At 32.9% G+C, this 972,487-nt stretch overlaps 9 protein-coding genes and 1 long non-coding RNA gene across 29 annotated transcripts; 3 read left to right on the top strand and 7 right to left on the bottom strand.

Annotated features, from left to right (window-relative positions):
* The first annotated feature begins 12,791 nt into the window (after window positions 1–12,791).
* LOC124362807 (potassium voltage-gated channel subfamily H member 6) lies at window positions 12,792–621,490 on the top strand. Of its 12 annotated transcripts, none has more exons than XM_046817630.1 (32): window positions 12,792–13,153; window positions 196,720–196,950; window positions 262,193–262,336; window positions 269,870–270,020; window positions 272,956–273,094; window positions 290,163–290,210; window positions 292,112–292,277; window positions 294,276–294,344; window positions 305,985–306,118; window positions 310,485–310,565; window positions 542,698–542,941; window positions 548,472–548,653; window positions 554,527–554,550; window positions 562,157–562,311; window positions 563,717–563,837; window positions 564,410–564,530; window positions 568,697–568,857; window positions 571,541–571,689; window positions 574,074–574,216; window positions 576,406–576,599; window positions 578,221–578,450; window positions 581,222–581,349; window positions 582,420–582,515; window positions 585,086–585,226; window positions 587,475–587,534; window positions 590,396–590,549; window positions 592,752–592,860; window positions 595,022–595,125; window positions 600,615–600,744; window positions 605,997–606,079; window positions 609,247–609,394; window positions 609,491–621,490. In XM_046817630.1, the coding sequence occupies exons 1-32, from the start codon at window positions 13,078–13,080 to the stop codon at window positions 609,560–609,562; spliced, it is 4,188 nt and encodes a 1,395-aa protein (XP_046673586.1). In that variant the 5' UTR covers window positions 12,792–13,077; the 3' UTR covers window positions 609,563–621,490. The 12 variants fall into 12 exon arrangements, with proteins under 12 accessions (XP_046673586.1, XP_046673579.1, XP_046673578.1 ...); XM_046817623.1 differs by having other exon boundaries at window positions 587,475–587,645; window positions 606,000–606,079; XM_046817622.1 differs by having other exon boundaries at window positions 587,475–587,645.
* A 755-nt stretch (window positions 621,491–622,245) lies between these two features.
* Window positions 622,246–757,234, bottom strand: LOC124362804. Of its 5 annotated transcripts, none has more exons than XM_046817619.1 (17): window positions 756,884–757,234; window positions 691,580–691,846; window positions 687,736–687,844; window positions 683,784–683,808; window positions 682,905–683,048; window positions 680,486–680,633; window positions 679,579–679,772; window positions 677,781–677,887; window positions 677,182–677,258; window positions 676,054–676,155; window positions 670,904–671,017; window positions 669,229–669,432; window positions 648,700–648,897; window positions 646,541–646,893; window positions 645,333–645,540; window positions 626,484–626,920; window positions 622,246–622,388 (listed from the first exon to the last, which is right to left on the bottom strand). In XM_046817619.1, the coding sequence occupies exons 2-17, from the start codon at window positions 691,844–691,846 to the stop codon at window positions 622,355–622,357; spliced, it is 2,721 nt and encodes a 906-aa protein (XP_046673575.1). In that variant the 5' UTR covers window positions 756,884–757,234; the 3' UTR covers window positions 622,246–622,354. The 5 variants fall into 5 exon arrangements, with proteins under 5 accessions (XP_046673575.1, XP_046673572.1, XP_046673574.1 ...); XM_046817616.1 differs by having other exon boundaries at window positions 645,333–645,543; window positions 756,884–757,232; XM_046817618.1 differs by having other exon boundaries at window positions 645,333–645,543; window positions 677,781–677,884; window positions 756,884–757,232.
* LOC124362805 (arylsulfatase B-like) lies at window positions 628,345–640,448 on the top strand. Its single transcript, XM_046817621.1, has 8 exons — window positions 628,345–628,484; window positions 632,963–633,122; window positions 633,928–634,151; window positions 634,239–634,512; window positions 635,218–635,375; window positions 636,245–636,380; window positions 638,353–638,505; window positions 639,567–640,448. Exons 1-8 carry the CDS (start codon window positions 628,368–628,370, stop codon window positions 639,995–639,997), a joined length of 1,653 nt encoding a protein of 550 aa, XP_046673577.1. The 5' UTR covers window positions 628,345–628,367; the 3' UTR covers window positions 639,998–640,448.
* Window positions 757,235–776,113: 18,879 nt separating the features above from the next.
* LOC124362802 (CD151 antigen-like) lies at window positions 776,114–835,245 on the bottom strand. Its single transcript, XM_046817615.1, is given in 7 exon segments — window positions 776,114–776,647; window positions 776,649–776,684; window positions 780,347–780,502; window positions 781,097–781,270; window positions 803,886–804,077; window positions 818,599–818,712; window positions 834,880–835,245. Coding segments are annotated over 6 exon segments (768 nt in total). The 5' UTR covers window positions 818,695–818,712; window positions 834,880–835,245; the 3' UTR covers window positions 776,114–776,533.
* On the bottom strand, window positions 785,311–787,318 carry LOC124362801. The gene has a single exon (XM_046817614.1). The coding sequence runs from the start codon at window positions 787,251–787,253 to the stop codon at window positions 785,607–785,609; it is 1,647 nt and encodes a 548-aa protein (XP_046673570.1). The 5' UTR covers window positions 787,254–787,318; the 3' UTR covers window positions 785,311–785,606.
* On the bottom strand, window positions 785,311–790,544 carry LOC124362803. Its single transcript, XR_006922498.1, has 2 exons — window positions 787,325–790,544; window positions 785,311–785,452 (listed from the first exon to the last, which is right to left on the bottom strand). It is a non-coding gene; the product is annotated as an uncharacterized LOC124362803 (long non-coding RNA).
* A 3,661-nt stretch (window positions 835,246–838,906) lies between the features above and the next one.
* On the bottom strand, window positions 838,907–853,919 carry LOC124363904. Its single transcript, XM_046819177.1, has 6 exons — window positions 853,786–853,919; window positions 853,351–853,451; window positions 850,602–850,793; window positions 848,760–848,839; window positions 845,066–845,259; window positions 838,907–839,062 (listed from the first exon to the last, which is right to left on the bottom strand). Exons 2-6 carry the CDS (start codon window positions 853,442–853,444, stop codon window positions 839,029–839,031), a joined length of 594 nt encoding a protein of 197 aa, XP_046675133.1. The 5' UTR covers window positions 853,445–853,451; window positions 853,786–853,919; the 3' UTR covers window positions 838,907–839,028.
* A 20,037-nt stretch (window positions 853,920–873,956) lies between these two features.
* On the top strand, window positions 873,957–919,149 carry LOC124362800 (synaptotagmin-12-like). Of its 2 annotated transcripts, none has more exons than XM_046817611.1 (9): window positions 873,957–874,056; window positions 900,760–900,932; window positions 901,034–901,273; window positions 907,413–907,576; window positions 907,983–908,124; window positions 910,780–910,989; window positions 912,097–912,225; window positions 913,862–913,981; window positions 918,481–919,149. In XM_046817611.1, the coding sequence occupies exons 2-9, from the start codon at window positions 900,765–900,767 to the stop codon at window positions 918,655–918,657; spliced, it is 1,350 nt and encodes a 449-aa protein (XP_046673567.1). In that variant the 5' UTR covers window positions 873,957–874,056; window positions 900,760–900,764; the 3' UTR covers window positions 918,658–919,149. The 2 variants fall into 2 exon arrangements, with proteins under 2 accessions (XP_046673567.1, XP_046673568.1); XM_046817612.1 differs by lacking the exon at window positions 873,957–874,056 and adding an exon at window positions 897,378–897,492.
* Window positions 919,150–920,404: 1,255 nt separating this feature from the next.
* On the bottom strand, window positions 920,405–935,173 carry LOC124362799. 2 transcript variants are annotated; one of them, XM_046817609.1, is made up of 2 exons: window positions 935,054–935,173; window positions 920,405–923,099 (listed from the first exon to the last, which is right to left on the bottom strand). In XM_046817609.1, the coding sequence occupies exon 2, from the start codon at window positions 922,911–922,913 to the stop codon at window positions 921,285–921,287; it is 1,629 nt and encodes a 542-aa protein (XP_046673565.1). In that variant the 5' UTR covers window positions 922,914–923,099; window positions 935,054–935,173; the 3' UTR covers window positions 920,405–921,284. The 2 variants fall into 2 exon arrangements, with proteins under 2 accessions (XP_046673565.1, XP_046673566.1); XM_046817610.1 differs by having other exon boundaries at window positions 935,038–935,056.
* A 2,212-nt stretch (window positions 935,174–937,385) lies between these two features.
* LOC124362798 (putative leucine-rich repeat-containing protein DDB_G0290503) lies at window positions 937,386–959,916 on the bottom strand. Of its 3 annotated transcripts, none has more exons than XM_046817608.1 (3): window positions 959,768–959,916; window positions 943,936–946,105; window positions 937,386–943,842 (listed from the first exon to the last, which is right to left on the bottom strand). In XM_046817608.1, the coding sequence occupies exons 2-3, from the start codon at window positions 945,927–945,929 to the stop codon at window positions 940,677–940,679; spliced, it is 5,160 nt and encodes a 1,719-aa protein (XP_046673564.1). In that variant the 5' UTR covers window positions 945,930–946,105; window positions 959,768–959,916; the 3' UTR covers window positions 937,386–940,676. The 3 variants fall into 3 exon arrangements, with proteins under 3 accessions (XP_046673564.1, XP_046673563.1, XP_046673562.1); XM_046817607.1 differs by having other exon boundaries at window positions 937,386–944,037; window positions 944,119–946,105; XM_046817606.1 differs by having other exon boundaries at window positions 937,386–946,105.
* Window positions 959,917–972,487: the final 12,571 nt, after the last annotated feature.

Below are 972,487 nucleotides of genomic sequence, written 5' to 3'. Positions count from 1 at the left end.
CAGTAGCTCAAGAATGTTTTTTGTAACCAATGTTCTGCAACAGGGGTTTTACTGTACTTCAAACTGAAACAAAATATGTTATTGCAGGTAAGGCAAAATGATTTCTCATACACAATATAGATGACATTTTGCAATTTAACCAAAATATACAAAATAATACAATTTTTTCCAAAGATTTATAGAGTTTATTTATATTTATTTATTTCGTATGGCTTTTGCAAGCTTTACAAGTGCAAGTCATGTAGTTTATCATACAATTTTTGTATACCTTAACAGGTCATTTAGAATTAAAAAATACTAAAACCTAATGTTTATGTTTTATTGATTTCTTTGGATAGATTTTAGTTTATAAACAACAGATTGGGATGGTAAACATGATGGTTTGACAATTGTGGTGAAATGAAATGAAAAATGATGAAAGATAATGAATCTAAAATTTATTTACTTTTCATAAACTTCAACTTACAATATAAATATTACAATGTCTTGGGTATAATCCATGCTAATTCACAATTAATCCATTTTCAAACTATTGTATCTCATTACATGAATGTTAATATTAGGAATAACTATTGAAGTCTGGTGTATCTATCGGTATTGAATTATTCAATTAATTAATTGTCTTGAGATTTCCATTGAGTAAAACAAGAAATTGACTCATTTCCCATGAACACTAGGGATGGCATTATTGGAGTTCGATGGGACCAAGCATATTTCAGTTAATTATGGTTAAACCGAACAGTCATTAATGAAAATGCTTCTGGTTGGCATTAATATCTAAACAGGGATGGCCAGTGTTTGCTATTTGTAGCCTTAGAATGTAATCAATTACTAATGGAAACCAATCTAATAGCATAATAGCACCTTGTTTGTATCTTTTTAATACAAAGTGTTTTCAAAAAGTAATGGAAATTATTAATAGTACGGGAGCTAGCAACGTTTCTAAAACAAGAATTTCAGGTCAGCTGAAATTTTGATATGGTGTCTTTCTTGCTCTTTCGTTTGGAGTCCGGGCTATCTGGCTGGCGGTAGTGGTTGCGTTTATTAATGTGCATCTTACCTGCAAAGGTAAAAATCCTGGAGCGCTTCGGCAAATGGACAACATGGCGTCAGTCTAAAGTCACATGTTTGTTTTGTGTAATTAAAAAAAGCACTTCAAACTGTCTCTCTCCAATCACCTGTCTCATTTATTTCAGTAGGCAGTTCAATGTCACTGTACTTTAATTTATATTTTAAACGTATATTCAAAACTTCCTGGCACTTCTTCAGTTTATCAACCACGAAAAGAATGATTTTATTTTTATGTCCTTTACAGAAACACATTTAATTTTACCACTGGCGATGGTAGCGAAATTAATAAATAAACATCACAAATAACACAAACACAAAACAAACATGTGACTTTAGACTGACGCCATGTTGTCCATTTGCCGAAGCGCTCCAGGATTTTTACCTGTGCAGGTAAGATGCGCATTAATAAACGCAACCACTACTGCCAGCCAGATAGCCCGGACTCCAACCGAATGAGCAAGAAAGACAGAATATCAAAATTTCAGCTGACCTGAAATTTTCTCTCTCGAAAACGTTGCTAGCTCCTATACTATAAGTTTTGCAGGTTGTTTTATGAACTCAGCAATTTTCATATGTTAAAGGAAATTGGATAAAAGAATTAGTATCAGATTTTGTGTGAAAAATGAAATAAAGTGTAACAAAGTGTGGGAAATTTTAACAAAGGCCTATGGTGAGTCTAATATAAGTAAAACATTGGTTATGAGTGTTATAGAGGTTTCAGAGATATCCGTGAAGACACTAAAGATGGCGAATGCTCTGGACACCTCAGCACATTAATAACCGATGAAAACGTGAAAAAAGTAGAGGAAATGGTTATGAAGGAACGATTGCCATATTACGATCAGTGAAGTCTCTGATCATGATAGCATATCAATTGGCTCATGCCGTGAAATTTTTTCGAACATTGGTACAAAACGTGTGTGGCAGCAAAATTTGTTCAAAAATTGTATTTGGATTTGGAACAAAAACAATTAATGGAAGTTGCTTAGGAATTAACTAATGAAGTAAACTACGATGTACAGTTACTGAAAAATGTTATATCAGGTGACGAAACATGGGTTTACAGACATGATATCGAAACTAAGGCTCAATCATCCCACTAGAGGCATTCTGGATTTGCTAAGATTGGGAGTGTTTAATGCCTCAGCTACCTTTAATTGTGGACTGATACTGATAATATTGAGAAATGAGCGCTAACATGCCTCAACGATACATTCTTTCCCAGAATACAGTCAGAAAAACAACAAGACTCCTATAATGCAATACCTTATAAACGATTATTTTGAAATGTTGTATGAACTTGATAAGAATTCTCCCCTTACCGGAAGGAGATAGGATTTTCCCATATACCGTAATAGGCTTCTCAGTTCTACGTATGTATATACATTTTCGTCATCGAGCAAAACTTCAACAAGGCAAACTAAATCAACTATGGGACTAGAGATATAGACCGAAAGTAAATTAAAAGAGCAGAAAGTAAACGCTTTTTTTACCGAACTAGGTTTCAGAACGCTATATAATTATAATATATAGCTTTTGATTGGGGCAACAAGGTAAACTCGACTGTGGCACCATAATTGAATTCAAACAGTTGGAAGTAGATACTTTTTGACCGAGATAGGTTTCTCAGTCCTACGTATGTATATTATATTTTCTTCATCGACTACAAGACCGGAAGTACATAAGCTAGAAGACAATACCAATTGTTTATATGACAAGGGTATGAAGTAAACCGAAGTAGGTTGCAGAGACCTATGTATTTGAATTTGCTTGGTCAAGGCTAAAAGACAAACACAGCTACGGTGTCGGAAATACTGTGTAATTAATTCAAATCAGAAATGCTCCTACTTGTGCAAAACATGATATAAGAGTCAGGTAAACTCTGATCCTCATAACCATGAACCTGCAATAATATGTACCTCATGTATGCTTACTTACGTTTGTAAATTGCATAGGACATATTACATCATATTACATGGCTTTTCATAAGTAGCATAAGGACTTCAATTTTGAAATTTGCATGTAACAGCTAATCTTTATATAAATATTGCTCAGTACAGAAGCAAATAGATAATATGTCTCTACGCAATATTGATGCAGTTTATGCCAGGACTTAATTTTATATTCTTTCTTAATTCTATTCTTATAAGTATATCTATATTTTTAAATTTTTCAATGTTCATATCTTATTTGTCATTTGTTTATAGATCTCTTAGTTTTTACTATGAAATTGTAAGCCATTTCACTTTTCATCTATTCCTCAATTTTAAGTTATTTTATGTAAATATAAAGATTTCTTTTAGATAACTTGTTAATACGTACACAAAAGGGATAGTGAACCATTAGTTTTACAAATATCCATATGGCAGTGAGTTAATCACAAAATAAATAATTTGTAAACAAAATGAAAACAATCATATAGTGTTTCAACATGTGAAATATTAGTAAAAGTAGTCTATTGTGCTTTTTGCATGAAACTTCATTTCTAAATAAATGAAAATGAGTTCTATGATGGTGCATGTCCATCCATGGGATTTGGCTGAGCCTCATTGAACACTGTTGTTCAGTAGGTAGGCACGATTTTTCCTTTGTCTGCCGGGGGGATGTAAAAATTACTTTTCTGTATGATTTCTGACTGACTACTGTTCATGGGGTATCTCAAGAATGAAATTAGCTACAAATTAGCAATTTCACATACAATGAAATCAAAGAGAAGTACGTTGTGGTGTGGTGTACTCCTACCTGGTACTAACACTCAGTACAATGTTTATAATGGGTAGTATTAAAAATCATCGTACGACCACAGGAAGTGTTGTGTTCAGCATATGGCAAGGTTCGCATCTTGTTGGGAGATGGCATACATGAAGGCAAGGGTAGATTTGCACTTTAAAGAATGAAACCTAGTTTGTAGTGAAATTTATAAAAGAATTTCACCTAGCAAAAGATTAATATAACCATATGATAAATCTTTTCATGGAAAATAGACATAACTTTAACTTTGTATACTTCAAATCAAATCAACCGTCATATAAGATGTATGTAATAGTTATATCAGCGTCATCCATCAAGATAAAACAATTGAAAATGGCTATTTGGTTGTAATTTTTAGTCTCTAACAAGATATATAAAGGACTATTGAATATCTCTTAATTATACATCTGTGGCTTGGTTGCCATATGAAATAAACCATTGTCATAATCTTGAGAAGTTGGTACGAAGTCACCAAGATGATTGAAATTTTGATAGAGTTCCCATTTCTTGAAGTTCCTGTAATGTGAGACTACTTCAGAATGGGGATAAGTCAACATTTTTAAATAGGCAACCCTTAGCAACTGACACCTTATTTTAAACGGATTATAAAAAAAAGAAGGGCACTAACTAGAGATCTCTACTGTTGTCAAATATTTCTGATATCTCAGAAAGTTGAAACTTGGTACTGTACTCCTTGTGTATTCCCTGTGACTTTCATACAAATCTTAAGCATTTTCATAAAGATCAAACATTCATAGAGGTTGAATAGAGGTTGCAACCCGTACAAGAATTATATTTATTTTTTTTTCTAAGCCTTTGAATGTCCTAGAAAGATTAAAAAAAAAATTGTCACACACGTCCTCGTCATCCAATAGAAGAGCAAATTATTTTACTCAAGATAAACCACACACAGGGGTTCAGTTGGGGTTGAGACTTCCTAGAAGAACTGTATTTTTGTATTTATACATATAACTTCCCAACGTCTTATAAAGAAGAAATTTGACACATACATTCCTCGCCGGAACATTTGACAATGGCCAGAAGTAATCTCTTTGTGACTGAAGAAGAATTTTACTGCTGTGCCTAATTGATAGCATATATTTTTACTTTCAAAAAGTCCGGACCGATGCGCGCTTTGTCTTAACGCATTCTAGGTGTATTGTTGATCTACGGCACTTTTAACTGTCTTATAGCGATTAAATTAGACACACGTGTCTTATGCTCTCAACAGACACATAAGAGATTTTTCATAAGATCAACTCACTCACCCATAGGGGTTGAAATGGGGTTTCAACCCCTAAAAGAACTACATTTCTGTTTTACAACTTCCCAACGTCTTATAAAGAAGAAATTTGACACATACATTCCTCGCCGGAACATTTGACAATGGCCAGAAGTAATCTCTTTGTGACTGAAGAAGAATTTTACTGCTGTGACTAATTGATAGTATATATTTTTACGTTTCAAAAAGTCCGGACCGATGCGTGCTTTGTCTTAACGCATTCTAGGTGTATTGTTGATCTACGGCACTTTTCATTCAATCATGATAAATTTTGAACGTACTCGTACAAACCCGAGAGGGATTTCCACTAGACAGAATCCACACAAGCTGTGGCGGCAGTGACGTGTGGACTCTCCATCAGTGAAAAGCAATTCGCCGAACTGTAAGAATGAAGTGACATTAAGCACCACTCCAGTCGCAGATCCTTTTCGATATCAATTCTCTACAGTCGTGATTAATTGGTTCCCGAATCACACAATTCGCTTCCTGACCTGCTCGAAAAGGAAACTGGGTATCGGATGTTAACAATAATTCACAAAAACAAGTATTGATCAAGATAAACCGAGGAATGGTCCAGAGAGGGTCGCCTATGTACTCGTAGGTCATCACCACGATAAGGAGACGGAAAATATGAATTTGTACACAACGCGGAAAATTTCTTGGTGTACGTACTTGGCAGTCCAGCTTTCGCCGATCTCAAGAACGTACAAAGCAATCTAAACTTTTATACCTTTAATTTGCTAACCACAAACCTATTGTAAATATAGAAAACAAAAGCGATACTATAGTCTAAAATGGGGTTTCGTTATTCGATCAAGATAGTAATTGTGTTAATGCTCTATCCACAATTTTCTTTCCTTACCCAAATTTACGTATAGGTAATCCTCCTTGAACCAAATAGTTGGCACAAATGTTGCATGTGTCAAATGGAAAAATCCTAATGTGCATGTTACGTTGGCTCAAAATTTAACGATATTATTCAAAGCGGAGATACGTTAGGCAATGACCACAGGATATAACAGAAAACAGATTTAATAAAAGATTATTGGTTCCTGAAATTTCAATCTTTTAAAAATCTCGAAGATGTATATTTTACACTGCAGCTAAAAGACTAGAACTTCATAAAAATTATTTTCTCTGAAAATAATTTAATTTCACAATATTTGAAATAACTAATACTAAAATTAAAAAAAAATTGTGCTTTAACTATTACTTTAAATATTTTTTCTTATATTTTTGAAATTATGTACATTAAAAGACTATACGTGTTCAACTCATATTAATCTATGCAGCCAATGGATCTATACGTGTGGCTCTTCTATGTACCCTTCCCGCTTTGCATTGCATAAACTGTCATTAATCTTTTGATATAATTATAATATATTCATACTTCGTTAACATTAACTTTAATATTTGAATTAATTTTAAAGAGGAAGTTTTCTCTATAGAGACAGGAGATAATTAGGTTGTATTCACTAGTTAAAGCAGCGCCGCACTCTTCAAAGCTAGCGAACGACGGGGACGGCGACAGCTCTTAACTCAACATTCGATAATTCTAACTCAATTATATCTCACTCGTACATGACTGAGTAAGACTCGCTTTTGCCATACTTGTTCTATAGTGCTTCACACCTGTACACCAGACAAAAAATTGTTATGTGTTCCATTGATTAGTTTTTTGGTGTACAATAATCATGTGAATGAACTTGGAATGTTTTCCACTCAGTGCGGAGATCCCACAGAATGTAACATAAATGCCTTCATTACAAAAGATATGTTAATTTTAAATACAACAGGTTACACCATAGTAGGGGGTATACACTAATAAATATATCTTAGGGCTGGTAATACTGATTGATTATTACGCTCTGATGAAAGGTACTAACATTTGTCTAAGAAATACATCACTGATTGACAGTTGAACTTCTTATTTAGAAACACATAGTTCTAATGTAATAATCCTGGACAATTCCTTTCCGAAACATAAAATTCCCTAATTATTTTCTTAATATAAATACTTCCCACTAACTGGATGGTGACAAATCATGGCTCCACGAAACTTGATGACCACAAAACCCTTGACCACGAAGTGTTGTTAACACAAATTATTGCTACCATGAACCGCCTTAAACATTATAGTAATACTTAAACTTATAGTGTTACTTAAACTCAAATTTATTAGTTTTAAACCAAGGTATTCATTGATAAAAAATACTACTCAACCAGGAGGGTTAAATATTCGTACGTCCAACTTCAAAACCGATTTAATGATCAAAAACTAAAAAGTTTACACAAAATTAACAAAAGGTAAACTGAGTTACTTTGATAATTTACTGTACAATACGTTAATGTTAATAAGATGTTTCCAGCTTAGCGTATATTATAATACGTGAAATCAATCCTTACAAACATCTCGCGGGATTTTGTCTAACGGAATTCACCATACTTGTACCAGATGTGGATGTTTAACTTAGTCTCGTACCAACAAATCGGCGGTGTTCAGTTATGAAAGTTGGATTTTAATATTCTATATTACAATTTATTATTGTATTTAAGGGCATAAAATGTAATAAAGAATTTCAGTGTGATTTTTTAGGGATGTACTTATGGGTAGATACAGGTGTCTACAAATTACTTGATCAAACTTCACAATTTGATTTGTCAGGTAAAAATAATTCAGACGTGACAAATAAAGTATAGTCCTATATTGCTTAGTTTACCCCCTGTCTCTGATTTTTAGGAACAGCTATATCTTCAAAGTGAATAAAGTCATAAAGCTCAAACTTTGAAAATTGTTTAGTCTAATTAAGGCATGTTTAATAAATGTTTCAGTAATTTATAATTTTAAGTTTCAAAATGGTGGCTATACATAAATTTCAAACTGTAATAAATCCAAAACGGGAGATTTTAAGAACAATTTATAAGGATCGTGAAGTGTGGGCTACTTTTACGTGAACAGTTTAATACCAAGTTTATTGTACAAACAACTTGTGCTTGTGGTTATACAAACAATAACAACATATTAATGATTTTCTGAGCGCAAAACCTCACTTAAATACATATACTAATCAAGTTATTAATGTTGTTTAGTTGCTGACTGGTGTAACTTGATATAGGATTTATTATATATATATATATATATATATATATATATATATATATATATATATATATATATACCTTTTATTTAAAATAAATTGAAGTACTAAGTAAAAACAATTAACTTAAAATTTCTTTACTTAAATTTGCAATAAATTATGTTGATTACATTTATTATCTCAAATTATTAGCTTATTGTTGATTGAATTTACTAAACAGTCTAATTCAATCGTAAGAAAACTATGAGTGTACCATGGTAGAATTATGTAAATAAGTAATTCTATAGAGTAACTATTGGCACCCTGAATTGTAAGTATACCCTCAGGTTGTGAACTGAGTACGGTACTGGAGAAGAGATGTTTGTATCAAATAATGAAAAATTGACCCATAATTCCATAATTATGATTTTGAGAAGAAGACATTATGGCTAGTATTACATCGTCACTACGTTCATGTATTTCCGAAAGAGTAAAGTTATGAATTCGCATGGTTAGTTACTTTAATCAGACCAACGCCTAAGTTGTTAAAAAGAACGTTTAAGTCTTGCTTCAATATGTAAAAATTTAATTAACCACTTGTCAATCATTCTTGAAATGAATTAATTGCATTAAACCCGACAGTCATCACATTGCATTTAAACGATTCATTCAATATGTTAATGTCAAGAGTTATGGAAATGATAACTGATTGATAATTTTTATTTTACTGATTTACTAGTTTAAGTTATTTTACAAGTAATGATCAATGGATTCAATTACGAGTAATGAACAATGAATATAATTTCTTTTTGTTCGTTGTACATATAAAATACTTTAATACTCATGTAGTGTATGCCCAAAGATTACAACTTCGTATGTTCCGGAGTAACATGCTTTTATCCTACCATAACTAAATACTCGTAATTAAGTAATTAAAATATCTCTATCCTAACTAACACTATCAGTGAGGAGCGTATAATGTGCACCTATGTAGTCCAAAACACCGATTTAAGAAAGCTAAAAGATTCAACAGTAGTGCATTAGTTGACCGTTGGCCCTTGTTATTTGAAAATCGTGAGTCACTAAGGATGAAATGATTGGAATCGACTCTTTTTTTATACACATAAGAAATTGTCGATCATTGGCCGGTTTCTCTGCTCTCCTCTTAAGGCTACTTTTGGCCGCCAGACCTAGATGGGATTCCTCCTCCCCTTTAAGCGATCCTCTTCTGGGAAGGAACTAGACGGCTCGCCTATTTGTAGTGGTTTAGAAGTTGGGTTCCAGTTTAAGTGGTCAACAGGGGTTTTGGCCTTAAAATCCCATTGCCGTAATATCTTTTTGTCATTTTATCTCTAGAGCACCATGGATTAAAACACAGACTGCTATGATCATTCTACAATCCTAGAACATTTCTTCCACCATGCTTCCAGTCCATGTATTGTATTAAATCCCAAACGGGGATGGTAAGATTAGGCCTTTTAAGTCTTAAGTCGGAGAAGTTCCCTCTGCCTTATTAAGCTTTCCTGGATTTATTGTAAACTAGATTAGTGCAATAGGTGTCGATGACCCAGCAGGGATCACTTCTGGCTGGTTTATACCTTCCAGTTGAACCTAACACTGGGCACAACAAAAATCGATGTGTCATTTACATCTGGGCAACCTTATGGATGCACATCACTTACCGCAAATTACGAGATTCTGGGGTGCAAGGATAATTCGATAGGTCTAGTTTATTGCGGAGATGACTGTTGGAGTTGGTGGGGTTTGTTCCCTAACCTCAGAGGTTTTTGCTAGCCCCAACAAGGGTGTGCCACCCCTGTCTAATTTGACTTGGAGAGACTGGTTCAGAGCCGGCCTCCCCTTCTTCCGGAGAGACAAGACTTTGAGATTTAGTGCCGATTCTTCCTCATGGATCTCGATTGGAGGTGGCCCCTACTCCCTAACCTTACCCATCCTGAATATCCTGTCACTTCAGAAGCAGCGCTAAGATTCTTAAAGGACTAAGTGCAATTTATAAGGTTCTTGTCCTAAGAGAACAAAAAGAAAAGTGTCGATCTACACGTCGTAAATATGAAGTACGTTACGAAGCTCCGCGAGAGGGCCTTTTAAATATTTCAACGTCTGTGTAAGACTAAAGTATTTTTTTATGTTGAAGTTTACTTATTTTACTAACCTGATTTAAAGGAATGTAACAAAAACTAGTAGTGTAGTATCCGAAAGTCACTTTTCATTGTGTAAGAACTCAGCCTTATTTTTCTTGTGTGAGTAATTTCTCCAAAAACAAAGAATTCAGTTGTTAGCTATTCTTGTTTTTGAGGGGATCAAAATGGGAGGGTTTCAAAGGGTTGATAATATTTAAAAATAAAGGGGTTTTCAGATCATATTTTTGTAACATGATACGCTTAAAACAGACCGTCAAACGCATACATAATAATTGCATCACAACTAGGCAACTGGATTAAAATATTGGGTCACTTCTTTAAGCCAACACTTCTGTAATAAAAAATTCTGAGAAATAAATTTCTTGAAAATATTTGATTTTTATGACTTCACAAAAACAGTTTTAATGTAAGTTGCGAAAAATAAACCTAAGTGAACGCTTAGCATACATCAAATAGTGTTGAAACTGATAACAATTTGATCGGTTATTAGCTCGCAACGTAGAACGTGTAATACAGATCATCTATCACCTCTCCCAGACCAATACTACTGTAATTATTGCCTATTATTATGCATGTGGGTGCCTTTGATTATCTGAGACGCGCTTCGGTTACCTCCGACGCAATCTGTAGATACTGAACATAAAATTGTAAACGTCCCCATCATCGTTCAGTGAAACAAAAAATCACTGAACGATAGCAAATGTTCAGAAAAGTCCTGTTTCCTTCACAATCAATCGTCACAAACAAACTTCAAACAAAGAATCATAATTATGTCTCGCTTGATCTGTCTGTAACAGAGGGCTCAATCTTTAGCTGTTATGACATCAGCGGTGGCCATCTTTAAATCTACCATCTTGCATTTGAGTAGAATTTTTCATGGATGAGTTATGTGGCAGATACGTTTCAACTGCCTATTTTTCATGGATACAAAATGTGTGAAATCTATTTTGAGAATTGTATTTATCTAGGAATTAAGACCTATTAAAGTCTTCAAATTGTTAGGGGTGTGTCCAGAATTTTGTCTCATTCTGTACTAGAGACCGATTGTGTAAGAATTTATCATCAGATATATTAATATTGGTGGTTATATTTTTGATTAAAATTCAATGCATTGCAAACAATTAAATGGTTTATTATTTCTTAAATTTTCACCAATGGATTTAAAATTTACATTACTCCTAGGTCACCGGATTGCTCATAATTTGATCTTCTGCGAGAGAAACATCTGATAACCCATATCCTTGGGAGAAAATACTCTTATTTTAATCCCTAAGAGACGCTCTCGAAATGTTTTACCCGTGTTTGTAAAACACAATGTGTAACGGTAAAACACCGATGCTATACCTGGAAGAAAGGTTCGTTTTCATATATTTAATATAATCTACTAAAGTTTTGGTAATAACCCTGCACGTCCAAGGAATTCTTACCACAGTTACAAATTGTTCATAGTTTGTGTTAAATTTCGGTTAGATTAATTACTAAGAAGTATAGAAGTAGTTTCTAGAGGAATAAGTAGTTTTAAGAAGTATCCATAAGAATAGAAAAGAGAAACACAATAATAATTTTGTAAATAGCTATATTTGGCAAAAATATTTCCAGTCGTATTAGAATAAGAGCGGCCAATTTTCACCTAATAAGGGAATTGTTTTGAAATCACTTGAGAAATTTTTCTAAGAAATAAATTTATCGTTAGCCGATCTTATTTTGGAGGAGGTTGTTATAGGATAACAAATGGGCTAAAGATATGAAATAATAATTATTTTCTCCTTTTATAGCTTTATGCACTTGTGATCGTCAAAATCACTAATAAAAGTTATACTAAAGTCAGACAACGAAATAAAGAGACTGAAAGTCTGTACTTTAAGGGTCATCATGAATTTAGAAAACGCTGATTTAACGCTTTTACCCTTTTGTTACCCTCCCATTTCAATCTCCACCAAAACTAATGCGGCTGAGTTAGATGCTTATAGATTTCTTTCTTAAGGAAAATTTCTCTGAAGAAAAATTATCCTGTGTGCATATACAATGCAAATTGACGTTTTTTAAATTGACGTCACATTCCTTTGTCGTTTCAACGAGTACTTTCAATTCGCTCATTAAGGGTAAATTCAATTCATCACCTGTTTTCCTAAATAATAATCATGGTGACAATAGAGTGCTTCCATAACATTTACAAGTCGAAGGCTGTGTAGGAATATATTCGGAATGCAACAATATACATGCGTGGATCTTTACAGTACTCTATTAATGCATTATGGATATATTTATTATACTCATATTACTCAGTGTATCAACGAAGCGAAGGCTGCAGAGAAGGGAAAAAGCTGCATGGTAGGTTACGAACAGTTAAAATAGTGAGACAAATGTGACAAGTGGTGCGCGTATATCTCACTATTAATGAGATTGACGGTGGAGAGGCTACGCGCAGGCGTCGCGGTGCCTGCCGCGCGACACCGTCAGTAGCGTGGCGTCGGCCGAGCCGTGTCCCGACGCCATGTAAAGCGCGTCGGTTTTATTTTTAGTTTTATTTGATTGTGATATCATTTACGCGTTCGTTAAGCTTAATTGAGTAAAAGAGATTTAATATTAGTGTCCCCGTAAATAGATTTACTTCTGATAGTTTTCACCAGTTTGAGTTCCGGTTTCCAATAAAGTTGTTTACCGTACCCTAGACCGAGTGATGTTTAAGGTTATGGCAGTGTAGGACTGCAGCTAGTGTCTGTGAGCCCGCAGGATGCCTGTACGCCGAGGACATGTCGCCCCCAGGACCACCATCATCGAGACCATCATCCGTAAATTCGATACTCACAGTGAGTCATCATTTTATTTTCTGTACTTTATTAGTTATTCATTAACTTATTATACAATGTGAAATTAGTTCTAGTAAATAAGCCAAAGTACGATTCTTAACTGTCAATTTCCTTTGCTTAGTTGAACGCATTTAATTATTGTGGTTAGGTTAGTGGACCATTGTGGAGCGTCTCGGCGTCATGAAGGAATGCTTAGTGGTCTGGAAGATTCGCATATTGCGCAATAACCTAAAACAGTTCCTTCTCGTCAATGTTTGTTTGGAATTAATATTACGCTTTACTTTCTTAAATGTATCGAGACAATTCTTTGATTTTGGGAGGAATTTCATAGAGTAGAAAAGTCAAGAGACACCAGCAAAAAGGGGAGTAAGTCAAGAAAGTTTTCCACTCAAAAGACAACAAGGAGGCGGACGAAACGTAGTGCGAGTCGAAGTAGCGTGAGCGTGTAGCGTGTAGCGTGTAGCGTGTATGGCGTGCGAGCGTGTCCCAGATACTCCGGTATTGCGGTAGTCTCTCGCTGCGCTCGTCCGCTCGCTCTACATGCCCTCATCAATCTCGCGCCCACCACCTCTCTCAGCTGACTCTTCCTCCGTCCTCACCGTTTCTTGCTTTGGCCCATTCGTCAACCAATTAAATCTCGATCTCTCGCTTGAAACATTCGAAAAAGAAGAATTCCACACACCGGAGTGATTACTTTTTTTAAACATTCTATCATGTAGAATTACTACTATTCCTTAAGTAATTACCAATGACCCTTTTAAAATATTAATATATCGCACTGTAATCCAAAAAGAGTTTTAAAATTTTATAAACAACTGAGCAAATTATACTGGTCTTTATGGCTCTCAAAACGCGGGGATTTAATGATATCCTTGGTTAGTTTATATGTCAACAACTCGTTCAACAATTCATTACAGCTGTCCTCTCATTGTTGTTTGCTTGGTACTTGACATTCATAATTAACGTTTACCTTTTACGAAATATAAAGATTCTCTGCAGCTTTTATAATACGTAATAAGCTTTAAAATTAGATTTTAAATGATAAGAATTGTTTCTCAGTAATTCATTGAAGTAGCAAATAGGCAATTCAAGCATAAACTGCAATTAAAGCATAAGGAACTTATAAATGTACACGTGATACTAATTGAATCTTCAGCCCTACATATGCGATTTAATAAAAAAATTTAGACTTTTTCGTCTGAAACAAAACTGAGTTAGTTCTTTCGATCCTTTCTTTTTTTAATTTCTTATAATAAATAATAATTTAAGAAGTTACCTCAATTTTTCACCATAATGATAAACTGTAAATCAACCGTACATACTATTTTTCTATGTTGCTTGGTAAACTCCTTAAGACATCAGTAAAACTTGCACATTTGCTTTCAAGGGCATATTTTGAAAATACATGTTTCTTACTATATTTTAACCGTTGGCTATATGCGATGAAGTTATGTATAAAATTACCTATAAAATTTTTGATTTGTCCTTAATTCTGTTAAATTTATGTTATTGCTAGAACGGGGTTTGAGTAAAAAGAACAACTAAATTATTTTAATAATTTACTAATGTATGTTAAGAGAACTCTGAATTCCTATAAAGTCACGTTTAGTATAGCAGTAGGAAATGAACTGATTGTCTCGGTTGCCTGAAGCTAACTCCCACTAATGTTTTAAATATCCATTATCGTGTATTTATTGTGCTATTAAGTTGAGTAGTGAATAAAAAGTGCACTTTTGTAATGTGTTAAATTCTATTGTTACTTTTCGGTTAACAAGAACAAATAATAATAGTAATCCTTATCCGCTTAGCTAATTAATCGCTGTTGGTGATTTTAAAGTGAAAACATTATTCTGATTTAAAAAGCAACAAATTACATATTAATTAAAGTTAAAGTGATAAATATTTATGGATTATCTTCATAATCCCGAATTTGTTCTCTTAAAACTTATATTTTTTGTTCCGGTTTTTTCAACGAGTTTAAAATTTGAATGGTTGTACATACTTATTAGGCGGTGTAATAAACCATTTTTTTTACTTGCTTCTACGTTTGAACTAGGCCGCTACTAAAGTATACTACATATTACGTATTTTATGTTAAAGAGTCAGAGATTTAATTCCTTGAAATTTCCAAATGAATTTATGATTTGATTTTTCTGTTTTGAATACAATAATCAAAACTTTATATTTGTTATGTGAAAAGTAAATAACGTAGTATAAAGACTCTCTCTCCATGATAAGAAACAGCTATTTAGTGAGCTCAGTGATTTAAAAAGTACACTAAATTGAATATAACAACTATGATTATGTAAATGTTCTGAAAAATTTCCTGTTTAATATCTGAACACTGAGTAATTAGACATACGCTCATTTTCCTGATATTCAGATGACGAATGTAAACAATAATATTATCAACTGTTATATTATAATAGTTCTTATCAGATAAATTCATACGTAAAATCATTCAATTACTTTATGCAACATTCAGTTATTATTTTTTAAATTGATGTGGACAAAAGCTAAACTTGTGTTGTACGCTTTAAAATACAAATGGAATAGTTTGAACCAGCGAATAGAATTTTCCTAAAGATATACATATATATTTAAATTCCTGAAACAGTAAGAAAATTCTGTAATTTATATACATTACAAGGGCAAACCGTGTACATATATCATGATTTGTATATTGTACAATTGGAAGGTATAAAATTCTCTCCACAATATAATTGTGGATCGGACTACGTTTATTCGACATAAAATAAATAAATAATGTCATACTACGATGTAGATCTAGGCTGTTGATAGACTAATTATTTATGGAAATCACTGTGATTTCTGTGATAATTAATGGATCACTGGATCACTCTGAAGTCCTGCCTGATTTTAGTTAATTCTGGTTAGAACTATGTGTGAAGGTAAATTTAAAGATAGTGAAGACTACACAAATTTGAAATGAAATACATTTAGAGAGTTTGGACTAAACAGAAATCAAAGAACATTAATATGATTTAATGATCTTAAACCGGTTTTGATACAATTTGACCGTAACTTCGTTCAAACCCTATATACTGTACAGCCGCATGAATTGTATTGCATTAGTTGGCTCATTTACTGGCTCAGATATAAATATTATAACCTACTTATAGAGGTGATAGATACTCGAATTTGATACACAGATAGCTTTTAACCTGTAACCACCGCAAATGTTCACCCTTAAAACCAGAAGTTTTTACTTTGAAATTCCTCGAAAAAAATTTGCAAACTTTCGCACTTTTGCACCATTGCAAGCTTTTCCTTGAAGCCCAATAGCGGGCGGACCATTACAGCTAGCTTGAATCTGACCAAAAAATCAAGTGCACAATGAATTGGACTACAAATAAGGTCTCTTGACTTCAGTTTGACCGTAAAATACGTTTGAACGAAAACGTATGCGTTTTAGTTTTACTAAGCTACAATTTTTTAGATTTGATCCAGTTCCGAATTTAACTTGTATTACTACATAAACGAGAAACTTGCATATCGATTTAACTCATCTGTGGCAAATGTTTGTCTATTAGTAGGCTACGTTTTTCGCAGGATATCTCGAGAGCGATATGAGCTCTGACCTAGAAATTTTGAACGACACATCTTTACTACGTTGGTAAGATATAGTTCGATTTTGGTGCAGGTCCACTCACACGTGATTTGACTGAGAGTTAACGAAGCTTTATTACCCGCCGATATATCGAGAACGAATTGAGTTATGTTACCCCCGAATTTTGCCAACACCTTACTTATAGGAAACAGGAAACGTGTTTCCCAGCGAGCCAAAGGCGAGTTACTGTTTTATAACTTCGGCTCCCTAGAAGCAGCACTGTGTTACTTTACTCATTTTGCCTGTAATCTCTGGGGGGAGGGGGGATGAGCAACGTGTTATTAGTTTGCATATATCTACTCAAGCTATATTATGTGATTGTGCGTATGTTTATACGTATATTAGTAGAGAACACGTTACAATACACGAAATTATATGCCAATAAAACTCTCGCTATAGTGTGCGAAACTATATACTAACAGCACTCTCTCTTTACAATACAAAGTTACATTTCAATAGAACTCTAACCATGTTGAGTATAGGGTACTTGAAATATCGCTACTCGCTATAGCTTACGGTATCATATGTTAACACTACTCTCGTTGTATCATACGATGTTGTACTTCATCACTACTATCGCTATATAATACGATGTTATTTGTTAACACTTCTCTCGCTATACCATACGATTTTATATGCCAACACTAATCCAACCATATCATACAATATAATACGTTAACATTAATCTCACTATAGTATACGATATTATATACCAAAACTACTCACGCGTACACGGTGTTTACATTCTGGATAGAGAGCGGCACAACGACTAACGTTAGATGTTCTTAACTTTACTTCACTGTTCCTGTTGTATCCTTGGAAAAAATTATTAATTAATTTTGTTATGAATACATAAAGATATAATTATTAGAATTAATAAGAATTGATTTTAGATTATGTAGTATATCCATATTATATTAATCACTTTTGTTCGTTGTTTAGATTTAAATTTAAATTTCATAATTGTTTGGCCACCAAAGAGACTTATTGCTCTACTAAACTTTTTATTTGATCTAATTTAACGTCTGTCAATGAAGCCTAACACTGGAGATGCTGGAGCCTATTTCTGTGTCTATTTCAATCTTTCTGTCGCACTCACTTACAATTTTTCAAGAAGCTTAATTTCTGTTAGAAAATATCTAGTTAAGTAATGTTGCATATCACATCATAACTGAGTGCTAGTGAAATTTTGCACATTGGTCTTAAACGGCAACATGAAAATCGCATAATAAATAAGTTTGTAAACAATCTGAGTATAATCATATGTCGTTGTGACTTAGTTATATATGTAGCTATAGACTTAAAATTTTGCACGTCTACATCAGCGAAGCCTGGTATGCAACATATGATGTAGCATACTCCTACATACTCCTACCGTCTTATTTTTAATAACAGTGGAAAGGGAATTTAATGAAACTACTGAGAACTCATTTTCAGGAAAACTGTTCTATTTTAGCCTACTTATTTTAGCCAAGATGCGCACATACAAAATGTTTCATTGCGTTAAATTTCTTTTCCAGAAACACGGCATGACTCACTTACCTTCCCAGACAAACACACCGACTTTGTTTAAAAGCATTGCGGAGTAAAATAAATGTTTTCAAGAAATACAGAAGTTTGGCTTCGATTTGTTCCGACATGTAATCAATGTTTTGTTTATAAAAGGAGAGAGATTGTGTAAACTGTATTTGCAGTGAAAAATACAAAGCAAAACTGTGTTTTGAAAACAGAGCGGCACGATGGCGGTGACGGCAGCTCTCGGGCTTTGAAGTGAGCTAACTGATACAGCCGCAGCCCGGTTATTGTGTTACCGGGTTTCACGGTAAATGTGGCTGTTACACAATAAATTCAGTTCCACAGTAGTTGAAAACAAAAACACAGCATAATAGACTCTGACTGTAAAATGAAATTATATTATATTAATAGTATACCTAGTAGGTATAAATTCAATTTTAAATTATTCTGGTTTAAAATATTAAGTTATGCACTACCTAGTAGCTTAGTTACATCATATTATGTAACATTACTATATTAAGTGACTAACAAGTTTAGCAGCTCTCAATCGCCGTTTCTCATAAAAACAATCCCGAAACTTGTGAGTCCTAAAATAACAAAATAATAATTTATGATATTTAATTTATAAGATGTATATCACTCGCAATTCGGTGTATACTTAATTAGCGTAATATATATATATATATATATATATATATATATTGTATAATATATATATATATATATAATATATTATTTATACATAGTATATAATATTATATAAAATCATACACAATATTGCGTTTTTACTTTAATATGCTTAGAATTATGAAAGATATAAATCTGAGAAATTAAATATCACAAATAAGTTTTAGGTATAACCATTATAAATATGTGTTATAGTTTTTGACAATATATTAAACTGAGAATAATATTACTAATGTACTTAAAATATTTGAAATAGAACTATAAACATGCACTTAATTGCAAAAGGATTCCTATTTTTAATATGGATAGATAGTATTTACTGTACAAATTACTGCGCAGAACACGCCTACCCACTTCTCGGAACTTGTATTCCTCTCTTACTCGGCAGTAATCAAGGTTCCTGAACATAAATAACTTAAAGTCCGACACATCCAATACCATGTCCCACTCTTGTGGTTTCATTCAGCTCCTTGTAACTATTTTATCCTCGATCTCACGCTTTCAAAATATTTAACTTCAGACCTGTTAATTCTGTCACTAGTGATGTAAACTTATCAATTAAAATTAATAAATACTACAGAGATTGGAATACTAAACATACATTGAAATTTAAGAGAACCATAATTTTAATTTGATTCGCCATATTACTGAACATTATCTGGTTTGTTTGGATATAGTAGACTTAAAATTCAACTTACGCAGAGACTGAAGTTAGTTATAGATTAACAAGAGAATAATTTTAATTTTATACACATACATTGTATAATATTAATTTTCCTAAATATTGGACATGTCACAGCCAAAGTAAATAATCCACCTAATATGTATACGTCATATCCAGTCATTATGTATAAAAAGGTTGTGATTCTGGTCAAAACGATGAACAATACTCATTACTTTATACAGTCATTATCTTATTGAAGTTTGTAAAAGTGATTAATCATGTAATTAGTATTTCATCCAAACCTTATGTTGTATTGGGTCGGGTTAGGTTGGTTCAGGTTAGATCACATTGGATCAGGTAATGCCGTCAGGTAAGGCTAGGTCAGGTCAGGTCAGGTTAGGTTAGGTAAGGTAAGTTAAGTTTAAGGTCACTTCAAAAAACCCTATTGCCTCTCCTCAAAATCCTGAAAATATTAATTTGACCAACTTGAGCTAGCTATTCTTCAAAATGTTTGGTCAAAGTGATTATTGTCCTAGGACTATTAATCTCTTTAGCCAAATCGCGAGATGTATGATATGTAATGACTGGTTAAAGTAATTAATTTATCACTTTGACTAGCGAATTGAGTAATTTAGTATAGTAACCAGACATTATACATAATGACTGAATAATCAAAAGGACCATAACAGATGATTATTGATTTTTAAAATTTCGGACCAAATATTTTAACTTTAAAAAGTAAAACTCGTACTCGGATTAGAAACGTATCTGTGTATTTAAAACCTCAGACTAGATTATATTTAAAAAAATTTACTTTTTAATTTATGGAAAACATTTTACTTTACGTGCCTGACTAAAAGTTCTACATTACAATACTTAAATTTTCAATCTGTGATAATTTGATCATTTTTGATCAGTCTTACAAATGTTCACTTTTTCTTATTGTAGTGTGTATGTCTTAAATGCTTTTAGTTACGAAATCCAGCATGCACTGTCTAATTATGTACCATTACAAGGTTTGTTGCATTGTACTCTTGCATGTAAAGCAGCTAATTTTATACTTTCCCCTTAAGATTTCTCAGATCACTTATATACCAAAAAATTTCAAACAATAAAATCACTTTACTGTTAGCTTGATTAAAGAAATGCCTACAAATATAGGTCCTATTTTTATCATTGAGTTATTCAGTAAGTGACCATGTTTCTAGCTTTATTCTAACAGCATTAAAATATCTATAACTGTATTTTTGGTCCGAGTATTTGTTTGTTTTACAATTACCCAATAAATAAACATAAAATGTGTGTTAATTATCATCAGTACGAACTTAATATGATAAGAATGTCATTATAATGTTTTAACTAAATTGAATTAAAAGTATTTAATCTCAAAAAATTGAAGAAAAAAAATAAAGTCTATATTTATTTTAGACACGTATTTAACCAAAATTTCAAAATTGTAATACATTTTTCTAAGTGACTATTATATATCTGAAAAAATATCTATAAAATTGTGAGCCAGTTACACAAGAACTGCTTGACTTTGGAGCACTTATTGACTCTGACCTCAATACAGAATCAATCAATTCATCAAATCATTAACAACGTTTATCACGAATCGTACAGTCTACCTGAGAATTATTAATAATAGATCCACTATGTATCTTTTTTTAGGAATCAATTACAAGCAAGATATTTGAGTATATAAATCTCCAAAGTTTCTTTTACATAAATGTACTTAAAAAAACAATTTTTGGATACTATTCTACTGGCTAATTAAAAATTCGCCGAAATAATTCAGTACTCAGTTTAAATTTACCGTGCTTACCACACTTGATCTTGCTTTAAGTTACACTTCACTTTAAATAGATATTGACTTGTGTTAGACAGGAAGTAGAAAGCCCGGGGCGCTTTTTTAATCAAGGGACTGAACACGGTCAGAATAAACGTTATTAAAATACAATCGCAGAGTGTGGTGGAGTTTTAATGTAATATTGATGTAAGCAGAAGCCGGCGGTTCGATGAGAGCAAATCGTTTGTACTGTTTCAGTTAACTCACACCCAGTTCAACTTTCAGGATTAAATTTTAGAGTACTCGAATATTAGGTTAAATAGTTCCAGGATATTAAAATAGTTGTGAGCTGTGAAAACTTATACGGAAATTGTAATATAATACAAGCGTAATTCACTAAAACTTTTCATATCTAGTACATGTTACATAAATCTGTATCAATTAACATAAGTGTGTAGGAATGGAGCAATTATTTTATACGTTTCCTACTGTTAGATTCCACTAATGACATCAACAAGCTAATGGCATAGGTGAGCAGATTGTAGGCCAACTACCACAACTGCCATATCACAAAAATAAAAATATTTAAAAAAATTATACGACGTCAACCTTTTCTCTGCTCTACTTTCTGTGTTCATACAGCATACTCGTTAATGATATTACCTACATACGTTTCAATTTAAAAGTACAGAGTTTCATTTAAAATTACGTTTAGACTTATATTTCCTGCCGTGTCTTTTGTGATAAAATGGAAAAAACATGTTTCTCAGGGGAAAGTCCTTTACGCATTTCACGAAAAATAGGTTATGTATTTATACAGCCCATATTTGACAATTACGACCGGTCGTCAGCTATTATTTTACCGCAAACAAAACAACAACTTGCAATTATACGTCATACAATTTTAATTAAGATAAGACAAAACGTTATTTGATATATTGGAGTTCTGGAGAGATTACTTGTCCAATTGTCTAATGTTACTGTAAATTTTTTAATTTTGTATTCTTATTCCATAGTAATTTTACAATATTATTTGTTCTCTTATTAATGGTAAGTATTTGAAACGTACAAGCATAAACGATCGAAGTTAATGAGTATGAGTTGATTCTATCTATAAGCAACACCATGGCTTGTGTATTACGTATATACTTGGTTGATAAAGACTGGTTTCATATGCACAGTTCTATTTCATAGTCTAGAATTGACATGATATAGTTTACCAATTCTAAGTTTATTATTTCTCTAAGACAATAATACCAGCAACTTTTCATATACATGTAGTCCGCTATGATTAATAAGAACAATCCTCAATATCATACCACTAAGCTTGTGCTTTTTAGCAGAGATATTACAAGGGACCTGCGTAATAGGAACAATCCAAGGACCACTGCCTTCCTTAATGGTTGGGTGATAAGAATGTGCCAAGGACCACTGCCTTCCTTAATGGTTACTGGTAGAAACCTTACTCTAACCAACTATGACCAATTCTTAGTAAATATAGAGTAGGGAACCTGGGTGATAGAATATCCCAAGGACCACTGCCTTCCATAATGGTTACTGGTAGAAACCTTACTCTAACCAACTATGACCAATTCTTAGTAAATATAGAGTAGGGAACCTGGGTGATAGAATATTCCAAGGACCACTGCCTTCCATAATGGTTACTGGTAGAAACCTTACTCTAACCAACTATGACCAATTCTTAGTAAATATAGAGTAGGGAACCTGGGTGATAGAATATCCCAAGGACCACTGCCTTCCATAATGGTTACTGGTAGAAACCTTACTCTAACCAACTATGACCAATTCTTAGTAAATATAGAGTAGGGAACCTGGGTGATAGAATATTCCAAGGACGACTGCATTCCATAATGGTCATTGGTAGAAATTTCCATCTTTGGACTTAATCTCACGAAGTAAGACCAATTATGATAGTAAATAGAGAATAGAGACTCTGTGTGATGAGAATTCCAAGAACCTCTGCATTCCGTGATGGCCACTACTAATATAAATAAATTTTGCACTCACTAATTAAGACCAATAAGGAAATAAGGGATGATGATGCACTCTCTTAGGAAATAAGGGATGAGGAATTTCCATCTTTGCTCACTCATATCAACTTATATTTATTTTCATTCTTTATTAAAATTAACAAACTTCTTTCATGCACAGTAGAACTGTTCTATCACAAATCTCGTCAGAGACAAACGTTTTACTTGCCATTTTATTTCAAAAAGGCCTGATTACTTTATCACCATTGTAACTTATGAGACATAAAACTAAATTTAATTTGATGTTATATAATAAAATGGGATAGCTATCGTAATTTTAGACAACATTAGCAACACAACACCATATAAAATTTACATAGATATGTTTCTGGTAATATTTGTTTTCGAAATGTAAGTTTTCAAATATTTTACTTGTTTGGTTATACATTATAAAAAGATTCCCCTTGAAGTATCTAATGAGTATAATGAGTAGTTTAAAATGATGATAATAATATTTGATTAGTAATACCATAATGTTGTTAATTGCGCTGAAACTGAACATGTTCATTCTGTAGTAATATCATGAATGGAGCGCCTCTAGCCACAAAACGAACTTCCTCTCCTCCCCTCCCCACTACAACACTTGCCGGATATTTGGGCTACAGACGTGTCATAATTGTTTTAAACTTAGTCCTACTGTCTGGCTGGCTACCAAATGGTGACTCTCTTCACGAGATCGACTGATTTTTAAAATACAATGATGACTCGAAGGCTTATTGCACATTTAACACTATATGATAGCTCTTATACTCTTATGGTCTCATCTTGAATTGTGTATGATCTGGCGAAATAAAGAATTAAAAGAAGCTTTAAATAGTAAATCATTTTTTAATGAGTACGCAGTGAAAGAAACTTGATGTAATAATTGTTCTGCAACCATGAGGCTAAGGATCGAATCTCTTTTGAAGTCGGTTATTTCCTTACTTTCAAGAATACCATACAGGAATTCTTGAAATTTATTTTAAATAATCTATTTTTAAATAATTCATACAATACTTAATGTTAATTAATTTTATATGAAACCCATGTTGAAATTTACTGTATTATTATTTTATTGAATTACTAATTTTGAAATAAATTATTTTGCCTAGTAGCAAAAAAGCTTCATGTACTGAGAACATCTTTTAGAATTCAGAATATTACTGCACTTAGGACACATACAGAACAACGTGCTGCTGAGTTGGTATCATTATTATATTGTAATTTCGTTTTTGCCATAAAGTTTTTGCAGCTCCAAACATGTTATTTATTTATTTAAGTATTGTATGAACTACTAATTTGTGTTAGTTTTTGCTGTACTATTAAATCTATTAATAGAATACGAAGTGTTGCATCTTTTGTCGTATACTTATGTTACGGTTATACTATAATGTATGTGTTTTTCGTTTTGCTACACTCTCATAATTATACAAATAAATCCCTGCTTTAGTTATATTGTTGAAACATTCCCATCATGTTATTTTGCCATGACGACAAATGGACCCTTTTCCCAACAATGAGGAGTCTCACTTTAAACAGCTGTTTAATATAGTTACAGTTGTCTCATACGTTAAATATTACTTTTAATATTAAATAAACTTTATCAAAATTATTAATTCAATAAAATAATAATATAGTAAATTAAGTAAAAATAATAATAAAATCAGTAAAAAGAGAAATTGCATTTTTCTGACCTTAGCATGGATTTTGACTTGTACTGAAAACTTTATTTTACCGACATAGAGGCCCTTTTCGCTTTCCGCATCACATACGTTACCAGAGTAAAAATTTGAAAACCTGTGTTAAATGCTACTACGTTGTTTACAGAAGGGCATAGGCCAAATTAAAAGAAAATTATAAGCCCACATTTATGTAAATTGTTTTACTGAATCTATTTTTAATAAATCATATTTGTACCTGTAAGTCTCTCTTTGTCCATAAATGCCGAGTTGAGATTACTAAATATTTTGGTAATCTGTCTAATAAAATGTTGCAAATTATTGTATTTCGTTAAAAAATAAATATAACTTCGCCTAAAGTACACTTTTAATAAACCACTCTCACTTCTAGCAATAAAACGGACCACTGCATAGGTGTGGACTTTCTAAATCTAGTGCGTGTATTGAGGTAGTCATGTTACCTTGAAAGAAGGGGGAGCCTCTCAATCAAAGCGGGTAGGGGAAGTTACTCCCTCATGTCTAGGTTAGCAACAGCTTTTAACAACAAGGGAGCTCCACTCAATCCAAAAGTAATCCTATACAGTAAACTGACCTATCGATTAACTATCTACTACATTCATGTACAGTATACTACATTCATGTATAGTATACACATGAACGTAGAGTACTATTCTATTCCACAACCTTTACCCCAATATCTCGACATTTTCGATTACTGATGTGCCTCCTGAAATTGCTCACATGTGAATAACACATCGATTTTTGGTTACGAGTTTAGATTCATATGGTTATGGTCAGCTAGAAGTGAACTCTTCCCCCGAGGCTTTTGTGAAGCTCACAGAGCCCTTTTCATCTACTAACTTTAGGCTATAGGGTGGGCTTATGATATTTTGAATTACACTAAAACTACGTTTATGCGATTGCGACAAGCATCCGCTGTTATGAAAGCTACGAAACTGTATTCTCTTTCAAACTCCAGGAAAAATGGAAATTGACTCGACAATCAATGCTAATAATTTTATTCCTAATTTTAATTCTTAATGTAGAATATTTCTTGTTGGTATTTCATAATACAACAATCACTTAGTTTCAAACATGATTTTTGTGAATTGAATAATGGAAATTGGTACAAACTGATAAAAATAATTGTAAGTATACGTAATAAGTAAACCGCAAACGAGTGTAAAACGCTTTTGTAGTTGGAGACAAATACAAATTTGGCAAGTGGTGTTTGATTTAAGAACATAAAACTTTGCGAACAGTTCGCAGTAGGTTAGAACAAACATGTTACCAGTTAACATTCAGGCTGTGGGCCGTGACATAATCTACGAGCAGACCGACACTGACTGATAGAGTTTATGGATGGAGTGGTGATACCAGCACACTTTAGATACCAGGTGAGTTGTGGGCTGTAAGTGTGTTCATAACACTGTTCGGCCTGCTATCACTCATCATTCAATTTTATTAGTCTCACTTCTCTTATATTTCTCTCTGCAACTCTAAGTACTGTCAGGTGACTTGAAGTACGTTTATAACTCTTTTGACAATAATCACTTGACCCAAATTTGCAATGCCAAGTATTGTTTACAATTTCTATTTGGCAATTATGAAATAACTTTTACAGTCCTTACTTCCGTCACTTATTTCTAGCAACGACTCCCTTTACTGTCAGGTCGGTGACCATTAATAAGCTCACCTATACAGTGTCATTTATTCCTACAAATTTCAATAATGTCAGGTCAGTGACCTGAATCGAGTGTAGTATCACTCTTATAACCAATATTACTTGTTAACCTTAACTGTACATATTTCCGTCTGCAATTTATTTCTACAAATCCCAATAATATCAGGTCAGTGACCTGAATCGAGTACGGTTTACCTCTTATAATAATTATCACCAGGCTCACTTTTACTGTGCCAATTTCTGTCTGTTATTTCTTCCTAAACATCCCAATAATGTCAGGTCAGTGACCTGAATCGAGTACGGTTTACCTCTTATAATAATTATCACCAGGCTCACTTTTACTGTGCCAATTTCTGTCTGTTATTTCTTCCTAAACATCCCAATAATGTCAGGTCAGTGACCTAAATCGAGTACGGTTTACCTCTTCTAATAATTATCACCAGGCTCACTTTTACTGTGCCAATTTCTGTCTGTTATTTCTTCCTAAACATCCCAATAATGTCAGGTCAGTGACCTGAATCGAGTACGGTTTACCTCTTCTAATAATTATCACCAGGCTCACTTTTACTGTGCCAATTTCTGTCTGTTATTTCTTCCTAAACATCCCAATAATGTCAGGTCAGTGACCTGAATCGAGTACGGTTTACCTCTTCTAATAATTATCACCAGGCTCACTTTTACTGTGCCAATTTCTGTCTGTTATTTCTTCCTAAACATCCCAATAATGTCAGGTCAGTGACCTGAATCGAGTACGGTTTACCTCTTCTAATAATTATCACCAGGCTCACTTTTACTGTGCCAATTTCTGTCTGTTATTTCTTCCTAAACATCCCAATAATGTCAGGTCAGTGACCTGAATCGAGTACGGTTTACCTCTTATAATAATTATCACCAGGCTCACTTTTACTGTGCCAATTTCTGTCTGTTATTTCTTCCTAAACATCCCAATAATGTCAGGTCAGTGACCTGAATCGAGTACGGTTTACCTCTTATAATAATAATTATCACCAGGCTCACTTTTACTGTGCCAATTTCTGTCTGTTATTTCTTCCTAAACATCCCAATAATGTCAGGTCAGTGACCTGAATCGAATACGGTTTACCTCTTATAATAATTATCACCAGGCTCACTTTTACTGTGCCAATTTCTGTCTGTTATTTCTTCCTAAACATCCCAATAATGTCAGGTCAGTGACCTAAATCGAGTACGGTTTACCTCTTCTAATAATTATCACCAGGCTCACTTTTACTGTGCCAATTTCTGTCTGTTATTTCTTCCTAAACATACCAATAATGTCAGGTCAGTGACCTAAATCGAGTACGGTTTACCTCTTATAATAATTATCACCAGGCTCACTTTTACTGTGCCAATTTCTGTCTGTTATTTCTTCCTAAACATCCCAATAATGTCAGATCAGTGGCCTGAATCGAGTACAGTTTTACTCTTCTAATAATTATGACAGCTCACCATTATAATGCCCAGTTCTGTCTGTGATTTCTTTCCAGAAATCCCAATAAAGTCAGGTCAGCAACCTAAATTTAGGGCATTAATAATGCATCAATGCTATTATGTACAATTATATTAAAACTAAAAGATTTGTATCTTAAGGTAAATTGAATTTTGTAGTTGTATTTGAATCTGTAACGTTGAATTTTTGACATTTTAAAAGTTAATTAGCGAATACGATTGAACAATTAAATTGTTGTTGAATTACTGAGAATATTTTAATCAAAATATACGTATATATATAAAGAAATGCTCACTGAACTATTATATATAATGGTATTTTATTATATAACTGCACAAGTTTAAAACTGCGAAGTCAGTCTTGTCCGTGTTAATCTCTTCACCAACCACTTTCCTCCATTCTTAGGACAAAAGTAATCTCAGAACGTTTTATTTCTTAAGTTAAAATCCCTTCATAATCATTGTTTTATGTTTCTTAACTTCTTCTTCACTTTAATATCGCGAATGTGTTGTCTCAACAACTGTGAGCTTGATGACCTCTGCCCTAATTTTTATTTTGAGCGAAAATAAAATAAACACTGTTGTATATTCTATTTGAAAAAAGTCTTGTACAAAATATTAATTTTTCTTTGATTTAACTTTGTTTTTTTTATAATTAATATTTATAGGGAATTATTATACAGTCATTTATTAATATCATTTATAGATAGTTAATTTGCATACTTATTGAGCTTTGTTCACGTAAGCATACATGTTTATATAGAATATATTATTTTGGCTACGCTCTCAGTCTTAGTGTGTACTACCAATGAAAAGTATAGTAGTTCTATAATTAATTACTAACAGATTCACGTTCATTGTAGAAAAATCGGTATTACTGATGGAAAAGAGCTTCAAGCCTAAAAAAGGTTTAAATTAATGTAGTGCACAATAGTAGAACCATGGATTCCAAAAATCGGTATGTGTATTCCGTTGAAAAATATTAAAAAGTGATTGAAATTTTAAGTCAAGGGGAGAGTCCCTAAAGAAAAGCAAGTTTCATTTGAAATATTCTGAACGTCATATGTGAACAGGTTTGAACCCAAATCAGCACACTTGTTCTGTGGAACAATCGTAAACCCGGTACAGTGTCTTTATTGAGCGCCTTTATAGCCCAGAGGATGACAGTCGTACCAAAAAATCATTATTAGTCTAAGCATGTGACAAACAGTATGCAATGAGGTGGTCGAGTTCCTTCCGAATTCTGGAGGTCATGTGTAGAAAGCTAGTCGTGACTCCCTTAGTAGCATACATTTACCAGCCATTCCAAGCTCTAAGACGGTTCTAGGTCAAGTGATCGCACTCACCGAGTATTAGATTCAATGCTCTTTAAAGATGTAATCAGCAATCAGTCTTATTCAGTCATCTCATTACATAACCGTATTATCAGAGTGCACATTACTTATGGAAGAATCACACCTATTATCTGAAAGTTGGTAAACGCAGGTTCAATCTCTTTTACTGACCTTATCAGGTTTACTGTTCTTATCATATTTACCCTTTATTCATTACGTAAATCATCTGCTTCAGCTCACAGTACCAAAAACATTAGAGCTGGACCTCATGAGAAACTAGTGCTGTATGGGTAGTCTTAACGTAAATCTGACAAAGGTCACCCTTACTAAGGGCTCTCAACTAGGAGTTAATTGTCCGTTTTTACTGCTATGCTCTTTAGCTGATGTGAAGACATATGTAACGTGGGCGTTGTTTTGGACAAAGCGCTCAACTGGGATACCTGGTTTGACGTTTTGAGCTGAGGTGTGTTGGCCGATTTGGAGGTTAAGGTAGCTAGGCTGGTCAGCATCCAGATGATAGCCTGGCCATCAGGTTGATTGGGGCTTTTTTCAAGAGCTGCAGATGCTGCCTTGAATGCTTTCTTAACCAGGACGCCAGAAGTATAACTTAACGTTTAACTTAACCAACAAGACAATTATTAGGCAGACGTGTAGATGTCATGTATATGATCTTTGGTCATATACTACAAGAATGGTCCATTGAAAAACCTTTTAGGTTGATGATTTCTCTCAAAGATCTTAATCCAAGGAAATAAAAAACTTTCACCGGAGAGGCTTGGGAACAGTTTGCTGTTGGCTCTAAGATCAGAGATTCTACGCGTGCTGGAACTGCGTTCGTAGGAACTGTTGGACCTTATTAGTCCTTCTTAGAATGCCTTTAAAGCACAAGGGGCAAACTTGTTAGAGTTAATATTGGTAGTTTCCTTTTTTCAGTAAGATAAACAAAGTTACTGTTTGTTGAGTTCTAGGTAATGAGGATATTTTGGCACGAAACATCTTATCCGTGGAATCCTCTGGTGTGTGAACCAATTCTCAGTTGTCTTTAGAGCTATGGAGAATTGAATACACGCGGAACATACTATAAAATGTACAATGCTGCCGGGTGACTAGATTTTTTGTTGTTCAGTTTCCATATAGTTGCATTTGATCTCCTCTTCGCGAGAAGACATTCTTGGAATTTAAAATCGTATCCACAGAATGGATATCTCTAGGGTATAACAAAATTATGAAACACGCACATTTTGGCTGGCTAACGACTGTTTACCTGTCATTTGAACTTTGTTTAAAGATAATAAGTTTACTCTAGAAGATCTGGTCGGTTGTTTTCAGGGTCGGTAGGACTTTTGAAACTGAAAACTGCTGGAGCTTCTCTTTATACTTCTAGGATTCTTTAACGCTCCTTGGAGTAATAAAGCCGTCTTAAAAACGTGTTTGAATAATTTATATGTGTTGATTCAATTTTAGTATCCGAACCTATGTATACTTTATATGTATATAAGCATGAAATAAGATTCAAGTTCTTTCAAATAAACATTTTTTGTATTTCTGTACACATAGATATATAAGTCGTCATTATGTAGAAAATTACACTACGATATTCAGTCGAAGCCATTAAGTCCTACAAAAACTTAGATTGAACTTCAAGTGTCTAACAAAAAGTCTGAAGCGAAACAGTTAAAATAGATTGTACTTTTTGTGGGTAGAGCGCTTTAACTTGAATTCCTGCAGGCTCAATTGCATACCATTATTCGCCTCATTCGTCAATTACCTGGTTTTATTCAATAAAACAGTCACTCATTAAACCACAAGTCACAATTATTGCTTCCATATGTATATAGTACGAAATACAAGCATACTGTTCTGATTTAAGTTTATAAAGATATAAGTTAAACAATAAATGAACATTTGTAAAAGTTTGCAATAATAGAACTTGTTGGAACAATATTCCAAACTACTCGACCCTTACTGGTAGTTAACTAAATTTAATTTGCTAACTTTTTACATTTTATATAACTTGTGAACGCTAGAAGTTAAGCGTCATGGTTAAGTGCATACTACGATGTATATTATTTTACTTGAGGTAGAACATGTAGTTTTAAATCCTTGGAGGAACAGTTTTGAGAGCTTCTTTAAATAATCACTGTCACAAATAAAAATATAAGTGTGTGAGGCATGAAGATCTGGAGTACTGTATTCCGTTGCGATGGAAAGTACCGATAATATAATAAAATAATGTAAAGACTCGTTAGTGTTAGTGTTTATTTTGGCTAAAAAATCATTAGAATGTGTTTAGAAATATATATTTCTGTATTACAGTATCATTGAGTTTTTAAGAAAATGTTTGAAATCTGACAAATTTTTACAAAGAACAGTAAATGCGCTGTAAAATTTACAGATCTAAATTAAACAAGAGAAAGATTTAGTTTTTGCTTACTTTCAAGAAAAAAATATCTAAAGGATATGAATCACAAGAAATGTAAAAATCTTTTATGATTACACTACCACTAAAATTACCACTAAAATAGATAAATAAATAAATAGATAGTAAATGTTCGAAAAAATTATTGGAATGGAACGTGCCTAATCTAATCTATCAGTGAAAAAACAAATGTTTAGTTCATTTTTAAAAGTATGAGTTTTCTAACTGCAGTAAAAACGTTAAAACTGAGCCATAACTTGAGCCATTATTTTACTTCCACAAACTTTAATTTTAATATCGACTAAGTATATAAATTTAGTATCATTATTTTATTGATGCAATGCATTTTTGTTGTAATATGAAGTCTTACTTCGTTTTTTTTTACATTGACGAAAATAGTATGTTATATAACTGAGGTAATATGGTAATATTAATTTGAGAACCTTTCAATATAGATCAAGTTAAACCACAAAAGTCAGTAGAATCATAAAATTAACGAAAGTTAGAGACTTGAAACTTTTCATTCAATAAGCACACTTTGGTTCTTGCCTGTGTATTAACACTTTAAAATAAAGAATGGCTACAAAATATAAAGCATGTTTATTCTAACAGTAACTGCTTTCAGTGTATTGTACCTGTTAACTTATGAACTACATTTTACGAGCCAATTGAAATTGAGGATCATTCACCAATGGAGTATTTGGATCGATAAATATTTATCGAGATTTGATATCTGTTAAAAACCTTGGACTGAATATGCCAGACGCTAGCCAAGGCTGCGAGACCGGACGCCAGGACTCAGATCCTTTGCTGATCGGTGTTTTTATTTGAATACTCTACTCCAGTTCTTGTTTATCAAACGTCCCTAATGGTATCCTTGGTTAAGTCAAGAATGGAACAAAACGCAATTATTTCACTGGTTAAAAGTCGAATTAAACTGCAAACCCAGCTTTTTGTCCGAAATATTCTTAATCGATATAACTTTAGTGGTATATAATGTCGAAGTTGTTCCATTAATGAATCGTGCGAATTGATATTTCGTATATTTCAAAAATTCCATTCTGTTGGACCGCACAATAAAAGCAGATCCATTCATTTCCGCCATTACAGTCACATTCATTACCATGGTAACCGACTCATTAATTTATGAACTTTTCATATTTCAGACACATAATTATATATAATATTTTATCTAAATTAGTTAATATACTAAGAAAAATTAATAAATCACTATTTTATATGGTATTTTAAATTTTGATATATTATTAATCCTAGAATTTTCTGCGAAAAGAAATTACAGTGAATCTATTTTATTCTTGCTTGAAAGTCAGTACTTCTAGAATTCTCACAACCCAAAACCGATCCTCGCTTTCAGTTCCGTTAGTTTTTACTCTCTGGCAGCCGCAGCGACGTTAATTTTATTATCTCGACGTCCGTCCTTGGCCCTGATCCAGCCCACTTCGCAAACTTTATAAGGGTAGGTCATATTAAAATATGACATCCGCAAAAACTTATTCATTTTATTACTGCTATCTCTAGTTTGTAATCTAGTTTTACTTGTAACCATGTCAGAATAATTCAAACAAATTTGATTAATACAATTGTTTAAGCATTAAACTTTACATGGTATTCATTGCTCCTAGCTCACTCACAATGTTCGACCTTCAGGCAGAGCGGAACAGAAACATGTCGTAACCTGTATGTGCGTTGACGTTGACGCCGGGAAGTTCTAACACATTTTAGTGGTAACGAGACATTTATGTACAGACGCAAAGCTTCCTTCTTTGTTCCTCTCACCGCCCTCAGAGTACCAAATTAACTGCAACTTTGAGTTAGATTTATTTCTAAAATATGACAGTAGTATAGTGTTTGGAACTTAATGTGTGACATTTATGTTAATGTTACGTTCAAAAACAACTATTTATCTTTCGATACATGAAAATTATTGCAGTATATGAAATAAAATAAACGAATATATAGTTTATAAGGTAAACGTAATTTAATTTCAAATATATATTTTATACTGATAATTATTAATCAGGAAAGTAGCAATGTTGAATAATACAATATATTTCATTAGAAGCTTGGAAGTTTTATTTATTGGGGAAAAGTCCAGAACAACATATTGAGTGCTTTCACAATGGAAATTAGGTCTTAGCCCCTAGACTACTGAATTCAAGTTATTTCTGAACATGAAATCTTAATTAAGTGATTTGTACTACATTAATAATACTGAATAAAATATCTTTTCACTTTTTGCAGTGAAACAACAGCACACCCAGGAAATAATCGCGGGTACATACATTGTAAATTAAACAACATAATTAGCCACAGTATACCAAATTAAAATGTCATGCCCAAAACATTCACAACTAATTTACCTACTAATATGATATTTTGTATCTGATGAATTAAGAAACAGCTAATTCTGAGAAATTGATTTATTATACACACTACAGAATGTGACGAGACTGCTGCAGCTTTAACTGGAATTTGACTTTATTATACCCAGGACTTTGATCCATACCATTCCACAACTGATTTATCTATCGGTATGATGTCATTGTATGGTAGGTCAGGAAACACTAGACGTTGAGAGATTGATATCCTTCCCATGTACTACAACCTTTAATGAGACTGCTGCAGCTCTAACTGGAACAAGACCTGATTATTCCCATGTACGATCCACACCATTCCGCAGCTGATTTATCTACCAGTGTTATGTCCGTTTATGTTGGATCAAGACACACTAAACGTTGAGAGATTGATATCCTTCCCACGTAATACAACATGTAATGAGACTGTTGCAGCTCTAACAGGAACAAGACCTGATTATTCCCATGTACGATCCACACCATTCCGCAGCTGATTTATCTACCAGTGTTATGTCCGTTTATGTTGGATCAAGACACACTAAACGTTGAGAGATTGATATCCTTCCCACGTAATACAACATGTAATGAGACTGTTGCAGCTCTCTAACAGGAACAAGACCTGATTATTCCCATGTACGATGCACACCATTCCGCAGCTGATTTATCTACCAGTGTTATGTCCGTGTATGTTAGATCAAGACACACTAAACGTTGAGAGGTTGATATCCTTCCCACGTGATACAACGTGTAATGAGACTGTTGCAGCTCTAAATGGAACAAGGCCTGATTATTCCCATGTACGATCCACACCATTCCGCAGCTGATTTATCTACCGGTGATATGTCCGTGTATGATGGATAAAGAAACACTAATCGTTGAGAGATTGATTTACTTACCACGTACTGCAACATGTAATGAGACTGCTGCAGCTCTAACTTTAACAAGACCTGATTATTCCCATGTACGATCCACACCATTCCGCAGCTGATTTATCTACCGGTGTTATGTCCGTGTATGATTGATCTAGAAATACTAGACGTTGAGAGATTGATATCCTTCCCACGTACTACAACATGTAATGAGACTGCCTGCTGCAGCTCTAACTGGAACAAGACCTGATTATTCCATGTACGATCCACACCATTCCCCAGCTGATTTATCTACCGGTGTTATGTCCGTGTATGATAGATCTAGAAACACTAGACGTTCAGAGATTGATACCCTTCCCACGTACTGCAACATGTAATGAGACTGCTGAAGCTCTAACTGGAACAAGACCTGATTATTGCCATGTACGATCTACACCATTCTGCAGCTGATTTATCGACCGGTGTAAGGTCCGTGTATGATGGATCAAGAAACACTAGACGTTGAGAGATTGATTTCCTTCCCACGTACTACAACATGTAATGAGACTGCTGCAGCTCTGACTGGAACAAGACCTGATTATTCCCATGTACGATCCACACCATTCCGCAGCTGATTTATCTACCGGTGTTATGTCCGTGTATGATGGATCAAGAAACACTAATCGTTGATAGATTTATTTACTTCCCACGTACTGCAACATGTAATGAGACTGCTGCAGCTCTAACTGGAACAAGACCCGATTATTCCCATGTACGATCTACACTATTCCGCAGCTGATTTATCTACCGGTGTTATGTCCGTGTATGATGGATCAAGAAACACTAGACGTTGAGAGATTGATACCCTTCCCACGTACTACAACATGTAATGAGACTGCTGCAGCTCTAACTGGAACAAGACCTGATTATTCCATGTACGATCGACACCATTCCGCAGCTGATTTATCCACAGTTGTGTTATGTCCGTGTATGATTGATCTAGAAACACTAGACGTTGAGAGATTGATTTCCTTCCCACGTACTACAACATGTAATTAGACTGCTGCAGCTCTAACTGGAACAAGACCTGATTATTCCCATGTACGATCCACACCATTCCGCAGCTGATTTATCTACCGGTGTTATGTCCGTGTATGATGGATCAAGAAACACTAGACGTTGAGAGATTGATACCCTTCCCACGTACTACAACATGTTATGAGACTGCTGCAGTTCTTATTGGAAAAAGACCTGATTATTCCCAGGTACGATCGTTATCATTCCACAGCTGATTTACCTAGCAGTATGATGTCCTTTTGTAGTGTGTTAGGAAATATGAACTTTAGAAATATTAGTATATTCCAAACTCTCATTAATGAATTAAAAACCTAGCGTCTTCAATATGTTTTAAAATAAACTGTTAATATATATTTTATGTTAATGAAGCGGTAAATATTGAATGTAATTAGGGTAGCTAAGGTAGAAAAGGTTCATGGAATACGAATGTGGAGTTCCGCTCACTGCACCGTGTGATATCTGACTAAGTGAGAACACCTCTTCGCATTGAATACACCCTTCCCCTTCATAGCTAAGTCACGTGTAGAAAACGTTTGCTCAGCCGTGCCTTGGATCGTGTCTAAAACATCGTAGTGCACTCAATTGTGCACCTGATGAGATAACGATAACACCTCTCCATCTAGACTGCACTTAATTTTGTAGTCCAGGTGTCTCTGATATGGAAACGCTGCAATGAATACGCTTTCAGCTTTTTCGCCGATCGTACTTTTGGATCTCTTTACACGGACGACGACCCTACTTCGAGAAGGTTTCAGACGCTGGTCAAACTGAAGGTGAAATGGAGCTGAACTCGACATTCAAATTGAATGAAATTTTTACGTTATCGTTGAATGTAATAATAGTTTATTATTAAGTTTCTCTAATTAATTATATTCTGTTAAAATTTCTTTGGGCATTGCTACATAAGATCGGTCTAATTGTAAAAAATACTACATCATTATTTCCAACGAATGAATGTTAGAGCCACATATTAGACTACAACAAAAATTGTAACTTTCATGCTTCTAACTAAATATGCTTCTTTGAAAGAAGTAAATCCATTTCTTTACATTATTTGTTTGCAATGTTTACATTATCTACAGGTTAGAAAAGTATTTATAGAAAAAGTAAAAAAAAAATAAATAAATAAATTGCTAATATTTTATAAGTACAGGATTTTATACTGCATAAAAACACCATCCCGGTTTTCGGTTAAAATGTGACAGCTATACGACGTAATATACAAACAAGTTTTTAAGACATTTAGAATTAATAAGTTTCTATTTTGAGAGTCACGCTGCCCTTCATGAGTTGATTGTTTCGTAGTTTTTAACGTAATAAATGGTGATCTTCAAGTTGCTGTTAGAGTCGGCACAGCTTTATAAATAAGAGTGGATTATGTTGTGTATGTAATGAAATGCCAGCCGGCCTTCCAACGAGGGTTCCAGGCACGCTATGCGGAGACGCTGCGGCACGAGGAGTTTATTACAAGATGGCGTGTGGCACTGACTTGGATGTCACCAATAGGGTGCGAGAGTGCAAGACAGACTTTCAGGCCTGTGCCTGTATGGCGGAGATACTTTTACCTCGTTATGACAGGTATTATACCAGGGACGTTATGTGCCGACATATAAATGTTGATAGTACTAAGGAATATCAATATAATGCTAATTGCTGTTACAAGAGTACAACGTACTCAATATCTGAAATAAATGTGAAATAGAAGTTATAGCATTTCAGAACAAATCTATCTAAAACCGAGAAACAAATTCCTTTGGTCATTTGTCGGACTAATCAATGTAATAACATTAAGCTAGAGATTTGAATAGAGTATTAGCACGATATTCTCAGTATGACTGTTCTCTGTTCTATTCTCAGGATGTTCTCTTTCTCTATCGAATTTTGAACGGGTTGGTCGACTGTCCAGAAATCCTTGGTTCGATCAATCTTCGTGGACGGTCCTTAACGCATTTTCGCAACATAGCATGCTGTTATTTATTAATTTATTTTGTGAAAAGTAGTGTATTATTATAGATATTTGTTTTTAATATTGTTATACTATTGCTTCATTTTTAACTGTTGTTATGTTATTGCTATCAAATTATTTATTAATAAATTAAAGATTTTCTAATTATTTACTGTTATTATTGCTATTTATATTCTTTGTTATTATATTATTTATTATTATATTGTTATTATATATTATTTATTATTGTATTGTTGTTATATAATATTATTATTTATTTTTAATACGTTGTTGATATGTTATTATTATTACGTACTCTGAATTTAAATTATTATTACTATGCTATCAATTCAAATTATTCTTGTACTTTAATCATAATCATTTTGAACCTCTTTACTATTGATTATTATATTCAGCTTTTTCTACAAATTTGTGCAATCTTTGTATGTAATGGGTTTACCATGAATAAATAAATAAGTATTAAGATCCATTAGATCCATTGTGGAATTCAGCCTGATAACCTGGTCAGATGTTGTACCTGTAGAAAGTTTAATTAAAACAGCTGAATTTTAAAGGTAAACATTTCAGTCAGCGTAGAACCCTTCATATCACGTCATACGTAGTTGAATCCATTCAATTCATATTGAAAACTATATAATATACGAGTGTCCCTTTGGTTGTAATCAATTTACAACTGGAATAAACATTGGTTTAAATTATAAAAAAGCTAATAAAATGCTCCCTGTGTGTCACACCGTGTAGTGGTATATGGTATATAACAAATGGACCAGGTAGGAGAACAGTCTGGAATGTAAATGATCTACTGCGATCGGCTAACTGCCTAGGTCCATTAGCCAATCAATCGGCCTGCTACTGGCGCAGTCCACCCGGTCTTGGCTTGCTGTCTCTACTTGCGAAATAACTATATCAAGCCGGATCAGTCATTCGAGCGAAATAATAGGCTACTATTCACGGTTTATATTAAAATAAAGTTGACTTTTATATTGCTGATTTTAAATTTAAAGACATTCACAGAGTATTGCTTAGTTGGATTTCTTATTTATAATGTGTTAAAAAAACCACTTGAAGTATTTGTTGGAGAAATTTGAAAAACAGGTATCAGATTAAAACGTGTAATATCTTGAGGGGTTTCTTTAATGTTATTTATTTTATAGTACTTTTTATGGTTTTAAATTATGAAACTAAAACTATTTAAATGACATAAAAGTTTTGTTAGAATAACAAATGTAATGTAATATTTATGTTAATTACATTACCGTAGCCAAAAAAATATGTATGTTAAAATATTCCATGTTATTTTTACTGTTAGTGACTGCTACTGTTAGCAAAGCTTATTGCTGGAAAGGATGGAACAATTTAATTTGTCTGTCTGCATGTATCTCTGCACGATATGTCGAGAACGAATTTGAAATTTTGCAAGAAGCTTCATTTCTACATTCAATGATGGTGCATGTCACTCAATGTTGTTTGGTTGAGTGTTATCGAATAATTAACATTCGCCTTATGCCAATCATAATGCCAAAGACAGTAATCAATTTGCAAACAAACAGTATAATCATATGCAATTTTAACATATCATACATTAAACAAATGTATGTTAACCATTCGCAAAATATATCAAGGAATACACTGAATAATCTGTACACTTTAAATTTGGCATAAAACTTCATTTCCATCTATAGATGAATGATTTCTTTCTATATGATAAGAGGATAAATACTATTTTCTGGGTGATTGCCTGTCTGACCGCAGAACATCTGAAGAATGAAAAAGTTTTAAACACAGGTCTGAATGAAAATGTGCATGCAACCTCAGCCTGTAGCCAATTCCTATTTGGGTTTTAGCTATGATCAGTATTAAAAGTAGTATTGAAACTTAGTTGATTTGGTACAAATTAGTATTTTAAAATGTGAGATGAAATTACGGTGAAACTGATGAGCAATACACACCACATGTTTGGACAATGAGTTGCAGTTATTGATCCTAAATAGAATTGTTAGTGTTTAACTTCATGTTATACCATATTTACGATTAATGCGTGTTTTTATATTCATTAGTTTAAGTACTATTTGTGCCTTGCACTATATTTAATTTCAATTACAACACATTTACTTCACAGTATAAAAAAGGGTATTGACTCCATAATATTAATAAATAAAACTCAAAATATCCAAACACGAAGTTTCGTGCGGATACTTGATTTATATCCACAGTTCAGTTGTACTGGAATGGATTAGTGGAAACTCATTAGCAGTAATTATAGCGTTGAGATAATGACTGATAGGGACGGTCGTTAGGTAAGGATAACTGATAATAGCGTCACTGTCGCAACGAGTCGTTCTCCTACAGATAAGAGCTTGTCGTGAATTTGCATATTGACAGGTGAACTTAAGTTAGTTGCCAATTTAGTGGGATTTTCTACTGCATGCGTTACATTTTTATCTAAATTGAGCTCTCATTATATTCGAATATGTTGAAGCTGGAAAAATTGAGGTAAAAATAAACTTAACTAGTTTTAAGTCCAATTTTTACTAATGGGAAATACGATACTGTGTGTGTATATAATTGTGTATGTACGATAACATCTGTGAACATACTAAGATAAAAAATATTAAAAACTTTAAAAGTCACAACTGCGTTATTTATAGATTATTATAAAAATCTAAATATTATAAGAAATAAATTATTAATATTTAAGTTGCACTAACTCCTACTTCCGATTAACTAAAGATAACATTTACATATGCTAAGGTAAAAAATATATTGCCTACAAAATTAAAAAAAATATGTTGCTAACTTTTGAAGAATAGCATCATAATAAAAAAATAAATTAAGTTGAAATAAATAATAATAAAATATTATATAAATATAAATAATAATAAAAAAATATGATTCTCAAATAAAAGAGTTGAAAAAAATGGCTTGTTGATCTTAAAAAAGTATAAAGTTCCAGATCGTATTTGTATTAAGATATATAGGGGTAATTAATAATATCCTATAGAAATAAACGATCTGGAACTTTTATTCTGGAGATCGTTCCCTTTTCTTCAAACAATTGAATCAATGGAATAAATTCTCATAATGTATGTATTTATTACATTGTGATAAAGCTTAATTGAACTACACTGAAGAGTATTATAAATGAAGTTAATTGACCTTAAACCAATACAAAGGATAAACTAATCAACATTAGCAAGTTTTGTATTGACAATGAATAAAATATCATCACCGAATCTAAACACTTTCAATTACGTTGCAGAGTTTGTACATACTTAGCCTAAGTACTCAGTACAACAAACTTCTCAGTGAATTACAAGAATTGGCTCTTTTATCTTGTGATCACGTTCTCCAATTTCCTATCCAATTATGTCGTCACTCTTCGGAAACTTTTACAACCGATTCGTAAATTATTATAGTTCTACTTCATTAACATTTAACTATGTGCAATTTAAATCGGTTTGCTTGTTCTGACAGAATAAATTGGCCTGACTGAGGAAGGTTGCTCGTGATTGAGAAGTACGTGTTGTATGTTCAACTCAAATTGTGTAAAAACACTCTCTGATCCGAGTATGATTCTCAAAATAATATTATGATATTGAAAATTGATACATTATTCAAATTATAACGACATTTATTTATTTTCTTTATATTTCTTGCATATATTTACATGTTTATACAAAAGTAATTATTATTTAGTCTGGTATCTAATATAACATGTAATTATTTCAATGAGGATTCTTCGAACAATTTAAAAGATTTTGTTCCCGAATTTTCAATATTATTGTACCAAGTGCAATCATAGACCAGTATTGGAATAGTTTAGGAAGTAAAAATAGATTAATAGAAAATAGATTAGTAGATTAAATTAGTAGATTAATAGAATTAAAATGGGCTATGTAGTTCTCAATATACAGTGACTATAACACAAACTACGGAGGAAGTACGTCATTACATCCCGTCTGATTTTACTCATTCATTGGCTAACTCCAAGTTTGCAACACGTTCGCGAATTATCGATAATATTGTACCAGTCTTAGATTGGTATTGGAATAGGTTAGGAAATAAACAATCTATTAACGAAACTCAGTGTGTTTATGTAGTTCTCAACCCACAGAGAAAGAATTTAGGAGACAACACGAGGCGGAAGTACGTCACTACAACTTGTTCGCTACGCTAGCGGACTCGTGGAGGCCGCGTGAGCGGGGGCCAGCGGCGCGTGGTGGCGACAGATCGGATGATAATTTCAGGAAACTGCTAATAAAGTTTATACAACACAGCACTGGTGATAATGTATTTCTGGTTCCGCTCCTTCCTTCATTAAAGTTGTGGAATTCATACAATTGTTTAAAATATGATCGAGAATTCCACGATAAATAAGAAAAAAATTATTAACTTTCTAATTACAAATCGGTACATTACGCCATTATTTGAAACATATTTGAATATGTTTTTACGAAGAAAACCTTACCTAGGCTGTAAAGTTTCTTTGCATGCAATTTTTTTAAACTAATACGTCCCACTTGAAGTGTTCATAGTTTTTATTACAACATATTGAGGTCTCCTTCTTCAGTTTGGACTAACTTAAATTACATTAGGACGTATCAATCAGACGTTCCCAATCAGGAGTGGAACCTTTCACATACCTTGTAAAGATGCAAAATAAGAAGAAGTAGGTAATGTAGAAACACATATTACTTAAAAATCCGAAACATATCCACTGTTCTGACTCAGAATATAATGTGAAATTAACAGCGCTTTGCATGTTGCAAGCTGTAACAGGTATATTTTATTTCTTTTCTAAGAAATACTATAATATAAATATTACCTACACATTGCTATTTGTTCCGTATTAAAGTTATTATCTCACTCAGAATGACAGAAAAACATGAAAAACATCACTTTTAAAATTACTTTGTCACCATTGAATAATATACTTATCAAATAAAAATAGTATAATTTTGCAATATAATTTTATTTTCGCTAAATTTCATATAGTTTTGAAAGTATGGCTCGGTTGGATATAATAAGAATTGCTGTAGTATTAGGTAAGATGAAATGTTGCAATTAAAAGTCCAGTTATGTAGTACCTTCAATTTAATAATTAATTATTATTTGTAATTTATTCGCTCATATTACCATGGGAATAATTAGCGTAATCACAGTTAGCCAGTAGGCGATATGGAATAATTAATAATAGTAAATTAATTTCCATTAAAATATGCTACAAGAGCGAATAATACACAACATACAAGGTCAATCGCCAATGAGCCGGGTCATTGTAGAGTCCGCAGATGATTGTCAGCGACAGCTATTCACTCCAGCGGATTGTGGTTGGCTCTCTGACACTGAATGCTCTCTGCTATTTTGAAATCATGTGTTCAACATAGAACATTTTGTATAGAATCCCTAACAACATTTGTAAGAAAAGGAAACAACTAATTACTCTTAGTTTTTAACATTAAATTAAATGGAATAGTGAATTCTATAAACGATAAAAATTGTTTTAATTCTAAGTCTAGATTAATCCAGTGCTATATAGGAATTTGAGTTGTTTACATGTCTATTTGATGAGCGTCAATTATTTATTTATTCAACTGTTCCACCACCATTTTTACAGTATTTTATGACAAAGTTATACAGTCAAGATGACAAATATGTTTTAATGTAACTTATTATAACCCGTTGTTTAATACTTCGCATGAGAAAGACAAAAAAAACCAATGGAATACATTTTAACCATGGAATATTGATGAGCATAATAATATTGTGAAACTGTAAAACAGAAAAACTAACAATTCAATAAAACAACAAATAACTAGCATAATCAACAATAAATTAGTAACATAGATTAACAATAACGATAGTAATAGTATGTACAGTAACAATAATATTAATAACAATGCAATAATATAGAACATGCTAAAAACAACTAAAATTATAATAAATTAATAACAATAGTAATGCTGAAGAGAACTTTAATACAACAACCAGCGATGACTTACTGAGTACTCTGATAAACACACTGCCTTTCTCATTTCCTTGCATCTGCGTTATAAGTTATCAAAATGCATCATAAACTGTGCTTAAATAAAATAAAAGTTTTATTACTCCAAATCATTACAAATGATGTAATTATTCCAGACGTATGATAAAGTCTACAGTTATAATATTATAACAATGCCAATGTTATAACAAGGTAGAGTATGTGCCACACCACGTGTCGCGTAACAGCCTACGTTTATAGCTCATTTCATTCTGTTAGTTGGAGTACATGTAATACTAGATAGTACTCAATTGTGTTGAGATACAGTAGTTAGGCTATACGAGTTAAATGTTGAAATGTTATATGAATATACTCACTTTGATTACATATTTGTTTTTCCTGCAATAATTTCTCGTAACTATGGTTACCCATAAGATCAATGTGTAAATGTTCACTAACGCTCGGCCAAACCTTATGGGGTGACGTTCACCATCATCGAACTCTTTGTTGCTTATTTAGAAATGTTTGTTTCTGAGATAGCGTGGGAAAAAATAGGGAAGTGTCATTATCATCGATTTATTTCGTAGTTGAATTATATGTTTTAATTAAATAACATTAAAAAGGGCATGAATAATATTTGAGTACCACTATGTAATGACTACTGAGTTCATGTTTGTAGTTAGCCTCTTCAGAGTTTAGTGGCTCTTTTATGGAGGAATTAACAAACGATTGGTTTGTAAATGAATGTAAATGATAACATGTGTAATATACGGTCAGTTTACTGCACGTTTGAAATGTGTATTCTATCAATAGGTCTAATTATTAAGTGTCACTAGTTTTATTTATATACTTATAGCACTTTGTACTATATATCATATTTGTATGGAACCGTTATTATCTAAAGCCTACCTCAATAAAAGAATTAGATATTGATAATTTCAACAGACCTTTATGCTATTTTAGTGTATCCTTCTTAAAATCGTGCCTTTGTATGTATATCTGCGATGTAATAAGATTTCAGACATTTTTATTCACTCAGTTCAAGATGCTACAATCGTCAAACTCAATTTTACTTATATATAAATGCAGATTCATTCAAAATTTAAAGTTTATAAGTTTATTCATTTTCATTTTCTAGATATTGTATGATCACACAGGCAGATATACACACAGCCAAAAGAAATATTCTCTTAGCCCCAAGAGTAATAAACTTCGATAAGTCAACGATGAGCCAATTATAGGTTTTTAATGTCTTGCTTAGTTCTAAATCTAACTTCCTCCGTTTTTTTTCTATTTTATTTCAAATTTATAAAATTTAAAAAAGCTTTGAGTGGAATTCAGTAAACATTATCTTCTTTCCTATATGTTAGAATGTGTAGTTGAGGAACTGGTGGTACTTGGTTGGCAATATCAAATATTCTTGTACACTCTAAAGCAATTATGAGTTATAAACAATTTTAAACATTTAAAAAGGTTTATGTTTTCTTATTGTTTTACTCATGGATAATACTTTGTAAATTTTTAAGCTAAAATATGTGAGTTTCTGTTCAAAATATCTAGTCTATGAGAATATGGACAGTGTATTCATGGATGTTATCAATATATTCTTTGGTCTGAAATCTAATATTAAGGTACTATCATTACAGTACGCATTGATCACAAGATAAATTGATAATTTTATTCCCTATTAGGTCTATGTTGGATATTTATTTATACATTCAGGGAATGGGTTGATCATATTATTAATTATAATAAATATAATACATTTAATATTCACACAATATCTAACAGAAATCTACAACATAGTGTACAGTCGCGATGAATGTGTGAATGGACAAGTTAAACAGGTTGACCTGGAATAAGTTAAATAATGTTTTTATACGGTTTCACAGAGAGGATGTTATTTGCTCTTCAGTGAAGCTTAACATACGAAGGCCTATTCCAATCCTAGTCAAAGTTAGTTGCTACACTAGAATAACTCGATTACCTATATTAATATATTTATTACTCCAAAAAACATGTTTTATATTGGATAACTATAGTCTCTAGTATGTGCTTTTTAGTTAATGCAAAGAATTATTCAAATCTAGCTAACCAGTACATCTTCAAGAACATTTGTGTGGCAAAAGGTTTTAAAGTAGGCCTTTACTTGCATTATTTTCAAATTCTTTTTAGTTTAAAGACGTTTTGCACGCTGACGTCTGTACACTTGGATTAAATTTAACACTCATGTTAAGTTTGTAAGTACTAGTATAACAGATTAATGTACATTTCTAATAACAGTTAGCTTAACCAGTATATATTTTCACTCGGGGAAAAAGACCTCTCCAAGTAAATTTGGGATCGTAAATAATTTAATAGCGCTTTAAACATTCCTTATAGTACAGTTCTTTTTTAATATTTGCTTTTTTGCACTTGATTGTAAATAACCGCTTGGTTATTTACACAGTATGGTTAACGAAATATTAACATAATAGGTAACGAACGTACAAACAGCATTTCAAAAAGTTTATCGTAATGTTATAGTATAAGGTTTCTATTTAAACAAGGCTTTTATCATCCTGGCATAATAAATGGTATCTCCTTTGTTTAAAGTTTGTTATTGACGATGGAAGGTTTGAAAGAATAAAACGATTTCGGACATTTGCCATCGTTATATGTTACAAAATGTACAAAACACCCGAAAAAGGTGTTATACCTTTTTAACATATAACGATTCCGAAATCCTGTTATCCTTTCATATGGTTACTCTGTCAATGAGTAATGTAGGTCTTACTATTATTAGCCACGTTTCTGTGTAACAATTAATGATAAAAAAATTAATTATATATTCTCTGGCTAACCCTTCATTGCAGAAATTCGAAACCAATACCATATAATTTATACAGTTACATTTATTAAGTAAATATACTAACAGGGTTCACAGTTACAGTCTATTTAGTTCTACCCAGTAGATTTAATATTAAAAGGAATGCAGTTAACTGTCAGTTAGCATTAGCATGATGGGCAATATTGTTTGTGCAGCCGCAAACAAGGCAATATGCCTGACCCTGACAGCTCTATATACATTACGACATTTCCCATGCAATGTAATACCAACTTAAAAATAATATATGAAAATAAAAGTTTTTATTTTGTGAATGAGTCGAGACAAGCACAATGCATAAAACGTCTCTAGGGAAAATAACTAAAATTTTTTTTAATGTAATCAAATGAAACCATTTAAAAATATATTTGTACAGTCGGTTCTAATAACTGCTATAAATATTGTTAGTTATTTTGTTATGTTTATTGACATGGAAAGTTGTTATTTGGCGTCCATTAATATGTAATCATAGTTCACAGCTATTCATATCAAACACATTCTATTATTTGTTTTATCATTTAACGTTATTTTACCAAAATACAACAGACTGATAAAATTTATTGAACATATTTATCTTAACTATAACTATAACTTTATCTTTTACTGCATAATATAACTATTTTTAATAGTGCGTGTACCCTGTAAATGAGTGTAAAACTATTTTAACAAAGTCTCATCAGAGGTAGTATAAATATTGATTAATTACATCACTAAAAGTGAAATGTAACATTTTCAAGCATAATACTACTGCAGTCTTCTCCAAGCCCAATTCCTGCCATGAAAAGAAATTAATATTTTAATACAAGTTTTAATGACCGCATTTTAATGTTATTCATATATTTCTATATTTATTTATAATGTTAGGTTGGCCCAAATTACTTAAAACATTAGCAGTAAAACATCAAACCCAGTAAGTTATAATGGTTCATTATAATCTAGTAATAATCTTCTCATGTTTTATGAGTTCAATATTTTACATATATACCACTATAAGCCGAGGCGTTTCATAGACTCCCCTCATAGACTTTCATGATACCCTCTTGCAGTTGTTGTATATACAGTGTGCAAATATGTATTCTAATCACATGATTTATCAGAAAGGGGAAAGGGAAATCTTTTAGCATGCTATAGTACTAAAATGGGAAATTTTATTAACTTTGTAGGTGGCAGTTTTTTCTCATAAAATAAAATATTTATTAGTACAACTATATAAGCTGTTAAATTAAAATTACTCTATATGGGTTTAGAGAAATTACAGAGGAACTTAGAGTAATATAGGATTTCAAAAATACAAGAAAATCCAAGCAGACGGATCCATAATTTTCGTTCTTAACTTTGCAAAAGTATATTTAATTGCATTGTGTTTGCAGTAACTTTTGAATTTCAAATCAAAGCAAATGTGCCATAGTACGTATTTGTACATTTGGTACTGTTAGTTTTCCTTTGATGTATAGTTTTCCTATTCTTAGCAATAAAAAGGAAACAATAAGAGAAAATGTATAGGATATTGAATAGGCAAGTCTGCTAAGCAGTTAGCTCGTGAAGCTTAAGTCTTTGGCAATAGGCCACCCATTTGAAGAAGGATAATAAATAGGTGAAGTGACCTCTAAAAATCTCACTCTACGTAATGTTTCGCACCGTTATATGCAGAGTGCAACCTGCTCTAGAGTGTTCGAATAATAAATCATTCCACCTTACAAGATACGCGTTCTGCTCCAGAAGCAAATTACGTGTGTTTTTCTACCTTAATCGCAAATTTTGTACGTGTTATACACATTGAGGTGCATGCTACGTAACTGAATAACTAAAAATACGGGTGGGACACACATCATTCAAAGTATGAAATTTGGCAATGTGAATGTGTGTTCCAATGATATTTGCTGTGCAATGGATACACTAGTGACCTAATCAAGGGAGCTTGAGTGCATTCCATTCTCAAGTGAGATAGTTTCATTTACATTAATTACATCCAGTTTCTTTTCGTACTTCTGTTTATTACTAAATTATTCATTTTACTGTTGACGATTATAGAAGTAATAAATGCATTTACTGAATATGCTAACTTGTTGCTAACAACAATGCTGATATGTAAATAACATAAATTCAAGAGTTGAGTACAAGTTTGAAGTCGAAATCTCACAAACAAGTAAGCGTTGTAATTGGAACTTTATTATTATTACAGGTTTGTATATCATACAAAATCATAAACATACAAATTGTTGAATTGTATAAAATTTCCAAATATCTTTTGAAAATGTAGGCAACATTTCATAATCCTCTTATTTACTTATTGTGTGATTCTTTCTAAATTTTTATGAATAAATGAATCATAGTAGTTTCTCATACATTATACATATACTACGCACTTTACACAGCGTACAGTGCATTGTACTATGATATTAAAATTATATATAAATAAAGATTATAAAAACTTAAAAATAAACATTTTATTTATGTCAACTCAAACAAAAACCCCCGTACATTACAAATATAATTTTTTAGATTTAAATACTATAAAGATTTATAAACTACATATTACACGTATTACCAACTATGTTACTATGTTACATCAGTGCTGAATAAGATTCCTGTGTTACATTACTTTAACACCCTTAAATAAAAATAATAACCATCCGAAGTTCCAACCTGATAGGGATAATCTTACTCTTGCCCAGGTAAGCTTTAAGATAAGAAAGCTCCTAATGTTTACAATAAATTATGAAAACTATTAAAACAAAAGCGTCATATTCGAGTTCTTAACAGCGAAATGTCCTTATTATAAATATTTAATCGTAAGAACAAGAGAGGAGGCAGATCACAATCTTTCCTCATTCATAAATTTACGCTCTTATTGGTGGCCTTATATTTATTCGAGATATTTTATTTTATACATATGAGTATACCCATCCAAACGCTTATTAGGTTTTTGATATTTTTCTCGATTTTTTAAAAAGATCGAAATTCATCAATTAAATACTCAAAAAGAAAAGGTCAACTATTTAGAAGGTAAAATGGAACATTTTTATATGTATTCGTCACATCTTTATACATATATATCATAATTATACTATCAAAAAAGGGAGTACAAATGTTTAAGGCTTACCATAGTTGCTAGGCCTATGGGGTAAAACTCAAGATCGTTTCACTACACCCTGGTTGTAGAGAAACGATCTTGAGTTTTTCTCAATAAGAACAATCTTAAAAATCATACAATTCTACAGTATTATTTTGACCGTAGCGTTATGGGAGCTGTCTAATTTTAAATACTTTTTAATATGCATTTTTAGTATTCTCTAAAGTTTATACTTTCTAGGTATTTACATTATTTAAAAAAACCTTTAAAAATAGCGAATTAACTATTAAAGAGTTTGGATGCGTATTAAATATATATCTTTAAAACTAGACATCTATCATAATAATTCTACGACCATAAACAAGGCCTTCAAATTTCATGACAATCAAGTTAGAATCAAGACGTAACTATTGGTGTATGTGATTATGTAAGTTCTCAAATAAATATTATAATTGAAAAATAAACATTTTTTATTCCTTACAAAAAGAGTGTGATTAAAGAAAATCGAGCTTGTGTACCTTAGGAGATTAGAGATTAATCATGAGATGAGGACAGAACAAGTGAGAACTAGTTGTGAAACCATAGAACAGTTGGCGGATCTGAGCCGCCCAGCTGGCGGTCAAAAATAGTCCACATGCCTCGGCCTGACACATCACGTCCCTCCACATACCACATGACCATGCGCAGTACATCATTGTTGTCTTGTTTTGCTGTGAGGTGGAGGGAGGGGCTCCGTGCCAACAGGTGTCCTGCTACCGTTCGAACTTGGCTTGAACGTTCGTACACGGGTTTGGAATAATAACAGGTACACACCAAGTACATGTTATATTCAAAATTAGTGTGAAAAGTAGATAGAAATCAGTTAACCTTAATCGTGTTTGTGTTTTAATTAAACGACCTCAAGCAAAGCGTATAACTGGAATAGGAAGTTACTACTTACTTCATGCTTTAATTAAAATTGTGAAGCGTCAATGTCGACTCCTTTTTAGATGGAATTTCGAGCATCCTAGATGGCATGAGGACAATAATGATTCCTAAATTCTATCTTGCTTGACCAGGCATGAAAGATCGGCTTCAAGAGGGGTCTCATTTGTAGACCTTACCTGTTAAGGAAAAAGGTATATTCTTCAGTCGTTAGTTTAATGACCGTAATTTTTTTCAAGTTTCTTATTGACGATGGAAGGTTTGAAAGGATAACATGATTTCGGGAAATTTACATCTTTATATATTACAAGATGTATTATACAGCGTTTCGAGGACTGAAATGTATCCTCCTCATCAGGTGAGAACATAGTTATTAAAAATAAAGAAAAAAAATAGTAGATCTTGCCCGAAAACTGCTTGGAGTCGAAACAAGAAAAAAGCCACGAGCTTAAGAAATCGAGATTACTGTCACAAGTCACAACAGTGCAGCCGAAAGAAGAAAATCAATGTTTGCACTTCCTGCGGCCTCGCGGATTGATATCATAAACAATGAGACAGGAAGGCTAGCATCGGGAGGGGGAAGAGTAAAGGTAGCAGCCTCCGACCTTGGCCTGTTTTGGTCCTAGAAGGGTATGTTTGACCCATTTTCTTTCTCTTCCTTTTTTCAATATAATAACTATTTTCCCACCAGGTGAAGATGAAATATGTCTATCCTCGAAACCTTGGGTTATACGTTTTTCAACATAAAAATCAAAGTTAAAATTGATTTGTAAGTTTTCTTATACTAACCAATATACATTCACACCTCCTCTTTACTTTCAGCAATTTGGAGATGTCCCATATGCATTGTTAATTATTTTGGCCACATCAGTCACCTCAATGGAGTATTAAAGGAAACTCGATATACCCACTTTTTTACTACGTGACCTTTTATGCCAATATTTAAGGATGTAAATTTCAATATCCTTGAAGTGTTCTTTTGATATCCTGGGACCATATGTGGTGAAAATAAATAAATCTTATGTATACCTCATTGCTATTTCCAGTATACTGAAGCCAATCTAAAGATGAAAATATTTTTTTCAAAACAAATAAGAAAGTAGATTTGTCGCTGAAATCTACAAATGTTTATATGATTAACTCTGCGTATAATGCTTATTACATTGTTAAAAGACGATGTAATATTTTTATAATTTTCTATAAACCTTATAGAGAATGTTATGATAAGAAGTTTGGCTTGAGAGTGAAATTTATTATAAAGAAAACCACTATACTTTTTACATATAAATTATAATTTATGTAAACCAGTTTAAATATAATAATTAAAGTTTATTTTAATCATGTTATTTATATTCAGCCATTTGGAGAAACGTATTTTGTGATCTCAGATTACGACAGTCTCACGTTCCCTTAATGCGCTCATGTGGCGGTCCCACTCTACACGGGCTCTAATTGTCTGGGGTAAGTCTAGTATGGGGGACGTAAATCATACTCGTACTTTGGAAAACATGAGAATGAATGTCAGCTTTGTAAATCAGCCAAAACACCAAGACCAATAATTGACTGGAAATTACCTAAGTTATCTAGTTTCCATAGTTTATCAAGTGATTTAGCTATTAATTAATCTACTTAATTAACCTCCTAACTAGAGTCACTTCTAAGATAGTAATAGGGATAGTGAGGGCACAAATACTTATTCAATATACATTTCATAGCGTGTTTGTCCTTATGTTTGTTGTATCGACGCCCGTTGTGTTAACAACGATAAAGTAATAATAATAATGAGGTAAATATTGTAAAAAGATCTAATTTTCATCTTGAATACATTATTATAGCTTAGTTTGAAAGTATGTAATCAAGCAAAATGTTGGAATTTATATTTAAATCTTTATATTATTTATACATTCTGTCATGGTGCTTTAATTATTAAAGCACGTGTATGACAGAAAAGGCTAAATAATTTAACCACGAAAAAGACTGCGATATCATCCTCGCCCGGCAGGTGCGATATCCGGAATATAGTCCTACTTCCAGCCTACATTTATTGAAATTAAATTATGTTGTTGCCGCTTATAGAAATATAATGAATATAAGACTATAATACATATAAGCTATGATTAGAGAACTGTCCTATATGTTATACAAAATCTAAAAAAAACACATTATGATCTCCTGTCTTCATGACTGGTACGTACAGTATTTGCCTTGTAGTCACAAGAGCTGACAACCAATTTGCATTGTGTTAGTACACCACCTGGTTTCTCCAGTTGTAAATGTTAAATCAGCGTCAGCTAACAACATACAGACCCTTATACGGGCGACTTTCAGTCTCTTTATCGACATGACTGAATGTGATATAACCTGTATTTTCTCGTATAAAAATATATACGAGAAAAAATTATCCTTGCATTTGTTTAAATCTTAATTTCCCATTTTAACCATCACAAAACTATTGTAGCTTATGATTGATATCTTCCTTAGGAATAATTCCTCTTTCAATTCCACGATGAAATTAGAAAAGAAATTAATTAGGTGATGACGTGAATTAGGTGGTTTGTCTTTAGTTAGCTTGCTTATACATTGCAAACTGGCCCTCGGCTCATAGGCTATATATTTATACTATGTACTCAATACTACGAACCACATGAATATCAACAGCATTGGATCAAAATGTCGCCTTTCTCGTGGAAGATACACATTTTGTTAACATAAAGTTGATTTGAATAAGAACTAAGAAAAATAAACAGTTCTACAACAGGATCAGAGACCGTCTGTGTGTTATGTTGTCTCATTACAACTGCCTCTGAATTTTAAATCAATCTTTATATTGCGAAATGCTATAACTAACACTTCTTCCAAGCTACGTGCTGTATAACAATTGCTCTTATCCGTCAACAACGGAGTCCATACAGACTACACTCCACCCATACAGTCCTCTAGACACTAACACTTAGTTATTGTTGTAGACTGGACACTATTGTATTGACTACATACTTGTAACGAATGGACATTGTTATATTGACTAGACGCTGTTGTAGACTACACACTGTGGTAATGGCTATACACTTTCGTAGCGACACTGATGTATTGACTAGAAATTGTAATAATAAGTAGACGCTGTTGTAATGACACTACACCGCTGTAAAGATTATATAATTGTGTTGTGTCTGAACACTATTGAACAGATTAATTTCTATTACAATGATTGAACATTGTTGTAACGACTAAACACTGTTATAATGGATATACAGACTTTATAGTAACACAGCTAGACACAGTTTGAATGATTAAAACAATGTTGTAACGACTAGGACATTCATACAAGCCTACAAACTTTTCAAGCAAATCAAGATTTAATTGAGTTACCCCTAAAATAACTACGGACGGTCCAGAAAAGGTCCAAATAATGTTACCACAAATAACCCTAAACATTTAGTTATCCCAATATTACCTTCATTACCTGATTTTACCCCAAATGCAGTAATTGAACACGATTAGCAACACTGATGGTTAGCTAGAGAACAGGCCTTGAACAGACGCAAAAAAGCGCCAGTGCACAGGTTGCTTACTTCACCGTCGTTCTACACAGGTAAGTATTCAAGACCTCACTTGCTATTAAACCTGTATACCAACCATGGATTTGTATCCGCAGCAAACAGTCAACTGAGACTCGAAGACTTTTATACATGATAACCGTATGATCGGATTGGCAATCGGATTGAAACTGGACGTACAAAAGTCATTTTCCCCATAATATATGTATTGTTGTTAGAAATTAGTTGATTTGAATGTGAAATAAATTATCATATTCGACCTGTTTGCCAGGGGAATCGTAAAGCACAGATTCCTTCGTAGCATTATCGCTACAACTCTTTTAAAGTTAAAAATATGTCTGTTAACCAATGAAAGTCTTTCGTTATCACACTACTTTGTCCATTGGCTCCTCCTAAACTGAAAAAGACAAATCCTTATAAACAACCTAGATCATGCAGGTTTTTTATAATTTGCATAATTTTGGTAAGATTTGAGGACACTAACTAATGGGGAGTATTGTTCCTCCTGATAACTTGGATGGTAGATGGATATGACTTCTGAAAAAATCTTTTTTAAATTTATCTTTGTGTTTCTATTTTACAAGGTTCACATACTTTTTTAAAAAGTGTCCGGTCTCCTTTTAAAAAATTTTCTGCTCTTCTTCATGGCTAACGTTTTTTTCTCTTCTTCATAGCTATTTGCCTGTGCGAGTATCTTATCAAAAAGATGAAAGAGGAACCGTTGATACAGTACAAGATCGAAGGAACGGATAAAAAGGCCATTGTGACAGAAAGAATTTTGACCTTCATTATGTCCAACTCAAGTCCTAAGTCCAAAGTATTAGAACTTAGAGCCATCGGCTCTCCTATTCTAAGTATTGGTTTTATACACTGATTTGTTGTAATAGAAATATAATCTATAGCTATAATGATTAAATTATAAATATAAGGGAAATCACTTGTTATCTTTATGTACTCTTTAAGATACAAAAACTGGCGTTCAGAATCATACATGATAGCAGTAGACCCCGGATGCATTTCTTAGTGGACATTGGTAGTGAAAGGGTTAAGGCGATAATTGTAATTTTTTTATTTAAATTAGTAGGAGAACGTTAGTTGAAATTTTTTTGAAGGAATTATAACAACTGTTATAATTTTTGGTTTGAGATTTTTGTAGCAAATGCCCATTTAATGTCCACTAGGGATGGTTTTATGTGACTCTTCCACTATCAGAGGGAACATCACTGTTTCTGGGTCAGCGGTTGACATTCAGTGACAGCCACTTCCTGCACAGTTCAACCGTGCTGACCATCATTTACTTTTAACACACTGGTCGAGTCACTTTACACCTTCTTGATCATAACATCACGATTCTACGCCGTGAACTTCTCTTCTATCATTGAACATCACTGTTTCTGGGTCAGCAGTTGACATTCAGTGACAGCCACTTCCTGCACAGTTCAACCGTGCTGACCATCATTTACTTTTAACACACTGGTCGAGTCACTTTACACCTTCTTGATCATAACATCACGATTCTACGCCGTGAACTTCTCTTCTATCATTGAACATCACTGTTTCTGGGTCAGCGGTTGACATTCAGTGACAGCCACTTCCTGCACAGTTCAACCGTGCTGACCATCATTTACTTTTAACACACTGGTCGAGTCACTTTACACCTTCTTGATCATAACATCACGATTCTACGCCGTGAACTTCTCTTCTATCATTGAACACACTGCTTCTTCCATAGTGTTCGACTGTTGGTTACGTTGATTAAATTATACACGTAAGGTAAGTTCTACACGAACTGTTGGCTGGTTACATTACGAATGCAACCATCCCTTATATAATGTTTTACGATAGATTTTTGGACAATATGTTTTGCTATACTAAATATTACACGTAGTTACCGTAGTAAATTTGGACTCCAACGTGTTTTTCAGAGTTACGACAATATTTCGAAATTTTACATAGAAACTACGATATTAAAGATCATATTTTGTACGCTTGTTTACAAAACTCCTCTTACATTTAGTTATATAATACTTTTTATGAAATTACCGAGTAAATTTTTAATTGAAACTAATCGACGCCACCGAATCAGAAAGGAGAGTGGGCAGAACCTTGGCAGATTTAACACTGCGCACAATTGCTGTATGAGTTAGGAGACGTTCCAGTCGTTATTAGACTCCTTTTAATACATTAAAGAATTTATATGACACGAATCTTGTTTGTTACAAGAGTTGCAACATAGATAACAAAGTTGCGGGGGATGGTGGTATTCTGCAAAAGACCCTATTGATCATAAATTGAGAGTCTGAAACTTTATCGTGGTAGAGTTTATATATTTCTAGATCCCCATAAGTGAAACCTGCTTAGAAACCATTTAATTTATGTAAGATTTACTGAATATTATTGAAATTTTAATGCTCTGGCAGAGCTCAACTCTGGGTAGGTCACCTTAGACAACCAAATTTCCAGACATTTGAAACCCATATCTAATGGAATTCATAAAGTGAAATACAATACCAGTGCTTGAGCTAAAAAAGTAAGTACATTTTTTGTGTTCGTGGACTTGAACCCACATGACTCGCTTGATTTGAGATTGGATTTGTACATTTAAATCTCGTATACTTTTTTGACTGAAACGTTCAGGTAAATGGAGCCCACTGGCAACCCTGTAGATGGGTGTACAGTATTGGTCTGTTTGCTAAAAGTCGTAAACTACTAATCACGTGATGTAAAGTGTAACCTAAGAATCCTGTCGTGTACTGTAAGTTATCCTAAACATACTGCTGTGTATCGTATATAGTGTATATTAACGCACGGTATATGAAGTGCTTGTCTTGATAGGTTTGCACGGAACGAAAGCAGCCAGACATCTGTAAATATGATGTATACAACACAGTTGCCAGCCTTGATCAAGAGCTGTTTGTATTCGACCATGATATCAATTGTTAGATATTGTGGTGTATCGAAGACAGTGTGTTATTTATTGCCACTCGAGTGTGCATGCAACGAATATAACACGGTTGCTGGGCTTTATACGATCTTTTTGTACTCTGGTATATCCTGATACCGGATCTGGAGAGTTTGGAGTTATTATTTCAAATTCCCAATAGAATTATCCTACATAATCGAATTGACTACTAGGAAGAATAAAAAAATCGCCATATTTTTAGTAGCCGAGTCATATAAAATGTTTTATTATACACAATTCCCGCATTTTCAAGAAACTTTGCATAATGTGGTGGCATTGACCGAGTCTTTGTGATTTGCACGTGTACTCTGTCAAGATTATAATATCGAGACGTCAGAACCAGAGGGTTCTATCTGCATTTTAACAAAATTTTACAGTAGAGCGTTTAAAGTTTAAGACCTTCTGCAGGGCAACTTTATATTGTACTGAAAGAAATTCTAGGTTATAAATAATCAACAGTTTGTTAGTGTTTACAAAAACCCCAGTTTATTGAAATATTAGTTAAAATACAATTTTTTAGGCATTTTTAAACAAAACAAAACGTGCAGATGGAACCTTTTTGTCCCTGAGTACAAATCAATATTTAAAGTCCAAAAGGTCCTTAATTCAAAAATGTATTTAAATAGTCTACATCAACTGTAGGCATCCATTTCATCATAGATTTTATGTCTTTAATCTTGTCTGAAGGTAATTTCTTCCTGTCTCGCACTACGTTTGCTCCCCAGAGAATTCTCGGCAGAGTAGTTTGTTTGCTCGTCCTGTAGATCTGTTCGACTTATTTTTTTTCACCAAGTTTAATGCAGTTCCAAGGTTCCAAAGGATCATGGCTGGTTTTAAACTTTACTGATAGTAAATTAGATTGGCAAAAATTGAAGTTGGCACACTTTAGTAAGTAAGGGCAATCTTGATACGCAAGGTTCTTGCTTTGTGCTTTGGAAGTCGAAGAAGTCATTTGTCAACATTTTGGATTACTGAATAAGGTGACTTTTTATTAGATGCGATGATTACTCTTAAAAGAGAAACAGGGGACCAAACCCTCAGTTACTTTGAGTGCCTTTTCAATGTTGGAATGCACATTATCTACTTCCTGTATGCATGAATGGCCTGGAGTAGAATATTTCATTGTTACTCGTTCAATGTGTTTATTTTTTGCCATAAATAAAGAAATGCATATGAAATGACAGAGTTTTTCTGTTTTGGGGAACACAACTGTCACTCCACAAAATATAATCTTTAACATCTGGAAACGCTGAACTTATTTTTTCCATTATTTTTTTACCACTGCACTGGCAATATCATTCCCAGAACGACCACAAAGCGCTTCAATGCCAAAATGCGCAATAGCCTTTTTTTTGTCTTTTGAGCAATGTGCAGTTAAGTTGTATACGTTCAACTTTCTTTTGTAAAAAAAACAGCTTACGTTAGCCCTAGGTAGCGCTATAATACATTTTGTAAGTCAAAACATACAACGACTTCATTACTCTCTCGGTCTTTTTTTCTTTCATTTCTCATAAATGTTTTATTGTGAACATATGATCATCATATTTGGCAGCAAGCTCTTCTGTCATTCGATTTTCTTTTAGGGACATAGAGTATTCTTCGCACAAGTCACATCTGTCGGACTTGGGTAGCAAAAAATCCAAATTATATTCATTATTGAAAATAGATCTATACATTGATATGGATAGAGGTTTCACCTTAAGTTCCTTGCAATGTTCAAGGTACATGTCAAACATTCTACTGATATTTAAGTCAGGGCTAAGATATTCTTTTGCTGTTTTTGCCCTGCAGTAATGGGACTCGCGACTTTTGCAAAAAGATTCAATATGTTTCCTAAGAATATCTTTATCAGCTTTTTGCGTCCTGTCTTTAGTTTTTTTTTCCTCTTTCGTCCGATTTCGGTACTTCACTTGATTTGTCCTTATTATTGTGAACATTGTAAATGGTCTTCTGACTCACTAAAAATAGTTTGGAGAAAAAAACTGTTTACAAACTCTAATCTTTTCGTTGTTTATATGTAGTAAAAAATATGAAAAAAGGAATTCTTTTTCTGGGGATTATTTTTCACCTTTGTTCTTACTGACATTTTGCACTCTGTATTTCTTAGTATGAAATGATATTTTTCATTTTGGTCTATTTTATAATAGCTCAGCATAACAGCTTCACGCTCATCTTTGCTTACTTTATTACTACATTTAAATTTACATTTGCAGTCTAAGTGTTGAAGGTTCTTTTTGAGGAACAATCTTACCACATGAGCTGGTGTATGATCTACCCGTTTGTCGCCTCTCCTTCCTAACATTTTTCTTCCAATTCTTCGGATTCCGCTGTCTTTTTCTAGTTTTTTTCTTTTCCTTCATCGGCGTTAGTTCATCAGAAGTGGAGTCTTTTTCTGATTCTGTTTCACTGTAAGGAACTAGAGATCGATTTATTTTTCCACTTTGGTTCACTGTTGGCTAACATCACAAACAGAACTATAGCTTCCTTCATTTTCCAGAGCTGGATCGGTATTGTTCGTTTGGGCTTCACTGGAAGTTTTATCCGTGTCGTCTGCATCAAACAACCTGAAAATAAACAAACGATGTTAGAACATAAAGCCAAAAGTCAACGATAAAGCTTTTTTAAAAGGCCAAAGCATAAAAACATCATGTTTACATAATAAGATTTACAGTAGTTTTTAGTTATTCTCTGCAAGATGAGACATACTAGGCCTACGCCATGGTTTAAAACTTCAAGTTAAGTAACATGAATATTTTATGATGACTAACTTTTGTTTATAACCGTCAAATCATTGTTAAAATATAACAGTTAACCCACTAACTGGCAGTTGAAATGCGCCCGAATGTCATAGATTTTTAAAGCGATTTTGCAAGGGTTGACTATAAAATCCGTCAAAAATAGTCAATTACTGCAAAGCTACCTATATTTGATATTAAAATGACCACAGATATAATCTAAACAAATCTTAAAATAAACAAATATATATATTCATACCTTTTACAAAGTCTTCGTCGTTTTGGGTTTGGTGAAAGAATACAATCCTCTTCGCTGTTACTGTCGTCAGGTGAAGGTATATATTCATCATCACTATTGATGTTTTCTATTGACAAACTATCATTTTAAACTGTCATCAATCCATTTATTTATGATATCACCATCCATTTTAATATGTTTACAAACACACAATGAAATTACTTTTAACACATTAACACGACAACATAACCTTACCAGCAGTGAAACAATACTATTCCCAGCTGATGCAGATAGAACTGTCTGGTTCTCAATTTTGCCAACTTATGCAGATGGAACTAAATTTCCCTGCTTGTAAAATATTAACTGTTTCATAATTACACAAAGATTGTGTTTATATATTAGTACAAAAAGGCTTAATGTACACATTAATACAATAAAAATGAAAAAATCAAAAAATTGCAGATGGAACCCTCTGGTTCTGACGTCTCGATATCTCTTTGTACACTAACTCCATACCTACGCAAAATAAGACACCCAATGACATCCTACCATAAAATGGTTGAAAGAAACGAGATGTTCATTATAAGGATGTACAAAATATATATTTGTATTATTGTTTGTCAAGAGTTTACGAAGACACATTAATCAAAGACAAATTTGGAACAACCAACTTGAAATAAATTATTGAGTTTTATTTAAATATATAGAAATTAGCATCTGTGTTTATTAAAATCTTCAAATAAATCTTTGTTTTAGTTACCATATAGTATTAAAATAAAATTGGTCTATTGCCATTTATACAAATTTAATATATGTATACACATGTATATTGAAATTTGTAATTCATGGTATAACTACTATTTATTAAATTATAGTAACAAATAAGTAACATAGTACTCTCTCATAATTTTTTAACACTGGTCAGAAATGAAAATTACACACACACACACACACACACACACACATATATATATATATAAATATGGCCAAGGTTTCACATAGATATCTCGGGCCGTTTCAATTATATCCAGGTGTTCCAGGACATAAAACTCACTCTGTATATATATATATATATATATATATATATATATATATATATGTACTGTCAAAGAACTCTTTGTCTTCAATATAAATTTGTATAAAATACATTTAAAGTAATTTTTATAAGAAAACATCAAATTGTACTCTATGTAAAGAGTTCATCAACAGTGGGCGGAGAAGTGGGATAGTAGTAAATGGAACAATAGTATCAACAGTCCAGGACCTCAATTTTGAAAAATCATGTACTGATATTTGATAAATTGTTATATATACAGAGTTCGTTTAAGATTTAGGACATTGGTGAAGAATTCTTTTCTGTCAGTCGCTTTAAAGATTAGATGCGTGGAAAAAATTAGAATATACAGATACAAATATATATACATTATATGTACATTGTACAAAATAAAATATTTTAAAACAGTTTTAAAGAGGTTTATTATTGTACATTTGTACCAAACACTTTTCGAGGCTACGTATCTAATATACAGATACTTTTGAAAAATTTCAACAAATTTACAAACGAGGAAGTCGGCAATGGTAGTGGTAAACTCATTACAGGTAAACTGCGCATTCTTTCATTCATAAATTTATAGCCTAAGTGGCATTGGTGGTATAAAGAGCATTGTTGGAATGGTGACGCAACAAAGTGTCCATGACATTTTCTCAACGTGTTTGCTGAGAACCTAGGCTTTGCTTGTCTCAATAGAAAATTTAAAACCCCACTTATGTGTTTAAGCTTCTTGGTAAGTTGTGTTTGCATTGATATTTCAGCTTTAAATATATTAAAAATATATACACTAAAACTTTACAGTCAAAACATACAACATTTTACAAATAAATTGCATTCTTAAACGTACCACTCGTTAAAACGTTTCTGGACATTAAATTTCTATTTGAATTTAAGTTCGTTCCATTTTAATTACTGAACTCTTATTCCAGATCTAGTTTAAAAACTAAGAATTCAAGGTAGACAACTTTTATAATACCCTTTGTGTAATCAGCACCGCCCCACCGCGTTATTACAAAAGGTAGCTCGTGTAACTCGAGACTAAGATATTTAATTAATTTGTAAATGGTTTCATAATTGAAGCCAATAACCGACTCCTCATTTGCACCACTTTAGTTAAATGTATGATATAATATAAAAGGGCCTATTAAAAACATTAATGAGAAATAAAATTGCAGTTGTGTTGGATTATAATTCTCTTCCAGAAGAAATTTCTAGTTACACTCACTTTCATATAATTGTTAAATAATATCTGTAGGGCATAACTGAGTGTAAAAAATCGTCACTCTCATTAAAGATTTTGCCTTAGACTTTGCTGTCAGTTCAAAATTTATTATTTACACGGATTAATTGCGCAACTTTAAATGTATCATTAGGACCAATACAAGTTGTTCGTAGATTTATTTAATGTTTAATGTACAATAATATAACAAGCTAGTAATATACTATGCCAAGTGCCACGTAACAGGTTTTGCTGAGTTGCATGCAAAATTTCAAGTCATTAGGCTACATGTATTGCTATGTCACATGTTATCACGTTAAATATTTGTACTCAATTTGTGTGCTAAATTATTTATTCAGCTATTTTCTCATTGCCATCATGCTTACTTATACAACCAATGTAAAAAAGATAGCTAACGCTCAGCCAAATCCCAAAGAGTAACATGCACTATCTAGAAACTCGTTATTATTCCCATAGAAATGAAACTTCATTAAAAAATCTATAGGTCTGTTTCTTTTCTAGATATCTTGCAGGCTGATAGTCAGAGGGATAGAAACAAATATCCAACCTCTCGAGTGTCATATGCTTCGCTAACGTTCTGCCAATATTTTTAACGTTATATTGATAGGTGATGTAGTTTAAACTATTTTATTTGTTATTTATACTATATGTTATGTTGGTATGTAAAAATTGTTATACTTACATGGTCAGAGAGTAGGTTGTAACAAACTGCAACACTACATGTATAATCTTGCCAGGGTTGTAAGGCAGGTATCAGCTGTTCTCCAGCAGCGGCACTACTATCGATCTTGCCGACTTTCGCGTGACTCGTTTTCAATGGCGTGATTCTGCCAATTTTCACAAAGAGTGTACAGTCACAGAATTCTGAGAGAAAACAGTTTGACCTACAGTCATAAACTATTGGGCATTTAGTTTGACTAACACTTTTCTATTCGTATATGGAACAACTAACGCATGCAAATACACGAAACGCAACTGACTGTGAATGTATTGAATATACTTCCATTTCATAATGTAGATTGCTATATGTATTTATTAAAGGCCAACGAAAGCATAAGTTATTGGAACATTTTAAAAGAGTAAAAGGAACGTTTTAAAACAAGACCTGAAATCAAATATTAAAATGTGGCTTTATTTAGACAAGGTAATACATACGCCACATCTAGTATCACGTAACAAGTCCGCTGAAGTCGCATACAAATTTTAAATCTATAGTTATTTATGTTTGTTATGTTACAAGTGACAATTTTATATAATTGTTCTTAGTTTATTTACAAAGCGATTTTCTTTTTGTTTTTACACAAAACCAGTGTATAAATGTTCTCATAGATATCCTATACAATAACATACACCAATATCAAAATTGGTGTTCTCTCTGCATAGATGAAACTTCACGCAAAATGTCAAACAGGCAGCTGAACAGAAATAACAGTTTTCAAACCCTTCGAATAATATGCTTTGCTAACTATAATATGTAATAATTATGTGAATAATTATGTAAATCCTCCTTCCTCTTGTTACAAAGTACATTTTGGTTCAAAGTGTTATTTCAAGGGACTCTATAAACAAATGTTAATGTAGTTGAAACCACCCAGAATAATTCTTTTATCAACCTCCTAATAATTTGAAAAGAAATTATTTTAATGTTTAATGCTTATATGCGAAACATAGTTCAGTTTCAAATCATTCATAATATTGAAACTTAAGTAATATAATCCCGAAAGAAGCATGGTACGTTACTGAGTGCAAACATAATGTAACGAGTATTCTTGAGTTCCGTTGTAATAATAATGTTAGTTTTATTATGTGCATGAGATAGTGTGACGCAGTTGTCATACAACTTGATTGTTGTGATTCCTGGCTTATACATGTCTCAAAACTGATATGATTTATTGATTTAACCTCATTTGTAGTTATTTTTTAGATTAGTTATCTACCTGAGGAAAAGTTAAGATTGCAGATTTTGAAAAGTAGTACTACTGCTGTCTTCTAACACGATACCTCCATTGTAAAAAAATATTTTTTAAGTAAACATGACTACTTTTACAGACCAAACTATCTGTAAAGACACTTGGGAAACAATTACAATTTTAAAACGTTAAAACAGCATTATTGTTTAACTTATCTACATTCTCCCCTTATAATCTCATTATTGTAATGGATTACGAACGCCTTGTGAGTAATCGTTCGGGATTAGAGGAATTAAACAGATTTAAGTTGACTAGTTTGATTTACAACATGTCTGATCTGAGCGGTGCCAAACAGCCGGGGTTACAGCTGCGGTTATTGTTCTTTCAGAAGGATAATGGAGCAGTGATTTATCTCAATGGCAGTTTATTCTCTCCCTAATTTCACCGGAAACAAGTTCACTAGTCGCGGTCCCTAATGCGTCTAATCTCCGGCTCTTCTCGGTTTGCACGCTTGTTGGCCTGGCTCTAATATCCAAAGCAAAGGGTAATGGTTCGTATAACTATTAGGAGACATTTCTATTATGCTTATTTGATGCAAAAAAAATCTTGGAACTTAAACAGGCGGTGATGAAAGAATTGTTTAAAATATATAGCTCTATTATATGATTTGCTGCAGTTATAACGTTTCGAACGTATTATGTTTTAATTATATCCATGAGCTGCTTGGTACGGTATTATTTATACTTAGTATAACACTATACAAACGTGTTTTTAATGTAAATTATTACCACATCTATGTCTAACGAAATGGATATAGGCTTACTTCTTCCTAAAGAGCTAATCTTCTAGAGTTATTAAATTTTATTGAATGAGAACATGTAGTAGGCCTAATAGGTGATTTTGATTGTGGCTGGTTTCTCTGAATCAAAATCTTTGGTAGTATTCCTGAAATGGAAATTATGGACTTGTACTTGTAATTTTTAATGAGTAATTTATTTTTCATTTAAACAAATTTATATGATGTATTAAATTAAAAATATAATTCTTGATGAGGGCACAATATATATTTTTGTTGCTTGGTAGCAATTCCGTTAGTATATGAAATATACTATACTTGATAAAATAATATATGATTAATCATTTCTTATTCAGTTTCGGGGTGTCGTTTGCTTCGTAGGCTGGAATTTAGGCAATCGAATATGTAATAAGAAAAAAACACAATTTCTCTCTCTCTTTCTCTTATTATAATAAGAGATATACGTATTATTTCTATAATTGGAAGGAATAACTAGCTGATAGTATAATATGATAGTGCCCCACATAACATTCTACAGTAAAAATGTTATTAACGTGTCATGGTAATAAACATTCTCTAATATTACTCTTTTCCCTATTCTTTATTTCTTTATTTTTCTCATTAATAACAAGGAGATGCCGATCCCCTTTTAAGTCTTATTCTGTTCGTCCTCATGGGCCACTGGCCTGTGCGAGGATCTTAACAAACAGAATAAGGGGGAGTGTCGATACAGTACGAGGTCGTTGGTACTGATAAAAACTGTAACGGTCACAGACAGGATTCGAACCTGCGCTATCTCCAACTTAGATCCAAAGTCCAACGAAGTAGACCGCTCGGCCATCGGCATTCCATAATGAAGTTAATCTTTCTTTTGTTTCTCTATAAATACAATTGTATTAAAAATATGAATGAGAGAACTTCTTGTAAATTTATAATGGTTTCGTTAAAAAAAACATTATTAAACTTCAATTTACCTTTTATGTCGTCTGTGTAAGCACCTATTTTTACAGCACAGCCACCAAAAGCTAACCTAATTTAAAAATCTATGTTTGGTAAATATAATTACAAAAAAATCGTAAGAATGTAACTCACTAGACCTCTCAGATATTGATCAGTCAGCAAATCGTAGTCAGTGAGACGTGACATGACACGTTGTTGCTGGCAAGAAGGTATAGCTACGTGAAATAGTGGAATGAGAACATGGAGAGTGACTGGCGAGTTGGCAAGCCAGAAACTGATCATGCAGCGTTTCGCAGTTAGTGAAGCGTGACGAGACACGATATTGCCAGTTGGACGGTTGGCCAGTGTACCTTTATTTATAAAGAAGAAGTGGAATAGTCAAATGGGAACATAAAGAGTGACGGGCGAGTTGGGAAGCCAGAAACCGATCAGGTATCGTGTCGCATTTTCTGAGACGTGACGCGAACAATGTTGCCAGTTGGAAGGTATGCCAGTGTAGCTTTATTCATTAGAAGTGGAACTGTGAAATGTGAACATGGAGTGTGCGTGACAGGCGAGTTTACAAGCCAGGAACAGATCAGGCAGCGTTTCGCAGTTGGTGAGACATGACGCGACACGATATTACCAGTTGAACGGTTGGCCAGTGTAGCTTTGTTCATAACAAAAAAGTAGAATAGTGAAATGGGAACATGGAGAGAGACTGGCGAGTTGGCAAGCCAGAAACTGACCAGGCAGTGTTTTGCAGTTGATGAGACGTGACCCGACACGATATTGCCAGTTGGACGGTTGGCAAGTGTAGCTCTGTTCATAACAAAAAAGTAGAATAGTGAAATGGGAACATCGAGATAGACGGATGAGTTGGGAAGCCAGAAACCGATCAGGTATCGTATCGCATTTTGTGAGACGTGACGAGAACAATGTTGCCCGTTGGACGGTATGCCAGTGTAGCTTTATTCATTAGAAGTGGAACTGTGAAATGTGAACATGGAGTGTGCGTGACAGGCGAGTTTACAAGCCAGGAACAGATCAGGCAGCGTTTCGCAGTTGGTGAGACACGACGCGACACGATATTGCCAGTTGGACGGTAGGCCAGTGTAGCTTTGTTCATAACAAAAAAGTAGAATAGTGAAATGGGAACATGGAGAAAGACGGACGAGTTGGAAAACAAGAAACTGATCAGGCATACTTTCGCATTTGGTGAGGCGTTACGCGATACGATATTGCCAGTTGGACGGATTGCCAGTGTACCTTTATTTATACAGAAGAAGTGGAATAGTGAAATGGGAACATGAAGAGTGAGGGACGAGCTGGGAAGCCAGAGACTGATCAGGTAGCGTTTCGTAATTTTGTGAGACGTGACGCGACACAATGTTGCCAGCTGGACGGTTTGCCAGTGTAGTTTTATTCATAAAGAATAATCGGAATAGTAAAATGGGAACATGGAGTGTGACTGGCGAGTTGACATGGCAAAAACCGATCAGGCAGCGTTTCGCAGTTGATGAGGCGTGTCGCGACACGATATTGACAGTTGTACGGTTTGCCAGTGTAGCGTTATTCATAAAGAATAAGTGGAATAGTAAAATGGGAACATAAAGAGTGACGGACGAGTTGGGAAGCCAGAAACCGATCAACTATCGTGTCGCATTTTGTGAGGCGTGACGCGAACAATGTTGCCAGTTGGACGGTATGCCAGTGTAGCTTTATTCATTAGAAGATTTAGATGATCAGGTATCGTGTCGCATTTGGTGAGACATGACGAGCACGATACTACCAGTTGAACGGTTGGCCAGTGTAGCTTTGTTCATAACAAAAATGTAGAATAGTGAAATGGGAACATGGAGTGTTGGCATGACTGGCGAGTTGGCAAGCCAGAAACTGACCAGGCAGTGTTTTGCAGTTGGTGAGAAGTGACGCGACACGATATTGCCAGTTGGACGGTTGGCCAGTGTAGCTTTGTTCATAACAAAAAAGTAGAATGGTGAAATGGGAACATGGAGAGTAACTGGCGAGTTGGCAAACCAGAAACTGACCAGGCAGTGTTTTGCAGTTGATGAGACGTGACCCGACACGATATTGCCAGTTGGACGGTTGGCCAGTGTAGCTTTGTTCATAACAAAAAAGTAGAATAGTGAAATGGGAACATGGAGAGAGACTGGCGAGTTGGCAAGCCAGAAACTGACCAGGCAGTGTTTTGCAGTTGATGAGACGTGACCCGACACGATATTGCCAGTTGGACGGTTGGCAAGTGTAGCTCTGTTCATAACAAAAAAGTAGAATAGTGAAATGGGAACATCGAGATAGACGGATGAGTTGGGAAGCCAGAAACCGATCAGGTATCGTATCGCATTTTGTGAGACGTGACGAGAACAATGTTGCCCGTTGGACGGTATGCCAGTGTAGCTTTATTCATTAGAAGTGGAACTGTGAAATGTGAACATGGAGTGTGCGTGACAGGCGAGTTTACAAGCCAGGAACAGATCAGGCAGCGTTTCGCAGTTGGTGAGACACGACGCGACACGATATTGCCAGTTGGACGGTAGGCCAGTGTAGCTTTGTTCATAACAAAAAAGTAGAATAGTGAAATGGGAACATGGAGAAAGACGGACGAGTTGGAAAACAAGAAACTGATCAGGCATACTTTCGCATTTGGTGAGGCGTTACGCGATACGATATTGCCAGTTGGACGGATTGCCAGTGTACCTTTATTTATACAGAAGAAGTGGAATAGTGAAATGGGAACATGAAGAGTGAGGGACGAGCTGGGAAGCCAGAGACTGATCAGGTAGCGTTTCGTAATTTTGTGAGACGTGACGCGACACAATGTTGCCAGCTGGACGGTTTGCCAGTGTAGTTTTATTCATAAAGAATAATCGGAATAGTAAAATGGGAACATGGAGTGTGACTGGCGAGTTGACATGGCAAAAACCGATCAGGCAGCGTTTCGCAGTTGATGAGGCGTGTCGCGACACGATATTGACAGTTGTACGGTTTGCCAGTGTAGCGTTATTCATAAAGAATAAGTGGAATAGTAAAATGGGAACATAAAGAGTGACGGACGAGTTGGGAAGCCAGAAACCGATCAACTATCGTGTCGCATTTTGTGAGGCGTGACGCGAACAATGTTGCCAGTTGGACGGTATGCCAGTGTAGCTTTATTCATTAGAAGATTTAGATGATCAGGTATCGTGTCGCATTTGGTGAGACATGACGAGCACGATACTACCAGTTGAACGGTTGGCCAGTGTAGCTTTGTTCATAACAAAAATGTAGAATAGTGAAATGGGAACATGGAGTGTTGGCATGACTGGCGAGTTGGCAAGCCAGAAACTGACCAGGCAGTGTTTTGCAGTTGGTGAGAAGTGACGCGACACGATATTGCCAGTTGGACGGTTGGCCAGTGTAGCTTTGTTCATAACAAAAAAGTAGAATGGTGAAATGGGAACATGGAGAGTAACTGGCGAGTTGGCAAACCAGAAACTGACCAGGCAGTGTTTTGCAGTTGATGAGACGTGACCCGACACGATATTGCCAGTTGGACGGTTGGCCAGTGTAGCTCTGATCATAACAAAAAGTAGAATAGTGAAATAAGAACATGGAGAGTGACTGGCGAGTTGACACGGCAAAAACTGATCAGGCAGTGTTTCGCAGTTGGTGAGACGTGACGCTAAACGATATTGCTAGTTTGTCGGTGGTTGGCCAGTGTAGCTTTATTCATAAGAAAGAAGTGGACTAGTGAAATGGGAACATGGAGAAAGACGGACGAGTTGGAAAAGAAGAAACTGATCAGGCATACTTTCGCATTTGGTGAGGGGTTACGCGATACGATATTGCCAGTTGGACGGATTGCCAGTGTACCTTTATTTATAAAGAAGAAGTGGAATAGTGAAATGGGAACATGAAGAGTGACGGACGAGTTGGGAAGGTAGAAACTGATCAGGTAGCGTTTCGCAATTTTGTGAGACGTGACGCGACACAATGTTGCCAGCTGGACGGTTTGCCAGTGTAGCTTTATTCATTAGGAAGAAGTAGAATAGTGAAATGGGAACATGCAGAGTGACTAGCGATTCGGATAGCCAGAAACAGATCAGGCAGGGTTTCGCAGTTGGTGAGACATAACTCGACACGATATTGCCAGTTGGACGGTTTGCCAGTGTATCTTTATTTATAAAGAAGAAGTAAAATAGTGAAATTGGGAACATGAAGAGTGACTGGCGAGTTGGCAAGGCAGAAACTGATCAGGTAGCGTTTCACAGTTGGTGAGACGTGACGCGACACGATATTGCCAGAGTAGATTTATGCATAAGGAAGAAGTGGAATAGTTAAATGGGAACATGAAGAAGGACTGGCAATTCAGCTAGCCAGAAACTGATCAGGCAGGGTTTCGCAGTTGATGAGACGTGACACGACACGATATTTCCAGTTGGACGGTTTGCCAGTGTAGCTTTATTCATTAGGAAGCAGTAGAATAGTGAAATGGGAACATGCAGAGTGACTGGCGATTCGGATAGCCAGAAACAGATCAGGCAGGGTTTCGCAGTTGGTGAGACATAACTCGACACGATATTGCCAGTTGGACGGTTTGCCAGTGTAGCTTTATTTATAAGGAAGAAGTAGAATAGTGAAATTGGAACATGCAGTGTGACTGGCGAGTTGGCATACAACCTGAAGTAAATGGAGTTACCTGTCAGGCTATACCTAGAAGGATATATCTTTTGTTACTACTAATCCATTATTTGTATTTTGTCAGCTAAATGGCTGCGTATTATCATATGATTACAAATGCCAACAGCAATTCAGTATAAGACATATATCTTTTTCTTGTTTAGTTAAAATTCGATGCCTTTTTTAGTAGGCTTGTGGTAGGTATAGGTATTTGAGCTCACCGATGGTATAGAATATATTCGAATTTTTGGTATTTTGGAGGACGTTTTGGTTTGTGTTTGTGTTTGTTGGTACACAGTATTTTATTCTCTACATTTTGATTACTATTCTCTTTAAAGATGCTTATTTGGGTGTGCCTTTCTATACTGTTAATAGTTGACACTTCCATACCTTTTTGATCAGTTAGATTTCTACTATAATACATACAAAACGTTCTTCGATCAATGTACGTTCTCGATATTCTCTCAGTAACCAATATAACAAATGATTATTTATTGTGATCACTAAAAAGTTAATTTCGCTTATAGGTGTACTAAATAAGGGGTTCATGACGCAACCAACAAACTGTAGAAATTTAGTAGTGGGAAATCAATCAGTTCGTAAATCATTAGGGAAAAATAGACAAAGTTAATTAGATTTGGATTAAAATTGGGTAAACATTAAACACTAACAGTTATACGTTAACTTGGTCATGGTTAAATCAGCAAACTATCTCATTTCACACCCCGTTATTTAGCACCCAACCTGAAACATTTAACATGACAACATAGGTAATTATAACATTGACGTTAACAGCATGCACACGAGCGATGTGCAGAGTAAGTTAATCTTATTTCTCAGTAAATTACAAAAAGAGCCGTCTCTAATAAATCGAAATGGATTTTTGCGTAATAAATAACTTTGTAATGTCTTATATTGGACGTTGAAATATAGTAGTTATGTTAATGTCGTTAAAATAATACATATCCCTCAATTCATTGACCGAATACATTGCATAATAGACATTTTGTTACATCGTGGCTCTCTAGTCCAGAGTGGTTGCCAGTACAACCGGATTCTAACTGGAAAAAAATCTTGAATCAGTTCAGATTGGAATTAAAATTAATTAGAACAGAATTACAATCAGTTATCTTGCATGGAATTACAAGATGGCCGTGGCTAGATACATCGTTTCATGGATCATATTTAAGTGAACACAACATAAACAATGGGTACTGAACAATAATAAGTATGTGAAACATTGAGTGAATAGCAAATTTTGAAATATTTGTTCTTAATTACAAATTTTGAGGTAAACTTTTAGTTTTTAACAATATAATATTTGTAAAGCACAAATTGGTTAATGTTATTGGTTACTAAAAATATACATATAAAATATGCACAAGTTTTCGTAGAAAACAGAAAATCCGGAGAAGAAATAGTTAAAAATACCTTGAATATCCGCCATATAAGTTTTTGGTTCACACTGTGTCGGCACTTGGTCAAACACAATTAAAATTTTAAAATATTTCGGCCTCATTGTGGAGAGCTATCTTTAGTCAACAGACGTAAAACTGAAACGGTTTGTAGACTGAAGCGAGGCCGAAATATTTCAAGATTTTAACTGTGTCAATATTGTTTCTAGTTGGTGGGAAGCGGCATAATTAGATCATAGGCATGACTCGTTTCGTTAAACAGACTTAGAATAAACAAAACTATAAAAAAAGAATCGTCTCATCAGATTGACTCGTTAAATTTACATTTCAAATAGTTATAATTCGTATTTTTTATTCTACTATAAATGTTGTATTCCAATTTCAGTTCAAGAACTACCAATGGCAATTAAAGTTCAACTAGTTGTTTTCGCAAAGATTATTCATTCCTAGAATTGGTAAATATTGTATTTTTACTACAGTTCACGCCAAAATTTAAAAAACCGTTCGCAAAAAACATAAAAGTAAATTATAATATCGATTTGATCCCCTGAGTAAAAGAATCGCCTTTTAAAGTTAGTAAAAAACTATGTAACATATGATGTTTTGGTATTTGTATTAATGAAGCTTTATTTATAAGTCTCTAAAGAAGTTTATATACATTGAAAAGTATAAAAGTATTATAATAAATATAAGGTTCAAACTGTACATCAATACATATTTTCTCAAGACCCTCCTCTACTGGAAGCCACTTTCTCAGCTCTTTAAGAATAATGTGCTCACACATCTTCCACGCCCTCATTTTTAATCGTAAAGTCACGTGCCATTAGCAAATTAGTGACTAGTCATTTAACTTATTTGCTACAATAGAACTATTGTATTCTGGGATCGTTATAAAGACTTAAAATATTTTATCATATTACAAGACATAGTAATTTAATAACAATACATTCTGTGTGAGTCACATTAAAAGTATGATAAAGATGTGTCCAAAAACTACTTAGTTTTGTAAATTATTATTTTAAAAAGTCTCAACATATTCTTTCACTTCATCGCCTAATTATCCCAGTATACACTAAAAGAAAATAATATAGCAAAATATGAAACATATTAATTATATCTTAAAACTTATATATATATATATATATATATATATATATATATATATATATATATATATATATATATATATACGAGTATATCACATATTTTCATCAAGATGGATAAGAGATTAGATGTATTAAAGGTTTTAACATTTTTTTCACATGGGTTATAGTCGGAGTTTAGTATTCATAGTGCAACACAAAGCACCCAATACTATTAACTCAGTGACACGATAGTCTCACGCTGAAATTTTTATGTAGTCTTTTCCTCTCTCTTTTAGATCTATGCGTCCGTCTCTTGCAGTTCTCGATAGGACCAAAACAATCTTTATCAACTCATAACAGAAAATTCTAAACACAAGGGAAACGGACTAATCCCAAAAAGGGACAAAGCTAGTGGAGAAGTAACATAGTCTGGTAGTAAGACCTGAATATCCATGACGACAGTGTGTTATGGAACGTCGCTATGGCTACCATTGATGTGTCGTGTCCAGGACGTTGTGTCGGCATTCAACTGAGACCGTCAACATTTGTATCAGCCTTGCTCGCCTCGCAGTTCAGTGTCATGCTTCATCTCGAACTAATGTCTAATGAGAATGCTAGGGGTTCGATATGGCAGTAAGGCCTGTATATCCATGACGACAGTGTTATGGAACGGTGCTATGGCTACCATTGATGTCTCGTGTTCAGAACGTTATGCTCGCATGCAACTGTGACCGTCAACAATTGCATCAGCCATGCTCGATGCGCAGTTCAGTGTCATGCTTCATCTCGAACTAATGTCTAATGAGAGAATGCTAGGGGTTCGATATGGCAGTAAGGCCTGTATATCCATGACGACAGTGTTTATGGAAACGGTGCTATGGCTACCATTGATGTCTCGTGTTCAGAACGTTATGCTGGCATGCAACTGTGACCGTCAACAATTGCATCATCAGCCATGCTCGATGCGCAGTTCAGTGTCATGCTTCATCTCGAACTAATGTCTAATGAGAATGCTAGGGGTTCGATATGGCAGTAAGGCCTGTATATCCATGACGACAGTGTTATGGAACGGTGCTATGGCTACCATTGAATGTGTCATGTTCAGATCGTCATGCTGGCATGCAACTGTGACCGTCAACAATTGCATCAGCCATGCTCGATGCGCAGTTCAGTGTCATGCTTCATCTCGAACTAATGTCTAATGAGAATGCTAGGGGTTCGATATGGCAGTAAGGCCTGTATATCCATGACGACAGTGTTATGGAACGGTGCTATGGCTACCATTAATGTGTCATGTTCAGATCGTCATGCTGGCATTCAACTGTGACCGTCAACAATTGCATCAGCCACGCTCGATGCGCAGTTTAGGGTCCTGGCTCATCTCGAACTGATGTCTAGCAAGAATGCTAGAGGTTCTATTTGCTAGTGAGACCTGTATATCCATGACGACGGTTTGTTATAGAACGTTGCTATGGCTACCATTGATGTCTCGTGTTCAGAACGTTGTGTCGACATTCGACTGTGACCGTCAACAATTGCATCAGTCTTGCTCGTCTCTCAGTACAGTGTCATGCCTCATCTCGTGGAGGAAATGCTAGGGGTTCTATATGGTAGTAGTAGACATAATTAGTGGTTTCGATAAGGGACTAAAGTTACATGTTTGTATTAATTTAACTTTATATTAGATTTTTCCATATCGGCAGTCCGTTTATGTTAATACTGTAGCAAAACTTTAACAATACACAATACACTATAACTTTTGCTTGAGTTAAAATAAAAATATTTATAAAGGCCATGATTATAATCTAGTACATGAAAGCAATAAAACTTTCAATTACAAAATGTACATAAAACGGTTTATTTTGTATTTAATTTCTTCATGCGACTACTCTATTATGTATAGCGTTGGAATTTTTATCATATATATATATATATATATATATATATATATATATATATATATATAAAGCAAACGAATTGAAAGCTTGTAACTGTAAACATCGTGAACAAATATTTTTGAAAGTGTCTGAGAACTTTAATACATTTTTTATTTGGAAGCAAAGATAATTATTAAACGAATTATTGGAAGATAAGAGTAGTGATTGTATGGTAGTACAAATACATCTGTGTTATTCCACTTTCCCTCACCACGAGATTCAAACATATTAATTACACTTTACCTGCTTAAAATGTCGTTAAACGGTTTATTTTGTATTTAATTTCTTCATGCGACTACTCTATTATGTATAGCGTTGGAATTTTTATCATATATATATAAAGCAAACGAATTGAAAGCTTGTAACTGTAAACATCGTGAACAAATATTTTTGAAAGTGTCTGAGAACTTTAATACATTTTTTATTTGGAAGCAAAGATAATTATTAAACGAATTATTGGAAGATAAGAGTAGTGATTGTATGGTAGTACAAATACATCTGTGTTATTCCACTTTCCCTCACCACGAGATTCAAACATATTAATTACACTTTACCTGCTTAAAATGTCGTTGCGAGTTATAAATCCACGGATTGAAGGACAGTTGATCCACAGACTAGAAGGTGGATCCATTTATTGTGAATAGTAATATTTACTAAGTACTGTGACTGTTAAATGCAGCGCCACTGCGTAGAAACCACATTCTGGGAAGTCAAGCGCGTGTTTATAAGAATTATTTATACCGACTTCTCTGAAAATTCAGCGTCATCAATTCAGAAAACTTTTTAGTAATTAGTTCCAATAAACATTGAGAAATGACCATCGGCATCCTTAATGGTTATCTTGTACAATATAATGATGATGAGAGGCACAAAAATTAAAATACGTAATAAAACAACAAGGAAGCCTTAGCTATTCAAAAGTATGACGGACCCTAATGTTTATGATTTTACTTACTAAATATATAATATTTTATCCACATTCACTGTCATAAATGCAATAATCACCACCGTTTAGAGAAAAATCCATTTTTACTCAGCCTGTGACGTAGCTCTATGAAATTAATCTTATGTTAGAAGGTGGTTTTAATACCTTACTTTGTACCCATATCAACTACCAAAAATTCCTACCAAAAATCTTGAAAACTTCAATTGTACTGTATAATAATTCCAAGAAATCTTTTTGTTGGTAAATCAGTTAAAAAATTAAACCGTGCAAAGTTATTTGTTGTGGCAAATCATGCGATTTAGCTTAGTAACACATCATATTGATCATGTAATGACTAAACATACCTTTTTACATTGTTGCTAGCTTACACTTAAAAACTTGTAGATTGAGGTTAATTTTTATGGGTGAATAAAAATATTTGAAACTATGGTTCATGTAGAGGATCGTAGTCAACTATTCAGCTCCTACAGTTCCAGCAAAGAAAAGCTTTGAAGTAGCCTAACTGTGATAATAATTCATGCAAATTGAAAAATTCAAATATTCTAGTGTTGAGAAAATGTATAAATAAATTAACATAGAAAAATAATAATTTGTAACCTAAAAGTTTATTTTAATATATAATTGTTTATCATCCCCGATTCCGTCATCGATTCCTCCTTACAAAGAATATTTTAAATGAAATGTTATAACATCGTGTGGTTTTTTCATGCACTTAATATTTAAGTTACCTGACAAGCACACATATTTAAGGAAAAGAATACCTGCCTTAAGAAAATAACAAAAAAAAACAAAAAAATAGGCAAATGTTTACTATACATTACGAAATTTATATGCGTATTAGTTTTGCCAATAAAAAAATTTACATTTGAAAAATAACCGTAAAGTACAATCATATCATTAAAATAAAAGTATGCAATATTAATCATAATAGTATATATTTGCAAATGGCTAAATTGGCTATCATGTCATTTATAAGGAGAACCGACGTTGAACGGTCAAAGGCATCAGACTTTGCATCTTAGATAGAGATATTGTAGGTATATAGCTTTGTGTACTTCAGTACGGTTGCCCTTATACTGTACTGACTCTCCTCTTTATTCAATTTGATACGATTTTGGTACATGCCTGTAGCTCATAAGAACGGGCCGAATAAGAATAAACAGGGAATTATCCTTGCATTTAAATAAATAAATGTTATATACAAATTTCGAATAACGTATTTAGGTGTAAACAATTATTTACTCTCGTATCTGTGGAAGAATTGAACAATTCACATATCAATGGATGACTTTGAACTCATCAAATGTGTTTAATGTTATTTGCCAACAGCTGGATTATGCTTAAACTTATATTATATATAAATTTCTGACGATTCGTATAGGGATTGTATAACTTTTAATAAAGGGAGTATCCGAAAAGAAAACCTATCTAATCCCATGTATTAACCACTCTAAGCTGCAAGACTTGTATAGGAAACTATTTATAATGTCACCAATAGCCGCCGTGATAGTTCTAGATATCATCTGCAACATAGCGGTAGCTGCATTATTTTTTGCTTTTTGGAGTAGCGAAGATATATTTTTCGTTTCTTACGAAATGATGATCTTAGTAAGATACGAGATCTGATAAATTCTGATAGCGCTGTGGGTTATCATCCCCTCCTGAGACAATTCAAGCGAAGTAATGTAATAATATAGTAACAAACGTGCAATATTTGTGCATCCCTACGAGGTTGCATTCTAATACACGAATCTGTGACAGCCTGTAAGATTAAAGAGGGATAGCACTGTTCAGTTGCACCACTCAAACAGTATCAGCTAAGCCGGTATCCATTTATATGTATGTATTATTAGTTATCTGTGGCGTGGAGCGATCTTTCATAACAATCCACTCTTCACTGATAACAAGAATGTGATGACATGCTTCCTACTTCAGCAATCATTCCTCTAATACTTAATTTCTTAAATATTAATGGTATATCTGTACAAACAACAGCAAAGCCTTAATGCCATTCAAAATAGTAATCTATTCTATCATCAGTATGAAGTTCCACACATAATTTTTCTAGTTCATTATTCTTCTATATTATTTCTTTTCAATCTCAATCTGTTTAATCAAGCAATAAAATAACACTGTAATTTCTATTTAAATATCTTCATATACAAACCTAAAACAAGTGTAAACTTGCTTTGACTCAGAACGGGGCGACTTCCTATCCACTAAGTTAATACTCTGTCGCTTGCTACTAATTACTCATGTGCCAATTTATAAACAAATTAAAATACATCAACTTAGCTATACGCCAAAGTGTAATTTTAACATAATTTCTGGTTCAGCTTTAGTAATTAATATCTTAAATTTTCGATTGCAAATATAATGTTTTTCGATTTAAAAAAGTAGTATCAAGTAGTATCGTACGTATATATCTGGTTTTATTTCAATAGAGACTTTTCTTTACTTTTCCATGTTTTACATTGAACGTTTTTACTCGTTACAAGCAGAATAAATGGAATTGAAAGAAAAGTGATGAGAACTGGTGGGGAAGGGCTTACAGTCAGGGGGGGGCTAGGGTTTACACACGATACTCACCCCTTTTAATCACACGACTCCCCCACGTGGATGAACTAACTCACCCCAGACATTCAAGAAGCTACATGGTACTATGATGATAGTCTAGTTTCGCTCCACTATAGTATTACGGGAGCCATCAATACCAGAAACTTGATCATTGTTGAACATCATGATAAACATTGAACATCATGATAAATATTGAACATATCTTATTTATTTGTAAAATCAATTATCGTCTCTCTTTTTCCAAATGAGCAAAGATATATCCAGGGTTATCATTGCTTCCCCTCTAATATATACAAAAGTTCACAATGAAAATGAAATAGCACCAGTTTTTAAACAAGAACTAAAATGAGGCCTCTCAGACCTCGTTGCATTTGCGTATACCATGTGTAACCCATTGTTATACTGATTAGCCGCAATGGATAATAGCTTTGCGGAGTGATGTATTACACGTACTAATATGTGAACCACTCAGACTTCGTTGCAATTGCGTATACAAAGTTTAACCCATTATTATACTAATAGGCCGCAATGGATATTAGCTTTGCGGAGTGATGTATTACACGTACTAATATGTGACCCACTCAGACTTCGTTGCAATTGCGTATACAAAGTTTAGCCCATTATTATACTAATAGGCCGCAATGGATATTAGCTTTGGGGAGTGATGTATTACACGTACTAATATGTGACCCACTCAGACTTCGTTGCAATTGCGTATACAAAGTTTAACCCATTATTATACTAATAGGCCGCAATGGATATTAGCTTTGCGGAGTGATGTATTACACGTACTAATATGTGACCCACTCAGACCTCGTTGCATTTGCGTATACCATGTGTAACCCATTGTTATACTGATTAGCCGCAATGGATAATAGCTTTGCGGAGTGATGTATTACACGTACTAATATGTGAACCACTCAGACTTCGTTGCAATTGCGTATACAAAGTTTAACCCATTATTATACTAATAGGCCGCAATGGATATTAGCTTTGCGGAGTGATGTATTACACGTACTAATATGTGAACCACTCAGACCTCGTTGCATTTGCGTATACCATGTGTAACCCATTGTTATACTGATTAGCCGCAATGGATAATAGCTTTGCGGAGTGATGTATTACACGTACTAATATGTGAACCACTCAGACTTCGTTGCAATTGCGTATACAAAGTTTAACCCATTATTATACTAATAGGCCGCAATGGATATTAGCTTTGAAGAGTGATGTATTACACGTACTAATATATGAACCACTCAGACTTCGTTGCAATTGCGTATACAAAGTTTAGCCCATTATTATACTAATAGGCCGCAATGGATAATAGCTTTGCGGAGTGATATATTACACGTACTAATATGTGAACCACTCAGACTTCGTTGCAATTGCGTATACAAAGTTTAGCCCATTATTATACTAATAGGCCGCAATGGATATTAGCTTTGGGGAGTGATGTATTACACGTACTAATATGTGACCCACTCAGACTTCGTTGCAATTGCGTATACAAAGTTTAGCCCATTATTATACTAATAGGCCGCAATGGATATTAGCTTTGCGGAGTGATGTATTACATGTACTAATATGTGAACCACTCAGACTTCGTTGCAATTGCGTATACAAAGTTTAGCCCATTATTATACTAATAGGCCGCAATGGATATTAGCTTTGAAGAGTGATGTATTACACGTACTAATATGTGAACCACTCAGACTTCGTTGCAATTGCGTATACAAAGTTTAGCCCATTATTATACTAATAGGCCGCAATGGATATTAGCTTTGAAGAGTGATATGAGAAATAAAGACAAAAAACAATTTTTGAAGGATCTTTTTCGTCAAAAATGCCATAATATACGTGAAAATTATTCTTTATAAAACAAGTAATTTCTGTTGATATTCATTGCTTTTTATCTACTCCAAAGACCTTTAGGGTCACAACTATAGTTAGAATTTACCTGAAATCATTTTCAAATATCCATAATGTTATTATTTTAAAATTTTCCTAGCATTATATGTTCATTGATTGTTTATATCAGTTATTTTTTAAAGGAAAGGCCTATCTCATTTTAAGGCCTTACTCTTCCCGTCATCATGAGGGTACCGGTCGAACAGGGTCTTATCAATCAGAAAGATGGAATTCGATAAAGTACAAGGTCAATGTACTTATCTCACAACTTAATAATAGATGAAAGTTCGACAATGGCTCTCCAAATAAGGTAAATATTATATAATATAGAAGGTTTCAATAAAGTCCTAGAATATACTGGACGTAAAAATGATGATGTATTTAAATCCATAATTGAAGACTGGTTAGAATCTGGGTCCCAGTAAAATAATAAGACTTATTTTGTTCTTGAGTTTAATAGAAAACTAGTATTTTTCCTAACAAATAAATGTTTACGACCAGGATCAGTTTTATAACTCTACGAAAAACCGCTTAGTGGAAGTAAACCCCAAACTCGGCTGATGCGATGGTTATATTTTCTATTACTGTCCCTTTTCTCCTTCTACAGAACCAATAAATATACATTTAAATGTCATTAGGATAAATGTGTCTGTATATGGAAATATATTCATAAAAATACTATCAGTTCATTCTATCGAATTACTACCCACAGTTTTTTTGTACATATGATAATGACATTCCATATTAATTATATAACAGTTTTCATATAAAAGTTAGTGTAAAGCGTGTTTTGTATTTCGAATTTGGCTAGTCCAATTTTATTTTTCACCTGGTTGTTATGAAATCCGTATCTGAACATGAAGAGAAATAAGAAGCGGAGTCTGAAAAGTTAAGGAAAGTAATGTACGCAAGTTGAAAACTTACAGAAGCACATCTATAAATCGATGTCAGGTTATACTTAGAGCTTTGTGCAACATTCGTGCGGAACACTGAGTCGTGTACTGCTAGGAGCTAAAATGTGGTATACCAAAGGGCTAGGGTTATAATCTTCTTACTGAGATTTAATTTTTCTAGTGATTATTTAGTAAAAATAGTAAGCATAATACTTGCTGAAAGACTTTTACTGTGAAATAATGCAAATTCGGTAGGTGACAATATGTAATTACACGAGCTGTTGAACAAAATAGTAATATTCGATATTTTTATTTATTTATTTTTAAATGCTTGCTCAGATCCTATTGCATATAAATAGATTAACTTGCATTATATATATTTTAATAGCAAAACATATTGAGTGAACTAATAGACATAAACGAAGGCATACAATTTTCTAAAGTACCTTTGATTGATTTGAATTAAAATGCTTGTTGTATATTTGTCAAAAATCAAGAATAATTGTAATTGTTTTATTAAGTTTACTATAAATATATCCATAATACTTTTTTACAAAATCATATACACAAATATTTTTAAATTATTCTCTAAAGATCTTTTGATTTTGGAATATTATTTTATTATATTATTTTTTATTTTTTTCTATAGTGCGGGTTATCTTTGCAGTTTTATTCTTTTTCAGAAAATCGTTCTATTTTTGATAAGTTATTAACATCGTAATTATTTTCGTTTAATGTGAATGAATTAGATCGAATTTTGATTATATCTTAATAAATTACATTGATTTAGATACAATCAATAGTAGTTTATTTTATAAATATGTTTTTTTATTGTTTTTATTTAATCTTAAATAATATTTCATTAAAATGTATAGTTCAATAATCAAGATTCAAATTTAGGTATTGTATTGTAAATAAATTGGCTAAAGAATCCAAAATGGTAACACAAATTTAATGGATAGAAATAAGGCGAAATATCGAAATAACGCAGGTTCAGTGGATTAAGTGGTACATTACTGACAGCCAGGTTACTATGGTTGTATTTTATTGCATAATTTCTCGGCCACGAGACCGATTTCTTCAAAGTATTGGCTACTATAAAACCTTTATTGTTTTATAATCTAATACGTTATAATTAACTTAAACATTAAATGTTGATTCAACTATTTTCATAGTAATAACTGTTAAAGATATGTTTTGGATTTAATGAATTTAATCATAAATCTTCGACGTATTTGTCAGAATCCCGTCTCAATAATTTCAAGAATCTTTTAACTAGCTCAGGGAGAAATGATGAAATACTTTAATTCAATAAAATAATTTGTAATTTATCTCCGCGGTTAAAATTATACCTTATCTAACACCTTAAGAAGCACAGAGGACCTTACGAGGTAGCCAAGTGTTGACTTGATGACGTAGTGCTTACTTGTTTTAACTCAAGTGTTTACATCACTAACTATGTTTAGTGCTAATCCGTACTTGTTATGGTAAGAAGTTTCCTAGAGCGTCGCGGCACTCTTGGAACATACGTATCTATAGTGATGTAATATGTGATATTTATGTGTTATACGTGCAATTCCATGTATAGCGTACAACGGTTGAAATTTCAATCTATAATTTTAAATATAAGTCTGGCAACTTACTAATTCTGTGGAATACAGTAGATTTATATTTATACTTTATTAAGGGAAAGGTAGCAAAACAGTGCGAAAGCAAAATGTAATATCTAAATTGAACTTGACAACTAATTATAAAATATAATACTAGAAAATAAAATTACTCCAGAATTCGCGTTTCTTCTTATAGGACACACATACTGATAGCCTAACCGTTTCACTTTATTATTTATTAATAATGAAAAAAGGTTTAGGAATCAATATTTAAATACTTCTTTTATAACAAGAAACTAATCTTCTATACTCATGCGAGGTTTACACAATATATAACAGACTTAAGTGGATTAAACAACAATTTATTAGCAGCAATCCAGGCTTGCAATGATACGTCTTATACTAAAGCAACATATTATCTTGTAACAACAGGATGTAAGTGTTACAAACGTAGGTTGTAACATGCAAAACTATTTCATAGTTACTATATTGGTTACTATTTCATTAATATTGACTTTAAAGTAATTTTAAATTGCATAGCCTTTAATTACAATTATTGAATCACTAGGTATAAAGTTGATGTTAATTTAAATGCTTAAATTTTTGAATAAAATTTGTATAATTTTTACTAATTGTATTCGATCTGCGATATCCAATAAAACACTGATATAAGTAATAACATTAGGGGAATTTTAATTCATTTAGTTACAGTATATCTCCATTTAGGTGTGTTGTCGTCCCAAATTAAAAAACGAGGTTCTTATAGCATAGGATATTAATTTAAAGAAATATTCGATGTGTCAGTCAGCTCGTTTAGTTAAGGTTGTATATATATATAATTTATGTGATAGTTATTGCCTAATATTAGTAATTTGTAGAGGAAACTTGCCTCCCTTGAATAATAAACTACGACAAAACCCATTTAATAATGTTACCGAAGAGTTCAGGGCGTTTTATAAGATTTTCTACATTTATTGCTCACATTTTTCAATTAGTCTACAAAGCGAGTAGAATAATTTAAAAATGTAAGCAATTAATGCTCTACATTTTAAAACATCAAAGTTTGATATTTGAAATTATAAATCGTCAAACCAGTTTGAAATTACAGTTTTAAAATGTCCTGTAATGTTCTTACTTGCATAAACTATGTTTATTATTTTTTGGCGTAGTGTTTCTGAAGGGGGCTTGAAAGTTTTTATTACTGCCTCATGTCTGTCTCTCTATAATAGTTCGTAGTATGATATTTCGAAAAATACTAATCTATGGGCTTGAAATTGTGCATAAGCTTCATTTCTGTACAGGTATCTCTGAGTTTGATGATGGTACATGTTATTCCAACAAATCATGTAATTTCAATGTGATTTATATAAGCGTTAGTGAATCTTGCGAGCAAATTACGAAATAAATAAAGTAGAAAAACAAACTGAGTACAAACATTTAACATTTGTATGCATTAAATTAAAGGAACAATAATAGAGTTAAAATTCGGCGACAGGATTGGTCTTTTGCGTGTAAGAACATTCTCTAGCTCATAAGAACTTTTATTAATTAAATACTGCTATAAAATCTAATATAAAGGACACTAATATGAATCATGCTGCAATATTATTCGATAAACATTCTATTTAAAGACTATTTACAATGATAGCTACATACATACTATATTCAAAATAATGAGCTCTATCTTTGGTTTTGTGTAACTAATATAATGAATGGTACCATGGTAGTATATGTCTAACCCTTACATTTGGCCGAGCGTCATTGACATCTATCACTTGTTAGGCTTATACAATATCTCTTTTATCTACCTGAGGAATTTAATGTTTTCTATTTTGAATGATTGTTTGCTTATCTGTCTACAGGACAACTTGAAATTTAAATGTGTTATAGATTTGAAAGTATGCTTGCAAGCTCAGTGAAGCCTGTTACGCAACACGAGACACGGAGTACTCCTACCTCGTTACAGAGAGAGCCAAATTACAGCTTTTACGTGGAATTTTACTTTGTTTCATTGACTTAGAAGTTTTTTTAACTGTGGCAATCTCAAAGCTATTTTTTCACTCCAAGCAAAAGATGGATTTTTGTTATTTATAGACTATCCATAAATCAATCTTAGTCATTTTTAAATGCTTACAGTTAAAGTAAGTATAAAAGTGTTAACTTTTACTTTTCTAAAGTTATAACTATGTGTACCAAATGCAGGAGAACCCATGGTGACACGGTCTCATGTTTGAAACACGGAGAATTGAAATTTATAAAACACATCATATCAAGTTTCAACTTTAATAATACCTAACAATAACAGAGTTTATGAAGAGGTGTAAGTGCTTTACTTCCGTATCTATACATGAGAATCTGATAACGTTTATAGAAGACACTAGATCAATTTGTACCTCATTAATTTCTATTCAAATTATTTAATGCCCTGAATGCAAATGCATGCCTCAGAGATTAAGGAATTCATCATTTTCGACAAAATATTGGAAACTATCCAAATTATCCAAAAAATATTTGTAGGTTAAGTTATTTGACTTGTTGAAAGGCGAAGTGAAACGTATGATCAATACCAAGCTGTCTTTTCCTGAGGCCTGTCCGACTCTCCTGGAGGTTTATACCGTACGTGGCGCAGTTGACCTGTTTCACACAACTTTACTGCTGCTCTTCTCAACGAGATTTCCTTAGAGCCAGCAAATATCTTTTCAGGCCGGATCCTTTTCTAGAACACCGAAATCGAACTTGACACCAAAACTGACATAATAATAAAGCCATTTTAGATTTTTTGTCTAAGTTGCTGAACCAATTAGAATTATTTGAACAAACTACGAGGTCACTATGTTAGTATAATTGAAGCAAATTGATAAGTATTTTTTGAGCAAACCAAATAGTACTAGTTGAGTAGCCGCTTAGCATTATTTGAATAAATAGTGGGGTGTTATTTTATGAAACAGTATAATTGTTTATAGCAAAAAATATATAATTTTTAAGTAAGTCGCATAGTTTTGTATAAGCAAACAATATAAAATTATGTTTTTACAAAATATAAAGTTTAATAAATAGTAATAGTGTAATTTTAGTAAACCTTATACTAGTGTTTAAGCCGTCTATATAGTATTGGTTGAACAAACCATATGGCATTGTTTGAGCAAATCGTACTCTACTGTTTAATAAAACCGTACAATATTGTTTTTGTACAATCCTTATTATTTACCGTAATATTAATCTCTGAGTAAACCTTATAGTGATATTTGAGTAATATATAAAGAATTTATTAAACAAACTGTATGGTATTGTTTGAGCAAATCGTACTCTACTGTTTAAGAAAACCGTACAATATTGTTTTTGTACAATCCTTATTATTTACCGTAATATTAATCTCTGAGTAAACCTTATAGTGATATTTGAGTAATATATAAAGAATTTATTAAACAAACTGTATGGTATTGTTTGAGCAAATCGTACTCTACTGTTTAAGAAAACCGTACAATATTGTTTTTGTACAATCCTTATTATTTACCGTAATATTAATCTCTGAGTAAACCTTATAGTGATATTTGAGTAATATATAAAGAATTTATTAAACAAACTGTATGGTATTGTTTGAGCAAATCGTACTCTACTGTTTAAGAAAACCGTACAATATTGTTTTTGTACAATCCTTATTATTTACCGTAATATTAATCTCTGAGTAAACCTTATAGTGATATTTGAGTAATATATAAAGAATTTATTAAACAAACTGTATGGTATTGTTTGAGCAAATCGTACTCTACTGTTTAAGAAAACCGTACAATATTGTTTTTGTACAATCCTTATTATTTACCGTAATATTAATCTCTGAGTAAACCTTATAGTGATATTTGAGTAATATATAAAGAATTTATTAAACAAACTGTATGGTATTGTTTGAGCAAATCGTACTCTACTGTTTAAGAAAACCGTACAATATTGTTTTTGTACAATCCTTATTATTTACCGTAATATTAATCTCTGAGTAAACCTTATAGTGATATTTGAGTAATATATAAAGAATTTATTAAACAAACTGTATGGTATTGTTTGAGCAAATCGTACTCTACTGTTTAAGAAAACCGTACAATATTGTTTTTGTACAATCCTTATTATTTACCGTAATATTAATCTCTGAGTAAACCTTATAGTGATATTTGAGTAATATATAAAGAATTTATTAAACAAACTGTATGGTATTGTTTGAGCAAATCGTACTCTACTGTTTAAGAAAACCGTACAATATTGTTTTTGTACAATCCTTATTATTTACCGTAATATTAATCTCTGAGTAAACCTTATAGTGATATTTGAGTAATATATAAAGAATTTATTAAACAAACTGTATGGTATTGTTTGAGCAAATCGTACTCTACTGTTTAAGAAAACCGTACAATATTGTTTTTGTACAATCCTTATTATTTACCGTAATATTAATCTCTGAGTAAACCTTATAGTGATATTTGAGTAATATATAAAGAATTTATTAAACAAACTGTATGGTATTGTTTGAGCAAATCGTACTCTACTGTTTAAGAAAACCGTACAATATTGTTTTTTGTACAATCCTTATTATTTACCGTAATATTAATCTCTGAGTAAACCTTATAGTGATATTTGAGTAATATATAAAGAATTTATTAAACAAACTGTATGGTATTGTTTGAGCAAATCGTACTCTACTGTTTAAGAAAACCGTACAATATTGTTTTTGTACAATCCTTATTATTTACCGTAATATTAATCTCTGAGTAAACCTTATAGTGATATTTGAGTAATATATAAAGAATTTATTAAACAAACTGTATGGTATTGTTTGAGCAAATCGTACTCTACTGTTTAAGAAAACCGTACAATATTGTTTTTGTACAATCCTTATTATTTACTGTAATATTAATCTCTGAGTAAACCTTATAGTGATATTTGAGTAATATATAAAGAATTTATTAAACAAACTGTATGGTATTGTTTGAGCAAATCGTACTCTACTGTTTAAGAAAACCGTACAATATTGTTTTTGTACAATCCTTATTATTTACCGTAATATTAATCTCTGAGTAAACCTTATAGTGATATTTGAGTAATATATAAAGAATTTATTAAACAAACTGTATGGTATTGTTTGAGCAAATCGTACTCTACTGTTTAAGAAAACCGTACAATATTGTTTTTGTACAATCCTTATTATTTACCGTAATATTAATCTCTGAGTAAACCTTATAGTGATATTTGAGTAATATATAAAGAATTTATTAAACAAACTGTATGGTATTGTTTGAGCAAATCGTACTCTACTGTTTAAGAAAACCGTACAATATTGTTTTTGTACAATCCTTATTATTTACCGTAATATTAATCTCTGAGTAAACCTTATAGTGATATTTGAGTAATATATAAAGAATTTATTAAACAAACTGTATGGTATTGTTTGAGCAAATCGTACTCTACTGTTTAAGAAAACCGTACAATATTGTTTTTGTACAATCCTTATTATTTACCGTAATATTAATCTCTGAGTAAACCTTATAGTGATATTTGAGTAATATATAAAGAATTTATTAAACAAACTGTATGGTTTGGTTTGAGAAAATCAAAAAATATTGTGAACACAGGGATGTTTTTGTAAAAACCACTATTTTGTAATAGTGAACTGTGAGTAAACTGTATGTGAAAGTTTGACAAATCTATGTAGTATTGGTTAAACAAACTAATTGTTAGTGTTTGATCAAATCGTACGATATTTTTTAAGAAACCCACATTTTTTATTTTAATAAAACGTACTATTTCGAATTATGTTCTTTATTCTAGGTTAAGTAGGCTCGTAATCTATGTTTTAGCCGGAAGAAAGCATATTTTAGTGTATTAGTTGAGTTATTAAATACAACATTTCTAATTTTGAATAAAGCAAAATTACCGACAACAAAGATTAAAAGGTGTATAACTACAGATAAAATCCAATCATATATATCTACAAGGAACTGTTATAATAATCATATTCGTAAAAACTATTTAGGCAGTTGAAAGGAGAAAAACAAAATCAATGTGGATAATTGATTAAAAGTGTTACGCGATTGCAGTGTCAAGTTTTCGTTACAAAATTATTCATCATGAACAATATTGGTTCAGCGCAGTATCACAAAGACTCGGAAAGTCTGAGTGCCCGGCGACAAACGGGTGACCTACAAACGGGATAGTCTCGTGTGGTAACTACTTAAATGGAAATCATTTTATACACGTAATTCAATGTACCGAAACGGATATATAAATTGTTATTGAGAATTTTGGTTGCTTTACAATAATTTAATCCTTATTAAAGTATTTTGCAATGTGAATAAACTATAAACAAAGGACATTTATATAATTAAACATTATAATGAATTGTTATTAAGAACTCAAGTCCTTCTCTTTATAGAAATCTATCTTCTATTTCTGTCTGTTCATCTGTGATATACAATACTTGATAAAATGGCTAATGGTACATAGTATAGAACTCTATTCATTTTTAGGATCCAAAGTATAATATGAAAAAGGTTAATCAGTTAGTTAAATATTTTTTTTAAGATCTGTTGGAACTGTCAATTATTGGCTTAGTCGGTTTAAGACATTATTAGGTAGAGTGTAGTAAACGTAAGTGGCATTAATATATTAGTCACCTTTATAATTAGGAGTTTGAATTGTATTAGAATTTACAATTATATACTAGTCAATTATTGGATTAGGTTTTAGTAATATATTTTGTATCACACCTGGTGTTCTACCATAATTTTGGCTATATTATATCTAAAACTAGGATTTTTCTCTCTAAGAGTTTAAAATTATGAGCTGTAAAGGTTATAATGAGACATTAAAGGTAGGCTGATTCATGCTGAATCTAGATGTCATATAACAGAAGAATTTATTGTAACGGATCTACTTGTTAAACGTCGACATACAATTTTATGTGGACATTTGATTCACGGATTTGATCAGAGCAGCAGGACGTTCTTGCCTTATGTGATGGACCTCTTTTAATTGAGTTTGGTGTTGTAAAGTTAAAGTTAAGATTTGTTAAAGTTAAATTAATAACCATTTTCGATAATTATCCTGAATAAAAGCAGTAAAACAATATTTTTCATCATTTCACGATAAAGTAAGAAAGTTTCAATGATTAGCCATAAATAAACAAGTCTGAAGATATAAATGAATTTTTACAGCAAGTCCCCGAGCTTCAACTTCAGGGAGTAATTTTTGTTATTTATGTATGGTTTAAGGAAAGTTTGTTATTAAATATAATTGTAAAACTTTTCACGTTATTTAAACACTTTTTCTTTACAATATTAGGTTTTTATTAGTAAACATTTTACTCACTGTAGCTATACATACACATAGAACTTATTTCCAAACGTTCATTTTTATTTAGAGTAGTTTTTATTTGGGCTACATTGAAAAATTTTCTTAATATCTCTCCTTAAATGCTTGTAACTTTACTTGGAGTGATAAAACAGTTCATAATAATTTTTCTGTATTTAAATTAGTGATCCTAAAGAGCTATAGGTTTGACATGAAATCATATTTTAAAAACCAAAAAATTGATTATGCTACTTCATAAGACCTCACTGACTAACAAACTCCTCTTCTTCCTTTTGTGAAGGATTCTTTTTTAAATGTTTATGAAAAATGTTTATAGCTCAAAGCCTGGTAGACTGTTATGGCACGGATACGTGAACAAAGACCGATCTCTGCGATTACCTTTCAGAAAAGACTTTGTTAAATGTTCTATTTATAAACCAACTTATGTTCACGTTCATATTTCAATAGACCTGTCAGACAATTGATTTATTCATTAATTATTAGTGTACTATCAGCTCTTATGACCCATAGAAAATCATATTCATAATAGTCAACAAACCAAATGGGTTTAATAAAGATTGCATCTACTAAAGAAATCGTATTTTTATTTTTATGGACTATTGCTTCTCGATAGTCCATAATGATGGAATTTTCAATACACGCGGATTAAGCTATCAACAGAAAACATAAAGATTTTTCATGAAAATCAACTATCCATAGGTTTTAAAATGGAGTTAGAATCTCTCAAAACTCAATATTAGGATTTTAAAGTTCCCACTGTCATAGAAAAGTTACATGTCATACACATTGTATGAAATACTAATAGAATACGGTATCAGAAATACTTGGGCGTGGTTGACGGTGACTGAAAATAGACGCTCTTTTTACCAAAGAAGGTTTCCAGATCTATGTAAATATTTATTTTAATGATCAGATCAACGATGGAAACACTATTACGGCACGAAGCATACCTCCGACCGGAACTGGACGCCTTCTCACTTGAGAAAACTTTTAGATAAACTTATGTGCATATATTTTGGTGTTCGGAGCAACAGTGAAAACGTTACTGGGACACCGGAAATAATTCATGCAGGAGGGGTGTTATAAAGCCGAAGGTAAGCAACTTTGAACTATAGTAGGGTTCTTAGACCGTGTATTTAAATGTTTTTTTATCGTCAAAATAAAGCAAACTCTACCTTGGAGTGGGAAATATTAATGACCTGAATGCTTCTTCACGCCTTGAACCAAAGGAAGAGTCAGTCCCAATTTTATTTAACTTTTGGACCTCCTAACAATATTAAACGTAGAAACAATTTGCATCATAAACATGTCTGCTTACGGTTCAAAACTATTATAGGGCACGATAATAGTCGAAGTTCTCGCACTAAGATTACTATGGGCTTATTATTTCTCCACTCGAGTCTAAAATAGTGATATTGTAATATTTTAACCTATTAATTAAAATATTATGGAAAGTTACAGAGAAGTGTTTGTATTTCATTGGCACTCTCAACTTGTTTTATTCTCTGACTTCAGGACTCCAAAAAATTGCTCTTTAAACTTGAGCAATTATCTTCATAAGTATCTATTATGCAGTTTAAAAAGGATATGTCCAATACTACCTGTTACTCAAAAGGAAATCGCGAGCATGGCCGCAGGTAACTGCTAGTACCATGAGTATACAGATTATGAGATTGACGAATTTTTCATGTAATTTAACTTAATGAGTGTACATTTTTAATGAAATGTCACTTAATAAAACTATATTTATATATTTTTAAAGCATATAATAATTCCAGTTACACTTTATATACTAGTACGTGCTGTAAAAATTGTATATCCTTATCTCTATCTTTGTTGCAACACCTAAAATTAACCAAAAATATAAATTCTCATGATTACTTTAGAAATACGAAACTAGTTGTATAATAATCATAGAAACACAGGATCTGGGATCAAAAGTGACTAAAATATATAAAATTGTTTACAAAGTGAACACGGCGAGTTTTCAGTATCCTTTGTAGACGACTCTTTATCTTTCTTATATAACACCTACTGATTTAAAACAAAAGTACATCACTCTTATTCATGATTTTCCTAAAGAAAAATAGAAGTGGTCGTTGATTTACTATGTAAAAACGGTCACATATACATTTTAATATTACAAAATTTCGGAATTTTAAATTTAATCGAAGCACTTGTATTATATATCTAAGAATGGGATGTGGACTGTCAATGAGTCAACTGAATAAAAAGTGAAGTAACATTTCACCAATTCAATACTATACCATAATCCAAGATATTCGTGTTAGATTCTGCATAATCATTGATTACTTATGTAAATATGGTGGAGGTCACGGCAGGTGAATCACGAAAACATTTAACAGATCAATGCCAACTCAGTCTGTACTTTTATACAGGGTGTGCCACAATATTATAGTGTCTGTTTAATTTTAAATACTTTTATTACTCTCCAGTCAATTAAACATTTAAACTAACCAATATAATAAAGTAATATGTGATTATATATGAATAAGTGTAATAATATGATGTGGAAATGACCGTATGGAATAACGAAGTTGTCAACAACACTAAGTGAGTAAAGAGAGAGTTAACGAGGTAAAGTTGACCAGTGTCGTGCAGTCTGAGGGAGGTGCTATTTTATCAGTCAGTGCATCTCGTGTGTTGCGTGAAGCCAAATCTGATAACGTCGCTCCTGTGCGAATGTAACACCGTGGTGGACACACCCAACGTGAAAATCCCTGTTAGACTGATCTCTTTGTAGCAAATACTTAAGGTTTTAAAATTACTCATTTATTATGACAGTTTAAAGAATGTCAAAATGGTTTTAGGCCTCAGCGTAGCACTATTTCAGCTAAAGCTGTAATTACAAACCGTTTTAAAAACTGGAGGCTAAAATGAGTGTTCTATTTAGATCGCATAATATTTCCAAGGCCGACGACAATGTAACACATAATGTGGTGCTAGATAAGTTGTATTTGTAATCGTTAGAAGTGTTATCATTAAAAAAATACCATAGCTATACTTGGTAAGGAAAACTTGCAAAGCACAACTGAAGTTAGTGACATACATAACTATATAACAAGAAATATAAAACATATCTCAAACAAGATGCATGTTTTCAGCAACTCAACAAAGCTTTGTATATCAAGGAGTTAAAGTGTACAATGCATTACCTGGAAAATTAAAAGCTCTGACACCTCAAATGCTAAGTTTGAAGATATAACTTAAGGAAATTCTATTGAATAAACCTCTGAATAATATTACAGATTTGTATGGTGCAATTGCAACACTATTTCCTTAAGTTTATATTTAAGCTGTGAATTGACGACTGTCATGTATATTTGTAAATTGTAAAATGACAATACAGATTTCAGTTTTTTTTTTCATAAGAGGCTTCTATGAGGTTCTATACAAAGCTTTAAATGTTTATTCAAAGCTTATTTCATTATTGACAGATAGAACGACAGATAATCATACGGGAAATATATGTTTATATCCTCCGGCAGGTAAAAGAGAAATTGTGTCAGCCCACTGAGGTTTCAATGACGCTCAGCAAAATTCAGGTTTGGATATCCTACACCATAGAACTCATTCTTGTGTATGTAGAAATTAAGTTTCGTATAAAATTTAAAGTCTTCAGGTTAAATCTTTTCCGGGATTTCTATGTGATACATTCACATTTTTGTTTATTAACTTGGGATTCATATTAGAGTTTAAATAATAAAAGTCTACTCACCAATTGAAAATCAAATGTGTTGGTATATTTAGTTTACATGTGATAATATGTCACATTTTAAAACTTTTATAAGTGTACTAAGTTTGTTTAAACATGTATTGACCTTGAAGTCTTATTGTTCCCATTATGGCACCCATAATAATACTAATGTAAACATATTCACTATCGCCGAGTCAAATTCCATGAAGTAACACGTACTATTATTGTACTCAATTTTTCACATATATAAATAAGGCTCCAAGCTTGTTGTAGTCGTACTAGTCTACTAAACATATAGATTCTATTGTGCCACTGTGAACCATGTTATTGTATGTGCAGAACGTGCTAGGTTGTGGTATTAATGAATACTTTTGTTTCTAGGTAAGTGTAAATTCAAAACTTAATACACAAGGAAAAACCCTAAGGTAAGATAACAATATTTTTATTTAAAGCTTACTAAATATTGTAATTGGAATGATTATCATAATAATACCAACTATAGAATAAAATAAAACAAAAACTGTAAACAATAATAAGTTTTTATATAATTATTACATGACATATTTATAAATTTTCCTTGGGTTATCTTTATCTTCTTAAAATTTAGAATAATACATTAAATCTGTTTGTGCAGAAGAACTATGTTTTTATAAAAAAATACTTATATAATTTTATTATTATTTATAAGTCTTTACCTGATAATCATTTTTAAGGTCGATAATCAGACTGCTAGCCCAGATACGAAAGTAATAGTTTTCTAAATAATTTATGCAATATAATGATTTAATGTGACACGAATTATTCATTGATTATATAAATTTACGGCGTGGAAGAAGGCGTGACGTTTGCATAATGAATATTGTAGATGAATTAACGTACAAATAATAAGATTAGTTTTTACACTGTCATTCTTTATAAAATTCGAAACGTGTCTACATAGCTATGTAATTTTTCATAGTAAAATAAGTTATTATATGCTTTGGATTCGGGAATCCTACATTATTAGAAAGGAGCTGTGGTTATGTGCACTGACAAAAATCATTCTTAAAAAAGCTTTGACATACATTTGTACACTAGGTTTTCCTAGTGAAAATTTAACCCGACTCGGTTAAATTCTTGGGTCACCAACCCTTTATCTTGCTCCCCCAACGTGGTAAAAAAACTTGAGCTGATTGCGACTCAAAAAAGAATCGCGTATCATATTCTTGTCAAAGGACAGAAAGAATGACGCATCAATCATTGTTACAGCCTTAAAGTTATTCTAATCTGTTAAAGTTATTAATATCTGTTAACTAAAGCGCGTGTTCAGTGTTTTATTACTTTTATTAAACATAATAATAAATTTGCCAAATGAAAAAGAAACAAGGTTGGAGTAATCCATATTATGTGTAGTGTAACATACTTCACAGAGGTTGCATGCAAAATTTCAAGTCAGTAGCTAGTTTCATCCTCGAGATGTTATGCGGACAGATACACAAACATGCACTCATACAGCAATGAAATGTTTATATCCCCTAACAGCACAAGATAAATTGTGTCTGTCTTCTAAGTTATATCCTTCAATGACGCATCTTAAAAATTCCATGTTTGGACATCCACCATCATAAAACTCATTCTTGTGAATGTATTATGTGTGTAGTTCTTGGCCTAATCTTCTATGTAGTTCTGTGAAAAATGGCTCACATTACAATTACGCTTATAGATAAAATATTTCTCGAGATATCTTACCGCATGAAACATTCTAACTTTTGTTCATCACATAAGCTTTCATAGCAGTGTTCGAATAATAAGAATTTCCGTGAGCTAGCGATAGAACTACAATGCAAGAGTATATACAGAATCTTGCCACTTACTTTTAAAATAGACTTTCTACTCTATTATTCTTTTATTTTTGCTCTATGAATAAAGTGTCATATATTTCAATCTCATATGATTGTACTTAGTTTGTTTACATATCTATTTATTCTGATATTGTATCGTTGCTATCATGGTTAACCATAAGACCTATGTAAAAAAGTATATGGACAAACAGATAGACAGACAGAATTTTGATTTTCCAGGCCTCAAGTGATAGGCTTCACTAACGCTCAGTAAAGAGTGGTATAATACACTAACAAGTACATGTTCACATAATCAATAGAAAACACTAGTATAAGAATTAAAAATGCATAAAATAGGTTTCAAAATCACTTGTTACTGTTTTTAATGTACCTACGAAATATGAAAAGGTAAATAATATTGTAACTATAATAATTACAACGTTTGTATTAGAAGTTAGCAGATGCTGGTATGTACTTGTAAGTGTTGATCCTACTCCTGGTGCGGTCTCGCAGGACCTCAGACCACCACTACACGTGCGGCCAGCGCTCCTGCTCATGTAATCGGCTTTGGTAGCGGCAAGGACGGCGCGCACTTTGATAACGGGATCACCCTTTGTAACAGTCATAAAGTGAAACAGGACTCTCCCTCTAGTTTTCACTTTCTCTCTAATACACCCTGAGACTTTCATAATTTCACACTCGTACAGCAAAATATTGTACTATTAAGTTCCGTTATATGTCCACAAAACTATTTTGTAGGTGCTTACAGTTAGGTCAGTTCATATCATATTGGTTAGCTCCCTCAGACATTAATGATCAGATCTAGAAGTTTATGTGACATACACTATCAATAGGGCTGTTATTCATTCGTATTTTTCGTCTCATTGCATGTCCTTCCTGTGAAACTATTAATAGAAAGGACCTAGAGACTTGCAAATTGGTGCTTGGTGCTATTGGTACACGAAATCTATTGATTTCGGATTCAAAAGTCAAAGGGTGGCATTGTAGTTAGAACCTCTGTAAAGAACCGCCGTGTTAAGTTTCATTACGTTCTTGCGGATCATTTGGAACTCCGCTATATTTGTTCATTAATACTCAATAGAACACATATAATAGGTCGAAATTGGTCACGTACTGTATTAATTAGAATTAATAAAATAATAGTAAATGGTTTCAGTGATCTTTTGGAAAAATTATTGTGTGGAGGCTAATACCATCATTTTTTTAATGGTGCAGTCACTTGGCACAAAAGTAGGTACTACCAACCGCCCTATATTATGTCACTGATTAATGTAAGGGGTCCATCAAAATGTGTTCTGTATTTATGTTTCTGTGAATAATAAACGAAAAGCATTTCAGTGAAAACACTCAATATTGGGAATGAAATAACTATAAAAACTATGTTTAGTGCCTAAAATTGGAAAAGTTGAAAATGTAACGAATACGTAAATTTATATTGAGAAAATTCGCTTGGTGGCTCATAAACGTTCAACTATCACACCATCATTTATTATACAGTTAGAATAAGCATAATTATAAAAAATGTATATTGATAGGATGCAAAGTGATTCCAATGAAAATTCTATAGTTTGTAAGACATTGAAAAAACAAGTCTCGTTAGATTAGTGGCCACAGCAATAAATATTTGTTTATAATAATCTAGTTAGTTAAGTTTACACTTGTTTAGTTAGTTAGCTACGCTTTTGAAAACTCAGGGTACTGGACCACGTCGTCTATAAGATTATACAAAATTAAAGAGCTATTAAAGATCACACATAAATATTTGCGAAGAAAGCGCCTAAGGACAAATTTGACAGTTTAGGGCAGGAGTACCGTTATCAGAAAATGGATACTTGGATCTGCTCGGAGGTGAATCATAATGTAATCCAATTGCTCAAGTACAATCCTCCTGACCATCCACCACAGTTCACTCCACTCTTCAAGTGTGTCATCACGTAATATAATAGTCAGGGACATTACTGATCGGTACTGCCTTTTATATTACTGTTACAAGTAGTTGCCTCACTTCCGTTCAGAAACATTAAACAGTTTAAATTTAACATAAACGAATTCATCCGTTGAAATATAATATTAAAATTATTTAATTATAGGAAGGCGCTTTATTATGTAATTCCTTGTCTTTATACGGTGTACCAAGTACAGGTGGGAATTCAGATTCCCAGGTGACTTAGGAGGTGAGTGTAGGAGATGTAAGTGCCAAAGTAGTAGAGAACAAGACATAAGCTACTTACTGGACAAACACTTCAGTAAGTAAATATGAACATACTCGTATATTCTAAATATGAGTCCGTCAATATTTACTTTACCCCACTCTTGATGGATGAAGCTCTTCCACTCTGTTGTTTTTGTTTTTTCATATAAGTGGTATTCCTTATTTGCTTTATATTTATTTTGTGAATCATTTGTCGATTTTGTAAATAGAAACTGAATTCAAGGCTAAATACTAAGTTAAAAATAAATTAAAAGGAAACTTGTATTGAGTTGCTGCCAGTAAATTCAGTTAACAACATTTTTGTTGTTGTTGGAATATTTTGATGAATAATTATAGTAAATAAGTAGACTTGAGTAAGAAAGTGTCTCAGGAAGGTAATTCTAGATACATGATCTCTCAACGTTTATAACCACATTGATTTTTTAATCTGTACTAATGAATTCTGAAATATTAATGATACATCCCTATTTTAGCCTATGTATTTCAGCTTAAGATTAAATTTTAATCGTATAGATCTTTTGTGTGTAAACCAGCAAAGGATTTACTTTACGTGTTATACTCATATTAATTGTATTATTAAACAGTCTGCATATAAAAGAAATATACCTTATCTTAGTATAATCCATTAATTTAATAATTACCTGATGAATAAAAATCTGATTATTACAATTATTGTGTTAAAATATACTCACCGACTAAAATATAAGGCACTTCAATTATGTAAATAATTGTAAAATATTAATTTAATTTTAATAATATTTACTAGGTATTAATTAATTTTACATAAGTAAATCCTATTATATGCTTTTCCAGCTTTTGAATTCACATTTTACTTTATAGTATTCTTTTGTAAACTTTTCCAAGAAATTATATCGAGAATTTTATAAGGATTACTAAAATTAATTAACACCAGTACAAATATGAGCAACAAATTATACCTTTACTTTGCACTTATATACTTATTGGTTTGATAGCTATAATACTAGTAAATTTATAGATTCAGTGCTATCAGTAAAATTTTTTTGTTAAATTATCCATCCAATATAGAAATTCACAAATTCTCATTTTTTATACAGGCTGTGAAGTTGTTTCCGAATTAATTTTAATTTAGTTAAGAACCCGACATCATTCAATTCACCATAAAATTACTGATCTACTTTTGTCATTGTTATAGTATAAAACAGCAGTGATCGGTGGATTGGTACCGTTGTAATGAATATTTCCTGTTGTAGAAAGAGTATTGATTTGACGAAATTCTATTTTGTAATTCAAACTTTAAAGGTAACTCCGAAGAAAAGTTTAAGTTAATACGATAAGGAAAAAGTTTGCTGGTTTTCCATTTAAACTTGATCTAAAGATTTTTATCAAGATCTTGTTTGAAAATCCATTTTAATATTTGTCTCTAACTTCGGCCCTCGTTGTGCGCTATGGTGAGAATACACCTCTACAGAATATACAGATGGGGCATATGCCATCCCCCTATGTTGCGTGACAATTTAAAAATAGTGAGAGGAGATTTATGAGGTATCCATATGTTTTGCTAGTGAATCTTTACGAGTTACTATGACAACATATGGAAATGACGAGCGTGATCTTGGTTCATTCTCAGAAACCTAAGAAAGTCAACAATGCGCTGAAGATGAGGCATGTTCACAAGGAACATAAAATGATCTGGCCCTGTCTTCAAAATATACCACGCATACTAGCTTCAAATATTTTTACACTTCTTAACTGACGCTGCTATAGTTAATGGACGATTTCCAATATTTAGCCAAACTTTAGACTGGCAGGACAAGATGAGCTCTACTTTTTAATTAACACTTCTATAATTAAAGGTTGTTTGGGGAGTTCAGCCGAAATCCTGACTGGTCCCAGAAGATATGCTGTACTTTTTAACTGATAAAACTACAATTGAATGTTAACTGTGAGTAGTTTAGTCAAGTTTCAGACTGGCAACACTAGATCACAGGTTTACACAGAACAGTAGATTACATTTAACGAGCTCTTTCAATTTATAACATTTGTTTGCTGTAATGCAACTTTAGAGACCAAGACGAAATTATCGCGAATTTATAGACCAGTGGGGCATAGCGTGGAGATATTTTCGAAATAGCAATAGACCAATATGATAACCAGGGGCAATAAAAATGACCATATAAAATTTTAGTAAAATCGTTCCAGTAGTTTTTACGTGATTGCGTAACACACAGACAAGCATCATTAGATTGTTGTGTAATAGTATACATTTATTTGGAAACCAGCCTAACAGATCAGCATGTACCCAATATTTTTCATAGGATATCTGAACATGCGTTGTTAATAATTAATAATGACCTTGATTAATAGTACATATAGCCAGAACTTGCGTGGCTCTATATTTAGTAGGCATTACAGGAGAATATTGACCCCTTGGATCAGATATTATCAAGATGTATAACCTTTTGTTATAAAGTTCATTGTGCTACTCTTCCTGTGTAACCAATTTTCCATTTGTATCAACCTATAACTTGAGATACATCACATAAGCGAGTAATATTGAAATTTGCCGGGCCTACTTAAACTAATCTCTTTAGAATATGTAATATTATACTGTAATAACTGTGATGCCGTGTCGGCGTATGTCAGGTGACACGAGCGTATGGCAGCGCACGGCGCGGAGCTAGGCTACCTAAGCACGCAACATCTCAATCAATAGTGTACTCGGCTTATATTGCGTTTTAATATAAAACAGTCTCATATTTGACACTAAATACATTAGTGTAATGAAAAGTCGTCTAAACCCCTTTTTTATTTTATTGCTATACACGTGTTTCGGTAATAATTTAAAACAAGGATTAAGTTGACTTTTCATTATACTAATGTAAAGATAGCCCTGTAATGTGAAGTTAATAACATAACATACATGTTTACTTGAGTTTTTAAATATTAGGTATTTGTAAACGAATTTTTAAATATACAGAGTACAATGATATGTAATTTTATAATGTGACACAGTAACACAAGTTACTTGGCTAAAACTTTCATTGCGTTGTGTTGGATTGTTCGATACTTCTATACACGTTTACTTGAGTGTTTAAATATTAGGTATTTGTAAACGAATTTGTAAATATACAGAGTACAATGATATGTAATTTTATAATGTGACATAGTAACACAAGTTACTTGGCTAAAACTTTCATTGCGTTGTGTTGGATTCTTCGATACTTCTATACACGTTTACTAGAGTTTTTAAATATTAGGTATTTGTAAACGAATTTGTAAATATACAGAGTACAATGATATGTAATTTTATAATGTGACACAGTAACACAAGTTACTTGGCTAAAACTTTCATTGCGTTGTGTTGGATTGTTCGATACTTCTATACACGTTTACTTGAGTGTTTAAATATTAGGTATTTGTAAACGAATTTGTAAATATACAGAGTACAATGATATGTAATTTTATAATGTGACATAGTAACACAAGTTATTCGGCTAAAACTTTCATTGCGTTGTGTTGGATTCTTCGATACTTCTATACACGTTTACTTGAGTTTTTAAATATTAGGTATTTGTAAACGAATTTGTAAATATACAGAGTACAATGATATGTAATTTTATAATGTGACATAGTAACACAAGTTACTTGGCTAAAACTTTCATTGCGTTGTGTTGGATTCTTTGATACTTCTATACACGTTTACTTGAGTGTTTAAATATTAGGTATTTGTAAACGAATTTGTAAATATACAGAGTACAATGATATGTAATTTTATAATGTGACATAGTAACACAAGTTACTTGGCTAAAACTTTCATTGCGTTGTGTTGGATTCTTCGATACTTCTATACATTCGTTTATTTCTTCAATTTGTTTTGCAAACATAACACAATATATATTAAATTTCAAATTTAAAAAATGTATAATTTATTATTACTAAAACTTATATATTTTAGAAAAAAAAGATAACGCCAATCGAATTTTGAGGTTTTGAAGCCCTTTATCTAAATTTTTAAGCAAAATTCTTCATCTGGATTTTAAGATCGGTTTTGCAGAATTTGCTGGATTTAGAGAATACAATTAGATTACAATTCCTTAGTATAGAAAATGCAATAAAAATTCAAAAAGTGACATTTAGTCTTAGACTTTAGTTTTATTCCTTCACAGAGAAAATGAAAGCTTATATATGCGTAATAGAAGATTCATTCTCTAATGTTGGTAAAGCGATGTGCCAGCTAACAATACCAGTAACGTAGCTATATTGGTATAAATAATGGGTTATGAATTTAATAAAAACGCTTTACAAAAAAAGATGTATAGATTGCACAGTATCTTCCCTGCAAAACTCATATTTTGAAAAACTAGGAGATGGACGCGCCTCCTCCCACAATAAAGCATTGAAACTTCGAGCGAGGCTGCTGCTTGCATGGATGACCGCTGAGCGATCATGTCCTTGCAAGCAGCCCGCTGCCCGGCTATTGGTGGTGGTTCGGAGTCATCTTGAAGCCGGTGGATCAAAAACTAAATGTTAGAATAGCTTCTTAGCTTAGTGTAATTAATATCTTAACTTTATATTTAACTTAAAATTATATTCTTGCCTATGTTTGCAGTGCTATAGAAAAATATAGAACAATATTTAAAAAAACATGCGATGGTATTCGAGATTTGTGTGTTAAATAGTTTGTGGTTACTAATATAACCTATTATACCCCAGAATGAAATAGCGTGGCCTTAGAACTAATAACTGGTTGTATTCCCAGTCGGTTAATTACACTGATTTGATATACAAAAGCGTATCACTTTCAGTATAGTTCACTATATGTCACAAAGTTGTGTTTGCACATAAGAGTAATTACAACTTTATGAGGGAACAGCACAGTACATAATAACCTTTAAGAATACACTTTTACAAACATTATTTACTTGACCATTGTAGAACAAAATACTTGCTTATGCAGTTATCACTCGCTTTAGCCTCAAAACATTATCGGTACTCATGTACTTAAATTATCAAATTCCTTCCGTCTTTCGAGCCCTATGACACGGAATAGGATACACAGGCAATACCAGATAATAGGAGTAGTAAGAATACTCTGGCATTGCCATGAAGTGAAAGCAGAGGCAATACTCGTACACCGGTATTGCCCAGTAATTGATGTAGTGGAAGTCGCAGTCTCATGGCAACAATAGAAACATCAGTATTGCCAGCAGTTTTGAATTGTTCCTAAAACTTCAAATTCAAAATTAATCCATGCTTATAGAAAACTAACATCTAAGCCTCAAATAAATCCTTATTGTTGTTCTTTATGTGGCACTAATAGATATAGAACATGATATAAACGGAATTGATACGTAATTTAAATTCTGGTAAATTACGAGTATTTTTTATAGGATTATGAAATAAGGATTAAATAAATTTTAAAGGTAGTTTATGGTGAATAATTAAACCTTACACAAATAAACCGTTAAATACAAATGTACCCTTACATTAGGATATGCAGCAGGTGTTGGCATTTTTACCAGCACTCTAATTAAAAATTTATTGTTTTACCGTATTTAAGTTTTGCTATTTTTCCATTCATAGTGTAATTATTTTATTACGCGTTTATGGATACGTTTGTTGTAAAAATTGATGGTATTTTTATATCAGGTGGTTGTTTATTTTGGATAGTAAATAATTTAAAAAATAAAAAATCAATTTGTGACGTATTTTTTGTTAATTACTGAATGCACAGTGAGGGGTATATTCCATGATCAACATGATCCACAGTAATACATCCATAATATAATCCAATACAATATATCATATTGCACTTACTACCTATGTGTCACAAGTAAAGCGTGTTTGTTTGACTAGCCTGTTGCAACTACGAGTAATATGAAAAATAATATGTTTTCGGACATTTGCAATCGTTAAATATTCCAAATGTAAGCAAAACTTTTAAATTATTATTATTATTCTTCATATGTATATATTAGTGAATGACCTGTTATTCTTGCAAAACATCCAGAATGAATAATAAAATTTAAACAATTATAGATAATATAAACTACTGCTATACAATTATTATTGTATACCACTGTAACAGGTGGTCTATTGGAAAGAAAGTTATTGGCCTTAAACGGAATTTGTAATCACAACCTAGATTGTAATTATGTGTTAGGTTAATTATTTACCTGAAGAAGAGATCAGATTGCAGATCTTGAAACGTAGTGTTATTGATTTGTTGTATCACTGTTGTATGGAAATGTCCAGAAATACCCTGTTTCCTTCAAAAATGTTAATTATCATATTTCGCCAGGCTGCGAAGAACAATATGGGTGAAAGAATATTTCTTTAATTCAGAGGTAAGATTACCCAACCGTAATCTCGTTATTGTTTTTGTATATTTTATGAACAATGTCAATGTTCTCCTGTAGTACTGCAGCTAGAAAAGATACAAAAGCTTTTAAAACTGCTATGTTTCATATTTTAAGAAAACAATCTTATTTAAAAATAAAATAATCTCAAAAACAAATTTCCAAACTCCCCTCCCTCTCCAATCCAATTAATTCACATGCAAATTTCATATAAAGGAACCCCTGAAAGCATATTGTAATGGCTATTATTGGTCCATTATTTAACTCTGCCGGATTGATGTTACTTTGATAGCGAACAAAACAGTGCTTTTTATGGACGATAATTCGTCGATAGTCCATATGATCGCAAAAGAGTTTATGTAATTCAAAGGAATTTCCGAACATACAGACTACCAAGGCATCTTCGTTACAGAGCTCGCAATGTGTTGTAGGACGTTGTATTATGTATGGTACAAGGATGTATGACGTTTTGGTACTGACGAGAATATTGGTCTATCGTTTGTATCGAAAATTCATACGATTACATAATATGGATCAATTTAAACTAATTTAATTTACGCATTGAGAATGAAATTTTAAGATTATGTTTATACATTGGAAGGGTTTTTTAAATTTTAGAATCGAAAAAAAATGGGAATATTGTTTTTTTTTTTCTTCTTTACAACAATTTGCACATGATTTACAATGTATTGTTCACAAAAATAAAGACACAAAAATAAACGCGAAAGAGTGTAACCGATTTAAAGAGTGGAATATAAAACTAAATATAAATACCCATTAAACCACAAAAAATATTTTTTCATTGACAAAAATGAATTATGTATAAGAAATAAACGAGATTTTCCAAACCGACAACAAAAATGTGTAATGCTGTTGGAATCTCTCTGTCTTGAAACTCTAATAATTATAAAGAACAAGAGTGCAGAGCCTTCGACTGAACAATTAAGTCTTATCCTATAATTATAAAAAACAGCACTAAATCAAATATAAAAAATATTATAACTAAATAAAACATAAACAGAAATTGTGCTACACCAAATTCTTGAATCCATCAATAATGTAAAACAAAAGTAACTCTTTTATGAGCGTTTGGCTGGATTATTCCAAGAATTAGCTTGAAGTGCTGCAGAATAACGATCTTTTTCAAGATAAAACTTGATAAATTATTTGACAAATGAAGTCTGCTTTTGCACGAAACTAACCTGTCTCTATGGGACTGAGTAATATGTGCTTAATATTAAAGTGTAGACCTCTTCATGAAAGTACTCTATTTAGTTATATGTGTACATATGTATGTGTATGTATGTATACATGTATGAAATAAACATAATTTAATTTAATTAGTACTTTGTTTTATGTTAGGAGGGAGTTGATCATCTTAAGTTAACTTTAATTAAAATTGAGGATACAAACGGACAGAATCAATTTAATACGTGTACCTATTACAATATATTGAAGTGAATTTTGATTTAGTTGCAATTAAACATTCTTGAATAGCATCAATATTCCTACGGATTCTTCTAAGTGATTTACTTGCGGCAGCGGTGGATATCTAATCGAAAATATGGTCTTGGCAGTTGATTGGCCGCCATTTTTCTCACTTAATCGTCCTCTAATCGATTTATAGCGCTCGTTGTCACACATTCCCTACAGTGTATTCATTCCCTTATGGGGCCCCGGTTAAGATGTATGGTTACCGACTTAATTATTAAACGATTCAATTTACAAACAAAATGGCATTATATCACAATAAAGAATTCCGTACTAACGTTTCAAATTAATATATATTACTTTGTGTTCAACTAATATAGTAAAATAAATATTTTTATTTAATTTTTGTATTGTCGTATCGATTATAGTTCATTGTAACGTGTGATTATTATCACAACACATAATTGACAAAATAAATAGATTATGTTCCTTTTTATTTTTCTCTTTTAAATTTCTAAAACAATGAGTTTTGTATACATTTACAGCCTACGTTTTTGAAAGAATTGAATTTCATCCCAGTCTTAATTTCAACAAGTTACGTTACACCACGTTTCAGTATTTGATTAACTTGCACGCAAAATTTCACAGCTACAGCTCATTTATTATTTAGATGTCCAATTGATAGGAAAAAATGTTTACATCCACCCTGAAGACAAAATAGAAATTGTGTCAGTCTACTTCAATGACGCCTAGCCAAATTTCATAGCAGGTCATTCACCGTCACAAAACTCACTCTTGTCTATGTAGCTTAAACAAAACTTACATTATACACAATTTGTTTCTAGAAATATGTTGCTTTATGATAAGTTCACATTTTTTCCATTAAGTTTGGTTTTATAGCAATGAATAATACACGTGTATACACCAAGTCACCAAAACATGGTGTTGGGAAAATTAAGCTGCACATGCTCATGTGTCTCATGTGTTAAATGTAATATAATCGTTCAAAGTTCATTTACAGATTAATTTATGGTGATATTTTTTCGTTTCTATCATGGTTATCCATAGAAAAAAAGTTTAGCAATCTTTCAGAATGTTATTTTATAATTTGTTACAAAATTACAGTTTATTTGCAAAATTACAGCGCGATCAAGTAATGAAAAGTTGTTGTTCAATTCATTTTTATGTCATGATGATATACACACACAATTTTAAACTAATACTAGGAATTGAAAATAATAAAATATAAGTATTTATACAGCCTAAAAGGCAATCATCTTTGGTACAAGAGAGTGCAAACAGTTGTGGTATGATGCAAACCTTAGATTTTAGTGTGTCTATAATGTAAATAGTTTTGGAGACCATGTAGGTGTGAATGAATAATATACAATAGCAATAAACAATATAGATTTTAACAAAGGCTAAAATTTTAAATTATGCAAAGTTTTGCACGGTCCTTAAGGCACAAAAACGTTCTAAAACAGATTTTGAATGTACACCTACAATAGTAGTTAATTATTCTTTTACATAAATTGATACGAGAAGCAATTTTTATTTAAATAAAAATCATAATTTATTTAATTAATATCAGTATTTCAATATCATAATTAAAAGTGGCTGTTCTAATGAATGACAAAGAAGTTGTCTCCGAATGTATAATAATGACGCTAACTACGATCTGCACAGGTGTTGAAGAAGCAACTCGGCCACGGCACTTTGTTGATGTACCCGGGTCGCCTAATCGTCAAGCTGTCACCATTTTATGTCATATCCTTCATCAACCCTTTACACGTCAACGTTTTCCAACTGTGTACTCTTTATAAATTAACCACACAACTCCAAGACTCTAGCATACAGCGCTTAATATTATCCAATGTTATAAGTAAAGTGTGATAAACATTTATCTGTAGCGGATTAGGGTAGTAATATAGCCATAATTGAACGCACAGTACTTACACAGAGCATGGTCATCTGACTATATTAATCTAGGCTGTGACTGGTTAACTGCCTAATATATCCACTGTTTAAACCAGTGCAAATAAAAAAGTCAAAACTCTGGGTGCGTTGAGGAAGGTTAAATTAAATGCTGCCTGCTTATCATATGTTTATATGCTCTTCAAATATTTTCAGACATACATAATAAATATTGGATATTTCCCAAAACGTTGAAATAAAGTAGTTTTTCTATTTTAGTATGTACGTTTAGTTATTTAAATTCTTAAATATTTGACGAAGAAGCTTTTTTAAATTCTATGGGTATGGAATTCACATTGTTAAATATGTGTGAAGCGTTAGGGTTTCGTGCTATAAGACTAAATTTATAGCTATGCAATAATGGCTATTGGTTGTCATTATAACCCGATCAATAATTCTTGGGCCTAGATTATTTCTCACTTCTACTAACGACCTTTAATCACCGCTTATGCTGTATGCATAACTCTTTTATCCAATTTAAAGATACGTTTTATAAAAACAAAAAAGACACATTTCATATTAAGCAAAATATAAATATGAGTTACATGTAATTTTTTGCTTACTTTTATCTGACATAATCTGATTAAGTGTGATAAATTATGTGCACCAAATATACCACACATGATCATAAGAAAACAATGGCTTGCCATGGGAACGTTGAATGGAAAGTTGGAAAGACAGGTTTCACAAATTAAGTATATAACTTAAATATTTTATGGCAGATATCATAAATAAAGAGTATAAACGGCCCAAATATAACATTTTTTAGAATGATTGATATGAATTTAATGGTTGTTTTCAGATGCATTACTAAGCTTTAGACAAAGAAAATAATCTGCCAACAGCAATTGTATTTTGAGCCATCAAATTAGCGAATGGTGTTGTACTATCTAACAATATTAACAGTAATAGTTTGTTTACAGGTAGAATCCTATTATCATTTATAGAAAATTCAGCAATGAAAGAGTAAAGCATGTCCACAATGTCGCTGCAGTTGTCGAGGTTGCAGGCCAGGACTCAGAAGCAGTCGTAGTTGTCTAACACAGTGCAATGTTTAACGGCACTTCGTCACGCTACCTGACTGCAATCGATAGAACAAATTTGCATGTCATCATGAGTCACAATAATGATAATCATATTATGAATAAAACTCTAATTTAGGTTATGACTCTCTATTTTCTCCTCATTAACTGTTGTTACAAAGTTCTACACTCTCGTTGGAAATATATTGAATAGTAAACGTTTTAATTATACTTGGCTGATAGAATACAGTAAGAATAATACCGAAATGGTTTGCCTTCTATGTCCACTGACACTTCACATTCACAGTAATAGCAATCAGCATCAGAAAACAATATAATGATTACAATTACAATCAGTGAACTTTGTATTATTACGTCTCGTGCACAACTAAGGACCTTAAATATAGGAAAGCGGGAAAAAGATAACCTATTTATATATGTACTAAGGATAGATAACTCTCGGAGGAATTAGTCTGTACTTACTGCATTAGCTGAATAACTGTACGACCCAACAGAACCTTTTAATATAGTGTAACTGTCCGAAAGTCATGGTCATAACTTGCTTATTTGTACATGAGTACATAGGCGAAATTGGGACCACATGGCCCTTTTTTATATCACAATAAAAGCAACTACTAAAAAGACATAACTCCAGTTAAAAAACACTGAATTTAAATCTAGGTACTGTTTGTAAATCGTTTAAAAATTAAAATAAAATATAAAACTAATATTAATTTGCATAAGCATATATATATTACATTGCAAACAAAAATACCTTTTTTTCACCCATTCACCCATTTATTGTGCCCGTTTACACCCATGCCCACGCCATCGGTCTCGGTAGTCGCCGACATCCTGCCTGAACGCTTGAAACATGGTCCAAGGAAGATTATTGTTTTGGAGACATAAGATCAAAGAGCAGTCCCTCATTTTGTCTGTTCGTATGTGCAAATCTTCCGTTCTGTTGGGTCTTACTCACTCCTATGTATTGGTTGTTTTAAACAATTACATGAAAAGTGGTATAAAATATGCATTGGCCATTTCTAGTTTGGTTTTTAAGTACTTTCCTTTTTCCTGGAATTATGGCGAGCAACTTTTAAATAGAAACTGTCATCGACAGAATTTTACGACCCATTATCACAAAAGAGACAAAAGTTAATTAAATTCTTTACCGTTTATAAGTTACGGCTTTATAAGTTATCCAACTAAACAAACGCGATTTTCTTTCCCACAAATGATTGAAACGTAAAAAACTCATGTAAATTCAGTACTTCAGTAAAAAAACCCCATACTTTCTTCTTTTAGAGGTATTTTTATTGTTTAATATGATTTTTAGTAACGGGGGAAATTTTCGAATTTTAAGCAGCATCCACGATCGTTTAATAGTAGCCTATCTAGCCAAATTAGTGTGTATAAATTAGGTTATATGTATAAATACAGGTAACATCTAAGTCTTACTTACATTACTTACACAATTACAAACTGCATTTTGTTTTAAAATTGGCTATAAATAGTTATAAATTTATAAAACAAAATTACGATAAAACGGACATACCATAAGACATTTTATCCAAAGCAGTTACAACCATAATTTGTTAAATATTGGGTGGATTTAATGTAGAATTTAAAAATAACTTCTGAATCCTTCACATTTAGTTACATTTTCAGTCGAGAGAAATTAAAACTTACGAATTTTAACGTAAAATATGCAGGTAACATATACTTATAGATTCTGTGTACTTAAAAATACGTGGTTTTGTTAGTATGCTTATACTTTTTATCAACTCAAGAAATAATCAAATTGTCACTTTTTTAATGAGGTTTAAGATCGAGGTCCTATGGTCTTAAATTTTTATTATAAACTTTCTATATGAATTAATGATAAAAATCTGCGATCGTCATTAATTATATCTAGATATGAAATAGGAATATTCACTAATAAAGGTGTAGGTATAAGTTATATTTTCTACAATCTTCCGGTTATTGTATATGTTCGGGTGAACGTAACGGACGTCCTTGACGGAAATTTTGAAAACACTGTTGATCATCAGATCTTAAGATGTGTACATTGCAGGCGTAAAAACATTAAGTGCTCTCTAAACATCGTTCATCAGCATTTCTCAGTTCACAACAGACTTTGAGGTTACTTGTGTAAGTATAGTGAGAAGGATACAGCTGGTACTTTTCCTAATCTGCATATACATACATACACAAACACAGTGCATACCGTGTAAACATTACAATGCATGACATTACTTTTAGATATTTACATATTTACTGGTTATTTTGTTCATTAATAATGGATTAAAATATGTGCTTGAACAAAATGCTGACTAAATAAAAGTGTAAAAATATATACTTGAAGCATACTTGTATATCAAAAGATATTTAATTTATTTTTTTTAACTGCATTCCAAGAAGAATACCACATCGAGGAGAATTTATGATTCAATGACATAAATCTCCAACATCAACGATAACACAGGTTTCGCTGACGTTGCAAACAACATTTTTAGTCTAAGGTTTATTTAATTTTTGAGATGTCCTGCGGAGAGGCAGACAATTAGGCAATTATCAAGAGAAGAAACTTTTACATCCTCCAGCTAATAAGAGAAACTACCCCTGCCTACTGAGTGATAAGCTTTGAATGACACCCTGCCAAATCTCATGGATGGGCATACACCACCAAGAACTTAACTTGTCTATGTATGTAGAAGTTACATGGAACATTTACAGTCTATACAAGTGTACATGTGTTTGGCTGAGCGTTAGCAAAGCCTATCAGTCGTGGAGGGAAAATTCACTTCTGTATGTCTTTCTGTCTGTCCACACGATATCTCGAAAGCGAACTGATCAATAGACATAGAAATTTACATGAAGCATAATTTATGTCTCGTAGTGATACTGAGTTGTTTTACTCTCCTTACCTCACCGGAACTTTTATTATCTAAACACTGCTATAAAATTTAACTCAATAAAAGATAACGTGATTTTTTCATGTGGCAAGATATTTCAATGAAGATAATAAGCAGGGTTAACATTTAGCATGAAACTTAGTTTTTACACAGACAAGAATGAGCTCTCAGATGGTTCATGTGCAACCATGGAACTTGGATGAGCGTCGTCTCAGTCATTCTCTGAGTAGGATGACACAATTTCTAATTTGATTGTCGGGGGAGTATAAACATTTCTTCTCTGTATGATGTCTGTTTGGCCTCAGGATATCTCTAGAATTAAATGAGCTATAGGCTTGAAATATTGCATTTAACCTGAGCAAAGCCTGTTACGCGACACGTGGCAAGGCGAACCTTCTAATGGTTAAACCGTTAGTTATTATTCGTGTTATTCTGTCACGTGTTCGTTATCACTTTCCGTTATTCTGTGATTCTTTCATTGAAAATATGGTTATCCATAAGAGCAACGTAAAAATTTTTAAGCTATCGTTTGTTATATAAAATGTATTACACAGGGATCCCTCGATATATTTATTTATTCCTTGTGTAGGATTGTAACAAGTGTAAATATTTTTTTATTTTTACATTTTTTTACATTTACATTTTTACATTTATTTTTACATTTTTCGTAATGTACCAGGTATGTAAAAAATGTAGTTTTTAGTTATTCACTGATACATTCAGAACTACTGAATAATTTATCCAATGTAATATATACTATAAAAGAAGTGCAAAACTACAATTTACAAAAATATAAACAAAGTTTTCAGAACTGATAAATATTTTAAAAATGACGACCTCTTGAAATGTTTAAAGCGGAATAACTCAAACCAAAGGCAAACGTAATCGATCTGTTACAAGGTTGCTTTGATGATTGTTGAACTTCCAATATCACAATAAGTGTTATCTTGTTAGAGTTTCAGTTGAAATTGCGTCACCTTTACGTTTGACAGCGTAATACGCTTAGTCAATTGTTGACGTTTTGACAGTGGAGCTTGAAATGGATTTGAGAGTGCGAAACAAGTTTAAATGAGTGGATTTTCGATAAATGGGAGCATGAAATACCTAAAGGGATGACCAAAATATCCCAAAAAATTGTTATGAGGTATAAAAACTTTTCGTTGACACCTTATTTACAACTTTTAAAAATTAAAAATTAAGAAGCTTAAATAATCTCAATATTAAATACATTAAAGTTCCTTCAATTTTTTTTATTTTAATATATTCAACATTTTAAAAATTTAATTATTTTGCGACATTTTATATATATATATATATATATATATATATTATATCTTTAATTTATAAATAAATATAATATATGTCACTAAAATAATTTCTCTATCATACGTTGACATAAATTTCACAATGCTCGTTTTTTATCCATGAATCGAATACTTATCTATATTATTATTCTATTCATAATTCTATCTAAAAAGATATAAACCCCATAATTATGTAACTTAACTTAAAACATTATAGTTACTTTCTTTGTTTATTTTCAAGCCACCATTATGGAAGTTGATAAAAAACAAATATAATACTTTCCTGTTCAATATTTTCCACAAAAGCAATCCCTTCAATTGTTATTGTATTGTACTTCAAAAACAAAAAGAGTCTCAAGGCTGCGAGCTACAGATATTCTTGTGAGTTTCCACTACTTTTTCCTGCTTCATCCTTCTTCTCATTTCAACAGTGGTAAAACATAAAGATTTAAACAACGACTTAAAACTTTTTATTTCTCATTAAATACGTTTTTAACTTAACATTCAACATTTTATTATGCTGCAAGATACATAGAGCGTGACGTCTCCATTTTAAGCGTATTATGAAAGCCGTAACTCCTTGGTGAAGAACTTTATCATTTGACCACCTTATCAGAATACACTAGAAATCTTATAGATTCAGAAAGAATTTATCAGTGACTTTATTCCAAACTAAGTTAAAAGAAATAATTATAATTTATGTATAATAATTGACACTATTTACTTCCTTTATTAAGAATTTTATATGATTTTTTAAACAATCCAAAATGGTAGTAATTTTCAAACTCCCCTTTGTGTGAAGATCTTGTTATCCTACTATCCTAACTGTCAAAGTAACACAGACAAATTTAACTTTATTGCCATATTATAATTTGTTCAAATTTTTTTTATTTCTATTACCAATAGTATTTGTAATAAAAATCGCTTCATTGTGACTTAAATGCTACTTATTCTCTTTATTTATTGCTTTTAACTTCAGATGAAACTCGAAATAAATCATTATCTTTATTTTCAAAAGGAAATAACACTTATCTCAGATTTTATTTATTTGTTATTATTTATAAGTACTTTTCAGTTTTATATTGATCTTTTAGATTGTACTGTTATCTGACAGATGGTAGAAGTAAATGGAAAAAAATGGAAAATCTGACAATTGCCAACTTTTTCTCAGAAAGTATTCCATCTAAGAACTGATACTCCAGCAGGCACAACTGTTATTTCTCTGATATCTTCATGACTTAAGTCCCGCAAATCACATAAGCTTAGCAGTAAAGATTTGTTGAATGCTGTAGTCTTATTCCGAGAATTTGACGGTTTGTCGTATCTAAATGAATGCTTCGACTTTAGCTGCTTTCTGAAATCCAAGTACTTTTTCCAGAGATTTGTACAGATTTTAACCATTTTTATAATCCAAATGTCTATGAATACACGTTTATACCTTTGATTTACTTTGTATCTATTCCTATTTAAAACGTTTTATAGACAAAAAAGATAAGACACCTATAAGAGAGTTTAGTTATTTAAGAGTTATATATATATATATATATATATATATATATATATATATATATATATATAAATTAATTTAATATTTCATTAAATCAAAACAGTAACGGTGTATTTTGTAAAAATTGTGACAACTGTGATACGTTGGCCAAACAGAAAGAAAGTAAAAAAAAGAGCCTCACACAAATACATTTTTATTATTATTGGAATTTTTATTCTAAAATTAAGTACATTAACAACATTTAAAGAATTGTATACACATAGGTCTTTTACGGCCTCACTTGTTTTAGGAAATCACAACTAAAGCTTGTACTCTTTGCAGCCAGCCTTTTATGATAACATGCAGTATTTGTGATTAAGGTTTCAAATATATTAGCTTATTTACTTTTGACACAAATACCACGTTTTTTAAGTGTAAAATAACTCCCAGAAGTGACGTGAGTGAGCTCAGTACACAAGATACCTTGCTAATAATTTATTTCTATTTTGCACCCCAAAGATTCAATCTTTTACTGGCGCTCTGATAAAAATAGTTAAAAAGCGTTAAAAAAATTAAATAAAAGAGGTTTTATTCCTTAAACAATAATACGAGTAAATATAAAAATCTGCTTCCGTATTTTAATGTTTTATGTAATTGGAAATATATAGTTATGTTAGTTAGTAAACCAACATAAGTTGCCTTATAAAGGAGAATTTAGACTTGGAAAAACGCATGAGATAAAAGCTGTATTATTATTATTATTATTATAACGGTCTTTATGCAATTTATTTAGTCCGTTTTAGCTATTATAGTAACAAAAAGTTATTTCATTATTATTTTCTAACTCATGAAAAGATATATTGCACATTTTAACTGAATATTCAGAACCTTATAAATATTGAGAGAAAATATAAAACCACTCCTGCACTGAAGATGATAAATGCAATGTATTTTTAGAACATTCAGTGAACGGATGCTTATTGCACTGCTTTTGAGTGAAGTAAAACTATATATGCCAATGGCAAAGCTCCAAAGTTTACCTAGTTTTTTAACTAGGTACTTTTCCTCTTATAAATATTTGAGGCTTCTCAAAAGTGTATTCAAATTATCTCAGCGTACTAAGCGAATGTTTGTGTACTTTCATTGGTCTGTCGGAATTTTCAGCAGTAGCAATTTTAAAACCAGCGAAAAATATGTTCAATCTATTTGAGCTTTGCACAGCCAATATTGCTCAGCTGGCCACTTTCAAAATTAAAACATATTGGAAGCCTGAATTTTCATGTTGATTTCAGCCTAAGGTAGCTGGGTTAATGCTTGCTTATTACATATTACATTACATTAACAACTGTAATCTGCAATATAAAGCAAACATATGCGTTAAACGCTTAAAGATTATAAACAATATGTAAGTAAATTAATAATTATTAGATATTTTTGAAAATGAGACTGAGAGCAAAACCAATATATAATGCATTGAAACAAGTAGAAATTACAGTGTAAATATATATAATTTAAACATCATCCCATCACTACAAAAAATTCAGTTTATATGGGACTATAATATACAATATGGCACTTTTGCTCTTTGAGTGACCTAAAAATCTGAGGCAAGCCATAACAAAATACAAGCATTGATAATGATAATAAAGAAAATTAATTGCAACAAAAATTATGTAAGAATTAAGAAGTAAAGTTTTGATAGAAAAAAAGAAAAATCGGGGAGAAATTCAAGTTTGTGGGGCTAGAAGGGTAGTGATCACTTAACTAAACATGTTCTGCGTTGCTAGGCAACAATGACGAACGCGTTTTGTGGACAGGGTTTTAAACGAATTCTTGTGCTACTTATTGTCTTAAAACCTCTCTACCAAATTATTCATTTTGCCTTTCTAATTCGTTAGCTTACTAACTCATAAGTATTTTAAGAAAATAATCAAAACCGTTAATAGTTATGTTATAAATAAAGTATGCAAATAGGCATAGGAATATTTAAGTAGATTCGAGATGTAACCAAATGTATATAGAGTGTTCAAAAAAGGAGGGGATATATTTTGAGAAATGGTAAATAGATGAAAATAAAAATGTTCTTCTAACAATATACGCCATTACACTTATTTTAGCGCATGTTTGTCTGCCTTTATTTTTAATTAACTCTGAAAATAACAAGTTACGACATCTCTGCAATTGTATATGATCTTCGTCTGATTAGGAATAAACTTTCCGCTGAAATAAAAATTATTGTTGTTTCCAATTGGCAGCCTTATGGATATTTTAATTTTTTTATATTGTCAATAAACGTAAATGACAGCTTTTAAAAAGACAAAAATAAGAATGTCTTATTTTTATAAGCGGATGATGAATAATGGAGTAAACGAGGATTTACTACTCTCGTCCAGACCACTTCTATGATGTATCTGTATATAATGTGTGTGATCTGTGTTCTGATACAACAATATGAAAAGAACTACGTAGATAAGAATTTATCACTACCTTAGTTACTAATCTAAATGATGATTATTTGTCTTTTTTACGGATAGGATACCGAAGATGTGCCCATTAGAAACTGGCCATTTCTTTGTTTATTTTGTTGAGGGTATTGTTGTGAAAATCTGATTTATCATAAATCCATCATTGATCTCAGGGGCACACTGTTTTCTAGGTAAGAGTTTACGAAAATACCCATTTTGACGGTTACTATACGTAATGAAGAGAATACTTTCAAATACTCAAGACCAATCTGAGAGTTCTGGCCCTGTATACAACCTAAACCACGCTTTACAGCAAGTGACGGATGAACGTCAAAGATCAACAGAAAGCAGTTTAAGTCTTGTACGTGTACGGAAATAGCTCTGCAGCTGAGTTTACACTGGTATGTATCTGCCAAGAACACTATTTATGACACTATTAATAAATCCCTTTGGCCATCGGGAGCGAATCATTGTTGCAGTCAATGTCTTGCCTTGGCAAGTTCACACTTCCTGTGTTGTAATCGTTTCTCTTTGATATTCCTGAAATATAGATTTCTAGTGCGAATCGGTAAAAATGTTTGATGTGATAACGGAAACATTTAAAGCCCTGAGCTAAGTTAAGGGTGCTGAAAAACGAGTATAATTTTTAACAAACATAGACATTTTACTGTTTCTAAAAGCTATTTGTCTGGTTTGTAGCAATTAAAGTTTTAATTGAAATTGTAATTAAAATAACAGAGTCAGTACGATCCTTGTTTTAAAGAATGCATCTTTTAATTACCAGTATATTAGTTAAGTGTTCATTACAAGAACATTATCAAATTAACAGAGACTAAAAAATTCAAAATTTTTTGTTGTATTTATCAGGAAAGTAAGTTGTATGTTTACAAAATAACGTAGTAAAGTAATTCTAAGATCAGCATTAAAAAATATAATATTTTTTCAAATGTTCTGTTTCTTTATTCAAAATATGAATGTTATAAATTTCTGTTAAACACAAAATGCAAACTAAAGTCGCAAATTCTACTGACACAAATCCAGTATTGTTTGTATATTGGTATTCTTTTTCATTATGTTCGACAATTTATGGCTTAATATTTTCAAGGTTTATTCCATTTATAATTATCAATATAAGAATAAATTATACATGCAAACTAGTTTTAATTATGCTTCTTTTAATTCTTTCTTAAATTATAAAAAAATTAATAACTATAGTAAAAACTTATTTTATAAATATGTGCGACTGTAAAATAAGTGTACTGTCACTGTTTTTCTACTAAAATTTAAATAATACTTTTGTGAAGTAAAGAGTGGTATGTAAACACATGCATATTTTTACTATTAATACAGAATTGTGTGCCCACACCAGTGTAACTACAGAAGTAGCCTACTGTCGACATTTAAATACCATTTTCTTATCCTTATACAATATCTGGGAGTCGTGTATAATCTAATCATTGCAGTATCATTTACAGTTCACACAATTACTAGTTGTGGTATTCTAATAGTTTTTAATAATTTTTATACTTTTTAACTAGGAATGACAAAACTAGGCAGTAGCGCCGAATGACGAGTAAAGTTTTTGATAAATATAGGGACAACATATGCGTTGTTTAGGGATTCTGAAAAATATTTGAAGGCTTACTACTCAGAAGCTACTGACGACAGCGGTTATCTTATTACAGAGATCGATGGCAACCTTTACGGACTACTAGACACGCAATTGTAGGTCTAAAGTACCGCGGAAGGATTTCAGAAAGACAGTTATGTATTCCAATAAACAAAATAATATCTTGGAATATATTTAAACTGCGTATAGTAACAGATAACATGGCGACTTAAACGTAGATTTCGTGACAAACTACATCAATGCCACTTGAATTGTAGTCTGTAACTAGTAGCATTAAAATACAAATGTAAACAAAAAAACGCTATACGTTTTTACGTAACTCGCATGTTTAGAACAAGTTAGGAGTACGCCTTACAACACGTTGCAGCAAGCTTCGCTGAGGTTGCATACACAATTTTAAGTTCATTACTCATTTGATTCTGATAGGCTACATGTGTTAATATGTCACATGTTAAAATGTCACACAAGTGTTCTCAGTTTGTTTATTCTGCAATCATGGTTACAGTAATACAGTAATGAAATGTTCTGTAACGTTCAACTAGATTCCATGAAGTGACATGCACCACTATAGAACTTGATTTTGTATGTGCAGAATTGAAGCTTTATTTTAATATTTCAACTATAGGTCAGATCATTCTCGAGTTATTATTCGAGCAAACAGACAGACAGAAATTAAATTGTTCTAGCGCAGTGAGTGCATAATTGGCTTAATAATTAATAGTCTTCTTGCTCTATTTGTTGTGTAGTTCATATTCACCGATTGACTACACTTTTTTGACCAAAAGGTTTGATTACCTGAAGTGCAGGTCTGTTGGTTCTCATGATATCGTGCGAACGAATAGACAAACAAAGGTTTCCTCGTGCCTCGAGTGATAGCCTTGGCTAATGTTCAGCCAAACATGTATATTATATAACTTATAATTATTTCAGTAGAGTATTTCAATTATTTACCATATATTTTAATGTACGACACTTACCTTAAATACTTCAGCCAATGGCTTTGGTAGAATTTAACCAGGTTTCTTTCAACAGTACAAGTTTTGTTGCAAATTAAAAAGTATAACTTAAAATTATTTTCAAATAATTAGACCTGTTCAATTTTATGAACCTGAAAGCATTGAAACTGGTCATCTTACAATATTTCCTTTGAGCATATACCTAATGAATAAAGCGGAGGCCAATAATGAGCAAATTTTTAAGGGTTTGATTTTGATTAGTTTTAGAACAGATGTACGCATGTGTACTTAGAGCTACAATGATGAGTTAATTTTTTTACATCGCTAGGAACATAAACGGGAAAGATGTTTAAAGCATTTATATACATACATGGCATTGGTCGTCCAATACAGATTCTTTCTCATTCAACCTACTCTCACACATGTGATGGATGGATGCCGCTACAGGATATTTGCAGGCGTCTCATGCACGTGCATAACCAGCGTCATAGCCGATGATGACTCTTTCCACCCGAGAGAGTTCTAGCTTTTTGACTTGTGTGTATTTCTATAGTTTGAGCAAACGATTAGAAAGGTTGGCTCGCTAATTATGAAAGGAAAATGGATTCTCGCCAACTTAACATAATGTCCTACGTGTATGACAATATTTCCTTGGTTTCAGAATGTTAGGGGAATATGGAGTAGTTACAATTTCCGGACGGCATGCCCTATCCAATGGAAAATAAAGAAAAAAAAAACGCCGTTGTGTAACTAAATTTACTTATAATTTAATACATTCGCCCTTTTTTAAAAAAAAGATGTTGCTTTTATCGTCCTAAAATTTAAGACTTAGGACTTGATAAGATTTCTTATTTTATTTTTGTATTCCAAATGAATTCATAATAAAATCTTGTTGAAAATATACCAGAATTTTTTTTACAATTTCAAAATTTTGTGTTAATGATAATATATAGAACCCTTGTATTTATTGATATCACCAACAAACCTTATACTGGGAAAAGAACATTACATTATATAAATAAAAAAAGTAAGTTACTCGATGAAAACCCACATTTTTGCATTATTAATTATTACAATTATTAACAAAACCAAGATGAATTTGGAATGTATATAGATTACATGCAAAACGCACTTATTGTAAAAGTTTTATCTTTAGTCTGTACAAGATTTTGTTGTGTTCGTTTATTGGATGCGGTACAAGAAAGGATGTCTTAAACCTCAAATGTTTAAAAAGCGGTATCGCAAGAAAAGGTTAAAATAAACGTTAAATCAAACTAGAAATGTCTGCCTGTTAATCATTACTTCTGGCGAAAGAAGGAGATGGAGAGTGTAATAACTGTCTACTTCTGCTGGATGTCGTAAAAATAAAGGGTCCACTGTAGTTTTACCATTAAAAGATTGAGCAGGATATACTTTCAGCTTGAATATCTGTTTTGAAATTGGCATGTAACTCGTATATAGTATGTTTTGTAAATTAAAAACATACACACTCTTATTAAATTCTTGAACAAATCCTCTAATTATTCAAGGTATAATTTCAACTGTGCAGGTTACAGAAGAATAGACAGTCATTACATTTTTTTTCATGGCATATTTTCTGTGGCAGTATAAAATGAAACGTCTGTGAAACCCATGACTCGACCTACATCGAAATCCGCATTAACCCTGGAGCAGTTCCGTGACCAGTCTAGCCACTAGATAAAATCAATTAACCGATGTGTTAAAACCTACAAAAGCCATTCAATTATCTTTTATTGTTGTTGTCTCTTCTTTTCACAATGTCGATCACATATTTAATGAAATAATATACTTTTTTCATGGAATCCTCTGTATACAACGTTTATATTTTACACTAACACGAGTCTGTGTAGTATTTCAGTGTTTAGTTATTGTTATGAGAGAGTGTTATAACGCAAAACTAACACTACAATGTACATCAAAAGCTTTGATGTAATCAGTGATTTTAATTAACTCTATCAAGTGTTTAAATTCGATTACGTTCGTACCTATCACAGCACATAATAACGATTTACAATTCAAATTTTGAAAGGTTATTGTTGCTTATACTTACATAAAGTATACATTAATATAACTAGAGCACATATAATATATGGATTTATCGAGCACATTGGTAAAGGTAGATTTTGTTTATCATATTTTTGTATAAGTGTAAAGTTTTTACCATTCTGATTGCCACTTTCTCATATACTTAAATATTATTATTACATAAATATAACAAACATCAACCAGATATCAGCTGAAATTATAACTATGACTTTTAAATGATTATTAAGAAAATAACGTTTTAGATCTCGCGAAATGAAACCTCTGCGCATAAAAAAGACAATCACTTATTTTAACAGCTTTTATATGGTACAAATATTGCACACTCATAAGCATTTTGTAAAAAAAAACACTATTTGCCCCCTTATTTAAAATGTGAATAACTGTGATAAATTCAGAGGTAAAAATAAAATAAAGCTTGGATATTTTGTTATACGAGCAAACGTTACAGAAATGACATACGATATCGTTTTGTCGGTGTTTCTTGGCAGACATAATGTCTAAGTCAAGGAAGAAACTCTAGAGACGATAAATGTAAATAAATAAATTTGTATTTAAAATGTCCATTAAAGCCATTCCTTGTAAATCTTAATAGAAATTACGAATTTTATATAAATATTCAGTTAATATTCATAATACTTCAAGTAGGAGTATCCCAGGTGGTTGAAATAAATTAATACCTTTTTAATATTGGCCAGTCGTGTATCTCTCTCTCTCTCTCTCTCTCTCTCTCTCTCTCTCTCTCTCTCTCTCTCTCTTTCTCTCTCTTTCTCTCTTTCTCTTTCTCTCTTTCTCTCTTTCTCTCTCTCTCTCTCTCTCTCTTTCTCTCTCTTTAATAGATTTGTTTTAAGCGAATTAAAATCTTATGATTTAAAATTCATTTGAGATATAGTTTTAGTTGCACACAGTAAACAGGGCATAAATTTTACCTACTCATTCACTTCAATTCCCGACATTAAAGGATTATTTCTCTTTCAAGACTCTTTTTTGCATAATTTTAAAGAGTACCTGCTAAATCCTCTTAAATTTTGTACTGAAATTATTTTCCTTGGATTAGGCAACACAGGATCTTTAATTACTTCTCCCACTTTCTTGATTTCCAGCTTCCTTCCTGGATTCTTAACTAGTCAGAGATCAGATTCCAGAGAGAGCTGACCAGTCATCGAGCTCTCTTCTATCATATTTGCAACAGAAGAAGTTCTAACAGGAGTCACCATCTTCATCCGAACAAAGGCACTTTAAGTTTCATAAATTGCTCATCTTTAACAAGCTCGGAATATACCTTGACCAGTTAGAAACTGGAAAGTGTCAAAAACTACTCCTAGTTTCCCCAACAACTATCAATGATCTTCATTTTTTAAATTATAAATTAGCAATTAGTTTCCGTTTCAGTCTTATCTTATCTCCATGAGCCAGAGACCTGTACAGTGATCGAATCTAAAATAACAGGGAGTACAAGGAAGTGAATGATAATTAAAAGTCTATAGTCGCAGACAGGATTAGAACTGCGAGATATCTGACCTAGAGTAAACGATGACGCTTTAAATCGAGTACATAGAACTAACTATCGGTTTGTTTACTTCATAATCCACTTGCTGTGATAGCATTGATGTAGTTTTGTTAAAGCTAGTTTAGGTTTAAAATTTAACAACAAATACGTTTTACTCATGGATCCGACAACCAATTTGATTTGAATAAGCATGCTACCATGGTTTACTACAAATTTATAGAGAAACATGTCTTGACAAAGAAACGAATCTCATGCGCACTATTTTTGAAGGAGATCAAAATTGAGTTGAAACGGTTAAGAATATAAAACAAAACTTTCTCCCTAATCATATTTTTCTTAGCTTGGTACACCCAAAGCCGACTAGCCACATAACAAGTAGCTTTGTTTACGTCAAGCAACTAGGTATAAAGACTGTAAAAAATCTCTATGATTTCCTAAATTATTAGTCGGTATTTAATTAATCTGATAACATATGCTGAATTTGTGACCTCTTTTTTCGATCTTCACTTAAATTATCGTGGATGATGACCAATTTCTTTTAGTGGCTATTTCTAGGCAATGCGCTTATACTATGTAATTAGCACTAGATTCCTGAACTATTAGTGGTCCATTATGTATTGACGCACTTTTTCCACTCTTAAATCAACATTAGTGATACCAAAAAGTGGCAGATCAAGCAGAGTATCAACCAGTTACACTAGTGCGACTGAACTTGCGCTTGGAATCTGCATGCGCTTGTTCGACTACGGGTCCAGGTGGAGTGCCTCATCACCCATCAATACACAGAGGAGTGAACAGGAGCGCTGTTTGCGCAGCTGCATGTTCTGGCATGTTGACGAACACGTGTTAGCTATCAAAGACAAGTCTCAACGTCACACGGCCACTCAACACTCGGACACTCTACCATGCGTTGTGCCAGGGGTCGCTTCTTCGTCGATACGGGCTTGTCAGGTGGGTAGCATAGGTATTCAGTCAAACACTAAATTAACCTCAAACTATATCAGCAGTTAAAAAACAGACAGCAACAACAACAACAAGGTATAAGTAGCATGTTAGTAAATCACTACTATCACTTAATGTTTTAAGCGTTTGACGCTAGTTTTCAGGCAGCTTTGTTTTTGTATAGCATTTATACAATGAAAATAAATATTTCATTCTATAATCCGTGAACATAATTTTGAGTTAACTACTTTGAGGTAACTGTAACATTTACATCGTTGCGTTGTTACTTACCCGACATACTGATATTAATTTATCACTAAATGTTTACTAATACCTGGGAGCCATCACTCCATTGTTATTCCTTCGAGCAAGATAAATCTATGAGGGATGTTACTGCAGTATTATCCTCAGGCTCGAGCCTTAACTTGCGCTTCCTGTATTCACTGATCGTTTAGTCCATCACCATTCCTCCTGGTGTGGTTGTTGTTGTTCCTGTTATTGTACAGTGTGTTTTAAATCCTCAACCAATATACTAACATACTGTTTCTGGACAAAAAACAAATCTTTATATTACACTTAAATCCCACAAAATTTCAGTTACTCGTACAAGGTCCCATTTGGTCTTTTTCACGTCTTAGTTTTTTATTCACAGACCATTCGACGTAAAATTTTGAAATTCTTCTACAGCGCAGCAATTAAGGAAACCCAAAGGAAAATAGTCAACTTTCTGAAACCATAATGGTAGTTATTTAAAATCTATGTACATAAATAACAAAAGTGGTTATTTTTAGTAACATTAAAAAAAAATTATTATTTTTAAATTCTTTTATAAAATGCCTAACAATGCATTTTTAACGAAAATTTATAAATTATTAAGCGATATTTGCCACTTGTAACAGTGCGCGGTTGTTGATAGCAGGTTGCAGTTTTGTGAAGGAAATTTTCTCTAAAATAATACGAAAAGCATTAAAAACAAACCACTTACCATATTTAAAAGAAATAAAAAGTTATTTTCCTCTTAAAATAAAGATTAATATAAAGTATCTTCGTTGATTTTCTTTCGCTGTTGTTTTAGAAATAACGAACATGAATATTTTCATTAACTCTATGTAATGTTAACATTTAAAACAACTGAGCTCTCTATTTCGTAAATTCTAGTTATTAGACGTTTTTATTGTATCGGAAGGGAAATTATTGGATAAGGTATTTGTAAAACAGTGAAGTATATAAATATATATATATATATATATATATATATATATATATATATATATATATATATATATAAAATGAAATTAACCAGTGATAAGGTGATAGATTATTGCCCGATCTATTTTGTATGGTTCATGACATAAAACGTAGAGATTAATAGACGTAATATTTAAAAGCAAAGTGTATTAACAAAATTATGAGGGTTTATTTTGAAACAGACTTTAAACAACCGTATACCTACACTCGTTTTAAATGTTCACTTAGAAAAGTAATACATAAAGGCAAAGAACATTTAATGTCGTCAATCATCGAAAGCATTTAAGCAAATTTTAACATATGTGATTTTTTACCACTAGTTTGCCTAGTGAAATTGATCAAGTTTTCATATGAAATGTAGTAGTTAAATAAAATATGACCTAGAATTAATTATTAAAAGCGAAGAATTATGACTAATAATATGCCTAGTCTATTACCAATTACTAAGAACATATCATTGATGTACTACTCGTACAATCAACTACTGTATACTGGGGATGGCAGACTACACGTGCATGGTATACAGAGATCATTCCAAACAATTGTACTGCTTTTATTTTCTCTATATCTTTAAATGAGAGTGACTTTATCACAATATAACTGTTTAAAAATTTAAAAAATGTTCTGACATGTCCCACATTTGAGGGTTAAGGACGATTGTTTGAAATGTTTAAATGTAAACATTGGTTGTGTAATACATGATTTTAAAGAGCTTTTAATTAAGTATTTTATTGTTCTAATATGCTATAGTAAAGTTGCGCACGTAGTTAGAATAATGCAACACTTAATGTGAAAAGAAATTGGCACAAATATAATTAACTTATTTTTAGAAAAAGTAATGAAACCTTTAAAATGATACAGGACCAACCCATGTTTATATTTAACATTGTTAAAACATCACCTCGTCTATAAAATTAGGCTGTTTTGGAAAAGTAATTTTAATGACAAGTAAGCAAGATTTCCAGATATTTTCTACCGTTTAGTGATACACGAAATTAGTAAAACTACATTTTGAGACAATCCGATCTCTCACTCAGAGAGTTTATCAAAAACAAACTTCAAACGAAGACATTGAGTTTCATTGGGTAAAATTAGGGGACATAGAGAAACAATAATCAGGAACAGGATCAGGGCTGAACAGGAGGTTAGCCTCAACCTTTATATAAGAAAATAATATTGAGTAGATATAAGTTACACAATCAAATCGGGCCATCATAACGGGATAAATTCTAAATACAGTTTAATCAACAAAGATAATATTGATAAAACCAGTACTCGCAAGTAACACAATAAATCTTGAGTAAGAAGCAAATAATAACATTCTTGCACGCAACTGATCGTGATAAAACTGGATGAAAGAAAAGTTTTTCGGGGGTAGATACTGTCTGTAAAGTTGTCTGAAGAGGTTTCCTGCGAGTCTTATACACATTCATAACTAGGTAGGCTGAGAAAGTTTAACCAGAAAAGTTTGATCTTGATTGAGAGGTGAAAGCTAGACCCTGGGAGGTAACAACAATACTCAGGCTGAGGCAGCTCGTTAACGCGTAATTCGATCAACTCCAAGTGACGTCACACCAGTAGTAACCACACTCGGCACTCCGACTGGCTTCCCATTCTAACGCCTACTCCTCATGACGCACCCGCCGCGCCAACTTAACAAACACTACCTGTGTTCTGTCAGTTACACAAGACGCTTTGTACCACCTACGTCACGTTACGTGATCTGTGTACCCCACTGGTTGAGTTTTGGAAGTTTATCACTCGTTTGTCCGCACGATATCTTGAACATGAACTAAATAATAGACTTCAAATATATATATATATATGTATATATATATATATATATATATATATATATATATATATATATATATATAAGGAACACCATTTGTATATAAGGAGTTCTCTTAACTTAACTTAAGGTGGAATATTCGTTACCTTAATAAGACCTATTTCAACTTTATTTCCAATTATATATTTTTATTTAAATTAAATATTTTTTATCGCATCATTTATCTATTTTGACAAATACAAATTTATCAGTAAGTATGTTGGTTGCATACTGTTCATAATAAAGGCGTTTATATAGGAAAAGTTATAATTTCATATTATAACTTATAAACATTAGAGCTAAGATATTTAAGAATGTAAATAGTAAATGATAGCTGCAGGTTACACTCATGATTCATTTAATAACATATTCATACCTCTTTCATATAAAATAAGATTTAAAAACTGTCCAGCAAGACATTCACTCGACGTGATTAACAAAAGCTTATTCAAGGAATAGATGAAGATGAAAACTTCTGAGGTTGACGAGACGGTATCGTTAAAACAGTAATTGGTGTTAGCTTTCGACTCGCAGTAGTGTGAAGGTGGCTCGGTGTTAAAACTCCCTTATATATTTTACATTGATAAATTTATTTTTAACGACATACATAATTTGATGAACAGAAACACCTCTTATATGATAGGAAATTATTAATGGCATTGATTTAGGATATTTTTTGTATTTGGTATAACTTTAAACATTACTTTCCAAAGTTATCTCTAAGAACCATTTAAGAAATGCTAAAGTAATAATCATAACGGTATGTATGGTAATTAAAATTTTAAATGCATAAAACATGAATTTATATTTATATAAACAATCCATGAACATATAACTATATATTGTATTATTAGGTAGCAGATTGTAACAAAATGTGATATTCTTGATATGTAAAACAAATTACATTAATAACTAGATAGAAGGATAGATGACAGAAACATACTTTACCTTTTTTTACAAAAAAATTTTCTGTTTCCAGTTTACTTTGGAATGTTCACCACAATATATTGAATTTTGCTTGATTAACCCTATGTATTAAGTATTTTTAAACCTAAAGAACAAGATTATAATCCTCGAACGAAGTGCTCTATCCTTGTAAAACATAAATTTATTAATTATAGATCATTTTGATATTCTTTAGCTTTAGTTGGTTCTTGTAGTGTGAAGTCCCAAACCTGTTTTCGTTTCAAACCAAACATTGTCAGTTAAAAGTTTAAACAGTGAAAAATCAATTTTATCATTCTGAATGTACATTATTTGATTGATTGACAACGTACATGTGTTTTATGATATTATTAGACCTACGGGTTATTAATATTATTTTTTCCTTTGATTTTGGAGATTTTCAAGAACCTCGTTGCATCATTCTTGTGAGTCAAGGGCGAAGGGCGACCAATTTGTATAAGAGCTGCGGCAACGGGTGCCAAATTCGCGTAGTACAAGTACTTCTTTTTATCAAGAAATGTTGTGTTTCCTTACTTAAACTCCATTTAAATGCTAGTTCAGAAGTAATAATTCTTCTACTGTTCGGTGATTTATCCTTACGTAATCAGTAAACACCTTTGGTTGATAATTCTCCCACACACAGTTCTTATAGATTAAATTAGTGTTTGTATGTGTATTAAACAGTGTTAACTTATTTATTTCGTTAGTTGCGTTTAAGTTTTTACAAATAGCAACACTTCTTTACTTTACTTACAGTTTAGGGTTTATTTTATTAATTTACCTGGTAAAATATTACTTCTCGTTTCAATAAAGTACCATTATTATACAATATTAAAGGTTTTAGTAAAACAGCAAAATCATTAATTAGACTCTTATAGTACTCTCCCTTTTTAACAGATTCTTGTATGTTAAACCACAAATAAGATACATTATTGTTTATTGTGAATTGGTTTGTTACATATTATAGTTCAAAATACCCTTCAAACTTAAAATACCCAAATATTCATGACTATATTAAAAACGTTTATGCCACGCAACTTGTTTTTTATACGATTTTATAAATATCGTACAATGACAACTATACAAAAGTGACTGACTTTATACTCTTAACGTATTAAATCTCCTCATAGTTAGTTACTTGAAATAAAGTCATGGGTTGAAATTCAAGTTTGATTTCATGTGGAAAGAGGCCCTGTGGAATTTCTAAGTACAATATAACTTGATGCACTTGGTCCATGTCACATCTAGTAATGTATAATTGCTATGTACAAACTACAAGTCTTTGTACAAATTGATATTGTGTACGTGTTACACTAACATGGGTACTGCAACCGAGTCACAAGACGACCCCTTGCCCAGTAGACGGTATCACTTTATTTTGTAGGCACTTATGTCAACAATTACGTCTGCTACATTAGTGCACACGACTATAGTTAGAACCTCCAGAGAGTTGCATAGCGCCTTGAATTTTCCGGTGTGTATGGGGCCAGGGGTCTTCTCGTGACTCGCCTATAGTAGGAAAGCCAATAATGTCTTCAGCGGATACTCTAATAAATAATTGTGTTGTTTTTGTAAATATATATGGAATCTACTAATCTGTAATTGTTTTGCTTTCAGGTAAGTGCAGAACGGGAAATATGGTGTAAGTAGACTAAATAATAAGTTAAAGAAGTAGTCTTCAACACGTGATTAACACCTATTCAGAAAGAGTTTAGATGGCAATAAATAGGATATAATAGGAAAGTGCAAAGGGGAAAGAGTTATATAAGCTATTGATGATTGCAAGTTTATTTACTTTTCGTCGTTACAGATGGGATGCGAAATTCACATCAACAATGTAGTAACTCATATGTAGCTTACTCCCAACTCGAGTTGAGACAATTTGTAAATGTAACTGAAGGAAAATAAAGCTAAACGTCATCACCGGGCCGCAGTGGCTATAACAAGTCCTGGTGACGTCATCGCAGCCTTTGCACTGTCGCGTCATTGTCATTGTTGTGGAAATAGACTGGGCACGACAGTTCCTTGACAATGAGTCCATGCCCGACCTTAGAATTCAAGTTATGAAACTTTGACCTTGGTTATATTAAACAATGTCAAACTGCTCAAAATTAACATTTACTTAGTATTATGTGAAAGGAGAAGTCTTTGGATGCCTACCCTCGTAATGATACAGACTAGCTTGGACTAGTTAGTTTCTCAGTAAGGTCTATCTATAACCAAAACAACTTCTGGAAACAATAACAGAGCAATAAATAATGCAAATAAATATGATTTAATATGCGAAAAATAATAATGGTGAATGTTTACTTACAATCTTAACCAATAAAAAAAGGTTTAAAAGTAAAAGTTTTTAGAATTTCGTGAGATTTTTAAAGTTTATTGCTAAGTTTTTGAATTGGAGTGGTTGTACTAAGTTTAGTATTTAGAGAGAAACCGAAAATAGTGGTGAGTTCTTTTATGGACCTTTTAGATTTGTCCTGCAAGACAGCCTTTGGCTATTTGTTTGAGGCCTGATGTATTTCAGCTTTCCCTCAGTCCTCATAACCCACTTAGGGTCAGATATGAGAGTTTAGCCCCTGGACTGGGGTGGGCTTGACTGGTGGGGGTTGTGTAGAGGAGGGCCAATCCGTTCCAGATGCGGAACAGGTGGTTTCATTCTGCATGTATGAACTTATCGTTTCCGAATATCGTAAATTAGCTGCTGATCACCAATAAAAAATGGTCTTGTGGACGGGCTGATTGCTTTGCTCCTAACTGCCACCCTCTTCAACAGACTGTCCACTTCGCTTGATACCATCTCAACTCAAATGGCCCAAATGCTCTCCAAACTTGATAGTTTTGGCCAACATGCCTTCGGATGTCGCGTCTATTAGGAGTGAATTGGTTTGCAGTAAATGAAAAATTGGCTAATTTTGAACCTCGTATTGTCGAGGCTGAAAAGCGTATCGATTTTGCTCGAAGAAGAGGTAAAAGCCCTACATCACGGCCAACCTAGCACATCCAGCATTGAGACAATAATTGAGGAAATCTCTGACAGGAATCGACGCTCTCTCAACATTATACTTTATGATCTTCCTGAGAATAATGGTAGTCGAGCTGCTTCCCGAATTGAACATGATAATCGTCTTGTTTTCCTTGTTAGTTGGCAGCTTTCTGCACATCTTACCATGATGCGACTTTTCAAATCTATCCGAATCGGTAAACCTGCCGTGGGGAAATCTAGCCTCTCAAAGTCATTTTTTACCGAGCCTAATGTGGGTCCTTGCTTTTTCTAAGAACTTTGATAAAAGTATTCTGAACAATCTTGACCCACTACTGAGTAAAGTGAGTTTTTTTCACGCGACCGTACTGCTGCTGAAAGAACGAATCTCTCTGAACTGAGATCTTTGCTTAAGGAGAGAACTGATAAGGGTGAGACTGATCTCACCATTAAATATGTAAATGGTATCCCCAAGATAGTTAAGAAATATAACAAAAAAAAACTGAGCGTTGGGAGTAGCAGTCTTTTGGGCTATTACCAAAATGTTAACGGACTTCGAACGAAACTTAATGTACTTCGCAAGGCTGTTACTTCCTGTAAATATGACATACTTATCCTAACTGAAACCAACTTGTTCTCAGACATTAGTGATCTGGAATTGGGGCTTACTAATTACAATGTTTTATCGCAGCGACCGTTCACTTCATACGAGTCTCAAATCTAGTGGTGGTGGTGTCCTCATTGCTACCAAGGAACACTTGCATGTGAATGTTATTATTACCTCCTGTTGTAGACATTGAATCTGTTTTTTCTTCGTGTTGGGTCCCTTAATCCTGTATTGATTGGAGGAACTTATATCCCTCCCCAGCAAAACTCCGTAGTCTATAGTAAATTCTGTGATGCTGTTGATGAAGTGATGTCAGTTTGTTCTAATCCCCATTCTATACTCTTCGGCGGTGACTTTAACTTACCGGATGTGAATTGGACTGCTCCTGATCTTGTTGCTGTTGGTGGGAGTTCGAAGTGCCTTATTGACACGGCAACTCGCTTTTCAGCTGTCACAGGTTAACACTATCAAAAATGGGCGTGGAGTTATTCTGGACTTGCTCTTTAGTTCCAACCATTCACTAATTGTATCTCCCGCTCTTGATTCTATATTACCACAGGAATCTGCCCATCCTGCTTTATCCTGTGAAATCCCGATAGTCAAGATATCGTCTAAACATATGGGTTCAATTCGAGACTTTCGACGCTGCAACATTGAGAAGATCTCCAATGAACTTTACCATGCATTGGGTCCTGTTTCCTTCCATTTTCCGGATGTCATTGAGTCTTTCAACAACTTTTGTCAATACCATTCATGGAATCGTAGTAAGGAATACACCTTTTAAAAAAACCGGTAGATCAAGATTCCCTTGCTGGTTCTCACCGGAGTTTGAAGAGCTTAGTAATTGGAAAGAAAATTTGTCACAAAAGGATCAAATCTACTTCCAGCCCTAATGACAAAATTTATTCTTACGTTAGCAGCTCTCAGTGAGTAACTAAAGAGTTATTATGATCTAAAAGGTTAATCAGTACATTCAGATTAACTTTATGGATTTAGTGTTTCCCGTCTTTTTTAGAGCTTTTTTGACAGTTAATCGTTGGACTTCGGAGATTCAACGGAACTGCGGACACCTACTACCCTGGATAAACAGCTCGGCGTCGTCGCCAGAAGGCATCTGTAACCTTTTCGCCGAGCATTTTTCTTCCGTCCGTTATAACTCGTCTCCAGGTCCCATTCCTCAATACCATTATCTTTCGGAGATTAATATTTCTTCTTGTGTTCTCTCAGGGTGACGTTGCGCGTAAACTTGCTTCTCTTGACCCTTTCAAGGGAACCGGTCCTGATGAGATACCACCGATGGTTTTGAAGCATTGTAGTGCCCTACTTGCACCTCAACTTACTGTGCTTTTCAATAAACTTCTGGAGCAGGGAATCTTTCCTGATAGCCTGAAGTCCAGTTACGTGGTTCCTATCCACAAATCATCTACCTGACTAATGTTCGTAACTATCGGCCCATTGTTATTCAGCCTGCCCTGGGCAAGATTTTTGAGTCTTTCGTACTTGATCGCATTAGTTTTGCCTTCAGGAGTACTCTTATTCATGAGCAGCACGGCTTCACACCTGGTAGGTCTACAGTCACCAATCTCGTTCTATATCAGGACTACATTTTATCCTCTTTTCAAAACCACAGTCAAGTCGACAGTGTTTATATTGACTTCTCGAAGGCTTTTGACACGGTCAGTCATGCACATCTCTTGGCTAAGATGGAGGCTTATGGTGTTTTGGGCAGCCTTCTTCAGTGGTTCCGTTCATATCTAATCAAATCGGTCCATGACTGGTAAAATTTTCTGGTGCCACCTCCCGACCTTTTCTTTGCTACCTCTGGCGTACCACAGGGTTCCCACTTGGGTCTTTTTTTATTCACTTTTATTTATCAATGACATCATTGACTGTATCGATGTTGAATGTTTATTGTTTGCTGATGACATAAAAATATTCACATCCGTTTCAACCCTGCAGGATTGCTTAAAACTTCAACGTTTCCTTTCTTGGATTGGATGATTGGTGTGTGCAGAACAGTCCCTTAAGTTGAACATTGCTAAATGCGCAGTCATCAACCTTTCACCGTTCCTCCCTCCGCTCCTATACTGTTTGATTACATACTCAATAACTCTGCTCTCATTCGTAAAACTATCTATTAGAGATCTTGGAATCATAATATCCCACAGTCTTGGCCCTGAATCCCACATTGATGCCATCACCACTAAAGCCTCTCGTAATCTGGGATTTCTGATCAGAACTTCAAGTAAGCGGACTGAGTGTTGCAGCTATGAAGTTTATCTTTTACTGCTCTGGTGAGGTCAGTGCTTGAATATGGCAGCGTTGTCTGGTCGCCCTATCAGGTTGGTCATATCCAGCAGCTCCAAAGTGTCCAGGATCGCTTTCTTGCGGGTGGTTAGAGTCAGATGTGGATTTGAATGCAGAACTGTGCCATTGGAGGATTTGGGGATTTCCTTGGGTTTGAACTCTCTTGTGAAGCGTAGACAACTTTTAGATGTGGTTTTTCTCCATAAACTAATTAACGGAGACGTGAATTGTCCAGAACTGCTCAGGCGGATCGACTTCCGAGTGCCTCATCAGACCAGGTCCCTTCACACTTTCTGCCGTCGTGTCTACTCAACCAGTTATGTACATCACAGCACTATCCCGAGACTTCACAGACTTGGAAACCTCGTCTCCTCCCGGCATGACTTTTGCAGTGATAGTGTTATGCACCTGAAAAAACATTTTCTTTTGATGTAGACATTGACACCTGGCTCATTGTAATATGTGTATATATTTCTTTCTTTCTATTTTTTCCTCTACTCTTTTCTACATGTATACATTTGATTCTTTTTTTTTCCTTTTCATTGTTATAAATTATTCCTACGTAAGTATATGTTTAAGTGCAGATGGATGTATATTTGATCGTATAATTACTGTTACTATTTATTATTGTTGCTATGCTATTATTGTTATTTTCTATATAGTCCTATTTTATATGTTATTGTTATGTTGTAGCAGTTTTACTTTGGCATTGTTATTAATTTATAATGTGGATCATTTTTATTGGCTCATTGTTGAATATAAGAATATATTATTTTTTTTTTTTACATGTACTAATGGTGTTACCGTAGATAAATAAATAAATAAACATTGCGACGAGTTCGCGTCATTCACGAGTCGAGACGCGTATATTGGATTTGTTTGATTTCAACGTGACTAATCTAAAATACGTACCAATTAATAAACAGTGGTTGAAAATTTAATGTTTTTGTTTGTAAAACAGGGAGCATTAAAATATGTTTATTACATACGATATTAATTTTGTTTTGTTTTGGTTCAATATTAAAAACTACATCAGTAATGGTACACTGCAAAACAATTTAGTTTCATTGAGATAAAAATTAAATTTTAATATGAGCATTAAACAAGAAAAAATTATGGCTTTTTAAATATTAAAGCATTTAATACTCTTTAAAATAAAATTACTGATAAATAATATATTGTTACATATTTTCAAAAGCTGAATAGAAATACAATCTCCAGGATTACCAGAATTGGGTGAGTGTAAAAAACACAGAAATAATAAATATAGCCTCTCTGGACCCATTGCAAAGTGTTATTGTGTTTGTGTTATTGTACACAGTGTTGTTGTGTAGTCTCTTCGTTCCTCCACAAGTACCAATCAGTCCAGACTGTTGCAGTATTCGTTGGAACAGTCACGTTGTCTTGACAAATTCCAGTGAAACCTTTTACTTTTTTGCTATCACGGTTCCGTAACTGTTAAAGTTACGAACTATTCAACCCACAAAGATATTTTGCATCCATAATTAACCCGTAAAAACTCTTTAACGACTTCAACCTATATTAATCTGTTTATTCTCATAATCAACCTGATTTCACAACCTAGGTACAACCTTATACAGGTGCAAATCTTATACGTGTATATTTTTTCCCACTTAAAAGAAATACAACGTCAGCCAACTGCTACCTAATGCGTGTTTGTACAATTGAACTCGTTTTTTCAACTTCAGCGCATATATACATGATAACCAAAAAAGTTGTTTTAACCCATTAAATATTTGTTTCATATAAAAAATAGTTTAATTCTGCTTTCTAATTTCATACGAACGACGATGATTGATCAACTTAAAGGCTCACCTTAGGAGTGTTCAATACTGAAACTTCAACAGTAAATACTGATGTGTTACTCATATTTAGGTAACTCTACTGATGTCCAGGGGCGGACCATTACTAACCACATGTCAAGATATTGGGATGGAAGGGTGGATCGATATGTCTAGGTCCAGTCTACCGTTGAGGATGACTGTTGGAGTGGGTGGAGCTCCCTTAGTGTTAAAGGTTGTCGCTAACCTGTACATGACCTGCGCTTGTGTAATATGTCATTAAGATAAAAAAAAATAAAGTCTGTGAATAAAAGGCAAAGCTCTCACTCACTTACCGATCAATAATTCACCTACATACCGACATCAAAAAAAGTTGAAAATTCCACACGTATGTCTCATGACTTAATATGAAAACTAAAACATTTTCATAAAGATCAAACATCCATAAAGAATTAAATGGATTTGTGGCTTTGGTTTTCTATATGTCCTAGAATGATGAAATTGAACAAAATGTAATCTTATACATTCAAACAAATACTTTTATTAAGGAAACAGGATTTTTTCCGGACATTTGCCATCGTTCAGTGAAACAAGAAATCAGTAACACTACGTTTCGAGATCTGCAATCTGATCTCTTCTTCAGGTAAAGAACTAACCTAATACATAATTACAAACTAGGTTAAAATAAACAAATCATACCAAAGCGTTGTGGCACGCCTAGGTCAGGAATCACAACCACCATGTTGTTTGTCAACTTCACTAACTCTATAACCATGCACTTAATAAAAAAACTATACAAAACACTAATCATTATAACTGAACTACGGAATACAGGTCACAATACGTCTTCATTCATCTACTGACCACCTACGACTGACCAGAGGGCGCTAGCCAATGGTAATCGTCACGGCAGACCAAAACAAGATGGCGGAAATAAAAAGGAAGGGGGACAGGAATGGGCCCTTTCGTTAAAATAATGTTCAAACAAAGGACTTTTATTAAGATGAATGACGGATAGGGATTTAAACATTACTGAAGCCCTAAAAGAACTATATTTGTGTTTTTGAACTTCCCATAGTCCTTTAGAGATGAATGATACACATTCGTCTCATATCGTAAAAATAAAAATAAAAGCGTTTTGTTGTAAAACGTTTTACAGTCCTTAAAACCTAATTATTGTTTTTCAAACTTTCTAGAATGATGAAATTTACAATGCACATGGATTAAGGTCTCAGCAGATAATGTAATGTTTTTTCTTGATGACCAACCCCATGGGTGCTGAAATAGGGTTGTACTACCTAGAAGGTTTATAATTTGTTTTTCACTTTTCCGCTGCAATATAAAGATTAAATTTGATACGCATGGGTACACAAACACAGGCAATAGATCACAGTAACAGGAATTATACAGATTTCCACCAAAGAAGATTATTTAGACCCATGTTGTTATGTATATCTGGATCAGGGAAAATGTGAAAACGTTGCTACAGCACATAAATTACTTTTGACCGGAAGTCAATTACATATGCTTATTGTTTTAAGACTAAAGCATGAGTATACATTTTGAGCCAACATTCAAACGCTGCTTGACCATTGTGAATAATTTAGACATAACAAAGGACAGAGATTGTAAAGGTTGAATCTAAACAATGTTTGACTACAGTAGGTCTCTCAGACCGAGTATATAAATATTTTTGGATCATTGCATCAAAGTAAACACCATGGCGTGTGAAACATAATTTACTTGAACCAGAATTGCTTTAATACATCTAAAGTAGGAGCCACTGACAAGTTTCATCAACTTTTGAACGTCTTAACAATGTATACTGAAGCAGTATACACCTTAAACATGTATATTATATTACATCACAAGTGCTCTCAATAAGATTACTAAGTACTTAATATTTTTAAATTATGACTTATATTGTTCAAGTTTTACTGAAAAAGATGGTGCTATTAATTAAAATATGACTGAATGTTGTAAAGATTTTTGTATTTCTTTGGTATTCATAAAAGTTCTACGACTTTAGGGCCCCAAAACATTTCTTTTAAACTTTAAGTCCAATTATTCTGAAATGAATCAGGAGATTGGAATATCTTCCAGAGATCATAATTTATTATCTGGTGTGTTTATTATTCTATTTAAAAGATATGCTTAAAACGTACCCGTTATTCAATAAGACATCGCGTGCAAAGCCGCGGGTAACCACTATTACTAGTATGAAGTTAGGAACATACTTACTTAAGTTAATGTGCCTGTAGATTGATAGCTCATACGTATGTTCAACGTTGTTTCGAAGTTGTTGTGTAATTATTTGATAACATGAATGAACAAACAGCTTAGGCTAAGTTTAATGATGTCTCGACGGCATCGTGATTGAAATCGATGTCTACCGAACCACGCCCACTTGAGCCCGCGCTCCAGTAGACGCTGTAACATAACGGTTCGTAACAATTCTCGCAAGAGATATTAGGGTTTGTAGGGTTTCACAATATTTATTTTCCTCGGACTTAAAAACGACATTGTCCTAATGCTTTGTCATATCTCCATATGTTACATTTTCATCAAATGCTTGGAACATAACGGATAATTTCGCTTCCTTCAAAGGTTAACTTAAGGTGTTTTTAATATTTTACTATTTTGTACCTGTGCAAGTTCATATATCCTATATGTGCTTAGAGAAAGGTTGATCATATTTAACTACGTCATTTTAAAAATCTTAAGGGATTAAAAACTTATTATTATATATTATAATGGTTTGTAAAACATAAATTTTGTTTAGTAGCAATCAGTTGCAATACGTGTGTAAACATATTCATTTATAATGATTCAGTATTATAGTTATCAAAATGTTGTACAACAGATATCTTGAAACCCTATGAGATATAAACAACACCTATTGGTGTTTTACTACGATGCCTAATAACTAAGATATAACAATCGTTTTTTACAAACTTTAAACAGCTGTCATCTATATGAGATGAAACAACTTGCAAGTATAACATTTGTAATTGTTATAACTCTTTAGTTTGTCTGAATTACTCGGGGTAAATTCATTGTAATAGCAAATACCTGCTATCTTCAACATGTTCATTAGTTAAGACTGGCTTACAAACTAATAAAGGCCATTTGGAAGTACGGTAAGTACTTCTGTACCAAGTTTGACTTGAATCAAATTAAAATTACGACAATGGTAAGTATGGTTTCGATAATGATCGTTTTGGTGTACACTTTTCTGATCAATGTTATTATATACTTTTTACAACCATCATCTATAAAATATTATCATATATAAAAACATGAAAGAACTAATATTTTTGTGAATGAAAAAAGATATTCTGGAATAAATTTTTTCCGTCCTACTCTCTGATACCTAATATAATGATGCCTAATATAAAAATATCCCTTTTCAAAGACTGCTACGGCACCTATTTTGAAATGCGAAATCTTAAAAGAAATTTAAAGTATATAAGTACAAAAGACGCTTCTAATCAATTAGAATTTAATGTCACGTTTGGATATTTTGTGAGATAATCAGCTATACATTTGGGAGTATGTAATATGTAGTTATAATATTATTTTTTTTAAGTCCTTTAAATATATCTTCTATAGTTTGTAAAACATCTGTCATTGTTACAGTTTATCTAATTACAGACATAGTAAGTAGGTACAGAAAAACAAAAACTTTAATCCTCGTATGAGTGAATATTTTGTGTTATTACAGCTTTAAGTTGCCATTAGTTGAATCAAATGTATAGTACGATAGCCTTTAATTTTAGTATTGTTGTATATTGTTTAATCAATATATAATTTCATCGCTATTTTTTAGTTTATATAAATGACATACTCTTTTAAGTGAAAAAAGTTAAGAAGGGAAGAATCAAGGTAGACTACATACGAACGTTCAGCCATAGCGTAAATGTCAGGCCAGTTAAGAGAATAATCGCAGATCACAGGTATTGTACTCAGTCTATCATGTTCCAAGACAGACAGGGTCCTTAAAAAGTGATTTAAAATAGATTTACACACACTCAGGTAGTGTTTTCTACATACTTAATGGTTGATAACATTATGAAATTGTCCTAAAATCAGCTATATACGAAACATTTATTCAAATATTATTTTAGATGCATGGATGTGAAAATATTTAAAAAAAAAACAGAACAATTTAGTATTTCATTCGAAGTACTGAGACAAATGTTACAGATTAAGAAATTGTTTCGGCCAAATAATTTAAAAAATTAAATATAAAAACTTTGCCTCAAAACGTGTATTATTGAATTTTAATATTTTATCAGAGTGTATTAATATTAGAGACCAAAGTAAATTTGAATATCTGAAATAATGAAGTACAGAGGGCCACTGATTGCAGCGGTATAACAAGTAAAGATAGAAGCTCCGTTTCAACTGTACCCCCTACTTCCTATTTTGTGGTTCGATATAATTATTTTGAACTCCCTCCCCTCCAATATCTGTAGGGAGTTGTGGGGTTGTTGTTCTGAAATTTATAAATATAAAAGTGGAAAGTGTGGTACTCACTTTAAAGGTCTCTTGAAACAATCAATTAATAAATTTGTTTTCAAGTTATCTTACTGTAACTTTACAGGGTGTTAAAAATCTCAAAAAACAATTATTACTTTATTGAAAAACCTTATTAAACTCCAAACGTTATCCAAAACAGTTAAGGATCCTCAATTTTTTAAATAATTATAAAAGTTAAATTTTCGAAAAATTATTTAAAAAATGTTAAACACATACAACCGTATGGTTTCATTACATCAAATTAAAGATAGTAACAAAGAAATTTTGGCTTTTATCTCAAGCGGTTTCGGTTCTGTAGGCGAAAATAACAATTGAAAATGTCTTAACGGATTTTATTCATGTAATAGGACAGTTGAACACTATTAATACTTAAAAAGTCACCAACACCTTACAGGTGCTCAAAAATTGACATTTTGAGGTTGTCAGTCGGTCTAGTCAGGAGACACAGGTTTAGTGCCGAAACTCTTAGACTTTGAATTGTAACTTAAAACCCAAATTTAAGAGCCTGGAGGAAATCAAGAAAATGGTTTAAGAGTTCAATTGGAAGTCTACTTAAATCAAATTTTGATAACAAAAGATGGAAAAGATCAGAATCAGAATCATTTGATTGTCATGTTATTGGCAAAGTCAAATATGATATTAAAAATATCACTAAGTAGGCCTACAGAGCCTAAAATAAATACAATCTATATCTATGTTAAAAAGTTTAAAATTGTGAGTCCCTAAAATTAGCATTAAAAATCTCCATCTACAGAATAAAACGTTTTTCTCTTGAGCCACTCTGCAACAACATTCTTAAACCTACCAACAGAAAATGGATCTAGCACTTAATGGTAACTTATTGAATAGCCTAGCTCCGGTTTATTGCATAGTTCTGTTGAGTTTTACTTAACCTAGCGCATATTGCACATCCAATTGTATTTTTAATTTATTCTAGTGTTGTGTTCATGGTTAAAGCTTCTAAGATTGAAAGAGTCGAAGTTTTTCCTTAACAAAAACTAAACTGTGTAATATATATATATATATATCTTATATATATATAAAATATATATATATATAATATACATATGGAAGCGTAAAGTATACCCAGTTCTTCAAAAAAATGGCCTACAGGACTCATTGTCACTAATTCCTACTATGCAGCGTATGGCTTTCTTTTGCCCCACTTAAACACAGTCTTGGCTCCACTAGAGTTGCCCCCACAGTAAAACCCCATACAGAAGGTGTACATTAAAGAAAGCGTAATATGCACTAATGACAAGATTAAGACTTGTACAAAATTTTAGTTTTTTTTGTAAAAATATTACTCTTGCTAATCTAAATACATAAAAATGGTTTGTTTATGGATTCCCCAGCTAAGCTTTGAGTCTAAATGATACCAAGTAGTTTTACAGACTTATTTTCGGAATTACGTAAACTAAAGACAATTTCCTCAGTCATGTTATTATTAACAGTTAATTTATTAGCAGAGAACCAGAGATAGGACCTTTCCCCATCATATAGCCCATAATGACATCATTTAATTTTGAGTCTCCATTCTGATGATAACATAGTAGTATCATCAGCATACAAGACAACCTTACCAGGGACAAATTTAGGGAGATCATTAATGAAGACAGTAAACAAGAAGGGGCCCAAGACTGAGCCCTGGGAAACCAAAAAAAAAAAAAAGAACCCCGCTTGCCACCCTCTTAAGTCCTTATCTCTGGTCACCTACTTTGACAAGCTGAAGTCTATTGCTCAAAAATAAAACATAATCAAAGACAAAGCATTGTTCTCCAGACCATAATATTTCAATTTTTTAATGAGTTCATCATGAGGTACAACGTCAAATGCCTTACTTAAATCCAATAACACCTCAGCTGTTTCTTCCTTATTTTCAAAGCTATTCAATACATAAGAGACAATATTTTCTACAGCTTTAACAGTTGACAGATTTTTCCTAAAACCCATACTGAGATGAAGAAATCAAATTATTGTACTCAAAGTAATATTCCAAATTGGTTTTTTCACAATAGTCTCTATTTAACTTTGAATAACGGGTACTAGGGCAATAGGCCGGTAATTGTTTAAATTCATTTTGTCGCCCCTTCTTATGTATAATGTACAGTTATTGTTATTTTAAGGCACTTTGGATTATATTCCATCAGTAAGCACCCAGTTTATCAGCTGTGTTAAAGGATAGATTATAGCATCTAATATTTCCTTTAATACAAAGTTGGAAAGTCCATAGACATTCATTCTTCTGATCTGGAATGTACTTAACCTATACACAGAACTATATACATCTCTACTATTTACAACTATCCACTTAAAACTAGATAGGCCAGGGGTTTAATACCTGACGATTTTCAAAATATAAACAGAACTTGCTACATCTTAAAATATCACAGTTATTTTTTAACACGTTAACAACATTAAATAAAAAACGCTATTAAAATCATCAGTTTGTTATTAGGATTTTTTTCTTTGGCTTTTGTTAGGCACACGAACTGTTTCAGCGTTTATAACTTTCCATGCAGCTTTACATTTATTGTGTGACTCAAAAATAAACTTTTTCATTTGCTTTTTTTTAACCAAACTAATTTCCTGCCTATACATTTTCTTAAAGCCTGCCATGAATTGCCATGCACTGGAGGATCAGTCCTTCCTTTTTCATGACTTAAGTCTAGCAATAGTCTTATTTTCCCTTAGCAGAGGAGTGTACCAGTTCACCTTTAAGCTTTCTACTTATATCTAGGCCTACTATGGCTGACAAGACTTTTTCTTTTTTTAGAGGGCATGATTCATTCAAACAATCAGATAAAACTTGCAGAAAAGTTTGAAAAGCTAACTTCAACATTAGTTACTGTTAAAAAAAATGCTATCCCAGGTTACAGATCTTAACCTATGCTTAAGTCTATTTAGACAAGGTTTGCTCAAAAGCCTATGTGTAGTACTCAATGTACAGTGAAATATTTTGAAAAGGTTCAGAAGATGAAGTTAGGTGTTGCATATTATAATTTAAAAGTAGTGCACAATGGTCAGGAAAGATGAGGTTGGATAATTTCACAGGTGAGCATTGAGGGTTGTAGGTTAGTGATAAAATTATCAAGACAGGAGGCAAGGCGGGTGGGCTGGAAATTTAAACAGACAAAATCAAGAGATCGTAGAATATTAACAAAGTTTTGCACTTTAGGATCGTCAACTTTTTGGATCCATGTTTATATCGCCAGCAATTATCATCTAGAAATTTCTGTATTTATTTACAAAGTCAATAAGATTAGCCAGCTTCTCCGTAAAGATGTAGGAAGTTTCACAATTGACATCCTCAAGGAAAACATCCAGCTTGTTAACTTTATTTTTAATTGACTGAGTGTTTTATGTGCACAAAATTTACATCCAGTTTCAAACCCATATATAGATTGAGAAGGAATAGGATCACTCACCTTAACTGCAAACTTTGGTAGGCTTAAGTTACCAAACTCGCACCAATGGTTTGATTCCAAAAAAGACTCACTAGGAACATAAAGAGAATTATTCTTTCTTCTGATTATATCGAAAACGAACCACATAAGTCCCAACTGGCCAGAAATCTGCATCGTACACTTTTTCCCAGAGGGGTAACGGGAACACTAACCTTAAAAGAACTATAATCAGAGTACCTGTTCTTAAGTTTCGTAACTCCATAGTTAACGTTTTGCACCTTCATTAATATATCTTTTCACGGCCATACTGTCAACATTCTCATCAAACCTGGATACAAACAGAACCTACTCTTCTCGACAACTTTGAGTTGGTCATTTCTTTTTGCACGTCCCGTAATAAAAATCAGCACGATTTCGGTTTTGCAGTTTATTGAAACCAATATTTACACCACGCTTTCTTTTTGGCTTGAACTACTTTGAAATCCGTACGATCGAATTCAAACTTTACTTACCTTCGTAATTGTCCCCGATTCTGATAGTGACCGTTTACCCCCAAATAACAGGTGGAATAGGAATTGGGGACTGGAACAGAACTGCCTTGCTTAGAGTTAGGAGACTGAGTATTGTCATGAAGCCTCAACAGTTGTTTGCCCATTAACACGACCAATTGGATCTTCTGCAGGCTTAGAGAAACTTTTTCTTTCCTCTTTGGAATAGTTATTTCCCTCAAAAAGCTGTTTGACGGAACAGAATTTCGTCTGCTTATGCATGAAGAGATGTCAGAGTTAACCACTTGGAGTCAAATCAAATTCATCATTAATAAACCTCACTAATGTTAGTTTTCATCACCATCAGTCATATTTGAATTATTTACCAAATATAATGAGCTTGTGTTCTTAGGAGATGATTTTAAAAGCACTAGAATAAGAAGGTCCGACTACTATTACTAGTTAAGATATTGCTAATCACTTCTGAATGATCGGTCAAAATTGAGGTTAGTCTAGCGTTCTAGGCCAACAGATCGTAACCTGTTTACGAAGATCCTTTTGATTCTGAGGTTATACTCAAAATCTGGTCTGTTAGAATTCTAATATGCACCGAACACTCACACGACATCAACATATCATCCCTGCAATCATCCACTGCAATCGAGCGGCTTACTCACTAGATACACGTATCTCCAACTGCTGCTGCGTACACTCACTGCATTGAAAGTTTGACTTTTCACCTTTGGAGAAAGAGTAATCATTCTTAGATTTACCCACACAATCAAAATGAAACCAATTTTTAAAATTTCCGGTAAACACATTAACTCCTCCAGAGCTATTAGTCACTTTTCTTGGACATCCACCACAAACCGGGTTCTTACTAGCAGGCGCCATTTTTTGGTTTGGCGATCTCATTATCATCCTTAACCAAATATTACGATAAAATGGTAATATGTGATTAGAGCGTTATCATTATTATGATTATGAGTAAAAGGTACTCATAATCATAAAAGTACTTTGGCTGCCAGTAAAGTAAATACAGATTGTATCGAAAATTAAAACAAAAAACTAATCATAGTGAAAAGACAGTAAATACATAAAAACCGCTTACAAGTTTGTAAATATTTTTTAATTTTAAATGTTTTATAATAGAGGTGTAAAGAATATTACAATTATATTTTACTTAAATGGACTTTGAGGTGCAACTGAAACAAGAAAGATGTTCAAGAGATTCATACGCAAGATGGGAAACCCAGTTAGGATGTTTTTATATTTCTTATTAATAACCATTAAAACATAAAGCGTGAGCGAGAGACAGGTTACGTGATCCTTGAATGTTTATAGAATTTATTTAATTTATTATTTAATTTCTAGAAATTAGCGTCTAAGTTCCGATGGTGAAGGTCGCTTTTATTTTATAAACTTTTGTTTTTAAACATTACAGAAAACAGTCTGACGCTGTTTGTTAAAACAAAATTTGTTACCAAAATAATCTTTTTAATCTATTTTCTTCTCTAAGCACTGATTTTGTTATTTTAAAAATAACGTTATTTATTCACTGGAAGATATATAATACTGTTTGGAATTTTTTAATACATTATTTTGGTGATTGAAATCTCCTTGAAACCTGTGTTTGACTTCAGCTCTGATAATAAGACCTTGAAAACTAATACATTTATAGAACTTAAATTACTAGGGCTAAATACTGAAGTTTTAATACACTGGTATCACAGAATACTGAGCTGCAATTAAGAGTGTAGTACAAATTATATTTTATAGGTGTCAAAAAATTGTATTTAGTAACAGGATCATAATACCAAAAACTAAAACAAAATAAATCTTTTTAATTTTTAATGGCCATAGTAGTATTGATGTTAGTAGTAACTTTAGTATTACCTAACCTTTCTCCTGCTTAAAATTAAAAATATTTGGACCATGAGGACTATTAATCATCTTATCTACTCGTTAATGATCTAAAACGCTCGTTATTTATTTTTTTTTTAATTTTCAAATTTAATTGAATAATACATTACACGATTTAATAACGTAACTAAATGTGTTAAATTCATAAAATAGTATCTTAAATTAGAAATTTTAGAAAACTAGTTATTCGAATTTATGTAAACTCAAACATCGTAATTTTACTTTATTTTTAGTTTCACCATAAAAGAGGCTCTAATCAGTTATTGTAGCAATAAACTGTTTTACTGCTCTCAAGGCTTAATTTAAAGCTCTAAAGTGCTCTGGTATTCCAGCTCGAGCGTTCTCCATTCTGAAATGATATAATCCTGACTCCAATATAATATCATTGTGTTTATTTTTATGTATGAGCGTGTGTGTTTTGAGTGTGTTATCTTTTATGTTTGAATCATTTTCTAATTGTTGATATTGTATCTCTACTTAAGCTTATAGTAAGTTAATACATACTTTACAGATTTTACATAAAGATACTCTCATTAATACAAGATAGGAGTACGACACATCACATGTTATGTCAGAGGCTACACTGAGAGTCAATGCACAATATAGTAAGTTAATACATACTTTACAGATTTGACATAAAGATACTCTCATTAATACAAGATAGGAGTACGACACATCACATGTTATGTCAGAGGCTACACTGAGAGTCAATGCACAATATAGTAAGTTAATACATACTTTACAGATTTGACATAAAGATACTCTCATTAATACAAGATAGGAGTACGACACATCACATGTTATGTCAGAGGCTACACTGAGAGTCAATGCACAATATAGTGAGTTAATACATACTTTACAGATTTGACATAAAGATACTCTCATTAATACAAGATAGGAGTACGACACATCACATGTTATGTCAGAGGCTACACTGAGAGTCAATGCACAATATAGTAAGTTAATACATACTTTACAGATTTGACATAAAGATACTCTCATTAATACATGATAGGAGTACGACACATCACATGTTATGTCAGAGGCTACACTGAGAGTCAATGCACAATATAGTAAGTTAATACATACTTTACAGATTTGACATAAAGATACTCTCATTAATACAAGATAGGAGTACGACACATCACATGTTATGTCAGATGCTACGCTGAGATTCAATGCACAATATAGTGAGTTAATACATACTTTACAGATTTGACATAAAGATACTCTCATTAATACAAGATAGGAGTACGACACATCACATGTTATGTCAGAGGCTACACTGAGAGTCAATGCACAATATAGTAAGTTAATACATACTTTACAGATTTGACATAAAGATACTCTCATTAATACAAGATAGGAGTACGACACATCACATGTTATGTCAGAGGCTACACTGAGAGTCAATGCACAATATAGTGAGTTAATACATACTTTACAGATTTTACATAAAGATACTCTCATTAATACAAGATAGGAGTACGACACATCACATGTTATGTCAGAGGCTACACTGAGAGTCAATGCACAATATAGTAAGTTAATACATACTTTACAGATTTGACATAAAGATACTCTCATTAATACAAGATAGGAGTACGACACATCACATGTTATGTCAGAGGCTACGCTGAGAGTCAATGCACAATATAGTAAGTTAATACATACTTTACAGATTTGACATAAAGATACTCTCATTAATACAAGATAGGAGTACGACACATCACATGTTATGTCAGAGGCTACACTGAGAGTCAATGCACAATATAGTGAGTTAATACATACTTTACAGATTTTACATAAAGATACTCTCATTAATACAAGATAGGAGTACGACACATCACATGTTATGTCAGAGGCTACGCTGAGATTCAATGCACAATATAGTGAGTTAATACATACTTTACAGATTTGACATAAAGATACTCTCATTAATACAAGATAGGAGTACGACACATCACATGTTATGTCAGAGGCTACACTGAGAGTCAATGCACAATATAGTAAGTTAATACATACTTTACAGATTTTACATAAAGATACTCTCATTAATACAAGATAGGAGTACGACACATCACATGTTATGTCAGAGGCTACACTGAGAGTCAATGCACAATATAGTAAGTTAATACATACTTTACAGATTTGACATAAAGATACTCTCATTAATACAAGATAGGAGTACGACACATCACATGTTATGTCAGAGGCTACACTGAGAGTCAATGCACAATATAGTAAGTTAATACATACTTTACAGATTTGACATAAAGATACTCTCATTAATACAAGATAGGAGTACGACACATCACATGTTATGTCAGAGGCTACACTGAGAGTCAATGCACAATATAGTGAGTTAATACATACTTTACAGATTTTACATAAAGATACTCTCATTAATACAAGATAGGAGTACGACACATCACATGTTATGTCAGATGCTACGCTGAGATTCAATGCACAATATAGTGAGTTAATACATACTTTACAGATTTGACATAAAGATACTCTCATTAATACAAGATAGGAGTACGACACATCACATGTTATGTCAGAGGCTACACTGAGAGTCAATGCACAATATAGTAAGTTAATACATACTTTACAGATTTGACATAAAGATACTCTCATTAATACAAGATAGGAGTACGACACATCACATGTTATGTCAGAGGCTACACTGAGAGTCAATGCACAATATCAAGTCTGTAAGATAATTTCACTAAACTGAAAAGAAGTATTGACATCTTTGGCAAATAAAAGAGAAATTTTGTAATTTCTCGTGCAAAATTTCAAGACTAAAAATTGTATCAAAGTATCTTGTCATATGATACATTCACGTTTTTTCTTTTAATTGGGTTTTATCTCAGTGTTTAAATAACCGAAATCTACACTTTATCCACCATAAAATGATGTATGTATAGTATTTAGTCTACATGTGTTAATATGTGAAATTTAATTATTCTACTACTTTCTCGTTGCCCTCGGATTATCCATACGACCCACACAGACATACATAAATGAAATTATTCCAGCCACATGAGACTTTAGTAACGCTCAGCCAGTTATTACTCAGTAGGCAACCTCAACGTTTGAACGTGTAATTTTATTATGTATTATCAATGTTATAAATATCTATGAGTTATAGCTAAAATATTTTATACCACTTGTAAAGAAAATTATATCGTCTTGTGTTTTTCAATGTACTTATAATTTATTTGTTTTGTTTTAATAACAAAAATTAACGTTAGCATCAATAACTTTATAGTTATTTTTGCATTATTGTCTTGTTGGAGTAAAGGAATCTTCCAATCTTAAATATTAATAACAAATTATGGGAAACACGATAAATAATTCAAATGCAATTCTTGACTTCTCTAATGATAGTTATCGCCATAATAATAATGAATACGTATATTCCTGATTGTCCTCCATCTTTATTACCTGTGCAAACTCAGTCAGTGTACAAAACACGGCGAACGGCGAAAGCTGAAGCAAAGTCAGATAAACAGATATCTGATGCAGACTACATGTAATGCTGACTAGCCTTAATGTGAATGCTGCCTCAGCAAAGTTTAATGCCGCCGACAAGTGCTAGACTGCAGACAACGATTCAACAGTACGTTACAGTCAGCTACGGCACTGTCGACATAATTTTATACGCAAGAAATAGAGGCATAATTATACTGTTATTGCTTTATTAATTACCATTAAATTTAGATATTCCATGAAGTATCCCACATTTCGGTGGGTGTTATTTACTTTAGTAAAAGGATAGAAAATTGTAACGGCACTATTACATTGATTTTATCTTAATAATAATTTTTATCCGGGCTTTAACATGAACCTATGATATGATTTGGGTTATCATTCTGTACTTTAAGACTGTTTACAATTTTAGTTAGTTGAATCGAATTGTTGAAATATAGTTAGGTATTCCGTTTTATATAAAATATTTCAAACAGTTAATTTATTTCTAAGAGAATAGTGTTTCTATATGTAGTGGGAAAGATTATTGGAGTTATACACTTAGATCAAAGGAGATAATGTGTATATATATATATTGAGAGAGGATGAGAGGGAGAAGAAAATAGCATATCTGGAACAGTTTGAACTTTTCTTGGCTGAGCGTTAGAGAAGCTTATCACAGGAAAAATATCAGAACAGTTCCAATTCGTTCCAGATAAAATTGCTATAAAAATATGCCTGACTAGTATCAAAGCTGCAAGACAATTCGTTGTTTTAAAGAGTATAGCTTTTTTTTACGAGCGTATCTTAACACTTTATTGCAGCTATAATACTTTAATGAAATAAAAGTATTTTAAGGATTAAACCACTTGTATTTACAAGAGCTCCCACATGAGTATTATGCTTTCACTACATGGAAATATGTGTTTATTGTACATTATATTACTAACGGTTGATTCGATTTAAACTAAAACAGTTTTTTTTTAATTTGAGATTTCACTGGAAGTGTCTGTTGTTGGAATATTCGTCTCATCGGAAGTGTCTATATTATGCAAGTAAATTTTCGGTTTTGACCGGAATTGAATAGGATTTGAAATAACGGGTTTTGATACAAGAACTAATTAAGTTAAAGTACTTATGTATTATACAGAATCTTTCGAATTTCCTCGATTAAATAAGTTGCAAACAAGGTATCCAACCGCCTTAAATGTCTGGGAGTAAAATGGCTAACTACAAGGGTCCATTTTATAATTATTTATTTATGTTGGTGAGTGTTCGTATCATAGGAGTGTTAACTTACACTTTTGACCACAATTGTGATATAAATATAGATAATTACATGTTTTTATAGCCAAAGCGTTTAGAATGCTTATGCTAATACCTTTGGAATTATGTAAAACATGGCATATGTTTCACTTAACATTTTTGAGATTCGAGAATGGGGGTCTCTGTTTTTGTGACACATGTTTAAAAAAAAAACTCGTTAGGGTTATTTAGTTCAGAATCTGTTTAAACCAAATCTCTGGAGTTAGTCGTTTGACCTTTAGAAATTTTAAACGGGATGTCTAAAACTCCATATGTCACCAAATGTTTATGTAAAATTAAAATATGTAAATGGCTCTTTAAAATATACCACTGATACCATAAACATATAGATAATGTGTGATAAGAACATGATGCTGCTTCTGGAGTTCATGTAGAATAAATGTCCTGAGGCAGTGGGCAGGATAGAGTGCAGAGATTACGTCGGATTCCTCCAAATGATCGTAAGTTACTTCAGACTTGCTGGGAGAAAAATCCTTGTTTAGTCCTTTTTGGGAGACTTTCTTTTCTAAATATCGAATTAATTTATCGCTGGTTTAATTCACGCTATAAGATGCTAACTAAGAGTACACCCACTTCTTATATTACATCTGAATAATACCAGATCACCGATCTGAATCTTGCCTTGAACTAGGAAAGTAGGTCACCGATTGTGGGTTAGCGCTGTAACATTTAAGTATTGAAGTGAAGGTGGTATAATATGTTACCTTACACTGGAGTGCTGACGTTAAGAGCCCATTAACCTGATACATATACATGAAATGTCATATGTCTTCTTGTATGGTCTTGCTTACAGAACGATTGTTAGAAAATCAACACTACTCGTTGTAAATTAGAATAGTCCAGGAAATGAGAGTAAAAATTGGGTGGTTTAAACGATGTATTATACCCAAGCACAAATGAAGAAGTGTAGTTTATGTTTCTTAAATAATTAATTATACTTAGTTGAATTAAAATATTTTAAAATTTACGGATAGTAATTTTAGCTTCAGATATTTATGCTAGTACCACGTTTAATATCTCAGCAAATCTTAATAAAAAATGTACATTTATAACTAATAATCTGAAATTCCCTTAATTTTCAACAAATTAAAAAATATTAAGGCATACTTTGCCAGGTGTTATTGACTACTAGATCAATGTTATGTATGAAACCACATTATCACATTTACCTTACTACTAAAATGTAAAATTGATAGTAAAGAAAAATATAGGAACCCTCAAGAGAGCATATATTTTGTTTTTAGTTACTTTACTAACACAGTATACCACCCAAAATACAAAAATATCTCTATAAATTCCTTTGAGGGGTCCGTTATAATTTTGTATCAGTATTATAAACAAAATTTGAGATCGCCCCGGTTAGTTTTTAAATCTTTTATAACAATAAAATAAGTTTACATTTTATATTTTTTTATTTATTAATAATCATAAAAATGCCAAATTATAAGTGAATAGTTATAATAGCTCAATGACACATCCTTATTAAGTAATGCATTAAGATCCATTGTAAATTGGATAACAACTTAATATGTATTCATAGTACGATGTAGTAATTATGTACTTGATTAACAAGTAAATATGTTGGTAATTTAAGCCTTGTTTCACTTAATTCGTTATGGCTTACTAAAGAAAAACAGTACTAGAGTAACTACTAATCCTAGTCTTAGTCTTACGAAAATCTATTACATACAGTACCTGCATGCAAACCTGTAATTTGCGAAACATTACATGCTTTATTAAAATCCTATGGTAGTGACATCGTTAAAAAAAAATACATAATTACAATACCATGCAAAATAGCTAAATCCAATTCTTGCAAACTACGATAAACACCCAGTCTAGAAGTTTAACGCCAATTTGCATTGCATAAGCAAACAAGCTAGTTACTCGAGGAATCAATAATGTATTTTTCCTAGTAAGAAACGGATCTCCAGCCACACTAACTTTCGTAGGTATCAAATAGACGGATATCAAAAAGCTCAAAAATATGAAAAGATGATTCTTTCCTAGATTGTATTCTGTTAATCTTGAATATTGATACTGACCATCAGATACGTAAATAATGTTTATATCACCGAAAGCCAACCGAATGAAGATACCGAGTTGGTGTGCCTAGCCAAATAGTCAACGCTCATATGGCTGGATGACACTGATTTTACTTTAATTTACTTTACTGATGGCTAGTTTTAAATCTTATAAACTAAGAATTATTATAAAGTCAAAACTACTACTTGATATTTTAAACCTGCTCATAAATCTTTATCAAACTGGCTTATGGTTTCATGAGAAACTTTGTTGTGTGCTTTTACAATGTAATTGGCTCTCGGCTCATTGACTTTGTTTACTACACACTATACAATACTCTAACCATCACACCATATTAAGATGGAGGTCTAAAACTTATTATATAGTACCATACATAAAACTGAGTTTCAAAGTATTCTAAAGGGTTGTAGTGGTAAATGACATTTGAAAACCCAGAACATATATGAAATAAACAATTTTGAAACGTTACTTGAAATTTTTGTTACAGTTTGAGAAGTAATAACAAATTTTTATGATATTTGAACAATCACTTATTAAAATTTGAGATAAACATGCTTCAATGATATAAGTGAGTTTTGGAAAAAGCTATATATAAGGTAGTATATATGCCCTACAAAAAACAAACATTATCCCTTTACTAAAAACTATATATAATATTTATAATTTTTAGAGAATTTTTTAAGCTGTAAACCACATACATCATGCAGAAGTAATGGGTCGACAAAAGTTTGACTCAGAAAACATTTTACGTTTTTGGAGGCAAATAAGTTTTCTATTTATTTTTATTATTCTTATTAAGTAAATATATGTTCTTGTTCAGATGTTTTTATTCTTTTTTCCTTAGCAAGTGCATGAAGAATATCAAATAGTAATTGTAGTAGCGTTTGTTACAATCAGTAAGATATGTTATAAAATAACTTCATTCTATTTCGTAATAATGAAAACATGTGACAGGCTTCCGGCATTTCTCGTAAAATTCGCAGAGTTCGGAGCGTGCATACCACGGTACTGAAATGTGTAATGTACTTAATTGTCTTTTACAAACTTTCAATCCTCCAATAACAAACAATTTATGTAACATTACTTTTGCGTTCCAACACAAATTGTTTTGGATTGTCGTCCAGGGAAATAATTCCAGCGTAATAAAACCTATCGTTTATATAAATATTTCATTATGATGTACAGTGACATAAACATGTATATAAATTTAATAACGAACTATCACTAATGCAGTGTAATATCAACAGAAACATAATAATTATGAAACCTCAATGGAATTACGAAACGTCATAGCACAAGTATTTTGTTATAAAAAATAGAGCAGGAAACTAATCTTTTTGTATAATATATTAATTTTATTATGTATAACTTGTAATAATTTATATCTATAAGTAATAGCTCTATTATATTATTGTATATAATTTGTCAATTAATTATTACCATAATATTATATTATAATTTATGTCACTCATTATTTAACAGTAACATTGTATTTTTTATAATTTTTTCACCTGTACTTAAGATTAAAATTAAATTTTTAATTGTAATATACAGAATTACGGATATACAAATACTGTAACATACGGATATAAAAAATAATAAACAATTCATAATAGACAAACTGCAAATTTATCTTTATTAAACAGTTATTTAATGTTATAAATAGTTATTATTATTAATTTATTATTGTTACTGTATAGTAATATTAGCAATTTCTCACAGTTTCACATACAATTTACTTTCCTTCTGAACAATAACACAAGATTATTCTTTTTAGATGGCGTTCCAAATAATCTTGAGATAAGTGATAGCCACTTAAAAGATATTCCATTACTTGGATTCAGTTCAGAATTAAAATAAAAAATGATTCAATATAATTATTTCGAACCAGAAGTGTTCTTATAAGCGCATCACCTGAAATGATTTTCAAATGTCATATAAAAGTGAAATTTGGCGAAATATTTTTATTATTCTCTCAAAAGACAGCGCTGGAAATATTTTAGACTGAATGTGGATGATATTAGCTGGAATTAGTCATTTATAAACTGAAGGTGAAATTTATGACCAAAATACTCGTATATACGTATATACCAGTTTATACGTTTTTAATCTGGATAGGAATAAAAAAACTACTATGAAACCGAAAATATCTTAGACCAGAATAGACTTTTCTATATAGACGTATCCACCTCATACCTTCTTGTTATATACAACAAAGTAAACGATTCAACGACACCAAAATTACCCTTAGACCTGAATCACAAGGACTAAAGTTAGATATTTTTTGACCGAGATAGGCATCACATACCCAAATGTTTGACAGACGTAGACATGACATATTTCTTGACGACATACGTATATATTTTCTTGATCGAGGCAACAATTTATACGCTACCGTAGCCGGAAATACCTTAGAGCGGAAGAAGATTATTATGAGCGGGAGACTTTTCGACCGAAGAAAGCTTTCAGACCTATGTATGTATCTGGAGTGGAGGATCAATGTAAAGGCTGCAGACCCTAAAATACCTTAGGTAAATAGTCCTTTATGACTGAAGTTAGTTTTTCATATGTATTTATGTATATTTCTTTGACCTGTCAAGGTCAACGTCTATGAAAATTATAGAATATAATGTATTCAAACCAGAGGTGTTCTCACACGCGCAACATCTGATATAATAGCCAGTAGTAATTTTGTTTGGTTTTTAACCTATTGATACTGAACACTGAAAAAGCATAGACCATTAATCCGATTGAAAGTTATTACAGGGCTCCTCATAATACATCGTCACAGTAGCCTAAAATTAATTCAATTCTTACTGCAATTGTTGAAGCTTTTGACATATTATGTAATGCATCAGAGGAATTTAAGTACTTCACGACTTCAGGACCTCAAATCATTGATATGACTTAAAATATCTGACTTAAGAAAGTCCAATATTCTCAAATGAATAACGAGATTGGAATTTCTTCGTTACCACTTATTTATTTTTAAGTGTTTATTATGTATTTTATAAAGGATATATACATATAACATTCCTGTTATTTGATAGGTAATCGCTTTCAAAGCCGTAGGTAACTGCTAGTATTTCACTAGAGCGAAAAAGCTATAAAAAAGTAACTTATAATCTATTACATTATATATACGCATCTGTATATTATGTACAGATTAATATTTATTTGTATGCCTTCTTCCAAACTATTCCGAGCTGTGACATTCTGACAAAGTTCTGTTGATAAATATTAACAAGCTCAAGCTAAGTAAGAATTAATAAAAGAGACTTTTTAATCCATAAGTAATTAAAATATTAGCTTAATTTACATTCCATTGATTAAACTTTCTAAATTTTAGATCATAATAATTATAATTCGTCCGTATCTTGTTAAATTTATGTTTTTGTTTCAAATATTTAAGGAGACGAGTACTATACAATTTTATTAAAAAATTATTTTTTCCGTTTAAATGATATGAAATTTTCTTCATAAACTGCAATTCCTATAATTATAGGGCCTATAGAATTGCGACACGCAACTCCAAACCAATGAGTATTATAATAATTATTTTAAGTTTTGAAAAAAAAATCCCAATCAAAACGTTTTATAAAAGCTTCTCACACGTATCGTTAAAAAAACGTACATACGGAATATGCGTCGCTAAGATCAAAACAGTGAATTTTCTCACGCGAATTTGTCTCCAAATACGAACATTTGTGATTTAGATATCTCAATCGTTACAGACCGGCTCCGTGGCGCACTAGGATAACAAAACTAGTAGAAACCTCGCCTCGTTACTTCGTGGCATTGAAATCAGATAAGCTCGGCAGTATCCATCACATTTCAAGACAATTCTGTTGGCGTCAACGTTCACTTCATTTCCACAGATTGTTTGGCAATCAGAGCTTCCTTAATCCGACCTGTACACAGAGCAGTACGTAGCCTGACTTGTAATGACCCTTAAATTTGACTATAGCACTATTAGTTGTCCATTGTTATAACATATTATTTTGTAGTATTACTTTTTGGTGGTTTGTAAACAAATTATCTTACATTTACATTTTAAATGTTCTGCAGATGGATATTTCATGATTTTGTTCTTTCTTCGCAGAGAAAGTTACGGTTAGAATAATTTCATTATTTTCAGTAAACCAACATAGCTAGATATGAAAATCACTATTTGAGTGCTAGTTTAAGTAATATCAAACCCAAAACTAATAATTCTGAATAGTTCCTTAAAATTGCGATACTTTCTGTATATTTAGTGTTGTATATTTTTCAAGTCAATTATCCCGTTATCAATCCAGTATAAAGTCGTATGGTACGAGATTTAGAATTTCTAATTTAATAATGTACAAATCAACGTCTTTAGATATGACCTTAACTTGTGTTTTATAAGTACACTTATAATAAACGGGAAGGAAACGCATATTTTAGCTTAACTTATTTTCAGCCAAGAAAGAAAAGTGGCTGTGATATTCCTGAAGCTAAAGCATGGCAGCTATCTTCAGTCATAACCCAACATTAAAATGTCATTTAGCCTCTAATATTCTGTGACGTCGTGTCGGTCTGAGGAGCAAAACAACGTGGTCGCAACTTTTTCTTGAAATAAACTAGTTTTATCCTGTGCAGTTGTAATTTCAAACCACAACCTTTTATCTTCTGACTACATTTCATCCTTGATGTGACCATAAAAATGTGTCCTGTATTAACTTAAATGTGGATGATTTCAATTGCTACATTATACGTCAGTGAGTATGACTAATTATTTTATATATAACTTTGATGTAAATGTTAAGGTGTGAATTTTTTAAAATTTTAAGATAACTACGCTGCCGACAAATGAAATATATTTTTTTAATTTCTCCACGAGGCATTTCAGGTCTAAAATGTAGGCAATTTTTTTAATTAAAATGGGTGAAGATATCATTGTTAGATCATTAAGGTACATGTATAAGTTATAGCATCAAAGGTTGACATATTTGTATCGTTTTATGACTTTGAATAATTATATTTTTCATGACATATTTTAAAAAGGACATGTGTTTGAATACATTTTTTCTTGAAGATTAAAATGTGTGAATTAAAAATATATTAATTCCTCAACAACAACAAAAAACATTTTTAATTCTACCAATTTTGAGTCTAGCTCAAGTAGAGTCACCTTCCTTTTAGGATAGGGTCTGAAATTGAAGACGACACATACTTGGTTGGCTTCTAGATTCTGAATTCAACGTCCGCTTCAAGAGATCCAAAAACATCAGCGACGAAAAAGTTAAAAACTACTTCTTTGTATAGTTTCGACATCAAAGATTTCAAATTTCAAGACCTGAACGAAGTGGAATATAAAATTGAGCTGAACTTATCATTCGCATTAAATAAACCTTTCACAACACAGCTTTCCCTCAGTTATCTTTCATGTAGATATTGTAATAAAGTTATATCTATATTCAAACCATCTTTATTTGCATCTGAAGTACAAATAATGCTTCATAATTGGATTAATCCAAGTAGAATAATAAAAACTTTTAAATTTTCTTGTCCTTCTAAATGATAACTTCGTCTTATAAAATGGCATATAAATGGCTGTAACCAAAATTGTCTAAAAATATAATTCTAACTTAAACTGATTACAACATATTAATATTTAATACTTTATAACACTGAGAGCAGTAAATAAAGGATACATCGAGGAGGCTGAGAAGCGTTAGAACTAAAGCCTCGCCTTGATTTCACAGTTACAGTCTTGTTTAGTTGTTAATGGGGTACTGGGCCACATAGTTATAGAAACAGAAACTAAGAAAATCAGACTATATCCAATGTGGTAGGCACCAGACAGCAAGCCCAAGCCTCGTTACAACAGCATTAGGCTTACTATCTAACATGTAACCCAGCGGCGCGGCGTTGCGGCCAATCGCTCGTGTATGGTCTCGGACGTCTTTGTCTTGTCGCAATAGCTCCTAATTAAGTTCCTCAGCAATGAGGGTCGGTGATCCAATTTAGCTAAAAGCTTCAATACATTTCCAGTCCTTTAAACCACTCCGTAGAGCTGCTTGGACCAGGCTTTGTTTTATTGTTGGCGTCTTAGCGTTGGAACTAAAGGAAAGTTTCTTCCCTTCCCTCGTTCTAAATATTGTGCTACGGACGGAGTTTGGAGTAGGATGGGGCAAAAAGTACCTCTAAATACTTTTCTTCAGTATGAATATTAGTAATATTTTCAATAAATTAATCCACTTTTTATCAATATCACCACTCTTATCTGATTTGAAGTTCCATTTTAGATTTTTTATGTGATTACGGCAACACATAAATATATCATACCGTTAAAAAACCACTATAAATATATAATACCACAGTATTTGGTTTTGAATTTGATTAAGAAAAATCATCTTTATGTAATTATATATATATATATATATATATAGACTGAATGTAGACTGAAAATACATGAAAAACATTCCTTACCAAAATACGTGTGGTGTATTATGCAGTATTACAATATGAATTTATTATTATAGTGGCTCTTTATAAAGACTTAACATCAGACATATTTTCGTGTTTCAGACTTTTCATTTCTTTACTTAAGTTTCAATTGATAAATGTATATCGTTTTGTATAAGAAGGTCGTTAAGTAAGAGGATCATCAAGCACAGGTTATTGCTAATCAATTGACGTTGATATCTGTCACAAATAAGTGAATCGATGGCGACTCTATCCCACCCACAGACAGTCGCGGCGCAGTTCCTTTACCACCCGGATTACACCTACATACTATGAGATCTGGATAAATATAACAGCTTTGTAACCTCTAACAACGAATCAGTTTGATGCAATATTACGCTCACCATAACGTATAATACTTATGTTTCGATAATGTGAGTAACATTATCACAACACTTTTTTTAGGAGGAGTCAATAATATACAGTGTATAAAAACAAATCTTTTAATTCATTTAATATGAGATTTAACAATATCATTCCTCAAACACGCATATCGACATGGCTAATGTCAGTTCTAACAGAACCTTTAAATTCACGAGTTTTGCAAGAACAGATCCTCATGTATTCTTATTATACCATAATTACCCTTAAATTGCAATACTTTCTATTGAAGCGTGTACTATGTCTTAGTGTAAAATTAATGTTTTATTTTTGTTTATAATATCCATACTTAAACACCATAAAAATAAAAAAAACCTATTTGGACCTAAATTAATCTAAGTGTAGAGTTTGATGGTTTGATTACAAACTAATGATTATAAGTTATACAACATTTACAGATTTTGTGACATGTCATAAATTGTTTGTGCTTGTTTAACGTACTTTTCTAGTGTTGTTTTAGTTTGTAGTCAGTATAAAAGTATTCTAAATAATTGTTTCTGTATGGAACTTTGAAATTGAAAAAAAGGACGGTGGTTGTTTAAATGAGTAATCTGGAAATGTTATAGGTAAATTAAGTGTACTCTCTGGATAATAATGGCTTCCTACATGGGCTTTCCATTTGAGCTAGCAACTTAATCCTAAGGAATTTGAGTAGAGGTAGAGCGTATAGGGAAAGTCTATCACTGTTAAATGACTCCGCAATTTTTAAAGTGCTTAAATTAAACAGAAACGTCTCTGTCTCACTTCAACATGACAAAAATTAAAGCAGAATTTCTGTGGTATTCATAACAATTTAACTTTATTATTGTACACATTTTGTTATTATGAAAAATAGCAGTTGACATATAGTTGGAATAAGCCAGACTGATTGAAAAATTAATATTAAAGAAATGAGATATTTATTATATATATATATATATATATATATATATATATATATATATATATAATATAAAATATTATAATAAGTATTTACTATCATTAAACTTTGTTTAAAAATCATATTTTCTTTGTAGTTAATAAAAATATATACACGAATTATTTTATAAAGTAAGTTTACAATATCTATATTTTTATAAACAAATAGCATTGACATGAGATAGTAATTAATGTGTAATAAACACTGGTATAAATTCATAAACATTTTTCTGATTTATAAAACTGTTGATATTCTTCTCGGAAGTTTAATTTTATGGTAATTACGTAAAACGAGTAATTTCGATAATACGGTATATAAAGCTGAAATCAGCTATCAATGTTTATCCGCTTGCAGACTTTGGTAAACATATTTAGAGCAATACAACTCTTTTTATATCAGAACAATGGATTTGTTGGATTTCAAAATAGTTTTGTCAGTTTTAGTATTAAAACGTAGACTTGGGTTATCTTTAATAAAATAAATGTGTAAGCAACTTCCGATTTGGGTTCCTAACAAATTGTGTTTATCTCAATACTCATTTTGTTCCCATAAGAAACCCGGCTTATTCTTATATAAATAACATAAGTTTCAAAAGTAAAGAATCTGAAACATGCTTTCTTTTGTAAAAGAAACGCACTGTGCAAACATAAGGACCAGAAGGTCAAATGCATTAACTATTTTTTAACCGAATTAAATTTATTTTATCACAGAACTCATGTAAGCTTACGAGGTGTTGGAGTTCTAGTAACGTATTGTGGAGGATATATTCTTATTTATACGAGTGGTGGAGGGAGTAATTAAACCGTGAGTGTATATGATATTTACAGTGTACCTTTGTTAATATCTAGGGCATACCAATCCTTTAAAAAGGTCGTTATATCACATATAGATTGGAAACAATAAGCAGACTTGCAGACAACGGGAAAATCAAATCTCATCGCCCCATTTCACTTCAATACCTTTGCTCAGAGTAGCTGAACTGTAGCACTAAGCCACGACAATTAGTGTCTTTGTCACCCTGCAATGACAAGGTAATGAAGATTTAAATTTATTGTATTGCTCAATAGGTAGAATAATTCTAACTAATCAGCTAATCAGTCAAAATTGTCCTCAAAATGAGAGACAAGTATCTATTAACTAATATTAAATATGGATGCATAACGTTTTACAGTAATATAAAAAAATGTATTTAATTATTAAGTTATGGAGGGTAACGATTGGCAAACAGTTAAATGACAGGATAAGGCATCAACATGCATTTGAAGGTATTAGCCAGATAAGTGTAATATCTTCATTACGTTGTAATATCAATGAGGAACAATTATATTTAGAAAACAGTGCTAATAACATTAGTGTATTTATATATATATATATATATATATATATATATATATATATATATATATATATATATATATATATATATATGATATTCTGTAACACTTTCTCTATGAAATATTTAAATCTGAACGTTTTCAAGACATCATATGTACGGAATACAATACTGTTTATTCCAATGTCTACAGACAATTATAATTATCTCCATGAGATTAAATTGGACCAATAAGTGTCTCTTGCCCAAATTATAAATATGTGTTAACTTATTGATTAGCTTCTATATTTTGTGGATTTTTACACCCAACTTTATGTATACAGTGGGTATGAGCCCAACATTATTATAACTCACTTGGAATGTTGACAAAGACAAATAAATTTACCATGACCTCTAACCAGCCCTTGTGCATTGCTACAAGTAATGTCAGTGTACCAAAATCCTTAGATGTACATTGGAATGTCCAAAAACAAGTAATTCACCTAAAAATCCTACACATTTTTTAAAATCAAAACCGAATTAACTTTCAACAAGCTTGGAATTCATATCATCCTAATGAGTACAACTATATCAAAACTAACTCCTATGTTAGAAAATATGGATGTAAAATTTCCTCGATTGGATGTTACTGACGTCCCAATATAAGTACTTCAACCTGAATACGTACTATATAGTTGTGGGTTTAACGCAGATAGTGCTGAAGAAACTGAGACAATTGACCACTATCGAATAGAATTACAGCTACGCAGTAGTTGTGTATCGCCATTAGTAATATCTCTGTAAAGACGTCCTCGGAGGACCTTGCTAACCTCCCAATATGTGTATTTACATATCGCTCTGAATAATTACATATACGTGGGTCATTTTTAAAGTAAAACCCAATTGCGCACTGCGTCTGCGCATCCTATCACGTGACGTCCGTTCAAGATCATCTGCTCTTAGTCAGTTCCCCATTACGCCGCCATTACGTTTCACGTCTCTGCCGGTGTTTGTAGTGTGGTTATACTGCTTTGCTTGTCGCCATGTCAATCATTAATCCCGTCATTTGTGAAGTGCGCTCAGTAATTCGGGTTTTAAATTCACAACAAAAAAGTACGTCCTGTTGAAATTCACTGGCACCTAGATGAAGGTTATGGTGAGGGTGTCAATAAATGATGGAAATGCGAAAATGGTGTACGCTTTCTAATGAACGAAGAAGAACGTTCATTCATGATGAAGAACGATATGAATGGCCTACTGTCATGAATGAAGAATTACCACAAATTCGCCAAAACAAGAACTCTACTATTGATGGTCTTCATGACAATTTTCCACAAGTTTCAAGGTCTTCATTTTATAATATTGCTAATGATACACTTCGGTATAAAAATGTGTACGAAATGGATGACAAAAATGCTAACACAACAACGAAAAACAAACCGTATGATGCATTTTGTATTCTTTTAGGAGTGTTATCACAAGGATGGTTATGAGTTTTTAAGTTCTGGTGATGACACGTAGGTAGGGTACTACATTCCAGGGACCAAACGTTAATACAGTGAGTGGCATCATACCCAAACTACCCGTCGGATCAACGGAAATTCAAGCAAATCCTTCAACAAGGACAATTATGGCCACAGTTTTTGGGACGCGAAAGGTATAATTTTGATAGACTTTCTCCCGCAAGGAATGACAAGAGATGCAAAGAGATAATGAGAAACTTTATTGAAGCTTCGGCGCGCTATTCAAAACCGCCGGCGAGGTCTGCTATCTAGCGACATCGTCTGCTGCACGACAATGCTCGGCCTCACGTCGCGGTAAAATCATAGACGCAGATGGACAAGTTTCGCTGGTAACTTGCGTATCATCAACCATAGAACTCACCAGACATAAATCTTATTACCAACCTTAAGACAATTCTTGGTGGGAAGCGCTTGTAAAATGATGACACGTTGAATGAAACCGTTACTAACTACTGGGAATCAAAAAATGGTGCTACGACTTGAAAAATGTAAAAGTTAAGTTCATGGTGATTTTGTAGTGAAGTAAATAAATGTTCATAATTTTATTTGTGATAAAAGTTATGTTGTTAGAAAAATTTCCCTCCATCTATTACAAAACGGTTCTTACTTATAAAATGACCTCTCGAAGTTGTGGGTTTAACGCAGATAGTGCTCAGAAAACTGCAAAGATTGACCACTATAGAATAGAAGTGTGTAATTACGGCCAACTAGCCCCCGTGTGTATGTGTGTGTGTCTAAGGAAATGTCGAAGTAATGATGTCCTCTAGAGGATGTTACTGACATCCTAGTATGAGTTCTTCACCCTGAATACGTACACGTAGTTTTCTTGTAGGTTTAACGCAGATTGGCCACTGTATTACAGAAGTGTACAATTACGGCCAACCAGCCCCGTGTGTGTGGTCGCAAGGAAATGTCGATGTAATGATGTCCTCTAGAGGATGTTGCTGACATCCCAGTATGAGTTCTTCACCCTGAATACGTACACGTCGTTGTCTTGAAGGTTTAACGCAGATTGACCACTCTATTACAGAAGTGTACAATTACGGCCAACCAGCCCCATGTGTGTGGTCGCAAGGAAATGTCGATGTAATGATGTCCGCGAGAGGACGCTGGCGGCGTCCCAACAGCTCGCCCTGAATAACAGCCTGTGCAAAACATTGACCTTTGGGCCTGTTCTCATCGATCTGAGTGACATTAACAGTGCCGCAACGCAGTACCAACGCCGGTCAGCTGTTCTGCTAATTAGTGACAAAGGCTATCACCGAGTTTCTAGCCAATTAACCCAGTTTGTATGGAGTAAGTATGATTGAAAAGACTGCGTTTGTTCTGTGTATGGTACATTAAACCAGAAGTAGCTCGCGACACCACTTACATTCGCCATAAGCGGACATTATAATCTCTTAAGCGGACTAAGAGCACTTTCAAGAGGCTGTGTACATTGCTTTAAGACCGGAGTCTTGGCATTTGAGATTATAGGTCACCTACGTTGTGCCAAATTGAAAGTGACTTACAGCCGTGCCAGCGGCTCTCAAGTACAATCGTCAAAGCCAAGACCTTCTTTATAAATAACATCAGATTCGAACTTACTTTCCTTCAATTTGTTGGGCAATCTTATCAATATATAATTTTATGGAGCGTTAGCAAAGCCTATAACTCGAAAGAAAGGTAAAATGTCATTTATGTCAAGCTGTTTGTCTGCCTGCATGTGTTCTACATGATATCTTGACCACAAGGTGACCTAGAGACTTGAATTAATGCATAAAGCTTCGTTTATATATATCACTAAGTCTGAGCGTCATTGAAGTATATCGCTCAGAAAGATCACACAATGCATCCTTTGTATGCCGGAGGGATGTAGACATTGATTTTATTTATGAAAATCCATCTTTACATCCTAACAAAATATTCGAATGAAATTATCTGTAGAATTGAAAGTTTCCAAGCAACCTCAATAACATCCGTTTTACTACACATAGTATAGCACATTGTTATTTTAACAGTCTAATTTAAATCTCAGACGATTTTAATAGCAAAAAGGAAATTAGTTTCAAATGTATCTCTACTCCCAACTATAATTTTATACTAGTTATGCACATCGAATGTATGTAACTGTTACCCTAACTTTAATTACAAATAAAGGTAATGTCCGTTGCCATCTGTATATATCAGCATTTCAACAAGCAATTATTGATTTATAAGACAGTTAAGAGGATTAGAAGCTGATATCGTAATAAAGATTGTGTTAAAGACTTTTTAAGCCTCGCAAATCCGGGGAGATCTGGAACCGTTTCCACGGCCTCACCTCGGTTGGCAATCCGCCATATCAGCCACTGAGTCGTGTCCAGCTGTTATCAGCGCCAGTGAAGTTCCTATGGCTCATCAGCACTCACCTGCCAGATCTTGCTCGTTAGTCATTGTTGATGTGCTGAGTAAGCAAAGAACGCCCAATAAAACGCTCATGCAGTATGACGTCAATTGTATAATAAATAAGAGTATATTGTTTACGAAAAACAAAATCCATATTGTACTAAATTTAAAACATTGGTTTCTTACAAATCTATAAAAATTAGTCCCGGCTCATTTGCTCAGCGGAAACGAAGCTTATCACTCAGAGGACTGGTTTAATTTCTCTTCTGATTCTCAGATTGTCCGAATGATATCTCGAAAACGAACTGACCTGAAGATATTTTGTATAAGCCTCATTTCTATATACACAACATTTCACTGTACACAGTACACATCACTGTAAGTTTCATGATGATATGCATGTAACTCCTTTGAATTCAACTGAGTGTTAGGGAACATTTTTACAATGGAACTAGGGGTAATCACGATGATGACGAGAAAGTTGCAGAATTAAGATTCGAAAGCAAATTTAACACATTGATATGAAATTTAATACTCATCTAAATATCCACAGGATATAGAAAGAAATACTTTATCTCTAAACTTTAAATTTTGCATTAAACTTCATTTTTCTATTTAGACCAAAGTAAGTTCGATGTTGCTGCATGTCTGTTCATGGGATCTGGCTCAGCACAAAGGTTGGCACAATTTCTCTTATGTCTGCTTGGGGACTGAAACATTTTTATCTGAGTGATATTCTCTCCGCAGGAGATCTAGAGAATGAAATGAACTATAGACTTGAAATTGTAAACATAAATTCAACGAAGGCTATTACGCAATATATGGTTTGGATATATATTGTTAATAGTTACACAAGTATAAAAAATATACAAACAATAAAATATTCATCAGTGCTCCTATAACATGACGTTTTAATAGTAGGCTACATGGAAGAAGTATGAAGCTGCTTGGTTTCAGTTGAGTAAGCTAATAGAGTAAGAAAGTGAAGTACCAGCCCCCAGCCTACGCGACAAGGGTATGGGGAGGGTTGAGGTAGGTTCACAAGTATGAACAAGACAGTCAACAGGTAGCCCAGCCCTTCTAATGAAGTTACTCTTACGTACTTTGCATAATGCTCTAAACTTTGTCACATAGTCTTAAAGTAAGAGCAATACTCTTTTGTCAGCCCAGCGTTTGGATGTTTTCTGTATTTGTCTGTTAGCGCAGTCATAACCTATGTTACATATATTTGTTACGCAATAGCTTATAAATAATAACCTACCAAGGTTTAAATGAAAATGAAATGAAATGAAATGGAAAATGTATTTATTTACAGAGGCGAAGTTAGGACTTAAAATTTCTCTCTACCACTTAACCTCCAAGGTTTACACAGTTAATATAATATACTTTAGTTACATGGTTAATGTTCATAATTGTATTAATTTATTTTATCCTAATTAAGGTATAATAAATATTAGGTTTAATAATTGATTTATTTTCTGTATAAATCGATGTTATGTTTACTTTTTACATATAGCAATAAACTCTAATAAATTGAGAGCAAAAAACCACGTGGCAAAACTTAAAAGCTCTAACATCGAATAAAAACTACTTACTACTGATTTCGCTGATAGCTAATGTTGAAATATTAAACACTTCAAAACATTATTGAGAAATATGTATTTTGTTACGGAATTTTCATCTTTTTATATAGCGGTTAAGTACATAACGAACTCACATGCGACATAGCTTATTATTAATACTATCACTAAATATTTTGGCAGGGTTCAAGTATAATATTAACCTCTTAATATAGTTTTTCCTTAAATTTATAAAATGTACGCAATCAAATAGATCAAATATCAACACATACATACAAATAAATATGGAAACTCATTTAAAGGAAAGTTTTGTAAATTTGGCAACTAGCTTAATTTTTCTTTTTAGCTTTTTAGGAGAACACTGTATTTTATTTTTAAATGAGATATAAAATATAGTTCAATACGCTCTTATGCGTCCTTTCTATCTCTATCTGAACACAGAAAAGTTAAATAATGTGAGCATAAAGAATTTCCAGATGATGGATGGCATTTATCAAAAATGCATAGCCATGGTATTAAGACCGGAAAATTTGAATGAATCCTATTTATTTGGAAAGATTTCATTAATAAAATTTAATTTTTGATCTAAACGATATTCTGTTGAAGCCCTACTTGGTCTGATATAAAGTGGATCGAGATGTAGCCTGAAAATATATAATTATTGATGAAACTAAATATATAATAAGAACTTTTTCCTCCTAGTAATTACTTTCTTACCAATTTATACTTGCTAAAGGCTCAGCTGTTTTATATTACACTGATGTTGGTGGATCATAGAAAGATAAAATTATAACTGTATTGCAAATAACAACTTAATTTTTAAAGTACATGTCCACAGTCCACTTAATGCAATCGCTGGACACCGCAGCGATTGCAGGCTAACAAGGGAAAACATTATAAGAACCATAAAGAATATAACATTACTTAAAAATTACAAAAAAATATAAAGGGCAAACAATAGACCCCAGAACCGACAATACTCAACATTAACTTAATAAATTACAACATCAAAACCAGCACTTACGTAATCATTCAGTATATAATAATTACAAAGCAAATAACATTATTAACAAAACTGTAGTAATCTTTAAGAGTAGCAAACTGTAATAGATATCAATAAGAACAACATCAATAATTAAATATAAATTGAGATAAACAACATACCAACAACGAATAACATCAAATAGGATAAATTACGTAAGTTATGTAAAACCAAATTAATATTATTAGATTAAATTAGGTAAGTACGATCAGTTCCAAGCTATGTACTAATTATCTATATGCACTATCTGCCAGGTTAGTTTCGGATTTTTCTTCTTAGAGCTGTCAGATAGAAGTCGACTTCATTTCAAATTATATTGCCGAGGTGGGGGATCCTTGGAAGTGGGCTATTTATTATTTCTTATCAGAGTATCTCTTAGTTTTCGCTCATTTCATGTATGTGGGTAATCGTCATGGGTGAAGCTACATCTTCGCAATTCATTATCATACATTCTCCAAGATACGTTTCATCTGGTACCGCAACCGTTACGTCTGGCGAAATACCTTAGCATCAGTGATAATTTAATCTTTCATTAGATTAATACTGTCTTATTATGTAAAAGTATGGAAACTCCTAAAAAAGTAATTTAATTATTTTCTATCTTTACATTTATCTCAAACGCAAAGAATTCGGGTGATCAAATACCCAAGAGAATGAGCTCGTTATGAAAAGTGTGTTTATAAATTAACTGTGTCCAGAGTGTAGGCCTTCAGAAAGCTCTATAGTCACTTGAACAGAAGGAATTATTCGATAAACAGACACATGCATGAACAATCAGTCTACACACAACATTACAGAGTAAGCATTAGTTAATTTCAAGTGACTGATGAATGAAATAATAATTCACTTTATTTTCAATATTCGTAGACAATTACAAACAGAAAACAAAACGTAAAATTATTATAAAGTGTCTACTAATCAGGGCACTAAACGACGTGTAGAGTAATCATTATGAGTTAGGAAGATATCAATACTTATGATAAAAAAGTCAGCACTTCTGTCATATTTAGATTTAAACATTGTATTGTACCTGTACATAGAGCAAATTTGGATAAAGATTAAAAATTAAGATAAAGAGTTAAGCTTTTCTTAGACATAGTAAACTTTTTAATTCACCACAAAAATGATTAGTTTACATTTTGCACTTTAAAACGATCACTATCGTTTGGTGTTTAACGACACTCATATTATCTGACATCGAACTGCTTGGTAGCTGAAGTGTTAAAGCTAGTATCATTGCAATCTTGTGAAGTGCGCTGTATAACGTATTCATACTATCTAATTATGAAGTACATCCAAACGCCGTGTCGCCTTGCAACATATTTGAAACATTCAGTAGATAGATTGAATCTAGAACTACATAAAATCCAATCGGGGCAAAATTTCATCTCGGTTGTGTTTTGGTATTTAACTACAAAATATACAAGTTCGACAAGAAAATCCAGTGAAAAACAGAAAAACACATATGGAGGTTCATTGAATTAATTCCTTGTGAGTATTGATCCTTAAAACAAATAAAAAATGGCTGTATTAAGTTTTTTGCGCTACTAAAACCTCTCATTTACCATATTTTTTACCTTAACTGCTCTTAGCACAACCTTTATTCTTTCATAGGTGCACGAGATTTTACGATTTAATAACTGTCTGCCTAGTAGACGAAAGCAGATCTATCATTGTGATTGTACCGGAAGTAAGTGTTTGTGCGCTATCCTGCCGCCCAGCTCGGCGCCGCGCGGCCTGGAGTACCGCCCCCCGCCATTTCGTGTCGCCATGCGGCAATAAATGTACACAACTGTGTTTACAGTTCTGGTGCACCACTGCAGTATTACAAGTATGCTTATTACCCGGGGACGTATCTCTACTGTAAACATATATGTAGATTGTGATTTATTCTAAATTTTCTTCCACTATGATATACCAAACATTTTTCCATAAACGTTATTAAAATTTACTTCCTCTTAAGATCATTAACTTAAAATTGAAGCCTTTTGATTAAAAAAATAACTACCTATAGGATGTTTTGCTAAAGTTTAGAATACATTTAGGCAATTATAGTATATGCTTAATGAAGTGTGAAATATGACGCATTACGCGAAAGATCAAATGGAGCTGAAATTGTTAAATTCTGCCATTTTGACACGGAAAGTGGTATATTATTTATTTAATTTTGTATTAATGTCCTTGCAAAGGTTGGTTTAACACGGGTGTCAATTTTCAATTTATTAGTATTAACGGTTTTCAGATGTAAGTTTTTCAAAAAATACAAAAATGAACAAACAGAAACTAAAGGAAGCGATATAGAAAATTTCATTTCTTCTTGCTTTTTTTGTTTACTAAAATTGTCTTAAATTATGCAAAGTGCTCGTGAAACATCTTGAAAATGTAAGTTTATACAATGCAGCACTACTTTTATTGTAGCCAAACTATGACTTCTGTTGTTGAATAGTTACCATTAATTGAATAGTTACTATTAGTGTAATTCTGTAATAATTTCAAGTCGAGGAAGGAACAAGTTCATGGTTCACGGATTATACTATTACAAAACTGCTTTAGTATGTAATCTGCCGCAATAAATAAATTTGGATTCTCCGGTCTCTATTCTCTTTGACAGAACTTCAAACCGAACTCCTTTCCCAGTTGTCTAGTGTTGAAAGAACAAAAGATAAGTTTTACGTACACTGCCATCAGATCCATAGATATTTTATATTATTTATAAGCTTTTACAACGTAAAACAGCTATATTAGTAAAAACCGTTAAAAAAATAACTACAAAATTGACTCATACTATATAAGTCAAGTAGAATATTAAGTGGCATGTCTTATATCACACAAACAATATTTCAAAAACTAATTAAAATTACAAATCTTGGGAGAGGACAAAAAAGAGACTGATTGCTTTAATAACTAGAAACAAAAGTAGACCAATATTAAAATTAAGAATGAAAGAAAAGCCCAAGCCGTAATATTATAACAAAACTTAACAACTTACTTCTTCTGAAAATATGAAACTCAATACCATAATCAGCACTAATGAAAGTCAAACAAGTAAATTAAAAATACAAATAAATTTTTAGGAAAGTAAGAAATAAACATTGATTGTTGTTATCTTGTATCGCCGAGAGAGTGGGACTTCATCTCGTCAGGTTATAGGGCAACTAATAGATTGTCGTAGTATGTGTATTGTATAAAACTATTGGAATAAACATTTAGAGCATATAATATATTAGAAAACATTGTTTAAATGAAGTACAAAAGTTATAACGTTGTAAGTGACTTCCACTAAAATACAGATTTCCTTCAGCAATTAATATAGGCTATACAATTTCATTCTATTCAGTTAAGTAGCTAATAACGACAGTTACTAAGTTAAAATATTACTAATTCGAGTTAAAAAGGTTACTTCTCTAAACAAGAATCAAATAATATTTTAAATACAAAATACACTGTAGGGTTATAATTAAATACAAAATCGCTTTTCCGTGAAAGCTTTAATCCGCAAAATTACATAAAAATAAATAATTCCCTAGAAATACTAAATAAATATGTTAAAACATTATAAACCTTAACCAACAACTCACTCGAAGTGGAAATACAAAATTTCTAAAAAATGTTTTGTGTCTGAGTAAAATTAACTTATACTAGTATATATTACAATATACTAAAAATATATTTATTTAGATAAGAGTAAAATATAATTTTAATATATGAAACTATGACACATATACACAATAATTTATAGGGCTACAGATTAATCTGTCCAACATATAGTACAATACCTGAAGGCCTCTTCTCACTCACGGCTTGTAAACTTTTGAGGTTTATGAGACAGCCCAATCTCGGACAATGTTACCGGTCGAGTAGCCAACTGCACCACATCCAGTAGTCGACAAACAGTGTGTATTTCTTACAAATACACATATTATATATTGGTTATTTTATTATTATATAAAAATATTATTTTTATACGTACAAAAGCATAAAAAGGATTACAACTTTAAGGGCTGAAATCTCCCCATAACATTACAGACAGAACGTGGCGTTCATTACAATGTTTCCATTCTTCCTTCACCGTAGTATAGGGGTAAGGTTTTGATTCTCCAACCGAGAAGTCATAGATTCGATTCCCGAGCAGGTAAATCAAAATTTGCTTATATATGGAGAAAGACCACTTCAAAATATGTGCGATGATATGTTATTTTAAATTTTAATAATATACAGGAGGTAAAGGTTTTTGAACTTATGTAAATGACATGAATCACCGTTACCTTTAGAGGATTAAAAAATAAACGACATGACATAAATGTTCTAAATTACTTACTCATTTGAAGGAAGTAAAAAACCAAATTAATCCTATGGTATTTAAACTCTGAAAAATGTAATATTTGATTATAAATTAAACTGATTATGCGCATTAATAATATATTTTAAAATGAAACAGCCTCCATAAATGTAGGATGAAAGAGGGATCAATATTAATTTTGTATTAATGTTCCTATGGTTCACTTATCACGGGTGTCAAGTCCCAACCTATTAGTATTGTCCGTTTTAAGATGTTAGTTTTACAACACATAAATAATGACCACACAAACACTAAAGTAAGCTATATTGAACATTTATTTTCGTTTTTGTGTTTACTATAATTATTTAAAATTATGCAAAGTTTTCGGGAAACATCTTGAAAAAGTACGACAGATGAATGTATACAATGCAACAATAATAATAATAATTACATGTATTCTGTAATAAGTTCAAGTCGAGGAAGGAACATTTTCACAGTTCACGGATTATACTATTACAAAACTTTTTTAGTATGTAACTTGCAAAAATAAATAAATTTGAGAAAGAGAGAGAAATTTAATTGAAAGTTGATTATTATTAAATGATTTTATCCACAAGTTCCGGTATAGTTTTATAACTTTTTTTTTAATTTTATTACATTATTTTCATAATTATTTGGAAATTATCGATTATCTGTGATTATATTTGTTCGTATTAAAGATAACTTGAAAACCTCACTAATTAGGAGCTTAAGGGAAAAACGACAAGGTTTGGTTCTGAAGCCTCCAACCTCTTGTCAAATACTTGCTTTCTGTAACAGAAATTTCTGTTATAAGATAAAATCTCTATTTACTTCTTAATGATCCAAGCTGATAAATTATTGTTCACTGTTGAAATATGTACTATAATAGAAGAGGTATTCCTTATGCTTGTAAGTATACTAATACGAACATTATAAGCTAAATAAAGAGGATTTAAAAGACCACCGATAGATTACTGAAACTTACAGACAGAATTTCAAGAACCATTAAAATACATCAACTATCAATGTTTAAACATATGTATTATTTAATTGTCATTATTGGTAATTACAATTGGCGTTATGTTGGTAAGACTATGTAAAATATTCATTTCGTTAAACATTAAGAAACTATATGAAACATTAAACTTACACATATACGTTTTATATATATATATATATATATATATATATATATATATATATATATATAAAATTAGGTTTTATATTGGGTATTTGTATTGGGTTACATGTGTTATTATGTACTCGTAATTGCCATATTATTGTACTTAGTTTGATTACTAATTTATTTATATTACATTTTTCACGTTCATTGTAAAACTCTTCGCTAACGCTAAGCCAAATCCCATGCTGGAATCATCGAGCTTGTATACCACATATAGAAATAAAGATTTGTGGTTAATTTCAGGACTATATGTCAGTTAATTATGGAAATATCAGACAGACAGACAAAAAGTAAATATTTCCTGCTCTTCCAAGTATTATAGGATTCGCTGACGCTCAGCAAGTTACAATAATGATTTTCACGAAACTTATGAGTAATAATCAATATATTGAAAAGTTTTTATAACAAATATACTATATATATATATATATATATATATATATATATATATATTTACAAATATACAATGAAACTGATAGCTTTTGACTTTACCAGAACGCTATGGTGTTATCCATGTAATAGACTATAACAAAACTTGCACGACAAAGGGTTTTTCTACAGACACACAGTTATTGTTAGTGATGTTATTGTTGGACAAATAATACAACAAAAATTGTTGCTGCAGCTTCGCACTACTTTTTATTTATCGTGTAGCCTCTCTTATATAGTCAATGCAAGCAGTTGAGAGGAGTTGATTTTTAAATGTCTGAACACATAACAATAGGAACAAATTCGGATCAGCTCATCAGATTGATTAATCTTTTGAACAACTTACGATAAAGGGAGAGTAATCCATTCAAATTCATTGATTATATTTAAAATCTCTGTCATTTTTTCATCAGAAAGTCTGCTTTTATAATCATTTGAATGCATTTCTAGATCATCTAATGAATGTAAGAAAATAAGGGTAAACAAAATTTCAAAAAGTACAATGATAAAACAAATTATTATCGCTATCAAAGATTGTGTAATATATTACATTCATACCAAGAGCTAGTGAAACCTTCCATGACTTAATTTTCATTAATACGCGATTGAGATTATTAAAGCTCTAAATAATAAGATAATTAATTTACGTAGTATCCACTTAAATCTGATAACATACGCTTATTGTATCACTTGAACCACAATTAGTAAAACTGAAAATCGCTAACGCTAAACCTATTACTTGTGGAACTTCAAAATTTCAATTTATGACTCTCTATCTGTCAGTCCGCATATTATCTCGAGAATAGCCAAACCTACAGAATTGTACTTGAAGCTTACTTTGTACAATTATAAGAAACATTTAGTTTGATAATGGTGTGTTTGACTCCATGGGGTTTGACCGAGTATTGGTGAATATAAAATCGCATACAAAAAAAGTGTGTAAATAAACTGAATATTGTCGTAATGTGTTGCAACCTGTGACAGGTAATACATGTAGCCTAATGAAATGAGTCATAGACTCAAACATTTGCATGCAACTTCAGTATTGCATGTTACGTGCCAGTCGTGTAGCATACTCCTACTTTACACTGTAACACAATGTGTTTTGGCGTAACAGAATTTTCTAGACCTCTGTCTTGGAAACAGATTGATGATATCTCTTACAGCACCGTCTGAGAAAGGTAGATTCACGTGTAGCTGTCATCTTGACATAACAAATTGAATATACATTATTTCACTCCAGGAGCCAAGAGCTAATTTGCATTGAATACATTCGCAACTAAAAGAGACATTTCTACTATTAAATAAATCGATCGTGCCGCGCTAGATTTGGTTGAGGTCGAAATGTGAGGGTTCCAAACAAATATTTCCTAAATTATATTTCACTTACCTTGATCCACGTAAAACTAGCCATCATGTAAATATGCGTAAAAGTTCATCTCAAGCTAATTTAACATGTGAACAGATGTTAAATCAGTTTGAGCTGAACTGTACGCGTTATATACTATATATACAAATGAATCGCTAAATGTGTTGTTCAACGCTAATTTCGGGAACGGCTTGACCATTTCGGCTGAATCATTTTTAAATAGTTTATAAGCCCAAAGAAGGTGTATATGAAGGAAAGTTTTCGAATAGTTACCTGAAAAATGTTTTAATTTTAAATATAATAATAATATTTATGTTTAATGATCCAAATTTACCTAACACCAAACAACCGTTGACAAACTTTTTTTAATGTTTCAGCCTAAGTTCATCAAAAAGCCTGAAAAATTTGTTTAATTTACAATTTTATATAGTATTAGAAACTCAGTGCTTAATCATTACTATACAACTGTTATTCCAGATGGTGACAATGATGAATACACATGTAAAATATTACAGAAAAGTTTTTTGTTTTGGAAACGCTGTTATAAAACATACCTTAGTAAGCAAAGGTGTGAATATTTGCACATAAGGTACTCAAACTCACCTTGAACATGTTGTCTTCTTTGAAATTTTCATTCGTCATTTTTTTGGTGGCTAAAAGGATAGGAAAAGGATAGGATTGAAAACTAACATTCCTTAACGGGTTGTTCTTTTCCAGACTACAGTCCGATAAACAGACTTCAGTAACTCAAAACCTATTTTTTTATATATTTCCTGAACTTAGTAAGAGTTTCCCCCCTTTTACCGGAAGTAGATGTTTTTGACCGTAGTCGGCTTATTAGACCTAAATATGTTTGTATATTTTCTTGATCGGGAAAACGCAACTATGTCACTGAAAATATCTTTGATCGAATGTAGATTACAAGTTCTGAAAACGATTTTAACGAATTAGGTTGTTGAGGCCTATATATTTTTTTGATCAGAGCAATAAGGCAACCTCTGCTGTGAAGTTTGAAATATAATTCATGCGAAACAGAAATGCTACCATACGCGCAAAAACTGATACAAGAGCAGTCAATTAACCTCAGATCGCGTTAACTTCGATGTTATTAAAATTTTTCAACATTTGATACGATCGTCTTGAAATTTTTATAGACACTAAAAAATTAGCAACAACAGGTTGTAAATTATTCATACTTTCTAAATATATTTTCCATTTTACATAAATTTTTTCCAATACATAATAACTGTGATATAACAATCCCTTTTCCAAGCTATGAATAAAAGTCATTTTCCAACAGTTAAGAGGTTTAACAGTCTTTTGAAATTATAGAAAATTTAAAACATATGAGTTTGGCCTACGTTGATATAATAGTAGAGATAAACGTTTCATATATTCGATCAGTTGTTATCTTGATAGTGTTTGATACTGGCTAAAGAACCTCTCTAAGGCAAATTTATATACTGTTTTGGTGCCAAGTATAGTTTAAATTAGAAAGTTATAATATTTATTGTGTTTACTCATATTGTCGCTATGTCAGTGTAAAGGTTTTTATTATTTAAAATCATAAACATACTTATTTTTATTATTTTTGGCATTTTTTATGTATTTGTAATGAGAGGCCAACCATATTTTAACCCTTATTCTCCCCGCCATCTCTAGGCCAATGACCTGAGCCAAGATTTTTAAACATTCATTGGGAAAAAACATAGAAAGCTAGGAGAGAAGGGGCACGATCACATTGATTTTTTAGCGGGTGGCGGAATTCGAGGTGGTTTTCGGGTTTCAGTAACCAGCGACTTCCCGTGGTTGGGGATCCAGATAATTAAGCGTTCAGTTGCCGGGTAAGATTTCTTGTAAAGTAGAACACTTCAGCTGGAGTCAAAGGTAGAAGTGGTGGGAACTATAGCGACCTAAGGAATAGTGAAACTGCGGTAGTTCAAAGGATGAAAATACCGGAAACCTTAAGAACTTTGGTTCGAGGGGGAGGAGGGATTTTGGGGCTAAAAGAAACTGATGGCTAAGGGACGCACAGACTTCTTGAACAAAGCTCAGCCTTCTTTGTACTTTTAAATAAAACCACCAAAGTATTTCAGCTTCTAACTTTTCGAGATCACTAATGAGTATATTTAAAGAATATAATCGTACATTTGGTAGCTAGAATGTTTTTCATTTATTTAAGTTATTTCAGACATGTAGGTGCAATTATCAGGAGAAAAGTTTATTGTCTTTAAGATCTGATTTAAGATTTTAAGTGTTGCTAAATCGACAACAATGAATCTTTTAAATAATTTTCGCCAATCTCTAACCTTAACACTCTTTTATAAACTGGGAACACTGGTTATACTCGTTACTAAATAACATTAAACTCCAACTTGGAAGTATTTTTAACTTTTGATAGGTTTGCGCCAAAATTTTCTTTTTGTGAGTGACAAAATTAATTATTATAATGAATAGTTTTTAAGATGAGACTACGTATTTTGAAAAGATATGTAACTAGTTTTTCACAGTTTTACATTAAAAGTTTATATACAGAAACATACATACTTCACTAGAAGTGTAGGATTTTAATGACGGGAATAAAATGTACAGAAAAACATAGGATTTATAATATTAACTGACATTCCAGTACTCATTTAATTACATGAATAAGTATACTCCAAATTTATTTTTATTGTTATAATAGACTAAAAAATACAATACACTGAAAACACCACATTTAAAACTCATTTTTAGTAATGTTGAATTGAACACATAAAGTGCAGTAGTGCCAGTCTGGTAATCGAATGCGTTGATGGATCGGTTAAATTGAATCTGTCAAAGGACAGACCTTCTGACATCTTTAATGAACTCAATTTGTCATATATTTTCACAAACGTCCAGAAAATATATTACATCATCTGTCCAAAGTAGGAGTAGGCAGTTATCAGATACCGTATGTTTGATGTATTTCAGTACGTACGTAATTTTTTATAATAAAGCTGTTAAGTGTACTTATAGAATAACGTAAGAAAATTGGACTGAGAAATGAATCTTTGAATTAATATTTTCGAAATTATCTGTCTGTATTAACGAAATATTGTCTGAGATTTATCACTATTGGGGCTGAAAAAATCTATTTCTGTCTCTCTGTTAATTTGTTTGTCTGCCCACACGGTTCTCGAAAATGAATATCCTGCAGACATAAAATTGTGCAGGAAACTTCGTTTTAAGTAAGGAAAACTGAATTCAATATTTTGCATGCCACTCCATGGTATTTGGATGAGCATTAACGAATACTTTTACACTGGTATTATAGGTAACCATGATGGTAACGATATAATTGAATGGTAATAAAATAACGAAGTATATATATGTGACAGATACGGCCAAATACAAAATAATTGAATCGTAAAAAGTGAGGGCTCTGTGGTGTACTGTTAGCACATTCACCCGGCAAGGGAGAGATCCGGGTTCGAGTCCCGGCGGAGCAACTACTTTTTGCGATTCAATGTTTAGTGAAATTAAATTAGGCTATTGGCATTCATACAAATTTAATGTAAATAAAAGTCGTTTGACAGGTATTTGGTCTTCCGATCATATGTTAGTTTGGTTATTTAAACGCATATGTGACAGATACGGCCAAATACAAAATAATTGAACCGAAATCGAAATTGAAATTTTATTATATTTACCTCCTGATATCTAACCCTATTTATTTTTTTTATCTGATGTATTATGAGGCAAGATTGGTGAGACAATTTCATAAGTAGCCTATAAAATTTAGTATGAAATGTGTAAAATATTGAGTTCCATGAAGCATAATTATCGTGCCAACTTCTTTTTCGTATGATGGGGTTTTGCATGCAATCCCAGCGAAGCTTGTAACAACAAGTTGTGTAGCGTACTTCTATCTTGTATTACACTAGCACAGAGTAATACCTTATTACTCTGTGATACTAGCGTCCCCCGAGATGCTCCATCATCTATGAGAGAATCATCCACCAGACAAATCACATGCACGTAATCTGTATATTTATTTATATGCACTGTTCCAGGTAAAAACCTAATTAAAACTGAGCAGTACTAAAAACTATTAATTGTAAGCAAGTAAAAAGTATTCATAACAAAACTATTAAACTCAAAACAACATATACAAATAGTATACATAAAAATTAATAAAAAATCAACTAGCAATAAACAAGGATACAATCACTTATTAAATAGAATGAAAAACTACGGTATATAAGTTACATATATGGAACATATACATGCAAGAATAAATTTACGTTTTTTTTGTTTTGAAAAGTTGTTTGATTATCCCATGGTTTCCACATTTTGAATCATTCCAATAAAAGGAAAATAAAAATGGAAAATCCCAGTCATCTATACACTCGTAGAGGAAAAGATATTTACATTAGTTTGATGAAGTAAATAAAAAATATGTTAATATATACTATATTAACATAATATGTGGTCTTTTATATGTTAGCAATACATATGCTATTTTTACTTATATTCGTATTATATTTGAAAAAATCGTTCAATTCGCATATATCATCTGCTAGCTGCAATAGGTGAGTGACCACGTTTGATTTTAAAATAGTGGAGGAACATAAACTATGCTTGTATACTAACAAAGTTTGAGTTAAGCCAGAAACTCTCGTAAAAAGAGTGCTACAGATGCTACAATAACAGTTGTTTCGTTCTTTCCACATAATTTTAAACCGGCACGCCTAACAGTGAGGCTTTCTGAGATATTAAATTCAAACACAGAACGTAAACTTTATGACTGGAGCATGTATAAACCCCATGACTGAGCGTTAGTGAAGCCACTGTAACTCAGGACTGTGCTTTGCTCTTGGTATAATAAGTAGAGGATAATTTGAGGTAGAGTGTTCAAAATTTTGTACTTTTGCGTATCCACTATATCCTTCAGAAGTGCTTCTAACTGAATGTGAGGCAATACGTCAAAAGTCAACTAAACAAACTGTATTATGGAAGCATCTATCGACCTGCGTATGAATTTACAGCTCTTGATAATTGGAAGAAAGTGTTGAAAAATAAATTTTGTCTTATTAAAATTTGAAGGTACTTAAAATTTAGTTTTTCTTTATTTAAATTAGACATTTTATTTTTATTAATGTACAAATCCTGATCTATTGGGAGATAGCCGTCCACTATGAATATCACCAAATGTACGAAACACGTCTAAATAGTAAATACTATAAAATTTTGTCTGCACGAAAATTATTACAATACTTACCTTATCCTTTAAAATTTAAAAATAGCTTACATTTAAAACTATTGAATTCTCGAGTAGCCCGAGGTAGTACAGTTCAAGTTCTATATAATGTATTAACTTCTTGGTTACATTTAAATCGATATAACGAGAACATCAAAGGTAAATTATTTTTGTCTGAACGGTGTTCTTTAGGTACTAAGGATAAATATTTAGTTCTGAATATTAAGATTCCATTATAATTTAAAAATTCAAATTCAAGTTATACATCTAAGATGTTTATCAATAATACATATTTAATTATAACAAATTATATGAAACATTAAAAACAGATATTCTTTCATCCTTGTGATCCTTACATTTCCTCCAGAGATGTGTTAGCGTTATTAAGTGTCATGTATTTGTCTCAGTCAGCCTGTCAAAGGATGCAAATTATAAGGTTTTGGAAACCCCAAACTTCTAGGCCTCGTGCTGGAGGAGGGGTGCAGGTAGGTGAATTGAACACTTACTCTCAATGCCCTACGTATGCCTTGCCGTTAAGTGAATTGTCCTAACACTAATACGAACTACGTGTGAGTACACATTACATCCGTTGTAATAATTTGTCCAGAATATGCATCTCCTCCTTTTTGGAGTTAAAACCTATTATATTACATGGTTAAAGAGAACGATTGATCATCACATGATCGATTTATTGCTATTTCGTAAAACACGCCTTTTGTTAATTTGTTTATTATTCGTTTTTATCTAATATATCGTAAACAAAATATAAAGTTTACAAATTTACAAATTACATTATTTAAAATATATTTCTACATAAACATCTTGTTATACTCGTATGTATTTCCATACTTAAATTCTTTACCGGATGAAGGTTGTGGGACTAGTCAATAAGAAAAACGTAGGGCATAGCTTTGTAACTGAAAACCAAAAGTTTTCATTGATGCTGATACCATTTACAGTTTAATTATTTGTTTATAGCTGTAATACAGGTGCAAAATGTAAAAACAGAAGCTTTTCTAACTTCTTGCATGAAGTTCATGGTAAATTTAATAATGATTCCGTGACTAATTTATACAAATCAGAAATTAAGAAAACCTGAATTTATAATATCCCGCTTATTCCCACTTTGTATGATTTCGGCAATCTAGAAGTACTTTAATAAAAGAAAAAACACAAAATCCTTAAACTTATAAGTTTGACAGTTTCTAATGAGTATCCCCAAAGAATGAGTCAGGTAATTTACGAAACAAGAGCATTTTAAAGGTATATAATATGATAAAGAAGCATCACATATCGGTACTAAGTAATCCATCATTAATTCAAATACATATTAATGTATCAATAAGTTGATTTCGAAAATAGAAACAAGGATAAGATACAGAAGGTTTCCATAATATTACTGGTTAATGAGATAATTATCACGCCCAACGAAATTTTTCAGAATTTGGAAAATACATTATTAGTATGCAGGAAAAAGTAATTAATTATTATGTTTCAATGAAAGTACATTAGGTATATTCAGGGATTTCTGCCAGCATGTTTACGGCAAATGGAATAGAGTAATTTACTTAGATGTTCACTTGGAAATGTTGCCTCCACGCCAAATCTAGCGAACTGCCAGCCCAGTGACTAAGCGTCGCGACGCCCGGCAGCCCGCCCCCAGCCACTCCGACGCCCTCAGTGCCCACCTCACCCGCTGCACTCATACTACCTCCAACGACACACGACCATCTCGGCTCTGATTTACTGCCTGACAGCTCCGGCAAGCTGTGCATTAGATGTAACAGAAGATCTTGTGCGGTCGTAATAATTCGTATGTACAATTTACTCGTACACTCCGTCAGCTCTTGCTAGCTGGACAATTAGTTGTGAAACTATAATGAAGATCATTACTTTGTTAGTACAACTAAAAGTCAACAATGAATATAAGCCATATACACAGTAAAAAAATACTTTAAAACGTTTTAATATTTTAACTTTGTACTTGTAAATTTTCTTCATTCCTCATTAGGTGCTTAAAGAAGTATAAATATTACTTTTAAAGTGGATAGAGGAATATTTTATCCCAGTATTATGAGAAATATGGCGCTTATAATGTTAAATCAGAAGTTATAATTCCTGTGCTTCACACTGCAGTTTAATTTTATGTCTACAATTAACCATTAAAACTTTGTAGTTTTAGTATTAAGTTAAGTGTGAGGTATATTAGAAGATTTTGATTCCCTAATACCCTTTAAAGACGTATTTTAACTTTTAACCTTAAAAACGACATAATTAGTCGATAAATAATATTTGAAAATGCATATTATTTTAAGTAGATATTTTGACCCATTATTTATTTTCAAACCAAATATTCATCGTGTATTTAATTTAATATTTTATCCTGCGAACGAACTATGAAAGTTTGTTGTATATATTACAGGAAGCCTGAAAATATTTATGGTGCAACTAACTTGCTACGACAGCTGACGCTGCCGATTTGAAAGGATTTAAGAGGATAACGTGAGTATTGCAGGGCGCGGAATCATGTGAGGAGTACTGAAACCACTTCAGTGGAAGATCCAATAATCTCGGCCAATTAAGCCCGAAGCCCGCCCGAGTCTGTGACGTGGGAGAACGGTCAATCAGGTGCACAGTTTTAGCCGGTATCGTTTATAGAAACGGCCTGCGTCTATAGGTATATATTTCATAGCCGTTACTTATTCAATTTTTGCTAAATGCTGAAAAAGCATATTTTCTTACAAAATTTTCAAATTAGAATTTAGCCATTCTGGCTGTTTAATTAGTGTTTAGTACGTACTAGCCTCTAGAACTGTTATTAAACTCTAATATTAGTGACGCATGAATCTTCTGAACACCAGAAATATATCTAACCTTAAGTGTAGCACCAAGGTGAGGCTGTAGCTCTTCAGGCGAGATCGCGAATTCGATTTTTGGCCTAGTCATGGAAACTTGTCAATCCGATTGGACCGTTTACCCTTAATTACAATTGGTTCAATGCTCTGGCGTAGAAGCATTCCTCTCCCGGTAACAAATATTGTTGAAAAAATGTACTACAATATTGCTTCTAATTGCATTAATCCAATTTATAAAAAGTGTTCTTAAAACAATAATTATTGCTTATGACCTTATCAATAAATAAAAAAACTCAATTTTTTGTTTTAAATTTAAAAATTAGTTCCCTTTTAGACTTCCTGGAATAAAATACTATATTCAAAACAACACATAGTATTGACAACAGTGATTATAAATAATGTGTAATAAGGCCTAGGGAAAACTGTTGAAGATTAGAATGTGAATTTTACAACACGCGTATAGTTATGGCCTTAGAAAAGTACAAGTTATTAAATAATTTATGCAAAGAAATTCGCCTTTTCAGAAACTTTATTTTTATAAAAAATATATGTATTTTAATTAAAATATTTAAATTAAGTAATTTATCTCGTTTTTACATTTTATTAGTTAGTAGGTCGCTACAATAATCTTACATAGCATATGCTATGAAATCCTATGATCGTGCCGTTTTTCTGATACTCCCAAATGCTTCTTTAAGTGCCTATAATTCCTTATGGACTAAACAAAAATACTTTTCTGGTATCCAAGACAGTTATTTAAAGAAATGAGACCAAAACATTTTTAGAGGAAAGCAACACAACTACGAGAACATTTTACACGAAGCGTATTACCGCATCGACAGTTCTCAACTTACTGACCTCGAGCCGATCTGGATGCATAGGAGAGATATCAGGCTACAGGGCAGCGTAGCTAACATGTCGAAGAATTCCCTCCGGCCGTGAGAATTTCAGTACATTTACTTTCTGGATATGCTCCGTATGTTTTTATGATCTTCATTTTAAAATGTACTATTGGACCGTTTAATGTATTATCATAATCACCGTTTATTTCTTTTACCACTAGATAGCGCGTCACCAAAGCGTTTGAAGTGAAAACAGATTATAGATCTAGATTTTATATATTCTTATAGACCTTTACATAATCACACATTTACATTGTCATGTAATTGGAACAAATTATTTCTTTAATTCTTTGGGCTGAATAGGTTTATGGAATTGGAGTATATTGTTGGGGTTATTCTGTCACATAGTAGGAAAACTGAGAATAGTCTTTAAATTTCAGTATATTTTCCATAAACACTATGGATTAGATTTTATTGTTTCTTTAATAATGACAGGCGTTAACCATAATAAACTATGGTACTCAAGACTACTCTAGTTAGTGTAAACTTTTAATACATATTCCGAGTTATAGACGTACTCTTCCTTCCTCTTTTTCACTACCTGACGAAAGGAAAAGTAAAACTATTTTGGGTATATAATCTACTTGTAAAAATTTCAGTACTACGTACTTTAATGGCGCTATTAAATAATTAATCATGCAACTGCAGTTTTAAATTGTTACACATCAAGTAGTCTTAGTAATTTTCAATGCCTACAAAACAATAATAAAAATACTGATACATGTAGCTTTGAGCATTACATCGTTCATCTGATTTATAAATATCATCGATTTATGAATATCATTTTGTGGAAGAATAATTTTTAACATTGAACAGTTCAATTAATATCATTGTTTATTACACGATAGCTAATTTATGATTACCAAGCCTTTCTTGTAAAATAATTCTAAACTATATGCATTATGCACGTCCATAATGTTATAACTTTAACATAAAATATGCCTGTCTATGTGATTATCCGATTTATAAACATTTTCACCTAAGACACTAGACAATATTTTTAACTAAACTTATTTTATTTAATAAACAGTACTATTATAAAATTTAAACTGAAAATCTTTTCTGAAATGCAATTTATAACTGACCATGACATGTCAATGTATTTCTTTAAGATTTAAACTGCATTTTACGGAAAGGTCATACAATTTTATCGACTTCATTAGAATAAAAGTTGAATGTGGACATCATGCTGTGAAAGTGTTTAGAAAAAGTTGATGGAAACTGTAAAAGAATTTAGTTAAAACAGATTAAAAGTGAATGGGCGAGGACCGACGATGACGCGGAGCGAGTGTTTGTTGTTTACATTTAGTGGTTGTCGGTGGACGCCACTTCATTAACATTAACATGGCCTGAGAGTGTCGGGTCAAGTGCAACCACCACCACGTTGCGTTGTTAATAGATGTTCTTTTCCCAAATTTAATGCCAGAGTACATTTCAGATGTTGATAAAGGTATTTAGAAGTTCCACCTTCTTGTACAATTAATTGACCTTTTACGTTTAAATAGTTTTATTTGAATAAAATACACCTCATCTACCACTAAGAGACTACCACAAGGGGACTTGGACAAAAAAAAAATATTTTTAACATAAATTTTTTTTTATTTTTTTTTATTGTAGTTTGACATTTTCGGAATACAATGATATTAATATTATCACTCACAAAAATTTCTAAATGCTTCAAATAAATTTTTGAAGTTGCCTCTGCAAGGCCATTGACGGCTGTATCCAGTGTTGAGCTTTCTTATAGTGCTGATTTTACTGATTTATTATTTACTTACTCTTAGGTTTTGTTTCTCTATGACCTTAGCAGTTTTGACAGATGTCTGCTTGTTTTGTTATTGTCAGTTGTTTGTAACCTAGCAACTTTGATGTTCTGTCAATATTTTGTTATTATTGGAAGTTGACTCAGTGTTTATAGACTTTTATTTCAAAGTGATCTTTGATAATATAATGACTAGACCTAAAGGAATCTTTAAAAAACGTACCAATAAAGGTAATAGGTTTTATAAAAGGTTACCTTCAGTTTCACCAGATGAAGACTCATCAGTTAGGCCTCGGCCAACTACTCCAAAAGTTGTAGTGCCACCCAGTTCTTCTGAGAAGAAATTAGGTAGTAGTGATGACCAAGGAAAGTCGAGTGAAGAAAAGAAGGAGAGCTCTTGAAGAGGAAGAGGTGAATGATGAACATTATGTTTCTGGAGGGTTTTAGAGCTCAAGTATTGTGAAAAATATACTTTTTATCTAAAGTTTTTTGGTTTTTTGCGTTTTCCCGAAAATTTTGATTTTTCACACAAATGGCCCGTTTTCTCTGAAAGTACTAAAGATAACAAGCTGAAATTTTTACAGGATGTTTAGTACTTATCTATGATGCTACTGATCTACAAAGAAACAATTATAACAAGTATTGACTTATTAGGCCTCATTTTACTGAAAAATAGTCTATATTTCAGGGTTATTTTGAACTCGCTAGATAAAAAAAATCATAACTTGGCCAAACAGAGTTATAAGTTCATAAAAATAGATCAGCAGCTTTGTATAGGACCACATAGTAAGTGATAAAAATATCAGGTTGGTATCTTTATTACTTTCTAAGATAATGGGACACAAAAGTACCTAATTTAACATGGGTTTATATGGAGCGTTCAAGTCCCCTTAACAAGGGTGTTCCATAAACATTAATAATTCAAGGAATGGTTTGGGGTGTAAAACTAAGGTAATAAACAATTGAACAAATGTCATACAAATATCTGCCTGTCTGTCCGTATGCGTTTCGTAGAAAATATTTTTTTATAAAGTCAACAATTTTCACTCTACGTAAAGAATTAAAATTTGTAAATATTTAGTTATAAAAACACAGTGAATTGAAGCGCATCGCTTAGAAATCTTTTAAATACATTATAAAAAGTTCATGCAAATTTACAGTACATTACAGTGAAAAATACACAAATTTCAAAATTAATAGGCTAGTCTTTCTACTATTTTGTTTTTACACAAAAATTAATTAAATAAAACGAGTGGTTTTGATTCAATATATCCACCAATATAATGTTTTATAAATCAATGCAAACATAATTTTAAGACGAAATGGAAGTCAGAACATGCATACAAAACTAAATTTACTTATATGACAATGGTAATCGGTATAGAATTAGTATAAAACATAAACTATAACTGTGCACGAAATGTGTCGGTACCACGCCATCTTCATAGTTTAGAAAACTTTCTCTAACACAACAAATACAATAATCAAGAGAAAAAAAGAAAAATTAAATAGAAAATAAGGATTTGATATGTAATTGAATACAGTCAAGATCTTTAAACATCCTACTTTTAAATAAAAAAAATTTTGAGAAATTAAAAACAATGAGAAAACTTATCAAATGTGTCACTAAAAAACACTTTGAACATACATTTGAGTGTTCCAAATTTAGATGTTTTTGTGTTTGTTTTGTTAATGGTGGTTTTAATCTATCAATATGGGATAATAATGCTGAAATATATCGTGTAAATGTAATAATTGTTTAGTAACAAGGGTATCAGTCAAATGTTTATTTTAATAAAACATCAAGTTTCAAAACGAATAAATTATATATTTAATCTAAAATCAACTTTTTCTATAAATAAACTTTAGTTATAGATTATAGTGCCTTATAATGAAAAAATTAATTACATGTTTGAAATATAGTAAATACTAGCAGCTAACCGCGGCTTTACATATATATGAGCACTTAAACTGTGAATTAAAAACATTTTTAGTAAAATCGGTTGAGTATTTACTCGTGAAAACAAAACAAACGAAGGCACTTTTGCATTTATAATATTATTAGGATTACACACTTTTTACACTTGGTAGTATAAATCAATTAAAAGTACGTAGTGGATGTTTAATTATTTAACAAATGGTGTAAATTAAGTATCACTAAACCTTGGATTATTGATATTATGTTATTTATTCCTAAAACCTATTCAACGCCTTTTATTCCGGTAACTATATATACCGTACTAGTAATATTCGCAAAGAAAGCATATAATGACAAGTATATTAAGTTAAGGGCAGTAAGCAATTAAATTACCAATTAACACAACTCTTGTATCACAAAAACGTTATGCGGCAAAATTTGCTTTTAAATAAAAAATTTTGAAATCAAAACAAACCGGCAGCATATAACACATTATATTTCTAAAATAAATACGATATTTCAACAAAACTTCTGTTATGCCTATTAATCAAATTCCTTCAAAAATAATATACAAACTAAATTAAGTTTGTCACAATGCGTTTTTATCGACAATACAGTTAGAGCGAGATGATGAAGCGAGCCGTGTGATTCAGCCAGTGTTCAATAAAGGAACCACGTCAGTCAATTTAGAGCAAGCGTTTTGTTTAAATTAATACCTTTGCTGTATTTGGGCAACTGGAAAGATTTGATTGATTATTACAATAAAAGCTGTATTGTTGGATTATTAAATGCAAATTTATCAGTTTTGTATTGTATTGTTCTAGGAATCTGTATAAATTAATACGTTTATGACATTTATTGCATCAAAATTAAGGGTTATGAAAATGCATTGGTATTTAATTTGATAAAATATTGCTGTTTATTTAGAAACACTACTGTACAATTTTATTCTTTGAAATTAATTATAGTAAGAATATGTTTTATCATGCTACTTAGACAAATTTTGCAAGTTACACTTTTTATTTGCAATACATGGTCTATTTTTTACATGAAAATTTAAAATAATTGAAAAAGTGGTGAATAAATAAAGCAGACGCATATTTTCATACATTTATATGTATGAAATTATAGAAAACACGACATGTCATTCATTATGTTTGCTTTTATTTTATACATAAACAAATACTCAATATTCATTGATACTGAATTGTTCGACCTGAAATTTATATGGAGATACTTTATTTGTGTGTTTTTATAGTTATCCATAAAGACATTATTGGTTATTGGAGATGAATGTCACCTCAAACCGATTCGTGGAGTAACACTTGTCTTTATCTTTTACCGTATTTTCCATACCGTCCTTGGGTTTGGCATTACTTATGAGGTATAAAATTAAATACAGGTTAATAATTTCATTTAATTGGTGTTTCACGATAACTGAACGTGACTTCAAAAAATGAAGTGAACACAATAAAAATTAGTTACATCCGTGTAAACTCAAAATTCAAGATAATGTAATCTTAATTTCTTGCTAAACTGTTATTATACTCGCGAACACTCAGAATATAATAGCTTCGAATCTCGTCCTTTCAATTTTGTGTAGGTGAGTCAGCTTCGTGTGAAAGCTAGGGTGGAAATGGAGGGATGTACGTGAGAGAGGAAGCTCCCCCTAGAGGCTCCGTACTATTCACTCCCCCTGCCGCTTCACTGTCTCTGACATTCTAATTTTCCTCAACTCACTTGGTTACCTTACTTTACTAACCTAGTTTTACTGGGTTTTTAATGTTACGGTGGAATTTTTAATAACAATCAAAGTTTTTAGGCAAAATAAAAGTAAATATTAAATACGCAGCTTCTTGTTTTGATCCATAAAAATAAAGCATTTTACGTCAAATTTGTGGATCATGTTAAGTTATACGAAACAGCATTTTATTTCAATCTTATTAAAAGAACCATCTATATTTATTAATATATTGACACCCTGCAGCCTTTTCAGTAGAAGACGACAAACCTCAACATTAAAAATTTGTTTCCTATTGTCTATTTGACACCTTGATAAATTATAATAAATTACAAGATTAGTTTAAATTTTCAGATTGTAGATTGGTTTCACATAATCCAATGAGTGATGAAAAAGTATAAATTTGGAACATTATTTGTAAGCCCTCAGGAAATCTTTTAGGGATCTGTTTTTCGGGTCAAGGAAAAATAAAAAAATGTCATATAACGTTGATCAGAAATACGTAGCTTACCTTCAAATAAAATTAAAAATTTGAAACAACTACAGTTTATGCAGTTACAAATCAAGAGAAATATTAATATTTGATTATAATATCAAGCTTTGAGATAGCGGATGATTGACGTTTATGAACAAACTAATAAAATTATGAACACTTTTTAAGAAAACTGACTGAATTTAATTACCAAGTTTGCGACATTTATAACTCAAAAATTGATTAAGTAATAAGTTCGATGTAAGCTTAACTGTTGTAGTGCAGGGCGAAATTGTTACGGTTTACTTGTTTACGTCATCACTTTATGTTTTTCTGATTAGAATGACACCACTAATTTATATAATATAATGAAAGGTTCGCGAGAACGATAGGAACACCGAAATTAACTAGTAAACGTTGCAGCTTTAAACTAATGACACTTCTTATTCCGCCAAATCCATAAATTTTGTTCTACTAAAATTAGATCAACATAAAAATTGTCAGAAATTAGCAAAAGCGTTTTTGTAATGAATGTTACTTTCACGGTATCAGATTTTTAAACAATTAGGTGTTTTAGAGTTTTACTATAAATATATTATGTCATAGTTTCTCTCTAATAAATGGGCGTAGACAGACATGAATTTCTCTAGAAGTTTTCCAGAAATGCTTAAAAACTTATAATATGCTATATTATATTCTGTAGACATACAAGTTATTTAATACATGACCATTAAGATTGGCTTTGCTTTCGAGGTTTCAGGTTTAATACACTGAAGCAATCGGAAGTGGTCTCGGATATAAGGGCATTTTATAATTTACATCAAAGGTCTTATCGATGTCATTTAATAATATATTGCTTCTTCTGAACTATTACTGAAGGGAAGTATGTGTTATGTTTTAATTAACAGCCAGTATAACTATAAACTGAAAACTAAATAATAAATATAACTATATGAATGAATGTTATATTCCAGTTTACACTTTGAAAAGTTAATATTTATATATTTAATGTGTGTTATTAAACTAGAACTTTCCTAAACTTAAATTAGAATGTATAGATTATATTACTGTATAAGAATAGCTTAAACTGATATTATCTTTCGTCTTGTTTAAAGTTGTTATAGATACTTGGGTTCACTCATAGTCCCCATCAACACTATGCAATATCGAGTACGCCAAACTACCGTGCAAATTTCAAGCCTACATTAGCAATTAGATCCATATAAATCCTTCGTTAAAGCTCACTTTCTATTAAAATACATGTACCTTCATCGAACCTACGAGCTACCTATGTACCTGTGTATGTGTGTGTTGAACCTATGTATCTTGTCTATGAGCTTCTTGAATAATAGTCTATAACTCATATTCGGTCCTAATATTTGGAACAAATACAGATAGATACAAGAATACTTTTCTCAGCTGTCCCAGTTATAGGAAAATAGTCAAAATTCCAAGTCAGAAGCTTAATTCATTCTTGATATATTCTATAAACGTTATACTTCCCTAACGCTCAGTCAAGACTAAAAGAACATATGTACTATCCCCGATGCTGTCTCCAAATAAAAGAAGCTTCATACAAAATTTCAAATCAGTAGATCATTTCCTTCTTGGCGTGCGGGTAGACAGAAGAGAGTTTTGTCAGCCATCACTCAGGCAATCACGACACCAAAGACAACATTTCCAAATCCTTAAACATTCAGGAATTATCTGTTACAAAACCCTGGCTCCACTGCCTTAGAAGTTAGTAAAGAAAATCACTGTTTAAGCGGTGCTGATTTTTATGCGTATCGCCTCAATGAAATGTTTACAAACGAGTTACGAGAAATTCAGCGCCTGGATCCAGCGCTGCACCTGCACATCCCACAACATCAAACGATAACATTATGATATTGTTAACCATGCTGATAAATATTATTACTCTTGATTTGAATTCGTTGCAGGTGTGGTATGTTTTTGTAGTGAGCTAATGATATTTTTTCCAACGGACATAAATAATATTGAAAACATTAAAAGCACTTACTTAAGCGCTTCTGTCACCATTCTGCATAGAAGGTAAACATTTTGTAAAACTTTGATAAATGTTGTGTAACTTTGTGATGTTTGTGTTGTGTTGTTGGTAAATGTTTGGTTAATGTTTGTATAAATGTTCTGATGCTTCACTCAGGTAGTTAATATATCATAATTCTCAAGTACCGGAAGTGTTTTTTTTTTTTTATCAACAAAATAACGATGTAAAATGTAGAAGTTATAGACCAGCCGGTGACGGAGCAGGATTGGACCACGTGTGGTATTGGTACCCGCCTTCCCCAGGGAATGGCTGATAGTGTTACTGGGAGATAAAGGTCACATGGCAATTAAGTGTCAACCTTCACCCACTACCTTAGTATATTGACCTAAGGGAGTAAAAATAGCCGTCTGAACTAATTTTGGCCTGGCAAAAGTGTTATAAATAAAGCAAAGTACGTAATATTTTAAGATTTGATATTTGAATATGTAGAGACATTTATTATGAATATTGAATTGATTTTAATCTGTCCGTCGCATCCTACGATAACAAACATTAAATGAGTTATTTTTTTAAATTATAAAGTGGTTATTTTAACTTAGCAATTAAGATGTCCTGAATGATTTGAAATACAAAACCCTTGTCGGCTTTCTTATGATATTAGACATCTACTTTAATTTATGATATGAGGTTTCTGAATAACTTATTGTAATCTGGATTTCACAAAATTTTTTGACCCTCATAGCACAGCCTTGGTGATTTATGTATATGAACCTATTATTTTGGAAACGTGTTTAGCTAACATATATACTGTATATATATATATATATATATATATATATATATATATATATATATATATATATATAAAACGTTTCCTGTGCAACAACTTAACATTTTAAATCTTATTCCTAATAAATCCCCTTTTGATATTCTATACGAAATCAATTGTTTCACTACAGGGTTTTGAAAGGCCAACAGCATTTTCGACCTTAACATCATATAAGGTAGATATTTTGTAGCTTATCATTAAATTTAATTTTGAAAAACTGCGAGGTCCAAAAGGTAAGAAGGATCCAGATAAAAATGCTGAGTTTCTCCAACGGGATAGTCATTTTTCATCAGGACCTTATCATACCCAGCACATCTTGATTCGTAATAAATATCAATTGTCAGTAATATCAATCGCATTGTCTTTTCCTTTCTAATCTCCATCAAATTAGTTCTTTCAGCCTGGACAAAAAACCTGAGTACGTTGCATTTCACGGTATTAGCCTTCAACCGAATCGTGATGTCAATAACAGAAGTTAAATTTTAATCTGCAAGTACATCTGCAACATAATCTATTGCTGTGTGTTACAGATCGTACTTTCCTGGCGGCGAATGCACAGAACAAGTCGTGTCACATCATCTACTGAACCTATCGGTGTTTGTTTCACTCCAGATTTATTTATGGGATAGAAATTTGGGGGGGAGCTAGTAATAAAGTTTTAAACCCACTGGAGATAATACAGAAGCACTTTATTAGAATAATAACATTTAAATGTAAACGTGAGCCATCCCTTCCTCTGTTCAGAGAGTTGAAAATACTACCATTAAAATATCTATTTGTATTTAAAGTATTAAAAACGTTTTATATGCGAAGTGGTGATGACAATAATAAACATTTTAAATATTATACGCGAGCTGCTTCAGAAGGTCTTTTCAAAAGACCAAAAGTGTATAAGTCATTCTTTAGAAAGTCATTTGTATTTTTAGGTCCAAAATTGTTTAACCTGCTACCAAACCAAATCAAAATTATTTGTAAAAAACATTTATTTAAAAAAAAAATAGAATTTGGTTGCTGGAAAAGGATGAAATTACTGAATTAACAGGCATCATTCAGTGATATATTATAAACTCGATGTAAATTAAAATTGTATTATACAATGATGTAATACTTCATCTTGGGAGTAATTTTAATTTTCATTAAATGTTATGTTGTGGATGAAACATTGAAAATGGTAGCATTAAGTTTAGAATATATAATATTTTATTTCTGTTTCGTAAAATTTGAAAATATGTACTTACTGGGGTATTAATTTCAACAAGAAATAATCTATAATTCTTAGTTTTGACTTAATAGTTTTGTGTAAATACTTTGTGTGTATATAGTAGGCGCTGCAGTGGACCGCCAGTTTAAGTGTCAAATATAGACTGTTGTATGCCAATTTAGTTGTTTCATAAACTGTGCTAGCCATCGCCACCTGTCTAGATGGCTAGAATTCCGAGTTTTTAATTATGATTTATATCTGTATTTATTTTCAAATGGAATAAATATTTCTTATTCTTATTCTTATTCTTGTTACAGATCGTAGTTTCGTGGTGGCGAATGCACAGAACAACTCGTGCCACATCATCTACTGAACCTATCGGTGTTTGTTACAGATCGTAGTTTCCTGACGGCGAATTCACAGAACAACTCGTGCCACATCATCTACTGAACCTATCGGTGTTTGTTACAGATCGTAGTTTCCTGACGGCGAATTCACAGAACAACTCGTGCCACATCATCTACTGAACCTATCGGTGTTTGTTACAGATCGTAGTTTCGTGGTGGCGAATGCACAAAACAACTCGTGCCACATCATCTACTGAACCTATCGGTGTTTGTTACAGATCGTAGTTTCCTGACGGCGAATTTACAGAACAACTCGTGCCACATCATCTACTGAACCTATCGGTGTTTGTTACAGATCGTAGTTTCCTGGTGGCGAATGCACAGAACAACTCGTGCCACATCATCTACTGAACCTACTGGTTTTTTGTTACAGATCGTAGTTTCCTGACGGCGAATTCACAGAACAACTCGTGCCACATCATCTACTGAACCTACCGGTGTTTGTTACAGATCGTAGTTTCCTGACGGCGAATGCACAGAACAACTCGTGCCACATCATATAGTGAACCTATCGGCGTTTGTTACAGATCGTAGTTTCCTGGTGGCGAATGCACAGAACAACTCGTGCCACATCATCTACTGAACCTACCGGTGTTTGTTACAGATCGTAGTTTCCTGACGGCGAATGCACAGAACAACTCGTGCCACATCATCTACTGAACCTACCGGTGTTTGTTACAGATCGTAGTTTCCTGGTGGCGAATGCACAGAACAACTCGTGCCACATCATCTACTGAACCTACCGGTGTTTGTTACAGATCGTAGTTTCCTGGTGGCGAATGCACAGAACAACTCGTGCCACATCATCTACTGCTCGGATGGTTTCTGCAGACTGTCCGGGTTCAGTCGTGCAGAGGTGATGCAGCGACCCGCCTCCTGTGACTTCCTGCACGGTCCGCTCACCAGCCAGCATGCCGTCAACGTGGTCAAGGAGGCGTTGGCCGCGGGACAGGAGAAGCACTTCGAGATCCTCTACTACCGGAAGGACGGTAAGTTTAGCATTTAAAAGAAAAGGCAATTTGCTATATCTCCACAATCCGATCAGTAAACAGGATATGACGATTGGAAGGAAAAGAAGTCTCCTTAATAGAAAAGGTTTAAAGGGTTAATTAAATTGATTGCTTCCCAATACAAATGTATTGCCACAGTTTTGTAGTTGAAGTAATCAACAATCAATAAGCCACACCTTCACGTCATCAGTCTCCCCCGTGACGCGAACAAATTGCCTCAAGTGTAACACTTTACATTGGTTATGCTCACAAATATTAACGCATTGCTTTATGGCACTTATAATGTATCTATAAAGCAATCAACAACCAGTAAGCTACACCTTCACGTCATAAGTTTCCCCGTGACGCGAACAAATCACCTCATGTGTAACACTTTACATTGGTTATGCTCACAAATATTAACGCATTGCTTGGTGGCACTTATAATGTATCTATAAAGCAAAATAATGAAATTTTTATATAAAAATATTGGATTTTATAATATAATACAATTTAATCCAATATCTTTACCAGTTATTTGCGCTTATTGCGGTTAAAATGTATATTTCTGATGTAGTTTTCAGGTATACATGATTTTTAAATGGCTCTTTTATTTTACATGGAGATAGTGAATTACTAACTTCATGAAATTATATAATCACAAAAAATCTTACTGGTAATTAATTTAGTTATTTATTTTATCCAAACGTACCCACACTATTTAAACAAATATATACCACCTTTTAAATATTTCATTCAACACAGTAAGCAATTAATTACATTTATATTTATCTTAATCCAATGCAACCGTAAATGTTAGAGTATTTCGCCATCGCACACTAGTGTTAATGAGTCTTAATGACGGCATATTTCGGTCTCATATATCCGCACTTTGCGTATGGCTTGAGACTGTGGGGGGGCTGTGCTAAACACAAGATGGAACGTGTTTTCAGGCTTCAAAAAAAGGCAATTAGAATTATTGCAAAGTTGAATTACAGAGAGTCGTGTAGGGACTCTTTTAGGGAGCTGGGTTTGCTGACATTGCCCTGTCTCTATATGTTTCATGTGATCCTGTACTGTCAATCGAAGTGCACTCTAGTCCGGGGCAGGGACTTTCATCAGTATGAAACTAGAGCCAGGGACAACTTTAGAGTCCATAGTCATAGACTGGCGGTATCTCAGCATTTACCGCATCAGGTTGGCGTCGGCTTAATCAACAAGCTCCCTGAAAGTGTAAAAAATGCAACTAATCAAATCCAATTCAAAACTCGTCTCAAATGCCTGTTGGTGTCAAAAGCATTTTATTCGCTAGAGGAGTTTATGATGAGTCGCTGGGATATCTAAAAATATCTTAAATTACCAAAATTTAAAATCTGGATCCAAAGATAGTGTGAATGAGTGAAATGTAAGTCTGACTGTGTGTGAGTGTGTAGAGTATTTGCTGTTTGAATATATGACGACTGCTATACAATGTTATATATTGTCTAAAAGCAATAAAGAAATGATTTGATTTGATTTGATAGTCTTAAAATTATATCGTTATAATGAAATTTGTTATAAGAAATCTAATCATACAACCAATATCACAAATTGAAATCATATTATAGAACAATATAACGGGATAAATTCAACTATAAATGGATATCAAAATACTTTGGTCTTTAAATTAGAATTGACACATAAATGTGACAGATAACATTGATAATAAAACATTTTCAATAATTAAGAAACAGTATTTATCATAAAGGACCAAAATATCCTTCCATATTTTTTATTTAAGTTTATAAAATATAAGAGTAATTAAAAAGCATCATCACTTTCACTAATATTTATTACATTACATTGTAAATGAGGAAGAACAATAATGTTTACATATAATACTAATATTACAAATAATAATTACATGTGATAAAGATATCCACAACAGTTTATCCCTGTACGCGTTAATTACAAACAACAAACAACGTAATATTCCACGTGAGAACTATAATTTACAGTAATTTATTATTTATACAGACGCAAAACACTGTGTCAGTATAAACACAGCAAAAGTCAGCAACATTGTTAAGTGAGGATTATAAACGGATATTCATTAATTATATCACATTATACCTACTAAACTCAGCTTAGAACTACAAAACTGTACTCAAATAGGCAATCACATTACTAAGCAATTAATGCAACATCAGTAAAGTAAATAAAGCATTAATTTAGTGTATATAGAAAATTTTACATCGTAATAAATGTAAAAGGAGCATAATATGTTGCTTTATGTTTAACCGTAAATTTATATTCAAACTTTAAGGCAAAAATAATAAAATATTTATTTTATTACGTTAAGATAAACTCTAAACACTTTGAATTAATTTGGAGAAACAGAATATTCATAGATCAGTATCATCCCTTATTATGTAGCCAGCTTACCTGAAACGTTAGGTCAATAGGACCGTTACCTAGGAGGTGAGGTTTCAGCCCAAGAGTAGATAGAAAAGCTGGTTGGAGATAGGTATGGAGAAATATAGATCTGACTTATCTTCAAGGCACAATCCATCCAAAGTAGAGCAAGAAGAGAATACCATATCTTTTTAAATAAGTTCATTTTGTAAATACAACTTTAAGCAAAACTGTTTTTTCCCATTGCTGTTGTAAGGCAAGGTATGTTGTATATAGTTTCCGTAAATTTAACGAAATTTTTACTAAAATGAATCAAAGAAAATTGGTTAAAAGAGTCCTACATTTTACTCTCAATAAAGTTTTTTTTTTTTTCATTATGTTAATGTCGAAAACACCTTGAATTCTGTTCAGTAACTGTAACAAGTTACAAGAACACTAGACGACTGGCGACTGTGCAGTGTTTCAATATGAGGAGTATTAGTGATCCGAGGTAATCCAAAAGCTTTTGCGGAGATGAATAATCCTTTGTTGACCAAAAGATAAAACCCATTTATACAAAATGTTTCATGGAAATGTGAGTTAAGGACTGATAGAGTGTAATAGTGATACTACACCACTCTAAGCCATCTCTATAATTATAGTTACAATAAGTGTGCCAGAAAAATATTTATATATGAAATAATTTATAAAAATTATATATACACAGGGTACCCCATATCTCTCTGGACAAAGTTATATAACATTATTGGTCAGATAAAAACAACAACATACTCAATAACTATACTCTATGGTTTTTGTATTTTTTTGAACTTTCACCACACGCACGTGGATCTCCGGCGTTTGTTTCTCATCTGTCTATCTGTATGTTTTTATTTAAAAATAATATCTTAAAAAATTAATTTAAATCATACCAAATTTGTGTCTAACTTGTACTTTAAGAAGTCTAGTTACTGCAAAAAGTATCATCAAACTATCTTTAATCATTTCAAAATGGTGGCCATTAAAACTTTTTAACTTTGAATATCTTAAATATTATCAGTTTTACTGAATATATTGTAACGTTTAGTATTATTATATGATATTTAAAATGATTTTATCGTTTTTAATTTTGTTTACTAAAATTCCCTTAAATTTTTTTAATGGAAGGTCATAAATTTACCAATACTTATGTAAACAGTGATTTAAAACCGTCGCTTACCAAAGTGACAGGATTAATTAATTTCCTCTGCTTAAAGTATGTTTTTTTGTAATGCAAGATTGTTAAGGAAACATATTTCTAAATATTGGCCATTTTTAGTGATGAAAAAAAGTTGCACTACTTGAAATTTTAAGATAACCTTCTTAGGGAGAGATCAGATCGTAGATTTTGAGATACAGTGTTACTGATTTATTGTATTACTAGACGATGGCAGATTAGTATCGGTTGTTAATGAACACAGATCATAAAACACAAGTTTTACATCCAAAAACTTTGTGTTATTTTACACTAAATTTTATGAAACCATAATTCATGTATACAAAACCAATGCAATAGTTCTACATTTAACATTCTATAAAGAAACCAGTGTGAGTGAGTGAGTTTCAAATAGTCCAAAAATATCTTCTGAAAGTTTATATTTAGAGAATTGCTTGGTGTTAATTTTACACTCCACTTACTGCTTAAGAGCGTTATACTATGTGTACAAACCGGAAAATTAATATGGCAGTGGTTGTATAACCTCGCACGAGTGAACTCTTGTGTACACGACGCTGCTCTTATCTCAGTATTGTCTTTCCTAAAGACTTCTCTTTATATTTTTGTTATTTATATTATCTGTAGCGAATACTATGTGTACAAACCGGAAAATTAATATGGCAATGGTTGTATGAACTTCGCACGAGTAAACTCTTGTGTACACGACGCTGCTCTTATCTCAGTATTGTCTTTCCTAAAGACTTCTCTTTATATTTTTGTTATTTATATTATCTGTAGCGAATACTATGTGTACAAACCGGAAAATTAATATGGCAATGGTTGTATGAACCTCGCACGAGTAAACTCTTGTGTACACGACGCTGCTCTTATCTCAGTATTGTCTTTCCTAAAGACTTCTCTTTATATTTTTGTTATTTATATTATCTGTAGCGAATACTATGTGTACAAACCGGAAAATTAATATGGCAATGGTTGTATGAACCTCGCACGAGTAACTTATCTCGGTATTGTCTTTCCTAAAGACTTCTCTTTATATTTTTGTTATTTGTATTATCTGTAGCGAATACTATGTGTACAAACCGGAAAATTAATATGGCAATGGTTGTATGAACCTCGCACGAGTAAACCCTTGTGTACACGACGCTGCTCTTATCTCAGTATTGTCTTTCCTAAAGACTTCTCTTTATATTTTTGTTATTTATATTATCTGTAGCGAATACGTAACTCTATATTTTACATTTGTTTTTCTTCAGTATCATCCAAATTAAAAATAACTTTTAATATACAATATTGAATGGTAAACATTTTTTATGGTGTACCTACGAAGTTATTGTTAAACCGTGACAAAATTACAATACACGTCACTTTTAAATAACACCCGGAGTTTGTCTATTGTTATTTTTCAAGCTTGCTTTACTTATTTTCAACAGAGTAATCCCCAAGTTTGTACAATCTGGGTATAAATATAGATATAGTTGACCTAACTAACACCGACATTTGGCCGTCATATATGATTATTGTGTATTTTTAAATATTATACGTAACATATCCAAACACTATAATTTTGAAAAATACAGAATTTGCGTAAAACAGGAAATGAGAGGGTCTTTAAAGGCAACCTAGGCCAAGCTAAACTTAAACTTCAACCTACAGTACAAAATTGGATGCTAGTCATTTCTTATCTCAAAGAAACTAATAAAAGAAAAGGATAAATTATGCTCATAGTGGTAAGTAACTAAGCGTTAGAGAAACCTATAACTCGAGGATTGGACAATTTAATTTCTGTCTGTCTGCCCCCATGATTTTAACGAGAACAAACCGACCTACTAGATCATAGTTTCTCCTAATGAAGGAACTAGTTGCTTGATAATCAATACTGTTATATAGTTTTAAAATGTTTCCAAAACTGAGTTAGTTTGGAGTACCTATTCCCCATAGGTGATTAAGACATGTAGATTATATATCCAGTGTTCTTAAAATTGAATTGTAAATGGTAAAATTGTAACAGTTTTACAAAGAACTCAGTTGTCAATAATGATTAATAAGCTTTGTATTCTTTTCCAATCGTCAACATTCACATCCGATCTGTTTTCGTTGTAATTACTTTCCAAAAAGGTAAAGCACCCGAAATTTCGTACATGATTTATTGTATTGATCACACAATTTAACTTGCTCATCCTACTATTTTTCTAAAAGAGAATAATAATAATATGTTACAAGTATGTGACGTTTGATATGTACATGCTTTTGGAAATGCCAAGAATACTTGTCTACTTTGAAATACAGGAATCAGTTTTTCTGCTCCTCCTATCAAGCTAAGATAATAGACAAGATGTATTGTTTATTTTACAAGCTTTATAAAATTTAAGATTTTTGTTATTTTTAAGCAGTAATTATAAATTTACTTAGTATATTTTATTTACGAGTACTTACTAAAAAATAGATCCTAATTAAGGAGTAGTAATTTGAAAATTTTATGTAAAATAATTTTGACTGTTTTGTTGCTTTTCGAGAGCCTAGAGCGTACAACGACGGTTTAGCTCAGTCCGTGTAACATTCACTGTACAACTTAGTTCAGCATCAGTACGACCGTCTACAAAATTATCCTTGCTTCTGTTCGTTTCATTTACTGGGATACTATTGGTTCGCTATTTTCTGTGGTTTAAATTAATCGTAGGCCTACACTACTAATGCGTTTTGAATGGCCAGAACGTAAACTATATATTTGGTCTCCTGGTGTTTATGTCGCTCTGGCCAAGAATATCTATCATAGTCTTTGCAAGTACAGACCAGAATTGTTTGAACCCCTATATCGTTTAAACCCATATTTGACAGATACGGCCAAATACAATATAATTGAATCGTAAAAAGTAAGGGCTCTGTGGTGTAATGGTAGAACATTCACCCGGGTTCGAGTCCCGGCGGAGCAAGTACTTTTTTTGATTCAATATTATTATTGAAATTATATATATATATATATATATATATATATATATATATATATATATATATCTGTATCCTTTTCTCTCCGACTCAATTTCAAATGCAATAACCTCCAAAGCTACGAAAATTCCCATAGAAAATGCATTATAGTAAACAAATATTATTAATTGAAAGAGCCACTTAAAATATAATGAACTTTTTGTTCTTAGTCATGTGACAACACATTCTAAAGTTTAATTAATTTAAGCCACTTTAAATTTATTTCCTTAAGTTAATTAAAGTCTTCAACTAACAACATTCTTATTTCAATTTGTATTTTAATTAATATTGAACAGAGCGTTTATTCAGGTAAAAAAATTAGAAGTTTCCTAAATATATACTTAAACAAACGTTAAATTTTATCAAATAGTATTTTATCAGTTCTGTAATAAAGATATTAAAGGCAAAGTTACTACCTACATTTTACTATGAATTATGACGAGACTCTAATAGCACTCACATTAATCTCACCAATGGCACCCAAAGGCAAACTCAGAGGACAGAAGTCTCATAGACGCGCAGAGAACAATAAAAGCCATTAGAAATGCCGCTTAACACCTGAAGCTGCTATCCATGAACATTGACATACTATGTACCTAAAATACGTCTTCTCTCGGTTCTAAACTACATAGAGTCCCATAATTTACTATAACATTAGTGCGTTAACTGAAAAGCTAAGGACTTCGACAATGACCAGATATAATTCAATTGTAACTGAAATTACTGGAGCTATTCAGTCAAATATCAAGAATTTTGGAGATAAATTTGAGATATTTAACGGCTACTAGTAGAAAATGTTTTACTTTCATATCTTAAGGTCCCAACACAAAGCTTTTGAAACTTAAATCTAAAATGGTTTAGACAAATAAGAGAATATTTTAGTGGTTATCACTTAGAAAGAAGGAACTTCAAAATACATCAAGTATCTAAATCAATATAAATATAAATAAAACAGCATAGCCGGCATGATATTTGTTCCTTATATTGCACAAAATTTGTATTTCTAAATTTTTTGGACAATTTCTACTATTATATAGCACCTATTACTATTATATAGTAGACCTTTATATTTTGACGCAGTATAAGCATTATTTGCCATATTTTAACGTTCCAAAAGAGCTCTCTCACGATCTTCCTGGTAGCATTAACATTACATCAGCTTCATCAATCAGCCTATCTTATCAGTCACCAAAACTCACACACCACAAGCCCCAAAGCTGTACCTCACTCGTTATCGACTCCTGTGTACTACCGACCTCAACAGTCAATGCAATTGTGGGAAGTACTGGCTTGTCCTGAAAGTATTTTATGTTACGGTTCAAGACTGTAATAAACTACACTGAATTTTCAAGCAATCTAAGTCAGCCAGCCACTGGACAGTACATTGAAAATACACGATATAAATCCGCAATCCCATCTTAACAACACTATAGTAGTTTTGTGAATACGCTCGCTTCATCAGACATCTTGTATTGTATTTCGATAGTCCCATGACGGTGATTGACTTGCAAAGACTTAATGAGCAAACATATCAACAGCCTTCAAGAGCTGTTTGAATTGAAGTGTCATCTCTTGATGTCATCTATTGTATCACTATACGTTAGATTCAATATAATAAAGAAAATCACTCTAGTCTTCTGTTGGTAAATTAAAATACGTTAGCTTCGCTTGTATCGCCATCTCTCCAAACCTCAATATATTAATAAATATACACTTTTTTCTTATGTATATTAAAATAAACTTATTTCTATACCCTCAAAGTCTTGGGAATGCATCGGCTTCGTCTGCAACTCTATATTTTATTTTTATGCATTTACCTGGTATAAAAGCCTACAATTCCTAGATTGTATTTAGAATCAACACTATTTCTAGAATACACTGACATCGCTTGATGAAAGTTTCATGTAAGAATTCGAATACAATGTCATCTTCAACCTTTCCTTAATGCGGGATACCTTATACTGTTTTAATTGGATGCGCTATTTTTACCATGAACACAGCGATGCAGCCAACCAAGTATTACGTTTTTAGTAAACGATTACTATTTTTGAACGAATTCAGTATTACTGACATATGCTGCTGAAAGATCGTTCTCAACAAAGACACGGGCCAAGAGATTTCTAAGGAACTAAATAGAACCTTACTCTCTGTCCACTAGGGGAAAGTATCAGTTGTCTGGACTCTCCCCAAACTTTCTCGTGGCTAAGTTCTTGCATCAACATTAGAACTTAATGCAGTCTACTTTCTGATAGTAATCATTTATAGTATTACATTCCAAATATATATAGTATCTTAGAGCAGTTTCAAAAGAAAACTACAATTTTTTCGTACAATATATCGTTGTAATTAACAACTTTTTCAAGTACACTTTTAAAATATACACAGAATAAAATAAACAAACAAAAGAAGAAACACCTGATAATAAACATCTGCTAATAAACATTCCAAATCTAAATACAATTTCGACATGTAAACAAGTTTTGATTAGTTGTTAATTTAACAATAATAACATAATATAATATAATTTTGAATTTAGGTAAATTTGTATTACAATCTAATTATTCAACTGGAAAACAATAATTTAGCAAGTGTTAAGTCCATATGCTTGTTTCGATTTTAATATAAGTTGGTGTGCCAATTCATTATTCCTTAAATTTAAATCATTTCGAGAGCTGTTTTCACAAGGAGTAATTTTGATTATAGCTTTGAGTTTGTAACAATCCTCAAAGCTTTTGTTATGGTGAATAGCGTGTAAGGCTACTGGTTTTTTGTAGTCTTTGTGATTGATAGAAAAACGGTGACCGGTCATTCTTACCCGCAAAGAATTTGAGGTTTGCCCAATGTAGTCCTTGGGACAAAACCTACAGGTTAGCTGGTAAATTGAATGGTTGGAGGTACAGTCCAATTTAACAGCTATTGGATAAGTTTTTGTAGTGACGCTACTTTGGAATTGATCGGTCTTATCCATAATTTTGCAAATACCACAACGTGGTTTGTTACAAGGTTCACAGCCAAAAGATAAATTTTCATAATTTTTTCCAACATGAATTTTGGGCCTTACAAGCATATTCTTCAAATGTTTTAGTCTCTTAAATACTATTCTAGGTGGCCTGGACAATAATTTCTCAGTTAAGGGCGAGTTTTTTTAAATTTCATAGCCAATTTTCATCTCTATTGAATTTGTGCAAACCAGGATAAAATTTTGTTATAAATTTAGGATCATTTTGGAAGTGATTTGGAATATTTTTAGCCTTTTTTGGTTGTCTGAGCTGCCGGTTCAAAAGTTTTTTAAGGTATCCCCTGTTAGAAAGAGCTTTAGTAAGTTTGCTTTTTTAAATTTTGAAATCGTACATAAGGATTTGGCTCTAAGGGAAAGACTTTTTACAATGGACTTTTTTACATGATTTGGATGGCAGCTACTGTAATGTAAGTAATTCATTTTATTAGTACCCTTAACATGTATTTTGGTTTTTAAAATACGATTTTCTAGAAAAACTTCAACATCCAAAAAAGTGACGATTTTGTGATTAATATTCCAATTAAAGTTAAGACATGAAAATTTATTTAAACTATCAAGGAAATGATGAAGTCTCCCTAACCCATGATTCCAGACTACAAAAATGTCATCTATAAATCTTAGCCACAATAAAGGAAGGAAATTTTGAGTTTTAAGAAAATTTTGTTCTACAAATCCCATAAAAAGGTTGGGGTATGATGGGGCCATTCGAGTACCCATCGCCGTTCCTTTAATTTGGAGATAGTTCTGATCCATGAATTTGAAATTATTCATTGTTAAAATTAAATGAATGAGTGAGGTTAGAAAATTTGTTGAAGGTTTAGTATTATTTGGCCTTCTTTCAAGAAAATTTATGGCGGCTTCCAGACCACCATGATGTGGAATGTTAGTGGAAAGCGATTCTACATCTATCGTTACAAGAATCGTCTCATCAGGAAGTGACTGGTGAACATCCTTGAGTCTTGATAAAAAGTGTCCGGTGTCTTTGATGTAGGATGGAAGATTTCTCACCAGGGGTTGCAGGTTGTCATCTACGAATGCTGAGATTCGCTCTGTAGGAGAACCGATGCTTGCCACGATAGGTCTGCCAGGAGGTGGTCTCGATGGTTTATGTATTTTTGGTAAATGGTAGAAAATTTGTGTTTTCGGTGCTTTTGGGACAAGAAGATTTTAGCATATCATCTAAAAGATCCCCATTAGCAGCCTCTTGATTAAGGTATTCACGGATTTCTTGGTTAAATGCTGATGTTAGTTCTTCATCAATTTGTTTGTACGTAGAACTATCACTTAGCTGTCGTTCTGCCTCTTTTATGTAATCAACCTTGTTTAAAATTACAATAGAATTGCCTTTGTCCGAACGGCAAAATCATAATTTGATCATTATTTTGAAGTGACCTAATTGCTATTCGTTCAGCATGAGATATGTTTTTGGAATTAGGAAGACTGTCTGGCAGATCAGGATTTGAAATATTTCCCAAAATTAAACTTATGAATTGCTCAACAGGGTGTTCTACTGGAAGTGATGGAGGTTGCCATCCTGAACGATCTTTGAATTTTAGTAAACATTGAGGAGTTTTATTTTTATCATCACAAGGGTTTTGACTGAAATAATATTTTATTCTTATGTTTCTTGCGAATTCCAAAGCATAAGTTACGAAGTTAATGTGATTAAATTTGTATGGTGTAGGGGAAAAGGTTAGGCCTTTCTTTAATACCAAATTTTCTTTAGACGAAGGTTTGTAAATGGATAAATTTTCAATGTTTATCAGAGAGTCGTCAGTGTTATGATTATTTTTATTTTTATTTAATTTTGAAGCATTTTTGTAGTTTTTTTTTTGTTTGTTTTTGTCGCTTTGATAATTGCTTTGAGATGAAGTAGCATAATTTTGAGGAATCACTTGAGATAGTGTATCTTCTGATTTCACTGTGTGAAGTTCATTTCGTAGCACTGACAGTTTATGGAGAAGTATTTGAGATTTATTACTCATAAATCTTTTAGTACCAAGTAGGATTTCATTATAAAATTTAATAATGTCTGTATTGTTTTTGTCATATGAAAGTGAAATGAAAATCTTGTACAGATGTGCGTCATGTTCATGTGCCAAAATCCTATAAGAATTCAATACTAGTCGTGTAAGTTCTAGGTTAACCTTAACCGTTGAGGAGTATAGGCTGAGAGAACTCTCATCACTGAGGAGAAAAACATTATTTTTGTCTATTTGTCTGGTTCTCCGTTTGTCTTTCAAAGGATCTTGATAGCTCATTAAACTATATACAAGGTATCATGCAATTTGAGCAACACGTGCTCTGGAGTACTCCTGCTTTGTACTAAATTAGTAGTTGTTGTAACTACCCTAATATTAAAAAACCTAAACTTACCACACACATTTGCTACACGTTTAGGTAACTATGTGATCATTCACTATTAGTATTAGACCTTTCAATATAAAATCATTCCAAAACATAAAGAACTTTCTCGCAGAAAATACTAGAGATAAAAATAGTACGCATATATATATACACTATATTGGTATTTTTTTATTAGAATCTCTAGGTATTCTAGTAAATAATAAATGTAAAAAACTATGGATAATCTCTAAATGTGTTTAATGATTGTATTACTTTATATACAATCGTTCAAAGTTTCGACTCACATTGTATTTTTTTATAAATTCTGCACAAAATCACTGAATTTGGTGGTAGATTTACGAACATGCAATATTTGCGGAGGTTATGCTTGTTTGTATTCGCTAATTAAATGTAACACTACCTATTCATTGTTTTACTGGCACAGACCGCAAAGCGTGTCATGGCCGTCGCGTCGGCCTCATCTGGCTACACTTCGCAACGTTCTAGAATCTGATGAATTGTTGGTCTTGGACATTTCTCATTGTTCTATGATTTAATGTTCCCTTCCAGTCTGTTCACAGCGGTGGTGAGCAGAGTCTGTGTCTTGCCAACTGTTTTGCTACGGATGTTTATTTCATGATGAAGTACCTAAAATATTTCACTTACTGGAAATTTTTATATCTATACGTTGAGTTCTAAATAAAATATTAATATAATGGAGTTATCATTAAAACATATTTAGTAATTTTAACAATGACCATTTAAGACATGTATAAATGAGAAGAATAATTTACACAAAGTAAAAATAATACATCTAAATAAAAAATATTCTAGAAGTAAAGCCCCGTCAGAAAATGAAATACGAATATGAATCATTAGCTGTTTGTAACAGCTTAGAAGAGTAAGAGTGGCTGTAAAGACAAGCCGCCAGTAGATAGCAGTCCATTATAGTGGCATGCTAAACAACGTGTAACATATTATAGTAACACTCATTGTATTTACCATCGTGTAGCTCTTTTATAGGCGTATCGATAAGTGAGATAATCCTAATGTACAGATTCAATGATGAGCAAGACTTTGCTCTCGTGTTTGGCATGTGACAGTTGACTGCACTCGAAATAGACAGGTGTCGCAAGTAGATAGCAGTCCATTATGGTGGCATGGTAAACAACGTGTAACATATAGTAACACTCATTGTATTTACCATCGTGTAGCTCTTTTATAGGCGTTTCGATAAGTGAAATAAGCCTAATGTATAGATTCAATGATGAGCAAGACTTTGCTCTCGTGTTTGGCATGTGCCAGTCGACTGCACTCGAAATAGACAGGTGTCGCAAGTAGATAGCAGTCCATTATGGTGGCATGGTAAACAACGTGTAACATATAGTAACACTCATTGTATTTACCATCGTGTAGCTCTTTTATAGGCGTTTCGATAAGTGAAATAAGCCTAATGTACAGATTCAATGATGAGCAAGACTTTGCTCTCGTGTTTGGCATGTGACAGTTGACTGCACTCGAAATAGACAGGTGTCGCAAGTAGATAGCAGTCCATTATGGTGGCATGGTAAACAACGTGTAACATATAGTAACACTCATTGTATTTACCATCGTGTAGCTCTTTTATAGGCGTTTCGATAAGTGAAATAAGCCTAATGTATAGATTCAATGATGAGCAAGACTTTGCTCTCGTGTTTGGCATGTGCCAGTCGACTGCACTCGAAATAGACAGGTGTCGTAAGTAGATAGCAGTCCATTATGGTGGCATGGCAAACAACGTGTAACATATAGTAACACTCATTGTATTGTATGTCGTGTAGCTCTTTTATAGGCGTATCGATAAGTGAGATAAGCCTAATGTATAGATTCAATGATGAGCAAGACTTTGTTCTCGTGTTTGGCATGTGCCAGTTGACTGCACTCGAAATAGACAGGTGTCGCAAGTAGAAAGCAGTCCATTATGGTGGCATGGTAAACAACGTGTAACATATAGTAACACTCATTGTATTGTACCATCGTGTGTAGCTATTTTATAGGCGTATCGATAAGTGAGATAAGCCTAATGTATAGATTCAATGATGAGCAAGACTTTGCTCTCGTGTTTGGCATGTTCCAGTTGACTGCACTCGAAATAGACAGGTGTCGCAAGTAGATAGCAGTCCATTATGGTGGTATGCTAAACAACGTGTAACATATAGTAACACTCATTGTATTTACCATCGTGTAGCTCTTTTATAGGCGTTTCGATAAGTGAAATAAGCCTAATGTATAGATTCAATGACGAGCAAGACTTTGCTCTCGTGTTTGGCATGTGCCAGTTGACTGCACTCGAAATAGACAGGTGTCGCAAATAGACAGCAGTCCAATATAGTAACGTAGTAAACAACGCTTAATATATGGTGGCCCTGAATATTCATGTACAAATTTTTATGTATAATGTACAAGTTTATATGTATAATGATATTTGACTTTACCACATTATTAGGAAATCAAAGGCTAGTTGTTTATACATTAAAAATTTAAACCACGTTACAATTTGTTGACCTTAATTCATTTTACTCACTTGTTTTTTGACGTTTGACTTTAGAAAATGAATAAATTTTGGATATTGGACTCATTACGTTCTGTTAAAAACATTATTATGTTAAGATCGTACTTACACTTAAAAGGTAACGCCTCTCTTTTTGATTTATGAGAAATTTGTAATGAAAATATATCTAATTGACTCCTATTTTATATATGATATAAAAAGCTATAATGTATTACCATATAGTAGGTATATTTTTTATATTTTAAAAATCAACAATTTATTATGAGATTGGTGATTTCAAATACCGATGAAATTGGATAATCTGTGATAGTAGGTATGAAAACAATTTTACTTTTTTAAAGTATTGGTATTTGTATATTATTATAAATTTTTACATTGGTATGCACACGTTCAGCAAAGAAATACCATTTATTCATTTCATGTCTCTGACGACTGTAAGTACAGTAGTAATATTAAATACATTAATCCCTATTGCTTTAGATGAGAGCCGTAACATATTTCAGTTATAATTCCTAAAACTAATTGTAAAATGCCCTTTTATAAAATATCAATATATGAAAGGTCAGGATTTTAAATATAAACAGCAAAGAACTTGATAAAGTGTTCCAAAATTATTCATACACAATTATTCTTTTTTCTGTCTATTACGTAGTTCTGTATGGTCAAATACAAATCCAATATTTGAGTAGTCCAATGTTGGCATATACGATCACTTCAACTGCATACCTCAAAAGTCTTCCGATTTGTTGGTGTATATGCCTGTGATCATTGTTATATTCACGTTTTATTACCTAAATTTTACTAAGCTTCTATCTAGCTGTTACACATTTTTCACTAATGATATAGTTGGAGTTAAAAACAATAACCATCGTGTAACATAATTTTAATATCTTGGGCTGGACGACATTTTGTTTTGTAGCTTTTAAATATATAGGTTAGTTTCCGTTAAATTTTATTGTGCTGCATGTTCCCTAAGATATTATCATAACATATTAAGCTATTAGGAATATTTAATTACCAACTATTTAAACTCATATAAGTTACTGGCAAAATATTAAACATGGGTTTCTGCGCAGTGTCCCACAAAAACAAACATGAATGTTTGAAATGTTTTACATATTTACAGAATTTAAATTTCTTCGGGGGTTTTGTGTATATGCTTTTTATATTAATGTTTATATTAGATTAGATTTTTCAAAGTTCTTATATTGTAGCTGTAACCCAATTCTTAATAGTGATATATTTGAAGTTACAAAACAAAACTGATAAAGTTCCAACCCATTCATTATTAACCAATAATTTAATTAGAAAATTAACTTATTAATCAAAATCCAAAAAGAATTCTTTGCAAAATTCAAAATTTGCAGGAAACATTTGAATCGTATATAAAAACACTTAGAAAGCTAGCTATAAGGGGAATAGCTAGTTTAATTGTTAATGAGTTTAATGAGTTTAATTGTTAATGTAACGAAACGAAATCTCATGATTTTGTTCTTTCAGAACATGGGTAAAGTCTATGTGTTAAACTCAGCCATCCTTGATCAGTTTGCACAGGAGGTGCGTTATTAACGGATGTGCGTTGGAACTCATACCGCCTTTCTCTAATTCAATAAAACGTAATATGCTCGCTATGTGAAAAAACCGAATGCTTGAAATTTCTGAATAATAAAATGACCTAAACCACAGACATAACTTACATATATATATATATATATATATATATATATATATATATATATATATATATATATATATATATAATAGTATACATATATTTATATATACTTTATAGTTACTTTAAATTTTCTGACTCCTGTATCAAACATTTATTAAATAGTTATTTTTGTTATAATTTACCATATTTAATTTGTATTACATCATGTGATATGTGAAATCTACCTATCTTGCGACAGACCTGGAAAGGAGATTTTAATTCACATTCTTGTATCTTACACTCTTGTACAAGACTGAGATCACTTTAAGAATTGTTCGAATGAAATGGTTGAGGAAATTCAAACTTGATACAAAAATTGCATCACTTAAATATCTCGTTAGGTCTACCTTGGTATATGATTTCATTCAAATATTAAGGAGTATTAACATTTTTTAAATTCACAATTCCGTTATTTATGGATCTATAGAAAAAAATAAACCGTTATCTGGAATGCTTATAACACTTCTTAAACTGTTTTTCATAAACAATATATATGTATCTCGAACAGTTTAAAGTCGTGGATTACACGTTTATGTTTTAAATTTAATTATAGACTGGATATTTTTGTGCAATTTCACATAATTATGTATACTTTTGAAACCTATCAAAATATTTCAGGAAAGATACAAAAACCTGTAATGACATTTTATCATTACGCATATTTAAAATAGATTTAATTCATCATATCTTTTGAACTATTATTCTAAGCTAATATAAACTTTAATATAGAAATTTAATATAGTACACGTATTAAATTTTAACTATAGCGCTTGGTATTTTTAATTCGTAATATCCAAAATAGTGTCTGCTCCAAACAAACATAAATAAAGATTAGACTTGTGTGCAAAATATTTACGCTGAGATATTTGGAAGGTTCGCGATATTGCCAGCAAATGCAGAAATAGTCGAGAGAAAGAGAGATGACGTCATCGAATAGCGTGACGTAACGGTTTAGCCGTCACTATATCTGACGTCACGGTGGCGCCGCGGCGCTCGATACCACACGTCGCGTCGCGTCGGTTGTGTCGCTGGCCTGCTTTTGCCTCGCTCTGTCTTATTATACCCCTGACGACAAGATATTGTTTTTAAGATTGAATACTGCGGCTGCTTGTTCGCTATACGGAATTATATCCCGCTAAACCTTTATTTGTGTGACATATCTAAACGTTTGTGGCATGCACGTGAACACATCCCTTTTGATTTTTATGGAAAAATGAAAAAAGGTCTTTATCATAATTTAAGTATTAAATAGTTTATTTTAAATAATAAATATTTTAAAACTCACTAGTTATCCCACAATAATATCCCTTGTGTTCCAAAACGGTAAATCCGAGACAATATACCTTTCTTTGGGAATTCCAATTCAGATCTGGGATTATTGTTCTCTTAGTAAAATGTGAGCCAAAGACGTTGAATTGTACAGATTTTTGGTAGCTAACTATAATGTTTCACTGAGATATATTTCACAAAGATGAATATTCAAGAACTTTGTAATTTTCATACCACAAGGATGTGATCGGTTCAGAACGCAGTTTTTCAGAGCTGTTGAGTTTTCTTAAAGGAATTGTTGAGTAGACATAGCAGAGGCAGTCATATGAATTACACTACGATAGTACAGATAATCCACCACAGTTGCAGAACTGCGTTGGGTTATGTAGCTCGTTTCCTCGTCACTCATATGGGAGATAGTAGATAACAATGGATGAGTAGTGTAGGTGTAAGCGCTCATCCGATTTTACTTTCCTTTTTAAGTAGGTTTCGTGTTATTCCTGACTAAGTGATAAAGCACTAAAATAAAACTAAACCCTTTCGTTATCCCGTTCTAAGTTACAGCATTTTACAATGCTAAAATATCCAAATTTCTGATAAAATAGAATGATTAATGGATCTAGAGACAGGATCAAACTCGAAAGTTACCTTCGATATAACTTCGGTATATCACGCCATATTTATGTAAACATGAAAATTGACGAAAAGTTACGTTAGATTGCAAAAGAGAAAAAATTTGCCACACTGGAACTTCCCTTAAGCTTATATCTGGGCATTTTGAATTATACAGGACTTTGAATGCTATGGTCGGTGTGGCTGTTACCTTACAGGAAGTGGCAGTGGGATATCGTATAGCTACTACTGTGGATTATAGGATCGATCTAGTTTTTTGTTCTGTTGGGTTTCCAAACGATCTTCTGATTAGTAAGACAACTTTACTTTCAATCAGAAAATGCCTATGTTTATAATATCTTAATCACACACATAACATATATGAATTCCACATGTTTTGTTGTAGGAATTCTTGTTTAGGTTAAGTTATTATAAGTTAATTATATGGATCTTGAATATAAAAATGGAGAGTATGTCCGTTGGAAATAAATAAATAAATCCCGAGTAACTTCAAGAGACGAACACAATATTTTATGGCAGATTTGTTTTGATGATGGCATTCTGAGAATTCCACAGACTGGAGTATTGCATTCACAGAAACTTAGTATAAATTTCGTCAATTTCATAATGCTGCCATGTAACTATGAGGTTGGACAGTGTGATTCACAATCATTGATCACTTTTCATGTAGTTTGGAGTAAGGAACCTACTTGAGCGAAGTTGGACGGTGTATAAGGTAAAAGTCGAAGATTGTAAGTTTATCTTGAGTAATGTTGTGTAAGTCCTATGTCATCGATTTAGAGTAACGTATTTTTTATGTTAAGCTATGAGTCCAGATCAGTTGCTTTCTTTATTATTTGTGATTAAGTGAGATCTTTCGATACTCGGATAGTTCTGGATAAGTGAGTGAGTTAGGACTAAAGGGTTATCTTTAATTCTAAGTCATTGTTATATATCTTACTGCATACACGTTTGTCTGAAGAAATGTTAGGTTATTGGTCAGGAGGTCAAGGTCAAGTATTGGTCGAAGAATGTATGTGAAGACACACCGATTTGATCCGATAACGCGGGCTCCATGAAACCGTAGCAATGTGAGAACTGTTGTGCTGCTTTCTTCTTCATCGTCTTTATCTGAGTTTTATGCTGGAAGTGAGTCATATTGGTAAAGGTGAACTTGTTTGATCGTTCTGTGCATTTTTTGTTTTGGTGAAGAAGTCTGTAAAATAACGTGGTAAACAATCTTTCCACGTTATAACACAATGGTGGACTAATTATGACTGCCTTTGATTTAACTATTTCTAATTTGGTGGTTGGTGGTATAAAAAGCTCGAATCTGTATAATCGCACGCGGTATACCGTTCCAAGTGAGTCGTCCAACGAATCGCTTGAGCTCGGATTGAGCTTACCCATGACGTTGAGGAACATCTATTTACAAACTGGGTATATGATAAATGGTTGATTTGACGAACGTGTTTTACCCAGCGTGAATTTGAAAAGCTGTCTCAACTGCAAATAGTTTGTGACTCATAATGATTTGTTATACTCTATACAGTCATTCGGCATCAATGTAACACTTTAAACTCAATACGGTCTGTAAAATACTTGACGGTTTGTGTTTTATTGCCACTCATATAGTAAGTGAAGTACCCTGCATTATGTGAAGTAGAACAATTATCGTACTAACCAGAAATGAAGAGTGTAGACATATAACGGGCCAAGCGACAAAAACAAAGTTTTGAGATAATGAAGAATTTTTAAGGAAACATAATAAAAATCAATTAATATTAGTAGAATGGATTTTATTCTCTAGTACAAACACATTTACATGATGAGATGAAATCTTAGTTGTTTATGAATCATAGATTAGGATTTTAAAATAGTTCAATTGTCAAAAAGTAAAACGGGTCAAGTGCACAGTACTATTTTCTCTTATAACGGGTTATGTGAATAATATAGTGTTCCTTTGTAATGGGATATGTATATAATATTTTATAAGGGAATACACATATTTTATTCAAGCAAGTTCTCAAAAAATTCTCTATTTTCATTTTTCAAATACCCCATCATTCCTCTTATATCCTTTTTCTTGTCTTCAGTCAATATGTTTTTACATTCCAATGGCAACAGATAAGAAGCAATGTTTTCTATGGTAATTCCCTTCTTAAAAACTTTAATTTCTTTCCATTCTTCAATGTTATTAAATGTTTTTCGAGTCATCACCTTACCGGGTTTGGATTTTTCTATTTTTATGCACTGAACAGTAGAAATCTGGACATGTTTAGTAATGAGAATGTTCTCAGATGCAGCTTTGAATTAAAAAAAGTCATTGTTTTCCATTAAAGAAGCTAAGTAGGGATGTTCAAGCCTTGCAGAAATAATAACTCTTAGCAAATCTAAAGGGACCTCGCAATGAGATTTCCTTTTTCTCTTCTCTATTTGAGCGAAGTCACGGTCACAACTTAAAAAAGAGTGACCTGGAACGAGATATTTCTGTTCGTCTTCATCAATGAGACCTTCTGCGATGAGACAAAAAACCATAAGTACAAAAGCATTCTGTTTTTACTTTGTGCTGCACAGTTGTCACTCCGAAATATCAATTTACGTTTTGGTGTTATTTTGCAACGAATGGCTTTCAGTATGGCAGAGGCAATTTCATTTCCACCCCTACCGGTCTATCCCTCATGCCACATAAAAGTAAAAACTCCATTGTTGTCTCCGATATGTATCCCAAAGTTATAAGCACTAAGCAGTCTTGAGTAATACATTTTACTATGGGTTAAAGCTGGAAGTGAGAAAACTTGCTGGAGGTCCATACTAAGCGTACAAACATCACTACTGCGCATTTGCGAATTTTTGTGATCCTGGTCCATATTTTTTCTTGCATTTTCTGCTTTATGATGATGTAACCCAAGTCGTTGTTTGCCACTCTGGTCAGTAGGATTGCTCTTCATTGAGGCTAATAGCAAATCACATGTATCACTGCGTGGCTGTCGAAATGATAGTTTTGGGAATTCTAGTTTAAGTACTTTAAAAAAATATTTTCTTCCAACTTGGTTTTCGGGATATTTCTCGTTAAAAGCCGTTGCTGTATTCTACTTTTATTCAGATCGGGGCTCAAGTACTCCTTGTTACTCTTAGCCCTGAATAGTGGCTTTCTTGCCTGGGGAAGGAGTTCACGTGGTCTTCAATTCGTTGGTTGTCTTCATGAGTGTATTTTTTGTTTCCACCTTTATTGCCTCTCTTTTCTTTGTATTTAATTTCACCGTATTTTAGGTAAGTAACCAGAGTTTCTATACGCCTTTTGGTGACAGAAAAAATCTCTTGAAATGTGTTTTTTACATACTCTGACAATTTTTCCAGACCCGTCAGAAACACTGAATGAAATAGATGTTTGCTTGCGGCTTAATTCTGCAACTACACCTTTATGCCGGCGATTAATAGGGCACAGGTTTATTAGCCCCATTAGGTAAGTATTTTGCGTTTCACAATCAGATATTTTGTAAAAGTCTGTAAACAACTTCAGTTGTGTTCATGATCCAACTTTTTGCAGTCAAATTTGCATTTGCAGACAACCTAAAAATAAAGATTGACATCAATATAGTTACACATATTTAAAAAACCGTTTGGCCCGTTTAATTCTCCAGCTCTTCAATTCCTTTACTACTATTTTTAACAATGCGTATTCCTAGGCTTAACACTTTGGATACCAAGTGTCTCAGTGTCTGATAATGACAGTATCATCACGTGCCATCGCCCTGACACTCGGTAGCGAATGTGTTAATACCAACGTAACCTCAAATTGTAACTTTCGAAAACGATGGACCTACCTAAATGTTATATGCAGAAGAAACTAGAAACCTTCATTTATACACTATATTACGTAAAAAAACATTATCTTACATTCACAGGTGGTGGTTGTTTTGCTTCCACTAGTTTATTTTGTTTGGTAGTGTAGGCCTTTCTAGCAGTTCGCATCTTTTTACGAGCAGTTTGCCAAGATCCTTCACCTTTCCTCCTCCTTTCAGGCTTCCCATCATCACTCATTTTGCACTAAAGTACTTAGAATCGATGAATAATCACAATTTTTAAATATATCATTATTAAAACCAACCTAAATGCAAACAAAACACTCAGACAGTGGCAGGAACGCTATGACTGCTGCAATGCACTTGGCCCACTATATAGGAAAGCAGAAGTAGCACTTGGCGCGCATGCTATCTTGTGGATTTTTTAGAACTATTTCTAAAGCAACAGTCACTTGGCCCGTTATATAGGATAACGGCCTTGCTGCATAGAATGTAATTTCGGAAAAGACAGCATTTTAAATTTTTTGTCACTTAGCCAATTATATTTTTCCACTCTTCAAATAAGTTCTGGCTAACCATCATCCAATCCATGAGGGGAGGGCTGCCGAGTTAATTAAATTGGTAGCTGGAGTGATAAAAAGTGAATCAAATATATAATTGATAGTGGTATGAGCAACAGTGCCCAGGCATCTTGTTCTTTTATTCATTTTCTTTCCATTTGTAAAAAGAAATAATCAACCTCGGTTTTATACAGTTTTGGTTGAAATAAATCACCGAACCGACAACAAAGTAGAGTTGTCCAACACATATCACTGAGTACCACGCCGGAAAATCAATGTGGTCAGTACACGAATCTACGAGTTATGTGATCAACAAGCATTCCGATTGTGTTAACGAAAATGAACACAATAAAAGTGCTTGTTTTATAGCTATCAATCCTAAGTTGACTCACTTTCAATACAACTATTAATTCAGGCTGACATAACGTATAAAATAAATTTCTGTGGCATGATATAAGATGATTAACTGTGCCTAATAAGTGAATTCTATAGAGTTTATAATCCGTAATATTTTTGTAACATCGACGAGGGATTTTCCGTTAGAAAGTAATCGACCGTTAGCTACGCTAGTTTTGAGAAGGATTAGAAGGGAAGATATAGAAGAATTAGAAACTTCGAATTATTTATTTGTCACATAACATATTATTTTTTTAACCTAGCACGCTTAAAACAAATTGTAGGATACGGAATTAAAAGCTGAACCAGTCTCGGCCAAGATAAAGACTGTACGATTATATATGTTTGAAAATAGTGACTTTTAGTTTCTTTATCTCATTGGATAACAACTGTATAACTAGCGTTTAGGTTCTTTAGGTTGGTGGCAAGAAAAAGGATTACGTTGCATTATTCTCACTTCTGATACTCTTCCATCAAGACTAGTCCGGCTGTATATATTTTTCTTACTTTAAATTACTCTATTTCCCGAAACCATAAGCTGTGTGCTTGTGCAATGCAAATTGACCCTCGGCTATTAGATTATTAGGTTTTTCAAAACTCTTCATTCAAGAAAATCTTATCAAGTTTATGGCTCACAGAAATAATTTTATTCATAAGTGGAATAAGTTAATGACTTTTACATAGCTGCTTTGTTTGATTCTACCCAACAGGTATAATTGGAATACATAATAAAAGGGTTTCAATTACTGAAGATACCTAAGGTGGTACCTAAGAATGTTCAAGAATATTCTCTTGTTTTATTTATTTCGTTATGTTAATGTTGCAGTAAATATTTTACAAATATAAACGAAGTTTCTATAGGGGACAACCTTTAAAGTAAGGGACATAAATAAACGAGACGAGTATATAAGCTATGAATGAATTAAATTTTCATAGGTAAAACATTTTAATTTTGAACACGATACTTAAATAACATAATGTTATGTATACATAGTCATGTTGGCAATTATTAAATTATTTTTGTATTGTTAAACAAACATTTTCTATACGACGAGTTGATTAAAACATATCTTATAGTGCTCGTGACTTTAAATTCGGAAATTATAATAATGATTATTAAGATGGTACAATTGGTTTTTGTCCAATCACTTTTTTATAGGAGATCCTTTTATGCATAAGTTAACTTCTCTGAGCGCAGAAGAAAAATAAAATTTTTTTGTCACTCCATGAGAATTTATAATCATATAATGGTAGAGCTCTGGGTAATTTGTTATTCAGATTGAATAAAAATGCTGAGGGTATATTTGATAGTAAATATATTTCATGACTTCAGGAGAAATTTTTTAATACTTATGAAGGAAATAACATTTAAGTGAAATTTAATGTAATAAAATTCCTTTTTTTTAACATGTAGCTTTTTCATATATTTTACAAACTGTAAAAATCCATCTCTGTGACACTTTACCACGGGCCTGATTACATATTACCCTCAAGCACTACTTGAAACATTCATTAAAAAAAACACAAAAACACTTTTTTATAAATGTTTTGTCTTTAACTAAGGCATCTTAGCGGGCTCTTGCTAACATTTCAATTCAATAAGTTAACCTAATTATAATTCATTACTCAACATTATCCGTTAGCCTCGAGAAAAATCTGTTTCAAACTCCTAAAAGTTACTAAGTGGAAAAATGGGGATTTACTAAGCACGGCTACCAACGTTATATGTGCAAAAATAAAATAATTTCTTGTAGTCCAATTAAGTGTGCAAAACTCCTAAAGCAAGAGAACAACTTCATGAATATAAATCCAAGCTTGAACATAAAAACCCTACCAACTCATGATAGAAAAAGATAAACAACAAGATCTACCCATTCTATACTTGTTTTGTATATTTTTAAAGCTTCCCATAAAACAACTATTACTCGCCCATCCGAGTAAGGGGTCAGAAATCAAGACAATTTATATTCTAAGAGGCAGTCGAATCTACCAGAGAGCTCGAGACGTCTGTTTTACATACGAAATTGAACCCATTTATCAGAGAACAACAAACAAGATGTGGTATTGAACAACTGACTTGCTGTTTGAAATGATTGGGTTTAGTCCAGTATCAACAATAGAGAGTAGATGAGAAACAAACAGCACCTTCGGTCTGTTGTGTGCTCGCCCTAGGAACAGATTGTTAAACAAACGAGGAAACGGTAAATGACGTAATTGTGTTTCACTAGGCGCTTAATAGTCAGTGATCATTTCTCTTCATTAGCACTATTAACTCCTTCAGCATCATCCTGATTGTTAATTGCTTTCTTATCATGACAACATCGGTCTATAAGGTATAGTGATAAATATTATACTGAGGCCAAACATTGTTAAAACGCAATGTTCAATGTTATAATTATTAATACGATAAATATTATATGCATATATTTTATATTATATAATAATTATAAAGCTTGAATCAATAAAAGAACTTGCTCAACCGGAACTCGAATCCTGAGCTCTCGTTTTCCGGGAGAGAATGCTACCACTACACCACAGAGCCCTCATTTTGACGATTCGATTATTTAGTATTTGCCCGTTTCTGTTACATGTATGTTTAAATGACTAAATTCTTATACAATTAATAGAACAAATACACTATATGTATATTCTGCAATTATTTTGTATTATTATGACGTGATTAAGTAATAAAAATGCTACAAATATAAATTGTATTTTTTATATTGCGACTTCTTGCACGTTGGTTTATTTTTGAAAATATCGTTTTAGTTACATAGTTTTTTAAAAATATTATTCATTATTACAGATCCATTTCCGTATTTTTTAATGTGTTCGAATAATAACCATACATGTCGTCAGTCCATAATTAATTGTTTTGCCAGGTTTAATTCCTAGAGATTTCTACCCCTGCCTTTAGTAAACGCTAACTGCTTTGAAATAATTTACTAAATTATTAATTAAGTCCGCAAGAAAGGACTTTGAAACTATAAAGTCACTCTGAAGACAAACTATCTATAGGTTAGAAATATCATGGTGCCTTCCTTTGACAGATATCCGTAACGCCGAAAAAAGATGGATTTCATTCATAAGTTTCGTACTAACATTATACAATATACGAAAACACTGTAATGAATGGCAATTTTATTCATGCAATACGTTAATAAACCAAATCTAATGCAATTAAAATATGTATTTGTTCTTCTGTTTTTGATTTTGGAACCCTTTTGAGATTTACGCAAGTATTTGTTTAAAATAACAAGATTAAAAAATAAATTTTCTTTTCACCAGCAACGATTTCTTTCTCTCTAATACCTTATAGTTCTGTGCTTTGGAAACACTCATCTATAACTTTAGTATACATGGAGCACTTTAGGAGTAACGTACTTGGTATGCAAGACCTTTCAAAATACACAAATAATATAATTTAAACGCCAAATACCAATATTATTATTATTGTTAGTGTTCCGCATTTCTACTTAGTATTAGAGTCGTTATATATGAGAATATTGTAAATGCTTTGCTACAGGCAGAGTTAAACAAATGCACGCTACTTATAATGTAATGCACCAAACGTTTTATTATATAAAACATAAAATGCACGAACAATTAAAATATGTATCAATGGCTCCAAAATAAAGTTTACTTACGCTCTCTTACACTCCTGAACTAATTGGCATGAGTCCGGTATGTAAGCAGTTCTTGAACATCTCAACAACAAAGCTAATAATTTGTACCGACTCAGTGGCGCTCTCTTGAACGCACGGCTTCACGATTTATCAATAGAAGCGAAGGCCACAGGCTTTACGACCAACGAAAGGTCGGGTTTATTTCCAATCCCATAAAAAAGGCGACTTCTTTTTATAGTTGTGCATTCCAAGAATGTAGAATGAAATAGACTTGAGGTGTAAAGTTGAAAACTTTCGGAATTTAAATCTATGCTTAACGGTTTAATTTACATTTAAATTTTGCCAAGAGCGTTATTTCTTTTATTTTTTTTTTAACTACCATTAGGTAAACTTGAAACGGGTGGTGAAAGAAGAGGAAAGCATTAATAAGGGTGATAAATTATTTAAAAAACTACTCAGCAATGTGTGGCTCTGGAGGGCTAGGAAAGTGATGTATTAATCACTTTGTATTACACCCAGTAAAAATATTATGATTTTCATAGTGTAACTCATAAACAATATACATGAACAACGTAAAAATAAAGCCTGTTTTTTCAGCTTTCTCAAAATAATTATATTTGGCCAATGAATTAGGTGTACGACACCGGTGTCGCGTAACATAGACGTATGTGTTACTATGTCGATTCTTGAAATATCATATGATTAAAATCACATTTATTTATGCGGAAATTGTCTCATGTTTATTACATTTCACCACAATACCAATGTAAAAATGAGCACTAATCGTCAACTGTATCCTATGAACTCCCATGCACCATATCGAACTCGATATTGCTTTGATGCAAAATCTCAAGTATGTAGGTCAGTTCTTTCTCGAAATATCATGTGGTCAGACAGGCAGAAATATGATGAATTTTATGCTTAGCCAATTAAAACATGGTAACCTTTTTATCCAAAGATGTATAAATTTTAAATTTTTCACCATTTAACATATTTTTAAATTTTACAATAATATATTATTAACCAACGTTTGTTTAACCTTTGTCGAGACCCTCACACAATCGATTGAGGAAAACTACAGCCAGTTCTGAGTAGAGGCGCCAGTTATATAGTTCGGAGGAGAGAAAGAGAGATGTAAACAGCAATGTGAAGTGCGCTATTGTCTGATGCGGATCGAACTCTTCACGGCTTCAGTCCTTGCATTCAGTTATTAACATCTATTGGTTCGAACACGATTACGATTATGTTTTATACTTGACATTTATAATATTTTATATTTGTTAAAAATTATATTTTTAGTAAATGTTTATAAATTGTTAGGTCAACTTAGAAATTACTTCGATTAATTACGTTTTGGATGAGAAGAAAATTGCAATGATATTGCATTTTTTCTGCACGATAACTTTATGTTAAAGAGTGTCAAAGTCAGTATTTACTTTTAAGCTCGTCTAATTGAAATAAAAACGGACGTAGTTTCGATTCAGCAGTAAGCTTACTATAATTTGCTATTTCAAGTTGAATGCGTATCTAGAAATTGCCCAAAGTAAAATATATAACCATTTAAAGAAAAAGAAATAACATAACAAAAATCATTTGTTTTGCAAATAAAACAAGCTGAGGTAGATGGATGTAATTTCCGAACATAAAAGGTACTTGACATTCCTATTAACTGTCTTGTTTTCTAAAACTCTGTGAAAGAGGCAGGTGTTTGGAATAAAAAGTGTATTTAATTTCCATAGCTTCAATATCTGTTTTGTATCAAAATGAGACCTATGACCACATGTTATACCAATATAATACAGTTGTTTTTAACAGTTACATAGTCTATTACCTTTATTGATCCAAGGAAGAATAGGCCTACTCTTAAGTGCTAAAGAATTCAGAAAATAACGAACATATTTTTATCTAGCAACAATATGCTAAGAATATCTATTTTACTGCATTCCAGCATTTAACACATCATCTTTAACTATTTAATGCTAATATTATTTTAGTAAAACACATATTTTACCACTTCAACACTATTTACACATATTTCACTAATGATAACATAAATTTGTTTATGTATGATAAACTGAAGCTTCACCACCATCTTAAGTTTATTTCATTACAAAAATCAATACGTAAGTTTTTCATTAAAACAATTTGTACCTAATCAACCTTACCAAACTTTTATATTAGCCCCATTTTAGGATTCATATACTGTAATTAATTTTAAATAGAACCAGTTTGAAAAAGCTTTAGATACGAGTGTTTAACATGTAACAAGAAGGCAAAACGCTTACGCCTGAATGTTTAACGCTTTAATTCTGAAGTTACACGCCTCCGGAGCGTCACAAGCTTATTACCCAGGGAGAAAGTTGGAGTTACGACGAGGCGCGGCGCGGCGTCAGGCAAGATAAGAGGGTTTACTCGAGTCTTGTATTGCCGGAATGTTTGGGACCAGTCCAGAATAAACAATAGACCGAGTCCAGTCCCAAGCCCTGGCAGCCTGGATACAGTGCTGATTGTTGCGCAATCACTACGAAATATTGAAACTTACCGTTCTTATTCGAGTTGGTTGGTCAAATCTTGTTCACATTGTGTACTATCGTTTGAAACATCCATTAAAATACAACAAATCAATAAGGAGATATCAATTTTAAATTTTCAAACATTTTATATTAATCCTATAAATGTCATCATTCTGTTTATACCGTTAAAATCCTGTTTAATTCTAAATTTAGAACGATAAAACATCGTATTGAATCTAGAATCCAATAATCCTACAGGTACTGTTGGATTCGTTTCCTCTAACAACTAACTGTCTGTGCCACACAATATATATGTTCATAACCACTCAATACTTTATGTTGGTACCAACGATGTGTGTATATGGATATTATAATGTAGATTTTTTCCTAGCACAATATTTAAAACCATTATTGACGTTAGATAATTTGAAATAATAACAAGGTTTTGCGTGTTATTCGAGCGCCATCGTTATTCCTAAAAAATAGAACACTAAGTTTCGAATATTGAACTCTGACTGCTCCTTCAGGCGTAAAAATATCTAACACTTAACTTTATTTATAAAAGTTTTTAACACCTAAAGAATGATAGAGATTGCTATCCTCAAGATCTAGGGTTCTCCTTTGTAATAGGAATTCATCCGATATTCTTTTAAATCATCCGCTTGAAATAAAATTATACTAACCTTGACAGCGTGTATCTTCAGTCAGAACACATGCTGATATATTGCGTGTACATAATAAATACTCGTAAAGCAAAACATATTACAATAGAAAATACTTGTAATGTGTAAAATGTTTGCACACCGTTTTCAGAATGTAGGTACAAATAACTGTACAATAATATTTAACTATAGCGAAATATAAATTTTACTTATTGAGTAAGTGCAAGAGCAAGAGATAATTTGCATTACATAAGCAGACAAGTTGGTTTTACTTGACATCGATAGAGTAATTTTCCCTAAAAAAATCTAAAAATTTTTTGAAGCTCGAAATGTATCAAGAGGGTTAAAAAATGAAATGCTACGTTCTCTAAAGTAATAAATTTTAGTTCGATGCACCTAAAACAAATTTTCAGACACATAAATCACAGTTAAATCAGCTTCAGCTGAGCATATGCAGACTCTTAAGTGTGATGACTTTCAGTTTATTAACTTAGTTTTTTTTTACTCTGATATGACTATTGTTTATCTGTATGGCATTCAGTTTGAGTGCATTAAGATAGACAAATATTTAACCAGAAAAAAATGTATTTGTTTGTATTTTAACCCTTGTGATACCCTCCCATGACGACCTCCACCAAAATTAATGTGGCTGGTAATTGAGTTCTTTGTTAGGAAAAATTCCTCCATAGATTTAAAGAAAAAAACTATGTTTGTAAAGAATCATAACAACTGAGTGGTCTGAGAGGTGTTGAAAGAAAGGCCGTCTAGACAGAGCCAAGGTAAAACTAATCGGATTGTCGTTTAGAACATTTGCCCGGTCCCGCTTGCATTGATGATAATAGATCAGCTCGAGATGCAAATAGAACCCCATTATTGGGCCACTTTGGCACAAATAGCAGATTCTTCAGCTCGTGTGACTAACTACCTACTTCATGCATTGGATAATACAAACAACTGAGTTAGCTCATGATTCGGGGAAGTAACGGCTCAGGATGGTTAGTGCCAAGTCGGTCGATAATATTGTTATGGATATACTTGTTAGTCTACCGCTTGGGCTCATTCATTTAGGAATTTCGGTGAAGCTTAGAAATTGTTTAATGATCATATCTTATATTATAAGACGTTTTATGGATTTTTTATAATATTAATTGTAACAACTGCATAGATTCAAGAAATTTAAATAATAACATTTTATTGAATACGTTCACTTATTCTTCATTATCAACTTCGATTAATGAAAACAGCTATGTTATAACATTCATTTGCCTTTCAATTATTCGTGGTATATCATTTTATATTAACATATTATATGTGATTATATTCCTCCTGCCTTGAATAATAGAGGAAGTTTAATCGTTTTTATGTTAACAGTGTGATAGGTACTTTTCTATCGAAACAGCGTACATTTCATTCTATATTTGTTCTTATTTAAACTTTTTTAAATATTTATATACGTACTAAGTACACTTGTCAGATTTTTAAAACGATAGTGTTGTAGCGTGGCATGGAGCTTTAGTTGTAGTGTAACTGCTTTATTCATATATGTGACCCTATCATATATTACTACAAAACGAAACATCTATACGAAGCAATATATATATATATATATATATATATATATATATATATATTATCAGTTATTATTGTCTATTATAAATCTCATGTAATCTCAATGTAATGGAATGCCCAGGGTAGTACTGGTAGTATTAGAAATTGATTTATTTTTGTAAATAGATTTTTTAAATATTTTTATTATATTCCAATAAATGCGCAAGTGATAGTTCTCTAAAAGTGAACAGTGATGTACTGGAATTGGGGCCGGTTGGATACCTACTACGGTAAGTCTCAAGACGACAATCATTACATTTTAGGGAATTTCCCTCGGTAGAAATTTTATAAATGGCTCTAGGAATTGTAGTTATTGAAACATCCTGCATTCCGCAGATACTCAAAATCTAATATTTAACAATTATTCTGATGTAATAACGTAGAAACAACCCATTTAATAAGAAGTTCTTGATAGTTTGAGGGGTAATATATTTTCAGATCTAATTAATACAGGAATAATGTTAGTTACTAATTATAAAAAAATAAATTGAAAGACAATACTAACTGCTTGGCGAAATGCCTTCAATTGAGATAAAATTTATTGTTTGTGCAAAGAATGGTGGAAAGAGAAGCGATATACAGTTCTTGAATACAGGCCAGAACTTAGGACAGAGCTGTAAATTTATGGAGAAGCCTAGAGATCTCTATTGTGGCACTGGATTCAAAATCCAGAGAAATCCACGGACTCCACATTTAAAATTGGTTTGAACGAACCATCTCTGGTCTGGATGCTTTAGTTTTTAATATGTAAAAAAATCTCTAGCCTATGACATATGTTAGGTATTTTCTTTAAAATAGCACATACACAACATTGTAGCGTTTTCTGTCCAAAATAAATACTCCCATGCTGTAACTAGAGATTAGAGCCTTTTATAACCATAAAAGGCATATGTATAGCCTAGACATGTCAAGAGATATGTCACATTCTTGCCTTTTCCGGAGCAAGATACATTTGTACATGTCTAGTCAGACACCTTGGTCTTTTACGTGCAACACGGGTTCTAGAGGGGTGCATGGGAGCTTCTAGAGACTGATAGCTCCTAAAGACCATGAACGGGAAGTTCTAGAGGCTAGGAGCTTTCAGAGGCCGAGAAATGTTAGAAACAGGGGGCTGATAAGAGGCTGGTACATAACGGAGGTTAAGAGATTCTATAGGCAAAGAGCCTTCGAATTATGAGAAGTTCCAAAATCAGGGAACAGAAAGAGGAAGGAAACGGTCAGAAGACGGGAGATTTGAGTGTTTCAGAGTCAGTCTAATGTACATTATTGTTTTTACGGAACAAGGCGGTTCAAAAAAAAGTTTAAATGTACCATTATTATGAACTGCAACAGAAATCTACTTGAATTTTGTGGCCAGTGATTTAAAAGGTCTAACAAGGTCTAATAAAGATTTCAGATTGTGACTTTTTTATTACCAACAAATATATTCATCAAGCAATATATTTTTATAGTTGATCTTTAAACTGCTTATTGAAATAAACAGCATATGCCATGCCATTTACATTTCTTGCTATCTAGTTAATTTTCACCTCAAGACACTGTAATAAGCTAATTTATCATGCAATGCCATATCTTGAAACATATTCTACAACGGAAACATTACTACTTCGTCAGCAAACAAACTAACGTAGTAACGTAATCTGTTGTAATGCATTTATCCATCGAACAATATTGGTAAACATGGAATTCACTTCAAAAGACTTTGGTATACTCACCTCGTCATTGACATTGTAAATATAACTGATAGCGTAGTTAAAATTTTTAGTTCACTTAAAACTCCCAAAAAGCTATTTTAAATAATAAAACCACGCAATTAATATGTTATAACTCGGTAAATAAATCCATGAATAAAAAGCTTGAAGAGTTATATGAATTCAGTTATCTAAGAAACGCTGATGATTGCAGCGCTATGTACGTGTAAGTAAGGTATGTGACAAAATGTAATTATTTTGTAGTAAATCGGTAGTGCAACTCACCGCCCCATGTGGCGCACTCAATACTGCATGTGCTCTGGTTGGGAAGGCGCCAGGGTTCACTACTGCCAGCCTTTCTGTCTACAACGGCAAATTATTTGTATTGTCCCCACCAGTGGAATTTACTGTAGACTAAGAAATAATAGTTTGGAGTACAATAATCTATTTTAATAGTGCATTCCAGAATTATGCGTAATAAACTGTTTAAGTTGTTATAAAACATAGCCAGCCTTATGATACAATGAATCTATTGAAAGTGTAATAAACAAATCTAGCATTTTTAGCATTATTCGTTAACGAAAACATAAATTTTTTTATTGTTTACTTTTAAAATATTGATATTTTCTCGTTTCTTGTGATTCACTCTAACATTAGTGGTACGATAATTATGGTAACGCAAAAAGAATCAAACTTTTATCTGTATGTACGATTTGAATTTAAATATTTTATTAATAAAAAATTATAACAAATACACACTAAATTGAGTTTGGAAAGTTAAATACTTAATTAAAATTAGTACTTTGTATGAGGATGTTTTGGGAAAAATTTAAAGCCAGATGTCAAAATTTATGTAACTAAAATATGTTATATACAAGCCTTGGTTTTTTTCGGATTTAGAGTCCAAAGTCTGTAGATACACGGCAACTTCGTCAGAACACCCTGCTCTACACACAGGTATAATATCGTCTTCTGATATTGTCTCTTTTCTAATGCTATCCTTTTCCTCTCTAATTATTTCCTATTTAAATGGGAATAAGGAACATTTATTCGTATTTATTCCGGTGAGTAAAAAAAAACTTTTTAAGATTAAATTTTAAAACTGCATTCAATGTAAAAGTAAAAAAATCTTAAGTACTCAGCTTTTGTATTTTTATTTTTTATGAAACTGTAGTTAGCAACCAATAAAACATACAATTTTAAAGTAACCAATTTAAAAAATATTCTTTAAAGGATAAGAAAAAATTAATAATAAAAAAATAACAAATTCCTATTTAAATAGTGGAGGATATTTATAAGGTTTCTATAAACTTTGTATATAATTGGATACGATGTATATACGAGCGACCATCATTCTGAAAAGTTTTATAAAATGATGATGGCTAATGAACGATAAGCCATATAAGTCATGTTTAATGGTTTAATTTCATGGTTAAGCTTGACTTCAATGAGTTGTAATTAAAGATTAATTTTGTCTTTAGCCACTGCTAGGTTGTCTAACAGTATCTTAAATGACTAGAATACTATATATTGAAAACTGTTATGTATGTGAATGTTCAAACAGGGATTGATTTTCTATGAAGATTATATCTGGTGGATATGTACCAATTCCCTCTGAAAAATTAGTTCCGAGGGTAATTATAAATTTAAAGATCATCGGAAAGCTTGTTGTCCAGTTTGGGGCCAAAGTACCGAAAACTCGTCCTCCCCAATTCTTCGTTCACTTTGGGAAATTGAACCCTCTCATAATAGTGAATGCTGGGTTCAGAGATCTCGTCACGGAAAACTTCCACAGAGTTTAGAAGCTTCCGGTTAAAAATACAAACCAATCTTCCTTAGAAATGCAATTGCCATATCAGGGAATTAGTAGTAAAATACGGAAAGTATCAGCAACTGTACTAACTGTGGCATCTAGAGGGAGAGTCCTAACCCTATAAAAATCCCTCAATCTTCCTAAAGCACAATAGGAGGCTTGGGCGAAGTGAGTCCGATAGTGTTAGCCTTCTTTTCACATTAGTTTACCTATGTAAATGCCATTACAATCATAGAGCAAATACATTGCTGGAACAATGAATATTTGAAAAATAAGCGTACTTTTTGTTTGTAATCTAAAAGTTAGAGTATTTTTAGTTTTTAATTGCTCAATATTGAGATACCTTCAAATTATTTTATTTTCAAAAACTATCTACTCTTCTAAATGAATATAAATCTCTTCTGACGAGATATAAAGATTTTCTGTATAATTGAATAAGAAATTAAAAAGCATATAGTTAAGATTTTGGGTATCCCTTTAACGTTTACAAACCGTCGGGTTTTCGATCCCTTTGGGTCTAGGGTACTTCTCGGGTAACTTCAAAACTGGAGTGCTATTAATTTTCTCAGTACGCTGGAATTACGCCAGCTTTATGATTTATGGAATTTGAAGCTCATAAATAGAAGCTTACTGGGTCTTTGTTATCCATATCTGATTCTTTGACCTCTACTACTTCAGTGATAAGACTTTACCTACATACATTTTATTACATAAATTAACAAAACCTCAGTATTTGGAATAGCCCAAGTTTCTTTGGAGTGTGATATATGTATGATGGTAGAGTAGTAACTGCAGGTAGTAGGTACATGGAACATTCGTCGTTATTTTATTACAGTTACTTGTAGGGGCACATCGTGTATTGTCAGGTTGTGTTTTAAAATTTCGTGTTTGCATTGTTACTGAGAACCAATATCAAAATCGCTATACAAAACACAATTGTGACATTGTCAGGTTAAGATTATAATATACTATTCTGTTATTATAATATATTATTATTATATTCTATAATATGTTTACATCATGAGAGAAGATCAATACCATAATATCTAAAACGGCGCCACCTACAGAAAACAAAACATAAAAGTCGGCCCTGGCAGTTCCAATAAACGAGCAGGAAAATGTCACGCACTGTCAGATTAAGTTTAAAATGAGTTATATCGTTAGAGAAGATCAATACAGTAGGTCTATAGGCCGGCGCCGCAGCCACAGACAATACATTAGAGAGGCCTGACAGTTCCACTAACCACGAAAGAATAGTTCCTGTATGATCAGGTTATGATTAAAATATCAACAGGTAGTCAATTATCAAATTAAGTTTAAATTGTCAGGCTAAGTGTAAAATGTGGTTACATCAATAGAAAGAATCAAGACAGCTCTCTCTATACTGGCACGGCAGACGCAGATAGCACAATGTCGGCCCTGATAGTTCCAATAAATAGGAACAGGTCTTGTATTGTCAGGTTAAGTTAAAAATGTGTTTAAATCGTTAGAAAGGATCAACACAGTAGTATACTAACCGGCGCGGCAGCCGCAGACCAACGAATATTCGGCCTGACAGCTCTACTAAAGGTATAAGAACAGGACTTGCATTGTCAGGTTAAGTTAGAAATGTGTTTATATCATTACAGAACTTAAAAACAGTAATCTCTGTGGTAGTGCATAGCCCAATGTTAACATAAAAGTTGGCCCTGACAGTTCCAATTAACAAGATGGAAGAGGGTATGCATTGTTAGGTTATGTGTAAAATGTGTCTCCATCTTTAGAAAAGATCATTACAGCAGTCAGTACCGGCGCACTGGTCGCAGAAAATCTAAATTCGGTCTTTACCGGTCCAATAAACGTGTAGGAACAAGTCGTGCTTTGTGGCATTAAGGGTAACAAATGTTTATATCGTTAGAGAGGATTAATACAGTTGTCTCTGAGCCGGTGGCTGCCGGAAACAACACAGAATTCGGCCTTGGAAAACACAATAAACAGATAGGAATAAGTCGTGTATTTTAATTTTAAGTGAGAAAAAAAAAAAGAAAAGTGTTTCCGTCGTTAGAAAGGATCAATACAGTAATCTTTGTACCGACCGACGCACCGGCCTCAGAGAACCAAAAATTCAACCCTTACCATACCACTAAACGTGTAGAAACAAGTCGTGCATTGTCATGTTAAGTGTAAAATGTGTATAAATCGTTAGAGAGTATCAATGTAATAGTCTCTATACTGGCGTAGTAGGCGCATACAGTCAACATTCGGCTCTGACAGTTTCAATAAACGAGTTGGAACAGGCCGTGTTTAAAGACAATACAGTAGCCTCTTTGCTGGCGCGGAAGCCGCAATAGTTGGCCCTCAACATTTTACTAAAGGTGTAGGAACAAGTTATCTGTTCTCATTAAATTAAAAAATTGTTTACATCGTTAGAGAGGATCATTATAGTAGCCTCTGTGCCGGCGCGCCACCCACTGTCACAGAGAGGTTGTCTCTGACAGTTTCACTAAACAAGAAAGAACAGGTCGATCATTGTTAGGTTATGTGTAAACTGTGTTCAGATCCTTACAGTAGTCTCTATACCGGTGATCCAGACACAGTTAACCACAATTCACCCCTTACTGTTAACTAAACTTGTTGGAACAAGTCGTGCATTGGTAGGTTAACGGTAAAATGTGTTTACATCGTTAGAGATAATCAATACAGTAGTCTCTGAGCCGGCGCGGTAGCCGCAGACATCACAATAGTTGGTCCTGACAGTTTAAATAAACGAGTAGGGATAAGTTTTCCATTGTTAGATTAAGTTTAACATAGGTTTACATCGTTAGAGAGGATCAAGTCTCTGCACCGATGCGTCGGCCTCAGAGAAACCAAAATTCGGGTCTGACCGTTATAATAAACGTATAGGAATAGGTCGTGTACTGTCATGTTTAGTGTAAAATGTGTTTACATCGTTAGAGAGAATGAACGCAATATACTCTGTGCTGGCGCGGCTTCCGCAGATAGCACAAGTATTGGCTCTGACCGTCCAATAAACGACTGTCAACATAAAAGTCAGCCCTGACAGTTCTACAAAACAAAAGGAACAGGTCGTGCATTGTCAGATTGTGTATTTAAATCTCTAGAAAAGACCAATTCAGCAGTCTACTATCGATGGTTTACACCTAAGAAACTTGAGATTAAGAACATTCAATCTTTTCGCTTGTGTTAGCCATTAAGACAGATGTTTTGTTTGTTTAATATTAGAAACTGGATAATTGTGGTTTTATTATCATTGAGTATACTGTCATTTTTCGACAGCTAGCCGTTAATATTTACGACGTAACAAAATGCTCGTAGGTCATCATCACCATCTGAGCCATCAAGAATAATGGTAGCAACTGCTTAGAGTACAAAAATAGCGTTCCTCTTGCACACATAAATATGATTGATACAGAGGATAAGTAGTGGGCCCAGAATATAGCTTTGCAGCACCTCATACTCATGCTCAATTAAATCTGTTTTGGAAACCTCAAGTTGAACGAACAACAGACAAATACGATTGTAGCCATGAAAGAGCTACGCCACTAACTCCATAACGTTTGAACACAAAATGCCATGGTCTACACGATCGAATACATTAGAAAGCTCGCAAGACACTCCTAAGGCTACCTGAAGTTTTTCTAGTTGGTCAATTATTTGATCAACAAGAGAAATCACTGCGTCGGCTGTTGAATGATTCTCTCTAAACTCAAACTGATTTGGAATCAGTACATTATAGTGCTGTAAAAGGCACTTTAGACACAGTAGGCAAGCGAGAAAGGCCTATCGTCCACAGATTTCCGATCACTTTCCTAGAAAAACTGCATAACTTTAACTAGTTTGAAACAATTTGGTAAATCACCACCAGCAATCGACTCATGAAACAAAATACACATTGGGTTTAGATAGGACATGCAACTTTACTTTAACAACAAAGAGACATTTTATCATCACCCAATGTTTTCTTTACCTATTGATGAGATTTTCTTCTACCTCATCCGGTGTAATTGGTGAAAAAAAGATTGAGGAATTACTCTTCCGCAAGGCCAGTTTCAACAACTTTCTCACTAAATTCAAGCTAAAGATTGGTTTCACATTACTGAAGACTGAATTAAACAATGTAGGATCTTCCTCAGGTGACTCGACCAGAACACCTCTATATGACACACCGATTGGAAAAGAGCCCCTTTTTGGACTCCATCTCCAAAATTTTGCAGTTGAACTCGGAAGTTTGTTTCAGGCCTCGACTATTTAAATAGGATGGAGACTGATAACGCCTCAATGATTAATGTGTATAGAGTGTTTCAGACTTTAAATTCGTATCTTTTGAAGTTGATAAAATGGATAGATTTATTGAATTCAGTTTGGACTTTTTTGTGTTTGGTTTTTGGAGAACATTCGCTTAAGAACAGAATACTTTTCCATCCTCTAACATTTGGAGAGGTAATTACTTCGAGAATGAATTCCATTAAATGTCAGCTCACAATAGACGATATTTTCAACACTTGTAAAAACACTATCTAGCAGAGATACATTCCTCAGGTTATCAGGTTAAGTGTAAAATGTGTTTACATCGTTAGAGAGGATCAACGCAGTAGTGTCTATGACAGCGCGCCAGCCGCAGAGAACACAAAAGTCGTCCCTGACAGTTCCACTAAACGTATCTTAACACAGACAGGAGCCGTAAATGGTTTAGTTAAACAGTGCTGACTGTTAAGTTAACAAAGTACGCGAGAAGATATATTGGCAAAATAACTCAGAATAGCTGGATCCTCAGCTCACTTAGTGACTTAACCTCCACCATAAAACTAAACTTAACTAATTGATAGGATAATTTTCACTTTATTTGAAAGGGAAATTTTTGGAGAAAGTATCATATATAAAACTGAATTATTTCTGTTTTTAATCTTTTAAATATTTATACTTAAATTGCTGTATTATTAGATATTTTACTCCTCTACTTACGTCATATATGATCATTGATGTTAAATAAGTAGCTCTTACATCGCTTTAAAGACGGTACCAATTAGGATACTGTTTGTGGGGCTACGGAGTTTTCTCTTAGCTCCTCATATTTTAATACATTGCCATTAAATTGTATGAAAATAAATAGTAAGGGGGATAATAGTTGGAGGAGAAATCAATCATTATAAGTTTGGCCGGCCTCCATTGTAAATTAGCTATTTGGTTTAAAGAAATTGACATACATGGCACGGGAGTTCGGTCTATCTGATACCACAACTCATTATTTGATGGTCATACCGTCCCTTACAGGAAAATTCCCTTAAGATGTGAGAACGTTATTTACTAAAAACTTTATCGTGTGTTACGTACCTTATTATTGTACCTTCAAGATAGAACAACCTAAAACTACTGGATGTCCCGAAGTTGTTGGCCACCTTCAAGATGAGTTAACCACTTAACTCAAGAACACAGTTTAAAGCTCGGCGCCCCAAATCAATGTGGAACGTCTACACTTACTCTACAGTCCAGCCAGCGTCACACCCAGACACCGCGGCGTGTCGCATAGAGCACATTGCGATCTATCACTGATTTTATATAAATGCCGAGCAGCTTCTTATTTATGACATTGGTAGTGTACAAAAATTTATTTGCAGTCCTGCTCTTTCATAGTAAATACTCTTGCTGTTGGAAATGTGATTTCTAGTAAACTTTCTTCCTCATGGAGCAACTGAACTTAAACTCAAACTGAGATTCCTACTAAAGGTAAGTCTAGGCAACATACAATTAACCTTCTGGAATTTTGTTCATATGTGCTCTGAACACTCAATTCCGATTTCATAAGCGAGCGAATGTCATCAATACAAGTCTATAACGACTTGGATTAAAACTAACTAAATAACTTAACTTAATGGTTCCTGATATTATAAATCACATAATAGCCAATAATGCAAAACATAATCAATTACACGATCATCCCACCATGCATCGTGTTCTGCACGACACACTCTCGATTTCAAGGCCAGTTTGCCCGTGGGTCTCAATACACCTTCACTAACAATGCAATTAATAATGAACGACAACGATCATCCCGTTTTACATTGCGGCCTACACGGCACACTCTCAATTTCAAGGCTCGCATGCCCATGGCTCTCAATACATCATCCCCAACAATACAATTAATGATGAACGTCAAAGATCACCCCTACTTACATTGCGGCCTACATGTCACACTCTCAATTTCAAGGCTCGCATGCCCATGGCTCTCAATACATCATCCCCAACATTAATAATTATTAATGATGAACATCAAAAATCACCCCCACTTACATTGCGGCTTACACGGCACACTCTCAATTTTAAGGCTCGCATGCCCATGGCTCTCAATACATCATCCCCAACAATACAATTAATGATGAACGTCAAAGATCACCCCCACTTACATTGCGGCTTACACGGCACACTCTCAATTTTAAGGCTCGCATGCCCATGGCTCTCAATACATCATCCCCACTAACAATAATTATTAATGATGAACGTCAAAGATCACCCCCACTTACATTGCGGCCTACACGGCACACTCTCAATTTCAAGGCCAGCATACCCGTGGGTCTCAATACATCATCCCCAACAATGCAATTAATGATGAACATCAAAAATCACCCCCACTTACATTGCGGCTTACACGGCACACTCTCAATTTCAAGGCTCTCATGCCCATGGCTCTCAATACATCATCCCCAACAATACAATTAATGATGAACGTCAAAGATCACCCCCACTTACATTGCGGCCTACACGTCACACTCTCAATTTCAAGGCTCGCATACCCATGGCTCTCAATACATCATCTCCAAAAATGCAATTAATGATGAACGTCAAAGATCACCCCCACTTACATTGCGACCTACACGTCACACTCTCAATTTTAAGGCTCGCATGCCTATGCCTCTCAATACATCATCCCCAACAATGCAATTAAAGATGAAAGTAAAAAATTACCCCACCTAACAACGCGGCCCGCCCACCTGACAAACTCGTGTTTGTCATTTTATACATCTTTGAACTCCACTTAAAGGTACTTGCGTAACTAATTTGATAATGTTATCCCCAGATACTGTAACATGTCAAAGTAGCTAAATGTCAAATAACTGTGTAGCGCAAATAAAGTGTTTTAACGGGATACATACATTTGATTTTAAAATAAAATATTTATATGTACGTGCTATGGTGCTTCTTTCAAGTTTAAGATTTCAACTGCTCAAAATGACCCATGCTAACCATTAAAATTAATTATTGACGGCCCCTAGCGAAGACTACCACTCTCAGGACAGGAAATTGTCAATTGTGTCTCTCTGTCCACATGATATCTCATAAACGAAACGTTCTATAGACTTTGAATTCTGCAAAGGCTTCATTTCTATAAGAGGAACTTGAGTTCGATGATTGTGCATGTCACACCACTGGTTTTGGCTGAGCGTTAGCGAATATTTCTACATTGGTAATCATTACGTGTTCATATGGGTATCCATGCTGGCAGTGCGAAAATAGAAAAATAAACAAATTAGTAAACAAACTCAATGCACTCATAAGAGATTCAAACATCTGACATATTGAAACATTTAGCATAACTATCCCAATAAATCAATAATTTCATAGTAACCTCGTATATACACTGTTTAAAATTTTAAGAGTAAAACTAAGTTCTAAAAGAAACAAATCTAAATGTATCATTTGACACGATATTCCAAGAAAGGTTTCACGTGTGAGACTTTAAAGTTGAAAAACATTTATAAAATGAAACTTAATTTATACAAAAATTAGTTCCATGATGCGTCACTTTATGTATCAATTTCTTTTTTGTATGATTGCTTGTCTGTTTATATCTCTCTGCAGAATATTTTAAGAATAAAATGAGCATGGAACTTTAGCAAAGCATGCTACGACACCTGGTGTGGCAAACTTCTATCTTGTTTTGTTTATATAATAAATTATGAAATTGTAATATCAATACAAATTGGTTTAACTTTATTATTTAAAACCAGGTAAAGTTCAGTTTGGGTGGTTTAAAAATAGGCATATAAATACAATTATGATTATGAATTGATCCATTGACTTGAATGTTGCTTGATTTGATAAAAAATACATAACTGAAAGTTAATTTGTTTAAAACCTTTTTACAAGACTACATAAATATGTCTCAAAAGGTTTAAAACTCAAATTTACGCTATTTCATATAATGAACATAGATATATATTCTTGTTTTATAAACATTTTTATCTATATTATATACAATTACATAATATATTATTCCTCTTTATTATTTTGGTATAAAACAATGGTAAAAAATAATTAACGTTTTCAAGCAGGGTATAATAACGTGATGATACTTGTAAAGTTAGAAACGGATTTTAAATTAATTCTTAATTGTATGCACTCGCCCCTGGTTAATTCTGGCCCTTAGTTATTTTATAAGTACGCAATGTGGTGACAGTCGGTTTGTAAAATGAGGCCAAGAGGGAGGGTTTGTTTCCAGTTGGATTAAAACGTCTGTTACATGGCTAGTGTAAATACAGCATGAGCCTGCAGGCGCGCTGCTTGATTGCTTCCTTACACACAGCTTCGCCTCACTCACAGGGTCCACCCACGCTTCCAAAATCTGGATGGGCAGGACGCGTGTCAAGGCTGCACTTTATATTTTTACCAGGAATTAGAAAAATATTTATTTTAATTTAGAAAATAAACCCTATCTTTGGCATGTTTCAAGTAACAAGAGTATTATTTAAAACAAACTCCATACTTCTAATTAGTCTACATATTTTACCCAGAGAATAGGAATACTTTCCCCAATAATGTTTCCACTATACGAAACTCTGAATTCTGTTGATTAGTATGCATTATTGTAACACTCGTATCCTTGGGTGGCAGATCGGCAGTCTATATGTGTATGTTATCTGCACTGACAGAGAAAGAGAGAGAGAGAGAGAGAGAGAGAGAGAGAGTGTGTGTGTGTGTTCAACATTTAAATACCCCTAAGACTAAGACATGTGAGAGCGCCGGAAAACTCTCAGTATAATCACACTCAACTAATATCAGATCACTATGTTTGAGTGTCATAACAAGTATCGGTGCTATTTATACCAAATTCATGTATGCAGCCGATCTACCATTATAGCCAGTTTGACATGCTAGAGAGACAGCTAGTGAACATTTATTATTCCCAAAGGATGTGAGAGCACCCGTAAACACTCAATACATCCTCGCTCAAGTAACACTTTGTTTATTATGTCTGAGTACTATAAAAGGTTTGCTCGGTTCTGTAAACAATAAATACATGCAAGTAGCCGATCTGATACTTTGATAGGTTCTACATGGAGGAGAGAGACAGGGTAGTCAACATTAACTACACCTAAGCTACGAGGGAAAACTATATACTCTCCACACTCACGTAAAACTATTACAATATTATGTAAGTAATATAATAGGTTTGCTTAGTGGTGTTAACATCAAATCATGCAGACAGTCGATCTGATAGTATGGTAGGTTTGACATTCAAGAGAGAGACAGGGTAGTCAACATTAACTACATCCAAGATAAGAGGGAGACACTATATACTCTCCACACCCAAGTAACACTTTTACAACATTGTCTAAGTAATATAATAGGTTTGCTTAGTGGTGTTAACAGTGCAGACAGTCGATCTGATAGTATGGTAGGTTTCAAATGCAAGAGAGATTTGACATTCAAGAGAGAGACAGGGTAGTCAACATTAACTACATCCAAGATAAGAGGGAGACACTATATACTCTCCACACCCAAGTAACACTTTTACAACATTGTCTAAGTAATATAATAGGTTTGCTTAGTGGTGTTAACATCAGATCATGCAGACAGTCGATCTGATAGTATGGTAGGTTTCAAATGCAAGAGAGAGACAGGGTAGTCAACATTAAATACATCCAAGATACGAGGGAGCAACTATATACGCTCCACACTGAAGTAACACTTTTAAAACATTGTGTAAGTAATATAATAGGTTTGCTTAGTGGTGTTAACATCAAATCATGCAGGCAGTCGATCTGATAGTATGGTAGGTTTGACATGCAAGAGAGAGACAGGGTAGTCAACATTAAATACATCCAAGATACGAGGGAGCAACTATATACGCTCCACACTGAAGTAACACTTTTAAAACACTGTATAAGTAATATAACAGGTTTTTTTAGGGGTGTTAACATAAAATCATGCAGGCAGTCGATCTGATAGTATGGTAGGTTGGACATTCTAAAAGATTATTTCAAGAGGTTTTCTTTAAGATTTAAACACACACAAAAATTGCTTTCAATCGATCTGAAAGTATGGTTCGTTTGGTATGCAAGACAGACAGGATAGTTAACATTAACTACAGCACTCTTATACTCTCAGTAAAATCACGCTCAGATAGTACTTTGAACGTAATATAACAGATTTGGATAAATCTGTTGAGAATAGATAATCATAAAACGAAAGAATTATACGTTTTATTTTACGGTTAAATAGCCAACTGAAGAAATTTGGTATAAATGGATTTTTCACTTATTTGATAGTAAAAATGTGTTTTAAATAATGTCAACAGTGTGTGCTATAAACAGAGTGCCCATGTTCGAATTTAAAAACTTTAAAATGCAACACACACATTATACGTAGTTTTACAGGTATTAGCAACCTAAATGTTTTGGCGAATACAAAATATTGTTTTCTCTTTTCGTGTTACAGCGATCCTACTCGTATGTTTGTTATTGCCACTTCTATGATATGAATCCAAACCAAAATAAATTGCCAAACTACTTTTAATAATACGGTGTAAACAAACAACTCCAAAAATATAGTTTATATACCACAGTTTTGTAATATTTAGAAATAGAAAAGAACTTTAAATGTGTAAGAGATTCTGTTTTGTACGGCCTTCAATTTTATTAGGTGGAAACTCCCTCCTAGCACATACGATATTTGAACTTTGAGCATTTTAATATTTTAAAAACAATAATTTTTACAATAGAAGAAACGTTTTGAAAAATGCAGCCTTGCATGGCATATTTTGTAAGCTTTTATATCATGAAGTATTGAAAACTTTACTTTGGTTTGGATTCATATCACAGAGGTAGCAATAAAAAGCATGGTTTTGTACTGTTTAGAAAACAGTTTTGAAACAAATAAACTTTTCACAAAATTTTGTAGAATGCTACAACATTAAAAATGATATACAACATGACGTTAGTTTGTTTTAGAAAGGTTTGAGATTTACACACGTGACCCCTTATTTTTGGGAAACCCTGTATTTTTAAAGAGTTCAAATTATTTTAAACAAATTCTTTAGACTCGTTTTAGTGTGGAATCCTTTTACACTAAATGTCTGAAATTAGCCGTTTTACTGTTAGACGGAGGGGAGGGGGAGTCCGAGACACTGTTTATTTCTTTTATATCCGTTGATTAATTATTTACATGTGATTGAATGCCGGATTCGTTGTTTACTGTAAAAACTTTAATTCTTTCTCGTACCAATGCATAAATAACAACACAAACTATTCATACCTACTTTTTGGCTTTACCTAAGTTAAGTATTTTATTTCAGTTTCAACATGACTAAATACTTTACTAAGTCCTCATCTGGCAAGAATATCAATTTTAGCTTGTATTTAAATCAGGACAAAAATAAATTTATTGTTCTATATCTGGAAGCTAGTTTCTATATACATAAAAACCCGTAATTCATGAATTACGGCAGAAGTTTCAAATCATGAATTGTTAGTTTATTGTAAATTCACTAATTCAGACGTGCATGACACTCCCACTGCGGCCATCAAATCGACATATCGACCCCTCCCGTGCGTGACAAGCGCTTGATAAAACATTAACACTTGTAAGCCAGGAGGTCCCCGGGAGTGTCACTGCAGGTCTACAGAGGACATGTCGTCACAGATTAGCCTGCATCTGTACGTCAGTCCATCTATTAAACATTCATCTCCTCCAGGCCTACATTAACCTATGTTACGAGGTTGATGCACCATCATCATTTCGCCCGATCATCACTCCTCGATCTCATCCATTAATTTCTGCTGTAAATCCGAGTGTGCATGGCGCTTGGAAGAAAATGTTATTTATTCTTAAAATCTGCTAGAAAAGATTATTCTATTGAAGGTATATTAATTTGGAATTTTTTATATAATGGATTTGTACCAAAATGACGCCATCAAATAACATATATATTCCACACACACACACACACACACACACACACACACACACACACACACACACACACACACACACACACACACACACATATGTTTATGTATATAATTTATTTATTAAAATTACAATTTAAAAATATTTATATACAATTTAATATTTTATGCAATATTAAATACTTAATAAAATATTGTAATAATACTAAAACAATAATAGTTTTCAAATTAGTAACTAAGCAATCAATTTGTGTGACTATTTAAACCCCAAACATGCTGTAAGATGGAATATGATAGTCCTACACTTAACTTTTATTTTGGTTTTCAGGCCAGGATGATTCGAAAAATTCCTTTCCATTCGTTCATGTTTCGACAAAATTTAGTATGCAGGTATGGTTCAATACCCCGGTGAGTCTTACTGGGTTGTAATTCTTTTTGTGTATTTAGTTTTAAAGTCTCTTAAAAACTGTTACTGAAAATTACATTTATTTTATTTTTTCGTAAACTTTTACCACTAGCATTAAGAATAAAAAAATATTACAAGCTATGCCACTACTAGTTACTGGCTTGAGCGATTTGTTTGAAGATAAATAACACCAACAGACTTTTGATATGTGTACCTCGACTTCTCTTCACTTTTATCCATCCCTCCCACACGCTCTAGTGGTTTGGTCGATTTCCATGAGGCTTGGGTTTCAGACTTCGTCGCTCGAGTTTTTGTGAGTCGGAAAAAATATAATAGGATAAGAATAACATTATGTTCGGGTTACATGACCACGAGCCACTCCTGCAGTTAAGTTGACCACTGTACTTGTACTACTACTAAATTTCGTATTGTAGATACATTATTAATTTATTGGTAGAATTGCGAATGGATATAGTTTAGGAGTTTAATCTTTGATTATCATTATTATGTGATGTGTATTTCTCGTGAACTTTCTCTATTATTTATTATTTTTTAAATTTTCCCATAACAGCTTTTTTGTGTCCTATCCGTTTTAAGTTTGTTAACATAATGACTTATAAATGAATGCTTTGTTTATTTAATTTTATCATCATATTTATTATGACTAAGCAATTATGTACAGTTAGGAATCCATTTAATTTCTTATTTTATTTTACTTGCTGCCAAAGTAAAAAGTCATCGTTATGGCATATACTGAACATTATGCATTTGTATCAGAAATTATCAAGACAACGCTCCTCTATACATTCATATATAGCCAGACTCCCCAAAACTTATCACGTTGGCCAATTGTTGACATTGTTTTCATCATTCCAGAACTTTACCGTGAACTAATCACAGCGTAGAATGGACCCCAAAACGGACTTTAGACAAGCATCGAACTGACTTTTCTTGCTCAAATTTTTAATACCTACAAGAAGTTTATTGATTGAACTAGAACAGTATTTAATTAGTTCAGATACGAGTTTTTATTCCAGCGAATCAATCCCCTTATCTCAGAAAATGTTTTTATCTCGAGCAAAAATGAAAATATCTGTGATTTTTATAAAAAATACTTGTAATTTAGTACCAGCGTTGAGCGATATTAACAAAGTAACTATTCTAACACATGAGCGAAATTTATATAATAACTTCATCAATCAGCTTTCATTCAATTAAAACAACGTATTGTTACCATAAACGTTCGTTTTAATCATTTTGTTTACCTACGAAACACTATACCAGCTTTTCGGGTCGACACTGCTTCTGCTGTTTTCCTTCATTCGACATTGAAAAAACTGCTTTTTTAACACACAAATTCAATTATTACACAACTGTTGAAGTTGGATAAATGTTTGAGGTAGGTATATTATGCATATAATAATTCGGTTTTTAAATATTGAAATAACGCAAAATAAACTAAAATTACTATGTGTAATGCCCTGAATATATAAAGAACGAACGTATTATCGGCCAGACTAAGCGATTTCGGAATGTATTATAATTCAAAAGTTGAAGTTAGCTATGCAGCTATTAACTAGCTCAATGTATAAACAATTAATTTTTAACTGATTAATTATAATTGTGTGTAAATATTTAATATATAGATTAAGAACATACAATGTTTGATTAACTTAGACATTGTTACGAGTTTTGAACTTTGTACTGTGTAATTACGGAAAACTATGTTTTAATTATTTGGGACTCTCACTGTTTAGTTTCACCTCAGTATTGCTTTTTACACAGCAATGGAGAAAACTTCCCTGCTATCTCCTATCCGTTTTTCATTTAAATGTTTCTACTTTTGAGGCGGGTAGGTAGATGCGTATACACCATGTCAAACAGTAGTTGAGTAAGTTGTAATATTTTAATTTTCTTATACTGAGTTATTTTTAATTTAAATATGAAAGTTAACTTCAATTTACGAACATTTACGTTTTTCGAATATTTTTATCATAATTACCAATTAAGGAATTTACTTTAATTCTAAATACCAAATATATCTTACCTTTTGATCCATCGTAATTTATGAGCATTCCAGAATCTACTGTATGAGTGAAAAATATTCGGTTCATGATAATTAAAGTGGCAACAACCGATAGGTGGGAAAAGAAATCGACAATTGAATCTGAATAATATATCCAATGACTTTACCCTATATCTCTATTGAAGATAAGTTTTCTATAGTAAATACATTATAACTTTTACACGTTTTCCATAAATATTAGTAAATATTTTAATCAACCCGTTTTACAAAGAAATAACACTTTTATTTCAACTATTGGTTCTGATTTACACTCAAATCCAGCATGCATAAAACAAACATTTTACTAAGATAAGTGATGATGATAACGAGGAAAAACTATTTTATTTTTAATAATTAAGGACAAACAACAATGACAACAGTTAGGAAATCTGTTAGACTGGGTGCGGGGGCACGACCCTACAGCTTCATCGAGGATACCTCTGCTCGAGTCAACAACCCGTCCTTTAACATTTACCCTCATTAGTGCTTCCAAACATTTCACCTATACCACTAATTGTAATCATTGTTAGACAAGTTAATTGTCGGATACAGTTATTAAAATATGCATTTTCAAGCTGGCTTTTATATTATTTTCGTGCATTAAAACATAGGCATAAAACGAATTATCGTATTGTAACATTTTGTTAGGGATTAAAATTTAATTAATTAAATAAAGAGAGATATTGAAAACTTCGAACTGAGAAAAACCTTTTTTTTTGCAATTGTCAGCAGCATGAATGGAAACAAACGAAAAAGTAGATTATTATTATTTACAAACGGAATTGGCTGTTCATTATTTAAGCTCATCACTCACATGATGACAAAATTGTCCTTTTTATGATCGTTATAAAAGAAACAATTTTATAACGATTACCCATATCGAGTAAAGACCAAGTTTAGACTTGAAATTCGGCCTAATATTTCAATTTTACACCATCGAATGCTATGATGGTACATTCGTAGAATTTAGTGTAGGGTTTTAAATTGTCCAAAAGATGTCTAGAGAATAAATAAAACTGAGCTATAATCTTTACTAAGCGTATTAGATCTCAATATATCTGTCTGTTTGTTTCTCCGCACTATATCTCGAGTATTGATTGGCATAAAGACTTTACGCATGAAGTTTAATTTCTATAAAAGCAACAGCGAGTTCGATGATGGTGCATGTCCTACCATGGGATAAGTCACAGCATCGGCCAAGCCTATCTACCTACAGGAGAAAGTCTTAAAAAAGTGCTCGAAGTAACTGAAATTGTTCATACAACTTCTTTGAAAACTGTTTCGTGTCACGTAATTTAGTTTTACTTAGACATTTTACTTGTAGAGGAAAGGGTTGGTAGGAAGGATCTTGGAAATTGTTACCTTTTGATCTATCACCTTACGTCTACATTAATCCTTTGCTTCGTGAAATTAGTTTCTTTTATAAAGAAATAGAAGTTTTTGGCATCAAAAGCTAAGTTTTACTACTACCGTATCCAATCTTCTCTACTCGGATCAGAAGCAATGATAATCATAACTCTCTTAGCTACCATTGCTATCATTGCGATTTCAATACCACTTGTAAATGTAAGCCTCACCTTCATTATTCACTTACTTTATTACACTCATGTCATCGTAATACGTAATAGGATTCGACAAGTTTATGAGCGTGTATAAACAAAAGATTTATTTCATCACTAAACTTTCAACAAAATAACACTTTTTTCAATTAACTAAACCGATTCAAGGGAGTACTGACGCACCTGATAGAAACGTTATGACTTATACGGACATCAAATTTATATTTTGATCCCAAAATCAGAACTCTGTTGGAGTTCTTCCTTGGACCAAGGGAAAACTCTGTATGAAGATTCAAGTTTGATGGACATCTCTATTAAGAGTTATCATGAAGCAGTGTTATACTTTATCAATTTATATTTAAGAATTAAGAATGTCTTTGAAGTTTAATAATCACGTATATATAATTTATACAAATTTTTTGTCAAAGCAGTTATAATACGTTTAAACCTAACAATTATTTTACTTTTATAATGTTTATTTCATTTTATTCACTTGTTTATGCTATTTATTATCAATTGCTTTTTAGTTACAAATAATTTTGTATTTGTATTCATTGCCAAAGGTTAAATGTAAGAAAAGACCTAGTGGTCCTAACTTCAACTTTCATAGTAAAGACCTTAATCAATCAATCATCCATACGCACGCGAAAATAGGTAGAAAGATAAACGGACTGCAATTTGACCTTTTAACCCTAAAATAATTACAGATCTTCCTTGTATCAAGAGAAATATACGAACCAGGTTATAAATCACTTGTATCAAGATATCGCAAAGGCAGGTGGCCTGACGTATAGACAAACAGACTTTCCCTTGACATTTAGACCCCAAATCAAGTCCCAAGAGTGTTTTTGGAACCATGAGCAACCAAATTTCAAGCGTCTGCTACATTTATATCAAGAATCATTGTACAAACAGACCGGCAAACGAATAGACCAACAGATGAAATTTCATTTGACCGATTAACCCAGAAGTTAATAGTGTTTTTAGTTTTACATAGAGAAATGAAGTTATGGACCAAGTTTCAAATCGCTGGGACCTTTCTATCAGCATTATTTGTACGGGTGGACGACACTATATAGGATTATCGTCATTAATAATTAATTTTAATAATAATTAATTATTAGCCTTAGTACAGATGTATTCAAACTTCTTCCCTTTACGTTAGTGATAACTTTATAACCTAGAACATAGAATTAATATTTGATGTTATGACATATAGTCACAAACCGAACCTGACAAACAAACCAAATGAGGTTGGCTTTCCCAACTTAACGTTAGGCCGCGTCGCGCCGGAGCTGATACATTCTGGGGATTGGGCGCAGCTTTCTCATTCTATGCAGCTTAGGATTCTTATTCAGTTCGGTCTCTTGAAAATAACTTAAGTCACATACAATTTCGGCTTATTACAAATTCAGTTATGTTTATGTTTCTTTTCCATTGTAATTTCTTTTCAAATAATTCTAGTGAGTACTCCCTTTTAAAGTGCAACCTCATCTATCTGGATTTATTGGGACAGAAAGTGATTCGGATAGACGACAATTCGGATAAACCAGGTATACAGTAAACTGAGGATAAAGTTCAGATAATAAGGAATTCATTCGTTAGAAATACAACAGTAAAATAGAACCAATTTGTTATTTCCATTTAGGGGGATTAAATATAATACAATACAATACAATACAAAACAATAAAAAATAGTTTCCAGTCTTCTGCTAACTTTAAAGAACATGCTGCTGATACAATTCCCACAGCAGTCATATCTCATCTGATATTTTTATCACCCTAAAGCCAGTCAGTTAAATTAAATAAATCTACAATTATCAAAATCTCGTAAGGCAATTCCAATATTTTATTGTACGCATTATCCTGAACGCTGAACTTAGGTGTGTGAAGAAAAACAAATTACGCTTTAAAATGATTACAAATGTTCTACTCTTCCAAATATAGTACTCCCTCTTTGAAACCGATTCGGATAACCTGGAGACATGGATAAATGAGGTTTTTAAAAACGAGGTTGTATTGCATCGATGTTTTAGTGCTCAAAAATGAGATATGAATTGGATAGAACAGTACATGGATAAATATTTTAGACAAGTACACAAATAATACTAATTTGTATTTTTATGATGAGAATTAACTATGTAAATTGAAAAAAAAAATTTTTCTTGTAAAAATAAAGACTAAGTTATAAAATAAAATAAATTCATAATAGGTTTTGCTATTTAATCTGAGTAGATACTAATCAAAACGTTTTTCTGTTAATTTTACGTATTCGCTCTCTAGTTAATATTAAACATATAAGACTGATATTATTAACAAACAACAAAACATATACCGGTTAAAACTGTTGTTACTTTCTCACAGAAGCGTTGGACAAGTTAACTCCGGTGACTCTGACGTTTGCAGAGTAGCATGTTCAAGTGTGAAGTTGTGGAGTAAAATATTAATAGGGGCCGAAGTCGGCTGGAGCCGGGGCTATTACGTGTCCCCTAACATGAAAGGTACATGGCCAATCGTGGTAGGCTTGCATACACCTTGTATGTCGACACCAGTACATGAGACTGCCGTATTGTGGCAACATGGAACTCACAACTGTCAGGAAATTAACCTCTGTCCGTTAGCCATGGGTCATGTGTCTGTCACCTCTTTTAAAATTAACAATTCTTCTAGTTCAAAGTGCGTGTTGAAGTGGCCTAAAACTCTATTTTAATAAAAGTGGCTTAAGCACCCATCTTTTATTAAAGACAATACAAGGAACTAAAACTAAGTCTTCAAAACCTTTACTATAACAGCACCAATAATTATTTTTAAATTAATCTAACACATTTTTGGTAGAAATATAATCCTTTTTACACCATTTTATTTAATGATAAAATTACACATCATAATAAAATAAAGTTACAGCTGAGATTCCTGCACCTTCTGAATAAGCTTAATATAATAGTTTAGTAATTACAATAGTAGGTGACAGTGTAGTATTCTTATTCGTACCCGTAAAACTGACAATTTTTACTATGCTGACAAATCCTTGACAATAAAAGAAAACATTATTTCTTGATTAAACTTAAGTTAATTAATTAATAAATAAAAATCTAAATGATTATGAATAAAATCTATGAATTTTTATATGACAATTTAAATGCACCACGAAAATATATCATTATTGGTAGCAGTCCAGGAGGAAAATCGATTATTTGTTATTACAACTCACCGACATAAATATCTCAGTTGACAGACCATAAGTTTAAAGGCACTTATACTGTATAATCGTAATGGTTCAATTACATATTCGTAAAAATTACACTGTTGTAATAAAACAATTAAAACTATCGCAATGATCGAAATGGTAGTTTTAGAAACCCATCGCAGGGCTGTTTCTAATAAAGATGTACGGAACAAAAAATACACCTATCAATGACAAAAGATTAAATTAAAATTTAAAATATATGTTAAATTATTATATTAATATATTTATAAAGTCATTTTTATGCCTGCAATATTACTTTCGAGCTTTCTTTTTTATTGCTGTTCACCAATTTACTGTATTTTTGCCAGGGAAGCGAAATACACCCGTCAATGCCCATTCATACATTTCTCATGCCAAAGCGCCTGGCCTATTTTAACTCACTTGCAGTTTTGTATTTCTTTAGTGACATCTCCCTGTAATTTTTTGTAGTTTAAATTTACAATAACAAACCTTTAAGTATTTTACATTATAGCAAATTTTGTTCCTAGTATATAAACAAAGTTGTAATCATATTTTCCTTAGTATCATTATATTTTTCATTTCAATATATAACATGTCTCAAAACCCATTACTAACTTGGAAGCAATTTAAAATAATGTTGCATTTCATTTTATATTTACGGAGTCTATATTAAACTGTACTAACTGTATTATAAGAGTCTATTATGCGTTCATTAACTATTTATTCTCGAAAAGTGGGATTAGAAAAATGTCTTCTCAAATATTAAAAGTTAGGAAATTTCTTCTGGAAATATAAAAATACAGCCAATAACATATAAAGCCTGGTAAACATGTAAAAAGCTAAAAAGCAATTTGGGCTCTAAATAGCGTAAAGGTACTTACACTTCCTGAACTCAAACACGAGAGCAGCTTTCATAAAGATAAGGAGCTAACTGTACATTTCGCGCGGCAGCCGTTGTCTAACAAACCTTATCGAGGTAGACTATCTTATTCTCCAACTCCATAATCACTTTTGAGAGATTATTATGTTTCATTCAGATATTTATAATTTATTACATAATACGTAAAATGGCTGAATATCGAAGGCTAGATGAAACATTCGCCTACAAGACCACAGTGTAAATTTAATTCATTTGAAACATACTTATTAATAACTCAATGAATGTTACAATCAAATACCTCAAGCATGTACCTGTTACAATGTAATATCTAAACTTAGATTAAAGATTCCGTATTACATCCAGTGATTTCAATAGCCTTGGGGACAAAGAGTGCAGAAATTCTATAAACAACTTCTTATCAATTTAAATTTTATTGATTATATGTAACTACCATAGTTATGTTTTTAATCGTATAAAGTCATAAATTTAATGTATATTGTGTTAAATAAATATAAAGTACTGTAATTATTTTTCGCGATATACACTAACTTGGAACAAACGTTATGTAATGTAATTTAAGGGAGTAAAACACAAATGTGTTTTTTTAGGGTACTCAAATGTTAGTTATCGTATTATTTGTTACATTTTTCCTTTAATAAAACTCGATAGCAGAGTTTATTCGAAAAAACTAAGCATTGCTGACAGCGCACGACAACAGTATCAAGTGTCTCAGTTTTGTCCAGCGAATTGCTGCCGTTACAGACAGATTTGTAAAGCAGATGTCACTTGCATTTGTTAAACTCGTTTCAAGTTTTATCTAACACCAGTAACAACTCTACAGCATTTTTAATTGGAATTTATTGTTAGTCGACTAATTATTCCGTTTATGTACAGCGCAGCTTGAAAATTCCAACTTTTAGACTGGAGACATACTCATGCTGTACGTTATATGGTGATCGTGTATCGAAGTAAAACAGAAAGCCTCATTTTAAACAATGGACTTTTTTATATATGTTGTATAAAATATTACTGTATATGAATATTAAAACTCTAAGAGCCTTTTATTTGAGTTAGCATTCCATATATATTAAAAACTTTATGATCAATGGGGTTATTCAGTGTTGTTTAGTTCGTAGAATTATTGACTATTTACTCGTATATTGATTATATTATTTTTTCCAATGAGATTTTCATCTCTATTAAATGAGATAACTACAGGACAGATACAGATATAGAAAATATTCCGGGTACTACCACATATTCCGACGTTTCTCATTCTATTAATTAACTATTGAATGATAATCTGGTTGCCTCTATGAAGTCGCTGTAATATTTTTCTATGAGTAAAACTTAACAATTCGTTTTTTATTTAAGATTTGACTTTGACAACAGACAAAACATTAGCGAGAGGGTAAAATTCTCCGAATATAGGAAGAGTTTTTAAATTTATATAATAAAACAAAACAGTATGGATGTTTTATCTATATTCGTAAATTTATGAATGTTTAATATCAGTGGTTCTTTCTATTTCTATTTTACCTTCTTATGTTAATATCCAACAGCTCCTCATTTAACATAATTTCTTAAAGATTACATAAAGGAACAATTAAAACGTAACGTATAGCTCTTAAAACGAACAACGTTATGTTCTGAGGATTCTGATAAACACGGGCGTCTCTGATACAAAACAATCATATTTCCACTATCAATTTTGACTATATAATTTTACCCTATCGGTGTCTACTCTCATTGTTGGAAATGCAGATCACAATTGAAATGAATGAATTTAATAAAGATTACAAGGAATTTGTCTACGGCACTGACGCTATCATATCGTTAATACTAAAAATGTTGTTTTAAATACAAAATTTATAAACCTGGCCCACACACGTGTCGTTCTGCGAAACATTGCCTACCATAAGAGATACTATAATGAATAGGGGCTTTATCTTCAGGGTTCTGGTGGGATATTTAATTGGTTATATTCAAGGATTAGGTTTGCCACAGAGTCAGATTGATCAGCATATGAACATTCTAGCTTATATTAAGAACTACTTCTTGGCAAAATTGTATTAGCCTTGAAAATAAGACACACTTATACTGTTCTTTCTCTGTAATAGTTCCTGTTTAATTTTAAATAGAAAAATACCATGTCTGGAATTAACTTTCAGTTTGGCTACAACCCTACAAACCATAAAACAAAATTATGAACATTGACACAAATCATTATTTTTAGCCGGTTTTATAGGCCAACGATAGTATATATGGCAATATGTCAATTGGATCTTTATCGTAGATCATAAAATTCCTGACCAGTGAGCGGTCTTCCATCAGACTCAAGTTACAACCCCTAGTTTGACCACAATTGGCTACATAAAACACTGCGACTTATTCACCCCAATTTTGATTTGTTAAAGGGTTGCACATTTAGAAAATGCGTTGTGTCTACTATCGTTGATGGACGCTGTATAAATGTAAAAATGCAAAGTAGATATTCGAAATATATCATAGGAGAAAAGTTGTAAGATAAATAGATTTATTGGTGCAGGCAAATGACAAACAGAGGTAAACAGTACATCAAATCGAACCACAAATTCAATATTACAATATATCAGAAATATCCATGGTCTTAATTTACCATTAAAATTTATTTCAATGTTTCCATTTCTGTCAAAAAAGCACCTAGATTTAGTGGTAATAACTTTAAATGCATATACATATCTAGTTCATTAATAAATATTTGAAACTTATTACTATTTAATTCTCGGGAAAAATATTTTAAAGTAACATACTAGACTTTCAACAATTAATATTAAAAGGTAGGGTAAAGTTGTTGTATGAATAGATAATTAGATATGAATGTTAAATGCTGATTTGTTTGCTTGAACGCGTATATATTACACTAGGATGTATATTATACAATGACAAACTACTCTACAGTTTGTTATTTGGATTTTCTCTTTTCTTTTGCACACAACTTCAAAGCTAAATTGTAAAACAATCATTTTCCAATGATATGAAGAAAGGCTACAACGGGCCTACTATTGAGGAGCTACGATGACCTTGGCTGGGCAGCAACAGGGTGAGACGATGAGGCGGTTTTAGGTCAATACAGGCTGGAGGTGGCAGCGGCAGGGTCAATGACCTGGGCACGCGTGCCTGCCAAGCAATCAATATATTGCACGCAGCACGGCCACCACTGCACTATACTTGTGATATATCAGGCCTACTGTCAGGCACTCAAAGCTATCTGGCAAATCTTATGTAGTCCACTCTGTGACTGTTATATTCCAGATTAGTATCCAATGGCAAATTAGGAGTAAGTTTCAGCACTGAAATATGTTGAATATTGACAGCAATAGTATACTTGTACTAAAAAGGACTGTAAATTGTCACGAAAAGGATATTATTTTTATGATAACCAAGTCGCATTATCCGGCTATCCAGACGATAAATCATTGCAAATGATCAACCGTTAAAACTACTGATGGGAGTAATCATCCTCAAACTCCAAGAAATATTTACATGTGCACTCGAGTTAAATATTTCTGAGAGCGCATTATACACTCAAATATTGTAATATAATTTGTTTCAATTTATTTAATTTTAAGTTATAGTATCTCCCTCTCTTAGCTGCCTGAAGAGAAATTTTATTATTAAATACAATTGGGCGGAATTTAACCAATCGCATGCAAATTTAATACACAAAAATCTGCTACAAAACACCTAAAACACCTAATTTATTTTAGAAAATATAAAAAGGTGCAATATGACGAGAAAACGTTTTTCAAAATGTAAACTTTGTTATCCAAACACTTTTGTAAATATAATACTAACCAATTACGTTAGGATTTAGACTGGATCTTTGGTACCTTTTTATACTTCATGGCAATTCGGAATTTTAACTTGCTTTAATCCTAATTTGCCTTAAAATATTGCATTTTATTTACAGTTAACTTTTATTAAATATTGATACATAGATTATATTTTCTTTCGTTTTTAAGTAAAAGATTTGCAACAACAAAATACTATCAAAAAATAAACATTTATTAATAATAAGAAATAAGCTATAACAAATAAAATTTAATTTCGGTGTTCTAATATCATAAAACAAGTTTAAATGATGAGAAACCTCGATCTTTCTTGATTGCAGATCTGTGTGGTTTTTGTGCATTGATTGCAATGGTAATAGGTTTTGTGAAAAGAACAGTTATTCAGACCATTTAAAATAAACATTCCACATGTTTATTAGATACCAAAGAAAACAACAAACATTTAGTTTACATAAACGGCAATCATTATATAATAAATGAAACACGTTGAATTATTATTTTATATATATATATATATATATATATATATATATATATATATATATATATATATGATCATATACATTTAATTCAACAGAACAATTTTTTGCTGTTTTGAAATAACCAAATTATACTTTTGTCAGAATTCCCGTTAGAAAATTAAGAAACACTTTTAATGCAATAGGCAAAATAAATTTTGAGTATTACTAACCACAATGTTTATTTGATTGATACTATAAGATGACTCATTAAAATTGTTACTAAGGGTTTGAACTTTTTTAAGAAAAAATGTGTTTCTACTAAACTGTATGTCAATGTACGTAAGGGATGCTGAGTTTGTCGGTAGTGTTCTCGTAACTTTATTGGAAACTCGGTGATAACTTAATCGGCACAAGTAACTTTTACATGTTTTCGCAATAGACCCAACTGTCACAAATTACGGAACATTATCACATAACCTCTTTTTCCGTATATGATCTCGGGACTTTGTGTTTTGCTAAGAACTTTAAATAATTTTATTGGACCACACAAACTTGAAAGGCAAGGTTGCTAAAACGGACTGTGGCTAAAAAACGAAGACGTATATATTAATATTAAATCTCTAATTCTCCCCATCAAAGAAGTTTAATAAAAAAGTTAATGTTACATATAGAAGAAAAGTAATTAATTCTCACCATAAACCTAGGTTGACAGAGTTAAATGCTCAGTAAAATATATTTACCCAATCAAAATGTTTATATCCGATCACAACTCGATTTTCTTATAAAAATATGTTGTACTTATAATATTATGAAGTGAATAAAATATTTTTTGACAAATCAAAAGTGTGTAATCAATATATATTATATATGATGAAAAATATAAGGATCGCTTAAAACATGTTCTAAAGGAAAATAAAGTTGAATACTATTAATTTGATCTTTCAAAATCAACATACTTATGTTTTCTCTCATAAATATGTTTCTACATTCTAAATTTAAAATATATGGAAGTAAAATTTATAACGCTTAAAATATTTATATTTTCATACGATATTGAATAAAGTTTTATTCTGCGTTTCTGAAAATATCAGAGTATAAAATGATATATGCTATTATTATGCAATATCGAAAAACTTTAAGGAATAGATATTATTTTGTTCTGAATTTTCAAGTATTATTTTTCTATTTATTTATAAACATAATAAATTTTATTTTGAAGTATTGATTTGAATTGTTAAAAGTTTTATCCTCATCAATACCTTTTAACTACATACACCTTGGCATTTTTACAGCAAACATTAACCACATGCCGAAAGATTAAGGCTGTGACATTTATGATTTATATATTGCTAAAATAAATTAGGAGCTACTTTTACAACAGCAAAGCTATATTTTGTAAAACTGCATTTTATAAAAAATTGTGCTAGTAATAAAAATATTTATAGGAAAGCATAATAAACAACATATGCTACTTAAAATGATTTGGATGATGGATAACTTTGGAATATAAATCTGAAAAGTAATACCCATTCTATGTATTATTTATTAACTAGGTAATGGAGTAGATTAATAAAATAGGGTAACTAATTAGCAGTTTTACTTTAAATTTTCACGCTGATTGCTGTTCTGTCTACGAAAAAGCTGTCTATACAAATTAGAAAATTTGAGAGTAAGCAGGTTTATAATGAAGAGGAAACTGTATGTAAGCAGTGATATATCAAACTATGATTAAAGTTTCTAAGCCCTCAAAGTAGCTTGCCAAGAAGTGCTCCAAGTTGGAGTCCACTTGTGGAGCCGATGCTTTGATGAAATTGATTTTCAATCAAGACAACTTGAGTATAATCATAAACCAATTACGTAAATAAGATTAAACATTTAAATTCTCTTGTTTCCGTCAAAAATATATTGCATCCATAAATGAGTGTGTGGATACAAATACAAATTCCTGTAGAGTTACTTATATAATTGACTTGTAAATTGTGGTAGATTTGTTGAACGGAAAATAAAAAACTATTGAAGAAATATTAATTTCAACATATTTAGTCCCATAAAAAGATGTATTGAACGTTTTATTATCTAAAACGCCAATTGCCAAAAGAAAGTATTGATTTTTCTGACCATATGATTTGGTGAAGGAATAAATGATTTTGCCTTACGCAATTTTATGATATAAAATGGAATGAAAAATGCCTGTAATATAGATACAGCGTTAGAATTTAAAGTTCCTTCTACCACTTAACCTCTGAATACAAATAAAGGAAAAATAATATATTCAAACCATTATAAAGAACCAGGCAGGGCATCAATAAAACCATTTCGTTACCCGACTGTCTGTCCGCCTGAGACAATTCTTGACAGAAAGATTCTAGAGCTTAATATTTAGAGCATAGTTTCCTCTTGGTTCGAGAAAGAACTGTATTGATTTCGAGGTCTGTCCGTCTAACTTTCTATCTGTCTATACATATGTGCGATAACTCTTAATAGAATTTTTCTGGAGATTTGAATTTTTGTAAATATTTCTCTTGGCCAAAATAATACACTTATCAATGTTTGAGTCTAAAGGTCAAAGAACTGGGCGTGCCTATAACTGGACCGTTTATTTTTCGTTATTGCTGTACGATAATTGTTTACAGACAGGTCCTAGATATTTGAAGTTTGATGCATAGCTTGTTCATGAAACAAGGAGTAATTCAATTTATTTTGGGGTCAAAAAGTCAAAAGTCAGTCTGTATATGCGATAGAACTCTCGATAGAAATGTCCTAAAGACTTCAAACTTACTACACATGTTTCTCTAGCCCAAACAAGACTAACTTTAACTGTAACTGTATTGAATTTTGGGTCTAAGCATTGTGTGTCTATCTAGTTGTCGTCTTTCTATATTACTGTGAGATAAATCTTAATTGAATTGTTCTAAAGACTTGAAACATGTAAATAGTTTCCTCTTGATCCGAGGAAGAACTCTATTGGTTTTGTGGGTAGGCAATCCATCCGCCTATCTGTGAATAGCATTTCGTTACGTTCTACTGATGCTTCGATAATCTACTGTATTGGTTTATTAAATTGGTCTACTATATTAAACTGAAATCACACCTAAAAATGTTATATGGAGGGTGTTTCAGTGTCAGTTTTACACATGGGAACCTGAGAGGTTTTGTCAAGCCAGTTTGACCACTGTTACATGATTGTTATATTTTAAGGATAAATCTTATATCGTGCCACACTGAAATTCAATAATCTATATTATCTCATGTAATTAGCTTATTTAAATTTTATTTTATAAAATTAGTACATATTTTATCAATAATTTGCTAATGGAGTGGGCCATGTGAGTAGGAATATTTTGAGCAACCTTTTTAACAGTCACACTAAGGACAAAATGTAATCGATCTATCTTTTTCATCTTTTACCATAACAATCACTCATTTCTTATCGTTATGTTTTAAAGTAGGACACTATCCTCCTTATGTAGGAGTTTCGTGGATCTATCCTCTCCATCAAGTGTAAAAACCCTAGACAATAGGTCAATTACACAAATAAAAACTTACAAACTAAAAAAACTATAGCAACGAGCTTACCACACATTCAAATACCTACAAGTTAAAATTTCAGCAAACTATCTTGTACGTCAAAAATTCAGTTATATAACTTGCTGCTTTTAGACCAATCTATTTAGGACCTTATCTTATATTTTTATACACCAGAGACGCAAGATATATTTCAATCCTATAAACGTAGTGTTCTAAAATTTAACATATAATTATGCAAATGTCCAAACTCCTGCTGTCCTTACAAAGCATCCATCGTCAGTAACAAGCTTAAACTAGATACTCACTCCTTTTCAGATCTTACAAAAAAGGGTTCTTATAAGCTGTGGGATCACTTACGTATATAATCCTAATTGGAACCCTATATAATCAGGGTTCCAATTATTTTGTTCAATAGGGTTCAATATAAACCTAACAGAAATAAGATGGGGACTACCTTCTCCAAATCTCCCTTAAAAAGAAATTTAATATTTTATTTCTCTTAAATATAAATAATGACAAAATTTGAGCATAGAATCAACATGGAAGGGAGAACTATTTGGAATAGAAAAAAAATTAGCAGTCGTGGGACTGCCGATAGAAGTGAAAACGCAACTATTAAGTTGAGAGTAATTAAAACTTAGAGATTTTAATTATGTTACAATATTTTTTTCTAATAGTGAAATTAAATTATATAAGTTCACAAATAATTATTTGGCAAAAAAATAACAAAGCACGTATTTTATATCTAACAAATTACACAAACAATAACTTCGTAAAATTGAATTTTACAATAAATGAACATATTTCATAAAATCTAAAATTATTATAACATTTTTTTAATTTTAAAATTTTAAAATCCACGAAAAAATATTATCAAATAACTAGAAATCTATTTTACCACGCTAGTAAGATAAATCTTATACCGTAATAATACTCATTTCATGATGAAGAGGTTAAATATTAAAAACATAATTAAAATGAATAATGCTAAATTTTAAATACAAATATTCGTACAAATATTAAAAATGTTTAAAAATATATTCGTTGTTTTCATTATTCATTTATCTGTATAAAAATATTAATATGTTTCATACTCACTTTTATACTGAAGTCAATGAATTTAAATTCAATAAATAAACAGTAATCCTTCAATTAAATTAATTACAATAATAGTCAAATTAAAAATTCACTTAAATAAACAAAATCCAGTACACACAAGTTGAACTTCCCACGTGGTCAATTTAACTTTACTTATGTATTCTACACTTTAATACTTAATGTACAACGTAGGCGTTTAATATATCATAAATAGCACAAAGTGACTAAAATAGAATAAACAAATTTTCCAAAGATTATTAACGTTTCCATGGAAACCACTTGGTATTTTCGATATATTTGTTATTCTTAGATTTGTATTAATTGTAATGTTTTTAGCATGTCGGTGACGCGAACCGAGGATTTTACCCTCTACCAAAACGCTCAACGCGCCTAAAGAAGTTTTCACTTCAAAAAATTAAATATGAAGACCAACCCAAAGATATTGTTTAATCCGCTAAAAAATTTAGAGGTGAAGGTGCATCCCAAACTCGCCAAATGGACTGGATTATCTTAAATTAAATTAATAGTGTAACAATTATTTATAGAGATCATATCTCTATTTTTGGTCTTGCTAATATTACGGATGAAGTTTCTGAATGCTCTTTCTGTCTGGACACAGAAGCGAAAATACACAGCTAAATTTTAAGAGTAGGTACAATGGCGACTGTTTTATCAACCTATGGTTAAAGTTTCTACATGGATATCTATCTATGATTCATAAACTCGAGGTAATATGTTGTTATAGTAACAAAATCATACGTGTTTTTCAAGTACTAAGTAAAAAAAAGGCAATTGATGAGTGAAGTGAGGTTCAAAATGATTAACTTTCATTCATAAACTTCAATGATATAATGTTATAGTAACAGAACCAAATGTGTCTTTCCAATTACAAAATTTCTATCTGAGAACTTTACAGTTTCCTTAAAGAATAAAGTGATATCTTAATCGACATCAGCACCTTTTATGTTATACATTTTAATGTTATAGTATCAAAATCTCATGTATCTTTCAGATACCAAATTCTTAAGGAGAGAGGGCATAAATGCTGTAAAGAGTGAATTGGATGACATTTGTGTCTACATCATCAACTATGATGTTATATATTACAATGTTCTAGTACCAATATCTGATGTACGTTTCAGGTACCAAATTCCTATGTAGCGAGGTCATAGATGCTGTGAGGTGCATAACATGTGTGTTTACGTCATCAACTCTGATTTTTTATATTACAATGTTATATTAACAAAATCTTATGTATGTTTCAGGTACCAAGTTCCTATGTAGCGAGGTCATAGCTCCTGTGAAGAGTGAAGTGGATGACATCTGTCTCTACATCATCAACTTCGAGGACCTGACTAACCCGCAGCCTTATGTGGATGAGCCGGCGTCCAATCATCGCCTCAGCAAGTGTAAGTTATACAAATAGTACTGATACGCAAATTTACAAAATTAATAAGTTAGTACTTGTTGGATAAATCAACTAATAATTCCAATCTTAGACGATGAGAATGAAATATCTACTCAGCTATTAAAACATTTTGCATAATTATAAATTAACCTATATCTTAATTGTAAATATGACACAGTTTGCGATCACAAAGCATATCTATAAATTCATTGACCAAGGAAAAATTAATCAAACAAAAAGAGTAATTCGGGCCAGAAGCAGAAAGACACACGGGAGAAGTTACCAACACGAATTCGTCCCTAGAGTAGAGAAGCAGCAACAATCACATTTAGTACTCGTTGCTTGATGAACGAATGGAATAAAAGTTTAAATTAATTTACAGTTTGACTTTTGTCGCAGTGAAACTTAAGACTTTTTGTTTTGTCTAGCAAAAATGCAAGTTTACAAACTAATCAAACAAATCTATTTGCTAAATTAGTTAAGCTTTCTAAAGTTTATTTTTTTACGAGGCTCAACATACACAGAATTATAAACATTTTTACGAGTTTGCCTTACGATTATACTATCAAATTTGCTTTTATAAAAAAATAATTTAGTAATATTCTGGTGCATTTTATTTAGAACTGCAAACCAATTATGAAGCATATATGCTGAATTAAAATAAGTGATCATTTACAAAAACTTACACTATTTACTATTTACAAACATTTACTATTCCTTACTTAGAGTAAGTGGATATTAACGATATCTTGTGAAACATGTAACATTTACAACTGGTTATAGAAAATATTCGATTTAAAATTATTCTTTTTTACGTGTACTACGTCAGGTTGTACCTTAAATCTCTTAGATGCCCGAATTTAATTTTAGTCTTCGTTAATATTTGTGAACGATAAAATGGTTTAATAAGTTTTTGGTTTGAAAATATTGTTTTTTGTTACTCTTTTACGATAACTTCGCAGAATACAGGAGCTGTGGTGCTGTCATCTTGGAATCCTACGGAACACATACATTATATCTCCAGCAAAGCATGTCAAAACCTTGGGTTCATCTTCAGATCACCCCGAAACTACTTCACCTTCTACTCTGATCACGCTCTACGTGCGCCTACTATTGGAGTACGTATATGTTGCCTGGTGACTCTACATAAGGATACACACTGATCCTTTGGATATAATTCAAAATGAGGTTGGTACGTCTGGTTGGGACACACATGGGCTTCCGTCACTCTAAAGTACCAGTTAATGATCTTCAACTCTTCTTTGGATTCTAGACTCTTGGTCAATGGAGATTAATTTTTGAACAGACGTTCCTCTACAAATTGCTTGGGGACTTGGGGAGATTCTAGACTCCATTGATTTTAAAGTGCCAAAAAACTCGATCCACGACCCTCATTGCTAAACGATTCCACCCCACTACAAATGGTCAACACCGATGTATTTCTCGTCTTCTCAACAACGCCAACGAGCTGGGAGTAGTGCTGACATTTTCGGCCAGCTGATGGGAGCCTACAGGGAATGTCTCAAACGCCACCTGAAGCCTTAACTTTTCTCTTTCCCTCGTATAGTATAACACTTTTCCCTCTTCTCTTAGAGTGAGAAACGCATTCAACATTGACTTTTTACCTGTCGTTTTTTGTTAAGTCTGTTATTGTTTTACCCGATTTATATTTATTGTTTCCCGTTTTTGTAATTTTTTAGAATACTTTTGCTGTTCTTTAAAACATTTATTTTACCATTGTTTCCATCAAGTAGTTTTAATTAAATTAACCCTACATATTTGTTATTTTAAACTTTTATTTTCGTTAAATACTCTATTACGTTTATTTACGTATCAATCAATGTGTTTATTTATATCAATATTGTATCTAGTTGTGTAATGGGAAACAGTTTAAATAAATAAATACAGAAAAGAGTAATTTTTATCAATCCACATGAAACTACAGTCGCGTAAAGTAGGCTATTTAGAACATTTTAAAATCAGACCTAAATGAAACATACACAATAAAAACACTTGAAATATTTATTTATAATAAGTACATTACAGTACAGCTCTGTTGAGTAATTTTCTTATACTGAACTATGATATAAAGTAATTATGTTGTTAACCTAATTTAGTTTAAAGGCGACGGTTTTTAAAACCTCTCTAAAGATAATTATTTTTTATAAAAAACTGTGTCACTTAACTAAATTTCTAACTGGTTTAAATACTATATAGAATTCAAATTTTCATCTTCAGCTATTTTATTTAGACCTGATTACACAATTGCCTATAATTTCAAGTGATGTGATGTTCATTTTTTCTGTATTCAGTTTTTGAAACACACGCTATATTTAAGTCTTCTAAAATTATATGTTAGTTCCATTCCTATTTCAACTTATCAGATAATATTATAGCAAAGATATCATTTACACAGAAACATATTTTATTTTTAACTAATTTATTATGTATTAAAAATATTCTACATTGGTCAAACACTCATAAGTTGGTATCAATACATCTATTGACATTCTATACAAATATTAAATATGAAATATTCCTGTCTAATATTGTATCTAAACACTTTTAAATAATCAACGTTGAAAAATCTTACTATAGAATCAAAATATACCGTGTAAAATAGCTTTATGTGGTCTAAGATATAAGTTCAAGCTTCGGTTATGAAAATAAAACTCAATATCGCTGGCAGTTGATGGGCAGGTTATAAGTTTAGCCTCAGTCCATTGAGGGGCTTCGCCTGTGACGATCGTGTTGGTCTATGCCGGTGTTGTGTGTTTTACAGGTCTAAACTCTAGGAAATTAGATTTAGTCATTTAGTTTAGATAAATATTATCCGTTACGTTTTCTCCAAATTATGACACATCACAGGTAATTCAGTATATAATAATGTTGCCTATGTGACAGCCACATTAACACTTTCCAACATGTGAACTTGAAATGTCCAATGTAGCGTACATTACATACTTGTTCATACCACTAAGACTATAAAACGTAACTACTTTTCAATATTCAAACCCATTTTTTATTAGCAATTAACAAGAAGCTAGCTCATTCGTCCCATAACAGAGTGAGTTAAAACAACTTATATGAATAAACAATGCATAGTACAGGAGTAATGTTTCTGCTATTTGTGACTAATGCTTCCAGCAATGTATTCCATACATGTTTGTGGACCCCAGTTATATCATGTAATGAGTTATATCATTATTACCGTCCAGGTAACATTAACCCTGAAAGAGAAGATTAATTCTCCTCAATTTGTGACCAAAAGTGAAATGGAATAACACAACCCCTGCACTAGTGTCACAGACGTTCACGAATAACGACTCTTTCATCAGATGGAAATTTTTATATCTTATTTTTCTGTATATAAGTTTATGCACAAATAAGACCAGGTGAAAGATGTTCTAAGAAACCAAGAATTGTCCAATGTGTACAGCTAATAGTACAAAACATGTAGAACTATCTACTACAAATCAATTTTAGTAATTGCACGAGTGTCTTATATTTGCAAATTTAATGAATGTAGTCCAAAATAAAAAGATTATTTACATAAATAAATACATAAACAAGTACGATGATAGTACCACTGTTATTTTAACTATTACAAAAAATATCTTCAAAGAGATGTATAGAAGTAAGCTTCAATGTATTAGGCGATTCTAGTAGAGTTGATAAAAACCAAATTCACAATACACACTAAAGTTGCCAGTCTTGATCTACGAAATTAACTACTTTACTCTAGACAATTCTTTTACTGTTTCAAGTTAATACATTCGTAGCTATTGATGCTTAAAAATATGTAACGATAAATTCTTTCTGAGGAGTCCAGAGAAATTCACTTTAGTTCATTTGAAGCAAAGCCTATTTGGCTCGTAAAGTAAAAGGTGTGAATTTTTATTATTTAATAAGATAAATATTGAGTACTTAATTCTAAATGCTTGAGTTTGGTAAACTTATAATTTAAACAATATTGGAAACTGTATTTTATGAGAAACTATTAAACTTTAAATATTTTCCTATCTAAGAGTTTAAACAAGTCAATAACTGTGGAACAGTAAAAAGTGTGTCAAACTCAATAAAGCAATGCAGCTTCCAGCGTTTATCCTTAGTGAATTTCCGCATTAAAAGTGACTTTATTGACAGATTCATAGATATTCAACAGCTAAATCAACTTAAAATAGTGATCAGTAAATAGCTTTAATAACCTACTATACCAATGTTAACAGCGCTATAAACGTGCTGTTTTAGTTATTATGTAGTATTTTAAAAGTTCAAAAATTAAACTATGGATACATTTTAAAACTCTGTGTTAAAATACTTTTAGGCTAATCTTTAAATGTAACAAATTAGTCCACTTTCTAGATTACTCTACACTAGAAGAACAAAAGGTCATATTTAACTATTCGTAGATGTCAAGAATGAATAAAAGAAGGTTGAACAGAGCAACCAACATTTATCTTCTTTTAAACAGTTATAGTGATGTTTATTCCTAATAAATACTTGTTTTTTCATGAAACCAATGATTACATGTAGTAATATTCTTAAATTTATTTGGAACTAGCAGTTACCCACCGCTTCGCAAGCAATTTTCTGTTGAAAAACTGGACAATATATCTATGTATTCTTTTTCTATGACATAATAAACAGTCTAGAGATAATCGATAGTCACTCAAAGCTGTTTCAATCTCCTGATCCAATGTAGATTTAAGTTTAAAGAACAGAGGTTTGGGATCCTGAAGTCGTAAAGTGAAACAGTTTTTATAAGATTAGTATTTCCTTCCCACATTCCATGATAATTTATTGAAGTTCTTCGATGGCTTCAGTAACAATAAGAGTTAGCCTTTTTATCCCAATGACGAAAGTGTATCGTACAACTAAAAAGTTGCTGCGGTCAATATGGGTCTGTTCTGGTCGTTTAAATTCACCCCCTGGTGTTTTGGCATAATAAGTCGCCCGCCATTATCTTTTTATTTTCATTAGCAATGTAAACAGATGTTTCAGAAAGTTTGTCAAATTACAGCTGTCAACAGCTATTTAGTGCCAGTTCAATTTGAATTATGAAACGTTATTACGTTTCGTTCTTATCATAACATTCGAATATAAACAAACTAATTTTTCAATTTGAATTCGACTTTATTTGGTGAAATGAATGTGTTATGGGTGGTAAAAAGCACTCTAAATTTTAATTAAGACCAAAAGCTATAACTGTTCCAAATTTCAGCACAATCCGTATAGCAGTTTCAGCGTGATTCGAGGACAAATCTCCAAACATCCAAATATCCAAACATTCAAACTTTCGCATTTATATTATTAGTGGGATTCAAGATCAAGTATATAAATTCTAATAACTATCTTTAAAATATATGGGTAAAGATCTCAAGGGCAAATTATTTTTAACCCACTGATATATCATTGCGTAACAGCAAACTATTTTGAGGTATATTTTCTCCTTACCTTCTATCTATACAGAAAGTTATCGTTACTTTTCTTCATAAATTTGGGACTGGTAGGCAATTAGCATCTTGTTCAGTCCTTTTCCACCTGTACTAAATATGTAATAAAAAAAAACATTTTCTCAACTAACCCAAGTTTTTTCGTACGTTTAGAAAGTATCAGTTAGCGAAATACTTTGAAGATGATAATTTCATGATATATAATACCTAAATAATGAAAATTGGAGTAAAATCTTTTGAATTCACTGAATCGATAATTTGTCTTAAATTTAATCTCAAATAAATCGTTCTAGCTCCCGGAACATGAAAACAAATGACAAGCTTATGTATAAGTTTTACACAATGGAGTTAAAACAATGTGATGCATATTGACACAATCTATCTGCCTTAACTTCAAAAGACGTGTGGAAACTTCTCTAATCAATTTTCAGGAAGGCGTTTGTATAACTTAGGCGTGTGTTTTGTTGTATTGAATAGCATTAAGAGCCTTAGTAGTTAAATATGAATTATTTTGAAATGGGAATATTATTATTTATAATTATTAGAATGTCTTTATTAATCTTAAACAGTATGAGTAAGAAAATAATATTTTGAGGTACTACATATCTATCAATAGTGAGAAACTTTAATGCATTATGAGCGTGGTTTACATATTTTGTATTAATCCAAAGTCAAACAACATGGTGTCACAAACATGGTGTCTAGAGAGCGTTTGTAATTAATGAACACGGATAAAATATGTTCTACAAAACTTGAGACTACACGAATAAATCTAAATGGATGCAGTCACTCAAAAGATTTTGTAAACGAAAAAAAATAAGTATCGTTGTCACGTTTGCTATTAAGATCTACTTATTGCCGATGATGTTGCAGGTGCTACTTAGTACTGCAATGATTTAGTCATTCTGTTTTCAGGTGGGCTGAATTTGACCTCGTGCCTCTGAACTCCTGATCTAACCCATATTTGAACAAGTCGTATCAAAAATGAATGTCTTATTTTTATATGATTGTACCAGACACGCCTTTCTTTCATCTCTTTTTTTTGGATGTGTTAACTAAAAGACATTATAAAGTTTTTCACTGTTTACTTTATATATATATATATTCATTTGGATTCATTCCCGTTTTAATAATTTTAACATTTTCATACTTACTTTAACAAGCATTCAAAAGCGATAAAACTGCATGAATTCTATGAACCTGTGACTCATCCACGTAATTGCCTTGATTTATTTTATATCTAGTTTATTTCGTATTATGACATGCTTTATTTGATAAATATGTATTTTTACTCCTCTTCGAGAGTTCTAGAGATCGAATCTAGTGGACATATTTTTATATTTCCTATAAAATAATTAGCACTTTTAACGTAATGTAGACTTCAAAATATGCATAACGTTTCTCAGTTTTAACTATGTTTAGATGTTTACATAACAATCTACTACATCAGAGTTTCCATTTTCATTACTAACAGCTTAATATTCTCAGAACTTTATAGATACAATGGTATTTCCAAGGTAAAATGTAAAGTGCTTTTAGCTGTACAATCTGATACTTATAGTTTTAATAACTATTTTACAAAAGTGGGATTTTTACAGATCACATTTTTACAAGTGTAAAACCAAATCAATTTATAAATGAATGATAATAATTAGCATCTATGTGTACATATAGTTTACGAAGTAAATTAAGGTATTGATTGGGATATAATCATGTTTAGGGGTAAATCCTACCGTTTAATATGTTACACAATTCAATATGAACAAGCAAATAATTTTAGGTATTGTACCTAAATAATATATAATATGTTTCTAAACAAACCTCCAAATGTTGTCTTGATTATGAAATGAGGTAGTGTTTTCACAAGACGATATCAGAAAAACTGCATAGTGCTGGTTGTTATCTTGATACATCAATACAAATATAACAATGTCTGTAGGATGCGCATGTTACATTGTTAATGGGCCGATTTAAAGTTAGATGTTGATTGCTTAAGCCAAATTACGAAGTTGTTTAAATTAATAAAAAAATTACTGTAAAATAGCATGGTTATAATCAAATGGTATTGGGACTTGCAGTCGACCGAGCACGGCAGTCATTCCGGCAGTCGCTGCGTATGCCGCTGAGGGGTCGGGGTCTACGGTTCGCTCAGTCGCGCCACCTCACACCTCCGACGGCAGAAGAGGGCGATGAAGAGGATCCTGTCAGAGCAAGGAGTATGGACCAAAGGTGACCTGAGAAAACTAAACCTCAAGCTAAAATGTCATTTAATAATTTTTGACAGTGTTCTAGTTATACAATTAATCGGTTCGAATAATTGCTAACATGAATATCATGAACTCATGTTGACCAACATTTAAAAAGTTGACTCTTCCAAGTCTATACATTTTGGAAACACTCATTGTGCTTTCATTTTGCTTATAAAAATTTGCCCTAATAAGGGGCTGAGGCGTACACAGATATGAGACAAGAGGCTGAGTTAGCTACCGAACTTGGAAAAACAGAACAATCATTCATAAACACAAAATAGCAGATTTTGTTCAAAATGCACCAACTCCCAAAGCGTCTTAAACTTTGTTTTAAAGTCTAAGGCGTTATATAATTTCGGTGAGTTATGTTATATAACTAGCATCTACCCCTACCTGACAATGCTGTTGACAGTGGATAAAATTGGCAATGAAGTGAAAAATGTATGTGAGGATGTTGAATAAGTTTTAAAGTTAGTAATCCAAACTTTTGCCATATGATCTAGGTACATTTTTATAGGTAATACAAATTAATGCTGCCAGTCTTACCAACATATAATATATGAATATTACACATCGTTGACGATTTGTAACGTATTATATAGGCTACGCTCTCACTGACTACACCTAATATTTTCTACAAAAAACAAAATGTTTTATCTGTATAGTTTGTAAACAAATTATCTCTAAGAGAACATTATGTATCATACTTCTAGAAAGGAGTTCCTATGGTTCAGTTCCCACTCAAATTTTAGTTGAAACCAGTCAGAATAGAGGCACTGTGACAAATCATAGTATCTCTAGTCTGACTGGAACGACATTTAACAATACATAATATATACTACATTGGAAGTAACAAATGAATATTTCACTTATAATAAAACTATGTAAGTTCTTAAATATGCCATTATATTGTCCAGATTAGTAGGTCGTAAATTTTACCTCCATTTGAATAAATATTTTAAATAATGAGTGCTTAAAAAAGCAAAAAAACCTACTAGAAAAAAATTATTCTACCTAAATTTAAAGGTTTCAAAGCAACAATCAAACAATTTTAGGTAATTTATCACTTTCATATAATGTGCTATAGGATATTTTTACCAAATATCGACTTATACACTTTTCGTCTTGTTTTCAAATATGAGGCAACGAAAATATGACTTGTATGAAACTTAATTTGTTTATGCCCATCAGTAATTCATCACCTGTAACTAAGCGGTTTAATAAGTTTTAAGTGACAGGGATTCCAAAGGTAAAAAAGACAAATACGCTGTATAAAGCTAAATAACGTGCGTTACGATTATATAAGTACGTTTTGCTCGGTCAGACTGCACGCAAAGGCAGCCCAAGCAGCCGGTACCTGAAACCCGGACTCTTGCATACTTTATACAGCAGCCATTCCAGAGCGGGCCGTCCCCATCCACTCACAATCTACTTTTGATTAGCTTTGTTCTTTTTGGTAAACAAATAGCGTTGTTAACAGAAGTACCGACAGTCTCAACTGCTCTCTAATGTTTTTATGTCCCTATTTCAACTCCTTCAGCAGATCATATTGTTTTAAGTAACTATTATAACAATTTGATTGATTTTATGTAAAATATTTACTAATCAAATACATTAATTGATTAAATAAATTTATTTCAACTCCTTAATTTAATACACGAATTCATACTTGAAAGTTATTATTTTTGTATTAATATTAGTTTAAAAATCCCTAGAGCACAACAGGCTCAATATTTTGTATTATTATTAAACTTTTATTCGTATTTTCACTTTTAAAAAAGCACTTTTTGGCAATACAAAGACAAATTCAGTTCTAATAGTAGCGCCCCCGCACAATGCGGTTGGCGCTATGTAGAATTGCGTCATATTTTACCATTAACAGCCGTGGCACTTTCTTTGTGTGCAACCATTAGTCTTTGCACTATCTTTGACAAATCGTGCTGCTCCCAGTCTCCAGGGTGCTGAGTCTTGTGCTGAAGCTGCAAAATAACAAAAGGAAGGTCCAAATCACCGACTACGAAAATGAAATGATTAATCCGTCACTGCCAAGGGCTTTACAACGACTTCCTGCATCTTTTCAAAATTATTTATTTTTATTACTCCATTGTTTTTTTAATTACAAAAATAAAAATAATGTTTGAACACCAATTAAATAATTTAAAGTTATTTAACGAATTTTGATGAATACTTTAATTTATTTTCCAACCTTTATGTTAAAATAGCTGTAAAATCCGCTCATTTTCATGTATTTCCTTTAAATAAATAAATTTTTGTAATTAAAAATTTATCCTGGAAATAATACAAACTTATGATGAAGATATCATTATTTTATTCTTGAAAATAAAAAATAATGGAGCTTTCAATCATAATCATTATATGAGAAATTTCTTCTATTTGACAATGAGACTTATTATTACACAACACATATAAAAAGCATGCGTATGGTGTAATTTGTGTTTTTAAAAGTAGGTATATAAGAAATGACGTAATAAATAATAATAGGATAAAAACACTTAAAATCCTTTGCCAAATCCTTTGCGCATATCATCATTTAGTTGCATAGATTGAAAGCAACAGAATTGAAATATGCAGTCCACGTCGCTTTGAATTTTCAGTCACTGAAGCTTTTGTTATGTGCCGTTGTTCGTCGAGTTATTCTAGTTTGTAAATAAATATTTCTAATTTCGCAATGTGTTTGCTCTGCTTGCTCATCTTATTGATTAGCGTGATATCCAAAACTCGTCAGATCGTTTAACTACTGCTGGGTTAATAATCTGATAATATTCCATCGCCTTCCGATATATCTTCTATTGAATAACGATGTCGGGACAGGCGAGATGATCCCTCTCAAATGAAAATTTATTCATAATGTAAACTACGTACCTTCATTAATATACGTGAATATTTTGCTTTAGACGACTGACCAACGAGCCCACAACGACCACAATCATAGAGAACGAGAGACTGAGACAGCCCGACCCCTCCTCCATCAGCCCCGCCAGCATCCATCCCGGCAACAACCACGTGCCGGCCCCCATCGCCTCCCCGGAGAAGGTGGGTCTTCATTACTGCTGTGTGCCTGTGTGCCGAGCATGAGTATACATTGTAGTATGTGGTTATCTGTATGTGAGACATAATAATTTACAGTAATTTTATTTCTATCAATTTTCAAATAAATCAGTAATACCTCTCTAACAGTTTGTAGCTCTGTTTGATGTATTTGTTGGTAAAACATTGTATTGCTTGCGAAGCTTCAAATAGCATAGCTTCACCACCAATGTAAGATGCTTGCTTATCGTGTTTTATGATCACTTCAATTAAATCAAAGAACTCTAGGTTTTCCACTTTTGGGTAAGCTTCATCATATTTGCAGTATGTGTTTTTATCGCATCTTTGTATAACCCAAAATACTAGTACTTTGTATAACAATCTTAGCAGAAGTTTTATGTAAAATTAAAACTAATAATTTCGCTTCCTAGATACTCTAAAGGTGGAACCTGTTTTTGGTTAGCCAATGAGTACTGTTTTTTTATTTATTGGCTTACCTAAACGCCATGAAGAGAGATATCCACCTTTGCCGAGCTTCATCTTTTTTTTAGAAATAAAATGTCATACATTATTTAAAGTTTGGCTTAGTTTTGTCTCGCGATATTCTGCTAAAGAAAGATAAACAGGCAGAAGAGGAGTTTCTATATCTCCCTGAGATGCTGTTACGTGCAAAACTTCGAAAACTTACAGCATATTTAGTTCTTCAGATACCCTGTAGATAGACTGAGACAAGGACAGAATAGGTTTGTCAATCACCTGTGTGGTAAGTTTTGATGACGCCATATAATAAATTACAAAAAATGCATGTATACGTGTCAGTGAATAATTTAAATGTTTTATGAAATGAACTACTAGAATTGTAACGTAGAAACGCTGTCGTGGAAAAATCTCAAATCATGTAATAGACCAAAATGTCAGAAAAGGCTCAACAAATTATATGTTATCCTATGGAACAAAATACATAAAAACATAACAAAAACATAACATGTTTTTCTACTTAGTAATAAATAAGAACATTGTTTCAATAAATTATCAAAAACCCATATTTTTTCTTGTTACAAAATCACTAACATAAGTATTTTTAATTAGGTTAAACCAGTTAATATGGTAAACAAAATAATTGAAAAAGAATATTTGGAATAAAGTTAAATACAAAACTTTACAACATAGTTACTTTAGGTTAACTAGTGTTATCATGGCATATCTGGTTAAATGTCTGGTCAGGTAAATGAATAAACAATGCATTAAAGGTCTATGTTACAATTTTTTTCAACATAAATCAATGTATATGTTTTAAATAAAAATGAATCACCAAATGTGTCGCTAAGCGCTAATCTTGAAAATGGCAGAACGAATTCCACTATTTCCTTTTTTAATGTTAATTTAATAATCAGACGAAGGTTCTTCCAAAAAGAGCATTTTTGAAGATTCGCGAAAAATGTTTTAATTTGAGAAAATAATGGTAATATTTATTAAATATAACTCAAATTTAACTTACAGTAAACAGCTGTTGACACTTTCAAATATTATATTTAGTTTACCAAATATGCCAAATCATTCGTGTACGCAAACATTTTAGAGAAGATTAATTACATAGTGTTTAATCGGTAGTGTAATACAGATAGCTAAGACAAAGTTATATATTGTAAAGTTATATGTTTATTGTGATATCAACGAAATTAAACTATTTTATGACTTTAACCAACTGATAAACAATGCTATAAAACCCGCCTTAGTAAACAATAATATGAATGATTGCACATAAGATACCTGAAACTGACTGGCTACCTTGACATTGTGACATTTTATGACTGTAAATGACTGTAAAAAAACTGCTATAAAACCCACCTTAGTAAACAATACTGTGAATGATTGCACATAAGATACCTGAAACTGACTGGCTACCTTGACATTGTGACATTTTACAACTGTAAATGACTGTTAAAAAACTGCTATAAAACCCAACTTAGTAAACAATACTGTGAATGATTGCACATAAGATACCTGAAACTGACTGGCTACCTTGACATTGTGACATTTTATGACTGTAAATGACTGTTAAAAAACTGCTATAAAACCCACCTTAGTAAACTATACTGTGAATGATTGCACATAAGATACCTGAACCTGACTGGCTACCTTGACATTGTGACATTTTATGACTGTAAATGACTGTTAAAAAACTGTTATAAAACCCACCTTAGTAAACAATACTGTGAATGATTGCACATAAGATACCTGAAACTGACTGGCTACCTTGACATTGTGACATTTTATGACTGTAAATGACTGTTAAAAACTGCTATAAAACCCACCTTAGTAAACAATACTGTGAATGATTGCACATAAGATACCTGAAACTGACTGGCTACCTTGACATTATGACATTTTATGACTGTAAATGACTGTTAAAAAACTGCTATAAAACCCACCTTAGTAAACAATACTGTGAATGATTGCACATAAGATACCTGAAACTGACTGGCTACCTTGACATTGTGACATTTTACGACTGTAAATGACTGTTAAAATACTGCTATAAAAACCCACCTTAGTAAACAATACTGTGAATGATTGCACATAAGATACCTGAAACTGACTGGCTACCTTGACATTGTCACATTTTATGACTGTAAATGACTGTTAAAATTCTGCTATAAAACCCACCTTAGTAAACAATACTGTGAATGATTGCACATAAGATACCTGAAACTGACTGGCTACCTTGACATTGTCACATTTTATGACTGTTAAAATACTGCTATAAAACCCACCTTAGTAAACAATACTGTGAATGATTGCACATAAGATACCTGAAACTGACTGGCTACCTTGACATTGTCACATTTTATGACTGTAAATGACTGTTAAAATACTGCTATAAAACCCACCTTAGTAAACAATACTGTGAATGATTGCACATAAGATACCTGAAACTGACTGGCTACTTTGACAATAAAAAGAGGCAATGTTTCATTTGCTTGAGGAAAAGCAGAGGAAGGAAGTCTAACATACCTGAGAGAGTAATACTTTCCAACACCACTGCCCGAAAAACAGCAAAACCTGTTATAACAATTATTTTTAAAAATTTGAATTTAGTAACGATTTTACTCCTTATGCCAGAAATAGATATTTTTTGAGAGTACTTCTCAGTCTTACATTATATTAATTTTTTTTCACGAGGCAACAAGAAAATTAAACCATTGAGCTGGAAATATGGTCCTAAAGAAAAATAACCAGTGCTTATGACTGGCATTAATAAAAAAACAAATTTACAGATACTTGCCTATTGTTAACACAAATTGTCAAAAATGCACGAAAGCACTCATTTAGCCTATAATGTTTGAAATTTGGATTATTGCTTTAAGATTTTATGATTATGTCTCCAAATCTGAATCGAAAGCCTTGAATCATGTATATCTTTAGAGGAATTTCGTTGTAAAAAAATACTTCCATAACCTATTTGAACAGAAATAATGTATTCCAGTAATATTTAATCTTTAGATTTTTTGTGAATGAAATCTCTTGCTATCAGAGATATGGTGAAAAAACTACATTAAATTTATTCATCAATATTTAAATTACTACAAAATCTGACAGAAATGAAGGACCTCAAAAAGATCTATGCATGTCGGTAATAGAAAATAATAAAAAAAACCTTATAAAGTTCATAGTAAAATAAAAGTAAATGTATTATATTGCATAAAAATATAATTTTTTCTGTGTGTGTGTGTGTGTGTGTGTGTGTGTGTGTGTGTTTTACTTACTCATTCCTTTGCCAATCTTGACAAACTTTTCCACTATTTACATTTGACTTCATATTACACAAAGTCTAAAAGTTTGTACACACTTACTTTACTCTGTACGAATCGATACAATGAAGAGCCATAGAGAGCCCAGTATCTCACTTCCAATATAGCATGAGGTTGAGATTTTGGCGAAGTAACAAGCGGCCGCGCCGCCTACGATTATAAAACCGAAGCGACTCAATTTCCCATGAACCGAAACGTTAGCGTGAGATGAACGCTTGTTTATTATCGTACCCCAGTGACAGCGCGTTATCAAGAGGTGTTGGTGGTGGTACGTGTGTTATCAGTAACTAAGTGATTGACACCAACCGATAACGACATGTTGGGGGTGGGAGAAGGGAGGGGATGTTTGGTGATTACAGCCACAACGTTTGTTACACTAATGTTCCATTCATCAGACTACACGTATCCTCGGTTCCGTTCAATCTTTTGTTCTATCTATATGTTATATTGGTGGAAAATATTACACATAATTTACAAATGCCATTTTAGTTTTAAAGACTGACAACTTTATCTAAAAAAATACAAAACTTGTGAGTACAAAAATTTATTAGGTATATTTTGTACGATGTAAATTTATATGTATGAAATTACGGATGAAGTGCCCTTAAACTTTCGAAATATTTCTTTTATTTTACTCCAATGTTCATTAAAATTCTTGTCATATGACGCTTACAGTATTTCATATTTCGACCCTTGACTGCAGAACCTATAACCCATAATCTAAATGTTATGGAGAGTTATGTCTTTGTGTATCTATATTTTTCATAGTAGTTTCATCATGTTTAGCATATTTTAAATATACGCCCCAATTCTTTTATAAATTAAATTGCCGACAACTGTTTGTAACAATCATTCACAAACATATCTGTTTTACACAAATTTCCGTACGCGCAAACATTTAATGAGGAAAACTATGAGATTAAAAATATCTTACAATTTAAGAAAATTAAACTAAATTAAAAAACGTGTATCGTTTAACCAAATTATATAACCATAAGTTCTACATGTCTGGTGTAGAATATTCAAATTTGAACGTTAATTGCTAAAACTGTGGGCTTTATTCTGTGAGACAAGTGGACATTTAATTTTCTTAAATAGCAGTTTTATTTTCTAAGGCAATTTTGATTTCCGAATACTCCAAACAAAATACTATCTTTTCTGTACTTAAATATAAAACAAATATTGGTAGTCAAGTATTTCTAGTGTTTAGAAATGCATCCCACTACCATCAGCAAATCTGAGGTGGTGAAATAATGTTGACAGTGATTGAACTATTCAAGGCTGAAGTACGACATACCAAGTGTCATGTAACAGGCTTCCCTGTGGTTGTATGCAAATTTTTATGTCTATTTAGATGCACGTGTTACTATGTCACAAGATTGTGCTTACTTGTGTACAAATCTATTTATTCTATGATTTTCTGAACATCATGTTTGACATCATAATTAACCATAATATCAATATACAAATGTTCCCTAAAGATCAGCCAAACCTCATGGAGTCATATGCACCATCATGGAACTCGATGTCTTTATATAGAAATGAAGCTTCATGCAAAATTTTAAGTCTTAGGATCACTTATTTCTCAAACTATCGTTCAGACAGTGGGTCAGATATACAGACGGACAGTTTATCAGTTCCTCGAGCACCTCACTGACGCTCAGCCAATAATTATTAAAATAAATTTGAAATAGTCTGGATACCCATAATTTATGCTCTTCATAGCACTTCATGCATGGTTCAATATTTGACCATGGATTTTGTAAATTTCATAATTATTATATCGATGGTTATAAGCACTGGCAATTGTATGTCCAGTTTTCATAAACTTTCGGAAACTGCGAAAACAAAGTTTGTATTTTGGGGGAAACTTAAACTAAAAACTGATAAATGTTTGAATGGAATAAATTTTAGTTGGTCACATTTTATTGGAAATGCATCTAAATAAATAGTTTTGAACTTTCTTTAAGCCATATTTTTACAAATAATTTGTAAATCAAACCGTGTTGGTACATACAATATGTGTGCACTTCTGAACAACAGATTTATGGACATGCCACAAGTGTGCAAAACAAAAAAAAACTGCCCCTAGATGATTTACTAGGGAAATGAAAAATCAACAACTAGTATAATAATAATATTGTCCATACATTGTAGACTAATTTTTTTTTTTCGTGTTAAAAATAAAAATTAACTACTAGCTATTAGAATCCCAAATAAAAATAAACAAAACATTAAATAATATAGGTAGTGCTTCATGTAAACAACTAAATGTGTATCAGTTTCATGGAGTCAGGCATTCTGGGATTTAATTCAGTAGTGCTGTCGTTTAGACATTTTTATTACTACTGCTTTAATGAGGTTTTATTTTCTTTACATCTTTTTTTGGTTTTTTAGGCTCCTTGGTTTTTCTTGGTCTCTTTGCTGAGTTCTTTTACTGGTTTCTTGCCTTAAACATCTGTTTTACTGTGTCTCCTTTTTTTTTTCCTTTTTGGTTGCTCAGTGAGAGACTCGATTCCTTCTTCTTCATCTACGACGTAAGGTACAATATCTCTTGCCAATCACAAACTAGGTATTTCCAGTGACAAAATCCGTGTATGTTTCTGGGATTACACCCGCTTTCAATAGGTACATCAAATCCTTTTCCTTGGCACTGGAAACCGGAATATGCTCGGTGTACTTCGGACTGAGAAGTTGTTGTTCCCAAACGAGTGGCGTCCTCGAAATCTATACGTACGTCAAGAGTAAAAAAAACTCTATTCCCTTATTTAGTTTCGTACTTGTATAGAATTTCAAAGGGGTTTGCTTTTTGAAACCTGAAACACTTTACATTAGGCCAATTCACATTTTCATGTTTGGTGTTTTTCGTTCTGTTCAATATTAGATTTTTTTTCCCAGTTTTGCAAAGGTCAAAGATTTTCCCAAAATCCAAAATCGCAACATTGTATGGTTTTAGGTTTTTTTACGAGCCATTCCAATCAAAAGTGCTCACTCATGAGTGGCATAGATTTTCCTGTGTTAGTGCGCTCTTTCAATCGTGGCGTGCGTTGAGTCCCCTGCCTCTAAGTACGAGTGACCAGGCTTCATGAACTTTAAGTTAACAGTTTCAATGTGTGTCTTGTTTACAACATACATCATTCCAGAAGCAATAAATTGATTCTGGTTCTGACCACCATAAGTGTCAGAAAACGTTGTGACATGTTTGATTTCCTTCGGAAGATTTGTCATGTATGTAATCAATCCAGTACCAATTTCGCTAGAGCCCTTCATACCGTTGTATTCATCCCAAACATAGCAAAAACCTTCATCACCCACCTCTTGAATCGTAAACTGTAAAGTTGTAAAACTGAGAGCTTTCTCTTATAATAAATCTGTGCATCACCGGCAAAGGGAACAGATAATACCGCTTGAAGATCAAACTTGGCTGTACCCTATCTTTCTCTTTGCAGTCCATTTCCTCACTTTTTTATGTCCATCGCTTGCGTTTTTAGGACGCCGGTGTGATTAGTACTCTTCTTCTAAACCTTCTTTATTGATAGCATTTTTTGTATTGGTTGCATTTAGAGCACTGATCCTTCTTGGGAATATAGAATGATAAAGGAGGATCATACGAATTAAAAATGGAGCGATATACTCGTATTTGCTCTTTCACTGGCTTCTCAATATTTTCTTTTGACAGAAACTGCTGACGTAAAGTCTGTAAAGTTCTTTCATGTTCAAAATCTGGTGCTAAGTACAAACTTTTTTGAATTCTTACGACAGTAATGAGTCTCTGTTCTTGGAAAACTATCTATGTGTTTTCTTTACTTGACACACTACCTCAGGTTTGGTTGCGTTAGGAGCTGGTCTACCTTTCCTACCATCTGTTCCAGTGTACACAATTATTGTGTCCACCTTTCCATTCAGAGTTTTGTAAGAGGTTTGAGGATTTTCTGCCCGCGACTAACCATTTCTTAAATTTCAACCTAGAAATCTTCATAAGTAATTACGGTAATTACAAAATAATCAGAAAAGTCAATAACACAAGCTTTCTCAGTAGAGGTTAACAGCTCGAACTAGAAACATTAAGTCTTCGTGGTTTTGTTTATTGTTATGGATTATGTTCTGTTGTGCACAGATGTTGTATGTCCTAAACCTAACCTAATTGTAAAACAAAATGTTGGACATACTATATGAGTGCACTTGAGATCAGCGAATTTTTGGACATACTACAAGATGCAAAACAAATAACCAGAGAGAGTAGGCCTAGTATTTTCATGCACAATCATTGCAAGTCCAAAGATACTATATCTGTGCTCTAAACGGTATTTTTTCCTCTGATCAGCTGGTACTGCAATCACTGGACATGCTACAAGTGTGCAGTGTAAAATTAGATCATTTCCAAAGTGTAACACTTTTTTTTAAAGAATTTTTATTAATTTTTCTATTGTAATAATGGACATACAATAGGTTATGATCTGAAAGATGAAGACTACAGCTTTCCAAAGATACAAAAAATGTCCAAAAGTGAAAAAAAAGTGGACATACAATGTCTGTGCTTATAACCATCGATATATACATATATATATAAATGTATATATATATATAAAGTTTTAATATTCCAAAACTGATTCGTGGTCGAACAATGGATTCCCTGTCCAATAATATACTACAATCACACGACCCGAACTCGCGGCGCAATTCAGGCTCCAAGAAAGTGAAATGTGGAGACGTTTTGGCGAAGAGTGGAAACACTACTTTAGTTTGCAATCAATGATGAAGCAGCCATTGTTCGACTTACCGACTGTCTGGCTATTTCTACGCTGAGCCAAGCCGATATAAAACTAAAACAATGGTCCAAGGTACAGCCTACGGCTGGTCTCTTGGCAGGGCCGGTGATATTGAACAGAAGAGCCTGAATTGTATAGTAATCATACATACTTAAAGTTACGCAATCCCTTTCCGTATTAAGTGTACACATTGCTTCTACAGGATTGTGTCCGTTTTACTCCCCTTTGTATTTGAATATCATCATAATGAGGTGATTATAAAAGCTGGTAATAATCCCGCCTGAAGGAAAGTTGATTTCAAAATTTGCACAGTTCCAAGTTAAGAAGAACAGAATACTGCGTTTCATAAAGTGCAATCAACCTCTTCATCAGGTTTAAAATGTTTTTTACAGGAATATTGAAAACAAGTATATTTACATAATTATTTGGTGATTAAAACCTTGGACATCACGTTTTAGGCATATGATAGGGGAATTATGTATAGTATGAGTGACGAAAAACATTTGGTCATTACTTCCTGGGGTGGATCTGAAATGAACAATAATAAATATTCAATATATATCTACTTTATAGATTAAAATAAAATTCATATGAAATTAATAATTTGAAATGATTTTATCAACTCAAGTAATCATTGAAATAGCTTTGACATGCCAGTGTCAGGATACAAAATTAATACATTGTTTATTACGGTTTCAAATTCAATAATTTATTTAAATACAATATATAATATTAGTAACGCATGTTACATTTACTATTACTAATCCGACACAAGGAAGGATGAAAGGACCTGACAGAACGTCAGCAAAGGCTTACCAACCAACTCAACAAAGTTATTTTAAATGTTACTATTTCAAATTATAAAAAGTCATAATTATACATTTTATATGATATACAAAAGCTTTCATTTAATGATGTTCTTATTACCATCATAGTTTACAATAAGATAAATTTAAAAAGTTAGATTTTATTTTTAACTTTAATTTTAGCCTTTTGACCTCAAATGAATAGCGTACTTCTCTAATATAAGGCAATTCCTTGTACCAAGTTTCAAGTCTCTATGATCTTTCTATAAAGAGTTATCGGACAGACCGACAGACAAACAACGACACGATCTTAAAAAGGTCTTATTGAGCCCTTAATAACTGTCAATGAGAAGAAAAAGGACGTTGGACCCTTAGTAATGACAGCAAAGTACACGTCTACTAGCAAACGATCGAAGTTCTGTTCTGTAACGCTTCTCGACAAAGACTTACCTAACGAGGGGGTTCAACCAAATTTTCAGATTTCTCAATTACTTTTTTATCAAACAATTATTATTATTTAAATAATTCAGTATTGGAATGTACTGCTGACAGTTCGTTCTTAGCATGTGAACGGGTCGAGAACTTTTTAAGGATCAAACTGGGGAATGAGCAGTTGACTTTAGTTGACTTACTTTCTGTCCACTACTAGAAAATATCAGTCGTTTTGTTGATCTCCCCCCCCCCACCAATTGTTGATCCTGGCTACGTTATTGCTTCTCGATATCAATATATTTAACAAGACTGTCTTATACGTTCTACAGAGAAACATAATTTTTCTCAAAAACAAAATAATTACCACCTTTTACTAGCTTTGAATATAGGGTATAGATAAATTAGTTTAATACTATTCTTAACAGTCAAAACCTCATCAAAGGACATAGAAAACTGTCCATACCATTACTGACACAATCTTTTGAGATTATGTACACATGTACATTATGACGTGACAAGTTACGTTTTGTTTTTAACTTGTCGAAGCGATGCTCGAAACGCAATCGCTTTAACTATCTACACTCATTAAATATCTGTAATATTGGCCTAAAGTTCATAAAAATTCGAATTATGTTACATTATAGATCTTATCTCCTCAAGATCTATAATAGGTCCTTATCTACTTGAACTCGTATGATAGATATGTTGATTTACAATTGTACGATGGTTTAGTAAACCTAGGCTTATATTAAAAACTGATCGTAACCTTATTTCGTGGCAATCTCCCTACAAATATTAAGAACCCGCAAATGCGTAAAATGTATCCATTTATGCTTTTCTTTTTGACCTGGGTAACCTTTTATAATATATAAATAAACCAGTTTTACAAACTATTCAGTCAATGCGCTATTTAAGAAACTATTTAAGACCGTATACGTATATACAGTTTCGATCGTGATTTATTACATGATTTAATGTTTTACTTTAACATTTTACTTTAAATGTACTCGTAATTTAACAGAACAGATTATGGCTGGAGAACATTTTATTCCGGCAATTTTTACTATTTTTTAACAGAATGAGAAAGTTGTACAAAGGCGCTTATACCTTATGAGAGTTTTCAAGTATATTTCATCACCAAACACATATAATTTAAAGAAAACACCTCAAATGTTAAAATCAATATTGTAAACTGCATTAAAACTTGGATAGGATTAAATCGAACGTGCAGAGATTAAACTAACTTTTTCGTTTAAAGCAAACAATCTCAATTCCTAAGCTGGCGCTATTACACCATAACACGTTTGTTTTGAAGTCGTCTGCGAAAACAGCGTTAAGTGTGGCTAAAACTTTTCTCAAACTCCAGATAGTTTCCAAATATAAATTCATTGATAAAACTAAACTTTAATTATATAAGCCGCGTATCCTGAAGGGATAGTTTTTATGAGAGAAATTTCGTATGGAATTACTTTAAGATTATTTAAGAAAACCCAGTTTTTAAATAGATCCACAATTAAAATACAAGAAGGTCTGGCGGTAAAAAATAGCAATCACGTGTCACATGTTACTCACGACTCAATGCGGCGAGCCGGTTATGTGGTGTCATGGTAGGGGGTGGGTGAGGGGGCATGGCGGGGCCAACAAGCACTTGACTGAAGCCCTAAATGACAAGGTTGAGCCCAGGCTTCACTTAACTAAAGGCCGCCTAAATAATATTTTCTCATCACTCCAGTCTTGAATTCAGAATAACTCAGTGAAATTTTAAGGGCCCTACCAATTTATTTTAGAAATAATTTAATTAGTTCAGCGTTAGCGAAGCCAATAATTCCAGAGCCTGATTTATTTCATTTCTGTCTGTCTATCTGTCCGGACGATATTTTAAGGTAGGAGTGCCCTATAGACTTAAAATGTTGCGTGAAGCTTCATTTCTACATAGGTAACGATGAGTTTTATCATGGTGTATGTAAGTGAGATAAGGAGCGTCAGCGAACAATTTCACTTTAGTCTAGTAAACAAAGTAGTACTGTTATTTGGTATTTGAACATGTGACATAGCTACTACATGTTGTTTGGTGTACTTCCAAACTCTGGGCCTATTTTTGCTACTTTTTGAAATTGCAGAAAACCTAAAAATGGCAAAAAAATTGAAATGACAAATAAAATACAAGCCTAATGTAAATTTCAAATTTACACTTGTTGATGGAAAATTATTATATGCGTTAGTTTATATTTTACTATTATTTTTCAAATAAAGAAATCTTACCTGGAAGAATAGATTAATGCTAAAAACACATTTGCTCCGTGTCATAAAACGTTTTTATGACAATATAAACAATACAAAAGTTTTTTATATTGTTGAAAACAAAATCATAATTTATTCGTTTATTTGATTTTTATTGCGGAATAAATCAACATTGTAATTCTGACACACGTATTAAAACTGCTGTCATTTCTTGTACCGAAACAATGACAAAGTGTAAGGGCAGCATAGTGATAAAATTAAATTACTGTATCCTACCTCATTTTTCAGAGCCCTATTATCAAGATAATGAAAAACAATCACTTCATAGATTATCTTGTATCAAAAATCTGTTATTAGTGTAGAATGCTTAATAGAAAATTAAATGCCTCAGAACTAAAATTATCTTAGCAAAATCAAATCTGCTATATTTTTGTAATAAGTAAATTGTTCACCAATGCTTGGTAATTGAAATTATTAAATAAATTACTAAACAGAATGAAGTAAATGGCGTCGTGGTCACACCTGAGGCGTTACCTGTATGTCAGATAGCAGTGTACTGGAACAACAGGCATGCAGTTCAGTGACATCTGATCCTCTTTTAGGTGATGCCGCTGGACAAAGCGTTCACCAGACTGTGAGGCGCGATCTACCGTGTTCAGAGACGTCATGATGTGCTCAATGGTCCGTCCACTCACTGGTTCTATCTGTTTGTTAACTGTTTCATTGGTTTATCATTCTAACAGAGACCTTACTCTCTCTATACATTCCGTTCGCTGTAACTGAAATGATTATATCTCAATTCTTCAAAGTCTTGGATAATAACTGAGCAAATTTTACGTCATAAAACCTCAAACATACATCTGAGTGTCACAGATGACTTGAGCAAGCACCGATTATGTCACTACGGAGAACAAGCGCCCTATAACCACATCTGTAAAATATTACTTGGGTTATTGGCACCTGATGAAGAGTATGCATACCTATCCTCGAAATAAAGTGTCGTATTTTTTTATTATTCTTGAATAACAATGAACAATGTCTAAAGTCCTATTATAGTTTCAAATTATCTTATCCAACAAACTTTAAGCACTTGTCTATAGTATTTTCAAGTTTGTTTTTGCAGTGAAAGAATTGTAAAGATAAGCTTAACAGGATTTTTAGAACCCTTGCCATCGTTCATTATTACAAGAAATAAATAGTCTACGTTTCGAGATTTTCAATCTGATCTCTTCATCAGGTATATAACTAATACATAACTAAATCTAAGTTACAATAAACATATCATACGAAGCGTTTTGACACGCACAAATCAGTAAACACAAAAAAAATTATGTCAAATCCATACACAATGTCACTAGAATTAAATTAGTGCAATGCAATAAGTTGTCAATGGCGGGGTTTATACCAGTTTATATTTAATAATCGGTTTTTGTAACGTCATACAGACAGTGTGTTGGTAAACATCATGTATGTTGTGATTTCTGACTTAAGCGTTTAAAAACACTGATGTGATTTGTTTATTTTAACCTACATTTAACTATTTGTTATATTATAATCTACCTGAGGAAGAGATTAAATTGTAGATATCGAAATAGTTACTGATTTCTTGTGTCATCTAACGAAAAAAAATATTAGAAAATATCCTGTTACCTATAACACTTGGCTCCTGTAGGATAGCCTTCCTAAAACGACGTTGGTATTGGAGACATCGTGACACCTTAAATTAAATTAATGTATTTTTAAAATATAAGTCAATCGGAATTGTGTTGAAGTTGTTTTGTCGACGAGTTGAAGGCAGTAGCCGCAAGGAAGAGCCATGAATACATAATGTTGTGGTGGGTGCTACAATGTCAGTGCTCGTCTCGAACAAAACATTTTCTAAGACAACTCAAGGCTAATTCTAAATGTCAGCTCCATACAGACTGCTGTCACTAGTGGTAGATATAGTGCGTTATTAGCTCTGGTCCAATCTAATCTCTTTTTTCTCAGTATGTAATCAACACGGACTATTCTGATTGTTTACTCTAGTAGATGCTGATTCCACTTTAATTCGTAATTACTCATGCTTTCCAAAGGTAATCTGTCTTTTTTAGAATGAATAACAATAATTAGCTTAAAATTCCCACCCTGAATATTTCAGTTGGAGGAGCATACGATGTGAAAGGATTAAGGGAATAGTTATTGAATTCAACATAAGTATTTATAATTATGTAAACACAAAATAGTACTCATAAAAGACTTTTGTAACCGTTCTCATTTGTATTCAAAATAAAAATTTAAACAATTGTAACTCCAATTATTAAAATCATAAACGGGAGAGAGCACTCATGAGATTTGAAGATAAGAGTGAAAATGTTAAATGTGCTGTAAAAATTAAAACTTAATTCCAATTACTATTTTTTATTGAAGGTGTCATAACTAAGGTTTGATCATCCCATGTGTATACGGGCAATCATATTTAATATAAAAATCAGTTAATAATCAATAATAATAAGCAGTATAATAACAATCAAAAACAAAACATCCAGTTTCCCTTTTTTTAATGTTGATTTACGTCAGTGGGTGCATTTCCCAAAAACTAAGCTTGAATATAATTTATAAACGTTTGAGTATTGTCTAAGATATTTGGTTAGTTTTTAATAATTTAATTTTTACTACTTACCTATTGTGAACATAACCATGTATGTTATTTATGACAAAAATGTAGGTTTTAATGTCTTACACAAACAGTGCTGTACACAGGAACTCGACGTTTAATATCCGCTCAGTTTTGCAAAACTGTGGGGAAAACCATCACGGCAAATTACCCAACTAATACAAAAACTTGAAAATCGTCTAAAAATGTTTGACATTAACAACCTCTCTCAATCTTGGGCTGAGTTTTTTCTTTCGGCTGCTTTAATACATTATTGATAACACAATGTCAGCTACTGTCTAGTTGTGTAGACCTTATTACTTGATGATATGCAACATAAAGTAGATTTGAGGCTGTATCACGATTATCACGTCAGTTAAATATTTGCCAGTCAAGCGTATGGCGGACACCATGAAGCACAGCTCATGTGTATTGTAGGGACACACAGCTAGAATTTTATTTTACATTTCTATTTAAAATACAAAACAGTAACAATTATATTTGAAACCGTGAGATTTATTGATTACTATTGTGTAATACGCAATATTAAGAACGTTTAGGTATTACATCACAATCCTGTTAGGTTTACTAATTAATAATAATTTTTTATTATCTAAGAAATTTTATCATAATTTAAATTGGCTATTGATATATAAAAGTATGTAAGTAGTGTTGGTGATAAAACGTATTCATGTATGGAGAACTGAGGTATTGTTGAACAATTCAGATTTTATTCCGAATAAATTGGGAATCCTTGATTGTACTAATATAAATTTTCCATCGGTAAGCAACATTGACGTGTTTCTTGTTACTATCTACTCTTCAATGTATAGTTTTCAACCTCAACATCGTTATATTCATACATAATGTACTGGTATTGCCGTACAATTCTGATTTTATTCCACATGTGGGGTGCTTGATTGTCGTTATATAAATTTTCCATCGGTAAGCAACATTTGTGGGTTTTTTTTTACTGTCTATTGTTCAATGTGTAGCTTTTAGCCTCATCATCGTTATATTCGTGTATTCTGTGCTGTTATTGTCGTTTTATTAGGATTTTATTCCACATCTGGAATGCTTCATTGGTTTAAGATAAATTTTCATCGATAAGCAACATTGACATGTTTTTTGTTACAATCTATTGTTCAATGTGTAGCTTTTAGCCTCATCATCGTTATATTCGTGTATTCTGTGCTGTTATTGTCGTTTTATTAGGATTTTATTCCACATCTGGAATGCTTCATTGGTTTAAGATAAATCTTCATCGATAAGCAACATTGACATGTTTTTTGGTACAATCTATTGTTCAATGTGTAGCTTTTAGCCTCATCATCGTTATATTCGTGTATTCTGTGCTGTTATTGTCGTTTTATTAGGATTTTATTCCACATCTGGAATGCTTCATTGGTTTAAGATAAATCTTCATCGATAAGCAACATTGACATGTTTTTTGGTACAATCTATTGTTCAATGTGTAGCTTTTAGCCTCATCATCGTTATATTCGTGAATGCTGTACTGTTATTGATGTACGATTCACATTTTATTCCACATCTGGAATGCTTCATTGGTTTAAGATAAATTTTCATCGATAAGCAACATTGACATGTTTTTTGTTACAATCTATTGTTCAATGTGTAGCTTTTAGCCTCATCATCGTTATATTCGTGAATGCTGTACTGTTATTGATGTACGATTCACATTTTATTCCACATCTGGAATGCTTGATTGTCTGAATATAAATTTTCATCGGTAAGCAAAAGTACATATTTTGCACATCTAGGTTGCTCGATTGACGAAATACAAATTTTCTATTGATAAGCAATGTTAGTGTGTTTATTTTTACTCTGTGTTGCTAAATGTGTAGCTTTTTGCCTCAACATCGTTATATTCGTGTACACTACACTGGTAGTAGTGTACATTTTAAATGTTTTGCACATTTTGTGTTCGCAATTGTCGTACTAGAAATTTCGTTCATTGACGTTAATCAGTTATAACGTGTATTTGCTCATTACACTTTAGTAAGCTACAAAGGGGGGGGGGTGAGGGGAGGGTGTGGATTAAAGGTATATATGAATAGTACTGCACTGTGTTGTGTGCACAGGACGGACGTCTGTATCTCTAGGAAAGACCGACGCCAAGTGCCCCACACTCACACAATCTCGTTGTGGCCACTTTATACTGCTCTGCTCGGGTCTACTAAATCTTTCTCCCTCTGGCCTGTATAAGACTTCTTGGCAACCGACCACGGATCGTCTGGAAATTATTTAATACTGTTTTTCCTCATATTATCATTTTTTAGTCTTTTATGTTTTTAATTTTATTTTACCCATTAGATGACTGAATACGGTTATTAAAGCTCTTCACTGCATGTTTTACAGGTTCGACCACAAAGGCCATTTTGTTCTCTCATTGCACTAACACACTCGGTATGTATTTTACTACTAACATGGGAAAAAATGTTCTTTTTATTTTAATATTTACGTATAATTTACATCCCTTGAAGACTGTATTAATCAATTATATATTTAGTTATAACAGGTGTAACTATAGAAAACAACTGTAAATCCATTATTAAATTAATTTGGATTGAGTCATGATATAAAAATGTAAGGTTTGTTACGTCAGTGAGGTTTTTTATTTCAATCGAGCTTATATGTACATATAAGCTCGATCTACATATGTATATAATTATATATATATATATATATATATATATATATATATATATAGATTTGACTGAAGTATATTTCATTAAATTAAGGTAAGATATTGTTTTGATAGGAACTTTAGGAAAGCTAGAGAATCATACAGACAAATATTTAATCAGTTATATGATTGAAATCTGTTTTTTTTTTTTTTTTACTCTTATTTATGATATCCATAAGTATCTCTGCTAACTGGTGCTTTAACTATTGTATTATCAATAGTATTATACAAACAACACATACTTTGTAACACTCATTGTCTCTCACAATAGTATTAGAAGGATCTTACAGGGACTAGCTATGAGGTTATCATTTAATGATCAGATTTCCAGTGAGGTCTGCAAGCAAAAATAAATCCCCTCATTTCTAGTAGTAAAATAAATCAAATTAAAAATGAGTTTTTTATGTATATATATATATATATATATATATTTTATATATATATATATATATATATATATATATATATATATAATTCTGTCCGTGTAAATTTAATGCATGTGAAGAATTTAAACCTCATCAGTTTGAATTACTAATATATTAGATATATAACGACACAGTGATTTTGGTGACATTTTAAGGACAATTTTAGACTATAACATGTATTAATACATTTTTGGAGACAAGCTACGCTTATCAATAACTGAGAAAATGTTCCATATTGATTTAAAAGTTATTATTCTGCATACTTTATATTAGACGAACGTTTTGTCAAACGTCATATACGTATAAAAATATCACTAAACACTTAGACGACACATGTTTTCGATAAACTTATAGTATATTTTTGTAGTAGCTGGAACCTTCCATTCATACATATTCAAGATCGGCGCTCCGCTGTAACTTCTTGAGTAGTTTTATGATTACAATCCCAGCCACTATCGTGAACACATAGACTCGTAAAAGCTGGTATCTAAATTGAATCTCCTCCTGAGCTTACATATCATAGAGTACCGTTGCTCTTTACAAGATGGAGGATTCCGCTGTCTCACGGCAAAAATACATGCATCAATATTTACAATATGGACAGATGAATATATGGGAGGTTAGAAGATTTTATTTTATTTAAAGTGAGATTTTTACAATTTTACAACTTTAATTTCAAAAGGATTTAAAGCCTTTCAAGTTATTGCCCACTTCGGAAATAGTTTAAAGTACATTGGGTATTAAACAAATTAATTTTGCAAAGTTTAGGAAATATTCAAAAATATTCAATCAGTATGAAATAACTTTAGACCTTGATAAAATATTTTATTTCCGTTTACAACAGAATACGTATTACTCCTAAATACATATTATTTTACTCTTACTGTAAATGGTATTATTAATTTAGTTTTGTGGTTAAGATTATCACTAAGCATGTTTATTCATGCGTATATATTAGATTGTCCTGATATGTACATTAAGATCCTAATTGTGACTTGGATCCTCCTATCGCAAATATAACATTATTATGACATTGTTATTCTAGCTCCATGTAGGCTATGCTAAATTATAGATTTGTGTATAACTCTGTACTTCGAAAATATTGCAAACGAAGTCCTCGATGCAGTTTTTCAAAGGCAACAATAAAACCGCAAATTAAGTTACTCTATATGGATGACGGTCACTTTATGTCGCAGGTCTCCCAGAAGAGCGGGACGTTGCCTTGGGAGCTGGAAGACAGCGGGGGAGGGAGATCCTCCGTGCCTCACGCCAGTTCTCTGGATGCCATTTCCCGAAGACAACGGACCCCAGAGGCCGTCCCCACCCCTAAAGTACCTAGTAGAAGTGCTACCTGTAGTGTCTGTAAGTATTGGGTTAAAGATGTTACGGTCATTGTGGGCATTCGTTAATGGTTTACAATACAAATTTTCACTTGATTTTGCATTCTGTTGCACAACTAATTGGTTGGAGTAGAAAATTTAAAAAATGATTGTATATCTTTCATAGCAACAAAACTTGTGAAGACACGTAACGTAATAGTTATTATAAGTTTAAAAGTTATAAATAAAATAAATTTTCAAATATGCAAATAATTCAAGTTAAGCAATCAATTGTAGTCTCCGTACGATTGATAACACTTCGATTTGCAAATGCTCACAATAACCGTAAACGCCATAACCATAATATGCTGAATTGTTAATATTGGTAACAATGGCTAAAAGGGTTTACAGAACAAACCGCACAGCAACCATTTCCAATAGTAGGATAAAATATGAATGCCACTTCGTTTATAACGACTTTCAAGTGAAATAGGGTATACAACTGGATGGGCATTTTCAGAATATTTAGGGATTTTACAGCTTCATATGTTATATAAAATGTTTAATAATTTTCAGTTGTACTTAACTATCTTGCTTTGTTAGAATAAAACATTTTAAAATATTTAAATATGTAAACTTGTTTTATTTTATGCCACTTAAATGGGATATTATCATATTATGTAGTATATGCTCCCTGTTCCAATAGTAAGATAGTTGGAAATCTTCAGAATGTACCCGACGGCTGTAAAGTCATATTTCTAGATTTTGGCTGTACATAATATGTATTAGGTCATCTGTATATTTATTAAATTTAAAGTATAAACAATAAATTGATAGTTATGAAAATTACGTGCGCACAAAAATATTACTAATAATTACTATTAATAAGACCTCAAATTGTGCAAGATTCTTTAAGTGTTGATGTGTACTAACAATAAAGTCAATGATTTATAAAAAAAACTATTATCTGGTGTGCTAAAATCATTGTTCATTTACTGATTAAAATATAATTTAGCAATCGATCCAAGTGCCGTATAAGAAGGTCATAAGTCTGAACTATCTCTAGAGACCAATATTGTTTTGATTAGTAGTACATCGTTTTCACAAGTACGAAGTATTGGTAAAGAAATATTGCATAGTGATAAAGACATATTCCAAATATTGCCATGGTCCTGAATATATGTGTTACTTAAACCGATACACTAATCTATAATTCTTGTATCAGATGAAAGTAAATCAATTATGCCGATCGTGCATCAAAAGATAAAACCTTTCTCTTAGTTTTTTCGTAGTCATTCCAAACAAATGTTTTATAAACATTCTTAGAGCTTTTTCCTGAAAACAGAATCCTACTATTGATGTTATACTTTCACTTCTACAGTAATTAAAGGGAATTTTAAAAAGTGGTGGTCGTTTCTGCAACTCTAATGTCTGGTATCAGATGGCACTGATTTCGGTTAAGTTATGATCTACGCATTCTTAGTACTACTTTTAGATAGAGATTCAATAATCTGCATTATATTTAATAACAAATAATTGTAAGAAACACAAATAAACGGTTAAGAAGATTAAATGAACCAGAGGTACCACGATCTAAGGCGCATGACTTTGGTCTGAGTTAGAGATAGCATAGGTTCAAATCATGGCTTAAGAGCCTATTAAGAGCCTACGGTAAGCCGTTGCACTCTTTATCAGTACTATCTGTACTAACTTGTTCTGTACCGACTATTCTTCTTATTCTGTTATATACCATCCTCGCTCATGTCAGTGTCCGATGAGGATGGACGGAACAAGGTTATAATGTGATGGCATTTCTTTTAAATCAAATTTCAATTCCTATGTCCGCAAAGTAATTCATTTTCTATATGAAAATATATTGTTAGTTTAAGATTTTAAATATATTTGTCTGTAAGTATTTTTTATATGCCCTAACCTTAAAATGTAAAAGTTACATACATCGTACGTTTTTGCTCTATATACGCAATTTGGGTGGCGTTATGTATTTACATAACGATTCTCATGAAAGGTGTGTGTTTAACAGTGACATCCACAGGAGCTGAAGACATTCCTCCAAGACTGAGACCTCATACACTTGATAACTTTTCTGAAGGTAAAGCAACTGAGCACGATAGAATAGTGAGCTCCTGTACAGTTCAGTTGCAGACGCGTGCAGCTACACCCCCACCCCACCATACTAGTAGCCGCTTGCTTCAGTAACAACCCCTGTGCTACACGCTTCACTCCACCTCATCAGTGACTCTTGGGCTCTCAGTTATGATAACGCACAGAAAGTAAAAACTCGCCAAATCCAAAGACACTTCATGTTTGCACTTTAAAGATGTAGACAATTGTTCCCGCTATGTATATAAATTGAAAGTTAATGAACTTTGAAAACCGACACGCACATACTCTACCAGCGTGTGTGATGTGTTTCATCGCGATATTGTGACATGAGAATAACTGGCGATATAACTGACAATATTATATGGTTATTTAATAAAACATGAAGGTCACATGTTTACTTCATTAAAAAAATAACTATTAGTACTAACACATATTAAATATAATAATGACCTTATTTAATGTAGTTAACCAATGATTATGGATCTGATGAGATAAATAAAGAAACCAAAATAACTACATCTCCAACGTATCCTTCTATATTTTGTACTTTGTCATTTATTCAAACAAATTATTAGTTTCTGAGATATCATTTGTAATACAAAATTTTTTTTGCGTAATACAGATTTTCTTTTTTTCAATATAATTTTTATGCGGGAATACATTTTCATGTTTGAACCTTAAATATTTTGCTTGATCTCCAAAACTTTTAATTTTGTAGATAAACTCATGATTTAATCTGATTAATATGTGTTAAATTAAATAAATCCAAAAATTTAAAAATTATATCCAAATAGTTATATATTATTGTATGTGCCAAATAATAATAAATTAATATTATGCTCACTCTCAATGTAAATATTGGAAATTAGAAAAATTTAAAACGTATTATAACTTTTGAGCAAACACTTTTAGAGCAAACTTTGGCATGCAGTTTAATTCACTACTGAGGTTTTAAATGATCTGTGATTGATTTAAAATTGTGAGATCTGATTCTGATATGTTTTTCTAAAAAGACATAATTTTCGAGGTAAAATCTAAAAAATAAAATGTTTAACAACTAATCTGTATTAATATCCGACTAAAATATAACAGCACCAAAAAAGAATTAAAGCATTCAAGCATTATTAAATATATATCATGTATGTTAAATTTAACAGTCTCTTCATTGATATACTCACAAGTAGACACGTACAAACGTATATAACCAAAAACTAACTTATTGGGTGACTTAATCTTTATTAAAAGAAGTTTTCAATAACATCTAAATTCAATTTTTAAAGGCAATAGTTCGATACGTATTGAATTGTAGCAAAATAAATCATGATTAATAAATTTAAACAATGTTTTATATATATATATGTGTGATATATATATATATATATATATATATATATATATATATACATGTTTTGTTACGTTTTTCATGATTATAACTATACTTTTATAAAGTTGATTATAAAGTTTATATACTTTATATATGTTGATTATATAGTTCAAGAATATGTATGCTTATGGCACTGAAATATATTTTGCGTATAGAAACAAAATACGTTAAAAGTTTTAGTTACAGGATTTCCAATTAATCTACCTATCTGCATATTAACTGTAGATTACAGATTTTATAGTGTGATATATTTTGAGAGTGGCTAAGAAGTTTTACATAACATAAGGTTGAGAACTTTAATAGTTGCGTGTGATGTTTTAGTAGTTGTAGTTTTCCTAACACACTTTCCATTATTTGATTCCGTATTTTGAAACTTATAACTTTTTATCTCTTATACTGTAACTCCCAACGTAGTTATTGAATTTTTTTATATGGTACGTGCAAAAACGCGTATGTTCTTTACTATCGTATATAGCATGTTGTTTAAAAGCCTGAGAATTGTTAAAAAACTATATTACTCGTAAGTCTTAAATGAAAAAAAATGAAATCCATATACATTTCATTTCAATTAATGAAAAGTCTTTTAAAGTGGCCAACACACACATTGTAAATTGTTATTTCTTATTTTTACAACTATTATTAGCTTTATCTGTAACCATAAATAATAACTCCATATTGAACATACCCTATACTTTAATTTCTATATTACTGAGATACGTATAGAATCTGCTGAAATCACTTAAATTATTGACTCTCATATATTTATATAAATAAAATTATTAATATAATAATTTTAGTATATGCTGTATAAATATATGTTATATAAATTATATTTCGCACAATGTTTCTCCAGGTATACCGTTAAAAAATATACGGTGGCAAGTAAACCACTTTCTACTTGTACAAATAAGCAGTGTGGTTGCAGATTCATTTAGTTCTTCACCTAAACAGTTCGATTCAACAAAATTCTAAATGCAATATATGCACACTGGCCAAAACTCTCCAAAACAATTTTTTTCTTTTCACATTTTGCTTAAACTTTATCAATTTATAAATCTATTAATTATATTGTACATCAATTTCTCAAATTTTTAAAACATCCCTTTTTGTGAAACGCAAAAATATAGTCATCATATGTGGCTGTAACCTTGAATTATTAAACGGAAGATGAGTTTTTAGTAATGGAGATAAATATGAATAACACTCATGGTACAACGATTCTAATTGTTGGAAAGTTAAAACGTAACACGTCTAACATTTAGAAACCTCATCTATCATCTTGAAATCTAATAAAATATAAAGAGATATAAGCATACAGAACTAAGAGGATTCTATAAACATGGAAATAATCTATTACGTCTGTAAAGATATTTACTTGCAAAAGGTCTATAATATTGAAGAACTACGTATACTTATATGTCCGCTAGGTATTACAAGGTTCTTAAATGTATAGTCGTGTCTTAGAGCCTTAAAAGATATCAACGGCATGTATAAGCATACTTTATTTTACACAAACTTTGAGTTTTAAAACTGGTTTTACATCGTTTGCTCTATGATGGCTATTATGAGATGCAATCGTTTCTATTAAGATGTATCACCACCATTTTAAGATATAAGTAAGATATGTAATATAATAGGAGAGCAAAGTTGATTGAAAGTGCTCAATATATTCTAAACTACACCATTTAGGGTCTGTGCTGGGAAAAAAGTAATTTATTCAGGTAACCTTACAAACAATATTACAACATTACATAGGTCAATAATAACCATTATAACCCAAGTCCTTATGAGTACAACTAATTGTCATTCATATGCACAATACAATATATAGTGTCATAAACCACTAGTCAAAAATCATGAATCTATAAACACGCTCATCAATAGAGTGCTTTTTTGTATTCTTAAAAATTTTTTGTAGTTTAACTTCATTTTAATAGTATAAGTAAAGCTGTTAAAAACTGTTATGTCATTGTAAAACAGATTATCTTTCAAAAAAAAACTGTAGAATGGAGAATATTTACCTTTTTTGTATTTCTGAGACTTGTGAGTGGAAGAGACCGAGAATATGGTTCAGTTTTTTTTTCATAAATATAAGAGATTAAAAATTTAGAAGCAAGGACGGAATACATCTCTGAAAGATGTATTTATTTAAACGCAAATTTCATTACATAAAAGGAATACATACAAATGTATAAGTACAATATATTCTACAGATATCAGTGATTGGTGTTTCAAAGAATCAGAGGTTCAAAAAATTTACAACAAATTACAAGCAGATACATGTATCGGCATAGCAAAAACAGTGCAATCATAAATATAATTAGGAATAAGAAGTGAGAAGATAAGATTCACACACCCATTTAGGATTCGTTTTTTCTTAAGATTTTTTGTAATGTGAACTACAAAAGCGTCCAGTAATTCTCCCCGCACCACTCGAAAACCGCGTAAGCAAGTTGTGGATAGAAATTACCTAGTAGGAGTCAGAAATCATGATCGAGCAAGTCTGTCAGATTACGCAGGACAGAGATTAATAAATTGAATTTTCAATATGTGGTTAGAATTGCAACGGATCATCTAGTTCCATTCCTAAACATCTCTTAGACATACCTCACCACTCCTTAGCATCACATACCAATAAGAATACAAGTTGATAATTATATCATATATGGAATACTAAAAAAGATTAAATAATTTCAAAATTAATAAATAAAAATAATGAATGCTCACTAGCTAGAATTACAACTAACTTTAAAAAAAATTGTTTCCAATCCATTGCATCATAGCACTAACTCTCAATGTCAATATTAAGATGGGTTTACACATAGCTTGCCGAGCTCCTGCCGTGCCGTGTTTTAGTCAAAACAGTTATTTTGGATTTGCCATTTAGTTTACATGAGACGGCAGATTCACGATTTACACATAGCCTGCCATGCCCCTGCCGTGCCTCTTCCGTTTTCATCCGATCGCTCGCGAGGGCTATCCACGGCAGGTGACCGGTTGGCGACAGTGACACGGCATATTAATATTAATAATACAAAACTTGCAGTGACCTAAGGGTAAAGGCAAATCTTTCTTCGTTATAAATACATTTCCTCCATTTAGTGTTTTTCTTCGGAAGAAGGTCGAGCAAATACTTGAACTTTTAAAATACCATCCGAAAGTATCTCATAAAATAAAGCGAGTCATCCTTCCACCTTCGAAAAAGAGTGTGGAACTCTCCCTCCTCGTCTTCCACCAAAAATACTTTGTGTACCCAATACGTCTTTTTCCGTTTTTACTTTTTCGTTTACGTAACGCGACATAAGCAGCTGTTGCGATCACAACTTCCGCCTCGTCCGTGTCAAATTTAACAACTGAATCCTTCAGAGCATCGGCACGTAAAGTGTGGCATGGCAGGGGCATGGAAGGGGCACGGCAGCGACAGGTCACCGGTTGTCAAAATCGCACGGCAGAGACATGGCACGGGCACGGCAGGCTATTTTTAAACCCACCTTTACGTTGAAAAAATTATAAACGGCCACCATCTTGAAAGATTAAATTGATTTAAAATAGCTAAGTACTATATTTAAATCGTGCAAGTATTATTTTACCTGTACGATTTAGTCCTAAATTCAGTCTGAACCCGTAAAGAGTTATGGAACTTATAGTGTAAAATAGTGTTTTCTCTTTAACTTTATAAAGTTTTACGGCTGCTACCTCGAAATATTTCTGGAAGAAAAACGCTACAGAACTAATATTATCTGAAAATAATAAGTAAGTAGTTCACAGTTTTTTATGACTCTAACAATCAAGATGTAACCATTCCTTTACTAAAATTTGGATGGCTTCCATCTTAAAGCATTCAGAAATATTGGAAACTATGTACAAGTGAAGGTTCTTTAAAACCACTTATTGTATCTAAAAAACGTGTCTTGTTGGTAAAATTCTTGAGATAAACATTATGCAAAAATGTGAAATGCCACCATCTTGACAACTTTTATTGCTTGACACTGGTTAACAAACTCATGCAAGCCACGTGGAAATTTACTTTCTCGTTCCAAATTTAGTCGGAACTTTTTTTAAAATTAACAGCACGTATCGTGTTCATAGGCACGCGTCATTGCATAACTGCACAAACACATATACAACGCATACATATATACACAGACACAAATTGATTGCTACTACTTACCTACACTTACATAATCCTATCACTCGTGGGTATGGAAAACTTCCATATCTTTATGTGCACTCGAGCGATGTCTCGAACGAACGGGGACTGTAGATTTGGAATGTTGTATGAACCGTATTTTCTATAGAAGCAATTTTGAGTTCAATTATGGTGCATGTCAATCCATGGGAGTTGGCTGAGCGTTAGCAAACATATTTCTGTTGTCTTATGGGTAACCACGGTGGCAACGAGAAAATAGCAGAATAAATAAATTTGTAAAAAATTCTGAGTAAAATCATATAGAACTTTTATATGTGAAATCGTAGCGTATATAATCTAACTAAATGAGCTGTACACTTGAAATCTTGCAAGTGACCTCAATGAACTTGTTATGCGTGTCATGCTGAATACTCATATCTTAATTATTTATCGTACTAATCTTACTTATTTAGAAGTAAGACATCGATATTTTTGACACATACATTTTCTAACATTTGATTCTAAAATGCTGAGAAAAAGTTACGACTAAGATATGTATCTGTGAGAAGTGGACAACCCTGATGATGCTACAGTACACTATTGCGCAGTTCACTTCCTGCAGCTATATCGTTCCATGCAATTCCTACCACTGTAAAGTGCAATTAAACAGATCATAGTAAATAACAATTCAAACCATATTATCCACCCTTATTGACCCCTTGTTCCAGTTAGTGAACAAAACATATGTAAAACTACTGTAAATATTACTAAGAAATACTTTCAATGATACTTTCAAATCAATAAAATGTATTCGTTTTTGGTCTTTAATTTTATACTTAACTTAACTCGTTATTACGAAAATAGGAATTATTGAAAACCCAATGCATTCTTTTAACTGTATCGATATCTCTCCGTCCGTGTGAGATAGTATTTTTCTATTGACAAGTCCTCTTGGTCCAAGAAAGAACTATTGAATTGTGGATCAAAAGGTGAAAGGGAGTCGTGAAAAAATATTAGTCAGTTGATAAAAACGTGCGTTACTAAAAACAACACCAACCAGACTACTCCTGGCTTGTAATACACAGAACGAAGTATTGGACTTTCCTTGTTTTATAATGCTATTATCATATGCAGGGAAACAGTAATGACAGGATTAGAGTGTGTATTTTAGTTGATTCTGGAAATTACCAGAATGCTAAGTTTCAACAGGTATATCAGTCTAAACACAACCCTTTGTTTATATTAGATACATTTGAGAAAGCATCAGAAACCCAGGCTCGGGATCATAGGAATTTTAGCCTAAATCCTGGCCACTCAGCGAGTGAGACGCTACACCACTATCTCATCTCTTTTTCTATCTGAAAGTACCTGAGGTTAAATCTTTTAAGGGTCTGAATGCATAACAGCACTCCTATCTTTTATAAAATGTACTTCAGGGCAGAACATGTACTACGTATGGCCAAGGCTATGGATCCGGCTCAAAAGACAAGTGCAGCTGGCAGCTGGCGCATTGATGAACTGTATAATTTTTAAAGATAGCAAGTGCGCATTAAGAGACATGTACTGAAAAGAAAAAAAAATAAGAAAGAGGGTACTTGAAACTGATATAGCATCATAAATAATGAACGAAATTATTCTTAATTGGGCATACATGTAATGCTTGATTTAGTTTTATGAAAAATATTGAAAATTCCCAAAAATTTTTATTTTTAACGTATTAGTAGGAGATTAAATTTAAATTTCAGAAGGATTTTTGCTTAAGCTTTTCATAATAATTTGGAAAATTTAAAGAGAAAACGTGACCAAACTATAGGCGTTTCTATGTTGAAAAGTCATGAAACATTTATATATTCATTATTTTAATAGCATATTTTAGTATGCTATTTTGAAGAATATTAGGCATATTTTAAAAGTTCATCGCTATCGTGTCATAAGATGATCGTTACATCATTCATATTATGATCAGATTTTTAAATTAGTTATCAGAATTGTTCTCGGAGAGCATCTGAAGGAAAGAAGTTCGGCATTATATTGGGACAAACTGGAGCTCAACTGCAACAGGTCTATCTGAACGAAGGTAGCCTGCTCTCTGACATGACTTTTTTGTAAAAAAAAAAATATGACGACTATGAACGGTGAGTGTTTTGCTGTATATCAGAGTGGATTACAAGCCAAACACGACACAAGTGTGTTTTTGCCGCCTATGAGAGTGATTGCAGAGCTATACAGCAATATATTTATCTGTCTGCCTGCTACGACTGAGTGTTCTCGTCATATATAATGATTGGTTGATTGCCGAATGTTCAACTGATCTCTAGGATGGGGAAAAGACCAGAACACTGTAATTTACTTCTCGCCATCTATCTGGAAGGCTGGATAGTCCGGACATAGTGTAACTTGAAAATCTATCACGGTTGGTGAGAGAGAGAGTGTCCGCATATAGCAAATATGTTCTCTTGCCGTGTAATAATTGGAGATGGTTTAAATATTTTATAGACAGAAAATTGCACTTGTAAATACAAATATCACAGCATTTCTGCATGTACGACTACTGTAAATGTACGAAGCTTTTCTCTTCAACTGTTGTACATACAATTTGAAATTACAAGTTGTATAATTTTGGTTGTACAACTTTGTTTGATTTTTGCTTTTTTCTCACTGTATGCTTTATTGCCCCCAATACAATCGTTGTTCATACAATAATGTTTTTGTTATGCACGATTAATTAGATGCAACTGATAAACATATGATGAATTTGTATTATTTATTCGTTTCTTCGTCGTTTGTTTTTTATTGAATCCAAAAATATTTTTTAATAATAAAAGCGTAATAAATGTACGTATAAAATAATACCTATATTATTATTATTTGTAGTAACTTAATGGGATAAAAAATATGTCGTCTCTGAACGAATTTCGCAATTTTTAAAAACCTACAATTGCTTGAAAAATGAAATACATTTTTTTACTGGGTGGCGTAATGAATGTTTAGAGATATCTCTGTGACAGTGTGCAGGTCTGTTACGTACATGTCAGCTGCTACACTCTACCCTACACAGAACGTTGACTAGACGGCTTTGCTCACAATGTGAGGCTTACCACAATCAGATGACAGGCATGCCGGTCGCTGCTTGCACACTGCTCAATGCTCAGTGCTCAGGCTGCCTTTCTCCCTTTAAACTTCGATTCATTTCACAACGGCAATACATCATTCAGTGCATATATAACACACGAAATACAACTAGTAGTAAATATCTTTACAAATGAACGTACATTATCATTCTTTTGTAAGTCTATGAACACGTTTTTTGTTATAATAAACGCGAGTTTTCAATGTTTTTTTTATTTTATAAGTACGCCATAATATCATTACCCCAATCAAATACACACAAGGCTCTACCACACGTTGAACAATATTTTTTTTATTGCTGTTAATACTACAGAGTAATAGAGCTAGTAATTACTATAGAAATGACAGTTGTTTGCAGTACTGATTAGTAATTAATTAGCTTATTAATAAGAGCATTTAAAGAGTATTTCACTTTAGTTTATATTTTTCTATGTAATAAAATATTCGTTTGACATTTTGCCTGACTGGTAAAAGATACTAAATCGATTAGTGAAACTCAATAATTATAGTTGGGGGCCAATAAATCGAGATTTTTTTAGTATTGTTGATTAATTATTTTTCAAGGATCAATTTAATAGAAATTTTCACGCAGTTTAATTTTATCCCAACTATTCTTAATAATTGTTGGTGAAGTGCCTCCTTTCCTGTATTGGATTGTATTAATTCCCTATAATTTAACTCAAGAATTTTGGAGGAGGCAGGACAAACCTTGATTAGACGGCTTTAAACTGCATATGAATTAACTCTTAATCGACGTAACCCGAAATTTTGCCTACTTCTATTTCTAAAAGCAGTTTAATTTTATTGCACTTTATTGAGTTAGAAATAAACATATCTATATTATATATTACTACTATATATATTACATAATTTAAAATTCTCTCTAGTGTTCTACAAAAACGTCAACTTACTAAATATGTAAAATGTAAAGTAAAAGAAATAAACGTTTGACATACTGTAGCAATAAATGTAATATTTTCCACACTATTAAAAAGCTAGAATTTGGACTGTCATAGAAAATTCTTTTATATGTAGTGTATTCTAAGTACTCGTGCTATTTTCTTAGTTCATTATTGAAAATCTATCTATAAAGTCAGTATTGTTGATTCAAATTATTGACTTATAAATTATCCAAAATATAAAGTTTGTAGAATGTGTATTGTCATCATATTACAACATTTAATAACTTTAATTGATCTTGTATAATCATAAAATGTAAAAATGCAACTGGCACAGAAATGAGGTTACAATTTTGATCAAGAATCTTAGTTCTTTCTTACGCAGCCTGGATTATATGACTGTATTCTAGAAACCCTGTTTACACCAGGTCACGACTTTCAGTTTAATAACATCGAAGGTTGTCTGCACTGAGGCCGAAATATCTAAATAAAAAGATTGTGTTAAAAATGATGTTAAAGTTGGTTTTCTGATGTTAACAGAAAATATAAGAAAAATACGGTTATCACCACTAATATTATTATTGATCTATGACTAGCCGAGATGTTACAAATATTCAGAAATTAGTACTGTAATATAAGTTTAATCATTATAGGTAGAGTACTCTGAAAGTGATCAAGGCAAGAAAAGGCATTCCTTTGGGATATACTACATGAGATAAAAAGTAAAAATATGCGCACTATTTCTTGATTTTTAATTGTTTATGCGATTTACAAACAAATTTTTAAGTATTAGTTATAAAAATAGTCATTTTTTTCATCTGTTCTCTCATTCTCAATTCCAAAGCTACTCTATATACACTTAGGTGATCTAAACCGGACTGTGAGGTGTGAACAATAGAACAGATAAACAATCTAGCTGGGATAGGTCCGGATAAACAAAGTAGTCATTATTAGCAAACGGCAGATAAACAGTGGAGAGGTTGGCGAAGTGCCACCTTTTCTTGTATTGGACTGTATTCAGTTCCTATAATAGGGACACTTCCATCAATACTGACGTAGCGTTGTGGTTAACTCTTTTACCCAAACACGCATTTCCAAATCCACGCAAGAAACTTAACTAATTAAAACCTTTCAGTTTCAATGTTCAGCAATTGAAAATTTATAAGATATAATTTATAGTATATATCTATATATCATACGTATGCTATATATATTTACAACAAAGTTTAACAAAAGCAATGGCGTTTCAATACGTTTGCGTCTTCTTCAAACACTGATTTATATGGATACCTAACAGTTATGTTTAGGTAAATAAATTAAACTTAGTATACACATAATGTTGTTACTTTTTTCAACATATAAGAAGTCACGTTTACAAATATATGTTGCCAACGAATTTCAATTAATAAATTAAAACGATTCGGATTCTGCAGTCTAATGACTCCCTCAATTACAATCTAATTGAAATATAAATTAAAAGGTACATTTAATTATCACGACGCTATGGCATTCCGTAAAAAACTCAAAAGAATTTATTTTCCGTTTACACCTCACATTCACGTAAATATGATAAACTGTTTGATTCAAAAGAGCATGGTATAAAGATGTTCCTACCATTTACAAAAAGCTAGTATAATAAGATCCACATAGTCACGATTCTCAAGCGCAGATGGGCGTACATATCAAACCAGAGATTTATTTAGTTGTAATACTACTTTATAAACAACTTCCATCAAAAACTGATTATTTGTTTGTTATTATCAAATAAAGTCATGACAGTATATTTAATACAAGTCATTATTGACATATTAAACATAATGTTTCAGATTAATGTAACACTTCATAATAGACTAATTTCATTAATACTATAACTTCTTATCAGCAAATTATGTTTAAGTAACAAAAGTTGTATAGCTCTTATAAATAAACGTTTTACAAATAATTTAACATTACAAAACATTTATATTTTTGTAGCGTGTTTAACAATATCCTGTTCTGGTGTGGTGAATCTTTGGACATGTATTACACTTAGAAACATTAATGTTTTCAATAAATCCAGTAACCATGTACTTGTCTCTGTTCCAGCGACGAGAAACCATGTGGCAAAACGTTTCCCCAACACGTCGTCTGAGAGTGATCTGCAGCATTACCGCGCCTCGGCGCATTGGGACCACGCCCCTTCACTCTCCAATGTCGCCTCAGACAGCCTTAAACACAAGGTAGGTCTACTCTCGTCGTGACGCAAGAGAGTTATCTGCTCCAATACCGCGCCTCGGCGCATCAGGACCACGCCCCTTCACTCTCTAATGTCGCCTCAGATAGCCTTAAACACAAGGTAGGTTTATTCTCGACGTGACGCAAGAGAGGTATCTGCACCATTACCGCGCCTCGGCGCCTCAGGACCACGCCCCTTCACTCTCCAATGTCGCCTACGACAGCCTTAAACACAAGGTAGGTCTACTCTCGTCATGACGCAAGAGAGTTATCTGCAGCTTTACCGCACCTCGGCGCATTGGGACCACGCCCCTTCACTCTCCAATGTCGCCTCAGACAGCCTTAAACACAAGGTAGATCTACTCTCGTTGTGACGCGTGAGAATTATCTGCAGCATTACCATGCCTCAGCGCAATTGGACCACGCCCCTTCACTCTCGGACGTCGCCTCAGACAGCCTTAAACATAAGGTAGGTCTACTCTCATCATGACGCACGAGAGAGTTATCTGCAGCATTATCGCGTCTCGGCGCATTGGGACCACGCCCCTTCACTCTCCAATGTCGTCTACGACAGCCTTAAACACAAGGTAGGTCTACTCTCGTCATGACGCAAGAGAGTTATCAGCAGCTTTACCGCACCTCGGCGCATTGGGACCACGCCCCTTCACTCTCCAATGTCGCCTCAGACAGCCTTAAACACAAGGTAGATCTACTCTCGTTGTGACGCGTGAGAATTATCTGCAGCATTACCATGCCTCAGCGCAATTGGACCACGCCCCTTCAATCTCGGACGTCGCCTCAGACAGCCTTAAACAAAAGGTAGGTCTACTCTCGTCGTGACGCATGAGAGTTAACTGCATTATTACCATGCCTCAGCGCAATTGGACCACGCCCCTTCACTCCCGGACGTCGCCTCAGACAGCCTTAAACACAAGGTAGATCTACTCTCGTTGTGACGCGTGAGAATTGTCTGCAGCATTACCATGCCTCAGGCGCAATTGGACCACGCCCCTTCAATCTCGGACGTCGCCTCAGACAGCCTTAAACAACAGGTAGGTCTACTCTCGTCGTGACGCATGAGAGTTAACTGCATTATTACCATGCCTCAGGCGCAATTGGACCACGCCCCTTCACTCTCGGACGTCGCCTCAGACAGCCTTAAACACAAGGTAGGTCTACTCTCATCATGACGCAAGAGAGTTATCTGCAGCATTATCGCGTCTCGGCGCATTGGGACCACGCCCCTTCACTCTCCAATGTCGTCTCAGACAGCCACGTAGGTCTACTCTCGTCGTGACGCAAGACAGTTATCTGCAGCTTTACCGCACCTCGGCGCATTGGGACCACACCCCTTCACTCTCCAATGTCGCCTCAGACAGCCTTAAACACAAGGTAGATCTACTCTCGTTGTGACGCGTGAAGAATTATCTGCAGCATTACCATGCCTCAGCGCAATTGGACCACGCCCCTTCAATCTCGGACGTCGCCTCAGACAGCCTTAAACAAAAGGTAGGTCTACTCTCGTCGTGACGCATGAGAGTTAACTGCATTATTACCATGCCTCAGCGCAATTGGGACCACGCCCCTTCACTCCCGGACGTCGTCTCAGACAGCCTTAAACACAAGGTAGATCTACTCTCGTTGTGACGCGTGAGAATTATCTGCAGCATTACCATGCCTCAGCGCAATTGGACCACGCCCCTTCAATCTCGGACGTCGCCTCAGACAGCCTTAAACAACAGGTAGGTCTACTCTCGTCGTGACGCATGAGAGTTAACTGCATTATTACCATGCCTCAGCGCAATTGGACCACGCCCCTTCACTCTCGGACGTCGCCTCAGACAGCCTTAAACACAAGGTAGGTCTACTCTCATCATGACGCAAGAGAGTTATCTGCAGCATTATCGCGTCTCGGCGCATTGGGACCACGCCCCTTCACTCTCCAATGTCGTCTCAGACAGCCAGGTAGGTCTACTCTCGTCGTGACGCAAGAGAGTTATCTGCACCATTACCACGCTTCGGCGCATCAGGACCACGCCTCTTCACTCTACAATGTCGCCTCAGACAGCCTTAAACAAAAGGTAGGTCTACTTATGACTTAAGAGAATACCGGCGGAGTTATCTATGTTCCAATACTAGAATTAGCTACAGCCTATTAATGCGTAGTAGCCTACAATAGCCATATGTTCGGATTAATATATACAATATTCCCTCCCTTTACGGGGCTATGTGATATGGTTCAAGTAATCTATTGATAACTAGTTGATAAATATTGATATTGATGTTATAAATATTACAACCTAATTTAGTGCCCACACTTTATGGGCTGTTTGTGTTAAGCAATTGTACATACATTATGGTATGTGTGCACACTAATAATCACGACAAAAAAATTGGTGATTTAACTTTCAACCTTCAATAGTATTAAAACCACCCAAATCTCTTGCAAGAAGAAAGTAATTTCGGCATTTATTTCAATGGCATTATACCTGTATAGTAAACTTTTACAATCATATTTTGTAACACGGTGGCTTAATGCATAATCATTGGAGTACACATATATGTATTATATTTACGATACCCACAACAATTCAAGAATAGCCAAACTGTAAGTATATTTTTGGACAAACAATTATATTTAAAATATAATATTGCCATGTTGATATTTTTATACGATCTATAATTAAGAGATACAATGTCAATGTGTACATCTAATAGACAAATAATCAATACAACAATGACTTCTTGGCTAGACTCTAAGGATAATACTCAGGCAAATACAGTAATAAGAGAAAACCTCGCCTTCGTGAAATACTCCCTGCTCGCTCTGCTACCTTGTGTCCTCGGAATTCCTTCAAAACCAATGTAGAAAAATTGTGATCTCGTCCACCACCACACAACGCATACTAATCTATGCCCGATTAAGCCAATTCCTGTTTATTTTCCAACTCCTGGTTTCAGTGTTCGCATTTTGTCGATCTTCATCCTCACAAATATAATTTAGGCATAGTGATGGCAACTAAATATATAAGTATTTTGCGTTTTAAAATATCTGTCTATTTAGAATCAAGCAAAGAATCCTTTCAATAAAGCGTATAAAACGGGTAAGTTGAATATCTGGATTTTCTTCAATATTTTGTTTGGATTCACGAAGACATTATTTTAATTTCGTAGTTCACTCGATTGGCTCTAAAATATTTACTTCTCATAAAAAATTTAATGTTTTTTAATTTATATTTACCTTATCTTATCTTACTAGCACTCGCCTTGAAATAACTCGAAGACTGAGATAAATAATATATCCAATATATAATGTTTTAACTATTTAAAAATAAAAGTTACAATTTCAATTGAGAATATAAAATAAACGTTATATGATTCGGTTCACGTTGAAACTAAAAACGCCATATGAGATATATAATATAATAAGGCTCAAAATAAAGTGCAGAACTCAAACGCCGTTCACTGGCTCGGTGATTTATTAAAACGCTAGTTTCGCCCATTGTAGTGGGAGAGGACGTAATGAAAGGTAACCAGACAAAAGGATAGTATACGCTGACAAACATCAATAAAGTGAAGTAATTTTCCAGAGCAAAAGTCTGACGTGAGGATAGAGGCAGATATTTTATCTCAACAAATTTATATATAATTATTATTTACTTCGTAAATACTACCCTTTCAAATAAACTTAAAATTTTTAGCTATAAATCTCGACCACAAATGAATTCTGCTTTTTTAAAGATTTTTCAAAGGTTATTTTGAGTTCAAATGGCACATTCTAAAGCAGTAAATCCATTATACTAAATGAAACTTATCTATCAAGTATGCCAGAGTACTGTCATTTTCAGCCGTATAGGTTACAAATTTTAACTTTATTTAAATCTAAAAATTGAAATCTGCAAATATTTCCTTTAAATTATTATTTTACTCCGATATAACGTATTAATATTTCAAATGTTCATATTCTCAAAATGGATTATACTAATGTTGCCACTAATGGTTCAAAGCTAGTTTAAAGAAGCATAAAATCGAGTACTAATTATTTACAAACCAATTTAGGACCCATAAGGAATATACACAAACACTTTTTGTCTAAAAAACATAATAATCCAATTTTAGGTACTTACTATTAAGGAACCAAGATCCTCATAAATTTCCGAATTAGAATATCTAGGTTATTTGGAATTGAGTTGGAACTCACACAGAGTGCTTCAGTTAATGAAGACCTTTACAATACAAAAAATATAATAGATTATCCGAGTGTTGATAATTCTCAAGTGTTAGGGCATAAGACTATATAATAATCTTGCCTATTATTTAAACCCTTTTTTCTATAAGAAATAATTATGATTATATTTATTTCTGTTACAGTATTCCATTCAAGACAACGGTTCCGCCAAGTACTTCCAGGGAGCAATGCACACACCCAACATGGGGGAGAAAGTTGCCCAGGTGAGAATGTGTACACAGCACTCGTTGCACCCCTCACGGTCGTACATTAGTTAACCTAACTAATCAAACCGTTTACTCAAGTCATAACGCTAATAAATTACGGTTCCGGGTCGTAAGCGGTGTCAACAAGTACTTCCAGGGAGCAATGCACACGCCCAACATGGGGGAGAAAGTTATCCAGGTGAGAATGTGTACACAGCACTCGTCGTACCCCTCACGTACTTATATTAGTTAACCAAACTAATCAGACCGTTCGCTCATGTCATAACGCTAATAAAGTGCAGTTCCGGGTCGTAAACGGTGTCTCCAAGTTTACGTTCCAAAGTTTACTGCCTCCCCAAGGATATCGCTACGCCTCTTTCTTGTATATCGCAAGCTATTCAGTCAGCTGTAAATATATTCAATCACGTATTTTTTTACTGGAAATTGTTGTGTACAGCTCAGAAGATATTTCAAACTTTTGGATGTACATTCTGATGAACTAAGTGTTTTAACATACCTACGTTACTTGTCAGAGTAATGTTGCTTAGACGAGATACTTTAAAACAACCAAAACTACGTTAAATTCTACTAACATAAATTCCATTTTAGAATACTATTCTATAAATATCCTTACTCTAGATTTTTAATCATTGTTGGATTGTAATAATGTATAATCAACAGTATAAGCAATAGGAGCGTGATATATTCATGGACGGAACAAAAAAAAAAACGCTATTCAAATTTAATTTAAATGTTTTAGATGAATACAACGCTATCATGCTTCAAATTTCCAAGTTCCGCGGATTAAAAACAAACAGATATCGATTTTTAACGATATATATTTAACGATAATAATTACTATTGTGGTTAGCTTCACTAATACTTTTCATAAAGTCTGGAACTCAAACACTGTCTTTATTTCTTATTTCCAATTTTATGACGCTCCATTATTACTATATATGACTTTACATTTTAGTCTTTTTAAATTTTATCATTTTTAAATGCTTATATTTCTTTATTTTTCCCATGTAAGATTAACATAAATGTATAGTGAGTGGCGTTACTTCTTACATGACCTGACACAAGTTTTTGCATGTAAAAAGAACATTTTACTCAAACAAACAAAATAATTTGAGTTAAAATACTAAAGAATTATGGTTTAGGGTCATACTAGTGTTTACTGACCTCATTTAAGAGGCAATCGAATCCATCCTATGCCTTTAGTGTAGGAAACTTTTTAATATCACATTGGTCAAAAGAATATTAATTAAATAAATAAATCAAGACGTTAAAGGTCTCGGTCAGTAAGGACAGTTAATGTAGCTTTGAGCAGAGTTATGGAATCACTATTAGGATGTTTTGTTGAATAACTGACGAAGTTGAAGGTTACAGTAAATATGGAGAATTAATGGTACTTTGAGCAATGTTTGGAATGTTACACTATCAGGATGTTTTGTTGAATAACTGACGACGTTAAAGGTTTCAGTAAATATAAGGAATTAATGTTGCTTTGAGCAATGTTATAGAATCACTATCAGGATGTTTTGTTGAATAACTGACGACGTTAAAGGTTTCAGTAAATATGGAGAATTAATGTTGCTTTGAGCAATGTTATGGAATCACTATCAGGATGTTTTGTTGAATAACTGACGACGTTAAAGGTTTCAGTAAATATGGGGAATTAATGTTGCTTTGAGCAATGTTATGGAATCACTATCAGGATGTTTTGTTGAATAACTGACGACGTTAAAGGTTTCAGTAAATATGGGGAATTAATGTTGCTTTGAGCAATGTTATGGAATCACTATCAGGATGTTATGTTGAATAATTGACGACGTTAAAGATTTCAGTAAATATGGGGAATTAATGTTGCTTTGAGCAACGTTATGGAATCACTATCAGGATGTTTTGTTGAATAACTGACGACGTTAAAGGTTTCAGTAAATATGGGGAATTAATGTTGCTTTGAGTAATGGTATGGAATTACTATCAGGTTGTTTTGTTTAATAACTTACGACGTTAAAGGTTTCAGTAAATATGGGGAATTAATGTTGCTTTGAGCAATGTTATGGAATCACTATCAGGATGTTTTGTTGAATAACTGACGACGTTAAAGGTTTCAGTAAATATGGGGAATTAATGTTGCTTTGAGTAATGGTATGGAATTACTATCAGGTTGTTTTGTTTAATAACTTACGACGTTAAAGGTTTCAGTAAATATGGGGAATTAATGTTGCTTTGAGCAATGTTATGGAATCACTATCAGGATGTTTTGTTGAATAACTGACGACGTTAAAGGTTTCAGTAAATATGGGGAATTAATGTTGCTTTGAGTAATGGTATGGAATTACTATCAGGTTGTTTTGTTTAATAACTTACGACGTTAAAGGTTTCAGTAAATATGGGGAATTAATGTTGCTTTGAGCAATGTTATGGAATCACTATCAGGATGTTTTGTTGAATAACTGACGACGTTAAAGGTTTCAGTAAATATGGGGAATTAATGTTGCTTTGAGCAATGTTATGGAATCACTATCAGGATGTTTTGTTGAATAACTGACGACGTTAAAGGTTTCAGTAAATATGGGGAATTAATGTTGCTTTGAGCAATGTTATGGAATCACTATCAGGATGTTTTGTTGAATAACTGACGACGTTAAAGGTCTTAGTAAATATGGACAGTTAATGTTGCTTTGAGTAATGGTATGGAATCACTATCAGGTTGTTTTGTTTAATAACTTACGACGTTAAAGGTCTTAGTAAATATGGACAGTTAATGTTGCTTTGAGTAATGTTATGGAATCACTATCAGGATGTTTTGTTGAACAACCGACGTTGAAGGACTTGGTCAGCAGAACTAGGTCAGAACCACAAGTTCCCTTCACTTGTATATGATCGTCAAAACCTTCACCGAATGTTCTCAGTTCATCACTAATCCACTTCAAAATATAGTCCACCTCTGTTATAGTAATAAGTTAAACAATAAAACTTATTTAGTGACAGCTTTATCTAACTCAAGCGTTATAAGCCATTTAACTTACCTACCAGTACTTTTTATATAAACATTGAAAATTACACTAAAAATCTTTCATTATTTTTCATTAATATGTTTGTAAACATTTATATCACACTTTGTGTTATACATGTTTTACAATTGTAGGTTATATTACTATACACCAATGAATTTAATTATCACTTCCTTTAAAAACATACTTTAAAAAACCGATTAAGTGTCTGATTTGAAACTCAGTTAAACTCATAATATTTACATTATTTAAATTCATATGAACAATTTCACAGTAAATTTTAACCAAAACTATTTTTAAATATATTAAATAATTTAATTTAGTTTATTTCTATGAATTGTAAATATTAATTTGACACAAAGTTATAACGCTGTGTTTTGAGAATATGTTTTATTCTTCTCGCGACAAAATACTAAGATATCTGGTTAAGCTAACAAATCAATATACGGCAATGACCAGGCCAAGGTGACAAGGGAGCAAGGTGTACGACAAAAAAATCAAGTACATACCTAAGACATTTATTTGTATATATTACTTTGTAACGAATTTATTGCCCCATATATATATATATATATATATATATATATATATATATATATATATATATATATATATATATATATATATATAATCCACATATAAACTACGAGATAGTTTTCAAAAACACTTTAAATAGTTACGGGATGATGCTATTTTTTTTCAATATTAAACATAGCAAATTTTAGGACGTGATGCAATGTCTAATAAGAAGCTCAGTTTCAGTAATAAGTATAAAACCTTGACTGTTCACAAAATGTATGTAATAGTTTACTATTACAGGTATTACATGGTTTTCTCTTCCGTTTCTTAAATTTCAAGTTGAAACTCGTTGTTTGTGGTACTTAAATAATTATGATGTATAATTATTTAATCGTAGTGAACTTTTACACTCAATATTATCAGGTCATAGTTTCAACCACAAGTAAAGCCGATTTAACATTATCTTCTTTCCTTCTGCGAAGTACTTTAGGTCGACACTAGGAGCAGCACTGCTCGAGCACGGGTTAGTTTGGTACATACTCACCAGGTGGCTCCCGTAGTTCGCATGAATACCGACAGAAAGCGCTGGCAGATAGAATTTAACCGAGTGTCGATGCGAGCGTCAACAGACTTCCCTCACTTGTATTTGAGTGTTCGGAACCACAATGCATTCTCCCTCCCAAAGTTTAAAAATGAAGGAGGTAGGAAACGTTCATCCAGACACGGTGGATATGCCAATGGTTAGTTTTGTAGAAGACACCATAGAATTTAGTGACACATTAGTGGCACTTGTTAGGTTTTAGTGGAATAAAATGTTAAATAAAACGAACCAAAACTATATTCCCATTATATTATAAATAAAAAACTAAGCATTATTAGTTTAATGGTTTTATTTATTATTTATTCTTTCCCAGAAAGATCCATAGTGTATCTAAAGTTTATATGACTATGTGTAGCTATTACATACATATATATGTGTCATAATAAAGTTCTGTACTTGATCAAAAAGCGTCATCATAATTATTAGACGTATAGACTATTAATAAGTGTACTCAATATATTGATAAGGTCTACTTAGTTTTGTATGTATAACTCGCCTTATAACATCGTCTTTGGGTAAATCAATAGCTAGTTACATTATAAATTCAATTAGGTTTCCAGTATGCGTAGTATACGTTATAAATGTTATATTAATCATGGATAAGTTATTGGATAGGATAAATATTAGGCGCTACGCAGGCAATTTTTACTCAGTAATTATATTGCCTATAAAGCAAGAGGAAGGCGCAAATGGAATTGTAATTGTGAATATTTTAATGCTATCTTACTTTTTCTGTTTATATGGCTAAATACATTTACGTTTTGCTAATTCATCAACAATATAAAATGAATTCAGTTAAACAATTTTTTTCTCACAAATATTATTATGAAAATAATATTGTTTATAAAAATTGAATATTGCCACTGATTTCTGCATGTCTGAAATAGATAGCCTGGTGCCAGGGTCGAGTGTACAGCTGGTATTATAGTGGCATGGCGTGTCTTTTTGGCATATCTGTCTAAACCAAACTGTGAGGCAACAATAGGGCATCGATGTTCTATTTCAATTTATTGGGTGGATTATGCAGGTTTGTGAAATACAACGTGTTTCCCTTTAAATATAAATTTAATAAAGACCAACACAATCGCATTTGTTTATTACTGCAAAATATACACTCAAACTAATAAATAACAGTAAAAATTTAACTACGGTAATTTTTGGTAATTTATTCCTACGCTTTGTTCCACCATGATAAAAGTTGGATGAAAATATGTTACTAGTCTTTTAGACGTTTTTATTTACTTTTCAATCAATTTACAATATACTAATATACTTCATGTTTAAAATTTTAAATGCCACAATTTCGGAACTAAAAGTGTTTACTGAATTTTTTATAAATCACCTTTCAGTTGGCTTAGTATAAAAACCTAGCTTCAAGTTACACTTGTCACTCGTTTTATCAATGAGAGTTTTAAAATAAAAACACATTTACAGACAGTAAACAAAGCGAAAAAGTACATTTACCAATATTTTGCTTCCTCGAATGATATTTTATTATTGAATTCAACGAGGCTACATGACTTTCCGTCATAAATGCAGCTTATTAAAGTCAATGATGACTTTTCTATGATAACTAGTTTTTGGACTCCTGTTCCATTATCGAATCGTCGTCATATCGTTAAAAATCGAACACGTCTTCAAAACAAATACAATTTCATATTACACAAATAAATAACACACACACATACACACGCACATGAAGAAATCGAAGGGTAATTTAGTTGATATGTATAGCCAGCCATGGACAGGAACTGAGCAAGTTGTACACGTACGACCATCACACTAACGCTGTCCTTGAACGTTTTGCTATCTGTCTTCCAATATTGTCGAGGGATTCCAGTATATCAAATAAAATATTAGAGTTGAGTTTTATTCTTTTATTTTATACCATTTAGTGGGTTTGTTGTGTCTATAAAATTAAGTTGGATTTATTTTAATGAATAGAGAGATAGTACACATATCCAAAGTAATTCTTTGCTTGTTTTATGTCTAATTTCATTTCTTAAGTTAAGTCAACTCTTCGCGATACATCATGTATTTTAGTTTTGTAAAACACATTGTAATGTGATATTTTAAAACTTTTTATTACATGCCTGAAAATGTTCTATGATTTAAATTAAAACTGTCATAGTAGCTAAATAATTAATATAAGCTAAATAACCACGTCCTCTTAAATTACATTCTAGACAAATGTATGTACTGATACTCAAGTGCTCATTGTTATATAGTGTAGTATCTACGATCAAAATTACAAATTCATAATAAATCAATAAAAAATGTAGTTTGCTGTTTCTGTATTTTCACAGAATGGACATTATTTGATATTGTTGCGCTGCAAGAAAGATCTGGCAGGTATATGTTCGAACTCGTCTGGATTTCCATAATTTTCAAAATTTCAAAGTAATATACTGTACTGTACTTTACCAAATTAGGAAGTTGTAATTTATTATGTTTTATAGCAGTTATAGCAGAGTAAATTATTTATAATATTATTCACTATACTATTAGGCCTACTTACTTTTTTAAATTTTTAAATATGTCATGATTGATGGTTTTATATTGTTTGATTTTTTTTATCAATCTCTTATTAAATTAAATAAACAAGCGCGTGTGAGTTTAAATGGCAAAAGAATTTTTAATATTTAGTAATAAATAAAAGTGATCACTGAACAAAATAAATAGTTCAAATATGTTGGAGGAAAATTACAAATTGAAAAATAATATCTGTGTATTTATTTATTTTATTTTAAGTTTTTTATAATTCTTTATTGGTGGCCACATAGCAAACAAGCGCGCGACTGTCCGAATGGGATGGGGATTTTTTCGAATAAGAAATGTTGTATCCCACGTCTCCAATATATATATATATATATATTATATATATATATATATATATATATATATTTTCTAATAAAATTTTGTTTTTTACTATAAAATGTTTTTTTTTATACTGAAAGGATTTTTAGAGTAAACTCAAAGATACACGTAAATTGTTTTTATCCGGAAATTGTAACTTGTTTGCTCAATTGATGTAGGCACGTGTTGATTTTGGACTTTACGGAGGAATTTCGTATTTGAAAATGAGTGTGACACATTTGGCTTTTATAACAATTAATTTTAAATAAACTTAATATTCTCCAAAGTTAATAAAATAAAATATGTGCTTGGTGACACTGAAAAAAATCTATTTTACTTACACTCAAGGTAGATTACAAGTAAAGAACGGACATCCGGACTGGTGGCCAGTTAGTGTGAATGTTTGTATATGACAGTAGAATGAGATTATAACTATATATTTAATTGTAGAAAATTTTGTTACCTAACAATGTTTAAAGCAAACATAGATCATTGATATCACGTAAAATAACTAATATAAATAAATAGTTTCGTGAATCAATACTTTCCCGTAGGTAATTTGAAGATAATGAAAACATAGGTTATAAGAATCATATGAGAAAATTTTGTTTGCCTTTAAGTAATGTAAATTATTTATTCAAAGTTTGAATTAAGTCACATGATGTGTCACATACCAGGCTTTGCTAAAGTTGCATGCAAACTTTCAATTTCCTGCAGGCAGAAATTATACATAAAAAGATGTATAAATCCACAAGCAGATAAAACAACTTTTTGCCAGCTTACTAAATAATAGGTTTCAATGATGCTCAGCCAAATCCCAAGATGGAAATGTACCACTATAGAAGTGCCTTGCAAAGTGCTAAGTCTACAACTAAAATCTTTTGATACTTCTTCCAGATAGTTAGTTAGGTATCATGTCACACCTTAAAATGTCACACTTCTGTTTGTTTAAAAGAGTTTTTATTCTGAAATTTTCTCGTTGCCATCATGATTACTCATAAGACCAATGTAAATGTTTTAGCTAACACTTAGTCCATGGGGTAATGATGATGAATGACGAGTATTGAGTGATGAGCAATTTTATCGTTCACATCACGGTTTCTCATAAGACCAATATAAGTGTTTTCGCTAACACTTAGTACATGGAGTAATGATGATGAGTGACGAGTATTGAGTGATGAGCAATTTTATCGTTCACATCACGGTTTCTCATAAGACCAATGTAAGTGTTTTCGCTAACACTTAGTACATGGAGTAATGATGATGAGTGACGAGTATTGATTGAGTGATGACCAATTTTATCGTTCACATCACGGTTTCTCATAAGACCAATGTAGGCTAAGTGTTTTCGCTAACACTTAGTACATGGAGTAATGATGATGAGTGACGAGTATTGATTGAGTGATGAGCAATTTTATCGTTCAAATCACGGTTTCTCATAAGACCAATGTAGGCTAAGTGTTTTCGCTAACGCTTAGTACCCTACATGGAGTAATGATGATGAGTGACGAGTATTGATTGAGTGATGAGCAATTTTATCGTTCAAATCACGGTTTCTCATAAGACCAATGTAAGTGTTTTCGCTAACACTTAGTACATGGAGTAATGATGATGAGTGATAAGCGATGATATTTCAAAATTCCGAAGCAATAGGTTAATTCGTACTCAAAATATCGTGCGGACAGTCTTGAAGACACACAGACAGATCTGTACAAGTGAAATTTTTATTTCTTCACTAATGATCCGCCAATAAATTGTACAGTAAGTTACACTCATCATGTTCTAAGTCTATTATATCCAGGGTACCTATACATTATTTTATGTTTTAAAACGATGTAATTATAGACATTGAGTTTTTTAGTATTACAAATTGTTGTATATTTCATAGTTTTACCAAAAACACATGATAGCATGGCAATTGTCACACTATTTTAATTAATGAGTCTAGTAAAACGTAGACATACATATGGTGATAGCAGTATGTACTATTTGACATGTGTCAAATGAGCGCAGCCAAATTCGTAATATTATATTAAATTTGTGAACACAATTTTCCAAATCAAAGTGTATAACATTAGTTTATTTCCGTTAGCCCTATAAAATATCATTGTTCTTTTTACAGTACCTATTACACATTTTAATACTTTACTAGTTGCTCATTCGAAGAACTCAAATGTTGTCTTAATTACAAAACTTACGATACGAATGAAAATTTTGCTTATTTTAAATACTACAATTGGCTGAACGTTAGGGGTGCCTATCACTTAAGTCTGTTTTGATGTCCGCACGATAAGTCGAGAACAATCTGATCTTTTAAGTGACATTTTGCGAGAATCTCCATTTCAATATATGCAACACAATGGATGTGCATGTATCTATATCATGTGTACGATGTGGCTAGATATGGTAAAAATATTTGGTCTGTAAACATGAAAAGTGATTGCTATATAGATAAGATAGTCTATGTGAGTGCATGTGCAACCGTAGACATTTATCTCTGTTTTATCTCCTAGCAGGCCGACATAATTTCACTTTTGTCTGCCGGGGATGTAAAACTTTATTCTCTGTACGATATTTTGTCCATCCGCATGACATTTTTAGAATGAAATGACCTAGAGACAAAATTTTGCATACAACGTCCACGAAGTCTGTTACGCGGCACGTGGTGTAGGGTAGTGCTAACTTGTTAGAGATTAAATTGATTGTTTATAAACACCATGCACCAGTATGTGGGTTGTGAAAAAGTGTATACAAAACATTAAATAATCATACATACAAAATACCAGTTACGAAAATATGATTAATTGCAGTGAATATATTGATATCTTTTGTTGCACAATTACCGAAAGAATAATCGTAAAAGTAATGTGTGGAGTGAGAATCTTTAGGCGTAGTTAATGTAATATAAAAATATTCAACTGGCATTATTGTTTGCTTTTTTTATCGTTAGATGAATATTCTAAATTCCTTATTTAAAACAGCAAATAAACAAATTTCTTTATGGAAGAGTAAACTTACATATCTAAAATTATTTTGTGCGTGTGTATTTCACTGAACTCCTAAACGGCTAGACCGATTTTAATGTAATTTTTTGTGTATTCAAGTGGATGCGAGAATGGTTTAGATGTATGATTCAATCAAATTTTAACTGTTTATTTAATTAATTTTTAAATTGACTACTTCTTTGGCGAGCTATAGATGTATGTTTTGCAAGGAGGAAAAACTTTTATTTCGCGTCACGCGTCCTGTTCGCTCTCTAAACGGTAAATGGTGTGGGACTATTGTAGCCGTTTGGATTTCAGGGCGTTAATTGCCTTTTCAAACGATAAATTACACTTAACAATTTCAAACGATAAAAAAACAGGTACAAAAGGTATAGAACAGCAATAGATGCTGTTTACAAGATATTTAGCAAGATTTTGTTCCGGAATGTTTATTTTTTATTTCAGTTATTATAAACCCATAATTTAATTTTTTTGAAATTAATAAAAATTAAGTGCTTATTTAGGAAATACAAAATCGTAGTAAAAATGATACTGAAAAAATTATAGAAACTGATATGAACAATAACAATAAAAACGTATGAATATTTATTGTTTTAATATTTAGATGTCAGTGATCATTTATATTATATATACAATATGTTACAAAAATGTGTATAAAATTGATAAAACAATATAAAACTTTTTATGTAACATAATTGAGTGGCTCACATTATTTTAAAATATAAATAATCATTTCATAATTATAAAACGTATTTTCTCAAGATATATATTCACAGCGCTTTATAGAAATAGTCACTTCTGTCGTTCAGTCCCGTGATTGCCTTCCCATTTTGTTTCCAGACAAAGGATACCTGGATAGTGTCCTGTTTTTCAACAGGAAATTGCGTGCGAAGCCGCGGGTAACTGCTAGTATTATACATAAACTTAAATATTCAGTGACATTGGTACTGCGGTAAACCCCAGATAGTAGTGGCGAGTGGGTTTATAATACTGTGTCTTGTAATAGCAAATGCCTCTTTATATGAAACTATTTTCTGTATAATAACGCTCCAAACATACACCGATAACTTAAAACATGTTATTCTAAAATCAAAGTAAGAAATAGCTAACGCTCAGGTAAATACTATGGATTGATATAATTTAACCATCTAACCTCTATAAACGTGAAGTTTCATTCAAAGTCTGTGGCTCAATTCGTTATCGAGATATTCCGCGGACAGATATACAGAACAAAATACATTTTGTCTGCCCCCTGATTGACAGGCTTTGCTAACACTCAAGTAATAATAAACAAATATTTTAGAATTTATTTTTATTTCTTATTATTTCCAGTTTGTTGCGTTAGAAGTATTTATAGGTAAAATTAAACGTGAATTGCATTTTAAAAACAATTTGTATCCACTTGAAAGATTACTCACAATATAAATTAATAGCTAACAAACATTAATTTCAACTAGACGAAAAGTTTGCTGCCATAGTGCAACTTTAGTAATAATCAATTAAGGTCGTACCTTCTGGATTCTAAAGAGTCGAAGTGTTACACAGCCCTTATGGTATGACAAGACACGAACATCCAAGGGCACCAACAATATTCAAGGCTCTGAGAAAGCTCTTCCGTGTTTTACTTTTCAATGAGGCAATATTATAATATTGACAATATACAGAGAATGTAGTTGTATTATGAATGTTTCTTATAATCTAGAAATCTCTGTCACCAGCTTTGTTTTATTAAAACGTAGTTTAAGTTTGAAAGAATAATATATCGAAGTTAATCGTAATACAATATTAACTAGCAGCTTCAGTACTTGTATGTTCAAACTGTCATTACACTGGCTGGTTGTCATACCAGTAATACTTGTAACAATTTTAAAATCTTAACGAAATTGTATTTATTAAAATTTTGTTACACTTTCACTCCAACGTCCACTAATTATTTAACATTCAGTTAATTTGTCTTAAGAAATAACAACTTTTATAATGGTTAAATGAAATGTTTGTTTCCTAAAAAAATAAGTAATACATTAATTAAACTTTGAATACTTTGAATACATGTATCATGCATTAATTCCTTTAATTTTATATCCCTTCCTTGTAGTAAAGAAACTGATGGTCAGAAATCAAAATGTACGGAGCCCAGTGATATTGTTTACAAATTTAAAATTCTGTATAATGTCATAAATTCAGTATATACATTTCTTTAACTATATTATGGTGTTATTTAATGTTTATCATATAAGAAAATCAAAATCGTGTCGCTACAAATAGTAAATGGGTCAAACTACAATAATACAATTTATTTTGCAGAATTTCCTTGCAGTAATCCAATTTTCTAACTTGATATGAAAAATAGTTATAAAAGATGCTTTATGTAAAATTATAAAAACATATTTATAGTACAACCCACGCTTTTTTGAATGCTTAAAATCAGTTTCTCTTACATGAATTTCCTTTTCATCAACACAACTGAATTATTTTGCATGCTCAATTCTACCCAAACTCCTTGTCAACTATACCTATTCAACTCAACCAACCCAACTGTCCAACATAACTACATTTTTGCCTTGGGCTGAAGCCTTTAACAACTCAAGCGAATATATTAAGCCGACGAATTAAACATTTCATTGTTACAAACCCAACTACGGAATAGTAGGTCTTGATAAACACTGGCATATGATATGCTATTTCACATTTTAGTTTATAAGACCATATTTCATATTTATATTTTGTAAACCAGTCACTGGATATTTAATCTTTAGAATATAGACATATCAAAACTGGCAGATTCATAATAAATAATGGGCAACGGTGGAGCGAGTACTTCCTAATCACCTACTTCTATCGATATTAAATAGTCCTATTTTAACACATATGAAATGTACCGAGTATTTGTCTTTTTACGAGTACTGGATATTCATCTTCATTGATAATTATATAAAAGCTTTTTTGATTTTAAAAGTCTGTGGTGTAGCATTTTCGCCCTAAAAGTGAAAGTCGCAGTGGAAAGTGTAGTTTATATTCATTATTATTTATTCATATTAAATTATTTTATATTATATTATGTATCGAAGTATGATACGAGAAATGAAATTATAACATATACTATATACAAAATTTAACAAAACTTCATAAAGTTCATTATTATTAATAGGATTAATACAAGTATTCATTGTCAAGGATACAAATAAATAACGAGGTATTACAACCATGGAGTATCACCTCATAATACTTGATACATTTTAGGTTGTTTTGTTAGGATAATTGGTTTGGATTCATGTAACTTAAGATTACAGTAATGGTTTTGAAAAAAAGTGCCAAACTAAAGAAAAATAGGTGGTCATTTAAATAAGCAACGCTAAAATGAAATCTAGCATAATTCATTCAGAAACAAAAAGTTTTGCATTAAATCAAAAGACTAATTTAGGGAATTGCACCAGCGAGGAATGTATTGGGCAAAGCTCCAGAAGCGGATGTTGTCAGCTGAATGAGACTGATATTTTATGTTCACCGCAATAACAACAAGGGCACCTCAGAAACCGTAAACAAAAACATATCTAGGGTAGAATCTCTTATTAGAAATTATGAAAGAAGGGCACATACAGTATAAAACGCAACAAAGATTAAATGCAAAGGCTAACCGTCAATTTACCTTATTATTATTATTATTATATTTATTATATAATGAAAATAATTCTACTGACGCGATTTAGACATTTGAAAAATTAGTTATTGTCAATGCAGCTTTTTTAATAGTATTCAGTTACTATCCGTTAATGTCTATCTAACTATCTATTATTTTACTAATACGGAATGGGTCATACCCAGGAAAGGATTTGTACCGGATATTTATAAGAATATTTTTTACTGGAAGGATCTTATGATAAATCCGTGATTGTGACCACCACCACTCGTTTCAGGGGCATAAGGACAAAGTGGACATAAGAATTCAGCTCCGATCCCAGCCAAATCCAAAAAGTGCAGAAAAATGAATTTGTGCATTTAAAACGTATTGGTCAATGAAGGTTTTTAGTATTACGAATACTACATTGGTCTTGGAAATTCAATGTGGCGAAACAAGATATTGGAAAATACGCAAAGAGGACATTGATAGCGAATATTCTGCAAGGGCCTTGTTGAGTGGAAGCAGGGTATTTAAAAATTTTTATCAGCGCGTCGTAACGTCTCTGTGGTTCATGTTAGGAACACGCATACATGCCTTAAGTGGACCAGTTCAAATTAGGAGGTTACAGTGGAAAAGGAATATACGCATAAAAACCACGTTAATTTCAAAAACTTTTACGTGATTTTAACTTTGGTAATATTATGGGAGATGTCTATTTCTATACAAGCTACTTAATACACATCCAAATGCTTTAGTATATTGGAACATTTGTATGAAATAAATCAAACTTTTTAATTTTTTTTTATAAATTTCAACAAATATTTTAGACTAAAATTTTAAAGAACTTAGGACGCGTATAAATTATAATGTCTTCAAAATAAAATATCTCCTATGGTTAAAAGGTTAAGATTGAAAGACGGTAGGGGAGTAAAACTCAAGGTTGTTTCGTGACATTCGGCTCTTAAACATCAAAATCAGCGTTTTACACAACCATAAACCGTATAGTACCCACAAAAATCTTGTTTATTCCAATTTTGTCCATTTCACCAATCAAGTGTCTTTATTGATTGGATAAACAAAGCAATGATACTAGAAACCCAATGCCACATCGTATAATTTTAGTAGCAGTCATCACCATTATCGTATTCCTTCTTCTGATTGTTCTACACAACTTTCTGCTTATAGGACAAAATCTAGTACGTTTCTTTAAAACAAAGGCCGATGAAATTTCCAACGTATTAGGCGACAACGGTTTGGTTTAAAAAATATATTTGGAGCTTTGTTGATTTGCGTGGTTTTTTTTTTTTTTTTTTTTTTTTTTTTTTTTTTGAGAATACGATTTCTGTATTTTTAGGGTTAAAATATTCCCATGTCCGGTCCAAAAGAACTTTCTTATGAGACATATAGCTGTACAGTATTCTCTAGAAATTACTTCAAATATGGAAAAGAAGAATATGTATATTTATCACACAAAAAAAACATTTAATCACAAAAAGTACTTGCTCCACTAGAACCCGGGACTCTCACTTGCCGGGTGAGTAGTATGTCATTTTCATGCACTTTTTTCAATGGATGATCGGCCAGTGCAGACTTATTGTGACCTATATTCTTTGTATAAATAAATCAGTGTTTTGTTTTCTTGTTTCATGGTTAAGAGATGTGACCACGGAGTTGACTAACAAAATGTTTGCTGTGATTCTTTATGTTTGCGAGCCACAAGGCTCTGCTATTATTTGTTTATTTTAACCTAGATTGTAATTATATGCTGGGTTAGTTGGAAAAGATTAGATTTCATATCTCCAAATGTAGCATTACCCATTTTTATATCACTGAACGATAGCAAAAGTCCGAAAAATTCCTGTTTCCTTCACAACTACACGGTACCTGTCTTTTTCACTGCTTAAAAATGTTCAGTTTACAAAATATTGAATAGTGATCAAAATTTCATTCTCTGAATCATTAGCAAATCATCATAGAACGCACTGCATATGCACGCAACGTACTAATTCGTTAACGCGAGTAATGTATTTTCGATAGCTAGTTATTACCTGCCACATAATGAAATGTTTGACGAAGTCCTTAACTTCATCGTACCGCGCTTCAATATATTCTAGTATTACGAATATTACACGAAATATTGGGTTTTTTCTATTATTGCCAAAATAATCAATGATAATATGAGTAATTAAGAATATAAATATAAAGAAATTAGAGGAAAGGCACTGGTATACGTTGGAGAGGTGGATAGATTAGTGAACTCTGGACTACTCCTGCAAATCTCGTGAATATTTCATTCTACTAATAAAATTTAATGACTGTATCGGAAACTAATCATGATTTTCCCAAGCAGTTAATAGTTACCTGACAAGATCCACTGGAAAATCTCAAATCACGCAAAACTAGAATTCTATTTTTAATTTCAAACTATCTTACAAATTTATGTATTATAAAATCAAACTTTTCTCATTTATATGGTCCTGGATGATTTTATACACTAATTTAGTCCACTAAATTTCGTGCACATACAGTCTTCCAGTATTTTAAAGAATAATATGGCTCAATAGTAACTCTAGACTGGAGACATATTTTTAATAATTTAAATTTACTAAATGACCAAACACCACTTAACCACAAATATTATGTCCTAGATTCATATTTATTTCAAAGTTTCACGATTGAATATTTCAAAATTTTATACCAAAGCCTATAAAGGCCTCAAATTTTGAGTGCCAAAACTTAAGTGAGGAAGGCGTAAAGGCACGCGCGGAGACTCTTGTCTCTTTCCCTCTGTAAAAAATTACAATAAATACACGAGAATAAATTTTATAGTCTATGAGTGATACATTTTCTAATTCACGAAAATGAATTCCCATGGTATTATTTCCAAGGAAAACGGTCATGTTTCTTTAACAAAATAGGCTTTTTAAATATATATTTAGTGTTTAAATTGACTTAAAATTAAAGATTACATTTCTTAAGGGAAATATGTCTAAAACATTATTTAACCTGACAATCCATTTGTATAAATTATTTAACAAAGCATATTAAAAAAAAACACACATGTCACTAGAGAATGGTTTATTTTAAATAATTAAAAAGTATTTAATTACATCAAGAATAGGTATTTAACGTGGACTTAAATAATAGGATGAAAATAAAGTGTAACACAAATGGGATCTGTTTTGTAAGAAAGTTACTGTAATATGCCATTATTGTTATACGGTTATGAACTTTCGAGTTTGAGTGTTTCGGGGGCAAATGCCAATGTAGCCCAATATTGATTGGGCCGGTGGGACTCGGAGGCGTCAGATTCCCGGCAAGTCGCTCGCCATAGCATCGATCTGCGAGGATAAACAACGTGCGCCGTTTAGCGCGACAACGGTCTGTGTCTAGTTCCGTGGCCCAGTCCGCCGCCGACCGCTCAGTTGGCCGGGCGCGACAGGCCGATGTACTGCGTGCGTGGGTGCGTGCGTACGTGTAGTGCATGTGCAAGTGGCGTGCTCAGGACATGCATTGCCTACAGACCTCCTATGTGCTTATGTCGTCGTTTTACAGTAGATAACCTAGTATATTCGATATTATTCAGCTTTAAAAAAATAAAGTAAGCTAAATAGTATATTAAAAATTTTAAAAGGGAATTATGAATAAACATCGAATAAAAATGAATGAATGGCATTTTTACACTAAATATAATGACTTGATCTTGATTACATTGAGTCTTGATTCATTAAGTAAGAACTTTAACAATTTCAAACCGATCTAACTTTAATTACAACGCCTCATCAATTACACATAAATAGACAATTTATTTTTTATACACACTCGGCATGGTTTATTATCACAATTTTTCCCCATTTCTTGATTATGTCACTGATCCAAACACTTTCAGCAAAGAACTTGTTCATGATTTCAATTGATTTTTAATTTGACAATCATAAGGCCTTAAAGTTAAAACTGATTTAATCCTTATTTCAGTAACAGGTGCCATCAAAGTAAACACTAGATAATTTTTTCACACTTTAAATCAGTTTACATATTATCGGCTATCACTATTGCCTGTAGTGTCAATAATTGAAATTTTTCCAATAAAATAACACACCTTGCTCATGTTGACAAAAGATTTTTGTTTCCTTATTAATGGCGTTTAAGATTCTAACCGTTAAATTGTAATCAACATGCTTTGTTAATAAACATTAGTTAAATTTTAAACAAATTTTCACATAATTCATTTCCATTATTATTTTTATTACATAATGTTCTCACAAACTCCTGAACTTCCTGAAAATCCGAATCATACCATTAAAGAAAAAGGTCCGAAGCAATTTCAGTAATATGTTTAGTAATCACAAGTTATTCTTCGAGTCGTTTTTATTCACTGTGATAAAAATGTATTTAATGTCACAGACACACTAATTGTTGAGATGGCATGTACCAGTCAATAGGAGGATGCTGTTTTTTGCTTGGGACATTTTCTAGCATTCAAACCTCAATTATGCTGTATAATATATAATACGTATTTTAATATCAAGGGACTTCTACTCTTAAAGCTATTTGACTAAAAAGAATACCGAGGGTTAAAATAAATTAACTTGAAACAAATATTCAAGTACTAAATTGACGTATTAGTAAGGAAGAATAAAACTTATCGAGCATAAATAATAATTAATAATAGTAACTAATTCGTGTTAACAAAGTTGTTCGTATATCGTAAATATTTTCATTACTTAATTTAATTTACGGAGGATAATTTTAATAATTATTATTAATATTAGTTTACGACAAATACAGAAAGTTATACGGTATCCAAAGAGTTGCTCCCTCTGCACATAAAGTTGACGTCACATCGCCCTGCTTCAGTCTGGAGCTCGAGGCGTCACTCTGTGGAGACGGGGACCGCAATCAATCCATCAGCCAGCGGGAATACGGTGGCGGCCCACAATAGTTAACTAAGTCGGTAAACATTTTTTGTGGTAATCATCAGACGAAAAATCTGAACAAGCAGTCTATTAGATTATTTTGCGTTATTGGTCAAGAAACAGATTGTGGTGGCAAACTTCAAACACAAAATTCGTTAAAGTTGCCGATTTTAATAGTTTTGAATGTATTTACCAAGAAATATTTCGTTGTTACGTACAGCACAAAACCTTAACAAGTGAAAAATACAATAGTTTATGAACCAAGTTAAGAAAATATTTTGTGGTGGCAAACTTCAGAACAAAACCTTGTTAGTTGCCGATTTTAATACTTTTGAATGTAATTATCAAGAAACATATCATTTTTATGTACAACCATCAAGCATCTTAACAAGGGAAAATGCAGTTGTTTATGAACCAAGTTTATGAAATTAAAGCTGTCAATTTCAATAGTTTTATCAATTTGATTGTCAGAAGACTCTTTTGTTATAAACAGATACACAACGTAACAAGATGAAAAAATTGTTTTTAACTAATAGCTTATGAAACATTTTGTGGTGGCATAAAACACATAAAAACATAAAACACATTTCTTAACAATCGTAATATTCCAATAGCTAATGCAATATTTCATTATAGCAAATATCAGATTTAAATCTTAAAATATTGTAGATTTTCATAGTTTTTCAATGTATGTAACAAGAAATTTTGTTGGTACAAACATCAAGCACGCATTATTAACAAGTTAATAAATTCAAAAGTATAAAAATATTTTCCATTTCATTATAGATATCGTAGAGTATTCATTATATACATCAGACACAAAAGCTTAACAAGCTGTCCATTCCAATAGTTTATGGAGTATTCGTAGTTGCAGTTATCAGAAAAAAAATCTTAAAAAGTTATATGTCTACTTCAATAGACTATAAAATAGCCCATGGTATTAAAAATAAAACAAATTTTCAAAAGCTGATTTTAGTTCTCTCTGGGGTGAATCTGGGGTGAAAGCTGATTTCACTACTGAGGGAGGTTATAGAAAAGCTTATATTTAAAAAATTATAACTCACACACAATCATATTACTCCTTTATTCCTGTAACTGTTACATAACTTAAAAAATATTTAAACTGTTATTACCGTATTTTTGCAACAAAATCATTGATTGACATTCAACCTAAACCACAACCATTCTCAGGCTTCGTGGCTTCTAAAGTGAGAAATAGCCTAAATGTGATTTAAGTTGTTAAGGAGTTATTCTAAATTATTACATCAGCATTTATATAATAGTCTATTCAATCTTTGTCTCATTACTTCTAAGCATTATCATTCTAAATTTGATAAAGAATTGGCTATCCGTATCAAATAAAGTAGCGCTTGAATAACAAGGAAATAAAAAATGGAACCAATATCTATACCTACAAATTCACTCAACCGTGTAAATATACTACTATCAATTTTTTGCAATATCCAATTCCGTATATCCGTGTATCTGGTCTGAGGATAATATCTAGGAACCGAGTTAGACTTGTCTCCATTTCTCTACATTACGTTTTCTGATCATATTAAGTTATCATTTCGATAATGTTTAATCTTCATTTTATACTTTTGATATAGGAGTCAACATTTTGTGATATCGGCTTTGAATTTCTTTTTCCGAAATAACAGTTTTTTTGTTTTTTTTTAGAGGATATTAAATTCATCAAAGCTTATGACCTTGAAGTATACCGTACTATGTTTTCATGATATTTCAAGCATTCTCTAATTGATCATAGTGAATAACTTCCCATGCCTGTCTGAGTTTGTGCTCATTTGAGAAACCGTAATCTCTACATTCCATACTGTCCCCCGTCTTCTTCTTCTTCTATGAGGAGGCATAGTGCCCTGCACTTAACATTCAAGGACTTTTTTGCCTACAACAGTTTTAAAAAACCGCCGTAAAAAACCGATTCCCATGCCTGTCTGAGTTTGTGCTCATTTGAGAAATCGTAATCTCTGCATTCCATACTGTCCCCCGTCTTCTTCTTCTTCCATGAGGAGGCATAGTGCCCTGCACTTAACACTCAAGGACTTTTTTGCCTACAGCAGTTTTACAAACCGCCGTAAAAAAACCGATTCCCATGCCTGTCTGAGTTTGTGCTCATTTGAGAAATCGTAATCTCTACATTCCATACTGTCCCCCGTCTTCTTCTTCTTCTATGAGGAGGCATAGTGCCCTGCACTTAACACTGAAGGACTTTCTTGCCTACAGCAGTTTTAAAAACCGCCGTAAAAAACCGATTCCCATGCCTGTCTGAGTTTGTGCTCATTTGAGAAATCGTAATCTCTGCATTCCATACTGTCCCCCGTCTTCTTCTTCTTCTTTTTCCATGAGGAGGCATAGTGCCCTGCACTTAACATTCACAGACTTTTTTGCGTACAGCAGTTTTACAAAACTCCGTAAAAAACCGATTAAGTCCTCCTGATGAAATATCTCAAACTTATTCAGACTACCAAAGATGGTGTAGTGCTTCCTTACTATTGCAGGACAGTTAAAGAGTAGGTTTTCAGCAGTTTTCTCCTGTCCGTCATATATTTACAGAGTGGATCCTCCCGCAAAATTTCGATTCTTTGAAGATGCTTCCACAGATGACCATGTCCTATGATTAGACTTACAGCCTGAGAAGTTCAGACGCCACCCTGGGGAAAGGCGACCACAAAACCACATAGAAATACCACAGAACGGTTGAGGCCCCGTCATGTTGAATCCTGAGCCCTAGTTGGCCATGGCATCAGCTCTTTCGTTCCCAGACACCCCCTCATGACCAGTAACCCAACAAACGGTCATATTGTAGATTTTAACAAGGGAAGAAAACGAATTGATAAAAAACTCAGACAAGCTTAGTGTTGAACACGTAAGAGTCCAACGCCTTTAATTCTGCCTGGCTGTCTTTGAAAATGCTAATCGTATTATACCTACCCCGCAGATGAAGATTCTCACGAACACATTCCATAACGACTGTGACTTTTGCTTGAAAACCCGCGTGATAAGGACCCATGGGGACTGTTTCGCTTGATCAAACTTCACAATCCCAGCGCTTGCGTCACTTTTTATTTTAGAATCATCTTAAACCATTTAAGTTCCGCTGGTGGAAGAGGTTTCTTTCACTCCGAGCAAGCCTCTCTAGAATGTGTCACAACCCTGAAGAGGGTACAGTCCCCTTGCTCCATCTACAACAAACATAATATTTGTTATATTTGACACATCTTACAACTGAGGTGCAGTCTCAGAAGTACAGTATTGAGTAATAACAGTTGTTACTTGCGTCAAGTCATGAAATGAACCTATTGTTATTTATCATATTGGGACTAAGATAAAGAGTGGAGTTCATGCAGAGAGTGATCTGTTAGAAAATAGGCTAGTACTAAGATACTCCGTCACCCATCTACACAGTCTGAGAAGTACAGTATGGGTCTTTTAACATTACCTACTGTCGACATAACACCGTTAGACTGATACTAGTATGGCCTATAAAGGTGGTTATTGGCACTAAGATAAATAGAGAATAGTGCATATAGTATGTTTATCCAACCAAGTATCCAAGTTATCAATTATTCAAAGATTAAAAGTTTCCGAGCAATGAATTCTCAAAGTTGCAGTGTAGCTGAAAAGTGCCAAAACCAATACCTTTATTCGTTCTTACCTACATAAAAAATGGAAGTAATTCTGTTTAATTAATTTTCTTTAATATTTAAGCTCAGAGCTAAACAATTGTGGGATATGTATTATTTGTTTAGTATATTTAATACACATTAAAATTCTTTTTATAACTGTTAATACATTGTTTATACAGTAATTTTAAAATCGAACCTTATTTAATCATTATGGGTTTTCAAAGTTGCAGTTTGGTTGAAGAGTACCAAAACCAGTACTTTTTCCTTTCTTACCTACATAAAAATTAGAAGTCATTGTTTTTAATTATATTTTTATGTTTATCAATGCAGAAATATATGTGCTAACTTTTTTTAACTCTCGTTATTGTAGCTTTGCTCGTTATTTTTTGGCCTAAGTTCAATTTTAGATATGTATACTTTTTAACCGAATATAATTAGTTTATGTTTCATTCGTCCATGCCATTCTTTCCTTGGATGAATTTGATGGATATTTATGTGCCTGTTATAAGCAGAGTACGCGTATTCCACACCACTTGTGCTACGTTATAAGGTTCACTTATAATTTCTTACAAATTTCAAACCTACGGTTCAGTTTGTTCAAGAGATATCCGGCGGACAATTATATTTTATTAGCGTTAAACCAAAAGTTTTAGTTCGAGTAAAACGTACAATTTTCACGTCTTCACATTATGTATGGACTCAGTTGCCAAGATCACCAATTCTCCTCATGAAAAACAACTTGACAAATGTAGCTAGTTTCCCGGACAAAGTTAATGGTTCTCGTTGGGATCGATATCTAATCCTAAGAGCAACCCGACTTGCTACCAATCGCCAAAGCACACAAACTACTCATTGATTAATGCGGCACAAAAGATGCTAGAGAATAGGTCAAGTCTATTGTCGTGAGTGCCGCAGTCAATCTCTCACATCAGTATACCTTGCCACGGTTAGGTGCTAATGCATGGCCCTTCCTACACAGGTATTTGGTATTATTTTAAAGACGACCTGAGTATATAATAAACACGAATGCAATATACTTTTGCCGTTTTCTAAACCAATTTTCGTATATTGATCGTTATGTATATATTGAACGTGCTGAGAATCTATTTTCAGTTCGTTGCACCTCAAATATAGTATCAGAATAACAAAGATACATACAGTGTAATACCAATAGTATAAATCCCGGAGGAAATTTCTCATGTTTTTTAAATTCTTTAAAATTTTATTGTGGTTCTATGACTGGATATTTGTCAGTCACATCTATATTAGGATTAGAGAGCTGTTATGACCTCTACTAACGTGTATGTATAACATATTCCTCGATACCGACTCACTATGACTGCTTGTATAATGGACCATTTTGTTGCTTGTATAACATTTAATATAAAACGAGAGTGGGACGGAGGTAGTTGCGGTGTATTCAAGGCTTTCATTAATGAGTATACAGCTCTGACTATAGTTGAGGCGTGAAAAGAAGGCCGTTGTGGTGATGGCCTTGGGTTGCAGCCAGTTCGTAGACAAAATGTGTCGGTTACGGGATAGTGACGTGGCAACACTTGTGTCGTAGCGTAGCCGTTGCCAACAAATAAATGGTGGGCGGGTTTATATGCTTCTAGTACCACACTGAACAGTAAAATTGGGTAATACAAACTATTCAATTATTATTGGGGCGATAAGGAGTACAAACGGTGAGGGCATGTTCCCTAACTTAATGAATAACCTATTGACCTTCAAATAGAGCAATTCCAGTTTTAATTTGGTAGTTCAGATGTTGATCAGAGAGTTTATGATAATTCAGTAACGATTAATTATTTTGTAGTCTATGCGAACAAATTTAACCACAAAAATAAATAAATAAATGTAATTAATCATTCTTTGCTAGATTCCAATTACAACTTACAGCCTTAAATTCCCTTGGTAACGGATGACTAAAATCTGACATTTATTTTTCCTTTGTGATATTGTTCACCAATTTCCACAATTGCAACCACACGGTCTTTTTCATAGTAATCGTATTCATTTTTTTATACCATAAGGCACGTAAATAAGACGTGTAGTTGTTACATTTTTATATAACTTGTTACATTCGCCAAATATTGTTAAGAGATTATCTTGCGAAGAGGCTGAACGGAGGGTCTAAGGCGTTCGGACATAGGCACAGAGTTACAGAAAGCAGCTTCAAATCCTCTCGGTAACTTTACCACTTTTATTACAATGTTTAAACTTGTATTGAGTACCGAGTTTTGTATTATTTTGTTTAGTATAGTTCTCAAATATAGTTCGGACATAGGCCCAGAGTTACAGAAAGCAGCTTCAAATCCTCTCGGTAACTTTACCACTTTTATTACAATGTTTAAACTTGTATTGAGTACCGAGTTTTGTATTATTTTGTTTAGTATAGTTCTCAAATATAGTTCGGACATAGGCCCAGAGGTACAGAAAGCAGCTTCAAATCCTCTCGGTAACTTTACCACTTTTATTACAATGTTTAAACTTGTATTGAGTACCGAGTTTTGTATTATTTTGTTTAGTAGAGTTCTCAAATATACCAGTGCCCCACGAAACTTATTTAATCCTTCTTTAAACAACAACAAAAGTAATCTTTCATTAAAAACATTTTACTGGAGTTAACTCTATGCTATGCTAGAGAAAACTAAAATTTGCGTGTCTCTTTTAAAAGGCCAGAATAGTAGTTTCCTGACAGTTTGAAACTATCATAGACGTTCTTGTGGTTCTATTGGGTTGGAAGCTTGATTATTAGATCGTACTGGCAAAATAGAGAAGCTGGAAGAGGAGAACTATTGCCAGTGTCTTGGATCAGGAAAAGTTTGCATTAGGATCATAATACAAAAGGAAATCCACCATGAAAGAAAACGAACCACAAGATGGCCAGTTTTTAGGAAAACTATGTTTCCTCGAGTACGGGTTGCGAAGGACATTTTCACTGATTAAGGGCACATTCGAAATTTTTATGAAATCGATAGAGGAATTTCCCTTAAGGAAGGAATTGTTAGAAACGCTAGTTTTGACAGGGATCGATGTTTTGCAGGGTAGCAGATGATACAAATGGAACGTTTCTACATATTTAATATCTTGACTCGAGCAGCCTTCGACCACGTAAATAACATGTATATTAGTAACGCAATAAATCGGAAATATTATATGTTTGTCGCCACTAGCAATTCCTTAACTGGCATTTATAAAACAATTATTTATAGTATTTTCACTCGTCTTCTAGAATTATTTCATAAATCACCAAAGTTAGCTCTGAAAATACTGACACAATTGAAAAACCCCTTTATCGATTTCACAAATACTGGGTTGTATATTACAAAGTGCAAACTGACCCTCGCCGCCCAGACTGTATGCAGTAGAGATTTCTTTGTCTCAACGATCTTGCTTTCCTGCCCTTTTCAGTTATCTCAACAACGCTTTTAGTCTGAGTTTTCTGCAGATTTTTCCTCTAAAATTTATGCATGGTAGTGAAAAGGATCTGAAATTATGATTTAATGCACTTTAAGTAAAATTTTACACAGTAAGTATATATATTTTACTTATAAATAAATGTAATTGCTTTTAAAATTGTTAAGCTTAATGACTATTAGATCACGAGCAGTTGGTGTATACACCGTATACTATGTTAGCTGGCAGGATACCACAAAGTATTAACGTGTCACTAGCTCATAACAGGCGCATTTTGTCTACGACTTTGGCTCTCGTCCAGGCCGACATCACACCATTGGCCTCCTTCTCACCTCTCGCCACAAAGTAATAGTCTAGACTATTATCTCCTTAACTAGAAAGCTTAGAGGGGATTATGCCAAATTTTAACACCAGTACTGAATGCAAAAGATTGTATTTATATTTTATGTATTACGATATTTTAATAATATTAATATTAATAAATAATTACTTCAAACCGAACATGAATTTTAACCTTAAGGTTCATGGAAATAACAAAGGTGTGCAGTGAGGGCTTTCGTCTATTATTTAGTTACATCATGGAAAACTTCAATATATTACATAAATTATAGTTATATTATACTTATTAGATTTAATACTTTTATCATATAATTATTGAGTAGATAAATGAATTTATCTTACTTCGTATTAGTATTTAAATGCGATAGTTTGAATGTCTCACATGACGAAAAAGCTATTGAAATAGTACACAAAATAACGACCTGAATAAGGTCAATATACTGTAATAATTTAAAGGCTTATTTATACTTTTCCTCTTATGTTACGTGTCAATGAACTTAAAAAGATCAATTTAAAGTGACTAATTGGGAATACTAAAATGTTGGAATGTGTCAGGATCTGAAGCGTTTACAGTAACAGCATAATTAACACTCCAAACCTATTATTGCGCGCAAAGCGAATCAAAAGTTAAATTGTTATGGTTTTAAACCCGGAAATTGCGTGTATAGAAAATTTTATTTTTGTATATCTTCAGTCTACAGTAGGTGGTAACCAGATCAAATTGTTATCGTTTATAATTACCACATATGGTGCCAGGAATGTATTCAAAAGAACGTATTCACTTTAGATAATAATTATCTACTTATATTGCTACAATTATTGCAGATCCAAATGCCATATATTTTCAAACAAATAATGTTACATCATATCGGTTACTTAGGGACTGATTATTTCTTGCTTTCATTTTGTCCATTGCTTTTTATACTTCAAATATAAAATAGATATATTTCACTTTCTGCAGGATTAAATATCAGAAATCTTGAAAAATCGGGTTATATCATATTGATTACTTATTGGTTATAACAGATGATTTAAATTACAGACAATACTAAAATTTGAGCTCACTAGGAAAAACCTGTGTATTGAGAGTATTTCCGTACTTCAGTACATCTCTCTCTCCCTCAATGTTCAATTAGTAATAATTAAAATGTTATGAACACTCAACTGTTTTGTTATCTGACCTCATTCAATTCATTAAATATCATAATTTACTAAAATACGGCCATATTAAGCACCCACTCATATTACCCAGTAGTGGTTATTTAGACACGGAGGTGCTCTCCAATTTCAAGATCCCATCTCACTGACCTTTAAAGGCCACTGTACTATCTATTTACAAGATAGACCATTAGTAACTAATTTGATATGTCTTTGCCTAGATGTTGAGTACATTAATGTAGTATCAGAATTGCCTACGGTGAGCGACAATAGAACCGCACGTCTGCCGGTCTTCAAAAACTAAAAATCAAATATCACTACATTTTGCATTCACTTCTGGAGGGTATTTAAAACGGGGTTTGCTCTCCACAGCGGGTTTCAGTGACTTCTAAGCGTAACTATGTAATGATTCAAATGAGGTTTTGCACTTTGGAGTGACTTTAAATATTTTGAGTTTGGGATACTTCTGGATTACCTATAACACATACCTTATACAGTAATGATTTGCAAACGAAGAAGCGGGTAACAGCACAATGTAATATAATTTCTCAAGGTGTGTCCAGTACGCTTCACAATATCCTTTACATTTCTATGACGTTGCCGTTTAATCCTTCAGTGGTGATCCCGAGAGATCTGGAGTGCACAAATTGTCGGATGCCGAGAGCTGCTAGAGCCCGGCCGTTCACTTAGCATATAAATACCCGAGACTCAATCCCTCACGCTCCTGGTCTACTGCTCCATAATTACTCTCGCACGGTTCGCACAGTTCTGCATTGCTAAACACACTTTTCTCGGCTTTTTGTCTCTCTCGTCATTTCTTTTACTCTTCAATTTAAGACTTGTGGAAAAGTAGCCTTTCATTTTGTACAGTTCAGTTTAATGTTATATTCCTTTTAACAGTTTACACAGACTGTGTAGTAAAAGTCTAAGAGCTGAGAGCCAATTGATATTGTATGACACAGTGTTGTATTGTATTGATCTGCTATTTTATTTTAAAAAGAAGAAATTGATTTTCTGCCGCGCTAATGTGGGCCGAGATCGAAATCATCCTCCCATCGAAAGGTTTAAAAAATATCGAACTATCAATTTTTCTTGGTTCGTATTTTTATAAGAGTCGTATACTTTAAAACAACCGTCAGACACACACGTAATACATTATTTATTAGTATATTAAATTCAGACGACTAGATGAAAAAGACTGAAAGTTCCCATTTTCCACAAATAGTCAATATGTATATAGTTATCTGGCTCTCGTTTAGCGTTTATTTACGTTGGTTTTTAAGAGAGAGAAGCTAAAAACTATAATATGGAAAAAATATTACCGATTCATATATTTTGCACCCTCTTGATACATTCTAATTTTGATCACCACCGTAACTATCGTGACTGAGGGTCGATTTCTTTCATTGGAAAAAGCAGGTTTTGTCTTGGCTCCTGTACTACACAAGAGGGTATTTATTACAATTGATTGGGCTTTTAACTCTGAAAATTTAACGATATATGGACCGCATTTTTAAATCTACAGCAGTTTTGTGTCATACAGTTAGCAACATTTTAGGTATCACTGCAAGCAATAATATGTTTTAAGAACGTTGTATACTTCAGCTATAATTACGTCAAAGTCGATTAGGCACTTCTAGTAAAATTCAGAGCACTTTTCTCTGAAACGTCTAATCAAATAACGTTCAATACAAAAGTGACTTAAATGGAATTTTGTGTAGTGTGGTTTTCTTATGAAGAAACTTTATAAGCGACTGATGTATTTTGGGATGTGATCACTTATACATCCGAGACACTCCCAGACAGGCTGTGTATCTTGTGGTATTTGTATTCCACTGTAGAAGTTAAACTGCTTATCAAAAATTGTAAAGCAGGATTCGAAAAGTTTGGATTAACTTTGGAACTTGGAAACCAGGCGACCAGAATTGCAGAGATCGTGTCACCTAATTGACAGTGTCGAACATCAACTGTCGCGCTTCCTAAGCTAATCCAGACACACCAGACTTCTCTAGTTAACCCAATTTGTACGGTAAAGCAACAAACATCTAGCTAGCTCACAAGACTTTTGGAAAATCTGACTTATCCAAATTTCATGAATGTTTCCCAGCTTTCCAAATGACAATTAATAAAACGATTTGAACCTACAATGACTAGACCTTATTGAAAACGTGTCGTTGTCCGGACATCTATACGATAACTCTTGATAGAGAGCTCTTCTGTTGATAGAAAGGTCCTATAAACATGGTAGATTGGTTCCTCTAGTTCCAAGTAAGAGTGATATTAATTTTGCCTGGTCTGTCAGTCTGTCTGTGTCGTACCCCTTACGTTATGTCCTGTTGGGTCTTCGTTAGTCCATTGTATCAGTTTAATTAATTATTACTGTATATCTTTAAACCATTATGTGAATATACTTACTAAGAAATAAATGTATCCATGTTAGAAATATTTAACACCCATTGTAGTACATTAACAAATATTACACACATCCCGACTCATACCATTGTGTATGTTGCGATGTCCTAAATAGTTTTAATTGGTACATAATCCTCTTGTATGCTATGTTAATAATACTACAAAACAAATGTATCTATAAACCTAAAATGCTTAGGAATGTAACAAATTTTTAATTAAAATTAAGTAATAAAACAAGACTGCAAAGCGTACCAGATCTGAATGACCCCTGTCTATTATAATTTGTACTGCACAATGCAATATTACTCATATTTGCAATAACTCTTCATCAAAATACAAGTCTTGATGTCACAAAACGTTAATTTTTAATTATTCTTCCGTTTCTTCGACGATGATTAGGCATATCTCATGCAGTATTCATTACCTATGTACGAGATATGAGTAACCTCAGACTTGTGATAGATATTCCGTAGCCAATCTACACAGACAACCCCATTTCCCATTCTGCAGAGACGCCTTTGATCATCCCCTGATATGATTGGAAATGAAATAACTTCTTCACTACTTCACCTCTTTGTCTGTAGATTTTGTAAACCACTGTTATTCATACAAACGGCAGTTAGTTCTAAATTAAGGTTTTATCCATTTTACGAATTTTTAGTGATTTTCGTGTAAGATTTTCTTTTAATGAAACATAATGATCAATCATGTATGAAACTCTAATAATATAAATTAGAAATGTATTTCTTCACATTCTCGCTTGTAAGTTCTCATTGAAACACAGAGAACTCTGAACTGTTTTATGATATGTAAGGATTTATTCCTAGATCCTATGTCGATAACAGGTATTTTGGAATTTATTGTTTCTCCCAAATATTTCTACTACAACCGAATACTTTTTATCAATTTCAGCAGGATATACCAAACATACTACACAGTAAAAAACTTGTTTTCTTACTTTACCCTAATCTATTATTTTTTTAATTTGGAGCATTATAAAAATCTGTGATGATATTAAATTATTTTTATATGTCGGTAGATGGTGAATATCAGTGACAAGAGTCAACAACATCAATTGTTACATTGTTGTGAGAAAATATGCGGCTCGCCATAACGTAGGTAAATTTGGATACATGGGACTACATTTGACATACGAGATTCGTTGGATTACTTTCCAATCTTTGAAACAAACAATGGTAGTATTTGTGATAAATAAAAAAAATCACTATTCTTAGAAATTTATGCTATGTATGCTTAGCTAATTATGAACCATATTACTTTAAAGTTTTAAGAGCCATTTTAAGATTAATTAGGGATCTGAATAATGTGTTCAATAATAATGCTATCCGTCTGTTTTAATGGATATTTATATATTATTATTTTTCATACTGTTGGGCTTATTTAAGACATAATACAATTTTGACCAACAGCCACCATACATGCATATATGTCACCATATACAGCTCAAAGAGTGCTTTAATACAGGAAGTGAGCAGCGCATTACTTTGGCTAGTGGTTTTGTGATTAAACTCAATAATGTTGCAAATCTGTCCAGCTTGCCGAAAAAGCTTATACTCGTATTAGTGAACCTGAAGCATCATAATATTGGATTTAATGGGGATCTTATATTTGTGATTTGAATTTCACATACCCTATCCATTCATTTATTAATTTTATTTGTATTTCCCGTAACGGATATGAGGATGACATGGTGCATGACGCACGCTGTATAACGATGTCGACAAACGGTGAGCTTATCTCGCTACAACTATACAGCGAGTGATGGCCGATAACTGGTTACACGGGAATGTGAGGTCACATTCAACTTATCACTTTTGGCGCCAGTCATCCCCGCTCTGAGCTCTTTATGGAGAGAATCCAGCGCCAGCGTTGCCAAATTCTACCCTCCCCTCCAGCCACTAAAACGGTGGCCTACTTTGTTTACCGTTCTGGCAAATATTTATTTACTTTATGCAACTTTAGGTCAATCTGTTGGAGGCTTTACATTTTTTTGTGTAAAGTTGCTGTTTATGGTGAGAGCTAAAAAGGATTAAGGAGAGCAGATTGCTTTAATTAATCTTAAGTATACGGTTAGAAAAACTGGCTTATCTCGGATACGTAATTTTGGAGGCCTATTACAAAATAAATACAAAATACATTTCCGTATTAAAGGTTTTTAATTAGAGGAAATATAAATAAAGCTCAATCAAAAGTGTTGCATTATACGAGACAAAAACTTTAAACTGCCAAAATTTACAAAAATTCCATAAGCTCGAAAAAGATGAATATCATAATATATTAATCATAAAGCATTAACAATTTTAATTTAAAGAGTTTGAAAACCATTGTATTTTAAATGAAAGTTTAATTATTAGGATGGTAGGAATGAAATTGTATAGTTTCTATGTGAAAATAAAAGTACTAATCCGAACTTAGTTGAATTCCAGATCAACTAGAAAATATTCATAGTACCACAAGTAGGTTAATGGACAACAGATATACAGGCAAGTGACCCGATTGTGGTATGCCCCATTTATATGCCTGTGACCTACATTCATTAACTATCGAACGTCTTTAAAATAATTGTTTTACTCAATGTGAGTGTAAATGACCAATCAAGAAACATGATATTTAATAATATAAATAATACCATCATGTCATATTATAACCATTGGGTTGATTGTTAAATTAGGTGAGGTTTCTACATGCACAATGGGTTAGCTTAAAATATATATTTTCCATACAATAATTGTTATTACCATAATATACATTTATAGTGCCATTAGTAAATTGCGTCACTGACAATCGAGGTATGGTACAGTTTATAAACTCATAATTTAACTAATATTCAATAAAAATCTGCGATTTTCGTGTTAATTCAATAGTTTAATTGAAAATTAAAATGAATTATTACTTGATAAATAAACTAACATGGGTTGTCATATGGAAAGGAAATAAAACGTTGAAACGAAAGTTACGTCTCAAATTTATTGCCTTTTTATAAGGAAATACTCTTAAATAATATTGGTAATTTAATTTAATTCATATGTTAAACTTTGAATATTTTACTTTAAAAAGCTATACTTCATATTTTCTAATTATTTTCTTTATTATAATATTTTTTGCGATGTATTTTAATTTAAAATATACGGAATTGATGCACCTCTCTATTTCTAAGTATATTAGTATAAAATACGAGTATAATTCAGATAATGTTTTTTATTTCTCCTATTTACATAGTATAGTAGTGTAAAAACAGATTTGGGGATGTTCGTAAAAGTGAAATGTAGTTCCGCGAACCGGGAACAAGTGAATTGTGTGTATTCCATTTGCGCGATCCGATTTTTATGAACTTTGCCGCGTAAATGTTGCAACACAAGTATTGAGCACTATTATGTTTAGCTTAAAAATAAAACGAAAATGTAATATAAGTAAGCTTATATTATAAAAGTAAAATATAAGTATAATTGAGTAAGCGACCATACGTTCTTTGTTAAACATACGTTCATACTAACAGTCTTTTAAAATTATAATTATTATTTCTAACATTATCATCGTCTTAACTTTAGTTTGGGGTTTGAGGTTGACATAAATAAAATATTACCACTGAATTATTATATTTTAAATAGTGCAAGTTAGGAGTACGTGTCGCGTAATACATTTCGATAAGGATAATGGGATAATTCCAAGGTCGAACATGCGCCATCTTCGAATTCGATCTGGCTTTGTAGAAATAAAGCTTTATTCAAAATTTAAAGTCGGTTTTACGGGCGAAAATTTTACGTGACAACGTCTTTTTCTCGGTAGAATATTTATTGATATGAATATTATTAAATTGCACAATAGGAACAAGGAATTGAATGAAAATAAGAATTGCACAAATTTTAACTATAGAAATATATTTTGTTTACTAAAACATTGCACATAATTTGAAATTAATTAAAATTTGTTATTGTAAATGGTAAAGTTGAATAAAACATTTACTAAAATTGGAATTTGAAATTCTTGCTAAACACAATTAAATTCTAACTCCGCGCGTGGTGATTGGTCGGTTTAGTTCGTTTGTTTGGTCGCACTGTTATGACAGGTTAGAGGTTATAATTTGTTATTTTAAATGTTTGACTAGCAATACGCGCTGTTTCTTCTCAATCGACTGAATTACGATTGATTGCAGAGTGATTTAAACTAATAATTTACTTAACACTATCAACATTTGTCAATAGTATGACATAACCTATAAACTCAGTTTCTCAACTTTTGTGTCAATCTAACAATTAATCAATCAATCATAGTTTACGATAATGAAATATCAGTGTACAATTATTTACCTTTATTGTTGTAGTTGTTGTAAATGACGAATCTAAGCACTCCACATTTTCACGAATAAACATAGTTATCTGCTTTATCTGCTTTATCCCGTGCGGATCCCGTGCGGCGGACCCACTGGACGGGCATCGTAACGTTACCGGGCGTTACACTTTTTTCATGAGTGACTCCGAGCCGCAACCTAATTTAAGACGTTGTCACGTCAATAAAACTTTATTCAAAATTGAAATTATTTTTCCTCGACAATTCATAGGCAAGCAAACAAGCACAAGATCCATTTGGCAAGACTAATATTATTGAACTCAATATTTGCTAGGTTTTCGTATTTGGGAGTACTGATTACCTAGCAGGTCTAAGGTATCGGACTTTGGAAATGAGTTACAAATAGCGCAGATTCAAACCTGTCTGTGACTGTTTCAAGTTTTGTCAGTACCATCGACCTTGGGCTTATCTACTCTCCTCCTTATTAGCCTGATAAGATCCTTGCACATAGCAGCGACCCATGAGGATAAGGATGCTCACTTAAATCCTATGGATGGATATGGACCTTCATTGAACTCATTCTTGAATCTTGTCTATGTAGAAATAAAGTTTCATGCAAAATTTAAAGTCTACAGATTATATTTTTCTCGAGATATCCTCGGGATAGTTGAGCTATGTAAAGGCTAGGTTACATACACATTATCAAATATTGTGTAGCCTGTTTTGAAATGACGTTACATGCAATATCTAATATTCATAGTTCAATTCGTTTCTAAGATATCCAGCGAAAAACACGCGCGCGCGCTCACGCACACACACGCAGACACCCACAGGCGAGGAATTTTTCCAGTACCACTTGTTATATCTCAGCCAAATGTAGAACATTTCATAATACATCATTATTGAGGTATCATCCCTAGTTACGACTTTGTTAACCTCAGCTAAATCCCATGGTGAGACATACATTATCATCGATTTCTATATTGTTCCTATAAAGATAAACTGATACAATGGAGTATCGAGGCATCCGATAGTATGTAAAGAAATTCATATAGAATGTTTAAATGTTATATGACTGAGCTCATTCTCTTCACAAATTTGTGTACTTTTGATTAGATCTCAACCACCGTGACTGAACAAAATAAAATAAGATACGAGCAGTGTAAAAGTTTTGCTAGCGCCTAGCCAAATTCATATAAATCGATATTTCCTATATAGGAATGAAGCTGCATGTTATATTTGAAGCCTACGGGTTAGTTTATTTGCGAGAGATCGTGCAGACAGACATACAAATAAAAGACCCTCGATTAACAGGCTTCACTAACACTCAGCCAACAAGACAATTAATTGGTGAATAACTGGAAATTCCTTTGAAATCTGTATTATTACTTTTTAAGTATTTTGGTAATAATCTGGTGAAGTATGATAAAACGGTTCAATAAATTATAGTTACATATTTTCTTTTTCAATACATAATCATACCCCAATAGAGATCCAAGTCTGTCTTTTATGCCTATGCAAGGAAGGCTTATAGAGGTCTATCCTGTGAAAGGAGATCATGGTTAAGCCTTATTGCACTAAGCCATTTACCGGGCCTAGGATTAGGCGGGTTATAGTATCGTTTGACGTGCACTGTTTTAAGCCTTGTCTTATTTTCGTTTAGACTCTAAAGAAAATTCTCAGAAACTTATAACTGTAGGTTGCCCTATATCAACCAAATTTTTATACTTTAGGTCTATAGTTTGCAAACAAATGGGTGATTTTTTATGGCTGTTTACGCATTCTGTGACATTTGATCCAATAACATTCACAGTCAACAATGTTTCATTGTATATTGTCCGTACAAAACAGAGATAGGATCGTAAAGGTCGACGAAAAAACCCAGCCGTGTTGGCACTTCAAAGGCCATCCGAGCCAAACGTAAAGTTTAGCCAAACTGACTGTTGTTTTTAGCGTTTAACTGCCTCGCTTCCATCAGCACAGACTGAGTCGTGTTGGTTGTAGGAGATTTACGACTTGTTAGGATGTGGTTGCCTTCTGCGGGTAAACTACAGTCTGCGAGAGTCCAGCATGGCAACAACGTGACGCCTAACACGTTATCTGTTCTGCTTTGTGCACGATTCCAGTTATTTACTTGAAGGAACGGGAACTGCCAGTTGAAGTAATAATGCGGAATATACAGGAGATAAAAAAGAAGCAATGCTTGGAAGCGGCGGTGCCGACAAAGGCGAAGAGCCATTGTGCTATTGCTATTGGCGTTTACTACACCCTTATATATCCGGAACCTTATCTCAAACGTTGAGTCTATGAATCCTAAAAACTGTTTCCTTTATGTGATTGTTTTATACGTACTCGTACATCGGAAATAATAGTATATATGATATCATTGTAATTTGTGTAACATGTATATAAAGCATAATCGTTTATTTACCACGTTTAATTATTGCTTATTTTTATGCTAATTAGTTTTAATTCTATAAATTATTTACGTAAGATTATTTATTTATTTTCTTTATAAAATCACTTTTGGGTTTTACTTATTGGTTCAATATCCATAAGAAAATGTGTTTATGTACTAGATTAAGTATTGTCTCCATTTCTAATCATATGTACCTGTACTCTAGAAAACAAATCACCTACAGTATACATAAGGAATAGTTACGTAACTGTAAACTTTTGTGTATATACACAATATACACAGCCAAGGTAAGGTGCGAAGGGCACTTGGCTCGACAGCAACAAAGAAACAGCGGTTGTATATCGACCCGATAATACTCACAATCGCGCGGGACACTCCCTCTCAGCACACGCGATTCATAACCTGATCATTTTTGGGCGTGACATTAGAAGTAACGAAAACGTAGCTGTTGGCGCACTGGAAATAATTAAAATGAGTGTTGGAGGCGTTAGAACAATGGGACTGTGAATGAATAGTAAAACAATATGGTCTTAGTTTTGTCCTTGTCCTTTTCTTTCTCGTAGTAAGTTACTAAGATTAAGAAATAATTAACAATGTTTACGTATGTCATAAAATATTATCATAGTTACAGTAGATTTTTGTAATTATGATTAAAATAGGTGGTTTGTTAGTCAGCTTGATATATAAATGAAACAAAAATGTATTCCTCTAAAATCCAGCAACTCAGTATACAAATTTGTATCTATGAATAGTGGAGAAAACCAACATCATCTGTGGTATGAATTAAATAAAACAAAGTTCTTGTCAGCAATAATTACGATTAGCTTCTTTATTCAGTAAAAATATCGATTATTACACATTATCATACGATTCTATACATTCTGTGTACATTCTGTCACAAATTCATAAATGTACAATGTTTTGCCCTCATACCTGTATTCCTTGACATGTAAGGAATGAAAATGTTAATATATCCTTAACTATATTACACATTTCTTTTGTTCATTCACCATTGATTAACAAATAATCAGATACTGTTACCTGAAAATTGGAAAACGCTTAACTAATGATGAAAATCCTTATAGCACACTAGCATACTACAAGAAGATCTTCGCATCAACAATAACATCGATAAGAGTTATTAACCATTCTACTATAATTTAATATTTATAGTAATTTAATAGACCCTTCTACTGAATCCCCTTTTTCTCAAAGAACCAGATCCAAAGAACCCAAATTTCAGAACTTTGTTGATTTTTTGAGCGGTCTTGCAAAAGTTATAAAATCAGAAATAGTCACAAGCATGTTGTTGTTCTTGAAGCTAACATGCCCTTCTAATAAATGTTCCATTCCCTCAACAGTCTTTAAAATTTTTTCCTGTAACAATAGAGAACCCAAAATTCCTCAACAAATATTTTAACATACGAGCTATGGCTTTTATTTAACTCCAAACAGCATTAAAAATTAATTTTTTATTGATATTATAATCAAGAATTAGATATATTATTTTAAATCACATCAATTTAAAATCATATAAATTGTATTTTTTTTTTTTTTTTTTTTTTTTTTTTTTATTTAACCTGGCGAATAGCAAAAATTGCAGGTGTTTCTGAGCAAGTTTCACAAAACAATAGCCCATGCATAGCGTATAAGGAAGACCTTAATATCGTCAATATTTAAAAAATTATATTGATGTTAAATTACATAACAGTACTTTACTTTATGAACAAATTGTAGGAAAATTATCGATTGATCAAATATGAAACCACAGATTAACATGTTGTTTGTATGAGGTGATAGTTTTGAAATTCGAATTGGTGATACAACCTAATGTTATTTTATTACAGTGTCACTTGTGCATTCCGTAACGGTAAATCTGTTACACTGATGCATGAAAACATTACAAAAATGTGACTTATAGTTGGTCATGTTTTAAGATTTACTAGAAAATAATAATGATTAAATAGTTGCAAGAGCTGCATGATTGTAACTTATTCTTTGTAATTAAATTATTGACATATTATTAAATATATTTGATTTTTATTAAGTTACTTAATTAATTTTACATCATTATTAGGATGTCAATCCTTGCATTATTAATGTACTAGAACCGGCGCGAGCTACTTTCTCAGTATGCTTTACTAAAGATTGTCACACTGCAGAGGGTGTCATCAAACCATTAATCCACTACTACATTTCAGTCAGCGTTGCATTTGCTTGCTATTTTATTTTTGCCACTTTTCTCATTATAATTGTAAAAAGGTTCCGTAATATTTCCAAAAGACATGCCTAAACCGTTAGTTTCAGTATATAACCGTGAGCAAGAGCCGTCTCCAGTGAATTAATTTAACTTAAAGAAGGTCTGTTTCCGAGGAAAGTTTAATCACCTCATTAAGACTTCCAGCTCAAGTATTTCTTACTGTTTTAATTGTTTTCATGTTCTACTCATATTTGTGTCACGCAGAATTTTGTATGTTCATCTTATAAATAATTTTTCTTACTGTTTTTGTGTGTTTGGGTTACTTCGTGTAAAAAGCTTTGTTAATAAACCAAAATATACGAATAAATTACTGGAAAGAGTTATGACCCGTGTATAATAATATTCTTTATAAATCAAAACTAGTATTATTTTGTATACGTATACCTACCGTAGTACAAGTTACATTATACCGTAGTTTTAAAAGTTTAGGATTCTTTAGCACTTTCAAAAATTTACCTTTCCCACCCCTACTGGTCAGACTACATAATTATACCTGTAAATATATTATTTATTACTTTTATATATTTTGAAAATAATATTACATATCCAAACAAACATGAACGGAAATGTGAAAAAATTCTTTGAACGTTTGGGCTGTTGTGTCTTTTTGATTACACTTTAAAATCTAAGGTAGTTTCCAAGTTTATGAGGAAAAACATAACATAAAAATATGTGTATTATTTAAATTAATCTCACTTCATTATTTAGGTTGTAACTTAAAGTATTAACTTGTAAAATTATGGGGACATTTTACACTGACAAAATTATGAAACTGGCAACTCGATTTGCATTATAAAAGATTAAAGTAACTTTTTAGCAGTTTTTTAGATGGTTTGAATCGAGAAATTATGATTTTATCATTTCATATTGATTACGATGATAAAAGGTAGCTATAATAATTTTTCAAACATTTCAAAGAACTTTATACATTCTATATCGTTATATTTTAATAAAGTAATTGAGTAATTTTTGGATCTATAACTTTGGTGAGTACGTATCAAAATAGTTAATTTTTACATTCTTAATTTAAGAACCAAGTTTTGCAGCGTATTCAGCTTGCTACACAATGGTAGAGTCCGACCCTAACAGAAATGTGTCAGTGACGGAGATATTGTGCGCCAAAGGCCAGCGGTATTGTGTCTCATCTGTCCTTCAGCTAAATGTCACAAAGCTACAAACGCAATCTTCACTTCGATATTTTATTGTGTGGTTCGTGACTTTCATGTAAATCGAGCGATCCCACTTGATCGTTCACGACTAGTTTGGCGCATTTCAGGATACAAAGCACATGCTTGACGTTTCAAGAGCCAGGGCTCCCCCAGTTACAATCGGTAGTTTTGGAATTTTATTACCGATATTCATTTAATTTCGAGATCCTTGTTCATCAAACAAAGCAAATTTACTGTTTCAGTGTGTTTTTATTGACAAGTGGCATCATGTTATTAATAGTATAGTAAGGTATCCCTCATGGCTCAAAATATTTATGAATTATGTCTATTGTAATTATAAAATGTTTGAAACCTTACAAAACTATGTACACACCAGATACATAGATCTCCAAAAAACAACTTTAATATATTGGTTATAGTTGTACCTACCGTAGTACAAGTTACATTATACCGTAGTTTTAGAAATTTTTATTTTAAAAACAATAAAAACATACCCAAAATGTCTTTTGTAATCTTTTTGTTTTGTGATGGCTTGTTTTAGACACCGGCCAAATTATTAGATTTAATACATGGCCGGTACATGTATTTATATATGTTAGGGCATATATTAATTTATATACCCTAACATTTTGGGTATAATACATCTTGAAAGAATTTCTACTAATCTTGAGCAAACTTTGAGAAAGCTGCTGGTATGTTAATTAGGGTTGTAGAGCTACCCTAATCAATACTACCATCGTCCTGTGCATATTGGGGGAGGGAGATCACCCATACCACGGAGGGAAAACATTCTAATATTGCGTCCAGAGCCACAAAATTTAATGAATGTCACGCCAGAGACAAGGTTATCAACGACGTCCAATCAGGGGGCTTGTACAATGCACAGCCCCTTACTAGTAGGTCTATTATTTGTGTGGCTTGTTTACAAAGTAGAATTCCATATATAATAGATTAATTAAATGTTTATCGTACACGTCATACTAACAGGAATTGTGTCGATGACAAATCCAATGCTTTCTACCGTTATGCTATCATCATATTTTACTTAAATGTATATTCAATTGAAGTCTTTCCGGATATCCTCGCAATTACTAAAAGTTGTCTATGCTATATAGATTGCAATAAATGTTTATCAATGTGAATTATGGGTAAGTTTGATAGTTAAGAGAGAGTAGTGTGTGCTATGACGTTTGTTTTGACCTGTCACAACATGATGAGCGTTACTATCAATGAGCGCCATCTGCTACGTACACGTAATTGTTAGAATTAAGTACAGTGCGGTGTCTGATATCCAACTGGCACTTCTAGTGGACTAAAGAGTTTTTCGTTTACTCGACTTTTACTGGTGGTACTTATTTCCTACCGGTCTGTGGACATGTTTAGCCTGGATAGAGTTTACCACTTGTTTAATACATCTTTCTCAAGCAACTCAGCTCTAAGAAGAGACCCACCATAATATGCGTTAATACATAAACTACTGCTTATACTGGAATATTTATTTAGTAAGCGTAACATTTTCCTGGATAGATCTCACAAATCTAGATTGCAAACAATTTTATCGCAGTTTTGGAGCCATTAGGGAAAAGAATCATTAACTGTAAGTTGAAGAGTGTTCTTAGCGTGCATTTCCAGGAGGGCTAGCCCATCTTCACTTTATAAAATGGAATCTAACGGATGATTTAGAATAGATAATAGAGCTGAATTTGGAATTTTGGAGATATAAACGATCTTACCTGGTTTTTGTTTGATTTATTCTCTAACTCAATGTTTTGCACATAAATAATATTTTTTTACTATTTTAGTTTTTAATTGTATCGGTAACTGGAACTATATGATATATATGCCTAAGTGTGTTTTATTATTGAAGACATCCATGATGTGTGGGTTTTGAGATGTTCCATACTGTGTGCACGTTATGATTAATTGCATTTATGTACGATATTAATCCTGAGATTTCATGCTTTTCAGTGGAGGGCCCAGCAAGTAAGATTGACAGTTTGATAAGTTTTGTATTCTCTACCTCTAGCATGGGTCGCAGGACAAAGCCTCACGCACGTAGCACTGGCACGGGTCTTGAGACCCAGCTTTCTACCAGACTGAAACATACACACACCACATGGTGTGACTCACTCATGCTTACATGTTCATTTCGAAGGCAACCAGTTTGTTACTTTTTTAACATTATATTATTGTTACTACTGTGCAACATTTAAATTGTTTGCAATTTAGTAAAATGGACTCAAAATCATGGTAAATACGCTCCTATTGATAATTTAAATTTCTTTGCCTTTACTTATTTTTAGACACTATCGTTCAAAACCTCCGGTAATTGTTGACAAATCTGTAGTCATAGTATAATGTCAATTTTGAAGACCTAAGATTAATTTGATAATAACCAATTTAAAAAGGGAAAGTTATTAACATAAATAATATTAAAACGTAACAAACCTCTTTTATTTCAGTGAAAATCTTTCACTAAATCTTTTCAGCCAAATTGATGAGTCCAACTTTATCGATATTCGTTAAATACTGAATTCCATACAGCAATATCTACCTCGTTTAAAACTTTTGTCGAATCCAATGTAGACCTAAAGATTTTACTTCTTAACTATTTTTATATAGTATAAATTCAAGTTAAATGTAAGTCCAACCATATTTAAAGATATACATTTTTACAAGCAAGAATAACAATACAACAAACTAGAATTCATTTTTAGAATGTATAGAAGTTGTAGATTCAGGTCTACTTTAATTTTATATTAAAATCGAAACTCAAGTACGTAGGAAATTTTGATATTGTTGCACACTCACAGAGAAATCAACTAGAATATTATATCATTTCCAGCAGTCAAACATTGTAAACATTTTGTTATTTTTCAATTCCTAAACCTTTTTATTTTTAAATTTTATATTTATTTCATAGGATTTTTACAGTGCTATATATACGCTATCTTTGAGTAACCTGATTTGTATGAGTATATTTTTCCAATAGCACCTGTTTACCATAGGAATTTTGACTAGAAGTGCTCTTTTAAGATAGAATTATGTAAGCGCTGGCTTCGTTTTATATAGTAGCACGAAGATACCCCGCTTCACTTGTTGCTTACTTTTACATTCTAGTAGTTCGTTTTACATTCTTATTGAGTTTTAACGTGTGATTTTAATGTTGAATATATATTACAACACGCGTATTTGTAGCATTGCAAATTATTACAATAGATTTACTAAAGTAAATATATTTGCCTTTGCTATGCAAAGCTTAAAGCTCACAGTTAAGTTCTACTTTCATTATTCCTATTATTTTAAAACTACTTCTCACTAATTTTAAGGTATGCTATCGCAGTAGGAGGCTCCGGTGCAGCGTAGACCAGTTACATTGTTTAAATGCCATTACTCATAAATAACTGAAAACCTAGATTGAATATATTCACTTCGTATCAACTTCCAAATTTATTATGTCTTTTGGTTATTTTTTCATTGTATTTTTACTAACATAACTCCTGCCTGTTTAAATCCGTTTCTTAACATTTATCTAAGGTTAAATATTATGTTAAGTTTTACTACTTAATACATATGGTTCTGTTTGTCCATATTCACAATGTTTAATGCAATCCAACATAATTATGAATAACTTAAAATAACTATATCCTATATTCTAAAACCGCAAGTTCAGCATACAATTCATCATATTTTTACAGTGGGTTTTATCCCAAACAATGACATATTTATACTTTATCGTGGCCAAGACACACTTCACAGTTACCATCGATATGTGTGTTTCAAACTTCTGGAATTAAGCCAGGAGGTTTTGCTTAGTCCGTTTTATTTTGAAATATTAACTTGATTTAATGTTTCGTGAATAACATTTACGTTAGATGTGCTGTGTTGTTAGTAAAATTTACATACTAACTTTTAAGATTGTGTTTAGTGTTTATTATTCGAACTAATATGTTCTTCGCTTACTTTCCTGATTCTTCTAATTAATTCAGTGCATAGGACACACATTGTTAAAGTATTACAAGGAATTATTGTGGCCAAAATAGACGGTACAATATAATTTACATAGTATTAGATTTCTTATAGCATGTTAATATAAGTGGTTTGGTTTCTTCCGCTTAAACACTTAATGTAAATAAGGTTGAAGGTAATGAAATAGTAAGTAGCCTCATAAAAACCGAATTCAAATTACTTATTTGTGATTGGGTAATATTAAAGATGTGTGTTAAAATTAAGAAATATAGTTTACGTTTTCGTTGACATGAAACAGTTAATTAGTGTGAATATTTGTTATATTCTGGACTCTTGTTTGTATTTAAAAACTATTCATGAACTTAAATATTAAGGGAACTTATAAATTCGACTTTTATGTCCTCGGTTCATGTCTATCAATCTACTATTTTAGAAACAACTAAGGTAAAAGTGTTCGGGAGAAGAGTGACGATGCAGCCGAACTGAGAAGGTCGAGTGCAGCAGATTGACTGCTCTAACCCTACACTTGTGTGGAGCACTTGTCTGGGTTCTATTATTGTCACATATCATCATATCATAGCTTTAAAGTTCCTTTAACTTTGTATAGTATAATGCACAATAATATATTCAGATGAAATTGGTTCGTAGCTATAGGATTAACAAACATGTAGATAGATAATTTAGTACTATTAATAATGCAAGACTATAAACTAGTACAGTAATAAGTTTTTCTCGAAATCTGTGAAGATTTTACTGTTTTGAGTGCGTCTACGGTGTTCAACATTATTCCCATTACTGCAACGACAAATTTAAACATGCTGTATGGGTTCACTACGTCACTACAGTAAGAAATTACATGTAGCGATAAACATAAAACGTACAATTCAAATTTAAATTACAAGTCTTTGGTTCGATTAACCCTCAATTGGATGTGTCAACATCTTACACTAAAAATCCATCATCGATTCGAAAATAATATTTTTACATATTTTATAATTACGCGTATTTAAAGATTGTTCATCGATATGCAATGGAACAATCTGTATGGAATTCTTAGTGGCGAAACGATTTAATAAGTCAGAAGACGAAGTATATTTCGGAGAGTATGCAAATTTGCAAACAAAACAGATCTGTGACTGCAAATTAAACTGACTCTTTAGATTTTTATTCGTCTAATGGAGTAATTGTTTATTTAGAGTATTTGCCTCACTAAATTGTCTATGATTATCTAATTTTTGTCTCATTTCCAAAATTATATTACTATAGCATATACTGGCTAAATCTAACTAACTAACTGGACTTGGGTAATAATACGATTAGGACGCTATTATTGTTTAGGTTCACATTTATAAATAAACTTCGAATCTATAATATATTGCATTATGCTTACTCAAAAAATTCCACACCTCATAGTTCTCGAGATATCCTACGGACTGACAAACAGAAGATAAGAGTTGCTAGCAATGTTTGCATACAGTTATTATCTAACTATTTTAGACTATCATAAAGTTGTATAAAACTCTAGGTCAGGCATAATTTTCGAATAGATACGAAGCGAGCCATAGCTAATTCCTACACGGAATAGTGAAATTATTGCTATATATAAAAGTTTGAATCAAAGTTAAGTGGACATTTTCTACAGTAGCATTTTCTAAGGTTGAAAACTGCAAGTCAGAAGTATGCTGAATAATGATGCCCAATCTAATTCTATGGATAGACATGCACCTTCATCGAACTCATTCTTGATTCTTGTCTTGTAGAAAGGAAGTTTTATGTAAAATTTAAAGTCTACAGATGATATTTTTTCTTGAGATATCATGGGGATTATTGAGCTATGTAAAGGCACAGTCATAAACCCATCATCGAATGTGACGTAACCTATGTTGAAATGACTTTACGTGTAATATTTAAAACCCATAGTTTTATTCTTGCTGTAGATATCCATCAAAAGGAAAAAAAAAGAAAAGGAAAGGTTTTTTTTATTTTTTGTTATGTTTTGGATATTTATAACTTGTTATATCTTTGGATACTTGTTATTTATTATCAAATTTTTGTATACCTATTTTGTTACTTTATGTAGATTTTTCATCTGATTGTATTAATTTTATTTTCCGCTGTTTTCTACCATCTATGCTTGTCTTTGTGAATTGGTTGCTGCCGTTGGAAATAAATAAATAAATAAAAGACAGATAAACAGACAGACAGTCAAAACCCCTAGAGATATATTAGCAAAATACACAATATTTAACACCATAACACTTTTCAACAGTACCATTAATCTTTTACTGTATCCATTCTCCCCCTTTTTCATTTTATAAGATAGTTAACAGGCCAGTGGTCCATAAGGACGGTCAGAATAAGGCTTAAAAGAGGATCGGTTTTCCCTTAAGACATTATTTAAGGCCGAGACCTACCAACGTTCAAAATTTATACAGACCAAGATCCCACGAAGTACATCTAAATCTTAAGTTCGTGAAGTCGACGCCAAATGATAATTGATATTTCCCTATCGCAGGAATTTCTAACTGACCCAAAATATTCAGAGGCCAGATTTTTCAAGAGCCTATGATTTACAGATGGTATAATTTCCACAGTAGGAGTTCCCACACACCAAACGCTGTTAAAGAGAAACAGTTCTTAGATTTCTAGACTTCCCAAGGTTCCAGTTTCTTAAAAAAACTGGAATTTTCTATAACTTTTCGATTTCTTGAAGTTTTCCATGAAAGAAAGGTTCTAAGATTCCAATAAATCCTATTGACACATATTCATTCTCGAGAAATCAGCAGACCACGTTAATATATTTATATGCAACCATGGAGACTTCTAAGGTTCTAACCAATCATTTTCCGTAATAACTGGATAACCCCAAGAACCAGAAGATAATATAAACAGTAGATTCCAAGAAGTTAGGTTTTGCCAGGAGTAGTGTACAGTCTGTAGGTTTGCAAGACGCAGGTGATTCAGTACTTTGAAGTTTCAAATAGCAGGCTCTGTCAACCATGATGAGAAATTTCTATTAATACTGTAGTTTATGAGAAAAGTTTTTTTTTTAAATAGTATGGATTTCTTCTTTTGATTTAGAAGAAATTCTATCCTAAAAGATAAAGAAGAAATTTTGAGAACTGTAACTAAAATAATATTTTATATTACATGTTTACAGCTAATAATAAATCTTTCCGGTTTAGACATAAAAAATAGATAGATTTTGTGACAACTGAAATATTATTAATTTATTTCTATGTAATCAATACTTAACAAACTGTCGGGAATTAAAAAACTGTTTATTCCAAATTTTTAGGATAACTTTTGCTTTTCCTCTAGTTCTATAAATGACGGAGTTGAATTAAAGTTTAAATGACTGCCATATTGAAGCGAAATGACAGTCCAAACTGGTCATCGAACTTAGCCGATGTATTAGATGACTTTTTATATTAAGTTTAAAGTTGCCTGGGTTTTTTGAACAGATATAGTCTATCTATAACAATTTTTTTAATTTTTAACGGTGTGTCTGAGGATAATGCTCGGTGAAATTATGCAGACATATGTATAAGTGTTACTATGAGGACAGTTGCAATAAAGGTGCTAACATACCAGATACTATTTGTATACAATTTTCAGAGAATACATATTAACTAGAAAATAGAGAAACCGTTTAAAAGTGTTTAATGTTGGTTAAAATGTATATCGACAAATTTAGCATTTAGGATCTGTTGTAGTTAAATTCAGATTTTTTAGTTTTAAAAGACACATGTTATTTACATGGCTATGGTAGCTTCAAATTCCAAATTCCAAAGCTCAAAATCCAGGACGAAATTATTTCAGATCCCTCTAAAGTGGCAAGTGAATTCAACTCATTTTTTCATCTGTTGCATCACTTGACCCATCATTCAAAGGCCTCAATTGCAGCGAAGTGTCATCGATGGGACCGGTCTCATCCATGGCACTGTCTCCAGTGAGTGAGGAATGAGGTGGCCCGCGTGATACAGGGATTGAAACCAAAAAAGTCATGTGACATCAACGGCATGTCTGTGTGGCTGCTCAAACGTTGCTCTAAGCATATTTTGGCTCCACTCACAAATTTGATCAACTTGTCTTTCGCCCAAGGCATTTTCCCCTCCCTTTTGAAATTCTGCGAAAGTCACACCCATTTTTCAAAAAAGACGATCCTTGCCTTGCAAGCAACTATCGTCCAATTTCAATCCTCCCAGTTTATGAGCAAAGTTTTTGAAAAGATTTTTCCTTGTCAGGTTTGAAATTTTCTTGATCGTTTTGAAATCCTCTGTTCCGAACAATTGGTTTCAGAAAAAAAACAAATCAACAATCGATGCGGTCACAGACCTAATCGATACAGTTGTCGATGGCCTGGAGAGAAAGGAGAACATGTGTTAAGCATATTTCTAGACCTCTCTAAAGCATTCGACTGTGTACATCACGAAACACTGTTGTACCAGTTGACGACATGTGGTGTTTCGAGGTCTGCCGCACAATTGGATCTCGTCTTACCTCAGGGATAGAAGCCAGTGTGTGCAGATTGCGAATACCCTGTCAGGAAAGGTTAAAATGACTTATGGTGTCCACAGGGATCTATCCTTGGACCTGTCCTTTTCCTTGTGTACGTCAACAGATTGAACTCATCGATCCTTACGGGGAGGATGGTTCAGTATGCTGACGATACAACTCTCTGCATCAGAGCAAAAAGAAAAGATGAATTAGAAATCAACTCATTTTTAGAACTGAATTCATGTATTCAGTATTTTTTTCAAAACTAAATCTGAGGGCCAACAGTTCCAAATCAAGCGTCGTCAATTTTTTTCTCCGGCAGCAAGAACCTGACAACTTCGCTGCCGTGATGGCGGATGATGTTCTAATAGAAGAAACTGATTCCACCAAGTTCCTCGGAATGCACCTAGATCGAGGGCTGACTTGGGACGATCACATTGACGGCATTTGTTTCAAAGGTTTCCTCAGGCATTTATGCCTTACGGAACCTTGCAAAATTCTGCTCTTTGGATATACTAAAGAACGGCCCTACTTTGGCTTGGTATATCCACATCTGACATACGGTTTGAGACTGTGGGGCAGCTGTTCTAAATACAAATTCGAACGTGTATTTAGAAGTCAAAAGAAAGCTGTCCGAATCATTTCAAAATTGAACTTCAGAGATTCATGCAAAAACACCTTCAGGAAGCTTGGATTGCTGACTTTGCCCTGTCTCTATATCCTGGAGGTTGTCCTGTACTGCCGTTCTAAGTGTAACTTGGTTCAAGGCAGGGACGTTCACCAGTACGGGACTAGAGGCAGGGACAACTTTCCCGCGTTCAACAACACAGAACTGCAGCATTCGAACGTTTGCCGTCCTGAGGTTGGTGTCAAGCTAATCAATAAGCTCCCTGAAGAGATCAAACAATTGAATGACCAAAAAAAATTTAAAACTCGACTAAGACATCTTTTGCTGTCGGGGGTGTTTTTACTCGGTTGACGAGTTTATGGAGAGCCGTTGGGACGAAAATTCAAAAACTAACACCATCAATCCTCTGGTTCTGGGTGTGGCAGTGGCAGGATTGTCTGGTGAGAATGAAGATGAGAGTGAATGAGAGAACCATGTGACTGTGTGCGTGAGTGAATGAAGTTTAGGCCTACCTTTTTACTATTTTAAATATTTATTTATGACGTTTGTATGCAATTTTATAATTGTTACCGCAATAAAAATATTATTATTATTATTATTAGCTTTCTTCCACTTTTAAGCGTAACTGATTCAGGTGAATACAGCAGCGTTTGATTAACACAAAGCAGAGATGCAATGCTTAAAAATAATAAAATAGAATAGGCATATGAATAAATGTATAGTTCAGTACAAAACAAAATAAAAATATATGAACAAGAAAGATCCAAGCAACAGTGCAAGTATCTATTATCAAATTGTTTCACTTGGTACTCGTGATTTATCTAACTGTATTCAAGCCAAAGTTCGATTGAAACTTGCCTCATATACAGGATGAGGCAGAATGGACTCCCTGATTTGAAGGGTTGATTATAAAACAAACATCCAAGATAATTAAAAAAGCTTTCAACTACATTTAATTCCGTTTAATTTTCATTAGGTTTTGAAAATAATATCGTCCAGGTGACAACCTTGACGAGCGGTGCATCTATTAAGTCGTTCAAAAAATCAAAAACTTCCAAGGTCCTTGGTCGAATTTTATAAACCTCAGATTTGAGGTAACCCTAAAGAAAATAATCAAATGGGTTCAAAACGGGGGAACGAGGGGGCCATGGAACATCCCCTCACAATGAGATCAGGCGGCCGGGAAACTTGCAGAATTTGGCGTGAATAACGGGTGGTATGAGCCGTGGTACCATCCTGTTGAACCAAAAGACTTCTATATCATTTTCCTCACCAGACTCTTCCACTTTAGGGAATAAAAAGTTGTCCAACATTTCACAATAGCACCAGAGTTCATAGTAACAGTTGCACCCTCAGATTCAAAGAAAGTAAGGGCCAAAAATTAATGCGCTTTATTCTCCATAGAATAAAGCGCACCAAACTGTCACTTTTTGTGAATGAAGAGGTCTTTGGTGAAGAGTGTGTGGGTTTTCAGCTGCCTAGTACCGAAAGTTTTGCTTATTTACTGAGCCGTAGATGTGGAATTGGGCTTCATCGCTAGACCACAGAATAGTGCAGGCTTTCAAAGAAGCTAACATTGCATTGAAAGCATCTGTACGTTTCGCCCAGTCTTCTGGGTGTGCCCTATTCTTGAACAACCATCATCTTATAGGACTGTAATTGAAGGTGACAGTGTAAATTTCGCCTTACCATTCTAGTCCAAGACCAGCAGCATATTTCCGTGCAGAGCGCGATGGGTATTGTTCAATAGACGCTCACTGTCACAATGTTTTCCGGTGTCCTCACACGTTTTAATCACCCGCCTGATTTTCTAGAAAGTGTAGATCCTGTTGCTCGTACATTTGCAATCCATTTCCTTATGGTTTTAGTATCACGAATACTATCATGACGAGTGAAACCAAACCGCCTACGAAATGCCCTCTGCGTCGTTACTACATTATCGTTATTAAAAAAAAACGTTTCTACGACAAAACCTTAATGCTCGCCAGTCCACTGCACGGTCACAACTAAAATGGCGTCTTCCACCCCCCCCCTCAAATGCCACTACTACCACTCCGATAACTGATCTGCGCGCTCTTCGGTGAGTGATTGAAACAAGGGAGTCCATTTGGCCCCAACCTGTAGATTTGTGACGATTACTTAATTAACGGGCACGTGCCTGTTAATGAATAGATTCGTTAATTAGTATAAATTTGATCGTTTATTCGTTTAAATTAGTCTATATAACAAACCTCAAAAGAATATACAAACTACTGAGACGTCTCTTTTTTTAGTTTTACATCCATCTGATGCAGGTGGTGTTTGATTATTTAAAAATACGAATTAAAAAGGGTTCGCGTGAGAAATTGTTATAAAACTCTTTTCGATACTCAACATAGTGTTACTCTATGCCACCGTATAAAAATATTTGACTGACCTTATTCGAAATGAACATACCGTGCTTATCTCCAATATCATGCTAGGCTGTACACAGGACGAGTATTATATGTACTGTGTACAGATAAGATGCCCCAAAAATATATAAGGACAACGATTATAACTCAAATATTGAAACAAAATGCACCCCAATAAGTCACCTATCTGTTTAAAAAATTTTCATCCCGCCTTAAGAACAGGATGTGCCAAAATTGGAGGTCTCGGTTTCAATCCCAATCTTCTGGTCTGCAAACCAGTGACATAGCGCACATATTTTTAAAGGTCTGTTCAACAGGAAAATTTTTCAAATGTTGTTTAAAAAATACTGTACAGTTTAATACACGGAACAAAATATAACAAAACTGAAGTTGTACACAAAATCCAAAATCATTATAAATTTAAAGATTAAATATTTAAACTGACATATTCTTGGGCTGTTATAAATTCTCTTTAAAATGACATTAAAAATTAACATATTTACTAAAAATTTTACCATCCCCAAAAATTAATATATAAAAAAGTTAAAACGCTCTTAATGCCAGCAAGCACAAAGCGTGCTAGTACTGCTGGTTATGCACGATCCGTATATGTCGATAGTACTATAAATATATAGTAAGCATTAGTTTCCGATCTAAATTTCCTGGTTTTAATCTTACAAGATAGCCTAGATATTTTACAATAATTATCTGGTGATTTTAACTTAACATTAGTCGGCGTGAACATCAACAATAATATTACTGACATAGTTTGTAAAATTGACTGTCGATGAAAGCGTTTAATTTTGTACTACAAAATTGTAAAGTTTTACTCAAATTTGTCAAAATAAGTGACGAACATTTGACTCATTTTTCTAAAAATAGTCGCCTACATGATATTATTAGAATTAATTATGTTTTTAGAATTCATCCAGTAAATCTGAAACTTAAGTTTTACAAAGGAAACTAAACAAATTTAAACCAATTTTATAGCTTTTCTTTTTTTAAATAAAATGTGTAAAAAGTAAAATACGTTTCATATATATATATATATATATATATATATATATATATATAAAATTAAAAATATGTATAACTCATGAAGTCTGATTTTTTTTGCCCATAAGATGGTAATATTCTAGAAAGCATAAAAATTTAAGATATAATTTGTTGGTCCAAAAAAAACATATTGTTTTTGCAATGTTTAAATTATCATGCATTAAAATATATTCATTAACTCCTTTCATTTATTCTCAATCAAACAAAAAGAAAATATAAAAAATAACATTTAATGTATTTTTTACTACCTTGGCACTAAAATGGGTTAGGCATAATTCAAAATGTGCAAATGAAAGGCTACATCACGACGTACATAATTTTAAACTACATTGAAAGGGAAGCAATCTTTATATTTAAATAATATCTATATCTCTAAATGGTTTTGAGTTTAAACTAAAAAGCTAAACATTAAAAACATAGGTAGATTATAATTACAGTATTTTCAATCGTAAATCGGTCCTAAAAGGTACGTGGTCTTAAAAGCCTCGTACGAAACTATTTTGGTAAAATGTTTCTAATCAATATTGAACTATTTAAAATTGTGTTTCTACTGTTTCGACATACAGTACTGCAAAAACAAATAACGCACAGTAAAGAATTCCTATAACTATTTTTTTTTTTTTACAAAAGAGCTCTGAGGCTTAAACAACTAAGACCTGATAAAACGAGTTCTTGCTTGAAATATACTGAATGGAAGGAATAAGTTACACAATATTCTTCTTCTATAGGGTGGCCTACTGCCAAGCACTTAAAGCCTCAAGTGCTTATCGCGCATCCAGAAGTATGAAATTAAATTCTAGTAGTTTACATTTTTAGCGGTGCTATTGCTTAAAATAACCAATCTAGTCTTCCCCCATAAACTTATTATACTTGTCAAAAGTAAACAAGATGACTTAACGATCGTTGGCTAACACACGCAGTCAAAAAGCAGGCTGCAGAGTGCATGTATAAAAGGTCGACTCTGATAAAATATCTCCTGCATATCCATGCACATTAATTTGTACCACTTTTAGAGAATATAAATAAACATCATGTTAACTCATCCTTAACCTGGCTATATTCTCCATCTTCTTGTGTATTGATGTTGTATATCCAGTTTTAAATAGTTCTACAAAGCGAACACCTGAAGTCTCCTCAGAAGTCCTGTCATGTTTGTTACTGAGTTCAAACTTTTGAAAGCATTAGCACTTTTATTGTTGACGAACCCCTCAAAGCCAACAAACAGTAACGTTTTTTATCCTCCCGAGAAAGAAAACAACGACGTGATAACAATTTCAGATAAATACGAAACACAGTACCTCAACTCAGTAAAAATGTTTAAAATTGCATTTTCCTTATAAATCAAACGGCGTTCTTAAAGGCTCACTTCATACTGGTTCTACTTTGAAAACTGTACACGAAAAATTTCACTACACTACCACATACGATTCTATTTTTGTATTAAAGCAGCCATTTCCCAGATTTACTTCCAATCGCTAATGCTGTAAAGCCGTTTCTATGTCCAAGAAGGGTCCTCAACGCTATACTCGAATTAGTCAAGACAAAATAATAGTTAATATTTTATTAGTGACAAAAGAAATACTGGGTTTACATAAACATATTTAATAAAAAAGGTCATAAAGTATTAAAAAAGTAAAGCCATCAATAATGTTTTTCATGGATACTTAAAACTTTTTAAAGGTACGTAGTGATACGCTGTATAAAATATATTTGCTTTTAAACATTCGATAAGCGTACTTGAACGAAATAATTTGTCGAATGGAAACTTTATTATTTTCCAAATTAAATGCCACTTCAACAGAATGAATGAAAACTGTACGTTTTCACATATTTGTAAATATAATATTCATTCTTCAATTTATTCCATTGTTTAGTGTGACATTTATTAGTCAAGTATATTTGTAAATCGAAGATATATATATATATATATATATATATATATATATATATATATATATATATATATATATATTAATACATAAACCATAAACTAGGCAATGTTAAAATGTTCTATTCTCTAAAAACATCACTAGAAGAATCTTACCAAAAATACAAAAGAGGGTATTTAAAAACCATCCTCGGACCTTTGTCTGGACGACCTGAATAACATTCCGATCCTACACAGGTATCAACCATTATATTTGTAAATACGCTTCAGTAAGTCTTAATATTCTTCTAGGACATACAGTCAAAAGTTTTAAGGAAGACCTTGGTAGACCAAAAGAAGGCTCTATAGTCCCCAATTATGCAACCACCTTATCAGTGTTACTGAACCTTAGTCTCGGAGACAGATCCCCCTCAAATCTCTGTTCTCATCATTTCCTTAACACAGAACAAAAGCACCTCTCCACAAGAAACAGTTTCTGATTTGCAGGCAGATACCCTCTATTAAGCAGACCACGTTAATGTGATGTTAAACAGTATCGACGCGTCCTCCTCCGAGAATCACCCTTCGGAATAGTCTTATTCCTCATTAAGTCTGCCTAAATGTACCACCTCTTCCCTAAGACAAATCTGGTCGAATTTCAGTTATGGGTTTCTCTTAAACTCTTCGGCAGATGCCTCATTTTCTTTACCGACGAGCTGTTATATAATAACTTTGTCTTCTGGACGTTTTTTCAACTATAATGGAACTGGCATGCCCCTTTGTCTCCTCTATTCCATTTCAAGAATCCAAGAGCTGTCAGGCATCGTCATCACTACTTGATATTAAAATCTTAACCTTAAATTGTCTCCAAGGACTTACCTTCTACATTAGCATCACAACCTACCATTTCTTCATCGGTAATAATTTCTTGTTCTAGATGGGCAGAAGCGTCCAATGTCAAGTTCCTTAACGCTGCTGTTTCCTTACGTAAAGATTCAGCAGCAGTTGGGTTTGGATTTATGTACTCCATATATATCCTACATTATCGTCTCGTATGACCAGGTTCAGGATGCATACGCTTGAAATTCACCCATCAAGAGTACCACCCATGACAAATAATTACTGCAACATATAATTTTAAAGCACGGGTTGCTTCACATTGTAGGAAGGCTACTATAGCGAGCAGAACACAGCTCTGTAGCCGTGCTGCGTGATGCGATTACAGCTAAAAAAGACTCTGACCCAACGATTAATGAGAGCCGGTCTAATCGGCCACCCACCAGTGCGCGCTTTTGGAACACAAGCCCAGATCCTCGGGTTCTGTAAAAGCAGGGCCACCGCGTGCAGTTGACTGCTAGAATATTTGGAACGTAGCCAAAGAGATTGTCCCATCCCCATTGGTTATGAGTGCATTAATTTTTCAAGTAGCCCTGAGAAAGTACAGCCATCCCTGGGGATCACCTGGACTCGGATAGGCTAGGTACAGTGACCAAGTTACAACTCACATGCCATTTGTATGCTCTTAAAATATACACACATTTTTATCGTAAAATTTTAATCATTAAATGTGTCCGTGCAATCATTGAATCCAATTACTAGGTCCGGGTCACATACTTTAAAATAGGATCTATTTTTATATAAAAAATACATATATCCAAAAATTAATTTTCAGATCTGTATTATGTAAATTTACGCTTCGAAGATCACTCAGGGTTGGTGAACAAGGGTTGGTTTTACTTTTTCGTTTAATTTTTTCAATTTAAATTACTCAGGTTTGTATCACTAGTATTGCGTTAACCTGTTTAATATGGCATGCTCCTAGATTAGTTAACAAGAAAATAAGTCTCAACCAAGCCATTAAGTACCTTAACCAGTTGTAAATAAGATTACAATTTTAAGATTGAATGAAATGTTCCGTATTTTACAGAGCATCTTAGTAACCATTCATAAAAGTAACACTCTGTATATTACACTAAATACTATTATTCAGATTACGACAATATCCTTAATCTATTGTTATATTTGTATTACGTAAATTTAGGTTACACTAAGTAATTAGTTAAATAAATTTTAAACAAGGATATTGATATATACAATAATATGATATGACATGTTTTACATACGCTTGAAGGTCAAGAAAATATTTCTATACTAAATATAAATAAGAGAGTTTGGCTTAAAACTGTATCAAATATAATCTCTATAAATATTTGTAAACTATAAAACAGACAATACTGGTATCCGTTCCCTGATATAAGAACTAAATGCAATAATTAAATATATAATTATACATACTTATATTTAATTACAGACAAAGAGTGGTCCCATAATTAAAAATATGGAAGGGGAGTTTTGCACTAATGTCATTATAACAGTTTAGCTTCCCACTAAAATTGGAATATGTCCGCACTAATTTCCAACTAACTTTTCCTGTCTTTGGAATATTCTCATTCAAAAAGCTGTCGGTTTGGTGAGAAAATCGCAGGTCTAGACTTGAATGTGCCAGAGCGAATCGAGAAGACGAAGATGTGAGTGGGTCGGAGTATTGAGTGATGGGTTGAAACCGCGCAACGCACCGCGCCGCCCGCCCTCATATCTCAGCATCCAGTATGGATCCACAGTGGTCAACCACAGTCGATCGCGTAATAGAAATTTATTAAATTACAATATTTTTACAAGGTAACGACGTCCCCTTTCACACAAGGACTAACTAAAAATTAAGAACATTAAAAAAACTACAAACTTATAATGAAAAATTGCGAACGTTGTAGGAGAGCGCCCTCGCGTGAAAAGGTTGCATACAAAATTTAAGTTTGTATTTAATTTAATTCTGTTTCATATATTGCAATGTCAAATAAAAAAAAATAATATGGTTATACCCAATTTATTTAAAATTTATTTATTTTGTAATTTTTTCGTTTCCATCATGGTTAATTATGAAAACAATGTAAAAATGTTTGCTAACACTCAGCCAAACTCCATGGGGAAAAGGCAAATCATTAAACTCTATGTTGTTTGCATAGAAAGGAAGGTCTTGCAAAATTTCAAGTCTGTGGGTCAGTTTGTTCTGCATATATACGAGAGATGTCATAAGTGGTTGTCACCGTACCTTGTTTGGCTCATTCAGAAATTGGAATTCGGTTATGTCGATCACTTTGGTTGGTTGCAGAATCAGTACGTATTTCGATGATCTGCGGGTTAGTGTTCGTGTTCCCCAGATTTAAATCTTGGGACCAATAATGGTCTTAGCTTTTGTCAATGATATTATATCAAAAAGGCTGAACTTTGTGTCTTTGCTGACGACAATTTTCTCTTGGCAAGCGTCCCTAAGTGGTTGTCACCGTACCTTGTTTGGCTCATTCAGAAATTGGAATTCGGTTATGTCGATCACTTTGGTTGGTTGCAGAATCAGTACGTATTTCGATGATCTGCGGGTTAGTGTTCGTGTTCCCCAGATTTAAATCTTGGGACCAATAATGGTCTTAGCTTTTGTCAATGATATTATATCAAAAAGGCTGAACTTTGTGTCTTTGCTGACGACAATTTTCTCTTGGCAAGCGTCCCTAATACATCAGACCTAAAAATAAACATATTTACTGAATCAAATGCTTTTTTCAGTGGTCTTCTGAAAACATTAGTTTTAAACACATAAAAAACACAATTTTTATTATTTAAATTATAGATAGCTTATGTGATGATCTGCAATATATGTTTCAAAATATGTTTAAAAAATCACTGATAAGGTGTTCCGATTCATTCAGTTTTCTTATACTGAATCTTGATTTTCATTAAAAGTGTACCAACTAACCAGTTAAGGTATATTTAAACTGATCTCTTGCCAATTGCTCTGTGTTCGCTTGCTCAGTATTCTAAATCGGTTGTTCTATTGATCCTTTATTAGGGCTGTTTCTATCTCCATTTTGTGTATTTTGCTCCTATTTCGGTCATAACAATACCCAAAGAAGTTATAACTTCCGCCTCCAGAAGAAAGCTCTTCGAATGGTCTTTGCATTGAATATAAGACAGTTTTGTAAAGTAATGTTTCGAGAAGATAATACACTTATAATCTCCTACATTCATACTTAAGATTCAATGATATGTTTACAAATTATGACCTTTTTCACTGGGACAAACTTTCTTCTGTCTACTGACTTCATCCTTCTCATAGACTATCAAGTCCATCCACACAATAGAATTTTTTTAAACTTCTTTTTTCAAATGCATGACCACATTCAACACTCTTACTACTTGCTTGACGGTTCAGTTCCCGTTAAATATTTTCCAAACGAAATTAAAGGGGTTCCTCGTAAATGAGTCTTTCTACAGTATCCATGATCTTGACATTCATTAGAGATACGTTTCTGTTATGCGTTTTATCAGGCTGTTAATTTAAGTAATAATTAATCACATAAATATTTCATTATCATACTACTATGTTATGTAAATTGAATATACATACTGATTTTGCGGTTTTCACATGCTTGCTTGTTTATGGTAATAATAAGTTCTGATTTTGATTCTGATTTATATATCGTGTGAACAGAGAGGCAAAAGATAAATATTCCTAGCTCTCCTAGAGATAGATTTCGCTAACGCTCAGCTAATTAGGATATAACTAAATTGAATCAAGCAGTGCAATACAATGCATATTAATTGTGGTTGTCCAGTAGTGCAACATTGTGATAAAAAGTTACTAAACTAAATGGTGGCATAATTATTGATAAAATTATTATTTTAAATATTCAATAAACTATAATATACAGGGTGTCTTAAAAGTTCCACCCCCTACCCTATTATCTTTCTTGGATCTACGGATCGATATGAAGTGATTAACTTTTGGGCATATTAATATGACCAACTAAGGAGTTTTTTTATATATAACCATTTTTGACCACCTCGCTACCACCACCAATAAATGGGGTCGTTTGGTTGTAAGACAAAATTTGTAAACAGGAATCCGTAGAAAGTGACATATCGTTGTAATGGTATGAAAAAAAGAAACATGGCAAAAACGAAAGGTATCTAATGTTACTCCACCGTCTTTTGTGTGTACTTAAAGTTGTAATTGTTCAACTCCATTACATAATTTTTTAATTTAAAAATTGTTAAAATTGTTAAATCTTACCTACATTCAACTTAGATGATATGGCTACCATGTATTTCTTGACAAAAATAAAGCTTGGATTCAAAACCGCGTCTCACATTATGTAAGATTACAGGTATGATGATGTGGCAGGCGTCTTAGATCCATGTCCTTCATTCATGGAGGTTTGCGGGCTTTGCGTCATACAGTTCAATTTTGAGAAATGTCCAAAGGAAAAAATTGAGAGGTAAAGATCAAGTGCTACCAAGCACCGTGTCGTGTTGCAATACAAGCTCGTAAGCACTCTGTACAAACTCATTTATTACTGGAACAGTGCCATTTCGTAATATGACTATGTAATTAACACCAGTTAAGTTGCCATTAATAAAGAATGGCCTAACTCGATGAGTTAAGGATAAGGATCAAAAACGTCATCATCTTACGCAGCGTGTAACCTTCCCAACTTGAGTGGATCCCACTACTGGTCGCTAATCACTGATAGACTGGGTCGTGACTGATATTGTTGAAAATGACATAAATGTTGATGTCTTGAATACTGGGTTTTCAGACAACTTCTCTCAGGTTATCATTGTTTCCATGAGCCACATAAACACATAATAAAGTTCGTAACATCTGTTTATACTGGTCTGTCTGGCTTCCAATAATGTGGCTACTCTGAACTTGTTATTTCAAGTCGGGAATCTAGGGACTCTATAGATGATGCCGCACCAGTCTATCAGCAGTTTAATACTCTTATGAATGTTTTAAATTATATTCTTGAGTCGTTTTGCCCTAGAACACTAATTCGGAAATGTCGGAAGCCTCAGTATGAGTAACAGCCGGAATTAAAATTTAAAGCCATACATTGAAATATTTACATGGACAGTTAAAAATGAATAGCAGTCAATAAATAAAAGTTCAATACAGAAAATATACTCTAAAGTAATTAATGAGACCAAATATTAACTATTTTATACATATTTTGTTAAAATCAAGAAATAAAAGCAAATATGTATAACCAATAATACAAGAAAAATATGACAAAAGTAATATCCATAGTTTTATTTCTGTAGATATAATTGGTCAAATATTAACGGATGAACAAGAAATGTGCATTAGTATGAATAATCATTTTGGACCAAATGAGGTTGAATAAAATCGAGTTCAAGTACTTAAGAAGTACTTTTCTCTCCAAAATCAGGGCTCCGCCATACAAACCTCTAAAGTTACGAACATTCCCATAGGAAATGCATGAAATCAAACACATGTTTTAATAGAAAGAGCTTGGTTAATATAATCAATCGTTCTGTGTAAACATTGTAAAACTACAGCACATTGAGGTTTAAGTACTATATCTACTATTTTTCATTTACATTCCGCTCTTAAATTCACGGGGTAAGGTTATCTAGACAGTTAATTTACTCCTTTTATTTTTAAATAAAACATTATCGTGCCTTTTATTTCAGTCATGTGGGTGTTTTTAGATTGATTAATAACACAAAATAAGAAAGAATCTTGTACAACGCATTAACTAAACTTTTGCAAGAACATTAACTAAACACTGCACGACACAACAAATATTTGTTGCTCAAATTTTAGATTTTCAAACATAAACAATGTTCTAAACAACGATGGTCGTTTGATACGTTTATGCAACTTTCCAAAATTAATAGTAGATCCAATCATATTTTGGAACATTCTATTATATTATACAGCCCATATAAATAAATTTGATTTGCTATCTGAAAATGTCAGTAGTAATATATTTTTACATTGTGATGAAAAATTGTATTGAGCAAGGCATTTAAAAGGTTACGGCACTTACCTAAACTGGAGGAACGTTTCCTGGTTTAGATCAAGTAAGATATCTCTGCATTTCTAGAAGCCTGGATGATCTTCCTAGACCAATTTATAGTAATATTTGAATTTGTTTGGCTTCGGTTTAACTTATTTATATCGTATGGAGATTGGTTTACGACCGGCAAAGTTGACATCCTCTTGCGCCTGGAATGTTTCTCCACTGGCGGTATTTCTATCAGATGCAGAACTACCAACTCAAGAATTTCACACAAAAATACCCTACATTGTTATTTTAAAACACGATTTCGAAATTCGTATCTCTTAAAAAGATATTGGTGAGAAGCATTAAACTATAATTTTAGTGGCAGTTCGTTACGTTATGTTTACTTATTCAAATATATTACGGTACCCTTTGTGTTTGGTTTTGGGAACAGAACCTTTTTAATTTGCAGGTTTCTACGTTGATAGATACACTGTATATGGTATTCAATAACTGGTATGGCTGTTCTTATTATGAATTAAGTAGCTTTCACTGTACAAAATTTAAACTCCGATACATTATTTTCTTAAGGACTCGAAAGGGCCTCGTTTTAAACGTATCGTAATCCGCTCGTCTGTCTGTCTGTCCGATTGTCTGTTTGTGGTAACTCTTTACAGAAAGGTCACAGAGACTTCAAATCTTGTACATAAGTATTGTAATCCGCTTGTTTGTCTGTCATATTGCCTGTTTGTGTTAACTTTTTACATAAGGGTCATAGAGTTCAAACCTTGTATATAGGTTTCTCTTTGTATTTCGATTTTGGGACCAAAAGGTCAAAGGGTAAATTCGTTAACGCAATGGCAGTCCTTCCCTATGTCTGTGTAAAACACTGGATACAGCAAAAACCGATGTGTCAATTACGTCTGGACAACCCCATAGATGTCCAGGAGTAGGTCATCATAGTCCGGGATACTACGGGGAAGGGGTGGATCAATAGTTCAGTCTTCTGTGGATGATGATAAATCTATCCGCTTTAAATGAAAGATGCTGGAACACAGCTACCCCTTCTTACAAGATGACAATATTAACAGTGTCCGCTATCCTTCCTCATGGGATTTCGACAGGAGGCATCCCCTATATACAGATTTATCCATCCTCCGTCTCTCCGGAGGCTAGTGCAAAGTTACTTTTAGGACTAAGTTCAATGAGAGGTTTTTCAGGTTCTTGTACTAATTGTACAAAAGAAACTGAAGTAATCACTACTTACTCCATCCGATTTATCTTTTACTCTCAACATTCCAGTGTACACAGCGGAATCCTGGTGACACGACCTCTCCGAATGCAGACACTGCGTTGGAGAGAGTGACGAGTCTAAGCTAGTACTGGACCTGCCCAGAATAACTCGCTCACAAATAGCGTAGAGTGTTTGGCACGTGTGTCGTCACTCATGACGTCACGGTTAGGGAGAGCCCCACAGTCACAAATAGCCCGCGTTTGACCTTTATAACGTCATCTATGACGACTTCAGTCACCTGACATAGACCTCTCCAGTGGCTCTCTTTTGGCCGATGTTCAGAACCGTTCCGGCATATCGTTCTTAATAATATTTTATGGGGTTAAAAATACAGCGGTCCCAGAGGAGTTGGAGCATTTGAGGCTCTGAGTGTTTATTACATCATCAATAACGTTTTACAATACAACTAATGATGAAAACGTTTAGTACTGTCTGTATTTTAAATTTATATTAATCTGAACAATATTCAGATGAAATATGCTTTGAACGAGTATATTATAGGCCCAAGATATCCTTGTTAACAGCTTAACCGTAAAATACGCTTTAATCTTCGTATTTTAAGGAATTTTCTCTTGATTTTTTAACACAACTATTAGCTTTTATTGTAATATTTAAACGTATGTTTTATCGTCGTTTTATTATTTTCATAGTTTAAATCTTACTTTAAAAATTAATAAAATAATAAAATAGCATTTTGTGCATAGTTCAAAACCATTATTCAAATTTCAATTAATGCCATATATCAGGGTGTATTGAGTCATATATCATTTGAATTTGGGTTCCGAAGACTGCCATATTTATTAATACAAAAAGTAGTGCTCTTTTAAATTATTTAGGTATTTTAACACGTTACAGACAAAAATGCGCAATATTAGATTACATAATGCAGTTATGCTATATCTAGCCTATCTATGAATAAATTTAGTTGCTCGAATGAAATTTTTATAACCATATCTCGCGTTTAACTTCTTCAAAAGTGTATGTAAATATAAACATACGAACCTACGAAGTCATTTTACACACGCCAAACAGATTACTGGGAAGTTAATTTTTTTACTTTCAAGAACCTTATTTACACTACATCAATAATTGATAACAGATTTAAATTATGAGTTCATCGCAATGCACAACTTTTACACTTTCTTCTAGTATTGCCTTTTGGCCAACAATTTTATCACGTATGTCAAAATGAGAAAATTACGTTATGATATCCATGGTCACTGTGTTCAAAAAACAATAATGTTGTTCGTCTTACGTCTACATCGCACCTTTCTAAAAATATCTGAATAAACCCCACTAGTTTTTTTTTTCTTTTTTCACTAATAGCACAATTGTTTTAAACATCCAGTAGAGTAGATGTACTAGCATATATACTTGTAATTAGTAATTATTCTACTTTATTTCTCTATTCGAAATTTGGTATAAAAATTATGGAAATAAGATTATATAAATAGAAACTATTAGTAAATTTGACTCCAGCTTGCTATCGCTTGAAAACTACGAATTGCAACGACATTTAACTTAACCTGCATACACAAGCGTGTAATAGTGTTTATTTTTTATAGTCTGAGTAATAGTTTACTATTAAACTTTTATAAATCGATTCCAATTATTAATTTATCTTAGAATAATAGAACATGGAGCCACCGTAACAGGTTTTACAACATCTGCATAAGTTTTGATGATAAAGACGGAAGATAAGAACAAGTTCTTAGAGAATGTCAAACTCTTAAAATGAGCTATATTGACGAAATGTCTATAAAGGGTGCAAAAATAGGTTATACCATTGACTTGAAGGTGTGAATGGAAAAATCCAAACAATGTGTTTTGCTGCAAAGTAATCAAGCGACACTCGTTCGCGAACAAAACAGTTACTCCTGAATTGGAACTACACTGCCGGGCCCCGTGCTTCCATTTGGTCCTTGTCCAACTCACTGGCTTAACTGAACTGGCTAGACGTATTTAGGACTGAAACTTGGAGTAATTAATATAACTTTGCAATAAGCGGAGAACTTAGGCAAATGTTTCACAAACGGAAGTAGAGCAATTTTCAAAAAACAACTAATTCAGCTATTCGGTCAATGTTATAAACATTAATAACAAATAAAGCATACTCTCAACATTACTTATATACAATATGTAATTTGAGGTGATAGTGTATATGCACAAATCATAAATATATGATATAATACACTAATGGAAAGTATCATTTGTATATATTTCTATGAATGTTAATACGATATGCTTCCATAAAATAACAAAAGTCACAAATGATATTTTTAATCGCGATAGCTCTACCTACTTCATGCATATTCCAATCCAATAATGCTTCAATCTACATCGATGGCATTATCATTACTTTGATTATAGTACGGGGGTAAGAAAAAGATTAGAAAACTCATTACACGCAGCACCTTATACTTCCTAAACCACCTCATGCTTAGTTTAACCCAATAATACGCCAACCTTGACGAAAGTCACTAAGATTATTATACTTTGGGCAAGAAGTATTAGAAATCCCATGACACGGGGTAATTTGTCCTCCCTCAGACACCCTCTTGCATTTTTCAAACCAAAAATAAGTCAATCAAGACCAATGGCACTCTGATGATTAATGTTTAGTGTTGATTTATATTTATAACACAAAAAATGTAGATAAATACAATATTTAATATAGATACATAATACATATATACATAAACACACAAAAATTCGACTTTTTAAATTTATATTTTATTCATGTGTCAGCACTTAATGATTAAGGGCAGATCCTCACGCTAGCATCAATCGATTATTTCAAATCTATAGAGACGAATTATTGAATTGGAATATGCATGGGTACTACTGAAAGAGTTCCCTCTGTAATGATCTCTCTAATTGTTCCCCCGATTTATATTTATCTGAGTACTATTGTTCTATATTGACGTATTATTGGATTGGAATATACATGAGGGTGTCTGAGGGAGGACAAGGTACATCGTGTAATGAGCTCTCTAATTTTTCCCCCGATTTATAATTATCTGAGTACTATGGTTCTATATTGACGTATTATTGGATTGGAATATACATGAGGATGTCTGAGGGAGGACAAGGTGCCCCGTGTAATGAGCTCTCTAATTTTCCCCCGATTTATAATTATCTGAGTACTATGGTTCTATATTGACGTATTATTGGATTGGAATATACATGAGGATGTCTGAGGGAGGACAAGGTGCCCCGTGTAATGAGCTCTCTAATTTTTTCCCCCGATTTATAATTATCTGAGTACTTATGGTTCTATATTGACGTATTATTGGATTGGAATATACATGAGGGTGTCTGAGGGAGGACAAGGTGCCCCGTGTAATGAGCTCTCTAATTTTTTCCCCCGATTTATAATTATCTGAGTACTATCGTTCTTTATTGACGTATTATTGGATTGGAATATACATGAGGGAGGACAAGGTGCCCCGTGTAATGAGCTCTCTAATGTTTTCCCCCGATTTATAATTATCTGAGTACTATTGTGTCTATATTGACGTATTATTGGATTGGAATATACATGAGGGTGTCTGAGGGAGGACAAGGTGCCCCGTGTAATGAGCTCTCTAATTTTGTCCCCCGATTGATAATTATCTCAGTACTATTGTTCTATATTGACGTATTATTGGATTGGAATATACATGAGGGAGGACAAGGTGCCCCGTGTAATGAGCTCTCTAATTTTTTCCCCCGATTTATAATTATCTGAGTACTATTGTTCTATATTGACGTATTATTGGATTGGAATATACATGAGGATGTCTGAGGGAGGACAAGGTGCCTCGTGTAATGAGCTCTCTTATTTTTTCCCCCGATTTATAATTTTCTGGTTGCTCTTGTTCTATATTGACGTATTATTGGATTGGAATATACATGAGGGTGTCAGAGGGAGGACAAGGTGCCCCGTGTAATGAGCTCTCTAATGTTTTCCCCCGATTTATAATTATCTAAGTACTATTGTGTCTAAGGGAGGACAAGGTGCCCCGTGTGATGAGCTCTCTAATTTTTCCCCCGATTTATGATTGTCTGGTTGCTATTGGTCTAAATTGACGTGTTATTGGATTGGAATATGCATGAGGATGTCTGAGGGAAGACAAGGTGCCCCATGTAATGAGTTCTGTAATTGTTACCCCCCCTCCTCCCACCCACTGCCACACTCTCATTTGCCAGTTCTTTCATTACGACATAGTACATATGATTTTATGTCAAGCTTAACCTAATTCACGTTGGACAATTTATTAGTTTCACTCAAAACGAGCAATAAAATAAGATTAATAGTAAAAACTAAATTTTTTATATTCGGTTACGTTATAATTATTGGCAATTTTTTTGTATCGGTTAAGTATTTGTTTAACATCTATAATTATTTATGTAGGTGACTTTCAATATTGTTTATTTTTTACTTTTTATAAAATGCAAAAACATATTTTTGTTTGTTAAATTTGTTTGTAAGTTTTATGTAAATTGAGGATATTAAAAAAGTTATAAAAATAAGCGCAATTTCATTGTTATAGCCCAATTAACGATAGAACACAAAAAAAGAATGAAAGAAAGTCTTTGGACCTTTTTTATGTACTAAATTAAGTTTTGGTAATATTTAATGACGTTCGGTGCTTCAATTTAAACAATGTGTTTTCGGTGTAATTTCGCTAAATCAAATTAAATAATTAGAAAGATAAGTACTTAAGATTAGTACCTGAATCCATTAATTTACAAAAAGTATATCTGGAGGAGTATCGAATTGAATTTCAAGATGCAGCTTTGTTCTTTTTTCTAATTAGCATATCTAGCACAACCTCATTCCAGGTTGGCGGGCGACTGTTCAGAGTCTTACTTAGTCCTTAGCTTAATGAAAATCTGTGGAGTCTCCGTTAAATAAGGACTGTTCAGAAACTTTCATGAATATATTATGTGTTTGTAGGTGTTGTTTGGTTTATAATAACTATGAAAGACTTTATTTTTGTTCATAAAGCCATTTAATTGAACTCTGAACTCAGTGATTGAACAATAATGATTATTAGTGACTGAGTGAGTGCGGGTGGTCTGTGGGCAATGCTGAGGTGCAGGAGATGGGTCAGTGACAGTGAGAGTGAGAGTGACAGCCAAGAGCTGCCCAGAGGCCGGCTTTAATGTCCGCGGGGAAGCGCGAGGAGGACTCCGACTCAGATACAACGGCCCCCCTCTCGTCGCCCTATCACAGCTCGCGCGTGGGCTCGCCAGAGCTGCGGGTGCTGCACGAGCTGCTGGATGAGCTGGATACCTCCACGATGGGAGGCGAGCCCCCCGCCGCCCATCGACACGACCATCACCTCCCCGACTCCCTGGAGGGTGATCGGTTGCTCGACCAGGGCCTGCGCTCGGAGACAGAGACGGCTGCGACGAAGGAAAAGGCCGAACAGGTAATTGTTATTTTCTTCCTCAACCGACCATTCGTTAAACTCTCATCAGTTTATATTGCTCTTAAGTTTTACAATAGTCTAAAATTGTATTTAAACCAGCAAAATAATTATAAAAGACAAAAAAGTTATTAACGACTAGATCGTATTTATTTAAATATTTTCTTTTTCATTTGTGTTCTTTACTTCAAACGTAATCCTTTCAGTATTGCATCATGTTGTAAATGCATGATACACATTGTTGTTACCAAACATTGGTACTGTAAAAGGAAATTTAAATATGTCAAAGACTGTAGTCCATTAAAAGTCAAATATCATGTTATTCAGCTAATTAATTAGTGTAAAATTCATAAAAAGCGACATGAGCATGAACTAATAGAGAATTCTTCAGTTTTGTCCTGTTTTCAAGAATTATTTGTTTCTTTTAAGGAGTATAAATGTTTCTATTTATCCAACAAAGTTCCAATAAATGCATGCTGTATTTGAAAGGGATAATGATATATAAGTTGGTATACTGTTTGATAATTATGTTTGGTAATGATATACTGTTTGATAATACAAGTGTACACTGAAATCACAGTTCAAATTCCAAATCTATAAATCCTATCAGTGTTTGAAATTTGACATTAACAGTTCGACAGGTGTAATATAGTTGTTCTAGCTGTGAATCAAATACAGAGGTCGTTTGTCAACTGGACCAGTGGCTTTAACGATTGTAAAATTAACTCTAATCTTTACTAATACTGAAGTATAATAGAGACATATTAAAAAGTATGATTATAAATGGGTGAACTAAAATAAAAGGGAAGCATGAAATGATGAAAATACAAGTTGTAGTTTTCTGTATCATACACTAAAAGTTGTATATAAAGAATCATGACAAAATAATCTTAACTAATATGACCATTATGCTATGGTACATCAAATTATATTTCTTAAGATTTTATTTAATTTATTTTATGCATTATCTATTTACAAGTATTAGCTCTTGTGTTTCAATTGTCTATTTTCCCCTTCTCAAGTATTCATTCTCCACGCCTACTTCTAATACTGTACTTACAATTCCAACACTAAATGGTGAATGTTATTACTTAATTGATTCATACAGGTTTCGTTTATAAGTAACGTTTCCCAAGATAGACTATACACAATTAGACCACAAAAGTGGTTTTATATATATATATATATATATATATATATATATATATATATATATATATATATATAAGAAAATCACAGCTCATTTTTTATATTTTTGGGGTTTTAAGAGAAATAAACAGAATTCAAACCAATAAATAACATAGCCAAAAAAAGACCTGAACAAAACTTTTATTTTAAAGAAGGAAAAGCGAATCATCTTAGATGCAACCAGTCTGGTTTCCTTTATTCAAAAATATTTTGATTTTACCATGTACTTTGATTGGGATTTGGATCTAAATATATGTATAAGTATATAGTAATGAAGGTTTCCTGAGACACTTTCAAAGCCGAACCAGATCGAATGAATTTGTCTGCATTTTTAGCAAATGTTTAGCAAAAAGTCTCAAATTCTAGACAAAAGGCATTTAAAGATATTTCTAACAATGTCTTATATAACAATCTAAATTATATGAAAAAAACTAAATTTTAATAAATAATTTCGGAGACAAAGAGGAAGGCAATACAATTTCTAATTCAAAAACATTATTGTAACACACTTTTCAAGTATAAATATTACATACAAACTGTACTCAAGCAATTTGTCAGGGAACTTTAGTGCTATATGTTGGTAAGATTGTTCAAGAAGCAGCGGTGTGACCATGCCTTCCTTCTTTTGAAACCAAGCCTCAGCAACAACTAGTTGTTTAGTGTTTGGGAGGTGTTTTATGAAAATAGTTTATAAAATGATTATAAATTGTTGTGTTGGATTAAGTTTTAAAAAGTGCTTTAAAGTGTATTAGAACAATGAAATGTGGAAGTGTGGTAAAATTAACTTTAAAAAACAGCAAAATTCACTAGAAATCATATTTAAGACTCTCATGGGCATTACATTATACTCCCATGAAATCATGTACAAGACTCAGTGCTTTAAGAACGTTCCTAAGTCACAATGTTCAAAACTTTTTTAAATATTTAATTAAAACAACGTAAAATCATGTTTTTCAATACTACAAGACATTCTATGTAATCAAGCTACGAGCGATTATCAGTTTACCACAACCGCTGTGACCACGAACGCTATCGACCTCAACACAACTCACTAGATGTGCTTTTGTTCTGGAACTTCTACTGTTCTTTTCGTCAGACAGAAAACTATCTTCCATGGCACGTCATCACCGTTTCTTCAAATCTGCCCTTCAACATTTCATTGTAAGATATGATGAAAAATCAGATAAGTTTAAAGTAAGTTAAAGTTATTGTTTTCAATTCAGTGAGCCAATCCAGGTTTTGACACCATCACACCCTATTAACCACAAATTTTCTGAAAACCATGCAAAACCTAAATTCAAAATTCAGTCAGATGACAATAATTGGTGGTGAAACTCCGATATAAATTATTCAGATAAAAAACTTGAACAAGCAAAATTGTACAATTCCAAAATCAAGTTTTTGGGCTATCTTATGAATATAAATTAAACTTTTAAATATATTTTGAGCATGAAGAAAACAAATTTTTAAATCTTCTAAACCTTTATATATTTGTAAAGAAGAACATTTAAAGGATGAGTAGTTGCACCCTTTGTCATGTCTTTTTTTAATTATGCACTAATTATGTTGGGGAATACAAATCCCAACAAAATTTTATTACTACATTTAAGATAAAAATATAATTTCCTTAGATCAGTTATATACTTCTAATATAATTAACTTAGTTCATAAATAGCTTAGATTTAAGAACATTAAATGACTTAGAAGTATAAATTTATAATTAAACCCTAAATTTAAGTGACATAAATTTTTTAAATTATTTCAATTACGGTGCATATAAAAAAAATTAATTCTGATATGTATAATAAATACTTTATATTTGTTAGTTTTCTAGGTTCAGTCTTAGAATACATGTCCGTTATATTAAAATAGAATTGACCACAGGAAGTTGTAAAGTGGTATCACCGAATTCCTCTAATAACATTCTTAATTATTTCATATTCAAGCAGTTTTTCAGAGACATAAACTACGGCACAGATTCAATTTTTGATTGCATTTTGAAAATCCATGTTAATAATTTATGTCGATGTGGTCATACGTTTTTTGTTACGTTTCATGTTTTTGCTGTCACGTTTAGTTGTAAAATAAATATATTACACAATTTATTAAACTACTTTGTGGAAAAAATTTGATCATCTTGTTAAAAATGTATAAATAAAAAGCGCTTAGATCGATACTATAAAAATGGAAATGCTAATAAAAACCAGGAAAAAGACAAATTTTATAACAATAATGAAACAAATGACAAAAAACTTGATCACAAACGGATACAATTACATAATGTTGATCTTTCGAATAAAAAACCTGGTATGAATCTGTTAAAAAACATCGAGAATTAGATAATTTTTTTAAAAATTACTTAAATTTATAAATATATATCTAAAGTTTAATATTTGTATATTTTGAGACAAAATAGAAGAAGAAAAAAAGAAAGAAAATTTTAGAATTAATACAAAATTCATAGTCAAACGTTATGAATTTAAGAAAAAATTTATACAATCTTCTAGATGATGAATATAATCCTCTAAATATAATACTGTTAGCTCTGTACATATTCCAAATAGTACTGAATCTGATTTATTTCCATTCTACATAGAAGATGAAGAAACAATACTTAAAACAAAACATTTATAACATTACAATCGTTCTAGATGCTAATAATCAAATACAGGAAGAATTGATAAAATATAGATTTAGAAGCTCCAAATATAGCTTTGGATTAAAAGCTAATTTTAAATGTATTTTTTTTATTTTGCTATCTACTCAACTTGTATTAGTCCTTACCAATATTTTCAAGAAACATGATAACATTTTGATAAAAAATTAGATTACTTTTAAATGATCACAATGTTTTCTTGCTTTTTTTAAAACGTTTGTTAAAAAATTAAAGTAAACTGTTTATTTAAGATTAAAAAAATATAATCCTGAAAACTACAAGAGAAACAATTTGTTCCTCTTACGAAGAATTGCTTATTAATTATATTCTATAATTTTAATATCAATAAAAATTGTTTGATAATGATAAAAATCTTGTATTTCGATTTAAATATATACTATATTTCTAGGACAGCCTAGAAATATTATAAATATACTATATTGATTAAAAATTTTGTTTCTATCTCTAATTTTAATATTTTATAAATTGGCTGATGAAGACGGTCAATTTCTTTTAATAAAGATAATTGTGGTTCATTACATTGTTCCACAAAAAGTTTAAAAACCGCTGTATATATCAATTAATCTGATATTTACTCTCTAGCTTTAAGATTAAATATCCATAGAAAATAGAGCAGATGTTTTTCATAGAATTTGACAACTTTTTTATCAGCATCGAATTTGGCGACAATTTTAACAGATGTTTCACTGTTTCCAAACATATTTAGTACTCCTATTAAAAATTGATTCCAAACATATGAACACAATTCTTTATTCGTAGCATATGAACAAAATTTTAGGTATAAAGCAGATTTGACTACATATATTTTAAACAGATTTTACAACATACCCAATACATTTTACATTGATTCGAAGAAAATTTAACAACGTTTCCAATAGATTTTAGAACCATATCTATAATATATCTAATAGATTAATATTGATTCGAAACAGTTTTGGCAACATTTCCATTGAATTTACCACTGATTTCAAACAGATTTAACCTTGATTCCATGCTGATGGACATAATTTTCACATTCGACTTTTCCAATACACTTTAAAATACTTTTCAAAATACAATCTAACACAAAACTTTCAAAATATTTTATAAACCATTTTCTAACAACACGTTTTAAAGTATTAGAAAACCAGTTGTTGCAGAAGCTTGGCTTTAAAAGGCGTGGTCACTCCACTGCTTCTTGAGCAGGCTTACCAACATACAGCACAAAACATACCCTGAAATATTGCTTCATTACAGTATATAATATTTATGATTAAAAGTGTGTTACAATAATGTTTCTTTACTAGAAATTGTATTGTCTCCTCTTTGTCACAGAAGTTATTTGTCACTATTGAGTTGTTTTTCCATATAATTTAGATTGTTATTTGAGACGTATTGTTAGAAATTCATAAAAAATATTTAACATTTTTACTATTTGCTTCATGCAAACCATTAGCCATATATACTAAATATTAACCATAACTAATAAAGACCTTTAAGTGTAATATAATGGAGAAAAATATTCTAACATTTAAAGGTAAAAAAAGGTACGCCACACCACGCGTTATTTGTAAAATTTAAAATGTATGGCTCATTTAATTTTCTAGATGTCCTGTAAACAGATAATCATACAGGCAATCATGCAGAACAGATACTTGTACATCCACCCAACTGAAAAAGGAGAAATTGTGTCAGCCTTCTGATTGATAGGCTTCAATTGCGCTCTGCCAAATTCCATGGTTAGACATGCACCAATATAGAAATAGTTCTTGCCTATGTATAAATGAACATTTCAAACGGGAGGTTTTTAAATTATCGATTCTGATGCTTAAGTTTGAGAGTTTGTACTCTTCATCTTGAGAAATCCTATCAATTAAAACAAATGGTAATAATGTTCTCCAGGAAAAGGTTCTTAATGACACTCCTTTTGTCAAATCTTCTGGATTGGCACAATAAGATGGAAAGGACTGAAAAATTGGATATTTCCTCCAATATCTAATGTTTTATATTCCTGGTGAAATGAAACAGATAGATTTCAAAATTAGGCATTCCTCCCACTACGCATTACTGTCCGTAGGATTGCATAAGAATGTCTCGCAATCCATGTAAATACACTTTAAAGCAATCCCGTTTGAGTTATTTAACTTCTTCACGGATGTCATTATCATTCGTATAGATTACAGTTATGGAAATTCTTTTTAAAGCTCTGTAACTTACACCTGAAAACTCCACAATATATTGTTGTCCAGTAAAAGTGTCCGGTGAACAATCACTCTATGGCTCAATGAAACTTTGGAAGCAATGCCACTTGTCTCATTACAGTTCACTTTATCATAGAGAAGGAACAGACAGAACCCATCAAGAAAAGATAAACTTTCAAAAAGATAATTTGAAGGATTAGCAAAAAAACTTACTTTCGGGTTTTCTAATTTTAAGATGGCAGGTTCTTAACTCAAGGAGGCTCTCCATAGTGAGAACTAAATATCTCAGAGGATTGTACTAATAGTGTTTGATTGTAAAGCTTAGAAGTGTTTTAAATAAACAGGCCATACATACCTAAGAACAAAATTCAAGTTTATTTTGGAAGCACACGAAATGGGGGGGGGGAGGTAAGAGCCTGAATCTTTATCTTAACTCCAAAATTTAAGGTAGCTTTAAATTTATCTATTATTTACATAATTTTAATACATGATCTAATAAAACCCGCGTATGCTACGTGACAGCCTTCAAAACCAATGGAACGGAGCTCTAGAGTAAAATCTATTATTTACTTCCCATAGGGCCAGGGCCAAAATTATTTTTAACATAGTTTACCTGGGCATCTAAATTACGTAAATGGAAATCAACCTAAATTGCATAAGTATTCTGTTTAATCTATATAAAAAGTTAATTTCTGCACTTGGATTAGTGAAAGAGGATATTTAGCGATACACAATTTTCATCAGAGCCGATTCGGATATCTCATGAATACCTGCCAGCAGACAAGTACATAGTCAAAAAATACGAAGTTAAATGGTTTGATCCTTCCAAACGCCATTCATACAGAAAACATAAATAGAATGCATGCTTCTTGAGAATTGTGATGCCAGGATTTATATATTCTCCCATAAACGGAGATACCTACCAGATACTTTGATAGCTTATTCTTCAGGAATATTTCATAATCGGAAGCTCTCATAAGCAGAATTGCTCATACGACCGAGAATTCTTTAAAGCTATACCGAAGTCTTGAGGTTCCGTAGATAATCCTTGTAGAGCTTTAAACATTGTCAAACTAGAAAAGTCTAGAGTTAAGAAATTCCGAGAAGCTACCAGAGGATGCGGTCTCCCATTGGTCGAAATATCCTGAAAACCTGAACCTCGGGTAGGAGTTTGGTTCTTAGAGTCCGAAAAAGTACACAGATACAAAACTTGTAGATGCTTTCAGAAATTAGGGTCTTCAGACTCCGCAAACCGTCAGTGATTAGTGATTTTGAGAAAGCCAATTTATTCCGTAGGTCAAAACTTTCTAAAGAATAAAAATTCAAGAGAATTTGAAATTAGAATTAGTATAATCTTCCGAAGTCCAACAGTTTATAATAGAATAGAATAATATAAACAGCTATCTGTGACTATTTTTACAGAGGCTGAGATCACTAGCTCTAAAATGCTGGATTAATATTAGATTAGATTAAAGATAGGGGTTATCCATATACCTTCAACAAGATCCAAGAGCTTCTCAATGTTGATGACGAGTCCACCTGGCATTGAGTTTTCAAATAGGGTTCTTCTCGTAACCTTTCACAATCCAAAATAATGTTTTGCAGTCTTCTCCGGCTGATCACGTAGTCTACATATTGGGTCTTCAGTAGTGGATCTTAAGGAGTGCATGTGTTTCCTGAATTGGCCGTGTCCAGTAATAAGGGACATAAGGGTAATCTGCAATCTGTATCAGAAGGTCTTTGTTTAGATTCAGCAGCTCCATACAGTTAGTGCACTGTATGTTAGTGCCTCTAATGATGCTAATTTCCAAATAATTACCTAGATAAACTCTGCCACCGATGTCAGTTCTTATCTATGAACCATTTCCTAATAGCTTGTAGGCAGTTGACTTGCTTATACCACATGCCGGTTCGGGTTCAAAGAAGTGCTTCTTTGACCCATTTCGTCAGCAAGTCCATTTCCTTAAAACCGGGATGTCCACGAACCCAGCTGGGATTAACTGAATTACAGCTAGCTAGAACGGTTAAAGTCTTAACGTATGAAGGTATATATACATTATTCAAGAGACTGAGGCTCTCTAGAACCTAAGTGGAGTACGAGCTATGTAATTCTAGGAAACCTTTACCCAATAGCGTTTATAGACGTTAGATTACCTATTTTGTGGTACACACAAGGTCAGAGCTTTTCAGAAACAAGGTGAACTGGAAGTTTCAAGCAACAGGTCTCTTAAAAATACGATGGAATATACGCCAATTTTATTGCCGATGATCTTACAAAGCAATCGCTATAATACACGCATCACACTAGATGAACATATCTTGCTGTATGTAAACAGTAAACAACCGTATAATGTAATATTAATACGGAGTAAAACTCCAAAGTATTGGATTTTTTATGTAGCAATTCGATTAAAATCGTGTTGATTTCAGTTAACAGCTCAATTCCCTGATCACATTAAATATTTCTACCCTGAATGGCACTGTCAATCGATGAGTGCGTGAAACAACGGGCATTTATGAAATATTTGGAGGGGTGGGGAAGCCAATGGTAGCTTCAGGGGAAGTCACGTGACGTGGCATGTTGAATGTAGAATCATAGACACAGCACCGCGCCTGGCCGGCCTACCGTCACGCAGACCGGGCTCATAGTAGTCACGGCATTTATCCATTCCGCAGTGTCAAATACAACCTATTTAGACAGTTATTGCTTCTTGTATCGGCAACTTCGATTATTGACAAAAAATATATAGTTTCATCTTTCAATTTATTTCTAACATCATCCTATTGAATAAAGCCCATTTAAAGCAAAGTACGCACTGTATCCACCAATGTTGACATATTGTTTCCCTCGTGTTTTTTTATAAATCAGTGGTGATAGGAATTCATTGTTTTAAAATTCCATGTTTCATTTTTTTAATTTTGCTTCATACCTTTTGGGTTATAAAAATAAAGAATTGTTGTTAAATCACTACATCTTTTAGTTTAAAATTTTGATAATCTTGCTTTATTGATAAATTCTTAAATACACTTTTACCACAAGAGTTATGTTTTCAAATACTACACAAAGATATAATAAGAATTTTCTTCTATAACACCAAACTTTTTAAATTTATGTAGTCCAAATAATAAACTATTACATCCCTTTTAGGTTCCCAGAAAATAGAGCATTATTATATAAATATAAATGTGCCCTTCAGTCATTTTGCCTATGATGTAACAGCTCTCCTCGACGTGCTAGATCAAATTGAACGAAAAACCTCAAGGTGTACTTGGAAATTGCTCACATTTAATTAAATATAGAAATCTTTTATGTTATGAACATTGGTTGTAATGGGATTCACTCAGAGGTTTATTAAATTTTCCTTTCATTATCTTCAACATAAAAAGGATATTGAATAAGCGTACTTACAAAGCTCTGTATATTTGGTTCTAAATCACATAAATTATTGCGATTTTATATTCATAATAAGATCTATTTCCTCATATTTTCCTCATCTTTCAGTTATGGAGACCTGGGGAAAATAGAATCTCGGTCTCAAATATAAAGTATTTAGAAAATTAGGGGACAGCGCTTGTTGCATAAAATTGTGTGCGGCTAACATGCGTGTGGTATGTTTTTTTAATAGAAGACAATTTAATGTTAAAAGAAAATATATGGTTTCCGGTAAACGGATGATGGATTCTAGGACAAGCAAACATGTATTAACGAGAATAACACCTAGTACAAAAATTAAACAAAACTGTTAGTTGGTTCTATCTTATTGCACAAATTCGATTTAAATTCAGTAAAATTATCATTTGTGTATATTACTCTAATTAGTAATTACATGTGTTTTTAATTATTATTTCACACTTTATATTCAATTTGTATTCATTAAAATATGTAATTATATATCTTACAGCAATGAATAAAACTTCATTTGTTTTTACCTTAAACTTTTTACTCTATCTTAAAAGTAATCCCTCTAAAGAGTCTGTTGGACTTCTAAATAGGCCGTAGTATTATAACATTGAATTTCGCCTGTATTAACGGAATTTTAAACTTTTAAAAATTTTTGTTTCGTTATAAAATATGATAACTCTTAATATTTGAATTTATTTAATGGATACAGACGTATGTAAGAGCTTGTACTGCGTAAAATGAAATTATTAAATGCTTAAACAGTAATTTAGTAACTCGTTATTTAGATTTTTTCCAAAATGTGTATAAATCTGTAATATTTAATGAAGATTAATAACAATTTTATTCAGATGTTCTAAGACAACTGCCAATTAACATGCTCGTTTATAATTTAGAAGATGTTGAATTTTATTATAACTTTAGTGTTAAATGTTATGAGCTCTTAAACAAGACAGTTTTAGTACCTGATAAATTAAAATCTTAAAAAATATAACAAGTGAAAACTGGAACGTAAGTTTTCAGTCTTTGTAACATATTCCCTTGAAATTATCCACCTTGAATAATGAACTTTGAGCATATTACTTTATCGCTTCGATGGTGCTTTAAAATGGGTGTATTTACATTTTTAGCAAAATTGGTAAGTTTACCACGGTTTATCATTGCCAAACTCCTAGGTCGTGAATCGTAAATCAGATTATACAACTAACTCACTGCCCTGTCACGACATACGTGTAGTTGTTACCTGTAATAAATTTAAGTAGTTGCAGGAACTCGTGTTTTAACATTCACCGATACTCTTTTCAGACTGGCGTTTATCTATTCTACGTGCAACAAGGGAGACTTAACAAGCCATAGAATGTCAATCACATCAAATTTCCATTTCAACGGTGGAACATTTTCATCAGTTCATCCCATTCCCACAGAGGAATTAGTATAACCGTATCATTCACTTATACACTTTTTTATTTGTTTTACTGTTTAATGTGGATTGACGACGCACAGTGGTCCAAACTACTGATCTAAATGGACAAAAAAAGATAATTTGTAATAAAATCATCGTAAATTCAGAATCTTTACCTAGGTACTTAAGTATGTCAAACTGATCAGAATTTGGGATGAGGATATATGTAAGCTAATTTACTTTTGGCATACTATATATTATACTATACTATATATCGTATCTTGAGATAAGTTTGAATAAATATTATAATGCGGAATTATCAGTATCAATGTATACATGTATAAGCTTTATTGAATTTTAATTATATAAATATCAGGTCGTAATTATTAGGGTCCATAATGGTTGGTGAGTTCTGTTTCATTTTCTAATGTTTTCACATTTGCAGTTTAGAGAATACCAAAGAATTTTTCACCAACTGCCACTTGCAATTTATTTCAGAACATCTCGCTGAAAAAAGAGATTTTTTGATAAAATATTGCTACAAAAATATAACTAAGAAACGGGACGTACTCTTTTGAGTTTGTTAGATTAAAATTATAATTTTGAGGAAGAAAAACCTTTTAAGATGTATTGTAAAAGTGATAATATTTATTTTTATTATTAACTCTCAGGGTACTGTGAGAGACTCGTGTAAAGAGGTTAAATTCTACTAAATGATTAGCTAATGGTCTCGTATATTATAAGCTTTCGAGGATGTAACCATTATATACCATCATAAATACTGTAGGTAGTTGTGTGTCTAACACGTTTGTACCCTTCGATAACCTTACATTTCTACCTCTGTCAAATCTTACGTGGCTGCAATTGATTTTTTTCCTCAGGGAAGGGGAATTTTTATATCGATTTCCAGGAACCCCATATTGTGTGCTTATACAACACGAATCGGTTCTCGGTACCTGGTCTATTACATTACAATTGACCTTCCTTAAACATAAGTTATTACTTACACTCACACAGGTCATACGAATTAAAATTCATTTTAAAAATAGTAAAATGATGATTAGCTCTTACTCTAGTTACAATAATTATATAGTCTTGTCTCAAAGCTTAAAGAGCTGTAAATCAAGATTCATGTTTACCTAGTTACATTTTAATCGCTGCGTTACAATTGGACTACGATAATATTGGTGAAACAAAACTTCTGTTTTCGGAGATTGGCAGAGCACTTTGGGTTCACTCAACAGATAATTATATATTATCCGATTTAATTATGCATTAAATTAATGAAGAATTTATAGAACATTTAAGTGAATTATAGCGAGAAATTTGCGCATGCGGTGATACACTTGGTTTTGAAACATCCATTATTAGACGCTTTCTCATTCCAGTGAATCCTTAATTTTGATGATGGTTACTCTGTTTTAATCCAGTAAGATTATTCGGTGTAATGTTAGCTTCTTCAATATTTGATACAAACATATACCACAAATCCCTTTGCATATTATCACAATATGAGGTAGAACTTAACATGTTCTTTTATTTTATAAGCGTTAGTAAAGTCTATCACTCAGAATGGGCCCGCAAAATTTCTTTTTGCTTGTTTACTTGTTCGCCGATACATCTAGAAAGAACTGACTTGTTCACTTGAAATTTTCAATAAAGCATTTCTCGATTTCCGTCTAACAATAAGTACGGGGCTTAGCTTGGCATTTGTGAACATTTTTGCATTGGTTTTATGGGTAACCAAGATGGCAACATGAAATTGGCAGAAAAAAAACAAACAGATGAAATAAATTGAGTACGATCATAATGACATTTTAACGTATAAAGTTTGATGGATTGGTTAGTAAAACTTGTTACATCCTGTAGAGCCGTTCGATGCGCTGTTGTATCCGTTTATTTTTATGGAGAAAAAATAAAGTTCGATGATGGTGCATGTCCTTTCATGAGACATGGCTGCGCATTATCAAAGCGTATAATTCAGGGTGATGTCACAAGAATAAATTGAGATATAAACTTTTAATTTTTTATGTTTTACCACCACGAAGTAAAAAGCCTCTTCTGTATGCCTATTTATACATATATATATATATATATATATATGTAGCCTAATTATCCGTGTGATATGCCTAAAAGGATTTCATATATTTATTTTTAATTTTACATGGAACATCACTCCTACATGCCATTCTATTTCACATACTAAGCTTGTTACGTGAAAGCTTGTCCGACGAAATCCTACATTCTAACTAACAGACTCAAGAAGTTGTAGGAATCCACTTAAAACGTATACATAACAAGAAGTAGAATTGGTGTTCTACAGACTAGATTACCACACTGAACATTTGACACAATTCCATACACATTGTTGAAGTCACGAAACATATACCACAAACTCAATTTATCTTACACGATATGCGGTAGTAGTTATCGCTCCTAGACTCAAGTATTTGCTGAACACCAGATTAAATCGTATACATTCCGAGAACTATAATTTGTCATCTGCACACTGGTACTACCACACTGAACATTTGACACAATTCCATTCACATCGTCGAAGTCACGAATCATATACCATAAACTCAATTTATCTTACACGATGCGGTAGTAGTTATTTCATATAGACTCAAGTAGTTGCAGGACACCAATGTAGTTAAATCGTATACATGCCGAGAACAACAGTTTGTGATCTGCTCACTGGTAGTATCACACTGAACAGTTGACATAATTCCATTCACATCGTCGAAGTCACGAATCATATACCATAAACTCAATTTATCTTACACGATATGCGGTAGTAGTTATTTCATATAGACTCAAGTAGTTGCAGGACACCAATGTAGCTAAATCGTATACATTCCGAGAACAACAGTTTTTGATCTGCACACTGGTAGTATCCCAATGAACATTTGACACTCAGTGTTTGCATTTCCATAATTTTTTGATTATACTACAAGTTTAGTTCTTGGTCATGAAACAACATAAGTACGTGTAGTAGCTTACATGTAACAATCCCACGCTGCTCCACAAATTTATGTAAATAATCTTTATTGTTAAGGACCCTTTTGCTTCTTGAGTTTCACATAAACTATTAAATTAACAATTGGTACTTTGTATTTTTCGTGTAAAACAATTGCATTTACTACCTGAAGAGTGTTTATTGAAGTTTGTATACTTTTCTCGTGGTTACTTCAAACATAATTCTGACAAGTCCAGTCATGTCCCAAGGCACATTACCCACCACTTCTTCAGCAGGTTTTCGTAAAACAAGTATTCACCCCCTTGACTCTCCAAGCCCAAGTAATTAGCGTCCCGAGTTACTCGGAAGGCGACACTGTTGTAATGACTGAGAATGAACACTTGTACAAGCATTGTAGCATGCCAGGTATAAATCAGAGATCATGATACTTACAGGGAATGCAGATACCTAACTGGATATACTAACGATATAATTCTTTTTAATCTCTTATATCACAAAACAGTGATATTAGAGACAACCTACAGTTGTATTAGTTTAGTTTTTTAATAATAATGGAAACTGCTAAATATAAAATTATTTTTTTCAAGATATAAATATGAAAATACAAACTTTACTTTTTATAAAGTTCTAATGTCGTTTTAATTTCGATCCATACCTTTTCGTTATCAATATTAAAGTGTTAATTAACAATACTTTTTATAGAGACCATTGCGGGTAATTCGTAGCTTGCAAAGAAATCGATTTTCATTATGAGTCATGATCTAACTCGAAGTGCTTAGTTTTAATGTTATGAAAACGTTACGTGGGACAAAAATTGCTTGACCTTTAGCTTACTAACCGTTATAATTAATTGTTTTATTTGTCCCATTAACCAATATTAAAAACGTAGGTTGGCCTATTCCAATATCCCTGCGTGCATGCTTCAGCAGTGTTACGTAGGTGTGATAACTTCGGCAGCAAAGGTTTTGCAACAACTAAACCTGAAGCTGTGCAAGAAACTTGGCCCATTAAGATTTTCCCAGGCTTAGCGTTGTAACACAAGAATTGTGTTTCTCATTAACATTTACATAGCGTTATACCTAATGTTATACAGCCTGAAATAGTAATTTTTCAAATACTTCGTAATAGTGTATACAAATGTACACTAATGAGTTATATTCATATTAATATATTACTCTTAGAAGAGAGAAAACTTTATATTAAGAAATAGCAAATTAAACTCAAATTTTAATTTGCTATTAGAAATGAGCGTTAAAACGCTATTAAAGAGATACAGTCTCAAATTCTTCTGAGCATTAATTGGTCGGACTGTACTTAGCAGTGTCTTGCCATTTTGATCTACGAATTTAACGCTCGTGTCAACTTCCCTTGCGTTCAAAATACTTTCTAACTGAAGCACACATTTAAAAACTATTTTTCTTACATATAATTTTTTTTTATGTATAAAATGTAAATGTTATAGTTATTTATACGTATGGTTGAAGGTGTATTTAATTTTCTCACTAAGAATTTTATTTAAAATTTAAGTCGTTAACATAAAACACTACAATTAAAAATATTCACCGGACTGACCAATCTATGCGTGGAAAATAAGTTATCCTGAAAGTGAAATACTTCCAATGGATTTAAATATTCATTTAGCACAATATTGCTCTTGTAGAATATCAGGCTTAAGGGCCTATGACCGGAAGAAAGATTCCCAGTTAATTATAAATTCAAATAAGAATTCAAAAAAGATTTCCAGTAGATCTGAATATTCTCATTGTGTTTGTTTCAGAAGAACTACTGCTGTTTTAAACAGATTTTGACAAACGTTACAAAATAAAATTTTAAAATTGTATTTATTTTTTAGCACTGTATTACCATCCGTTAATATGTGAACTGTCACGCAAAATGTTTTATTTCAACAGCAAACCTTAGAATTTTGACAAAATTTTAGACTCGCGAAACACTTTTGAATTCCTAAACTTTTATGTATTCATGTACATTACACAAATATACTTCAACAGATTTTCTCATGTTAAAAACTAGAGTGCATTCAGAGAACCTATGTCAAAGGAAGATATCTGTGGACTACGTTTTGTACATAACCTTTTGAAACGTAAGTCATAAGTGTATTTAACGTTAAAATAATTTAGTCGAATAAAAAAGAATAAAGCAGACTTTTAACTGTCATAAGATTAACACTTTGTTTATAGATATTTTCGAAGCTGGTGTTCTCAGCTACTTTGATATTAGGATAACTAAAATATATTTGGTAAATAAAATTGAGAAATTAAATTTTAATTAAAAAATATAGATTTAATAACATAGAGAGTACTATAAACACTAATGTTCTGATGTAGTGTGCACGGTATGGTAATGATAGGACTAATAGGCGTTACATAAAGTCATACACGGATATAGTAGTGTTGGAACAGCTAATGCTTAAACCCATGTCCAATTTGTGTACTTGTTCGAGTAAACGCTCTATACTTTATACAACTGCGAGAGTTAAATCACTGGTTTTAGCTTACATTTTTATTAATATAATACATAATAATACGTTTTAACTTTTAATAATATGTACACAAATGTATTTATCTACTTAAGCAACAGTTATAAGCAACAAAGTAAAAAATAATCATTTAAATATATATTTTACCATCCGTACATTTCAAAATAGATGTTATTGGCTGAGCGTTAGCGAAACCTATTCATCAAGAAGCTAGTTATATTTCATATATGTCTGTCTGTAGGCAAAATTATCGAGAACTAATTAAACTGCAGACTTTTTGCATGAAATTTCATTTCTACATAGATTAGATAAATGTCAATGATAATAAATGTATATATTATTTTATTTTTTATATTTATTTTTTAAATATTTTTTATATTTTAGTCTAATGAAACGTCAATTCATTTTTGCTACTCCTCCCAAATACATGTGTTCAAAATAAAAATTCTTAAACCGAAATTGAGTTCAGTAGTGACTGTTACCAATTTTGACATTAAAATTCAAGCTCTTTGTAATGTTTAGTTATCACGTATTCATTGTTGTACCTTAATTAATGTCTAATGGGTGTATTGAAAGTTACTTTTTATTGGTTAAAAAGTAAAACAAACTGTCGATTGGGCAACATGAATTTTTTGCTCGGTATTAACACATATGGGAATAACGTGTACCACTTCTAACCTTCTATGTTACTTAGACACAAACATTATCTACCAGCCTCTCAGTGTATAAACAATTTTGTAGCAAAACATATTACAGCAAAACGAGTTGAACTTTGCTATAGAGTAGGTATCAATTAATTGATATTAAAATTGCTATATTAAATAACAATAACCAGTATCACTTGAATTTCATTTCTAATATCTATATGATTTAGAAATTAATAATCAATTTTTATTCTCCTAATTTTGTTTATGGACAAGTTTGGTTATGTGATGTAAACATGATCTAAAGACTGAAATATTCACCAATGTTCTTGATAAAAGACAATTTTACAACTTCATGGTTTGTATAAAGCAACCGCAGCTTTGTGAAACATGAGGCCTATAGATAAAGGATGGCACCAAGTATAGTGTAAATATATATTCTCAGATAAATACTCGTACATTTAGCTTCTCAATTAAATTTTAATAATCAGTCACTTTTCACACTAAATGAAATATTCAAATGTTTTAGTAAAGTTGTTACATGGTTATATGTAATATACACCAGCTATATTAAACGCACTTATATAAATGTTGCAAAGGAATCACTAATATATTTTACACAACTGACATACAGCAACAAATAAAGACATAATTAACATTAGCAACGTAGTTTATTGTGATTATACTTAAAATCTAAGCATTCATACAAAATATATTCGTAGAGCTTAATTATTTCAACGAATGGACTTTATCCAGCAATATGGCAGAATTTAATTGCCTAGTATATTATGAAATGATGATTTAATAAACCCACAGAAGTAGTGCCTATCACACCCACTACGATTGACTTACACAGGATTGAGAGGATTTAAAAGTTTCGGACACGTGCAATTGTTAATTCCTGTTTTCCTCCCAAATCTTTGTTTTGTCCATAGTAAATTTTGATCTCAGGAGATTCTTTTCTGATGTTATTCACAAGCTACAGAAATTTTCTTTCATTATTTTTTTGTCAATTTATTTGATATTTTTACATTGAGTAATACAAGCGACAATGAACAATTAATTGTTAAAAGTTTTGTACTATTTCTGTAGAAATTGTAGATATATGTGTCAAGAAATGTGTATTATAAAAAATAATGTCGCGTTGATTTTTAGAAGCACATCCCAATTTGACGCTTATCAATTGATTATAAACTTATTTTTCAATGCGTGAGTAACATTATACTGTCTGTATGTGTATAAAATATACAATAATGTGTTACAAATTCGTGAACTGTACATTAAGGTATGGTACATTAAGGCTCGTTCCAAATATGTTGTTCTAGTCCAACCTAAAACTGGGTTGTGTCTGCAAAAGCTCTCGTTTATGTAGCGGACTAATCAGTTTAATTGAGGGACAAAACGGACAAACAATAACAACAATTGAACGGTTGGCACGAAGCCGACACGGTGTAACTGGGCCGATGGGACGCGGATCTGGCAGAGATGTACGTCAATAATATAGTTTGCCAAGTGAATGCCTTGTACAGGAAAGTTCCTGGGAAGATCTGGGAGTTCAGGCTCGACTGACTCTACACAAAAGGCATCATCTGCTTGGCTCACGTAGTACTGTAGGATAGGGCGAGTTTACTTGTAGTGCGAATGTCACAATAGAACGAACCCAAGCAAAACCGTCTCTGTAGTTTATGAACTTACTGTTGTTTTTGTCAGGGAATTTCATGTATGCATTAAGTAGATGTCATACTACTCATGTTCAATTTAAATTTACATTGTTTGCCATTTGTAATGTGATATGTATTAAAACGGGTATTTGAAAGGTCAACATTATTGGAGGATACTCGTTAACGTGGCGAACCCTCTCCCACGTATTAGTTGGGAAAAGTTATAATTGCGGTATGCTTGAAACTTTGGTTAAATGTCGTTCACGCACAAGGCAAACACTGAGTTTTGTGTACAAGAGAAAAGCGATTTTCGAAACAGAAACAGTTTCATGAAAAATTAACTTGTTGAATTTGATTCATTTTATATACAGAGTTGATTTTTTAACTACTTAATTCAATATATTTTACAAATATAATACGAAAATATCTCAAATTAAAATGTTTGGTGTTTAAAAGTAAGAAACTAAAATGAATGCTATTTATGTTATTTAAAAGTACTATATTACTTCATTGCGGCAGTATTTTCTACAAATACTTACGTTATACAACTTACATTATATAATTTTCAGTGCACGATGTGACAGATACAAGCCTTGAAAGAAAGCTACAAGTATAATGCTTGTGAAAGATGTTCATTGTGTCAAAGATAAGATGGAAATTACCCTTTGCCTTTACCCAAGAAAAAGGTGGAGTAGTAGCGCTGAAGATCTGAAACGGTTACAACATAAATCACTCACAGTACTTTTATAATCATTAAAATTTACAAGTGGAATTATCTGTCTAAACCTAAAACAATTATTATTGCGTAAGATTTTTTACTTTTTCCAATCACGACCCCAAGAACTTAAAACTGCCATGATCCGAAAAAATTATATATAAGTGTAATTGATATAAAGTGATTGGAATTTAAGTATGGGCTAATATATACATATACTTGTGTTTGTGAACACGATAACTGCCACAATGTTTACAATATTCAGACTTAAATCTGTAAAAATGCAGTACTTGTACACAGCTTGGAATGATTTGTTAGTCAGTCTTAAGTAACAACAATTTTCAATATTGCGGCCATTCGTATTCAAGAAATAATGTTAACTCAACTAATTCACAACATAGACGCAAAACGTTATATTAGATAATTATAAAAACTATGAGTCCTTCATTTTCTTCGATATCTCTTAACGTTTCAAAATGGAGGCCATTCAAGTTAGAAAAATGCAATTGTTATATATTACTTATCAAGCATAATATTGCAAAACAAAAAGATTTTTTTAATTCTCAGGTCATTTACAATATTGTCTGTTCTTATGTGTATTTTGATAGCACTTAGGATTCCCAAACAGCGAACCCAAAGTTTCAACTAGTATACAACATTGCGGAAATAATTGTGAACACAACAACTACGATAAATCTCTATGTATTTAGACAATACTTGGTATAGAGGCAATACTTACAGTATAGCCACTCTTAGCCAACAAATGATTCAAAATAGTAATCATTCGCATTTGGGAAAAAGTATTATCGCGAGTATAACATTAATCAAAAATTGACACTTCATAAAATTGCCAAACAACTTCAAGCAATATTTATGTTTACGTACTTTTGTGATAATTCTGCAAATTTCGATAAGGTTTCAAAATAGTTGGCCGTTTAAATTTATAGAAGTATCCAATTCAACTTTTATTAGTGAATACGTTTACAAACATAATTTCAGATTAACTGTAACTAAATCAAGTCCACCCTATTAGAAGACAAATTATATGCTTTGTAGCAGTTTTTCTTCTAAGGTATCAAGATTATGGTGTTTCTAAATGTTACGATTATATTCACGCGATAACAATGAGTCATTGTCCCAACAGTTTTATGGAATTAAACTTATAAACTAAAGACGTTTGACATTTAGATACAACGGACAGATGTGAAGTCTACCTTTCTTCCTGAGCCGAAAGGTATATTTTTAAACACAAAAAAGTTCTTTGCTGAGTTTACAACTAAATCCTTAGAGACGTACTCGTACATCGGAACAGAAGCGCAATGCAGCGGCACGGTGCCAGTTATGCTGCCAGAATGAAGGAACAGTGCAGTGAATTACTATACCTCTTATAACCTACAATCAAGGTTGACTGCATTGGTTTAGTGGATTAGGATTATAATTCCGAGAAGTACCTATTTCTGTGAATTGAACATAAATAGTCTAAGGCTGATTATGAGAGGAATGTACATCCCGCATATCCACTATAACATCCTGTATTTATTATACACAATAAAAAATAAAAGAAAACCAAATAAAATTTCGTAGCTTATGTACAAAATCTAAAATAAGCAGTAAATGTATTTTCCCTTTATTCAAATACCAGCGCGTGCCCTCAGCTTTGCATACAGCTTTCTATTCGAAGTCAAAAGATGTGTTAGACAATAACAATAATAAATGAACAAATATCATAAAAATCTAATTTTCCGCCCACTGTGCGTAGAATATTTGTAAGTTTCTACAAAGGAAAAAAGCGTCTTATATTTAGACCATCTCTAAAAGTTTGATTGTTTTTGTATTCATATTTATGAGGGTCAGAAATAAAATTAAATCACTATTGGCATTTATAATAGGTGCTGCGCGCGCACGGTATTTCTAGTTCGGATGGATGTATTTCTGACGAAACAGTTGAGTTTGCCATGTTCCGATCATGAAAATATGAACAGATGTAGGTCTCGATGCATACTTAGGTCATAAAGCGTCGTCGTCTTCCTGCCCTTACTTTGGGTCTAAGATATTTCCGCTGACGTACTTGAGTTTGGTTTGTTGTCACGACCATTAAAATATATAGATACGTAGGACTAAGAAGCATACTACAGAAAATTGTGTCTATTAATGTGTTTAAAGTTTCGTTCCGATCTAATATTTACAGTTCCACTGTTGAGTTTGACTTTTTGATCCGACCAAGAAAATATATATTTACATAGGCTTCTTTTGCCTACTTTGGTTAAAAAACCTACTTTAGGTATAAGAGTGGAAACCCCTCCCTAAGTTCATCCAATGTAACTAAATAATAGTTTATAATATGTTTTGCACAGTAAAAGTTTTGTTTGTTTGGGAATGTACTCTGGAAAGGAATGGTTCGTTGAGACATTAAGTGTGTATTCCTCGGGTTTTTTGAGCCACCAGAAAATGACATGTCAGAAATTCAAGAAAGCCAATCAGTTACGAGTGCGTTATATGCAAACATAAACAGCTTTGTTCATTAAGGTGGGTTTTATAACAGCGTTAAATAGTATTTCCAATGCATTTGACGGTTTTAATTCGTCACTGGTGCAATCTGTAGTAAAAACTAGATAGTAACCGTGTCGATGCAATCTGCATTACACCACTGATACACTGTATACTTCACATTTTATAGCCGTGGGTTCTAGTATTTTCAAAAATATAAAAGCAAAAACATATTTTTGCTTCTTTAGCGAAGTTCAGTTAAAAGTTTCAACTGTTAACTGTCAATTAAATATGGATTAGGTTTCTTAAATATTATCACAATTTTTCCCAATTATAAATTTGTTCTGGTAAACTTTTCCGATTTTCCACTTTGACCACAAAAAACGTTCTTCCCACTTCAATGAATATTAAAAAATAATTAGTCGAATCGGTCCAGCCGCTCTCGAGATTAAGAACACAATTAGCGATTCATTTTTATTTATAAGATTAGCAAATGTATCATTTAAATATTCATTAAAGTTATTAGATTTAAGTTAGTTGCATAGTTTGGTTCTAAATGATAAACCCGTTATAGTTTGAAGCAATTTTCGACATGCTTTTGGTTATGTTGATAAGTATGCGCAGATAATGGTCTCAGAAATTTGGTGAACAACATTAAAACTTATGATTAAGTAATTTTCCTCTTGAAAGAGTGATTGTTTTATCAAAAAAACCTTTGGAATATAATTTAAAGCTATATGCATACATACTTTCGACTCAAAAACTTACTACAATAAAAGATGTATACTTCCGGTATTTATCCTTTCGGTTATAAGAGTTAAAAATGCTACTTTTCTAACTTTCTGCTGAGCTCAATAGATTCAAATAAATCTAAATCTCTTCACTGTACATGAAACTGTTTTCGAGATATTTTCTGAACATATATACGTGGGATTACTTACAAAGACAACTTTTCAAACTGTCATGAGGTACTGATAATATTTACGATTAGTTTAATTGCCTAAAAATAAATTTATGCATAGTTTGTGGTCACCCGGCAGCTGGTTTTTCTTGTATCTCGGTGTTTGTTTTCGAAGGTAGGAATATCTGCTATCTTGTTACAGTGCAGTATGCTCTTGCAACCCAATCCCTGTTCACTATATCTGATCATCCTTTTTGCTTTGCTCAGTTTAGGAATCAATCAATATTTATATTCCTAATCAGTATAGTATACCTCGTCAATAAAATACGATTACGATTTTCCCTCGACGATTTTCTGTCATTAGCGCCTCGCTCCCTTGTGTTTATGAAGTTTCTTGGTTTATTAATTTGGCACACTAAATGTCAAAACAACATTAGTAAAATCAAATAATATAACAAATACCTATAAGGAAATCAAAAGATCCTGTTTTTTCCCACAGGACTTATCTAAACTGTGTCTAATAGTTGTAGTTATTCATATCGAATGTGAACGTTGACATTATTGTTGACTGGAATATAGGCTACCTGTTGATGTTATAGACAATTTGCATTTTATGAACCGATCTAACGGTTTATATTTAACCCTAATAGGTTTAAACATAAATCAGTACTAAAATAATGTAAGGATTAAATGTTATAAGGCAATGAAAAATGTATTTGTTTAAAATATAAATTTAAAAACCAGGCTTTTAAAATCCAAAATATATTAGTGCATAGATATTCTTACTTAGTGTAAAGTATTAAACCAGAATCAGAGGTATTCCTAGTTAATAAAGGTTTTAATTTATATTAAAACGCCCGGTGTCCGCGAAAGCTAAGGCGTCGAACTTAAAGTCTGAGTTAAAGCTTAGCGTGAGCTCTAATTCTACCAGTTCACTTTTCATCAGTACTGTATACGCTTTCTTCCTTACTATTATCTTTAAGCTAGTGTGATATATTTATGGCTGATTTAATTTTTTTAATCTCGGCGTCACAGCCATTGAAGATAACTTTACAAAAGGTATGAAAATAGAACAGAAAAGTTTTTTATGAATCCGCAAAAAATTTAAAGAATATAAATTTGTAACTTCAGGATATTTAGTAATTTAATAAATCTGCTGAGGGTATGAGTATTAATCTTTGAAATATTTATATGAATAAAAAAATTACATGCATTTTATTAAATATTACAAAAATTACATGTTAAACATAAATACATGAGTTCCTTCAATAATATTTCTTATACATACTTTAACAAAATCATGCCATTAACTTTACCTGTGTTTACTGGAAATACAAAGATCAAGAATACAAAGATACATTTATCAAATCCTCACATTCATTTTAGAATATTTTATGTTTTATTTTTCTGTCTTATACGAAGGTATTTTTATTTATTTTTCAATGATTGTGATTATGAAATAACAAGAATCCGTAGCATATTTCGACTATTTTAGATTGTAATGTATAAAAGATTATACTAAAACTAGAATACATAATTACGTTATCTGGTACATTTATTCAAAACTTTACAAGGAAACTTAGTCGGGGACCACTGGACGAACACATTCCATACTGATTTTGTAATATAACGAGAAAAATTGGAAATGTTCAAACCGACATCAAATGACAACTGCTTTCTGTTAAATGTCTAGTCAAACCCCAAGGTTATAAATGTGGAATGCACCTCACATTGTTGTGGCCCTAGGGAAATTATCCTGCCGGGATTCCCTAAACAACTAGCATTTCTACATTGTCACATTGTGTAATATCTTGCTGTTATCATACATGTGCCTTTCACTGTGACCTTTGATTTTATCAAGTGTTCTTTAGTAAACCGATTGTATGCTCAAAGGAGTAAAATAACGTTTTGATTTAAATTTAATAATGCTAAAACTAAATGTTACAACTTCAGTTGACATTTTGCACAAATAAGTACTCTTAATAATAACATTCATGTCCGGGCTGTCTCTGTACAATGTACTTTGAGATTTACCTGTTGCACTTGTTTACACTATCGGTTTAAAAATATGATGTAGCAATCAATTTTATTACATTAAAATCATTAAATATTGTGCTGCATAAACAAAATAACCGTAGCATAGGTTAAGACTGCGGCTCTGAAACCGAGAAGGGACGCGTTTGATTCCGGGGGAGATTGATAAATATTTATAAGTGGGGTTTGGACTTTTTTTCCATAAAAAACGTTTGGTATGCTTAATTGTGATGTCATTAGCGTATAAAAAATCCCTTCCAAAAATAAAATGAACTGGTTTTGAAACTGAAGGTATATATAGTATATAAAATTCAGAAATTAAATTTTTGCAATTTTGTTTACTCTCTTAATAACAAGTAACACTAACCTTTTATTTATTGATTAATGATACTTTGGTTCCATGACAAAGCACCTGAAGTTGTGTATTTAAGTACATGAAATAAGCTATATACTTAATAATATATAGGCGTTTTACAAAATTGATTTTTTTTTTTAACTAAAAAGGTAGCGATAAATTAAAAACCTAATCACCTGCTTGTAGATAACGATATACAGTTGTTTCCTAACTTATTTATTTTATATACATAGACATCACACTGTCCTGCCATAGAATATTAAATACTCCTTGTATTTTTTATTACGTATGTTTTTACTTAGAACAAAATTGTTTGTATTATTATTGTAACCACTTTTCTTCAGTTATGTGGGTCTGATGATGTGTTCCTTGAGCACGAAAGGCCTCACAGAAATAAAAAAGCATATTATTGGAGTGTTTTTTAAGCTTATAAATAATTTCAATAAGAACAGAGCTTTTATAATGTATCCTAACATAGTGTTTGGAACTTTTCCGTTACAAAATATAATCTACATAAAACTGTAACGAATGGACGGAACACATGGGATTGGTGACCTTTGAGGTCGCAGTAATAAATACTCAGTATTACAAAGCTTAATTGTGGAAATTATCAAGCACAGCTTCTAGATGTTGAAATAAAACAATGTTTTGCCACGTTGCTGCCAAAATAGAGTAATAATTAACTTAAAATGATATCTGGGGGTGGGCCTGGAGGTTCCAATGTTCTTTGGAATTTTGCCTACGAAACTGAATCATTTAGTAAAACTTTAAAATTGACTTCATATTACGTTGATGTCGACTCATACTCCGCGGCAACAGCATCTTGGCCTGAAAACTTAAAGTCTAGAACATGAATAATTGAGATACTTGAAGTTGAAAAGGAACTTGATCTCACCTAAAACAAAATCGCGATGGTTTTAGCCATTTATCGAGACAACTTATAATCACAACAATGTAATCTCTTCAGAATGACATCACCACGAGTATATCTGTGTTAATCTGGCAAATAAAACATCATCGCATTGTAACATCAACTATTTACAAATTTAATTTATCTCACATTAAAAACAGGTGTCTGGCGTGACAGGGCTAATACTCATACGAAAATGTAAATTGTAGTTAAGGAAAAGGCGCGAGTAGTTTAAGAAAGAAAAGATTAATATGCGTGCAATTAGGTTATTAATCCGCCAAGAATTTAGTTCCAAGAACTTCGGAGAAAAATTATAATTACCAGTAACGAGTAACAGGCAAAAAAAAATATATATATATAATAATATAATGGAACTAAATAACGGTATAAAACTTTCACAAATATAAGTTCCTAACAATTAAATAAAAATAAATAAAAATACCCCAGTTTTGAAACATTTTTCATCTTCAAGTACAATTTACTGTTTTAGTTCAGAAGTTGGTCGCATGAATGACATGCAAGTTTGATAACTATAATAATACTATTATTGCATTTTTCTAATAGAGGATTGCTTGGAGTTTTGTTTTAAATATAGTTTACAACAAATGTCATCAAGTAGGATAATTTAATATATTACATCTCCGTGGTAATAATATAATAAAATAGTATTTGAAGTAAAAACACTTTGGCCACGAAGTGTCACAAACTCTCCTACACACTCACTATAGTTCTTCTGTACCGAAGGTGTTAAACAAACATCTCACTAACTATATTATCTTATTACGTCTGTAACTTCCATAGTTCTGTAATTGAAACTATACGTAGTAAAACTTATACTTTACTTATTACCGGACATGGAAGTAGAAAGATTATAATTTGATCCGAGATTAGTTAAACTCAGCCACTAAATCCTTTATTACATTAACAGGAGCTGCGCGGTGCGCTATGAGGGTGCTGGACAGTTTCACTAAAGAATTATTTTTTAAATGGTTGATGCATTTTTGTACTAGAATTTTCATATAAATAAAACAGGAAGAGGATAATGTTTAATTCAGATTATCATAAATTAATAATTGTTCTAACTGTGTAAGATTAATCATTTGTTGTACGGCAAGTCCTATGTTGCTATTTTATATTTTGGGTTTTTTTTTTGTACTGAGATTCGTATTTTTAGTAGCTATAATTTTTGAAAACATTTAATGATATTAGTCATGCGGTGATTCGGGTTTTAATTTATGTCTTGTAAGTTTTCTAAAAGACCAGCAACGGGTTATATTTTTTTGAATTCAAGTTGTAAGCAGGAAACCCCTGACATTAGGAGAGAGGGCATAGTTCTACCGAGCAGATGGTGTTTACTTACAAAAGCCACTCGTATTAGACGTTGCGATTCGTAGATCATGTTATTTCTACCTAGAACCAGGTAGGAATAAGCCAACAATGTGTCGCGTAATAGACTTCGTGAGGCTGCATGTAAAATTTCATATGTGTTATTATATTTTTAAATGTCACGTTATTGTACTCAGTTATTGAAAATTTATTTATTCTGTGATTTTCTCATTACCAGCACAGTTACCAATGTGAAAATGGTCACCGACTATTGGTCAAATCCCATGGAGTGAAATGCACCATCATCGAACTCGAGTTTGCTTATATAGAAGTGAAGCAAATTTAAAATCTATAGGTTAATTTGTTTTCGAGATATCATATTGGATAGGCAGACAAAAATGAAATTTCCAGTCCGTCAAGTAATAGGTTTCGCTAATGTTTAGCTAATAAAAGCCCTTGGTCCCCAGTAGCGATTTATTATAATATAAGTATTTAGTTCTTTTTTGGGTAAGAATACTTCTGTTGGTAATATACGTACATTGTATACCTATATTTGCCAAAACAATTAAAAACCATTTGGAAAAACAAGTCTAGATAATTAAGTCTAGATTTTGCTATGCTTAATTAGTTCACTATACATTTATTTTATCCAAAAAACAATATTGAAAACTCGTAGTCAGATGCCTTGATGACAGGGGTTTGAGCTTCATTTATTTTCGTTTTAGCTATGGAGGAGGATTTTTAAACTTAGTTATTGACCGAATATCACTTTGGGAGCTGTTCAAAATGGTAACCCCGTTTTATGGACTCAAGGCGTGAATATATCAATATTCTTCCATCACATATTGTTTGACACTAGAGCATTTAGTCTTGAATTGCAAATTCAATCGGCTCCACCTCTAGCTGATTTGTTTGGTAGATTAGATTATATAAGTTTTAAGAATATTGTTACGTGTTGTAACATACTGTTAAATAAAGCTGGACTATGTAGAGATTTAAAACAGACTCAAATTAGAATGAATTATTTTAGTAACTTACGGTTAAACTGATACGCTTCAAAATAAGCCCAATATTTCATTAATTATGTATTACGTGGCCGAATAACACTTTGCGGCTATGTGAGGGGGAGGTACACATATGGTAAATGGGTAAATAACTATATGGTACAGAAAGGAGTGCCGGTCTCTCAGAAGTTGTCTTCATCTGTCACACACAGCACTGCACAATTCAGGAATGTTTCTGCTCCCAAACGGACTGTCACAGGATCGACTCACAGTCTATATACTGAAAATGAAGTTGAATTCACTAGATGAAGTACAAGTATTGTTTACAGGAACCATGTTGGCATCGAGGAGGAGGATGTAACATACAAAATTTAAAAGAAATCAAAATATCATAATGCGCTTATGTCCAGTCTCTTCTTTCATTTGAAAACATTACTTGAGAAGGCGCACTCAAATCAATTTTAGAATGTCTGTACATACCGCAAAAATGCATTTTAAAAGCAGGAATAAGAAAATGTAAGCATTATCTTACTAACACTTTTTTCATGAAGCTTCACTTTTTTCCCTGCGACAATTGTACATAAAAGTATCTTTTAGTTCATATCCATAAACATTACAACATAATTTTCCTCATCATATACATATATCATTCTTATAGTGCCAGGCACGCCAGTAATGTCAGAATACCTATTACAAAATTAGAGTAATCATTTTCAATAACAAGTCCCTTTTGTATATTTTATGTATTATTCAGAAATATTTACAAAAACTTCACTTCAAATTATTTACAGGTAAATCAAATTCTATTTCAATTTGTAATAAAACCATTAATTTCTTTCTTCTACAAATTGGCCTTGAGGAAGCCGAGGCCCTAATCTTATCTGAGTACAGGCGGGCTTGACCTTGGCCCTTTCTCCCCTCCTTCAACCCACCACGCCACCCCTCATTCATCTTCATTTTCAAGTTGTCAATTAGTTCAAGCTTTCATGCCAGATTTTCATTTGTTTCATTTGTAAATTTTATTGTTATACTGTCGATTTTCTCTGTAATTTACCAGACAAAATAAAATAAAATTAATTTTTATAAGGGATAGCGCGTCTAGTTTACGCACACACTACTCCCCATGCAGGCTCATTTCCCATACAAATGTATATCCAAAGATATTACAATGTTTTTAACTTCTTTGCAAACAAATCAATTTTGCAGACTGTTGTAATCTCTATATCAACTTGAAAATTGTGAAAATTAGCTTTGATTTAATTTTATAATCACGAATAATCCACAAACTACCCTTAACGAGGGTAAAGGGAGAGAAACCCACACCTTTTGGGTAATTACACTTACATTCTAAAATATCGTATTTAAAATAGAGGGAGGACAACGGCTTCAAAACAAGCGACATTCTCCGAACAAGCCGGGCCAAACATGCGGGAGCAACTCACACTAGATCAGCCATCTCATTAGCGTCTAGAGGGATATCTTAAATCGCCCATACCAATAGGAAGCGATCACCTGATACTACACAATCGTCTATGTCTATTCAGCCAATACAGCACATTGAGTATTATATATAAAGCTACAATTATTGTAAAACAAATTAATCTAAGAATAATATTATATCTTATATTGTGAATGAACGAATTTATAAATATTATACTAATGTTTTTGTGATTATAGCTCACGAGGTGGTTGTGCAGGAATTTCATACTCATTAATCTGTACAGTGCAGTACTGTACAGAACGTACAGAACTTTATGACTACTAAGGCTTAGTTAGCAGACAGTTGGAATTCACCTTTCAAACAAGTTTTGATCAGTTTGAATTGTGTCAAGATTGTCCAACAATCCTTCTTATACTTCTTGATAAGAAGTATTGAGATTCCTTTTCACAAGTCGAAGTTTCTCAACTCATAGTTTCTATAGCAGAGAAACTGCTCAACTTGTCTGGTGATATTTTCATTTCCAATACCAACTAAAACTGATAAAAGTAAAAGTTCCTGTATCACTATAATATATGTCATCCTTATACTTATGTTTTGTCTTTGTTTTATACTTTTAATACAAATTCATATCTGGTTTTATCAAATACTATTTCGATTTGTTAATCAGGCAGCTTTAACAGTAAGTTCACATGTTATTCGGAAAAGCTGATTGAAGAAGATTCTTTGCAGTTATTTATGTTTTCAACAAAAACATATATTAAGTGTAACAAATATTGAGTTTCTGAATATGAATTTCACTATTTGTATTAATATTTAGAATATGCGCCTTAAGAACGATATTTTAATACTAAAATTATAACTTGTGCAGTTTTTGGAAAAACAACAGATGCCATGTTCACTTACGTTACGCCATAGAAATATGACCTGTGAATTGTTTCTCATCAATTTTCGTGCTATTCCCAGTTGTTTGTATTCCAGGCTCAGTTTGAAAGTTTCTAATATGAGCGTTGTAGATGATGCACTAAAGTCAAGTGTGTTCAAGCAATGTAACGCACACTTGAGATAGTAGGAAAGGTTATTTCTTACCATTATAGATGAACACGTTGTTGTTCGTTCAGAATCGGTTTTCAACTGTATTCTAGTCTGCTTTATTTCCTCACAATCTGGAGAAAATGACAAAGCTGAAATTTTGCAGCTGTAGAGATTCGCGTTATAAACAAAGTGAAGCTCGTTGAAATCTGGTAGTATGTTTTCCGGATAGGTTAACTATGCAATTTCTAGTGCAATATTCAAATCTATTACTGCAATATCCAATCTTTGTGCTTCTCCTGATCCGTGACTTATATCCTTGCAGCAGATTAAGACGTTTTTACTTAATGCAATTTTTCGATACACATATGGAGTTTAAATTTACTCTATATATTTCTGGATTTTTTACATATCAGGCCAAAACTCCTCATAATATCGTTGTGAGATAAATTTTGGATTTCGACATACATTTAGACATTTTATAATTTATTTTAAACTTTTGGATGCCATCTTGGATCTACCACTTAATAATTAAAATATTAGCTTGAAAGCGTACATTTTTTTGTTGTTGCACATGGTTTTCGACTAATCCTTTATGGAATACATTTCTTTTATATTCATCCCGTTCTTAAAATATGAAGTAATAAAACCAAATTTATGTACCAAGACAGAGTTTTAAAACCGATCCAAATAATACATTATTGACTACCTTAAACAATTAATTGCACTGTTCTACTAAATGTTCTCGTACCATTTCAATGATGTTGTCTTTTTATTTCATTACTTGGTGGAAACAACAACTGGTGGAAACAACATATTATAATAAATACTATAAACAGAAAAATGTTATTTTATTAACTTATTTCTGGCAAAAGACTTCATTGAAATAATACTTAATATGTAATAATATACAACGAAGTAATTGTTTTATTATATTTTTTTAATCCCAATCCTCGGAACTAAAGCAGATAAACGAATTTTGTTTACGACACCAAATTCAGTTTAAACAAATTGACAAACATTTTTTAATATAACACCACATTTTTACTTTAACTACAAAATGGTGGGAAAATTACGTCAAAATAAAGTAATGATTGCCCAACAGTAATTCATGACTGTATGATTTCGATTTCTGAAGAAACACCATGCCAGTCCTGTTTGGGATGTCGCTTAGAACAAACCATGCTCACCTAAAAAATTAGTAACTTTATGACAAAGAAACGCTTAATATCACAAAGTTTTTTTGAAACAACTGAGCACAAACTAGGTTTATTTAAAGGAATCGTTATTCTCTAAACAACATCTTGTAAGCCACACAAAACACATTGTAACCACATTTTCGAAGGCTAAGTAAAAAACTTATTTTAAATACTATCTGGATTCGAAAAGAATGTTATAATTTGAAAGAAAATAAATTACTGTTACGTAACTTAAGGAAAATGATCCTCCAACCTCAGGGCCGCTCTCCAACGGCCGATTTCCGAAGTATCTCTTATGACATAAATTTTGCCTCTTGGAACGCATGTTCATTCCAATCAAATATCTTCACGATATATTCATCGTGAAGTCCTAATAAAATTTCCTATAATCTTACGATATCGAGCGTGTAACGAAATTAAGCACAAAGATTTCATAAAATCAATGTAACGTCATTAACCTCAAGGGTGATGAAGGATGTCTCGTTATCCAAATAAGTGTATCCGATGATATTCTCGTTGAAGGCCACTTGTTTCCGGAGCTGATGTAGTAAAACGAGGTCGGGTGTGGGGATGGGAATCGCTTCCAGTGCACTTGGATTAATAGCATTCTCTTGTATATCTTTCTAAAATTATATTCTTTCCTCCAAACACTAATGCTATGTTAACAGGGAGTGAGTAGAATGGATTTATAAATTGAAAGCCATTTAGTATGTAAATTAAATCCAGAATAAACATAACCCAGCTATTTATTACGAACGCGTACGTAATGAATGATGTAATTTGAAACATAGAAAACATGGAAGAAAAATCTTATCGTTACGCAATTTTAATACAGGCTTTTACCGGAAGGACGTTTTTAATATGAAGTCGACCTTCCATTTACCTGATATGCATATAACGTAAAAGACGAACTAATGTGACGTCTTGATAAAGGTTAACCTTACTTATGATACGTACTGATACACCCGAGGTCTAGGCTGTAGTCCCTACACCTATAATCAGTATCATCGTACCCACCACAGTATAGACCGCAGTACTGCGTGACTGGCAGTGATATTTCGTGACTGTGCTGAACGGTATTATTATAGGATACTGAAAGAATGTGTGAATATACATAGGTAACACTGAGTAGTGCTGTAGTTGTGTCAGAGGTCGACACTGAAATGTTCCTGGTGTAGACTCTGTTGGTGATTGTGGTCGTGACGTCATGACGAGGTGTAAGGTGACCGAGTCGACCACCGCACAACATCCGGACGGACAGAACTTCCAGGATGTTTACCAGGGAGAAGTAAGGCTTACAGCTCATATCAATTTGTTCAGCTCTTTTAAATTTCTGGAATATAAAATTTTAGCGAAATATTTATTTGTGATAATCAACGATATTCTACTGCAAGATATGTAATGTATAAACTGCTTTTATATGTTAAAATTGTAACCGCACTAATTTAAATTTAATATATAATCATTCAATTGATTCCAGAACTTAATTTATTCATCTTTTATTAATGTTCTAAGAAAGTTTGCCACATACTGATATTACATGCTACATCATCCTATATGGGTAGTAACGTAATGAACGTCATTACAACACATGTAACGTAATGCGTCAATAAGTTACGATTATATAACAGTAACCGTATAAGTGATCTTTGCGTTAATGTATGTCACTGGGTAGAATGAGGTACCATGTTTTATGGTGTTTTATACAGTATGTACTCATTATACAACATTTAAAAAATTCCAGTCAAAAAGAGATTAAAATTTAAGTACACTTTTGACGAAACATGAACGAATGACTTATATTGTCATTTTAACTTCAAAATTTATTAAGGACTCATCAGGACTTTTCTAAAATCGTGTTGTCGCCCGTCCATCTTTCCATCTGTGGGTTAACTCTACGTAGAAAGCTTCCTTATGTAATTTAGTACATAGTTTATTTTTGATCCAAGAAAGAACCCTATTGAGTTTGGGGTAAAAAGGTCAGAGGAAAGTTTATTTGTCCGTCCGTTTGTGTGATTACTCTTAAATGATAGACCCTAGTGACGAAAACTGGCACCTAGATTCCTCTTGTTATAAGGAAGAATTCTATTGATTTAGGGTTCAAATGATCAAGGGGCAATCCGTCTTTTCGTTTAGCTTCCTGTAAAGCTTCCTTCTTTGTATTGTAAAAGGATCACAACTAATGTAGGTACTTAAGTTTTTAATATATAACGAATTAAGAATACATAGTAAATGTGTACGTTGAATGTCTAATCGTATACAATTGTACAAGATATACTTGTTTGTGATTTTCTCAAAGGGTGCGGTTGTTGCCGTACGTGTACGGCAATTAATCTGCCTTTAATAACGCTAAAAGCTTCTAGTAATGTTACTGTATTATAACGGATCATTCCTGAATATATAAACTATTTTTTATATAACATCCTTTTGAACTTCAACCTAGTTCCGACGTTACGCATTTTATGTATTGCTTCACACTAAATACTAACCTTTTAATTCAAATTTTCCAAGCGGGCTGGAAGTAGAATTTTAATAAAAGAAATTTAGTATTCCATTAACCATAGAAATATTCAATCGCTGTTAGCAAATCACAATAATGCCATAAATTCTTTGTTTCCAGTTTGTTTTTGACAATGAAAGGATTGCGAAAGAAACATTGTTTTTGTGGACGTTTTCCATTGTTCAGTGGTACAAAAAAAACCATAACACTAAGTTTCGAAATCTGAAATCTTATCTCTTCCTCATGTGAATAACTAACCTAACATATAACTACAGTCCAGGTTAAATTTAACAATTCATATCACAGCGCTGTCACACGTATAAGTCAGGAATCACAACAACCATGTTGTACGTCAGCTCCATGCTCACTAACTAAAACATGCACTTAATAAAAACAAAACACAATACGAATTATTAAAACTTAACTACAGAATACAGATCATAATAGGAGTGCACTCACTGACGAACTACATAGAACTGTCTGACTTATGCGTATCACAACGCTCTGGTATGATTTGTTTATTTTAACCTAGATTTGTTTTTTACTTGAGGAAGAGATCAAATTGCAGAGCTCAAAACGTAGTGTTACCGATTTATGATGTAATGCAATTTACCTATTAATTGAAATAAAAATCTTTTATTTGAAAAGCCAATCCTAAATGTAATTTTCTGGTTCAACAGTCATTACATAATTAAATTCCCTAGTATAGTTTTGAATTTAAATTCTCTTCCGGATCACACTCTCACCTAGCTATGGCTCTCACCTCATCAACCCTCGTTCTCGTCAACCCTGAACATGTGCTTCAGCCCCAGATTATCAACTAACTCTACAATTATCACTTACTCCTTCTTTTAACTGTGTACATCATAATTTTAATAAATTACACTGTTCTACTGTACAAATTACATTTAATGAAAGGCTGCAAAAGGAGATGCTTCTGGCTTGCCTATTCGGGCAATAAAAAAGAGCTGCGACGGTTCATACTTTTGCAAACTCTTTACCTCTTATGTCTTTCTCCATATCTATATACTATATAAAATGTATGTTGCATTTTGAGTGTTAAACCTAACCTATAACATTCTAAGATGCTCTTTTGTCGGTAGAGTTTTACATAATCTTTAACTAAACAATTAGGTACATTTTAAACTATGCATGTAGAGTCGATGTTAGATTATAATATTGTGTTAATAAACGTGTTTTGTTCTAATCGTGTACACAACAGATTGGAAAGGGAAGGCTCTACTAATAAACTACCATAATAAAGACAGAAGCTCTGCCAGATTTAGCACCAGTCATAAAACATGTTTTTGCGATTGAAGTACAGAGTCCGGTCTGGAGCTGTTTGTACCGCCTGGTCGCGTGCGCTACACAAACATCTCATGTTGACAAGAACACCTGGCCTAGTATTAACCGCACAGGCCACTACAATACCAAATTCAATCTCCTTCGCTATAAAATGTGAGGGAATGTTTCCTCTCGCAGTTTTTTATACCTTTTATTTAATTAACTTGTGTCAATAAATTTATATCGGATTAATGATGGTAATAATTGAGCTCATTTGATACTAAAACGTGTATAAGGAAATTTTATTTTTTCTTATGTATAAATTATTAAACGGGCACTAGCTCGTATTTTTGTGTGCACTAAAATTAGTTATAAAGCAATTGGAACAGGGGTTTTAATGGAAAGATTTGTTTCCTTAACGTCCTCAACCGAAACACACAGCAATAAAGGTGGGTCATATTCAAAAGGCGTTGTGTTTGAAAAACCTTTTAGAATTCTCGATTGAATTTTTCTCATTCCTTTTCTTCAACGGTATGCAAGAATGTACTTTAGGAGTTCTCAAAGGCTTTAGTTCTCAATGCGGTTTAACCGATGCTCAGTACAATAAACTCCCGTCTCTTTTATTTAGCGCTTTTATAACTTGTCGCATGAAAATTATTATCTCTCGTATACTTATATATGCAGAGATAGCACGGTCTATATCTCGATCCAAATTCGTCTTTTACTTTTGATAAAGTGTTATGTGTCTTATCCACTTTAATCCACAGCCCCTCGCCCCAAACTAAAGACTGATTTTTTGTGTTGTTATATCTGGCTATTGTGAATCCTTGTAACATTTTATGTGGAATGGTCCATGGAATTTATCGGTTTTCAAATAAAAATTAAATGTCCTTATTCTATGTTTAATGTGTTAGCGCTTGCAATATTATCTTAAAACTGTGAATGATGTCTGTGAACAATTCATGTCCTTGTATTACGAATATAAGTCATGTTTATCTGTAAATATAAGTATATAAAATTACACATTTACAAAGCATACCAAAATATTACTTTCCACCGTCTTAGATAGATAAAATTTGACACACACGTTCCTCATCACATATATAGAAACAACACCTTCTTAATGAATAACAATTACCCAAAGGTGTTGAAATAGTGGTTGCAATCCTTATACAGTTTTTTTAACATTCAGCCAGTCTAGAAAAATGAAATTTGATACTCATGTGTATTACAGTGGCAGACTGTGTGATGGGCTGGTTTAATAAAAATTTCAATCAATATTATGATTAAAAATGTAATGCACTATCATACAAATTTTTCAAATTTTGAGTCCAGCTCCTTCACATTCTGTTAATTACAATGTCTGAACTCTGACCCTGTCACAGATTTGGCTCCTAGAATCTGGAGTCCACGTCTGTCTGGAGAGATCCAAAACAAGTCAGCAACGATGAAGACGTGGATTCCAGATACTATGTATTTTATATTTCAGTTTAAAATTTTCTATTTAAATAATGTCCTTGTTATACAGGGTGATTCAAAAACTAAACGGCAATCTCTCGAGAGCTTATTCTATAGCTAAAAACAAGTAAAAAAACGTTCATATAACCATATGCCCGGAAATGCTTCGTTAGCGAGTTACGCCTAGCGAAAGATTTCGCCCGGATTTCAGAACCCTTGGTGAAGTCAGGCCGTATAAAAATGGTAAAGGTAGTTACAAAGATACAAATACGATTGTTTTTTATGTTTTTATATCTCAAAAATTTATTAAAATTCGTCCCAGAGCTGTAAATGCAATACTTTCAGAGATATCTTACGTAAAACACAAGAATTGGCGCAAAAGAAATAACACATTTTTGTGTTTAAACGTAAGATTACTTCATAAATGATAAATAAAGGTCATTTTTTTTCTTAAACAGATTTGTAGAACATTTAATTCTGAAAAGATTCATGTGAATTATTTAGGAAAAAAATTAATAATAGGTATTGAAATTTAGCTTTATTTAAAAATAAAACAGACGCACAAAAAATGCATATTCTTATCTGCATAAAATATTAACTAATGTTTAGGTTTGTGAGTAACAGCTGATCATTTATTCAACACTTTTTATCGTCATATTTTCTTTGCAAAGGTTGGCATATCAGCTAATCAACAATTAAGTTCATGAAGTAATATTTGAATAACCTTTATGGAGGTTTTTGTATTGTGGCGTGTGAAGATTGTATTTTGTGAGATCCTGTGATTATTTGGAAATATTTTATACAAGTGTATAAAATATTTTATTAAATTTTATTTTTAAAATATTTTATTAAATATTTTTATAAAAGTGTATGTAATTATCTTAGTAAATAATGGCAGATAATGTAAATGGTATGTATTCGTTTTGAAGAGTATACGGACATGATACTGATTTACGGCAAAGTTAACAAGAATGGTTTAGCTGCAGTTCAGGAATATCGTGATACTTTTCCACATCGAAGAACACCATCGCAAAACATTTGAAGCTGTGGAGAGACGACTTAGAGAAACTGGTAGCCTTTAAACCGAAGCGAATAGATACTGGTCGTCAACGTAGCGCAAGGAACTATAATAATGAACAAGCAATAATAAATGCTGTAGAATTATCACCAACCACAAGCACCAGACGATTATCACGTCAGTTAAATATTTGCCAGTCAAGCGTATGGCGGACACTTCATGAAGCACAGTTGTACCCATTCCATATAACACGTGTTCAAGACTTATTACCGCAAGATCTTAATAAACGGAAGATGTTCTGCCGCTGGTTAAGAAGAAATTGTTTACGACATCAGTATTTTCTTCGGCGTATTCTCGTTACTGATGAATCCTGTTTTACTAGAAATGGAATTGTAAATTTTCGTAATACCCATACTTCGGCGTACGACAACCCACATGAAACTGCGACGAGGCATTTTTCAACATACATTTTCAGTCAATGTATGGCTTGGTGTTCTGGGTGATAATTTGATTTGGTCCATTTTTCCTCCCTAATCAACTTAAATGGAGTAGCGTACTTAAATTTTTTTAAGAACAAACCTGCCTACCCTCTTGGAAGATATTCCTGTTCAAAACAGAATAAATGCATGGTTTATGTACGACGGAGCACCTCCACATTTTTTCTAATGATGTGAAAAACTATTTAAATGATACATACGGTAGACATTGGATTGGTCGAAATGGACTAGTAAAATGGCCACCACGTTCTCCTGACCTCACGCCAGCAGACTTTTTCTTATGGGGTTGGATGAAGTCAATTGTTTATTCAAAACGGATTAACACCATAGAGGAGTTTACGTAATCGCATTACAGAGACGGCAGAAACTATCAAGAATGCTCCAAACGTTATGAAACGCGCTAGAAAAGAGTGGATTCGTCGTGCGAAAACGTGCATTGCTAACAACGGAGGACACTGACACTTTGAGCAACTATTATAGGTGATTATTACAGTTTTATAAAGGTAAATACATTTTATGTTAATGTTCAGTCTAGAATAAATGATCAGCTGTTACTCACAACCTAAACATTAGTTAATATTTTATGCAGATAAGAATATGCATTTTTGTGCGTCTGTTTTATTTTTAAATAAAGCTAAATTTCAATACCTATTATAAATTTTTTTCCCCTAAGTAATTCACATGAATCTTTTCAGAATTAAATGTTCTACAAATTTGTTTAAGAAAAAAATGACCTTTATTTATATCATTTATGGAAGTAATCTTACGTTAAACACAAAAATGTGTTATTTCTTTGCACCAATTCTTGTGTTTTACGTAAGATATCTCTGAAAGTATTGCATTTACAGCTCTGGGACGAATTTTAATAAATTTTTCAGATATAAAAACATAAAAAAACAATCGTATTTGTATCTTTGTAACTACCTTTACCATTTTTATACGGCCTGGTACTTCACCAAGGTTCTGAAATCCGGGCGAAATCTTTCGCTAGGCGTAACTCGCTAACGAAGCGTTTCCGGGCATATGGTTTATATGAACGTTTTTACTTGTTTTTAGCTATAGAATAAGCTCCCGAGAGATTGCCGTTTAGTTTTGAATCACCCTGTATAAATCTAATAGGGTAAATAGGGCGTTTGTTAGAATCGTCTATAAAAGTGTTTAATAGTAAATTTTATTTTATTTTATTACTTACAAATTTAATTTTAATAGTAAGGTAAGAGAACTGTTGATAAGCAAGTAGAAAAGGACTTTGTCTTATGAATTTGTATTTCTACTAGCTGTTATCCGCTGCTTTCCAGGCAGTTTTTAAAATAAAAATCCACAGCTTTCTTAGTCAAACCACTTATCATGTAATATGATCAGGTACTTATTACTTTTAGTGCTCAGGGTTAGACAATCAGAGGATGAGAGACTAACTTTTACATCGAGATTTGTGCGTAAAAGAGCATTTCTGGTTCAAATGCATTATATTTTCGATGTTACGTCTGAGTTTGCCTTGTTGGCCCGATCAAGAAAATTATACATTGGTCTCAAAAACCTAGTTTTATAAAAAAAAACAAAAAACATTATTTTCAGTTGTTGTGATATACTGCCAGTATAATATTTGAGTTTACTTGATTGTCCCGATGACGGAAATATATTTAGCCTACCGTCCTAGGTAGACTACGAAGCCTACTTTTGTCAAAAAGTATTTACTTCTGGGCTTTTAAATTTGCTTTCAGTCTAATTTATTTATGATGCTACAGTGAATTTGACATCTCCGTAATATGTGAATATATAGAATATATAAAAAACACATAGGACTGAGAAACCTAATTCTGTCAAAAAAGGTCTACTTACGTCTATTGCAATTTTCTTTCTGTCCAGTGCCTTAGTTGAGTTTACCTTGTCACGATGAAGAAAATATACATACATAATTGGAATTGAGGAATCGACTGCTAGAAAAAAAGTTTACTCCCGGTATAAGGGAGATAGCCTTTGGAAGTTTATACAACATTTCAGTAATCATCTATGACAGGTTTTGATGTGTAGAAGTCTTGTTTTCAGGACTGTAGTCTGGGAAAAGAATGGTTAGTTAAAGCATGTGAGTGTAAAAATGCTACATCACAATTGTCAATGATGCCAATCCTAGCAATATAAAAAATTTGTATCTGGACATTCTTACACATAAACATTTACAGTTATTATGAAAGAATATTATAATTAAATATTATCATCACTAAATATTATAATTATAATAGTGATTAAATTAATTAAACATATGGTCGCGTAGACATATTACAATGTTGACGCAGAAAAGTTTATTAAATTTAACAGGCTCTTTCAATTAATATTTCGCAACTTTAAGGGCTAAGATGGGATTTTAACTGCTTTAGAGACCAGTGGGGCGTAGTCTAGAGAGATTTTCAAAATAATAATATGCCTGTATTTATTTCCAGGGACCCTGAGAATGATAATGAAAAGTTCCAGTACAATCTGTTGAACAGTATATGCGTTCAACAAATAAATAAAAGCACTTTCGCATTTGTAATATAATTAAGATGAAACTAATCACACCATATCGTGATTATAATATAGTAATTTTATATTTTTTACAATTTCGTGCAATACATATTTAGCTTCAACTACTGTACACTATTTAAGCTTCTGTTCTCACAGTTTTACTCATGCATAGCACCAGATCATTAATTGCATTACATTTCTCCTCATGTCAAGAGTGTTACTTAAAAGCATTCGTTCAAATTGATGTAATAGTATGCTTACCTATAAAGTTATTATTTTTTTTTTAATTAAAATCATACTTTTCAAATAATTATTGGGTGGAGATCTCCAAAATATTTTCTTAAACTTAAAAATATGGCACAAATAAATTTCTAACTATAATTAATTATTGTTATTTTTAAATGTTTCAGGTGAGTATTTATATTCAGTCGATAGCAGTTGGTGGTAAGTTACATGTAAAAGCATATAAAGCAATCTCCATTAAAATTAATGTTTAACTAACATCGAACTTCATACAACATTAGGTTTCTTAATGTCTGGATCCATTAAATAAAGGTGCTATTTCTTCAGGCTCTCTTCTGAATCCAGTCCCGGGTGTATTTATCTTCAACGTTCCTGATCACTGCGTCGCGTCCTCTCTTGAATCTCAGCCTTACCAAACTAATACTTCCTGTCCTTGATTTTGTTCTTGTCATAATGCCAAGAACCCTTTTGGCTGAACTTTTCTTATGCTAAATAGTAACTAATCTATAGATTGAAATAAATTTTGTTTATTTAAAAAAATATATTTTATGTTTAATTACCGATAAGTTAGTACATAATGCCGAAAACTTGGAATTGGGTGGCTTCAATTGAAGCCCTTAAAGTCGATAGTGACCTTGATTTCTCAGGCAATAAATGAATGGGTTGCAAGATAATTCGAAGACAAGGTTTCTTGTATTGTGCTGTAAAGTTCTATACTGACTGAAATTGAATTTGTATGGAACCATATTATTTTTTACTAGAAATAAACAATTATTATGCTTTTGGCACTATCCGCTATGGCATAATACTACGCGAGTCATTCTATGCAAATAAGAACTCCATGATTTCTAAATTATACTCTTAATACGTTCTTTCCGCAATAAAGTTTGTGAAAGATTAGGGAAGGATTTTTTGTATTATATATTGTTGTTATATAGAGCGGGTTAATGTAAAATTTGTGTATTCTTGTTTGATGAAGTAAACTGTAACCTATGAAATTGTTCCGTACAAAATTTGTAACTTACACTTTATTTTAGTATAATAATTTATTCATAATATTAATACATTGATTAATACTCTTCTCTAATTAATGATTAATGACATTAGGAAGTAGTATATCATTATATTTCTTTTCAGTACTCCATTTCGCTAATCGCTGAATTCCCATTGTAAAATATGTTCAAACATTTGCCTTAAATACAATTAACATTTAGTTTTTTTTTTTTTTAAGGAGAAAACGATCCTCGTCAAGTTTTATTTCGCATGTCTTCAAGGGTCACAGTGCATACCGAGAATTATATCAGGAGGACAGTCGATACAGTACACGATTTGCGGTACTGACCAAATAAATTGGTTCATTAAAAGTACATTATTTAAAGTTGTTATACAAAATTACTGAGTAATATGGCTGTTTATTCCAGATAGGATACCGAAATTTGTGACGGGCTTATGGCGTTAGTAATCAGTCAAGTGACAATAAAACCAATAGGAGAATATGTGGAGCATACAATGATTCACTCAAGGGTGGGGGAGAGCAAGGGGTTGAGTTTCACGCAGCGAGAGAGCACCACTGACTGGCTGGCAGTCGTGTGCGAGGAACTGGTAATTAGTCAAGTAACAATAAAACCAATAGGAGAATATGTGGTGCAGACAATGATTCACTCAAGGGTGGGGGAGAGCAAGGGGTTGAGTTTCGTGCAGCGAGAGAGCATCACTGACTGGCTAGCAGTCGTGTGCGAGGAACTGGTAATCAGTCAAGTAACAATAAAACCAATAGGAGAATATGTGGTGCAGACAATGATTCACTCAAGGGTGGGGGAGAGCAAGGGGTTGAGTTTCACGCAGCGAGAGAGCACCACTGACTGGCTAGCAGTCGTGTGCGAGGAATTGGTAATCAGTCAAGTAACAATAAAACCAATAGGAGAATATGTGGTGCAGACAATGATTCACTCAAGGGTGGGGGAGCATCACTGACTGGCTAGCAGTCGTGTGCGAGGAATTGGTAATCAGTCAAGTAACAAATAGGAGAATATGTGGTGCAGACAATGATTCACTCAAGGGTGGGGAGAACAAGGGGTTATGTTTCACACAGCGAGAGAGCACCACTGACTGGCTAGCAGTCGTGTGCGAGGAATTGGTAATCAGTCAAGTAACAATAAAACCCAATAGGAGAATATGTGGTGCAGACAATGATTCAGTCAAGGGTGGGGGAGAACAAGGGTTGAGTTTCACGCAGCGAGAGAGCATCACTGACTGGCTAGCAGTCGTGTGCGAGGAATTGGTAATCAGTCAAGTAACAATAAAACCAATAGGAGAATATGTGGTGCAGACAATGATTCACTCAAGGGTGGGGGAGAACAAGGGGTTGAGTTTCACGCAGCGAGAGAGCATCACTGACTGGCTAGCAGTCGTGTGCGAGGAATTGGTAATCAGTCAAGTAACAATAAAACCAATAGGAGAATATGTGGTGCAGACAATGATTCACTCAAGGGTGGGGGAGAACAAGGGGTTATGTTTCACACAGCGAGAGAGCACCACTGACTGGCTAGCAGTCGTGTGCGAGGAATTGGTAATCAGTCAAGTAACAATAAAACCAATAGGAGAATATGTGGTGCAGACAATGATTCACTCAAGGGTGGGGGAGAACAAGGGGTTATGTTTCACACAGCGAGAGAGCACCACTGACTGGCTAGCAGTCGTGTGCGAGGAATTGGTAATCAGTCAAGTAACAATAAAACCAATAGGAGAATATGTGGAGCAGACAATGATTCACTCAAGGGTGGGGGAGAGCAAGGGGTTGAGTTTCACGCAGCGAGAGAGCACCACTGACTGGCTAGCAGTCGTGTGCGAGGAACTGGCAATCAATTGTCTCTGGCCAGCTTAGGCTAACATCTCATTCGCCCAAGACTGCTTAACACTAATCGTCTTTAGTATCCAGGCCCAATATTTCTAATCTACAAGCCATTACACTGATACAATCCATTTTTTTTTTTTTTTTTTTTTTTTGAAAACAATTGTGCGGTTTTAGTGTTATAACCTTTTAAATCATTATTCTGAAAACACAAGTAAACATTTTTAACTAAGTCACGAGGAATGAAAAGCATATAAAGTTGGAAGTGCAGGCAATTATGTAATCTGGTCCAATTAAATGACCGAAGACGTAATCTGTTCAGTGTGTACTACAGTGATAGCTTCAGGATGAAACACATGTTTATTTATTTATAATATTTTACCCTTCAATATTAATTCCTATAGTAAAAAGTGTTGTCCTTACTTTTCTCTTAAGAAATTAATTCATGTACATACAGATAAATGTTTACATCTTTTTTATAAATGTTTCTTGTGTCTTATTATAAGATGCTGGCAATACTCTCTACCACTCCTTGTGAAATAATACAAATATTTCTTTTCTATTTTACCTACCTTCAGGAATGGTATCTAAAATAATGTTAACCAAAAGTTTCTTTAAAAGTTAAATGCAATTATTCCAACCTGAAACCGATTGCGCCACCTTAAGTTACTTGTTTTTAATATACAAATTCGTGTCAAATGACAAACTAGTTATAACGGTCTGCCATTAAATTCATAGCAGTATGCATTAAAGTCTCGTGTAGGTAACTCGAAATCTGAAGATTTAGGCCAAACATTAGCCTTTTATTATAAATAGTTCGTATTATTCGACTGTTTCATAGACGTCTTGAGTTCTAGTTAATGAATTTACTTTTTTATACTATGATTCAATATTTGTTATTAATTCTCTGTCTAAATTATATAATAATAATGTTTTATTTCCTCAAATATATTCACAGTTGTTTTACAAACAATCATTGTTTAGAAACCAGGTCTGACCTCAAGAATAAAATTATATAGGCTACAAATGTATATAAATACTTACATATTATAAAACATAAGTAAATGTTGAGCAGTATTTGATTAACATCAGTTTCAAGCAGCCATTGTTTTAAATTCACAAGCAATATTTTCCTACTAGGTGAGGTTTTATGTTTTCTGGCAACTTATTAAAATTCTAGGTGCTATAAAGTTAAAAATTCTTGTAAATATGCATAAGTTTGTGCTTAAAATAAAAAAGATAGCTACAATTACCGGTTGTTCAAAACGGTAGTCGATATTATTTACCATCACGATCATTTTATTCAGCTTGAATCCAGGTTAAATATCACTTGCGCATGTTATTGCGTATAATCATTTATTTTTTATTTGCATTCAAATATTCAGTAAACTTCCAAATGTATTGATCTATTAGATCCCTGAATCCACCCATTTATTTGAGTTCGAATGTTATATTTACTATCTAAATATTCCTTGCTAAATGGTGAATTATATGAAAATATAAATTTCTAATACATTGTAAACTTTTCCGTATTTATGTTTATTTAAAGATACAGTTACAGGTTTTCTTTTGTTCATTCTTAGTTATCTAATTTTTATTCGTCGTATGTTTCTACAAACCTCAGTTAACCAAGAAATTATAAAATCCAAAGAATTATTCTTTACTTAAGTATAGAATGATTAATTTAACTTTATACGACAAACGAAAAGGTTGTAACATTATATAATATGTCACTAGTTATGTTTGCTTCGTCCATCAAACACAACTGCAAGGAATTCTCAACAAATTACTTTATATTATTTGCACCAGTATTCAATAGTAGTGTAATAAACGTTTCCCAATATTCAAATACAAAAGGATCGAAACTTTCCATTGACAAATCTGTTAATCGTATAACTTTTAAACACCTGCAGTTATCGAATATAAATGTACTGATGCAAAGGATTCAAACTCAGAATCTACCAAAGTTTTCTAATTAAAACTGGAAAAGGCTGAGATCTCTTTCCATTAAGCTGAGTCGGGTCTTGTAGCAGGCAGTAATGGGTTTGGGGATGAATTGAGCTTTAACAAACACTCTCTCCTTTATACTTCTGGTGCTGACGAAACTTTGGAGTTATTGTTCCAGATTCAACAGCATTTTTATTTCCATTTCGTCCGGTGTCAAACGGTATGAAATATCGTTCAAGATATTTTGAGCTGACATTATTTTATTCTGATAAATCTGCATTAACGTCGGTTTTAGATGTGATTCAGAGTTAGTCAGAGAATAGACGATGGACTCGGAACCACTTTATCGGTAATGGTAGACGGAAGCAGTAAGACGATTACGAGATTGATCCCGTGAGGAGAAGTATGGTGCTGCCATCCTGCGGCGTCTTGCAGAACTACTTCAAGTCATGAGGAAACACAGAACAGTTGAAATATAGCCACAACCATAAACCTTTGTTCATTCTCAAGTGGATTTTATTTAAAGTGCATGTTATAAATAAGTATGAATTTAAAATCCCTTAATCAAAATAGGTATGCTTGAAAAACACTCCTACTAATTTAATACGATATGTACATCAGGATTCCAATAATATTCAGATGGATAACAATAAATAGGTTATTGTAGCAATTTGTATAAGAATCAAAAGTGATTTTACTTCTCATTTGTCTCTTGGTAAGAAATTTCTTAATATAATTAATTTTGATATAACTAATACGTATACTATAAATATTGTAATTAAGTAATAACCTCACTCTCCATTTCTATGCAATTTAAATAAATTAAAAAAAACACTATGAGAATTCTTTAGGCTTTTGTTTATTTTGATTAAGTGTTTGGTTGTAACATTTCCCCACAATTATTGGTATAGCGCGTTATAACTTTTTAATTGTCATCCAAGTCTTTTGCACAGGATGATATATATATATATATATATATATATATATATATATATATATATATATATATATAAAAACAGTACACCTTTCTTTCCATTGATATCAATTTGGAGCTTTTAAGAATGTAAACGTTTAAAACGTGTAACATTACTTTTTAACACGTTGAAGAACTAACTGAAACTAAAATCACTACACTGCTCAAACTTGAGTTAAGATAGTGTAAAAATATTTTCAAAAAATTTATATTATTTTCTAACGCAGGAGTTTGTTCTGTTCCTGGTCTTTCCTCTGCAGTTTACTTTTCAGGGTGCGAAGTTATTAAAGAGGCGAAGCGAAGTGAGTGCCGGACAAAATCAATCAAGCACCCAAATAGAATTTTAATTGGAACTATGAATTACTAACAGTTACCCACGACTTTGCACGCAATTTTGTATGTTTCTTCCCACGATCAATAAAATATGTTAAAACCTGTATATGTATAGTCATTTTAATGTACTCCGGTCTTAGTCTTTTTTCCAGGCTGATTTTGCCTCTCTTCCGATCATGATATATCTCTGAGAAGGCTACTTTTGTCAAAAGACAACTTAGATAGGTTACATAACAGTCTTTAAACTTATAGAAAAGATAGACTATATTGTTTCTTGCATCTGCAGAACAGTTACCCGTTGCTTTGGACGCAATACCTGTATAGTGCACGTTTTATGACCGCTGCGGGTTCGATTGAATTATATTTCCGACACCAATATTGAGTTTTCCTTGTTGCAACGATCAAGAAAATACGTCAAGAAGTTTATAATTATAGCCATTATAATTTACTTCCTTCTTAGTATGTATGGTTTCATAGTTGATTTTGTTTTGTTTCATGATCACAGATCAGAGAAGTTTACTTTTGTCAAAAGAAAGCTTAGATGGGTTTTATGTCAATATTTAAATTTATAGTAAAAGTGTTTTTTTTTTATATTTTAAAAATTTAGAGCTGGAATTAGTTTATCAGTTCAAAAGAACAGTCTAGCTAAATGTAATCTAGGGTAGTTCTTGTCGACTGCTTCAAAGAGCATTTTTGAAATCAAATTCTGACCATCCTATCATTTAGGCAATTCATACGGTAGATTAGAACTTACCTAATCGCTTAAACCTAAAACTGAAAAATTATGGTTTTTCTTTAGACACTTTAATTACTATAAATGTAACCTGAGACGCTCCAGGGCATTGCTGTACGACATTTCCTAGGCGCTTCACTCATCTTGATGACTTTCCGACCATCCCCAAATTTCGCCGACCATGTACATCTCCTTTATTGTTCATTTACTTGTTATCGACTTGACTTAATTAACTACACTTCAGCAAACGTCCCATTCTCACCCAGCGCTAAAGTGTATGCTCAAATAAACTGATGCTTATGCTCTCCATTAGTCATTGGGACATTTGTTTCAGAAGCTTTTCTGTGAGCGGAACCACCCCGTCTTCCACGGTTCCCTTCAATTCACTCACTTTAAATATAAAGAAATTGAAAATAACAAAAAATGTTCACACAGAACAGTTGATTACATTTTATAGGCTCATTTCACAACTTTATAGACCAAGATGGTATTTTTCGCTACTTTAAAGACCAGTGGGGCGTAGCCCGGAGGGAATTTCGAAATAAAAATAGCTGTATATACATCCCAGAGACCATAGTAATGTCCATGTAAAATTTCAGTACGGTTAGTTGAGTAGTTTAAGCGTGAAAGAAAAACAAACAAACAAGAACACTTTCATATTTACAATATTATTAGGACATAGCAAAACAAAACATTATCGTTAAAAGAAACAGCAGAATGTACGAACAATGATCATTATATAAACTAACTACGTTTACTGTGGAAATTCGATCAAGTAATTGGCTGATTAGAGGTTCAAACAATTCGTTATGAGTTTATATGATTTTTGTATCTCAGGTAAAAGTAGTAAAAAAAGTGTTAAATTTCAGTACAAAAAAATTTCAGTTGTAGTTCGGGATTACAAAACGAATTAGAATACCACTTTTTAATGAAACAATGACATCTATTTTGTAAGCATCTTTATATTCTAAGTTGATTCCATTTTATTACATGGTTAAAACATTAAGATTTGTGTACCATTTGGACAAGGATATAAAAGCACATTTTCGATTCCAATATTTTAAAAATCCTAATAAAAATCACCAAAAAATTTCCATCCTTTTCATTAACGTATTTTATTCATATAGTGATAGAAATACAACATTGAAAAAGTTCTTAGTAACAAGATAATACCTTTTGTAAAAAGCGATGAATAGGAAAAGTACTTCTTGCTGTATTTATTTTATGGTCAAAGTGATGATTGATCGTTTTATTTGTTACATTGTTGGTTATTCTCCTCGTCTATTTTGAGCGTGTTGACAGAACAATTCGAGAATTACCTAACCACATTTTGAGAATAAACTAAAATAAATAAATATCTAGTTCACGAAAAACTATAAAATCTTCCTTTACTGTAAAATTCATTACATCACATATTCTAACTCAAAGAAACAATTTTAGCGTGCTGAACAAAACTACGTTTTCCATTTTTTTTTTTTTTTTTTTTTTTTTTTTTTTTTTTTTTTTTTTTTTTTTTTTTTTTTTTTTTTTTTCAATCGCATAATTTGTTTCCTCATCCTATATGTATATTTGCGTTGGGGATAACTCTGTGTAAAAGGAGATGGGAGGATTTTGGATTAGGTAAAAAAATAGGTAAAATTCCTATTAGATTATTAGGCTTTTATCATATACTTCATCTTCACATTATGTTAATTATTAACTTGTTCGTAGTAAATGTTAAACTAACATCAATATGTTACAGTTAAAATCCTTCACCGTAGCCTAGGTGTATGACTGAGAGGGCATGATTTATATATATTTTTTTTAAAGAGAGAGAGTTCCATACAAATTTGCAAGTAGGTTTGGATCGTTTCCCTTAAAAAAGTTTAGTACACTCAATTCAAAATGCCTTTTACGTTGAAAGAACTCCTGAAAAATACATTTTATAACGAATATATGTACTTTTGGTAATTTCGCTTCGTAGTATAAATTAAGATGTCTATTAAAAACAATCATAGAAAATCGCCTATGATGTGGGAAATTCCCCAAATGTGCACAAAGTACCTGAAGTTTGTCTAAACAATTTCCATAATTTTAAAAATCTAATTATGTTATGCGTCATTTTCTGTAAAGGACAGTTCTCAACTGTAAAGTAGGCTCCAAGGTACAATGGACGTGACACCACAAAGAGAGCGATACTGGTGAGCTCTACAGGTCTGGTAATTGCTTTAATTGTCTACGTGGTAGAGCAATTACACTGAGCATAAATAATAGTGTCCGGTCCCCTGAGACAGCGCTACGACGCGACACGACGCCGTGAGACGCAGTGTCAGCACCCGAGGTACTCGTCTCCTACTAGCCTGATGTAGCGTCTCTAACACACCAAGGTCATTAATAACTGTCCTGACTTCGACCGAGTATCCATTCAAGTCATCAGTGATATCTTTCCTTCATTTTTTACACATCTCATACAGGTCAATAACAAAACTGTGTGGAGTATACCTTACCTTAAAATATGTAATTATATATTTTTAAAATAATAATGTTTAATATATTTAAATTGAATAAAAAACCATCAAATAACATTTCCAATAATTTAGAAAATGTACTCTTGAAGCCCAAAAGTCAAATTCAATCATTTAATAATGTCACCGGAGGTAGTTTTTTTTATGGATTTCTACGTTACTTCGCTCCTAATTAAAATGGGATGGTGAGGTACATCTCAATCATATAAAAGGGCACTACCCATTGAGTAATACCTGAAAAGACATCTAGATAAATATATGATTTAAGATAAACGACACGTTAATAACTGGTACAATCTGTCGTGTTCGGAAGAGGGTTTAATAGAATTTTAATAGTTCGAAAATATAAAGGGGGTGGGACTTTTCGTTAATAGAACATTCCTTCCGAATCTCTCTCTCTCTCTCTCTCTCTCTCTCTCTCTCTCTCTCTCTCTCTCTCTCTCTCTCTCTTTGTGAGGGTGACGAGAGCGATTGCTATAAGCAGATTCAATGAAATTAACATCATAGTCTTTCCGGTTTAGTCCGAAGAAGTTGGTAGACTTTGCTTAATTATTCTCCATTTATTATCATGGAATAAATGTAGGCAGGCAATTCAATACTCTTGAAAACTTTTCGAGTTTTTAAAGAATTGTTTGTGACAAAAAGAGATTTTAAAATATTCAAAGCCTTCCAGACCACTTGTTATTTTTTCTTTTGCTTAAAAACAACAGAATTTTGATTATTTTTTTTGAACGGCCGCCACAAAAGAGCGAAATAGTGTACCAATCTGGCCAATTCACTGATCTAGATATTTGTATTTTTTGTACTAAGTTTTAACTATCTTAACATTCTTATCGTCAGTTTTTGGCGATTCAAAATTCTTATAGGATTTACATGTAATTGATATCTCAAAACTCCATTATTTATGAACCTGTGAACGACCACAATATTGGAACGAAAGATTGTGCACCAGGCTTGCCAACGAACTCAGCCGCGATATTCATCAGATCAAGATCAATGTTTGTACCAAGTTTCAATTTGTTTGGGACAGTTATCGTTTTCATGTTCATCGTTGTATAACATAGCTATGGGAGTCATGTTAAGGGAAGTTATCGACGTATCGTATGTTTATTAATCGAATGCACAGTTTTAATTACATATAGGTCTACCTCAGGTATAATGTATTTGAAATATATTAACTATAATTAACTTGAAATTCTTAGAACTTATTGCACGAAATAACGGCACATATGCGTATTTACTGATCATCATTTAGTTTGAATCTAAGTTAACACTGTTGCTTCAATATATGCCTTTTTCATAATAAAACAATTTTGCATTGCAAAATTGTTTGTATGAATGAAATAAATTCAACACTGGAAACAACAGTATCATTTCCGTATACATTTGTAACAATGAGTTAGACATGTCAGATCTGCTGCAAACAAACTACTTTTTATTGCATAACACTGCTACTTTACAAATGAAAATCTTTATGTAAACAAAGAGTTATACAATCCCCTTATTTCGGAAGCTGTTCCCATTATCATGTCTGTCTTGTGTAAATCCTCCTTGCTTGTTCAATATTCTCTGCGAATTTAAAACAGCGCGGAGGGAGAACTAATGACCAGAGAGACAAGACACGTTCATTTCCTTTGGATTGTGTAACACTGTTATTTTATAAATCTAAACCTTTGCTGAAAATGAGAGTTATACAATCCTCTCATTTCACGCCCGCCCTCAATGTTAGATATGTATAAATCCTGTCGGAGAGATGAAATATCAATTCAGAGAAAAACTAATGGCTTTGGATTGTATATGACTCTAATGTATAAATAAATTTCTTTGTTCATATAGAGGGTTCTTCTTATTTCACGTTCGTTTGTTGTTAAGTATGTATTGCGTAAATCTAGCTGTTCGTTTGTTGTTAAATATGTATTGCGTAAATCTAGATGTTCGTTTGTTGTTAAGTACGTATTGCGTAAATCTAGCTGTTCGTTTGTTGTTAAGTATGTATTGCGTAAATCCAGCTGTTCGTTTGTCGTTAAGTATGTATTGCGTAAATCTAGCTGTTCGTTTGTTGTTAAGTATGTATTGCGTAAATCCAGCTGTTCGTTTGTTGTTAAGTATGTATTGCGTAAATCCAGCTGTTCGTTTGTTGTTAAGTACGTTCGTTTGTTGTTAAGTATGTATTGCGTAAATCTAGCTGTTCGTTTGTTGTTAAGTATGTATTGCGTAAATCTAGCTGTTTTCAATACTCCCTCTAAATTTAAAACGGCAGAACCAGAGAACCAAGAGAAAGAGAAACGAAACACTTCAGCTATAATACAAAGCAAAACTTTGATTGCATAGCACTGATACTGTATAAATGAACATTTTTGTTCAAACAGAGAGTTATTCAATCCTCTTATGTCACATCCCCTATCATTGTTAGAACTGTCTTGTGTAAATCCCGCTTGTTTCTTTAATAGCCTCCTTTAAAACACGCCAAGGCAGTGAATTAATAACCAGACTCGAGTAAATAAAACAATTCTTTAACAAGTATTTTATATTTCTTTTCTACGTTCATCCTTCAAGGAAACCTAATAGGGCAGTGTAAACTTTACAGGTATAAGATTCTTTCGAAATACTTGCACCTACCTATCTCCAAACATAAGGCCTGATTGCCTGAATGGTTTTTGCATGCCAATTGTAGCTTGTCTGCATCAAATGTTGTTCTTGGTGAAGTTACATTTGAGTGAACCTTCAAGGGAATACTAGTACTACAACCACACACAAAAATCTATTTGCATAATCTACTACACTTACATTTCAGGTTAACACTAAAAACAAGTTTATATATTTCGTAGTCTAACCGTTGAAATTCATGCAAATTGCAACCGTTGCAGTTTATAAATCATTTTTACTATTGGGAAAACTGAAATTTTGAAGGTTTCCATTATTAAGAATGTGAGTGTTGTGAAAGAAAATAAATTATACAAAAAACGTGGAAAACATTTTCATTCACTTTATCTTTCAAAGCTATTGGGAATCTAAAACTAGGACTGTATCCACTTTTATGAATTATACTAATTCATATTACCTAAGAACAAGAAGGTTAGTTAGGAACATAATATGAAATTTTATATCTACATAATGGTTTACTGATGTACATTCGGATTTAAGGATTTAGAAATATGAATTCTTAAAGATAGAATAGTTTATAAACCGACACAAAATGTCAAAACCTACTTTACCAAAAAGTTTGTGCACAGAGAGTTATTTATTCATCCTCAGGTTTGAGGCCACTGACAGTTTAATATAATTGTTAAAAGTTTACTACTTGGTATCCGTATATCGTTCGTTAAGAATTTACCCAAAATGGGTATATTTGTCGTCTATATATGGGGATCAGGGTTGAAGACCCAATTTTAGAAAGACAGGAAACAGTGTGGAGTTTAGATTTTGCGAATGGCCATTACTGTTTTAGGAATGCTTGGAAATATATCTTCATGTTTAGGTACATGAGACTAGAAACGGTTTTATTGGCATTAATTGCTTCCTGGTTTTGTTGGTATGAATACAATAGTGTGTTGACATTGGCATTTTACTTAATGACTCTGAACACAAATGTTTGGGAAGGGCTAGATGGAATTGGGGTCGGAAATGAGAACTTTGGAGAGATCTAGATTACGCCCACATTGAAACCGTAGTGGAGAACGTTGATGTTTATACATTACTGATACTTTTTATCTAATCAATCTTTTTATACTGAAATTATTTTACTGTTAAATCGGTTTTCATTAAGTGCAATTTTAGAAAATATAAAAATTTCAATGTTAATAAATTTTTTAATTTACGTCGTAATTCAAGGTATAAAAACAAAAAATAACTTCATATAATTTATAAAATTTTCTTATTTAAAACAGTTTGCAAATAATTTTGATTTCTTACTAAAAGAGAGTCACAAACAGATCGATATTAAACCACGATTTTCCAACCATATCTATGCGATTTCTTGACTCAAAGACAAACATTCTAGAGTCTTACTAAACAAACCAAATGTTTCTTAGCTTTACACACCTTAATACAACCGTCACATATTCATAATAAATGTTAAATTAGTGTCATCTAACTGTACACTAAAAGTTGTAACTTTCAGCTTTTTTATCTCGTTGTTTGATGGTTATAAAACTATGATTTATGAGAACGACGGTCAGTTTTAAATGTATCAACCTAGGATAGATATAAATTTGAAAGGATTGTTTCATATTTTGAACCTGTTTGGTACCCTCTCATTTTTTTACCTTTACCAAAATTAGCGCATCTGATTATCGATTTATTTCTTATCAAAAACATCCTCTATCGATTTCATAACTTAGATCGATTTCAATCTGCTCTCGGCTCCAAGACTATACATTTATGTACTTATTGAAATAGACAACTTACAAAACACGCAAAATAATACATTCTAAACATGAAGTGAAATTCTATATACGCCACTCTACAATGAGGTCAACGGTGGGTAGATACGGTATCAATACGATTCATAATTACATTCTGAATAATAATAATAATCTAATTTGAGTTTGTTCTGAAGGATTAGACTCACTTCCTACCTTGCCTCAATTGAGATCCAATTTACAAGACTACATACGTCAGAGACAATATGGTTTGCTGTTTGAAATTGGATTGTCTCGCCTAACCTAACAACACAATGATGTAACGTTACAAGCCTCTAACTAGAGTTCTTCTCACCTTTCTCTTCCTAGTTTAACTATGTACAGTAGAAGCCAAATGTCCAAAAATAACTGAAATATATTTCAAAATATCTTAGTTTTCCTCGTAGCAATGTGTGGTTTTGCTTACATTTCAAAAAATGATCAACAACACATTGGAGCTTTGTTATTCAAGGATCCTTTACAAAAGTTGTCACAGTCCATGTTTGCCAAAGTTCTTTAGTTTATGTCTTAACCCAAAGATGACACTACCACCCTCTACGATGACTCACTATATGTCAAAAGTGACAAACCCTTTGTTCTTCTTTCAGCCCTTACGCGATTCATAGATCGTACTAACTTTTATATATTTAATCTGAACCACTCGTTTCATAAACATTTCATTAATTGCCGTAAACATTTAATGTTAAATACAAACTGCATAATGACATCCACAAACTGTATTACACTATTTGCGCAAATCTCAACTATGTTGATGAGTCTTTAAATTGGGTCAGTAAAACTTGAATAAAAACGTTTTCTTAAAATCATTAAATTTTTAAGCTAGTAAAGTAAAAATAGTACAACAATCAATTCAGTATTTTAAATCTTTAACGAAAGATAATTTCAACCAGGCGTTTTTTAAACTGTATTTTATTGTAAAGTCATATAACCCAGATATTTTTATCTGAAAGCTTTATTTGGTTTCATGATTTTCTCGTTGCCATCATGGTTAACCATAAGCCTAATAAATGTTTATTAGGCTTATGTAAGCATCATCATCTAAGTCTATGTTTCTTACATATGAAATGGAACTACTTTAAAAACTTCAAATCTGCAGATTAGTTTGTTCTTGCAGCATCGTGCGGGCAGTAGACAGGTAGACAGACTGACAGAAAGATAATAAATTATTAAAGCCCATTGAATGACAGGCTACTTCATCGTTCAGATCAATATGATACAGAATAAACGCTATATTTTGTCATTTCTTGAAAGTATATTCCTATTTTTCCAACCGGACAGCTTTTTACTCTACAACAATACCCAACCTTTTTGAACACAAAATCATGTTTTTTTGTTTGTATTGTAATACAATCACTTAATGGCAGGCAAAATTAAATTTATACTACCAATATAGCCGTACCAGAATTATTGATAGCTAGTAAAGCTTTTAAACATATTGAATTTATTATAAATAAAAGGTTTTCTCAGAGCCAAATCTAGATGAGAGGATTAATTTTGTATATTACTTCATGTCGTGTCACAGATCTACAATTCTAATTAATTTAATGAAAAGTAAATCTGAGTGAGCTTCAAACTTCCTATTATTATGAAATAACTATTAAGTTAAGAAATTAATAATAACATTAATAAAGTAATATCTCAAAGATGTAGCGCCAAACATCGTATTTGTAGTTGTTTGGTAAAATGAAAAATACTAATAATTAATTTCTTAAGCTTTTGAATTTTTAATTAGTTACTCAATAATAAATAATGTTCATAAATATACGCTAGATGCATAATCGCTCACAATAAGATACCTACTGGTTTGGAAACAACAATACTAATTACATAACATGGTTTTATAGATAAAGTTAAAACACAGACCGAAAACATTTTTCCATTAAATTTCGATATAATATACATATTCTTCCTCCAGGGAATTATTCCGTCTACCTGTGCTTCCTTGGCATCGGTTCTGATCGATACACAGTATATAATTTAAACTTTAAATCTGGCATAAGCAATACCACAGAAAATATAAAACACAGAGGTCTTACTTGAACACTTGTTGGCAGCGCAATCTGACGGCCACATTTAGGATCTACCATTGGCAGAACATACCAGATCATTATAGCGAATTGTTTTAAGTTGTCGAAACCTCAACGGCTGGGTTTTGATTGTCTTGTCAGTAAATGTTCCAGTGAACCTACGTGTTCCAGGTTACTGTTTCTTCTTGCTGCTAGACTCTCGTATGTAGCTTAAGTCTTACTACTTCGGTTAGATACTTTGAGTATTCATTAGTATAAAGTTATGATCCAAGTCACGGGGAAGCACTTTAAATGTAAATACATTACGAATCTTGTACATTTTAATTCGCTGATAAGTTGTCAATAGTTTGGAATTTAAAATCCAAAATGCTCTGTTCTTATTTTTTGAATCAATTTTAGCGCTGACTCGAGGGAATGATAGCCCTAAACAGGACCCTTTCTTGAAACATGTAATGCCGATGGATAATTTATACAAATATCAGAATTTTGGATATTTTCAAAAATTTTTACATTTCTATAATTGGACTCCATCTCCAGATTACCAAAAAGTTAAGACATTTAGTTAAAAAAGCTCAAATGAATTGATGACTATGAACTCTCTAAAGACAAATTTCACAACAGTACAAGTTGTACCAATCAAAATATAAAAGTCCAATTCAAATTACAAAAATGAACCTGCCTGAGAGTACTGAATTATAATTATAAAGTGAGATGCATTTGTACAATTTCCTTCAGTATTTAACATGGTTATCACGTATGGGTATATGGTATCACGTGCAACGGTATTGTGCAATCATATAGTTTGTGTTTCTTTTGACCTGAACCTTACAATACATACGTAGTAATGGTATTAAGCATTGTTGGAGGTATTAATATATTTATAAAGTTTAAGTTTGCACGTAGATCTAACTTGTAAAGTCTTCAACATCTATATATTAGTTCACCCTATATTTTTTAAACTAATAAACTAACAAACTCCAAAACACTTTTTGATTACATACTTGCAATGTACTTGCAATACGTGATATGCGTGTTACGCTATAATAATAATAATATTAGACTATACATTTAATATAATAAACAAAATGCACACGCCTAGATGTATTTCTATCGGTGAGATGAAATAGCCCAGGAATGCCGCATGTTCCCAATACCGCTTGCCTAGATACCCTTATTGATACCGGCGAGACTGGTATTTTCCAACCTCACCATACAGATTACAATTTAGAATAAAAAGCAAATCAAGTGTATTATTGCCATTAAAAACACTGGTTAAAATTTGTTACGTCAAGACTGGTGATTCCCAATCTCACTATATTGCTGACAATTTAGGAGTTCTAGCATATCTAGTGTACTTTCAATGTATCTTAAAACTGGCGAGATTTTATTGTGTCTAAACTATCGTTTCCCAATCTCACTATATTGCTGACAATTTAGGAGTTCTAGCATATCTGGTGTACTTTCAATGTATCTTAAAACTGGCGAGATGTTATTGTGTCTAAACTATCGTTTCCCAATCTCACTATATTGCTGACAATTTAGGAGTTCTAGCATATCTGGTGTACTTTCAATGTATCTTAAAACTGGCGAGATGTTATTGTGTCTAAACTATCGTTTCCCAATCTCACTATATTGCTGACAATTTAGGAGTTTCTAGCATATCTGGTGTACTTTCAATGTATCTTAAAACTGGCGAGATGTTATTGTGTCTAAACTATCGTTTCCCAATCTCACTATATTGCTGACAATTTAGGAGTTCTAGCATATCTAGTGTACTTTCAATGTATCTTAAAACTGGCGAGATTTTATTGTGCCTAAACTATCGTTTCCCAATCTCACTATATTGCTGACAATTTAGGAGTTCTAGCATATCTATAATACTGTCAGCATATCTTGAAACTGGCCAAATATCGGCTAAACTGTGTTTCGTAATACCACTTTGTGGTTATCAATATTCAGTAAGTGTCTAAGGTGGAGAAATATAAACTTTCGGCTTGCCTATCAGATCTCATTAGTGATACAGACAGTCTGTTAAAGAAATGTGTGTTTCACAATTCGTTTCCAATAATAAATATGTAAAAACATTTTTCATAGAATTTTCCCTTAAAATGAAAAATAGACAATGTTAGAATTTTTCTGCTTTTTTGAGTCACTTACGTGCCAAATTTCGAGTTTATAGCTAGTGTTAGTTTAGTCACTAATAAGCTCATCACTATATATGTCAGCCAGTGGTAGTTTCCAGCTGTATTTTAATGCTTGTCTAAATTCTTTGTTTGTGGCACTGACTTAGGCGTGCCACAACGCTTTGGTATAATTTGTTTATTTTAAACTAGTTTGTAATTATGTATTAGGTTAGTTATTTATCTGAAGAAAAGATCAGATTGCAGAGCTTTAAACGTAGTGTTACTGATTTTTTTGTTTCACTGAACGATGGCAAATGTCCGGAAAATCCTGTTTTCTTCGCTTGTCTACAGTTCTTTTTGACTAAGGGAGGAGTTTTAAGGTAACAAATCTTTTTGACATTAAATGATACAATGTGATGCAATAAATTAATATCATTACTTTTCGAACTAAGCACTCGAAACGTAGTTTTACTGACTTTTTATATTACTAAACGATGGAAAATGTCCGAAAAAATCTTGAATTGTTATTGTTTTGGCATTGATCGCCAATGATCTCAGCGAGCTGATGGCAGGGAATACGGAACACACTTGGAGGACACTTAGAGGCCTCGCTGTTGTTGAAGACTGACTGCCATTGCCAAATTGGAACAATCGCAGGGTCGGGAAGTTTTCCAATGCAATCTCGTCTCTGTTGACATTGTATTTCTTCTTCAACTCCAGGCCAGATCCATTTTATTACCGAACGTAATCGCAGCATCATCGAGTAACGTACAAGATTCGCCAGGAAACTTCAATCGTTTCCAAATCTGAAGCAGTGTCTAGGATGTATATGTTCTTTCGTGTTAATTTCTGTAATATATCTTACTCAATTCACACTTTAATTTTATGACACAACACATACTCTTTCATTACTAGTCTTTTACTTAAAACGAGAAATAATTAAATGACAAGGCAATGTCACTTCAAATTTACTTGTGCATAGTAAATCAAGCAAATGACTAATTTGCTTACTCAAATAACTAATTTTGGATATATTTAATTTACTGTATTTAACGCAACATTAATATTAGAAAAGGCACACATTTACCAAAATAATAATTTTATTTAAATGATGCCGCTTATCGTAGTTTGTATTGGTCCCATCACACTCACTCCTGTATTGACTTGGCTATCTCGTATATTGTATAATATTTTATTGGAAAGTCTTAACACGTTTTTGAAAATAAAATAAATATTAATTAGAAGCGAACTACTAACCTCCATTACGGAAATAATGTGCTATCAATTATTCTGTAACAAGTAGTAAACTCATCTAGAGATAGAATCAAATAGCTATACTGTTGCTCTTTAAATAAATATTTTATTTTTGAAAAACTTTGCCTTTTGAAATTAGATGATTAAACGTATAGTTAATATGCTATACAGGTTTTAATGTGAAATTTAATTCAGTTTATAAAATGACATACGGCATAAAGCCTAGTGGACCAATCCTGTTCTGTGTGTCTCATAAGCACGGATTCTCCCCAACATAGGCTAAATATGAAATATCTTTGAGTTTTCAAATTTGAAATTTAAGGCTTGGGAATAAAATTAATTCAAAAGACCGGTTTCTACTTGGACGATGCGTGTACTTGGATGACATACCCAATATAGCATTGAGTTGAATACCTGTGTTGGTCATAGCATATATAAAATGCATGAAATATAGCCACAATATTAATTAGTAGGATACATAAATCATAAGTTAAAATACACAAATTGTTTATTAAAAAGTAATAGCTAATGAGAATGTCCTCCTATTATACGTATGACTAATTTATTCATTTCAGATCGCAACCAATACATGTAAAATATGTTTGATAAACTTAAAATTTAGAGCTCATTTTCTGCGAGATAAAATCTAAATTTCAGTCTAAATATATTCAAATATATGAAATTTTTAGACTAAGTTCGCAGATGACTAACATTTGCTAGACTTATCTACAAACATTTTTTTTTTTAATTGATGAATGGAATAATTAGTTGGATTTATTCTAAAACTAGTATGTTTCACAAAAATTATGGGTTATTATAATTTAAAATTTATGTCTCCTATTGAGGAAAGCGGACATGCGTCTCAAGCAACATGTTGCACTTCCATCCTGAGCATACCTCATCAATTTGACCATTCCATCGGAAATCTTAATTTATGATAATGACAAGAAACGATAATGAATTCGAATTGATACCAAATTTCATTCATTTATAACAGTGACTGCAGATTGATTTATTATTCTGATGAGCCTCGGTGGGATGTCATGAACTTCACTAGTAAATAAAACTACTTTAACATTGTATCAAACTCAAACTCGATACAAAGAAAGTCGGAGTGGAATACGTGACAATAAAACATCTGCAATATTAAACTGTGCTATATTGCTCTTTTAATAGAGAAGTTTAATTGGAAGTAAGACTATTTACAACTGATGACTGGGTAAAGAACTCATTAAGAGCTAGCTGATGGAATCAAACAAGTAGATGAAAGGGTTTGAGACTGTTCGTCTATTTCCTTGATCATGAATGTTGAACAATCTCCTGCATCCTTGTTGAATCTCTTCACCACTTTAAAAACAATCTTATCGGCAGTTTTATTTAAAGAAATAATTTATCTTTCATGTTTATATTTTTGAAAATATACAAATGTGCTAATCGTGCTACAGACAAACCAGATACATAAGTGACTATTTGCCTTAGATATGTTCTAAATTGGTCCGCCTGGGTTTTAGTTTAAAAAAATTATTATTCTCTTTCTATATATTATAATTTTTGTCTATTCAGTTTTAGATTTTGTAACCAATTATTCAAATATGAACTTTTCTCATGACCTGGAGTTAGAAAAGACCTAACATGCCATCTAGTAGGGGTCCTCTGCTTGAAACTTTACTTAAGGACTTTCCGACTGAAGCGTATAGAAGTAACAGCAATTGTTATGTTTAACTAGATTTTGTCTAATTATTATTAAATTTCAAAAATTAACATATTATTTAAATGGTTTTATAGTATTCTTTGTAAGACAATCTTACAGTTGCAAAAATCTAAATAGTTTTTCTATTAAAATTGGAATAAATCTGAATTATTAATCATTTTAAAAAACTGGAATATATACCCCATACAATTTTTACTAATTTTTAAGTAAAATAGTTATTGAATAGTTTTCTTTGTAGAATGTAACTAAAATATGAGTAAAGGATTGTTTCTCAGAAGTAAAATTTCATGTAGTGCCGTGAGGTATAAATTTCGTGGGTTTACAAATTAATGGTTGCCATTGATAATAAAGCAGAATTGGCATTAAACAGACAGATTATTCGAACGCAACGATTATTGAAAATAATTATATAATGATTATTTTTGCCAATAACATAGCTCCTCGACGAGGGATAATCCTATTTTACAAAATTAATACATTGAATTGTTAATATACCGTTTCTTATTCCTCAATTAAAAATCTTCTGCACCAAAAGAATTTAGATTGCCTGAATTCAGGAATTGCAATAGTGAGTTCTAAGGAGTAGCAACACAATTACTATTCCAATAAGAAAGAATCTTTCTGCGTTCCAGTGTTCCAGCAGCTGGAGAATTCTGGAGAACGTCCGGAGTGCAGGGCACCGAGTCCTCTCGGAATAAATAATAACCAGAGACGCTCATGGGTCCACCTGCATCCATCATTTGACAGTTTGCGTCACCATTAGGCTTTAATGCGAGCCAAGCTGTACTGCGAGGGTGAGCGGGACGGGGGTGGGAAGCCAGCGCAGGCGCTGGCCGTCTCACCCTGCCAGCTCAGTAGAGGTAGGGTAGGTGCGGGGCAAGCACGCCCGTGTCGTATTAGAGCTAGTACCCAGGTCAATTAACAGTCCCACGCCGTCTAGTGCAGAACCCAGAGCCGCTATGGCTCCCCGGCCCCGTCTACAACACTACACCCCCGTGCGCCGGTGATCGCCCCCACCTCCACACACAACACACCCCGTCCACATATCGAGTTTACATATTTTTCTACCCGTGATCAATGTGATATTCGACTCATAGCTGTGCTTTTATATCTGTCTACTTGTATTAACACGTGTAGTTTTTTTCGAAAGGAACTGTTTATCTGAATGTACCAACGAACAGGCGCACAATCAGTTGTAAATACCGTAGTCGTCGTCGTGCCTACCGTGTGACCGCGACCATGGACATCCCCATCATCACGACACAGAGCTACTTCGACGAGCCGGAGGAGACCCCGGCCAAGCGCAAGCGGCCCCGGGGCAAGTACGAGTTCCGCGGGAGCCAGTCACACCGATGTTCGCTGGTCGCCGTGTGCGAGGCGGACACGGGTCGTACCACTGTCAAGTGGTCCAGTGTTCGAGTCGGCCGCGAGGCCAGGAGGAACTCCACCTGTACCAAGACGAACTCCGCTAACGGCGGTCTCTCCCTCACCTCTCCCACGCTCGGCGACCCGGCCGCCCTCGGCAAAGAGGTTGTGAGTACCTGCTTGTTTCCACACCAATACATTCATTTGTTCACGTGTAAACTTTACCATAAGAATATATTAGAGAAACACAGTGTATGTGATTACTACAGAACAAAGCGTGTGGGCAATGGTTCTATATTGTTTACAAATCATGGCGGACGAATCCAACGCTGAGATATTTGCTCACTGGGGGCGCATCTGTATTGCATTCTACGGTTTCTTACCGCGATTCATAGGAACGTTGTGATTGGTAAAATAGTTTCGCTGTACACAAACGTATGTTCGTAGAATATTTATGAAAAATTTTGTTTTTAAATGTGTTCATTTTTCAATATACGTTTTCTAATACATTGTAACAGATTTTCTACGTAATTAAACGCCATTTTTAACATATCCATACAAAAACAGGCACCTTAAAATCCCTATGTTGTGCTTGGGAATAAAAATAAAACTATAACTACTAATAAACTTTCAATTATTCCTGGCGAAAAAATCCTGCAGCTTAAATTGGCAGGTATCGCTAGTACTAAGTATAGTGTTTTTAAAGCTAAGAAAACAAGCTATTACTGTTTACTGTAATTAATGCAAACAATTTCCCACCACATTCATATGTAAGAGCACGTTAATACTCGTAATTTGGCCTGTTTCCTTAACAATAATTTAAGTTGTTAAAAAATAAATCTGTGCCTGTCTGAGGCTTATTCCATACAGACGGATCATTGATCAGTTAGTCATTTTTCCAATTATAATAACGTTATTATTTAAACAAGGACATTGATTGATTGTGTTTCATTTTTTTTTTTTTTGGACTTCAAAAAGAGGTTCTCAATTCATTTGTATATTGTTTATGTACGGTTCAATACAATGTCCAATTCTGAAACGATTCCAATTCCATATTTAATTTGAAAGAAAACACTTTAATAGTAGTACTATGATATTAATCTGTCTACTCTTTTCCTTTTCTACTTGAAATTCAAATCATTATTAAAAAATATATACAGCAAAAACAGTAAATATATATATTAAATATATATATATATATATATATATATATATATATATATATATATTAATATAATTAATATATATATATATATTTACTGTTTTTGCTGTATATATTTTTTAATAATGGTTTGAATTTCAAGTAGAAAAGGAAAAGAGTAGACAGATTAATATCTTAGTACTACTATTAAAGTGTTTTCTTTCAAATTAAATATGGAATTGGAATCGGTTATAACAAACAAACCAAACATTTAGACAAATTTCTGGTGAATAAAGATGGATCTCCACAGGCAAGCCGAAATATCTCCAGAATTTAATTGTTTTAACAATGTTTTGACGCCGAAACCCCGAAATATTTACCTGATAGTAATGACACGGCCACGTAAGCCCGGTAAAATTCTACCGTTCTACCGTTTATTTATTTTTAAATTCAGTCTTAACAAACCGTTATAAAGTACCGAATTAATATTATCGTGAAAGAACTGTCACAAGGTTAGTTAAGGAATAAGCAAGAAAGTAATTACTAACACTATTAAATTATTCATCTTTACTGTGTGTGTTCTTTCATGTACATCGTATAAAATATACAGCCTTCTTTATATAAATAAACAAAATTAAAATAAATTTGAGTCAAATATGTTTTATAAATAAATATGAGTAGAAATATCATAAAACAAACATAACACAACTTCAACTATGACCAAATCAGTTTATCATTGTTATTATGCAACTGAGATGAGTAATACGAGTATGCCAGTAGTCATGTAAGTCGGGCAGGAGGTTAGTATACAAATGGCTGCTGCTGAAACCGTTGGACAAAGTTTAAGCCTACATATATGGTGGCTTATTGTCTGACAACTACAAAACACATCTCTCTGCACTCTTTCAGTGTTCAGCTACAGACTTCGTGTTAATACCACACGTATAGTTTCAGTAAACAACCTACTTTTTTATTTATCCGTATACTAATTTGAATATAGGCTTACACGGTCGTGTACCCTAAGATTACCTGTAATCTTTGTAAGGACTGCATGGCATTTTTTAAATAAAATTATCGGTTACAACTTGAAAGTGCCAAATAAAATTATTTTATAAAACATTTCAAATTGTGCTTAAATCGTTATTTTTATAAACTAAGCTTGATTAATTCCTTGGGTACTACAGAAACAATATATTTCATTGCATATAGTAAATACATTTTTATCAATTATAATTGACGATATATTCTGTAAAGGAGAGAACATTTAATCTAGAACAAAGTACTGCTATAGTTTACACAGTAGCTTTCAGAGCAGTTTGCCGAGTCCTGGCACTTCTAGATAGACTCTATCAGAGCTATTTGTTACACGAACTCGCACAGGATTAATGCTATTGGCCTGATGCTTTGACCAAAGTCTGATTTTATGGATCTGTGTACGTTCTGATTGTGGCAATCACACAGTGCACAACAATCAGGGAGTTACGTAATGAACTATGGCATACATTATTATGAAATACTTAGTCATCGTTTTACTAAACACACATCTAATTCTCTTAAAATAGAGGACTTTTATATAATTGATATATCCATATATCTTATTACTAATATTAAAACAGTTATGGACACTGACAACATTATTTGCTTTTATTACCTATAACATTTCAATGTGTTAGTAATCGATTTTGTGCATTTTATTAAAATATTTGTTGCAACATTTTCAATTTTATTCAATAAATTGATATTAGTATCACTCATATGTATGTCGAATGAACACAAACATTTTTAAATTATTAGTCATTGCGATCAACTAGTAAAATCTTCATATTTCAAAAGAATTTCGGGTAAAAATATATCATTAAACGATAACTTCAAAATTTGAGTTTTGCTTCTAGTTTCCTGGAACAAGTAACGTTCATACGAGAACAAACTAATCAAACTGTTTATATACAGTTTCGATTACCACTAGAACGTAACATTGGGGCGTCAACAAGAGTGAAGGGTTTGGCCTCAACTCTCAACGCACCCCCGAGACTTTAACCTAAGATCTCTTAAAACCTCAGCCTCTTAAGATCAATTTTCATATCCATTCAGTAAATATATTATAGCACTTTAATATCGACCACAGTCTTTATACGTATGCTCTGAATGAAATCATATTGCATTTTAATTTGTATTTATTTTTACTAACTAGGAGAAATACCACTCCAAAAAGTGACGACGGAACTAAACTAAATTATTAAAAGTATGGCACTATATTTGTGGGATGTACTTGGTATTGGGTACAAAATTCAATCTGTGGATTCAGCGTATGCCAAATGCCAATTCAATGTTAATAATTCAAACAAAACGATACAACGAAGTGCCTAATGACTCGACGGAACATAGCCACATTGCAGGTTAAGTAAAAATGTTCCATCTTTATATCAATCCAACAAAGTAAGCCCATCGCATGTGTTGATAACTTACAGAAAAATGTCATATTATTAACCTTATACACTATACTCTATTTATTAACTAATTCGCTTATTCTACATTTTTATGTAGTGGTCATGGTTACCACAAAACCAATATAAAGCGTTAGAATGTAGATTTTTGCTGACCTTTAAACTTTTGACCCTGAAATCAATATTCCTTGGACCAAGAGGAACCTATGTATACAGTTTCAAGTCTCTAAGACTTTCTACGTAGAGAGTTATGGTACATATGGGCAGAGCGACGACTACAAGATTTTAAGAAGGACATGTCGATTCGTTAGTAGTAGTAATATACTTACTTAATTTATATGCTTAAATACCTAGAACTTTACTTGGCAAATTTAAATTTTATTTCAATTAATATTTTCAAAACTTGTAATATAACTGTTGAATGACATTTGATGATCCGTCAAGAATGTTTTTGATACGTGTCGGTTTAACTTAGATATTCAGACATCAGATGAATTTCAAAATGCCGAATCGATTGACAATAATTATCCAGTAATGTCTAATTGCTAAGTAGTATTGTTGCTACACCTGCGTGTTTGTAAGCTTGCCGTCTTGTTGTGGCCATCTCATACCGCTCGACAATAGCGTGCCTGTCAACCAACTATATAATGGATAAGTTGCCATGACGACTCGGCTGACATTGCTAATGTATTAGTCACATTCAATTATTAACAATGCTACTTTCCTATATCCGTAGGGGAATTGTGTTGTATCAGTGTACCACGCATAAGCGATCTGGTATTTAATGTGAACTATTGTTATGTTTGTCCTCGTAAATCACTGTTGTGATTTGGAAGTAACAAGAGACTAATAAATATGACCTTCAACATAGCGTAGGGGCGTAGGTTAGGGGCTCTCTAACCGAGAGGTCACGTGTTCGGTTCCCCGGTAGGTCGATAAATATTTGTTAGTGGGTTTTGACTGTTTTCCAGTAAAATCGTTTATTCAAATGCCCTTGGCGTAGAAAGAACTCCTTTTAAAAACATTGTGCGTATGTTTAATATGATAACAAATGTGATAATATGGAATTATCACATTTGTTCTTGCATTCACAGGATCTCTGTAGAGATACACTTATGAGCAAAACTATGTAAATTTTTGTGGTCTATTATTTCTACGAAGATGACTATTTACACACAACTGTCTTCAGTACGACTTGTATTAATCAAAAATTGCAGTAATAAATATTGTAGCCTTACTGTTAACAACCAACCATTGGTACTTCACGGATCAAGTTTGTAATGTCTCGAGGGCGTTGTTGTGCGTTCCTAAGGCAGGTATTAACTTGATGTGGAAAGTTTTCCTCGTTCATCATTATCTTTGCTCGAGAGACTTGTTTAGTGCACCTAAAGAATGCATTAATTTGATGTGGGAAATTCTTGTCGTTCATCTTTACTTGCGATGAAGAGATTGCTTAGCGTTCCTAAGAACATATTTACTTGGTGTAAAATACTCTAGTCGGTCATAAGTACTTTGGCGCGATCCTAAAATAGCTACAGTTTAGCGCCTTTAAGAATGCATTGACTTGAATGTGTAAATTCATTATCTTGATTCGAGGTCATTTTTTCAGTGTTCATAAGTAAGTGCAAAGTTGTGGTTTCGTCACCAGTGTCTTGGCCTAAGGAAGTCTAGGAAGTCTACCATCGTTTGAGTTTTAAGGAATGCATTAACTTGATATAGTAAGTTCTTATTATTCATCAGTATCTTGGCTCAAAATTTTGTTTAGCTTCATGAAAAATATAAAAGGTAGAAGTCTGCCAGACCATATGGCACACAAGAGGTTTCCTAGGTTTCGATGCAATGGGATTTATCTTAACGATATCCTGGTGAGATGTACTTCTTCCCCTGTCGGAAATTTCTCTTGATCTAACTATCGCCAATAGCACTAAAAGTTACTTGTAATCATGCCAGGATGCCTGCTGTTTGAAGGCAATGAGCATAAGTTTTGCGGCATCCTGCCGAAATGGGAATATCCACTGAAAGGTACATGTGTGTACCATCATCGAGCTAGATCTTGGTTACGTAAAAATAAAGTTTCATCCAAAATTTAAATAGGTCGAATCACTCTCGTGATATCCTCTCAGTAAACAACTCCGTTTACGGTAGTCAATTCCTATAAGGAACGTGGAACATCATCTACCTTGGCCTTACATATTTAAAAATTAAGTTTAAATCAAATTATAAGCCTATAGCTCAATTCCATATGAAGATATTTTCCTGAAAAATACTCTAAGTTAACCCATTCTCATGGATGGATATGCTTCATTAGGATATAGATGTTGCCTACGAAGAAATTAAGGTTCGTGGAAAATTCAAGTCCATAAATTAACTTTTACTCGATATATTCTCCTGAGTTACAGGCTTTCATTAACGATCAGCCAAATTATTGGAACTGACTTGCACTATCATTAAACTGACCTTTTCTTCGTGCAAAAAAGGTTCTATAACTCACCGTTCTTGGGATAACCTGAGGACAGTTATGTTGCTAACAATCATCCGATCGCCATTGAGGGACATACACCATCGTTAAAACTACATGATGCCTGTGTAGAAAAAAGCTTCTTTCAAAATATCAAGTATATAGATCAATTTATTTATTAAGATAACATAGGGAGAGACAGACAGGCAAGAGAATATTTTGCTAACTCCTCCGAGTTATAGGCTTTTTTGGCGCTCAGCCAATTGACATCATGTGGTAATTTCTAATTATTTATTAGTATCTTTGATCTAAGACATTTCTACCGTTCCGATCATATGGATTGATTTGACATGAACATTTGTGGTCGGTGGAGCAATTTTTATAGCTATACTGAAAACATTACAGTTTTGGGTAATATGACTTGTTGTTATTATTATATCATTAAGCTAAATTTCTTAGAACTTTAATTAATGAAGCAGGTAAATTTAGTAAAGAATTTTTAATTCTTAAAATTTGTCCTTGCTGGTCTATACTAAATAAACGTGAGTAGCATACCGAAGACTGAAGCTATAGCGCGTTCATATCAGTCAACGTGCACTTAGACAGTGACTGATAGAGCACTAGACCTTGGTTTATAGTGATGGTACAGTATAATGTGTTTTAATACTATATTTAGAACCGTGTCGCTTAACTGTGTCTTTGACACTGAGATTTAATACACCCCTAGGTAAAATATCGGCTTTAGAATTTATGAACGCTCGTTAATTCATAAATTAACGCATCAATAGAAGAAGCGGAATGACTGTGTGATCGATTGAAGCAATTTTACTAAAGTGTGGTTTTTTATATTTGGAAAACCTTATCCATAATTGTGTATTGTATCTTGACAGTTAAGACTTAAAGAAGATTAATGTGGACAAATTGTAGTTAGCGTTGAAGGTGAACTGTGTCTCCTCTCTTCATAATATTTGTATCGTTGTCTTTATGTAGGATCGCGCTCCATTGTGTTGGGCCTCAGTGGCTACAGATACCTTACAATGTTCATTTAGAACTTTTTCATTTATATTAATGAGGTTACACTGTATTCTAACGCTTCCATCTTGTTTTTCTGTAGACTCTCTTTATATGTTGTTATTTCCCGAGAAATGCTACTTCTGTATAAACCTTTGTACTACTTTTTCCCAGAACCACTACTAAGTTTGCATTGGCTGATGTAACGCGCCATAAAAATAATAAAAATGTTCGTGCTTTGAAGAAATAATACGTTTTTCCATGTGAGACGAATATTTGAGGATTTAATACATAGGTATACAACTTACATTTATCGTTAAAATATGGATAATTTTTACAATAAACTAATAATGGCTTATTAAACTTAAATATAATAGCCTACTTATCCGTTAAGACTAGGGAAAAATATTTTGTGGACGACTTCTTTTTTTATTACGTGTTGATATGACGCGGATTTTTTATTTTAATGCTCCGTTAGTTATTGTTCCTATATTTGTACTAACTAAAAATATATCATTTAGACTTATCTAAGGTGATTAGAAAGAAGGGATCGGGTGAAAATTATTGCAACTAGAGCAAAATATGCTGCATTTGATCACTTTTTCCGGAAGGTAAATTTCTAATCAGGGTATATTTGTTCTTCGTCAATACTCCTTTTGGTCTGTTATCAATGTTTTGTTCTTTCTCGTATTTTAGGTGATATGTGTTGACTAGTTGAGAAACCCGTTACTAATTACAGTATTTTATTTTTAATAGACTGAGACTGTATAAACTCCCATACGCTGTTGTAAAACAGGATTTGATAACAGTGAACGTTTACTTGACTGTTATGAACAGTGATTCGCAGTACAAAGTGACAGGAGTGAAGCACTAAAACATTCATTTCCGTTTCACTAAATGAGCAGCCAAACAGACGTCTAGCAGTGAAGGTGCACGTTCAACAGTCCAACTATTTGCTGAACAAACACACAAGTCTGAGGCTACAGTGGACTGACAACGGTGACAGCGGTCGATGTCAGAGACAGCTGAGTTGCCGGCGGCTGTCACCGTGGCCACTGCACCGCTACCGCTCTCTTCTAAGCTTGGTTTCTACCATTCACGACTTATTCTTCACCTCTTACACAGGACGAGTAGTAAAACTAACTCAAAATTCATCACCTGGCATTGAGTATTGCAAGTGTTATGTGTGCTACTTGGTTCACCAATCGTATTTGGCGTTTTAATATTTCCAGTAACAACATAATGAAAATTTATACGAATAAGCTACTAACAGGGAAGAAATATAATGTGAAGAGGTCAAATTCAGAAACCGATAACCTAGAGTATCAAAAGACCCGGTAGAACAGACAGGAAAAACAGACAGACGGCCGGACTGCTCTTTGACCTTTTAGCACCAAAACCAATAGGATTCTTCCTTGGACTAAAAGACACCAAAATCTAGTATGAAAACTGTTGAATTGAAAATTGAACATTGCTCCATCGGAGTATTGAAGACGACTATTTTGGCCTAATCTATCCTCATCTATTGTATGGAATTAAACTCTGGGGTAGCTATGCAAAACTCAAGTTCGAACGGGTCTTCAGACTCCAAAAAAAGAGCCGTGAGAGAGATTTTGGGTTTGAAAGCCACAGATTCATGCAGAGATGCTTTTAGGGAGCTGTGGTTACTGATTTTTCCCTGTCTGTATATTCTCGAGGTGATCCTTTATTCCAGATCAAAGTGCGCTTTGGTTCGAGGTGGGGATGTTCACTATCGAGTCCAACTACACAGAACAAATGCTTTCAAAAATTTGCCTTCTCAAGGTGGACTCAGACTAATCAACAGTCTCCCTGAAGGTATCAAACAACAAAATGAAAAAAAATTAAAAGCTTAGTTGAAAACCATTTTAGTGTCAAAAGCATTTTACTCTGTTGAGTTTATGATGAATCGCTGGGACAATTAAGAGTACAAAATTTCACGAAATCATATTGCCGGACCTGTAAACTGTTTAAATGAGGTCATGTATGTTTGAGTAGGTCATTGTCAGCGAGAATGCTTAGGTTAGATTTAATACGGTTGTGATGCAATGTTTTATTTTGCCGCTTTTACAATAAACAATATTGTTATTATTATTATTATGTACCTGCACAAAAATGCATAAACCGACATTCGGACTGCTCTTTAAACTTTGCACCCCAAAAACTAGGATTTTTCTTTGGATCAAAAGGATACTATCTACCAAATTCTTTTTTTAAATAGGTATCACACAGACGAACAGACAACGACACGATTTTAAGAAGGTATTGTCGGATCCTTAATAAATAGGGTTGTGATACACGCAACTCTTTTTGGAATGTACTTCACTGTTACGCAAGGGGTTAGATCATCCTAAATATCTGGTAATCATCCATAGAAATTCAATCTAATGGATTTTGCTAACTTTCCATTTTTTTAAATGAGTTGTAACTAAACTAAGCTTGAATAAAGGCCAATACAAGGTTCTTAATAATGTTTTAAAATTCAATAAACTCACATTTCGAATAGTGTTATATCGATGTTGTCAAATGTAACATATTTTAAGTAAACACGAAGTTTATATTATGTCGAGAAACACCCCTGATTCAACAGATAACTCAATTGAAAAGTGATACAAGTTAATCAGACACATGCAAGTAGAACGGGGGAAGCCAGAGAGAATATTAAAGTGGAACGTCAAGTCTCTCGGGTTAAATTGAAGACGAAAGCAATTCATTAAAAATAAGACGACCTCGGTGAATGTGTTTGAATTGCGTCTTCATTACGTGGCACACAGTTGAATAGAGTCGCGGTGTCGTCCTAGCAACCGATGTCGATACCCATTTGTAGGGCAGTATGCATTATATACCTTGTCCGTGTGTCATTTAACGATATTTACTGTAATTTAAATTACTAACAGTGATGTTTCAAATTTGGTTCACTCATGGACCTTCAAATATTATTTTAGAATTTTCAAATGTTTAAGTATCAATTTAGATATATTTTATTGCATTTGTTAGGTTACAATATAGTCTTACATTAGTATTAACAAGAAACCATTTTTTATAAAACTGAGTTGTAACATCGTTTTATGCAAATTGTTTTCAAATATCTTGATAATTACAAATTTAAATTTTTAAATTTATAACTTGCAACTGCGACCAATTTAAGTAAGCATTTGAGTGCAATAGTACCTTAAGTGCAAAGGAAGTAACCTTGTTACTAACATAGATGACGTTTAATTGCAAGTGACGTATTGATGTTCAGTTCCTAATGGCAACCTAGGCAGTCATACATACAATTTGATGTCCAGTCTGAATTTTTATAATTTCAGTCATGTCAATATTGGTTGTCAACCAGCTTTCAGTACCGAAATTCATGCCTTTGCCACCTCTAAGGTCCCTGATTACCTTTAAAAGGCTAGAAAGTTCCAAAGACGTGACACATTCAACTCGATCCCATATTCACTTATCTAGATTCATACTGCCCTTAAAAATTTTCCTTCGGGTAGGTCTATAACAAATCTACGTCCACAATCTGCATTTAAATTTTTAATTCCTTCCATGGTTTCTAAAAACTGCACGAAAGACACAAATTAGTAAATATCGTTTACTTCAAATAGATATCATGTGAAACTAACAAATTTACTTTGACTAAATACTTCATTAAGGTACATTTCGAATGGAACCAATATATTTATTTGGGAGTATGTATCCGTTACTTTTACCCCGTTAGTTAAAGGGCGGTCGCAGTTTAGTAGCCACCCTCGCATCTCATTGTAATAGTTTAGGAAGCAATGCCAGTATAATCGTTATTTAACCTCATTAATAAGCTCAGAATCGCCTTTTTCTGTATTGTAAACATATTAATATTCGAATAACATAATGAAGCTATGGATGGATGGGTTTATTCAATGCAAATGTCATGTTCAGCTCCATTAAATCTGTGTTCTGAAATCTGACGCACTCACAGACTTGCCTCCTGAATTCTGGAGTCCGTGTCCGTCTCATTACGTGTGCTTGGGGGAGCGAATCAAGGATCGAATTCCTACCAACTATCCGTAAATCTGTAATTAATATAATAATTATTACACATTTCAACGCTTATATGATCAGTGCCAATGATGTGTGTCTCAACGTCAAGTTTAGTTATCCAGTAATATTAATTTAGCAGATAGAAGGTTAAAAATTCACTCTATGGAAATTTAAATAAAAACTTTTTTTATTAAAAGTACCATAATTCTTTTTTCCAAACTTTATTTAAACCCCGGTTTTCACAACAAGAGCCCAAAATCTTTAAAATAGAGCACTAGAAAGCCAGACACAGGTGGAATACAGAAATGTGATTGATGATCTATAATACAGATACAGTACTCGTCAGTACCGTACTTTGGCTAGTATGTGAGTTCGATACCAAAAGCCACGGGTAAGTGCACAAGACACGAAGAGGGCGGAGATTAATCGCAGTTTCCTTTCAACTTCTGAAAACACTGATTTGCCCTTCAGCCCTACATACAGTTTCGTTTAAAAGTTCAAATACTATCTTTGACCGTACTATTTTAAACAATAGTAACGACCTTGTGCGTTACTGTATTGACTCTCTCCCTTATTTTGATGAGATCCTCGCCCAGGATAGTGGTTCATGAGGACGAGCAGAGTAAGCCTTTAAAGGAGACCGAACTCTCCGTTAAAACAAAATTCATGATGTAACTGCATCGCAAAAACGTACGTAGATTTGTATTTATAATGGACTTATATACTTACACTTTATCACTCTTATTCTTTCAAAATAATATAATAAAGTGGAGAAGCGAGTTGGAGTAACCAAAGGTTTTTAAGAGTAACCGATAAAAGGAGGTAAAGGGAGTAACCAATTATATGACCATTGTGTTTTATAGTTATGTTTAAATGACGTCTAGTATTTACTATAATACATAATTTTCAAATGGTTAGCTTTATAATGGTGGGAATATATTTACCCACTTACCTGTCTTTGACAGGTTAGTATTGTGCAGAAATTTTTAATTCAGTATAAAAGGTGTTAATTTATCATAATAAATTAAGAAAAAGAGGGCTTTCAAACACAGATTTGAGGGCAACTTCTTAAATGATGCATATGAACTATCACTAATGGTGGTGCTGCTTACAGGACAGCTCAACGATCGTCTGACTAAAGAGCACCAACTCTCATTGTTCCTTAACTCGGTTAATGACGTGCTAACTCCTGTATCCCATAGTCAAGGCTCTATACTGGTAACGGTGGATTTCTCAAGTATGTTTGGAAACCTGCACTCTCTACCTAGATCTGAAAACATTATATTCGTCAAGTACATCTTCTTCAAACGTATCATCTATGTTAGCTGAACAGAAGCAAAGTCTATCACTTGAGAGACTGGAAATTTTCTCTTCTGTCTCTATGACTGTCTGTCTATCCGCACGATATCTTGAGAAATTATTATTTAATTATTTCAACGGTCAGTGCCATTTGTACATATTACAATTTTCTATATCCTATACACTTGACCTATAGACTTTAAACTCTACATGATTATTTATTTCTATCCGGACAACATCGAGTTCGATGATGGTTCAATTTCACTGCATACGATTTGCCTGAGCGATGGTGAAAATTTTCACATTGTGCCTATGGTAACCACGATGGCAACTACAAAATCGTTGAAAAATAAATTTACTGAGTAATAAATAAAAACGTGAGTACAATCTCGGCATTTTACGTCCCATACTAAGACATGGAATTGAACCTTTGCGTATAACCTCAGTGAAGCCTGTTCTGCGACACGTGGTGTAGCCTACCCCTACCTTGTATATTACGTAGAATAATAGCAATATACAATATATACAATACAATATATAATTACTTATTTGCTTTTATATTTCAAACAAACTATAAACATATTACAGAAATTAATTCAACGTAAAGTTTGCTTTTCATTTCTTAAACTGGTCCAATAGTTCGTAATAAAGGATATGGTGAAAACAAAAATATGTAAAAAAAAGGCTGAAACAAAATTCAAATTCTCAAAAGAGACCATATGACCGTTGCTCTTCTTTCTTTAAATTTGCGTACAGTGAGCTATTACTCGGCTGCACAGTACAAATATACCTCAGTATATAACTATGCACAGGAAAGGTACAAAGAAAGCTGACAGTAAAAAAGACAAACAACTTGTAACTCAATCTCAGTAAATGTGTTAATAGAAGCTGGCAACAGGAGAGTCGCGTATATTGTTTACAAACTCGCCATCTCGGGTTTACTTATTCCCGTCAGGCAGCTTGACGTTGAAAGTTTTAGTTTAACTGAATTATAAGTTGATCCCAATCATTGCCTATGTACCGTAATGTAACGCCTTTCATGTCTACAATCCCAATGTTATTTTCAGTAAACTGCCTTATAAAGATCTATTTTGGGAATGTTACGAGGAATTGTTATCAGTAGTAGATTTTCAATCGTTATTGATAGTGAAATGATAAGCACTGATAAAAAGAAAGTGCAATGCGATTATCTGTAGAATGCCACTCTGTCATTATGACACAGATACACTTATGTTTATAGACTTCAGGGTAATACGGTCCGTCAACAGCATATCCTCTCTTATAAATTAGTATAATCCATTGAAGTTCGTTACGTTTTTCTTAATTTTGGCAATTTTTAAATGTACTTTATTTTTACCTTCTTATAAACTGTTATAAACCTTGTTATAAACTATTAACAAATTCGGCTCTATCAATTGTGTCTTTATGTATTTATGATCATCTACGTATCGATATTTATACATATAATATTGACGTAAAAACATTCTCTGAAAGTATTGTTGATACTGTATGTACATATTAATATGTATTATCTAACCATTCTTGATGATATTAGAAATAAATGTGTAAAACCCTACAACAAGATAGCAGTTGTAAGAAAATGCATACCTATACTTAACATTTCTTGAATAGCACTTAATGTATTTCAAAACTCAATGAATGGGGATAATAGCTCAAAATTATATATATATTATTATATGAATACCATGACCTTTTCGGTAATTCAAAATTTCTAGAACTTTTTTAGATTGTGAAACTATATTAAAATATGATACTGAGATAATTTATATTTGTAGCGGCTAAAATATTGAGTTAATTTCATGACATATTTAATTTAGCGCTATGATTGTTATATTAATATCCTAATTTTTTATACTGACACATACAGTTAAATTTAAACATATATTAGTGTGTAGTGTGGGTATATATATACATATATGAACAATGTATCTGATAACACCAGATACACACTAAGTGATCGTACGTGATGTAAATACGATGTCATTAACGTCAGTCATAATATATTTCGAGACAAAGCCAGCACCTCTATTGAGGTGAAACGTCATAGTGTTGAGAACAATTTATCTGATAACAACACGTTTACACTAAGTGATCCTACATGTGATCCTACATGATTTAAATACGATGTCATTAACGTCAGTCATAATATTTCGAGACAAAGCCAGCACCTCTATTGAGGTGAAACGTCATACAGTAGTGTTGAGAACAATTTATCTGATAACAACACGTTTACACTAAGTGATCCTACATGATTTAAATACGATGTCATTAACGTCAGTCATAATATTTCGAGACAAAGCCAGCACCTCTATTGAGGTGAAACGTTATAGTGTTGAGAACAATTTATCTGATAACAACACGTTTACACTAAGTGATCCTACATGATTTAAATACGATGTCCTTAACGTCAGTCATAATATTTCGAGACAAAGCCAGCACCTCTATTGAGGTGAAACGTCATAGTGTTGAGAACAATTTATCTGATAACAACACGTTTACACTAAGTGATCCTACATGATTTAAATACGATGTCATTAACGTCAGTCACAATATCTCGAGACAAAGCCAGCACCTCTATCGATGTGAAACTTCATAGTATTGACATAGTATTGAGAACAATGTATCTGATAACACCGAATATGCACTAAGTGACCGTACATTATTTAAATACGATGTCATTAACGTCAGTCATAATATTTCGAGACGGAGCTAGCTCTACTATTGACCACGCTCGTGGTGACGAAGTAACTCCAGTCTGTGCAGTAGTCAAAGCAGGGCACTAAAGGAACACCGTAATGAAGCTGCTCTATTCACCTAACGCTCGATAGCGTGTTCCGAGCACTGAGAGCAACGGTGCAGAAAGCTCTCTTGCACATGGCTTCTTTGAGTTTCGCAACAAATATGAGTTATATTTGTGGAATCAATCTCAATTTTATCGTGAATGTTTTTTTTATTCAGCTTCATTTGAAGAGATTCTTTTAAAACTATTATTTTAGTGATTAATTAGAGTAATCGGAAAATACATTATTTACATGGATCCCTACGCTTATGACGTACACCTATTGAAGATAAGAGATTATAAAAATTTAACCATTCGGAGTTTACCTCAAATCAGAGCATAACCTTACCAATTTATTTTTTATGTTAAAATGTTTAAAACCGTACTCATCAGAGGCAATGTAAGAGAATATAAATTAAAACTGTTACAATGCTCGTATACCAGCATGCCTCTTTTGCTATAAGACCGTCAAACAGATTGGTTACTAAAAGTGTACATCACTCACTAAGTTATACATCAAAATATGTTACAAAAACTGTTCCTATTAAAAGAGTGCGTTTCCCAAGCCTACAAAACTTAATGTTTTGCCGATTTCCGGCCGTTCCTGAAGTGTAAAATCCAAAATTAAAATATGTAAATACTGCTTTATATAAAAGGTTGACAGTAATGTACAATAAAGTATAACATATGAAATATTCTTTGTTTAAAGCTTGTTATTGACGATTGCAGGTTAGACAGGACAACAGGGTTTCAGACATTTACCACCGTTATATGTTACAAAAGGTATAACACAACGTTTCGAGGATTGGAATCTGCCCTCTTCGTCAGGTGGGGGAGGTATTAGTGCATACAAAAATAAAGAACAGAGAAAAGAAAAGAAAGGAAAAGGGTTCAAACAGACCCAAAAGCTGCTTGGCGTCTAGTCCAAGCGCAGTCACTGCAGAGATGGCAAGCCCCTAGACTATCTTTCTGCTTTTCTTCTTTTTGTTCTTTGTTCTTGTATGTACTAATACCTTCCCCACCCGACGAAGAATATAGATTTCAATCCTCGAAACGTTGTTTTGTACATTTTGTAACATATAACGATGATATGAAGTATAATTTAATTGCTCAGTATTCGTTATTTTCCTTGATTTTTCATGAATAATTTCAGAAACTTTTGATCAAGTTCCACATTATAAATGTTGATTCAAACTCTTTTATCTCCCTTTCAAATATCCACGATAAATATTTTGGATATTCTCACTAGGTCTCACTACAAATACCTGTCACATCTAGCCCTATTGCATTCATACCAGTAAAACCCACAATTATGATATTAATAATAATAGTAGGTTTATAAGTTCATTCTTCTTGTATTACCATCCCTTTTCTTCGTGCTTTTTATTTGTATTAGTGCAATTTTAAAACAATAATCAGACGTCACTAAATGAAATTTCTTACAAAAGTATGAGGGATCCAAAGTGTTTGTCCAACCTAAAGATTAACTTTCATAGGTAATACGCTTCTTTATACATTCAAAAACGTGCCCGAAACATGTTTGGTAGATAGATTGAGCTGTATTTGAACAAATATTTAAAAACACTGATTACATTAAACTATTTGAAATTGTATAAGGTTTTAAGGAGTATTTACTCTTTTCTAGTTGTGACACATGATATATCTCAGAAAGTTAAACTCCAATAAACTTCAGATTATTCTGATATTCTTCTGCTTAAAACCATATAAAGCTTTTAAAAGCACTGCCATAAAAATTAAAATTTTTAGAATATCTTATTGTACCAGGCGAAGTTAGACTAAGAAGACCTCTCCAAACTCTAACTCATCCCGCTCCCACTCTTGATATTATTTTTAGTTGCTTTTCGTGAATAATGACAACGAAAACTATAACTTATGATAAAAAACCAAACTCATATTATCTTAAAACAAATAAATTCATTTGTCGAACCTCGTACTAAGCATTTTGACACTATCGAGTAATGGTGTGTAAGCTGGGTGTACTTCTGTAGTTCAGTATTACTTATTTAGAAGCCCACAAAGACCCCATTCTCTAAGAAATTGAGGAAAGTAGACACTATTGTGAGTTTGTTTGCGCGAAGTACCTATCAGGAAACGTATGTTTGTAGAAGCCGTACTTGGGTTACAAAATTGATCATAAAACCGTCGTTATGCATTAAGCGGCCAAAGTAATAACTCCACAACCTCTCTCTCGCGCATTGCTCATTTCCGTTTACATTATTATAGCGTGTTTTGAACATAAAGCATTCCATAAAATTGCTCACTTTGAAGCTATGAAGTGAAATCACTTGTTTCAAACTTGGGCTAGTAGTAACTATTGTTTTAATTTATATATATTTATGGTTAAGAAACAGTCGGAATTGAAATGTTACAACAATTACAAATGAATGAAATGAAATATAAAATCGTGAAATGTTACAATAAAATGACAAATCGTAACCAATTGTCATTTATAATCGGTAAGTGTGTCTCTGTATCATTTATAGAGAGAACATTACATCAAAGACACCATAATGAACCAACTGTTTTTCTCTCAAAGTATTCAAATACAATCACGATGAAATATATATGTATGTTTGTATTAAGTTTATAAAAAGGATGAACAATTAAGTATATTTAGTTTTTTAACATAAGATATTTTGAATGGATGAAACATGTTTGAAATGCCTTTTTCGCGAGCATTATCTTTTTAAAAATTAATACCATTCTAGTTTGAACTCAAAATGTTTTAAAACATATTTTGTAAGCAAGTTTTAAAAATGCGCTGAAAGTTACAGCCATGTTGTAGGGAATGGGTGACCTAAGGAATTTCAGCTTATAACTGAGAATATTGACTTGAGAAAAGTGAGGACGCAGTTCCGATTGATGTTTTAAAAGACTGTGAGATCCGTTTTAAAAATAGCGAGACTGGTTGATTCTTCTTGAGGTAGGAAATCTTCCAGGTGACCTTACCTGATCTTGTAGTGGATAAGACATTTTACGAGGACGGTACAGATAAAAACACTGAAATGTGTCTTGTTTAATGGGTTTCTGTTTTGTCACAGCCCGTCACACTTCTGCATTGATTAATCACCCGGGAACTTGAGCTCATAGCAACAATGGTTATTGCAGCGATTTTATATTGTTGTGTTTTCATAACACGTTATTAAACGCAAGGGAGTGTAAAGTTTCAGAATAAGGCAACTATCTCTATGACTACTTTTAAATCCCTAGAAACCTAGAGCACTCAATGGTGTAGTGTTTATTGCGGACAGGATTGTAAGTGCGAGAGCCAGCTTCCCCACTATTATTACCAAACTTTTCTTCTGGTCTCCAGGGCTCATTCTCAGTATCAACTTTATCCCTGTTAAATTAAAACTTTCCAACTTTTTCAATAAACACTGTACAGGGAAATAAACATTTACGCAAATACCACATAGAACTCAGTATTAATTGTTCAACCCCTAAAAACTCATTTGTGTGGTTTCTATTTCTGGTTCAATCCAAATTTGTCTTAATCAATCACGTGTTTTTGCCACCTAATGGCTCTTCCCTGGTTTTTTTTACATTTGAAAGAATTTTCACAACGATGTGTACATACGACAAAATTAGGTATATTTTAAACCTTGTTATGACCTATACCTCCTAAAAGAGTTTATTAAAATAAAATTGTCAGGAATACGAAATCTTTAAAATAATAATTAATGTTCGAACTTATAATAAAATATAGAACTTTGTCTAAGAAATTTTAAAATTGGCCACCATATTGTAAATTGTTAACTGTTTCTTTCCTGTATTATGTAAAGAATGACATTTCAATGTGGAAAGGCTCCATGTATATACATATATACATGTAATATATATATATACATGTATACATATATTGGTGCAACGTAGCACCAATTCCGATTTGTACATATATAAAGAGATATTATGTAAACGAACACTGTATAAGTTATTAAAAAATTTCAAAATAGGAGACACTCAGTGTACAGTTTATTATTAACGATGGATGATGTGTATACAAGTGAGGAAAACAGTTTTTGGACAATATCCATCGTTAAAGATGACATACAACCAGTTGTACATGGCGAGTTTCTCGCCACATATTTTTTATTTTTGTAGTGTGCTTAATCTTAGCGCTGAAGATTTTGTTACCTCCGGAAGAAGATAAATCATATTCTGGAAAGGTAGAGTTCTATTTTTGTAACATTAATGTTGGCAAAGTTTTAAAAAAGGTGATATTTTAAGAGACATCTAACTCTAAAAATGGTGAACTCAAATCAAACCATTTATCCTAAATTCCTATTTTTAGTGGTTCCACAGTGACTTCATACTGTTTTAAACGTTCTTTTAAGTATAGTCGTAAAATAGCAATAGTGGCACAGTTAAGATGGACACCTAGATAGAAGGCTTTCGAAGCCGTCTGCTGTGAGCAATAAACCACGTGAAATAATAAAGTGAATAAACTGTCTGAGCGTATGCTTATTTTTACACTTATTTTTGGAAAGGAAGTGCTCAGAGCAGCGGTCGATGTGCTGCACGAGTGAGAAGAATCAATTCACAAGTTGACTCATACTATTGGATAGGGATAAAAGACCTACAAGGTATGTGGCTCCATATGGACGACCTGTGAGTAATCGTTACTGTATGTGATGTTACTATAAAGTATTCAGGTAGACCAAGGCCTTTGTGGAGCCTTTCTTTACAGAATGAATAATAACGATTCAATCACTCCTTAGCCTCCGAAACTAACAGGTTACTGTTTCATGTATGAAGGTTTCTTCTCCCTTACTTTACAACGGATTCTCTAATAGTAATAATAATATTATTATTATAACTAGTGAAAATTCCTTTGACTAAACCCCATTATACATCTTACTAACTATTATAAGCGGTTTTTGTGAATATTATATCTTATAGCACAACTAAAAACATTAATTAAATTCACTGATAATATAAGTAACTAATCAAACATCTCACATGTGTGTGTATGTGTGTGTAGGACAGAAGGTTACATACAGAAAGTAAATATTATATTTATTAAAATTACTTTTTATAACCAAATATTATATTAAATACATACAATATGTTAGAATAATAAGTATTTTCATCCAAATACGAAAGTAATGAACCTTGGCCGTAAGAAAGGCACTACTAATACACTGATTTTATACCCCAAATTTGTCATTTATTTTGTAATTCGAATCCAGTCTTGCTACTTAAGATTAACACAAAAAGAATATCAATAAAGCTAATTGAAACTGAATTGTTTAACATACTGAAAACCCATCCGTAATAAGAGTATTGGTAATTTGAAGGTTATCTTGGTACTTAATGTAAAAATAATGCAGTTAAAGCAAATATCACTAATATATTTAACATCTTCATATTTAAAGTCCATGCATTTACAGCTTATTTTTTGTAACCAAATAATCAACAACATAAATAACAAAACTTTTGTTACAGTAAGTATTTTTTGCACAAGGCATTCTAAATTTTTTGAACAAAATATACATAATGTTTGTTCCTTGATTTAATCTCATCTATGTCTTATTTAAAAAGTAATCCTATAAAAATTGTTAAGGAAGTAAGCTGAGATTGTTTTATTTTATAATTAATCATTTTCTCATCAGTTTAGTAAAAGGGCCTAATTAATTTTCAAGTTCTTCTATGAATCAGTTTTAATTATTACAGCAATAAATTTCAATAATTAAATACTAATCAAATAATAAATTAAACTAAGCATATACAATATGCTTATTTGTATATTTATCTAGCTAAAATTTAAATTTTGATAGTTGTTATACCTGGTGTAAATATTCCAAAGTCTCGTTAAGTTAATTAAAACACGAAACCACTTAATTTCTACTATTAATTATCATTACACTATATTAATTTATGATGGTTACATTGTTTTGTGACCCTTTCACAGTTAACGGAGTATAAATTGTATTAATTTCTCACGTTTATGACATCGTGACCCGACAAACACAATATCTAATTTATTCCAACACTGTTCGGTGCGCTGACGTTGTATTGTACTATCTCGCCGGTCCTGGTTTGTCAACTTTTTTCTAACGCAATCCCCCAGAATGTTTCACCTGGCAGTCGTGTTGTTGTACCGTACAGTTGACACAAACTCTCCCTCAGTTCAATTTGCGGTCTCACTATCTGTGACACTGCCACTGTCAGCACAATCCCCCCCCCCCCACTTCCACACTACCTATTGTCATTCTCTTCTCTCTTTCTCTACAGAATTGTATAAATGTTTATTGCATTTCATAAATTGTAATTTTAGTCGGAATTTCATATTTTTGGCCGACGACTACTGTATGTCATAAAACTTTACAAAAACTGTATTGCTATAGTATGTACAATATTTCGTTGTTTTTGCATTTTTTCCATGGACCTATTCATACACAAGGCCACACACCTCGTGTCGAGTAACAGGCTCGCTGAAATCGCATACACAATTTCAAGTCTACAGCTCATTTTCATTCTTAGGATGTCATGTGGACAGACAGACATACATACATAAAATCATACAGGAATTAAATTTTACATTCCTTCAACAGATAATAAAGATATCCCATGACGCTCAGCGAAATATTATGGATGAACATGCACCACATAGAATGCAATCTTATTTATTTAGAAATTAAGTTTCATGCAAACTTTTAAGTCTTCACGAATAATTGCTAGGCTGCATGTCACATATGTTAAAATCTAATATGATTGTACTCAGTCTGTTTACACATTTTGTTATGATATGATTTTCTTGTTACGATCAGGATGACCCATAGGACTGTAGTAAAATCGTTAGATAGCGCTCAGTCAAATCCTATCGAATGAGATATACCATCATCAAACACAGAGTTAAGTAGGTAAAATTGAAGCTTCATCCGAAATTTCAAGTCTATAGTTCTCGAAATATCGTAAGTACAGACAGACAAACAGAAATTAAATTTGTCCAGCCTAAGGAGTGATAATAGGCTTCGCTAACGCTCAGCCAATTAAAATTAAAGCCCGGTTATAAAAACCGTCAGAAGTGTAAATAGATTTTAATTTTTAACTAAGTTGGTTAGAGACTCAGCTTCTCCCTCCTAACCCGAGTTCGAATCAAGTTCCGATCATTTTAAAAATATAACAGTCTGCGTTTAACTAAAAATAATGATATAAACTGTACCAAATGCTAAGACTTTAAATAAATAAAATATTGTTTATTCTTTAACACATTAATTAATTGAATGATTGTAAAGATATTGAAAATAGCTGATTTAACTTTAAAATACGTGTCTAGTTCAAGTATGTATAGCAAAAATAAAATATGCTTTGAGAAATAAAATATCCTTTATATTCTTAACCCTTACAATCAATACCCTCAAATTGAGATTGGTTTCATTCTTAGGGGAAATTCCTATATAATGTGATCCTATAGAGATGTGTCATTTTCTTATATTAGTATTAATTATAGCAAAATCCAAGTCAGCATCTGAAACAAAGAATCCAGGGAGATATATTCTTTGGTTGTCAGACAAAAGCCACCACATTTGTAGGCTTAAACTTTGGCCAACATACAATTGGGCAGCAGCCACTTTTATACCAACCACTATAAAACCGTCTGACTTACGTAGGTTGATATCTTCTTTCAACTGCATTCTACCATTGATAAATTGCTTTAGAACGGTTGATATTTATCATATTTATCATGATTATCACAAACATATTTCGCTATTAATCTTTAATCATGTGCTTATATTTTATTTAACAATATGAATATAAAATTAAAACCACGCACGGAAAATCAGAAATATTAGAGCTATATTAATTGTTTACATGTTTTTAAATTAGCTGCAAGACATTACATTTAGAACACATTTATCTGCATTTTGCGGAAACGCAAGTGAATCCGTATCTCGTTTTGAACATTTTGAAGGTATACAAGATTCTGGAATAATGTGGTATTGCTTCGAAAGTAAAGAGAATTGAACATAAGCGGATTTTACCAACGAATCACATCAAGTAGAATTAAAGTTCTCCCAACCTTCCCCCTAATTTTGAAATAAAATCAAGTTTTTTATTGTTCATTATTCAGTAATATTGTGGGGTTCAGCAATTCATTATTTAAACTACATGGAACATTGCCATAATCATATAATATGTATAAAAAACTATATTACATATAATATTATTCATACATGACGTTTCAAATTTAATAAAATATTTAAAGAATTTCCATGGTTTTTGAAAAATACAATTTAATAAACTTACATCGTCAGAAACCAACATTCCAAGAATTTCTCCAAGGTAAACAGACTCTGCTTATGAGATAATTATTTAGTCTTTTTTATATATTGAAGTAGTTTTGGTGTAGTCTGGTTAGAGCATTAAAATATTTTGGCCCAAGATATATGATTGTTTTTTTAAAGAATTCATGGTGATGCATTGGCACCATAAACTAGATTTTAAATCGTGTAGAATAAGGCTGATGTGTACCGTAAAAGATGACAGGTTTCTAAAAGTGAACACACACATTGAATATATGAATAAGGATGAAAGCGTAAGGGAATATTCACGAGGGAATACTTCTCGGCAACTCTCCCGGCTCCCGAGACCACAAATCACCCTCACAGCCATTTTCTGCAGTCTAAAATCCCGATAAAAAGAGGATGACGAAGTATTCCAAAAGAGAATGCCATATGATACCAGTGAAAAAACAATAATACACCATATTGTGTATTACTTGAGAATCCTGATCTAAGAAAAAGCCCAACTGTTTAATTTTCTACATAGCTGATCAATTTGAATTTTTTCAGTTAAAATCGGGATCTATGTACATCCCTAAGAAACGAACGGAATTAGATTCAAAACCTGCAACGCCATTACATGCGGTGGCAAAGTTTAGGATCTCAGTCGAAGTGTAATGTGGTCAAAAATAAAGCTTGTTTTATCTAAGTATAGAGACAAAATGTGTCTTTCAAACAACACACTATTCAATAATACTGCCTGTATAGCAGTATCAAGTAATTGAATAGACTTTGCTCGCGCAACAACACTTGTATCATCAGTGTATTGCCCAAGTGATCCTTTAAGGGGGTGTTACAATCATTTACGTGTAGCAAAAACAAAAGGGGCCTATAATATAGCCTTGGGGAACGCCAGGGATTATAGAAAGAAATCTAGAACATGATTTTCCCAAAGAATTTATCACCCATTGGGTTCTACCAGAGAGGTGAGAGTCAAACCATGGCAGTGAAACACCTCTAACACCATAGCCCTAGAATTTTCGTAGAACTTGATGGTGCAATATATCATGAACAAACACATTATTACACAAATTACATGAATAACTTCACTTTCTGAAACTGCAATGAAAACAGGAGCATTGCACCCAAAAAAAGTAGTTTATGATTGAATAATAAGTACATTTTGAGAAGCTTAGGGAACGTTTACAAACATATTATTAAAAATTCGGCAATATTATTTGCTAGGTTGAATAAAAGTCTGTGTTTTAGCTTAACTCTGTCCGTCCTCAAAGACCAGAGACTTGTGTAAAGTTTTTATAAAACAAAGTAAGGGAAAAGTATGTGCAGCGCCAGGTCGACGGCATTGGTAAGAAGCAATCACAGATAGGATTTGACCCTCCGCTAGCTCTAACTCAAATCCAGTTTGACACATACATACTTTGAAACTTAACATTTTTATCTTCATCCGTTTTCTTTGGCCTGACTACAAAATCTCCTAAATTACCTACTTTAAATGCTTATAATTTCACAAGGAGTGGTAAAAAGATGTGTACCTTTTCTATATTCTGAAAAGTTGTTTTAAAAGCCTTTGATCTAACGTATAAAAATATTTTTTCAATTTCAAAATCGATTGCACCACTTTAAAATCAGTTATATTTTACTTCTTTGGATTCTTACACGTATCAGTTGTCTTATAATTATTTCTTATAATACAGAGCATCAAAAGTATGGAGAAAAATGAGATACTTCAATATAAATACTATACCAATACCATATAGATCCTAATTAACAATTCACTCTCACTTAAAATTTATCTCGGTGACAATTAAATAATAAAACATAAAAAAACTAAATATCTATTAGATTTTTAATCTTCTGCATCTGAAGCCAGAATTAAATATCTGTAAGTCAACAAAGCTATACTACTTAAATATTTTAAAGTTCTCTATCTAAGAATCTTACGGGATATAAAAATTACATAAGCACAAAGATGATTGCAAATTACCTGAGAATTGAAAATGTTTTTTGCAGGTATAGTGCATAATACCTTATATACAAACATGTCTTTTCCGAACTTTCAATAGCCACCATTTTGAAATTTTAGAGAAAAAGGAACAAATAAAAGAATAAAAGTTATAGTTCATACATAATGTAAATATAAATTCTCGGATTATAGTAGTTCTGGATTTTGGGTGTTTAATCGGAGAAAGTGAAACAATCTATGAAACTACCTAAAATTGGTAAATCATTACAGTTTTTATAATATTTGAATTGTTTTGCAATCACAAGCCTGGTTATTGAGGAAGACAAGTTAAATATACACATTACAGTTTTTATAATATTTGAATTGTTTTGCAATCATTAGCCTGGTTATTGCGGAAGACAAGTTAAATATACACATTACAGTTTTTATAATATTTGAATTGTTTTGCAATCACAAGCCTGGTTATTGCGGAAGACAAGTTAAATATACACATTACAGTTTTTATAATATTTGAATTGTTTTGCAATCACAAGCCTGTTTATTGAGGAAGACAAGTTAAATATACACATTACAGTTTTTATAATATTTGAATTGTTTTGCAATCACAAGCCTGGTTATTGCGGAAGACAAGTTAAATATACACATTACAGTTTTTATATAATATTTGAATTGTTTTGCAATCACAAGCCTGGTTATTGAGGAAGACAAGTTAAATATACACATTACAGTTTTTATAATATTTGAATTGTTTTGCAATCACAAGCCTGGTTATTGCGGAACACAAGTTAAATATACACATTACAGTTTTTATAATATTTGAATTGTTTTGCAATCACAAGCCTGGTTATTGCGGAAGACAAGTTAAATATACACATTACTGTTTTTATTGTTATATTCTTTTCCTATCAGTCACAAAGTACACGAAATCGAAGTTCAATAAAGGAAGAAAGTAAGGCTCGCAAGGGCAGTATTTTTGAAGAGATTGCGATAAGAGCAGGGCAGGAGGCTGCGACAGCCAGGTTTCTCCTCCCACCCACTAGACGTGCTCAGCATTGGGATATTCAGCATTTAACTTTCCTTGTAGGAAATCTGTGGTAAATTTCCATTTGAAATCATCCCTTTTTGGTTAGCACTGTCTCTTATAAGCCACCTTACATTTCACAAAGATATAATTGTTCAATTATAGAACATGAAGAATAATTCTATTGTTATTGAATTAATAAAAAATTGATTATTGTTTCTATCGTTGCAGGATGTTGACATAATAGGTTACTGAGAGTATTGCATCTAGCTATTGTACCGCAAGCATAATTTATATTATTTGTTGTAAGAGATATGAGGTAGCACAATTTGCAAATGGTTCAAATAATTATCTATTACATTTGGTTTTAGTCACAGTACTTTAAGATGCAGTACCTTTTCGGAATATAACCAAAAAAATGTTTGAGATTGTAGGTATTTAAAGAAACTATTTGATCTATATTGATATTAGTCCGACAGAAAAATGAGTGAAGATAGAGATATTAATTTTTATATCATGTTTAATATTTATGACTGAAATCAATAGCATTATATCTAATCAAGTTAATTACAATTTTCTCTATAAATGTCTTATTAAAACATATTTGTTCTTCAGTCTTAGTTAATTTAAATAATGTAAAACTATACCTTTATCTTCAGTCGTCTGGCATTAAACCTGGTTACAAATTGTTTATTAAATGCCTATAATTTCTCGTAGGATTATCAAAATGTTTTTTTACTACTCCTATCTTCAAAAAAGGTAATTTAAAGGCACATTAATATAGAATTCAAAACAATCATTGAAAAAAACTCGACCGCACTGCTTCAATTTACCATGATCGTTTTATTAGTAATTTAATGTGTAATAATATCAATTTTAATTAATCTGACTGTTATTTAAGTATTCGTAATCTAGAACTTGTAAGATTTGGGAAATTTTTGGTACTGAGAGATGAAAAGAATTTTACAGTACAAAGTCGACATAAACATAACATAACATTGTCGAAATATTTTTGTTTCCTGACCAGACGTTACTAGTTATTATTCTGTAATAAATTAAATGTTTACTTTGCATTGAGATTTAACCATGGCGGAAATAATATTATATTAATGTACTGAATATTTTAAAGTTTAAAAATTTCGATTTTTAAATATTTTCGTATAAACAACTCCATCGAATAAGCTGAAAGTATACATAAATAAGTTTTCATTAACTGTTAAATAAGGTACTTAAAATCGTAACATTTCTGCTTTTAAATTGTATATCTTTAATACATAAAAAACGCTAATCCCGTTTCAATTATATATTCCTGTTAAATAAAACCCACTACACAAAACTTTTATTATTTTTAAGCAGTTCTGTTTTCACTTTCACTAATATTTTTTTCTCTTACTTATAATACGAGTCTGAAGCATTTACTATTTTTACTTTTCAGCTCAGGAATGTGTAACATATGTATTATAATATGTGAATTAAATCATAGTTCCAAGAAGTCGTAAGTATAATTTAAATACTAAGACTTATACTAAAAAGTAAGAAAAAAATATTCCTTATATATTCATAAAAAATTTTAGATACTTACCCATGATAGACATTTTCTTTATTGAATGAGTTTTATAATATAGCTGTTCGTTAGCAATTATAAGTACTTCCAATTACAGAACTCTGAGACGTTTTTAATGAATAGTCACTAGTTGTTCGCGGAGTCTTAACTACGCTGAAAAGAGATTTTACAATCTTGAAAATTTAAATAATACTTTACAACATTCAAGTACTTAATTGTAATTTATGCCAATTTTAAAAATTATGCTTTACCATTTTTCTGTTTAAGGTATTTTTTTTATATAAAAGCATTCTACACGATTAGTTGAATTTTGAACGTCCAAATCTTATCAATGTACACGTAACACTACAAAATATATAGTAGTTAGTATGAAGTAACTGTTCTGTATTCGAAATAAAGGAAAACTTACTCCGAAAAACAGACATGGAGTCAATCTGTATAAGAAAGGGCATCCGATCTGTACCGAAACGTTTAACATAATCCCGCCCCACTCGAAGCGATAGAGACTCGGAGTGTAGTAGCACGAGTCACATGTGGTTGGTTCACAGCCAAGGATGGAATCAAATAATCTCTACTTTTTTGTATTTGTAGCATTAATTTCTGAGCTCAGTAAATGTACCTAACAACACAAGTTTTATACATACTGTAGAAAACTAATTTTTATGAATTACTTGAAAAGTACATAACCTTATATGTATCAAACCCCTCGCATTTCACACTAAGTTAATCTACGTTCCTGATTTTTATTTTTTCTGCCTAGATAGTATTTTTTGGCTGGGCGTAAACGAAGTCTCTCCTACAAAACAACTGGTAAAAACGTCACGTCGGTGGCTGTGGGTATATCTCCGTAAACACAGGATAATGGCACAGCAGCGGCCCTATTTACAACCATTCAGTTTTGCCACAATGGTACTTAATGAATGCACCATTCGAAATTAGTGACTTTAGGTTGAACGGAAATTAACGAGAATTCAGGATGAAAATGTGTATATACAAAAGGAATAGAAATTGTCAATATTTCTAGATGTGCTAACATTTATGTTATTTACTCTAATCAATTGAAAAACAAGCACTCCAATAATAATTTAACTTTATTTGTATGAGGTATTTTTTAAATAAAAACATCGCTAGACCTACATAACTGAAACGAAATTCAAAATCCAGTAAGATAGAAGCTTCTACAATATAACATTAACATTGTTTTAAGTAGTAGTACTACTATTTTCTTGTATTTCATAACTATTACTATGGATAGATTATAGGAGAAAATGTTTAATTTTTTCGGTATCTTTCAAATATTTTTCGAAATGTATGAGGTATAGAACATTGGGAAGTGAATGCTGCAAATGAGAAACAAATTTAAACGTCATTAAAAACAAATTGACATAAGAAAATGGCATTATAATGGTTGTGAAATGTTTGAAATTTTATTATATTTAATTTCTAGTAAATGTGACAATAATTCCATAAAATTTGGTGAACGCGATGCTCTTAATGTGTTTTTACGGGAAATAAAAGAAATAAATTACTGTACCACCAACCACCAGTAACTTACTATAGATGATGGTACTATAGTACATGATGGAGGAAACTAAGTTAAACTTATCCTCTTATAGCTTATTCACTGACCATAATGGGACAGATTAATTCAATTTAATTCCTAGTTTTATAAGCCGAGACTTAAAGGGTGTTCCAAAATGTTCAAGTATGAATTTCATTTAAAACCATAGTTGTTTCCTGCCTTCTTTTATAATTACGTTTAAATATTCCAGTTTAATCCGAAAATGAGTATAACAATTTTTATTACATCTAATTAATTTTGGTATTTATTGTGTTTTATCATTGATATTAGTTCGGGATTGAACATAATAAATAGATTTCAAACTGAAACCCTAATTACACTCCTAAATAAAGGGATATTAGGCGAACATTCTATAAATTGCGTCTGTTTGTGAGTACACTCGGTTAGTATGAAAGTACGAGTGAAGTGTCTAAGCATAATAGGGCGGAGAAAGAAATGGAATGTTGGCAATGACTTTTATGCTAACTGTAAGACTCACGACTCCATTTTACTGAATAAACTTTCGTACATTTAACAATATACTTACTTCTATATAAGCTGATAAACCTTTACAGACTGTACTGTGAACAGACATTTTATTATTTAGTTTTCTCATAACGAATAAAGAGTACTATTTAACGTTATTTCAATATTAATAAATAAAAAAATTATATAAAGGTTATATATTTATATATACAACAAAAGTTTTAATTAGTATCACGGTTAGTATCACCTACCTTCGTGGGTGGTGTTGCCGTTTTAAATAACAGCCTTTTAAATCATCTCTCTCTCCCCCGTATTTGTTTTAATTTCGCGCTATTGCCGTCCTGGGACTAGGCTGGGCACTAACTTGTTGTAGCTTGGTAACGTAAGGATTTATGGTACATGGTATAAATTATGACGTCCCATACAGAAATAAATTGACATTTTGTATAATATAGTCTTTGACACCAACTAAGGTATTTCAATACCTTACTTGATTGAAATACCAAAGTCTTTACAGCGATTCTTGTCTTCTTCTAGACAGCACAGTATGGAGAAAGGGTTTACATGTATTGAGGTCTTCTTATTTTAATAAAAAATAGAGGTAAACTTTTTCCTGATAATCTACCCATCCGCATGGGTCACTGATCTTTTCAAGCAGAATAATGATGAGAGCCGGTACAGTAAAAGTTATATGTTACTGTTAAACAAGGTTAACGAAGATAGGCAGGATTATAACCTGCGCTATCTCTAACTCAGACCCAAAGTCCAACGTCTTAAACGGTGAAGCTATCTGCTCTTCCTGTATTTATAACTTTCAGACAGCATTCTTAACATAGACTGATCAAAGTCTATCTGGAACTGAAGGAATACTCCTCTAGGCATTTATGCACTATCGTATCGTTCCTCAGGAACCAGTACTGGCACCACTCCTTTTTTCAATATCCACACAACCAAAATTCCAGTTACGAGTTGAATAAATTTATTCGTATTGAAGATATTGCACAAGCGACCTCTCTGTAACGGTACAGTGTTTTAAACCGATTATGTGTTCTGAGCCCTATTTTAACGTAAGCCAGTTCTCCAGAGCTAACATATTCGCTACTCATATAGGAAAACAAAAAATCTTTCTTACAAATTCATGATGTTCTGAAAACTGTTTATTTCATTTCAAGTTTATAAGTAAACAAATCCAGCACATACTTACATGCAGAAATATAATATTAAACTTGAACTTAAAGCAAGTTCGTTTAAATGTAAATGTCTTTGAATTTTACATTAAAACTTCTTGTCTTAATAGTGTGTTGGATTCAGAAATAAATCTAAAGGTTATCCAAATAACGTTCTGGTTAACTTAACTAAGTTATGTTACGCAGCTATGGTGGGAAAGGTTTATTTAATGCGAATGTTGAGTTTAACTTCAGTTCACCTTCTATTCACCGTTCTATTCGGTTCACCGATTATTTTTGGATCCCTTCAGACAAACATGACTCCATATTCCAGGAGTCAAGTCTGCGACAGCATCGGATTTCAGATGCTGCACGTTAGAGGAAGGTGAGCTGGAGCAAAATTGGAACATTCGCATTAAATTATATTATTCCTTAAATGAAAATGAGAAAAAGGTTCTATATCTTCTCAAATAATTCGTTATCTGTCATGCTCTCGTAACAGATTCATACTCAAAATCTGTTTTACTCGTAATTTGTGGTGTTGCTAATTGGCATAAATAATTTACACCGTCATAACTGGAATTATTACCACCATTGTCATATATTCTTTGCTGTGATCGGATGTATTAAATTGAATCTTTATAAGCAAATATTGTAATGTAATATTTTTTATATTCATCGGTTCTTGTGAAATTTTATTTAAAACATCGCCATTTTTAAACTAGCGAGTCTTATTATTATTTTCTCCTATTAAGTTTGATCGTAGGAAAACACATAGACTTTCAAATTTCAATGACATAAATTGAACAGTTTTAAAATTATTAATTGTTATTAAGAAACTGGTCAGATACATAAACGAAAATCGAAGAAAGTTAAGAAACTAAGTTGTCATCACTCTGCATGGCAATGGGCTACTTTCAAAAACAGGTGATGTCTGTAAAAGTCATCGTATTCCCCGTCCCATTTTTACTCTCCCAAAAAGTTACTTTCTCCATAAAACCAAATTTTTCCCTAACTAAAAACTCTATCCATCTACAAACTATAAATTCCAGGTTTGGCCAACAGGAGCACTAATATGTTCAAACAGCTGACGAACACCAAAATGAATTATAAAATAATAGTGTTACGTTTCCTTATAAATAATATCTACTAGACTATGAAATGTCAAATAATATTTTAAAAGATTTCGTGTGATATTTTGCATCGTGATGAAAAGTATCACTCAATACTCGCCTTGAAAGTTCTACTGCGGGGCTCTATATCATTTCCTCGTCCCACAATAAGTCGCTTTCGAGACAATTAATAAAGTATACTATTTTTCGTAACTCTTCACTTATTCATGTAAAATAAAATATATTCATATGTATTAAAACAAGTGATATTATGAAGCATAGCAATACCTTATGCAGTTAATAGTACAATTTATATTACAATATAATTTAATATTAAAAACTTGCATGTTGATAAAATACATCCCGAAGCAACTTATGAGTATTTATTACAATTATTTATGCAACCCAATCCCGAGCTACTGCAGTTGGTGTGAGCTTGTGCCTTCCGTCCGGGATATAATAGGAAGCCCTTACCTGAACAGCGAGATATCCCTAAGCACCCCTGAAGTCGGTCGGAAAGGTTTATTGACAACGTCCACCCACCTACACCCACACCCTCACACCATCCCCGACGAGGCGCTACATCTCATCTCGCAGCAAGAGATCTGGGCAATCGTGCTCTCCAATAGGAGAGGTATAGAGAGCCCTTACCTGAACAGCGAGATATCCTTAAGCTCCCCTGAGGTCAGGCGATGATGTTTATTGAGACCGCCCAACCTACCTACACAGCACCATCTCTCTTCGATGTAATCGATCTGGAAGCTCGAGTACTCCAAATAAGAGTGGGTAGCATGGACAAACCTTACTTAAACAATAATATATCCTTAATTTCCTCTGAGCAGACAATGATGTTTATAGAAACCACCCAATATAGCTCCAGGTGTATAACACCATTAATACATTAATACTGTTTTATAAATTATTGGAAGATTTTTTTTATATGGTACTTATAGTTAGTTGAATTAAAACAAAGTTTTCTCTACCGCCAAGAATGGACGTTTGTGATTTTATCCTTTAAACACAAATATTTTTCCATAGCTACCCTAATACATATATTACGTTTAACTATCAATGCAATTTTGTGTAGCTATAGAACAAGATAATAGTTTGATTATGGACGGATTTCTATAAGAGAAATTTGTTAGTGTACCCCAATATTCAGTGTAAAAATTGATCTCATAAAGCTAAAAGGTTAGTGATAGTTTTGATTGCAGTACTGCAGTCTGGCGAGTAAATATCTCATCTCTCAAGAGACATAGATTTACTCTACTGCATCATCAAAGTTCTTTATGATAGATCTCTTTTCAAACTACACTTTATGTACTGAATGTAAGCAGTAGTATATGATTTTATCTAGTTAGATAGATAAAACCTATTTCAATGTAGGTCAAATAGACAAGGCTATTTACTGAACCAGTGATTTAAATAGAGAATGGTTTTAAGTAATTATCTTTAATAACGTTAAAACCTTCAAATAATAATACATTTCATAAAATGAAATACATCAAGAAACTAAATTAAAAAGAAACATTTTTAATTCACAATTTATGATGTTCACACATGAAGTTCATCATGATGAATAATACTGTAGAGCACAAAAGATGGGAATCTGTATTGATCAACACAAGTAGTGTTTATACGTACCAATACAAAATAATAAAATACAGTATATTGGTAGTTTAATGAGGTAACAATAACAATTGTTAGGTATTAATAACGGAAACAAAAATAGCACTTTAATGAGATCAAGATGCTGACATAAGGAACAAACAAAAGACAACCTAGCAAGAGAGAAGAGACCAGGACAGTCAACACAAAAGTGGGGTGGGAGACGGTACCGCGTACGTCCTAATGGTGTGCTCACTGTAGTGGAAGAGATCCGCTTCTTCCATGGAATATCTTCTAGTCCTTGCATTCTTGCAAGACAGTTACAATAGTCATGATCTCTTTGAAAGTTACATGCTCTTAATAGGTCTGTGGAATATGTTTGTTGGGCTTTCAAGCATGTCTAAGAAAATGTTCAAATATTAGTATTACAACAGGAATTTAATGGAAAGGATAACGTCACAAATTCGTTTCAACTTTAGATAATTCATGTTCAGGACTTCTTGGATGTATGTCTCTATTAACGAGTAAGGATTCTCAATAAAGCCGGAACTAAGAAACGCTGATTTACCAAGAGGGAAACGGGTTCGGGATAGATATTTGTCTTAATGCCCATTACTGACCTCAGATATGCTTAGTATCCAGGTAAAATTTTCCTTTAAATATCTTTTATTGAACGTATTAGAATGGTGGTCCTGTACAGTAACGTTTGTTTGAAAGCGGAAAAAAAGATTTCTCTGCATGATTAGTGATGCACGAAGTGTCACCGAGCTGTATTGTGTTATCAATGTGTTTGAACCCATTTTTGAGTACAAAAGCACTCGGGCTCAAGTTGAAGGTTCGTTGCGATGGAGATTTCTAACGTTGAACATCAGAGGTTGTTGTAGTTGTTTTGGTCAAGTAAATCTCGCTATGAGAACAATTTTTGGCAACGACGCTCTTTTGTAAATATTGTAAATATTCAGGCCTGATGATTTTGACTGCCTACACATGGTGAAACATTACGTTATTCAAATAAACACGGTTTATAGTCATTGAGGCCATTTTTGGAAACCACGGCGTCAAAATTTCAAAAAGTGAAAAACAAAAACACATTTCAAAACAATGAGTTTTCACAACGGATGAGATACTGTAAATGATGCTTAGAAATATGCAGGGAATAGCCAGTTGGCTGAGGGCCAGTGAAGCCTATCACTCAGAAGGCTGGCAAAATTTCTGTTAGCTGGCTGTCTGTCCTCAGGATATCTCGAAAACAAATTGAGCTATAGACCTGGAAATTTATGTGAAATTTCATTTTTACTTAAGGAAAATCGAATTCAATGTTGGTGCAGGTGCAAATCCATATCACGGAGGATATGTCTCTAGAACAAATCAAACTATATATTTAATTATTGCTTTAAATTTCATTTTCACATTGGCATAATCTAGTTATATAATGTTGGATATAAAAGAAACACTCCCTCGTGGGGTGTTTCTTTTCTGTCCAGGATGAATGTTACATTTAATACTTTATCACTGAAATTATATCAAGGCCAATTTTGATCAACAATTGCATGAACCATCTCTCATGAGGATGCCATTGAGAAAATACCCGTGCCTTGAAACCTAGCGAAGACTCTTAGGACACGTGGTCTAGCGTAATCATACCCAGTATGAATAATTAACTTTAAGGATGCTTAATTTAAAAATTGTGTTTTAAAACTTCCGGGTAAAAGAGTCGTAGTGGTTTTTCTGATCTAAAAATGTTATTATTGTTAATAATTAGAGCTCCTGAGCTGTGGTAACTAAGTAAGATTAGATTACTTTCGGGTACTGTCGTTCAGCTCAATATTTTAATATGTTCGTTTAAGATGTATTTCGACGCCAGAACGTCATCATAAGCATCTCATATAAGTAAAACAATCACGAGACATCAACAACCCCAAAAATAATGAACTACACAATACAGTCAATAAATAAAGGATACGAAAAAACTATTAAAATAAAGACTTGTCGACACTAACATAATCATCTGATTAGGTGACCATAGTGCACTACAATGATCGGCATATATATTCTATAACAATGCTGTGTAATAGGATTGTCAAAATTTTGACTACTCATTATTAAAACTTATTAAAATATTATTAAAACAACATTAAAAAAAGTGAAAACACTATTCTATTCCAAGTTTAATCAAGATATGTTACATGAGTACAGTTAGTAGTAGTATCTTTGTGTATGGAAAATGGTTGAAAGGTCTTTACTGAACTTAACGTGAGTCACTGACCCAATATACTCCCAGAAAGAGCATTAGAAATGTTCATCATCTTACAAACTCTGTGCGCTAGCTCTCTGCCAGTAAATGATATCTTTGATTTATTATTTATTTGTCTTTTTTAAGAGTGTAAATTATTAAATTCTTTAAAGTAGTTAAATTATTCATTATGGCACTTCTAATAACGATTTAAATTATATGAAGTTCAATTCACGGAGGATCCAGTAAACAAAATTCGTTATTAACTATATGTATTAGGTGATAAGTTCATGTTGGTATTTTAACTGTACTCTTACTTTGATGTTTTAAAGTCCACTAACACAAGAATTGACATATAGGAAACAGAGGCCACCCTTAGATGTTGTATTGCTAGAAATCATGTGTTGCTAGGTAAGGACTACAACAGGGTTGCTACTTGACACTGTATCTGCATTTCATGTGGTCATAGGCATTCCTGAGGTTAGTAGTAGTAGTATTAGAGGAAATTGCCGTCTGCATAGCCCACCCTCAGAAAGGGGAGACAGCTGATGTGATTTTCAATGTCAGTTACAAACATCTGCCATTCACTCATCCATTGCACCGGGTTCGGAAACTTATGTCCTTCAAGTTGCGTCGTCTCTAATTATCCGCTTCAAAATCCATTACAGCGGCAACATTTGCACCACCGATTCGGATATTACAAGTCAGTGCTTGAGGATTTTCATGTGTAAAGTTTAGTCCACCCACCCATTTAGGTGTGTACTAGCATTTTTATCTTATTATATAAATATATTTTAGAGAATTACAAATATTGATTTAATTGCTAAGTCCTACAATCAGAATAATAACAGCATAAATTTAAATATGGGTTTAAATATCCCTAAGAAAAATCAGAATGCTTTTTCTTTGAGTTTTTAAGAAATGGATGCAGCATGTACAAAGGAAATAGAGAGTATCCCGTACAGCCATGATGAGTCTGGAGTTCTTATAATTGGAAAACGCTTGATATTTAAAGCGTAAAGCTTGATCCTCACCCTCAGTTTAATCTTGTGAATTTTAATTTAAAATCTCTCGGATTTAATACTAAGGCGTAGCTTTTGTCATTTAGTTTCTGAGGGGCTGAAATCTCCCTTTAGTTTAGATCTGTTAATTTCAAATCACGACTATTTAAGATGCTTTCTGTGAAAAAATGAAACTTATGATTATTTGTTGTTTCATGTTAATTAGCACTTTAATTTAAAATCAGACCTATGGAAAACGTAGAATATAAAGACATGAACTGATTATAGTATATAGCCTAAAGGGAAGAACATTATTAGTTTTATCAAAATGTCAGTTTTAAGTCAATTTAATTTTAAAATTAGTAAGTTATCTGAATAATTATTGTGTCTCTTTATCAGTATATTTTATTATAAAACACACCATTTCCTCAAATTTGTATGTAAGAGGAAGATTATTTATACAAAATCTATGATTATGAAATTCTAAAAACGTAAACGTGACCAAATACCGATTTCATATCCTCAGCTGGGTGATGATGTGCAGTAGGTGCGCTACGAGCGCGAAGCGACCAGATGCAACAGTTGTGAGCAGACCGGCATGACCCACTGCTGTATCGACAAGTTGCTTCGTCTCCATGGCAACCATTCGTGTCCGCGACCCACCCTCCCCCACAGGGCCAACCCTTCCCTTCCTTACCACTGTTTGTAAACATTTATACCCATAAAGTTCATTGATGCTACCACCCTCATACCACGCATTGCGCCACGTTGGGATATGTCAATAATGTAGTGTAGTTTTAAAGCACCACCTCTAACCGCGTTAGTGAGATTCTCTTGGGCATTTACAGATTAAGTACTACAATGATAGAAGCATTATAAATTACTGTTTTATTTTGTTCTTTTGAACAGCAATATTATTATTTCTATTATACAATATTTTGAGTTTTAACATCAAATAAACAGATTGCAAAGAATCGCGTGAATTTGAACGTGAACGAACGTGACGAAGAGTTATCATCACAAGCCACGGGGGACGTGTCACCACACGCCGATGAATGGGACAGAAGCAATCCTACCGTCATCTGCACTGTCTATCTGTCATCTCAGTCTTATACATCGGTCTGGGAGAATCAGACAGCAAGCTATTTGAGAGTTTCAACTAATTACTATAAATAAGAACCGAATATAATAAAACAGCCTAAGTTTAAACACTAATTACCCAACTCAAATGGTGGATCTAATTTGTTCTATAATCCACAAAAAGGATTCTGCACGCTCTCCTAGCCCCGAATCTGAACGGTCTATATTACCACGTCCCCTACCTGCTATGCGTTTAAACTATAACAATAATCCAAAGAGAAAACAAGATTAATGTTTATTTTACACAACATATATTGTACCAAATACGGGACCTACCAGAGACTGAAAACTACTGGAGTCTGAGAGCTGTACAGGGTTAGGAGCCACCACAGGCTGGGACCTATCAGAGACTGAAAGCTACTGGAGTCTGAGAGCTGTAAAGAGTTGGGAGCCACCAAAGGCCGGGACCTACCAGAGACTGAAAGCTACTGGAGTATGAGAGTTGTAAAGAGTTGAGAGGCACCAGAGGCCGAAACCTATCAGAGACTGAAAGCTTCTGGAGTCTGAGAGCTGTAAAGATTTGGGAGCCACCAGAGGCCGGGACCTATCAGAGACTGCAAGCTACTGGAGTCTGAGAGCTGTACAGGGTTAGGAGCCACCACAGGCTGGGACCTACCAGAGACTGAAAGCTACTGGAGTATGAGAGTTGTAAAGAGTTGGGAGCCACCAAAGGCCGGGACCTATCAGAGACTGTAAGCTACTGGAGTCTGAGAGTTGTACAGTGTTGGGAGCCATCGTAGGATGGGGACCTATCAGAGACTGAAAGCTTCTGGAGTCTGAGAGCTGTAAAGATTTGGGAGCCACCAAAGGCCGGGACCTATCCGAGACTGAAAGCTACTGGAGTATGAGAGTTGTAAAGGGTTGGGAGGCCACCAGAGGCCGAGACCTATCGGAGACTGAAAGCTTCTGGAGTCTGAGAGCTGTAAAGATTTGGGAGCCACCAGAGGCCGGGACCTATCAGAGACTGTAAGCTACTGGAGTCTGAGAGTTGTACAGTGTTGGGAGCCATCGTAGGATGGGACCTACCAGAGACTGAAAGCTCCTGGAGTCTGAGAGTTGTACGGGGTTGGGAGCTTCCAAAAGCCGGGACGTACCAGAGGCCTAGAGGCCGGGAGTTTCCAAAAACTGTTTCAGAGTTACATTTTAGATACATTCAGGAGTGAGGTTAAGTCCCCTAAGTTTCCATGCATTAGTCATATGAACTACCCGAATATTGTGGCCTCTGAGACATAATAATCACACAGTGTGGCTGTCAGATAATCACGTAAATTAAATTTACTAAGAATTCATGTACCAGTGCAAAATCACAGTTAATACCGCAACTTAAGTGGTATAAAAATGTTTTTTCTTAAGTTTGGTAAAATGTAGAACCAATAAATGTTACAATAATCTGTATGTGAAATCAAGAGACCTTACAAAGATTCCCATTAAAAACCGTTACATTTTGTATACTAATGTGTTTGTTAATCGCTTCTAACCATTTGAAATGTTAAATTTCATAAAATTTTAAACTCTTATACTACAACCTAACCAACAATGATAAATTATGAATAGACGGATAAAAATAAACAGTTGTTATAATTGTATCATTTTGATAGTTGGGGAGTAGTGGAAAGATCTTTCTGTGTCACGTGCTTCACCACTTAAACGACAAGAGTTTAAAGATTCGGATAAAGATAAGACATATTCGCCACAGTCACATCTTCTTGACTCCAGAAGGCAGGGTTCTTCCAATACCACCTTAATTACAAGACCTCGTACTTGAACCATTACCTTACTATTACGAGACTTGTCGATAGTAAACAGTACGTTAAGATCATTACTGTACAATATAAACTGTTACAATTGTTTTGTAGTGTTAAAAAGAATATAATATAATATTTTTCTCAAGAAAACCTTTAGCAATTTATATAGTGAAGTATGTAAATATCTAACCAAGCTCAGAAATAACCTATTTGTCCTCTTGACACTGAACTGATCATTTCAATTTATATTTTATTGTGTTAAATTAAGTCATATAAAACGCCTCAAAGGCTTAACTAGGTTTGGGCTTTTAATGAAACTACATAAACGATTAGTAAAATTATACTTAATTTATAGCCAGAAAGAAAACTTCCAAACTCTACTTGAGCAGTCTGTTTTGGCAGTAAGCCATCTTGATTTTGGCCCCATAAGAACAATGCAAAACCTCAAACACTTTTACGCCAGTATTTGTGATCATATTATAGGAGTTATATTATACGAGTTATACGTCTAGTTTTAAGTCCAAGACGAATCAAAATATTGTTTTAAAATTGTATTGATTGATTAAATACAATAAAAACGACACATTTTATAAGAAAAAATAAAAATTGCTTCAATAATTCTTTCTAATCGTATTTTTAAAACCTATAATTTCTCATAACTGTATGGTATATTTCCAGAAATAAAAGTGTACTACAAGTATTGAATTTTGCATTGTTTTACGGAGTTTCACTACAGCCAACTCTTAACATAATATATATATATATATATATATATATATATATAACAAGTTTTATAAACACAACTCATTAAACATTATATTCTTCAGGGAATACAAACAACAAACAATTATTTCATGGTCTAATTTAAATTTCTCATGCGTTTACACTAATTCACACCATAACTCGTCGTATACCCATTAATACGTATAAAAACATAGATTATATAAATAAAATATAACTGAGATTAAAAATGTTAGTATAAACATTACAAAATAAAGTTGTTTAAAACTAAACTTATCTCAGACTCTGCAGCTCTACCTGATTTTATATCTCGTAAGTTTGTGTGCAACATGGTGATTGATAAAATTAGGATTTGTCACATAACTGAAATTGAAATAATCACATTATTTGTATATCCATATAAAATTTAACAGCAAAACTTAAGAATAAATAGTTGCCTATTCCTATGCCTTGTATGTTTTTTTTTCAAGATCCTAGCATATGTAAAGAAATATATTATAAATACCCTAGTAAATTGTTCATACTTTTCTTCATAAAACACGTAAGTTTTCAGATAAATTTTACGTTCTGTCAATAGATACATTTAAATAAGTAAGTTCTCTCTACCGATTGGCAAATTTAATTACTGACAAAACTTTAGTACAACGATGTTAAAAACAGAACTGAGATCGAGTTATTTTGTAAATAAAGTACGTATAATACTTAATTAGCCTGTTAAAGCGCTAATAAAACCACCAGTTTTATTCGCTATGTAGATCTGGGAATTTCATTCAGTGCCATTACTTCTAGCATCACTAATTTACACATGAACACTGATAACAATTTATTGGTATTACAAGGTATATACATTGTACCTGCTGTAAACTGCGAGCCAAGTTTTTTTCATTTACTTACTAATGTACAAAATTGTTATACAAGTTGTAAATCTGTTCTTTTTGACCATAGTTTTCAGATTACTACCTACCCTTATGTAAGGATGATTTGTAAACACAACTTATAAGAATAGTTTACGCCTATAATATAAGCATACTTATATGTGAATTATGTCAGAATTATAAGTAGTTTGTTTATAGGAGGTATTGTTCATCTCTTTAAACAAAAATCACACTAATGATAGCAATTAAATTAATCTGTCACCTCTCTTTTTTGTATGAAAAAGTTATGTGATTACGAGCGAGACCTCAATAACGATTCATTCTGCAATGTTGAAATAAACGTTTAATTAAAAAAAAAGATCAATTATATTTCAGATTTTGACGGTGAACATGATATCATTCATGTTTCAAAAGAACATTTATAATGAAAAATCCATTATACAGTCTAGTATTTGAATATTTTTAATATTTATAATCATGATCAAATTGGCAAGTTTATTTTTTAATACATTTATATTTTGCACAGAGGCCTAAGGAGACGTTTGGGAATGTAATTTAGCAATTCTCTAAATCCTAGGTCGATCATTAATTTAAATTATTTTTTAATTACAAAAAATGTTTTTGAGTAAAGTTTTAGAAATTATACAACTAATCAAAAATACGAAACAAAATATGAAATTTCGCGATAATTTAGTTTAAGGAACAAGGTTCAATATGTGTAATAATAACACAAAATTAATTAATACAACAAATTATGTTACTCCATATATATATATTTATGTATGTATGTAAAAATAAAAAACCAAATATTGGTAAACTCTTTATGAATTTTTGTATGTCTTTAGCATACTTCTTCAGATAACAATAAATAGTGTATAAATATTTACAAATAAATAATTAAACTAACTATATACAAACAAGAAAAAGAACTGAAATAGAATAATAAACAGGGAAACATACGTCACAGCTGATGTTTTATATATATATATATATATATATATATATATATATATATATATTTATTTATTTATATATATATATTTATTTATTTATTTATATATATATATACAACATATATATATATACATACATCATATATATACATATATATATATATATGTATATATGAATATATGTTTTATAGCTTTTACAGTTACTACAGTAATATATATTTTTAAAGCCACAATATATATCTTTCCAACGATTGGAAGAAGCGTTCTTAAGATATTTATTGTCACTGCGGTGCGCGTAATTTTCTCGCTGACAGTTAATACAAACAACTCCCTAGTAATTCCGGTACGATGCCACAATAGTGCGCTAGTTAATTTATACCGTGCCCGATAGCATTGTGGGAGTTCTCTATGTACGAAGTGTATATTGTCTAGACTTGTTATGGAGCTTTGTAGGGGTTTTCAGATAAGGTCGGGTGGTGTTTATAGGAATGGAGGAATGGAATTTATTTTTGGGAACTGGGTTTCTCTATTATAGTCGTCACATCTATGTAATTAGATTTGCTATGCACCACGTTTATACACCTACGTTTTCTCTTTTATTAACCGTTTCTATGTGCCCTAACACGTCATCAAACCGGCAAAGCGACAGAAACGGTTCATTCCGCATCTGCAATACGAAACGATGCCAAGAGCATATTAAATGAGAGGAATAAAAGAGAGGTCGATAAATCAGATCTGAGAAGACGAGAAGTGGATGTCTATCAACAAAGGGTGGCCCAGATGGCGCTCAGTCTCACCATTGCTGTCGTCCCGCTGCCAGCTCAGCTCCCAGCTACAGCTTACTCTGGAGTGATCGATTTTATTACCAGCTGTTTCGCCAGATGTTTGAAATTACATTTACTCTATAGTGTTCTACTCTTATGTTACGGCCATTTTCGTCTGCCTTTTCTCATTATCTCATCTCTTGTTGGATACAGTGGCAATTAACTCTACATCTGTGCAATATTGAATGCTCAAAATAGTCATCCTGTTTCCACAATTTCCAAGCTTGTTTCAAGAATCGCCATGCATACAAGAGTTATAATATCTGTTGTTTAAATTATGTTTCTTCCAAGAAAATATAGGTAGTTATTATGTGATTTGAAAACTATTCCGTCAATAAGGAACTTCTGCTATACAATTGTTCATAAAAAGACTATTTATAACCACTACAAGCAAGCAGTTTCATGATTATTCCTGATTTTATAATGCATTTATAATGAAGTGAAATTAAATACGACCTTGATTTTCCTTGCGCTTTACTTTTAGGATAATATTTTTAAACTTCTAGCATCAAATTTGGTATACTCGGAATTACGAGTCAATAATTTAACCTAGTATACAAAAAATATTTTAACTAAAAACTAAATGTTCTGCTATAAAATAACCAGACAAAATATTTTCAATTGAAATAAACCACAACAACCCAGTAGAATATAATATCAAGTATTTTGCTTTCTTACTGTACAACTTCATTGATGACTTGTTGTTATTTTTAAAAACATTAATACGTGCCTTCGATATAATAATATACAAATGAATTTATGTTTTACAAGGTAATCCAATTATATACATATACATATAATATATATATATATATATATATATATATATATATATATATATATTATATATATATAACATATATATTGGATCACTTCCTTTTTATTTTAAATGGTTAAATAAAAATGTAAATAAAGAAATTGATTCTAGTATTTATTCTAGCTATCAAACTTATTTTTTGTTTGTCAAAACAAAGTTTATTTGTTATTTTTGTCAGCATTTTGCTCAAACTACAAATACGACTAGTTTGTTATTAAGAAATGATAAATACAATTTTTATTACAGACCCAATAATAACAGGGTAAGAAAAAGTATAATTTTTATCTCACGTACCTACATGGGCGCGATACCGTAAAGTAATAGCGAAAACTGGAGGGACAAGAAACGGAAGTTCACATCTATCAACTTCAAGAGTCAACCGTGTTGCCAACCCATAACGTGAAATACTTTTGTAATTTATCACTGGATTGGGATTTTTCCTTACTTACTTTTTTTTAAAGTGATAATGTTGCAAAATTAAATTATTATTTTCATTATAATTCTACTTCAAGTAATAGAAAGAGAAAGAATGTGACTTCGTAATAAAGGGTTAAATTCAAAACAACATATTAACACAAATAGAAAAACACATTTCTGCTCCAAATTCAGCATGAAATATATTTTCCTTTATTTCATCACACATTCTGTTATTACATAGAAATACCCATATGTGAGTTTGGTCCGTGGTGGAGTTAGTAAAAACAGTCTGATGGTAAAGTAGTATCAACATTACATCTGAAAATAGTCATGAATAAAACAAATGAGCTTTCTGGAAGGATATTATTTAGATAATTATTATTATCATATCTTATCTGTCGGTTTGCTATCGAATACTGATCTTGTCAATTCATATGATGAAAAGTATTTATTTAATCTTTATATTTATTGTATCTTTATTTGTCCTATAAATTATAATTTCCTTTTTACAAAATTGTTGAACACGGTAGGCTACAATACTTCTCTTCTCATATATTTATCTGGGTATACCTAGCAGAAACTTATTTTATTTTTGAAATAAACGCAACAAATGTGAGGACTACTACCCCCCCCCCCCACCATTTAAATAGCTATTCTCTACAGTCTATAGTTTGTTTGTTTTTTTTATAAATACGTCGCACTAAATAGACTTTTTTAATATTTCAATAACGTGTTTGAACATATTAATCGGAAAAATTACATAATGCTGATCTTTTTCCTTCGTTACCATTAATTGTTTTATTCTTGTAATTAAAACTTGCTTTACGTTAGGTATTGACATAAATAACTTGGATTTGCATTTAAATAAATTATTAGCATTAATTGTGTTTTATGGTTGTTATTTCAGTATGTCTTTAATTCTGTTTATGTAGTTGAAGAATAGCGCACTTGGTCGTGCAATTTTTCAACTATTACGCATTTAAAAGGTAATTAAGTACGTGTTGTATTACACAATACTGATTGCAATACGAGTGTATTGCTAAAGCACATAGATAACCAAACCTCAGAGGCAGCAGTGTGATGCAATCGCGGCCTGAGCTCCTATATTAGGTTATAATAGAAGCATCGAAGCATAGTGAATAATAAAGCCTTAACAATATCGGGAGACAATAGCTGTTCAGCTTTATAGTCTATCGTCGCACAATACGACCCTGCTTCTCCAGGCCGCGCTGAGAGTTCGCCGACCTTATAAAGCATGTAAACATTCAACCGCGTATTGTTTCGTGAAGTTGGCAACACTGTAGAATATACACCTCGTGAAGGAGTAATTAAAGACGCATTCCTGATGAGTATTTAAACACAGCCTTGTCCTTGATGTGGATTCTACTATTAATCACTACTCAGATAAATCACTGTTTAAAATATACATTGCGGAACCCAGAACCATAAATTACTCTGGGTATTTGACAGATTACTCTTGGCAACACTTGCTGTTCGCCGCCCAACAGGTTGTAGAAACAGCACAATTTCCTGCCACAGCCACACCACGCGTTCCTGTATAGCGAAGCGTTTCGTGGCTACTTAATCACCGACATTTTCCTGCTTCCAGGTGTAAATTGAACTCATTATTTCTCATTCCAAGCAAAATTATTCCCATGTTGTGTTTGAAATTGCGTTTAAACTACGAGGCTTGTACACAGCGCACATCGTATTATTGAAATGAAAAATGAACCAAAAATTCCTTTATTAAAGAGGCGGTGTTAGGGCTATCAAGCCCTCTATGCCACTCAATGTAACATCGTACACAATGTGTAATAGTTTGATACAATTACATTAAATTATAATTTAAATATTAAATAACAAAATGTCTTAACCTACACAACATTAAATGAGCTTAAAGTAAAATTCTACGTATTAAAATGAATTCAAGGCTTAAAATAAAAAATAAAAAGTTCATATATAAATATAATTATAATAATAAATACAAGAAAAATTCAAAATGAAGAAGAAGACATTCAATCACTTAAACAAAACTCCGACCACATGACCGCAACAAGCAGCACCACCCTTCACCCCCCACAGCCCCCCAGTAGCAGGCCCCTAACCCCCGTGATTATAATCATACAGGTTTGTAATCCTATGTTGACCTCCACTGTTCTTGTATGGTCTTAAAGCGTTTTAAAGAATGTTCCAGAAACACTCGAACACAAACATAAGTTGCATGGATGTAGATTTTATGATTTAGACGAGGCAAATATACGACACGTCTAAAAAGAAAGTTGTAAACCATTATGAAAGAAAACTGTCTCTATAATGCAATTAAGTTTCACAATATTAATAAACTCTTAGAAACTGATTTAGTGAATCTGCTGAAACCGTACTTAGCTTACTACTTATCAATCTAGGGTTCCATGTTTGAATCTTCGCTTGGGCACGGCATTTCGTAACGTATCAAATAATAATCAGAGCCCATCTCTAAGTAATTTTGGTAAGTAATTTTTACCAGTTCCAGGTTAAAATGTCATATAAACATAAAAATTGACTATTCGACGAAAATATATTGTACCGGCAAGGATCAATCTGCAAGGAAGTGGTGTGTGCAGAACCTTGTAACAATTTTTATAAGAATTTGTTGCTTCCGTATTTTGCAGAAACAATCTATTTGTAACTAAAATTTGACCAAACTAAGGAAAATAACACTACATTTATGGACACCTGATGAAAACCAAGAGTATTGGATGTTGAGTAATGAACTCCGAGAGAGGAGATGACACTTGTTTGTCTAATGACAGTGTTGGCTTGGTATCAGAGCTACAGTAAGGTTGGTTAGGTCTCAATAGACGGCGAGATCTTCACACTCGGCCGCAGTTAATACAATGTGGAACTCATATCAGTAATAAATTCAATTTTCTTTATCCACTTATAACTTGGTTAATCGCAGGGAGTCTAGCTTAACCAGCATATTTGTAACTGTTTCTTTTCTGCATTTATAATATGCTAGTTTAGTCTTCTATAACACCGGTTATAAATGCAGTTTAGATATTACTATGAAAATTGTGTACATTATTTGTTACTTTACAAACTTAATATCATGAAGGTTTACTTCATTTTCTTAGGAATTAATTATCCTTATCGTAATGACAGTTATGTCTTTATCAGTCGAGGCAGTAATAAACAAAAACTACATGTTAATAACTCCTCTTTTCTGTGGTCATCTAAATTTTATTATTCTTCTTGATAAGTTTTTATTGTCAATTGTACACTTTTAACAATACTTATATAGTTTAATGTATTCTTTCTAACACGGATCTTTCTAAAGAGAACCACTAGCGTCTCACGAAGTAAAAGGTAAAGAATGTTCAAAGCACTTCAAACTCGTCACGGCCTAGATGAAATCAGTTACTCTCCACGTCCCCCACCGTCCAGGACTCCATACCCTTTACCTTAGATAGATGACATATTTGATTCAAGCACTTAAAGCTCGTCACACACAGACGAAACCAGTGCCATCCCACGCCACCATACACTATACTATTAACCCCGCACTTAAACACTTTAAATGGCTGACATATTTGTTTCAAGCACTCAAAGCATGTTACACAAAGATGAAACCAGTGCCATCCCACGCCACCATACACTATACTATCAACCCCGCACTTAAACACTTTATAATGGCTGACATATTTGTTTTAAACAATCAAATCACGTCACACACAGATGAAACCAGTGCCATCCCACGCCACCATACACTATACTATCAACCCCGCACTTAAACACTTTAAATGGAATGGCTGACATATTTGTTTCAAACAATCAAAGCACGTCACAGACAGATGAAACCAGTGCCATCCCACGCCACCATACACTATACTATCAACCCCGCACTTAAACACTTTAAATGGAATGGCTGACATATTTGTTTCAAACAATCAAAGCACGTCACAGACAGATGAAACCAGTGCCATCCCACGCCACCATACACTATACTATCAACCCCGCACTTAAACACTTTAAATGGAATGGCTGACATATTTGTTTCAAACAATCAAAGCACGTCACAGACAGATGAAACCAGTGCCATCCCACGCCACCATACACCATAATATCAACCCCGCACTTAAACACTTTAAATGGCTAACATATTTGGTTCAAGCATTCAAAGCTCGTCACACACAGACGAAACCAGTGCCATCCCACGGCACCTTACGATATACTATCAACCCCGCACTTAAACACTTTAAATGGCTGACATATTTGTTTCAAGCACTCAGAGCACGTCACACACAGATGAAACAAGTGCCATTCCACGCCAGCATACACAATACTATAAAAGGTACCAGTAAGATTAAACGCCGGGGCGGCAAATCACGAATTTGACGTTACCAACGTATTCTGCTCACCCTCCTGAACAAAAAATATATATAGTACTAGGGGGTGCAAATGACAAATAACATGATTTTAGGGGGTATATTGATAAGTGGTAAAGTTTCTAATGTTTTAATGTTCAGTTTGTGTGCTGTGTCTGGATAATCTGTTTACTTGAATATTATCTGCGGCCGGGACTGATAGCAGCCTGATAGCATACCTGTTATCTGAGTTGTCCGGGGCATAGGTCAGTTCTACACAAGATATCGTGTTCAGTAGGTCGGATTGAGTGAGTGAGTTTACAATGATGAATCAACCATCCACTAGTTCAACCAACCCTAGTGAATTGTGTGTGTCGGAGTGTTTCGTAGGGCACGTAAAGAGCTTACGTTTTAACCGAAACGAAATTATCTCTTTTTTAATAGAACAGGGCATTTTTAAAAATGAGTGTATTTGTTCGTCGTGCGGTCGAGTGGTGTTTTTAAACCGGGAGACTTTGTCGTTTCGTTGTGATAGACCACTTTTTTGTTGCTGCTGTTTAGCTATATCCGCCAACACACTAATGGTAAGTGTTCTCTGTTAATATCCATCTATATATTTGAGTTTTTCATGATTTATTTAGTTTTCAAACTTTACATAATTGCCTTTGCATTACATTTCAATTTATATTTTTTATCAGCCCCTCTAGAATTTTATATTTTACTGATAGGTACTATCTCGAGGGATGTTTTTCTTTTATTGACATCAGCGCGGGGCAGCACCGAAGGTGCTGCCGAAGCCCGCGCTGATGGCCGGAGGCACTCGTAATTAATTTTTTTCTCGAAATTAAGAAAAACATTATTAATTTTGATCAAAATTCTGCTCATTTCTGTAATTTCTCATTTACGTTTGCAAAGATGGCGGCGCAACCGATGACGTCATCACGAGGTTCAATCATTGGCCACAAAAGGTCACGTGACGCTAGACGTGGATGTAGAACATGGAGATATTACTGGAAAGTTATTTAATTTTTTATTTTCTAGAACTTCGTTATTTCTCATTTCCACCCCATCAAACCTTATACTTTTTTTATATAGGACGATTCCAATAAGTTAAGAACGCAAAACTCGTATTTTTCCGCCCCGGCGGTTAATATGATAATTACCCTATAAAAATAGCTGAGATGTTTTTACCTTCTTAATTTTCTTGTTGTCGTTTGAAATATTTAAGTACACAACACAGTAAGTTGTTTTGAAAATACATATATCTCGTACATTTTATGAATGCCTTTTTACACTTCTCGTGAGCTATATTTTTATATTATGCGCAAGTCTTTAGAAATGCTTATCAGGAACTAAATTAGTTCAACGTGTTCTAGTACTCAAGGCATGGTTTGTACAATTGATATTTCGTTACAGTTTGAGTTAAGAGCCTAAATAGTTAGCCATTCTCGTTTAAACTATTTACTTTATCTTGTTGCGTGGGCCTTAATTGATTCACATTAAATTAAATCAGACGTGTTTATTTACTTCTAGTAGTTGCAGCTATAAATACAAACAATTACGGTGAATAAAGTATGGGGTTTTAAAACATAGACTGTGCGCCACCACGCCGCCGGGTAGCCAAAGTGTTAAGTGAAATGTCTAGTGGACATATGTACAAGAGCTGTCCGACAGCAGCACATTCGGTGGAGAGAATGGTCCAGTTTGGACAGATTCTGTACACAAAGTAGATTAGCGAGCGTTGTTTGAGTGACGGGTTTAAAAAGAGAGATTAAACCGGAGAGCGGCAGATGGCAGTAGGCCAAGAATTGTGGCCAGCACAGTAGCCAGGACTCCCTCTCCCATCGCTCTGTGTACGCGATCTGTAGTCTGGCTGAGGCCACCTTAGTAACTATTAGTTCAGGGTTTACTGAAAACTGTGACAATAAACATTCCACCTTTTTACAGCGAGATTAACGTTAAATCACTCTACATCGAAGACAGACACACGCCATCATATACTTACACAATACTACTACCATACTTTTGCATCCAAAACTGTATTTCAACAAAGAAGAAAATGTACTTAATTTTTTATAGTACTTGAATTAAAAAATCTGTTTAAAACTTGTTGATACTGCAAATTTATTCGTTATTGTAGAGAGTGAGGAAGGTGATAGAGATGTACAATATTAGAGGAAACCTCTTCGTCTTTTAATATGTCACTACTCCCAATTCACTTTTCAATGTAATTTTTGCTTCCCTATATATGAAGATGTACAGCTTGTTTATTAGTGCACTATTAGAAATTTAACTTTATTTTTATTATATTTTTCCTGGCGTCACATAGGCTGTAACTTCGAATAAGAAAACAATGGTAATAAAACTTGGCTTATTGGGTCCTATCCACGTGGATGAGAACAAATTACACTTCGAATAATTTACTTCTAATATAAACATTATTGAAACCCCGCTTTTGAATACTGGTACTAATTGAAACTGTATTGGCTATCACAATGTTATACCATTTAAATTGGAAAGACAAACAGTCCATGAGCTGAGAACCAATTTGCATTGTATAAGCACACATCCTGATTTTGCTTGAAATACACAGAGAAAATGTGCCTTATGAAATAAATTGATCGTCAGTGTCGCTAGAGTTGGTGGAGGTCGAAATAGAAGTTTTTCAAAAGAGTTAAAATTATGAAATGATTTTTTCTCTGATCATACTTTTCTTAACTTGAAATACTTAAAACCAACCTTCATACACGTAAATAAATGTTAAGTCGGGGTCAGGTAATAGTCAGACGCTTAAATTGGTGATTATCAGTCTCTTTATCTAGTTGTCAGACGATCATGTAAATATTATTTGTGTGTCAAACTAGAAAAATATAATCTGAGGAAAAATGATCCTTTCATATGTTTTACCCCTCTTGATTCCCTCTAAGATTTCCATAAAAATTAACGCGTCTGATGATCAGTTTTTTCTTCGGAAAAACACATTTATCGGTTTAAAGAAAAAGTATATACTCTCTGCACTTTATAAATGAGACGTGGGTGGTGGGGGGGGGGATGGAGCACATAACATTAATCCTTCAGTCCATCCCAACAATTTGTTGACCGCTATAAGGAGTTTGTCCACGAGGCATATCAGAGCCGGTTTAAGAGGCTTAGTTCCCTGGCTTACGCTACAGGTGTCATAACTAACATCTAGGTTTACCTGTTCACACCACGGTGAAACATTCCTCACATGGTTAAACTCTTGGATGATTTTGGCCTCGCTGTGGAAGGCTAGCTTCAGTTGATAAATACTATAACGAAATTGTTTATAAAAAATAGGCCAAAATGTTCTTCGGCCAGTGTGAGTAAACAAAGATTTATTTTATGGTGGTTTTGTATTAAAGTGAAGAAAACTTCACAATCTCATAATTCAACCCGTTAATCCTGTCATATTTGTCAACACATGTACTAAAGCAAACGATTCCATAAAAATGTAACATAAATTAGTTAAATGATATGGCATAGTTCCACAGCAATGTACACAGAATGCGGTTATGTCTAGTTTATATATGAAAGAATTCCCCTTTACAAAACATGCCAGCTACGTGATATGTAACATAAATTAGTTAAATGATATGGCATAGTTCCACAGCAATGTACACAGAATGCGGTTATGTCTAGTTTATATATGAAAGAATTCCCCTTCACAAAACATGCCAGCTACGTGATATGTAACGTAAATTAGTTAAATGATATGGCATAGTTCCACAGCAATGTACACAGAATGCGGTTATGTCTAGTTTATATATGAAAGAATTCCCCTTTACAAAACATGCCAGCTACGTGATATGTAACATAAATTAGTTCAATGATATGGCATAGTTCCACAGCAGTGTACACAGAATGCGGTTATGTCTAGTTTATATATGAAAGAATTCCCCTTCACAAAACATGCCAGCTACGTGATATGTAACATAAATTAGTTCAATGATATGGCATAGTTCCACAGCAGTGTACACAGAATGCGGTTATGTCTAGTTTATATATGAAAGAATTCCCCTTCACAAAACATGCCAGCTACGTGATATGTAACATAAATTAGTTCAATGATATGGCATAGTTCCACAGCAATGTACACAGAATGCGGTTATGTCTAGTTTATATATGAAAGAATTCCCCTTCACAAAACATGCCAGCTACGTGATATGTAACATAAATTAGTTCAATGATATGGCATAGTTCCACAGCAGTGTACACAGAATGCGGTTACGTCTAGTTTATATATGAAAGAATTCCCCTTCACAAAACATGCCAGCTACGTGATATGTAACATAAATTAGTTAAATGATATGGCGTAGTTCCACAGCAATGTACACAGAATGCGGTTATGTCTAGTTTATATATGAAAGAATTCCCCTTTACAAAACATGCCAGCTACGTGATATGTAACATAAATTAGTTCAATGATATGGCATAGTTCCACAGCAATGTACACAGAATGCGGTTATGTCTAGTTTATATATGAAAGAATTCCCCTTTACAAAACATGCCAGCTACGTGATATGTAACATAAATTAGTTAAATGATATGGCGTAGTTCCACAGCAATGTACACAGAATGCGGTTATGTCTAGTTTATATATGAAAGAATTCCCCTTCACAAAACATGCCAGCTACGTGATAAGTTGTGCGAACGGGGGTTTATAGCCACGTTGTCATAAAACCCATCTCACCCCCTCCCCCCACACCTGGCAAGCTGCCCGCCGATGTGTCGTTTTCACCATGACATGAAGACATTTCATAAGACTTTATGGTACTGTCAGTTAGCATAAAGTACCCATATATAATATAACGCAAACAATATGGCTATTGTTCTCATGTTGTATTTCTATCCACACAACTCTTCCTGTGACATACTCATATAGGTACATACTCACTATTGAATATATGTACGAATACCCACTATCTTGAAACCTTAAGAAATACAAAAATGTGGATAAATTAAACTTATTTAAAATTCATTGTTATGTTCAGAAAACGTCACGAATAGTCTGTATTGGGAAATATTCCAGAATATTTTACAAAAGCAAACATCCTCCATCTTGAAAACTTTTATTATTTGAGACTAGTTTAACGGACTTATCCACAATGTGTGTAATACGTTCTATGTTCTAATTTTAGTCCAAAACTATATGAAATTACGACATGCTTAAAAGCCCGCGTTATATTTTATAGATCTAATTATATATATATATATATATATATATATATATATATATATATATATATATATATATATATATAATTATATATATATATATATATATATATAATTATATATATATATATAATTAGCTGAGCGTTAGCGAATTCGAGTTCACTGGAAATATTTCTTTTTTATCTTTCTGTATGGTACCTCGAAAAAGAACTGATGTGTAGGTTTTCCATGAAGCTAATTTCTATACAGGGAACACTGAATTAGTAGTGTATGTCACTCCATGGGAATTTGTTAAGCTTTAGCGAATATTTTTACATCACTCTTACTGCTAACAATGATGCCAGCAAAAAATTAGCAGAATAAATAAATTTACAAAGAAGCTGAGTCCAATCATATTAGAGTTTAACGTGTACCGTATTAAAATATGTACACTTGCTATTTAAACACTTTTATGAAACCTTAATGACGAATAATTTATATGTAAATGTGGCAAGATAACTCGGGAAATAATTCATCTTTAGACTTTATGAAACTTCATTTATACATAAACAATAATAGAACTCATTCTATGATGGTGCATTTCCAATCATGAAATTTGGCTGAGCATTGAAACATATTATCACTCAATAGGCTGACACAACTCTCAACTGTCTGCCAGATGAATTTAAAAATGTCTTTTCTGTATGATTGATTTTCTGTCTCTCTCTGTCTGACTAACATGAACTATATACTTAAAATATTGAATACAATCTTAATGAAGCCTGTTACGTGATACGTGGTGTGTTTCTTCCATGAATGGCATTCAATTTTTCAGAATTTCTCAAATCCAGTTTAGTCTATTTTAAACGAACTATAAATGCACTTTTGTTAAAAAAAGACAAGGGTGTCTAACATTCGGAGTATTAAATTGTATATACCGAATAATGTGTTAGCATTAGTATCATTCCCACTGTTATATGCGTACTAAACAGCTGTTAAACATCTACTACCCTAAGCCTGAAATATTTTTATATCTTTATGTTTTTCCCAAGTACATTCGAATTACAATATCGTGTGGTTATGACATGTTTTCTACTTATATATCGTGTAAATTTATTTTACAGTTCCTCTCTGACGCATGATCTGTTCTGTATTATGAGGTGCAGTGATAGTTCTAATTTCAGTGACATGCAGTTCATTGACACTGGAACAATTTCACAATGAAGAGTAACATGTAAGAGGCTTGTAAACACGTGGGAGGGGCGGTATTGTTCTACGTGTTTTAACTACCTTGCTAGTGTGCTCTTCTGTACTTGATAAGGCAAGATAGATGATGCATCTACAAGTGAGTCTGAGCACTACAGAGAATGAGTTCATTGACGCTGGATGGAACATTGTACGATGAAGAGTAACATGTAAGAGGCTTGTAACACGTGAGAGGGGCGGTATTGTTCTGCGTGTTTTAACTACCTTGCTAGTGTGCTCTTCTGTACTTGATAAGGCAAGATAGATGATGCATCTACAAGTGAGTCTGAGCACTGCAGAGAATGAGTTCATTGACGCTGGATGGAACATTGTACGATGAAGAGTAACATGTAAGAGGCTTGTAACACGTGAGAGGGGCGATATTGTTCTACGTGTTTTAACTACCTTGCTAGTGTGCTCCTCTGCACTTGATAAGGCAAGATAGATGATGCATCTACAAGTGAGTCTGAGCACTACAGAGAATGAGTTCATGCACACTGGAACAATTTCACAATGAAGAGTAACATGTAAGAGGCTTGTAACACGTGAGAGGGATGGTATTGTTCTACGTGTTTTAACTACCTTGCTAGTGTGCTCCTCTGCACTTGATAAGGCAAGATAGATGATGCATCTACAAGTGAGTCTGAGCACTACAGAGAATGAGTTCATGCACACTGGAACAATTTCACAATGAAGAGTAACATGTAAGAGGCTTGTATCACGTGAGAGGGATGTTATTGTTCTACGTGTTTTAACTACCTTGCTATTGTGCTCCTCTGCACTTGATAAGGCAAGATAGATGATGCATCTACAAGTGAGTCTGAGCACTACAGAGAATGAGTTCATGCACACTGGAACAATTTCACAATGAAGAGTAACATGTAAGAGGCTTGTAACACGTGAGAGGGATGGTATTGTTCTACGTGTTTTAACTACCTTGCTAGTGTGCTCCTCTGCACTTGATAAGGCAAGATAGATGATGCATCTACAAGTGAGTCTGAGCACTACAGAGAATGAGTTCATTGACGCTGGATGGAACATTGTACGATGAAGAGTAACATGTAAGAGGCTTGTAACACGTGAGAGGGGCGGTATTGTTCTACGTGTTTTAACTACCTTGCTAGTGTGCTCTTCTGTACTTGATAAGGCAAGATAGATGATGCATCTACAAGTGAGTCTTAGCACTACAGAGAATGAGTTCATTGACGCTGGATGGAACATTGTACGATGAAGAGTAACATGTAAGAGGCTTGTAACACGTGAGAGGGATGGTATTGTTCTACGTGTTTTAACTACCTTGCTAATGTGCTCTTCTGTACTTGATAAGGCAAGATAGATGATGCATCTACAAGTGAGTCTGAGCACTACAGAGAATGAGTTTATCCAGTTGTTCTCCTTATAACGTTTAACTTGTAAGTAGGACAGTAGCGTAACTATGGGAGGGGAATGGGGGGGATCATATTCAAATTTAGATTTACTCAGATTTATTCCTTCCCCTCCTTACCTCCCTCCTTCATCGATGTCATATATTCTTCATTCAAATCCACCTCCCTAAAACTTAGTTCTAGATACGCCACTGTAAGTTGCGAAAAGTGTGATAAAACCTAAACCATTTTGACTGGATATGTGAATTGCTTATACCAAATTAGGCAAATTTAGTCAATCTGGAAAATGATTTCTAACCTGTTGCTTTACAGTGTCACAAGTCTTTGTTGGTACAAAGAGCACCTTTCAAAAGTCCCTTTGTTGGGGGTGAGTAAAGGGATTGCAGATGTAAGGGTCGTACGTTTGCGGCCCAAAGGACACGGATAACAAGGGATTAAGGTCACTTTGTCTGTGTTGTATCCAAACAACGTGAAGGTCGACAAAAGCCGACCCGGTCAAGACAGATCGACTAGTTCAGAATCTTGTTTGCCGAACGTTACACCACAATCCGGTTAAGTCGATACCCTTCTATGCCGCGAGTACTGTCCATCTGTTAGCCGGCGCTGGATCACTGCTTACGTCTGCAACACAGATCAGGTACCGGTACAGTAGAGCCCGTATTGTGACATTTATGTTGTGTGATGTACCAATAATCAGATTAAAATATGTCTCAAAGTGTTCATATGGTACGTCTGAAACACAGATCAGGTAGCGGTACAGTAGAGCCCGTTATGTGACAGTATTTGTTTTGTGTAATGTACCAATAATCAGATTAAAATATGTCTCAAAGGGTATCACATGTTACGTCTGCAACACAGATCAAGGTAGCGGTACAGTAGAGCCCGGTTATGTGACAGTATTTGTTTTGTGTAATGTACCAATAATCACATTAAAATATGTCTCAAAGTATTCATATGGTACGTCTGCAACACAGAGCAGGTAGCGGTACAGTAGATCCCGTTATGTGACAATAATTGTTTGTGTAATGTACCAACAATCACATTAAAATATGTCTCAAAGTGTTCACATGGTACATCTGCAACAACAATCAGGTACCGGTACAATAGATCCCGCTTTGTGACAAAATTTGTTTTGTGTATTGTACCAATAATCACATACAAATATGTCTCAAAGTGTTCACACGGTACGTCTGCTATGGACATGTGATTCTGTCAAATACTGTAGGATATTCCAGTTGATGTTTACAAGGGAATAGTAATAAAAATATTAATATCCCGATTAAAATATGAAAACTTTTCAAGAATTACTTACCTTCTAGCTCCGTAAATAGTATAATTTTGAAAACCACTTATATTAATAATCTATGAGTGTTTTTATATCAAGTTTCTTATACCTTACTCATATACATCTAATTATATTAGGAATTAAATTATAAAACTGCAATATTGCATTAAAATGTATTAAAATTACTTTAAATAATATCAAACTGTATTATGACTGTATTAAATATGTTTAAAAAATTATATAATGAAATTTAAAATAAAGCAAATTATATGTTTTATGCAAATTATAATTATATTTGCTTTAAAAATTACATGGAATTTTTTTTTAAGTTTGCATAAATACATTAACAATTAAAACCTTAATTAAAATTCAAATCATATAGAATGAAATTATAAAATGGTAAGCAAAAGGTTTGTTTGTTTTTTTTTTTTTTTAATTATCTTATTCAAATTTTCATATTGTAATGGCAATTACAACGTTTTATAGATATATTTATAAAAAATGTATTAGTGAAAAAGTATAAAAGACAACCATAACACGTTTAACACGTTGGATACGGACTATTTACATGAACGTGAAGGTTACATTACTCATACCTCCTGGCATATGTGTTGCATAGTAATGGTGTAAGACAGACCTTGCGCAGAGAAATGCTCATGGGTGTGTCATTGTGTTTCACCTGCCATGAATTTTGCAGCCTGAAAATCTACTTCTTGTGTGCTTTTACACAATACTAGTCTCCTAACTGACGTGTGATTATTGGCAAACATTTGGGACACTGCGAGTAAAACTGTCAGTGCAATTTAGCCTTGACATCTACAAATAAGTATTATCTCTGGCTTAAAAGTTAGCTTATTATTCTGAAATAGAACAAGGTATTTGAATATATTTTAGTGATGGAATATATATGAAATACCTAAAACGTCACTGTTATTAAAATATAAATTTCGTGTAAAGCCGCGGGTAACTGCTATTACCTTATTATACTTTCCGAAGAGAATGGTTCCTTTAACAGACGGGAACTGCTATAGAAGGTTACAATCAATATCACCGTATGTACAACGCGCTTTGCTTGATTTCGGAGGATGATCTCGGATTTTGTATGGATGAGAGTTCTTGAATTAAATGTACTCAGAAGTTTGGGTTTGGGAATATCGATCATTTTAAGAAGAAGGATGCTGTCTTCCACATTTCTTCGCAGAACAAGAGATCATCAACGAGGCGTCTTCACAGATCTTCTAATCTTTTCGTTATTCTCTTCTAATCCCTAACAAGTTATTGGCTCACAAAATAATATGTTAAGTAAAACACAAAACTCTGCAACTAGAATCAAGAATTATATTTTTAAGAAACGTACACAGTTTTGGGTCCCAACAAATTGCAAATAAATTATGTTGGTTCCCATCTTTATAGCAAACAACACCTTTTTAATACAAATACTTTCTAATTTTAAAAAAGTATATAAGCAATACATTAACAAATTTACACACACACACACACACACACACACACACACACACACACACACACACACACACACACACACACACACACACACACACACACACACACACACACACACACACACACACACACACACACATTTTATACTGTATAAAGATATATCAGAAAACCAGTTTATAAAATAAAACGCTATAAAAAAACTACAGCCGATTTTCCCCCATAAGTATTACAAGGTCTTATATACAGGGTGTACATAAAGTCCTGCACAGGTATAATATTTTCTGAACGACAACAGATAAATCAACAAGATTTGGTACATCAACACTACACCTAAAAATCTACTTTTTGAAGGAACTATCAGTTTTCTGTAATATCATGGGGACGTCCCGCAAGGAGTCAGAAGGAAATCTTAAATAGGAGCATAGGTCAATATGCACATCATTTTAAAGGGCTTATCTAGCAGAGTTTAATGCCGCAAACCGCACTCAAAAGGATTGATCCAGTACAAAATGGCGGCTGTTCAAAGGTTTTACTTGGTTTCATTTTATTAGTAGCCATAACCCCAGTAAAGCAAAACTGCAACCAAACGAATACTGCAGCTAAATACTACATTATGCTTGTCAACTGTACAGAAGTGAATTATGACGTTAGTTATCCTCAAGGGTTACAAATTTGGTCCTAATATATTGATAACGGGGAAAACCTGATAACAGTAACAATTAGAAAGCTCTTATCTTTGGGTCGCAGTTTGGACTTTCCTATTAACCAGTTTATTCATAGTAGACTATTCTACTTTTCTTGTTTTAGTAGTGCTGTCCAACCTTTTTATCAGTGCGCTTTAGTACAAAAGAGTTTGTCGTATTGCTTGTAGTTCTTCAACTACACAATGTCGCTTGACGAACGTGAACGTATAACACTTCTTATGATGGTTGGTTGGGGAAACAACAGACGATCACACGAGGAAGCATGTCATTTATTTAATGACTACTTTCAAGAGACGCAGCCAATTTCTAGAACAACTGTAGGGAGAACTGTTCAACGCTTTATGGAAACAGGAAGTGTTTCCGATCGTCATAGGTCACGAAGGCCCGCTACTGCGACAACCGAAGACAACTCTTTAGATGTATTGCAGTCATTTATTGAGAACCCGCAAGAGTCCCTACGCTCAGCAGCACAAACTCATGACATCTCTGTTACGTCTGTTAAAAAAATTCTGAAAAGGTCTAATTTTAAGCCTTGTAAAGTTCATTTGGTGCACGAACTCAACGAAGATGATTTCGATCGACGTATAGAATTTTGGTAAAACTATGATAGGCAAAATAGATCACAACGAAATTGATTGTGTTTTCAGACGTGTTTATTTATGCTGAATGGAAGCGTAAACAGGCACAATTGCCGTTACTGCAGTAGCGAAAATCCTCACTGGATGCGGGAGGCACATACGCAGTATCCACTAAAGGTGGATGTCTGGCTTGGTGTGATATATATCCAGTTGGTAGGTCCTTTCTTTATTGAAGGAAATTTAAATGCAATATCATACTAACGTTTGCTGGAAAATGAAATTACACCAGCACTTAGAAACATGGTTTGGAGAACATTTCCAGAATATCTGGTTTCAACAGGACGGAGCACCTCCACACTACGGCATCGACGTAAGAGCCTATTTAAACACTGTTTTTTGGCAACGGTGGATCAGAAGGCGGGGGTCTGTAGAATGGCCAGCGCGTTCACCAGATCTGTCTCCATTAGACTATTTTGTTTGGGGTTACCTTAAGGACAACGTCTACAAAACAAAGCCTCAAAATTTAAATGAACTGAGACAAAGAATACTTCTAGAATGTCAGGCAATTCCTCAAGTTGCCCTGCTAAATTCTGTTTTTATGAGCGTCTTTCCAACTGTCAAATAACCGGAGGTGAACAATTCGAACATTTACTCTGAAAACATTTGGTAAGTAAACATCTTTTTGAAATAACACTTTTGAACAGCCGCCATTTTGTACTGGATCAATCTTTTTGAGTGCGGTTTGCGGCATTAAACTCTGCTAGATAAGCCCTTTAAAATGATGTGCATTTTGACCTATGCTCCTATTTAAGATTTCCTTCTGACTCCTTGCGGGACGTCCCCATGATATTACAGAAAACTGATAGTTCCTTCAAAAAGTAGATTTTTAGGTGTAGTGTTGATGTACCAAATCTTGTTGATTTATCTGTTGTCGTTCAGAAAATATTATACCTGTGCAGGACTTTATGTACACCCTGTATAAGTTCCTAATGTTCTACATGTATAGCACGTTTTTGGGCTTGCTGTTTCAAAAAATCTGAAAAATAATATTTTGAACGATTTTTATTAAAAATATTGTTTGGAATTTAAGGCGTTGTGTGTATATTGCAAAAGGCTATCAGAGATTTGGAAATTGGTTGTATTTGAGGCACATCTGAGATAGAGTTCTTCTTTACAAACAATCCACGCGGCTTATGATCAATTTAGAAGCTGTATCGCATACCTTGACCCCGTATCGTATCAAGAATTCAAATATCGATTTATGAATTAGCTTTATTGCTGAACAGGGAAGAATTGAGATAAGTAAATATTCTTATTGTTTAAGCCAATATTAACTGATTTAACATTGATTTATAATTGATTACGAATGCCTGAGGGCAGTAAACAAACCAATACCAAAATTCAACATTTATATTTGGTCCTCCTTGCGGCAGCGGGTATTCCGTCCACTTTTTAGCCACTCCACTTCAGCTTCATCTTTTTTAAACATTAAACAATACAACTCCGTAGAAAATTTTAATAAAAATAATCAAAAAAAAAATAACCGTCTCCAAATCTGTATCAATATTGTATCACATTCTGCATGGCGTGCTACTCCGCGCCATTTCACCTACTTGTAGGCCACTCCACTTCAGCTTCACATCTTTTAAAGATTAAGCAATACTACCTTGTCGCAAATTTGAGTGTAAATAGTGAAAAACAGTCACCGTCTTCAAATCCGTATCAATATTAACATTCTGGAAAGTATGCCACTTTAAATCATCTCGCATACTTGTAAGCCACTCCACTTCAGCTTCATCTCTACTAAAGAATACTTCTCTGAAGCAAATGTGAATGTGAATAATCAAAAACAGACACTGTCGCCCACTCCATGTCAACATTGACATTCTGCAAGGCATGCCACTCTGCGCCATTCCGTACACTTGTTAGCCACTCCACTTCAGCTTTATGTCTTTTAAAGATTAAACAATACTATCCCGAAGCGAATCTGGGACTGAATAATCAAAAACAGACACCGTCACCAACTGAGTGTCAATATTGACATTCTGCATACCGCGTCGCACCACACCGTTCCACTTTTGTATACGCCCTAATTCCGTGTCATCCCTTTTCTAGGTAATACCGTCCTACGATTCTTTGACAGCCATGAATGCGCATTAAATTACACAATGCGCCGTCTGAATCCATGCTCATCTTCACTTCAGTATTGACATTCTACCCACAGCGCCTTTTCGCGCAATTTAGTCTACTTCTTAACTGCTCCACTTCCGCTTCATCCCTTTGAAGGGATGCACAATTCTTCAATCGATGAAAGAATGAGGACAGATATCAGAGTGAGACGGATACCATATCTCATTTATATCAGTATTATATTGTCCTTGCAAGATTTTCAAAAAACTTATCTTCCAAGATTTGTTATTCGTAGGGTTTGAAATTTTTCGTAAAAATAATTTGGATTAAAAAGTTGACTATGGGTGCTGTCAGGAACACGAGTCTTATTGATCCTGTTATTTGAAGAAGGCTTTGAAAGGAGACTTGGAACATTTCTTGATCCCTCAAATGTCTTTGACACTGCTGCACCATTTATAAGCGAATGGTATATCTCAGAGATAGCTTTTGTCATATTTAAATAACAGATAGCAGTGAGTTCGGACTATAAATCCCCGTCAGGCAAAGTCCTATTGTCCTGTGGTATCCCACTTGGATTAATCCTAGTGCCAGTCTTTTTTCTCATCTTGAATATACCAATCAATAATGGAAAGGTACTTAAGTATATCTGAAAATACGACTCTTTGAATCAGATCTAAAACAAATCCTGATCTCGAAATCAAAGCAAGAGATATCCACAAAAACGAAATAGGGTCAGTAAAACGTACGCATCGATCTATTGGTTTCTAACACTTGTCTCGAGTTGGGAACTAATCACACAGCCTCCTGAATAGATTGGACGTGTCAATTACCCCAATGATTTACATATCAATTTAAACACTTCTTGATCTCAAGGGCATTTTACTATGTTAACGAGTTTACGATGAGCCACTTGGGTGATATTAAATAGCATCGAAACAATTCCACCCTTGTCTAATTTGCAAAGAACATCATAGTATTCCATAATAAATACATTATAATATACCAGTCAATTTGATAGTATATTACGTATTAAATATACTTAAAAAATAAAAATAAATTATTACTACTACTTACATACTAGCCATCACTCCCCACCATTTTGCCTACCTGTTTATCCTCTGTTTATCCCTTTTCTAAGATGCACAATGCTAAACCTCAAGTGTGAAAAACGTGAATGTGCACAAACCGAGTTAAACACCGTCATCAACAACGTGTCAGTATTAACACTCAGCATGCCTAGCGGCTTCACACTATTGTTACCACTCTACTTCCATTTCATATACTGTATTTGCAAGTGTATGATACCATACCACCCGTAACAAACATAAATGTACATAAACAGATACAAACACCGTCACCAACTCCGTGTCAGTATTGACAATCTGCATACCTTGTAGTTCCACGCCACTCCGTCTACTTGTTAGCCATTCCACTTTCGCTTCGTAAATTTTTCGAAGTGTATGATACAGGTAGGTACTACATCACCCGTAACAGACAAAATCACCAGTATTAAGATTTTATCCACAGGACCGTTCAACCCAGTATCGTATATTTGTCAGCAACTCCATTTCGTGTCAACACTTTTGTAGGATATACGATTCACCCTCGCGACAGAAGTGAATGTGCAGAAATTGAGATGAACACCGTCACCAACTCAGTATTGGCATTTTGCTTGCGAAGCTTTTTTTGTCATTCGACTTTTCATAACATTCACTTTTGTTTGTCCCCAGGTTAAGTGTTAGAGAGGGCTTCTTAGCCCTAACATGGTAAAATAAGACATTCTTTATTTACTTTTTATTTTTTACTTTTGCAGTTTTAAGGTTAATTATGTTTTTAGTTATAACTAGTATAGACTAGATAACATTAAATCTTAAATCTCACTGTGATATTAAAAAGCTGCAAAATTTTAACATGTAAGGTTACAGCAATGTAATGAACTGAAACAGTATTATTTTGGGTCGATGGGTTTGAAGGCGCCAATAACGGTAGCAATAACAGCGTCGAGGATCGTTTGAGTTTTAGTAGGATAATATTGTGGTATGTTAACAAGGCATTCGGAAGTACTTCGACAACAAAACAAAAACAAACACGTGTTTGTGTGTGTTTGTGTACGATATTGCCAGTAACATAAACAGACACAACTGCGGAAGGGATAATGATAGCAGAGGAAAGGAATGATAGTAAAGGAAAATATAGTTCCTGACTCGGAGAACCTCAGTGATTCTCATAAGCTATTGACACTTCAGATCCAAATTTATCAAAGGCTGCCCTTTCAGATAGCTGGCTGAGTGTTTGCGAAGCTTTTTACTCGTGGAGCTAAAGCAAATGCATTTCTGTCTGTCTATCTGTCCGCACGATGTCTCAAAAACAAACTGACCCATATACTCGAAACTCTGTATGAGCTTTCATTTATATATTAACAAAAATCTTAGTTCAGTGATGGTGCATGTCGCTCCATTGGATTTGGCTGAGTGTTAATAAACATTTTTCTTATGGATAACTATGATGGCAACGAGCAAATAGCAGAATAAATAAATTTGTAAACAAGCTGAGTACTATGATATGAGATTTTAACATGTGATATATTAAGACATGTAGATTATTTATGTATTAAAAATAATAAAATGAAATTCAATTTCGAAAGTTGCTGAAAATATATTAGTATAATTTTGCGTTGTAATGCCCTCCCTACCTAACCGAAACTTTTATTACTTTAACACAGCTGTGAATCCTAACGCAATAATCAAAAGTGAACTTATTAAGATATCTCGATAAAGATCATCTGCAGACTTAAAATTTAGTATGAAATTTCTTTGTTACTCTGACAAGAGGTTCTATGATGAAGCATGTCTAACCTAAAACGTTTGCTAGTAATCTTAGCAAAGCCTGTTACACAACACATAGTTTGGCGTACTACTACCTTCTAGCAATTTGCGTAAAATTGTCAATAATTTATCATAAAAATGTCATAATATATTTGTATATATGAAAGGAAAAGCCCTACTCACTCACTCAATCATCACTAATTCTCTCACTTCCCGATATCAGAGATATTTTGAATTTGGGCACACGTATGCCTCAAAATGCATAGCAAAATAGTGCATTTTTATAAAGATCAACCAAGGATAGAGTCTGAAAAAGGATCGTTACTGAAATCGTTGAAGTCTGTTCACTCAAATACGAGATGGAATAAGTATAGTAGAAACATTTATGTATTTAATTGCTGATCATAAAAATTATTTCACTCTCCAACTTCAGGGCCCCCAAATTAAATTGAAGTCCATTTATTCTTAAATGAATAAAAAATATCTTACGATGACTACCACTTATTTTCAGAAGTGCCTTATATTCCATTTAAAATTACATGTCAATTACGTGGTTTGCCAGGTACGTACCTTTTATTCGATAGGTAATCACGTGCAAAGCTGCGGGTAACAGCTAGTTACCATATAAGCTGTACTTTCGGGATACGGCTAACCTCACATTCGTGGCGTGCAAATCACTCGGTACAGAAAGACAAATCACTCCCTACGTTATAGCAACACGTCGACATCTCTTCTGAATATCACTTAATACGTGATATCATCTGTGTTGAGTCTCAGTTAACTAGTCGAAATTTCTATTGAGCATCTGTTAACACGTCATCATCTGTGTTGAGTGTCGGTTAACTCGTCGACTCTTCTATAGAGCATCAGTTAACACGTCATAATTTGTGTTGAGTCTCAGTTAACTAGTCTAAATTTCTATTGAGCATCTGTTAACACGTCATCATCTGTGTTGAGTGTCGGTTAACTCGTCGACTCTTCTATAGAGCATCAGTTAACACGTCATAATTTGTGTTGAGTCTCAGTTAACTCGTTGACAATATATATTAAGAATCGGTTGTCATCACCTATTTTTGAAAACATATTAGGCATGAGTTATTAGGCAAGCATATGTTCTTCTGCCACAGTCTAGTCATCATTGTTTAAAGCTGTTGACACTGCGTCGTGTGCAGGTCAGTGCGACCATGTGTGTTGGAGACCATGCTCAGCAGTTTCCTACACATGGAGACTGACACTGGCATGAACTTTACATTTAATCCCGTCATGCAAACATTTCCAATTCTCCTTCTGTTTTAAAGACGTATTTGATATCGCACACAGTAATTTACATGATATCTTGAGCTTTAATTCACACCTTATTTACTTGGTATGAAAACTCAGCCAATAAATCTTATTGTTTCTGAATTAGGTAGCTTTCTAAAAGAGGTTCATAAGTAGTTGCACCTTGTAAATATTAATCAGTACTTAATAAATTAATTAACTGAGACAACATTGAGCTTTGTTATTTCTTCAAAGGCGAGATATGTTTCTGTCGTTCAGCTTAAATAGGATATCATTTGTTTGCTAAACAAGCTCCATGTACGTTCGCAATATACATTTAATACGACATATTAAATTAAGCATCTAATATGTGCTTAAGTTAAAAATAATATCTAAAGGATGTACTGAAAACTTACCTATTCAACAAACACAAACTCATTTCTTTGTTCCCTACTTTGAAGAAGTTATTTAACGACGGTGACTTAATTAACATAGTGGATCTTTACTTTGCAGAATATTTTGGCTCGGAGTCCTGAATCAGGAACTTCCTTTGTGACATTAAAGTCATGCCATCAGATTCCACGAATTCTGGAGTTGTTTCAGTCAACTTTAAAAAATCAAGAATGTTTTCCTTCTGCGTTTGACAACAATAAAGACAAGCCATCAAGTTCCTTTCACCATCCCATTTATTCTGTGCGGCTGGGTTTATACAGCTATTAACGTTTTTAAATATATGAAAAAGCAGATTTATGACACTAGAAACTGTGTAAATAACTCTGATCCCTATTATAAAAAGTTGCATATATAAAAAAAGTTGTTTATGTCCACCCTGATCTATTTTTACCATTTTAACTATCGATGATTAAACTTTGTGCTTTTAATAAATGAAAAATAAACATTCAGTCGATACATCTTGCCGTTCTCTTAAAATTCCTAGGATTATCTTCACTGTCCACTAGCTCCAAAAAACATCAGAGACATGTCCTTAAATACTCGTTTGAGGAAAAACATTCTCAAATAAAGTTTATCAGTCCCATTGTTTATTTTCTCGCAACCAGATCATATTGAGATCTGACAGCAATAAATTGAAATTCCAAAGATTTTCTTCACTGTATAATGGCTTCAGAAAGCATTAGAGATATAACACTAAATTCTCGTTGGCAGTGAGTAGAGAAAGGATCCTCAAATCAATACATCAGTCTCATAGTCCATTTCCTCCCAACCAGACCAGGTTGAGATCTATCAGTAATAAATTGAAATTCCAAGCATTCTCTTTACAGTCTACTAGCTCCAGAAAACATTAGAGACATACCGTAGCTTAAATACTCGTTGGCAGTGAGTAGTAATAGGATCCTCAAATCAATATATCAGTCTCGCAATCCTTTTACCCTCAACCAGATAAGGATAAGGCTGATTGAAACTGCAAAGATTTTAGTCGTAGCCTATTTAATCCAGAATTTATAAGGCAGACAGATGTCATGTGTCGGTGAGCTGGTTTCATTTGGGGTTGCATGAAAAATTAAAAATCTATAGCTAATTTCATTAGACTACATGTGTTACTATGTCACATGTTGAAATGTTATATTATTCTACTGATTGGTTACAATATTTTTTTCTGTGATTTTCTTGCTGCTATCTTAATAACTCTATGTTCTAATATGTAAATAAAGCTTCATGCAAAATTTCAATTTTGAAATTCAAGTATACTCAAGGTCAGTTCAATTTTGAGACCGACAGGCAGACAGACAATAATGCAATTTTACCAGCTTTTCACTGATAGGCTTTGTGACGCTCACAATTAGAGACAAATTAAGCGTTCGCAACCAGTTCGTGTGAAATTGTGGAGAAATATTCTCCGTCTCTATTCCTCAGCGTAAAGTACCCATTCCTTTTGGTCTCATATCTGTCATTTAAAATCGTTGAAACTCGAAAAGATCTTTTGAAATTTTCTCTGCGTAAAGAAAACTATGAATTTAGCCGTACAAGTTACGTGGCCAAAAATCATTTCAAAATCTGCAGTAATCCTATAAATGACGGTAATGCTTTGCATTAAGCGGTAACACCCAGCACCGAGTTCTTGAGGCGAGTGCGTGCCGAGTGGCAAGACAGGACAGACTCTCAGATCAATATCTCATCTCCACAGTCGTATGCTGTCAGCTACATTTAGCACATACTCGTATGTCTCTCTCTCTCTCCCTCTCTCTGGATATGTTCAAGTACTTGCATGAGTGAAAAATTGCGTTCTTGATTATTTTGTAAATGTTGTATTTGTTCTATACTCGGTGATTTTATTAATATTTTATTTGTCCCTGCTCGCGTCAAAAATACAAATCTACGTGATGGAATCGCACATTTCATCAACTTCTTAATTTTCCACTCGTACAACACCAGTTTGATGTGTTGCAGTTGGTTGCCTGCTGTAATTTTTTTTATTTTTGTCATAGCCCTTATGATACAACTTCTAAGACAAGAATATAGAAACATTATACAACGTGGAGAGGAGTGGTAGGAAATTCAGGTAGAATTTAGAGACCTAATAATTAGGCTTAAACAAAAATCGTAGCAAATAATAATGGGAACTTTTCAGACTTTGTACGTGAAAGGCAACTGAAGGGAGTGACACTTTTGTTATTTATATATAATCAATTATTTCTTTAGGAAAAATAATTTTCAAGCATGTGATTTTCTTAAATTATGTTTAATCAAACAAATATAATTTTCTTAATTCTTAAATGAATTTAAAAATTTCACTCGTGTAAATATTGTATTGTATTCATCCTTAGCCGTTTTTATTTAATCACAAAATTGCCTTAATGTTCTACTTTAAATGCTTGTAATTCCCGGTGGTGTAATGAAACATTGATTCTACTTTTACTTTTCAGCATAGGTTTCTTAAAGGGCCTAAATAAATTTAAAATAAAAGTGGCGCCGCCGTTGGTGCAATGGGTTTATAGCTGATATGTTCTTTTTTATATTTTAGAGGCCATTAAGATCATTTATCTGGAAGCTTGAAATATCTTGTTTTCAGGAAGTTATATTAAATAGACAGAAATTTGTGTAGAGTAAGTGAGGGATTCCGTATTTTATTGTTATTATATAAGGTGGACGGAATCTTAGAAACTGTCAAAGATGAAAACTAATAGCACAGATACCGTTAATTGTTATGTCTACCAGTTAACGCCCAGTGGGCTAGTGGGCTCTGACTGAACAATCAATAGATGCCATTGAATGATTTGATAAAGCTAACTTTCAATTCTCACGTTGGAAGTAGTCCGCTTGATTGGCCAATTTTCGACTCATTCCATAGGGGTTCAGCCAAAATATTATAGCCGAGAGCCAATTTACACTGTATAAGCAAACAACCTGGGTTTTCACGAAATCGAAAGAGATGCTTTCCCTGAGAAACAAATGGATCATTAGCCACACAGTTCTGGTGGAGGTCGAATTGTGGGAGTATCAAAAGGATAAAAAATATATGAACCGATAATTTCTTCTCAGATCGCATTTTTCTTTCATTGACACACCTAAACTATATATAGACTGCTCGAAAAATTACCAATTTCAGACTCTTCACCAAGTTGTCTGACGGTAAAAATAAAAATTAATTATGTATCTTGCGTTCGGTTTTAAGTGTGTCAAACTATGTAAGAAAAACATGATCTGAAAAATTACCATTTCATATTTTGTATCATTACAGCCTCATTTGTCACCAAAACTAGAACTGATGTTGATTGATTTCTTTTTAGGGGAAATTTCTCTACTGGTTTCAAGTCAGGTTGAGTGCTTATGCAAAGTAAATTAGTTCTCGGTTCCTGGAGTGCTAAATAAAATTTAGTTAATTTTACGAATAAAAATTCTTTATAATTTCTGCATTTTGTTCGATTCTTCGATAGCGGAAAAGAATTGAACAGTAACCCCAGCCGAGCACACAGTACGAGAACAGAGCAATGCGATGCGATGCGGTGAAATGTGATGAGTCAGTGGTGCCAGATATAGGCCTATCAACTTGGCCCACCTGTCTGTAGTCAGTTATAGACAGAGCTCTCTGATCCCTCAAAGTGGATTAACATCATTTCATTTGTCCTTACTTTGAAGTTTTCTCCGCATGAACTAGCTTAACAGGAATAATGATGAACTAGAAAACATTCATTAAATTCTGCTCCGTTAAGTTATAAAATTATATTAGGCCTTATTTTTGTAACGATTATCTTGTTATTTTTTTTCAACTTTTAACATTAAATTTTTATTATAACCACTTCCAATACCATAATCAATATCACATTTCTAGATATCGTATTTCATTATAATTTCTTTATTTTATATAACATAAAACAGGCAATCCAAATTCATTCTTAGGCTACGCAGCGGTGTCATGATTATCATCAATAATTTTCTGGAAACCACGTGAAAACCTTGAAATATTTTGGCCTTGATGTGGAGAGCCATCTTCAGTTAAACGTTTTGGTTTTGGTCCAACATTTGTTAACTGAAGTTGGCTCCTCGCAGTGATGACGAAATATTTCAGGATTTGAATTGTGTTAGCAATTTTTCTACTCGATTTGTGTTCAACGGACGTAAACAAGACAAGTTTACGTAAAAATACCTTGTTCTAAAATCCTCGTTGTAATAATAAACCACCGTTTTGAAACCACCACTAATAAACCACGTCTTTTTAGTGATGAAGCTAGGGCATATTGGTCACCATAGAATTGTGGATGTATCACTAACAAGACATGCACAAAATTGACCTTCTGGTAATCACATTGCGAGTTAGATTTTATCCTAAGCCAGAAGAATTATACCTTAATATCTCACTTTTCAATGCCAAAAAAGTATTTACGGTTACGAAGTGGTAACTGCAAGACTATGAAGCAGTATTATTCTATTCACGAACAATTGTAAACACAACCAGGTCGGACATATGAGGTTGGCATGTCGTCAATACTGCAGGCCAAGGCTGACACGGTCTTCATTGATTTTATACCTCTTCCACGGAAAAGTGATTCAGGACTGAACAGAAAAAAGAAAGAGTGCCTCAATGAATTTGTAAATAGCTCCACGTCTGTTTCAAGTGAACATCGCTGGACTGGACATATATTTAACGTTAGGGTGGCTTTGTCGAGAGAAGACAAAAACTGCGAGAGCTGGAGGGAAACAGCAGTCCACAAAGGGCGTAACTGGCATACCTCTCAGTCCAGACGCCTAAGGTCTTTTGTACAGTTTCAATTATAAGAGAACATAATACCTTTTATTTCTGTCGACTTTGAGTTAGATTTTGTGAGTTTGCAAGGTTTCTTCATGAGTATTAATTAACGGTTGTTTGTTCTTCAAAATGGAAGTAAAGCGGATTATTTTAATTAAAACGCATATTTTAATACTATGCGTGTAATTAAGTCATGCTAATATAAGGGATTACCAATAGGTTTGAACTACCTTGAAAATTTGTCAACAGCCAAATTTTAACTATTCACTGTAAAATCTTAAATGGAGGTTTAATTTGTATTATACACTTTATTCTGGATTCACACTTTTCGTATAAAAGGTAAACTAGTATTTCTAGGTTTTAATTCCCTACTTTTTAAAATGTAATTTCAGGACTAATAGGCCCTAACAATTCAAATGTAAAAATAGGCTATGCCACTACATCATTGAAATACGAGTATTACACCATGATATGATTTATAATTATGTTATGTAATATTATTAGAGTCCATAACCACGCTTATCAACTAAATTCTTCTTGTTAAAAACGTACAAGTTTGATAAGATTGAATAGCTTAATATGATAAGGCTAATTAACTGTAGCCCGCCTGTAGATACAAGAGTAAAATATTGTAGGCTTTTAACAAGATCTGAGACTGGAATCCTTTCTTTATCAATTCGAGGGCTGGCTAAACCAAAAACTCGAAATAGATTTAAATAACCTAATTTATCTGGGTAGACCTTTGGTACAAATATGGCTATGTTCAATTAAATTTAACAATATGGCAGACCCTATCAAAGAGGTAAGTCCAGGAAGTATATAATTTGAACCTTATTACGAGATGAAATGTTTTAATTATTCTGTATAAATACAGCATTATTAAAAATCAGATGGGTCCTTCTGACAACCGTGACATTTTCAACCCGTCCGTCTGTCTATAGATATGTGCAGTAAATCTTGATATACAAGGATTGGAGACTTGAAAATTGGTTCATAGTGCCCTCTTAATCCCATGAAGATCTCTATTGATTTGAGGATTGTAAGGTCAAAGACAGTCCGTCCGTCTGTGTGATAAGTATAGATAGAAAGGTTCTAGATACTTGAAACTTAGTACACAGGTTCCCCTTGTTCCAAGAACGAACTGTAATGATTTTGGGGTTAAAAGATCAAAGTGCAGTCTATCCATCTGTATGTCTTGACAGAAAGTGTCCAGAGACTTGATACATGGTACGTAAGTCCCTCTTATTCCAAGAACGAACTATATTGATTTTGGGGTTAAAAGGGCAAAGGGTAGTCCGTCCGTCTGTATAATAAGTCTTGGCAGAAAGTTTCTAGAGACTTAATACATGGTACGTAAGTTCCTCTTATTCCAAGGACGAATGATATTGATTTTGGGGTTGAAAGGTTAAAGGGCAATCCGTCCATCTGTTTCTGTGATAACTGTTTCGTAATTTTCTGTCGGATCTTTCAATACTCTGTTTATTAAATGAAATTATCTTAAATAACCAATATTCCTTATTTGAGTACCATTTTTGTTGGACTCTGTTAATTAGTAAGAGACATCAGTTTTATCGTAACAATTCGAAGAAAATAAAAAAAAAATATTCTTTAAGAAACAAATATTGTTACGGTTCTTTATTTACACTTTTGGTCTAAAAATATTCAACTGTAATAATAATATTCTATCTGAAGAACATTCCTCAGGCCGAGTTCCAACTAGCGGTTACATAACAATCGCAGGTTTGTTCTAAGTGTTACAAACAATCATCGCTTACATTATTTCGCTCATGTCTGCCAGTAACTACTCATCTGGCTGAGTTATTAAACTAGTTGTTTATCTAACGTTTGTACCTGGCGGTGCGCGAGAGTTTACGTTTTAACAAAGCTCTCTAAACAGCGGGTGGGCCTCTGTATTTATCTAAACGAGGATGAAACATTTCAAACAAGCGATCATCTAAGTAGTCTGCGGAGTGACGTGGTGTGGTCCGCCCCCAGCTGAGAACACATGGTGTCCATCTTCCCGCCAACGTCTGTCAGTGTGTGGTGTGCGGCAACTGTGCGGTAACTGTGCGGTGACTGTGCTCGTGGGTGCCACAATGCCTGACCAACCACCCCACGACGTACCCGATGCCCCTGTTTACCCCGTCGGTCCCCCCGACACGTTTTACGTAAGTTGATTCTGGAAATCCTAAGCGAGAAAATAAAGATATCAGGATTATTACAATTTCTCAGGTTCCATTACAATTATTTCTCCCTCCATGTAGGACTCTTAAGTAAGAAATCAAAGAAGGTAAGCAATAGTAAGGTAACTCCTGAACGTATTAAGAATTTACAGACCAAGACTTAGTAATTTCTTGTTAGGAATTCTAAAAGGGGATGACGGTAGACAAAACTGAGAGTAAAACCCGATACATCCAGCATCTTTACCAACATTCATATATACTGCGTTGCATAGATTATACAAAACCACATTTTTAAATCAGTCGTCCGTTGGAGAATGTATAAAAGATTGATTTTTATAGACTAGGACTAAAACATCTGAAACTGTTTTTGTATGGGTCTCTTTCTCCTATTTTTTGAGATTAGAGCATATAATATCATATATATGATTTGTGTACTATGGTGTCAAATTAAATATGAATCTGTTATGTATGATGTGTGATGCATTTTATTTTAATATTCTTGCTGATAAAAGTTATTTAGGCTAATATTTAACATCTCATTTTGTTTTCCTTGATTTTTAACTCGCATTTTCTTCCGATGTTGCCATGTTTAAGTTTGTATTATATTCATAACGTAATATTGCCACTCTTTTACAATCTCTATACAAATACATAATTATTTTCCATACTTGAAATCTACCATCAATCATAATAGTTTTCATCGTCGAATATGATTCCGAAGTACAGACAAACTCACCGATAATGTTTTGAATTCAGCAGCACAATTCTTAAGCCGATTTGAACAAAAAACATAACATCATAAAAGCAACTAAAATTTCTCATTCTATTATAAGAACAGGTCACTTCATTCCTTATATAAATTCATTCTCGTTTAGAGAGGTTTAATTAAGATGCATATAGCAACATCTTTTTGCAATTTAACACAATTACTATGTTGTTTATTTTTCAAAATCATTTAAATTTTCAAGTTAAAGATATCAATGCTTTTATAAGTGTATAATAACGAAGCAACTTGTGAGGGAACACTACCGTACGTAATTTCTAGCTGACCCCAGCCAGCCTTGGTATAATAATAGTACTGGCGCTTTGTTGGTTGTAGTTCTCGATACAAATTCATTGAATAAAAGTGTTGAGAATTATTTCAAAAGATTTTGTCTGTACGATGCACGATGGCAAAAAGTATAACTTTTTCCTGGAACTTTAACAATGTAAGTAAATTGTTATTCTAACAAATATTTGAAGTCTTTTAAGGTTTCAATATACATGTCTCACAAAATATTAGGAAAAGGGTTTTTATAATTCACGTTACTCATAAAAAAAATTTCTTTTAGGAGCGTTTCGATATTTCTTTAAGAGTTCAAGATGGCAGAAGTACAAGATTTGAGAGAAACGATAACATAGTAGCGATGCGATAAAACACAATCACTACAATAATTTCCAACCGATTGCACCCAAACCTGACATTGTTGTATTTAATACGTCCCGAATAAGTTTGTAAAGCATACGTACCCATTCAGTTTAAGATATGGTAAACATCAATTTCTTAAAAACAATCTTTCGTTTATTTGATAGTATATGCTGTTTAATTCAGTTACTTAATTTAATCGGTGACTCAAATGATGGCGTTTTACATTTTTATGGCACAAAAACAAATTTTTTTTTATTAGAACTTAAAATCCCTATGAAATATTCAGGGTTATCAGTTAGTAAGACCTATAATTTTAATACTGCACGAACATGACATTCATTAGAATCAAAATGGCAAGAGCTTCGTAAAAATGAACCTTTGAAACTGCTAAAAGACTATCAATTTGGTGCATTAAGAAGATAGCTAGTGAAACATGGAATTGACCATTTTTTCTAACTTCTCCGAAGTTTATAATTCCAATGCCAGTCTCAAACATGAAAGTAAAGAAAGAGTCAAGCGATATCGTTCTAGTGAGGACTCTAGATAAATCTGCTGTGATAGTGTCCAGTACACTCAAAGCTACGCAATCAAAGGCGACTGTACGAGTGTACGTGGATAGTTACGTATCCATTGCAAAACACGTTACCTGTGAACTCTTCCCGAATACCAATTACAAATACGTTTGATTTAGAATAAATAATATACTACATTCGTATCTGAGTAGTTCTGTATATACTTATAATATTTATATAGAACTGCAATAATATTTTGTATAAAACAGCACGCCACTTCAAAGAGATTGATCAACTAAAGTATTTTCAAATAACTTTAGTTGCCATAACAAGAAAAAACTGTAATCCTTTTATATTACATTACACTTTATATTTATAAGTACTATTACTTTAAAGAAACATATGATTCTGATATTTGATTGTATCTAGCAATATAGCTAAAATAGTCTTATTCGGTTCTCATTCATCTATTCCTTCTCCTTATCTGACTTGATCTTCTTAATACACACATTCGCAATCACAAACGTACATTATAACCTAGATCGTAGTTATGTGGTAGGTTATTTGTCCACCTGAGGAAGGGATTGGATTGCAGATCTCGAAACGTAGTATTACTGGTTTCTTGTATCACTAAACAACAATGGCAAATGTTCGAAAAGTTCCTTTACCTTCAAAAACACAACTAAATATTCAGCCAATACATTAGCTTCCAATATAGTTTTAGTTTCACTTTTACCACTTTTGAAGGAAAGTTTAATAGAGCTGCATTTTGTGCTACTTTAGACTAATTCAACAGTTATTATCTGTGCGTTACCTAAGCCTAACACACGAAGGGTGGGAAATTTTGCATTTATGTCTGTCTATACGTATAACTTGAAAACGAACTAACCTAAAAACTTTAAAATTTGCATGAAGTTTTATTTCTAGTATATAGGCAACATCGAGTTCACTGATGAAGCGACATTGCATAGGGTTTAGTTGAGCGTTAATAAATATTTTTTCGTGGGTCTTATAGGTAAAGTTTATGCCAACAATTAAACATAGAATTGAATACATACATTTTAAAAAATAAACTGAGTACATTTATATGACTTAACATGTGACACATATGCAACTAAAGACTTGAAACTTGCATGCAGCCTTGTCATTGCCACGTGGTGTGGTGAACTCCTGCTTTGTAGGTTTAGGAATGGTATTTTATTGAGAACTGTTGGAGCTGTTAAAATATTTCACAAAATGAGGTGTGTATGTATAGCCAACATTTAATATTTCAAAACTGGTAACTAGTCTTTTCAAAGAGTCAAGGTTTGTTCTGTATTATAACAAAGCCAGTCAAACGTATAAAAATTGTATTTTTCGTACACGTATAAAATACTTCCTACATAAAAATCTAGATAAATTCATTTACATATTAATGACTCCCTTGTAATTACTACAATCAAACTTAGCTACAAATACGTAGCTAAGCCGAACTAACGTTTAAGTAGACTGACAACCAAGCCTGGACAGTTTAAGCTCCCTCCAGACGGACGGTATAATGCGATGCAATTCTGAGGGATGCTGGGTGGCCGAGTGTAGACCTCGCTTCATGAATAACTTATTAACAGTAAAGCCACTCACCGCTTCAGCTAAATCTTATATGTCGATCACTTTGAAATCATTGGTAGTTCTACTGTGGCAACTAGCTAAACGCCATTTAAGATATTCTCATAGTGATTTCTACACTTTTCTATTAGAATTGAGTGTGTTTGGTTTTGTCCCTTTTATTTGTTTTGTTTCCTTTAATATTTAGTCAATCCTCTTGCGACTCTGCGCTGCGATTCACGGGCAGCCTTAAGGTAGTCAATCGATTTTTGGTTGGGTTACCTTTTTTGCGACATTATAAGAAACAGGTGTACCTACGGCCATTTTGATTTTAACTCCATAGCAATAATATTGAACTTAAAACACTGTTATGTCCTTGTTTTCAACCGTATATTTGTGTGGAATATATCATTTAAAACATATAATTTATACGCATTCAAACGATTCCTAGTTTTGATAGTTTTTTTGTCATTCACAAAAAATTAAACTTGCTGTACCTCATCGTTTGAGTACAATGTTTATTTTTCCATGTAATTAAATAGAACATAGTAAAATTTTATAATGGGAGTTAAGGATATAACGTCTAAAAGTATAAAGGTTTTAAATTATGTATATTACGACTTCAAGGAATGGCACAGTTTGTGTTGCTTTCTGACTCAATACGAAATTATTAGGATTTATAAGAAACTTCTATAAAGGAAAAGGTATATGAAAATGTAATTTCCTTCAGTAATCCTTCTTATAGTACAGGGTAGGATTATGCCACACCAGGTGTCGTGTATCGGGCTTCGTTGAGGTTATATTGTGAACATTTCAAGTCTACAGCTACATAAGTTACTATTACATGCTAACGTTTCATAATAATATACTCAATTCGTTTGCAAATTTATTTATTCTGCAATTTTCTCGCCACCATCAGAGGTACCCATAATACTATTGTAAAAATGTTCAATAACTCTAAGCCAGATCCCACGAAGTGGCCAGCATCATCATTAAACTTGGTGTTTCTTATAAATAAAGGACGTTTCATCCCAGATGTCAAGCCCGTACTTTCTGGTGATATCATGCAAATAGACAAAAATTACATTTTTAGCTTCTGGAGTGATACGCTTCGCTAATGCACAGGCAATAATGTAAATATCATGTTGTTGTATTTTCGGCTGAAAGTGCAAATGTTTATATTGGCCTAATACGAAGATGGGTCGAATTACTTCTTTACCTGCCTACAATTAAAAATTGTTTTTATCTTGTTACCTTCATGTAAGATAACTAAAATTAAATTTGGATAAAAACATATTTTACTAAAATTAACCTTCCCAATAGCCGATAGCACCACTTACCTGTATCCGAGGTCTCCCATGTTGTGGTGATTGAGAGAAATCGCCATTCTGGCAACCTCATTATATCAGTTCCATAAATAAGTGTCTTTCGTCATTGTAAATCTGTATTTGGGCAACACTTATAATAACTATGAAATACTTAATATCAGCTATAAAATCAGTCTATTTATTTACAGATCAATAGTTACGATTGATTTCTTATCGATTTCGGCCTGAACTGGAAATTTAATTATTATAATTATATTGCATACGTACGGATATTTTTTTTATAAATTTCAAAAAGTCGGGTTGAACGCTGCGTTAAGAGACCTATATAAATGCATAACATTTGACTTGTTAAATGCGGCTTCCTTTACTAATGGTATCTATAAAGTTTTAGAAGGAGACTGCCTAAATCACGTGATATTTCACTCGTCTTTTTTTTGTCTCGTTATTACGAGACATTTAGTATTAAGTAATGTCCTCCCCAAATGTTGGACTAATAGTGTAGCTAAAGTCTCTAACTAAAACAAATTTACAAAGCTTTTACTGTTTCTTTTATTTACTGTAATTCTTTGCACTTAAATAAACAAATCTAAACCATTGTTAAATTAACATTCATAACGTAAAAAGTTTTGTCATATTATGAATAAAAAATAATAAAACATTGTATTAATTTAATTTTGAATTATTGGTGTTTCAATAAAATCGTTTATTTCTCTACTTGTTTTCTTCTCATTTTTTACAACTAAATCTATTGGTTTTGTTATCAACATACATTACATCGACATTGGTATTCTTATCGTTTCGTAACTGTCGCCTAATCGTTGGAAACGTCCAAATCTAAGGGCTTACAGTTTAACATGAACTCATTTATGTATCAGTCTGCTTGCTTGTGCTGACCAACAAGTAGTAATTTTTCTCATATCCAAGCAATGATTTTTGGGATCGTTTGGTTTATCCGCCACAAAGATACTTTGCTTTATCCTGTGCGAATAAATTTATTTAAATTGTTAGTTCACATACATACGTAAAAATACAATATTTTGTTCAGTAAAGTAAATAACTTTGCTTTCGATCCTATTACGTAACGAAATTGTATTTAACTAAACGAATTAACGGGATTATTTCTCAATGTAAAACTCCGTTAATCACGTTTTTTAATGTTTGTCACATTACAGAAATCTTAATCTCTGGGAAGTAAATACCAACAGTTTGAAATACTTTTTTAGTGCATACGTTATGAACTATCTGCCTCTGCTTACCATTGATTTTTATGTTACAAGCACTAACGCATTTATGATGGATTCAAAAACAGTTTAATTTCATTTTAATACAACGTTCAAGCGAATGTAACACATTTCCAACTTCTGCAGCAAACATTATACTAGCAATACTATAACAGATTTGTTGCAAGAATTTAAGTTTATCTACATTCAAATCTAATTAATCTTAGTGCAGCATATACCTTACATGCATATATTAAATAATAAATGTCTTCATAAGCAGAATTAAATGCTCGTGAACATTTTTCATCACTACCTTCTATATCACAAGAAAAGTAAAACTTACTAGTTTTCTTTTTTTTATTAATTTTAAGAATGATTTCAAAACATTTTACGTCATTGAATTAAATTTAATTACAAGTTATATTATGTATGATGTCTATTTTGTAAATATATGTATAATGTATTGTATTGTATGTATTGTATATATTGTATACAGGAAATATCAAGTCTCCCAATTTTACCTCTTTGGATAGGAAAAGAATATTGATGCTTTCATAAATTATTTTAAAATATATTGTTACAAAACTTTAAACTTGTAGACGTTTTTTAGAAGAAGAGCTAATGTCTTCTAAAGGTTATCAGAACCGAGTGTTTTAGGGCCTTTAAGATAAAAAGGGACGGTAAATTAAACGTGGCAACGTCGAAGCAACCCTCTTGTCCGAAAAGGATATCTTATAAAGGATCTGATTCCTCACAAATTGTATATTATTTTAAAATCGAAGATTCGACGCAAATAAAAATTTATTTTAAAAACTAGGAGAAAGCAAGCATTAATTTTTATGAATTCGATTTTTAATTTGTATTGCAAAAATTTTTAGAACAAATAATTGAGACAGGTATAACTTGACTTTAATACACCAGAGAAATGAAGAAGTATGCACATCCTGTCAAGGTAATATGGCGCAATGTCGCGTCTGTTAAATGTTCTATAAGAGGATCAATTTTCGAAAGTCGGATTACCGCAGTGTATTGAAGAAGGCAAGGTACATAATTGGTTGTGAGGTTGGGGAGGGGTAGGGGTGTCGTCTCACCTCACCACCCCACATGCGCCTACCCCTGCCCGCCTACCGCCGTGCTCGCTCCCTAACTACCGGCATTTAAAATGCAGCCTTGTCAAGCAGCAATTTAGTCGGAGATCGGCGCTGCGAAACTCCATATGGTGAGGATATTTTTTACAGCTTTACAACACTTCCATTCAAATCTCACTACTGTTTACGTTCACTGTCCGTTCGTTTATAACATGTTTCTTTCTAGAGTATATCTCGAGATTCTTTACATTAGCTCCTATACAATTTCACAGGTACATTATAATTTACATATTTGATTATTTCTTGAGTAGAAGTTTTCATTGATACGAGTTCCAAACAATCATTAACACTCATCTGTTACTTACCCATAGTTGTAATGACCCGTATCTATATAACTTTTCAATAGTATTCTTTATAATTTCCACACAAATCATTTCTCAGCTGATTTTAACTTCACGCATACAACTTACATAATTTTTAAATGGATTATCTTAAAACCGATTAGTTTAGAAAAATGTATTTGCCTCAAAGGCGTGAACGTAATAATTGATGGCAGGTTCATTTAATGCTCCAACACACACGAGTGAGTGCGTGCGTGCGTGCGTGCATGTGCACCGCCCCGTTTTAATGAAATCAAAGCAACTTGATGATTCCGTTAACATTTTCACTCGGTATCCAATATTAATAGCGTTAAAAGCTATTTAATTAATGTTCACACGTATTTCTCAATTGTGCGATGTATCATAGTCTATTAATGAGAGTATAATTTAAGTAAATTGATATATTTTCTTCCACTACTACGAGTTGCGTTGCAGTTAGCCTCTAACTTTCCAAGGTTTGTACATTTCTCTACAATATGCACAGAAGGCTATATTATATGACAACGCATATAAATATACAATAATGGAACACAGCTATTTTAGTATCTGTATTATTAAATTAAATTAAATGAGAACCAAACATGTTTAGTACAGTTACCAAATTACAACTACTACTATGAAACATTCGAAACACGTTGAAAATAAACAGATGCTATTTTCACTACTTTGAACACTTTATATTGGCGAAATAAAAAAAACTCTGTTTTTATTCAAAATTAATTTGGGTTTACACTCATTTTTCAATATTTAATTCCCCCTCCCCTCATAGTATAGCATGTAACATAGAGAAACCAGCTAAGAACAGAATCTTCATAGATATCTATTGCGAAAGTTATTTTATAAGTAAACCTGTCATATTGATTATTTAAGTTTATTGAATACTGTATGCATATATATGTTATATTACTTTTACATTACAGGAAGGTCGCTCATCCAGCAATGATGACGTGACCAATTACAACTTCTTAAAAATTCTTATTGTAATTACTCTTTTAAAGTTTTTATGCACATTTGCTTATTTTATTGGATAAACACCGCCAAGTTACGACCAGAACTGAAATTGTGATTCTAAAATAAGTGATTCTCGCCAGAACTAAAATAATCTGGCGAGAATCACTCACATTGCATGTAAACCTGTTTAGGATCAAACAGACGATTTCATTGGCGTTAGCACTACCGCTGATATGAAAACGCTGTTTTGCAAAGTCATTGATAAAGCCTAAAACCGTCACATAGTGAGTCGGTAGCCTTCTTTGAAACACAATTATTCAACCGTTTCCCTTTCCGTACTTTGAGAGTACAACCTTAAAGACAACTTCGACATAAAAAAATAGTGCAATAAATTTTTTATTTGCAACATATTTTATATTTTCACTTTATAGCTCTTTGAGGTAACTTCTATAAATATGCAAAAAGTTGTAAAAATGTTTTTTTATCTCTCTACGTGAAATTACAGGCTTTTGAAGTTGGAAGTTTCAGGTCTAAATAAAAACTGCTGAAGATGGGGGTTTTACAGCTTCTGCATAAGATGCGAAGAAAATATGTTTTGTATTAATAAAAATGTTTAATGTTTTTAACAAACACATGTTGAAAAATCATCATTGTTAAAATTTATATTAATTTTAAAACATAATTTTCTTAAGCCACGTGGAGTGATCAAAAACGGTTTCTTCCTTATTACTTTAATTAGTGAAGTTATTCGAAAGAACTATATAATACCATAAAACGTATTTTCCTAGCCCAAAATTGATTGCACAATTTTAGTGCTGTGCCTCATATTCCTGCAGTATTATAATAATTATATAACAAATCAAAATCCTTTTTAAAATCAATTAAAATACCTAAACACCATTGTAATTGTAAGTAATTGTAATTGCTAGTACCATAATATCGTGTGGTACTAACAGGTCAAGCACCAGATATATTTGAGAGACCACGTGTTCACATTAGATACACATTAATGGTTCTAAACAGACCGGGTAGCTAATGTTCACAGGAAACATAGTTTTAGCTACTGTGAATCGTATAAACTCAATATCTGCTTGCTTTTATTCTGGTCTTTAATAAGCGGAAAAGGAAAAATCACAAATATTTAATACGAATATATTTAGTTCTAGTTGAGTGGTAAATGGTAAATGTTTTTTAACGTTGATTTGTAAAACAAATTATGACTTTTCCCTAGTCTATTAAATTTAGATGTATGGACCATTGATTTATATTGATGATTAATCTGTTAAAGAATTTAAAGTATTCAGTTTAATTTAAGGACTTGTTTTAATTGGAATCACTAAATTATTAAAATTTAATATCTCTGGGAATAAACTTAATTTACGACTTTTTATAAATTACAGCAGACGCAATAACATAAATATACTTTTATTACAAACATATGTGTGAACCCCACTATATTTTGAGCTGCGTAATATTTCACAAAGTTCTGGATGTGATGTAGGATTGATAAATAATGAATCGAGCCAATAACGATGTCATTGTCTACATCATTTTGATCTGAACAGTCTGAACTGTAGTCAATATTTTTTATTTTAACAACCGAATTGGATATCAATTGACTTCTTCACTATCCAGTTCAATTGTATATGTACATTTGAACTTACTTACTATTTACCATATTCTACCAAAAAGGTAACTAATTTCTCCCTTACGCTGTATAATTTCTCATTAAGGTTTAAAGTAAAAACTCGTTTATATAATTTGTTCTAGGCATACTTAAGTTTTCAACGCCTTCGATTGGTTTCTACTACACAATTGTGAAATTTTGCACAAAGAACTTTACGTCCCTGAAAGAGGTAAACATATAGCCGATCTGTCGAAACCTCATCTTCATTCTCGTGAGGACCTGTTTATTCTCTGGCAGGAGATGTACGTTGACATAAACTCAATTGCTTGACAATTTCTGTTTGACATCTCACAATACTACTTCCCTCATATTTTCCATCAACGTACTTATCGTATCCTATTTCCTATAAAATGTAAACTAATCATATATGCGAGTAGTTAACGCACTCACTTTTGTTCTGTAAAACATCAGCTCTAAAACATTGATATTTTAAACCATCTGTATAATACGTTCATTAGATAAATGTTTGTTAGTTTGTTGGAACTGGTTTGGGGCACTCTTTTTGGATGGTTTTTGTGTGTACAATCCCTACAGTTCCTTTCCTTGCAAGAACATAGACTCTTTACCTGAACATTAATAACACAATCCTTATGGAGATCTCTTTCAAATCCTACTAAACAATAATCAGACCCATTTCACTTTGTTTGCAGAGGACACACAGACTTTTTGTTGTATTACTATACACGGAGATAGAAAATCATGAATAATACAGATTAAAACACTTACAGCCAGTACGCGATTGTTCAATCTTGAACAAATTGATTGTTCAAATATTTACTACCAGAGCCTCTCACTCCACAGATGACAGTCGAAGTGCTCACTTCTTCCGTGCCTCAATTATTAGCATTGCATGAATGCCTCTTGTGTAACTACAATAATGCAACCAAAGGTAATAGTGACATTGGTAACTATACATAGAGACTCATACTGAAACGTTTTAAAGTTATTTTATGCTTGATTTATATATTTACTGAAATTTTTCATTTGATTATTTAAACATCGGTATTGTATTCTGTTGTGGTGAATACCAGAAAATCAATCCTCTTGGCAGTTAAAGTTTGGGTACATTCAACAACAAATTGTGTTGTTAATGAAACTATTGTAGGGAATTCTCCAACTCCATTAAGTTTCATATACGTGTAACAGACAATTGAATTGTGCAAATTATACAGAGGGTCATAGAGAAACTCCAAATCTTAAACTAAGTCATCTGTTAAACTGTCATATGATTGTAGCCGGTTTTTACAAATGTGTTATTCTGTGATTCTCTCATTACCATCATGGTTAGCAATACGACCAACGTAAAAATGGTCACTAACGCTCAGCCAAATCCCATAGAGTGACATGCACCGTCATGTAACTCGATGTTGCTTATATAGCAATGAACCTTCATACAAACCCTTCAATCTTCACGGATAACGTTAGGCTACTTGTATTAATATGTCTCATGTGATTAAAATCTCATATTATTGTGCTCAATCTGTAGTTTTGGCAAATTCTGTTATGGTAGGCCTATTATTCTCTCGTTGCCATCATTGTTACCCCCTAAGGATTAGTTTGTTCTTGAGATACGGTGTGGACAGATATACAGATAACATATAAATAAATTTTATCCAGCTCCTAGAGTGATAGGCTTCGCTAAGGTTCAGCCAATATATAAAATAAAATACCCAGGAAAATGTTGTTGATACATTTTTTGTGCTATATTTAAAGAGATCATTTCATAATGGTTTTTAGTATATGTGAATTTAAATGTACCAATTTTGTATGATGTCTAACTAACTAGGTTTGGGATGTTTCTAATGATTTCACAACTATTTTGATTCATAAATTCCTTAACACTGCCAAATTTTCTCGGTACTAAAAATTTGCAAAGTTTAAAATTACGAAGTTACTGGTTGAGCATTTAACGGTGTACCTCCCAACAGTAGACGTAATTCGATTTCTGTCGTTGTGTGTGTCCTGCCTATAAACACAGTAACGTTCATACAGGTTCACTTAAGGATTAAATTTGATGTGAACCCCATTGATTCATGAGGAGTTGCTCTCTGGGCCAGGATTTGTCGTGTGGGGCGAACGAGGTCACCTGAAAATTGTTTGAAGTCTGGTGACCGTTGAATATTGTATTATCATTATGAAAATATCTTATAGTATTTAAAATGAACATACTATGTAGAGTCAGTATCTGTGACTTCTTGAAAGTATTTCTACATGACTCTCTTAGTTGAAATTTCTTCATTATTCTTATGGTTTTTTAACACGAAATTTCTAAAATTCATTATTCTTCCGGTTTTCCCATGTAAATATTCCTGGGAGTAAGTGGGTTGATAAGTATATAACACAATAGCATATTCTTTCCAAAAATGCTAGAGTGGTTTTTTTTTAATTTACCAGGTAAAATAATTTTAATTTTTCACAATATATCTTATTTTTCTATTCGTGTCCGGTACAATGCTGTTTTACTATACTGTAGATCACACTTTATAAATTCTTTGTAAGACGTACAATTTCGGAAACATATGATAACTCAAGCTCTTTTTATAAAATGTTTCATCATATAATACTTTTTCCCATAATTATTGTATTTTAAGTTAGAATAAATGCAAACAATCTAATTGCAATTATTAGAAATACAATTTACTAATGCTGAACTCAAATTCAATTTACTATCAGTTCTCAAATTAGTTGAAAGCAGGGTTAAGTAGTGTTAATTAAGCAGAGATCTTAGGTAAATATCGGTTCCACTTCAATTACTATAAAAACCTTATGTATATTTTCTTTTATACTTAATCCTTTTAATTTTCCTCAATATCTACAACTCCCATGTTATTTTCAGTGTTTTTTATAATTGTTGGTTTCTAATAAAAGCTAAGAAAAATTTTATTTTATTTTAGATATTTGATTTATTTCAATGTTTGTATATGTTCTTTAAGCCTTATATGCAAATTTCTACCAGTTTTTCCAATATACAAGGATTTATCAAATACAAACGTGACCGGTTTTTAACAAAAATAGAACATAACCTGACTAAACGATTAAACGATATTTGTATTATTTTTCTACATATTTTCCTACCCTTAAGATACATTTCCCCATCAGACTGGGAGCTTTTTAATTCTATCATCGTAAAAACCCCTTGGACGTTAATTTAGCCATGGAGCACAATCGTCTCCACCGTTTCGTTATCCTCGAATCGTTGGCCTCCACGCTCTTTATGAGGGGTCCAGAAAGATGATGACAAGTCTGGACTGTGGGTGGACCCTCGCTCCAGTGTTTTCCATCCTAATGCAACCTATGTGTGCCTCGTGACGTTAGCTGCATATGGTTAACTGCTGACATCTTTCCTTAGAAATTATAATTTTGCGGAATCCATTAGCATTGTGCATTGTGACTTCAAAGAGAGTTATACACCGATTATCCTCAGTAACATTTCGGACTACCTCAATGTTGATATAGGCAACACTCGTTCTTGGGAGACGATCGTTGCTCTCGTTCTCAACTTTTTCGCGCTCTTCAGAAATGTCTTTGTGCCATGTAAACACACGAGTTCTTGACAGGGTGCTGTACCCGAACTATGCTCGTATTCGCCACAAACACTTCGTTTTACCTCACCCCTTCTTTGGCAAAAAAAAAAACTTTATTATAATCCGCCGTTCAACAGAGACATGCACTTCCGGTTCCCTCATGATTTGTTTTGATGGTAAAGAGCTTCCGAGGGCATTGCAGTAACAGACACCTGCGGATCAACCGATTGTTGATTAACGACTCTCTTATTCGTAATTTTTTAAATAAACAGTCCTGTTTATATTTGACACGTTCTCGTAATAACTGCCAAAATCACTGCAGTTAAATTTGTATACTCCAGAGGTTTTGTAAAATTCTTGCTGGTAATCATTTTGGTTGACATACGAGTATTTATAATTTAAGAGGTTTGACACCCCCAATTAAAATCTTTAATACACGGCTTTCTCGTAAGACAAAAGGGTGCCTGAAATTGTGACCTTCAATCTTACAAGAAGTAGAATCTTTTATTCTAATAAAAAAACATGCTCTATTGGAACTCAAAACAATATGTTAATCAAAGCAAAACTCTGAACATAACGTACAAAGGGTAAAAACAAGCTATACAAGAACTCGCGACTACCTTACTGCTATTGTAAAATCTGTCGTCCTTACAGAATAGCGATTACTTCTTCATTGAAAGTTACGAGCTGTGAAGCCCCTCACGTGCTATATTGCTGCCTCCAGCCTTGACTCGAGTATTCATTCCCGCAATCCCCTATTAAATAAATGATTTAAGCACACCACGATTCTTGAATAAATAACGATTATGAAGACTACCTGGTAATACAAATTTAATATTGTAAACCCTTATCGTTTTAATGTATCCTTTTAATGCCACTGTAAATATTTCCCGTAGACATTTATATTTACTAACCACCTAAAAGGAAATAATTAGTTTTTTTTTAATATTTGTATATAAGATTGGTAAAATAAACTTCCGTACTTAGTATTTGTATCATTAAATTGTATAAACATTTCTATACGTTTTATAACAAACGCATTGTATCTCAAATTACAGCAAAATTCCTGCATATTAATCTTACTTATATCTGATTTGAAATAACATAATAATGTATGGAATTTATCAATTAATATTTATACAAATTTAGTAATAACTTAAATGTTCTTTTAACTTCTTTTCCATACTCAGAGATATCCTGAGAGATATATTTTAGACTCCACAATTTATAATGTTAAAAACGAGATTTTGGAGGTAAGTGCTATCCCTTTAGTGTTTGGTAAACAAGTAAAGAGGTATTTTGCCGCATATCTGGAGAGGGCGTGGCATTTTGTCATCAGTTTCCTAGGCACGCAATCACTCAGCGACCTCGTGACCTGCCCGCAGTTTATTGTGGTCAGAGAGTAGCTGTTCTTTTTCAGCTCTATTTTGGGCTTACCGTTGAGTGAACTTCATATTCACACTTCAACATGAACTAGAGTGTAAGGAGAAGACGATAAAGTGGCACGCAATCACTCAGTGACCTCGTGACCTACCCGCAGTTTATTGTGGTCAGAGAGCAGTTGTTCTTTTTCAGCTCTATTTTGGGCTTACCGTTGAGTGAACCTCATAGTCACACTTTACCATGAACTAGAGTGTATGGAGAAGACGGTTATACGATAAAGTGGCTGGAGCAGAAGTGTTACACAATTACCTTCTCCCCCACCCCCTCCTCACACCAACGTCTGAAGTGGCAGCACGACCAAGTACTAATAAAACCGTCCTTCCCCACCCCCAAGCCTACTGGTAACTAGTGGCGATAAAGCTGGTGTCAGACCTCATCAATAAAGCCCTTATGACAAACTATCTTCGTTCATCAAAAACCAAAATCTACAATGTATACAGCAGTATCTCTGTTACCGGCATGCATAAAACAAAACGTGTTTGTATAGGTTATACAAACTATACAACTACGTATTAAGCTTAAGAAAAGTTTTGTTTAATCGGTGTATCTTAAAATTTTGAAGTAAATATACTAATGTTTTTCAAAATGGTAGCTGTGTAAATTGTTTACCGTAAATATGTAAAAACCCGTACATATTTATAGAATTTGTTAAGGCTACATTTGTGTAGCCCTATTTTACTATCCGTTCATTTTTTTCTGCCAAAATAACAAACAAAGAGCACCACTAAAGAGTTCACTAATTAGATCCATTTATGAGATCGTAGAGGTAGATCGTACGACCAGGCTATATGTATATCTAATTGTTTTGATAGTTTTGATACATCAATATATAGAAAAATAAAATGGGAATAATGTACCATGGCACATTCTATAAATGTTGAATTTTAGTTTTGTAAATTCAAACAGTAATTGTTGTGTTGCCAATCTGAAAGGGGATAATGGAATGGATTTACTACTTTTTTTCAAATTAGGTTCATGTGTGGTTGTGTAACATTCAAACGCAATCAATGGATTAACCCATTCTGCAGACAATGTTATTCGTTGAAAAGGGCGGGTTGCTAATAATAGAAGAATTAGTTATAAAACTAATAGAAGCATAGAAGCGCGTCTTGAATTATATCCACACAATACATTGACCCCCTGTGCCGTTTAGAGCAGCAGTTCTAAGCTTGTACATTGTAGAAGTTCTTTTAAGATTAGACACTACAAAACTGTTATTTTATTATTTTGAAATATGGCCTAACAAGACTATGTTACTACATATTGATTTGTTCGCAAACTACAGTATCATTGGCTTTGTTTATCACTACTATCACCCAAGCTAAAGGCCTGTTCATATTTTTGCAATATACAGAATAAATGACATTTTCTTCCGTCGTGGGTCATAGCGTAGAGTACGCGATCACAACTTCCGGGAGGAGAATTCAAAAGTATTACATGCTTCAGAAACAATTAGCTTCTTAAATAAAATTACTTAATTGAAATAAAAATTAGAGAAGTAAAGAAGTTGGCTGAAGAATTAGTGAGACGTATATAAATAAAATGTACACATATTTACCGTAATCCTAGTGTATCGGAAGAAGTTGCCTTCGTAAAAAGATGAAAAGTGCAATGATAAGAATCGTATGTAAAATTAACAGCAAATACTGCCACTTTTCCCACAAGTAAATACAAGTAATATTATCTCATTTTTCACTTTTATTTCATGTTTGGCATATTGTCTTGAGTTATGTAGGTGATTGCAGTTTGACTGTTGCGTCTCAGGTTTTTATTATATTTCAGTTGTCACATTTTACGCTTTTTATTCAAATGTTAAACGAATTAAAACAATGAAATTAGGATTTATATTTTATACATAAACTGTAAATATTTACTTTAATATTTCAACAAGGTAGGCGTACGCCACATCACGTGTCGCGTAACAGGCTAACGAATTTAAACAATGAAATTAGGATTTATATTTTATACATAAACAGTAAATATTTACTTCAATATTTCAACAAGGTAGGTGTACGCCACATCACGTGTCACGTAACAGGCTAACGAATTTAAACAATGAAATTAGGATTTATATTTTATACATAAACAGTAAATATTTACTTCAATATTTCAACAAGGTAGGTGTACGCCACATCACGTGTCGCGTAACAGGCTAACGAATTTAAACAATGAAATTAGGATTTATATTTTATACAGAAACAGTAAATATTTACTTTAATATTTCAACATAGTAAGGTATACGCCACATCACGTGTCACGTAACAGGCTTCGCTGAGGTTGCGTGCAAAATTTCAAGTCTTTAGCTCATTTCATTATCAAGATGTCTTGCATACAGATACACAATCATGCAATCATACTTAAAAGCGATTATTAAATCCCGCGGTAGACAAAGTAGAAATTTTACCTGACTATTGATCAGTTCGTACCGAAATATTGTGGGGACAAACAGACAGGCAGACAACAATTAAATTTGTCCAGCCCCTCGAGTACTCGAGTGAACAATCGTAATAGTTTTCGCTAACGCACAACCAGAATAGTAAATTTAGTCTTGTGGCTTGAACGTTATAAAGAGCACAGTGTTGTTTACCCATATAAAAAAGTAAGCTTAAGTATACAATGTTCTGAAAGTATATTTTGAGTGATCACACATCACGCTGTCGACATCCAACCAACGTTATAGCGTACGATTGAAAAACTGAAATGAGCAGTCGATGATAAATCGTGTTCTGTGGGAATACCTGATGACACTTCTTCAATCGTTCATTAATGTGTTTAGTCCTCTGTATCAGCTTCAGGTTATCTCTTCAGTTAACGATTTTTCCAATAGCAGATTTTAGTTATGATTGAACAATGAATCATGGTACGAGATTAGAATGAGAGTCGCAAAAACCATTTTCAAACTATTGAGTACAAGGATATAGTTACCCTTTTACAATTGTACCGTTGTAATATAATTTGTACAATTTGAATACCTTTTATTAAATAAAATACTCGTGTATTCTGTTATGCTACATAGTTTAATAATTAAACTAATGTTTAATTATTAAAAACAAAGTCAACACAGAAAGCAGAGAAGTATAGTACTGGCACGCTCCTCACTACTTGTGTTTGTTGTCTCTTGTTCTCAAATCTTCAAGGCGAGAGTACGTGAGGAGAGGAGACACCTCAAGAACTTATACACTCGCTCTTATTATATCTCTTGCCTCGATCCAAATCAGTAATAATTTCAACACATTTGCACTGAGAACAAATATTATAATATCTTATGTGATATGTTGTAATACAATACGTATATGTGTATTAAGAATGCAATAATACCCGTGTATGTTTGTATATCCTGTGCCCCACGAAGGAGTTTACATTTCTTACCTTAAAACTGAATAACAAACTATACATATATATATATATATATATATATATATATATATATATATATATATATATATATATACACACACACATTGAATTGTATGAATGGCAATAGCCTTATTTAGTTTCAATAAACATTAAATCACAAAAAGTACTTGCTCCGCCGGGACTCGAACCCGGATCTCTCACTTGCCGGGTGAATGTGCTACCATTACACCATAGAGCGCTCACTAACATTATATATGTATGTATAAAATCTCTTAGAGCAGTTTCAAAAGAAAACTACAATTGTTTACTGTACAATATTTCGTTGTGATTACAACTTTGCCAAGTACACTTGTAAAACATACACAGAATAAAATAAACAAACAAAAGAAGAAACACCTGATAATAAACTTTCTAAATGTAAATACCATTTGACATGTAAACAAGTTTTGATTAGTTGTTAATTTAAAATAATAACATAATATAATATAATTTTGAATTCAGGTAAATTTGAAGATCAGAATCTAAGGATTAAAGTGCAAAACAATAATTTAGCGAATGTTAAGCCCATATGGTTGTTTCGATTTTAATATAAGTTAGTGTACCAATTCATTATTCCTTCAATTTAAATTTTGTATAGAATACATTCTTGTACTTTGTCATAAACTAGTTTTTCTTAATTTATACATATGATAGGATCGTCATATTTATGGTGTCATAAAACAAAATTAACTGGATAACATTCGTCAGACTTGATTCGCTGCCATTTCACTTACATTCATTTTGTTAAGACTTGGACGTTACAACGTGAAATATTAAAACGGCCGACTAGACTTCTAAGCTAGTGCAGGGATTTAATAACGAACTCGTCCATTTCGTTCGTGGCTTCAATAAAACCCTTTGAGGTCTCATTAAAAATCGCTTCAACTGCACCGAGGCCGCATTTATTTTTTTCTATTTTACAGTGCTTTATACAAATAACATTTTTAATATTTTTGGTGTAATATTCTTTATTTTTACTCTTTACCCTTTTTTTGTTTGGTATTAATTTGTAAAATACTCGTATAAAATTGAAATATAAAAATCAATAAAATAATGTTTATGTCACACACAAAAGTTAACACTGATACAGTTAATAAAGCACTAGACACTTACTAGACAGTAACTAATTGTTTACATGGTCACCTACTGCTGCTTTGGGTAACATGTCTAGTTTTTTACGTTATAAATAGCCTAGATTCTTCCCTACTAGTTTGTATCATAGTCCTACTTATAATACTTACATCGCTTTATCCTATTTCTAACTCATTCTCCACATATTTTTCAATTTCTTCTTAATTACTATCTACTTCAATTTCGTCGATTTGTTTGCCTCTATTTGCTACTAACACTAGTTTTTCAGATAAAATTTCACTCTGACTCGATACAACATCAGTATCAAGGTCTTCCTCGATGATTCATTGTGTAATACCACTGTACGTAGTACCAGAATCTGAACGATTCATGTATTCATTTGTCATCGTCAATAAATATCTTCCACTAGAACTGGCTATATTTACAAACACAGCACAAGTGCAGACGTCAGAAGAGCTGGCGTGCTATTTTTTATTTTCAGCGCCTCTTTAATCGTGATTAAAAATCAAGTAGTATTCATTTAACACAAATAGATCTTCAAATTATCGAATAATTCAAGTAATGAACCGTTTTAAAAAAAAAACTTTACGATATCTGGTCGACCTATGATCGACGCACGAACGGCCTCAAGGGGCTTCTTGCAGATCAAAATCAGTTGGAAAAGACTCTTTTTAGCGATACTACCATAAATTATTATAAATGTATCTACAAAGCTTTGTTGCCTTTTTTCTTATTTCATATTGACTGGGCGTTTGTCTTGAAATTATTATGAGTGAAGCTTCATTGAACTATATAATCTACATAAGGTTCGATGATTATGCATGTCACTCCAAGAGATTTTGTTGAGCAAAATCATATACATTGGTCGTATGAGTAACCATGATGGCAACGTTAATAATGGGACAAATGCCCAGGTTGTATTTATAATAATAATGGGAAAGTAAAGAAATGTATAAATGAAGTGAGCCCAATCATGTAACATTTAACAAGTGACATATTAACATATATAGCCAAGTTTTTACAAGCAACCTCAGCGAAGCTTGTTCCGCGAAACGTGGTGTAGCGTACTCCTATCTCGTTCTATATAATTGGTAACTAAGAAAATAAACATTATTGTACGCTTTAACAATCTTAACACATTGTTATTTTCTTTTTATAATCAACACGATTGTATTGCATTATATCGTATAGAAATATTAACTACGATTCTGTATTGCAGTTTTAAGTAAGAATGGAATAAGGTAAGTTAAATTAGAGTTCATTTTATTTATGAAACAGTGCTGATCAATACAATGATTAAACAATTCATAAACTTGCCTCTAAAATGCTTTATCTGCAGCTTCTGTTTGTAAACATTCGTTTGTTTAAACTTTACAAAACTAATTGGGTTTCAAAAGATTCTCCGTCTAAAATCTGCTTATAAATGTTACAATATTTATAAGCAACTCAACTCAAATTTGTCATTAATAAATTAATGAGGATGCTGAATTTGAGTGGGTACTTTTTTTGATTCTCGAAAGTGCTGCAGAGATACGTGTCGTTACCCTATATACTTACATCAAGCGCTTATTCGCTCATTATTAACGGGTATGTATCTACATTTTAATAATTCTTCCATTTTAGATTTTGTTCTAGTTGATTTCATTCGCTAAAATAGATCAAAAGAACCATTACATTTTCAGCAACCTAATGCTCACTGCAGGAGTTTACATATCTATGATGCAAGAGGTCACTTATCAGAAGGAGGATATGCTCTAGTGCCTACACCATTGATAATGTGTGTAATACCCACTAATTGAACAATGTTAAATAATATGTTTAAGTGTTTAAAAAAATATATTAATTTACAATCAAGACAAAATTTCCGTTCCTTTTTAACGTAAATGTTTGATAAAGTTTATTTTGTAATTCAGTTGCAACCTTTACCACCACAGTTTGTTTAGGTGGTCCACGTGTGTAGTCTAAAATCAGCTAGGTTAATCTAAATACAATTTCTAAATCTTACTAATTTTACTTTCTCGGCACTGGCTTGTGAAAGGTAGCCCAAAGTAAACACTTGTCAACCATTGGCAGATTGATTGGTGTTTTGGCTTTCAGCACAATAAACACATGTCGTTTGAGTGGAGTCGAATGTTTGTATTGACTGTTAGACATCATAATTTGTGCCGACCATTTCCGGTTCGGTGACGTACATCCGGCGCATCGATTTGTGGCATGGCGCCTATAATTAAACTTGCGGCTTAGCGCGCATCTCTGGACAATGTTAGTAGACTGCCGAAAATAAAGCCTCTCGAGCAGCATAGCTCATCGAGAACGTAAACTCGGAGGTAGGCAGTAGGCGGTTGGCTCGCCCGTGTGCTGTCTACAGACGGTCTGTGTGTCACTTTCGGTCAGCTGTTGTTCGAGTCTAGCAGACGATTTCGGATCCGGGTTTGGATATATTTGACAGAGGTCGCGTTCATCGCGTCGTCTGTTAGTCTGTGTGTTTATATTTGTGTAATAATTGGGATTTTACAGAACTATAACAAAATCCAGATTAATGGTGTATTATTGATTCAACTCTGCAAAGGCGCAGAAGGACAGATCGAATCGGATGAAACGGTCCAAGTGTGTGGACATGAAGTGGTGTAAAGGGTGTCTTAATACTATCGGTTACGATTTAGCAAGGCCGTCTATTTTGGCCAAATTTGATGGAACCAGGATTATTATGGTAAGTTATTATTTCCTCCCGACTATAAGAATATTGCGAGAATAAGATGGTGTACAGTAACAGCGCTACACTCTAACAATGAGTCTTCATTTTTAGTTTTATTTTTTGTTCAGTAGCCCACTTCTATACAGGAATAGAATTATTAGCACAATATTAGCTTGCAATATTGTTCTCTTAAATGTGAAAATTACAACTGTTCCATTTGTTTGGAGAAAATATAAATTATTGCTAATAAATTGACTAGATTAACTCTATTTGTACATACATTGTGTTACATTTAAGCTAAATAAGCAGTACATTCAGATTGCTACTCACCTCAAACTGTTCTTTATAGACAAAAGCACTATTAATAGGATACTTGGTTACAAAATTCTTGTAATAATAAATACCTAATTCGTAATTAATACTGATTACAAAATTATAAATATTAGTTTTTCAGTTCTATTGAAAACTAATTTTATAACATGTCATATTAGAAACTCAACAACACTTGAGTTAAAAGAAGATGTATTTCTCATTATTTAAAGTTTTTCTAAACAAATTTCAAGATGTTAGAATGTCCAGCTCTGACTTACGGTAGAATTCGAAGTAAGAAAAACAAAGTAAGTTATAGATTTAGTTTCTTCAAATCCAATATTTAATATGTTTAAATGAGAGTGACACAAATAATAAGAAAAGGAAATATTGTGATGTTAATGCTGTTTTAAATTTGCAAACTTGAGCAGGGGCTCATTTATACCACATGTTCCAAATTCTATGCACATTAAGGAGATCTTGCAAACTGTAAGAGAGCAAAGATTAAATGGACAAAGTTTTACATAATAACAACACACAAACAAATTAATATTGGTCAAGTTGATTACTAGTTGTGTCGTTCACTTGCAGTGCTCAAAAAACTGTTTTGGTCAACATTTTGAAACTATAACATAAAATGCTCACTTACTAGTAGCCATAACATGAAATCTGTGTGACATTTCTTCTAGTTTTTAAATATTATAATTAAAATATTTTCAAAACAAGAAAGCAGGAGCAGTAGGGTTTGAGTAAACTGTTTTTAATGCATCAACCCATTTCTTGCCTAATTAGAAGAAAGTAAATCTTTTACTCTTTTCGGAAATACTATATATGTTATACATTCCTTGTGTTTTTCATCAAATAATTTATAAAAACCCGTTTTTGTATGCTTGTATGAAGGGACTTTTTTCCTATTATTCGGATAGTTGGTAAGCCTGACTGATATTTCACTGCACACATTGTTGGAATCAGCTGTTTGGTAAACCATAGAAACTATCAGACAAGGTCAGTCTAAAAATGACTGTTACTGACATTTTACTAATTCTTGATTAGCCAAATAGCATGTTAGTTTCAAATTGTATAATTTAAAATGGTACATTTTTATTATTTTGTAAAATAAAAAGAAATTCTATATATTAACATTGTAAATATTTGTATTATAGTATATTCCCGATACAGCATACATTTTTATAATCTTGAATACTACTTTTTCTATTACTTTAAATGCAACATTACATTCCATACTTTTGCTGCTACCTACTTGAATTATGTTTTGTGTTTTGTTTAATGAACTCAACACTGCATATAAGTGACAATAATTTAAGCATGTTTTATCTTCGGGGCTATAAATTTCTTAATATAAAAATAATTATAATTAAATAATTACCAGTACTATAGTTAGCTTTCTGAAAAAGTTTTTATGCTTTTTTGTGTTTTCTTATTTTTTATTCCTTTTCTATAATTCTAATGCTTTTTACTTTAATTGAATTGTTTATTGCAAGCAATTGCTTGAACTGATTATAATAATTGTTAGCCCTTAAATTTGGAGCTCTTTAATTTTCTGTGAACTTAGTTTTTTCTAGGTTTATCTGTATGCCATTGTATATAACTGTACCAATGAGGTGTTTACAGAGATTTCCTTTTACGAAAGAGATCTAGAGTCTCTTTTTAAAGATGTCCAATTATTTTTAATAAACATAAATTGGGTTGTTTTGAGTCTGCTGTAAAACTAACAAATTCAGCATAACCAAAACAATAATATAACAAGACATCATGTACAAAAACAGAATTAAAAAATTCTTAATGTCTTTACTTCTAATTTCTTTTTTTTATTTCTTGTTGCTTTTCTTCCTTAATTTAAAAACTACATAAAACATCCCTTCCAACACCACCACTCATACACATATAACACTCATAGTAACACATATAGGACTCTAGAATGATTGGTATGTTAAAAGCTTTAAAAAAACTCCATCATCATTTTGAAACCTTAAAATAATAAAATCGTTAAAAGCCTATAAAGTTGTTTCGAAAATAAGACGTCTAAAATATTTTAAAGATCTATAAACGGTTCTATTTTAAGAGTATAAAGTTATGGAACCTAAGATTTAAACTGATTAGAATTTTACTTTATAAAATCAAAAATGCCCTAAATTTAAAAAATTTTTATACAGGACAAAATAATAGCGTGATTGCAAAAATATGATCACATCACCCCATACTATATTCGCATATCAGTCATAAAACTAACTCATTTGATAAGCATTGGAATTTTTAGGTTTTTCACAGTATTTTGTCAATGTTTTCAATTCTGCACTGCAGCTATGCTAAGAATTGCATACTATAGAACACCAATATTTCCCATGTACAATGTTACCCATTTAGAGAGCATTGAATTCCCTTCCAGATTGCATAAAAAGAACTTAATAACCGGGTGCAGTTTAACACAGCTTATATAAAACTTTTCTTAAAAGTGAGTATGATCACAGATGGGATGGGCTTGGATGTCAGCAGACATAATGAAAAAATTTGTTTGTTATTAATTTAAAAATGCCTTGTATTTGTGTTATAAACTCAATTTTCTTATGCAAAATATAATATTATAGTGTTCTGATTTAAGTTTATTTATTTTGTTGACTGTAGTTTTTAGATGTTTAGTAGTTGTTATTGTAGAACGTTAAATATAAGAAATGCCATATTTGATCCTAATTTTACCTCAGTACTGAACATTTATAAATTATTATCCATTTATTCATGTCTACCATTATAATTTTCTTGTACTGTAAGTGGAAAATATAAAATATAGCTATACAACTTCTAATCTAAACATAAGTTAGAAGTGCAACAAAAGTACAAATTACATTAGTTTTTTGGATAAAAATAAGACCACATGATTTTTTTTTCTCAAAACTGATTGTAGAAACAAAGACTACTCCTAACTCAGTTCTAACCTCTTGCTTGTCAAGAACTCATAAGTTACGCTATCTACCCGTATCATTCACATGTTTCCCATGTCTTCTATTAAAATCAGCATATCACTTAAGTATTTCATTCTTTAGAGTATTAAAAGTGCATAGATTTGTTCAATAATAATGCATATTTTTGGCAACCTAAAGTTATTTTATAAAGATCTAATTTTATCCTTATTCGAGGAAAATATTACTGTTTTTGGCAAAATTAGTCTGTAGCCCAGCTGATGCTTTTAACTTTTCCCCATCTACATCCACCAAAACCTAACCATCAACAAATATATTTTTAATCTGTAGACAGTCCCACTGGTACTCCATACATTTCTAACTCTGGAAGTTCCCGCTATTTGGGTTGCTCAATTCCTGGAATCATCTTGGTTATCTGTGACGCCTATTCTGTGGGTGAAGTACCTCACTAGGAATGTACCAGATTTGAAACTGAATTCAACTGGAGCTCTGCAGTCTGTGGCTACTCCATCATAGGGAATGAATAGAAACAAGAAAACCCATCATGGCGCTTTCTAGATGTGTGTGGTGTTCTTACATATAGGAACATCTTTTGTTCATATTAAATTTTTTTTTCAGACATTACCTTCCCCTTTCGTGTACATTGACAATAGATTTGTTAAAATATGTTAAACATAACAGAACAATATCTGTGTTATAGGTTCTGTCGTTGGGTGCGGACGTCCTCCCCGAGTACAAGCTGCAGTCACCGCGGATACACAAGTGGACGGTGCTGCACTACAGTCCCTTCAAAGCCGTCTGGGACTGGATCATCTTGCTCCTGGTCATGTACACGGCTATTTTCACACCATACGTTGCCGCTTTCCTACTCAACGAGCCGGACTTCAGCACGCGCAAGAACAAGAAATACGGAGACGATCCTATTGTTATCATAGATCTCATAGGTGAGCTATATATCTAATAAGTTTGTTTTCCTTCAGTGCATTCACTAATTCACATAATTGTTGGTTTTTAATAAAACAGATTACAAAATTACGATTTTCAGAAATTATCTTGGTATAGACATATTTTAGCTGGCTCATGGTAGGAACGGCTTCTTTTTTTGTCAATTTACATATGTATAAAACTATTTTACATTTTTATTATTTGTATGAATATTTGTATTATGTAACAGTATTTTTTTAGCCAGTACTAAAATAAAAAATTAACTCATGGCTTTTCCATTATAGAAACGCCTCATTGTCCACAGAATTATTAAAGGTGATGCTACAGTATTGTGCAAATTAATGTGAACAAAGGTGGAAATTCAGTTTTAATATGTTGGTATGAGACCGCAGAGGAAACAACTTCTGACAGCGCTTATGATGAAAAAACAACCAACAAGTAAATACGCTTATTGGAGCTCAGAAGATTGGAGAAATGTGTTATTTTCTGATGTGGCACACTTCGGGGCAGCGTACAAAATTCGTTCAAAAGGCAGTCAATGAATCACTTTCTGCTAGCCATTTTAACCAAACAGTTAAACATCCCAACAAGAAAATGTTCTAAGGCTGTTTTTCATATTCAGGAACTGGTACTCTTATTCCTGTTGAAGATATGATGAACAGTGAAAAGTACAAAGCATTTCTGGAGTAATGCTTAGCTATAGAGCTTGAGAAAGTCCAGGCTGAAGGGACTGCAATTTTTCAACAAGACAGCTCCGTGCCATGATGAGCACAAAGACTATGATGAAATACTTCAAGGATAATAATAATTACCCTTCTGGATTGGCCTGGGAATTCACCTGATCTTAATCCTATTGAGAATTTGTGGGCATGTAAGGATAGACTCCAAAAGATGGACTGTATGTCAAAAACAAAACTGGTGAAAGCAGTGATTCAGGTGTGGTTTCGAAATGAAGCAACCACAAACAATTGAAAAAAACTTGTGGATTTCTTGCCAAGAAGAATTCAGTAAGTTATTAAAGTAAAATGGGGACATATTCTATACTAATTAATACTAAAAACATCATGTAAGTGTACCTAAATGTAGCTTTGGCATAACAAATCATATTCACAAATTAAATCTGTTTGTTCCATTAATTTGCACAATACTGTAGTTTCTAAAATCTGACATAAAATCATTTTCTTTAAATATTAGGAACTACACTTAGTCCTCTTTTATATTTGGGGGTTACAAGTTATTTTACTGAATGTAATAAAGCATTATAAATTCACTTTGCTTTAACCTTATCTCATAGCAGTATAGTTTATTGTGTGGTGTCATTGAAAAGACATTCATCATGGGTCAATCCTTAGTGATTAAAAGAGTAATATCACAGCCTCTCAACTGGAAACTACAATACCCTGATATTCATTATAAGAAATTCCCAAGTTCTCGTAATTTTCTGAACCATGTTAAGAAGCTTGAAACCTTTAGGTTCTCCTTAAATTTTTGAGACTACCACTAAATATTAATAGACCAGGCTTGTATAGGAATATAATCAAGAAACCTTATATTTTGGACTGCCAAAATTTCAAAAACATGCCTAGTAGAAATGAAAATAATTGTAAGTAGTTCTCACTTCTACACCAAATCCCTTCTCACATGAAGAATATTATGTAGCCACCAAAAAAGACTATTAAAAAATCCTATCCATCCATTCAGAAGTAATTTTACAGTAAGTGCTATTTATTAGGAGACATTCATACAACTGTAATCTATAAAGTTTTAAACACCAGCACTGAATAACCACGCAAATGATTGTTACTGGTAAAATTTCTTTTTATAAAACTATAGCATAACCTCTCTCACTAAAGTTTGATCATTGATATACATCCTCATAACCGTGGACCTCCTTTCCTGCTTCACTACACTCAAACACTTTTGGCCTCCAAAAAGGAATATAATTAAGATAGGATGTTCAGATATACCCGAGCTGCCACAGAATTTATGATACTCTGTGAGAAGTCTGAAAACTTGTTCCCAATTTCACATCACTGTACAAAATCTGGAAAATTTATACCTCTAACTTTTACCAGTGAGGCTCATTTTTATTGGTGAAAATAGCAAACTATTAATTGATAAATAATTATTATTGTAATAAATCTCCATCACTGCATACATTCGATTTTCTTACACTACACCTAGAAGTTCCAAACTCTCAGCAGGGGTTAAATCAAAACTCACATAGAGTGTTGTTAAACATTCCTGAGATTAGTAAAAATCATGGAAAGAAATCTGCACTCTTTGCTGCAAGGTCTGGAAACTCTTTAAGTGCTCATAAATGGGTGTGTACTCCACGTTCGTTTAAAACATCCGTGCACAGCACAGTGAATCTTTAATCAAGACTAGTTACAAATGTTTGCTTGATGAGAGTTTTATAAGATACTGTCTGCTCACAATATTTCTATTTTACAAGATCGTCCCATTCATGAAAGACTATTGATGTTATGTAAACCAGTCCCAAATCTCTGTCTCAGCTACATGTTGGTAGCTATCGTATTAATTCCAGCTGGGTGACAATGTCCTGTATTATTCAACCAATAAAACAACACTATGAACAATTTTTTCTTAAGGGTAATGAACTTCTTCTTTACTGGAGTGAAAGCTACTGTTGGAAACTAAAGCTAGAAGAGGTCTTAAATCAGTTAATTATGGGATGAAATACGTCATAAGTTTTATACATTTCAGGTGAACAAATAATGTTGTTTGTTTTATGAGTCATTGTAACCTCTTAAACAAATATTGCTCATAGAAAACTATTCAAGATACTTTGACTTGATCACACACTACTAAAAACTAGCCATGAAGAGAGGTCCCCATCCTTGTTCATCATTGCCTAAACCAGATTTTGTGGGATGATGTAAAGGAGCCATATATATGGCTCCTTGTATAAATGGCTACAAATTTACAAACACACACACACACATTCAAATTTATACAAATTTAATTAATGTAAATAAAAAGTCGTTGGACAGGTATTTGGTCTTTCAATCATATGTTAGTTTGGTTATTTAAACGCATATGTGACAGATACCTAAATACAAAATAATTTAATTGTAAAAAAAGTAAGGGCTCTGTGGTGTAATGGTAGCATATTCATCCAGCAAGTGAGAGATCCGGGTTCGAGTCCCGGCGGAGCAAGTACTTTTTGTGATTCAATGTTTATTGAAATTTATATATTGAAAAGAATATTATATTCTTCAGCATTAACAAGAAGATAATTATGTATTCAACAAATAATAAAATTTTTATCCAGATGAGAGATACAGAATATTATTATACGAGGTGGGAGTATGCCAGACCACATGTCACAAACAGGCTTTGCTGTCATTGCATGCTAAATTCAAGTCTATTACTAAGTCTATAACTGAATTCCAAAACATTGTGGAAATTTATTTTGAATAAAAAGTAAGGTTCCTGAAGTATAATAGAATAACTTAATGATTTTATAAATCTTAAAATAGTATTCTGTTACTTATTTAAACCATATTGTAAACAAAATTATTTTTGAGTTAACACATAATCATAGTACAATTGTGTTTTATTCTTACAACAATAATTTATTATGTTTGTAACAGATATAATAATATTATGTGTGATATAATAGTTATAAACGTTTAAAATTCTGTCTGTCATCCCATTATTTTTACCCATTGAGATGGAGAACTGTTCTAGAACTCAGGTAGATATAAAGATGACTCTGGCTGAAATTAAAGAAAGTATCGTGAAAATTTCTCACAAAATCACACACTATAACTAATATACAGAGTTTTCCAAAAGTCAGTGGCCACCTCTGCCATTTCTAGATGGTTTGACTAATTAAAATAAATATTTGGGGATCTTTTTATAGTAATTAGACCTACATTTTGGCATATAAAAAAAATGCTGGGGCCCGGCCAGCCCCTTAGGGAACACCATTACCCGCCATTTAGTGGCTGCCACCTTGAACGGTAATAGTAGCGACTTCTTTTTTATGCCAAAATGTTTCTTTTTTATTCCCTTTCCAACAAAGTGTCACATATGGAGGGTTTCCATTTGAAAATTTTGAGTTGAGGTGTGCCCTCCTCAGAGGCTGCCCCAACATTTTTTGTATACCAAAAAGTAGGTCTTATTAATATACAGATTTTCAAATTTTTATTTCAATTGGTCAAACCATCTAGAAATGACAGGGGTGGCCCCTGACTTAGTCAAATACTCTATAGTGAAAAATTCTTTATTTACAATAACATAAAGAGGTGTAATGGCATCAAAAGTTAAAATTAAATAAAATTTTCTGGTCTTTTGCTTTTACTGTATGGAATAGTTTACTTAATTAGAATCAAAGTATTCTTTTATGGTGTAGAAGGGTCTGTCCATAAGCCAGACTTGAGGCTTTTATTAAACTCCCTCTCCCTAAGTTTTTTTTTTTTATTTATGTGGCATGGCATTGTAGATTTTTCTTTCCATATAACATGGTATCTTGCTGTGGTGATGTGGTGTCCAGGAAATAGGTAGTCAGATGCTTTTCGGGTTTTGTGTGAATGAGTGTCCTAGTTTTTGGTAATTCCATTTGAACTATCAGGATAACTACAGATTAGTTGTATAGTGCTATTACAGTCATAAGCTTTAAAGCCGTAAAAGCTTCTCTACCTCTCTCTATTGGCCCTAAGTGTTCTTATTGTTTTTTTTTCTGGATTATGCTGAAATGTTCCTCCCCACACTGATATGCCATATCTGATATGGGATTTAACAGCAGCATGATACGTTGTCTTTGCTGCTTCCAGTCCTCCTATTCACATTTCGATGACCCTGTAGTATAAAACGTTGTTGAATCAATTTATTGGATCTATTACTAGTTACATTGGACATTTAGAATGGCAAATAGTTTTAATCCAGTAGTAATGTTGAGAAGCAACAGAAAAATATAGATCATACAAATTTAAGCTCCAAGGCATGACGTAAAGTTATGTCATACCATTCTAATATTACCGTCTGGCACATAGCGAACTTCAGTGGTATTGCCATGTAACTAAACAAGTCTTATGGCTGTGTGAGTACAGGTATTGCAATAGGCCGGTATAGAAAATCTACCTAAAAGAATCAGTGTTGTTTTACCTACACTTTTACGTTGTTTTCTTCTCAATGGGAGAAGAAGGAGCACCACTTCTTCTTTCAGCGACACGTTTGAAAATACAAGTAAACAGGCAAAGAGACATTTGTTCTTGTGATCCCTTATGAAAAATTGCTATCACATATTGATATGCCTTCTGTCGTATTGGCATGCAACTACCAATGCAAAAGGGAAAGTCAGACATGCATACTAGGCGCTGTGTGCGTACTGGGCTTAATAAGTTTACCATTCAGTATATTAAGCAAGGTTTTGAATTTAAAATGACAACCTGCATTAAATTATCATTTAAAAATCTCTGATAAAACTTATTCATTTCAAGAATTCCTAGATTACCTTAACGTCTTTTTATAAAACTATAATTATTTAAATTTTTCTTTCAGTTGACGTCACTTTCATCGTGGACATACTGATAAACTTCAGGACAACATATGTCAACAATAATGATGAAGTAGTCTCACATCCTGGTAAAATAGCCGTCCACTACCTTAGAGGTTGGTTCCTCATCGATCTCGTAGCAGCCATCCCCTTCGATCTGCTGCTGTTTGGGTCCGACACAGACGAGGTAACACATAGGTTCCTAATTCCTCACTCAAGTACAAGCTTTTTGCTAAAGTGTTGTGTAACTATTACTGTTGTGGGCATTAAAAAGCAATTATTTTCACTCTTAAGTGTGAATAAGTTTATGGGTTTCAATATTTATTTTAAATTTAATTCAACTTTTCAAACATGTATTTGTTGGTTTATATACTTTTAGTTAGTTACGTTAAACATTTTGTACTTGTCTCCTAACAAATAAATTATATTATACATTTCAATTAAGGCCTACATTAAATACGTATTGTTATGTACTTATATATTATATCTTTTATTTTTTATTGAGCATTACATTGAATTATTTATTTGAAAGTTAAAGAAAAGCTATACTCTTGAGTACTGCACATGAAATATTCTTTACAGGCAGCTGTTAGTTTTTAGTGATTTTCATTACATAGACATATGTTTCAGTAAACGCTTAAAAGACAAAAAGAGTTTAAAACAATATTTTACCAAACAATTTGACTAAACTATAATTTTTAAAGTAAATTGTACATTTACTGTTAATGGGGTGACTTGACGGAAACAAACAGCAATAAAAAAACTACTACAGCTAAAGTTACAGTGTGTGTACTCAAGTGGTGAATTGTATTACTAGTATCTTAAGATGTCACAGAGTGAGCAAAATCCATTCAGATAAAGTTATCTTTATATTATACATTGAATACATCAACGATGTTTTAGAAAATTATCCTTATTCTTCAAGATTTGTATCAAGCTGTATTAAATTTAGCTTGCACTCGTTGTTAAAATACTTTTTGGTCTTTTTTGCAAGGGAGAGGGAATTCTATTTATAGTAATTGATGTAAATGTAAAAGTATGTAAAACACACAATCACAGGCACTTGATAAGGCCGCAAAGAAATATAAATTTTTAATAGACTCTGTGCCATAAAAAAGATAGATGTAAAATAATATAATAACTAAACCAAACTTAAAGCAAGGAAAATACGTAGAAGGAAGGGAGATAGGTATAGTGTAAATACGGGCATATGTCTGTGTGGTGTAGGGTGATAGAAGGCTGTTGTTTAAACATGGCAGTCATCCAGTGGCATGATGGCCCTAATTTGACATGACAAATTCAGCAGCTTAACTATAAGTATTTGACAAACTCTTGTTTATGTCTCCATTAAGTACATTGGACAACGTATCAAATCACATTTACCATTATCACTACAATACTGCAATGTGAGATATGTGTGATGAAGTTTCTGGAACCATCCAAAAATGCTCTTTAATTAAAAAAACATAGTTACAGTATTAAAAATAACTTCAAGCGTAGTACGTAGTACCAAGTTTAAGTATCAAGTCTTGATAATTTTTTTAATGAACTACATAGCTTAAAAGAGAAGTCCAGGTTATGAAGCTAAAAAAGTTGTGGATAAAATGTTACAAACAGCATTCTGTAGTACTTGTTAAACAAAATAAAACTGTTTTATTGGTAATGAAATCAAGATGCACACATTTAGTAACATTTGTGTTTACAAGGTATGTGATCTTCAAGTACACCCTAACTTTTATTAGAACTTTTTTTATCAAAAGAATAAAATATTAATAAGCTTAATGTTGGAAGTAAAAATCTTACATTATTAGCATCAGTATCTAATACAACAGTTAGTCTATCCAGTACGATTCAGTAAATAAGTATAAAATTAATGAGCAAAAGAGCAACACCTATCTTCATGTGAGGTTTAAGGAAATGCCAAAGATATTTTGTAGTGAGTAATGGGTCCTGTGGTTGAACAGTGTATTCAGTTTTATACTATTTACATAGACTTCCAAAATGCAATAAGTGCTCAAATTTTATGATTCCGTATTTTTTATACATTTCAGCATGAGACACTTTGCTATAATATTTTGGTAGGATTTCTATCACGTCAAATCAAATTATATTTCAAACTATAAATTAATAATAATGATTTATTTTAATAACACCCTGATATCAGTTTAGTTGAAGAGGTACTTTTATTGGTCTTAATCTGTATTAATAAAATTTAATATTTGATGGCACAGCACAATATTTAACTTGCAATCAATAATAAGTACATGCATGATGCCATAATAGTTATTAATTAATATTTTGTACAAAAATAGTATATTAAACTTTAATTTTATGTAACAATTCCTGTTCTCCAATCTTTGCACAAGACGTTTTGTGCAAGAGTGGAGTTAGCGATAAGGTTAAAGGTTAAAGTTCAGTGTGTAACACTAGCAAACATTTTCTTTATGTGTTGAAAAGTAAGACATGTTTAATTTGAGACCACATTCTTCTTATTTTAAATTATTTCTCAATAATATTTTGTACAGTGAACTGTTTACCATCCATGATAATACCCTGTGTACTTGTATTATTTTTTTATATAAAGAGGCTGATCATCTTTTAAGCCATATTCTGTTCGTTCTCATTGGCCACTGGCCCCTGTGAGATCTTATCAAACATAATAAGGGGGAGAGTCGATATAGCACAAGGTTGATGGTACTGATAAAAAAAAGTGATACGATCACAGACAGAATTCTAACTCAGCTCCTAAGTTCAATGATTAGACCACTCAGCCATCAGCACTCCTGATGAAACATTAGTATGTTTCTTCATGCAGTAATGTTTAACCCTTTTAGTGCCAACATCTGTGTAACTAAACGTTTTAAGAACATGCATGAAGTGCTGATGTCCCAGTGACTGGACATTTTATGAACATGCACAAAATGCCAACAATGTCCTGTTTTCTGTCGCTCTTAAAATATAAAGTTTTACATTTTTTATGTATTTTATATCAATATACATTCAAAATAAGTGTTATTTCTGTGAAAATGTTTTATATACTGCACAAACATAGCTGACCAATCAGTAGCAGTGACAACAGTCGAATACCAGTATAGACAGATATAAAATTTAAAAACAAAATTGCTATGAAATTTTTATTTTTGGAAATAATTTGATCAAAATGTTTATATATGAAGAAATATAATTCTTTGAGAGTGATTAATTTCTTTGAGTGTGGGTATTTTAGTACTTCTTTGAGCATTGGTCCTTTTTCTAAATTAAATTTCTAAATAAAAATCAAAGTAAGATTTTGATTGTGTTGTTTTTCTACTTTTTATTATTTTTGAGAAGGTTTTAAATATATAAAATGATAATATACATATATTTTCCACATGGTTAAATAGTTGTATAAAAATGGGTCGATAAATAATAAAGTTACAAAATTCTTTTAATTAGTGTATGGAAATTGCTAAAAATGGCCCATAATGTTTTATAAATACCATAGGCACTTTTGAATAGAATTCCAAAAAAGTCTGTTTTATCAATTTAAAATCTGTGCATATGCATGGCCCTCAGGGCTCCTCCTGTTTGTTTTTGCTCAGGAGTCCTAACATTAAACTGTTATAGGCCAATTTGGGGAATCAACTTAAAGGAATGAGGGATAACATATTAACTAAAAAGGAGAGGGATTAATCAGGAATAACCTCCAAAAAATAGATGATCATCCATTTCAGAAGTGTTGAAAAAATGTACACAGTTTCATTCTCAGAGACCAATAATTCTCTATTTTTACTTAAATTCTAATATATTTTGTATTCAAAGTATTTATTAGTTTCCTTACACTTGTAGACAAACATCTTAAATTAGCCAATTACATACATAAATTTTATGACAGAAGGTACAAAATTAATGCAAATTTTTGATAATAGTCGAATACTTAGGATAATTTGTGTTTACGTTTTTGAGTCTCTGAGAAGAATTGGTTTTTGTTCAATGTATTATAAGAGGCAAGTATTGCTTTTAGTTTTGAGAAAAATTACAAAATATAAAGTGCGAGGTTAAGATATAAGAAAATAAACTACACCTGAGTAGGTAAGGAATGTGTTTAGTTTGGTATTATTCGGAGGCCATTATATTTGGAAGAGTTTTTCTTACCAGGGGCCATAAGTTGTTAAGTCGTTTCAATTTCATGGTTGTTTTATTTAACATTCGAGAGAGTGTCATAGCAAAGTAGTAATCCATAATATGTGTTTTAATTTTGTCAGTTAACAAACACCTTCTCTAGATATGTCTTTCAAAATTTGTGTTCTGGTCTTGTTGAAGACTTAGGAAAATTGCACCTTATAAACTTATTCACTACTTGCATCACCATTTTATTTTTATGTTTTTTATGTATAGGAAAATCTTAGTCATCTCTTGTATGTGGGTGTAATTTGGTATCATTAAAATAAAATTGCTCTTTAACTTTCGAACTGTTCTTCAGTATCAATACTAAATATTTTTCTTTATTACATAAAATCTTTCAATTTGTTTAATGCAGTAAAAACTACTACTTAGCCTTCTTGTCCTAATAGTTTCAACTGATTTACAATACTTTCTTTTCAACTTCAATAAAAAACCATAAACAAATTCTGCCCACCTTATAAAAAAAGTAGTCACATAAATTCAATTAGGTGGATCAAACATTAGAACTATAATAAAAATGAGTAGGCTAATTTGTAGTAGTTGTTTTGTGTTTAAATAATTATGTGTTAGTGTTATAATGTGTTTTCTAGAAATTAGTGGATAACAGTATAAAAATGAAACGTATAATCTAACTTGGGATTGAAAAGTTTTGTTAGAACATATTCTGCCATTGCTTTGGCTTAATAAAGTGATTTGGCTTATATGGAACAATTGCTCTTTTTCTAACTCAATAAACATTTTATTTGTAATAACTTGCCACTCGTAAAACTTAAAAACTCTAATGTGCATTTAGGAATAAGAATTGTACAAGTAATGTTATGATGATTTAATATAATTTATATTTTTAATAATTATAAATCTATTACTTACATTATTCTTTATTACAATTATAATCATTACTTTTATTTGATATGTTTTTGTTTACATTGATGGTAATTGTTGTTAGTTTAAATTTTTCAATTTAAATTCTATTCTTTATAATAAGCGTCTACTACCGAAAGTGTTTCTCTAAAACTCTAAAATCTTTTAATACAACACTGCCATATGCTATTTAAAATTAAGCTTGGATATTTTAAATATTTACCTAATTTAAGACAATTTTTATATGTTATGTTGAACAGCACAGCATGCAGTGTTTACAGTTGTACTGCTTACTATCTGTTGAAAATTTGTTCAAGTATTTTAAATACTTTTGTAAAGGCTAAAATTTACTCTTTCATCAAGTATAAATTGTACAACTTTACTAAATTATTAACATAATTGTTGCTTAAATTAAAAAATAAACAAATGCAATGAATTATTCCTGAATGTACAAATATAATATTTATTGAAAAGTGTTTACAGTAATAATAATATTTAGAAAAGTGGTAGTGAAGAATATATCACAGGAATATGAACAGATGATGATCGGTTCTATGTACATTTGTTAATGTTATAAAGTTGACTTTACAAGCAAGTTTTATTAAAATAATTGACAAAACTCAATGAATTATATTTGTATATCAATACTATCTTTTCTATTTTAAATAAATGCTTGATATCTTTCCGATACCTTCTCTGATCTGTACTCACTACCATATCATTTAGCCTAGTGTTTTGTGTTGTACCCCATTGCATGGTGGAGCTATGTTATTTTCAACTAACTGTAGATGAAATCATTATTTTAGGTAATCAGCCGTTCAGAAAGAAACTATTGAATCAAATTAGAAATTGAAGTACCAATAATATTGGTGAATAAAAAACTTGATTCCTACAGTTAGTTAGTAAATGGTGTATGTAACTGTAAATATAGTTGTCTATAAATGTTGATGTTCAGTTGAACCTAGCGTAGCTTCATTACCGCGATGGTGCTGTATCAAAGTGTTCAAACAGTTAGTCCAATTTTGAATCTTTCAGCAGTTGGGCTTGGATGCTGATGAGGTCAGTTTCTGGAGAGACTTGTTGTGCGTTACGTTACGTTACGTTAGAGCTTGAACTAACACTTGCTGCTGCCAACTGCAGACTCACTCACTCACTCACTTACATCAAGTTCCCGCGTTTTTGACACAACGCTTCATATCATTTTATGTCAAAAATATAACTACATATGAAATTCTTACTGTTTTTAAAAATCATTGTTCAATAGTAATTCATGCAAATCCAAAATTATTTTACAAAACTTATGTAAATTTACTTAAAAATAATTACGTTTGAAGTACGTTTTTAAAGATAATTTACGTTACAAATTTGTTTACATTTGTTCTTGTATATTCTAAAACTACGTAGTACTTTGTTTTATTACAAAAAAAATTATTGATGAATTAAATTAATTATGAATTTAATCAAAATTCTTTTGAATTGATAAATAATAAGCACAACAAATAACACAATCTACATGCCTATAAGTTTGTGCTGTTCGTGCAACTACAGTAATATTTTCATTCCTAGTTTCACTCCTAGACCTGCATGCATGTAACCCCTGCACCTCTGCATGCTCTTGTGCAAGCTGTCAATCTCTCTCACTAACTCTTGCATGATAGTGACATAGTCTTCATTACCGGTTGTAATTAGTTGTAGTGTAACAATAAGGTTTTAAATTCTTTTAATTTTTTATGGATGTTTAACAATTTATTTTCAATATATATTTTTTACTATGTTTGATATTGTGTTAAAAATTTGATTGTGAAGCTGTGTGGTTTTATAACAACTCCCACAAACTTAAAAACCGAATGAAGTTTTTTTTATTTTTCTTACTTGGAAAAATATCTCACTTCCGTACTTCCTCTCTATCATTTGGAGCAAATGTTTCAATAACAATATAAATAATTAATTACCATTAAAATTTGTTTTCTGAATTTAAAAGAAAGCTCTAGTAATGTTTTAAGCTTTATATAGTAACAATATAATAGCCAAACACCCTCATAATATTAAATATGGTAACCCTCATGTGTTTTTTTAAGAATTATTGAAAATTTATTTCTTTCTAAGAATAATTCAAAATATATTTTCCTCAAAGATTTTTTAAGTGTTTAATTACTACTATTTACCATTTGAAAATCTGTTATGTGCATGAAATCTATATTTTTGTGGTCTGAATATTATACAATTAAACATTTAAAGAATAAAGTATTACAAGTTTGAAATATCAAAATGTCAAAAAATTCAATATGCAAATAGTTAAAAGTTAAATAGAATGTCATAGGGTAGTTGTACTGTGGCCATAGAGTTTGAACAAATCCCTTTTTAATTCTGTAATGATATTTGCCAAAAATTTAAAATTATTTCACTCATTTAGCTTATTACTAAATTAATACTTGCTCCCTTTGTACAAGACCTTCAAAATATTATGCTGATTCTGAATATGATTGCACCGTTGACATTACAACAATGTGAACTTGTTGAAAATGTACTAACAAAGAAGAGTATATTGTTCGGTTTGACTGATTTGAAAGAATAACAGAATTATGGACATATGGTAAGTGTCCACAGTAATGTTTATTTCAAATGAAAAGATTGTTATTTCCATGACATACAGAATATATACTTATAAACACACATAAATATGTGTTTTAAAACATAAATAGAACCATTCTGGAACTATAATGGAACTATACTTACCTAATAACACTCCCTTAAAACAATTACTAGTTGAACATGAAGTGTTACCACAGTTTAAACATTATAGATCCATTGCCAAATACTAAATACATTGAATGTCGTTGGAAACTTTGTCCAAGATTATTAAAATATCAATACACTTAGACTTAAATGTGTTTAAATAATATTTTTTGAATAAAACATTTATAAAGAACGTACAATCCCAGCTTGCATTACAAAACAACATTGTCTCAATAAATTGTGGAACTGTCAATTGTAATTTAAATTAAACTATTTGTTGCACAACATAACTATAGTAATTAACAAAAGATTAAATTATTTGTTGAATCCACTTTTTCAAATTATTGTGGAGGCTATTTAATTTAAACTAAATCCAATTTCTTAATTTTTTAATGTCCCTATCTTATCACACTTATTTATGGTTTGTTATAATAATACAAAAAGGCAAGTTATAATATACAAAGGCAAGTTATTCTTTTTATTCATTAGAAATACATGAAATTGAATACTATCATAAACCAAATTTAATTAATTTTGCAACTCATGTTTCAAACTTTTTTGCAACTTCCTTCTTCTGATAAATGAATAAACAATATTCCATGCAACTTATTAGTAAATAGTTCTCTTTATCAAGAACTGAGATTTTAGTTGTCACTGCTTAGGTTTACTTTTATTTCTTAGGTTTAATTCAGAACACTCTAAATTAATAACAGTGGTACCCAGACAGTCCTTTGCATGGATACAGTTACTGTTGATATTCAGAAAAAACAGAATCAGCAAAATATTATTAGTGTAAGCAAAGTTTGAGACTAAAATCTGAGTCAAAAATGGAAGTAGGATATTGAATTTTACAACACAAATGCATTTTTTAGAAATTTTTAAGGATTGAGCACAGAAATCTACAATATATTTTTAACTAAATAACTGATCGTAAAATCTTATATATGTTTTAAAAATGTAAATAAAAATGTTTTTAAATTGTTTAATTAAACAATAATTATTACATCATAACTGTAATATATGCATATCCTGTAATAATAAACATACAATATAATACATGCATATGCTGTAATAATAAATATACTATATAGTATATTGTATTCAATAACTTAAATGGCTATTTTTTATTTTGACCATATCAATATTATTATATTAAATTTGTATTTATTTAAAGTGACGAAATGTTTGTAATTATAATAAATTTACTCATTACTTACTCTTGTACTCTTGTTTATACCATTTCTCTGCAAATATAAACAACCGCTCAGAAAAAAATATCAAACAAATTTGTCATGCTGTGATGATATGGAATTTTTAAATTTTACATGTTAATCAGTTAATTTTACATTCAGATGTACAACTACACTATTGTTGTACCTAGAATATTAACAACCATTTGCAAATTAAATACCCATATCAATACCACTAAGGTTTAACAGTTAGTAAAACAAATACTTTACAAAACACTTAATCTTATGTGATGAGCACCTTTTCCATAGTAAACTTTTTTGTTAATTAATTAATCATAAATCAATCATTTTTATTTATTTTATTAGGACTGTTTTTTTTTTCTCCTGCGTTATTTACAATACACAACAGTTCTTTTAAGTATCAATAACTCTTTATCCATTTATTTTTAAGAAACATCACTATTCAAAGGTTGCTGAGAAAAATGGAGATACAATTTAGAATATTCATAAATTAGAGTTAATGATTTACAGACATGCTTGAAGATTTTCAGTGCAAAATATTGGGCATGTTATCAATTAGAAATAATATAACTCCTAAGCAAGTTATTAATGAAGACTCTTTGTCAGCTTTCTACGCTTTCTATTTTTATGAGTGCTTCACTTGTGTAGATAAGCTTTGTAATGTACATTATAACGTACTTTCGGAAAAAATATCTTGACTTAGTTCGGGTTACTAGCATTATTTGGCATTGATATTACGATCTATTGAATTAACACGTTTGCAATGACTGAATACTTTTTAAAATACAATTCTAATTTAAGTTTTTCATGTAAAAAAGTTCTTTTATTTTTTTTATATAATAATATTTAACTTGTCCCTCATATTTTATTATGACAAAAGTGTTGCTGCATTACTGTCTTTAAATTGTTACTTCATAACTTGTTTGTGGAGCAGTGCTTCTTGAAGGCAAATTAAATGCAGCCTTATCAATGTTAGCTTTTAAAAGAATATTTAATATGCAGTGCACTTGTCAGGGAACAAAATATACCACATATGAAGGAATTATGATCATATCTTTGCAAACATGTTATTCATTTTGTAGAGCAAGTAATAATTTAGAAGAATAGTAGGTGCTTCTGCTTCGCTTATTTACGCAACAGCTATACAGTACTATGCTTTATTGTTTACAGTGTAAAGAGGACGAGTCACTACTACTACAGAACAGTGTCCTGCTCAGTTCTCTTAACGAATAAATTATTCGTCAACATGTTTACTATATGTTTAATAGTTACGATGATGGAATACATAACCCCCAAACCGCCAATTATTTCCCCAAAATTATATTTACGTTATTTAAGTAATGCAACTGGAAGAAAGGGAAGTTTTTTGTATAGGATGTATTTCAAACCTGTGTAACAACTTCTAGTGTGATTTATTGGTCAAAATAAGTTTTGGTTTTGATGTATAACATTATTTTCAAAATGCGTCTTTACAGAGATGAAAAGGACTTCCAAAATTTAAACAAATGACTAATTTTCCAAATAACAGGTACACTACTTGCAAAATTTGTATGACCATAAAGGTTTTTTAGTTATTAGTAGCGCATAATTAATTTTTGGTCAAAAACACTTTCTCCAAATAGATAAATATTTTTACAACATGGTTAGAATTTCATGGACATTATTGTGTGGTTACTGAGAAACCGGTTACTTATTGTGCAACACATGCTACACGTATCTCAGTGGAGCAGTCTAGGTTTAGTTTGGAGGGAACTACTACATCATTGTAGTTGATACGACAAGTCAACAGAGGTATCAGTCACCAAGGTACTTGTTACTCATTTTGCACACAAAATACAAGTTTGTTTGAATGTAAAAAAAACAACATATTATTGATCAAAAATGAGATATTTTTCATTATTGATTGGCTTGAAATATAGAAGTACTAGCAGTTACCCGCGGCTTTGGACGCAATTTTCTGTTGAAAAACTAGACAATATATCTATGTATTCTTTTTCTATGACATAATAAACAGTTTAGAGATAATCGATAGTCACTCAAAGCTATTCCAATCTCCTGATCCAATTTAGATTTAAGTTTAAAGAACAGAGGTTTGGGATCCTGAAGTCGTAAAGTGAAACAGTTTTCATAAGATTAGTATTTCCCTCCCACATTCCATGATAATTTATTGAAGTTCTTCGATGGCTTCAGTAACAATAAGAGTTAGCCTTTTTATCTCAATGACAAAAGTGTATCGTACAACTAAAAAGTTGCTGCGGTCAATATGGGTCTGTTCTGGTCATTTAAATTCACCCCCGGTGTTTTGGCATAATGTCACCCGCCATTATCTTTTTATTTTCATTAGCAATGTGTTTTTCAGAAAGTTTGTTGAATTATAGCTGTCAACAGCTGTTTAGTGCCAGTTTAATTTGAATTATGAAACGTTATTACGTTTCGTTCTTATCATAACATTCAAATGTAAACAAACTAATTTTTCAATTTGAATTTGACTTTATTTAGTGAAATGAATGTGTTATGGGTGGTAAAAAGCACTCTAAATGTTAATTCACACCAAAAGCTATACCTGTTCCAAAGTTCAGCACAATCCGTATAGCAGTTTCAGCGTGATTCGAGGACAAACCTCCAAATATCCAAACATTCAAACTTTCGTATTTATAATATTAGTGGGATGCTACTCAATATTGCTGCCATTCCATTATAGCTCTGATCACGAAATACAGTAACCCAGTACATACAGTAATACCAATGAGTTAACTTAATTTGGTAGTATTTATCAAATTGCTTAACTACTAGTTAAAAATCACTAATGTTTCCAATTTTTAAGGTTTCTATCTTTGCTAAAAGTTGAATTCTCAGAAAAATGTTAATAGAATCCAAGTTCTTTGTTTAAGCTTATTACTGATGATGGACTATTTGAAAAATTAACGGGATTTCAGACATTTTGCCATTTTTATAAATGTTATAAAAGTTGAAACTAATGTTTCAAGAATTGGAATCTATCCTCTTCTCAAGGTCTTAAAAATGAAAACAAGGTTTAGTGTGTATACAAATAAAAATTCAACAAAACATGACATCAAACCCACCAAAATACATGCAAAATGCCACAACACAACACATACAGGTGCACTGCTGCTACACACAATGCACACATTACAACAGGTAAGTGATGACTAAGCAGGAAATTCCGTCACTAATTCCTTAGCCACACAATTAGCCATGGAGGTCTGGCTAACTGTGCCAGACAAACATTATAGATAGACAAGACAGAATGGTAAGGTTTTGGGGAAAGTAAAAATGGACTGACGTCTTTAATCCATTTGATTCTTATATTTTATCCTGAATCTCAAATTATTGTGTACATCCGAATTTTATTGGTCGAAATTTCAGATGCCAAATGTTTTAAATGCTCTTTTCCTTTAAGTCTTATCTACACTCTAGAAGTTTGTCACATGGATTCCGATACACCCTATACAAAAGCTCTATCCCATAAAGTTAGGACCAAACAATAGTTAATTCAAGGATATGATAAAAAAACAATATATAGTGTATTGAATATTAAACCCAAATATCTCAGTTATTTTGTGAATTTGAAGTGTTTGGCCTTCATTTAAGGCAATTTTATGGAATTAATAACTATTTCTTGTACTTTCATGCAAACAATTAAGTGAGTTAACTTATAGTGCCAACATACAAAACAAAAATTTTATTATTTCAAAATCATAGTTTGATGAAGGATATTTAGCTCATCAAATTGCTCTTATACATATATGTGCATAAGAGCTATCCCTTTTCAAGTTACTTCTCTTAATAGATTTCACTATGTATATAATAATATATATGCAATACAGTGAGGCTGTGTCTGCAATTTATTATGTTACTATAAATTAACTTTCCTATTGTTCATAGGAAATAAAATACTTTATTTTTGAAATTTTGCTTTAGATAAATAATCAAGAAAAGATTTCTCATTTTTGCATTTTACCCTTGACAGAATTGTACTATAGCTTTATTTACATTTTTTTAAAGGTGAGTTAACATTGTTTCCAAAAAACATACTTTGAGAATTTTACTCTTTGTGGAATATTGGAATATTGAATAGTTTTATGTTTTGATAAAAAGTATTTTACTGTTAAACTGCCTGGAAATTTATAAACAGTAGTAAAAAGGTAATACACCATTAAATATGATATTGACATGTTTTATACATATAAATATATAATTATAAAGTTTTTATTTCTTAAACATTTACTGAGAGAGTCAGGCTTTGTATAACGTGTATTGCCACAGTACTGATTTGCTACCTGTTCTGTTAAATTTTAAACTTATATATATCATTGCATTAATAAATACATGGTCTCTTTTTTTTAATTCAGTTTTAGAGTAAACCTTACTTTTTTTAAATTAATGTATAAAACATGTATCAGAAGTTTTACAATAATCTTTTTTTATTTTTAATGCAGTACTTATTCACTTAAAACAATAATTTTCAGTTACAATTTGTTTACAAGAAACTAGAAAACTATTTCTAGAATAACTATTTTTAGTAGTTTTATCAGTGTTGTGTTATTATAAATTATTTCACAATTGTTTATATAAATGTTTTCCATGATTTGACTCAGATTCTTTCTGTACAAACAACATTTGTAATGGTATTTGTGTGAATTCAGAACTATTGCTGAGTAAATAATAAACATGAGATATCACCATAACTTTTGCAGACCACTACGCTGATCGGCCTACTCAAGACAGCAAGGCTTCTGCGCCTGGTGCGAGTAGCACGCAAGATAGACCGATACTCTGAGTACGGAGCTGCTGTGCTGCTTCTACTCATGGCCACCTTTGCGCTCATCGCACATTGGCTCGCTTGTATATGGTCAGTGATGGCTTGGTATTGTGTTAATACTTGTACAGAGCACTTCAGGAGATTAATGTTTAAATAACATTTTTAGAATCATGTAAAGTCAGTGTTGGGCAAGTTCTTATCATTAATTATAAGAAAATTGTAGGTCCAAATATATACATAGGTAAAATCATAAATAAATAAAAATATTTCTAGGGAGGGGTGTTAAATTTATGGGGAGGGGGATGTTACTTCACTAAACATGCCCCCTAGAATCCAAAACCAACCTCTGTTAAAAATGTTATACATATATGTGCTATATAGTGCGGCTCTTATACTGTCCCATAAATATAAATATAAATAACTGTCCCAAAAAAGTTAAAACTTGGTGCAAAAATTGACCTTATAAAACTGTTGTGGAATACTTATAACATCCCCTAAACATTCTGTAATTAACCTTTTTTATCTGGGACGGTTTTCAATATATCGATTACATGTAAACAAACATAAAAATCTTTCTATCACCAATAACTGACAATATGAATTCTGAATGAAACAAATTAATACTTGTTACAATTATTGATCTTATACATTTCTCAACTAAGTTTATTGGCCAGCTTGGTATGTCATTTTGTTTCAATATGGCAGCCATTCAAACTTTTAAGAAGTTCATAACTCCACTATTTATTAACCTATAAACATTTTTTTTATGTTCTGGAATGCATATAAAATTTCTTAAATATTTTATTGTGAACAGTTTTTCTACAAACAAAAAATATATGATAGGGTATGTAATAAACATCATACAAAAAATATTGGAGTGCCTAGGTCTTAAGGAGGGCTGACAGCAGAATTTACAGTTGAAACCTAGATTCAAGATATTTTGTCACACCCCGTACATACAAAAAAACATAATATTGAGTTTTTGGCACCAAAATGCTCAGAGTACATAGACCTGTAAATTGAGGTATCATATGACCAATGTTCCCATTTTAACATTTTCTCAAAAACGACTCCTATGCTCCAAAAAGTGGCCTTTTAGGCAAACTTTATAGGTTAAAAATAATTTTACAAAACTTTTTATAACAAATCATGCAGCTCGGTTTGTTTGGCTGCTATAGATACAGCACGGGTGGTCTGTAACACCCTATACTTAGATTTTTAAATGGGTGAATGAAATTAAATCATTCACTGGAATTAGTTTTAATTTTTATTTTCTTAGAAAAATGAATTACTTATGAAAAATCACAAAATGATTTTCAGTCATTTTTGAGATTCCACTTATTTGTCTATTTTCCGAGACAGTATAAATTACAGTCATTATGACACCACACATTAATATGTGACATAGTATGTCACTTATTTATATAAATGACAGGGAGTACTGTAGCGGATAACCATTGTACTAAAATTCTCAGTCTTAATTTGTCTTTTCCAGGTATGCAATAGGTAATGCAGAGCGTCCACACCTGCAGAGTAAAGTCGGTTGGCTCGACATTCTTGCCAATGACACACACCAGTTCTACTTACACAACAATACTGGGGGGCCTTCAATAAAGGTGCTAATACATAGTGTTTACACACTGTTTTAATGATGATAGTAGTTTAAGAAAAGTAAATTTACTTTTATGGAGGTAGTAAAAATTAATAATAAAATCACAGTGATCCAAGTTATTTTTTTGTTCTGGATAAATTCAAGAGAGATATGTAAATCACAATGAGATTAATCATGAAATAACCAGGAGTAATTAATTAAGGTTTATTCATCTGTGGTGATTTTTATTAATTAACTAACTGAATGCATAAAATCATGTAAATGACCATTACTTGAAATATAAATTGAGGGTTATATCAGTAGGGGAGGGGGTGGTATAAATTACAGATTGTAAATTACACATTAATGACTCCACTTGTGTTGCCTCGTGAGTGATTTCAATCCTTTTCTCTTTGTAAGGGGCAGAAACATTTCATTATAAAATAATGTACACATGTTCCTGAAAATTTTTAAGAAATGGAATATTGTACTCATTGTATATATAAGCTTCAAACTTAATTAGTTAACTAAATATTTCTTTTGTATATAGTATGTAAAGAACTCATTTTACAAACTATAATTTTGTGTGTGTTTCAGTCCCGATACATCACAGCGCTGTATTTCACATTTTCATCGTTAACGTCAGTGGGCTTTGGCAATGTGGCTCCCAACACAGATGCCGAGAAAGTGTTTACAATTTGTGTCATGTTAGTTGGATGTAAGTATGTGTATTACAACTGCTAAAATTATACTTCTGAGTTTTTTTTATAATAGCTTCAAGGGAAAATATGTGTAAAACAGTTTACACCAAAATAGTCAGACAGTTTAAGGCGGTGTTGCCATACCTCTGCTGACCATCAGCTGTTTGCTATTTCCTGATGTTGAGACAAATCAGTAATATTTTATACACACAAAACTGGCCTCAGTATTAGACACGGGGTGTAGAGGGGGATTAAAACGTAAGTCACTATCGGACTATTTTAGTGCGGGCTGCTGTGGTAGTTTACACGTTTATTTATTACATATTGTGTTAGTTATATTGCACAAGGTTACAGGTTTAATATGACAGTTATGTAACACATTTATCTATTTATTAATATTTTTCATACTATTAATAAATGTATTAAAGGCTCTATTAATTATTAAGTTCACTAAATGTGGTAACAATTAAATAACTGTTAAATACTATTATATTATATTGCACAAGGTTACAGGTTTAACCCTTTGAGTGCCACGGTGACGAAATTTCGTCACCAATGATAAATGCGAGAAATGCCACGGTGACGACTTTTCGCCACCAGTTGTATATGTGAGAAATGCCATGGTGACGAATCTTCGCGACCAACTATTTTAAGATCCTTTGTTTATATTTTTTCGGTATTTTTATGTTTCGACGTAATAAATTGTATTTCCAATAATATGCCTTTAATTTTCTGTGGTGTTTGGAAAAAAAATCCAATCCAGAAGAGAATCTATAAAAAAAAAAACAATGTCCATCACAGCGCTGCCGACAGCTGACTAGCTGAGTAGCGTGGCAGACGACGAATGCAGAACCGCGTGCTAGTGTGTTGTTTCTTTTGAAACATTGTTGCTTGAATTTCTAATAGCGTAATTATTACGTTTTGTGCTACAATCGTTTGAATTGTGCGTGTAGTGTTTATTACTAGTGTGTAAAAACACTTAAGTAGTTTTCAAATGGCTGAATAATGGATCCTGAGAACCTTAGATCAAGTGAGGTGGACAGAGAACTTGATGGTGATGTATCTGATGGTAATTATTAACCTCAGAAGACGATCTTAGTGATTTATTTAGTGATGCAGATCCATTGTATGAGCCACAAAAAAATGTACATAGAGGTCAATCCTCAGAGAGTGACTTTGATGTTTCTAGACCTAGGCCTAGTACGTCAGGAACACAGGTTAGGCCTAGACCTAACGTAAGTAGAAATCATTGATAGGAGTGTGTTATCCAGTTCCTCTGAATCGGATGATGATGCCGACGGGCCTACAGACAATGATATTTGGCTTAGTATAAACGAAGAGAGAGCCGCAGTAACTTCACTCATGATTTTTCTTATGTTGAATCTCCAGGACCTAGACATTGCCCACCTGTTGACTCTAAGCCCATTGACTATTTTACACTATTTTTTACAGAAAACAACTTTTGACTATGTTTGTGGTTGAAACCAACAGGTATGCTAACCAGACAATTTCGTCTTTTGCAGACAATGACTCACCTAGTAGTCGTAGGCACAGCTGGATCCCCATGAACATTTTGGAAATGAAGGCTTTTATTGCTGTTGTTTTAAATATGGGCCTGATTAGGAAACCAACTATCCCCTCTTATTGGTCAACTAGTGACTCACAAGCAACTTCATGGTTTAGTAAGATGTTCACACGAAATAGATTTCAAATTTTGCTTAGTTTTCTTTCACATTGTTGACAATAAAAAAACTACCTAAAGCCAACCAACCAGGTTACAACCCCACTCAAAAGTTCAAACCCTTAATTGAGCACTGTAATAGGCTATTTAAATTCTTTTATACAGCCTATGAACAGTTGTCAGTCGACGAATTCTCTAATTGGGACGAAAAAGTCAAACCGGAATCACACAATACCTCCCCAATAAGCACCACCATACAGTAGGTGGGGAATAAAGTTATGGGTGTTGTGTGACTCTGTATCTAATTACTGCATGAGCTTATTTTGCTATCAGGGTAAGAAGGGACATCTCCATCTGATGAGGTAAAAAATTATGGTCTTGGCTATTCGGTTGTCACTTCTCTTCTTCGTGCTTGTAATTATTTACAGAAAGGGTTTTCATGTTTTTACAGACAATTTTTTTTCTAGTATTCCGCTGGTCAAAAAAATTGTATGAGGAAAAAAAAACCTTTTTTACTGGCACAGTAAGGAAGAATAAAAAAGGCTTGCCTGATGGAATCAAAGAAAAGTTTCAAGTTGGCCAGAATAAGTACTACCATCAAGGAAAAATAGTGACACTGGCCTATAGACAACAAGCATCACAAAAAAAACCAGTTGTTTTGCTGTCCTCAAAAAGCTGAGTTAAAAGATATTGTACATACCAAAAGGAGGCATCGCAGGGGTAACAGTGTTGAAAACAAACCATCCATCATACTAGATTTACAATAAGCACATGGGTGGGATAGACACATTCGACAATTTGATGCTCTATTCTACCTTGACGAAAGACGAACAGTTAAGTATTGGAAAAAAGGTTGTTTTTAATATTTTTGCAAGAATGGTAACAAATTCCTACATTATATATAGGGAAAATTGTGTCCAAAAACAACAGGGAAACCTCTTTCTAGATACCAGTATACTGTGCAAATCATTGAAAGTATTTCTGATGATATGGGTAGCACAGCAAGGTAAAAACTGTAAACGTAGAGGGTGACAAAAGAAAAATTGGATTAGAAAAATTGCCCCGGAAAAAAAGAAAAGACTTGTTTTGTATGTACAATGAGGGGGCCTGATTTCAAAACAGGAAGGAAAGAGGTCTAGAACAGTTTGCACCAACTGTGGGGAAGGCTTGTCATGGCACCTGCTTCCCAATGCACAAATGCAAGTGATGTGAAGACAAACTGTTGTGAATAGTGTATATTTAAATAATTGTATATAAACATTTAGTGAAGAGTTTGAACTGAAAATTTCATTCTTGAGAGCATAAGAAATACTGTATGCGGTGAGTAAATTTTATAAGTTTTCTTTTAGACTACACACAATGTATATGGTGAGGCTATGTGTGTATTTTTTCCAAACTGTTTTGGGTCTAAAAAAAAATTTTTTTGTCCCAGTTTTGAACATAACACTATGAAATTTTGCACATTTTTTTTATTAGTAATATTCCCTTAGAAAAGAAAGTGTTTTCCATAGTAAAACACTTTTTTTTTATTTGTGAAAACTGCAATAAAACTTAAAAAAAATGTTTTTAAAATAGAAAACTTTTTTGTTTTTGTGTTAAATATATATATATATATATATATATATAAGAAATAAACTGTAAGAAAATTTTACTAATAAAAGTTATAGCCCAATTAAACCAAGCATTTTGATCTACAGCATGATAAGTTTCTATGGAAATAATCCTGTTAAAAAAATGTTTTACTAAGTTGCTACACAACTGGGATTTCCGAGTCTGGCATTTTTAGACATACCCCTGAATATACATCTGTTGCAAAAAGTTCCATAACTCAATATATGGTCTTGGCACTCAAAGGGTTAATATGACAGTTATGTAACACACATTTATCTATTTATTAATATTTTTCATTCTATTAATAAATGTATTAAAGGCTCTATTAATTATTAAGTTCACTAAATGTGGTAAACAATTAAATAACTGTAGTTATTTAATTGTTGTAAATAATTGCGAAAAAAATTCATACATACACTTTGAGAGCATTTCAATCATATTATATACAAGGTAATAACAATATATTCATGATTAAAGTTACTGTAAGATTTTAATTGTTTTATTTGCCCAGCATATGAAATTTAAACCAAATACCTTAATGATCAATCAAATTTAAGCAGATTAGAATGTGTGCACACAACCTGTGTGCAACATTCTACAAAGACACTGCAATTTATGTGATACTGGAAACTGAAAATTTTGCATCAGAAATTCTTGCTCTTTTCACACATATTTTTATATAAATGGTTTCACAAGATCATAGTGATCAATCATCTTCTAAAATAAACCATTCCTAAGTTCCATAATAATGTAACTGATCATATATTTAAAAACAGCAAAATTGTATAATTATAATTTATGTTTTGTATTAAACATTTTTTAAATTTAATAAATTCTATTGTCAATACTGATACCATTACTAATAAATTCTGAAAATGACTAATGTTGCAGCTCTGATGTATGCCAGCATATTTGGGAATGTATCAGCGATCATCCAAAGGTTGTACAGTGGTACTGCAAGGTATCATACACAGATGCTGAGAGTTAGAGAGTTTATTAGATTCCATCAAATCCCCAACCCCTTGAGACAAAGGCTGGAAGAATACTTTCAGGTAACAATAACCATATCACGATTATTTCAAGCAGGACTAACACTAACTAGTGGGTGGATGTGGAAGAACTTTTCGAATTAAGATAAATAGGGTTGAAAACAACTGGTCTCGGCTAAATTAAATCTACACATCCACGTGATGTGCAGGTTATTCTTGCGGAAAACAATTCTAGTCCTGTAGTTCTGCCCCCTTCATCTAAAAGGTATTCAACTTAACTATAGTTCTCATTTAAAAGATGTTTTCATTAAATTCTTGTGCCAATTTTTGTCAAAATCCGTAGATCATTGGACTCCTTTGTTAGTTGTTTGGAAAATTGTTTTGGAAATTCAGCTCTGTTATAATGACCCTAAAGAACTCAGTAGTTATTTTCAATTTAAATATACGGGGTGTGGCTATTAAATAATGAGACTGACGCTGTTGAGGTTCAAGGAGGCATGGGTCAACCGCGATTACTCAACAGCTGTTTAGTTTGAACCTTTCTCATTCTTATTACATATTAAGCTGATAAATTTTATTTTTAATTATTACATAGTATGTATATATTTTGGTTAATTTTTAAGCATTTATTTTAATTTAAAATTTGTTATTAGTTAAGATCATTCAATGTACAATATATATATATATGTGTGTGTGTGTGTGTGCGTGCTTGCGTGCGTGCGTGTGTGCGTGCACGTGCGTGTGTGTGTGTGTGTGTGTGTGTGTGTGTGTTATGTGAGGTTGAGTGGTAGAGTGGGCTAAATAGCCCTAACTCCGCCTCTTAAATAAAGGCATATTTCATTCTCATTAGTGTCCAGCTATTCTCACTTCTGCAAACAACACCATTTAGTAAGATCCTATGTTCCTATTATTGATGTTTTTTGTTTTGACGGATAAATTGGTTAGTGTAATAGTAGAGCAATGAATTATTGTGAAATTTCACTTTAAACTTGGAAAAACTGCTACTGAAACTTATAATTTACTGAAAGAAGTGCGTGACAGTGAATTTTCATTGCAGGCACATGATTTTGAATGGTTTAAGCGTTTTAAAGATAGCAGAGAAGACACTGAAGATGATTCGCGGCCAGGTCCCCCTTCAATGTCAAAAATGGATGAAAATGCCAAAAAAGTCAGTAATTTAATTCGACCTTACCATTGATTAAGTATTCGTGCAATTTTTGAATCTGTAGATATCGATAAAGAATGTGTCTGGCAAATTATCATTATAATTTTAAGATGCGAAAAGTGTATGCTAAAAGGGTGCCTAAAAATCTAATGCTTGAGCAACAAGAAGCTCGAAAAAGTGTTTGTACTGACACTTTGAACGCGATTGAAAATTATCCTAATTTTTTTGAAATAATAGTAACATTTGATAAAACGTGGTTTTTTACTTATGATCCGGAAATGAAGTGCCAAAAAACCTCGAATGAGCAAGTCAAAATTTGAAGCTATGATGATTTTTTTATGTATATATTTATACATAATTATAATATATTCATGGGATTGTGTACCTTCACTGGGTTCCTGAAATTCAAACAATTAATCGATATTACTACCTTGAGGTACTCTCTAAACTACGTCGAAAAGTAAGGGGAAAAAATGCCCCGAAATGTGGCAGGACAAATCATGGGACCCCACCAAGACAGTGCCCCAGCTCATTCTCTGTTATCTGTCAAGAGGTTCCTAGTCAAGCACACTATTCCAGTGTTAGAATATCCACCTTATTCACCAGATCTTGCACCATGTGACTTCTACCTATTCCCTAAGGTGAAATGTGCATTAAAAGGTGAAGATGACTACTAACACTGTTTCCAAAGATGTAAAATTTTGGAGCGTTGTAAGGATAGAGAAGGAGTGTATATTGAAGGTGACAATAAGTGATAATGTATAAAATTTAATATTTTGCAACGTCACTTTTGTTAATAGCCACACCACGTATACCAAACTAACTTACCTCTAAAGAAATAATTCCTCTCTACACTAACCCTTTGTGCACTCTGATGTAGATCCCCTTTGTTTACCCAATTTGGCTTGCCAGGTCATGGCATAACAAATGTAATGTAAACAGTGCTGAGCCACTGACATCAGCTTATCTGGATTAATGAATTGAGAAGTGTGACCATGCTGAACACATTAGAAGAAGAGAATTAGAATGAATTCTTTTATTCTTAAATTTTATTGTTCAATAATTAAGTATAAAAAGACATTAAAAATTTTTTGAAAAGTGACTAAATGTCACACAAGTATTGCCTGGCTGAAGTGTCATGTACAAGTCTCATAGTCCTGTTATAGATTGTTTATTAGTGGTTATTTGTTGCCACTGTGTAGAAATAATAAAGCCATTATGTTGCCTGTATTTATATAAATCTGCAAAAAGATGAGAACAACAGTATATTCATAAAACCAACATATAACAATTTTATAACTTTTTAAAATATTTTATATTAAATTTACATATACTTGGTTGTACTTTATCAAAAGCTTCTTGTATTGCTCCCACATAATTCACACATCGAAACAAAGCTACTTTTATATTCACCTTTAAAAGAGCTATTACAGAAATTAAAATAAAAGAACTGATTTCACTAAAATGTGGAATGTAAGAGTAATTTTTGTCTAATTTATATGTTGTTAGAATTTACTCATTTTCGTAAGTAATGATTGTATGTATGATTACTAAGTAGTGAATTTCTATACTCTGTTTCAGCATGCCTGGACGTACACAAACGGTATAGACATGAACAGTGTACTGAAAGGGTTTCCTGAGTGCCTTCAGGCTGATATTTGCCTCCACCTCAACCGCAATTTGCTCACCAACTGTTCTGCTTTTGATGGTGCTTCTCCGGGCTGCCTCAGGTACACATATCCACATGGGTGTAGATGATTTGGGATGGTCTGGGTTATGTACAAATCATTCTGTGTGCAGTACTGTTTTATAATTATGTGAACTGTAAACTGTTAAGATGTTTAGATAATGTAAATGAAGTATAATTTTTATAAAGAATGGTGAGCATCAATTTCAAAGTAAAAAAAATTCTTTTTGGAGGTGAACTATTCTTTTGAATTATATAAGTTAAGTTTCCATGCAGCTCCACATACTTCAACTCATAATTAATGTGTTAAGGAATAATAAAAACAAACTGACTGTAGTTTTGCACAACATTACCATTCTTTTCATTTAAAAAAATAGCTTAATTTAATGTTTAATAACTTTCTCAACATAATTTTGAATAACTGAGATTGGTATGAAGATTAAACCTTTAATCATTGTTTAAATAAAAAAAATAATATGATTCATCTTGGACAATGGGCTTACGTGAGATTACTGTGTAGATTATCTCTACAAAAGGTTATTCACACACAATATGTTTTGCACTTAACCATCTGATTACTGTATGTAATAAGAATATCCTTCAACATTTTACTATGAACATGTTACGTTGCTTCTGCAGTATGTTTAAGGAAGAAAAACTTTGAGAACAATTTATTTAACGGAAATTAGTTCCCAGGACTATTATGCAAGTGGGTAAGATAGAGTTGTGACAATAGACAATACTTCTTTATTTACATGTTCTTCAAGAACAGTGTTAGCGTCATAAATACAAGTTTTACAAGGTTGTAAAAAATTGTGATAGGCTTATACATTAGGTTGATTGTAATGTAAATGTTTTGCTGTTATCCCCGGTTCATGAATTCTGATATCGTGTAGAATGGGTTGGCCAGTAGCCAATCTTTGAGCTCTTCATGGAAACGTTGTCCTCCAATTGTCTTCAGCTGCAAGGGTAGGGCGTTCCACATTTTTCCTCCAGCGTAGCTTGGTTTTCTTTCTGTCAGTTAGCAGTGGTGGATAGGGAGACAGTAGTTTGCTCTATGCCGGGTATTGTAGTGATGCATCTGGCCTGCTGTTTTCAAAGGCTGTAGTGACTTTAGATGATGGTGTATTATTGTTTCCATAATGTAGAGGTTTACTACTGTGAGAATGTTTAGGGTTTTGAACGATTCTCTACAGCTTTCTCTGGGCTGAAGCTCGGCCAGTATTCTTATGGCACGTTTTTGTATGATCAATAGTCGATCCAAATTGTGCTTTGTTGTAGCACCCCAAACTGAAGCTCCATAGCGCAGATGACTCTCAAATAGTGAGTGGTATGCAGTCTTTGCAGTGTCTGCGTTGGCTATCCACTTTATTCTTCGCACTACAAAGAGGCCTGTACTCAGCTTGTTACAGAGGCGGTCTATATGAGGTGTCCAAGACAGAGAGTCGTCAATTAGTATACCTAAATATTTTGTCACGTTGTTATCTTCTGATTCGGGTAGTCGACATGTGTTGTCTTTGTGCCTTCCCAGGATTAACTGTTGATTCTTTTTCTCATTAATAACAAGGACATTTTGATGACAGTATTGAACTGCCATGTTAAAAGCTATGTGTGATGCTACTTCCAGCTGATTAGGGTTTTCATCACTAAGAAGTAGGACAGTGTCGTCTACATACATAATGCATTGGCTATAGCTATTCAGATATCTTGTGAAGTCACTGGTGTATAAGATAAAGAGAACTGGCCCCAGTACAGACCCTTGTGGAACTCCTCGGATGATACTCTTTGGCTTGGACTTGACCTGTTGAATGGTTTGCCCCTCTTTCACAAATATGGAATCATGACAGTGACAGAGCTCTTGGGATATGAGGCATGAATGTATGTCAGGAACACTAGTGAAACTTTTTATTATAAATGTGTGATATGTTTTTAATATTTATTTTAAAGGGGGTGTTATTGAGGAGAACTGTTGTAATTGGGATGAGTGGTTCATAAAATCTGTAAGTATTTGCAAGAAATTTGGTTTTACAACCATAAATGGTTGTCTAATCTATCTAACAAAACTTGGATCGTTCTAAACATTATCTTGTAAAAGCCAAACTTTTCATTATTGGTCTCGTAAAATTGAAAATGGTTTGAAATGCTTTATTTATTTTCCAGAAAACATGGAACCACACAAAGTGCATCATCACAGTTCTTACACGTCTCAAGATTCATGTCTAAATATTAGAGAAATATACGATAGCAGGGACAGTGATAATTGAACTCCAATTGTATAAGGCGCCAAGAATGGCCTTCTGCATCAGCTGCCAGAAATTCACCAAAAAGCATGAGTAGAAATTGTGGTGTAGTTGCATTTACACCTATACAGCAGTTAAGAAGTTAAAGTAATTTGTTATAATAATAATCAATGTTGAATGTTTCCAGGGCACTATCATTAAAGTTCAAAACCACCCATGCTCCCCCTGGTGATACTCTTGTCCACAAAGGCGATGTGCTCACTTCCCTGTACTTCATATCTCGAGGCTCAATAGAGATACTCAAAGACGATGTAGTTATGGCAATACTTAGTAAGTCCAATACATACAGTGTTCTATATTATTCCTCTACATATTCTAAGATTTTCATTCACTCAATAATTTTGTCACATTACACATTAACTTTTGTTTGAAACAAAACTATTTTGAAATTTGAAACCTTATAAGTTTCAGCTACATTAGTTTCAGTGGCGGTAAAAATGGGGAGGGCATCAAAAAGATTTAAAAAATTGAACTATATATTTTTTCTCCAGATTGCATTTTTTTAGCTTGATACAATTAAAATAAACATGTCAAATTCATAAATAATAGTCATATCAGCATCAGAATACGAGACAAACAGATTAAAACCCACCACTGATGGGTTAGTTTTAGGTATACCAAGCTAAGAAAAACTTTGATCTGAGAAAAAATTATTGTTTGATAGTTGTTTCAATCTCTACCAAAACTATCACAGCTGACGACTGATTTATCTCTTAGAGGAAATTATTGATTAAAAAGAAAAATCATAGTGTGTGCTTACACAATGCAAAATACTTAATATTTTTTAACTTTTTATTAGTATACATTCATATTTTACATAACAAGAATCTTAATACCCTTTGTAAAAATTTTTAATTTTCACAACTTTTACACAGTGAATTTCAAGGATAAAGTTGATTTGATCTGGTAGTTGGTAAAGTGATTGAAATACCAATGCAGTTATGAGGCTTATGGATCAGATTGTGATATTCCTAAAGTTGCCATTATGCTATCAGGCAAAGTGTTCTATATCATGCATAGTTAATTTGTAGTTAGTTCTGTATCATACGCCCAAATTTGTTTGAGGCTAGAGAAATTTGGTTGCTAGTAAAGTGTTCACTAATCCCTACATCAATGCTAGCAAGAAAAAGAGTTGTTGATTAAACTTGTGTGTCTCTCATAGTGATTTAAGACTGGCTTGAGAGGAAGAACTGCTGTAAAAAATTATTTACTATATCTATAACAAATTACTTAACCCTTTCCACTCGGATTTTTTTTCACCAGTCTGCCCCCTCAGCTCGTATTTATTTTAGCATATTTTTAGTAAAAACCCATTTTTAGCAAACTGGAAGTCAATAAAGTATATAGATTATTATATTGTATAATAATTTTATTTTATTTGTAATTTATAGCATAGAGATATAAAATTTGATACTTACACTAATAATTTTATATTTTAGCACGGTATGGTATCGTTCAAAACACTCTGCAGGATGAAGACCAGGATTTTTTTAACAGGTTTTACAATAGTAAAGTGTTTCCTTTCTTCCTCCTGGCACCTTTCTATTGCTACAAAACAGCACAGTCTTTAGATTTTTTTTGTTGGATGAGCTGGGTGTTTGTTTAGCCTTTCTTCTTTTTGTACTGATATTGAATAAGGACGACCCCGCTTCAAACTCATAGGGTTACGGACATGGCCTACAAGTTCAGTGATGAGGATTTCTCTTAAATTCCTGTGTTGAATAGTTTTTTCTCCATGGTTTTGTTCATTCGTGTTTAACAAGAGAAAGCTATTTACTATTCCCACTTCCAACATCCAGAAAAATAGCTATCTCCACCATGTCAGAGATTTACGGGAAAATTTATAGGAAGCAATATAGTGGTCTGCTTGGTCCAAGCCATCCATATATTTGTTATACTGACAGATAACTGTTGGCTTTTGTATGTTTATTTGATGTTCCTTGCCTCTTCATTCTAATTCAGCAATAACTTCTGAATCAGAAAGAAAAGATGTACTTGTTAACGACATATCGAGTCACTAATGCGAACGCGTTTGAAAATTGATTAGGAAACGTGACTACAATGACAAAGCAAAATAAATCAGCAGCCGACCAATCGTAGTTCAGCTGTCATTTATTAGTTCCTGAGAATGCCGTGCGATCGCAGCACAAATCGGAAACATCGTAGTCCGCCTAAAATAAAGTAAAGCTGACGTCATTGCAATGTCGGATGGCGTCCGACATACGAGTGAAACTGTAAAATAGCAATGTCGGACGACGTCCGACACACGAGTGGAAAGGGTTAACATTGTTCATCACTTATTTTTACTGTAATTATTCCCATTTTAATTAAAATGTAAGCTAGTATCTATTACACTAACATGACCAGTGCCAGTGTCGTGTATACCAGTGTTGTGTGCCAGTGTGTGTGCCCTTACAGATATGTATAATTATTACAATATTTCTCTATTCTTTTTCTAGGTAAAGATGATATTTTTGGTGAGAACCCATGTGCCCATGCAACAATTGGCAAGTCTAGCTGCAATGTTCGAGCCCTTACTTACTGCGACCTACACAAGATCCATAGAGATGACCTGCTAGACGTTCTAGACCTTTATCCTGAGTTTTACCAGTCTTTCACAAACAATTTGGAAATCACCTTTTATATGAGAGATGTAAGTATTGATAAATTTATTAAATTTTGATAATTTCTATGTACCATTTTGTCACAAGAACCTACTTTCATTGCAGTACCGTTCTTCCTGATTTCCTTACAACTTTCCTATCATCTTCACTTTCTTCCAGGAAACACATTATAAATTAAATTTTTGGAAACACATATAATTAGATAGTAACGGAGGTTTTGATGTAGGGAATATGATGGTAAGAGAGGTAGTGAATAAGGAATATGATGGTAACAGAGGCAGTAGTGTAGGGAACATGATGGTAACAGGGCCCTTCCTATCATTCCTTTATTCTTCTGTTATCATCATGTTTTGTATTTGATTCTAAGTGTGTTGCAAGCAGTATACAAAAGTTTATTTAATGTACTTTTGTGTAGTCTAATCTATTTATAAATTGTCAGAAATTTGATTAATGTTAAACAAAATAACTTAGATACTTTGGTATAATTTTTGTTTTAAATAAAATGTAGTATTACATGAATTATGTTTATGTTTATGCTGTATTACAATTGCTAAATAGTACAGTAGTTCCTACATAATATCCTTGCTTATTATTAGTAGTATATTGTTGCCAGTACAATTAATTGTTACAAAATTGAAGTTAGTGTTTGAGCTTAAGCTTCAATCTTAATTTCTACTTTGGCTCAATCATTATTTATTAATTTATTTGTAGTTGAAAATTATTCATGTTATTAATATTAGTGTATTACTTTTATTGCCACAATTTACCTAAAGTAAACCTTAAAAATTACTTTTATTCTAAATCTGTAATATTTTAATTTACTTCATGCAGCCTATAGACTTATTTCGTAAGGTAAATATCTTGGAATGTTATCAACTTTTGTAGCTTAATGCTTTTTAGATAGAATTGTCAATTATGACTTGCCTTTTTTAGCTTCTTTTTTCCATTGCATTGTATTTTTTGTATTAGCTAAGCAAAGAAATTAATTTTACTCGCTAAACTTATTAAAAAAAAATACCTATCATTTGGAGAGTTAAAGTAGTACTCTAAATAATTTTCTTTTCTTAATGACCAAAAATAACAGATATAAAAATGAAAAAGAGTATGGATAACCTAGTTTTTGTGTCTTGAATACAAAATCATAACAATAACTCCTGGTTTTTTATATTTTATTTAGATTTTAAGTAAACAATTTTTAAATATACTAAATTTTTAGCTTATATAGCCAAATAATCTAAATATATAATTGGTACTATATAATGTACAGTAAAAAGGGTTATCAGTACTAAAAGTAGATGTTTTACTAAAACTTAATTTTTAATTTTCCAATCATCAAACTTGATTAACTTTTACTTGCAAGCATTCACATTGTCCAGCTAATTAGATATATCTGCATCATTTTCTTCCTTTTTTAAATAAACACGTTAGTTTACATGATTAGGTTATGTGTCCAACTCAAGTAAGCCTAATATCAATATTCAAAAATAGATATGAAGTGTATTAGTTAGAAAAAGTGTTAATTTAAGCCAATATGATCTAAAGATATGCTTTAAATTATCAGTAAGTCATTCACATTTTATATATAACCAATATTTTTTTTCAGAAACTCAACTATAGATGTAAACTAATGAGCATTGTGTATTGGAACAGGAGGACCAGGCTGGTGTAGACCCAAGAGCAGGGAGGATCAGCAGGAGACACCATTCCCGATCCAACTCACAGGACCCAGGAGGCGGGGAAGGTGGTGGACTGGGTGGACTGGACATGGATGTCCGACGGTTCACCTTCCGCCCACCTGTCACTGCCAAGTTCCACCAGTCCAGCGTCGAGAGCACTCACTCTTTCAGGGCAGGTTCCAGTGATGAGGGCTCAGACCACCAGTAAGTTGATTATTCATTATTTTTGTAATTACGTCTAGATACAGAGCATGTTTTAACATGTTGAAGCCCAGCATAATACAGAATTAAATTAAAATCTGTTACTCCAATAGGACATTTTTGCTAAAACTCTAGTAAAATATAGCTCAACTAGGTGAAGTATGGTATTTCATATCTTAAATTATTTTCTGGTGAATTCTGACAAAAAATATTATAAAAGTGTATTTATAAAAATGATAAATTTTAATTTGAAGCAAATATTTAATAATAGTTCTTTTCTTAGGCCTTTAACATAAGAATATCCCTCCACGCTTAGGGTAGTTTATTGAAAAATGCTGACTATTAAGAAAAAGATGTTATAAAATGGGGTTTTCTTTTTATAAGAGCAGGTAGAGAATGTAGATTACTTGTTATGATGGGAAATAAATCGATTGGATTGTATTCTTTTGTAAATTTGAATTAAAACGTCTATTATGTAAATGCTTCTCACTGTCAAAATTTGAAGTCCAAAAATGTCTACATTATTGATTAAATGCCACTCCGTCAAGGGAGAACACATACATGTTTTTATTATTTTAACACCTCTATTTGAACAAAACTGTTACTTATGATACGTTATTGTAAATGACATTGAATTCTGTTTAATATGGTGGTATTTGAAAAATTAAGCGTATAAGGTAAACTAAATCTAAATGAATACTCATCTATACAAGAATCTAGTCAAGACAATTGGAGGCGAATGCCCAGGATAGGGTTAAGGCATTTATTACATGGAAGAACAAGTTTTATATAAGTTTTTCGTTATAAAATAGAATCAGAATCTTTATTTGTACTAATACAATTTATTTTATTACCTAAAGTGTTTAAGACATTAATTTATGAGTTATTTTCGGGCGAGGTTTTTCAAAACCAATGGTTTTATCTTAAGGTGACTTCACAAAAGTTTCTAAGTATGATTTTGCTATAGTTGGGCCCAATAGACTAAGTATGACTGCATTAGTACTAAATAGCCACTTAGTAATCGTCCAAGGCCGAAGAAGCTCACAGCTGAGTTCCTTTGCAATTTGTCTACTTGTAAGAGGACCTTCTGCTTTGGATACCTTGTTATGCATATAGATGGTGTAGGAATTAACCCAATTGATATTCATCATTCCATAAAAGATGCAGAGACGCCAGTGTCTTGTTTTTCTGCTTGTAAAAAATTGTATGTGGTTGGTCCAACGAGTCAAATCCTCCTTTGCTAGAGTTGTTATACTCTGACTTGTTATTATTTCTGATTTGTTGTTTTCTGGTTGATACTGGATTGGTAATGCATCATGTGTAAAATAAAAATTATAAAAAACACTAATTCACGACTGGAAACATGTCATTTAAAAAGAACTCTATATTGTTTTGTCACTGTGACAACATAATTAAAACACACAAATTATTTTTTTCTTCACTAAAACATTCAAAGAAACAAGTAAGAATTAGTCAACAGGACCATGCAATATAAACGTATAATGTACTTACATTATAAGGGTTCTTCATAGACTACTACACTACAGGGCTCACTGAAACAATAGTGGTAGCTCCTATTCCTTCCACTAGTGCACTTGGGATCAGGCTCAACTAGGTTTTGCACTGACATAGATGTAAAAGAAACGAATCGTTGCCACGATTCTCACAAATTGCTGTTTTGCATCGTTGGCAAGATACCTTATCAACCCAGGGTTAATGATATATAAAACCACATATATACATTTTAAACTTTAATTAGTTATTTATTTTGTAGGTTTTAGTTTATTAGGTTATAATAATTTATTATAATACTAAGTTAATTAGTTGCCAAACATTTGTGACTTGGCTTATTTAACACGCGTTTTATAAGCTTCGATTGTATCTATGTATGTAACGGAATCTTTGAGCATAATTTTCACCAATTTCCAGAAGTCTGATTAATTTCAAACTTTGCATATGTATCAAGGACCGATGAAAATGCAATAATTTGATCATAGTTTTCCACTATCCTTATAAGGACCGTCAGGATTAATAAATTCTTTTATAGATCCTCGTAGTGGAGTAAAAAAGATAGAGCTAGCGCGCGATCTGCGCTAACCCAGCGTTCAAGTCTCCATTTTACTACATTTCATAAGTCTCCTCTCAAAGATAATTACCGATAGAATGATTGTAATATTTAATATATCAAGCACCCCACACTTTGTACTCTGAATTAATTTATTCTGTTAATAACTTAAATTTTATTATACTTTTATTTTGAGGTGATTGACTATGAATGATTGTTTTGCCTTCTACTACCATAATAAAGTCAAAGTAAAAAAATCTTTATTCGTTTTAGTTACAATGATGTAACATTTGAATAGTGTCAGTTTAAACTAGCTAAAAACTAATATAAAATAAGCCTATAATAAAACTAAAATAAAACTACCTGATTTGCAAATCAAAATATTCATCTAATGAATATAAAGCCTTGTCTATCAAGTATGCCTTAAGCTTTCTTTTAAATATTTTATGTTCTGTTTCTTGTTTGATAGCAAGTGGAATGGATTTAAGAAATTTGGATCCAATGTATGTTGGTTTTTTTGTGTAATATAAACTCTTTGTAATTAAAAATTATTTTCTATTTTTTAGTTTGGTTAGCTATAAAAGCGTGTTTTTTTAGTTTTTTAAGCTATTATTTTTTCTGTCTAAAATTATGTACTATGTCTATGTCAATTTTTATTTAATATCAACATGATTGACAATAATAATATTATCATTATTATGTGTCGCAGTGACAAATGCAGTGGTCACGGAATACTAGAATTCTCTACGGACAAGGCTGGTCAAGATGTTACTCCGATGAATCTCCAGTTTGGTGACAATAACCAGCAGCGGTCTGCGACACTGAACTCTATTACCGGTTTGTAGCATCACGTTCTGTCTGTTCTTCTGTTTTAACCCCCAATTGGTGCACAGCTTTATGTTTTTGTTTGAAAATCCTGTACTTCAATTATTACTCAACAAATGTGATCATTGTTACCTGCCTAATTTTAATCAGTATGAATAATAGTGCCTAAAAGTATTTTTATAAAACTCTGAAGATCTTAGCTGACTTTGAGCTATTGTATGTAATTTTATTTATAATATTATGAATGATAATGACGCCAATATGTAAAAAAAGTATCAGAATTCAAAAATAATTTGTAGTGTTGTCAAAAACCCCTCTTTTTAGAATGTAAGACCGTTGCATTCTACTTAACCAATTTGTTTTCTGATGTAAAAATTTAATAGCAACATAAAATTGATTTTTTGTTAAAAAAAATACACAAACAAGCTAAATATGGATGATACCTTGTTGTTTTTTATTTTTGAATTCATTCTGTAAATTGCAGAATTAATTATTTTTTCCTTAGATAACATTACATTTTTTAATTTTAGTATGGTATGCTTGTTATATTTTGGACTTTTTTTCTATGAAATCTTATGACTAGGTGACTATTTAAAATCTTTTTCATTCAATGGCTTATTCAGTAGCATATAGAGAAGACTCTATTAAGGTTCTAACACTATTTAATTATAATAATATGTTATTTACCTGGTCATTTTCTGTTGAAAAGCACTAAAGAGGCATTTACTTTACTCTTGGATTCTATTTTAATTTTCTTAATATTTAAGAAACATCAACATCCAGTTTTTATACCTAACATGTTTGTTGCATGTTATCCATACCATACTAGTTTTTTCAAAGTTTTCAAAGCAATGTCGCATGTCACTCAGCAAACATGTCAGTACCTCGTCAACGACTGTGCTTTAATGTTTGCTTTTCTACTCATTCCATGCATATCATATCCCTTTTTGTTAAACTATTCAAAGACATTGATTTTTTGACATTGTTCAATCTTTCTTATATGTTTTAACTAACTATGTAAGTGGCATGAGGATTAAGGTGTGGAATGTTAGTGAAGACGTAGATGTGTGTGTCCCGTCCAGGCATGTTCAGTCACCTGAAACGTAGCCTGACAGATCTCCGTTTGCATGGATTCAACAATAAGCAGGTTCTCAGGGATGACTCTCCACCCCAGTCTGGTACGTATTCTTCAGTATTCTTCTAACAAGATCAGACTTGAATCAGTAATTGACTAGTAATTTGTTTTGTTTATTTCCAACCATTCTATAAAAATAATTTGTTTAATGCTCTTATTAGTATTTTCAAATTGCCCAATTTGATTAGTTTACTTTTATTTAACCCTTTTACTTCCAGAACATTTATTTGCTACTTTTCACGTAGTAGTTCATAACTTTGCTAATTTTAACAGAAAGCTGACATTTTCTGTGTTTTTGTTAAATAATTTAGATTATTACAATACCAAATTACCAACGTGGTATCGTCACTTTTTAAGTTTGACTAAGTATAATTGAACTACTATAAATTCCACTTAATATATAAAAGAATTCACTTTGATGGGTATAATACTAACCTGATAAATTAAATGTGTCTATGACATAAAGGCAAAAATTGTACATAGTTAATTAAAAGTATGCCTTATGTACCAAATATGCCAAGTGATATAAAACAGCTACTCATGGAATATTACTTTGAAAAATAGTGTACTTATAAATGTGCCCTCATGTTAACCCCTTAACAGCTGTAGACGTGTTAAGAAATAAACTATAATCAGCTGTGTGTCTAAAAACATAATGTAAAAAAACAAAATGTATTCTAATTTTTCTAAGTATACTGCTGCATTTTAGACATTGAAAGTATGTTCATGGGACTCTCCCAAAAACATGTTTTTGAACAAAGAAAATTTTGCCGACATTTTTAGTCAAAATTGCATCACCATTAAAAAGTTTAATAATTTTGAAAAAATATTTAACAATAACACATATTATGTATAAGATTTTTCTAATAAAAAACCATAATATATATTTGGAGTGATGAAAACTGAAAATTAGATGTATCTTGAAATTGCTATTTATTACACTAAATGTAATACTGTCTTATATAATTTCTTTATAATCGATTGTTGAGTTGCACGCTAAAGTATAAGAGATTATAAACTAACTATCCAAAACTATTCCTTAAGAATAAAAATATTACAAAGCTGAGCTCTCCAGAGTTACAAGTTTTACTGATGAGGTGAAAAGCATGTTTGTTGTACCTGAATTGTGTTTGTCAACTGCATGTATCATCTTCCATTTTATTTTGTCCATGTGCCTAAACAACGTTGTTTTTTAAAATCATATCAATGTCCATGAAATTTGTTTAATTTTTTTGTATTTTATTAACTTGATTACTTTACAATAATTTGTATTTATGAGTTTATTGTTAAAGTTAATAAGATGTTTTTATAAATCCTTATCTATTTGATGGTTTGTGCAATGTTCAAATTGTTTTTATTTCTTAAAAAATTATTACCCGCTCGTGATTTTTTTTTATTTGGTGTGTTAGTGGAGTTTTATACGAGCTGATTTTCAACTCTGCCTTTAATAGCAGTGTTATATCTCATCTGAGGAGTAATAATTTTAAATCAATTTTACTCAGGCACAGAAACTTATTTGTTAAAACATAGAACACATTTTGATTTATTGTAGTTTATCTAAAGTAATATATTAAATGTTTACTGTAACTCACTTTTTGTTTTAGTAAGCAAACTTTTAGATAATGATGTAAAGTATTTCAAATATATTTTAAGTGTAGGGTATGTAAAACCTTTATTCTGACACATTCAAAAATGTATGAGTGTTAAAATCAAGTAATATCTTGATTTGCCTGCCAAAATACTTTCTGAATAAAAAAAGGTTCTAAATACTTATACTTGAAATAAATTTTGAATTTTTGCCAAAACTCTTAATACTAGTCTGGAATTTGTAGTGAATGAATGAATTATATAAAGATTTTAACAAATAGTTTAACAGTTAAACAATTTAAATTTGTATAACTGTTTTGTCTTTCTGATAAGGCTATACACATTTCTTAAATATGTTATTGTGCCAACGACATAATTGAGGCTATTTTCGGAATAAGAACCCTTAGGACATATGCCAATTATTTTTAATTATTCTTGTAATACTCTGCATTATTAAATACAGAATTAAGGAAAAAAAACACATTTTGAGACAATATTTCTAAATTGAGTTGCACAAGTTCAATTTTTTCTTTAAACATTTGAAGTTCGTGGTGATATTTAAATTTGTTACGTTTAAATTAAGTTTACTTAATGTAAATTTTGATCTATGGGTTTTACTTAAAGTATACTTTTGCCCTACGGGTTTTACTTCCAGAAATAATCCCAATTGTTCAGATCAATAAGAATCTCTGAAGGGACTATGTATATTTTAATTATTTTGTTTGCTTACCCATGTAATGTAATGAACTTGGTTTGTAAAGACACCTGTAGAAGTTATACATAAAATACATGGCAACATTACTCAGCATTGCAATGACTAAACTGAGGTGTATTTTTATCCTCTTATGTGGTTGTAGATTTACCTATGTAATTAACCAATGTTGTTTTTGTCATGATTCTTGAATAACTGTAACGTTCCCACACGACTGATCCCGACTAGCACAACCCTTGCCTGATAGAAGGGAGTGTAGTACCTACCGACCTAACCCTGTTTGCCGTAGTGGTATGCTTGCTTGTGTCATGTAGGACGCTCGGAGGCCCGCGTCAAACGATCCAGCAGCTCCCACAATGTGAAACACTCTAGACTGGACATGAGATTATCACCTACCCCTACCATAGTAGATTACTCCAGAGAAACTCAACCCCTGTTGGAGCATCAAGATCCAAGTATGTTGTATTGATGTTGTGGTTTTATGTATTGCACAAAGTGTGTTCGGAAAGTAAAAGTACAATAACTGGTATAAAATCAAAACTTTTTTGTGTCAACTTCTACTTTTATATAGTCATCGGTGCGCTCATTACGTTTTGTTTATTTTTAGGTTTCTTTAATTCTTTTTAAAAACCAATCGCCCACTGTAACATGCAGGGAAGTATTATCCAAACTCTTACACTTTGTCATTTTGAAAGGTTTTCACCCAAATTCAGTTTCAGTTTTGTTAACAAATAACAATCACAAAGTGTGGGATCTGGATTGAAAGTTTTATACTACTATAGGGTCAAGAAAGGTTCATTCACTATCAATTTGGGTGTTTTTGTGTCAGTTAGAAAGCATTTATGGCACTCATAAAGAAAATACATTTAACATTCTAAACAAAACACTTAGAAATGATTTCTTACAAAACAGTAACTACATCAGAGACCCTCTGATTCTGGAATTTGTATCTCCTCTGAATTTCACCAGGATTCAAACGTTTATCTAATAAACCTTTCTCAAACACTTCCAACATATTTAGCAGAGATAACACACAGAAATCATATCTTCTCTAATGTACGTTAACCCTTCTTCAAACGAATGAATTACTTCATCACATTCTTTGAGTTCGAACCACATACAGCAACCAGCTGAATAATCTTGGAGGCAAACAATTTGTATTTTACACTTTGCAACATCTTTTATCATACTGTGGAACTAGAAACAGTGTTAGACACTGTAATCATTATTACAACTCATGAAATTGACAGTTCCAGTGTGTCTGACCTCGGATGGTGTATATTGACTTTCTTATTTTTCTTTTGATTTACTTCCCACAACAGTATAGGTAACTTTGTTATGCCTTTAACATTTTTGTATCTTTGCTTCCCGAACATGCCTTGCATACTTGAATTCCATATTGTTGTACTAAAACCTTTAAAGATGCAATGTGCAAGTACCTTTTTTAAGTCAAGCCAAGCATGAGTCAAGTCATGCAAACATTCTTAAAACAACTATTTTAATCTTACCCACAATATCAACCTCTATTTTAAAGTGATTTATAATATAGCCACAATCTATTTTAGGTGTAGCTTGAATTAAACAAATATTTTATAATAAAGATTAAAAAGTAGTGGAAATAACTTGATGAGTGTGTTGCTTTTTGTAAATTATATTTGGTGTAAAAATAAGGATCTCACTCTTGTGTAATTTAAGAAAATTTAAATAGAGATCTTTTTTATATTAAGAATTGATTGTACTGGCGGCTTCCTTGATTTTTATCCCACTACATTTTTTATGATTGTCATTGAGTTTTCTGAGATTGCTCACTTTAAAGGAACAACTTTGACTTATTCAATAAACTTTAATTTTTTTTTAGTCTTTTTTTAATTAAAACACGTAATTCTAAAAATCAATCCACACATTATACAGACCCCTAAGGGCGTGTAAAGCCATACTTTTAAAATGAGACATCTTTGAAAACTCTGCAACCAATCAAAAGTGCAACATTAAATAGTTTAAATTTTAACTTTGTTATAATAATTATTTGTATTATTATTATAAAACTGAGTTATTTGCAACTTCTACTGTGTATTTCTTTAAACTTATTTGGTTTTTGATTTTCAAAGATATAAAATACCGTATATATAAAGATTTGTTGAAATAGAATGAAACTACAGATAAGCTCATTTATACAGGTTAGACTCCAAGAATTGTAGGTCAGATTATGCTAGGCAGTACAGTTTAAAGCTCATTAGAATCTCAGACTACCCACAAAACATTCAAAAACAGCTTTTCCCACGGCACTCTCAAAATGGTTTGTGGTTCCAGCTAGAACTGTTCTTCCACTCAGTGTTTTTAATTGTTTATTCGCTCTCGATTTCGTGATTTCATGTAATACAGTAGAACCATGGTAGTTTGAATCTAAGTATTTTGAGGACCTGTTTAATCCAAGGTAGTTAAGAAAGAAATATACAAATCAGCAATGATGATAAACACCTTACACATTAAAAATATAGTAAAACTATACTCCCGGTATGTAATGTAACTTCCATTAATGGAAGGAAACAACAAAATATCAAGAAAACTGCATTACTTTAATCATTAAATTTCATGTAACTCATGCATTAGTCACCTAACACCATCATGTGTTATTATATATTATCTAAAAATTTCACAGAGACAAAATGATGGCATCATGCATAACAGTGTTATTATGTGCAGTTTCAGAGTCCGGATTGCCTAGTCCACAGCACACCGTAGTTCTGCCGCAGCAGTCCCCAGGTGAGGAAAACCACTTAGCTGTGACCACTGGCTCCTCGCACTCGCACTACACAACCCCCGGCTCTCTCAGCCCTTTGACACATTCCATAGTTCCCCCTAGACCCTCTCAAAGTGAGTAGCATAGAACCTGACACACTAACAGTTTAATGTATCTTTGTTAACTTTGACACATTACATATTTTCCTTAAAACACTCTCAAAGTGAGTAGAATAGAATCTGACATACTAACAGTTTTAATGTATCTTTGTTAACTTTGACACATTACATATTTTCCTTAAAACACTCTCAAAGTGAATAGAATAGAACCTGACATACTAACAGGGTTGTTCTAGAAGCCAATCTTGAAGTCCCTTTTGATACTCTTCCCATCGTCTTCTCAGAAGTGGCAGTGTGTTGTTTATCATGCATTCAGTATAAGATGTCTTCTTACTGTACTTGGTAGTGTGGTGTGCCTGTAGAATGTAGTCTGTTGCTTGTTGCTCTCATGGCGTTGTATGAATGAATGTTTACCCTCCCCCCCCCTTGTATATGATAGTTCTACTCTTACATATGTTATGACTGATAGAATATATATGCCTATAATTTTTAGTAGATACTTGAAGGCTTCTTTGTAGCTATTTAAATAGATTTAGATTTACAAGTGTTCTAATGGCCTTTTTTTGGATGACAAAAAGTTTTTTGAATTTTTATTCGGATATTCTCTCCATACAGTAGTGCCATATCACATTAGGTACTCGACCAGCTCAAAATAAGCTATTCTTGCAGCTTTCTGTCCTGCAATAAATTTGATTCTTCTAACAACAAAGATTCCTGAACATAATGTTTTATACAGATTTTATTTATGTGTAGAGTCCAAGTAAGATCGCTGTCTACAGTTATACCTAGTAATTTTGTTTTTTCAATTGGAGAGTACCTGAGGTTCCTGATATTTAATCATTACTCATAATAAAAATAATGTAAGTAGTTTTTGACAGATTTATAACTGTCATTCTGTTGGCAGTACTAAATAGTTATACTAGTTGAAGATGAAATTTGAATATTGCAGCTCTAATGCACTTTCATTTGCCAAAATAAGAGTAGTGTTGTCCACGTACATGATGGACTTTAAGCTTTTGTTACCAATGAAACTTGGGAAGTCATTTGTAAATAATATAAATAGAAAGGGCTAAGAGCTAACTGTTTTGCGCAGTGCTTCACTACTTTTGATAGAACTTCATCAATACCTTAGGATAACTTTAATTTCAGTGAGTCAATAAGTTCTAAGACCTCTTTCTTCAGTTGTTGTTTGGGTGAGTGAGTGATTATCACACTGGGAAAGTATGTTATTTTCACAGATTGTTTCCTTATTATGAAGCTGATTTTTGCTTTCTTCTAGAGTTAAATCTGCTATGGTTGAAAAATAATTGTTTAGGTGTTTGGCAATCAGAGTTGGGTTTTCTTCTATTTTTCCAGTTATTTCCAAGTGTGGTGGTGTGTTGAAGGAGTGATCTCTCTGCTTCTCTGCATTGATGATTCTCCACAGTGTTTTTGTTTTATTATCTGACGTAATGATTTGTTTATTAGTTGCACTACATTTTAAATTTGAGATAGTAGGATTTCTTTTCTTAAATTTAATGTATCTTTTTTAACTTTCACACATTATGTAGTTCCTTTTAAGACTCTCCCAAAGTGAGTATAGTAGAAGCTGATACACTAACAATTTAATGTATCCTAGTTAACTTTGACACACTACATAGTTCCCCCTAAAGCCTCTCAAAGAGAGTAGAGTAGAACCTGACACACTAACCATTTAATGTATCCTAGTTAACTTTGACACATTACATAGTTCCCCCTAGAGCCTCTCAAAGAGAGTAGAGTAGAACCTTACACACAAACAATGTAATGTCTCTTTGTTAAATTTGACACATTATATCTCTGTAGAGTGATTAGAGTTGAACATGACATATTAACAGTTCAATCTAATGTATTATGATCCAATGTACAGTTGTTAATTTTGACACATCCAACAGTTCCCCTCTGTGTAAGTTAATTGAGTACAATCTGACACACAAGCTGTCTATATTTATCCTTCTCAACTTGGACATGGTATATAGTTCTAATATGCTCTCTCTCTCTCTCTCAATGTGATTGATACAATGTGAATTAGCAGTCTTATTAAATTTATCACAGCAGTCTTCATCTGTGTAACTTTATATAATCTATAGCTCCCTCCTCAAAGTGAATAGAGAACAATATTATACACCAACAGTAATATTTTATTACGGTCTTCCTCTCCTCATTTAACTTCAACAATTCATTTAACAATTTTCATTGTTCTCTTGACTGAATACAATAGAAACTGGTACATTAACAATATTAAGTAATTTTTTTTTTCTTGCTGTCACATAACGCCATTTAACCATATGGTAGATGACATCTAAATTTGTTTAAAAAAAAATATAAACTAAATTTAAATATGAATTAAGTGTAAAATATGAATTGTATAGATAAAACATATAGTAATAACATTTTAAAATAAAACCTTGATCACTAAACATTAAAAATAAATAATAGACAGCAAATAGTAAAATCCCTACTTCAACATGAACTAAAAGATACACAATTCAAATCAATTAAAAACTTAATGTTTTTCAGTTAAGAATGAATTTACACTGTCAAAAAAAAAAAAACTTTTTCTAGAAAATAGCCCTACAATTTTTTGTAAAAATCTCTAAACAGTTTTCTAATTTGACCTCATTAGGCAAATTATTACAGAGGCAAACTCCTCCATATTCAGGCAATGTCTCAAAGGCTCATGTTTTGTGTAAAGGATAAATATAGAATAGAACTGAAACATAGAAGTAACAATGCACGTATTCCAGTTGCTACCTCATCTGTGATACAACAACCACCCAGCTCCTCGACACATGCCGGGGAACAGGAGGAACCAGAGAAGTCATCTCACTGCTGCAGTAACTGTGGTTACGCGAGAGGCTACGATAGTGATATTAATTCTAGGATAGACCGCTTGTCTAGGTGGGTACAATTCTTACATATATCTATCGTTAGTATTTTAGTATATTACATTTACAAACTCCAGTTCCTCTTTTATTTGTGAATATATGCTAATTATTAGAAGGTATAAGTTAAAACTGATATCCTTTCACACAACCAAGTCCAACATTTTTAATATATTTAGGGCAGCTACACTGATTCCATGGATACATCAAAATTCTTCCTGAAAGCTCCTGCAGAGAATAATGTTGTGACTTATTGTTTAATAGTTTTTACAGCTGTCACAGGATTGCTTAAAGACCTTCCACTATGGTTTCCAAACATTTCATCTATTCTTATTGATGTGAAATGTATTCGGTATGATTCACTTTTTTCTGGGAAGATCAATAATACCTTGGGGTGGGGGGCACCAAAAATCTAGATACATAGATTGTTTCCAGAATCATCAGGGAATTCTCTCTGGTGGGAGATCCTGTAAGATGAGCAATTGGGAATACTCTTTTATTTACTGTACTCTTGTAAAATAGTTTCTCTGCATAAGATCTTAAGAGGAAAGTTTGCATAATACTGTAAACAGGTAAATAGAGTTTCTAAGAGAGTACCACTAATTGTTTCCGTATCCCTCTTAAATTAAACTTTAACATCTCCAATGTGAGCACTGTAGAGACATAGAAGAGGTCAGTATTCAGCAGTGAAACATTCCAAAGACAAAGCTGATATACACAGAACTTTTGTATTGGCTCCTCATGTTTTAAAAATTAGATTCTGCACTATTTTCCTGATGTCTAACTTTCCCTACAGGCTTTGGAAGATGGCTTTTAAATGTCAAAAAGCAATCTCATGTAACTCACAAGTAATGTGGATATTACACGAGTAATATGAAGAAGAGGAATAACAACAAAATTTACCTTGAACTCATAGTTTTCTTTGTTTAAAGTTTGTTATTGGCGATGGAAGGTTTGAAAAGATAATAAGATTTCAGGCATAATTTGCCATCGTTTTATGTTACAAAGGTATAATGCTTATAGTTTTCATCTTTTATTGAGATGAAAACAGGTCATTTCTGTCTTTGTGGTGTTTGATCTTAACTTCCACTTTCTAAAGAAAAGTTCTCACTTAAAGCTCCTTAAAAGTATAGTTCTTTTTTACTCCTTTTTTCCAAACTCCCTGTGTTCAGTGGCTATAGTAGTATAACCAAAATTTCTTATCTCATTCAATGGAATGTAAGCAGTAATATGGAGTAGTTGTGCCAAAATACTCCGGCAGGCCATTTTATTGATATCTGAAAGAACTTTCCTCGAATCATTTAATATTAATGTGTTTAAGGAACTCAAGGAAGATATCCAAGTAGGCTGTTCTTTCGGTTGCCTAAACAGAAATAGCCACATCATGGTTTAAAGGGTGTGGAGATTTCCAGTTGTACAAGTCAACTTTTCTTCATCTCATTAACTTCTCATCTAACTTTTGATCATGTAACAAGTTGTCTTGTGTACTCCTGGAGTCTAAAAAATTGCTTGTAGTTTTGGCTCAGTTTACATTGGGAAAATATACGGTTTAATGCCTACACAAGTTACTGAACACATTAGGCATATGTATCCATTAGGATACGGAAAAATCTGCCAAAGCAGATCACAATTACAAAACGAAACATGCAATAGGTATTGTCAAAACAATGGTACTTTCTAAATTGGTATTGTACTATCCAAGGATAATGAGAGACACCTTATAAATAATCAAGGACTAAAATAATTTCAACAAATAAAATAGTGATAAAGAAACCATATTGATTTTTGATGGTCATATTAGCTATTGATTACTAAATCTTCAAACAATCACGATACCACTCCCACCCAAAAAAAGGGGTTCTTTATTTTGCTTTAATAAAAAATTGTTTCTATTCTATTCTTCAACTTCCCTGCACAGACAATTATGTATTATTGGCATTTTCAGTTTAACATCCGTTCACTGAAAATAATTCTTCATAGTGAGGCTGAAATATCTCAATAACTTAATCATGTTAGTTAACTTTAACATGGTGTTCATCAGAAAACTTTCAGAATTTAGTTATCACTTTAGCCGCATAAGCCTAAGAACTGAGATTATTTTAAGAACTATATATGTGGCACGTACATTTTAGCTCTTGTTCTTGTAATCCTAAATGAATTTTGTATTTCAATAGAATTATTTGCCACCATCTGGTACTAAAAGTTTGTATTGTAACAGGCACTTGGAGTCATTAGAGAACTCAGTAGCAACTGATGTAAGACTGATACTAGCATTACTTCGTCAACAAGGAATGAAGCCTGCCAGTTCAATGCCAGATTCTAGGGAGGTAAGTTAAAGGTTTTCAAAAAATAATGAAAAGTTCAAAGCTCTCACTGAGGTTAGTAATTAGGACCAGGCAGTAGTATTCACTTGTGCTCTACTAGTCCTATTAATTGTAGGCCTACTATTAGACCTGGTCGTTAGATCGTGCAGCGAACATTTATAATCCAGTGAGGTTTCTGTCTTTATCTCTTCTGTAGTTCATAGCATTCCAGTTAATTAATCTGGTCTACTTTTAATTTACCGACAAATAGTAAATAAATATCTTATAATGAAATTTGCTTATTAAACCTTCAAGGGTATATATACAAAAGCAAACAAATGATCAGTATTCATTTTTCAGAATATTATTTTCTTATTATATAAACACAGTTTGTCACAAAAGTTACTTCACATTCCAGAGTCTCACTTTAATATCTATATTATGAAAAGGATCTCTTGATGTTTTACAGCAACTTTAGGTAACAACAATTATTTTATGTACATATCTGGTGTCAGTCAAAAGCTTTTAAGCTCTAGATTTGCTTTATGTAGATTTTAGAACACCCAATGTCAGAGTTCTGCACCAGGGGCTACCAAAGTTCAATGTAATGAGAGATTTAGTTTAAAACAGATTATTACTAAAATACACATGTTGCTCAGGCTGCTATTTTAATCCACTAATCAACTTTCTATAAGGTGATTGGTTTTAAGTTGCAGTCTTACCACCTTCTATTCTTTGGTAGCTGAAAAAACCAGATGGATTTTGAGCATTTCACTTGTTACTGTAAACAAGGTTTTTTGTAGTTTCTGTGTGTGATTTTTATAAGAATATGAATACCAGAAAACAAAGATGTAAGCTTTCGCATATATAATAAATTAACCTTAACCCTTAAAGCGCCAAACAGTTTCAGCTAAACTCTGGATTAGCGCTCATTTATTATAAAAAAATTAAAATTAGATTTTCTCAACGCTAATTTTAATTTCTTTTTTAAGGTAACAAAATAAAACAGAAACTGCAAAAAAATATCTTTTATCATATTTATTTTCCAAAATACATAGGATTCCCAGCTCCTTTATAATTTTTTTACCCAATGCTTACTGTTTCCTTTTTTTTTTATTATGTATATAAATAATGGCATTGCGTGCTTATATGTACTAGAATTGAACTAGAAAATAAGTATATTAGGCCTACATATTTAATACAAAGTTATTATAAAAAATTAAATTTTCATGCCAAAAATTTGAAAACCAAATATTTTCCAAATTCTTAGTCCTCTAACGGGTGTTATTTTTATAATTACAAAATGGTTTTCAGATGTTTATAGAAGTAAATAAAAGATTGTAACACTTATTGGAGTAAAAAACAAGTCTAAATATAAATAATAAAAAATAAATGTAGAATTTCGGAACAAGAGCCAAAATACAAATTATAAATATAGGAGTAAAAAATATTTCTACGAGGAAAAAAGACTTTAAAAAAAAAAACTGTTTATTTCAAAAGTTTATAAATATATAACTCTCATAAAAAAGATGATCATATAACACATAATACTACACAGTAGTTTACCGATCACTATTCGCACTGCTTCAACAAGATATGAAGAAGAACACAAGAGCTGCCCGGCGAGGCAGTGACGTACGCATAAATGCGCTTGCGGCGTTGAGCAATACTACCAATCTGCCAGCTGTTCAACAAAAACTGGTTCAGTATCGATCGATAAACACAAAGATTGTCACGAGATGTGGCACAGCCCGCTACACTACTGTAACATACACCCCTCACAGTCTAGCGGACAAACTCTGAACTAACAGTGCCAAATAGTAAAATCAAGTATATTGCGCGTCTACGCGCTTACGGCGTTCAGAGCAAAGTCGATCCTCGCGCGCATATGCTTACTCTTTAAGGGTTAAGAGATACCACAACAGAGTACACACTAGCAGTGTCATTTTTCAAGAGTTTTAAAAATGCTTATTTTTATTTATTATTTTATAATTTTAACATTACATATTTATAGACTATATTTTTGTATATATTTTGATTAAAATTTGTTGATAATGTGTATTGTTTAACCACTTTTCCGAACATGTGCATATTTTAAAATTAATTACAATAGATAGTCTATAAAGTGATAAAGTAATACTTGTGTATTTGGTATGAATATGTTAGACATAAAATTGTTTTCCAGCCCCCATGGCTAGAGACCAGTGCGAGGCCGAGACCGTCTGTCCAAAGAAGCTCAAGTGTTCCACAGAATAGCCGCAGTTTACATTCCTCATCAGCTTTATCCAGGTACAACATTGGGGCAAAACTTTCATCTAAATTACACTTGTGGTTCTGATATTTAGCAATACTATTTTCCTTAGACAAAACTAAGGCCATCAGGTGATCAATTGTTTTCTTGCAGAATAGATGTACGAGGATCTTAAAAATTGAAAGTACTGATTGCACATTGGGCCCGCACATCCTGTCACGTGATGTCTGTTCAAGATCAGCCACTCTTGGTCATTCCCCACTACAATGCCATTATATTCCGGTCAATTTAGCCAAAAAATAGGGGTAACTTTGCATTAATTCCCAGAAAGCTGAAAATTTGCATAGATGTTAGGGACACCATTGTTATGAAATTGTGAAAAGTCCCCATCAATCCCATGTCTGCAAAATTTTTTATTCAAGGTCAAATTTCACAAAAATAGGTTTTTTGAATTTTTTCAGCGAAACGATTAGGTTTATGAAAAAATATGTCAAACATAAATTGTAGATCATACAATTATCTACAAAAATGCTCCTTATACTTTTTTCATAACACTAACCATTTTTTAGAAAAAAACAATTACAAATTTTCTTACGCTGTATTGTCCATAATAAGCACGACTAAGCTGCCTATGATACCATTGTGCGTGTAATTTAAGTAAAACTATAAGTCTGCGTGACTAATACATTCATATTGACCGATAATTCTGAGAATATGATATCAAAAAAACGGAGTCCCTAATTTTAAGGGACCATGTGCCCTTTGAACATCTGCCTGTCATTCCATTGTTCGAGTGGCCGTCTACCTGCTTTTCTTAGGTCGCACCTAAATCACTGTTAGTCTTTAAAATTCCTTCGTAGTGAAAACACGTAGTTGTTTCAAATGTTCTCTGCTAAAGTTTGTGCTATATTCACTTTTTGTTGAAAATGTCACAATAGTGTATTTGCACTAAAATTTTATCTTCAAGTGAATGTGTTATTGTTGATCATGGCATGAAGACGTTACTTAACGCAAGTATTCAAGGGAGGAATCAATTTACTGATTACTTGAAGAATGTAAATTCAGTGACAAATCATGTCCAGTGTCACAAACAATACAATAGAAAGAGTACAAAACGGCAACATGAAGAGGAATCAGCTATTACCTCTCAAAAAGTCCTCCTCGTACTAGATCACATGTAAGTGAGTCATATTTTTCTTTTAAAAATCGTTGTTTATTTTGCGGCGACATGTTGAGTGAGGAATACAAAAAGAAGCAAGCACAGAAATCTCGTCGTAAAATTTGTAACGTTATAACTCTTTCATTTAAAGACTCAGTTATGAAAGCAGCTCAGATAATCAATCGGTTCAATCATATATAGTTTTTACATGCTATGACTGGCTGTGATACAACATCAGCAATGTTTCGAAGGGGTAAAACAACAATTTTTTAATTGTTTTAAAAAGAAAATTTTATTACTTGTGCACAAGCTTTCAAAGATATCAACTCTTCACCAGAAACTCGCTTTCTTCTGTCTGTATATTATAGAGCTCCAAAAAATTACTTCCATAGAAAAATTACGTTACTTATCTCTTGCGAAACAAATACGTAATAAAAAACGTGTGCAATTAGCCTGCCTTTCTCCAACCGCGGCTTCCGCTCACCAACAGTTTTATCGTATATATTACTAGGTTCAGGTGTGGCTTGGTAATCAACTAGACCCAGAACAATGTGGTTGGAAGCATATCAATAATGCATTGGAACCAACCCACACGCTTCTTCCACCTGAACCAGAAAACCTCCTTAATTCTGTTTTTTGGAACTGCAAAAAGGGGTTTAACTTAAGATGCGGCTGCAAAAAAAGTAGGCTTATTTTGTTCAATAGCGTGCACCACTTGTCAAGGCCAATCGTGTCCAAATGTTGAATCTCCAACAGAAGAAGGTTTTTACATGAACGACGAAACAACTGATGTATCGCTGTTAGTACAATTTACATCTACTCAAGAAGATGAGGATGAAGAAGAAAATAGAGAGAGAGAAGAAGATGGAGGGGAAGAAGAGGAAATAATTAATGACGATGATGATGAATAAAATAGGTTTACAATCAAATAATATGGACTTGTCACTCGAGCTGTACCTCATTGACAACGACCACACTTACAAGAGTGCAACGACTAAAAAGAAGAAGAATAACCAAACATTCATTAAATTTTACTGGAATAGGCCTACCGGGGAAACCATATTAAAAAACTCGCGCTAGGTACACTACCTCATGGGTGGTGTGGAAACGTGTTCATATTATAGACAATACAGCGTAAGAAAATTTTGTAATTATTTTTTCTCAAAAATGGTTAGTGTTATTAAAAAAAGCATAAGGAGCATTTTTGTAGATAATTGCATGATCTACAATTTTTGTCTGACATCTTTTTTCATAAAAGTAAACGTTTCGCTGAAAAATTCAAAAAACCTATTTTTGTGAAATTCGACCTTGGATAACAAAATTTGCAGACATGGGATCGATGGGGACTTTTCACAATTTCATAGCAATGGTGTCCCTAACATCTATGCAAATTTTCAGCTTTTTGGGAATTTTTGCAAGGGTCAATGTATAAATTGACCGGACTATTACATTTCGTCTCTGCCGGTGTTGGTTGTGTGATTGAATGCTTTGTTTGTCATCAAGTCAATGATTAATCCCACCAATTGTGAAGTGTGCTCAGTAATTTGGTTTTTAAATGCAAAAAAAGTTTGTCCATTCAATGCTGAAGTTCACCAGCACCTTTGAAATTTTTTGGTGAAGGTGTAATGAACAATGGAAATGTGTTAAAATGGTGTAGGCTTTTTAATGAAGGAAGGACAAATCTTCATGATGAAGAATGACCTGGACAGCCTACTGTCATGAATGAAGACTTGACACAATAAGTTGATGAGGAAATTCACCAAAAACAGGCTCTTCGCTATTGGTGAAAGTCATCAGAAATTTCCACAAGTTTCAAGGTCTGTAGTTTATAATATTGTTAACTGATATATTTTGTTACAAAAAAAAGTGTGAGTTGGGTGCCAAAAATTTTAACAGAAGAATATAAAGCAAAGCGTATGGCACTTTTTTTTTTTCTTTTTAGAGTGCTATCACAAGAATGTTGATGAGTTCTTAAGTCACATTGTGACTGGTGCAGATAGATAAGTTGTGTACTACACTCCAAAGACTGAACATCAATTCAGTGAGTGGCATCACCCAAACTTCCAATGAAGCCACGAAAATTCAAGCAAGAACCTTCAAAAAGGAATATTATGGTATGGCCACAGTTAAAAATTATGGCACATGAAAGGCATACTTTTGATAGATAATAAATAGACAGAGATACTGTAAAAAGTTATTGAAGCTTAGGCATGCTATTCGAAATGTCGGCGAAGCCTGCTCTCTAGCGGTGTTGCTATGCTTCATGACAATGTTTGGCCTCTCATTGCGCTAAAAACAGAGACACAGCTGCACAAGTTTTGTTAGGAATAGCTGGATCATCCACCATACAGCCCTGATTTAGCACCATCAAACTTTTATCTTTTTCCAAAACAAGTTGAAACTTTTTGTGGGAAGCGCTTAGAAAATGTTAATATGTTGAAAGAAACCGTTATTAACTGGTTTAACGTTCAGGAGGCAGAGTTCTTTGATGATGGGATCCAAAAGTTAGTGCCACGAGTTGAAAAAGGTTTAAATGTTTATGGTGACTATGTAGAGAAGTGAAAAAATGTTCATAAATTTGTTTGTGATACAATTTAAGTTCATACATAAAGTGCTCCTTGATCCAAAACGTTTCTTACTTTAAAAATTACCCTCTTATGTGTTATACTTTTATTATTATACAGTCATAACTCCTGAATTAAATTTCTACTTGTAAGTCCTAGAAAATGATCAGCCCAGAAAACTCATTATATCTGTAAGAAACAACAGGCAACACAGATTGATTCATTTTATGTTTCCTGTTCAAAATATGAGAAACCAATGTATAATAAAACAATTAAAAGTCACTAGAAGCTCTTCTCGTCTTCGTGAATGACTATGCTTGCCTTTTATATGGTCCTATCAGAGCAAGTACTTTTGTTTAGTCAATCTTTTAAAACATTAAATTAGCCAATTGCCTTTCATACACATGTAACAAATATTAAATCCATTTAAGAAGAATTTGGTCTTCAAATCACATGTTTGTTTGTGTATTGGAAGCAGCTAAATGGAAAATAATTGAATCATAAAAAAGTAGGGCTCTGTAATGTAGTAGTAATACGCTAGCTTTCTAAATGAGAAATTTACGTTCAAGCTTAGTAAGAAATGTTTATATATATATATATATATATATATATATATATATAAAATAACATATTTGGGCCACCAGTAACTTCAGCTCCCACAGGGCTTACATTTAGTATGTTTTCATAAATGCATTCCAAAAAAAGAAACCGTCTTTTGTCTGAGCGAGCAGCAAAACTTATATATATAAAATAAGGAAGACTCACAAAAAGTACTTGCTCCTTTGGTCCTATATATATATATATATATATATGTATATATACAGTACGCGCGCTGAAGGTTCGGCCCTGTCGTTGCCCTACTAACCAAATAAAAACATTGACTCTCCAATGATCCGTCACGGACGGCAATGTTTAATTCTCGCTCGACAATCAACTTATGGTTAGACCAACTTCCTGTACAAATAAAATTCTGAAACTTCGCAGATATATTTTCCTGTTTATGCCAATGCTAATGGATGTATTAAGTTTCAATGTTTTATTACTTTTCTTCAATAAAATATATTTTAAAATTAACTGTGCCAAAATTGTGATACAAAAAAGTTTGTATGTGAGGATTTGTTTTTATTATTTGGTCAGGAAACTTTCACAAGCGGGAAAGTTTTTCTGAATGAACTGAAGTTAATTTTAGATTTAACTTTTTTTCAGATACATAGTTTAGGTTAGCCGTAACTTAGTCTGAAGTGGAATGCATCACCGACACCGCTGCCCTACAGTTTATGGCCCATTCACGTAAATGCAACACGGCAATACCATTTGAAAGTTTAACATTGAATCACTTTGCAATAGTTTATTTCTGAAAAAAAAAAACACTTTAGGCCATAGTGGTGATCTGTGATAAACTAAAAGTTTAAACTTCAATGAAATTATGTTGAATTTCATTGTATTATATTCGAATAGAAAGTGTTTTGGGGTGTATTGTTTATAAACTAATTTTATGACAGATGAATGAATACGAAACACTGTTGTATAAAGAATCCTGAGAACAGGGACAATAAATATTCAGACTGCAGCGGGTCAAACATTGGCGGATGTCTGCAGAACAGTTGTTATATCGGGCAATCCACCCGTCCCCCGCCATAGTCCGCTCGGTTGACTCGGAGCCGAACCTTCAGCGCGCGTACTATATATATATATATATATATATAAATAAAAGATAATAAGTAGAATAAAGCTCTAAGTTGTATTAATAGTTTTTTGATAGCTGCTTTTGGTAAACTGTAGAAACTATGTGGTGTATGTCCAGGGGTGCAACACAAGAGGAAGCAGTGGGAGGTGAGGTTGCCCCCACAAGATGGCCTCCGAGCCTGTCACCTCGGGCCCAGAACAGTGCTATTCCCAGGCGGAGTCAGTCTCAGCCAGTTGATGTTTCCCAGGTAATATTCACTTAGAGCCATGAGAATGTTTGTTGAAGTAAAATTTGGCCAGATTAATTTTTATGATATGTACAATTGTTAAGTGTTATATACAACATTTTGAGTACACTTTTAGAAATTTACTTTGCTCTCTTCTTCAAATTTTAAATCCTAACTTATAAACTGCATGTATATTTAAGTTAAAAAATCAAGAAGCATGGTAATGAACATGCAATAGTTCAGCATCTTAACGGAAAATCTATGTGTTAAACTCATTGCATCACAACAAACACTAAGGAAATTATGTATAATAATATAAAAGTTATCCCAACATAACAGAGAATGATAATAATCAATATGCCCATAGATAGATGATTTTAATACATTTTTACTATATGATTAGCTTACTGATGTAAGCTTGTTATATCGGTACTTACAGGGTGTATGACAAGCCTTGAGTAGAGTTTGAAAGTGTTTATGTGGTAAGTAAGGGATATTTCATTCATAATGTAAGGCATTGTGATCCATTGTCAATTTTGTTTTATTTTAGGTGTTGTTTTGAGGGCTGTACCCTAAGCTCACCAATGATCATGTTGACAATCTTCTGTTGATTCCTGATCCTAAGTGGGGTCTTTTGCACAGTTCTAAATACGGTGGAGCAGGTAGCATAGTACTGGAGTTTGCAATTCAGGTTTTGTCCTTAAAGTAATGAGACTAGGTCTAGGAAAAGAATTAGTTGATCCAACTGATATATTTCAGTTGTTAGACTAAAAGTTTTCAAAATAGTCTCCTTAGGTGTTGATACATCACTGTCAACATAACTCCCATGTTGCAAAGGCTTCCTAGTAGTCAGCTACCACAACAACTTTCAGATACTCTGACAGCCCATTCAATGAGGGAAATATTTTCAAAATGACTTTCAGACTTCTCTTAGGCTTTGCGAAAAGTAAAGACTTATATTGGGGGAATTGGCTTTAGCAAAGTTGTAACATTTTCCAGGCCAGGTAGACAGTCACAACAAAGTTGGCATGTTTTGGAACATTGTCATGATGGAGCTTCACTATGATGGGTAACTAGGTCTTTTGTGTTTAATGGCTTTGTGCAGATCTGCAAGGAGTTTTTGCAGAAAAAAGCATAGACAATTCATCCTAGTTATGCAAATTCTTTGTGATTGCTCGACACTTAAGCATTGTCTTTACTGGGGACTTCATAATGGCTATTTTGGTGCATAGGATTTTGAGATGTGCCAGTCAATTCTTTGTCCTTTGGTTTGAGAGTTGTACTGGAACATCATAATCACATTGCGACCTGTAATTTTATTATATCATCTAAAAATTTCTTTTTAAACTGCTCCAGTATCTCATTAAAAATGTCAACTCATATTTGTTTTTGTTTATCACTCAATACTTTTGGCACCAATATCTAACAAATAATTTTATTTCAAATTTTTTGAACCATTGTCTTGCTTATGTGAAGATCTTCAACAACTCATTTTACATGTTTTAGTCTTTGGATGTTTTAGTCCAGTACATTTTTGACCAAATAATTTTTTGAAGGTCCAAACTGACTCCTTCATGTCTATAATAGTCTTCTCTTCATTCTTATACTTACCAAACCACTGAAAAACTTGGTCCCTTGACAAGGACCATCTTTGTAAAACTACTTAATTTAACCCTCTCCCGCTTGCATTGTTTCCAGGCGCTCACGGTGCTTGTAACCTCAATTAATTCGCTCTGACCGGTCGAGCTCGGTCAAAATACGCGGCGCCTCAACTTACACACGTTCTGTCATTGTAATTAACTATAATTGTATATATGAATTATTTTTTACCATATATTGTTTACTACTAAAATGTTGTGAAGATTAAAACTTACTTTTTAATTGGAAATATCCACAACCTTTTTTCTTGATGATATGTCAGGAAGCAGGGATGTTTACAAAAAGTGGTTGAACATTGTTTGCAATTCCAGTAGCTTCGAATTGGATTTCCAGACTTTGTTTTCCTCCCATTTTTCGTGGCAAACAATACAAACAGTGGCACAAGACCGCTTTTCAAGTACATGAAAATGTTTGGGAGAGACTGTACCTATGGGCAAACTACGTTTTCTTCCCAATCGCTTCCTAGAAGTGAAGTTTCCTATTAGTTCTTCTACAAGATTTTTCCCAAACTGTAGTTGTGTTCTACCATGTTTTGTTTTCAGAGGGAAGGTTTTGTAAGTTTGAATATTGTAGAAGAATTTACAATTGCCATATTCATGATAAAATGGTATAAATACTTCCACCACTTTTTTGAAGGCCTACCAAAGCTGTAATAACTTCGATATTGATCCGGACTTATCTACACCCCCCATATTTTTGTGTGTATTGAATCACAACTTGAGAGCAGTCAACTTTTACAGTTTGATTGCCGTTCCCGGGTTTTTTTTTTCGGTCTATTTGTGAGACGATGTTGGGATTAGAGTTTGTTGAAAAAAATAAAACATCTTTGTTGTCATGCCATACAGTCGCCACGACTTGACCACTTTGTCTACACACACTTTCTCCCCTTTTTAGCTTTAAAGATTTTGGTTTTTTAAAATTCCTGAGCCATCCAAATCTATTTGTCCTTACAGTTCCACACGAATAACTTGTTACAGCAACTTGTTACACAAATCAAAAAGAAGAAAAAAAATTATCATAATATACATGGTGGTTTTTCCTGTAAAATGGTTCCGTTACGTCCATAACTACCTGCTCCCCAAGTAACATTTCTTTGTTTTCTTTCTTCCTTTTTACCCAAGTATACCATTTCCCGAACAAAAAGTAACCGGTTTTACTACAACAACACGCCCACATTTTAATTCCCCCATTTTGTTGGTTTTTTTGGCATGTACTGTTTCAAAAAAGATCTACCTTTGAACTCTACATTGCCTCATCCACGGATAAATTACAGCCTGGTTTGTAGAATTTTTTAAAACCATCAATAATATTCAAACCGGCCTAACTTTATGTAAAACATCATCAGTTTCTAATGTGGGGTCACTTACATGGAAATATTCGTTAATTTTTTTATAACGACACACAAAGTCATTGCTTGTTTAACATATAGGGCATTTTTATGATATTACCTTGGAAATAATCCCTAATCTCTGGAAGGTCATACATTCCCATATAAATTTCTATACCAACAAAAGCTTTCATTTCTTCCCTGATTACTGGTGTCCATTTTGGATCTTGTTTCTTGCTTTTATTTTGTTTGTAATCAGCATAGGCATTAGTGCATTTTACAAAGGTTATCATAAAATGCATCACCTCCCAACAACAAGTTGAGATAATCTACTTCACATGAACCTACCTGCAAACTATGACACGGCCCGAAAATCATCAACAAAAATATTTGGTTCAATGAAGTTGATTGTACGAGACCAGGGAGGAGGCACACGGACAGCTGGGCGCCGGTGGCGCGGGGTTTGTTGCGCAGTTACTTGGTGAAGGTCATTGTCTTGGCTCGCCGCCACTGCCACTGTTATCACTACGAACTACATCTTCAATGCCACCAACCACTTCACAAGGCTCTGGTACATCACTACACTCACTTGAATCGTCGCAATCACTATTAATGACGAGATCGATTTCACTGTCACGAAGTGTACGACTACAACCCGCCATTGTTTCCGCACAACTAATATAAATAGCAAAATAACGGAATAAATCTACTGTAAAAGTAAAGTAAATGGTCTCCTGATAGCAAACAACCCATAGTAGTACAACATATTGCTACTCGAGAGCAGCACTTATCGGCTATAGAGGGTAAAGCAGTGCGTGCCGATCTGTGCCGTTTAAGCAGCAGTGGCTATCTAATGGCCGTGCTGATTCATGCCTTGCGAGCGGGAGAGGGTTAAGGAAACCATCTCAGAAGCGGGTTTTCCCCAGATTAAAGCTTGATTGTTACAAAGTTTTCTGCCATGACAAAAACTCAAAAACAGATTTTGTGTTAGGCATGACAGACACTTTTTCATATCTCAAACCCAACTCCTCCCTGTGTATTGCTTATTTTAGACTTCCACCACATCTTTTCCCACCAGAGAACTTCACACTGCAACTACTCTGCTACTGTATATTATGGACAAACCATGTATATCCAATGAAGTCCAGTATTTTATCTTCTTTTTTTCTTTGGCAAAATTAAGAATACAAAATTTCTTACACCTCACATGTTCATCTTGGGAGAAAGTGGATATATTCTTCAGATATATGCTTCTGTAATCCATACATTACATCAACTCAGTGTATGATATAGGAGCAGAGGAGATGGGTGAAATCATTCCACTTGTATTTTGGTCAGGAAACAAAGGTTTCAACTAGTAGGTCATGACAAATAATTAAATTAAAATACTTTTATAATTAAAATTTAATCATGTTGATTTATAAAATACTAAACATCTCATATAAAGGTCATGAATAATTCACAATTCCCTGCCATCTGACTAGCTTATCTTACTACGATGTTTGCAATTATAGTTATAGTTATAGCAAAATTTCTTTTTTTACCAAAATTAAATTGTATAAAATTTAATGTAACTAACTATAATTTAACTGTAAAATGGGTAAATCTATGTTATTATTACTTATTTATTTATAAATATATCAAACTAGGTCATGATAAAATAATGAGCCCTATATAAAAGATGTAGTCTACTGTATTTAATGGGAAAACATAAAAATCTACATAATTAAGTATTTTAAAAGGATCAACCACATCGTTTTAAAACACACACACATGTCACATCCACGGGAGGAGCTGAAATCCTGTTTTAACAAACTATATGAAGAAAAGGCAAACAAAAAATAAGAACTAACATGTTAAAAAGTGTCTCATATTTTATCTCCTCCTTTACAGTCCATCCCAAATTGCTTGACAAATAACAACTGGAGTTCTGTTAAAAAAAATACTATGGAATTATTACTGGAAAATAGATCCACTTGGATATGAATGAAGGAAGTGTTTCAGTGAATGTCTTTCATAATATTTACATAGAATACAGATATCCATTTTTAAACAAGGTATGAGTTTTTGGCCATGCTAAGGGTTTTTAGAGCAAACTATTGTAGGAGTAACAAATTGTAAAAAAAAATTAGGATGTAGGCTAACCATTTTTCCTTTTATGGATATGTTTCTTTCACTCCATATTGGTATTGATTGACATTGACTTTAGTCAAAATCACCATAAAACATTTGAGTACTACATTGTCCTTCCAGGATAATTCTAAGTATAGGATTGGTTTGTTTGTAGCAGGCAGTAGCTCAACACCAACAGCAAGAGGAGACAACGTGGGCCAGTGCCCAGCTGATCACCTCCAATGTTCCTGAGACAAGGTACACACTGTGTAGTCGTTATGTCTTAGTAATCTCATCTGATGGGAAAATGTATCTGTCTGTAACATTTTATCTCTCAATACCTGTGACCTATTTACTGGAAGATTATCCTTGCATTGCCACAGCTTTGCTATTTGGCTTCATAAATTTTGTATGTGCCAGTGCTACTTTATAAGTAGTAAATTAAACTGAAATTGGAAGTTATTTTACTAGTGGATTCTAAGTGGCATTGGTATTTTAGTTTTCTCAGTATATCATTCCACATATGTTACATTCCCCTTTGACTTAATTTAATTGATATTTTTAAAGTGTTGTGATGTGAAAAGAAAGGATTCTTTTTTATCATAAGTACATAGCATCATGTGTTAATGTTACTTACTATTTTTAAGCCGTTATTTTATTAATGTAAAACAATTTTATTGATTGGTCGCTTGATAAATATCACATTTTTTAGAATTTTGTTTTTTTAACACTTTGAAGAATAGAATATATATATATATATATATATATATATATATATATATATATAATATATATATAATAATATATATATATAAATATATATATCTTTAAATATAATTAGTTTTAAAAGTTATTTCTTGAAATGTTCTAGTAAGTATTAACCCTTATAACGTCACAGACGCCGTATGGCGCATAGACAAACTATCTCCAAACGGCAAAGACGCGGTACGGCGCATCGACACAAAACTGCGTCTGTAGCATATTTAAGTTCCTTTTAAATCCGATCAATGTCACTAACGGTATGCGTCAACCTACGGTGGGTTATTGACCTATGTCAAGCGTCAAAATATAGCTGTCGCGTTACATTGTTTGAAACAATAGACGCGGTGTCTAGACACTCTCCCCGCCACACGGCACAGACGCTGTACAGCGCGTGCGCTTTTGTTTGCAGTTTGGCTTCAGGTAGTGCGTGTCTAACCATCGCTGAGTCGGTTTCCTTCGTCGTGTTTTCTGTTTATATAAAAGAACACTATTAGGTTAGTTGTATATTTACAATCATGCATTTCTTTTTTATATTTATCACAAGTGTAATTTATATAATTGTCTGGTAATGTTTATAGTTTAGCTAATAAAATTTTGTGTGCCTTTTATTTTGACTTTATTTATATCTACAATTTAATGTCCCATAAATATATGTACGTACAAGATAATTTTAAAATTTTTACTTTTTTATACTTACCATAATTATAGAAAGTAAAAATAAAAATGAACTTTACACATTTAATTTTTTTTTTTTTTAATATTGTGCCGTTTGCTGGAAGTCGTGAAAAGATATACTGACGTTATAAGGGTTAATAGTATTAAATTAAAAGATAACGGTTTTATAAGTAAATAAGCTCTTTAAGTTAATCACTGTAGAATTGCTTTGACATGATTGAGGCAAGCAACTAACAACATAGGTAACATGCTAAATGAAAGCCTTCCCCTAACTAAGTACAGGCAGCATCACAAAGAACTCCAATTTTAATAGGTAAAATTTTTACCCGAATATCTTAAACAGTTAATTTAATATTGTAATAAATGTTTAAAACGTAGTCCATGTGGATATAGTCTCTAGATAGAGGCTGTGCGGAAACCATTCAGTCCTAAGAATAAAACAACCTGCCGATTGGTCTATCAGCAAGTCTGGTGTAAGGCAACACGCAAACATCAGTCTGCAGGAGAAAAAATGGTCTCCATAGATACTGCAAGCATAGTCATCAAAGTGCTGAATAAAATCATACACACTCTTGAACAACCTATGTACCTCAAAGATCGGTATTTAGGCTTTCTTATTTTTAGTTAATGTTAAGCCTCTTTTACCCTTATCTGGAAGTCATGCAGACAATCTAGTCTGCTCCTGGTGTTAGGATTAAGAATATAGTGAAGCGCTTCATACTTAGATGGTATAATATATCCTGCAGCTATATATAATATTTCTAGTGAATTGAATCTGATTCCAATATATTAAGCTTTTAGCAAAGACAGCCTCTATCAGACTAATTCAATAAATACATGCCATGCCGGTGTGAGATACCAGTGTACCAGGTGAATGTGAAAAGACCTACTTTATTGGCAACTTTGTTCACCTGGCTGTCAAGCAAGTGTGATTGAGGGTTTACTGAAATAAGTAATAATATGATTTAGTAGCTATTTTGTTATGACACTGGCCGCATATGCCTTCCTAGTTTTTACTAATATTGACGTATATACTGTATGGTAGCTGTGATAGTTTTACAATTGGCTTAACTAAAATGAAATGAATACCAATTGTCTAATTCACTACGATGTACATAATACAACTATTGTAGTAATATTATAACGCCTTGCTACAATCTCTTGTCTCTTGTTAAAAAAATTATATATTATTAACTTTAACTAGATACTTTAACGTTAGGAAAAGATATACGGAAAGTATGTTTTCTTTTAAGTCATTAACTTACAAATTTTTGTGTCTCATTGTATCGTAAGTTTTAAAAAAGATAAGTAGTAACAGTCAGGGAAGGTTCACAAACCTTAGAATTTTCATACTCTCAGATACATATTTTACAGCCTATTGGTCTTCAAGTTTTTATTTCACTGTTTATTTTAATGAAGTTTCATGCAAAATTTCATATCTACAAATGAAATCTTTCTCGAGATATCTTGCTAGGTAATACATTCACATATTTGTTCATCAAATTTTGTTTTATATGAGTGTTTAAATAATAACACTTTACACACCATCACCTTAAAACTGTGTTGGGATAGTTAGGCTACATGTATTAGCATGGCACATCTCTCATGAGTGTACTCAGTATGTTTTAAGATCTATTTATTCTCTTATTTTCTTATTGCCATCATGGTTACCCATAAGACCAATGTAAAAATATTTTCTAATGCTCAGACAAATCCCATAGAGTGACATGCACCATCAATGAACTCAGTGTTCTTCATCTGGAAATAACGCTTACTTTTAATTCTGTAGATCAGTTTGTGTTTTTAGATATTATGCCGACAGATATCTCTCGAATGATACGCTTCGCTAAAGCTCAACAAATAAAGTAGGACAATTATTTTGTGTAACATATTGTATTATAAATAAATACTTACGAGTCATGGATTTAAATGTCACAACCGTTATTAAAAGATAATGAAATGACAAAGTATGATGGTATGTTCCTTAGTTCTGAATCTGATCCTTGGAGGATGGACGTCAGCAGTCGGAGGCGGCAGTTTTTCTCCAACCGGAGCTCTGCGTCAACAAGTGACGAAGCAGCCATGTTGGACTTCCCAGCTGCTCCTATTGCTAGGCTGGACTCTCTCCATGAGTTGGTAGGTTTTAATCCCACTGTTGTGAAATGAGTTTCATCTTGGTGATGACTCAAAAACTGAAAATGTAATATCTAATGAAACTAATTACTTGTTTAGGACGGCCGGAGCACAAGGATGAGTTCATCATCGTCTAGCAATCAGTTGGACTCTAAATCATCACAAGTTTAGTGAACAGTGTAAGACAGTCATTAGTATATAGAATATATTACAAACGGTTTATGGGAAATATGTTATTTAGGTACTAGTACATACAAATTTCACTAAGTTTTTGCAATGTGGTGAATTATCGATTACTCTAGAATATTTGTTATGTCATTTAGAGGCAGTAAGTTTTAAAAATGGACTTGGTTTGTGAAAATGTAATAACGGTTCAAGGAATTTTCTATTCAAACACTATTTATCCGAAATCAGTTGCAGATTTAATTTTTGGTTAGCTGTATTTGTGTATGTGACCAATATTTGTGCCTTCTCATGGGTTGCTTACAAACCATGACAAAACAGTGTTATATCCTTGTAAAAAATTAATTTAATTTAATTATTAATATGTTCTTCCTTGGTGTTTTACAAATTATAACTGTCAAACATGGTGTATAATTTATTCTTCAGACATAATATGTATGGATAGTTAAAACGATTTCCATTGTGTTTGAATAAATTTTTTATATTGCACTTTACTCAATTGTCAATGTTTGAATACAAAGCATCAGTTTCAATAATACAAGTAACTCTTTAAGTCTAATTAGTTAGAGTGCTTTGAGTTCCAACAATACTTTCATGCAAAATAAGATTTAGATACCTTTTAATAACTGAAGACAGTATTATGATTGTAAATCATCATTTTAAATTACTACTATTTACTACATAGATGAATATCAATTAAATTTAATACTGTAGTTTTATTTATTACAATTCAAAACTGGACAAGATGAATATGTGAATATAACTTTTTTATATAAATAATGATTCAAATTTGTTAATAATTATATATATATAATTAAAATTTTGCATTTACTTGTCGTAATCCAATCAGTGGCACATGTAAGGGATACTCAGATTTTATAAAATATATATTAATACTAAATTAGTTCACTCAAAAATATTTTACACCCTGATCTGATCATAAGTATGAAAAAGTTGCATTTTGAGAAAGTAATAAAGTTATAAGATCAAGATTTTAAAAAGAAGCATACATGGTTCTTTGCCACTAGCCAAGCTATTTCCTAAAAATGACCCTGAGAGTCACTCAGTTCTTTTAAGCATGAGTGTTCTTGGACAGCTATTTAGAAATATACTCTCTGTGTCTGTGCCAAATAAGAATTTTGTCAATTTCAAAAACCAAGAAATTTTGTAAGGTTTTATGATAAAACTGCAACTGGTTCCTAATAATTTTTCATATCAAGATCTATCTTGAATGTAATATTCTCTGTTGTATGAGAACAACTAATACAAATTTATATAAATGATTAATACCATTATATCACGTAATTGATCTGTAATAGGGAACAGGTAATTTAATAATTAATAAATATTATAATGATTAAAAAAAAACCAAATCTAATTGTTGATGCAAAATGTTTATTAATCTCTCTTTTACTGTCATAAAATATATAAATTGCACATAATAAGGTCCATAAATCAAATGCAACTACAAAAATTATTTGTAGCCAAAAGATTGTTAAATTATAGATAATGGTTAATTAACAAGTTCACAATGACAGCGTATTTCCGGGCATTTTTAATTTGCCGTCAAAATTTTCAGTAATAATGACACAAACTGTAATCTTTTTTATGTTAGACGTCTAAGTATAATGAGAAATGTATGTAGGCTTCATAATGTTGCACAACAAATTTTATTTTAATATGTTTTTACTACCATTGTTAGCGGTTTGCTGGTATCTGACGTGTAAAGTGTTCAATATAACCTATGTTATAACGTAATGACGCCGGTGATGGAGTCAATAGTTACTACCATTGTTAGCGGTTTGCTGGTATCGGACTTGTAAACTGTTCAATTTTTTCCCCAAGGTACCTAAAAAATTAATTTACCTAAAAATTAAGCAGTCGTGCACCTGACGGGGTACATGGTAGTCTAAGGTGTTCATTTAAGCATGTTATCAGATTTAACGAATCAAAGACAGGCAAACAATTATATCACAATAATGAAATGCAAAGCAATGTGTATCCCATCGGGTGCACAACGCGCTTTACAAAAGCACAGTGTGTACCCGATGGGGTTCATGACGGCAGTTGTGAATAAACACGAGTAGCCGATGGGGTACATGTCGTTGTGAACGTGATAAACAAGAACAATTTATAATAATATTACTTGAAACATCTTTAGCATTATAAAATAATCACCCATGTGATTTATCATTTAAAAAATTCACTTAATCTATTTCCGTACTAAATAAGTTTAATTGAGAAACAGTAAGTGATATATATTGAATTGGTACTAATAAACGTCTACTTAATCTATACAAATTTGGAAATTAAAAGAGTTTCTAAATTAACTAAAGAAATCTAATTAACAATTACAAATTTCCTTTAATTCTTGTTATATAAAAATATATACAGCAAAATTGTACAATTTCATGTTATTCAATCAAAACGTATCCCATTACTGTTTTTTGAATAATTGACTTCAAAGACTGTAATTATCAATAACTGTTTTAATATCTTAATTTTCTGTTAGTGTAAATGAAACACTTAACTCTAATCTTCTTAATCTTTTTTTCTATATACAGCTATAACAACTATAATAACTATATACATAAAAGTGAACTTGATATATATATGCCTTACATCGATATATATGCGCATATCTTTATCAAATATATATATAAATATTTATTTGATTGAAAGTAGATGTAATATTAGAACTAAAATAAGTGAATCCATAGAATAATTAAACATAAATGAGTTTAAATAGCTTGAACCAATACACTCTAGAGTATATGACAAGTCAAGATAAACCTTGATATTAATAAATTATTAGAAACCAGTCATAACATCTCAAAACAAAAACAAAGATGATATAAAACATCTCAGAACAAAAGTAAGATTCTGTCAGATATACCTCATTGCAGGACATATACCACAACATAAAAAATACCTTTTTCTGTGAAGGGGAAAATGCTATTTTATGAGTCAAAATGCATTAGTTTAGTGTCTTCAAAGAGACAACAAAGAACTTTCACATATTTTGTTTGAGTTGAGCAGAAGCTGCACTTTCTGTTCAAATTTTTTTATTAACACACAAGAGAAAATGGTAGTAAATGAGAGATACCTCATCTTCATTCCTTCTTCCTGATAATACATTTCAAACACTAGATCAGTGTTAACACATTCACTGCTAAGATCTCCGATCGGAGACGCGCTGAACTTACCTTGGATGCTGCCACACCCGATCATAGACCATCGGCCATTGTTTTCTATGTATGCTAAAATTTTTCAGCACCCCAGATGAGTTTCATATTTTTCTTAGCAATGAATGTGTTAAATTAGTTGTATTCATTACACACATTAACGAGTAATTCAGAACAGAAAATTACACCGTTTGATGTTTAATTTGACCTTAACCAAAATCACTTCAAAACTTTTAATGTTACTGTAGTTAACTTGTAGTTATTGTTAGGATATACATTTCAGTTAGTTTTTGACATCTTAACAAACCTGAGAAATGCTCTTATTGAAGGTGTTGTTTCTAGTTATGAAATAACCACTGTACTTTGTCTATTGTTGAATATTCAAAACATGTGTGAAAACAGCAATTTTGTTTTATTACCTATTTTATGAAAATTATGTAAGTGTTTTATTAAATTAATATTAATAGAATTTATTTTGTTTTGTAATTATTTGTATACAACACTAAGAGTATACTGGGCTACAGACTTTTCCAGCCCGTTATTTTAAAAATCGATCAAAACCTTGCCACCTAATAACATATTTCCCATAGATGTTTTACATTTTTGTACTATCCACATCGCTACAGAATAATACACTGAAAGTTTAGAAGACCCTGACAAAGAAATGTGTTAACATTTGATAAGCTCTTTTTAAGAATGGTAATCTCCTGACTTTAGCTACACAACGATGTTTCATGCTTTCATTTCGTATCTGTGACTGTATTGTGTAAAACCATTTTTATCTCTTCCCATAACTATATGCATTAAAATCATTATGGATTTAAATAAGAACACTCGATTAAAATGCTCAGTTCCATGTAATTCACTTGTAACTACATACTTATTGGTAATATTCTAATTCACTTCTTTAATGCTGAGCTAACAAAAACAACTTATTAAATAAAATCAATTACAAATCACCTATTTCAGCAATGCCTCACTTAATTTTTTGATTTGATATTCAAATCAAGCATAACCACGCCCACGCTTAGCTGAGATGTGAAACTGGTGGCTTTTGTCAGTCTTTCATAGTCAATTTTTGTACTCTCCACAGCTTTGAAATGTGCAAAGTGTGAGTCAACAAAACAATTTTTCTCTCTCTATCATAAAAACTACCAAGAGTTTTATTTTATATTAATTTGAACACAGCTTTAATAAAAATGCTTTATTATTTACTTTCATTTTCAGAAATATACTGACTAGATATCACGAATTATATTTGCAAAAGTAACAATTCAACCCATTACTGAAACTTCCATCTAGCTGTAAATCTTTTCTACTTACTTCTCTAAGGGATTTTTGGTGTTATAATTTCTAAATTCTAAAATAACCCTTACATTACTACTGTTCTTCTTTCTCCACAAATTATTCAACAATCCTAACCTCCCCCCAAAAAGAAGCTCTATATAGTATTATATATTTTTTAAGAATATAGTATTATTTTTAAATTTGCACAATATGCTGTAAATTTATTTGCTCTTCCTTCAACAAGCTAAATTCTCCCACTTTTCTCCTGTAAACTTATCTAGCACAAATTTCTTCTCAGTTATTTTTTAATTTAAACGAAAAATTTAAAATTTGGATACAATAAGGGGGATTTGTGCTGTTTAAGAGTATAGGGATACACAGGAATAGGAACACAGTCTGCAAAATACCTGCAAATGTTTAAGAATTGGGTACCAATAAGTCCTGAACGTCATCCAATCATGCAAAGATCACAGAGATGCCTGGGAATATAAGCAATTTGGTAAACATTATACAGTAAAATTGTATGAAAAATTTAATTTAAAAAAGTTGAACCCATCCCAAATGCTCCAGTATTTGTGTGAAAATAAGTTGTAAAATTTTTCACAGTTTAATTCGACAAGAATCTATAAAAAAAGATGGGAAAAGTAAGGGGGGATCAATTTGTATGTACTTGTGGTTTCCTTATATGTTCATTTAAAATTAATTTAAATCGACTTAATTAGGAAACAAACACATTTAATGAATTCATATCACTGTACATTGACCCTTTATTCTTCTGAGGTAATCATATAACATATAACCAAAGAAGGTTAAGGGCTGTGGCCCTTCTTCACCCCTCTCCCCCTCTCATTAACTCATTAATATAATTTTAATAAAAACCAAATAATGCGTTTGAAAAATAAAATTTTTAATACGCGTAGTTTCCTTTTATTGATGAATTTTTTGGATAGTCAATTGTTTTCTATAACAATGTTACGTCTCAAGGTTTTAGGGTCCTGTGTAAAAAATATATGTGTATCCCTCCGTTTCTCAAAATTGTTTAAAGCTTATTAATATAAATGATCCTTCAAATTTTGGAGTAAAAAATTAACTTTTTATTAGTGTAAATTAGTTGAAGAACAAATTTTAAATACAAAAGATCCTGTTTTTTTGAGTATACATAAGGGAAGTATACGTTATACTTCCTCCATTATTTATTAACTTAAACACCTTTTTTCCAACAAAATGTACAATGCAAGAAGGCATGAATTTTTGTGTGTGTATGTAAACAAGTACTGGTTGCAAATCTAGAGAACAAATTAAATAATAGTATCATAAATCAAACTAGATCCTTATTTGTGCAATAAGGTAATTAGCAATGCAAATTATTGCAGTTTCTATGTGCAATAAATCACTACTATTTTTTAATCACTTGTACCAAAGTGTCAGACACATAGTTAACACTTCTAAAATGTCACACTAAACACTGCCTTGTACTTTCAAGCCTAGCTTGTTTAAAACCAAGCCTTTTAAATTGGATTTTAGCAACAGATTTTCAAGGGTGTGTAATTTGGGACTTTTTAAATTTGCAATTGGATTTGGACAGTTTTCCCTTAAAAATAAGAGTAAAAATACATGTTTTTTTTTTACTGGAACACTAATATAATATGTTATTGCTAAGGAGTTTTCATATTATTTTTGACTTTTATCTTTAAAATTCATATATGGCTTCTTTTTATTTCCAGTACTGATTCCAAATGTGATATTTACAGGATGTGGAAATATAATTACTATATACTATAATTACTAAAAACAAGTGAAATAATTTTTTTTAACACGTATTGTAACCACCTTGGTTTAGCTTTTCTCAAGCTGAACCAATTTTAATAGATAATAACAACTTTTTTATGTCTACAAAAGTAAAATGTTTTATTTTATTGAGCATGTGGGTATACAACACATCTAGCAGAAGGGTATGAATATGTTTTATACATTAGAAAAAATGCACAAGTGTATGCAGTACAGTTAGCAACAGGCTATAATATTAAATGTGGGGTCAAAGAACAGACTCACTTACAGTGAACACATGTCAGTCAGCATATGCTTACATATGGAGGGCTAAAGCATGAGGCCATGCATAGAATGCTTTGAAAAATTTATTTAATACAGTTTTTATAGTTTTCAGAAGTCTATGTAGAGTAATTCAACCTTTTTGTAACAGATTAGTAATGTAAACAGTATATCTATTTCACATCTTATTTCAAACTTTTACTTAGGTTCCATAGTATTAGTTAAATTTTAAAAGTATTTAACAGATAATAAATGTTTAAGTCAGTATTTGTTTTAAATGATTTTCTTATACCATATTTTATTTCAATAAATTAATGAGTAGTTGATAAATGAACAACACGGTAAATAAATAGTGATAGTTAAATAACAGAATATTCAGACCAGTTAAAAACAGCATTGACTGAGTTTAAGCTTTTAGAACTCCTTGTTTTATATACACTTGTAAAATGCAAAAACTACATAGAAAATATGTCTCCATTGTTATTCAGCTAAAGATTTTGTAGTGTGCTGTCAAGAAGGGGGAGTGTATTGTGATTGTGATCGGGAAAGCTGCTAATTCCTGTGACAACTCAATCGATAATAAATAAGATGCACCTATTTGATGATTACATATCATTTTTGTTTGAATTGTTCAAATAATTATTAATTCTGTATTGTTTGGTTATTGTTTTATCTATGTTCTTTATACCTAATACATATTATATTCTCATGGTCTAAACCTTGCAATAAAGAATACTTTAAAGGAGGCATTTTAGTACTTAGGCTAACTTAAAAAAAACTCAGAAAGTCTGGGGCTTTGTTGTCTAAGACCATTTAACCATAATATAAGAAAAATTGCTGTTTTAAATTTTCTTTTCCATTATTGGGCATGCTAGTGGGGTTAAGTAAATGTGATATTAATTCAATATCTTTTAATTTAGATATTTGAAATGATTTTAGTAAACTTTACGTTTACTTTGTTCCTTTTTGTTGTTGTATATGGTGCAATTTTATTAATTCTTCAATTTATTAAATCGTGTGATTTTTTCCACTCATCAAAAGAAACTCTGCTATCACAAAAAGATGTTTGCTTCTGTTTATAAAATAGACAAATAGAGTAGGTTTTATAATGTAAGAATAAGAATGTAAAGTAATAAGCTGCAAAGTCATAATTTTAGCGTTTGTTCATCATGTTAATGAGCCTTATTTTAATTTTTATACAAAGTTTGCAGATTGTAAAGCGTTTTTTATTCAACTGTATAGTATTTGATTGGAATCACCATTGTAAGTACAATGCAAATAGACTTTTTAAACATCCTGTACTGTATGCCATGCAATAGACTTGTAATACAAACACATATTCGCAGTCACAGTGTTGGTGCTTTACCTTTTTATATAATATGGTGTCTTATAAAATAAAAGACTTAGAATAATTGATTTGTTTCATGTAGTTTGAAATGTATTATTTTGGTTGTATTTTTTCCATACACATGTTGCTCTTCTTGCACTTATTTTGTTCTAAGTACCAAGTATATTATAGCCATCTAGCCGACCTTATACATAGGTAGTTGCTGTCAAATAAGAGTTGTACACTTTTAACTTTTCTGTGTATTATATGCTGTAAATAAATCTGACGTCAAGCCACACGACTTTTACATAACATTTAATGATATACGTTTTAAATCAAATCTTTTTTAGTTGCTCCTTGACTTTTCATTGTGACAATCTTTATCTGGCATTATATTTAAAGTATATTCTTTTCAGTTTTCTTGTGAACAAAAGCAAATTCTGAAAGACCGTAACGGTCTGTGATATATTCAGGGTCCGCAAGCTAATCTCAGAGTGTTTTAGGATATGTTTCTATTTATTTACAGTTTTCTCAACATAGCACTGATTTAAATATTTGTCATTTATTTTATCCCTCCGATTCCAACATATTTATTACTAACAAGATTATAAGGTAAGAGAAGTGCTCAATTGGCACAGTGCCAAGACAGTTTTAGTTTTCAATAGTACATGCTATTTTCACACACAGCAGTTTTATTTTTTTTTACTGTCATTATCGAAAAGCAATACAATATCTTAATATTATTAAAGAAACAAACAAAACTGTATGCCAGCTTTATAGGTTGAATAAAATATATGTAAAATGTACTATATTTGAACTATTGTCTCTCTCTGTATAAATATATCTTTCTTTTGGATCTCTATATTGTTTCTGTAATACTATATTTAGTGTTTCAAATCTGAAATTAAATCAAGAACAAGTAATAGGCAATGCAGAAATGTCACACTATTATTTATATAAATTCTGTAAAAAATATTCATTTTCAAATAGAAAACATCACTGCTAAAAAAAATGAATTGGGGCACTTTACAATATATTTAAACACTTTCAGTGCCAAATTTTTTTATGTGAATAATAAGTCAGTCAGAGGTTTTACCCAAAATTCTCATATCATGTTCACCAATTCATGTAATCCTATTTTTAAAAGTCATAATATTAAATTTATTCTGAAATTTTTATTTGTTTGAACGGAGTTACAACTATCTTCCATAGCACATATATCCTTATTTTTCACTTGGGATTTACTTACTTTAACACGGCAGTGGGCTCACTATCCCTTCAATGCTTGCCACACTTATCTGATCTAAAATTGACACAACTAGGCTTTGTGTGAAAACCACACTTCTTCTTCAAACCTCTATTAACTTTTTTTAATAAATGCGGATATTAAAGAGGGGTTTCTCATGATCATGAATATCTTAAAATATATTTGTTCAGACAGGTAATAAGTCGTGAACAGGTAACATTTTAATAGTATATTTTATATTAAAAGAGTAGATAAGTAGTCCTATTTCAATAGGACCTGCTAAACTGCGGGTGCGCCTGTAAAACTGCTATAACTGCTATAGAACACTCATATCACTTTGCATATGGCTGATATTAATCTCACACTAAATGGCAGTGTACCATATTAAAGTTAAAACTTATAGTGCACACACTATAAGTTTTATGACACTGTCGAAGTTTTATGTGTTAATAATAATACATTAGTAACACAATTTATTATTATCTTGTAATATTTAGCCCTTGCAATAACCATCTTCTTTTGGTTAATTGTTCAAAATTGCAATACATACTGAAATCAAGAAAACTAAAACAAAGCACATTAACATCATGCTGGCAAATTGTTATAATTTCCAAAAATATAAAATGTTCCATTTTTTAAAGTTAGGTTTCACTTTTTATGTATTTGCTACTATTTGCTATTTCATGTATGTTCTCACTTCTCAAAACATTTGATTACACATAATGATAAAAGTATTCTGTCTACACTATAATAAACAATTGAGAGTTTTTAAATCAGCAGAGGGCTTTGAGAGCTTTGGTAGACTCAATGTGGTGTAGATAAGTTTGAGGTTGGCATGAGGTTGGTAGCATATCAGATACTAGAACCTTCTGACAGTGATCTAGATGTGGTTCCTTACACTAGACCATATTATGTTGGTCTTCACTAGTAACAAGGGTTTTCCATACAATTTTTTATTATCTACTACATGGTCTTAGACCTTAGAAATTCATAATATGGTTTGAATTAACAGGGCTGAAAGCCAAGGATTTTTGCTAGTTGATATAAAAATCAGCAGGCTTATCTTCATGTAAACTACCTGCCAGGATTCACTGATTTAAAACAAACATATAAAAGTACACATATTTTGAAATTTTCGATTTCACTGTAATCTTCTTTCAATCAGTAGAGAACATTTATTCAAATTCAAAGCATAAATTCTAAATATGTTTCATTAAAAATATATTTTAACTCACTTGTAACAAATACACAAGGAAATATTTGAAACAATCTCTAAAAATATTTTAAAATACTTTGAGTTATATAATTTTAACAATTAATTGTATATTAACTCTGGCAACGGTGTTAAGATGGTGGATATCTTTGATGTTTTGAACTTGTTCACAAATCACCAAGATTAACACATATTAGCCTTATTTTTAAAGAAATATAACTCAACCCAACATTTGGCTCAAAATTAACTATTTTATTCACATGCTATATAAAGTCTTTTGAATAATCCTTATTTATTTGTTTGTATAAATATGAACAGTTAGTTTTCTTTTCCCAGTTGCTATGTCATATAAAATATCTTACAATACAGAAAGACATATTTAAATACAACATTAAATATATTTTTTTAAATCTAAGATATTTCAATTAATCCCATCAAACAATGTATTAATTATCTTTATGTGTTACCTCGTCTGAGGAAATACAAATGTGTTATATTATCAGATATATATTGGACTTTATTTTGATTCAAAAAATTAATTTAATCCCATAAAACTCATGCGCTTGAGGTGTCTTTAAAATGTGCCTTCAGTGTAAAATTTTAATTTGGTACTATATGTTCACACAATTTTGGGCTGTTATTTGCAGTTGTTGTGGTTTTACGTATTAATTGATGTAGTAACTTATTTGACAGCAACGTTATGATTTTTTTTTTATATTTGAAATGAAAACTGATTATGTTAAGGATGTTTTCATCACATTATTATGAAAGTTAGGTTTTGAAACAAGTTTTTGTCATTTCCTAGCTGTCCTTTCTAGTTAAACAAGATGATTTTTGTTTATTTCTTTTTACATCATCACTATAAATTATTGTACAGTTAAGCTTATTGGTCAAAATTAAATTAAATTATCAATTATCTCTGCTCATTATTATTAATGCCCATAAACTAGTTTACTTCTTCATAAAATCTTTATAAACCACAAATTAGCATACTCTTTGTAGACCATTTACTGTCTATTTCTTTCACTTTTAATTTATTGATCTTAAAAAATTATTGAGCTCTACTTTACGTACATTTCCATTACTTAGCAGCAGTTGATTGCCATAGCTGTAAACACATATATTGACTCATATGACTTAAATAATATAAATTTTTAGTTATCTGGATTTTTGTTTCCGGAGCAAGTTTTTGATAACTCCAATATAAATGTTGCTTCTTACAAATGAAAATATTTTTATAACAATAAAACTGAATGTGATGAAAATTATTCTTTACAAAACATATCCTTTTATTTTTTGTTGTTTGTTTGTTTTTCCTAGTGAGAAATCTTAGATAAGTTATTGTTAAAACACGTAATTTTTCTTTGTATTGTTATTTATTTACTTTATCGCTATTTTAATGTATAAAGAACCTATGTAATTTCAGGTTTCACAAAGCCTTGTAAATATTATGTTTATATAATTATTAAGTTGTTGAGTTTAAAAAAAGTTTTTATGTAAATTTGAACAATTCACTATTGTATTAAGAATATTGTTACTGCTTGTACATACTTGTTTTTCTAATTATGTACTTTATTTCATTTTGATTACACGTTTGATCACTCAGCCATATAATGAGCATTATTTATATTTGTTTCCTTCCTTTCTCTCATTAAATCCAGTGACATGTAGGAACAGGAACAAAGAGGGACCAGATATAAATCATATTTTTCATGTGCATGTGGAGGACACAGTTATACAGGAGTTATGTGCAGATATACGGATATCAAACTGATAGCTGACTGCACAATGTGAAGGGCTAGTGGTATACAATTGGGGGCGGTTGAGAAACTGCAGAAAACAAGTCATTCGTGTGAATTGACCCTGTCAATCTGTTGAGATGGACAAGGGCAAATTGACAAAACATTTTTTTATTGTCGATGTGAAGATTGCCTACAGTTAAGTAAATCTCTAGAAGTGGGAAAATGAGTGGTACTACTATCTAGTGGTAGTTTGTGTCACATCATCTCACAGCCAGTGATTTTCAAAGGTTCTTGCATGAATACCAATGTAAGAGTAGTAAGTTGTTTATAGAATAGTGATGAAGAAATGTTACATTACGACAATCTGAATTTGTTCCTCAACTTCACTATTGCCACTATCATTTGTATGTTGTGAGGGAGTAACTCAACCTCTTTCATTTATTTTTCAATTTGAGATTTAACAAGACAGTTTGTTTCCTCAGTGGAGTAAGACAAATGTTATTCACATTACAGAATATGAGGTAACACATTTCTTAAATCAATTAGAGCGATTTATATGAGCAGACAAATATAGTTGGAATATTACCCAATTAACACATAGGGAAGACAAAAGAGTTTTGAGTTAAAAATTCTTAATTTACGTTTATTTTACAGTAATACACAATAATATACATAGCTAGTTTACAAGAAATATGGTAATAAATGTTAAATGTAGTTGACTTCAGGAAAGTTTATTTCTTTGGTTCCTGCACTTCAGCTGTAGTTCTGTGAACAAATAAAATCAACAATGATAACCTGTCAATACCTTATAAGTATCAAATTTACATATTAAGGATTAACCCTCTAAGTGGCAAGCGATGTCTGAGACGTTCTATTTACGCCGCCGTGACGTGGCAAGCGACGTCTTAGAAGTCGCTTCACATTGCCGCTTATTGCTAGGCAACCGATAATTATTTTTACGCCTAGTTTGCACAGTTGCGTTCACCACTAAATTTCAAATACATTTCATATAGTATCATCAACATCACGATGAAATAAACAATGGTACTAACTGAAATAATCCGGTACTTTGGAATTATACCGACCACACCCAGACATGAATCGTTATTTGACATTTTGCTTCTACTGATTACTGGATTAGCGTAAAACAATAGGTCTAAGTCGAGCGGGTCTAGTAGATAACGTGATTGCAGAGTCGCGTCGCTTTGTTGTACTTCCGTGTTTTACCTCTACATTTCTCCAAACACAAAAATTCAACAAAAACAAACATTACCAAACTAAAACTAAACTCTTTATTGAAAAAACACTCAAAACTTGTTTTTATTCTTGATCACATTCCGCCACCCAAAATGGTGCTGCCCCGCGCTGATGTCAACGAAAGAAAAACATTCCTCGAGATAGTACCTATCAGTAAAATATCAAATTCTAGAGGGGCTGATCAGAAATATAAATTGAATTGTAATGGAAAGGCAATTATGTACCGTGCAAATCATGTGATGCCGCGCGGCCTGCCGTAATCGGGATTCTCGAGAAAGATAAGATAACAGAGACAACAATACCGATTACAATATCTGGAAATGCTTGTAAGTTTTTAATTTTGTAATTAAAGAGTTGTTTTTTCGTTTTATCATGTTTGTTTCTATAAATTTATATTTTTGTGTTCTTCATACTGGTGTGGTCGGTATAATCCCAAAGTACCAATAATCCTAAGTTTTCTCCCGCGGTCTGTTTTTTTTACTGAGGGAAAGGGAGGAAAAGGCAACCAAGTTCTAGCGATTCTGACTAGAAAAAGTGTTTTTTCTAGATTCAGTTTTTCCCATATAACTTTTACAGTGTTGTAAATAGAAAAAATATTATTGAAGGTTTTTTTTGTTTAGAATTAAATTGTGAATAAAGGTTGCATTTAACATAATCTCCTAGGAATGACATTTTTAAAGTTACAGATCGTAAAAATGAAAAGTTTGGTGGAGAAAAAAACGTTTTTTTAAACATTTGTGTGGATATCATAAAAAAAGGTTAAGGCATGTAAAAAATAACTATACTATGTTATTCTGTAGTTTATTACGAAAAGATTGATATATAACAAGCATTGCTCATATTAGAATTTGCATTTTATTTTTAAAATATAAGATAGTCCTGCTTGACTCTGAAAAATAGCCCGCCATTCCAGCAACATATTACCGCCACTTAGAGGGTTAAGTGCCTTTAAGTATTTTAACTCTTTTAGCACATAACTTTACAATCTTCTAAAATTTCTTATAAACTCATGTATTGTATTTCAGACAAAATACAGGCACTGTCTATCCACCGGTTTGAGTTTTGTAAAGAATCACTGATTCTAATCTTTCTGTTACAGTAAAATATATATTACATATATGTATATATATATATATATATATATATATATATATGTGTGTGTGTGTGTGTGTGTGTGTGTGTGTGTGTGTGTGTGTGTGTGTGTGTGTGTGTGTGTGTGTGTGTGTGTGTGTGTGTGTGTGTGTGTGTGTGTGTGTGTGTGTGTGTGCACGTGCGCGTGCGTGTGTGTGTGTGTGTTTTAATTATACAATGGGGTACAATTTCTACAAGTTTAGTAAGTGTTGTAATTTTAGAGTTTTATAAAAATTATACAACCATAGCAAGTTTTAATTAACTTTCATTGTTATTTCATTGCAATCTATGTTCTCTATAAGACCAATCACTATGTAAATCAATTACTTTCTGGTGACATATAGATATAATCATAGTTCTTGTGCTAATAACTTTTGTGCTCTCTTATTGCAATTAGTTGTATAAGGACCTCTGCGCTACTTCCGGATTGTCAGGATAGGTAAGAGTGAGGATTAAAGCTATCTCTGCTGAGACCCCATGTTACAGTCATCAAGAGGAAGGTGAGTACTATCTTAGTGATGCCACTTTAGAAGAAGGGGGTGAGCTTTGTTCCAGACTCTTTCAATGAAAGTGGACACAGGAAACATTCTTCCTTAAGTTTAGGATAGAAAAAACCTTTAATATTAAGGTTATGTTGGGCTCACTCCAACAGTAAACTAGAACTATCGATCAACCCTTTACATGAATATTGCAACATTTGTTGTTAGTGAGGTGCTGTTACAGGAAATTCATTGAGTTGACCAAATGTGGCACATCAGATTTTCCTACACTCAGAGTAGGTTCAACTGGCAGATATAAACCATCCAGAAGTGAATCCTACAGGGATTATTGGCTATAATAAACTTTATTTGAGAGCTTGGATCTTACAGTTAGAATTTAACGTAATAAGGATAGAGACATCACATATTTCATTGAATTTAGGTATACCTCAAAGAACCTGTTTTGAGCGGTTTTTTATTTGTACACTTCAGACCTTTCTAAGTATATAAATTATTGCATGGTTTGTGTAAATATTAATGGATGTAAGTTAATTTGACACATTTTAATTTTAAGATTTCAAATATGGTTAGACACTACATTAATTATTTTTTTATCAGAGCCTTGTATTATTTTATTTAAAAATTAAGGTCAATTGACTTCCTGATAACAAGACACCTTTTTTGTAGCCTTGAGGTTATATATCTTGGGTTTATCTATTGTTTTGTAACTAAATGGTACTAGAGTTATACAATACATTAATAGAGCCACATATGTAGTATTTCAAGGTTTCAAGGTGCTATTTTAAAGATAAAGTTAAATTACTTGGAAACATATAATACAAACATAAGTTATATGCCTAACCGTGGAATTCCATGAAAAATCTTGGTACTTAAAATGAAAATTTGTATCAAATTAAGGAGTTTTTAAACATTGAAATTAAAATTACGTGATACATTTATCTTAAGAATTAGTATGTTTAGGACGAGCTTTTCATTATGTTTTCATAACTATTCATGAGAACTTGCAATAAACCATAAACACAAGATTCTTCGTAAATATTGGAAATGATGCTTGGAATATGGCTTGTACATTGAAAAAATTTGCTTGCAGAGATGAATGTAATGGAGCTCAATAATATTCATAATATACACAAAAGAGATTACAGGCCTCATGCAGTGTTGAGAGTTATGTTGCGGTAGATATGACTATCACAGGTTTTAGCAATGTTTGGGAGCAAGTCGATACCAACATAAAGGTCCTTGTTAATCCTACAGTTGTATCAAACCTCTAGTTTGTAATATCTCCATTTATTTGTATGTGTATTTGTGTATTTTTTTGAAGTTATTGAGATGTTTCATTTATGACTTTTTGAACAATGTACAACACTTTCAAGTCACAAATTATTGCAATAAATTACTGAATTGTCTTATCTGAGTCGTCTTTTTCTTTTTATATTACAGATAAAAATCTCTCTTTCTATGAACCTGAAGGGGTTCAAAGATATTGTATGAATATAGAAATTCGTAAATGGCTATAAAAAATTCACCAGATGACTTTTTAGGACAAAATAAATAAGAAATGTTATATAATGAAAGTATGACTCTATCTTGCTTAGTTTTCCATTCTTGTTTTCCTTTTAAATTTTTAATTTGTAACTTTTAAACTATTTAAATTATAATGTTGTAGAATTTCTATGGATATTATTTATCTTAATATACAATTAAACTCATTGCTAAGGAAAAATTACTAATTTAAAAAATGATGATTGTAACGTTTTTTTTTAAATAATAATATTCCATGATGTAATTATTATAATATTTCAAAAATCTGAATGTAAAAATAAAAAGTTTCAAGTGACATAAAAACTAGCTCTTAGATGTATTTTTTTCTTATATTAGCTACTTTTTAAAATTTTAAAATTACTATTGGATTTTTGGAACGTAAAGTTGAATCAACTTGACTAAAATCATTAGGAATCTGTTTCATACTTACATTCCAGCAAACTTAATGCTCTTCGAAGGTGATTTTTGTGCTTGTGAAGCGTGGATCTGCACCTGAGCAATGTTCCCACCCAACCCATTCTTCAGTATACCATTAGGTTGCACCACAGTAACCACTCTTGACTCAGGTCTGTCTTTGGGCTGACTCAGGTTAAAACTAACACAATTTTTGCTTGTAAAGTCTTCACTTTTAACTGCGTTGCCATTTGTGTAAGTTTGACTAATCAGCGTTGTACTAATTTTCCTTGGAGTCTCTCTTGAACTATTGACATTGTTTTTGTTGGAATACGAGTTTTCATTTTTGTGTAGATAAAAAGGAGCTTGTTTGCCATGCTGGCTCTCTTGTTTCTGAAGTGGATTGGGTAGCGCGTTTATAGATATAGTCACAGTATTCTTTCCTGTCATCCTACTTGGTACAGTCTTCTCATCCTGAAAAATCAATAAAACACAAAATTTAGTCAACAAGTGGGGAACATTTCTTTAATAAAACTGTAAAATTTCACTGACATCCATATAACTCTACTAGTGAACGATACAAAAGTGAGGACTTAATGAATGATTACTTCAAACCAATGTCCGTGTCAAATCCACAAACACGCAACAATACCTACACTTCTCCAACTGCCATCTAATGTCACAAATCATCTACTCTTCAGCCTAGCAACCTAAGGCCAACATATCATACCCAGAGTTCCATTGCTCTAGATTGGTGCATTGACCAACTGGTCAGTGTCTATCTCATGTATCCTGGAATCAAATCTGATGACTCTGGAATCAAACCAGCTAGTACAAAACCTTAGCACAAAATCTACAACAAGAATGCATAACTCATTACCAGTCATTTACAGTAAAAAACTTGACCTGTTTATCCTTAATAAGATCATAAAAGGTTTTAACATTCTCAAAGTTGTCTCCCACACCAAACTCCACCTTAAAAAAGTGCCAACACACTACCCTCTCTCTAATAATTCAGAAATCTGTACCAAGTCCTAGTGCACTCAAAGTTACCTGACAAAATAAATTTGTCCTTCCACCTAAGAACCAACTTCATGAATCCAACCCCGGTTACAAAAGACTGCAAACTTTTCCTGTGAATCACTCAACTTCTACTTTCACTGTTATCTTAACACTCCTTAAAGTGGTGCAATTTATTTTAGATTTATGAATTTATTACTATTACTATTTATTGATTTAGTTATGAGTTTAACAAACAAAATTCCAACTTCAAAATCGATTGCACTACCTCAAATACAAGATGCTTGACAATTATAGCTAGGAACATGATTTATCAATTACAACGCAGAAATCACAATGCCAAATACATCCTAGCCTCTAAAACTCTCTAAAAATTAAGGTACTGTCTAAGTATTTTAACATAATAAAGTACAGGAATAGTAATGCTGATGTAAAATATGGTCAACACACGAGCTGGCAGCAAAACTTAATGTAAGAATCCAATTATGTGACGTAAGTTAGTAGACAAAGTCTTGTACAGTTTTTCCTGTTCGCTGAAGTAAAACACACTCTACAGGTACCTAAACATGATGAATGCACAATTTGAAAAATAGTCCATGCGGATCCACTTACAAAATGAAACCAGTGAAATACCAGTTTGAAATTGCATTATTTGAGGAAATTCAATTAAATTTTCTGAGTTGTACAAATTTAGATAACATTTGATAGCTAACACTCAATTATTACTCAGTAAAGTATGATTATATTGTCCTTGAAGTTATCTCAAAAAAGGCTAATACTTGAGGCAGCATAATCACCGGTCAGATAGTGTGGTGGGGGAGGGGAGGAGTGGACTACATGAAGGAACAGAGTTCTCAAGGCTATCAGAAGCAGCACTGTAGAGGTGACAGTGACTCCCAGGATGTGCACTTTACGGCTACAAGTGTTTCTACTTCTCTGTGCTGCAGTCGCTATTGTCTGTCCGTTAAAATGTACCAACAAACCACCTCACATCATCTACATCCTGGTTGATGACATGGTTTGTTTGTCTGTAATATTTATTCAATTCACTGTATTGTTGAGTTTTAGATAGTTGGAAATTAAGACAACAGTGTAACTTTCAAAAAGTCTAGTATTAAGTTTAACAAATACACTGTTCGATTTCAATTAAAATTATCATCACAAAATACATGTTATATTAAATATTTTTAAATTCACATGTACATATCCAAATACATACTGTACACTTTGTTATCCATGTTAACAAATTAAAAAATTAAAACACCTTATAGCAGGAGGTAAAGTGTGTTTTATATATTTTAATTTTTGTTAGTAATTAGTTTTTAAATTCTATGTAATGTAAAATAATGGAATAACAATGTGACTGCTCAGAAATTGAATCTTATTAAAATTTCTCTTCTTACAAACAGTGTAGTTACTACTCTTGCAATACTTAAGTATTTTACTACATCATTTTCATTAAAATTGTTGAGATAGTTTCAAACAGTACCTTATCACAACTTCACCTTATTTTCCAATGAACTTATCTGTTCGTTCCATTGCACAATATTTGCTGTGAGAGTATATGAATAGTATCAACAAAAGATGTAAACAAAATCTCAACTGTAGGTACATTATAGTGGTCTATTTGATTCTCCAGACAAATCCTAATTTTATAAAGTTATAACAGTTAAGTGTTTATTGAACTTAGTGTGTTTTAGGTCCTATAATAATTTTCTTTTCTTTATCTTTAGGCAAGCATGTTTATTTTTTAATGTTATATATCAGTAGCAAGCAAAAGTTAAATTAATCAGATCATTAGGTACTGATATATACATTGTGTTGCATTACTCATTTTTGTGTGTACGTGTATTTTTGTATGTATTGTGTTAACAACTTATCAGGTGGTATATAGAAAATTGATATTTAAAAATTCATGTCTCATAATTTAAAATTATTTTGTCATTTCATTACTAACATATATTTCAGGAATTAAGGTCATTTGAGTAATAAATATTCGTGAGTTTGGTAACATTAATAATAATTTAACTTTAAAAATTTTACTAACAAAATAACCTCACTATATATTATTATGATTAGTTGTCGCTTACTCCAGGTTAATTATACCAACCATAAAAACACTTTGTTATCCTCTCCCCTAAACAAATTAATCATTCAATACCAACATTTTGTAAACAAGAACTTTTTTTATAAAAACATGGTTTTCTAATTGTAACTTACTAACACAAATTAGAGGTTTTAAAGTTGAAATACTTCAGAATGTTTACACTATTCAATATATATGTCACTCAAGTTTTTATGAACTGCTGAACTAGCAAAGCCTGATGAGGTAAGCCTATGGACCAGCTGGGGAGAAAGTATTGAAGTATTATTCAAAGGGCAGGTTCAATTTCATGCTCTAGATGGAAATTGTATATCAGCTGCTAACTGTTGTACCAACATGTAATAGCATGTAATGTAATAGCGTAACAAAACAGATTAGTTAGTTGGTTTATAATTTTTTGAAATTTCTTCAAAACTACAGCTAATAACACCAATTAATTTGTCAATGCAGAATAAACTTATCTGGATGTAATTTTAATAAGTAGCAGTATTATTAAACAATTCCGCTGGACAATCTATTTATATTTCATTTATTTAATTATTTACTTGTTCAATTCACATAAAACATGTAACTCGTTTCTGAGCAAATATTAAAATGTAAAATAAAATTAATATACAGTTTGTGAAAACCACTAAATGTGTTAAAAAACAATGTAAATACTATTTATTGAATTAAAATAAATTTTTATGAAAACAATGAAGTAGGAAACAAACAACTCCAAGTGCTTGCAAACCTAAATTTACTTGAATTTACCAGTGTAATATCTTTAAACAAAAAAAAAACACACACACAGATTAAGAGGTACACATAAAACATAAGACAGGTATCCACATTATCAAGGAAAACAGCACTCCTGCAGCTTGCTTCAGAAACGTAAATAATTTCTCAAAATTATATACAATTCTCCATTAGTTGGTAATTGTTTTTTGCAGTGATTATTTCAAATTTGATAATAATGATGTGTCCTAATATATCATGCTTGGTGACTGCCAAGGACATTAGTAAATTAGATAAGGTATTTCATTGAACTTGTGCAGATTGTTGCTTTGATTAAAACACAGTACAAGGCATTTAACTGTATACCATACCTGTAGTCTACAAATTGTTGCTTTAAGAACCTAGTTGCTTATAAAATGTATCTATCAATAAGGTCAAAATTTTAAAAACTAAATACTTATTGGCTTACATCACATTACCTGTTGAAGAATTTTAATTAGTTAAAAAAATAACACACAGACCAAAATCATTTAATAACCAAACCAATAATATTCTGTCAGTAAAAGAATGCCTAAGGACATGGAAAATTTGTTCTATAGTCACTTAACAAGTTCTAATTATTATTGTTTTTAAAATGACCACATATTTACCTAAACATTTAATAATTATAAAGTAATAAAAAAAACAATGAAATGAAATTTTTTAGTAATATTTTATTTTTTTCATGTACAATCATAGTACAAAAATAGTATCAAAATTCTATACAAATTGAACTAGAAATCATACATGAAATTGGATGCTTTTTAAATTCAGATTCACTGGAAAGTCTCTCCTTGCTATACTACAATAAATTTACCAACAAAGCTCTTTAAATAATTTTATTTTTTATTATTCTATATTAGTGACTATATACATTTAAATTATTATCTCTTTATGTATATAACAATTAATTGTAATGTATTACACTGTATTGTATTAACTGCAGCTATGTTTATGCTTAGTTATTGCTGGTTGTATTGAGACATTAAGTTTTGTGCTAGAACATGTATGATGAACTTTCCTATCTCATGATTGGTTACAGAATTTTGCAAGATGTCTCATTTTTCACAGACGATCTATTCATATCCAGATGCCTTTTAAGATTTTGTAAAATGTGTATTTTTCACAGTTAAATATTAAACCTTAGGATATTTTGTTCAATAACTAAAAATAGTAGTAAAAAACCAGGCATTAAGATCCATACAAGCATTACTTTAAAAATGAGGCAGTTTACAGAATTATGTGAACAAAAAGGAATCGACACTAATTACAAGATGTTTTACGTATATTTCAAAGTTGTTGTTATGTAACAAAAAAACATTATAGCAACCAGAGGCTATACAGAAAGTTGGTTTCATATAATGCATATATAACAGACAACAACTGAGTATTTTTACAGATTCTATCTATGAAAAGTCTCAGAAAAAATATAAAAATTTGGCTCAAATTAAAATGGTAGGCTAACTGAGTCTATGTTACATGAATTACTGAGCCACAGGTGTGTACTTTCAGTCTATGTATTGAAAAACACCCCAGTTGAAAATGAGCAACTGGAGGCACATTAATTTATTAAGTTATAATTTATTTTTGTAACTGATAGTAAAAATATTGCAAAAAGGGATTGGAGCGAGATGTCTTGGGCACCACGGTTCAATTTACGGCTGAGGAAAGAGACACCGATGTTTTTGGCTGAAGGAGGAAACATGATAATAACACAGCCACAGTCTATACTTATTTATATTATAATATCAAAGGCAGTTCCAGGTCCCATTTTAATTTAAACTAAATTTGTATTTTTTTTTTTAGAATATCCGTAGACAGTATCTTTAAAAATACTCAGTTTTGTCTGTTATACTGTATATTAATTAAAGGAAACCAACTTTCTGTATAGCCTCTGGTTGCTATAATGTATTTTTCTTTTCATAAATAAATCCCATGGTCCCAGCAGGGGGATGGAAAGGATGGATCCGCTGAGAAATATCTGTACGGACCCTAACCATGGAAGGGCATGACCACGAAGAAGGGGTTTCACAATAAAAACAATATCGATCTTATTTCACCTCAAAATTACCTCAAACTATCATCACACTCATTCATAACAATTATATATCTTTAAATCGGTAGTCTTTGTACCTAACGCTAAACATAGCAATAAAAAACTTCATAAAACCCATACCATGGTTAGATCCTATTTCACCACGGTAAAGTAACTTACAGTAAATAAAGTCAGTAAAAAATCAAATAATTGCTAACATAATTACCATTAGCTTAGGTATATGTTTAAGCTCAAATATTGCTCAAAAACATATTTTTAGGCTTTCAATTATTTTACAGGGGAGACTTTTTTCCTCTGGGTGCCTCATCCTCTCTCCCCCCAAATGTATAATGTGCTAAATCACCTGTATGATACCCGAATCATCTCTTTATAATATGGAGTGCAATAAAAATATGCTCCTTATAAATATTAGATTTTTATAATAATATTACATTTACAAATGATAATGTTATCATTATATTTACATTTTTTTTATTTGTGTTGATTGGGGGTGCCAAGGCTGGGCTTGACCACAGTGCTATTAACTCTAGGAAGACCCTGGTGGTCTGTTTCACTAGTATAACTTTTACTATCCTTACAGGGTTGGAATGATGTCAGCTTCCATGGTTCAAACCAGATTCCGACCCCCAACATTGATTCACTAGCCTACCATGGAATCATCCTCAACAGACATTACACACAACCCCTTTGCACCCCATCCCGGTCATCTTTGATGACTGGAAGATATCCTGTCAATGTGGGTCTGTATTTTGACATTTTTTTAAAAGTTATTTCTATAAGATATCTTGAGCTATTGTGTCTTGTCTTCCTTCAAAATCAAATTGTGACAATGAATTGTTTGGAAGGATGACACAATTCATACAGATGTTTGTTATTTTATTCAAATGTCTTGTTTAGTTCTAACAATAAAGATATTTCTAGATCTTAATTTTTATCTCTTCTTCAGGTTTCTGGAAATATTACATTACAGTGAAATTGAGAAATGAGTTAATTTTAAAAACCAGGCATTGAGCATAAGAGTTATATGGACACTTATAACAATCTCTGAAAAATTCATACTCATAATTAATGTAAAAATTGGAATTTTATTCAGTATCACTATAATTTTTTCTATCTCAATGAGCTTTGACTTATTTATTTAGTCATAGCATGATTGATTTGTCTGTAAAGTTTAGTGAAATAAAACAATTAGCATCTGGAATTTTGGTAAAGAATGTTATTCCTACACAAAGAAGAAAAATATATTTGTATTTTTGGTTTACTGTTACAAAACTTATCTATGTACTAGTTTATACAAAAAATCATAAATTTTTACTTAAATATAAGAAGGAAAAATGTAAATAGTGCACAGTAGCTTAAAAAGAGACTACTATTCTCCAGTAATCTCTGGGTAAAAATTACCGCTATTCCTCAGTCACAAATTGTATCAAATTTTGGCTTGATACCTAGAGTTAACTATTGATTTTTCAACTCTTTATATTTATTTTAAGTTTTTTTGTAATGCTTTTTTCTGAAAATTTTTATAACCTAACAACATATTTTTAGGAATACACTATGCACTTGCTGCATCTGACAGGACAGGATTGCCTCTGTCTGAAAAGATACTACCCCAATACTTAAAGGATATAGGATATGCAACCCATTTGGTTGGGAAATGGCATTTAGGATTTTACAAAAAGGAATTTACCCCTATGGAAAGAGGTTTTGACACCCACTTTGGATATTGGTCAGGAGCGGTGAGCTACTATGATCACATCAATGAAGACTTGGTAAGTAAAAAACAAATAGAAGCCAACAAATAACAGTTATGTAAAATCAGCTCACTGTTGAAGACTGATTAACTTGAACTATTCCAGACCCTTATACCTCCAAACAGGTACCCCTTCAGTGGTCATGACCTGAGGAGGAACTACAGCTCAGCATGGGATGTGGTGGGTCAGTACGCTACAGATGTGTTCACTGATGAAGCTGTTCACCTGATCGATAACCACCCATCACACAAACCCTTGTTCCTCTACTTGGCCCACCTAGCAGTACATGCAGGCAATCAGGGAAAGTTGTTGGAGGCACCTCAGGATGAAATCAACCGTTTCTCTTACATAAGTGATCCAAACAGAAAATCGTATGCAGGTAATAATTTTTCCCTAGTTAGGAGTGTATTCTACTAGGAGCATGAAACAGCTTGTGGATAAAATGCCTGTATCCTACATAAATCAATGACAAATTCATATTTACTAATTAGAATATTAAACAGTTTTAAAGATAAAACAGTCTTATGGTGAAAGTAATATTACTAGTGAGGGGGGAGGACTTAGAGAGTTTAGCGCCCTGAATGAAATATTAGTTCCCTTTGAATCATGTGCAAGTAAAATTAAATTAAATTCAAAAAGATTTTAACAATGTTTTAATTTAAAAAAGTTTTGAAAATTACGTCAGTTGCATTCTTTGCTTAAAATGTAGTAATTTATAATAAATAACACAACTATTATAGTTACTATTAAGCTATGTAAGAAGAATAGATCTTGTCAATTTGCATTTGAAAAATCGTAAAAGTTCAAACTTGCTGAAATAATATTGAAAAAGCACACAACTGTGCACATAATATTAAAATATTTTCTAGGACAACTCAGAAGTGTAACCTTTTATGTATATTTTACAAAAGGACTTTAGAACCCTCTGATGTATTTGTGAATATCCTGGTTAATAATTTATAATATTTAGTTTTAAAAGCCCAACTGTGTTCTGTCAGCAATAAATAATATGAATATAATTCTAAAACAATTTTACAAACATTATCAATAAAAAGTTGATACAGCTTATTATTTTATGTTTCAGCAATGGTTTCAAAACTTGATAAATCTATAGGATTGGTTATTGATGCATTGGATAGAAAAGATATGTTGAAGGATTCAATAGTTGTATTCCTCTCTGACAATGGAGCTCCAAACATTGGAATATACAACAACTGGGGCTCAAATTATCCTTGGAGAGGGGTAAGTAAATATTCAATGCATTTACAAAATACTTCATTTTCACCTTATTGGCTTGTCTCAAGGAGTGAACAATCTGTTATTTGTACTCTGTTGAGAAGGAATCATCAACTTTTATTTCTAATTAGTTGATAAATACTTTTCAAACTTTAGAGCACAAGCAAAACATACTTTTCAATCAGTTATTGTCTTAATTGAAATAAAGAGAAAAATCTTTTATTTCATCACCTGGGAATTCTAACTGAATATTTTTAACATCAGTGTCCTGTGCAGAAACATAAAATAGGTATTACATCTATTACACATGCAGGTTCGTTGGTACTAAATTTTGAAGATACTTTATAAGTCATTTATGTTTACTTTTTTAATCCAAAACCTATATTTTATTTTATGATACACACAGTTTTTCAAAATGTAGAGCTGTTACTGCAAAAACACAATTGATAATATAGTGTATCTAACAGAGGAAATAGAGGTTTTCCCTAGTACGAGTCAAGTTTAAAGTCTGAATCATTAGAGAAATATTTTAAAAAGACAAGCACTGGAAAGAGACATTTATCACGAGTTTTGAACAGTATTTTTTTCACAACACTACATCATAAAATAAAGTATTACTATGATTATTTTTTATTTTATTTTATACAATATTCAATGCAAGGGATCACAAACATAACAACTAACAAGAAATTGACTAAGCCTAAACAATGTTGAAAGTAAATAACTCAACGTTTTTTAATTTTCTATTTTTTTATAGTAGCTATGCAATAATTAACACAATAAACTAACAGCTTATTTTTCACTATATTTGGAATATAACAATTAATATTCTGATATTATCGTGAAAAATATTTTTTTATGATGATTGATTACAGCAAAAGGCTACTTTATGGGAAGGAGCTGTAAGGGCACCTGCATTGATCTGGAGCCCTCTAATAAACTACCCATCGAGAGTAAGCTACGAGTTGATGCACATCACAGACTGGCTCCCCACTCTAATGTCTGCCACTGGTGAGGTTTTGTTTTTTTTTAATATAAAATAACAATTGTGCCTTTATCACATTCCAAGAGATCATGGACAAACAACTTGCCAGATCCAAATTGATAAATTACAATAGTACTGAGCGAAAGCAAAGCTTTTTTATTATTACATTTTTTAAGGATTTGAGTTACTTAAAAAATATTATACTAGATCACTATTTTAAGTTTAGCTCATCATGATAACTTTGTAATCTCATAGAGTATTGAGAAAAATAAATACACCATTCTTGGGAATTTATAATAAGCAAATCACAATTGGCTCTAGATGTCAAGACAACTATATCAGTAGAAAGTAAATGGAATGATATCATTGGGTGCAAACTCAGAGTCAATTGCTTCTTGTTGGATCAGAACACCAAAAAGAGAAAGAAACAAAATGTCAGATATGTTGAAGGAAATATCTAATCACACCTTTTTCAAAATAGTTTTAATACTAGAAGTCTTCACCATGAACCTTGAGATTATATTGGTGGCAATATAACCCCACCTCATTGAGATCCTGATTTTTTGAGACACCTAAGATGGCTGTTACTGGTATATAATTAATTATCGGTCTAAATTTGCAACACTTAAATGCAGTTATTTTTGTAAGAGAGTTTGCTATCTTATCTCTACATATCAGTGGCTTCATGAGAAGTCATTCAACTGCTACTAACTTCTCATTTTTAACAGTTGCTGGTATGGTTGAGCAATGATGCCAGGTTGATGGTATCTACCTTGACTTAAGAAGACGTGTGACCTGCCCTCACATCATCTCTCTTTAGGAAAGTTTCCAACTTTTTGACTGTAAATTAATTTCATTCCCTTTTGCTTTATCATAATTTTCTATTTTATTATTAATAGAATTTTATTTTATTCTGTTCTATTGCAATTGTCCTTATGATAGTACTTAAGAAAAATTGTATACAACTTCACCGAACATGATTCCCAGGACCTAAAACCACCCCCATTAAAAGTAAATTTATATATATTTGTATATATATGCTATACATTGAAGTATTTGGAAATGATAAAGCCCAAACAAGTTGAAAGGTACGGTATTAAAACATGTATCTCATAAATATCTTGGTTCAGTTGGTCAGCTTTGTATACCATTTCGTTTCATTTTGATGATCACTCAAAATTTAAAAAATTCACAATTTCGTTATTTGTGAACTTGGAGAAAGAACTAACAGTGTTCTGGAATGCTTATAAACGTTTTTGTTTTAACAGTTTTTGTCTATCTCTAACGGTTTTCAGGATATTGATTACATGTAAATCCTATAAGAATTTTTCTATCAAGAACTGGCAATAGGAATGCTCGAGCAAAGTCAAATTTAGTCTAAATATTAATCTTATAAATATCTACTAAGTTCATTGGCCCAGCTTGATACAACATTTCATGTTGATAAGGCAGCCATTCAAACCCTTAAAAAATTCATAACTTCATTATTTATAACTTAGTGTGAGATAGTAGATTTGAACCAAATAATTTATTTACAGTTTTATGGCAAAAAAGGTATGCTGAAATATATGACTGTGTTGTTATCAATAAACAAAACAAATTTCCCTAAAAAATAATCTTTCAATTCCTGTTATGAGAGTTTTTATTTATATTTTTGTAAATTACCTCTGATAAAAGCCATGTTTTATATACAAAAATTGGTATGGTTTTGCGGATATATCTGCAAACCGTATATGAAGAATTTTACTTTAAGCTGATATACACACAATCTGTCTGCTATAAACATAGTCTTTAGCAGTTATATCCGCATCCATCCACAAAGTGCTAAATTAATATGTCTGTTATTGTTAACATTATAATCTTAATATTTTTATTGTTTCAGAATGTAATTGGACATTCTCAGTGGGTTTAGACTGCTGTCATTGTTCTGTACCAAGCAAATAAAAAAATAAATAACACAATTTTATTTCTAATACAGGTGAATTAAAATTTTTACAGGTTGTGATGTGCAACTGAAGAACATTGACGGTGCCGACCAGTGGCATACAATATCTTTTGGTTACCCCAGTGTACGTAATGGACTTGTTGTTGATGTAGACAAAGAAAATGATATGTACGCTCTCTTAGTTAATAATTTTAAATACATTAAAGGTAAGTAATAATCATACTAAATTATATAACCATATATTACAAAGTGTGGCTAGAAAAGATCATATTGAGACTGAGGAAAGTTACAGTTACAATAACTTACTATTTTACACTACTTCCCTCCAAATTTTTTATGATCAAACAACTTTGTGTTATTCTCACACTAAGCAATGCAATGCTGGAAGTTGTTTTCGTTGTATGACCTTTTAAACATTTTTATTCAATGAATGATTTTCAACAAACAGCTATTCTATTTGTTATGTGTACATTACAGATTTTAATATGTTATTATAGTAATTATGCTTTACTCCTTGTAAACTAAGACACTACCCTTGTAATTATTCAGGCACTGCAATCTTTCTATAATATTTTACAAACTTTTTCTATATTCCCATCTTTTTCACTAAAGTTTGTTTTCCAGAATGTGGTCATCAACCACACCTTTAGGTTCATATTCAAACAATCTAACCACTCAAAAGATCTTATACATAGAGAGCAATGAACACCATATTTTTTACAACTTAAAAATGGTTACTGTTGCATTTTTTCCAATTAAACAGAAATTCACATCACTTCCTCCCTAAGGTAAGACATTTGTCCAACAGATTAAATCATGACATGGTTACTCACAGTATGCATACTTTCTCCAACGTGTAAAGCAAACTTCTATTTTATTATAGCCCAGACTGCCTCTATTTGCTAATATTTCCAAATGTTGTACAACACAGTGAACAATACAAAGTAGCATTTCCAATAAGATGCTCAACCCCTTGCTATTAAATTCCTGGGAGATATAAGTGCTGTCAATGCACCAGAGCATTATCAATTGTACCATTCATAATAATTATGAAACTCATTAAAATATCATTGTTTAAACAGTTTTAACTATTTATAAGCGTATCAGTTCTTTCATTATATGGCTCACACTTAAAAAACTATACTGTAGTAGTTAATAATTTAATTTTATTAAAAATGTTCAATAGTAGCAATACTCCTGTACTATAGATTATAACATAACTCGTTATTCAAGTAACTTAAATAATTTTATTTTGTTATGATTTCAGGACCTCTTTTTAAATGGTCAAAACCTGAAGAGGGTACATTTTTAAACTTTGACATAATAAGATCGTCAGAAGCGCCAGAATACAAAATGGAAGACTTGGTTCAATCTTCAACATGGCAAGCTTTGCAGAAGTACTCCAAAAACCCTTATCTTCAGTACAGAATAGAAGAACTGAGACAAGGGGCGAGTGTGACCTGCAATCATGATTTTGACCGAACTTTCAACTGTACCACTGAGCCTTGTTTATTCAACATACAAACTGACCCATGTGAACAGAACAACTTGGCAGCAGTTTTTCCTTCAGTAGTACAGCAGTTTGAGGAGCTAATTAATTTACACAAAAAAACGGGAGTACCCAATGTGTCTTTATACAAAGACCCGGCTTCAAACCCAAAATATTTTAACGGTACTTGGGACATTTGGATGCAATAACAATAATTGTTAAATAATAGGACAAATTCAGTATAAACACATGCATTTCTTTTTGCTTCAAGTATACTATAGTTTATTATTTATGTTAAGTTAATGCAAGATGTAATAATATGTTCTTTTTCATTGTATTGTACAAAACAGCTCTTTCAATTAGGGGCCATCCCATAATTACGTAACGCTGAAATCAAACTTTGAAGACCCCCTTCCTCTTTTGTAACGGACTTATAATGGTAACACAAACCCCCCTTAATAATTATGTAATTGCAACCACCCCCCCCTCCTAATTTAAATTATTCTAAAAATAGTGATATAATAAAGACAATTTTAACCTCCAAAGTAATATGTGATTTATTAATATAAATTAACTAAACCCAAACTTTAGAACATGTTTTGAACTATTTCCTGTTTCTAATTGCCATATGCATTTTTGTAATTAAAAATCAATGATTGAAACCGTTTTTCCTTGTCTATTTTTTTTAGAAAATTTAACTAAAATTAAATACATACCAAAACAATCACTACACCATCACATGGTATGAGACTCACTGTAATACTTCTATACAGACAGAAAAACTGTGATTCTGTCCGGACATATTTAACGAGACTAAACAAGCAGATATTTTGGGTACTTAATGTGCACCAAATTTTGCCATGTCAAACTAAACAAGTATTTACCACCCCATTAACTAAACAAGTATTTACCACCCCATTAACTAAACAAGTATGCTCATCCATTACAAAAAAATTCGTTATCAAAATGAATGAGGAAGAAGTCGTTTGTGTCAGTGCATTGCATTTGCTGAGTTGTCTGTGCTGATGTTTTGATACTCATATCATCAGCTCAACATTTTGCCTTGTATTTTTATTACTAAATTCCTTAAAACTGGAATTGAGCACAGCTGGACTTTGCTCCACTTAATAAACGTCTCTATATAAAATACAGTATGTTATGAATAGACTACAACAGGAGTGAAAACAACAATAACCTTCAGCCTGCTATGTTTTGGTTCATGGTTCAATTCAAAATCGCTAAGAAAGTTGCGCACTAACATTCTGCTAGAAATCGGCTTGTACAGTCAGAAATGCGGAGTTTCATCTTGCAGAATTTTAAGCGTTGCTTGGTGTAAATTCCACCTCTACACTTGATAATGCTCTGTCAGCATGAACATTTCTGTTCGCTTAGTACGCATTGTAAAGTAACGTAGGTCCTCATAGGGAAGCTTTTCTGCTGTTAAAATTACATTAAAATACAAAACCAATATTTAATACATATTATTGTGAGGCCTTTCGATATCCAAGATACCTTCATCAGACACATCACAAAATAAATACAAAAAGTAAATTTGATTATTAATAATAGTTAACATATGTGATTTAACACATTTTTATTTTGTAACATAATAATTAACTTTGTAATTAAAATCAGACAAAGGAAATTCAATAGTAATCTTGAATCAAGATGATTATTATGAAAGAGTAAACAGTATGTTAAGTAAAGGACCATACAAACTTTCAACAAAAAATCCACTTACAAAAATTTTACCCATTCAACTTCAGAGTCCTATGAGACAATGTAAAATAGTAATCAATAGTGAAATATGTAGAAAGCTTGACAATATCAAACCCCATTCTACCTCGATTATACTGTTTACCGAAAGTTCACAAACCTGGAAAGGAAAAGTGAGACCTATAGTGTCATCAATAAATTCTCCAACATATTTACTGTCTAAATGGTTGCAAACCAGACTTAAAGAGCTACCACAATTTCCTTCATTAGCAATAAAAAACAGATATGAATTTTTAAATTTAGTAAAAAAAATTGAAATTGAAGATGATGAGTACTTAGTATCTTTTGATGTTACTTCTCTATATCCTAACGTACCTATGAACACACTACGATTCTCTTAATACAAGATTGGCTTCAGTCTATACATTTATCAAGCAAAGAAGTTGAAGAGTTCATGCTTCTAATTAATCTATGTATGAATCAAAATTGTTTTCAATTCAAAAACTTATTTTATTTTCAAACTAATGGAACAGCAATGGGAAATCCTTTGTCATGCTTCATTGCAAATATTTTCATGAGTCACTTTGAAATTTTAGTGAAAGAATCTCTACCATACTTTCCAAGAATTTGGATTCGATATGTTGACGATATATTTGCAGTGTTCAACAAAAAATGAAAACCTTAATAACTTTATAAATCACCTAAATTCATTTTACTCCAGCATTAAATTTACTCATGAAATTGAATCCAACAACTCACTTCCATTTTTAGATATTTTAGTAATAAAAAACACAATTTCAAAAGCGATTTAGAATTCGATATATATCGTAAACCAACACACACTGATTGTTTTATAACAAATGACTTCAAACCATCCACCAACAAAAAAACGAGCAGTCTTCCATTCATTGATATATAGATTATTAAACACTCCTTTATCACAAGAAAAATTCAAAAAAGAACTTCAGTATATAAAAGATGTTGCCGTTTTTAATGGATATAAAACAGATTTAGTCGAACATATATTTAAAAAAAGCAAAAAAGAAACATGACAAAAAGTCAAAGACAACACTTTTACCTATTAAAGACACAAACACAAATTGGATAAGCACTACATGGACAAATATATCTAAAGATGTACAAAAATCATTCAAAAAACATACAAATAAAAACATCACATATAAAACAACAAGTCAATTGAAGAATAAATTAAAAAAATCCAAAAGATGAAGAAGAAATTATTAATAAATCAGGTATATACCAAATTAAATGTGATGACTGCAACAAAAAAAAATACATTGGACAAACAAGAAGAAAAATTCATACACGATATAAAGAAACATTGCTCCCACATTAAATTCAACAGAAAAGAAAAATCTGCCGTCGCACACCACTGCATCAATACTGGACATACTATATCACAGAAAAACTTAAAACTATTAAAACATGTTAACACTCCAAAATATTTAAATGCATGGGAGTCATATTACATAAATCAAACAAAACACAGAAGATCTATTAAATCAAGAAGATGGACCAATTCAAAATTCAATATTACTAAAACGAAAAATTACAAAAATAACATTCAAAAATTTATATAGTATAATACCAGTAATAATTTAATTATATTTACACACTACGCCACCCAAGACAAATTATTATTAAATCACATATGTTAACTATTATTAATAATCAAATTTACTTTTTGTATTTATTTTGTGATGTGTCTGATGTAGGTATCTTGGATATCGAAAGGCCTCACAAATAATATGTATTAAATATTGGTTTTGTATTTTAATGTAATTTAACAGTGACCAATATAAGCTCCATCTACAGCATTTTCTGCTGTTGACTTTCGTTCACGGTTTTTCGGTCTGGAGAGTATTGGCCATATGACCGAAACGCATGATTGAAGGAGCCTGTTCCTCCAAAAAAGTTTTGACCAAACAATGTTAATGTTTGGCTTGAATGGCAAAAACTCCTATATAATCAAACCCTTGACACAAAGAGATTTTAACAAAATGCTTTGCTATTTAAGGAGGAATTTATATAGAGGATTCAGAATCCTTTTCATTTGCTTTTAAGGGAGGTAAATACAATACTACTTTAACATATTTGGGAGAACCAGGCAAATTTTGTTACCAAAGTTTAATAGTTAGTTGTTGAGGTTAATAGTTATGTAACACTTTGTCAAACCCCCCTTCCCCCTGGGCCGTTTCGTAATTTAGGGACAGCCCCTTACAATCCAAGAAATGATTTCTTTTCTTGTACCTTATGGACAAGGACTTAAAGTGGCCATAATAGACATATATTCTCTGTATACAAGAATTGTATTGCATTTATTTTATTAGATATCTCTATATCAGTATGAACAAGATTTGAATCATATCTTTGAGCCATACACTTAATTTGATCAACATTGGAATGTTACAACAGTATAAAACTTTTGGATGATAGATCATAAATATGTAATCCATATCGCAAATTCACATTATGTAGAAAATGACAGTGAAAAGCTCACTTGTGAAGGATTCCATTATCAAAAACAAACTTTAAGCAAAGAATTATTATATTTTCAGAAAATCTTTTCAAGAATATTATTGATAGTGCTTTCTAGCACAACGGAAGTTAAAATATTTTTTCCATGGTAATAATATTCTGTTAGCATATGTTTGTATCAAATTGTTTATTTAGAATATTTTAATGTTAACAGAAAATTTAATTTATCATGAAATTAAATACACATTTACTAAAATATTTTTTGCGTTTTGTGTTAGCAAGGTACAATAAATATGTGTAACATCTTAAATATCTAAGATAATTATGGCCAAAATATCCTCATGTAGTTGATATGAAAGTTGTGCCTTTATTGGCATAATCAAAAATATTCTATTACAGTATATACTCCACTTAAAATTTATTTACTTAAAACGCCTAGACAATCTTTACAATAAATTTCCTTCCCCTTTGGTCTTGGCATTATTATGTAAATTCAACAGCAATCCAACTAATAAGATAGATTACATCAAATTAATTTACAGTAGTGGAAGTATAATCTACTGATATGTTTATAGAACCATGGGTAATTCCTCAGTGGTCATGAAAGCTTTCGTAGCTTCCTGTTTAAGAGAAGAAGTGATGATGTAGCGTGAAAATACTGTGGCAAGAAGCAGGATACTACAGAGCACACCATTTTCGTCTGCAGCAGATGGTTGTCAGAGAGGGTGGAAATGGAAGCCGTAGTAGGTATATTAACTACTAGAAACACAGTAGCCACAACGCTGGAAAGTGCTAGGAACTGGCATGGCATGTGACATCTACTACGATTCAGAAGATCGGAAAATTAAAGAGGAGTAGAATAGGACAACAAAGATGGAGCTGCTAATGCCCCTCCCTGAGCTGAAGTAATGCACAATAAGTAGTTCCGGCTCAGTTTGAGAAAGTGAGGGAAGAAGTGGTTTTTTAGTGGAGACACCACATAAGTCTTTAGAACCCTAATGAGTGCAAAGCAAAAATAATGATACCCAAAGAGAATCCGAAGGGATTTTTCCTGTCTTCCTCCAGGAAAAAGAAAGTTATACACCAATGAGAGATGAAGTCTTTTGGGATAGACTATTTTGCTAGTGGGAGGATACATAACTTAATTTTAAAAATAAGACCAATAATTAAGATTTTCTATTCTAAAAGAAATGTATCTGAGATAATAAGAAAAACAGATCATCCAAAACTTCTGCCTAATAATTTAACGGAATTAAAACAAGTAAAATGCAATGGATATTCATATATGAAATGATGAATTGATTTATAAATTGAAATTTCTTGACTCACCGGGGGGGAGTCTTGCCTAAGGTTAGCCTTGGACAGGGTCTGACTGAGCTCGTCTTGTAGTCTCGTTACCAGTGGTTCATCACTGCTCAGGGTAGTGTGGTGTGAGCCATTCTGTGATAAGAACTGAAACCTCTCAGGATTCTTCACGTCCGTATTCTTAGGGTACTCCCTGATCGTTATGTTTGGTTTACTGTCAGAAGAAACTTTACTGCTGAAAAACAAATAATAGTTAAATAGTATTAATGGAAAGTTATATAAATATATTATACTACATTAGTTGTACAAGCATACCACATTATTCTGCTATAATTTTCTATTATTGTCTTTTTCTAGTAATTAGTAGATGTTACATTAGTAATACTAATCATTGGTATACCAGCTCGTATGGATCACCTGATTGACCCACATATTTCTATTAACAGATTTGACAACTGATAGATCATTTTTCTGCTACCATTCAGAATTAATTTACATCATTTTTTTATTTGAAAATCATGTACATTGTACATACTCATCCACTGACAGAAATTCTGTTATATATTCTATGTTGTATATAAATACACATTATTAAGTTCCAAATAGTATAAGGAATTGTACTTGATTTTATTTTGATTATTAATATCACTCTCATGACAATTTTTAAAATAATTCTCTATAAAATACTAATTTTTCTGATCACTTTCTAACATTTCCTTGATTATATTGGAAAATAATTTTTTTATTATATGCCATGCTTAGGTATAGATAGGGTATATTTTATTAACCAACTGATATAAACTAACATTAAGTTTAAAAATGCCGACCAATCTCACAGAACCAAAACTCTATAAGAATCAGTTCATGAAATATAAGTAATATGTGTTGCTGAGTTGGTTCATATTGTTCTTGATATGGGGCAGCATTGACAAGTGGCTATATTCAATTGTAAACAATTTTTTTTAATACAACTATGACACATAGGTTTAAATCTGAACCATGTTGAGCTATTCAAGTAAGACTGATGCAGACAGTGAGCTTTAAAGAAAAGACAAACATCAATGATGCCAACTTGGACATTAAACTTTACTATCGACTCACATGTACAGTACATTTAAATTGAGAGACCCAACAGTTAGGTCCAAATTCAACTGCAAAGGTTTAATATTATTCCTAAAGATTGGGATGATCACACCCCTCATCCAACAAAAAATCACCTGATCAATGTTTACCTTGCACTTGATGTTGTAGTGGAGCCATTCATGTTCGGCTGAAAGTATATTGGTGGTGGCTTTGGCCTCAAGACGGACGGGTTGGTCAGCTTGAATGACTCTATTGACTGCATCTCAACGAAGTCTGCATTGCCATTCTTAGTGCTTCCATTAACACTGTGACTGGCTGTAGATGACCCCTTCGTATTGTTGTTCTTTATGCTGGGCTCTGAGGAGAGGCTCTCCTTATCATAATCAGGAGTTGGGCAGTCTGGAGGGAAGGGAGGGAGAGGAGGGAGGTTGGAGTCCAGAGGTGTAAAGTTGTTGTTAACTCCAGTCGGTAAACTGTTCAGACCTGCACCTGCCAGAGGAAGCTGTAACAGGCAAATAATAGTTTGAAAATTTAACAACATTTTGTAGCATTATTGATAATGATTAACTTTTAGAATACTAATTTTATATTTCTAAATGGCTGAAGATACTGAATTTTAAAATAAAACACCATCTTGTACTTTAACAAAATAATAAAATAAACTCAATTCCAATACTTTGGATGAATTTGGATTTTTATATTATCAAAGTATTTAATCCACTGATCTACTTTGAGAGAACTGTTCCGAGATTCTCAGTGTGATCCCCGCTATACTTTGACGGTAAATTTCTCAAAGTGCCCAATATAGTTTGCTTTAAACTCAACAGATAGCTGCTACACTTGTATGATTTATAGCTCTATCACCAAATGCTTTATAATAAACCTCAACCAGAGTTTTTCCCTTTAAAACGACACAAAAGATGAAACCACGTATTTCACACACTTGGAGAGAGATAAGATTCACATTTTTGATGAAAACCTATGTTCTCAACGTACTGACCTCAAACTGGTCTCACTGCTGAGAGGAGGAATCAGGCTATAAGGCAGAGTAGCCAACATGTCAAAAAAATCCTTCCTACTGTGAGATGCTCAGTACACTTAGTTTCTGGATATACCTCGTAATTAAGTTTGAAATTTATATTTTATATTACTAGTTATTGTATCAGCAGTTTCCTGTATCTCATTATTATTGAGTATAGAAACAGTAAATTACAACAAAAATCAAACATAACCTTAATAAAAGACTACAGAAACCATGTACAGTAGATGTAGAAAGCATTTTGTTAGATTATTTTCCTTATCTAATGTATATGAAAATATCATTCCAGTATTACTTATTACAGTTACATAGCTAATTCTGTCTTGATGTATTACTTTTACATATCATATTGTATAAACATGTATCTTGACAATTGTCCATGCATTTTATTTTTTGACAATAAATGAATAGAATTGAGAATTGCAACTGTTGTTAACTTATTTTTACAAAAATATTTTTGCAGGTAACAACCTGTAAGTATTGGGAGATGTTGGGGAAAATCTTTATAATAGAAACTAAGCAAGAGACATCACAAAGAAAAATTACAACCAATTTCATTGGTTCTTCTTATATTTTTAGGTTTAACAGAAAGTACTATTATGATTATTCATGTTAATATTTTTTTAACTAATTAACACAAGGTGAACTAAGTTTTCCTTATTTTAATTGCATTTTTTTGGAGAGGAGAAATTACCCGATTACATGTAAAGTAAATAAACATTAGAAACAGTTCAATAAAACTTTGCAGTTTTCAGGTCTCTCTCTAACTATTTTTCTAAAAGCCATAGACTCATCTTAAATAAAATGTATGGAAACCAAAATGTTTTGTTTTGTTAGAACGCCCACAACCTCCTATTTAATTCTAATTTGATCTTATTCATCAGTTGTAGAATACCAATTATATTCAGTTAGGTCATGAATCACCAATGTCTTCTGAAACAACATTGTACAGTATTGTGACTCTCACTTCCTGTAGTTTCACATGTGTTCTCAAAATATTTGGTCCATTCCTAGATTAGAGTACTAGAATTCTCAAATTATACAGTCAGTCTAGAAAGAATCCTGCTGGATTTGACACTATTGTTTGTTAAGATATATCAGTAAGTTGCCCATTATACCTTTGACACAATAATGTCTCAGCAGCAAGATAGTATCTAAAACCTCCTGCATACATGTACAACAATACAAACTCATGGCTGCCTATACAACCAAGTACATTAGTTTATAAGACAAATTTCTTGTTCATACATTTGTGGTGCGGCCACTTACAGGAGGTGGGGGAGGGATGCTGCTCTGCTGCCTTCTCACCAGTCTTGTCAGTTCCCTCTCTGCCTCGGTCATATCTTGTTTGTCTCTCTCCAACCTTATGTCTCGCTCTTTCACTGCCACTAGCACCCTCTCTTGGCTCATATTCGCTGCATGTTGTTCTTGTTTCTGTTGTCTTTTCAATCTGAACGATTCTCTTTCCTATAACAAAACAGTGATGAGCCATTAAATATACAATAGTTTGTATAACAACCATTACACAGCTGGAGGAATGAAAAACTAAGTTAACTGATGTAAGTAAGTTACACATCACACTTGAACAACTAACTTGGACACCTCATATAGATAATCTCTGTAAGAAATTAGGCACAGGAATCTATGTCATCAGAAGAATTAATAATAATTAGTAATCTCAACACTGCTGAAATAGCCTTATTAATCCCTTTTTAAAACACATCTTCAATATCGGTTATTAGTCTAGGGCAACTTATCGAAGGCAAAAATGCAACGGGTGCTTATTCTGCAGAAGAGCGCCATAAGGACATTTTGTGATCTATCGCCTAGAGAATCCTGTAGGGAAAAATTCAAGTTGCTGAAAATCCTAACTATCGTGAATTTGTACATACTGGAAACTGTAACATATACAAGGATAAAAACCCTGAACCCACTCAAAAACGGAATCACAGTTGCACAAGTACACTACACAATATACGACACACTACTACCACCCTGTACACCCCTCAACGACATATGAAGAGAAGCCAAGCTACATGGGATCCAAGCTTTGGAACCACTTTTCGGCAGCAGTGAAGTTGACAGACAGACAACCAACACCTGAGACAGCGGCTCAGCTGCTGGCTAAAAGAACATCCATTCTACTACTTTGACGAGTTTTTTGTTCTTGATCTATTATACTTGACTTGCTACCAACAATGTTGCACAATGAGAAACTTCTCTACACGTTAATTTTGACGCAAAATTGTTCTTGAAGAATATGTTAATAAAGAATATTGTCTATTGTCTGAGATAGGTCAGAAAATTAAATAAACAAGTAAACATGAATTTGTTTCAAAACTTAAATACTAAGTTTATATTTATGAAAATTAGAAGCTGAATGGAACAAGTACAATGGTCCACAGATGTAAGTTTAAAAATGTGTATAAGATAATGAACACCAAAATGGTAATTTTTTATAATTTAGGGAAAGAGGACTTTAAATTCAAGCGCATCATCATCACCAATTGTTGCAATTAGTTGAATGAATAAAAATAACCTGGTGAATTATTACATACACCAATTTTATATTTGATATGAATAATATATATAATCAAAATTAAAGAAAATTTGGAATAAAATATTTTTTTAATTTAAGAGAAGCTACACAAGATGGCTGAGTAACGACCAGTGATTATTGTTCGATTCAGTCCATTTATGTAAGAATTATCCTTATACTAAAGAATGATTAAATTATTACTTTTGAGTTTGGCTCCAAAGTGAAGCTATTTGGAAGCTGAATTAGAGAAGTTCCCACAATTCAGTCAGTAGTGTTATTTGAACTTAAACATATCTTTTCAAGTATGTGGTTAGTGTTTTTGATTTTTAAATTACATTAACTGATTAACTTCAAGAGTAACCACCAAAGTGAGGTTTTTATGTAATGTTACAAAACCAGTAATGCCTTTCTTGAAAGTTCAACAGTTTCCTTGAAGTCTATTATAATTTATTATTTACTTGTGAGATCATTAATTTGGAATTCAAACTAGCTATAAGCATTTTAATACTGCCTCATCACATTTTAAAATTATTATTTGACCTTCATCATGTATAGGCAGTCAAGTGGAAAACTAAGATTACATTCTTTTTATCAACATTATATGCAATATACTTTACATGTATGGCAATTCAAATTAATAACTCAAGATTTCTTCAGCTTAATACTTTATTTTCTACTCATGTATTTTCAACGTATGATTGTCCGAACATTGAAAATGTTTTGCCACTTAAGAAACAGTCAACTGCTATGTTCATGGTTAAATATTTGTATGGTATGAAATAAAATAATTTCTAAGGATAACTAAAATTGTATATTTCATTTAACTTTTTTTTCTAAGAAAACTTTAAAGCTAGCAACATTATTCCTAGATTTCAACTACGGTGTACATGATTATAACACAATAAATATAGTATTTGTGAATTATTGATAGAGTTTAATTACTTTTAAGTAGGTACAATAGATCATAGAAACATTCATATACATTGATATAAAACTATATAACCAGTAATTGTCAGCATCAATGCTGCATTTGCAATATATATTTTATTCACATAAAAAAATGTAAAAAATATTAACAAAAAAGTACCTCTTTTATGAAATTGTTTTGTTCTATAACATTTAGAAGTTTTCCTTTCCGTAGTTATATGATTTGATACGTGTAATAAACAGCAAATAAATATAGGTATTATACCAACATTACATTCAATGTAATATTGGGATGATTTTATTCTTATTTAATGGATATTCAACAATCAGCCTTACTTTCAATAATACTAATTAATTAAAATATTCCATGACATACTATTGTACAATACTAAAGAGTAAAAACATATTTCTTGAACCAATCAACTTAAACATTACTAAAATTGAAACTGATGGTGAATCAATCCTGTTCTGATGCATTTACTGTGTAACTATAACTAATATAACAACTATTAATTTTAAACAATGAATCTTAGTCTTAATCCCAACACAGTTCACAAAAAAAAACTAAAAGCAATGCCAACCAACCAAACACGCACCGGAAAAAACCAGTGACCTCACTGCAAATTGATTATCAATGGAACGGCCGTTCCACAACACACCTTCACTAATGGTACATCCTTTACTTTTTTTATGAAAAAACACTGGATCAATCCACATCCATCTTTCAACTCTACAAAACAGATTAAATGTAAATACCATTTCCAAAGTTAAATACGTGAGAGGAAGAAGTATGTCATGAAAATTTATTTAAAGACAGTGAATATGTTCAGTATGAAAAAATAAGTTATTAGTGACAAAACCTTTATTACTTTTAATCAGATTACTGGTCAAACATTCTAGTTAAAAAGATTCAAGATGGTAATTTGCTTCATTAATTTGTTTCATAAGAGGCCTAACATCTTTAATTATATGAATAGAACATATGGACTGATGTAGGCTACTCCTTTTTTAACCAGTTAGAATATATAGTAACATAACAGTATAATATTCGAGTAAATAAATAATTTGTATGTGTCTACATTTGACTTAAAAGTTAAACTTTGTACTAAAGTACGATTTTTGAAAAGTTTACTTAGAGAAGTGCAGTAATACAATTGGTAATTCTTCATCTTCTCAAGAGATTTGTCAAAAAGCGGTTGATAAACCTTTATTGTGTAAGCACAGTTCAAGTTGTTAAGTTACAAATATTTCATTTTGATGGATGCAATGAGATAACTGATAAAAACCAATAATTTTAAGATTAAACATTTATTGTAAGTTCTGTGGCTGAGATAAAATGCTGACAGTTTTGTTTATTTCAGGATATTTTTTGTAACATTAAAACCAATTTAATATCACTTTGTGTTTAAAAATGTACAGAATGGCAAGAAATATTATTAAAAAAACGAAATACCATATTCAAGAGCATACACATACATACAAACATGTGCGCGCACACACACGCACACAAATATATATATATATATTGAATATATATATATATATATATATATTATATATATATATATATATATATATATAAACAACCAATATACGAGACAGAATAACTAAAACTTATTATTTTAAGTAACTTGTAGTTTTTGTTATATTATTTAGGACTGAAAATAATATTTAGTGTTAAAAATAATTTTTTTGTTTTAAGGGTCAAGTATGATGGCTCCTGCAAGTGTTGTAATGCACACACACACACACACACACACACACACACACACACACACACACACATATATATATGCATTACGACACTTGCAGAAGCCATCATACTTGTCTCTTAAAACAAAAAAATTATTTATACGCTTTAAAAATTATTTTCAGTAAATGAAATTTTGTATTTTAACAAAAGAGCACTACATTTTTTAACTTTGAAAATTACTTTAATGGTTACAAATTGTATGAAACAGAAATATTTGTCTTTAAAAAATACTCTTTGATACAATATAACAACTATTTCTTTAAGTTTTTACAAATTTTAAATACAAACTTTTACATAAAATTTTAAAAAAATAGGATTAAAACATGCAACTGTTACTTACTTAAATTAAATAGAATTAAGTGATGTTATAAACAAACTGAACCAATTGCTGTGTGCCTGCAAATGATTTTACATAAAAGAGTGAGATGTTTATATAAGTGAGCCAAGTATGTGGGAGCTGGACAGAAGTATGATACGGACATGGACAGGTGTGTTGGTGGCTGTCAGACTGTGATAACAGTAGTTATACTGATATAATATGAGCTCAATAATGTTGATATACTCAGGTGTTACGCAACATTCAGTCATAAAACAGTTAGTGAGAACACATTAGGTGTGCTGATAAACTACACTTGTGGCTTTGGCTTTTATAAAACTTAAAAGTGCATTACAGATGTAATAATTGATATGTAAAATAGAGTAGGAAGAGAAAGAAATTTAAAATGAAAATTAGATGTCACTAACACTAAAATACAAGTAATTTTCTTTGTTCAAAAGAAATTGTAGGTCTGCAAACATTAATGACCTGAATCAAATTTAAGCTTAGTAAAAGTACCAAAATCTTCCAGACAATTTAATATATAACTTACAATACTGTAAAATATTCTGTACTTTATTTTGTATCTGAATCATGACAGACCTTTTGACAAGACTATGAACTAACTATATTGACATTACTGACAACATTGCTGTATCCAAAGATAAAACAAGAGACTTACATTACATTTATTTCTCATAAAATACATGTGAAATAAGAGAGATACAGAAAAGAGGAGAGAGAGAAGAGGAATACTCTTACAGAGAGATTTATTTTTAAAGGAGGAGCAGTGAGACCAATCAACAATATGTTACAATATTCTAATGTGTTACTACAACACATTATTTTACAATAACATTGTATATTTTCAATTCTAAATAGAAGTAGTTTTGTTCTTCAAGGGTTAGCCATTCAATTTCTTTCAAATGGTAAAGCCATCCTGTACACAATTTTTCTCATTTAAGAGTATGAGTAACAGTTACCTCAAAATCACATGGTTGTTTATCAACAATTGTTTATATTCAAATTTATCACTAGTATATTTTTAATTTAAACAATAGGTTCAGCCTTAATTAAATCAAAACAAAACCACATAAAATGCTGGAGTATGGCACAAAATCTGTGTTTTAGGGTAATCACAAATGCTTAAGCAAAATAACTTACTTGAACTATATCAATTAACAGGATAAGTATTTTTTCAGAAAGGTATTCTAAAGTATTTGTTTTTGGGGATTTGAACATCTATGTAGGCTACCCCAAGCAAAACTTTATGTTATTGAATTGAAGTGAGACCACTCACATTGGCAAACTTATATTAACCTGGGAGAGTTAAAAAGTGAAAGAGGGTCTCAAAAGCAGTGGAGGCATATGTGATCCTATTCCTCACCAATAATTGCAATATTTAAGCATGAATTAACATGGACAAGTTAGAAATCTTAGAAGTGTATGACAAAGCACCAGGACTTAAATTTTACAATATATACCTCACTAAAAGATTGGACACTCTCTAGATAATCCAATAACCACTGACAACTCTCACTGGACTGTTGCCAGGATTGAAAACCTTGAATAATTAAAATGGCAAAATGCTGAAAATCCAAAAAATTGGAAGATGATAAGGCATTAGTGTTGCTGCTCAAATGAATAACCATAGGAGCCATCTCAGGACTAAGTCAGACATTATTTTAAAGTTCCCAAAAAGTCCTGAGAGAAAGTAATTTCTGACAGTGGTTTTTGGTGGATGAAAGTCCTTTTCACCAATGTGCTCAAATTCTCAATAGACATAATCCTTAGTTGCACTTGTGCTGTTTACTCTAAATATAAATAAGCTTTAATTAGTTTCACAATTACACAACATAAACTATAAACTCAATGCTCAAGTACATAATTTAAGAAAATGTTTGTAACATGAGATTTTTCTTCCTGAGAACGCAGAATAAGTTAATTGGCAAAGGAGAAAGAAAATATAAAAAAACCAAAACCAAATATTAACAATGTACATTCATTCGCACTGGTGGAAGTTGTTTAGAGTAACATTGGCAACTAAACACATCTGTGTGACCCTGTAGGAAAACAAAGTTAAATGCTATGCCAGTTAATGTGTTTGTTATTTTTATTCTATTTCACAAGTAGTTTTAAAATATGAAATGCAAACCCAAATTTTATAATGAAAATACAGTATTATAGATTTTTCAACTTTGGAAGAGGATGTGTATCACACAACCCCTTTAATAAGCTATTGACATATTTTACTATAATTTTAGATTAACAAGCAATTCCTTTTTACTGAAACAATATTTCAATACATTATAGTACAAGGTACATCAGATTTTATAACAAACTACCTGTAATTAGAATTCAACAGACACACTAGCAGGTTTTATGTGTCCTTGGATTGTGCAAGAAGTTTTATTGTATTAGCATGTTAACACACTGAGCATTACCGTCTTAAAGCCTGTGCATGTTTTGTGGTTTAAAACTACAGTAATAACTACAGTAATACTAGGCTAGTACAGTATAGAACTCTTTTTGTAAATGCACAAACATTGTATTAAAGATTGAAAACCAATTCTGAAATATAATGGTTATAAATTTGTAAAGGACTCAAGAATTTAGTCTAAAATCCGTTGTGTCTTATAGTGTTTTATAATTATTTTCTAACATTCCCACAAAGTATTTAGCAAATGATCTTTTTAGTAGGTAACCTGCAAAACGAATTTGATGGGTAGTGTAGAATGCACTAAATGAACAATTAAATGACCAATTTTCTTTTAAGGCCTTATAAATTATAGACAAATAGACAAAAAATTCTTTATTAACATGCTCATTGAGAACAGTATTAGCGTCATAGTAAACAATACAAGTGTTTTTTACAAAATATAAAGTTTTGTAATGATATAAAAGGTTACATTTTAAAATTAAAATGTCAAATACTCTTTGAAAGAATTCTTCTATGGAGTAGAAGGGGCGGTCAGCAAGCCATTTGTGTAGTGCTGGTTTGAGTTCATTCTCTCCTTTGTCTCTCAGCTCTGATGGCAGGTGGTTGTGAAGCTTCCTCCCGATGTATGTAGGCTTCTTTTAAAACTGTGACAGTCGGTGGGCTGGAAGGTCATACAAAGTAGTGTCTCTGAGATTGTACTGATGAACTTCACCCCGCTTTGGTAGGCCCTCTCTTACTGCGTGCATCACAGTTTCTTGAATGTATAGTGATACGATAGTGAGGATCTTATGGGTTCTAAAGGCTTCTCTACAGCTGTTTGGTGGTTGCAGTCCTGCAAGTGTTCTGACTGCGGTTTTTTGTTTTTTGAGAACCCTTTGAATCTGACCAGCTGATGTTCCTCCCCATGCTACTAAACCATATCTTATGTGAGCCTCAAACAAAGCAAAATAAGCAGCTCTTGTAGTTGTTTCATCAGTAGAAGCTTTGATGTTTTTAATTGCATAGAGGCTGGAACTTAACTTCCCACAGAGTTTGTCTACATAAGAAGTCCAGGATAAGTTTTTATCCAGAGTTATGCCCAAAAACTTGACTTCGTCATTCATTGCAACATCTGGTATACATGTATATATATATATATATATATATATACATGTATACCATATATATATATATGTATATACATATATATGTATATATATACTTAATTATGAAAGAGGCTTATATGTATATATATAAAACATGCACATCGACTGTTAGAAAATTACATACTTAATTTGAAAGAGGCTTTTACATAAGCATTGAATTGAATTTGAATCAACACGTTAACACTCAGAATCTTAAACTTTACTGTTCAATTCAGCAGTCCTAGGAAGGAAATTAATTCTCAGTAATGGTTGTGGAAAAATTGGACACTATCAAAAGGTTTGTCAGTCTGAATCTCGAGTATTATCTGCTTCAACAGAAGAAAAGACTGTTGTATCTGCTGTCGCTCTCACATATATGTAAAAGGCTGTTAAATCTATTAAAGTCAGTGGTAATCCACGTGAAGCTCTCATTGATATAGAAAATTCCATTAGTATCGTAAATTTTACCAAGGTTCAAACCATACAGTTAAGAATAACTCCTCAGTCGGGACAAGTTTGTATGGCATCAACTTCACTAATTTCTTCAATACTTGGTTCTTGTCTGGTATATGTTCAAATACATGGCAATATCTAGAATGGAGATAGATTATACATCAGTTATGAAGGGAATTTACACTGACGTTACCGTAGCTCATGATGTTCTTCAAAATCACTCAGTTGAGTTGGAGTTTGGAGACCCTTTAGAACAACTAAAAGTCTGTAGTTTGGCAGTAGCTTCTATCTCTCTAGTTTCTGTATTCTTTAATATTTATTGTTGAAAGAAACATCCATTATGGAATTCATCGCTATAAAATATATTCAATACATATCAACAGATTGGACCTTTATAAAAAACTAAACCAACCGTCTTCTAAATGAAGGTATAATGGAATCTAGTCTCCATGGAGGGCACAGGCTTTAGTTATATCAAATCCCAACCACAAGAAAAGAATGGTAATTGATTACTAATTATCAACTGATATATCTTACTGAATGCATATTATTATTATTATACTATTCTCTTCCATGTATTGATAACATACTACTAAAGTTTCCAAGTATTCTATTTTCTGCTGCATTGACTTACAAAGCTCCTACCACTAAGTACCCATTAAAGATGAAGAAAGACTCCACTGCATTCCTGCATTCCTGATTCTACTCACTTTAGACAGTAGGAAAACTACACAGGATATTCATACTCATTTAACACATCATCTACCTCATAAATGGTTGTGAACCATTCCCTTTTAAAGAATTTAAAAAATCTTATTGGTGTTCAAACACAAATAAAAGCACACTTATAATACTTACAATTTGATTTCTTCTTGATGACTTTGTGATGACAGAACAGGAATAATTACATTAAAAATCACAATGGTTCAATTAGATTTTTATCCAGTAGCATTTTGAAAGAGACATTTTGAACTATTTATACCACGTTTAAAATAAATGTGGGTACCACTTACAGATTTTTTATTATTAGATGATGACTAATCCTTAGGAAGAGTAGAAATAATTATTGGTTACATGATCAAGGAAACTAAGAAACATATAAGCCATTTATATGTTTTCCTCATTTTGCTAGCTGACTGGTAACATTTATCCTAAATTCTTGTTCTCACTGAGGTCTGGATGATGTTCCCAGTGAAGTAGCCAGAATATAATTTTGGGGAGAAGGGGTCAAGCTCATACATCCTATGTTTATTTCATTGTTGAAGAAATGAGTAAGGTAGTTCCATCTCTTTTTTATGTTATATATTTCACGAGTATACATTATTAGATGATCTCTAGCCAATCCTGGCACTAGATATCTCTAGAATCCGAATCAGAACTAGCTTAGTCCACACTGACCAGAAACAGCAAGTGGATGTGCTAAAGATAACCAGTGCTAAAGATCAAATCTCATCTTGTAATTTAAATCTAGCTTCTGGGTAGCTTAATTATACCACTATGTCAATGCTTGACAGCAGCATATGGGAATAGTGCAACAGAGAGAGAAGAGTGTTTCGTTTTTACAACAAAAATAGCAAGCTCATAATAATACTCAATGATACTCAATTATTACTGGTAAAGATTACATGGCAATTTGTAATACATTCTCATATTGAAAACATATCACTGCACACTTCAATGTTAAGAGCAATGCAATCCTCCAGTTCGTCCAGATCTTTAAAAGAAGCACTACATTTTTTGTATTTAAATAAATAAAAAATCAATTAAAACAAATCAATTAATTAAATTAAACACTAATTACAACACAGATAAAAGAATTTCCTAAGATCAACAATAATGGTTTAATTCATGATTAATCCCAAAAAACTCATACACTTCATAAAATGGGTGTTCAAAAAGGAAAAAGCCAATATGTCTTTTGAAAATGCCAAATGGCAATAATCTTAACTTATTTTGCAGTGCATTCCATAATTTTGGTCCAAGAGATAATGTTGCTAATGAATATTGCGTGGAAGTCAATTGTTTTGTTATAATAGATATTGTTTGTGCCCCTTATGTTATATTGGTGGATGTTTTGATATGTTAAATTGTTTGACGTAGCCATATAAAGCAACAGTTTATACCAAACTAAACAAGGGACTGTCATAATATGAAGTTCTTGATATTTTTGTTTACATGAATCCTTATAGCCAATACCAATAATATAACATACTGCTTTTTTGTATTAATAAAATTTTATTAATGTTCTTTTTAATATACGTATTTCCCCATATTTCAATACCATAAACCAATTGAGAGTAAAAATTGCATAATATACCATTTTAAGAGCTTTTTAATTGCAGAATTCAGACAGTTTTCTAATCATAAATATTGCTTTAGATAATTTTAAACAAAGAGTAGCTATATGGTCATTCCAATTTAAATTTTTGTTGATAATCAATCCGAGAAATGTTGTAGAATCAAACATTGGTATTACTAAATTGTAAACTGCTATTTGAATTTAACATTTAATAATAATGCATATTTAAAAGACACTCTAACTAGAAGGTAAAATGTACTAAATTGCATGTAAATATTAATGTTTTTATTGCATATTATAACTATTCAAATCCAGCTTTAAAAATATGAAACAACTATTTTTTAAATTATGTACAATTGTATTTAAAAGTGTGATTTATTATTTACAAAGTAAATAAATAACTTTGAAACTATATTAAAGATATTTGCTCAAAATTTAAGTAACAAAGGAATTTTATTGAACTCCTCAAGGCAAGCCATGGCTGATAAGGTGTCATAATCTCATAATGAGATAAGCAGATTAGTTCAATTTCAAGCCTTATTTCAAAACACTCAGAGCAACTCCTTACTTTTAAGAAAATTAATTATTGCATGTAAAAAAGAAGTAAACTTCATGCCAAGTTTTATTATTGCATATTCAATTGATTTTTAAATGAAAAGAAAGAAAATACAACCTCTACAACCTCTATTTGAAACAAAAATATTTATGTTATAATTCCAGTTAGATTTAAGTTACGAGGTTAAAATACAGATTTAATTGATAATTTATTGTAACTGTGACTTGTTTTCTTTAATAAATCTGAGTTCTACTAAATAATATACATTTAATTGTTTTGTGCTTTACAAGAAACATGGAACAATATTTCATATAAAAGTTACCGTACTACAAAATTACTCTTTCAAGTCCTTCAACGATTGATTATTGATGGTATTATATGATATAAAAGGCAATCATATAGTAAAATAAATTCTGGGTTTATGTTGATTTATGTATGCACTACCTCTTACCTATTTTCATCAACCTAACGGCAATTTATTTTTTTTTAATTATCTATTAGTAATTTATAGAAAGTAATATTATGTTTGCTATTCTATAAAAGATGATAAAAACTCTGTTCTCTCATTTTTACTCATGCAATATTTCTTTTAGAACATTACAATTTTGAAGACTAACGACATTTCATTAAAGTAAATTCATGTATAAATCATTAATTTATAAAAAGCCTGTTTTCAGCTATAGGTATGAGGTAGTTTTCTTTGAGGTTGAAGTTTAAGAAGTGTTCCCATCTAATTGATAAAAACAATTTTAATCTTGTTACTTTTCTATTTTGTCATAATCATCGCTTTTCACCAAGTAAATATTGCATACGTAACTTACAACATCATGTACAAATAAATGTATATATAAAATTGTATGAAATTGTAGCGACAGATTCTCTTATTAATTGAGATTGTGGTTACATTTATATTTAAAAATAATAATTATTAAATTTACTATTTTAGAATTTTGTTATCCCTTTTTTGTAAAACTTGTAGGCTTAAGCTAATTCAAAACAAAAAGTAATATATTTTACGATTAATTATGTTATAACTTGGCAAACTTTTATTATGAATATAAAACACTACCTATTATCCAATAATCATTGTTGTTCAACAACTCTGTCTAAAGACATCATAAAATATACAAGGTCTATTTATTGAATATATTGCATGATACCATGCATGACACAAAGCAAACAAATATATTAGTAATACCTCGTACGTCTGGAGAATAAAGTTAGGTTTTGAAGGAGTCGACATGACGGTTAATCACTGACAGATAGATCTGGCTGACTGCATCCATGGGAATTGCACAGTGAGAAGGCATCACTCACCTCTACCTCTCTTCCTCCTCCCCCTTCCCCTCACCCCCTCCTACACCACACCAACACCTCACTATATCCACTACACTACAAGGATGCTGAGCAGCATACTCTATACTCAGTTTTGTTAATTTGTTATTAGTGTTTTTTTTATCATTTTCTCATGGTTGATTTTCAAAAGATTGGCACTCTGTGTTAAACACTTACGGTATTGAATTAAAATGAATTGTGTAACTAATATTGTATATGCAATTCATAAAATTGAAAGCAAACTAGTTAGAATGATTTCTAAACTATAAGTTTAGAATGAATAATACCGATTTGGTAATAATTGTTTATATTTCTTTTAACTAGAACAAAAGTTTTAAATTGTGTGGGAAATGTATTTTACAAATCTATATAAACAAGTCTTCAAAATATTAATTGATCAAAGCGTTTTATGTTCTTTATTTTTAAAATTTTAGTGTATAAAACAAGTACTGTAATATAGAACAAAACAAATGTCTAAAGAGAAAAGTTTCATGAACATTTGTTTTAAAACTGAGCAGAAATCTGCAGATCTAATTATACAGATTTTAAGTAAGTAATAATTTTAAAGATTTTATATTTCTAAACCATACAAAAATTCTTTGATGATTTTTATAAATTAAACTTATTTTCTACACATAAAATAAGGGAACAAAGTCGAAACTAAGCAAATATTATAATTAATTGAAAAAATCGTGTTTTTAAATCTACTTCAAAATTATTTAAAAAATAAAAATGTTTTAAAGACATATTTTTGAAGGACAGTGTCAATAATTATACATGAATGTTAAGAGTCCTTAATGTTTTGGTAATAGAAGTAAAATATTTGTTTTAATTAGCAGTATTTTTTGTTAAACAAATTAGTATAATTCATGACAAAATAATCTATAATACCCATGACATGCAATATAATACCCTGCAATCTCTGATACTGATAGGCCCAATCAGAACTGTATAATTTAGTAACAGCTCTGATTGGGCCTATCAGTAGGAAACATCATTAAGCACCAATCAGAGAGTTACATCACATACATTGATAATGAACTGCATTGTCATTATTTTACTACAGGGGTCTATAACTTGCTCAAATACTGTACTACCTACATAAATCAAAATATAAAGCTGTTGTGATGCTCAAGCAATGTAGGCACAAGACCTAAAAAATATTTCTTAATCAAGTTTTAGTGCAAAACCTTTTGAACAGGTTATTTTTTCACTATTTTTGGTTGATATTGTCCATTGTTATTTTAAGTAATTTCATAAAGCTATTTTATTACTGTCCTGTCTTTAATATACAACTCATAGAAAACCATCTTAAAAAACATTTCTTTTGAAACAGTCCACAATTTGCTCAAATGCAGTTCTCAATTGCAAGTAAAATGCCTGGATGGATAAAAATTAGGCATATGTATTTCCTGTGGTAGCAACATTATTTTACTAATGCACTATGGATTTTGATTAAACTCAGTTTGGTTGCAAATTAAAATCTCTTTTCACTGATAGAGTACAAACATAACCTCTATTACTAGAATTTTCAACTATTTTTCAATATTACACAAAGAGTGTCAATTTGATGAATCAAGAATTATGTGATCCATTCAGTTTAAAATGTATAATTAGCAAACTTATTCTTTTAGGAAACACAAGGCTTAGTAAAAAAATGAAGAATGGAAATAAAATTATTGTTACTTAAACCACCTTTGTATAAATCAAACAACTCTCTACTATAGGTAAACTATTAAATTCCTACACTCATGTTAATCACAAGAATTCAGATTTTTCTGAAGTACAACCCTACATATTATTAGAACATAATACATTCTTTCCTCAAACTTTAGTTTTTTTAGTATATTTTATTAAAATTTATTTTTAAGAACTAAAAAATCATTCAGATGTACCTTAGTGTTATTTAGACACAGCAAAACCTTATTTTAAATAAAACTAGCAAGTATGTGCTCTGGGATTACAAGTTTTGTAAAACTTACTCATGATTGTTGTTTATATAAAGTAAAAATTCAATTCACTCTTTTCGTCTCCAATCCAAAAAAATTAAACAAACAATGTTTATTTTTGTTTAGTAGTTCACAAGAATTTCTCCCAAGTAAAAGAATTTTGAATTTCCACCATGGAAGGATCACATTTTAAACATAAATAGAACCACCAAAATTGTTCAGAATTGTGACAAGTACACTAGAACATGCACAATGAAAATTCAGGCAAAGTGAATTAAAGAGCATGTTGAGCCAATTCTACAATAGGACAACACTAGAGTGGTGTTTGATCAAGAGGTGACTACTAAAAGTGATGCAATTGTATCAAAACAATGTAGCAGGGTTCCCATCCAGTGAAGTTAATTGTGGTTGCTTTGTGAATTAGGTCAGATTCACTACAGACCTTCGGCTTTTAACAACTAATTACAATAGATTCCCTTGTTTCTGATTTGAATATTACAATAAGTCAATATTAGTTATAACTCTAACCTCTTATTTCAGCACAGAAATTTAAATAAACTGGAACCTCCAGTAATTTCAGAATCTACTCTTGGTCATAACCTCTTCTATATAAGCCTATTCAGGGCCAACCCTAGCTTGTGCAGAGTCCGGTGCAGACATTTCCAGTGGAGCCCCTTAATTTGGCACCAATCTTGCACCTCCTTCCCACCCACTATGAGTAGGTCTATACATCATGTAAATGCAGTATGAAACGTACATAACAGAAGACATGTTAAAACATTTATTTTATAGTAAAGTTAGAAAATAAATTGTGCTATTACTGAATGAAAACAAACATAACATTGGAGAAATGTTTAGTTTAATATTATTTTGTATTTGGTGTTATTGTAAATGGTACATGAGTAACAGTGATAGGTTAAATAACCTCTGTTTATTGATAGGTTATATTGGTTTGTTTCTGTCATAACATTGTTACATTTTAAGTTCTGAGACACAAATTTTCTATATATATTTACAGATTACCATACACTATATACAAACTTTCCTGAAAATTTCTGTTGTATTTATAAAGACTGTATTTATTTGCATACTATAGTTCATCTGGCAAACTTAAATACTTTTTCGTGTAACTTCCCTTAACATGGGGTCCGATGACACCACACTTACTTAAGGCCGGTCCTGAGACTTCAAATATATTATTATTTTAGATTTTTTTAATAACAAATTTTCTCAGAGAACTAATATATCTTTAAATTAACAAAGCAAAACTGGTTGTAGGAATATAAATCCTGCACTCTCTTTAACATTCATCAAACACTAATGATGGAACAGGCATTTTAGAAATCAGTTAAATAAAATCCTCCCAAAAACTGGCATGAAAAACTTCCAGCCCATGTAGTTACAAACTATATAGAATCAATGCAGGGTTGGTTAAATTGTCATAATTATCTCAAATAAAGGGTGATTTTTTTATTGGTGTGGTTTTTAAGTTGGCACCACTATTAAACACAACAATTAAATTTGAATAAAACAGCTGATCTTTGTTTATTATCTTATGTCATTTCGATATTTGTATTGTCTAGTGCGTATTTATTGTATAGTAATCATGAACAGACTTACAAAAGAAGAGCGTTTGCGAATAGTGCAAATTTATTTTGAAAACCGCAGTTCAGTTTGGGCAACTTACCGAGCTCTTCGTCCGATTTACGGACCTCATAATCGTCCATTAGAGTCAGGTATTCGAGCTTTGGTTAATCGTTTTCGTAATACCCACACTCTTGTTGAGAAGCATCGGCAGAGACGCCGCACAGTAAGGACCGAAGAGGCTGTTGATGCTGTTGCTCATAGTGTTGAAGAGGATCCAAGTGTGTCGATTCGTCATCGTGCGCAGCAATTAGCGATCTGCTACTCAACTCTATGGAATATTTTACGGAAGGATCTACGCCTATATCCATACAAGATTCAGTTGGTGCAAGAACTGAAACGATTAGACTATCGCAAGCGTCTTGATTTCGTTGAATGGGCTCAACATAAGATAACACGTGACCCAGCTTTCGCAGGCAAGATTTTTTTCAGTGATGAGGCTCATTTCTGGTTATGCGGCTTTGTCAACAAACAGAATTGTCGGATTTGGAGTGATGAAAACCCAAAAGAATTTGTTGGTATGCCCCTTCATCCACAAAAACTTACCGTTTGGTGCGCCATTTGGGCAGGTGGTGTTATTGGCCCTTATTTTTTTAAAGACAATGCTGGCCAGACTGTTACGGTAAATGGTCAACGCTATCGGGCAATGTTACGGGACTTTTTCTTTCCTCAGCTAAACGAACTTAAAGTGGATTTAGAAAATGTCTGGTTCCAACAAGACGGCGCGACGTGCCACATGGCAAACGACACAATTGGCCTCTTGGCAGAAACATTTGGTGAACGTATCATCTCATTTAGAGGTAGTGTCAACTGGCCCCCACGGTCGTGTGATATCACGCCAACAGACTACTTTCTGTGGGGATATGTTAAGTCTCAAGTATACGCTGACAAGCCACAAACTTTAAATGACTTGGAAGCTAACATTCGTCGAGTTATTGGTGGAATTCAACCATAGCTGCTGGAAAGAGTATTCGAAAATTGGACTTCTCGATTGGGCTTTCTACGCGAACGAAATGGAGCCCATATGCCAGAATCATTTTTAAACGTTAATGTCATGACACTGTAGTTCAAATAAATGCATTTTTATGTCAATGCAGGTTGTTTTTCATTTTTTTATTTAGTTTTAAAAACCGCACCAATAAAAAAATCACCTTTTACATATTCTGTCCTTGTTATTTACAGTGACATTTGAAGCACCTCGATATAACACAGACATTTTTCATAATAGCATTGTACAAGCACTACCTAAACTCATATCAAGCTTTTAATATGGTGTATATGTATAAACTAGATAACAAGAAATAAAGCAACTGCTTATTTGCCATGGTACTTGGTGACATTGGTTTTAAGACTGTAAAAACTATTCTGTTGATAACATTGACTTGTACTTGATGATTAATTCATAGACTGATAGTGACCTAACTAATCAAAGGATGTGATAAACCTTTGAAGTAGGATTGAATTTACAAGGATTGGTGTTTACATGGGATATAAACTTTTAAACAACTCCCTTTTTCTTTCCCATCCATGAGTAATAAATATATTTTTTTGTGAAGTACAATATTTTTAAACATAGCATATTCAAAACTCAAAATTTTGTCTCTCTAATTAAGTTTAGGCAAATTTATTTTGTTGAAAATTATGTTTATATTCACAAGAAACGTTTTCTATCTTATTTCAATTACGTTATTGCTTTATTTTGCATTTAAATTTAACTTCAAAATTGTATTATATTTGTTCAATTTTGAGTAGACAGGTGCTTGGTTCAGGAGTCGAGATCCAATTTGCATTGCATAAGCACACAACATGGTTTTTCTTGAAATATGCCCTAAGAAAGACATTTTTAATTTTGGTTGAGATCGAAACGGGAGTGTATCAAAAGGGTTAAAAATGTGAAATAATACTTTTTCTCAAATCACATTTTTTTTGCTTGACACTTAAAACCACCCGACAACATATAGATAAATGTTAAATCTTCTCAACTAACCTTTGAAAACCCTTAAAGTGGAAATTTGTAGCCTTTTTATGAAATTGTCTGACTGTCATATATAATTTTCACGGTCACTTTTAAGTATATCAATCTAGAAAAAATATAACCTGAGAAAAAAATGTTGTTTCCTATTTTTAACACTCTAATTTCAACCTCTACTAAAACTGGTGTGGCAGACAATCAATTTTTATTTATTAGGAAAAATCTACTCTATTGATTACAAGAAAAACCTAATTTTGTACTTATAAAGTGCAAACCAATTCCTCGACTTTTATTAATACATACCATATGTTCAGATCTGGATAAATTACACAGATCAGTGAAAATATATAGCCTAAATGGTGTCTCTCATGAACCCTACTATAAAACATGTCAGAATAAAATGATTTTTTAGCAAATTACTAAAGGCAACTTGAGGCTTCATGAATTCAACAAAAGTATGTTATAAGTAAACCAGAGAGAAAACCAAAGAAACTAAGGTCATCATTTCAATACAAAATAAAAGTATTTTTATATTTGATTTTTTTGTATGTGTGGCCTGAATCATTATTGGATTATATCGAATATGTGGGTTATGTGGATTAAATCTCTAAATGTGGGATTTTATATCCCACATAACACGTTTGAAGTATCAAAATACTTTAAACTTCTGGTTTGATACCTTTCATTGTTCTATTTTTAAATCAACATATTTAAAAATATTTGTCAGTGGCAAATCACTCAGCACTTGAAACTTTGACAGCTATCCCGACATCTGTATTATTTATAACCAGTCTCGTAAGTAGAAACATTATGATAGTTTTCCGAGTATGCATTAAATAAAACTTCATCAGAACATTAAATGAGATATCAAATTAAAAATAAACAAAAAGACAGCACTGAATATAAATCGTATTAAAACATCAAATGTCAAAATGTCATTAAACTGAAAAGTTTGGACAAGAGATAGCACAGATGAAAGATGAAGTATCTATCACTATTTTTTTAACATTTGTTTTTTCTAACCAAAGGTAAAGTTGGATACACTAGCAGACAGCAATGGTGGTAAAAATAGCTTCCAGCCCAAAATAATGGTTCCCATATGTTAAAATATTTTGTGTGTTATACACACACATACTCTTAGACTTTTCTCCTAATACACCCTTGCCAATATTTCAGAGCTATTACTTTCTCTATAGAAGCTCAGCTAATATTCTTAATTAAGCTCTATAGAATGGTCAACCTTAGTACTGAGCTCAAAGAGCAAAAGGTTGAAGATCCAAAACCATCCTAACTTTTGAAATAATACTATTTACATGTTCAGATAATATATGAGTGAGTACATCAAGGTCCTGCATGGTATACTTACTCTGTAACAGTAACTATCACTTTATAACATTCAGAAACATGTGGTTGATTTCAGCAGACTCTACAAAAGATTGAATGGCTCCGATTGCGGAGCGAAATGTCCTCTACCACTCTGCCAATCAGTAGAGAGATCTTAAATTTATCACCTTAAAGCAGAACATCATAGTTTAAGAATGGATCGTATGTCCTGATAAATGAAAAATCAACCAAATTTCCGAACTAGAGTCTAATCCTAATCAGAAGTTTTACACTCCGACAATGGCAAAAAAATCACAAAATTAAACTTCACCAAACTATTAACTAAATTTCATTCTGACAAAATTTGGATCGGAATAAAAATTTGGATTTGATCCAACAAATAAAACCACAGATGAATCAAAACAAGTGCTTTCTCAAAAATAGATGATGGGAAAGAATGGAAAATGTCTTTAGGAAGCCAAGGTAGTTAGTATCAACTTCAATATCATTCAACCACAGGATCAGTCACTGCCCATGAAGTGGTTTCAGTGTGGAGAGTATCTTTGGTATGATGTACATACTGTACATACAGTAAAATGAAATAAATTACACCGTTTAGGGGCTCTTATTTTGAACTGGACTGATTACTGTATTGTACTTTACATAATATACAAACTCCACTGACAGTGACACAAGAACACAGAGGCATAAATATCAGATACACCTTTGAGCAGAGGAATATCATAAATTTCATAAGCTGAGTAAGTTGATTTTGACAGAAGACTGGGCAGAGGAAGGTCAACACACAGAAACTAAACACAGCACTCACACTTATTCTACACTTCATTGATTGTATATAAAAATCTTTGACTATTTTCTTACCTTCACATATGTGTTGGCATATTCAATAATTTCTTACTAAGCAATATTAATGGCCATCTAAAATACTGAAATATGTTTAAAATTCTTTCATCCTTCAATAAGTGATATTCTTGTAAACTTGATATTAATTCCTTAGCTTTTAAGGTTATCAGCTCCCAGATTTTCCCATCTTTTGAGGGAGAAGATTTCAAATAAAAACATATTAAAAACCCCACTATACACCACCATTGTTAAAATGCATGGTTGTAACTCATCTAAGCCAAAGTTTTAAATGAGTTAATCTTACCTCTTTAGACTGAGAAGCTAGGGGACAAGGACGAGCAGGATCAGTCTTATTATCGTCATTTAATGTGTGGGCAAACATCTTCTTATGAGCTCTCCTAAACTCTTCCATCAGCTGCTGATGCTGTTCTACTTTTTCTTTGTCCATTCCACATTTGTGAAGCTCTACTTTGGGTTTCACTTCACCGTTTACTTCTTTGGCACGTTTCTGAAAAATGTTTAATTTATTGAGAAACTATTCAGTCATTGGAAATACAGATAAATAATTATTTGTAAAATGAATGTATCAAAAACGTGTAAAATTATTGTAGATACTAGTATTCTACTTGTAAAATACATATTCAGAACTGTCACTATTACCATTTAATAACACATTAAGAGTAAATGACACCATGGTGACATCATGGCCTCTATGAACGTCTAGTACTAATGACAATATGTGTGCATCATGTATTTACTTCATCTTTTTTGATTAATTACTTCACCATATAACATCATATTTAAGTTTTTACCATGAACAAAGTTTAATATTATACTCCTAATATTACTAAAGTGACTTTGATTTCACAAAAGTGAGTCTCAATATTGCTTTTTAGGACAAGCAAAAGATTTAAAAAATTAGATTTATCTTGTAAAATTTTGTTTGATTTACTAAATACAGCTATTTTAGTTAGCTGACTTGAAATATGTTATCGGTTATCAATGAATATACCGTACCCTATGTGATATCTGCAATGGTAAATTTGAATATACGTCATTGTAGTACCTCTCATACACATTTTAGGTTTGTGCAAAAACTTTTCCCTATGACCACAGAAATGCATGAAACATTGTTTGGAGACCTCATGCGGCTATTTTAATACTATTCTTCTGGTCTTTAAATATTGGGCTACATTAAATGGCATCAGAATTTAATATGAAATAAAAATTCCAAGACTTATAATTCATAATTCCTCTTTATAACAAAGGAACAAAAAATTCTATATTCAAATTTGGCCGGTGTTGCTTCCTGCACCCACAGGGCACAGGTTTTACAAGAGTCAATAGAAATTAGTCCATCTCTATCTATTTAATGCCACAGAAACATTACAATCCTGATATAGTAAAAAAATGATGAATGGAGACACCATTGTAAATTGATATTCTCAATTTATCACTCAGATCTGAATCAAATTTGAATCTTACACAATTCGAGTTGAATCAAAACCATGAGCCATGGTCCAAACTTAATCAAAATTAACAATGGCTATTTCCTCCAGATCAAGATTTGAAAAGGATTTATTACAAATTTATCAAAACTTAATCTGAAATACCCTAATTTAAATTAAAATCCTGATACAAACTTTTATAAAATCTAGATACAACATATGTATGGTGGCACTCTTTACTTGTGGATTCTCACATACAGTAAGATCTGGTTGTCTAAGAGCATGAAGTGCCACTAATGGTCCTCAAATATACTATCAATGTGAAGAAGAAAACAATACAACAACTAAATAGTTTTTGTATGATGTGATCATATGAGGTAATAACTTATCATATATTCAACTCTTGATGGGATAAAAATGTGAACATTATTATCAGCGCATCTCCTGCCACCTCTCCGTTACTTTGAGATTTTATTTGCCTTCAGAACTCTTATTACTTTACTAAGGTTTAAAACATTTATTTATACTGACCTCAGATCGCCTCTGCAGCTCTTGACTGATTGCACTACAAAGACTGTTAGCACCACTGCTTGAGAAGGAACTAACTGATGAACTATTGGTTAACTGACAGAGGCTTGAATCACTCTGTAAAAGAAAATAACAGTTGATTAGTATCACTTCTTTGTTTTATTTTTTTGTTATGTGCCGATCAATGTCATTTACTAAGAACAATAATGTATTGAATGTATGTAAGTTCCTGAGTACAGTTGTCACTATCAATTGTTGACTGGCCTTAGATATGACCATAATGTTCAGTAATGAAAGAAACAATTAATGCGCTCCAAATCTCTGAAGCACTTGACTCATAGTATTGACAGTACATTTGCCAATATTGGACATTATAGATGTAATGATCACAATTAATACAATTACAACTTCAAAGTTAGAATATTATTCTTAAATGTTGAAGAGAAACTGGGCATTTGAATTTTAATCAAGCATTTCTAATCTTATGTATGGTGGCATCATAAGCTACAGGACACAGCAATATAACAAAATGATCAAAATATTAGATATTCACCCTTTGACCTTAACCGTATTGGTGGGGTAAGGCTGCATGCAGTTCTATAACTGAGAGGTCATAGGTTTAATTCGTAGGGAGGTCAATAAACATTTGCATGTATGTGGGTTTGGAATGTTTACCCATAAAAACATTTAATGTGGTCTATTAAAATGGTATTGGCATTGAAAGAACCTCCATCTTAAAAATTACAAGTTTTAAAACCACTGCTATCAAAGATTTAAATTGTTTAGTTGCTAATACCTAAAAACAGTATCCTTAATATTTACATTATGGTATCGAAATCCATGGGATATGCAGAAACATTTGTTTAGAAAAATAAGTTTTATTTTGAACCCCAGAATAGGGCTTCCAAGTGGTTTTACATGGGTTCAGAAACAACAAGGGTAAATGGTATGAAATAAAAGATAATATGGTGATTTTACAAATAAATTGAGGAGATAGCCATAACATATTAGGGTTGTCCCGAAAGTAACCTCCATTTTGAAATAAAAAGTAAACCAGTGAAGGAAACAAAAATGTTATTAATATACATCTGAAAACTATTACTTTTTTCAGTTTTTTCATAACTGCCAAACAGATTCAGGCACTTGTAATATCTTTAGGCAGTCTTTGAAATATCCTCTGCAAAAAGATTTGTCATCTGTAAATGTAGCCAACCTTTCACGCATTATGAAGCTCTTCTTCAACATTGGCGAAACCACTGATATGCAAGCCACTGCTCCATGTTCAGGAACTGGCGAATCTTGCTAGGAACCAAGTCTGAGCTGAATGGAGAATGATAAAATAAACGCCCCATTTAAACTTGGCAAAAACTTTCTTTTTTTTATTTCAGCTTTGTGAGGGCAAGCACTGTCATGTACAAACCCAACATCATGTGTGGATCACTCTTTTAGTCATTTTAAGTATCACAGAAGTCTTCAGAAGTGATGGATGGTCTTACCACGATTCATAAAATCATCAAGTAAGATTCCTTTAATTCCCTTAAAAATTGTAGCTATGTTTACAAAGTTATATGGGCTTCCTTTAAAAAGTGGTGTGTCTACTGCATTGACTACTGTTTTATCTCAGGGTTCACATATGCTTAGTTTTTCTGTCATTATCTTGTATAAAAGACAAAAAATTTCAGGAAAATGATTGGAAAGTTCTAAAATTTTGAACCAAATGTGTTCTCACAAACTTTTTTATTCAATTCTATCAATAGGTTATCACTGACAAGAGAAGGCTTACAGCTCCTTTCTTCATTATGAATGTTTCTTCTTTCATTTTTGTTATTACACCCATTGACAGACAAAACTGTCACTCATATATTGTTTATGCCAAAAGCCACAATCAATTCACAATGAATTTCAGCTGCTGAATGATTTTTCGCCCCAAGAAATCTTACATCACACACTAGGTGGGATTTTCTATTATAGCATTTATAACGATTTCAGATTTTCTCCTGTCTGGACTCCAAGCAGTCTTCTGGTATGTTTAATATTTTCTTTCTCTTTTTCCTTCTTTTTTTAGTGGCAGTCCTGCACGTTGACAAGTGGCAATGATAGCTAATGTCCGAAATCCTATTATCCTTTCAAACCTTCCATCATCAATAACAAACTTTACACAAAGAATGGCATTTATGTTTCAAGGTTACATTGGACAACACGTAACCTTGAATGATGTTCTGCCTTGCAAAGTTAGAAGTGAACTAAATCACTCACTGTAAATACCGAAGTCAACATAACAGTGCTACCCAACTGCTTCTGGTCCTATGCATAAACAGATGTTACTTTCTGGATAACCCTCGTAACATGGACCAAAGCAATGTTTTCCCATTTATAGAACTCATCCAAACCATCAAAAGTGATTAGTAATAAAATATTCTACTTTATTCAGAACTATTTTTTTAACGTTCATTATGAATCATAATGTGGCCCAAAAGATTGGTTTACTGTATTACACTGCAGATCAGAATTCAATATTTATTGTAAACCTCCATTTCTTAAATACCAATTAAACAGGATCAGTTAATAATGTCATAACTTTTGAGTTATTTGAGTTAAGTCACAATGGAAAATAGTTAACGAACTAATTGGTGAAAATACAAAAAATACTGTAATAAGGGGAGGTCGTTGGGGGAATCTTGTATTATACGCGAACCTAAACTTATCGCCAATGAATTCAATTCACATTTTTTAAATGCCCTCGGAAGTTGAGAGGTCAAATAGATCAATCGAATCTAGCGCAGCACACGGGTTTTCGACAACGTATTCAATCAACGCATCAATCTTAAATCTTTTTTTATGCAACCTATTTTAAGTGAGGATGTTTCTTCATTTTATTTCTAGTCTGAAAAACAACAAATCACCAGGATTTGACAAGGTCAGTCCAACGATGATAAAAAAAATATCTCCCAGTATTATTTCCGATATTAACATATCTCTATAACTTCAGTTCTTATGACAGGGGAATTTCCTAGATGCTTAAAAAGTGCAATAGTAGTTCCAATCTTCAAACGTGGGGACCCTACACAGCCAAACTGTTACCGACCAATTTCTTTGCTCTCAGTTTTTTTCAAAAATATTGGAAAAGGTTGTTAAAAAGCAGTTACTTTCATTTCTTAATAAAAACAAATTCTTTAGTAATAATCAGTTTTGGGTTTCGAGAGGGTATGTCTACTGAGGATGCCTTACTTTCATTCATGGAATCAGTTTACGAGCCAATTAATAATAGTAAAAAGGTATCTGCATTGTTCATTGATATTACAAAAGCTTTCGACACGATTGATCATGAAATTTTACTTCATAAGTTATGGCTGGCTGGTATTAGAGGTTTACCACTTGACTGGTTTTCTAGTTATCTCACGGGGAGAGAACAAAGGGTAAAACATTGGTGGCGTCATGGGAGATCAGGGAAAATTGAATTTGGTGTTCCGCAGGTTCTGTTTTTGGGACCAATACTTTTTTTAATTTATGTCAATGATCTTTGTAATGGTTGTTTTAATGGTAAATTGGTTGCGTTTGCCGATGACACTGCTTTTGTTTATGCAAACCATGACTTAAATTCGCTTTAACCAATCAATGTCAAAAGATTTATTTTTCCTAAGGTTATGGTTTTACAAAAACTTTATGATATTAAGCGAAAAAACTAAGTTCATGTTATTCAGTCTGAGATTCGACTCCAAATTTAATTTCCCACTTAAATTTCATGAAACTAAATGCCTTGTTCCGCTTGTTCCTGATTGTGACTGTTTGGAATTACAGCAAGTCAATAATATGAAATATTTAGGTTTAATCATTGATTTATCCAATTGACCTGGAAAAACCATATTTCAAAATTAAAAAAAGAGCTTTATTTCAGTTTGAGAAAGTTTTACCTATTAAATCAGTTGTGTGGGTCTAACAAAATTTTAGTCAATGTATATCACGCTCTTGTAGGATCCAGGATAAGCTATGGTATCACATGCTGGGGTGGGACATACAGTACTACCTTATATCCGATAGTAATTTTTCAAAAAAGATTCATCAGACTTATTTCGAAAAAGACAAGGTTTGAACATACTTGGCCACTGTTTGTTGAGATGAAAATTCTTCCTCTACGGTATTTATACATTTTTAAAGTCCTAAAAATGTTTTACATTAGAAGCTCTGCTTTTTTCAATAACAAGACAGCCTAGTTACAATCTTAGGCGGTACCAAGTCGTTAGTGTGCCTAAATCAAATTTAAATATACATCAAATATTTTACAGTAGTTTTGCACCACGATTATTTAACATAATTAGTTATAAAATTGGCGACTTCACAACACAGAGAGAGTTTTTGAAAAAATTGAAAAAAAATGGCTTTTTGAACAAGAAGCTGTCGATAAAATATTAAAAATAGTAAAGTAGGTTGAGTCTTGAAACATTTTGAATCGCTTGCACTTACTTTCTTGCCTGAATTTCCTATGTGTTTTTGGTACATCTATTTGTTTGCTTACTGGTATTTGTCACTATCTCTTTAGTGTCTTTTTATTTCTTTGAATTGTAAATATAATTACTTGGTATGTTGGTGAAGGAGATTTTTACCATTGAAGTTACAAAGAAATAATTTCCATTCAATGGCACAGTATGTTTTTTTAATCAATCTCTTTTTCATACATAATTTTTAAACTATGTGTTACGTTTCGCTGCTAGCCGTTTCATTCTTTTTGTTTAAAAACAAGTGATGGAGATCCCAGCTCAGGCTTTGCCTAGGGGATTCCTATTTATTTTTGCCTTATATTTATTTATATTGTTATTGTGTTAATTTATTTCTACCCTTTTTATTGTTATATTTTGAACTCATGGTATTGTAAAAAAATGTGTTGTGTACTTGTATACGAAAAATGTACTGTTTTGTACTTGTTTTTTGGCAAAAAAAAGATTATTTTTTTATTATTAGTTATTATTTAGTTTGTTACTGGAAATTAGTGCTATTTAAAAATACTGAAAAACCATATAAAAAGGTCCAGACACAAATTTAGAACATTTTACACAAAATTATTTTTATCTTAAAACTCAATAACTGCTGACTGAACAGTAGATTGGTTATTACCAAATCAGCTACATTATTTGATAATCACTTAAAGCATGACTTGCCTGGTTATGAACAGTTTCTTCATCCTCACTCTGATGTACTTCTACAAGCACTGTCGTTGTTTTGGTCTCAAGCTGCTGTGAAACCATACAGATCTCAGCCAACTGTAAACACGTAGCATAGTCAAGAGTACACAGCCATTTCCAAGAGAATTATAATAGTATCTGTTATATTAGGAATTAATAAAACAACAGTATATTAGTTCAGTGCTGATGACAATATTTTACAAGTTTTAATGAATAGTTCAATAGTACCATTGAATAGTGTGAATGAAATACAGAAGAATTTTTGGTGAGGTGTAATAATTTTACTATCTAAGGTAAAAAGGTACCTGATATCAATAATTCTACATAATGTAAATGATCCAAAAAAACTAAATTAATAGTTTGCTACAGTTAATTTTTATTTATTATGTAATATGAAATTGAACTATGTGGCATCAACTCAGAATCAAAAACAATTATTAAGGTTCAAAAGAAGCATATTAGATTAATGATGGTTTTTCAATGAGAAACTCATGTAAGCCCTTATTTAAAGGTTTACAGATATTAACAATACTAAACATTTTTAAATGTTTAATGTTGGTAAAGACGAGTTCTTTATCTAATGAACAAATTATTCATGATTATTCATGTCTACAAATGTTCTCTTTTACCAAACTTTTTAAATAATGTTTTACATTAAATTATTAGTTTTATTAAATCGTTTAGTTTTTGTATAACAAGTTTTAAATTTGTAAATTTAGTTTCTTTTATTAATATATTTATTGTTTTGTTACAACAAAACCTAATATGACATATTTATGAGATAATATTGTTTCGTATTAAATGTTAAGTTCAGTTTTAGTTCAAGAATACATGAATGGAGTGAAATGACTGTTACAATATATCCTAGCAAGTATAATATCACAGATCTTGCAAATTTCTTGTTACACCACTCGATAGTGTGTGAAAAATTGATCCACTAAGATGTCCTTATCTTTATACTGTGTATTTATGTATTGCATTTTTGTATACTTAACATGTTTTCAAGTCATCATTAACTTAATCTTTCAAATCAAATTAATATATTTGTAAATAGTTACATTCATAACATTCAATAACAATAAAGTTATGTGGTATTATATTTACCTTACTGCAAGGATTGAGTTCATTATCTTGATATGTTTCCATATCAGGTCCGACACGAATTACTGTACATGCACCATCTGAAATTCAAATATAATTTTTATTAAAATACCAGTAGAAGAAATTTGCCTTAAGAATTCATTCAAAACTATGTAAAACAATATTAATGTTTGTTTCTTTATATTAACTATGAAACTTAGTATAGTAAGATTGTGCAAGTTGATGTCACAACGTGTCAATGATTGTTTGGAAGCAGAGAAAATTAGAATTAATTGCTAAAATAATTAATAACAAATCACTTGTCAACCATTGTGGCAGGTGGCCTCAGTATGTAGAAAATTAAGTAGAGATTCTGTCTATAAGTTAGTTTTTACAACAAAGTTGGTTACTTTCTGGACACCCACATGGAAACATTTTTTTTTTATTTTCATATATTTTAATATAAGAACCAAACCGTTAATAAAAAGGGTTCATAATAATTACATATAAGTTAAAATCTACTCATTTACTTATATTTTACTCAGAAAAATATATAGGTGAAAAAACAATATTTTTCTACAACCCTATTCAAAAAAATAAAACATAACACAATTCTAGCTAACCTGATGTTTGTGGCTTGACGGGATGATGACCTGAAGGTACCATCCTGTCCGAGTCTTTGTATCTCTCTCCACCTCCTGGTCGGTTGAGCTCACTACATGTCAGTCTGCTGTAACACAATTCATACATTTCTTTTAACAATGTTAATTGGACAATTTAATTGTGTTAATCTTTAAAGTTGCACTAACAATTTGATTTATCCTACAAGTCGCATTTACTTTCTTATGAAAGATTTATCCTTGTACAATCAAAATTATTTTATTTAATTCTATTCAGTAATACTGAAAATAAATAATACTAAAACTTACTACGTAACAAAAAGTGATGCTAAATTAGTTTGCAGCATAAGAGTTTTCATGAGCCCATCAACTGCCAGCCGCGGGAGTTATTCAGCTTACCGTCACTGACATGGTAAGTCAACTACCCAGTCATTGTTACTTGCCATTTATTCAAGGTAACTTTTAAAAAATATTAAAACCATAACCGAAACAAATTTATAATTAATAAAAACATCTGTTACATTGTGATTGTTTTAAACTGATTAAACTTTATGAAATAGTAACTAACGTTTCATAACTAGCCTAGGTCTACACAGCCCATCCAACTATGACTCTTGTAGCATGCTAATTTGCACTTATTAAATATAAAAACATTTGAGACTCTTACTATAATCCTGACGTACTAAAACAATTATATTTTAAAACTGTATAGTGAAAAACAATGTAAATCTAAGTTATCTCAAACAGCAGTGAACAACTCATTTTATAATGTTGAAACATGTAAATCATCTGTTTGGTTAAAACCTAGCTGAATAAAACAAACTATACATTGTAGTGACGCTAGAAAGATAAAATGGTTTGTCGTCTTATCTAGTGAGGCAAATAACTGCTTGAAATGGTTCTGACTACTGCTGATAGATCACATTCTCACATTCACATGAAACCATTGTAGTGGGGCAAGTTTGTCAATAGAGATGTTTACGTAAAGCCATGGTGAATATTAAAATTAAAATTGAATATGTCAAAGTATTGCAAAATATTAAATTTGACCAATAAATACAGAGTGATTCACGAAGATATGCAGAAATTGTGAGAGTTCATTCTACATGTGAAAATAATTTTAAAAAGTTCATATAAATATGGGTCCGGAAATGCTTTGTTAGTGAGTTATGGCAAGCAAAATATTTTTTCCTGGATTTCAGCTCACTATGTAAAATAAACAGGATTTTATTATATTTACGGAAAATAAGTAAATGAGTCCAAAAAACAGTGGATAAGCCTTAAATAGAGATACAAGGTTAGAATTGAATTTCTTATTATCTTATCATGATCATTATTATCAGATTTTACATATCAAGTCACTCCTTAAAAATAGAGTTGATGCGATACAAATAGCAAATCAGCTATAATTTTCGATACGCCTATTGATTCAATAATTCTATTAGTTTCATATTATGTGGTTTTACCTCGTTCAAGACTTACAGTGAGTATAACACAAGACACAAAGCCGAATGGAGAGGAACAGGTACTTATCCAAGACACTCAGATGTTATTAATAATTATTCCCAATGGGCATTATTCAGGAAATTATGTGATTGCAATAATTTAGGATGATGGTTCATGATTTTAACAGGCTACGGCTCGCACAGTAGCCAGTGGTGGTGTGTATTTATTATTGAAGCCATACACATAACAAAACTTTCTAGTGTAATCACCAACATTGTGTACATAATGGCACAGTAGTTTTCTTTAGTTATGGCTGATACCTACACATAAAAATGTTGTACAATTTGAACTGTACCTGTCAGAATCAATGACAGACTCCTCCTTGACAATTGATAGCCTCTTGTGTGGCCAGGTTTCTGGGCTCTGATCTCCTGCCACACTACTGGCAGAACTGTTGTAACCTGAACTTTCCCCAGGGAACAGATCCACTCCTGCACCCTTCTGTATGACTAGTTCCAACACTCCTGTACTCCTCAGCACAGATACAGCCTGTAACACACAGCAGTTCTTAACTATCAAAAGTATCTTGTATGACTAAATCTCAGGGCTCTGATCTCCTGCCACACTACTGGCCAAACTGTTGTAACCTGAACTTTCCCCAGGGAACAGATCCATTCCTGCACCCTTCTGTATGACTAGTTCCAATATGCCTGTACTCCTCATCACAGATACAGCCTGCAACACACAGCAGTTCTTAACTGTCAAAAGTATCTTGTATGACTAAATCTCAGTGATCTGATCTCCTGCCACACTACTGGCCGAACTATCAAAAGTATCTTGTATTACTAAATCTCAGGGCTCTGATCTCCTGCCACAACTGGCTGGACTGTTTTAACCTGAAATTTTTAAAGAGAAAAGATCCACTCATGTACCTTTGACTATGACTAGTTCACATGCCCTTGAACATACTTTATTACAGGCACAATCTGTGTTTTATTACAATGCTGAATTTTAGACAGCAACGTAAGAGTGAATTAAATGAATTTTACAGAATCTCTTTCTTAATTTTCTTTTTCTATCCTCTGACCTACTAGGTCTGTGCAGAGATATAAATATATTTAGTAAAAGTACAAAGCAGAAAGGTAGAATACTAAACAATACTACAAGAGCTATCATTTGTCGCTATATCATCGTATTAACTGTAATCACTAAATGTTATCCATGTTCTTTACAATTTATAAGAATAATAAAAGGAGTAGTACCTCTGTAAACGGTGTGTCTGGGGTAAACACAACGTTGTTACATTGAATGATCTGGTCTCCAGGCCTCAGTCCTGCGTTCCTCGCCAGGCTGTTCTCTTTGGTGAACTGTACAAATATCCCTGGCTTCCACTCAGGTCCCTTGCAGATTCTGAAAACACCATTGACAAGGACTTTTTCTAAAGGCTCTTATTTACTGCTATAATCATGTAAATTTGTATCTCTAGTGTTTGAATATCTAAAGATTTATGTAGCTATGAATAATAAATTTAATATCTTAATCATTTGCATTACACATAAATACTAAATACTTAGTAAGAAGAAGCTATAACACAATAGCTACTGGTTATAAAGAGAACTCTAAAAAAATAATGTAAATGAACATTCTATTTTCCTATGGAACAATTACCATAGCATTTTTTCATACATAGGTCCTTAAAACTAAGAAGTTAGAATTGATGGTTTTATTATTAACTAAAAGTTACCCGAGCTTTGCATGTGATATTGTATTGAATTACAGGTACATAATAGCCATTGCTTATCTTTTTTTAACACATTCACTGTGACACAAGCCATATATCGACTTAGGATAGCTACGATAACATCAGTGTGCATCTGCTGCAGTCAATATGTTAAATTACCTAATACACACACACACTCCTGAAAATAAGGAATGGTCACAGGAAAGACATTGAAATTTCCTGACCCATTTCAGAATAATTGGACTTTAAGTTAAAAGATTAATGTTTTGGGGCCCTGAAATCTGATAAATCATAAGTTAGTAGCTGTATTAAGAATGCAAACTTCCACTTACATTATATTGTAAGTTAAGCAATAAGTGATTTACATTTATTCTATAAAATAATAGATCAATTGTTTGTGAAAAACTTCTTGGAAAACCAAATTAAGGAAATATTGTCTCAGAAGGCTTCACTTCTGGCTGATTTATACCTGCCTACACAGGATATAGTAAAAACAATGTTTCAATTACATTGGTGTTAGTAATGTAAGGGAAGCATAGAAGCAGCCCATCAATAAATACAAATATCAAGATATATTGGATTAAAGGATTGATCTAGGTCTAGTTTAGTTCGGAGGATAATTGTTGAAGGAGGTGGGGGTCCCTTTAATGTTAAATGTTTCTGCAATCATACATATGAAGAAGAGTATTCTCACTGCCTGCTTAGAATGGAACAGGCTAGAACCACCAGGGACACTCCTTCAGGGTATTCAATAAGGCAAAGCACAATAATGTACGAGTTATATAAGAAACGTTGCACCAGGGGTATGCTAAAACTGTGGTGGTGATCACAGTGCCAGCTACCGTGTGTGTACAGTCCATAAGGAGGCTAGAGTGGCAGCTGTTAAACTGGGCCGCAAGTCCAGGCTAGACAAGCCAGTGGCAAGACGACCAGCGGTCCAGCAGGCTAAGTGACCAGACCGGGACGTCACCCTAGACGCCTCTGACCAGGAGAGCAAAGCTAAGGATTACACACCGCAGAAGAAGAGGCACTGGAGGAAACCTCGGAACCCAGCGAATTGACTGCTTCGCTCACCGCCATCTGTGGTTGACCTTCCAGCCACACAGAGGCCCAGAGCGACGCCTAGGCAGAAACTGGAATGGCCAATCACCCCAGGTACTCCGTCACAACAAGCGGAGGTGACGGCAGCCGACGCGGAAGCAGCAGCAGCCTTGACCAAGATAGCCGCGCAGCTGACCACCCTCACCCGTCTCTTCCAAGAAGCAGTGGCTCTCAGCGACATACCAACCAAAGTGTTCCAGGCGACCGGTCAGCCATTGAGCCTGTTGCTCAGAAGCTGCCACAAGACAAGGAGAAAAGCCCAGAGGCCATCCTAGGTACCAGAACTGAACCTGGACAGGGGCTTTCCTTTCCTGTTCATTATCCTGTGAGCAAAGTGCATTAATTTAGGAATCATGTTAGAAGCACAGTACCAGGTGCTCTCCTTCAGGGTATCCAGTGACACAAAGTACAGTCATTTAGGAATCATGTGAGAAGCATAGTACCAGGGGCTTTTCTTCAGAGTATACAGTAAGGCAAAGTACAGTGATTGAGAAATCATATAAGAAAAATAATACTAATTTTGTACTTGAAATATCAGACACCTGCTAAAATATTATGCAACTAACAGTATTATATGCTGTTTGTACCATACTTTGTAATTAAAAAGAAGATAATGGCCAAGGAAGAGAACTGGGGTATGTTGATAATTTAATCATTGTAAATATGTTGGCTAATGTATAATGTACCATGTAGCTTTCTAACATACAAGAAAAATTGGTTCAGATGATATTTTTAAAATAATAAAGTTTGTATTTTTTGACAATAATACTTTCCAGGTATTGCCAGTAACAAAAATATAAGAGCTACTTGAGAGTAGTAGCTAAAAATAGTCTACCTACCCACAACCAAGTTTAGCTTTTGGAGCAACATTGATGTAGAGGTGCACGTTAGGAAATCCCGAGGAGGAGGTGATGTCTGGAGGTTCTGGTGCCCCTCCAGGTTCCGGTTCCACCAGCCTCCACGTCAGAGAGTCATTGTAGCTGCTGAGAACAGACATATATACATCATATCACTATTTTGTACTTGATCAATTATACTTAATTCAATAAATTAGAACTTGACAACTAATGATAGTATCCTTTCTATAAATATACAACTAAAAGTTTAAAAGTAACTGTACTCTACAATTAAAGAAATACTTTTTTATATATTTGTTGTTGAATATATAACTAACAACTAATTTTTGTGAATTATAATTTTTTGCCGTTTTAATTTTTTAGGAGGAATACAGTAAATGTAATAATAGAGTACAGTAACTTAATTTTAATGTTCCACACAATTTTACTAAATAACACTTAATTTGCTTCACTAGGATTTTATCCATAACATGTCACTTATGTATTTGATTGTGTTTTATTATTTGCAATACTGTTCTTAGTATTTAATCTAATAAGCTCAATTAATTCAAGCTGGACTCTGACAGTTAGTTAATACAATACAATGAAAATAAAGCCAAAATCCAACCTGGATCTCTGGAATGATAAACCTAATCACTGTGTTAGGCTAATAAATTGAAGAAAATTATTACTGTGATAATTTTATTAACTTACATTTGACTTTAAATAAGATATAATATTGAATAGTTAATGAACTAAGTTATAGATAAAAATAAAATAATTAATTATTGTTGGAGGAAAAGGAAAATCTTATTCAGTCAGACATCGCATATGCTGCTCCAATTTATATAATTTTACTAACTCAATCTGCTGACTACTTACTCTTTGACAGGAATCATTCCAACAGCTGAAAACAAAACATTTTGTTAGTGTTTATGGAGTAATTTTTTATTATTATAACACAATCATAAATAAAATGTAGTTATAGTCTAGGGACCAAGAGACAACTTGCACTGTGTTGTTGGCGAACAGTACATTAGGTGTGCACCATCAGACAACTAGCTAAAGAAACTGAAATTCGTTACTTTAGGGATCCGAACATGGTTAGTTGATGATGATTTAACATACTGACAGTTCATTTTAAGTGTTTCAAACTAAGAAAAATAGGATCTGGGACAAAAATGTCATTTAATAGTTTTAACCCTTTTGTTACCCTTCCATTTTGACGTCCACCAAAAGTAAAAATAATGCTCTTTTTTAAGTGGGGGGGAGGGGTTATTTCTCTAACGATTTCAAAAAACCAGATTGTGTGCTCAAACCTCAAATATTCAATCTAAACAAAATTGGGAGTGAATTTACAAATACCGGGTGAGTTTTTTAAAGTGATCCAATAGCTAACTTTTTAATTACACAGCTTAGCACCACACTTTAAATTTGGAACTTGCTCAATTTTATGTTTCATTCAGGAATACACTTTCAAATTTTTTGAACATGGCCGCCATTTTCCAATATGGTGGTCAACTTTAAAATCTTTTATGGAACACCCTGTATTTTATGATTTTTTTTTAGATTCTACTCTAAAAAATAAAACCTTTTTGCACTTGAGAGTTTTTCAATGTCTCTAATGGTTCAGGAGCTACGTGGATTAATTATTAAGTAATATTTTGACAAATATGACTATTTGTATTTTAGTTCCATACTGTATTTGGGTTGGCAGCATTGTTTACAAATCTAATTGTTGCATTTTGTCACTATCCAGCTGTCAATTTCTAATCAAATTCAAACCTGATTCTTGGAAGTTATGGCGTTCGATGAAAAGGTGGATATGTTGTTAATATTTGGTGAGTGTTACAAGAACAAACGCGATGCTGCAAATTTGTATGCTGCTAGGTATCCTGATAGACCACATCCATCATGTAGTGCGTTTGCTTGTCTTGAAAAACAAGCCCGATCTACAGGATCTTTGGCTCCTCGAAAGCGCCAACGTGCAAAGCGAGTTACAAAAGAAGAAGCTGAAATTGATGTTTTTAGCATCAGTGTATGACTGGCCTCATATTCAACTCGTGAAATAAGTAATGGATTAGGAGTAAGTCAAACTTCCATTGTAAACATATTAAAACGGCACAAATTTCATCCTTTTAAAATTAGTTTACATCAAGAGTTATTGGATGCAGACTTTCTCCATAGGTTGCAATTGTGCAATTGGTTGCTACTGGAATTTGAAAATAATCCCATGTTTTTAGGAATGGTTCTCTTCTCCGATGAGGCGACATTTGTGAGTACTGGTGAGGTAAACAGGCACAACATGCTCTATTTGTCTGCTACTAATCCTCACTAGATGCACACCGCAGATCATCAGAGGCGATGGTCGCTTAACGTGTGGTGTGGCATTCTAGGCAGTAAGATTATTGGTCCCCACTTTTTTGATAGAAACCTCAACGGTCCGCAGTATGCTGAATTTATCAGAGAAACTCTCCATGTCCTATTGGATGATGTTCCTATTCAAACCCTGAACACCACGTTGGTATCAGAAAGATGGCGCCCCTCCGCATTACGCATAAGCTGCCCGAAATGCGGTGAGTGAGGGATTTCAAGAGCGATGGATAGGTAGAGGTGGGCCGGTAGCGTGGCCTCCTCGATCACCTGAAAATCTTTTGGATTTTTTTCTGTTAGGAGCCATAAAGGATAAGGTGTACCGCACGTCCCATACAACTCCCGAAGACATACGTGAAAGGATACGCAACAAGTGCAGCTCAATTGGCGAAGACGTTTTAATAAGGGTACAAAGAGTGCATGTGGAACGACTCAGAAAGTGCATTGAGGCAGAAGGGCAGCACTTGGAACATTTGATTTGAACTTGTAAAGTTACTAAGCTATTAGAACTAGTCCTTTGTTTTGGTATTGCTATTGCAATAATAATTTTTCAGACAATTTTTTATTGTGTTCAATAAAATATGTATTCTTTAAATATGTTTGCTTCTATCTAAGTCGCTGCTTCTGAAATCTTTTTTTATCTCAAATCTTTTTTTAACAAATATTTTAGTTGAAAAGTTAGATGATTATCAAAGCAAAATGATTAATGCTCAGCGTAAAATATGTCTAATATCAAAGGACATACAAAAACTACACACATAAAAAAAAAACCAACAACACATAAAACTAACATTGATTAAACATGCTTTAATAATTCATGCAACTGTTGATGAAAACTTCCAGTCCACGTAGCTTCTGAACCATTAGAGATATTAAAAAACTAAATTGCAAAAATGTTTTATTTTTTAGAGTAGAATCTAAAAATAACATAAAATACAGGGTGTTCCATAAAAGATTTTAAAGTTGGCCACCATATTGGAAAATGGCTGCCATCTTCAAAAAATTTGAAAGTATATTCCTGAGTGAAACTTAAAATTGAGCAAGTTCCAAATTTAAAGTGTGGTGCTAAGTCGTGTAATTAAAAAGTTAGCTATTGGATCAGTTTAAAAAACTCACCCGGTATAAAATTGTTTAAAATAGTTTGGTTATCATTCTTGGAATTAGTTGCAATAGTAAAACTCTGATAATCAACACTGGCTATAAGGAATAAAATAAGATGTCATATTTTAACCAAGGTAAAATTTGGGATATAGTGTTACCTTGGAGACCTATAATTTCATGTATATACTACTCGACTTTGTGGGTTGTTCCCTGATACGATAAAAATAAATTTGTATTGAAAGGTAGATATTTCTGTATAGTATCAATGTGTAAAGTTTGAATACTTTATCTGCAATGGTTAGAAGATGTAAAGCAATCCACATACGACCTGCTTGGTTGTCTACTATGTTATTGTTTTCGTAATATTCAATTATTTTTCTACTTATGTCGATAATTTACATGAAAGTTTTATTACTGAGTTTAGACACAGTACTAATATTTCACTAAGCAATTGTCATTTGTTTTTTATTACACTTTTAAACACTCACAAAATGGTTCTTAAACATCTCAAACATGTAATTTTTAATAGTGTGTGTGTGTTTGTGTATGTGTAAACAATAAAAGAATAAGACTTCATATAATCCTTTAATATTTCGACTAAATTTTGGTTTCTAAAAAGGATACAAAAAAGGTGTATACAAGCAAATAATTAACAGTAAACATATCCTAATTATATTTTAATTATATATACAATAATAAATATATATATATAATTAAAATAAAGATTGAATAAAAAAAGTACTTCTTCCGTCAAGATTTGAACCCAGATCTCCCACTTGCCAGGCGAGTATGTTACCACTACACCATGGAACACTTACTTTTTAAAATTTAGTTATATTGTATTTAACCATTTCTGTCACACATGTGTTTAAATAGCCAAACTAACATATAACTGAAAGACCAAATACCTGTCAAACTACTTTTAACATTCATTAAATTTATATAAACGGCAATAGCCTAATTTGAAGATTAAATCACAAAAAGTACTTACTCCGACGGAACTTGTACTTTTAGTGATAAAGAATATACACACACATAATTTAAACGACAAACACACACATATAATTATATTACACGTATTAAATATATTTTAATAACTGAAATGGCCATATACCATTTAAATCAATTTCAAAAGTACTTGTTGGTGCTGTAGTAACATTGCGCAGCAAGTGGTCTGGTTTCGAGTCTCTTTGAAACAAGGTTTTTTTTGTGAATTAATCTTTATTGAAATTAGACATGTATAATAACAAAAGTAAGTTATGACAAAAACAAAATCAGCACATAAAAATTTGTATTAAAGCTGCATCAATGGATACTGTTTAACTAAAGCCGAATAGCATAATGAACATGCAATACTCACATCTGACTTTAAAAGTCACAGTGTTTTGAGTCTGTATCAAGTTGAGTACCTCCCTGTGGGTAGCGTCTTCGACAGGTAGACCATTGACTCGGATAATTTGATCTCCGACCTACAATCAACCAAGGTCACTATCAAACAGAGCCACTTGATAGATGATACTCTGACCTTTCCATAACATTAACAATCTATTATTTGGAAAGGTCAGCTTGGTCCTGAATTGTTTTACACAAAATATGTTCTGCGCTTGCCTTGGACAAATATTTAAGTGAGAAACTTTAAAATTAAACTGAGTTTTCATTAATATAAGACTTTGTTCATCAACTTCTAATGGCATTATGCTTGTGCTTCATCTGATAATATCTTTGAACTGTAAAATTTTCATATCAATACAAAATTATCATAATAAAATTAAAATGACAAACCTATTGAATCCAATTTTATTGTTAAAATATTGGTTTAGTAGTACAGTTTTTTACAATCATAATTCTTATTTCTATGTCCATACTATTTAACTGTTATAACAGGCTCTAAAGCCAAGAAAGACAGAACTCTGGTGGTAAAAGGATAAAGCACTTTTTTATCTCTACAATGTAACAGGAACAAGTAATGACTTTAGAACACAAATTTAGTCTTTTATAACTTCTCTCCTACTTCCAACAAAAATATAAACTGCTTTGCAGTTTTCAATTTAATATTTTTATTTGAGTTGTGTATAAAACATCATTATTATTAATGGTATGTCAGAAATTACGCACTCAGCAAGGTCTCACAATATCTTAAATACTATTTACAATTAAGAGCAACAACTAAAAGAAAAAACTGTGTTAAATAATTTGAAACAAAAAATTAATAAATAATGAAGTTTGTAGCCCATGAGCAAATTTAAACATATGCATGTTTTATAACATTTTAAAACATTTTATAGAAAAATAACATTTAGAAATTTTATTTAAAAACTATGTTTGGTTATTACACAAAAGTTACAGCTAATCAAAGTTTTATTTATTTTTAACCTCCTTATTTATGGAGTGTTTATCACACTGTAAGTATGTCTCAAAGTCTCAGGTTTATATGGGTTAATATTCTGAGACCTGTTAAAAATAACAACTTAAATAAAATATCATGCTAATTTTATTGTTAATATATATTGAGATAATGAGATTTATTCCGAAAAAATATAGACTTTACAAACAAGATTATTAAGGAATATAATCTAACCACATTAACAAGTTGCGTGGTTAGATAAAACTAAACAATAAACAAGGAAAGGTCTGATAACAGTCTGGTTTTCTCTGAAAAGGACTTGATGTGCGGTATATTGAAAGTTTATTACTATATTTAACTAAAATTAACGTTAAAATAAAAAATACATTAACGTTGATAAGAGCACAACTTAATCAATTTAAACTCTAGTCAATCTTATTCTTTCTTACATACATAAATATACATAAAAGACTAATATATTGAAGCACATATTTCATTGTTATTATTGATAGTACACACACACATATATATATATATATATATATATATATATATATATTATTTTTATAGAAGTGAGTCACTTAGCCTTTTAACCACTCACTGATTTACTATTGATTACTACATCAAATTGCATAAGGCTATAAAACGGTGTAGATGGCTCTAGTTTTACGAAGGTGATTCTGAAATTTTTGGGGGAAGGAGACTAAATGGTCTATTTTGTATTGTTTCGTACATTTGACTGATTCGATAGCCTTGGCCCACACAGTTTACCAAGTAGTTGTCAGAGATTTTGACCAACAACAACTAGTTAGAGGAGTTTAAAAAAAATACAGATATACAAGTTAAGTAATGTATTATTTTAAGTTTATTATTTTCATAAAATAGAAGCAATGATATGGAATCTAATCTGACTAAAAAATGGTAGTCAACTACTGGTTTTGTACATACCAAGAGAAAATTCTAAATACAGATCAAATGCTTATAATTTACTAATCTCCCTAAAAAGAACACATATTATAAGCATAAAGTTATTCAGTCAAAAAATAAATTACAGAAATTAAACAGGGTTTGTTCTTACCTTCAAAAGGGGGGGGGGTTTGTAATTGCCCTGATGTATTCAGTATTGTAATGTGTTTCTTCTTGTGTGCTACAAGATGCAGATGCAAGATGTGCTACATGATATTACACAATTTTCAATATGTTTACCTTAAGTTCTCTTAGATAACCATACAAATAGTAGATATTAGTGGTACAAATGCAGTAGACCAAGTATGGTAGAGGTTTCCGATAACACTTCTCTTGGACACATTCCTTAATGTAAAAATACAAACTTGAAAGCTATCTGTCAGTTAGCCACACTATACTCTACTGATAAGTAAAACGATTGAATAATAATGACCAATCATATTACTTACTCTGAGTAAAAGGACTTATGTTCTATGATTATTACTCACTTAATACAGAGATAAGGAGTCAGTGATCTGTTTGGTACAATACTCATTAATATCTTTTAAAAGGTTGTGAATAGTTTTGGAGTACATACACAATTATATTTTGATGTAATTGTAATGTTTTAATATTATTTGTAGATAAAGCCTTAGATTATTACAGGGCCCAGAAAAGCCTAAAGTAATAAATTTGATTGTTTCACTGACTACCTCTGACAGAATGAAACCAGTGCTGCCACTCGGCATGACACTTCCATTAAATATTAAAATAGCGGGGTTGTTATTCTTGGAAGCTCGTGAGTGTTATGGGAGGGACCAATCATGCACATAACATACCCTGCAGTGTAGCGGCGGACCTCAAAACTAATTACGGACTGCAGCACAACTCGTTCATATGAATGATTCATCTCTTCTGGTAACTATTAACTCAATGGTAATACCGACCTTAGCTGATCCCAGGCGCTCTCGCATGCCCGCTCAGCCCTAATGGTACGGCTGTCCTCTGACTAGACAGCGTTCCCAATGTGCACTTACCATTTTAACTCATTCTTATTTAACTCAGCTTATACTAAAATAAAAAATGAGTCCAAATTTTACTTATGAATTGGTAAAGATAACTTAAATAGTTATATTTTAACATGTCACTTTTATGTTGTATTTAGATTTATTTTCTTTATTTTACCATGAAGATATGATATATTATATTTCATATTACTATTTCAATACTTTTAGAGCCAGCTGTAGTGAACTGACCTTGAGATTTTTCCCCAAACCTCAACATAACTAAACATGGAAATGCCGGTTATGGCCGGTTATGGAAATGAATTTTCGCGCACCAGATTGAACTCTTGACAGGAATTTGACCGGACACTCAGATGGATAGACGTTCACAATAGTATTTAAATACTTTTATTTTTTGTGAGGCCTTTCGATAGCAAGGCTATCTTTTTCAGACACATCACTTTTATTTATACACATCCTTTTGTGATGTGTCTGAAGAAGATAGCCTTGCTATCAAAAGGCCTCACAAAAAAATAAATAAGTAAAAGTATTAAATATTGGTTTTATGTTTTAATGTAAGTAAGTTATCAGTAACCAATATAAGCTCCAACTACAACATTTACAAAAATAACTAAAAAGTATTTGCATATGTATTAATTATATCTTTAAAATGAGACACCTCCCAAACTCTATGATTATATTAAGGTGAACAACTGCATGTTTTTAAAACTTTTATTTTGAGAAAAAACTCAGGGCCATTTTACTTCAGCCGGATCCTTAAAAAAATGGTCTCTGCATGCCATGGTATATGTTGATGATCTACAGCAGGCAGGTAGTAAGGGTTATGGAGGTGTGTAATATGTAAATATAGTTATTCTTTAAGGCAATATATGTGGTGAGTATGTACTTACCATCAGTCCTTGCAGATGAGCTTCAGAGCCCTTTTCGACGGCCGATACGAAGAAGCCCGTGCCATGCTCGCGGCCGCCTCTCAACGAGAAGCCCAGGCAGGGTTGATGCCGATGCCGCCGACACAGGCTGACGGTGCGCAGACCGGGCCGTGAACTGCGACCGCTGACGCTCGTGTCCCCTCCGGAGTCCGAGGTATCTGCTGAGGAGGCCGCGTAGTGCCCGTTACTTACGGCCGCCAGGGGCAGGAGCGTGCTCGTGAACGCCATCTAGACACAATATCACTTTATTATCTCCATATGTAGTGTCAGAATAAAGTAAAATCAGTGTGGCGTCACTTATGTGTGGTCAAGTGAAATGTATATGAATCCATAAATTCATAGACGTCAATACCAGGGATGATCCTCCCTGGTTAATACTCACGAGCTAGGAGGATGTCCTCCCGTATGCCGCAAATAATTTAGTTGTTCCTACAACAATTAGAAGCTAAACAGCAGAATGAATACATTAACAACTGTTTGTTATAAGATAAACTAGCATTACTTTTTATTTAAAAACGAAGTTTTTGAATTTTATACATGGTATCCTTTTATCGCACATCTTAAACAGACGATTTTTATGATAGACTAATCAAATAAGTTTTTAGTATTATTAAATAATACTATTATTACTGTAAAAAAATTGAGTATCGAAGGACCGGACAGGGCGTACGAAAGGTTATCTATCACGCAGGCGGTTAGACAGACGACGAACTACCATTTACCTTTTTTACCGGGAGATACGTATCATGTTATCGTACAAACGGAACAACGAAACGGACAGATAGTGACACGCTTTTAATATGTATTATATATTATTATTTAATGTTATCTGTTATTATTCTAAACTAAAATCAAAATAAACCGTATCATATATTTTAATCAGTGTTAAAAACGTCATTTACGCCGTTCTATTTCATATTATAATGTTTTAATAGCAGATACAATCACGTACCCTTACTTAAAGACTTCAATAAGTCTTCAAACGCCCTTTATGGACAGTGATTGTGAGAAGTCATTGAAGAAGCGTTTTCCGTTAGAAGTGATCATGGGAATCATTGTGAGAAGTATCAAATCCCGTAACACTGACCCCGAAAGTGTTTGGGCACCGAAAGGATTGCCATTTTGGCAATCTTACACGCACGGCAACTTATAGTTACGCATTCCTAAGGCCGGTTATGGAAATGAATTTTCGCGCACCAGATTGAACTCTTGACAGGAATTTGACCGGACACCTGCTCCCGGATGGATAGACGTTCATGGTAGTAATAGTGATGCAGAAATTCACATCTCTGCAGACTGCAAATCATATCGTTTTGTTGTACCGAGACTGGAATACCCACGCCATCATTGTAGCCATATGTCTATGGGTTGAATCTCTGCAGACTGCAAATCATATCGTGTTGTTGTACCGAGACTGGAATACCCACGCCATCATTGTAGCCATATGTCTATGGGTTGAATCTGCAGACTGCAAATCATATCGTGTTGTTGTACCGAGACTGGAATATCCACGATCATTGTAGCCATGGACTATACGCCATCATTGTAGCCATATGTCTATGGGTTGAATCTCTGCAGACTGCAAATCATATCGTGTTGTTGTACCGAGACTGGAATACCCACGCCATCATTGTAGCCATATGTCTATGGGTTGAATCTCTGCAGACTGCAAATCATATCGTGTTGTTGTACCGAGACTGGAATACCCACGCCATCATTGTAGCCATATGTCTATGGGTTGAAATCTCTGCAGACTGCAAATCATATCGTGTTGTTGTACCGAGACTGGAATATCCACGCCATCATTGTAGCCATATGTCTATGGGTTGAATCTCTGCAGACTGCAAATCATATCGTGTTGTTGTACCGAGACTGGAATACCCACGCCATCATTGTAGCCATATGTCTATGGGTTGAATCTCTGCAGACTGCAAATCATATCGTGTTGTTGTACCGAGACTGGAATACCCACGCCATCATTGTAGCCATATGTCTATGGGTTGAATCTCTGCAGACTGCAAATCATATCGTGTTGTTGTACCGAGACTGGAATATCCACGCCATCATTGTAGCCATATGTCTATGGGTTGAAATCTCTGCAGACTGCAAATCATATCGTGTTGTTGTACCGAGACTGGAATATCCACGCCATCATTGTAGCCATATGTCTATGGGTTGAATCTCTGCAGACTGCAAATCATATCGTTTTGTTGTACCGAGACTGGAATACCCACGCCATCATTGTAGCCATATGTCTATGGGTTGAATCTCTGCAGACTGCAAATCATATCGTTTTGTTGTACCGAGACTGGAATACCCACGCCATCATTGTAGCCATATGTCTATGGGTTGAATCTCTGCAGACTGCAAATCATATCGTGTTGTTGTACCGAGACTGGAATATCCACGCCATCATTGTAGCCATATGTCTATGGGTTGAATCTCTGCAGACTGCAAATCATATCGTTTTGTTGTACCGAGACTGGAATACCCACGCCATCATTGTAGCCATAATATGTCTATGGGTTGAATCTCTGCAGACTGCAAATCATATCGTTTTGTTGTACCGAGACTGGAATATCCACGCCATCATTGTAGCCATATGTCTATGGGTTGAATTTCTGCAGACTGCAAATCATATCGTGTTGTTGTACCGAGACTGGAATACCCACGCCATCATTGTAGCCATATGTCTATGGGTTGAATCTCTGCAGACTGCAAATCATATCGTTTTGTTGTACCGAGACTGGAATACCCACGCCATCATTGTAGCCATATGTCTATGGGTTGAATTTCTGCTGCCAACACTTCATAATCCCCAATATTTTTAACATTGTAAGGAATTATATCATATTTTCTCACTCTATTCCATCTTTTTTGGTTCGCTTAAGACAATAAATGAGAAAGCATCGCACTTAGTCCTAAAAGGACCATTTCTCTTGCATCCGGAGTGACAGGATATTCAGGATAGGTAAGGTTAGGGGTAGGAGCAGCTTTCTGTCGAGATCACATGAGGAGGTATAGCGGGATAAATCTGTCACGCCATCTTTGAAAAAGGGAAGACCTCTGTCCCTGAAAGGGGACAGGGGACAACAGTTCCTCATGCCAATCCAGGAAAAGCTTTTCTATAAGGGAGCTCCACCCACTCCAACAATCATCTTTCGCAGTAGACTAGACATATCAATCCCATCCTTCTACCCCCATTATCTCAATATTGAAAATAGTGATGTCCTGCTCAATCCATACAGTTGCCCAATTTAAGTGGCACATCAGTTTTTGCTCTACACAATGCAGGTTTACCTGAAAGGTGTAAACAATCCAGAATTGAAACCTCCTATGACTATTCCATCTTACTACTAGGTGTACAAGCTCACAAATTTAAACAAGGGCGTAGTCCACTACCCTCACAAAGATTCTGATGTATATCCGAGTGGCTCTGAAGTGTACGATTGACATTGAGAGAAATTCCAATCACTGGAACCCTATGACTAGCTCCACCAAAACAGGAAATTTAGAATCTCCAACAGCGGCGTCAATGGCAGTTTTAGCCCGGACAACATTCACGTCACACTTTAGTGGTTACAGGCAGTTGTAGAACAAATGTAATAACTCTCTTGGTCCTAAATGTTTGTTATTATTTTACAGTAACACATACCGAAACACACACACACTAAACGAACCTAGTAGACAATGGATGACAATGCAATGCTTTAATATAGTTTGTAACATTTAATTAGGACAATTAAAATGTAACTAAAATACAATTTTCCTAATCATGGACTTATCAGTAAGTGAAGGCCGCTAGATTAGATTTTCGTCCTTGAATTTTAAATCTTCTCAAAAACTTATTACAGTCAAGAAGTAGCCCTTGATGATTGAACATTTTGGTGGATTTCTCCTATCTCTGGACACTGATGTTTACGGAGAATCGAGGAATATTACTCCATCGACCTTGGGTGTGAATTGCTCAGTTTGGCAATCAGGCTACGAGTTGTTACGTCCGACATTTTTTCCGTACAACAATAATTTACTATACGGTTAGAAAGTATACCTGCACTGCAAAACGTACAAATATGAAATTACACTGTCTTGGTAGTAGCTCATATGCACTGAATTAATATTACTCCTTTTTATTTTAGCCGTTTTACACGTAGGCTGTTTTACTATGTTTGAACAAAGTTAAATTTCTTGGGGATTATTTTTAATTATATTTTATTAAGTAATTAAATTCTGTAAATGTTATACTTGATAATTAAAAATAATAAGAAAATTATTTATGCTTTAGTAACGTTTGCTAGAAACTTCAAAATTATACTGCATTTATCCAATTAAGTCCAAAAGGTTAAGATTAAATCAAGATTCAGCCTATGTCAAGGTCGGTCCACTGTGTATTCTGCGGTAAACCACACGAACTACTCGTATCATTACTTGATAATTATTGACAATTCCAAATATCAAGTTCTACAAACTTGAAATTAGGATATATAGGTTTATTTAGTGTCCTCTTTGCAAAAAATACACTGTTTCAAGCAAAATTTGGCAAGATTTCCTCTATGACCGACTTAGTCAGTTCCCAACATCCTACTTTATCTACGAATGTCAGCCAGTAGTTTCTACATAATATATATTGATATTTAACTGTGGCCATTACAGAAAACTGGTAAATTTATAATTTTGAATAAATGTATTTCGCCGATTCCCTTGGAATTTTTGTACAGTTTATAGGGCTGGATTTTTTCATATTACCCGTCGGTAAATATTTAATAAGACTATATTAAATTATATTAATATATCTGGACACCCCTATAAATTGTGAAAGCCCATATTACGTCCGAGATTGTAGATAAAATCTTGCTCTGTCTTATATTTTCCCTAGCCTTCATGAACGTTCACAAGGTTCTTTGAACTTATGTAGAACGTGTCTTTTTGTAATCAATGAGTTGTAATATACTTTTATATAATACGACTGTAACAAAGTTTCAAGTATTGTAAAACGTATATAAAATTGTAATTTTATATAATGTTTTTTTTTTTAATGTTAAATTTTTAAGTATGTAACTTAAATAGTATGTTTTTATGTCCTCAATTTTAACTGCGAAAACCAAACATATCAGTCTTTTATAAACATTAATTGTAGACTCTTAAATAGTGACTTAAAGTAAATAGTGCTAATTGTTCTACTTGAAGCTGCTATGAAGCTAGTTCTGTTAGTACAACACACTACAAGAACAACGTACCTGGCTCAGAAACTCTGATTAACCCACAAACACGACCTAAAGCTCAAACTGTTTTGCCTCACCCACCAATTACAAGATTGAGAACTGCAATTGTCACCTTTCACCGAATTTGGACAACCCAACATCAATCTGTCCAATAGGGCAGCCTGAAAATCTCTATTGCACTTTCTGGCCAAAGTCTGACCTCTTGCTTAGAATGTACCGAGTCGGTGCCAACTGAAAACTCTGTTAATTCGTCAATTCCGAGCACCGACCTCTTCAGGCTTACATAACAGCAATCGGCGGGCACTGGCCGTTGCGACAGCCGCTATGTAATGGTTCGTTTGTCTTTTGCATAATTATTGGACATTCGCTTCCTCAACGAACAGTGCCAATTATATCCGAACGTATAAAGGAAGGTTATGACAATAAAAGTATCATAAACTGTAGTGCCATATGGCAGGAAATCGGCGTTTAATGTGCGTGAGTAGGTCGCGGTACAGTGTGAGTTTATAGCAATGCGGAGTAGTTTCACATGAGGCCGGTTAATGTCAAGCATTATGACTCGCACTGACATGACGTAACATGCATCAGACAGCACAGTATAGCGATAGTGGCGCTATCTCACTGTACATCTTCGACTCATTAGTTCTTTTTAATTACACCGGGTAGCGCTTTAATCAAAGGTTAACAGCCTTCAGGGCGGAACGTCCAGACTCCAGAGTAAATGTATTAGTTGACATTATAAAGACTAGAGTAATGCGTAACATTTTCATCGTAAAGCAATTTTATACCTCATAATAATTAAGTAGGGATATAAATTGTTTACTACTTGCAATTCTACCGTAATGCCACAGAAATAAGGCTTAAGCTAATTGAAAGAGTTCTATAATCTAAGTTTTATTTAATCATTAACATGGCTTATGGTTAAGTAGTAAACATAACTCGCTCTAATAATTTTTACACCATTCAACGATTAGATTTATAGTTGTTATTTTATTATTGAATAACATTAATTACCTGTTGGCGGACTGAAATGCGAAGACATATTTATCGTAAAGAGATACTTGTCAAGTCATAAACGTTCAAGTCCATATCAGGAGCCAGAAGACTGAAGTCCTTGGCTAGCATCGCCTTCACATTCACTGGCGGAAATAATATGGTCACGCCTTGGAGATAGGTGTAAGGAAAGAATAGAATTGCATTTTCAGGAACTCTGTACATTATTAACCACCCTTTTATTAATCCTGCACTTTTAAATCCAACTACAATTATATGCCTACATGGATACAACAGGTTTTTGGACTTTTACATTATGTTACATCGTTTGTAAAATATAATGATAGCTAATGTACGATGTCCTATTATTCTGCAATTTCATCCACCGCCAGCAATGAGCTTTAAACAGAAAACTACAAGAGTACGAAGGCCTTTACAATACCAGTGAATTCGATGTGTTTTAGCGAGGTACCCAGTGGTTCATCAGTGGCTTAACGGTAATAAAGTGAGATCTCCAACTTGAACCATGAAAGCCAGCGAACCAAAAATTTAGAAATAGCCGTAACTTATGCCTGTGTTTATAAAATGGGAATAAATTAAACTTGTTGCTGATAGTTCAACGGAGAACGCCTATTATATTTATAAATAGAAAGGATTATAGAATTGACGTTCAATAGAACATTGATTAAAACAAACGTCTAGGGTTATTAATTATCCATGTCAATTAATTATTATTCGGCATCTTGTAATGGCATTTAACTATTGTCAAACATAAAAGTATTTGGAAAATCAGTGTCCGTCCTTTCCTGATTCTTTGGAAAATCATAAGCAAATGAAGGAAAACTGACTTAACGCTACAGATTCTCAGACTGATAAATTGAGTTTTTATTAAAGGTAACTTTTAACACTAAATAGCCTAATTATCATTATAAAACAACAACGTACAACCGGAGCTAATGAAACAATTCAAATTTCTTATCTCGTATCATCTTCTTTTAAAAATAGAAAAGGTCTTATTTATTACGATGTCCTACATGTCTCAAGTGATAGTGTAAACTAGTACATGTCAAATGGTAGTTGGAATTAGGAGAAGGTACAGACACGAAATAATGATGAATAGACCGGTAAGTCACTGTTGCCGCATTCCACAGAATGACGGGAGTAGCGAGCGCTAAGACTTGCATCATCCACTGATTAGACACGGTCCGCCGCGCTGCGCCGCTCTTCTACTTTGTAATGAGCAAAGCAATAGTAAACTAAAAAAGCTAAGTGTGTCATTTTTTTGTCTCCGATGAACAGCTGCAGAAGTTTTTATAATTAATAAACTTAGTAATAATTCATTTCAACAATTAACTTCCAATTCAATAAAAATGTGGCGTGCCACAGAGGTCGAGTCTCAGCCCTATTTTATTTCTTACGTCAGTCAGTTAATTTTTAAAATTCATTATTAACACATTTAATTCAGTATACAGATGATATGATTCTTTGCTTTAGTTACAAATAAATAAATTATTTAGAGCTAATGGTATTTATGTACCACGTGCACAATTGTGGAATAGTCTTTGTAACAACAAAACAAAACTTTGTTATAGAACATAGGTTACATAACTTAATGTTGTAACGTAATACCAATAACGTGATATCATTAAGACATATCAATAACTATGGATTTCAACGTGCACATTTCACAATTAATTGGAATACTTATTTTACTCCAGTGGTTTTTAATTCACTACTTGTTTTATATTTCTTGAAGATGATGAAATATTACCGATTCTGTGACAATCGTTTACAATTTCTATAAAATATGTATTATTTTAATACGTGCAATGTTTCAATAACGTTTTTTATAAAGTATATTGGTTGCACTGTTATAATATTAAATTAATATTATATTGAACAAGCCGAGGGGACCATTTCTATTAAGAAAACGATATAACTAATTTACATTTACTAAGATTGCAACATATTGTATTTTTAAAACAGCCCCTATGTACCATTTATGCGATATTTTATTAGTTATTTTTTAGAAACTAAATTAAAACAACTCGATACATTGATTTATAAACATTGGTGTATTTTCCAGGTATAATTCTGGAATTTATTGTAAAGACACGAATCCTGATTTATTACAAAAACTAAACGAACATCCACAGCAAAGATATAAACGTACAGTTATTGTACAAGAGGGATTCTACCTTAAATCCCACGACTATACACCAGTAGATGGAGATATTGTAACTTATCACGAGTGGAAACCATTTCCGACCAAATTGGGCAAGCCTGCGAGGCGGCCGCGGCTCTGAAGAGATTGAGATGTTATAGTCTTCGGTTTCGAAAGTGCAATTTGACCGTTGAGTAACGCCACTTTGGAGGTGTTTGCATCAACATTCACACTTATTATGGAAATGAGAAAACGACAGACAAACCAATCTAATGTAAGGTTGGAGTGGGATCAACTGCCCTCGCTCTGTGCGGGTTCATAGCCCTAGAACTCACACTGAGCTACTTGTCTACTTGAGCGATATCCCTCACCTTGGGCACTCAAGCTTTAGTATTACCTTCAACGGTGATGACATTGTGATTATAATAATTACTCACATCTTCTTCCATTATGCACATTTTGCATAGTTATTTATAAATAAATTCAAATAAAGCCACCTGTCCTCTTGGATTGCTACGGCCAGTAGTCTAATTTTTCGTATTTTAAAGAACAGATATGTCTTCATATTCAGGTGACAGAATAGGCTGTATTCTTACATCTCCAGTTGCTGACTGTTAATTAAAACGTCACAGTCGTTACATTCCTATCATGTAATGTTATAACAGAGGTTAGGACGATAAATGTACTATACTACCAACAAACTGATTCTAAGTAGAATTGAAGGATCCAAAAAACGTAACAAAAAAGCACAAAACAGAGGCACAGACGGGCAGCCGGGTGGTCTGTGCTTCGGACCTTTAACCCCAAAATCATAACAGTGCTTCCTTGGATAAAAACAAAAACGTAGGTTTCATACAAAGTTTCTAGAACATTCCTAAAAAGAGTTATCGCGCAGACAGATAACGACATAATTTTATGAAGAACTTGTCGGTCTTTATTTCAACTTTAAGGGATCGAAGTTAAAGGCCGAGTCACGGTTTGCAACAATAGGAACAACACCCTGCACGCGGCACGTGTCACATGTCATGCGGGTGACATTTTAGAGTCCAGGTGCCAACTTGGTGTAAGTGCATGTGATGTCAACCATGTGCCACACGTCCAACCTGACATGGATATTAGACACTGTAGGCATAATGTGACAGTCATTTGTTTACTTATGAATGAAAATCGCCAAGTTTCACATGGTGAAATACCGGAAAGCTAAAATAACCTGTGCACATAAACGTCGTAATCAAATCGTTATTGTGTGGAATTTAGTTATTTTTGTGTTGAACTAAAGTTGATAATATACAGAGTCCAAAGAGTTACTACCGGCAGATCATACTTCCCAACTCACTGCCCAGTTGATTATAGTTTTCATGGTCACATTTTGGCGAGGAACGTACTGGTACTTACATCACCATTCTTTTCAGACTTCAAAATAATGTTAGGGCCTAAATAAAAAACACATGAAAATCGTATAAAATTCATTGTGTGAAGTTATCGTTAAACAAGTATGACCTTTTGCGTTTGCATAAATTCTTTAACACTGAAATATGTATACCCAATTGTAACTCGCAATATAAAATCATATATTTATACAATTGACCTAATACCATAGTCTTTTATTACACATACATCACTAAGAGCGATCAATTTTAATTTCTTTATGCAGTAGGCTCCTTGACGTATAATACAAGATACATGAAAACATAGAATACCTACATTTTATATAAACATAAATTGGAACCTAGAATTCTGTTACGTAAACTTAATATATTTAATGCCTAATTACTTCGGCATCGTACATAGATTTGATATTAAAGCGTTAAATTGGAGTAACAGATTTCAGTACAACGTTTTTGTGGAATTCAGTTTGAGATAGCTTTACTTTACAGTAATTTCCGTACTGATTTACAAAATAAATGGCAAAGCTCGAGCATTCTTTCTTACGCGATTTCCCATTTCTCGCTATTAACCACGCTTGATTCTTCAGCTATTTGCAGTCTTTAGAAAGTGTTTAGGCTCGCGAAAAACCACTATAAATTGCTCAGCTGTAATTTCCAACCAAATTACCGGGAAGCCAGCGGTCTCGGTGGGTACATTTTAATAATGGTTACCTAACTTCTTCAGTTTACAGCCGAAACATCGACAGGTGAAACCGGACATAAGTGAGCGACTTCACCGGCGGATTGCCTTTTGTCCACATCAGCTGATTGTAAAAACAGGTGATGTCTCTATTGTCTAGAGAGAGACCGCCGGACCGGGCAGATCCGATGTGTCATTAACAGTGGATAGACAGACGCGAGCTTTCCTTCGGTAATTGGTCCCGTCCAGTTATGCGCGGCTCTCTGTTCTGTCTCAGAGAAAGTGTTCCTTATTGCTCCTTGAGTAATGGCACTGGGTTCATTAACTGCCCATGTGCGGCTTTTATTTTAGACACCGTTGGTCGGCACAAACGGATCGAGTCGCCTTCGAAGCTTATGTCCCGTACTAACTACGGTACTGCACACTTCTACGGCTTCTAACCTCTGCACTTGAAACATTACTCGTTATAAGTATAAGATCAATAAGAAGGGGTAAGGCTGCGGCTCCTTACCACGACAGTCGCGGGTTCGATTCCCATGGAGGTCAATCAAATTACGCAAAACCCTTTCTTTTTAGGTCAATAGTAAAACAAAGCTGAGAGAGCTCTAGGTTTGATTTTGTTTTTTATAAACATATTTTAAACTTATAAACGTATTTTATACTTATAAAATTCCACAAGCAATTTGGAGTGCAATTGATTGATTAAGTATGTTTTAGACAAGCCGATAAAACTTCATCTTACACAGGAATTCCCACTTTGATTAAGTATAAGGCATTTCCGTAATCAAGCACCTCTTGATTAGGTTTTTTATTTAACCTAACAGTCAGTGCAGAAAGATGAGGTTATCGCTGTGCAATATTCGACTGAATCGATGTCCAAAAAGATTTATTACGAAATGTTTATAGCCTATTAATTTAGGATTTCTCGAAAACTAACAAGCGTTTCTTTGGATCAAATACAACTATTTCTTGTATACGAACAAAGTTGGCATTACCGTCTTCGCCAGTAACAACGTTCTTTACCACAACTCAAGAACTGTTGAGGAAGCTTCCATAAAACAATAAGGAACGTGATGCAAACGCCGAGGGTGTGGTCACGTCCTACCTGAGTCCATTGTCTGCCCGGACTGTAAGGCTGCTGCCTGCAGTGTTGTGTGAGTGTGGTCCTGTGGTGTAATGCCACCATCACGGGAGGATGTTTGACGCAAGATGATCCGGGTGCGATCCGCCCGCCACACCGCGCCGCGCCGCTCTCTTTATGTAATCTGGAACCGGGTCATGTTCACCAAAATAAAGAACAATACTCGACTACACACGCAACTGAAGCAATACAGGTTCCACAGTTGCTGCCACCAGTTGCCGTAATGAGTCACATGACCAGATCGAGATAAATTTGTCAAAATGTACTCCAAAATATTCTTAGTTTTTATCAAGAGCAGAGAATTCAAAACATTTCAAAATACTGGAGGGTGCTTTTATTCCGGAACTCTATTAATCCCAAGGTAGAAATTGAGAACCTTGTCACTGTTGATGGACATCCAAACGGTGATGGTTTCAACAAAACTATCTATGCTCCAAATGAATATATATTTAAATCGATCCCCAATTTACTCTCAAAACCTTTATTATTTTCCGACATCAAAAAGATGCGAAGCGTAACGATAATATCAAGTAGGACCATCACGATATCTGCCTCCTTCATCTGGCATAGCGCTGACACTTGTGATGGTTGAGATTCCAAAAAGGAATTATTACACGTTGATTAATCTACATATCAGATCATGATCAGAAGAAATTATGTAAATGAACGCGGTGTTACGAGTATAACACTTGTCTCGTTTCAGTTTCAGATGTAGATGTGCTCAGGCGGGCTTTTCAAGGTATCAGTCAGTAACAGTATGTCTCTTACTATTGAGATTAAATTAGTATGGTTCAAATCAGACCATCGCCCTACTTTATTTCAAGCAGTTTTTATCATACTTGAGTTCTGAACGTTGCATTTTTCTAACCACAAAGTTGTTTATACTCGGTTATAAACGCGTCCTGTTCACAACATTGATTAGTCCTCGCTTTGTTTACAAAAACTCCGATCTGGAAGCTAGTCAAATCTGAGTAATTGTATTTTCATATGAATAATTTAGAGGTGCAATGCACTGCACTTTAACAAAATTACACTGTTTCATTGACAGGTCTACGTGATAAATTCGTTTAAATTGTGCAAATATACCGCCGAAAACAATGCTGGCTGAACGTGTACTCACAACAAGTATATGTGGCACCTTGTAAAAAAAATATCGTGGATCTTAAACATAGAACTTCATTAATTGTCATCGACTGCGGTCATCAAGACTATTCTTACTATGGCGTCTGCGCAGTTAAAAGACTTGTGAAGTGAATAGGAATATGAAATGCGTGATCGAGTTTGTCAACCAATGACAATATACATAATAGCCGAGTTACTACTGTATTATCTACAGATATAACCAGTAACAGCAGTGCCCGCCATGCTAGAGTAGAGTCGGTGGAGAGGCAGGCAGTCTGTGTACACAGCTCCAGCTGTACACGCACACGTGCTTCTCACGCCGCCGCCCGCCCGCCCGGGCGAAAGTCTTCTTCGGGAGGATAATTACAGGACTACGTTGAAATCTTAACTACCAATTTGGAAAAAACTGAATTCACTTTCCAAACTGAGTCTTTAACATTCCCTCTAGCTTCAATGATTCTATACACCCTAATATGTAAACAAAGGATCAATTCAGTTGGGCAAGTCACATATTTTAAATTTTAAAATGTATTCAAATAGAGGGAATTAGCTAGTTAAATATTTAATACACTGAACAAGTACTGTATTATGAACTTGAAATACATTCAACCAGAGACTGAAAATATTAATTTTTAATGAGATCTGTGGAATCATTCAAGTGACAAGTAAGATTGTTTCATAATGTAATATGGATAATGGAGTTTATTAATTATGAGTTCTTTTTTATAAAACTTGATTTTACATATATTCAAGAGCGTAATTAACAACGCATGGCATTTTATAAAACGTACACATGCTTGTATTAAATTTATTTAAAAGCAATGCAAACTTACAAAGACCAACAAGCGAACCATTTATTTTTTTTATTTTATGCAAGTGCGTTGTTCATCTGAACAATCAGGAACAAACACACGATGCAACATAATCTGTTAGGTGTATGTTTAACCATTAAAATGGATTAACAACAATTAAACTCAACTAAATATAAGGTACCGGTATATAAATTGGTTGATTATGACGCGTTATTGGTTGACAGTAAAAGTATATTTCCATATAGCAAATCCATTAACCCAATTGAGACCTGTTAATAGAAGGTTTTATAGTAAAATACGTAAAACCTAAAATACACACAATCAGCTTTCGTGATTTGGTCATTAGTTATCACTTAACCGTCTAAACTTGAATACTTTGCTTTTGGTGTTCAAAAATGCTTTATAGAATCCATTGTGTAGTAAATGTACTTAGCAAGACATGATATGCTGTAAAAACACCGTCTCTGACATTAACCATGGAATCGATACATGAATGTTTAGATGGAGGCTATCCACTTGTCTATTTAACAATGACCCTCATGTGAGAAAAGTCTATCTCCATTTCAAGGAATGTTTAATTCAGAACTAAACTGTAAAAGTAAATTATAGGAGGCATTATAACGGAAAACTACGGAGGACAGATGTTTGCTGACGGGAGGCTGCATTAACGTTTTCACATGTTCAGATGTTGAGGTGTTGGAAGAATTGATCTGTGAGGAAATTCTGCTTGGATCTCTAGAGTGGGACGTCGGGCAACAACCCGCGGTGGACGTGGCCGGTGGAAGCGGAACTACGCTGTTGGACAGCAGATAGCAGGAGTCGAGCAGAGCAGGGCTAGACTATGTTAATTGGTCGAGGGCAGTCAGCGTGACGAGGGGGGGAGGGGGAGGACAGGTGCTGCTGGTCTGCATAGGGAGACTTTGACGTCTGGTAGTTCTGGTTGTGGTTAAACTGGTATTCCTTTCCACACACAAAAGTATAAAGTGAATTTCGCAAGTCGACGCACACTGTAAGGCGTATCGGATATCGCAACAACGCCTGTGTGTGACCACAGATGAGCCCTCAGCGACTCTGCTGACCCGACTCGGCCGCGGCTTGGATATGCAAATGGTCGGTTAGTTGGTCGTGGTGCCCCCGGGCCACTTGCACTCTCCCAACCTGTGACGCAATTCCATGTGAACTTTATATTGTTCTCTATCCTGTGAGCACGTCTGCCTCGCCAGCGCCAACATCAAACTGTATCACTTTCTACACCTCTACAGCGGTTACCACCGCCTCCACCACTATACTCCACCACTGTTGCTGGAATTTCCCACAGGATTTTCGCAACAGTCATTGTTCTGTTATATCAAATAGCTTGTTTACGTTGAGCGTAAAATTGATAAACAAATAATACGTTTTATAGTAGAAACTTTACATAACAAATACCTTGTGAGGTAAGTTCTTAATATTTTATGTTACGCTTAGATCAATTAGTTACTAAAATAAAGCGTGCTTTAAGAAGAATAGTCCAGTTTTAACTTTTCTGTAACAAAGTCTAAAACCTATTATACTCTAACAGTATGCTGTTAAAAGGGAAGTTTTAAGTGATTGCTGACAGGCAGCAATTTCCGAGCGCTCTTCAATCAAAATTATGTATTGTGCACAAATTCTTGATTAAACTCAATACAGCCATAACATAGTTCATATATCCTTAATGTAATAAGTCAATAAAAATTAGCTAATTTCTTACTACGAATGAAAGATAAAGAGAGATAGGCTAGGGTAAGGATCGCACCTCATCGGAAACGCCTTATCTAGCTTTAGTCAGCTCTAATCTCCCAGACGACCCTCAAGCCCTTTTCTGAAGAGGAAAGGTTATGAATGAAGAATCTTGGAGCATTGGAAAAACTTCAACTTAATATCACTCGTAAATAAATACACATTTTCCAATATTAATTTCATTCTTGCGAGGCATTTCAGAATCAATGATTCCATTATCAGGCAACTTCACAAACTGGCAAAGTTATACTAAAGTTGGTACAAAAAAAACATTCAAAATATTAAAATCCCGTACCTCAAATTAGCCCAAGTATCCTTTAAGAACACCAAACGAGGCAAATAAAGAAAGATACGTCGGCGGGAAAGTTTCTGAATTGAGTTATTTTGACAATATGTGTAACATGTTATTGAAGTCCCATTACATTATAATCTAGATCTACCACTAAGAACGTTATAGACTAGTATACTATTAATAATATTAACCAATTAATTATTAATACATTTGAGAATATTTGATATATTTTGGAAAATTGAGAATATAATTCCACAAATCCGTTTTATACCTATTCAGGTAAAAATTGTAAGCGGATAACCAATCCTTAAAAAAGATATGACCAAAAATTGACTATGAAGATGAGGATTTGAAAATTTCTGTTGTGAAAGGTAAGATTTGTGACAAATGCAAATAACGTGATACTATGTGTATGATTACTAATGCGTTTAGAAAGATTGTATATGTAAATGGAAAAAAGACGTGGTCCAATGATAGATCCATGGGGCACCCCGGTTTTAACTAAAATAATATTGTTAACCATCATGAAAATGGGCACAAAATCTTAAAATCTTGTTGTGTTCTTCACTTTGTTAAGTTCAAATGTAATTAAATTAAATAATTAAGTTGTGGCTGTCTCATATCTTATAAGGCTGAAATAATATTTGAACGCGTTTCTCTCGTCACCAATATTAAATTGAACGGTATTGGCCGTTAGTGAACAAATCGAAAATGCAGGTTGTCTAAAGGATATCCTCAGTGTACTAAAAACATATGAATGTATTCGCATATTTTCGTATGTAATCTTCAAACATCCCTTTGGCGTGATTGTAGAGTATTAAATATTTCTACAACATCTGTCTGGCGTGTTTTGTGTCAACGTCTGGTTACGAAACCATACAAGAGTTAACTACTTGCAGCTGCACAGCTGTTTCGTGCCTCCGCCTGCAACAATGACGAGTGAGGAGTTCATCTTCAGAAATAGTGTAATAGTTGACTTATTCAGTAACGATCTTATTTTTCACTTCTCACCATGGTTGAAAAATGGCTACCTTTACCTCAGTTAAACGTAGATTTACTGCATTTCCACACACCACAGATGGGACACCATCATCCTGGAGATGTATAAGTATATATTTCTCAACGATGAAACGACCATACAGGACCTGAAAATCTAGCTTTGCATTATTGTTCACCAAAGTTTTCTAAACGCACGTTGTGCGATTTTTCGCGGATTTTAAACGATTTTGCATATTTCCCATTTTCCAATTAAAATGTGGCTAAATTGTTCAACGTCTTTACAACTATTGTAGAATCAGAGAATTAAGTCATCTTTGTATGGAACAGAGTTTCTAATAAATACATGCCGAGCATTGAACGGGAGAGGATTTGATTCTGTAATTTTAAATATTTTAAAGCAGAGTTACATTTTTTACACATTTTAAATGTGTTACATTTTAATTGTTAGTAACTGTCTACGAGTATATGCTGTGTAACGCTACATCAACTATCCTGTGGTATACGCTTGAGCCCAAGGCGAGAACCACTTATGTATATATCCCACTGAACTACTTCACCGTTATATCTCAGCTACTAAACGAGATCTCATATGGACGCAATTATACAGCACATATCATAAAAGTACATAAAAAAACACTAAACTCAATAGTAGTCAAAATAAACAAAGCAATTTTGCCCCAGAACTGCAATCTGCCATCACTTTTATGCTTTGATAATCCACATTCTGGTAGAAACGGTTCGTGAATCAGCCGGTTTGATAATCCACCAACTAGGATCATCATCCTAGTTCCAGCTCAAGATAAGAATGTTGACAGAATATATTACTTCGATTTTTAACTGGATGATGTAGATTTAAAAGCGCTACAATTTTACTAACGCGCGGAACAAATTATCACAATATATAATCACAATATAATATTATCACAATAATCACGAATTGTTATGTTTTTATAAACATCGGTCTTTGTTTTATAAAAATGAAGCCTTTGATGTCTTTGAAGAACATGGTACCACTAGATAGAGGTGTTTGAAGAGTACTTGACTTTTGAATCTTTTTTGGTCAGACATCCAGTCTGATTCATCTTCTGAGACACCTTCATGAAGATAGTCATTCGTTTTTAAAGAATCTTCCACTGTAAGTCGTGACGTCTGACGAACGATCGCAGTAGAAACAAAGCCGGCTCGGTTCCCAGGGTCCGCGGTTTCCGTGCGGCGGTTTTCTTTGTCGCCAGCTCCTGGTATTAATTCCTACTCGCGAAACCGTGTCGCCGCGGCTGCCCGATCGGAGTTGGAGAGAAGCGAGCTAAGGAATTTCGCCACGAGCGTGTCAACACGCGTGAGTAGCCATCGGGTTCTCGCACAGCCCAGCAAGCAGCACGCAGCCCCACATACCGGCTCGCGAGTTTGTAATAGTGCTAATGTTTGCAATTTGCGTTACTAAGGAGTGGCACGCAACAGTTGACATTTCCCTGTCAGTTGCGATAATACAGTCGATGCTGTCATCAGGTACTCTATGATACTACTACAACAATCTATGAACACTAAGTAGATTTTGTTCATTACGGCATCTAAACTATTATAATTAATTTCATAAATTGAAAAAACCTAAATTTTATGAATTTTTGAATGATAAGCACGGTGTTGCCCTTTCATGATTAATAATCCAATTTTTATATTGCACTTGAGAACTTTATGTTATACAGTTAATTAACGGTTTTGTAAGGTGTCTTCTTGGTTAAAGTCATACAGTTTTCATCCAAATTGTTTTATCGTATCGTAATAATGCTGAAACCACAGACGAAATGACGAAATGACTGAACATACGCGAGCGGCAAGTGAAGCCAAGTCAAAGCGGTTTCGCCAATGAGGAGTGGGGAGAAACTGTACGAGTCATCTATTTCACTATGACTACTGTGAAATATAACAGTATACTAATAATATGCATAATTAAAAATTAGCAGTACATTACTAAACAAATTTATTGTATTTTGAAACTGTTTATACAAACAACAATTTGTTAATTTACAATGCAGTTTTATGTATTTTTTATTGATTCTGTTCTTTACATACATTAGTAAAATATATACACTTAAAAAAATTATATTAAAAAGATATTAATATAATATTATTTTCATATCATTCACAAAAGCTAAAATTATTAAAAACAGTAGCAATTGCAGATTTTATATTCGATGTAATTGATAGATACATCGATAAGAACAAATTTACTGCAGAATATTTAATGGACTAGTAAACAATTGAATATACTTACAGTGGTTGTTAGGTCGCATGGGAGCGTGACGAGAGGCCGACACAGCTCTCTAAGACCTGTCTGTCAAGAGTTATCACACAGACGGACGGAATGCCCTTGACCTTTTGACCTCAAAATCAATAGTGTTTACCATAAACCAACAGGAACCAAAGGTTCAAGACGGACCTTTCTATCAAGATTTGACATACAGACGAATAGACGAATTCATCCCACAACGAAACGATTTTAAGAAGAGCCTGTTATACTCTTAATAAACTATGAATATTTACCTAAACCATACAAAAATATAGAACGGTGTACTGTTTTAGGACAAATTGGATGTTCTACCGCTAAGATTTGGCACTCAAGGGGTTAATTGCTCGGAGAAATCGGCAGTGTGGTGAGTGTGAGAATTGAAGAGGAATTTCTAGGACTAAAATGACGACACCGGCCCCTCTGCGTGTGATAGGAGCTGCCGCAATTTGACGCCGAACGGCAGAAGTTGCAACAGCAACTATGTATGTTCCATCTCATCCCGCCCGGACTGTGCAGTGTAGCGTCCGTCTCATCATATGTACGGTAATAACGGGCCAGGGCCGTCCGAGATCTGGTCTGGCGGGAGCGCGGCCCTCTAATAGCGGTCTTTAGACAAACAGCCAAACACAGTCGTGCAGGTACGGGTCGAAACGTATCCCGTTCCGCGAATCTTCGCCACTCACTTTCGACTCCGGCGAACAGGGCAATCGCATCAGGTAAACAAACACTTTCCAACGATAACTGGAGCACAACAATTCTCTTGCCCAAGGATTGTGGCAACTAGGAGCTTAATTAGTCCGCAATAAACAGCGTAAGCAAGGATCACGCACGTTTATCTTTGTCTCTGTTTCTACAAAACATATAAATGTGGTCATAAATATTTCCTACATAATTGCGATAATTTTTCTATATTTCAGTATTTTTATATTGGTGTTTATAAAATGTATAGGGTCACCATTTTAAGAACTGTTTATATATATATATATATATATATATATATATATATAAATTTTTTTCAAGAAGTAAACTAATGTTATTTGGAAAACGAAATAGATTACATGTATTTTCACGGGTTTCCTCTAATTTAAAGATAAAGTTTGCAATTCGTGAATAATATATTTAATTGAATTATTTTATAAAAATGTAATACGTTAATATCCACAGGAGGAACGACATTTTACTAGTATAAGCAAACTGTTTACTAACACAATAAACTCAATTACTACACCTTCATATTTGGTTAAGGTAGGGTAGTATTTGAGGTGGGGGTGGGGGTTGAGAAGTTCAAAGACTCGTCCTTCCTAGATTGAATTCCTAGTAAATTAGGGGAAGCACGTTTTATACAATTTTAAAATGACTGTCCTCTAAGCTTGTCGTTCAAACAGTGCTGGAACATTGCTAACACAATAAATTGGTTAACAATAATTGGTGTGTTGACTTAATTTATACCACTAGTTATAGTTATAACTTACTCATATAGTTTCTAATGTTAGTTATATTTCACACAGATCTACAGAATTCGATTGCACTATATGAAAAGGTCAATAAAAAATAAAGAAAATCTAATATAATTTAGTGCTATTCATTAAGTGCACTAGACTTCCTATTGAATAAAATGTTATAATGGATACCGATACATATAATGTATAACTATGTGTAATATGTAATTTTAATGTTCGCAAAGACCCAGCAATATGATTTAGTGCTATTCATTAAGTGCACTAGACTTCCTATTGTATAAAATGTTATAATGGATACCGATACATATAATGTATAACTATGTGTAATATGTAATTTTAATGTTCGCAAAGACCCAGCAACATGATTTAGTGCTATTCATTAAGTGCACTAGACTTCCTATTGTATAAAATGTTATAATGGATACCGATACATATAATGTATAACTATGTGTAATATGTAATTTTAATGTTCGCAAAGACCCAGCAATATGATTTAGTGCTATTCATTAAGTGCACTAGACTTCCTATTGTATAAAATGTTATAATGGATACCGATACATATAATGTATAACTATGTGTAATATGTAATTTTAATGTTCGCAAAGACCCAGCAATATGATTTAGTGCTATTCATTAAGTGCACTAGACTTCCTATTGTATAAAATGTTATAATGGATACCGATACATATAATGTATAACTATGTGTAATATGTAATTTTAATGTTCGCAAAGACCCAGCAATATGATTTAGTGCTATTCATTAAGTGCACTAGACTTCCTATTGTATAAAATGTTATAATGGATACCGATACATATAATGTATAACTATGTGTAATATGTAATTTTAATGTTCGCAAAGACCCAGCAATATGATTTAGTGCTATTCATTAAGTGCACTAGACTTCCTATTGTATAAAATGTTATAATGGATACCGATACATATAATGTATAACTATGTGTAATATGTAATTTTAATGTTCGCAAAGACCCAGCAATATGATTTAGTGCTATTCATTAAGTGCACTAGACTTCCTATTGTATAAAATGTTATAATGGATACCGATACATATAATGTATAACTATGTGTAATATGTAATTTTAATGTTCGCAAAGACCCAGCAATATGATTTAGTGCTATTCATTAAGTGCACTAGACTTCCTATTGAATAAAATGTTATAATGGATACCGATACATATAATGTATAACTATGTGTAATATGTAATTTTAATGTTCGCAAAGACCCAGCAATATGATTTAGTGCTATTCATTAAGTGCACTAGACTTCCTATTGTATAAAATGTTATAATGGATACCGATACATATAATGTATAACTATGTGTAATATGTAATTTTAATGTTCGCAAAGACCCAGCAATATGATTTAGTGCTATTCATTAAGTGCACTAGACTTCCTATTGTATAAAATGTTATAATGGATACCGATACATATAATGTATAACTATGTGTAATATGTAATTTTAATGTTCGCAAAGACCCAGCAATATGATTTAGTGCTATTCATTAAGTGCACTAGACTTCCTATTGTATAAAATGTTATAATGGATACCGATACATATAATGTATAACTATGTGTAATATGTAATTTTAATGTTCGCAAAGACCCAGCAATATGATTTAGTGCTATTCATTAAGTGCACTAGACTTCCTATTGTATAAAATGTTATAATGGATACCGATACATATAATGTATAACTATGTGTAATATGTAATTTTAATGTTCGCAAAGACCCAGCAATATGATTTAGTGCTATTCATTAAGTGCACTAGACTTCCTATTGTATAAAATGTTATAATGAATACCGATACATATAATGTATAACTATGTGTAATATGTAATTTTAATGTTCGCAAAGACCCAGCAATATGATTTAGTGCTATTCATTAAGTGCACTAGACTTCCTATTGTATAAAATGTTATAATGGATACCGATACATATAATGTATAACTATGTGTAATATGTAATTTTAATGTTCGCAAAGACCCAGCAATATGATTTAGTTGAGGTATACAGTACAACTAAAGCGCGATAATGGATTAACATGAGTACAGTGCCCAATCAAAACTAATTAAAGCAAGTAAAACCTCGCGGTAATAACATAACCGATAGTATAACGAAGTTGATAACATAAACGATTCCGGAGTATAGATACATTGTTACATTGTTGCTGTACATTGTTATCAGCGTAAGCACGGTCTACTTTGTTCGAGCCTTCTAAACAATTAATATACTAGTTAGTTTAACCCTTAACAGCCCAGATAACTATTCACCAGCCAATATTTAAGTGAGAAATTACCACTCTGTACACGACTTAACATGTCCCTTCGTCCATGTGGATACATTAGGGTGTTATGCGTTAATCAATTGGTATACTAGCTAGTTTATTATTAATATTTAAACAAATGTTTTAAAAATCGATCCAAAATTATAAATTACAGCTTTGAATTCTAATCGATAAAGTGTTAGCAATTGGGAATAATAAACTTATCAAAAGTTTAATTTTGGAAATTCTCACAAAATTGGAATAAGTACAAAAAGCATCGAGATTGAAATAAATCTAATATCTTACTAACAGCTAAGAATCTAGTTTCCCAACAGCAAAAAATGAACACTGTACTAAAGCTTTGATTTTTTTACTCCAAATTTCTTATCATTACAAGAAGAGCCTTTATAGGCTGCCTGGAGCATGGTAAGTAAATTTAAGTAACTTAAAAACTCAATTCCAAACTTCTCTGATTTAAAACAGTTTTTTTTATAAAAAAAGACTTTGAACATTTACATTTAACTTTAAATCTACATTTAAAGTCGGTTGTTGTGGCCAGTTAACACAATTGGTTGAAAACGCAAACATACGTAGCTAATCGCATTTTTAAACAAAACCAGAAAAAGTCCCAGATAAGTTCTTAAAATCCGTTGATCACTTGGAGTTCAACATCTTTGTGCTGAGTGTATGTGACCTAACTGTGACCTAAATGTCCTCTGGTCTTTTCTCGGTGAATATTTTCTGTTTCAAAAACGGGAATTTTATGCCAGTTTTGTTTCAAATGAACACACAATAGGTGCTGGGGAGTTGTGCAGAAATTCAGTTTTATAGTTACAGGTATAACTCCTTGGCTAAAGGAGCGTTCAATAAATATGGACGTGTATTCCATAGAATTTGGATACTAATTTTTATAAGAATCCAACGATTTACATGCATTAGAACTGTTGTGTGGGTAGAGTGTTTGGCAATGGACTTTATGATCGCTCCAAAACTGGTTTATCATTTGTTCCATGTCAGTCCATGTTCATGTTAGTTTTTTTAACTCCACGCGTCATGGCATCCTTCGTACCATTTGGCCTTAACAATAAAATCTAACTTGGCATTTATCCGTAGAACAATAATGCCAACTTTTGTCATTATGTGTTAAGAATAACAGGGTAACCCTAATGATACATCGCGGTGGTTCGATGATATCGACACAATAGATTGATTATAATATACCTATTACAGAACATATCTAACCCGAACTATAAATAATATGAAGCTTATGTAATCCAAGTTTCTTTTGCTTTACTGACAGCAACAAGGCAACAATAATCTATGAGGGTAATTTTGTATTAATGTTATCTTTCTAACCATAACAAAAGGTAAAAAAGTAAGGAACTCAAGTCTACATAATAGTTAGGATGTAATCCGTCACTAAATCAGAATATATTAGGTTCGAAAGGTTTTAATTACCGATAAAAAGTTCAGATATATAAAAAGTGTGAATTAAATTTTTCTTTTCGTCCAGACTTGTTTATATAATGTCCTACTGTCAGCTAGTTACATTTATAGCGTAATATCATAGAGTAACCTTGATAGTATCAACACTTCTTATTTCAAATTTTTCTGCAACCGCTGATGATGAGCACAGAGTAAGAAAATATCCAGATAAGAAAATTAAAAGTGTTATAAAAGTTTTAGTACAAATATAATTTTAGCTGTACATTTTTAGCAAATATTATATATTAGATATAAAAGACGGATTTTCTTGATCTTGGCAACAACCCTGGTGTCAGACATGTAACTCACTCGAACCAGCAGTACTCATACACATGTAAAGCTTACGAAATTACAGGCGAAGCCACGAGTAACTGCAAGTAGAATCACATAACAATATACCACACTAAATGCAATTTTTTAATTACATAAAATCGTCGAAGGACATTCCGTCCATTTTTACTCCATTGTATTATATAATAAATGCTTTCACTAAAATAGTTCCAGTGTTACTGAAATCTTTGGAACTATTTAATCAAATAGTAACATGGAATGTTAGATGCAATACAATGCAGGGGAATTGCGGGCGAAGCCACGGGTAAGTGCTATATATAATATAAATAAAACAAAGCTATAAGTATATAATAAAACAGAAGGATTATATCAATATTTATGATTTGTTCGCGGTTTCTGCTTCAAAATGGTCTCGATGTAGGTTATCTGATCGCTAGCATAAGCAGCGCGAAATTTCAAGTAGCAAAACGAACCTCTCAGTGGACCATATCATCACTGACGGGCGATGTTACCTCCATCATTGTGACGCAACGATAGTATCCGGTAGCCTTGTGGAATCACGCGATTTGACACGGTCTCGATACAAGGTTAGGTCGGTCGATCTCTCGGCTTCCTCCAGGTCGGCTGATGGCTACCATCGCCATCACGGCTTGTGTCGCTGGGCAGCATTACCGCGCGAGGACAAGGCTGGCCTCTATTGGTTTTTGATTACACGTTTCCGCTAACCGTAGAGTTTCATATTGTCATTTGCCAGATATCTCATCATGTCAAAGAGGACAAGGAGTAAGTCATTGCACTATCCTAGTCTTAACTATATCTGTCAAGCATAAAATACACCCTCCTGAATCACTCACAAGGACTGGAAATCTTAATTAAAGAATAATTTGGTCACCTCGTAACATATTGCTGGGATGGTTTTCTCGATGTAATTAAATATGTATAATGTTGGTCACTGCCATATCCATTAATCTCTTTCAAATGCAACATGAACATCGGTTTAATCTCAACATGAATAATTTAAATCATATTGTAGTTACACTTCAAGCTTTCACTGGACTAATTTATCTCCTAATAGATCTTTACAATCTGAATTGGAGGTTTATTTGAACTCTCTGTGAGAGAAAGTTGAATTATTCTAAACGAGAGGTCCAGAGCATCTAGTCACTGATCGAAATGATAGTGGTCTGGTGGATCAGCCTAAACCATTCAATCTGAATCGGTAGCAAATTGGATTTAGTAAACCACAATGAAAACCACAGTAATACGAATATCGTCAACTAATGAGTTCCTAGTTATCGTACTTTCGGTAATTATGAGATACGTATGTTTTGAAATCTAATCAACAATCATAATTAAAAATGCCCCAGGAGTGTCCAACTATTGTGGTTTATACTGCTTGTGAATTTTATGCTGGGTTTAGCAGAAATTGATATGTCTCTTACATCTGGGCAGCCCAATGCATGTCCATGGGCAGCACGTTTCTAACCGTAAATGTCCAGATAGCCGTAAAGGATTTACTGATATTGTATTTTTGTTTACTTTACTGGTGTTTGGTTGACGAAAGTTTAGTATAGTAGGGAGACTGTTTGAATGTGTGGGGCTCCCATAGTGTTTTTGCAAGTCTAAACGTGAGGAATTATCGTCTATCCTACCCTCTTCGACTGGAAGACACTGTGACGACGGTAGCCTCCCTTATGATGGTGCCAGAGATGATTGACATTCTGAAAGCAATCGCTCCTTGATGAATGTTGGCGGGATCCCTATCTCCAGATTTTCCCAACCTGAATATTCTGTCACTCTGGAAGCAGTTCAAGTTTCTTGACACAAAACATTGCAATAGGTGGTTTCTCATATTCTTGTTTCAAATGAACAACAACATCAATTCAATCATCTCCATCAAGGTCTAAACCGAGACGATTTGATGAGTATATGGCACTATTATTTGGCATTCCACAAGCCCTGATACTGGCCACGTAAACTCTGCAAGAGCCGGCAAATCAAGTGATCTCTCGTTACCTACAAAGTGCCGATAATTCGAGGTGAAATGAACCCATTTCGCATCCGGAGGTCAATGTTACTGCCGGTACCCAGCAAGACAGGCGGTTGTTAAAGGGAGGGACACGCAGACTTGCCTGTATACTCTGCAATCGAGGGAGCTGCTGTCGATTAATCATGATTGCTGCTGACATTTTGAAAACCTGTTTCGCACCGTTCTGGCCATAACTGCAAGCAACATCTGCTTGTGCTGACAAAGAAATATTAAAGCCTTTTCCACTCGTGTTTATTGCAAATAATCATGTGATCTCCAATGTGGGCATTATGAAATTATACAGTTGTCCAGCATTCGCTACAGAATAGGAAAGTGTTGTATGTAAGTTGTTACATCAAGCGCTTTATGTATTGATTTATTGAGAAAATCTTACTGTGTTCATATATATATATATATATATATATATATATATATATATATATATATATATATATATATATATAAGCAAAGACGAACATTACACATAAATCATGGTTTGGTGCCTTTTCACAAACAAACTTGTAAATCATAATAATATTATAAGTGCGAAAGTACCTTGGTTATGTGTTTTGTTTTCACGTGTAAACTACTCACTCGATTGTAATTTTATATGGACATTGTTAAAGTTCCTGGGATGAATATATGCCTATTCTTATTTCGAAAATCGCTCCGCCCATTGGTCTTTAAAGTAACGAAAAATCCCGTCTTGATCCCAAAAGTTATGTAAAATTAATTGAACGAGCTTGTCAGATGTAATCAACTGTGTACTGTGTAGATATTGTTTATTATTTTCAATTTGTTTACATTTTTAGTGAGTTAATCTTCTAATAAGTAATCATAACGTTTAGTACCGGATTTGATGTCAGCGATTAGATAAGTACTAATCTACCTTAGAAATTATCAGAAACGTAAGACGGTCAGAATTTTACTCATAAGAATATCCCTTTTAAGCAGTCGACAAGATGAAAGATTAAATTTTGCTGGACTGTTCATTTGAACTAATGTACCAATTCTAGCTCTAAATGTTCTAAAATATTTTAAAAAATTTACTAAAAATTTAAAGACTAATATAGAACCCGTCTTAGTTCTCTTTTGACAGATGTAGGCTTCTCTGATATATGGGTCTATTTTCTTGATCGGAAAACAAAACTATGGGCAAAATAATTAACTTTTTGATATATTTTATTGATCACAGCAACAAAGCAAACTCAAAATTGGCGTCAGAAATATAATTCACTCGAACCAGCAGTTGTCATAAACGTGTAACGCCTACTAAATTGCTTGCAAAGAATAGAGTAACTGCTAGCAATGCAATTGCTATACATTTAGAGACTGTTATGAAAAATATGTAAGTTGTCTTTCGACAAAAGTAGGCTTGCCAGAGCTGTGTATGTGTGTGTATGTATATATATATATATATATATATATATATATATATATTTATATATATATATATATATTTATGTATATTATTCTTGATCATGAGAGAGGTAAAATTACCTTTGTAACAAAAACACTAAGATCAAAGTAAATTTAAATTACCATAAATATATACTAGATAATTTTTTCTTGATCTTAGGAATAAGACAACTTAGTATTGGCGTCGGAAATATAATTCACTGGAACCAGAAGTGCACACAGATGAAAGAATTGCGTGCAAAACCGCCTGTAAACTGTTATACAGTTATCATTCTAGAAAACTCGGTTGTTTCGCCGTCCTTTGGAATCGTGCCTAGTGCATTCAATTGTGCATATAGAGCATGATAATACCTCTATCTATATTACATTAGATAGCTGCTGAGTAACCAGGCTGAACTCCGTTGTAGCCTAGTTATCTCTGATAACGAAACGATGCAAGGAGTTCCTTTTGAGCGTCTACGTCACCGACTGAGTTAATCTTTACCAGAATTAGATTTCAGACTCTGCACTATGTGGAAAGTGAAAAGAGCTTCTCTTTTTATTTGTTCATGTAAATAAAGGCGAACTCAAGCTTTTATTGAATGTTAGAAAACATATGGTTTGCTTATCCATAATAACCAAGGAAGCCTGTAAAATGACGAGACTAGTCATTTCCACATTTTAACCCCCCATATTCTCAGGGTTAGTGCCTATATTTTATTCAAATTTAAAAATTACAGATGAAAAATATAAATTAAATAGCGAACAAATCACGGATACCAGAAATGTAATGTATGAGATTTGATTACAGGAAGGTAGAAACCAGGAGCCAAGATGTTCCGACAACGCTATAAACCTCGCCAGTGACACGTCTGTGGTACAGATTATTGCAGTGGTCAATGCAGCCACAGCACGCGATACGAGAGAATGCGCGGGTCGCCGCGGCGTGGATGTCCGGGGATTGTAACGGGGTCCAAGGTCGCCCTATGACAAGATGTTCCGACAACGCTATAAACCTCGCCAGTGACACGTCTGTGGTACAGATTATTGCAGTGGTCAATGCAGCTACAGCACGCGATACGAGAGAATGCGCGGGTCGCCGCGGCGTGGATGTCCGGGGATTGTAACGGGGTCCAAGGTCGCCCCATGACAAGATGTTCGGACAACGCTATAAACTCGCCAGTGAGACTTTTGTGGTACAGATTATTGCAGTGGTCAATGCAGCAACAGCACGCGATACGAGAGAATGCGCGGGTCGCCGCGGCGTGGATGTCCGGGGATTGTAACGGGGTCCAAGGCCGCCCCATGACAAGATGTTCGGACAACGCTATAAACTCGCCAGTGAGACTTCTGTGGTACAGATTATTGCAGTGGTCAATGTAGCTACAGCACGCGATACGAGAGAATGCGCGGGTCGCCGCGGCGTGGATGTCCGGGGATTGTAACGGGGTCCAAGGCCGCCCCATGACAAGATGTTCGGACAACGCTATAAACTCGCCAGTGAAACTTCTGTGGTACAGATTATTGCAGTGGTCAATGTAGCTACAGCACGCGATACGAGAGAATGCGCGGGTCGCCGCGGCGTGGATGTCCGGGGATTGTAACGGGGTCCAAGGCCGCCCCATCCACGCCATATCCGCTCGCAGTCCGAGTCCCACTACTCCACAGCACCTGACCTTATGCTAATTTATCGACTACGGTAGGTAATATAATAGCTGGGCTCACGACCCGAGATAATAACGGCTTATTACGACTCGGCCGTCTCACTTCATACCGGACATGTCCACCACATCTCTGATTGTGTTAGCTTAGGATTCCTTGATCTTTTCTCGATGCGGGTTATCTTTGCCTGCAATGGCGCTGCACAGTTACACGGAAGATCTTGTCTTAATAACATATTTCATTGTAGGAAACTTACACTCTGCACACCTAAATATTAACAAGGATGTTATTTCTTACAGAATTTCGAACATTTGGCATCGCAATCACATACGGTACACAATTTGAAACATTATCTTAGAAAAATGGTGTATATTTTCTCTTGCAAATGTTAAAACCAAAACTTTGATATTTACATTTTCCCGATGCGTGTCAACAACACGTAACGACAACATTTACATAACATAATGATACTTATTGTCCAAATTCCTTTCAAATCAACCATCGTTAAAATACCGAGTTTCAAACAAAAAATGTTTCGGATTATCAAACTGTACAGCTATGATTTGATAGATGTCCCCCGCTACATGATTATTGTGTTGTAATGATAAATCCTTTTCGATAAAAAGCTTAGTTTGTACAAATCTTAATAGAATTGATTTCGGACGTCGGAAGACTTTAGCATAGGGGTAAGATGGCTACTCTCTGGGTTAGAGGTCACGGGTTCGATTTCCAAAGTCAATGTAAATTTAAAAACTGTTTGGGCAGTTTTCGTTTAAAAGCGTTGGTAATACTGGTTTAAACGTGACTGACGTAGAAGGAGCTCCTCTTCAAGAAAGAAAGAATTATTTATGTCCTTGACCTGGTACTGTCGTTTCAACTATTTAAACGTTTCTCCAATTTTTTTTAGCCCCCTCATGACATAGATTGAGTTTTATCCGAGTATTCTATATGGACTCTTGTCATATCCGGTTTCAACATACAACGCTAAGCGCAATTTTACAATTAACAAACCCAACTACCGACTCGTTCCGACAACTCTGTAAGAATGGGAGAAAGTCTTGTTTACTTCGTTAGCAAGCCAGGAAGAAGGTGCTTTCTTCCACACTTTCTTCGAAACGTCTTTGAATGGCGCTTGATGAAATTGGACATCCGAAATATAATGCACAAACGGTCCATTGAACGGGCCGCATGTGTTGATCATGTGTACGTGAGTGAAATTCTATGTCTTATCATATCCACATGTCATCCTCGTCACATCCTGCATCATGTACAAGTGGGCAGCAGCCACCTTGAGGTCTTTGCTCTCTACTACAGTCTCACTCTTTCACATCTCTGGAATATAAAGTTATTAACGTAACATGTAACTTTGCTTGAATTTAATTTTCAATGCGTTATGTTGCAAAGTCTACAGGTAACTGTATACCTGTTTGGTTCCATTGAAGCTCTGACTTGTTTAGGGATTTCCCCAGAATAAAGCCAGAGGTTTCAGGAGAAAATTCGAAATTTACTATATATAATCATGCCTATGTTACATCACGTGAGCCTTTGCCTGTATCAGACAGCTTATTTTACAACTAAATCACAAAGGAACAAAATAACAGTATAATACTGTTCTTTTATGATTGAATAATTTATAATCGGGGGAAATGCGAATTTCCAAACACATGTCTTTACTGAGGATGATTGAATAAACAAATGGAAGCCAATATCATGAAGGCGAGTACATTATGTAAATAATTATTCTACATCAGAATCTGATTTTTTTGTCTAAATTAACGTTGTGCCTTGTTATCATCTAGTGAGAATGAGCAGTAGTTATATATAAGCTATATAAAATTAGGATTGAATTATATATACATTAGTGAACCCTGACCTCTGCGTTCTTTTTCGAAAGAGATAATAAAAATATTGCTTTTATTTGCAACAAGTTATTCTTAAAAATGAGGTTTTAGATTTTCATATAAGTTTTCCTTTGATACCTGTTCTTCAAACCTCCTCATTCGGTTTTTACGTAATAACAAGTATTATGTCCATGTTTTATTAAAGTTGCCATTCATTTTTTAAACCATACCAATCAGATACCTTAAAATCTTTACTAATGCCTTCATGAAAATTCAAAAAGTACAGACTAGGTTCTTTGCCTAAGGATTTGTCAGTGGTGTGAGTAAATCAGTCAGTCATTGTTGGATCGTACTGTTCGTCCCAACATTGTAATATTTCAGTTTCAAGAATACATCTCAAATATCGGGAAATTGTCAGCAACAGACACTGCATTGATGAATATATTGTAAATAAAATAAAGACATGAATCCCCTTAATACTTTGAAGCCAGATTTCAATAGAATTCTGTTATACCACATGTGCAGAAGACATAACAAAAGGTAAGTGAGTATCTCAATATTTTAATTTCCTTTTCTCTCCCCAATTTCATCAAAAGAATGTCTAATGGTCACTTTTGAAAACACTTTACATCCACGATTATAATACAAGTTGCATATTCTTCAAAAACCATCTGACGTTTAACATGAGTCTGTAATCAACACAGAGTTTAACCTTTGATTGTATTATTAGTAAATCAAACCAATACAATCAAAGGACTAAGCCTTAACCTTTTGCTACTAGCAACTGACGTAGCATAGTCTTGATGTATAACCTTCATTGTCATGTCTTCGTGATCCATACCTTCTCATTCATGTTCTATAATATTTGGATAGAAATTAAAACATAAATTATTGCTATCTTTTATAGGTAATAACCGTATACAATTAAAAATGTCCTACTTCCATATAATTAATTTTATCTATATCTGTCTGAAATATTTCAACCTACATTCTTAGAAAGCCCTTTAGATCCAAGTTGATGATTTATTTACAGTATATTTAGTCAATTAATTATTCACTCTGGAAAGATCCTCAATTTTAATATTAAAACTTTAAGGCCGCAATATCTGGAACAATAGCCTTCTGCTGGTATAATAAAACTGAGTTTATGATCGATATAATAGTTTATATAACTAATGTTTCCCCTATGTACAGTTGTAGTAACCTTGTAGGAATGTATTTTAGTATGAGTTGGTATAATAGAATTATTAGATCAATATTTAAGAATTGTCACATTATCATTGCAAAAGTCCCAGTAACCCGATGTACTGTACAAACTCAGTCTACTTTTTAAAAAGTTTTAAGAATTTTAGACTTACATAATATTATACTTACTTATTATAGACTTACATAAAATTTGTAAAATACTTAAACTTGTAGGACAATGTCGAATATGACCATAAATACCACAAGTATAGCAGACTCCTTATATACAGGGTGATTCATAAAAGGTGTGCAATATTTCAGGATTTGATACAGGTCATCAAAACAAGGAAAAAAAACTCCATTGCACATGGGTCCGGAAACGTACCGTTTACTGTCTGTCTGTCTGTTTGTGTTTTTCTTGTAAACCATATAATAAGAAAACTACAAGAGATAACGAGTTGAAATTTGGTTACACTTACTTTAGGTATCTTTTTCTAAAATGGAACAAAATAAACTTAATTTTGCTCATTTTGTTAGAAAATGGTGGACAGATAAATTCTTTAAATAATCATAACTTGTAGGGCTTTTATTTAAAATAAAACTTTTAAATGAAAAAATGTGGCTATTTTCTTATAAAAAACGAATATTTTTGTTGCACCGAATTCATATTATTAACAAAACTGTGAATTTTTTGTAAACCTATACAAGTCTGTTTGCAAAAAGGCTGCTGGTCTAGACTGGGCAGTTTATTATGAGTGGCCAGTGCAATTCTAAAATTCAGAATACAAATCAAAAATTTTTTTTTGAACAAACATAAACAAATAAAAAAACACTTTACTGTATATTTGTAAAATTCTTGTAACACCGAATCAGAAATACTAGGTTTTTAATCAGCTGCCAATTAGAGGTCTGCTGTTTTAGTAATCAGCTGTTTTAGCAATCAGCTGTTTTTACAAGTTTTGTTGTAACAATGGTGTTTAATTATTTCAAATTGTCAAAGGATTTGCCTACAACATGGCCACCTTTAGTAAACAAGAGTATGCTGATATTGTTTTTGTTTATGGAATTGTGTAACGGGAATTCACTTCAAGCTTGTGCTGAAATATGCAAGACGATATCCCAACAGGCGTCATCCATCAAGAGCAGTGTTTTCAAGAACTTTTCAACGTTTGTCAGACACAGGATCTACAGATACCTCAAACATAACGCTTGTCGCATTCCACTTAAAACGGTAGAGGAAGAAGAAGACGTAATTAATATGGCTGATGATGATCCAACAATTAGCACACGTCGTGTGGCTACACGTTTAGGAATGTCACAAAGTTTTGTTTGGAAGACTTTAAAACGAGAGGAAATGTACCCATATCATGTACAACTGTACAAAGCGTTGCAACCTGTGTTATAGTGTGAGGAGGGTTGTATTTTTGTGAATGGTTGTTGTTAAATGAAGTAGAAAACAACCAAAACTTCATCTCTAGTGTAATGTGGACGGATGCATCACATTTCAGTAGGGGACGGGATAAACAATTTCCATAACACCCATAATCTGGTCAATAAACAATCCTCATGAGACGAGACAAAGGCGATTTCAACAAAGATTTGGTTACATTGTCTGGGCATCTATTTACAATGGACGCCTTTACATGCAAGCTCTGGTAATGTACCTCTCAATGGTGTATCATATCTAAACTTACTCCAATCAACAGTTGAAGACATTCTAGAGGAAATTCCTCTTGGTGATCGCCGCACACTGTGGTATCAACTAGATGGTTGTACCACCTCACAACGCTAGGATTGTGACAGATTCACCTAAATGCTGAGTTTCCTAATAGGTGGATAGGGAACGCTGGACCCGTGAACTGGCCACCAAGGTCTCCCGACCTAAATCCATTGGACTTCTACTTATGGGGGCACATAAAGCAGTGTGTTTATTCCCAACAGATTAACAACCGAGATCAGCTGATGGGACTAGTAGAGGCAGCATGTAATATGGTACGCAATGACAACAATGTATTGCCACGAGTCTACCAGTCCCTCACACGCAGATGTCAAAGCCTGCATTAGAGCAAGAGGAGGCCATTTTGAGAACATCTTCTCTAAATATGAGTTATTGTTTGTTATTTTATCTTCTCATTTGTTACATGTGAAAGTTAATTAAAAATGTAAATTAAACATTTTTATTTCAATGCTAAATTGTGTAACTTGTAATAGGTTTAAACAAAAAAAAATCACAGTTTTGTGTTAATAATTTGAATATTGAAACATTACGTGGTATCGTTGTTTTCTGAAGACAACAGCACACACATATTTTTCATTTAAAAGTTTTATTTTAAATAAAATCCCTTAAAGTTATGATTATTTTAAAGAAATTTATCTGTCCACCATTTTCTAACAAAATGAGTCAAAATTAAGTTTATTTTGTTCCATTTTAGAAAAAGATACCTAAAGTAAGTGTACCAAATTTCAACTCGTTATTTTCTTGTAGTTTCTTATTTATGTTGGTATTACAAGGAAAAACACAAACAGACAGACAGACAGTAAACGGTACGTTTCCGGACCCATGTGCAATGGAGTTTTTTCCTTGTTTTGATGACCTGTATCAAGTCCTGAAATATTTGCACACCTTTTATGAATCACCCTGTATACTAGCTATTTGATAAATCGTGTTTAACAGAACGACAATAATTACACAAATGGGAAAATGTTTCCTGCTTATTGACTATTACTCAATAGGAGGTTTTCCGGGCAAATTCTTTCTTTGAAGCTACACTTGTTCCTGCAAAACGCTTTCCACATTTTCCTAATTTGATTTTATAATTAAATCTTTGATACAGAATTTGTCCAAAAACTGTTTTATATTTGAGTGCATCAGACTATTTTATGATTAAGTCCTAATTATATAGGGTGTCCAGGAACTCTCTGGAACGTTGTTGCAAAATGTATTCCTTGAATCGTTACAAACATATTTCACAATATAAACATGAGGCTCCGGGACGTTTTACTGTCTCTCTGTCTGTTTGTATTGTTATATTAATTGTTTTACACCTCAAGAACGCTTTAAGATAAAGACTTGAAATTTGGTATGGATAGTTTATTCGCTCAGACAAGTATACAAATTATCAAGTTAAAAAAAACCAATTTAAAATGGCGCTTATTCAAAATCTTTAATTTTAATTTAACAAAAAAAACGTTGGTTAAACAAACAATGTGAAGAGACATACATTTACGCAATTTAATTACACCTGGTTGAAAACGATAGAATAAAAAATAAACTAAAAAAAAGAATTTAAATGAGCACCTTTTTGAAATACCTTTACTTAAAATTGTTTATGGTTATCTGAAAAGATATTTTACATATTCATGCCAGATGTAAATTTTTTATTTCAAAGCGTCCGTTAGGTGTAAAATAATATTAATAAAAACACTAACAGGCAGACAGAAAAATCGCCAATGTTTATAATGAGAAATAAGTTCTGTACCAAAGAATAAATGTAACAAAAAACTTCCAAAGAGTTCCAGTACACCATATATATATATATATATATAAAGTATCCTTATGGTCTTATTGTAAATGTTCTTGTACGAAACATATTTGAAAGACATATAATTTGTTTCTGCTTGTAACCATTAGAAATTAGCAGAAAAGTACTTTTTGTAACGTTATAGACGAGTACTTCATTAAGCCATTTACTTGATTATAGGTTCGACACACGTGGTCTATTACCGAAACCGGTCGAGCAAGATATTTAGAATTCTAGATTATCTCACGTTTGCAAAACACGATAAGAGATGAGCTGGCTGAAGCTAGCGAGGTAATTACTGATCGGATTCTGTGGCGGATAAAAGAAATGCCGAGCCGGTACAGCAAGGCGTGCTTCTCCAAACTGGTTTTGGGGAATACTAAGCGACGAGATAAGGAAGATGAATGATACTGCATGGTAACGTTAGAGATTGAGAAAGGGGTACTCGGAAGCCTATAAATTAGAGTACGTGACAGTTGAATCTTGGCCTCCGGCCTCGGTTAGTGCCTCCTCTTTCTCACCACGTCCTATTCCGTTACCCAAAACACTTCAGTTACTCACGAGGACCTGGATACCTGGAGGTTCGGAGGGTTTACTCTGACAATAACACACTTATTCTCCTCTGCCGTATCCGACGATTCGTATAACGGAACTTCTGACCGGTCATAAAGCCGTGGAGTTATTTGACAAGTCATAAAACACTCCGAGACCTCTCCGTGTTCAGCGGTAATTTGTAAAAGCTCTCGGAGTAAATTTTACGCTCACATGAGACGACACGATTATGAACACTTTCTGCTAAATTGACGCTGTTGCCGTGAGCAGCGTGTCACACGACTGTTGATGGCGACAAGACCTCATGGTAATTAACATGCACGACCGTGCAGACACAGCTGCTGCTGGAAGACTAATTACCGGACACTGCGGGAGCTGGAGCTGGAGACTGCTGGACAATACTGTCCGTCTGACCCGGTGACACTATTCTCGCCCAACTGTCCGGTTCCTACTGACCGGGGTCCGCCTGTGGGAACCCGACGAGGGGCCACCAGGAGTACTAATATCCGCAACGTCTGCGTTTGTGTTCAAGCGTCCGCTTTTGTTCTTTTAGTCGTGGGTAAAAACTAATGAATTCAGATCTTAGTGTCATGTAAAGTGGGATTTGTTATTCCAAAGATTATTGTGCTTTTAAAATAAGTTGTACTTTATTACAGTAGCGAAAGTTCACATATAAAATGATATTCTCAATTATCATGAATAGGTACCTATGTTTAATGATGTTTATTTTAAATTGGAAATGGAAGTTGTTCAAAAATTAGTCCAGGATCGAGAATTGCGAAATCCTAATTAGGCCTCACAGAATAGGACTTGTAGCCCTCGTTACAATCCATAAGTGCGGAAACAGGAAGAGGCCGAAGAAATCAAGATACCAGTGGCAGTGTTAGAGGTGGAATTCTGTGACCCCCTGACACCGATCCGTGCCGTGCCGTGCAGAATGGATAGAGGAGACTTGTTCTGCCAATGACCCGTTGACAGAATTGAAGAAATAGAAAGTATGTCGGCTTTCTTCAACTGGAAGAACTTGTCTAGAGGAAAGTTGCCATCTACTTTTATGGCTTGCAGTTTTATCTCTTACACGGTTCTGATGTTGAATTAGCGGCGAAGAATCTCTTGCTCAAATGTATCGAATGTTGCTTAGTCCAGGAATCTCAATTGTCACTTGGTTCAAATACAGGTAGTCCTGAAGCTTTAACAGTGGGTTCGAAGCCCAACCCAAATTTAGTTTAGTAGTCAGTGAAACTTTAAGAAAATATATTACCTACGTTTATTTGAAACTGTTGCCCAAACACTATTTCAGTCCCACGAAAGACCAACATCTTTTCAATAGGAGCGAGCATTTTTGTTGTGAGAGCTTTGCGACTTTTGTAATGCCATTTTTAATCAAAAATGACGAAGTCAGATGACGCAGTTATTACTAAGAGAGAGAGGTAAAGTCATGGCCAAAATATTTTAGTTTAGGTTAAAAGGAAATGATATTTTACTATATTATACATCCTATATTACCAATCTATCCGCAGAATTGATGTTGTACAAGTTCGTCATAAGGAAAGCGTGTTTTCCCTTAACTAGGCATATGACTCATCAATTATGTATGGGTCGGTGTACTGGGCCATTCACTGTGAAAAGATACAACCGCCAAGCAAGGAAATACAACATATTTTTAATCAAAACGTAATGTCATTTTTCAGTAGGCAAATTTCCACGTGGAAACGAATTTGCAATACATGTTGATTAAGGCTTGATTGCAATCTAAATCAAGAATAAGTATAAATAGTTCACGTCAGGTAGGCAGATGCAAGTTATATTGATATTGCAACGGACACACAGTGTTAAAGATCTCATGTGATCGGTCGGTTCGGGCCAGCATGACGCAGCGTGCCGAATGTACACTATCAGCAGATCGATCTGACCAAGGACTCGCAATAGCATCGGCTATCGGCCGGAGAACGATCGCGGCTCGCCTGAAATGACAGGGTAGGATCTGAGGAGTCGCGCTGCGCAGACCGGTCTACGGCGCGGCGGCGGCTGCAGGCCTCCTAATGTCCATTATTTGATGAGCTCGGCGCAGCGCTCAGCTGTGCGGCCACGTTTAATGAGGTGTTATGACGAAGAGTGAAAGACGAAGGAAGTGCTGAGGAGCCCACGTCACGTCCACGACGTCAGACCCGCAGTCGACCCACTGAGACCGCGAAATCGTAGAGAATGGATTTACTTTCAGCGTAGGACATTCGCAACGCTCCCCATTCGTCACGGATAAGCTCGGTAAATGGGACGAAATAGAACCAACTTCCTGATGGTAATGCGCGTTATGAGATGGTAATAGACGGCAGAGATTGGTAACGACCGGAACTGTGACTGCGGCAATAACCACTCCCGGCATAATAAGTTGATATTGTACTACCAGCAGGCATTCAGCTGTCATAACGCTGAAATTAATTATGTTATATAACATGTTAGGTGACACCTTTACAAACCTCACACGTCCAGTGTAACAGATTGATTATTTTTCCCCATCGGTTAACTGACAAGTTCTGCAAAAGGACTCGAAATTATTGTTCGATATAATCTCTGATGGTCTTATGAAATTTCGAATTGACGCATTCTCTCACAAAGATATGCTTTGCAAATATTTATGAAGCCTTGTGCGACGTTTTCGTTTTATTTTTATTTTCCATGCGCATACAGGTTTCATATCAGTGTTCAAATAATAAAAGTTCGTTAAGCGAGAGAGGGCACTACAACGCAATCTTAACACTGAATTTTATTACCGATTTTCGAATCTATTTATCATTTTAACAAACTCTATAAAGAAAAATGTTACACGTTGATGGTTGCACTCAGTTTGTTTGCAAATGTATTTAGTTATTGTACTAATTTCTAGTAGCCATCATGGATACCAGTAAGATCAATATAAAATTATTCGCTAATGCTCAGCCAAATCCAATGGAGTGACATGCACCATCATCGAACACAGTGTTGTATATATGTAAACGAATCTTCATTTAAACATTCAAATCTTTAGATCATTTCGTTTTCGAGATATCGTGGAGGCAGACAGACAAATGACATTTCCCCAACCCCTCCAACAATAGGTATGAATAACGCACGGCCAACAATAGTTTTGTTTGTAATAGAAAGCAAATTCCTTGCGACGTTATACTTTTTTGACAGCTAGCTAGCCCCAAGAACAATTATTGGTTATTTAATAATTCACTTTTGCGGCGTACAAACCACTGATCACAGACATTCCACTCACACCTTGATTGTTAATGATCATACATATTATCGCACCATTTACAGACAATAACATACATGGGGAAGTCACATCAATTGATGAAGCTACTAGGCTCGACAGTGATTGTACTTTTATAACAGCCAGCTAGCCCCAAGAATACTTTACTACCTTCGTGGCTTGCAAATCCGTTGAGCACACGTATTTAGTTACAAACTGAACTTTTTTATTTTATCGTTAGGGAATAAAAGAATTAGACATTCCGCATCAATAACTAGAGAAGACGGATGGGCAAGAAGAAAGAAGGAAGATCTTTCACGAAATTTACTCCAATTTCGGATTCCATGCTTTCCCAGTGGCGTAGCAAAGGGGCAGCGTACAACGGACGAGGACAGGGGGGGCGGGGGCGGGCCTCACCGGGTCTCACCTTTTTTGGGGTGACACCCACCCGGTCTCCCAACTTTAAGAACAATGTACAAACAAACAAAATATAAATCGCTAGTACAAACATTTTTTGTGTTTTCCGCAAAAGAGCCTGACGCTGTCGTGGGGGATTCCCCGTCCCATACTCGCCATCTTTTACGTTTCAGCTGCAACATTTCTCATTGGTTTCCTGAAGTGTGTTGTGTTGGCGTGAATTGTTAAACGTGAATTATTCTATAGTGATAGATAATTAAAAAAAATATATTATATCCGTGACCTTTATCATATAAAATGTATTACTTTTTACTTTCGATGTGGTGACACCACCAACTTCCACACCGGGTGCCACCCAAGGTAGCTACGCCACTGTACCCGACACTGGCATTTAATCTTTAAATATAGTTAAAACTTCAATCAGAGAAGAGACGTTCTGTGTGAAATCAAACACCACAAATATAACGCTTGGATTGGAGGAAACACAAGACCAGCGTCCACGAAGCCACGGTTATACTCGTATACACAAGACGACGACTGTAATTATACCTAATACCCGTTAGAATCCTTGTAAATCATTCACTAAGAATTAGCTTCAAGGATGGTCGGTCATTTTAACACCATCAGTAGGAGCGGCGTGGAGTAACAGCAACCGCTGAAGTATCATTTGCTTTGTAAATTCTCTAGTAACTCAGGACGGATTCTGACCTTCCAATCTAACAAAGCGGTATAGAGAGTAAACATACTATGTTACTCTATGTTAATTACTTAGTTTTATTTAATTAAAAATATTTTATTTTTATTTATTTATATATACATAATTTATACATTACTGGTTCTGCTAAGTTATACAACTTGTCAGCAGAGTACAATACACAATGTTATACAATCTAAATAAGTTTGTATCTATTTAAATAATTTTATTTATTGTCTCTATTTAAAGTCTATGGCACTGGATGGGCTTAAAATAACAATTAAAATAGTGGCTAGTAAAGATAACTACTGCAACAAAAAAGACTGACATATCGTCAACAATATACCTAACAATAAATAGATCTATGCAAAACAATAACAACAACATAACTCAACAAGAACACTAACAGTGAGGACATGAAAGAAACATTACAATAAATTAAATAAGTATTAACGGAAATAGAGTACAAATATACGAACATTTCTATAAATTTTAACAATAGTAATAACAATAATTATATTTAATTCCTTTTTAGACACGTCTGTTACCATTGTCATCCGCTATCTTGGCAAACAGCCCCAATACTTTGCCACTGCAGTAATTATTACTTGATTGCTTGTTTGATTGTGCATTGGTTGTTAGTGAAAGTGTGTTAACCCTTATTATCAGCAGTTGTATCAAAAGGCATATTTATAATACGTACCGTTAATTCCCGTTCTGTCCCCGTCGCGTGCTCATCGTCCATGTCCACCAATATGTCGGTAGTACATAGTATATAGTTCTGTGTAAGTAAAGTGTTTACGGAGTTTATCATAATATAACAACTACAAGAATTTCCCACATTTACTCCACCCATTATTACACTTTTTAATAAATGTAAATCAACATACTTTGATGGCGTGACCACACTAAACGTGCATTAGACCATTGATCACTTACTTATTGATTGGATCGACCCCAGTCCGAGTAGAAGTAAAGCATCAAGCCTGGGGTAAAGAAAAAACGTCGATAAATGCAACGTCAACGTCAATTCCAACAAGAACAGTCAGGTGAATCACATGTGAGCCTGAGGGCTGAGAGCGGAAGGAAATGGGCGCGGTGACTCGTGCCAAGTGATGCAATCTTAATCGCCGGACGTGCGGTAAAATTAGAGCGGATGTCAACATTCATCTTTGCCTTCAACCATGAAAGTTGCTCGTGAATCTGGAAAAGTGTCTCCGTACAATCAGGTTCTCCAGGATAAGAAAACAGCCACAGGGCTTGCAATATTATTCGATCCAGGGTAGACTGGCGAAAAGTGATGATAAAATAATATGGAACGTTATTTATTCATACGATAAATTATTCAAATCCTTACAGAAGACAAACAAGTTGGCCATCCTGTATTTACAATATGAGCGATCATATGACAATCAGGCGATATTACTGCAGTGCCAGGTACAAGGATGACGTCACTATCACTTCCGGTGAGGGAGAGCCTCAGTTCCGGTCCAATGTAGGGTCCAACCCTCCCTCGATAATAACACAGATTAGTCGTCAAGGCAATCCCCTCAAAACACCTGACTTAGAGGTAAAACTACAACCAACAGCAATTCAATCTAACACTTGTCATCACAAAACATTGCAGTTCCCGTAGGAAATATACAGCGCAGTAAATTAATGATCAGTTCCCAGAAGAGCCGTGATGAGGATGAGCGGAAGGTATGAGAAAGCACATCGTGAAGAGAAGAACGAATCAGATCGGTCACGTACTGCAAAAGCTTTCTTCGGATTTAATAGAAGACGCCAATTGAGGTCTGGAATAAACCGCAGCATGATAGAATCTTGCATTCACAGAATCAGTTACATGATATTCTTAGTGGAAACGAATTTAGGGAGGACTATTTATCGGAAAATTACAAAACTTAATCAAATTTTAGAGATATTCGGTTTTTCTATTGTGAGCCAGCACCTTCAGTTAAGATACATCAAATTCAAATCAGTTATCTCAAGTCAAGTCAAATTGTTTATTGCGATAACATGTTAACATGTATAGCAAACGTCTAGAAATAAAAATAAAAATAATTTTGTCATTTATATAACCATATCCATTCATACATGTTTTTGCATTCTTTCAGTCTCATTCATATGCTAACTCTAGCCACTTCCAACGCGGGGTCAGTCTTATAAATGATCGGTATCCCAGTTGTGTGCCATAAATTCACCGTCATTATAAAATTCCTTTGACTCTAATAGCGTTTGAGGCGAATTTTTAATGCTTTGGGCGTTAAGGCACTTTTGATGAAATCTGGCAAATTGTTAATTAAATGAACACCACCAGCCTGTGAGGGCAAGTGCTCATAAGCAAACGTTTTGTGTCTTTCAGTTCGGTAGCTGTCTCTGCCTTTGGTCTCATATCCATGTATGTCTCGGCCCATAATCAGAACGAGCACATCTTGACTTACAGAACAGAACTGTTTACAAAAAGTAGAGACTTGACAGAGTAAACAGTTGTAATTGTTTGAAAGGTTGTTAGCAGGATTCTCAGAAATTTATGTTTGCAATTATTTGCAACGATTTCTTTTGCAATTTGAACGCTCTGAAACATTGATTGTTTGTGCACGTCCACCACAAAATCTAGCAAAATCTAGGAAAGGTATGGACAAATCAGGGCATAATACGCCGTCATCAGTAGCCTACTTGATTAGGGCAGTATTTGGCCAGGGACCTCAAAACATAAATGCCTGAAGACAATTTTACGCAAACCGAATCGATATGAGTATTCTTTGGTGACCCTCGATCTAGGTGTATACCAAGGAACTTCGACTTAAGACTTCTTCTAGCATGGAATCTGCTAGCATGATGCCCTGGCCGTTTTCTGATTCTACAAAGCGCAATGAAACATCCAAAAAGTTTAATTTACCGTAAATACCCCTTGACCGTAAGTATCTCTTGACCGAAGATGGATCTCTACAACGAGGTTGAAATATCTTAAGATGTTTGTTTAACCAATGTTTTAGCGTGATGCAAATCAGGAAAAAGCAAAATAGCCATGATGTTCCGAAATAATTCTGTCTTCACACTTATCTCACCATAGCCATTATTGAGAACTACTCTTCTATTCAAATTATTTTATAAGTACAAGGTTGCATAGTCTTATTCAGAAATATTCCAAAACGTGTACAGTGCCTAATTAATGTAAAGACAACTCGAAGACAAATTTAAGTGTGTCTTATAACAAACCTAGAAGTTACCTGATGGAAATGTTTGAAAATGTCTCGGTTAAATTTACACAATGAACATTAACACAATCCCGATTCGTATTTGCAATTTGACTTTCACATGAGTCGATTCTGCAGCACACCTCTCGTTCCAACAACTGGTCACGCAGGTGTTTCGTCATCAATCGCAACGCCAGCTGCATGTGCAATACCTACAAGAATGCAACTCCTCGTATCATCGTCAATCTGAAGTGGTATGGTTGTTAGTACTCGACTAACAGCTACAGAAGAAACTCTTTGACAGTCGCAATACATCTTTGTTCAAGTAAAATGTGTCGATCAAAAACTTCAGTTATCTGAAGTAAAAACTGTTGGGAATTAGTTTAATGATTTGAACAGAATATAATATAATGATAAAACGTCGATTTATGTTTAGAATTGTGCAACTGGTTTTGTTTCTTTTAATACAACGATGGGACATTTGGGGAAATGTATGTTTTTTAGATTTGGAAAAAAGTTTATTTCCTCTTGCCCAAAATATCCTATACAGTAGTTGAATATCTCATATACCTTTTATTCATTAGATCGAACTAAAGTTTAACATGATTAATGAATAAGCTTGAAAATGGTGTGTGTGCGAGTGAAAGTTACATATGTGTTAACGCTTCAGCACACAGTTAATTACTTAAAAGTATTGAAAAACACTTTTATATCCATCCATGCACTTCCATAGCATACTAGTCACACTCACACGTGCACATATAGCTGAAACATTTATCAAAATAAAACTAGATGATTCAGCACGGAGTTGCGTGATACTGGCTGTTACAGATGAGACGCTCATCCAAACATCTCGGCCTTGGAAAAACGGGTTAAACATAAGGTGTTTCAGTAATGAATATAAAAAGGCACGATTTAGGCCAGTGTAATTTCCCGCCGTGGAGCGAGCGCGACCGGCAAAGTGGACTCGTTACTTAAAGTGTAAAGGTTACCCAGGAGAGGAGTAGGAGAGCAGAGAAGCGAACAGGTAGAAAGTATCAAACCTGGCCCGGGATTATTTTCTCTGATTACTTCCACGCAACCGTTGACCTTTTTAGTGTGGGTCTCTTGCTTAATAGAAGCATGTTGCTTACTTTCTGCCGGTCGCGTCGTTCATTTCGTTGTTTCCACTTGATCTGTAGATTCCTTCACTTCATTTGCTAAACAACCACACGATCTCGTAAACAGAGGTTTGCTCGTGTCTGGACCGGCCATCAATGTCAATATTTGATTTATGGGCATTTAAGATTTGCTCGAGTTCACAGCAGGAATTGAGTTAGCAATTCGATTTAAAATTTATCACTCCGCCTGGAAAAATACGTAACTGACGTTAATACCTTTCGCAGCGCATGCCATAACACTCTTTTAATGTTTCCCAGAAATTATGATGTTCCATAAAGATGACTTAAGTACCACGATTTTCGTTCACGGCTTCATGTATAATATTTATTCAAAAGTAAACATCGTTGCACTATCGGAAGGCATGGTACACCTGTTAGGTTGGGAAACTTCAATATTCCTTTGTAATCTTGGAAGTTGATTGCTCTTGCGTTCACTTGAAACTATACCATAACCTGAACTTTAATGCTTTACTATAACTCAGAGCTATAAGCAATAGAGAAACTCAACTGGAGTGTTCAGCCAACATTACCTGTTTGACGGTCGAGTCGGACTAGCCGAAGAATGTAGACCTGGCCTAAACACACACCCAGAATCAACAGGCCAGATGGTCTTTGTCGGCCTTAGGGAGTGCTCGGTATATTTGTCCTCAACATGTTATCTACTTTGACTTTCCTGTCCCTAGGGAAAGTTCCCATGATCATCAAGTGTCCATTTGGGGTTAATTCTTAACTACTATTTCGCTCATTAATGTACCTCAAACAAAAATAATCTTTGCCTCAATCTCAATTTATTAATATGTAATATATTTACCGGGATACGTTTTAATTCACTGGAAGGAATTTCTATAAAGATGCATTTTGAAATTTTTTAGAGTTTAACATTTATTTAAAATTAGCTGATCAGAGATTCTTCAAGTTGCAGTTGAAAAGCCTTATGATTATACAAAGAACTATGATTTTACAAGGAAGGGGAGAAAGTGGTAATTGTAATTACATCCCTCCTAAAGTCTATGGACATCAAAAGCAAATGGTGGTAGGATCCAGTAGTACAAACCGAGGTGAAAAAAATTGATGTTTGTATCCTTGATGGTAATTCACCTCGATCGATGCCGAAGCGGAAGGCCAAGGTGGGCACAGACCATTGTTTGATCCTGGATGCCTCTAAGGTAGGAACGGAATGGCTCCCTGTGACCTAATGTTGGTGAAAGTACGGAGCACTATGGATGCTGTGCCACGTTGGGTATGCAGCCGGGGCTCTCGGACAATGCTTCGTTCATTGGTGTCGTCATACACTTACACATGACAAAAGGACATGCTACTTTCCTGGGAATGTTGCCTGGGACAGACCGATTAGCATAGAGACATTCATCTGCAAAAACAATTTTCTGCAAACAGTCGTTTTTAAAGTTTGAAAGCACCTATTAAATGCTATGTTTTAGAAATACGGACCTATTTTATTTTAAGCGCTTTTTCATGAGATTTATGTGGCACACGATCAGAGAGCGGCTTGAAGGACAGTTTGACCGGAAAGTGGGCCGTTGTACAGGATATCGGGCAGGACGGGCGGGCGGACGCAGTGACGCGCCGACGGACGAGCCAAGCCACCGATAGGCGGTAGCTTTCGATTGCATGAATCCGTAATGAAGGCCGACAAGGCTGTCGGGGGTTTCTATAGAAAGGTGAAATGACGAGGTCGTTGTGATTAAAGCGTGTCTGAGGAGCGTCTTCTAGTAAACTACTAGGCATACGCTCATACTTCACGTAACAGAGTGATCGATGTGTTATTAGTGCAGCTGTTACATTAGGTACAATCTTAATCACTCAGGCACGATCGTGAGCCACTCAGATTTCTAATTTTCAATACCACAACCTAAATTATCAGCGTTCTAATCCTTTAGAACTCTACAACCATATAAATCCGAAAACTTCTGCTCCATTCCGTTAAGTCTTGGTTACGAATATTTATATTCTATAAAATATAACTCAAGAGCACAATATACCCGCTTAGAACATACGTCATGGATCCAAGTTCTGGACCCAGCTGATTGGTTTTTTCTGTGAAAATGGCTGACTATACCAAAGTGGCTTCTGAATCTCTCTTTACACCCAGCCTTGTACTTTTCACAATTATTCTTATGCTGCCATTACATTACCAAGTGTCTGGTCTCGTCACTCTCTGCAACTCTCATCTCATAGCACTCATAAGCTACGTTTCCACAGTATCTACATTCTCTCAGCCGTATAATCCTTGAAGCCTCCTTCCATGGATCCAACTGGGTCTCCGGATGAATGGCCCCTAGATACGCCTCACTCTTCGCGTGACTTTCGTACAACTAGGCAATTAAGGTTATAACTGTCTCTATCTTTCTTACCTCTCAGTCCTTCTAGCCATGGAACCCCATCAAGCCTATACCTCTTCGGTCTTCCCAATCTCTGAATACATAGCCTTATATTACCTCTTTTTAAGTCATCACATTCGCATTTTAATTCCTGCGAGATATGTATGATTTCTAAACTCTTCAGCCCATAATAAACCCTAAGGATCCTGAGAATCCTCGCTTTCTGGAATCTTCCTTTCACATTGTCTACCAAATGTAATTTTCTCAACAGAAATGTAGAAGTTAGAAGGCGAGTGACACTGTCCTAAAGTCTGCTAGAATTGGTTGCCAAGTCTCGAGAGTTTCGTACATGACAAACCTGACACAGAATTCATTATAGATATCTGGATTACATTGTAGGTCAAATGGTGCGACGAATTTTCCGAATTTGTAATACATGAATAGTTATGTTTTACCCCAAAATAAGTTTCATCAAAACTGAGTATAGAAATTTTACAATGTATGCAATAGACGACGTAAGGCGATATCACCTCGAGACCTATAGAAGAGTCCATAGTCTATTTGCCACAGATATTGTCACAAGTAACAAGTTAGTTGGCTATTCAGGCTGTTTTATTATTTGCTCACGTTACAGTTAAAAAATGTTGAAATTTTGAAATGATTTCTTATGGAATTCGGATACCCTTTTCTTCCCTTAAATTACATCTAAACGATGACTTCAGGTTAACATTAAAAGAGTACTTTGTTAAACGAGTACTTTTTGTTAACGAGTTCCCAACTTTTAAGGTCTCTAAAGATTAAGATCGCGCCTTGAATTCATCGTCGAAGACCGTGCGAGGTTCAAGGAATAAGCAAATTCGTCCCCAAGAAGGGCCTATCCGTGAATAAATTCGGCCTAGCAGGTGTTCGATTCTGTTTTAACACTTCATTGTGAATTCTTTCTTTGGCGTTCTCTTGGTGTAGTTCGGAGTTTCGATGTAAGTTACGGAACGAGAATAAAGCCAACGTTTATGGTAATAATTAGTTGCGCTTCATCTGCAGATTCCTCATGACCCCTCCCTCGTTTATGGGTTTTAGATTGCTTTCTCGCCGCATCTGCTCTCAGATACTTGTTTCAACTAGGCAGTAATTCCTTAAATAACAGTTTGACGAAGGGAGCGTGGCAGATTTGATTCAGCTTGGATTTCCTACTGGCTAAAACGTGTTGTCTTAGTCAAAGGCTTTCGTTAATCACTCTACTACCATGTTAATACTATTTTCAACCATGTGAATATGCTTGAGTTCAAAATTCCAAAAGTAGCCAATTGAGCAGGCCTATGATACAAATGCTTGGTGACAACAAAATATAGTGAATCCCTCTTGTCATTTTGACAGCAGACCACTGTGATCCATTGTACCATTGTGAACCAATTGTAATGCCCCTGTTTAAGCAAATTCACAATGCCTCAGATGCGTCATCTATCCTTAAATGGGGAACTTGTAACTTGTAAAGATGTTCTGTTCACTAAGATGTCTTTTCGTCTACAGCTAGGCTTGACAGCATAATCCGTGGAGTACAATTCCAGCATCAGTCACAGCCCTCTGATTAACCTCGTCCTTGACTTGGGTGATTTCTCTATCGCTTAGTAGGGCTTTATTAATTGATAAAAAGTTCCATTGTCTCCAGCCAGCTAGCTTATGGCACAGCCCAGTAGTAGCCTCGCGTTTCCATATGGCTCCTTGGCTCAGAACTCTCGGGAACCGAATGTAATCGATTAGCACGAGCGTTGATTTGACAATAGCTGTGCTGAGAGTGTCATAGCCTAATAGTTATCTTGTCATAAGCGCGGTCACAGTTGCGCCAGAACTTATTGCGTCACTAGATGTCGCAAAGGCGTTTGACAACATGAGCCACTCTTCCACTGCTAACAGTATGACAGAGATAGAAGTGACAAACAGGCTTCAAGGATAAATGATTAATTAGCCTCTGGAGCTGATCACGACGTTTAGGACGGAATGGCAGACTAGATATCAGACGTAGCGTATAGTACTGTATAGCGGACTGCAAGTTTACCGGGAAGTGACCTTTGATATTGAGAGCCAACAACTCGATTCGTTGGTTTACGCTGACATTCCTTTATTATTTGCGAAATCGAAGTGACTAGAGGGTCTTATTGTTACAAATTATTATTACACTTGGAGAAGCCTAGCAGGTGTTCGATCAGCATAGATTTTTGCCTTTCATCCACCTAGCGCAGTGTATTTTCATGTTCCAACCATCAATGTTAAGAATATCAAAGTAGTTAGGGTCCCTATATTCAAGATGCGTTTATTCCCTGACGTCTTCTCTCTAAAGTGATATTAGCTAATGTGGTCTTAAAAATGTGAGTGAAGAGTCTGAGGATACCCAATTGTATCTTGATCGAATTGAGAAGGCTTCTTTGAATATCAAGCAGCGTTTAAGAGTGTTAATCTAATTTCTCCTCGCCGTATTTATCACCATGATGTGTGTAGTAACAAACATTACTGCTGATTCGCTTTGTTCGTGGTTCGGTTAAGCTAAAGCTCCGGAAGTTAAAAGATATGCCCACAGACATTTCATATTCTACAGTAGGCTATATTTTTGACTATCCTCGGTTTAACTACAGGTAGGTTAGAAATTGTGATTGTGGCATCGGCACTGGTCTTTACCGTTGTTTCTCATTCCGATTCAGAAACGTATTGCTACCATTTTTGAATGGTAATCGTAGCAGGGGAATCGTCATTTGGATCTGAGTGAGAATTTGTTTGCCAGATCGCCACGGTTCAAATTCAAAGAGAGTTAAAAATTATCGTAACATTGTGTTCATACCATGGAAAGCCACATTTATATATCAAATACCACGTTTCAATAATACTGTCACGTTGCCATGTGTCAGAAACTACTGCATATGTTATCCAACATTTCCACAGCGAGCGTGGAGACTATATTGAGCTCCACGATGCATTATGCACACGGTGGCTGCGACTTTATCCGGCCAAATAGACAGAAGAGACGAAGACCTTCGTGTTATTGACGCCTAGACATTGAATGGAATTTCACCGTTACGTGACTTGCACGCGATGAACATGATCACGTATAGGAATAATACATCATTGAGGCTGTTTCTTTTCTAAGAATACAGTACCGTACTGATTCTAACAACATCGTTTTCTCTTCATGCACAATCGTTTAACGCAGAATCTGACATCCACAAAACGTTGCCTTCGTCAATAAATTGGGTGAATGCTTAGGAAAGTTACCAATGGGGTTATCCGATTCATACAAATGAATTACCTAGGTGGAGTAAGATGGTCACCATATGTAAGAACTGTTGTAGTTAAGTTAATCCACCTATCTCACGTATGGAAAGTTAGGTATATTAAAATAGGTTATAACCTGTTTTAATGATGATCATTTAAAAATATTTTTACATCCAGAGCTCCGCAATTTCTGGGTCTACCCAAGATCTGAAATCGAACATTTAATTATCCCTGACCTTGACAAAAAAGCTATAGGTACAACTCGGTCTTTTGTACCCATGACCTACAGAAGACACCGGTTTTTGAAGCTTCGGCCTCTGGGGTCACTAGGTCTTTAGAAGACTCCTACTTGAAGAAATTGCAAGCAGTTAAGAATTTCTGATTTGTGAAAGCTTCTCGCCTCTGGGAGGACGCTTCTACAAACACAAACATAAACACTTGAAGTATTTAGCCATACGTAAGAGAATAGTCTCTTACTAGGTCATCGAATCTCCCTCGGCCTATACATTCAATTATGTTTTGGCTTTTTTGTCTTGTTGTATTTCGAAATGTTATAGATAGCTCTAACGTCTTTCCATTAATACTCTACTACAATTCACTACAGTAATTAAATGCATTCTTAACGCAATATGTAACGGTATTGTTGGAAGAAGAAGACAGGCCCAGTTTATCCAAGTTTGATGCAGTAGGGTCGTTGGCTCACCAGAGGTCGTAGCCCCGGGCGGGCCAGTCAATAACAGTAACCAGTTCGGGCAGTTGCGGCACTTCGAGCATTTCCAATCCAGGAGCTCGGAATATTGCCAGTCAGAACCAACGTACGATATAATAAGAGAAATATTGTTTCGCAACCTTTGACCATAAACATAATAATTAAAAGCAATAAAACGTTTAAACAGTTTGTACATTGAAAATACTTAACAAAATATGAATATTTCATATTTTAATAGCACATTTACAGGTACATATTTATAACGTACTTCCAGATATAATACATGACGTTTATGGCAGTCAATAAACCGATACAGCTGAGTATCGAAGGACCCGACAGGATGTACGGTAACATTAGTTGTCGCACAGACAGACAGATAGATGGATGGGCCTTTTGACCATAAAATCAATGGAGGATTTCCTATAAATGGACCTAGAGAACATTATGTAGCAACTTTCAAGTCTCTAGGACCTTTGACCTCTACGACCTTAACAGTTATCATATTGACGAACAAAGAGAGTGATTGGGTCCTTAATACTGTTTAGTTTAGTTATAGATTAATCCTCCAGGTATCTTCCAGTTATCTAACTATACGTCACCATTCTTACAATAGCTGTAGACGAGAAAGGGATCTTAGCGGACAAGACAACACCGATCCCAATTTAAGGATAGATGACGGCTCTGAAGCATTGCTAAATTGATTAAAGAAACACGACATAAAATGGTTATGTACGATGTTACAATAGCATATGTTCAAGATAATTATGACTAGAATTTGTAAGCTTATTGCTATTCATATTGATTCTCAAGAAACTTTTAGTGCATTTGTAAAGTTGCTATTAATACATGAGCTCTATAACTTTGTTGATACAAAATACTTTCTTCGTCCTCTTCAAACTACGAAATAAATTTTGTTAATTGTGTTTCAATTTTAATTTCACGTGTTATCGCCGATTACAAAAGAAATGCTTTGCCTTTACCACCATCGTGGTTGCATTATCCTTCTTAAGCGACATCACCCGCTTCATGAATTAACAAAGACAAAGGGTTGTTACTTTGACATACCGGGTGTCTTTAAAAGTCTCACCTCCCTATTAATTTTCTAATGAGGGATTTACTTTGGCGGATGTTTATATGACCAACTGAGAAGTTTTTTAATAAGTGAACTTTTTACCCCCCGCCCTCGAAAAATTGGGTATTTTGGGGGTAAGTCACAATCTTTAACTAGGAACCTAAGCGATTGACTTTGATACAGTAACTGGACTGAATGTGTCTCACTCGTAACCAATAAGAGATAACATGGCAAAACCAGTTATTGGTATTCCCAAGACTTCCTAATGGGTTTGGGTCGTACAAAACTAAAACTAATACTGTAAATGCTATGTTAATGATGTTTGTTGATTCCTGTAATAACTTGTTCTATGATGTTGTGTCGTAAGTTCTCAAAATAACTATTGATTGCTTGTTTTATCTGCCTTACAATAACTTTCAATGTAATTTAAACTGTGTGGGTTTTGTAGAACAATTCAAACTTTAATTGGTCACCAAATTTGATAGAGTAACATTAGAGACCTCTCCAGTTTAAGCCATGCTTCTTCTTTTTATTATACCTTTAAAATGAGATATCACTTTCTAGGGGTTCCTATATAAAAATTTTGACTTATCCCATAAATATCCCATTTTGGGAGGGGGAGAAGTAAAAAGTGTTCATACATCAAAAATCTTCTCTGTTAGTCATATAAACATCCCCCAAAGTAACTAAATCTATTGTTTTTTATAAGAAAGTTTATAATGAGTGGGACTTTTAAGACACCCCGGTACATATATTATTACTGTAGCTAATTGTTTTTCCAACACTTAAAGATTTGACAGAGATATCCTACATTATCCTACCGAATTACCAATATAACTTATAACCTCTCATATATACTCATATTTAAAACTATTATACATATAATGAAAATAAATATTTGAAATAAATTCGCTAGTAATAAAATTAATTCTCAATAGTTCTTGCAACAACATGTCGGACACAAATAAAGAAATTGCCTTTTAGATTATCACAACTACTGTATTAGGTGATTTTAAATATGTTTATTAGTGTACAATGAGCGAAAATCTGCAGAAATATTTGATACAACGGGACACAATTTAGTCATAAGTTATTCGGCCAGTTAAATAGCCTACATCCATACTGTTTTCTTATCGAAACCTTATTGAAGCATTGAATTTATACCTAATATAGTACTCATCATAGCATGCATTTAATAAAATAGCCTACATCCATGCTGTTCTCTTATCGAAACCTTATTGAAGCATTTAATTTATACCTAGTATAGTACTCATCATAGCATGCATTTAGTAAAATATATTCATACAAGTGCAAGTAAAGACCACTAACCAATAATAATTTATGTAAATCACCTGCGAACGCGAAGCAAGATGGTTTAACAGTTTGCTTTATGCACTAATACATAAATCCTTTCTTTGTCATACAACTTGTACAAGCATTGACATTGTTATGTTTTAGCTGTATTACGACAAGTCATATACATAAACTGTTATAAAAATTAAATAGATAAATATATGTACACCACAATGCACTTAAAAGTACAATACAAGTTTAACATAATACATATTGAACAATTATTTTATCTTGATGCTAATTAAAACAGAATATCACAATAGAATGTTTTCGTGTTCAAAGAACTCATCATGTGAATAGAAGGGGTTGCCTAACAACCAGATATTAAACTTAAGAAGGAACTAATTTACTGGATATAAAACAATTGAATCTTTAAATTCGTGATATATTTAAAAAATAACATCTTGACTTTTAAGAGCTTTTTACCCGATAATAATCTATTAGAACATTAGCCCTATTCCTAGTATTATATAAATAGGTGATAGAAAAATAATTCAGTTTATATGAGTTATGTAATGTATAGGTACCTTAGTAGATAAAAAATGTGTAGATTAGTTACAGTCTGAATTTGCATATAAATAAAAAGAGGTTTGCAATGTTGTAAAGATTGTGTGATAATAATCAAAGCCTTTTTCTGTAAAACCAATATTTCACAACTTATTCTAACCTATTCTAGAACAATATCCATAAAAACTTAGGCAATATCTGTATACAAACTGATAAGGCAAAGTATGCTGTTTTGACAAATTTCTTATCTATACAAGTCATTAAACGGCTAAAGTATAATCAGTGTTCCAACATCCATTTACGATAGTAGGTCACGATAGTAAGAACATAAATAAATATAACATTTTAATAAATATTTACCAACAGATACATTACACATTCGCACAATTTATCTCGAAATTTACCCACTACAAAATTCTACGTTTGTATGTTTGTTTCACCTGACTCAACTAACATTGCTTAACATTAATATTAATAGGTCTTTATGCACGATCGGCTCTATACTGCTATTAGTGAATGGCTTCACCGCAAAAACACCCGTTTTAACCACGCAACGTGATCGACGTCTTTCTTCGGCCACGGTTCCACAGTTGAAACGGGTCACAGGTTTTCTCGAGCGGACAAAGCGCTGCACTGTCCCATAGACACAGACAAAAATTCAAATCAATATTCAAATAGTAATATATATGAAAAATATTGAATAACATATGCACTTTAAATATTTAATCGTAGAATCCAATTTCAGAATCCAAAGACGAAAATATAATTATTATAAATTGGAGTAAGAGACTAAATTAAATACAGCGTAGAATCCAAAAAGGATTTAACACTCAGATTATCCCGCACTCTACATTTCAAAGAAAGCAATCTTATTACGGTATTAAGGAAAATAAAGCGATACAACGAGGTGTTGAAGAACGCGACAAAGAATAACGAAACTTTTAAAAGATCTGACAATAACGTTTTTTTCCGGATTAGTAAAAAGTTATGATGTTCCTTACTGAAAGTTATGCCCCAAAATGTTCCTTTTAACACACAGTACTTATTAATAGTGAAAAATGGTTTCAGAATATGGTCATACAAGATCAATAATAGTTATGGGACTGACTGTCAATGGTGGTGGTATATCCTGACTAACCTAACTTCTGAAAATCTTACTGTAACTGTGCAGATCTTTAAACTTTTGATCAATACAGTTCTTACGTGAGTCAAATGAAACATGTACACCTTCAAGTTTTAAACCTCTTGCATCGTTCTATCAAGATTTATCGCAAAGACGGATAGACAACGACACAATTCTTAAGGACTTTTTGAATCCTTAATAAGTTTACCTTTTTGAGAAGTGACTAAACTAAACAGAGCCTGCCAGGAAATTTAACCGTAATTTAGAGAGAAAAATTTATTTAACACATATATTTTTTTAGGAAAAATGTTAATTGTGTTTGAATTTTTATCAATAAATGTTTGCGAAATCCAGCTGTAGAAAAAGATCTAAGATTTCTTTATAGGAACGATTAAACCTTTAACAATATTTCTCTAATACTTTGGGTTTAAGGGTTTTTCACGATATCTCATTTAAACGATATGACTCATGAAATGTTTTGTAAAAATATCCATGATTGAGCGTATACATTTAAAACTAATGTAACATCTTATTTAAATTTTCATGACCAGCATTACTATCGGAGAAACTGATTAAAAGAGGCGTGGATTCATGTAAATTATAGCTTTATACGCTCTCAGGCATTTCTTAGAACTATATAAAAATAAGACAGTTAAAACAGTTAAGAGTTTGGCATTACTCTTATATAAAAATAAAGACGTCTTCCAATACAGCCAGTTACAAAAATAAAACTGTAATAAAAATGAATAATGCATAAATGGCAATAATACCACTTATTAATGTGACTTATTCAAGCGAAACGTTTTATACAAGCTACGGAGAATGGATGTGACGGAAAGGCCATGTCGCTTCGAAGAATTACATTCAATGGCAGAACTACGAAAGGAATTGGCCAAGCTCATCGTGTGCTACTTTCATACTTCCTTCTCTAGAAAGCACTCAATACCATTAGTTGAAATGCATAAGGTGAATTATGAGCGGAATAAAAGGAATCCTCATGAAGTTCGTAGATAAACAAACTTTGTCAAATATTAGGTCTTGGAGAAATACTGAGAACGATCTAAAAGCACTTTTACTATATTCCTTGGCATCACGAATATAAGCAAGGAAACTAATTCAATATACCAACAGGCAACGCATAAAAATTCCAGACGATATAATAATCACACTATGATTCATTCTCCGGCTATCCTTTGCGGCTTATGGTAGCACCGCCCCGCACTGCTGCCGATGAACAAAAACAACCCTCAAGATAAATACCTTTTAGATGAAATATAAATTTCAGAGAATCTGATTACGAATGATTAAGACAATGAGAATGGTAATTTCAAAAGTAATCTTTGAAAAATTAGTTAGTTAATGTTGCTTAGTTAATAGTCGAAGAGGTAGTTCTTCTTGTGTTTCGAGATCGTTCTCCCATATTTATAGTTTGTTTTTCTAAAGATCCCTGCCGGAGCCGGGGATAATAACCTCTCTCACACGCTACACATCTTACTTCAAATATGTCTACCACTTTGAAATATACTATAAAACCTCGGAAATAAGTTTTTACTGATTGGATAGCATTCACCCTTGTATTTGAGTAAATGAAAGATATTGAGTTTGTTATTGTGGATTATAATAGCCAAAAATATAGGTAAAAACACGGTTTTCTGTTTAAAATGTAAGCTTTCTCCACTTTAACGTACCACTATTCCGAAGGTAATGACAGCAAAATAAGTTCTTATTCAGCATCAATATTCACATGCAGAACGTATAGTAACATACAATATTTTTAAAATCCCAAAATAATAGTTAATAACCGATGTTGTAAGATATTTACAAAAATAATTACGCCTTTTAACTTATAACTCTTAATTTTTGGTATGTCGTCCTTCAAGAGACATGCAAAAAAATGCTGTATAAGAATTATTTACTGTCCTTACTTTTGGAATAATGATGAGTTAAAGTGGAGAAACCTTAAATTTTAAACAGAAAACCGTGTTTTTATCTATATTTTTGGTTATCATAATCCACAATAACACAACAAAATATTTTTATTTTACTCAACTGCATGGGGGAAAAATTACTTCCGAGGTTTTATAGGTGTGTATTTTAATGTGGTAGACGCTTGAAGTGAGTTGTTTAGCGTGAGAGAGAGAGAGAGTCGCCAGGACGCGGCTTTGTCAGTGATCTTCTTTATAAAAACGAACTATAGATGGTTACTTGGTACTTTTGAGTCTCCGCGCTAAAATGTATGATGTAACGACAACATACATCGTCATGAATATTGTAAAGCTGTTTTAGATCGTTATCAGAAATATTCCAAAATTCAATAAATACCCACACTTTACTATTATTTGTACTCTGTCGGCAACACAAACTGAAGCAATGGGAAGGAAAGTATGTAAATACAAAAGACTGGCACGATGAACCCTGGCACCCATATACATACCCAAATTTAATTTATTCGAATCCCACATGAGGATAGATAGATGGACCAACTGACACCATGCAGCCCCTGCAGGTCTGATAGACATACTCGTACAATCCACCAGATCATCATATGCTTGCCTCATAAAATCCCAATAGTAGAGATTTTAAACTCGGACCACTTTAAACTCTAAGACCCATACGCGGCACTTAGTGGCTTCTAACAACTAGATCCTATTTTTGAGGCTGGGCTCGTATGTATTAGGCCATTTTCACAGTTCGTAAATCAATCGAAAATGGCACTACAATTACCACCTGATTATCAATGATACTAAGGCTGTTTCACTTTTTACAGTTACCCCGGTCTTGCCTAAATTGGTTCACGATCCGTATTAGGAAAGGGAATAGCACAAATCTTCAAACTGTAAAATAAGTTATAAAGCTAGAACTTAATTTTCTTGTTGTGGTTGTTAAGTTTCACAACAAAATAGGTAAGGTAAGAGTAATAACATTCCCTCTTGTTCTCTTCCTAGTGCGTGAGCAGGCCAGATTGTGTAACACGACCAGCCGTTCTGCTGCACAATAGACTGTCAGTCAGTCACTTTTGTGATATACAAGACGCTACTACTATGCCTGTCAGCTAGCTACAGTACAGGCTAGCCGGCTAGCCGCAGGTATCTCGCCAGTGGCAGCGGTCGCCACGGAACAGCATGACAAACAGTTCCCGGTCACGCACCATTGACCGCGAGGCGCGGGCTAGTATGGCCGGCCCCAGGAGACTGCGACACAGTATGGTATATACGGCACACTACACTTTATATAACACCTCCACGTAACTACGAGTATCGAGCAGGCCGGATATGCTCGTAAGGTGCGATGGTGCGAGCAATTAGTGACGTTGGATAACTCTCCGGTGCATCATCCCTCCATGATGTAACGTGACCGGTAGATGTAACATGTAAACGGTACGGGCCTAGGAGACACTGCGACTCAGTATGGTATATACGGCACACTAGACTTTATATAACACCTCCACGTAACTACGAGTATCGAGCAGGCCGGATACGCTCGTAAGGTGCGATGGTGCGAGCAATTAGTGACGTTGGATAACTCTCCGGTGCATCATCCCTCCATGATCTAACGTGACCGGTAGATGTAACATGTAAACGGTACGGGCCTAGGAGACACTGCGACACAGTATGGTATATACGGCGCACTACACTTTATATAACACTTCCACGTAACTACGAGTATCGGGCAGGCCGGATATGCTCGTAAGGTGCGATGTTGCGAGCAATTAGTGACGTTGGATAACTCTCCGGTGCATCATCCCTCCATGATCTAACGTGACCGGTAGATGTAACATGTAAACGGTACGGGCCTAGGAGACACTGCGACTCAGTATGGTATATACGGCACACTACACTTTATATAACACTTCCACGTAACTACGAGTATCGGGCAGGCCGGATATGCTCGTAAGGTGCGATGTTGCGAGCAATTAGTGACGTTGGATAACTCTCCGGTGCATCATCCCTCCATGATCTAACGTGACCGGTAGATGTAACATGTAAACGGTACGGGCCTAGGAGACACTGCGACTCAGTATGGTATATACGGCACACTAGACTTTATATAACACCTCCACGTAATTACGAGTATCGGGCAGGCCGGATATGCTCGTAAGGTGCGATGGTGCGAGCAATTAGTGACGTTGGATAACTCTCCGGTGCATCATCCCTCCATGATGTAACGTGACCGGTAGATGTAACATGTAAACGGTACGGGCCTAGGAGACACTGCGACTCAGTATGGTATATACGGCACACTAGACTTTATATAACACCTCCACGTAACTACGAGTATCGGGCAGGCCGGATATGCTCGTAAGGTGCGATGTTGCGAGCAATTAGTGACGTTGGATAACTCTCCGGTGCATCATCCTTCCATGATGTAACCTGACCGGTAGATGTAACATGTAAACGGTACGGACCTAGGAGACACTGCGACACAGTATGGTATATACGGCGCACTACACTTTATATAACACCTCCACGTAACTACGAGTATCGGGCAGGCCGGATATGCTCGTAAGGTGCGATGTTGCGAGCAATTAGTGACGTTGGATAAGTCTCCGGTGCATCATCCCTCTATGATGTAACCTGACCGGTAGATGTAACATGTAAACGGTACGGGCCTAGGAGACCGGTTAACTTTCCCACGCATCTCACGGCAACCTTGAAGTCCCCGGTGAATGTTCTACAAGACGTGAGACGTGTGGCCACTCTACCGGCGACGATATGGATCTGGCCTTCCTAAATAGCTCGGTTCACTCTTTACTTTCAAATCTTATCAACATTGCAATGTGACAGACAGTAATAAAAAACACATTCATTGTAAAGTTTTTAGATGAAGAATATATTTTAACTGCTTGACTGCGGATCTCTTCTCACCAATGACAGAACTGTATGAACTTCATCAAGATCTTTAAATAAAATGTTTATTTAGAGCCGCTTAGACTTCGAAGACGTAAAAGCAGTTGCAGGGACGCCCGTAAAAAATGTTGTGTTAAACGAGGTAAAAGCAAGAAGCCATTTAATGAAAGTTTTAATTTATATTTATTAAATAAATAGTTGTAAAATGATTAATTAATTGGAACTTAATTAGAATTAATTGGTTAAGTCGTCAAATTCAATCTTGAAACATAGTTTGCACTCCGTTTTTCATTATCAGCGATTTGTCCTTGAGTACGTACGTATATATAAGAGGAATTTTTATAATAAGTACTCGTCGCCGCACTTACACACTGCCGAGTATCTCTAGAGTGTCATCAATATATAAATATGATGACAAACAGGTTGTAGGGTTTAACAAATAGAAAAACATAAGGGTAAAACAGAGCACAGAAGTAATTCATGGGGAAAATAATCAAAATACTCACAGCCGAAAAGTTTAACTGTGTTAGTATTATATAATTGTTATATAATATAACAATTCAGTATGAATTACAGGGACGTTTTCCCCCTCTATTGAGAAGTCCAGTTTTTGTAGGGAAATCATTTTTACTTGAGAGTTTTTATTTCCACCACTTCAAATTCAAATGCAACTTATTAATGTCTTCACGCTCTTTCATATTGTAGGCATTCGTTTATTTGTGAACGTAAGTACAATGTTAACGCAATGTGTGTGTGTGTGTGCGTGTGTCTAATTCTGTTAACGAATGATACGTTTGCTAAGCACAATATTTGACCGAGCGTTAGCGAAGCCTGTCACTCGAGAGGCTGCATAAAATTAATTTCTGTCTGTTGTCTGTCTCTTGGCAAGATCTCAAGAAATTAATGTCCTATACTTTAATTTTGCACTTTAAAGTTTGCATGAAGCTTCATTTCTACATAGGCAAGACTGAGCGCTATGATGGTGCATGACCATCTATTGGATATGGCTAAGCGTTATCAGAGGATATAACTCAGTAGGCTAACACAATCTCTCTTTTGTCTGCCGGGATGGGTGTAAAAACCTTCAATCTATATGAGTTTTCTGTCCGCAGGACATCTCAAGAACAAACATAGCATATAGACTTGAAATGTTGCAAGTTCGGAGAAGCCTATTTCGCGATACGTAGTATGGCATACTCCTACCTTGTATGTTACGGCATGCGGCACGTATCTGTGCGCGAACAGGTAAAGCAGTGGCGGAACTATATTTGCAGAAATCCATGACGTCCACTCCGTACCAAGCCCTGTATCGTCATAGCCGACCAAGATCGCTCGTACAGCTAGCAGCACACCGCCTGTATCTCTATATACAGCAACGAGTAGCCTACACTTACAGTAAGTAGCCGCCAATCAAAGATCATTCCCACAAACAACCTGGCACAGCGCGGCGCGGCGGGGCGAGGAGAAACCGTCATTGACTCCACCAGAACACCGTTATGGGACGATCATTTACAAAACTATCGACAGTAATTTGATCCGTTTAAAGTAAACGGGCGACGTTGCGGTAGACAACGTCTCGGTGTCACACTGTTACACATAATGGAGGACAACGCGTGTGCGAGCAGCCATGACGCTGATACAGGGAGTGGTGCAGCATTATCGGCCGATATCCGTCATCAACAGATGCGAACACAGATCTACTTTCTCTGCGGTGACGGCGAGATAGACCAACACTTTCTATCCGAGTCGTAAAATATAAAGCCTTCTGGCCGAACAAACGTAACGGTCGTGCGCGAACCGGACCAGGACCACACCACATGGAGGCTGGGGCATGTCTGGACGCGTGTGCCGGGCACGTTCTGGCACGTCCACACCTGTCACTCGTCGTCGTCCCTTCGCCAATTGTCCATCTCGAATTGTAGATATTGATTCCGGGTTGGATGTTTTTTATCTGCGACCTTGTTTGGTAGCTTGAAATTGAGACCGTTGAAATTTCTGACAACGTGGAACGAAATTTTGTCTGAATGAACTCTCCTTAAGTTATGACATCTATACTTCTATAAACCTTCTAAAAGTAATAATAATACATTTTCTATAATGATAAATCAAATGTAAACAATGTTAACTTCTACTAGCGCGTTTATTTTCACGTACATGCTTTCTATTTTTACCCGCAGAGGGAGCGGTGGAATTAGTTTTTTAGCGTCTTATTTGTAGAACTGCACAAGGAAAGGGAAAGTGGGTATGAATTCAATTATATTTATTCACATATCTGTAAGTGACAATAGGTTAACAAAATATATATTTACAGTAAAAAGTCCCCACAAAGACTATATGATCTGTGAGTGAGGCACAACTTCTTCTATTTGATAAGATGTTTTGAATTTTGTGATTTTCCAATGTGTGTGATCAACATTTAATATGTTACACCAATATATTTGATACATATACGAGTCAATAACTCAATATTGTATAGATACCAGAGTCAGTTTGAATTTGGAATATTGGTATTTAAAAAATGTAATTTTAATTAAGCTTATATTGATCCTTATAGTCAGTAAAGGTGATAACGTCGGTGTTTATTGTTTTTCATATTTTATGCCCGGAGTAGCAAGTGGCCACCCCTCCCCTCTATTTCACAAAATAATAAAATCTTCTGACAAGGATATTCTTCTACAAATAACTTTAATATACATTCAAATTGGATGCAGTTTCAGGTTTAAAACCCAGATAGAACAAATCACTTGATTTACTTAGCCTACTTCGTCCCAGTCCTCATTAGACTCGGGGAAAAATATACAGCTCTTAAGATAATTAATAGCATACCGTGTACCAGCCGCGTCCGGCTGGCCCGTACTTCTGGTTGTAATACTTTTGTAATAGTCGTAGTTTATACTCATTCATTTAGTTCTTCGATCAAAATGCCAAGAGCAAGGATAATAAATAGGGTAATGCTCACTTTAAATCACTACTACATAGTACATATGCACCGATTCTAAACAAAGCAATAATATAAATTAAATATAACTTTGCTTTGACCTTTTGCATTATGTCCTCCTCATTACATACCTATCTATTTATGCTTACTCCAAATACTTTATACATCTTAGTTATCATCCATTTTATCTAGTAACGTGGTCTATTAAAGAAAATTTAAACAGCTAATATCGTTATCGTTGCTCTTTTTCGTTGTTGATTATTGGAGTTCATTCTGGGAAATCAGTTTGCAGTCGACATAATGCCGCTGATTGATATAGTATAAAGTGTTTAGAGAGATTACAAATTATTTAGGAAAATGCGGGGACATAATACAAATACAAAAAAGGTGTATTAGTTAACCGGGCTGACGATAAGGCCTCCGACCATTAGCACGAAAGTGCAGCCATGCGCTAATGGCGACGAACAGAAAATATCCCTCGAGTATCAGTAGAATATCAAAATTATAGTGTCTAAATTTTCCTTTTGAAAAAACAAGAAGTAATGTGAATGTGTAGGTAGTGAATTCACGGAATAGGTCCAGTATGTATTGAGTGAAGTATGCTACGATGTTGCTTTTGACCTGCCACAACATGATAAGTGTTATCGCTTTTATTATCTACCTGATATGTACACGTAATTTTTAGAACTAAGTACTAATAAGTTCCTAGTTATATCACAAAATCTAGATTGTATAAACAATTCTTTGTAATTGCGAGGAAATTCTGAAAGAACTTTGGTCCACGTCCTTCTCATTTACGACGACATTATTTGAGAAATTCGAGTAGATGAGAATAATTGGTTGCTCTAAAATTGACACACGAAGTCCTTAATTTTAGATTAATCTTCTAATTAATCTAAACTTAACTGCAGTTATAAAAAAGCAGTAATAGATTTTAGGATTCTGACATATTTTGAGTTAAACACCGAATTAGTCTAAATAATAGTCTAATGAATATGTATACTTTATTCCAAAGATTTATTTAATTGTACTTCATCAGATTCAATCTTTTATTTAAATTTTCCTTGTTTAGATTTAAGGCAACCGGTATATTATATCTTAGATTAACATGTCACATGTATAATTAATCAAAATTGTATATAGATTCAATAATTTATACAGCTGAAAACCTATCTATTCTAAGAAATGAAATTGAAATTTATTCAATTTTGGAGTAAAGTACATTTTTAAAATTTGTAAATAAATAATAAGAAATGTCTTTGTGAAAGAAACTTGATTTATACAGTATGGGAGAGCTCTAGATTTGGTTCATGTCTACTAGACTGCTACGTTATACACCCATGTACAATTATTGTGAATTCTCTTCCTCAGGACTTTTTAAGGTTAGTGATAATAGAATAAACCATTGGTATTGACATTCAATTTTATTGAATCCAGTTGAACATTTTAAATGGGTGTAATTAATTATAATATTATTAACCGTTCATAACTGTATTTTCCAGATCTCTTAGTAGCACAGTTTACGGGGGGAAATTAAAATAATTTGGTTCTAACATTGTCTTAATCAAATATTAATTTATTAATCAAATAAATGATTAATGACAAAAATTCTATAAAGAAAACTGGAAATAGTCTACAACAAACCAGCATGGATATATTATGAAATGTTTTAAAAAGAAACAGTTACAATACCGTGCGTGGGTTTAATTATCTATTGTAGCTAGAACTGAAACTTTTACGGTCAATCCGTCTTGATAAGCTTTCAGCAATTATTCTACTTCAGACCCAACAATTAACTATTGCTTACATTTTGTTAAAATTTGAAAGTGAATGTTTGTTTACCTCTGTTCCGGAGCGAAGTTATTGAACCTTGATGTGTACCGCGCTCGCTGCAGACATCAACAGGCACATGGAAATTGTATATAAGTTTCAAAAAGTTACATTTACACAACTTAAAACTATAGCAAGTCCATCAACAAACACTAAATAACACTATAATGAACTCGATAGATATCCCCATCCGACACCAGGTGATGTTCGATCCAGGCGTAAACAGAGCGAAGCGAGTGACAGCAGTATCTGAACTTTGTACAACAATAGAAGCGCGGCACTGCACGGGCTGCGCGGAGAGCGGGATCTAGCGGGGCTCTGCGCAACTACACACATCCAGGTAGAAGGGAACAGGTGAACTGAACTGGCACTGGGAACTCCGACTGTCCCTAGGCGAGGCGACACAATCTACGACGACAGTCGACAACCAGGACAGGGACAGACAGACGCTCCTTCCGGCATCGTCCCCCTGCCCACCCCCTCCAACTTCCTCAAGCTTTGTGACAGGAACTCAATATTTTTATATTGTTGTCTAAAAGCACAAAACTGTTGTTATTGTCAACTTAGTATTATACTAATTATAATTGCAAAATTTTAAGCTGTAGGCCTAAACAATTGGTACTATTTTAGCAAAACAGTATCTTTAGGTAGGTATTAGAATAAAATTTAATACACGTAAAAGTATCAGTTCTCAAAGGAGACCACTTCTGTTCATTATGCGCAATTATAAAATCTTAAGTTTGATTTCTCTATTATATTACTTAATTACTGACATTCTGCGTGTTACGCCTAACCGTATTTCTGTAATTAAAAGTAAGTATTTCAACTTTTAACTATAATAATTATGTACACTACTGAAACCTACTCCACTTCGATTGAATGTCACCCATGTCATTGTTTCGTATTTCACACAAGGTAAACACAAAAGTGTCTGTATATTTTTCTTTCAAACTGTAATATGCGATTCGTAATTGTAATGTGCTTCATTTTCCAAAACAGTCTTCATAAAAAATAAAAGAATCAAATTATATTACATAGAAATAACGATTTTTCGGAGGTCTTTAGTACCTCAAAATATATGAAATATTAAAAACGTGAAAATATACTCTTGATATATTCTTTAAGTACCGATCTATTGAAATCTTGTTTAATCCATATGTTGTATCTCGGTATCGATTTCAAAATATAATACTCATGTATTACATTTTACCTAAAATACTCAACCTCTTTACTTCATATTATTTCATTCATCCCCTCCTCCGTCTTTTAACATGTAATTATCGCCTTATAAATAATAATGTGTTATTTCTTCAGTACCCAGTCATTATTGTGTTTGTATTAAATAATCATTCAAGTACGGTAACTGATTAAAATTGTTATTCAGTGTTTACTCATCACTAATAGACGTTTGTTATCCAGTTCAGAAATGACTTGTACATTAATATCAATTCAATTTGTTTTTATTATTAATATTGCAAAATTCGAAATGAATCGTTTCCCCTTAATAAAAAACAATACTCCGCACTTGTTCTTTTCTGTACGTGTTTTATTGTAGTCCTTTAAAAGACGTGTAGTAACTAGCAAGTAGGTATACGTGATTATTACATAGTTGGAATCAGCAATGGAACTGTTCCTTCTTTTTCCCTTAGAGCACACGCTCCAGTCCAGAAGGATTACACATTTTTCTCTTAAGCATTATCTCAAATTTAAACATATCCATAAAAGGTATTTCGGGCACTAACAGTTAAAATAATTGTATCGTTAAAATGTAATTATAACACTCACAACCATTTCTATATCTTTGAAGTAAGATTCTTTTTTCAAAGAGACAATCAAAATTTTCAACAAATAAGATGTATGTGTTATAATTTGATAATTTAATAAACCTAATCAGGATTTTTCATCTTTATTGTTTTATCAGTAATTCAATACTAAAAGCCTGTTTCACTTTTATTCATTCCGAAAACATTAACTTATATTAACTGCGACCATGTTAAAACTTACGAAACAATATATCAAAGATGCAATTTAAATTTCAAAACAATATCTGTCAACTATTTTATTCAAGCAATTACTAAAACGAGTTAAATCATATTTATTATGTACGGTACCTTCTTAGGCCATTCTTATAATCATATTATTGTATGTCTGTCCGTGAGTGCGATCTCTTGAGAGCAAGGTCCTTGAGATTCAAAACTTAGTGCATAGGTTCCCCCTAGCCCAAGGGAAAAACTATTTTGGTTTTGGGGTCAAAAGGTCAAAGGACAGCGAAGTTTCCACTAAAAAAAGACAGATATGCGAGGCTCCTAGTTCGTATGTAATGTACGCAGTACAGCTAAAAGATGGTATTGCGGAAACCGAAAAGAAGGCGCTCACAATATATCGTAACAACCGGAGAAGTGTTGCATTCAATCAGTACCGCATTTCCCTATAGGCCCACTAGGCCCAGGCCTAGGGCGCAATATTTTAGGGGGCGCATAAATTTTAAAGTACACAAAAGAAAAAAGTTGCGGCGGCGGGTGGTGTTGGCGCTCGGCGAGGCGGGTGGCCACAGTCAACTAGGTCCGGGGTTTAAATTGCCAACAACAATGAAAATAACGAGCCTGTTGACCCCAAAGAAATGTTCCGAGTCAACGTGTTTTTCGTAATTGTAGATAGATTATCTACAGAACTCGACAAAAGGGCAAACGCTTACACGGGCGTCGAGCACAAGTTTGGAGTTTTGTTGAAGTTGGAGACATTGGAAGACAACGTTATCAAATCAAAATGCAAAGAGCTAGTTGAACTCTACAAAGATGATTTGGAAGAATGCTTCTTAGATGAGTGTGTCCAATTTAAGTTCTATTTAAAAAGTGAAAACTCAGAGAGGGAAAGGGAAAACGAAAATAAGACGAAACAGAAACCATCCTTCAAGACTCTTCTCCAATTAATTTATGGCAAGAGCTTGCAGCACATATTTCCAAACATGGAAATTGTTTTAAGAACAGTTTTAAGTACAGCTGTCACCAACTGCAGCGGTGAACGCTCGTTTTCTGTCTTAAAACGAGTGAAAAACCATTTACGAAACTCTCTAAGCCAGTGCAAATTAAATGCACTTTCTGTTATGGCGATAGAATCCGACCTCACTGAAAGCCTGGACGTAGAAGAATTAACACGTACTTTTGTTGAGTCAAAGCAAAGAAGAAAATTGTAATGACTTAATGATTTTGAGCCTTTGGCTAATTGGCTTTCTTTTGGGCATTTGGATGTTTGCCAAAAACACCAAACTTTCTTCTCTTGTACAAAGTATTTATATCGAAGCTGCAAAATTAATTTTTTCATCAAATATAATATGTTTCGAATTATCTTATGTGTACTCATGTTATTATTTCTAGCTGTATTTTACGTTTTTGTCATTTTTTGATTGAAATCAAATAAAAGACTTTAAAAACTCATATGTTTTAACTTATTTTTTACACCATACAAATGACCACTGTTATTATAACAATAGCTAGAATATTATGTTGCAACTGGTTCATTGCTTTTATTTATTCAAAACACTCCTATATTTACTATTGTAATTATCTTTCATCAAAATTACGTAATTAAGAAAATTACTGGATTTCTACGTCAGTGTAATCAGAGTCCCCTGGGGGGGGGCGCTCTTTGGTCTGTAGGCCTAGGGCGCCGAATTTGTAAATGCGGCCCTGCATTCAATGTAGTAATGACTGTATCAGGCTCTTTGATACACCATTGTATCGCTTTATTTATATGTGCATGCTATTTAACTGTGTAATATTGTTCTTGTTAAATTATTGTAACACTATCAATCTTCTCTGATAACGTTTGTCTTTTTCTACTATCAGTACTTTCGAATACATGTTTATGTGTTTTCGGCGGTCGTATGTTTAAAAAAACGACGAAATTATTCCATTTTTGCCCCTGAATATTGTAACTAACTTTTCCGTGTATTTAAATAGTTTCCATAACTACTAATTTAGCGTATTGTATATTAATAAATATTAAAAAATATATAATAAACTTGTTCTGCATTTACTAACACAACCACAATGTGTTAGTTTTCAATTTTTTCACTCATTGAATGTTATTTGCAACATACTTAAACAATAAGTATAGACTTAATCATCAAAAAACCACCTTTAGATCCCAAGAATTTAAGGTGTTGACCAAAATTTGGAAAAAATAGGTATAATGTATGTCTATCACATTTAAACTAGTCTTAATACAAAGATAGTACGGTATTTATACACGCTTTCAATAAGTTTGTTCGCCAGTCACTAAAATTTGTATCTTGAATTTTCCACAACATAGTATCTTTTATACCTATTGATTTGTAAGTCTTTTGAAGTTGCAGAAGGGTGGAAATTCATACTTAGAAAAAGATTTTAAGATTCTCAAAGTCATTAACAACAATCTTTGTATTTATATAGCTTTTTTAATGCTACGCGTTCGGATCAATGGATTTCTAGTAATAAGGAAACAGTTGTCAAGAATTATCTACAAGAAATATAGAGTCTTGTTTTCTTTCATCCACTCCAGCCAGTGAAGGAATTGAGACGGAGTAGAAGGAAGAGCAAAATACACCATCGAACAACCTCGTCGGTACTACTTATGCTGCGCCGTGAGGAACAACGCCAGTTGACCTCCAAGTAAACGGCCATCTGAAGTTAAAACTTCCGCACAGAGACCGGTGCACAAGTTTCTACATCACTACAAACATTACTTCATTGTCGTATCAACCGCCGAGTGGGGATGTTTTAGAAACTCGACAGGTGCACTCCTCCACAAAATAACTAACCCTTCCAAAGTATTTCTAGAAACAGAGACAATCAATGTAAAAATGGCTCTTTTAATTGTACTTCATTTCTGTTACAAGTAAATATTAGAAGTACTGTAAGTAAGTTCGAGGAACTCCAGGTATAATTGCAGTTTTTTAAAAAAGGCATAGATTTTCTATGTATTTCTGAACATTGGCTTCTTTTCGTTATCAGAAACGTAATGAAGATTAGTTGGGTTTGATACGATTTCCTTTTTTTTTGGGCGTACACAGGGTGTCAGAGGAGAGTTACTCATAGCTGTACGAAGTCTCCTAACCTCTCAATATGTAATTAGAAGCAGAGCTGATCTCGAGGAGTTATCGGTTAAACACGTACTAGAGTGCGCGGCGGTCGAGCTTAGCGGAGACGGCGCGCGGTGGCCTCTCTAGGTTGTCTGTATATACGGTTCACAATTCGTTCTGGAAGCCGAGTTTTTAAATATTTTCGACACCAAAATGTACTCACCAAAATAGCAAATGAAACTAACGTAAATGATATCGTTATCTTCGGAGAACATAGATGCTATTTCAGACACCAAGGAGAAAAGGAAACTGTTTTATTTGTTTGAGTCTTATGTTCTATTTCCTCACATTGAAACAGCTACTAGAATCAGTGCTGAATCAAAAACCGCTACTGATTCTATTATAACAAATGACCGGCAAATCAGAGCCCGTCTTTTAGATCATAATGCTTAGATAACTCTACTTTCTACAAACTCTGAAGTTCAGGACAAGGCAATGGTTGTTCTAGCCAGGCGTTTTAGTAAGAACAACACAATCCAATTCAAATAACGCCTTTCCAAAATAGTTTGGCATGAAATCATTTTCTCTGATTCTGATTTCAACACAAACTTTCAACACTTTTTGGATACAATAATTCGTCTGTTTTAGGAATCTTTTCCAAAATCTATCTTGGAATAAGAAAAAAACACCAAAAGAAAAATACTTTGGTGCACTGATGAGCTGAAAGTGTCTCTAAACAGAAAAAGGAAGCTAAGTTTACTAGAGAAACATTAAAAAAAAAATACATACAACAAAATTCTACAGAAGTTAATAAAACTAGCTTCAAGATTTGCTACAATAAAGATATACAAAGATCGAACAACAAAATCAAAACTATATGGAGTATTGTGAGTAGAGAAACTGACAAAAATTCAAAGAAAAAATATATAACAGACAAAACTTTCCTGGTTCACAGGAGGATATTTATGAAGGTTCGCATTTGACTTAGTGCCATGAAATTCAGCTGGATAAGCTGTATCATGGTGTCAGAGGTGTAGCACTGAGCTGGTTCAGGTCATTCCTGTCCGGAATACAGCAGAGTGTATCTCTGGACAGTGCTATATATTGTATATTGTACTGTATATATACTGTGTTTCAATTATGTATAAATTATTGTTTCAATAATTTCACCCATTAACACCTTCACTGTGACATGACCCTTGTTAGGACTTTAGGACAGCCGGAGTAGTAGTTTGTTGCATCAACCGCAGCCATTGTCTTAATTAATACTTTGTGTGAACCGATTCTGTATTATTGAAACTGAACAAGTAAACTTCTGTATTTTGAACATTTTCTCAAGGTAATGACAGTAGGTATCATAGTTATATAATTTTACTTGATTAAGGCAATCTTATTTAAATTATCATTCATATATATATATATATATATATATATATATATACGTTAACAGCATTGTATAAAGCAATAGCCTTATATATTAATTTCAATAAACATTGAATCGCAAAATAGTATCTTGTAAATTACTAACTCTTGTAAAATAATATAAAAAAATTATGAAATACCGCTTCCTACCATAAATATATATCATGTGTATTTATGGTATAACACAAAAATTATATACCCGCAAAAACACTTTCGACTCCCGGCGGAGCAATTTTGTACTTTATAAATTCTTATGTTTATTGTTGAAAAATAAAATGCAATATATATATATATATATATATATATATATATATATATATATATATATATATATATATATATATATATATATATATTGGTTCTTTGAACAGCAAACAGCATTTCATATATTAACGTCATTGGCATACTTATGAGGAAGATACATTGCACCATAGTATCTTGTAAATTACTAACTCTTGTAAAATAATAAAAAAAAATTATGAAATACCGCTTCCTACATAATACTATATTTATTTATTTATTTATAACACCAAAAATTATATAAAAAAAAAAACACTTTTATAAATTTTGTATTTATAAATTCTTATTAGTCTATTGTTGAAAAATAAAATGCAATAGTAAAACAGAATTTTCCTTTTTTTATTATGCAAATAAAGCATGTAATACTCCTATAAAACAGGATTCATTATAAATAGTGAACTATACTTCTTCATAGACACTGTTATTCATTTTATATATCAAAGCCAGGATAACTGTTTAACACTAGAAACATCTAAGCCAGCTCTATGTAGACTAAGTTCCTTCATCAGAATGTACACTACTCGGCAACATATGTGTGTGGCGGTTAGCCAGAACTAAATTGCAGGTGTCACTTTGATCTCATCAATAAAACATGTTTCTTAATTCTTTTGTTGAAATTTGTGTGGTCTTAAAATATTAGGATTTAAAAATTATTCTGAAATGAAATATTTAAAACTTAAATTAAATCTTACACTATGAGTGCAATGCAGTAATAATTTATGAAATATTTGTTTATAATATTATATAAATATTTTGACTAGGTCATTAAAGTACCTACAATACTAAAATTAATTTTTCTTATTGTGTAATAATTTAGTTTTTTATCAGTGTTAAGTGTCGACTGTGATGTACAGTTTCACCACATAAGAACAGTATTAAACCGCAAACATATTTGTGTTCAACTAAGAAAAATATCATCTTAAAATTTATAATTTTATATTTTTTAACCCTTTGATACCCTCCAACTCTGACATTCATAAAATAATAACTAGCATGGATGACCAATATCTTTCTTATGAGAAATTTCTCTATCAATTTCCAGAAAAATTAGGTGGTATGCTTTATACAATACAAATAAGCTCTCAGATCTTAGACTAGTAAGCAAGGATGCAGATTAGCTTGTTGACATCACTGGTGCAATCCAGTGAGCTAACTGTCATAACCAACTGATCACAGATTACCAAAAAGGTTAATATTAAAGAAAGTGTAGATAAATAAATGGAGATGTGAACTTCGCCAAAGACAGTATAACTGATTTTTTCAATAGATTTTGCTAGCAATACAAGAAGAATGACAGAAGAAAAGAATATAAGTAGGAAGTTACTGATACCCTCAATACTTATTTCTTTTAATTCACCAACTAAACATACATGGATAAGTAAACTGGGGATGAGTCTGTTAACTGTTTGGCCATGCATACCTCCTGCAATGATGGTATGCTATTTTTCACCTAGTGAAATTCATATTTTTGGCTATGGAACCTAGACGTGATATGATTCTTGTAAGTAACGCAGTCTGAAAAAATCATAGCTCATTAACTCTTTTCTCGGCAGTATATAGTGAGAGTATGATTGGTAAGAATAGACACAGTCAGGATGATTTATACAAATCAATACATGCTGCAAAAGGTTAATAGGTCCCACATCAGGTAAATAAGAGAAGATGATATAGTATCTTGAACATTACCTATATTTTTTTATTAGAATTGACCTAAATGACTAATGATTACCTTCAAGACATTTAAAACACTCAACGCAGCCATATATGAGTGTTAAATAACCCATTAATTGTCACTTCTCTCATAGATCACATTGGGCTTAAAGCAGTGGTGTAGTGGGGCCGGAGCGGTCCGGAGCGGCGCTCCGGCACAGCTTTAAGAAGAGGAGCGTCGCTCCGGCATAGCATCTAGAGCCGGAGCTGTGAACTGGAGCGCCACCCGCCTGTAAAGAGTGGTAGGCGGGTGACGAGTCGTTGGATAATAAAAAGGCCAGAACAAACCCGCATCACTTAATATGTCCGTTGAGTGGTATCGAGGTAATTGTAGGCGCTGTGCAATAGACAACTCTTGTAACGCAACTAGCGCCTTCATAAAAATCAGGATGCTCTCTCACTCTCCCTCTCCCCACCCATGACAGGTGTGCCACACCACCCCGCCCGTTCATCTCCTACTAACTGCAGGAAGTGTACGTATACTTACACAAACAGGTGGAGACTTGTTATTCGCGTTCCCGGTCTCTATGTTGTTGTGAGTGCTTGTATTAAGCTGTTATCGTCGAAAGTCATAGTCGTAGTGGTTGAGTTCAAACAGCGTACCGTATATACTGTTAGTTTTGTTTGAGTTGAGTCCTCTATAATACATTTGTGAAAGCCTATTACTAATTTTTTAATTATTAGTTTATGAATTTTGTGAAGTGATGGAACCAAAACCTAAACAAAAATATATAATGTCATTTTTTAGTGCCCCTAATATGACTGACTCAAATCCAGTTCCTGGAACATCAAATCCAAAAGCTAAAATTAAAATAAGTAACCTCGCTGAGCCTGAGCCTAATGAAAAGAAAGTTCGAGCAGATGACACCCCCCCCCCCCCACAGAACGCAGTGGTCTGAAATTTGGACAGAAGATATGTGGGATAGAAAAAAGGCGGCTTTTCCTTAGATAGACTCAAAGGAAGGTAAATTAGGCTGTAAAATTTGTTTTGAAGTCGATAATTTGGGAGCCTACAAAAAAGAACATGTTTCGCTTTCTTATGAGTGGCGTTCGTACAAAGTTTGTTTTTATAGCTCAAATAGAACAAATCAACTCAAATCTTTGAGGAAAAAGATTATTGAACATAAACAGTCGAAAGCTCACAAAATCGCTAAAAAAATTATTGACAAATCAAACAAACATTCGATGCCATAAGTAATTGATCAAATGAATCAAGCTCAGCTCGATTCAACTAAGGCTGTGTTTAGATCGGCACATTTTATTGCTCAAAACGACCGTCCGTACAGCGGCCATTTTGGATTGCTTGAGCTACAAAAACTAAATGGGTTAGATGTCGGCGTAGGCCTTCACTCAAGATATAGCGCGGTCGAAATAATAGATCATATTTCAAAGGAAATGAAAACGCGCATTTTGAAACAAGTAAAGGAAATTTCTGGAAAACTGTCAATAATCATTGATGAATGCACAAGCATTAGTTCTAAATCCGTCATCATTGTATATTTAAAATGTGAATTTAGCAAGGATAAACCACCAAGTACTTTATTTTTGGACTTAGTCGAGCTTTCTGATCAAAAGCTGAGACAGTTTTTAACAGTGTTCACCAGTGCCTTGAAGGATATGGTTTTAATGGCTATGGCGAGTACATAAAACGAAACTTGGTTTCCTTTACAAGCGACGGGGCGAACGCCATGTTGGGAAAGCACTCAGGTGTAGCAAGGAGATTTTTATCTGTTTACCCTAATATTATCATATGGCACTGTATTAATCACAGACTGGAATTGTCTATTGGGGATGCTATAAGTGAAGTAGCCGGGGTTAACCATTTCCAGTCATTCATGGATAAACTTTATTCGTTGTACAGCACATCTCCAAAGAATAAGCGACAGTTAAAAGAATGTGCACAGGAGCTCGATATTCAAATGAATAAAATCGGCAGAATTTTAAGCACGAGGTGGGTAGCAAGCAGTTTTCGTACTGTTTCAGCCGTGTGGTTTGGTTATCAAGCCTTAGCCAGCCACTTCTCTAAAGCAATGGATGATCCTGAGAGAACATCCACTGATAGATGCAAATATTATGGTTTATTGAAGAAGCTGACTTCCCATAAGTTTTTGTTAAACTTAGCATTTATGTATGACATTCTGAATTGGCTTTGTTGTCTGAAAGTCTGCAAAACAGAAGTACGTCCCTTGTATTTGCAGACAAACTGATTAATAGATCAATCAGATATCTGGAATCTTTGAAAGAAAAACCTGGGACAATAGTTCTGAAGGCAAAAGTCGCCATGAGGGAAGGCTGTTTAGCTTCTGTAAAGTTAAATGAAACCCCTAAAATCGTATCATTTAATGGTGAGCAGTTGATTTCTAGTGTAATCAGCAACTTAAAGAAGAGAATGTTTACCACTAGCTTAGCGAAGAAATTGTCAAGAACTAGGAGTTTGTAGAGCAACTAAAAGTTTTGGAACCCGAATACTGGCCTACTGATATTCAACCTGGGTTTGGCCAAACTCAAGTGGAGCAGCTATGCAAACGCTTCAAGTTGAACATCAACAGAGCTGTGACTGCTTACAGGGATTACTTGGACAACAGCAGGCGGGTACTTGATGGACTGCAAGAGCTTATAAACTGCACTAAAATAATACCCTGTAGTTCCGCTGACTGCGAAAGAGGGTTCAGCAGTATGAATAACGTACTCACACCATTAAGGAACTCATTGACAGTAAGTCATGTTTCAGCCCTACTGTTTTTAAAACTCCAAGGTCCCCCGCTCCGCAGATGGAAGCCTGACCCCTATGTCATGACATGGCTAAGAAGACATCGTTCAGCAGCCGACACCCAAACAGGAATAGCAGAACCTCCAAAGAAAGGAAATGGGAATGGAAAAGGAGAAGAATTTTGGGACATACTTTAGAGGTTAACGCACAATATTCATGTTCGTGTTACTGTTGAAAATATGTAAAAATATTACTTTTACAATATTTAATAGATTTTACAATGCGTTTTAACGGTATTCTTTTTCAGGCTACAATAATGTATTAGAACGACAGCACAGTAATTTTTCAAAATATGTCTAAAATCATAGCTTATCTGTTTGTTATTACAAATTGTGTTAGCCTAGTTTACGAAATAAAATTTACTTTATTAATAATCAAAAAGATTTGTATTGCTATACCCAGCAACTCGCCGCTCCCATGGTGTAAGTATAATATATTTATATTACAGTTTTCAACATGAAATAACTACTGTTATGAAGTATATTTAATAATGAACCAGAATATATAACATTTATTACAATCGCTCTAGTTTAAGTGGGTAAAACGACAGTTTAAGTGGAAGTCTGCAAATGTAACGCCACCGTCGGAACGCCAAGCTGACGACACGTGCCAGACCTTTGCAAGGGTGGCGGGGGGAATCTGCTCGGTAGCACACCTATTATACTTACACCATGGTCGCTCCGGTACAGCTAAATTCGGCACTACACCACTGGCTTAAAGCATCCCTTATCTGTATCAAACCGCTTCTCTTATAGATCACATTGGGTTTAAAGCATTCCTTTTTATTATCAAACCACTTCTCTTATAGATCATGTTAGGTTTAAAGCATTCCTTATCAGTATCAAACCACTTCTCTTATCGATTACATTGGTTTTAAAGCATCCCTTAACAGTATCAAACCACTTCTCTTATTTCTCTTATAGATCACATTAGGTTTAAAGCATCCCATATCCGTATCAAACCACTTCTCTTATACAACATAATTGAATAACTATGGAGCCACCATAATACATACAGGATTGTAACATGAATTTGATGACAACTGTGACATGAGTGATTGTCTCCAACATATGGAGCATGCCTTATAACATCACCGGTCATACAAATGTTTCTTTCCTCTTGTTATAATTTATGTACTAGCTGTTAACCATGGCTTTGCACACAGTTTTTTTAATAGAAGTCCTTAGCCTACCTGGATGGCGAGTTACATTAATGGGCATAGCATATAAACCTCCTCTGTGAAAAAATACATATACATTTAAATTTTCATAATGATCATCAAATAACTTCTGAGTTTAAAAAGAGTAGGTCTATTTCAATAATAATTCTAATACAATTACTATTAAATGGAAATAAACGTCAAATAAATAAAGACTGAATTAAAGGTAACTTTACTATAAAGCTAAAAACATTTTTTAATTTATAATGAATCTAAAAAAAAATTCCAAATACTCTGTAGGTTTTCGCTAAATATTTTTAAAGATATTTGTGTCCTATTGATACTGGTATTGAAATAAACTCTTTTAAGACAATTATCCAGTTCCTAATCCAATGCATAATTTCATAAATGGTTTGTTTCAGAATGAGTACCTTCTACTCAAATACCAATGCTTTAAAATTTTGACCACTTATAAATTTTAATACATAACTTTTTAAAGGTGAAACTTGTGGTCCTTCACTCAAAATGCTTAAAATAATGTAACATTCAATATAGACTTACATAAGAACATTTTTAACAGCATCTTCTAAAGGCCTTATGCACTGCATTCAAAAATGTGTGATTGCATGTGGAAAGATGTGTTATTTAAAAGGATAAAAACTGAATTTTATGAAAATATAACGTATAAATCTTGAGTTGAATTATGGTTTTTCATCACATACCACAAAACAAATCAAATAAATTTTTTTGCTATTATTCAAAAATTAGTTACTTTTTCAAAACTACTAGTAAATAAATAACAATTACAAGAGATATTTGTATTGAATTCTATCAGTCCAAACACTTTTTTTCTCTTAGAACAAGAAGCTGAGAAATTACACTTAGTCCTAAAAGGACTTTGCACTGCCTGTGAAATGACAGGGTATGCTGGATGGGTGAGGTTAGGAGTAGGCTGCAGTAGACTAAACCTATCAATCTACACTTGCACTCCAATATCTTGAGATTTGAGTTTAGTGATGTACCATTCCTGAACATTCATGGGTTGTCCAAATTTAAGTGACACATCGCTTTTTACTGTACTCAGTATAGGTTCTACTAAAAAGGTATAAAATCAGCCAATTAGTGTAACACTTCATTGCAACAAAAACTAACAACGCAAGGATCTAGGTCGGTTTGCTTTTGTCTGGTTTATATCTTCCAGTAAAACCAGCACTGGGCACAATAAAAAATTGATGTTGCCATTTACATCTGGGCATCTGATGATCAGGAATGGCACATCACTAAGCACAGACATCAGGATGTTGGAGTAAAGGGACAACTTCATCAACAAGTCTTGTTTACTGAGGAGGTCGATTGTTGGTGTTAAACATTTTAACAAGCCTAAATATGAGAGAAAACCCTCCCCTGCTTGTTTTAACCGGTTGAGGCTGGAACAGAAGAAGCCTCTCCTTCTTCCATAGTGGCTTGACTGAGTTAGTGGCCTCTCTGAGATTGTTGCCAATGGTACAGTCTAGTGAGTATGATGGTTAATCGCATGATAAATGAATCAAGCAATTTTGAGTGTAGCTGCTTTTTAGTTGGGTAGCCACTGAGCAATCCTGTCCTTACAAGCGGCCTACCTACCTAAACAGTGGTGGTTGTTCAACAATCACCTTCAAGCCGCTGATTCTTACATTGTGTTAAAGAGGGGTTCTTAGCACTAACTTTACTTAATAAAATAAGTCATCCTTTACCATTCTTTACAATTTCTCCTCATGGTGTAATTACCATAGGATCTCAGGCGGATGTGGCTCCAATCCTCCACCCCAACCTATCCTAAATATCTTGTTATACCGGAAGCCACACAGAAGAGGTTATAGGTTTAAGTGCAGTAGAGGTTTCCTCACCTTCTACACCGGGAGTGGTGCCAAAATAAAGCATCTTCTCCACTCCCCAAGGGACTGCCAACCCTAAAATAAACATTTCCCAACACTCAAAGAACTATATTTAAACCAATAAAATCTATTCTTGAATTTTACAAGCAGTTAAGTTTAAATAGAATCAAATACTGATGAGTCTGTAAATTCTATATTTGGGACATTCAGAAAACCTTTAGTCTTGGGCATAAAATAAAACACCCATACAGTCCATCTGGTTAAGGCTCTTTTGGATAGAGTGGATACGTATGCATATGAGCATGCAGGGATTAAATGTTGAGCTATTCACACTAGCATATTCTTCTGGGTCTTTCTCCAGCTTTTATACTTCAGCAAAATACAGATTATCATACTGTGAGCATTGTTCAGAGGACTATAGAACTCTGAAAAAATGTAAATTACGACTGCTGTATATCCCTACCTAAGAAGAAAAAAGAGGAATATGAGGACTTTATTATTGTGCCCAGATCTAATGATGGTGTGTTTAAAATTCTGTATAGAATTCTGAGAAAAATTAGTGAGGTTCTTAAACTTTTATCATATATCAATAGAGTTGTGACTAACTGCTAGAGAAGAAGATACAGCCACACTTACAGAAAGCCTCAAACAAACAAATATGAGAGACAATATTCAGCCAGTGGATAGACTAGACAATACGTTGAGGAGAGATTTGTTATGAAAAAAGGAACATTGCGAAATACTTATGTACTTAACTGATAATGTTCCAGTTCATAATACTAAATACTGTGTATAACGACATGATGTCAATATACAGAATTTTTTACTAAAAATCTAATATCACGAGAAACAGTTGTATCAACTTTATACTTTACATGAATCTTAACATTATAATGGGTTACTATCAGACCATAATGAGATACCGTTAGTTTATTTTTGTGGATCAATGTTTTGACCATACAAAGTGGCAATACATCATCGAGCAGAAAACGTAAGGTATCATTATTGTTTTTATAAAAGACCATTTATTCCTGATTTATGATCAAAAATTTATAATGGCCACTGTCTTTATATTTTACATCAGAGGAAATGATTTTTTATAACTATTCATTATAATCTAAAGACACATGTACAATTTCAGTACATTAGAATTACTCGTTCTTGAGATATACATTTTTAAGTTAAAAATCAAAATGGTGACTAAGGGTGAAAGAAGTTTCCAGACATATCTGCTCATTCTCATTCTTATGTGCTTAATCATATCAATATACAGTATATTTGTTTTTTTATTGGACGTATCTTTAAAATGAGGATTCAGTTTGTTGCAAACAATACACATGCCTCCGTTGTAGTTCTGTTGCACTACGCCCCCAAAGTTTTATCCCATATACACAGTTCTAGTGCTATTGGTGTTCTATATCAACATTATCAATAGAGCTGATCTCTGATGTTTTTAGACTAAGAAAAAAAACCAATGACAAACAAGCACAGCACAGTCTACACTGGACTGAGTATGATACTATACTAGAGTCAGTCCGCAATAGAAGGTAAGAGGATGTTTTTAGGCACATTTGCCATCGTTCAGTGAATCAAGAAAAACAGTAACATACGTTTCGAGGATCTGCTATTGATCTCTTTTTCAGGTAAAGAACTAACCTAAATAACATAATTACAAAATAGTGTTAAAATAAACCAAATCATATAAAGCGTTGTGGCACGCCCTAAGTCCCAAGGAAAAAATTTTTTTTTTTCAAAAACCTACATGTTGTTGTCAACTTCGATAACTAACTAAAGACATGCACTTAATACAAAACTATACCAAAACACTAATCCTTAAAATAAACTACGGAATACGGTTCACAAAACGTCTTCACTCGTCTTTAACCACCGACGACTGACCAGAGGGACTAGCCAAATGGCAATCGTGACGGGCTGGCTAAAACGAGATGCGGAAATTACACAGGGAAGGGGGAACAGGATGGGCCCTTTCGTTATTATTGGTTATGCGAGATGAACTTCTTCAAAACATATTGTGACTCCGCATTGGTTTATTACAAATATTCCGATCCGTTTGGATACGTTTGGTTTACTCTTTAGTTCATTTTTTGAATTGGCAACCAAGCGGCCTATCTCGGACGATGGTTGACTGATTGGTTGGTCTGCCAATTTAATGTATGTTGCCTCAATTAATTTCCTTTTGAGAAATGTGGTTCGAGTGTATTATGTGGGGCGGTGGATTCATCCCAATTCATATGATGGTCTTTGGACCACAACAATGGTGTGCAATTTTTGATCTTTTCTGTGAAAACCCCTTTCTCGGGTTTCTTTGTGTTTCTTTTAACCTTACGTTTAGTGGTCTTTTTGTCTCGCCATAGGTATTCCCTATTGCAGCTACATTTTTTACTGTAAACACTGTTTTTGGAATCCTGTGTGCCATTTTATGGTTTTGTTTTACGAGACTTTGTCTAGAGGATTGTGTGTTTAAAGCGGTTCTAATGTTGTACTTTCTTCCCTACTTTCTAATTTTTCTCCGATAATCCCGGCACATAAGGATTGACATAAACGCCAAATTGAGCACCAATTCTGGTTTCTGACTCAGGAATATGTTTCTTCTGGTTCGTGTGCACTTATTTAATTACTAAGTGAGGGTATTCCATTGCGTCGGAGTTCCGATTCATTTTCTTAAATTCTTTCTTTTAGTCATCTTTATTGTAGCACAAGCTCTTTGCTCTATCAAACAACGTGTAGGCTACTCCGTTCTGTGTCAGATTTTTGATGGGTGGATTGATAATTTATAAATATGTTTCTGTGTGTGGGTATCCTGTTCTAAGGTGTGTGTTATGTCCTTATGGTCAACTGTTGTTGACGTTAAGATTAAACCACACTCAGGAATATATTTAATTTTTCAATCATCCAACTATAAATATCTGTTCAAAGAAGGAGGTAGCCTACTCGTGGTTTGTTAGAGCTAAGAGGGCGGATCAGATAAAGAGGGACTGATAAAGTTGTAGTTAAGAAAATGGAAGGGTGCTCAGAAGCATAGGGATTACCCGCTCAATGTGGATTTGGTAGTAATGTGCATTTCGATCCTGATGTTGCTGGCCGGTGGCTGTTTATAACTGTTGGGGGGGTGGGGGGGGGTTGTCTTGATTTTTTTTTTGTTGTTGTTTTTCTGTTTGTCTCTTTTGTTGTATGTGCTTTCGTTCGTTTTGTATTTTTCTGTTTGGTTTTTTTGGTGTATGGTTTTTTGTTTGGATATTTTGTTTCTTTTATTTGATATGAGAATTTAGATTTAATATATAGAATATTGATGAATAAGACAAAAATATAAATAATATAAAGAAGAAAAATGATAGATAATAAAGATATTAACACAATAATAAATAAAGTAAATATAATATAAAATGAAAAACAAAAAATAATTATTCAAATTTTTGTTTTTAAAACTGATTACGTGAAAAATATAAAATAAGAGCTAGATATATAAATCAAAAATAAAAAAATAAAAAAGTGATATACAGAAATATAAATCAAAAAAATAATGAAATCACAAAACAATAGATAAAATTAATATAAAAATTAAATAATGATATAATTTAATGAAAATAAAATAAATGTAAATAATAAATTTGCGTTTATGTCAATTCCCTTAATGTGCGGATTATCGGAGAAAATTGAGAGTAGGTAGAAAGTAAACATTAGAAAGTAACCGCGTTTAAAACCACAATACTCTTAGACAAAAGTCTCGTATAAAAACAAAACCCAAAAAAATGGCACACAGGATTCCAAAAACTGTGTTTACAGTTATAAAATGTAGCTGATAGGGTCGAATACATAGGCGAGACAAAAAGCCCACTAAACGTAAGGATAAAGAACACAAAGAAAACACGAGGAAAGGGTTTCACAGGAAAGTCAAAAATTGCACCTCCATTGTTGGTCGAAGAAAGAAATCATCTGAATTGGGATGAAGCCCAATAATACTTCGGGAACCACATTTTTCAAAAGGAACATTTAATTGAGGCAACATACATTAAATTGGCAGGACCAACCAATCAGTCAACCATCAGTCGAGATTAGGCCCTTGGTTGCCAATCTTAAAAAATGAACTAAGTGTAACCTAACGTATCAAACGGATCGGATATTTGTAATAACCATAATGCGGGTGGTCACCAATATGGTTTTAAGGAAGTTCATCTCGCATTGAACCAATAATAAACGAAAGGGCCCATTCCTGCTTCCCCTTCCCTTGATTATTTCCGCCATCTCGTTTTTAGCCAGCGTCACGATTGCATTGGCTAGTCCCTCTGGTAAGTCGTAGGTTGGGTAGTAGCCGAGGTGAAGACGTTTTGTGACCTGTATTCCGTAGTTTAGTTTTAATGATTAGTGTTTTGTATAGTTTTGTATTAAGTGCATGTCTTTAGTGTTAGTGAAGTTGACAAGCAACATGTTCGGTTGTGATTCCTGACTTAGGGTGCCACAACGCTTTAGTAAGATTTGTTTATTTTAACCTAGTTTGTAATTTGGTATTAGGTTAGTTTCTTTACCTGAAGAAGAGATCAGATTGCAGATCTCGTAACGTAGTGTTACTGTTTTCTTGTTTCACTGAAACGATGGCAAATGTCGAAAAAAATCCTGTTTATACAATCCTTCCATCGTCAAAAATAACCTTCAACAAAGAAGGTAAAGAGCGCCTGATCTGCATCATTTGAACAGCGCCTTTTAACTCAATATACAAAACTGGTTGGTGTGGTGCGGACACGGAGTCCACTTAAATGTTTGACTTGTGCGGAGGCCATCTGGGTCCTCTAGATCACTACCCAAGATGACTGTTCTTGACAAACTTTATCTGTAAGAGGCCTTATTTAAACTACATTGGAAAAGTGTCAACTGTCAGTGTTAAAATATGTTACAGTAAAAACAGAGAGGTTAAGGAAATAAAACCAATAAAACCAAATAGATTATTTTTTATTGTTCTCCAATAATTTTTTTAAATGATGATAGTTCCAGTTATATCTTTACAATTTTTATATACATACAAACACAGCTTATTAATGTATTTACACATTTTTTATTAGTATTCATTAATCTATTAGTGAACTACTCGCAATATATGTTTATGTCTAGCAAGGAACATAGTGTATTTTATTTAACTGAAACAATAAATTTAAATAATTTTATATATAATGTACGTTAGTGATCAATAGAATAACAATTCCATTATGTGTCAATACATTTAAAATCTATTTTACAAATAAATAATGCATTATAAACTAATACATAACGTGAACATTTGTAGAGATTATGAAGACACCAAAATCAGTGTAAGTACTGTTGGCCCGTTGGACGGAAACTGCCACTTTTCTACAGTTCACTCAAAATCCGTCACATAACGCAGTTTTAAGTAGAGACAACAGGAGAGAATCATTCCAAACACTTGGATTACACAAATTCCCAGTCCCACAGCACCTATGATGTTCAACTGTTTCCACCAAGGCGTAGGTAAAACCATCTTTGCAACCCTAAAACAAGGAATAAGTCCAAGATTATTACATAGTGTTCATTTAGCAGCATTCTCAAAGACCCAATTTATGTTTAAAGGTAATCTAATCTATTTATTAGCCTACCTGCTAAAGCATCTGAACATTCTTGATACAAAAATATCACCAATCCCAAATCTTATGTTATCTTAGAATTAGCTTCATGATCAATTACCATAATCAAAGATTTGATTTTAATAATAAATCCCCTTAATTTTGTATCTTCATTATGTATAATTATTGACTTAGTACTGATATGATTATGTAACTTTGGATGTTCAGTCTCATTGCCATGCAGAGTATTCACTGTTATAGACTGCTACTGTAAGCTGTGGTAGTGAGTGAGTTCTAATTTTATACTAATAAACGCTTTTCTAGTTGTAATTTATAATGTTAACACTCACTACCAAGCAGAACATTAACTATTTATTACAGCTTGCTACTACGAGTATGAGCTGTGGTAGTGAGTGTGTATTACAGCTCGTATTACAAGCTGTAATATACAATTTTAACACTTTCATTTCTAAACCTAGTTTCTGCCCCTTGGGTGAGACTAAATCTTATTGAACCATTTTTAATAAATTTTCTATTTAAAACTATAGAAAAGATTGTTGATAGGCACATTAGGAGTGAAGTTCTGGTCAACTCTTCATTACAACCTGAACAATTTGCCTACTAATCTGGCAATTCCACAAGTCAGGCACTCAGTAGCTTGTTTTCCAAGTTTGAGAGGTCATTGGTGGACAAAGAAACAGCTCTTTGTACATTTTTTTATATAGAGGGTGCTTTTGATAACACCTCTGCTGACTCAATGTATGGAGCAGTGCTGGGGAAGGGTGTAAACCTGATCACTCTTAGATGGATCGGGTTAATACTGTCCAGCTGTAGAGTAACATATAGACTTTGTAGCAAGTCTGTTACTGTGAATGCATTTACAGGTTGTTCTCAGGGAGGAGTCTTGTTACCTCTTCTGTAGTGCCTGGCTGCTGATGATCTAATGACTAGACTCAACAATGAAGGCTTTGAAGCAAAGGGCTATACAGATGCCCTTGTAATTATAGTTATGAGTAAAAATGTGGTTGTATTGATTAAACTCATGTAGGAAGCCTTGAATCTGGTATGGAAGTGGTGTGCAGAGGAGGGACTGAGTGCTTTTTTTCATCCCCTTAAAAACCACTATAGTTCTATTCACCAGACAGACAAAGCTTAATTTACAAAGCCTGTCCTTAGTATAGCCTTATCCAGTGAAGGCAAATATCTAAGACTGGTGCTTGATAAAAGGCTGACTTGGAATTCACACTTAAAGTCACTACTGCATTGAGGATGGTCGCTCTCCATACCAGCAGAGAGTTCTGTAGTAACATCTGGTATATGAGACCCAAGATTGTTGTCTGGTTATACGAGACTGTTTTGAGGCCAATAATCGCCTATGGCTGTCTTGTTTGGTGGCCAAAGGTGGAGGAAAAACAGTGATGGCTGGACTTCAGGGTATTCAGTACCTAGGTTAAGTAGAGTAACGCTCCCATGGGAAGCCTTGTATGGGCTGCCTCCCTCATCTTTCTACTCTTATGAAGGGTGAGGTACCCTTAGTGTGGTAAAACTGCTTTAAGAGACAAAGCCAAGAAAGCCATGATATTTGGCTGGGCAATTAATATATTGAATGATTTGGAAAATCCACTTAGCTCATATTTTGCTTGGATATAATGCCAAAACAATTCCGCTTTGATCATCCATTCAAGCTGATCATACCAGAGTGCCAAAAATGGCAACAGGTGACCCCTCTTTTGAGAGGGGAGCACATACTGGTAAATAGATGGGTCAAGGAGAGATGAAGGAGTGGCTCTGGGGATCAAAGGACCAAACTTCTAGGCTTCTAAGGCCCTGGGTTCCTTCCTGACCGTCTTTTAAGGAAAAATATTTACAATACATCTGTGTGCCTGGATCTACGCTACCAAAGAGTGCTAAGATATATCATATCGGACAGCCAAGCTGCACTGAGATCTCTGAGCATATGCACATTTGTGTCCAAAGTGCTCTGAGAATGTCTAATATTACTTAAAGATCCCACTACTTAAAGTCACTCTGATCTGGGTGCCAGGTCATGAGGGTATTGTGGAAAATGAGATGGCAGACAGGTTGGTGAGAGCTGGAGCTATGTCGCAACTTGTAGGTCCGGATCTGAATAACATATTGGCCTCTTGAACATGAAATTTAATAGTCTTTGAGATACTACATGTTTTGGTAAAAAACAATCCCGTATTTTGTTTTTGTTGACATTCAAAGCTGCTAAAACAGTAGATAAAGAGCTGTGTTACCTCTACATTGAATTTAAAAGATTAAGTTATGTAAAGAAAAGTTAAGTAAAATTACACATTGTTAGGTACTTGAACATATTTATTATCACTTTATTATTTACTAAGTCCATGTCACTGTTTTATGTTGACAGTATGGTAATAGAGTATATTGTGACAGTAGTGTATTTTCTATTTCTGTAATCACTCACAAAACGATTCAAATGGAAGTTTTAATTTAATTTGGGGTTGTTCTCCAAAAATCAGTGCTGAAACAGCATTCTGGAACATTCCGGCAACATGACAATACTGGTTAATATCAAATTCATGGTGTTGTTTAGTTCTTTCATCCAACATTTTTACGTCACCTCTATTTTAACAGCTCCCAAAACATTTTTTTATAACCAAACTCTTAGGCACTGAATTTTACAAACAAGTTTTTGTGATGGAAAATAAAATAGTATTAGTCACCAGGGTAATATTTATACAGCATATTATTAAGTATTTCTTATTTGTCTGAGAATAACCGGAGGGGTAAAGTCCTGACTTCTCTATATGAGCGTGTACGGATAAAACAGAACGATTTGTGGAAAAACAAGTCATGAATCTTCCTCAATGCTCCAGCTCACAAAGCTTTGTGAGTGAAGACCTTTTTGGCCAACACAACATCCCCATCTTAGATCATCCATCCTACTCACCCGACTTGGCTCCCTGTGATTTGCTTTTGTTCCCTAAAGTCAAGTCAGCTTTGAAAGAAATGAAATTTTAGACTGTTGAAGCAATACAAGAAAAAGGGAATCATGAACCCTATGGAAAATTATAATAAAGTTGTGCATTGTTATGCACAGTGGAAAATTCACATGGGGTAGTATAGAGATCAAAGAGGGGAGTACATTGAAGAAGATAATATCAAATTGTAAATATTTGTAAGTAAAATGTGTTTTCAGCCTTTGTCCAGCTATTTTATAGCCACACCTCATACATGTTGTTAACACCTTCACTGCTGGTCTATACTGAGTGAAGATAAATATTTCCATAAGCCAGCAAGTAGATTAGAGCATCTACTGTAGTTAACATGTTATAAACTGTTGAACTTAACATTTTAGTTCATTTGTTGATTTAAATTTTTTACCCATGATAAGTTCATTTAACCTTCCAAAAACTTATTGCTGTATAAAATTATCAAAGGTAAACACATTCTGAAGATAAAAATTATCAATAAAGTGGTGTAAGTATGAATTTATCATTAGTAAAATTATACATGGACTTATCTGAATTGCCAGATGTACGTTTAATATTGTTACTTTCCTAATTTGTTTTCTTGACAATGTTAGCAAGTGAGTGTATACGTACAGCGTAGTAGATGTTGCTGGGACTGATGCTCCTACCACAGCCAGGACTAGGAGTCAGGCAGCAGGTGTCTGGAACTCTGATGGGACTCTCGCCACTTTGTTGTTTCCACACAGAGTACTGCCAGTCCTCGAAACTCTTGACACCGCAACACGTCAGCTGTCACATACAAACATTTTAAAGTCTTATGTACATAATAAACACTATAATACACACTTTTCCCTGTTCGATTTATTATCTTCCAAATGATGAACTCTGGATATCTTGCATCAAAGGCCACTGACAATGCCACATATCTTTTTGGAATCAATAGTTTGAAAGATCAGATATTTATAAATGATATTTTCATTTTAGGATAGTAACAGAACACCAACAAATCTATTGAAAAAGTTAGTTTCCAAATGAGTGATTAAAAATGTTTATAAACTATTTTATTTTTCACTTAATGGACTATTTGGACAAATTATCATTGATCATCTGAATTGTATATTGTATCATGACTGTTAGAAATCTGAAGTTTGCAGAATTTAAAGAAAATTGAGGATTAATTGACTGATAAAGGATTGAAGTTGTAGAATAGAAGTTGAAGAATAGTAAAATAATACAGAGAGTATTAATTTTTGTAAAAAGATGTATTAAAGATTTTAAAACGAAATTTTTAAATACAACTGACCAAAAAAATTATATTTTATTTGCCATTTGGTGTGATGATATAAGAACTGTTTATTTGTGTATCAAAGGACTTGGACTTACCTCTTGTTGCATTTTATCTATTGCTGCAGTCTGCTCATTTTTAATTCTATAAGTTTCAAGGAAGGTAGCGTTTAACGTAACAGCTAGTTCATCTCCAACTTGAGCTTGGTACACATATGCCAGCAGCCCGGCCATCACTTCCAGAAGAAATATCAGGAGCAGCAGGAATGTATACTGCAACAGAAAAGTGATTTCTAAATGCCAGAATAAAATAATCATTTATTAAAACAGTAATATAACATATATTATTTATCATATATTAGTCATTTTCCTTTAAAACCCAGGTCAAGGAAACCAATAGAATTAGTTGTGAAGAAGAAATGGATTACTCAGGGTTTAACTAAATCTATCAAAAATACGAAAGAAATCGCAAAAATAGCAAAGCAAATCTCCAACAATGTTATTTTTTCACTTACTAATGTATACAATATTATGAAATACTTAACAATAAACTGATAAATGTTTCGGATGAAGTAGGAGTGCAACCCTCTGTGGGAAATTCTAAAAGATTATTGTACAGCAAACATTCTTATGGATCACCACTTTTTTTTTCTAAGAACGCTGAATGCTTAGATTGTAAAAAAAACTATTGTAAATCTGAAAAACAAAACATTTATGGAATGGGACCAAATTCCAGTGCACATTATTAAACAATCTGTTAATCATATAGCTTACCCCTATCTCTCATTATAAACTAACATTGTCAATATGGTGTTTTTCCCTATCAATTAAAATATGCTAAAAATTAACATCTTTTTAAAAATTGAAATAAACCAAATCCAAAGAATTATCAAGGGGTATCAGTATTCCCTGTCTAATTTCAAATGTTTGAAAATATAATAATCGAGTGCTTTCTTCTTTTGAAACCTTTAATGTTCTAGACACAAAACTGTTTGGATTTAGACCTAAGAGTAACACAATTTTGGCAGTCTCTGAATTTGTTAAATATGTAATGGAAGCCTTGGATAGGTCGCAGAAGACTGTTTGATTTTTCTGTGATGTATTCAAGGCATTTGATTGTGTTGTGCTGAACAAGCTGAAACATATTTTAAATATTGCCTTGGAATGGATTGAACTTTATTTAACATTTTGTAAACAAAGAACTATTGAAATAAAAAAGTGTTGTCAGTCAGTGAGAAGTTAAGATCGGTGTTCTCCAAGGTTCAATTCTGGACCCACTTTTATCTGTGGAGTATATTACAGAAAAAAAGCTATACGAATTCTTGCTGAGCTCGGACCTCAAGAAAGCTGCAGACAAGCTTTTAAAACTCTAGGAATCTTAACAGTCACATCATTATACATTTTACACATTATCTTATACGTTGACAAGCTAAATCTATAGACCAATGAAGACTACCACAAATATAACACAAGAAACTCCAAAAACTATGTCCTGCCAATACATCGCACAACCCTGTATGGAAAAAGTCCAAGCTACAATGGCCGTAAACTGTGGAACATTCTTCCAACACCAATAAAGCAACTCAAAGGAGCAGCTCTCAAGAAGCGACTCCATGACTTTCTTGTGAGCAGGCCAACCTACACGCTGGAAGAATTCATAACTGCAAGAGAAGATGACCTGAGGCGCAGCCATGTTCATTGACACTGACAACATAATATTTGTTGTACTTGTATTTCATGACCCTATTTCTGTTCTTAATGAACACGTAATAAAGAAATTTGTCTATTGTCTATTGTCTATTAATGATCTATGGTCAAATTTGGCGTTGGTCATGATGTCATTTTATACGCTGATGACATGTCAGTGATGATCCAAGCAAAGAAATTAGAATGTCTTGTTCAATACACTTACGATACAATGCCAGAATTATCAAATTGATTTTCAGTAAATTGCCTAAATCTAAACAGTAATAAAACTCAAATAGTAGAATTTAAACTTATTGAAATAAACAAACAGACCAAGTTAGCTCATTATATGAAAACTCTAACTTGTCAATAGTAAAGAGTACAGAGTTTTTTAGGATTGGAAGTAGATAAACCATTTAGACTGAAGTAATTGCATCAATTTAATGTTTAGTAAACTCAATAAAGCTCATTTCCAGATGTTAGCTTTGAGAAACCGAATTGGTTTAAACACAAGAGTAATGATTTACTATGATATTTTCCATTTAATAATGCAGTATAGAATTTTATTGTAGGGCAATGCTATCAAAACGGATTTAATTTTTAAAATTAAAAAAAGTGTATAAGACTTGTAACTTTTTCTGGAATGAGAGTCTCATGTAAGCTTTAATTCAAGAAACTGCACATTTTAACTGTTCCTTCTTTATATATTTTAAATTGTATACTTTACATAAAACAAGACTTAAATTCTAAGTATCAAACCAAGTATGTTCATAATTATTGCATATGACACAGAACTGCGTTTCAATATCCAATTCACAGAATGAAGTTAATTGTGTAAACACCTCATTATTCTGTGAAAACATGTACTATAATCTATCTGAATAAATTAAATGTATCAGTACTACACATTTATTTAAAGAATTAGTAAAGACTTATTTGTGTAATAGAGTATTCTATAGTATTACCAAGGTTTTTAAATCATAGCTGAATGTATTAGATAGTAATATTGTTATTAAAGTTAATATTTCCAAATTTGACAAAGTTAATTAACTGTTAAAACTGCTTTAAATTTTTAAGATTTAGGTTAAGATAACTTGAGAATGTCACCAGTTTTGTATCTTTACCTAAGACGGATATGTGAAAATAAAGAAATTTGAATTGACATTTCATGGTTTTTTACTGACCGTAAAATCAAACTTTAAAAACAAAATATTGAGATATATGTATAAAGTTACATTTGTATAGTCCTTTAATATAAATAATTTTTTATTTAAATTGACCTGAGACTTTTTTATACGTGTTTTCCACTATATGTTCTGTAGTAGCTTATAAAATTAAAATTAATATTTTAATCTGTTAATTCCCTCCATAAAGTACGTAAAATAAAAATTACGAAATGAATATGAGTTCTGTCTGATCACTTTGAATTAAAATGTTTTTAACTACAAACAAACAAGAATATTTTAGGAGCGTCTACTATAGAGTAGAGACTGAACTTGTGATGAATATCAGCTGAGGAAGATGGGACATAGTCTTACAAACATGCATTTCTACTGTTTATTATTTATGAATATTCCTTCTTCAGTTTATAAATGTACCTTAGTCAAAATTATACGATGTTGTAAAGACCAATCAGAAGGTTGGTTATGTTGAGGGTTGAAACTATTATGTTTATATGTATAAATATTTTTCAATGAAGTGTGGACCAAAATTAGTAAAACAGCATAAAATCCAGTAAAATTTGTCCAAAAGACGTATTAGGTTTATTATTGATAACAGTATGCCTTAAAACTTGTTATTTGAAAAGGTAATTCTTTTAAAAATCTAACATGAAGTAACTGGCACAAACTTAAAATGTTAATAGCTACAAGTATTTTTTATTTTCTACATTGTATTCTTGATGGAAGTGGTAAGGTATTATACACTAAGGGGCGAAATCACTTTTGAATTAAAATTTTGTGGAGTACAAAAAATGTATTCAATTCTAGGCATGAGTACCTACATTTAAATTAATACGTTACTTAAACGTGACTGTTTATTTGTTGATATTTATTTTGTGCGGCAACTTTAATAGATTAAGAATGCCAAAGAATATTATGAGTATTTTAAGCAGATCTTGACAATGTACTAACAAAATACAACTGCGAATGCAGCCTGAATATCTCCTAAGTGGCAAATTGGATTAGATAGATGAGTCTTAATTATAATAATAAAAATCCAGGCCAGGGCCACAAATTAATTATATTAAAACAGATAGGAAATAAATGGAACGATTCGAAACATCGTAAATACTAAAGCATAAGACCTCTAACCAGCAATATTATGCTCAGATGCCTTAGTTATCTTTATTACAATACATTTTAGTTGTGGAGTACTGTAATTTTAGGCACAAACAGTCTATGTAATATAAACCATCAAAAAAGTATATTTTTGGTATTCTGAAGGCTAACATTGTAAAATATCACAATACTATAATATTAAAATGATTTTTTTCTAGAGATCCTAGTAATTTTTCAACTGAATTAAAAAATATATTGAATTAATTATGAAATTGTAAAAATATCTAACTTTTACTTTACTGCCACACAATCCCTTATAGCATAAAATTGTATAAAAACCAAATATTATATACTTTAAGGAGAAAAATATTTAATTTTAGAATTTAAAACATGTAACATGCAAAACACAACAAAGAGAATTTCTTTGTTTTACACCATAGACTACTCATAAATTTTGCTGTTGTACTCCAGAACGGGGGTGGTAGTTTACCTGAAATCAGAACAGAAGGTTCTTTTAAAGGAATTGTACTGGATTTTTATACTTTATAAATAATAAATAATAAAGAACACATTTTAAGTGAGTTTTCAGTAGCCTGCAATACGTCTCAATTTAAAAATTATACATTTTTTATATAATTATAGTTTTATTTTCCATCGTTAATACCCAAGGGCTTTGGAAAATATTTGTAAACAGGCCTTTTAATCTTCTCAGGACTGTATTCAAGACATACATTTCTTGACCCAGTCTGGTATTTCTCTTGTTCTGTACTTTCTGTTTGAGATTTTTCACTCTGAGGTGCTGATCCAGGTTTTGAAAAATACTTAACCAAAGAAGATTTTAAGGATTTATCAAATGTCCGAATTGGAAGTTTTGATTTGATAGAAGGTATTTCTGTTGTATTTCTGCTCATCAAAGAGACTGGAGATTTTTTGTTTTGGCTCACAGAACACTCATGAACATTTTTTGTCACCAAACTCTCACTGTTTACTCTTTTTAACTCAACACCTTTTTTAATCCGTGGTATCCCTAATTCCCTTTTACCAGTTGTTTTAAATTTATGTTTCAGTTTTTCTTCTTTCAAATCTCCACTTCTTGTTTTACTTATAGGGATTCTTGTTGGACTGGTGTCATTTGATTTCAATAAACTTAATGAAAATAGATCCGATTTTTTTCTTAAGAACATTTTATGCGTTTTCTTTGATTGTTCATAATTATACCATTTATACAAATCATTCTTGGTTAAATTTGGGCTAATTTCCTGTACATTACCATTTTGATCTGTTATTTTGGTTTTAAAATTCACAGAAATCCTTACTGGGCTTGTGTCACTTATTTTGTCTGAACTTGACAAACTCTGATAAGAGTTGTGTCTTGTTATAGTTTTCTTCAATTCTTCAGCACTTTCACAATTTGATATATTGCTCAAATCAAATTTTTGTGAATTTGATTTAGTTTCCTTTAAATTTGTGGTTTGGTTAACCTCTTTTGGGGCATTTACCAGATCCTCTTTCTCACTACACTTCTTTCTGAAGATCTGATCAGCCTGTTTTTGGTTCAGCACTGTCATTTGAGTATAATCACCACTTGGTTCACAATCAAAGAGTTGCATAAGTGGCTCAACTATTCCTGGAAGCAGAAAGTCTTTTGTTTCCATGGAAGGGTTCACATGAAAAACAGTCCGATCTTGAGTTAAATTAACGGCTACGAAATTTCTATTCAAAGCTTCTTTTCGTGAGCAAAATAATTTCCTGAATTTATTGAGATCTTCTAAGGAAATGCCTAAAGCTGCCCTTGAAATGAGCCAAAGCATGACATGGGAACAGTGACCCACAGTAAGGGAGCCCCAGTACAGGATATAGTCCAGAGTGAAGGGAATCAGCAGAGACGAAAGAGGGACCAGAGCTAACAATGTAGAAACCTTTGGTTCCACCACCTGATCCAGGTAGGGTGACAACCACTTGAAACAAGGAGACGATTGGTCTCGCAGCTTGCACAAGTAAACAATGACAACTATTCCATCATCTTTCTGAAGTGCTGCGTCTTGTGTGAGGTACTGAGATTTGTAAAACACAGCATGTATCTCTAGTGGATAACATGAACCATCAATGGAGTGTTCACTTCCATCGTGCTCACCCGTACCCCAGTGGAAGTGTATCTGTGAGAAAACATAACTGTCGTCCAGTGGGCCACTTACCAAGTAGGGCGGAGAGCTTGGCCACTGTGCACTGATTGTCACAGTCTCACCCGTATTGGTCATTTTCATAATACTAGGTAGAGTTCCTAAATTCATCCACTTCAGTCTGTCTAAATACAAAGGTTTTGTTATACCTAAGGAAAGATCAATTGGTGAGAGCAGTTTACCATCTTTTTTAGCGGCTTCATGAATCAAAACTTTATTCTGAGAAATGTTTTCATTTATACTATCAGATAAAGTCATTATTAAACTATTATCAACCTATTTCAGTATTAAACAATGTTGAATTTAGTGATTATGGTTAAATTACATTAAAATAAGGTTACATCTGATCAGACTATTTTATATAATTGCAACCTTTATCATCAGCTGTTTCTGAGTAAGACTGTTTATTTTTTTTAAATCCTTTGGGTGATATCTATGTTAGTTGTTTTACACTTTGTATATGATATTACTGCACATAAAAGGAATAATCAAGTGTATATATAGCAAAAATCCAATTTTACAACAATTATATGAATTTATGTGAATGTCTGGTTAATATAAGTATCCACTGTATAATTAAAACAAGTTTTAGTCCAATCTAAATTTTGACATCAACCATATCTCAGACTAAATTCTCTAAACACAGAATACTCCTTTTCTCCATTCATTCTAAATTTCCCAACCACAGAGTAATTGGTGTAAAAGTTTCCACACCATCAAGCATAATTAGTTCCAATAAGAATATCAATGACATACTAACCTTTTTGGGCATTATAAGAGCCACTCTTGAATTTTTATATTAGTAGTGGCACCTGTAACCAATCTCTAGATCCTTGCAAGTACAGAGTCTACATAATCTCTGTATTTTCTCTTACTGAATCCTCTCATCTAATGTTTCAATTCATTCTCTAACTTTCTGCAGTCTCTAGGGTCTCTTTCCAGCGCATATTTCTGTTTATTAATCAAAACCTTTAAAAGGACCCTCCCAGCCTGTAGCTCACCCTACCCCTGAGGTTTTTACACTCTCTGGAACAATCCTTTCATCATGTCTGAAGTTCTTCTTAGAAGAAATTCATAAGTTTTGAAAAACCAAGTACTTAGATATCTAGAGTTGGTTGCCATGATGAAGATATAGCCTATGATAAAGCTACATGATATAGATATAACACAAAGAGTTTATCTGAAATTAGTTTTAATTAAACACAATTGAGCTAGGCCCTAGTATAAAACAAACATAATCAGTGTTACAACAACTTCATTTTTTCTCTCTTTTAAGCCTCAGCTCTTGGCTATGCTGGCTTGTTTTTGGTCACTGTGGCTGTTATTCCCGTGATCTCTACGGAGGAGGACAACTTCATAAAATATTGAAATAAAAAAAACTGTTCATTTAGAGAATAAACATATAATTACAAATTAACATTTGATCTATTACATTCTCCCCAGCTATTTTTTTTTTTTAGTTTAAGTTATAATCTGAGACAGTCTGGAAGACGTCTACTTTAGAGCTCTTTCGCTCACAAGGAAGGGGCAGTTGATGACTGACAAAGTTTTGGTTCTGTTATTGAGTAGGTAAATTCTATGACTTCTGATGGTGGGCCTGGTTGATCTCTAGTAAGATCTCTAGCAGTAATATCTTCTTCATCATACCCTGGAGTAGGTATGTCTTGTGAGCCCTTGAATAAATAATAGTCACTTGCAAGAGCTAAGTGTCTTGTCGATATTGGAGTTTCTAGACCGTCACGAAGATGAATGTAAGCATAACCAGCATGTAAGCATTCCATCTATCAATGTTTCGTCTTCCACTAAAGGGTCATATTTTGAGTTATGAATAAGGCACTTCATCAAAACTTGGCCGGATTTCATAAGCCAAGTTAGTGTTGACATCCACTACCTAGGATCACCTAGGGGGTGCAGTTTGCGGAAGTACATAAGAGAAATCTCACTGCGATTACAAATCAATATATGATCTATTACACTATCAGAGAAATATAATGACTATCTCAGAATTGTTTTAAGTGGAATGTTTATTACTAATTATTTATACTATATTGATTTTCTGCTTTTTAAGAGGACTGTCTTATTTCTAGACTTATTCTGTCCATTCTTATGGACCACTGGCCTGTGTGAGGATTTCATCAAACAGAATATGGAGGACAGTCACTAAAGTACAAGACTGATTGTAATAAAAGGTGTTCATTTTTAACCGGTTTATAACTTCCAGTTGAACCTACACTGGGCACAGCAAAAACCAATCTGTTACTTAAATCTGGCCTAGAGTGGCACATAACTAACCATAAATGTCAAGATATTGGGATGAGAGGATTAATCAATAGGAAGTTTACTGTGGAGGATGAAGTTCACTTAGTGTTAAAGGCTGTTAAATGCAAGCATAAACATGAGGGGAGTACTGTTCCATACTTTCTTTCACTGGAAGAGGCTGAAACAAAGGTAGCCTCCCCTTCTTCCAAGGTGACATGACTACGATATGGAATCTGTGTCATTGGATCTCAACAAGAAGCGGCTCCTATTCCCAACCTCACCCATCCTGAATATCCTGTTCATTCCAGAAGCAAGCACAAAGGTCACTTAAGGACTAAGTGCAATGAGAAGTTTTTCAGTTCTTAATTGAACAAAAATCCTACCTAGAGGGTAGACAGCAGGCTGCATTTACTGATGGAATTTTTTATAAGAAACAGTCCCTCGTGGTGTACCACAGGGATCTATCTTGGAGCCTATGCTGTTTATTTTATATACTAATGACTTACCTAGCAACTTAACTAATTCCAATGTAAATATTTTTTTTATTCGCAGATGACTTAAGTTTAAATGTTAGGGAGAGTAGTACTATGAATGGAGGCCAAAACACCCTAGAAGATAAGACAAACATAGTTGTAGACTGGTGCTGTGCTACTAAGTTAAGTCTGAATGCTGGGAAGGTGAAGGACTTAGCACTTAGCTTGTCACCAAAAAACAAAGAAATCTGTGTTTTGAAATTCCTGGGCATATTTTTACAAACTGACTTAAAATGGGGAAATAATATTGACAGTGTAGCCACCAAACTAGCAAAGGGAGTCTTTTTGTTGATATCACTAAAGAGTAGTGTTTCTCCTGGCATCCTTCTGAGCTTACATTCAGTCATTTTAGCTACGGTATCTCCTTATGGGGTAATTCTGTATTGTGTAAGATTTTACATTACAGAAGAGGGCAGTCAGGTTAATATGTGGCGCTTAGGATCAAACCCATTGTAAACCTTTATTCATATACCTAGGAGTAATTTCATTGCCATCCCTTATGTCTTCTCAACCTTGTTGGATATTAAAGAAAATATTAATAAATTTTATGACTCAATTCAGTATTCACAACTTTAACACAAGGTATAAAAACAATTTAAACACAAAAAGATGTATGTATACTAATAAAACAAATATTTTTGAACAATGGGTATAACAATATAAAATGTTTTACCAAATTGCTGTACAATAAATTTAAGTCTGCAGTTAAGAGCTTCCTAGTCGAAAACTGTCTAAACGAGGTCTGTGAGTATTTTGACGTAATTAAATCGAACTTTAATTGAAAAATATTCTAGCTTTATTGATCTTTGACTATTGTTATGCTGTACAGCCTTCAACAATAAAAATCTTGAACCTTGAATTGATGAAATGCTATGATCAAAAACAAGATTCGAGTCTGCACTAACTCTATCCTAGACCAAAGTCCCATTGCAGGTAGCTGACATATCAAATCTTGGTTAGAACAAAACATTGACATTCCACCATCTCCACCGTGGAATTTTCATGATTTTCAAAAAGAAGTCAATATGATATTTCATCTGGAAAAAGTAATATGAAATTGCTACATTACTCAGATTACAGTGCAGTATGCACAATGAGTAGAATTAATCTTAAGAAATAAAATATCAAAAGAACCTGTCATTAAAGTTGGCTCTTTAATGATCTATGGAAATCTATGGGAATTTTCTGCAAGAGTAGCTATATTCTAGTATTTTATTAAATCAATTCCATTAATTCTTATTCATTAACAAATACCAAGGCACATTTATGTACTCATATTTATTGTATGCAAAATAAGCAGAATATCTCCATATTACAATACCCTAGTCATTACGATCCTACCAGATTTTTATAAAAAGTCGAAATATAAACTTCAATTTAATTATTGGCATTTTAAGATTTTTTAACATCAAAGTGTGTAAAGACCTTAAGTCAACCCAAAAATATTTTTAAAAACACAAATAATGGTTTCAAATAAATAAGATAGTTATAAACATATCATGTAACGGTCTAAGGTTATTTTATTCAGCTGTGTAAAATAAGTTGAATAGTTGCATAATTGTTAGACGTATTTGCCATTGTAATGTACTGTATAAAACATTAAATAGGGTCTACAGGAATGCAACAGATTATCACATTAAACACAGCCAGTTTAAGTTGTATGACATTTTTACATAATGTTGTTGAAATACCACCATTAGTCTCAGTAATAGCATCCTTACACTCATTAAGGTACTCTGTAGACAGATTCACGAGATGATACATTTAGTCTACAAAGCAAAGTTGCACAACAAAACAAATACAGATTGAAATAGCTTGTCCTACTTAGCTCTTTAAGTCTATTTATTATGTTGTCTCTGTCTGTGTGTATTAATAGAAATCCTGCGTCACCACTAGGTTGCTAAATAATTTTATGAATGCAATAGGCTTTATTTTACTTAATATATATTGCGGAAATATTGGTGCAGGATACGGTACAGTAAAATATGTTACAAACATGTTCAAAGGGTTATGATTCACTAACATGGGTGTATTTAGAGAATTAACTTTATGATTTTTAACTACAACTTAGAGGAGTGAGTTATAAAGGTATATAGTATTCATTCAAGGGATATCAGGAGTTATCCTTTAGGAGCGCCTCTGAATTAGTCATAGATTTAAACTATTATTAATATAAAATACAAATTCATTAAAAAATAAAATTAGGTAGAAGAAAAAAATACAATTTCAAAAACTTATCTGAACACTTATTGTATGTTCCTGTTTATTACCTTCACTGCAATATGAGATGTTTACTGACCTTAGCACAGCCGTCTGAGTAATAGCTGGTTATGTCTGCTGCAATCAATGTGTAAAAACAATTACATTCTACAGTAGCTATAAAAGTCATGTTGTTGATAGCTTCTCTGCAGTATGAGAAATATACTGACTGAACGAGGTAATGCTGTTAACGGGGTTATAACTAACAAAATCCATAGCAATCAATGTGTTAAAACTATTTTGAAACATGTGGAATTTGTTGATGTCTTGTGAAAAGGCAATTGCCTTAAACACTGTAAGGAATTATTATAATATTTAGAAAAATAGTACTGTATATAATATTATTCTTCATCCAAATGCACCAGTTAAAAACAAACTTAAGCTGCATTTCTCGTATTTTTAAAAACATCTGGATGTTAGATATATATCTCATTGAATCTTCTCATATTCACTATTAAAACATGTACGTGATTGGAAATTTATTGATAGGGTCTTTCACAAACAATTTTACACTTTACACTTATACCCATTATTAATTTTGTTTCCTCATCCATAACTTTTGTCAAGTAATGGGCAAGGAAGGATTCATTGTTGTTCAAGGTTTAAAATACTATTTATCATTAATAAGTACCTGTTAATTCCATACAAAACTAATTATATTTAATACTGTTTTTGCCATTATTTAACTATTACAATCAGATTTAACATTCAGTTATTTTAATACAAATAATATTCATAATAAATAATGTCATTATTGATTGCAGATTATATGGGTTAACTCTCCCACTTCCCCAAAGAATAAAATTAATCATTTGTCCATAATAAAAAAATTAAATGTTTAAGAATAAGGAAACAATTTTGTTAAACATTATATTCTTTCCTTCCAAAAGCATTAAAAATCCCATTTAAAAATGCTCAAGACATAAGTTCTCGCAAATGTTTTTTATGATAAATTTAACGTAATCTTGTACATTTTTTAGTTGCAGTATTGGTAGTGAGCTATTATTATTGGTGCAAGTGGTAGGTGTAGTGTACAAACGTGTGTGGACAAGTGTAGTGACATGTTCTAATTAGTTCAGCACATGTGTGTCAACATGGTCAGTCATCCTTGCATCCTACACTTGTATCCAGAGGTGAACGTTACACCGTAGTTCAAGGGCTATAGCAAGGAAATTGTTAAATGAGGAATAGTATCCGTATTTATTTTTTTATGTCACATTTACATACATATAACTAATCATATACATTACAAAGAGATTATTTTGTTATTACATGGAGGTATCCTTGTTTTTTCTCTTGCTATGGTATTATTTTTAAATGTTCTTAAGTAAAATTTAACAAATATAACCTTTAAGTCTAATTTGTGAGCGGTTTATACCATTTCAAGGGAATCAGATGAAGCTCTGGATACAAGTGGAAAGTTAGTCTGAAAGAGTATGTTTGGTTTAAATAGTAAATTCTGAGCAATAGTCTTATTTATTAACTGAACAGTATGGCATCTTCCTGATGTTATATGATCTAAAGGCTTGTTGATAATGACTTTTTTTGTACAACTAGATTTTTTTATTTGTTGTGGGTTTCTTGAATAACTCAGTCGTTTTATCTTCTAGATAGTTCAAGCTCTACACTTTCTGTTCCTTGGCTTCTAAGACTCATGATCCCTTGGCTTTGGAATTTTATCGATCAACTTCTGTAATGTAGCATTCATCTTCAGAAGCAATTTCAAAAAGGTGCCAATAAGAAGCTAACAGTATAACTTTTTGTGGCTCAAAGTTTTCCAAATTCTAAGCTTTCTATTTGTTTACATAAACCTAAACAAACTATTACCTAAATCCCAAGCCATTGCTGAGAAAGAAAGCATTTAATCATTTATTAACAGGTAATTATTAACTTTAATAATTACTTTTGTGTTTTAACTCAATGTAATCAAATCCTTAAGTGTCAAACACCTATATAAAGTCAAATTTATATTTTATAATAGAACATTAATAACAATATTTTTGAAAATATACAAAATTTATCAAAATATTATTTCTTCAAAATACACATGTCCAATGTTTGTCACATGCTATATCATACTTATAAATACTTATACACCTCTTCACATTTAAAAATGTTCTATTTAAATATAACTAACTGATACTTTTTAAACCCTAACCTCTTCCTTAGTAAAAGAAAAAACTAAAATTTGTATCTACTAGATATACAGTTTTATACAGTTTCGACCCCACAGTACATGAAATGTTATATTGACTCTCAATGATGATAGGTTAATTAATATATCAGTTTGACATGCATTGTAATAGAATTGATAAGTGCCATTAATTTTATCTTTCATGGTTTTATGAACTGAACAGTATGGCTTCTTCCTGATGTTATTTGATCTAAAGGCTTGTTGATAATGATTTGTTTTGTACAACTAGATTTTTTTATTTGTTGTGGGTTTCTTGAATAACTCAGTTGTTTTATCTTCTAGATAGTTGAAGCTCTAAACATTCTGTTCCTTGGCTTCTAAGACTCATGATCCCTTGTCTTTGGGATTTTATCAATCAGTTGATAAAATCTACATTCTGCATCCGCATTTTCTCAAAATCAGCTCTCAATTTTTAATAAAATTTTCATGATTTATACATTGCATTTATAAGGGAGACATATACATAAGATACAGGATGTACAACAAATTTGTTTACAAAAAAATTATAATTTTTAGATTTTTAAATTTTACTTAAAAAGAAATTAATTTATGTCTAATCTGAAGATTTTGTGAAAATTATTGTAATGTCTTGAAATATGTGACATTTGTGTACATTTGAAAAGTTGTACCATGATTCAATTATATAAGTAAAATTTCTTAGATGTAATTATTTATATTGGCAAAATATAGACTTGTAGCAAAGGGTTGGAGATGTGCTCTAAAACCTTCACATGGATCTAGCAGCAGGTTTAAACATTCTGAAGTAAAACATATTTACAAAATAAACAATAAGAATGGTACTGGTTTTATATGATCAAAAAGAAATAATCTATTATAGATAGACTCATTTTATTACAGAGTAATCAACATTTTTTTAAAGCTGTTTACTTCAGATTGCAAAGGTTTCTGGATGTTTACAAGATATTGTGTAATGAGCATTTTGAATTTAGAAAAAAAATATGCAGCATCCACTAGTTTCCTTTGTACATGACACAGCATTGGCTTTGGATATGCCACACATTACTGTATTTATTTATTGTGGTTTTTAAAGCTTTCAACATTTCAAAAATATCTAATATAAGACTTAAAGGACTAACGCCTAAGTACATAGACCATGCCTGAAAAATATGAATAAGAGGACCATAAATAAAAATTTAATTAAATGCATATCAACATGGAATAAAGAATAGGGGAAGTATTCCTCGACTATCAGAGTTGACTATTGCCCTAATATATTGTTACTATCTGATTAATTTTATTTGCAAATGATACACAAGTGTTATTTGAAGAAAAAGAAATCTTTAAAGTTTGGGAGATTATTGAATCACAGATCCAACTTAATGATTGGTTCAAGTGGACTTCTTAACCAAACTAAAACCAATAAACTATATTGCATCAAAACTAAAAATAACCTAAAGCTAAATAATATTTATCTTCGGTAAATCATAGTTTTCATCACTAGGAGCATAAGCTGTTGTTTTCTGTACACAATCTGTTTTCCAAATGAGGTTAAGCTGAGGAAATGACTAATCACCGAAAGACGCTTCTGTTACCTGTGGCGAACAAAATATGGAAAACAAAATCGAAACTTGTGTTTTATTTAATTTGTATTAGATAACAAATCAACATAGACTTTTTTATTCTTTATTTCGGTTATTGGTTAGAAACCAAGAAACATTACTATCACGTTTACTATCATAAACATTTTATTTACTTGTTCTATACTGAAAAAAAATGTTTTAGGTTAGCGCACTGAAGAAACTTACATTGTGCTTCAGCTGATTTTCAGTATCCCCTTTCTAATTCTAACAAGACGAAAAACAATAACTTCATGGACCAACGAATTAAAAACTATTATTATCTTTGCAGAACGAGAAAAAAAGTTTCTCCAAAAATTGTTTTAATAGCTTACACTAACGTAGCATAGTTTAAACCTCATATAAATTAATATAGTAATTATAAAACAAAATAATCCGCTTTCCGTCATTTGTATCTGATTATCCCACCCACTGTGCGGTGGATCTGCGATTAAACCAACAGATTAGTTTCACGCTCAATTAACGAAAGCGGTGGAGCGAGAGATGTAGGCTAGAGGACGGGCCTATCCGTGGCTTCAGTCGATATCGTCTGTTCGAAAACTACTAATACGTAATTCAAAGCCTACGCAGATTAAACTGAGGGAATAAATTACCAGTGAAAGCAGGATGTTAACGCCCACTGGTCTCTGACGGACGGATTCTCTCCCATATCACAGATCAGACAAAGATCGTATTTGAACGTTGACCATTTTGTTTTGATGGCAAAGTCCATTTGATTTGTTTACAGTGTTCATCAGCTAAAACGTTTTAATCGCGGAGCTTAATTGATTCTTAGAATGTTATAAAAATAAAGTAATACTACGCAGTTTGTTTATTTAAAAATTACATTATGAACTTGTAACACATGTAAACGAAATTTGTAAACTTGAAAAATAGTGTATTCAGAATCACTATTGTGGCATGCGAAAAAATTATACAATGTCGTTGAGTTACTACGATACTAATTGCTGGCCAATTATAGTCATACATAACCCACGATTGTAAACAGCCTTACACAAATTTCCAAATAAAACCAACAATATCATATCATATAGCCTACATATCATCATATTCTCCGTCAAACGCTACAAATGTGTAAGGCATAAGACTGGATTCTGAGTTTAACTTGATTTCTTACATCGATAGGCTATGCTTGAGGCCTAATTATACGTGTATACTTGGCATAGGTTTTAAAGCTTTAAAAACCGCACACTACAAATATTTCATTCCATCTTATCTAAAATTTAGATTAAGAGAGATAGTTTTCGGATGCGCTAACCGAGAATAACACTAAAAGAAGTCTTTTGAGGCAGATTTTTTTTAACTTAATCTATGAGGTTCTTAAAAACCTGTTTCTTTAAAAACATTATTTTCTTGGTTTTGCATTCCTCAATTTTATGCCATCCTCAATATTTCATGAAAGTAATCGTATACTCAACACTATATTCAAACAATATAATCGGTTCTCATCAGCGACTGGCACTAGAATACAAAGGTACTAATTTTAAAAGTATTAGACCGACCTGTGTAAGGAATAGTTCTTTTATGAGTTTTATGCATAATTTGACAAGTTTTTTACTGCAGTAAACACTATACAATTCATTACTTTTTCGTAAAACTCTTACTCATAGTAGTGTTGTATTTTATTAAATTGAATTGTAACCCAAGGTACATTGAATATATTTCATTTCAATTAAATCGCCACAATGTTCCAATAAGAAGCTGTCCACTTTGCGCGAGTCACGGCATATAACAGCTCCACACTTCCGCGTGGCCGCGACCTGTGATAGCCACTGACCTCAGGCGCTCTGACCATCTGGCGCAATATTCGGCTGGGAATCAACACTACTGATAATCTATCGACTCTATAATAATGTTAATAGAGTAGGGATTTATTAATTACATGTAAACCCACAAATTAGACAATAACATGTGATAAGCTGTATTGATGATATTTAATTTGCATTCTTTTGTTTGATAAGATATCAGAGTCTTCAAAGAATTCTTATAGTGTGGTGTCTTGTAAGTATGTGGAACAATGTATGAAATATTGCAAGGCGATCCAACCCCTTCTCAGCGAGATCGGCTTCTCGGCCCGAAGTATCGGCGAGCTTGGCGGGTTAAATCGACTGTAAATCCTTGTTCGAGTCAATTAGCGCGAGATTTATAATGGAGCAAAAAAGTCAAGAGTGGCGCTGCGCATGGAATGTAACCGTACTGCGGTAGCCCGCCGGCGCGGCTGCGGTGGCTGCAAGTCTGTGGTCGTGTGAAGACTCTCCCCACCGCTACCCTCACCTCGCTACGGCCGAAGTTGATGTATCGGCTCTCCCCCAGGGCTATCTCGATCCACGATCGCCGACACCGTCTCCCATGTCGTCCAATTAGCGAGTTTTGGCATGAAACCTGCCGACAACTCCATGTTGGGCGCCCGGCCTGGTCCGCTACGACGCCGCTCGATGTCGGAGATAGCGCGGTGCTCTCGAACGTCTTTCAAGACTCGCACATGAGGGAACAATCTACCCGCAGAGAAATTGTGATATACGACATTCCTTATACAGCTTGAAAATGCGTTATTTTGCTAAGAACTTTTTTTAGGTTTCAGTAATCCATCCATTCAAATTCAAATGTGGATTGATTGATAACTAATTGTTGAAGTGGGCTGCTGATCCAAAATCAATAACGAGGCGACATCGTTAATTGAGACGGGTCAATTAACAGAGACAGACTGATGGATCGCCGACTAGAGACAGTCTGTGCTCACTAACCTACTTATGTAAATGACAACTGATTGAATCAAGGAACGAAACTGCTCGTTGTAAACTCTCACACGAAATGGAACAAGTCAATTCAGTGAAATCAATTTAACGCTATTAAACCAAGCTATTGTACATTGTTGTTCGTGTCAAGAACGATGGTCCACAGAACCAATTTCTAAGGCCATAAACGCGAGTATAAAACAGTAAAGTTACTAGAATACCTCGAAACGCTCGTTCACACGGTGTAATTGAGAGACTATAAATAAAAGACTGCCCACTCGATTTCGTCCCCGCGTCCGTCGCCGGATCCAATCTCCATATAATATAATAGCTAGTCCAGCTTTGAAGACACGTGTTACATGTAACTGTCGATAAATTCTGGCGCCCATAAACGTCAACGAACGTCGGTCGTCGCTTTTATTCTTCCTCTAAAATTAGTCGCAGTCCTGAGGACATACCGTCGAGTCGCCGGCGCCGGCCGTCTTGATGTTGTGGTAGCGGTTACTGTTCCAGACCACTATATCCAAAGGGAAGGGTACATTGGCTTTACATGAGCCATGGTCATATTAAATTTAGAGGAACATTAACATAATAATATATCTATTAATGTAACACGTTTAAAATGAATCCGTAATTCTTAGTTTTGCCGGAAATTCTTTACAATAATTTGAACTTAGTGTACTTTGCTTAACAAAGATCATCTGACAAAATTTTTTAGCTGTACAATTCGACATTTCCCGTGTCCAACACGTGAACTCTATGTTAAAACATATAAACGGGTGTTTATGTCTAGCAAGGCAAGATGTTAGATTGACATACTCGCATATTGCATTCTAAACCATTATGCCTACATATGACGAGATGTGTGCAAGCTTTAAAGCACACATAAATAAAAAAGCATAAATTTATTTACAACATGGATGAACTCAAGGAGGAAGATGCCATGCTCTGTTCGCGCCAGACCTGATGTTATCTAAACATGACGTATAAGGCCGTTTACCTTCCTTTCAGATAACAACGCGAGGAGGTCGTAAATATAGTAAAGGCCGTTTATAATCTCGTGCACCGTTTCCCCAACACAAGACTGAGTCAGACACTCGTAGGCCAACTTCGTGTTATTTTGACGGAATCCGTAGAAGGCTTTGCACTATCAATTTATATAACGAGAATGGGTCTTATAGGTTACTAAGGACAGTGTTCATTGTTCAATAGTACCGTACTCTTTTCTCCTCGGCCGGGTGGGCGGCGGCCTAACTAAGCCGGGAAGGTGAGGCGGGGTTATTTGTACACGCCAGACCTGGTTTTATCTTGACGGAATGCGTATGAGGCCTTGTGCCGTCAGATAACAGTGGCGTCTCCCGATAACATACTGGTGCTTTGTGCCGGGCCGAGCTCGATAGGCTGGCAGCTGTACGAGCAAATCAAAAACAGGCAGCCCCGCTTATCGCACCAACAGCTGTTTTATATTTGGAACCAACGTCAACACATCTCGCGCTTTCAACACAGACGCTTGTTCTGGTTCTACACGTGAGGTTTATTTTTATAATTATTCAGCATTGGTACACTGAAAATATTTCAGTTTGGACAAGAATTCCTTAATTGTCATTTTCTTTGTTTGTAGTTATCAACTAAATGTTCAGAGAATTGTACTTTCACATGTACCCAGTTTCTTTAACAAGGGGGGAAAGATATAAATTATTACATTATTTTACAAAATAGTGTTACCAATTTCAGTGATAATTAACTCTCTGATATGAAAATCCCAAGACTAGAAAACCAGTATAGCTCCAGAAGACTGCCACTGACATAACGTTTAAAAAGATAATCTTTTTGTACTATTTATAAGGAATTGCAGCAAACCAATAGAGATAATTTTAATGCATTAAAAAATTATGTTCTAAAATGTGGAGTACGGGGGGTGACAAAAAACTCGATATTTGAAGAGCTGCCAAATGACAGTTGAAAAGTATATATACATAGTATACAAGAAATCCGATTTCCATCCAAAATGTAAGACCTTTATCGTCGGAAAGAATCACGGAATGGGCACCAACTCAATTCTCTTCATTAAGGATAATAATTTCATTAAGGATAACAATATTGCTCCATTGTATATCTCTAACTAGAATAAAATCTTTTTAGACATTGGATCAGTATAAACTAGACTAACAATATTAGCAAAGTCTATTTGCAATCATTCTTTCTTAAGCAATATTAACCCAAATTATAAATAAATAAACCTAATAATACAATTGATCAAATAAGAAAATGTTATTGCATTGTTAATTATGTTGTATGTGATCAATATTAGTTTGCTGAGTGTTAGCGAAGTCTATCTCACTCGGTGTCTGGTCAAATGTTTCTTCTTTCTGTCTGTCCGCAAGATATCTCGAGAAAAAACTGGCCGATAGAAATTTGAAATGTCGCATGAGCCTTCATTTCTATACATGCAACGTCGAGTTCAGTGATGGCGCATGTCACTCAATGGGATTTTACTGAGTGTCATTGAAGCCTGTCACTCAGCAAGCTAGCACAGTTTCTCTTCTGTCTACTGGCGACTGTAAAACTTTCTTTTCTATGTGATTGTCTGTCCAACAGGACATCTCAAGAATGAAATGAGCTATAGACTTGAAATTTTGCTTGCAATTTCACCTAAGCCTGTCAGGCAACAGGTGGTCTGGCTTACTCCTATCTTGTCATTGGACATATTAAACTATTATTCCTTCTAAAAGTGCAACCATTCCCTCCGCTCTTACTGAGTTACCCATCAGAAAATAAATTATTGACAACTAATCGCTATAATTAATTTTATTTCCTTAGTTTTATTTCATAAAACACAGTAGAGATTATTAAGTCATAGTCCTTCCTATGCTGTCCCATTTACCCCATCTAAATTACGACATATAATTTCACTGTAGCTCACGTCATGTGGAACGGCAAGGAAATTGAATGATTCATAAAGATAGAGACTTGATTATTTACCGGTAAGGGATCAACGACCTTTCATTTCGAATCATGGATACTAATTGTACCATAACCTTGACATCGAACAACTCTGCTGTACCGCTAACCTGCAACTACACTACGCTTAACTATTCTAATTTTATCACAACACGTGGTGTGAACTGTTACAGTAGCTTATAAACACCAATAACCTAAAACATCAATCTTCCTTTTCCTTCCCTCGTGCGTCACGACCAATTTCCTGTTCCTCCCCACCGTCACATAATTAGTTCTCTATTTTTCAATCTTATTCAATTATCAGACTTCTCACTTTGTCGCTGCTTCGCTGTGAGTCCTGTTTGTCTCATTAGAAAATAGTTTGTCCCAATAGCAGACTTAATCTAAATGTCATCGATTCTAAAGGACACATCTACAGGGATTATTCGAGTAGAATCTGGACCTAATTAGAGAACCGATGAAAACAAAGAGCTCTGAGAGCGTCGGTGCGGCGCGATGTGGTGAGAATTTCAAGTAGAATATAAAGAGACTGTCGTTAAAGTTTCGTCGTGCCTCGTTTTTTTCGACGTCTTTAGAGAGAAACCGACCGACCAATCGTGACATTTGGAGAATAAAGCGAGACTAAAGCCAGCCCCGGCGCGGCGGCCGGAACTGCCGTGTAAAAAGGGTTGTAAAAATACAGGAAGAGGAGAGGAGGTCTCACAAAGGACCAGCCAGCTGTTGGTAAACTATTGTGAAATGTGGTTCCAGCAGGCCGATTGTAGGGCGATATGGGCGACACGGCAATGTTTACTAACAGACCGGGATCTTCGACCTCTTGGCCTCGATCAGCCCACTTCATCTCCGTCAGATCCCGAAATAATACCGCGTTGATGTCAACAAACCGTCTTCAGCTCTTTTAAAAGCCAGACCTTTCATATTGCAATTAACAACTGGAGATCGTTGCGACCGACTCTTATTGTGTTTAAACTACAGAAACGACCAGCTACTGGTGTCTTTGGTCACCCTTGGGTAAAATTTGCAGTATTTCTCATACACAAAAAAATGTTGGTCTTGTACCTACAGGGTTAAATTTAAATTGATAAACAACTAATACATTTATTCATTTTACAAAGTTTTGCTCGAATAATCGACTTGATTGACAAGTTCGTTTAGATATACGTTTGTCCACTAAGAGATGTAAGGTGTCATCAGATGGCCGAGAACAAAAAAAGCAGAGCCAGCGAATCTGTGACATCAGCTGTAACCAAATCCCGCTAGGTCAGTTTGATAAAACAATAGCCAATTTCCGGCAAGACAGCCCGTCAGCAGCGTCATCTGACAAGCAACCGTTATGGCAGCCTCCTCCTCTGGTTAATTTGATACTTATCTAAACAATAAGGCTATCACTTTTGATGGGCGACTTGGAATTTCCAGGTAACAGATTTATACTGTAAAAAATAATATACACTGTGGGACAAAAAAGTGGGATAAACTTATTTTCAACGTATTTACTAAAACCCTTCTACTGATAAAATCAGTTATATCAGATAATTCAACTTAAATGGTTTGCATGATGAAGGTCCATATCTCATACAATCATAAGAATTAAAAACATTCACATTTACCAATGGATTGTAGAAGGGTTTGAGAAAAATAAGTTTATCCCACTTGTTTTGTCCCACAGCGTATTTCCTTATAGCTTAGTATTTTTATATACACTTCTATACATTTTGTAGCGTGGGTTAAAAATAACTTCACATAACAAATTGTTATTAAATTTCTGCAGTACGCTACTATGGTAATGAATGTTATTAGTTAAATAAATCAGTTTTAGTATAAAATATGTATTGAGATACTCATTATTATATTCTCTCCTAGACCTACTATTGTTTGCGTTATGGTGGTGGTATGATCAAGATGCACGAGTCTGGTATGGTTAATGTTGTAACTCTATCATTTGTCAAATTCTATTTTACGACTTTATAATGCTAGTCCAACTTTGTAAATAGGACATAGCCTATAGCACCATACATTCATGGCAAATGAGTCACATTTACTAATCCATCCTTTGAGTAAAAATATATAAATATTGAAAGTAACACAAACTACAAACAAATAAATTAAACATATTGTAACTGATAAAATGTGCCATGGCTTATCCAATAAGATCTTAGAGTGATTGTTTATAAGATATAATATATTAATGAGATAGGAAAGCTTACCACCAACAAGAGACATCTGTTCTCTCTCCAGACTCCGCAGCAGCCGAGTATGACGACGAAGAGCACTAGAGCCCCAGCGATGACGAGGACGTACGCGGTGAGGGCGTAAGTGACGGTGGTTAAAAGTGAGACGTACTGGTGCTTGTAGAGCACAGACCATAGGCCGACTGCGAGCACTCCACATCCAGACAGCTGGAACAGATGTACAGGGATATGAGAAGACAATGACATAGCTAGGGTAGAGAACTCAGAGTGAGAACACAGTTGGAACAGAGAGTACATGGATATGAGATAGCTAGGGTATAGAACACAGAGTGAGGACACAGTTGGAACAGAGAGTACAGGGATATGAGATAGCTAGGGTAGAGAACACAGAGTGAGGACACAGTTGAAACAGAGAGTACATGGATATGAGATAGCTAGGGTAGAGAACACAGAGTGAGGACACAGTTGGAACAGAGAGTACAAGGATATGAGATAGCTAGTGTAGAGAACACAGAGTGAGGACACAGTTGGAACAGAGAGTACAAGGATATGAGATAGCTAGGGTAGAGAACACAGAGTGAGGACACAGTTGGAAACAGAGAGTACAAGGATATGAGATAGCTAGGGTAGAGAACACAGAGTGAGGACACAGTTGGAACAGAGAGTACATGGATATGAGATAGCTAGGGTAGAGAACACAGAGTGAGGACACAGTTGGAACAGAGAGTACAGGGATATGAGATAGCTAGGGTAGAGAACACAGAGTGAGGAGACAGTTGGAACAGAGAGTACATGGATATGAGATAGCTAGGGTAGAGAACACAGAGTGAGGACACAGTTGGAACAGAGAGTACAGGGATATGAGATAGCTAGGGTAGAGAACACAGAGTGAGGACACAGTTGGAACAGAGAGTACAAGGATATGAGATAGCTAGTGTAGAGAACACAGAGTGAGGACACAGTTGGAACAGAGAGTACAGGGATATGAGATAGCTAGGGTAGAGAACACAGAGTGAGGACACAGTTGGAAACAGAGAGTACAAGGATATGAGATAGGTAGGGTAGAGAACACAGAGTGAGGACACAGTTGAACAGAGAGTACAGGGATATGAGATAGCTAGGGTAGAGAACACAGAGTGAGGACACAGTTGGAACAGAGAGTACATGGATATGAGATAGCTAGGGTAGAGAACACAGAGTGAGGACACAGTTGGAACAGAGAGTACATGGATATGAGATAGCTAGGGTAGAGAACACAGAGTGAGGACACAGTTGGAACAGAGAGTACAAGGATATGAGATAGCTAGTGTAGAGAACACAGAGTGAGGACACAGTTGGAACAGAGAGTACATGGATATGAGATAGCTAGGGTAGAGAACACAGAGTGAGGACACAGTTGGAACAGAGAGTACAGGGATATGAGATAGGTAGGGTAGAGAACACAGAGTGAGGAGACAGTTGGAACATAGAGTACATGGATATGAGATAGCTAGGGTAGAGAACACAGAGTGAGGACACAGTTGGAACAGAGAGTACAGGGATATGAGATAGCTAGGGTAGAGAACACAGAGTGAGGACACAGTTGGAACAGAGAGTACAAGGATATGAGATAGGTAGGGTAGAGAACACAGAGTGAGGAGACAGTTGGAACAGAGAGTACAAGGATATGAGATAGCTAGGGTAGAGAACACAGAGAGAGGAGACAGTTGGAACAGAGAGTACAGGCATATGAGATAGCTCGGGTAGAGAACACAGAGGGAGGAGACAGTTGGAACAGAGAGTACATGGATATGAAATAGCTAGGGTAGAGAACACAGAGTGAGGACACAGTTGGAACAGAGAGTACAGGGATATGAGATAGCTAGTGTAGAGAACACAGAGTAAGGACACAGTTGGAACAGAGAGTACAAGGATATGAGATAGGTAGGGTAGAGAACACAGAGAGAGGACACAGTTGGAACAGAGAGTACAAGGATATGAGATAGGTAGGGTAGAGAACACAGAGAGAGAAGACAGTTGGAACAGAGAGTACAGGCATATGAGATAGCTAGGGTAGAGAACACAGAGGGAGGAGACAGTTGGGAAAGAGAGTACAGGGATATGAAATAGCTAGGGTAGAGAACACAGAGAGAGGACACAGTTGGAACAGAGAGTACAGGCATATGAGATAGCTAGTGTAGAGAACACAGAGGGAGGAGACAGTTGGGAAAGAGAGTACAGGGATATGAAATAGCTAGGGTAGAGAACACAGAGAGAGGACACAGTTGGAACAGAGAGTACAGGCATATGAGATAGCTAGTGTAGAGAACACAGAGGGAGGAGACAGTTGGGAAAGAGAGTACAGGGATATGAAATAGCTAGGGTAGAGAACACAGAGAGAGAGGAGCCAGTTGGAACAGAGAGTACAGGGATATGAAATAGCTAGGGTAGAGAACACAGAGGGAGGAGACAGTTGGGACAGTGACAACTTAACAGTTGGTAGAAACAGAGAACAAGGGACCGGTGAAACATTGAACAGAGGAACAATACAAGCAGGTGACAGGTATACATGCGGTACAGGAAATGAAGATATCGAACATGAAACACTTGGTCTTAGTTTTTAATGTCCATAATTTCTACAAGGATCTATTTGTGAATGTTTTAGACAAGACAACGAAGAAACGAATAATTTTCAATTTGTTATTTGGTAATTCAGAACTCATCCCTGAAAATTTGTTTGTTTGTTTACTGTAATGTTGTTTCCAATCAAAAATTAAGAAAATGAGTCACGAGATAAATGTGGTTTGTTAGAGAAGTACAATGTTTTTAATATAGTCCCATTCTATGAAATTTCAGCTTAACTATTTAATAAGTACACTGTATTTGATGTAAATTCTGCATTTTTGGTTAAAGATTAGTTACAAATTAGTTAGGCATAGTTATATAAATAGTTATAAAGACATTTGTAATAAGATTAATTGAATTAAAAAAGAAGTAAAAGTGGTCATTGCGCACTGAGAACACAATCGATTATCGAAAAGAAGCTCGAATGTTATGGCTGAAAGTGCGCGTGCGTGAGCACTTAAAGATCTATGATCCTTCAGGAACCATTGGTGGCCGGATGGATTATAGTAGATTTGCTCCTCTTAGGAAGACTACGACTACTGATAGGGTCAGTGTGTCAGAAATCACTCCGAAATTTCAACTACTTAACTGTTAGACATAATAACGAAAATTCGTTGGCATTGGCATGCACATGAATATAGCCGATTAAACCTAGTAGTTAAAGAAGGAAGGGAATGTGTTCAATGGTAAAAACCTCCAAATAGTTCTCAACATGTAGCCCAATTATCTCGTGTTTCAATAAAACTATGAATTTACTACAAAGTATTATGTGTAAGTTATAAATAACTCATGGATGACTAAGTGGAGGAGTGCAGCCTAACTGCAGATTTCAGTCCAGTTATTTTTAACTATGACCTAACTCTTCAAGCGCTAGTTCATTTATACCAACAACGTCGTGTTTTATTTTAACCCAAGCTTGGCTCCTGCGTCTGCCACCAGCCGCTGTCTGTGTTAGTCACAAATTCAGTACAAGCTGCTGTCAGCACGAGTTACAAATCCACCACCAGCCCCTGTCCGTGTTAGTCACAAATTCAGTACCGGCTGCTGTCAGCACGAGTTACACATCCACCACCAGCCGCTGTCTGTGTTAGTCACAAACTCAGTAACAGCCGCTGTCAGCAATAGTAACATATCCACCACCAGCCGCTGTCTGTGTTAGTAACAAATTCAGTACAAGCCGCTGTCAGCAAGAGTTACACATCCACCACCAGCCCCTGTCCGTGTTAGTCACAAATTCAGTACCGGCTGCTGTCAGCACGAGTTACACATCCACCACCAGCCGCTGTCTGTGTTAGTAACAAATTCAGTACAAGCCGCTATCAGCAGGAGTTACACATCCACCACCAGCCGCTGTCTGTGTTAGTCACAAATTCAGTACAAGCCGCTGTCAGCAGGAGTTACACATCCACCACCAGCCGCTGTCTGTGTTAGTAACAAATTCAGTACAAGCCGCTATCAGCAGGAGTTACACATCCACCACCAGCCGCTGTCTGTGTTAGTAACAAATTCAGTACAAGCCGCTGTCAGCAGGAGTTACACATCCACCACCAGCCGCTGTCTGTGTTAGTAACAAATTCAGTAACAGCCGCTGTCAGCAATAGTAACACATCCACCACCAGCCGCTGTCTGTGTTAGTCACAAATTCAGTACCGGCCGCTGTCAGCAGGAGTTACACATCCACCACCAGCCGCTGTCTGTGTTAGTAACAAATTCAGTAACAGCCGCTGTCAGCAATAGTAACACATCCACCACCAGCCGCTGTCTGTGTTAGTCACAAATTCAGTACAAGCCGCTGTCAGCAGGAGTTACACATCCACCACCAGCCGCTGTCTGTGTTAGTCACAAATTCAGTAACAGCCGCTGTCAGCAATAGTAACACATCCACCACCAGCCGCTGTCTGTGTTAGTCACAAATTCAGTACCGGCCGCTGTCAGCGGTAGTTATAAATTGAACACTAGTCCTTAGCTGTGCTAGTTACAATTACCAGTCATTGTCAGCGCTTGACACAAATCACTGACTTTCGGTCATTTCCCGCGTGATGTAATCACCAAACGGTCACCGAACCTTGTACATGTCTTTCTGAACCAATTGCTATATACAATTTACTCAGTGAACACAGGGGAAACATTTATTTATTATCATGTTCACCGCTATTATAAACTAATTAGGGCCGACTACTGAGCAATGTGCTTCTGCGCCGCAAGGCTACTACCGCAGTAAACATGTTAACCGTGTGTTATTATGGCAGTACTTTTAATAAAATCCAAAGAATTAAGCTTTCTGTAAGGTGTACCTACAGTAAAAGGTCTTGTAAGAAACTGCTTTCCTATCATCATGAGTACAAGGTTTTATTCGTGTTCTACTAACATATTATTTAGTGTTCTGAACACTCTCGTATATCTCTGAACTACAAGGAGATACCATATAGGGACACAGGAAACGGGCAGAAACACAAGCCGAAAGCGACAAAGAAGTTGTGTACTCATTATAATCGCCATATTGATCCCAGGAGACCATTGAAGCAGAAGAGACAATGGGGTGACTACCCTCCTCCCACCATTGTATGGTAATGGTAATGGATGTGTTGGACAGCTCCATCTGCACAAGTCAGTCCAATTCTAGCCGACAACTACGTCCACATCGACATCCAGCTCGTATGCATGTTTCATGTACTCTCGACTTACGGTCGCTGTCCGAGGGGCGATTGCAAAATAGAGCGTTTGGACACGATAATTTAACTCTCAAAGGAATGTATACTTGTATAGTAACCAATAAGAGAAATATTACAACATTTATATTCGAACAAGGCTTAATAACAGCTGAAACAAGTGCTATAAAGGTAAGTTTTGTCATTGGAAGATTTTGTTGGCGCAATTAAACAATCACTACTTGCCCCTGATAGCCCCTCCCCATGGTATAATAATTACAAACTGAGTAGAAATAAAATAGTAACGATAAATAGACTAAGAATTGGACATGCTTGGGTTAATGAAACCCTATTTAAGATAAATTGTTATTTCACTCCGTTATGCCTCAAATGCAATGCAGGTTCCATAGAAAGTCTTCAACATTTAATCTTTGATTGTGTGCAATATAACGACTTCAGACATGAATTGCTCACTAAACTGAAAGCGAAGAATATAGATCCACCTTATATATTGAAAGATCTTTTAACAAGCTTTGATATGGAAATAATACTGGAAATTGTAAGTTTTCTTAAATCTATAAATAAGGTAATATAAAAAAAATAAAAACACAAACTAACATAACTTAAGTCTTGAAAGTGACGTTACATACAAGAATGTTTATCGAGGTTCCATGCTCAAAGTAAGCAGAACCTGCTGAAACTCAGCAAACAAGAAGAAAGAAAGAAAGAAAGAGCTATTACTCTTTACATCCAAAATTGGTAAGTTGTAAACATGATATTTTCAAGCACAGTATGATCAACGATTTGAGTCATTACAGTTAACCAAATAACTGTATTTCAGTTATCCATTGGCACGACACTGAAAACCACTAACTTCCTTCTCCTTGCTCTTATAATTCAGAGAAGAAGCCTCATTTTAATGCACAAAGCCTCGCCACTCAGCGAAGCTAAGAACCTGCCGACGACAACACTTACATATAAAGAGTTATTTTTCTAGTAGGTGCTCTATCTTCATTCACAATAACTTAATTGTACAAAGCTTATCAACACTTTGTAATAGGTAATTATGGAGAAGACTATTAATCGAATGATGTGGCTAATTAATATGTTAACTGTTTATATGAACTACCGGTACTGTAAATGTAGAAACTTATTTTATTTGCAAATAATGCAGTGTTTTTGTGTGATTATGCGAGATCGAAAATATAAATGCAGTAAATTGAATACCATGCAGCTAAATATTGACTGACAAAAAGCATAGATGATTTTTCCAAACACATTTCAAGTTAATGTAAACTACTATGGTTATCTGGTAATATAATCTATCAACGCTATTATAGAGGAATTTGATTTGCAATCTCAAAACATAAAAATAGTTTCTTCTTATATATAACTATCAATAGCCACCTTAATTTTCCTGAGATACTTGCAAATTTTCACCTCAAAATACCTACTGGAACAAGATTAACAAATTCCTTCAGTTACCATATCAGGGCCACGCCTTACAAGTATAGTAGCTTAGCTTTACCATAAGTCAACTAGCTCGACCAATCTGTCCCACCAATAAACCTCTTGTATGTTTATATTTCCTCAACGTTGTTATGCATTATTATTAATTTATTTTATTATATTTATTGCTGTATATTTATTAACTTTATAGTTTCTTATTTGATGTTGTGTATTGTTATTATTATAGGTAATTGTTTATCTTAATTATTATTGTTGGTTATATTTATAGATCAAGACAGTTCTAGGCTTTATTAATATTGTAAAACTAACTTCGCAGTTGAAAAAAGTATAAAATGTGAAATCAGCTGGTCATGAGCAAGTGATCAGTGAAAACTCCTATGGTTTACGTTTATTACTACTACATAATAAATAATAAAATATCAGAACTACGCACAAATCAATATTTATGCTTACAAAAATTGCAAAATATTTCAGTTTCTACGTTACATACCTTTCAGAAAATGAGGAATAATGAGATTGAAAAATTGCCCACTAGAATAAGGCAATTATAAAGTTTTTGAAATTTGCTCCACTACGTATTAAGCCTTCTGACGTAAATAAAGAAATAAACACCATGCAATAAACCAATTTATACCGATATTGAAATGTCAACAAGCGTATTTGACATTTAACGATTGCTATGTTGGGGAGTGGGAAGGAGAGAGAGTTGACAACTATATACAAGTTTTCTTCACACAGTGTCTTCATTTCACAGTCTAGGAGCCGAGAGCCAATTTTCATTGTATAAGCACACAACCTATTCTTGAAATCGATAGAGATATTCACCTTAAGTAAGAAATCGATCGTCCGACACACTAGTGTTGATAGTCTAGGAGCCGAGAACCAATTTTACTTGTATAAGCATACAACCTATTCTTGAAATCGATAGAGATATTCACCCTAAGTAAGAAATCGATCGTCCGACACACTAGTGTTGATAGTCTAGGAGCCGAGAACCAATTTTCATTGTATAAGCACACAACCTATTCTTGAAATCGATAGAGATATTCACCCTAAGTAAGAAATCGATCGTCCGACACACTAGTGTTGATAGTCTAGGAGCCGAGAACCAATTTTCATTGTATAAGCACACAACCTATTCTTGAAATCGATAGAGATATTCACCCTAAGTAAGAAATCGATCGTCCGACACACTAGTGTTGATAGTCTAGGAGCCGAGAACCAATTTTACTTGTATAAGCATACAACCTATTCTTGAAATCGATAGAGATATTCACCCTAAGTAAGAAATCGATCGTCCGACACACTAGTGTTGATAGTCTAGGAGCCGAGAACCAATTTTCATTGTATAAGCACACAACCTATTCTTGAAATCGATAGAGATATTCACCCTAAGTAAGAAATCGATCGTCCGACACACTAGTGTTGATAGTCTAGGAGCCGAGAACCAATTTTACTTGTATAAGCATACAACCTATTCTTGAAATCGATAGAGATATTCACCCTAAGTAAGAAATCGATCGTCCGACACACTAGTGTTGATAGTCTAGGAGCCGAGAACCAATTTTCATTGTATAAGCACACAACCTATTCTTGAAATCGATAGAGATATTCACCCTAAGTAAGAAATCGATCGTCGTCCGACACACTAGTGTTGGTAGTCTAGGAGCCGAGAACCAATTTTCATTGTATAAGCATACAACCTATTCTTGAAATCGATAGAGATATTCACCTTAAGTAAGAAATCGATCGTCCGATACACTAGTGTTGATAGTCTAGGAGCCGAGAACCAATTTTCATTGTATAAGCACACAACCTATTCTTGAAATCGATAGAGATATTCACCTTAAGTAAGAAATCGATCGTCCGATACACTAGTGTTGATAGTCTAGGAGCCGAGAACCAATTTTCATTGTATAAGCATACAACCTATTCTTGAAATCGATAGAGATATTCACCTTAAGTAAGAAATCGATCGTCCGATACACTAGTGTTGATAGTCTAGGAGCCGAGAACCAATTTTCATTGTATAAGCACACAACCTATTCTTGAAATCGATAGAGATATTCACCCTAAGTAAGAAATCGATCGTCCGACACACTAGTGTTGGTAGATACTGACATATGACGGTATAGAATGGGTTACAAATTGTATCTTTCCTACATTGCTACACTTCGTCAAACACATTAGCGATATTCATTATTTATTACTATGAGTATATTAACAGACTGCGTAGTAATAAAAATGTGTTCGTACCGAAGCCAACAAACACGTATTTTACAAAATCATTTAGTTTTTTAGCACCTACATTATTTAAGAAATTGCCAAACAACATAAAAGATTTAAGTACCTAATATAAATGTTTTTCTTAAAAAAAATTAAGACTACGGTTGTTTACAATTCAGAATATTGAAGATTTATTGTTTTATATTTGTAATTAGTTGTTTTAGTTTTCCCTCCAACTTTACTCCACTGTACTTTGCTTTACCTACTGTATATTGCCTTGTATTATAATTATTATAGTTATGATAAGTATTATAGTTATTAAACCATAAATTCTCTCAATAAGTATTTAAGTAGTTTTGTCTAATGATTTTGTAAGTGTTCATATTATAAATTGTAGTAGTTTGGAAGAGTAGTATTTATTGTATATTTGATTGTGTATTATAGATTTAAGTATAATTACTTTATTTTTGTTTATATAATTTAGTTGCCATTTGAACGGTGATATTTAAAATTGCAGTAAAGCCTCCAATCAGGCTAAGCCTTGGAGGATTAAATATTTCTCACGATATACTTATTAAATGTATGTATGTATGTAAGGTGTTGTTTGAGAAATCAATTTCTTTCTTTCATATAACCGTCAGGTTTATAACCGTGTCAGGTAACATGGTTGGTTTTAGGTGTCCCAGGCTTAGAAAAAATCACCATTTCATATTTTAACCCTTTTGACCTCTACCAAAACTAACACGGTTGATAATCAAATTCTTTCTTGTGGGGCATCTATCTATAGATTTAACGAAATCTTACAGTAGGCTGTGTTGAGCGATTTTAGAATTAAAAGTTACTATTGAACTAGAGCATTGCTAATAACTGCTAAAAACGAAATATTGTTGAGCTGTTGAGATTGTGACAACATTCTACGCCTTAAAAACCTTATACTGAAACAAGAGTAAAAAAAGGACAATCTTGAATGAAACCACCAGTTTTGAGATGGTTCACGTTTGTTTAAAACGTGCCTTGCAATAACTCAAATGTTTACAGTTTAATTGAAATGTAAAGCTAGATTTAGTTCTAAATTAATACCAATAAAACAAATTTATATCTTTATAAATTATACAAACCTGGGGATCACATCAATATCTTGACTTTTAATCTCTTAGACTTAGAAAACGACTTCAAAACAAAGTTTTCGAACGAAGTTTTAAAAAGCCCATCTGTTTTTATTTCGTTAAATTAGTTATGCCGAATTCAGGGAGGTATTTCAAAGTAGTTTAACTGCACTTCAAAATTATAACTGTGCTCCTTCTTTTTTATACAATAGCAGTTGAAAATTGGAAACAGTTCAATGACACTTGAAAACTAAAATTAGCCATCTTTATTTATGCAATAAACTTTGGTGCTGTACCGAATCCAAAAAAGCATATTAGCATTATGAGCTTCGTTAGTACGCTATGCGAGCAGGGTTGTTCCCTTGTGTTTATTAAAATGTTAGGTCATGAATAAATGTAATTTAAATTAGAATTCCGTGAAATCATTTTTGAAGTAGGTAATTTTATAAATAAATTATATTTTATTTTTATAGGTAAATTTACAGCTCAGGGCGTCACAAAAATCCCTTAGCACTACTATTTTGTTTCTAAAACATGCAATACGTATACACATTTACGTGTTACGTTATATTTATGTAGTAAAAGTAGCTTACTGTTGATTAAACAACTTAAATTTATTTAGGCTTAGTCAAAAATTTAGCAAGAATCTGCTTTATCTGCTGTGATGATTGACAGGCTTGTCATGAAACGAACTTTGCAGTGTTGACGGCAAAAACAGCGACGACTGCTAACAGAAGGTTTTATATGAAGCAGACAAGGGTATCTCCTGTTAGTATTAATTACAGTATGATTTGTACAGTTATTTAGACCATGTAGATAAGAGGAAAGTGTTTGCTGTACAGTCGGAACTTTGACTGTCACTCTCGTCCCTCTTGGGAGCATTAAAGGGAGGTCTTCTTTTTCATCTGATGTTTTGTAATTGAGTGGACAGTAGTAAGTCTGTTGGCCAAGAGGTTAAAATGCTACGTTTCAAACATTTGATGAAGACAGCGAGAGTTAAAGTTTTGCCTTTGACCTTTTCCACAGTGTTTGTCTTTTATCTGTTTATCTTCTACCGTACGTATACATTTGAACTAAATTCTCGGTGTAAAATTGAATAGTAACATTAAATTTGAGACAACCGCCTCTTATTATAAAAAAAATCACTGTATTTGGTAAATTTTAATAAACTCTAAAACTATTGTAATGTATTTCCCCATAATAATTCCCGCGCCAGCACATGTCACGGCACGTGGACCCAGGACCGGGATGCGGGTTGAAGATGACGTCATGACTTCAATCACGCCGCCCGCGCCGCCCGCCCGCGCCTGTAAACAAACTAATACATCAGTCGAGGTTGTCAAACACTTAACTAGATCAGTCTGCCGTGCTTTCAACTAACTGGGACAATTAAGCACCGGCTTACAGAGGCAATTGACATTTTGTCACTGTCACTATCGCACCCATTACAAGTGATTTGGTCTGACAAGATGGATAGGTACAGACCACGGGAAAGGTTATCTTTTTCATTATATCCATGGAGCACTGTTTTATTTATCTGCGACAGTAAAAACTGTGATTCTTTATAACTTTCCTAGAACTGATTTACACGTGCTCTACAACATTCAAATTTTTTCATATGCTAAAACTTCCATGATAAATTTTCAAAAAAATGCTCTGATAACTTTATTATCTTACATGTGGATATCGATGTGCTTCACTTAGCACCCCTTTAATATAGCACCCTCTCGAGCATGACGTCATTTTGAAGGAGCTTATGGCAAGGGGTAATATGGAAACGTCCTCTCCGATTCAGTGGAGTTACAACAGGTCTGCACTACTTTAAAACAAAGTCTTAGGGTAGTAATCTATATAATTGTAGGTAGGTGCTGTTAACACGAAATCAAATTTGATAAATCTTATTTATTCACGGCACATTGTAGATTTTAGTTTAGGTACGAAGAATTAAAGTGTATAAACTTAAACTTATTAGAGTAGTACATTAAAGTACATAAATAAATATATACAGGGTGTACATAAAGTCTTGCACGGGTACAATATTTTCTGAACGATACCAGATAAATAAATAAGATTTGGTACATCAATACTACACCTAAAAATCTACTTTTTGAAGGAACTATCAGTTTTCTGTAATATCATGGGGACGTCCCGCAAGGAGTCAGAAGGAAATCTTAAATAGGAGCATAGGTCAATATGGACATCATTTTAAAGGGCTTGTCTAGCAGAGTTTAATGCCGCAAACCGCACTCAAAAAGATTGATCCAGTACAAAATGGCGGCTGTTCAAAGATTTTACTTGGTTACATTTTATTAGTAGCCATAACTCCAGTAAAGCAAAACTGCAACCAAACAAATACTGCAGCTAACTACTACATTATGCTGGTCAGTTGTACAGAAGTGAATTATGACATTAGTTATCCTCAAGGGTTACAAATTTGGTCCTAATATATTGATAACGGGGAAAACCTGATAACAGTAACAATTAGAAATCTCAGCGACCTATAACGATCGGAAACACTTCCTGTTTTCATAAAGTGTTGAACAGTTCTCCCTACAGTTGTTCTATAAATTGGCTGCCTCTCGTGAAAGTAGTTATTAAATAAATGGCATGCTTCTTCGTGGATCGTCTGTTATTTCCCCAACCAACCATCATAAGAAGTGTTATACGTTCACGTTCGTCAAGCGACATAGTGTAGTTGAAGAACTACAAGCAATACGACAAACTCTTTTGTACTAAAGCGCACTGATAAAATGGATAGACAGCACTACTAAAACAAGAAAACTAGAATAGCCTACTATGAATAGACTGGCTAATAGGAAAGTCCTAACTGCGACCCAAAGATAAGAGATTTCTAATTGTTACTGTTATCAGGTTTTCCCCGTTATCAATATATTAGGACCAAATTTATAATCCTTGAGGATAACTAATGTCATAATTCACTTCTGTACAACTGACCAGCATAATGTAGTAGTTAGCTGCAGTATTTGTTTGGTTGCAGTTTTGCTTTACTGGGGTTATGGCTACTAATAAAATGTAACCAAGTAAAATCTTTGAACAGCCGCCATTTTGTACTGGATCAATCTTTTTGAGTGCGGTTTGCGGCATTAAACTCTGCTAGACAAGCCCTTTAAAATGATGTCCATATTGACCTATGCTCCTATTTAAGATTTCCTTCTGACTCCTTGCGGGACGTCCCCATGATATTACAGAAAACTGATAGTTCCTTCAAAAAGTAGATTTTTAGGTGTAGTATTGATGTACCAAATCTTGTTTATTTATCTGTTATCGTTCAGAAAATATTATACCCGTGCAGGACTTTATGTACACCCTGTATATGGCGATGTTCATTAATGAAATTTATTTTCCGAGCTATTTTAATTCTAGAACAAACTTTTCACTATTCTCAAAGTGAAAGAGAACTAAAAAATCACGACTGAAGCGTGGCCACTCATTTATGATTAGTTAATACAGTTCTGGAAAAATCTCGCAAATCATTCATTCGCGTGCAAGCTTTGTTGTAATCAGCTGAGATGTTCTTAGCGTGATTTCGCAACACAGAGACAATGCCGGGCCATTATACCGGTTTGATTGTTGGATATCGTGAGGAATAGTGGCCGAAACGCTTTTACCAGATTTTTGTGAGTTAGGACAAAAACGGGCGTTATAATAATGAGAACTATTAACGATTTTAAGAGATTGGAGTTGTGGGTTGGGCCACTTTACAAAGAGAGATCTTAATACACAAATAAACTGTGCTGAGAGCCAGCGACTTCTATTGAAATGTACAGGTAGGTGACTGAAATACACAATTATTTCGATGGCTAAGAATATTTCCTCATTTACGACATGAAATATATGACCTGAGACCTGACCTTTTCGTATCGTGTTGATCTTCTTTTATGGAAACCAATTGTGCCAAATAAAATTAATTCTATTCCCGTCCAGTTAACAGATTTGTTGTGATTCTCTTCCTGCATTCTTGGAGAGTTTCCAACCTTCTTCAGGACACGGCCGTGCACAAGTACGGTACGAGTCGGGGCCACACGTGCGGTCCGCCATCTTTGTTTGTTTACAAACAAGGCCGCCATGCTGGGCTGTTTGCCGCTTGCCAAGTGCCGTACCAAGCCATAAAGCTGTTCTCCATAATTTGTGATAACTCGGCCGGTACGGTGTTTGGTATGCCGCGTGTTTACCGTGGATCTACACCCGCTGCATATCTCGTTGCTCTTCCCTTCTAACGCTGGATTCTTTCTGGGGTACATACATTACACATAGCGGCACAGTAACATGTACGTAACCGATCTAATGTGTACTATCTATGGGACGGACGTATCAAGATTTCCGAGAAGGAAATCTCACCATCTGAGTGAAGTTATTGTGGCCACTTTTAAATCGTGTAGAGTTATGTTAGGCAGTGGGTTACTGAGACCACATTCCTCTTGGCGTGTGGGCGTACAGAGCGGAACAGCTTACAAACCTCTGTCTGTCTGCCCTCCCCGGTATTGGTGCTACCAGAGACACCTGCATCTGCACTCTCTTCAGCACACTCCGGCTCTGCTTTGAGTAATATCAGAACAAGCAATCGTCAGATAAGTTAAATACCTAATTAACTGCTTATTAAATAATACACACCCAACATATCTTATTAGATACATAATATTTAATGGAACTTACCAAAAACACGATGTTGAAAATGTGGAAGAAGTACGTTAGGAAGTTGACAGAGCAGAAGTCGGAGTCTCGAGTCTTGGCTGGAGCGGAGGTGGCCATGCCTTGGCTATCTCATCTCTGCAAACAATATATTTTCTAATTATTGATAATTTAAAAATGCATAACTGAAAACCAATGATTTCTACAAAGCACTACACAAATAGGTGAATTCAGTTACATTAAATTTAATATTATAAGCTCAGTATTTAATATTGTGACATTCCTTTTGGCTCATAAATAAACTGCATTAATGCAATAAAAACTATGCTTATTTGTCACCGAAGCTACAGGGGCTGTAAGAGGACAGATAATCTGTCAAAGTGTAGGCGAGGTTGGGTAAATTAAACAGGGAGAAGGGTTGTATAAATACCAGAGCTACAGGAGCTCTAGAATTTTAATTCTAGCAGATCTAGTGTTAGCTGACTGTCTTGCCACAGTCCCTCGAATAGCTAAATTGCCTCTAGAGACATAAAACCCGAAGTAAAACATTATTCTGCAAGGCTAGAGATTTCTCCGTCGCCAACAGCCTCGCCAATCCCGCTCGCGGATGTGGGTTAGAAAGTGGCGTTGTCACGACAAACTTGATTAAACTCGCGAACCTGCCGCATTAAAGTAGAAAGTAGTGGTGACGCAAGTTCGGTGCTTATCTCGCGGTGAAAATACTGCTGTCTCTGCTCCAACTGTGCGACACGGCTGCGGCGCCGGCCGTCGCAGAGTCTCGTCTAGACTTGGACAGTTCCTGGATTCATAGTGTATGCCAGCCATGCAGCTGCACAATTGCATTTAAACAGACGTAAAAGCAAATCAGTGAACGGGGTTAAGTTGGCACTGTCGCTTCTCTATGTAACCTGCTGAATATAGGAGAAGCTAGCAAGAAAGGAGTCTTTTTACTTTAAATCACGTTAACCAAGACCGACTCTAAATCTTTTGGTATTGCCCAATTCCCCGTTCTCAAAGCCGAATTCTAATTTTTCGATTCACTTTAAATATTTTGGACACTTTCGAATGATGAATACGTTCCACCTAAAATGTTATTATAATGTCAGGGATAAAAAGAATATCGTGTGAAATACTCGATAGTCTCAAAACATTCCCAGAAGTACAGCATCCCTCATTCTGCGCATTACTGTTTAAACCGAAAGGTCGATATTACATTGAAAAAAGTAACAGGCAGTAAAAGAAACTACTTTTTTGTAGCCTCTTTGCGGTTCTGTAACCAAACGTTTATTATTTCATTTCTGGTGGTACCGGTAAATATCTACTATAAAGGTAGATTACTACTTTACTATTAACTTAATATTTTCATTTGAAAAGCGTTTGAACATATTTATAGCATTAAGATACTCCCACTGAAAGAAGACTCATAGGCTACCTCCCAGTAGAGTGTACAGGTGGTCGCGGAGCGCACCTTCAACTTCAACCACATACGTCAAGATTTGATTAAAACAGTTCTCTAACTTCTTTAGAAGATATTATAACAGGAACAGAAGTGGATAACTGGTCTTAACGTCCTCTATCTACACAGACAGATCGTCGAACAATAGACGGTGATGTATCGCCGAAGATTGGGGGAGGCGAGGGGCACTAACTGGACCCAGCCCAACGTTTGATTGGACCATTTGTAACGGCTGAGAAGCAACTCATCATTAGCTGGACGTATGACGAGCAGTCGTCGTTAGGACTTTCTTGAATTGTTCCCAGTCCTGGTTGCCATCTACGGCAAACCCGACTCTCATTCGTCCGCTCATTCTCTAATATGACGTCCGCTGAATAATCGGCTCTAATCAGTGATGCAATTCTGAACATTTTCAACCTCTTGTTCCCTAATGATGTCGTGAATTGTATTTCCTCGAAAACAAAAGTAACAATTAAATTTACTCACAGAAACTGTATGTAGACATACAATGTTCTGTTGGGGGTGAAATACTTAAATTTCGACGTCTTTACGCCTGTCTTAATTATTATAGTTTCAAAAGAATTGTAAGACAAATGGAAATACAAATATTCTTTACACAATTGTGCACATTTTATAACAAGTGTACTTAGAAATTTACATCAACATATACACATTAACTGCTCACTTATTTCACAATACGTAATTGCATTGCAGAATATCACATTCCTAGGCAATTATTTTGATGTAAATTCGAACAAGCTAAACACGCCGATTTTTGAGAGTATAGATAGGGTTAGACAAGCATATGTGTTGATATGTTATTACACAATACTAATTTCCTTGGATGCGGATTCTAAGACAAAATCGAGCTTTGAAAGCTAGAAAACAGCGTTATTCAATTTTCTCGGTAACGCTTAGGCATTCTTTAACTGAAAGCCACTCTCTTGTTCCCTCCCCTGCTCAGATGCCCTTGACACTGTCAAAGAAGCCCAGGAAGAATGGTCGGCAGGTATTGTGCAGAACACCCCAGGCTTCGGCTCTAATTGTCACCTGTGTCCATAGGACAACTCTCACACAATAAACCACCCTATCCATTCAAAACAACCATCCGCGCGGAACCTGTCCTGTCCCGGTCGGGTTTTGGCTCTTTCCCGCTTCTCCAGCATTACACCGCCGAGCCGCGCTATAGCTGCCAAATGTTGCACGTTTCGACAAATAGTGGAGGTCACTGTGCTCACGATTCAATCAATGCCTCCAGTCACTGTGATTCTCTAGAGTAACATCACTAGTCACTCACAGTCACAGCGAGGAAACTGAGGGCCGCGCTATAGCTGCCAAATGTTGCACGTTTCGACAAATAGTGGAGTTCACTGTGCTCACGCTGCAATATCTCAGTCCCTGTGATTCTCTGGAGTAACATCACTAGTCACTCACAGTCACAACGAGGAAACTGAGGGCCGCGCTATAGCTGCCAAATGTTGCACGTTTCGACAAATAGTGGAGGTCACTGTGCTCACGCTGCAATATCTCAGTCCCTGTGATTCTCTGGCCGCGTTAGAATGAATAGAAGTACATGATACAACGAAGTATCGAAGGATTCGACAATTATTAATTCTGAAAAGTTTCAGGTTGTGACCATGTAATTGTTCTGTAAACACAAAGATTCTGAACTTGGCTGGCAGTGGTGAAAGGTAGCATGTCCTGACTATCCTAACTTTTTACAAAAGCGGTTGTAACTTTGTTAATGTAGAAATGAAGTTTCATGCAAAATTTCAAGTCTATAGATAAAATCTTTCGCAAGATATCTTACCACATAACAGATTCACGTTTTTGCTGATGAAATTGTCTACCCACCAAGTCATCACAAAAGAATTTGGATGTGTTAGGATAATTAAGTTACATGAGTTAAAATTTCAAGTGTTAAAATCTCAGGAGTATACTGAGTTTGTTTACAAATTTATTTATTCTGCTATTTTCTTGTTATTATCATGGTTACCCTCAGCCAAATCCCATGGAGTGACATACACCATAATCGAATTAAGTGTTCCTCGAATAAAAATGATGCTTCATGGACAATTTCAAATTCACAGGTCACTTCGTTTTCGAGATATCGTAGGACAGAGAGACACGAATGTAGGTTTCGCTATCACTCAGCCAACAAGCTGTGTAGTAAATATAAAAAATAATTGTAAGTACTTGAATTTTTAAAATTAACTACCAATAACACCAGAGCACTTAAATTGCTACGTACGAATAGCCACGACATGGCTCTGGTTGTGTCACCTGTGTTCTTAGGGTAACGATTGCATAATAATAATCCAGTGTACACATTTAAACTAACTATTCACTATTTATACATCTATATTTCGCGTACAAATGTACGCAATTAGCCTATTATTTTATAATGTGGCTGGGCTGTTATTCCTATCCATCGAAGCTCACAACATGCATTTATATTTACTATTTCAGTGGTCGTATGTCCTGAATAACTTAACTTTGCACAAAACTGACTTTGCTTACCTCTGACCTTTCGATCCTAAAATCCATTCTTTCTAGGACCACGAGTAACCTACATACTACATTCTTAGGTCCTTTACCTCAAGAGTTATCGATCATATGCATACAACGACACGATTTAAGAAGTACCTGTCGGGAATTGTTTGTTGATAGAAAAAGATTATTGCTAAGGACTTAGAAACTATTTCAGAGACTGTTTCCTTTTCCAATATCTGATTACACAAAGATTAAAATTTGTCAACACGCAACATAACTCTGTCTAAAGCATTTCCATTTTGTAAGCAACGAATATTAACTTCTAATATAATCAACAAAAACGTCATGAATGTATATAACGCGATGAATCAGAGCTATGGCATGAGTTTCCTCACCACTGCCGGTTTCCTTGGAAGAATTAGATCACAGTTTAGCGATGATAATTATACCGTCAATGTGAGGAGACTTGAACACGAACACCACACCATGGTTGAGTGTGGGCTTGGCCAAGGTCACACTGCGGTCACCTATTAACAGCCGCAGTCGACAGCAGCCGTAGCTGGTGTTGGAGCGTATCCGGTGAGGCTACACTTTCGTCCATGATCGCTCACCTAATATTAACTTATGCCGTTTATATAGATGTAAACATAAACAGTCAGAACCTACCTTCATGATATTGGTCTTGGACATCTGGCCTGTAACTAAAACACATCTTCGCCTGGTACCCAGATGTAATGCAATTCCAAGCCAATGGATATTATGAAAAGAAGATAGTACAGGTATAATCAAACCATATAGTTGCTTAGAATACCGAGTATTATATTCCGCTTCTATGTTGATGATATCGTTAACCTTTTTCATTGACTTAATGAAGAAGATCTCTAACGAATATCTACTCTAAAATTTCGTGAACTCAAGTGGGGCAGTTAATGTAAATTAGTGCAGGCTGACAATGACAAATCTAATTTTACTATTGGTTAGTAGCGATTAACAATGAATACTGGTACGTTATCTTCATAAACTTTTGCATTAGAATGGGTAAAGAATTCGGTAATGGAATATTGTGGTGATAAATTGTAGTACGATATTGAATGACTTGACTATACTGATTATGTCAATGACTAATTTCAATGTATATCATAATACTGAACATGTTTTTGGTAAATTATGGCATAATACTGGATATGGCAATGCAATTCTCAAATATGGCATGACACTGTATTCAACGGCAGTGGTGAAATATAGCATAATACTAAATATGTCAATTGTAACATTTGGCATAATAATATAATATGATATGCAAGTCAAATTCTCATTGGTCATACAAAACGTTGCGATTTGTTTACATCATCTACTCATATATGCGTTGATAATTACTAGTTTTTGGCGTGTAAATACATTTTTCCCATAGTATTTTGATCACAGTCAGTTTCTCGATGACGTTTCCAGTAATAGGTATCAGTTTTCCTAATAACACAACTTTCTGTTCGTTATCAGTAAGGGACTAAAGAAACCAAACACTACCTGATGTAAATCTCTGCGTCAGGGCCGTCCATGAATAATTTATCCAAGAATAGTAACTATCTGTTGAATGTCATGCATGACTAGGAGAGTGGAGTGGCATCATCCAACGGGCCGTCACGTGTTTCTGCATCACCATCACCGGGCCTGACATCCGACTTCGAGACGGGGAATAAAGAGAGGTAATTGTCGTACCTGTCCGTGTACGTGCCTGTCATGGTGCCGCCTCACAGCGCGCTGACGTCAGCAACTAGAACTTCTCCAGAATGTCTCCATTGTGGCTGGAGAAGTTGAAGGAGAGTTGGATTCTCCGGATAGACAGGAGACGAGGATTGCGAGTGGAACGAAAGAGAAAGTTCTATTGCAGAAAATGTAGATCTTTGCGAAACTATAGCAAAAACTGAAACGTTCCTCAATAGTCATTAATCTAACTAGGTTAAGGAATTTCGACCAGGAATAATTCTAATGATCAGAGCTGTACAGGCAAAAACAGTTTTTCCATTAAAGGAGATCTGAAATTCAATCCATGCCAGAACTTGTAAGGTTTCCTGGAAACGTTTCACCCCTTTGTAAAGGGTGTGCATCCGGCGCCCGCAAGCTTTTTTTACTAATGGACACAATTTATTGACTTAAGCAAATATACATACAATATTATTATAGAGAAATCAATTTTCTCTATACAGTATACACAATATCATGTAATCATTTTCAGTAATTTTCGGGTTTTATTTGCTTTAAGAAGTATATGGATATATACCCTCCAGAGACCCCAACTCATCGGACAGAGTATATTAAAGTTCGACATTGTGAGCTGAAGTATATGGGTATATACCATACAGAGGCCCAGAGATAGTAAAGCTCGATATTGTGAGCTAGTGTACCCATAGACCCCAGGTCATCGGACAGAATAGTATAGTTCGGCATTGTGAGCATTCCCCAGGCCGCTTGTAAGACAGTGGGGGGAGGTATTGGATTGTTGATTCAGATAAGAATCCATTTGTAAGATTTTCGTATGGTTTAAAACAAAATAATATCAATTCTAAATTCAACCGTCGTTGATTTTGTGATGGTTCATACATCCAAACAAACTTTCACATTATTTATTGCGAGGATATTGTTTTAATAAGTCGTCAATTCGATTGCATATTTACGACTATTCATATTTATCTATTTCACAACCTACCATGTACGGACCTGTGCAAAACTATAATTATATATAAAGCATATTTACAAAATAGATAGAAGCTTCTTAAACAATGTGCATGATTTATTGGTTGATCTTTTGTAAAGCCTACATTCGTGAGCCTAGAGCAACTCCTCTTCTGTCAGTCTGCATGTTTGTCCGCATGATATCTCGAGAACGAAATTAGATTTTGACTTGAAACTTCACCTGAAGCCTCATTTCATATAGGCAATATTGAATTCGATGATGATGGTGTCCTCTATGGAAGTTGGATGACAGATAACGAAGCCTAACTGTTCGCAGGCAGAATATCCTAAGAATGAATATCCTAAGAAAAATGAGTGAATTATACTTTAAATTATAATTCTGACCTTTTTAGATTTTGAGCTGGCTGAGCATTAGCGAAGGATTGCTCGAGAAGTAATTGAGCTATAGACTTGAAGTTTGCTTTTAACTTAATTTGATGAGAGTAAGTGATACCTATCACATCAGAAGGCTGTAAAATGTCTCGTCTTTCTGTCTTTTCGCAGGATCCTCGAATACGAAATGAGCTGCAAATGTGATTCTATTCTTAACGGACGGAGCCTATAACACGAGATGTAGTCTAGTGTACTCCTAGCTTGTTATGCACATAAATCTTTAGAACTGTAGACTCTAGGAAATTATGTAGAGTGGTAGTAATAACGTTAGACTTGGAAATTCAAGTAACATTTTTATATATGTAATAATTAATTCATTTGTCAATAAGTATTGTAATATATTATACTTAATTTATGTAAATCGTAACTTGTGACTATTAAGTTCTCCTTTACATGTTTACAAGACCTTTAAATTTTGAAGTGTTTATAATTGCACTGATAGTGAGTGATTGTTCAGCAGTGCAGTGGATAGTTTTCAATAGAAGCGATTGTGCAATGTGACCTTGTAATCTAACGCACATGGCCTCTAGTAACTAGAGACATTGTGCAGTTGACAATCACTACTAGCAACGAATTAATAAGTTCTACATCTAGATCCGAAATGTGGATAGTGTCTCTTTCAACATGGATGCTAGTCATTATAATCGATAAGGAAATGCTGGCAAAAGCTGTTATTGATGAGACAAATAATTCAGTATCCCTTTCCGTGAAACTGAAGAGAAATTCTGGTATTTTGGTAAGGGTATGTTCCCAATAAAGGTTGGCGGTTCAACGTCTGGAAATACTCAAGGGTGCCTGCCTGAACTTGTAGGTGCGGCGTTGGTGTTGTCATGTCAGCACTGGGAGAGGAACCTCTAGCGCTAGCTGCCGCAACACGCCCTAGATATCTGGAGATTCTCCAGGGCGTCTGCACTTGTAGGTGTGGCGCTGGTGTTGTTTTGTGAGTTCTGGAAGAGGAACCTCTATCTCTAGCTGCCGTAACACGCCGTAGATATCTGGAGATTCTCCAGGGCGTCTGCACTTGTAGGTGTGGCGCCGGTGTTGTTTTGTGAGTTCTGGAAGAGGAAACTCTAGCTCTAGCTGCCGTAACACGCCGTAAATATCTGGAGATTCTCCAGGGCGTCTGCACTTGTAGGTGTGGCGCTGGTGTTGTATTGTGAGTTCTGGAAGAGGAACCTCTATCTCTAGCTGCCGTAACACGCCACAGATAACTGGAGATTCTCCAGGGCGTCTGCACTTGTAGGTGTGGCGCTGGTGTTTTGTGAGTTCTGGAAGAGGAAACTCTAGCTCTAGCTGCCGTAATACGCCGTAGATATCTGGAGATTCTCCAGGGCGTCTGCACTTGTAGGTGTGGCGCTGGTGTTGTTTTGTGAGTTCTGGAAGAGGAAACTCTAGCTCTAGCTGCCGTAATACGCCACAGATAACTGGAGATTCTCCAGGGCGTCTGCACTTGTAGGTGTGGCGCTGGTGTTGTTTTGTGTGTTCTGGAAGAGGAAACTCTAGCTCTAGCTGCCGTAATACGCCGTAGATATCTGGAGATTCTCCAGGACGTCTGCACTTGTATGTGTGGCGCTGGTGTTGTTTTGTGAGTTCTGGAAGAGGAACCTCTAGCCCTAGCTGCCGCAACACGCCACAGATATCTGGAGATACTCCAGGGCGCCTGAGCCTGTAGGTGTGGTGCTGGTTTTGTTGTCTTGTCAGCACTGGGAGAGGAAGCTCCAGCGCAAGCTGCTGCAGCACGTGTCCTAGACATCTGGATACGCCCACACTCGTACAGCCATGATACGGGCGTGGGCGACACCTATCCAGACAGGTCACACACACAGGCTGTGTTTCTAACCAACTATTATCTGCGTTGGAAACCTTTTTATTCTAACAGATGTTAGTTTACAAATTCTGTTCACAAGTTTCAAAAAATATTTTTGTTTTAGGCCTACGTGGTACACCACTTGGATTACCGCAATAGCTCAACTCGAATTGTAAAATGAGAAACAGAAGTAGTACAGTATATCGCACAAATAATGTGATTCAAACCAAGTGTACTATACTGAAATCTAAAGGTCCACAATGTGGAACAGTTCTGATAAGGGTGACTTGACCTGAATAACCATCAATCCACATGAACAATATATTAGTTAGATAATCAACCCTAGAGGAAACGTGGCTATTGAATTTGTCTAGAGGTTTACGATAGGCAGATCGCTGTTTATTAAATAATTTAATAAAATAGTGCAGCATTATTTGTACCGGTGTATAAACTGTATATACAAGAAAATATATTACGATTATTGTTAAGTTGGTTGAAATGTAGTAGTTTTGACTGTAAAATCCTGCAAATTATTTACTTCACGTCTATAGAAAACATATAACGATAGCCGGAGTGAGGCGCATTGAATAGCGGATTTAACTGCAATGAACTACTTACTGCAACTGCTGTGTTGGGTGAACTTTTAATTGTTGTAATCATAACCAACTGGCCAATATCAGCGCAATCTAGGATTAACGAGACGAACTCATAGTTAAAACCCAATAAAATGCGTCATATTCATCTCTATACCATTTCCTCTCTTTATAAAATTTACGCATAAATTCATATTATATAGAATAATATGTATATATTGAATGTATATAAAAGGTACAGTCTATAAAAACTACAAATTTCAGAACGAAAAGTATACTTTGTAAATGCAATAGTGTTATTACAATTTTAGTGTAATTTTGATTGATATCAATACACCACCAATAAAACTCATCATATTTACAAATTTCTTACTATATTACAAAGATTTATCTGCTTGCAATTAAAATGTTATATTATTATTATTGTTATTATAGAATAAAAGGTGAATATCACTCCATTCTAAATGCTCATCTATAAAAAATGTACATTCCAGATTTCAAAGGACTGGAAGTGTTTTGAAGTTGGGAAAACAAACTCGCTCTGTGTCCTTTATGCTTGGACAGCATTCAGAACTCGTTTATAAAACACTTCTCCATTTTCTAAATTTGAAAACACAATTTTCTTAGTATTTTTAGTAACAGGCGTAAGGTTATTTCCTAATGAATTCCACTCAATAGTGATTTCAAACCTTGCTTCTTTCTAGAAACAAAAAAACACAAGAAAACACAAAGGGAGATTTCCCTTTCCCATTTAACGTTTTTAACGTTTTTTAAATAATCAACACGACATGTTGTTAACACTTGACATATTGTGGAGCCGATTATTGTAAAATGTTCATGTTCATTTCTAGTAGATAATCTAGTTGTTATCATGGAGATAACATTTGATCAAATATCTGACCGCTTTTTAGCAATCTAGTTGGTTTTGAAATCCGAACTTTTAAAATCTTGTTATTTAATATTTATTACATTTAATTCACCCAACATGTGTTTTGTATATTTCCATTGACCCGTATAACTTTATGATCCTAACTTCGCCTATCATAGCCTTTTATCATATCACGATGTTTTATTTAAGTTAAAATGTATAACACGGCCATTGCTTGATATAAAAGATTAAAATTTGAACATTTCAAAGAAAATATGTAAAAATGTAAGCAAATTCGTAAATTATGAAACTACTACATTTAAATATTCGTTCCGATATTAAATTAGTCTACTTTATGGGTATTAAGAAACAACTTCTCTCACGTTGTTTTAAAACTCAAATCTGTCCACATTTAATTAATAGTGTGCATTTGGTTCACCAGCTACACCCGATTTAAACATGCTCTTATGGATGAAGCAACTACATAGTTTATACAGAAGTTATTTAAATTTAATCACCAATATGTCTAACGTGTGTCCTTGTTATAGTACTATAAAAATATAACACACTATAAAACACTCGCTTATAGCGCAACTTGTCTCTAGGTTATCTGCACCCACGTTGAGGCGAAACTAGTAGGTACTAGACTCTACGCTAGTGTATCGTTGACCTTGAATATTCTCGACAATACGTTTACACAGCATTCATTATATGCAGTATGCACATCGAATGTTTACTAAATCAAGGTGACACAATTAATACTATCAAAATAAAGTTTAGTGCTCGTTTAATTGCATTTACCTTACTAAATGTTCTAGTTATAACGATTTGCAAAGCATGATTTACACATTTAATATAATTCGATTAATATGCTAATACAAAATCGGAAAATATGGGGAATAGTTATATTTATAATTGATGATTCATGTGCAATATTATAGTTTAATTCACAACAAAGTCAGAGCATAGAGGAGATGTCCCCAATAGACACAGGAATTATTTCACGGGACGCAAACATACGGGTGGGATATGGCGCAGGCAGCTCCCGTAGACACAAAAACTGAGTCTACAGCTGTTGTTATTAAGACGAAAGTAAACAAAAACACGGATGCTGCTTAAGGGGAGTTGAACGCAAAAATCTGCAAAAAAATGTTTTTTCGCTTTTATTTTTTATTTTATTATTTGATTCTTTCTGAACAATTTACTGCAATCCCTACATAAAAATGGCTTTCCGTTGAGCTTCTATGATTTTTCAAATATAAGATTACATAACAAATTTCGCATCAACTTTGCCCTCCGCCTCCTAACACCTGGTGCAAATACAGGTTAGCAGAAGTAAATAAAGAAGAAATTACCTACAATCACAAACATTCTCTACCTCAAGCTGTATTGACAGCAATAAAACCTACATACAGAGATTTGTCAAGATTAGATCTACTAAAAAAAATGTCTTCACGGTAAAACCCAGAACGTGAACATCTTTCAACAATGTAGTGTGGAACCGAATCCCAAAAAATGTGTTTGTTGGAAGAGAGACTCTTGTATTAGGTGTTCATGATGCTGTTCTAAAATTCAATGAAGGTAACATTGGAAGGATCAAGGTTTAAAAGGAGTTAGGAATAAAAGACTGTGGCAAATACACCGTAAGGACATTGAAGAGCCTCGATGAAGTCAGGATGAGGAAGGCAGATCTGAAAGCAGAGTCAATGACTAAGGAAGCAAGAATAAAGAAAAGGAGACAGTTATTAGGTGAGGAAGAGGAAATGGATGGTAGCTACTGTCCTGGAGGCTTCTAAAGGTAATATAAACTTATAATTATTTAGATTTTTTGTTTTCCGCTGTTTTTGAAAATTACCGGTTTTTAATATATATGTACCTTTTTCTCAGAAACTATAAATGCTACACACATGAAATGTTTACTGGTTATAAAGTAGCCTTTTAGAAGCATGTAGCTCTAGTTTTATCAAATTTCATCAATAAATCAATTTTTAGAAAAATATTTTATCTTAAAATATAAAAATAAAAAATAACACAAATACAAAAATTTTTTTCTTTAGTTGTATCAATTATTTTACAAAGATTTTAGAGGTATAAATACAATATTATATCCTACACCTTGTGTAAAGATTTCAACTTCCTAACTGTTATGAGTTCTGAGAAAAAGGTACATAAGGTTACCTTATTTTAACATTGGGCCTTATGGACCGTTCAACTCCCCTTAAAAACACAAGGTTAAAGTGAACGTTAGCACTTTTTATTAGCAAGGGCAGTTAATTAATATGGGTGCTGAGACTAATATCAACCAGAGGGTTCGTTCAGAATATTCCCTCCTTAGATTGATTAAGCGAAGGGGATTTTAGATTCTGTCTCATATTTTTGGCTGCACTTTTATAAAAGTAAGTTTTAAATGCTGACTGATAATATTTATACAAGAACAATAATTTAAACACGTCTCATAGTCGTTCCTAAACCAAAGATGTCAACAAACCAGAATATCAGTTGGGAACGTCATTTATTCAATACAACTTCGAAACACAACACCACGCTACAAAAGAATGCAATCTCAAAAACCGCCGACATACGCTCAGCTGGCCAACAATGCTCAACTGTTCATATATCTATCTCGATTCATTTTGGATCATTAGTTAGTGTGACATTACAACTCTAAGTTTGGGATTTTATCCTAATAATACCGTACCTACGTCAAAATATACCCTTCATAAAAAACAAAAGACCTTTGGGTATTGATCGAATCTTTATCACGATACATATCCAATAATTCTACGACCAATATTAAGTGGTTCAAGCGTAACTTTGTTCGTATAAGGTAAAACTCACTACAGCCTGCTCTGAACCTGAAAGCTCCCAGTCTATAAAATCGAAATGAAAAGGTGTTGATGGCGGAGAACAATCGCCTGCCTCGCGGTCTCTAACCACACAGCACAGGCCATTAATCGCAAAGCCTTGGTGAATGACAGACGCTTCCTTTACGGCTATTTGTGGCTTGAACACGACTAGAGAACTTCCAGTTAAATCAACAACAAACGTGTGAAAGAACCCATCGTTTCTCTCATTCTACATTTCTAGGAGATCAACTTATTCAAAGTAATTAGCAGTATTCTCTAACACGAAAACATTAAAGTCTATCTTATTTTCACAATACCGTATAACATTAGAAATCATTGTCTGATATAATAGTTGTGTATCCTCCTATACTCAAACGAGAATATTCTTAAATACGTCAAACAAAAGCTGAACTTCTACGAACTAATTGACGTAGTTCTCAAAACCTAGCAGCAAGGTGTTAAATTGCACAAATATGTAGAAACTTAGTCTCTAACGGTAGATGCACTTGAGAGAACCGGTTGGGTAGGATTGGTGCATTCAATGCACTTTCCTATATTAAAATTGCGCTGTTGCAAATTGGCCTGAAACCGGTTAGTAGGGTTAGAATAAGTACATGGACCATCTGGTTTAATTCTTGTTTTAATACACTCAGAGATTGGAACGTGGAACGACAACAAACATATGTTCAATAGATACATTTAGACTTTGGGATATACGCAGTATGCAGGAAGGTTCTTATTCTCTAGAGGCCCGGAATTTGGGATGTGCTCAGCTATTACCTAAGTTTTCTCTTTTTATTAAAGACCAACAGAGCCTCCTTGATATCGTGTCACTGTCCATATTTCCGTCTGTCTGTGCGATTACTCTTGATTACTGTGAGATCGTAGACTTGAAACTTAGTACATGGGTTCCTCTTGATCCAATTAAGAGTTATATTTATTTCGGAGTAAACAAGTTAAAGGGCAGTCCGTCCGTCTGTCTGTCGCTATATCTTTCGTGACGTTCTGTAAGACCCTTATGAACTCGGTTGTGTCGGTTTGTTTATATAATCTAACATTACCACATGCTCAGTACATTAGTTAGGAGGCGAGAGTACAGATAGTTCGACCTAAATATTTTGTCGAGCGATACTTGCAAAAAGTGGTAACTAAATGTTACCTGTATAATTACCGCCTGATTGGATAATATTCGTGTCTAACTATATTATCAACACTAACACTAACTCACACTGATATAAACATCATGTTTGTCTATCTGTCCATATGATACCGATACGAGGAACAATGCAGTTGTTCATTCATCGCGCTTTTCAAGGGCAGTCTGTGAGAAGTCAGTGCCAGGCACTTAAGTAACCATAAACTGTATAAATTTAATATATTCCACGATATAAAAACTTATATAAAAGCTCATTTAAATTGACTTAAATTATGCAGTTATCTGATTGATGTGTAAGCTCTTAATTTTCCTCTTGGATAGCTTGCTAATACACTGAATGAAGTGGGTTGGGTTAATATGCCAATATAATTTATGTGTGATGAGGTCTTCTCATTAATACAATATATCTCTAACTGAAAATTCAATTAAATACGGTAGCTTTTAGGCTTTAAACTAAACATAAATAGCTTACATTAAATAATTTTTAATTGGACGAGTCCAAGAATAAAATTAAACCTGGCTACAGATAAAAATGTTATTTTAAACACGTTAAAATTGTATACGGAAAAGAAAATTGTAAAGAATATTTAATTTAGACTATTCCGACGAAAAAGTTATTTAATTGCATTACATTCTGCACGAATCCGAGAAAAACTTAAAAAGTACATTCCCTAATAATAATGATAGCTGTATAAATGTTTGTAGTCAAAATCATAAGTGTTAGAAGAATAAAATTTAGTTTTTACCTACAGCGATATTAATGTAGGATTGCCAAAATCGCATTAGTTTCAGTCTGAGGACCGATTGGTTCAGCGGCACAGTGAGCGGGTCGCGAATCGAATCGTGATATTGGAAGCTACTGTACATCCAGCTAGTCGTGAGTTACAGAGTTATTAATATACTTAGCTATCAGCCTAAACTCCTTTCCTTGTTATTGTGAACACGACCATAGGTATCATAGAAATCAGTGTAAATTGTCAATTTAAATCTTGCGTTATATTACTTCCTTGGTTACTAAATCTTGAATGCGCTGATTTCAGAAATATGAATATTCCTGGACCCAATCATCAGAGAGTACCGCTACTCATATAAAATTGAAAAATTAAACACGCTTAATTTACGCATTCACCATAATGCGAAAAAGGTACCTCCGTTAACCCTTCCCTTTCCATGAACCTAATATGAAGGGGTTTCACCCCAAACTCTAATGTTAGATATTACTCTGCTTGAACTTTTATTTTTTTACTCTTTTGCAAAGCGTATTAGTAAAAATTCAATCAAAGTTTCTATTAACAGCATATCCCGAAGAAAACAGTAGGCGTACACACGATTTTCAAAAAAGGACACTATACAATAATTTAGTACATTTGTTATGCTTTTATTAAAAATGCATCAAACTAATATGCTCCTTATATATGATGATCCTATATTATTCCTATGGGAAAATACTAGTTAAAATAAAAATTTGTTTTAAATACTAAATTGTCTCTATAAAACAGCAAATATTTAATGTAATTAATTTCAAGTGACTGCAAACATTTAAGAAATTCCCTCAATCAGTTCTTGGAGGCTTTATAAAAAATTTTCCTAAAATTCACATTTGAATTGTACATAAAAGTATACAACTATCTCAAACAAATATTGTAATTACATATTATAAGGTAGTCAAAGATTTTCTTATCGGGTTACTAACGTTATACGGTACTGTGATTATAAACCGTATACACTTGCAATGTTTATACCTTAATAATTAGTCGCCTTAGATATAAAAATTAACTCCGAAGACTGAAAGAAATCGACAATAAAGACCTACAATACAATTAGAATCAACAATTGCTTTTTATTGTAATATTTGTGCAATAGATATGAGTTTCGTTTTTACTGTTTAGTTTCAAGAAAACACTTTGATACGATGTATTACTCCTAAATTGCAAGTAAGGGAATTACAATTAAACAGCTTTACCTGTTGAAGAATTCCTTTCACCTACGGGCCAGTAAGAGACCGTAAACAATTCTCGAATAATAATTATAAATCCAGAGAGCACATTGCACTTTTCTAATGTTTATACTAAACAACACTTTTCCAACTCTTCATATATTCACAAACAGATTCTCGTACGAAATTTAGAACACCGCTTCTAAAATAACCACATGAAAAGAGATAGCCCTTATCATGTCGCGTGAAATAGGTTATTATAAGATAACACCTGGTACTAGTGCGGTTCGGGGCAAGCGCGGGCTCGGAACTAGCACAACTTCACCTCGACTCGACCAGCCTACACTTCAAACCTGAGCTACAATGCCCGCGCCCGCACTACACAGTACACACAGAGCCTGTGTCTAACACTCGTGTTGTGAGGCCGGCAGCGACATCTAGCAGCGATTCCTCGCACTGCCGGGCAGTCGCGTCGATAACGCAGATTAGGAGTAGTATTTACAAGAAAAATAACCTTTTTGTTTAAGCCATCATAATGAAATGGGTGATAAGTTGGTTAGTGACAGTTAACCAATTACTATACTAGCTTATACTAGTATTGCGTTTCCTAGTGAATTTAGAATAACTGTCTGAATAACACATGTTTTGTTAATCAGCTGTTTTAAACTAAACAGAAATAATAACTCTCATAAGATTGCCATTAGAAATTTAGAACGTGTAGGGTATATCCTTATTGTGGAATGTTATTCCAATCCAAAAAAAACACATCTAAAGTCTAAGTACTTTCAATTGATTCCAAGTATATGTATAACAAATAGTTTTATATATCTGAAATCGCTTACAAAAATCGATACATTCTTTTGATAAAATATTAGTGTAAACTATAATAAGACATTAAGCTGGGATTAAAAAAATTGTTTGTCGATTTTGTAACAAATCAGCTGATATCAAGTTGTATAGTAATTGGGTGAGCAACACCTGTTTTAGAAATCAGCTGTTGTAACCAAACATAAGGTTAACATTGGAACTTCGGAAGCCCGTGAGGCAGATCCCTATTATTGCTGGATGTATTTCAAATTCACAAAATGCGCGTAGTGTAAGTGATTTCTATTGAAATATGTATATACAATAATAGTTGAAAATACTAAAATTTCCGCACAAATGTGAAGAAAGTGTCTTAATAGTTGTAAACCTCTAAGTTTTCATATCTTCAAAATCTCTCATTGTTACTCAAACTTGTTATCTTCACCCGATTTTTATTAATAATCTAAAACCTGTTTTATAAATCATTACATTGTACTGTGTAAATACTGAAACTTCGTCACATTCTTCAAGGAAACGATTCAAGAATTGAACGATTCAAATAAGTCGCTCTTTCAACGCACATCTACGTTTATGCTTATCTATATCATATTCAAGCTGCAATAAATATTATTGTATTTTTGTTTATTTTTGTATGTTATTTATAAGGAAAAACTGTAAATTTGCATACCATATTTGTGAAATTGTTTGTGCCAAATAGATTAAAATTAAAAATGTTATAACACAAACGCAGAATGTAAACAAAATGAGATTGTGGTTTTCTACTTAAACGTTGAAATTCCTTAAAAATGTGTTATAAGCACATGCTTGATCGTTTTTCACCATGAGTTGAATGTCCTATATAGTATAGGATAAAATCAAATAACCTACAGAGAAATGAAAAATAGTCTTCTGTGATAAATGTTGCAAGTAAACGAAATACGATACTAATTCCGATTATAGGGATACTAGAATATTTGTCAATATACTGTATAATGCAGTATTGACAAGTCGTTATAATTTAGTCCATTGTTACGAGTTTAATTTTTCATGATTCACAGCGATCGCATTGATTTATGGAGTCCTCTTATAATCTGAGATCGAAAGAGCGGGAATATCTAATCTACAGTAGTAGGCTACGCACTATCTCTGATATGATCGGACACTATATAGACAATTTTGAGGGTGTATTGATATATTATGTCTAGTCATATAAGCAAGAGTACCTAAACCACAGCTCTGCTCAAATATTTACCATTATAAAGTATTTCACTGAACATCTGATCGAGGAAAGCTTATCACATCTTAGGGCGTTTGCTGGTATGGCATAATCTGAACCAGAGAAAGATGCAACGCTGAATTCGTCTGCCACTACTTCTTCTACCGTTGCCAAACAGTAATTCTTAAGTTGCCAAACAAGTTAACTAAATAAGTCTGATAATCACAGACAGAACATACAACCACTAACAGATCTAAGATCTTCACATGTGGGGCTCTAAATTGGGGAATGTGTAGGGAACATTGATTGATTAAATCAACATCTTAGGCTGATGAGGTACCGTGGGAGCCGTCGGATGTTGAAAAAGAGAAGAGATCTACAGCTGTTTCCTGTTGGCATGTACCATCGAACCCACCCAAGTCTTGAGTTGCTTCTTTGGCAAATGTTATACCCGAGCAGCACATCGGATTTTCTTGACCGCGTTAAGAGTGTTTTCAAGAACTGTCTTAATATGAATACAACTTTAATCAAGAAACAAAACACTTTTCTGAATAGAAATTACAAACGTTCTCCATAGTAAACGTATCTGTTCCAGAGCCTATTTCCACTTATGACTTTCTGGGCGAATAGAATCTTTTTTTATTGGATATGTCCATTTTGTCGATAGACACAAACGGGTAAGTCGTAGTTGTAAACTTCCTTTACTACTTCAGGCACATAAAATATCATGAACTAGAGGTATATTAATGAAATTAGGTAACGAAATATGTGAAGGATAAGTAGTCGGTGAAAAGATCCAAATTTCCTGACACGACCTATAGAGGCTGGGACGCTGTTACAACCTCCTGTGTCAGATTATGTTACCTCCAAGCGTTAATTTAAGGCCCTTATTTGAAAGGTTCAATTAATTTACCAATTTTCCCAACTACTAAGCACTTTAACAAGAATACATTCCGCGAGGCCAAAAACTTCTCTGAGCTCAGAGACACGTTTTCTAGAGCGACTCGCATAAATTTCCCGAGATGCGGACTATTAGACCAAGCGTGTATCTACTAATTACCACAAACTGGAGTGCTGTATATGCCAAGCATTTGCTGCATTCAAATCTCTTTACACTTGCTGTTACGCCCCCCCCCCCACGTACACAAAACATCAAACGTTTTACTTTTTGTCATCACTCCTAGTGTCTGTAATCCTTGAGATTACAGTAGCACGTGTTTGCTAGCAAATTTTGCAAACACATTTCCAACTTAAAACTACGCACAATGTGCAATTTGACTAGTAAAACGAACTTAGATTGAGAAATTTAAATGTTTGGTTTTAAATAAATATTATTTATTTAGATTCCACAAACTCTGAGTACTTTATCGAGAAGAAGGAATGAAATTTAGCTGGAATATATATGATATGTACAGTATTATGTAATAACGATGTTACTCCTGTATAATTACACTCGTATCGAAACATATTTTTAATAATTTATACTTACAATATACTCGTATAGTTACATTAATACAATAATCGAACAACCATTAACCAAACGTTAAAGTTTTGATAGGCATTTATAACCAGTAAAATATTTGACAAATTTCTTGGTAAGAAGTATATGGCAACCAAAGAGAAACTAATTCCACCAAAACTGATCTCATTATTCAATGCTCATCGTGTTTGTGAGTTTACACAATTTTTGAAATAACATACTATGCTGAAAGACTAAATCAAAATCTACACTTCCAAAGAAAGGAAAGAAAACAAATTATGTATGTTATTAAAGTTTGTTTGGAAAACATTTACTTCTGATTGTTGTTACACTACAACTATTTATTGTAATGTCGAATTGATTTCTTCACATTCCATTGTTTCTGGACATTAAGAACTCAAATAAATTCCATGTTTCTCTACTTTTGGGGCACAAGAATTTACAAAACTCTTAAATATGCAATGTGACAACCACGGTAAATTAGTTAACGTACGTATTTCTAAAGCTACATATCTGGGTTATTTTGGATGGTGCTGAATAGAATGTTATATTAGTTCACCGTAAAACAAATAAAGACAAAATTTAATTTTTCCCTCGACCAGTATATTTTGACAGATAATAAATTTAATAGGTGAAGTCGCTCCGTCTCGTTGGTGGTCCAGGGTTTGCGGTGACGTCAGCTCTGACTCTTCTGCTTCTTTTTCTTCATCCTGAAACAAGATGGTAGGGTATGATAAACAATTAGCATCACTTGCAATACAACCGGAAACTTATGAAGGTTAGATTTGTACGTCCTAATTACCTATAAGTTTACAATTTACATAGAATTCTATTAATTGCTAATTATCAACACAGTTTATCATTGCCTATTCATTGTAGCATTTAGTAGTCTAAAATGTTACCAACCTTAGACTATAAGTTGTGGACTAAGAATATAAATTTAATATTATTATTATGAATTCGAGGTCATAAAAGCTTATCATGAATATATATATAAAATAAAACATAACCAGCTGGATCACATCCTTGCAACAAACTCAGGTGTTTAGTATGCAACACGTGCTCCACTTCCAAAACATTTACAAGTAGTGCTACACAAAAATTTTACAAAATATTTGAAGACTTATCTTGTGAATAAAACAATATTATTTACCAAATGCAATGCAAGTTATTCCCTAAAGGTTACATGGGGTCAACAATAAATTCTGTGAGAAAAAGAATTATACGGCACAGTTATGCATGTAGCCTAAACATAAAAAGGGAGAGCGACCGGTAGTGGCACATGGCTTGATTTATAATTTAAATGTCAAAGAAATGTATTCGGGGAAACGAATAAGAAAAACATTACAAAATTTAAGTACAAAGAACCTAAGAACCATGGATCAAGCCTATTCGCTTGACACCAAATCAAAATTTCCAAGTGGATTGAATTTGAGATGACTTGGTAAACAAAACGAATAAAAATCAAATCATATGTTAATATTCTACTGCAATAATTCTTTATTTTTGTTATCTATGTTGATATTTATGTTTTTAATGTTCTAGCCATATTTCTACTGTCGTATAAAGAAACTACTGTTGCTACATCATTGGACATATCCTGTGCCTATGATAATGTTTTTATACCAGCACTGATAAATAAAATGTCTAATTTAGGTATTCCACCTAAATTCTTGGTTTGTTGCCACAACTGGCTTATCAACAGGCACTTAAGCTTCATTGATTCTAGGTTTACCTGCACTAGAGTTAGTAACAGTGGTTTACCTCAAGGTTGTGTTCTTAGTCCTTTGTTATTCTCCTTATACATATCAGACATAAATTCGTTTTTGCCGACACATATTAAATCTCTACAGTATGCTGACGATATTCTGCCATATTCTTCAAATAAACATTATGATGTAGTACACACGCAAATGCAGCAAGCCATACGCAATCTAGTTACATATTTTGAAATGTTACTCATGGAATTCAATGCACAGAAAAGTAGTATAATTATCTTTTCCAGAAAAAGAGTTGTTGATCCTGACCTACAATACTTTATAAAGGAACACCGATTATCTCTAGTTGATACAATGAAAATTCTGGGTATGTTTATAGATAATAAGCTTACTTTCAAGACTCATATTAATAAAATATTGCAACAATGCCTAAAGGATTTAAATATATTGAAATCAATTAGTTTCAGAACAAGTGGAGCGCATCCAGAGTTTGTACTCCAGATTTACAGTTGCTTTCTTTATGGACACATTGCTAAAGTTGAATTGAATAAACTAGACAATGTTCAAAATCAAGCATTAAGAATTGCACTTGGAGCATTCAAATCTACCCCCATTATAGCTTTGCAAGCAGAAGCAGCAATAATACCTTTAAGTCTAAGAAGAAATATGTTAACTGAAAGATTAATCTACAAGATTATTACTCAATGTAAACATCCTGCTTATTTAGGTTTGATGTACTTAAACTCGACATATATGGATATGCAGTATTGGGAAAAGAAGAAGATACCTTTATTTTTACAATCATTTAAAAACATTTCTCAGTTGAACCCTAATTTCTCTATTAATGAAGAACCTAAAAATCAATGGGATTTTAAAGAACCTCTTTTTATGATTGGCAGTATTGAAAAACCTAGCACCAGTATAAATATAACAGATAACAATGAGTGTACAATTAATAAGAATCTTCAAAATGAAAAAGTTATTTTGCAGGCAATAAGACAGAAACTTAACACAACATACAAAGACTATCTGTGTGTTTTCACAGATAGTTCAAAAACAAAAGATGGCACGGGGTCTGCCTTTTATATTCCGCTGCTCAATATATCAGGTCAATACTCTTTAAACCCGTATTCGTCTAGTTATACAGCCGAACTAATAGCAATTTTAAAATGTATTGAATATATAAATAATTTAGACTTTAATGATTTTGTTATATTAACAGACTCGCAGGCAGCAGTAACCGCTATAGAAAACGGCTTCGAAGGTTTATCGAAACAAAATCTAATCTTCTCAATAATATTCAAAATATTAGAATCAAAGAAAAATATTGTCCTGCCGTGGATTCCAAGTCACATAGGTGTTACAGGTAATGAAAAAGCTGACAAATTAGCAAAAGAGGCAATCAAAGATGGCACTAAAATAGAACAATTACATATATCCATAGATGGTTTCAAAGCGTACCAAAAACAATTATACTTCTCAAAAACTAACGATCTGTTTATAGGAGTAGATAAAGCTCGATGGTATAAAGAGGTGGTTGTAACGATACCAAAATATACATGGTTCAAAAATGTTGAAATGAAAAGATGGGAAATAATCAACATTCTAAGACTAAGATTTGGTCACGCCAATATAAATAAAAACCTATATACTATTGGTCAGTATTTCACTCCGCTATGTCTGAGATGTACTTTAGGTCATAGTGAAACTTTGGAACATATCTCTTTTACGTGCCCTGCATATGACCATGCTAGAAGCCAAGGTTTAAAATTAATAAAGAATAAGTATGGGATGAATGTTCAAAACTTAACTAAAATTCTGCAGTCAAACGATTTAGAGATTTTTAAAGAATTACTTCAATTTCTGAACTCAATTAAGAAATTTATTTAAAACAAAGTAACTATCTGCATATTGGTAACTTAAATGTAACCTGGATAAGGTGCTTCAACCTAGGAAGCCTGATGGACCCTTAGCGAGAAGATAACCTAGATCCTTACAAGACTCCTACGTCAAGAAACAAATGGTACATTGAGGCGGCGTGGGATTTCCCGAAGCCTACTAGCCTAGAGCTAACAATTAGAGAAGAAGAAAAAAAATAGTGTGTTTAATTTCTTGAAAACTGTTTAAACTTGTCCCTTAAGGCCCAATATATAAATTTAAACTTACATATACAACCTCAAGGGAAATAAAAAGGTTCCATATATCAAAAATTTTGATATAATGAGGTTTGATATATCAAGACTGCGGTACAGACTTCGATGTATAGTGGTTAACAATCTGAAAACATTTATCAATTATTCAATATGGTCGAGAAAGTATTTGCTGGCATACCAAAATGGAATGTCACTTTTTTCTAATTCCCTGCCTCCACAGTTTCTATAAGATTAAGATTAACTTTATACTGTACTTCGGTTTGTTGCGTTGATAAACTGAAACTTCGATAAGTGTTAACAGTATGTAAAATTAAAGGTGAAAATTCAAAATATTGAGGTTATTCACGTTATACCTTCCATATATATAGCGGTAAAAGAAGCATTCGAGTAAACAACACTTTCAAAGGGAAATTCGATTACTAAGGAATTCGATATAATGAGGTTCGATATATTAATGTTCCACTGTAGTTGTATGTATTCCAAATATTAATAATTTATATTAATATTACTAATTATTTAGTATTCGTAAATATTAATAACCAGACTTTTAGATTGTATAGATTAAGGCAAAGTGCAGAGTTCCCTCGTGGTCTACCGGATTTTTTTCTGAAATAGTGAAAACACAGAGAAACCATCTGTTCGGGTTAATACTGATTGCCTCCCAAGTGCATAAACAAATCTTGACGATTAATGACGGCGCTGGCGTAACTTGTTACTGCCAATTCCATTAGCTATCAAGTATTCTACAAGACAGGAGTACGCCACATCACGCGTTACATAACAGGCTTCGATGAAGTTGCATGCAGAAATTTTCAGTTTTTAGCTCATCTTATTCTGATAGTCAGGGTACATGTTTTAATATGTCACATGTTAAAATGTCATTGTATTCAATCTGTTTACAAATTTATTTACTGTGGGATTTTCTAGTTGACATCATGGTTCCCCATAAGACCAATATAAAATGTTCACTAACGCTCAGTCAAACACCGTGGAGTGGCATGCACCATCATCGATCTCGGTGTTGCTTACATAGAAATGAAGAATTGGGTTAAATTTCTACAGCGATAAAAGTCTGCATGTCAGTTTGTTCTCGAAATAACGAGCGGATTGTCAGACAGGCAAATGTCATTTTTCCCAGCCACTCGAGTGACTGGTTCTGCTGTGCTCGGCCAATAATATTAATTACAAAAGTGCAGTGTAAAATCTTATATTAGATCTTTAACCGGATAACAGTTTAATAATTACCATGTCTACCTTTGGGGACACATTTATACTGTATGGACCTAGTTGTATGCAATTGCCCATCAAAGTTCTTATCCAAAGTACTTTTTTTTTCGCCTTAATTTATGCTCAGCTAATAACACACATTACACCTATTTTCGCGTTGTTTTATTTTATCATGTATCTCAAAATTTACCCCATCCACTAGAAATCTATAAATGAACTGCAAAATGAGTAAAACCCAATGTAAAAAACGTTATTTCGAATCTCAATGAATTTATATATTTTATATCGGAATTTATAATAACCCTGTTTATTTGGATACAAAGAGTTGTGGATTTGGTTTTCCTTTCGTCTCTTTATAAAATTGTTCCACTTACACTGTAATAGTCATATTTTCATACTTTATGTTTCTACTCTGTTAGGTTGATTTGACGTGAGTAATAGTTACAACAGTGGACCGCAGGTTAAGCTTCGTACTGTTACGGTACATTTTCATACAAATATTATTTAACATTAACATTGTGTATTGATTTAAAAAATTGTACTTAAATTGAAGAGTTTCTTATTTTAAGTAATCTCAAATCTAGTAGCGTACTCCACGATTCCTCATCATTCTATAGTTATGTTTTATATATTGAAAATAAATCCCATTCTTTGCTTATACTTATACGAAATCGAACTTATTCAAACTTCAGTTTACCCGTAAAACGAAATAAAACATATTTTCAACAAAAATACTAATTTTAAATTGCTAATTTTAGATAGCTATTATAAATTTAAAGGTTAAATTAACGAAAACTTTACTATTGTAAGAGAATTTTCTTAAATTTTCACTGTCTACTTATCAATCACACATGAAAATATTGGACGTTATAAATTATATTAAACATTCAATGCGTCTCTATAAAGTTTTATTGACACCACCAAATGATAATAATTAAAATAATTAGCATTAATAGATTTAAATACTTGTAAACATTCCAGTTTATTGTCATTACATTTATTTTCATATTTATTATCAAGGTCCAATATATTATTATGTTTTGGTCTGATTTGCAATCCTGTTTATGTTTTGTTTTTTGAAGTGCAGAAACATATTTGGTACAATTTTTATTTTAAAGACTTATCTAACATAAATAACAATGTTTTATACAAACCAACTACGTTGACAAAACTAAAAAGGCACCCCAGCAAAGCGCTAAATGATTGTCCCACACAAAGCAGTAATCAGGCTATAGATTCAGACACTAGTAGTAAAACACTGATTTATACACCCTCAAGGAAAATTTTTTAGGGTGTTTGAAGGAAATTTAAGAAATTCCCAAATTTACCAAATACTGCAGTATAAAATTAGAATTCATAAAAAGGAAATAAAATGTTTATAAAGGAACAAATCGAGTTTAGATCTCGAAGATTACCAGTGTAAAACACACAACAACGCTGTCTAATACTTCCCTTTCGAGGAGTTTTGTGAAAGGAAAATGTTTTAATATTTTATACATTTTTTATATGTTTTATAAATATTCATAAACATAGTTTATTTAAAAAGGCAAACCAAAACAACTCTATGAATGATTTAAAAACTGGAATGAAGTAAACGATTCGTAGTCAGCCCTACCTCCTCTCGATCTCCTCCCGCTTAGCCAGCATCTCGGCCAGGCGGTCCAGCACGTAGTTGCGGGCCTGCAGCAAGTCCCGGTTGTCCGGGTCGTCCTCGTCTCTTCGCTCACATGTCAGCTTCCTCAGGTCCGCGAGCTCCTTGGCCAAGGACAGATATTCGTCGTGCATCCAACCGGATAGGCTGTCATTCGACTGTCAACATTACACACGAGTCACAAATAATAGATTAGAATTATCGTCGTAGTATATTTTCTGAAGTGATTTATAGGACAAAATTCCGTGGGAATGCAAAAGCCAGTAGGCTAGAAACATAAACGTTGATTAAGAAACCTGACGAAAGTAAATTGTGATAATCAGAAACAAAAGAGATAAAAGACACACAAGGTCCAACCTTCACATATACTCGTTTATAACACAGTCTTATGTTTGCTTCTTTGTTTCACAATCTCGTTTTTTATTAACTGACAATTGTAGAATTAAATCTAGGTTGATTGTGTTCGGCTTATTTTTTTTAATAGAGTACGTTAATAGCCCTCAGTGATTTTTTTGTGTTCACTGGATGAGACGGAGTCTCGCCTTCAATGGCAAATTAACATTCTGCATGGAAGACGTAAAAATGTATGACGAAACATCCTATGTCTGTTAACTACATTGTTTCCCAAAATTAGACAACACTTATATTTATAGCTATTTTACATGACTCACTTAAATAGCAGTGTTTTACACGGTACATACGAAATACATAAGTCATCAGTGATGTTCCAAAATTTCCTCAACGTACTATCTCGTGGTGGTTTGAGGTGGGGAATTTTGGATTTCAGAGTGGACCACAGATCTATTACATTGAAAAATTCCGGTGACCTCAAATGCATAGTACCAAATAACTTTTCCAAAATTTGTCTCATTCTATATGTTATAACACCAAACAAACCTTAAAACTATTTCTTCAGCCTGCTCATTTCCACTACAACAATTCTAAATCAAGATATAATAATCATCATACACCTGATTAAATGATTATCAAACATATTTATGAACTCATACAGGAAGGATTATCCAAATGTATTACACACAATTTGTTTAAAAAACACAATACCGTAAACCTGATGTTTTCGTTTTAGCGCAATAGATTTTTATGTATTGAGTCTAGTATCTAAAATACCAACTTATCTATCGAAAATGTATAAATTATAGGAAGGAAAGACAAAGCACACTTTTCCATTCGGCACAACTGTTTAATAACAATTTTAAAATATCTTTTAAAAACAGTAAAAATTCTTTCTAATAATCTACGTTCGCATATAGGACAAAATACGACATCATGAGACATATGTCTACACGTCCTATATACGACAATAATTTAAAATTAAAAAAGAAGTATGCATATGTACATATTTGTCGTAAACATTTTTGCTGGGATTTCAACAATATTTGCGTGAAAAAACATTCAGCTAAGAATGAACTCGACGATAGGTGTATGAAACAAAGTTAATTATACTACAAAATCACGATAAGGTAATATTAAAACTAACCACTAGACAATAACTAAAATAAAAATATGTATAGCATGTGTGTTTATCGAAATAAACCCTATTGCTATGTTTAATAATACGATTTTAAAACATTTATTAAAACATTGCACAAAAACACTGTTATCGATACTGGAATATTTCGGATAAATCCATGACCTTCAAAGAAATAAAAGTTTACAGGATAATAATGTTACTTTGTGTAAATATTAATAAATTACTTTAGTGTAGTTTGTGCTTTACAAATTCAATCAGACTTACGTCAATCAGTACAAAACTTACAAAGGAAAATCTAATTTATTGGAAATGTCAGCTATCTATTAGTATGTAAGAATAGATTTTATCACTTTGTCTTGGTGGATTTCAAACGAATACTTAAACGTGTTTAATTTGAACTTGCTGGTTATCTGTAAAACTCTAACATTATCTTTAATCACTTTAAAATATTTATTTTGCTGAGTGTACTATGTGTTATATATAGTACTACTATATAATATATAGTAATATATATTAGTGAAAGAAATTATCCATCACTATTACAATATTCACACAATATTCATATAACAATATGGCAGGATCGTAGAGGCACATTTAAAATCGTGACCTCTTTAATTATAGTCATCTCGTCAATTATCTTTTCTTCAATTATCTCCTTATTTTGCATGTCCATAATCTTATTAATGAAGCCTTGTATATGGATACTAAAAGACTTTTGCTTGAGGCGTATGCCATTCCTCCACGACAATCAGTCTCCAGTTGCAGCAGTGTTATGTCCTCCATAGAAGATACAATATCTACAGGACATCTCTTTTATATAGTCATCATTGTGGGATATTTCAATCTTCCTGGTATTGAGTTGGATGACCCTCGACAATCTACCAGTAACTTTGTAACAGATGTTCCACACATATCCGTGTCCCTGATTAATACACTAATCGAGAATATAAACATAGGCGAAGGATTTTTTTCAGATATTTGCCAACTTTTAGTGATACGGAAATTCAGTACCACTACATTTTGATATATGTACTCTGATCTCTTCTTCAGGTGAAAACAAACTTTAAACAAGGACTATTATGATGAGGATGTCATATAATTTTAGGATGGAAATATGAATGAAGAAAAATTTAAACCCTGTAACGTTCTCTTGTGTTTTCAGTGTACATTAAGACCAAGTTAGTTTTATTCTACAAGCTAATTCAGGTCCTATCATGCTTAAACCCAAGTTTGCCCCATCAATCTATTAATTTTTCTTGATCTCCTCTGGGAAACCCATAAAATAGTAATGCTGATGGGGTGCCGAGAAAGAAAATTACGAGAAAACCATTCTGAACAAGTTTTGGTCTGATAAAACAGTAGACCAAAATTTTCAAAACTACCTGGCTGTAATATATGCTTCCCCTGTTGATAGACTGCAGACGAAAACAAACATACCCAATAATGGCGTTGATCTCAGCTTAGAAACCCGTAGGGCAGAGCCCCATAGGAAACACTAGTCTCTACACGGCCTCATCTCCTACCCCACCAATTCTAGCACCTGTGACATCGTTAAATCGCCAAAGCTCCACTGGTGGAATTGAATTGCTTCTCTCGGGCCGTGCTTTCCGGGCCAAGAATGTTGGTTTAAGGAACACTTTTGATGTATATTATCAAAAATAACGATAAATACACGTCCTCCATAAACCAATTTGCTAATTCTACAGTGGTCATTACTCCCACGCAATACTTGCTGGATACAATATCCACTCCTTCTGGTGGTAGCCCGGATCACGATATCGCAAGTGCAAGGGTTGAGACAGCACACCAAGCCAGGTCCTGGAATGCCACCTCAACCTCTACTTTTGACCATCAGGTCACAAGTTTGAACGATAAAACAGACCTGATAGCAGTACAAAGGCATTGTATCAAGACACCAAGACCATAAATTCATGAATCTAAACCAATTTGGGAGCGCGAGTCCACAATGTTCGCGTGGGGAACTCATGGTCTTCGGCGATGTGAAACCCGAATCTTGTTTTTCACGACGAAATTGTAAATTACGTACAGACTTGAAACAACAGTTTGTAATTGATATTTTATTAATTATTATAACTTTATTCCTATTACCTTTTTAATTATTTCAATTGTATAGTTGCTACTTCATGAAGTTTATTATTTGCTCACCCCTTCTCCTTTTGGATGATCCTGATACTTTTTCTTGGGAGTTTCATTAAGCGGATCATAGTTAAAGACAGGAGGTTTAACTGGAACACGAAACAAGGTTATTGTTAATAATCACATAGTACCAATTAAAATTTCCAGTATGTATGTGGAAATATCATACATATTGAATCCCATCGGTAGTAATTTATTTGAAAGTTCACAATCTCATACATGTCTCATTATCAGTTATTATCGTAAAATAAAACTAGGATTTAAACTGAAATTGTTGTTTGGAAAAGTTTGAAAAGCTGCAGACGTGTACTTCTTTTTTCACACACTTTTTCATAGTTTCAGCAATTTTATTTATTGCCCAAGTTCTGCAAATAAAATAACACTCGTTTGATGGAAACGTTAGGGAAGGAGAAACACGTTTCTCACCGGCTCCTGTTTTACATACTACTGGCCTCTTCAAGAACAATGTTTCAAAAAGAGTTACATTACAATTTTGTTTAGGTTAGAAAAGGTACAATTTTATATTTCAAACCCACTTTTTAAATTTTACTTTCTACAAAAATATTAAATAAAATACTCTTTATTTCAACATAATTGAAAGACAGATACACTTGTTGAAGACTTACATTACATATATTTAAAATCGTGTTTTTGTAAAATAACTTAATATTGATAATCATTTTATAAGATAATTAGGGCCTATATAGGATGTTTCTAGAATATTAAACAGAATATCCTACTAAATCAATCTTTAAGAGTACTTTTAAAATATTTTAATGAATGTTTATATACATTTTGCTAAAAGCTTTAGGTCTGGAGAAGGCCGTATTATTTTCATGCCTTTTTTTAGTTTAAATATTCATTATTTTTAAGGCCTTTATAACCTTTACAACTCTTTGGTGAAAACAACACTTGTTATCTTTTCTCGTTTTGAAAACTACTAAAATATAGGATTATACTTATAACGCCGTACTGAGTGTAAATGTACATTTTTATATTTAAATTTAATAAACTGAGGGTTATGTTTGGTATGTAACATGATAAGTTTTTCTGTCATATTCCTGCGCTCCAAGCCAACATTAAAACAAATCAAAATTTCCAAAACTTTAGATTAAACATAATCGAACTTGTTCCTTACCTATAACAATAATAACATTAGAATTAATCATTCCAAAATAACCCTTAATTTATTGTATAAGTCAATATGAAAATAAAAATTGATTTTTACATCTGCAGTCAATATATATTATTCAGATCGTAAAAAACTCGATAATCAACCCTCAGACTTTCGGATTTTCGCATACTCTTTACTTGAAAATTTATTATAATGGTTTTCAAGGATTTAATTTGCAAGGAACCCGTTTAGTTAACTATTCCAGAATAACCTGTTCCCTCGCAATCAATTTAAAACAACTTATACTACTAACATATGTATACTACGATTGAATTGCATTTCGTAGGATTCTTCTTAAAACATTATATAGCTAAGGTAAAATTATTCAAAATTTCAATTGTATTAATTTAATTTAATTGATACCGTTTCTTCCTTACACTAGTAATATATAGATGAGTTAAAAAAATTGTCATACTAGGTTTGGACGAAAATTATTAAAGTTCCGGTAGCTACAATGTTTAGAATTTTGTGCATGTAGATAGATGTTTCTAAAACGAGTGTTAAACCATAGTAAATAATTTCTGTGCATAACAAGTTTTAGTTAGTGGATCCATAGACAGTAGCTTATCACAAATTCGAAATCTTTAATTTACTGATTAATTTTCCTGTAAAAGAAATTGTTGTACAGCTACTGGATTAAAGCATTCTAAGTGTATCATAGTATAGAAAAAACAAACCGGCACAGCATTTCTTGTGGTGTCCGATACCCAACCAGCATATGACGGAGAGCGGCAGCAGGTTCAGTACATGTATCAGTATATCGAACAGGGTGGGCCCGAACATCGTTGAATACGAGACGAATGGAACACTGTTCCAGATGTTGGAGCCTTCGCACTCGGCTGTTCCGCATATACTGCACTGTAGCACCTCTGCAACACAATTCATTAATTAACAAAGTAATCAAGTGTGTCATTAATCTTCTTACAAATAGTATTTATAATTAATTGGAACACTCACTTCTACCTTAACCCGTTAAAATCCATAAAAAACTGATGAAACCCTGCGAATTTATGTATCCCGAAAAATATCATCTAATAGCGCAATGAGTTGGATGCAGAGTGATTAGCGCCCAAGTGAACCTGATGGCGTGTGACAACTGGAAAATTAATTTTCATGAAAAGAACGTTTTGGCGAGAGTATTTTTGAATTTTTCAACTGGCAAATTTTTATTATTATATAATATTATAAATTACAATCTTAACAACTAAGATAACCGTATAATTTTCGTACATATCTCCATAATTTTATGAAATGGCATTTGAGGCACTGAGAATCCAGTATTTTATAATGATGCAGATTGAGTACCTGGCTTCAAAAATAGATTTTGGCTATCAATCCTAAATAAAGAAATATGATATCTGGTCATTTTTTTGTTTATTATAATTGCTGTGACATAATTTATATACAATTTTATATTTCAAAAACATTTTGAAATTTTACTTTCTACGTAAATATTAAATAGAATAATCTTTATTTTAGCATAATTGAAAGAAATAAATTACATGTAATGCTGCCTTTAAGTGTGTATTACATTTATATGTATTAATCTGCAGATATATATGTAATCACACTAGTAATAATAGTATTTTTCTGAAAAAGCAAGTTGGAATTACACCAATTGCTTACACCTACGAGAAGTAACTGACGTGTTCACTTACTTGTACAGTTTAATTAAATTATACTAACTAGTAACCACGATAGAACAGTTTGGGGAAATGTTTTCTACCACAGGTTGTTTTTATTGTAGTAACTTTAAAATTCTGCATTGAATGAATTCATCAGTCCAAATTATAACATCGCGTTGGCATTCTGTGGATTGATTTGTACACCGACTTTTTTAAACTTTTCACAGCTTTTATATAAGTTTATTCCTGCTACCTACACAGCAGTTTATAGGGAGGGTTTAATTATCTCTGATGAAAATGTTCTTGCGCTATTACCTACAGTATATCCTTTCTCAGAAATCATTTTTCAGCATGGAAGTTGAGGTTTTAATTTTCTAAGGTATCTTTTTAACATTCTATAAAAATTAGCACTGATTTTAGTGGGTTTTAAGTAAAACACGGTTAAGTTTGTTGCTATCAGAGAGGGTCGGTATTTTCTGAGCACCTCAAAAGTGTCATGAAGAGGTAGTGTTCATCGTTACTGTTGGCATTAGTCCATACCTCTAAATCAAATGCTACAAAATCAATATATCCTCGCGTCGCCGTTTGTTAGCGTCTACTTGTTCGTGCATTATTTAAATAACACGATTGATCTATACTTTTCCCATAGACAGTCTTAGAATAAACATTGAAGTCCACTTGAGCCATTTAGTAAGCGAACATGGGAAACTTTTAAACTTGTTGACAAGCATTACCAAACAGACTGCAATGTAAAGATAGGGTAACACAAACTGCGTCTGTATTTGCATACCGTAATATATGCATGTGACTGGCCACGCAATGTGCACACTTCGTGTCGCCAATCGCTACAATCCGTAGGAAATCGTGGACAAATATATCACAGGTAGGTATTGAGAGTCAGGGAGTCAATATTCAGAACATTCAAGTACTAACATGTCACACTAATTTATCCTATACTAATCACAAGGATACACAATATCCTATACACAAGGATAAATTTAATAAGATTGTGCTTAGGATTGTGTTTTTTTGGTAAGTAAACACAAGAATGATTTATTTGTTTTAAGTTAGTTTTAAACGATGAAAGGGTTGTGGAAATAAGAGGGGTTTTGGACATTTATTTGCTATCGTTCAGTGTTGAAAGACGTCAGAACCACTACGTTGTGAAATCTGCAATCGGAACACCTCCTTAGGTGAATAACTGCTATTTAGATTATAATAAAAACAAATACCAAAGAGTTGTGACAAGCATAAGTAAATCAAGACTCACAACAAACGTGTTGACTGTCAGTGTGATCCAGTCTATCTCTAAAACATGCTAAACAAACACTAATAATTAAAATTAAAATGGAAAATACAAGTCACAATCTGAATCTGCACTCATTAACCAACCACTGATAACTGTATACAGGTTACTGCCAACCACTAACAATTGTATATAGATTACTGTTTTCAGTGGTTGGTACTTCTATTCTTTAGTTTAGTTTAATTAACGTTTGTTTTAGTAAATATGGTGTATTGTATCCTATGTTGTATTACGTGTTAGGCTAGGTATCACCCGAGGAAAATATCAAATTGTAGATCTCGACACGTAGTGTTACTGATTTAGAGTATCACTGAACAATGGAAAATCCTGTAACCTTTGGTAGAATTAATAGTATTAATATATCGGTATTAATAGTAATAGTATCGGTATAGTATTAATAATATTTGTGTATAAGAATATTATGTAACATAGTTTTGGTACCACAATAATACACGTAGTAACGATACAATAGTAACATTTGTATTAGTTAATTACCTGGTGGGGGAGGAGGACATTCGTAAACATTTTGTTTAGTACGAGTCTGCCTTCTGTAGTCTACACATCCATCTTTATCACGGTAGGGTGGCATACTTGTTCTGGAATATTACAATAAAATAAGGTTCTAGTTGTATAGTTAAGGCAAGTGTTAAATACTAATTAAAAGGTATTGCACGCTATACATGATCAGAATGTTGTATAACTTCTGTGTGAAAACACTGGTTTGATTCCATACGATTTGGAACAACCAATAGGTTTTGTTTTGAGACTTCGTTCGGAATTATTTCTTCACTGTCACATAGTCTTGTATTTTAGTTAGAACTGTATTTCCGCACAACATACTTTGAACAAACATAAACATAACCTAAAAACTGTATATAGAATCACAAGGTGTAGAATGATGAATTACTTTGATCGAACATTTCTACTCACCTACATTGCTGTTATATAGGGATTTCGTATGATAATATTAGTTTTATTCACGTTTCCAGACCGTTACTCTAATGACTTTAAAATTTATTTATACTATTACAAAAATAAACAAAACAAGACGTCAACAGCTGAACGTAGGGCGCTTGATTTTCTAACGCCAACAAACATAGAGCAAACAATGAAGTAACAATCTGTTATATACCGGTAATATTAGTAAAATTATGTTTGGTAAAAAGTAGTGAAGATTAAATAATATATGATATATTATTGAAGCATGTATTAATGCCACATTGAGTAGCTACACTTGTCGAGAGAAAGATGTCATTAAAGTTGGAATAAGATTTTTCAGTGGGCAAGTGTGAGACACCTTGATGATTCACGTGGTATTTTCATATTATCTCAGTTTATATTTCAATCTTTTTATGTAGAAAATCAATTGAAATACTATTTGATATTCATACTTGTGGTATGGAAAAAAAGAGTTTTAGTTTTTGGTCACATTATAAAACTTTGCCACTTATACTACAGCCCGACTGTCTGTATAACAAAAGTTGAAGGACTAATACTATTTGTTTAGTATTAACTCAAGGCTACGCGTATCTATAAAATGTAACAAACAGTGTAATATGTAGTTAATTTTTACTGTTTTTAAGGATAACCATGTCTGACAGTTTGTGACTATTATACTGTAAACACAAGTATAAAGCTAGTCAAATCTGTATGATTGGGATAAAATGGTTGAACGAAATAAGAAAGCTATAGATTTGTGATTTAAGCTACGAAGTTGTTAAGTAATCTATCTTGATCACCACTAGGGTATTTATCTTATTAAGTTACTTCTATAAATTAATTTTAATTATTTTATCTTACCTCCGATTTGTACTCAATCATTTCTAATTACTTTTTCTTTTACTACCATGGATGCAATGGTATGTAATATCATAATAAACCAGTTCACTTTTAAAATTTCTTGTTATGCCTATTTTTCTTGCTGCCTTCTACTGTTCTGGAATCTTTGATATACAAATGAATAAACTCATTATTTTCTTTTTCTTGAATAAACAGATATACATATTCTAAGGATTTAGATTACATCCATTTTTAGCAACACAGCGTAAACAGAAATCACTAGTTTAACTCAAGAACCTAACCTTAAACCGTAGTTTAGTGAATACCAATATAGCTAATGCTTTCACTTTTGCGACTTTTTGATGATTTTGTGACGTCATCAATCCACTGCAGGACACCGAAGAGACGTACGGTCACCGAACGTATATACTCTGCTTAAAACTTCAACATAATTTTCAGACCCTGCTTGATAACAAATTAATGTGTTATTAGTGTATATGACTGATTTCCCAATATATACATTAGTGTTTACTTTATTTACATACATAAGACAGAGTAACGGTCCTAGTAACGACGGGGTAACATATTATAATTTAATATTTGTCTGAAAAATTACCAGTACTGTAATATAAACTTAAAGAACGCACTCAGTATAAACTTGGAACTACTTCAGTGTCCACGCTTGCTATAGCATAAGTTTAGTCGGGAAATAATCTAACGTTTTCTCTGAAATGCCCATTATTATTTCGAAAAATTCCCTTTTCTTCTTTGTTGCCTTTCCTCCTTTAAATGAAATCTCCTTAAAACATTGACTTTAGTAGTAAAACTGTGTTTTATTATATTACTTGGCCAAGATACAAATAATAAAAGTGTTACTTTATTAGCTAATTTTGTAAATTGGAATATCTTTACACCCTATACTCTTAAAACTATTTTAAAATACAATTTTTCAGACAATGTTTATTATGAGTGTAAATTATGCTTGCTTCAAGGAAAGACTCAAAGCTCCTAGTTGCATCTGGACCTACTTTACCACCCACCGAACCCAGCTGATATGCCGTATAATACTTGGCAGGCAAGCAATAGCTGTCCTTTTGTCTGCAGTTCTTTGCCAGTCTCCCACCAGAAAATAGCCACACCCAAACCACTTAGAAACTCATACTATTCACAGTCCAACGTCGTGATTCGCCCACAGAAAACACATTTTATATAGTACTTTAAAATTATAATATGAATTATAAAGTCATATCTTTTGGAGATTACTCTGTAAATTTTGATTATAAACTCAAGTCAATGAATAATGTCAACGTAGCGGCATTTGTAAAATTGGATATAGTTTATGAATGTGTCAATATATTTCGATACTAGCAAATTTGTAGTTAGTGTATAGTTGGATGGACCATGTCAATATATTGCCATACTCACGCAGCTGCGGTTTCTGTGTCACGCCGATGCAATACATTGTGTGAAAGCATTGCTGTCAGAGGATGGCATCTGCAGTAAACTTTTTATCGCCACCGAGTTAATGTCATGCTTATTTATTCAATAGTATTTAGAAAGTATTTAAAGTTTTATTAGTTTAATACTACATAGGATTTGGTCCCAGCATGCTCCGTGAAAAGGCTTCGCTGAAGTTGCATGCGAAATTTCCATTCTCGAGATCTCCTGCGGATTCTTTAGATAGTATGACATAAAACAAATATTTACAATCCCTAGGCAGACAAAGTAGAAAATCTGCCAGCCTACTGAGTGGTAGATTTCAACAACGGTCAGTCAAATCTCCTGTAACAGACATTACTGTTTTAAGTGGAAATGAAGTTTCATGCAAAATTTACTGTCTACAGATAAGATCGTTCTCGAGATATCTTGCAGATGATTAGACTACGTAAATACCCAGGGGAATTCTCTGGAGCGTGATGCCCATTATCAAACACGACGTTACTTAAGTAAAAATGAAGTTTCATTCAAAATTTGTCTACAGATAAGATCGTTCACGAGATATCTTGCAGATGATTAGACTACGTAAATGCCCAGGGGAATTCTCTGGAGCGTGATGCCCATTATCAAACACGACGTTACTTAAGTAAAAATGAAGTTTCATTCAAAATTTGTCTACAGATAAGATCGTTCACGAGATATCTTGCAGATGATTAGACTACGTAAATACCCAGGGGAATTCTCTGGAGCGTGATGCCCATTATCAAACACGACGTTACTTAAGTAAAAATGAAGTTTCATTCAAAATTTGTCTACAGATAAGATCGTTCACGAGATATCTTGCAGATGATTAGACTACGTAAATGCCCAGGGGGAATTCTCTGGAGCATGATGCCCATTACCAAACACGACGTTACTTAAGTAAAAATTAAGTTTCATTCAAAATTTATCATCTACAGATAAGATCGTTCTCGAGATATCTTGCAGATGATTAGACTACGTAAACACTCAGGGGAATTCTCTGGAGAGTGATGCCCATTATCAAACACGACGTTACTTAATTAAAAAATTAAGTTTCATTCATAATTTGTCTACAGATAAGATCGTTCTCGAGATATCTTGCAGATGATTAGACTACGTAAATACCCAGGGGAATTCTCTGGAGCGTGATGCCCATTATCAAACACGACGTTACTTAAGTAAAAATGAAGTTTCATTCAAAATTTGTCTACAGATAAGATCGTTCTCGAGATATCTTGCAGATGATTAGACTACGTAAATACCCAGGAGAATTCTCTGGAGCGTGATGCCTATTATCAAACACGACGTTACTTAAGTAAAAATGAAGTTTCATTCAAAATTTATTATCTACAGATAAGATCGTTCTCGTGATATCTTGCAGATGATTAGACTACGTAAACACTCAGGGGAATTCCCTGGAGCGTGAAGCCCATTATCAAACTCCTCGTTACTTGAGTAGAAATGAAGTTTCAAGCAAAATTTATTGTCTACAGATGAAATTGTTCTCGAGATATCCTGCAGATAATCAGGCTAAGTAAATACTCAGGAGAATTCCATGGTGCGAGATGCCCATTATCAATAACGACGTTACTTAAATATAAATGGCGTTACATGCAAAATTTCAAATTTATAGCTTACTCATTCTCGAGTTATAACCCTTAGCTAACGCTCAGCTGAATTCCAGGAAGGGACATGCACCATCATCGCACTCTACGTTGTCTATTTGTATGACCCGATATAATGTAACGAAAGTCTCACTAACTATTGATATTATAGTTATATTTAAAACCAATATGAGAATGTTCGCTAACGCTCAGAAAAATCACATGGAGTGACATGCACCATCATCGAACTAGATGTTGCTCATATAGAAATAAAGCTTAATGTTAACCGAAATAGTCTCTGTTATAGGCCATTTAGTTCTCGAGATGAGATTCGGACAGTCAGACAGAAATCAAAATTATTTTAGCTCCTCGAGTGGTAGGCGTTGCCATTTCTCGGCCAATATTTTCATAACAATAATAAACCATAATATTTGCGTTATTTGGCCGCCTAACAGTTTAAATTTACATGTTTACTTTTGAGTATAAATGTATGAGTATTGAGATATGAATGATATGATCTAAATCAATTTGAACTTCCTAGCCAATTTCCCATCGACACACATTTTTCATATTTATTTACATTAACAATAATATGTTAACATACTTCGAATATCTTAGTTTTTTGAAATGGTTAAAAAAATAGTATAGTTTAAAACATCTGAACTAAACACCGAAACGAAATGTGAGGAATGTTTCAATGTTTGGAATGAGAATGCTCATTAATTTATCATTCCTATATTGTCTATCTCCGCATTAGGTAGAGTGGCCATATATTGAATAATTATAATCATCCACTTTATACGGACCATAAGAATAATTCAAATAATTTATTTATAACTGTAAAAGATTAGGTTTTAGAAAGGCTAACAGTAAATAATATTTAAAATATGTAGGCTATTTATAACAAATAATATTCTTTAACTAATCTAGCCTCATATATAGAATGATAAATTGGTAGCTGAGAAGCAGACAAATCTGTATTGGAGCAAAAGAACTGTTTTGCCACCGAGGGATTTTCATGACAAAATACCATATCATAAGTTATGTGGTGGCTTTTCTTTATCAACGCTCAGCAATTTATTTTTTCGTACAACTTCACTAAATAACCACAAAGAGGATCTAAAGGTATTTTCCTGAGTTATATTATTTATGTTGTTGTAATGTGTTTCAGTCTGTTTCTATTATCAGGCAAAACAATGGCGACAACGCTACGAGACACTAATCTTAATCTTGAGAATGCACTAACGTTACCTTATATCGATATTATGTTAAATTTTAAATGTATTCAATGAGTAGTACATTTGATTTAAACCATCAATTAGAGAGCACTTTGAAATGAAATACATTAGTTAAAGATTGAAGCAATATTCAGAAATTAACATACATTTAATATAGCACACAAATGGAGGGGGGGGGGAATGGCCAGTGGGAGACCCAAAGAGTAAATTTAATGGTTTAAACTTATATGAAGCAGTATTGCTCGACCAACTTAATTAGAAATATCCTCTTTGATGCGAGGTAACTTTACAGTGAAAAATGTTTATTATGGTAAAATATAATAAATAAGGTTGGGATAAAACGTAAAGCAGGTACAATTAAGTGATAATAGACAGATAATCATGGATTGAACTTTAGACTGAACGGCACATGTAACATGGTCTTTGCAGCAATTCATTCTCTTAAAAATTTCGACAAATTTTACCTTTACATTATCAACTCACACTACTTGTTAAAGCACTAGTGTTTTCTTACTTCAATTACTGTAGCTCTGAGACTAATGACATGATTATGGTTCTGATTGATGTCAGAATTAATGAGTTAGTCAGGATTTTACATGCCTTGAAAAGACTGATCCACATTTCTTTACAACTCAATTTAAAATTATATAATTTGAGAACTCTTTGTGTTTTAACCATCCTCCTTTCCAATCTTAAAGTTAGACGCCCAATAAATTACTGTGTTGAGGAGAAGAAACACTCGCATGGGATCATCTACGCTGAGTATTCCTCACCATACCACCTCTGTATACTCAAGATCATTCTTAGTAACAGCTTGCCGTTCTTATAAATCCTTTCTACCATCGATAACAGCAGAGGATAGCTTAGTACAGTTTCTGTTCTCATTAAAAAAACATCTGCTAGGGCGGGTGACGGGGGCGCGGCGTTAGTCGGCGAGTGGGGTTTGTCGTATACAGAGAAAGTGAAAGACAGTGATTATAAAAATACTTAGATTTTATTATAATTTGTTTTTTTTTATAAATAGCATGTTTTTTAAAGTAATTTGTATCAAAAGGGTTTAACATAATATTATTTTGTTGCAAGTTTACGATTTCACGTGTTGTAGTGAATAAATTTACAAGTGAGATTAGATGTAAAGATTAGATATGCCTGTGGCACTAATTTCACCGATATACAGTTGTACGAATAAATATATTAAATAAATCATTGTACATACTTAGTTAGTAATCAGGTTCAGGGTAGATAGACCAAGGGACGATGAGGACAATGATAGTGGTTTTATAGGATTGCGACCCGGAGGACGATTAAGATTTACAGTTAGAGTGAGCTCTCCAAATAAAATAAAGTTTTGTTTATTTCAATAAGTATTGTTCCAATACATCGTATTTTTTTTAATTTTCCAAAGATTTTAAACATTGAAATAATGAATGGAAGACTAAATTTATATCAAAATGCTATTACCCACCAGAAATTTTCATTAGCTTTAATATAAAAGTGCTAAATATAATTTAAATATATGCGGCTTTACATAACCAATAACAACAACAACAAGATTGGAGATCAAAGGAGTATAAGTTTACTAATAATTAATATAATCAATTAGTCTCATATTTTATACGCATTGCTGTAGAGTATCAACTTAAATCATTTCAGTTTTAATACTGAAATGATTTAAGTTGATACTTAAATTTGTAAGAGTTTTGTAAGATAATAATTAATTATTGTCACTCTTACAGAATCTCAGTGTTTTACGATAGCCAAGAGATTATTTTATATATTATGATTCTGAATACATATGCATGAACTTTTTAGTTAATAAAACTAAAATATTAATCACTCATAAACGTTATTGTTTCATCTCTGTACGTGTTGATTACCATCTAATAGTTGATTTTCTAACAAGTTATAGGTACAGGACAAAAAATAAAACGGTGAAACAAAACAGTGTCTATAAATTATTCAACAAATAAATTACAAATAAATAACAATCACAACATATGTGAGCGAAACGAGGACACAGCCGTAAATAAAGAGGTGATTATTGTACATAAAGCTGCCTTATCAAATAATGATATCAGATTTAAAACGTATCAAAAGTACGATGACAGAACTGTTCCGAAGGCCGTGACCGTGATTACGAGGATCTGGTGGAGAGCGCTCGTCACGAGGAGGAACAGTCACAGAAGCCGTTGACACAACCGGTGGTGTTGGCGGGCGGCAGGCGGTTCATGAAGATGACACAGAAGACCCGACACAAGTTGGTCTGGAAACCGATAGGAATCCAACTGGCACAGAACCAACTTCCTCCAGATTGACGGATCTCTCCATTATCTCGCTCTACGAAAAAACAAAAGAACAAAGTAACACTCATCAGTCTTCAGTAAACAAATAAACCAATTTATTAAGAATACATTTGGTACTTGCAGTTTGGTAGACAGCAGAATTTACGATGCACTTAATCCCTTTTAAAATATCTGAAAAAGGCAGACTATCCCCTTATGACACACACTTAGACCAATCTTATGCAAGTCTCCGAATTTCGTTTCGCCCTAAAGTCTTCCGCGCTTTTGTTCGTCCGTGTGATTTTATGTCCCAATTTTTAAGTTCTTCTGTAGTTATATATTTTCACTATCCCGAGATCGCCCTCTTTTCTTGTATTGTGCCCCTAATGCCCCTCAAGGAACTGAAACTATCTCACATCATGCCCACATCATTGCTCCTTCAGATTCCTCTGGTCTTAACCCCTGTTATTCAATTTTTATTTTTAGATTTTTCTGGAAAGGATGTTATTAAATAAATCACTTGAAGATTGACCAACTGACACTAAGGTTATTCAGCTCATTAGGTCTTTACATTAACTATTTTTCATGGCACTTTATCTAAGTTCTTATTCATCCTTAAATTACGGTCCAATCTTAAGAACTGTTTAGTAGTTAATTAGGATAATCCTTTACAATTCATTTTGATGCTAACAAATATTCAATTTTTTAATTCCATACAATGGTTACTGAACGGTTACTCAAGTGGTCCCTAACATCATGATTCCTATTCGCAGTCTACTTAAAGAAACAATAAAAGTCATTTGTCATGAACTAATGTATTCCTCCTTCAAAATCTTCTTATTTTCTTTCTTTATTTTTAGACCCATTGTTTTCTCTTTCTGATCGCTGACGCCAGAACATTCTACGGCTCTGACTATCAGCTGATTAAATATTATAAACTCCATGTATTCCGACTACAAACTCAGCAGTTGTCAGTTTACAATTTGTATATATTGGCGTTTTCTTGCATGTTTATAAGACAAACGTAAAATAATTGACATTTAAAATTACTCAATAAAATGTTTACATTACCAAAAGGTATAGTCCGCTCTATGTAAACCTTATTTTTAAATTTGATTAAATATGATAAAGTGATTTTTGTACTATGTTAGTCTAATTTCCCAATTTTAGACTGTAAAGTCACACTTCACTTGGTAAAACCTATTGTAATATTTTTAATTGTGTCATTTAAGTACAACCACTGTTTAAGTAGACCCACTTAAATTGTAGTCAGTAGCTAACGATTTCTTATTTAATAATAAATTTAACTTGAGGTTGAGTGGTAGAGAGGGTTCATTCATGTTAGCAAGCAATTCTCTTGTTTCTTACACATTGTTAGATTTGTATTGGACTCAAACTGGTAAAACTATGTTTCCGTCATGATTTATTAGAACAATTAAATAATAAGGGTTCAGTGTATTATTAAATTATTCATAGTATTACTATACAATGAATCTTTTTATAATTGTTGGTTAATTGTTTTCTTGCAATCAATCTATGTTAAAATTTCCAACAACACTACAGTTGTTTCAGAGTTCAGAAACTATATTAATAGGGCGTAACCAATTAATTATTAATTAACAAAAGTAGCTCTTTTATGACGCAGGATTCACAGAAAAGGTGTGTTCACTGAGAGACAGAATGACATGAGCTAGGTCGCATACAAGTGTCTCCACATGGGGTACGGGAGAAGGGTTGTTGGCGAAGGGGAATGGTAAGCCTCTAGGGAAGAACCCTCTGTTTGAAAAGTACTCTCGGATATCACACCAGTAGGCGATATGGCGGCCGTTGTCAGCAAGTCAGCAACTAATGAGGTAAGCTTTAAAATCCAATACAACTCAAAAATCCTTCTCTTTTTATTGTAAGGTTTATTAAAACCAGACATGGACTTTGTCTTCTACTTTAATAAAATTAATGTTCAAATCTAGTGGGGATTTTATTTTTTACCAATTAACTTAAATTAATGTATGTGTTTCTTACAAATAATTAATTATACAGATTAAATTGTTTATTTACTAGCAGTTGCCCGTGGCTTCGCACGCAATTTCCCGTTGAAAAACATTCACGTATTCTTTTTCTATCACATTCTAAACATTGCTGAGATAATTGATAGTCGTTCCTTCGTGAGCCTGTCGGCCACATTGTGAAAGTATTTACTATATTTCCTGACTCTATATTTCATGGTTGTTGCTAGGTGTTGATAAGTTATTCAGAACAATTAATTTATATGGATGAATCTCGATAAACTAATTAGGTTGTAAAGAATCAAATTCGGTCTGTTAAAATTAATTTTTTGTCTAAGATATTTCCAGTATTATTGAGGAGTGTGCCTTCAAGAAAATGTATCAACGAAAACTAATTTCGATCATTAAGCGTCTTCTTTCGGCTCTTTTCATTTACCTTCGACCTAACCAAATTCGATTACCCTATGTGTAAGCATTCACGGATTTGTACAATCAGGTTGTTTTCATGATAGCGTGTAATAGTATTTTCATTGCATTAGATAGTTTATTGATCATTGGTGCAATCTAAATTTTTAAATTAGGCAATGACGTCTTCTATGCAACCTGCATTACACTACTGATCAAGCACTTTACAATAAAAATTTTCTAAATTTTAAATGTAAACAAATTTTTCTGCCTCTTTGATCAACTTCAGCTGAAAGTAGTAATAGCTGTTAAGTATCAGTTCGCTTTGTATTATGTGTCGTAGCGCAGTCTGCCGGATCCAATATAAAACACTCCAACATCAACAAAAATGTATAATTAAAAAATTAATTAAATAAACTATTTAAATTGGACCAAATTGTGAATCTAAACCATTCTCGAATTCCATTGAAAACACATCAAAAATTTCATCAAAATCGGTCCAGTCGTTTAGGAGGAGTTCAGTCACATACACATGAATACAAGAAATATATTATATATATATATATATATATATATATATATATATATATATATATAGATTTAATTTTAAAAAATAGTAACGTTTGAAATAGAAAAGGAACAAAGGAAAAATATCTTGGTATCGGATTTTTCCAGAAGTTCTGGCTGCTGAAGTTGGTTTGTCAATAGTGCTGAGAGTGGCAGTAAGGAAACTTCCACAGTTGCGGAGGAGATAAGGCCATAAGGGCGTAACTATTCGACAAACTTGACAGATTACTCTGTTGATCTTCTTTTCATAGCTTTTATGTCAGATAGTTCAGTTACCTCTAGATTTTTCATGAGTAAAGCGTGATGATTGCGTCACATTACACGCAATATTACTATATACAACTACAGTATAAGAATAATAATCGTACAATACGACACGTGTACCTAGAAATAAAATATAGTTATTTCATGTGGAACCATATCATCTGGACATCAATTGGTAGAAAATAACGTGGGCTATTTGGCACAAAACCATCATTTTTATAATATGAACTATATTTAAATCAGTTCGTCTAACTTTTATTTTCATGTAACTTTGCTTAAAGTAATTTATTCTCGCATCGTTGTTTTATCAAGATCACTGTTATATATTTAACGGTATGTAGCTTATATGTAATTAAGGGGTTTCACTAACTTATGTCCCACTTCTGAGGGTGTAGTATTGATATTCGTTTTTGGTTTACACCAAGGAAAGCGCTATTGGTTTTGGGGCCAAAGGATCAAAGAACAGCGTGTCCGTTTGTCTAGGCTTCTGCTAGATAATAATCCTTTTCGTTACGTTTTGTTGGGTCTTCCGATACTCCGCTGTGTAAGTCTACTTTTTATAAGTCAGCTCTTAAAATTATCTTTATTCAACGGCTTCAATGCTGCTAATATTTTGCTATTCGCAATGTACTACGTGTTATCTTTTTTCAGTAGCCTGAAAGTTGTTTAGTACCTCAGATTAAAATATTACAAGTTAATAAAACCAAGGATAATTTCTTTGTTTGTCCTATGTTTGCAATTTCACATAAAATGCATAGATCATGCAATAGCCTTATTTTGTTGCGTGGATGGTTTTCCTATCGGGAACAAACACAACACGGCCACATAACAAAATATTTGTTTATTTATGTTGCTGCATTATAAATTAACATTTTATTGCTTACGTAAAATAAATAAAATAATGATATAATTATGATGTGAAAATATATAAAATATTAGTTTTAAAATGATGACTATTTTAAAACAGAATTCCATAAAAAATAAATATTAAAACTCTAAATGAGACTAATTTATCAATAAAAAATTTATTACAACCAAATGTACAATAGAATAACATATTTACTGTTAAAATAATTAAAAGTAAATTCTAAATTTACTCAACACGCATATGGTCACTGACAATTTATTGTTTATTTTATTATTGTTATTTATCCAGATGAGTGGTCTATTTTAAAAGCTTTGTTTATAATAATAAAATTTTAATAGAAAGAGGTTTGTTTGATTTTAAATATTGTGTTAGTATTTTAAAATGATCTCTAGCAAAGCAGATTAATTTTTAAAACATCATTATGCGATTCATGATAAAACCATCCATACACAACTACTATACTCGTTTCAAACCAGGTTGAAATAGTTTTTAATTATTGAGTAAAACACAGACAGTTTGATATACGTTATATTGTTATCTGTGATATTCGTGTTTGCACAGTTTTCAGTAGAATACGGTCAGTATTGTTATGAGCTTGCCCGACTTGCACGCACATTATCTGCAGCATTAACCTATTTTTAAATCTATCAACGTAATGAGTTTTGCCAGTTTGTTAGGATTCAAGTGCTGTATATTTGTGTCGAAAAATTACACTACATCTGCTAAAAGACACCATAAAATATATATATAATATATAACTATACATATAAATAATATATACCATCCTCTATGATAAATAAATTAAAATGTTATCCTTCTAGACATAAGATGAAAAATTGTTTTACTAGTCAATGTCCTTATAGCATTTTAAATGTATAATCTGTTCCCTATTTCCTGACGATTTTTAAATTAACATGTAAAATGTATGTATATTAAATTAACTAAATTATTTGATCAAGTATTTGAAGAACAAAACTCCGAAGTTTGTAACCAGAATACAACCAACATTTTATAAAATACATTATGAATGGATTGAAGCAATTGAGAATCATCTGTACCCTCTTAGATTATTGAGGGAAATCTTTGATATACGAGTACCTGGGTCAAGCGAGGCCGAGTGGACAAGGGTGGCGGAGATCAGCACCGCGACAGCGACAGGCAGCAGACAACTCCGGGTAGCTCTCAGGTACATGGTTACACGTTCTACACTACGGTCACTCTCGATGGTTATATAGGTGTTGCTAACTACTATTTAGCGCCAGCGAAACCAAAAACTGTGCCGGATCCGCCACAAGCTCGATCTCTCTTGTGTTCCTTTAAAATTAGTCATCCTCATGCGCTGTTCACTTTGTTCACATTAAATGCTTATTACGTGTACTTTAAATGTTTAACACGTAATAATGGTTAACATACACAAGCTGTATTTGAATTTAATTATTTTTATTGGATATCAACAAGAGTAGTTGTTTCAAACCGTGTCGTTGTCTGTCTCTCCGTCCATCCGTCTGTCTGAAACCCCTTGCCAGAAGGGTCCTAGAGAATTAAAACTTGGTTCGTGGATTCTTCTTGTTCAAAGGAAGACCATAATTGATTTTGTATTGATTTTGGAGTCAAAAGATAAAAGGACAACCCATCTGTCCGCATGTGCAATAAATAACTCTTTCGTTACATTCTGACGGATCCTTCGAAACCCTGTTGTATAAGTTAATTGATTTTTTATTGGAGCCAATTCCTAAACGTTTATCGAACTGTTCACCCTTTGAGAAATCAATTTAACATTTATCAAGAACAATTTAGTATCAAGGGCCAAGAAAATTTCCAGTTTTTCATCAGAAGTTGGAGTTACGGATACTTAACTACTTGTAACATCTACTCGTATGCTACCTGAAAACCTTTGTTAAAAAATCAGTGTATAAGTTATTGCAGAGCGATTTTTGGAACTCTTGGAAAATGAACTTTACTTATAATGCAACTAGAAATAAGTTTTAAAACAAATAATTCCAAATGATGCTTAGATGATTTTTTAGAGCAAAATTACCTTATCTTTAAAATATACAAACGAGTTCTGAAGACGTAAACCTTTCCTCACTATGTACCGACCTGGATATACAATGACTTACAATAGCTGATGTTCCGAATTCTGTAATTTATTGTTAGTTAATTTTAAAAAGCGAATCCTAATCGCCAAACCTATAATAAACTGTTATTTTGAAATATCGCATGAACTTAGTAAGTAGGAATTTCCCCCTTATACAGGAGTACGTTAATATTTTTTAACTTAGTAGGCTTCTCAGTCCTACGTATGTGTGCAAATTTTCTTAATCGGCACAACTAGGGAAAGTCAAGAATTGGCCTGGAATTACACTAGACCGAAAGTAGGTCACAAGAACAGGAAGTAGATTACCGTGTTATAACCTAAATGGTTTCCGACACCTAGATACATTATACGAGTCAATAGATCAGAGCAATAAGGCAAACTCAAATGTGACACTAAATAAATTAGACCGAAAGTTAATTAAAAGGCACGGAGAAGGCACTTTTTAACCGAAGTAGGCTTTTCATTCCTACCTATGAATACATATATATATATATATATATATATATATATATATATATATATATATATATATGAATGGTAGCACATTCACCCGGCAAGTGAGAGATCCGGGTTCGACTCTCGGCGGAGCAAGTACTTTTTGTGATTCAATGTTTATTGAAATTAAAATAAGGCTATTAATTGCCATTTATACAATTTAACGTAAATAAAAGTCGTTTGACAGGTGTTTGGTCTTCCGATCATATGTTAGTTTGCTTATTTAAACGCATATGTGACAGATACGGCCAAATACAAAATAATTGAATCGGAAAAAGTAAGCGCTCTGTGGTGTAATAGTAGCACATTCACCCGGCAAGTGAGAGATCCGGGTTCGACTCCCGGCGGAGCAAGTACTTTTTGTGATTCAATGTTTATTGAAATTAAAATAAGGCTATTGCCATTTATACAATTTAACGTAAATAAAAGTCGTTTGACAGGTGTTTGGTCTTCCGATCATATGTTAGTTTGCTTATTTAAACGCATATGTGACAGATACGGCCAAATACAAAATAATTGAATCGGAAAAAGTAAGCGCTCTGTGGTGTAATGGTAGCACATTCACCCGGCAAGTGAGAGATCCGGGTTCGACTCCCGGCGGAGCAAGTAATTTTTGTGATTCAATGTTTATTGAAATTATATATATATATATATATATATATATATTCTTCCACCCAAGGCAATCTCAAGTATGGTACTGGACATATTTTATACCGAAAGCAGATTGCAAAAATCGGGAGTAGGCGTTTTATCACCGAAGTAAGTATCCGATACCTACATATGTAATCTACATATTTTCTTGATTGAGGCAACATGGCAAACGCAGGTGTGGCGTTACAAATATATTTGTAATTTTAAAAATAATTTTAAATTCAAATAGGAATTCGTAAAATCGAGTATAACTCGTAATTCTTTTGAACTAGAAATGCTCCTACACTGCAAAAACTTTACAAAAGTCAGACATAATTATTTTCCTTAATCTGTTCACCTTACTCATGAACAGTGAAATAAAATGTACCTAGGAATGCCTACTTACGTTTGAAAAATAACACAAGGCTCCGTCATACGGCATCATAAATGCTTTAAATAGGCAACAGACTTTGATTTTGGAGACTGTATGTGAAGCCCCGGGCAACAGCAGCTAGTACGGAATAGAAATTTTTATATCCCCCCGGTAGACAAATGAAAATTGTTATCCTACAGAATGGCTTCAATGACGCTCAACCAAATTCCAATGGTTGGATGAAATTTTTCTCCAGATATTGTGACACATTCACATTTGTGTTCGTTAAATTAGGATTCACAGCAGTGTTCAAATAATAAAAGTTCCGGCGATACTACAACGCATGATTGCGCTGAATTCAAATCTACTACACATAACATCTACTATTAACATTGACTTTACACTCATTTCTCAGTTTACTCTTTGAATAAAAATCCTACACGTTACAATCCCAAATTATGGTACTCAGTTTGTTTACAAATGTATTTATTTTACTATTTTCTCGTTGCCATGATGTTTACCTATAAGACCAATACGAACATATTTGCTAATGCTCAGCCAAATTCCACGCCGTGACATGCACTCATTGAGCTCAGTGTCTTCTACATCGAAATAAAGTTCCCTGCAAAAGTTTAAGTCTATAGGTCAGTTTGTTTTCTAAATATCTAAAGTTTAAGTAAAAAGCCATTTGATTTCAATGGTGTCATTTGTTGCGATCGTATGAACACAAATAAAACTTGTTACCATTTCAAATTTTAAAATTAGTGATTACAACTTGAAATTACTTTATTCACGCAGATAAAACAGGATACAAAATGGTAACGAATTCGATTGGTTTCAATAATTCAATAATACTGTTTTTCTAAATTCTTTGCTGTGTTCAAATGCATATTGTAAATGTGACAGACTACTCTTTTTATCAAGTGAGATGGAGATATAAAAAACTAAATATTTACATTAAAAGTAAAATAATCATGAGTACTCGTATATGCACTGTTTAAGTGATGCCTCTGTTCACTTAAAGAGGTAATATTGTCAGTGGAACAGGCCCCCGAATGAAGCAGTATTCACAATATTAAGACTAATATTTTGAATGTTATTAAAATATAACATATATATATATATATAATGCCGGGGTGGGCGTGTTTGGACATGCCACGGTTGGAGACGTTGCAATCGGATGTCATGGTTAGACATATCGTAACCGCACTGTGGTCAAAGCTGCCTCATGGTCGGTCACGACGTGATCAGACTTGCTGTAGTCGAACATGCCTTGGTCATGTATTCATGACATATATGCCGTGGCCATATGTTCGTCAGTCAAGCATGCCGCGGTCTAACATTTAGCCGGGCATGCCGTTATCATGCACTGTTGATCGAACATGCCGTGTTCTAACATTTAGTCAGAGATGCCGTAGTCAGATATGCCGCGACCAATACGGTAATCGCAAATGTGCATACGAGCGATTATTTAAAGCTACAATTAATTTTAAGTGAAATAATTAAACATTTTTAATCACCAATATAAAAGAGTATGGGGTAACTTTACCTACCCAAGTCTTTATGATATTTGTAATATTTATCGGTAGAAATGAGTAGTTGTATGGTTAAATTAATAACACTAACAGTCAGAAATAAATCGTTCGAGACAAATTTATCGTATTTAGTAGCAGCTATACCTTCGACATATTATGTTCATAAAAGTTACATGAGAGCCAGTCGTATAAGAAATACAGTCGAAGAAGGCAGATGCTACTTGAAGAGGAAGCAAATGAGAGAACTAGATAGCCTACTCGTTGTTTGCCTTCGTGCTGATTACCTGTCACTTGGTAGATCCAGACTCAAACCTCAAACATATACAATTCCTCTGCTTGTTCTTTAAGGAAAAGATAAACAAATACACAAACCAATTATTTCTATTGAATCAATTATGTTGTATGTAGAATATACACACGTGCAACAGATGTACATATATATTCGAAACAATTCACTAAATGACAACTTAGTAATATTCTATACTAAAAAAAACATTTGGAGACGTTTTAAAAAGATGTAATTTGTATGTTATATGTAGATGGGAAGAAATAACAGAAGACATATTTAGTTATTGAGCAGTGTATAACATTATAATAGTTAATATAACACAAAGGAGAAGTACTGAAGGAAGAATATATTTAACTTCAAGATGGATCATTTTTCCAACAAAACCAGAGAGTGTATCTTGATTAAAACGTGCACATCCACTTCGCGGTCCGGGAGACAGCACATGATTGAAGTTATGCTTTGTTTCCACATAAAATGCATATTCTTGCACGCGATGCAGACAAGTTATGCCGGAATCAAGAATACGAATCTTGAGGTAGGCTTTATTTTACATATATGTACCTACAAATAATCAATACGATTTTAATTTTTTTATTACTTGATTAAAATTTTTATCAATGAACAGTGACATCACTCACTCGTAAAAATATTTCTGGATTAAATAATTTTACTACATTGAAATGGAGTTCTCAACTCAATTATTATTGAGGTGATGCCTTTTTAAAAACCCTAGGATTAATAAACTAGAAGTAAACTCTGCTCTCCATCTATATACCAGGAGTTACAGTAGTATCTGTTAAAACAAGACTTTTTTAAAGTTTCCTGATAGTTTTTAATTATTTATTTTGAGAGTGTAGCTAATGTATAAACATTGTCATCGTTAGATTTTGCTTAATTTTCAGTTGAAATCTTGGATTGATACATCAAGAAAAACGCAAAATGCTCTAGTTTTCAAAACGCCAAACATAATTTCTTTAAAATATGAAATATAGAACTTTTTTGAATCTCTTCAGGAGAAATGGTTGATATAGTACATCGGTGTAGGCTTATTTTACCAGCAACTAGGTCCTGGACTCCATGATATAGCACAGAGTGTACTGCGGCTCCGTAGGCACCTCACTATGGTAGTTACGGATTTGCACAGCCGACAATAAGTTAAATGTTACTAATGTTTTGTCTATGTAAATGGATTTTGTCCTTGTAAATGGAATTAGCAATACTAAGCTCACAAGCAAATTTGTCTCCGTAATCGCAAGGTGTTATTAAACATCACTGACTTACAAATAATGTGTTAAGATCCATTTCACCTACCGCTCAGTGTAGTCTCTGAAATCTGACACTGGTATCAGGAAGTCATCTAACTCCTGGAGTAAAGTCCACATCAGGAGTCCACATCTGTCTGAAGAGACCCATAAAAAATAAGCTATGAAGACGTTAAAAAAGAACTCTGCATCGCTTCGACATTAGAGACACCTGGTCTAAAAGGAGCTCAGCCTGGTCAACCAGCAGAGATACACACTAAACATCACCGATTTACCAACAACTTAATCTCGCTGGTAGAAATATGACATTAAACACTAAACTAAACTACTATTAGTTCAATTATAATAACTGTAAAATGGCATTTGCATTACTATCCTCACTGCAAAACTAGTCTCGTCAGTGGAAAGATGTCAAGGATATTATTGTTGGTAGTGGCGGAGTTGCTGGTAGGTAGTGTGGTCCAATGCCATCTTATGACCAGCGAGATTGAGTTGCTGTTAGTTTAGTCACATTTAGTGACATCATGCGGTTAATGAGACAAATTTGCCAGTGTTGACTGTGATACCAATTCCTGAGCTACAGTCGGAGAGATTGAGTTGCTGGTAATTGAATGATGTCATCTTACGGCCAACAATATTGAGTTGTAAGTTTAATTAATACACAATCCCATCTCACTTCCATTGAGATTGGGTTGCTAGTACATATCCCAATGATTGTGGCTGAGTTGCTCGTACATCACAATGCCATTTTATGCCCAGCGAGATTACGTTGTTGGTACTTTAGTAATGCCCAATGAAATGTTGAGACAAGCAAGACATGTTTTGCCAGTACGATCAGTGATGCCAGACACTCAATCTTGCTGGCCCTAAGATTGAATTGGCATCACTGACTTCACTGTCATAAATCATTGCCGTCGTTTTTAGATTGCCGTTACAGACAATTGAGTACTGGCACTGGTAGTAATATATTGCCAACACATTATTCTTTCCGCCCAATTTTCGTTGAACATCTGTATACATGCTATTTTTATAATCTTTATGGGAGCTCTCAGAAACTTAACTATTATATGTTTTGTCAATGTATAATCGATTACACGTAGTTTTATACGTTTAGATTATTGTTATTATTTATTACAAAGCCACTGTTATGTTGTTTCTAACCTTAAAGCTATTGATCTAAAGGTTAAGAGTTACAGATGGCTTTTTAGCCCTAACTTCGCATGGTAAAATAAGAAATTCTTCACTTTATTTATTTCCTTCTATGAAAAGTCATAAAAAATATATTCAGTGTATTGATATGTCCAATTTCAAAACGCCTAGACTTTTTCCATGCCCTTTTAAACCATTGCAGACAACTGAACGTTTTGCTTTATTAAATCATAATTTGTACAATACAAAATTTAAATTTGTACATTGTTGTTTAGTTCAAGTGTTATTCCAATTTAAAATAAGGTTTTAGCGATATATAAAAACAATAAGAAAACGTTTGGAGTTTAATACCAAACAATTTACATTTTGTGCATACCATAGAATAGCAAAATACTACTAGGAGTAAAAAAGCATAATTTCACTACCAACTCAGTTTTTCACACTTACCGTTAAAATCACTTTAATGTTTTACGGTTTTGATCAGACAGTATAATTTATTTATAAAATAACCTGATAGTTGCTTGTGTTGCGAAGCATGGTGTATGTTTCTCTTGTAGTCAGCTAGAGGTGTTTGTAATTGTGTTGAGAGACAAAGGGAAATGAAGGACATCAAGATCATTGGAAGTTGTCAACACCACTCAAGGAATTGAGAGAATGGGTCCATTATTAGAGGATCTATCGGGAGAAGAGATGAGGGGGTGGGATGGGGTGCCAACCCCCCGGTATCGATCTATGATACGACAGTGGCGCTCGGGGCGACAACACTCACAAATATCGCTACTTAGTTCGCTACGTGCGCTCACACACACAACATTCACACAATGGTAGACATCATTTGTTGTTGAGGCTGAACTGCAACTGTGTTCTTCCTATCTTGTGATTTATTGTACTTTTATATTCCGGTAAGTACAGATTCCATCGTACATTTTTATACTTTTCAATTTCTACAACGCACGTTTTCCTTCTATGAATATTTACAATCTTTCCTGCCGGCAGAAAAGGTGTAATTTTGTTTAAGATCACCGATTTGATGTGCGTGTGTAGTTATAGACTGCTGATTGATAAGTAACTGCGCTCGTTGCCCCCGTGACAGCGATATGCTATCAGCGTGTACCCGCTGACACTGATAGTGAGCGACTTGGTACAGATAATGGTTTAGAGAGGACACCACCTGTTGCTGAGCTCGTGCCCATTGTGTTGCAGCACCCACCCGTTTATTGACTAACTTGGCATTTACTTGTCTCGCTTTGTCTCAAGTGTTGAATAGAACAACAGTTTCTCTAAAAAGGAAACAACCTTTCTGAATCCATTTCATTTTCTCTCTTTCTTTCGCGAACGTTCTTTTCTCGTCCCTCTGCATTAATTCGACTCTAACATTAAGTGAACGTAATGTTAATATTAATGCGTGTGCTCTTCATTAATGCGTTTTCAAGCAGAATCGTAGTGCAACTAAATTAACGTTTTTTATTTAAAACTATCTGAAAAAAAACGTGACACATTGTTAGAATGTAACAATAAATTACACAGTATTATTCAACATAGTACGTTTAATGGTTTTGTCATTTAGGTGTATGAGTTGATATAGATTTTAATTTACAATATTTATAGCCCAACTATATTAATATACAATCATAATAGACAAGTACCGTACACACATTAGACACAGAATTACTTTTATAACTGTCTGTACGTATGCTTCTTTTACGTCTTATCGTTGTGGTTTTAAGAAAAGTTTTATGATGTTATTAAAGTTACTTGATATTGCTTGATACATGTTTATAGTAATTGTTTAAATTAATTTGCTTTTAATCATATGGTGTAGCATTTCGTAGTTGAGTAACTTTGATTAAATCCGACTACACTTGATCATGTTCTTACCCATGAAATGTTGTTGAAAACAGTTATTTGATTAAAAAGACAATTAAGGAAACTCTAAAACCGGTTGTAATCCGGATACGGACTGAATTGTACATTTCCCCATTAGGAGTGACAAATAAAAAATAATACATATCATACGCTGATTATGTCTGGTAGGCTATTATGAGACCTAATATAAAATCTTTGAAACCAGTTATTTTGATAATTGCATTATCACAAGCGATAACAGTAAAATCAGGTTCTGTATACATTTTGAAATTGGGTTTGTTCACGATCCTAACCCCTCCGAACAATTATTTTTATTCTTTGTGAATAAACGTTTCATGGAAGTCCAGTGTGTCCCTTTGAAAATTCTAAGTCACCACCTATAAGACGAGTAACAAAATAGTATTTCCTTTATGTAAATATCTGCAATATAGAATATAATTAACGAAATAATATAAGAAACATCGATATCGTCGTTGCATCATCGTCCGCAACGATCAGAAATGTTCGCGTGACATCGCCCATTACTGGACGCCCTTAATGGTTTAATGGCAACTGTGTGGTTTTACCGTAATGTCTCCCATCGCCTTTTATCAAAATTCCATGTTATTAAGTACTGAATTAAAATGTTACTGAGTTCCAAGTAAACAGAAGGTTTTCAGTTCCAAAACGAATTTGTCTACTAAATGACAAAATCATGGTTTCTCCAACAGGGGTGTTCGCACACCAATCTATTACTGTATTACAATCGAATCTTTGTAGGGGGTGTACGGTCGATCGATTACCTTGTTTCGTCCAATCTAGTGGTTGGCTGTTACTGTCCAGATATTATTGAATGTAAAATCTTAAGGAGCTTATCTAATAACATTGTCGAAAAATAATTATTTATAAACACCTACCCAACACAAAATCTAATTGTGTTTTATTTTGATATTAATTCTTCAATTTGTGTTTCATATTATAGTGGTGGAATTATAGCGAACGATATAATACAACCTTTGTTTTATCGCCTTTTAAACGATGCAACCGACAATCATTCATTTTACGTTTAAACCCGTAACAGCCCAGATTGTATAGTGAGATTATCACATTTTTTTGTAATCTGTACTTAGGTATGAATAGTATTACGCTATATGGCTACACTAAGCCGTTACGAATTAAATGTTTCTTAAAGTACCATGTTTCTTAATAACATTATAAGTTACGACAGATTCGAAGTATCTTGAACTACTGATGTCTTTTCACTAAGTGGTCAAACCCAAGTCAATAAATGCTAAAACTCAACATTTCCTTCATTATTTTAAAATTCTAGTACAATTGATTGAGAACTTTATAGTTAAGCCAATGAAATATTCATATCTTAATTATATTCATATATACAGAATTTAATTGGTAGCTGAAATGTTAACAGATGTAGTTCGGCCATGCCAGATTGATGCCTTTAGAATCTAAAATAGGAGGTGTTGATACTCTTACATTTTCGTAAGCAATTAGAAACGACATCTACTAAAAAGGCACAAATACTAGATTTACCGTTTAATGGACTACTATTTGAATTAGAAAATATATTTAAAAACAAACAAAAATAACATACATTTATTAAAAATTAAAACTGTTGAAGAGCTATACAGTGGAACCTCGATATATCGAAACTCAAGAGGAAATACAAAACTTTGATATATCAAGGCTGTTTGGAGCAGGCTTCGATATATAGATGTTTACAATTGTTGATCCGTCATTTATTATATCAAGGTTGAATCGGCAGACTTTGATATATATATAGAGGTTCACAAAAACTACAGTAATAATGTAGGCTTCATTATGAATACTTTATCGGGAAATGTGTTGTTAGAAATGGGAGGGAGAGAGAGTATTCGCTGGTGTACCCAACTCCTTTACAATGTCACTGTTTTATTGTTCCCCGCGTCCACAGTCTCTATAGGTATCTTGATCAGATATAGTTTTCGTTTTGCCATCGCGCTTTTTCACGAAATACTGTCACAGTTGAAAATCTAACGCGCCCAGATCACTGAGTTAAATTAAATTTGCTGGAACCACGGCAACTTACAAATCAAACAGGGTGGAGTGGCGTACTACAAACCTGTGATTACACTGGGCCAGGCAGCGAAACCTACTTTGAATTAATCTGAAGTAGATTAAGATGGTTAGATCGGTTTAAGGTGGGATGAGTGTTTAGTTTCATAGTCAGTTCTTTAAGATGGATTTCCTAAATACAGAAAAATAGAAAAAAACATTCAGTGATCATTCCATGAAGAGCTATAAGCATTTAAAGTAGTCGTTTTGGTTAATATCACCAGGTCCAAATTCAAATATTTAAGGAAAAACTGTCCAAACCCATTAAAAAATTATTGTTGACTTCTACGGGGATCTAACTAGCGCCCTCCGGTTGAAGAGTGAAAGTCTTAATCCTAGGCTACTGTGAAGGTAACATAACATGGATTATAACTTAAGGTAATCACATATCACTCCATTCCAAATCGTTCTGTTTTATTTACAAATCTCTAAGATATACTTTTAAATGTAATTATATAAATTGTATATTTCAAATTGTAATATATGGCATTAGCCTTACTTTAAACATTTCAGTTTGCCGTAAAGAGTACTATAAAGGATAGCATTATTTATGTAAATACGAGTGCGTATTAAAAAGTGGCGAATGTCTTTTACAAAGTTACTGTATAAAGCAAACCGTTCAGCTTGCAGTATTTTGTTGCTAACGTACAGGTATTATCCACAAAATGTGAAACTTTTGATGAATGGATCTCTTTGACGGAAGCCACCTTCATTAGTGATGATTACACCGTAACCATCACAAGGTATGTGGCGATGTACACCGTGATTAGTCCTAGGCAGGTGTGGTCTGTCGTGATGAGCTCAATATTATCAGAGGTCCATATACATCGAGACCAACACATTTAAACTAATTAATTTGTATAAACGGATATTAATTTTATTTCGGCATATTTCGGCTATAAATGACTTTATCCAAGTTAAATCACCAAGACTCCAAACGGGCCGCAGTGGCATTTTGGACTGTCCTCTCTGACTGACTTTGGTGTTTTGAGTGGCGCACGATATGCAAGTATTGTATTTACAGGAAAATATGCTTCTCTATCTACTATATGTATTATAAATAATACTTAAGTAATAATACAACAAAGTAGCATTGAAACATTTTAGTTTTTATTGTACTGACATGTTTTGGGGCTAAGCCCATGATCACTGTAACAGTAGTAAGATAACCTCAAAATACTACAAAAATAATGAACATAGGAATTCATAACACATGTTTCATTTGACTATCTGATTGTGTTGGTTAAATATACATGCATTCGATGTGGACGTTTCTTTTAATGCACATATGCGTATATCATAATATCACTTTTAGAATTCTACAACGTGAGAGTGATATTTAGGCTTTTACTTGCTCTGGAAGTTCCTTGAATAAAATGCTGGTGTTATTTGCAAAACATAGCAGCTTGGAACTAGATCGTTAACGATACAGGCAAGTTCAACATATTTATTTCTGTATGTTTCCTCTTCACGCTGTCCCAGTGTTCGTTAACGTTAGTCTCTTTGATGCAAAAATGGTCAAGTTCTCCGCTTTTTTGTAATTTATCCATTAGCAATCGTTACAGTTAATGTCCACTTTGTACTATCCATAGAATGTGAAATTACGTTTATTTGGAATGATTTCCTTGCGTAAATTTAAGGTATTATCGAAGTCATGTCATGTATTACTCACACATAATCGTAATACGAGTATATTCCACTACAGCCTTGTACAAGTCAAGATTGTGACCATTGTTTTACAATTTCAATTTAGCCTTTTATATTGTATTACATTTGTATCTTTCTTCACTTTAAGTACATTTCCATAACTATCTATGATAGAAAAATTACATCAATCTTAAATATTGGAACTGAACAAACAGTTGAAACATCCATAAGATTTGATACAGATCGTAAAAAACGGCAACTTATTGCAGCAAGAATTCAAAACAATTAATGACGATCAGAGACAATAATTCGCTACATTTCACTAGTCATTGTTGTGCTTTAATGGGATACACCGTAAAACTAATAAATTTCTCAAGCTAATTTGAAAATTGACATAATTTATTATGGTAAAGGACGGGAAGTGAACAGAGTGCTGCCAAGGTACAGGTGCCAGGTCCGCAAAGTTGCGTCGTGACGCTCCAGCCAAGCTACCACCAAATGTCATTAGACGTCCCATGGGTCACGCTGGCATTTTGCCTCCCGCCCTTCAGCCCCCTCCCCTCACCCTCACCGCTACCTGCCAACACTTTTTAATCGATGAAAGACTTATTGCAGCCAAAATATTTGAGTGGATCACCACACAATTTCATAACATAGCTTTAAAAGATACGGACGGCTAAGTGCATAATTAAAAGTCGATTTAAAAAATACGATTTTGTTAATACTGCTATTACTTACGTGTTCTTAGTATGATTTATTATAATAACAAACAGTGTGATTTTTAATTTAAGTTGTATTGGCATCTTTTAAACCGTACGTCTTATAAAAATCTTAAAAAGGGGGACCGTCCTTACTATTTGGTGTACTTATGAATCAATTTTAAAACTTCGAAAATTTGACACTATTTTCCAACATAGCGGCTAACTTTATTTTAACCCGTGGTTTTTTACAATATTATTTTATAGATTTTTTATTCTTGAGTCTTTCTAATAAATTTACTTGTTTAGGAACTGTAGACATTTAAAGTTATGCAATTCACCCTTTTAATCGTTGAGGGAGGCTACTTTCCTTGCATCCAATCGTACAATCAGGATGAAAATTAAAATGGACATAGCCTGAAAGGTTTAAATTCCATTATTATAGGGCTAAAAATAAATCATATTGTATATATGTTTTTTATAATCAAACCACCGCATTTATAGTGTAACTTATTGTTGCTACTTTTATAGTTTAATATGTCATAATCTACCAATTTGATTTCGATACAATAACTAGGTGTTAAAATATGACTGATAAATATTTAAAACTAAAACAACGCTTGAAATAATACTTGGATCATATTGATCAACAGTCATAATGAGTAACAATTTACCAATAATTTTAACGAAGTGCGTGGAAAATGGAAAATTCGAACAAGGCGACGTATATTAAATAAAGACGATCCAGACAGGTGCGCATGTGTGAATGGTTTCAAATGAAGCGTGTATTTATTAATTTGGTTAAATTAACCAACAATTAAAATTATCGAATCAGTTAATATCTGTAACTGTGTTTACTGGGGCAACGTTAATCCAATCGCAATTGAACAGCACCCTATACATTTACCAAGTCAACAGTATGATACGCTGTATCTTAACGAGCAGCAATGAACCTATTGTCAGCATAAAGTACCATAAAAATAATATAATTAATGGAACAATTATTTATTATGGTGGTACAAAAGCTAATGTTTTTATATTTTATGGTTTTTTCAAAAATTAAAATAATTCAAACTAGATTTTTTAACAGTCTATGCACACATTTATTCATGATGCTAATATAAAGATATTTTGAAAAAGCTAAAAGTCACCGAGTCAGGAATCCCCACATTTTTATTGTTTATCGAATAGGTTTAAATAAAAATGAACATTTGCAATAAATAAATAAGTCGTTGGTTTTGTCTCATTAAGACCTCTAAATCAAGTTGCTTCTCAATGGGTCTTTCTTTTTAAAATTTTGAGTTCCCTCTCCTCTTTTGGGGTGAGGCGTAATTTTCAAACATGTAAAAACATCGTCAATTTATGTTATAACAACAATCCCCCAATGGGCGTTTGAAAATATTCAGACGTTCAAACTGTAAGAGGAGGAGAGGTCTATTTCTACACTGTATAATAGACATCAGTCGTCAAATTTATTTTATTCAGATACACTTGTAGGATTATATTTGTATTACATTTTATCTTATAAACAAACCCTCTTGATAAATGAAATAAATAAAACGGCAAACACATTTCTGAGTTACTTAAGCTCTATCTACAAAACCATGTTTTACAATATCAAGATATTATTGGGGTACACCAGTGTTACTAACCACTCCTTGTCTTACAAGCCTTAAGGTGGTATTGTTAATAAAGTGACTTCCCCGGCAACAATATCTTACCACCCTGAAGGTGATATTGTAAATACAACGGCTTTGCCAGCATCCCTTCCTTCCTGCCTTATCAGACTCCAAGCGGATTTAGAAATACACCAGCTCTGCGAGCAATCTATTTTTCCAGCTTCATGGTGGTTACCATTGAAAATGTTCCGACGGCGAAATTCTTGGTATTGTATATACACAAAGTTTTAATATACATTGTAGACACATTCAAGTATACTATAGAGCTTATCGGGGTTGACGTTTACGGCTGAATTACATTAACACTCACATGTTGATATATAATGTAATGTGTAAGCATTATATAAAGTGGCTACATTTCTTATTGACTTATTAAATCACTGTAAGTCAAAATATAAAATTGAGGATAGCATAAGCTATACCAAAGCACAGGTGGGCGTAAGCCGATTAATCAATCTCGGCTTTCAGAACTGACGATAATAATTTATTACAACAGAATGATTAAACTAATTACATTATTCCTGTTAAAAATCACTGGCCGAAATCAAAATTAGACAGCCTTTAAAAACATAGTCGATAGCTCTGAACACTTCCCTTATATTATCGCAAATTTCCCAAATACATTTCCTAATAAGAATACTTTAACTGAGCGACCACGAATGTGGCTCCACGAAGCAAATATGATTACCAAGAATGTAGACCACGAAATGATGCCGCCTTGAACTCCTTAACCACGAATACTTTGAAAGTGAACTCTCCTAAAACAATCCCAAACTAATTAGCTTTAAGTCGAGACATTAATTAATGAAATAAAAACTGCTTCACCAGAAAAGTTAAGCACGTGTAACTTCACTACTGTCTTTAAGCATAAAAACAAAAGGTAATAACACAATTACTTTTATAATTTACTATACAGTACGGCTTTCTAACTAATACAATACGTAAAATTAATACTTGTGGACACAACTTCCTGGATTTTGGCATTATGGCTACGACGGGCCTACTTGTCTAACGAGTATCACCACATCTGTACCGGAAGTGGGTGCTTAACTCACCCGCGTATGAATGAAATCGGATGTGTTCAGTCATACAAGTTTTATCGTAATATTCAACATATGTTCACATATTTTATATGTTAGGTATATTTATACCACCAGCATACAGGATAATAATGGACCTGTAATAAGCATTCTTTATAACCAACGAAAAATATCAAAGAACTATATAAGGTGAACCAGATTAACAGGTGATTTAAAAACCTATTTCAACTATACCCTCACTATTTTGTGACCAAAAAATTCAATAAAATTATTTTGAACCCCACAAAACATCTGTGAGAGGTTTATTTGGGGAGTGGGTGGCTGTTTTTGAGACATTTTTAAATGTAAAAGTAGGGCGTGTGGTACCCCATTTTAAAGGTGGATGTTCCCTGTCATAGTAGGCTACATCCTGTACACAGAATGTACATAAGATAGTACAACAAAAACAGTTGGTAGATCTCAAACACAGACAGGTTTATTCAGGTTCTGGTTGGCAGTATAAGTTAATATGGTAGAAAACACAAATAAGATTAGTGTGGATATTCCATATGATACTACATCCTGTACACAGAATGTAAATAAGATAGTACAACAAAAACAGTTGGTAGATCTCAAACACAGACAGGTTTATTCAGGTTCTGGTTGGCAGTATAAGTTAATATGGTAGAAAACACAAATAAGATTAGTGTGGATATTCCATATGATACTACATCCTGTACACAGAATGTAAATAAGATAGTACAACAAAAACAGTTGGTAGATCTCAAACACAGACAGGTTTATTCAGGTTCTGGTTGGCAGTATAAGTTAATATGGTAGAAAACACAAATAAGATTAGTGTGGATATTCCATATGATACTACATCCTGTACACAGAATGTAAATAAGATAGTACAACAAAAACAGTTGGTAGATCTCAAACACAGACAGGTTTATTCAGGTTCTGGTTGGCAGTATAAGTTAATATGGTAGAAAACACAAATAAGATTAGTGTGGATATTCCATATGATACTACATCCTGTACACAGAATGTAAATAAGATAGTACAACAAAAACAGTTGGTAGATCTCAAACACAGACAGGTTTATTCAGGTTCTGGTTGGCAGTATAAGTTAATATGGTAGAAAACACAAATAAGATTAGTGTGGATATTCCATATGATACTACATCCTGTACACAGAATGTAAATAAGATAGTACAACAAAAACAGTTGGTAGATCTCAAACACAGACAGGTTTATTCAGGTTCTGGTTGGCAGTATAAGTTAATATGGTAGAAAACACAAATAAGATTAGTGTGGATATTCCATATGATACTACATCCTGTACACAGAATGTAAATAAGATAGTACAACAAAAACAGTTGGTAGATCTCAAACACAGACAGGTTTATTCAGGTTCTGGTTGGCAGTATAAGTTAATATGGTAGAAAACACAAATAAGATTAGTGTGGATATTCCATATGATACTACATCCTGTACACAGAATGTAAATAAGATAGTACAACAAAAACAGTTGGTAGATCTCAAACACAGACAGGTTTATTCAGGTTCTGGTTGGCAGTATAAGTTAATATGGTAGAAAACACAAATAAGATTAGTGTGGATATTCCATATGATACTACATCCTGTACAGCGGAACTTCTAATGAGGTTATGTACAACAAAAAATGTTGGTTGTTCTCAGTTTCAAGTTTCTTGTTGGAAATACAATTTAACATGGTGGAAACACAAAGTTGCTAGTTTCGTGTGGATGTTTCTTCTTATACTATCTCCTGAACGTGTTGTACAAAAATATGTTGATCGTTCTCAAAAAACAGAAAGGTTTATTAAGTTTCTTGTTGGTAGGACAGTTAACATTAGTACAAGGAACAACAGACATGTTTATAAAGTTTCTTGAGTACAAGTTAACATGGTAGAAACACAAAGAAATTCACGCAATGATATTAGTGCAGATCATACTACCTCCCGTACAGCGAAACTTCTGATGAGATTGTACAACAAAAAATATCATCTATCTCAGACAAAAACAAGTTTATTAAGTTGCTTTGTTGGTAATAACAAGTTGAAAATGTGCAAAACACAAACAATGACGATCAGTGCTAGTGTTCTTTATAAAACCACCTCACGCCCAATCACGTTATGATTAAATTTGTGTTCATCTTTGCTTACCCTTCACGACGTTTGTATAAATAACCATATCCTATCTTTAATCTTCTTTTGACATTAAGTATTACTTACTCTTTCACACTACATAGGAGAATTATTGTTTTGTCATCGAAAATATCGTAATTACATGTTAATATTATATAATTTATTGTAATATTGCTGCCAGACCTCAGATCATAGGTGAACGTATTACAGACTATGAATAATATTCCTTATGTCTTTTAAACATTAACTCTACAATAATTCGAACAAACAACCAATAAATAAAGAAACTTTCAGAATGACAAATTTTTTCCGGTGGTGATGTGGAGGAGCAATGAAAATGACTCAAGTTAAATTATTAAGATATTTAAAATGCTTAGCTTTTCAGAAGTTATCTTTATTATTCCCCGAGCTAAATTTGAATTGACCTATAAAAAAAACCCTAATTTACCTTTAGGGGTTTCTGAATTGTACAGTAAGAGGGTAAAATTACAATTGTTAGTTGTGGTAAGGTAAAACTATCCCTAATTCCAGGAATTAAAAAAAAACAAATATTTGCTACGTTCGTATTGTTTTAAACACAAATCTGGTAAGGTTCTCCATCACACTTTCATACTTAACACCAAACTCCGTCAAGGAAAGAGTATTATATCTTGACCACTGATGATTCCAATAAAATTTCGGTTACTCTACATTGTACATATTTCCCCAAACTATTTAACAAAAATAACTATAAAACTAATCAGGAGAAACCCCTTCTTTGCTTAGTACCTAAAAATCGTAAAGCGGTCCAAAAAAACGGTTGTATTTTGTTCTAATTTAGATAAGTAAATACACTAGAATTAAGTAGATGGTATATTTTAGTACGAAAATGAGTTGATTATTGTATCGTTATCGATTTATTCTTTGCGTTCTACAACATCTACAACAGGCGAGTTATTTACTATGTACCAATATTTGAGAGCCAATTTTTATGTTTATTTATGTGACGTAAGTAGAGCCGGTATCGCGTGTTAGATATTGCACGAGTTGAGGAGGATTCGTTAACTTAAGAATTAAAACGATTTATATTTACTTGGCATTTAATCCACGAATACACAAATGAATAGAAACCAGAAATCAAGCAAGAGTAAAGCATTGTTACTATTATATGCATGCAATAACACAGTTCGAGATATGTTTAAAGATAAAATATCCACAGTTATAAAATATTCAGTTCTATTGTCAACATTGTTTAAAAAATATTTGCTTCATGCATAACTAAGCCTTAGTGTAGATAACACCGCCACCGCACCATGCACGTCCTTTCATTGTGCCAAGGGGAATATCCTGAAATTTTCAAACACGAGAATTCAAATTAAATAGTTGTGTTGAACCTAAAATAATCATTGATAACACTCAGTTCTTAAAAACCCAGATATATAGATCTTATTGGCTACTGCAGGTGACCTTCGTTCCCGGATTTCCTGAGGCTGAGTAGGCCCTGCTGATTAATTGAACGATAAAACGAAGAAATTAGATGGACAGAATTGGTCTCGGAGTTCCAGCTGGCACGAAGAATGATGGATGATAGGATCATCGGTTCTCTTCACCCGAAGGTGATGTTGAGGTTATGTATAGGTTGCAAATTCGGGTACAATCACCGAGGACTGTTCTATTGTGATAAATGTAAACAAAAATCTGGTTAGGACATATTTGATGTCACTTTAGGGGTTTCTGAATTGTACAGTAAGAGGGTAAAATTACAAATTTCAAAGGAGGGCAGTGATTGGCGGAGAAGCAGGTTGAAAGCAAAACAAACAAACAAAGGCACTTTCACATTTATAATATAATATTAAGATATACGAGTGTTATTAATATTACACCAAGTGCAGTACATGCCAGGACGTACGAATATTTTCTATAAGATCCCAATTTCGGTCTTGCATTTTACGGAACTGGCGATTCGAATATGGTTTAGTCTTTCTGTATAGAAGGTAAGGAAATGAAATGAAATGAAATGAAAAATGTCTTTATTAGAGGCGAATTTAGGACTATAAAGTCCTAACTAAGGAGATGAATATGATTGCATTTATCTTAAGTATATGTAAATTCGTGCATTATTGATTGCTCAAAGTAAATATCTGAAGTAAAGCTGACCTATCATGCAAAATCTTTTAGTAAATTCTGTATTAAATGTGTCTAAATTAACAGATTTAATTCTTCATTCCAATTTGTAATTGTACATTCAACAAGTAATGATACGGAAATTTTCTATTGGAGACTCAATCACATTTTTCCTATTTATTTATTATTGTACTAGCTGTTTCCCGCGGCTTCGCACGCTTCTGGTTCAAGTGAATTATATTTCCAACGGCGATGTAGAGTTTGACCTTGTTGCCACGATCAAGAAAATCTGTCAGAAGTGTATGTCTATAGCCATTGTACACGCACAACGCACATGTACTTTATTAAAAAGCTAACTTCCCGATACTGAAAAGCACAACCATACGATGCCTATGATAGTATGGGTGATATGAAAAACTACACAGAGTATAGTTATTATGCCTTTAATCGGTTCCATATTATAATTAGCTATACAAAATGGTTATAGCCATTGTAATTAAACATATTTTGACGGTTTTTGGGATAATTTGCCCTCTTCTGTGGTCCTGGTAGTAAGTCTGTCGCTTTGTTATCAATAAGTTACATGTTCGATCCCCGGATATTACATAAAAATAGTTTTAAAATAAATTTGGGCTATTTATTTTCTTAAATATATTATAAGTGTAAACCACCATCAAATATCCAAAAAGGCACATCAAGAGTGTAAGTGCTATCGATTGTTACCGATTGATAACGTAATATTGCTGTACAAAAATCAAGATATTAGTTTTAAATAATATATAAACGAAATGTCACTATCATTGAAATTACCTCAAAAACAGACAAACGAATTATTTGAAAGGCGTAATGCGTATTTATAATATAATTAACAATATTGATCTACTGTTCTATTTTAGAGTCAGTCAAGAATTAATAGCGTGCTTTCACGGATTGTCCTCGAAGTTCGAGACGGAGTCAGGTTCAAATTCCAGTTCTCGGATTCACATTGATTTTCAATGTCCTGGAGGCGGTAATGCGAGGAACTTAATGAAATGTCTGAGTCAGTGTTGATGGCTCGCAATTCCTCCCTCTTTATTGCATCCTACACTGTAAATATCTTAGTATTAAAGGGCTGCAAGAGATATAAACGATTATTGTAAACTCAAGGTGTCACAAAATTCACTCGATTATTATTCTCCGCCTTTTTAAATTAAATTAAATTTTAAATTACAAAAATAAAATTGTAGAATACATTAGTTAGAAACTTTATTTCCAGAACTAAATAATGACTAGAAATTATGTATCTTCTCATCCTCCTTTTTTTAAATTTAGAACTATGTTCAACAAGACATTTATGATTAAAATTGATTTTTTTAATTTTAGACTTAGCAAAATACTAGGGTTGTTTGGACCCTATTAAATACACCTCTTTCTGAAACATTACATTTTGTACTTTTGCAGAATATTTAACCATCGTATAAATACGTAAAAGGTTATTTTTCAATAAGGTAAAAAGTTAATGATTATTGTTTCAAGTATTTCAATCTCATGAAAACTATAAGCCCTTAAACTATAATGAGACATAATCAATGAATCTAACAATTAATTTCTTGAGCTATTTTAACCGTTATAGATCTTACAAACAAACCTATAAAAAATCAATAACAACTCTTAAACATATAATGTTGTTGACGTATCTTTTTTGGCACACTAGGTAGAAAAGCACTTGGTTTAATTAATAGGCATTACGTCTTTCAAGTTGTCCGTTTATTTATTTGTGAGGTTATTTCATGCCTATTACCTGGAAATTTCAAATCGAAAATGTATTGTACTTTTTACAGGTTAATTTGCCAAAGTCTAAGTGTAGTAGCTTTTTGGCGACAATTTAATAATACTATAAACAGCGTTTTTATATAATATTTATAAAACTTGATTTATTTAGATGCTCAATTTACAATTCTCTCTGTCTTGAATCTTACAGTATATAATTGAGCACAAAAATTGGTTTATATAAATTATAATGTTCGCTCTTTTATTGACTCATAGATAAAATAAAAACTTGGAATGAATATAAAAGGTTTACCATTTTAGATCAATTAATTAATCATCTGTAATATGAAATAACAAAGAAAATGTTTTACATTACGAGTAGGCATACGACCGCCATGATGAAACTTTTAATTAGGTAGAAAGTCTTCATAGCTTATTAACAACAATCATGCCGGTTGCTATGAGTTAGAAGTTGTTTGTTGATGCATTATCTGTATTGCTGTGGGTTTAACGTTTCTCAAAATATTTACGGCCGCAATTTTAGAAGCCTTACGAGATATAAACAACTTGTAAGAACGACCGTTGTTGTATGTGACCTAGGAATATTAAACCTCTTTGCCTTTTGTTCAACGTTTAGTAGCTGAGATATGACAACTTCCTTTTGTTATTAAGCTTTCAAATGCAGCCATCCTGTGTAGTGGTTGGGATAAAACATTTGTACAAATGAGAATGGCCGCCATATTATAAAAATATATTTATTTAGGCTGACTAACAAACTTATCCAAGGCATGTGTAAGTACTATACCTACGCAATTATAGTTTTATTAGGTTACAAATACAATTACAATTATTATCTCGTATTTTATATATATATATATATATATATATATATATATATATATATATAGAAATATTCGGATATATACAAACTATCGAATTATAATAATTGGATCTTGGTGTCTTGATCGACGAAATGGATCAAGTCCTGGAGTCTTTCGGAAATTATATCATAAAGATGATTGTAATAGGCATATTTATTTTTAAAATCGACTCAATAGTCAACATATCAAGGAATCTGAAGATGATGCTGATGCACTTGAATTGTTTCTTTCCTAACGTTAATACAGAACCAAGTTTTTGCCACATAGGTATTTTTCTTAACTCTTACCATCTTCGTTCAAAGGCATTAGTGAAAACTGCAAAACTCAGGAAAATCTAAGGAAAGAAATGGATGTTAAATAGTAGTATGTATCACTATGAGCAAAAGGACTTATTTTCTGTACGCAATCGTGTTTTACGAACGCAGCAAAACCGAGGTCGGAAATACATTAACGCCCAAAGGCACTTTTGCTCCGTGTGGAACAACGAGAAACAATATTAAAACATATGTTTTAGTTCATTTTTGTTACACAAACATTCAATATTATAGTGATACTTCTTTTATCTGTGGTAATACTGTTAAGTTTACGTATCAAAATCAGCTATATTCTGTGCATTTACCTCTACTGAAATACTGAAACAATAACAAAGTTTGAAAGAGTTACAAAACTGCACCCAATTTATAGGAAAGAAAATCCATATTCAGTAAATAGGAGTCTTTCTCTAATTTGACCGTAATAAGCAAAATATTCGATCATCTTTTTTCTCGAGAAAGATAATTTTTTTGAACAAACACAACCAGCTTTCAGAAGACCAATTTTGGATACAGAAATAGAAATTCGACAATTTGACGCAATAGTTGTCGCATATGATTGAAAGGGGATAGAAGGCCATAGTCACACATTAAAGTGTGTTTCTCGGCCGTTCTCAATCATTTGTGTTGACCACAACACATTGCTTGACAAATTAGAATCCCATAGCATCTGAGGCGTCCCGCTTTTATGGATTAGTTCATTTCTAAGCCATAAAACACAGGTCGTCCAAATTTCTAATACAATACCAAAACCTCGTTCACTGAGCTATAAAGTCCCCCAGAGATTACTACTCAGTCCAATTCTTTTCTCAATATGTCAATGAGTTTGAATTGTCTCAACTGCACTGAGAGATTATGCAGTGTAGCGATGACACGACACATCTGTTTGAGACTAAGTTCAAAACAAAATTTGGGATTACAGGCGATTGTTGACTTTAACAATTGTGTTCAACATTTCAGTAGCATCAATCCATCGATCTTCAAATAAACTCATCAAAATTAAATGTCCTGGACCTTTTAATGCGCTCAATATGCATTAAGAATGGCTCTGCCGTTATGGTAGCAGATACATCATGGGAGAAAATTTATTCTTGATATACTCTTGGAATAAAACTAACTTGATCGAGGGTTGTTGTGATATAATCACATTGATCATATTTGTAGCAAATTATCCTTAGGAGTTTATGTCTTAAAACTTTGGCAAAATAATTCCCAAATCAGATACTGATTTCGGCGTATTATGGGTTAATTTACTACATAAGGAATCGTCCACAATTCCGCTATAAGCGTATTTCGTTTTACACTAAATATTTTCTAAAACTAGACGACACTATTAATTTTTTTAACGTAGATTATTAAAAATGGAATGTGCATGAACTAAAATCGGAGTTCATCAGATTAGCCATTCACAGATTGTCAGGGTATTGACAGGTATTGTCAGTGAGGGTCTATTATGAGCGACTTTGTATGGTATTGATTGTGTGGGTGGGTGCGCCACGCCATGGCCAGGAGCAACAAGTGGCAGCAGCTGTGGATGTGTCGCTGCCACTGTTCCTCTTGATCACTTTCCAGGATCTAACAACGGTGTCAGTTTTATATAGCAGAAGCAACCAAGTTACAGATGAACAATGCACAGAGATTCAGGGTATTGACAGGTATTGTCGGTGACGGTCTATTATGAGCGAATATGTGTGGTATTGATTGTGTGGGTGGGTGCGCCACGCCATGGCCAGGAGCAACAAGTGGCAGCAGCTGTGGATGTGTCGCTGCCACTGTTCCTCTTGACCACTTTCCAGGATCTAACAACGGTGTCAGTTTTATATAGCAGAAGCAACCAAGTTACAGATGAACAATGCACAGAGATTCAGGGTATTGACAGGTATTGTCAGTGACGGTCTATTATGAGCGAATATGTGTGGTATTGATTGTGTGGGTGGGTGCGCCACGCCATGGCCAGGAGCAACAAGTGGCAGCAGCTGTGGATGTGTCGCTGCCACTGTTCCTCTTGATCACTTTCCAGGATCTAACAACGGTGTCAGTTTTATCCAGCAGAAGCAACCAAGTTACAGTTGAACAATGCACAGAGATTCAGGGTATTGACAGGTATTGTCGGTGAGGGTCTATTATGAGCGAATATGTGTGGTATTGATTGTGTGGGTGGGTGCGCCACGCCATGGCCAGGAGCAACAAGTGGCAGCAGCTGTGGATGTGTCGCTGCCACTGTTCCTCTTGATCACTTTCCAGTCTGAAACAACGGTGACATATTAACGAGTCTGTGAGAATGACACTTCACTATAGTAGTAGGCCTACTCACTGAAATTTCATATAAATAATTGAAAACTACTTAAATGATCAAATCATATGTAAGTTACCTATTTTATTTTATTAAGTTGAGAAAATTATAATTATGGAAGAATATAATTCGATCAAAGTGGCGATGATGGTAGGGTAGACGAAACTATATATAGCGCATTTCCGATGCAAAACCCGACAAGTCAATGATGTTAAAATAAACTATGTAGAAATATATTATTACAAATACTTGTTTACAATTGTGTATTTATAACACAAATCCTATAATTAAACTTACAATGAGTCACCAATAAAAGAAAAAATTAAATATCGCAAAAATAAAGTTTAATGGGGTTAACATTTTGTATTAACTAAACAAAGTTACTGTTTTTTGACATTTAAACAAAAACTAAATTTAGAAAAGTTGAGAATAAATTGTACATTTGTAAAATTGCGAACAACAATTGTTGATAAATCTGGGAAAAAGAATGACAGGACACATTTATGCATATAAGCACTAAAGGAAATACCATTGAAAAGATAAAATACAGAAGTTTCGCTGAATAAAGTGACGCCACGGCCAGGCCTAGTAATTAACAAGTATTAGCGCAACACAATGACACCTAGCGCATTCTGTTGAATGGTCCTAGTTACTCACCTCAATGGAGACGTCTAGGTCGACGTGCCATCAATCGATCAAAATTCATCTAACAGAATGTAACTGTAACATTGGCCAAGGAGGTAATTCACAGGTGGCTTACCTATGGTGGGAAAATATACGAGTATTGATTAATATAATTTATATTCAATATAATTTGTAATTTACACCAAATTAGAGTTTTATTAGTATTAACAGATAATCGTATTTTTAACGAGATACTAAAAAAATCTGAAGTGAATCATTCATGAGTATGAGCTGTGTTCCTCTTTAATCCATGTTAATAGCGAAACCTCGAATGTGTGGCCGGCAGATAACTAACTACACCTAGTGTTTCCTCATAAGAATTAGGCTGAAACAAACCTTCTCATAGTCATTTAATTTTCAGCCACGACTTTTTAACACTAAAATTATTAGTGCCTTGAAAATATTTGAACTTCTCAACCAATTACGACAGTATATAAAGGCTAAAAAATAACAATACAATTAATTATTTAACAATTGATTAGTAAAACATTTGACATTAAATAGAATAGAATAGAATAGAATATTCTTTATTGCACATATTCTTGGAGAACAGGGCAAAAGTCATGTTTATGTTACAATTGGTGTATGAGTTAGTGTTTGTCAAAAATTGTGTGTTCTACATTGAACAAATTCTTGGATGGTGTAAATTGATCGCTCCAGTAGCCAGTTTCTCAAGGAAGCTTTGATAATAATTTCTGCTTAATTCAGTCTAATTTCCTCATGAAATATAAATATGAATAGACTGTAATATAACTGAAGTACAACGTTAGGCCTATACAACATGTAATGTCAACCCGAATTAAATTTATTTAACTTGTGCCTTCATCTACCTGTGAATGTTTGATTCTGTAATACATCCACAGAGTCTGATAGTGATTCTGATCTTGTTTACAGCTTTTGACGGCAGGTGATCAAATTATATCAGGATATCACGGATATCTCCGCCGCAGTGCACGTCACAAAGTTGCTTTAAAAATATACAGTAGAGAGAAAGTATAGTCAAAACATCAAACTCAATAAATACACTACGGCACGATTCTTTGTGGCAGTGCTAGAACTTGCTTCAAGAGCTTTAATGAACGGATGCTGCGCTATTATTGTAGCGTATCGTTTATGGCGGTTATGATACTTGTAACAAGGTTCAATACCATAAATAATACTTGTAATCAGTGTTTTTTTTTTCTACAGATTTTTACATTTATACATACGTTACACAAAACTAGGAGCGATCTCGAACCACAGCCCCCTAGTACTAGTGGTAGGTATTTCTAATGTTTACAAACAGAATATAACTAATCTGAGTCCATTCCTACGACAAAAAGCACGCTCGTTCCGAAATTCATGGAACTTGCATATAACTAACATTAGTTGATAATAACGAAGATATGACGATGTGGTGGAGAATAAAATTAATAATTATTTTGTACTTTACAATAAAGATGTTTGATGAAATATTACAGAGAAATGACACAACGCTTATTGAACACATACTAGAGTATTTTAATACTGACTTGTACAAGGTATAATGTAGGTCCTTCGTAATTAGGTATTGAAAATTAAAAGGTTATTGGTTTTTTTTAATCCAAACTTGTAACTTGCAGGATTTTTATCAAATAGTAACATTCCTTAATTTGTAGAGGTTAACTTTATTGAAAAGACATGGTTCAAGATAGACAAACGAGTGTTTACATTTGAATAAATAAACTTTAAGCTTCATAAACATTCTATTTGTTTTACTACAGTATTATAGTTTACCCGTACATCACCTCTATTTCCACTCATAATGTACAAATGGGAACAAAAGTTTGAAAACAAAAAGATGCAGAATTGGAAATTTGTTTAGTTCTTGATACAAAGGAAATTGTGGATCACGTTTATGTTTCTTCTGAATAATTCGTATAAATGTGTTCTGAGCTTTTCTTAATCTCTCAGTCACACAATTGCATATTGAATTCTCGCGTAAAATAACCTAAAATACAACATCCATAATAATTGACTGTCACAAAACGTTCTTCTATATCTATATATATAAAAATGAATGTTTGTATGTTTGTCCTTTATGGAATCGTGAACTATTGGACCGATCATGATGAAAATTTGTACGTATATGTATTTTTCCACGGAGAAGGTTTATAAGCTATGCCCATCCCTTTCCCGATTCAGGATTCCGCCCCACTGGTTACAGAAATACCCATAAGAAATGCATTGCAGCAAACATATGTTAACGTCTTTTCAAATTTTTAATCAGCTGTTCTTTGTAAACATATATTACACTTATAGTTTTAAAGCATAGAGTAAGCTTAAGAGAAACGACAAATTTTGTTTAAACTGTTTTTGCAATCACTGTTAAACATAGACTTTACTATCCAGATAATACAATTCAAATTTGACGTAAAAATTCACCTTTAACTGCAATATTTATTTAATATAAACCATGCTCATGCTTGATCAGAAGAGTAATGCAGATATCATAATTACTATCTTACGTTGGCTACAAATATAAAGAATGTTATAAAATCAACCTTAGTTGTTTTTTTTTGACAGAAGTATGGTTCTCAAAACTCCGTGTGTACATATTCTCTCGATCGAGACAACAAAGCAAGCTCAATCGTGGCATCGGAGATATAACTAATTTAATCTAAAATTTATTATAGTAAAAAAAAAAATTACTAAGTAATATAAGGACTTCGGTTCTTAAGATTTGCGTGCGAAGCCGTGGGTAACAGCTAGATAGAGGCAGGAATATGGTACATACCTTCATAATACGCCCAAGAGGCTCACGATGGAACGACTATCAATTATCTCAGCAATGTTTAGAATGTGATAGAAAAAGAATAAGTGAATATAGTGTACTGTTTTCAACGGGAAATTGCGTGCGAAGCCGCGGGCAACTTTTGCAAAAAATTATTCAAATGCGCAGCAAAGCGCGCCGGGCCCGCTAGTAAATAATAAAACTTGCGAATATTGAGTTTCGCCTGATTCTGTACTATTGACACATGTTTTTCCACGGTAAACATTCGTTCAGGTTAATACCTAATTTCTTAAAACTACTCAATTTAAGTAACATAACATATTATTAGAAATTGGTAAACATCATCGTTATTCCAGTCAGATTTATACTCACGCGGTAAGTTAAAATAATATCAAATAACAGAATTAATAAAATTTGTTTTCGAAGTGTTCAAAACCATCTTATTTCTGTTGCACTAATATCTCCAACTTTGAAGGTAATTCTTCACTTTTTATAACAGAGATTCTTTACATCTTGTTAAATACAGAAACGCAATGTCGTCTGCCAACGCAAATATATATTGTTAAAAATTATTATTTAGTAAATCATTAATAAAAATATTAGCAGACAAAACCGAACCCTGAGGCACGCCAGCCCTGACAAAGAGCGAAGCGCTGAAATGGTTACCCACTCTCACTTTATTGTACAAGACCGGAAGAAAAAAAATTTAAACCAGCTCAAAGCATTTCCTCTTATTTCAATTGATTCTAATGTCAACAAAATTTTAAATGGTCAAATAAATCAAAGGATTTGTTAAAGTGTACAAACGACCCGGATGTTTTGTGTTTATCAATCATGTTTTTATAAATAACAGAAACAAATCCCATCAAAGCATCTTCGGTAGACTTACATTCTGTAAATCTAAATTGTCGTTTTCAAAGTGTATTTCTTTAAGGCAGCTAGTTTTCATGCATTTCTCAAATATTTTTGACAATACTGACAGCAGGCTGATTTGATATATATTATCAATTGTGTATGAATTTTGTTTTTTAAAAGGAGGGTCAACGATGCTCTGAGGAAATTAACCATGGGTTAATTATATTAGAGACTAGCTGTTGCCCGCGGCTTCGCACGCAATCTTAAGAACCGAAGTCCTTATATTACTTAGTAAAAGCAATTATAATGTAATATGATGGGAGTCCTATAACAATTTAGAAACGTAAGTAGGCATACATCAGATAGATATTGTTTAAGTTTATGGTAAATAGCACGAGTTTAACTTAATTATTATATCATGTTTGGCACGTGTAGGAGCATTTCTGATTCTAATTAATTATATACATAACGTTACAGCTGAATCTGCCTTATCACCCCGATCAAGAAAACACAAATCTCAGATAACACAGGAAATTTACTTCGGTCAAAAAGCGTATATTTCCAATCCTTGTCATATATTTCAGGTCTAAGATATTTCCAGTACCATAGAGAGTTTGCTTTGTTGTTCTGACGAAGAAAAAAAAATACATACTTACGTAGGACCGAGATACCTACTTAGGTTAAAAAGTGCCTACTTAAGACCGTTTAAATTCACTTACCTACTATGTCACAGTTTAGCTTGCCATATTGCCTCGATCAAAATACTATATACGTTCGATTATCTAGTTCTCGGAAATCTATTTTGGTCCAAATCGTGTTGACATAGTTGAGTTTGCCTTGTCGTGATAGAGAAAATACACACATAAGTAGGACTGAAAAGCCTATTACGGCCTAGGGGGAAGTCCTACCTACTTACTATGTACTTTCGGTATAAGAGAGAAATCCTTATTAAGGTTTTGCAACATTCCAAAATGATCGTTAAGTTTTGCTTTACACTTGTTTTTTGGACTGTAGCCAGGGAAAGAATGAATCGTTGAGGCATGTTAGTATTCATTTCTCTATTTTTCCATAAGCCATTGTTAAAATTTAATGTCATAATGTCAAGGAAGCCCACCAGTTTAAAGTAATAAGTTACATAAGTGTGAAAACATTCATAACTTTGTTCATTAAGGTTAGTTTTATAACAGTATTCAATGAATTAGATGATTTTAATTCGTCACTGGCGCAATATGGAGTACAATTTATATATTAATGTTTTATTTACTATTTGCATTACACTACCGATCAAGCACTGTTTACTTATTATTGATAAAATTTAAATGTAAACAGATGTTTCAGAAATTTCGTCGAACTATAGCTGTAAACATCTGCTTTTTCGTTTCCATGAATGCCTTCATGGCCCGGCATCCAACCGAGTGTTAGGCCTACTCTTCATCGCCACTTGTACCAGAGCATTCTTGCATTCCGAAACTGCTTACGAGTCGTCCTAGATTCAAGTCGTGAACCATATGTATAGAACGTCTGGACTCCTTTAACGGGGTAGGCCTCCTTTTTACTCCATTTTTTCCCTTTCTTCAATAGAGACTATGTATAGTTTTTCCAAAAGGGGCTTCTTAACCATTCTTTCTGATACGTAGATTATCATTTCAGCCTCAGAGAAGTTCTAGGTTATGTTCAAATGTGCCCTTTTGAGGAGGTAGACTTTGTTCCCAGAAGCTGCATTGCACTTAGAGCGGCTGTCCTCACCACCTCTTACTCCAGAGGAGTTTATCCCAGAACCGCTTCAAGTACTAGAGTTGGACACGAGCTCATTGCCCTTGTGATGCTTACGCAAGTTAACCTTTGGAGTCTCTGTAACCTCTTGGCAGCTGTTATTTGTTCTACTTTCGGCCACCACACTAATGCAACATACGTAACCATCGGTTTTATTATGGCTTCATAAATACAATAAATCATTTTGGGTTTCAGTCCAAAGGGTCTTTTGTATGCCCCAATGGCCTTTGTAGCTTTAGATATTGTGTTCTCAATATGTGGATTACAGGTCAGCCTCTCATCCAGCACTACGCCCAAATACTTGACTACGACACAGTGCTCTATCCTGATACCTCCCAGAACAGGTTGTACATGCTGGAACTTTCTTTTCCTGCTAAAGGAAAACCTTGGAAGGCCTGTTGTTATAAACCTCCATCCCAATACGTCATTTGCGCCCTTAGTATGGTGAAGGTTTATATGAATGAGGTGTATACTTACGCCTTTTTACTACCTCCCCCAGGTGGTCCATACCTGTCCATCTTTTTGGAGTGTTTGGGGACTGTGCGCTCTTTTCTCCCCTTGGCCGAAACCGATGGACCTTTCAGCGTGGGTCCCTTGTCCAGGGAAAAGGGGCCCCATTTCTAATCCGTGGTTTTGTGAACTTTCATCTACTCATTGAGAGCTGCTAGAGGTCTCTGGTTTAGTTTGGACCTTTGTTGATTCATTTGTACTCATTATGTTGCCACGAGTAGCGGATATCTAAAGGTCACCCCAAGCACTGGCCCCTCTCCTTGAGGAAGGCTATATTTAAACTGGAGGCCGTCATGTATCCAGAGTTCACATTTTAGAGATAAAACTCTCCCTTGACCACGCAGCTTCAGTATATGCTGTTCCACCTTGGCTTGGAGAGACAGAGAAAATAAGTCAGTTGTAGAAAAGTATAGTAGAAGTTAGATTTTTGGGATAATATTTTCCCGAAAGTTCAGGATAGACTGAAACGAAATGAGAGCGTTATAGATGATAGATAAAAAGTCAGTCAGTTCAGCTCAGTCTGATCGGAGTTTGTTAGAAGACAAGAAGTGGATCAGACAGTTCCCATGTGCGCGCGCACAGAAGTACAGCACTAGATGATGAGAGAAGGTGGCTGTGATTGTGCTTCAGGGACGCACTGACTTGGCTCATGTGTCGGGGTATCTAGACCCCCCCACTTCGCACCCATAAAAGTAGTTAAGTCTAATTATATCCTTACATTAATCTATGATGGTTAATGATGCAATAAACATGTAACGGATGAAAACTTGGCTGTGCATAACAACAGATTACATTTACATTATTTCTCAGCCGAGTTTTATGTTTAAGTATCAGAATGTTTGCAATTAAATTTCTCTTTAGAAGCAGCTCTTGTTATTCTTAAAAGTTTTCATAATCTTATCAGTGTTTACGTATCAAGCTTTAAATATTTTAACAATCTGCCATCTTGGAACGTAATTTTTCTTTTCATTTTACATTATAAGAAATATAATTGTACCAAACTTCAGTTGTATATCTTTACTGCTTTCTTAAATAAAAACTAAAACAAAACCACATACAGAGAGACATGCGGTAAACAAAAATAGACCGTTGGTCACATTTCGTTTTAGCTCCTCTTGGTTCATGGAACAATACTTAGTGGTGAATCCAGGAAAGGTCACTTTTTGGACAAAAACTTAATTAGTCTCATACTAACCATAAAAATAAAATTAACTTAATTCTATGAGTTAATATTTAAGTATGATTAAATTTCGTTATACATGTTTTTATTGTACTGTATTGAAATGTAATATTTCCTTTTTAATTATAGTAAACTAAAACTCAGGTGGCTCCCTCCGAAATTCAGGATTGGATGGGCCTTTGGAACAATATCCTAAATTTTGTGTGGAGAGATGTGTTACACGTAACATAAAATACAACGTATAAAATATAACTCTTCAGCCGTTTATATTTATTGTACATAGTCTGACTGATTCCGACTAAAACATTGGCAATCATTTACATGATACTGGACCTTAGTAATCGTCCTTATATTTTGTAATTAGTAACTAAAGCTAAATTTCCTAAAGGGCGCTGGTTTAAGCTTGTCAAGGGTCACCTGGATGATCACACTGAGTGTTGGGTTTTTTTAAATACCTAAATGTGCTCTCTGATTATTACAAGATAAAAATGTTTAAAAAGTAAAGTCTTTAAAATAAATGTGTGTGGGCTATCAGAATGCGGTAGTTTTATTTACTGAATAATACATCAAGTTTGAACGTCTGAGATCTGATTTCCCCATTGTGTTCTAACAAACAAATTTGGTACTACTCGACCTAAGAATTTAACTCGACCTATTCTCTCATTTAAAATTTTTCTCTATGAACCATTACTTGGATCCCCTGATGTGATGAAAAATAGCATATTTGAATAAAAAACGTATACTTTTATAAACTGTATTGATGTGAAAGTTTTAATTCTTTATCTTATATGATTAAAAAAAATATTAAGCGTCCCAATATCACCTTACTTGGACTTTGGCTATAATGGTGGTCAATATTTTTATACTAGTAGTTCTTATGTTGACGATTTATTAATTACACTTCAGTTTTATTACTGAACTTGGAGATGATACTCATAGTCCATTTAACAATAACCTCTTTCAGTCTTTTATTACATTTGAAATTATTAGCACAATGAACATGTAAAAACCTTTTTTTTTCAACTTTAGTAGGCAGTAGATCCTAAATGAGTTAGTAAAAAGAAAATTGCCAAAACGATTAAAATTTTGTTTTATATTTATATTTGAAGAAAACTACAGAGAGTGCCATTAGGAATGTTTAAGTTACCCACTCATTATATTAGAAAAGTCATAAACTATATGTTCAAATATACAGAATTTCAGAAATAAAATTATTACAGATGAAAATTCAAAATATGGCTATTTTTATAGATACTCAGTAATATAGTTGCATATTTTGGTAATTGTATAGTCGAGTTCATAGAATACTGTAATCCTGATGCTATGTCTTACTTTTTTCCCAGAATTGATGGGTGTGGGGGTGTTGTTGGTGACTGCCCTGGTGCTACTCCTGGTATTGGCAGGTTGTAGAAGTATTGGGCTCTGGACATGGACAGCAGCTTGGATATTCTCCAACCGTGAAGAAAAAGTGTCACTTACAAGACTGAAAGGGCACTACAATGCAAATGGATATTTGGTAAATCACTTTATTGTCCGAAACTACTTTTGTAAGAGTTTAACTGTATGTCATGATCATTTTTTTGTTTCTAGTCTTAACTAAATGATTTGTTGCTTCAGATAACATCAGATTCTGATATACAGTTGGACTCGACAGGAAGCTTCCAGCACTTTGACTCTGTAGACAGAGACTGGACCCCACAAGCAGAGCCTGCGGTCAGCACAGTGGTGGCTCCTGACATCCCCCCACAACCCCTCCGCCCCGCCCCTAGTCCCTTACCACCACCTCCACCCTCGCCCAAGAAGTGTGAGTCACCTCCATCACCTGAACCACTGCATCCTCTCTCCACCAACCCATTTGTAAGTGATGTATTTGTCACAAAATATAGCAATTTTAGGTTACCGGTACCTTATTTTCAACCAATACCTTGTATTCTGAACCTTCAAGATGGTATTTTAGTAAAAATATTCAAAAAATGATTGCAACTTGTTTTAATGTAAAAATGTTCTAAATATTTAAATCATCCTTGGTATTTGATACATCCTATTTTACTTCAAACCATAATATAAATTGTATCCAATTGCATAATTTAAAAACCATTTTTTTATCAATGTGAAGCCTTGGGTTATGGTGTCACTAATATAGAATTGTTTAATATAGAAACATTTTATTTTGAACGTAAATGTGATACTGATTTATGTCATTCAAAGTTAGTCTACAAGTAAATACTAACTTTTATAATAATTTTAGTCTAAAAAATGAGTGTAACAAGTATTAAAGTTAAAAGATTTACAGCAACGTTAATGTAAATTTATCAAATTAAAGTATTTCATCAGCTTCATGTCATATTTGGACTTCAAGCAAGATATTTGCAAAAAAGCTTTCTTACAATACTGAAGTATTTAGAACTTAAATAAAGTATGAGCTAAATCTATAAGCAGAAGTTTAATTTTTTAAATCATTTGTATTTGTCTTTGATAGGCTATACTCACTAAAATATGTTGTGTTTCATATCAGAAAAGTATTATTTTATTATCTATTCATCCCACCACTTACAATCTGCTCCTGGCACAATTTTTACTGTATATATTGTGGTACACTTATACATATATTATTACTCCTGTCACATTAAGTTTCCTTCTCTATGGAGCTTTCACTGCTGGCTGATAGTATAGTCAAGGCTTTATTAACCTTATGTTACTATTGTTTGATTTATCATGTCAAGATATAGCTATTGTTAGATGATTAGTGGTAGAAGATTTCTTTAAAACCACCCTGAAAGGACATTAGCTCTTGGAGATTCTTATTTTAGTAAGTAGCTAGCTATATAGAAACCAATTGCAAATCCTCTGGGATTAAATCTTATTGAGGGTGCTTTGAGAAATACCAAGAATGTATCTGGTCCTGTGCAAAATGTAATCAGTGAGAGATGTCTTGTTCTTAAGGTGTATCTTCTCAATGTTTTATCTTTTCAGTAGTGTGGAAGTATGGTAATTTTCTTTATGGTTTTGGGCAAGCAATAATGAAGCTTATCACAAGCTTTAATTGGCCAGATTTTATTTTCTATAATTCCAAAACAACTTAAACATAAATAGTTGTTATTGCTATAAGTCAAAAAGAGTTTTCCCCATCTGTCTTAGGTTTCCTGTTGCCTGGAACATTATGAACTGCTAACCACAACATTGAAAGGAAAGCAAGGAAGTATGAGAGACAAATGTATGACCTTTAGTTGGATATTGAAGAATGTTTTGTATCAATAAAGCATAATCTTCTGCAGTGGGATATTTATAATTATGAAATTTCAATTAACATTTAGAAGACTGATATACTCCTATTATGGTCAACTTAATATCTTGGCCAAGTTGAGTTTATGAGAGATCAACATACTGAGGTATGAAAAAGGTCTGTTTCAAGGATGTTCTACTTTCTCCCCAGTGGCTTTGGTTTTCAATCTGTTCTTTTGAAAGACAAATATTTTATCTACAAGTGGTAGTTATCATATGAAGGGGAACTGGCTAAAGATTCCACATTTTATGGCTTTTTCTGATAGTCTAATTACATGTTGATCGCCTAAAACTCTCTTCAAGCTTATAGACGTGAAGGATTTTTGCACTTGGTCAGGTTGTTTATATAACCCTCTTATGTTGTTATTTGGATCTTATGAACAATGATAAAGTGTTACAGCAATCTCAAATTGAGCTTAGGGTAACAGGAGAAGTTATATGGAAAAACACACTATTGAAAAAGAAAGGTTTTTTAAATTGTAAGAAATTTTATCAAATAGGAGAAAGCCTAATGTGAAACAGACTTTACCACTTCCTTGGTTGACGCAACTCTTCTGATGGTGGATAAACTATTCATTTTAGATTCAAGAAATTTTTGGATCTAGGATCGGTCAGAGATCCATCCAACCCATGCGGCCACATGGGGCACCGAATCAATGAAGTCAGCACCTCTACTTTCTTTCACCAATTGACCAACAAAATATAAGATGATGCTACAGAAGAAGTCCCCAGTGCTCTTAATTATGCCAGGTGACCAGCGAACTTTGAGGGCCCGCCTCTGAAGAAGTCAGTCTGCCTTTCTGGCAACTTTAAATCGAGAATAAAAATTATAATGCAAACCATTAGGCTTTTCTAAATTAGTTTTGTTTCCATCAGAAATTTTTAACATTTTGAGAAGGAAAACTAACTCCGTCAAATTATAAGAGATATTTTTAATAGATCTGTTAAAGTATGTTTCCTAATACAATTCTGTTATTATTGTTTTACTGAATGTTGTACAAATGAAATATGTTTTAAAATTGGCAAGAATTGAATGAACAATAATGTAAGAAGTTTGGCATTACATTATCAAAAATTCACAATAGACGAGTTTTTAGTGGTTAAAAAATCTAAGGTAAACTAATATGAAATATCAGTGGATGATTGGGCCAGAGAGGTGTAGGGTGACACAACGATTACCTTCCATCCTTTCAAAACAATAGACTCATCCTATTTATCGCTATTACTCCATACAAATAAATCAGGTATTTATTAGCTGTCTATCACTCAAGCTGATTAGTCAGCTGACTAATATTTTATTCTTTTGTACTTTGTTTAATCTTCATTGTTGTTATAATAAACAATTTTTTAGTTTTCATTGTTTTTCATCAAAACATGGCAGAAAGAAGAAATAAAAATACAAGTAAAATCACTCAAAGATTTTTGTCAAGCTACTGGCTAGTTCAGTTATGCTGTGGTGACAGAAAAATCCATTCCTCCAGTATATGAAGCCATAAATGACCCAAATTTAGAAGCTTTTTGGGAAAAATAACACTACAGGAAATTGCAAAGAAACTGTAAGATTTCAAATTTTTATGCTGCTTGGTTAGTTGTAAGACACACTTTTTAAATTTATTTAGTAAAGAATATCAGAAGGAAAATGTTAACTTACAGGGTGCTATTCTGCTATTGGTCTTTTTAGGAAAATATATGAGATTAGAACATGGCTTAAACAGTGTTATTACTGATGCAAAAAAGCTAGCTGAAAAATTGATGATAGTCCTAGAGTTAAACACTAAACCTAAGATCAGACCAAGAAAAGTGAAGAAATAGTTTTCTTATGAAGGATAAGATGAATCTACTGAACTAGGAAAAAAATGTAATCTTGACTTTGTATGTACAGTATTAGCCATAATAAACAGTACTGAAACTGAATCAGCTGTAGTTGCCTTCTCGGTCAGCTGTTTCAGTTACAGATTGTTACCAAGGCTTCGTGGTCATCACTTCTTCTTATTTGACATTAGTTTTTGGTAACATGGTGCTAACAACGGTAGAGAAAGTTTTTATCGTAGAGCATTATTTTCATTCATACGGAATTGGACATGAGGGTGAGCCAAGCTTGTCATACACTGCTTTACATTTTCAGGAACATTTTCACAAAAACCCGCCTAGTAACGCTGTGATTCTTAGTGTTGTTGAAACAATTCTAAGAACAGGTAGTGTTTTGACACAGCGAAAGGGCTTTACAGGTCGCCCAACTACTGTCTGTACAAATGAAAACCACAGAGGAGTGTTGCAGCAAGTGTTACAGACTACAGTCACTGAAATAAAGCCTAGTGCGAGCTTTTTTTAAAGTGAATATTAGCAATACGTCAATGCAAAGGATGTTCAAAACAATTTGTGGCTTTCCCTACAGGATACAAACTGGACAACCTTTGAACTTCAAAAACAAACTAGCCAGAGTTGAGTACTGTGCTTCAATGTTAGAAATATTCTATGAAGAACCTGAGTTTCTGAGTGATGTATGGTTTACAGATGAATATCATGTGCACATTAATGGTTTCATAAACAAGTAGGCAACACGTTTTCTTTGGATTCGAACATCCTGGAATTGTTGTAGAGAGACCACAGCATAGTAAGCGTGTAACTATTTAGTGCGCTGTGTCTGAGAGGGGTATTGTGGGACCATACTTTTTTGAAGCCAATAATGGAGAGACTCTTACTGTAAATCAGTATCGATATAGGGCCATTCTTGATCGTTTTGTGAGAGAATTCTGGAGATTTTGTCGTGCACGAAACCTGCCGTAAAATTCAGAGTGGTTCCAGCAAGATGGCGCAACCAGTCACACTGCCGTTAACTACATTGCTTTCCTCCAACAAACCTTTGGCAACCGTCTCATCTCCCTTTAGAACAAACTTTCCCCCGATCTTACAAGACCGGACGCCTACGTCTGGGGAATTTTGAAAGAAAACATTATCCGCGAGGACCCACCATCTACCATCGTTCAACTCAAAGAAAAAATAACTATGTGCATTAGGAGAATGTAACAACCCGTATTCATAAAAATGATGCAAAACCTACAAGAATGGTACGAGTGTTGCCTTAAACTGAACAGGGGTCATATTGAACATGTTAATTCCCGAGTTTGACCGATTTTGCTTTCCCTTGACTTGTATTTATTGGTAATTTAAAAGGTTATTTTAAAACATTTTAATTGGTAAAATCTATATTTTATGTTACTGTGTTTACCATAATAAAATATTACCATTTCAGTACTGTTTTTTTGGCTAATACTGTAATTCTAGATTCAGCAATAAACTCCTTGACAGAAAGATTTGAACTAATGCAAAATCACAGTAGTAAATTTCAATTCTTGTATGATGTATGTAGCCCACAACACATGGAAAAGTAAGAGTTTGTTGTAAAAACCTCCAATTACTTCTAACTGATCAGAACAATTGTGAAATAGATGGAGAAGTACGAGTTAGTGGAATAGCTTCTACTGTTGTCACCTATGCTGTTAAAAGTGCAAAATTGAACAGATGCTGTCTTATATAACTGTGAATTCATATTTTCACACATTTCCTAACACATTATTTGTCATGAGTGGAATAATAACCACATTGATTTAAACAAGCCAGCATAGCCTAAATGCTGAGGCTTAAAAGAGAGAGAAAATAGATTAAGAGTTCTCATTACTATTCCTGTTTCAATTGCCAGTGTTTCAATATACACATACACATCATGTATTACACAAAACCTGTTTGTCATCATTAAATAACAGAATATTTTTAGATTTAAATATTCAAATAACTACCATTAATTTTTTAATCAATTAAATATTGTATATTTCAAATTTTTAAATAGTAAGTCATTCTTATTACTAACTAGCCAGTTACCCAAGGCTTCACGTGTAATTGTCAAAATCAAAATGTGTAACCTTCTTAAAGAAACATTTATAATGGCATGGAACTCCTATGATAGTTTTCAAAGAGAAGTTGGCTTATATATGGTAATTATTATTTCAGTGTCCATGCTTGAGATTTTAAAGTTTAATGAAGGATTTACTGTTACTAATTTTAAATTTTTCCCATGTAGGAGCATACATTTCTGGTTAGAATCAATTACATTTCTGATGCCATAGTTGAGTTTGTTTGTCCTAATGTCCGATCAAGTAAACACATACATATAAAGGCCTTGGAAACCTATCATGGTAAAAAGACCTGTTTTCCGCCCTAATAATCTACTTCCAGTGTGAGATATCTCCAGTGCCACATGTTGACTTCCTCTTGTCCCGATAAAGAAAATGTATATGCATATGCAGGTTATCAACGATCTAAAACACTACAGATCAAGCACTGGATTTTTAATATTTTGTAAATTTAAACAAATTAATGTTTCTGCCTCTTTGGTGAACTTCAGTTAAAGGTTTCAACAGCTGTCTACTGTCAGTAAAATTTAAACTATGTTTCATGAATATTATCACTATTTTTCCAAACTCTACAATATTTCAGGAAACTTATCCAATTTTTCTCTTCTTATGAACCTTTCTTGAACTTCAAAAAATATTGAAAAAGGGAATTAACTGAATTAGTCCAGCCGTTCTCGGAATTAGTGCTTAGCAACACATTCATTTTTATTTATATGATAATAATTTTCTAAATTTACATGAATTAAACACCCTCCTAAAATAGTACTACCTATAGTTTAAATTGTGTATTTGCACACTGTCAGGTAAGTGAACCAGTGGAAGTGCCGGAACCTGTAGAGCGCAGTGTGCCCCAGCTGCAACGTGCTGTATCCTGCGATTCAGTATGTTCAGACACGTCTGTTGTTGCAGCAGACCTCCAGGAGCCCAACGTCACTGGCTACCTCTGTGTGGGTCTTGAATATGACAGGTAATTTCTTACCTTACTACAGCACAATGCTATGTACAATTTATTTGTTTTAATAATCAAGCACAAAGATATTTTGTACATTTATGGAAATGGTATAATCCTTTTGTATGAGCTGAGTGATTCACTTACTAGCCTAACTATCTTGTTGCAATCTGGGGTGAATATTAAAAAATCATTGTTTGACCAGATAATTACAGATTATGGTTATACACATTAAATGAGAGTTCTGCTACACTTTAGTATTGGTGAGATTGTATCATATGAAATAACAGGCCCAAACCAGGATTTGACTGAGACTTTACAGTGATTAGTGCAAAGGCTAACCATTCAATGACTAAAGAGGATTATGTTTTAATAAAACCACGTTATTGTGCACAACATATTTATTCCGAATTGGATGTTTCAGTGAATCAGCTGATTTAATGGTGAATGTTCTTGAAGCTAAGGATTTATGTAGCAGTGATGTGAACCACCCAGCACACATGCCTCTTGATACTTATGTCAGGGTTTACCTTCTGCCTGATAAGTCAACAAACATGCAAACAAGAGTAAGTGACATTATTTTGTTTTTGTATTAGACATAGCAAGGCAGTTCTTATCACTATTTCAAACATGTATCATTCATTGATTCTGGTTTAAATATACTGTAATTAGCTTTATGGTGTATGCCTCCAAAAACCAACTGTAACCTGTAGAGTGTTATCAGCTTTATTTTCAAGATTATTTCAATTTTACCATTTTTAAGAAATGTACATCTTATTTTATGTGAATAATGTCATTGGCCTGATTTTTCACCTTTACACTTGTACTTTAAAATATTAATTGTTATCTTTCAAAGTTTTAATAATTTATATCCAAGTTATAAACATTTGTTCTTATATTTGAATCATAAATAATCTCCTACATGAATATTTGTAGTAAAATTTAATTATTTGTGCTGAGCAGATAGAAACAAAATTAACCCTATGCACTCGAAAGCAATATTTATAGTTTGTCCTCGGTGCTCAAATGGCCAGCTGTACTGCCCACTGACATTTCCGCCTCAGCTTGGTTTTAATTTTTTACGCTATGTCCTGGCTGCTCGAATGGCCACCTGTACTGGCCAGTACAGAATACGACCATTGCTCGTATGGCCAGTACTACTGGACACTACGTAAACACTTTATTATTCTTATTTTAATTTATACTTCTATGTCCGGCGAGTGCTGTAACCTATCTAGGAACTCTTAAACTAAATTTGACATCTGCTGACAATGGTTTCCCGCCAATTACATTTCTGCGTAGAATATTCAGACAACTGATGTTTCGAAGGTCAGTCACCCTCGCCCATTACTACCTGTTGTGTGTTCATTTGACTTTTGTTTCGTACTGTTTGATGTTATTTAGCTGTGAATTTTTATTAATTTGTAAATAATAGTTGAATATATTTATAACACATCTTTCATAATAAAATGGCAGCTGTGCAATTGATTATTTTGTAAATAGTTAGTGTTTACATTTGGAACAGTTCTGTTGTAGTAGGCTTTGTGAACAATACAATTTGTTAAGTTTATTATTTTGTAAATATTGTATATTTTTAGTACATTTTTTAAATAAATTAACAATGGATGACTGTTTACGTTCTGATGAAGTTAGAAATATATTGGCCGATGAAAGTGACATTGATAAAGACAGTGGTTCTGAACACAATAGTGATTTGGATTCCAATTTCAATGAAAAATTTGAAGACGAACTCCGTGAAGAATTGGGTGAAGACGCTGATTATGGTATAATGGAACAAAACATAAATGATGAAGAGGATATTCAAAATATAACAAATGAACACAATGTGGGAGAGGACAGTGGTGAGTTGTCAGTAGATGATACAGATAGCAGTGAAGAACATATACGGCAAAGAAAATTCAGAAAAATGTTGATTAAAGAATTAGTGGGAGATGTAAGAAATTCAAGGAAAAGAGGAAGGCCTTCCACTTCAGATGAAGAAGAAAGACTAAACGGAAAATTGCACATCCCCTATCCACTTGATGGTGGCAAGACTAAGGACTGCGTAGTTTGTAGTGATAGGAGACCTGGCAAGGACAGAAAACGCAGCAAATTTTACTGCAAAACATGTCCTAACAACCCAGGAATTCACATGGGATTATGTTTTGAAAAATTCCACTCCGCCAAAAAGTTCAAAGACTAAAAGTGTTGGAAAATGTGTTATGACTTTGTCATATGTAAATATCAAATTGTAATTTCAGCAATTTATTTTAATTATTGAATTTAAAAATGTATGTATAAAAATAACATTAATAAACAGTTTGTTTATCTTAGAATAAGTTAGTTTCATTAAAGTTGTTCTTTAATTATCTATAAATGGTGTTTACGTCATTTTTAAATACCTATGTTTCTAATACAAAGGTCATTTGAAAAGAATTACGAGCTGGCTGGGAAAGTATACAAACATGGCGACTAGCTGGGAGTGGAACTAGCGCGGCCAATACTACTGGCCATTCGAGCAGCGAGGACAAGCAATGACGAAGCTAATAACGGGCTGTCTGAAGACGTTGCATGGCCAGTACTACTGACCATTCGACCGCAAGGGGTTAAATATTTACACTTTCAACGGCATTGTTATTTTCTTTCAGTGTAATATGAAAATACGTACTATACTGTTAATAATTAAAAAATAATTGTTAATATAGTTTATTGTATGTAGGCTAATAATAATGAAATTCATTTAATAAGTACTAATACGAAAATATGATTTTTAGTTATTATAAAAAAATTCAATTATATTCCTCAGTCAAGGCATGCCAGTAAGACTCCTAATATTAAAGATTGAATATTTTATATACAATGACAGTGTTATACAATTTTATGGTAGACGAAGTTTATGTGTGATTAATACTCATGAGATAATTGTATTCAATCAAAGCATGTAATTTTTATAGTTTTCCTTAGTAAATAAACACACCAAAGTTTCTGAGTGAGAACAGAATACGTGTATTTGGCACTTTTGACTTATTCCCTCCATTAACTTTGGAAATGGTAGAACAAAGTGAATATGGTAGATATTTGGAGAATACTGATGTTAAAATGTTATAAACTGCTAGAAAACTTTTCATTGAATAATTATAGTATTTGTAACAACAGCTGCTCGTAAATGAAATGATAACTTTGTTTAAAAAAGATTTTCACCCCTTATGTTAATTTTGCAGGTGTACAGGAAATCAAACAGCCCAAGCTATAAAGAAAGGTTTTTATTCGCACTAGAACCAACAGAATATCAGAGGCGATCTCTATCATTCTATGTGTACGCCACAGATCGGACGTCTAGTTCTCTGCTGGGAGAGGCGGAGCTGAGGCTTTGCGATGTCAATGCTCGGCAGCCTGTCACCACCTGGCTCACTCTCACTGATACTGGCCAGGTTTGTTTATTTACATGTAGACATTTAATCTTCATTGGTCCATTCATTCATACTCTTACAGCAGAGAGGAGTTTTCTTTTTTTTAACTAACTCCTTTGTAATACACTCTTGCACTTTCTTGTAATCTTTTTAGGATCCAATATCAATAGTTATATAAATATTATGTAAGTAGTGTTAATTAATTTTTATAAGATCCAACTACAATTACAAAATTGTTCTTCTTCAATAATAGTTATTATTTAATCTGAAGTTCACAAATATTACTAATTTGAACATTAGTATTGAATTTAATGATTTACTGAATAGTTGCACTAAAGGGAGGGTACACGAACATTAATTTAACAAAATATCACACAACTTTAAATAAATTGTATCAAAGTAATCAACATTTTAAATGATGATTGAATGTTATATTTTTCTGTGTCAGGATTAATAAAGCCATGAGGAGATGTCTGAGATAAAAACTCAACAGCTGTGCCATAAAAAATCAATAGCTGTGCCATCCCTGTAAATAAAATAGAGGGAGATAAATATTGGGACTTCCTGATTGCACTAATCTAAGCAAAATGACATAGATAGGGCACACAAAGATCATCATAAACTTCTTTACTTTGTTGGTCAAGAAACCTCTAGAGCCAATTTCATCTTTACTAAAATTCCAAACATCCCATTTTTTTCCTTTACACCATAAAGGCATTTCCATTCTTTTCTGAAACTTGGCTTAAAGTTCCTTTACTTCCTTAACTCCATGGTCCCTCCTCATATGATAAAGTAACTAGTATACCCACCTTTAAACAATGGGAAATTAAACAAAAAAGGAAGGATAAATGGATATTATAATCAACATTGTTTATCTGTATATATAAAAATTGTTCACCCATATTGTTCCAAAAATTGTCTTTACACATTCTTGTGTTTCGTTCCTGAATCTGGTATTGATTAAATACATAGGTCCGGGATGTCTCTACATAATTGTAGTAGTATTCTCCAAGTGCACACTTCAACCTGAATACTGGTCCGTATGATTGTTGGATATAAGATTATAAAACTCATTGTACATACATTTACCTGGAATGACTAGAAAATGTTTAAAACATTATGTTACAGACAAACACAGAGCTCGGAGAGGTCATGTTTTCCTTGAGTTACTTGCCAACAGCAGAGAGGCTCACTGTTGTATTGGTAAAAGCAAGGAATTTGAAGTTCCAAAGAGAAAGTGGTGATCCATTTGTGAAGGTATGTTTATTTTAGCAATTAAATAACTTTAGAACTTAAGTGCCTGTAATTTGAAAAAAATCAATAAGTCAAGTGATTTAGTGATTTCGAATATTTAGTGATTTCAAAAAATAAAGAAAAGAATTTTACTTACCAACACAATTAATCATCCATGATTATTTATAATAAGCAGCAAAAAACAATATTTGACTTTTAATATGCTAAGTATTATTAATTTTCTGAGGTAAAATAAGAAATAGCTCACCTTAGTTTGTTTTAACAAATTCACTATCGAATAGCACAGTAGTGTTCTGTGATGACATTCACATTATCAGAAAATGAAATGTTTGGTAGCCAAAATTTTAATATTGTATACCATAATATTGGAAGTTGATATTTAAGTAATATACTACTAGAGAATATACATATTTCATTAGTTGTCTCTGAACTTGTCACTTAAATTAGTTTTTCAATGATAATGCAAAATAAATAATACTCTGAATTTTTCTGTTATGAGCACAGTTTATAAGTGATTTTACTGTCCTACAAGATCATATTTCATTTAAAAGCTTTGCAGTTATGTTTTATAGTGTATATAAATAGTGTAATGAAAAAGTGCTGTAATTTTTTAGGATCTGAATGTAACAGTAGAGTATACAGAAAATTGATTAAGAACAATTTAAAATTATTTATTAGTAATATGATTTATTCATCATTAAGTTATATAAAACAAGACAGAGTAAGCGAGAATGTTAGAGTTTTATTGTCATATAAATTTCAAGTAGTTGCGAATAATAGTATTGTTAATCCTGAATTCAAACTTAAGATATCCAGAATTGATACTTTGGTATTATCCAGAGGCCACTATTTTTGGAATAGCTTGTCTTACCGGGGATCTTAAAAACTACATTATTAGGAAAGGACAGACCTTATCTGACTTATTGTGACAATTACATGTCTATATGACAATCGGTTCTTGTTTTCTGCCACCCAAAAAGGAAGCGATGTCCGCGAGAAGTAGGCCACCCTGTTACCCTACGATTTGTTGTTGTGCTATAAAAGTAGGTAAATATATACTGCTCATTATAAATATAAAAAGTTAACAAGTGCTCACTTGATTTGAGTTGGAATTCAGGTACTTTCTCAAGGGATGTATTTTGCCAGAACTGCGGACACCAACACAGCCGGATGGCTTTGGTGGTGTCCGTGGTGTCCACACTTCTGGCAAAAAAATTCCCTTGAGATAGTACCTATATTCAAGCTCAGATCAGGTGAGCACTCATAAAGGTTATCTTTCACTTTGGTAGTACTAGTAACATACATGATAACCTAATCTAATCTACTTATTATATAGCCTATAATAAATCATAAATAGGGACAGAGTGGCCTCGTTCTCACCGACATCGCTTCCTTATGGGAAGCATAAAACAAGAACCAATTGTTATAATGATATATAATTTTCACAGTAAATCAAATAAAGTCTGTTCTATAATAATGTAATTTGTTATATTCCCGGTAAGAAAAACTCTTCCAAAAATAGTAGCCTCCGAATCATACTAAAGTACCACAGAATTATACAGGTTCTTTTTCCTAGTTTTTAAGATAGTGTTGAAGGTTAAAACAACATTCAGGTAGTTGACATAACACTCAATTTCAGGTGTACTTACTCCAACATGGCAAAAAAGTTCATAAGAAAAAGACATCAACAAAGCGAGGAGAGAGAAGTCCAATTTTTAATGAAGCAATGATGTTTAGTGTCCCACCACACACACTACAGGTTAACATTTACAAGTTTTTTATTTATTCTTACTTTAACATGCTTTTCTCTAATACATTTACTGTTAATATTAACTTACTAAGTTAATAATGTATCCACTGTTTTACACAATCAAAAGAAAACCAATGTACTCACATTGATTTAATATTACTGTATCATTAGTTATATGGAGAACTAAGATATTGCAACAAAATTTTATAGTAAAGTATGGTGTAACATATAATCATATCAAAGTTGACATAAGTAACTAAGTTTCCATAATTAAAAGTATTTCTTTGTTGTTTTGAAAATTTTTGTTTAATGTTGAAAGTACGATATAGCTAAAACTATTATATTTAGCTTTATTTACATAATTATGTTACTTTTGTTATGCTGAGAAAGATGCATACATGTTATATCTAGTAACAAATCAAGTATACAAATATACAGAGTGTTTCAGAACTCTTGTCAGATATTTTAGGGAGTTATGTTGTATCTATTAAATATATTTAAAAATGGAATCTATAAACATCACTAAATTGATACTTTATTTACTAATCGACATGAGACTAACACATAATTACATCGACAACTGAAATAATTAATAAAATAAAAAGTAAGGCAGTCACAGGACTGAAGTGACTATTTCTTACAACGGGCTGTGAATATATATATCTTGAAAAAGTACGTTTGATAATTATTAAACTGTTATTTTTTATATTTTCAAATAATATGGGACACTAAATTATGTAACATATAACATTTTTATACATTTTAGAAAAATTGTCTACATATTTCTTACATTTAATATATTACAATGATTACTGACTTCTAAATATTAAAGTAATAACTATTTATATATTTTCATTGTTATCGTTTATAATAGTTTTTATAATTTGGTGAGTATCATTTTCACTACAATCTTGTATTTCCAAAATAATTACTTCATTTTCATTGTCATTTTACTTTAAAAATGAAATTATAGGTTTATGATAACTGAAATAAGAAATAAAAATTATGGAATAAAGTCTTACTAAATATCTTGTAAAGACAGCATCTTTTGTTCTATATCTCATTGTACTTATTTTTTTATTGTTTGACATTGTAAAATGTAATTTATCTTTTAAAAAGTCAATAAATGGTTTTGATGTTTCATCAGGAAAATTTGCATTAAAATCTGTTTTACATAATATATTTTTAATTGAAGGTAAGGTCCAATGTAACTGAGGTTATAATTCTGATCAACAGAAAGACTCATTTTCTTGTAGGATTAAATTACACTACCGCCTTGTTAGCTAGAAAAGATCTAATCAATTTATTTGTAATCCTTTTTTAAATTCTGTCAGGACGAAACTAGTAGTAAAACTGAAATAGGAATTAATATTAAATTTGCTGGAATTCAATTTACAATCCAATGAGGTTTAAATACTGCTATTAAATAATGCAGTAAGTTAGCCAATTATATATTGGATTCATTGATAAATAAATTAGTAATTTGTAGATTTATTCAAACCAGTATTTTACCGTATATTTTAGTCTCTTTGCAACGATTGTTTGGCATTGGAGGAATTTTACTGTGTTAAAGTCAACATAGCTACTGATAGCAGCTATGAATAGATTAGTATGAGCATAGTATGAATTGATTTTGTAAATTTTGACAGCTTTTAATTTGCGGCTTAAGTAACTTAACTTAAATTCCATAACCAAAGAAAGTCTGTGGAAGCTGAGATAGATCCAGACAATGCTATATTTCGGAAAACATTACTTCAATAATAATATGAGTAAATTGATTGAACAGGTAGAAAACAAATCATTGTAAAACACTACTAGTTTAATGTTCAGTTATACTAATTGGGGGAACAAAAAAAATGATTTTCAAAATGGGGGTGCTCACCACTACGCCCCCCCATACCCAAAGTCAAAATTTTGAAATAGTAACTAGTAGACTCCGTTGTCACACCTCAAATTGAAGCTCATAAAAAATGCTGTATTTTGGAAAAAAAATTGAAATCGGCCAAGCCATTTGGTATCAGCAGCCAATAATGTATTTCAACATATGTAATGCAGCCAACAATTATTAGTCTACAAACTACTGTACTCCTGCTAATAACAGCAAAATTACTCACTGAACGCTGTTGTAAATCTTTTGTAAACTTCAAATCAAATGTTCAAATTAGTAGCCATTGTTGTTCAAGCAAAAAAAACCTATTTTCAAATTCTTGCCAAACCTTTCTAAAAGTTTCTCTGGTTAAGCGTCTGCACTCAGCAGTGATCCTGTTTTTTAAGTCTTAAGAAACCAGTGGGATGTGTTTTAAAAACTACCTACTGATTTCAAGTGACCCCACAAAAAAAGTCTAAGGGTGTTAAGTCTGGAAATAATTTTCTCTTTATTCCCCCAATTAGTATTATACACTCCCGTTTACGGAATTTTGATACTTGGACTATGTCTTTTAGTATGAATTTGAAGTTTTAAATGAACATCCTGTATAATGTTGTATGTTATTGCTTATATTTCCCTTTTAATCTCTCCTAACAGATTTTTCATTAAAGTCAACTTTCGCTAGTTCAGATCAGATGTATATATAACTAGCAGTTACCCGCGGCTTCACACGCATTTTCCTGAAGAAAACTCGGACAATATATTCATGTATTCTTTATCTATGACATAATAAGCACTCCTGAGATAATCGATATTCACTCAAAGCTATTCCAATCTCCTGATCCATTTTAGATTTAAGTTTAAAGAACAATGTTTTGGAGTCCTGAAGTCGTAAAGTGAAACAGTTTTTATAAGATTTGTATTCTCTCCAAAATTCCATGATAATTTATTGAAGTGCTCTGACGATTTCAGTAACAATAAGAGTTAGCCTTTTTATCCCAATGACAGAAGTGTATTGTCCAACTGAAAAGTTGCTGCAGTCAATATGAGTCTGTTCTGGTTGTTTAAATTCACCTGGTCTAATCTATTTACAGTTCCACAATTGATTTATGCTGTTGCACTAATAAAACAATGGTCTCATATGTTGGTTTCAGAGCGTATAAATAGCATTTCCATGGCATTAGATGGATTATTGATCATTGGCGCAATCAAAATTTAAAATTGATCAAGCAGTTGACAGTAATTTAATAGTAACTTAAATTTCAATGTAAACAAATGTTTCTGCCTATTTGATGAACTTCAGCTGAAAGTGTTAACAGCTGAAAGTATCAGTTCACTTTGTATTACGTGTCATAGCGCAATCTGCTGGATCCAATATAAAACACTCTAACATCAACAACAATTTATAAATAAAAAATTAATTAAATAAACTATTTAAATCGGACCAAATCATGAATCTAAACCATTCTCTAATCCCCTTCAACACACACACAAAATTTCATCAAAATCGGTCAAGTCGTTTAGGAGGAGTTCAGTCACATATACACGAACACAAGAAATATATATATATATATATATATATATATATATATATATATATAAAGATGATTTGTTTACTTTTCGGTAAAGCTGTCATTCTACTTGAAAGAATGTGGAAAACATAAACATGCTTGATTTTTTTATGACAAAAAGCAAAAGTTTTTCCCTGTGCAAAATATACATCTATAGCCCGTCAAAAGAAGTATTCATTTCAACAAGGAGGTATGTAACCTCTCACTAGGACGCCTGGATACCCACTGAATAGAGAAATGAACTGACATCAAAGTGGGCGTGATAGTACCGCCTCTAGAGGCTATAGAGCGAACTTAAATGAAAAGAAAAGATTTTCCCCGTACAATACATACATTCATAGCCCGCCAAAAGAAGTAGTTACATACATATTAAAATGGCATATGTTTTAATTAACATATGGTACTCTATAAAGCAGATCATCATGTATAAACTCATTTTTAAGTTTTTGGTATTCTATTTGTTTGTGTTTTTTATTCAAATGTATTTTTCATTAAAACCCTTACACATAGAGTAACACAATTTTTCATGGGTATTAAGACTAATAATGTATATTTTTTAAATAAACTGTATAGTGAAAATTTTACATAATTCATTTCAAGGTTGCGATAGTTTAAAGTACTTCTTATATAATAACTGAGAACTTAAGCAATTTGCAGATACTTTACAAGAACATAGTTGCTGATCTTACAGTAGAATATATAATTAAAGAACTATTCCAAACAGTAGTAATCTAATAAAAATTGTTTTAAGTTGAGAAAATTCTGATTTATTTGAGCTTATGGGTTTTTATTAGTCTTATTATAACAATTCCAAATAACCTTTGTTATAGCATCAATTGTAAAGGAATTCATTCCTTTGGCTATTACTTCAACTGTCATCAAACCAATTTCATGAGGCAAAACATCATCAGAAGCAGTCACAAATCGTAGATTAATATTATTGAAAAATTAATTAGTGATTCTCTTGAAAATATTAGTTTATTTAAACTTATTTATTTAATAAAATTAGTTGATATTATACACAATATCAAACATGCATTGACAAAGGGGTTTGCTTGTTCATGTTATAGACGATTCACCTACGAGTGACAGTCTCCGAGAGTGGACATGCTGGCGGTCATGCTGTCAACATCGGACATGTGATCGTCGGTAGCCAGTCCACTGGCAAAGCTTTAACCCACTGGACCCAAATGTTGACTTCTCTTCGTAAACCTATTGCTATGTGGCACCCTTTGAGAAGCAAATAAGTTGTATATGTGAATATTCATGAGTATGTAGACAGCAGACAGACAACTTAATGTTTTATTTTTCTAATTATTTTTTTAAACAAATAAAATCTATTTTATGAGAAACTCGATAAAAGATTGGTAAGTAAACATTTTTTCACTCTCAATCTACTAAGAGGCCTTAACAGTAAAAATGTCACTGCAGATTAGTAGTACATTATTCCCTTGTGTAAATAGTGGATATGAAATGTAAAAACGTGTTTAAAAAAATTGTAGTAACAAAATGCATTTCGACTAACAATAGTTTGTGGACCAGGAAGTTTCATAACTTTGATGTATTTTCAAATGTCTATTATATACTATTGCGTACTGATATTACGTAGCAAAACTGTAATACAATTACAACTTCAATAAATCCATGTTTTCATTGTTTTTTAAATGTAGTATTACTATTACATACAACAAAATAACACTGTACTGTAATTTATTTTATCAATAAACGATGAGACTTGATTTATAATAATATATCTATTCCTTTTGGTTTCCTCTCTCTTTGGGAAATAATTTTAAGTATTTATTTTTCTCTGATACCTCCATTACTTCATATGATTACTGAAATATTTAACATAAATAGCAAAGTTTTAAAAACTACTTTTACTATACATTTTTGCAAGTCCACAGCTGGTGCAATCAAGGGTACATATTGTAAGGTCTTGGAGTATAGAACCTTCCACAAAACTAAGCTTGGCGCTACTCGCTAATGACCTCTGTTTCTGTCATTAGTCACTAGATGGCATATGCATCAAGTGATTTGAAACTAGAACAACTTGTAGCATTGTAAAATTTATATTCAGAAAGTTTCATAATCCAGGAGACATGCAAGTGCCACCCTGTGACAGGCTATATAAACCATACTGAGTAGGTGAATTATTGGTGATGAGTCATTAGCACTGTATAAGCACACAGCCTATTTTTCTTGAAACTGTAAAAAGGAATTATTCCTTAAAAGAAATCGATCTTCAGTCACACAAGTTTTGGTAGAGGTTGAATGGGAGAGTATGAAAGAAATTAAAAAATATGGATGAGATTTTTTCTAAATTACATTTTCCTAGCTTGATCACTTATAATCAACCATTAGACATATAAATAATAGCAATATCATTGTAATTGTTAGCTAATGCTGATATAAAATTTTATTTATGTATCTGGCAGCTGGTTTTAACCCTCTCAAGTTTAACAAAATATAATCTGACAAAAATTATTATTTCATAATATAAACCCTGTTGATACTGAAACTAGCGCAGCTGACAATAAATTTCTTTCTTAGGGAAAATTTCTGTATCAATTTCAAGAAAAACCAGGTTGTGCACTTATATAATGCAAATAGACTTTTGTCTCCTGGACTATAAATTTATAAACAAGATCAGGACAAAACAGTATAAAAAACATTATAGTTCTTAAATTTATTAGATTGTTAAACCAAGTCTTTTATTAAATGTATTTCATTCATTTTCATTCATTCATTTTTTATTATAATAAAATAGAGGTACTGAATTGGTAGACTAATAATAAATAAATAATAATATAATAATAAATAAATAATAATAACTAATAATAAATTACCAAAACTTCAGATATCAGTGAGTTAGCTGTTTTGAATTGTTTTTAAACCTAAAAGAAGTAGAAAACAAAAATTGTAATGAAAACAGTATTATTATTAAGATTTGAATACTTAATAAGGTTGTCAGGAAAAAATAAGATTTTAAAATAAATGTAATAACATTTCTTTTATTTTCATAACATCAAACAAAATTGCCTACAGAATACAATTAGCAGTAACCTGTACTAAGTTTCATTATTATCTGGTCTATCTAATGAGTATTAGTAATTTTATGTCAAAATTACTACCTGTATTACTACCATTATGCTGATAGCAGCTTTTTATTTACTCTATAAGTAGTATATAAAACCAAATAAAACTAAACCATATTACTACACCACACATTGATATACCCTTATTGCTGTATGTGTTATATCTAATACTTCTGGTTTATGGTTAAAAAAAGATTATGATTCATTTATTTAGTATAAAATTATGAATTAGGGTGTGCAGCTGGGCTCAGACAGATTCAAACCCAAACTACACCTCACAAGTCTTGGAGTTAGGACCGGTGATATTTCTTACTGTTAGTGCACTTCTCCAATCAAACCCAGATTTATGTTTTTCAAAATTTTATCCTGAAGTTTATATTGAATTTAAACATCTCTAAAAGAAACATTATATCAAACAACATACATTACCCAGAACTTGCCACTTCGGAATAAAATAAAAAGAATATTCATGAGGTCCACCTATTAGTAGAGAAATCACAAGGTACTGGGCTGGTCCCAATCCTTTGTACTTGTGAGTGTGGGGGTGTGTGCATGTGACACAATTTGACTTATCCCTTTAGCTGCACCCCATTAATAATTGTATAAATAACAATAATAATTTTCTAAACAATAAAGAAAACAATGGAATATTTTTACTTCATGAATGATTTTGCTAAAACTTATATAACAGTCATTAAAAGCTGACTTAAACTTACTGTTCATAAATTTTATGAGGAAGCCACTGTATTTTATTCAATAAACTTAAAGGAACAAATTTACGATACACTTTCAGTTGCCCCATCAGTTTCAATTTGTTTGTTTGTGTTTGTATCAACTGCTTGAATACAATCATCAACTAAAGTTGAGACTTGTTTATTTTGAATGTCAGAACTAATACCTTTTTCAAATTTTGTATCTGGTTTAGAGCTGGAGTCGTCTGAGACAGTTGTAACAACTTTATCTTTTTTAATCTCAAGTTCTTGACAAATATCTTCAGGTAAATCTGAACTATTGGATGTTCCCACATCATCCTGAGTTTTAGGACCAGTCTCCTTCTCAGAAGTATTTACTCCATCTATTATTTCAGTTTTCTCTCTCGTTTGATCATTATTGTCTAAGGTTGTTGAAAACAGTTCACACTCTTCAAAATGTTCATTCGAAACATTCCCATCTGATTTTATGTCTATAATTATGACTTCTGAACAACTGACAGAATCTCCTTCATTATAAACAGACTGCTCATTAGTTTCATCAATACTATGTGAACATTGCAGATCATCTGATTGCACTAAAATCACATTTGACTCTTCGTTTAGGGGATGATCATTTAATATCACTAAATTTTGTTGTTCTGCTGTATCAGAATGTTGGTCAGATTCCATCTCAATATCTGTACTATTTTCAGAGAATAATGAACTGTTAGAAACTTCATGAGGAATACGATTGTTTATTTTATTTTCAGCTTTACTAGAACATTTATTTACACTACTAACACTTATATTATATAAACTGAATTGTTCATTTACACCTGATTTTATATTTTCTGAACTAATTTTGGCTGTTTCTTTGAATTGTTTTTGTTGAGTTACTCTGGGATGAAATTTCTTTGTGTGATTTAATTCACTATGGTTAGTTCGTTCTTGAGGTGGAACCCTGTATAAAACTGATTTCCTTGCTTCAGGTTCAATATTTTGTTTGTACTTATTGTACTTAATCTTAATGGCTTTACTTTTTTTCTCTATTTTATAATTAACCTTTTCCTGTTTCTTTTTTGCGGAGTGACAATGTCTTTCAATCTCAACATCACTAACTTTGAATTTATTCTGTTTTATTTTCATGTTACTCAAACGTTTGCTCACTCGTCTAGCTCCTGTCAGTTTATTTTCCCAAGACAACTTTATTTTTCTATATGATCTTTTTTTCTGTTTGATTTGTTTGTTGCTTTCATTGTTTGAAGTACTATTTTGTTTGGAAGCAGTAGAGGAAGATATGAAATGTTTTATATTTAATTTTTTATTCACTGTTGCATTTTCAATATCAATCAATGATGATTTTCTCTTCCTTATAGTACTTTTGTCAGGTAAACATGATTCATTTCCAACTGTTCCAGCCGCTTTTTCCTTTATTTTTATTTGTTTATTTTGTAAATCTTCCAAATGCAAATTATTTATATGTGTTTTTTGTGAAGGCCTGATAGTTTTTTCTTCTGCATTATGAAGATCTTCCTCAGTATGTTTGTATTTGTTGAATTTCTTTTTTTGTGGGAATTTTTCATTTTCACATGTTACATCTGTCTTTTTTGTATTTAGTAGAGGAATTTTGTCTATGTTTCCTTTATTAGTTCTGGAATTTCTCTTAACTACCATTACATCTACTAATTTTACTTCACAATTTCTTCTATTCATTACTGCAAACACAATCCTCTAAGGATGACCTATTTCAATGAAATATATTAGGTAACTTATTTGTTAACATTACTATGTTCTCCTTGATGCCTGACATCTAATAATACTGTCTATATACAACTTTGTTAGGAATTATAGGAAGAAAATCCTTTATGTGCTTGCTTGCCTCATACAGGAACCTTGTATCTGGAAAAAATACTCATAATTAATAATATAATATTGTCCCAGAACTAAGTAAGACTAACATAACTTGAACAAATTATAAATATCATAAACTAAACAACATTGACTAATAGGGCAATAAAACACCATATACTCATTTTAGCCACCCAAAATCAGACCTAATGTAATTACTGTAATTATCCACTTACTGATTGTATTTTATTTTTAATAATACACTTTACTTCATCAAGTACTCATTTATGTAATAATTATGGCTTGTGTTGTTTAAATATTGATTTTAATTCTGTCGCCATATTAAATTTAGAGAAAAATGCTCAAATATTTCAGTTTCTAATATTTTTCCTTTTGTAGAAAAATATTTTTCCCTACTGGTTTGTGAAATATTGACACACACATATATTCTTATATAGTATATAAACATGTGTGTAAGGATCTAGGATGTATCTCTCTTAGAAATGTATAAACACTTATTTCCGTTGAGATTGATCCTATAATTCAGAAATTGCATAAAAACACTGTTTTAAGATCTTATATATATAAGTACTATATATGCCATTTAGTTTGTATAGATTTGAGAGATCGGTGTGTTTGTGTTGTGTTGAGATCTTAAAACAGTGTGATATATATATTACCCATGGCTTCACACACAATTTCCAAAATCAAAGTGTGTAGCCTTCTTGGTGAATACATTTATGATTTAATATGAAGCCCAGGAGGATTCACTTCTGGTTGGGTTATACCTTCCAGTTGAACCTACACTGGGTTAAGCAAAAACCGATGTGTCACTTAAATTTGGGTAATCTTATGGATGTCCAGGAGCAGCACATTACTAACCGCAAATGTTGAGATATTGGGATGCAAGGGTAAATCGATAGGTCTAGTCTACTGCAGGGGATGACTGTTGGAATTGGAGGGGCTCCCTAGATGTTAAAGGCTGTTGGTAGCCTAGACTAAGGGCATGGTACCCCTGCCTGCTTTGACTGGAGAGGTTGGTACACAGCGGGTCTCCCCTTCTTCTAAGGAGACATGACAGATAAATGCCCAAAATCCTTTCTCATTGATCTCGATAGGAGGAGGCCCCTACCCCGAACCATACCCATCCAGAATAACCGGTAATTCCGAAAGCAGCACTAAGGTCCTTTTAGTGTAACTTCAAAGCTTCTTGTCCTAAGAGAACAAAGAAATATGGAGCCCTATGATTGGTTTCAAACAGAAGTAGACATATATCTGGTATTTATTATTTCAGTCTCTAGGTTAAGAGATTAAAAAATTAAATAAAATTTGTACTGATTGTTTGTACAGATTAGCATGTGTAGATAGGAGCATAGATTTCTGGTTTGAATTAATTTCATTTCTGACTACACAGTTGTGTTTCCCTGCGCTAATACCCCAATAAAGAAAATTTGTAAATAATAAGTAAAGTGTCACTGTTATACTGAATTGTCAAGCATTCAAGTTTTACTACAAACTGTAGTCAAAGAATTCAAAAAACCTACTTTCGTCAAAAAGCATCTACTTTCATCGCTTGTAGTTTACTTCCGGTCTAAGATGTTTAAAGTGTCATAGAGTTTTCCTTCTTAAAGCGATGAAGAAAAAAAAATATATACTTACAGATGTCTGAAAAGTTAGTGCAGTGTAAAAGTATCTATTCTGAATTGAACGTTTCCAGTCTAATTTATTTACTTTTGTACAGTTGCGTTACCCCGACCATGAAAATTTAGTAAATGTAAGTCTTGGATACCAACTTTCAGGTGTTGTAGTTGATTTTGATTTTTTACTCTAGTCAATAAAATATTTATATATGTAAGCTTAAAACGACTTTGGTCAAAAATAATGTACTTTCATTGCTTGTTTTCTGCTACCAGGAAAAGTGGATAATCCTTGAAACTATGTTTATTCAACATTTCAAAATATCTCATATTATAAGTTTTTTGTGATAAAATTCTTGATATTTTCCTCAAACTTCAACTAATATTAAAATAAAAGAATTAGCCGAATTTGTCCAGCTGTTCTAGAGATTAGTGTTTAGCACACGTAGCAATTCATTTTTATCTATAAGATATAATACAAAACTGGCAGAGAAAGGTTGCTGGTGAAGCATAATATACCCAGAGAAACCTGTAGAAGAACTTGCCAAGAGTCAAAGATTCTCACAGCGATCAATTTATACATCCTGAAGGAAGTAAAGCCAAGTCCACATTAAGAAAATAGAACAACTAGAAGTGGATCATAAATTACAGCACTGGACACACATACAACTATTGCCTGCCTGTGCATCAAATTAGAGCGCAAACAAGAAAACAAGCTATAGTGCCACATGTTTATTGAAGGATAGCAACAAGCAGCTCTTTACCTGAGACCTGAAGAACTGGCTACAATATCAACCCTTTTATGTCATAAGTGACTCATTGACAATTCAATATAACAGTGACAATTTACTTATCTTAATAATAATGTAATAAAGATATTTTTGAATAAATTTGTAAATATTTATATATAAATTATTAGATATAAGCAGAAACGCTTATATCTTATAAGTGTTTCTGGGGAGACTTACCCACCCCCCAAAATCCCTTTTCCTCTTGACATTCCACTTGAAGGATAGTTAATCCTAGCATCCCAAAAACTCAAAAGCAAACAGTAATAAACAAAAAATAAATGTTTACCACAGCCCCATCACATTTAATGATGATTTAGTTTTGATTAAATGCCACAATCTTCAATGCATAGCTTTTGTAGAGACCGCACAATAATTTTATACTAAGGACCCTACAGAATTAGAACTATCCTGAGACGATCAACGTATTTTATAATGATTGTTTATCGTTTTGTTGCGTCTGTTGTAACCTATGGAAACAATATTCATATTGTGTGTATTGTAAGTATGAATACTATGGTTGAAGTTTAAAATATGTGAATTATTGAGAGCACACAATAAAATAAGAGTACAGGTCATGAAAGTATAAATTTTTAATTATTTGCATTTTAAGTTTTATGAATAAAAACTAGCAATGAGCTCACAACTAACTAGCACCAGTAATTACTGTTATAACTTAAAAAAATGTTATTAATATATAAAAAGCAAAGTAAGACGCTCTAATATAGTTTTATGGAACATAAGTAATTAGGTACCTCAATAAATTAACAACTCTTGACAAAAGAGTAGCAATATATTCAATATGTGGTGTTCATGTTAAGTGTTTGTCATTAAAAAATATAAGAAATCTTAAATATAGAGTAATCTACTAAGTACCTTACAGAACCCTGTGAAACTCCATACTCAACCTGTACTTCATTTCACCATTTACTATTCAAAAGAACTTTTAATTGTTTTAATTAAATATGAATAATAGAATTTTAAACTAATTCCTTAATTTCAAAATTATATCAGAGCGATTAACGCAACCAATGAAACCAGGTCAAAAAAGATGGCCAAAACAAAAGCCTTGCACTCATAAGTCCGAATTTCACCTTTGACTATGTTATCAATAGTCTCTATTGTAGAGTTTCCTTTTCTAAACCCGAACAGAGATAAATTACAATTTTTTTAAGTGGCTTATTTGATCACAGAGTACTTATTATATTAATTTAGATAAAACTGATATGATTGAGAGGGGTCTATAACTTTCAAGGTTTCAAGGTTAAAGGTAATATTGATTTTAATCTATGCTGTCAAAGATTTTGGTCTTTTGCATGCATTTAAGATCTGGTCTATTTAAAACACTCTGGAGTAGAATTTGAATTTTTCAATAAATCTTCACAAAGAATTACCGGCACACCCATTTTTTTAAAATTTGTTTTATAATGAATAACATATATTGATAATATAATTATAATTATTGAAGCTGTGTTAGAACGAATAGTATGGTCTTATTTGTTTGCTTTACTTTGAGTGTTGTTTAAATGAGATTCCTAGCAGCCCAAGGACGTAGCTAAGGGATCCACCTTCATTAGGGTGTGCAGAGGCTGATGCATAAATAGTGGCAACCAAAATACAAACGTGCCAACTACTGTTTGACGCTTGCCAGTCTTTGTCTAGCTTTCTTTCTCATTCTACTCTCACTGCACAATAGCATTGTAGTGTGGTAGCTCTCTAAATGTTGTTTGGTTAGTTCGTTAGTTATTAATAAAGCAATGTAGTGATAAAAAATTTATTGTTTTTACATGAAACGTGGAGAACAAGATGTAAATATTATATAAAATTTAAATAGTGATTCAACTTTTCCACAACTAACTATTGAAGACGTAGGAGCACCATGCACTTCATCGTCCTCCACTCAGGCCGAGTATTCAGGAAATACAGAAATAGTAAGTGATGATATTGGTAAAATCTCAGAGTTTCTACTTGCCGTAGTCTTGAGTTTTCTAGTAAACTGCTGAAGAGCTATATAGCAAAGTTTTATTAGCTGAAGATGAACCAAATCATAACTTGGTATTCCCTACTAGATTAGTAGATAACAAAAAAGTTAGGCTTCCAAAGAAACTGGTTGAAACAGTTTACCTTTATCAAAACATCCACCAATATAACACAAGAGGCATAATTGTAACCAAAAAACTGACTTCCAAACAATATTCATTAGCAACACTATCTCTCGGACCAAAATTATGGAATGCACTGCCAAATAGATTAAGATCACTGTCATTTGGTATTTTCAAAAGACAAATTGGATTTTTCCTTTTGGTACACCCATTTTATGAAGTGGATGAGTTTTTTGGGATTAATCATGAATTAAACAATTATTGTTGATCTTAAGAAATTCTTTTATCTATGTTGTAATTAGTTTTTAATTAATTAATTGATTTGTTTTAATTGATGTTTTATTTATTTAATGAATTGCTTCTTTTAAAGATCTGGACAAACTGGAGGACTGCATTGCTCTTAACATTGAAGTGTACAAGGTTGCGTTTTCAATGTGACAATGTATGTTATCTTTACCAGTAATAAATGAGTGTCATTGAGTACCTGATTAACTTATTCTAAATCGGCCGATAGTGCTTAATGTAAGTATTGTGTTGCATTTTGTACTGAAGCTATTGGGAATGGGTCCCATGAAAACAATGGCTCTCTAGTGTCACCAATACCTTTTATCAAATGGAAGGATGCGTTTGAAAAGTTTAGTGAGCATATTGCAACAAATTATCACAAAAAATGTTCTGCCGCTGCTGAGCATTTTTTGAAGGTGAAAAACATGCAAACTCATAGTTGCTTCTCATATTGATGTTGAGAGGAAAAAACACATTGAGGAAAACAAAAATCCTACTAAGCCTGTAATTGAAACAATCATCTTTTGTACAAGAATTGTCTTTGAGAGGCAATGAACATAATCCTTGTAACTATGGTCCGATTGTATTGGATAAGCCTAAGTCTAAATATGGGAAATTCAGGGCTCCATTAAAGCTTAGAAATTATGCAGGGGATGAGAAACTAAGAGTGTATTTGATCAACAGTCCTAAAATGCAACTACTATATAAAATGAAATTTTAGACATTTGTACCAGCATATTTAAGTAAAATGTTATTAGAAATGCCAATAATGGTGGAGCACTGACTTTAATAGCAGACAAAACGCTGGATATGTCAGGTATTTAATCAATTTCTTTATGTGTTTGTATCATTGATTCAGAAAACGTTCACGAGGACTTTTAGTATTTAGTGAAAGTTACTGGTATGATTGCTGAAGGAATTTTAACTCTAATTCTTTACCAATGATAGTCTTGGACTCAAAATAGAAAAACTGGTCAAGGTTATGATGGAGTGAGCGGGAAGTTTAATGGTGTCCAGGCATGTATTAAAGAAAATCACCCATGAACATTATACATGCACTGAGCTAGCCACAGATTAGATCTTATACTATCAAATCCCTTCATCAACAAGAGCATCAAGAACTTGTCTTGGGATGTTAGCTGAAATATGTATTATATTTAGAAACAATTCAATGCAAGTAATGTATTAAAAACAAATATAAACACTTATGCTCCAGAGTCTAAAAAGAATAAGATTACTATGTTTACGTGAAACAGTTTCATTAAAAGACATAATGCTGTCATGGTTTTTGTTGAGCTTTTTGAAGCCATTGTTCAAAGTTTGTTTGAACTATCTCAAAATGAGTGATCAGTTAAAAGCAAGTTCTCTTTTAGCTACAATTGAAAAAAATCACTTTAATCATCTTTCTTTCTGTTTGTGAATATCTTCAATCAATCAATCAATGATGTCCAATCTTAACATAACAATAAGCTTAAATTGCGGAACTAAAACTCAATCTTAATCATCAATAAATATATTATTGTTATACCAATATCAAAATAATCACATATTTTATATAAACCATACATTAATTCTTTTATTCAAATATCTGTGAATGAATAAAGCGTTTTATCTAATAAGTATTGTTTAAGTCTATTTTTGGATTTAGAGAAAGAAATTTCTAATTAAATCGCTAAAAGAACTAAGGTCGCTAAAAAAACAAACATATACAAACATATTTTAAAATGTTACAAGGTTCAATAATTGTATTCCTATATGATTTTTAATTTGCGTACACCAATATCCATCAATAAAATTTCTAAAATTAATTAAATACAGGTACCCTTCTAATATATAGGAATTCCCACAGGAATGTAAATTTCCTAAGAAATATTAGGAATTATTGTCAAACAAATGTACTAAAAATGGCTAATTATGAGAAATGCATATTATTACAAATTTGAACACTCACAATGTAAGGAATGTTGTCTCTTTATGAGTAAAAAAGAATTGTGTTGTATTGTAAAATTCCTTGTTTCCCAAATAGGAGTTCTAGAGACAACAAGGATTAAAGAATTATAACTAATCACAAAAGAAACTGAGACAGTTGGAAGGTTCCAGACTTCTCTTTATGGTATGTTTTATAAGCAGAACAATGAGAGAGAATGTTATTTCAGAAATATACCTACATTATGTACATTAAATGAGTATGAATAGCATTAATTACTGTAACATCATGGCAAACAGACGTCTAGAGTATTACTATGTATATTGCTGGATCAATACCCTTGGCTTGTGAAGACCAGGTCATCCACAAGCAACTGCTTAACATAAAATACAATGAAAGTGTAATTAAACTTTTCTAGATTTAAAATTATTTTGTTATCAGGTACGATGTTGGGATTTGTATACATACAATTTAGGTCACATATGCTAATTCATTACCTTTAATTAGATTTTATTTTTGATCAGTTTCTTTCTGTTGCAAAACTTCAATTGAGAATTAGGAAAGAAATAACTTGTGCCAGACCCTTTTGAGTATCCTGCTACAATATTTTGTAGTGTATATTTGTGGAAAAAGTACTTTACAAAAATATATCTCAAGTTGGTAATACACTATTAGGTATTATTCACCTATTACTTTTATTTTATCACTTCACTGTATTATTATTAAATTGTAAAAAATATAACACATTGTACCAAATTATGGATTTATTATAAATATTTTTTAAGAAAACATCACATTAGAATTTTACTTTCACATAAATCAGTGAAAAACAAGACGGTTGTCAATCAAAAAGCTTTTTATTTATATTATTTATGTGTTGAGCAAAGCTTCTCCAAATCACTTCAATTTTTTCAGGATGGCTTAAAAATAATACTTACTTTCTGAATAAATTCCAATTAATAAAAAATAAGTTATTGTTTAAATATGCTTTTAAATTTTTGAAACAAATAACGGCTTAATTTGTTTTGAAGTTGTATATTTGAAATATTCTTCTGATAAACAAATTCATATACAACAAACAAATTTCCTAGCTCATATGTTGTTTTTAAAATAATTATGATTATGAGTAAAACTTTACAAAATCACTGACTGGTTGAGCAATGGCAGGATAGAAAACACCTAAAAAATTGTTTAAATATGCATTAGAAAGCAATCAAACTTGTTTGAAATGTTTTATGTTAACAGGGCTGGATTTCCCAATGGGCCCGGACCTTTGGGCGTAAGCTCCCAGGGCGCATGGCCGAGAGAACATTGTTTTTAAAGTATCTAGAAATAAAAATAAATAGCCATAATTTAACATATTTTTAAAATTTATTTTTTTAAATCAGGCTATTAAAAAGCATTCTGATTTTGAAATTCATTGGAAAAAATAATTGATTGTAAAGTTAAACTATTTTTCAACATTATGCATCAACTTCATTACAACACTGATCACAAACATTGGGGTATAGGGATATCATCAAGTGTTATGCATCTTAATGCCACTGCCACTATGCTGGCACGGCGCTATGCTACTGCTAGGAAAAGAAAAAAAGGTTTTTAGGAAAGTAACTTTAACCAAACTTGGGGAAGGAAAAATTATTGGGCTTCAGGGCGCCAAAATGCTAAATCCGGCCCTGTATATTGAATTACATTCACCTAAATTATTTAAATTTAGAGTTATTCCATACCTCTAGTATAGTATGCTCTTCAATCAAATTTGTACCTCCCCTACACCACTGATACACACATATTCATATACTGGAATCTTGGAGAATCACAGAACAAGTAACATTTTACAGTGAACTTTCAATACAACTTCATGAAAGTTAGGGATACACAGAGGAGCATGTTTCCTTCTACAGCAAACGATGAAAAAGAAATATTTAGATTGTCTTGCTACTTTTATGTTCTCAAAGAAATCATGCTTTAAAAAGCTGTTAGTCAATCAGAATCTTAATAAAACCACCTGATATCTCAATCTTCAAGTAATTTTTGTCTGCAGTAGTTTTGTGGGAGTCCTTCGAGTAGTTTTATACTCCCTTGTATTTGATGGCTAATTCAAAAAAAGATAATTAACTGCCTAATATGGTGTAATTTCATACTAATCAACCTATCACTACATTTTTAATAAAATACTAAAAACATTCAGGTGATCGCAGTAAAACATCTTTTAAGAACTTCTAATTCAAATTATTAACTATAACTTGATTTTTAACTGTGTATGTCTGCTGACAATAGAAACTAAGCTCATTATCACTCATCGGGACTTTATTCTATTTAAAATTTCTAACTTAGTCTCATATGATAATAATAATTCAAATATTTATGTGACTTTTAGTTAAATTTTACCTATTTAATGTCAAGCATAATATCTTATATTAATACTAGGAAACCAGACCTTCCACACACATTTGTACATTGCCAGCCACTTGTTTTAAATTAAGGCAAATGTTATTTTTGAAGGAAAATTCATATATTATCTTTTTTTATTTCTCCTATAACAAATAATATAATCAAATTTGTTTATTTTTTTATACATTATAACACTCAGTACTAAGTTATTTTTGAGTTTAACATGAAATACGGAAGATAATTTATCACATTTGTACAGCAATAGTTACATAACACAATTCCTCATTTAATTTTGTTCAAAATCAAAAATTAAAAATAATAACTTAACGTAGGTAAAAGCAGACAGAATAAAAGCTTACCAAACTTCAAAATCAAAACACAGCTATATAGTTAAGTTGGCCATATACACTACACAAAGTAATTATTGGAAAGATTGTTTTATAGTGATTCTGAAACACCACCAATATATACTTTTTTACAAAACATCCTAAAAATAGGAACACTAGTAGTCCTTACATTATTCAACATTCTATGTTTAGGATATTGGTATTAACAGGGTTAAATAATATTTATGTCTCAATAAACTTGTGTTTATTTATTATTGCCTTCCTATGATTTATTGATCCTCATTCTATCGATCCTCAGATAGAAACATTACCCTGAAAACTATTACACATCAGTGATATCTATCTAACCTAATAAATATATCTTATTATCTTAATAAATTTGCTACAGTAAACATAAATCCAAACTATAAGTTTAAAAATAATTTAATAATTTATTTCTGCAAGATGCCAGTTTTAGTTAGACAAAAGATAATATCATTGAGACATATTACAGTTTTTAAAGATAAAAATTGTATGAATGCGAGGTCTAGATTCGTTATTCCATGAGGAGAACTCATGCTGTGTGTAGAATATGTGATAATTTTTATACATAACTTCAAAGTGTCCTCTTAAAACTTCTGAGTTGTTTTTCACATGTCCTGTGGCTCCTAAACTACTTCATTCCAGCATATGGATTTCTTTTTTTCAAATAAAGCTGTTTTGCATACTGGTACAAGATAATCTCCTGCTTTTCTTGTGTGTGTGTATGTAAGTTATGGATGAACAGAAGATAAGTTATGTGTAGAGCATGTCTCCTGTGACCAAAGAACCAAAAGTTTAAATTGAACTCTGAACCATTTAGGTACTGGTCCAATTGTAGACTTGACAGAACCGACTCTTATTATCTAACTCATCAATTGTCAATCTGTATATACCACCATTCTCTAGTAGTACTAATGCTAACATAGAAAAAGTAAACAGTGAGAATGCAGAACCTAACCTCATCTCTCCATTGTCCTGACCTGCAAGTTGCAGGATTACAGCACTAAACTGCATGTATGATTTATAACGAAAATGTAATAATTTTTTTATGATTCTGCATAGTAACGGATGATTTCAAACAAAGACTATTTCAAGCCACAGTGTTACTGAATAGTTTTCATAGTAAAATTGAGCTTTTTGCTTTATCAGAATGTATATATTGTTTCAATACATCTATAATTTATAAAGGAGGCCTAATTCAGAAGGCATATAAATTAAGATTTAGTAAATTTTGTTATATACACGTGTTGTTTTTGAAGTGAAAACTTCTTTAGGCGCGTTGAGCGTTTTGGTAGAGGGTAAAATCCTCGGTTCGCGTCACCGACATGCTAATGATACTAACCTGCATGAAAAAGTCAGTCTCGCTGTGTTTTTTAACCGTAGACTTGGCCGCGGACTACTAACCTGCATGAAAAAGTCAGTCTCGCTGTGTTAAAATTGTCCCGGCGGAGTATGAAAACAGACTGCGAAAATCAGTGACCTTTACGGCTTCCTCTCGCGATTTAAAAGTGAAGCCAATGTCGTACAATTCTGTAAGATGCGTCAAATTAAAGCTCTTAATATTGGCAATCTATTGGTTACATTTTTAAATATTAAAAAAATTTCGAAATAATTTTGATTATTGTTTACATTTTACATAGCGTTTACAATGACAAGAAAAAAGTAGTAAGCGAGGATTTTTTTTATTTTTTGGTCAGACAAAATTTGTCAGCGAGAAAGTTGTGTGAAAATAGATGAATATTTTTTTTGTAATTTATCATTTTTTTATTGGAAGTTTAGTTTAGCCTGTAGTGGCGTATGAAGTGATGAGTGAACGTTTCTGCCGGAACTGTAGTTGGCGCATTGGCTCACTGATACCGTATTAACTCAATAAATTAGTTTATTGTGAAATAAAAATACCTTTACGAAAGAACCAAGTTAATTTAACTAATTTATTAGTTTTAAAAATATTGTGGGTTTAATTGTTATTGCAATTATATACTTTATCCGTAGCAATAACTGTATTATTTACAACGGTGTTCAACTCACTGTTGTTCACTCGGTGTTTACTCACTTGTATTCTATGTTTAACTAACTATTAATATTGAGCAATTACAACAAGTATAATGATTGCATTGAACTTTTTTTCATTAAAATAATATTCTTTAATACTTACAGTACTTTTTTATTAAGATATTGTTAAGATAATTGTATATTAATTATTTTTTCAACCACTTTGTATTTATATTTTGTTCATGATTTGTTTAACCCATCATATGTAACTAATAAATAAAACATAAAAAATTTCATATAATTTTTGCATATAGTTTTAATTACTCTCAACTTAATAGTTCCGTTTTCACTTCTATCGGCAGTCCCACGACTGCTACTGTTTTTTTACCAAAAGAAGAGTGGCTGTATAATGTTGAAACAACACAACAGCTACAATATATATGGTTGTAACTAGTTGAATATGAATTATAGTAGTACAGTAGTAGTGATATCTTACCAAAATCAATACTTACAGTGCTGGAGAGAGGATTGCTGAGAAGTGATGTACATTTTAAGTCCAAGAAGCATATAAATGGGCAGAGACCTTGGCGCTGAAAGTGTGATACTGTCTGGATGGTTACCCAACCATGTGATCCTGTGTAATATGATCTCTCTGTCAAAACACTATATTTTAGGCCTCAGTATTATTTACTTGTTATAATTTTTTCAAGCTGTTAAAATAACTTCAGAAATACAATCCATTTAGAAGAAATAAGAAAAACAAAAGGTTTAATCTGTGAAATTCCGTCAAGAATTTTAGATTTCTTTTGTTAAATGACCTTCAGAAATGATTGTGTGCTAACTTGATTAAATACCCTGAATAATCATTTGGATACAGGCTGGAAATATTAATCCCTCTTATTTCAACGTTTGAAATAAATTTTTAATAAAAAGAGTGTTGGGGTTGTTTAAAGACTGTTAATTAGAATATAAAACCAATGCCAATTGCAAAATTCTTTTCCCTATCAAAATAGCATGCATTTTAAGTTTTAAATATCATATTTTTTAGGTAAATAATAAACAAAAATCATCCAAACCATATCTAATGAGTTAAATTAAATTATTGAGTATACTTCTTTATTAGTATAGTGAAAGGTTAATCCCTTCCCAAAATTGATGCTACTAATTTATTTAAATTCAAAATATAAAATTTTCAAAGATGCTCATTTTGAATGATCAATAAGATAATGCTTTTATACGACTTGGTATTCAGTTTATTTGAATCAGTATAGGTAACAGTTACGATTTTAACTACTGGTTGGCTCCACTATATGGGAAAGGGGCAAATATAAAAACTTTCTTCAAATTAAAAAACAATCTATGATGTACCGAACATTCTTGTTTTATTTTCATTAATTTAACAGTTTACATATATACAGAATATAATAATTGTATTTAAATAACTCAAATGTTCATCACATCCCACCTTACATAGAGATAAAATATACTTTTTTTGTTCATATTTTGGTTTTGTGTATTCTTTTATTCAATGGGTCAAAAGCAGGATATTGTCACTTGACATCATTTATTACATTTTTGGAAAACTGTGTAAAATAAAAAATATATTTAAAAATTCATAACTTCCAATAGCCATTCCCTAATGTTTTTATGATATTATTAAAAGTAACAGGAGATTAATTTATTTCGTCCATACATTCGCTATTAAAGGTTCAGTTACAGTAGTGGTGTCTTAGCCAACATTTTAAATTTTAATACTCTGTAGTTAAAATATTAACGTTGGATTTTCCATTTCATATTTGTGAAATTGACGATCTATGTTCTTGAAAACTTACTATTTATAAGCATTATCTTCAATCACCTAGAGAGTTACTTTGTTTTGAAGAGATTAATTTACTTTGATAATAAGTATTCCAATTAAATTTAATCTTTACTTATTATTGTTTAACATAAAAAACTGTCCCAGTTTTTCAGCATTATTGAAAAATTCGACGGCATATAAAAATTTCCAGATTAGCCTTTGCCATAAACGTGTTAACTCTGTCTTATTATTATGTCTAGTTATTCTCACACATCAGTAAGTTTATCCTCGTTCAACATACCATTCCTATTAGAAAAATAAAACTTTAAAAAAGTTGAAATAAAAGTCAATATTAAGAACTAAAATCAATTACAAAGTTACAATTTTGTAGTAATTATTTTTAAAACATAAAATATGTTATTGAACTGCATTATCTGTAGTAAAATTAATCTTAATTTATGATTTATTTCAATCCTGTATCGTCTTAATTATTTTATATTTTAATATTTAAAACTCAATGAAGGAAGGATCTTGTAATCAGCTAGTTGCACCCACAAATGTAAAGGTATTTGTTCTATTTGGTTACAATTGGTTGTTTAATCAAATGTTTTAAAGGTTTCACAATACTGGAAGTGGAAATTAAAACAGCACATTTACAACACTAATAATTTATGATAACAACTGCAAAAACAGCCAATTTTACCAAATCAAATATTTGACAGTCTCTTTTGTTTACTCGGCTAATTCCACAGTGGTCGATTTCAGTAATATGTAATACGAATTTAATTCTAATTAATTAGGTTTAACCCTTTGGGATTGGCATTACATTTCTGTGACTGCCCTCTCACATTGCCTGGCCAAAATAAACTAGTCTCTGACTCAAATCGGTCAGATCATTGATTTATGACCACGTCTTTTCCGTTACCTCAGTCATAACAGACTCCGTCTGAGCTGAGTGAAAGATACATTTTGGCCGCATTAGTGTCCTCCAACAAAGGGTTAAGAGTACTTTAGTGAAGGATAAGAGTAGGAAAGAAAATTTCATATACTTGTATACTCTAGATGTTTATTACCATAAACAATAATATAACATAAAATTTACTTTCAATGTACACCCATTTCATTTTCAAGCTTATAAACAGGAACTAATACAATACAGTACATCAAATAGTTAAAAAAGAATATACCATAATCTATACTTCAGAATTGCTACATACAAGAAACTCAGTTAAACATTATTTTAATACAGAAGAATCTACCACAAGTAGCAGCTGTTTGTTTGTTACTAATGTTAACATTCACACATTGTCAGTAATTACTTAAAAAAATTAAAACACGAGAGTTTAAACGAAATTATAAGATCACAACCCTTAACTTGTAATGTTCACAAAAACCAAACAAACTCTTGTAGTAAATCAGCAACCAAATTAATAACATTTATTTAATACAAACAAATAAAGTTATTGATCAATGTGTTTACAGACAACACTAATATCCTATAAATGGAATATGGAAAGAGATTGGTAGGAAGTCCTACTTCCTCATTGGACTAAGAATTTCATCTGCTGTTGTAATTTTTACACATTCTAGAAGTCAGATAATATTGATGTGTTGCTTAAAATATAGTAATTTAAAATTGTTTAGAGAGCTGTTATATAACTTCTTTGAAAGTAATTAATTCTCATAATACTCTATCATGTTTTTAGTTGTCATGCTGAATACAGTAGTAACCATGCACTCAACATTATGTATAGCTTTGAACATTTTAAACTTAGAGCCAAATTATTTGTACAGATAGTATCACAACTTATTATTGTAATTTGTTTAATATTTTGTTTTGAAACTAAATATCTATGTTTAAAAATGGGTTTCTGCCCAATAAAATCTTCATTACAGTTTACTTAAAGAATAATTTGATTAACTTCCATCATTTCCTATTTTTTTCTGACTAGTTAAAAACAGTGAATATATTGTTCAGTAACTGCATAGAAAACAAGTCTCTTGACCAATTATATATTAATATCATCTGAAACAAAGATGAAACGATCATCTTTAGAAATATAAAATACTTTGTATCCAGAAAATACAATGAAATCACAGTAATATAGAATACATACATAATTCTCATATAGAAGATAGTTAAACTAATACAGTGAATACATTTTTGAGCGCTATAAAGAGATAATAAATACACAATATATTACATTAATAAATATAGACAACTGAACTCTTGTGCCTTCTCACATTGTCATTCCTGTTTATCAGACATACAATAAAGCTAAAATTAATATAACAATGTAACTTGACTGACAAAATATCTTTACTGTAGCAAGTTCTAGTTTGGCACTACTTTTGTATATCAGCACCAAATAATAGCTATTATACCATATGGGACTTTCGCTTGCACCAAATTATGCACAAAAATGGCTAACTTTAATTATCTGAATTAAATCATGAAAAGAATAAAAGGAAATGAATAGCAGTAGCTCTAAGATAAAATGGAAGTATTTAAGAAATTAAAAAAAAATAGCACACTTTCAAAAAGGACTTAAAATATACCTACCTACAACTGCCATACATGAATTATGTTATAATTATTACTTAGCATTACCAGATCACATTAGTATTTTCACAATAATTTACCTATAACATTTTGTAAAGAAACCAACTGAAGGAGATCGGGGGAAAAAGTGCCAACCATCATTTTTTGCTTAACTTAACAGCCAATATGGTTCATAAAGACAGCCATGGATTCATGTTTCTAAAATTTCCACTAGATTGCTCTGTAGGAGCCAAAACACGTTTACCAAGATATGTTAACACAAAATTAAATGCTAAAACAATAAAGATAGTGTAATTTGAGATATAAACCAAGTTGAACGATCTTGTTTACACTTACGTTATTGAAAAAGTGTTTTGATGCTTGGTACTATGATTCCCCATACTAGCTCTCTTGTTAGTTGGCTTTTATTTACCTTTAGACTGTTGAAAAATTACAGTATCTTTATTTCAGGAAATAAAATGCCAACTATCTTTTTTCATGTTTTATACTGAAATTAGGAATTTTATATTACAAAATTAGGAATATAAAACAGATCATACTGCATTTTAAAAGGTTATCTAGGTGGAATAGTACATAAAATATACTTAACCTAAATACTTTTTAACTAAACTTAATTTATTTACCAATATCATGTTTTATGGATTTAGCTAAACTTTAAATTTGGAATATATCAATACTTAAAAAATTATGGTTGGCACTATTTCTTCCCAACACCTATAATTGTATCAATTTTTCATTTGCATTAATGAAACAGCTATGAAAAAGATCATCTATGCCAAAAAAGGTTTTATACATACCAATTCTGTTACACTTATTTACGATATATACTCATGTTACTTATTATTCATTATTATTTCATAAAAATCCTTATTTCATGTTTTATGGTCTTAAATTACTATATTTTTGCTAATAATAGTAAGGCTTAAAAAGTAATAATTTTAAAAAAATGTGTAATTTTCACAGTTTCTTTTTCTCAAAAAATTTAAATTTTTTATTTAAAAACTTAATAGTGGATCAACTTAAAACTGCAGTGTCTATAAAGTATTCATGTACAATTATGGATTTAACTAAACCAATATATTATCTTGTTGTAAACTTAATAAACCTTTCTTTTTATTGTGCAAGATACCTTTTAGTAAAATGTGACAGTTTTATGTAAGAAAAAACAAACTACAAACAAAGAACTTATTATATTGACTATCCAAAAATATAATTAAATTATTTGTTTAATACTAGAATATGGTTACAACAGACTTTTGGTTATTACACTCATTATATTTAAATTTAAGGCATCAATACCATTATGTTGAAAATGTTTTGCTTTCTTGAGAAATTAAGATTAAGTTTTTACTATTGAGTTCTTACAGATCTTGAAAACTATTTCCTTGTATGTAGCATATATAAATAATCGACTTCTTATCTTATTTACATACCTGAGTGAAAATGTATCATAATTAATTTGTACATTGTTAAAAACACTTAGGCTATAAAGTAGTCTCAATAGAGTTTAGTAATATTTAACATGTCCAAAATAGGAAATTACTTAAACTCTAGAAAATACATTGAATTCACAAAATATACAGTCCATTCATTTTCTTATAACAGAAAGTGAACTACTTAAATAACTCTAACACAGAACACAAGTTAGTACATACATTATCTTGAATAAGAACTATCTTAATACAACCACATTGTTCACTATATGTTTGTAAAATTCACAGATGTAAAAAATCTACGGTTTTAATCATGCATTGTTTATAGATTTAAAAATTACTTAACTCACTTCCATGTTCAGCTCATTTCTCAATTTGGTTTCAAATGTTGGAGGACATACATCAACTTCACCAGTAGTATCATCAGGATCAAGATCCATAATAACATTGTCTTCATCAACACTCATTCTGTTGCTACTGTGAGTTTCCGAGTTGCACTGCATACTTTCTCCTTCCACATCGTCTACACTGATTGAATCGTTAGTTAATTCATCCATTTTTGATGACACCTGATCACTTCTGCAGTTTTCAATATCGATATCAATGTGATTTTCTGAGGCAGAGTTAAAGTCATCATTAGACGATGATACTAAATTTTCATTTTGAATTTCCTCACTAATAAATTTTGTACTACAATTGGCACTTATATTACTTTGATCAAGGATTGTCTGATCATCAACTAACATTTCCTCATCTTTCTGTGTGCCACTTACAGTTGTGTCTGAGAATGTTTTATCTGTACTAGAATGGGTTTCTTCTTCCGCTTCACAAACATTTGTTGAAACAGATGTATTTATATGTTCACTACTTGTATTATTTTCAGATTGATGATTTTTGTCCAACTCAGGTAATTTGTGCTCTGGGTGCTGTACAACAGGTAATTTGTGCTCTGCGTGCTGTACAACAATAAGGCTAGCATTATCCACTGTTTTGTCAACTAAACTAATATCTGTGTCTTTACTGCTTACAAATTTAGAATTATCGTTCTCAGATAATACATCATAACTATTATTTTCTCTGATTTCCTCTTTTTCTTTTGCAACGGTGATAGTTTCCTCAGGGAACAATCCTTCTGACTTTGAAACCACCTCACACTTGGCTGATTCTTCAATATTGGTTATATCAGATTTGTTTAGTATAACATTCCCTTCCTTAACAAACTGTTCGACTCTTACAAGATCTGGTTCCGCTGTCACGCCTAACTGTGATTTAGACAGAGTACTCTTTTCTTCATGACTTTGTCCTTTCTCAGATGTAATTTCACTAAATTCGACGTTTGCTTGGCTACTAGAATCTGGTTGAATTTCTTTATTTTGTTCTTGACAAATTTTAATTTCTTGATCAGATAATCCAGATTGCAATATAGTGGAATCTGCCTTTTTTGAAATATTTGAGATGGATAATTGAATATCCATTTCTTCACTAGTTTGTACAACTTCTTCAGAAGCTGATTTCTCAAATGGGATTTGTTCTTTAACGCTTGTGGGAGAGTCAGTAATACTAGTGTCTGATAACTGATTTTGCTCTACTTCATCTAAATTTTCAGTGTGTTCGTTAATATCAGAAACATTCCGTTCAGTAGTTTCAGATACAGACTGTTCATTAGGTTCTGATATTGTCTGTTCATTAGTTTCGGATGTAGTTTGTTTAGTAGTTTCAGATATGGTGTGTTCAGCTACTTCAGATAAGGCGCCTTGTTCAAGTTTACTTTTGTTTACATCACCACTTGGTAAAATTTCTTTAGAACAACAAACAAGGTCAGATTTATTTTCTGTCAAGTACGGATCATTCTGGTTTTCTTTACTTTCAATGCTAATGTTTAATGTTGATGTATTCTCTGCAACTACAACACAATTCTTATGAACATCAGATACGTTGCCTTTTGTATCATTTTCACAAACAACCATTTCTGTGTCTTTGTTGTTACTTACAAGCCTTTCAACATTATTCGATAAACCCTTATTACATTTTAAAAGCGAAGCATCATCTAAAATTTCTTGTTTTGATGTATCCTGTTCTGTATTTTCTAAATTGTGTTCAGTTTTATCAGCTTTGGATTGGTCATTACTATGTGACATGTTATGTAAAGATACTTCTGTAGTTAATTTTTCATGAATTAAATTAATTTGTTTACCTTTTTCATTTTCACACTTATTTTTAGGAGAGTTACATATTTTTTCTTCAGTAACTTCAGATGCATTAATTTCTTTCACAGTTATTTTGCTATCATGCATACCTTCCACTTGATGTTCATTTACACACTCACTGTCGATCGAAGTTGTACTAGGAAAATTTGTTTCTAAATTCAAACCGTTTTCTTTATTGAAGCACTTTTCATTGAAAACTTCTAAAATATTGGATTGTTTGCCACAATTATTGAATTTAGAACTGACACAGTTTTGGTCTTTAAGTATATCATTACTTTCCTCAATGTGCTTTTCTTCAGAAGATTCAAGTGAATTTTTCTCCAAATTTGTTTGTGCATCAACAGACGAAATTGTTTTGTTGGCTGTAATATCCACAACTATATTATTTTCTTGATTAGAGCCCTTTTCTTCCTCAGTAAAATTGGTATCATTTTTCTCATTACTTTTATTTTCATCTAACTGGTTTATCTTTTCTAACTTCTGATCTGCAGGAGTCTCTAAATCATTCTCATCTTCTTTAATTTTATTTGAGTTTTCTTTACTATGGGTCTCTATTACATTACTTTCTTCAACAGGCTCTTCTTTAGGAGGTGTTACATTTTCATCTAACTCGTTTATCTCTGCTAACTTCTGACCTTCATGAGTCTCTACATTATTTTCATCTTCCTTAATTTTATTTGAGTTTTCTTTAATACTGGTCTTTATTACATTACTTTCTTCAACAGGCTCTTCCTTAGGAGATGTTACATTTTCATTTAACTGGTTTATCTCTTCTAACTTCTGATCTGCAGGAGTCTCTAAATTATTTTCATCTTCCCTAATTTTATTTGAGTTTTCTTTACAATTGGTCTCCATTACATTACTTCCTTCAAAAGGCTCTTCCTTACGAGATGTTACTGCATTTTTTATTTCTTCCATAGGTTTTACATCAATCGATTGTTCTCTAAGATTTATAGGTGTGTCAATTATGTCTTCTTTCAAATATTTTTTATCCTCTGAGTTCTTGAGATTGTTCTCATAACCACAATCCATGTCACTCTGCACTTCTTCAGTAACTGAAACATTATTGCCTTCTTTAAGATCACTTTGGTCTGTAGATTTGTTAACTGGAACATTGGTTAAAGTTTCACCTATTTCATTTTGATCTATTTCCAATTGTTTATCTATTGCTTGAGTTGAATAATCAGACTGTTCTTGGAGAGAATTTTGTTTAATGGTATTATCATTTTCTTGATTAACATCCTCTACACAATTAGTTATGTCAACTTTAATGTCTTCTGAAGAGTTTTTACTACTATTTCCGTTCATTACACTGTCTTTTTGACATAAGTTAGTTTGTAAATTATTTGCTATTTCTGAACAACTTTTTTCACCACACATGGATTCATTTACTAGGCTATCTCCCACCTTAATTTCATTTTTCATAGGTTCATTAGTATTTGTGTTTTGTGCTAGATATTCATCAGTACTAACAGAATCATTCTTTGATGCACTTTTGCAATTTGTTTCAATATTACTACTAGAATTTGTGTCATTATCTACTTCAGTATTATTCTTGAGACAGTTTAAACTGTTTCCTTCTATTTCTAGTAAAACGTTACTACTATTATCTGAGGAAACTTCATTATTTATTGAACTTTTGTTTGAAAAAATATTACTACAGTGTGTGGTATCAGTTTTTGTTATAAATTCATCACTTTTCAATGTAGTATTGCAAGATATACTTGTATCTACATTTCCACCTTCATTAGTATTATTTAATTTTTGGCCAATTCCTCCATCCTTGATTTCTATGTCAGTTTTCATTATATTTTCTATAGCAGAATTAGTGATAGAACCTCTGCTTGAATCTTCTCTTACAATTTCAATGATGGGATTTCTTGGTTGCTCACCACTATCAACCGAGTTTGAACTACATCTACTCTGAATACGTTCTTGAGCTTGATCACTGCCATTATTTTCTAGCTGACTTGTATTACTGGGATGCCTGATTCTATTATCATCCATAACAGTCGAATATTTAACATCTCCAATTTCAACTGTGTCAAGCATACTTTCTTTTCCTGATGTAAGATCAGAATTTACAGGGCAATGTACAGAATTAAGTATTTCATGCAAAATATCTTGTACAACAAGAACACTCTCCTTCGTTTCCCTACTTTCATCATTCAAACAAATATCACTTTCTTCAATCAAGGAATCAGACAGCTTGCCAATTTTTTTTGTTTTTAATGTTTTATTACACTCTTTTAAAAGTGTTGTTTTTTCATTTTGTTTTCTACTGCGGCGATTTGTAAATTTGTTTCTTGGTGATTGAGATAAATTAACTGCTGAAGCTCGTTTGGTCGAGGTGGTAGCTTTTGGAGATTTATTTTTTAAATTTGTTGGTTTTGGTGGTTCTTTGTTTTTTAATGTATTATTCACTGCCAAGCTTTTTCTTTTTGAAATTTGAGATACGTTTATTCTTCGGCTTGTGTTTACTTTCGTGTTTGCTGACAAAGATTTAGGAGACTGAGTTTTCCTTCCTTTCACTGGAGAAATAGTTTTAGATTTTGGCGATTTACTTTTAACAGGTGGCTGTATCGTACTTTTCTTAATTTTATCTTGCTTAGGGCTGATGGATTTCTTTGAATGAATTGTATTTAACCACTCTGATCCCTTTACTGTGGGTTTTTTGTTTCTGCTATTTCGTTTTACTATTCCCTTATTAACATCAGAATTTTTTCTCTTTTTTGTTTCATTTTCATCTTCTATTTTAATACCACTTGCCAACTGAGCATAACTCCTCTTTCTACCTCTTAAACTCATGTTATTTCCAGTTTTTTTAGTGTTTGAAACTAAAGACTCCTTCTTGTCCAGTTTTGATGGTTTAGGAGATGTTTTTGATACGTTAGCAACACGCCTTTTATTTTCTGGCTTTTCTATTACATCTGAACCTTTTCTTTTACTTGTAGAACTTGCTTGTATTTTAATAGCTTTAGGAGATTTCTGAGATGTTTTTATCCTAGATGATTTGAGGTTAGGTTTTGGTTCATCGTTATTAATTAAATTGGATGAACTCTTGCTTCTTCTAGATGGTTCTCTTACTTGAGTAGACTGTTTAAGATTTGGTGTCAATGTATGTTTGCTTTTAGCAATATTTCTCTTAGTTTTCTCAGAAGAAATCACCTCTTTTTTCAAACATGCCGCACAAAGAACACTGTTACTTTTGCTAATATTTGAGATGAATTTTGAACACTTAGGGCATTTTACTTTGTCATTCAAAACTTTTTTCTTAGAATTGTTTTCTGTTTGCTTTTTTATGACTTTTCCTCCTTTTTTGGTATTTATAACGGAAGAGTTTAATTTCTTCTCATTTTTAACCGACTTTTTACCTTTGCGAGCCATTTTGAAGTTATTCAAATACAGAATATAAAATAATAATATATAAGTTAAATCAATAAACTTTACATAGTGTCAAGATAGATACTGCTTTAATTTATCTTGCAAACAAGATAATTAACACCATTGTAAAATTTGTATACTTATCTGATGTGATTTATATCTCGACAGCAATTTTTGACCTGAAACAAAATATATTCCATTTACATAAACATATCCCGTTACAAGTTTAAAGTATGACGGCTATCCAGAAAGTACACTACGTTATGCTCTGTAGCCACTAGGGGAGGTCATTTTGATATCAGGTTGTTTCTCCATTCAGTGGCTATCCAGCCATGCTAGTGAGAGGTTACTGTCCCTCCTTGTTATTTTACAATAGCATATTTTACAATAGCAATCTAAAATGTGTGACCCAACAGAAAATGCCGTGAGTTGTGAAGAGCACTCGGTAATATGGGTTTTGTTGGCTATCCAGAATAAACCAATTGAGATTTATTGCCAACTCTGTCAAGTTTATGGGAACAATGTGATTACTAAAGGTGGAGTGAGTCAGTGGTGCATTAGTTTTAAAATTGGTCGAACTAATGTGCATGATGACAAAGTAGAGGTCAAACATAGTGACCGACGAAATTGTATCTAAAGTCAATGAGAAGATTAAAGAAGACCACCGATTCATAATAGCAGAACTCTCATTTTGTTTTGCTCAAATTTCAAGGATTTGTTACACAAAATTGTTATGAAGAAGTTAGGTAGCCATAAATTTTGTGATAGGTGCTAAAACTCTTAACAGAAAACCCATAAAAATCAGTGTATGGCTCCTTCATTGACATTTTTAGATACTAGAAAATTATGGCGACTCGCTACACCACCAAATCATTACAGGAGACGAGTATTAGGTAAAACATGTGAATTTCAAAACCGTCTATTAAGTGGGGGTAATCACACGCCCAAAAAACCAAGGAAATGCATGCAAACATTGTCTGTTTTTTTTTTGATAGGAAAGGAGTTCTTTTTGATGATTGCTTCAAACGTGGTACAACTATAAATTCTGCAAGGTATTGTGAAACCTTACAAAAGTTAAGAAGAGAAATACAAAACAAGCACGGAGGAAAGTTAAAATTGCAAATTTTATTCTTGCACAACAAAGCCTGAGCACACACGACAAATCAGATTCGTGAGGTCCTGGATGCTTTTAAGTGGGAGGTGTTTCCACATTCGCCTTACTGTCCAGACCTTGCACCCAGTGACAACCCCCTGTTTCCAGCATATGATAAGTGCCTTAATTTGTATGGTGACTATGTTGAAAAATAGTATTTTACCATAGCTTTCAAATGTATGTAATACAATTTTTTCTGGTATTGTTTTTTTGTTTATATCAAAACATAATCTACCAGAAGGATATCCCTTGTAAAATATTGAAAAAAATATAGTATTTTACCATAGCTTTCAAATGTATGTAATACAATTTTTCTGGTACTTTGTTTTTTTGTTTATATCAAAACATAATATACTTTCTGGATATCCCTTGTAAAATATTGAAAAAATAGAGTGCAATATTGATTATTCAAACATCAATAATATAGTAAGGACAATAATATTGTGCAATCACTGCAAATTGCTCACAAAATGCTAGATATAAGTATCTTATAAACCTACCAGGGAGAAAGGTTTTTTTAAACTTATTGAACAATTTTTAAAAGCAAGATGCTTTTTGTCATGTAAATTATACTAACGCAGTTATTTGTTTGAAGAAAACATAAATTTGTATAGAATGTAGGGGGATAGTAAAGAGACTCGTACTTGGATAAGTGTAAAATACAGGTAAGTCACTCACTAAATCAATGAAAATAGTTTAGAACAAAGCACATGTCCGTGCACACCAGCGACCAAAGAAGAACATAGACTGGAAATCCCTATACCCAATACATTACGGCAGTTGAAGCCAACCCACACCCACTCTGGTGACAAACCGGCCGGGCACCAGCTCGCTGCGAGTATGCATTTTAATTCGCCGCGTTTCATTAACACCGTTGGATTATAAAGTTAGAGTTGGGATAAAAACTTGAAATTTCACAATTTTGTAGTCAATACTATGGCAATGATGATGTAGTAGATAAACATTTTAAAAGTTTATTACAAGTGTTATAAAATAAATATTATTAATTAAAAACCAAATTGAGCTTTGGCGATGGACATGAAATAATGAGTCGCCTGCTACTTTTTTTATTTATTGGTCAGGCGAGTTTCGTCTGCGAGAAAGTTTGAGATAATAAACCAAATTTTACCGTAGTATTTTTTATAAATTTTTGGAGTGAACAGTTTGTCGAGAAACGAGGTATAAAGCAGAAACAAATTTCATGCGGCGCAAACACGTACACGCCGCCTCGCCTCCATACGCTGCAAATAGGTTTAATGTTTAAATGCTCAACCTTTATTATACTCAAATCTATAAACATTAGCAACTTATTATGGGAATATATCTAAATTTGATTAAATCAACTAATCGTTGTAGCGGGTTTCAAAACCAACAAGTACATAATAAAATGAAACATTATATGTAATTAAAGCCTATAAATTAAACCTTTTACAATACGGAATAACTTAAATGTCTAACTTAAATAGTTAATTTACTTTTTATGTGATGTTACAGTTTACAATGTTACTGTTTATTTGGTGTTACAGTATATATCAATGAATGATTTCTAACATTCTATACAGTATAGTTTTTACAGTTTCTTTATGGTATTTAGTTTATATTCCTTACTTACAATGAAATAAAATGTACACAAATTCCAGCGAAGTATATTTTAGTTGATCATTCTTAAAAAAACATCCAACTTCCAATAATACAAATTCTATAATCGGTGGCAAGCAAAAGCAAACAACGAGAGCGAGCACATCCTGCCGCCACACGGACGCTCGGTAGTGGGTGACTTATCCACTGCCATCCCCACCACTCTGGTGATGACCGGCTTCAGCCTCGCACCCCGATTGCCAGTCTATGTTCTTCTTTGGTCGCTGGTGCACACACACGCATAGTAATCCAGCAATCTCCTAATCTATACTGAACAAAACATTTCACTAAATGATTGAAATTTAAGTCAGGTAACTGGAACATCTCGTTCATTGTAGCTTTAGATGCATTCCAAACTATGGACAAAAATAATAATTTTGGTACTATGTTTTAAAACAAAAGTTGTTTTGTGAAATAAGATACCAAATATTTTATGTAATAGAAGAGGGTGATCCCCTTTCAAGACTTAGTCTGTCCGTCCTCATGGACCACTGGCCTGGCCTCCAAAAGAATAAGGAGGAGAGTTGAAACAGTACAAGGTTGCTGGTACTGATCAAAAATGTTGTTGCCTCAAAAATTCTAAAACTTTTACTAATTAATTTTTTATGTTTGTTGTTTCTACTTAATGTCTTACAAGTTGACTTGAAAGGTTGAAATTTGGTGTGAAACCCTCAACTCTACACTGGTATTGTAAATATTAAATTGGGAGTCCCAATGTCTGTCTGTCACGGAAGTGATCCTACTTACATTGGTCTTATGGGTAATCATGTTGCCTATAAGAACACATAATAAACAAATTGGTAAACAAACATACTATATTGTTAAGTTGAATTAGTGAGTGGGGGGAGTGTTATTCTCAAGAAAATAATTGTTCTAGGATTTTGGTATTATGCATTTTAAATAATAGGAACATTTTGAATAAAACTAAAGATATTAAAATAAAACATTAAACTATTTATTAATTAGAAAACGAGCACAAGCATAAAACAATCTTATTAAATATATGAGGTGTGGTTAGAAAATAACCGGATTAAGGCTGAAAACAAATTTTACTTACAAATATTTATAATTTGATACCGGGTGTTACAGAAAGGTTGGGCTGCTATGTATTTTCAAATTCTGTGTGTGATTCTAAGCTAAAAATGAAGAATAAAATTTTCCAATTTCCACTTTATTTAGCCGCTAGCTGCCATTTTGTATTTTTTATTAACAAACTATTATCTCTAAAACTAGTTAAGCTAAAGAAACCAAATTTGGCACATAGGTTTGAATAAGTAAAAGGAAAATAAAAATAGTTGTGTTATTTTCTTTAATATTAACAAAAAGGCGTCTGTTGAAATTTTTTAAGGTCAAAAAACAAAAAAAAACCTGTTATAGTTATAAAATATGTACTAGACACAAACTATTTGGAGAATAGTACTGATGGCGAGAGAAAAGAAGAGACCTGGATTCTGGCCTATCTGAAATTTGCAGGCGTTACTACTAGTATGTTGCCGCGCCCTGTTTCGTAATTCCATTATTGTTTCACTGTTCCATTGCTAGGATAAACAATTCGCAGGGTTGGCTGTGGGGCGAAGCGCCTGAAATTACCGTGCGGCAACACAGTAGTACACAGCTGTGCGCCGGCACGGGCCAGGTCTCTTCTTTTCTCTCGCCAACAGTATTGTAATTCCAGCGGTACGAGTTTCAACGGGATTAGTCAAGGCATAAGCGAACACTACCACAAAAAAAAATACACTTGCACAAGCCAGAAACCCCAAACATGTCATGAGAGTACTGTTCAAAAAGTATCAGACTTTTGTTAATTAAAAGTGCATTTTTCGAACTAGATCTACAAACTACTAATCCCCTTCAAAGTAATCTCCTTAATAAAGCACACACTTCTCCCAGGGCTTCTGCCAATGTTCAAAACATTTCTGGAAGGCATTTTTTGGAACGCTGTTAATCTCTACCATCATATTCTGTTTAATGCCTTCTCTTTCTTGAAATCGAGTTCCTTTCAGGCGCATTTTCAGCTTAGGAAATAGCCAGAAGTCGCTGGGAGCCATGTCTGGAGAGTACAGAGCCTGGCGAACCAGAGGGTGTTGTTTAACGAAAAATCTCTGAATTAAGATGTGCAGAGTGGGCAGGTACATTGTCGTAATATTTTTATATTTATATTAACTTTATAAATTAGTAAAGTATAAAACGTATTCTAACTTGAACATTCATTTTCTAGTAAAAAGTACCAGAAAAAAACTGTCTTATTTTTTGCATGCTGAAAAACCCAAAAATTCCACCAGTCAAACCATTATTTCATCAGGTAAGTTTTATAGCAATCAAAAAGAGTTCACGTTGTTATTTTACATATTTTTGACCTGTACCCTTTGAGTACCCTGGCCATTTCTTAAGGTCATATGCAAAAAATGCCGGCCTAATATTTGTAGATTAACACACTTTTGAAAGAAAAAATATAGTAAAAGATCTATCTAACCAATGTTCATCATTTTTTTAAATAAAGTTAGCAACATAATACATATCTGTAAATATATTTCTTTAATCAATTAAAACAAGAAAAGAATTTAAAGTTTAACACAAATTTTATGCTATGTAAAAGTATTAATTTTATTTTTGAACTATACCATGCAATAGACCATAAAAATCTTAGAAAATTACACACATAATTTTGTTATTTACATAACAATTGCACACTATGATGTTGTGTAAGCTTAAATAATTGTTTTCTTCAAATTGCATTGATTTAAAAAAACTGTAATTTAAAAGTAACTACCTATCTGATTTATTTTAATATTTATTGCAAAGAAACAGCTCACTAAAATGGTAGACACATAGCTAAAAATATTTAAATAATGTACTAACAAACTCTTGTATTCACGCTTGGTTACTGGTACAGTCAGACTAATCAATTAGTAACACTACTTTGTATAACTAGTCACAGCATTATGCATTAGATAGAATAACACTTATAGTAATAGACTATATACTAGAATTCGTTGCATCTTTGTGATGTAGTTTCATTATCATAAGTGATTACATGATTACTTTTACACTGCTTGAATTTAGTTAATATGCATCCAAACAGAGTATGTACTATTAGTTATTTTTAGTTATCTTTAAATCATAAAATTTTAATTTTGTTCTAAAATTTACATGGTATATTAGTACTATTGTGATTGCAAACTCGAGTGAAGATGGACTCGGTCCTCACACAAAGGCTTATGCCCATGTGGGTACCTTCTCATGTATTCTATTATCGCCATACTTGTATATATGTAAATGATATAAATAAATTAAATTAAATAGTGCGCATCACATTTGAAGCCTACACAGATTTTGTAATTGGATGAAATGTCTTTTCATAGATGGTTTAACATCAATTTTTTGGTTGTCTATCTACATGTTATCATAAATAAAGTAGAAAATACAACAAAACAAGTTTTAGCAAATGGTAGTCATAGTCATAGTCATAGTCATAGATCTTTATTCAAAGCTGTAATATTATAAATACAGTCAGAATAGTGTCACAAATACAGATAGACTAATATCATCACAGATACAGGTTAAACTATCTAAAATCTTATGTTAACTTAACATAAATATTGTTAATTTAAACAACTAAAATTAACTCAATTTTTATTTATATTTAATGGCCCAAGCCCTCAAAAAATTCTTCAAAAGAATAAAATGGTCGTGATATGAGATAATTTTTTAATTTTTTTTCCTTCAATTTTTTTTATGTCACAGGAATGTATTGAATAAATCGTGTACCGGCGTATTCAGTTTTCTTTTTAAACAGCTCTAATTTATGATTTTCAAAAATTATACCACTCCTAGTATTATATCTATGAGTGGTATAGGTAGGTATATTTTTAAATTTTGTGTAAGTTATTGTATCGTATATGTATTGACTGTAAACAGTTAAAATTCTTAATTGTGCAAATAAATGTTTAACGGTTGCTTGCCATGGTAAATTTAGAATTAACCGTATTGATTTTTTTTTGTAGTATAAGAATTTTTTCAAGGTTTTTATTTGAAGTAGCTCCATATACACTGATCCCGTAGCTTATATGGGAATATATTAAAGAAAAATAAATTTGTTTTAAAGTATCCTGGTTACAAAGGTTTGCCATTTGCCTAAGGGCGTACAGGCCAGATGATGCTTTTTTTATTATGGTTTGTACATGTTGATTCCAGCTTAAATTTTGATCTATTATTAGACCTAGGAAACAAGTTTCCTCTACCTCCATTATATTTTGGTTACTTATCTTAATGTCATATTGAAAATTAAACTTCGATTGGTGTGTTTTAAAGGGTATAAAATGTGTTTTGCCGGGGTTAAGTAACAAATTTTTTTTAGTTAAAAAAGAGTTAATTTTATTCAAACAATTAAGAGATGATGTTTCAATTACCTTAGGATCCTTTCCTTTGACAATTACGTTTGCATCATCAGCGTATAAACACATTTTGTTGTCCTCTGCTACTGTAGAAAGTCCTGTTATATAGCAAATAAATAGTAAGGGACCCAAAATTGAACCTTGTGGTACACCATACTTTATGAGCTTTTTTTCGGATACAAAATTGATTTTGTCTTTAATTAAGATTTTGTCTTTTTTTGGCAGTAGATTGTTTACTGCCAAGTGACAGCTTTTGTCCATGACAATATGCATTACGATGATGAGCCTCTAGACATTAATACACGTACAGAACTTCAAGTAAAATATTATTTACAAAACTACAATATAGGTATACTTCTGTTATCTGATTACAGTTAATTTTTTCAGACAATTGATCAAAATCCTAATAATATTATAAACGCGAAAGTTCCTTCATTTATTTGTTAAATGCTTTCACTTGTAATCTATTTAACCAGTTGTACCGACATTTTTAATGGACATTCTTACGGTCTTTGGTACGAATATATAGAATCTTATTTCGAAAATCACTCTGGGCTACACCCTTTTAGTCTCTAAAATAACAAAAAAATCTCATCTTGCTCTATAAAAAGTTGCTAAAATTTAGCATTATTTAATAATATTTAATATTAACTGAAATGTTTAATTAATTCAACCACTTGTTTACATTTATAATGTAAAAGCATAGAGTAAGTTTGATCATTGATAATATCAACACTGATAATTATTGTAATATACTACTACTACTATACACTTTAAATAAATGGTTAAACTTAATTGTATTCTGATGATTATAGCTAGAAATAATAAATAACTCAGTATGATACAAATGTGAACTTTAATGATGATAAATTAATTGACATACAAGTTTGAATTTTGAAACTAGATGGAGGATACAATTATGGTAAATTTTTAAATACAATTCTTAAATTTTAGGGCAGGGTGGTAGTGCTGGCTTAATGAAATAGAAATATTAGGTATTGTTTTTAATAAAAGATATTGTAATTTTGAAGAATAATTTTGTTAAATTTTAATTATATTAATTTTGAAGTGTTAGCCAAATCGAATGTTCCTGGGTTTTATGTTCTTCCAATGGATCACTGTTAAGCTTAAAAGGAATTTTCTCACCCAATGTCTGTCTTTTGCTTCTGTGTACTTCAGTGATGATATGAATTTAATAAATTAACCTTTCCTTTGAATCAAATACTGCTTAAAAATATTATAAAATGTAACCAGTTTCTTTATTTAAAATATTAATCTTGCTTCACTTCTTCTATATCCCTCTTTCCTCTCAACTTTTAAACCTCTGCTCTCTTCACTCTTCAACAATCATCCCTGCACACTGTATCACTAACTTTAGTTCACTTTATAAACTTTTAAATTTTATATGTAATCAGGAGAATTTTGATTAATTTTGATTTTGTATTTATTATTGTTTGTATTAAAATTTGAGACAATTTATAAATAATTATTCCTTAATTATTATTACTAATAAAATTTCTAAATTAAATTAAGTATTCATATGAATGTGAAATGGGTGTATGAAATTAGTCATTACATAATATGTAACAAAAATACAAGTAAATTACAATTGCCATAAATATATAGTATTTGACAGATTTCCTTGATTAAGGCAACAAACACTGCATATCAATTCTACTCATAGTCTATGATATTACAAAACTCATTCTTAGACTGTGCCTATTTTCAGAGCTATATAGTTTTTTTGGGATAAATACAGATCTGTAAGTTATGGATGGTCTCACACCTCAAAAACGTATCAGCCGATTTAAATAAAACTTTGCATAGACATTCAGAACATTAGTCTCCTATATTATATCACAAAACTCATTCTTTGGCCACACCTGTTTTCAAAGCTATATCGGTTTTACGGGTTATGTACTAAGAAATATCTATGGATGACCCCATACCTCAAAAACGTACTCGCTGATTTTGAAAAATGTTGCATACACATTTTAGTCATAGTTTACCATAGGCTACTATTGCAACCCACATTTTTATGCCGCTTATATTTTCGGAGCTATATTGCTATATTTATTTAAAAAGCCAAATAATGAATCTGTAATTTTGATATTGGTTAATTTTCGCGTACATATTCTAGACAGTCATACTAGCATTTAATTGCATGTCTTAATTGATAAATCTATAGTGATAAAGATTGTGTTGGCTGGATTTTTTTATAAGAAGAGAAGGAGAAAATAGGTGCGGCCTAAGAATTAGTATTAGAATATAATATAGTGGACTTTGTGTAGAATATGTGTGCATGTAGAATATAGATAGAAAGTTTTATAAAAATCCGCTTCTGTATGTATTTGAGGTACAGGACCATCCATAACTTAACAGTTCTGTATTTGGCTGTAAAATTGATATAGCTTTGAAAATAAGTGCAGGCTAAGAATGAGGGCTGTAATATAGTACAGTAGACTATGTCTGGAATACATAGGTATAGCTCCTATAGCTCAGAATCCTAAGCCTACAATTAGTGACTACTGCTATTCTAGAAGAGTTAAGTACATGCCCATATTTGGTGAAACCATGGCAAGGAACCGGTTCAAATCAATTTCATGATATCTCAATTTTTCATCTTCTCTAAACCGAACAGATAAATTAAGAAAAATTAGACATAGTTGATTATCTCTTACTAGCTTTCAAAAAGATTTTCACCCCTGATAAAAATATTTTCATTGATGTTTTGGCAAAGACTCATGAATACAATTCAACCCATCAAAAAGAGCTAGGTTTGGGATAAACAGTTACAAAAAATGGGATTCGAAAACTGGGTATTGTTACAATTTTAATATCTACACTGGTCAAGAAGATACGGTAGGCCTATTCAAGAGTTCAGTCAGTAAACAAGTTGTTTTGAACTTATGTTCAGATCTTTTGCAACAGGGATGTGTACTGTTCATGGACTGGTACAGTCCAAAAAAATTCTTTAAGGAGCTTCTGGAAAGACAAACATATGCTGTGAGAACTGTCAGGACCAATAGGCAAAACCTGCTGATCTGAAGAAACAAAAATTGATACAAAAGGAAGCTTGGCTTTATTTTGACCCAAAAAATGTTATGTCTTAAGTGGAATGGACAGGAAAGATGTCACAATGTTGTCAACTATCCACGAGAGACCAGATTTTGTAGATGTCATTCCTCAAAGAGAAAGAAGTAGGCCTAACCCAAAATCTACTTTTAAACCAAATGTTGTAGTTGATTATAATCAATTAATGTCTGGGATTGATAAACAAGATTAGAGATTGTATTCCTTCCCAGTGATGCGATGAACCATAAAAGGATGCAGAAAGATTTTTTTTATCTCTTTGATGTTGCTCTCTACAATCGCCTCATAGTGCATAACACAATGACTGAAAAATACAATCAATCTCAATATTCAGAACAAATTTGACAGACCAAACACTGCATCTTCAAGGAGGTATTTTAATCAAAAGAAACCCCCAACTACCAAGGCCAGACCCTAAATAAAATGTCAAGTTTGTGCCCCACAGACCAAAAGATGTCATACACTCTTCATTTCAAAACGTGTTTTGAGGTGTTTCAATATCCACATACAAGTTCTGAAAAAGTATAAAAAAACATGTAAATATTTGTATATTTTTTGAAAATGAACATTTTCTGTCTTTACGAAACAAGGAATAACTAAAGGTGAGTTTATAATATTCATAGTATTTTATACAGCAAGTTTTGTGCAAAGTTCACCTGTTCTTACAGCATGTAAAATATCCAGTTCTGGAGTCCAAAAATTAGAGTAATTTATTCAGCCATGAATGGTCTTTCAATGCCAATTTTATTTACAGGAAACAATAGTATGCATTGAAATTCAAAATCAAACTGTCACTTTCATTGGATTTTTTCCTTACAAAATTAATGAGTAAGAAATTGTTTCTAATGGTAGGCCTATGTAATTTAAGTTAACCCTTTTAACTCCCTAGAAATAGAAGCTTTTTGACCGAAGTAAGTTTTCCAGATCTGTGTATTGTATTTTCTTGATCGGGCTAACAATGCAGGCTCAGTTGTGACGTTGGAAATATAATTAATTTGAACCAGAAATGATCTTCCACGTGCAAAAGATGACACATTCATTAAATTAAACTCTGATACTATTTACCACGAACTTTAAATAATATCTACTTGATGTATGCCTACTTACGTTTTAAAATTTTCATAGAACTCCATCATATTACATCATAAGTGCTTTTGCTTTTAATAAGTAATATAAGGACTTCGGTTCTAAAGATTGTGTGCGAAGCCACGGGTAACAGCTAGTTAATAATAAAAATAAAAATAGTAGTAAAAACTTCTATTCTAATGTTTTATAAATAATTGGTTTATTACAGAATTTTATAGTTGTTTGTTTATTTTTAGCCTCTGATGTAGATTTTGATGATGGCCCTGGAACAAAGGCCCCCATAAAAAAAAAAAACATAAGTGGATTTCACTTGTAAATACGTTAAGCTATAGTGACAGTAATTCAAATACTGGATACAGGAAATAATAATGAGAAATATATTTATGTTATAGACTAGTAGGCTACATATTGATGTATATTCGCCAACTTTTTATTTTTTACAAAAAACATTATGTTTTTAAGTTTCAAAACAAGACTTTTTGTTTGAAAATATTTATGCAAGAGCATTTGTTAAGAAAGAGGAAGAACTCAGCATTAAAAGCCCCACGGTTTTCTTATAATTGGTTAAAAAAAATTACATTTATTTAAAAAATCAATAAAACCTGCGGCAGTGTAAGAAAGTTGTCAAAATTAGGAGGCAGCAGTGAAAGTGGTAAGTGCATGTTTTTAGAGTAAGTGAAGTTGACTCGTAACATGATGGTTATGATTTCTGACTTACGCGTGTCACAACGCTCTGGTATGATTTGTTTATTTTAACCTAGATTTTAAATTATGTCTTAGGTCAAAATTTACCTGAAGAAGAGATGATTGCAGATCTCGAAACATAGTGTTACTGATTTTTGTTGTATCACTATACAATTATGGCAAATGCCCTGAAAAATCCTGTTTCCTTATAATTAGAAAATGTAGAGACAAATAACTTGCTTACATTTCTTTTGTATGGGTGTCAGCAACTTTATTATATTTATAATGAAAACTCCCGTTTTTTCGCCTGGACACAACTCAAATCACTACATTACTTTTATAAAAAACTGTATAACTTACTATTTTAGTTTGTATTTACTTAAATACTAGGTTTTCAGCACATAAACAACAAGAATAGATGTTACACAACACAATACTCGTCCACTAAGTTGTGAATAGAAGACAAAATAATCACATAGAGGTACTTCAGTATTATCGCAGCCAACTATTTTTGGACAAGTTTTCCTTATCGGGGACCAAAATAAACTTCATTATACCTTCCTAATACATTCCTTCTTCCATAATTAATTGAAAAATACTCAATGAGTTAGCCTATACTTCCTATCATCAAAATGGCTGCAAATAGGCCTACACAAGCGACCCTTCAAGTATGATTTTACGCATGAATCTTCTGTTACTTTAGAATAATAAATTGCTGTTATTTTGGTTTTTGCTTTCATTGATTGTCATAATGATTTGTAAATTTCATAAATAATAATAATAAATCATTGTCTGTTCTATTTTAATTTATTTTGGTCCCCGATATGGAAAACTCATCCAAAAATAGTGGCCTCCTGATAATACCAAAGTACCCAAACTACATATTTTTTATATATCAAAGAGTAAGGAAACACTATAAAACTTGTATGTATCGATAGTTTTGAATCTATTCATTACAGCTATGTGGTTATTTGGCCAAAATAACTTTGTACTAAATAAAATGTTATCGAAATACGAAACGTCAAATTAGTAACGCTGCGTCATGCAAAGGATTAAACACTAGTTCCTTTTACCTACAAGATTAAAAAAAGTTCGCCCTTTAAACAAATTGAATTGTTTGCCTATGTTATATTTTTAGTTTTAAGCATTTTCCTTTTTAAAAAATCACAAGAATTGTAAAGTGGCTGGCTAACAAACATTTACCTTATTTTTTGATTCCCCAAGTTGTAAGAGATAGAAATAGGTAGGTCCAACATTCAGGTACCATCTAGTTAGGTTAAGAGTTCAAACTTCTTAACACGACCTCTAAACCACTTGGTAGAAAACTGCAGTGAAGGTGTTAACTACGTTTATTATACTAGACAGTTGTTATACAATAGTTTAACACATTGACTGTGACCTACACATCACAGTGGCTAAGTTAAGTATGTCTGTTCTGTCTAACTCACTATAGAGCTGCAGTAAAGGTGTTAATTAAAGTGTAGCCTAAGAAACTACCTTAGGTTGATTTCTTTAGAAATGCCTCAAACTCTTCAATAAAACAATCAAATTAACTTGAGTAAGCATATTTATTAAGGTTTGTTTTTACTATCCAACTGTATAAACTGATTTAAGCAACTTATTTAATTTCAAAAATTGTTTGCAGGCAAATAAAATAGTGCCTGCTCTGTCAACGCCATTCCGCCAAATTGCCGGTGAACAAGTCGGCTCAAACAAAGGCGCTATGTATACATTACTGAATCAATAAATATACGTTGACAACAACACAAAATATTTAGTGATTCACTACTTACCGTTAACTAAAACTGTTATACACACATTAGAAAACACTTCCAAACAAAATATATACACGCTTCAACGAATTTTACGAAGAGAGACAACAATACTGACAGGCGACAGCAAGAGTCAAGTGAAGCCAGTTACAGTGTTGCCACTTTTGATTTTTGAATGTGTTTATTTTGTTTGAAAACGATTCAAACATGCACATTTATCAACTATACAGTTGTTAAGTTTCAATAATTATATTATTAGTAAAGACATTTAAATTATATTACATTTTTAGACATTAAATATTACATTAATTCGTTACTAAAGTAAAGTTGAATCAATTTCACAAAACCTAGGAATAAACTAATTATTAGCAACAAATAGATGACGGCAACATCGCGAGAGATGTCACTGGTTTCTTTTTCGTTATATCCTTGATTATACTACAGAACTACGTTTTTGAATAATATTCATAAAACGTATATGCAATACTAGTGTATCTAAGTCAGTAGACTGATATTTTACGAGTATTTGATGATGTTTGTTTTTATATTTGAATGTATATTATATTTATAAAGGTTGTTGAAATTGTGTGGAATCACCATTTTATCTGTTGAGAAGTTAAAGAAAAAGATGAGATTTTGTATACAGGTATATTATGGTTTTACCTATCTTTTGGTTCCTCATGTCATTTTTTATCACTGATGGGGACGTCCTGAGGAGGATGCAGTAAAAAGTTCTTATGAAAGCCTTTGGTAAATGACAACTCATTTTAAAGGCCATTTTTTCTGAGAAGTAGCCACGAGTCTCATTTCAAAAGGACTGCCCTAGCAAAAAGGCCGATTGTTTGAAATTAAAAAACAACGCAAATAATACATATATTTAAATTCTTTCCAGTAAGTGTTTATTCAATGCACAGCAAGACAACGGTGTTGATGATCAATTTTCCATATTTGTTTTGAAGTGGATTGCACAGGTTTTATAATAGCAATAACAGGTCGAAGTTCCCGATTACTTGCAGCCGCTTTCTCTTAACGAAAATGTGTGCTTGTTTTGTAATGTTGGGGTTTCTAAGGCCGTTAGATAAATAATAAACTCCCCAGTGTGTTACTAAGTAGACTACAGACCAGGTAGTGTGTTCGAATGTAGAACTGTGTTGTTTTATTCTGCAATGGAATTAACTGAACGTGAACGAGTGACGCTATTAATAATGAGAGGCTATGCTGATCGTATCAGGTCCTTTCGTGAAGCGCGAGATTTGTTCAATGATTTATTTCAAAAAAAGGAATCCATTATCCCATGCAACAGTCATATCAACGGTTTGAATTGATAGGTAGTGTAAGAAACCGTTCAAATTCTGGAAGACCCAAAAGTGCAACAGACAACGAGCATTCTCTGGATGTTATGCAGAGTTTTGTAGAAAATCCACATACTTTTATCAGAAAAGTAGCCGCAGAGCAGGAGGTACATTTTAGTTCAGTGCATAATGTATTACAAGAACTAAATGAAGATGATGTTGATAGGATAATGGAATTTTGCGAAATAATGATGAGGAAGTGTGATCAAAATCGTCATTTTATAAATACCTATAATTTTTCTGACGAGGCCTCTTTTACCCTGCATGGGAACGTAAATCCGCACAACTGTAGATATTGGGCTAGTGAAAATCCTCACTGGGTGGTAGAATCTTATACTCAAGCATCCTCAAAAATTGAATGTCTGGGCTGGCATATGTGGATGCCAAATAATTGGGCCTTTCTTTATCAATGGGAATTTGAACTCAGAGACTTACCTAAATATGCTCCAGAACCGAATACTCCCTGCTATTGAGAATCTATTAGGGCTAATCTTTCCTACCGTCTGGTTTAAGCAGGACGGAGCACCTCCTCACTTTGGAATACAAGTACGAAAGTACTTGAATGAAATATTCCCTCAAAAATGGATTGGTCGAAGGGGGGTAGTTGAATGGCCTTCAAGATCACCTGATTTGTCCCCACTAAACTATTTCATTCGGAGGTATTTGAAAAATAATGTTTACAAAACACAACCTCGTGACTAGATGACCTGAGGCAACAAATTATGGAAGAAACACAAAATATCTGAAGAAACTTTACACAACGTTGTATCAGATTTCTACACCCTAAGTGCACACTGTTAGACTGTGGAAGGAAAACCATTTAAACATTTTTTTTGTAATTTCGTATTAACACTTTGGAACCTGAATTACCATAAGTTAATTTACAAATCAGTACGTCGTCATTTTCATTTATACTGTATTTTACACACAACAATTGAATAATTAGAGTGTGAAATCTCATATAACATTGTAAAAATCATTTTCCAGTTCACTAAATGAAATACCATTTCGTAACTGGCTTGTAATAGCACTTAAAGGAAACCGATCCTGACCACTCAAATACCAATGTTTATAAATTTCGAACAGTCGCCATTTTTGCCAGGGTGGTCCTTTTGAGATGAGACTTGTGGCTACTTACTCAGAAAAATGGCCTTTAAAATTGCCATTTACCGTAGGCTTCAATAAGAACTTTTTACTGCATCCTCCTCAGGACGTCCCCCATCAGTGATAAAAATTACATAATGCATCAAAAGGTATGTAAAACCATAGTACAGGTATACACGTATACAAAATCTAAATTTTGTTAACCACTCAATATATAAAATGGTGGTTCCACACATTTTCAACACCATGTATTATGGTATTTATTATATACCCCATATTACTAAACTTCTCGTAGAGTGGTTTGTTGATAATGCCTATGACTGTCCATATCCACTCAAATATAGTGTTAAACCAGGATGGAATACTGATATTATTATGGTAATGATTCCATCGAGATGAAACTGTTTAAAATAAGGTTTGCCTACATAAATGATTCCGTGAATACCGCTTATGTATTTAGTAAATACCACAGTACTAAGAAATGTATTGATTTAAGTAAGGATGATTTGATACTCCAATTACATTTGCTATGCAAGACGAATCCAAGAAGGGTGTTAAAAAGAAAGGATCTCGCTCTCATAACACTACTGTAGTAAATAAACCCAATTTTGGTAGTACTACCGTTTAAGAAATTCGTTAAAGATTTAATGAAGAGCTAAACGTAAGTACAAATCATAACGACAAATTGACAAACAAGAAAGGTCGAAGAGAAAAGAATTATACAAAAGTAAAATTATACAAATTGGGCACTTAAAATTGTAAGTTATAATGATTATCAATAACAAATCCATTACAACGCTAATTTAGGATAACAAACTTGTTTCGGCTTTACTCCTCTATCCGTCCATACATATAGGATATTAAATCCAATATATCAAATTCACTAAAACCTCGAATTAAATTCTGACTTCTTGCTGAGAGCCAATGCCTGTAAGAACGCACTTCTGGTTCGAGTGAATTATACTTCCGACGCCAATGTTGTTTGCATTGTTGCCACGATCAAGAATATACGTCAAAAAGTGTATATACGTGGTCACTTTAATTCACTTCATTTGTAGTATTAATTCTTTTTTTCTTGGTTGATTTTGCCTTGCTTTCCGATCAAGAAAATGTATATCACAGATCAGAGGAGTCTATTTCTTTCAAAAGACAACTAATATGGGTTTTATAATAGTCTTTACTTTCAACAGGGAATCTGTTTTATAACAGAAAATACCTTCAGGTTACACTCGAATGGCCTTTAAAGTAACGAAAAAGTCCATCTTTGTCTTTTAGGTTACATTACAGCAAACAAATGTTATTAATTTAAAGAGCCTGTTAAATTAATGTAATTCAAACCTACGACTCGAATGATAGACGAATGCAGACGTATTGTGACCTGTATTCTGTAGTTCAGTTTTAATGATTAGTGTTGTGTAGTATAGTTTTTTATTAGGTGCATGTTTTTAGAGGTAGTGAATTTGACAAACAACATGGTGGTTGTGATTCCTGACAGGCGTGCCACAACGCTTTGGTATGATTTGTTTATTTTAACCTAGTTTGTAATTATGTATTAGGTTAGTTATTACCTGAAGAAGAGATCAGATTGCAGATCCCGAAACGTAGTGTTACTGATTTCTTGTTTCACTGAACGATGGCAAATGTCCGAAAAAATCCTTTTTCCTTCATAAAACACTCAGGCACCACTTTGTACTTTTTAAAAGTGATTCGCCCACTCACTTAAAATGTAACGTAGCCAATAAGTATAAAGGAGTTTCGATGTAGTATACATGGAATGTGTATATAGCTATGAACTTTCACAAGACTGTCAGAGATTAATGAATTGTGTGTGTGTGTGTGTGTGTGTGTGTGTGTGTGTGTGTGTGTGTGTGTGTGTGTGTGTGTGTGTGTGTGTGTGTGTGTGTGTGTGTGTGTGTGTGTGTGTGTGTGTGTGTGTGTGTGTGTGTGTGTGTGTGTGTGTGTGTGTGTGTGTGTGTGTGTGTGTGTGTGTGTGTGTGTGTGTGTGTGTGTGTGTGTGTGTGTGTGTGTGAGTGTGTGTGTGTGTGTGTGTGTGTGTGTGTGTGTGTGTGTGTGTGTGTGTGTGTGTGTGTGTGTGTGTGTGTGTGTGTGTGTGTGTGTGTGTGTGTGTGTGTGTGTGTGTGTGTGTGTGTGTGTGTGTGTGTGTGTGTGTGTGTGTGTGTGTGTGTGTGTGTGTGTGTGTGTGTGTGTGTGTGTGTGTGTGTGTGTGTGTGTGTGTGTGTGTGTGTGTGTGTGTGTGTGTGTGTGTGTGTGTGTGTGTGTGTGTGTGTGTGTGTGTGTGTGTGTGTGTGTGTGTGTGTGTGTGTGTGTGTGTGTGTGTGTGTGTGTGTGTGTGTGTGTGTGTGTGTGTGTGTGTGTGTGTGTGTGTGTGTGTGTGTGTGTGTGTGTGTTGTGTGTGTGTGTGTGTGTGTGTGTGTGTGTGTGTGTGTGTGTGTGTGTGTGTGTGTGTGTGTGTGTGTGTGTGTGTGTGTGTGTGTGTGTGTGTGTGTGTGTGTGTGTGTGTGTGTGTGTGTGTGTGTGTGTGTGTGTGTGTGTGTGTGTGTGTGTGTGTGTGTGTGTGTGTGTGTGTGTGTGTGTGTGTGTGTGTGTGTGTGTGTGTGTGTGTGTGGTGTGTGTGTGTGTGTGTGTGTGTGTGTGTGTGTGTGTGTGTGTGTGTGTGTGTGTGTGTGTGTGTGTGTGTGTGTGTGTGTGTGTGTGTGTGTGTGTGGTGTGTGTGTGTGTGTGTGTGTGTGTGTGTGTGTGTGTGTGTGTGTGTGTGTGTGTGTGTGTGTGTGTGTGTGTGTGTGTGTGTGTGTGGTGTGTGTGTGTGTGTGTGTGTGTGTGTGTGTGTGTGTGTGTGTGTGTGTGTGTGTGTGTGTGTGTGTGTGTGTGTGTGTGTGTGTGTGTGTGTGTGTGTGTGTGTGTGTGTGTGTGTGTGTGTGTGTGTGTGGTGTGTGTGTGTGTGTGTGTGTGTGTGTGTGTGTGTGTGTGTGTGTGTGTGTGTGTGTGTGTGTGTGTGTGTGTGTGTGGTGTGTGTGTGTGTGTGTGTGTGTGTGTGTGTGTGTGTGTGTGTGTGTGTGTGTGTGTGTGTGTGTGTGTGTGTGTGTGTGTGTGTGTGTGTGTGTGTGTGGTGTGTGTGTGTGTGTGTGTGTGTGTGTGTGTGTGTGTGTGTGTGTGTGTGTGTGTGTGTGTGTGTGTGTGTGTGTGTGTGTGTGTGTGTGTGGTGTGTGTGTGTGTGTGTGTGTGTGTGTGTGTGTGTGTGTGTGTGTGTGTGTGTGTGTGTGGTGTGTGTGTGTGTGTGTGTGTGTGTGTGTGTGTGTGTGTGTGTGTGTGTGTGTGTGTGTGTGTGTGTGTGTGTGTGTGTGTGTGTGTGTGTGTGTGTGTGTGTGTGTGTGTGTGTGTGTGTGTGTGTGTGTGTGTGTGTGTGTGTGTTAATTTTCTCCACACGTACTCTTGTGGTAAAGGTTTTGTGACTTGTACATAGATCGGCTTCACAAGTACGTTGTTTTACACACCTCAAAAATATATTTGACAATATGAGTCACTTTATTGTTGTTGACTATCATTATGATAGTTTCAAACGCCTTTCCCACTGTGTTATTTCAATTTCAACATGGCTTTGATGACGGCAAGTCTGTTACTACTGCACTCTATATTCTAGTAGAGGAAACCCTCAGGAATAAAGAAGCATTGTAAAGTGTATGTATGAGCAATGTAGGTGGTTTAGACGGGGTAAGCAGATTGAGGACAATTAATTGTTCTTCCAAATGCTGTAGATTGTTTCAACCTTAGCTGTAACAATTACAGCCTGGAAAGGATTTGAGGAGTATTGTCTCCTCACTTATAAGCTTTGATGGTGGATAATCGTTTTACTAAAGTGAAAGAAAGAGGAATACTACGTACGTTCAATGTTGTTGACATATGATGCTTAGGGGTAAGTGCAAACATAGATATTTTGGAGATTTAACTCATAATGCTCTACTAGACTTTGTAAGTATTTAAAGTAAAGATAATGTTCTTAGAATGAACACAGACTGCAACAATTGCCATCTATCTTAAATGTGGTTGTTATCAAGTTTTAGACGTCATACTTAGGCAAAATATATTTTCTTACAATATCCATCCGGTCCTAAGGTATATGGTAAGAAAATAACTTTTGCCTAGCACCAATACTCCATTTTGCTAAACGCATTATTTTATGCATTAACATCATTCTTTCAAGATCGATATTTTTAAATTTGTTTTAAGGGGAGACTGCCACCTACCTGTCACAATGCTATTTAAATGGAGCGTTTCATGTTAGGTTAGGTACACTTTTCTCAAAAACTATTTGAGTAAATATCACCAAATTTTCACCAAGTCATCTAGATGGGTTAAGAGTCATAAACCACTAATAAAATTATTATAAAAAGAAATAAAGAAAAAGAAAAAATAATTTTTAAAAACCAATTTTTTCACAATTTTTTAAAAATATAAATTAATTTTTTTTTAATTATAAACAATATATTTATACATTTTTTAGTGCTTTGTATAGCCCTACATGTAGATAATAATCACTGAAAGGTTCAAGTCTTTATCTTGATTATTTTAGGAGATAATGGTACCTAAGCGCAAAAAAAACTAAACTTTCGTAAAACACAATATAAAGAAAACTGACCTTTGATGGTATCAGAACCCTCCTGGACAGTACTCTTGCTCATCGTTATCCTCCAATTTCCTCTTCAACAGCCTTCTCCTAACTCTCTTCTTCTTTTTACCTTCTTCAGCCTCTTTATTAGCCTTCATAATCCGTACACGGTCAATAGATTTCAAAGTGTGAATTGTGTACATGCCAGGTTTAATTCCAATCCTTTCCAAAACATTTGCTTTGGCGATTGATCCCTCATTAAAAGCAACAACTGCATCTGAGACTCCTAGCCTAAGTTTTTGTAGACCTACAAATCCAGTTTTTTTATTCTTTGCCATATACAGCTATTGAAGCTCTCATTAGGATTTTGAGTCTTACCGTGAAGACAGCGTTTCAACAATTCATCTTTAGTCAGGTCTTTGTAAATAGGCTTTATGGCCAACATAATAGCCTCTGGTAAAGAATTCCTATGTTTGTAAGTAGTTTTTAATTCCTGGTCTTTATTATAACCACACCAGGAGTCCTTTCCTTGTGGACAGAGTGAATGTTGTGGTTTATCATCCGTCGATAACGTATGAAAATAGCTAGCCCATATTGCCCTTCGCATATCGTCTACACTGGTAGCATTATTACGAATGGCTAAGCCATAATATCTCTGCAAGTTGTCAATTTTGTCATCATTCAACCTGCCTTTGCCCCCTAGACCTTTTCCATCACTCAGTTTTTCCTTTTTTATCTTCTTTAGCTTTCGAAGCCGTGTGCCGAGCCTTTTTTGAACATGCCCGACACATTCCAGGTTTTCAATATCTACATCTTTGCCATAAGGTTAACTTTCTAAAACTGCCTCAAAACCTTTGGAGTCACCATCTCCAAGGTATTTTGTATATTTTACTCCCAATTTGTTATATGACCGTGCACAAAGGTTTTTTGCACCCAGCACCTCCATCCCCCACTAGCTCCTTGATAGTTTGCATTACACTTGATTTTATGTGAGTTAATTTTCTCCGGGTTGTTTAAATTTGCCTTATTTACACAGCCTATACACAAAATTTTGACAAACAGTCATAATCTAGCACTTTACCTGTATCAAACGATGTAACTGTGACAACACCATTCAAAGAGGTATGGCCGTGCTTCTGTCACGTGCCATCAAACGCAGCTGCGATTTCAACTTTATCACCATTTTCTTTTATAGCCTCAAGCGCAGCATTACGCATGGATGCCTCACTTACTTCTACAGTTCCATTCATTATTCTTTTTGTATAGGTTAGTACTTTTGCAAGATTCATAATTGCTGTGAACATTTTACCTGCAGATATACCACAACCAATCGACCGAAGGCTATAAATGAACCTTGTATTAATCTCGGAAAGATTTCGTATAAAGTTAGAGGTCAATCCAGTATGAAATTCTTTACAGACTGTACATTTAATTATAATTTTGTGAACAAGACCATTTTTGTAACCTTTATCCACCTCCATAGTAACACAATTTTCATTGTTACAGAACTTGCATTTTGTAAAAGATTTTACTATTCCAGCCAAGAGTTCTAGATTGATAATAATGTTTACATTGCTTTCATCATATTGCTAATTATAGGGCAATTTTGACTCAGATAGTTTTTTAGAACTAGAAGGCTTTTAGGTTTAGGCCTACTAGTACTAGGGGTAGATTCATTATTTGTAGAACTAGGCCTAGGTAGGCTGGCTGCAATAGTTTGATTTGTAGGTTCAATTTCTGATGTAGGCCTAACCTTAGCATACCTGTTGCCAAAAAATGTGTGAGACTTGTTGAACTTCTTTATTCTGGGTATTATTATAAGATATGATCTAAAAAGTTTGTACTAACACATTCCAAGAAACTTCTAAAACACCAAAAATCTGAAAAATCACGATTTGTATTTGTTTACTCACTGAACTAAAGTTTAGGAAAATAAACAAAAACACATAAACAAATCAAAATCAACACAACTGACAGCTGACTGTTGACTTCAAGCACAGTCAATGAGTAGAACCAGTGACTATTGCCAATACAACAAAAATGAAAGTCTTATGAATCATGAAAACATGTATATGGAAAAAACCTCCGCACTATTCACTTTCCACAATGACATAACTCTCGATTTTATTTTTTATACCCATTAATATAATAGATAGATATAATAAACTATACATTTTCTTAATCATGAAAAAATGAAGAATTTTTAGGTGCAATAAAAAATAGATTTTTTGAAGATTTAAGTGGCAGTCTCCCCTTAATTGATTTTTTCCAGTCAACCGGTCTCAAGTCTGTTGTTTCATAGAACTGTACTTGTGTAGTGTGTATGATATATTATTTAACTGATCCGGACATAACATTTTGTTTAAAAGTTGTTTTCCAGAAGGTTAATGTAGCTAAGTGAAAAATATTTATTTTGTTTCATGTAATGACAGCGGGGTAATTACTGGGTTTTGGAATGAGATATCAATTCTTTGTTTAAATTACGCTCTTTAACCACATATTTTTGTAGTACACATCAATAATATAGGTTAACTGAAGAAAAATATACGCCATTAAAGATAATACTTATTATTATGTTCAGCCACAACTTACTGTATTTGTGTGTAGAAGAGAAAACAGTTATTCGTGCATAGTAACACATTCTCGTGCCGAATTGCTATAATTAACTATGTGAATTTAATAGTTATTCCGATCCAACAAACCACATCTATTGGCTGCTGAGAAGAATGTTGTGCAGGAATCTCATTGTACAATACGTAACTTGTTATTTTATGTTGCACACTTATATCTCTACAAGAACAACCAGTTAATCCTTCTGCTCAAATAGTTGTTATGCATCTAAATAATGTTCTTGAAATTCTAATAACAAAGTGAAGTTTTTAAAACAGAGTCAAAATATTTGAAATACGAACTAAATGTAATAGTTCGTACAATACAATAAATTACAATAAATTTTAAATCTTTAATATTCATCTTATTACAATTTTTGTTATTTTGTTCAAAGGGTTGAAAAACTTTTTTCTGAACACTAACCTAAGTTGGTTCAACATAAAAAGGGACTAGTTTCATCAAAGTGTTGTCACCCATACAAAATCATTTTTGGAGTATTACTATTATTAATTAGGCCTATATAAACATTGTAAAATAAGTATATACCTTTTCTATAATCAGTTTCAGGTTTTGGTATAAATTTTATAAACATTTCTTGAGACTTAACAGTCACAATATTTACACATTATGTTGATACAGTGGTTGAACGTTTATAAAGCTGTGCAAAAATGAAAATGTAAAAGAAATATATATGTAAATATATATATATATATATATATATATATATATATATATATATATATATATGAGTTACAGCATATTTTAATGTTAATTTTCATATAATGTTTTACAAGTTCTCATTAACAAATCTTGATTTGTGCTAAAAATATCTTTGGTAGGGAACAAAGAACTTGCAACATTGTAATTTTAGAACATGTAGCGTTTTTAAAGCTACATTGATTTATTTTTTTTTTATTAAAACCTAAATTAAATGAAAATTTTGGAATCGAAATATTGGGATTTAATTTTAGATTAGATTTTGAAAAGTCAGGGTAAAAACGAACATGTAATATTTTGGCAAGTTAGTACTGGTAGTTTTAAATTGTTAGGAAGGCAGGTTGACTGCCATTGATTAGAACTTGTCTTGTTGCGACTATTGTTCTTATTGTTTGATTCAGCTGAACCAATGAGAGAACACCGCGGATGTCCTACAAAGTTGATTGGAAAGGGAAGTATTTAAGCGCCCGCTCATAATTATCGCCCTTCTTTTGGTCATTTTCGTGAGTTAAGTTGATTACAGTGCGTCGTGTTTCTTAATTTTTTTTCCGCGAGGGATTTTCAGGTAAGCACCAAATTTATTGTACGTTTTATTGAAATAGTCTTTCTGATCTGATGTTAAATTAATTTTGTTGTCTTTTTTATAGGAAAAAATTAAATTCATAGAAACTACAGAGCAATGTGAATAACTTATTCTCGAGGAACAATAGAGCATAATAGAATCATACAAGTTACATTTGGTTCATGCTTGCAAGAAAATTGAATTAAAATTGAACTTTGTTAATAACTTTAATTGAAAGTTGGAAATTTAGTAATTTATTAGTATTTAACTGGAACTGTTTTATTGTGAATTATTAATTGGAAATTAATTGAGCATTAATGATTGTTTGAGAGAGTTGTAATCTGAATTGCAGAGACTTGAAAGTTAAGGTTCAACTAGTGGAAAGAGAAGTTTAATTTTTTTATTTTTGAATTTTGAGTGTACTTAGAAGTGAACATTTTTATTTTAGTTATTTCCAAGTGATATTTGATTTTTATTTTAAAACTTTATTATTTTATTTTAGAAGAGGGCTCTGATTTTTAGTTTGATATATTTGATTAATAGTTTTTATTTCTTGCCAAAGGAACTTTTACATTTACTAAACGGTTTGTCAATTCTTTGTGGAAAATAGTGATGAAAATTCTGAAACTTTGAACTTATTAATTCACCAGTTTAAAATAAATCCATTGTTTTAATTTAGAATTGTGATTTTATTTTAGACAAACCAGATAATATTTAATAGTTAACCAATTTAGAAATAAATTGAACTAAATATTCACTAGGAGCTTACTAATCAAAAAATATTTTATATCGTCTTGGATGTCCCATTGATAATTTAAGGTACTCTGAAATATTAATATCTACAACCCAAGTCGTTATAGAACAAAAAGTATATGACAACAACCTAGTAATTTTTATTATTCCTGTGTATGACATTCATTTAAAATTACAACATTCTTCATTTTAAGCCTGACACATTCCTAATATACACTTTAGACATAAAACGTTTCTCACAGTAGTTTCAACAATTTGATAGATGACCAGTTCTAGGGTTCTTTATGTAAGAAAATAAAAAATATCAAAATTCTTAAATATATTACTTACTGTACTACACAGTGTATTTATCTCAACTATAGCATTTTAAATAGTGATCAAAGATTTTGTCTGTTTTAGGAAACGTTTGGAGAGTTGACAGCAGAGGAAAGCATAAATACTACTTTCTGTTAAAAAAAATGTCAGTATAAATAATTTTAAAATATACCATGAAAATATGTTATGCTTATTGTAATTTTTGTAACCTATCCTTATATCTAATGTGCCATGTGTAATCCTAAGCATAATATGTTTTATATAAGTTAAATCATTATTTTGACTATTTTATGGTTTTAGGATTATAGTTTTTTAACCATCTATTATGGGTTTACAATGATAAAATTACTATCTTTCACATTATATGAAAAAATATAATATTGTATGTCATCTCAATAGTCATATTTTTTTGTGAAATCAATAAATTATTTAGAGTTTCTCTTAATAGTAATATAAGATAATGGATAAATATAATATAAAGATGGAGAATTGTGTATTTTGCACAATCGGGTATTTAATTGTAAATCATAAATATCATAAATTTAATATAGATAAACAAAAATTTACTAATATTATTTCTGTATTTTAGAAGAAGTATAATTATTTCATATCAGGTTAAAAGTTAAAGAATATATTATGTGGTGTTTATTTTAACTACCTATGGAAATTATTATAGATATTTAGGAGTATAAATATATTAAACA

This window comes from Homalodisca vitripennis, chromosome 5 (assembly GCF_021130785.1).
Source record: "Homalodisca vitripennis isolate AUS2020 chromosome 5, UT_GWSS_2.1, whole genome shotgun sequence".
Classification (NCBI taxonomy): Eukaryota; Metazoa; Arthropoda; class Insecta; order Hemiptera; family Cicadellidae; genus Homalodisca; species Homalodisca vitripennis.
This window is presented reverse-complemented; position numbering and strand designations above follow the sequence as displayed.

Excerpts from the sequence above, each read along its gene's own strand:
- LOC124362807 (XM_046817622.1), top strand. The coding sequence starts at position 13,078 with ATGCCTGTACGCCGAGGACATGTCGCCCCCAGGACCACCATCATCGAG. Across the intron at positions 562,312-563,716 it reads CATTGGCTCGCTTGTATATG|GTATGCAATAGGTAATGCAG; the intron begins GTCAGTGATGGC and ends TGTCTTTTCCAG. Across the intron at positions 576,600-578,220 it reads TCACCTTTTATATGAGAGAT|GAGGACCAGGCTGGTGTAGA; the intron begins GTAAGTATTGAT and ends GTATTGGAACAG.
- LOC124362799 (XM_046817609.1), bottom strand. The coding sequence starts at position 922,913 with ATGAATAGAAGAAATTGTGAAGTAAAATTAGTAGATGTAATGGTAGTT.
- LOC124363904 (XM_046819177.1), bottom strand. The coding sequence starts at position 853,444 with ATGCCACCCTACCGTGATAAAGATGGATGTGTAGACTACAGAAGGCAG. Across the intron at positions 848,840-850,601 it reads CCACAAGAAATGCTGTGCCG|TTAAACCTCCTGTCTTTAAC; the intron begins GTTTGTTTTTTC and ends TTCGTGTTCCAG. Across the intron at positions 845,260-848,759 it reads ATCATCCAAAAGGAGAAGGG|TCGAATGACAGCCTATCCGG; the intron begins GTGAGCAAATAA and ends TAATGTTGACAG.
- LOC124362804 (XM_046817616.1), bottom strand. The coding sequence starts at position 691,846 with ATGGCGTTCACGAGCACGCTCCTGCCCCTGGCGGCCGTAAGTAACGGG. Across the intron at positions 683,809-687,735 it reads TGTGACTTTTAAAGTCAGAT|CTGTTGGAATGATTCCTGTC; the intron begins GTGAGTATTGCA and ends TTTTGTTTTCAG. Across the intron at positions 626,921-645,332 it reads TTAGGCAAGACTCCCCCCCG|GATGAGAAGACTGTACCAAG; the intron begins GTGAGTCAAGAA and ends TTGATTTTTCAG.
- LOC124362801 (XM_046817614.1), bottom strand. The coding sequence starts at position 787,253 with ATGAATTTAGGAACTCTACCTAGTATTATGAAAATGACCAATACGGGT.
- LOC124362800 (XM_046817611.1), top strand. The coding sequence starts at position 900,765 with ATGGGTGTGGGGGTGTTGTTGGTGACTGCCCTGGTGCTACTCCTGGTA. Across the intron at positions 908,125-910,779 it reads CAACAAACATGCAAACAAGA|GTGTACAGGAAATCAAACAG; the intron begins GTAAGTGACATT and ends TTAATTTTGCAG. Across the intron at positions 912,226-913,861 it reads GTGGTGATCCATTTGTGAAG|GTGTACTTACTCCAACATGG; the intron begins GTATGTTTATTT and ends ACTCAATTTCAG.
- LOC124362805 (XM_046817621.1), top strand. The coding sequence starts at position 628,368 with ATGTGCACTTTACGGCTACAAGTGTTTCTACTTCTCTGTGCTGCAGTC. Across the intron at positions 635,376-636,244 it reads CAAATTATCCTTGGAGAGGG|CAAAAGGCTACTTTATGGGA; the intron begins GTAAGTAAATAT and ends GATTGATTACAG. Across the intron at positions 636,381-638,352 it reads CACTCTAATGTCTGCCACTG|GTTGTGATGTGCAACTGAAG; the intron begins GTGAGGTTTTGT and ends AAATTTTTACAG.
- LOC124362798 (XM_046817606.1), bottom strand. The coding sequence starts at position 945,929 with ATGGCTCGCAAAGGTAAAAAGTCGGTTAAAAATGAGAAGAAATTAAAC.